Source organism: Metarhizium brunneum, chromosome 5, assembly GCF_013426205.1.
Source record: "Metarhizium brunneum chromosome 5, complete sequence".
NCBI classification, from domain to species: domain Eukaryota; kingdom Fungi; phylum Ascomycota; class Sordariomycetes; order Hypocreales; family Clavicipitaceae; genus Metarhizium; species Metarhizium brunneum.
Genome location: NC_089426.1, coordinates 1 through 959929, shown reverse-complemented (window position 1 = coordinate 959929; position 959929 = coordinate 1). Strand labels below are relative to the sequence as shown.

Below are 959929 nucleotides of genomic sequence, written 5' to 3'. Positions count from 1 at the left end.
AAATGTCTGCGTCTTGGGGGGATCGGCCTTGGCGATGGAAAAGTCCTTGGCCCAGACAAGCTGACAGCCAATAAACACCTCGGCCTTGACGACTTCGGTACACTTTGGCTCTCCATAGCTGTTACACGGAGATGGCCCAATGTCAAAAGGTTACATAAGGGCTACGGTCACGGGATTAGGGCAGAAGGCCCTCACCGACTTCTTGTATAAATAGACGTCCTCGGGCCCTCAAGGCCTTGAGGAAAACCAAGGACCTTTGATACCAAAGACTGTTATTAGTTGAATTGAGCTATTGCTCCAAGCCCTCTTTGAGTCCTTGTCACAGATGTAAACTCTAGTAGAAGATGGTCTTAAATGCAACACTTGTGGTCGTGTGGAAAGTAAGCATTGCGTCGTCGGCGAGCTATTGCTCACTTACACTCGCTGAATTTCCACCGGCTCTCGTTTTTGCCTGCACACGCCAGCCCTAGCCATAAACGTGGATCCTCCTATGACATGTTTATAGTAGGACGTTTCGCGTGAGCCTGTTATGAAACTAGGTAACAAATCACAAGCCTCTCGGGCTCGTACGATTATTTGCACACGTCACGAATTGTAGTCCGACCCCAATCGGACACTCAGTTGTCTCTTGAAGGTACGAAACGAGAAAGTGCTGCCGCCATCAGCCATATGTGATTCGTTGAAAAAATCATAGGTCTGATTATTGGAATATAAGTCACGTATTTGCACTTGGCTTTGCATTAAATTATAGCCAATGTTATTATTAGCCGCAAGCCCAGGCTCATAACTTGTTGATGTGCGTAGTATCTATTTACCAAGTTATATTAGGACTGGGTGTCTGTTTTAAGGATTGGACTGTACGTAATTTGAGCTTTTCCGCAAAGACAAGTTCCCTCGGTTCTCGGCCCCGGACACAATCGATCCAGTATCTCAAGCTTGCACTCGCCTGGCATTTTTCCGGCTGGCTATCAGGTACGTCTTCTGCAGTAGAGTTATAGCACGTTTGTAAGTAGCCCTTGTTGAGGAAACGGATGTATCAAGCACTTCGGAAGCTGCTTCCATATTACAACCGGAAGCCATGAATGCAGAGCACTAGACATTGTGCCAAGTGATGGATTGTCCAAGAGCTTCCGGAAAACACCAAGTCGTCGTGCATGCCACGTCATCCCTGCCGACGTTCCGTGCGGGGGATCGCCGGCCGGTTGCACAAACAGGCCTTTTCCTCTTCAACTTTTTCCGCTTAACGATCCCATGGAGGGATTTTCCTTGGGCCTTTTGTTCTGTTTCCGGCTCTGCAGAGTAGTACGTAATGGTCAGTGTTGGCATATGCAATGTAACTATCAATGTCGGCTGGTAGTCCATTGCAGCCATCACATGATAGATAAAGTCTCAAGTGTAATCGGGAGGTCGCTGACAGGTCCGGCCCGGCAGAGGACAAAATACATTTAGTACACCGGAAGATCGGTAATGCGTCGGCTCGGGAAGGGATCAGCAGCGCTTTGTTATTAAGCCTACATGAGCTGAATGTCGCGATAGTTCCACCGCACCACGTCATGAGGAAAAGATGTCGTATAATTGGTTCTTTTGGTAAACTATGTGGGCCACAACCTCTGTCGAGATGCATGAGCGATGACACCATGACAACCGAACGTGGGAAACTCCAAGGTCAAAACGCCGTGTCCAAACGAGTCGTGGGCATTAGGTATTTTCCTTCATGTCCGGTCGAATACTACCTCAACAATTGCCGGTCGACCTTATTACCGTACCATGACCCAAGCTGCCTAGTGTGAGGCTAGGGGAACGGGCAAAGATTTATAAAGACATTTGATACCCGGCCGGCAGCATTGCGCCATGATGCCTCAATTCCTCACAAACCAGAGGGCTGAGAAACCCTCTGTTGCCACGGCTGGTCCTCAACCGACAACCCGACCGTCGCCTTCATCGCCAGTACTTCCAGTCACCCAAGGCATCTGGAACAAGATGGCAATACCATTGTTCTTGCTTGCGGCTCTGGCCCTCGCTTTCCGCATGGCCAACGGTACAAATCACCATCAAAATGGCACTGCAAAGCCGAACTTCATCTTCATTATGACGGATGATCAAGATCTGCACCTAAACTCTCTCGAATATCAGAACATAGTCCAAAGGCAGCTGATTGACAAAGGCACCACGTTTAAGAAACATTTCTGCACTGTCGCATTGTGTTGTCCGTCAAGGGTGTCTCTTCTTACGGGGAAGGCTGCTCACAACACCAATGTTACCGATGTGTCATGGGTACGTCTAAATCTTTCAGACCTTTCTGGTCGGCGTTGATCCTTGCACCGCAGATTGATTAACAACGTAAATAACAGCCATATGGTATGTTCTATAAGTTGCTGAGCTCCTCACATTTAATTTCGATCCATGTGTACGGATCATTCGGCGAACCGTATGTCAGACTGACTGAACTTTGATGTTTTGCAGGCGGATACACGAAATTTGCTACACAGGGGCTCAATGAGGCGTATTTGCCCGTGTGGCTACAGAGCTACGGGTACAACACATACTACACAGGAAAACTCATGAATCAGCACAGTACTCGCACGTACAACCAGCCCTTTGCCAAAGGATGGACTCGTTCTGACTGTGCGTCATGTCTACAGGCACAAATCCCTGCTTGCTCAAATCCCCAACTGACCGTGTTTTGCATCGTTAGTCTTGCTTGACCCTGGAACGTATAGCTATCTTGATGCCATCATGGCCCTAGACAAAAATGAGTACAGGAGTATAAAGGGCCAGTATTCCACCGACGTCATTGCGAATAGATCTCTGGAGTTCCTTGATAATGCCCTTGCTGCGGGCAAGCCTTTTTTCTTGGGTGTTACGCCCATAGGTCCTCACGCCAACACGGGGTTTACGACGCCGATTCCTGCCGACCGACATAAGCATCTATTTCCAAATGTCTCGATTCCCCGCTCCCCAAGCTTCAATCCAAGTACAGTACGTTGAAACCCGCAGATGAGATTGCGCAATGCTGAGAACCTGTCATAGCCCGGCCATGTCAACTATCTAAAGAATCTTCCGCAATTGACCTCTACACAAATCCAATACAGCGATAATTTTTATCGCGCCCGGTTGCAGACACTACAGGCTGTCGATGAGCTGGTTGGCGGCATCGTTGATGTGTTGGAGAAAGTCCCAGAAGTCCTTGCCAATACATACATCATCTACACCAGCGACAACGGCTACCACATCGGACAGCATAGATTGCCCCCCGGAAAGACGTGCAACATTGAAGAGGACATCAACGTGCCCTTCATCATTCGCGGGCCCGGCATTGCCGCAGGCAAAGAGGTCTCTTTCCCGACCTCCCACACCGACATTGTCCCTACTTTGTTCAAACTCGCAGGGATCCCTCTGCACGAAGACTTTGATGGCGTCCCCATCGCAGTTACGCCCGAAGACCAAAGGCGCCCGGTGCGCAAGAACGAGCACGTCAACATTGAATACTGGGGTCAGGGCTACCTCGAGGGCGAAGTATTTGGCAACTTACGGGGGGCTTTTTCAAAAAACACGTACAAGACTCTCCGTCTCGTCGGTGACAAGCACGACTTCATGTACGGCGTCTGGTGTACCAACGAGCACCAGCTATACGACATGAAGGCTGATCCACACCAAATGACGAATTTGTATGGAAGCGAGGAAGAGACTTCGGGGTACGACATACCTGCCCTGTCTGCTCGTCTGGACGCCCTGCTGCTCACCCTCAAGAGCTGCAAGGGCAAAGTCTGTAGAGAGCCTTGGAAAACGCTGTTTCCTGATCCCAAAGACAACGTCCGCTCGCTTGACAATGCCATGGATACAAAATATGATGATTTTTTTTTCAATCAGCAGAAGAAGGTGACTTTTTCAGAATGTGTAAATGGGTACATTACGGAATATGAGGGAGCGTTGGAGCCTGTGGGCTACGTGGACTGGGATAGATATCTGTCTGAGAATACGTGGGCTGATGAGACTTGAACTGGGCACTTGTTGCCTCGTGTAGCTACCTGCGGTTTGAGATATTTATTATCAAATTAAACGAGGTAACTTGGCTCAGTATATATATAGTAAATAAAATCATATATAGGAGACCTTTAAATCCGGGTATATACTATATGTTTTGGGTTTGAATCATATGGCTGGCTCTAAAAGATCAGCCTCCCGGACTATAAGAGCAAGATGGGCCCGACTTAAACCCAACCAATCTGCGGCTGAGAACAGCAACGTCAGCCATTCGTCAGTTTAACAGCAATAAACGATGTACATGATCAATAAGCTCACACACCTAGTTATAAAGCAACATACTCTACATGGCATGTTGTTCTCATTATATATATCCCCCTCTCCCCGCTGCCCGCTCCTCACGCCAAAATATCCTACCTAGTAACCCTTCCACAAGCAGAGCGCCAGATGTCGATCAACAACTCAAATAAAGTGAGTGAAAGCCACGTTCTGAATCCTACCGTAAACCCAGCGACCAGGCCTAATCGCACAAACGTATTGGGGATAGGACCCGAGGCAGAACGTTCCGCCAACACTGAAGCTGCGCGCACTTCCCACTCCTTTTGCCGTCCAAAGCGTGCCCTCATCCTTGACCAAAACAATCCAAGTAGACGGGGAGAATGCCTTTCCATGCCGCCGCTGTCTACAGGACGGAAAGATGGGAGATTTCATGCTCCTTGCGCCTTACGATCCGTGGCTAGGCGACAGCCCGTACAGACAGACGGGACCTATTTTCGTGCATTCAACACCGCAATGCGCGCCGTACAAGCCGGATGGTCTGCTTCCCCAACAACTCCGCCGGCGGCTCATTTCTGTCCGATGCTTTGACTCGGCTCACTGCTTAGTGAGTGCGGATGTGGTACAGGGGGATGAACTGATGCGCGTCTCTGCCAAAATGATGGAAAATGAAAAGGCCGAGTATATCCACGTTCATTACGCGCGGCCAGGATGCTTTGCCGTTCGTATCGACCGTGCCTAGTTGGGAAGTAGATGGAAGAAATAGAGCAAGGTGTTTACTTGCTATGATTATGTAGCTACTATTGAGACAATCTTGAGCAACTACACGGACAGCTCTATCTAGCAAGGCTTTGTATCAGCGTTCCTACGCCTTTTCCGCCCATAGCTACTGTCTGATATACTAAGCAAGAGCTACATCCCAGAAACCCGCACGAATTAGGTTATTGTGAGGTCAATTTGCAATTCCTGTCCGCAAAATTTGCCAAGGTGATTATGGGAGACAAGAGATTGGTTCACAAGCATCAATGAATCGTCTGGCAGAGTCTAGGCTAGGACTGGATAAATCTCCGTGTTTATAGACAAGTAAAGCGTTCTATGAATGTAAATACATGTACAAGCTGACCCCTTTTTATTTACAAGCCGCCAGCGGCGCAAATTGACGCAGCAGCAGCAACTTGCTTCTCATAGCGATCGGGGAAACTAGACTGCTGGATCTTTTGGCACAGAGCGCCAACGCTCAGAGTCTGCCAGCCACCGATGCGCTTCATCTGAGAAAAGAACTGGCCCGCAGAACAGCCGGCGTCCATGCTGCAGGCAATGTTCTTGTAGACGGAGGCGCGCTGTTGGAAAATACCAACGGAGTCGTTGTCAGAGCTAATGGCGCCGTGACGATACGTCAACGATGCCGGGACCGCGTTGTTGGCGTACATAAGAAGCTTAGACTATTGCATTTATAGATTTATCAGCGAATTGTCATGGCTTAAAGGTTAGGAGACGGCGGATTGGTAACAAACCTCGACGAGACCAGTGGCAATGGCGGCCTGGCAGCCGTGTCGTTGGACACCAGCGGCCTTGGCCTTGGCAATGATTGATTTGGCGTAACCGCTTTGCGCGGCATTGAGGCTGGGAAGGTTGGATAGGGCGGCCTCGGGTTGGGGAACGGGGGAAGCGACTGCGGCGGTGACGCCGACGACGAGATAGGCCAGGAGGTTGGTGAACTTCATGCTGCTGTGTTCTTGGAAACCCGAAACCTTGTGGAAATGTATGTTTGGGGAAATGGTGTTTTTGGTGAAAGAAGTAGAAGCTTGGATGTCTTTAATGACCGGGTATGACGGTCCTATTTATGGAATTGATAGAAACTCTCGAGCACTTGTCATGGGCTCGTAGCACGTTCTACTTACACCACCGAGAACCGGCAGGGTCCGGATACCGAATAGAGTCGAGTCGAGTGGGACTGGAGTGACCGCATCTGCAAACTCCGAGCGCAAATGTCCAACATGGTCATTCGAAGCTTCTTGTCAAACATGATCCTACGCCTGCTCCGCAAGGTTATTTCTCACTAGTGTACAATTATTTTGCTCATAGAAACGGTTGGTATCCAATCAAGACGGCCCATGATGCCACGCCGTCTACTCCGTACAACTTGTGCTAGTACTAGCTATCGCACATACTGGACGCGACACCGAGTCGACAACAGCATCGGTCAACACCGGGTTGAGACGCAGCTAGACTACGAAGCAGAATTACCATCTCTGAGCATCCATATTCACGTTGTAGGAGAGCATGAAGGCTGTTATAGGACCAGTCCTCGTATTGTCATGTGATTGGTCTTGGGTTGACTACTACCATGTCTTCCACGAGAGCCCCGTTCCCATATCACCCCTTCCCAACATTGAAGAGGCTCGGATCTGCCGTTTAGGGACCTGCAGTAAGGCTGGATGGTTAGTCTCTGCCATCAACCCACTATAGAATGAACTGCCGGCACTAGAAGCCATTGAAAAGATGGGTCAATGCCAACTAGTTACTGCCCGTCATGGTTCAAATGTCAAGTCTCGTTAACCTATTGCGGCACGACCGCTGACAAACTTGCGGCTAGGGGTGGATTGTCGCAACCCGGCGGTGTTTCCGACACCTAGCTCCTGATAACTAGGCAGAAAAAGTAGGTTTCATCGGCCACCCCAATAGTCACGGACCCAAAAGCTTCAAAGATTGGACTGTGCGGGGTGGTTTTGGACAATGCCCTGTGTGATATTGTTTCCGCGTTCCAGGGGTGCATGGAGGATCAAGATAATATCTAGATAAACTACAGGAAGCGTTTAAACGTCGAGCGAGTAGTGGAAACGTAGCATGTTGTGGATTGAAAGATGGGAAGAGCGGCGGCGACACCGATACAACTTAAAAAAAAGGGTGTCAACATCACAAGGTGTAATGAGCTCTGGAGAATGCTTCATAATTCTGTGATTCCTCTTCTCTGGCCGCCCTCTCAGGGGCAAAAAGTCGCCTCTGCCTACAGAACCACGGTGGAGGGAAATCCGCCATTCCCATCACAGCTTGTAAGCGCATTACATCGTCTTACAAGTAAAGTTCACATCCTTTTGATTATGTACAGTCGTCACAAGGGATTATCAAATACCCAAGTCTGAGCCGCAAGTCATATCTTTGAGGTAAAGCATGGATTAGGGTTAAAGGTTATGCAACAGAAAAAAACTTTGTTTTTTGAGTTATTATGATATAGTACAATGAGTATTATTGCATATTGCTCTACTCTGTTGGCTTTATTGGTTTATATACTTGAAGTATGTGAAGAGTCCCGAGCGTCTTGGACCCCCAACTTGATTACATGCCACTGCATTACTCCTTCCGCGAAGACGCCGCCTTCCAACAGCCTATTCAGCAAAATAACCGCAGACAACCATTCGTCGAAGAAGAAATTGAAAATAAACTCACCTATTGAGACTGTCTTCTTTATAAATTCATATGAGCAAATGGCTAATATGCCAATTTTCAGTAAAATGTACCGTCCTTGCCATTGTCTCCTACCCCGAAATAAACCATCTACTCTTCAGAGTCTTCGATGCTTGCTTTCTTACACGGATATTGCAAATTGACGGACCAGGGCATTCCCCGTCGCTATTTTTCAATTCTCCACGGTGTTCATCAATAGGTATAAGCCAACTTTCAGAAGTTTGGCATCTTAACGCGGCATATGGGTAATGAAAGCCTCAGCAACAATACAGACGGTTGGATTTCTTTTTATTTCTGTATAAAAGTGAAGCGTCTCTAGCTAACGATAATGAATCGACTCTATACTTAGTATAGCAGTGGCAAAATTACCGAATTTTGAGATGATTTGGCCAAGGGAGGTATCCCGACATTCTGTTATACTCGTGTATCACATCTCATGTATGACTCTGCGCATGAGGATTTGGAATTGAGGGCGAGAAGGCACCAGATGCTCTGGCAATACTACCGATAGAAGAGAGGGATGCGTACACATAGGCCGCTTAGTATTCCTTCCACTGGACAATGCGAGAAACCAACCAAATCCGGCCATTAGCCCCATGTGATTGGTTGTCCTTAGGGGAGCCTATATCGAGAATTTGCTGGAGAAATCGCATAGCATCATGGTGTAGAAATTTCTGGTTTCATCTTGGTCATGTTCAGCTTTGCGTACTGCCGTGTAGGAAAGAGAGCGGACGAGTCTAGAGCGTACAACGTAAACTACCCAAAACTCAGAAGACTCAACAAGGGCTCGCTCCTACTGAACGGCGCAAGTACTAGTTTGTCCCCTTGTTGGATTGCATCGGTTAAGCGTGACGCAGGCGAAAGAAACCCCAACTCGGCTGCCTTCATGTTAGGTGAGGACCTGGAGCTGTGGCCTCCAGACTGGACAGCTGGACTCTCTTGCCGCCGTGGACGACGATATTCGTCCAGGCCGCAGTCATTCCGCTGCAGAACAAGCGTATCAATAAGAGGGTGATGGCTAAGAACGAGTACTGAGACTAGACCACACAGCCACACTTGACTCTAGTTGCTGGAGAGGTCATTCACTTCACCGCCAGGGTAAACATGGCGCTGCGGAACAAGAGCACCGACGAATAGCTCCATTCGATCACGCCTCTAGCGATTGGGTCAGCATTGGCAACGCTTTTACTCCAATCATGTCAGTGGAACTAAAGTAATCCTATAGAATGTTCAATTCAAATTAGCCAGATGCTTTATTTTAATGTTTGGGCATTTTATTGCACAGCTATAAAAGCTGGTCATTTCCATGCCTGCCTAGTAAACAAGACGAGGTCGCAAACTGCAGCCAAAGCCATGCTGTGCCTGAGAGGATTGGATGAAACCCGTCAGCTATGTTGAGTATTCGTTTTTGTCGACAAGTCAAGCGTCTACCTGATCTACGAGACGCCGAGAGGGTTTCTGGTCAACAAAACGCCACGGAAAATGACTGCTGATATTGGCCCTTGGAACAAATTAACTCCCGGCCCTGTTTGCGGCCTCGTCTCATTGGCTGGTGGACGCAAAGTTGAGCTGGGCTTCAGGTATGCATCGCAGTCGGCAACTGGCGTCTTCCAAAGCGCCTCCAGGCGTTCTTCGGGACAGTATGTATTTCCCGTGTAGCCTCTTCTAAAATCTTGCAAGTCCCGTGTGAAGCCCCATGCGTTCCTGTGGACGTTGAAAGCAGACAAATCCTACTGAGGATGGCATTGATTCTGTAGGGTAGTATGCATAGTATCTACCGTATGGCCGGAAAGCGACAAGAGTTTGTTTCCATGCATGTCGGAACTGAATGGAGCTCTCTCTACTGAGAAACTTGCTGCGGCACAGAATCTACCAATGCGATGTGGTCCAAAAGTAGAGCCCGTCAACGTCTCGTTTGATAGTGTAACAGCAGTTCGACCACCTGCCCACAAGGCATTCTTCTTGATTGACTGTTGGCCACAAAAAAATGTGACGTTGTCATCAAGAGCTGCCTCTTGAAGTGGCCCAAAATTCTCCGGAGCCATGGCCGTTCAAGAAGCTTTAGAACAGCTTCCATACGAAAGGGCCAGATATTAGCCTCTCGAATTGTCACAGCATTTGTGGAGCGGTACGATGTTGGTGAGGAACCTGACTGCGTCTCTGTATGACAATGGGAACAAATGAACAAGTCGGATTTCTTTGATAGCGTGATTGAGTGGTTGGCAGGTCCGCTCCGTCGGGGCAGTCCAATGGAGGCGGTGAGAAGAAGCCATGGACCTTGCTCAGGATATCAGTTGACGTCTTGTTCCATTTCCACCTGCGGACACGCAACTGGCGGAGAGTTCAATGTTGGTGTAGGGATGCAAAAGTGCAGAGATGGGGCGCTGCGGTATATGCCGGCTGGTGGTTTGGGCGAGCGGCCAGGCACGATGCCTACGTTATTATGCGACACCAACGTTGAAACCACACGCCACGTCGCCGAGTCGTTGGTTCAAGCTCTCGGCGTATTTGGGCAGCGATGCTGACGGTCGATCGGCGCCTGGTACCAGCTTCATGCCGTCGCACGAATCATCCCAGAGACATGGCGGGATTCACACATCGGGCTTGGGTTGCGTCGCGGAAGGAGCGACCCATTGCAGGAGGTTGGGCCATGCAGATCATTGCCTAATCGGACAATAGAATGACGTGACTGGCCTTCCATTATGCAGCCGCTGCCACAAGCGAAAAGCCCGAATCCAGAATGTGCCCAACAAGACCGACGACGACAAAGTTGCATCTTCACAAAACAAGCTCCTCTTGATGACCGGTGGCAAAGTCAACAATGGACCAAGGCTTTCAGGCTGGCGCCGAGGCCTTGCGTCGGTCAATACTCTCGACTCCGATTATTGACAACCACGCACATCCGCTGCTTAAAAGCAGTCATATCGCCAAGTATCCCCTGCTTACCATTGTGACGGAAGCTCATGGCGACGCACTCGACTCATCGCGAACCAGCCTGGCCCATATTCGAGCCGTCAAGCAGCTTTCGGAACAACTTGGATGTGCCGCGACTTGGGACGCTGTGGAGGCCGCCATCGCAAAAGAACGACGACATGACTACGCCGAATGGACTCGGAAATGCCTTTCTGGTATCGAGTGCATCCTTGTCGATGATGGCTTGGATCATGAGCAAGCTGTCGAACCCTACAGCTACTTTGACCAGTTCGCCCCCAGCCCCAGCAAACGTATCCTCCGCATTGAGCAAGTTGCCGCCAAATTTATAGAATTTGCGTGCATCTCACAGACATCGGCTGCGAGAGCATTTGACTACGCCATTGCGGATTTCGAGGCCGAGCTTAGGGGTGCAATTTCCAACCCGGACATTGTCGGCTTCAAGTCGGTCATTTGCTATCGAACGGGACTTGACATTGCATCCGGGGCCAGCGAGTCTGAGGCGCGGGTGGCGTTTGCGAGTATTTTCTCACAAAGGCAGTCAGCAAACGCTACGAGGTTCACGAGGTTGAATCATCGCGCGCTCAATGAATTCATCGTCCACCGCCTCGCTCAGTTAATCCAGGACTCCAAGTCGGTTCACAAAAAGCCCATTCAATTCCACACCGGCCTCGGTGATAATGATCTCACCTTGACACGATCTTCTCCGGCGCATCTGCAAGAATTCGCACGGCAATATCCAACAGTCCCAATTGTTCTTCTGCATTCTGGCTATCCCTTCGATCGGGAAGCAGGATACATGGCAGCAATGTATGAAAATGTATATGCTGATATCGGCGAGGTTTTCCCATTCGTCAACAGAGATGGGCAAGAAAGCATAGTACGCCACATTCTGGAGCTCTGTCCGTGGGAAAAGATCATATGGAGTACCGATGGTCATTGGTTCCCCGAGACTTTTTATCTCGCCATAGTCCAAATGAGAGAGGTGTTTCACACAGTCTTGTGCAAATTGGTGCAAAAGGGGGACATCACATGGAAACAGGCCACCCACATGGTCCAGGATATGTTGTTCAATACCTCTAATAAGATTTATAATCTCGGTCTAACGTTGAGGAGCCAACTACCTGAAAGTGTGCCATCCTCCGGAGCAACGTCAGCTACTGTTGAGTCGCAACACTTGTTGACATACCTGAGCAACGCCGAAAAGCCACATTATATACGCTTATGTTGGGTGGATTATACGGGTATTCCAAGAATGAGAGTCATACCTTCGCGACAGGTTTTGTCCACGCTAAAAAACAACCAGCCGCTCTCAGCCACTGTTACCAAGGGGTGTCTTGGCGTGCTTCAGAATGATGTCTTGATTCCTGGTGTCGGCGCAATTGGAGAATTTAGGCTGCAACCAGACTTTTCATCCCTCCATCATGGGCCACGGGATGGTCATATTACAATAATGTGCGACTTCAAGGAAAAGGATGGCTCGCTCGTCAACCTCTGCCCTCGAACCATGTTGAAAAGGGCCTTGGGCCTTGCTCGCCTTCAGGATATCGAGCTTTGGTTTGGCTTTGAGATTGAGCTTGTGCTCCTTCGCCGCTCAGGCAACGGGGGATACAGCGATCATAGCAATGACGGACACGCTTGGTCAACGGTCGGAGCCATGGACCACGAGGTAGTCGAGAAGGTGTTGGAGCCCGCAATACAGCAACTCGATCACGCCGGGGTATACGTCGAGATGTTGCACGCAGAAAGTGCCAAAGGCCAATTCGAAATAATCTTACCCAAGGCCAGGGCAATGGAAGCCGTGGACACTCTGATCTTTGCGCGGCAAGTCATAGCAAGCTGCGCAAGTGCCTGTGGATACAAGATGACATTGCATCCCAAACCGATAGCTAATGCGTGCGGCACCGCGGCCCATGCTCACATTTCAATCGCGTCAGATGACCTCAACGCAGGCCTATATGAATCATTCTATGCGGGTGTTTTGTCTCACCTGAGAGCTATATGCGCCTTCACGTGTAGCAATATGGTGAGCTACGAACGGCTTCGAAACGGCGTCTGGGCGGGAGGTACGTGGGTTGCATGGGGCACACAAAATCGCGAAGCGCCTCTTCGCAAGATCGAAAACAGCCATTGGGAGTTGAAGTGTGTGGATGGTCTTTCCAATCCGTATATAGCCACAGCGGTGGTTGTTCTAGCAGGACTCGATGGTGTTCAGAAGGGAAAGGGGCTTACCTGGCGTGACTGCACAACGGACCCTGCGTTACTTTCGTCTGACGAGCGGCTTCAGTTGGGTATTGAGAAGAAGTTGCCCGGGAGCATCGAGGATGCTTTGAACGCCCTCAGTGAAGATGAGGATTTGACAAATCTGTTGGGCGCTGATGTTGTCGAAAGATACGTGGCCGTGAAAGAAGCGGAAGTGGATTTGATGAGATCCATGAGCACAGAGGACAGGAGAAAGTGGATCATAGACAGATATTAACCGGCATATTGAGGCCAAGTAAAGTCTCAATTCCACATCAAGCATCAATGTTAGTACGTCGTTGGGGCATGGAGACATTCCATACACCGGTGCACTAAATATGAAGCGCATGCCCTCGTCGGACTGGGGACTGAATACTCCTGCTTTGCATTTATCTATGAACCACGACGCTCCTCGATAGCCGCAGATGTAGATGAGCCGGGCACTGTGAAAAGGCAACGAGCCTGCTGAGCGAGTGCTGAGCTAGGCGTGGCGATAAAATAGTGCCTGGGCAGCTTAAAACTAATTCCGTTTGATGTATGATAGTATGTAATGTCAAATGATCTATTGGCCTTGTAGATGACAACAGTCATATTTGCCATTACCAGCGCCAGGTGGCTTTCGATCTGTTAAAAAAGGCAACCCCATTGCGAGCGTCCTTAGTCATACCAGACGTAATATAATGACAATATTTTTCTGCATATTTTATAGCTCGGGCAAGTACGGCCATTATTAGATCACGCAATCGACCATGATTTATTTATATGTGTTTCACAGAAAAGACCCAACAAATCGTGAAGCCCAACAAAGGGGCTTCACCGACAAAGGACCTGTTAGTTACACAGATTAAACACGTGCCCGGGCAAGAGCCCTAGGCACATGTCACACGGAAATAGCCAGTTACACGAGAGCTACAGTCACGAGGCGGAATGGTAATAGTGGACAAAGTGACCAATCTGGTTCGGGATTCATAAGAAAAAGTAAACGTCATCATACATACAGTCCATTCTCTTCAGGCCCAGTCACCAAGAGCACACGATAGTGGTTCGTTAATACACCGGCCAGACACCTCTGGTCATGACCTCGATTACATGTCCCTCCCAATCCTTGACGTAGACCGACTTTCCGCCCAACTCCCAACTCATTTTTGCGATAATGTCGACATTTTTGTTTTTGAAATGCCGCTCCCACTGGGAGAGCTCGTCATGGGAGGCGCACGCAAAAGCCATGTGCTGGCCAAGGCCAGTCTCGGTCCCGTGCTTGGGAATGACGCCCGTGGGAAATACCTTGTCTTCCTTCGTCTTGTTGCGGTCGAACAGCAGCAGTATCGTGTCATTGGGCAGGCTGAACCCGGCACTTCGGGGGTTCTCGTGGAAGGGCACGATGCCCATGATGTCCCTGTACCATTTGGCCAGGCGGGCCACGTCCGAGGTGTAGAGGACCGTTTCCACAATCTGACCTAGCTTTGGAGGCATTGCTGAGGCGACCTTGTATTCTGATCTTGTTCCATGTGCGCGATGCGTCGAGCCGGACCCTGAGGGGTGTTTGCTTGTTTGTATAGTTGAATGCGACGGGTGGGGTTGAGCAGCCACCTTTTATATAAGCTTCCGTCACGAGTTGGCCGTTTAGCCTATTCGGATGTCGAGGCTGCACCGAGCTGTACCGCGTCACTGTGACATGTGTGAGTGCGCCTGCATCGTGAGCAGGCCAAGACGTGCGCCGCTTCATGGTTTGTATTTTGATGCGAGGTCGAATGTGGGGCGTTGACGAAATTCGTATTCTGCCATGAGATATACTTTGATACCAGACATAGAAGCCCCTGCGTGGCCTCTGATGACCACTCTTGGTCTTTCATGGCGCATGTTGAGTCAGGGAATTCATGCTGGCCGTGTTCCTTGGGGATCTTGGCGCAAATCCGGACCCATCAAGCGGCCTCTGCCGGTGAACCAGGTTGCGAGGCGCAAACAAGCTTAATGCTGCAGGCCACTCTCAGGCCCCGCATAAAATCGGAAATAATAGCAACAGGCGCGAACATTGCTCTGGCTGGGGCAATAAGGGTATCGTTGCGACGACTTTGCCCTTCGCACACCAAGTCACAGTACGGGGTCGTCCAAAAAGCCTACACTCTGTTTTCCAGAATCGAGGCTTTGAAACCTGGACAAGAGTGACGGAATCCATATTTTTCATGTGGTTATAGTCATATATATCTATTTCAAGGAGACGACTATGAGTATACGTGTTTCACAATCTCCATGCTCGTTATAATGATGACCGACAACATCACCACCACGAACACACAAACAAATATAACATCTATGCTATTCTCATCCAACAATCTCCCCAGGCCATCACAAAGAATGCCCCGTCATCCTCAAAACAGTAGCCAAATGCCCAAACCCCAACCTCTCCCCCCTATGAAACGCCAACAAACTCCCCGCCTTGACCATATTCTTAATCACCCTCCCATTCACATCCAACGCGCTCAACCGCTTCACCTCCCCCTCCGCAACATCATGCCCCTCCTCGCCCCTGGACCTCTCCAAAAACGCCCTCCAAACCTGCGCCCTCGCCTCCTCATCCAGCGGCGGATACTCCATCGTGATATGAATCCTCGAGTGAAACGCCGGATCCATCCGCTTGACCCGGTTCGTGGTCAGGAACAAAATCCCCTCATAGTACTCTAGCATTCTGAGGAAGATGGCCACGATCCTATTCCTCTCCATGTTATCTGCCGTTCTCTCCTCGAGAAACACATCACACTCGTCGAGCAGCAGCACCGCATTCCAGTTGGACACCATTTTGAGAATCTTGCCCAGGCTGTCCTCTACCTCGTAGGCGTCGTTGCCGAGATCCCCTGCGCTCATCGAGTACATGGGCACGCGCATCTCTTCGGCGACAGATTCCGCTGTGAGAGTCTTGCCGGTTCCGGGCCCGCCGCAGAGAAGCATGATTATGCCTTTGCCCTTGCCGGATATGACGTCGTCGAAGGCGTTTTTGAAGCGGGCTTGGGATTCGGCAAAGGCGAGGATGACTTCTTTTTTTTCGGGGTCCATGACGAGCGAGTTGAATGCATTGGCGTCGAATTGTACGTCGGTTATGTTGTCGACGAAGAAGTCCATCCAGCGCTTGGAGCTGAGGGAGTAGCCTCGCACGACGGGGGATGTGTAAATGAGTTGGTCCTGTGTCAGGGGTGCTTGTGGCTGCGAGTCGGCCTTTGAGGACGCGCAGTTATTGCCGTTGGGACTGCCGTCGTCTGAGTCTGCGTCGTCGTTGTTGTTGTTGTCGTCGCTGGGAGATAGGTTATCCAGCCAGAGGGCATGGTCGGGATTGTTCTTCTGCCAATTTGCGCAGTCGACAACGATGCGGCCCTGGACCGTCTCACGAGATGTCTTGTCGGCATCTTGCTCGGGATGGTAGAATGCCACTCCCTCATGCTGTCTGTAGCAAAACCCGGCGAGGCTTTCGAAGCGCCGTCCCCTCTCACGAAGCGTTTCCTTGATCGCCTCCGGGTTGGAACAGTACTCGATTGGGTAGCAGGGCAGTGAGGAAAAGTTGGCAAAGCCAAGAAACGCAGGGATTTGCAGTTTCAACGAGCTCCAGCCCATCTTTACACCATCCCAGTCGATGATCTTGCATTCCAGGTTATATTCTTGACCGCATGGAGTCTGAGGGTAGGATCCACGCTTGAAGAGCGCGGCCACCGGCTTGCCCTCTTTGATACCCAACACAGTACAATCAGGCGGGAAAATGGTCCACAAGTCGTCAAACGTGACGCTCTTGTTCTTGAAGTAGTCCTTTCGAAGGTTGATGATATCACCTAGCTCCTCCTTCATAATGTCATACAGCAGGTCCAAGTGCTCCTTGGCAGTTGGATCCTGGCCTTCTGCATCCCGAGCAGCTTCGAATTGCTCCCAACGGTGTAGGAAGCACTCGAATGGAGCTTTGAGCTTCAACCGAGACAAGCGGGTCATAATTCCGGGATACCCGCGGAATACATCCCCAAGCACCTTCTTCAGATGCGGCGACTGGATGATGATGCTGTCGATTTCGAGATTCTTGGTCGAATCCGCATCCTTGGGCTTTTCTGGGGAATATTAGTCGCGGTGTGGTTTGTGTAGATGGTCATCCAACTTACGTTTGCGTACGATGATGGCAAACTTTTCCGTCTCCTCTCCTTCGGCGGCCTCTTCGAAGTCGTCGGGCTTCCTGTCCGACCAAGATCGGTTTCCCTGTTCGTCGTACTTGGCGAACAGGGTCTTGCTGTCTGACATCATGCCCTTGAGGTGGACCTCCTTCTCTTCATCTCCTTCTGTCTTGTTGCTTGTGGAGGTGGAATCGTCCATTGGATCGTCATCAACAGACTCTGTCTGGGGTAGGATGATGACGGTGGATGACTCGTCGTCACTTTTGAATAGTTGCGCCATGGTGATTTAAATGACTGTGCTTTGCAGTTCCGACAAGAGACAAAATGAATTTGTGGTGAAGAAGGAATGAAGAAGGAAAGTGTGACAAGGGTTCAGTTATGAAGGCTTGGAGCGATAAAGGGCTTAATTTAATAATAATCTTGTAGGATGTTAAAGGTCCTGAGTTGCTACAGGAAAGGAAGAGAAGGATAACCGCCTTATATACATGAAAGGAACGCCCGGGCCTATGGTCCTTGCCCTGGCACGTGTTCTAGCTGTGCAACTAACAAGTCCTGTATCGGCGAGGCCCCTTTGTTGGGCCTCACGATCTGTTGGGCCTTTTCCGTGTAACAGAAAGAGATGTCTTTCTTTCTTCACCACTTTATACCCATTCGATATCGAAACAGTCATCTCCTCCTAGAAATGTCAATCCTACGTACTCACGCCGAATCCTCCCGAATCCTCCACACTCTCAACCAATCAATTTTCCTGGAAGCCTAAAATCTGCGGCATCAGCCCAAAACAGATTGATTATTGAGGCTGCCCAACTATGCACAAGTAAGCATCTCGGATCAAATGCCGTTGTTTGGCAGTTGTTTATCCACATGCACAGCCTTGAGGCATCCAGCCCCGTTAATAGGCAGCAACATTGAAGAACCTTGTCAATATTAATGTTGCCGTCTGCTGCCTATCCTCGTGTCAATCATCACTTACTGAGTCAAAGTTGTGTCAATACAATATAACCCCTGAAGTATTGTCACGCAGATACCTGACATGGGTAGGTTAAACCAATTAAACGTCAAGTAGCCCCAGCATATTAAATTACATATAGGTACATAAATACAGCGGTATTTTCACATTCAATAAAGTCCCTTTTAGGAGAGCATAATCCCCTGCTAATCCACCTGTGCCTACCTATCAGGCCTAGTAGGCCCAGAATATAATACCCTAGTTGTGCTGACGTATTCCGGGGGGAAGCGGGGCTAAGTATCTTTTTGACAATGATTCAGGGATTGTATTGTACAAATTCTGGCCAACATGTAGACGTAAATTCTTGGTAGGCTGATGCATGAAACTGCACGAAAGACGGCGACAACGCGTCTGCTGCAGCCACAAATAGACCTGCTTATTCCGGTGTTGCAAGCTATGAAGAATGGTGACTTGCCCATACGGTCCTAAAGTGCAACAGAGAGAACGACCCGGCCCCAAAGGAACATCAACCACCTGGCGTGTCAAAGGACCAGACATGTCTGTGCCGCTCTGGAGTCCATCGGGAGCTGTACATATGCATGAACGCTGTAGCCCATATCGGCCCGTGCCCACCTTTGATACACACACATCCAGGCTGCCACACCCTTATGTAAGTTTCGTGTAATTGAGTGGAACTCGTGATATTTACTTATAAATTGAAGGTTAAAATGGAAGGCCTAAACTGCAGGTTGAAATTGAAGGTCAAAATGGAAGACCCAAATTGAAGGCTGAAATGAAAGGCCCAAAATGAAGGTTGAATTTGAAGGTCAAAATGGAAGACCCAAATTGAAGGTCGAAATTGAAAGCCTAAATTAAAGGTTAAAATTGAAGGTTACCGGGCGCGTGGTGGAAAACAACATATTCCCATTTCGAGTCCCCGACCCCATCAGGTTAGTAATATCAACTGATGGGTTACAGCGTTCATGCATACAGCTCCCAATAGATGAACTCCCGCAGAGGTCCCGTGGGAACCATGACTCGGATAGGGAGAACCGTCCATAGTCCTAGCTCTTTGAAGAAAAGCCTGGCCAATGCATCCGTGTGTTCGAATCACGTGTCTGGGGTCCGACGGAGTGCACGCCGCTTCGGTGCACAGAGGAGATGCTAAAGTTACCATGCAGTTTTCTGCCGCGTTCAAGGCTATGACCTCTCCACTAACAAGGCTACATATGTATGCTATATTTAAAGCTGAGTTACGACATGGGGCGGCAAAGTCTCGATTCTGGGCATAAAAAGACTTGGACACCAAGATTTGCTCAAAGTAGCGCCGCCAATACGGCCGATGGTAAGCGAATCGTACCATTCTCCCTTTTATCCACCGCCTATCCCGCGGGACGCGTACAATATCTCCCCTGAATGTTTAGCCATGTGTGACATCAGTGTATGGGGCCAGCTGTCAGGTTATTTGCTAACAGCTGTCAGAGTGGGCCATCGGAAAAACTGTATTTCACTTGCTAGGTGACGCCCCCGATTCAGTTCGTGACCAGATGATGCGGCATGACCCTGAACTACACGCCGTGATGCGGCATGTCCAATGGCAGCAACAATGGACGAAGGAAGTAAGCGCTGGCTCCCGACCCATGGCATATGTCACTTGCCAACTCCCTGCTTTTCAGCAGACGGGATGAAGCCAAAACAGTTGATCGGCGGAACACGGGAACTTATACTCGAGACTGGTAGTTAACACTACCAGAAACTTGTGGACTTTATTGGCTAACTCCAGCAGCCGAGCGTGGGGTGGGGGTTTGCGTTGCGATGTTTTATTTTAAAGTTGGACAGCAACGTCTGCAACAATACATCGGAAGTATGCAGTCGAACCAAAGGCTAATATGTCTCAGCGGTGGATTTGTTCTCGTTGATGTTCAACGGCAGAGGCGTCGGCACTGTGGGGGTGGGTCCTAACCGGTTAAGTGCCCATGTCTTACCAGAAGGCCAACGGACTATTCTTCCACCAAAGGCTTCCTGGTGGGTCGCCTGCCTCGTTACAGCACTTGATTGGCTGTTGTCACCGACAGTGTCGGCCAAAACTGAGTTGCAAGGGCTGGAACGCTAGTTCTCTCTTCGTTGTACTCTTTGGGTGTGTGGTCTGTTTTTATTATATAGTATTATTAATTAAGCCAAGTATAACTCTTAATTATATTATTAATAAGTCCTGGTGATTAGCTAGCTTTTTCTTATTATAATAATATAATAAATATATATATTAAATTTCTTCTATTTTACTCTTATATAACTAACTCGCCTATTCTAATACTATAAACTTAAAATTTCTTCCTAGCAAAAAGATGACTTGGCAGAAGTAATAGGCACGATGATGTCAACTCGCAGCACAGAGGGACATCTGCTTTCAAGATCAACGTTGGCCGACGTGGCGCCGTGGCCGGATAGGGGGTCCCGTGACAGGGACATGGCAGGGACTCGCCCTGCCATTTGCGCCCCGCTGCTGGGGAAAGCCGTGGCTATGTGATTGGCCGGGAAGCTGACGAGGCCCGGCTTGTGTTTCCCTGCAGGGCTTGGCCTCACCTGATGGACCACGACTTGACAAGTTGATGCGTCTGGCCATGCTCATCACTTGGGCACAGTGAAAGGCCTCCAAGGCGCAAGCACACAGAACAATCGGCACAGTGCCATTGAGGGCCGTAGATTGCGGCCGTCGTGATTTAAGGCCCGAGCTTGGCCCTTCTCGGTGGTGCTCTCCTTTCGGATTCGAATTCGTGCCGTCCCAGGTGCCATTCTTCACCTCGCCACCGTTCCTCAACCACATCAGCATGAAGATTCGGCCTGCTACAGTAGACGACGTGCCCGCCGTCGCCCGCATCGTCTTGTCGGCTCTGGCTAACGAGGCGCCCTGGAAGGCATTCCTCCCGCGCATGGCCCAAGCTGACGCTGTCCACATCGAATACTGCGAGGCAATCCTTCGAAGCTACCTGGAGCCGGCCAATAAAAATTCCTGGCTCGTCTTGGTCGTCGAAATCTCTGCCACCGAGGCCAAGGTGCACTCTGGGCCGATTGTCGTTTCCGTTGCCGTGTGGGACACCTCAGCCGGTCTTGGCCAAGGCCTGGGTGCCGGTCAGCGCAATGGTGCGTCTTGTCAATCTGATCAAGACTCGGATCAAAATACCCTGCTAACCGGTTCCTGTGAAGCCGTTGCAGCCGTGAACGCGCAGCCAACCCGCCAGCTCGATGACAAGGCTCCAGCCAAGCTCGCTGCCCTCTGCCAAGCCACCGTTGACGGGAGAAGGAGACACTTCTCCAACCATATTCCTTACGTTTTCCTCCATCTCTTGGCCACAAGACCGGATTACCAAAGAAAGGGCTATGGAAAAGCCCTTTGCACCTCTGGTATCAATTTGGCCAGGCAAAAGCATGCTTCAGTTTGTGTTCAAACAGCGTCTAGGGGCTACATTCTCTTTTCGGGGCTCGGCTTCGTCGACGAAGGACCCGTAGCGCTTCCCGCAGAGTCAGAGGCTGAGGATATTCTCATCAAAGCCATGGTTCTAGATTCACAGTTGATACAGCGACGTGGATCATTGTTTGACTCCCTCATGCGATACTTTACAGGTTGAAAGAGTCGTTGACCAGATACCTATTACGTTTGGGGCACAGGGTTACCCAGGTCATCACTGTTGGATATCATATTGCCGACACTCGTCGTCTATACCGCGTAAGAAATACACATAGCTATCAAAGTCTTTATAATGTCTGGAAAGATTAGATACTTGACGAGTCGCTAGTAGCAACGCCTCGCACGAATACACCCTCATTCATACTATTTCAAGCTCTCGTGGCAGTTCTGTACGCACGCAGTGCATCCAAGGCTTGTTGCTTGTCGCAACCCTGTCGCAGAGACTCCCAAATAACGTCCTGCTCTGATTTCGGGGCCATGCTCTCATTCTGCGGCGGATTGTGATCCAGATTGGTAGGAAATGCGTACCCTTCCCCGACCGCCGCAACAAAGGCTTCGACGGCGTCTGTAGCGCCTCTGCTCTTGAACAAACTCTGCAATTCGTCCCAAACAGCCTCCACCAGAGGCATCGCATCAACTGACTCCATTGGCTTTCCAAACGCACTGCTAATCTGCAATAAGTTGGCCAACCTATGAATGTCCCGGGACTGGTTAGTGCCCGCGGCATGAAACAGAGCCGGATTGAAGAACAAGCCATCGCCCTCGTCCAACGGCAGAGCAACGTGGTTCTGCAAAAAATAGTCGTTGAATTCGGGCAATCGATACGCCATGTATCCCTCCGCAAAGGTCTGGCTGTAGGGCAGCAGACGAGTCGGTCCGCTTTCCACGGGGACGTCAACATGGGCAACAGCACCCTGCAGCGTGAGACACTGGCTGGCGACCTGCATGGCTCGCGGGATCCGGGAACACGGCTCTGAAGACATGAAGCCCAGGTGGTAGTCTCTGTGGGAGACCTGCGCTGCCGCCCCCGGCTTGACATTGTTCACTTGAGCCGTGATTCTGTATCCCGGTCCCAGCCACGAGGACGCAATGAGACCCAGGTACGGATTGGAGTAGTACTTCAAGAATGAAGGCGGGTCCGCAAGCCCATGCTTACTGAACGAGTTCCAAATCCTGTCGTTCTTGCCAGCCCCGGCGAAATGGTCTCCGCGACCGACCGTGGTCTGCTTCTCGTTGGCGATGATGCTGTGAAAGACGGCATTCACGTCCTTGAGGAGAGTATGATCGCGGTAGAGGCCTTTGGTGACGAAAACACCGGGGCCGTGGAGGAGGATGCTGTACCATTCATTCTGGAGGCTTGTCTTGCCTTCCAATGTGAGGGCACTGTATGGCGGGAGGGTGTAAACGGGGATGTTGTGCAGGATGGAATCCGCAAGAGGGTATTGTGCTTTCGTAGCTCGCTGCGAGCAAATGGTTTTGAAGACGTCCAGAGACGGGGACTCGGACGTGGAATAGAGCCGCGGTTGGCTTGGGTCCGTAAATGGCCCGAGGAAGGGTGGTGCGCTGCCCATCTCGACGGTGGCTCGTATACCTTTGGCCAAGTCGATCAACGGCTGATTCTGCCAGCAACGGTGGGCTCAACCTGGTCTGGAGACACGGTTGTGCAAGCAATCAAGACTGAGAATAATCATGGTCCGTGAAACCAAGAATACGTCTGCTCCAGAGCGGCCAAGCATTAAGTAGGGCTCTGGAAGTCCCCTGCGCCCCTCGCCGCGAGAATCGAGAAGCAGTGGAAATGACCAAACACGGCAACTCTCGCCGCGTCGTCGCCGGGCGGGGGCGGAGCCCCTCCGCATCCAACGTTGACCACACCAATTGATGGCATTTCCAACCAGATTGCCCCTCGGAGCTGCTATACTAGGAAAGAGCAGCAAGGACGTATTTCGATGCTTTTCGGCAAAATTACACGGCGCGGCTAAAAGTGCCCTTGGCTCTGGATAAATTGCCCTACCCGGGAACCAAGATCAGTGATCGAACCGGAAGTCAAGCCTCTTGTTCCTGATCCTTTGTCGTGGCAAATCGCGACTCGTGAGTCCGGACTTGCGGGCCAAGAAACAAAAACGTACCGGCGCGGTTCTTTTGACGGGGAAAAACGAGCGTCTAGAGACTTACCATGGAGTGTTGCGGAGGGAGTGAAATGCGTCAAAACCCAATCTCCTGAGGGTCAGTGTGAGGTATTGGGCCGGCGGGTTCTGGGAATCAACAAGACCAATCCAAGGATATACAAGGACCTGTTGCAAACTACATTAGAGGCACAACTCCCCCGTGTGCAAAGGAAGCTGTCCGGGGGAGACAAGTTCCAGAGACCATTGATAGCCTTGCAAGCTCTGCCACAGCAGCTTTGGTGTAATCGGCTCTCGATTATGCATCGAGCTCTTGTCCGAATCATCTCTCAGCACACGATTCACCACCATCTTTTCCTCCCTGTAGGCGCAGTCAGCGCATCAGAAGCCACGACGAGGGAAGATTGGTCTACTTCATTAAACCAGCCGCTCCTCCCTCGAAACCAATTCGCCGTCTGGCACGGCCCGGTCCAGCTCCAGCGCCATGAACATGATGCATGCCCAGACCATAACATACACGTCCAATTTTCTGACGATCCAGAATTCTTCACGCCACGTCTACCGGAACAGGGGGTCGAATCGGCGATGATTCTCCCTGGGATATTGTGTCAGCATCGTCCTCCTCGTTGGAAAGTGCTCCCTACCAATCTGGTCGTGGGGCACTTGTCCGCCGTGTCTGGGTCGTCAAAGACGCTCGGCTATTTTGATTAGTTTGAAATTCTGATGCCCTGCAGGACGTCGCGGCTGCTCACTTGTGTTGCAAGGGCATCTTTGGCAGAAAAACTGCCCCGTTTGAATAAGGATGTCTTCTCCGTCCACGGCGCATCCAGATGCGGGACATTGCTTAGAGACGTCGTCCAAGTGCTTGGTATGGCCTTGTCGGCTCTCACTCTACTGGCCACGGTTGGCATCTTGAATACTGGAGGCGTGAGCACGGCAAGGGACGAGGTCTGTCTGGAAAATCGATGGCGCGGCTTTCCAACTTGGCGTCTACCTACTTCCGGTGTCGTGACGTCTAAAGTATCGTTGCCAAATAAGCATAATCTACTGGCGACGGTTTCATATCATGCTTGCGCTCCATGTTGCCGTTTTGCTAGCCCTGCCCGGACAAGGGACGAAGCCAACCCCGGCGGACTTTGGCATCTGCAAGACTCATCATGTTGATATCGGCTCTGCATCTCGCGATGACAGCGTGTATATCATATGCAATGCATCTGATTGGGTGTGCGTGAAGGTTTCGTCTTGCCCGCGACATTCCGAGACGGCATGACGACATCACGCCCGCACGTTACGTCGGCGCCATGTACAGGGAATGCCGCCACGTGAAGGACGGGTTTCAAGAGTTACCCTCTGTGGCCGAATATATTGACTGGTTCGCAAGTTTGCACTATATGCTACAATATATCAAGATACTGCAGTATATACTAATATATCTGATACACACTGATGTGTTGTCGTATATACTACATATTGTAATATATTATACTATAGAGAGCGAAAGCCCTGATATGGGTGCATACCTTTTGCGTCACATTGTAGCGGCCTATCAGAGAAAGCGACTTCCATGCCCGCAGTGAAACATTCATCCTTGGGAATGGCGTCATGCCGACCTGCCGAAACGGCGCCGTTGGCATCCCGTGGTATTGGAACGGCCATGATGCAAAGTGCGCTTTCTCTGATAAACGCCATATGTGGATGATAAGATCTAACTCCACTAGCGCTCGTTTCAACTCGCGGGGGGGCCTACATACAGTATTATCGTATGGGCATGCCAGAGCAGCAAATGCACTCAAACAGGGTATTCTGGTAAAAGCGGGCTTTGGGGAACCAAACAGGGGGTATTTCATTGGTAATTCATAATCTTCTTTCATATTGGACAACTTGCTGCTGTCTATCGTTGAGTCATAACGGCCGTCGCATACGCCTGGTGAGGTGGTGTTGAGGAGATGGCGTGATTGCTAGCGAATGTCGCATAATGGGGGCTTCATCACGAACTGCTCATGGAGCGCGGCCAAGATGCGAAACAACTGGAGAAGATTGAGGGGAATTTCATGCATGACACCTCCTAGTTTGTGCTTGTTGATAGCGGATTGGCGGAGTGTGTATTTGCTTAAACTCGTCGAGTAAGATATAAAAGGACGCCGCAGGTCAGCCAAGTACTCGACGGCCCGAACAACCTTTAGCACTCCCCAATCCGTTTAAGAAGTCATCCTCGAGAATCAACCTGCAAGATGGCCCCGGCAACCATTGAGCCAGCGGTCCAGCTGCCCATCCAAACCAAATCAATCCCCTCGGCAAAGCCCATTCGCGCCAAGGGCAACCTGGACAGCTTCGAGTCCTTTGACGTCACACCCATCATTGGGCGCGAGTTTCCAAAGGCGAACCTGGTTGAGTTGCTTAATGCCCCTAATTCTGATGAACTCCTTCGGGACCTCGCCGTCACCAGTACGTCCCAAGACGCCCACATGGCACCCTGATATCTTGTTCCTAACACCGGCCCCGGCTCAAAGTCTCGGAGCGGGGAGTCGTCTTCTTCCGAGCACAAGATGACCTCACCAATGATCTGCAGAAGGAATTGATCCTCAGACTCGGCAAGCTGACTGGACGACCGGAGACGTCCGGTCTGCACATTCATCCCCTTCTCAATTCTGAGCGCGAGCTCGGCGGCAGCGACCCCGAGATTAGCACCATCAGCTCCGTCCAGCATCAACAGTACTACAAGAACACTGAGGCTGAGGCGTTGAGCCCAAAGAAGCAATCGACGGCCCAGTGGCACAGCGACATTGCATTTGAGCCTGTGCCCGCGGATTATACCTCGTTGCGTCTCGTGCAGCTCCCCAAGACTGGCGGTGGTAAGATTACGACTAACCCCCGTCGTCCAAATACAAAGTTGATGTACTGACTAGGACTGGGGACGGGTAGACACGCTCTGGGCATCTGGATACGAAATCTACGACAAGATCAGTGAGCCCTACCAAAAGTTCCTCGAGACCCTCACTGTAACCTTTGAGCAGCCTGGTTTCGGTGCCGTAGCCGAGCGTCAAGGCTTCCAGCTATACGACAAGCCTCGCGGCGCTCCGGAAAACGTTGGCCGCGAGCTCAAGGCCATTCACCCCGTTGTGCGAACCAACCCGGTGACCGGGTGGAAGAGCATTTTCCCCGTCGGCGGACACGTGTCGCACATTAATGGCGTGACCAAGGAAGAGAGCCAGAACCTGCTGCAGTGGTTCCTGGACCTGGTGTACCACAATCACGATTTGCAGGTTCGATTCAAGTGGCAGAACCCTAATGATATCGGTACGTGTGCTGCCTACACCCACTCATCAAGATGTAGTACATGACCGAGGGCTCACTGACAATATTGCTTCCAGCCATCTGGGATAACCGCAGTGTGTTCCACACCGCCACGTTCGACTACGACGGTCAGGGGGAGCGATTTGGCAACCGGGCTGTTGGACTCGGTGAGAAGCCATACTTGGATCCGCAGAGCACGTCCAGACGAGCTGGTTTGCAAAAGTAGGGCCTGTATGCACAGGAGAGGTCTGCTTATCTACCTAGGTACCTAGATAGCCATCAATTCATGTTCAATGCCCAACACAAGAATAAATTGAGTCTGGTGTTGGTAAAAAGTATGGAACCAGATCAGATACCTGGCCATCATGCCCTATACTGTAATACATCACAGCATAGTAGTCTACCGGACTCTTTTAGGCGAATATATTCTGCCGCAGACCATCCCTCCATGCTGCTCTTTCCCAGTGTACAAACTCCAAGTCGCAGCTCCGGCTGGAAACGCCAACATTTGAACGTTGTCGCGGAGACGGCAGATTCTGCTCCTTCTCCATTCTGCACAGGCGAAACCTCTGAGCCGCGCAAATAAATCCATATCCCCATCCCGGAGCCATACTCGACGCATCCTCACCAGCATAGCTACACAGCCGCGCGGTACATCTCCAAAAGCGGGTGTTACATGCCATCACCCCTTGCTGCACTTCACGACCAGCACCTCCCGATCACGACCCTCCAGCCGCGCCCGCAGACACTTCACCATGACAACGATTCAAATCATTTCCGATCTTCACCTGGAAGAAGACGACGATTACGAGCATTTCATAATCGAGCCGAGGACGAAATACCTCGCTCTGCTCGGCGACATTGGCAACGTCGACACACAACAGGACAAGTGCCTCGGCTTCCTGCGCGCGCAGCTCCGCAAGTTCCGCATCGTCTTCTTCGTCCCCGGGGCCCAGGAGGTACACGGCTCAACCTGGGACAAGGTCACCCAGATCCTCTCGGACTTTGAGGACGACACAAGACAAGACGGCAGCCTCCTCGGCGAGTTCGTCCTCCTGGACAAGAGGGCGTTCCAGATTCCAAAAACAAACACCTTCATCCTGGGGTGCAGCCTGTTCTCCAGCCTCCGGTGCACGAGTGACGACCGGCCGATGGAGCGCCCGAGTCAGTCTTTGCGAACCAAGCAGGGGAACATGAGCGATCATCATAGGGCGCACGTGCGCGACCTGGAGTGGCTGAACGACACGGTGGTCTCGCTGGAGGAGGAGTCGGGCCACGAAGCCGCCTTCAGGATGGCCATCTTTACGCACTGGAGTCCGTCGAGGGACGAGAGGGCGGTTGATCCGCGGTTTGTGGACGAGTCGTATAAGTGCGGGTTCTCGACCGACTTGTCCCGGGAGGAGTGTTTTGTCAACAGGGGCGTCGTCTTGTGGGCGTTTGGGCACACGCACTACAACTGCGACTTTCTCGCGGACCGGGGGCCGGATGCGTTCGGGGCCGTGCCGCCGATTCGCCTCTTGGCAAATCAGCGAGGGTATAGGCTGGAACCGGCCGTGGGGTTTGACGGCGACAAGACGGTTGATATTTGAGTCGGTTGGGCAGGAGCCCAGCGTGAGGCTATTGGTATACTCTGCCTAGAGGTGTTTAAAGCCAACGTGGCTGGACAAGGGCTGGACATGGACGAGACTGAATATTCTCAAACATGGTGTACACGGCACAGCTAGCGTATCGGAGCGTCGAAAGACGGGGCCGTCCAGCGTACTGATGAATAGATGTTCTTGAATTTTTGTCTAAACCGAGCTTTTTATCCCACCATCCGCACAGAATGCATCGTACCTTGATATGCCCAGATATACTTGATCGCCCTACATCCATCCCACGCGGTGCCATACAAATGTCGCACCGCTCAAAACCGCCGTTACGCCCGTAAATGCAATCAAAGGGCCGTAGCCGGTTCCGTAACCGCCCAGGGCCTCTCCCTTCCACGGCATGCCCTTGACCAAGACCTGGCTTAAGGGGCCCGAAACGATGTTCCCGATTCCTCTCCCCGTGGAGAGGACACCAATAACCATGGTTGGGTCAAACGAGCTTCCCCCGCTGGTGCCGCGGTAGGTGCCCATCTCGGTAGCAACGTCCTTCATTATGCCCGTCCAAGCCGACGTGTACGGGCCCGCAAACAGACCGTAGATAATGCAGAATACAAACAGGACCGGGATGGAGGTGGCGAACCCCCACAACAAAAACGTACCCAGTCCCGCGCCGGCGGCCGATATCATCAGACACGTAGTCACATGTAAATGATCAGTCAGGGAGCCCATGACGGCACAGCCAACTGTCGAGGCAACATTGACGAGCAGCAGCGTCAAGGCAGAGGTAAAGCTGCTCGCGCCGATGGATCTCGCATACGTGGGCAGATAGATGCCCGGCAGGAAGAAGCCCAGCCCCTGGACGGTGTTGGCAACCTGATGCAGCATAAACGTCTTTGTCAGCGCAAACCCCAGCTTGAAGGGCTTGATGTGCGTCGTGGCGGCGCGCGGCAGCCGGGGCTTGATGAAGAAGGCGAGCGGCATGGTCAGGACGAGCAGCGCGACGGCCCAGATGCGCAGCGTCGTGCGGAAGCCGTACCGGCGCAGGAAGACCTCGAGGATCAGGGGCAGCGAGAAGCCGGCCAGCCCCGTGCCCGACCACATGATGCCGTAGGCGAGGCCCTTGCGCCGGGCGAACCACTCGTCCATGTACAGCAGGCACGGGCAGTAGGAGATGGAGCCGCCGATGGCGTAGAAGACGCCCTGCGTGACGATGAGGTGGCCGACGTTTTGAGAGAAGGAGCTGGCCGCCAGCGAGACGCACATCAGCACGAGGCCTATCATGGGCGACCACCTGCTGAACCAGGGGTACATTCTCTGGATGCCCATGACGAGGGGGATGTCGAGGTACATGATGCCCTGCGCGCGCGTGAGTACTTGTACTTGAGGCTGGGGGATGGGGGAGGGCGGCGCACCATGGCACAGGTGCCGATGATGGGGATTTGCTCTGATCCCGCAAACGGCTCGTGCGTGCTGTAGTAGTCCTGGAAGACGCCAAACGAGAACGGGAAGCCTGCGGCGTGTTTTAGCATCGGCAGTTTATGACAACTCCAGCAACTTGGGGGTTAGCAGAGACACGTACCCCACGTCAGGGCCTCGACGAAGAAGCAGGCGGCCAGGAAGAACCATGCGTCCTTGCCCCCGTCCACGGGCGGCAGCGAAAACTCCTGTCTCCCATCTACGTCCAGCCCGTCCTCCTCGGGCGGCGGCGTGGCCTGTCGGTCATTGCACTGGAGCGAGGTCGGGGTAGAATCGCCCTGGTGGCGCAATTCAATCGTCGAGGATGTGGCCGTTGCAACTGCCATTTCGAACTAATGGACAAGAGAGTGGCTCATGTCGGACTGCCGTCCGGAAAGGAATCATAGAGGCGCATCACCATGACTTTATACAAGGACCCGGCATCGGCTACTCACTTTTAGTACAAGCCAGATCGGAGTTGGATTTGCGCGGGCTCGGATCTTGCTTAAATCCTGCGCGCCCTTTGACCCACTTTTGACATATGGGTGGATCGCGGGCTGGTGTAAGGCGTCTGGTCGTGGATGTGGATATCTGGAACGTGAATTGCTCAGGCGGACTCGCTCTTTCTTCTAGGTGCGCTTATCCCCCTACTATTTACTGCATTTAAACTCTCCCCATAATGTAAGTAAGTAAGTATTTAATGGCATGATATATTGGCTCATTATTAAATTTACGCCAATATATTATACTAAAATAAAGCCATTATAATAGCTAGGCACTACCTAGTGGGGCGTGAGCGCAATTTACTGTGGAGTGGGTAGTAGAACTTCTAGAATGGAAGAGCAACATCTCCGAGGCTGTCAGAATTCCGGACCTGGGGAGCCGGTTTCCACCAGTGGCTGGAGCGGCAGTCTAGACCATCAGTTCGCTATGCAGCCTTGCCACATGAATCATTAATTGATATCTTATTCGCCATAAATTCCAACGCAATACTCGCACCATTTCGTGCCCTGTCCGTGTCCGGTTTGTCTTACCCACCAGACCATCAAGGCGTCTCCTGTACGGAGTACAACTGCGACTTATACATATCAAACCGCTACCCTACAGCTCCGATAGCGGACAAGACAATTCTACAAAACTAAACAACAATCCCACAAGCACTTCTACAACAAGAAGCCTTTCAATTCAGCCTCCTTAATACCATCATACCAAATCCTCGCCATCTCCGCGTATCCCTCATCATTGGGATGCGTCCCGTCTGCCAAATGCTCCAAACCCAACGCCTCAACATGCATATCCACCATCACCAACTTCCTCCCCGCCGCAACCAATTCCTCTGAAATCCCCCAAATCTGTTCATTCACACGCGACACCGCCTCCTCCGCCTTCTCGTCCGCACTCCTAACCAAGGTAGACAAAACAATCGTAGTCCGCGGCGACGCCGCCCACAGCCCCTCCAGCAAGTGTCGTACCCGCCGGCCCGCCGTGTCAATTTCGTACTGCTGGCGGCAGTCGTTGCTCCCGGCGTTGAACGTAATCACGTCCGGTGAGAACCCGGATACGGACTGCACAACCTTGGCCTGGAGCTGGTCGATTCGGAACCCGCGCCACCCCTCGTGGCGGTTTTGAGCCATGGTGCCCGCCCGTCGAGAGCCCAGCATCTCGACAGCGTGACCGTCTGCGGCGAGGAGCTTGCACAGCGGCATTCTGTAGCCGTTGCCGTCGGAGGATTTGCTGCCGTAGGTGATGGAGCCGCCGAGGGGCATGAGTCTGATGCGTCGTCGCGATCCAAGCCCGGGGCTTTGTGTCGCAGACGCAGTCCATGTTCTGCTGCCGCGCGGCCGATGTAGACCGCAGTCTGTCAGGGGCCGTCTTGGAAATATCCGCAGCAGCGTACTGCTCGCCGAGTGCATTGACGAACAGGTGCCACTCATCACGGGGCTCGGCGAGTGGTCACCGAGGGGTTTGTACAAAGTTGGGATGAGTGACATCAGATGCATGTCGCCATGGGCTTTGTCGTCCGTAGGGCGGGGATGACTCAGCCTGGGGTCTGGTTCCGATGACTGGAAATAGCAGCGGGCACCGGCATGGAGCCGGTTTCCTATGTAAATAATCAATTGACGATAGTATCGGGACAGATTTGAAATACACGGCGCAAGCTATGCCGTACCAAACACACGGGTACCTGTAGCCAATCGAGACAAGGAAAAACGCAGTGCTGCAAAGTAGGAATTGAGCCGGGAATGACTAGGGAAAGGAATAAAGGCCAAGCCCACCAAAACACCGAATCAATATAGAGATGACAGTCACCGTGGTGAAATTCCAATCTTTTGAACGAAGCAAAGGCAATATGCTTCCATCACCGCCTCTCTTTTCACGCGCGAACCCAAACTTTCATGACGCTACCCCTCCGTTTCTCATCACATCCATCCACGTCCATCACCATGCGTTTCGGTCCCAGTTGGGATCTATTTCGGTTCGGTCAGCTCGTCTTCCAAAAACACCACCGCACAAGGCAAAACGCATACCTTGCACAAACGCAGCCAAAACCTTACTACCAGTCTGCAGCAACGGGTGTCCCACGACAATCTTCAAAAACTTCTCCAGCCCCGCGCGCCGCCCCTCAATCACATCGTCGCTAAATCTATTGGTAAACACTTTTCCAGGCAGAGGGGGGATGGTCACGCGCGCACTCTCCCGCTCCAGTATGTCGCGGAAGTATTCGAAATCCGAGTATCGGCGGCGGACGCTGCTCTGGCGCAGCTTGAAGGCGGGGATGTTGGTGCGGCAGAGGATCTCGTAGTCCGTGTACATGGACCGGCCGATGCCGTGGGTTCTGGGGTTGCGAACCTAGATGCAGCCAAAGGGTTGGGGTTAGTGACCGCCCAGTCTGGCCGTGACGGAGGTGGGAGGGAGCGCCCAGGTGGCCATGGGAAAATTGTACCTCTATCTCCAGGAAGTTCTCGGGCGGGCCGTAAATCTCGTCGAAGCTCTGCTGGCGGGTATCCGGCATGGCCTGCATGATGGGCCGGTGCAGCGAGGAGGGACTCTTGGGCGGCGAGTTGGGAGACGTAGAGGACGTGGGCTTATTATGGTCGGCAGCCCGGCCGGAGTTCTGCTGCCCAGACAGATTGGCGGTTTTTGGAGGACGGCGGAGGGGAGGACTGTGGTGAGGAGCTGACGAAGCTAGCTCGCGCGTGTGCGGTGGCTTCGTCGTTCAGGGTGGAGGGGTTGAGGTCGGGCAGGTTGTGAGGATCGCAGAAATATTTGCGACTCAGTGGTTGGCTAGTCAGGGAGTTTGTTGTGTGATTTGGCGCATGTGCCGCAAATCGTTGGAGCCTTCTTTGTCGATGAGGAGTTGGAGTGCGAGCGCTCAAGTGTTCCCAAGGTGCTCAAGTGGGGTGATGGTGCGTGGAGGGACACTGGAGAAATTCTTGGGCTTGGTGGATGAATCGACATGAATGACATGGCGCTGGGGTCTTACGTCAAATCGACCCGCCTGCACGAGTGAGTGAGTTGACAACCATGAGCCCACCACCGGTCAATACTACCTAAGTACTTAGACCTAGAGGTAGGCATGCGGTCATCTGGTATGGTGTACAATGTAAGTAACGCATTTAAATCAGCGTCCTATAAAGAGGCTATGACCATGGCCAGACCGCAGCCTTCCCGTCTTGATTATATTCCCAAGTAACGCCGCGCCAACAGTGAACACCTCTCCCCATGCCTGGTATAGTTAATGTACAACATCATCCTGCAAACTGAACCGCACTTTCCCGCTGGAATTTTCTCCACACAAATGTAGTCTTGTTTTTGTATGCTTTCCCCCCTCCCGTACCAACAGCGGCCATAGTTATTACACAGTTACTGCAGGCTGCGCACTAGACACCTCGCCTCTACTTCCTGTCGCCTGCAAATTTCTGGTGAATAGCCCGGATTTGCTCTTCGACATTGACAGTTTGTGGATTCATCGCTTGCGGCTTGCTCTCCTGCTGCGCCTCGGCCGGGTTTAATGCTGCCTTCTTCCGCCTCGCCAACTCTTCTTCGGACATGGCCTGACCAGTTGCAGGGTCAAACACATCGTTTCGTTGACTCGCGAGACGCTTGAGGTTTTGGGCAATTTCAGAACCTGTAATAGTCGCCGAGTACCGTGACTCTGCTGCCGCTTTTTGCTCTTTCCATCTGGGATCCAGAAGTTCAACTATACGTATGTTAGTCTCGCGGGAGTATAAAACCAAATAGACTTGCATGAAAAGTACGTACTCCGCATATGAGCTTCGAGCTCATTGATAGGAATCTGCTGTTTGCAATTGGGGCAGAGGGCAGTCTGGCCAGCTTGCTTGCCTCGTTGCGCCGCCCGAGGCACATAGTTCTCTCGGATTTTCATTGGCGGCGCACCGCCTCTCGCTTCCGATTGTGCTTGTTGGATGCGGGCTTGGGCGTCAGCTCGTTCCTGGATGCGACGAGCTTCCTCTTCCTCCTGAGAAGATCTCTGTGGCTGGTAGCCGTTGGGGGGTGCTTGCACGGCAGGCATCTGGCCCGGTTGAGGATAAGTTTGTGCGGGTTGCTGTGCACCATAACTTGGCTGAGGGGGAACGGGTGAAGGTGCATATGGTATAACAGCAGGGCCGCTCCCAACACTGAATTCTTCACCAGGCATGGCTTCTTCAATACGTAGCATGCTTAGTGAGGCCTTGTTTCTGTCTTCGAGAGAGGCATACTGGAGCTCGGACAGGTTGGTCGGAGGTGGTAGGTTTGCCGTCTCGTCCGCTTCGGTAAAGGTGATAGTCTCAACCACGACAAAGTCGCCCCAGTCGATGCGCGAAAATTCTTCCTTTTTCTTTTCCTCTTCCTCCTCCTTCTTCTGACGTTCCAATTCCTGAAATTTGGCGTAATCAGCTCGTTGCCTAGCCCGAGTCAACACACAATACTTGTCTTTGACGTTGCGCTCCAGCTCGGCGGTTTTCTCTTCCTGAAGCTTGCCGCCCTCGCCGTCAAGCCCGGCAGCTCGTATGAGTGTGGTGTACTGATCAATGAGGTGCTGGAAGAAATTGTGAAACGTGTGGTTTGGGATAAGAAACTGGAACTGCGGGTTGCCAGTCTCTCGCTGGGCCAGTTGGGTCATGAATTGCCGTCCATTCTTGGCGACGAATAATGCCGTCAGACGAATGACCTCCAAATCCTTCTGGTTAATACGAGGCATGCGCGCAGAGAATTCAAAGTCGGGAGGCTTTGGGGGCCCTTTTGGCTTCTCTGGTTCCGCAGCGGCTTCGCCTGCGCGGCCGGCGGCGACATCCGTCCCTCTCCCAGATTTTACTTCGGCCAGTCGCCATTGATAAAATGCATGGTACGCGTCGTCGGGGTTCAAAAAGCTGAATTTCGGATTTGCTGACTCCTTATCTCGAATGCGATCCTCGAATATGGCGCCGTTTCTTGCGACGTAACCAGCAGTCTTTTCCAGAATATTGCGTATTTCGCGTGGAGGAAGGACAACGCCGGAAGGAGGCTTCAACTCGTCTAGAGCCGCAGACGACTCGCCATTTGTCGTAGCGGCAGCCATGTTGTGCCGTAAATGGTAGGATGATTTGAAATTGTTAGAACTGTCGCGAAGCTCTCGTCCCTGCCAACCACGAAATTTCCCAGGCGTGAGATTCACCCTCGCGGCGTAGCGGATATACATTGATCCGGTCAGCCAACCTAGTCCAGCGCCACAGTGGCTCAGGCTCTTCTGGATAGTTGACCACTGTCGTGTCTGGCCTCTGCTATTCCATGGGGAGCGGCAGGGACAGCTTCTCTTTGAGATGCTCGATCTTGGGATATGCTAGTTTCTATCTGCTAAGCCAGCCACTTTTCGAACATTGTCACTGCGCATTCACCAGGTATAGTCCGATTGATAGCATCTGCACAGCGTTTCCTCCAAGCGCCAATTCAACACGCTGTTTAGAAAGAGAATAGGTTCGTATTCAGGACAGCTCTGCCCACATGCCAAGAGCCTGCTACAGATCTGAGAGACGAGAACGCTTGAGCTCCGGGACTCCCTGGTGGTGCGGCGAGGGAGCGGACGGGCCAACAGCAAGTGGATAAATTTCCGCATTGGAGCACCAGCGGTTTTAGTATCCCCAGGCTGAGGAAGGCCAAGTCCAGCTCAATTGTTATTCGGCAAACTTTCCTGGCTGAGCGGATGCTAGTCCGCCAGGGACAAAATGGACACGCCCGCAGAAATTGGTGAGAAGAAGATTGCCGCTTTGACACTGGGGCTGTGATTGCAGAATAGAATCGAGCATGCTCCAGCACCAATACAAAAATAGAGTATGCCTCCGGTTCCATGCAGTCGCGAACCCATCATGGCAGATTTTGTCTCACTTGTCGATCCCAGCATCGCAAGATGGACGGACTGGGATGAGCTTGACTGTCCGGGAACGGTATTCTTAAAATGCTACGGAGCACATCGCAGGCATGCAACAAACATACATACATGTATATTCATGCATGCCAGGGACAGACAATCAATCGACGGGGAAACACGAGGAAACATTGAACAAACGCGCTGGGGGCACCAGGGTCTTGGCCCTGGAGCACGCTAGCTACCAGTGCAAGGTACGGAGTACTACTACTAGCTCAAGGACCATGGGGTTTCGGCGACATGATTGAAGAAAAAAGAGACGGCATGCAGGGGGTCAGCTCAACCTGAGGGTGGCTGGATCTGGACATGGACGTGAATTCTAAAGTTGGCGGCGCAAGGCGGCACAGATGCTAATGCATTGCGCAGTACGTACCGAGGACGTGGTCGATGAGGCCACATGTCTGGTGCGTTCGTGCTGAGTTGGAGCTTCACCACTTGCGCACCCTGTTCCGGCAAACCGCGCCAAAACCGTCCCAAGAAATCGTCCCCCTTTATTCCACATCTCTCAACCGAGCTCTGTTCTCGTTCCCCTTCCCGACTCCATCCCATCTTCTTCCTTCATCATTTACGGACCGGGGCTGAGTTATTTTTCTTCCTGGCCATTGTTTTACTTGTAGATGCGGCCATTTTAATTTTCATCTCTTTTATTCGACACTCTCGTTAACCGCCCGTTTTGTTTCCCACTTCTGCACTCATCCCACCTTTTATCGAACTGCGATCCCCACGAGTCGCCGTCTTGCGAATTCGCCATCCACGGTCGGTCTCGTAACCGCGCCGACAGAATCATGGCGAGATCGAGTTCGGCTCGGGGCAAGAGCCCGCAGCCGCCGACCGTAACCGCAACCACAACCAAGAGCAAAGCAAAGAGCACTTCGTACAAGTCTGACGGCGTTGAAGACAACGACATCTTCCTTCTTCCCGCCTCCGACTATGTTGTGTCTCTCCTGCTGACCTTGTTGGCGGCCATTGTTCGCGTCTTTCGAATCTATCAGCCTAGTAGCGTCGTTTTTGACGAAGTGCAGTAAGTATCAGCATGCTGTTCAGCTTCGGTTCTCGCATTCACCGTGTGCACCGAGACTTACCACTCCGATTCTCTAGCTTTGGCGGCTTCGCATCGAAATACATCAAGGGCAAATTCTTCATGGACGTACATCCACCACTGGCCAAGATGCTTATTGCATTGACCGGCTGGCTGGCTGGCTTTGATGGCAACTTTGACTTCAAGGAAATTGGCAAAGATTACCTTGAGCCTGGCGTCCCCTACGTGTCTATGCGCTTGTTCCCCGCCATCTGCGGTATCTTGTTGGTTCCGTGCATGTTCTTTACCCTCAAGGCTGTCGGTTGCCGTACCATGACCGCTGCAATGGGTGCTTCTCTCATCATCTTTGGTATGGATTTCACCGACCCTGGCACTCTTGACCCCCCGTGCAATGCTGTTCAGGCTGGCATGGCTAATTGAAATACCAGAAAATGGCCTCCTCACCCAAGCTCGATTGATTCTGCTCGACTCCCCGTTGGTCGCCGCGACTGCCTTCACCGCCCTCGCCTTCTCCTGCTTCACGAATCAACATGAACTTGGCCCTGCCAAGGCATTCCAGCCTGCATGGTGGTTCTGGCTTGCCATGACCGGACTTGGTTTGGGTATCACCGTCAGCATCAAATGGGTTGGTCTGTTCACCATTGCCTGGGTAGGCGCATTGACTCTGCTACAGCTCTGGGTTCTCCTGGGCGATAACAAGAACGTCACCATGCGCCTTTGGTCCAAGCACTTGATGGCGAGAGCTTTCTGCCTCATCATCATTCCCATCACCTTCTACATGGCCATGTTTGCCATCCACTTCCTTTGCTTGGTCAACCCCGGTGATGGTGACGGTTTCATGAGCTCCGAGTTCCAAGCCACTCTCAACAACAAGGGAATGAATGATGTTGCCGCTGATGTCGCTTTTGGAAGCCGCGTGAGCATCCGTCACGTCAACACTCAAGGCGGCTATCTGCACTCTCACCCGCTCATGTATCCCACTGGTAGCAAGCAACAGCAAATCACCCTGTACCCTCACAAGGATGAAAACAATGTCTGGCTTCTCGAGAACCAGACGCAGCCCCTTGGTGTTGATGGCCAGCCTCTCAACGGCACCCACGTCTGGGACAACCTCCCTGGCGGCCCTGTATTTATTGAAGACGGAGCGGTTCTGAGACTGTACCACACACCCACTTTCCGCCGACTGCACTCTCACGATGTCCGCCCACCTATTACCGAGGCCGACTGGCAGAACGAGGTTTCTGCTTACGGATATGAAGGTTTTGAGGGCGACGCCAATGACTACTTCCGTGTCGAAATCGTCAAGAAGCAGTCCCATGGGGCTGTGGCTAAGGAGCGGCTCAGGACTATTGAAACCAAGTTCCGTCTTGTCCACGTCATGACTGGCTGTGTCCTGTTTTCTCACAAGGTCAAGCTTCCCGACTGGGCCTCTGAGCAACAGGAAGTTACCTGCGCGCGCGGCGGCAGTGTACCCAACAGTCTGTGGTACATTGAACACAACGAGCACCCCCAGCATGACGAAAACACACCCAAAGTCAACTACCGCAACCCAGGCTTCTTTGGCAAGTTTTTGGAGCTCCAGCAGGTAATGTGGACTACTAACGCGGGTCTGACTGAGTCCCATGCCTGGGACTCTCGCCCTGAGTCTTGGCCTATTCTCCAACGAGGTATCAACTTCTGGGGTAAGAACCACACCCAGATTTACCTCATTGGCAATCCTATTATCTGGTGGGCCTCCTCCATCACCATCGTTGTCTGGGTTTTGTTCAAGGGTGTCGCCATTCTGAGATGGCAGCGCAGCTGCAACGACTATGCCAACCCAACCTTTAAGCGATTTGACTACGAGTTGGGTACCTCAATTCTTGGCTGGGCCTTGCATTACTTTCCTTTCTACCTCATGCAGCGTCAGCTCTTCCTCCACCACTACTTCCCTGCATTGTATTTTGCCATCATCGCTCTCAGCCAGCTGTTTGACTTCTTGACTGTTCGATTCCCCGGAGTCAAATCCAAGGACGCGGCTATTGTCAATAAAGCGGCTACCATGCTCTTCCTTGTTCTGTCAATCGCTGTTTTCTCTCTGCTGGCCCCTCTTGCCTACGGCAACAGCTGGACCAAGGACGATTGTAAGCGAGTCAAATTGTTCAACACATGGGATTGGGACTGCAACAACTTTTTTGACCGCGTAAGTTCAGCCCGTCTAACTGCTTCGTGAGGTCTATCTAGCAGTACTGACATATTTTCTCTGTTAGTATGATCAGTACAGTTCTCTTGGTTCAGGAGATCCGAGCTCCTCGGCTTCCGATATTCCCAGTATCCCCAGCTCTCCTGTCCCCGCTAGTGAAGAGGAACAGCACAAATTAGTTGTTGACGACGCTGGAGTCTCGGACAAGCCTGAGCCATCCGCCAAGATTCTCAGCCAAGAAGAGAAAATTGAGTACCGCGACCAAGACGGCAACCTCCTGGATGACGAACAAGTCAAGAAGCTCCAAGGCAAAGTTAAATTCGAGACTAAATACGAGACCCGAACCCGTGTTGTCGACGAGCAGGGCAACGAGCTGCCTGCCCCCGACGGCGGGTGGCCCTCCGACATGGTTGCGGGCGTAGCCCCTCCCCATCCGGATGTCCAGGGCGTCGACCAAGAGACGGTCAAGGGCGAGCACGCCGAAGCTCCCAAGGATGCAGCTGCCAGCCGTGATGGCGAGAAGGAAGCCGAGCGGTCCAAAGCCAAGCCCGCCAGCGAAGGCCAAGAAGCCACTGTCCGTGACGAATTGTAAAATAACAAAAAGAATCTCCCACTCTCTATTTTATTGAACTATTACAAAACAGGCTATGCACCGCCTTGTTTTTAACTTGATGACGCAGTACGAGACACAAATAGCAAACGAATTAGTAGTTTGTTCGCTGAGCGGGAAAATCAGCCGGCTGCTTGAAAAGGGTAAGGGTTTACAAGTAAGCGACATTTAAAAAACAAAAATGGACGGAGGAGGGAAAATAAAGGGGTTTGTCTCGTATGTATCTTGGCTGTAGTCAATGGTTTTTTCTTATTATGAATGCTCTCCCTGATGTGAAGTTGTCACGTGCCGATGCCATTCATCTTGACATATTAATACAATTCAGACCTGACAGTTTAGCCATGTGTGACATAAATGCACGTGTGCTTTTCTTGATGGATATTACGGTGGGTTTAACATCATTTCTGACGTACGCAGAATCCCCTCGGCCTAATTGGCTTCCGCCCCCCACCCAAACTTTAGTCATCAACAACTCTCTGCGATACTTGAGTGTTAGGGCGCGTCTGGCATGACGAGAGTAAAACCAGTAGTATACTCCGTACTTCTAATAGAATAATTTAGCAGGTCTTTGCATACATGGTTTCGACGTGTTCGTATCTTCGGAGCGAAAGTAATTTTACTGCGCAGGCGCCCAGGATGCTGGGTGCGATAATGGCCTGGATATACACGATACAAGGCGCATCGCACACCACGCTGGGCTCAGGCAAGGCCTCGTTTAGGGCGTATACCGCGGCTAGAAATACCAGTCTCTTGACGCACTACGATCCAACAATCAAGCACATTTTTCACAATGCGGCAGTGTTTAGAAACCTCATCAGATCAAGTCAATCGGTAGAATTGACGCTTCACCGGCAAGCCTGTGAATCAAAGCAATAATGCTGTACCCCTGCCCAGACTCCGTCCAATGCATTGTATGCTGCAATTCGTCCACATGTCTGTCCATCCGTGAATAGGTGCACGTCTTTTCATGAAACAAACCCGTCCCCATTCCGTCTAAACGCCTCGTCCGTGTGAAGATCCACCCACGACCCATTAGTAATAATATTATACATGATGTATTAAATAATGACTGCAAAAACTGTGATAGAAATAAAGCGGCTTGTAAATCTGTGCAGAAATCCGCCAAGTGTGTGGTTCATTGTTGTCGTAGTTTATTCTGCGGACTGCCGTTTGGTGCTGGCAGAGTCGCCAGTTTTATGCGAGTCAGCCGACTGGACAGAAATGCGGAATGCACGTCCGCCGTCGGTCTGTTCTGGCGGAGTATGGGGTTCCAGGGTGGCAGTTTTGCCAACTTCCTCATGGCTGCGATTCTCTGGCGTCGAGCACACAACCTGATTTTCGGAGAAGTCCTTTTGGGATGCGCCGTTGGACTCCTCCGACTGACGACTGACCTTGGCGTCCTGGCCCACCTCGTCTTCGGCATGGCTAGGAGCAGCAGGGATAACACCTCCGCCGATGCGTGCCCAAAACATTTGATCTCTTAGTCTCACGCTCTCTTCCCAAGCTGCTTTCTCCTGGTCCTCATCATCTGCTCGCCAATGGCCATCCTTGACCATGCGAAGAAAGCCAAGGTAGTCGCAGGTTGAGCGAACTCGGTTCAAACAATAATTGCACAGTGGATACCTCTGAGCTGTATCCGCCTCGCTAGTCCTGAATCGGTGGTTTCGCAGGTACTGCGAGTCCTTTCTCGACTCTCCACAAAGGGAGCAAGGTTGCATTTGAGGTTGCTTGGCAGTGCCATTACAGGTTGCGCTGGCCGGGATCGGTTCGACAACCAGGGACCCCTCTGCAATGGAGCTTAGCACGTTGCGGCGGGCGAGCCATGATAGACCAGGGGCAATATCGAGTCGCAGAGTCGGCTCAATGTCCTCGGTCAAAGCGCGCTTGTAAAATCGAGTTTCCTTGAGCGGAGGAAGCGGTATGCCGCTGGAGCCAACGCTTGCCGTTGACGCCGGAGTGTTCGGGGACTGCGGAGCGCTCTTATCGGCCGGGGTGGAAGCGCTTAGAGACGTGGTGGAGGCGTTGGAAGGATGGGCACTTGATGTAGAGCCACCAAGGCCTAGCGCAAGAGCATTTAGGCTGCCCAATGATCCCGAGGAGATCCTGCTAGGAGAGTACCTATTGTGGGATAGTCTGGCCAGACTCATGAAATCTTCGAAAGCTGGAAGATCCGTTCGCAAAGCAGGTTGGATAAGATGCGACAGGCTCAAGGGTGAGCAAGGGGCAAAAGATTCAGCCGAAGGAGAGGCGGCATAGGGTCCATATGGAACTGCTCGATCATCGTATTCATGATCAGATCTGCCGCCACCTGGTGATGGCGGTGCTGTGCCGTTAGTCTGTTCCTCGTGCTCCGAAGCCATCGTTTCCATGACGCTTTTTAGCTCAGAGAGTTGTTCCTGCTGGGATTTCAACAGTCCTTCCGAGTCAGCCAGCTGGGCCTTGAGCTGGTCAATCTTGCGTTGCAGGGCATCATGTTGGGCTTGTGCCTCCTCCTTGGCACCAATCACCATCTTGTTCGCCTCCTCGAACAGGGCTGTGGTGAGGTTCTCCAGTTCTTGCTCAATTTTCCTCTTCTCTTTCTCAGTGTCGAGACGCCGGGCGGTTTCTTCTGCTAGCTTGGCTTGCATGCCTTTCTTTTCCAGGGCCAATGCCTTCCTCTCTGCCTCGAGGGTTGATCGACGAACCCAGACATCCCCTCGAATAGTGTCCCGCATAGAAGAATTCTGAGACTCCAATTCTCGTATGCGATCCTTGGCTGTAGATAGCTCGTGACGGGTTGCTGAGAGGGTGTCGTCAAGAACGGTTTGGTAGTTGATGGCGTTGATGAGTTTCGTGCTCAGGGTAGCGACTTCATCGTCGAGGTCGGGATGGTGGTTAGAACTCGGCTCGGATTCATCATTGGCCGGGCTTTTGGAGCGACTCCGCGGATCCGGCAGGGTGCTCATCTCATCGTTAAGGGTCGGTGCGGAATAGGAGGTTGCGAGAGGAATGACGGGCAACTGTGGGGTGGACGGTGATTTGAGAGGTAAACGCGGCTTTTGTGACGTTGGAGAGGGCGGCGTGGATTGAGTTGTGATGGCAACGGACGACAGGGAACGAAAATGGCCAAGGGAGGATCGGCCGGAGGAAGGTCGGGAGGATGCTTGGTGATGTTGCGGCCAGCCAGCAGCGTAGATGAAGCTGAACAAGTGGTTAGCCACGGTCATGGTTTAGGCTCGCGAATAATAGTGTTGACGAATGCAATTGTCCACCAATATGCTATACATTGTCTCATTGCGCAAGACAGAGGAGGGAGCCCAAGTTTGAGGTTGAGACACTGGGCATCAAGAGGGCACCGAGAGCCGAAGCTGGAAGGAACGGTTCAGAGGTCAAGGGTGCCTTGGTCAGGGTACTTACGATTCCATAACCTCCGCAGGGAGGTCAAAAAGACACAGCAGCAGCCGTAAGCGCGAGTGGTGCGGAAATGAAAATGAAGAAAGGAGAGAAGAAATGCCCCAGTATTCGGAGGAGGGTAGTAAGTAGGGGTGGTGTATTTTGGGGTATTTTCTTTTTTCGTCTTTTCCTTGTTGAAAAGAAAAAAGATTACGCCGACAACCACTTAGTCCAAGCAGGCCAAATCTTAAAGAGTAGCTAACGCAGTCGCGCGAAGCAAAACTGCAGCCGCCGAGACGAACGCCGTAATGGGGATGGTGTCGACGAAGCAAGCTTTGGTGGCGGTCGTTTTTCGTCAATCGGTTTGGGCCGACAACGGTGCACTCGGCAGCAAGCGTGCAAGGCAGCGCTGGTAAAGGAGCCAAGGCAGCAACCAGGAGAGGATGGGAAAACGGGGATGCGAGACAGGTGTCGAAAGCCTGGACAGGATTTAGGCGTGCATGATTCTCCGGACGAGATGATGTGCAGAGAGAATCAATCAGCTGCGGTTTCGCATAGGCGGCTTGGGCGGCTGCGATCAGACAGGAGTCAAATAGGTAGCGAAACGTTGCGATGACGATGAAAAACGCAGGGGGCACAGTGCTGCGGTCGTCGTGTCTGTTTTTCCCAGTAGGCGCTCGCGTAGGGGCCACGGCGGCGGTGAAGGATGAAGAGTGAAGAGTGAAGAGGGACGAAGCCGGCAATGGTGACGAGATGCGGGCGAGAGCAGCCAGATGTTGGTAGAAAGGAAGCGGTGCTGGGACCGGGGGACGCCTTCGTCAACGGCGTTGGGACGGGGGGCGCTTGGGCTCGACTAAAAGGCAACGGGGACAAGACGGCCAATTGATAGTACTACTATTGTCTGATAACGTGCGGAGTATTTTCCATGGCTCGCAAACTGGGTACTTTGGCAGCATTGATGGAATCAATACCGGAGCGGAGCGAAGCGTCAAGTTTATTGTTATGCTGGCGTCTCCTTTTGCAGACGATACGACAATATTCCTCCATTCAATGTTCAATATCCCGTATGATGAGATGGGCAGGGGTGTCGACTGCTGGTACTCGTGTTATTGTCATGGGCCTCGCTGTGCATGGGTCCCTGGCTTGGCTGGTCTGGACTGGACTGGTGGCAAAGCACCACCATGTGCGTATGCCGTCATTGGGCTCATCAAACACCAGGTATTTGGATTTGTGTTGTGGTTGTATTGTGTGTGTTTCATTGGCGAATGTACGGAGTGTGAATACGTCTTCCCAGCATTGCAGTTGTCTCGGTCATTTCATGTCCAGGCGCTGGGCCTGCCGTTCCATGTCGGAAAGGTGACGCCACCTGACCAGCTGGCGACCAGCTGTCCAGTCCTACCTAGTCTGCAGCTGTCTGGTCCTGCTCAAGTCGGCCAAGCCTGCAGACTGGATCCCTGGCCGTCCATGTCCGCTGTTGAACATGGACACCCCATGCCAGGGCCATTCCTCAGTCCATGTTTTCGCCAGCCTCGCTGCAAACTGGCCATGGCCATCAATGGCTCTGCAGTCTGCAATGCGACAGCATCGTACCAGACTTGTTATCATCGTCGCTCTGCACACCCAAGACGCTCTCAACAACGGCCACCAACCCGAACACATTGAGAGGGTCGAACCGGGACCCCCGCAACTTCCCCATCAGGCCAATACCACCGAACAAACCAGACCGGATGCCTTACTGGCCAAGAACCCCAGTAGTTCCACCAAACGTTTCCAGCTGGGCAGGTCACTGCTCTGTCTCCAGATGAATTTCCGGACATGATACTAATACCAGCAGCTTCGCGCCGTTATTAGACAAGTCTGGCTTTACAATGTGCCGCCCGTTTCGCACTGATGACGCGGGCGGAAGAACCACCGGGATCCGATCGTACCTGGGCATGGATCAAGGCTCCAAAGTGCCCAGGTACTACATCGGCGCTGTATGTACTCAAGTGGCTGGCCGGCACAGCCACCGACAGCAAGGCAGCCAGCCAGATGGGCAATTTCATCTCAAGGATCCTATCCTCGAGAAGTACAAGGGTTGGCTGTCATTTACTCCGTAGGACGAGGCACATTTGCTAATGACCCAATTGCACAGGCACCCAATTGTGGTGATGCGACCATCTTGAACGCCGTGGGACCGTCCTTTGTCGTGGCTTTCAGTCACGTTTCACAAACGACGACGACTGTCGCCCCAGTCGACAAATTGATCATCATGTCATGTTTCAAATACAATTCATCATCTACCGACGTAATCGTGCCTGGTGTCTACCTCAAGTGCGCTGTTCGTTCCTCTGCTTCCGCAATCCACTGCCTCAGCCTGGCCTCTGAGCGCGGCTTAATGCCAATCTTGAACGGTTTCGGATCCAACGTCAACGACGTGGGCGTGGCGTTGCACTCGATGCAGTCCATGCAGGGCGCGTCCTCGGGATTCTCCGACGGGAACATCTCGAATGCCGTGATGAGGCGAATGTACGCCGTGTACAGCTCGCGATTCGCAAGGTGCGAGCCTGCGCACATGCGAGACCCTGCTCCGTACGCATAATGCGGTGTGCCGACTTCTGTGTCTTCCAAGAACCGCTCGGGGATAAATTTCTCGGGCATCTTGAATCGCTCTTCGTCGTAGTCGGCGGCGTAGGCGTTCTGCCCCCAGGAACATGGTATTAGCTTGCATTATAGACGAGACAGTCTTTAAAAAAAAAAAAATAAAATAAAATAAAAAAAAGAGAGAGACAGAAGAAGAAAAGGAAAACAAAGAGTACGTCGGGATAATACTAACCATGAAAAAAGTTGTTCCTGCAGGAATCACAGTATCCTTATAAGGGATATCTCGAATACTGGTGCGAGGAAGACAAATCGGAATCACGGTCCAGTATCGGAGGACTTCCTTGACGAGCGCAGTGATGTAGGGCACTTTTTCTTCCACCAGGCACTTTTCCCAAGCATCGCCCTCTGGATATACGGCTTCGATTGCCTGGAGAGCCTTGGCCTGTACCGCCTGCCCTTCCTTGGTGGAGAGGAATGCCATGCCCATGATGAGATTGCCCGGCACGGTATCAAGACCAGCAGAGACCATGGTCAAACAAATCGACTTGACTTCGGCTGCAGAGCGCCCAACCTGTTAGCATGCCCGATCTCACCGAGAAACATGAAATCTCGAGACATGTAGTGTATCTGGGGTCGCCTGGGAACATACCAAGGTTCAGTTTTGCCTCGGGGTCCTTCAAAATGTTTCCCGTAATGCAAGGTTTATCCGTGCCCTTTGCAATTTCCGCCTTGAGATGGTCCAGCATATTGGACAGATACTTGTCGCGCCGGAGTCGATATTCCTGCGCCGACGAGTTCTGAGCACCCCACAACCGCAGCAGGGGAACATAATCCTGCCAATTATTGCTCGTTGACCTGAAATTGGAAATCTCGCGCTCCACGTGGGTGACCTCGTGGAGAAGCTCGCTGTCAACAGACCCGTCGATGCGGTATCCGTAGTTGAGCGTCAGCGACGTGTTGAGCGCGAACCTGGCGACGTAGTTGATGGGGTCGACGGGCCGGGTGCCGCCTTTGCAGTCCTCGAGCAGTTCCTTGATGCTCACGGTGGATTCGAGATCGAGAATGGGCATGTACGACTGCGTAGCTGGGCGGTTGAGAGCCGTTGCGGCCGCCTTTCTGCGGCGCTTGCACGACTCGTCCCAGGGCGAGGTGCCGATGGTGAATCCCTGCGAGGACGAGACGACCGAGTGGAAGGTGTGGAACATGGGCCGGGAAATGAGAGACGACTGGTGAGTGATCCAGAAGTACTTGACGGTTTCGTAGGAATTGACAAAGATGATGCGCTGTATTGTGTCCCGCGAGAGGGGGACTCGAGTTAGCCTGGCGATCTACTTGACATGATTTTTTTTTTTCATCTCCCGAGGGGATTAAGATGAAATAGAATAAAAGGAAGAAGACAGCCTATGAATGAGAAAAGAACAGCAGGAGACTGGAGCAGTGGATTTTTGGTCTGGCTTTTCAGTGTCTGGAACTTACACGATTGCCCAGCCGGGTCTGAAAGACGGGCCCGTACTTGCGCGCCCATCGCTGCGCAACCCGCGCGTGGTCGGTGCCCAGCTCGATTAGATTGCCGAAGATGGGGACGCCTGGAATCTCGGGCAGGCCCTTGATTTTCGGAATGTCGGTAGCATTGAGGTATCGGACCAGGAGGTAGATGGCGGCGACGACGCCAAGCGCAATGACGGGGTACGACATGGTTTCCCGGGGTTTGCGATTCTGAGCCCAGCGATTTCGCGAATCAACAGATGGGCATTGGTAATGAGAAGAGAAGAAGAAGGAGAAAAGATCTGGAGAAAATTGGACTAGAGCCCGAAGATGCTCGTCGTCTTCCGTGGCGCCTTTAAGACGCTTCTTGTGGGCAATGTAGACGCTCAGAAAGCCGTGTCACCACACGCCATCAGCACGCGCTGCTGTAGCCGTCGCCGACGAGTGAGCCGGTTACCACGGGAGCTCGGCCGTTATAATGGAAAATCGGAACGGGGATTCCGGTTAGACAAGGCACATCAACAATGGGCTGCCATGATCTTTGCCTGTTTTGGGGGCAAAACGCGGGGAAGGCTGCCGCTGTGCGAGCCGTCAGTGGATGAATTCTCCGCCAGCGAGCGTAATAAGAGGACTGGTATTGGAGCACTTGAGGGCTTGGAGCCATTTGATCCATGTCGGCATGGCGTTGGTGCCGAACGCCTTGCGTGCATGACGCCGGCAACTCCACTTGGTCTGGGCGAACCGTGGCTGTCTTGCTGGTCGAGTCGCCGTTGAACAGTGGACTGGTGCGCTCCAGCTGTCAATGCCAATTGATGTCTTTAAACAGAGGCCAGACATGCAGGCCGCTTACGTCATGTCTAGTGTGGAGCGTTTGCTGCTTTTCTTTTTGTCTCTTTCTTGTTTCCTTTTTCCTTTCTTTTTCTTTTTTTCTTTTTTGGCCACCTCCTTAACGCAGCCCAGGTTCCAACAATGGAAAAGACCAGAATCCAGTCAGCATTGGAGCCTTCACTGCCTCGCGAGGACGACCTGTCAAATATGGGTTTTGCGCCCTGTTATTCTCGGATAGGTATCATGAGAGGAAGGACTACTTTTCATCTACTGCAGTACTCCGTATAAGCCGCTGACGGAGAAGGCAACGCACGTTTTATTGATTTACTATGGAGGCCTCACCCAGCAGACTTGGGTTGCGACTTGCTTGGTCACAGGTTTTACTGCGCCCCAAGTTTCAATGTTGACGCCATCGTCCTGTGTGCCGCCTAGACGGAGCGGCCGAACCGACCAGCCCGCAGTATGAGTTTCGCACCAGCTCCGGTCTTTACTGTTGGAGACTGCCGAGATCTTGTCTCAAAGCTGGGGTATAATCCTCTGCCGGAGCCACGACACGCTTAGTAACGTGACCTATGACAGAAACAGGCTTGTCCATGGCACGAACATGTAGTTATGGGAACAAAGTTTGTGGGTTATTTATACACTTCAAGTCTGCAGAGGCTGAAAGACGTTTCAAGGCGCTCTGCTCACGTTCACCTCGTGTCTAGTGCCAATCCGTCCTCATGACAGATGACAGGGTACATGGGTTCGCGGGCTTTGCGGAGGCCCGCACCAACCCTACATACATATGTATGCTTCACATGTATGCTTCCGCCTTGCCGGCAAATCCGCACGCGGGAGCCTTCAATGTTCACCGTAATGTGCGACTGGAGAATTGGGTCATCGCCGCCGTGTTTGAATACCTTGCCGTTTTTATGCGCCATGCCGGGCATTGGTGGGGTCTGGTGCTTTGACGTCTTTCCGAAATCATTGCCAAATTGAAGCCAAGCCTTGCCATAGACCTGTCACCCAACGTCGTCCTTGTCTTTTTTTCCTCATTCCATTTACTGGAAGCACCTTTTCTCACCGAGTTACTTATGACAGTTATCTGTTGACCTCGATGAAGCTTCGGGCGGCCATCTCGCATTCATGGCCGATGCCGAGGCACCCCAGCCGTTGCATTCGACGACTCTCCCCATCCACCGCAAGAGACGAAATTCATACACGCCCATCGCATATGAGGAATGCAAAAGGCGCAAGATCAAATGCACTGGTCAGCGGCCTTGTAGAGGGTGCCGCAATACCGGCAGGCCCTGTGTCTTTGAAGGGACTACGCGCTATCGAGCTAGCCTACGCGCATCGTACGTCTATCCCTTCCATGACTGTCTGGTCGTGATCAACGGGGCGTACGTTTACATATACACCCTATGGAGAGAAAAACCTGTCGTGCATAGAGTGAATTGGGTTGACGTTGACACGCCTCTAGGTGCTTGAACGAAGAAGAAGAAATCAAACTTGCAACAATGGCTGCACCTACTGTTACAATATCTCAGGCTGTAGAAACAGGATTTCAGCCTCATCAACAATTTGCATCTATCTGGACTCCCTCAGCTCATGATGGGACAGGGCTTGTAACTGGAGGTAGGCCACCGGCCCAACGGGTATGTGATCCAAGAGAGGCTTCGCTCCTGCTTGCGTTGAATACGAACCAGACAGGCAAATTGGTACCCTGGGGGTTGTCGAGAATATCCACGGCGCTGTTGAACTTGTCACGCGGCTGTCGTTCCGCTCGGCGGTTCCGCTGACCCTTGTTAAAAAACTGGCCTGGATCGGGGACGTTGTTTGGAGACTTGGCGCGTCCAGGACCGAATGGGGCCACGTCAAAGATGGGACATTGCAGACTGGACATGCAAACGATCTGTCCTCGAATACTTGGATTCCGGCGGCGATGCTCGGCGACGGAGAAGACGCAGCGGAGCGGGATACGAATGCTCGGCGGCTGCCGTTTTCGAAGCCGCGAGAGGTCGTTGCGACAGCTGTGACTGGCCGGCTGTGGGCTTTGGCAATATATATTTATCCAAGACATTGTATATCACGTTGAAAAGCTAGGGATTAAATTGAACAGTGACGAAGTCCTTGTATTGAGACTTTCTAGCTAGGGATGACAGGCCCTTCTTATAGATATCGCAGGTTATCTAGTAGGTTACCTAGAAAGTCAGCAATTTAAGGGATTTAGCTATTGAAGATCCGGCTTCAGTAGGGTCGGGGCGCGAGGCTTTTAGAGGCTTTTGGTGGCTTCATTTCAGGGCATTTCGGCGATACCGATGAATAGCAGCCTTCTTCCATTGAAAGAGGCCTGTGGCGTTGATAGCAGCCGGATAGTATGGCATCAAACCCGCCAGAGCTTGGGGGACGTCAAGAATACAAGATAGCCAAGATGCCTTATTTCTGGAAGACACTCTACGCCATATGAATCACGTTGTCAAGTCCAGATTATCATGACCCGTCGGGATGACGGGTCAGAGCCATATCGTCGACCAGAACCACATCTCCAAGCCAAATAAAAGTTTGCCCAATAAACAAGACGAAATTACGAAAGCCGTTGCTGAGAAGTGCCTGCTTGATTCGTTGAAAAGCTCGAATTAATCTTTGACGGTGGTTGGTGCTTGCCAATCACAGCCGAGGCTTGCACTTGGCCATCCAGAACGGTATGATTTTGATCACTCGTGAGCCGTGACGGCAGTCGAGAGCCGGAGATGTGTAGTCTTGAGCATGCTGGGTGGTTTTCGATGTGAACTGCGTAATTTTGAACTGTAGACGCTGCTATTCGCCAACGCATGTCGTATGACACTTGTACCTCTGGGGCACGACGTATGGGAAATTAGCACATCATCACACCACGCCTTTATGAAAAGGGAGTGCCGCCTGTGGCACGGCCACATTGGAATTTGATGCTCGTGATGCCGGATCGCGTGGTGCAGCAGACGCTGTGGGATGCCACGAAAAACAAGGAAACAACTCGCCACGCTACACGGCAAGACGGAGCATCGCTGGCAGAGAGGCATAGGGATCAGCTGCTGATGGGCGAACAAATTTGGCGTCAAACTACTCGCTGATGGGCAGTTGGATCCAAAGAGGCAGACAAGACGGATAGCAGGGTTGGAAGCAAATAACATGACAAGAGTGGCCAAAGGACTGGTAAACTTTGACCCAAAGACGCATCAAGACAACATGGAAGTTTACACGAGGATACCAGAGTGCATGTGCTTTTCGATGCAAAACTACAAGGGGGCTTGCCTGGAAGCGGGATGATGCGGTTGCGATTGACACTTTTAAGTCACAGCCCAGCTGGGATCGGTATTCGCCCCAAGTGCTGGTCCCGACTCCCAACTCCCAAGATGCATATGCATCCCATCCACATCTTCCTGATATGGAAACCCAGCTGGTTATCTGATAGACCACATCACTCCTCAGTGTCTCACAACGAGCCATGGCCAAGTTGTCCCGGACCAGAATCTCCGCCACCGACACGTCCCCGACACGTCACACGGGGTTTTGTGGTGGCGCCAGCCATTGACGCATGGCGGGAACCCCCCATTTCATGCCCACAAAACTCACGATACTTGCTTCCTACAACTCCACGTTGGGAAATGATGCTAGCTTTCCCTGCACAATGTTTATTTGACTTGATCAATCGACTTTTACAACCTATTCGCCATGCAGGAAACGCGGCTCTCTGCCGAAGCCGGCTCGGAGCAAGCTGACTGTGCAGCGTTGGGCATCGACTCCTTCTGGGATGCGACTCCCGTCCCGACTCTTGTTGTGTCTCGGTGCTACCGCGTTAAAAGTGCCTCTCGGAGCATCGAAACCAGTTGGAACCGCAGTACCAAGGACCTCATCGGCAGGGACATTTTCGATGTTCTATATGGGGGCTCGGTACTGGAGAGGTTCGACCGCATACCTCTTGCCAGCGCCATCGAGAATGCCATCGCCAGCCGGGCCCTGAGGTTGTGCCCAAACGCATACAAAGAGGGCGAAACATCCTGGTCAGCACGCATCATCCCCCTATTCAAGAATGAGGAGCTGCAGTTGCTGGTCATGGAGTTTGACCAAGAGGAGACCCTGTTCAGCAAAGATGCCAGCCACGACGGATCCGCGACGGACCGGCTGAATGACGAAATGTTCCGGCTCCTCGTGCACGCCGTCAAGGACTACGCCATTTTCCTCCTCGACACGCGCGGCTACGTGGCGACGTGGAACACGGGGGCCGAGCTGCTCAAGGGCTACAAGAGGGAGGACATCATCGGGCGGCACTTTTCCAGCTTCTACGGCGACGAGGACCTGCGCGCCGGCAAGCCCGAGCACGAGCTGATGACGTGCCTGCGCCAGGGACGGGTGGAAGACGAAGGCTGGCGGTACCGCCAGGACGGCAGCAAGTTCTGGGCCAACGTGGTCATCACGGCCGTCTACCGCCACGGCGTGCACATTGGCTTCGGCAAGGTGACGCGGGACCTGACGGAGCGCAGGGAGAACGAGCTGCGGCTGATTGCCGCCTACGAGGAGAGCTCGCGGCTCAAGAACGACTTCCTCGCCAACGTGAGCCACGAGATACGCACGCCCATGCACGGCCTGCTCTCGGCGTGCGCGCTGCTCCTCGACACGACCCTGTCCGAGGACCAGCGCGAGACGGCCAACATGATTGCCGAGTCGGGCCAGGTGCTGCTCGGCGTCATCAACAGCATCCTCGACTACTCGAAGCTGGCGTCGGGCACCTTTTCCATCACGCCCGAGGTGTTTGGCGTCGGGGGCCTGGTCGCGTCGGTGGTGAGGACGGCCCAGACGACGCTGATGCCCGGCGTGGACATGAAGCTGCGACTGGCGCCCGACTTGCCGAGGCTGGCGCGCGGAGATCAGCTGCGGTTCCGGCAAATCGTGCAGAACATCATCGACAACGCGGCCAAGTTCACAGACGCGGGGTGTATATCCGTCTCGTGCTCCGTGAGGGAGGAGACCGAGACGGCGTACTCGATCCTCACCGAGGTCACGGACACGGGGATCGGCGTCAAGAACAGCGCCATCAAGGACCTGTTCCAGCCGTTTATGCAGTCCGAGGGCTCCATCAACAAGCGCTTCCAGGGGACGGGTCTCGGCCTATCCATAGCCAAGTCGCTGGCCGTCCTGATGGGCGGCGACCTGGGATACCGACCGAACCCGTTACGCCAAGGCAGCGTATTCTGGTTCGCGGTGCGGCTCGACAAGACGACAACGACGACGGGGGAGCAGCCCGACGACGCGGACAAGACGCCGTCGTCGCACTTGTCCACGGGGGAGGCGGCGCTGGGCAGCGACGATGCGGCCGCCGCGCTGGCGAGGTGGAAAAAAGCAGGGAGCACGATGCGCATCCTGGTGGTGGAGGACAACATCATCAACCAAAAGGTGCTGGTGGGCACGCTGCACTCCTTTGGGCTCAGCAACATTGCCGTCGCCTCCGACGGCGCCCAGGCGGCGGCCATGGTGAACCAGGCACAGGGCGAGTTTGCCATGGTGCTCATGGACGTTAGCATGCCCGTCATGGACGGGTTCGAGGCCACCGCGAGCATCAGGCGGCTCGGCAGCAGCGTGCCCATTGTGGCCATGACGGCCAACGCCCTCCACGGGTATAGGGAGAAGTGTATCCGGTGCGGGATGGACGACTACGTCCCCAAGCCGGTGGGCAGGAATGTGCTGCTGCAGAAGCTGCTGCTGTGGCTGGACCCGAAGAAGCGGCCGCAGCCTGTCCGGCCGGCCGTGGAGATGGACTTGCTTGAGACGCCGCCCGTGACGCCCTCGGAGACGTCTGAGATTGGCAGCGGCGGGTGATATGAAGCAGACTTTTGGTGTGCGAATGTGGAACGGCGCCTTGGTCTTCGGCCGGTCAAGTGAATTGCTCTACTGGGATCGTCTTGTTCAGCTCAGGCTGGCGAGACCGCTTCCGTTCAGCTGGGGTCCGAGTATCCCGACGTCGAGAAGGGCAGTGTTTCCCCCTCTGGGCAAGCCGCGCGGTGGCGTAGTTGGTTCCAAGGCGACGGATTTCAGTGGCAGCGCCGCGAATGTACGGGCGCCGAAGATTGTCGGCAGTTTGAAATTATACTGCTATCGACGGTATAGAACGTCATCATTTGCTGCCAACAGACATGCGGCGTTGGCTATTTGGTTTGTTGGGTGAGAGGGGGAGACGCATGGTGCCTCTAGAGCCGCGAAGAGTGTATACGAGATGAGCATTAGATGCCATGCACGATTCCTACTTGCGTGTTCTGTGAAGTTTCATATTTGGACGTGCGGGACATTTCTCTGCCATGCTCATTCGGTGTGCTGTTCAGCTTGGATGACAACGTATAAGTGAAGACGGCTGGGCATCGCGGCAATCCATTTCAGCCACCTCTACTCTTGTCAAGGGCGGCGTCTACCGCAGCATTATACAGTTTACTAGCCAGAGTCCTAATTTAATGTCGGCGTCGCTATCAATCATACATGAGCAACAATTGGTCGTCTCAGTGCTCCTTTTCCCACATTCCATCTCAGACCCCGGCATCCAAGCCGTCGCGCGAAACATGTACCAACGTCGAACAGGCTGAATACCCTGATGGTGAATCACAAGTAGCTGTGAGAGTTTTGCGAGTGTACCCTTGCCGGGATGAAGAAACTTTCATTTTGCTTTATTCCCGTTGGATCAGCCTGGCTAGCCTCAGGGGCGGCACGTAAGTTGTTCCTTGTTACAGCGTCAAAGGTATTCGACATGGCGCCAACGGCGTGCGTTGCAAGCAGAATCTTTCATGTCGACCATCGCCATCTGTTACATGCGAGCGTTGCAGGATAGCTCCCGAGCCCCGGAGGCGCCTTGATGGCCACGCTTGCTTGTGCCCGCCGCGATGGCACGCAGACGTTGCGAGGAACTGCCGGAGCGTACCATCCAGTACGACGTCTTTCACAGTCGGATACAAATCATTGGGCCCTGGGCCGGCGACGCAGGCATCAATGCAGTTGCCATCATGTCAGGCCGTGCCACCAGCGAGTGTATGGTAGTCGGTGCAACGGCCCAGGCGACACCATGATGCCCTTGGTGTACAGTCGGGCAGCAATTCTCGTCGTTATTCCCGCAAAGTATGCCGACCTGTGGGAACTTGCAGGTCTGAAGGTCGCCATGTCTGGGGGGGGGGGGGGTATTGCGCGTCCGCGGGCGAGCTTGCCCGACTGTCGTGCGTTGCTCCGCGATGCACGCGTTTCTTCTCTCTGTCGACTGTATGGTGAAACCACGGGGTACATGTCAGTGTACGGCGTCGAATGCAATGTGTCCTGGCGATACTGGCTCCCCAGTCTACTCATCGCCACTCCGTTACATGACTCTGCTACAGCAGCCTTCTTGCACCACCCGCTGGGGAGTGTCGTGTCGAGGACTGGCTCGACGCCGCTGTGAGGATGAGTTTCTGGACCAGGTTACTAGTGAATATACAAATCGAACCCTTGCTCGGGCCCAGATGTGTATCGGAATCGGGCCGCCCCTTTGTGCTGCTGCTACCATTGATCACAACGTGCGTGTCAGGCGCAGCCCCCGAGGTTGGGGAAAATGCGACTCTACGGGAAGTCGCCCGATCCCTTTGCCCTTGGGGTTTCGCTTCTCCGACTATATGCCCAAGTCGATAGTATGGAAGCGTCTGCACCGCAGGGCGGCTCGGCTATCCGATGCCACCCTCCAAGGCAGCTCCTGGGTTGAAGCGCCCCTTTGATAACAAGGGTTCAATATAGACGGTGCTGTCTCATTTGCCTCTCCATCTTTTGCAGCACACACCTAGTCCTACATGATGTCATGGTGCGCCAAGGATGAGCTGATTTAATCTATGTCTGTCCTCGGAGTTTAGTTGCCACCTATGTTCGATTTATCCTTCAGCTTTCATGCAAGAGTGGCCGGAGCTCTGCAGACGCGAATCATTACAAATATGCACCTGGCTGTCTTTCGTCTTTGACAATCTAGTACCCTTATGAACGTGGCTTCTTGTATGTGGACAGGATGCGAGTCAGCGTCTTGTATATCGATTATCGACGGGCCGCGCCAAGGTGCACATGCGAAAGCAAATATCGGCAAGACACATACGGCAACCCGCAAAGGTCTAGCTGCATGGCATTATTCGACGTGCTGCATGCCTCGGTGTTACATGCCACAGAAATACCTGCGCAATCAAGAAACTGCATATGCACCGGCGATCGTGGTTCCGCAGCAGCCTACTACATAGCCTCCTCTCTTACAAACGTCTGGTGCAATCGTCAGCACCCATGGAACCCTCGTAGCAAGGCCATGTGATAGACCAGGCCCTTGTTACTGGACTATAGTCGCACTTATGTCTTTTGACTCCAAAGCTGAGCTTTATTCCCGCCATTTGCTTTTATTCCCCTGGCTTGTCAGTTTTCAAGGGGCAAGCTTTCAGTCGCCAGCACCACGATATTTTGTTCGTCTACTTCTCCCCAAAGCCCTCTTTGACTATCGTATACATGTACATGTTTTACCTGAACCTCGAGGCTGCACTCATGGCTACTGGCTCCGTGACTTCAAGCTGGGCCGCGTCCTTCTGTCTCGGCTGCGACAACCAGGCGTACGGATCCGACTACTGCTCCGAACGATGCCACCTCAAAGACCAAGAGCACAATTTGATCACGAGCAGATCAGACAGCTTCCCAAGACGCCGTGACGAGCGCCGATGCTCACTACCCGCATCGGCGCGGAGCAGCAGACCATCTCTCGCTCTCGCTGATCCCCAGGTCTCCTTGCCGAGACGCGCCGATTCGTCAAAAAGAATAGCACATTGCCGTGGCTTGGAATGTTCCCGGCCCCCCGTCTTGATGCTGGCATCGCACGAAAATTACACTAGAAATATTCGACTGCGGGATGAACAAACCGTGCCGCGGTGCACTTCGTCAAGTGGTGGTTTTACGGAGAGGAGGGTTGTAAATGTGCCTAGGACCGAGAACGTGGCGACTTCGACCGACTGGGATATATGGCGGCCGAGGGAAACGTCCTTGGCGATTGAAACGGAGGAGATTACGATGCGGCTTCAGGCTAAAGATTCGGGGGACGATGCGTGAGAGCATAGAGTCTGTGGGCACAGAGACTCTGTTGTATTCGCACATGGTGTATACTGCTGGTTGAAGATGGAGCTTGTAAGTTTGTCATTGGGCTATTTCTCCCAGAACGAGAGTAGTTTTGTGAAAAAACGCCGTGAGTCGCTTTGACAGAGCGGCATGTTTGGGGCCACGAAAATAGTCGACATCAGCCGTGTTGGCCACGTTTCCCCTACGGCTTGACGACTGATTTTTGGAGTTGAGAATGGTCCTGTTGAGTGGCAACTAGTCACTGAATCACGGTGCATGTTGGGTCTATGGATTGGGCTGGTGCATACGAAAGGCTTTATTGTATACGGGCAGTCAAAGCAAGCGAATGTTTTCTTTCTCTTAGCCTGTAGGAAACTATGATGTGGGGGTCACCTCGATCGTTAGCGTAGGCTCAGGCAGCGTATAAAAGGGCTGTTTGCTGGTCTACGATATTCATTGATGGTTTTGAGATCATTGGAATTGGCTTGGCTCGAAATGTTTAAGAATGCATTGGGACGAATGCAGCCCATCTTTTGGTAGTGGCCAGAGTACTACTATTATTGTATAACAGAGTGGACAGAAGACCCTCAACCTTAATATCCGGGGGTATTATCTATTATTACATTTTTGGTAGCTACCAAAACTGGCACTTTTTTATAGACAAAAAGAACAAGAAGCACTTAAAGAGTGTAATCCGCGTATTCCTGCGGTTTGCCGGAAAGTGGTAAGCGAGCATGTAACATAATATATCATAATATATTAAACCAGTTGTAGATTTTCAGTGTAGAAATGTTGAGTAATGATTCATACTCGGACTGGGCCTGAAAATCCCGTCTAAGCAAGATATACGGTTTAAACGTTGACATTTTGTTGTAGTCGGCTATCTAAAGCTTCGCATGAATAACCGTTTCTTTCTCTGTTAGCAAGCCGCATATCAAGCATCGTTAGTTTAGTAATTACCACGCCTGTTCTCCTCTGAAATGGTTCGTTCAACATCATTCTCCAAAGGTTTCTCCCTCGGCACCCAACCTAACAACCTTCTGGCTCTTGTAGCCTGACCTCGTGCATTGGTGCCAAATAGAACCTTGCCATGAGGGAGGACAGTATCGTACTGGTCTTGCCTCAACTCTTCAACCTTGTCAGAAGCGATCAGTCCTTGATGTTTAGCCGCAGCGGCAACTCTGGCCGAGATCTCGGCAAAATTCTACTCCCATCAGCTTAACATGTACCGATGACTGGGCTTATGCTGGTCTTTTTCCACTTACTACTTCACCGACTCCGGCGAGATAGAGAGCATTCTGACCCCACAAACCTTCGTCATTGCGACCGTTGGCAGCTGCCTCTGCAAGAGTGGAAAAGATTCGTCCCACATCTCTGATATGAACATTGCCCCAACGATTTTCGCCGGAACCAACCCTGATTCCGTGCCCAAGCTTAATGGTTGCAGAGGCAAGTGATGGAATCTGGATGCTGCGCTGATTCAAGGGGCCCTCGCCTAGCCCATAGATTATAGGGGGAAACACCAGTGCCGTCCTGATATTCGTGTCGGTTGACACATTGTCAAGGATGTAGTTGTCTACAGCTCGAGCAGGATGCTTCCGTATGATGGACTGGACGTCAGCCACGTCATGGTAGTCATTGAAGACGGCCTCAGAGGCAGACCCGGGAATGAATGAAGGGGAAGCAAGCTCTCCTGCAGCGAGGGCGCTAGCTCCTGAGACTTGGATCCAATATGCTGCTGATGCGATTAGCTGGTAGAAGGTAGTTTGCCACGGTGTGGTATTCGTACCTGGCGAGTTTGCCCGCTTAGAAAGGCCTTGGTGGATGGCTTTTACACTGTTGAGATGCCCAGTAGCAGCAAGATCTATAGAGTGTCAGGATCAATGTCTTATCCGGCAGATGGCGCCTTACGTAGCACAATGGCTGCATCGGCAGTCTCCCTGATCAGCAGCTCGGTGTTGTCAAGGTCGCCAATTACGGCTCGAACATCCGGGAAGACCTCTTTAATGGCCGACGCCTTTTTTGGATCTCTTACTAGAGCCCGTATGGAGAATTTTGTCTTGCTCCGGGAAAGTTCACGTAAAACTTGTCCGCCAATGTACCCAGAGGCACCCGTGCTATGATGGACCCCATGTTAGTGACAGTGGCTGTCCTAGCTTGACGTTTGTGACGTACAGGAAGACTTTGGCCATTGTGTTAGATAGATATGGTCTGGAGGAAACCAAATGAGACTGATGAAGGTGGCGGAAAAGGACGGCGTTCACGGACCTATTAATATGTCTTCACAGGCAAACACTACGTCCTGTTTCCTACCTAAACGGGAATGCTGGTTAATAATGCCATACATACCTCTGGGCTGCTATTGGTCATTGAGGCAGCAGGGCTCCACACAAGGCGCGGAAACCTTCCTATCTCGCCATTGTGCTGCGGCAACTCCTGTCAGGCCATGTTCACCTTCCAAAACCTTGTTTGTTGCGCAATTCTTTGCACGGCTGACGATGACAAATGCCATCACTCGTAAGCGAACTTTCACAGGGTGCATTACTTGTCGTCAGCGAAGATCGAAATGCGACGAAAAGCACCCGACTTGCGGCTCATGTGAAAGACTAGGGATGAAGTGTGAGGGTTACGGGCCAAAGCTGGTGTGGGTGACGGATGGCAGGGAGTACGCAGAAGGGAGGCAGAGTCATCGGGGAGCCATCTATCGATATCCATTATTTTCTGGTTTGTGATAGATACTTTCTGACGATGCCTCTGCTAATTGTCTATTAGAATCCCGCCGCCAGGCTTTAGTTTCGAAACTGGCCAAGAGCCTTGGAGAGCAAAGCACGACCAAAGCCATCGACGAAGTGGACGAGTGGCAGCAACCCGGCAACTTGGAAAACAAGAGCTCTTCATTCATCAGAGGTCCATTCAGTGTTTTTGCAGTCGACCAACAAAGCTCTTCGAAAGATGAGAGATGGTCAAGGTCAGGTACCAAAGGTAGCCCGTCAGGCTCAGTTCCAACCGACGTCGATGGCCCTGGCCAAGGGCATGCTGCAGTGACTAGACCATTCTCATCTGTCACGGATTGCGAGCTTTCACATGAAACGGCTGTACAGGGTGTTTTGAATGAGGCAATAGACAGTGCTTCTACCGCAGGTTCATTTCTTGCGCTGTCTCCTTCTCAAGAACCGCTTGACTTCTATGACACTGATTTTGCGTCACTGTTTCCGCCTACTAGCCCGCATGCGTTTATGAAAGGCTCTCCCTCAGAACTATGGGACTATTGGTTGCCTACATTGAGCATCCCACCCTCACCATCAGCGCTCTCATCGGTCCAAATTTCCAACCCTGATGGACTTCTGTCCCAAATGGAACCGCTCCTTCGTCACTACAAGGAACGAGTTCTCGAACCCGCCGCGGATCTGCGCAAATGGAGGAAGTCACCTTGGCAACTTCTCTTTTGGCCTTGTGCCCTGGAAACATATGGCGAGATCAAGCTGTGGAATACTGCGTCACATCCTCGATCTGCGGTATTGTACGCCATCTCGGCAAACAGCGCATATCATTTGCACGCAACTGAACGCTGCGGCGAGAAATGGCGCGAATTGGGTCTTAAATATCAAAATAAAGCCAAAAGACTTGTCTTTCAGGCGTTGCAAGACGAGATCCTTGGAGTTGCCCGTGCAAAATACAAGGAACTGCTAATGGCCATCTTGAGTGTGGCTATGGTATCGGTAAGGTTACTCAAAATGGATGGTTTCTGGCAAATATTGACGTTTCTTAGCTCTTTGACAAGCCAGAAGCATTCAAAGGATATCTTTTGGCGGCAGAATACGTAATTCGTCATCGTGGACTGCATAAGCAGAACTCGGTCAAGGCGAGGACCCTCCAACATATGTATACTCACTTACGAATCTTGACTGAAGGGACATGCAGCTTCGCGGATTGCATCAGCGAATTTACGGGTCTTAACCACCACGCCGTAGCTCCGGCAGTGCTGCCAAAATTTGAAATGGTGGGCAATCCGCAAGGCAACGATTTGCGTCTAGACGGAACAGCAAACAACGACAAGGACATTCATCTGGAAACGCCAAAGCAGTCAGAAGATGCTCTGTATTCGACAATATATGGCATACCGGAGTCTCTCATGTGTCTCCTGTCGCGAATCGTGGCATGCGCTAATGAGAAAGACAAGCTTCGGAAATTGGCTTCATTCGATACTTCCCCTTCGGACCTTCTGCAAAAGCACTCACAAACACTAGAGCATGAGATGTGGTCGTGGAATATAACGGCAGAATTTCCACGGCCAGAAGCTCACGAATTCCCCGCACTGTCATCTGAGGGAGGCCTGGACAGCATAGATACGAAGCTGTCGGGGGCCATGCACCAAGCAGTCATAATCTACTTCTATAGAAGAGTATACGACACCGATGCAATGGTACTCCAGGAACAAGTCAGAAGATGTCTGGATGAATTACAGCCCTGCATTGATCATAAGGCAAGAGACCAAGACTTTGCAACGTCAGTCGCTTGGGCGACCTATGTTGCCGCCTGCGGAGCGGTTACTACCGAATTGCGAGACCGTGCTCTGGCATATTTGGAGGCCATTGATAGTCAGGGAGTGATCTTGACGCCAAAGCCCACAGTCCAGATCTCCAAATTTTGGCAAAGGAGATTAGAAAGGGGCCTTGTCGCGGCGGGTGAATGAAGTGTTCCGGTGAGCACCGCCGCATAATCTCTACAGATGAGGCAATAGATAACTTTTCTCTATATAAATGTAAACATTTCTAATATTTTCAAGTTCCGTGTCTCAAACAAAGCCAATGAAATAAATCCAATAGATGCAATGTACGACATGTCATAAACGCCATTTATATGCTGTCCGAATACATCATCCCGGTCTATGCCCTAGGCATCATCATCGTCATCATCATGAACTTCGTCAAATACATCATCCTTGCTAACAAGTTGGCAGTCTACAGCCGGAAAGTTGGAGAACAACAATACTCCCATGCCAATAACGGCGATGGCCTGCAAAACCAGTGTTAGACGGATACTGCAATTTATCGGGGCTGACCACGAATATATGAACGTACCGCATTGCAGAAGAATGTGAGATACGCACGACCCATCTTGGCAAAAGCAGCAAACACAAAGCCGAATAGGCCCTGCGTGGCTAATCTCGCCACGTTTTCCACCAAGGTGACGGCGTTGAGTGCGTCGGCTCTCTGCGCATCGGTACACATCTCCGTGATGACGCCCTTGGCCGCCGGGGCAGATCCAGACCCAAATGGGAGCAGGAAGGCGGCTGCGGTTATTTTAGCACAATAAAGCTCTGGTCAAAAGGCGGCGTAATGACTGACCTAGATATATGTGCCAGCGCTGCGTGGCAAATGCTGCGACGGTGGTGAGCGCCCCGTCCACGACAAGACTCCATCGCAAGAAGACGAGGTCAAACTTGGAAGCCTCGCGGTCATCTTGGGCCATGGGCAACTGCACTGGCTCTTGGTCAGCCTGTTGCCCGACAGTTGCGTCGAACTCGCCAGGGTCGATGGGTATGTGCACCGACGGCGCTTCTGCATTGCCGTCCTCCTCCGTGGCGGCTGGTTGCGAGACACGGGCGCTCCGTCTTGTTATCCGTCGTCGTCCCCAGGAGATGATGGGCGGGAACATGAAGAGCAGGAAGATGCTCCTCATGATGGCAAACTCGGACATGAGCCAGCCATTGTCGGCTTGATTGAAGCTGAATTCGGCCGTGGCGTACATTTGAATGAGCAGCGGTGCGTATCCAGTGGCAAGCTAGAACCATGTCAACAGCGCAATTCTGAAGGAGGGACGTGCAGAGAAACGCACCACGCCCAGGAATATTCCCGCGCTTAGAAAGATAACGCCAAAATGCCTTGTGATTTTGCCATTGGGATGGCGAAGCCGCTGGGGGAGCAGGATTCGGAGCGGCGCAAGGAAACCACCCGTGTCCTTTTCGCCGGGTTTCACCGCGCTCGACATGGATTCTGGTGCAATGTAAGGCAGGCAGAAGTAGGCATATGCGCAGGATACAAGGAACGAAACGAAGGCGACGTCGAAGGGGGCGCGGATGTCAATCGTATCACCAATCATGCCTCCCGCTACAACGGCATTAGGCCACACGGAAGCGATGAAAGTCAGATATATACGGTGACTCACTCAAGTATCCGATTCCTTGACCAAGCATAATGGCCCCTTGGAGCATGCCGAACACTGCCGTTCTTCTCATGGGCTCGACGAGCTCGCCAGCCATTATATTCACGACGAGGCTACGCGGGCGTTAGCATCAGTGGCTATTTAGAACTCGCGCGCACGCCTTACATGTAACCTGCTGGCCCGCCAAGAATGGTAATCAATTGCGTGGCCTGAATAATCATCATGCCGGCGCTCTTGCCCGCGATGACGCCGAGAATCTGCGTCAGGACGCGAATGGCCGGGACAAAAGTCTGCATCATGAGCGCGAGTCTCGGGCCGAACCTCTTGGAAACCCATCCCGTCACGAAGAGGTTGAACGTTCCTGCAAGTGTCCACTTAGCATATGCAAGCAGGTCAAACGGGCGGCATCAGGCGTACCGCAAAAGGTTGTGCTCATGCCCAGGATGCTGAACTGCGTTGCCGTCCCTGCGGCAATCTCATTCCGGCTACATCTGTCTCCGGGTCCCTGGTACGGCGGGTGGGTGTCGTAGAAGACGTCGCATTCCATCAGGTGGAACACGTAGAAGAGCCTGCGTAGGATCAATGGTCAGCCGGGATGCGATTCGGGGTCAACTGGTCCGCCATTGCCGCCTACGGAACTTGGGTATAGCTGAACGACAGCGTGATCAGGAAGCCGGCAAACAGAATCCTATTCTCCACATGCAGCACGCGCCGCAGCCAGGACTTGGTGGCGACGCCGTTGCCGCTCCCGTCACGGCCGAGGAGCGGCGTTTGTTCGTTGGTGGTCATGATGGGCGGCACCGTGGCATCGAGAGCGGATGGCAGCACCGTTGACCACGTCGAGCATGAGGGCCAAGTGAAGGGGCATGGAAGCGGACCGAGGCCGGGTTGGAGTTGAGAATCAAGAGTCGAGAGTCAAGGCTGATTGCGGCCCCATAATAACGCTTTCGTGATTGCCCGCGGGCCCGACGTCGGACGGACATTTACCGGAGCCTGCGGTCGCTTTCTCCGATGCATCGCATGCGGGCTGGCGTCTTGGCTAGCGTGGTCTGGTGTGTCGGCGCATCTCATCAGCGTGTAACATTGAATGGATGAGGATACACAAGGCGGCTACATGTCGTTGACGGAACGCCCCGACGCGCTGACAAAGTTTGGTGCTGGCCAGGTATTTTCTTTACTAGCCTACTGACTGCACTTTTTCCCGACCTTATTGTCTCCGCATTTGTGTAAGCTGCGCTGCATCACCAGGCGAGCTATTGTCAGTAATGCAAGCAGAAGCCTCTCCCCGAGAAGGGTGTGGAAAAAAAAAAAGAAAAAATCCCTCTAGAAAAAAGCACAACAAACTCTCATACCGGAAAACAGTTACGAAGAAAACTACTCAAATTCTTCGCTGAGAGGCACTGACTAAGTCTGCAAGACGGATTTTTTAGCCACGGCCGCCAGAGGGTCGCTTTGCCACTGGACGCTTGAAGGCCACTTTACGCGTGTCGCGTTCCGACCACACTGGGACGAATATCTAGATTGCTGGATCCGTGTCTCGCTTTCTCATTTCCTGAGTGAACAGTTGGGCCGGTCTTGAAACGGGGCACTCGTGCGACGGAGTTGGTTGCCGCAGCCAGACTGTAGCAGTCCTGCAGTCCTGAGTTGTTTGGTGTCTGCCCGGACCCGATCCTGGATCCTCACACTAACACCTCATCACGTATCTGTGACCAATGCAGCGCCAAGGTACTGTACTAGGAGAGTAGGATTAATTACGCCCATTCAGTGCAATTGCGTTTTATTCAGTTTCGACGCCATACATTCCCATGTGTTGCCCCCACACCCGCCCGACCGGCCCCGTCGTGCTAGTGGCCCCCAAAGAACAACAAGTAGGGCGCTTCATGGGTGGACCGAAGTGTTGAAGAAATTATGTGTGCCCAACTAGGTTGTATTAACCTTGCCCTCCAACCTAACGGTTGGGGGCAATGCTCACTATAAATACGTGTACCTGGTTACTCTTATCTTATCCTCACGTGACTACTCGCCTATTCCAACACGAAGCATTGGCAATATTTAGCCTTGGGTGCTCTTTCACAACGGCCATAAGCGCACTATTTACGCACATGTGCAGATTACACAGTCAACTCGGTCGGTAGCCGTAAGCCTTACTCACTCTTACACCGCACACAGATTCCCCTTGTAGCCGCCTAGGCCATAAGCATCCACAAAAGTCAGGTGATAGCGCTGGGCCGTGTTATTATCAACGTGATGAGGGCTTTTGAAGAGGGACAGGTGTACGTCGCCTTGTCCAGGGCAACAGGTCTACGTGGGCTGAAGATCGAGGGAAAGAGAAGGCCGAGGCTCCAAGGCTCGCAATGCTGTTCGACTTGTTGAATGGGATACCAGTATCATCGCATGCGGCCTAATATTGACCCGATGTGGACAGCACGCTGTTATACTGTCTTGTGCGGCATGTTCTTATTCCCTCTTTTCCTTCCCGTCTCTCCAGCCATCAATGATACATGTAGGATAACATTTCACGCCGGTCGCAGAAGAATCCCAACACGGTGCCTTTGTAGGCGAGCCAGCTAATAGCTATAACGTCAAACAAATATTACCGCCATGCCACACGACAAAAACAGGGGCACCGGCTTTACAGGCACCGGCTTTACAGGCACTGGCTTTACCGGCACGGGCTTTTACAACTGCCGAAGACGAGGGGCAAGGGTGGCTGTTTAATTAGAGGGCATGCTGGTCGTGACGATTCACGAAGTACTACCGGCTTTACACGGACACGGGGAGAACTTGAAGCCAGACCACTCCACCACGTGATATTGAGACTTTAATTGGCATTTACGAGGCGCGATGAACCCGAACAGGCACGCCGACTAGAAAATAAGTAGGTGCTAATTTAATGCCGCCTGATGCGGTGGTCTATGCGGTGGAGGCATATACCCTTGCTAGCCCTGGATTAAAAAGCAATATTGAGCCTTTGCAAAAAGGGGACGACCCCTGATCGTGGCCGGCCTACCGATCGCATTATGCGTGATCCTACGAGCCTTCTAGAGATCCATTTAAATAAACCCCTTGAAAGTTAAAATAAGCACTACTTCTAGTAGGCCATCAGGCGGCTTCGTAAAAAAACTACCTGACCAGCTAAATACTTGACTCAACTAAAACCCACAAATATGGAAAGTTGGGTAAGTCTCGACAATCGTCGCTCAGCATTACCAAGTAATTCAAGACATAATGTTATAAGAGTAATTTGACTTTCTAAAATAAGCAGACGAGGCCAATTATATAAGTTTTATTAAGTATAAAGCGGTTCACCCATGCTGCCATAGTACCCACCTGGCGAATTACGGCCGGGCCTAATACGAACTTGACTGTACAAAGTACCAATACTCTCTATTCCTATACGAGATGATACTTGACAGGAGCGACAGGAGTGACAGGAGAGCACATGACTGTACAGCTATAGAAGCTCGATTTCATTTTATTGCTGTTACTATTCAGGTAGGTGTGCACACCATATTATGCACAGCGATCTGGGGTCTAGCGTGTGGTGTTTTGTGATAAAGGCTTGGAACGTAATAACAATTTCATGATAACCTTGGTAGATGTTAAACGTTCTCGGTTCTTTCAGAGAAAATAAAAATAAGTAACCAATATATGTAAAAAGAAAACATGTATACCTAAGACTTTTACCGGATTATATATTTAGTTTATATAACCTTAAAGCCATTTATCGGCGATACCCTTTTATTAGGCCTTAGTTTTAACCGTGCAATATGTTTAGAAAACAATAAGGTAAATAAGCCTAGATCCACACTTAAAGCATCTCACCCTCCTTACTACACGAGGTGCTTAGTTAGTCATGAACCTTGATCAGACGGCAAAAATGCAGACCAAAAGACGCAACAAGAGTCTCGGCTGTCCGCGGGCGGTTCAAGCGCCCACGCTTACCGGCGTACATGGCATGTTGAGCCGGGGTAACCACCGAGGCAGTGCCAGAACACACGCCAACTTGACCATGTCGAGCGCAGATCCAGGCTACCGTGATTACCTTGAAGGGTTGGCCAAGGAATATATTGCTCGAGATTTTGATGGCACGGCATCGCCGAGGTAGTCCGAGGCTTCTCAAGGTTCATGCCGCCCGAGCACTGCCAAGGTGCCCTCTGGGATTCGCTGTACGGGGCGTACTAAAGGAAGTTAGTCAGTAACTACATGTAATACGGGCTATAATTATAATTAATAAATATATGTGTTTAATGCCAGACAATAAAGAATGCTTGTGCAGCATTCCTAAACCGAGACATCCGCATTATTATTCTGGGAGCGAGAACACAGCGGTGCCTGTAGCCAACTCCACTCCCTGTGCTCCTGTTATCTCCCTTTGATCTTTCGCAAGGGATGCTTCCCTCGCGTCTGATTTAGTAACGCCCTTGGTTGCCTGTGGCCCATCTTTCTACTTTGGCGCCGTGCATTTATAATAATAACCTTTAGAAATATAGTAAATATAAAATATTATTGCATTTTTTAAAGTAATTATTTTACAATAGCTTTTACGTTTTATAAATAACTTAATATTATAATTAATATACCGCCAGCGTAAAAATATTGAATCCCAAAGGCTTGTAAAGACCAGGCATAATAACCGGGAAGCATAAATCGTTTTACTAATAAGGCGACAAGGGCTTCTATGCCATTATTCCATAACTAGGGAGAAGGCATATATGCAGGCAGCTATAGCATGAATGGGGAGCCCCGGCCACCTCAATGCAATCCATGCGGCTACCTGGCCGGCCCAGTGCGTGACTCTTGTATTCCGGGCAAATACCGTGCATCTTTCCCGAAAGCATCACATCATGCCCGTATGAGATGACGGAGTCTTTAATATTGCCATCATCAAGCACCTTGGCAGGACTTTGGTTTATGCAGTCGTCCGGCTGTAATCCTACCAGGGGGGTGTCACGATGCATTAAACCACGAGGCAGCTAGTTACGAAATCTATATAAAGATGGCGATATCACTCTTTACTCTTCTTACCTTGCAGTATTCTTTAGCTTCATCCATCATAAACATCTTAGGCATTGACAACTCAAAACTTGGCTCACAATGGCCAATAGACAGTGGCACTTTCTGTCACTATGTACTGCCCTGGTACTTCTCTTGTTCTCTCTGGGAGGCGAGGCTGCTCCCTTGGGTAAAGTAACGGACTACATTTTCCGCGGAGACGACAGAGACCCAACTGCAATCAAGAAAACAGGGGGGTTCAAGCCCACAGAGAACACATACAACGACCAGCTCGCATTCAGCCTTCATGCACACATTGATCATACCCAGGGCGATACCGCTTATGTTTCGACCTCCAAGTCGTTCGGCGTAGCAGTGCAGTTTGCCACGACTGGCGGCTGGGTTTACCGTGTCCATCGCCTTGGAAACATGATCGACACCAATGCGGCACTTCGCGACCCCCCGGCCGAAGAGCAGCAAGAGTTCGCTGCGTTGGGCGGTGTTCCGTACGATGCGATTGAAGGCTGGTGGCAAGTCCCAAATACCTTGGATGTGCCTGAATTTTCCGAAGACCAGGCAAAGGAGCTCGACCGAGACTATGCGGCAAAATACCAGAGCAACTTCATCCAGAACCCGGATTTCAACTTTGACAAGTACAAAAATGAGCAAGTCCAGGGGCCTGGAGAAGACGTGGATGTACTAGCTTCGATGCCCGAAGAGGACCCGAACAAATGGGACGACACATACTGGGATGGGCTTCGGAATACTGAATTTAAGAAGTCAGCTCTGAGCTTTATGAACAAACATGCTTCTAGTCTCGGGTGGAAAGCCAACCAGCAGTTCCCCTTGGCCCTGTGGGAGGAGGGCAGCGGCGAGCCGCCAGCCAAGAAGCCCAAGGTCGAGGAAACCGCAGGACCATCGGGGCAAACTGTGCCTGCATCAACCGCCCCAAAGTACGTCTTCTACGGCGACTACCTGTGGCCGGCCGAGGCCAAGAGACAAGGCGGATTCCTCACGCCGGCCGACTCCCTGGCTACGATCAGGAACCCACCAGTTACGGCATATACTCTGAACACGCATCTGAACAGGGACAAGCTCAAGCTTCACCCTGAGACCTATTTCGTCGCGGTGCACCAAACCTTTGGAGCTGCTGCAAAGGAAGCCGTAAAGAAGGCAGCAAAATTCGGCGGACAGTTTGACCCCGTGGTTTACTTGGTTCACGCTACTCCACACATGTTCAAGGTTGGCAATGAGCTGGCCGTCCCAGGAGGCATGGTTTGGGGGCAGGTCAGGGGCTGGACGCAGGTACCGCGCGACTATGCGCTCCCTGAAAAGACCCCGACGAGTAAGCAAGAGCTGCACAAGCATTTCGAGAAGGCGTACAAAGCCAAGCCCAAGGTCGTCTTCCAGAAGAACCCAGACTACGATTCTAAATTTGACCAGTATACCGCTACAGAAAAGGAGCAGCCTCAACTTCTAGGCTCGAGAAAGGCCTCGCGTGAGCTCACCAACTTTATGAAGGAACATGGATCGGCGGTAGGCTTCCAGGAGAAGTTCCCCCTGTTCACAGCGCCCAAGGTCATCACCGGCGAAGCTTCTGCCGCAGCAAAGAATGTAGAGCCTGCGCCCCATGAAGAAGAAGGTGTGCTTGAGCAGGTGTGGGACTTTGTCAAGGAACATGCCGTGGCGATAGCCCTCCTCCCCGCGGTTGCTGCGCTCAACTTGATTCCCGGCGTGGGGGAGGTGGCGGATGCTTTCGAATTCGCGGCTTTGAGCACCGAGGCGGCCGAGGGCACGGGGCTGGTTCTCGAGGGCACAGCGGCCCTTGAGGAGGGTGCTGTCATAGGTGAAGGAGGCACCGTGGCAGTCGAAGAAGGCGCAACCACTGTTGAAGAAGACGTGGCAACTGTTGAGAAGCCTGACGAGGAACTAGAACTGCCCGACGTGCCGACTGATCCGATAGAGGAGGACCTGAATCTTCCTGACGTGCCGACTGATCCGATAGAGGAGGACCTGAATCTTCCTGACGTGCCTACTGACCCGATAGAAGTGCCGGAGGCGGTGCCGGCTGATAAGGTAGCTTTGAAGGCCGACTGATTCTGTTGAGATGAAGTCTTATTGTGGCACGGAAAAGGCCCAACATAGGGGCTTTGCCGACAAAGGACCTATTGGTTACATAGATTGAACACGTGCCCGGGCAAGAACCTAGGCACGAGCGTTCTCTTCATGCATAGATAGTTGTTATTGTTCCCCTTCTTGCCCTTGGAAAACCAAGGACCTTGACACTCGTTGATAGTATCTTTGAATTTGAACCGTTTGTTCCAAGCCTAAAATCGTACCCTTGTCACACTTTTTCAATGCAATAGTTATTATCCAAGTACTTACTTCCGGTTACTGCATTGTTCGCTCTGAATAATGTGGCAATATATCCACTTAATCAGGGTTGCTGGAATAGGAATATCCAGGAAATAAGTGATAATTGCTGCCAGACATTATAAGCTGAGCCAATCTAGCCGGTTTCTCTCCACGTGGCTGCCCGTATCTATGCAAATAAAGTTAAATATATTTATTAGGCGCCAAGAAAGCTTAATTTACACGAGGCTGCCTTGCTCTTGATCATGAAATCGCTGCAGAGTAAATATTTCACGAGGGGAGCTCGGAAATGAGCTCGACATTTTATGGCTTACTTGCAACAATAAAAGGAGGCCGCACCCCCTCCATCGTTTATACGCTCAATTACATAGGTGCTCCTTGAAAATAACTACCTATTATCACTCTATTCTGAAAATATAACTCCCCTATAAGAGGTTACACACGATAATAAAACAAGTCTTATTCATCTCGACGACTTTGACGACGGTAGGCCTCGTCAGCGCCCAGACTCCAAACGCGGCATGTGCCCCGAGCGGCGCACATATTCAGACATGTTCTGTGGCGTGTCACTGTAACGCCGATCAAAGCGTTACCTGCGATGCCTTTACCATCTGTGGTGTTGGCAACACCAATGCAAACGTGGATCTCGTCAGTACCTTACCGCCACGGTGCATTGCCGCAACCATGGTGGCCAAATTGTCGACGTCAAGTCGCAGCCCATTTCGGATACAGTGCCAGTACATAATCTCCGGACGAAGAACGGTTGCCTGGGTGTTCCGTCCGAGTCGACTAAAGCGCCGACAGCGTCAGATTTCACGAACCAGGCTAGATGTCCGAACGGTAACTGGATGAAGGAACTCGAGGGAGGCACTGTCACGGATAGTTCTACATTCAGCTTGGTTTTTGCAGGCTTTACTTGTCCATAACTCTCTTTTTCTCAAAATTGTCCTTAGGGCGTTATGGCGGGGTGTTGATAGCTATAATGCCTGGCGCTCACTATTATTTCCAAAAATCCGAGACTGTTTATATAACTATTCTTTTGGGGTTTATTAAGCGGTCTAATAGGTATAAGATAATAAATCTAATGGAATCTATTCAAGGAATATAATAAAAGTAATTGTACTACCGAGAATAGACGCACTGCTAGTGACGGGTTCAGAGTCAAGGTGACGAGGGTTGATAAAGGAGGGCTGCTGTAAAGCACGGCCTACTCGTTACCGACGGCTTTGTATGTAATTACATGTATGTACTTGTAATAAGGGAGTAAATGCTCCGTCACCAACACCAGTGCATCTCAGGCAACTAGTTAAACCGGGCGTTTATTGTTTGAAAACTCAGCCATGGCACGTTATCCCTCATCTATCGGCCTAGGCCGCTCCCTGAAACCGCTCTTTCTGCATGTGGACTCAAGGGCTCAACTTTTGAGGTTATAGTGCCCCTCGGCCAGCCAGGTACTTGATCTTGGAATCAGCTCACGCATGTATCCGGGCTAAACATGTATAGTCCCTAAGAAAGTCTGACATACTATTTTTATTGTTGCTATAATTCGAGCAAGTGCCCAGGTACCATGGAGAGATACAGTTCTGCTCAATGTAGGCTTTATATGTATAAGCAAATCCTTCGTAAGAGCACAAGAGAGAGAAAAGTAGAAATTAATAAGGTTAAAAAAATAAAAGGAAAGGCCAAGATAAGAAGTGGAAGAAGGAAGTTAGGTTTAATCATAGTCTTATAAATTTCTCTAAAATAGCGGGAGGTATGTAGAAAGTAAGCAAAGTAGGCTACGGGGGCGGCGCGTTACCCGCGCGGGCAAGCAGTTGAAAACGGCAGCCAATTTGCAACGACCGACTTTACGTTTACTATCACTTCTGGTAACCCTTTCGTGTAGCAGAAAGCAAGGTCAGTCCTTTGCATTGCTGCCCAACTACCCTTCAACTTGGATAGTTACTTTCAATAATAGACCTAGTCTTTTATTTAGCGTTCCTAGCTGACAATTAGAGAAGTAATGTCAACTTACCTTCGGGCATTCGATCTCTACCAATGGCCGCTCCATCGTCCCACCGTCGACTGTTTTGCATTTGGGTATAGCATCAATAAGCCCTTGTTGTACCTTTGCGCTGGAGATTTGATGGATCCCGTCAAGGAGTGGTTGGAATAAAGACGCATTCTTAGTGAGTGTTTTCAGTCTCAAAGTGATGCACTCATCAGGATTGTCGTAAGTCTCGCCTGTGCCCTCATAAACCTTCTTATTGCAATACGCCACTGTGCCGAGACACGGCTCCGTCGTTGCCCGCCATGCGTCCCCTTTGAATGTCGGGTTGCCCTCGCAAAAGTTGGCCTGGTTCTCCTCCGAGGCCGGCTCTTTGAACGGAGGTGGTTGCCGCGAGTCTATGCAAGACTTGGGACTGTCGAAATGCTCCCCCATGGCCTCGTACTTCTTCCAGCCGCAGTAGTCCCGGGTGCCTAGGCAGGCTTCCGAGTCTCTTGGGAACTCGGCGTTGTCGGCCAAGCATTTGGGGCCAAATGCATTGTAGAGGGGATCGATAAAGGGCTTCTTACCCTGTTCAGTCTCAACGGGTCCCGCGAGAGAGACGGCGGCAAGAGGAGAGATGAGAGCCAAAGAGTACTTCATGGTTGACGTAAAACCTTGAAAGAGAAATAGTAAAGGAGAGATGACGGGTGTGGGTAAATGGCAGTTCGAGTAAGTACAAGTTGATGCTTGGAGTTGCACTGTACATGTCGAGGCAAGACTTGCTATTTATCTTGTCAGAAATAGTATGTTTAGATTAACGTTGCCGAAAGATGCATCGGCTAGTAGAAGGGCAACGTGGCACTGCATCTCCAACTGGCTGGTATGTACAATGCGACAAGAATATTATGGTCTGATAGTAGATTTGATTGCAATGCGACAGTAGCTACACTGCTATATTGTAAAATCTATAGGGATCCACAAAGTTCGGAAAATTACCATTGATGCCTTTTTTATCTATAGTGGTAAGTTAATACGGCTAGTACGGTGTCATCTTGTGCGACATTCCGCCTATTATGGGGCATGATGCGAGTAATTCACAATGGTCTCGACGCTACACTTCTGCGCTGGGTTTCAAGTCAGTAGACAAGGTCCATATAAAAACACACATATAAGTCGATATCAAGTACAATTCATTCCATGTCGACACTGCCACATGTGGAAATAGCGGAAATCATGGGTTAATAACATTTCAGGGGTCAGTCTCCTACCAAGGGTTAAATCTACAGCACAAAACCCAAAAATAAACCAATAATATCATGTGTCCATACCACTACACTATATGAGAACGAGTCAGGCTTTGAGGTACAGTCTACATATATAGTGGATCCTGGGAAGTCGATTCAGACGACTGGTGTAATACTGCAATATGGAATACATACGAGTGTATAGATTACTTACGGCAATTTCTGTTTTTCTAGGCGCCGCATTAACGCCGTATCTATGCCGTTGACTGTAATCCGGTCTCATTTCATGGTCATTGCCCAGGTCTTCTATTCGGCCAAATCCGATCCTCAGCATCTGTTTTTTTATATATAGCTCTGTAGGTAGCACCTAGATCCAAGGTCAGCAACTTCGTCTCGAGGAAACCAAACAGAATAAACCTAGACTCTTTCGACCTACATCACCTACAATTCCCATTACATTACTGTCAATTCATTCTCAACTCCTCACGCAACTACCATGCTCGCCCTGTCCTTGTTGCTAAGTGCCGTGGCGGTCAACGCCATCCTCGGCGGTGAGGTTGCAGGTGTCTTGATCTCGGACAAGGAATTCTTTTGTGCCGACGAATGTGCCTACAAAGGCGTCTTCTTTGAGCAAGGGGGAAAGTGGTGCACGAGGAACGACACTACTGCCATAGTGAACTCCGAGGGCCTCGCTCACCCCCGGTATCCTCACGCCTGTGCAGGATCGCGAGTACCAGAGGGCTGGCAAGAGCGCGCGCTCAAGAATGGAGAAGAACCAAAACAGTGCTATGTCTATGAACCAACTGAGCCCTTCGATTACTTCTGCGAGGGCGACAAGAGCGCCGGCGGCAACGCAAAGAACGTAAACGTACAATGGTCAGAATTGGAAAAGAAGCTGGCACCGGCCAGTTCAACAAATTCGGCAAGCCGAGAGGGCGAACAGGGCGCTACTGAGAAGAGCAAGCCAGCTTCTCCGGAAAAGTTGAAGCAGTGTAACGATCTACGCGAGAAGAACTTCTGGGAGTGCTGGAATAAGTTCAAGGACGACTTTCAGAAGTGCGTCGACGACGCCCAACAAGTACGGGAAGACTGCCGACGTGGGGAGTAATGCCGTAGCGGATGGGAACACAACAGGAAAAGCTGGATATGTGGTTGATAATTGTTCACAAGGCTCGAGTATTTGAGATGGGCAGGCTCAACTACCACCAGACTCCTGCCAAGGTCTGTCAACAACAAGAGGCCAGCTGTTGGGACCCACAGTCACGTGCCAGGCACTACAAAGCTTACTGCTACACCTGCACACTTTAGCTACCTTTTCTCTCTGGAACACACACACAAAAGTCTCTCTTTATTAGCCTGTTGGAATACATGTTTGTCATTTGCATCCTCGAGCTCTTGTGACTTCGCTCGTAGACCCCTTCCGTGGTCCCTCACACCAGCTATCAACTAGCTGGGCATAACCAACCAAGCCAGCTTCCAACAAGCTAGGCCAGCTGCCCATATTAAATTCGGCAGCTTGATTGTGTTTAAAATTACAGCTATGTGTTAGAAATACGGTGGCGGTATTATGGGGATGTAAAATTGATATGTTTTTGACTGTCCTGTTCTTTGTCTAGTATAGAAAGTTTAGGTTTTTTTCAGAGTATTGCTATTTGCGCAAATATAAATCTCTGTTTGCACAGACATGTCTTAAAGTCCCTTGCCAGGCCGTACTACTTCGGCCACCGCAGCTACTACCGCCAACAACCCTACATGTAGAGACGATAACTACAATGGGGCTACAATCCCACAACAGATCCCCCTGAAGAGGTCGTTGGAAGCCATGATGTAAAGATTTGCTATGCATTTCGGAAATGGCTGTTTTTCCATGGCTATACTTGCCCGTGCGGCCACTAATGGAATGACCATATGCGCATTATTTATGAGATGGTCCATGAGACGAGGCCGAACAATGAGAAGATCCAGGGCGAAATGAGGAATAACGAACAAGCCAAAATTGCATACATGGACAAGGTGGAAAGCCTAAACATACAAACGTTTTAAACTACGCGGTCGTGTTACAAAGAAACGTAGTCTATCTTTTCGGTTGCACTGCACGGAGAAAAAAGATAACTGGATGTCGATGCGTGCTCGATAGTTAACCTAAGAAGGGGACGCAAAGTACATTCATCAATTTCTGTAGTAATTAGAGTTTGGATTTGGCACAGCACGAAATTCACCGACGCAAAGTATCAGCCACCAAATACACGACAATATATGTCTCCGCCAACCTTGACTCGTAAGATTGTCATCATTAATACCAATATAGAATACTCACGAGTCGCTCAAAATCCTGGATACCCGACAGCGTCTCAGAACCGCAACAATACACCAACTAGTCCAACCTTTTTCCATGGCTGACATTCGAACAGGTTCAAGAAGGGTTCAAGAGTTCTCGTTTAAGATTGAACCCAATGCACAGCAAACAATACAGTGCCTCAGAACCAATCGCCATCTGCCTGCCGTAATGAAATCACTCAATAGCAGTTGAAGGCAATTTCCCCAAAAAGTTCGGTATTCCGCACCTTGATGTTACCCTTAGGAGCCTGGTGGCTCAAATTGACAAGCTATTCAATAGTTCGACTACTTCTTGCGGTGTTGTATCTTCTCTGCACACTGGCTGCATAGTTCCCGCTAGTTCCTCTAGTTTAAACTGAATGTCGATCTCGTGAAGAAGCGCCAAGCGCGTTTCCGGATTATCGTGCTATGTTTGTTACAAGGCATTAGTGTTGCACTTGGCTCACTTTGTCTGAACGCCAACTTACGAATTGGAGTGTGCAATACAGTTCACTAGGCGTTATCCTCCTCGCATAGCTTCTGTCTTCCTGTCGCCGTTCTGCGGCCAGCATGCAATGATATTGCCACGGACTCACTTCAGATTGGTGACCATTGAGCGCCATAAATGCCGCTTTGAAGGAGGCGTCTAGCTTGTTTTCCATGCTATTAACCCTTGCTGTGGCCTTATTTGCAGTATAATTGGGCCTGAGATATGAGCTAGGATGGAACGCTCGAAATAAAATAGCTGTTCGGTTGGCAAGTCGTACGATGTCAGGTCGAGGCGACCAAGCTTGGTCTGACAGACTTTTACAGGGGAGAGAATCCGCATCTTTCGTCACTCGCTGCAGACTCAGTATAACGTCGGGTTTCTTGTGGCGAAGGATGTCTTCGAATACTTCATACGCCCGTACTTCCCATGTCGGCCATCTGTTTCCTATTGCTGTTCCCATTGCTTTGCTGATTAGCGGTCTCACGTCGAGGATTGGCACAGCGGCAATACCGCGGTTTGTGCCGTATTTTCGTATAAGGCGATCTAACTCCTGCAGCGACGGGCTGCGAGCTACCATAGTTTCATAGTCCACGGTGGCGTGGTTGTTACATGGCTCAATCATCACAATCAGGATGTTGAGGGTGCCCTCAGCTAGCTTCAATGAGTTGGCCAGAGCCTGCAAGGTTACTTCTTCTGCGCCACATAATTTAATCTCGGCTGCCCATCGTTCAAGGACGCTGAGACACCCCGACATATTTGCTTAGACGCGGAATCATAAGAAATCGGGAGAGCACTGAGGGTGCGGGTAATAAGAGCAACAACTAGCTGCGTCATGTTAATATTCATCAGCATTGGTTGCGACAAGAAGTTCGGGGAGGAAGAATTAACGTACAGTGGATTGAGACCAGTAGGATGGTGCCTGATGGGATGACAAAGGTGTTACCTCGGGTCCGGCAGCTTGAATCCATCAAGCAGCTACAGATGGAAGATATCCGTAGCCGAATAGCCACAGAGGCCCTGATGGAAGAAGCCCGAGACAAGCTGCAGGAACAGCTTGCTAGTCGGGACCTCGATAGAGACAATGGACAAGACCTCGAGTTGAAGCTGGGGGCAAGAGGGGGCGGGCTTACAGGAAAGCTGAAGAGAACAGCCCGAGAAGGGCCCAGCAGCTCGTCAACAGAGGAAGTTCGTTGCAGCTAGAGACTTGTCATACGAGACTCTAGCTAAGGGGGTGTGTCGGATAATGGTTCCTCAGTGGTCTGACCACGCAACCGCTTTGCTTCCTGGGTGTCAACAGCAGTATTTCGAAAGTATTATCTTGAGCTTCCGCTGTGTAGGGGAAAGGAGAGAGACATGAATACAAGAATTACAACCGCTCAACGCCACACTTACTCTGGCTCCAAAGCCGACCCTGAGTTGCCACTTTACCAGACCCATTATTAACTAAGCTTATTTATAAACTTATTATTCTTCTTGGTTCCCATCCTTTAGAAGGGTTCATACTATTTGTCTCCGGCCTTGGAGGGTTCCCCAGCCACCTGGCGAAATCAGGGTGGCTGCCCAGCCTTTCAAACTAGAGATATCAATGATTTCTGACATGCGGCAATTATGTCAAGTCTGCTTGTTCTACCAACAGAAGCAGCTTTATTCCACAGGAGTCGAAGATGGGAGAGATCACAGCAGATTTGGCCAGAAGTGCACCAGAGACGCGCCATGTAGATACACCAACATCATCAGCCAAGTCAGCTACCGGCACAGATACAACAGATGTCAAGTCAGATAATTTGCAGCAGGAAATTGTACAGGTAGTGCGCTACACTAATGAGTCCTATGCTGAGATTCCGGCAATAAACAGAAGCCCTGTGACGGTACAAGGGCACGAACAAGGTCGAGTGTGACTTGGATAAAGCGATTGTTCGCATTCGGAAGCTCCAACTCGACGTATCTAAGTTCTAAAATGGGGCCGTTCCCTTACAGGCCCAACGATGACCTGTGGTCTGGAGTCGATATTTAGATTGTTAATTCGGATCCTTTGATCCAACTACACACATGTGCTTACTTATTAGGACCTTTTATAGTCCTAGTCCAGAATTGCACCCCTCTAGCCTTCCTTATTTTCTGATGTAAATTGGTACACCTAAAACAGAACATGGCCAGCCTAATGTATTTGAGGTTAGTAGCACTCATCATCCGGGACATAAAGGAAACATACAAGGCAAGCAGGAGACAAGCAAGCACACCAAGCTGCAAACCCTGCAGCGAAGTCTTCTCCCAGTTAAGGGAAGGGCGCCAATCGACCTCACTAGATGTGTGGTTGGCCTGGGTTGAACTCTTGCTACAACAGCTCGGAATCATGTCGCCGGCAGACCCAAGGGCCCCGAAGCTGAGTTTGTAAGCCCAGCACTGCACAGCGCCACAGTCGGCGTCGTAATCCTCCTCCTCACTTGTGGTTAGTACCCCTATCAGAATGTCGTCACTTGGAAGCTTGATAAGGCGCACGTGCACTGTAGGAATGTCTTGAACCACAACGGAGTCAACCTGGAGGATCTTGTAGTCTACATCGATCAATTCGATTCCTTCGATTTCGTCTCTTTCCTTGGTTGCCGTGCTGAGTTCATAGCTGATTGCTTCCTCATGTATTGCCTTTGCATTGCCACCGACATCATGCACATTGGCAGTCATCGGCGTCTCCTCACCATCGCCGTGGGAGGGAAAGAGTTCAAACCCATTGACAAGCAGTTTTCTATTTTCGTCGACCGTGAATTCGAGCCTAATGTGGCCGTCCCCCGTTGGGCAGTGTTTACAGCGGATGTTGAGACATTGACCTTGATCGGTTGGAAGCAGCGAGCTGTCGTCTTGTACTGACATAGTTCTGGAGACCGCGCTCCAGTCTCGTGGTTCCGGGAGGGAAATAGTCCGCACTGAACAGTGTTATAAGAATGCTATGTTATGCTAGACAAGGCACGCGTAAGGGAGCAATAGCTTTGCCATCTAGTAAGTAGGTCTTGAACATAAAGCTCCAACGTGGCATAGCATGTCCAGCCACGTGTCACGACTGCCGAACTGTTTTCACCTGATTCATGCTTGCTTGTCGATACTCTGTGTTATCCACCCGGCGTGGAGATAATTCCTCACCCTGACCCTTGCTGTGAGCTGATTAGAGTGGGGTGTGACAGCCTTTTAACACGCGTTTGCAGCTTTCATTGGCTTATAGATGTGCCTGGATTAGGGATTCTGGGCGTCGAGTTTTATTATCTACAATACAGTCAATCCCACGGCTTAGTTACTCGTGCCACGCCCTCACTTTTTCGGAGCGCGACTTCGCTCACCTCTTGCCGTATCGGACGTACTCGGCTGAAGTTTCATCATAACTCAGGATGGACGGAAGGCGTTTTGGAAGTGAACCCATGATATCTTTGCTGTACGGTGGAGCTCTTTCTTTGTACTGAGCAGTCTCCGTCGCTGTTCGTGCCGGGACCCAAGCGCGAAACGTCACGGCCCCTGGATTAATAGCCACAGGACCAATAAGTTCCTGGGGCAATCCCTGTTTCCAAGTGATGGTAGTTCGGCCATAAATACGGATTGAAAGCCGTGTTACTCTCGGCCGATAGGTTTAGAGACTAATATCAATCCGGCATGCTTGCCCACTGATGCCAGTCTGATTAGTTATCGCAATTCAAATGTCGCATATGTCGGAGTCATCATGAGAGCCCAAAGCCCAACCTGCAGGATCAAACAAGTTTTCCCCTATCCTCAGACACAGAAATAACTGCTTGAGTTGTTGCTCATCGAATTGCCCACCCTTCCACGAGGTCCCAGTAGCGTTCGTGGATGAATTAAACTGAAACCTGGCATTATCTGATCAAGAGAGGATATCATCTACACCAACAAAGGTGCCGACAATCAGCACAACCTTTGCCTTGTCCACAACGTCGGTATAGGCCATTTTAAAGTGGCTAGAATAGGGCTAAAATGAGGAAATGAATTCCGAATTGCCAACGTCTTGGGCAAGGCGACACGTTAAGCGAGGGTGGTGAGCGTGAATTTATAGCTGGTGTGCAAGTGGGAATTGTCTTGGCCAGGACACGTACAGGTTGGCGCTGTCCGAATGTGGGACCAGTCTCTACGCCTCCGTTGATTCGTCGATTTTGCGCCTGTGACCCTGGCTGTCTGGCTCAAATTGATCGTGATCGTAATCTTGTTCTGGTAGCGATGCTGTCGAGTCGCAACGCTTGTTTTGGGTTCGGAGGCGGCGACGTTTCTTCTTCTTCTATTGCCCGAAGGCGTCGTCGTACTCGCTCCCGACGTTGCCGCTGAATATCCTTCTTCCTTGCACAAGCGGCCTCGTGCATTTCGTGTTCTCGAAGGGCAACTTGCTGCTGGAGAACGTCTTTTTCCTTCTCCCAATACTTTTGGCTCTCTATCGAGTGTCGAATGAGCCTTATATCGTCTATAGACAACCCGTTAAGCCGGAGAAGATCTTTGTACATTGAGGCAGCTGTTCGCCATCGTTGAGCTGTGGCCGTGCCGTCTGTGTCGCGAAGGAGGAACTGATTGAGTACGTTCGCGTAGTGCTGGCATTCAATCTTCCAGTAGTCAGGTTGCCAGATGGCATTCCGCATTTTATCAATATCGGACGATCCGAAGTGCTCATGTAGGATAGTACACTGCCACCTATGATCCTCCTCGAGAGATTCGTGGTCCGAGGAAGGCTCTGGAGTGGCCTCTTGTTGTTGCCTTATTGCGGCGTCTAGCCTTTGACAGAGGTCTTCATGCCCCTCAGTAGACGCAAAAAATTTGTCAAAGCCACGCTTTGCATTGGGAGATGGGGTCTTCATTACCGCTCAAAGAGATGAGAAGCTGCCGCGAATGGATGAACTCGGTTGGAGGACAGGGAGCCCGGACACTGGATTTGCGGGCAAGTCAGCCTCCCATCACATGCATTATCACGTGAATGACAACATTCACGATGGCTCATGAGTTTGATCAGGCAACTATGGATTGGTTGAACTTTGGCATCTCCGCATGGGTCATACCAGGTTCGAGGCAATTGTCGCCATGGGCTCTGGGCAAGTAACAGGGATGAATCCGCCTGATAACCTACCCTCGCGATCTAAACTCGGTCCCTAGACTCCCTACCTCGAGCGCCGTCACTGCGCCGCTTGTTTACAGGTTTATGGATCGGCATCAGGACCACATCCAGATCAGCAGTAGAAGACGAGGAGGGGTGGGAAAAATGACGGGGAAGTATGTACTCGTGCCGGGACCGTTTTTAATTGGCGAAGTTTCACTTTCGGCCAAAGGCATGGTTTCTGGCGCCTCGCCACCACTGCTGACAACTTCCCACTGGCTTTTCTTTCGTCGAATACTGGGTTGCAATGTCTGACCGGCAGAGCGCTCCCCGCTTGTCCTTCCGATTCCAAGGACAGCGTGTGATCTGCCTCTCCGCCCCGAGTCAAGGCGTTGTCTTGGCCAGTACTCTGAGTAGTTGTGAACTTGTGACGGGCTAGGCCCGAGAATGGCTCGCCTACGCCCTCGCCTCTATCGGCAAGCTGCCAACAAGCGAGATTAGCAGCGGCGAGCTCTCCTTTTCTTGTCCTTTCTTCTCTTTCTTCTTCAGCTTTGGATACTCGTAGTAGTCGCCTAGCTAATTGTCAATATACTCAGCTGGGACCGTTACAGTGAGTGTGCATAGAGCTGGACGTATACAGTTCTGTCTTTCGTTTAAGCCAAGAAACTTGAATTTATTGCATAAGTGACGTGTGCGTTGATCCGATTGTTCATATGAAGAATCCTTATATTCGGTGAGACAATCCCCAGACCGGTCTGGCACTCCCATGTCTCTAATATCATTACCGAGACCACAACGGCCATAGGGCCTTCCTTGTCTGGAGAAAAGTCAAGACATGCAGACAACGGAAATTAGCACAAAAATTATCTTTACTGGATGGTGCTAGGGCAACTCCTTTCTTTATCATCACACGGCAACGTGTCAAGGACATTCGCGTCGCATCAACCAAATGTATACGGAATACTACCACGGACAGTGGCACGGAGCAATAATGGATTATTGGGAACTTGAAGGCGACATGAAAGATTTCAATTACATGAGTGCCATATATGCAAAGGGGAAAACTCGAGCGACTTTGGCTGGCTGAACAGTGGCGGGAAGCCTTCTGACTGCGACATGTGTCTCTGAATCTCAGCTCGGCATGGGCAACCCGGCTGCATCAGCAGCCTAGAACAGAGCTTGATAGCACGCCACACATATTTCGGTGTTGCGGATTTGATCCACCATCTTGTACGGCAGTTGTAGCCTGATGGCAAACCATTGCCTGGCATCCGCATATATAATGGATCGCTGTCGCCTTCACGACGACAATCGCACTTCCAGCATCCATTAATGATTTTCCCAAGATATATCATGACTATTGTACCAGCATACCCTAAAACGATGAGGCGAGACGCCATTGGCGAGGTCAAGCGAGAGCTTATTTGGAACCCCCCTACCGGCCATGATGGCGGTAACGAATTCAAGGCAATACATCCCGAAAACCACGTCTACATTTCGTCAATGCAAGTATGGACGCATAAAACTGGTCATGGTGATGAAGTAGTCAAAGCCATCGAGCTCATCTGGAGCACTGGTCAAAGCCGACTATATGGTCATCCCAAAGGGGATAGCCACATTACAACATTTCAGAGATCTGAACGCATCACAAAGATGCGTATTTGTTCAGGAGACTGGGTAGACTCCATTTATTACGAATCCACAACGGCTCCTCCCTGGAGGGTTGGAGGATCTGGAGGGATACCTCACGACCAAGACACGGGGAATGGTGTATTTGTCGGATTTTGGGGGAGGTCGGGGGGTGACATTGATAAACTTGGAAGTGTTTTTGAGGAGCCCCATAAACACAACTGAGGAAGTACAACAAGTTCTGATGAGTATGGCTAGTAGTATTCTTACTGGAACTCTCGTGTAATGGGCTCTTGGTGGAAGTGCAGTCAGTCATTGGGGTTTTGTTGAGTCGCAGTCGTGTAATAGACTACTACGGGATGTTTGATTTACTTTGCGTAGCCTATTTTACAGACTGAAATAGGAAAATTATTACATCATTCTACTGATCGAACTTGTTTGAGGTGCGGGTACCATCTATAGAGGTGCCGGGCTGACGCGAACGCGATACTATCTGGTTCGCCTTGTTCTTGAGCCGGCTCCGTAGTGATATGTACCTACCTCTAGGTAGGTATTATACTCAAATAGATGGGTCTAATTTCAATATCCGAGTTGTTCTTGAAGGTCGCATTGACTATGTATGTTCCAACTACGTAGAATAAGCAGGATTTGCCTACCCGATGTCGTACGGAGTAGACAACTAGCTGTACTACCAAAAAGGACCACCGTCAGTGTAGGTCGTTGTTATTTTTCCTTAGACAGGCAAATATTTACTGCCTCCCACTGCAACTTATGAGCAGCGTTGATTCTTCACTTACCGTTCTTCAACTCATCTCCCCTCTCCCACCCCTCAAAAACACTTTCCAATGCTCAAACGGATAGTACTCGATACCAGATCTTGTCCACAATTGATAATACAGTTCTAAATTCTGATGGCCCTAAACGATGCACTTATAGATGGTATCTCTTTTACAGCTGTGTCTGCGACTATATTTGCCAAAGATACCCTAGTAGCCTCTCCGAAGAAGATATCGCTGCCGTCAATAACGGGGTTTGCTTCCCATGGCTCAGCAGCATTGGCGGCAAGGTTGTCGTTTCCCTCAACGCTATTCGGTTAGTACTCATGCATACAGCTTTCTCGGCACATAAAATAGAGCGCCGATTAGGCGTACTCCATTCCAGCCAGCGGAGACTTGCACGGCTTGACCATTACGTTCCGTGATACTACGATGTCATGGTGGTAGGTGTACATGTAATTGTATGTGGGTAGAGGGTGTTCAACAAAGGTGACTTCCTCCCTGCGCATGTCGAGAGTATATACAGTCTGAGATATCGCGGGCCAAGATGCACTTTCCACGGCTCACAAAAAACCAGTCCTTGTACAAATCATGTCGAAACCTAGTTGCGAAAGGCGGCAGGGTCAAGGGATGGAGTTTATATCTACGTCAACGTTGAATTTGAATGCGATGTCAATATATGTAGCGTGCTTCTGTGAAACCTCGGCGGAGCCATCCATCCAAATCCATACAACTGCAGCCAGCCTTTTAACAGGGCTATTGCACCTGTCCCTGCTTAGCCCTTTGAGGAGGGCGCTGCCACTTTAGTATCGTCTTTCCTTGTTTTTGCAAATCGGTCCTTTTCCAATCATACAACTTTTTCATCTCCTTGACAGTTCCGCCTACGTAGTGGACTTGGACTTCTGAAAGCGGTGGATCGGGAAACGGCGGCCAGTCCAAGAAATTGGGGGCCTCTGTGTTTAAAGTAATTTGCTTCCCGGCTCGCCGCCTCTCACACCATTCCTCAAGGACGCAACGAAATTCCGAGACGGGGCGGTCTAGCTGAACATCAGGATGCCTCACCCATTCCTTGTGCTCAATAAGGGACACGTCTTGGTCCTCGTGTCTGATGGCACGGAGATTATCATTGCGAGTGATTATCTCGTACATGGTGAACAAAGTTCCCTTTACATCATTCCGCGCCTCCGAGTATCCCGTCCTTCCGATGCGCGCGGAGAAATCGAAATCGAAAAGCATCAGGGAATCTGTTGGCTCGTGTATGAGGAGGTTCCGCGGCGCGATATCCTGATGAGAAATACCGAGATTTAGGTTTAATCCATCAATCACGTTGATAAGCTGGTGAAGCCATTTGAGCTTAAATGTGCGGGTATTGTTCTCTTCCAAGGTACCTCCGGGGATGTAGACGCTCGTAAAACCAACGAAACGCCCTTCAAGTTCATCCACGACTATGCTATGGAAAGGGACAATATTTGGATGCTTGGGCAGACGCATCCATAACTCATTTCATGCCAGTTAAATAACTGGTGTTGAAGGAGGAAGTAGTATTTGAAGACGAACTAGATCTGAGTTAGATGGTGGAGAGAAATGCGGTTTGGGCGAACTGACTTTTTGAGTAGGTTCAGAAGAGTGTGGACATGTAACAAGGTCAACATTTGGACCCAGTCTATCGATTTCTTGAAGATGTGATCTTGAGATGACTTGAACTCCTTCTGGGCGCTGGACACTATCGAGCGGTGGATAGTAAGCACAGCGTGTCTCGTCATCCTTTGGATCCGCAGATGTGGATATCAAGTTGCCGTCGGGAGAGACGTGAATTTCGTAGACGTCTGGCGGAAGGCTGTCAATATGCTTAATGAGCTGTTCGAATGCAGGATCCTCCGACTCAAGCTCCTCATTCATGGTGACTGAAACGAGCCGCCGTTGGTCCCAGTCGATGATATGCCAGGTGCTTGGGCCGCCAGGGTAAATGGCGCCGCTGGGGGCGTAGAATCTATCGCCTGAATCGATCATGTTTGGACAAGAAGGTGCCCGCGGAGACGGGTTACAGCCTTGAGTTGGTGCGGGGGGGAATGTGGGTTAGGACTCAAGTGCTGGTATTTTGTATGTGAAAGGTGAAATAGGGAAATACTTTGAGGGCAACTTCGAGGCAATAAAGTAGCGATATAAATTTTTTTAGCTAGTGCTTTTATAAAATTTTAATTAAGTATATATTAATTTTAAATATAATAATATTAAGTTATATTAAATTATATTAAATTAAAATAAAAATAATTTATATTTTTATATATTTTTATATATTTTTATATATTTTTATATATTTTTATAAAAAAAATTAAAAAAAAGTTTTAAATTAAATTATTATTAAAAACTAAGCTGTAACTATCTATTATCTTCTAGGTACTAGCGCAAATTCTTGTAAGCTATAATCTTAAGGGACCAATCAAGCTATCCGGGTTGTTGAAAGGGGCAACGCCTCTATAGTAAAATTCCTTTTAGAGCATAGCATAAATATAAAAGAAACCAAGGACAAATCTGGTAATTCTATTCGAAGCTGCACCACCAACCTTGCTACGAGAAAACCTAATAATCCAATTATTAAATCACCCACTAGCAGAGGCGCAAATATATATAATCCAGGAAGGATAGTTAGACGCCTCTTTTCAAAGCCGAATAGGAAAACAGCTTAGATATTACTCTACATCTAATTTTTAAGGGCCCCAAAACGTGAAATGCCGTAGGCCCACTGCCCTACATAGTACCGAGCCATGACATCAAAGCACCAGAAACAAGCATCATGTTCTCCTTTTGCTGGTCTACGGAGGAGCTTCAAAAAAGGAAACGAATACTGTCTCGACTCCATCCTTGACAAGCACAGCACGAAATAGGGAGTAACCATGGCAAAATCTGGCGGAGGAAAATTCTTCAGTTTTATATTGAGTGGGTGAAACTTTCTATGCTATAAATCTTCAAAGTGAAAAATGTTGGCGCTGTTATTTCCATCATTGATCAACAGACCACTAACAAATGCGTCTGAGCAGAGACCCATCGAATAGGGGAACAATGTACTTTGGAGCGCTGAATATGTCATCTTGTAATCTTGATTCGTAACTTGAGCCACACTTCTGGTTTTAACAGTTTCCAGATACTTGCACAGCATCATCTACCTATATGGGACACTTTGGCAGAATAGACTTATTGGCTGGGATTGCCGTTATTTGCAAAGCGATTAGGAGAACCGCGCAGAGGTCCTGTAACGACACCCTTGCCCGAGTTCTTGATGAGATGGTCGGTGACAGCCTGGGCGCCTCGGACGCCGTCCACAGACATGGCGTAGAGAGCCAGGCCGGCAACATGGGGCGAGGCCATTGAGGTGCCAGACCGGAGCCCGGTCTGGGAATCGCTGTTTGGTTCCGCTGATTCGATCCCGTCGCCTGGGGCGAAAATATCCAGGACCGGGCCGTAGTTGGAGCCTTGGCCCAATGGCCAGTTCGTGACGATTCTCCAGTTCCTGTCCACGGCACCGACGGTAACAGCATTAGGTGCAGAAGCAGGCGAGACTTCGGAGGCGTCACGCTGGGCGTTGCCAGCAGCAATAACGCTCAGAACGCCCCGGGTGAAGGCAGCCTCGATGGCGTCGTTCCAAGCCCTGGAGAATGGGCCACCAAGCGACTGGTTGATAACAGACTTGTCCTGACGGCCCTTTGAAACAATGTCATTGACAGCCCAGTCGAACCCACCCATAATAATACTGGTGGATGTTGTTGTGCCATGGAAAACCTTGACGGCAATGATAGTGGCCTTCTTGGCGACACCGAAGGTCACGCCGCCAACTGTACCGGCAACGTGAGTTCCATGGCCAGAGATGTCCCTGTCGTCACCAGGCCAGCCGGTCCAGCCGGTTGACGCCCGGCCCTGAAACTCCCGATGCGTCGCTCGTATGCCGGTGTCCATAACGTAGCCAAAGGTGCCTTGGCCAGCTGCAGTGTCGTAGATATATCCAGTAGCATTTGGCTGGCGGTGAGAGACGGCTGCCAGGCCCCAGGGCGCGGACTCCTGAGTTGTGAGGTCTCTCTTTTCCATACTCTCCTCAAGAGTCCAGATTTGATCCGCCTCAACGTAGGCAACCTATAGGATCCGGAAGTTGGCACTCGCTGCGACTTGCATGGATACATGACTGCTAACATACCTCGGGACTGCTCTCGATTTCGACTATTGTCTGCTGATCAAACTGGCCGGCGTAGCCATGAAACGCTGGGCTGTTATACTCGCGCTCGACGCCAGCAACGTCGTTATTGACGTTGCGCCTGGCGTGAATACCGCTGACCCATGAAAGGTGCTTGTCGGTAGCGACATTGTCCTTGAGCTTGACGATGTAGCTTCCTTCAATAACATTGGAGGCGCGGATATTTGCAGGAGCGGCAGCAGACAGGCTGTCAAAGGCCGACACAGCGGCAATAATGGACTTGAACAACATGATTCCAATGCCAGAAAATAGCTGACTAAATAAGTATGAAGGCGATTTTGCTGATGGAGTAGCAAGACTGACGATATTTCGCAAAGAACGACATCAGTCTTTATAGCCCGTGTGAGCTGGGAGACAGCGACCTTGGCCTCCATGTCGATTTGAATATAAAACCGAATAAGGCAGGTATTCCAACAAACAGACCCTTGGCACGGGTCTTTCGCACGGCAGAGTCCATTTAGGTTCTTATCATTTCTGACGAAATAGACCGTCCAGCTTTCGAAGCGTGCCTCAAGCACCGGCTCCTGCCTCTTCTGGGCCTGCTGAGGGCGGCGCAGTCTCAATATCGGCCAATATCGGCCAATACCGAGACAATTAACACTACACACGGTTGCGCTGGGGCGTCTTACCGCATATATTTGTTGATGCTGCCATCGGACGTACGGAGTAGCGGGGGGTCGACATGACCGGATCATGGCAGTATTCTTGTCGCTGAGACTATTAAGGTTGTAATAACTTTAATTCAACCCGATGAGCTAGGATGTTGCTCAACCCCCAACGACGGCGAATACTGCAGACGAGGGCTCCAATCCCCGATTGGCACATAGAATAAAGGACCGGTGCACTTGTTTAGCGAGTTCAATCCACCGCTGCTAGTCTCGCTGCTCCCTGTTCAGGGTGTACCAAGACTCGTTGGCCTACTCAAAGAGGTAGCTGTTGATCTCTCGGATTTCCCGATGCAGTAGGTGTTGGCTAGCCTGCAAAAGGCAGGTCCCCAAGCAGCAACAAACTGAGAGTTGACTACATGTAAGGTTATCAGACTAATTTCAACGACCGATGGCGAAAGAAATGGCTACGTACACCTGTCGCTGTAAACCAAAACTTTCTACTTGATTAGCTAGTAGCCACTGTCGACAACTGCCTTTTCGAGCTCGTGCGGAATTGGCAGAGAGTGCGCTTTGCCAAATCTGTTGCCAAATGGTGCGCCAATCTGTTCGTGTTGGAACTTGGCGTTTAGACCAAAAGAGGAAAGAGGTCTCTGGTTTATACAACAACAAGCCACATGACATGACCAATTACAAAAGCCACTCCATCCGACTTAAGAAAGAGCGAGGGACGGTATCTTAGTACTATGTATATTTATTACTTTTTTTATAGCAAATAATTCGTCTTTATCATGAGCAAGAAATTTCCTCTTTTCTTAAACCGATCCTTGGTCCTTGTGCAGGCCTCTCTGTTTTTCCCTTGGGTTCAATGTTAGTACTGTGGCGCTAGGTAGTCTTCCGCTTGGCATTGCAGCACTCTCTTCCAACATGTCTACCGGAACGCGCACCCACACCTTCTTCGCCTTGCTAGTGTTTGCATATTTGCATGGTTACTACGGAGCTTCTGGCTTCGGGAGTGTGTCTCCTTTCGTACTCACCCTCCGCACCACCAATCATGACAAGCAATGGGGGTGGATGCCTTGAGAAACATTGACTTTTGGCTCTTTTTGGCTGGTCTTATACTCCAGCTTTTTTGTGGGGTGCCCGGCGCAGGCAATAATCGCTCTTTCGATATCCTACCTTGATGCCTGTTTGACAGAGCAGGTTGCTCAACATCCCTGTCCATCTGACCTGTACGGCCTGCGGTAAAATAAAAGACATCCTTCCCTTCCTGTTCTCAATAACATTCTGAGTTTGTACCAAAATAAACCGCCAAAGTGGTCATCTATACGGAGTCACATCCTAAATACGTAATGTAATAACAAATCTAAATCATATTCTAAATACGTATCTACATCTTGTATACTCGGATTTTTTTTGTGATTTTACAAATAAAAAAAGCAGAAAATAGAAAAATATACCCAGCTACTCGAGCCTGTAATGTCTCGTCCTCTAGTTCTGTAGGATTCAGCGTCCCCCGCTGCCAAATCTCAACCACCCCCTATTCATATACCTTCATGGCCTTCCGCACCGCATCCATAATGATCTGCAAATCACTGTTTAAAACCTCGGACCGGTCGTTTGGAGCGCCAGCAGGCACGCGATCGAGAATGTTCTTCGCAAATTGCTGAAATAGAATCAGGTACGCCTTCAACCACAGATGAATGGGGCCCTTCAACCCAATCTGCTCGTACACCGACTCCTTTGAAACCAAAGCCTGCATAGCGAGGGGACTGTCCACCGCCAGCGTCTTATTCACATGGTCAGCAAGACGCAGCAAATCATCGACCAGGAGAGGACTATCGAGAAAGGCAGCGTGCAGCCCTGCGCTGGCCGTAGCCACAGTTGCTTCCAGAGCGAGCGGGATCTGTTGCGCGGCCGAGAAGAGACCGCCATTAAAGTCTTGAACCTTTTCGGTCAGCTCCTTGATGTTATCGTCGATGTTGGTGATGTCGGTGTAGCAGAGGCCAGTGTAGTTTGTCTGCGGCACTGCTAGTACCGCCGAAGAAAGGGCAATAGAAGACAGGATGACTTTGAACGAAACCATTGTTGCGGTTGTTTGAAATTGTGGTATATGGTGAGAAAGTATATTTCAAAGGGGTTGAGTCTGGATTGATTTTCGAGGACTCATGAGGGCCGACGGCCGTATATATAGATTTTGAGATTGATGAAAATCCGCACATTACTCAGTCACTGCCCGTATTGGAATGTGAGACAAGGTACGCAACACGAGTGGGTTTGTGCTGGTGATATCGAGACACAGATATTCCTTTTGCAACCATCGCCACTGCGTGTGTAACCACACTTGATGGAATATCGCCAAGGTACGGGCTTGAGTGGTAGGATATCGAATGGAACGTCTCAAGCTGATGTAATTCGATGTCATCACCAGATACACAATGTAATTCCCTCAATCCTTCACGCCATGCAAGTTCCACGTCTATTGTTGCACCATGCCATCCTTATCATGTCCATCGCGTCTGATCCTACAGCAAGCACTGCCTCACCAACAGGCCGAGTTGTCAGCATGTGCGAGAACACCCGGCATGGCAAACTTGCCGATCCCGCTTCTTGCCGGCTCGTCTTCACAAGCCAACCCCAGGTACTGCCTAGCACTAAACCAAAGACGCAATTTACTTCAGATCGCTTGAATATAAATCTCCAATTTGGTATAGTCGTCGCTACGCTAAATAAACTATTTGTACCAGAATAGAATATGCAACAAGAGGCAGTACAGTATGAGCAATTTGTCATCTCAAATCACATCGTCGTATTTACACATAGATGTCTCCATCTCCCCCATCCCCATACAGACAAGTAGACCCCCTCCTCCTCGGCACTAGTCCTCGAGAAAGTCAGGCTCACCATACGGATTCCATTCTTGACCCGGGTAGCTCGTTGCGCTCATTTGCGGCAGGTAATTAGGATCGTCCTGGGGGTCGAGCCAAATCTTTTCTTCCTGAGATGCCAGTCGGACTCGACGCTGGTGAGCGCCCGCAGTATCTTCCAACTCGGCCGTGAATCGAGTGGTCGTCTTTGGGACTTCCTTGCTTTTAGACTCCTCTGACAGACTGTCTTCAGATACCTTTCGGCGTATTTCGTGAACTTTGGATTCTTCACCGTTTTCAGCTTTGGCCAGTCTTGGTGTGGCATCGTATATATCATCGTCATGATGCTGCTTGGCCTTGGCTATGTCAACTCCGAGGTCATTGTTATTGGCAGGACAAGTCGTATAATTGTCCTCCGTCTCGGGGGTAGGCTCAACTCGTATTGCTGACTCTGTTGTGGCTTGTGGGGTGGGGGACTTGGACTGCTGTGATACTGAACCGGTATCCGACGGTGAATTGCTGGGCATGTTACTGTTGATAAGTGGCGTACTAAAACGTGTGCTACTACGTTGCGGTTGCGGTTGAGGCAGATCTCCCTCCTGGCTCTGTGGTGCTGTTACTGCTGGTGAATCTCTCAAGTGTACTGGTGGCGTGATGCTAGCAGTGTTACTCCTCAAATTATCCAACCTCACGCTTCTTGGTTGCCCATCAGGAGAGGGCACAGAGGGAGCGGAGGGCGACTGAACTATCCCAGAAGAAGACTCTGAATCTCGGCGAGGAGACGAATATTGAGAGGCAAGAGGTGAAGCCGCCTGTTTCGGTTGTTGACGGGACTGCGGCTGGTGTGGCATGCGAGGACTGTGTTGCCCGTAGTGTTGCTGCATCTGTATCAAATTCATCTGAGGGAACTGTCGCCCCATGTTATAGGCTGCGGGGAGGACCATACCCTCCCCATGAACCGGTGCATAACCCTGTGGAATAGGTACATAATCGTATTGAGGTTCAGACTCAGGTTGCGGCCGAGCTTGTTGAGTCGGATTCTCAGGTGGCGCTTGGTGACCAGGTGTCACAGCCACTGGTGCAGGTGCGTAAAAACTATGCCCCTGGCTAGGAGGCATGGGAATGCTACTTGGGTCCAAGGGTTGGTGCTGGCGTGGCTGTTTGAGATTTTCAATGCCTTGTTGGCCCCAGTACAGTTGATATGGTTGATGCTGTGCATTTTGCCATTGACCCGTTGGGTGATTTGTCGCGCCCCCATGAATTGGTCCGGGCTGCGGAGTATCACTTTGCTTCGAGCTCCTCTTGAAGGCCCCCAGTAGCTTGTTTCCGGTGGATCTCTCGCTTTTCTCTGGTTTCTGCTGGGTAGTGTCGTGGTGTCCGAGCTGCGACATTTGCTCTGACATACGCTTCGTCAGGCCTTTCCATCTCGATCCTGGACTTTCCTTTTGTGGAACTTTCGTCTGCTGAGTCTGCGGAGAATGGAACCTAGGGTCTTGTTGGATGGGGTATTGATGATTCGGCATCCCAAATTGTGTTGCAGGACCTGGAGCACCCGGTGGTCCACCAGCTTGCGGTGGCATTCCCGAGTATGGCTGCTGCATCCGCTGGGGCTGCTGTTGGCCCGGTTGTATCTGCTGTAATTGCTGAGCGTGGACGGGGTACTGGGAATACTGTGGTCCGGCCTGTTGTCCTGGATGCGGCATCTGAAGCCCAAGGCCGTGGAGCTGTTCGGCCCTCGTGTCTTGTCGTGGAGACTGACGATTTTCCTTAGCAGGACCTTGCAAAACATGGAGTTTTTGCGATTCCCCTGGGGAGATCATTGGCTCTCTAGCAGTCTGCGACTGTTGAGGGCTAGATTGCGGCGACGCCAAGGTTTGCTGTACGATGGGCGCCACAGGTACAGTTTTGTCAACAAGATCGGTGCCCTTTGGCGGCTCACGTTGCGACATCTCTTTCAAAGCTGGTTGCTTGCTTTGCCTTACAACAGTGAAATCACGCTCATCGGAAAGATCGATAGAATCATTGCGAGCTTCATTGCGATGCGCATCTTCGTGATGTTCCTTAGCCTTCCAGTCCGACGTCGTGGAAAGGTCAGGGGAGACGGTAGATATTCGAATGATCTCCCCATCAGCAGGGCCGGGACTGTGGGCTTCACGATCAGGTTGAGGGTGCGATTCTCCAGAAACAGCTTGCTGCTGTTCGGTTGATCGGGCAACAGGGCTTGACACCCGCGGTTCTTCCCGTCGCTCAATAGGATTTTCTGCATCAATCCGTTGGCCAGACTGCACAGCAGAAGCAGAATCCGGCTCGGTCTGCTCGCGGAAATTTCGAGGGACCAGGCCTAAAGGAGACGGTTGAGACGGCCTCACAAATCGAATTGATGGATCAATGTTCATAGCAGGAGGCTGCATCCCGTTACTTTGCCCCATGAAACCCATAGATTGTTGAGAACCATGATGCTGGGTTGGCACAGGAGATGGCCCCCCAGCAGCAGCAGGAGAGTAGTGCCGTTGGGGTTGGTCGCTTCCAGAAACTCCTTGTGGCTGGCCGTTGCCCATGCCTGGCGGCCGCGGCTTAGACTGGTCAGCAGCAGGCAATTGCCGCTGTTGAAATGGTGTGGATTGGGGACTCCCCATAGATTGAGGCTGTATATGAGCTTGATTTCCAGCAGGCAAGACTTCTGTCTGGGAGTCGTCGCCCTTAAGGAGGCCCGGTGCGTCCACGTGCCGAGGCGGCATGTTGACCTGATCAGGGCTGTGTGGATATCGTCGTTCATGCTGCTCGGGCTGCGCTATTCTGTGCTCTTGGATGTGTGCACTTTGAGGCTGCATGCTCATTTGATGGTGGGATAAAACTTGCGAATCCAGAGCCTCAACAGGCTCCCCAGTCTTGGACGCTGATCGCTTCCCCAGAATCCCCGATATCAAATCGGACATGGATGGTCGTCGTCCACGGCGATCGGGACTCTCATCAGCCCTGCGCTCTTGGGAACTAGCCTCAGAATTGGCGGTGCTGGGCCGCCCCAAAAGTTTGAATGCCGGTACGGGAGGTTCTAGAGACTCGACCTCTGGCTGCAGCTGAGAAAGACTCGGCTTGCTCTCATGTTTGTTCCGACTAAGCAAGTTTGAAACCTTTGATATTCCGGAAAACCTCCTCTTCTGCGGGGTGGTGTCGCTGAGGCCTTCGGTTGGTTGGGTAGTCGGGCTGGCAACCCGGACTTGCTCCAGGTTGGATGAGGGTGACTTTGACAATCTGCTTGGGCCTAGCTTGCCACCAAGGCCTCCCGCAAGCAATGACCGCCTCTTACCCCCTGGAGGTGGAGTACTAGGAGGCTGCTCCTCCTGGAATGATTGTTCTTGTCCGGTCGAAACATGTTGTCTTGGGTCGGGGTCTGTAGATGCGCGACCAGAACGGCCAAATAGAAAGCTTGGTCGCCGCCTGCCTTGCTCCGGCAGTTCACCGGTGCCAATGCTCGAATCTGATGCTCCGTCTCCACGGAGATCATTAGTTGCTGGTCGCTGGTCCATGGAGCTTCGACGCTCCCTGGATGCGGCTCTGGCGATTCGTTGGCCCAAATCCTTGAACAGGCCAGAGTTTCTGCTCTTCCGACCGCGGTCTTCGTCGGGAGGAACAACTCCAGAGATGGCAAACTCACCGGCTTGGGCTCTGGGCATCGCCAAGTCATCACGAGCAAGGGATTTTTGATAGGGTGGGTGGTATGGCTGTTCACTATTGCGAAAGTTTGGTCCAGGACGCTGATCTGGGGGATAGGCGAACAGCTCAGGCCATCTCTGTGCTGAGGATGGCGGTACATCAGAACGCTGGCGGGGAGGAGGCGGTGCCATTGGGTTTGGAATAGGCTGCTGCGGAGGTTGATGAGTCTGGTCTTGCCCGGGGCGCGGCAGATTGAATTCTGGAAATGATATTCCGGTCTCTTTGTCAAAGCCATACATGATTTGTTGCTGAGAACCAGCAGTTCCAGGCCGATTCTTTGAGACGGGATTTAGAGGCTCAGCCAACCGGCTTTCCTCCAATTTCCATTGACCGGATAACGGAGCCCTGTGCGTATGATGCATCCATGGTCGAGAACTTTGAGGATTTTGAGTTTGTGTTGTTTCTGTTTTGATTTGGGGTTGCTGCTTCGGGCCCATGGCAAATGGTGCTTGAAGCTGGGGAGGATATTGTAGCCGTCTCGCCACATCTGCATGAGGAACATCAAGGGCTGCCTCTGAACGAGGAATGTCCATACCGGCTTTCTCATCTTTGATATGCTGGGAAGGGGCTATGATGGCATCGGCAGGGTGATTATTAGCAACTTGAGGTGCGGGTGGATTAGATGGAGCGTCAGCAATCGACGCATGGCTCGACGGATCATCATCGTCGTCGTCGTCGTCGTCGTCGATAGGGAACCGATCAGTAGCTCTTCGAGCTTTAGATTTTGGAGTGAGACCAAAAGTCGAGCTGCGTCTTATAGGCGGCAGCCCGATGAAAGAAGATGATCGCTTGGGTTCCCCCTCGGGCTCAGGCGGTATCGGTCTATTACTGCTTTGTTCAATACCAGAAGCGGCACGCGATACCTGCGATTGTTGAGAATTGGGTTGTTGGTGAATTTGCTGATGACCATGGCCATGAGACATCATGGCCCACTCATGACCAGCGCGTTCCGTGGCAGCTGTGTGAAGGCCTCGCGCGTCATCCCCAGCCGGATGGCCGCGACTTGCCCTCGGCAATGACAAAGCGGGAGCAGTCGTAGCCCCGTTGGCCGTCAATGACGGCAACTTGGGGATTTCCAATTTGCGCAACCCAATAGTGGCCCGCGACGGATGGCTGGATCGTGCCTGAGCGGGCGGGACGGGTTGGCGCAGGGCCACGGCCGGATGGGTCGTTGCAGAATCAATCGCCACGCTTCTCCACTCCGGAATATATTCCGAGTGCGCCGCCGGATTGAGCGGCGACAACGGCGCCGCATGGGCGACTGGAGGGATCTGAGGTGCCATTGATGATGATGCGACATCTGGAGCAGCGCGTTGTTGCGTGGCATGCAGATGGGAATTGCTCGAGCTAGCGGCGTTGGCATTTGCTTGTGGGGCGGCTTCTTCAGGACGCGGTTTCGACCCGAGCATCAGGCCCCACGACGATCGCCGATCAGCCTTGCCTTTGGCCTTGGACTTGGACTTGGTCCGGGCCTGGTCAGCTTCGGACTCGGAGAGATATTCGTCCTAATCAGCAAGAAGAAACATTAACGACTGGTCTTTGAAATGGCATTATAAATTTGTGAAGTGACTAATATATGCTCTGAGCTTGGGAAATTAAGAGTAACAGAGTAAAAAAATAAAAAAAATAAAAAATAGATAAATAAATAAATAAATAAGAGAGCAAGTCAAGGGGAAACGTGCGGCGTGTCATTCCTATCTCATGCAATCCATCTCTTCATTCAAAACGTCGGCAATAATATCAGACCGACTCATAACAATTTGCCCGCTTCGCAGTACAGATTAGATTACCAGAAAGCCCAGAACCCAATCTACTGCCCCGTCCACATAATAATAAAATTGAGAATCAAGTGCAATGTAACGAATGAAAGTGCCGCCCGTGTAAACACCGTTGGTCGAGAAAAGAAGGGGAAAATGCAATTAGTGAAATACCTTGTCCCCAGTCCCACGCAATTTGCTCCGCCCCTTGCTAAGCAACCCTTTGCCCATCTTTCCTGCCGAATGCATGAATTCTTTGCTTTTGGTTCCGATCTGGTTGCTAGAATGGCCAAACGTGCTGCCAGATACTTGCGACGGTATGGGCAGCCCGCCTAGGCGAGACCTGTTAGGGGGAGAGCCAGAGGCGGTCGGTGAGCTGGCATTGAGATATTGTTGGTAATATGGTTGTTGGGCTGGGTTGGGTTGTGTTCCTGCCACGGGATTCGCCGCACTTGCTCCTTGGGAGACTTGCCGAGGGCCCTGGGCACCAAACAAGGGGCCAGAGGATGAGATGTCCGGATGCTGAGATTTGAGGTAAATGAGCCAAGTTGCGAGCCCAGAATCGGTTGATGAAAATATCTCTCGTGTTTCGTTGTACTTGGCAATGCGTTCGATGGAGCTGTTCAGGCTCATGATTTCTCGGAAACTCATGGTTTGTGGCTGTGCCTGTTGTGACACCGGAGAAACTGGAGGCGGCGTGGCTGAAGGAGATGTCTGGAGGGCAAGAACAGGCTGGTCGTCAGCTGTCGTTACAGCCGACACAAGACTTGAGGCAGGTTTCTCAAATGCCTGCGAAAGCCCGTTATTAGCATGAGCTCCAGCGGCGGCGTTATCGCTGACTGGAGAAAGAGGACAAGATTCATCAACAGCGGCCTGTTGGCCAAGAGGTGAATGGCCGCTACTGCCGCTAGATACTTGAGGTGAAACGTGGGCGGCATCGGACGGTCTGTGCTTAAATTGCTTGTTGTCTACCTCAGGTTTCACATCACCTGCCGACTGCTCAACGACTATCCCGCGTGTTTGAGTCGCAGACAATTGCGAATCGGTGGGGCTTTGTTGCGTGGGTGCTAGGCTTGTGTTCTCTGCTTCCCAAGAGAATCGACGGCGGAGTTCCGGAGACTGAGGTGACACTACTGACTCGCTTGCTTTGTCCGCAGAACTGGCGGTAGATCGGCTAGCGGGCTCATTCTGGGCATCAGGAAGTTCGGGGATTGTGGGGAAAGACGCAGAAGACTCAAGAGATTTGGCCTTGTCTTCGGTGGCCGCCCAATAGCTGCGGTAGTCCCGAAGGGTGTAGCTGCTGTCCCTACCGGCTGGAATGCTCGACGATTGAGAGCTATGGCTAGGAGCTCGGTTGAATTCCTGGGCAGAGCCGCCGACGGGGTTCAAAGACTTTAAAATCTCATCACTCAGCACATCGTTATCCTTGATAGGGGAGGAGGCCGCCGTGCTGAAAGTGGTCTCGCGCTGGATGTGGTTGGGTTCGAAGTTTACCTCGGAGCCATGGTCTGTTGGCTTGATGGCTGCTGCTAAAGGAGCGCCGGCAGCATCCGGGGGAGTCTCCGGGGTTTCTGGGGCTGGCAGCGCTGGACCGCGTGGACTTGGAGTCCGCAGTGGAGCAATTATATCCATATCCGAGCTCGGATGCAATACAGGGATGCTGTCCTTGGAAAGCTTACGGGGAGCAGCATTTGCTGTAGGCGACGCAGGCGTTTTGATTTCAGCCGCTTCTGAATCATCTGTATTTGCGTATACAGGTGAGGCAATGGTTGGGAGCGATTCAACTTGATGTAGTTCGCCGTTGGCCGTCTTCTTGTCCTCATATTCTTGTGTAGGAGTTTCAACAATAGCCGTCTTCTCCTTGGCCCGAACTTCCACCGCTGGTTGAGACGCCTGCTGGACTACTTCTGCCTTGGTAGTTGAGGGATTTGAGAGAGAACCAGACTCAGTGTCATGTGTAGAAGCCGGCTCATCTTTGGATGAATCAACACTGCCGGCGGAGAAGAAATCCGTGCCAAAGGCCGACAATCTGGCCAAATCAGGCAACTTTGGGCTGAGAGCAGCCCGGCGACCGTCATAATCAGCGTTCCGACCAGACATCTCAGTCCTGTTTCCAAGATGAAAAGTCTCGTCTCTGCCAATGGAGTCAGGTCGAGCATCAGCCGAGCTGGGTGACCTTCGCTCCTTTTCATTTGCTTCCCCAAGGCGACCGTAGATGTCTGAAGATGGAACAAAAGACGGCGGATTGACCTGCTCGGAACCTACCAAGTCAGGCGCCTGATCATCATTTGTCTTCTCCGAGTGGTTGACACGGTTTCTAACATCATGTACAGTGCTGACAACACGTGGGGGCACCATTACTTCGGCCTTGGTGTGAGGAAAGCCAGAGTCTGAGGGCCCGGATACGACAGGCGAGGTCAAAGTTGTCGATTTTGGTTGTGATGTGGACGTCCAATTTTCAGAAGATTGCTGCGTCTGCAGCGATGGAAGTGTTGCTTCCCTCGTCCCAGCAGCGCGTGCGGATGTTTTGGGCCAGGGCTGCGGGACATCTTCCTCAGATTCTTCATCGTCATATTCGTCAGCGCCCCAATCGTCGCCATCGTAGCTTTGTACCTTGGCCTCGACCCATTTTTTCGTCTTGGTTCGGTTCACATTTACCTGGTAGGCACTGCTACCAGTTGGCGTTTGAGGGGACCTAAATGACGAGGCGGCAAATGTCAGTTATGATTCAAAGTGGACGAGACGGAAACGAAGAGGGCGCGACGGCGCGAAGGCGCCACGTACATTGAAGCTTGGCCGCGCCCGAGCCGCCTAGTTGAACGACCCGCACACTATGGTTCACTGGGTGCGAACTATGAATAGTCAAGCTTCTCGACCACGCATTCTAAAATATCCGATTGCAGTGAGGCCAAATCGCGGTCGTGACGTCGTAAATCCTAGCCCAGCTCTGTAGCCTGACCAGCGAGCGATGAGTGCGCTTTCCGGCGGTGTACAGGGAATGACGGCTGTCGGAGAATTAGTGCTGATACAAGAAAGCAATGCGAAAAGAGAATAAACGATCCGAACCCCGACAAAAAGCAAGCTACGGTTGGTGATGAAAGAGCATGAAGTACGGAGTAGGCGTGGCCAGTTTCTGGAGATTACGTTGAGATGGGAGCTCGTGGGAAGCAGACCAGGGGCGCAAAAGCCATTACTAACAGTGGGTTCGATGAAGAAAGTATTCCCGGCTGGAATCTTCAGCAAAGAGTACATTTTGCGGAACGAAGGATATTAGATGTGGGGATATTACGTTCAATGGCTGAAGCATATTGGCCCACACATGATGGCAAGGGCGCCTCGCCAGCTGATGTCGCAGTATTTTTGGCTCATTTCTGGGTGGGGCCCGTCGACGGACTCTGGCACCTGAAGCAGCCGGGGCAGTTGGGTTCAGCCATTCAGCAAACCAATGTCCGGCCGAGGCCCATTGATTCTCGTAAGACGGCACGAACATTGAACTGATTGTTTGGTCTGGAATGCAACATGGTAAGGATTGGCGTAGCAACGTGTGGGAGGCACAAATTATTTGACCTGGTCAGGTACCTGGCTATTACGCTTTTTATTATAACATTATAGTATTAGCATACTTCTGGGTGGGTAAATACATTCATTCCGCCACAAGCTGTACAATGTACATGTGATGGCGGACAAGGGACTTGTTCCTGTACTCCATTAATTTTGGATGCAAAGCGACGTTTGGCGATCCCCCCTTTTTTTCACCGTTTATTCACCGAGTGCTAACAGCAGCGATGTTTGCCTAACTACCATCTATTTCTGGTTGCACCTCCATGTGGCGAAGTTCGAGCGTGGCGAAGCTACAGTGCCACAGTCTGTGTGGCGCCGTCTGCTGCTCAAGCCTCAAAGGCTTTAACAAGAATGACAGCACCAGCCCCTTTCCGCCTGCAGCCTGCTTAAGCCAGCCAACCAAACCGGGCCTGGACGGCCAAGCCAAATTCAACCACGTGTGTCGTAATTCGTTCAACCCGACAGGAGATGCCACTTCGCCTGTTGCCGAACCCCAAACTCCGATGCGCATCGACACCGTTTCTCTTCCTCAGATTCTCTGGACACCCCGCAGCTTGGTAGAATTGCATGTTGTCTCCTGCGCACCTAGTCTATTGTTTTAATTCTCTCGACTTGTTTCAACCCCGGTTGCTTACCTCCTACCACGCCGCTCGAACCCACTCCTAAGGAATTTAATCGCGACGGAAACGAACAAAAGACGTTTCCGATCGACCTTGAAGAATCCGGACCAGCTAGTTACGAACGTACTTACAGTTCCTCGACTGCTGTGCTTCATTCCCCTCGGTATCGGGCATCATCTCGGTCGCGAAGCCGCGCTGGTCGCAGTCCTCCCGCGATTTTTGCCCACCATAGAACGTGGCCAAGATGGCTGTCGCGTCCATTCAGGATCGAACCTCCGAGTTCAAGTCGGTTCTGGCACAAGCTCAGAAACGCCAGAATGCGAACAAAGTCGGATCGCAGCGGCGGTCGCTTCTGACTGATGCTCAGAAAGCCGCCGCAGATGGATCCGCACAACCGAAGAGATCAGATTTTGCGAGGAAGGCTGCCGAAATTGGCCGAGGCATCTCTGCGACTATGGGGAAGCTCGAGAAGCTAGCACAACGTGGGCTCACCTGAATCGGCGTCCAACGAGCTGTGACACTGCTGACATTCTACTTAGTGGCCAAGCGACGGACCATGTTCGACGACCGACCCGTTGAAATCAACGAACTTACTTTTGTCATCAAGCAAGATCTTTCTGCCCTCAATCAGCAGATCGGAGGCCTGCAAAGTCTTTCAAAGCAGCAACATCCCAAAGCTGACCAAGAAGGCGAGCACAACAAGAACGTCGTGTACTTGTTGCAAGGCAAGCTCACCGACGTCTCGGCCAATTTCAAGGACGTGTTGGAGGAGCGGACCAAGAACATTCAAGCGTCAAGGTCGCGAACCGAAAACTTCATCTCATCCGTGTCGCAGCATGCACAGCCATCCATTCAGAAGTCGGCCTCACCCCTATACGGCACGCCCAATCGATCCTCACCGGCCCCCGCATCCGACACGCTCTCGCTCAACCCGATCGGCGACCAGCAACTGTTGATGATGGAAGAAGCCCAGCCTACAAACGTTTACATTCAACAAAGAGGAGAGGCCATCGAGGCCATCGAGTCAACGATTAACGAACTGGGCAGTATCTTTGGACAGTTGGCAACCATGGTCTCAGAACAGAGCGAGATGATTGAGCGAATCGACGCCAACACAGACGACGTCGTGGACAATGTCGAGGGCGCTCAGAGGGAGCTTTTGAAGTACTGGTCTCGAGTATCGAGCAACCGGTGGTTAATAGCCAAGATGTTTGGCGTGTTGATGATTTTCTTCCTGTAAGTGGCCCGCTCACATTGACGTTTGATTGACACAGTTTGTATTAACATGAATGCAGTCTCTGGGTGTTGGTTTCCGGCTAGGCGAGCCCAGTGCTTCAGAGAAGGGGGGGGACGGATGATGTGTTGCCGCGCAATACTTTGTATGGATACCACTGTGGACGAAAGACGCCAGCCCAGTCTCTTTTGTATGCCTACATGTCTGAGGAGTTTTTTACTGTTTTCTTGTTTCCAAGGCGTCAAGAGTAGTGGGTTAGATAGGATGCATTAATACCAAACCGCAGCCAGGCTGCGCACTCGACTAGCACATGTATACGGGAAATGGCCGCTGATGACAGAAAATCGTTGTTGTCTCACGCTAACGCTTACTTGCTAGTCTTGGCCGTGGCAGCTCCCTCGGGATCGTGAGCCGAGACCTCAATTTCCACCCTCATGTCGTCCTCGGCCAGTCGGGCCACGCCAATACACGTCCACAGGGGCTGGTGATTGGGCATCCACTTCTTCAGGTTGCGCACCATGGCCTCTTCGGCCTCCCGGTTGAGAGGGAGGTGGTAGGAATTAATTCGAAACACTTGCTCCCAGCCCTTGCCCCCGGCGTCCTTCAGGGCTAGGTCGACGTTGCTAAAGGCCAGATCAATCTGGGCGTTGATTTCCTTTTCGAAAACCCCGGTGTCGGGATCCCAGCCACCTGGGCAGGAAACCGCATTAGAAAGATGGGTTTGCAATTGCCATATTTAAAAAAAAAAAAAGAAAAAAAAGAAAAGAAAAGACACAGAGAGAGAGAGAGAGTCGGTACATACCTTGTCCCGCGACCTCGATCCGATCCCCAACGCGCACAGCCTGGCTGTAGCCCACCACCTCCCGCTGGCGGACTCCAAACTTCTCGTAGGCGTAGTACTGGAGGTGAGACATTCTGTGGGTTAGGCGTGCGCAAGTACGTTTGTGTGTGTGCGTCGACTTGGTTTGAACAAGAGTCTGGTGGGTTGCGGGGGAGTATTATAACCACGACCCACGACCCAGAGGGACCAGACTGACCATTGTATTCAGCTAGACGCTCAATGTGACACGACGGGCCTGGCCCCAGACATACAGGCACAGTGGGATAAGCCGACAAGGCCACACGCAGGCCTGGCTTGGCAATAATGCACAAAGCGGGATGTAACGGCGTGGCTGCATCTCTCCTCCGGAAGACCTAGTCGGGCATGCGGGGGCGGGCGCAAGGCGCCGCATGACGTTCATGCACGGAATTCAGCCCGGAACCTTGCCGGAACCTTACCGGAACCTCTGCCCACCGCTCGCCTGTCGCACCATGCGGCGATGCCTTCTCATCTGCATTTCGTGTTATCGGGGCTGCACGTGGCGATGCGAGCGGGGGAGAGTGTTGGTGACGGGCAAGAATCGTCTTTTGTAGTATTTGAATGCGCATGCTCGGGAGGCTAGAGCGGCCCAAGGATGCCGAGGCCGACGAGGAGTCGCCCGGACGGGCGGTCTATTCCGCAGTGCCAAATCGGCCATCTCTTGGACATGTGAGTGCAACACAAAGTGAATGCCATGGAACTAAAACAAGGACTATATTCAGCTAATACCGACGATGTTATCTGTTGCGTTCGTCTCGGCTTGAGCTAGCTGCTCCGTACTTGTAGTCGCAGGCAATATGTATTTACGCAACCCAACGTCACCTTGCGCCACCAGGTGCGCAAATCCTACCGCCTCTGTATGTAACTGCATATCAAGACGTTTCTCCCCACAGCACACTCTTGTCTTCATGCTGCCTCGTCGGGGTTTTCAGAAAAGCCAGCAGCTCCCCGTTGACTGCACACGACTCTTCCCGTCTGGCCGCTCATATTGCAGGCTCCGCCCGTTTTTCACTGCACAAGCACTTCATCTGGTCAGCCCGTTGCAATTCCCTTTTTCTAGACTTGGATCTTGAAGTGACTCGGATGGTTGGGGGCGTCACACTTGGCCTCCCCGTGGCTCACACGTGGCGACCGTCTTCCCATCACCCCAGCATCGTGTTGGTTAAGTCAGCACCTGTCGGTAGCTTTATCACAAACCTGTGCGCATAGCTATCGGCAACTTGTCCCAGGAACATGCGGATGTGAGTGATGGGAGGCTTTCGGAAGAGTCGGGGGAGGCGTGAGCATGCCGTGGACTGGGAATGGGTCTGCGCGACGGTGTTGGCAAGGCTAGTTGCAAGTAGAGCAGAAGGTCTTTCATTTTTACAAAAACAGATACATGTATCCTGTTAGCAATGACCGGCGGTGTATCTGTACAAGGGTAAAATGTTGACGGGATTTCGTTGGGCGAACGGTCATGGCGAGATACCTGTAGTTGTTGACGCTAGGTGCGGGAATTGTGTGAGGTGGACTCTGTCGGGTTGCGAATACTATTACGAGTATTAGGAGTCAGTCTATTGTGGTTGCTGTAAGACGAGCTTGTACATTAGGATTACTCAAGGCAACCGAGTCATAGCCGCCAGTGCTGTCAAGCTCCTAACCTTGTCCCTTTTTTGGATCAATCGCGCAACAGGCAATTAAAGAGTGATCTGGAAGGAAATGGCTTTACTGACACGTATAGTAGGAGGCAAAAAGGCGTTCAACCACATCTGTTACTTGGCTATCGCGCTCCATATATAGTATATCAGTGTGTACTTGCCGATGGATAAGCATATCCTGCCACCTCCATAGTGTCGTAGCACTTGCGGAAAACGGTTCTTACTGCATGGGCTCGACGGGTATCAACTCAGTCGTCTGTCAGAAACAAATTTCAAAGGGCAACTACTTCTTCTTCCAGCCACGTGGTTTGGTCACGCCCAACAGCTCAGACCTCTCTTGATAACGGCTGGTATTTCGAAGACTTGGCCAGCTGTACTCTGCATACGGGATTGTTTTCATTAAGCTAGACTGTCACAACAGTTATTGGGCTTGACAATTGCACCCCTGGAGCTGAAAAATCCCTGGTACTTCCTAATAAATCTCCGGCCAGCGGACTACATGCCCTTGTCACTGCCGCAAGCAAGGCTGTGGACCAGGGTATGAATCAGAAACATGCAAACGTGCCGACATCGGTTTCTAACCAATTGCAACAAGTTGAGGCCTTCTGAACCAATGATATCCTTGAGATTTTTGATGTCTGGCATCGGGCTTATGGCTGTTATGACAGGGGCTGAGATGGCAAGGCTTGGAACAAAAATCTCATTCATGCTCATAATCTGCTTTGAACTGTCAGAAGCCCTTGGTTTCTCTCAGGGATTTGGTCTTGGGAAGCTTTATTTATGCAAGTCGGTGCGGGTGCAAGGCCCCGGGCTTCCGGGCTGATCGCGTGATGCTCTGTGTAACGTGTTGGCCCTCTGTCGCGGCCTAGCCGTGTGACAAAGCTTCACCACTCTGTCAAGAAACAAAGAAGGCTTCGTCTCGGTATTTGCTGCGTTTCGCACATCTGTGAGAGCACAAAACGCCTTTGTATCCTTTTACAGTCATGGCTCTCAGGTTTGTAGATAAGCCATGGCCTTTTTGTTCGTTGGCATCCGAGTCACATCCGGATTCTGGAGTGTGCCTTTTTGGCCTTGAGGGCTGCAGTAGACTACCCAAAGTAGCAGGGACATCTGGAAGAACCCAGGGCCTTCATTTCCGGCAGTCGCAGGTGTTACCTCTCTTTGCGTGTGGCAGGTTGGCCTTCCTAGTAGCTTCAAATGTCAATTCGAAAATTTGAACTTGAGACTTCCCGGCAGCCCGGCCTTCTGCGGAACATGACAGATGCAGTCCGCAGCAGAATAGATTTGCCCACCAAGTAGTTAGTATTCACCAACATACTATAATATATTCAGGTACCTGATACTTGATGTTTGTTATGCAACGTTTTGCCTCTCACTCGACCACTGTACGCGTCCAACAGACGGAGCACGTCCCTGCTGCCCAAGTCATGATTGCAGCCGCATTGGGCACAAAACCAATCACAGGAAATGCAATTCCGGCGCTTAAAAACAAATCCACGGTAACACAATCACACAGCTCAAGTTGTACCTCCGCCAATAATAGCCTACCTCAGAGGCGGGGTTGCAGAATCATCATGCCTCGTTAAAACCACGTTTCCCACCCGTGTCAGAGGCAGACCCTTCTTCTCCCTTCTCTACATGACGATATGAACCATTTCATTGCCTCCACTGACCGTCTCAAGCAGTGAACATGGCAAGCCAGCATGCCAATATGACGTTGCGCCATCTTCTCTGTCAGGAGAAGCCAACCATACGTCGAGAAACACGGCTCACTAAAAACACGACCGGCGAATGGCCAAGAGTAAAGGGCATCACCGTCTGGCATGAATTCACTTTGGAAAGTCTCAACGAAGCCTACGGTCACGTCCTCGACACCGACGTATCCCAACTCGGCCTAGCCACGCCCCAGCCCAAGGAGCTTGAAGGGCTTGTGACCGAAAGAGACAAAGACATCGGACACCTGATCGGCTGGAATGACGAGATGTTGCAGCAGACTGCCCGTTATGCCAAAAGACAACTTGAATTATGCCAATCCAGCAACCTCACATTCAGTTATTCGACGCCCGATGACTCATTTATTGCGAGGCTACCTACTGTGTCGACGCCCATCCTTGTTGACCACGTCATCGGCATCGACGACCCCTTCCAGCCCGTTCTCGTTGTTGGCTTTGGGAGAACAAGCAAGAAATGGAGCTGTACGAAACTCCTGACGCAGCTCCAGAGGCCCAGCCAGCAGCTCAGCTGGCCAATACGACAGCTGGCAAATATTTGCCAGAATGCCGGGACCCGATATGGATACATTCAGACAGAAGACGAGCTAGTTGCATGCTGCTTCAGCATAGCGGACGGTTGCTCGTTCAAGGCGGAAATCATGCCCGTCCCATGGACGAAGCACGGCATCCATACGCTCACGACGGATCTTGCTCTGTGGTGGCTCTGCATGCTAGCCATGGCCCCCGACCAGAGCCGCAACATTGTACGCGAGCGAGATGTGGTTAGAATCAACCAATGGAGAGAGGTTCAGGGGTGGCAAGGAACTCTATATCGCCATCAATATTCGAACTTTGAGAAGCCAAAGGGCACTCCTGACCCCCCTCTCTCGCCGCGTACCTTTAATGCTTTGCTTGAAGATGTGGCATCTTTCGCAAATCTGGGGCCTGACTTCAATAGCCTAGGCTCGTCTGGTTTCGGTCATCCGGGCCAGCAGTCTGAGCAGCCTGACTGGAGCAACTTGGCCAGTATCAGCGAGCTTACGCATTTAGATTCCTTCAATGACCATGTTGCCAAGTAGCCGCATTGCCTTTCTTGATTTGACTTTGATCTCCGCTCTATTTTTCTGCTTCTTCTTCTCTTTCGTCCCTTTTTTTTTTCTTTTTTTTTTTCCTGCGTTTTTCCTTTCAAGTCTACCGGCTGTCTCAGTAACCTACCATCGTTAGTTATATCTAAATATACTGAGAAATATTGAAATACCTCTCAAAGCATCAAGGATCCATTCAAAGACTCAAATCCCTGGTGAAATTACTCGGCGTCCGCCGCTATATATGTTGGAAAATCTACAGCAATTCACACAGCGAAAAGGAACTTGTGTGGGAAGCTTTTGGCGGCCTCCATTGGCTGATTTGACGACGTTTTCATCATGTACTCAATTCTATCTTCAACTTGCTGAAGGCCCGGGAAATTTGACTCGTTTTATACCCTCCACCGAGGCCTTGATTCAGATCCTAGAATATGTTTTGAAACAACCATCGTGACCAATAGCCTCTGAATACCACTTTGTTAACGCATCCATCTAGACAATTTTTCTCGCATACGTGGATAGATAAGACCATTCTTGGCATGCCATTGGACAGGGTGAATACACTCCGTCTCCTCTTTTAAACCGGCCGCCAGCCGTGGATCACAATCAAGGTACCACCTAGGCGGCCGTTTATCAAGGCGTGGTCGAGTTTTCGACACGCCTCGTGTAGAGGTCGCCTGAGCGCGACTTTTTGTTCTCTGTCTTGTTTGCGGACCATGCCGTGTTCTTGCTGCGTCTGGGGCCGGAGTACCGGTACATGCCTTCCAATCGTACTTCCTTGGGTCGACGAAAGTATAGACGCGGGCCCGAGATGGTGTATTTCGCAGGTTGTAGTCGAACCGGCAGCCATATCCGCTGGGGTAGGCACGAGCTGATATTTCAGTTTTCTGGTCCTCGTGCTCCTCATTCCATAGCCGGACCATGTCGTCAAATGTCCAATAATCATTCATACAAAGGAGAAAGGTCCCGAGTTGCAAGACATGCAATGACTCACTCTCAAGATAAAGATGTGGGTTTAGCTCCGGGGTTGTGACGGGGTGCGGCACGGTGATGGCTGTGCTGAAGTCGCAAATCTTGCCACCAATAAGCTGTCGGTCCCCGACGTCGAGGTTGATGATGCCAAGCTGCTGGAGCTGCGTCATGGTTCGAAAAAGTCTCTTCATATCCCTCGTTTTCAATTCCTCTACACCAAGACCAAATTCTTTGACAATGCCTCGGATTGGTGGCGGCCTACCGCTTCTGCCTGGAAAGCTCCCCCGTACGTCTTCATATCCAGGGCATTCACTATTACCATCAAACTCGAGTCGCACGTGTCGCATGTTGCTAAATTTGGCCCTCATGGCACGCTCGTGTTCTTGGTCGAGGAGTAAGTAGCCAAAGCATTGAACAGCGAGCTCCTCGTAGCCCGCTTCTTGAAGGCGGCCAAAACTTCGGCATTCACGATTAAAGGGCTCCGAATAATTGTAAATCGTAGTCAGTGCAGTGATGTCGCTTCTATCAAAGTCGTTTGGAATGCCGTCCCACCCCCATACGTACTCAAACCTGAACTAGGTAGAAAGTCAACATGCTATTATATCGTGTGCCTGTTCAGACAGAACTCGTTACTCACAAGTTTTAAAGCGTAGATACGGCCTAGGATTTCCACCTTGAATACAAATGAATGCAGACCCTCTCCCAAGAATTCAAGAAAGTCGATACTTTGCGGGCCCTGAAAGTCAAAGGGCCTCAGTTTAGGTCCAAAGCATTGTGGCAGTGGCACCAAATCCGCAGCAGAGCTTGGCCAGTCTGGATACATGGAATTCAATAGCTGACAAGATCGATTTGCCAATCGCTATTTCATCCGCTACCGGATACTGTAGTATAGCGCGATAGCCAGATGCCGTATAGGGTTAGGGTTAGATGGAGATGCGAGGATAGAATTGTGGTTTGGGGTTCAACACGAGCCGCAAGTCGAGGGCGCAGGATATACTAGATATTAAAAGAACCTATTTAAATGCAATGCAGAGATGTGACCCTTCCTGCATGGCAAGTAAAGAAGTATTAAATAGTCTGAAGAGGGTTCAAATCGGGTGCGGGTGGTTAGTCAGCAAGTAACCCTCCTATGCCCATTGTCTAAAGGAGTCCTTAACAAGCAACGTATGGTACTACGTCTGCCACCAGACGTTATTACAATGACCAATGTCATGTTCAAAGCGAGGTCAAAGTCGATTTGGCACATGGTGCGTTGGGAGGCCCCCTCGCTGCCATCATCGACAATTGATCATCCATGACGGTTCCGAAGTCGACAAAGTCGCAAATTTAGAGTAGATGATCATGACCAATTACCGCCAAGGGCCAACACTTCTTTCTTCTGCCCACGGCTTTGTCCTCGTCTTGCACATGCTGTTCCTCGGACCTACCTGGACCTTTGATCCACTAACCTGGTCGGCGCCTTTCCTTGTCTCCTTTGTCTCTACGTCGCAGTCTCTGGTGCTCATGGGCGGTTTCTTTATTTTATTTGACCATGTCAATGAAACTCTTTCAATCCGAGGGGAACAAAAACGACGGCTACTCGGGCCGATAATTCAGTCATTACCCTGCAATCTTCTCCAAGGGGGTTCCGAGAACTTCAGAGGGGTCACACGCATGGCCATGACTGACCTCATTTATCACGGCAAATCTTTATGGCTCCCCTTTTGCCGGTGAGTCTACTAAAAATGGACAAGGAAATTCGCGTCGACCGTCTCGCTTCCGTACAATACCCTCACCTTTGCGCGAACACGGAATAGCTCATCTTGTAACACTTTCCGAGCAACTCTGCGTATAACCCTAACCCCGGGACATAAAATACCCACAGACCGCAGAATTACAGTGCTGCCAGGCGAAGGCCCAACAGCTAGTTTCACGATTCTCCAAAACAAAGGAGGAACTCTGCTCCTTAAGCCCGGCAACACGTCTGGTAGCTTAGAAAGACACTTCACGGCACCTTCACTTTGAGAAACGGAGACTCGCCCGAACCGACCCCGATGCTCGTCTCCAACGCAACAAGACCACGCCAGGAACCAGAAAAAGGAATCCCGCTTGAGCAGCAGAATGACCCCGCAGGCCCACAAAAAACCCTGGCGGTCTTTTTTCTCCGTGGCTACAACCAGACTCCAGTCGATATTTCTCCACGCTCTCCACGCGCCATCCCCGACTTGAGCTTCTCCCGCCGACGGCAACCAATTGCAGTAGTTGCCATCGGTTACTGATATCCCGGGGACAGCAAATGCAACGTCCGCGCCAGAGATGATGTCAAGGCCAAAAAAGAGTGCCGCGAATATAATGGCCCTGATCCCACTCTGCGCAGCTCTCCCTGCCTCCCAAATCTACTCCTCCCGTTTCTGAGCATCTGCAAAATGTCCGACCTCAAGTTCAAGCTCAACACCGGCGCCGAGATTCCCGCCGTGGGCCTGGGTGCGTATACTCTATCCGCGATGCCAACCCGTGAGCCACGCTAACAAGGCTGGTCTTTTTTTTTGTTAAGGAACCTGGCAATCCAAGCCTGGAGAGGTCCAGGCCGCCGTCTCGTACGCCCTCCAGAACGGGTACAAGCTCGTCGACGGCGCGTACTGCTACGGCAATGAAGGCGAAGTCGGGCAGGGGCTCAAGGAGGCCTTTGCCGCGGGCGTGAAGCGCGAGGACGTGTTTGTGGTGACCAAGGTGTGGGCGACGTACAACACCCGTGTGGCCGAGGGCCTGGAGAAGAGCTTGCAGAGCCTGGGGCTGGAATACGTCGACCTGCTCCTGATTGTGAGTGCGCTTGTGCGATGGGAAGGAGAATTGCCTGCGGAGCGTTTTGCTAATCGCCTGGCAGCACTGGCCTGTTTTGCTCAACCCCAAAGGTGGGCAAACAAACCTCGAAGCTGGACTGTCGGGTTGCATCATGCTAAATCGGATCCAGGCAACGACGACAAGTTTCCCACCCTGCCCGACGGCTCGCGCGACATTATCCGCGACTGGAACCACGTCGAGGCCTGGAAGCAGATGGAGCAGGTGTTTGCGAGCGGCAAAGCCAAGGCCATTGGCGTCTGCAACGTGCGTCCAAAAACTACCGCGTGTCGTTCCGTCGCTGACGCCAGTCTAGTACAGCAAAAAGTACCTCGAGGAGCTTCTGCCGCATGCCAAGGTCGTCCCCGCCGTGAACCAGATCGAAAACCACCCCAGCCTGCCGCAGCAGGAGATAGTCGACCTGTGTAACGAAAAGGGCATTCACGTCATGGCTTACAGCCCGCTCGGAAGCACTGGTGGGCCGATGATGAGCGCCGCGCCCGTTGTCAAGCTTGCTGAGAAGAAGGGTGTCAATCCTTCCACTATTCTGCTCAGCTACCACGGTACGTAATCAGCAATCATTGTTGGGATGACGCATTGTATCCCTTGGCTTAACCAAAGAGTGTAGTTGCCCGCGGCAGCACTGTCCTGCCCAAGTCTGTCACGCCTGCTCGGATCAAGGCCAATCTGGAGATTGTCAAGCTGGACGCCGACGACATGAAGGTTTTGACAGACTACTCCGACGACCTGACTAAGAAGGGTGAATTGAAGCGTTATGTGTATCCGCCATTCGGGATCAACTTTGGCTTCCCAGATAAACAGTAAATTACATAGATAGCCACGATCATGGAGAAGAGTTAAAAATGACTAAAGACTGCAACAGTTCTGCTAGACTCCTACTTTGTATGTTTCCCTATTTTTATAGTGATACTAAACTACACGACTGCAATGACTCCCCCTACTCCTGCTTCATGTCCACTACAACCTTGAGAACCAGACGCCCATCATCGTCCTTGACTCTGCCCGCCATCGCGAATGCATCGCCAATGTGCTCCATGCCCTTGAATCGGTGGGTGACAAGCGAAGACAAGTCCGGCATATTACGAGGACGATTTGAAAGGAGCTCGATCGCTCTCTCATAGACATTGGCGTATCGAAAAACGCCCACAAGATCGACTTCGCGCAGTGCGGCTGCCGACATGGGCAGCGTGAGAATCGGGTTTCCCATGCCAATAATCATGACCTTGCCGCCGGGTTTGGTTGCCTATGCCGTGCGGTTAGCTTCATTGGCGCAAAGAGCAAAGATCGCTCGACATACGTAGATGGACGTCTGCGTGCAGGTCTCAACGCCGGTGCACTCATAGACGGCAGAGACTTCGCCAACAGCCTTGCCATGGACTTGGGTCTCTTTGATCTGGCTAGCGACGTCTTGCGCATACGCCAATTTCTCTTCAATCGACTGCGGGCGGGCCATTGGCACAACGAATCCCGCGTCCGCATAGCCATTCGCGACGGCAAAGTCCACGCGGTCCTTTTGGATATCTGCGATGATGACGGCAGCGGCGTCGTCGGCCTTGCTGACTGCCGCAGCGAGGAGACCGACCGCGCCGGCGCCAAAGACGAGCACTGTTGAGCCGGCGGGCAGGTTGGCACGGTTCCGCGCGTGCATAGCAACCGAGAGTGGCTCAATGATTGCGCCTAGATCTAGAGAGAGCCGGGACGGGAGTCTGTGTGAATCAGCACGTGTTTTTGGAGGATGGTGCGGGGGACTCTCACTTGTGACACCAACGAGCAGGGTGGTTGATCTTTTCTTGCAGCGTGCCCTGCGCGTGGGGGTTGGCTTTGGCCGAGCTTCTAAACTTCATTCCGCGGCAGATGTTGTATCGGCCTTGTTTGCAGTATTCGCATGTCTCGCAGGGCAGACCGACTTCGAGAGCGACTCGGTCTCCGGGCGCCAGGCTCTTGACGTCGGAGCCGACTGCCACCACGGTGCCGCTCGACTCGTGGCCGAGCGTCAAGGGCTCGCGGACAATAATGTCTCCATTTCGGTAATGGTTGAAGTAGTGCAGGTCTGAGCCGCAGAGGCCGGTGGACTGGATGGCAATCTGTACTTCGTCGGCTGCAGGAGCTGGCAGATCACGGGTTTCCTGGGCATGTCAATTAGTATGCGCAATGCTGGAGATGAAAGGCTGGGCAGGGTTTTGTACAATGCGCAGGTCCTTGGCTCCGTGTAGAACGGATGCGTTGACGCTCTGTGAAGCCATTGTGATGCTTGTCCAAAATAACCAAATCCAACTTGGTTTCCAATGCTTTGGGGTGAGTATATTGCGTGCAGCAAGCAGGCGGCGAGCGAGCAAGAGATCCAAAATCGCGGTGGAAACGAAAATCCAGGTGGTCAGAGTTCCAGAATCACAGCATCCAGAGCACAGATCGTGGCAATTAAATCCCCGCCAAGAGTCCGGTCAAGGGTCTGGTCCGACTTCGCGGGCTGGAATGCCGCAGTGATTCAGTGTCGGGTTTGCTACATGTCAATCATTCGCCGACGTCGTCTTGACTAGTGCTGCGTTCAATAGCCGGAGCCTGAGCCGAAGTGGGGGCGGGGTAGCGGCATCTGACACTTGATCCCTCTTGCCCTCGCCGGAGAGAGTTGCCTTAAGGAGCAACACGCCCAGCTCGCGGACGGGGCGGTTCAAAAGGCGTGGTAGGCAATAAAATTTAACCAGGCCAAGTACCTGTCCATCGCGCTTTATAGTATAGTACATTAATGTATACTAGTATATACTTCTTTGTGGGTAAATGTATTCTGCCACAGACTGTAGGGTGAGCAGTCCCCATCTCTTTTGCTTGCGAAATTAAACTCCCAAGACACAAAATCTACAACCTTGTCCCTCATAAACCCATCAATCGCTGATGTTGCCTCTGTTGGCCGTTTGGCGCTACCTTTCCTCTTCATCCTCTTCTGTCCACGGACTGATCGTCATTCAGCCAGCCGCAAGCCGGTCAGGCCAATCAAGCCAAAGATATGATATTGCAAATCCCGGTTAGAATGGCGAAACACGATTCACCTTGGTTTCGCGACAAACTTCACTGCCCGCCGTCAATTATCACCATCCAGTGCGACAATGAGCCTCATGTCGCCAGCATGTCGCCCTCCGGGCCGGAGGCTGAAAAACCCACCCCTGCTGACAGGAGGATCACATTCAGGACAATCGAGAACAGTGCTGTTGGTTGGGGACTTCCTGTCTTCCCCACCTCCACACTTTCGAATTTAAGCCTCATCATCACGGGCAACGATAGATCGCGTCCACGAAGCAAAGAAGAGAAAAACTCTACAGTCTGAGAGCCCACGGAGTCCTGCCGCAGGGATTCGTTGCTCTGGGTCACCATATCTGACTTTGATTGTTGGCCGTCCAGAGGCTCCTCAACCGGACCACGTGGCTCGCGCGGCCTGCCTGTTGGTTCACATAACTCTTTTTTTTTGACGCTCTTCCTTCTGTCAAGTCTGTCTTGGTATTCGTGAACAGATGTTCGGCATCAAGAGCGCAGGGCGGTTGGCTCCATTTACTTCATAGCAGAGACTCGTCGTCTTTTCCTTCACTCCCATACGGAGTACCGTCTCTCAACTTAGGAGGGAAGCGCCGTCGCTCTCAAGACCAAAGGCGAATCAGCGCCAAAAACACAGAAATCGCCTCTCGAACACCAGATTGTGCTCGATCATTCAGCAATCTTCATTTCTCTGGCACCCAAGGGTGTCCACTGTCGACCGATATGTCACGGCAGCAACGCGCACATGGGGCCACCTTGGCAAATACTGCCATCTCGCCGGTTCCTGGTACGACTGTAACCACCTACACAGGTTCCACTGTCTCACTGCCCGTCGCACGGCGGAAACAGAACATCGCGGCGGGGTTGGTGCCATGTCCAATACGGCATCAAGGATGGGTCACAGTAAGGGAAGGCAGCTTTATCACAGCCTGGAAGGACAGATACTTGGTCCTCAGCAGAGAGTGGCTCGACTTTTGCAAGACAGAAGGAGGCAAGTCGGTGTACACACTCTTTTTGAACGATGTTGTCGGCGTTGGTCGCGTCGAAACTGGTACCCCGATTCTGGAAATTAAGAGGAAAGCCGATGGAACTTCATCTAGCCCTGGCGAGAAGGAGGGTGGCATGCGCATCTTGCACGTCAAGACCAAAACGGAGGATGAATTATACGGCTGGATTGACTTTATATATACGGCATGTCCGGGATTAGGGGGGGTGAGCAATCCCACCAACTTTTCGCATGCAGTACACGTTGGGTTCAATCCAACTAGTAAAGAATTCGTCGGCCTGCCCCACGAATGGGCTCAGTTGTTAAGTGCGTCGACAATAACGAAAGAGGATTACGCACGAAATCCACAAGCCGTTATCGAAGCTGTCGATTTTTATTCCGATCTGACAAAAAAGTCTAACAATCCCGAACAGTATTTGGCACTGTCACCAACCCGAGCAACCCGATTGCTCGAGGAGCTGAACGAGGCTTCTGGCAAGGATCCAACTATTCCAGCTCAAACTAATGAATCTCCTCGTCCTCTGGAGAATGCATATACTGCATATGGCGGCCACGTGAAACTCACATTCCAACAGCACGAACAGAGGAGAGAACGAAGCCAGGAGAGACGGCCCAACATACCTTTCAAGCATATAGCCGTATCTCCTCCTCGAACCCCCGGGAAAGCTACACGAAAGGCTACACAGGACACCCAGCTGTTACACCCAGCACCATTGGCTCCGAAGTTGCGACGGGTACCTGCTCAGCCGGTTCGGCCTATCGCCCAGCAGCCAGATGCGGATACAGCTACAGCAAACCCGGCGCTCGTCCCGCCTGAGGTCTGTCCTAAACATGATTTGCAGCCAGCCCAAGACCCCGGGTTAACGCCTATTCCTGTTCCGTCAATGCTAAGACAGACTATTCGACATCAAACTACGTCAGAGGCTGAGCTCATTTCCAAGTTACAGACAGTTGTGTCTTCAGGAAATCCAGATGACTCATATGCTAGACAGAAGAAGATTGGGCAGGGTGCTTCCGGCTCCGTATATGTTGCCAAGATCAAGGCCACGGCTGTTGGGACTGCTCGCGACATTATTCTCGATCGAGGCTTGAATACTCGGGTTGCAATTAAAGAAATGGTTCTTGCACGTCAAGCTCGCAAGGAACTTCTTGTGGATGAGATTATGATTATGAGGGAGAACCGACATGAGAACATTATCAACTTCCTCGAGGCATTCCTCGTCAACGAGAACAGACAACTATGGGTTGTGATTGACTATATGGATGGTGGTGCATTGAACGATATTATAGACAATAACTCAACAATTTCCGAAAGACATATGGCAACCATTTGCAGAGAGGTACGTGGGGCTGGACTAGGACGTTCTGTCGAGGCGTACTAACAGCTTCAGACTTGTAAAGGGCTACAGCATCTTCACGCGAGATGTGTCATTCATCGAGATATCAAGAGCGACAATGTTCTCATGGACAGCCGAGGAAACATCAAGATCAGTATGTCGGCGTCCTAAATCGCATACCTAAATAGAGCACCTACTAATTCAGAATAAGCCGACTTTGGATTCTGTGCCAAACTCAACGAACGAAGATCTAAGCGTGCCACCATGGTCGGCACCACATATTGGATGGCCCCCGAAGTGGTTCGACAAAAGAAGTACAGTTACAAGATTGACGTATGGTCCTTGGGGATCATGGCTATTGAGATGGCAGAAATGGAGCCGCCATATATGGACGAGCAGCCTTTACGGGCACTGTATCTCATTGCCACGTCCGGGACACCGCCATTGCGCCATCCGGACAAACACAGCCCGCTGCTCAAGTCATTCTTGGCGAGATGTCTAAGGGTCGATGCTGAGCAGCGTGCCTCGGCGGATGCATTGCTGGAGCATGAATTTTTAAAGTCTAGGGGTAATGTGAGCGAACTGGTAGAGCTGTTGGCGTATAAAAGTGAGACTTAAGGCCGGTGCGCCGGTGTTTTTTTGGCATAATCTTGGGCTGGGAAATACGGGCATCCTGAAAATTGACCTTTCTCATACACATATTGGTTAGATTTATGGTATCATTTCAATAAACACGAACTAAATCTCCGAAATCGACTGTCAATAGATTGTAGAAATATGGCAAGAAGCTAGAGATCAACAACACTCTACGGAGCATTGAAGTTCGGTTGTGGCTCTTCCCCTCCCCACCATCATCTACCCCAACTTTCTCTTCGCAAATGCGGCCATGATCGATCCACTTCTACCTTTGACACAGCTTGTTCAAACGGACGTTGCCAACCGCGTTTGACCGCCGGGGAGGAAAAGACATGAGTACTACTTGGCGAGTAGGACAATTTCAACGACACATACAGAAAGGGGAACTCAAAACGGTTCCATCTCATCTTTGTCGGCCCTCCACAAATTAGCGTCAAAGCCAGAAATGGCTCCGCCCAACGAGGTGCGATTTCAACCTTGACACCACAAACAACCCACCAGTTCTCGTCACCAAAGCAGTCGCTAACCCCCAAACCCACAGCATGATTCCGGCGAGGCCGAAGTCCCCCATGTCCGCACGTACTTCTACGCCGGGGGCGAGTACGCCGAGGACGGAAAAGGCGGCCACCTCCTCCACAACCAAATGTACGTCGAGAAGCTGGTGCCCGCGCCGGGCGTCACGCAGAAGTGGCCGATAGTGCTGATGCACGGGAACTGCATGACCGGGACAGTACGGCCGTCCCCCCCTACGCCGCAGCTCCCTCTGCACTACGCATCCGCGGCTAACCCATCCCCCTAGAACTTCCTCAACAAGCCCGACGGCGGCCGAGGCTGGGCATCCGACTTCCTCCGCCAAGGCTACGAAGTCTACGTCGTGGACCAGCCGCTGCGCGCCCGCTCGGCATGGCACCCCGGCGACGGGGCGCCCTCCCTGTCCGCATATCCCGCCGAGCTCCTGCGGGACCGGTTCACGGCGCCCCGGCCCTCGAGGCAGTGGCCCCAAGCGGCCATGCACACGCAGTGGCCGGGGACAGGAGCCATGGGCGACCCGGTGTTTGACGCCTTCTACGCCTCCACGGTGCCCTTTGTCAACAACGAGGCGTACCAGCAGCTGGCGGCGCAGAAGGCCGGCGCGGCGCTCCTGGACAGGATCGGCAAGCCTGTCGTTCTGCTCGGGCACAGCCAGGCGGGCGCCTATCCGCCGCTGATTACCGACGTCCGGGCCCATCTCGTCCGGGCCATGGTCCTCGTGGAGCCCAAGGGGCCGCCGTTCCAGGAGGCCGTGTTTAGTGGGAGGAAGTCGAAGCCTTGGGGGATTTTCGACGCGCCCATTACGTATGAGCCTCTGGTGACGGATCCGGAGAGGGACCTTGTCAAGGTGACGTACCCGCCTGCTGGGCCGGGTTTGGCGGAGTGTGTGCTGCAGGCAAGTGATCCGCCGCCGAGGAGGCTGAAGAACCTGGTGGGTAAGCCGATGCTGGTCGTGACGGGGGAGGCGTCGTACCATGCTGTGTATGACCATTGCACGGTCGAGTTTCTACGGCAGGCGGGGTGTGACAAGGTTGAGCATTTGGAGCTGGCCAAGGTTGGGATACATGGGAACGGGCACATGATGTTTCTGGAGAAGAATAGCGGCGAGATTCAGGGGGTGGTTGAGCGGTGGATTCGAAAGGCTGTGAGTGATGGGCTTTCGTGCTCGTAGTGCCCGGCGTGGAGGGGGTGAGCCATCGACATGCTCGGGTTGAGGTCGGGGCACAACGGCTACTTGATGGGCCGGCGTTGGATATGCTTGACTGTGTGTGATACAATGAACCAAGACTACCTAGGTATATCAAGCCATGACTTTTTTTCGGCTGTAGTGCCAGAAATCTTGCTTGAATGACTGAGATAGCTAGGCATCGTTTACTTGGTGATATGTATACTTATAAGAAGTATAATATCTTATACTACTACCAGATATTTTCCTAAAATATACGAGAAAATAATATTACAATAACATTTTTCGTTCAATCCGCCGTGGTGGCTCCTTGTTAAAAGCCCAGAGTATTGGCCCGGCGGGTATATCACTTGGATGGAAGCATACAAACCTATTGGACACCTTTCTGGATGCTTTGGAACACGAGGAGAAGATGCGAGGTCCCCTACCTGGCGCACTACTTGGGTGTTCTGGTGGCATTTCTCTGTCGCGGACGAAGGTGGGAGGATCAATCATGGTTGATCAACTACGCATCAAGAAACAGCCGGGTCTTCGCTTCACATTCATTGACACTAGCAGCTACGGGACCAATGACGATGGTGACCATCGCGCCAGGCCCTGCAGTAAGTCGAACATCACAGTCATAGTGGCCGGCGAGCGGCATCTATGTGAAATCAGTCGAAGAGAAGGGAAGACAGTCGTTCCCTCGCTTCCACAGCATCCCACTCAACCAGTACTCGTTGCTGCATCTCCGCCATCTTCACTTGCACGAGCGCCTCCATCCCCGCTTGTTCCTCTTGATCCAGAAGCTTTACCCTCGTCTTCCACAATTGCTCCGTGGAAATATCTTTGTCCCGGTGACCGAAAAACCTCTCATCCAAGTACTTCCAGTATACAGCATCAAAGGCCCAGCTCTTTCTCGCGGCATAATTGAGCCAGAAGCGGCCTGTCCTCCAGCTCTCGCGCATGTATTCCGAGAGCCGTGAAGAACCGGCTTGCACATCTTTCTCAGCCTCTTCCAGGGCTGAAAGCCAGGTCTGCAGCCGGCTTTCGTAGACGGAAGTCCAGTCATCAATGCCATCATCCCACATCTCTGGCACGTCGAGAAGTAACCACCAGGGCGGGTCAAGGACGAATTGCGTTGGCCCGACGTATGCGTATTCCCAGTCAATGGCCGCGAGAACATGGTCATTCTCATCGACGAGCACATTGGCAGGTCTGAAGTCATCGGACCACAGGCGAAAAGAGCCCGAGCCGTCTGGCGCGGACAATGTTGCGGGGGCGTCCTTGCAGCAGGACGACCAGTTATCCTCAGCGAATCCGAAAATTGATAGTCGCCCTTGCTTGGCTAATCTGCGGAACAGCTGCCGAGCGACATATTTGGTCCTGCAATCGTCCTCTGACGAAATCATGTCGTTGCGCTGGAAGACGAGGGTTGCGATTTGCATTTCAGCCAAGACGGTATACCACTCATCAGCGCTGCGGTACGTGGTGCCTTTGGGAGGAAAGATGCATGTTGGAACATTGGAAAGCTGAACCATGTTGCGCATGTTGAGAGTGATGGGGCGTCCCATTACGCGGTACGACTTGTTGCTTGCCTCGACGAGGCTTCCGATACATGGAAAGGTAGCTTGTGCAAGCTGTAGCACACACCGTGCCATTTTAAAATACTGGCACTTGAGCTTGTCCTCGGGAATGTCCGGTTGCAAGACGGGCGTGTCATTAGGATCATCTCGGGGAGCTTCCAGGACCTGGCCCATGCCCCGTCGAGATCCAACGTCTTCGATAATCATGAACGGCCCAATATCGGCATCAATGCCGTGACTGAAAAGTTTCGGGATCGGAACAAGAGTACGTTGGCTAACGCATGCCGCGGTCGCGGCTTCTGCAAGTGTCTTCTCTTCAGGAAACAGCGCTTGGTTGGGGCAGGGCAGACGAACGAGAACGTTGGTGGCAAGACCCTCGATGCGTATGGGATAGAGCACATTGAAGCCGTCAATGATCAAGGGGGTGACCAAAGTCGCGGGTTTTGTAAACATCTTCTCGGCAAAAGATACGACTTTGCGACAGGCTGAGGCAGATCGGACTTGCTTCATGGCCTCCTCCCAGAGCTTGTCGCTTCGGTCCCATGCAACATTGTCAGAGTCCTGTCGTGCTGCCATCCTGGATAGGATATGGTAAGGCTGATTTGAAGGGTCTGGTCGTGTTAATCGTGCTACCAATTGGCTCTATCTATTCGTGCTATTACCGCTTGATTTGACCTAGTGACTACATGTCAATGCTAACTGCAATTCACGTGGGGACCCTGAAGCAATATTACCAAATCGAGCATTTAGCGCCGAGCCCCCACTAGAACCCCCGCGGGGGAGGCAGCAGCCGTCGGCTTTTGCTTTTGTGTCGACTTTGCCGAAAAGATATCACCTCATGTCCTCGCCCTCTCCGCGCTGCTTCGCCCCAGCATCAAAAACACACGGAAACAAGTCGATATGAGCGCGCCGATATTCTCACTCCAGGGCCAGACAGCCGTGGTCACAGGCTGCACCCGTGGCATCGGCCAGGCTGTGGCTATTGGCCTCGCCGAAGCAGGCGCTGATGTCATTCTCGTACAGGTATTTCGAAAACAACCAAGCATGAAGGGTCATTAGCGAAGAGCCATGCTGATTCCTACAAAACAGCGAGATACCAGTGTCACTTCCACCAAGGAAGCGATTGAAAAGTTGGGCCGCAAGGCATGGATCTACACGGCCGACATGGCGGACCAGCAGTCCGTCAAGGCGCTGACTCCCAAGATTCTAGCCGACGGACACGAGCTTCGGATTCTGGTGACGTGTGCCGGCATCCAGAGGCGGCATCCGTGCGAGGAGTTTCCCGACAGCGATTTCAACGAGGTTCCTGCCTACCTACCCCCTGATGTGAAACGCAGCGTCGCGGTGCTAACAGCCCTGCGCAGGTCATGCAGGTCAACCTCAATGCCGTATTCACGCTCTGCCGAGACGTGGGCGCACACATGCTGCATCTCGAGCCGTCGCCCACCACCGGCCGCCGCGGCAGCATCATCAACTTTGCCTCGCTGCTCACCTTCCAGGGCGGCTTCACGGTCCCGGCGTACGCGGCGTCCAAGGGCGCAGTGGGCCAGGTCACCAAGAGCTTCGCAAACGAATGGACGTCCAAGGGCATCACGGTCAACGCCATCGCCCCCGGATACATCGAGACGGACATGAACACGGCGCTGCTGAACAACCCCGAGCGCCTGGCGAGCATCAGCGCCCGCATCCCCGCGGGACGATGGGGCAGCCCAGACGACTTCAAGGGCACGACGGTCTATCTGGCGAGCCGGGCGAGCGGCTACGTCAGCGGCCACACGCTGGTCGTCGACGGCGGTTGGATGGGCCGGTAGATGAGAAGAGGAAAGCGAGACGGGGTTTGCAACGGTGTAGTAGAGAGGTATCATTAGCGCTACTAGAAAATCCGACGCTGTTCAAAAACTCCCCAGACCAACGAATTCCATCCCCCTGAAGCCAATGAATCGACAGCAAATCTCGTTGACTCTGCGTTTCCCCCCTCTATCCCATCCCACTTGACGTCTTGGACAAAGAATCGTTTTCAGGATGTGCTCGAGGTAGAGTTTGAGCGCGCCCTAACAACCCTCTTCTTGCCCAGCTTCCACGCCCCCGAGGGGTCCTTCACAACAGTGACCTTGCTGCGCTGAAAGCGCACAAAGCCATTTGCCTGCGTGTTCCGCGACAGTACTCTAGCACAGCCTCGTCAGCACACATTTCCCGAGACCAAAGGCAGAGCCGCAGGGGGTGCGGGGGTAAGACATACTCTGACTGAAGCGCAGCGATGCGCATGCGCGCAAGGACAGGGTGAAACTCGTCCATTTTCAACTCCCAAATAACCCTTAAGACTCGAGGTGAAAAGAAAATACCCAACGCAAGTTGTAGTTTAAAAAACACCACGGCTGCAAAGATGTCTAGTCTAGGGAAAAGACGAGCGGTCTGCAACAAGGTCCAACCTCAAGCAGAAGGGGAGACTGAGGAGGCCAAGGGGAATCATTGGACCAAGCCAGGGTATTTAAAACTCGAGCAGATCCCCGCCTGGGACGGGAGGAAGAAACGAGCCATGTCAAAACAGACTCTCTAGCCCTCCCGCGCACTTCCTGGGGTGCAGGGCGCCACGACGGGCTCGGAGGAGGAGAGAGGTGGGCTGGCTGCTGCATCTGGAGACTGGTCGTCTGATCGATCACATGCTTGCTGCTAGCTAGTGTGTCGAGTCTGGTGTCTCAGGACGAACTGGCCGAGTTGCGTGGTGGAGCACATGCAAGCGCATTGGGTTTTGGGGGGGCGGGGGAGTGCGCCTGGGGACGAGGCAATACGCTGTGAATAGTGACGGAATAGGTGCCGTGGCTGGCGAGTGACGAAATTGCGGCTGGACCTAGTCGTGAGACCGGGCGTCTGGGGAACGCTGGGAGGGTTGGAGGGTTCAATGTTTGAGGGTTTCCGTCGTGAGGCGCCGGATGTGGTTTGGTGCGGACGGGATGCGGCCGGCGACCAGACGTTTCGAACGTCTTTATTTACCGTCGGGCGGGATACAGTGGGAGGCGAAAAGTATATGTATTCAACTGGGTTGGGTACCGGGCTATCACGCTATAGACTGTAATATGTTGTGGTATCAATATTAGTGTATACTTCTTCATGTGTAAATATATTCTGTCGTATATGCACTGTGAAATATTACTCGCGGTCAGGTTGTGGAGAGTGTGTAGAACCGAGAAGTACAGTGCTGTTGTACGTACCAGACGTAGTCTCGCATGCAGATGGAGAATAGAACGTCGTCCTGCAGATGCATCGCTTAGGGGAGCAGTCATCTGCTTCTATCGTATTGCGGACTGGAGCACGTCTGATGCCGCCTGTCGAGAGAGGCTAGGCCAAAGCCGCTCGCTTGCCGGGCTGAAATCCACTCGCCTTGGGCATTTGGAATGTTTGCACGCCAAGGGCGCCTTCGCACCAACTTGGACCTCTATTGCAATTTGGAGCATGGCAAAATGACAGAGCAGTGAAGACATACTCACCATGTTGCAATGCCCTGGGCGGGGCGCGACATGACTCGACAGCCTTGGTTACGATACTCATTCACAATGGGCGGATAAATACCCATTCGCCCGTGTCACGCATAGCACAATCCAAGCTCGAATCGATCCCTGCATTAATGCGGCACCGAGTACGTCTGACGTCTATACATTCCATGCCGTCTACCCATCAATCAATTGCGGCACTGCCAGTGTGCGCCCAAACCTTGTTCCATGCCAGCTCTAGATTTTGCTACCTGCGCCGCGAGAACAACGCATCAGCCCCATGTACAGAGGAAAAAAAAACAAATATTCAAAACCAAAAATCATATATAGCAAGGACGGGCTGTATTCAAATCGACAAGTGTGGCCATCAGGCTAATGTGCTAGTAAACGCAAAGACAAGTGCAGTCTTGTACATGCTGAGCCATTACGGGCTTGCGAGTATCAAGACTTGCATGATGAAATCGGTCGGGAGTAAGGTGGTCGAGGGCTGTCGGGTAAAAGAGGCATTTCGGGAGAGGTGTCGCGGCGGCCAAAAAAACACGACGGAGACTTATTGAGATTTACTCTTATTTCCCTGGTAGTAGTGTGCCATCTGCAAGCCGGCCCGTCTGAAGCCGCACTTGACGTAGAAACCCTCGTTGGCATCGCTGCAGTCGAGAATGCACTTGTAGCAGCCGACCTTTTCGGCGACGTAGTCGAGGGCTTGAATGAGTCGGAGGCCGAGTTTCTTGCCCTGCTGGTCTTTGGCGACGGCGATGTCTTCAATGTGGCCGACCGCACCGAGGCTGTGGATGCTATGTAAATAGTCAGCAAATCGGTTCTCCTCTCCAGGTGTTGTTGACTTGGGGTTCCATCGCGAGTCTTCCAGCGTGGCTGGAGATTGGGGACGTACAACTTGCGCTCAACTATCAGAGCACCCGTAGCAACGACCGATTTCTCCTTCTCAGTTCTGTTGGTGTCCTCAATGACAACGATGTAGTAGCCCCCCTGCTGATTCATCTGCTTGAACTGCTCCTCAAACGCCTCCCTGGTGATGTCGCCGACCGTCGTCAGCACTCGCAGACATTCCAGGAAGCCGGTGTCAAAGTCGCTCGGTCGCAGGGCCCGCAGCTGGTAGCCTTCAGGCAGCTTTTCAGACACCTCGGAAGAGATGAGCTTCGATGAGAAGAGACCCTCTTCGGATGCCATGGTAATTTCGATGGTTGGATGAGGCATAGGGACTTGAGGAACGTTGGCGTGGGGTGTTGGGTTTGGTGGCGTACAAACGGGGACAAAGGCTAATTCGTATCAATTGGGGTAGCAAGAGACAGCAATGTAGTTCAGCGAGCGAGGGTAGAGCGGTCGGGATGGATTGAAATGAAGAAACGAGAGTCGAAGTCTAGCTGGGGGAGAAAAAAAGGGGAGGGCAGGAGAGAAAAGCACGGCAGATGGGGTTGGGATTGGATGGGATGGTGAGGCGCAAGTCGATAAGCATCACAGCCGATAGCATCCAAGACAACAAGATTGGGACATCCAGGGTCAGGCTGGCCAAGGTCGGTGAGGCTGAGACGGACGCATCTGGCCGACTGGTCTGTGCTGGCGCCTCTGGTCAGCGGCCAAGGAGAGCCCTTGTGGGGGAGAGGAGGCGCCTGATTGGCCCAAGTTATTGTTTTGGCTGTGGAAAGAAGCCCACTGCGCCTGCCCAGCCCTGTAGGCAGGTCCCTGGAGGCAGATCGCAGGGGCGCTCTTCAGGGGCATGGGGTCTCAAGTGCTTTCTTGGCGCATTCAACCGTTCCATTGTCTTGAGCCCGAACCGTTTGCGGCTTCCCGCACTCGACATTGACAGAATGCCGAGGAATTGTTCACCGGCTACGGAAAAGGTGACACAATTCAACCAACGATAATCGACAAACCGGCATGGCCCTTATTCACGATTGCTGGCGTGGCGGTGACTGGCCCTTGAACCTTGGACAGGCGCTGTTGTGGCAACATAAGCCGGAGCCTCGTGTTTATTATTGGAAACACTGAACGGGCCCTCCGTAGATCCAGTAATTTGGTCCAATGGCCGGCAACCAATCGCTCAGTGCTCCGTTAAGCTCCATTGATGTCAAATTTCTGTGCCTGGTGTCCCGGGCCAAAACATTGAACTAGACATTTTGGATGCTGAGCCATGGCGCCAGTTCGAAGTTCCAACTCCAAGCCCGCATCCACGTCATTGTACCACCAGATCTGTATTGGCAGCTCGATTCCTAATTGCAGATATGCAACGGCCATTAATAGCACGCCTGCTTTCTCCAACACCAAGTCGCTCACCTGCATTATTGCCCTTGTGCCCGCAACTCTGTGTTTCACTCAATGCTTCACGAAGAGCCAGTTCTCTGGCCCACAAGCTTGGCTGGGCGACTACAGCGCGTCGTCGGTCAGAGCCACACGCACGCTTCCATCTCAGGGGTTTGACATTATTGATGATACACGGCTCCTGGAAGAGGAAGGGCTACCAGAATATGATTCTCATCACTTCTACCCCGTCCGACTTGGCGAAACTTTCAATGACAGGTTCCAGACAGTAGCAAAGTTGGGCTATGGGTCGTCCTCTACCATATGGCTAGCTCGTGATCTCCAGTGAGTGAGGCGCGTGAGGAGTGCGAAACGTGACGCGCGATTGACCTTGCAGCACAGAGAGCATCAATATGTCGCCCTTAAAATTTATATACACAACTCAGCTCAACACCGGGAATTGCCCTTTTATGAAAAACTCAACAAGGCCTTGCCGAGCCGGCATATTGGTGCAGAAAACATAAGGAAGCTACTTGGCTCATTCAATGTCAACGGTCCTTTTGGCACCCACATCGTCCTAGTGCTTCAAGCCTCTCAAATGAGTTTGCGTGATATGGACACTGTTTTTATGCAAGGCCGTGGATTTAATGAAAACTTCGTCAAGAGCGCTATCAAGGAGCTTCTACAGGCTCTTGATTTCTTACATAGCAAAGTCCAGGTCGTGCACACTGGTACGCAGCCATTTTCCCATCTTCTTGACACATTCTGTCCCTCAGGCGTATCTGCATCGATAGTTCCCATGCTAAGTCTGAAATGAATTCGACAGATATCCATCCCGGTAACCTACTTCTCGGTATCGAGGACGACTCTTTATTTCGGACGCTAGAGGATACTGAAATGACTAATCCAGTTCCGCGAAAGAAGGTTTTCGATCGGACCATCTACTCCTCTCGACTCATGAAGCCGAAAGTTGGTCCACTCCTTCTATCCGACTTTGGAGAAGCCAGACTTGGGCCGGGGCCTCATGCAGGAGACATCATGCCCATTATGTATAGAGCTCCGGAGACGCTATTATGGATTCAATGGAGCTATGCTGTCGATATCTGGAGCGTTGGGCTTACGGTATGTCTTTGCATGCGTCCCTAAGAGTTTTATCAAGCCTTCACGCTCACCAGTTCCAGGCATGGGATCTCTTGGAGGGTAAAACATTATTCAGCGCCAGAAAAGCCGATGGCAGTTTTTCAGATGGCGTGCATTTCTCCGAACTTATAGCCGCCCTCGGCCCACCTCCCAGAGACCTGTTGAACCGGCACCATGAGCGAGCACTTGAATACTGGGACGAGAACGGTACGTCCACTTGTATCTTGTTGATTGTTAGGCTGGTGACTAATTCTGCATCCGCACATGCAGGGAATTGGGGAGGCTTTGTTCCTGTTCCATCTGAAAAGACATTGGATGCAGCAGAGGCGAAGCTTAAAGACAAGACCAAGTTTCTACGATTTATGCGGAGAGTCCTTGCTTGGGACCCCAAGATGCGACCGACAGCTAAAGAACTTATGACAGACCCCTGGTTGTTGGAGGAGGCTTGAAGACATGATGGCGCGAAGTTGACGCAGTGTGATCTGTGGACGAACATGTGCATGAAAATACTTGGGGCAAGTATTTTGCCCGGAGGTGCTTGTTCTTGGCCGTTATATACTGTCATGAGTATCACATGTTTCCGTGCTCGAGTCGATTCTCTCTTGCGTCTGCATCCACGCCAGAGTGCCGGCTTAATGACCCATGTACACATACCGATCGATTCGCCCGTCACATCCAAGCAGAGAACCTACGCCTATCAAACAGATGCATCGGATGCCTGCAGTAGGAAAATGTAATCGAAAAACCCATATGCAGAGGGTTAGAACAAAAGTGGCGCCCATTGTTGATGTTGACTTTGTCAAGAGGCGCGCTCTAGAGTGCCATCTGGAACTTTAGCATGCGACAAGGCAGGGTGGCAATGTGACAATCACATGCAAGTGCTCCACCGAAAACCAAGTACCATTTATGTACCGGGCAGCCTGCTAACACCTGGCAGGAATACGACCAAGATACTTCTCGCCAGGAACCAGAGTGACCTGCCCGACGACTTCAATGCCAGAAGCCAAAACACATCATCGACGTTAAACGCCGGACCCAAACCCAAGCCCACCTTTCACCATTCATTCCCAACGGACATTACGGCTCCTCTAGTTGGCCCTTTGTCCGTCGCGACTCAACACACCTAAAACATTGCCACGTCCCGCCCTATAGAGTGCTGTGGCTGTTCTACGTGTCTGTCTAATGCTGGGCCCCTCCCTGGTCTGGTCTCTATTCTCCTTCTTCAACTTGACCCCGTCCGCACCTCTCCTTTGCAACACTTTAGTATACGCATCTGTGCGTATAATGCGCTCGACTCCTATGCCCAATCTACTTTCATCAAGCTATTCTACGCCGCACTTTCGCTATGCCCAGAGGCAAGCCTCATGATGTCGAGGCCTCTGCCGGTGTGACCTGCCAATACCCCGGTCACACCCTCCTCCCCAGTCCGATAGCTCATGCTGTCAGCTTGGCTACACGGTCAACCTCGCTGGCTATCCGCATTGGATCTCTCGTCGGCTGCTATAGTCTCGATGCCGCCAGATTCACAACCTTGTCAAGCCTCGGACTGGCACGGAGCTTGGTGGAAACCGTGTTGAGCACGGCTGCCCGCGATACTGTATCACTTTCCCAGTCAGATTTAGGTGCCGCCGAAACAGAAACCATCTTAGAGCGTAGCCTGGAAAGTCTTCATTTCGCAGTTACCCAGATTGTTTTTTGGACGTCGGCCGGCTTTCGATTAACAGGCACAACGATATCGACCGCATCCGACGCTTCACAGCTTCTGTTGGGAAGTCTCGATAAGCTCTTCGGTTCTACCGATTCTTCACGGGCTGTGGCGAGCATCATCACCCTTGTTCGAAGAGAATTCAATAACCCGGCGACAGGAGTGGGTGGAGAAAAAGTTGGAGTTTCAGACTTGGTGGTTGCCCTCGGAGCATTGGCATATTTACAGCGAACTTCTCGGCGTCAAGCGTCCGAGGAGGCCCGACGACACGCATACGAAGAGGTGATTTGGGATGTTGTGGTCCTCACCGATGGCGAACGCATCGATGTGCGCGGCGATGAAGAGAATGAACGTCAGCTTACTCCCAGAAACGACCACGATCCTAACGACCTAGGCATTCGGTATGGGGCAGGGGAGGATGACGAAGCTGTCATGCAGAGACTGAAGAGTCATATTACAGCTAATCTTGAGCCCGGAACTACCGCATCGATATCGAATTCCGTTTCATCGGTCCAAACCATCACTGTCGACGTAAAGGGACCCCAGCTGCTGTCCCTTCCCACTCCCCCAGGCGCTGAAATAGTAGAGACTCGAAGTGCATCAGCATCAGCAGGAAACCATCGGCAATGGAGTTTCGGCCCGGACAAGGATACGTCTTACACTGTTGTTTACAGGATTCAGAGGGACAAGTTTCGATCTGCGACGTTTCGAGGGGAGGAGGAGGAATCTGGCCCTGCAGTTGTCGAGGTTACGGACGATGACCCAGTTCCAACCGCCAAACCTTTAAAGAGACTTGCGCCGGCATCCAAATCCCTTTCCGATATAACGAGCTTGAACGGGAAGGAGTCTCAACGGTCAAGCTCGACTCCTTCAAGCACGGCGGGCTCTCCAAGTCACGCAAGCAACACCAATGGTCCATTCGAAGGCCCCAAACCACTCCGTCCATCTCAATCGGGCAGCCCAGAAACAACAGCAAACCAGAAAAAGCAAAGAACGCCACCAATAGAACCACTCTCTCCTAGCTCTTCAGCCAAGAAGCGAACTGCGGACTCGAGCAGACGATCTCAGCCAAAAAAGAAGGCCGAAACACTCAGCACTGGAAAACAAAGCGAGAAGCGCCCTGGTCTGAAGCAGGTCTTGAAGGACAGCGGCCAGTCGCTGTCCAATATGTGGAATAAAGAAGGCCCTGATCATGAACACAGTCGCTCTGTTGTCAAACAACGACCGCAGTGGAAAGGGACTGGGGGCAGCACCTCAGAGTCATCAAATAAACTGAAGCCGCCAGCTGGTCGGACTCAACCACAAAAAGCCCAGCGTAATGTCCCCGCTCGACGAGTCCAGACACCAGATCCATTCCCGCGTCCGTCATCACGAGCTAGCTACGTCTCAATCCATGAAAGGCGACGAGATTCTGTTGTTTCACTCACAGACGCATACTCTCGAAACTCGACGACTGGCTTGCGTCCGGCCTCACCAACCATCTTTCGCACCGACTACTCGACCCAGGAGACAGTTTCGCGAACTCCGGGTGAACCATATCCTGTTGGGCCCGTACCTCCATCCCCCCACGGCAACGGCCATCATCATCGCCGATCGACGTCTTACGCACCCAGCCTCTACAGCCTAGCCACAAATGATTCTCAGACATCGCTGCTCTTGGCATCGTATTACCAGAAGAGCGCGTATAATACTTCTAGTGCCTTAAACACGCTGCGTAATGAAGGATTCGTGGACGGGACGTTTCCAACTGGCCACTTACTACCGAACATTGCCAGGTATATGAGGTACTCGTCCGCTTGTTATGGCTCACATTTCATGAAACTTCTTGGTATCTCAAACGAACTTCCCGCTAGCCAAATGGGCGACAGAACCCACCAAGACGTCCGACACTTTGTACACCACACTGAATCTGAGGATAGCAACATACTCCTTGCTTCGTTTGTAGATCCACAGGGAGGTTCTGATGCCACAGGTTCCACGGGTACCGGTGTGCCGTTGGTACATTACATCTCACTCGACCATGAGGCAAAAGCCGTAGTCCTAGCATGCCGAGGAACGTTGGGGTTCGAGGATGTCCTTGCCGACTTGACATGTGACTACGACAACTTGCTATGGAGAGGACGAGCGTACAGAGTGCACAAGGGCGTGCACGCCTCTGCTAGAAGACTCTTATTCGGAGATGATGGCCGAGTTCTCGTCACACTGAAAGAAGCACTGCTTGAGTTTCCGGATTACGGTCTCGTGCTGTGTGGTCATTCTCTAGGGGGAGGTGTCACCTCCCTTCTCGGCGTCATGCTTTCGGAACCCAACCCCGACGGTCCGGGCTTCGTCATCTCCGCCGAACCGTACTCAAAACTCCTTACACAGGGGCTTGGAACAGGGCACAAGTTCAGCGACGTTCGCCTCCCGCAGTCTCGGCGGATCCACGTATATGCGTATGGACCACCAGGCATACTGTCCCCGTCCCTGCGCAAAATTACGCGTGGGCTTATCACAACCGTCGTGCACGGCAACGACATTGTACCCCATCTATCCCTCGGTGTACTTCACGACTTCCAAGGTCTGGCGCTTGCGTTCAAAAGGGATGAGAATCAGACTAAAGCCGAGATCCGACGTAGAATGTGGCAGGCTTTTCAAGGGCATCTCTCTGACAAGTGGTACCAGACCACACCAGCGGCGCCCAAAGAGGGCGATGAAGAATGGGTGCTGCCCATGCTTCAGGCACTGCGAGGCACGATGAAGGGCAAGAAATTGGTGCCGCCGGGCGAGGTGTTTGCCATTGAGACGACCAGGGTGCTCCGACGCGATGCATTTGTGAAGCAGGAGGAAGGTCCGATTGGGAGACCGGCGAGGAGAGTGGTGCTCAAGTACATACGGGATGTGGAAGGGCGGTTTGACGAAATTAGGTTCGGAGCGGGATTGTTGACAGACCACAGCCCGGCCAAGTATGAGGATGCGCTGAACAAGTTGCGACTCGGCGTGGTCGAATGATTGAACGACGACATGATTTTTTTTTCACAGAGCAATGTAGACGCATGAGCCGTTGTATGGTAGCATTGAAGAGACTATTTTGTGTAACTACGGGCGGGCGGGCGGGTATATTAGACTCTGCTTGATACCTCCATCACAAACAATAGATGATAGATGCAAAAGGATAACTAGTGGGCATGAGAAGACTGACTTTCTGTAAATACTAGTTGGCGAGGGGTTATTTCCGGGTTTCTGCTGCCATTGCCCTTAATAACGCCAAACTCCACCCCTAGACATCATGACCAGCAACGCAGCAACGGCATCACGGCCCTCGTGGAGCAGTGCGTCCATCTGTTTCAGGTGCGCACTCTAACGTTAAAGTTTGGCCTGCAAACATCTGCGCGCCGCGACTCGGCATGGAAGTCTCGTTGCCCATCTGAGCGCGTAGGTTCGTGGCACAGACCTCGTGCGCCAATCTGCCTCGTCCAAACCTCCCGTCGTGCCTGGAAAAGTGGGCAAAGGGTGAGACATGCACGCCCTCGCGCTGGATTTTGATCTACGTATTGACTAGACGCCCGCTTGAGCGTGTCTGCTCGGTGTCTTTTTTAACCAGTGGCCCCCTTTTCCAGCTTGATACCGTCTTTTCTCTTTTTTTTTTTTAATGACCTCTGTTCAGCTATCCTTCTAAAGTGAAGTGAAAATATCTTTACCATATACCATTGACTCCTCTCGGCCAAACCCACCACTTTTATATACGCGGCACACTCACTAGTCACTACACGCACCAGACGGCACCACCACGAAAATGCACCTCCCGGCAACCACCCTCATAACGCTCGCACTGGCCGGGCAGGCGCTCTCCCGGGCAGCGGACATGGTGTGCACGGCGGCGTCGGCGACGACGCTGCTCTGGCGCGTGACGGGCTTCGAGTACCGCGACCAGCGGGTGGCCATGGGCGCGTCGCGGCTCGAGTACGGCCTGGCCAACTTCACGCTGCAGAACTCGGCGCTCGCGCACAAGACGACGTGCACGGCGGTGTCGACGCGCAGCAGCCCGGGCTTCTTCGCGGGCGACGTGGCGTACGACTGCGCCGTGAGGCCCGACGCCAAGGGCGACCTGTCCCGGTTCGCGTTTGACCGGGCCTCGGGGCTGCTGACCATCAACCAGACGTGGGCGTGTGACAGGGACGGCAGCCGCTTCGGCGGGCAGGGGCAGGTGAGGCTCAGCTTGAAGTGTAGCGAGCGCGAGCAGAGCTCGACGTTGCACTCGGGGACGAATTACTCGGATCGCAGTGTGGTTTGTGACAAGGTGAATGTTCCTGTGAATATCACCTATTTGCAGGGCACTATTTAATTTTGGTTTTTAAAATTGGTTTTGGAGAAATGAGGGGGGAATTTGGTTGGGACTCGGGAGGGGGATGGGGTGTTATTTGTGTATATTCTTGTTACAGAGTACTCCGTAGATGGTTGGAATAGTATCGTTTTTTTTTTCTACAGTGCTGGTCGTGACTGAGCTGTGGTTCTTGGCGGATGGGATTTGTTGCCGCCTGCGCCGTGTCCATGGTCGAATGAGCTGGTTACGCCGCAGCCTGAGACTGGTATGCAGAACATGTATCTGGGGTATGTGGTTTGATTCTGTCGGCCTGTCTTGGAGGGCGTGAGACGCTGTGTTTCTCGTCAGTCTGTAGAGGAGGAGCGATAAGTGATCTCTAGACACCGAGATCCGGTACCGAGTAAGACTGATACCATGGGGTTGCTACCGACATCATCGTCGAGGGCCAAGCTGATATTACATGTACTATTGACATCGTTCCTGCCGTCCGGGACTCCGGGAGAAGAAACCTCGTCACTACGGAGCAGAGACAGGGATCATCTCGATGTGCGACAGGGTTCATATCCCTTGACGATCTGTTCTCGACAGGGGTCCATGTGCTGTTCCACCGAACCACCGTGTCTGTCGCGCTTATAGCGTCGTAACGCTGAGCGCGCAGAGAGCTGGGCAAGCACCTCGCCCAAGGAAGAAATTCAGTTCGCAATTGAATAAGTCAAACGTTGCCGTCCAAATATGTGGCGTCGAAGCTGGGTGGGTCGGCCAGTTGTCACGGCTGTCAATGTCCTAATTGGGAAATTATAAAACGTCAATCCGAAGCTGCTAACGAGAAGCCATATGTTTTATTAGATACGCAACGAGTCTCCTATTTCGTTGATATAGTTTATACCCATCTCGCGATAGTCATCAGTCACGATATCTGGCCCACGTTCTCGGAAGCGCATTGTCTTCTTATTCTGACCATCCCACTGCGGCCAGTTAGGTAATCCGTCCATCTTATGCATATTAGGATCGAGATGGTTTACAAAAGAAACCAGGACGCCTAGTAAATGATGCGAGTTCAAGCTGATTGTGTCTGGAAGAGTGTTAAACCAGTAGAGCGCGACATCTGCACCATGGAAAGAGCCTAGTATGGGAATGTCCCCAGCCCCAATAAGAGGACGGAGAATGGTATTTTCTGCTCCCCTGAGAGGAATGGAAGCCTCGATCAAGTAATTCCACTTTGGAGCCGCAACCTTTTGCAGCAGGGCACGCCGCTGTGCCTGAGATGGTGTTAGATTGGCCAAGTGGCAACGAAACGTGTACTGGTGAGCTTACCTCGAAGCTATAATCACCTATGAGAGAAGATAAGCGCTTGTACTGAGGTGGGATCGCATAGAGCAGTCCTGTGCCGTAGGGTGACCCTTTAGTTGGATCTTGTGGGTACAACTCCATGAGACGATTCAGCTGCTGCTCTGTAGCCGCTGGCCACCAATAAGTCTTGAAATATTCCTTAACATCCCTAGTTGTAGTCAAGTTCAGCTGGTTAATCAGCGAAAAGAGAGTCCCTTCGTCGCGCATGTCTCCGTATAAAACTGGCACATTGGCGATTCGCCCTGCCGCAGCGAGCTTATCCGGACTCTGTGGAAAGAACTTGCCATCTGGTCGGAGCGTCCACGCCGATGCTAAGCTGCGGAAGCCTATCAAGGAATCTTTACGCGCTAGAGGTTAATGACGTTTGCATAAGACTATAGTCGGATGGACAAGCATACTAATTGTTTGCATGTGCTGGTAGATTTTCTCATATGGTGCTTTTCGCAGACAATTGATCTTGTCCGCGGCCGAGTTGCACCCCACGAATCGGACCTTCGTAATTGTAAGCTTGGAACATGAATAAGGTCTATGGCAGGTATCATGCACACCATGTCATCGAACATTCCTTGCTGGCGTTCTGGTCCGTCGACCTTGAGAGGACCTCCGGAGAGCCCCATTGCAGCCCGGAAAAGGCCCTCATTGTCGCCATTATTAGCGACTAGATGGCCGCTTACAGACCACGACCCTGCCGACTCGCCCATGATGGTGACCTTGTTTGGATCTCCACCAAACTAGCGACCTGTGAGCTTTGTCCATCTCATAGAGTTGAGTGCTTATAGTTACCCACCGAAGCAATGTGTTTCTGAATCCAGCGCAACGCATTTCGCTGATCTTCAAAGCCTAGATTCAAAAGACCGGCCTCGTCGAATTCTCGCGAGGCAGTGAAGCCAAAGTGTGCGAGCCTATAGTTGAATGACGCGAAAACGACCGGCTGGCCCATGTCAATGCTTCGTTTGACGATATTCGCGCCTTGATAGAATATTCCTGTGACGGGAGTAGTCTCCAGTCCTACTGCGCTTGATGAGCCTAATTCGAAGCCTCCCCCGTGGCTGGTATAAATAGCATGTTAGTATTTTAGTCGACTTGGTTGGTGGACAGACTCACATCCAAGCCAGGACGGGCAGACCCTCGAGGCTCTCGTTCTGGGGCCGCTGGACGTTTATATAGAGACAATCTTCGTCTTGTTTTAGGATTTTTTGAAAAAACGGAAGACTTTCTATAAATCCGCCCACGAGGCCTAGACCGAGGTCGCTTGGTGCAAAGGCTGAGACTATGTTATGCTGTGGGCACGCCGGGCCATAATCACTAGCTTCCTGGACGCCTCCTAGATTCTGATTGAAAATCTGGGAGTGGTCGAACCGCGGAGCCTTTGCGTACGGAATGCCTGGTAAGAGGTTAGTTTTATGCCACTGACTACGGAGCCTCTCTCTACATGCCCAAGTAGTTTGACGTATCTGTTTTGTCATCTTGCACCCCTCGATACTGGGCATAGCTGAGGCTAGCTATTGGGCTGGGCCCTCCAGAAAAGAGCTTTGATGCACTAAAGAGTGTTGAGGAGTTGTCTTGAGCAATGGCAACTCCAGCGAGCGTTGAAATAATCGCCCAATATATAGCAGGCATCTTGAATGTACGTTATTAATTGGTAGTGGGGTTTATACAAGTCTCTTGGTCGTCCTGTAACTCATTATATGCTGTGTATTTTTAAGTTTTTCAGGGGTCTATAAACAAAGCTGGAAAACTTGCCAACTGAAATAATAGACTTTGGCAACTGTGACAAGGGCTTGATACAAGGGCTCGGAGCGTAAACACTCAATTCAAAGATAATATCGAAGGGTGTCGACGGTCCTCGGTTTCTCAGGAACGCGAGGGGCACGGCCTAGATTATATACACGAAAGGAACAGCGACACCCGAAGCTTCCAGCTTAGGTCGTCATCGCGTCGTGTGACGACGTTGGGCCTTTGCTTGGTCCCAACTGTGTAACACTAACCATGCGGGGTAATTAAGTTCGGGCACTAATAAAATAGAAATCTAACAACATTGAACATTGAATCTAATTGGGTAGAGCCGCTAGTAGGCCAAGGCTTTAGTAAATAGTATAGTCATAAGCTCTGAGGAAATACACGTGCATCCGGACTAAAGGAGAAGATCCGTGCCCCAATACAGCTAAAATCAGATGCTAGTATATTCGGGCTAAAGGAGTGTCTGTGTCGTAATACTAGCTCTAGAATTGGGAGGACTTTTAGCCAATAACCTGGAAGATACCTAGAGTTAGGAGGGTCTGCATTTGTAATATTTCACAGGACTAATATATGCTCTCTTCAGAGAGTTCCTACGGCACGAGTAACGCGATGAAAGAGCAAGGAAAGTTGCACCCAAATTTAGCACAAACTTATCAATATGTATTCAGAACGGACGGAGCTTGCTGCATCTGATAATCACAGCAATCCCGGAGACATGAGACCGCGGTAGTTACGGACAGGTCGCTGAATCAAAAAGGCCCTATCGCGAACTTGTGGGTCCCTAGTTTTGCTCTAAGCCCCGAGGACTGATGATCAATGCCTTACTTGGTCCGGCATCGTGTCCGAGATACGATGGCACCACCAGGCTTCTGAGAGAGTTGGTATTCCTTCCAACGGCTCCTGAATACCTTGACTGAGGAGGGTCCGGACTATAAATGAGACCGAGTTCCGTAGTATGCTGCATCCCCGGTGGAATACTTGATCCGACAGGGCGTGCCTGTCTACCGAAGGGCGGAAAGCGGCCCCGCAAAACCCCCACGCTGGGTTAGGCGATTCGGAGCGGCCGGGGTTGCTCCGTTGTCTGAAAGCCATGACGGGATTGATCACGCTGAATTCAATCGCATTCAACGAAGCTGCCTCCGAGGCCCCTTTAGAAAGGACAGCCAATCCCCCGGGCGACACCGAAGCACGTGACCGCTTCTTCCAACACTACAATATACGAACGCGCAACCTGCACAAACTTGACCCGACTTGTCCACATTGAGCGAGGAAACTACACCATGACCGTCAAAGCAGCAACTCACTCCAAGATCCCCTGGATCGAAACCCCGCTCATCAAGTCGGCGACCCTGAGCGCCGCCGCCGGATGGTAAGAGTGCAGTCTGGCACGGTCCATCACGATCCCGCTGATGCCCTTTCTCAGCAACGTCTTCCTCAAACTTGAGAACCTCCAGCCGTCGGGATCCTTCAAGTCCCGCGGCATAGGCAACTATCTCGTCTCGCAACTCGCCGCTGTTCAGGCTGCCGACACGCGCTCCGCCAGAAAGCCGCACTTTTACTGCTCATCCGGCGGCAACGCTGGTCTCGCCTGTGTCCATGGCGCCATCACCCTGGGCTGCGAGGCGACCATTGTCGTCCCCCTCAGCACGACGCCGTACATGGTGGGCAAGCTGCGAGAGGCCGGCGCCACAGAGGTCATCCAACAGGGCGCCTCGTGGCAAGAGGCGGACAAGTACCTGACCGAGACCCTGATGCCGGACGCGACGGCGCGAGGCGAGGCGGCCATCTACGTCCCGCCCTTTGACGCGCAGCAGGTCTGGGACGGAAACGCAGGCATTACCAAGGAGATTGTGAGGCAGTTACCCGCCACGGAGAGGCACTATCCCATCAATGGGGCTGCTGGTGACGGGAATGCAAACCCGGCCACGAGTGTGCCAAAAATCGACGCGATTGTGTGCAGTGTCGGCGGGGGCGGGTTGTTTGCCGGCATCGTGCAGGGGATCGACGAGTTGGGGCTGAAGCAGACGACGGTCGTTGCGGTCGAGACTGAGGGCGCCGACTCGTTGGCGCAAGCAATCGCCAGGGGGGAGCTGGTTACCCTGCCGGCAATCACGAGCCGAGCGACGAGCTTGGGCGCGAGACGAGTCTGCCAGCGGGCATTTGAGTATGGCATGAGAGACGCGGTGACCAGTGTTGTCCTGCCGGACTCAGAGGCCATCGGTGCGTGTAGGAGGTTCCTAGATGAGGAGCGTCTGCTGGTCGAGCTGGCTTGTGGCGTGTGCCCTGCGCTCTGCTACAACGGACAGCTGGAGAAGTTGGTTCCGGGGTTCAATGAGAGTAGTGTAGTTGTGTTGGTTGTGTGTGGGGGGAGCAACATGACGTTGGAGATGATGGATCAATACGCGGGCGAGCAGGCGAAATAAGACTATAGAGGGTACTTGAATGAGCTACAGGTGCATGAAATAGAGAAATGGATTTGCTACGGCGGCGTATAGACGGCTAGCGACGGCAGAACCGCAAGGGGAAAAGAGGTGATACAAAGCAGTATACGTTTCGCGTTCATGAGCCGAAGATTAGTGTCCAATGCTGTCAAGGTATCGCGACGATGCAAAGGGAACTTGGGGTCTCATCTTTTGCACCCTGCACCATTCAATACGGCCACTTTGACAACAAAGGCAGCCTTGATTTCACCCTCTTTGTCTCCGCTTGCATGCTTTCGGCGCACGTAGGCGAAAGAACAAGTCGTCGAATAGCACTAGCAATCGTAAAGGACCGCATATTTCAAAATGACAATACCGCTCGTGTGCAGTCTTTCTACGGCGCTTAAGTCCAATCTGTAGCCGGACTGGGCTGCTCCGCCCGACCCTGCAATCATCTTTATTCCCTCGCCGACAACAGCCGGCATGACTGCCATCTCTACGACGTCTATAAGGCGTGCCTCGAAAAGCGCGGCGGCAAGCTGCCCGCCACCCATGAGCCACATGTCCCGGCCTTGCTGCGCCTTTAATTGACGAATCGTGTGGATGAAATCATGGCGTAGAATCGTGATGCCCGGGTACTCTTCTTGTTTCATTGTGCGACTCACAACAAGGACGTTTTCTTTTGGCTTTGCAGCAAGAGGATTTGCGCCCCCGTAAGACGTGACGACCTCGTAGGTCTTGCGACCCATGATGTGGTAGTCGAACTCGGCGTGGAGGGCGTCAAAATCTATGCTGGCGTCTTCAATGATCCAGTTTGTCGAGCCGTCTGGCGAGGCGATGAAGCCGTCTAGCGAGATGGCTGCATTGTAACGGATACGGCGCATTGTTTTGTTTTTTTTTAATAAAAAAAAACACAATGTAGACGTTGAGTAGATGCACTTGTAAGCGTTTCACGAAGCGTCAGGTGTAGCCCTGCCTTTGACGTGAATAACGACAGCGGGGCAGGGCATCCAATCATGACTGATTGTCATGTCGAGTTGTTTCTTCACGTTCAATGTTCTGTTGCGAGGTTGCAAACGAGTCGTGGTGCCACAAACCTGTCAGAGGCGCACAAACAGCGTCTAAGCCACCCGTCAAGTGTTTCCCGATCTGGTTGTTCATTCGACCCTAAACCCCTTGCAGCGAGATTGACGCGTAACGGGTCTCGATGGCCTTGTGCTAATGGGCAACGGATGGGAGCTTGCGCGCAATTTTCAAGCATGCGTACATAATGAGTTTGATGGGATGCGGACCAAAGAACCTGATTCAACCCTCGCGTGAGTGAGTGCCTGCGTGTTTTATGGAGGCCTCTACGTAAGACAACCAAGTCTGCGCCATCATACCTGTGTTCCCCGGGCGGTGAAATTTGCATTTTACAGGATAAAAACTAGTGCGACATACGGTGCATGTGGCGTCAATTGGAGAGGCTCAGCTATTCTCAGACAACGTCATCTTACCCTTTGTAACCATCAATGAGGCGGTTAAAATTCGCAGCCCTCCCTGGCATCATCTTGGGATGAGCACATCTGCATCATCCACCTAGAGCTACTCGTCGGTTTGACATCATCGACAAAATGGCCCCTAAGCCAGAAGACGCCAAGGTACTGGACCACAAACGGCAAGACGGCAGCTATTCCCAACCACGGCCATCGTCACCAGCAACCGTTCCGTCTACAGCCGCGGCCATCGCCAGCCCAAGCACGGCACCAGATGCCGCAGAGCGCGCGCCGACGTATCAAGAGGCCACCGAAGCAAAGGGGGCTGTTCCCACCGTCGACTCGCCCTTCAACTTCCCCACGTCGACGGACCTCCCTCCCTCGTACGAAGCTCACGCCGAGGCAGAAGCCGGGCCCAGCTCATCAAACGCCGTCAAGGCGAAGCCCATCGCCATCCCACAAGTCGCCCCCGACCCGGCGGCCCCCTTCCTCCCGGCCTACGCCCCGTCCCTCCTCGCACACGGCATCACCGAGCAGACGTGGCGCTCGTTCCTCGACACCGTGTCCGCCTTCCTCACCGCAAAGGTGTCCGACAGGGCCGTCGCTCATGCCGGCGACGTGGCCAAGAGCCTCGGCGAGCCGCCCAGGAACTACGGCAGGTCCCTCGCCAACCACACCAAAAGCGTGGGCAAGCAGCTCGCCAAAGACGCCAGGCGCTTCAACCTATTCGGCGTGGCGGCCGGCGTCATCGGGGGCGCCATCTCCATCCCCATGCACGCGGCCTTGGGGGCTGTCCATACCGTATTCCAGATTCCCGGCGCCGCCGTGTCTGCCGTTTCCAGGACACCCAGGACGCCGCTGCAACGGGCGGCCACGTACGCCGCCGTTGCGAGTAAGGACTGGCTGAATGCGAGGGGGCTTCACGCCGTCCTCTTGGACACGGGACAGCTGGCCGAGATGGTTCACGTCCGGGGGAGCAAGTTTCTCGAAATGGCGGCCGAGGGGGGCAAGAGCGGCACGGCGGTAGCTGCAATGGGCGCCTTGGACGGGCACATTGAGAAGCTGGACATGCTGGCGGATGAGGTTGTCGTGTTGAGTGACAAGACGCTGTGGTTGGTGCTGGTGCCAGTTGTGAAGGAGGAGGAGGAGAAGCAAGGCACAGAGTAGGCAGTGATGGATGGCCGGGCGCTTGAGCTGGGCACAGGTGTATATTGCGCCCCGGATACCCAGAGTCCATTGTTACATGGCAGGTGAACACATCAGCGAGGGTAGAAAAGCATATAGGGGGTCTTGCCGCAATGACTTTCGGCTCTCCCGAGTCTTGCTGATTCAGCACCGTGGTCTCGGGCTATGCGAACATGAGCCCTGGCAAACGAGGGACGATCGATTGCAGGCGTGGGGTACTGTTTATGCCATGTAGCCGAGTATGACACTTGGGACGAGTCTGCGGCTCATATGACCGCTCATGAAATCATCCCGTGATAGATATGTAGCGTTAGTCTGGCGGATTCGGTACTAAGCAATCCTTCAAATTCTCAACCGCGCGACGGCCCGGACGCCGACTCCGAATCCGTCATAACGGTGCTTGCTTCGTCGGAGCGCACTGCAGCACGATGCCCTTTGCTATTAAAGCCTGTCCCAACACAATAGGCTACCTATAGCTTTGTGAATGCCGGAATTCCTTGCACGTAATTCTCTTGCGCAACCCTCAAGTCCCTTTACCCTCCCCGTTGTGGTATAATCAATATGCGTTGCAACAATTTCGGCAACTGGCATTACGCCTGTGGTACGCAGAGAAGCCACATTCCGGAGAACCACGACCCCATTGCCTGATCCTCGTGGCACAGACACCCCAAGTCTTACAAGGCGTACCCTTGAGCAGCTGGAGCAGCCAAGTGTTTCCAAGAGGAGAAGGCTTTCCACTCGATGCGGCATCGTGGGCCGTCAGCAACCCGGACACGATTGATCCGCCGGTACGACGGCCCTGCTCAGAGCAAGCCTTGTTCCAGGAACCATTTCCCAATTCACATAGTTTGTGTACCTTTGTTCTTTCCTCGTACCGCTTAGGATCTGCCCACGTCGCACATGGGCGACTCTCGTCGAAAGCTCTTGGCTGGACTTGGCCTCTTGCATGCCCGACTTGGCTGAAGCATCACCGAATACAAGGGAACTAACTCGGCATTTTACAAGTTACATGGCGCCTGGCAAGACCCCGGCTAGCACGATCCTTTGGTTCCATGATTTCCATGAACTGCTCGGCAACTACATGCGATCCATGTGGGGGGAATCCTTCTTTCAAATCAACTACGTTCCGCGTCGGTCCGTGACCATGACAGGATGTGAAAGTCATGCAAGTGTTTCGAGCACAGGGTTCTTCGTCAGGTCCTAGCCTTGCTCTCTGACAAATAATAGTTTGGGACAGCAACGTACGATGCTAATTCGGCCCGTTGTGGAGATGCCGCAGCGCGTTGCTCGCGTACACCTTGTGAACAAGAAAGAAGAAAGCAATGCTGTGCTTCCCTACATCTTATCCATCTAATTTAGCCCCAAGTCACACTCACAAAAATCCCCACGAACCGTGGATGTTCTAGTCCAGAGCTGGGGAGTATGGATTTCCTCCAATCCCGCTTCCAGCTGCCGGGCATCAAACTCGCTCAATATACAGCAAGCCCTCTCGCATGTTGCCTGAATGGTGTCGGTCCAAGTTGGCGTCGTGGCACAACTCCAAGCAAGGGCCAACCTTGCAGGATTCTGACCAACGTTGCAGCAGTTGTATCCGGCAACAAGCTGCAGCCCATAAACGCACCGGGTTTCCGAGAGCGTCATCCTTCTAATGCCAATGCCCCCGGGCCGTCTGCAACCCGACATGCATGTCAAATCCAACAGCGTCAACTGGTCGGTATACCTTGCGCGTCGCAATGCCCTTCATCGGCATTCAGGAAAGCAGCACCTGGTCGGTGGCCTTGACGGCAAACATGAACACTCGAGCCACCGGACTTCCAAAAACGTCAGCATTTTATTGCCCCCAGCCAGTCTATAACCCAACATGCATATCAGATCCAACAGCATCACTACACCTTCCACATCACAATGCCCATCAGAATTCAAGAGAGCAGCACGTGGTAGGTGGCCTTGACGGCAAACACAAACACTTGAGCCACCAGATTTCCCAAAACGTCATATTTCTAATGCCCTCAGTCGGTCTGGGTGATTCCGGAACCCCGACATGTATTTCAAATCCAACAGCATCGGTATACCTTCCACGTCGCAATCCCCATCAGGATTCACGAGAGCAGCACGTGGCAGGTGGCCTTGACGGCAAACGCAAACACTCGGAACCGAGCCGAGTCGTACTATTACCGGCTCGGCAACACATCTGCCACGAGCAAAAGACGGTCCATCCGTGTATAAAAGGTCGAGTGTCTCCTCAGATACTTGACCCTATCCTCATCCGCTCACACACTAATACCAAGTCTCTCAAGAAGATCAAAACATCAGACCTTGTTTTCAACATGTACTCCATCTGCAAAGCTGTCGCCGCCGCCGTCCTGGCCTTCTCTCTCGCTGCCACGGCCGCTCCCGCCGCTGGAGAAGAGCACATGAACCATCTCGCGGCTCGCAACGCCGGCGACTTCACCTACTACTACACTGGCCTCGGCGCCTGCGGCGAGACCAACAACGACAGCCAGATGGTTGCCGCCGTGGGCCACGACCTGTTCGACCGCTCTCGTCCTTGCGGCCGGATGATCCGCGCCCACTACGGGGGCAATTCTGCCGATGTCAAGGTTGTTGACCGCTGCGGTGGCTGCAACGACGACTCGTTGGACTTGTCCCCTGCCGCTTTTCAGCAGCTTGTCGGCAGCCTCGGACCGGGTCGCGTCCAGGGCACCTGGGAGTTTATCTAAACGGTATACATGTCGACAAGGGAGCCCAGTTTCAAGGGGGGGCACCAAGTGCGGGAAATGTTTGGTTGGTGCGTGGATTCCTCGGGTCGACTGTATGTAGTTGAATTGAATTGAATTTAAATCATGACTTGTCCGTTTGGTGAGCTGCGAGTTGGTGATGTAATCATGTTTGGACGACTCTACAGGTCCAAGTTTTTGTAAAAAATACCCGATGAAGAATAACGGGTGTGTTTTGCTTAACTACACCAACTACCACGGTACTTTTTGGCTTTGTTATCGAATCTTCTTCATCTTGGGCCTGTTGGTGATTGTTACACGGTTGACATGTTGCCATAAAGGCACGGGCCGAACCTTGAACCCGACGCTGATTACACAAGGGCTCTAGTCACGAGACCTCGGGCAAGATCCCTACGCCGCCTCTTGATGTAAATACAGGTCTTTTGCCCCTCGGGACTTCAAGGAAAGCCCAAGGACCTTTGACATCAAAGCAAAGTAGTAGCTGAATGTGAACACTGTTCCAAGCCCTTGAATACAAGCCCTTGTCACAGTGATGTTGTCGATGGAATTTCAAAGTCTTGAAACCTTTGACCCCTCACCTTGACTCCCAAGCACGTTTTGGCAGATTTGGCAGGCTGTTGATTCCATGCATGTATAAGAGTGTGGTACGCCAGGCAAAGCCGACCCGACGTCAACATCTAGACCATGAAATCTAGATGCTGAAACCAATATCCTACGAGGAAGCCGTGCTACAATAGCAAATATGTATGAATAAGAACAGTGTTATAATGAAGCACATGACGACTTGTTATTGCACCAACTTAGTCGCAAGTGTCGTGAGTTATTGGTTGTTAATTACGCGGTTAAACGGCATATCAGCTACACAAACCGTGAGGCTGCAAACGGTGACCCTACAAACGGTGACCCTGTAAATACTGACCTTGTAAACGCTGACCTTGCAAACGCTGACCTTGCAAACGCTGACCTTGCAAACGCTGAGCGTTATATATTACTCGTTGAAATACTACCAAGCAGGCCGGCCTTTATCCTCTCTCAACATCATGCAGAACCTTTCTTGTTCCTACCCCGATTCTTCTCTCTTTAAGCTTACCACTGTGACCAAACCGCTGCTCCTTCTCTTCTAATATGGAGGCAAACACCAAAGATTCTTCACTTTGCACCGTCTGCGACAAGCACGATGCCCGTTTGTGCGGACGGTGCAAGAGTGTACGTTACTGCTCAGCAGAATGCCAAAAGGAGGATTGGCCCACCCACAAACTCCCGTGCAAGGCTTTTTCCAATTTCGACGTATCTACTAGGGAGACCAGCGAGCACTTCCGGGTCCTTTTCTTTCCAGTCAATGAGAAGCCCAAGTTCATATGGCTTGAGGGCAAATGGGTCGATGGCTATCAATATCTGGAAATTGGCTCACTTCCAGGAATAAAGGGTTTCCTAGACGAGGCCACCATTCAGTACAGTTCTCGGCTGGGACGCAAACTCGATGATTCAATCTACATTATCGCCCGCGACGAATTCCGTATCGATGGATCATTGCCCAACAAGGGCGTCGCAGCCATCACTTCCACCAAGCCTGGGCGACACTACGACTGGCGAGGGCCGTTCATTGCCTTTGGAAAGTGCAGGCGCGGCTTGAGGGCACGCAAATGCAGAGACATCGACATGCAAGACTTCCGGCACGTTGTCGACTTTTTCCTCTCATATGGAAGTCCGAGTCCGTCGTGGTTGAGACGTGATGATTAAGCGTGAACAAGGGGTTGGCCTCGGGTGGTCTGAATCAAGGCTGACGCAGTATTTCATTGGTGTGAAGGGGGAACATGTTGATAATTTTCGTGGTTATAGCTCGTCTTCCAGAACAAGAATAGTATCCGCTGGTGTCACATGGCTTGTACTCGACTCTTGACAGCAATTATGGTCCTGATGCTTTCCAATCAACCCTAATCCTGAAATGTGGATATATCGAGAAATTGTAGAATTCATGGTGCAAAAGGAACTCCTCAACGCCGTATGAAACACAGCAGGAAATGGTAATAAAAGCGACGTACATTGGAGCATGTTGGATTCGCTCGGAGGGAGACTACTCGCCATTTAGTGCCAACCAGGTTCAAGCATGATGTGGTGAACTAGGCAACAGCGTGGAGTGACCAATTAGGCAATCCGGGTATTTCCGACAGGAAGAATACAGAGTCAAAAAGAAAAGAGAGAGAGAAACACGGCGTTAAATCGTCTCATTCATAATAGCATGTCCCGCATACCCCATAAACTTGGCCTGAATCTGCATGCTATCCAACACCCTCTGCTTCACGGCCGCATCCTCAACATCCATGGGCAAGAAGGCGCCGTGCGTAGACTTGAATTCGTACCTCTTCAAGATCCCCCACATGCGGGCCAGTTCTTCTACGCTGAGCGGAATATAATTCGGGATGCTCCAGAGGAACGAGAAGGAGTTGAGACCAGGAGGCTTGGCGCGCGCAGCACCAGTCCCGTCGACTTCCCATTTCCCCATGCCCGCAGGCGTGGTCATGAGCGTGTCGGCAATGAAGAGGCGCCCGTCGAACAAGAGGACCAGCGAGCCGGGGAAGTGCCCGCCAAGCTTGATGGCCACGGCGCCGGTGTCTTGAATCTTGGTCTCGACATGGTCGACGAGAACCTGGTGGCCAGAGTCCATGGTTGTCCAGACCTTGTCCTCGGAGGCAATGTACACGGGGCAGTTGAAGGCCTGGCCCCATTGGACGTGGGTGCTGTAGTAATGCGGGTGGCTGATGACAATGGCCTTGAGGCCACCCAGCTGGTTGATGTGGTTGATGGTTTCTGGGTCGAGGAGAGTCAGGCAGTCCCAGAGGATGTTACCTCGGGGCGTGCGGATAAGAATGGCCCGCTGTCCAATGGCAAACTTGGGTATGGTGGTGATGGAAACAAGACGCTCGTCGCCGGCGTAGGTAGTGAATTCGTTGCGGTGCTTCTTGGCCACTTGGTCGTGGGTCGTGAATGACTGTCCTGACGGCGGAACATATTGTCGGGGGTCGTCGCAGATGTGGCACGTCTTGACGACAGACCTATCAGACGATGTGAACTGAGTGCCGCACGCGGTGCAAATGAGCCACGAGGCCGTGGCAGCAGGGTCGTACTTTTCCGCCGTAAAGGTCATGTTTGGCTGGTTATTGATAAAGATGAAGCTCGAAGTGTGGACGACGTTGAGCTTGTGTTGCTGCAGATGCAGGATAGTTGTTCCCTTGTAGGTACGGTACCCGTCAACTGGAGTTTCTATTGGCGCCCACGTGGGGGTTCTAGGATATCTCAGGTCTAGCGTTGGCACGAATCCCCACTACCCCGCTCCATGTTACCCCGCGGCATGTCAATCAGGTACGGAGAACTAGCGGGGATCCCTTGACTGTTCAAGGAACGACTCCATTGACCGTGCCGCCATCTTCAACGACACTTATCAAATGTTGGTGCCGTCGACCGCAAAAAGCTTCGCATCGGCTTTGTTGCTGTTGGAAGTTTTCTGAGGGGATTGACAATGATCAATGCCATCTGCTTGAGCTGTCTACGAGGCCCGTTTATGAGATGCTGCAACTCTCGGTGGATCACGTGGGCACTCCTTTCAACAGGAGTCCATGGTCCATGCTTTTTATACATTCAATTCCGTCAGTGCTCGAGTCTTTAATATTTTGCGGCAGTCTGCACTGGATTCTTCAGCTCAAAATCACCGGTCTGCCCGTTCTGCGATCAAATGTACTTCCTAGGGTCAATGAACACAGTTGGTAACGCACTTCGGCATTTCAACCAAGAGTTGCGTGACTTTCTGGATTTACGACATGCATCTTCGCGCCTTGCAGGCATCTAATGTAGTGGGGCTACATAATGTGATCCCCGTTCACGGCAACGTCGGGCTTGTGATACCACTGACATCAATCCCCTTAGAACAAGCTGAAAGTGTAAAGGTCCCGACGTGAATCTCTTGCGGCTGTGAGGGAGGACAGGAAACTGTCATGTCATACGACTGCATTATCATATGCATGATTAACTTTGGAATATCATTAATATTGCCACACGGACAAGCCACAACAACCGCATCGGGCTTGCAAAGGGTTACACGACAACAAAGAGGGTATCACGAGACTGACATCACAGCCTGAGGCTGAGGCTGGAGTTGCCTCAGGACTCAAAGGGCTCACCGACTTCTTGTATATACTCCGTACAGAAACTGCTTAGCCCCCAAGGCCTTGAGGAAAACCAAGGAGCAAGGGCCTTTGATACCTCAAATCCGCTATTGACATTGAACCCAACGTGCCAAGCCCAGTCAAAGCTGCCCTTGTCACAAATATGCAGGTTTCGGTCTTAGTAAGAATGGTCCGCCTTGCCTAATGGGCGCAGCTCAACCGGCCATGTGACTGCAGAAAGTGTAGTACATGCAGTCATCTTTCTGCATTTATTGGTAGCATGTTGCACGAAATGCAGCTGTCTGTCAGCCATAGTCAAACTCTGAACCACCTCTCAATGCTAGAGAACAACTCAATTTATACTACTCATGACCTTCCAGAACCGGAGCATTTCACGCTTTCCAACTCTTTCCCCTCTCAAGCGACATAGACTCGGACATATCTGCTACAAGCTATTTTTAGATGGTAGCACTCCAGGTGCGGACCGGTAAGATTTGGGGTTTGACATCGGCGGCTAGCCCATCTCTGGTAGCATCTCCAAGTTTAAATACATAGGGAGTAGATGTTTCTGAAATTGAGCGAGTTGGGCCCGACATTTCTCAGGTGTTTAACAATACCAAGCCTGGTTCATAGCCCAGCAAATCTTTATTCGCATGTGCCACAACAGCCCATTCTTCTTGAAAGCCACTGATGAATTACTTTTTTTGCAAATTATACTTTGTTGTAATAGCCATGAGAAGATATAGGTCGACGCCATCTTTTCTGACAATTCGCCGCGGATAATGCCTGCTTCTGAGACAAGGCGCCCAACGTTACGCGAACCTTGTAGTCGGCCAACAGTCGATTGTATGGGATTGTAAGCTTCCTCTTGAAAGGCGCTGTGCGTCCCCTTGGAGCAGCGATGGCGGCAGCCATATTCTTTTTCCCAGAGATTGTGACTACTCGGCAATTCTTCCCGATTAATGTCTCAGTCGCCACTAAAGAGTACACTAGAAACGACACATCAAAAAATTTCAGCACAGGGTTGTGCCGGGGTGTTTCTACGGCTTACTGGGGAGAGGTACGTCGCCGCCACGTTTGCTGCTCCGAAGGGATTCGGGTGATTCGTTTTGCTTGGCGCAAGACAGGATATATCACGAACAGGTGGTGCAACGGCAGAGATGCCATTTCACCTGACTCAAGTGACATCACCATTACGCAAGTTGATTTTATTCTTACCAATGTAGAAAATAAGATTGCGTGCGTGTCAAGGGTTCGTGAGCAAGCCGGGTCTATAGTTTGTCATGTCAGGTTTCATACCCTGAAGATTGCATAGAATCTAGAGAATTCCCTTTCCATAATTGAACTAACCACATGCTCCCGAGCAATCAATTAGTTGATGCCATAACAACGGCCGGGGCGAACTACTAGCATCGTCGGGGACATGTCGTGTCACCAAGTCACGACGCCAGCTGCTGTATAACCGTGGAACCTCGATGTAGTGGGAAAGTGGACATGTCATTTTCTAAAGTGTGGCCATGCAACACGCAATTGAAGCCGTTTCGGGCTCTGTTTCATTGGACCAGACTCTTTGGTAAAGAAAGTATAAATAAGTGCTCCCAACGCCCGACAAAAAGACGAAAAAAAGACAAGCAAGTCACTGAGCCCTGATATAACAAACCAAGCTGCTTCCTTCTTTATACCTTGCACATACATGTTCGTATTTGAAACCTTCAAAATGCGCTTCACTTCTTTGACAGTCCTCCTGGTTTCCCTAGTCGCCAGTATTCATGCTGGGGTCGCGCCAAGAGAAGCGGACGGCGTCCTTGAGTCCAGAGAGGGAGACGGCGTTGCGCACGCCATAATAAAAACATATAAAGACAAATCCTGCAAAGAACTTACCGAAGAATATGTCATGGAAATCCCAAGAATTATGAGGCATGCGGTGAGGTTAGATACCAAGGGGATAATTGCCATCACGCCCTGCGACGGTACGTTAAACCGCACACCATTATTGATGTGTTTGCCCAAATTTGTGAAGTAAACTAACGGCTTGGCAGTGGAAGTTGAGACCACCAAGGGAAAGCTTTCGATCAAGGCACGCGACACAACGTGCCACCCTATCGAAGAGGGCAGCGAGGCCGAATTTGTCGTGGTCGACTGCTCGGGGAAGACTTGAGGCTGGGTGGTTTTGTTATAATATGGCCTTGTATAGGTTTTTGTCCCTAGGTCGCAGGGTTTTCCCTATACCATAAGTGCAAATGCAAAGGCTATTTTACCCTTGACCGTCCTGGTTGCGAAATGAGACGGTGACTACTTGTCCACCAGTCCAGTGTCGAGGTTGAAGCTGGCAACTAGTATATCATTTATCTTTGTCGTGACATTAAAAGATTCAGCGTCGTAATGAGACGTGGCAGCGCGTGTCGTGTTTGCCGTGGAGACAGTATCCTGGTAGTTCATGGAGCCGGGATATATGCCATCGGCGATATTGTCAGCGTCACAAACCAAGGCTTCACGATCCTGTCCGGGGAACCTAGCGTGATCTCGATGGCAGACTTGGAAATACCTGATTCGATCCGGTCCATCAGCGACCACATACGTTGTAGTGAGCTGGCACCTTCTCAGCAGTATGTTTCATCACGGAGCCAAGGCCATGCTCCAATATAATATGCAATTTATATCTCGTACACTGACTAGAACTTCTCGTAGTAGCCTAATTCACCAGTATATAAGCCCAAGTCCCTTGAACTGGTGCGTACCCAATTCACATCCAACCCCTATTGTTCATATTCCATTCAGTCTTTACATGGAATCGCATCCCGTTTCCATCATCTAAGACGTCATTTATTCATAGTGTTGACACCGCCTTCTCAAACATCCAACATAGCCTCGACTCATCCACAGCCGCAGCTTCATTCCTCATTTCCCACATCTCTCCCATCTACAGCTGGTCCATCAACGTATCCACAACCTGCCCGATATTCGTGCCAAAGTTCCCCGGCACAGTCTGCAAATACAACGCGCCGCCCTCCACAACCGTCTCGTTATACCCGCTCTTGACGACGCCGTCGTCCACCACCCGAAACAGCACCTCGCCCCTCTCCGCCGCCTCATTCACGCCCTCCCTAACCATCTCATCATCCTTGGCCTTGTTATACTCCAACCAGCTGGCCAGAGCGTCAAAATACTCCCTGACGTACATGCCCAGATTGACCTCCCAGTGGTCATCTGCGTCCGCGGCCGCCTTGAGCTTCTCAAAGGCCTCCTCAAACCCTGGCTTGAGGGTGACTTCCCTGCCGAGCTGCTCGTTGATTCTAGCCTGGATAGGGGCAATCTGCGCGTCGTACTCGTCGCGGACGGACCTGCGCGCAACGTAGCTCATAGGCAGCCCCGGGGCGGACGCGGCGTTGAGGGCCTTGGTCAGGTTCTCCTCCGAGGCGGCGCTGTCAATGTTGGTGCCCAGGGCGTCGGGGCCGAAAAGGATGACGAGGCCGCCCGACTCGGAGACCTCGCAGCCGCAGTAGGTGAACTTCCCGTCGACGTCGAGGTCCATGGTGAGGACGTGGGCGGGCACCAGCGTGTTGATTTCGGTTTTGCCGGCGTCGCCGTATTTGGAGACAAAGTCTTTGAGTTGCCACTCTACACCCTCCACGTATCTGGTGCCCTCGTTAGTCCTCAGCGTCCTGTCACGACTGAATATAGAGTATGTGAAACAAAAGGTTGGTGTTGGCGTACGCTGCAATCATGGCGCCGGGGGACTCTTTGGCATATCCGTCCTTTGCATAGGCGTAGATCTGGTTCGGGTTGATGTCCACGGTCCATTCGGCACCGAGGACATCCGAGATCTTCTTTGCCAGCTCATCCTTCTTGGACTCGTAGTTGTCGCGGACTGGTCGTGTTGGTGAATCTGGCTCCGGTGTATCAAGGGGGGGTTGGGAGTGGGAGGAGGAACTTACCATCCTTTCGGATTGCAAGGGGGAGCTTGTCAACAGGCGGGAGACGGCTCATACTGACGACTTGTAAAGGTTTTTAGAGCAGAATGGACAAGCTGTTAATGACGTTACGGTCCTGGCTTCTGCGGGGCGTTGAGCTCAGGGGCCGCCGCCTTATATATTGACATCATTCAACGAGACCCCCGTCAGGAAATACTTCAGTTCGCCTTGTTGAAAGCCACCAATTTATCACCATGTCAGCTCATCCATCAGTCCATCAGCCTCACGAGGCGGCCCGGGACTACCGTGCCATCCCAGGTGAGGGAAAAAGCCCATCAAGCCAAATTAATTTCCCCGTTTCTCAATAACTCCGTTCTCTGCGCGCGCATTCCGCGTCCCGCCTCGTCGCACAATTCCGTCCACTGGCAAACTTCAGCAAGTCACATTTGCCATCTGGGGATGAAAGCCTGGTTCTCCATATAGCGGAGCCTCAGTTCCCGAGAGACTATTGCCTGGTCTTTGCCGTTTTTGGCGCAAACCACGCCTCAGCTACCGGGGTGTTGGGAGAGGAAACCTTAAGCACACGAGGAACCATATTCGGCTCGTGGCGCCGCCCAGGCACAAGGCAGAGAGCATCATCCAGGGGTCCTTCTCCAGAAACGCGGCGTCGAGTATGGCCAGGGGCGAAATGTAGGGGAAAAGCAGGGGGGGAAGAGCCACCAACGCCAAAAACGAGCCGAGACTCGGGAGGCTGAAGTGACGGCATAAAAAACGCCTACAGAGACGGGCTTGACCTTGGCGAGACAGTGCGTGACTGCGTGGGTGGTGAAGACGCGGATTGCGGGGCGGCGAGCTGAAGTTGAGGCTGATGAGGTCTATCACGAGAATAATTTCCCATCCCACAATCCACGAGAGATATATCCAGCTCGCGGCCCAACGACCCCTTCACAACTCTTCCCCAGCACCACCAAACGCAGCCCTCATCCCACGCCGCACCAATGCCGCTGTAAGTTAACCAACATCAACAACACCAAGCCCACCACCAACTAACATCGCAGGCCGCTCAAGGTGCGCCTCGCCATCCGCCAAGCCTGGGACGACCCCTCATCCCCGTCCCAAAAGGCCCTCCAGGCCCTCTCCGACACCCTCGGGCGCCCCATCGCCTGCGACCCCGACTGGGACGTCCTCCACGCCGTCCTCTCGCCCCTCTACGCCAGCGACGCCGCGCAGCTCGTCTCCGACACAACCGGCTACATCCAGAGCTGGGCCCGCGCCGCCCACGACGTGCTCCAGGACGACGATGCCCTCGCCGACAACCTGCTCGAGGCCATGGCCCAGCGCGGGGCGCGCACCCTCCCGCTCGCCATCCAAGTCTCCCCGTCCGACCCCCAAACACGGTGGGACTCGCAGCGCGCAGGCTTCGAGCTGCTCGTCCCGCGCGAGCCGCGCCAGCACCCCACGACAGCCGCGGTGCCCGCCTTCCGCGCGCAAATCACCAGCGCCCTGCACGCCAAGACGCCGCCCGACGCCGCAGACGGCGACGAATGGGCCGACCTGGCCGTCCCGGCGGCCGCGGCAACGGTGCCCGTGAGCCCAGGCCTCGACGACACGGAGCCCGCCTACCTGCCCGACGTCAACACCCTCCCGCGCCCGGATGAGCTGCTGCTGCGGCCGCCGTACCACCTGCACATTGCCCAGGCGTCCGCCATCACCGTCCAGTGCAGCCACAGCCCGTCGCTGAGCTTCCTGGAAGCCTACTTCAAGAAGTGGTGTCGGACAAACAATCAACTGACAAACAGGGTGGGTGAGCCCAATTGGCTGTTTTTCTCTTTATTCATCTCCTTCTTCTTTTCTACCTTCTGTCCTCTACGGAATCAACACTGCTAACGTTTTACATTAGCCGCCCATGGTTTACGTCACGCTCAGCCAGAGCCCCTTTGGTCTTGGGCCTTTATACGACACGCTGACTCTGGAAGTCCCACGCGATCATCACAGAGCCAGCGGCTTGCCGCCCCAGCTGTCAATTCCCATTGTGCTGCATCTGGTAGAGAGTGTGTTGGGATACACGCGGGTATTCTCCGATGCATCTGGCTGGCAATATCGCAGGGATACCCCATTGAGGAGCATATAATCATTCAATTTGTCTGGCACCTGGCATCTAGACGCTGTCTTCATCTGTCGTTATTGGAGTCATGATACCACACCAAACATCTGTAAACAGCAAAGCGCATTTTGCCATATGCCCATCCATGTGAACCGTCCATCCTTGTCAGCAGGTTGCCCTTCCGCTTTACATGTATCCCAGCCCGGTCCATTTTATATCTTCTCTACTCGGGTATCAAACAAAACCGCTTCAAGTAGGCAATGACTGTCCCGTGGCCATACCTTTGCAAAAGTATAGCACCATCCTAGAAAATAAATCATGCAACCACCCAAGCCGAATCGACTTGTGTTTCCGGCGAGCCATTCGCGGCCATGTTTGGGTCATGGCTTGCGTCCACAGCGTCCTCCTGCTGGAGCCCTGCATCCTGTTCTTGGCCCCCATCGACGGTGGGACCGTCAACACCAGCCTCATCATCCTTTTCCATCATCGCTGCTAGTCGAGCCGCCCTTCCCTCCTTCTTTCTAGGTACGGGAGCTGGTCAAATATTAGTGGATGGATTGCTCCTGAAACAAACGCAGCAGAAAACATACCTCGTCCATTCTCCTGGACGTAAAATCGTCTCAAGAGCCCGACGGCTTCATCGCGACCCCAACCCCCCTCAATCTCATATCCCTCTTCTACATTGCCACCGTCTCCTCCGCCGGGTGGGTACGACGTCCCTAATGTTCCACTGCCATCCGGAAGCTGCGATGGCCGAGGAGTAGGATGTGCGCTCGCGGTTTGCCCGTCCTCCCTGACAGGGAGAGAGTTGGCATGAATACTAAAGACACCTCCAGTGCCACCAAATTTGTCATTGACGGCCCCAAAATACACCTTTTTGATACCCAGCTGACGAAGGAGAGATGCGCACATCACACAAGGTTCGACAGTGACGTAGAGAATGCATTCACGAATGATCTCGCGGCTAACCCTGTCTCCAGGATGGATTTTCTGTCCGTATGGATATAGATGGCCCTTCTTCCCGTCTTCGTTGCCCTCGTCTGGGCGCCTTGACTCAACCGAGCTTGCATCGGAAGCATCGTCAGGCGTCTTGGGCAACCGCCTGGGGAGGTCCTTTGGTCTCAGTGACGTCTGGCGAGGGCCATTTCGGCGTGGTTCGGATAAGAGTGCTGAGATGGCCATGAATTCCGCGTGCCGGGTGCCGTTGCGCGTAACATTGGTGGCATTCATGCCTTTCGCGATAATGGTGCCGTTGTGTACGAGCACGCAGCCCACAGGAGTTTCGTTTGTCCGCAAGGCAAGACGAGCCTGGAAATCTTAGCACAGTGTCAAATCTGTCAACGGCAAGTTGGTAGCGTAAATGCATCGTTTCTTACCATGTCAAGGGCCTCCTCGATAAACCGCAGGTGGTGAGCCCGTTCGGCCAAAACGGCGGGGTCTTCAATCGCCTCCTCGACGTCTTTGGTATCAGCAGCATCAGCACTCGCGGGAGCGTGTGAATCAATGGCCACCTTCTTGAAGGGGCCAACCAAGTCTGAACCATCATCCTTTCCCGGCGGACGGTTCTCCTTGTCTTCTTGGGAGAGCCACGGGTCAGCCACGACCATGATGTCTGGATTGCTGGTATGCGGGATGGTAACTTGTGGGGGTTGTGGCCGTCTTGACGCGTTTGTGTCGGTGTCTGTAGGCGAGGTCTGCGGTGAATGATGGGCCAAACTCGATTCTGTATCAGAGGATGGCGGGACCCTCAGTCCGTCCTTTTCGTTTTCTTTCTTGGGTCCCAACCAACCAAACAGCTTGCGAACGGCATTTGTGGCAGGTGCCAGCCCGAGAGACTGAAGCAGCGGCATCGGAAGGCAGCTCCAGGGCTTGAGTGAATAGCTCCTTCCTCTTTCCTTTGTCAGATTAGACTGTGCTCAGATTTCTCTCAGATCGTCTGCGACTAAAAATGGCACAGGCAACCAAGATCTCTGCTTTTCCTGCTGCAAATTTGCCAAAAAGATTATTATCTCCTTTCACCAAAGCAGGCCTGCGATTCCATGAGAATACTTCCCATTCCAATCCAATCGCATCAGTACCCGCGGCCTTGAACAGGCAGCCAAGTTTGCTTCCACGATCCGACACCTTTTCCCTATTCAACTGTTGAGGCTCGACCCTTCAGCGTCCCAGCTTTGGCAACTCAATAGAGAGTAGGCACTGCCGCCCTTGACTCTGAACCTGAGAGAGCGTCCTCTCGGACAATGTCCTGGCAGGTGCTGCGGCTCCAGCAAACCAGAGTCGCGTCGTAGTCACGAGCCACACGAGCCGTATAGAGAGGGTATCTGTTACACAGCCGTTGCCTCCCACGCACTTTGCCAATGCACCGCCTGCTCCGACCTGTTTCACAACTTCAGGACTGCCAGCCAGATACACCAGCAGCGGACGCCAAACACCAGTTTCCTGCGCCCGAGAATAAGTTGACGTCTTGCGCTGCATCCAAGGAACAGACAGCTGCGGGTGTATCCTGTGAATGATAGCGAAAACTACAGCCCGAGACACATGCAAGATGTTCTTTGTTAGCACAAAACAGCAGTTTCGACAAATAATAGCGGCCTCTGATTGTCTAGCCTCATAGTCCTCGTTCACTCATTGCACCGTGAAATTCCTGTCCTCTCATGGCGGGAAGTCCACATCACATGATCAACGACCCACACTGTATGTACGCCTCTTCAAGCGTTGACAAAGACAAGTATTTTGCGGCTTTATAACTACGACCCCAATTACTAAAATCAGGACATTATAGTCAGTATTTCCTGCCAGGACTTGTCCTACCCTCATCCGCCACCGACTCGCCGCATGTCAAGCACAATGGGAGCAAGAAGCCCGCTTTCAAGTCACCCAACGCCACGTTGCCAGCAATGTTCATATGTAAGGCAGCCATATTCTGCCCCGAACCTCACTAGTCATTGATCGATTTATTCAGTGATGCTCAACTTGTGTTGCACCCAAAAATGGGCGTGGCCACGCCACATACTTTTGTGTGTTGGTACCCCGTATCTCTGTGACAACTTGCCTTCCCATTCACAAGCACCACCCTACTGGTATCCTTCACGATGCCCTATGAATTGAAAAGTCTTGCAAAAAATTGGAACCAGACGTTACATGTCCGTCTATTGTAGCCACCACGTGGCCGCAAGGTATTGACATCCTATATGAACCTAGGTACATAGCTGGAGGTATACCTAGTAGGTAGGCCATTTGTCTTGTTCCCAAAAGCGTCCGGTCCAACTGCCTTTGTTCGGAGATCCCAAAAGGCGCCACAAAAATCATCGCCTTTGTATGCATCTAATTGCAAAAAGTTCCCACCAAGCCGAAACCGTAGCAGACTCCGAAAATAGCACTCGACATTTTTAAGTGGCTAGTCCACTTAGTTGCCAACGGGTACCAAGAATTGGTCGGTGGGAACACAAGCAAAATTGTACCACGCTTTGGCCAGTTGTGCGAACAGTCCAATCAAGCGGCTTCTGCAACGAGCCTCGGTCAGAAATGAACTCCAGAACTGGGCTGCACAGCATAACTACCCGGCCTACGGACTGATGGGTGTTCACGAAACAAGGCAGATGCAACGAAATACAATCTGTGGCAGAATAAATTTACCTGCCGCGGAGTATACACGTATATGTTATAATATGAAGCTTAATAACCAGGCACTTGATCTAGTCAAATACTTTTTACACCACTTTTAAAAATAATAAAATAACACCGGCGAGCTTAATGCTAACTATATGAAAATACATAGAATAATTTTAACGCTAAAGCTAGAGAATGCCAATGATCTTTTAATCAGTAGGCGTCATGAAATCACTCGCCTTCTAAACAAACACGCTGCGCAATCCCATCCTTGCCCACACAATCAATACAGACGCAGGGCCAATGCTAGGCTACACACAAAGGAGACATGGTATCCAGCATGCGCGACGAGCGTCCCGACATGGTGCGGCACGATGCTGTGGGAGAATGCTTACGGGGCGAAACGCCGCCCTGTATCGCAGTCAGGGCTGCGGCCATGACGTACAGAGCCAGATTGGACATGAACGCAGCAGTTTGTACCACGCTTACTCCAACATCAATGGATGAGGATGCCACAGATGAATCGAGGCTAGTAGTTGGTACCTTCCAAGAAGTTAGCGGTTGCTCATTGGTTAATAGACGGTGCAGTCGTGTACGTACGTTGTCTAGGTTCTGGCCCGGTGAGGTATCTCCCGCGACAACAACTGTCCCCGGGGGAACACAAATAACCACCTGGCTCAGCGGCTCGGAACTGGGAACCCTGTTCGGCCTGGAGCCATACTCATTCACGGATTCGCCCGCGGTGACATGGCTCATGGTAGCAAATTGGCCACTGCTGTTGCTGCTCAATGAGCTGTGGCCCCTACCGCCAACGCCTTCGTTGGCAGAGTGGAACTGGAGTTCGTCTACAGACAGGCCAGGCCCGTCCCACTCGTTTGCCTCGCCGTCAGGTACGGTCTCGTACAGCGGAGGTGGACATTCAGAGAATGACGGTTCATTCAGGCTTGGCAAACTGCTAGTCGAGGCGCCAATCGGCAGCATACGCTCATCCTCGGAAAAGCTGGACTCGGGTGAGTACAGATTGAAATCGATGTAATCGCTTGACGAGCCAGAACGTCCCAGGAATGGGAGGTTTGGTGAAATTTCCTGCAGCTCTGGGTTGACAAACTCGACGCCCGGAGGTGCGCCCAGTTCGGGCTGGGAGAGTAGCGCAAATGACCTGAGCGGCGAAGCAGCGGAAGATGATGAAGTAGTGGTCGTGGGTTGTGAAGACAGATAAGCCTCCGATTCGAGGGGGAAGTCGAGGTCTGGGGTATCCATGGGGGGGAACTGGATAAACTCGTCGAATGGGTCGTAAGTCAGAGTAGCAGGGTCGAGGTTCTCGAGGCCAGAGAAGTCAAAGCCCGAGTCTAGATCGAATGATGATGATGCGAACAGCAGTTCTCTATCCGGTACAGCAGCTGACGGTAGACAAGGAGGGTCTTGGGGTACGGCCCTCGCCTTGTTTGCAGACTTTGAAGCAGGCGGTGGTGCGGCCTGAGCGGCTCCTCGCTTCTTGTGGCTCGGGTCGCAACGAATCTTTTTGCGTCGGCAGCTGTCGCACGCCTTGATGATTCTCATGAGGTGAGCGTGGTCACGCTGCTCCTTTGTCTTGGATCCCCGGGAAGCAGTGTTGGTCACATCTTGGCCATCCTTGGTGAGAATCTTCATACCAGGAAGATGTGAGAAGTCGGTAGTCTGGTGTCTGGAAGGCGAGCTCTTGGCCTTGCTCTTCCGTCGACTTTGTGTTGAGCCGCGAGACGACGAGGCTACTGAGGGTGCCGATGTTGCGCTCCAATCCCAAGAGGGTGTGGTGGGAGAGACGTTGAATGACGAGTTGACCGAGTCGAGAGAGGGGCTGTCTATTGAAGGAGAAGTAGCTACAGATGGTGCAGAATTCACAGGGTAGAACTTGAAGTTTTGCCCAGTCATCTGAGCATACTCGAGGAAGTCCAAGGAGATTGTGGCCCGCTTCTCACTGGCGGGAGCAGGACCAGGAATGAAGGCGTTGATGAAGTCATCGAGCTGTTGCGATCCGAGAGCAGGGAGGAATTGCAAGGGAGCACCGAGAGTATGTTGGTAGACAGAGAAACCCTGTGGGAGAGTAGAGGCGGACTGGGTAGAAGGCATTTCGTGCTTGAAGCCCAAGATGTCGATACTAAAGCAGTCCAGGTTGATGGTGTTAAAGAACCCTAAACTGGTTTCGGAAGTTGCCAAGGTGGTCAAGGTGGGCAAAGATGCTGACCGACAGCCATTGAGTGTGTAAGCCAAAAACCGCTTCAGTGTTATGCGATTCCTGGCAACTTACTACGTTTTCCGGAGAAGTTATCTCGGAGTTTCAATGCGGGATATCGTGTGCAAAAAAAGAAGAGAGCACAACCAGATACCAGATCAAGTGCCGATGACAACAATCTGACACAGGCTGATATTCTGCTTTTCCTGGAACTCAAGGAGTGAATCCCAGTTTTCCGGCGATGGATAGTAGGAGGGGGTAAAGAGTGTGAAGCCGAAGCTTGAAGGAGGAGTGACAAAGTGGTGGCGTTGTTGGAAGCCTCAGGGATCGAGGTTTCAAGAATTGTACTTCTTTTCTTCGTCCTCGTATCCTTACTTTGTTCTCCTTTGGTGACTACAACAAAAGATTCTAGTCAATGAGCTGACAAGAGACGGGGAGAAAAAAAGATATCGAAAAGAACCTCAGGCTCTGTGCGGGAGGGAGTCATGGACGGTATTTCACTTGAAGCATTTGATCAAGGCGCAGCAGGGGAGGAGGCTGACTCTTTCGGCGTGCTCAATCAGGAATAGTGTGGGTTAGCCATTGGGGTGGCATCGCCCAATAAGGGCCCGTCATCTTGCCAGGGGTTGCGATTTTACGAAAGGCCATTGGCCAATATGCCCCACCTGTTGCACCATCCGTAATGGACCTTCGGCGAGGATGCGCCACGACGATTGGTCAATGCAAGTCGACGGCTTGCAAGAGTGACTCAATTGCTGAAATGTCGGACTGGGGGAGTTTTTGGCGAAAGTGACCTCCATTTTTACCCCAGACTCTAGCAATCTGCATGTACATACGTACATTACTCCGTACGGACTGTGGCCATGGCAAATTTTTGGGAACTTTGGAAGCTGGCTCGTGTGAGAATGCATGAAGGAAAAATTAAGATGTGTTCGTTCCCCCGCCAAAGACCTGCGTGTGAGACAGGGCCAGCGGCGGCCATTTTGTGGTCAGCCAAACCTTCGCCAACCGCCGCCAACGCCAAAACTCTAAGCCTCCCCGCATGGCCACAAGGGTAGGCAACCAGCCCTCAGCGCCATGGTCGTCGGTATACTACAGAAATTTGAATGAAACTCAATGCCTCTGGCTAGCCTGAGGCACTGTGGCATGGATACGGCTGGTGCAAGGCGCGGCATGTGGCATGTGGTGCCAGATGAGATTGAAGCTTGTCTCGGTGGGCTGCGTGGCGCCATCAATGGCGCGAAAGGATCGTCGTCCCGCTTTGCTGGACTGTGCTGACAAACGGCTCTACCATCAGCCTTACTCCGTACACATGCAGTATTACTCGAAGGGAGATCGGGCTGGCCGTCGTAAAACTCGTTTTCGCTGCGACCGTGGACTGTGTTTTGGGCCTTGTATCTCCAGCCTTGTCAATAGGACACGATGGTTTGTGCCAGCATACAATGAACAGTTGCATATATGTATAGACTGTGTATGCATAAATTCGTCATCGTATCTATTTCTACCGCTAGTTCATAAGAACAGTCAAAGTGTATAAACAATGGACATCACATCCCAAGTTGATCCCTTGACATGAACATCCATTATCCAAAAGTCGTCATCGACAGCCCCTTCTTCCCTGTCGGCCGAGTCATCCCGAGCAAATCTTCAGCGTGTTTGCTCCATGCGCCTCCATTCGCACTCGAGAAACCCGGCAACGCCTTGTCCGACTTCCTGGGCTCAGGCTGTTTACTCCTAGACAATCGCGCATGCTGTGGTGCCTCGAAAGGAACAATCGTTTGTGGGGTTGGGCCAGCCGCGTCTTCTTTTCGCGCTGCCTTTCTCCCACGAGTTGCTGGGTTAGTAATCATGGGTTTCGGCAAAGTTCCCTGCTCTATTATAGCTGCTTCTTTTGCAATTGGCTCTTTTGAGACTGAATCTTCCACTGTCATTTCGGTTGCGCCTACGGGCTTTATCCCTTGTTCGGGGTGCTTAAGGTCGTCATGGACAGCTTCCTGCACTGGTATTCCAGTTTTTTGTTCTTTTGCGGGTGCATCCCCTGATGAACCCTTGGTCCCTTCAACGTGTTGCCTCTCAGCTAGCTCAGGAGTCGGGGTTGCTGAAACCACGGGTCCAGGCTTGATCGTTAAGGTAATACCCGGCAGGCGAGCTGGAGCCGCTGGTGGCCTGCCCACAGTTCCAATACGCGCAGTGGCCATTGCGAATGGGGCTGGTGCGAGCTCTTCTTGACCAGCTGGCAGTACAAAGCCAAATATCTCCTTGCATTTGACGCTCTTTCGAGCCATTCTCGTGATACGCGGTCCCTTGGGCTTCTCGGACTTCTCTCCAGCATTAGGGACTGAATCGCGTTTACTCCTAGATCGTTTTGGTTGCCTAGCTGGTGGCTGTTCTGAATCTTCCTCACTAGAACATCCAGTTAGGGGAGATTCAGAAGCACTTCTAGTCTTAGTTCTTCGTGTCTTTTTCGGTGATGGGTGATTCGCTTCATCCTCATCAGTAGACGGACCTAGGTTATCTCTGGAAGTGGCTTTTCTCCCAAGTCGTCTAGTCCGTCTCGGTGGCAAGTCCTCAGATTCAGATTCACTCGATTGGCCGTTTGTCGGCCGCTTCGGTGATCTCTGTTGTTTCTTTCGTGGCCTCTGGGCTCTCTGATCAGAATCCGATACCGTATCCGCATTTTTTCTTGACGATTTCTTCGACTTGGACTTGGCGGCTGGCAAATCGGATTCACTATCAGAATCAAAATTAATGGGCATTTCTGTACAATGGTGAGGGCTGGACTCTGGTGTCGCCTTGATAGCTTGTCCTTCATCTAGGTCCTCGAATGCTTGACTTGGCTCTATATCGGGCTCCGAGACCTGGAATTGTGATGATTTCGATGGTCCAACATTGTCCACATTTGTAACCTCGACAGAGTGTACGCTTGAAGTAGGTGTGATAGATGCGGGTTGCTTCTGCTGTATCTGTCTTCGTTCTGATAGCATCAACAGCCCTCGCCTCCGTGTAGGCTTGATTCGTAATTCAGCTCGTTTCTCGGGCCGTCTTGGGGGTGACACAGGCCGGTGTGGTTTGGATATTGCAGTGTTAGTTGCAACTTTTTGCCTCTGTTCGAGTTCCTTGTGGGCGATTTGTTGAGGCTCAGTAACGTCTGGTGATGATTCAATCTCAATGGCTTCGGCGGAAGATTGCGGTGTGCCACTTCGAGTTGCGATATTCACAGCCACCTGTGGTTTGGTAGCACCTGGTATAGCCTGCCTCTTCGTCTGCATACTATCACCATGTCGACCAACAGACTTGGCCAAGTCTGCTTCCTCCACATGCAATTCTGTCATGGCTCGTGGTTCGGGATTATTAACAACGGGACGCAAGTCTGCGTTCCGCTTGAGTTGGGCTGGTCGCTCCTCCACCAGCACATCATCCTCCGCACTTGTTGAAGCCGTCTTCTCCAACTCCTCGTCAAAATGTCTCGTATTCTGATCGATCTTCAATCTCGACCTCCTCTCAACCGTTTGATCCGTTGCCACAGACAACTCAACGTTGGGCTGCCTCGAGCTCTGCATCGTGTCTGATCTCTGCTTCTCATCAACCATTGTAGGGAGACCCTTGGGTCCAATTTTGTCAGCCGCCGGTACAGTACCCCGCAAAGTTGGTTCCTGAAGGTGTCTGGATTTCTTCACCACCACTTTCGACCGCCTCTCATCCACAATGACAATATCCTCATCCCCCTCCAAACTCGGCCTCTTCTCACCCCCACCCTCTTCCCTTTGCAAATTAGTCCTCTCCCTCAGCGCCCGCATCCTCAAAGGCGCCATCCCTCCAGAACCGCCTAAATTCAACCTCGTCCCAAACAGGCTCTGCGCAAATCCGGCCTTGCTAGGCGGCGAAGGACAGACTCTTCTCTTCTTTGCGGACGGTCCATCCATCGCCACCCCCTCCGCTTTACGAGCCTCATACGGAGAACGGTCGGAAATAACAGCACGTCCAATAGGCCCCGGGCTAGGAACTATTGAATGTAAAGGTCGGTGGTTCAGTTGAAAATGAGGCTGCTGCTGCCGCCGCTGTTGCTGCTGCTGTTGCTGGGCTTGAGTTCTGGCTCTGCTCGGCGTCGGAGTCTTGGCAGCCGCCATGGCCCTCCGCTTCTCAACTTCTCGTGCGCGCTTATCCAGTATTTCGGTGAGGTCTTGCTCGCGCGACCCAGTGCTCTCGCCGACCTGGACTATCGCAGCGCCCCGATCGAGCTCCAGTTCCTCGTCTTCTTGCAAATCCCCGCCCCCATGCCAGTGGGCGTCGCCGATGAAATTGCCCCTGTCATCGTAGACCATGATGCGTTTGTTGAAGGTGTGGTATTTGAGCCTGCCATCTTGCCAGCGCTTTTGCTTTCTGCGAAGATCGTGCGTGAAGAGGCAGCTGTAGTCGATGACGGTGGCTGTTGTTGGAGGGTCGCCGGATACGTTTGGCGCCGTAGAGGGGTCGCTAATCCTCACGGCGTAGGACATTGCGCTGGTTTTGGCATGGCTTGCCAGCGGCAGCGCCTCTCTCAGTGATGATGCCGTCTCAAGGCTGCTGTGGTGATGATACCTCCATGGACGTGTACCTGGGCCGTGAGTGAGACGCGTGGGGTGCCACATGGCGGTTTGACGCGACGCCAAATCACGTGCGCCATTAAATTACCCTACGCTTTGGAGTGTTTGGTGTTGGAATTCTGCTTGGAGATGATTGAGACGAAGTAATGGTTTTCTAATCGTTCGATAATTGAGAAGGGTTTTTTTCTTCTCTGTAATTTGGTCTAAATGATGGATTTAACAAGGTGGGCTGGTGTAGAATGTGTTCCAAAGCGCAGATGGTGTTAACGAAACACTGCCGAGGGCTCACCACTGACCTTGTACAGATTTCACCTCCATTTTTTTAGTGCCCAAGCATAAGGACAAAGACTGGAGTGAACTGTTCGAGGCTTGTGCTTAGGCTTGTAGCAAGATTCCCACAACATTGAACCATTCAAATTGGCACCAGACTCTGTAGCAATCATACTCGATAACCAGGGTGTAAAGCTAGCCGCAGCTGGTCAAGTGGCACATATTGCACTCTACACTCACTTAGATAGTTAGTTGTGGTTGGCCAGACCCAGCCCAACCAAACCAGGCTATTTATTCAACCCGAATCTATTTATATACCTGCTATGGTCAGAAATTTAAAGGCCAGAAATACATAATAGTGCATCAGATAAGTACCGAGCAAGTCTAGGCTCCTATAAACATCTTCATCTACCCCGCCCTAATTATGCATAACCTTATATTTATCCCACCAGTTGAACCTTTTTTGTCTATCTATCTGAATACTACTCCGTACTCGTGTGAGAGCATTGAACTGCATTAGGCAAAGCCCAATAAAATGAACACGCTGTTCTTCGTCTACACTAGAGAACCAAGTCCCGCGTCAAACACCATGATACACGCACGCCACGCATCAAAAGCTAGCAGATTAACGATAAGAAGACGACATCACAGTCGAAAATAAACACCATCCGGTAGCTTCCTCATCCCAGAGGGCTTATTTATCCCATCAAGATATACGTCCGTCAAGCGTCCGCCAGAATACCGACATACCAGACCCAATTCCACCAGACACACCAGTCATCCCGCCATGCAACACCACAAAGCACTCAACTCCCCCCCGCAAACCGCGCAACCCTCCTCTCCAGCACGTCCTCCACAATCCCCCCAAACTCATCGACAATCCTCCCGCCCCTAAACATAATAAACTGCGGCAGCCCCGTAATCTTATACCGGGCCACCAAGTCGCGCAGCTTATCCCCGTCCACCACCACAAACGTGAGATTCCCATACCGCCGCGACAGCTGCTCGTACTTGGGTCCAATCCAACCACACGGCTTGCACCAGCCGCTCGTGAATTCCGCCACGAGCTGCTTCGTCCCGACGAGCGCGTCGAACTGCGCCGTGGTTTGTATTTCCGTCACGGGCATTTTTGAAACGGGACACCAGAGATTCCCCTACGACGGATGAGATAAAGATAAGAGAGGGAGAGTGAGAAAAGGGGAAACCAGAAAAAAAAAAGCAGTCACATCAGTAGACTTTATACCCGCATCGCATAGAGTGAGCATGTCTTCACAAGACGGGAAACAGCTCTCGTAATGTGACCCCAAGAATGCCCTCCGCCACTTTCACCGGCAAACTCCAATAGTGGCCACATCCGATCGTGGGGGCCAACATGTCCATTGTCAGCAGTACGAGGTCGTCTGCAATGTAACCGGGCTGAACGCCAAGATTCCACGACGAGACAGCTGGCACTGCCATGGATGCGACTGCGTCGACCTTCTCATTGGAAATTCGGAGTAAATATGCAGTCACACCACCATGCAGTCAAGAATTCAAAAAAAGTACGGAGTACGTACTTATGATATAGAAGGGCCAAGTCTAAATCTAAGGGTATCGACGTATGTTCATTAGACATGCCACTTCATTGTCCAAAACTCCCCGCAAAAGTAAAATTGATAAAATGTACAGGACGCCGAAAATGCTGCCAAAAAGCAATGCTGCCAATTCATGTTTCGAGTGCAAAATCCTCGACGTCCAATAATACTGGACCCAGGATGTACAGTCATAACTTTTGCAATGATAGCCTTCATAGCGAATTTGCCGAGTGCCTTGGACCAGGTGGAGTGAGGCCGTCTTTAGACAGCGGCGAGTGCGATTTTATCCCTCTGTCTACATAACCACTGCTGCTCGCCTCGAGCTCCATGGGTGTGACGGGCCCAGGACTACCCAGAGGGTGAAGCCTTGGTGAAAGAGGCTTCTGTGAAGCTGGCCCTGACAGCCAAATATCCTTTGCTGGCAGTCCGTTGAGGGACACGCCGTTTCCTGTCTTGGTAGACGCACCCAGCACCATGGTGGCCTGCGCAATCATGTCCCGTTGATACTGTTGCATCTTGCGACGCATTTCCAGTTGAGGGTTATCGCCTCGAATTGGGTCGGGCCTACGTTGCGGGAGATCAGAGTTTGACTTGACAGAGGATGAAGCCATATCGGAAATAGGTGCCGGTTGCGGGCCATCTGAATCGGACTGCGGGTGTTGTTGCTCATAGTTTGACGGGTAGTATTTACCCATCGGCACAGGAGCGTCGTGGAATCCCGGGGCAATATAAGATGATACTGGTGTGCTTGTGTTGGCCATGGACGACGACATGGCTGTGTGAGAGGTCCTAGCTCGCTCGGCTTGCATAGTGATTGAGTCAGAGGTTCGCTGAGGTCGAGAAAGCGGAGCGTCATGAAAAAATGGGTGTGGACGATGGATTCTGCTCTTGGGGTCCTCGTGCATGGGAAAGTAACCCCTTTTTTACGATTAGTTTTTCTTTCTTTTTCTTTCCTTTTCCTTTTTCATAAAAATTGATCGTCAAGGATTGGGTAGGTCTCACCCTGGAAGATCACCACGAGCAGACAGGGGCTCCGGAGGTGTGCCAGCTGAGCCAGAAGTATTGTATTTCCTCAGCTTGGGAAGTTCAATAGCGATGGGATTGCTGTTTGATCGAGAAGAGCCAACAGACAAGTCGGGACTGCCTACATACGTGGGAAGCGTCGTTAGTTGCCACTGCTCTTATGTGCGCCTAGTCGAGATATATGGGGATGGAACATGGGGATGGAACCCGGGCATCGGCAGCCGCGAAGATTGATTAATGCTAGACCACCACCGTCATCAACAACGGGCGGCCGGACTGGACGGAATGAGTAGACCATTTTGACAGGTCCACAGAGCGGCGCTCTTTTGCTGGACATGACGAACGACCCCCCTCCGTCCCATCCGTGGCCCTTGATTCGCACCACTTGGAGGGCCTGTCGCACAACGGGTGGAGTTCAGGATGCCTGTGTAGTGATGAAGCGGCACTGTGCTTCGTACGGAGCTGCCTGTACCCCGCGATGGGCTGGATGGCTGGTAAAGGTGGTGATGCGGTGTGGAGATGGTCGCGATTTGCCGCACACGGCCTAGTCGCCAAGCCCATGCCGCATTACAGCATGGGCTTGGCAGGACGAGCATCGAAGCAGAGGAACGTAGACGAGGGAAGATTCGGGGTGGTGGTGGATCTGGGTGTTTGTTTGGTGGCGCATTTGCACCTGTAGCAGTTGAACGGGGATAACAAAGTTGGGGAACATTTTTGGCGAAACATGGGAATGGCTCAATCAAGGAAAATCGAGAAGAAAACGCGGCGTCTACGTACCTTTGGTAGATTGTGCTCCGTCTGCTGCCACGGCCCCAGGAGCAGGAGACATGAATGGCGAACTCGGTGCCGATGCTACCGGCTGGTCGACAAAGTAGTCCGTCTGGTGTGCCGCGGCGGCACTCGGGGTCAAGGACAGGTCGGACGAGTTGGACAAGGTGCGACCGGGCATTCCTGGACGTCGACGGGGCGATAGGAGTGCCGATGGCGGCTTGAAGGACCTGGCGAAGCTGGCCATGACGATATCAGGCACTGTAAACTGGGCCAAGGAACTTTTTTTTTTTCCGTTTTGGCTGGAGGCGTTGTGTGGCTGAGGGGCAGCAAGATGGCGAGAAACGGTGATGGTAAACGACTAGGCGATTTCTGGCAAGATGTTGTATCCGCGACAGTTCAATGACGCCTTCGATAGGCTACGTATGCATGGGAAAGTCGAAAAGTGGTGGCAATTTGGGGGTTGAGTAGTGGTCGGATTGTGAAGGCTCGATTGTGCCTGGGTACGCGTGGTGGAGGGACTCGATCGGGGTCCAGCCGGGTGCTGAGTAGAGATTGTAGGCTCGAGGGTTGGAGTGTCGTCGGTGCCGATGAGGTAGACAATAGTGGCGGAAACTCGCTGGGCTTGGATTCGACGACAAAGTTTCGATTGGAAATGAAATGTAAATGATGAGTTTGGATAGGGAGGCTGGCCGGAGACGGAGCCAACAGACAAGCTGTCAAAGGGTGTTGAAGGGTGTTGGCGAGTGTTGAAGGGTCGATCGACGCAAGGGCCTGGCCAATCAGAGACGCACGAGATGTCTGGTGCAACGAGCAGTCAACTCGGACTGCTTGTTCGGTGTAAAATTTGGAGAATTGAAGCCGCTGGCACGTCCAACATGGACATTGGATGGTTGGTGGTGGCTGCAAGTGGTGAGACGGGCCACTCAGCTCTGGCACTGCTTGACGCTTGCGTGCCTCAAATACCAACTGCAAATCAGTGTACGGAAAATTGACTTTTTTACGAAATCGTGCTTGCCGACTTGGGAAGGGCGAAAAAAGAAGGCGAAATGAGGTCACCTTGACCGTGCACTTGACCTGTCCGACATCTGACGAGGCAAACGCACACGCACACGCACGCCAGAAGTATCGCGAGCACAATATGCAGTATCCAGGCAAGCACACACAACCGAGAGTGAGCGCCCAACAGACTGGCGGGCCCAATAAGACAAAGAAGGGATAATAAAAACAAACAAAAAAAAGGCAGCACACGCCGAGCTGTCGTCTCGCGTGACACTTGTACCGACACCCGATGATGAGCAAGCAACAGCACAAAGGGCCACAAAAGGCCCATGTGGACCACAGGAAAGCCTTGGCCCTTTGGCGGCTCTCATGACATTATTACGTTCGCATTTGCAATCACCACGGCGAAACTTGGGCCACCCACCAGACACTACTAGGGCCGGAGATGCAATGCCCAACACGTTGTCGGCAAGAGGACCGAGCCCGAATCAGGTCCTGGCGGGGTGAAAAACATGGCGTCGAGTCGGTCTGTTAGTATGCCGACGTCATATCTTCTTTCGTCCAGCCTCGATGGTGGATCTTCATCACGACAGTGTGTGTATTCATTCGGATATTCATTCATGTGCGAGCGTCCTCTGCCACAGCGCCTCGGTGCCGCCTCGACTTGTCGTTGTCTCTCAACCTCCCTATCTGTCAGTCTGTGTCCTCAAGTACAGCTAGCCCGCTTGTTCTTTTTGCTTTCGACCACAACCCACGCCACGACGATCGTTGTCCATCACCCATGACCCATGCTCCCGCTGGCCACAACACAACCCATGCCCTCCAACCCGTTTTGTCACCGCATCCATCAACCTAGCCAGAGAGGTGTTCCATCTTGCCGTCCCTGGCGCTAATCGTGGCTTGCTGTTTTCAGGACTCGTGCTTGGCGCCGTGCCGCGCCAAGTTCACGTTCTCTATGGAGTAGATCCGATTAAGTGACCAATTTTCCAACCTCAGCCACGTGTCTACACCACCCAAACGCCATCCTTGCAAGTATCGATGTGCTTCAGCTTCCCTCCGTCTCCGATCCATCTCTGCAATGATGCCACAGCACCTGTAACAGGCGGAGCCAACTTCAACGCCATCCAGCGTAGATCAACGAGATTAGCAGCACTAGCATCTCAAACTCCCACCACAAAACACGCATGACTAGCTGATTTCGACCTCGGAGCGGCACTATCAGTACGAATTCCCATCCGCGTTTGATCGTCGACCACAATTCAAAAATGGCGTCCAGACGCTGCCATCACCCTGTAGATCTGCGAGGGCCTTAGTCTCGCGGAGCACTCTGACCGCTCTGAGCTAGCTACCAAGATGATCAATGAAGCCAAGGCTGAACTTTCAACCTTCCTCAATTCATCATTATGCCGAATAAGTAAGTCAGTGCGGCCACGTATGAATATCTGCTTCAGGATTATGGGTGTGAGGCTGTGTTGGCTGTACGAGACAAGGCTATAGCAAAATACTTGCATCGTGCTGCACGCGCAAGGCTGAACTGTACTACAAGTGTCGCGCGACGAGGTTTCCTAAAAAGGCTGACGGAGGAAACAAAGGACACAGGCATTAGCACAAGCACTACCCCCATCTAGGCTATATGTTTATCATATTAGTATATCACAATATCGCAGTGGCTGAGGCGATCGGGAGATGGCCTGCGCCGGCACGCCGCGATGAATCACCAATCTTGGCAGCTTCTGACGCATCGCGAGCCTCTGGCTAGAATGATCAATCAAGAACTCAACATGTTGAAATGATAGTACATGGTATTAGTGTATACTTCTTCATAGGTAAATATTACGCGTCGACTTCACATGACCTTGCCACGCCCCCCACGCGAAACCCTGATGCTCCTCACCGTCGACCTCGAGGCACCGCATCATTACTTAAGCACGAGCGCGTCCAGTAAACATCGATCGGGTATCACGGTGCCTCCACCAGTAGACGGTAGTGGCAACGGCAGAAACCAGCCACAGAAGCGCGCTGGTGAGATCAACCCACACGGCGTTCTTCATGCGCTGGATGTCGCCGTCGCCCTCGGCATTCTCGTGGATGAACAGCTGCGACCGCGGTGTTAGTCCCGCCCGCCATGGCGACGCAGAAAAGTCGAGTCACCTACCGCGCCAAACACCCCAAACAGCGTAATCCACAGGATGAAGAGTATCGAGTTCCAAACAGCCCCAAACACGCCCGCGTGGCGCAGAAGAGCAGGCACGAACCAGACGACGCATGTCACGGCCGACAGTGCACCTACAACGACGGCATAGACCTGTTGCAGCCTCGGGATTAGCTTCTCGCGCATTGCTCTCGCGCAGTAGGGGGCCAACACGCGTGCGGAGAGTCGATGGCTCACCCATTTAGAGTCGCTGTGTACGTGTTGCCGGTGGGAGTGGTTGAGGTCCTGGCCGTACAGACCACACACCGCCAGCGCCAGCGCGAAGCACACCAGGTGCAGGGCGCAAAAGGCAAAGTAGCCCATGGACGTGGCGAAGAAGCCCATGACGGCTGGCCGAGATGTCAATTGAAGTACGGAGTACGGTGGCGCACAGCCTGCGGGCGGAAGACGAATCGATGGCTTGTTGACGGCGTTGAGAAATGCAAGGGGGAAGAGGGGGAATATCTACGGGGGACGGCAAAGGGGTTTGGGTATTTAAGTAGATGATGTACCTAGTTATCGCGCTTAATAGGGCAATATATTAAAGTTTACTAGTGTATACTTCTCGACGCGACTTGCTCGGCGGGTTTACGCTTTTTACTAGGTGCGCTTATTGCCTTACTCTTTATAAAATATATTCCAATATATGCTGTATATATTAATATATACTAATATAATACCTGATAACCAGGTACTAGATACCGAATGGCGCGTGAGCGCACCTAGCAAAAGAGTGAGCCCGCCGAGCAATTCACCTTCTCGACGCGCAAATTGCCACGGACTGTAAACAGGCACCCGGTCGTCTTCCATGAAACCTGGGCGACCCGCATCCCGGTCCTGTTAGTTAACAGCGCCGCCTCCTGCTCAAGCTCTTGTTACGCCTGCTTCGTGATGCTCTTTTAATCACCTCAACCTGCACCTTCCGACAGGATACATACGAGCCCGTCAATTATACGTAAGGCAACAACCCCTCGTGCTTGCACTGTATCTTGTCGACTTCATGCGACCTTCGCCATGGTTCAGGATCCAGTCGCCAACGTCAGGGGAGAGATTGGCTCGCGAGCCCGCTGCTGGAAAGGGTTGCGTGGCTTGGAGGACTCTGGGTTGTGTGGTAGATGGGAGAATCAAGGGCTTTGCCTGAGTTACCCCTATCACAATGTGATGGAAAAAAGAAGGCCTGCAGTTGCTGCATTGTACGGAGAATCTTCTAATATTGATATAGTACTAGATTAGGAAGCCCTGTGGCCTCATATGACGATGAAGTTCATGATCACTGTGGCTAGCCCAGCCAAGGCCCCATGAGACGCAAGCCGCCTGGCGGTGTCGGTGCAAGTCACCACATGCAGGTACACTCTGGATTGTATGTCAAGATATGTAAGAACTTCCAGGGAAGAAGCAGGGCTCCAGGCCGAAACTCGGTATGTCACAGCAAGTGCAAGCATCCCCAGTCGATTTGGCAAGTCCAAGGGGCATTAAACACAGACCGCCCGTACCTGTAAGCTAAAGCTAGACCTGCTCCGATACGACCAGCGCGCTGTTTCGGCGGCGCATCGCAAGAAGCAATGCGCATTAGCCCCTGGAACTGGTGACGATTTTCATGAAACGACCTGCAAGACGCATCTCTTTTCTTCAACGGAAAGGCCGTTCAAGGTCCAGACATTCAATACCAAGCCTTGCGCAATGGACTCCAGTGCTTGGGGATCAAGACGACTACTCAATGGGAATTCCCTGGTACTCGTCGTATCCGAGGGCGAGGTTCATGTTCTCTGTGCAGTCGTTAGCAAACCGTGAAAGCCTTCGTTACGAACCGACAGTACTTACGCAGGCATTGCGTGGCGGCGCCCTTGTTTAGATTATCAATCGTGGCACAGCTACGGAGGTTAGTTGGAGCTCATGGGGGTTCAATCTCAGATGCGCAACTCACATAACGACACGCTTGCCACTGTCATCAACAGCGAACCCACCGATTTCAACTCCATGCTTGTTCTGGATCGACTTGACGTAGGGAGCTTCGCCAACGACCTTGACAAGCTTCTCGCCGGCGTATCTGTCTTGGTAAATCTGGCGAATGTCTCGAGAAGTCATCTCCTTGGACAGGGGGATGTTGATGGTCAATTGGATACCGCGGAACCAGGAAGCGCTGTCATTGAATCAGTATATGATAGGCAAAGGAAAAAGGGACAGGTCTAACACGTGAGGAATGAATGCCGTCGGGGCCCCAAGGTGGTGGCTGATTTCTCGCTCGTGGATGTGTCCCGTAAGAGAGTCTGCTCAAGGTCAGCTTCCAACATCCCTATAATCATGATTTCTTTTCAACTAACAAGGCAAAAGGTTATCCTTGAGAAGCGTCTCGTCGTTCTTGGGGCTCTTCTTCGTTCCAGCTCCCGAGAACTTGGATCAGTTAGCGTTGAGCGCGGGTGTCGGCATTGGGGAAGGGGGACATACTCCCGAAACACCAAAAACCGTAGGAACGCCCCCCAAATACGGCATAAGAGGAGCAATACCGAGTTGAGAGCCCGTTGAATAGCAGCCCGGGCAGCTGATGCGCGTGGACTGCGCAATCTTACTGCGCGTCACAAGCTCAGGGCATGAGTAGGTCCATTTCCCCGTCGAATCAAACCGGTAGTCGGCCGAAAGATCAATGATGAGACTCGAGCTTTGACTCAATGCTTCGACAAAGGGCTGGCAGGTCTTGTTGGGTAAGGCCATGACTATTTTTGGGTGTTAGTAGAACTGTCAAATATCTAGCGAGGGGGCGAGCCTACCCCAGCAGTCGACCTGGCCATCCTTGTCCAAACGAGCAACATCCTCGGGAGATAGGCTCTCGTAGATAATCTTGCGCTTAGTATAGCCCTTGAGCTCCTGTCCGACAAGCTCTCGAGAAGACACATGGCGAAGGTCCATGTTAGGGTGGTCGTTGAGAAGGTCAATCAAGGCCTGGCCGGTGTAACCGCGGGCGCCAATGAGGGCAATCCGCGACGGTACCTCGTTGGAAGCATTTTTCTTGCCTAGAGGGGGGTTCGGGTTCGTGTTGAGAGCATTAGAAGGACGTCCGGTGGTGGCAATCGCGCGGCCGTGGACGATATTGGGCGTTATTCCGCCGAAGGAGGCCCTGGGCCTACAGGTGACGGCGAGGGCAGCAGCGCGTGGGGCAACTCGGCGAGCGCCGATGCGCACGACCCCGCAAGTAGCAGACAGCATGATTCCAAGATGAAGCAGCCCAATTGACCTGAAATCGGGAGGGCAAGTGGTGTGCTGCGGGTGCCGTTGGAGTGAGGTTAATATCTGAGATGAGATGCGCACCACGAAATCCTTGACTGACGTTTAGTGTGGGCTGCGGTGGGTCCCGTGGACTTCGGGCCAGGGGCTTATAGCCGAAGTCGGGCGGCTTCAAGTCTGCAAGTGGCCGTTGATGGAACGTGGACTTGGACCTCGGGCAAGCAATGTGTTGTGTGATTGTACTCAAAGAAAGATTGAAAAACTCACTGAGCTCTGACGATGCTCCAAGTACACGTACAATTGCTGACTCACACTCTATCCACCTACTACTACAATTTGGCAGGCGTGGCGCTGTTGATACACGTGCCCCATGACGCAGCATCAAGAGTCAAGACCCTCTTGCCCACCCATCGTCCACCGCGAGCATCACCCGCGCTAGTGTTGCCCCAAGGCACTCCTCGCGTTTCTTGGAGCAACATTTCCTCCGCTTTTCTTCAGAAATTATGCATGGCTCGGATGTCCTCTCCTCTTCTCGTTCGCCTCGGCTTTGCATGACAAACCTCGCAGATACCGCTGGACCTGCTGGATGGCTTACTCGGCCAGTTTGCACGTTCGAACGAGCTTGCGGTATAGGCGGCGTCTGCGGCATTTACTAAACTCGATCCTCTTGGCCATCTTTTTCTCGCTGCAGGTCCCGCATAGGATAGCAATTCGAGGGCTCTGGGTGCACCTTGCATCCTTGTACGGGGCTCCTTGAGTTGGTTGTGCCTTGGTGAGAGCTCCTTCGGCCGTTGCTCTACTATGGCCAAGTCAAGGCTTTCGAGGATGCCACCGCCATCACGAGACTTGACCACGTCATGGGCCTCATGTCGGCACAACTTCCAGAATAAGCCCCCTTTCTTCTTGTTTCGTGGACTAGCAGCAACAGTCTTGTCGTAGGTATTGTCATACCGCGTCGCGCTTATCTAGTGCGGCTCGCTCTGCCGCCACATGGCCCTCATGCCGTATGTAGCCGTTCAAGAATTCGTCATTGTAGAGCCCGTCAGCCGACGTGCGGTCTTCTGGAAGCCAGCACAAAACCTTGCGCACAAAGGCCAGGAACAATTGCTTTTCTTTACCCTCTAGTTTCGTCTCACGGCTCTCAAGAGACTGATCTGGGATGGGGGTTGAGGCAATCCCGTTGCCTAGGTAAAGCCATTAGCATGGAGAGGTATGGCCGCACGTCTCCAGTGCACGGAGCGACACTCACCTTCCGAATCCCAATACTTGCGGGACTTTTCATGCATCTCCAAGAACTTCCTAGGTGGCGGACCCAACAGCGACACCATCTCGGCGAGGTGGAGTTGGTCGTCCAGTCGGTCAGCGCTTATAGCGCGGAAGAGACGACCACCTTCGAAGAGATCCCAGACCTACGGAGCTTTAGTCATTTCTCTAAATGTTGACATCAGGACAGAGCATCGACGTACCATGACCCCGAGAGACCACATGTCAATTTTGGAATCCCAGTCAGCTCCCATGATAATCTCTGGTGCTCGGTAAACTCCTGGCATCACGTCCCCAGAGTGCTTCTCACCCGGCTCTCCTAGACGAGCAGCACCGTAATCGGTGATGACTGGAGCACCATGTGTAATCGGCAGCTGGTAGGAGAGGTATATCGAGCGGTCTGGCAATACCTTGCGAGGTGACGGGGTCGCTAGTTCGAGCTCCTCGATCTGACCAAACACACCCGAATCCCGGGGACCGAGGCCGGCAAGAATGTTATTAGGGGAGAGATCTAAATGGTGCAGCGTCAGAAAAGATGATATTTAGCTGTTGACGTTGGGTTGGACGCCGAGATATACCGGTATGAACCACGCCGACTTGGTGAAGAAAGTCCAGACCCATGATAATACAGAGCAAGGTTTGTCGCAGGACATTAGAGTCGAGAGCATTTCCCGGGAAAAGCTTTCGGAACTCAGTCAAGGTCCTGCCCAGTGGAGCAAATAGGAGGCATTGGTGGTTGCCATTAGGCCCCTCGATCTCAAAGTTCTTCAGGGCGATTCGCAGCAGCTCTTTGCCGGGATGATGCGGTGCATCGATGGACTTGATATGGTCAGAAATGGCCACCTCCTGCCTGGCGTCTTTCTCACCAGTCTCGCCGGTGGCGCAGATCTTTATGATCAATGCCGTATCTTGTCTAGAGTCATGGGTGTGTTAGATAGATGGACGGGTTCCGTATAGTTTGCGGACTTGTACGTACTTGAGGTCGCGACAAGCCCAGACAGTCGACCCTCCACCAAAGCCAAGTTTGCCGGTGATCTGGTACCTGTCTTGCAGGACTTGGCCGATGAGGACAGGATAGTACCGTTCGGCCTTGTAATTCGGGAGCTTTTCCTCTTCTATCGGCTCGTCTGCGGGAACGGTCTCAAAACCGACAGTCGGAAAAACCTTTGGCTGGGTTAATATTGTCCGCACGAAATGCCGGTTGAATCGATGAAGTGCTTGAGGAACAAGAATTGGTTGACCGCGGTGTATCGAAGTAAGAGCGTGCTTTTGAGCGACAATAAGTTGCCGACGTAGGCCAGCGGTACAGTTCATAGTAGTGATGAGTACTGGGCAACATTGGTTGTTCCAAGCAAATATCACGGTGGATAATATTTGCGGTGGCCTTGCATACTGAAGGTTCAAAACGGCGTGAGAGGCCAGGCAGCACTTGAGGTTGAATACGCCGGCCCTTGCAAGTTGCCAACAGTGCCCTGGCATGGGTAATACAGCGCACCGAAGCGCGCGGCCAACGCGACACTGGGGGAACCATATGCGATTTTGTCCCCGTCACCAACGTCTGGTAAGAATAGTGAGGTACGTGCTCATGAGCAGACAGTATGTACGTCTCTTGCTTAGACCAGGAATCTTGTAGTATCTCCCTTCATGCGTACTGCAAGTTGTGAGCTTCCGTACTGGCTGGTTGCAACCACCAATGCCACCACAACGTTGTAGGCCAAGGCCTCTAATCCCTGCATGTGTCAAGTCCATGTCCGGTATATTTCCTGCTTCTAAGTAGTCCGGTCAGTTCCATGTTTAGAGCACCATTCCTCCCTACACGAAATGCTACATCAAGTGTAGAAGCAGAGGCTGTCAATACTATTTCCCCAATTTGATTTAATGCAGAGCTTTCATTTACCACGAATCCGCTGTCTGATGATGGTACCTGTCACAAGGAAGCCACTACTCCGGCCTAACCAATGCCTTGGTCTACTTGTTCCTCAACGCAGATCCATCTCAGTCCTCCAATCAGCTCACATGATGAACGAAGCCATCGAGGAGGAATGTCTCACAGGTGACAGACTGGAATATTTTCACCACACCCAGCCGGGTCAAGTGTTGGATGGCAGATTCAAGATAATCTTCAAGCTGGGATACGGCTCCAGCTCAACAGTATGGCTAGCTGAAAACTTAAAGTTGTAAGCTTCATGTCTCCCCTCCTCTTCTTATTCATCCATGTAACGCCGTCCTCTAGCAAGAAATGGTGCAAGTCATCTATACCTCGCTACGTTAGCATCAAGGTCGCGGCCCTTGATACAGATGCATCTAGAGAAGCAGCTCATTCAAAGAGTATTGCCGAAGCCGATCCGTCTCATGAGGGTATATCCTTTATCCGCCTACCTCTCGAGTCCTCCAGCTACACGCACCGCAAGGGAGTTATTTCTGCCTCGTTTTTGAGCCAATGCGAGAGACCCTATTTGACCTTCAACGCCGACTCCCCGGGAATAGGATACCATTACAGCTATTCAAGCTCTACGTCTTTTGTCTCCTTGAAGCTTTAGGTTACTTGCACTCTGCGTGCCGTCTTATCCATACTGGTATGCCTTCACAGGATAACATTTGCTTATTATTCTGACTCTAGCGTCTAAGATATCAAGGACGATAATATCATGATTACATTTGAGCACGATGCGGTATTAAAAAACTTTGCCGCGCGCCAAAAAGACAGCCTTCAACCTAGACGCACTCGTCCTGGGGACGGCCGTGCCATCTACCTCTCTCAAAGCGATTTTGGCCCTTTGCAAGGCCGCAGACTGCTGCCCAAGCTGGCTGACTTCAACCTCTGCTTCCCTGGAGTAGAAAACCAGGGACATCTCTCTGCGATACAAGCTCACCGCTATCGTGCGCCAGAAGTGCTACTTGGGTGTCCTTGGTCCTACAGTGTTGACATCTGGAACCTCGGACTACTTGTGAGGAATAAGCCCCCCAATCTCTTTTTGCTCATGCATACTCATACCACGCAGATGTGGAACCTCCTGGAAGATATCAGCCTGTTCGAGCGACCTGCCGGGGATGACGGGGAATATGACGCACACGTTCACCTGGCCCAGATGGTTTCTCTGCTTGGCGACCCGCCCAAGCTTGTGATCGAGAGAGAACGACTCTTGCGGCAAAACAGGCTCAAGAAGTCGATTCTCAACGCACGAGGCAAGGAATGTATGAACATGAATGAGTTTTGGGGCGGTCCGTTCCTCGACGACGACGGTTCGTTAAACCCCCTTATTTTCGTTGGCAAAAAGAGGCATAACAGACTAATATCTTACATTGCACCAGATTCTATCATGCGCAAGGATCTCATCCGTAGAGGGATAACGCTATCAGATACAGTGAAGCATCTACAAGACGATGATAAAGAGCAGTTTCTCGATTTCGCGTCGGGCATGCCCGAATGGTTGCCGGAGAAGCGAAGGACGGCTATGGAACTGATGCTGCATGAATTCCTCGAGGAAGGACCGCGAGCGATATTTATGAGACGATAAATGTTATCGGGCCAGATCTCAAGTACCAATATCGCCACGATGGTTTTATATCTAACGTATTTGAGTGGTGCCTGCGCGCATGCTGCAACATCTCTCGTAGCCGTAGACCTCGATGGCACTAGCACAATCCTCAATATTAAAAAACGCAACTGCTTCCGACTAAATAGAATGAGATTAATCCTCCGTTCCCTAGGCAGCGTCAGACTGGGTTCGCCCGAGCCTGGGCCTCAATTCTCCTGGATGTCGAGCCATGGAGACGAGAGGCGTGAGCTTTAAATTTCATAATATTGTCCAATACAACCCCCTCAGCCTGATACTCTGGACGAGGGCATGGTATGAACGAGCCATCTGCTCGCTCCAAATGCTGCTCGAGGTGGTTCTAAAGCAGCGCCCTACGAGCGTAACGTTTTCCGCAGAAGATACAAGGGCCCGTTTTGCCAGATGGTACTGGAGGTTGCTGTTGTGGGGTGTGGTCAGGAACGGTGGGAACGAATGGACGTTGGTCGCTGCTAACAATGTGGTTAGGGGGCGGCTTGTGTCTGGTGGTTTCAATGTTCGCTACAGCGTGCAGGCCATTGGAAGATTGCGGCCGCGGCCATGATGAGCGCTCGGGACGGCCGGTTTTCCAAGCAGAAGTGGCTGGGGGCTCAGGTGATTTGGGAAGTAAAGGGTTTAACCCGCTTGACGACCGTGGTGGCAGCGGCAGCTGGGAGCTTTCGTGCGAAAGTGGGGTTGGCATTGGGATTTGTGTGTCTGCTTGTTGCTCTGGACAGGCTCGCATACGTCTGGTATGCATAGGCAACCCACAGCCTCGACTGTAGCCATACTGCGACATCTTCTCTGCGAGGCCCAGCGCAATCCCCAACCGTACGGAGTGGCTGTCAAAGACTGCAGCCGTCGCAGGATCGTTCGACTTCTTGCCTAGCGCATTGACGGTCTCCTGGGACACGGGCCGATGCAGCCACTCCCGTTTCCATCGAACTTTGATGGATGGCTTGTTAAGCTTGGTGGGGAAAATAGGGTCAGCTCTCTCTTAGTAGCCGTTGTTATCAATAGCCCCTTCCGACAGTGCCTTGGCGAGTATGTGAGACACATGACGGAGCATAGGAATATCCTCTTCGATGAAGGTGTGCCATGTCGGGACGATCTGCTTGTCCTCGCCTTCATGCCAGCGAAGGAGTATTTGCGTGGCCAAGCGATCCCAACCGCCATTGCCTTCGGGGTCATGGAGAATCCAGAAATCAATATCTTCCCAGCAGAGAACCTTCAGCTTCGGGTTGTTCGTCCGCTCGTCCGCTCGTCCACAGACCCAGCACTCCTTAACCCGACGTGGTATGCATTCGTTCGACTCATGCTCTTCATCGGTATACGCGTCCGATTCCTCATCCAGCTTTTCAACAAGATCCTTCAGGTTCATAGGTTTAGCATAGACCAGCTCATGCTTTCGGCAACCAGAAAACATGCAACTATGGCGAATAGTGGCATTGTCGAGTTGGTCGAGCCCGATGTGGAAATGTGAAGTATCTCGGACCCAGAAAAAGTAGATGTGGTAGATAAGAAGTCGGCCCATAGGAGACTTGACTTTGTGTTCTCTCCGCAGCCCCCATTCTCGCATGATGAAGCGTCGGCTGTATTCGCGAAGATAATCTCTAATAGATCTGTCCCACGATTTCCAGTGTCCTTTTTGTAGAGACACCAAGCTTCCTTGTGTATACGCGAATCGAGCTTTTGGCATTAATCGTCTGCCTCGTCTTCCGAAGTTCAGAGTCACGCATAAGGTACCGGATGAATGACTAGCCGAGGCTCTTATTGTCGAGCTTGAGGGTCTTGATCAAGACCTTCCACTCCTGTGGTCGGCGAAGCTGGTGACAAAAGGCCTTCCATCGTAATTGGAGACGGTAGAGGTCTACTTTGTGGCTGTCTGAATGGTTGGGTGGCAAAGGACGCCGGCGATTGCCCCGTTCCCAGCTGTTCTGAAGTTCTTGTGGGCACCATGGTTCTGGCTTGGGAGTCTCCTCTTGTCGAAGTCGTTGTTGGTAATGTTCGATTCGATGCCTCGAGATCCATGGCACCAGAGTGGGTGGTGCAGAAACAGTATAGTATCAAATTCACACGGTGGCTTTAATCTCGGTGGAAATGTGCATCGACTGGATCGAGCGACATCATTTGAACAAGAACTGACAGGAATACGGCAAGGCTTAACTGTCCTTGAACCTCCACATGGCTTCCATTTCTCCTTTATCCAGGTTCCTAGTTATCGTCCACCGTGAGATGGATAACTTCGCTGTGCCCTATTAAAATATCCAGGACGTTGGCAACCCTGCATGTGATGTATGGTAGACTGTGCGAGATATACGAAGCCAGAGTGCCAGATGTTCCACGTTCCTAAAAATAGGGCACCTCTGTGTCCTAAAAGGACACTCCAAACACCAAATATGCGGGCAATTAAACACATGCATTGTGTAATTTCCGAATCACTACATTGCAGCAGTTCATTGCCCATGACGTAAGGGCCATGCACTGCGGCAAGCGCGATTCAAAGCAGACTGCCGTGCGCGCACAGCTCCTTCTCCCTTGGCAATCTGGCCCCGTGTCGCGATTAAATCACATGATGCGGGAGTTGGCATTTGCAATTGGCTGTCCTGTCCGCGCCGAAACAGAGGCTGCCTAACCCGACGACATCAGGTTTGCAGAGTAGACACCTTAGTCCTTTCCTGAGAAGTCGGGACCTGTCGACCCTTGGACCCTTGGGACCTTTGGCCAGGCACGGGAAGTGGCCCGTTGAGAGCGTTTGACTGCGCCAGCGATATACTTCCTCCCGACGGCCTCGACTTCCAAGTTCCAACAACGTCCAAAAAAGCTGGTGCGGCCCTGAAACCCAACACGACTGACCGGTCGCCGCCCTGAAAACTTGTGCCTCCAGTCTCGAGGTGGGCCGCGGAAATCCTGAATCCCACTCCACACAAGGCTAATAGGGGCTAACATATAGTAGACTTGAGCAAGAAGGGTAAAGACCACAGACAACGCCCCAAGCTAGCCAGCCCTGTTGTCTAGATGTATGGGAAAATCGAAGAAGAAAAAGAAGGAAGCCACTACGGCCACCGAGAGAGCAGGCTACGCCACAGTCGAGCTGGAACCGGGACCCGCCTCCGGGACGAGACTGGGCTTGCGACCTGCGGCCCGGAGTCCCTGGCCGCCTGCCATTTGGCCCATTTACCAGTTGGTACGGGTTGACAAACAGGCAAAGCAATGGAAAAACACTGGGGCTTTTCGCCATGACGTGAGGCTGGTCGACTGCTCCTGCACCGAAACTTCGAAAACTGTACCCTGCCGCCAATAAGAAGGAACCAAATGCAACCGGTTTCTTACTTACGCTAGGGCGTCTAACCCTGGGGGTACCACGATGCCGCCCCGTGACGGTTGATGACTGATTGACTCAACCCACTGCAGCCTACAACAGCACCGACGCCTGTTGGTCTCAATCCGTGTTGGCAGCTTGAAGGACGTTTTCGGGGACGGGCAAACACATGAGCCCCCGGGTTATTCTCTTGCGGTTCGCAAATTCATGGACAATGTCTGGCTGAGCCTGCTGCCGCGTCCACCGACGCCCTGTGTGCACCAAGTGTTCTTGCTGATAGACTCCGCCATCTAACCCACCCGTGCCTGATGATACTCGCGAAATCAAACTTGGCCCCATCCAAAGAGATGCCTACTTGGGGGCCTACCGAGTCAAAGTCTCTTTACAAGGCTGGTAGTGCATTTTGGCCAGTTGAGTCAGGCACCACGAACCAATGATGACAGGTTATGGCCTTCTCAACGATGGCATGGCCGTCCTGTACATCGGGGCCTGGCAGCCTTGACGAAGCCCTTTCTTGGTCAAATGCTCACCAGACAAACACACTGCCACCAAAGCGACGTGAATTGCGGAAACCGTACAACCGGGCCTGTTCTAGAGCTCGGTACCGCCTTGTTTCCTTGATGCCTTGGGCTATATAAACCGGCATTGACTCTGTCTCGACTTGACTTTTTGACATGTTCACTACAATCTCATTCAGCTTAGGCCTCAGTCCAAGAACTAGGAAACCAGGCACTCTTCTCGGCAACGAACAAGCCTCTGACTCACCCACGCATCTCCAAACACAAGCAAAAATGTGCTGCGACATGAGGAACAACGCCACCGAGCTCGTCAACTACTCCAAGGCCACGGTCTGGCAGTGTGTACGTATAATTATCTCAAACACTGAATCGAGATGACGACAAACTAACTCTGAGAATAGTGCGGCTGCAGCAATGGCTGGTGGTCTGTCGACTTGGACTACTTCTGCCCTCACTGCCTGGTACCCCGATGCACCTACTGCCAGTATGCTGCTCAAGGATAGCGGCATTTGGCCACGGCTGATGGTGGAAAACGACCAACAAAACCGGACGACTATGGACTGACGACGTGTCTCCGGAACAACTACATTTGTCAAGATGAGGGCTCAACTATTGTCATGTTGGGTCCTTGTGTATACTATGGAACGACGCGATGGGATATGGATTATGGACAATGGACTATGGACTACGGACTAGGACTATGGATGATGGGTTAGGGACATGCGCATTTACGGACAGGGAAAACACCACTGTAGAATAGACCAAGCCAATAGATAGATAGCCTGATTTCGATTTGATTTTTTATTATTTTCGTTGACGAAAAAAAAAGGCGCATCCTTGTCTTCCTCGCTCAGTGTTGATCAATTGACCTGAGAATGACATGGGCTGGAGCCTAAACCCGGACTCAGCAATTGAGTCAATCGGTTGGCCAATCCCCACACCCCGCAGAGCCAACCGCCAAGGCACACAGGAAGGCACACATGACCAAGTCAAAACAGGACAGGTGAAAATAAAAATAAATTTAAAAAAAGAGATATATATACATACAAGCTAAAAGATGACAAACGGGGCGTGGTGGAACGCAATTGCTACGTGATTGTAAATGTTCGTTTGGGGAGTGAGTCTGTAGACTGACTGTCAACCCGCACGTGCGTGATTTCAGCGACAGGCAACCACATTCGCTTGGCGACGCAGGGTTTCCCGCCTCGTCTTGGCACCAGCTCGAGGAGCGTTTCGAAAAGCGCAACGCACCGGGGCCTGCTGCGTGGCGGCACAAACATTTGCCCGTGAGGCATGTTTGTGTTTGCCTTCTCGTCTCCGGGCTGGCTCCGGTGTGTGCGGATGCACCGATCGGTAAGGGGGTTCGATCGAGGCTCGCAGCGTCGCAGCCATTGTCGCCCCGAAGGATCTCGTGTTGTACGAGCCCACGTTTTGTGGTTTCTTTATTTTTGTTTCCCTTGGTCTCGTCTCACAAGGCTACCCGCAACCCACGAGGCACGAGGCACCAGGTACCCGCGAGGCACGCGCGCATAGCATCCAGGCTTGCCCTCGGGGGGAGGGGGACCGGAGCTACTTGGCCTCTTGGCAGAAGATGAGGGTGTTTCCAAAAGGGTCGAGGACCGTCATCTCCTGGGACCCCTCGGCCGGGCCGTCCTCGAGCCCCGGCCGCATGTAGCGGTAGCGCTTTGCTGTCAGCGCGGCGTGGTACTCGGCAAGGTTGGACGTGGAGATGCGGAGCCTGACGCCCGGGCTGCCGTCGCCGTGGTGCTCGCTCAGATGGAGCGTGAGAGCGCCGTGGGAGATTTGCCGGTACAGGGGGGCGTTGGCGTCGTGCCGGTGCTCCCAGTCGGTTGTAAAGCCCAGGTATTCGAGGTAGAACTCGTCGGCTTTGGGGACGTCGAAGATGCGGAGGATGGGGGTGACGGCGTGGAATTCTGGGGCCATGGCGTGGCGGTTCGTGTTTGCGGGGGAGGGGTGTTGGGAAGCTGAGGTGATTGACGGATGTTGGTTGATGGTGGTGGTGGTGGTGATGTTTGGTGAGGAAGAAGGTGGTGAGAGTTCGGTGTTGGTGGAGGCGGCGCGAGGAGTGTCAACTTACAAGCTGATGGATGAGGTGAGAGGTTTGGCGCCGAGCTCCGTGGTTGGGCGGTCGTCGCGTAGGCAGCAGCTTGCGAGCGTGCGCAGTAAACGAGCGAAATCTGCCTCGTGGTTTGGCGAGTGCAAAAGTAAACGGCTTGGATGTTGAGCTGTTGCGGATTCTTCTGGTGCCGCTTGTATCTCTTTGAAAGTCGAGCACCTTGTGGGGGGCCAAGCCCAGGGGTATAAACCAATCGGATAAAAGCGGATAAACGTTACTTTTACTTCCATATAATAGAGGTAATACTCAGTGTACTAATAACCCTATTAGGTACAAAGCAGCTACATTATACTGGTCATAATATCATACTATTTACTTAGTACTAGGTTTGTTCTACAACAATCCGTGGGGCAGTGGGGGCCCCATAAGGTGCTCGACTTTCAAAGAGATTTGCGATGCCCCCCAGTTGAGGGTGCTGGCTACGCCAGAGGGGATGCCCGATAAACTCTCCCAAAACTCACCCATCCGTGATTCCTAAATATCCACCCAGGCCTCCCCTGCCGGGGATGCCCAGACAGTCCCTGGCGATGCCACCACGGATAAAGCACTGGTCCTTTGCTCTCTGCGACTCGCCCGTCTGCTTTTCATTCCAAGCAGTCTGGCGGCCAAAGTACAATCTGTAAAAGGTCCTATCCCAGTCAAACCTTTCGCTAACCTTGTGCCAGAAAGCGGGCGAGAGCTCGCCCCCCACGGGGAGTTTCTGCGGAATCCCGTACACCGTCTTGGCCGAGTATGCCTTGGCCCATTTCGGGCCCTTGTCGTACTCCCAGTAGCGATCAACCATATTCGACGAGTACGTGACAATGTCGAGGATTCCAAACGTTTCCGGGTCGACGTAAAACACGTTAAAGGCCGGCGCGCCGATGACGGGGGTGATGGAGGGCGCAATATACGATGTGACGAGGGCGTCCTCGGCCGTGAGCCGCTCGCCGACGCGCCACCAATGCGGCGACTGCGGGTCGGTAAACCCCCGGTAATGAAGCTGGAACTGGTTGAGGAACGTGTGCCCAAAGAACATGGCGGCAACGGTGGACCCGTACTTGTTTATGATCTGGTTGAGCGAGCGCGAGTAGTGCTGGAGGATGTCGGGGTCCCCCATGGACATGTGGCCGATGATGTAGACGTGCTCCTTGGCCAGGGTGGCCGCGTCGAGCTCGCTGACCAGCCATGCCAGCTGCCCGGCCGGATCGTGGTTGATGGGGTCCTGGTAGACCCAGAGGTTCTTGTAGTTGTAGAGGTTGGTGTTGAGCGAGATGATGCGCAGGTTCCGGTGCGGCACCTTTGTGGAATAGAAGCCGCCGTCTTTTACCCTGCGCGCGTCCTTGTCGCCGATCCAGCGAGACCAAAGGGATGAGAGCGTGTCGTAGAGCCACTGCGTGCTCACCTTGCTGGTGACTTGTTCCGCCTGGAACAGGTTGGCGGGTGAGCTCTCGTCATTGCCAACAGCTGGGTAGATGTAATCGAACAGCTCACTCATGTTGCTATAGGCCTTTTCGACTACGTGTACGTTAGCACAACTGGTGTTCCAGCAAGAAGGGGCGGCGCGCGCAAGACTGACTCTGTCCTATGTTGAGCTCTGCCGTCGAGTTCCAGACTTGGCGTGACAAGATGCCGCCGGTGAAGATGGCAAAGTCGGCATCGCCAGCGAACTTCTTCATGGCTCGGTAAAAGCTCTGCTGGAGGCGATGGGGAGTGTCGCAGCCGCCATGGTGACCATATGGCCCTCCGATATCTAACTCGGGATCTATCAAGATATCCAAATGCGCCTTGTGCCTTGGTTGAAATATGATGTCTCTTTCTTTCTCCGTGAAGGCCCTGCCAGTCAAACGGGTTGTCAGGGAATGCCGCTGGGAAAGCAACGACAACGAAGGAGGAATGCAACCATACCTGCAGCAGATCAACGGATAGGGGCACTTGTCTGTCTGCGACTGGGTGCCTGCAAAGTAATGGGGGTCGAGATGGAGGTCGGTGAAGTGGACGAATTTGAAGGGCATTTGACCGCTGGGCTTGGGCCGAGGAGGCGGCCTCTCGTTTCTCGTGTAGTTCATGGGAACATTATACCGAAGCTTGACGGCCGGGCAAGTCCCAAGCCAGGTATTGCAAAACAGCTGCGCACCTTGAGATTCGCCTACCGGGTTCATGTTTCTGAGAATATGGGCCATGGCTTGTCCATAGCGTTCAACCGACTCGATGCACAATTCTTCCACTTTCCACTGTGTACCCCCATGTTCAGCATGTGCAGCAGCGGAAATGGGGGGCGGGCGGCACTTACATCGACCTTTGCCCTTTGGATCATGCTGCACATCTCCTTTCCCCTGGCGATGAAGGCCTCGGTGTTTGTCGCAAAGCCTTGCATATACTTGAGAAATCGCTAAGGGGGGGGGCAGATGTCAGCTTTGGAGCGTTGTAAATCGTCGCGGTGTGGAGATGAAGAAGAAGAGGATGATGATGAAAAGGGGGAAGAAGAAGAATTAATACGTACCAGGCACTCGTGGCACTTCACGCCTACCGCCCAGGACCCCGACTTTGACATTTCTCTGACGGTCCAAGTAAAGGCGTCGAGGTTTTTCTGGAACTCTTCCTGGATCGCGTAGAGGTTGGGGGACTTTTTGGGTCCCGTGCCGGCCGAGCCAACGCCCAACAGGACGGACAAGACAAGTAGTAGCCGCATTGTGTCTCGTGCAGTGATGGACGAATATACGAGTATACTCGAATGTGCCCTCAAGACTTGCCGGACGCATGCAAATTATATACTCTTTTAAACATGTCATCTTTGAAGAAGCCAAGGCTTGTAGACAAAAGTGTAAAGGTTAGTCAAAAGTTTAAGTTGTACTCTGCAGGCATACTACTTAAGTACCTTCACCCAGCTCTTACGGCCACGCTTGCTAGCTGGCGCTAGGCCACAGTCGACATTTTGTTAATGTATCGGGAAGTCACGACCCTTAAACTATATGTGGCAGGGTGTAGTAGCCTGCTACAAAGTACCCCCCTATGTATTTACTGTAAAATATATTATAATATATTAAAATATACTTGGTAGGGAAATATATTCTGCCACAAATAGTCGAGTATTTTGATGTCAATTCGTTTAAACATCATCGACCCAGCCAAGCCAGGCCACCAAGCAGACTACTTAAGTAGAAACTTGCCACAAGCTTCGTGCCTATGCCGACACCTGGACAGCCGTCGGATGCTAAACTGTTCTAAACACAAACTCTACCACTTGGTGGTAAAATGGTCTACTGTACCAATACTCGGCTTTGAAAAAAGTGTCGCTGTACTACACCAAGTTTGTTCTGTTAGTCGCAGAGCTAGAAAAGACTATTTGGTAATCTAGGTACACACACCTCCCATGCACGTATGCGCATCTCATGGACACGTGTTGACGTTCCTGTAATATCTTGGAACCAGCAGCACGTCCTCGCGGATCGTTCCGCCCTAAACCGAACAGGCGGGGTCGCCACAGCCCAATCCGAACCTCGGCCCAAAACACCAAGAGCTTCGACCAACACCAAACCACACCATCCTGCATTGACTCCCAAGAAAAATAAATAAAAATAAAATCCGATCCCTCCTCTGCACCCACCGTCCACACACACGACCCCCCCGAAAAAACCTGTCCCGTTGCACCCGCGGGCGCCTCCCAAACCATGGTAGGCCTCGCAGAACACCAGTCCGTCCTCCCCAACCTCCGCGACATCGGCAACATCCCCATCCCGCCGCCGGGCAGCACATCCTCGCCGTCGCCGTCGCCGTCGCCGCCGAGCCCCCGAACCACGCGGCCAGGCCTGCTCTACCGCTCCGCCGCACCGACCGCCGGCGCCGTCCCGGCCCTGCAGACCCTCCGCGTCACGCACGTCTTCGACCTCCGGTCCGACGTCGAGGTGTCGCGCGCGGGGGGGCCCTCGGCGGCCGACGCCTGCTCGCAGTCGCCCCCGGCCCTGTCGCGCGTCCACGTCCCCGTCTTCCGGCGCGTCGACTACACCCCCGAGGCCATCGCCCTGCGGTACCAGGACTACGCCGCCGCCGACACCACGGCCGGCTTCGTCTCGGCGTACCGCGGCATCCTGAGCGCCGGCGGCGAGCGCGCCTTCGCCCCGATCCTGCGCCACCTCGCGCGCGACGAGCCCACGCCGTGCCTGGTGCACTGCACCGCCGGCAAGGACCGCACCGGCCTGGTCTGCGCCATTGTGCTGTCGCTGTGCGGCGTCGACGACGACACCATTGCCTGGGAGTACGGTCTGACCGAGGAGGGGCTGGCGCCGCTCAAGGAGGGCATCATGCAGCGCCTGATGAGTGCCGAGGGGGTCACGGTCGACGAGGCCGGCGCCTGGAGGATGCTGAGTTCCCGGTGAGTGCTTCTTCTTTTTTCTCCTTGTCCTGGTACAAGGCTGACTTGGTGTACTAGGCCCGAGAGCATGCTTGCTACGCTCCAGGTCATGAGGGAGGAGTACGGCTCGGTGGAGGAATACGTCGTCAACGAGTGCCGCTTGTCGCCCGACGAGATCGAGCGGCTGCGGCGGAATTTCATCGTCGAGCCGCAGAACGGTGGTGTCCTGGACGCCGAGCGTGCGGTATTATGAACGTCATGACAACATTTGCCACGCCATGCATTAGATGATTGAGATGAGAGCCTGTGTTGCTGGAATTTTTGGTATTGGTCCTGGTCTGCTGCAACGCAGCACTGTACATGGTATTATACAAGCAAGCCCGCGGCTTGATTCATGCCACCCCATCGCTGTAATGTAAACCAAAGAAACGAAAATATGTATAATGGTACACGTGACGCCTGCCCATGGCCTCCTCAAGGAACCGACGTGGGAATCTTGACCACGCCGCGTTTGCGGTCGTCAAACGGCGCCCCGTACCTCCATCCTGTGCCCTTGCGTGATCGCCCATCCCTGCTGACGTCATCCACGGCTATCTCCTTGAAGCGGAACTCGTACCGGTCCGTCTTGACGCGCCTAGTCGTCTGCTCCTCTTTGGCCTTTTCCTGTGCCAACTTCTTGGCCACGCCATCCTCCTCCTTTTGCACGGCAGCCTCAAACTTCTTCTTGCTGTCCTCCCTGCTCATGCCCTTGAGAATATCGCGCTCCATCTTGATGAGCTGCGGCTGCGGAGACCGTGTGTCCGCCGAGAGCATCGTCTCGTGGAAAGCCTTGGCGGCATCTTCACGCGTAAATTGCCTCGACTCGGACACGGGCACGAATAATTGCTGCATGGTCAACTTGTGCACGTGGACCTCGTTGACCGGCTCGTGCGGTTCGTTCTTTTCGCCCTCGCGATACGACGTCTTGGGCAGCATGCTCATGACGGCTTTTGCGTACGGCGTAGCTAATTTGTTGCCCTTTTGCTTTCTGTTAGTCGCCACTCGCCAAGAAAATTTGTTTCGCAACACAAAGGGTAAAAAAAAACGCATCATATCAGGCAAAACTAAATGTCTAACCACAGGTGGTGTCTTCAAGACTAATCGAAAATTTTTATAGTTGTCTCATCATGTGAAGTGCATTTCTCTCCCCAAAAAAGAAATCATTGGAGAGCACTGTTGAGGAAGGGGGAGGATATTGTCATTTACTCACATCTTTCACCCATTGCCTCTCCACCTCCTTGAGCCTCACCACAGCCGCAACCCGTCTCACATCCACACCCATCTCGGCCGAAACAGCTTTGAGGGATTCTCCTCGCTGGGTAATTTTCTGCCATATCAGCTCCCTCGTCTGCTCGTCCAGAACCGGCTGGCTGCGGAACAATGGATTCTGTGGGAAAGGCTGGTCTTGGAACGGCCCCAAGTATCGGGGGCCCCTGCCACCCTCTGCCAGCTCTTGGCCGTCTCTTGATTTCAGCCATTGGTACATTTGCTGCCGAGCCCGGCTCATCTTTTCGCGATAATGTGTCGAGGAGAATGTTCGCGCAAATGGGCCTGCTGACCTGGCTTGTTGGGGCAACGCCAGGTCAGCTGCCAGTAAGGCAGAGGTGCCATTTATCCTCGGCGGCATCTTTGTGATGGAATGCTTTCTCAGCTGGGGAGAAGCCCAGTGAATAGCCGCATCCAAGTCAATTGGGCTGGCGGCTTGCGTGTCGTGCGGATGTGGATGTGAATCCAAAGTGCAGCCCAAGGATTAAAGCTCTGCAGGTGTAGATTTTTCGAAGAGATCGGTTCCACTATTTTTCCGGTGCCGGCCATTCTTGATCCGAGCACCTCGGCCAACCTCTTCGTGAGGAGCCCTTGCAAATACTATCAACATGGAGACAAAATCATATTCAGACACGAAGATGTACTGGGTATTATCATTAGACCTGCGGCGCTCAATAGGCGCTCATAAATGCCCGAATAACAAAGATTTGATGCTGGCACATGGAATTCCACACATATACCCTGGTTCCGCAGGTGACGCGCAAATGTGCCTGTTCGCATCATAAATGATCCATCATGAAGATACCGTATCCTAGTTTTCCACCTCGTTCATGACTGCCGTAACTGTGATTATAAACCGGCGTTAAAAAAAATTATGCCATCATTCATGTTGACGCGCAGCGAGCGCCTAAGAAGTCGTGGAGAGAGACGATCGGTTCTTCTTCGATTTGGCCTTGGTTGCCAGAGCGTTCTTTGCCGCCTCCTCCCTCTCTGCATCCTGCACAGACAACTCTTCCTTCCAATTGCGCCAGGCGTCAAAGTCGATGAGTGCTTGCATGCAACCCCATTCCATCACTTTACGCTCGAGCCACACAAAGTTGACCGGCTATTATTGACAGGTTAGTATTTGGAGGGGCACAAAGAAGCGACAAGTGCAGAATGCGGCCTACCTTGGTCAAAAAATCATTGCAACCTGCAGCCAATGCTTCATGTCGGTCACTTTGCAGGGAACTGGCAGTCAATGCCACAATAATCACAGGACTTTTGAAAAGAGAAGGGTTTTGCAGCCGATCCTGTTCCTTGATATCCTCTTCCGAGTTGCCCGTCGCATTGTCAGGCGTTGATGTAAAGACACCGATAGTATTGATCCTTTCGAGTCTTCGAATCTCCCTGGTTGCGTCGAGACCATTCATCACTGGCAGTTGAATGTCCATCAATACAAGATGGAACCCCCCCATCCTCCACTTTTTGACGGCGTCTTGTCCGTTCATGGCCGACTGCCATCGTACTTTTAATCTCTTTACAAATGCCTCCAATAGCTTCAGGTTAATGGGGTTATCTTCGACGATGAGAACATTGATGGGAGGGACATTCCCGTTCAGGACAGTGCCGGCGGCGGCAGGATGTTCTGAGCTTTTTTTGCTTCTTTTCGGACGAAGACTCGGTGCCCTTGGGGAAGAAGATCGCGGAGGAGGAGTAGCAATTCTGGCGGGAGTTACTTCGGGACCAGGTGATTTGGCCATTGGGGTTTTCACCATTGCGAGTCCGGACGGATGGTCTGACGAGCTTGAATGAGTTCGGGAATGGGGTAACCGCGGGACAAAGTTCTGCGTACCGTGGCTACCAGTATTGGAGGCTTGCGGCCCTGGAGCATGACCGGCCATCAACGTTGGCGAAGATGTATGAGTCCTATTTAGTCTAGGCCGGTCTGGGCGGTCTCTATAGAGGCGTGACCTGCTGGTGGCACCTGGAGATGGAATGGGAGGGATATGGCCGGTTCCAAGAACAGCAATCGAGTGTGGTACTGTACCGTTGGGCACTGTTGCTGGAACAACATGTGAAGTGTGCGGTGATGGTATGGCTACGACGGGTGGGAAATAACCCTCGCCGGCTTCTGAGGGTCGGCCGTCCTCTGTGATGTAGTATGTTGTAGCAGTGCCTGGGGGGATGGGCACGCGAGGAGAGGCTTTCGGGGTTCGTCGGGGAATATCGATGATGAGAGCTTCGTCAATAGTCTGACCGCCTGGGTAGTAGGTATCCAGGGTTCGAGCCATAACCTCCTCTGGGCCAAGGGCCCTTTCTTTTTCTTGGTCTCGCGGGTGTACACGGATGACGAGGTCCGGGGAATCAAATGTGCGACCCAATGAATTGGCGTATTTTCGCAAAATCATATCCCGAACATCATCGACCAGGTCATCTTCGTTTATGGTGATGGTCGTAGCAGAGGCGTGTGGCCGCCTGACCCAGATCTTTCTGGTAACCATGATGGTATCTATAGAGTGCCTATGTTCAGTATCTGCGGCGGCCTGCGGCTGGTTGGATCGGAGAAGAGTCTTGATCAGGCTTGTTTGCCGGCTGGCGAAAAGGCTCTGTCGACGTGAAGGTTGCGGATCACTCGTGAAGGATACCGGACTGGCAGCAGACGAGGCAGCAGATGCCGACGCAGCTGCAGGAAAGGACGCGAAGCTCAGGTGGTCGAGCTCACGGCCATGTTGCGGCGGTTGGAGAGGATCAACTTCGAGGTCGTCACCAGCATGTGCGGGAGGCACCCTCACTCCTGACCCCGAGGAGCCAATGTCGAAGAGCCGCAAGTTGTGGCCGTGGTTATGGATCCGTCCAGCACCAGCACGCTGCGGCGAGTTGCGGTCGCCGACGGCTAATGTCGAGGTACGAGAGGTTCGAAGGGGCGAAGATGATGTCGGCGATGGGGTTGACCGCGGCGGGGGCGGCAAATGAACCGCAGTAGCTGGGCTCAATTGTGCTGAAGGATCAGGATGAGGCCCAAATCGAGATGCAGCCCAGGCAGAGCCATGGAGGTGGTCGTGGCGGGGCGGGTCCTTGTCAAATGCGTCCATATCATGATGTGCCTGGCCCTGGTCCATGTCGACGGAGCCCATGGGGATGTTCCGGGGGGCCTGGGAGACCTGGGGGGCCAGTTTTGGGGCATGCGACAGCGGGTGACCCTCTAATTTCTGCCGTGAGAGGGCTTCCTCGGCGAGCGATCCAGGCTGCGCTAGCGGTTCCTTCTCTGAAGCCCCCATGGCGCCACCGCTGTTGCCGGCTCCGAAGCGCTGCAAGAACGGGCCTTCAGCGGGGGGTTCGCTGTCAAGACCACTGGCTCGATTTGTGCCTTGCTCGTCGCCCGCCCCGCCGTCCTGGTCCTTGTCGCGATGCTGTCGTTTGTCTCCTTCCGCGTCGCCGTTTTCGTCTTGGTTCCCGGCTGCAGCTCCATGGCCAATCGCTTCGGGGTGTTCATCGCTGGTCTGGCTCGCAGTGCGCTGGGCGTGCGAGGCACACGATGCCTCACGGCTGGTCTGGCTAGGAACAGACGAAACAGACGCCTCCCCAAGACCGCTTCGAGAAGACGCCAGGGACGACGTAGTCGAATGTCGCCGCCTCGATAGCCGCGCCTTGATGCGGGAAGCAATATCGTGCGCCATCAGCTCGCTCGTGTCTGCCAGCGATGGCTCATCGGTACGGAGCAGATGGCTGGACGGAGAGGTTGCCGAGGGGCAAAAGGGGGAGAAGACCCGGTGTTGCGCTCAACCTTTTGTCTCAATCATCAAGCTCATGGTGCTCCGTGTCGATGAAGGAAGGCAGAGAAGTCCCGCATTGCCAGGCGCGCGAGAGCAGACGTGGAAGAAATAATAAATGCGAAAGCAAAAGCTGGCCGCGTGGAAGAGAGCTGCCCAACTTGAACCCGATGGCTGAATCACAGAACTGATTGGCATAAAAACAATACGCCAACCCGGGGCTGGAGCGGGATTGACTCCAGTGTGTGGTCCGTCGGCACTCAATTCATGCATTCGCCCAATGCTACTGTAATTTACGAGATAGACTTTGACAAACTCTCATTAGCTGCTTTTGACAGCCACCATGACCGGGTCCCTGGCCGCATCTGCCGTTTCCGTCAAACATAGCCATCGGTGGCATCGCGGACCGTTACAGCCTTGTTCAGCTCCTCTTGAAGTCTGGCCAGGTCGGTCATGATGCAGCATGCGGCTGTCGTGGTGGGCACAACCATACGAGGGCTGTGGTCAGCTTCTCCCACGCCCAGGGGACCCCTGGTTCTTGTCGGACAATGGCCTCGGCCCTCGACTGATTCTTTCTGCGTTGGACAAACCGTGGGTGGCACAGTGACACCTTCACCATGTGCGTTCGGCGACACAGCGCGACACAGCCTGTGTTTGTGGCGTAGTTGGATGATGCAGATGATGCCGGCAGCCGTGGCCCGTGAGCCAAGATGCCGCGATGCCTCATGTTGTCGGCACCTTGTTCACGGCTACGATGCTTGATTGCCCCGAGTTGTTCGAGAAACTTTGAAACTTGTCTTGGTTTGTTTGTTCTCCGTAAATCATTTGCTGGACCATCGACATGCAATTGCAGACGACGATGTCGCACAAATATGCCATGGCCACAAATGTTGGCCCGTAATGGCACGACATCGCCATTCTTCCAGTCTGGCTGTTTGTCGACGATGAATTACCCAACGCCACCCGGCCAAAGGGTACCAGCGAACGCGCGTCAGACCAAGATTGGAGGCCTTCAAGTTGCGGCAAACAAGGCTTTCGTGCCCGTTTTCGTCCAGCAGACGTAGCACGGTTTCCATATACCAGCAATTCTTGTCACACCAAACGAAACGAGTGAGGCACTCGCTCGAACCAGCCGTTTTCATAACCAACAAGACTTGCAGGATTGTTCACTTCGCATAGTGTGCCATGGCGCGACATAGGTCACACGACATCATGTAACCACGAGGGCGAATCGAGTACTTAAACTGCCCAACTATCGCAGTCACTGCCATCTACTAGCATCATTCAGGCTGGTAGCTCGAAACAACCATGATAGAAAACTGCACGACGCTGTATCCCAACGATATAGTTGGCCGCAAGGTCAGTGAGTACTCGGACCAGCACTCAGTCCCTCTTCCCGAAGGCCTTGTCAAGTACCATGAATGGGTGTTGCGCAGTCAAGAACACTCCCACTTCACCATTTCCCTGCTCGAGGCGAGAATGTTGTCGTGGATGGCACGAATGGTGAATGCCAAGAGAGGTACGAACCCACCGGCATCTGTTTATATCCTTCTTCTTCTTCTTCTTCTTGTTTGGTCCATCCTTTTACATCGAGTTACTCACTATAACTTTCCCCTCCAGTCCTTGAGATTGGCACATTTGTAGGTTTCTCCGTCGCCACTTGGGCCAACGCCGTTGGCAAGGACGGCAGCGTCACCGGCCTCGAGAAGTCCCCCGAGTTTGCACAGATGGCCCGAGACCAGCTCAGCAGGTTCGGCTGGAACAACGCCGAGGTCGTCACGGGCGATGCCTTGCACACGTAGGTCGGAAACCCGGTTTCTCGCGCCCGCCCCTCGTCGCCCGATGCGGGATTTCACTGACGCAGTATACCGGCAGTCTGGCCAGGCTTGAACCCCCAGAGCCCTATGATATCATCTTCATCGATGCGCAAAAGTCCGGCTACCCCGCGTATCTGAAGATCATCCTCGACCAATCCCAGCCCGGGCAGGCCAACAGGCTACTGCGCCCTGGTGGTTTGATCATTGGCGACAACGCCCTTCGTTGCGGCCTGGTTGCGGACGAGTCGGACGATAACCCGGCTACAAAGACGGTCCCTCGCCACACCATCAACTGGGACTGGAATAATATTGCCTTTTTGGACGAGTTCAACAAGATGATGCATGGTCACCCGCGTATTGAGGCCATGCTGCTGCCGGTTTTTGACGGGCTCGGTCTGGGCAGGTTGCTGGACTGAGCTCTCGTAGCGGTGTTGTGATGCTGGCCTGGACGGGGACACGAACAGATTGTCGACGTGTTTAGAAATGAGCTCTAGAATATTCCCTGGCTATAAACGCATTATTACCATTATTTTTACTGGCTTTGTTGCTGTGCGAGCGAAGGTGTGGTTGAAAAAGAGAGAGTTCAGCTCACCTTCGAGTCCAAAAGGCGCCCCACCAACTAACCTATACAAAATAACCTGGGTCATCTCATTCACCACCATACACGCCTGGAACAAGTTTCTGAGAATATAGAACCGGCCGCCTGATTCATTCCTTGATACTAGATTTATGCTTTATTCACGGCCATCGTCTGGCCCCTGCGACAATGAGCCACCCGACTCGTGTTGACGACCTGTATGATAAACAGGTTCCCCGTCCGGCTAAATCGCCAGCAAAGACGGCTCAGATCCAGGCGCAGAACCGACGGCGCGAGTATCTGAAGCGGCACCCAGGCTATTTCGACAGCCTGGACCACGAGCTCGCAGGCACGTAGCAGAGCCCTAGCCACCGCTATTCACGTCTAGGAAAAAAAACAGATCCATGGCTAATCCCCCCAACCCGTAGACCCGGTTCTGTACGAGCGCCTCATCAAGCGGCACCAGACCTTGTCGGAGCGCCAGCAAGAAGGTCAAGCCAAGGGCTACGGACGCGTGCTCGAAGCAGACCTTGCCCGCGGGGAGACTCGTCTCTCCGCGCTCGCCACCGAGGCCGCGGGCGAGCAGAGGGAGGATTTGTCGCCGGCCAGGCACAGGTGGCACGCTGCGTCGGATATAGACAACCCCTGGGACGGGGAGGCGAGCACCAAGGAGCAGGGTTCCGAGTTGTGGAGAGAGTTTCTACGGGAGCGGTTTATACGCGGCGGGGATGAGGATTTTGACTACGCCAAGGTAGATGGCAATGAGGAGCTTGATGTGGTGTTGCGGCGGGACGAGGAGGATCGGTGGTTTGATGACGAGGAGCCGAGCTGGGTTGGGGATAGGGGCGCGGCGGGCGAGACTGGGGTGCAGGATTTTTGAGACTCTACAAAATGAACGAGTAACAGTGATGATGACCTTCTCGAGTGGACTTGTTGATGAGGCTGAACAGATGGGAACGGAATCGAGTCCCCTGGTTCCAGAGGCAGTGCAGCCGTCCGGGTAAATGCAGCAGGTGAGTAGCGAGCCGCTTCGATTGACAAGGATAAAAAAAGAAAAGCGGCTGGCTGCTGCCCGTTGAAGGAAGGGGAACGAACAGGGGAATCGTAGAAAAAAAGAGATGAAAAAAAAAGAAATTCTCCGGTACTGGGAATCGAACCCAGGGCTGCTCGGTAACAAATACTTTATAATGATATATGAGAGCGAGCGATGTTAGCCACTACACCATACCGGATGGTTTTGTTTTGTTGGGAAATTTAGCGCTATTATTATACTTAAATCCTACCAGGACCTATGCGCTGCTTAACAGGGCTTAATTTCGCCACCGTCGACAACATGCACCGTCCATCACACACATCGACGCAGACTGGTAGAGGACGCCCTGAAACAAGCGCGAGCGGATCTCGCTTTTGAAAATGTCGTTTAGGCGAAGGCTGACCATAAGTGCCTCGTGGCTCATATCAATGGCGGGCGCGACGACGGCGCGGGAGTGCTCATTCATCTGGATGACCAAGACAAAATCGCTCTTGAAAAGAATGGGCTTTATTAGAGGTATTGACATCAATTCTCTTCTTGGAGACGTCGGTGGAAATTCCAAGTCCCCGCGAACTTAGTATTATTCGTCAACCCCCGACTTGCTAAGCTGATATGTGAGTCGTTAATGCAGCCATGAGATTTTCCAGTCCTTTTCTCGTCTCATGATCCCAGTGTAGCTTGGGAATATCCACAAGGGTCGTTTTATCCCCGATTTCGTCACCGTAGAGCTTTTTGAAGTGTTTATCGAAGTAGGGCCGTACGTGGGGAAACCGGCCCCATTGGGCGAGGACCTTGAAGACGTTGTCCATCTTCTCCTTGTTCACAATGACTTTCCACCCCAGCAACCGCTCGCAATGGAGCAACAAGCCGGCAAGCCCAGAGGCACAAGCGGCAGCCAGCGAGCTACCATTCGTATGAATGAGCTTTGCCGTCACCGTTTTTGATGGGGATCCGTTTACCCGGCAAGAGGAACTGGACAGGCTTCTCGTTCACCCGGGCAAGCTCATCTCCCGGTGAGAGGCGCCGCCAATCCGCGTGCACTCGTTTGACCATTGGCAAGGGAACGAGCGGTCGTACTGGCTGCCACCCGAGTCGCTCGTCGAGCAGAACATGGGAATATTTTGTTTGTGGGCTTTTTTTACGGCCTTGCGAAGCGCTTCGATGTCCTCGCTGTTTGTGGTCCCGTTTTCTATCGTCCACCTCATCGATATTATGTCCACCTTGCAATCAACCGCCCATATCACTGTCTGTCGGTTATTTAGCAAGGAGGCTCGGTAGGGAGTGACCTGACCTCACTTACCTTGGCGGCAGACTCTGCCGTGATACATCGCCCGCTGCCATCTGGAGCTAAACGCTCCTCCAGCCTGGTGATGAAGAGACGTGGATCGGGGCAGATTTGGGTTATCAGTTTGGCCATCTGAGTTCCGTACTTGCCCGGTGGAATGAAATAAGAATTCATGAACTCGGTCGAGTTGGGGTAGTGCGAGAAGCTCTTGCCCATTGCGATTGCCCCCTGGAGGGATGGGTCGCTCATGCCATCATCGATGATGGCGATCTTGACAGGCGTGACCTTTGCTTCCCGACAACCACAGAGAAACCTGCGGAAGTTATCCAGGCATCCAATCCAGGGATGCGATCTACATTGAGGTTAAGCTTGTCCCCTGATGGTAGAACAGCGAGCCACTCACTTCTTCCTCATTCCCGGGTATGCTTCGGAAGTCAGAAGCATAAGTGAAATCTTTTGTGTCCAGATATTTCTTTACCTTAATTTCACTCTATTCCTTTGTTGTGATACTTCTCTGGTATAGCCATGTCGTCTTTAGACGCTGAATCAATGACTGGCCTTCCGATGCCAGCTGCCCGGCATCCTCAGCTCGGAAGAATGTCTGGTGCTCTGACTGTAGTCCGTCGATAAACGTCAATACGTATTCCTCAAGGGCTTTTGGTCCCCTACGGATGATATTTAGTTGTATCTTGAAGTTATTGATCGAGGCCAATAGCCTTTCGCCCTCGAGCTCGGTGTCGTCCTCGCCCTTGATGGCTGGTAAGCATTCCATTGAATAGACCAACCCATCAAGGCGGCCCCGTTGCCAGAAGAATAGAGGCATATCTCTCTTACAGAGCTCGCGCAATTAAATGGTACACCGCTGCACAAATCTACCTTTCTCCAATCCCAGACCTGGACGTCGAAACCTCTAACGGCCTCTTCGATGGCGGGATCACTATGGCACTGTCCACCGTAATCCATGACGGTGACTTTGATGATCTTCTTTACCTGGCTCTGCGCAACCATGCAACGACGGCTCTCAAGTCAGTCATGCTCTTCACCTCTTCCTGAAAAAACTTCCTAGATCGAGGCGTGTGTTGGCAAGTCGGGGGCTACGCAGAGCTATCCTCGTGATCCTCGCTTAGACGAATTGCTGAGTCTTTGGTAGCTCAACAGATAACATCGGTAGAGCCATGCATTTTAACATACTCTCGAAGCGGATGCGTGTGCATAGCCTCCTGAGAAATGATCGCGATGTATAAGTCTTTGGAAGACCGGCTAGATCAAAATCTAGGTGACTTTCTCTGAGTCTAGTCAGTATAAAGCTAATCGATTTTTCAGGCAGAGATCTTTCTCTACATGCCGTCATACAATTGGTAAAGACAATGAACAATATCATCACAGTTATCAAACTCGTGAAGACAAAAGGCTAGGATGTGCCGTGCTACAGTGTCTGCGACCACTACTTTGCGCAAAGCTTCTTTCCACCTCTTCTGTGTCACCATTCTTGATAAGTGAAAGCAGTGTTTTAAAGGTTTGGAATTCCTTTAACCTCTCAATTCGCTCTTAATACGGCGTTCTCCCTGCCTTATTCGTAACTTTCAGGGCCATTTTCCAGGCTTTGCGCACATCTTCGATGATAAGCAGTCGACAATCAAGGGCCGGGATTGACTTGTTGAGATTCGTCAATGCAATGTCTTCGGAGGCCCAGCCGGAGTTTCCGTCACCATTTCGTCGTCCTCCGTGTTCGGCTCATCCTCTTCATGAAGCTCAATTTCCGACCCCTCCACTAGCAGTAATGACGCTTCGTCTTCGTCTTTCGGATCATCATCGTGTAGACTAGTTCCCCTCTCAGAAAGAATAGCGCTTAGTGCGCTTTGATCTTCGCCACTTGCTTCGCACTGCTCTCCGTTTGAGCTACCATCCGCCATTTGCTGTTGTGGAAGCATTTCTTTCAGAATATCCTTCAGTATGTCTTCCGTAGCCTCTTCTCTCATGAACTGCACGGCCTCGTGCACAGCAGTAGTGTCCTCGGAGGTCTGTTCGTAAAAGATTTCAGGGTAGCCCGCGCATCTCCGTGTTAAGATCGGCAGTGACGGAGACAAGTGCTCGAGGACAAGCAAGAGGCCGTTGAAGATCTTCCTCCCGGCCCCTTGATTTACAAAAACCTTGAAGGTCGTCCACCTAGAGCACGACGTCGACAAACTCGTGTTGCTTAAAGACAAGCGCATAAGCAAGCGGATCGTATTGTAAGTTTCAATGCTTGGCATCAAGGAGGTGATTATGCTTTTTAAAAAATGCATTGAGGAAATACTTGATGCCAACATGGTCGTTAGACCAGCTAGACCAGCTGTCGTACATGGACTTATTCTCCAGGAGCGCGAACAAGACGTGTTTGCCATGTTACTCAACTGGTTCAAGACTGGGTTCTTTTAAAAGATGTTTGTATTCCGCGAACAGCGCCTCGAACTTGCCCTCTACGCTGGCCGAAAAATCAGCGGAGCTCAGCTCCTGAGCGTTTTCTAGGAACCGTGTGATCTGCTCGGCTCTTGGTGAAGTAGGCGGCGGGCGGGCCTTGGAAGCATTCGAGGGAGGTGGTTTTGGTCCTCTTGAGACGTGGTCTCGGGTCCCTTTCTACGCCTTTCCGAGATTGCTACTCTTTTGCTCTCTTTGAAGTCCTGCGCTTCACACGTTGAGCTTCGTTGGAGTTGCGAGCCATGCTCCCGGACTTCCCAGCACTAGTACTGAAGTTACAGAAAATCCAGAACACGGTTTCTTGCCCGTAGAAAGTATTGAAAGCTGCTCGAATGCTTATAGAGTATCTTGAGATGTCCAAAGCGGAAAGACACTGGCGCCGTGTGCAAAATAGGTTGGGAAGGGGGGATATTACAGCTCATTTAACCAGTCTTGGCCCACGGATTCCAAACGGGGGAGAAATACGACACATTCCCGTATGCCTTACGTGTCCTCCCCTCCTGAACGTCCTTCACAAGGCTCTGTAAATCGCGAATCGAGTACTGTGAATAAATGCGCAGGAGATATGACATTGCAGGGGTAGCTGCAGCTTTTTGGGGGGCTCAATAGTGTGCTGCATGTGCTGGCAGTCACAGAGCCAGATAGTAATGCATAACAGCAGGCTACATACGAAGTATATAGCCTCTTTGCTTCAGGTCAAAAGTGTACATGTGAAGTTTTATCTGCAGCTTGAGGGTCAGCATGAGAGGAAGCTTCCAGGCCCATGGCCCATGAAAGGCGATCAGCTGGCCTCATACTTGGAACACCTTACCTGGAATACCAAAAACATCCACTTGAGATTATACCGACATCTTCTGCATCCCATCCACAATAATGGATATCGAGGTTGAGCTTCTCTCAGCAGGAACCCAAGGCTGGGCAAGAGCTTCTCGCTCGTAGCGGTGCAGACCAGCCGCAGCGATGCCCTACTCATGAAGGCCAGCATCGTCGGCATTACCCATGGCAAACTCGCTCCGGATGGTGAACTCGACTTCATGTCGGGTCTTGGGTCGCCCCGGCCTCTTTTCGGACGGCAGAAGGTGGACGCGGTGCGACTGATAGAGATCGACGCGGGGATTGACCCCAAGAAGATGGACTTGACCAACATGGGCAGGTTGGATCTAATAACCCACGCCAATGTCATTCTTGTCACCCCGATTGAGGCGTTGGGTGTCGGGCTGGGCGGTCAACTGCCGTACCCAGCTGTTGTTGGCGGAACAAGGACATGGAGACATGGGGATTTTTTTCGTTTCTATTTTGGGCGGTTGGGGTCCTCGCGGTGGGCTAAATGAGGCTCTTCTGTCATAATGCCTGAACTTGATAGGCTGTGCTCGAATAAAGGCCATTCAGTCGGCGCTTGAAACAACGGTCCCCTCCCGTGAGGGTGTCGTGGTCTGCATATTGGTCAAGAATCTCCCATGTTCACATGGGCAGGGGAGAAAGTGAGGCGTCAGAGATGACGGCGGCATGGCACGTCAAAAGAAGGGAGTCTGTGGTCACCCACCAGGCCCCTTCAAACTGTTCTAAATAGGCCCAGGCCTGGTTGATTGTTGTTTTTGCTGCGGCAGCGCGGCGTAAGCCGAGTTTGTGCTGAAGGTGGTTGAGGGAAAAATGCTTGTGGATAATCCAGTCTAGCAAGTTCCCTCCTCAATTACATAGTACGTAAAAAGTAATGACGTTATTATTATCAACTGAAGTTATCAATGTAGCACCAATTGCGTTGGTGTGTTTGGCGCGTCATGATGCGCATAAACGGTGTATTTTTTTTAGTCTCTTCCTATTTTTACATAATGTAGCCTGATATTATATCACTACATATTATGCTTATATAATACTTGCACTATGCTTATAGTACGATTATTTAACTTCAGAGGGTTATATAATCTGTTACCTACCTTGAATCTTTAATATATATGTTAATCAAGCAATAAAGCTACGCCTGTTTAGGCCAAGTGCACGGGAGACGCGGCTCGTGCCGTGGTGGATGCATTCATCCGCAGGCATCCTAACGCGCAACTCAACCGCGGGGCATAGGTACTTGAACGGAGTACGTTATGTATGGAGCCTACCAAACTCTACCACAAAGGGCGTCACTGTAAAAATTGAATGGGTGTGGTGTGTAGGCATTGGCACAGATTGTTGTACTGGTGTCGCGCAGTAGGGGATATTGTGTTTTGTCTATTTTCTTGTGTCCACCAGGCAAATCTAACAGGTTACTTCCGTCTTAACTGCCTAGTTTTATCCAACTAGCATATCGTTTTAAGCGTCACCATCTCTCCTTTTTATGCGGTTAAGCATGTCGCAGGCGACACAGCACTTGATGGCGTGAGTGGTTCGCTAGACTTACGATGCCTCACGTAGCTCACGACTCGAAATTGATGATCCTTTGCTTTCCTTTCTTCTTCCATTTCCCGTGAGCGGGGAAGTCCTTTGTCTAGATAGCCATGGCCACAGTATGAATTTGCGCCGATTTAGTTGCATATTCCCGCCAATCCCACAGGGTTATGCAAATCCATGTCGAGCATGGCACTCACGAATCGAATGCCTGGTGCTTGCTGCGGGCGATTCCTCACTCGGATACTGTGGCGTATGTTGGTGTGGCCCATCATCAACAATAGTATCTTTGGTTCAGCAGTGCGCGTGTCATCTTGGACCAGATGATCAACATTGGAAATGACTGCGATGTGAGGTTTTGTGGTCGAGATCGCCGGACCTCTCCAGTTTCGAGACCAGGAGCTTCCAAATCACCGAATAATCTCCTTGGTCGCTTGTGGGCGCAGGAGCTCGGTCGGCATGGATCCAGTTCCGGTGCGCCGCATCCTCAAATGCCGCAACATACGACTTGCGCTAACAGCACGTAGCCTTATTTTGATTCACGGGGTCGCGACGGCGAGAATCGAGGAATCGGCACCGAGCCGTGGATACAGCTTTTTGCGGGCTAGATTCCCGGACGCCATATTACACGAGTACCAGTTTCCATATTGGTCGCATGAGCAGGACTATGGGCCATCTGATTTCAGCCAACAAGCTCGCCGCATCTTGGACGAAGTCGCCGGTACCAGGAATAAAGAAGATGTGAGTCGAGACTTGATCCGGAAACGTTAATCTCACGGTGCAAAACTAACTATTACTGGAGGAATACAAACGAGGACTGCCGCTCTTCTTCATGGGGTATGATCTCGGAGGCTCCCTTGTTAAAGAAGTAAGATAAGCACTAGAACTTCAACTACTCGAGATATAACCTGGTGACAAGTCCAGGAGTAGATCGTTCGCCTTGCTACAGGAGAGCCAAAATACCACCCCATTATGATGGATATTAGGACGATTGTAAGCAATACAGCCCACAAGTTCACCTCTTAGGTCCTTGGGACTAACTGCGCATAGATGTTCTTTGGCACTCCGCACAAAGCCTTGGATGTGGTCCCTTGGGAGCAACACATAATTCGCCTATTGTCTATCACGGATGCTCTCTCAGAAAGCGCAGTGCAGCTATTGCAGCAGCTTCCCCAAGCACTCGAAGACATTAGCACAGATTTCTCTACTCTTTCTCATTACTTCCGGATCGTCAATTTTCTCCAGCGCAACGGTATCGGATCGACTAGACCAGTGCGTGTGAATAATTCTAGCCTTTTCTCTTAGCGCTACCTTTTCGGAACTGATTTTGTCGTGTTGTAGACAATAACCGCGGCTTGCGCGCGCCTGGATGTCGCCAAGGAGAATAACCTAGAGCTCGACTGTGATCACATCCAATTATGGGATTTTGAAGACCGCGACTCCACGACTGAACTCATCTGTGCTCATCTGGTGGATGTGACGGGCATAGGCTTCGACCGTAGGTTCAATGGGGCCTTTTACGTATAAGCGAAAGCTGACCCTCGTCGCCACGCAGCCGTGAGACTTCAGATTGACCACTTTATTTCAGCCTTGGTATCCATTGATCCTAATACACACCGGGTCAGGCCGATCAAGGCTCTCCCAAATTCGCTCGACTGGGTTGTCAAGCACAAATCATACATTGACTGGGTGGAAGACTCTAGAGCCAGCATCTTACATATCACAGGATCGTCTGGTTCTGGAACTACTGTCATTGCGTCTCACATACTACAAATGCTTCTCCAAAAGCCCGAGTCGGAAAGAGCGGTTGTGTTGAGCTTCTCATTTAACAAACAAGACATCCGAGCTCGGACCTTAGACAGCCTGCTGCTGTCACTGTGTCGGCAACTTCTGTTGGCGCGTCCCTCGTTGTTCCATCACGTCATGTGGACTTGCTCGTTCCTTATACTAGGAGGGCTCATCACAACTGAAACGCTATGGAGTGTCCTTCGCTCACTAGCAATGCATTTCTCCCTCTGCATGGTTGGCACACCTCTTGCTTGTGTTATTGATTCCTTACATGAATGCCATGTCTCGTTGAATTCCACCCTCAAGCAGCTGAGTGAGTTTATGTCCTTTACTCAAGGCCCAGTCAAGATGATCCTTACGAGTGATCTTTCCTTTACGCTCAAGTCCCCACCAAAATGCTCATACAGGATCAATTTAAACAATCAGCGTGATAATAAGTCAGCCGTGGAGAACTTCGTCCGGGCTAGCTTGTCGCAGCTCGCAGGAGAAAATCGACTATGGCGAGCAAAGAATCTTCAGGATCAAGTCATCAAAAAGCTCTGCGTCAGGAAACCAAATTGCCTGCTTGCAGTCAGGAGCATGGATCTGTTAAGAACCGCGGCGACGCAGTCAACTCTTTCATCCGTCCAGGCAGAGATCGAACGGGTGCCTCGCACCTTAAACGAGTCGTACAATCGCTCAATTGCAACAGCGTCGATGGACGACTGGGTGGGCTGCGCCTTGCGATGGATTGTGCATGCAGTATGGCCATTGTCGGAGCGAGAACTGGCCGTAGCCGTCGCACTGGATAGATCCAAGGACCAGCCTTTCGAACTCCTCAAGAGTCATATCTCAGTCAGCATCACGGCAGATCTTTTTCACACCATAGGGCCTCTGATAAGAGTCATTGATGGCCAAGTTCTGCCTTTCCATCGGAGCTTGAGAGATTATCTGTCTGAATTCTACACTCCGGTGGAGCTACAGGATCATGATAACAGAGCTAAAGATCCCCATCTCGAGATCCTGACAAGATGTATAGACTATATCGAGAGGTTGATACCACACAGAAGCATTGTTTTAGCCGACAACCAACCAACATTAGAGTTGGCAGACGCAAAACTGGCTCTCATCGACTATGCCTGCCTGTATTGGCCGGAGCATTACAAGCTTGTACAGCCAAAGTCGAAGATCCAAGCAACCCTCAAGGTTTCCCAATTTTTGATAGAGACAAGGCATGTGTCTTTCTGGAGTAGAGAATATCAGCAACGAGCCGGAACGTTGACTGCCAAGGGCCACACCCTTGATACCCGTCTCAAAGTGGTATGCTATTTTGGTTTGGATGATCTCCTTTGTGACTCTCTTGTCCACGCCAAATCCACCGCGGGAAATTCTAGAGAGCTTCAAGACGCTCTGAACCTAGCTGCGAGCCAAAGTCGCTCTACAATCGTCGACATTCTCGTCCGCGAAGGAATAACATCTATTGATGCGTTAGGCTTCGCATCAGCCAGTGGATTCGATAACGTGATGGGCCTGCTCTGAACAAGTATGTCAATTGATCAGATAGACTCGACTGGTTACCCCCCCCTGCATCAAGCGGCCTGTCGAGGACACAGAAAATCTGTTCAGTTCCTGATAAGAAAAGGAGCCGACTTGGAGAAGCCAACACGCCAAGGTTCTACTGCTCTTCATCTCGCGTGTCGAATCGGACAGATATCGATTGTACGAATGCTAATAAAGCAGCGGGTGAATCTTGCAGCAGAGGACTCGGATGGCTACGACGGCCTGAAGCTGGCAGCCCAGGCGGGCTACAGTGAAATCGTTCGTGAATTACTGGACAAAATGGTCGATCCACTGAAGCCATTGAGAAGTGGTGACACGGCTATCCATCTAGCCGCTGAATTCGGTCACCCGCTCACTGTTGGAATTCTTCTCAAGAAGTCGCCAAATGGTGTGTATTATATGAACAACAGGAAATACTCCCCTCTTCATCTCGCGGCAGCCAGGGGCTACGTGAATATTCTTCAGCAGTTGCTGCGAGTCAAAGAGCCTCACGACATTCCCGAAGGAGGCCATGCCACAGATGATGAGAATCACACCACCGAGGGTTCGTTTGCCATCACTGCCCACCATAACCGCACGCCCTTGCAACTGGCAGCCGAGAATGGTCATCTAGCCGCAGTCCAGGAGCTCCTGGAGCCAAAAATAGATGACAGCGTCCGCAATTGCAGCATCGCGTTTTTCTTGGCCGCCGCCAATGGCCATGCCTCTATTGTGGAGCGACTTTTAAAGCACGGCATCAGGAACACCGTTGTTGACGAGGAAGGAAACACACCGCTTCATGTTGCTGCTCGAGAAGGGCACGTCGGTGTGATTTTGATGCTCCCAGACACGCCCCAATTTGCCGTCAACCCAAAGAACGCCAAAGGATGGACACCGCTTCATTTGGCAGCAAATTTTGGAAACTTAAGGACCGTCAAGGAGCTCCTGAAACTCGGCGCTGGCATTAAATTGGTTACCGACAACAATGACACACCCCTCCTACTAGCCGCGACTGGCGGCCACCGCTTGACAGCTCGAGAGCTCATTGAAAAGGCGCCGGACGCTAAATCTAGGAATAGAGAAGGCCGGGAAGCCATTGATGTGGCAGCCAAGAGGGGCCATGTGGCGATTGTGCAAGAACTACTCTTGGCCGGCGTTCAGCTGTAGTCTCCTTTCCATGACGAGACACTGGTAGCCGACGCTGAGATTTTACAGCTTTTGCTCGACAGAAACCAGTGGACTTGTATGGAACTCGACAACCGCGGTAGTATGTACACGCCGTTACACGTTGCGGTATTGGGAAACTCCCTAGCCTCTGTCAAAATTCTACTAGGTGCTTCAGTAGACGTTAATGCCAAAGACTCGTTGAAGAGGACACCACTACACTTGGCGGCAGAGAACGGCTATGGCGATATCGCCGAAGCCCTGATACTTGCGGGTACAGATCTGGATGCAGAGGACCACGAGGGGTGCACCGCGCTATACACAGTCTGCTACTTCGGAAAGCTGGATGTTGTCCAGGCCCTGCTGAAGTCTGAGGACGCCAAGTATCGAGCAGACGTGAGGAAGCGAGCCGCGTTACGTGGCTGGGCGCCTCTGCACGCGGCACATGACAACGCAGATATAACCAATCTTCTCCTCGAGGCGAATGCTGAGGTGGATTGCCAAGCTCGCAACGATGGTTTGACGGCACTCGCAATGGCGGTTTTTGAAGACTATGATGTAGCCAAGATGATTCTGCAGCACAAGGCGAACCCTAACGTGGCCGACGTGGATGGTGAGACGAGCGTACACTGCGCGGCCAACGGCTACGGAGGGCCTGAAATGCTCGAGCTCCTCGCAACGTACGAGGCTGATCTGGACGCCCAAAGTCTCGATAAAACTACTCCTCTTCACCTTGCCGCCAAGGAGCAGGAAGAAGGGGTAGTGAGATTCCTCTTGGAGAAAGGAGCCAAGGTGGACAATGTTAGCGACAGATACGGCACGGCTCTGAGAGCTGCCGCCGAGGGAGGGGATGTGTCGATAGCCAAGCTTATCCTGGCAAAATGCGCCGACGTAAATGCCACGGGCGGGAGATTCCACACGGCTCTGCAGGCGGCAGTGTCCGAAGGCAATAGTGAGATGGTGGATCTGCTCCTGAAGGAGGGAGCGGCCGTGAACATGCGTCACGAATCCGTTGGCACCGCCCTGGAGAGCGCCATCAAACAAGGTCACGTCGGCATAGCCTTCAGGCTGCTCGATGCAAATGCTGAAGTCAATGCAGCAGACAAGAAGAAGGAGTCGCCTTTGCAGATGGCTGTCCGGCGCAGCCTAGGTTCCCTGATTCAACGACTCATCCAGGAAGGGGCCGACCTCGACTGCCAGGAGAGTGAAGTAGATTCGCCTCTGTGCCTCGCTGTGATGGAAGGAGACGGTGATATATTGGAGGCGATGCTCAAACCCGGAGCCAATATACCCATAAGGTTCAAAAAACGGACATTCACTCCTTTCGTATGCTATCTGGTATAAGCTGCATTCTCGATTCCCGGTGCTTCTGGATGCCGGAGCACGGGATGAGCTGGCCCTCGAGGACGCGGTCCGCGCCAGCGACGCGACTATGGTAGATGCGCTCTTGGGCCTCCTCGAAGGGCCCGTAGCAGATGTATCCGGCAGAGAAAGCTTGGTGCATCTAGCCATTGAGAGAGCCCCCGTGGATATCCTCAGAGCCCTTGACAAGCTCAGAGCGGATTTCCACGTGAACGACAGGTATGGCCGTGGAGTCTTGAGCCACGCCATAGACTTGCACAGAAACAGTATCGTCGACTACCTTATCCAACGTCGTGATTCTTATTATTTCGAACAAGCTGATAACCACGGTCGGACACCTCTCACATGGGCGGTGATCAGACATAGCGATTGCCTCCAAGACTTGATCAGTATGACAAGTACTCTTGACGTCACTGACAACGAGGGCAAAACACCGTTGATATACGCTTGTATGCATGATTATGGTGAAGCCGTGCGCGTTTTGCTTGAACGAGGAGCAGATCCGAGCATAGTTGACTGTCGCGGCCGCGGAGCACTTTACTGGGCTGCTCGTCGAGCTCGCCTCGGACTATTTGAAACGATATGCGATAGTCTATTCCCATTGCAATGCCGCTCCAGTCACTTCGCAGGTGCCTTGAGCGCCGCCGTTGCATCACGCAGGAGCAGTTTCATCGACAGGCTTCCCTACAAGTATCCCGGAATTTGGGACCTGCCAGACGCGGAGGGCTGGTCGCCGAGATACACCGCAAAGCAGTATGGTACTGATATTGCGCACTTGCACACCGACGTGGAATTTGAAGAGAAAGGTTTCAGCTACTTGCCGAAGCGCCCGGCGAGGTGGTCAGATACCGATCGGTCGCCGAATCTTAGTGTCAGCAGCGACGGGAAAGTGATTACCGTTTCTGGTCAGTGGCATCTCCAGGAGCAGGCAAGCGTACACAATTCCCGTTGCCTGCATCTCTCTGTTTTGCATAATGAAGTAGCTAATTTCGTCTTGCAGGGCAGCCAGGCGGCGCCGGGTCGGCCTATGCAGCGATTCGTGCCGACTTTCCGATGGTGCCTATCCCAGAGCTTAATAACGTCTATTATTTCGAAGTAAAAATCGACAAGAGTCAAGACCCTAGGTATATATATTGTCTACCCATACGCCATTCCCGGCACCAGAGCTTAACCGAAGTGCCTGTCTAGGAGTTGGGGGATAGGCTTCTGCGAGGAGCATGTCGAGCTTGATGCCACTGTTGGCTGGTACAATGGCTCATGGGGTTACCGAGGACGTGACGGCGAGGCATACGGTGAAGGGTCCAAAGGGTCCAACAGCAATTACGACGCCAAGTACGACCAAGATGCCGTCATAGGGTGTGGCATCAATTTCGACCAACACGTTGCTTTCTACACCAAGGAGGGAGTAGTCCTAGGTAGGTTCTCACCTCGAACAGCAAATTCTTGGGCCAAAGAGAAACTAATGCAGAGCCCTTGTAGGTAAAGCGTTCACTGATGTCAAGGGAAAACTGTACCTTGCTGTTAGCGTCGATGAGTGCATGGTGGGCTCGCAGGTGTCGACCAAATTTTGGGACGGCGAAACGACAAATTTCATGTACAGGGGCAGCTTTACGGCTCCGGAGACGCTGGCCTGGCCAGAAGCAGCACTTGATCTGATAGCGGACGGCTTGGAGTTGGGGAAGGAGGTGACGGAAGCTCCAGACGGCGGCGTCGTGATGTAGATACCATGATCTTGTGGAATTAACGAGGACTTAAAACGTGGTGTTTTGGTGTGCCCACACCCAACCACCCATATCAATGCCTTTTGGTTATTTAGCAAGGAAGCTTGGTAGTGAATGGCCTCACTTCACTTACCTTGCGGCAGACTCTGCCGTGATACGTCGCCTAGCAGCAGCGATGTCATGACATCTAGCGCATATGACAACCTAGATTCGCCGCCGTATTTTGCCTTGGAACGGGGATGCCGGGAAAGTACGAGAAATTTCATGAGGATACGCTGAGGGAGTTTAAGCGGAGAGAGGGGTATCTGAAGGGTTGACCAGATAAGGAACCAATTTTGGGGGGGCAGAGGCTAAGAAATTAATATGTCAATATTGTCGACATGTAATAAGTTGCCAGCTGGAGGCAGCTGGAAAGTAAGGGGCACGGGAGAGTGAATCATCGGTTACATATATCGTTGCCAGCTGGCAGCACGGTGTAATTTTAGGCACTCTAGCCACCTTATTTCCTTTGCCTTTCTTCTGTTATTCTCTCTACCTTCACAACCCAATTACCACCTAAGCTCGTGGTATTCTTTCATCGTGCCTGCATCTAATTTGGCTCCTGGCCTGACGATTCCTCCATTTCTCGAAACTGCAACCACTGCCGAACAGAGAACCTTGCTTTCCTACCCCCCTCGTTTACCAAGGCCTTAGAGACATGGAGCCAGCTCAAGGGAAACGGCGAAAGATTAGCCCCCGTTTTGGCTTCCCAAAATTCAACACACCCTGTTCTCAAAGCTCCAGGCCAGGTCCTCCAGAGCAACCCATGCGTACCGATCATCTTGAGACCAGGCGAGCCCTCGCTGTTGGTAACCTGTTGAATGAAAATCCTGGGGGGGGCCAGATTCATGAGAGTGATGGGCCGGATCGGGGAAATCCTTCGCGTGATGAGACCACCGGCTTTAGCCCGACAAGACTGACCAACTCGGGCCCTTCTTCTGCTGAGAAGAGCGACGGACCGGCTAATGCTGGGAATGGGAGGCCTGGTTCACCTCAAGGGACTGCCGGTGACGCGACTAAATCTAGTTATAAGAGACCCCATGTTGAGGCAGAGAGTGGAACAGGCAGCAACTGTCAAGATGAGTACCGATCGACAGGCTTACTCTCGGAGGGACCCAAAATTGCCGGGAGCGACCTGGCACGACTAAAGGAATCAGAAGCAGCAGAGAAAGATGGTGTGTCAGGACAGGACAAGGTCACAGAACCTCCAGTTGATCAAGAGGCGAATTCCGCAGGGACAGGACGAACCGCCTAACGCCAAAAGGGTACATTAACCTAAGGGGGAGAGAGCGGACTCATCACAATGATGTGGGCAGTTCTTTACCCAGAGCCCTGTCGTTAGCAATCATGACGGTGGTAGTGAACCGCCTTAATGCTATGATGGTTCAGTATAAAGCTGTGGGAATCGTTCCTAAACACCTTCCGCTGTTCCGTTTCGACCAAGTAGGGGGTATTGGGCTGGAAGGGCATCCCACAGATGCTGAGATCGCAGCGGCTTCGGATGAGGAGAGGCGTCGTTATAAAGAGGCAATGAAGGGGTACTATTTTACTGAGCCGGAAGCTAAGAAGTAGGGACGGGTGGCGTCGCGTCTTTATGTTGTTTGTTGGTGCGCTGGTCTTTGATGGGGAGTGCGGGATAATTCACATTGCTAGTCCTAACAAGTCTGGTGCTTTAGAAACATTGTCCCAACTGCGCTCCGTGTAGCCTCGATGGCGGAAATGGCAACAGCCGCCAGCTTGTCAAATGTCCCAGATCCTCTTCATCTTGGGGTTATACTCATCCCAATTTCGCCCAAGGAGCCCGTGTAGCTCTCCTATAGATGTCCTGTCTAGACCGGACTACATGGCCCATACTCGCGTTTTACATGTCTCCTGATGACCTCCATGGTGGTGCCGTAAAAGGGATTTAGCGCTAACCTGCTATAATACGCCCAATACTATTGATACATGACGTCCGGTTAACCTAAGCCAGCATCTGCCCTATAATTAACAAATAGGCTAGAATGGGGAAAAAGTATGGATCCGTCGGCACACGTATTCCAAGTGTCAATACATATTCTTCTCACTATCACAAGACGGACGTTCGAGTAAAAGACAATGGGGACCGGTACAACATGGTCGATTACCATGTCGTCTCATTACTTACACCACACCCTTGCTGGCAGGGTAATTGACGCCGACTCAGAAGTTCCATGGGCGGCACGGCCTCTCTTACTATGCCACTAGTGATTCCCCCTCCGGAATCGTTTATATACGGCGGGAAGATATTGGAGCCTGTGCTGGGATCGACAACGCCCCATTCCATTGTCGAGTGCGAACGGAGGACATATTTGTTCTACCGTGACTGTGAGCTGAGCAAGGGCGTCGGCCACCTGCCGTCGGTAAAGGCCAAGGAGATATTTTATGCCAATGCCGGCAAGACACTAACCACGGCCGGTTTCTTCACGTCACCGCCAGGTCAAAAAATACACTCAGGTCTTCCAGATGGTGCAAGAGACCGAATTCTCCAAAGAGCGCGAGCCCCTGATCGTCAGATTGCACGCCTGGCGTCTGGTCCAACGCCCTCGTCTTGCAAAGCCCCTGAATATCCGCGTCTTGCAGCTTCCGAAACAACACAGAGAGCAAGTTGGCTACCCGCTGTGCCTCTCTGGACCGCGCGCTATGGCGAATCCATATCTCGTGCGACTTCCTCAGCGCCACTTCCACTTGCTGCGAGAGCATCCTCTCCCTGGAGTCTTGCTGGATGTCCGGCCGGCCCACCGCCGCGCGGTACATGTGCGTGATGAGAACGGTAGTCGCCATGAGGAACTCGTGCTTGACGACCGAGTACAGCAGCAGGGTGAGCGGGAAGAGAAGACCGCCCGGCCGGGTCTCGCGGTCAATAGTCTCTTGCACAGTGAGGATCTCCAGCGCGGCCTGTATGCAAATCTGATACCCCTCGGTGTCGCCCTTGAGCCGCCCGCCGCTCCTTCCGACAGGATCATCTGGACTCATGACAGATCCGGTCGGCATGACATGGCGCCAGTTGAGAACAATGAGCCCCTTCTGCAACAACATCGTGATGCTGAGCCGGTTCAACATGTCGCTAGGTCTACTGGACAAGATGGTACAAACGGCGTCGAATTTCGCATTCACCGGAACGGAGTCGTACGCCTCTCTCAGCCGGGCAATCATTCTCCTCTCAGTCTCTAGGGCGGACGCGTCGCACCGGTCCGCCGCCACGCTCATGCTCGTATCGGCAATGGCCCCAAGCACCACCAGCATCCTGTGCTTCGCGAGCAGGTGCAAGACGGGCGTGGCCTCAGACTCCGGCCGCGACGGCGGAAGACGGGCAGCACCCTCGTCGAGTTCCGAGTCGTGCACGTTTCTCGGCGGCATCGTGTCCCACTGGCCGTCTTTGATGACGCGCGGCAGCCCCAGCAGCAGCGAGGTCATGACGTCGAGCGCGTGCATGACGACCCAGATGCGCCGCCGCATCTCGCCCTGGAACGGCGTGATGCCGGGGAAGTGCGACGGGTCGCGGTGGTAGCCCATGCGGAGGCCGAGGCGGACGATGACGCCCGTCAGCAGCCAGGTGCCGACGTCGGCGTCCGGGTACCTCGTCTGCTCGACGATGGTGTAGTGCAGGAGGGCCTCGAGGGCAAAGGGCCCGCCGTTGCTGTAGTTTCCTGCTATGAGGCTCTGTTCCACCTGGTCGAGGTACTGGGGCCGCGAGGGGGGCATGCTCGGGACGGGCGTTTGCGGCGTGAGGCTGCTTTCGAGGACCAGGCTTTGAAAGGTTTCGGCCTGCGTGGCGAGACACATGATGCCGTAGAGGAGGGCTATCCACGTCAGGGGCGTGTTGAACGGATCGGCCCAGAATCTCTCGTACTACAGCCGGATTTGTTAGTGAGGACGGCAGGGATGCAGGTTGCCGGGGACCGGATGTTGCATACTTGTCGGGAGAAGCTGCCTGGGTGCAAAAGGACTGTCTCGATGTCAGTATAGCCATTCTGTCTGCGTGGAAAATACGGTGCGTTACCAACCGTGCGGTATGGGCGGGTTGCTGAAATAGCTGGATACGAGCCGGTCCACGACACTCTTCTCCGGCATGGCTGCCAAAATATCGGCCACGGAAGCTGGTTTGTGCCATCCGTATAAAAGCCTGGGACGTTCCCTTGTGGTTCCAGGGATGAGAATGCTATCCTCTAGCCCGTACTCTGTCTGTTGCTCCGGAGAAGGCCTGTCGCTGTCATCTGGTTCTTCCTCGCTGAGCGTCTTCAACTCGGAGATGCTCTCCAGCACGGCTTTCCAGTGTGAACCGCCGACATACGCTGTTTTTGAATCATCCACGTGCAGTTTTCCGGCTGTTGCATGGTCTGGTGCCATGGGCGGCGTTGCAGTGTCGCTTGTCGTTGGCAGTGTATCAGAGCATTTCGCACAGAGGCGCGGCTCGGCTGCTGACTTGTTCATCAATTGAACCACCAACCCTTCTAGATGATTGAGTCTTCCCTGGAACGTGGATGGAGCCTTTGGGTCTTTTGAGGATGCGCGAACAGTGGTATTGGGGTACTGGCATGAAGCGGACAGACCGCGAGATGCACACGCATCGCACGGTTGTTGCCGGTCGCATCGTTGCCTGTCAGTCAGTACGGTGCATTGAAGATCGGATTCGCGGTGAATCTTCTTACTTTCTACTTCTGCATAGATTGCAGGATAGCTGTGGCTTATCCCGTCGTCTACTTGCGAGCGGCGGGTGTGATGCGACCATGTCGCTGAGCTTTCCGGCTTCAGCCCGAGATGATGAAATATATTCTCTTGTGTTTATTTTGGGGCCTTGCGCGATATAATTCGAGTGAATTAGACGTATGGTTGATGGAGTTGTAGCTTTCCTGAGATGTGGTTGATGAGTGATGACATGTCTGACGATCGGAATCGGTGGCGGAGCATCGGAGCATCGGGCCACGGAGACTTCAGCAGCCCCGACGCCGATACGACTCGGTTCAACTAGAATCTCAACTTTGAAATGATTATCTCTTTGTAGCATAAGTCGCAATAGGTCCAAGGAATTTGCGATTTTTTTTTTATCAAGTGGACTGTGATTCTATTTGTACATTTGGCTTCAGCCAGTGCTTTTGCGGTTCGCCTCACTGCTCACCGATGACTGGGAGCCAAGGGTGGCATCTCGTACGTCTCGCGCCAATATGGATGTGCTTGTGACAACGTAATCGCCTATCAATTAAAGCATACTGGGACTATTACGTCAAGCTGACAATGGTTCAAAAACAGCAACGAGCAACATGCACATTGAACACCGAGTTGGTACTTAATGGACTCGCTTCTTGCATCTTGGGCACGCCTCCGTCGTTACAATACTGACAAGTTACCATGGGGAAACAAAGCCAATGACTATACGTGTCTGTATTTCTGTATTTGAACGAGACAAAAACGTTGTTAAAGAGAGAAAAGAAACCAGCTAGGGTTAGGGTTTTGCCGGCTGATGTAAGTGGCAAGGAGAGAACAACTGGCCATTGCTTCCCAATCAGGCTAAATACAAGCCGCCTCTCATTATCGTACCAGAATTGACGTGATTCGGCAAACGATAGAGCTTGCGGTGAGAGCCTTGCGCATGAACTTCAAGGCACGTGCTGCAAGTACTACAGGAACTAAGCCTCCCCACTCACGGCGTTCTACACTCCTGCACAGTAATGCATCGGTCCCAGAGAGGCGACAAATCTAGTGGAGCATAACTACAAGCGGTTGTGGACACTGGATATGCAGGAAGCTGCTTCGTCTGAAATGGGCTGGGCCGAACGCCGCCGGATGAGCGGGTGGCTACGCTGACATGCAGCCGGATTCTTTGGGCAGACGTTGCCGCCGTCACTTACAAGGCGGCGGCGGGCAACTCGACAGTTTCACGGTTCACAAGGGACCGGCAGGGTCCGTCAATTGCAGAGAAGGAAAAAAAGGCTACACGGTAAGGACTGTTTCAAATTCGCTATCTAGACATATGCGCATTGGCCAAAGACTCATGTCGGAACCGGTTCAAAGTGTCTGGTACTTTTCGCTAAGCTACAGTGCATGCTGAGGGGGATGTGTATTTCCGCACCCCCGAGATGATTTGAGCGGGAATCCTGTCTCGCAAGAGAGCAGAGACTCTCTAAGAGGAAAAGAAGGCAATAGCGTCGGCAAAGTCGGCGTCAATCTTTTTCTGGATGGCCTTCGCCTGCTCCTGTAAACCAGCAGGAGTTCCGGCTATAAGAGCGGCGCCGAGCTTGTCAGTGTCGGTCTTGAGGTCCGTTAGGCTGCTCTTGACAATGGGAGTCAGGCCATCGGCGTCGAAATTGGCCTTCTTAGCCTTCAAGGCGGCGAGGGAAGCCGCGATATTAGGCTGAAGCGTGCCGGTGATGTAGTTGATGATATCATTGGCGTCGGCGTCGTTGACAACGCCGGTGTTCTTGGCAGTCTCGGTGGTCTCCTTGACGTCCTTTGAGAGCTGCTGCTGGGCAGTCACGATGGGCACCGCGTTGGTAAAACCACCACCGTTGTAGTTATTGACGGCGGCGGTGACGGCACTAGTGTCAGAGTTGATGGTCTGGAGACCCTGCTTGACCTCAGCGGCGTCACGCTTGATGACGGAGCCGGTGGCGGCGACAGCAAGGAAGAGGAGGTTCTTGATGGAAAGCATTTTTTCGGGTCTGGGGTCTTGAACAAGGTTGTTTGTTGGGGGTAGACGGAAAGAAGCCGTGATTTGCAGTGTATTGGAAAATGAGAGGGAGATGATGGATGGGCTCAAGTCTAGAAACGGCGGGCCGTTGGCCCTGTTTTATACTTTTCCAAGCCGGCGCCGCGCCCTGATGCAACAGCAGCACATCACAGGCGGCATCGAGCACCGCTCTCACGCCATCAGTATAGTTTCCTTGTGAAGCCTCGGCGAGGAACGTGAACATCGTCGCAGCCTCAAGGAGCTTCTCAGTGCGAGAGCAAGGGACGCGCCAGGCCCGCCCAGAGTGTGGTTACACCACATATAGCACCCCATAGTTCCATATACGCCCTCCATCTTGGCAACTTCCTTTCGCGGCATGGCCATGGTCGTCCTGGCCACGCGCGGACATGTGTGGCCGAGCCAAAAAGCGCACCAGGAACCTTACCCTGAGGGCCTGGCCATATACTGCGCATCCTATTATGGCCTACATGTAGTATTGGTGCGATGGGCGAGGCCCCACGTCCGGTAGTATAGTAGGACGTGCTATGCCTCGACGGGCCAACGAGAATCCTGCCAAAGGAAAGCAGACCGTTGACCAGACATGCCAGGAACCCGTGACAGATTCCGGGGGAGGGGCAGCACTGGCCACGGCGAGCCGAGATTCCAGCCGGCAGTCTGGCAACCGAGCAGCGTGGGCTGGAAACCTGGGATACTATTCCGGAGGACCAGAATCTGCGTGTACAATACGCGGCGGCAGTTGTCGAGCCGGGGCGACGAGGCCGTGATCGAATCACGGTGCGCAGACACAAAGACGCACAACATGGCCGTCGAACCAGGTGATTGTGTTGGAGGAAGAGGCCCTTGGCGTTCCACACAGGGGCCCTTCCCCATCTACCCCGCTGTTTATGCGTGAATGCGAAGATTGAAGATTGATGAGCAAATTGCCTCTTGGCTCGCGCCAGTCCGACACCGGGCCTGAGCTCCGGACGATGTAACCGCTCGGCCGAGGGCTCTTCCCCAAAATCTGGGGGAGCCAGGCCCCGTCAGTCACGGGTGGAGAGAAGCCGCACGCCACGTCAAGCCCCCTTTTCATTGCCAGACTTTTCAGCTCCTCACGGCTCTGTGTAGTCAACATTGAAGTCAATAGCACATGGGTCCTACGGCCGGTGGCGCCTTTGGCGGGAGGACGAGCGTCGAGGCCGGAACGCCTGGCGCACACTGGGCCCAATGGACGTGAAGCGTCCCAACAGGAGGGGGTTCTGGATGAACAAAAGAAGCCATGGCGTGATCTGCCCGCGCATGTGTCACTGCACATGTAGCAGAGTGGTCCATCAGACTCGACATGTCAAAGGTGGCATGATGGCCTGGGCACAAAAGCCGTGTGAATCAGCTACAAGCGCCATTTACCCATGACGCGGCACTGCGAGGGGACACATTGGGAAAAAAGAAGAAAATTCAATCTGCAATTCATGGAAAGGGCGCAAAGTGGCCAGATACACATGTCTAGCAGAAGAGTCGAGACCACAGGGGCCGTTTTTTTGCAAACCACGACAACGGGTCAAATTAGTCATTTTCCTCCACATGGCAGTCCAAATAAATCAATCGCTTAGAGAGCAGCACCCACTGCACCCACAATGGCAGCCATGGCTACATGAACGGCGAGGGGGATTTCACCCCGGGGAGCGCCGGCGACTATGACAGGAGAGCTGGGGGACGGGTGAGCGCCGCTTCCACCGCTGCCTCCGCTTCCTCCATTTCCTCCGCTGCCTCCATGGCCGCCTTCGCCACCTGATGGGATAGGGACAAGGGTACCGGTGGGATTGGGGCCAGATCCGGATCCGGGGCTGGTTTGTCCAGGAGCACAGCCTGGGCAACCGGAGCCGCCAGTGGGTTGGGGGCCAGAACCACCGGTAGGTTGGGAGCCGGAACCACTGGAGGGCTGAGATCCAGGACCACCAGTTGGGTGAGAACCGGAACCCCCAGTGGTGGTGCAAGGGACAGTCTCCGTCACAGGTACTTGCACAGTGGTAGTCTCACCGCAAGACTCGGAGGCGGTAGCCGTAGCGGTACCGGAACCAGTGCGAGTCTTGGGGCCCGTCTCGGTGGTACCTGTCGCGGTGCCAGGCGTCTTGGTGCCGGTAGCAGACCCGGGCTCGGTGGCGGTTCCGGAAGCGCTACCAGTCTGCGCGCCAGACGTGGAAGCCGGAGACGAAACGGACGTGCCGCCGCCAGTCGTGGTGACAGAGCCGGCAGAAGACACGGTTGAAGAGACGGAAATAGTAGAAGACTGCGTGGCGCCGGTCGAGGTGGCAGCACACTCGACGTCCTTGAACGCCGCGGCACCATCAGCCAGGCTCTTCAAGATGGGAGCAGAGATTTGGCCGGCAATGCCCTTTAACGCCTCAGGAACCTTGTTAACGAGGGCGTCAGAAAAGGCCTGGGAGTCGATCTTCTGCTCCACGAGCTGCGGGTAGACCTCGCAGCCGCGGCCAGAGTCAGCAAAGACGTGCTTCTTGGTGACCAAATCACCGACGGTCTTGTTGACAACGCCAATCAGGTTTTGCAGCGGCGGGACGAGACTAAACGCCTCGTCCTGGCTCAACGACGGAGAGGCACGGGCATCCGCAGTACCCTTCTTGATGGCCGCGACCACGCCCTTGGAGGCGGCGATCAAGGCGTCCGCCTGGGCCGCGCCCTGGAACTCGTTGACCCGTGCCTGGAGAGCCGTGACGCTCGTGACAATGGCGGCAACGTCGGCCGAGAGGACGTCGCCCTGGCGCCGGATGAGGGCCAAGGCCGTCGAGGCGAAGAGGAGGAACTTCATGGGTGGAGAGGGCCTGGGGCAAGAACAAGATCAAACGAATGGCGTTTCTGAACGAGAGTGGTTTTTCCGCTAGCCGACTGTTAGCAAAACTCAAATCGCCGCGGTGGGCAGAGGCGTCTTTCTTGCGGGAATGCGACCATGGTCGTGTATATACATACTTTGGCCAAGCCCTCGTGCTGCCCCTACGGGACGACATGGACACAAGTTCACAACCCGTTCCCATCACAAGCCATTTGCCGCTGGCGTGGACGGGCCCGAGGTTGTCATCCCATCATAACCTGGGGTAGCGGCGCTATCGACTGCAAGAACAAGGGGCCCAGGCATCCTGATGGTGTCCCGCGAGCTGTCAAGGAGCGGTTAGGCGAGGCCAGTGCCCGACCTCGACATGGTCGCAAGACCTGATTGGATCGTTGGTCGTGCTCTGCCGTGGTTTGGCTCCCCCGCGCTGCGAGTCTGCGGGTGGAGCTAACCCGATGAAGGACCTGTCCGTGTTTCTGCCATACACTCACTTCCAAGTTGTCTCGCTAGCTGGCCAACCCGGATCGTCTTTTCCTTAAGAGACAGGAAATGCGACTGGACGGCTGTACACTGGCCTGTCGTATTGGAGCCCAGTTGTGTGACGGGCCGAGATTGTTGTAGTTGTTGTCGAGTTCTAGGCCTTGTGTGGTCATGTACGTCTGACTTGTCTCTCGTGATGGGGAGAACTGGTTGCTATTTCCGCTAACCCACCAAGAGAGGGCCAACAAGAGCATTGGTTGATCCTTTTAAGAAAGCCGGCCCTTTTATACCATGGCCGGGTGGCTTGACTGCTGCGTCTTGACTTTGCCACTCCTGGCCGATTCGGCCGAAGCGCCTTGCGGTAATGTCCCAGTGCCTGTTTAGAGCCGAAATGGCACCGCGCTCTTCTTCTCAAGTGGAACCACGCCGACGTGTAGCAAGTTCCAATATCCTTTGCCGATGCTGCATAGAGTCAGAGCGCCGGGGAGAACCAAGCATCAAAAGCAGCCTCCGCCATGCGACAGAGTCGCCCTCATGTAACCTCGACGACTTCAGACCGAGATCCCTGCCTCTATATAAGAAAGCATTCAATGTTAGCAAAGAGTAAAGCTGCGCTCAGACGTTGCCTCCAACGCCTCGCCATGCATCATGCCGTCACAATACGCTTCCCCAACGTACTGCCACAACTCGCCATTCCCTGATTCTGGACGTGCCACCCTCCTCAGCAGATGAGGCGTGGTGCCGCCGTGAAACACCGTCACTGCGTCTCCTGCCCTCATCTCCGGCGGCCCTATGCCCACGTACCCTGTCGCCGTGCGATACAGCCTGCGCCCGACATTCTTGAGAATATTGTCCGAAAAGGCAGCCATGTCTTCTCTCGTGCCCTTGTCAGCGTCGAAGCCATGCTGCCTCATAGCCTCATCGCCAACATGTAATGTGACCTTGGCGTACCGTCGACGAAGTCGAAGATAGTAGGGTACCACGGATATGCGAGCCGACGCGACGCACATTCCGACCATGTCCTCGACAAAGTCGCCCACAGCACTGCACAACACTCTGCACGCCAATGACGGATCTCGCGCGCACATGCGCAGTGTGTCCATCTCCGGCGGCGGGATAAAGTACCACGGCGTGATGCCAACGGTTCGATAGATGCGCGAGATGTGGTAGCTCGCGACGGTCTCATCTGACTCGAGCAGACGCCGCCCTATTTTGTAGTAATAGCCGTGGACGACACCAAGCCTCCTGAGGCCGTCGTCCACGCCCAGCCGATGCCCAAATTGCTCATGACTCAAGCCCGAGTCGCAAACTCGCCGGGACCGCAGGGCCAGCGAGGCCTCGTCGTCGTCGCGCATCGCGCCCGCGTCCCGTGTAAATTGCGCAGCCTCGTCAAAGAACTTCTTTGCCCAGCGGTAGTCGACGTCTCTCTGCATCATGCCATCCACCCGGTCGCGATACGTACGCTCCCCAACAGCCACCACCTCGCCCACCATGCATCCCCGGATCGTCAGCCGCCCAGCCTCGAGGTCGACGCAGAATCGCCCCTGGTCCTCGGGTCCTCCAGCACAGAACAGGGCCTCTTTCAACGACGCATAGCCCACCGGCAGTCTGAGCTCCATCGTCCAGTCCGGAACCCACGACGGCAGCCCCCCCGTCTTCCTGCCCGCCTGGACGTACAGCAGCGCATCCACGCTGTGCCCCAGCAAGAGGGCCGCCACCTCCGTGTAAATCCGCACAACCCCGGCCTCCGGATCGACGGCGTCGTACCGGACACGCACCCGCCGGCGCAGGGGGTCGTCGTCGGCCGCGAGGCCCAGCAGCCCAAAGATCCTGTCCTCCGGGAGCGTGGCGCCAATCTTGGCCCGGCCCCCGTTGACATTGTACTTGAGCACGACGTCGTAGAAGCTCTGCCGCACGCCCGTCGCGTGGATAGCCTTGCGCTCCTGCACGACCCTGCGCAGCCGCGGCGTCTTTTGGAAGATGCCGTCGCGCCGGCGCAGCTCCGACCCGGTCCTGGCCCCCGGCTGCCGCACCCAGTGCGTGTTGCAGACGCTGAAGAACAGGGCGCCCGCGCAGAAGCACTCGAGGCACAGGGCCTGGCGGCCGCACACGACCGTCACCCCCGGCGCCAGGCAGGCCTCCTGGATGGTCCACAGGCGGCCGAACCAAGGGCGGTCCAGGACGTCGGCGAGCCCGGCCACGGGGTACCGGTCGCCGCCGCGGCGCCGGACCAGCGCGAGCAGCGCGTCGCGGTCCTCGCGCGCCTGCCCGGCCACCGGGACCGAGGGGTCCATGACGGCGTCGAAGACGCGCATGAAGCTCGGCGCCCGGGGGCCCATGAGCCCGCTTAGCAGGCCCGAGTGGCATATCTCGCGGGTGTAAGTGAACCACTCGTCTGACGCGCGGGTCGCGGTGCCCAGCCAGACGAGGGCGCGGCGGCAGCGCGAGTAAATGGCCCGCATGAGACGCACCTGGTGCGCCTTTTCGTTGTACCCGCCGCCGTTGGCGTCCTGGTTGATGCATATCTGGTCCACGAAGAGCGGGAGGCGCGTGGCTCTGTCCTGGACGAGGTGCAGGAGGGCGAGCTCCAGCGGGCGATGGATCCAGAGGCGGTACGATGCGCCACGGTGCTCTACGATGATGGCGCGGGTCGGCTTCTCGTGGGCCGCGACGCCCCAGGCGTATGTGAGGGCGTCGTATGCACGCGACGGCTTGGAGGCGGCGTCAATCTCGGCTTCGATTAGCTCGATTCGCAGCGTGCCGTAGCAGCCTGGTATTACTGGTGGTTTTGGCGGGAGGAGCCGGATGAGACGAAATGTTTGCCGCGACAGGTCGAGCGGCGCGTAGGGATATATTTCTGGGCTGGGCATTCTGAACGTGGTGATGGCTGGGCTGGATGCCATCGACTGTCTGGTACAAAAAAGGCTGGAGTTGATACTGAGGCGTGCCTTGGGCTGCGATGGCTATTTCTTCGTCTCGCAACGCCAAGCGGCTGAAGGAGACGCCTCAGCCGCAAGTAATATTGCTTCGTTGCCCAATCGATGGTGGTTGTTTGGTGGGAAACGTGGTCCACCTGCATGAGGGTATTGGCAGCCGCATGTCTATTCAATACGTTTGTGTTTATTTCAAGTCTAATACACCTGCGCTGTTGGCGTTTGCTGGTAAGTGCTGTGGTTTGGATAAAGGTGCTAACAGCGTCAAAAGTGGTAATAGTCGTGCCGGCGCAAGATGTACGCTGCAGCCAAAGTGTTATGCCGGCATAGTCGTTCTCGTGAATGAATTCCTCAAACTAAAGTGGGAATATGAAAATGACTGCTATTCATTTCAGTCTTTGACACTAACGTTGGCCAACATGGCTTTCGTCAGTACTATCGCTCTTTGCCATATAGTTAGGGTTAGGGTTAGGGTTTTCTAAACGCAGAGCAACTTGCTGTCTGGTTCCGCATCGTAGCTCATTAGATGGCCTCCACGGCCAGCAGTGAGACGGCACATGTGCAGGTCGCACATAAAACGCCTGGTATATTCCCCTACCCATCCCAGCGCAGTCAAGACACGGCTCGGCGCGTGACACATATTCTCGGCACGGTGCACAACATCAGGTACACAAAAGAGGCAAGCGTTTCCGAATCGAGACATGCTCGTGCCGTTCCCCAAGTAAAATAACCAAACGCGACGACACTTGCATTCAAACAACGCCCAAATACTTGCCAAGGATGAAAATGATGCTCAGATCAAATCGGAATCACGCCACTTTACAAACTCGCCGATGCCACGAATCCGCTACAAGGCGCGACCTTGATCAAGCTCCGATCGCTGATGAATTGGATGCAAATCGAATCCTACCCTGGGGCCAAGATGACAATTCACGTCCATGATCCATCACAGCCAGCACATAATGCCAACACCACATTTACAGATCTCGACATGAGGCAAATGCATACATTCTGCCAGAGCCCGCAACGCCACGTGCTACAAGGCAAAACAGCTCCTGCACTTGGGCACCGAAACCAGCCGGGACGCCGGTCGGCTCCTTGTCCATCTCCAGTCCAATGTCCACGCGGGAGGCGGCTGAACTACCAGTTTAGTCCTCGGCGATGCAACCCCAGACCGGAACCCTCGCAGATCAAAAGCCGTCCTGGATTGAGACGATGCTACCTCCTCCCGGGCCATCTCGGGCCTATTGTTGACGGGCATGTCATGGACCGATTCGGGACGCCAAGGGACCTGCTTGATGGAGAGGTGATTGCCGGTCATGGGAAACGGTGTGCTGCATGATGGGAGGATTCACTATACACTAGGAAGAAGGCGGCATCATTCCGTGATCAGTGTATATAGCAAGTGCCGTACCCCTTCCGGAAGACTGGTTGGTGGCATTGTGCAAAATCACTTCACAGCCAACTCCCACCGTGACCAAAGTGCCCGCCGCTATGAAGCCATCGTTGCCAACAACGCTCACTTTGCTGGCGCAGCTCGCCCACGCCGCCGACACGAACGCCTGGAAATCGCGAAGCATCTACTTCGCCCTGACGGACCGCATTGCCCGAAGCAGCAGCGACAATGGCGGCGACCCGTGCGGCAACCTGGGCGACTACTGCGGCGGCACGTTCCAGGGACTCGAGGGGAAGCTCGACTACATCAGGGGCATGGGATTCGACGCCATCTGGATCACGCCCGTGGTGGCCAGTACGCAGGGCCAACGCCCAAGACGAAACCCGTGCCATCAAATGGACTACTAACATGTCGACAGATGCCGCCGGCGGCTACCACGGATACTGGGCTCAGGACCTGTACGCCATCAACGCCCACTACGGCAGCGCAAACGACTTGAAGAAGCTCGTCGACGCCGCCCACGAAAAGGTACGAAAACCCCTTCCTCACCCACAAGCAGCCACGTACTCACCCTGCAGCAAATGTACGTCATGATAGACGTGGTAGCAAACCACATGGGCCCGTCCGCCCTCGCCTCCCGCCAGCCCTCCCCCCTCGACCAGGCGTCGTCCTACCACCCCCCCTGCGCGATCGACTACTCCAACCAGACGTCCATCGAGAACTGCCAAATCGCCAACCTCCCCGACCTCGACACGCAGTCGCCCGCCATCCGCCGCCTCTACCGCAACTGGATCCAGTGGCTCGTCAACGAGTACGCCCCCGACGGCGTCCGCATCGACACAGTCAAGCACGTCGAGCACGACTACTGGGCGGGCTTCGCCTCCGCCGCGGCCGTCTACACCCTCGGCGAGGTGTTCCACGGCGATCCGGCCTACGTCGCCCGCTACGCCGGCTCCATGTCCGGCCTGCTCAACTACCCCGTGTACTACCCGCTCACCGACTTCTTCCAGCAGCGCGGCCACCCCCAGGCCCTGGTCGACATGCACGACCGCGTGGGCGCCGCGTTCCCGGACCCCTCGGCCCTGGGCACCTTTCTCGACAACCACGACAACCCGCGCTTCCTCCACCAGGGGGGAGACGCGGCGCTGCTCAAGAACGCGCTCGCCTACGTGCTGCTCGCGCGCGGCGTGCCCGTCGTGTACTACGGCACGGAGCAGGGCTTCGCGGGCGCCGCGGACCCGGAGAACAGGGAGGACCTGTGGAGGAGCGGCTTCGGCACGGGCGGCGACTTGTACGGGTTTATTGGCAAGCTGACGGGCGTGAAGAAGGCGGCCGGCGGGCTGGCGGGCGACGACCACGTCCACCTGTTTGTGGACGAGACGGCGTACGCGTGGAGCAGGGAGGGCGGCAGGGTGATGGTGCTGACGAGTAATATCGGACGGGGGCACACGCGCGAGTACTGCTTCTTCACGCGGAGGCCGGGCGGGCGGTGGGAGGGCGTGCTCGACGGGGAGACGTATGTGGCCGACGGGGAGGGGAGGCTGTGCGCGACTGTGAGGGACGGGGCGCCGGTTGTGTTTAGGGGGCTGATGTAAAGCGTTGAAGAGACGAGGATTCACTACTATTGAGGCTCGAGGGGGGGGAAGGTGAACTGGCTGTTTGGAGTGTAGATGGAAGGGATGTGCAGACACGAGGCTGATGTGTGCGACGGCTGCGTGGTCAAGACACGCGATACTCGGTACTCCGTAGAGCCTTTGAAAATAGTAGTCGATTCGGTGAATCCGAGCCAGGATTCACTACTCACACAGGTGCAAAGCCGAGACCCTCGTATGCTTGGACAGTGCGCCTTTGCATGCTGCGCTCTTGTAACACGACTTGTGGACAGGCCAATCATGGTTCGGTTTAAGCTTTTGGTTGCTATCTTTGACTACTACTACTACTAGGAACTGCGTTGTTTGCGGGCTTTGTCATGGGGGGGGAGGGGGAATCTGTTGTTCACCCCTTTCTACCCTGTCATTGTCGTCATGTCTAACAAATAGTCCGATAGGTTCAGTTTCAAGTTCGACGGACGCGCAGATGGAGCGTATGCAGGCAAGTTGGGAAAGCTGCTGGAACACAGGCATGTCTCCCAGTCGTCTCTGTGAGTAACTACCGCTGGGAGGGATCGGGCATCTACTCCGAGGACATGGAGCACGGATTCACTTACCTACCTATGCTACCTACCTTGATTCGTGTACGGAGTATCCTTGGCGGATTGCGTTTGTAAAGCTCGGTTGGTCCATCACGCCAAAGGGACCATGCGCAATCGTCGAAACCAATGAGCGGCAGCGTAAGGTGACGCAAAAGTCAATTTGGTGTCGCGCAACTGCTTGTGTTGGTTGCTTGAAATTCTGCACTCGTGGCCAATTTGCAGTGGAGGGGTGATTTCTTGGCCCCAAAGTGTTGGTTTTGTCCGAACTTTGCCGATATTCTCGACACCAGGCCCGGCGAATCGTGATCCATTCAAACATCCAGGGAAGGGTTTATTGAACAAGATGAAACTTGGCGACGGAACCTTCCGCACTCCAAGTCATGGGCAGTGGGACCCAACGGATGGAAGCATCTAGCAAAACTAGAATGCGCTGGTGACGCATGCCAACTGGTTTTTTTTTTTGATCCACCACCCCGAAAAGTCTGGTAGGCATCGGGAAAAGGAAAGGGGAAAAAAAAAATCAGGCCATTGGCGTACAAGCTGGTTCAACGGGGACAAGCGTTTCGCGTCTCCAGATAGCTTTACGCTTAAACTGGGGCCTGCAAATTCATGTGGTGTTCGGACAAGTGCGACAACAGATGAGGCGCCACTGCTGTTAGGAGTTTCGGGCCGTGGCGACATCAACGTGGTTGTACCCCATCCTGTGAAGCTGACGACGCTCCAGGCTTCGGGTTGCCCTAGTCCCGTCGATAATCAGTCGGGGATGCGACTCCATCAACCCTTGGTGACGGTGGTGCTTTTGCGAGAACCGATCGGATTGGGATGCAGGGATGACACCGCACTCGCCGCTTTGTCCTCGCCGCCGCATCTCATTTGGCCGAACCTAGTAGTATTTCGATTCTTTTCTCGGTCGCTGTCTTTGTCGGTGCCGTCTCGAATTCCCAGTGCCTGTTTTAATTCAAGCCGCGTGGCGTCGTCCCCCGCTACTTCCTCTGCTATATGTCCCACGTATCCTGCTGCACCTCCTTCATTGCCTTTCTGCTTTGATTCTCTCTTGCCCAAATCGCAATCTACCCCAAAGCGCCTGACTGCATCCAACAGTCGCTTTCATCCCGTCGACTAAGAATTTGCACTTGCGAACCCTTTTTCTTTTCAACCGCAATCATGGGCACCGAGTGCTGCTCTGGCCACGGCAGCCATGATGCCGTTCCCGCAGCGGTATCTGAACACAACCAGAACAGTCTTCACCACGAAGAACACGGCCACCACCACGGCGGCCACAATCATGAACAAGTCCAGGACCACGGACAAATTCACGACCACGACCATGGCCCAGACCCTTTCATGGGTGAGGAGCATTGCACCCAGGAGGGGGAGTGCTGTGACGACGAATTTTGCTGTGACAATCCCAGCCTTTCTGAAACTCTGGCCTGCTGCTCCAGTAATGAGGAGAACTGCGATGGTGAGTATACGCTGTGCGATCCGTGTTCGATGTTGGGGGGCCACCAGTTCCAGTCTGACAGCTGGAAAAAGAGAAATGTATCCTTGCAGCCGCTGCACTCGAGTGCGAAAAGACATGCGAGACGGACAACCTCGACCAAAATAGTATGTCAACTTCATTGTCCTGCCCCTGAAAGGACTCTCACTGCCCCAATTCTCCATCTTGTATAATGCGCTCTGCTCACCTCACAACCACTGAACAGCCGCCGCCAGACATGAACACCAGCACGACGCAAATGGGCACCATCCTTCGGGAGCATGCAGCTCCCACCTGGAAAAAGCATTTAAGCAATACAGCGCCTATCTCGACTCTGCTCGTTGCATCTGTCGAAGCGTTCTCGAGCGAGGTTGGTCGACGACGTGCTGTGCTAACCAGCCCAAGAAAGCCATACCTAGCGCTGTCCCAAACGCTCTTGACGACAAAGCCGAAATATACGCCAGCGGGCGAAAGGTCCATCGACACGACGGTCCTCACCATCACCACGAAATTAGGCGCCGCGGAAAGATGGCTAAGCACCAAGGGGAAGACGACTCCTGCTGCAAGCCGGTAAAGCATGATTGCTGCGACGACCACGACCACGCGCCGGGCCATGACACCATTCAGTCTCTTGATAGCAGCAAGTCCGACAGGCATCGTTCAATCGAGCGCGATGTTGAAAAGGTCGAGGGGCTAGAGCATGTCATGCTTGTCGTTGACGGCATGACTTGCTCAGGATGTGGTAACAAGATGACCAACACTCTAAACAAGATTGCTGGTGTATCGTCTGTCAAAGTCAACTTTGTAATGAGTCATGCAGAATTCGAGGTCGACACGTCAGTTAACACCGCAGCCGAGGTTATTCGCGCTGCGGAGAGAGCAACCAACTTTCGTTGCAATCGCATGGCTAGCGACGACCAGGTTCTTGATGTGCTGGCATCTGGAAAATCGGCCAAGACACTTTTGGATTGCAACATCGAAGGTGTCGCCGGTAGCACTATCCTGAGCAAGACGACTGTTCGCTTAAGCTATGTCCCAACGATGATTGGGGCGAGAGATTTGTTCGACAAGCTCCAAGGCCAAGTCGAGGGGCTTGCTCCTCCTGGCGATGATCCGTCGGTCTCGAGCGGCCGCAAGAGACTCTATGACCAACTTATCAAGACTATTCTCGCGGCTGTTCTTACCATTCCTGTCCTGGTTTTGGCTTGGGGCAGTACCCCTGTTAGCGAAAAAACGCGGGCCATTATTTCCCTCGTATTAGCCACACTTGTCCAGCTTATCGCCATTCCCGACTTCTATCGCCCGGCCATCGGCGCTCTCATTCACAGTTGCACCATTGAGATGGATATGCTTGTGGTCATCAGCATCACTGCGGCATACGTGTATTCCGTTGTGGCCTTTGGCTTTCGCATGGCTGGCAAGCCGCTTGAGACATCGGAATTTTTTGAGACCAGTACGCTTCTGATCACCCTCGTCATCTTGGGTCGACTCGTGGCTGCTTTTGCGCGTATCCGAGCCGTCGAGGCTGTGTCTTTGCGATCTCTCCAAACTACTACGGCTGTCATCGTTGAGAACAATAAGGATAGAACCATTGATGCCCGCTTGTTGCAATATGGCGACAAATTCAAGATTGGGCCTGACTCGGGCGTGCCCACTGACGGTCTCGTTCTTAGCGGCCAAAGCGATGTTGATGAGTCAATGCTCACGGGAGAGAGTGTTCCGGTATCCAAAGGGCCAGGCGACGCGGTAATTGCTGGTACAGTCAACAAAAATGGTACCCTGATTGCTCAACTGACTCGACTTCCGGGCAAGAATACTGTGACGGACATTGCACAGCTTGTTGAAGAGGCACAGAATTCAAAGCCCAAATTGCAGGACTATGCAGACCGCGTTGCAAGCTGGTTCGTGCCGGTTGTCACCGCAGTTGCCATCATTGTCGTGATTGTATGGCTGGTTGTCGGCTTCAAAGTTCGCAAATACAAAGCTGGCCAGTCTATCTCGAATGCCATCACTTATGCTGTCGCCACTTTGGCCGTCTCCTGCCCCTGCGCCCTCGGCCTGGCCGTGCCCATGGTTCTTGTCATTGCGGGTGGCATTGCCGCCCGCAGCGGTGTCATTATCAAGTCTGCGGAATGCACGGAGCGAGGCCGCAAAGTGACGGATGTTGTTTTTGACAAAACTGGCACCATTACTGAAGAAAAACTGGATGTGCAGAAACAAGTCCTTCTCATTAATGAAGCCATGGCAATATCAATTGCGAAGGCCTTGGTCGCCGGTAACAAGCACCCGGTTTCCCTCGCTGTTGCCAACTATTTGAAAGACCAGAGTATTCCTGCCGAGGCCCTCAAAGACGTTCAAGTCATCCCTGGAGCTGGAGTTGAGGCCAAACTCGATGGTACCATACTTCGAGCCGGAAATCCCAAGTGGACCAAAACTGCTTCTCACGACCAAGTTTCGCGTCTTCAAAATGACGGCATGACACTTTTGGTCGTCACCCAGGATGGAGCACCTATCGCCTTGTTTGGTCTTCGGACTCATCTTCGCAAAGAGGCTGCCGGAGTTGTCTCCCAATTAGCAAGACGCAATATTACCACCCATCTGGTTTCGGGTGACCAGAAGCACGCTGTTGAAATGGTTGGCTCTGAAGTCGGAATTCCCAACATTGTGTCACAATGCACACCTGCTGAAAAGCGAGACTACGTCGCTAAACTAATGCAGGAGGGGAAATGCGTCATGTTTGTTGGGGACGGAACCAATGACGCCGTTGCTGTATCGCAAGCAGATGTTGGTGTCCAGCTCGGCAGTGTTCTGTCCGCCAGCGATGTCACCGGAAAAGCTGCCGACGTCGTTCTTCTCAATGGACTCGAGGGAATTCCTTTCTTCTTGGAAATTAGTCGCGTAAGCTTTCGACGCATGGTCTTCAACTTTGCATGGTCCGCCGTGTACAACGTTCTGGCCATTCTCCTTGCGTCTGGTGCATTTGTCAATATTCGCATTCCACCAGCCTACGCCGGTCTGGGTGAGATTGTCAGCGTTGTCCCCGTCATTGTGGCAGCCATGACCATGTTGCTGAAGAAGCCAAAGGTATCGGCCCCGACAGTGTAAAGACGGTAATTCGAGTTCAGTTGCCAAGGACAAAAGGCACTGGCCGTTCAACACTCGCCAGGGGCCGGTAGACAACCGGTGTTTGCGGATCCAAGCACACGATTTTGTATTGCGAGATATTAGAGTACCTTCAACAGATGCGCGGCTATGAAAATGGTATCCAGTATTGCGTTTGATGCGATTTTCTTTTTTCATCAGTGGTCAGTGGTGTCTCAGCAAGGGTGGATTTTCACCTGCTCAGATTCCGCACACAAACAACTGCGAGGCAGGGACAGGAGTAGTGGCATACCAGCACTGTTGGTGTCCGTGATTGCGGTGGCTATGAATAGCAACAATTGGTTTGGATGAAAGAAGCAACATAGTTAGGAATAGTCTTATACAACAGTCGTTTTTGAAACTTTTGAGCATGTGTCACCGTAGCCTGGATGCAGTTTTGAGAGGTGTGGGATGAGATGGGATGGGCCGATTGTTGCATTAATACGGTCAGAAAGTGCCCATCAAGGTTCTCGCGCCACGCAACCCTCCCCACCGTTGCATCAGGACCTCGTACTCCGGTACCTTCGACTCGTCTCAGATCCGTGCCCTTGGCTGCCAGAAGCACGGGGTTCCCAGAGTGAAAGAAACAGCTTCTATCCGGGTGCTGCTACGTTGGTCGAATAAACAACGCCTCGAAGCCGTGGTTTTATGGCCTGGTTCATGCCGCGTTCTCGCCTTTGAGCCCCTTTCCGAACTTGCCTCACGATTCGCCATTCTCGCACGGGAGTATTTCGTGTCAAGCTTTGTCACGCAAGGTGCCTTGTTGTGACGGGCCCCTTGCCCCCCCGGCCCAGGCTTTCCGGCGTGCTAGATCTTAACAGCTTGTTAGGTAGGTAATACGACGGTTTGTGTTGTTCATCACGTTGGACCCAAGACACCATGAAGAGATCTAGCATTAGCCGGTCACTTGCGCAATAACCTCATGTTTTCGGGTTAGACTTTTACAGAGTTAAAAAAAGGGCGGCCTGTTCTGTGGCATGGGCATTGTGGTGTTTGAGATTCTCATTGGCTATGCGATTATATTCTTCAGGTAGCCTTTGCTATTGACTCGTATACATCCCCTGATGCGGACGAAGGGCTCGCGCCCGCCAGTTCCCTGAAATCCACGACGGTGTACATCTTCTCCAGCACCTCGAGTTTCTCTCTCAGGTAGTCCCTTTGGTGTTTCTGCGTTCTCTCAAAGCTGAATATGAACTTGACGAGGTAGAAGAAGTCCTCGAGCCTCGCCCGGGACTCGTCTTCCGTCTGGCCGATTCCGCGCGGAAGCGCCAGCACATCTGCCACGGTGCTGGTAATCTCGAACAGTTTTTGGAGGATGCCGCTCCCGTGAAAGACGACGCTGGATACGCTTTTCAAGCGGGACACGAGGCTGCGGAGCTGTGCGGAGAGGCGCTGCGCCGGGAAATGAAGCGACAGGCCCTCGTGTGTGTTTTGTGTTGGCGCGGAGCGGAGCAGGCCGTGGGAGAGGGCTAGCTGCCAAACCAGGGTTCGGAGCCAGAGCCGGGTGATGAACAGGTCGACGTGTTGTAGTTCGATGAGCGTGCCGCACCCGGCGACAATCATTTCCTTCTCGTCCCCGACGGCATCTGCCTCGTCTTGGTCGAGCTGTGCCTGTTTGCTCTCTATCCACTGTGATGTTATCTCGGGGAGGAGGGGGTTGGGGACTTGCTGAGCGGCCCAGTATGAGAGGAAGGCGTCGTCCATGTTTTGGAAGAGGAGGATCAGGCGGTTCCATCCGACTGCGACGTGGGCGGCAAGAGTTTCGTCGTGAAGGGGCAGTCCAGTGCGCAGAGGCACCATGGTGCATGGGAACCCGGACATGATGAATAGGAAGCGTTCGTGGATGTAGACCTCCCAGTACATTCTCTGACGCCGGGCCAGTTCTGTATGGGTCAGACGACGGTCGCCCTGGCCATACTGATGCATGTTGAGCATTTGGACCATGCTGATGGCTTCTTGGAGTATTGTATAGCTTCGGTCAAATCGTTTAAAGGCCATGAGACAGATTTCGAGCCAAATACACGTCATGATGCGCTTGACGGTGATTGGCATCTCGCCTTGTAAACCACCGTTATATCCATCACCTTCTCTCGCCATTTCAGCTTTCCTATGCGCCCAAAGACAGTATTGCATCAAGGTTGTCATTTGTGAAGCTATGTCGATTCCATTCATTGTCCACGACGTCTTGGTGAGGTTGATGGTCACTGATGCATAGGCATGTACTAGAGCAGCATCTTCAAAGTTGCTATGCATATTATGAATGGCAGTCCGTATCTCGGCTGGTGTCAGGACAGGGTTGACTGGATATACAAGTTCCTCAAACTCGGGGAGTAGTCCGAGGAAGAAGTCTGCCGAGAAGCCACATCCTCCAATCGTAAATGCCGGTTCTGAGGGCGGACTGCTTCCCAGGTTATCGACAATTCCAGCAATTGAGGTCACTGGGATGACGCCTGATCTAGGCGACGACCCAGCCGATGAAGGGCCACCGCTAACAGAGCCACCAGCCAGGGCCGTGGATGGCGGCGACACGGTTTGTGAGCTACCTGGTCCGCTTGTTGGTGTCTTGTTGCGTAGCTGAGCGACGAGACGGCCTCGAATGCCTGGTTTGCGCTTGGGTGGCGCTGGTGCAAATACACAGGGCAGATTGAGATGAGCGCACTGCGCGCATGGCTGGTCACCGTTGCATTTCACCTTCCGCACTCGGCAGGCATCGCAAGCGCGTGAAACCTTTCCTGCGGCGGTGGCGATGGCGGCTGCGTTCTTCTTGCTGCTCATCTAGACTCCGTGGTGCCGTCTACATGGACGGTGCCGTATGATGACACAGTTGAAGATGAAGCTGTGATGAATTTCCTTGGAGTTGTAGAGCGCCGTGATGTATAGGATGCCGCAAGGTAGGTCATTCTCCGGAACATCCCATTGTTCAATTGGCTTTTGGCCAGTCCATGAAGCTGTTGTCGATTATCGCTCATGCCCAGCCTGGGGCTTATGCGGCCTAGCGCGTGATGGTTCCCTGGAGCACAACTGATTTTATTCTGCAAGCACAGCCCCGCCGACTGTTTAGATGGGCAAGCTGCGTACGATGTCGGCTTTTGGCGTTGAAGTAGAAGTAATCACCGGAGAAGAAAGGCTGCAAAATTGTATCGGCACTGAGGTTTAATTGTAAGTGTATGAAGGGAAAGGCACATGGACTAATTAGTGCAAGAAAAGCGGGGGTTGCTGCGGGATCTGACGTCTGGGCAGTTGACAGGACAGCTCCTTCCCTCGACCTATCAAGTTGCCCGACATCGCTCACCGTGAAGGACGCCGCACGCCACCACGACTTCTCACGGCTCGACGAACACAATGAGACGGCGACACGACGATTTGCCTCACACCAGTTGACCTCCTATTGCGCTGAAATGTTTTGAGGCCGCTGACGGGTGACGGCACTGGCCCGCAAAATTGTTTCATCCTTAACCCTTTAGGGAACTCGGCGGACTTCATGCCGCTGAGGAGCCGACAGAGACGCTGGCACTGAGAGATGGACATTGGCGATCAACCATCCATGGCAAACGCCATGTGGTGGCAAATCCATTCAACATTCGACGCTTGCACAAGGGGCTGCCGTCTTTTGCCGCCACGGCATGGGAAGCCATGTTCCAGAAGCTGATCTGCCGACCTCGCTGCTCACTTGCCGCGTTGCCGGGTCGAAACCAGGACACAGATTCAAACATCGACTCTTAACAACAAGGCACAAGACATCACCGATCCCTTGGCTCAGGAGCACACACTTTGAGTATCCACAATTTGAGAGACTTTTGCAATAAATTAGAAGGAGCTTATTTCAACAGACTTGTCGCTCAGCAATACTTGGGAGCACCGCCCCTAACCACCCAACCGCAATCAGTTTTTCCAGTCGAGTTGCTCGCTTCGTCGAAGACGCGATTCAATCCAGAGCTATACTTGGCCGAGTACGACGTGCTGTCGCTGCAACCCCCGCCCTGCCAGCCACCAATGTTTCCCACTATTGTTCCAAGCATCTTCTTGTTACGATACTTGGTCATGAAGACGGAACCGCTTGTCCCTGCCCTGAAGGGACCGCAGTTGAAGCCGAGTTGTCCCTCTCCAGCCCGATAAGTAGAGGTTGTGCAGCGCATAGGCTTTTCCTCGTTGAGATTGTAGCCAAAGACCTTGACCACGTTCTTGTACGAAGGGCTGAAATTGATTTTGTTGCCACCGGTCATCTTCTGGACATTGACAGATCTGCCGTTAATAGTAGCGTTACCAAGGGTCAGGATGGCGTAGTCGTGGTTGATGCTAAAGGTCTTGTTCCACTCGTTATGGATATAGGCCCCCGTGACGGGGTAGGTTCCATATGGCGTAGAGCCATCGTGATATCCGGGGGCAAAGCGCAGGTGCTTCCCGTCGCCGCGCATACAGTGCGCAGCCGTGATGATCATATTTCCCGGCTTGCTGTCGACGACGGCAGCCGTGCACATGTGCTTTTTGGGCGAGTGGGTGTAGAGCACGCCCACCGACGGGATGCCCTCGAACCTGGTGGCCGTCGCAGCCGAGACTTCGGACGTAATGGCCCAAAGGACGGTGGTGACCGCGGCCAGAAGCATTGTGTGTGGATTCTATGGGCTTCAGAGGTGTAGTTGAAGAGGGCGGAATGTGGTAAACAGTTCCAAGTAGGTCTCGGGGGGGTGCTGATACTCCGTCTGTTCTTATATAGCTTCCCCATTCTCGCAAACCCGAGGGCATGGCGTCGATCAACACGTGAAGTAATGACTTTTTAACATTTTGTGTGCTTCCGAACTAGGCTTTGTACCTGTGTCTTTGTAGCCCTAGATAGGAAATAAAAGCATCCCAGGACGGAACTAAGAGGCTAGACCGAGTCTTGGGCGGGGTGGCCTGGGTCGAGATTGCAGCACTCGCAAAGCGCCTGGTGCATGTGGCTGTTTACAGAATGTGATGATGGCTTCAGAGATGCCGATGAGAGACGAAATCCAGCTGTGTATGAAGACACCCGCGTGCTTGGTGGGCAATTCCCAGTGCTCACGGCGCAAAATTGGGCAGGCGATTTATTCGACAGCCGGATCCCTGGTGCTTGCTGATGCAGGTTTGTTGTCGTAAATGTTTACGAGTATACTACGAGATCTAACATGTCAAGCTTCGACTAAGAACTAGCACCGAGCTTTTGAGTTTCTCCTCCCCTCGACTACCCAATGGCTGGCCAACCACGCGGGACTTTAGGCACAGTAGCTCAGGACTGGAGGTTAATCAAATACCCATGAAAGGGTGACCTGAGCTTCCCAATATATCATTTTTTTCAGGGGAAAATTTACTACTTGTGTGGACCATGGATGGCCACGACGTCATCGTCTTGATGGATGACAACACGTTGATTCGCAGTGACGGCTCTATTTCCACAAAGAGAATATGAGGTATAGAAAGACGTCAAGTACCGGGTTCATGGTAGACGCGGTAGTGGTCTTTCTCTTGCTAGCCTCATTAGTATGTTAGTCGCCGTGGGCGTCGTTAACCTGGAAACGACTCAATATTCGAGTCACTGGAAGCCACGTATGAGGTCAATTATTGGCCGCGAAATCGCACTAATCAGTCGAACCCAAGCATTCGGAGTTGATGGCTGCCATTTTATGTAGACTGTGTACTGCAATGTATTCTCTACTCGAGGTGTGACAATATAGTGATGAAATCTATTAGAAAACTGGTTGTCCAAAAACTCAGTGACTCCTTGTCTCGTAATGGCATCCGTATTCAGCTTGGCCAGTCCTGGTTATCAAGATGTATGCTCGGTGGGGGACCTATTACCACGATTATCTGCGGTTGCCGACAAATGATGAGAACTGCCATTTCTCTCCCATAGACTCCGAACAAAATACACCCGGGCGGGTGAATCTTGTACTGCACAACTGTATGCTCTAGGAGTATAGCCGCAAGAAACAACGAGACGCACCAGACACATATCCCAACCCCTTTATCCTACAGAGTCGCGGAAGTAAACCACAGGAGCCACCAGCACATACCATGTGAGCCCAAATTCGAATCGCAAACACCACGTCCAACAACCCCCTGGATCATGCCCATCAACACCTTGCCATCTCGGGCGTCGGGTCGTGGCGTGCATGACCACGTACCCAAAATTCCGACTGCAAAAAGACACCGCAATTTATAGATTTCCAAGGATTCATCGGATCAATCAGCGTGAGATCGAAGCGCCTCAGGACCTGGCAAACCGTGTAAGCATGCAACCCGCCAATCAGACAGTCTGCAAAACAAGGAACGGGCAGAAAGCCTCACCTCCACCAAGACCTTGTTCAGCTCCATCCGGGCAATGTTCTTGCCCAAGCACGCCCATTTCCCCGAGCCAAAGACAAGGCCCCAAGTGGCCTCCATCTCAGGCGTCGCCGCGAGCCACCTCTCCGGGCGGAACTCGTCGGCATCCTCGCCAAACACGTCCCTCTGGCGCAGTATGCCCACCATGCACAGTCCTATCCTGGTCCCCGACGGGAACGAGACGCCGTTCCAGCAGTCCCCGTCGGCCGGAACCTCCTTGGACATGAAGCCAGCCACGGGCGGCAGCATGCGCAGCCCCTCCTTGATGGTGGCCTGCACAAAGGGCATTTTGCGGATCTCGGCGTCGCCAGCCACGGGCCAGCTCAGCTCGGCCGCGCGAATCTCGGCCTGCAGCCGCGCCAGGACGCGCGGGTTGGTCATGACGTGCAGCAACGTGGCCCGGATGCCGGTCGCGGTGGTGTCGGACCCGGCGATGCTGCCGCCGCCGTGTTAGTCCACAGTCAACACACTTGACTCAAGAGCCGAGTCGGCACGGGCGAGTGCAACGTACATTTGCGCGGCAATCTCATTCTCCGCCTGCTCCTGCGTCAGTCCCCGGGCGACAAAGGAGCCGACCATGTCCCTCTGCGTCTTTTTGCTCGGCCCGTAGCGCTCCGCCGCCACCCTCTTTGCGATTCTGCACCAGCGACGGGAAAAAGTCAGCAAACAAGGTCATCATCCTCATCGACGGCAAGGGGAGCGGGGGCGCCATCACGAACCCTACCAGGCGGCCGATGCCGAGCACGTCGTGCTCCGAGGGCATGAGGGGCCGGAAGACGGGCAGCCCGAGGACCGGGATCATCCACGACATGACGGTGGACACAATCAGGTAGGGCAGGTAGGTCTCGATGTCGGTGACGAGGCTGTGCACGTCCGAGTCGGTCGTCAGGTCGCCAAAGGGCTCGCCAAAGGCCAGCTCCGAGATGACGTCGAGGGCGAAGAAGTGTATCTTGCGGGCGAGGTCGAACGGGCGCCCGTTGCGCACGTACGAGTCGAGCAGGCGGACCAGGTTCTGCACGGAGCTGTCCACCTTGGCCTCGAGGTGGTCGACCTCCTTGCCGGAGTACTGGGGCGAAAACACGGTCAGCCATTGATCCTGAGCAGGGTGCCGGGCGCGTGGGATTTCCGCCGTACCCCGCCGGCCATTTTCGACCGTATCACGGCGTGGAGGGCGTCGTCCCTCATGGAGATGATGTTGTTCTTGCTGGGCTCGAACCGCAGCCCGTTGTACCACGACGACCGTGTGTACTGCGAGCGCGCGCCGAGCATGTGCATGGCAAGCCTCGCGTCGCTGGTCACCACGTCGTTGGGCCCGACTCTGGCGATGGGGCCTGGAGGGCATTGTCAGTATTCCTTGGCCGTGGTCCGGGAGAGGGCTGCCGTACCGTACTTCTGGCACACCTCGTACAAGTCGAGGTGCGTCCTGCCGCTGAGGGTAGACCGCAGCAGCCACCAGATGGAGAATCCGGCGCTCGGCGGGCCCGGTATGTGTTTTAATCGACAGTACCGGTAGTATGTGCTTGCTGCCAGCCAGGCTAGTATGGCCGGCAGGGCCAGCCATCCGTACAGCACGGCATCCGACAGCATCTTTACGCCCCGGTGTATATGGGAGAGTGGTTGAAACCGATATAGGAACGGGAGGAAGCTTGGAACAATGCACTGTTTGCCGAGAAGCACGAAACTCGCGGGCTACTCGAGCGAATGAACTGGGGAATAGCAAGAATCGACGCCGGAATACAGGCCTTGACCATTCTAGATATATGTATACATGGACTCGTCGAATCCAGTCACCTTGCTGGAGAGTTGGCAAGGCTGCAGTCTGTGCTCCCAAGCCACACGCTTGGGGGACAAAAATAAAACCAGACTCTTCGAATATGCCCGTGTAAATAAATGACGACAGCCCAGCTTCCTGCAAGCACACTCCTGACGCCGTCTATCCTTTCAGCCTTGGCCAAAATCCGCCCCATGGCGGGCGACGACGGGCTACGTGTCGAGGATCGGCGGGCATAAAGATAGTTCAGCGCCAGGGAGGGCCGGTGGCAGTCGTAGGCCCAAGCATTCTTGATACTTTCAGCTTCTTCCGGGACAGGTCAGATAATTCCGGCCGTGATGCCAGACACCGCAACGGCTGCCAGTTTGCCGGCGACATGTTCGTCCGAGCCAGGCAGTCTTGGTGCATCTCTACTACGTACATACACATGTGTAGTATGTCGTCGTCAGTCAGCGAGATGGGCAAGGCGTGCCATGACCTCGTGGCGCATAGGCTGAAAAGGGCAATGCGTGTGACGCGCGCAGGGCTGCCGTATTGCCAGATTGGGGGCCGCCGGCTTGCATCGAGCAGCACCCCAAGGCGAGACGTGCTGCAGCTAGTGTCGAACAGGACCCTATATAGTAACATTGAGTGTCAGCGAACCCGCCGCGCTGCTTGCTCCTGCATGCCGTCAATCTCTGCATGGGGCCGGTCAAGCGGCCTGGCTGTCTGGTAGGGTTGCCTCGAGATCTTGGCCGCGTGGGCGTGTATTACTTGACTTGCCATGTGGGTGGTGCGGATCGGATGACAGCTCGTCTGTAGCACCACTGACAAAATACAAAGCTTAAAAAAGAATGTCAAAAACGCAGCCCGCGCCGTCCAAACGCCGAGCGGTTTATAAGTTGTACCGTCGACGTGAGGGCGTGGCAAGACCCCTTGCCGAAGGTGCTCGGCAGAGCTGACGGCCACGCTGGGAAGAAGGAGCAGAGCCGACGAGGAAATACAGCGCCGGCATAGAAGATCAAAAGTATAAATACGCTAGGGTGCTTTGAGAAGCTGATTCGAGTCAATGGCATGGACTATACTCGCAGCGTCGATGGGGACGCAAAGGCAGACTCGACATGTCGGATCAATGCCTCGATGGCTTCACCGGCGCCCGCCTTGCAAGCGCCAGGCGGCCTTGCGAAAGCCGAGCCGCCCCCGACTCCCCGATCAGGCAGGCCACAAGGCCTTGATCTCGTCACTCGTGCGTGCTGAAGTGTGTTTGCCACGTGTGCGTGACGGACAGGGGCTGTCGATGGCGCCAGATGAGGGAGGGCGGGCGGGATATCGAATTGCCCATTGACAACATTGCACATGTGAACTTGCAAGAGACGAGTCGCCATGCCAGCAGTCCCCCTTGGCCGCCTGCTCCGAAAGCCGACTGGAAGAAGAGCCATCTGCGCGGCCATGAGACAGCGCGCATCGTGCCCTTCCCAGCGTCGGGCTCCCCATGCAGCAACTTGGCATGTTTGCACCGCATTTTCAGGCACGACGTGCTGATTATTGCTCAAAAGGGGATGCGGTGGAGCACCGATTCGGATATGCGACATGTCATCATGGCAGGCGGACGTGTTGCACGGCATCTGTTGGCAACTCAAAATAGCGGCCCAGGTTTACCAGCCACATGGGCATGAACAAGCATCTTCGGATCCATAGCCGCGGGCTGGGAAAATTTTTCAAGTGACATTGGCAGTACGTACGTGCACTCGAAGAACATGCACGAACCAGACAGTGAGTCTTTTTTTTATACCAGACCCCAGGCTTGCGGGCGCCGGAGCCAGGCGGTTCATGGCCTCCCTTGGGATTCAGCTTTCAGCTTGCGTGTCTTGCGGCGGGCCGCTCGCAAACACGAAGGGTTTGCATCATGTCGGGACGGACCCGCATGGCGCAAGGCTGATTGACGAATATGTCGATGCATGTACGGAGTAGCCTTGTTGGTGATGGAGTTGGCCTTTGTTGCGTGGGTAGGGGGTCCTGACGCCTTACTTACCCATGAATAAAATATCGTGGCGTGGCATGGCCATTTTTGGGACGATAGCTTTGATGGGGTTGTGGGTTTGGCGGATTGCCGAAGCGACATGTGTATTGGCATGATGCAATGAGTCTGGTTGATATAAACCGCACGCGTAAGAATTCCGCAGCAGAACAACTTGGCCTACAGAGCTAGGCCTGCTGGCTTTGGACAAATAACCATGGCTACGTACGACTTCAACAGAGTAACACCACGGCGACGCCGTCATCAAGTATAGGCCTCCCTGCAATACATGACAATGGCAGGAAACCCCGCAATTGTTGGATGCTCGACGGCTGTTGGGGACACCCAGGCCACGCATGGAAGCCGTGGCGTACAAGCCATGTCAGCCAGCCTGTTGTCCATGCCGAACCTCATGGTCACGTATTGTCCCGTTCTGCTCCGTGCATCGCAACCAACCGACCCATCATGACGAGGCGAGTGCTCGAACAGCGCCCGGCGCAGGAGGCTCCTCCGTGCCGGGAACCAGCCGCTCCGGCGCCGTTCCCACGGAGCTTCTACTCATTCAGCCTGGGCACCACGATACGCCCTCGCCCAGGACGACGGGCCGTGTCCCGCCATGCCCCGGCCGATGATGCCACCAAGAAGCTCATCTACACCATTGTAAAGGCCGACCTGCTCATCCCCGGCGCCGACGAGCCCGTCCCCGACGCGGCCCTCGTCGCGGAAGCCAAGCTCATCGTCTGGGTCGGCAAGCAGGACGCCATCCCCGCCGAGTACACGCAAAAGTGCCGCGGGACCTACTCGGTGCCGTACCTGATGCCCGGGCTCTGGGACTGCCACGCGCACCTCCTGGCGGGCGGCGACGACGAGGCCTCGTGGCCGGCGTACATGGGCTTCGTGGCCGGGCAGCCGGCGGCCGAGGGCGCGCGGCTCGCCCGGCTGTGCTGGGAGGTGCTGCAGCGCGGGTACACGTCCGTCCGCGACCTCGCCGGCCACGGGTGCGAGGTGTCGCGGGCCGTCGACGAGGGCGCCGTCGCTGGCCCCAACATCTACGCCGCGGGCGCCTGCATCAGCCAGCTCGCCGGCCACGGGGACGTCTTCGCCCTGCCCGCCGGCGACGTGCTGCTGAACCTGGGCGCCGCCCACGTCCGCCCGGGCCACTACGCCTCGGCGCCGAGCTGCATCGCCGCCGGCGAGGACGAGTGCCGCCAGGCCGTGCGCCTGCAGGTGCGCCGCGGCGCGCGCTGCGTCAAGGTCCTCGCCTCGGGGGGCGTCATGTCGGGCGGCGACGACCCGACGCACGCGCAGTTCAGCCCGCGCGAGCTGGCTGCCGTCGTGGACGAGGCGCGCCGCCTCGGGCGCTCCGTCGCCGCCCACGTCCACGGCAAGCCGGGCATCTTGGCCGCCGTCGAGGCCGGCGTGCGCACCGTCGAGCACGCCTCGCTCGCCGACGACGAGTGCCTCGCCCTCATCAAGCGGAGGGGCGTCGTCTACGTCGCCACCCGCGAGGCCATTGAGCTGCTGCTCGAGCTGGGCGACGACCTGCCCCGCGTGCACCGCGACAAGCTCCGCCTCGTGGCCGGGCACCACATGGCCGCGTACCGGGCTGCCGTCGCCGCCGGCGTCACCATTGCGCTGGGAACAGACGCCCTTGCCGCCCTGACCATGGCCCGGGAGCTGGAATGGGCCGTCGAGGCCGGGCTGTCGAACCTCGAGGCCATCCGCGCCGCTACTGCTAACGGGCCGCTGACCGTCGAGGGCCAGGCGCCCAGGACGGGGCAGCTCAAGGCCGGGTACGAGGCTGATTTTATCGGCGTCACGGCGAATCCCGTCGCCGATGTCCGCGTCTTGCAGAACGAGGAGAATATCAGATGGGTGTGGAAGGGGGGCAGGCTCTTCAAGGGCCCGGGTGTTGGCCCTTGGGGGGAACCCGCGTGGGCTTGAGGAGGTACAATGCTTGTCGGTGTGGCCGGACATGTATGTATTTATGCAGCCGTAAACCCCCCCCCCCCCAAAAAAAAGGGCCCTTGTCTTACCGTGTGAAACCCTTGCTGCGCAAGACACATTCTTTTTGTTGGTAATACGAGCAGTCATCTATCATTGGCTAGCGCCTTTGTATTTTTCTATCATCTGCCAATCGGGATGATTCCTCCAAAACGCTTCGGGTAATACATACATACATCGCTTGAATATCATTCGTCTGAGCAAGTTGCCATCAACACCGCAAATATATCCGTCACATCATCCATGCCAGTCCGCAAGTTCGTCAAGGTAGGGAAAGGGGTGTGGGTCCTGGTGTCCTCAAGACTGATCGCTGTGGACTCTCTCGACCCTGACTTCCGACATCTTTTCCTTTTCTGAGACGCGGTCCCCTTGCGCATCGAATCTGTCAATCGACGTGGAGCTGAATTTGCGGGCGCTGATGCCATTCTCAAACAGGATATCCAGCTCGGCATAGGTGCGGCCCTTGGGCTCCGGAAGACGCCAGTACGTCCAGATGGCGCACGCGAGGCAGGTGCCCGTCCAGAAGAAGCCGGCCTTGGCGCCCCAATTCCACGCCGTGGGATTCAGCATCCGGGGCGTCATGATGTTGGTCACGATGCCAACTATGTTGTAGCAGTTTCGGGCGAGAACCACCGACTTGGTTCGGAGACGGGTGGACGTGAGCTCGGCGACGAGGGAGTAGCAGACGGGGCCGACGGTGGCATCGTACGTAAAGGTGTAGACGAGGAGCATCGAGCCGATGGCCCACTGCGCAGCGGCGTTCTCCTTGCCGGCAAAGGCGGTGCAACCGATGGCGAGGAGGAGGATGCACATGATGATTTGGCCGCTCAGGTACAAGGTTCGGCGGCCCCAGCGGCCCATGAGGAACCACGAGAAGATGGTGCCGACAGCGCCAAGCGCGTACTGGCCAAGAGACATGCTGAACGAGTTTTCAACATCCATCCCAGCCTGTTGGTAAAAGTAGGTCGAGTATCCCATAAAGGTGGCGCCGCAGAGGGTCTGGATCATCCATGTGACGCAGACGATTTCTGTTCGGCGGCGGTTCACCTTGCCTCGGAAGAGATCTGCATACGAGATGCCTGCCGTGAGCTCCTTCTCCATCTCGTTGGTATGGACCATCATGGAGATGGTTTCGTCCGGCCGGAAGGCAACGCTGGTGTTGCGGGCTGTCAGCCGCGCCAAAGACCTCTTGGCGTCGTCGATGCGGTTGCGGCGAACGAGCCACCAGGGGGACTCGGGGGCAAGATAGATGCCGATAATCAGAGGGATGGGCCACATCCACTGCAGAGCAAAGGGAATCTTGTATCCCCATTTGTCGTCTCGGGAGACCATGGCCCGCAGGACGCCAGAGGCGATGAACTGGCCCATGACCCAGCAGAGGTTGACATATGTGGTGAGGTAGGCACGCAGATGCGTAGGGCACACCTCGGAGGCATATGTTGTGGTCAGGGTCTGGAAGACACCCCACGGGACACCAATGAGCATCTGCCCGATGAGGAGTTGCGTGAGGCTTTCCGCAAAGAAGACTATAAAGATGAAGGCAATGCAGCCCACCAAGGCGCCGATGAGTGTCTTGCGGTATCCGAATCTGTCGGCAATGACGCCGTTGACGAACAGACCAAGGACTTGTCCCACAAGCGTGCCGTTGCTCAGGCCGGCTTGCCAAGCCGCCGTGAGTTGGTATGTGCCGTCAGGCTGCTCAACCCCGAATTTCTTCTGGAAGGGGGGATAAGCGAATAATGTGTTGAGCAGCACAACATCGAACCCTTCCATGACAATACAGGTGGACAGGAAGATGGACCACAGACAGGCTTTCCTGTACAGTTGGAGAGATTTTAAAAGCCCCATGCTATGCTCCGTTTCGGCGGCGGCGGCTGCCTCATGGACGAGGTTTTCGTCCATGTTGCCGCGGTCGATGGAGATTCTGCGAGGCTGGTCCCCGCCCTGGTGTTTGGTGAGGGAAGACATGTTGGAGTGTTGTGCTTCGAGTCAATTTTCCAACTAGTGGTATCAATTGACGAGGCAAATGTCCCCTTGGATAACGTGTATAATTGGTATATTGGGTTGGGGGGGATCAAAAAAAAATGAGCCTGGTATCCGAGAGCCAAGAAGAGCTTAGGAGTAAAGGAGTTGGGCGGCCATGATCCGATGCCTCACGAATCCATCTACTGATAAGCCGACGACAGACCGGCCTCCCTTTATAGTCCATGACGCTTGAAGACGAAAGAAGTTGAATTGTAAATGGAATCGAGTGGTTTTTTGCTGGCAGGTCCATTTCACAACAGAGTCGAGACCCCAGACAAAAGCCGGCTCCTTCGCTCCTTGTGACTAGTGTGAAGCCACCTGGACCCATACACACCCCTGGACCGGGCCAAGGGCGAGAGTTGTGGCGGGCTAGCCGATGCTGTCCCCAATGACAAGCCAGGCTCCATATGGCACACGTGCCATTGACTTTGTTGAAACCGCAGGTGGTGGTGGTCGTGGCTGTTGAGATGATGTCGTCGAGCTGCCGTGCTACAATCACCATCCACAAGACGTCAACTGCCGACCCAACCACTTCGAAAGATTTTCTCCTCGGGCTGGCTGCAGAAAATTGTAGCCATTGGCTCAATTGAACAGTTGAGGCTTGTTGGATGTACATAAACAGCCCGCTTCTCCGGACAAGGTGATCAGGCGACCATGTCTGGCCCCCCTGGATGGGGATCCACAACATTTTGGTCGTACAAACAATGTTGGGGCCGGAACATCGGCCATCACGAAATGTTGATTCCAATTCCATGTGAGGTGAGGTCACCTTCTGCATCCCCGGATTTGACCTCCCCATGGGGATGCCATTTCAATTTGGTGGATCTGGAGAATTAAGCTTGCCGTCTTGCCATTAGGCCGGTGATCCTAGTTGTGAGAAATCGTTCCCCTTTGTCGTCGGTCCGACAAGGTCACGGGGGGATTTTTTGTTTTCGGATTGGCTTGGCGTTGGATCGCGCCGAAAGGAGGTGACGATGGGGCATTGCGTCCACGCCGGTAGGATTATATCCTAATACGGTATTTGCGTTTCTCAAGTGGTCCGAGTTGTTTGTCCGCCGACTCCATCCGTCATCCGATTTATTCAAAGCAATCGAGTCGCCATTCCATACCGAAGCAAAGCGCTTGCCCAAAAGTCTTGGCCTGTAAGGACGTTGTCCTATCAATAGTCGAATTAGCTCGAAGGAATTCCATAGATACCAACTGACTCGTCAAAACGGCTTTGGAGCCTCTCCAGGACTGTGAATAGAAACGCAACGCACCTTGGCTGATGTCGTTCACGGCGGTTCTCTCGGCCAAAGAATGCGGCTGGCGCACTCACCAGCACCAGAATCTTTCCTGGTCCCTGAGATCTTGGTGAGATCGCCAAATACATGGTTGGTTCAGGTATCGAATCACAAAACAGACCTCCCGTGCCGGTTGCTTGATGTACGCCATGCCCAACCATGGCAGTTTCACGCCGCTCCTAGCGTGACTCTTTGATGTTGAACGGCTAAAGACTTGGATGGCACGGCACTCGCTAGCACCAGCAGAGTGAGCCACCTGCATGGCTTTATGTTTTCGTGGCTGCATGGCCGGGCCGAGTTGGAAAGGAAGTTTCTTCCGCCCTGAGCTTCGAGAAGACCCGCATGGCGCAGGAAGCGAAAGCCATCGATGCCGGGCCGACAACAGACCAATGGTGCCGTTGGTCGCGTCGGACCGACAACATGTCGGTGACATCTATCCGTTGTAGCCCCGCCGGCTCCCCTTGGCTGCGTGGCATAGCCATCTCGCGCTACTCCGTGATATTGGACAAGTTATGTGACTCTCCAACTACTATATCCCATGTATCCATAAAGCGTCGTCTGGCATTACCAATTCTGGCAATTTCTCAGATCACACAAAGCGACCGTCGCGACGGCAGTGTCACTGTGACACTTACCCCAGATTTCCCCGCATGAATGCTCCAAACCGTCGGACCGACAAAGCAGTATTGTGCCCATGACGAGAATCATACTTCCGCTCTTGGTTTTGCTGTGGTTGGGCCGCGGTGGTCATTCTTGAAGAATTGGCTCCGGCGGTTGGTCATCCGTGAACCCGTATCTCTCGAGTTCGCTCCCTTCTACACCGACGTGTCCTCTTCCCCACGTGGCATATTCACGATGCCTGAGGATTTAAGAGGAAACTGCCTCTGTCCTGTCCCCAGTCCCCAACTTTCTCCCCCCTTCTCATCTTTTTGTGTCATTTACGCCCTGTTTGTTTATTCCAATTTGCAGGAGACTCTTTGTACTAGAATAGAGCGATAACCCAGACTCTTACCTTGCGACTCTTTGCATTTCTGCGTCTTGTCAGTCTCACAGCCATTATGACCGTCATCTCCCGCGAGAAGAAATGGTGGAAAGAGGCCGTCATCTACCAAATCTACCCAGCCTCCTTCTGCGACTCTAACGGCGATGGCATCGGCGACTTGCCCGGCATCACCTCCAAGCTGGACTACATAGCCAGTCTGGGCGTCAACGTGATTTGGATCTGTCCCATGTATGACAGTCCGCAGGTCGACATGGGCTACGACATTTCCAACTACGAAGATGTCTACAGGCCCTATGGCACTGTTCAAGACATGGAAGTCCTCATCCGCGAGACCCATGCCCGTGGCATGCGAATCATGCTCGACCTCGTCATCAACCACACCTCGGACCAACATGCCTGGTTCAGGGAGTCTCGCGCAGGCAGGGACAGCCCCAAGAGAGATTGGTACATCTGGAGACCCGCCAAATATTCACCCACTGGGGAGAGACTCCCTCCAAACAACTGGCGATGCAACTTTGGCGGCGGTAGTGCCTGGCAGTGGGATGAGCAGACGGGCGAGTATTATCTGCACCTGTTTGCCACGGAGCAGCCCGACTTGAACTGGGAGAACCCCGTCGCCCGAGAGGCCATTTACAAATCGGCCATGGAGTTCTGGCTAGACCGCGGCGTCGACGGCTTCCGCGTCGACACCGTCAACATGTACAGCAAGCCGGACGGCCTGCAAGACGCACCCGTCGTGGATCCCAAGGCCCCCTTCCAGCCCGCCGGGCTCTTGTACTGCAACGGGCCCCGGATGCACGAGTTCCTCTCAGAGATGAATGTCATTCTCGCCCGGTACGGCGCCATCACCGTCGGCGAGCTCCCCAACACGCCCGACATGGCAAAGGTGCTCAAGTACGTCAGCGCCAAGGAGAAGCAGCTCGACATGGTGTTCCAGTTCGACGTGGTCGACACCGGCTTCGGAAAGACGCACAAGTACGAAACCACGCCCAAGAACTACACCCTGCCCGACTTCAAGGCCGCAGTGTCGCGGACCCAAGGCCTCATCCACGGCTCCGACGGCTGGACGACCGTCTTCCTCGAGAACCACGACCAAGCGCGGTCCGTGTCCCGCTTCGCCGACGACAGGCCCGAGTACCGCGTGCAAGGGGCCAAGATGCTCGCCCTCATGGAGTCGTGCCTAAGCGGCACGCAATACGTCTACCAGGGCCAAGAAATCGGCTGCGTCAACGTCCCCAGGGACACGTACCCGCTGGAGAACTATCTCGACATTGACAGCCGCCTCTTTGTCAAGATGACCGAGGAGCTCCACGGCGCCGACAACGAGGCGCAACTGGACAGGGCGTTTTCCGCCCTGCAGCACCTGGCGCGCGACCACGCGCGCGTCCCCATGGCGTGGGACGGCAGAGCCAAGTTCGGGGGCTTCTCGGAAGCCGCCGAGAAAGCAGGGCTGCCCGTCGAGGAGCCGTGGATGAAGCCGCACCCGCTGGCTGGCGAGATCAACGTCGCGTCGCAGCTGGATGACCCGGAGAGCGTGCTTGGGTTCTGGCGCAAGGTGCTGCGTTTCAGAAGGGAGCACGCTGACTTGCTTGTTTACGGCGACTTTAGGGATTTGCGACCCCAGGACAAGGACTTGTTTCTGTTTGTGAAGGAGCATTCGCGGGGGGGTGGCAAGGCCGTTGTCGTCTTGAACTTTACTGCCGACGAGAAGAGGGTGGAGATGCCGAGCGCGGAGGAGCTCGGTGTGCGGGATGTGAATTTTGTGCTGGTCATGTCGACGCATGGCGGAAAGAGCAGGGGGGGGATTTTGTCACCTTTTGAGGGACAAGTATTTCTCGTGGGGATCTGATGGGTGGGATTTACTAGAGGTTGAATATAATGCATCAAATGAATAAGCTGATACGAACAGATTATAGTATGGATGATGGGTCTAGCATGATATCGGTTGTTGGTAACGAATTGGGTAAGATGGCGGTGACTTTGTTGCGAATTCCAGCTTTGGATGTATTGCCTGCAGCATATCGAGCTCGGGGGCATGTCTAAATGCGCGAATAGCCGTGAAACTTGCTGTCGTTTTCAAGGCGACGAGTACAGCATTGTGTAGTTGAATCTGGGTCGAGCTTCTGGTAAGAGACGTCTACTGCTCTGTCAGATTGCATTGCTATAGGTTTATTGCGATATATGCAAAGCGATGTATTTAACACGCAAGTCGTAGCAGCACTGGGGCGCAGTACCCCTTCCAGCCATGCGAGACTGCTAACATTGAAGTACCTAGGTACTTTATGTTGACATGTTTGGGAGACGGCGCTTTCTAGGCTTACATCCTTTGCGTTAGATTCCGACCGGATCGCAGCCAGGGCCAGTTGCATTCATCGTCCTGAGAGATACCAAATCTAATGTCTATTGAGGAGATGTACTGATTGATCGGGGATACGCATTGCCCAACAAATCCAAGCAGTCCAACAGCGGTATATCACATCCAAGATGGCATCCGTAGCAAATAGCCCAAGTCAATTCCAACACTAAACAAGTCCAAAATACATTCTTTCGCTAACTACTTCAATTTCATGGCCATTCATAAAGTCATTCCATCAGTCCTTCTTCTTGCCAAAGCCATCCATCAACGCAGCGCCCAGGGCAGCCGTCGCAACTTTGGCACCCTTGGACCCCAGCCACGGATTGGGGTCGTTGCGATTCTGCATCGCGGCCTGCGCTCCAGCAGCAAACGCCGTCCGCGCACCCGCCTGGACGAGGGGATTCTGCCACCAAGCCTGTTTCTTGGCCTTGTCCGCCGTCGGCGCAGGCGCGGACTTGCGTCGCGAGGACGAAGGGGGTTTGCTCGTGGGAGGGAAGGCGCGGTCACGACCACGCGCAGGACTCACGTCCCGTTTATGAGAACGCTCGTGAGATCGCGCCCGATGGGGGCGTTTGCCGTCGTCGCCGCCGCCGTATTTGGGGGCAGGGAACTCTCGAGGTCGGGATATTGGTTCTGGCGAAACGGGTCGGGACTTGTAAGAGCGGCCTTCGCGGGGGCGGGATCTGTACTCTGGTGGCGGCGATGCCCTGTCTCGTCGAGGGCGATATTCGGGCTCCTCGCGATGTGGGCGGCGTGGTTGATCCCGAGGGCTGGCGTAGTCCCGCGCCGGTGGGTAGTTGCGGTCGTAGCTCCGCGGCACATCTCGCTCCGGTCGAGAGGGACGCGGTTCCCGCCGTGAATCTTTGCGAGGCTCACGAGGGGCCGGCTCCGGAGGATAATACGGTGGAGGGCTTCTTGGACGCCGCCCGCTGCTGCCGGGTTGTGTCATGCCTCTTGGCCCGGGGGGTTCCCTGCGAGAATAGCCCCGCCGCGGGGGGTACGCGTCTTCGCCATATGGGATACCGTCGGGACTGCGACGGCGGTGTCGCTCGGATTTGTGTCGTCGGGGCGGAGGGCCAGCAAATCGATCATCTGACGGAGGGGGATAGTATCCGTCATCGTAGCGGTCACGGTGGGGATACGCCATCATGTGTGGTGAGATTGGTTCGCAACAAGATGTGCGTAACTGCTTAGAAAAGGACGCTCAAAGACGAATATCGAAAAAACAAACAAAAAAGCAACTGTGCTGGCCAGGTGGGTAAAACGGCGAGGAAGGTATATAAAGGACGTGGAGGTCCCGTTCCAGAGTCACGGCTCAAACCGCCGATCAACAACGGCGGCGGCGGAGATCATCAATGCGATCCACACCGCAAGTGGCTGAATGGGCGAGACACGGCCAGGCACCACATGCCACACTTTTGTCGGTCGAGAACGCAGAGAGGTCTGGTGTCAGACGCGATCGGGGGTTGCGCAAATGGGAATCGGCCGGGGGCTGAGGAGGGAGGCAAGGAGGGAGCCTGTGTTGCCTGTCAGCCTGTGTCGGCTGTTTGATGTCTGTGGCATGATTGACCGGTTGATGATCAAGTGCTCCCACATGTCGACGGGTGCAGGTTTGGCATCCGCAGGAGCCCCAAGGGGCGAGAGGCCGCCTGACGTCACGGGAGCCAATGAGCGGTGTGGCTTACAGCGTGTCATGCCGCGCAACAGCGGGTCGTGACGCCGGACGGGCCCCAAGATTGCTGGGCCTGGGGGGGCGACGCGGGCGCCCCAATCATCTGACGTCAAGGACCAGACGTCTGGGCATCTGGGCATCTGGGCATCTGCACATTTCAAATGTTGCATTCCAAATTTATTGAACACAATGTCGACGAATGGCACAACGCGCCCCCAACATGCACCGAGGGACAGTCCCTGCTTGCACGGCCACCATGCCCCGACTTTCTGCCCTGCCAGACGAAAGAAGGCCGGCCCGAGCTGCGTCTCCTGCCAACTTGAATGGTCGCGCTGTCCGAAGTGGACATTTGTCGAATCGCCAAGATGTTGCCACCAGGCCGGCCATCGATGGCACCACTCACCGAGGCACACGAGCAAGGTTTTGTACATTTGAAGAGTCCATTCGGCAGCTCCCGTGTCAGGGTCTTTCGGACCAGACTTGTTGATCATTTGCAGTCCCGCTGTGGCTGGAAACGGGATCCCCAGTGGTCAAGATGTCGGCATCGTCCCATCGGTGCCTACGAGTGCCTGCCTTGCCTACCTTAGGGTAGGTATTTTCCCTTCCAGACTGGATCCAGACACCGACAGCTCCGTGCGATGTAATCTGTAGCCTATCACAGTCTGGTCACCTTGGACCACAGATGAACCACCAGCCCTCCTCTGTCTGGTACAGCTTCATCATGACAAGAGCAATGTACTCATCATATCTCAACTTTTGTTTCGCCAAAGCCTAATAATAACCATGACATGGCACTCATTTCTACACAGCCACATCATAGCTTCTCCCAACACAAACAGTGGACGGCTTGTTTTCTGCGTGTCCGGAATTCCTTTCCAGGTGACAGATGCAGTTAGATTTCATTGCCTCGACATTCACAAAGCAACATGCACACCGTTGAAATAAACACCAGATCGACTCTGCAGAGGCACTGCCGCGTTTCAGATGCCCTGCAGGCTTTTTTACCCATCATTTTTCGGCACGAACCATGCCGGACATGAGTTAGGGTTTCCCATTCAAACACAGGACTGAACTGTAGGGACAAAGAGCCATCGGGCCGAGATGGATACACCACTGGGTTCTGTTCGTTGCAGGTCCTGTTTTAGAGTGCTGCCATGGCATTAAGTCCAGGCCTCGCTGCATGGAGAGATGCAGAACACTCAGAAAACACGGGCGTATCCAGATATTTTGTCATTTTGTCATGTTTTCCGATGGCTTCGCCCTGCAGGACACCAAGAAAAACGTGTCTAATAATGGTACACCAACCAAGCCTGCCGGACACATATATCAAATATTGACAGAGAACAGGCGTTGGATCCGGGACATGTCGACGCAAGCTTGTTGCTTGTTCACCTCATAATATGGATAAAAAAGTCTCGCTGACGGCTATATATTTGCCGCCTTGGTCCTGCATTTCATAGAGGAATCTACTTGCTTCCTACATCAACAACACTCTTCTACCGGACTACATCTACTTCCTTTTTTCCTCGAATCCATTCGCGCCTGGCTCATCTCGACGCTGTCACCAGGGGACAATCTCCCGACACCGAAATGCCGGAGCACCAGAATCGGCACACCCCCCCCCATGCCTGCGCAAATGGCCTATTCCGGAGGGACTGCTTCCCTTCCAACCTCGCAGGAGCCGGCGCATTATCCGACAGCACATCATCTTCCGGGCTCACCTCAGGCGTCTTACCCTCACCATCGTCCTTATCCTATCCGCCTTCCAAATGTAGCCAACGCATCCACGCCTACCCGGGTGCCGATTATGGAAAGACGACCTGCGGAAATTACTGTTACGGGACACCTCCTTCCAGGTTCAGAAGGACCTCCAGGGGACCCAAATATCAATGATGAAATTTTCTTCGTCTCCCATGGTCCAAGTTACAGGACAATGGTCCACGTTATTTCCCCTGGCGGTCCAACGATCCGGGAAACACGCCCAAGATCTCGAGACAGTACTTCGAGTATGGCATCTACAAATCCCGCCACCCATGGTCGAAATCCTCACCATGACCATGCACCAAACGAGGATCTTCGCCAAAGAGTCTCTGTGGTTTCGATCAATCCGAATCGCGGGCCTCCGACTCTCGATGCCAGTGATAACGACTGCGATACTACCGTATGCACTGATACCGACGGCGGGGTTAGCTACAATATTGTAAATGCCAATTCTGGTTCATATTAGCCCCAATACGAAGGGTGCCTGCAAATCGAGACCCAAACTTGAACGGAAAGGGGGCAGAAAATGACCTACGGAGCTATACCAGGGCACCATCGATTTCGTTTCTCTGATAACGGCCACGAGGTATCTCCTTTCGCGGGTAATGATATGATGATCCATGTGTAACGAAGCTATTTACAAAGCTTGTTATGCTAGGGGAAGACCAAACTTGGTCGGGTTGGCTAGGATATGATGCATCGCATGACCCAATATCTCAACGATATTGTCATGTCCGACGCTCATGGGGTTGGTTGGAGAGATGTGTCTGAATGTCAAAGGTTTCGACGGGGATGGGTTATCGTTTCTGGTGTGAGAGCATCAAGGTCCCAGGTGTGATGCGGGTGATGTGACGGAGTACACGGGAGGTTAAGAGGAATGTGCTTGCTCGACATCAAGGTTATACTACTGTTTGGAAAGACGATCAGGTTTCCTGGGATTGGCTAAAACTGTGAGCTTTCAAAAAGCTACAGCGTTGTTGCCTAGTGTTATTTTATCGGTTGGCAGTTATCTTGGCTATAACATACATGTGAGTTTACCCTGGTTGTGTCAGAAAATGTGCCTGGTATACTATTCCGTTTCTGGTTTCTCTTGCGTAATATATCCAGCAGATGTTATTTATACTACTGTCGAGCTTCGTCACCCGATTGCGTCCGGGTTGGGTCGATGATCTGGTAGTGTCAGGGTCCAGCTGGGCCTTCTCTTCTGCCAGACTGGCCCTTATAATCACGTTGTCAAGCTCTGTCTAACAATTCAGCAGAAGTGTTTGGAATACATAGGAGCGTAGCCGTCACACTTGCGGTTGTCACGGACTCTGCCGTCCCGCCTCTACCCAAGAGTGACACATGGATGTGGATGTCTCCGTTGACGCCCGTGTCGGAGAAAGCCCGATGCACATCCTTCCCTGTCAATGTGATGAGATCTGAGATCTCAGATACTCCATTGAAATACGAACGCAGGAACGGAGTGACAATGAGAGCGTAGTATGCCGGTATCCGCGGTGGGTTCACTAATAAGTAAGCCAGACGTCTCGCAAAATATTCGGGTTGCACTCTGACCAGGTAATCCACCAATGGTGATAATTTTCACTCCCCATTGCGAGATATCAATGTTCAAAGTTGCATGTGGGCTTGGGCAGCTGCTGGCACCTGCAAGATGCACCACCTAGTGCAAACGGAAGGTGCATGTTGGCACCTACACCCACTGTACCTCAGCTGCACCAGACCCAGCATTCAAATGGCCAGTTCAACTCCAACACAAGCATTTGTCGACAGCCCGGAATATCTCCGTCCAAATACTCTACTCTTTCACATATAGGAGTGCAGCTATCAAGAAAGCCAATCAAGGCCAACGTCTAGCACCAATAGTCTCTCGTTGACAGCACCAATCAGTCCTGCCCGCGACTCAATCAGCAAGGCTATCAGTTCTTATCGATGCAAATGTCCGCCTGCAGATTCGACCAGACATTGCCCAGGTAGCCCTTGCGTCATCCATCGGGAGCCGCCGAAGTCCTACGGACCATCACCCAAAGCAGCGAGAGCAACACCCACCTCCTCGTCTATCTGCGAGCATCACTTGACTTCCCGCCTCCACAAAGCCTGTGCTATTGTTGGTAATTTATAGATCAAGGACATGGCTCAGGAAATCGGGACAGATCCCTGGAAAACGCGGGGTACATGATGTGGCGTGGAAGATATCGACGTTGTTCGTTCGTTCAAACCACCTTGATAGCGAATATTGGCTTTTCACCATATATCGCTTACGGTGGAAGCTGAAATTGATCTCAATTCGCTGCCAATGTCCTCGCCAGGGTTGCGCGTTCACAGCTGATTGCACTCATGTTCTTCGACGCGCCCGCGAGATCATCTTAGCATCATCGGGATGTCGGACTTTATTCTGTGTTCAAGCCATCATGCCCAGGTAGTTGCGGGAGCAGCCTCAAACACTAGCCAATAGACAGCCGCAAGCCGAGGGTTGCGGACTTTGTAAGGAAAGGGTTTTGTTCCAACCGCTTCCCCTACAATTGGAAATCAGCCCTCGCCCTTTCTCGAATCGAAACAAACGTCGACATTCCGGCCCTCGCAACCCCACATCCTTTTTAATTGCTCGCGTGGTGGATAGGTGGAGCTTAAGATAGTGGCACCCAGTCAAAAACCGTCTTGCAACCGTTATCATCATCAGAGTCCACATTCAGTAACGATTCCCGGACCTGGCCGTCGCTTGGCTGAGCGCCACACGCAAAAAAATCTTCATCCCTTTGAGATACGTACATTTCTAGCGTCGTGTTCTGTGCGTGAAGAAGGGGGTCGTCTGCCGAGATTGTGTACAAGAAACGGGGCGGCCCAAACGAGGCATTGTAAAAATTGCATGATATCTTGCAAGCGAACCGGCGACAACACGTCATCAGGTCTATCAGGCATGTCGGAAGGCAGACGATACTGAACGTCAGATACCAGTTCGCAGCGCAGGGTCGTGCTCCGAGTCTCCGGGCGGACGGTGAATCAGCGACTGGCTTGTAATGATTGGCGAGCAACCTTGCCATGAGACAATCTTGTACTGTACCAATCAGTCTCACATTTCTGGCTGAGCTACAACTACCGACGAGACTTATTACCGACGCCATTAGACGTTTCTGCGAGTCAAAGGATACATTCGATACAAATTGAAGATAAAAAGATAGGAGCAAGTCGGAAAACCCTTGAAGCCGGACTGTCAGTGTTAAAGCTAGCCGACCCTCTTGCTTGCCGACCGCGGATCATCCACACACACCCCATTTTCGTGCAAGTCAGTTGGAAATCTTTGGTATCAGTCATGAGCCGGCCGGCCTTTAATTCCCACACACCTCTTGTCTGAACTCTTACTTATTTTCTGCCGCTTCTCTAGTTGCATGGCACACGCTATTCCAAGTCCCTCTCTCAAACCACTAACTCAGGCCCAGTTGTGCTACTCCAAACCTCCATAAAGCTTCCCCGTGGTCCTCTACTACTACATTCCTTCATCTCCACTGTGAAAATCTCGATTGCCACCCACCTTTTCGACTCTGGATGCTGAGATTCCCTCCCGGCTTGACTCTCTTTTCTTTATTCCTTCTATCGGCACAGGGAAACGCATCCGCTCACCTACCGGCTGATCAGGCTGTGCATTTGCTGGCCTGTTTTTGATGCAATTCGCTTTCCGCATGGTGTTATAGTATCCTATTTTCACTCAAGCTTTCCGAGCGTCATGGGCTGGATAGAAGATGTCAACGTCAAGGTGGCGACCAGCGTCGTTGGAAAATGGTTTCGCCTCGACGGCAGCGGCCATGTAGGTCCTCTCCTTTTCATAATCACGTTTCTCGTGCTGTACTACTCTGTTTCGGGCAATGTGTGGTGTCTCATGTTCCCCATGTTGGATGCAGGTTCCCGACTGTGGGGTTCCAAGTCTGAATTGAGACATGATATCACATATTCCCCAGTATGCATCACAGCTAAAGACATGCCTTCACCTTCACGTCGATCTTGGTGCTCACCATGGTTTTCATTTCTAGCCTAGAGAGAGGAAAGGATCCTATTTCCTCACAGAACTGCGAGCCGGCATGACCACCTTCTTCGCCATGGCATACATTATTGCCGTCAACGCGTCAATCGTATCGGATTCCGGCGGTACCTGCGTCTGCCCTCACACTGCTGCAGACCCTACTTGCGATAAAGATGCAGACTACATGCTTTGCACCCAGGATATCAAGCGCGACATCGTGACGGCCACTGCTGCCATATCGGCACTGTCATGCTTCTGCATGGGGCTCTTTGCCAACTTGTACGTGGTTAGGGATAAAGTCGGTGACTGTTGCACTGCTGACCATGACACACAGGCCGGTTGCTTTGGCGCCAGGAATGGGTACGCTGACCAGCACTCGAACACCAGAGGCCATTTACTTCATCGGGTATATACTAATGAGACGTCTGATTAGGCTTGAATGCTTATTTTGCTTACACGGTCGGTACGTGGTGCGAAATCGGGTGCTCTTGTTTTGTGCTCGTGCAACCGCTAACTTGGTTGTACATAGTTGGCTATCATGGTACCGGTCTGGTCCCATACCGAGTAGCCCTCACCGCCATCTTTGTCGAAGGTTTCATCTTTCTCGGTCTTGCCATCCTCGGGTTGCGACAATGGCTTGCCAGAGCGATTCCCCACTCCATCAAGGTCGCCACGGGCGTTGGCATCGGCCTGTATCTGACTCTGATTGGACTCACGTACAGTGAAGGGATTGGTGTTGTGGTCGGAGCCACCGCGACGCCTGTGGAACTCGCGGGATGCTCTCCTGAGAATCGTCTTGCCGATGGCACATGCCCCAGCTGGGACAAGATGCGCCACCCCGCAATGTGGATTGGAATCTTCTGCGGTGGAATCTTCACTGTGATACTGACCATGTTTCGAGTCAAAGGTGCCATTATTATTGGCATCCTTCTCGTCAGCATCATTTCGTGGCCTCGTACAACACCGGTCACCTACTTCCCGTACACCGACGTTGGCAACAGCTCGTTTGACTTCTTCAAGAAGGTCGTGACTTTCCACCCGATTCAGAACACGCTCAATGTCCAGGACTGGAACGTTTCCGAATACGGGGGCCAGTTTGGCCTCGCCCTTATTACCTTTCTTTATGTCGACATCCTCGACGCCACCGGTACACTGTACTCCATGGCCCGGTTCGCCGGCCTTATGGATCCCGTGACGCAAGATTTTGAGGGCTCGGCCGTTGCCTACATGGTTGACGCGCTGTGCATCTCCGTCGGTGCTGTTCTCGGTGTTCCTCCGGTCACGGCTTTTATCGAGTCTGGTGCCGGTATCTCGGAAGGTGGCAAGACGGGCTTGACTTCCATGGCTACCGGCTTCTGCTTCTTCATTGCCGTTTTCTTCGCTCCAATCTTCGCCTCGATTCCCCCCTGGGCCACGGGCTGTGTTCTTATCCTCGTCGGATCAATGATGGCCGGCGCTGTTCCCGAAATCAACTGGAAATATATGGGAGATGCCGTCCCGGCCTTCCTCACTATCTGTCTCATGCCTTTCACGTACTCGATTGCCAATGGATTGATTGGCGGCATCTTCTCGTACATGATCATCAACGTCACGGTGTGGCTGGTGAAAAAGTTGTCTGGCGGACGCATACTACCATCCAACATGGACGAGCAGGAGAACTGGACGTGGCGCATTCCCGGCGGCTTTCTTCCGCCGTGGTTGGTTCGATTAGGAAAGGGCCAGAAGGACTTTTGGCGGGAGGATCTGCCGCCCACTGAGGCTGCTGTTCAGCGCAAGCTCAGCTCCGACGAGCAGGGCTCGGATGCCGGGCCAGAGGCCAAGAATCTTTCGCAACTAGCTCCAGCCAAGGCATAGAGCCGAGGTAGTTTGGGTTTTTTTTTTCGTATTTTGCTGATATGATTGATGACAGAGTGGAGTTTGTGTGTTTAGTTGGATGCTTACCATACGACGGTGAGAGCAAGTGGTGACGATGGACTGGACGGTTAGGTGTGTGGCATTTAATAGCGCGTTTATGCAATGACAGTCACATAGTGAGACAAGATTCCTTCTGCTTATACTGAGTAATGCTATACCGTGGGTGAATTTGCTTACACATGACGGTGAACCACTGCCGTAGTACTTCATGCGTACTTGCACGGGGTGCATAACTAAATTGTGACTTTTATTCGCCAAAAGTAGTAAAAAGCAGTGCTAATAATGATTGGTATTTGCCCGCTATTTGTCGTCTCGTCGTGCGCATGCCATGCGTCTACGCCATCAAAGCAATATGTTTCAGTTCCCTACACCATGTTTGTTAGCAGTCTCCCAGGGGGGGCGAACCTGTATGCCATTGACGCTGCCTTTACTCACCCCTGGACTTGGTGTCCCACCTTGGTAGGCGGGTAGCTGGGCTCGTCGCCCTCGTCCCTCCCCAGCAGCCGCTGCTCCTGCCTCAGCTTGCTCGCCCTGGCGGCCAGCTCGGGGACGGGGGCCAGGTCAAAGTCCGAGTTGAGGTGCCAGAAGAGAGTGCTCGAGATGCGGACCAGCGGCCTGTCGGGGAGCTCGCGCGCGCGGCGGGCGACGGCGTCGAGGGTGCGCTCGTTGACGACGACCTCGTGGTAGCCGGCCTTGATGAGGCCGCCCGTCGCGTGCTCGAGCTGCTTGCCCGCCTGGACGAGGAGGTGGTTCCCGGGGGGGATGGCGACGGCCAGCCGGTCACCCGTGTTGCGGGCCCAGATGTTGAGGCCTGGGTAACGCGAGCGCCCGTGGATGGTGAGGAAGTTGAGGTCCGTGTGGAAGCCGGCCAGTATGGTGTCCTTTTGCGCGTACTTGGTCAGGTCGGACGCCGTGGGCGCGAGGAGGTGCGGGCTGTTGGATTGATGTCTGTTAGGATATATGCTGGCGGAGGTAGAAGGGGGGAGAAACGGACCCGTATGCGCCGGCGTCGCTAAAGTATGTTGCTGGGAGGCCGAGGCCCACGGCGGTCATTTCGGATAGTTTCGACACGCTGCCTTTGGTGAGTGGGATAGTCTGAGAACGGGGGGGATTTGTACGGACGCGTCCTTCATGCAGGTGCCCCATTTGTCCATTGTGGGCGCCCAGCGCTGGCGGATGGCGTCGGCCGAGGGGACGACGTTGGCGGCGTTGAGGCCCGGGAACTGCGTCTCGTAGGGCGGCGGCGAGGCCATGCGCCAGAAGAAGCGGCATTTCGGGTCGGGCTGGTGGGCGGAGATGTCGAGCGGGCGCTGCGAGGGGTGCAGGCGCCGGATGACGTCGAGGCAGGGCTCGTCGACGGCGCACTTGGGCTTCTCGGTGTTTTCGAGCGTCACGCCGATCTGGTAGCTGAGCTCGGGGCGCTCGTCCTTGCGCAGCTCGGCTTCCGGCTGGGCGAAGTAGTCCTCGAGGAGGTCGAGGAAGGACTCGTTGTCCGAGGGGGAGACGCGCGAGTCGTGCAGCACGAGGGCGCCGTAGGTGATGAGGGCGTTGGCGGCTTTGGCGCACTCGGCGACGACGGCGGGCGACGACGCCTCTTGGTTGAGGTAGACGTCGAGGTCGACGACGGGGAGGTTCATCTGGTCTGCCATGGTGACGGGGCTGGTCCGCTGCGGCAGCGCGGAGGAGTAGGAGGAGGAGGAGGACGAGGGGGGAGGGAGGGAGCTGGGGATGATAAATTAATCAATGCGATGGTGGTGATTGGCGTGGAGGGGCGGGAACTCTTGCGGTTCGTCTTGCCCCGGGTTGTCGAGGGTGGAAGCGGGACAGACTGGGGCAAAAAGGCCTCGGAGCCGGCCGATGTGGATATCGGGATGTCGGGTCCGGGAGGGGCGTTGATGCGAATGAATTGTCGAAGGAAGGAAGGAGGGAAGAATCTTGGCTTGAATATTCCCCAGTGTGTGATGGGTCATGCTTATTCTTTGGTTTTTTCTACAAGCGCAGTGGCGTCAACAAGCCCGGGTTCATGGTTGCACGTGCGATCAGAGGCGTTCGCCGTCGATGGCCAAAGACAGGGATGCTATCCGCCAGGTTCTTTATCTGAGCATGCACCGTGGGGGCAGTTACCCCGGATCGACCCAAGTTTCCCAGACTCAAAAGGTTTAGGCAACAAATACGATGAGCACACCATTCACGCCTAGCTATTTGTTTTAACGACTCTGCTAAACGTGGAGCCCTCACACAAGGCGAAGTCTTAATTTGGTAGGTCTTCTGTATTTTTGTTACAACACTACATATGTATTTATACCACGTCGCCTTCAGTCGCCAGATACCCCACAAAGCACTACCTCTGAACCACCATTGACGTTTCTCAGTACAGCCACGAATTCTCGCTACCTAGTGATTACGTAGCAGATGTGCCTGGAAGAAAAAAGGCCAAGTCTTCGCAGTGTTGGTCGGTTGAGCCCTGGGGCTTACATAAGGACCCCCTTGTTTTCTGTTCTTTAAAAATAGGCACGGGGCTGTTGGTGACATTTCAGCCCAACTTCAATCTTGTCTGGGCTCTCAGCGTTCCTTCCACACTTCCCCGTCGTGTATGTCTCAAACGGAACTCTGCACATTCTGATCATCACGTTACTCCGTACGCCATACTGTTGACTACTATTCTAGATATACTGGGGCATACTTGACAGGTCTTGCAGCCGATACCATGTCTGATAAGGATCGGATTGCGGAACTCGAAAGGTTGCTAGCGCGCAAGGACCAAAAAGACAAGGAATTTAAAAGGTCGCTAGAGGAAGAGAGACGCAAGAACGAGGAAGAGAAGCGTAAAAACGAGGAAGAGAAACGTAAAAATGAGAAAAATAAACGCAAGAATGAGGAAGATAAACGCAAGAATGAGGAAGATAAACGTAAGAATGAGGGAGAGAGACGCAAGAACGAAGAGGAGAGACGCAAGAACGAAGAGGAGAGACGCAAGAACCAAGACTCCACGCTGTCAGAGTACTTGTATAACTGTCACTTTCATATCTATTTAAAGCTCCGTCTCCCGCCACCGGGCCATGGCCTGCCGGTGCCCACAACGCCTGTCGACGGTAAATTCTACCCAAAGCGGCTTCTCCCCTGGAGAACCTTTGCCCACCAGCGGGAACTACGATTTAACGACCTCAGGGCGGCTTGCGCCCAGGAGCGGCGTTTTCTATCGGAGCTGGATACTAAGGTCATTGGTAGACTGTTTGAAGAGAATATTGCTGAGTACATATCAGATCTCTGGAATTTCGAACGGTTCGCTATCGAGCAACCAGTCGGGAACATTCTCGCGCACATCTGGGACGACAAGGAACTACGTGGGCGGTATCCGTTTGCGGATATACGTGTGAAGAGCGCAGGGGAAATGCTCGGGTTTGGTGAACACATCATCGCCAGGGAGACCAGGCCTTACGGCTTCGGTATCCAAACGAGCCTGGACGGCAGTGAACACTACGCTTTCGTGTTTGATTACCAGCACGATTACGTGTGGTCCGTGGAGCATCTCCAAGAGGCTCTTCAAATGGAGACACTATTCGAAGACGTCAACACCCGGGTGATGAGCAAATCAGACACAAGACAAGGCAATGCTCAAGAGGCCTGGCAAGAGTACATCGCCAGGATCCTGATACGGGTGTTCAACTTCATGATAATCTATGGGGTTTCGTATGGCTATGTCGCCGCCGGCAAGTTCTACGTTTTCCTTTACTATGATCCAACCGAGCCTCGGACACTGTATCACCACCTGTGCGTGCCAGAAACCGTGGTGAGGGATGCGGCGAGTGAGGACGACTGGTCCACATACATGTCCAATACCGCAGTGGCCCAACTGGCCAGCTTTTGCCTTCAGAGCCTTCAATCCGAGGCGGCCGAGGGCCCGGGCTTGGAGGCGTCGACGCAGGCTGCGAAGGAATCATTGGCCATATGGGGTCGGCAGGGCTACGCATCCGAGGACGGCGAGACAAAGACTGGCGTCCACCGCGCATACAACAAGCCTGCGAAGCAATACTGTACGCAGGCCTGCCTGCTTGGTCTCAAGACGGGTCGTGACCTCGCTAACAACTGTCCCAACGTGCAATTCCACCGTGCTGTCGGTGGAAACGAGCAGCACGCGATCGACATGGCTGAGTTCACCCGTCTCGTCGACGAGCAGCCTCGCAGGGACCCGTACGACTACTGCGAGTTGCTGTCCCCCTGGGGCACGTACGGGAGCACCGGGGTGCTCTTCAAGCTGGAGCTGGCACCCTACGGATACACATTTGTCGCCAAGGGCACCACGGCCACGCTCTTGTGCAGCCTGGAGCACGAGACAAATGTATACGAGAAGCTCCACCGGCTCCAGGGCGACGCGGTACCCGTGCATCTGGGCTTGGTCGAGCTTCCCGGCGGTTACATACTCCCTGGAGGCCTGAGAGCAGTCCATATGATGCTCATGTCTTGGGGGGGACAAACGGTCAAAGAGGAAAAATCGCCAGGTTTGTCACTCGAGGTGCAGCGGTCCTCGGAAGCTGTTCGAAACGAGGGTATTTACCACGATGATGTGCACGACGCCAACCTGCTCTGGAACGAGGAGCTGGGCCGGGTCGTGGTGATAGACTTTGACTATGCTAAGATCTTGGAACCGCCTAAGCATAAGACACTAGTTGATCTCTCCAAGAAGGAGAGGAAAAGGGGTCAGAAGCGCGTGGTTGCAAACTGCTCTGGGAAAGCGAAGGTGCTAGACAGTCATCCAGAGGCTGTATAATAGCCAGCAGGACCAAACAAAATATCTGATTATCACATGCTATACTATAATATGCTATAGTTTATTATAGCATACTATGAAATACTATGGTATATGGTAGTATATTGTGGAATACTTGCGGTGGGAAAGAACAACCTCTTTCTGGTTTCTGGTTATTTTCTTCATATTACTTCTCAGAGATTTCTGCGGTTCGCATCACAAAGAATCTTATTAGATAGCATCAAAGCGCTCAGCCAGCGAGTCAGTCCTTATAAATTAATTTCTCACAACTTCACAACGCAGTCTTTTGCACGGAATAGTACATACTATAGCACTCCTCTCACCAGAGAACAAGGACGCGAACGTCAATACTCTCCCTGGGCTCATCGCCGGCAGCGGCGCCGATTTCAGGACTAGCATGCCACGGGGCACCTGCGTGCTGGGAATCCTCGCCCAGCGATGCGCTGTCAAAGAGCTGCACGAACAGGACCTCGTCCGTCTCCTGCGCCGACACGTAGTACCACTCTGAGCCGGCGCTCGCGTGTCGAGGGCTCTGCCCCGGCGGCGGTTCCTTTGCTTTCACGCCGAGCATGGCAAACTCCTTTAGCCAGTCGCCGCCTAGCTCCGGGGGGCCGGGGACCCTGTTCTCATATCGCCAGTGTACCGTGTCACCGTCGGCGCTGGCGGGCGTCTCCTTTCGCGGCGAGAACGTCAGGGGATCGCGGGCGACCTTCTTCAGGGGCCGCCAGATACTATACGCGGCGTATCGGGGCCCGAGTCGCCCGCTCTCCGTGTGGTTGTACTGCTTGGCGATGAGGGCGTCTGATTCCTTGTCGGACGGTCGAAACGGGTGGTTCAGGCAGATTGTGTCCTCGGCCGCAATCATGCCTCGCTCCAGGGCTGTCTTGTAGATCTCTTGGCTGTGGAAGCGCAGCGTCCGCCGTGCAGAGAGCGGCGTGAAGTCGAGATGGGGGACGCGCGCCGGTGTCGATGTAGACATGCGCGGTCGACATGTCCAGTAGTCTGCCGGCTTGCCTTGCTTTGCCTTGCTCTTTTCTGTAGAAGCCCCCCTGTCTCCATGTTTGCCGTCATCTGCCGGCAATGGCTTCAAGCCCGTTGGCATCTTGAACGGTTCTGGTGCTCTTGCGCCTCGCCGAAAGACACTATGCGTAACGTGGACGTATTTGGCGCCCAGGGTCTTTGCTACTAGTTCCTTGATTTCGGGGTAATACATGCTTGCCACGGCTTCCTCGTCCATCTCTCCTTTGCTTGTGTGGCATGACTCCAGGGACGCCGAGCGGTGCTTGACTACCCCGAATCCATGACTCTTGAGATGCCCGACGGCGGTGTACCCTGGTTCAGAGAGCAAGGGGCGGATATCGATCAGTGGCGAGGTTCGTGGAACGAGATCGCCCACGGGGGGAGGCGCGCCGTAGCTTCGCTGCCAAGGGTCTCCTCGATCGGAGTTTGGGTTGACAACGGGGTGCATGTACTCCCCCAGGACCTGGCTGCTGCCGTTTGTTGAACCCATGATGGTTGGTCGAGCGTCAGTGCCGTATTACGCCGTAGTATGGTCTTCGACTCTCTATGGCAGATTTGATGATGAAAATGGACGCAAATAGACCGCGATGTGAGGTGCGCCTCGAAGAAAAACGACAAGACAGGAATCGCCCGGATACACCGGCACGGCACGGCTTCGTCAATCCCGATATCACTTTTACGTACTCCGTAATTTTACGTGTTGGGCGCTCTTGACGCTTCAGGCAACCAGTCTGACTTGGGGACCAACACAACGTCGCATCGCAGGTGACACGGGTCTCACATGGCTGTGGGGGTTCGGAGAAGGATTCCGGGCGATAGCTGAATGTTTACTGGGGGGACTTCGTATCCTATCAGGCAGGTTGTCAGAGACTAATGCAGGGCTTTGAGACAAGGCCCGAGATGCATCTACAGTGCTGGATCTGCCTTGTCTATTTTGAGCGGCTCCACGAGACAAAGGGCTCCTTTGTCCTGTAATCCGTCATGACAATGAATTGCCTTTTTGGCGTGTAGATGTTGTTGGTTTGCGTCTACTGCGCCCGGACGAGGCGGAGGCAGTGTTTACTTGGAGTAATCCCTCCGTGTCTTGAGTTTTGACCACGGCGTCTCTTGTGACAATGTATCAAGTACTTATTTTGAATACACGTCCCTCTGTAATTGAAGAACAACATGACACCCCATGAGCAATTGCAATCATGCACTCGCGCCAAAAATACAAATTGTTGGGTCAGAGGTCGTCCCGTGCTTCACAAGACGACGTTGAGTCTGATGATGACGCTACATTCTCGGCACAAGAATTGGCCTTGGCGCGGGCAAAGAAGATTATATACGCCCTACTTTTTATGCTTGGCGTGACTACCGTTTCAACGGCTGTGCTCTTGACCAGACAGCGGTGCTCTCTCGCCTCTCCAAGTTTCTGTAAGAAGTATAAATGCTCTGCGATACTTCAGAATACGCGACTAACGCCCCTGCGACCAGTTGATCTAGAAACCAACGTGCCGGTGCCCATTTCCCATGATAACCATACCATCGAAGACCCTATGTGGGATTCTCCCGAGTATGACTGGTACCTAGGATGGGTGGCGCTGCAAAACGACGTTGCCCAGTCCAAGGGCTTGCCTACCGCCATGCACTGGCCCTGGGACAGCTCCAGGAGCATATATATATTGCACGGGTTTCACTCTTTACACTGCGTGGTAAGCCCTTCTCGCTCATCCGCTTGCCAAGCAGCATCTAACATGACAAACCCTTGCAGTTCTTGCTGCGCGACGTCATAATGCAGTACCACGATAACAAGGCGCAAGCATGGCCATACGGACATGTAACGCACTGCCTACATGTCCTTCGCGAGGACGTCATGTGTGCCGCTGACGACACGCCGCGGTATACGGGGCGGTTGCACGCGCAGGAGAACGAGACCGTGGTGGAATCAGGGATAGGCCAGGTTCGCATGTGCCGCGACTGGAACAAGCTGCGCCAGCACGCTATTGACAACTCTGCTTGCTACTATCGTCCTGGCGATCATTATATTCCGCTGCTGGATCGTTATAAGAGGTGTCCGGATGGGAGCAAGCCTTGGGAGAAGGAGGAATAGGAGAATGCTTGGATGAAGGGGTGGCGGAAGGGCGTTTTGGGATTTAGATTGTGGATTTATTTAGACTCTAGAGTATGTTTGTGGATATTTATTAAGCATCTATAAAATAAACTCTTCTGCCGCCGCATCATACAACTAAAGATCCAGAGGGGTGACAACAGGAGAGACCATGTCTGAGATTTGAACACACTTTGTTGTGCTTACAACCCATGTATAGTCTCGTTACGGGGTTTATTCTCGACGTCCTGTATAAGCATCTGCGTGGTCGCGGACTAAGGCCATGTCTATTAAAGAATTCTTTTAAGCTATTCTAATATTCGTGCCAGCACTCTATCATGAGGCCCAAGTGCAAACATCGTGTGCCTGGTTGTACCTAAGCCAGAGAACCATGATATACTCAAGGAAAGACGGCATAAAAACGAATCATAATGTCTATGAAGTGAATAAAGCTCCTGTAACAGCATCAAAATCCAAACAATGCCCCCTGACCCTGGAAAACATTTCTCTATCCTTAAAGTCTCACACACCTAAACTCCACACCCAAACTCCGTTTGCGTAGCATAGGATTGACCCTTGGTAGACCCCCCTCACAGATACATTGACTTTGGTAATTCAAAGGCCGCCCGCGATGGGATGAGGTGCTTGATCGTCTCCAACAAGAAATACATTAATTTAGCGAGCTTTTATACAAAATGCCAAGAAATTACTCACTGTATTTACCTCTGACTTCCCAGGTGCTTTGGAGAGAGAAATCTTCTGGTGCTGGCATAGGAGCAGCCAGAGCGAGAGCAACCATGGCAAGAACTGGGAGGTAGAAGTTCATATCTGCTTCTTCTTTCTTTCTTTTTTTCAACAAAGTATGCAGTGGTATAATTTAGAACAGAGAGAATTGACTTGCCAATTTACAGGTTTGAATTTCCAAGGAAAGCGGCTTCGCGTCTCCCAGAGGTCTATATACGTTTATATCTGTCGGCGACTGGGCTGAACATGGCGTACCCTTACTACGCCTCTACCAATCTCCCAGAAAGCGAAACCACATCGAATACCTCGTGAGTCAGATCCAACTCCTCGTGGCTCCTCCATCGAACCGTGGGGATTGCAACGCCTCACGCACAGCCTGCAGACGGTGTGTCGTGTTGCCCTGCCCGGCCCATCTTTGCCCAATCGACATGGCAATGTGACGCTGCCTCGCGCAAGGGTCGTATCCCAGAGGGCCGCGAAGTAAGACAAGCTCGAGCATCCATTCCAGTCGAGCCAATCACCAATGCCGCCGCGCAAGGCAGCGTCAGCACCGTCCGCACCCAGACATGATGTGATGACGCTCCGTGCAGCCAACAGTCGGGGATTATCCCGACATGGCATGACATCCCCCCGATGGCCTATGTGGCCGGGTATATGGCTGTGCCATTCCTCCCGCTTGGCCCCCAGGAAAGGAAGGCTACCAGACCCTTCTTCCCCCAGCCGTCGGTTCTCACCTCTTCTCCGTGGTCGTCTCGTCAAGCGCCCCGTCAACACATCATGGGGCTCGACGTCGAGGCAAACGGGCTCGCAGCCTTGAGCGGCACGTTTCTGCTCCTCACCGCGGGAAGCGTCGTGTTGCGCTTCGTCGCTCGCTACAAGCAAAAGGGCCGAGTCTGGATGGACGATTACACCATGGCCCTGGCGTGGGTAAGCCGTAGCCCGATTCTCTGACTACACAATGGAGTCTAAACGTTTTGACACGGCGCCAGGTCGGCTTCGTTGGCCTCGCGGCCCTGTCCTTCTTCGGTCAGCATGGGCGGAATTCGTGTTGCTCGGCCCGGAACCCACGACTAACCACGCTGTCTAGGCATATCGAGGGGATTCCTGGGCTACGCGATGCCCAGGGACAGGGCGCTGGTCCAGGCCGTGGCGTTGACGCAGGCGCGCGCTCTCATCTCCTTTGACGTGCTGACCGCAATGACGTTTGGCATGACCAAGCTCAGCGCCGTGTTTTTCTACCGGCGCATCTTTTGCTTTGGGCCTCGCCGCGACGTGTTCGACTACGTCACCGTGGTCTTCATCTTGCTCGTCTCCGCGTGGACCGTGACGTTTATTGTCGTGCCCCTGAATCTCTGTGGCCCCTTGAAGAGCATCGAGTGGGATATCCACCACGCGGCGCAATGTGACCACTATGCCTACTTTAAGGGCATTTCCGTGTCCGACTTTGTTCTAGACGTTGCGGTGCTTGTCTTGCCGCTCCCCAAGGTATGGTTTCCCAACTGTGCGACGACTGTCTAGCCGCGCTGCGAAGGCTGAGGCTGACTCGCTCCAGATTTGGTCTCTCAACATGACCACGGTCCGGAAAATCGCAGTCTCCTGTGTCTTTCTCATTGCGCTCGTGTATGAACCACCCGCTTGGTCGTTGATGGAGGTGCGCATGTGCTAATGCTGCTATTTACGCAGCGGCTTAGGTGCGAGTACAGCACGCTTGGTCATCATGATGCAGCTTATTCGCAAAGGCAGAGCTGGGAATGCTAAAGATACCTACCGTACGTGATGAAATATCAACCAGACTCTTTTTCACCAGTAGCACACGGATCGGACGCTCACACAACGTCCCTGCAGAGGGCAATACCCAGATCGTATATTACGCCATCCTCGAAGCCGCCTTCAACATTGTCGCGATAAACGGCCCGTCGCTTTGGTACCTCGTTGCTGGAGTTCCACCCGAGCGTGTCCTGCACAGCATTCGCAGCATCATATCTCTTGGCTCTGGACACCGTCCCGATTCCTCCAAGAGCTCAGTAGAACGCGCCACGCGCGACACCGCCCCGGGCTACAAACTTGATGATACGGATTCTTCGCCGTCGAGTCCCGTCAAGAATGGCGTCGAGACATACGCCATGGCGGATTTGAGTGCCGTGACTTCTGCAAAGGGGAGCCAAGGTGTCATTGTTGTTGACCGTGAGTTTAGGCGAGAAGTTGAGCAACGGCATCAAGATCTATAGGGGGGCAACAGGGCTCATCTATCAAAACAGACTCCGGTCTAGGATAAGAACTACTATACATATACAACGGTCAACCCTGTATCCTAGTCGCGTCCCTCCTCCAGGCATGCTGTTTCGAACTAGTAGCAAAATCCTATGCTTCCCCCGCAGACAACTTGCTCACGAGTGTTGCCAAAACTCGGCGCTGCCTCCTGTCCGATACTATGCATGTGCAGAAATTCCGCCAGGGCTGGGTGTACATTCCGCAACGCCTCGTCTTGGTTCTCCGCGCCATGCAAGGAGACAGGCCTCCACGTTGAACCAAAAGGCCAGTCAGTCATTGGGGGGGAGAGTCTGACAACTCACACAGCGCGGCGGTGGGCAAGTGGCCAGACGGTCAAAACAAGCCATGATGAGCGCCAAAGTGCTACCGGGCTCATAACTGTCACATAATGGAGGGTCAATCACGAAAAACAGTGGTACGCTGGCGCCGAGGGTGCTAGTTATATTGAGTGAGAATTATCCGACGAAGAAATAAAAGATGACAATAAGCCTGTAGCAGCTTCCTCCGTGTATCACCGGGTTTTCTAGCCACGACATCCAGCCCGTATCGCAACTATCGAGTCTTCAAGTCAAGGTATTCGGGGCACGTAGCACCCAACTGCCGATTATGAATACCTAGTCTTCAAGACCAGCCACAAGGGGGTTTTGCAAAAAAAAGCATCGACTAGGCCCTGTTTTCGGATGAGCAGGCCTGAGATATCGCCCACCCGGCAAGGTCTGGAATTGTCTGCCAAAGCAAAGGCTCGTTATGCAAGGCTCTGCAGAGGCCCTCTGTCTTGCACACTTGTTTCCATTCGTCGAAAGATGCTTCCTTTTTGATCACCTTGACTTCGGTTTCAAGACAGCCGGACTGAACTGGTGCGGGTGATGGTTCTAGAGGTGAACAAGCTTGGGCAAACGCCCATCCACGAAGCTCTGGGATGGTCTGCCAGAGTAAAGGCTCGTTATGTAAGGCTCTGCAGAGGCCCTCTGTTTTGCAGACTTGTTTCCATTCGTCGAAGGATGCTTCTTTTTTGATCGCCTTGACTTCAGTTTCAAGACAGCCCAACTGAGATGGTGCGGGTTCTGCTTCTGCTTCTGATTCTGCAGGCGAAGGCGGACAAGCCCGGGCAAACGCCCATCCGTAAAGCTCTGGGATTGTCCGCCAAAGCAAAGGTTCACTGTGCATGGCGTTACATAGGCCTTCTGCTCCACAGACCTTCTTCCATTCTTCAAAAGTTGCTTCTTTTTTGACCACTTTCGCCTCTGTTTCGAGGCAGATGTCTGAAGTCCGTTTGCCGTAGCTGCTCTCGTCAACTCCCTTTGCAGACGGTAGCTGGGCGCCGACGGCGGGCTTCGGCTGGACCAAGGCGCTCGCCAGGGCGGCGGTGCTGGCTAGAATAATGGCGGATTTCATCCTGGAATGTTGGTAGAGGAAAAAGGGGAAGTGTATATCCAAGCAGTGGTATCGAGAAGTTGTTGACTAGACAGTCGATGAAATGACGTGAAGCCTAGGCACTTATAGAGAAATAGTAATGACTATGCCGTCGTCACGATTCATAGTTCCAGCCCCTGACTCGGACGCTTGTCTGAAGTACTCGGATATTCAGGCGGCAGACATGGCGAATATTGGAATCAAGACCTTATACGAATCGTTATTTATGCATGAATAAATTGGTCAACTTAAAACGGCGTTGTATTGCCTAGGTTCTGGTTGATATTAATGCCTCGTTGACATGGCAAATATTGGAATTAAGACCTTATACGAATCGTTATTTATGCATGGATACAATGGTCAACTTAAAACGGCGTTGTCTTGCCTAGGTCCTGGTCGATATCAATGCCTCGTTAATCATGCGATGACCATCTTTCACTGGGCCAGTCGTTGCCTCCCCTTGCCATTTTTTAGGATCAAGTTGCTTATTCAAGGCTGGAGCTGTCGTTATACTGCTGCCCGACATGCGGCAGTTCGACAGCAAGTGACTCAATTTCATAACGCTCTATTCTTTACGTAGGGTTAATCTAAGGTGCTCTGAACAGTTGTGTTATGTAACTCATTTGTTCATTTTACATGTGGGTGTAGTTTGTGCGCTATCTGATCTCTTTGACGACCAACTGCCAAGGACCATGAAATAGATTAATGTCGACAGGACGGTGCATCAAAAGGGGGGCATGTTACACGGAAATGGCCGGTTACACAAGAGCTACGGTCACGAGACCCAGGGCAAAGTCCCTCACCGACAGACGTTTTTGGTCCCTTAAGGCGTTGAGGAAAACCAAGGACCTTTTATACTAAAGACTGTTATTAGATAAATCAAGTAATTAATCTAAGCTAGGCCCTTATCACAAATAATAGTCTTCTATTAAAGGAAAAACCCTTCTATTTTATAGGGCCTTTTTAGGTTACAAAAAATATTACCTGATAATAAAAGCCTTATCCTAAAAAAAGGCTTATACTATTAAGAGATAAAAGCCTAGGCCTAGAAAGGTCCTAAATATTACTATTATTAATATTATTATTCTTAAACAAGTTATTATTGCTTAATATCCCTAGAATTTAATTTCTATACTAATACAAAGTAGACTTCATAATTGATTCCGCGTGCTATTTAATAATAATAAATTTATAACTATAGAATTATAAGTTCCTTGGGGCTAATAAAAGCTATCTTGACAGGGGGATTCACGTTTTTATCAGCCCACAAGACGCTTCCCATTACAAAATCTATTACAAGACGTCAAATTTACATGAGATCCTGTCGTGGGGCCCTTGCAGACCACACGTTCTTCACGCTTTCCAGAGCAGCACTGATGCTATCGTGCTTGTTCTCCTGGCAGTACTGGAAATGGGCTTCGAATAAGACCTGCGCCTCGAATTCGGCAAACAGGCAGTTGGCGGATCGTCGTGCGCAGGTAATGGCCTCATTGAAGAAGAACTTGTTTCCGAAATCTCCCTTTGAACAGATGCAGTCGCGCTTGGCAGCTCCAGACTGGTTGTTGCAAAAGCCCTCGGTTTCCTCCTTCTTTCTGCAGATTTCAGTTCCATCTTTACGTTCATCAGCGCAAGGGGCGCACTGGGACTGAGTGCCAGGAGAGCCGGTAGGACCAGAGGGAGTATTCTGCTGGGGGGGGCCAGAAACAGAGGGAGTATCCTTCTCGGGAACGACAGGACTGCACTGGGGTCCATTGCAGGAGACAGCAGGACCAGAGGGAGTATCCTGCTGGGGAGTGACAGGACCAGAAGGCTTGGTGTTGCCCTGGGCGGGAGAACCAGGACGTCCCTGAGAAGGAATATTATCAGGGGTGTCGTTGGAATCTTCGGGGCCGCAGCCACCGTCGTCCTGCTGGACAGGAGCGCCATTGTCGGAGACGGGAGTGTCGTGGCCAGAAACACCAGAGTTACCACCAGTAGTGGGCTTCTCAGGAGGCGGGAGCTGCTGAGGCTTGCCGGGGACTACAGTCTCCTTCTTGACGACTTCCTTGACAGCAACCTTCTTAGACTTGGCAATGGCAGTGGCTTGCTCCTTGCAGTTTCCGTCAGGGCAGGCGTCGGCGACCTCCTTGAGCAGATCGAACTGCTTGTTTGACGAGATCTGGAAGCCATAGAACCAGTTGATTTCCTTTCTGTACTGATAAAAGGTAGTCTTGCCGTCGGGGCTCTGCTTGTACACACAATCGACTGCGGCAAAGTAGACGTAGACCAGGCAGAGCTTGCCACCAATCTGGACGACTTGGCCCTGGACATCGGCGGGGATGGACGAAGAGACATCAGTAGGGATGGACGAAGAGACATCAGTAGAGATGGACGAAGAGACATCAGTAGAGATGGACGAAGGGACAGCGGCAGATGGCGTGGCTCGCGTGGTAGAGTTCATGCTGGTGGCGCGGACCAAGGTAGTGGGCTGCAATGGCTTGCCAGCAGTCGTGGTTGCGGCCAAGACGGACGTCTGCGCTGCGGTGCTGTTGTCCAGAGCGACGATGACCATGACGGGGACGTTGACGGGATCGGGGATTTGGTTGACAACGGTCTTGTTGACGGCAGGCAGCTTCTCGACCTCGGGGCTGGGCTTGAAGTTGATCTCGCCCTGCTTCTCGGGCGCGCCAACTCGGCTGTAGTAGTCTCTGGGATGAGCCGAGTGTCCCTGACGTTCGACCTTGTTGGAGGGAACCGTGAAACCTGGCGTTTTTCCGTTGTACGGGGCGGCCTGTCGGACGAGGGCCTCGGCCTCGTTGTAGTAATCCCCAAGGTTCTTGTTCACCACCTCGGCTTTGCAGTACGTCTCCTGGAGCTTGGCGAAGAGCTGTTGGTAGTATCCGTCTTGCTCATCTCCGATCAAGGCATGGCGCACCTTGCAGTCTAAGCAGGCATCGGCATCTTTGAAGAAGGTGCTCGACTCGCAGATGCATCTCTGCTGGTCCTTTCTGGCAGCGTCGGTCTCTCCCTTCAGGACGCAGCGCTGCGGCCCGAAACTGCGCTGCATACCACACGGCCACTGCCAGCCATCCGAGGTGATAGAGTCGATCTTGTGGCAGGCATCAAGGCCATCCTTGGGGTCGATACCTTGGAGCTGTTGCTCGGTTGGAATGCGCTCGATATTTCCAAGCTGTTCGGGCAGCTTGGGTCGTGGGCTCGTCTGGGCCATGCCCATCCCGACGAGGGAGGCAGCCGCAACGGCCGTGACAAAAGATTTCATGGCTGGAGATGTATATATAAAAACAAAAGATGTCAACTTGTAGCGAGCGTGGTGGTTTTGATGTGTAACAAAAGGCAAAGCAATTACAACGAGTATTAGATTATTATGGAATGTTGGTCCATGTAGCAGCAAAAAGAAAACAGGCAGACATGAGATGAGGCTCGTGAAGCATCTTATAAAAAGAAGAGGACGACGCACAGCATCAAGGGCAGGGTGAGGTGTACGCAATACAGGATTCTAGAATATAGCATCCATAATCCACTCGGCTTCGTGGCATGTATGCATAATGGCCGTAATATTAGCCACACTCCATCCGCCTGATCAGCGGAAAATAGCCGAGCAAGTTTTTGTCTCTGGCGCTTGATGACGATGAAATTGGTATTTTGCGCCCATGGCCGCTTGTTGTATGTGCGCATAAACAGCCAAATCACGCCGAGCCATGCCCTTTGGCGGCGTTGCCGTTGTTTCGGCTGGGATTCCTTGTTTTCGAGTGGCCGCTTCATTCTGGCATTCATGCGAGGACAAGGGTCTCGAGTGGATTGGCCTGAATCGGATTCTTCATGCAACTTGGTCATTGCGACGCCGCATGTATCTTGATGGCGTCACTTGGCTTGTCCAAGGAGGAATAGCCTGACTCGCATTCGACCTCCCCTAACCCAGTTGTGCAAGATCCCAAGTCATTGTTTGCGAGACCCTTGAGCTGAATATGGAGTCCATACCTCGGCGTTTTGAGTCAACTCATTAACTGATACCCACAGTTCATGACATGTCATTAGTTCATTTTTAGGCTCTAATCTCTCAGACCCCTACAATAACATGAGGCTTCTCGCGCTGGACTTTCCATTATACCCAGAAACTAGCGGTCATCTGCCCTATTAACACTTTTTAACGGGCCAAAAGGTTCATTACAATAAGTAGGTAACCTTTCTGTCCATAACTTTATCTATATTTATGGATAAAATTACTTACCAAGTACTTCACAACATTACGTGACCATTTTTGTGAGCTAACTCATAAGTCTGGGTTAAACTCATAAGTAAGTTATGACTTGACAGTAACTCATATAAGTGAGTTAAGAGGGCCGAAACTCATGAGTTAACTCAAATGCCCAGGTATGCTCCAATGGAGTCGGGCAGCCGGGAAACTCGAATTGTTGCACCAAAAATAATACATCACCTCAATAAATGAAAAATATGGGCGTGGCCAAGCCACATAATCGTATGGTACGTTGGTACCCTCTATATTCCGTACGACGCGACTTGACACCAATCAACGACACGCCTCAGTCATGTTATGTGCCAAAACCCGTCATCCATGGCCCTGCTTGGGACCGACTATTGGGCCCAGCACTTCTACCCATGTCCATGTTGACACGTCATGCTATGTTTTTTTCTCTTCTATATTCGACTGCGCCCTGTCTTGTATCATTAGAAGAGCCTGGGTACGTCACTTCGTTTGCTCAAAGACACTACCAGCACGGAGCAAGCGCTTGTTTCCCAGTCCTCGGTAGTACCATCAGATAAAACCTCAAGTATCCGTGGGCCAGGCAATCTATCATCCCGTCCAGTTCCTCAGTCTTGGACGCCTCATATGGGCTTCCCTGAGCGTTCAATCCTCCGTAGGGGTCCAGCATTGTCCCATGAGGCTCCCACACTTGATTGACCACGCAGACCGCAGAGGTGACAAGACATCTTGCCAAGGAAGTCCGCTTCTTGGCCAAGTTCTCACCCTTGCCATTATTTCTTGTGTCTAATATAACCTTCTCTGGCTAAATACTAGCTCTACTGCTCCGTAGCGGTGCATACATATGATCCGCTTGCCCTACCAACAGCGGGGGGTTGGGCATGGCTCATTGCATCACGGAATACTCCGTGGGTACAGGCCAAAACGAAATTACCGTGTTATGCGTCTTGTTTCTCGCAGCGACATGTTTTGTCTCCACACGACATGACTTTCTCATACTACTTGGGTAGCTGTTGAGTAGAGGCAACCGCTCTAATGGAAGACAAACAACTACGTACACGTACCGAGTCGTACTTGTCGCGTCTCCGTTACCATCAAAACTTGCAGCGGCCGGCATGGTGAGAATCTGCCCAGCCAACTTCTTTGCCATGAGCTGTAGTGATGAGCATGTCCGTGTGGCGCATCGTCGGTCTATATGTACTCTATACTCATCTTGGCAGCCATGTTGGACTAACACGGACACGAACACGGATTTTTATCTCTCTCCCGAGAGACCACTAACGTCCCTGGAGGGCCTTGGCAGAAAAGCCCAGGTATCGGGGGTTGTTTACCTCATGCCCGACACCCTCTCTCAACACTGAGTGGTTCCTTTGAGTCGTTTTTTAATGCCTTGACCGACCTGCCGCCAGTGTCCGCAGCAGCTGAAGCACGGCCTGCTCATCCCATGAAGTTGGTGTAATATATAAAAAGCTTAAAAGAGGCCTCTTTGAGCGACAGGACAGGGCCGGGTTAGCAGACCAAGCATCGCAGTGATAGGTGCGATGTAGCAATTTATATCTCTTAGGTTATTGGTATACCTACTCCGTCGTATAAGCTGATTTCTATGCAATTTACTGTACTAGAGCCCTTATTGTCTAATTAGTTCCTAGCCCTTGTTATATTGCCTCCACTTGCCTTTGCTCACCTGCCTAGCTGAACAGCCTTTATGATATTTATAAAGGCACTACTCCCGTAGTTTTAATTCATCAAGCGCCAAGTTTGTGGTTAGGCGGCCTTCAAGAGCCGGCCAAGGCGCGACCATCGATAGATAGCCTTTACGCTATCCCTGCGTAAACATCTATAAGGGGCCTGGATATGATATGTCCTCGCACATTTCATATTTCCGCTCACTCTCTCTGCGGCCTTGGCATATAATGCCAAGGCCCGATTGTGAACCTGGGTAATAGGGGAAAACGAGGCTATATTGGACGCTATCAGTCTCGCAGCGTTTGTCGGGCTTCTGGGCCAGAGGGTTTTCATCGTGGTACCACGCATTGTATCCCGAGTGGGAAAGGAGGCTGCATAAAACCGTGCTTACGATTCAAGAGATGCACAAGCCAATACTGTAGATGAGTTTACTGCACGCTTCTTTTACTGCACGTTTCTTTTACGACACGCACTTTTAATGGCGATAAGAGCAAATGCGAAGAAGACCTCACGGCGTCATTATTTCCCAACATAATTAGGCGGGGACTGACTCCTATGCATTACGCCGCCTTAGTTAGGCAAAAGAAGATAGTGAGGTTCTTCTTATAGCATAAAGCGAACCCAAATGCACTCTCTGAATTTAACAAGACGCCTCTCCATTCAATGCTTGCGAAAGCCTTGCAAGGCAAGAAAATAGAGGATCATTAAACAGATTACGATTAGAGAGTTAAAGTAATATTAGATCACTCAGATCTAGAGGACAATTACGAGGTAAGGCAAGAGACCGTTTTAGATAATTGCCTTGCAGTGCCAAAAGCACTACTTGGGAATAGCAGGACTAATATTAACATTAAAAATTCTAACGGAGAATCTGCTTTACATAAAGTTTAATATAGAGAATATAGACCAAGTCAGTTTATTAAAAAGTTACTTAAATAGAAGGCTTTCTTTTTAAGCCGACGCTCTAATAACAAGACGCCTCTGCATCTTGCATGCGAGGCTGGCAATATTGCATCCGTCTCCCTGTTGGCCTTGCGCTATCATCTCACTATCGCTGACGCGGATAGTCAAAATGCCCTTCATGTTACTTACCGTCGTGGGTGTATTCAAACGATAGCAGAAGTTATAGATGCGTGTAAATCCTATGGAGTTGACTTATCATCAAGCAGAAACAATCATGCACAAAATGCGCTACACTGTTATGCAGCTAATATCTGCGCAGAAGAGAAAGACATCTGAATATTATTGGATTATAGAGTAGACGCTGCTAAGAGTGACATCAACAGAAACCTTCCTCTTTCACTCTATCTGTGCAACTCGATTCTAGGCGTTAAAAAAAACATTCGTAAACTATTATTACCACATAGGGGAAATCAGAGGCATATCAATCATGACGGCTTGCCGCCAGCTCCTTCCACTCGGGACTCTCCGGGATATGTGGACTTGGTGGCGTCTTTTCTAAAAATAGACTTTGGAGAGTATTTCGGATACATTGTCTACCTCTGCCACAACTGTGTAGGTGGATAAGTCGGCACTATTCATAATCGTTGGTCCGGGGCGTCTTCTGTTAAACCTAGGCGCAGAGATGTATTCCACAGCGGCCAGACACTATTTGCGCCACGTTAGCTGACCAACATTGGTGAACGTACGCTGCGAGGGCAACTTGCCCAACAGTACTCACACTCAACGTTTAGTTTGTCTCAACGCAGCCACAGCAGTCCAGGACCCGAGATGCCTGATGGAGCCAACAATGACAGAGGAAGGGATTAATGCCTCCCCGCGTCTTGCTGCAGATGCGGAGATACAGCTCGGCCAATGCTTGCGGAAAGTAATTGCCGTCGACGACGCTTGTTAGTACGGAGAATGATAGGGGGATTCTTCCTGTCAATAATACCACAACACAAGATAGATGTTACCGGCCCAACACGTCCCATAATCGCGCTTATAATTGATGTTTGCTGGGCAACCCTGTTAGGTTAGATGCATTTCACCCGGACAGGACCATTCCACCGCCTTATCAAGCAAAGGCGCAGCTGTCATTATCCGCTTTCTTTCTCGATGTCAGTCACAAAGAATGCCAAAGTAAAAGACTTCATGCGATGCTGATCTGCTCCGTAGTTGTTCACCATGACATATAGTGACTATACTCATTCGTTCTCGCCTGCCAACGTTTACTCACGATGCTTGCTCCAAGTAATATATCTGCAAAACCATGGCTTTCCGCTTTCCGCTTTACTGGTTCTGTAATTCGTGGGCTTGATCTCGTGGCAACGAATGCTTGATTGCTATTTTGAACAATTGTAGTCATCGAATTGGAAATGGCCACCACTGTAAGAGACGGATTTTTCTTTTGTTGTATCCCAGTTTGCCCAATATTCCTGCAAGAGCCTCCGAACTATCAGTCATGGGCAAGGCAAAGTCACTGTTAATAACAGTAATCGACAATCTGCAAGCCAGTCATTGTGGTTCACTGCCAGGCCTTCACCATTCCCGAGCAAAATAGAGTGGACCACTGCTTGTTTTCAAAACTTGTATAAGAAAATAGGTTGCCAAGCCGTCGAGGCAAGTCCCCCTTACCAGCTTAATATACACAGACGACTGGATTTCGTTCCGTTTTATATCTCCGCATCGACCGTACCCTTGCTCTTCAATTCGGCGTCTTCCATTGCCTACGAACTCTTGGCAGCTCGCTCCATCTCCAACTCCCGCTCCGCTTGCTGATAGTATTTGGCTGTGTCCACGCCGTGCTGATTGTGGTTGACAAAGTTAAACCACGGTACAGTGCTGAAGAAGAGCGCAGAGTATCTGCTTTGTCGGGCTGCAACACCTTGCAGGTATGGGCTCAATCTGCTTTCACCGTACAGGGACTGGCCCGCCTTGACCTTGGCCACCATTTCTCGCATGTCCATCTCGATCTCGCGGGCGTTTTCGGTAGCGCCGTAGAATCGCACTGGCACCCCGTGACGTTAGCTTTCATTAAAATCTCCCGTGCCTAGCAGGTGCCATCTTGGTCAACGTACGACATGATCGCTGGTAAAAGTAGAGGAAACCGCCAGCAATACCAACAGCGCCAGCTAATCGCATAGCTTTGGCAAAACCGCCCTTACCGACGTATGAGGGGGCAAACTTCTCGAGGGCGTAGAGGGCGCCGGGGGCAAATGCAGCAGCTGCACCGCCAGCAACGTAGTCGGACGTTCGTGCATATCCAACAACTCGCTTGAAGTGACTAGTTCACTCAAATTAGCACATGTCTCCCTCCCCCTTTCCCAAAAATGACGTATCGACGATCCGAGACAGTTCCCTCAATATCTCAAGGCCACTGAACATTCGCAAAGTCGATTTCGGGTAAAAGGAGCACCAAAACATACGGGTCGTTATCGATGAGCTGGATTCCGGTTAGCATCATCCTCCAAATTGAACCATCAATTGCGTCCCAACATACCGGGTAATCCGTCTGGACGACCTTGCTCGTCCCGACATAGGTCGAAGGCGCCTGCTTGGTCGCGGTTTCGGCCATTTTGCGAATAGTTTTCAGGCCCCCAAAACGATCAATTGGCTCAAGAAGGTTCTCGGGAGTATGATGGTACCGAAGCTCTGAAGCCAGAGTCCTGCCTCAGGAAGAAAAGATCACGTGGTGCTGACTACTCAAATCACGTGGATTGTGATTCGCCCATGGGGGGTACGTACCGCTATCAAATTGGGCACCCAAGAAGCGCGTGTCCCACCCGAAGAGGACGCGTAAAGAGGAAGATGGGCTTCACGATTTGTGATAGACTGGAATTACTTCTCACTGCCAACCACCATGTCGACATTACTTTCAGCCGGTCAATTACCGCCCAATCGCCACGATGATTTGGACAACTACGACTTATCAGACGATCCATTTGCATCGCCCAGCCCCTCACCTCGAGCCAAGAAGCGCAAGGAGCCCCCGTCACAGGGCCTAGGTATAGACGAGGAGGTTTCCGTCCAGAAACGCGCAAGACCTCCGCTCGTGAAGCTCGATGAGGACAGGTACTGTATCCTTTTTCTCTCAAAAGATTTGGCCGCATTTCTCCCACAAGACACATGAGGACAAGTAGCTAATACCCACGCCCAGATTATTAGGTCCCGCCGGACTGCCCAAACTTCGCCAACGAGCACGCGAATTGAAAATCAAAGGCAAGGGGCACGAGTTCTCAGACGCAGCTCGCCTCTTATCATTCTACCAGATGTGGCTCGACGACTTGTTCCCTAAAGCCAAGTTTCTCGATGCACTAGCCATGGTGGAAAAGGCAGGACACAAGAAGCGCGTCCTAACAGCCAGGTCCGAGATGATCAACGAGTCAAAACCAAAGGATACAATAGAAGAAATCGACTCTGAACTAGATGCCTTTGGTTCTATTGAACCTATGGAGGCCGGATCGTCAAAAGACGCAAGGCCGCAAACACCATTACAGGACGACGTACCGGATGACGAGGACCTGTATGGAGCAACACCAAGGATCACGCGTACACAGCAGCACGAAGCAGACGATGAGGACGATCTGGATGCACTTATTGCCGAGTCGGAAGGGCAAGACAGTAAGCAGAAATCTCAGGTGGTCGATATTCACGACGAGGACGATCTGGATGCTCTGATTATGGAAGCGGAGACTGCGGATCACGGAAACGTGGTGCAGAAAACGGTAAATGCCAATAATAATGATTTTGCAGATGAGGAGGCTGCTATGCAGGAAATGGATGGTATATGGTAATGGAGCTTCGAATGAGCGGGTGCGGTGTATATTGTATATTTTATCCGTCTGAATGGCGTTTCTGGAGTTATCGCGTCGCCCTACTGCTATGGGTAGTCTGACGTGCCGTATTGGAAATTGATTGCGTTGATGTGATTCAACTCTTACGCTGGAAAAAGAAGAAATAATAATGGTGTGAAAAGTTCAAACACGTTTTATTCGCCTAATATACAGCTATTTCCGGGCTCAACAAGGTCATTCCTGGACCTGGAACCATATTTAACGCCTTTACCTGTTCCGCTACCCCAAAAAAAATTCAATCACGCGATAAAATTCATTTTACGCTAGGCGTGACCGTTTATTGGCCATCCTGCCATCTAATTGAGTACTTCGCTTCATCCCGGATACCTTCAAGATAAATGTTTTGGTGTGTGATGATTGGTGTTCTGGGGTGCCACTCTCGAGTTGGGGGTTTTCGTCATTCCTTCTTTGGATCTTCCGCTCCTCGACCTTCAAGGCCCAGAGGAGAGCCATCAGAACCTCTCGTGACGGTAAAACAATGCCCCTCAAACATTGTGTCAGTTCGCTGACTTGATCGCGCGTCGCACTGGACTCGCTCCCAATATCCCCGACACGAGAGTCGCATCCCTCAGAAACCAACCGCAATGCCTCCATCGTCGCATCCATCAAGGGACGCGCCAGATTGGGGCTGCTGGATAGGATTTTCTTAAGGGACTTGAATCTCAGCGTCATTGACTTTGGGCTCGAAGCTGTGGTCCGCAGCGGCATAGTCGCTCGCTGCCATAATGTCAGAGGCGACATGGTTGGCATCGTCGTTGAGGAAGTCGTCGATGTCGAAGGGGTCGAAGGTTGACTGACCCGAGAAGCCGGTGGCAAAGTCACCAGCCAGATAATCGTCGTCAAGAGTTGAGGAGCTGGGAGAAGCGAGAAGCCCGCTTTCGAGGACATAGCGATCTGTGTCAGAGGCCTTTGACAGGCCGAAAGAATCGCCGAGGCTGAAAGCAGCATCATCCGGAGCTGCAGAGCCCATACCAAGTAGGGCGACATCGGAGTCTGCGAGTCCTGGAACGACTTGGGCACCTTCGCCGACTTGTGACACTGCAGGTCTGACAACATCTCAGCAGGATGTTGTGTCAGGTCGGGAGAGGTGGCCAAGTCCTGTTCGCTGGACTGCGACTCCTTTGAGGCTTCATCAGTTTGGGTCTCATCGGGGACAGGGGACAGCGCGGGAGACAGTGAGGCTGGATTGACAGTAGGATTGACAGTCGAGTTGATGAGTTCGTCTACCAGGTGGGCGGTATCCTTTAATGGGTTGTGGCCATCTTGGGAACTAAACAGCTCTGGTGACAGAGACAGAGGAGCGTCACGGAGCGGGTTCAAGGGCGAAGATGATCGAGTGACAACACCAGTATCGCGTCTGAACTGTTTCAGCTCCTCTAGCAACGCGTAGTTGGCTAATTTTGCAGTGGTGAGCATCGCTTCAAGTTCCTTATTGCGATGCTCCAACGCCTCGACTTCGAGACGCTTTCGCTCTCGTGAAGACTGGGCCGCGCGGCGATTCCGAAGAACACGCTCGACACGTCGCTGCTCCTTCTCGTCCTCAGTCTTGGCTCGCTTTCTGTGGGAGCATGTTAGGTTCTGCGTGCAAACTGACTCTGTGCTCTTCTATCTTACCTCGGGGGAAGGTTTGTCTTGGGCTCTGGGAGAACTTGGCCCCATGATTTCCTCTTCTTTGTCTGCTTCTTCTCTGATGATGTAGGGATGTCCTCGGGCGAGGGGCTGGCCCCGGTCTCTTCCTTGATGGCAGGCAGTTGAGGAGTCTGCATGTCTTCTGAAAAGGACTGAGGGGTCATCATGTCGATGGGGTTGATGGTTGATGAGGGAGTGCTGGGGGCGAAGAGGGGTGAGTAGTTGTCACCAGGCAGAGAGATGAAGGACTCGGTTGGTGAGGCCTCAAACTTGGCCACTGGGGATGCTTGCTGGAGCGCCATGTTGACTGTGTGGAATCGCGTTTCGTCACGTCCAAGACGACATCAGATGTGGGCACGGCTTTGTTTTGGTGCGAGGTTTGTAGCGCAGGTGATGGTGCAAGCAAACAGCCCGTTCCCTCAATGGCAGATATACGCCAAAGGCATGGCAGGCAACAGGCAAAGGCAGTGAGTCAGCCTAGAGTGGATATTACCTGTGAGCCAGGTGATTGGGGGAGTTGACAGATATGATGAGGACAGGTGTTCTCTTGATCGATCAGAGCAATGGATGACGACTAGTGGTGCGGCGGCCGACCTCTTTATCTTGAGGCCACGTCAAGCATGTTGGCCGTTGATGCCTGAGGCCTCAAAGGGGCTTACGAAGGGGGGCAGGGATGGCACAAGCAAGGCGCCAAAGGGGGCCGCCTCCTGGCAATGCAAATGGAGCCTTGATGGACCGAGACATTGGCACCTCGCACCATGCCACGCCAGTTCGCACCACTCTGCATGAGATGGCATCGGGAGCAAACCCAGACAGAAGGGCCTGGAAACACGACGGCGAGTCGCGGCAGTTTGCTTCAGGAGAGTGGGTCGGAGCCTGCGACAGTCCCCTTTGATCCCCATCACGGTCCTGCCGTCCGCTTGGAGGAGTACATCAGACAACACGGAGTGTGGTCTGAGGGTTCTGGTTCCTAATGCCAAACAGGATGGGGCACAAAGCATAGTCATCAAAGTCTATCGCTCTCACCATTTGGTGACGCTTCGTCCCGCTCGGTCCCGTCGGCGCTGACGGACGGGCAGCTGAACGCCCCAAGGATCCAAGCACGCCATGAAAGCTACGGAATACTGAGTAATATCGCACCTGGGAGTACGGAATACGGAATACAAGGTTCAGCAAGGCGCCTCGCGTTCCCACCATCCAGCGCACCATTCCTGAGTAATTCGGCCGCCCGTCTGCGGCGTGTTGTACGGCCATCCTTGGAATCAAGTGCAACAGCGAGCAGTTATACTCGGTACGGAGTACTGTACGGTACTCTACGCAAAGTAGGGCGTCCAAGTGGGGGGAGGCTTACGAGGATCGTGCCATCGCGTGCCATCGCGTGCCATCGCCATCACCATCGCCCGTACATCTTGGTGGACTCGGTCCAAAGCTGCGCCTTTAAGCTTTCAGTGGAAACGTCGCTGTCTGGCCGTCCACTTGTATTCGCCAGTGCCCCTATAAAGCGCCGCCAAAAGAGGCGCATCTGCCACAAGGCGTAGCCGCAGTGGCGGTTTCTATTCCCGTCCGCAAGCAGTCAACGCATTCGCATGCCCTGGGCGCGCAGATGCTATCAACAAGGTTGAATACAGCTTCGGAATCTCGGCAGCATGCCCGGAGGCCGAAGATACGCAGGAGCCAAGAAAGTAGCCAAGACATCATATTGATTGTCATGTCAATGCATTACGCTGGAGTTGAACAAGGAAGACGAGGCAACTCTATTATGATGTGAGTCAGGTTTCTAACCTACCAACAATCGGAATAAGATTGCGGGATACGGAGTACTCCGTACAAATCATCGTCCTAACCATTTAGGTTCAACCACCACAGCAAGGACTCCGTGTTGTACAAAGAAACAAATATTGACCGTACTATTGCATCTCCGCCACAAAATTTTCCTCTTTCGAATGTGGAAAATTCACAACATTGCACTCCAGACAGCAAGTAGCTGACAGATTGCATTGACCTGCCAATCCCTCAACTGTCAGCTTGCAGCTTGGTCAGAGTTGTCTTAGACAGCGGGCACGAGACTAGCTTTCGTGCTGTTTCGAGCTGCCTGGAAGAGGAGGTGGGTAACTCATGCAATACACTAGGGAGAATGGCGAGACCATGATGGGCAACTGCTTTCTCTGGTGGGTGGCAAGGTTCCCCCGTATCAGCAAAGGTCCATCCCTCGACAACGCCTTGTTGGGAACCGGCAATAATAGCCTCAAAGCTTGCAGATAATGCGGGATGATGGGATAGATGGCAAATGCCGCCCGTTTCTCTACAATGGAGCACGGTTATGGAAACGATAAGAGTGGACAGCAGGGGAAGGAACCGATCTCGCCGTCGTAGTGGAGAGCATTGGAACTGGGAACTTGACAGGCTCAAACAGCGATGCGCAGCCAGCAATGCCCAACACCGGGTTCATGCAAGTCTTAATCTGGTACAAGGCATCGTCATTAGTCAGTCATTGAAGGCACAGGGCATGGACGCCGGAGAGAGCGAGCAATGCCACGACTAAAGGCATGTCAGGGTCTGTCAGGGTCATGACTACTCATTTCTCTTATCCAGTCCATACGGAGATCGGCATTGAAAACCAATGCAGGCGCACGATGCTCACATATGGGCATAAGCAAATATATTGTCCCGGCATGCGACGTGGTGCAAAGGGATGCCGACTGTGGCATCATTCAGCGCCGGCATGATGAGCGGCAATAATGCAAGATCATGCAATAACGGATTCGTCGTTCCATAGCAGAGGCGAGACGCAATGGATGCATAATGGGATGCATCTTGAATTATGGGCGGGCTTATGTGACTCGCAAAATGAAGTTGACTCCTTAAAGGCTAAGCAGAGTTCAAAGGGCAGGGCTAGGGTCGTTGCCGATCGCACCAGAAACATGATGCAAACTGTTTCGAAATCTACCGTTGATCAGCGCTCCTCCGAGCTTCTCGCGAATGCAGGGTCTCAAGGCGGCAATTTCACCTGGTGAAGCAGCATTCTTTATTGCCGGGGCCAACTGACGGGAAAAGCAGGCGGCAAGCAACTTCCTCACTATCCGTCCATAAGGCCCGACGCTGTACCAGTTCTGGTCGAAAATGCTTAGTGCCGTCGATGACCTTACCCTCTTCTCATCCTCAGGGCTACTTACCCTACACACTCACTGCCAATGGGGTGTGTATGGTCGCCAGGCTTGTCTGCATCCGACTGGCGCGGCATGTTTTCAGTATTCATGGACGGGACATGTTGATATATAGTGAGACCGGTTAGGCACGGACAGGCACGTGTTGTGATCAAATTCTATTGCTGACAACCCGGTGTTATCGAACGATTCTGGGTCATTCGCAACTCGCTGCACAGCGCCTTTTCAAGTGGAAAAAGAGACAACTGACAGGAGTGCAAGAATGCAATGTAACCTCACAATTGGTATCAAACCTCTCAGGTGGAGAGGAGGCTCCTCATGAACCAGTTTCGCGCCTTCAACACGCACGTAATACGGCGTGCATGACAGTATAAAAGGTCAGAACAGCCACTCATTAATCTCGCAGAGCGACGTTTTCTTGTTGCCCCGTACAGCGCAACATGTCTCAATCGAGGTGAATTAAAAAAAACCGAGACATCGTCTGCCAAAGCAAACCAACCCACGAAGGACGGCCAAACAAGTGTTTGCTTGACAGGTTGACGGGCAACAGATTTTGAACATCGTCACACCCAACCTCGCAGTCCCGTCCACAAAATGGGGAACCCAATCAAATCATCCTCTTCACCCGAGTCGTTCCTCACGCATTCCTACGACTACATTGTCATTGGCGGCGGCACTGCTGGTCTAGCGGTTGCCTCTCGACTGGCAGAGGATGCATCACTTAGGGTAGGCGTCCTGGAAGCGGGCGGCATTGCACATGGCGAAGACAATGTTGATATCCCCGCTTTCTACGGCCGTTCCCTCGGCGGTCCGTTGGACTGGGCCTTTGAGACAGAGCCACAGGACGGTTTGGGTGGGAGACGGTTGCCGTGGCCGAGGGGAAAGGTGTTGGGGGGAACAAGCGCCCTGAATTTTATGACGTGGGTTCGAGGCGGCAGGGAGGATTATGATGACTGGGCGGCGTTGGGAAATCAAGGATGGGCCTGGAATGATTTACTGTGAGTTGGCTCCGTGGCCTGGTACACGAGTTGTCGTGAGAATACTGTGGTGTAGATGGTGCTGATGGCTATCGGGCCTCAACTACCCATTTTATGTCGGTGCTCAACAATTGGACTCATGCTGCTACGACTGCATCGCTACCTAGGCATATAGCCTGCGAGCTGACTTGTCAAATACAGCCCATTCTTCAAGAAATCCGAAACATTCCACCCGCCAACTCAAGCACTCAGGGAGGAATACATCGCCACACACGAACCCGAGGCCTTTGGCACGACTGGTCCCATTCAAATCTCTTACTCTCCCGACTATTCAACTTCTCACAAGCTGTGGCACTCAACACTCAATGCTGTTGGCATCAAGACCAATTCCGCCCACCTGTCGGGATCGAATGTCGGTGTGTGGACGAATGTGAATACCGTCGACCCCGTAACAGCTTCCCGAAGCTATTCCACCAGTTACTACCTCGCACACCAGCCTGATAACTTGCATATCCTGACGGGAGCCACCGTGTACGAGATTGTGCTTTGCAAAGATGGCTCCGGCGATGAGGATGACTATGTAGCGACCGGAGTGCGCTTCTCTCACGGCGGCAAGCAGCATGTGGTGAATGTGACAAGGGAGGTGGTGTTGTCAGCTGGAACCGTCCAGTCTCCTCAAATTCTGGAAATGTCTGGAATTGGAAGCACCGAGGTCTTGAAAAAGGCCGGTGTTCAAGTGAAGGTGGACAGCCCAATGGTCGGAGAGAACTTGCAAGACCACATCAGTGAGTTTCCTGTGTCCCGGATGCCCGTCAGGAAAATATTGACAGATGGCAGTGGTGGCCATGATATTCGAGGTAGACCCCTCGCTATCAAACCCTGATGATCTTTTGACGGATGAGGCCGTTATCGCCGCCGCGCGGGAGCAGTACCTCCGTGAACACAGAGGCCCCTTCACCGTTCTCCCATGCGCACTCGCATACATTCCCTTCTCTCACGCCGTCCCGTCACACTTCCTGGCCGAAATTCACGCCAAATCCGCCAACATTACAGCTTACGATGACGGAAAACGCGCCATCCTTCGAAGACGTCTTGACGGCACATCAACCCTCGGTCAAGTAGAGTACATCTTTGACCTGGGCAACTGGAGCACCACGTTCAAAGGGGACGCTGGCAAGAAATACGGCACCATGCTCCAGATGCTTCAGCACCCGTTTTCCGTAGGGTCAATCCACATCCGCCCGGGTCAGAGCTCCACGGGGGACACAAAGCCCATCATCGACCCGGCATACTACGCCGGCCGACACGGGCAGCTTGACGCCGAAATCATCAAGGAGTGCATCCACTTCGGACAGAAGATTGCCCAAACGCAGCCGTTGGCCGGCATCATTCGTGCCGCCGCAAATCCCACGCCCGAGATTGTGGCCGACGATGCCCGGCTGCGGGACTGGGTGAGGCAACACACTATTACGGATTGGCACCCGGTTGGGACGTGCGGCATGGGCGGAAGAGCAGGCATCAAGGGAGGCGTGGTCGACGAGCGATTGAGGGTATATGGCGTCAAGGGGCTGAGAGTCGTGGACGCGAGCGTGATGCCGTTGCAGATTAGCGCGCATCTGCAGGCGACTGTCTATGCTATTGCCGAGAAGGGCGCGCACATGATTCTTGAGGATGGGGGGCGACGGTGAGCATGGAGGACCGTCTCGAAATGCGAATAGCTGTTGGCAACTACAAGACCGCAGGGGCGCAACACATGCGCAGACTTGCCGGTAGACGTGTACTCCGTACGCAGGACACAATCACCCATTCATCTGGGAAGCCGTACGCTCTTCTAGATACAGGGTGGCGGAAAATCAATAGACTCGATGGATGGACATGACTGGCGGATAAATGTAGCCTTGGACGCTCACTTTGGTCTTGTTGCGTAATTTGCACCGCCACCCGCTGGGGGCGAGCTGAACAAGTCGTGTTTGCTACAGTTGCATGCCGGGCTTGTTCCCAAGTATCTCATCTAGCTTGTTTACATGTCACCTTGATGCACCCGTAGCTGGGATGTTGCTGGTGCTCGTTGATGGCCTGCCTATACACTTGCAGCTTTCGACCTACCCTAGATGAAGTGAGTCTGACATGCCAGAGGTGAGGTCTGGTTGCAGCGGCGAGAACCACGAAGCGGTCACGTTTAAACCCTCTTTCTAGCAATAACCTGATCCGGAAAAAGAATCAACTACAAAGAATACCTGTAAAACGTTGGTCTCTAGATGTTTTCTTCTTCGCGAGTTTGCCGCGTACGCAGAATCCGTTCGTGGGAAGAGTGCCCTGCTTGGTCGGAACAACTTGAGTCTCGGACCGTGGCAAAAACACGCCCAAATACATTGTATTGAATGAAACCACATGCACACCCAGGCGCACCCAGATTATTGCAAAAGTTGTACATACATTGGAACCATGTACGGAGACGGGGTGGTTGTACTACGCTTGAAGCTTCTCAGGCAAGGGCGGATGGCACGACGGCGGGAAGTTGTCATGATAGACTGCGCTTCCCGCGGCAGGCCGTGCAATGAAATTGACGAGCTGTGCAAAAAGGGCGCACGTGCTGAATATTCCCAAAGTCCTTGGAATGGCGGTGAATCATGGTGGGAAGTGAAATGAGGCGGTCATGACATGATAGTTGGGAACTTGGACGAAGCTACGGGCACGACAGTCAACAGTCAGTGGACCCTGATGATGTCGAAATTTCGCTGGATATCGTCCACCGGCCCGGTGGAAAGGAAGATGCCCTGCATGGACGTTGTGAGTAGCAATCAGATTCCTGGCTCTTTGGCCGTGAGAGTCTTGAACGCGAGAGAGATGATACAATTCCGGTGGCAGAAGAGGCCTCGATGCTCCGACAAGTCTTCACTTATAGCCCGGGCAAGTCTTGATTATGACCAACCCGATTTGCTGGTGCTGTTTCGCAGGGTAGCGTTTGGACGCGATGTGATGTCAATGCCTAGCTGGAGAAGACGGTGCCGCGATCTGACGGTAGACAGTATTACGCATCAAAGGCAATGTGGGAGAAAGGCACGAAACCACAAGAGGTGGAACTACCGCGCCTTGGCCCGCTGTTCATTCCATGTCTGGTCCTCCATCTATGGCGTCAAGTCGTCCCATGGCGACCGCGTACATGTTTCCAGCATCTGCCAAGCTTCCTGTACGACTCAGTCGCCAACTACTAGTTCTATGCAAGCAGTTTGATAGCCACATGCACGCTCGAGTCATCGACAGCGCATGACATAATTTCTAGTCCTTTGCGGTATGCCATTTGCGATTAAGCCAAAGGTTGCTGATGGCCGCTGGTCTTCGTCATCTGGTCTATTTGACTGCCAAGGGCCGACGTGAGCACACAACTAGCTATTGTATTGTACATACCGAGTATATACTATTCCAAACAAAGGAAACTGCCGGTCGCAGAACTGAGACATGCCAGATCCATCGTTGCGCTCCTTCACACGACCCCCTGCCTATATTGTACCCTTCTGGCCCAGACGGTGGTAGGATGGCCTCGTTGCACAAATCAGCGGTCCTCTTACGGGCTGTACATGTCCACTTTTGGCCGGAGCTGCAGCCTGATCCTGGCCGAGTTGGCTGACTCTGTGCGGTTGGGGCAAGGTGCAAACTCTATCAATGGATGTGCCCACAGACTGCTATTGGGGTTCATGCACATGCCGGGATGTGCAGCGCTATTGTCCCTGTACTCCGTAGCTGGAGACTTATTCACCTGATTGCCTGGCCATTGCTGCATAACGTCGATGTTTGCTGGATCCGTCCATTGGGGCCTTGGGAATTATATTGGTTTACTCGGCGTCTGTCGGCATAACATCCTCTAGCACATTCATCTGCCCCATGAAGAGAAAGACCGCAATCAGTCAAGAGGGCGCTCGTCAATGAATAATGCAATTCGTCTTCACCTACGGAGTACGGAGTAAGGCTCCAAGTAATAATGCTAGTAGACGCTGCTGAAATTGGAGGCTCTCCATGGCCATCAAGTTGGTCCAGTTTGCCCAGACACCAAGTGGCTCCGGGTTACGAGCCCAGAACGCCTTTGCCAACTCTCCCCGTACAAACTATAGCACCTCGCTTATCGTGAGGGGAAAAGCTCTGTGCTCAATAAAAGTGCGATCCGAGTTGCCGTGTATGTAGTACTATCACGCAGACTGCCGATCTGGAGGAGGAGAGGCTTCGGAACGGGCCATGATGAAGAGGCGCTGGCCTCGCTTTCTAGCGTTTTTCTCGAAAAATCGAAATGCTTGACCCGTTCCAGCCAGCATTGTCGTAGGTTTATTAGTGTCCGCGGCGGAAAAAAAAGTCAAGTTATCCAGCGTAGCAGTAGTTGGCCGATTGGGCAACCATAACCCTGTCCCCCCCCGAGCTGACACCGGGGGACCCTGCACCGCGGAATTGCGCTATTAAGGACAAATGATATGTAGCTGGAGGGGGGGGGGGGAACACACAGACCTTGGCTCCTCGTGCCCCGAAGATTCGAATCTTCCATTACCACTCTGTGGCGCTTGCGGAAAAACATCCCATCGCCGGTTGACGCATAAAATACCCCGAACCCGTCCAACCTCAAACACCTCGTGTCTCAGCTCACTTCGGCTTTTTTTTCTATATACCAGACGAACCAAACAAAAAAAGGCCAAGCTACCCAAGACCTCACTCACAGCAGGCCACGATGCTCCTCCACCACGTGTACACGACGCTGGCGGCCCTCGCGGTCCTGCCCACCGGCCTCCTGGCCTGGGACTGGGAGCCGATCGACGAGCGAGACTACAGCGCGAAGCAGGTCGTCCAGAAGCTCGGGCTCGTGCCCAACCCCGAAAAGGGCTACTTCATCCAGACGTTCGAGGACCCCGTGCGGGTGGACAACCGCACCATCAGCACCCTCATCTACTACCTGCTCGAGGGCGACGCGGGCGAGTCCGTCTGGCACAAGCTCGACGCGTACGAGGTGTGGCACTACTACGCCGGCGCGCCGCTGACGCTCTCGCTGTCGTGGAACAACGGCACCGCGTGCGAGAGGCACGTCCTCGGGCCCAACGTCTTCAACAAGAGGGTCGAGGAGAGGCCGCAGGTTGTCGTGCCCAAGGACATGTGGCAGAGCGCCCGCTCCCACGGCGACTGGACGCTGGTCGGGACCACGAGTACGTATCAGAATCCTTGACCGATGTGTGTGTGTGAGCTGTGCGTGTGAATAGAAGCTGACGAGGGAACATCTGTAGTGGCGCCGGGATTTTCGCCAGACGGAACAATTCTGGAGAAGCCGGACTTTGTGCCAAAGGGTTGCTGTAAGCAAAAGAAGCGCAAGCGCTCTGCTAAGTCAATCCGTGGTGGACGGTAATTGTATGTGGTGTTTTTCATGGTGGCGGCGGACTCGTTGCGCGTGTAAGCCCGCTTATGCTTGGCGCGGGATAATGCTGAATGACGACATAGATGAGAGTAATAGAGATATAGACTCGATTTGTTTGTGCCATTTAAATGGTGTTTTTGCAGGTTGCGGCGGACTCCTTGCGCTTGTGTAAGCCCGCTCAGGATTGGTGCGGGATAATGTCAACGTTGAATGACGACATAGACGAGAGTAATAGAGAGACAGACTCGATTTGTTCGTCCCATTGTCCACTAGTGACCAATTAGCCCGCCTGATGACGCCGCGTCACGTCTTGGGTATTTCATGTAGCAGCACATGTCTCGGATATGTATACGCATGATATGATGATGGTACATGGTGCTCGTCAAAGGGCCCCTATACAGGCGTGTCTATACATCTCTTTTCCCAATCCCCGGTAAAATAACAACAAACAAGGTTTCCCATTGCCCCCCCAACTCCCCGTCAGCCGTCACCTGATGCCCCCGGGATACGCCGCCGGCGCCTGGCTCTCCCGACTGCGCGAGGCAAACGCCGTCGCGGACAGATTATCCACCAGCTGGACGGCGTCGTTGTCCTCGTGCGGCTCGAGGACGGCGGCGGCGGGCTTCTTGTGCCACAGGCTGTTGTGCCTCGACTGGCGGCTGCGGGCGGAGCTGTCGGGCCCGGTGCCGAGATACAGCCCCGTGCTGGCGGGCTTGCGGATGGTCTGGATGAGGCGGTTGAGGATGACGAACTCGAGCTTGAGCTTGATGCCGTAGACGCAGGGCTTGAAGGCGCCCTGCAGGTGGAACATGTTGGCGCACTGGATGCCGAGCAGGACCACGTCGAGGGCGAGGATGACGGCGTTTGCGTAGACGAGCTGCCACAGCACCGCCTTCTGCTCCTTGGTCTGCTGGGGGCGCGCGGCCGGCCCTGCCGACGACGACGACCACGCGTGCTCCGTGAGCGGCGCCCGCCCGCGCAGGTACTTGCGCGTCTGGAACATGTAGAGGATGCTGAGGGCCGCCTCCTGCACGAAGAAGACGACGAGCTGGATCCGGTCCCAGATGAGGTTGAAGGCCGGCAGGTTGGGGTTGATGGACGTGGCTTGCTAGGCGGGGGGAAGGGTCCCGTGTTAGTCGGTGATTTTTGCCTGACGACGGATGTCCTTTCGGTTCGCTACTCACTGCTATGGTGCCAATCACCATGGTCGGGATGGAAAACACAATCGAGTTGAAGATGAGGACGTATTTGATGCCCCGGAGCACGTTGGCCGTGTGCATCAGCAGGTGCAGCCGCGAGTAGAGCACCCAGCTCTGCGGCACCACCATGATGAACCACGAGAGGTAGATGAGCGTGATGGACGGCACCGGGTCCTTCCACACGCCAAAGTCGGCGAGGATGATGAAGAGCGGCTGCAGGATGACGCCCCACGACGTGAGTGCGCAGGACCAAAAGTACAGCCCGCGCCGCCGCTTGAAGATGAGGAACAGCGCCGCGTTGATCTCGATGCCAATGTACCACGAGATGCCGATGAAGGCGGCCATGGTCATGGACAGAGGCAGGTCTTTTCGGATGTCGTCCATGGCGAGGCGCGAAGTGTGTGCAGTCGTCGTTGGCTGGTGTCGCGCGGCCGCATATAGAGAGGGAGCCCTGCGAGGCCGACCTTGTCTTGGTCGTCGAGGGGGGGGGGCCTTTTTTATTTTCTATATCAGCGATTGTTCACCTCGTTGCCGTTTTCATATTGATGTTAATGCGATGGTGTGCGGCCCTCCGTCCTGTGGTGCGTTGGCGGAAGATGCTCGCCGCTCCTCGGTGAGAATATCGACTTGACGGCTTCGGCAAAAAGGTTCAGAGGTCAATGTTACGCCCACGCACACCCCGTGGTGGTGACTGCTCACTTATCTATGCATGTACATATACCAGAGATGGCATCCATTTGTGGCCCGGGCCAGTATTACTTTGCATCGCCCAGTCTCCCAATTATCGGGGAAAAGGGGAGAGGGAAGGGGGCATCCCTACACCAGCATTGAAACTATGCGGCGCCGGTCGAGGTGACGGGTGGATTGACTTGACGCATACGACCACTCCCCTGGCAATAATACATCGGCGAAGTGCTGGGTTCGCAGTGTCCAGGGTTTCAGCGACACTCGTCGTCGTTGCAAGACGTCTCACCCCAGGCGACGACAGCTCGAGCTCGACTGAACCACGGGAAAAAAAGCTGCAGGACAAGATGCGGCTTGGGTCACGACGTCGCAGTCCAGGTGGAGACGAGAGGCCATCTCCAATTATGCCGACGACGTGCCCCCCTCTCTGGTGATCGGCGGGAAAACGTTGGCGTTTCCAGATGTCCCTCCATGTCATCGCCTTCGCCTATCGGCCTCTGTGTAACTGCGCGATGCGCAGCGTACATGAAAACGACCAGGCCGCTGCTACGCCAGCGCTGGGCTGGCATGCCCCCGCATTGTGCTTGGAAAAAAAAAATTGAGAATTGACCGTCGAAAAGGAAAGATTTAAGAGCCAAAGGAATGGCACCAAACGCCTCTTGATCCTGCGGGATTCCTGACCCCATCAACCAACGCCTTTTTTTCTCCCCCTCGCCCTCTCATCTTGAATTCCCCTCGTGGGCTGCTGAATGTACCAAAAGCCCTCACTGTCCAAGACACAATTCACATACCGCCAGTCCGTCAGTCAACATGGCAACGCGCAAGACGGCGCAGGACGTCATCGCGGCGCTCAACCTGGCTCCCCATCCCGAAAAGGGCTACTACATCGAGACGTTCCGGGACCCAGAGACGTCGGCCGAGGGCCGCGCGCCCAGCACCTACATCTACTACCTCCTCGAGGGCGAGTCAGGGCTGTCGCACTGGCACCGCGTGCTCGACGCCGTCGAGGTGTGGCACTACTACGCCGGCGCGCCGCTTCGGCTCTCGCTGTCGTGGGACGACGGCACGCCCGTCCGCGACCTGGTCCTTGGGCCCGACCTCTGGGACGCCCAGCGCCCGCAGGCCGTCATCCAGCGCCGGGAGTGGCAGCACGCGCGGTCCCTGGGGGACTGGACGCTCGTGGGATGCTCCGTCGCGCCCGGCTTTGACTTTGCGGGATTCGAGATGGCCGCGCCGGGCTGGGAGCCCAAGGGGGCTGCTGAGCACGAGTGAGCGGGAGAAGACATTTGTCAAGTATATTGGCTCTGGGGACAGACAAGAGGCGCGCTTGCCACGCCTCGTGCGTGTGTGTGTGTATGTATGTAAGCCGCCTCACTATGTACTTCCGCGCGTATAAGTCACTACCCCGTACACGTGGACGGCAAATTCCGTACAAGCAAGACAGGGCAGATAGTTGAAAAGAAAGAAATCAAGGGCTGGGCTGCATGGACCCGGCTGACGTGTGAATTTGCTGACATCTCGACTGCCAAATGCAACACGCCCTCCGCACCGAGACTTATTTCTTATTGCTCGAGGCGCCTATTTCCCCCCTCTTACCTTGATTGGCACTTGGTGTACTCGGTACTCTGTATCCCTCACCGGCGCCAGAGTCAGTCATGCATGCGTCTGGTGGGAGGTTGTCCCGGCACTTCAACGCCTCTGACGGGCCGTTGGGGGCCAGAAATGAAAGGGCTGTGCGGTCGTACGACGGGGTGAACCTTGAATCGACTAGCTCGACGATGCATTGACTGATGCCACCATGGAGATTCAGTTGACGGTTCCCCTTGTCAAAACCCAGGTCCCTGCCATTGAAAGGGCCCTGCAGATCCTGGGCCACAGGAGCTAGCCCGGAGCAGAGGGGAGAAGGGCCGACACGAAATCACCTCAGTCGAGTATCTGATGCGAATCGACGGTGTTTGCAAAGAGGCATTTCGGGCTTCTGCGTTGTGGTTTATCGTCGAATTGAAACCGTGGTGATGGACCGAGCACAACCACCACCTGCCCTTGAGACAGAGTGCCGCCGAGTCGATTCCATCGCGGGCCATGTGCTCGGCGAGATTGCGCAGCTCTCTTGGGCCGGGCCCCCTCATTTCACGAGATTCAATCTCTGATTCCATGCAGTCGAATTGAATTGAATTGGATACCAGATGCTGCCTTGCCTTGTTCAATGCCGGCGGGGACCGGGACCCTTCCGGCTTGCGAGTCAGAACCGCTGCGCCGCACAGTCCGGTAGGTTTTTCCCTATCACGTCTGTTCTGGTAGCGGCATAGTAGAGCTGCTTTATGGAACATTAATCATGCAGCCCACCGGACAAGTCCCATGATTTCCGAGCGCTGCGTACGTACTACGCGCGCTTGCGTTTGATATAGCCCCAGGTCAAGGTCACCTTTGCACATCATCATCTTGGTCTGTTTGATGGTCAGGTACAGTACCAGCTAGAAACCTTGTTGCTAAATTTTTTTTAATCTTGCTTCATTAATTTTTGTAAAAAGGGTCGCCTGATGTCCTCCCTCCACTCATCTTCCCAAAGCAGACTGCCACCGCTGGAAATGGCGTGCTTCGAGTCGACATATTGACTTCTCATCCAGATACACCCGTAGCTTGCCTTGACGATTTCCGGTTATTGCCGAGTCGATGCCCTCCTCTGCCCAGCGAGCCCATGCGCTCGGTAACGCTTGGCCACGGCGTGTGATTTCCGAATGAATGTATGGAGTACCAGAGTCGAGCCCGAGATGGATGGCCCTGGGTGGGTTTAGGCAAACCAACAAAACACTCGACTTGACCCCATCTGTCCATCTACACTGACCAGGGCATCGTGACTGGAGAATCCACCGGCGAGGCAGAGACGAACCGATGGTCTGATTTCCCCGTGAGACGTTTGAGCTTGGGCAGCCCCCATTGCACCGCCTCTGGCACGTTTCGCGTCTGCGCTTGGATGCCATGTGCCCAGGCGCGCTTTGGGGAAAATGTTTTTCCCACGAGGCAGCGACTTGGGATACCTCAGGAGAGGAGTGATGTGAATAGAGTCGCTGCCGACAAATGCCAGGGTGTGCAGAGTGGTTGCGTCAAGTTGCATGTCCGAGAGCCATGTGGGCTTTGCACATGTTACATTGATTGTGTAATTGAGCCAAATTATGCCACTTGAGCACCTGGGAAAATGTCCCATGTCCCATGGTGACGTCGTATCATGTAGAGTGAAAAGACGTTGCAGTGCAGAAAGACGCGACAGGCGGCACCAAACGATTTGCCGAATGAGCACTTTAATGATGTGCAGTGATGTGCAGTGCCGTTTGACTCTGTCTGGCATCTTTTCTACTTGAACACATGCCGCCGCCGGAATCATTTTGGCTGCCATTGACTGATTGCGTACGTTGTAACATCACACCATGATGCGCAGGGAGAGAGGTGACATGGAATAAGTTAGTCATCATCTCCTTGGAGGATTGTTGAGGCCAGAGACGGAAGACGAGGAGAGGCATAAAGCGAGAAAAGCATGTAGGGCGGATCCAAAAATGGTTCTCATTACGAATACAGAGCACCGGGACTGCCCTCATAAAAGCTGAGGGGGAGTCGATGAGTCTAGAAGAACAAGAGTATAGGGCACACTACCATTTACAACTTCATGGTAGGTTCAATTATGGCGGTGACAACGTGAAATTCAGCAGCATTGTCCAGACGCGTCCCTGTCAAGCGACAAAGACATTCCTTTGCCTACACCGGTGACTACTGCTGAATTATCGCCACACGCAGCCCTACCAATCGATGCTGAAACACTTTTCATGCAACCGCTACGGCTTCGTATGCAGCTACAGCCTACTACACAAATTGGCCCGGGGCCAGATGCTCTAATGGTCGACTTTCGGGGAGGATGAGTCCAGCGATTCATGCTGTTCGCAGACAGAGTCGTAGAAGCCGCACAGAGTTATGCCACGGAAGAGTGTACTTCTGCATGCTGGTTCTTGAGAGAATGTTGCCGGGCAACTTCATTTCGTTTTGAGCATGTCGGGTTCGTGTTGCGTCATATATCACGACGTATACTCCGTATCAGATAATCTCATACTGCGTTAATCTACATACTACCTACTCCGTAGGTACTCATGAGATGTCCCATTTCAACATGAACCATTGCCAATATTGCGTCATTTATCGTACGCAGCCGCCCACCCCCAAAGCCACTTCCAACAAATACAACCCTCTGCCAACGTAATGCCAAAGTCATATCACGGGTCATGGTTTCATAGGCTCATAAAGAATGACAAAACAAAGAGCTGGACGGATCTCGCCACTTGGTGCCGAATTTATCGTCCGAAAACCTTCAGCTCCAAAGCTCGCAGCGGCGGAAACGAAATAATCGTAAAACCACAAGCAATCCATAATCCAACATCGCCGCCTTGGGCCAATTTCGCAATGGGACCAGTATACCACGCCTGAGCCATGCCAAGTACCGCGCCAGCCCACCCGACCAAGAAACTTGCCAGTGCAGCAAGGCCCAGCGGCTGGTATTCTTTGTCCTCCCATCGAGACCAGTCGAATCCCCTGCGGCCGCGGAACATGAGGTGCTCCATGAGCACAACGAAGAACATGATCATTGCCCAGTAGCCCATTAGGGCACAAAAATTCTGGAAAATCGTAAAGAGCTGGTCGCGGCCGGCAACGGCCAGCACGAATTCAATCAGAATGATGACCGTCGACCAAACATATCGGGGCACAACCTTGAAATAGCGACCGAGGACCTGGACACCAAGAGCGGCAGAGTAGGTACTCGGAATGCTGTTGGCAATGACCCCCAGCGACACGACAACAGAACAAAACCTTCCAAAACCCTTGAGAGGTTCGTATCCGGCAACAATGAGAGCGCCTGAGCTGACGCCGTTGGCCTCGGCCCAGGCAGGGCTGTTGGCAACGCCGGTTCCGAGACCAATGGCAATGAGGTAGACAAAGGTAAAGGCAGTCCAGATGCCGGTGAGTGTGAGGAGGAAGATCTTGCGCTTTGAGGTCTTTTCCGGGTAGTAGACGTAAAAGTCAGAGGCCGCGCCGGCCCACGAGTTGGGCACGTACAGGCAGATGTTGAAGAAGGAGAGGCGTTGGGCGGCGAGGAGAGCGCCGCTGTTCTTGGAGGGAGTTGAGGCGTCGAAATAGGGCCCAGCGACACCGATAAGAATGAATAGGGCAATAGTTTGAGGAAGCCACGAGTATCTATACTCGGATCAGTGGTTTCTTCTCGCAAGAGGTTGAGGAGACCTGGCAGATGGAGACCATGGATGTACTTACCGCTCGTACTTGTGAAACAGAGCCATGCCAAAAACTGCAACCACCCAGCAAACCACGCTCACCACGATGATTCCGACAATGATGGTCATCTTGCCGCCACTAACAGCTGACAAGACTTGTCCTCCGATGATGCCATCAATGGTCGCGTAACCAATCATGAGAATGATATTGAGGAAGCACAGAATCTTGGATGGCCAGTAGCCCATAAAGAATCGCAAAACAACCTGACAACGAAGCATGGTGGGGTTAGCAAGTACATGTACCCAAAGTCAAGTCGGGATTGATCCCGATGTGCGGTAGTGCTTTTGCAACTACAAAGGTCGTCTCAGTTGTGTCAACTCACCATTGTCCGGTTTCCACTTTGAGGACCCCAAATACTCATGTACGCTGTAGTTAAACTGCCAACAAAGGCCCCGAATACAGCACACATGGCACAATCCAAAAACCCCAATTCAAAAGCCAAAGGCCCCAGCATGGCGACAGCAAGATTGTTTAGAGAAATATTGGCGCTGTACCACATGATGGCCACTTGGAGATCGCTGGACCATGAGGGAGGTTGACGCTCCTCGGGAAGTACCCGTGTAATACCACGGGCTTCAAAGCCGGCCAAGTTTTCTATTCGGTTGTTGACATCTCTCAGTCTGGAAGGCACAGGCAACTTCGCGGCAAGTTCATGGTCGCTGGCCGGAATGTTGGCTTCCTCGTCCGTGGAGCCGGTAGCACTCAGGTGAGAAATACCCTTCTCGTCGAATCTCTGAGTATTCTGGTGACCCGGTCCCGGGCGCAAGGGTGATACCATTTTGCTGATATGGAGTCTTCACAGACCAATGATGGGTTGTCTCGAGAAATTCGGCGACCAAGACTTTGCTGGTTAATCGTGGAATGGCGGGGAAAATGTGTTATCACTATTCCGGATATGCGAGGTGAGACACTCGCTGCTCGAATGCTCACGAGGCAACTCACGCCTGTCTAGCTGTGCAGAGGCCAATTAAATAGCGGCAGGGCGACAGGACTAAGCCAATATTGGTCGTGTTTCTTGTAAATAGGGACCGGGCGATGTTGCGGAGAACTGACCTGCGTCGGGGCTGGTAGAAGTCGAGGTGAAGGTGTAAGTCAACGGAGTCGAGCCACGAGGTCCCATGCATGAAGGGAAGCACGGTACAGCCAATTGATCCAAGAAACAGACCCCAAGGAAGCCAGCTTCACTGGAGTGAAGATAAGAAGACACTTGCACGGAAAGCTGGTAGCTAGCGGTGGTAGACGCGCAGCTCCAGGTTGATGCAATGCAATGCGTCAACGCCACGCAGACACCAGCGTCCAGGTCGATGTATCGGCAAGAATGCAAGTTGGAAATATAAAAGGCAGAAAGCAAAAACGTTAAATATTATAGACAAAAAAAATAAAACAAATCCAAGGACAAAGAATAAGGTGGAGAGAGAGCCAGCCATAACAGCCCTGTTGGCCAAACTGGTCCATCCGTCGCTCATCATCATCCTTCTTGAGACATGAGATGGCCGCCACTACCAACAGAGACTGGCGCAAAGCTGATGACGGCCCAGATGGGAATATGGCCATGGAACCATGGGACCATGAACCAAAACGTGGGCCCTGTGGTGATGCCATATCGCGCTGGTCAAGAGAAGCAAAAGAACAAGGTTTGATCCACAGCATGCCACCACCATCTGCTTGGACACGACGCTGCTGCGCTGCTCATGGCCAGATTTGGCAGTGCCTCCGTAGAAACCTGATGAATTGGATGAAGGGCTGGTGTTGGTTGCACATTGCCGTTTCCAAGTCGGCTGATGCCATCGATGCCGGTCGACGTGCGTGGGCAACCGCACAGACAAATTAAGCCGTGCGGTCCCGAGCCTGGGGACTACCATCAAAGACAGCCGAGCGGTTCGGCATAGAGCAACGTGCTGTCACTGCTCATGATGTGAGAATTGATACTAGACGAATAGAAGGCCGCCCATCTTGCCAGTCTGCCGTTGAGGTTGGGCGGAGGGGGGCTGGGGAGGATGCGCGAATGTCTTTCTGGTACGAGCCCGCCGATGCTCCTTCCTCTGGTGTAATCGCGCCTTCCCTGTTTGACTTCCCAAGAACTCTCTCAAGCCAGATCAGGGGACCCACTGGCTGCATGTGGCCCGCGGCGCCGAGTATCATTGCAAAGCTTTCTTCTTCTCCCTACTCTTGACTCCGTTTCTACCCATCCTTCAACTTCTGGATGCTTGGATGCGCATCCGGAACTCCGCCGACCGATGTTACGGTATGTGGTAAAGGGGGGCCCCAGCCATGGTTTTTTCCTTCTAGATGGCCTTCTTTCGCGCCATTCAAGGCCATACTTCGGCGAACCACAATGTGCCATCATGTACTCCGTACGGAGTACTTTGATAAGCATGCATATGAGCTCCGGGAGGTCTTCCTTTTTCGTTCGCTCACCACTTATAGCTCTCAACCACCAAAGATACACTGCATTCACGTCTTCTGCAGAACCCAGCCATCAATAACCCCGCTTCCCACACAAGCGACGACCGACAAAAGCCCTTGTACAATGGAAGCCAGACAGGTCAGCGTCAGGTGTGCCATTCGGCAATCCCACCTTGGTTGGACAAGGAGACCGAGAACGTCAAACCCCGCTTACCATTACTTTTGGTTCATGTCGGCTAGAGACGTCAAGAGTTCCTTCATCTTGCAAGAATTGCCATGCTTGCTCTTGGATAATTCCTAGCTTTCTGTGTGCCATCGACTCTCGTAAATGCGAAATAGCTCTCCTCTAATTGGCCGTTTACTATGAAACGTTGCGAGCGCGTAACCCATCATTCTGAACGTTGGAAGAAGTGAGGCTCCAAATTCACCAGTGTCGAGAATGCTATGAGAAGCGAGCCGCCGCCCCCAGAAATACACTCTGCCCAGTGCTCCAGATCGCAGTTGTTGGTTGTCATATCTACTTTTCATCACATCATATGGCTGTAGTTCCGCAGGCGGCTGTTCACTCCTCTCAGCCAGTGTATAGCGCCTCATGGGACAACGAAACTTGTAGCGACTTTAACACCGACTGCCTATTTGATCAGACCCTCTCACTTCGCAGTTGGCTTGTAAGTATCCGCAGGAGTGCTTTGAGGTCATGTGCTGACGCATACTGCAGTAATTGTTTATTGCGATTGCAGACCTCAATACCTCTTGGTGAGCAGACAACAATCCATACTTACCAGCCAACAACTCATTCGTTCTCAATAAGCCGTAGCATCGCCTGGCCCTACGCAAAGAGACGTTTACCTTGTGCCCAGGTCTGCCAATATTTTATCTCCAAGATCCAATCACCCACCCTTTTTAGCCAAGACCTTTAGTGGCCCGTTCACTTGCGGGAGAGCATGGAGCTCATGGAGACTTTTGGGCCGAACCACTAAGGGGCGATGAATACGATTGCTACTCAAGGTGGCGCAATAATGTTTGCGGGAGGGCCAAATGTGGGACATGCCGAACTCTCTCAAAAATTGCCTTGTTGCAGTGGGGATACCAGTCCGATACATGAAGCACAAGGCATCAATGTCCCAGTTCCTCATCTCAACTGCTTGCCGCTTGAGCATGCCCCCCCCCCAGACTGGCTGGAATTGCCATGTCCGTTCCTGGAAACAGGAGGAATTTTCCGATTCTATCCTCCTCGTCCGCAGGAAAGCAAAAGGCGGTACGTTATCGAACATGGCGTTCTTCAGCTGGCGCCACCAACGTTATTTGAAACGAATCGACCCTTCCCGCCCCCGCGTATAATGCTGTGGCCGCCTCTGTCTGTACATCAGGACTGGCCTTCCAAGACTGCTCCAGTTGTCCATGTACCCTTTCAACTCTGAAAATGGACTGCGATGCATCCCTCCTTTTAGAAAGGAACATCCCGAGTGGAGTAGTAAGCCAAGGGTTAGAACTTAGATCCTAGGAAAATTAATGTTAGTACCCTTGCTATGCTGATGACGGAGCACCTTTTGCCTCCGCGTGGGACCTCCTCCTTGTAAACCATGTTGAATATCTGGGTGAACACCAAGGTGATCTGGCTGCACGCGAGAAGTTTGTCTCGGCTATTATGGCGCAAATGGCACCTACATCAAGCGGCTATCGGAGGTTACTAATGAGAAGTATAGTATATTTCGAATCGCAATTCCGAGGGTATATCCTCCTGCTTTTACACTACGCGCCATTCTGGCGGTGAATTTTGTGGGGTTCTAAGCGAAAGAGAGAGGAAAATGATGAGGTATTGCCAGAGACGTAGCTGCGCATGGAGGCGATGCAATTCAATGCCCCGAAAACGAAGGAATTCTTGCGCCAAGTGTGTTCCGCCCCCTTGCAAATTGTAAATAAACGCATGCCACCGTTCCAATTCTGCATCACGAGCCCCAATCGAAACAAAACAAACGCTTGGAAGCCAACACTCCACCTCTTTTATTTGTGAGAATCGGTTGAAGAAACGTCTACCGTAGTGACAACCACAATTTTATCTTCCTTCGCCCCCTGCTGACTGCTTCCTGTGCTGCAGGACGGCAGGGCCGCTGATCGGTGTGTCCCGTCTGTCTGTTCTGGATTCGCGCTGACAGCAGCGTGGTGGTGATGATTTTGCGCGTGTCCTTGTAGAACCAATTCGATTTGGCTTCCCTGATCTGACGGAGGTTGTTGCTCCCGGGAGCCTTGGGTCACGACGCCTGAGCCTTCCTGTTCGTCCAGTTTATCCCACATTGTTGACCCCAGGATAGTCGTGCTGAGAATATTTTTTGGTTTCTTGTTCTTGCGGCCTCCTCCGCTGATGGTGTATCCATGGTATGACGGGGTATCAGTCGTTTCGGTGCCGCCAAACACTGTTCGGAACACCGGCCAGCACAGTGGCATATTTCCAACCAACATGGCGATTCCTACCTCGGCAACGTACCAGTACAAGAATACGTACGAGTTGGGGTTGCTGAAGTTGTAGTATCGGTTTAGGATGGCGGCGAGGATGTTGAATACACCCAAGCCGAGGATACAAACGAGAATAATCTTTCGCTTTGTGGGCAATCGCGTCTTGAAAATAATAGGAATAGGAATTAGTAGTAGCAGGATATCGGATGATATATTGCAAGCTGTTGCAAAGATCATGTGGTTGTAATATGTGGCGCATTGGTCAATTCGGACAGGGACGGCCCAGTATTCGGGCGTCGGACTGCACCAGTAGAAAACGAACATGAAGATGACGACAAGATATGTAACTACACAGTAGCCTGCCGCAATCTTGACCATCAGGTATTGCTTGGCTAGAATATGTCTCCTAGCGAGAGTTAGTACCGTAGCGTGCATGCTTGCCTTTTTGAACACTAGGGTTTCATGAGCAACTAACGTGAGACGAGAATAAAGTATCAGAAGACAAGCCTTGATGGTCCACGTGCCGGTAATGGTAAATATCTCGAGTACAAACGTCATGATGCTGCCGTAAATGGCTCGGTCGACGCCATCTGGTGTCAAGGCTGCCGCGGCCTCCGGTGACATATAATTACTCCCATTCTTGGCTACCTCATTTATAGCGACGACGACTCCGGTGAAATTAACCTACCACGATACTGGTGTTAGTCCAGGCCGAGTGATTTGGGAACAACAAAGTGAGAATGGCAGTGACCCGATCTGGGCCACCATGATGTTTCCGTGTGAAACCCCATTGTATGGCCGTAGTTTTATCTGAATTGCAAGATCTTGTAGACAAGAATATAGAAGGCAGTGAAGACGAACCAGAGCAAAAAGCATGAGATAGTCATCAACCATCAGATTCCGCCACTTCCCAAGTTTAATTCTCCTCGACGTCAGACGGCAGAGCACTATTGCTACGCCTAGTGTGTAGAGAATCCATGATTCAATTAATAGTGAAGTTGTGAATTCCATTCCGAATCCAACAGCTGGAATTGTACCTCATGAGCTTCGCACAGAGGGAGTCAGGCGCTTTTAGCGCCGCCGAGATCAGGTCGTACTAAGTCGGACTCGGTTTCATTCGACTATATTCGGGACATGTATGCTAAATCCTCGAGAGAAGATGGCGCTCTTGGCGATAGGCCGCCTAGAATTCAACGTAGGAAAATAAGGCAATGACAAAGGCGATCAGGGAATGTTGGAAGGGGGAAAATGCTAAAAAGGAAACGGAGACGTGCAGGTCGTGCTACGTTAAAACGTAGGGAGACGAGAGTTTATCTGCGGCCGATGGACACGGCGTTTAAAATTGTAACACACACTGGACTGGGTTTCATTCGTGTTACTGTCACCTGACGGGCGACAGCGGTAGCCATGAAGCGGCGAGCTCATAACTACTGTGTTACTCCATGACAGTTTAAAAAAAAAAGCCAGCGGTCCAACAATTCGAGGCCAACCGCGGGAGCCAGAGCCCAGAAAACCGTCAGATGGCAAATGACTTCATCCACATACACAGTGACGGCCCCCACGAACGAAGCTCTTGGTCTTGAACTGTGGATTGAAGGAGATGGCGGAATCTAGCCGAAGCTGCTCAGTTGCACCAGCTCAATTCCACTGATAGGGCATCAGGCCGGCCATGTCGCCCTTGTCGGCTCGTCTGGGCGGACTATCTACCGGCATGGGCACCCCTGTCTCGCGGCTCAGGATCTACAACTTTGGCGTGAGTGCAGCCACATGTCCAGTGCGTTCTGTTCAAGGCCGACGGTGAATTCCAGTGTCTGTCTGCCTGTGTGCTGCCCCCCTTGAAGCGGTGGTGCAGGGTGTGGTTGCATTGTCATCTATCCCACAGGGGTTGGCTGTGTCGTGTGTGCTCCGATGGTGCCGCTGGTACCGCTTCTGGGCCGTCCGATGAGTAGCGAATGTCGGGTTTCCTGCCATGCCGGGCAGGCACCGCTGCATGCGTGTGATGGAGGAGAAATTACAAACTCGTAGCGAATCGACGTTAAATGTCTGCTGGAGCCGGTCATGAGTGGGTGGAAGCTCGGGAGCCTGTGCGGGAGCGCCTCCACGTCGATACGAGTTGACAGGACAGCCAAGGAGCCTGAGCCAATCTTTGTGGTCAGATCGCCTGCGACCTGCCGAGATATCGACGGGTCGATGTGCGTGTGTCGCATAACGGTTCGAGACATGGAGAGCAGCGTCGCAGAGACATGTCGGACAGCACAGCGAGTCGGGCCATGTCGTGTGCGAGTCCAAGAGCCACTGGCTCACCGAGACAGAAGGAGCAACTCGATGCATCATCCGTGCTTACCTACAACGGTTACCCGAGGTAGGGTAAGTACATACATGTACGTACTCCGTACTCCGTACTGCCTGGTGCATGCCAATCGCTCTTATTCGCAACTCTGGAACGTTGAGGAGTCGCATTTCACACTTTTCTCACTTTGCCGCCGCTTCACACTCCCTTTTGGCTCCGTCAATGCTGGTCCTCCAGAGTACGCCACAGGGTCCGAGTCCCATGCGAAAAGGCGGCTGAGTTGTCCATACTGAGCGAGGCTTCATCGTCAGGTGCTTTGCCGCAATCACGTATCATAGTTTTGTCGGGAAAATCCTAGCCGCTTCATTTAACCAGACTTTGCGGCGCGGCGGACAAGGCCTCCGTTGCACTAGCTGCCACTAGCGACAGCCTGGAAAACGCTCTCGATCGAACTCTTGACAATGAATATACTGCAGAAAAGCAGTATTCGATCTATCATTCTCTTGGAGAAGGGAGGCTTGCGTTCGGACCCCTCATGGCTGGCAGGATGGCAGACCACCGAGCTGTTGCACTCATGCCTCTGTGACCCATTGCCATTTCGACAAGAAGAAATTTTCTTGAAACCAAGAAAGCCGTCTTGCGGCTATTTCTAATAAAATACACAGGCCGCAGATGGCATGTCTTACAGCTGAAATTTGCCATTGGCTGAATCACCGGCGTCATTACTCCGTACGACTTCAAACTATTGGGTCCAGATTACCAGACCGACCCTTAACGATGCCTTCAATCTCGGAAGTCACCCATCCGCCATAAAAGTCTCCAGGCTGCGGCTCGACTTTCTCGCCGTCGACAAAACACTCCCAAGGCTCGGCGTAAAAGGATAGATATCCCTGAATGGGTTCAAATGGCGAGGCGGGTTGGTCATACGACCATATCCGGTTGCAGACGGTTTTACCATCGCTGAGTTGGGCCATGTAGTAGGTTGCAAATCCTTTCCATTCGCAGAATGTCTTCTTCGCAGTCGTAGCCAGGGGAATCCGAACAGATGACGGTGGGAGATAGTAAGCTGTTCCACGTTTGTCAATGGCTGGCAGGAAGTAGACCTCAAAGTAAGGCCTTCAAAACCAAAATCTGGGACATGGAATCGCTCTTCCAAAAATACTCGGCTCAAATACAGGGATCATGGGAGCAAAGCAAACGAAAAGGGGGATGCGATGGCGAGCTCAGAAGTGCGACATACTTGGCGGATGGTGAGTCTCCAAAGCCCAAAACGCCTCTTTGGTCTCAGCAATCGTTTGCCCCTTGTACACGACCAGTAGATGTCGAGATATTTTCTCCAGTCGGGGCGGCCGTGGGAAGCTCTGAACGTTCATCGTGAGTTTGGAAGCCATTGGTAGGGGTGCAAAGCGTGGTCTGGGTGTTGATGTACGGCTGAAGATTAGATGGCGATCATTTCTGAGTGGTTCGCAGCTTGGTGTCCATGGAGTCATGGACCATGCATGGCTGAGGTGAGGTGGCTTTGAATCCGCCCCCAACCCTGAGAAACTGGTCACGCCACGACAACACTCTTGCCCCAGCAGATGCGCTTTGACTTCAATATTGAACCGCGTTGTAATTTCACAAGCTATTTGAAGTTTTCAATTATGAGGCGAGTCTATACAGGGGCCAGGGTGTTTTGCTGACCAGTTCATCAGTGATGACATTAATTATGCACGTGACCCGGAATTATTTGAGATTTCCACTACACCTTGCTCTGTATCATTGCTACTACGGCAGTGGCCGGGTGGCTGCAAGACCAGACTCTTTCAAATGTGCGAGTCCCTTATATCCGTTTCTTGCTTGATCGTTGTTATGCCCGGTTTTGGTTCTCCCTCCAAACTTCATCCACCGATTCTAATCGAGGAAGCTCCCGGGTAGCTTCATTACGGCGGCTTGGTGATTAATTCAACAGTTTAAACTCCGGTTTATATATCATCAAAATGGAATAAGGGGTTCCAGACTATTTTCCTTGAAATCCTGGCAAACATTTTATCCAACACAATCAGTTCATGGTATTTCCCTAGCATTGGCACGAGTGCCCATGAATCCGTCACACAGTCAACAGGGACAAGATGGAGTTGCCACGACGGACATGACAATTCAATTTCACCCAAGATTGAAAATGCATGGCATCGATCCCTACAAATCCTGTCAACTGAGCCGCCCCAACGTTCCATCACAAACCCCGCGATGGTCAGGTAACACAGCAGACGCCCATCAACTGCCAGAACCGAAGTACCACGGCAACCACCAAATGAGGCTTGAATGTGGCTTGACATCCGTGGCGGTGCCAATTGTTGCGTCACCTCGTGGCGCCCCGCACTCTCCAAGTCCTCATGCCACTCACATGACGGCCAATCCGACAGGCAGCCCCGAACACCACCATCACCAAACCACCCGCCTCTCGACTTCAAACCCGAAAATCCGTCTTCATCTCAGACTCGGAAGAAACACACCCGTCTCCAAAGCAACCATGTCGAACCGCCAACTCGCCCGCGACATGCAAGTCGAGTTCCAAGCGCGCTTCCAAGCCAAGCAAGCGCGGCGCGAGGCCCAAAAAGCCGCCAAGCAAGACCCCATCCTCAAGAAGCAGATCCAGGAGCTCCTCAAAAAGGGCGAGACCCAAAAGGCCTACCAAAAGGCCAAGATGCTCCTCAGCAAGCAGGCGCTCGCCTCGCAAATGGACCAGGTCGCCGACATGGCGGAGCTGAGCGCCACCCAGATCCAGGCCAACAATGCCATGAACCGCATGACGCACATGATGGCCCAGTCATCCAAGGTGATGACTGCCGCGCAGAAGAATGCCACCCCTGCAAAGGTAATGAAAGCACCCTCCCCCGGCGATCCCTACGACAAAAAAAAGACGCTAACGAATGTGTACCAGAGCCTCGGCGTCCTCGAAAACTTCAAGGAACAAAACGAAGAATACGCCATGACGAACAACATCTACCAGGACGCTTTTGCGCAGTCCACCTCGGCGCAGGTGCCCGAGGACGCGGTCCACGAACTCCTCGGCAAGCTGGCTGACGATGCGGGCATCGAGCTCAACCAGCAGCTGAATGAGGCGACGCCCGCTGAGGCTGAGCCGGCGACCGAGGTCACGCCCGAGGACGAGGATAAACTGCAGCAGAGGCTGAGGGCCTTGCGGGCCTAATGCCAAAGGTTTTTGTTTCACTTTTTTGTGTTTTTTTCCATGCGAAGGGATCGACTGGGCGGGTGTTCTTGGGTGTTTTCGGATGGAACACGTTATTTTATCCGTGTATTCTTTCTCATCGCATCACATTCTTTCGTGGGATAAAGTCATTGCTAGGCGTTTCAGGGGCCTGTGTTTACATTAGAATGGATGTGAATTTCACCTTTTACAACTCTATTGCTGTGCATAGCGTGCTTTGCCACGTCTATTTCCTTACTTCCATTGCGCAACAAGCTGGGTTGGGATCCCCTGCTAATCCCATAACCATATAGAGACCGCGGCGGGCCGTGCGCCACGTCTTGGATATCCGGTCCCAACTACATGTACAAGCTCGCCACGGCGGTGATATCCCTCTTGATCAGCTCCTGCGCCTCTTGCATCTTTTGATACAACTCGGGGTCACCCACTATCCTCGCCGCATTCTTCACCTCCCTACATGTCTCGTCCAATCTCGTAATGGTGCGCACTATAGTGCCCTCAAGTATATCCGTCAGGCCTGTAATGTTCTTGAAACTCATCCCCCTTGCCCACTCGTACACCACTTCCATGAGGCCGAATCTTGGTCGTGACACAAAGTCATTCGAGTCGTCCGCTGACTGAATCACCTGCAACCTGGTCTGTACGTCGTTGACTTTTTCGGAAATCGCAATAATGGTGTCCCGTCCGCGCTCCAAGTTGCCTGTCAATGTGGGTTCGACTGTAGTCTTCTCCTGGAACACAAAGGAGGATAGGAGGGCGGCGATTTCAGCGGGCTCGAAATCGGCGAGGACGTTGTCGAGGATGAGTTCGGTGAGGACGAGTTCGTCGCCCGAGTGGACTTCGCATGCTACTTTGCCCTTAAGCTGGATTCGCGTGGCATCGTCGATGAAGTCGAGCTCTTTGAGAACTTGGACGCGCTGCTCGTAATCGGGCAGGAGTTGGAGATTTTGGTCCGAGAGGGACTGCTTGAGCTGGGAGATGTGCTCTTTGATGAGCCATTCGTCGTGGCACATGGCGAACTGCAAATCGTTAGTCAGAGGGTCTTTTGCTCTTCAATAAAACGGAATATGCTCACGTGTTTCAGGAACGCCTGGCATTTTATGACCGGGGATATGGAAATCGCCTTAACCAACTGCACTCTCTTCTCGACAATCTCCTGCAACTGCATGCTTTTGATCTTGCCCATATCCACTTCATCCCATCGGGCGTCCCAACCGGAACAAATATCCTGTAGTTTCTCCATGGCTTGTTGACCAGCTTCACCACCCTTGAAGATTTCTGGAATTGTGCCCTTGAGAACCCATTTGGTCAAGCACTCCACATCGCTCAGTGGCACGTGCAGAGTCTTAATCTGCAAGCGCCTCTTGCCCTGAGGCAGTTTGTGCAAGTATCTGCGGAAAGCAGGGATGAAGGGTAATTGGTCTGTTGCATCTCGTCTTTCCCTCAGTGGTTTGATAGCGCAGACATGAAGGATAGGGTCATCCAGGGTACCCTTCGGACTCATGCCTTCTGACAGCAAGATGCCAACTGTCCGAACACCCTCCCAGTTAAATACAATGAGACGCTGTTGACTAAACATTCTACGCCCAAATGTGATTCGGAGGAGACCTTTATACAGTTCAAGAGTAAGCTGCTTAAAGTCTTGGGCAGCCTGGTGACATTCGTCCATAGCGGTGTCACAAATCTTGCAGGACTCTCTCTTGACCTTGGCCAGATCAGCTTGTGCGAGCTTGACATCCTTTTCGTGTTCAGGAAGCAGTGCCTGAGTGGCGTGCTCTGAGAAGCTGCGCTTAATCATCTCCTCAATCTTTAACGCTTCGACCCGGAGCAAGTTGAGGATCATGTTGTAGGTAAGACGGAACTGAGACCGTAGCTTAGACGGCTCTCCCAGTATCATGTTGCGGAGCTCAGCGGCAGGCGGTACGTCGTCAGCACTCCCTGGTGGAACAATGATGACTGATCCAACCGTGTCCAGACCACGGCGACCGGCTCGACCGGCCATTTGAGTATACTCGCCAGGGAGCAGATTGCGGAATGAGTGTCCATCATGTTTTCTGTAGCCCGAGAAGACGACAGTTCTGGTGGGCAGGTTCAGACCCATGGCAAATGTCTCGGTAGCAAAAAGCACCTTCACCAGGGTCTGGGCGAACAGTATCTCCACCAATTCCTTGACGATTGGTAGTAATCCGCCGTGATGCACCGCTATGCCCCTGCTCAGCAGTTCTCTCAACCTAATAATCTGGGGTAACTGTCTGTCTTCGGGTTTTAATCGTGCAATAGACTTTTCGATAACCATGTGAATGTGACTCTTCTCCTGGGCGGTGCAGAAGTCTTGATTGCTCAAAGCATCCGCATTTTGCTCACATCTCTTCTTGGAAAAGACAAAGATACAAGCTGGCAGGAGAGACTTCTTTCGCAAGAACTGAACGAGGTGTACCCAAAGATTTTTGTCTTGCGCAGCAGAAGTCATGCCACCAGCACGACCTCCACGGCCCATGTGGCCAGGGGCATGGCTGGCACGAGGTGGCCCTCCGCGGCCTCTTTGCTGATTTCCGCCTCTTTGTTGGCCACCTCCTCGTCCACCGCGCTGTTGAGGTCCTCCACGCTGTTGGCCACCACGTTGTCCGCCTCGGGAGTTGCCTCCTCTCATGGCCACTGTAGTCTCTGATGGTCTTTGCGTCTCCTTGCCCTGTACGGCTCCGTGTGCATCTTTCCATCCCTTTTCAATAAACTTCTTGTCTGAGTCGACGATTTTGTGGACGTCCTTGCCCGCCCAGAGATAATGCTCGAGAGGAACAGGGCGTTTGGAAGTCGAAATGACATAAATGTCCTTTTGCTTTGTGCGGCCAACCCATGACGCAAATTCATACGTATTTGGAACAGTGGCCGACAACAGAATAAGCGTAACATGCTCTGGCAGCATAATAATGACCTCTTCCCAAACCACCCCTCGCTCAAAATCATTCACATAGTGAACTTCGTCGAAAATTACAAATTCAACGTCACGAATCAGGTCGGCTCCGCGGTAAAGCATACTTCGTAGAATCTCGGTCGTCATAATCAGGCAGCTAGCCTCGGGATTAATCTGAACGTCACCGGTGAGAATGCCGACCTCATCGAACGTCTGTCGAAAATCTCGAAACTTCTGGTTACTCAATGCCTTGATGGGTGATGTGTAGATGGCTTTCGTCATGTGCTTCGCAGCCAAAGCAATGGCATACTCAGCGACAACTGTTTTGCCTGCTGATGTATGGGCAGCGACGAAGACGGAATCGCCGTTCTCGAGATGGTAAACAGCCTCCTTCTGAAAAGTGTCCAGCTCGAATGGCCACTCTCTAGCCATGTCAGGTACCAATTCTCGAAAGTTCGGCATCCCTTGTCGGATATCTACCATGTGTGCCCATTCACGGCCAGCCTTACGGGCACTCGATGCTGCCAGCACACCATGAGGCTCCAGAGCCGGGAATTCGATAGGAAGGATATCATCGATGTCGTCTTCATCTTCCCCTGCATCGGATGCATCTGCCGGCGTCTCATCGGGGGAATCCCCTTCTGTCTCATCCACCGACCCAGCGTTTTCGGGCTCCTCTTCCAAAGCCTCCTGAACGGCGCTGGCCGCCTCTTCATCAGGAGCATTCTTCTTCTTGCTGAAATCGATGCCTCGATCCAGACCTGGGGCTATCTGTAGTAAACCCCCTTCGCCTAGTTGGATAACCCTGTCAAGCTTATTGGCTTTCGCGCCTTCTTCAATCCCTCCTGCGTGAACCTGATCCTCGAGCGCGGCTGTGGCTTCAATACCTTCAAGCCCACCGGGAGCAAAAGGAAAGAACCCGGCGGCTCCACGAACAAAGTCGGCTCGGTTGGCCGGTTTTCGAAGCAAGCTAGTTGAGTTCTTGGCCGTGGCACTATTTGAAGGTAGTGTGACGTTCTTGTAGCCAGTGACTCTACCCTCCAGCCCATGGCGTTGGAACCTCGTCACAGTACGAGTCTGAGTGGGTGCCAGTTTAAATAGGGAGGTGTACTCAGTTTCAAAATCCCATCGTTGCTGCAAAAGATTGAGCCATTCGCTTGAGAACTCGCGTGAAGGTGTCAGAAATTTGTCTTCCAGGTGACGCTTGAGGGCCTCTGAATCCAGGCCTTGTGCGTTTCCGGACAGGGACGTTCCGTCCTCCTGCTCGCGCAGGAGGGCATCGATTCCGGCCATGCTGACTATGATGATGGTGAGGTTGGCTCGTGAAGATGGCTACACTCGATCTTGTCATTGCCAGTTGGGCATGCCCCACATGTGTGGGTGAAGTGGGGCTGATATCGCACCGACTTGTTCTGCTCACTACTCCGTACAGTCAGTGGCAGAATCTATTTGCTCAACGAAAAGTATACCAGACACTAATATGCTTTCTGGTAGTATCATTGATATTATATTATGGAGCGCGGTAGCTACCTACCTAGGCAGGTACACTTAGGGTAGGTACTTTTTGCCTCCCATTGTAGCCCAAGCTCCTTTCTGCAATGGCCGGGGGCGGATCAACAATCAACACAAACGGAACACGAGACAAATTCACAGCAGCAATCAGCTCTGGTAGTTTATCTCCAGGCTCACAGTAGGCAATCAATTTCGAAAATCACCGAGTGGACTAGTCACAATATTTGCAGTTCGATTTCACCAGCGATGAGCAAAGACGAATGCAAGGCAGAGGGTGTATACATGACGAAACAGATTACAAGTACAGGTCCCCTTCCCCAAGTCCGTCTATAAAATAAAGATATTTTTAAAGCGCGCTATAATTCCTGTCCGCGCTCTTCTGCAGCACGTAATTATGATAATGCTGCTGTTCCGCTCCAAAGCTGCAGCTCAGCCTCACGCCACTGCTGCTTCAGAAGCCCCTTCGCCTCTCGCGCGTCAGTTTTCTCAACCTTGATGCATTTCCAAAGTTGTGTAAGCCAGCCTCTTAGACTCGCAACAGCTTGGCGGCGTAATCCTCGATGACCTTCTCAGTAGGGAAGCTCATTTCCTCGAGCTTCTGGGCGTAAGGAGTGGGCACGTCGGCGCCAGTGACTCGCTGAGCAGGAGCATCAAGGTAGTCAAAAGCGTACTCCATAGTCAGGGCAAGAATCTCGGCGCCAACACCGTAGTGGGGGAAGCCGGACTCAACGGAGAGAAGACGGTGGGTCTTCTTGACGGACTTGACAATGGTTTCAATGTCGAGAGGCTTGACGGAACGCAGGTTGATGACCTCAGCCTCGATGCCATAATTCTTCTTCAGGTTCTCGGCGGCGACCAGAGACTGACCAACACACCGGGAGAGAGAGACGATGGTGAGATCCTTTCCGGCACGCTCTACCTTGGCCTTACCGAAGGGCAGCACGAAATCATCTTTCTGGGCGGCCTCGGACATGGGGAAGGACTGGCCGTACATGAGTTCGTTTTCGAGGACGACGACGGGGTTGGGATCGCGGATAGCAGCCTTGAGAAGACCCTTGGCATCCTCGGCGCTCCAGGGGGAGACAACCTTGAGGCCAGGGACGCTGCCATACCAGGCGGAGTAGTCCTGGGAGTGCTGAGCGGCAACACCAGCGGCAAAGCCATTGGGACCACGGAAGGTGATGTTGCACGGCTGGATACCGCCGGACATGTAAAGAGTCTTTCCGGCAGAGTTGACGATCTGATCGATGGCCTGCATGGCGAAGTTGAAGGTCATGAACTCGCACTGTCACGATTCGGAATTAGCTCAAGTATCAACACTAGCAACGCCAACATTTCATAGTGTAAAATCGATCCGCGCTGGAGCTGCGCATAGCAAACTGGGTCAAAGATCAATGAAGAACAACAGCAGGTTACTTACAACAGGGTGCAGGCCGCTTAGAGCAGCTCCAATGGCGAGTCCGCAGAAACCGGACTCGGTGATGGGGGTGTCGATGACACGTTTGTCGCCGAAACGATCCAAAAGACCCTTGGTGACCTTGTAGGCACCATTGTACTGCGCAACTTCCTCACCCAGGATGAAAACCTTGGGGTTGGACTCCAGTTCCTCAGCGAGGGCCTCGTTCAGAGCCTCGCGGACAGTATATTCCTTGACGCCGGCTCCCTCCGCATATTTCCTGCTCTGTTGAGCGCCGAAGAAGACAGGAGTGGTTACGGCTCGGGGGGTCTGGGTGAAGGCGGCAGCGGCGGGAGTCTTGATGGCAGCAGCTCGTGATGAGAGCGCCAGGCGGGCGGCCGGTCGGAGAATACGGGACATGGTGTCTGCGTTGTATGTGGATATTTGTTGAGGGTTGAGGCTGGAGGAGATAAATCCAAATGCAACACACAAGAGCTGCTTTGACTCTGAGCCGCCAATGCTAGTCGTCACAATTGGAATTGGACAAGCAGGAGCGGACAAGAGCAAGAGACAAATAAAATCAGCACGGGGCTGGTTCAACAGAAGGACTAGCGGTGGTGGAGGATGTAGATGACGATGGCTTCAACAGATGGCCTCGAGGGAATTTCCTTTCCGGAGCACGGCGAAACGAGCTTCCTGGTTGGAGCGACTTCGCAGGACGCGGCGGACCAGAGCTTCTGCTTTTTTTCCATTGGGGCCGTCGCCGCCCGCCTGCCAACGTGGAGCTCCCCTGGCACTCTCTTTCCACATTGGCTGCCAGCTGGCTGGGCGAGTGGCTCCACCGGCGCTATTCTCGGAGACCCGTCGAATTGCGGCGAGGAAGGGGCAACGCTCGCTGTTCGACCCTGCCCCGAAGCTCCTGCTTCCGTTCTTGCTGCTGCATTCTGTTGGGGCGACAGCTTACCCCTAACCCATGCCACGCCGCGATAAGCGACGACAATGACTAAGCCGACTAAGTCGTCGCGTGTCGTGATCACTCTTTGGCAAGCATTCGGAGAAGCTGTCTATGCTGCGTATAATCATCCCTGTCTTGTACGCCTTCAGGATAGACCATAAACTACTGTATACCCCTCGTCTAGGCTATGATCCTTTGACTGTGTTAAGGTGCCGCCTTCGTATTTACTCCAGAGTACTACCCTTATCGGGTCTCTTGAGTCTTTACCTATTTAGGGTCAAAACGCTACCATGTCATGTATTAAGAATAATTAATAATACTTTTCTCATTGCAAAAAAATGAGTGTACATGTATATACTTAAATAAATCTTAGTTCTTATGGGGCATTATCCCCGTAAGAGACTTCGCTGACGTCTTAACGCAGTTAAAGGGATAGCATATCGATATCGGAGTCAAAGTTATCGGTCCCGGTCCGTCGTGGTGGTGGCATTCACCCTTCCTCAGGAGCTGAAGATATCTCGTCTGATATATCCGAATACGGTAGCATATCGAAATCAGAGTCAAAGTCATCGGTCTGGATCTGCGGTGAAGGTATTTTGCCTTCCTCAAACTCCAATATCAGCTCTTTTAAACGGGCTACCACCTGGTTCCATTTTTGAAAGCTCTCGCTTAGCTCACTTTGAAGGAATAATAGCATTTTCCCGTCAAGATCTTTGCCGCCAAATCCGAATTGTTGCAGTGTTATTTGGGCCGCTGCAAATCGGTCCAGCGACTCCATCCATCGGCTGCTGAAAGCGCAGAGATAATAGAGAGCTTGAGGTATATACTCGTCTGCCCATGATGCGTCCACTTCTAACAGAGAGTAAATAATTGCCATACTTAGTTGCTGCGCTGCTAAAGTGCATTGATCAATGAATTCTTTGTCCATGCATGTGCGTACGAGTTCTGTCCCTTCTGTGTTTGGGTGGGACACCTGGAACCGCAAACAATCCCATCGACGGCGTGCCGTCGACGAGTCACTAGGCATATCACTTTTGACCCTCTCGTCGGCTATGGCGCCAGAATTTAGAAGAATCTGTACTATCCGTGGGTTCCCACCATGTACAGCAGCGGCAAGGGCTGTGACGTATTTGGCACGAGCCTCTCCAATTATTGAATGATTGACATGCGCACCTTTCTCAAGGAGGTATTTGACAGTCGTTGCCGTAGTCTCGTTTTCACCTAGAACCAATCTAGTATTTGAACATGCTGCAATAAGAGCTGTTCTATAGCGGCCGAATTGTGTCGCCATATTGACATCCACATAAGGCTGTTGTAATAGAAGATGTAGAGCATCCATTCTACCGTTTGCGCATGCTGCATGAAGGCCGTTCCATATTCGCCGAATTCTGTCCTCATAGCGACCTCCACATTAGGCTGTTGTAATAGAAGATGTAAAGCATCAATGTTACCTTTTGCGCATGCTGCAATGAGGGCAGTTCCGTATAAGTCAAACTTGATCTCCATATTAACCCCGATATTGGGCTGCTGTAATAAAAGATTAAGAGCATCCATCCTCCCGAGTGCGCATGCTGCAATTAAAGCAGAGCCGTATTCCCTCCCATTCGTTTGCTGATTGGAATCTGCACCATGCTTTAGGAGGTATTCTACACATGGTGCCTTACTCTCGAGATCGTGAACAACTGCAGCTACCAATGCTGTCCCTGATGGATGCCGCCTAAACTGTTCGTTTACATCCACACCGCTCCGAACCAAGAAATCAAGAGCATCGCACCCAAGATGTATGACATCTAAGAGCACGGGGTCCTGGTCTAGAAAATCCACTGGAATATACTGGTATTCTTGGTATTTATGTACCGGTTTCAATAGTAAGCGCCGGAATAATTCCTCCTCTTCTTTTGTCCACTCTTTAAAGCCAGCTTTAGCTTTCAGGAGAAGAATGACTGTCAGATTCGCAATCTCTTCGAGACACCTTTGCGGCGCGTCATGATTCTCGAAAAGCGGCAACCACTCGGTAAAGTCTCGGGTCTCGACATGCGGGTCTGTCGGTAAAGAGGAAACATCCGGCTTCTCTATTATAGAGAATTTGTGGTGAAGCAACCGACGTCTAGAAAACCCTTGAGAGCATGTATCCCGAGAGAACATATCTCGACTTTGCTCTGGGGGAGATTTTTGTCGCCCTGCCTTCTTAGTAAGCCCATCTTCATCCACGGCTTGAAAAAGAAACTCGAAAATCTTTTTGTTCCAACGTTTCAAGTTCTCGACTGCCTCAGGGGTACAGCTTTTCTTGCAGCCGAGGGCCCCGTCGTCCAAGCATAGAGGAGGGCGGTCCTCAAATGCTGAACTGAAGAGATTGTGCCAATGTTCGGGATGTGGGCAAGGCGCCAACACTAGCCTGGCTCTTTCAAGCGATGCTGTAATCAAAGCATGCAAAACTGCGAATGTCATCTTGTCAGAACTCCACGTAAAACGCTTGCGCCGACAAGATGTTGCAAAGGTCGTATTGCTTAGCCAATTAAGTGGAGAGAAGACCAGGCCTGAGATTCCCCAATAAGAATCTTCTGATGGAAAGTTATCGATATCGTGTATAATGCATTCTTTAAGTCGGAACAGCCAATAGAGAAAACTGGGCGGCAAGGGGTCAGTTGCCAGGAATTCATCAAGGAGGAGTTGAGTCTTTTCTTTCCTCGCCAAACTTGCCCCCGAGGACCTGTCAATGCCAGCGTGACGAGCCCAGCTTGCTGCGGCATATTTATAGAAATCGAACTCGGCCTCGAAAACTTGATCCGCCCTGCAGGAGCCGACTCGGAAGCAGTCATACAACAGATAGGTAAGACAGGTTTCCGCGAGATCAGCTTGCATATCTTGCAGCCAATCTGGCCTTGTCTGCCGAAAAAACTCAAGCGTTGTGTAATGGACTAAACGAAAAAATCCCCTTTGGTTATTGTATGTAACTAAGCCGGCGCAGACCGACAAGAGGTCAGTGGCACATGGCATATAGTCCGGGTTGAACTGTTTGGTGCCTGCCCTTACTGCGAGCACATGCCGAAGCTCCTCGATCGAAAATGACCTTTCGGCGTAAACGGTCCAGGCTAAGATCCGTTTTGCAAGGCTCACGCTGTTCTGGTCCTGATTCTCAATCGTCTCTATCGTCTTTTTGTAAGCAGCGTCGAGGCCGCTCTCTTGAATACTTTCTAGAAAGTTGATTATATCCTGCCTTGTTTTTAATTCAACCAGCCTATTCATGTGAAAGGCCGCTAGCAAGAACCTGTAGACCACTTAGCAAGTTATAATTCAGCCAGGCCGAATCGCGCAAGGTTACGTACATGCTTTCGGAGGCTTGGATCACTTTTGATTCAATCCGAGCCTGGAGTTCGTCGTTCACCAAACCCTGCGTGAATCGTCTCTTCTGTCCTCTCAAATACATTCTTATATCCTCGGCTTTTGCTTTGACCTCTAGCGAGATACATCCACGAAACCTTTTCTGTATCCTGTCAATATGCCGAGACGTTGCAAATATGTTCGCCTTGACCACGTCCTTGAAGGTGAATAATACAGATATGAAGTCCATTTGGCATCCCCCTGTAGTTTGGCATTCGTCGAGAGCGTCAACAATAACAAAAATTCTGGAAAGAGTGGCCGTGGAAGACTGTAGTAACTTCACAATGTCATTGATCGAGGGCCGCGTTGTCCGCCTTTGATGCAACTCGTAGAGCTCCGTAACACAGTTTGGTAAAGTAGTTTGTTGCTTTAGTAGCTGCTTTAAAAGACTTAAAAGGAGGTGCTCTAACGTTTGCTCATCATGTCGATCATATTCACAGAACAACCACGCGATGCCGATGCTTGAATCCTGTCCAAACTTCCCGCATAGATGATCAATCACAATAGCAGAGAGGACAGTCTTGCCTGCCCCCGGAATTCCGGAACAGAATAGTGTCTCTCCTTTGCTTTCCAGCCAATTTTTAAATTCGGTTGAGTCTAGCAGCCATTGCCCTGTACCCTCCAATCTTTTCTTGAGGATGGCGCTATATTGGTGACCGTAGTCAATGTGGGTGATCCATTCGAGAATATCATCCCGGTCCTTTCTCTCCTGCCCTGCAGAAGCTCAGGATAGGTTGTTATATTAGCATTGGATTGTGATGTTGTCAACGGAATATATGAGGGTGTATAATTGCTCAGTAATAGAGCGCTTTTTCTTCTTCTGATAGATGTGAATAGGTCATACCTTGTCGGATTTCTTCTGTTACTTGCTCTTGTGCGCGCGTCACTTGGTCAAGTTTTCTTGCGACTACATTGTGTCATGCATGTTAGAATGTTTCTAAAAGTACCCTTAACTCATCTCGTGTACAATATGAAACTGGGACAACTTTGTGCAGATCTGACGCATACCATCTCTTGCTCTTGTTGCTTTATTCACATCTGCCGGGTCTATGATAAGAAGAAGCTCCTTGGCATATGCGGCCGCCGTAGCTGCTGCATACTTCTGCCACTCATCGTTCTTGTGCGAGTCGCAATAGTCAGAGATTCCACGGATAACGAGACAAGGGAAGTCGTTCATCAACCCAGCAGCTTCTGTTTCGAAACAGAGACAATCCTGTGCTAGATGATCTCGAGTTTGTGGGTCCTTGATGATCTTGTCTCCTGAGGCGATGGTGCCGTAGTGAATAAATGGATCACAGTCTGGACGCTCTTTGCGTGCTATTTCCCCCGTCTTGTCACACGCGTGGCAATTTTCATCTTTTCTTTGATGATGGTAGTCGGAGCGAAATAGCCGGTCGTTGCTGGTGCCTTGATGGACGAAACCTGGCCCTGTTCGCGACTGTTGCATTAATGGGTGCTTCCTGTGCATGTCTCGGAGTATGTCGGGTATCATGCTCCTTTCCATGCCGTGTTTACTTTGGAGCTCGGTTATAGCATTGAGTAGAATTCGAGGTGGCGGTTTGAGCCATCCAGAATGTTGGAAACCATCAACAGTAGATTTTCCAGAGTCGTATTGCTTCACGCCCCCAAAGCTGCCATCCGGATTACTAACCACAACGTCCCCCAGCCGGATGTCATTCTTTTCGCTCCAGATGCCACCACCGATACCAACCATGAGTCCAAATTTGATTGCCGGAAAGGTGGAGAGCATTTGAACCGCGGCTGTCGTGGCCGCAGTGTTCCCACATTGGCCTGATGGGAGGCCGGCAATGACCACATAATGTTGGCCAATTTCGCAACGAACAGACCCCAAGACGTATATATTGTCGTCTTTTTCGTGCCTGTACTGTGGTGAAGCATGCGTCTCATCGAGCATTGCCCTAACAGCAGTCCTTTCATGCGGCAGCGCAGCAATCCATCCCACAGTATATTCGGAGTTGTCCAGTCGAGGACGTGCAAGAGCCATCATATCGTGTACAGAACACCACACGGACCACACGATGTAAGTTGTGTTGAGTGTTTAGTGGTGAAAATGACTGCGGATTAACTGAATATAAGCTTGAGCAAGCAAAGGTTGACGCCAAGTTGGGCTACTGTCACATGAGCCGCGTACCGTTGGGCCTGATTGCGATAGCCATTCATGGAAGCCGCAGGCTAAGCCCCGAACGCTATTCCGTCAATATCATGTTGAGTAATAAGGACTAAAACAAGATTCCGTGTGCCCGACCTCGACCCCCTTTCGTTGTCCATCAACGGTTGGGGGCATGTACTACATGACACGTAGACGACCAGATATCTGACGCGACGCACACACACACACACACACAAGACCATGCGGGGTATTATAGGAACGGCCCGAGACTAAAATAAGTCTCCAATAAAGACTTTTGGTTCGACGCCAAAACGACGATTGCTGCCCAACTCCTACTCGAGGACACCTCCATTGATGTGTGGTTGATAAATACGAGCCTAAACGAGCAGCTCATACATAAGTACTCTACTGGTGCAAGACCATGTTATTTTTAAAAGGCAATATTGCGGTATTTAAAAACTTGGGACGCCGATCCTCATGTGGGATTCTCTGGCAATACAACAGCACGCCTCCTACACTTGTGCTATTTGTGAAAGGCCTCTGGCGAGTTGATTCACCTAACTAGTCCCTAAAAGAAGAAAACAAAGGCTTATAAAATGTCTTGTATATTTCCAATAATCCGCCGAAAAGATTCTATAATGAACTTGACATCCTGATGAATTGATGACAGGAGACGCAACCGCCGTTCAAGCGGCTTGACCCGTTACACCATTCACATAACACTACATAACCTAAGGGCGGGGGCTATCCCTTTACCGCATGTAGAACCTCAGTTATCAAAATGACAAGTCTCATGAATACCAAGGAGAGGGTGTGAAGTACTAATGGTCGTATTGGTGAGCAATTTGTCCTGGGTGGAGGAATGCGCACTTGGGCATCCATCCTCAACAGACATCCGAAATGATTACATCAACATGATTGGCGATTGTTTTTGCGGAAATTACGCCCCAGGCATGCATGTGTAAGTTTGCATGATGACTGCATACGGAGTACACTGATATGGACGTTCCACACCCACCGGAAGTGATAACCAGTGGCTTCTCAATCAAAAAGGCGTCTCTAGGATAGGGTGTTCTGAGGGATACCATTTAGAGCCGTACTTACGATCAGGAATATAGCAATAACGCATATTTCTCTTTTTAGAGACTCAATTCGAACAAAGAAAAGCAGTGATGGAATAGACTCTGCTTGGGGGCATTCTTGGTCTTCCTCCTACCGACTTACGCGTGAGATAGTCATCGGGTTCAAAAGGATGTTATTTATAGTTGACTTTTTTCTAGCTAACTTGCATCGTGGTCCCCTTTTCATGGTGTTGAGCCGGGCTGACTAAGCTGGTCTGGTCACCTCTTTTGGCCCCACCAGGTAACGGTAACCAATCAGTGCGCTTGCGTCGGGCTAATGCTGCAGGTATTACAAGGAGAATTTCCTTTCATTTTAAATTCAGTTATAAATCATTAAAAATTATGCAACTCTAGTTGTGCAAAACTCTCCTAGCACTTTTTAAAGGGCTGAAGAAGTCATCGCCTTGAACTGCACGCAGACATCATTCGTGACCCAGGCAATCGGTTTTCTATATGGAAAGGCTAGATGCAAAGGCAAGGATAGCAAAATCACGTCACTTCTGATAATCTTGTGAGGTCTAACAAAAAGGCCGGAGATGGAAGAAAGTGCGGATACGTTTTCATCCGCACACGAGTCTGTTTGCCTTCGCGTGATCACGTGAGAAACTCAACATTCCACACATTTTGTCTAGTTCCTCTTCCTGCCTCCATCATCACATGGTCCAAGTTTCCGCGACTTCGTTGGCATACTCAAAAATCTCGACATTCTCCAGCTTGCTCCATTTGTCGGGATGCCGCTTCGCATCAACAAAGTGCTTCATGGCCAAGAACATCTGATGCGCCCATCTCTCAGGGCTCACGCGACCCGTTCCCGTCGCCAGCGGCGTCATCAGGATGCTGGAAATCCTATCCTCGGGACGCGCCCGATTGTGCTTGTCGATAGCCACCAAGAGGCTCCAGATGCTCTCGTACACAACCTCCCTGTCCCACTCTACCTCCCGCGGCGTCCTCATGGTCGGGCACAGGGCGATGTACCTCGTGCCCCAGACATTCTTGGACCTGTCTCGAAACTCGTCGGGGATGCGGACCAAGGTACAGCTCCCGGGGGGCGCGAAGCCACACCACTCATCGTATAGCTTTGCCTGAGCGACGTGGGTGAGGGCGAGGTAATCGCCTCGCGGGGAGAATGCGCGGGAAATAGCATCGTCGAACCCGCCGTCTAGGCGTCCGTACGAGTTGGCTGGGGACACGACCAGGTCGAACTTGGCCGTATCTGGGACGAACTGGAGGGCGGCGCGATGAAGCTCGAATCGGACTGATGCAGGCAGTTGATATGACTTGGCCGCCTTTGTGAACGCTTCGCTACATGAGTCCTCCATGCACAAGAGGTGGATGTATGGGATGATTGGCGGAGCGTTGGCTGACATGATAACGCAAGGGAGGAGTTGGTTTGTTCACGTTGAGGATATTTGTGGCAGCGTCTGCTTGGACCCCAATTTATGTTAGCAGGCGAGTACTTGTTCGAGGGGAGTCTGTCGATTCTTACACGAGGGCTGACTGTTGCCTGATGATCCGATCAGCGTTGCAAGCCCCGCCTGCGCACAGCCACGCGCTTCATCTTCGCTCATCGTGGCGTTGTCGTGTTTGTGATACGCGCATTTTGAGACTTATGGAAGACCATGTCAGTGGATTTGGTCAGGTGTCCTTGGAATGCGTGAAGCGACTGCGCGACTGTGATGAGCAGCGAGCGTCATTCAATATGGCGGCTACCGCCACATCCAGCATGTCAAAGGAACCCAAAGAGGGCTTCACAAATTGATGGCTCGATCCCTATCCTCAAAGCGTCGAAAATGCCGTTGGCTCACCTGATGCGTGAGTAACTGAGTGTATTTCAACCTGCCCAGCGTACCGTGTACCATGTTGACCGCGTACAAGAAATATGAATGCTGCAACCATAACTGGACCGGTTCTTGGCTTCCGGAGGTCTCGAAAGACAGCTCTGGCATGGAAATCTGCACATCGGTGGGGATACGGCCGTTTGATGTTGTATTCGCTGTAGTCGCTCTCTCAGGGTTTTTGAATGAGCGACGAGCTGCATATTTCGGACATTGTTCTTTGCTGGAAATCAGCTATACAAGGCTGCCCACATAGCTGCGACATACTTGCAGAATGGGCACACGAGACTCTGTAGAGATGCCACGTCAATGGCGGATTGGAGTTGATCAGCTACGTCCTTCATCGCAAATACCCGATACACCACTTCGAGTTCTCATCGTGGGAGCGGGCATTGCCGGCCCAGCACTTGTATTTTGGCTACATCGTCTCGGCCACGCGTGCACCATCCTCGAACGATGGGACACCCTCCGCGTCGGCGGCCAACAGATTGACATTCGCTGCCAAGGCATCGACCTAATCAAGCACATGGGCATCATTCGACGACATTCGCAAACACCTAGTCCACGACGGCGGAGTCAAAATTGTCAACTGCATGAGCAAGCCCGTCATCTTCTTTCCCCGAAACGAGCCCGGCAGCAAAAGGGTTCAGGAGTGAATATGAAATCATGCGCGGTGACCTGTGTAGAATCCTGTACGAGAATACCAACGCCACCGCTATATCACAATTTGGTCTGTCGGTAGACGAGTTCCACGACACGGGAGATGCGGCGGTCCAGGTCAAGCTGTCGGACGGCGTCAGCTAGATACTAGTAAGGTTATACCGGTATCATGTAATTTAGATACTAAAAAGTGCTAATAGCAGCCACATATACTAGCTCTGGCTGGCTGCCCGGACTAGACTACTAGATTTACATTGAAGTGACAATCACTAACACCTAGCTTGCCTTTTGAGCAGCTCTTTATGCTTGCCTTTCCCTGTTAATGCTCTCTTAGCTTTAGCCCTGGCTTTGTTCGCCTGAGGTTTTAAATTTTAGTTTCGGACAATAACCATTCAGCGAAAGCTTATCCTCAGCCTCCGGCAGGTGTCTGGCAGTTTAAAAGTAACTGGTTCCCCCTCGCTTTGTCTCCTTGCTTACTGCCTGACGTGAAAGTACAGACTACGCGCTGCGATCAAGCCAATCGACGAATATCAGAGAAGATTCGTAAAGGAGCAAAATACTCGAGCACAATTGCAAGATGAGCGCAGATCGGAAAATGGATGAAGACTCGGGTATTGCTGCTGGCCGACAAATAGTCTGTATTGGTCATTGAGCGTCTGGTCCGTTGACACCACATGTACTAACTGGATTGCAGAGTTTTCTACGTTTCCCGACCGAAATTCAGATGCAGATTTTATCCCAGTTGTGCTTTCATTGCACCAAGGAACCGAAATGCCCAGAAACCACGCTGGCCCTGCATAACTGTTCTCTCGTCTGCAAATCTTGGCGGGCTATTACTGTGCCGCTCATGTGGCATCAGCTGTCTCTCAGCGGGAATCGTTGGGTCAAGTTCCTCACCGGCTTATTTTCCGAGAAGCCACAACTGGCAAAACATGTTGAATCGATCCGTTGGGACCTGCTAGATGATCCCTGGGTTGCGAGAGATGTATCACTGATGCAAACGGCGCGAACCCTAGGTATGATTGTGTCTCGCCCAGCGCCGGACTATTTCCTGCTTCCATACGCGTACCACGATGACAGCAATCTCATCCTGGGCATGCAGGTATTGCTAGCAGTGACGGACAAAATAAAGAACTTGTCTCTAAGAGGGATGTGGACAAGTGGGCTTTTCAAACATCTTGCCAATCGACAAGGTCAGCGTGGCATGAGATATATTTTCCCCGAGTTACGCTCAGTACTTATACAAGGCGTCCCGTCCCCTTGTCGCGCATGCTGGCGCGATTACGCGCATGGAGATAGAAGACTTGACTGTCGTTTTCTTCTCGAGACGGCACCGAAACTGCACACCCTGGAGTTGTACGGCATGGGCGTGTTTGACGTGCCCATGGATGAAAGAGCGACGAACTTGCTACGTCAGCCATTGCCCACGCACCTCCGAAACATTCGGTTTTGCAACTCGGTTTTTCTTGGCGACGAGGATCAAGAGCTCTTTTTGAGGCCACTCATTGAACACTGTGCGGCGTTGGAAAGATTCACGATGCAGCTATGGGTATGTTGCTGCCTCTTCTTCTCCGCAGTTCGGACCACACGGCTCGTGTCGCCTGGCGATCTGGTGGATATGCTCGAGACGCAAAAGAATTCCTTGAAATACCTTGAGCTAAACTACTTGGATTCACATGACCTACTCTACTACATTGATCATGGTGCTGGCAACGATTCCGATGAAGCCGCTTCCGTGGTGCAAATCACCACAAACGCTTGGTACGCGTCCCCGAATCTGGCGACCTTTCCTGCTCTAGAGGAGCTGCATATTGATGAGCATTCGTTTTGCCATCACTGGCAAACTCCGTCACAGGTTGAAGATGGCCCCCAAACCTGCCTCACAGACATAGTTTCTCCATCCGTTCAAAGATTGCTGGTTTTGGTGAGACCTCAAAGTCGAGCCTGGGGGGATATTTGTCATTTTTGCAATCAAGTTGCCAGAGGTCGCTACCCAAACTTGCAGCGGCTGAATATTGTTTTTCATGTGTCCGATTGCCGGATTCCGGATTTTCTCCAGGCGCCAGACAAGGTACCTCAGGCAATGATGTTTAGAACCAAGGCAAGGGCGGTTAAGCACCTGTTAGAGGCTACCAATGTGGTATTTGGCGCGGCTGTTTTGGCCCACGATACATTTGAGGGCGTGACGAAAGTATTCCGGTCTCTGAGCGATGATATGGAAGAATGGCTTGGCATAGAGACAATAGAGCTTCCTTTGAAAAGTCAGGAAGATGATGGAGCGCCTGAAGTCTGCGGAAATTAAAGGATACGATATTTTCATATGTAAGGGTTATACTTAATACTATATTACTAGACACTATTGTATTATACTTGTACTATTATTTGTCTTTAGAGGGAAATAACAAACAACCTAATACTATTTCTAGTATTATATACATAAGACCTATAGCAGATAAACTGCATACTTATCCCTTTATTATATTAAATAGAGTTTAGAATAATACTACTGTAACTAGTCGCTTTGCAGGAGCAAGGTTCACGACACGCCATTCGCAGACACGAGCCCGCAAAGCAACATGTTATACGTAGCGGTTAGAAAGGGCCTCAATAGCCATTTGGATCCTACATCAGATGGTTCATTACGATCAAGGTAAACTACACATCCAGACAACCTAATACATGTATCTAAATGTAATCGCCTTGTCTCCCAGCGCCGACAATTCAGCCGCAGTGTAGTTCTTGTCCTGCCCCTCAGCCAACTGTCTCTCCCTCTTGCGATTGAGCCGCCTATAGCCCAGGACGAGAATAAATGCCGCAGCGATCCCCAGCACAATGAAGCCGATTTCCAGGCCGTGACCCAGGAAGTAGCGAGGCTTGTCCTTCTTTCGGTAAAAATTCGATGCCATGGCCTGCATAAATAAAAACTGTTAGCAAAGAGTCATGGCAGCAGGCACCGAGCAGAAACTTACACCTCCGAGATTACCGATACCAATCTGCAAGGCCATTCCCGCACTGCGTTTGTAGCTGCCGGACAAGTTGTTCGACAGCCAGGCGATGATGCCAGGGAACGCAGGGTAAATCGCACATGCGGCGACGAAAACACCGCCGTACACGACCTTGGGGTTGCTCGAGGCAAGGCACCTGCGAGCGGTCAGCCCTCGGCTCTCCTTGCGAGATGCCAATGTTTCGACACCCAGCAGATCGTTGAACTCACATTGTGAATCCTACTAGCATCATGCACATGAATCCAATCACAAACGGGCTCCGTTTGCCGACTCGATCGGAGCAAAAGGCAACAATGACGGCCAATATCGCAGCAGTGATGTAAATCGGGACCGTCATGAGCTGCGCTTCCGTTTTGGAATAGTTCAAGCTCTTGATAATCGTCGGCAGAAACAAGCTGATTCCGTAGAGTGGACAGACAATCTACGACCCCGAGTTAGTTGTCTGCAGCAAAAGCAACGAGAAGAGAGAAGAGCTTACACCCCAGTACACGAGGATATTCACCCAAATCTGCCAGTCCTTGAACGCCTGCCAGACATACTTCCATTCAAACTCCTCGGCCTGCTCCACCTGCGCTCTTCCCTGCCTCTCGGCATCGCCACCGGCCAGTATGGTCTGGCCCTGATACTTGAGGCGATGAATCACAAACGCCCTCTCATCCTCGGTCAAAAACGACGCCGTGTCGGGAAAGTCATGAATCAGGAAGAAGGCGCAAAACGCGACGAGAACGGTGGCAATTCCCTCGAGGATGAAGATCCACCGCCAGCCTTCGAGCCCCGCGGTGCCGTTCATCTTGCTGATTGCAAACGCCAACAGGCCGCTGAAAGCACCAGCCACGGAAGCAGCGCTAAAGAAGAGCGCCTGGCGAAACTGGATTTCGTGTCTGCAGTACCACATTGTCAGATAATACTACGCCCGTTAGTTTCCACAAAAGAGATTCCTGAGGGGAGATGGGAAACGCAACGCACAGCGACGCCGGGAAAGAGGCCGGCTTCAGTGACGCCCAAAAAGATGCGCGCAATCAAGAGACCGTGGTAGTTTTGAACCAGGCCCATGAGCGTCATGACGAGCCCCCATGCTACCATGATGGTGGGCAGCCAGCGACTAGGGCGGAGCTTCTTGAGCAGCAGGTTGGAGGGGACTTCGAACGCCGCGTAGGTGAAGAAGAAGACGGTGAGGCACCAGTTGTACTGGTCTGGTTGTATGCCGAGATCGACACTGAGGCCTTCGACGTCTGCATTGCCAATGTTTCCGCCTGTGCTTCTCAGTTACAGCTCCGCGTGTGGTGTGAGAGGACGCTTACGGTCAAGAAATGAGAGCAGGTAGAGGAGCGCCAGCATGGGGATCAACCGGATATCCATCTACAGTACGTGAGCGTGCCGTTCCTCTGTGGGCAGTGGGCGAAGTGAGGCGCGAGATGGTTACCTTCCAAAGAATCTTCTTTTCATCAACATGGTCAAAATTCGGTGGTGTTGCGACCGTTCCAACGCCCATGTCATCCGTGTCGCTGACAGTTTTGTTGTCACCAGCAGCATATTCATCATGGTTGAACGGCATTACGACCTTTTCAGTCGATTGGCCCGAGCGGGACATCATGGTGGCGGGAGAAGAAACGTCCAGGTCTGTGGGCGGCAATGAAGTAGCGCAGCAGAGTGTGTGAGGAATGGCAGATTGGACAGCGTCTTCCACCTCATCCGCACTTTTGATGGGGAACTAGAAATCAGGGAGGACCTAGGCTCATATATTATACTGTGTTTGTGTTGCATAGGAATGGAGCCCAGACAGACTTTTGAACCAAGGCCCCATCCATCGTCTCAATGCCTGGGTCTTCTTTCGGAACCGAGACACGGCAAGTAGACAAGTGTACGGAGTAGGTAGGCAGCCACCAACGGGTCAGCATCATTATTGCTGGAGGAATTGGCCTATACGGGCAAGGGATGCCACCCAAGTAAGAAACTAACGTTGGAACCTTGTCAGAACTTTAACTTTGTGATGCACGAGGGACGTACCCAGTGCCATTCAACACTTTGCCTGCCACGGAAAGCCACACCATTGCGCTGGCTGCACAGTAAATGTTGAGATTCAACAAACAACTCTCGAGACACGACTCCATTTCCCCCGCTCAATGCGGACCTGGCAAGGTACTACAACAGTTGAGCCTCCGATGGCGACTCCTCCTTGAAGAGGGAAGCCGGGTTTATTCAGCTCGCGGCATCGTCGACAACTCCGCTCACTCTGGCGGCGCACCCATGATGGAGATGACCATCAAATCACCTCAGACAAGACAATGAGTGGACCTGAAGGGCGGACAACCGCCCGTCTCATCCCTTTTCTTCGCCCCTCTCCACATTATTTCTAGACTTCCCCAGCTTTTGTGGCTTCGAAAACGCGGGGTTGACCGCCATCCCAACTGGGCCCATCGTGCGACGGCTAAGTTTTCTTTTCTCCATCCATTCGTTCGATTCCTGGTTTTATCCGGGCGCCAGGGCAGATCATGATATGCATAAGCTCAAGCCGAATTTCAGAGTTGTCTGCACCGGATCCGAAGTGGAGAAGATGCCATCGTTGAAGACGCTGTGAATAGCCCGAGAGTTGCTTGTTCGTTATTAGGCGGTCGCCTCCACTTCGGTGGCGCGGGGAGCAACGGGCGCAGGAACAGGGTCAAAGTTTGTCCAAGTTGTTGGAGTTGGCTAAAACTCGGATTCAGCTATGCCTCTGTCTATTGCCCAAACACGTACTCCGTATACGTGGTGTGCTCTGGCTTGCGTCTATCTCACGCGGCTGTAGTAGATGCAATCTCCCGATGGCCTGCTGGCTGCATCGATGGAGAGCTGTCATATCTGTAGAATCCCCGTCCACTCTTCGCACCGAGATGTCCCTTCTCAAGGTAACTGGCCAAATAGCTTCTTGGCTGTTCCGGGATATCTCTTCTCGCAGCAGCATAGTGCTGCTCAATATCGAACACTACGTCGAGGCCGACAATATCCATAAGCTCAAATGGACCCTTTTCGGTCTTCAATACGCCTCTAAAAATGGCGTCAATTTCCTCTGGTGTACCCGCGCCCTCCGCTGCTGTTAGGAGTGCTTCTCGTTTGATGGCAGCCCATATTCTATGCAGTATTAGAAGACTCCATATCGCGTTGACGCCCACCGCGCACATGAATGACTTGCCTATTGTAAATGTATCCAATCGATGAGCTTCTCACATGAAACGGCGAAAATCCATGTGCAGCGCATCGCTCCATCATGGTCCGAATCAGAGATGGATCAGTCGATTCGTGCCCCATGATCTCAATGACTATTCTCTGTTAAAGACTTTAACCCAATACTTGAGAAATAATGTCCAGTTACCTGTGGTTTCCGGTGGCCAGTCTACACAAAGAACAGTCAGCATATATAAAAACAAACGGATTGACGGCGGACGTACAGGTATGGGCGCTCAAAACTCGTTTCGCATTCTTCAGAGATAGCCCAGAGACAATTTCAGAACAAGGGTAGCTGCTAGAATTAGATGCAATGATTGTGTTTTCTGGCGCCAAGTCATCAAGTTGGGTCATGACCTCCTGCTTCAGGCGCAAGCGTTCGGGAATGCACTGCGACAGTCTTAACAGCTAATCGCATCACTGTATTCATGGCGCAACGTACCTCGACCACCAGCCATGATTCACTCAGGGCAGCTCTCATGAAATCTGGCGAATGTGCACGCACTTTGCCAAAGTTGCCATTTGGATCAAGTTGAGATCGTAGTTGATTGACATTCTCAACGCTCGCCTGGAGTTGACTTGGTTTCCCATCAATCAAGTGGACATCGTTGCCTCTGCTTGACCACTAGAAAAGGCCATTAAAGATGAGCCACCTTTCATCAACGTAGGCCTATCACGTACCATGTAAGCCAGGCGTCTACCTTGTGAACCTGCTCCAAGAACAGTCACTGATGACCTCACCAGTCGTGCTATTGTCGCATGCATTTTAGCCAATCTATCGTTCAATGGAAGGATGGGAAAATTGCAAATTAGAGAAACAAGTAAGATCTCAAGGATAATTTGAAAGAAACTCAACGTTGCTTCTCAATCTAACTCTTGGGAATTGAGTTTCGCCAGCCCAGCAGCACCGTGATCGGATCCGATGTGGGGAGGGAGTTTGACATCGATCTGGCAGGTGGACCGGGGCCGCAGCAATCATTCATCCATTCCTGGGAGTCAAAATGAGAGATTGTAAGCTAGACAGACCTATTACCTTTCAAAACAGGGACCCCGCGTCGGTGCGGTCCAATAGTCCGACTTTACCACATGGCTTTGTGTTGCAATGCGTCGGAGCTTGGGGTCTACTTGGTCAGGTAATTAGTGCCGTTTACTTGTTGCCACTATCGATCCTAGTCGACGCAGCAGCCAAATGGAGGACGTTGCTTTCTAGTACCTTTTGTCAAGAAATGCATCTAATAGATCGGATAAAAGGTGGAGGCCTAGAGGCACCGGGTGGTACGGTCTGACCACGAGCCTCGACTGGCAAAATGCCCATGAAGCTGAAAGGCCAATGGAATCATCTGGTAAATCAACCTTGAGTATGTGCTATTCCGCGAACTGTGCTTGCAAGACTACATACGGATCTTGACGCGACAATATCGCATCCGTCGTTCCCATCTCAGAAGATCGGTTCCGTGCTGCCTGCACGGACTTGGAACTTTGGGGAAGATGGCTTAGCGCCGCTTCCAGTGTAGATCGAAGACTTGCATGCGATTCATCAGTAATCTTGCCTTGTCTCAAGTCCCTGTCAATAGCTTTCCGTATAAGCTGGACACTAGCAACGACGTGATGCGGGTATGGATCGATAGATATGATGGGTACAGTGAAAGATGCCTCGAACGCGTCCTCGGCATCTTGTTGAGTGGAAGGTGATGCAACAGTCATGGTAAAAGAGTTTTGAAGCCCAAAAACCAGGGCATTCATAACAGCGTTTTCTGCGTCGGCGTTGGTCTCAGTCACGCTGGCCAACAAGTCGTATCGTTCAGTGGCTTCAATGATGTCGATGAACATCAGTATGCTAAGATGGTAATGCAACATTAAGGAGTCTAGAATAAAGGTTAGCAAAGAGCTCAACATACGTCACAGCACGCTGCACATCACATACACCAGCGAAGTTTTGTTTGTTGTCCGAGAAAGTGCATTCGCCTTTGACACGCCTCTAAAGGTCGTCGGAAGACGTCGTCAAATTGTTGAATTGCGCCAGTGACAAAGCCGAACGCTCTACTGACTTCTGATTCATTATGTCCGTCGCGCAGAGCCTCTTTGAAGACTGATGTCAACTTCCACGCAAGGAGTTTCCATGCACTTCCGCTGGCAATAATTTGGTTTGCTCGCTCATCTGTCATGTCGATGACTCCATCAGCGCGCCAAGTCTTTGTCATTTCATAAAACATTTTCGCGCCAGTTCGTATCAGCCGCCAAGGAAGCTCAGCCTCGAATCCGAACAGACCAGAAGACAACAAGGGGCGACAGTTGAGAGTTAAAGATGCTGAAGTATCGAATGTTAAAGCTGCCCAGTAAGCAATACTCTCTGCGGCAATAAAGTCTGAGCTGCCGATGGCATCGGGGTTAGCTACGACGGATTTTGACTTGACTGTGGACGGTGACACTTTTGATCCACTGAATTGTAAGTTTCGCTGTCTCGCTCGCAGGGTTTGTATCTGTTGCAAGGCCGCATGCACGCACGCTTGCCCCGAAATGCCATCAATCTCCTCCTCCTCTGATATGCCAGTGGGAATCGGTGTCAAGGCGAACAAAAACAACGAAAGCATAGACCGATACGACGGTCGATTAATGACTCGAAGCATATCTCGCCGGGCAGTTCTCCAAAGGGCAAGCACAATGTTTTGGTGGTGTTGTTCTGACCCAGCGCCCTTGACGGTAACGTAGAGCCATCGGGCTGAAAAAGCAGCAATCGTGCTTCGCATTGACTGATCAATCAATCTGTCTTTTATGCGAGGTTCACGGACTGGAGCGCGGAGAGGGTTATTCCTCTCATCATCAGAGTTCTCAGCTACCCACCGGTCGAGCCGACCACAAACCTCGGCAATGTTGACATGCTTCCCTGCCAGGCTGTGTTCGGCGAAGCTATAGTTGGAGAATTAGCAGAAATTACGAAATGCCGGGAAGGCAGGAAGAAGCATACAGGAATGGACAGCCGTCCCTGCCCATCCAAGACCCGAAAACTGCGTCAAAACCATCGCAGTAAAGAACCTGAAGCCAGGTATTCTCCAGCGGGCTCAGCAAGTCCGAAACCGAACCGGTTGTCGAATCTGTAGCTGCCGGTGAAGAGACAGTGGTCTGCCTAGGCTTGGTGGGGTCCCAAGGATCACGAGGAGACGAGGCCATTCGGTCATCCTGTCTGTCATTAAGGTCCTTCGGGCCACCACAACTAGATATCTCGGATTGCCGGCGAAGCTTGCGTCGGCCCAATGGTGCGCGCTTTGGCTCGGCGCCCTTCTCTTTCATCCACTACGCGCGAGTTAGCTGGCCTTGTGATCACGGAGTCGCTGTACAAAAGAAGAAGAAAGGAAGCATGCATACCTTGAAAGTACATTGCTGGTTGCGATTCAAGCACCGGGTGCAAGAAGCAGCCGAGTCGCCAGTCTCATTGCTACGGCTCAGAGCGTCGCAACCCACTCTGGATCGACGGCACTCGTCACAACTGGAAAACTGGGTGCGCCGAGCAACGACATTGGCTTGCATGGCGGAGCCCAATGCGCAGTATGCCTCCGTTGGATGTTGCAGGACGGGACGGATGCTGAATGCAGGAGAGTTGGGCTGGGAGTATGGACTGTCAGGGTGAGGCAAAGTCGGGGATTTTGCCGCCTCACGCCAGCTGGCGCTTCAATGTTCACTTCATCGTGGTGCCAAGCTGCATGTGCTTCCGCGGTGCAAGGAAGGAGCTGCCCAGAATGAGAATGGGGGGGAATTGCGGGGTCTCCAGGCCAAAGCCGGGTGGATTTCATCGCTGGTGAACCAATCAACTTGCAGCAGCTCAGGCATCACAGCTTGAGCCAAGAGCCAAACGTCACTTACCTCAAACATATCATCAGCACAGATTGTATCACACGATAACAAAGATTTTATTAAAGATTTTATTAAGAAATTTGAATTGAGAATGCAGTTCAGCTAGTTGATGCTGCAGCTAAGTGATGGGAAACTTTTTTGCCGCAAATATTAGCAATCTCTCATCAGTTACCTAGGACCTACACGCTACAGCAAAGCAACAGCAAGAACAAGCAGGAGCATCGTCGCCGGCTCGAGATGACCCGCGGCTGCAGTCACGGTAGCCGTTAAATTTGTGGTCGTAGTTGGCACCATCATGGTAGTGGTTGGCACCAAGATGGTGCCAACATGAGTCTGAGACGAAGAACTGAACGATGTAGACATAGGGAACTCGGTGACGGCAGTTGTTGTCGACACGGCCGTGGTCAAGTTGGTAAAGGGGAAGGGGGCCGTGGTTGTTATATTCGCGGGTATAGGACTGGAGCGCGAAACCGGCAAAGTCGAATTTGTCGAGTTCGAGAATGGAGCGTATCCGAGACAATTTGCAAAGTTGAAAGAGCAAAGAGACTGGTCCGCCCCTGGGCGAGAACGACAGGCCTGCCATTCATCGGTACAGCTTTTGGAGCGGACAGCTTGGGTAGGTTGGGCGGTCGGAGACGGAGCATCTGATCGCTGGCAAGCAGTAGGTTTCTTGTGGTCCTTCTTGAAGGGGTTGTAGCCTAGACATTCAGTCATGGTAGACTTGCAGTGGGCTCGGGCCTTTCTTGTGCTCTTCTTGCAGCTTTTCCACTCGTCGAGGCAATTCTGAGCGCAGAGATCGGCGGTAGGGGTAGAGGTAGGGGCAGAGGTAGCGGTAGAGGTAGCGGTAGAGGTAGGGATAGGGGTAGACGTGGGCGTTCTGCAGGTGGTAGGAAACTTTAAGCCTTCCTTGAAATAGTTGTATCCGACACACTTCATGAAATGAAGACCACAAACTGCTTCGTGGGAGTTGGGCAAGCGCTTGCATGCGTTCAATATGTCAGTACATTCTTTGACACACTTGTCCTGAACGAGGGTCGGTGTGGGAGTTGGAGTGCGAGTAGTGGAAGTAGATGTCGGCTCATTGGCACAGGTAGCAATAGGAAGGTTCAGCTTGCCACTGTAGAACGGGTTGTAGCCAAGGCATTGAAGGAGCATCGTCGGGCAGTGGTTGAAGTCGGGCACCAGCAAGCAGCTGTAGTAGTCCAGCAAGCAGCGTCCAGCGCAGGGAGAAGGGCCCTTTGGGACGGATGGGACGGATGTGACGGAAGGCTCCACGGTCTCAGAGTCCGTTGTCGTCGTTTCCCAGAGATCCTTTGTGGTAGTAGGAGCAGGATTGTGCTCGGAGCATTCCACATCGTCAGTAGCGCAGGCAGAAGACGTCTTGGTAATAGGAGGCTCCGTGGTCTCGGAGTCCGTCGTCATCGTTTTCCCAAGATTTTCCGTGGTACTGGAAGAAATACGGTGCCCCAAGCATTCCAAATCATCAGTAGCGCAGGGAGAAGGGGGCTCTGTGATGGAAGGCTCCGTGGTCTCAGAGTCCACCATCATCCTCTTCTCAATCATTGCTTTGAGACTTTTGTGCTTCAGGCAGGCGTGGTATTTTTCACGACATGTGGACTTGTTGGCATCGGGTTTGTTGGCGCACTTTTTGTACGCCCAGAGACACTCCTGTGTATGAACATCCGTAGCAACCGTCGGAGTCGGAGGCGGAGGAGGCGAAGGGGGAGGCGGAGCATACGGGTCGAAGGGCTTGTTTTTGCCCCTGCAAGCAATTGGCACATCGTAGCCCCTTGTGAAAGGATTAAAACCCAAGCAGACACTATACGCCCCGTCGCAGGGCCAACGTCCCCCGTGTATACCCTTGCACTCGTACCACGCGAGAGTGCATCTGTCGGCACATTCCTCCGGGCTCTCGATGGCAAGTATCGTGCCCACGAGGCCAGCAAAAACCATAGGTCGCATATTGTAGTAATGTTGTCTTGATGTGCCCAGAAGTCGCTGAATATGTTGGCCAACCGATCCGGATTCGTGAAAGGGAATAGCAAGAGCCGAAAGCGCTAGTGAGCATTCTGGAGGTGATGACTCGAGCGTCTTATATAATTTTGTTTTTGTTTGCCTAAGAACTCTTAACCTGACTTTGGACGGTCTACTGCCTGTTAAACTGAAAGCTTAACCAGAAGCTTGAACAGGCATCACGTCTTCAAATGTGGGAAGGGTAGTCTTGTAGCCAAGACGCCTCGGCACACTTTCTAGGCGAATTGGGAGCCTAGTGCCATGCCAATGCATGCCAAAGAGCCCTCCGACTTGAGTCCAGGAACTGTCGAAAAACTAGAAATACATATCCATCTTCGTATCTTGCCCCCTGCAACCACGAATCTACTAACTTGGCCCTACCGACGGACCGAATACTTGGACGAGCTTCGAGAAGACACTTATTTCGGAGACATTTTGCTTCCAAAAGACCTGCTAGAGCTCCAGTCTTTACCAGAATGGGTTCATCTTGTCCGGTTCCCTTTTCCGGCTTACGTGGATGCGACGGTTTGACCCTCTCCCCTTTCGGCTTGCATCTACATGAGATTATGAAGCACTTTTGGATATCATAGAGTCGCCATTTTGAAGTTCTGACTTGATTTTGTTTTCAAGGTTAAGCAATATGCTTGTCATCAAAGGCTACTAGAGCACTGGTAGAGTTTTGGCTGGCGCCACTACGCTGTGTTACTCCTGGCGAACTAGCCTAAATAAAACTTTTGAGTTTAGTAGCTCCTCGGTTTCCAGCTCGCAGCTTCCAAGGTAGTGTGATCTATTTGAGTGAGTAGCCCTCGTGTAGTCATTGATGCCTTACGCCACGCGGGCTAAGCGATGTCCAATCATCATTTTCAAGCGAAGACATACACCTTCCATAGCCTCTCACTAGGAAAATCGACGTACTCGGACATGAGATGATGAAGATCCCCTGTGCTAGTTTCCATGACGGACGTAGAACCAGCGCACTTCCCAGGGCCGTCGTGCTTTGTCGGTATGCATATTGACTTCTTGTGACTTTCCCGCCTGTCATGACTAACTACGCCACCGCAGGATCACACCTTCATGTGAATAATTCGCCCCACGCCTAGGACGGTGCTATCTCCATCTCCGGCACTCTACGTATATTGATCTCCCAGTGAAATTACCTACGCGCGACGTAAACTCATGAATATAGTGGCTCTGATGGAACTGCGCAAAAGAGAAGTAGATCGAGTAATCGGTCATAGCTTGCAGTTCACCTGGCTAAAAGACTGGCATATGTGGCTTGCAAATTTCTGTTTGGCCAGTTATTGCACCAACATTGACGTAGCCAATGCTCGACCGTACTTGCTCCTGTACATAAATACTGACCAGGCCAGAAAGGGAGGGCATTCGGATACGTATATACGGGGAGCCACGCGATAATACAAAGTCAACAGGGGGATATAGACGAAGGTCTCTCCATGCAGCCGGATATTGGCTCACTTGGTCAGCTCAAGTCTCGAAATCGGCTGAGTGAACAAGCCCATTGTCACTGTTCTTCGTCTGCAATCTATCCCCGAGAGACGTCAGCCTCTACGCCTCAATATGTTACGATGCGTCCTCATGCATAGCAGTTTGCCACTTGTCGCATTGGTGTTGAACTTGCCGTCATCTTCTCTGCTTACTTCCCTTGACCTCCAACAAAACCAAGTAATGACCGGTCAAAATGAAATGTGTGCCTGTATCGAATTAAAGATGACAACGAGCGATGGAGCAAACTAGCTGGATGGAATAGATGTGTATTACCGCCCTCGAGGGGCTCCTCGTCTCAGGTTTCCTGTGGAGCTCTTTTCTTCACGTAGTAGCAGGTGTTTATCGTCGATTATTCCACAGAAACGGCGAGATACGCGCGGACTGTAGGAGAGGATTTGCCATGGCCAAGAAAAGTAATTCCTGGTTGGAGCTTAAATTGTGAATCAGGTTGAACCAGCACGCGCTGTACGATCTTTGAATACAATCTTATACCCTACACTGCTGGGATTGATCAGGATCTTATGTCTCTACCCATGCAATTCCTGTCTGGAAGAATCGGCGTATACCACTCACTTTATAGAGTGTATGCATTGATAGGCTGAATGCATTTGCCCGAGTGTCTCATTCTAATCACTCAGGAACATAGCTTCTAGGAGCAGCGATCAGCAACCTTGTCAACTCATTGGTATCCCATGTCTCGCTAGAATGGACACCCTTAACGCATAAACTAATCATTCGTATCACTGGCACATTTCTGGGCTCTCGAAGTGGCAAATAAGTGGTATAAAATAGCTAGATGGTCATCTCATTACTAAAACAGGACAAAGGCTGCGTATGCAGATGCCAAAATGTCTCAGCAATCTTTTCAACAAGTATTAGCAAACAGAATATAAGCATCTTTTTATTGAGAGCAACTCACTGATGTTGCTTTGGTATCCTCTGTCCTTTGGTCTGTACCTAAAGATGTTTCGCGACTCTTGTTAAATTTGACGTGGCTAACATGAATGCCTTTCTTTCCAAATTCTCTTCCTAGGCTCCTGGATAAAGCAACCAGAGCGTTGTCGGCAATTCTATCAGAGTTCGAAGTCCCCGACGATCCGCTGAATATCAAAGTCGGAGGATACCCTGCGCGGTCAGCGTGATTGAAGAGCAACGGAACTGCTTGTTGAGCAAACGCGTAGGCACCGGCAATGGGCGACACGGCCGTCTCGCGAATATGAGATGTAGATTGCTCCAGGAAGGGAAGTGATAGTCTCAGCCTGGTGCGCAATTGAAATATTGCGGCAGCGCATCTTTTCCCAAAGCTCTTGGTTACGGAGGCGATGGATTCTGGGAGGTAGTCGTTTGTAGAGAGATCGGCTTCGAAGAGTAACATCTCTCCGCCTGCATCCTGGACCGCTTTGACAGTCTGTTTTAGATCATCTTTTGTATCGCAAATGAATGCGAGCGGGTATTGGGGAGCGAATTTTAGAGCAATTTTTGTGTCAACGTCCGGGGAGCCTGCATCAATGGGTGGTGAGCCTTCGAACCATGCTGCTCCAGGTACGACTTACCGGTTGCCAAGATGAGTACGAAAGCAGATGCCATGATAATGTGTTGAATGTGAAGGAGTTCCGTCTCCGCCAATTAGTCTGACAGTGAATTGGTTTGCTATGTACTATGATGAGCAATCACTCATCTACCAGAGCGGCATTTGACAGAAGAAAACTTGCGTAAATACAACAGGTATGAATAAAACTACAGCTGCCTTGGGTGCACAAGAATTGCTAACGAAACGTTGAAGCGTTACATTGCCTCGGCAAGAAGGCCATGTGTGGCTTGCTTAGTGGTTTGGCTTTATCCCGATGCAGTCGCAATGCAACACTACGTGTTAATCAGTTTTCCTCTCATTGCTTATCTGATCACCAACGGCGACATTGTAACCGGATGGTCGGGCAGATTACTCATCAGCTCCTCGGCCCTTCTGATGCTGATCCCTCCAGCCAATCTCAATAAGTAAAGTATTGTTCCACGAGGATGGTCTTTGTTCATGTTGCCGTTATCTGATCAACAATTGCAGATGGATCAACAACCGTTCGCTATTATTGCAGGGGTTGGTAAGGATGAACAAATGCCCAGCATTTCCACGGTCTTGGGCTTACAAGTTTGACCTGCAACAGGTGCAGGAACCGGCGCTGCCGTCGCCAAACGATTCGCAAAACAGTATCCCGTTGCACTTTTGGCAAGGTCGCCCAAGTTTGCGAGCGGGCTGGTCTCGCAAATCGAGGCTGATGGAGGGATCGCTGCCAGCTTCCAGGCCAATGTCTCGGATGAAGAGAGCATGAACCTCGCCTTTGACGCGATCAAGGAGAAGTTTGGAACCAAATGTGCGGCCGCAATCTTCAATGCTAGCAGTCGTCCATTTCCCAAGCCGTTCCTATGGCAGTCTCAGGATGACCTGGCTTATGGCCTTGACATCAGTTTGTGAGTAACACAGTGAGACAACCACGCGAAGCCGCTCACCAACAAAAACCACAAAGGACCGGGGCATTCATTTTTGCTCAAGCCGCTCTGCCTCTTCTGCTATCTTCCACAGGGAGTACAGAATTTGTGCCCACACTAATTTTTACGGGCGCAACGGCCTCCGTAAAAGCGAACGCTTGGATGCAGCCATTCACCGTCTCTAAACATGCGCTGAGAGCACTGTCGCAGACTCTGTCTCGCGAATTTGAACCGCAAGGGGTGCACGTTGCCCATGTCATCATCGATGGAGTCATTCGAATGCCGTTGACGAGATTGTTAAAACTATTTTCGGCTTGGGATGCAAAGCTAGATCCTGATGCGGTGAGTGAATGCCCTCGAGAGTCGATAATGGATGCACAGTAACGTTTTGCATTGCAGATCGCCGAGAGCTACTGGCATCTTCACGCGCAGAGCACTTCTTCCATGACGTCGGAGATTGCTATTCGACCGTTTTGCGAGACTTGGTAGATGCCGGAGCGAGAACAGAAGCAAGGGCGTTGGTTTAGATTGCTCACCAATATGGAACGGCATTTAAGATCAAATTAGGCGACAACAAGGTAGTGTACATTAATTAATAATTTAACAAGTATCGTTGCGTCATACTGTTAAATATGTTCCCATTACGCCGAATAAGCCTGAAGCAGGTGATGGGAAATTTCTCCATGGATTCCTTGTGAGCCGCTTCATCGTGCTTCAGTATGTTACGCTGCGCCTGAGTGCCCCCCCCTTTTGAATACATACGATTGAGCAGCAGAAGCGTAGTGTTAGGATGGCCATTCGGGTTAATACCACGGTGCGTTGTATTCCGGCTTCAAGAGTTGCGCCGACTCCGAAGCTGGGATCCGACTTTATGCCAAGGTCCCCTTTGCATCCTTTGGGCTACAGCGTTAAGGGCCTTTCAGAGCTTGCGGGAAATGATCAATGCCTTGCACAGCAATTAATGCTTCCTATACGTTCTTTGGGTAATGCGTTAACCTTTTATCAGAGACAAGGCAATGCTCGACCTTCCCCAATACGTTTCGCAAGTGCCGACATTTCTGAGTTCCTATCTATGGCAGCATGCTCTTGGGCGTTCTCAGGAGGCTCTTATTAACATAGTTTTCACCGAATTGGCGTTGTGGAAGTGTGCATCCTTTTGCTGGAAAGCGACCCCCGGCAGATTTCATTCACCTTTGGGTTCAAGGCGCTGAAGGCGATGGATCAACTGACGACACTGCTCCTGTGCAAGGCGTACTCAACAAGTATGGAGATGGCAGCAGGATCATCTACGTTGATGCTGGAACCTGCGTTCGCAAGGGCACCATTACCGTTCCAAAAGGAGCCAGGATTGTTGATGAAACCTGGTCTCAGTTCGATGTCAACGTGACTGGTTCTTGTACGCGAAGAAGCCCGCTGCAATGCTCAAGGTGGGAAATACGGGAAACGTCGGCACAGCAGAGATGCAAGATCTGATTTTGTCTAGCAAAGGACCGACGCCTGGCGCCATACTGATGGAATGGAACATACAAGCAAAGGACAAGGGCAATGCGGCGTTATGGGATGTCTATATTCGTCTTGGAAGAGCGGTCAAGACGGAGCTCATGCCGGTCGAGTGTCCTCCGAATAAAAAAGAAACCAACCCACCAAACTGTCGGGTTGCCATATCAGGCAAGCGTCCGCGTATTTCGAGAACTTCTGGTCCTGGGTTACCGATCACCAGATGGATGGCCCAGATCCCAGATCTAAACGATATACATAGTAACACGGAGCAGCTCTCCGCCTATAGTGCCCGTGGCATACTGATTGAAAGCCAAAAGGCCACATGGTGGTTCAGAACAGCCTCGGAACATAAAGTATATAACCGGTACATCTTCCACGGCGCTGGAAACATCTTCGCCACCTTTTTGGTAACCGAATCGGCATACTATCAGCCGACGACAGCGCCGCCTTTTCCGTTTGAGAATGCCGTCGGCGTCTTTGATAGTGACCCTGGTTATTCTTGGGAAGCAGGTGACGCCCATGGTTGTGATGCTTCGTGGTCTGTCACCATGACGAACTGCCAGAGTGTTCACGTGAGTCCGCTGGGACCAATTCATGGTTTACCACTTATACGCAAGAATGACTCGATACACGAAACTGCCAAAAGCCTTTGTGGCTTATCGATGACAACTACGATAACAATCGTTTGCGGCAGATCACATCGATTGGTGCCAAGAACATGATTGTCAGCACTGAGCAGCAGTGTAACAACAATCACATCAGAAGAACCTACCTGTTAAAAGTCATTCAGGCTGGGTGTACATCAGTCTATTCGAGATGCCACGAATTGAGCCACCTCCGGAGAAAAACTGCCCAGGAACCCAGCTGACAAATGGTCGCAACTCCAGCGAGTACGTCATTGCATACCTAGATGTCAGAATCGTCAACCTTACTCCCCACAACTTTGTCCATGATGGGGTCACGAGACTTCCCAGTTCAAGAAATGGGAATTTGTAGATATCCCGTCCGACAAGCCATGGAAAAATGAAGCTGATTATGACCAAATGATGGGCGACTTCACCACTACGAACGGCTACGCAAATTATCAGATTGAGGGCACAAACACGACACTTGTATTACACGGGAAGCCTGTACGACCTCATCAAGGACCGCCAACTGCGCCATGTATTTGGCACTTGTCCCGGACTCACACGGCGCGGCCAAGAATGAAATAACCGACGGTGCGTGGTGGGCAAGAGGTAGCGCCGCAAATGCCGAGACTCAAATTCTACAACCGGTCACGAGTTGGCGTGCGGCACCTGACATGCGCATCGCCAGCGTCGAGAACGGGACATTCTATGATGCCCACATAAACGACGACACTGGTTCGCATCCTGCCGGCGCGACTGGGCCCCTCTCGACGATTTGATCACGGGCATGAAACGGCTCAGAAATGACTATCCCGGCGAAGTGGTCATCTGGTATATAACATGCCCGGTCGACCTCGGCTACACACAGATCGATACTGGGATGAGGCCAAGAAGACTAATTCTACGACAAGCCCCAAGCCATCAATACCCGATACCCGGCCAACATGTCAAATGGCATTTCCTTTACTAAGCTGCCCATCAAGACTTTCCTGGAGGCTAACTCAGGCAAAGGCTGCGATCTTCTGTTGACTGGCGGACGACGGGACCCCAGTCACGAAGCCACCGCCACGAATCTAGCATTTACCATGATAACGATTATTTCTACTATATAGACGCTGGCTATCGGATTGAAGCTTGACATCCTTAGCCGGAATTGTTACGTGGGCTCGTCTAAAATCCCGCTTTCCAAGAATCTGTTTGGTGCCTCCAGCTTGGGGAGTATCCTGAAGAGTAAATTTGTCGTCCTCAAAGGTGTGGTCTTTGCGAATGACACGACACTTGACCAGATACCACCCCATTTCTCTATCCAAGGTTGGCATCCTTTGGTTGTAATGTTATATTTCTCGGGGGTATGCTAATGTCATGAGACGTTTCGTATATCACAATAGCACATGAAAATAGCTTCAACCTGCAAGATGTAGCTTAGCATTGTAACTTGGTTCTAAGAAAATTCATCTCAACTATCATTCCAGGCATCATTCTTCCTGCTTCAGAGACATGACATCTTATAGTTTCTCAACAGAAATATCCTGGAACCCGGCTCATTCTCTCTCCATGGTAGCCCCGCGGAGGGTCACAGCCGTTGCCTCCCTCACTCTGGCTAACACGGTTGAGCTGGTAGATCCAGCTTGATATACACGAAAGCTTTCCATTGCCAATAGCATCATGTTCAAGGAACTTGGCGTTGGCACTTTGGAAGTGAGTAGGAACGCAGCAGCGAAGGGAGGTATAGTGATATGTGAGAATAGGTATCGATTGGTATTAGGGTTGCGAACAGAACCAGTAATCGGTCCTCCACTCACCCCTCCCGTGGCTGTACCCCACATTCAGGCTGCATGTGGAGTCAGACCTTGCCAAATCGGTGCATGTGCGGCTCCGTCTGGATCGGCAGCCACAAGTCAAAATTCAGTTTCCATCAATCAAGTCAATTCAATTTTGTCGAATTGGCACCAGCAAGGCCATACAATGTGGCAAAGGCAAGCCTGACCGCTTCCAGTTGCTTATCCTGTCAACGTACTCAAGTGTATTATGTGTCCTTTATCCACAACAGTCTGCAGATTTACTCAAAGTCATTCCAGCGGCTCAGCGGCTGAGGTGCCTGAGGGACGAGAGGTCAGGTTGCGACAATGCCGGCCATGGCCAAAGATGGATAATATCAAACTTTATTACCGCTAAATTTCCTTTAATGATAGCTTTTTTCTTTCTCTGTTTTTGATCGTAAATGTGTAACTCTGATAAGCATGTCAATTAAGAATGAGTATAAATGTGCTACGCATAAACGCAAAAAATGGAGAAGACGCAGCTATATGAAGGGACAAGTCTCTGCGGATAGAACTGCACTGTCCCGTGCCATTTGAGCCGGTTCAGACCACGTCTGACATGTCAAGCAAGAGTGCAAACAGCAACACCCAAGTCACACCCCACTGCTGATGCATATGCAATCCGCCATGGACCTTATCGATGCGCAGATACAAACCTGAATCAACCCTAACCTTAACAACCTGCTTGACAAAAAAATCCACTATACTTGCAGGACCTATGATGGTGATAGAGAGAGGAAAGAAGTGGTGGATTGGGGACGAGGCCTCCTCGGTGTATGATACACGCAGCCATTTTGAGTTTTTGAAGTGAGTCACTACACGAACTATGTCTTGCTTACACGCGGTGGCTGAGGCTGTCGCGAGATGGGCTTTACCGGCGTGCAGCGGTGCCGCGCCATGCCTTTATTATAATTCACCCATCCGCTTAATTCTAGTGTATTACGTGGTCCATTATAGTTCTCTAGTCTGGACACGACCAGCCACACGGTGTCTTTTATTTGACCTACCTCGTGCTGTGCCTACACGAGCAATCAATGGTCGGCACGAGGTCATGGTTTGTTGGCGGCTGGACTGGTCTGGTGCACCTTCCCAGGATGGGGGAGGTGGCGGCAACTGGTTTCAACATTGAATCAATCATGTTATAAGCCCATCCTGTGCAGCTGGCCAGGGAAGCGAAACTTGGACCTTCCATCCACCCCTTCCTACACGCGCCTTCTTTATCATCTTCACTCTCCACATTCACAACCTCCGCCTCCACGCGTGTTGAGTGATTGAATGCCAGCTGTCCTATTTGACCGACCCTGGTAAACTTGATGATGTATGTTGGTTGTCACCCCAAGATCCCCCCCTTCACACTCGAATAGGCATGTCACTGACAACTGTTTTCTCCCCAGCTCCGCTGTTCTCCGAGATTCGACTACCAATCAACGTCTGTACAATCACCTCAAACCCCGAAAACATCCAAAGTCTGGTACTTCTGTCGCCCTGCTCGCGAGAGAGCACATTCTACCCCCATATCCACCCGCAAAGGTGCCGGCTGTGTCTTTCTTCTCTTCATTTGACCCAACGAATAGTGCCAGATCTTATGCTGTGCCCTCATCGCTGAAATCAAGCTGTAACAGAATAGCTTCTTCATCAACGAACCAAGGAACAGCAACGAGCCAGCATCAGATTGAGACCCGTCCATCATGTACGGCACAAGGCTCCCGTACCGTATCACAGAGAAGGATCGCAAAGACTTTTTCCTCTGTGGTCCTGCCTTGACGGAGGAGATGAGGCAACAACTCTTTGAACTAGTCCGCGCCGATGAGCACAACTTTAACATTCCGCCATTTACACTCGTGCAAGCGATAGACCCGGATACCGAGGACTCGCTTCTGCATGTAGCAGTCCGGGCAGGGTCCATGAACGGCGTCGTCAGTCTAATGGCAAGGTTCGACCTTGTCATGCGTACATGTGGTGGTGGTCCTCAAAACCCGTTTTATATCTGGGAACGCCATGCCTTCATCGCCCATCAGAACCGTAATGGCGACACCGTCCTTCACGTAGCCGCGCGTATGGGCAACCTCAAACTCGTGATTATGCTTTATCGCTTCCTATATAACCACTGGTCGGCAACTTGTCCGGATGTGGAGGATCCGGAGGACCTGGACGGCGAGGAGGCCCCAGAAAATGTCGAGTTCCCAGAAACCGCCGGCGAAGCCGAGTCTGCGCCTTATTTGATGCTGCTCATTACCAGGAACCTAGCCGGTCGTGATGCTGCGTCTGAGGCTTGCTGTGTGGGAAATTACGAGATAGCCGAATGGCTGGATGCCGTGGCTAACAGGCTGGATCCCGAGGGCAATAGGCGCAGTAAGAAGGGCATTTCAGACATGGTGCGTATGGTGAAGAAGGGGTTTGGTTACGCCTTGATGGCTGGAAGAAAGAAAAGGGAGACACGGCAAAATTTGTCAAATTCGTTCAGAAAGCTCCGGTTCTAGCTCTATTATCGACTTATATTCCATGTCCTTAAATGCCACTGAGCCGCTTCCTAACCCTGCGTCGCATGACCCGAGAAAACTTCAACCTTGTTACCAGCTTCATCCTGCCCGCTGTTCAGCGAGTAATGATACCCTACGGCTACGACAGTAAAAGTCTCAAGGTGTTTTAGACCCATCCTGAACGCCCAATTGCAGAATATTATATATATCATAAATTTCGCCTAAACTAGAATATATTGCACCGCTCCAAAGCACCAACTGGAACAGGTCATGAAACGAAGTCGCCGAAGTAGGAGTGTACGAGCCAAGGTCGTCACCCGTGTTGCCAAGCTGGGCTCGCTTGACTGACGCGGGAGGTTTGAAGTCAATTTTTGTTATTTTAATATCAGAAAGAGGGTGGTTCTCAATTTCGAAGGACGCAGAACAAAGCGTAATTGTACTATTTGATGTCGTGTGTTGGGTTGCTGCTAGCCTTTGTTTATTACGGCAGAATCCTATTGATAGCTTGCGACTGTACGCACTATTGAGCAAATATTCCCTCGGCTTGTCTGGCCAGTATTGTAATGAAACTTTCAAGACAGCTCAACTCCTTTCTTGTTTATCCTCTCCAGGCCATCGTCAACATCAAGGTCGTATGTTGGGGGGATACCAACCGGAACAGCTATGCCACTGGGCTTGATTGCTGAGCACTTCGCTGACAGCATGCGAAACGGTAGCACGAGCCGCTGGTCATGTTGTCGCCTGCGAAGCCATGGAGATAGGCTAAACGCCAAGTACTGCCCCGGGCGCGGTGTCAGCAAAGCCTGTTCAACGGCATGATGCCGAGAATAGAAGCGAGAGCGGTACAATCGTAGTATCGTCGCCGGCCAGACAAGTACCATCTCGAAGTATTGATGCTGAGCCGGCTCCAGGGAGATGTATTCCCATAAACTTGGACGAAAGCGGGAATATTAGCAGAGCGGTGTCGGTTTTTTCGAGCAGCAGCCCGCTGCCCGCCATGGACTTGTCACCTCCCGGGGATTCAGGCACTACAGTGCCCTTTTCTATCTGTCAAGGGCCTGACACCACGTGTGTAAATATTCTGGTTGAGAAATACCATCACTTTGCATTCGGTGTCCTTTTCATTGTACGAGTGCGAGAGATTGGTCAAATGAGGTGCGATAGTAAAATCCATTGTCAAAATTGCAATATTGGACACATGGAGTGTATAGACGGCAGTGGGGTTGAGTGGATGAATTAAGAAGTGCGGTATTATAGCAAAATAAGGACTTTACATTCGTTGTGCGGCTGATTGAGGTTCAGTCCTCCGGTCGTCGTTGGGGTAAGGCGGACTCTCTGAATCTGTTGTCGCAGTCATAGTCGCGGTCTATGCTAACGGAAGTCTTTGCAACAGGGAGTCTCTTTGACTCTTGCTCCCAACGTTACTTCTTGTCAGATGATTACCGCAAGCCAAACGGACATTCATTCTGAGCAGGAATCGATACGGGACCCGGTCAGTGATGCACCGTTTATTATCGTCATCTGGAGTGAGATGCACATCTACAACGCAATGGCCGCCATGTCTCGACAAAAAGATTGCCTGAAACTTGCGGAGTGCAATATAGGGACACGATTTGAAGTCACTCCGGACAAGGCTGTTGAACTCTGAATATTTCGTTTCTTGGTCAAGCTGCGCATACGTCTTGTTGCCCGTGAGATGGCTCAGGTTGACGATTATGCACCTCTGGCCTGGTGATTAGACAGGGCATATCAAGACATGCCGGCCTCTATTACCAAAAATGGGCCTGATACTTCCCGATACATCAATAGTCTGCGAAGCAATTAATAAAAGTTGTAGATGGGATTTCTGGATAAAGATCGTAAAGATGAGCCACCCCTGTGCCGGGAGTATTGATGATTTTCCGTCTCGAACATTTGAATGCAGGCAAAAGAATCGTCAACTCTTACAAGTTGGGAAGTAAGAAAACTCGGCATTATAACATCATCCAGGGCCTTGTGCTGAATGATGCGTCGAGGTTTCGATGCCAAGTTTTGCAGGTGCATCTTCGCCAACTGCAGTAGCAGAGGGGCGAGCCGAACTTGGTACAAGTATCGATGCTATCCCCCTCTTTGACCAGACACCAGCATCCATGGCGGCTTGTGGTTGAAAATCTGGTTGTCGGGATCCTCTTCCCCTCAGCTCGCCCTTGTTGCCATGCTTGCCACAGTTTGGGCGCATGTTGTCAACTTCTTCCAGAGACATGATTTGTCCGTCGTCTGGGATGCACATTCCAGCAGACTGTCTTGACTCTTGGGAGCAGAAACTTGGATCGGGTTACCGGGTTGCCATTGGCATGAGAGTTGTGGAACCTCGAAATGGTTGACTGGGAGCGCCGTTGCCTTGTGGTATCGCATGCAATTGCAGCTTATACTTAGCTTGTTGGCAGAGAAGAAAAGGGTCTGGTCTGATATGCGATGTTTGTCTTTGATTGGGTGAATACTGGAGCCAAAAGGATATGCATTTACTTGGATTGGTGTGAAGCGGCGCAGCATCTCTTTTGCCACATGCGACATCTGCGTCTGGTTCGGCATGGCTAGAGAAGGCTTCCCCTGGACATTGAACAACGACGAAGTGAAGTAACGTGCTTGTTTCCAACCGGATTTACGGTGAAAACACGGGGCGGGAAACGCAGCAGCGTGGTGAGTCTGTGACTCTTGTCAAGGCGCGTTTCATTCTGCATATCAAGGTTGTCTGTTTCGCAATATATTATTATATGATTGATGGCTTGTCGGCTATTCCGAAGCAAATGTTACAGCATAGAGGCTGTTTAGTAACTATGTGGCAAGAGCAATCTCCACCGGCTGCTGGGGACAGCGACAAGGTCGCATCTACCTGTTGCGTCATATGAAAACGGAAATAGTTTCTCTTCAACTCGTAGCACAACGAGACGCGGATGGTTGTCTGGAGCAGTTTGTTGCACGGCGTGCATGCTAACTCGTTGGTTGAACAGAGAGGGCATAAACGGCACAGACAGAGCGCACAAGGATCCAGTTGCACCATCAACGTTCAAGCATTGAACACAATTTATCGGCAACTTAGCGCCGAAACTCCATGTCAGTTGTTACTGGACATGTATGAACTAAAGCCTTGGCCTGGGCGCCCTGATTAGAAGACACGCCGCGCCGAGTCATGTCAACTGGTCTGGTTTGCACTCCCTTGGCATAACTGACTGCTCATTGGGCCATGGTCATGGACCAATCTCTTGACCTCATTCCGCGTCGGCAGCACGCCAAAGTTCCTCCTTCTTCGTCATGTGGCTGGAGGGCAGCTCCCGTGATGCCTGGACGCTGCCCTCCTGACTGCCACACCGTCATCTCCCGCAGACTCGCCATGAAACGCCATTCAAATGTTACTAGTCACGGCGAGCATGTCCTCTTTCGGCCGATCGCATCCCGTCCACAAGGTCGTATCGAGACACCACGTGTAGAACCTGTGATGCCGGTCGCATTGACGACGTGATTTGTAAACGCAAACTCAAAGCAAGATTAATTTATTAAACAATGCAATTGATGCAGTTGCCCCCTCGGCGCATCCAGGCCCCATGTTGCATCAGGAACGTCTGGTGGCTTGGACACGATGAATGAACATTGCATGCAATGTCTTGGAGTAGCACCCTGGGAAATTGGGATGCCACCACGCGACGCAGCATCTCAGTGCCGTGGTTCACTTAAAAGGGGCCCTTGGAATCCGCGAATCAATGTTTCTCTCAATCGACCAAGCAGGGCTTTCACGGGTCGCGCGTATCAATCATGGTCTTCAAAATGCCGTCGCCGTCGGTGTGTGCCGTTGCCGCACTTCTCGCCAGTCCAGCACTCGGAAATCCAACAAGGTCGCTGCTCAACAGAGGCGCAATGGAAGCCGACACCTCCAAGGCCTCGCAAGTACAAGATGTCTTTCGCACGGCGTGGAACGGCTATTATGACCACGCGTTTCCTCACGACACTCTTTTGCCGCTTACCGGCGGCAACTATGACGACAGGTGAGAATCTGCAAACAGTCAATGCATGCATCTTTGCAACAGTACCTAACAAAATGCAGAAACGCATGGGGTGTGACGCCAATCGACTCGTTGAGCACGGCGATCATCATGGAGGAGACCGATATTGTGAACCAGATTCTCAAGTACGCGGCCACGGTTGACTTTACCACCACCAAGGAAGTCAACTCGTCCATCTCCCTGTTTGAAACCAACATTCGATACCTCGGCGGACTACTAGCCGGTAAGCGCGGCTTCCTCACCGACATAAGCATTCAATATTATTTGCGCTAACCACCCCCAAGGCTACGACTTGTTAAAGGGCCCCATGAAGAACCTCGTCGACGACACCAACAAGGCCCACGTCGACGCCCTGCTCAAACAGGCCACCACCCTCGCTGACAGTCTCAGCATCGCCTTTGACACGCCGAGCGGCGTCCCCGACGACGCCGTCTTCCTCAATCCCACCCGCCGCATCGGCGGCTCAACCTCCAACGGCCCAGCCGGCTTCGGCACCCTGGTCCTCGAATGGACACGCCTGAGCGACCTCACGGGCAACAAGACGTATGCGCAGCTCGCCCAGAAAGCCCAAGAGTACCTCGTCAAGCCAAAGGGCAAGCCCGAGCCGTTCCCCGGCCTCATCGGGTACACCGTCTCCATCGCCGACGGCACGTTCCAAGACCAGAGCGGCGGCTGGGGCGGCGGCACCGACAGCTTCTACGAGTACCTCATCAAGATGTACCTCTACGACCCGAAAGAGTTCTCCTTCTACAAGGACCGCTGGGTCACGGCCGCCGACTCGACCATCAAGCACCTCGCCTCGCACCCCACGACCCGAAGCGACTTGACCTTCCTGGCGGGATACAACGGGCAGACCATCAACCACTGGTCCGGACACTGTAAGTGAAGCCATCCCGTAATCAACGCGTCTGCTAACAGGCCCAGTGGCCTCCTTCGCCGGCGGCAACTTCATCCTCGCGGGCGTCGTGCTCAACGAGCCCAAGTACACCGACTTCGGGCTCGCCCTCGCAGCCTCCTACTACGAGACGTACAAGCAGACGCCGGCGCGCATCGGGCCCGAAGGGTTCCAGTGGGTAGCCGCCGACGGGGGCAGCCCGCCCAACGGCGACCAGGCCGACTTTTACCAAAAGGCCGGCTTCTGGTCCTTCTCGGGCGGGTACATCCTGCGTCCCGAGACCATCGAGAGCCTGTACTACGCGTACCGCGTCACCGGGGACAACAAGTACCGCGACATGGTGTGGGAGGCGTTCACTGCCGTGCGCGACTTGTGCAGGGCCAAGCATGGCTTCGCGGGGATCAGGGACGTGATGAAGAAGGATGGCGGGGGGCAGGATAATTTCCAGCAGAGCTTTTTCCTGGCCGAGACGCTCAAGTATGCGTATCTCACGTTTGCGGGGGACTCTGCGGTGCAGTTTCACGGCAAGGGGGGGAACGAGTTTGTGTTTAATACCGAGGCTCATCCGTTCAGGGTGCGTCACTGATGGACGAGGTGGATGGGTTTTTTTACGGTTATATAATGCATTTGGTAGAGGCATCGGAAGTGGTTCGTTTAGAAGTACATGATAGATCTAATATAAAGTCATAGTATTAGTTTTTGAATCAAAGGCAAGAAGCTTGTGTGATGGTCCGCTGCGCTCTTATTGGTGAATTTGACCGGTGCGACTTACATGTCGCGTCGCAACTCGATGATTGACGGCAATGCGAATGCGTGAATGAACCGTCGACATTGGAAGGCGGCGGGGTGGCGGTTCGAGTGCGCGCATACTTGCCACAAACTGGTGTTTTGAGCGTCAAGGTTGTCTCATGTTTGTCTTTATCGAATCGCATTAGCAGGCCTGAGAACGAGGAGCCCGACATTCTTCATTCGCCAGGGGCTCGATGGTTCCTTGACATCATATACTTGAAACGACTCGCAGATATTAAACTCCTCGAAGCGTTCCAACTATCCATAGCTAACTACGCATTCTTTCACAAGTTTGCAAAGTAAGCCGTAACGAGGGCAATAGTAATCACAAAGAAACACGGCAGCGCGTCATTTGCATCACACCACAGAGCGCACTACCAACTTAAAGCGCAGAGTTGATTGCGAGTAAGTGGCAGACCAAGCAACAACATGCTACCGCCCTGCTACACTGCCAGCGCACCCAACTTGTCCTTCAGCTCTTGTATCCCATCATCGTTTCCGAAGATCAGTGCATAAAACGCCCTGGCATCCATCCTCACAATCTGCGTAAATATGCCTTCTATCCGCTCTACTTCGCTCGCCTCTGCACCCAGCGCGGCCGTCTCCCCCATCAGATCCTTCATCATCACCGCCGTCCCGCACACATGCTGCGTAGTCCAACTGCCGTAATCGTGTCGCAAGACGATGCGCTTCATCGGCGCTCCTTGAACGCGGCATATGAAATCCGCGAGCCGCGCAGTCGGCGGGACAATTGCGATTTTATACGGCAGCGTCTCTGAACTAGATTCCTTGACGATTGCTAAACGCGGCTCGTCGGAAATCGCGGACGCGTAATTCCAGGATCCTTCAAACTCGGGCGAGATGCGGTCGTCCTCGTCGCTCCCGTCGGGGTCGTACTTTGAGTACGGATACAGAGAATGCATGTGGTCTGTCGTGATAAAGTCTATTCGGTGATTTTCAAAACACGTCAACCCGGGCAGCTTTGAGTCCGTGTCGTCCAGGATATGCTGCATCAGCACGTCGTGCTCTTGGTGCGCCGCATCGAGGACATCTTCATACTCGTTGCGATAGACGCGCTGCAGCTCCGCCTCCCACTTGTCCGTGAGGTCAAGCGACGCGCGCAACTCAGAAATCGCAGGCCCCACGGATATGATCCTGCCCAGGCACGTCGTCGCAAGTTCGACAGAAGATGCCGCCCACTCGTCTCTTCCTTCGGCGCGCAGGTGATCATAGAGAGACTGGCTGCCCGGCTTGTGCTGGAACTGAACAACGCCGCCGAGACTCGGCATATTGTCCCCGCCCAGCAAGTTCCTGAGCAGCGTGCAAAAGGCTGCTTTTTCGTCATTCCTCTCTGGCAGGAGATTCTTGCGACCCATGAAGTGGACTGTGTCTGCCCAGACGTCCAGAACGGATTTGCTGTAGTCGATGGGAAAGTCACGGCCGTCGACTGACAGGCCGACGAGGCCGTAAATCTTATCCCTGGGGTCCTTGCACAAGGCGTCGAGGTGGTTTTCCAAAAGTCTCTTCAGAGAGCAGCTGCCGCTGTACTTGTTCCGCCGCATGGCCTGCAAGGCAAGCGGACCAATGTTGCGTTCCTTGCTCTCGGCATGCTTCTTGACATGACGCACAAAGCAATCCCAATCCAGCGGGCCAGCACTGCCGAAACAGACCTGAATCTTGCGAGCCTTTCCAATCTCCTGAAGAATCCACACCCGCTGCCAGTATTCGTCGCCGTTCACGTCTTGTATTGCTTGCTGGAGATGGCTCTCGACGTCAACATCTACAGTGGTGTACTGCGTACCCAGCCAAACGAGCACAGATGCAGCGCGAGAGTAAATATGCGGCATGATTCGCAGCTGGCGACTCTTCTCGGGAACATCTTTCTGGTTGATGGACACAGCATCAATCCAGAGAGGACAGCCGCGCGGGTGGGCGTGAAGATATTGCAGAGCCGCGTGCAGGTTTTCTGTAACGGTCACGCTGATGCCGTCGACGATGATGGTCTTCTGAACAGACTCGTCGCCCCATCGGTAGGACAGGGCTTCGTACTTTTGTGGCGGAGAGAATGCGGCGACCTGAATACTGCACACGAGGTATCCTTGGTTGCTCAGCTCGCGCTCAATTGTGAGGAGCCTGATGGTGTCGGTTGAGGTGCTCAGGGGTCGACTAGCGTAAGGCTCTGAGGGAACAACAGGAAGTTGTCCTGTGGCATTCGCCGAGGCCGTTGATGACATTGTGAGTGAGTGTCGAGATTTTATGTTGCGTGTCTCGTGTGTCCGGCAAGCCGACTAGACTTGCTAGGTTATTGCACCAGGAACATCAATGACTTAATAGTCACGAAGATAATACGCTCTGGCGTCCAAACATAACGCCTCGGATGCCTGTCGTGTGCATGAACATGGGTGCTCTGTGGATCGTCACGCCGCTGAGAATGCTGAACAGCGGCGAGAGCTGAAAGTTTGCGGCATGATGAAGTACTGCATCTGGTCAAGGAGTGAGTAGACCATTCACAGCTACAGTACGAGACGCGTGGTAACTCGACACCTCGATGGCGGTAAATGCATCGCCCACAAAAGACGTCCGGGGCGTGTGGTGACCTCGGAAGTATAAGCTGACATCTGGACTGTTGAAAAGTCAAGACCGGGCGAGAATCAACGGAAAACAAGGCAAGACAGGTTGATCTTTTACAGAAACTGGGAGCTTACTCAACGCTCCATCAAATCCGAGCTCGTCTCATCATTGGCCGTGTTCCAATAAAAAAAGCAGCCACAATATGCAACCTCCACCTCGTCTCCACATTGGATTTGAACGGGCCTAAGCTCATGCCCCGTCGAAAAAGAGCTGCGTCGCTCGTCAATCCAGCGCTGGCTGCGTGAGATGCGTGTAAGTCGGTGCGGGACCCGGGTTGAGTAGCATCCATCATGCCATGAATATAAAATGGGAAATCTCATTCCTTCACATTCCACCACGACATTGAGAGCATAACTATACACTGCCCTAAATAAAAAGAATATTTCTAAACCTGCAATTTACCAATACTGTCTAATTGTCCAGACTCCAGAGGCACATTCGGCCTACACCCTCCACACATCAATATCAGCTCAGGCATCTAGACGCACAAGAGCCATTGTCCATCATGTCGACACCACCCGTATTCGCCTCGGAAATCCGGCAGGTAGGGGATTTCAGTCCCATGATTGATCGTCAGTCTAATCTGAAATAGATGATGTACGTCGCGGGGGAGACTGAGAGCGCATCCACAGAAGCCGTGTCCCTGATCGAGAGCATCATCAGAAATCAAGTCATTCACCTGGTACCATACCCGCCATGGCACCTAGTTCAGCTTGAACAGAAACTGCAGCTAAGCCATTCGCCTAGATAACCACAGCTGACGAGTATGCTTCCCGGCGTGGCAGTCGGGTCTTCTCCAACAACGACCTAATCTTCCAATTTCGACACGACGCTGCGCGAGTCGAAAGAGTACAAAAGTTTCTCGCGTTAAAGGCCCTGCGAAGATCATCAAAGGCCGATGACGAAGACGTGGAAAAAGTGGAGGTTGAAGATGCCGACACGATGCAAAGCGGTTTGGGCGATGCATTGGAGACGAGCAGAGCTGTTGCCGCCTCAGCCAGGCTTCCTTGGGACATCAACACTCTGTACGGTGAGCTCCCACCAGGTCCAGCGGATTCGGCCGCATGCGAGGAGCAAGATGCGACGAATCTAGAAAAGTTGCGGGCTGCCGATGCCAAGACACTCAACATGACTGTCGCCGAGTATACAACATGGTCAGAATACCGCCACGCTTCCTTTACCAGGCGTCGTGTGGTGAAATTCCGGCAATGGTGCGGACTGGGTGTCGTGGCGGACCACAAGGCCAGCGACGACGTGTTGGATATTCTGGGCTTCTTGACAAGCGAGATGGTGCACCGACTGACCGTCATGGCCCTGGGCCTGCAGGAACGTGAGACTCGTCGGAGGCTCCTCCTATACGGGGAGCAGAATACCGAAATGCGAGGCTTCGCATCGCTGATGGGGTTGAATCAGGACCAACAGGCGAGATTGCCAGTAGAGTGCCGTCATATTCGACATGCATATGATATGACGCAAAGCGCGAGTACAGCTCACGGCGCCAGGCGGAAGGGGATACGGTCCACGAAGATGCTGTGCCTTATATGAGCAGTAACTTGTCCCTAAATAGATTGTTCAGTCAATTTTCACCAGGTAAAACCCTAAATCCCACGCAAGCCGACAGGCGCCGAAGATAGCGCTGTTCTACAAAGGCCGCCTACTCCTCTTTTTCTCGATTCCCGTCCATCATGTAGTCATCAACAGTATAGCCAGCCACAACCTCTGACTCAGTCCTCGTCTGAATGTCCTCAATCGCTGGCTGTGCGGACAGCCAGGCTGCAACCAGCATGCTCTTCAACGTCCAGCTGGACTTGAACCTGCTGGGCGTGTACCACTCGACTCCGTTGCGGCTCAACTCGCCGTGGTATGGGAAATTGGCCAGAAGATGAAGCCTCAATAGTGACGGGTACCTATACAGGTCAAACAAGGCAGCTCTTTCGGCGGACATGTACCACCGCAGACTGCCGATGGTGAAGCCGAGGGATGAGCCGAGCACGAACGGAAGGGCAGCTGTGCCCCAGAGAGCGCTGGCGACGAGGGTGGCGCTGATGCCGACGACCACGGCTGTGTATGTACCCGCCAAGAGGCTGCGAAACATTCTGCCGTCAGTCAGTAGAGTTCAAGGTAGTTGGCCTGGCTCTATGCCGCGAGCAATTTTCAACGGCATCGCGACGGGGTGCATACACTAATCCGGGACCGCTGAAAGCTGTTAGAAGGCACTCCGTGCAATTCAACGTCGGAAATAACGGACCTGACATTTCCCCAGCCACCAATGATCTTGAGCAGGCTGAATGGGTGTTGGGAATTCGAGGCGAAGTCGGCGACCTGGGGGGACATTAGCAACGTGTTGACGTCTCGTGAACTGGCCGACAGCTCACACTCATTTCCTGCATTCTGGCTAGGGTGGTCCTGCGCCCAGGAACAGCTCGGGAAAGAGAAAAAAAAGAGTCAACTCTTTGGAACAGGCGATGAGTTGCTGTTTCAGCGCCGTGAGTATTCCACCTGATTCAGGCCCGATGCATTGACGGCAGACGTGATGCAGGAGGCACGTTTGTGATATGGATGTGGCGCACTGAGCGCGTGGGAATACCGGCAGAGCCCAGGCCTACGAGACTGGCACTAGCATCCCGCCAGCTGCCACACAAACTGACACAACTTGATTCCAACTGACCGTGCCCCCAAGGTAGTCTCATTCCCCCTCAATCCTCTCGGATCAACATTTTTCCGTAATAATAAATCTTTGCGTAGCCGTCTTATTTCCTTTGAGCCCACTACGCGTTCGCAACGAGTGGGTAAACTCCTTGGTTCAAAGACAAAAATGGACCAGATTCAAATACCTTCTCGCGATGTTGTGTCAAGTCTTTGTGATAGCAACGGACCCGAAACCCGCGGCTTTGCATACAACGATCAGATTTGGATCAAATACGGCAAGTCAGTGAGGTTGGCGGAAGCTGCGATGCAAAAATATGTACACGAAAATGCTGATCCTAGCATCGTCCATATTCCCAAGGTTTTCGACGCTTTCAGCATCCCATTAGGGCCGGACGAAATATCAATTATCGTCATGGAGAATGTGAAGGGCAGTGATTTCGTTGACTTCAAAAAGGAGCACCCGCAAGAAGCCGAGGAAGCAATGGAGGCCATCGCGACCGCCGTCCGTCACATTTGGGATCTCCCACTACCACCGGGCGTACCACTAGGACCTTTCTACCAAGAGATGCCTGTTGATAGATTCTTTGCGGATTTTGGGGCATACCGCAGTTTTAACGATTTGTCAGAGTTGGAGGATTGGATCAACAATAAGCTGGACAAGGGAGAGTTCCAAGATCGGGTGGCATTGCAGGGGGAGCGGCTTTACATATGCCATTGCGATCTTACTCAGTTCAACATCAGAGTGGGCGAGCGAATCGCCATTCTAGACTGGGGGTTCTCGGGTGTCTATCCACTGATATTTGAAGAATTTGCTCTGTTTCACCAATTCTGCCTTCCTGGCTCTAAATTTGCGAGAGCTCTATGCAAGGAGCTCTTTGGGCCAAAGCTCTCTACGCCTATGCGTGCGATGTCACGCGCAGCAAATTATCACATGTTTGGGATCTGCGCGAGGAAGAAATGATACTGCATTTGAAGCCGTATCATGCCGTGGGACTGGTGATTTGACTTCAAGCTCCAGGGTTATTCGGTGATGTCATTAGTTGGATCGACACATAGGATCTGCAAACGCTGATGCCGCTATTGACAAAAAGACGTTTAGGGCAGCACTGATATTTTCGCACATTTTATTTTATTGAACTCAGCAATGGAGCCTGAGAATAGGACTGGACATGTAATTGCAAGACATAGCGGTTAAGAGCTAAGCGCCGAGTATGGTCAGGAGCTAGACGCAGCTGTTTGTATTCCTAGATTAGACCTCTACAGTATAATGTCAGCGGAAATATATTGTATTTTCACTTCTAATTGAATAGTTATGGCAAGAGGAGATCTCGTATTATTTGGCCATCTGTAAAGCAAGGTGATGGACTCGTCGTGGCGCCATGCATTTCTTTTTTTTTCTTTTTTGGTTTGCAACACCTAGTGTTGGTTGGCTTGTTGGGATGCAAAGCTCGAGGCGGTTAAATTAAAAAGGTGACAAGGCAGTTTTCGTGGCAAATCGAAGCGACCTTCCCTCCGATTCTCAATGAATCGATCATCCTGAGACCTTATCAAGGTCCACAGGAGCATGAGCCGGCTAATGATCTGACCGGCCTGGTACACGAGTAGTGTTGCTCAAGTGCAGGCTTGATAGGCCTTGAATTTGGACCCAAATTAGGAACGAAATACGGTAAAGCTGCAGGATACCATCATGACAGTTCATATTTAGTCCCATTAGCGCCTATTAAAGAGTTCCGTAGCCAATGACTCCCCTTCCACAACAAGGACATGACGCAAACCGGCACGCTGCCTGACAAGTGCTTGGTGTTGATGTGCCAGAGTAAATTGACTTGACTTGTTTGCAACCAGCATGATGGCCTTTGCACTGTTGGCCGAGTTCGGCTCTCAGGCCACCTGGCCACGTATGTACTTGGCGTTGTTGCTGCCTATCTCGTCCGCGGTATCGAATGGTCTCCGATAACAAGCACCTTGACGCCCGGCCACCTTCATCAACCAGGGAGGCATGAGACAACGGAAATATCTAGACTGCTGAATAACGGTGGTTGGTTGTGAACGGCTCTGGTTGGCTGCTTCCAGGAGATGAACCAACCGAGAGAACAGCTCTGAAACAGTCAAGAAGGGGGGGAAGTCTGAGTGATTGGGGCCAACATTGAAGGGTTGACCACCGTGGCATCAATGCGACTAGACACCATGTGCACCCTGCGCACCCCCTATGCCCCCTGAAGGGCGAGAGTGGCTCGCTAATGTTGGACCTCGGGGCCTACCAGGCTGCATTTGACCACAATAACGGCAAGAAGAAGTTCCTATGGCAGAGAAGTTCGAGTCACTAAACACGAGTTATCTGCATACATGACGAGGAAGCGATACTTGGCCTTGCCTGGCCTTGCCTGGCCTTGCCTGGCCTTGGCAGGCCGCTGTTCCCATGAGGAAATACTTACAGCTGTTTGCCTTGGGCGCTTAAACACCACATCAAGAAATCAAGAGGGGAAGTTGGCCATGCTTTCTAGCCAAAGAGTTTCACACATCATGTCTTAACCTAGAGTCGATTGGCTCAAGTATCCTCGAAAATAGAAGTCCGTGAGCCTCATGAATGTATCAGCACTTTCAAGATCAATCCTGTCATTCCCGGTCCAACCGCGCGGTTATATCCCGTAAACAGTGGACATCAAGCCTTGTTTACATTCTCCTACTCTAACCCTCTCAAGTAGCTTCTTGGACCAAGAGTCAAAACCAGGCTCATGATATTCAAGATGTATAAATGGGAGCCAAATCGCTTTCCATGGCCGAATTAATCAGTATTGAACTCGTCTAATCCTGCTCATGACATCTACTTCATAGAGGTTGCTCTCGGATATCACTCCCATCCTTCGTTTGTCTAATATCTTCCTCTCACACAAGCAATGGCCCGGGAAGAATACGAGCTCATTCAAGATACTATTGCTGGGAATAATATCTTGGCGAATACCAAGTTCCTGGGATTTCGTATTCGCAGGGTTCACCCTGATGAATTCACTTTGGGAATATATGCAGATGAAGAGGGTAACTTTGACGAGAGTAAGAATCATTGGGCTCTCGTTTTCGAGACGGCTGATAAATATATCCTCCTGAGTATGGAGAGTCGCAAGAACAGCAGGACCGGCAAGCATGGGGTGCTCGTGTTGCATCCGCAGAGCTACAAAGGCGAGTCGAGAAGCGTTGTTCACCGCCAAACTTATTCGTTCAAGAATCCCGATATTACTATCAAGTAGCTCTTGTAATTCACTCTCACCCGCGGATTGCACCGGTATAAGATGATCACCACCAAGGATGGAGCCAAGAAAGGATGTCGGTACCACTTGTAGGTGAAATATACCCATTGCGCTGCTCCTGAATGCTAATAATTATTAGGAAAACCATGTTGCTAGGCCTCGAGGCTGCTGGGTGGATTGGGAGCAAGTCAGACGCCGGTAAACGAATCAATGACTTTCTCCCTTATGTTTACAAGAGAGATGAGGAAAACTTCGACAAGACGTATATTTCGACTAAGCTGTTACACGGGTGACACGTTGCCACGAAGGCACGGGCCGGACCTTGAACCCGATAATAGTTACACAGGGGCTCTGATCATGAGACCTAGGGCAAGGTCCCTCACCGCCTCTTAATATAAATAAAGGTCTTCCGCTCTCAGGGCTTCAAGGAAAATTAAGGACCTTTAATATCAAAGCAAAGTATTAGCTGAATACGAACTTTGTTCTAATCCCTATAATGATAGCCCTTGTCACACAAGCCTATCGACGTCGGCCATTTCTGTGAGTAATTTATCACTCACAATCCGTATGGTATTTTCCGGCAACTACCATGGAAAGGAGGAATGAGGAGAGAAACCGGGTTTGGTGAAAGCTCAGGAGACTTGTCATTATGTGAGGGACCACGGGAGTGATTAGCGATGAGGGCACAAGGGCTCGTGATGCAAAGGCAAGTCTGCTATTGCGAGCTAGGCAGAGAGAAATGGGAAGCACGACTTGAACATGCATGTGATGTAGAAAGAACAAGGGTAGCTGGAAGGTGCCCGCCGTGTGCTGTTATGTAGAATGGTAAATAGATGATTGACCGTTTTAGCTATTATTGCCCAGCGAGTCTGCTTATAAAGTGTCTTATATTTTATGGCCTAAACTATTCCGGTAATAATATAATTAAAGCCTTTTACGTTCAGAAATATAACTTGGTATATTAATATAAATAAATATATTTATATATCTTCGAATATATATAAATATATTATAATAGAATATCTAATTTCCAGGTATTAATTAAATAAGGCATTAGTTAATATATCTAGTAATAGCAAAAATAGTGTAAGCCCGCCAAGAAATTCACAAAAAAATTGACACTAGACTTCCTAACTAACCTCCCGAAAACGTAGAGGAGATAGACTAAAAAGTTGGGTCTGGCCGGGGATTGAACCCGGGACCTCTCGCAAGCAATGCATTAGGGTTTTCCCTAAGCGAGAATCATACCACTAGACCACCAGACCGAGTTAAGGACCAAGGAACTTGGATGAGAACACGAAGCCGAAAAGAAGTTTATGAAGTCGTCGCATCTTCCGTTTCTCACGCCGCTAGCTTGGCGCGCTAGAACTGCGTTTCGTTTCGAAACGCCAGGCCAGGCGGTAGTGGAACTCGCACATCAATTGGCACCCAGCTCATGGATGCCATTGCTGAGATGCCTAGCGGATAGCTGGTTAATCGTGCACACAGTCTAATGCTCTATTTCTGTTGCATAAGTATAAATGCTGTGTGGACTTCGAGAACGTTTACGAAGCGACCGATGACTACCTACCAGCACTTGAAAGTGGCAGGGCCCAATTATTTATTGTTCTCTTGCTTGGAGAAGAAAACCTCAATCGCACTGCCAACTACCTTGTCATAGTCCTTTATTGTTGCAATTATGCCAGGTCTCACTGCGTCATGACACCGAGAATAATATTCCCTGTGATATACCGCACAAGGTAAAAGCTGGCTTCTCGCTGCTTAGCACGGCATGCTGGTGTGTGACAAGGCTGATGGCAGCGCATATTCTGCGGACTCTACTCATCCACGTTAGTTTGCATACTTTAATTTCCTCAGTAGCGCAAAAGGGTGGATGATAAACTCTTCTGCTTGTCTCCCCATCACCGCCGGATATTATATAAATATAACAAGGCTTGCAGAGCTACACCAGAGCTTGAAGGCCCTCGATTCAGATGCGCTTGAGTGCTCTTTATCTCGACCTCCAAAAGGTCCTGGGGTGAGCTATTTCAGAAAGATGAGCCCCTGGGGCAGGGTCCCAGAAGAGAAATCAGCTCCAATAATTTGTCTCGCTTTAATAACCCTTTACGTTAAGGCGCGTTGGATGTAATGGCCCCACCGTATCTGAGATACCCGTCGGGTACCTTTTTTACAACTAGCACCAAGGTACCTACGTCGGCAGGTAGGTAGGCCAGCCCTCATTACATTAGATATAGGTGTAATAAATGCAATATAGCTCTTTATACCTCAGGAAACTATTAGAACTTTTCTTATTATATCAGTTCTTAGTGGAATAATGTACCTTTTAATACTAGGCTTCTGATTAGCTAAAATCCCAGCTCACCTTAACACCAGCTGTTCAAGGGATTATAGGTCCCCGGAGCAGACCCAGCCGTTGCGGACTTCCGAAGCCGCATGAGCGTGCCGGGGGCCTCCTTAAGTGGGCCCTGTATGAGTCGTCTCGAGAGCGTTGCGAGGATCGGAAAACCCATTCCATTGAGTCATAAACTGTTTGCTTCAGTAAAGTCGTAGGCTTATTCATAAAATGAGCTTTAATAACCCTCCTGAATCTCTAATACTAGGTAGTTGCCTAAGGCACACATCCAAATTGCGTCCGCGCCTGAGTTCTTTATATAAATACCATTAATTCCCAAACACATCGTACCCTCCGCATAAGTATTTTTGGCTTGCAGCACATAAACAAACAGATCACCATCAAATGCTACAGCAGGCACCATGGCAACAGCTGATAACCCAATCTCACACCACACGAGCCATACGATGGGCAATGGCGCCAGCAGCAGCAATAACGGCGCCCATGGGGACGGCGCGACCTCCTCTGCCAATGGTGAGATTTTACTTTTACTTTTTTTTTTTTTGCATAGGCCTTCTGCTAACCGTCGGCTTGTAGGACGAAATCAGGACGATGTCTTGGATGCCCCCCTAACGACCCCCGTTGCCGACTTGTATAAGTGTAATATGGACGAAACCGAAGCTGATCAGCGCCCTCTGACGGGAATCTCGCATTCCTCTCCCATTTCGTGTAATATCCTGGACTCCAAGGCTGGGACAATAATGAGCAATGCCACTCTCGTGGACTCCTCTGTCAACCTGGCCAGCTTCAGCATTATCGACAGTACTCTGCGCGAGGGCGAGCAGTTCAGTACCGCCCACTTCAACACGGCACAGAAGATCAAAATTGCCCAGGGCCTGGATGATTTTGGAGTGGACTATGTAAGACTCTCACTCAGCCAAGCCATGAGCTCTGAAACGTACTGTGTATATCTAACGCCATGTATTAGATCGAGTTGACGTCGCCCGCTGCTTCTGAACAGTCGAGAGCTGACTGCGAGGCCATCTGCAAGCTGGGTCTACGGGCCAAGGTGAGCCAAGCTTAGACCGGAATATCATCTATCCCATGCCTGACAACAAGTCAGATAGTATGCCACATTCGATGCCACATGGACGACGCACGACTCGCCATTCAGACGGGCGTGGATGGAATGTAGGTTCTCTTCCCTCTAGAAACACACACACCGTGACTAATGGTCCCGACACAGAAACATGTTCATCGGAACCTCTTCCCTGCTCATGAAGCATTCGCACGGAAAGGACATGAGCTACATTGCCGCCAAGGCGCAGGAAATTATCGAATATGTCAAGTCGAACAATGTCGAGATTCGCTTCTCTGGGGAGGACTCGTTCCGCTCGGACTTTTCGGACATCTTGAAGCTGTATTCCCTCGTCGACCGGCTGGGCGTGGACCGCGTAGGCATTGCCGACACTGTGGGTGGTGCCACGCCCATGGAAGTGTACGATAAAATCGACGCCCTGAGAAAGGTTGTCGGCTGCGACATCGAGACGCACTTCCACAATGACACGGGGTGTGCCATCGCGAATGCCTTGGTTGCTCTCGAGGCTGGCGCTACCCATATCGACACTACGGTGCTTGGTATCGGCGAACGAAACGGCATCACGCCTCTCGGCGGTCTTATGGCCTGTGTGGTTCCTACTGATCGCAATTTCATCTCGAGCAAGTACAGGCTTGAGAAGCTGGACTACCTGGAAGAATTGGTTGCCCAGATTGTCGGGGTGGAAATCCCCTTCAACAATGTTACGTGGTCTCTGAAGAATAAGGACTGAACGAGACTGGGACGCTGGTAGTAATCGAAAAGCCAGTAACATGGTTTATTCAGATTATTAGCTCACGGAGCAGTCCTTGCGGTGCGATTGTGCATCAGATAGTCATTACTGGAAAAATCATGCCTACATGACCCCCTTTGAGCCTGAATTATTTTGAGTGAATTGCCAACACGTATTGTGTACGTAGGGGGCTCACACGAACCTTGACGGATAAAGACTCATTCGTATAACTTGTCTTTGTAACTTATTGCTTACCACCCTCTGGGTCATCAGTTGCGCATCCTCCTGTGCACTACCTATCCACTGCCCGCTTAGACACGTTCTGCCTCCGTAAATTTCTGCGGCTCAAATGGCAGGATACATGCAACAAGGGCAATAAGCCCGTACATTCCCACTAGAACCCAAATTGGAACCCCGGACGTCAAGTCCCCAAATGTTTCAATAAAAGGAGATGACAACGAGGCAATCCGCCCCAATCCCAGAGCCAAGCCAGCCCCGGTGCCTCGATTCGCAGTTGGCGTCACCTCCAAAGTATATCTATTTTGGTCATCGTTTATCAATCCAGCAGCAGTTACAGGCGAGGAGAAAAGAGAGGCGGTTGACCCACGCATAGAGGATGCCGCAAAAGGCGCTTTGCCAGAAACTAATCATGCTCGAGAAGGCGATATTGGCAGCCTCGGTGCGAACAGCGGTAAAGCCGCCACAAAACGCGGCCGCGCAAAGAGCCGTCAATGCCATGGAGCGGCGGCGACCAAGAAATGGCACATTGACAAGATACGTTGCGAAGATGGGGCCGAAGATGCCGACTGTTGCTGAGATGACGTAGTCGCGATACGTCTGAGCAATGCTGCCGTTTCCAAAATTGGTGCCGTTGTGCTGGAGATAGGCTGGGAGGTACAGCACGAAAACGGGATAACTGCCATCACGATATTAGCTTTCATGAGACCTGCTGCGGCAACCAAACCCAAAGGGAGAGGGCCTAGAGTAAAAGTTGACCTACGCTACGCCAATGCAGATCCACAAGAATATAATGGTTACAGTAGAGTAACTCTGCATCTTGTTTATAAACAATCCCTTCACGTGCAGAGAGCTGAAGAGCGTGCACTTCTTGCCACGGGCTGGAAGATGGACGACTGGTTCGAAATCACCAGCCGTGATGGTTGTGGCACGTTTATTGACATGGGCCATCCGTGACAGTGAAGTCATGGCGTCGTCGAAACGGCCCTGCGAGATGAGCCATTTGGGCGACTCTTCCATCTTGAGGAGGAAGATGCGAACCGAGGCCATGATGAACGAAAGCGCTCCAATGGCAATGTACTGGTACCGCCAACCCATGTTTTGAGAGCTGTGACAAGTTTCCGGGGTGCTATCCTGAGGACAGGAGAAGTTTACAGTAAGTGGCCATACTGCACAGGGCCGCTGTTAGTACAGAAGCCGTCAAGTTGAACAAGATGGTCATGTTGGGCCAAATCTTACTGATTAGACAGCCGACAACACCGCCCAGACTCCACCAAAGTGGGATTGCAGCTAGAATATAGTCCTTGGATTTGGGAAGCGCCTCGATGAAAACAGTGAGATCAATGGCAACTGTAAAAGTCAGCACAATCCTCTCTTGACGAGTCTGGTAATTATGCAGTTGTAGCTGGTTCAAGACGAAACTCACAGTTTCCACCTCCACCTCCTGCCTGCAGCCCTACAAAGACGGCCAGTACAGCGAAATTGGGGGACGCAGCACAGTCAAGGGTCCAAATCGACACAAATATAAGTGAAACTTGCCAAACCAGCCTGCGGCCAATAATGTCCACGGAGAAGCCGCACAGAATGGAACCCAGCAGCGCGCCTACGTAGACGGCGCAAATAATCATGGCGGGATACTTGACGTGCCATTGCTTGACAACTTGAGGCTGCGTCAAGGCCAAGGAGACGATGATTAACTATTTCCCCAAATCAAGTCAGTCGACAGGACGCAGCTAGGAGATTGAAAGGGACGGGAGTTTGTCACCTGATCCATGACGAAACCAAAACCACACGTCATAAAGAGCTGCCATTGGTATCTGCCGAATCCAATTTGCTCAATGGCATGGTTTGTTGTGGCTATATTCCTTGCTTCTACGGCCTGCCGTGCGGCCGAAGGAGACTTGTACGCTTCCCGAGGTGTCTGAACCACAACAACCGCATTGTCCTTTTCTGTCTCCAGTCTGACTCCATTAGAGAACGACTTTGGCGGAGAAGGCTGAACGGATGCACAATCCGTGAGCGAGCTGGATTTGTCAATCGACATCTGGGGTATAGAAATGGTGTGTATGTCAGAGTATGTGGGCATATGTGATATGCCTCCGGGCTTGTCAACAGCATATACAGAATGGAAAGGATGTCAGGAGAGGGGTAATCATGGCGGAACGGGGATTATATCAAGGTGATTCGAGATGAAGATATGCAGCAAAAGCTCAGCCAACACAACGACACATCATGTTGGCATGTCTCAGCCTTCATGCTTCCTGTTGTTGTCTACAACGGCAAACTCCGCATTGGTGACAATTGGCGCGCAGCCCATCACAACTCGGGCGGAAGAGCGGTAGAAAGAGGGTGTAGTGAAGAGGGACGCTTTTGGCAAGGGACGGAGAGCTTAACAGAGACTGAAACCCTACAGCCACCAGTGCCCGAAATGCCGGACGGCGCAAGATGACGAGTCAATCCAGGGTGGGCCGTTCGTTCATGGCTTCAACAAACGCCACTCAACCCGTATAGCTTGGCTCGATTGGAGCGTTCAATGGTTCACAGACATTTATATATGGCAGTGATGAACGGTTGGTTACATCAAGCTCGAGTAAAAAGGGGGCTTTGCTTACGCTGCAGAATACGGGTAAGCAATAAATTCTTTTCAGATGAAGGTAAGTAGTCCCCATGCGCATGTCTTAGGTGCGTCTGACAAGGTCAACCTGTTGGGCACATATAAAGGAGGAATTCAATTACCACCCCCAAAGCCGCTAGAGGAGCTGGAGGCACATCGTTCTGGGGACGAGAAGAGATAATTCCTTGAGTTTATGCGGAAGATGCTCCGGAACAGCGGAGTAGCGCGGACGAGCTGTTGTGTGACGATTGGCTACAAGAGAATAAATAAGTGACATAACGTTGCCGAAGCGTATTCGGAAAGGCTACCTTTATTGATAGAGGACGTCATAGTATATATGCGTCTAGGTTATATAAATACGGATTTTGCCCTCATTAACATGATGGACTCGATTTCGACCAACTGCGCATAGAAGAGGGGCGAAGAATATGGAAAAAAAGAAAAGCAGGCTCGTTTCGACTTACACCATCTTGGCCAGCTTTGGCGAGCAAAGCAGCAGGATACCCCGGCCCAGCTTCTCCGTGAGGAGCACATGCATCCACCGTTTCCCGTAGCGCTTACTGTTGTGGAAGCGCGCCCGGAGAGTCTTGCGCTGCGACTCGTCCAGCGACTTGGTAAAAGGGTCGAGGTGCGAGACTGCCCACCAGACCTTCGTGTTCAAAATCATGGTTATGTCAAGTCTGACGGGTCGCGCAAACTGGCTGGGGGGACACGGCAGTTGAGAGCATGGACGCACTTGGCCAAACTACCGTGGCAAAGTCGACAATGAACAATACCATGACACCAGACTATAAAGAAGACTACCTCATTCTCGTACGGCATAGTTCAGTTGAGTAAAAGCAACTCAATTCATTCACAAATCTCGCACTAGCTACATGGACACTGCGCAATATTTCGCTCACTCCTCCGCCTGCAGCGTGTTCAATACGGCTTCCTGCCCCGGAGTCTCAACATGGTTTTTCACGTAGTCGTCGTGCGTGAACTTGTGCGGGTGCGGCTTCTTCTTTTCCGCCATGATCTGCAGTCCGGAGACCATGGTGCCCGTACGTCCATGGCCGAAGCCGCACCAGACCAACGTGCCATTACGGTGCTTCTCCCATTCCGTGTTGCCCTTTTTGAGCTGTTCCGGCGTGGGCGCGTGATGGTCCTCCACCTTGAGCGGCGTGTACGCAATGCCCGCCGTCCGCAGCGTCTCGGTGATGGTGGCGTCGTCGGCAGGCCAGTTGACACCGATGACATGTTTGATGTTCTGCTTGTGCAAAAAGGCAATGGATTCGGGGTCCAAGCGCTGGTCGGTATCACGCGATTTGTAGTGTGGAGCTGAGGAGCGGAAGAGGCGATCGGTAGGGAGCAGATGTAGCTTGACTTGCTCAAAGCGGTAGAATCCTGCTTCATCAGCCATACTGAGAGAAGTTTCCTTGTGTGTTTAATGTTGTGTGAAATGTGTCAATTTGAGTACGAGTTCTCAGCATGGACAAGTGTCCAGGACTGATCCCCTCAGAGCAGTCAAGGCTCCAACAAGGTCACGGGCTCCACAATAACAAGGACCTCTGGTAACTTTAGTAGCAGCCTAAATCCTGTGAGTAAACATGTAACTTTTTGTAGCTTTAAGATGATGGCTACTTAAATTATAGGGTAAATTCTAGGAAACCTAAACATCTGTAATATGTGGGTCTCTTATTGGCAAGAGCCTGGCCAGTGTCCGACAGGCGCTTCTGGGCGCAAAGATTAAACATTGATCTTTTTCTGTAACTTACCAGCACCAACCATAACAGTTTGTTTACTAAATGCCTGCTTTAGACAGAAAGTTCCGTTTTGCACCACTACCGGAGCGAATGTGCCGGATTCGCTGATATGGGAAGCGTACATCAAGCTCCTAGAAACCAAGGTCTATAAATCATGTGGAATGGTCGTTCACCTAGACTAGGACAACCCAACACCTCCCCCAGGAAACGGCGCACAAGACCAGGAAAAGTACCTTGTGTACGTGAAAAAGACTCTCGTTCGAGCTGGCAAGCCAGATCCTGGCACCTTGGATCAGTTTCTCAAAGACAAACTCGACATGAGACTGAATGTACGTGCTCTCAAGTGGCAACAATGTTGTGACTCCAAAATGCGACTAACATGTGCGCAGAAAAAAGAATTGAATCTTATTCCCGACACTCTCAAGATGCTTTTGAGCTCCTATATTTACCAGTCCATCCCTGGCAGAACCAACCCCCTCTAACAACGTGTGATTGATTCAACCCTTAGGCCAGATGATTCCCGCGCGAATTGAACTGGGCGGGCGTCTTTACTTTAGCCAAGAGTCACACGCATTCTCCGATTCAACGTCATTGGAAAAGGCCCGGTCACTCAAGGTCGCCGCCAGTCTCTCCTTCTCCTCACCCTACGTCCAGGCGTCTGTCAGCGCAACTCATGCCGCGGACCAGGAGCACAGTCAGACGAAGGACATTAGTGGTCTCAATAACCAGATGGCGTGGAAGGCTACCGGAGGTGACACGCGTTTAGCCAATAAGTATTGCTCCCCCGTTTGTTGATGATGCCCCTGGTGTCTTGGTCTAATTTCTCGATTGAATAGTCCCCCTGCCTGGTGCAGCACAGTGGGAAGCCACTTGAATTGGCGAATCATTCATGTAAGTTGTCGTCTCCGGGCGCCTCAAAAGTCGACTATTTGGCTAAATGGGTCATGTACAGCGAAGCGAGTTCCGATCTCTATTTGACATTATCAGGGCCACCGGACTATGCAGGGAACTGATGCAGGCCATTGACAAACTCGCGCCTCATATGGAGAGCCCGGAAGTTGAATAATAGCTTTGAATATAAAGGTTTCCTTATTTTTCTGTTATTCCAGTGTTTAATCATTAAGAATATTGGAACTCTCCGGATAAATCTCTTGTTTCGAGCAAACTGGCAGTTCCTTGATGCGCATGCCTGCGGGCCGCGCAGGAGGATTTGATTGGGCTAGAACTCCTCGGTCATGGCGCTCATTGAAACATACACATCAATGTTGAGCAGAGTAAGTCGTCTATCAAAGCTGTATCGTTGAGTTGTAGCAGGTACAAGCAGGGTAGGCAACAAGTCACCAATAGGGTATCATCTGCAGCAAACAAGATGGGAGACGAAAAAAAAAAGATTGACTCTATAATAAAAAACACAATCGCGGACTCCCTGGTCAGTAGCCATCACGTCTAAACCATGTATGCCGGATAAACTGTGTCAAGCCATACACTCTCCCAAATTGCAGGATACACCCGGAATCAACAGGAAAATAACCACGCGCCGAGTAAGTGCTGCTTTACTGAAAAATGTCATTCTGAGCACCAGGTGCCCAACCCATACCCTGGTTATACCCCGGAGAAGCGCCATTAGGAACCTTGACATTGTTTCCTTCTGCTTCTATAGAACTGGTCAGATGTCTATGGAGTTGGTCACGTTGTGAGGAGGTACTTACGGTTCCAAGCAACCATTTGCTTGGCGCCCTTGACGCACTTGGACCGGTCGTGTTGACAGTAGACGGGCGCCTTGGCGGGAGCCAGTTTGCGATTGGAGTTTGATCCAGTAACGTGGCATCGGTAGTTGGCCATGTACATGTTGGGCTGGCCGCCTACGCGAGACTGTTCAATATGCCGCCGACTGACGCTCGAACCGTGAAACACTTACATCCTGTGGGAACCCAAAGCCATGCGCAGTAGCAGCCCCCAGCCGGACAGGCAGGAAGGTCTTTGGGAACCTTGTACGTAGCAATACGCTTCCAGGGAGTGCTTTGAAACAGTTAATCGACAGTGTTCAACTACTGCGAAAATGGCATTCAATCTTACTGCTCGAGGACAGAAAACACGACCAAGTTCTCCATGGTGACCTTGCTTAGATCCGACTCGTAGGAGATGGCCCAGGCGGTACCGGCAGCCATGGTCTGGTTATTCGTGTGGAGAGCACCGTCATCTTGGATGCAATCGGGTGGACTTCCAGGGCCTCGCCAATCTTCTGGGTGTTCCTTGCCATCGGGCCATGCAGTGGCAAACTTGCCGTCGAAAGATAGGCTCGTCTGCGCCTGGTTGTGGGCGAGTTCGACGGTGAACTGGCCGCCTGCAGGGAGGGCAACCGAGGCACCGTTCTTGGGAGGATTGTTCAAGCAACCGCTCTTTCGTTGCATCCACCAGTCGTTCTTGGACAGCATCCAAAGAGGATTGACGGGGTCATTAGCATTAGGGTTGTAGTTGTTTGGATCAGGGCCGCCCTTGATGAATGTGGTTAGATGCTGTCTGGCCAAGATATGGTCTCGCCCCGATATGACTGACCTCGCAGTACATGCCCTTAACAAAGGCGGCCGTGTGGGCAGAAGCACCTGTCGCCAGGAGAAGGATGGTAGGAAGTGAGCAGAGCATTCTGAATAATGAGTTGCAAGCGAAGAACTTGTGGTATGTGCTCAATGATTGGCTACTCCGAGGTACAGTCGACAAAGGCAGCAGCTAGACTTATATACTTGGCGCTTACGGCTGGCATCCTCAGGGCACTAGTTTCCGGACTTATTTCTCCGTCTTCTTGTCTGGTCATGAGGTTACACCCCATGCATGTAATCCTTAGTGTCGCCACCAGGATGGCGGATTGACCGACTCTATGGCCGCCAACGCCAGCATACTTTGTGCTTGGATGAATAAAGCATAGATAAAGTGTGCCTGGAGCGGAAAAACTACCATTTCTACATGCTCTTGCGTTATTGACTCGCTTGGAGGTGCCCCAAATGAATAATACCGCATTGGATGAACTATGAGAACATTTCTTTGGTCACCGTGTCAACAGCGTCGCCGATCATTCTGCAAAACGTATTTGCGGATCGTTTATCAAATAGCCGTTCAAACTCCAGTCCTAGCCTGTCACCGGATAAAGTCCCAAATATCTCCCCAATTGCTTTCATTCCATTGTCTGCCAGTAGAACAATACGGAGGCCATCATGTCTCGCACGGAACCTCTGAACGCAGCCCTTTGACCGTACACTTCATGGAAGAATATTTGTCCCGTCGGCTAGACCAGCGAATTAAGTCTCGCCACTGAACTACCATGTTACCTGTTGGGTTGCAGAATTTCTATAGTCGGGCCGACCCGCTTACCAATGGAACATCTTATTGGTGGCATTTCTTTTTCACGCCGTTTTAAAGTATAACGATGCTATTTAGTGCTCTCTAACCACTCAAATTTCTCGGCACACATGGCCTAAGAGCTACCGTATTTAGAATGGCAGTTGGATCCGATCCGATCCCTGTGGCTGGTGTGCGAGGTTTAATGTTCTATTGGGGAAGATTTTATGAGGTGGCTACATATGTAGTGATACGACTGGATTGCCTTGGGCCAAGAGACAAAGTTTAACGCGTGGGTATCAATAACCTACAAGGAATAACCCCCTCCAGACGTTGCAGTCAGGAAGAACAAGCAAGGGAAAAAGCTGTTGTAGCGCAGTCATTGCAAGTTTCTTGTAAAGTTCTGTGAGGTTGCGATGTGATAGAAAATGAATAGTATACGCAACATATATTATAAGTTTTGATTTACTTAGGAAGAAAATATAAAATGCCTATTAGAAAAGAGAGTAGGAAAGAGATATTGCGCATTATTGTTCGGATATAAAGCCTGACAAGCATATTGGCCTCGGTGTCTTTTGGCAACAGTTATCTTTAACTAGACTAGTTTCTGATAAAAAGAGAAATGGTTTATTACGTGCAATCAATAATTGCCACTCTAGTTGTCACTCTCTGCATATTCGCATGGCAACTTGAACTCGGCTGGACCTTCAGGCTCCTCCTGTCTCCCAGCAGGTGTCAAGTCAAGCCAAGAAATAGTATCAGTAAGCTCATTGAGACAGAAATAGGAAGAATAGGCATGATACACATGGCCGTGATGAAGCTTAAAAACGCTCAAATCAGGCCGCTATCCACTCGTGCAATACCCCGGCCCAGAAGCTTCAAGCTCCTCCTTTTTTTTAAAACCATACTCGACGGGGGCGCCGTTTTCGTCCAATGTGACGTGGCAGTCGTAGCTCAAATCACTGCCAGCCAATATGCAGAAGAAACATATGAAACATAATTCACATAGGCCACACAGAGACCTGCGGACTACAGGCATTAAGGTGTCATCTCGCATATTACGCCGTTACTTTCAATATACAGTAAGTCTAGTATTAAGTAAATTTGGGTACCTTTGACCATTTTCTATTAACAGAACTATCCAAAGCTGAATTGCATCTTATCTATTACAGGGCCAACTAGACAACCACATCATGGCTTCTTCTAACGGGACAGTCTGGCCATCTTTCCTTGATTCGTTTTCGCAAGAGATATGACCATCTGGGCCATCTGGGCGCAGTTTTCTTACTGAGTATCTTGCGGGCCTGGGAATAATTGATATTAATGCGCAAGGACTGCTGAATCGTCTTCCTCCGTTCACAAACGCTAGAGGTATTTGGGACATCGTCTATTACTATCATCTGCGCTAGCTAATACGTTGACAGCAAGGCATCACTGTTATCGGTCTAAGTAGATGCAGTGCTACTCGGTTACACCTTGGACTAGAATGGCACCGCGCTGCGGTATATGCTTAACAATCAGTTAAATCCAGTGTGCCTAGAAGACACAAAGTTCTACGGAGCTGGTGAGGGATCTGCCCAGCATTCAAGGTTCCCAAATCGTATAACCGATAAGGCATATCGAGCAAGATTTGTAGAAAATGACAGGCCGGAAACACGTTCCCATGCCCGAAACCAACGAACCTTGAAATATCCATGACGAACTTATCCCTCGCACAGGCCGAGGAGTTCGCCGCTCTATATATAAATTTGAAAACAGTCAATACGCCCCTAGTCTTCGAAACCAATGATAGCACCGGCCGACAGATAAAAGGTCGGACCAGTTTGCAGACGTGGTATGTAGAAATAAGCGCAGGCCTTATTCTTTTTAAGTATAACATAATAAATAGACTGGGAGGCAGAGTGTTCTACACGAGTGATTTGCCAGTTACGGTACTTTACCTATACAGTCCTATTAACCAGTCAATCGTCTAATACAGTTTAAAGTACTAGACCCAGAGCCGGAATATTTAAAACAAAAAGGAGCAAATAAATAAACAGCATGAATAATAGTTTCTTTGCGTATTTGGAGAGAGCGGGATTTTATTTATCCTTTATCCTACCCGGTATAGTAGTTGAGATTTGCAGAACAGCCACGAGAGTTTAGAGAGTACTTTCCCTGAACACTTTATCCCGATCCACAGCAGTTATTGGTCGGCTCATTTGCGGCTGTTCCTCAAGGACTGCCAAAATGTATAGTGTGAAAGCTCTTTGACGTCGGAAGGAAGCTGATCAATCAGATTGCCCTGTCTTCCATAGACTTTTGGTCAGGCGGTGCTGATATTCCTCAATTGCATCTGCAGGGCGACTGATCGATGAGGGGAACGGATAATAGCTATGAGTTAGGATGAAACAAACCTAAAAATCAATTAGATATAATTATATTTAATAATATATGGGCAACTCACCAGTTGACCGAGGTACCAACTGTCAGCCTTTAATGGCCGGGATATTGCCTTCTCACCAGTGACAAACTCTGGAGAGCGCGCCTTGCCAGATGGGAAGATATTAGCAACATTGAAGATAGAGCTTGCCATTCACAGGGCGGAATAAATGACTACAATCACGGATTCTTCTACTGCCTGGCCTAAACCCTACGTCCTCAGGTTCATAAACCCGTTGAGGGAGATGTTGTGGAGTTGGCGATCCATCCGTTCGTTTGATTTCATGCTCTACGCACAGCTTAGCCAGGAGCTGGTTGATCTGAGCAGTGTCGGGCTTGGCGAGGGCCACATCACGTTGCATGTGTCAGGGTGAAGATTTATAGCGCTTAGTTATGACCTTGGCGTTTGATCGGTTACTAACCTCCATGTACTACACCAATACGGTGTGATTCTGCCATGCCGCAAATAATCTGTCGAATGCAAGTCTGTCTTTTCTCTAAGCTAAGGCAGATTAGGGGTTTAAACTTTTTTAACTTTTAAGAATGCCGCTCCAGGCACGATCCTATAGTTCGGTATTCGATTACATCAAAGGAGATATCCTAGAACTCAGGCTTATCGCCGAGATAGTAACCAATTTTCACGTAATCTGTCATCAAAACTATCTACGGGCTGAAGTAGTTTGTCTGCAAGCATCGCCACATATCTAGTTCCGCAATATCGCCACGAGGCAGAAGCTTACTCGTTGAAATCTCACTATTGTCCTGTCAGCAACCCATAAGATCCAATAATCAGGCTCCTCTTACTTTGTGTGAGCATCGCGAGTAAGCCAGCTCCAGTTACCAAGCCTCTATAGAATTTTATAGCCATAAAAACATTATTTCCATACATAACCCGATAAATATATTTATCCCACCGCTTAAGTAAATATTTATCTCGCCAAAACGGACCGCTATGCGTGAACTATTTGTACGACGCATAGAGTCCTCGATTCAATGGAGCCTGCATAGTCGCCAAGGTGGTATTATAACAACCTATTCAAAATGAATTGACAGGGGGAAAACTCGTTGAGCGTGTACGCTTCATGCGTCGCGCCGTTGAGCCGGAGTTGGGTTTCGCCGATACTGAGGAGGCCGACTCTACGCGGCGTAGGCTGCATATTTACCACACAGTTACAGGTAACGTAAACAAAATAATTATACCTTATTACACGGAGGTCACGTTATAATGAATGCACGGGCCGGCCCTCGAACCTGGCAATCGCTACACGAGGGCTCGTGACCTGGTTCAGGCCTTGAGAAGACCGAGAACCTTTAATGCTAAAGCGAATTATCAGTTAAATACGATTTGTTCCAAGCCCTCATGACGAAGCCTTTGTCACAGTAGTAGCATACCAGATAGGGTTGGTACAACGACGAGCCGACTGGTGATCTTGACTCACATTACCAGTAACCATGTCCTCTAGACGAATAGGCCAAGTATTAAAGAGTGGACTCTAGTGAGATTCGGTCAGTAGGCTCTAGGTTTCTACCCATAAGATTGCACCCTAACGCCAAACTGATCGGTGCCAGATGAGCAGGATATTTGGGTTTTCCGATCACTGTGCTTCTCATAACAACCATGTCACACAAGATGATTCTGAGCCGTTTTGTTGATCCTTCCATTGCCAATCTCCAAGAAATAATCCCTCCCTTTGTTTCTTGACTTCGACAATCTCGGCAAATGGTGTTCATTGACGCCCAGTGCACATGGTGCACACTACCCCATGCAATTTTGTACATGGGGAAATTGTGGCGTACTCAGATTCTTTGTGAGAGCATATTCGCCGCCCCCATCTCCCTCTATGATCGATTGACTAATCTCGGAAGTGAATACGAACCGCTCAAGACTCGATAGGTTTTGGCATTATGAAGCAGGGTGCAGATATTTGTGACTGAGCGGCGGGCTCTGGCTGTGCAGCATTCTCGTTGCTGGACATTGCAATGGGGGCTCTGCTGAGGGAGGTCTGCCCGGCTCTGCCATGTTACGATGTCCCCTTGTTTCCTGTGCCATGTGCCATTCTCACTTTTTGACACTATCCCTTGGTGTTATTGATTAACCGAACTCAAGAAAACCTCAACCCTCGAAAGAGGCTTTCAATCACCGACATTTGAACGGTTTCTATTTGCAGGGGTTTTTGCGTTTGTCCAAAATCTTTGAGCTCTCCTTCCCGATCAACAGTAACAATTCCTTGTGAAGAATTTTGATTTGGAGGACAAGTGCTAGACTAGATTGTGGCGTTGCGATCCATTCCTGTACGAACAGTCTTTCTCCGCGCACGTCGTTCTATTGGTTCCACAACATGTCACGATTAACGACGGTCAGCAAGATGGCTTTACGTCCGACTGGTCACGATAACGGAGGCGTGAAGCTGAAAAGGCAGGTTGTGCCTCCACCTGGCTGCGACGGTCACTTTTATTCAAAGCACTTGAGGCCATTCTGGATCCATGCGTCTCCATCGGCCCATCGGGTCAATACATATCAATTGATGTATCGGTGCGGTTCCTCGGTGCGGCTGGACGCCAAGACGCCAACATGGGCTTGCATCACACATGCACTGCTGCCTAACAAACGTCACGGATGGTTATGCAAGGTCATGGAGTTATTTATATTGTACTAGTAGTCGTATGCTCATTCCATGACCAGCTTCCTTCATATGTCCTTTCGTCCTGCATTTGCTTGTCCAGTCCAAATCTGCCGGTGGTCAGCTGAAGCTCGACTTCGTGTACGCCTTGCATTGACCGACCAAAGCCGCCCCCCGAAAAAGGCATCAAGTTGTTCAGGCACCTGGACAGGTTGAGGCGTTCCAGTATTGCCCGCAGCACACCTTATTGCACCACCCCCAACAGTTTTTTATGGCACAGGTCGGCGTGTCGCAAATCTTCATGCAGCCTGCCCAGTCGGTGTATCGCTTGTCGAGTTCCTCGATGGGGCTGGCGAGCGCGAGCCCGGTAAAGGCAGCCACGGCAACAAGTGTAAACTTCATGTTTACTGTGAGAGGATGTGAAAAGTGGTGGTAAAAGATGCTGAGTAGACTAGACTTGATGGATGAAGCTGGATTGTTTGTTTGGAGAGGCAGGCAGAGCGGTATTTATGCTTCCTGCGAGATACGTGTAGCCATGCTCTTCTCCCTTATTTGGGCTTTGAGTCTTGTGATCAAGCCACTGCAGAAACGCAACGGAGTGAATTATAGGTCTCTATGGTATACTATTTTGAATGCAACCCAACTCTTTCTTACGTGCAGATATATATTGGATAGCTGAGCCCATTCCAGTTGCACACAGAACTCGCCACCAATCAGCAGCCTCTCGCCTCTGGAAACACGCCACTCTCGCCTTGTCAAGGACGAATCGAGACCGAAAGTTGACCGTTTCCATTATGGCGAGAATGCATACCACCCAACTGTTGCTCGCTTACCTGACCTGACTGGAGAACTGCTCTTGCCCACTCAAGTCATCCCATATCCCATGACTAACCTTGACCCTAACCTTAACTCCCAACGCCGACATAACCTGGCCCCAGCCAGTTGCTTCAAAAATCATGTATCCGCTATAACTCTACTGTAACTCTACTATAATTCCACATGTCCACGACAACTCCGCTGACTAGACCTAATATCTTTGTGGCAATGGTCATCAGGACAGGTCAACTGGTAGGCGAGCAACGGTCGGGTCATCTACACTCCATGTCTCCATGCCAAGTCGTTTTTATTGCCGGCTATTACTCCGAACTCTCCCCACTCTCCCCTGTAGACATTTCCATTCACCCCACCAGATCACTCGGTACGGATACAACCTGGCTGGTGGAGGAAAAGTTGATAGGCCACCACGCGGTTTTCGTTGGATTCTATCGTTGGTACATTCGGAGGCTTGGAAGAACTTTGGACATGTCATATTCCATTGCAATCAGGGTCCCGATGGCAAGTCTACGCATTCCCCCCTGAGAGCACTCCAAGAAAGAGTCAATACCGTTCAAAGGTTGTCTCTGGGTGGCCGGGAGGCGCCCATTGACCCCGGTCACGACTCACGACAAGCGCTCAGCCCCTCTGGACGTTTGGGCCACAATGCATGGCCAAGTGGGCGGGTGACTTTTAGCCTCATTAGAATTATACCGTATTTATGCCACATTTTCCTGGGTGCTGGCGGCAACACGTGAGTGTTAGGCCATGCCAAGACACCCAGAAGAAATACGTACCGCCGGTATGGTATCGTGGGGGGTTAGGGTTGGAGATGACAACATTGAACTCGAACCCCAACTCCTTCGTCCTACTGGACACGCAGAGCTGACAGCGGGTGGCTTGCTCTGCGGCTGCACGGCTCCAAGGTGCTATCCCATGTTCCGAGTGCCGAGTGTCTGGCCCTTGGTCGTGTGATTGATCAAAGATCCAACGCACTGGCCCGACGTGGGCTTGATTCAAAGTCCTCACTTATACAGCCCCCAAACGTTGAGCCCTTGGCACCAACTGCCGTGACTATGGAGGGACTTGATCCGTGCCATTGAGGTGTGTCTGGCCATGGCAGTTTCCCGGCCGAATTCTGCGACTCATGGCTGCGGGTGAGAGAAGGACATTTTCCAACAAGGGATTACGAGGGCCGACTCAAAGACATTATACGGAGATATGGATGGGATGACAAGATTTGTGGCTTTGAAATGTCGCAAATCCTCCACCGAGGCCTCTTCACGCATCAGTCGGATAGCCGTATGTTTCTCTTTTCTTTTGCGCCAGTCCCCATCTGCCCAACAGCCGATCGACACCACAAGTTCCGATTGTGTGCGTTGCCGGCAGCCACGAAAATGCCCTGGCCATCGACGCAATAACAATGGCAAGACGGTGCCACAACTCCCCGCAATGGCTGCGAGCATGAAATGACGGGCCGGCAAAAGACTGCGCGCCCCTTGGCGTCCGACGTGATCAATCAATCTGTATATGTACTCCGTACACAAGTGGCCATGAGCCTGTAGCACCCATCTTCTGACACGGCTCTTCAACAACAAACATCCCGTTTAGGATAAAAATACGCATGGAAGATCAGTTCCAAATGGTCAAGACATGGAGGGGCTACATTCTGGTATCTAGCTGCCTCCTGCCTTCGTCCAGTGCCGAGAGAGCGAGGATATATCCCGACTACTTGGACAACAACCACGCGCACACGGCCCGCGATGCAACACCAGTCGCACAGAATCAAGTCGCACAAGAGGGCAACCCGCAGCTGCCGACGCCGAATCCATATCACCGCTACATTACACAAGTACCTTCTGCCAGAGACTTGCGATACGAAAAGAGCCTTCTCGGCACACCTGGCGAATGTCGTTTCGCTGCGACAAGGTATTTCAAAGGAAAACAATTTACATGTACATCAAGACTGACGCTTCTTGTAGTGAGCGCTTCGTGGAACCTGACAGGATGAGCCAGTCTATACCGACGAGACATGACGAGGCTGTCCACTCGCCAGACTCACTCCAACAGGCGGTGCCGTCATGGAAACGAAGCAGTCGAGATTGGGAGCACGGCAGCCGAACTAGTTCGGGGGAGTCGACGTCGAGCGCCAGCCCTGCGCCCTTTCCCAAGACCACCCAGCCTGCCCCGGCTACTCCTTTGAGCAGGAGAGACTGTTGCACAAGGCAGAACCGGTCGGGGCCGGTCCCGGCGCCTCCTTCGGCATCCATCTCGAGTCTTTCTGGGACCCCGCGCCTTGAAGTCCGACCTAAGCAAAGGCTGTCTAATGGCAGTATAGAGGATGCAGGGTGCTCTTGAGTCGTAGCCAGGTCAGACAGCATGCTTGATGCGCGATGAAGGATTTTATGAGAAAACGAGCTTGGTATTGTGGAAACGGGGTCCGGGGCAGGGGTTTCTTTTAGCTTGCTGTGCCAAGTGTCTACAACAAACAGCCTTGAGACGGATGCAGAATAGGTGATGTAGCCCATGAATACGTGAAGTCAGGCAGGAAAGTGGCCCAATCTACGAAATTAGTCCAACGGCTATGCGCAAGACAGTTAACGATTTATGCAACGAGATATAGTACCTTATGGTCAACATTTCAGTGGAATATATACGGAAATTGGGAATTTATTCCGTTTAATTCCGGACCTGGAATAAGTGTCAATCAGGTCCAACTTGCATCTATTAATCTACGAGTCTGACCGGTGTGGCAGTATTTCACATACATATGAGATTCGACCCATGTTGTAGCAACATGGTAATGCTACCATATTCATGGGCCGAGCATAAATCAGATTACTGTGTTGGTAAAGAGAACCTTCGCAACGTTCTTTCCCCTTTTCTGTTGCTCAGCCCAAGCTCTGACGAATCAAGGACGAACGATGCGAGAGAGTGTCGATAACAGGCCTTGATATGAAGTGTAGGAGGTTGCAGTCACGCTCGTTTCTTATTCCTAATGTCCAAGGTCGAATATCCGTTCCCTCTGCAACTCCCAATTTGCTGACAACATCAAAGTGCTCCATGTAGCCAAAACAAAATATCCGTATACGAGCTCGACTTTAATATCTGTAAGGACGGCATATACATCTTAAATCCATCATTCATCGCCAGTTATTTCGCCCCTCGTCCACTGCCATTCAGCTCCCCTACATCGTGTCTCCATTGCTCCCGTATCTCCTCCAACAAGCCAGGCGTTGCACACACGTCAGTCGCCGTCCCAGCCATAGCCTTGGCAACCCTCATGGCCCTCGCAAACGCCCCCCTAGTCCCAGACGCCTTCTCAAAGTCCGGAGTGTGCGGCGGTCCCGCCCTGGCACCAGGAGGAATAGCAAAGCTGACATTCATGCTCGGCAGAGCATAACTCAAATTTCCCTGGTCCGTACTCGCCTTGACCCACGTAAACTGCCCTCGCGGCGGCAGCGGCGGATCGGGCATATCGGGCATGGCCTCCCAGTACTTTCTGTACGACGCCGCAAGCACGCGGTTGGGAAAGTGGTCCTTGTAGCCTGGCACAACCTCCATCTCGACCCTCGCCCCCGTAGCTTCAGCCCCGGCGCGGAAACAGGCCTCGACTTTCCTCTGCAGCTCCTGCAGCCGGGATGCGCTGGCGGCACGGAGCACAGCAACGCCAGCGGCGTGCTCGTGGATGACGTTGGGCTTGTTCCCGCCGTTTGTGATTTGCAGACCTATCACGTCGTCGGGCCTCGTCTGCTGACGCAGGACCGATATAGCATTATAGGCGACTATGAGGGCGTCAAGCGCGTTGATGCCCAGCCACGGGCTGTTGGCGGCATGGGATGCGCGGCCGTAGTAGGCCACGTTGAGGTGTGTGAAGGCGGTTGTTCGGACCATGGGGCTGTTGTTCAGGATTCCGGGGTGCGAGATGAGTGAGACGTCGACGTCTGCGTAGGCGCCTGCCTCAAGGCATTTGATCTTGCCGCCGGCGCCGCCTTCTTCGGCCGGCGTGCCGATAATGATGACCTTGCCGGGGAGGTGGTGACGGCGCAGCATGCTGGCCGTGGCGAGACCGGCGGCTAGGGACACCATGGCGATGAGATTGTGCCCGCATGCGTGGCCCAGGTTTGGAAGCGCGTCTACGAGGAGGAATCAGTATCTGCGGGTGGCCTGCTTGAGATGGATAAAGTGTCATACCCATCTCTGCGTTGAACGAGACAACTGGGCCGGGCCGGCCGCTATCATAAGCGGCCACCCATGCCGTTTCCAACCCATATGCTGAGCGAGTGACGCGCCAGCCTTCTTGGGACTGCATGAAACTGGCCAATGCATCATGAGCCTTGTACTCCTTGTAGGCGAGCTCAGGGTTGTCGTGTAGGAAGCTGTTTAGGGACCACAGAGAAGGCTCCAAGCCACGGATGAAGTGGTCGATATCGGGTAGGTACTCGCATGTGGTTTCGGACCACCCTACCTCGTCGCCGGGTCTGGGTACAAGGACGAATCCGTCTTCCATGGCTATGATTTACCCGAGGCTTGGATTTGAAGCTGGCTACTTTACCTCATGACAATGCTGCCGTTGGAACTTGAGAGGCCAAAAGGGTGCGGAAACGTGATTGCTCAATCCCGAGCTGAGTCAGCAGGACTCTCCCAGGCCCAGAGTCGTACCTTCCAGATGTCAACTCATCGGCAGGAAAGAGTGATTTTTCTCTCCCCTGTTCACTATCCCGAGGTGCTTTTTGCTTCCAAACAGAAACTCGTGTCGACCTGAGGATTGGTAGCCCGTCTGATGCACAGCGAGAGAGCACGGAACAATGTCCAACAAGCACAATGTGGCGACTACGTTAAACTACTGGGACGACCCTGGTGATGGCTCCAAGCCGACGCCCATCTTCATCGGCAAGGGCAGAATCAGCAACAAACGGCCGCACAAGGCATGGGACTTTGTGGTGACGGACATCAGCGGCGACGAGGACCAGTACACGCTCGACGGCCACGGATTCCAGTATTGCCGGCACCAGAGCCGCGAGGAGGCCTTCACCGACGAGCAGCAGATCCGAAGCAGCTACTACGCAGAGTGCGAGCAGCTCGTCAAAGCCACGACGGGGGCGCGGCTTGTCCACATCTTCAACCACAAGGTGCGGCGCGGCCCAACGCAGTGGCACCACCTGGGCCTGCACAACCTGGCCAACCGCGGGCCCGTCACCAGAACGCACGTCGACCAGTCGTACCATGGCGCCGAGCGGCGGTTGCGCTGGGAGTTCCCCGCCGAGGCCGACGAGATGCTCACGCGGCGCTACCAGATCATCAACGTCTGGAGGCCCATCCAGCCCATCCTCAAGGACCCCATTGCCGTCGCCGACGCCGCCTCCGTGCCCGACGCCGATCTTGTCGGGGCCGAGATGACCGAGGACGACTTTGTCGGCGAGTCGTGGGTCGTCCGCCACAACCCAGGCCACCGCTGGTTTTACAAGCACGGCATGACGCCCGAGGACGTGCTGCTCATCAAGTGCTTCGACTCAGACACGGCCGTGGCCCGCCGGGCGCTGCACTCGGCGTTTGAGGACGCGGCGTACCGGGCCTGCGAGTCTCGGCAGAGCATCGAGGTCAGATGCCTGGTTTGCTACTGACATTGGCGACCTACCTAGGTAGGCAGCCAAGGGTGCCGGTCGATAGTAGTGTGAGGGGGAATGCTACGCTCACATGCGTGCTTCGTATTCACTTTCTGTGTTCATGCGCCGTGCGGGTCTGCGGAAGCGGGGTTGAAATGGCGATATCTTGCGCATTCGGAACGTGGTACGCAATGCACGAGTACGCCGCGGGTATCGACCGAGGAACGGGGTAGTAGTACCATCACTTCCAAGTTCTGGAGAGCCAAGACGATTGGCGACTGCCTCCCCGGGTACCTACCTCTAAGTAGGTATATATAATGCTGACGTCCTCTTGACCGGCCCTCCCGTCCATGTCCCAGTCCATCCACTCCCACCCGCCCGTCGACGTGATTATCCCGTCAAGTGCCTCGGATTATAAAAATCAGCATCATGGCTCCCGCCCTTGACCCCCCGCAGACCATTGACTGGATGGGCAAAAAGGTGCCCGTGTGGTCCATGCAGACCATCAACTACGGGCTCCTGCTCTCCCAGGACCCCAGCGAGATCGACAAGGTGGTCAACGCCTGCTTGGAGGAAGGATACTTTTACCTCGACCTCCAGGGCATCGACGGCCGCCGAATGCTCGCCGACCACCAGGAGACGCTCAAGCTGATGAAGCGCTTCTTCGCCGCGCCCCTCGAGGCCAAGAACGAGTTTGGCCTCATCTCCTCGCATCTGGGGTGTGTTGTTTCCCTCTGCTTCCCTCTGCCCTGCCGCGGGATAGACTGGGACAATCAATGACGCATGATTCTGACCAATCCCCCCCCCAACGCAGCTACGAGCCCGTGGGCAGCCGCACCGGCGTCGGAGCCGGCACCAAGGACGGCTATGAGATGCTCAAGGTGTCGCGGGACGAGATCCAGCGCGACAGCCCCAAGATCCCGGCGCCCGTCAAGAACAGCGGCGACCTGCAGATCCTCGAAAACGCCATTGGCAGCTGCAACACCGTCACCAAGGTGATCCTGTCGGCGCTGTCGACCGGCCTGCACCTCACCGGTGCCGGGCGCTTCGAGAACTCGCACCGCAACGAGCGGCCGTCGACCACAACTGTGCGTATGCTCTCTTCTGCTTGTCATGTGTACATGTATGGCCGTTGAATAAACACCCCCCGCTTACGCCGTCGCCGTGCCTAGCTGTCCATGATGCACTACCTCCCCTCCGACCTCGCCGGCGAGAACCGCATCGGGCACCAGAAGCACACCGACATCAGCACCCTCACCCTCCTCTTCAGCGAGCAGTGGGGTCTGCAGATTCGCCCTCCTGGTGCCTGCGGCGCGCGAGAGATGGGCTTCGTGGCGCCCAAGCCCGGCTGCGCCTTTGTCCACGTCGGCGACTCGCTGCGCTTTGCGAGCGGCATGAAGTTCCAGAGCTGCATCCACCGCGTCGTGCCGTTCGATCCCAGCGAGCACCGATACTCGATTGCCTATTTCCTGCGCGCCGAGGACGATACCATGTTTGTCGACTCGGAGGGCCGCGCCATCACCGCGGGGCAGTGGCACGACGAGAAGTTCAAGGCCTTTACCGACCCGGAGCTGTGGCAGGCCATGGCGCCCAAGTCGATGATTTTGGGGGGCATGAAGGAGGACGGGGAGGATGAGCCCGTTGCTGCGAGGGTGGCCGACGCGAGAGCCCAGGCTGCCGTGTCGGCTAAAGCTTAAGTTGAGCATGGTTCTATGTGTGCGTGACTGATGCTGGACCGCGACTTGTGATGAAAGACGTAGTTAATAAGAGCACAAAGACACTCTTTTATGAGAAAGCAACTCTGCCACATGATAGGACAGAAAACGGGCCAATTATTCCCTACTTCTATTGCCGAATCACTAATCACCCACCTCGAGGTCAGCTCAATCCAACACACCTGACCATTCAGCTCGTAGGGCGCGCATGACGTGGCGCTGACATATCCGGATGTTGGATGAATTAATAAGAATTAAGGGTAACCGCTCATCCCGCAACAAGCCACGTTTTTGACAGCCACCACTCCTTCAGCTATGCGGCAAAACTCAACCACCACTAACCGCTGGTGTGTGAATTGACTCACTCGGCTAGATGAGTGATCTGATCACTCATCGCTCCCGAGTGCTCTAGATTCGAGACAAATTGCCTCTCCGCGGCTGCCGCTTCCAATGCGGAATGTTATTGCCTCACAGCGCCGCCAGCTATATAAACAAAGCAACGTATCCGGCTCCCAGAACTTTCCAACACAATGTGAACCAGACCCAAGTAGTTTCTATCCCAGCCGTCTCCAAAAGAGCCATATCCGCCGACCAAAATGGCACCACTCGTCTTCGTCATTGGCGGCACTGGCGCCCAAGGCATCCCCGTCATCCAAGGGCTCGTCCAGGACGGCGCATACGCAGTCCGCTTCTTGACCCGCGACGCCAACTCCCCACGATCCAAGCATCTCCTCACCCTAGGAAACGTATCAGCCCTCGAGGGCACATTCACCGACGAAGACGCGCTGCGCAGGGGGTTCCGCGGCGCGCGCTACGCCTTCGTCAACATTGACGGCTTCAACGCCGGCGAAAAGACGGAAATGTTCTGGTCCATGCGCGCCTACGAGCTAGCGCTCGAGGAGGGCGTCGAGTTCTTCGTCTACGCCAACCTCGACTACGTCTACAAGAAGAGCGGGTTCGACGCCAGCTTCCGGACGGGCCACTACGACGCCAAGGGCCGCGTGGCCGAATGGATCCTCCTGCAGAACAGGGACCGGGCCGTTTCGGAGAGGATGCGGGCGGCCGTCTTCACCACGGGCCCGTACATGGCTATGGTGCTTGCCGCCGGGACGCCCATGGCGCCGAGGGTCGAGGACGGCGTGGTCACCTGGCGGGTGCCGCTGGGGGAGGGCGCCGTGGCGCACGTCGATCTTGACGATTGCGGGTACTATGTCCGCTGGCTGTTGGATCATCAGGAGAGGGCGGACGGGATGGATCTCCAGGTTGCTATTGACTTGGTGGACTATGGGGATTTGGCGCGGGCGTTTGAGAGGGTCACGGGGCGGAAGGCGAGATATGTAGATACTAGCTTGGATGAGTATTGGACGAGCGGGCCGATGGGCACGGGGGGAAGGCCGGCTGGGTATAATGCCGACCCGGGGGATCCGGCGACAATGAGCCTGCGCGCAAACTTTACTGGGTTCTGGAATATGTGGAAGTACTCTGGTAGGAATAGGGGCGTTGTGCGGCGCGACTTTGGGCTGCTTGATGAGATTCATCCGGGGAGAGTGAGGACGGCGGAGGAGTGGTTCCGGCGGGAGGAGGAGAAGAGTAAGAGGTTGGGGACGCCGTCGCTGTGGGAGCGGGCGAATAATCTCAGGCCGGTGTTGAAGGGTCTGGAGGACGGGCGGAAAGGTCGTCTGTAGATGTGCCGGGGACTGGACTGGGACAAGTTGAGATGATCTGCGGGTTTGCTCAGAGTTTGGGGAGCAGGGCGGAATGGGCTGCAGCATCTGTTATGGAGGAAAGTGATGTCTCTACTTTCTCTGTTTATGAGCTATTTAGATGAGGGTGTAATAATGATGTTCGTGTGTACATTTGAAACGGAGGTATAAAAGCAGAGTACTGGTAACTGTAGTAAACCTTTGCAATTAAAACCCATATTCCCGGTTGCCAAAATTACATGCCTTCGCACTATTGACAATCTAGAAGAGGGCCTCTGCACAAAGCTGGGTAGGCGCAGTATCCTACGACCCGTAGAACTATGTAATACAAGCACTGGGGAGTTATATTTTTAAAAGCTTGGAGGCGTCGGTATTGATAGACTGGAGGCCGTGATATTGGTTCCCTGTATTAATGTCTGTCCATGGCAGTCCTGTCAACACCCTCGTAGCCTCTTGATCCCCTGGCGGCCAAGTGACGCAGGAAGTTTGGATTCGCTTGATAAAGTCAAGTGTTTGTTTGTATCGGGTTCTGTCAAATATAGGCCGACTACCGTGTGTAGCCTTAATATGATTACTATAGTTATGAAATAAATAATATAGCTGGGTCTGGTGTTTTTAGACCTCGGTGTGGTAGGGTGCATCGACATTAATTTTCTCCTAAATAGGGCAAGTTGTTACTTTTTATACTGCCGCGATGTGGTACTGTAAAACTCCTTGCTATAGCTTCTCTGAATCGGCGAAGCTTACTATATATAACACCAAGTCTCTAGCTAGTAATCTCCGATATCAGGTGTAAAAGCCTTATTATAAAATTGCTTCTCCTTCCTCCAGCCCCAAATACCTAAACCGCGGCGGTTATCTGCACTATTATGCACTGGCTTTAATAACAACTTTATCTCGGAACCCCGTAATTATAACAGTTCAAGGACATAATAACTGCTCCTGCACTAAAAAATAGCAGGAATTTTAAGTACTTAGCTTTTCGTATTAATATAATTTTTATAATCTGCGAAAGCCGCTAGAAATTAGCTACTAAATTAGACACTTACTATAAAACTTAACTTTATAAATATTCGTAGACACCTATCTATTACCAACTATACTTACTTATCTTATAAAGTAGATTTATAATTATAAGTTTATTCTAAACAAGCGCTACAGCCAGAATATTAATTTAGATCTTATAGAAGTTAGTAATAACAAGTACTAGATATATATAGCATATAACAGAGATAAGCCTTATAAAAACTATAACAGGCTGTCGGCCCATGCAGACTGCATAGTTATTGCAGTTGATAGTGCTTGTTGAGATATGATATCGTACTTTCAATCGTTGAACGCAATAGCGACGCCAGCCGGTATTGTCTTTTGGGTCTGCTTGTTAAGCAGACACTACTCTCACATTTCTATACCAAAGGACTCAGCCTAATTCTCGAATAATGTGAAGGACATGGCGAGGATATAGTCAATTACGTGGACACCGAATTGAGAATTGGACAGGCCTTTTATGGCTCGCTTAACTACGGATGTCTTTCTTTGAAGGTGTAAACCTATCGGCCCTAACAACCAATCCTGCATAGCCAGCCATTCGCTCCAACTGGCTTCCGCGGACTGCATTTCCTGTTCTGTTATATATTATTGTGGTACTAAAAAAGGGACTGTTTGTTCTTCGCAGAATACCGTAGTGAGATTTGACACATAGGCAAGTCTCACTCTTTGCTGCTAGGAGGAAGTTCTAACGCTCTGCTTATATAATATGACTAACGCCTGATTTCCACTGTTCGCCGAAGAAGCAACTTATAATATATAGATAAGCCAGCCTTGTGACTACCAGACAATAAATATATGGAGTAGGTGAAACAAAAATAGAGGCAATAGATATTTCACATGCTCGGAAGCTAAATATATAGTTAATAGCCTGGGCTTAAACTGATAGTCTTGGGATGGTAGGCGAATATTAGTAAAAGCCGCGATCATTTAAACCTGGTTATTATGTTGGGTATGTTATATAAAGTATTTAACATAAGCTGTATATGCCGAGTAATAATTACGGAAGCAGGATAAGTGCTCTTATGTAGTCTGGACATGTTAACGAATCGAACTAGCCACTTCTATTAAGGGCCGTACCTGTTGCACTATGCTTGACGGCTATATGCCAAGCATGATGAACGAGAATGCATTCCATTCTGCTCTGGACTTTTCTCTTTTTTCTAAGCGTTCTCTCGTTAAATACGTTTTCTTTTGTTCAACTAATTTGCACCTTCCGATTGATTGAGGAATCCTTCTTTTTTTCTAGCCTATAAACTGCGACTGCAAGTGTATTCTGGAACGGGCGGCCGGTATCCGCTCGATATGAACGGCCGTTAGGTGGGGTATATTAAAAAGTCTGACACTTTTTGGCCTGGTATTCACAAGGTCGGGATGTGCGTTTAGCCATGTTTTACATGACAGAGAGCATGCCGTTTATCTGCAGTATGTTGGCGATTATTCGGTACTTCGTTTACACCTCATGACCCTCCATCATACTGGGCCATAAAGAGACCTTCATTTTACACGACTGGTCATCCATATCTACCGCTGGCTCGCAGCCACCATGGTTGTAGAATTCTGCAGTCAAATAGTAAAAGAGGCGCAGTAGAACTCGCCCAGGGTAAAAAGGTAGCCGCTTAAGGATCCTTCTGCTTCTTATTGCAAGTTGTGACTTGAAAATCCCTGGCAGATAAGTCACTAAGTTTAATGTGATATAATAGAGATATGTATAAGCAATTAGAGCCGGCTCAGGTAGATAGATATAGATGTTTAGTTATAAAACTGCAAGATAGAGGCATCCAGGTGCCAGGATAAAGTCGGCGCCCGGACGTCGCGAACCGTTTAAGTAAACCTTAAGTAAGCCCAGCCACATCCGGGGCGACTAATACGTGGGCACCTGGCTTCGGCGTACTACTTTGATTGGTGCCAAGCAAGTGGGACAAGGAAAAGGGTCGGCATTATCAACTCCGACGGAAGCCAAGAGTCACACTTTTATCAAACTTTAATTCCTCCGCCGGAGTTCTGTTTGCACGGCTCAGAACGTTAGTAGTAACCCGGTCAGCGGATCGGAAAGCCCGGCTCCCGGAATAAGCTTTGCGAAGTTTGTACAGAGTTATGTATAGCATTGATCCCTATTACTTGTGTGCCACGCCCCACTTCTTCGGGCATCAGCAATTTTTGCATTTCGAGGGGTGCGGGGTAAGTGCTATAGTTAGCGTGATATTTCTGTCCAGTTATTAAGAGTTATTATTAACTACGCTTTCCCCCGAGATATTTAATACTTTTGGAATACTGATTTCGCTCAACCGTTTAGTTATATTATAATGGCTTCCCGAAGTGGACAGTGCAACTGCGGATCGGTTGCCGTCTCATTGAAGGCAAATCCTTCTGAGACTATTGTTTGTCACTGGCAAGTCCCCCAGACCATTCAAGCTGTCCACTGCAGTTGCTAACAATTACTCTCAGCCTAAACTGCCGTCGTGCTGGTGGTCGTATGTGACATGCACTGTACATAGCATCTGAAATATTACTAATAACTAATATAAAACTCAGCTTATTCAATCAACTACGTCTTGGACGACAGCGAGGTTATAATTGACGACCTTAAACATTCACTCAAGGAGTATAAGGACCTCAATACCAAGTCTGGGAACTTGGTAAGAGTATGTCCCTAGATACCATTGAGCGTTGAATGGACAAGTTTGCTGATAGGTCTCGGTATTGACAGCGGAACTTTTGTCAAGCGTGTGGAAGGTACGAGTCGCGTGTCTCTCATATTCCCCTGAACCAACCTGACAGTTACAGTATTGCTAACGTAAAAATGGCACTCTCAGCCCGGTATACACAAAGAGCATAACTATGCCAGGTAAATTGCTGGTAAAGGCATCGCTATTTGATGAGGTAGTTGTCGCGAGGGCGGATGTATTCACAGAACGGAAAATACACTGGGCTTAAGTGCTGTCCAGTAAGGGTCAGCAAGGGTTCGTAAGGGTTCTTACGGTGAAGCGCCGGATCCGGGCATCTGCCGGATTTCCACATGTAGGACTCTGGGCGTCAGTCTGGAGATACTCAACAATAACCAGTTTAAATCTCTCAAAAAACCCTTATATTTAATGAAAGTACTGATGTTAAATGCATTTCAGTCTATGTTATAATCTTCAAGCTATCGTGGCCACCCCGAGTCCCGATATAACACTACTATCTCTTGAGCCTTTTACAACAAGTAAAGGTCTTTTTGAACCAGTTATACCTACTAGAGTTATATTCAGCAGATTCTCCGACTTTGCCTTGAATTAAATTGGCAATTCTAAAGGTGCTGGTATCTCCGCGTTTGATAGAACAGCGATAATTATTTTGTCCTAAGATTTTATGTTCTTCTGTAGTATTACTCCATCTATAGAATTGCCCGAAGACTTTTATCCGGGTCCGCGGTAATCGAAGAAATCGCAGCGATCAGACATTTCGCTACACCCACTGCTGCATTCTGCGATGCCTTGTCCTGCCAGAACTCTAGGGTCACCGAAATCGTATCCGTGGAATCTTCTACACGGACATAAATGTCCCATTCCACAGGATCGAGCCAATCACACATGAAAATGGAGTGGCCATCGTCCGTTAGAGGCAAGTCGGGTGCCGCTCGTTGAAAGGATATAGCAGTGTTAAAAGGCTTGCTGCTACGCTGCCGTACGTTCGTGCCGGACGGAGTTTGATTCCATAGGCTATGGATAAATTCGGCGTTTAGTTTCCTCAGTATCTGCAGGACACTTTTCTGCTCCTTGTCGAGGTCAACTCGACACGGAACGAGGTCCATGAGTGGTCCGAACATATTGGATGCTTCTGCCACTGGTGCATCCCGTCTTGAGACAAGGTTGCCAAAACAAGGTGATGTCAGCCCTGTATATTTATATAGCACAATTGCCCAAGCTGTCTTGATGAGAGTAGCAGCGGTAATTTCCCATTCCGCGCAAAAGGTGCGTATCTTGAAGGTGTCCATGTCGGGGACATCAACGCGGAATGTGCTACTGTGTTTCCTGTCCTGGCTGTCTCCCAACACTGGAATAAAGCACGGCACAAAGTCGTCGCTGCCTTCATCATGCAATTTCGACTCAGTTGACCAAGGTCGCTGTTTGAATATGTACTTGACGTATTCTCCAAACAATGGACCGTTGGGTTCCAGTGTGCGGTTATATGCGGACCGGAAGTCTCTAAGCAAGAGGTCAATGGAATAGCCGTCACAGATGGCGTGATTAATCTCCAGTTGAAGCTGCGCCACATTCCCATTGCACTGGTAGACGGAAAGGTGATGTTGAGGGACATGCTTCTGGTATCCCACGACTCGGGGTCGGGCTTGCAAGGGCACATTTTCCGCGGCCTCTACATGAGATATTTTCGGCACATAATCCTTCAATACAATATGCATAGGCTCATTGGTCCCAGGGATGTCGTCCACTAGCAGCGTGCGAAGGAGGGAATGTCGCCGTACAACTGCAACCCATGCCTGCTCAATCCTCAACAAGTCAACTGCTTTGTCTTGGCAGCCGCGTATTGTAACGCCAAGCTCAATACGGTACTTTCGGGAGTCTTTCTTTTGTGCCTTCAGCATATCCTTCTGCAATGGTGTGCACGGGTACACATCGTCGATGTCTTCAACGCGTGTGATGCCCCATGAAGAATTGAGGCGACGCTGAAACTCGTTTATATCTTCGTAGGAAGTGAAGGCCATTGGGAAATTTGACAAAGTACACTGGAACGGCCGGTCCTTTAATGTTTTGGCAAGCTGTTTCAACGTCACCTGATATTGCTCTACCCAGGCTTCAATCCTGTCCCGATGACGAATATTATCGGGAAAGTCACAGCTCACGGTGAAGCGCCCTCGGTCCACGTGCGCCTCAATATCGAATAATGCAAGCTGGCGAAGGCCTGTGGAGAAAGTAGTGCTTGGATCATTGGGCATGGAAATATTCCGAAACAGGGCGTCGTCTCGCTCAAACTGCTGATACGAGCCTGCATAGTTGAACAGTACTTCAACAGGGAAATCCGAGATGTTAGCTGCTGCGGCTTTCTTATCCGCAAATTTAGATGTGAAGTAGGACCAGCCGTTCTTTGGAAACGACCTAATAAAATCCTTGGTGCGACAAGTAGCATCTAGAAGATTTTCATGACCCAAAGCAGGCACGTGCACTGGGAATATGGTTGTAAACCAACCAACCGTGTGCGAAAGGTCAACAAGGTCATCCCACGGCTCACGCCCATGTCCTTCGCTGAATATAGAGACTGATGACCGATCTGTGAATACAGTGCTGAAAGAATAGGCAAGAGCGGTTATCATAAGCTCGACTGGCCGTGTGCCGAACGCCTCATTGCAGCTACCCATTATGGCATCGGTTGACAGTTTGTCGAGAACGAATTGGCTTGTTGCCAGTGTGCTGTTGCGAGCCGGGATCACATCGAATCCCCAGTAGGACAATGGAGATGGCTGGATTGTGCTTTTCCCATGCCCTTCTCCGGGGCCAAGCTGGCTTGCTGCGTATTGTGCCTGCAAGGAACACCATGTCCGAAAACTTGTTATTACCTGCGTGTATATTGGACGCTTAGTTATCAGCATCTCGAGTTCTTGTAGCAGAATACGCCAAGAGACAAGATCTACGACCAAGTGGTGGATGGTTATGAAGAGAGACTGAGACTTTGTGTCCTGCAACAACACCGCAGCGACCAGAGGACCGTCTTCTATATTGAGCCTTTGGCGACACCGGCTAATTGGGCCGTCATTTGCTTTGCTAGCTGAAGATTCTGATGTGTGCTCCTGGCAAACGTGGAATGAGCCCAAGATATCGCTGCTGATGTGCTGTTGCCATGCCCCCTGGCTAGTCTGGCTGAAGCGCGCTCTTAACATTGGATGTCTGGATACAATGGCCTCAATGGAGCGTAACACCGACACAAGGGATACAGAAGCCCGCAGCTCAAGGAGAAAGCTTTGATCGAAAGGCTGGCACGTTGGGTTCTCGTGTACTTGCATATACAGCTGCTGAATTGGGCTCAACCGGAAAGGCTGGCCGTCATCTGTTTCGGCCGTGTTGGTAGGATTCACGGCCGGGTCGGGCTTGATTTCGCGAGCTGAGGGAGTTGCTGCTAGCAGGGCGATGGTCTTCTTCTGTAGAATTTCTGCGGTAGAAATGCTGACCCCAGAGAGTCGGACGGCTGCCGAAACTTGCATGGCCGTGATAGAATCACCCCCCAGGCGGAGGAAGCTGTCGTCGATGCCAATGGTTGCAGCATTGATGTTGAGGACGCCCGCCCAGATCCGTTGAAGCTCACGCTCCGCGCTGGTAGATGGCGGGCGTTTCTGGACATGAGAATCGCTACATGTACGCAGCTCGGCCAGCTGCTGGGCACTGAAGCTGGCCCCGAGCTGACGCAGACGCCGTCGGTCGGTTTTGCCCGAGTTGTTGAGAGGCAGGGCTTCAAGAGCGAAGTAGACGGTCGGGAGCATGTAGGCCGGCAAGCTCCGGGCCAGCTCATTTTCCACCTGGGCGGATATTGCAATAACTTGGGGCACCAGTGTTCCATTGCATGTTCCATTTGTTCCACTTGAGGCCGTGCTGGTCGGGGTTCTCCGTGAGTCGCCGTTCCGGCCCCGACTCGGAAACCGTGATGTGGCATCATCCATCGCTACAAACACAGCCAGTGTTGGAACGGCTCCTTGCCCTCCTGGTATGATGACCTCTGCAGCCGCCTGCTTCACACCTGGTATGCATGCTCTTACATGCTGCTCAACCTCTCCTAGTTCCACTCGCTGACCGCGGATCTTGACTTGGGCATCCCGGCGGCCAATACATGTCAGGGTTCCGTCTTCGTTGTATCGGACAAGATCACCCGTCTTATAGAGGCGACCGCGCCGTCCAGGCAGGCTGAAAGTTCCTAGAGTCAGCCATTTGGGATCTTCGATAAACACTGCTGCATTTCTCTCCGGGTCGTTTAGATAGCCGCGCCCGACAAGGGGACCTTCGAGTACTAGTTCACCAATGCAGCCGGCTGGCAACAGATGATCGTAATTATCTGGGTCCACAACCCAGGTCACAAGCCCGACTCCTCTACCCATGCAAGGAGCATCTTGGGGCCTCGCCGAGAGGAAATTCATTGTGCTGACGGGAGTGCATTCCGTCGGTCCATATATATTGACCACGTCAGCCTTCCCCCACCAGGGCGCGACGTCTGTGGCATGCAGCATTTCTCCAACAAACAGTATTGACTTGAGCTCGGGAACTTGTTCTGGAGACAGGGTTCGAGCAACAGATGGTGTAAGTGTGGCAACATTGGCCCTCAACGACGCCATACTGGCAGCCAGGTTATCCTTTCGATCTTCATCCCTTGGCACGCATAAGCAGCCCCCTGCCGCGAGAATCATCAGAGTATTGTGGATAGGAGCATCAAAACTATGTGATGCAAAGTCAAAAATCCTGGACCCTCTGTTAAACAAAAGGCCCGCTTGATGATGTATGGCTGATGAGAAACTTGTGTGTGGAATGACGACTCCTTTCGGATTGCCAGTACTGCCCGAGGTGAAGACGATATAGGCGACAGATTCAGGCTTGATGCTTGGAAGTGGACCAAAAGTCTTGCCTTTCATATTTAATAAAGATTCTGGGCCGACTACAATTACATCTGAACAGAGTCGTGAGGCAATTGACTGAGTGTCCGGAGACGATAAAATTAGGCGGGCGTCAACCTGCCGCACAAGATGCTGGAGATAGTCTTGCGGAACAGAGCAGTCTAGCATGACGAAAGCGCCACCAGCCTTCAGAACGGCAAGCATCGAAACAGTTGTCCACATGGACTTGTGGAAGCACAATGGGATGACCATGCCTGGCTCGACACCCGACGAGACAAGCTGGCCCGCCAATATTGTTGCGAGTCGACCCAGTTCACCATATGTCAGGCTGCCATTCCAAGCACACACGGCAGGGGAATGGGGTTGTAATTGTGCCTTTTGGTCAATTATGTCGTGGACGCATCGCTCCACAGACTCTGGAACGACCTTGTTCCACTCCCATATTTGGTTGAGATCCTGGGCCGTTGCCGTCTTCACTTCTGACAAAGTCATGTTCTGTGCATCATTCAGCTGGCGCATCACAAATTCGAGTCTTCTTAGCAGCCCTTTAAGCACCCATGGCTCAATCACTGTGGCGTCAAAGGCAGCAGACGCCATGATGGTGTCCGAACCCAGATGGACTTGCAGAGTAATGGCATATGTACCCATACCCGTCATTTGTTTGTCGTCCCAGTTCCATCTTCCAAACATGACATCGGTACTGTTTGCATCCTGCGGTTGGATAACAAGCAGAGTCTGGAACATGCAAGCTTTCCGGCACTCGGGTGATATCTTGGCAATTCGGTGCAAGCCCGCCTGCTCAAAGGGTATCATGTCTGTGGACTGCTGCTGGACTGTATCCAAGTAGTCTGAAACTCTCTGATTTCCGGGCAAAGTCACTCTCACAGGAATGGTTGTGAAAGTTGGTGCCACCATTGACTCGACGCCCTCAACCGGTGCGCTTCGTCCCGACACTGTTGAGCCAAACACCACGTCGTGCGAGTTGGTGGTTCGCCCAGCGATCAAGGCCCACGCCGCACGGATCAGTGTTGCGGTGGAAACATTGGCTGAGGTTTGAATCCGTGGAAATTCGAATTCTTCAACGTTGCTAGCCGCTTTCACTGGTTGTGTCGTGGATGGAAGAGGCTCCGGGAAGGGGACACATTCACTGCCGGCCATGGCCCGTCTCCAATAATCCACCAGTGCCTCGTCTTTTTGATCTTGTATATACTTTATAAAGGATTGGAAACTAGGTCCGTTGTCGATTTGTTTACCCAAATATGCGCGGTGTACTGCCTCCGCGACCAGATTCATGGACCAGCCGTCAAAGAGGCAGTGATGGACTGTCCACACAAGCCATTTCGCCTTTCCGGCGTCGTCCCTGACGAGCGCGTATCGAGTGAGTGGGTCACCCAAAGCCATTGAGTGTGCTTTATCTGACATCTGGTAGTTTTCCAAGCCAGTTGCATGAATCCAGCGAATATCTTCATCCAGTACGATCTGAACCAGACCGTAGTGGTCATGCTGGACAATTCTGGTTCGCAACACGGGCGTCGCACGAGTGACTTGCTCCCAAGCCGTACACAGGTCGTTTAATCGAACATCGGGAGCCAGTTCAATGACAACTTGCATAATATAATCTCCTGCTTGTTTCAACGCCAAGGACATGAGGCCCTCCTGGAGTGGAGTACAGGGACAAACATCTTGTACTCTGGCCGGATCAACATCGTGGTAGTGGCTAGAAATGACTCGGAGAAACGAAGCAATGTCAAAACGATGCCCGAGAAGAGAAAACGCTTCAATTTCTTTTGACTCTGTAGCTGACCGCGAGATACTGTGTTTCGCAAACTGACCAATAGTTGGGTACCGCAAGATGTCGGCCACTGTTAGTTTCAAGCCAATCTTGCGGGCTTCACGAGTCATCATCATTGCAGCAATAGAATCGCCTCCAAGATGGAAAAAGTTATCCTCTAAACCAAGGTTACAGGCATCAATATTGAGTACCTGAGACCATAGTTTCTGGACGCATTGCTCGGCCTCGGTGGCGACCTGTCCGCTCATCACTCGTCTGGATGCTCGCATGGCTGCCAGACGCTCGATGGGCAAGGACGCCCCAATGTTACGAAGCTGCTTTCGATTCAACTTGCCGGTATTCGTCGTGGGTAGTTTTCTCATAGTGAGAAATGCCGTCGGCACCATATAACTTGGCAGCTGCTCAGCGATGCGTTTCTCAACAGAATCGGATGTTGGCAGAACCCCAATGCCACCAGCAGGATCAAACTCACTGCCCTTTGACGCGGCATTGCTGCTATTCTTTTGTGGGTGTTGTTCCGGACCCAACTGTATGAATGCCGCTAGGAAAGGCCTTGTCTTGCCGGTTTGCGGTACAATGACTTCAGCAGCGACGTGGATTGCCTCTGGTGTGCATTTCTGCACCCAGTGCTCTACCTCGGCAAGCTCGACGCGCTGTCCACGTACTTTGACCTGTGTGTCTTTACGGCCGATGAAGACCAAGGTTCCGTCCCCATTGAACTTGACTAGGTCTCCTGTTCTGTAGAGCCGGCCATGTCGTCCCGATTGGCTGCTGCTGCCTTGAAGCAGCCAAGCCGGGTCGTTGATGAAGACGGAAGCAGTCTTTTCTGGATTGCCCAGGTACCCACGACCAACAATCGGCCCTTCGAGCAATAACTCGCCGATTGCTCCAATTGGTAACAGTTCGCTATAGTCATCGGGATCTACAACCCACGCAACGGCTCCCACGGCATGTCCTATATGGAGAGTTTCCTCTAGAGCAGGAGGCTGGTAGTTGATGGTGCTGTTGAACAGACACTCTGAGCTTCCATAGGTATGAGCTACATGTACTTTACTCCCCCACCATCGTTCAAAATCCCTCTGGTCAGACCTCTCGCCCGAGAAAATGATTAATTCCAGAGTGGGCGTGTCTTCTGGGCTGAGAAGCCGAGCAAGAGTTGGCGTCACTTCCATGACGTTGGCTCGCAAGGCGGTTATACTCTCTGGAAGCCGTCGTCTTCGATCCTCCTCGCCCGGGACGCACAAGCAGCCGCCCGCGTAGATGGCCAGGAAGAAATTGGCAAGTGTAGTAGCAAAGCTATATGATGCAAAGTCGAAGATCCTCGACTCTGGCGTGAGGCGCAAGTAGCTTGCTTGATGGTGGAGAGCTGACGCTACATTCGCGTGTGTGGCCATTGCGCCTTTGGAGGTTCCTGTGCTTCCCGAGGTGAAGCACAAGAAGAGAAGAGATGATGGGTTACAGTACGGCAGTTGTCGAGTCGCTTGCTTGTTGATATGGTCCTCGTCCCCCTGTTCGTAATCCACGCTCCTGAAGTAGTCGGAGCTTATAACAATGACGTTATTCACGAGTCGTGAGCTCAACGCCTGGTTAGACGCAGAACTTAGCATCAACCGCGCGTTGACTTGTCCCAAGACATCATGGAGGCGATTCTCAGGGAATGATGGGTCTAACAGTACATACGCTCCTCTTGCCATGGTGACTCCCAGCATCGCAACCGCCGTCCACATGGATTTTTCAAAACATAGTGGCACAAGTACTTCAGGTCCAATGCCCTGGCCAACAAGTGTGAAGGCTAACTTTTTGGCAAGCCGATATAGCTCACCGTATGACAGCTCTCCATCCCAGGCACAAATAGCGGGTGCATTGGGTTGGACCTGGACCTTCTTTTCAAACATGCTGTACATGCACTGATTGACTTGTGCTGGTGTGGTAGCATTCAACTTCCATAGTTCGTCGAGCTCATCGGGCGTCACCATGTTTATGTCCTTTAGTTTCTGGTCGGGACTTGCATTGCCAATCTGGATCGACACATATTCCAGCCGCCGCAACAATTTCCGTACTTCCCATTGCTTAATGACGGTCGCATCGAAGCTCGAAATAAATGTCATCTTGTTCTCACTGGGACATGTCTCTATTACCAGCGCGTAGGTGTGCGCGGATTGCTTGCCGCCATTGGTCTGACAATGTCGGATGCCCCGTGTCCGCGTGTGGTGAACCAGCAGAGTATGTAGTTGCTGCTCTTCCGTAGCATTCAGCCTTGACTTGCCATGCTGGCCTTCGTCAGCCATTTGTTTCTCCATTGCGCCGAGGTACTCGGAAATGTTTTGGTGGCCCGACAGCGACACGCGTATTGGAGAAATGTCTGTAGCCCAGACGCTGATGTTATCCTGCTTTCCAGCTGCTTCGCTTGGCAGGATGGTGGTGCCAAATATAACATGAGGTGAATTCTTGAGACGACTGGAGACCAAGGCCCAGGACGCGTTGATCAAGGCTGGTGTGGCCTTTAGAGAACCGACTTCGAATTGATGCTGTATCCTGTCTGGCACAGGTTGCTGCACATACAACGGGAGATCTGGGAATGGCTCATAGTCAACATCTCTCCAGAGGGATGGCCCCGCTCGTTGCAGGCTTTGCCCATCGTTTGCAGTGCCCATCTCCTCTTGCTTCTCGGGATATCGTGGGCGTTGTTTCTGGTCTAGTTTCGATGAATCGCAATACCCGTGAGTTGCAGTACAATGACGCCCGATCCACAGCTAGGAAAAGATAATTCTATAGTTGACGTATTTTAGAAAAATGGGCCACACCTGCGTCGGCACGTTTTACATGGCATGGCGCAACTTACCAATTACACCAGTCAACTCCTTCTCGTCCGTCTCTGCGGTGTTTTGGAGATGATGAACCTATTCTGCATGAGTGTGATGTCATGTCTTGGGACCCGTAATGGACGCTTCCACAATAGTGAATCTTCATCACATAGTTTGCTATCTCTTGTTCAAAGTTCACGGTGTGCTCGCCATGCAGCCACATTTGGATGGTACGACTGGCGGGCATCTTTGGAGTGGTGCAAGATGGATCAATAGATTACGCCAATCACCCTTCTCAGTCACGTCGGCATCCTGTAGCTTGCATTGTGCATGTGCAGAACAGTCAGCCAGCGCCTGTCGAAAGACCGGTGAGGCCTGATAGCCGACGCGGGAAGAGCTTGCATACATTTTCTTGTATGATGCATCAGCACAGCATTGCTTGTTTGGCAAAATGAGACAAGGCCAAGTGTGACAACCCACCCCAGGTTCACTATTCGCACCCCCTTCGCCTCTCTTCTCCAGCTTACAGGCGGTACCTATGTAACTCGGGTTCCTTGTATTGACAGTCAAGTGAGTTTTTAGTCAGAGAAACCATGTCTATGGCGTCTGGAGTATCCTCAGTCTTACCATGGCAAATGGGACGGCATGAGCAGCAAATGCCACGACTTTTGGCCAGTCGTGAACACAGCAGATAGCTTGCCATCTTAGGGAGGCGGCAGTACAAAAAGTCAAAATGTTGATGGTGCAAGCTGCAACAAAATTCTCTATACTCCGTCCGTCTGGTACTATCATTCACTACTTCCCCAGCCTAAATCAACATTGAATGCACGGTTCATTGGAGCGTTATAGGCATGGCGATACTTTGACAAGTAGCAACTGGCTTAACAGCTCTGGTACACAGCAGGACGTCTGCGACTTGGTTTAACAAGCTTCAAGTTTCATTTGTCCGGGGAATCTCTGCGGATAGATGAGCCGATACCCCCCGCGTCAATTTCCATTGTGAACAGCACCACCATCGATCTGCATATCATCTTCCGTCACAAGACAGCGCCAGCCAAACTCATCCTTTACTTTTCCCAGCTGAATTTCTCTGAGTGCCGCCAGAAGCTTCAAGCAGATAGGACCAGCTTCATTCCGTGAGTCGGGAATATATGTCACCGTCTCCCCCTCAGCATCGACACGCACATTTGGCTTCGCTGGCAACGTAACGGACCTGTTCTGCCGTGTGATGGACCGCACTGGTACCAAAGATGCCGCGGTGCCCGCTGCAATAACCTCCGTGAAATCCGGAAGCTCTGTGTATTTAATCGGCCTCTTTATCGTCTTCCAACCGTAGCTCCGCGCAATCTGCAGGATGCTATCGGACGTGATGCTCTCGATAATGCAGCGAGACTCTGGCACCGTAATTGCCACGCCATCGCCACCGTCATGAGCTGTTATCCCGATAAAGGCACAGGTACTAAACTCGTCCACTTCCTCGTGTCTCGCGCTGTCAAGGTGCAGCGTTATGCCGTAACCTTTACATTTTGCCTCATCGCTCCACCGGAGAACCGGCGCATAATTCCCGCCCAGTTTTGCGTGGCCTGCGCCGTTGGGCGCCGTGCGGTCAAACTCGTCAATGATCAAGGCCTTGACGGGATCTGCCCCGTGGGCTATACCCGTAGGAACGGCAAAAACGCAAAATGTATACTCGTTTGGTGCAGAGAGGCTCAAGTGTGGGCTTGAGCCGTAAAGTTGCGGTCGAAGATAGAGCGCGGCACCAGACTCGTGAGGCGGTACAAATGCTGCATTCAGAGCAACTACAGAGCGGCAGGCTTGTAAAAACATGTCCACGGGCACTCTTGGCATCGAGGCCACGTCGGCAGAATGTTGCATGCGAAGAGCATTGCGGTCGGGACGAAAGATGCTCACGACTGAGTCACCAGGGCCGCGAAAGGCTTTCAAACCCTCGGCAGCTTGTTGACCATAGTTGAGTGCTGGAGCCATGCCGTGGATGCTCATGTATGGGCTCGCAACGAAACGTAGGGGCGTCCATTGGCCTGTTTCTTTGGAATATTTTGACTCGACATGGCCGTTGACTAGATCGTTTGGCTTTCGTTATTACACGTCTCTCAGAAGCAGACGAGGCGCACTGATTTACCTTCGCTGAAATCAAAACCACTGGGCCAGCCATTGGCGTTGGCAAGAGGTGATGGTGGAAACGGAATCATGATGAATTGGTATAGGCACCCTTTTCCAAGGGCGTCTACAATACTCTGTATGTTGTCGTCCTTTGTGTTTGCGTGCCAACGCTTCACGTCGCACAGAACCATGCAAACCGGGTCATTGATATTACACGGAATGGTTACCAGAGGTTCTAGGAGGTCAATTGAGAAATACTGCACTCGACTACCGCCCGATTGGATACGCCACCCAGTGTTTCATCTCGTAACCGGAACTAGGAAACGTCGAAAGCAGTAATAGCGTACTCCGTAGTGAATTACGAAAGCATGCAAATGAAAGGCACTGATGGCGATCCAAGGCGGGGAACTTGCAAAGAGGCTGGTTGCAATATACGCATTCTCTGTCGGTGCAGGCGGCCTAAAACTGACATAAGAGCATCTACATGTGTATACAAACGTCCTAGCCTAACGCCACAGCTACCGGAGCCCATACGAGCCGACATCGATGCATTATCAGTCAGTCACCGACATGGTGGGACGGCTTGCCACGGCTTCTTTCTGTCCGGTTGCCTTTTCAATGGTGGTTGATAAGATACCAATATAAACGCAACTCGCAGGACGCAGCACAAATCTGTGTTACAGATGTGGGCCTCACCTGCAGCCGGTGTGACGCAGAGGACAGTGAGCCCAATGGAATCAGCAAAAGCAAGTTCCCTTGATGGTCCACGACGCTTTTGCCACGTCCTGGTCCAAATCAGATGTCACAGCATCGCAGATCCTGGATACATGCAGGCGTTCGCGGATACCCTGACGCTCTATTTTCTATGCGTCCTCCTTTTACAACATTTCTGCTGTACTTTTCATGCGAGTCCAAGCCAGGGTATATTGTGGCTGGCTGGACACCGCCGATGTTATCATATCTGACCAATCGACAATTAGCAACTCCTGTTTCACGACGCTCCCGACGTCGCCACTGTGTCATTCGGAAGGGGATGTTTTTATCCAAACGCCCAATCTTCTGATGGATCTTGAAGAATTCCGTGTTTTCAGGGTGGTAAAGCCGAATGAGCCGAGTATGGCCAAGCGACGAATCTGGTGTTCAATCCCCCTCTCCTTGTGCTACATAATACCAGTCTTTGAGAAGCAACAGGAAAAGGCGCTGAGTTACATTGTTTTATAGCAGATCAGCGACCTGAAGATGATGAATATGGACAAACCATGAACCAAGCAGTAGATGTAGGCATTTTAGCCGGACACTTGGATAAATAAATTAAAATGTGACCTCGATGAGATAAATGTCATCAAACATTGTCCACTCGAGAGCTATGCTCATACCACCCTCTGCCATATGTCATTCCAACCAATCATGCATGTTCTAGCTCGAATACAACTGATAATGTCAGCGATTCTATGCGATGCTTCCTCACACACGACCAATTAGCCTCATCAAAAACCCCGTCCCATTCGTCGATAGTAGGAAGGTAAACTCCCATCATCTCATGGCCGAGTTCAAAACCCAAAGTAAAAATCGGCAAAGTATCCTCGGTAACAGCCCCATCCGACCCCTTGGTGTTTAGCAATATTCTCGTGGCATCCCCCAGGAGGAACCTCCTCACTTTCGGAAACACCTCGCGTAAGCGCTTCAGCGTCTTTATGCAATTTTCTCGGGGCCAGAAATCATGCCCCATCATGAAGCACGTCAACAGGTCTACTTGTTTAAACTCGTCTTGATGCTCCATTTCCCGAGCATCACCCTCCATGAAGGTCAGACGATTGCTGTAGCCACGTTGCGCTGCCTCGGCCGCGGCCACCTTGAGAGCCGGACTAGCCAGATCAACACCAACGGCAGTGGTGTTGGGAAAGCGATCAAGGATTTGCATCAGCCGCTCGCCGCTGCCGCAACCGAGGTCAACCACGGACGTGAACTTGTAGTCTAGCCCATCCATGGCCGCCCAAAATGCGGGATCAAAGTGCTGGCGATTAATATCCCGGCAGGCATACGCTATGGCGGCAGTATCGCGCGTGTAATAGTTGTCCCCTTTGCGGTTCTCATTGCGTACAACGCACTGCATCTGCGAGAAGAGCGCCCCGGAGCCCAGGCTGAGCCAGTGGAAGAGCGATTTTGTACGATATGCCTCGTCGAACAGCGGGCCGGCGGCGACGACGTCGCCGTCTCGCTCTAGTACATGAACGACAACCAGTGAGGCTACCAGGCCTTTTGTAGATCCGATGTGTAGATTTTGCTGCGACGCAAACGTCTCCTCGTGCAGCTGCTTGTTGTTCTTGATTTGGTCCAGAATTCCGAGTTCCCACGCAGCGCCTATGGCCCAGCCTGCGACGGTGGAGTTGAAGATGTTGGCCACTGAACGCTCTGCATCGATGACAACGGAACCCATTGTGGTAATTTTGGGTTTAGTAGAAGGAAAATGCGGGAGAAGAAATTGCGACAAGGTTTGAGAAGTTTTGGACATTCAACAGTTTGGAGGGAGGAATTTTTGACAAGGCCCTTGTGATGAAATAGTTTTGGAACAATGGTCTTGGTCGGGGTTCATGGGCAAAAGAAGAAGACGGTTTCCGCTTGTGCTGTGAACTTTGGGGACGGCACGCCGACGAGTCAAGCTGATGGCCCTGTGGCAAGAGTTGTGCTATCGTGCCTAGGTGCAAAGTGTGATGCAAGTGTGTCCGGCTGATTATGCAGAGACAATGTCGCCAGTGACATCCCTGACTTGGGCCGTTTGTCTTCAATCTTTCTCATGTTCATCATTCTTCTCAAAGTCGGCGAAACGTCATTTGTGTGGCTGTTGACGACTTCGAATGGCAAAGGCGGGCACGGCAAGAGAATCTAAGCACGTTGCCTACAATACAAAGTATAGCAGTAGGTGGAATCACAACCATGCATTGCAGATGATGCTCCTGCAAGCTGTAGAAAGTGGGTAATTTCGGCGAGGAAATGGCTGACGGCAGCATGCTGTCACTACATATGTCAATATATTTGCTACTTTGATAAGTTGATGTCATTATATGGACTGGGGCATCGATGCGGTGCACATATGCACAAGCTGCGCACGTCTCGATGATCAACCGTCACCGAATTGCCCATGCTCATCTGCAAAATGGCAAGCAGAGATGAGCACTCTGGACTTGTTGGACTATGGTAAGACATGGCGCTATTAGCATGTGCTGAAACGATTCTGTCACCTGCATGTCTTTCTGGCCTATAAGCCAGCGATCCATTTCTGTCTCGAGAATATGCAACGGGTCAGTGAGTGAGCTATTCCGACAAATCACAAACAGAGACAGTACGTGTATATCGGGACTGTGTAAGGTGGCTTAGAATTGCCATGTTGTACCAGACTAAACACGGACGGCACAACTAATCCCGTCCCATAACCTGACACAACATCATAACGAGTTGGATGCTTCAGGGCTACGGCAAGCCTCGTTGACTAGCTCTGCATGTGAATAACATGCATTTATAAAATATGTTCAATACAGAGTGCAGGGCTCGAAGAGGGGATTTGGACTTCGGTTATGCTGCAGCCATTTCTAGATACGTCAAGGCGGTTTGTGTCTTTTACAACTGGTCATTGGATATTTACATGTGCATACTTCCAAGCTGTCAAACTCCAGATTAGCATGGGACCCACTCGTCTTTGTAGGAGACGAGCAACAAGATGGATTGATGGTTCGACAGCGGAACGCTAATGATGTCATTATATTGGCAATATTGCATGTTGTCTACTCGTTCCACGCCCCCTGCGCTTTGCATTTCGGGAGCAGACCTCGTAGCACCAGTAAGGAATGTTTTACACTTCCTTCTCGTTATTTGATACCTTGGAGCTGTGCACACAGGCTACTCCCAGCATCGAATCCCTTCTTTCTCAACATCACAGCGGTGTATGGTTCACTTTACGTGCACACGCGTCGTGGATTCTTTTAGTCCACTCATCTGGGAAACTTTCTGATCATTAAGAAGATACTACATATTTTCAAGCGAAATTCCGAAACCAACTCTGCTGTCATCCCCTAGCAAATACCAAAATACACACTCTAACCCTGATCCTCTGACAAACGCTAAACGCTTCCCAAACATGGCCTCCATGGACAAGATACTTGCGGCGTACAAAGAGCGTGTCGCATTGCATGAAGCTGGTACAAGTCCCTTCGCAAAGGGCATTGCTTGGATAGAGAACAAGCTCGTCCCTCTTCATGAAGCACGCATTCCGATTCTCGACCAAGGTTTCTGGCACAGTGATCTTGCTTACGACGCACCAGCCGTCTGGAATGGCCGGTTCTTTCGCCTCGACGATCACATTGACCGCCTTGATGCCAGCTGTGACAAGATATTACTCAAGTCGCCTCTCCCAAGAGACGAGATGAAGCGTATCCTATGCGACATGGTCTCCAAGACTGGACTCCGCGACGCCCAGGCCGTCATCATTGTCACACGGGGCTTGACAGACGTGCGTGGCTGGGACCCAAGGAAACTCGTCAACAACTTATACATGTTTGTCAAGCCATATGGTTGGTTGATGCAGCCAGAGAACCATTACGCTGGTGGCAGCGCCATGGTCGCCAGGACAGTCCATCGTATCCCTCCCGGAGCCATTGATCCAACGGTCAAAAACCTTCAATGGGGTGACTTGATACGAAGTGTTCTCGAGGTGCAAGATTGTGGTGCCACATATCCATTCCTGACAGATCAAGAGGGCAACTTGACTGAGGGCCCCGGGTTCAACATTCACCTTGTCCAGGATGGCGTAATATACACTCCTGACCGAGGGGTGCTCCAGGGCATCACGCGGAGAAGCGTCCTTGATCTGTGCAAGGCCAACGGAGTGGAAATCCGCGTCGACGTAGTGCCCGTTGACATGGTCTACCAGTGTGAAGAAATATTCCTGTCCTCAACTGCGGGAGGCATTCTGCCCATTACGAAGCTTGATGGTGTTCCGGTAGGGGATGGGAAGCCCGGCCCTATTACCATGAAGGTTTGGGATGCGTACTGGGGGATGCATGATGATGCAGCATATAATTTCCAGATTGAGTATACTAGTCCTTGAATGAAATTGGCTGGCTGCAAAATATCGTTCCTCTTGGGCGAAGACTCTGCAACATTCGCGTGACAAGTCTTAGTGACTTGATTTCTACGCGATAGCCATGCCCACGCTGTACCGACTCAACTATCGCGTTCATCACTATTTGGTCCACGTCTTGACTCCGGGCAGCATCTAGGAAGGCGGTGAAGACTCGCCGACATGTCAACTGGTACCAAATAAATTCTGGCTCGTTTGTAGACCATCTCCCGGTGAACATGCAGTGTGCAAATATGCCGCTACACCAGCACCTACGGCACACCTAATGTTGCGGCTGCAAAGATGCCCAACCCTACTATGGGGCTTGTAGATGAAAGAAGAAAAGGAGAGCAAGAAAAGGAAAAAAAGAGAAACATGAAGAAAAGAGCGGTCTACAATGCTAACAGCATGTATGCGGACGCTTTCAGCAACTTGCCATGCCGGAAATCCGCTTCATGCCCGCTCATGTTGCATGAAGCTTGCAATTGCACATACGCGCTGGGACGGCTTGCCATTATGACTGCATGTGGGATAATTGTGATGCTGCTTGCACATGTGAGCACGAAAATTATTGACCTGGACCAGACATGACGTTTTTCGGCCCCCGGCCCCCCCAACGCCCGGGGAGCCGACGCGGGCCAATCAGATGGGCGAGATCCCCTTTCAGCGACCCACTGGTATGGAACATGGCGAACCAGACCCTGCACCCAAAAAAAAGTAATGATTTCGTGCTCAAGGAGATAAGGGGTTTCCATGCGATTGGAATTCGCAACAAAGGGCCCTAGTGTGGCTGGCTGAACAAAAGTTGTGACACTATGCAACATGCGACCAATCACTAGGAGTATATCGAGCGGACTCGGTATTTTGATATCACCTGCATGCGCATGGCGACCTACCTTCGCCCATGCAAACATATTACGGAATACTCGACAGGTTCGATTTGTGCAACGTTGGTGCAGCATGATGGCACAATTCATCACACCGATCTGCTACCGAGGAATTGCAGCACTCGGCTCAATTCGTGGCATGAATGTAGCCGTATATATCCGCTACAACGAGAACGGGCCAAAGTGATGAGACAGCAAGTGTGCAGTGGTGCCTTGTCAATCTGGCGCAACTTTTGAGGCTTATTCCCGTCTACCATGCCCGGGAAATAAACCGTATTGGCCAAGTCGACCAGTCATCACAGTTGTGTGCTGTGTGGCCAGAACATCCAGTGGCCCAATGCCACCGGAATACACTTCACCACATGCAGTATAAATGCCGGCACCAAACACTTGCATAAGCACCAAAATATCATACAACGTCTACTGGTTGTCGACCCAGCGTCGGCGTTTTGTCCTTGGTCCATTTCCCACCCATTCTCACAACATCACGAGAACCCCGAGTTGCCATCCACCATGTATTACGAAAGCATGGTCGAGACGTGGTTGAAAGACCACAAACTGAAAACCCCAGAGATGCAGAACGAGCCAGCATTTTACCGCAATTTAGAGCAACGGCTGGATACCCTACGCGCTGAGCACAAGCTCCTGACTGCCAAGCCACGTTGGGATACGCCCATGGTGGACTTTGCGTCCAACGATATTCTGTCTCTCAGCCGAACGGGGCGAATCCGGGAAGCCTTCTTGCAAGAAATATCCAGACACGAGAACTGGAACCTAAGTGCCGGCGGATCTCGGCTCCAGAACGGAAACTACAACTACATCCTCGAGGTGGAGAGGGAAATGGCCGAATTCTTCGGCTCTGAAACGGCCTTTTTTGGAAATTCCGGGTTTTTATGCAACGCCGGCATCACTGGCTGTGTGGCCCTACCTGGTGACTGCTACGTCTTTGACGAGCTCGTTCATGCCAGTGCACACGAAGGGATGAAGCTCGGTCGGGCGTCGCACAAAGTCTCCTTCCGGCACAACGACGTCAACTCTCTCCGCGAGACGCTGACCAACCTGAGAGAAACACATGCCGAGTTCAAGCTAGGAACGCAGTCCATCCTCATTCTGATTGAATCCATCTACAGCATGAACGGGGACGTGTGCCCTCTAGAAGAGTTTGTCCATGTGGCCAAGCAAGTCTTCCCACTGGGCAATGCCCAATTCATCATTGACGAGGCGCACTCCGTCGGCGTACTGGGCCCCCATGGCAGAGGCCTAGTCTCCATGCTGGGACTGGAGAAGGAGATTGCGATTCGGGTCCACGTTTGCAGCAAGGCCATGGCATCTACCGGCGGTGAGTTTCTTATTCCTAGTGTTTTTTGAGAAAGACCAAAAAAAACGTACATTCCTAAACGACGACGCAGGCGTAATCTTGTGCAATAAAACTGTGCGTTCGTTGATGATGAACCAAATGCGTTTCGCAGTCTACAGCGGCGCACCGTCGTTTCCCATGGTCGCATCGGCTCGAGCTGGCTTGCAGTTGTTTCGAAGTGGCGGGACACACGAGGTTTGTGGACTCTTCTCAAACTTGCGCTGTTGTAGGTGAACGGCTGCATTAACACGCATCACGTGCATGTAGGAGCAGGAGCGGATTCAAAAGACAATCTCGTACTTCTTCAAACGGCTTACGAGCAAACCGGATTGGCAGCAGGCCGTGGCGGCGGGCTTGCTGTCTTGCCCTGTTGCTGAAGGGTGGGAGCAGCGCCAGTTCCATGCGCATATTATACCGATTAGAACTCGGCCGCGCCACGAGCAGTACTTGTTCTTCCATAATATGCTTGCCAATATCATGGCTTACAACTTTGCCTATCCTGTCGTGCCAAAGGGGGAGAGCCGTATTCGCATTGTGGTCCATGCGCACAACACCGAGGACGACGTCGATAAACTGGTCGCCTCCATCTGTCAATGGGCGCACGAGATGTTGGATCTGGAGAAATGCGGTTCGAATAATACTCTTCCGAGTGCGGCGAGCAAGGTGTTTGCATCACAAGCCGCAGTCAAGGCGTAGCGAGCGTTTCTACCTGCTGTTGTTGATGACACGGTATTTCGGAAGAAGAGTCTTGGTGGTTGTTATAAGATCAGGGACAGGTGCATTTCCTCTTAAAAAAAAGTCATGTCGCCTTTTTGGGAAGTCTATTTCGCACTTGTCTAATGTCCTTATTGTAGATACTGGCGGCCCTTGAGAGTCCTGGTGGATGTCCACTGAGCTCAAAAGACTTGGGCATTATATCTACGTCCAGATATGACTGATACTGAAATGAAGCTCCATGCATCTTTGCGTAGAGTGATTTAGCCATGTCTGCTCAACAAATACACTAATACATGGTCTGCCATACAAGCGATTCAGGTTGTCAGTGTATTTGTGTACAGTCTTGTTTTCAAAGAACGACAACATGACATGAAAATGATGGAGATTCTATTACTGTAAAAATGGAAAAGTTCTCTACACAACCCTCTGCACCGCACAAGATCAGTATGTCGACGGTATGACACAGCCGCGCCCACCGTCTGTCAGCAGTACATTCCCGTCAATGTAGCTCCCGGCTCGGCTTGCGAGAAACAAGACAGCACCAGCAATATCCTCCTCATTTCCCATTCTCCCCAACGGTATGTTTGCCGCATGTGACGAGCTACCACCGTTCATAAAGGGCAAATTCTGCGTCATCTCACTAGGAAAGAAACCAGGCGCAATCGTATTAATTCGAATCTTATACGGCGCCAATAAAGTGGCAAGTTGCTTGGCCAAATGACCAGCCGCTGCTTTACTAGGCCCATATGCAAAGCTAAGTGTTGGTTTTCTGGCGAAGCCTCCTAGTGATGTCGTTATGATGATTTGCGCCGTTTGTGGCACGACGCGGCGCTTATTCCCCTCATCCAGAAGATCAAGAAAAGCAACGGCAGTGTAAAAGACACCGGTAACATTGACATGAAATGACTCTGTGAATTCTTCCATGCTATGCTGCCAAAGACCCTCTTGAATGGCCTTTATACTAATGGAACCGATGGATGGGATGAGTGCCGAGGCGTCGGCGGTGGCAACTCCGCTGTTAGCAAAGACAACATCACAATATCCGGCGTCTTTGCGCACAAAAGACGCGGCGGCCTGTAGGGAGTCTTTTAACGTCACATCGCAGATAATCGGCGTGATAACGCTTGGGTTGACTGAAGTCTTTTTCGTCGTTTCTAAAGCCTCGGCTCGTCGTCCGAGGACGTACACTGCCTTGGCACCATTGGCCGCCAGAGTGTGAGCAATGACTCTGCCGATTCCTGAGCCGGCACCTGTAATAACGGCGATGAGGTTCTTGACGTCGAATAGGGCGTTGGCTTGGTACTGGGGAGACATGTTGAATCAAGAAACACGAAGTCAGGACAGAATATAGTCCATCTAGGCGCAAGCGTGGATGTAGAAGTAGCGGGTTGCGGGTTTCAACTCGTCAGGCAGCGACGCATTATGTGTATATTTGACCTTGTAGACGGGCTCCTCTGGCCGCCAAGGGATACAGAGCAGGTTAGCATTTTGCTGCCAGCCATTAACCTGAGTCATACGGCAATCTGGCTGTCTCTTGGCGTCGGCTGGAAGAAGATGATGCAGTGGAGGTGTGGCCATAGCATGATGCCAGATACGTCGAACTGTATGCATGCAGGCACTACTGTCACATTTGGCGCCGTCTTTCCAATCCGTCTGCAAGGCGTGCATAGCACAAAGCGCTATGCGCCCCATGGTGGCATGCTTGTCTCTTCAACACCGGCCCGTTCCAGTTGGGATCCTGTTCAAGTTGGTGACGTGGCCTGTTGGGCCGTTGGGGCGCTGTGTTGTGTAATGTCCGATGTCTCAGAAAAGAGCTCTTTTGGCTAAGAATTGAAGCATTTTTGGGGGACTATAATAAAGGCAATTGATATGGGTGCTACGTCTTACGGGTGCTACACTTTATTATTATTATTTTTTTTTGCAGCTTCCTATCAGTCCACAAGCTGTTGCCTGTGACCCCAGCCACAACTTACTAGGCGGCGAGGCCAGTAGTCGGGTAGTAGTGTTGACATGTCAATAGTGACATTGAAGTCTGGTTCATTACGCCCGGAGGGTTCTCCCTATATGACCGCTCGACAACCAGACTCTTTGGCTCATCCGCTACTGTTAGTGGAGTGTTAGGTTGGTGAGAGCTTGCGTGGTGTATAAAACTACGTAGTCATCATGTCACAGCTTGAGGTACTGCATGAGTATGGGCGAGTAGTAAGTGTCCAGGCGAGAATCTATTTTCTTCCCATTTACGCCAGGGTACTGATCTGCCCTCCTCTTCCTCTCGATATGGGCACATCGGTCCATGTAGCATCAAATATTAGAGATTTACAACGCGTATCGTTCATAGCAGAGTCGTTCTGGTATTTACCTTGCTTAGTTGCGTGCTGGAAAATCTGCGGACGAATTCCAGGGGAAATCAGACTCACGGACCATCTCGGCTCCAAGTGACTGGCCGCAACAGCTATGGAAAAGCCACGCCAAGAGAATGGGGTTGAACAAGTATGGAAGAGCCTTGGTTTATTTCTTGCATGTCAGAAAGCAGTTCTCTTCTGTATCAGAATAACACGCAACTGGTCCTATCCCAGACTACAAGCGTGCTTAAATTAGTCATGTCTCTCACAGTGAGTCGGCAACAAGTTCATCCGACATCGGATGCTGTTCCTGCTAACCAACACCATAAGGTAGCTGGTTGTTTGTTGGCTTTTGTCACGGTGACTTGCTTCAGTTTCAACAAAGCATCATTCAACTTTCTTTTCCTTCTTCCATCACTTTTCATCGACACCGTAGCCACGGAGCCGCCATTCACGGATCGTTTCACTGCTTCACGCCATGGAGAGAAAGCCGTCGTCACCATTAGCGCCGACGTTCATGGTGTCTGCGCCTGGCAAGGTCATAGTATTTGGCGAACACGCCGCCGTGTTTGGCAAGCCCGCCATCGCAGCAGCCATCTCCCTTCGATCCTATCTTCTCGTCACGACCCTTTCCAAGTCCCAGCGCATCGTCAGGTTAAACTTCAGAGACATTGGCTTAGATCATACTTGGAAAATAGACACCCTGCCATGGGATATGTTCCATCGACCGGACAAGAAAAAGTTTTATTTCTCCCTTATCGACTCCCTCGACCCCGAGCTGCTCGACGCTATGATACCACATGCAGAAGAGGTCTCCAAGCATCTCCCGGAAAAGCAGCGAAAGATTCACGTTCGATCTGCGACTGCCTTCCTCTACCTCTTTCTTTCGTTGGGGTCATTGCATAGCCCCGGGTCTATCTACACTCTGCGATCCACCATTCCTATCGGTGCCGGTCTACGGAGTAGTGCCAGCATTTGCGTCTGTTTAAGCACGGCGCTGCTTCTTCAGATACGGACGCTTGCTGGACCTCATCCCGACCAGCCGGCTGAGGAAGCCCAAATACAGATTGAGCGCATCAGTCGTTGGGCTTTTGTGGGCGAGCTGTGTATACACGGAGATCCTAGTGGAGTGGACAATGCAGTGTCTGCTGGTGGCAAGGCCGTTATTTACCAAAGAAAACGCTCCGGACCGCCATCTGTCCTTCCTCTCAACAAGTTCCCCGAGCTGCCGCTTCTTCTTGTTAACACTCAGCAACCCCGTTCCACAGCGACACAGGTGGAAAAAGTAAGAGAACTAAAAGCAAACCACCGTCACGTGACGGGACTGATTTTGGATGCAATTGGCCAACTGACAAGCTCTGCTCTGGCCGATTTGGAAACCAATGGCATGTCGGATACGGACCGTTTGGGAACAATGATTCGTATGAATCACGGATTGCTGGTTTCGCTGGGAGTTTCTCACCCACGCCTGGAGCGTATCCGCGAGCTTGTGGATCATGCAGACGTAGGCTGGACGAAACTGACTGGCGCCGGAGGTGGCGGATGTGCTATTACGCTTTTTCGACCAGATGCCAAGTTGGAAACAAAGAGGGGGTTGGAGAGGAAATTTCATGCCGAAGGCTTTCAGACATACGAGACCATTCTTGGTGCTGATGGAGTCGCCTTACTTTGGCCTGCTCTTTTCCGAAGAGGCAGCGAAGGGGAGGGAGATGAAGAGATCAACCAGGAACTATTTGAGAAGGCTGTGGGGGTAGAGGGAATTGAGGATCTGGTTGGAGTAGGAAAGTCTGAAGACGGGGAAGGATGGAAATTCTGGACCCGAACCGTTGAAGATCAATGCGACCAGTCTCTTGACCACGGCCCCAGTCAAGGGAATGATGATGAAGCGACTTAATGGCCTTTTATCGAACATGTTCAGCAAAGCATCCTGCCGTTGCAATCTTTTTCAATATTTGATACACAGCTTGCAAATCTCTGCTGGCCTGGAAATAAATGGCACGATGCACATGGAATTGGGACTCGCAGGTTCACCTTTGCATTTGTATGAAGTCTGGGGAAAACCTATAGTAAATAGGGAAAAACCCATGACAAGCTTCGACCAAATCCGTGAAATCACCTCTGAAATGAGATTTTAGCTTTCCTTTGTATTACAATTAGATGACTGTTCAAATTCTCGGAAGTCTTGACTGCTACTTACACATCCACACCCTCCGACCTGTTTTTTCGTCCGTCTCTGTTAACCTTGTGTCCTCAAAATGCGAAGAGTTATTCGAACTCACTCCCCCACAGCTAGCACAGCATGTACACGGCTACATATTTTGTCGATATTAGTTGCACGAATAGCAACCCTGGGGAAGAGGGACTCGGCAAGGCCAAACATGGTGCAGTGCACCAATCTTTGTTTGTGAGGGAGATCGAGAATAGCTTACAGATTGTCCACATCTCTAATTTGTTGTTTCTATTAGCTCTACATGAAATCCTATCTCATGAATATAATTATTACTTACATCGCAGACATTTTTTCCAAGTTCTTCTTTTGGTGCAGATGCCATTGTCACGTAGTTGAGAAATGTATTGTTGAGAGATCTGCAAGTTGGGATTGTGCAAATTGCGAAGAACAAGTGTCGGGACGATCCATGGCGAGCTGGAACACAAGTCAAGCTGGTGGTTTACTTCCATTTATCTCATCTATCTGTCTGCTTCCCCAGGACTGACTGGCATTGGTTCTCATGAGGCTCCGGAGGTGTGTTTGTTGGTTGTCGTACGCAAAACTTGTTGGTTGTTTCTCTACCGTCGTGTCTGGTAAAATGATCATGCCATGGTCGCACATGAGTTCTCTTCATTGGATCAACTCATCATGATTTCATCTAATCAGGAAGATGTATTTTAACGGTTGCCTAGGGAGTGATGAACGTTGTGATATCATTGGCTGTCATTCGACGTCCTCAGGGTGATAGCTGCAAAAGACAACGGAGATTGAACAATCTGTTGTGAGGACTGGTAACTTGACAGTGATGAGGTTTATTGTGTGCATGTTTCCATCACTTCGCCACCGCACGTCCCAGCACCGTAGGCAGCGAAGCGGCAGCATGTTTTGGTGGTCGCACGAGTAAGAACAACATATCCAAGAGGCCTTGTTACTAACTTGGGCCAGAGGCTATGATGGCTGTTTCTTGGTAAGTGCAGAATGGGGGGCATGGCGCGCCGGTAGGATCAGACGGAAGTTTCCTATCGCCCCGGCCAACTCAAACTCATCAAACACTCCGTGCATCCTTGACGATGATAGGCTGGTAGAATTTCAAATTATATCCTGCTTTTGTGACCCTGGACCCACTGACGATCCGTGCCATAGTGGTCAGTCATGCGGGAAAAGCAACGTTCATACGGAGACAGTGTTGCTGTGTCGACACGACCAACGGGCCAAGACCGCATGAAACCGCCCAGTGGCGAACAGGGGAATGTAAGAAGCTGTTGTTTGGAAGCCTCTGTGTTCCCTATTTTAGTCACTGCAATGTGCCGCTAAATAATCGTGACTAATGTCGTGCTTAGCTCTCTCAGGACTGACTGTATTCGCCGTGAATGAACTGGATTTCATGATGTCGTCTTTAGTGTCGCGAACACAGAGAGTAAGGGCGAGGCTGAGGCTCAGATCTGGTTTCAACATTATTGCGCCATCGGTAGACTTGAGAGTGGCGTAGAGGTCATTCAAAAATACCGCAGCATTTGAATCTCCCTCCGAAGTGTTCTGGCATGCAAGGGCGAGACTGATGTTGTCCACCGTCATGCTTGTCAGGTCTCTTTCTGTGCCACAAAATTTCCAGCCGTTGACGCAAAAGATCCCGTATGGGCTGAGCTTCACCGTTGTAGTGCCTAGATGGATTGGCAGATAACTTTTGTATGTAGGAGCGGAGTCTCCTCCGGGTAGAAGTTGTAACAATCTGAGAGTCCCATTGCTAATCTTCTCCTTCACGCCGACCCGGATAGTGAGAAGATTGTCCTCGACACGGTATAGAAGAGGATTTGCGTCGTTGTCTGAGGTCACGAGGCCGCACGACGAAGCAAGCATCATCATGTCATTGGGGAAGAGGGTCGCGGCAACCTCGCTGCCCGATACATTGAAGGTCTGCACGCGACCCGGCCGACCGCAGATAGGCAGAGACAAACCACTGGTGATGCGCTCACAGCCCAGGCGATGAGGCCGACAGCGGCAATATCCAATGATGCCGCGGCCATGATCTTGTCAATCGCGGCTGAGCCGGACATCACAAGACGTCGACTGCAGGCGACCGCCCTGCTGAGTATAAACCAGAAAGATATCAGAGAGAATGCTACCAACCATGACGGATTGCGCGAACCTAGCTCGTCACGTACGATAGATAGGAGGCCAACCTGGATACAATCTCAGTACTCTCACGAGGCTGTTGATGAGGCTGAATGCTGATTGCCATCAAAGCCCCGGAAACTCTGAGAATGCAACAGCTTGAATGGCTTAGTACATCTTCCACCCTTCACGTAATTTTCATTCAAAGCGGCAAGGTATTAGTAGGAGAGCTTATAAGGACAAGTTATAATAAAAATGGTGGCTCAGGCGTAGTAAGCACTCATGACATTACTTCTACAGCCCGTCAGATAGTCCGAGGTCTTTGGGGGCCTCAATCGATATGAAAGGACATTTAGAGGCTATTGCCACGACCTAGGCAGACGACACTTGACATGGTTTGTATTGATTTGATAATGTACACTATGTGAGTTTTGTCGTGGTAAGTGAATACCGTCTTTAAATAGTACCATCAGCCTAGTTGTGCCTTATTTACGGCTGAGAGTGCCGGGCGTTTTCGCCTCGGCTACGCCGAAAAGGGTTGATCCGTCATGACCTCTGGAGGCCTCAAGGCCAGAGACGGCGGTAAGCCCTGCCCAGACGGGTCTGGTGTAGTGGACCTTTCCGCCTTTCCGGCTAAGCGGGAACATGAACTCCACATATGTTTCCCTTTTGGGATTGTAAAGGCGGGGGAGCCCCACTTGGGTCAAGGCTTCCAAGGCGCGCCATTCTATACAGCTCGGGTCCTTGCCGACTGCAAACAGCATGGTTACAGAGAAACTGTGCACTGGTTACTATTCCTCGATATGTAATTCGTCATGTCGGTCTTGAGGCGATAGACGGTAGTCTCCTAATTGCAGTCCTTGTATCTGTTCATGACTTCCCTGACCGTGTTGTACAGCGCTTAGCCATTGAACCCAATCAAGCCATTTTATTACCGTACGCGAAAGGGTAATAAGAACCCCATGTCCCAAAAGATGGCGATACTATTCACCGTCCATGGTAACCATGGGAAGCCCATAGGGAAATTGACTTGCATCAGTATTACATGTTCTACTAGGTCTAAAACGAAACAAATAGGGGATAGACAAATTTGTACATCGCTACCACGAACTTGGTCCTAGGGAACCGGGTATCGTAGTTCGCGGGCCATGAATTTCCTGGAGGGGTGCAAATGCATCAACGGGCTTCTGCAAAAGCAGGGAATTGACGTTCGGGGCAATGGTTGTTACACGGAAAAGGCCCAACAGATCGTGAAGCCCAACAAAGGGGCTTCACGCCGATATAGGACTTGTTGGTTACACGGCTAGAACACGTGCCCGGGCAAGGACCCTAGGCCTAGGCGTTCCTTTTATGTATATAAGGCGGTCACCCTTCTCTCCCTTTCTCGTAGCAACTCAGGACCTTTGACATCCTACGAGATTATTATTGAATTGAGCCCTTTATCGCTCCAAGTCTTCATAACTGAACCCTTGGCACAACGGTAAACACAAGGCGTGTGGATTAACGAGCGGAGTGGCGTAAAGAGGAGAATTGTATAAAAGCAAGCATTTGGGGCTTAGATAAACATGTACGAGATTAATTCTATATATAGTATATATATATATCTGTACATCTTATCGGTGACGCATATCTGGTATTTATTTTGTATATAAGCGTCGATTAAGATAGACCCGTAATATCTGTAGAGATAAGCATAACTACAAAGAAACGCCACCATTATCGTCATGTTTATCAAGGAATAAGCCTAGGGTGCGGCGGAGCCTAAGGCTGGGGACCTAACTGTAGCGCCACTAGATTCATCTGGATTAGACTAGCCGAAGACATCAGGAGGATTTCTAAATATGGCCAGGTTCTGCCAGAAACCCAAGCGCCACGGCCTGTGGCGGACTTGGTGGCAAACAAGGTCCCAGGGGTTAGGCGGCGTTAGGCTCAGGAATGGATGACATCAGTAGGGCTTAGAGTCTTGAGTTGATCAATTAAGTTCATGTGGCTTGCCTATACACTAGCCACACCAAGGTAAGTTGGTGCATATTCATTTACGAATAGCATTGTTATTATTGTGAAAATTATATAGGGCTGAAAAAGTATACGCTGCGCCACGTTATGGATACAAAAGGTCTAGAACTGGTAGTAAGCGTCTTCTACGCAAGAGCATAGAAACAGCAATTATAGTGGCAGTGTTGTGCTAGTTCTGCAACATATATAAAGGCAGGGTGCTTCCACCCTTCTAGAGACAACCTCATCTATTGATAGACATCAACACTTGCGATAATCTCGATACGAAACTACCAAAAACTCGGATATCTAGATATCTAAAACTCAAAGCAAAAATGAAGTTCCTCTCCGTTGGCATCATTTCTCTGGTCTCTATGGCCGCTGCATACCCCTACCATACCACCTCGGCAGTGTCCCCGACCAGCACTTGCCAGGAGAGTACCTCGACTAGCATTTACCAGGAGGATACCTCGACTAGCATTTACCAGGAGAGCACCTCGACTAGCATTTACCAGGGGAGCACCTCGACTAGCACCTACGGATGCACCGAGACTGCAAAGCCCTGTGGGAATAATTATTGCGTGAGTGACCCGCTTGACATTTCCTATCAATTCCCGAATTTGATAGGATAGGAGATGATGTTCCTAACAGTGTCGGTGTAATAGTGCGGAAGCGACTGCCGACCTAATTACCCACCGGAACATGAGGACGACAACTGCTGCCCTGACAAGGACTGCTGCCCTGACAAGGACTGCTGCCCTGACAAGGACTGCGATCATGAAAAGGACTGCTGCCATGAAAAGCACTGCTGCCATGAAAAGCACTGCTGCCATGAAAAGCACTGCTGCCATGAAAAGCACTGCCGCCACTAGAAGGACTGCCCGTAGGACAAGATATCGGAAGATCGTTGACGATACTACTTAGAGCAGCGAGTTGGTTGAAGTTGATCTGAAATCGCTTGTTTAAGACAATAGAAATCGTTGTTTTGCTACTTGCAGGCAGCAATAGTTTACCAAGTATTTAGACTTTTCGTATTATTTTACTCTTTTATATAGCAAATTTGAAGCCTCTCCTTTTTACCAGCTCTTCAACCATCATGTTTCGAGACAGTTAAAAGTCCAGGTGCCCTTTTTGCACGACCTAATTCATTTAGTATCACACTGTTACACGGGGGCTACTATCACGGGACTAAGGCACAAGGCACACCGACCTCTTGTATTTATAGAGCTTTGTATTCAACTAAGCCTTAAGGGAAACCAAGGACCTTTGATACCAAAGACCATGATAAGACGAATTGAGCTACCAACTCCCAGCCTTTTTCGAGCCCTTGTCGCTTTTAGGCACAAAGCTTCCAATGCACTGAACATGGTCGATTATAATAACCTCTAAAGACCTCGAGTTCTGTTCCCGGGAAATCCATATTTTGCGTTGCTCGCTTTTCAATTCTTGTCTCTTTGTGACCGTTTGCTTCTTCCTTTGGTATCTTATCCCTGCTCGTCCATTGAAGGATGACCTCTTTGTCGAGACCGCAAAGAGACGTAAATCACAATGTAAGCCTAGTGCTCACTGTTGAGACTAATTCATAATGGCCTGGATGTAAGAGTTTATTCTTATTGGCAAAGCTACAGGAAACGACTCGCAGGTCTGTCTCGAGTTAATGTCATCGACGTTTCACACCAAACAGGTAGTCCACCATCCCAAGAAAGCCCTACGTCTTGTAACTCTAGAGATTGCACTCTTTGATCCAAATCATTCGAATCTCATAGCAATGTGGTCGACTTCGGGGTCAGAGAATATAGCCACCCCACTGTACTCGGTGACGGTATACCTAGTTTTACAAACGCAGTTTCCACCATCGTCATCACTTATCGTCGACTGGTGAATTTTCGGCGGGTTCGTAGACTGGTAGAAGAGAATAACCTGCGCGTCCGTCGAGTTCGTCGACGACTTCCTGACGACCGCGGCGAGATTGCCTTTTGGCGTGGTTGTCAGAAGCTCAGTAGAGACAACCTCCTGTCCATCCGACCCTACAGCGAGACGCTTAATTTCATTTGCGCTAGAGGTGAAGAAAAGGAAGACGTCTTTTAAATTGGTGGATACGGCGTCGGTAGCAGCCAGCGGCGTGTGTGGAGAGGCTTTAGTTACGACACCGCCGACCTTTCGCGTTGCTATCATCAAGATCAATATATACAAACTTCATTTCAATTAGGCTCGTGTGGGTTTGTGGAACTACCTGCATCCTGTAGCCATGTCAGACCCAAGTTCGTCTGCTGGAAGAATACCACGGGCGGCTTGTTCGAATCCGACGTCCCGGTCGTGATGTCGATGCCCAACTCGGCGTGGACGGCGGCCAGGCCAGTACCGGTAAGGACTTTGCTGCCAAGATCTCGCCGATCCAGCACCCATCGATTCTCGTATCCGGTCACCTGACGGATGGCTCCGTTGCGATCCGTAGTCTGGTAGAAAACATGTATCTCATCGTCACAAACGCAGGACTTGACCGCGGCGATCTTGGAATAGTGGGCCGGAATGATGGATTGACCACGCAGAAATCCTCTGCACCAGGTGTCATTTTTGTAAACGGCATTGTTGAGAATGCCGTCTGTGTCGATATAGAAGATGTACTGTCGCGGAAGATGATGTTAGTCTGTCCAGATCCTATGTATGTTTTGACCTGCAGTTTTGCTTACTCTCTCTTCCGTATTCTTTCCAAACGTAGCTGAAATTGGAGTATAGAGCTTTATATCAGCGGCGCGCAAGTTGGTGATGGTGTAGGCTACCTGTGGCTGTCCGGGGGTCAAGGTAGCCTCGCATAGGTAGCCGCTTGAGGCCTGGAAATAGAGATAGATGACATCGCCATCTGCCAGTGCGGCTAGTGCAGTATCGTGGAGAATAGTAGTGGAAGCCATTATCGAGCGTGGTTTTGGTAATCAAGGGGCTGCAAAAAGAACGAAGTAGTAGACAAGCAGGTCGAAGACGAAGCAAGAGATAGACCTAATCCCAAGCTTGAGTAAAAGTCAAGTTTGTTGGTTTTCAAGTCTTATCCCTTTCTGATACGTATGGCGATGTGAATATCGTGCGAGATGGTGGGAAGATTTTATCTTATTTATACTGGTCGGGGCGTATCCATCACATACAGCCGGTCAGTGAGGAGTACCGTCCACTTCCTTTCTGCTGCAAAACGAAACCGTTTACTGCTGAAACAACAATATCCCTCTTTTGGTAAACTAAAAGTCCCCAACATACATCAACCGTTCACTTCGTTCATGCAGTATGCTTCTTGGAAATTCGTGTGTGATGGATGTGACAAACACAAGGGGCGAACCGGGCTCCACTTTGACCGCGACAATTGGTGAGAACGGCTTCACAAAAGATGATGGGCGTTATGTATGAGCTCTGATTTGGAGATGTACTGGTGCTATTCAGCCAATAAAAAGAAGCGACGTCGTAGGAAAGTGACCGGAAGAACATGCCGGTTAGTACTGGATGCACAGCATGCCCAAGCGTCCAAACCAGTCTTTCACTCAGAAATGAGGCGAGGTGGTGGATGGATTCGAGAGGGGGCTACCAACATTCTCCTTATGGATAGCCTAATTGATGAGTTATTTTACCAGTAAGCCCAGAGTTGCATTTTATTACCCACTTGACGACGTCTGGATGACGGTCGCATCCAAGGGACTCAGCTAAGATGGGCAAATCAAAATGTACTCTACCAAATTTATACAACTCTAATTCCAGGCAGAAGCTATCTGCTAATTGCAGGGCACAATAAATTATATAACTGTAATAACGTGTCAAATTATCTACGTACATACCCTAGCGGTCAAAGTATTCCATGTTTTTTCGTAAGCTTCGATGTAAGCCTGAAGTCATATATCCCCTGGTTGTGCGCAAAATTAGCCGAATTCGGATCAGTTGTGGATGGTTTGTGGCTGCCACAAGGACTTTCCACCGTTTCTGACCCCCAATGAGCAAATAGGTGAAGCTGAACCGAACCTTGTTGATTATGGTGTGAAGTCGTAAGATTTAGGGCAAGTTGGCCTACGACATGCTTTCCGCGTCGCCTAGAGTACATGCATATTTCGGTTACTTAAAACAATTGTGCTAGAGATATTAAATATATTAGTTTCTCTACACAATACTTCTTGCATAACGGTTTGTATACCCTGTCCGTCTCAACCAGCTCTGAATATTCCTCCACATAATGTGAAAGGAAAGCTCCCAGGGCTTCATTTCTTGCACCTTATTTCTTTGTCCGAAGATCTTACCTTTCCTGTCTGGCATGTATGATGAATGGCACAGCGCTCATGTTCTAGACCCAGCCCAATGATCAGCTGTAAGCCATGTTCCAAGTTTTGTGGTTGGCGAATTTCCCAATAGGACATGCTTGCGTGAATAGAGGGATGCCTAACTGCCGGACAGGGTGGAAGCCTTGTTGCCTTCCACGGCAGCGGTTCCCGACGGACATCGAAGGTGGACAGCCCGACAAGCTGAAAATGCACCCACAAACCTGAAAGATGAGGCGAACCGCATATACACGCAATACGTCTCGATTCCACTGTTTTGACCTCTCTCTAACTGCTCACTAAGCGTTGGTCATTGTTGAGTCCGCCTCGGGAGATACGCTAGTGCAAGTTAGAGGGGAAAATATGGACGAAAGATACATGTAGCTTTTTTCGCCAAAGTCAGCAGGTTTAGAAAGACTCTAGACACTCTAAACAGAATAAAGAAAGAGGATCTAAATTTTAGACTACGCCAGGGAATTTGCGACGGCATCGTTTGAGGCCCCTCAAATGGTAAGGTAGCTGAATGGCTAAGCCAACTCGCCATGTTCCTCGGACATTACACGTGCATAGACACTTGCGCAACGCAGAAAACTTGGCACAAGTCTCAATCCTTTCTGATCCGCAAATTCTATACAGAGGGTCTACTCGCATACTACGCTTTATTGGCTGCTGTTGGAGAAGAGCTTGTGGAAGTAATTGCTGAGGTAGTTAGACTGAATTACCCAAACCGAGGTAGCAGATAAGGTCTCGTCCAATACTTTGGGCGTGGATTAACCAGCTGTTGCATGCATGGAAACACACTCTTGCAGCAAATGTATTGAGCCCAATGTACCAATCCTAGGATGAAAAAGCCGTGCAAGAGAACAAGCATCGCATCTACGAAAAAACTACCAGGAAATAACAACATTAATTCGGCAGTAACAGGCTCCTCAGGCATCCAGCACAAATGTAATTCCATCAATAACGTCGCCCAAGAAGCTTCCATTCTCTGGTTCACATGCAAAAGCCCAGAACACGTGAGGAAGGTTCTCGTAGTGTTGCAACTTGGTTCGAACTCTGTGTAAATGCATTAGACATGATGCCTTTGGGGATGGAATAATGGCGTCAGAGGTGCTTGACTCACCCAGATTCACGGAGTACCTTTTCCATGATGAGGCCATCATCGCGTATTGGGTCGGCTCCGCATACCGCAATATATGTCGCAGGAAATTTTGTGAGCCGCTCGCTGTGTAGCACGTAGACGGACGAGTCGGCCGGGTCAGCTCCGAAAGCATCTGCGCAGGAGTTTTGTTAGCAACCCAGCTCTTGAAAATATGTTGCAGAGGAAGCTTGCCGTAAAAAGTATTCATCGCGGCGGCAGTGTTCATTGGAGCATTTGCATTCGTCTCAAACGACTTATATGCTGCTCTGTGAGCCGGGGGAACATTAGACGGGTGCACGACAAACGGCGACAGCGATATAATCCCCTTGACTTCGTGTCCGCGATTGAGGGCTATAAGCTCGTTGGGTACGGCAAACGCGAGGGTGCCTCCCGCGCTTTGCCCGATGGTGAAGTACTTGCTTGGGTCGCCGCCGAGTCGAGCAGCGTTTTCGAAAGCCTGTTCACGTCAGCCGCCGCATCCGTTTTTTTGGCAGCAATTTGAAGACGTACCCAGGTCCAAGCATCCACTGCGTCGCGGACCTGAGCCGGCGCCTTGTGCTCTGGCGCAAGCCTATACGAGACAGAGATCACAATCAAAGGAAGCGCCTTGGCGAGCATGCGACAAAAGTTGTCTTCGCTGTCAAGGTCGCCGCAGCACCAGCCTCCGCCGTGAAAGTAGATGCCCACCGGGAGCAGGCGATGCTTGTCCTTGGCGGTTACATCTGGGGTGTACGTGCGTACAGCCAAGTGCTTGGTGATGGCGACATCTTCTACAAGCTTTGGTTTGAGCATCTTGAATAAGTTCAGATGGGTCCAGTTGGCAGCCACGTACCGACAGCTTCCAATGCAGGCTTGGGATAAAGGGCACCAAGCTCCTCGGAGAATTGCTTGTACTGCTGCCTCATGTCGAGCGCGCTACCAGACATGTTTGGCCTTTGTCCAAGCTCCCTTTCAATCTATAAAATTGTTAGAATAAATCGAATCAGATGTAGCAACAATACGCTTACTCGATGCCAAGCTGGCGCCAGCCGCTTGTCCATATCGAGTTCGTCCATCATGGCCGGCAATTATTGCTTTGAGATGTTGAATTATAGTGACTGAAAGAATGGGAATCGAAGAGTCTCAATCAAACTATTGCAGGCGCATAATTTTCCACATGTGAATTTAAACACAGACCAAGTTGGATGCAGATTTTTATTTTTATTTTTTAGTCAAAGTATGGCTTTCAAGATTTCGGATTTCATGACGCCACCACCGAAATGCTGTCACATCCAGGGGCTGATTACAAAGAGGTCGGGTGTTTCCGGCCTTAAGAAGGCTCTAACGCGCATAATATTATAAATGTCGAGTCAATGGTGTCTCTCCTCGGTTCATGGAAAATTGATGATTCAACAAGTGTGTGCCGAGGCAAGTGATTATTGAACATATTAATGGCGTTCCTCATGGAGTCATGATCCACTATAACCGATTTGCCGAAAATTTCATGGTCTAGGACTTGCACTTTTGTGAGATTTTCTGAATTATAGGCTATTCTGATGGACTTTGCAGCACACAGGCATCAGTGTACACATACACGGTACATATTCTTGGTGTAGAGGATCGCATACGTTCTTATATTTGACTATTGCTACAACTTGGTGCTTTGACCTCTTCATCGATAAAAAGCATAATATATCCTGTCACCTAATCGACCGCTTCTTTGCTACGTACACACTCATCTACGTGGTAAGATGGCGCCGTAGAAAATCAAGCTGTGCGTCGATGTTTCTATCGAAAGCATCGCCCGTGTAGATGTCAAAATGGCCCACGCCTTCCAAATATACCAGCTGCTTCGGCTCCCGCGCCTTTCCAAACGCCGCCAGCTGCGACGAAGTCGAGACCAGAACGTCGTTGCCGGGGACAACCATGAGTAGGGGAGTGGGCGATATGCGATGAATCATGGCTTGCGCCTCAAATTCTAGCATATGGAGCTGCGTTTGCGACGTGACGTAGTTTTCCCATTGACCACCACACGCCAATTGCTCCTCGATCTGGTCGTAAACATGTGTCCCGGGAAACATTACGTTTTCTGATCCTTCTTCAGCGGCCTCGCGACTAGATGCGATGACGGGCACGCGACGCGGCTGTTTTCCAGCTGCAATTCGAGCTCGGTCTTGAAAGACGAACGGGATTTGGTCGGCAAAGGCCACCGACCTCGTCTCTCCAGACACAGCCGGCGCCTGAACAATAGCGGCTTTGATACGCTTGTCAACGGCTGCGGCGTATATGACGTTGCCCCCGGAAAAGCTGGTGCCCCAGTATACAATCTGCTTTGGGTCGACGCAGGCCTTTGTCAATGCATAGTTGAAGGCGTCATAATAATCGGTCTGCTGCAGCGCGGGGTTGGACTCTTGTCTGGGAGTGCCGTCGCTATCTCCCCAGTTGCGGTTGTCATACAGAAGAACCGTGTATCCGGCCTCGTGAAATCGGGTCGCGAACCGGGGGAGACGGAAATGGCGTATACCGGCCAACTTGTTCCCGTCAGCACGCTTCTCCAGGGGCCAACAGATGGGTCATTGGTGATTTACTCACTCCATGGGTCATGATGATGCATGGGGCCGGCTTTTCTTGGGGGTAGAACCACCCTCGCAGCACGGTGCCATCGCACGCCTTGAATTCGACAGTCTCTCGAGAGGGTGGCATTTTGGACGCGTAAACTACAAGGTGGCCAAATAGGAAAGACTACGGAATTTTGCGAGCAAGGCCCTTCAAGCACGGTATTTGAATCCCAGGGTGCAGGGGTTGTACAAGGCGGTTCGTACTCACCCAGGCCGAGGTCATTAGGGTCATGATAGAACGTGTTATCATGAAATTTCTTGAGGTGCCGTGAACTCCGTTGTCGTGCTCGCCATGACGCTGTCCGGCATGTCCGAATCCCGATGCTATGAAGCAACATTTCTAACATTCTACCTGGTGGTCAAGCCCCACCTAAAAATCGATTTGTCGAGTTGCTCAACAGTGAAAAGAGCTGTCATCACTTGCTCGCATCACGCTGATGCCACCTTGCCGGCTTTCCGCTTGCTCTTGCCCAGCGCGTTGTATGATGAGGCGATGACCCGCTGCCGAGGAGGGTCCACTTATCTGCCGGGGGCTGCTTTCGGAAGTGGGGCCTCGGCCGACAGGGGTTAACAGCCGCTGCCGCTGCAGACATGCAACATTGATTGGAAATCAAAGGGAGATTATTCAAGTAGATTGGGCTGGAGTCGGTGGTGTGCGCATTCAGCCGCCACTAAAGCGGTGCCAGAATTCTTTGGGACAATCAACTTAGCGATCTGCAGCAAGTGAGATCTGCAGCAAGTGGGATTTACAACCTATCTCGATGGCGTATTTCACCTGCTATTCGAACAAACCCCAGACCAGAGTTATACAGTATTTCGTTAGGTACTTGTTGTCACGACCCATATTTCAGGCTATGGCGACGGTAGAGTACGGTAAGTGTTTTCAAAGGCAATTTGTTTTCATTTAGTTATTGGTAAAGCCACGTAGTTAGGCTTCTACATATAGTCTTATTATATACTTGGTAGACTTATTTGTCCTTGACCAGGACAGCCCCTGCCCACACAGAACCGGGGTTCAGCCTCGCAGGATACAGTTCAACCATGCGGTGGTAAAGCTCCTCAGCCGTGCTCGTGTCCTGGCTAAGCCGCTCAAAGTTGTCCAAATAATTCTTCGTTTCCTGGATGGCCGTGGGGTCATAGCCCTTGTCTGGGTCGCTGTGGCCTCCCACTACCCATCGGGGGTTCAGAGCTGCAATCTTGTCTAGGGCGGCAATCCACCCTAGCCTTGCCTCCTTACTGCCCGATTCTCCAAGGAACGGGTGGGTGTTGGCGTACACGGCGTCCCCGACCACGGCGAGGCCAAGAGAAGGCACCCAGAGCGCTGTCGAATCATCCGTGTCTGTGTGGCCGGTTCTCACCACAATCAGCTTCTGCCCCTCAAGCTCGAGAAGGCCCTCTTGCAGTGGCTCTGCAACCCGGGGAGGCTCTGTGGGTATTTGACCGGGGAAGAGCTTGTCCCAACCACCACGGAGTCTCTCTGGGGTCACCTCGTTACTCATTCGAGCCACTACCTCCGGTATGGCAACCACTTTTGCGTTGGGAAATTCTTTGAGAAGCGGAGCGCTGCCGAAGAAGTGGTCTCCGTGACCGTGTGTAACGTAAATGTGCGTTAGATTCTTCCCCTTGGCGACTACCCAGTCCGAGAGGTCTTTTCCAGCCTCGATCGTCAACTGCGCGTCGACTAGAATGGCATCGCGAGCTCCATAAATAAGTGTCGAGCTGGTTGGCACCCATTTTAAATGGTCGTGGCCAGCAGGACCGGTCCTGGTTGCGCTGGGCCGTCGACTGAAAAAGACGTCAAAGGTGAGAGTCATTATGCTGTGGTGTTGCGAAAGGATCAATATGTTCGAAGTTGTGGACTTGGCAATTCTATTTCCTTTGAAATCTTTCTTCCTAGGAGCACAAGCTTTTATTCTTTCAAAGCGGCCCGGATACCCGGCACCATGGGGACATTTTGTGACGACTCCACAATTTCGCCATCCTGAAGGATTCAAATCCCGCCACTAAAAATGGGCACCTATTGCGCAACAAGTATGTATGTATGCATGTCGGCAGCCAACTAACCAGACTCTCCATCCGGGATCTGAGTTGTGGCCGTGCCGCGGGATGCGAGGCTGGTGAGGATCCGTAATCGACCTCAATGGATTAGTTGATCGATTTGAATAGATTCCATTTTCACTGGAACTTGTTGACGCGATACAACTTCTCCTGGGCCTCGAATATCTCGGTGCTGCCGCGTCGAACGTAGCACCCAGGACATCCGAATGTAACGGTAGGCTACTCCGCCGAGATTCGCGGTGGCGTTGCGGGCCTGGCGCCGATTACTCATCCCTCCACGCCGGGCGGGGCCGCGTCCACTTGCATTTGTGTCAGCCTCGGCGCGGCGCGGCGGAATAAATACAACTCTGATGCAGCCCGCAAAAAGGTTCATGTTTATAACTTTTTTTTTTTCTACAACAATATTCTATGCCACTATCATAAACCCATCGCCTTTCCTCAATGCACGAAATGACCTTGCCAAAATATCAAGTCCTCGTGACTGCGGGCGGTGAAAGTGAAGAGCAAGCAAGAAAGAGAAGGTCACTCTACATTCGGCCTTTTGTGCTGTTCTGGGCCAGCTCAATGTTGGCTGAAATTCTCTTCCTGGTCGTGGCCGTACTCTTCTTCTCGGGTTGGAGGGACATTGTGTACAAGATGATATGGACGCTGATTCTGTGCCCACTTGGGATGGGCGGTGCCATGGCGGGCATCACCACTTACTTCCTAGTAGACCACTATTATGGCCAAAAGGCCGTTTGGTTCACCGCTCTTCTATCTCTGTTGGTTTTCGGAAGCTGCAACTACCTTTGTTTCGTCCTTGATCATTATTTCGATTATTTTGGCGCCTCATCTCATCCGCTTTGGTTTCATTTGAGGTATCCGGTCATCTTCATGTCTGGCTGGTCCTCGGGAAAACTACTCTTCACCGACGAGGGTCAGAAGACATTGGTAAACCTTGGGCTCTAGAAGTGAGATTCTGGATTCTTCCAGGTGTCAGGCTACCAATATGTCACAGCCAAGGCGACCATTGGTGCACGAGACATCTACGACACTGCGGGCGGCAGTAGTGATGTCATGAACATAAGGAACAGATGGGTCAATACGATTTGAAGGATGAATATTCACGAAGGGTTACGATTACTATGGCGTGTATATTCGGGGTCCTAGGACTTTACCCCTGGCCTTGACGCCAAGAAGAGAGCTTATGTTGGGTGTTGGCCAAGGGGGGAATACAGAGCAACAGAATTGCCGAGGACATGAGACAACGAAACTGTAAGCGATGAGCCCGATGTGGCTCGATATACATTAACTCCATCTCGAGGAGAAATGCCAAAGAAAATAAGAGGGGACAATGCAGACGAAAACTACCGATAGCTTTCCCCGTTAGGCTAAGAGGCCTGGAAAGACACTACATATGTAGGCACTCAGCTTATAAGATGGTAAACAAATATACTTCAAATTAATTTTATATTCGAGTTAAGAGGTGACAGCTATATTATGTAAGACCTATTCAATATTAAAAAGGCGAAGTACCTAATGTATTCTCCATATTCATCAAGGATAGATAACAGGCATTTCATGTACCTGGACTCTTGCCTAACGCAGAAAACTTGGCACAAATCTCGATCTTTTCTAGTCCATTTATTTTCCATAAGGAGATTTCAGAAACAGGTCAGATCAAAATATAGCACAAGAGGCTGAATCGCTAGCCCTCGTGAGGCGTCTATTACAAATGTTACTGAGTCTACAAAACCTAATGGAAACCTGCATTTTCTAAGATTACTCCATCTCTTACAAAAAATAAACGCAGTGCAGGAAACGAGATAGGGGCTTCTCTGCCAATATTTTCACGTTTGCGCGACGCTTAGATATTGGACAATCTTCTTTGACTCATGGATCTACAGTCGTTTACTCTCCCGTAATAGTCAGTTTTAGCCCGCCTTAGGAGATAAATTGGGTTGCTAATAGGAGACTCGCAGTCTCCAAATCGAGAGTAAATCCGACGGATACTATACGTTTCTTACGTGATGAAATGAAGTAAGTGAGATGGAAACAAGATATAGGTTTAGCCGTGTACTTGTCAATTGCGATGTGTCATCGCCTTGGCCCCCGTACTAATATGATGAGGTTATTTAACTTGCAATGCATTTCCTATACTTCAATACATACGCTCCGTAAGATTTAAACTTATAATGGGCGTCCCAGGTATTTTGAAAAGCTATTTAATAGTACATGGTAGTTCCGGCATTCCAGAGAGGACGTAGTTGGATTGGCAGATTTAGCAAAGTGACGAGATTGTTTTGTTTTCTTACAAGACAGGAAACGAAATTTCAACTAAGATCCCAGAATATCATTGCCATTTGAGTCAAAACCTATACGCAAACTTGTGGTCAAATACTCTCCCAGAATTCCTTCATTATTGGAACATGTTAGGGCAAGAATTGCGTGACGGTGGCACACAGCACGATTATCTGGGACAGTTGGGACAAAATGAAACACTCTTGGTTCTATAATTAAAAGCGCGGAACTGTGAATAAGTACTTGGCTGCAATACCGCTGTCTCGATACCGATATTACGATTTCCCATGGGTACTTTAACAATGGCGCTGCGTGCGACATGGTTAAATTGATGTCGACTGAGAAGAAAAATTGTCACGCAGCCAAGGGGTCCCAAGAGACTGAGCAGCCACACCTATCTAAACTTGTCGTGCATGAAAAGAGATGAACAATTGCCTAAAGCCTGTCCATTAAGCAGTCACCGCACGCCCCTTATCATGGACGAAGAATACATCCAGCTGGTCATTTCTCACCCGAAATGTCTCGGCAAGTCTTATGTAGAGATAACAGACAGGACCATCCGACATTCAAAGGAGAAGCGCTAAAGGTTACGAAGGAAGCACACCCCTGGTCGTTCTTGCAGGCCTCGTGGCATGCTTTCGGGGTGGTGTCTCTGATGACACGATAATAGTCGTTGGGGCTGTTATTCTCATTCACCTCTGGAAAGCCGCAAATTTGTAGCGACGCGGCACAATTTTTATCATAAATCAAGAATAGCCTTTCAATATTCTTTTCCGTCCTAAAAGCGGTGGGAGAGTTAGAGAACCGGTAGCAGATGTGGCCGTCTAACTGCTGGTCGGAAAAGGCCCATGTCATAGAGGTAGCGCACTTCTGGTCGTCCTGGCAGCCCTGGTGACACGCCTGTGGACTGGTGTTATTCTAGTAGTCGTCTGCCATTTCCCACGGACTTATTTGATCGCCACAGACCATGTTGACGCTGGGAGGGTTAGCTCTTGACTTGATGAAGTCGCGCTGTGTGTATGTTGTTAGCTCCCGCTTATGCTGTGGTAATCGGGTACGATGAGGTTCATACACATACCCACCTGCGTGGGAAGCTGCTTAGGTGAAAGGCAAGAGCATGCCCCAGGCAGTTATGACAGGTAGAGTTAACCACTTCATAATGGTTCTTAAATTTGAAGTTTACGAAGAATTGGTATATAGATGGGGAGATATAGATGACGAGAGTGGTTGGTGGGTGTAATAATCTCTCCTAGTGGTGTAGGGAGTTTGACGCTTTTATCTTTGTTTTTGATCTCGGCATCGCGAAGCCAAGCGATCCTCAAGCCAAGCATTTAAAACGGTTACGTCTGGTACGCTCTCTCGCGCGACGCTAAGGCACCAGTCCCAACTGTACGGCAACGCGCATATAATGCAGCCGAGTTACTAGACTCGGTGCATTATAGAGACGCAATGGAGCTTATGTGAAAGTTCCTTGTAGTTTCATGTATCATGCTGGGGTGGCTATCAACGACGATAATCTGCGCCAGAAGAAACAACCACGATGACTGACTAATCGAATAGTTTCATCATACGAAATTTATATGAGTTTCTTCAATAAACACGCTGCCAAGTTGCGCTGATGAACCAATCGTCGTGCAGAAAAAAGAAGAACAATGATTACGGTAATCTTGCACCGCGTCTTTGGGGCAGTGCAGCTCAGACTGGCCGAGATGAGATGGGCGTTGTCTGTCATTTCAAGTGCGCCATACAGTCGGCTACTTTCTCAATTCCTACTTTAAATGTGCCAAGTTGCGTATCAATTGATTTGCAAAAATGAACCAATCATGTTGCAATTTCTCGACACAGGTGTGTTTGATGTACATAGACTCGGAGCATATCAACCATGTCGCTGCTCCACACCCAGCATTTTTGCGCTTTGCATGAGCAACCTCATTTGGAATCATGATCTTTTCTTCGTAAATTATGTCTCCCCATTGAACGGTGCCATAAAACAAAGAAAATAAGCCACCGCTTGACATCGCATGATGTAGAACTTGATCCGCGAATCAGGATGTCGGGCTGCATGTTCGCCGAGCAGTGTTGGGATGATGTTGAATCCACAGTTCCACAGTTGACTCTTTTTTTTTTCAGAAGTATTAGAAAACTAATGCAAGCAGCGAGGCCCTCCTCTCTGGCCCAGGGCGTTGTTCGGCGCAGGTTGAGTTTCACCGGCCTGGTATCACGCAGTGTACGAGTCAAAGAATCGTATTTGCGGTTTACACAAGAACGATCCATGTCAGATTTATAGAACCGAGATAGCTTTTCATTAACAACGACATCAAATTATAACAATGGTTTTTGTCTGGGTCTCATATTTGACGCGCGCGGGTGACCGAGCTCTTCCTCCAACTTCACGACTGAACCCGAAGCCCTTCGATATTCCCGTTTGCCACACGCTGAGCTGCTTGATCCAAAAGCTTCAGCTCCTTCACAAGTGGGCAGTCTTGACCAGCCATGCACTTCCCCATGTACGTGCTGTCCACGTTACGAAGTCTCCCGGCGATGTCGGTGACTGACCCCTCATTAAATGCGGTTTTAGTAGGCCAGAGATACAAACGGCGAAGGATGTCGAAGTATTCCATTTTTCGGCTTTGATTCGTACACGATAGGGGCCTGAAAGCAGTGTTGCGGCACGGGTGACATTTCCTTGCTCCAGAAGGCATAACCCTGTCGCATACCATACACACCTCTCTGTGACATATCATGGGATGAGCACATACCGGAGCTCCTAGATGTTCAAATACCAGCTCTATGCTGTCCCTGATATCCTCAGTCATGCCTCTAATTCTTCGGGCGAGTTCATCTGAATGAAATTAGCACAGGCCCTGAACTTGATACCATTTGTTGAACTGACTCTGAAGGTTTTCGGGGAGAAACAGTTCATCATTAGCAACATTGAAATTTGGTGGCAGATTTCGAATTGCGGCTACAGAGGTTGTATTGAGATATTCTTCAGCTCCAAATATATGAGCAGCAGTAAGAAGATAATCGAAGTGCCTGACAGAGCCGGGCTTTTGTGCCTTTTGCATCCACTGCATAATCCACGGCGTGAGAGGTTTGTTGCATTGGTATTTGTCGCTGTGTTGAGCCACCTTGAGTATCATCTGCGGTTCAAGATGGTGAAGATTGGGCTGGAAGCTGTAATGCAAGATTGATAGAATAATTTCCATCACCTCTGGGTCATCTTCATGTAGAACGATTTCGGTATTGCCTCCGTTCTGGATCGCTTTGCCTTCCGAGAAATCCCAAATGAATAAAACGCTGAAATAGTCGGAAGAAATTTTCAGAATCTCACTAGAGACCACGAAGCGCTTATGCTCAACGACGAGAGTGACATCTCCATTCGTGCACAACTCAACGGTTGTTGTCTCCGGTTCCGACTGTGGAGAGGTCACACGCATCAGAGCCATCTCGTCCGTGAGGGATTCCATGTTGTGTCGGAAACGCAATGCTGCGAACGAAAAGAAACGGAATACGCAGTGAGCGAAAACAGGAAAGGAGAAGTGTTGACGAGAAAACAGGCATCGGTGGAGAGCTTGGTTGCCCTTAATAAACAAGAAAAATGCAAACTTTATCTGGCCCTGTGAATGAGTTTTGACCACGCGTGCCTTTACTGGATGCATTGTAGAATGAAAAGTGAGCGGCAAGTGAATGGCAAGTGAGCGTAGCTTTGCGACCTCAAGTGTCAATAGCATGTGGACAAACAAACGGCGTTACAATCACTACTAGTGTGATGAATTGGCACCGTTGGCATTACAAACAGACGACCCAGTTGTCAGCCAGTGAGCCATGGAGGAAAAACATCAATTGATGCGTTGTTAGACAGAGGAATTGACCTTTCGAAGTTGATCAAAAACAGCTGCCAGATATATGTAGCCTAACATGGAAAGCTTATCCCCAGTGCCAGGTCTATGAAATACAAACACCAGTTGACCCTACCAGTTGGCATCCAAACAGGAAGGAACGAGACACCTTTTGACCTTCCATACCTAATGCGTTGGAGAGCGCATGGCATGCGGGGGCTATTCGACTGCAGAATCACGATGGTTTGCTCCTTCGGTTTTGGTGGAAGAGTCTGGTTTACGCAGGAAAATTTCCCTCAAGTGCTCAATGCTCCCAGCCAAAATAGCACTGAGCCAGCTTGGCCGCCGTCAATTGGTCAAGTCAATTTGCAATAAAGACTCCGAGTGCATTTATTACCCAGCACACAACTCTGCTTACACTCTCCGCCGTCAGTTTGTGGCTGGTGAGAGCGCAGCGACTGGCCCAATGCTGCGACACGCGTTTGCAGGCGGTGAAGATGACAATTGACGTCAGCAAACAGTTGACCCCAGTCCCGGGTGTCTCGGCTAAAGCCTGTCCCGGCGCCAGACGACTTTAACTTCTCGCACACATGTCAGGGGTTACCTTTCCAACCACGGAACTCGCCACGACACCACGAGCCTCGAGGGTTCTGCAAATGATGAAGGAGCCCCGTGTTATGCTTTGCCTGAGCGTCAATTGGCAGCGTAACGTTGCCCCCGTTCCAATGCCGATTTCTGTCCAAGCACAGCTGCACAGGTCTGCTCCTCCTGCTCGATAAGGTTAGCGGCTGCATGTCCCAGCATGAACGATGTGCCGATCGAGGACGCCCTCGAGTGCGGGAGGAACAAAAAGCCTTCAAAGCAGCGTGACGCTAGTCCGGATCCGTCGATTCATCCACAAGCTTCAAAAACGCCGATTCGCCGCTTTTACTATACCAGAGGTGGGGTGTGGAGCCTGACGGAGCGTTGGAAGTCAAGTCTGGTAGCATCGGCATTGACCTCGACACTTCAAATCTCATCACAACAGCTGACCACGATGAGCGCTTTGTGCCCAAGTAGACAAGGCACCATGCGGCCGGAAATCATTCCGACCCCGTCTCTGCTCTCCGAATCACTTTGTTTTTTAAGCCATGGGGCCGTCGTCTACCCGTGCCGTCTAGTATACTTGTAAGTTGTCATCGTTCAACCTGGGGAGCACCAATGCTCAACAACGCCATCATTGCTGTAGCCGCCCTTGCGGCGCTCCGTCCCGTCGACGCCATCTGGCCCGTTCCCCAGCAAATCTCCACCGGACAAGATGTTCTTTTTGTTGACAAGTCCATTCAAGTCACTTACAATGGCGAGCCTGTACGTTGGAACCAAGTCCCCTCCCTCTCGTCATATGCAAAGGTCAACGGTGCCTAACGACGGATAGGTCTCGCACGATGGCGCCGGCGAGACCAAAGAGTCACCCAGCTCCAGCAGTCAGGTCGTTCATGGTGCTGTTGCACGCAGCTTAACTGCCATTTTTGAACATGGTCTTGTGCCGTGGATGCTGAACCCGCCGGGATCCGACTTTGAGCCCGCCCTGGATGGCGGCGCGGGCAAAGTCACGTCCTTGACCATTACCCAGACCGGAGAGGACAACGCCACCGTCTTCAAGCCCCTCGCCGGCCAAGTCGACGAGTCGTACTCGCTCCATCTCGAGGCAAATGGCGAAGCGTCCATCGAGGCCGTCACCTCGACCGGTCTTGTCCGCGGCCTCGAGTCCTTCACCCAGCTCTTCTTCAAGCACAGCTCCGGCGACGCCTTTTACACCAAGCAAGCGCCCGTATCTATCCAGGATGCGCCGCGATTTCCTCACCGCGGCCTGGTCCTCGACCTCAGCCGGCACTGGTTCGCCGTCGACGACATCAAGAGGACCATTGACGGCCTGGCCATGAACAAGATGAACGTGATACACCTGCACATCACCAACACCCAGTCCTGGCCCCTCGAGGTCCCAGCCCTCCCCAAGCTTGCCGAAAAGGGCCGCTACGCCCCCGGCCTCACCTACTCGCCGCAGGCCATCCAAGAAATCCAAGAGTACGGCGTCGCCCGTGGCGTCCAGGTGCTTCTGGAGATCGACATGCCCGGCCACGTCGGCATCGACAAGGCCTACCCGGGCCTGAGCGTCGCATACAACGAGAAGCCGTACGACAAGTACTGCGCGCAGCCGCCCTGCGGCGCCCTCAAGCTCAACAACACCGACGTCGAGAACTTCGTCTCCACCCTCTTCGACGACCTGCTCCCCCGCCTGAGCCCATACTCGGCCTACTTCCACACCGGCGGCGACGAGTACAAGGCCACCAACTCGCTGCTAGACCCGGACCTGCAGACGGACAACATGACGCTGCTCCAGCCCCTGCTGCAGCGGTTCCTCGACCACGCCCACAACAACATCCGCGGGCACGGCCTCGTCCCCATCGTCTGGGAGGAAATGGTGGAAGAATGGTCCGCCGACGTGGGCAACGACACCGTCGTCCAGGCCTGGCTCGGCTCGGCGTCGGTCGCGAAGCTCGCCGCCGCCGGCCACAAGGTCATCGACTCCACCTTCGATGTCTACGTGCGTCCCTCCCTCCAAACACGTGGCCAGAAAGAAGACTAACTTGTGATAGTACCTCGACTGCGGCCGCGGCCAGTGGCTCGACTTCAAAGACGGGCCGAGCCTCGACGCCGCGTACCCCTTTGCCGACTACTGCTCGCCCACCAAGAACTGGCGGCTCATCTACAGCCACGACCCGGTGGAAAACATGACGGCCGAGGCGGCCGCCAACGTCATTGGCGGCGAGGTGGCCGTGTGGACGGAGATGATTGACCCCGTGAGCCTCGACACCCTCGCGTGGCCGCGCGCCGCCGCCGCCGGGGAGGCCTGGTGGTCGGGGCGCAAGGACGGCGAGGGCAATCTTCGGTCAGTGTTCACGGCCCGGCCGCGACTGGAGGAGATGAGGGAGCGCATGCTGGCGCGGGGCGTGAGAGGCGCCGTCATTTCGCAGCTGTTTTGCGGGCAGTCGCCGCTGGAGGATTGCGCGGCGTAGAATCGCGATGGCGTAGAATTTTGGTCGTAAATAAATTTTTGGTACAGAAATTGCCGTGGTTCGTCTTTCATCGTGTGACGCGATATCTGAGGCTGTACATGTCTATTCTCGAACTAAGCACAGGGTTAGTTATCACGACATGTTTAACAGGTAGATGCGCTTCCTACTCTTCATGAAGCTCAGTCTTGCTTCAGTCCGAGACACAGCCGCCAGCTTCACCCCGCTGATGATTCCTGCCACACTTGGACCGAGGTAGTCTACTCCAACTCGTACCGCGCATTTTCCGGCGCCTCGTGAATCGCCGTGCTGTCCGCGCACATTTCCGCTCTCTCCGCCTCTTGCTCGCCGCGCTCCGCCTTTGCACATTCTTCTTTGTAGTCCTTTAGTAGCGGCGGCGGGCCGTCATTGGCCTCGAGTTCGACGGGTGGTTCGCGCTCCTGTTTCAGCCTCCGCTGCCTCCTGCGTCTCAGAAACAGGAAGATAGAGAGTCCGATCACCGCCATGATACCCACACCTCCCAGGACCCCGCCGACTATGGCGCCGACTGGCGTTTGCTTCGAGTCGGCGCTGGAACTTGCCGTCGGCGACGGGGTAGGGCTCGCCGTCGGCGACGCGTCCTTGCAGTTGTCCTCGGAGAAGTCGTACTGCGCCTGGTTCAGGACCCTAGAGGCCCCGGCGGCGACCTGTCGAACAATAGGCTGTGCAGCCTGGGGGACCTTGGCGATGATTGCCTCCGTGAGGCCCAATGACCCCGTGTTGATGCTAGCGATTCTGGAGTGAACGTCGCTGCACGCATTCGCCTTTTCAATGTCGGGGCGCTTGGTTTTCAAGTCGGCGGCCAGGGTTTCAAAGTCCTTGTTCTGGAGCAGAACAGGGCCGTTCAAACCCAGAGAATCGACGAGTGTGACGACCTGCGAGGCATTGACTGCATCCTTGCCTGTTGCTATGGTGGAGATGAGGGTATCGGCGTTGGTCTTGATCGCGTCGATATTAAAGTCTGTAGTAGCCTTGTCGAGGGCTTCGACGCTGGAAGACACATTAGACAGAGCACCGGTAAGGACATCGATCTGGGCATAGACAGTAGCAGCCGCAAAAGCGATTGCTGTTGTGATGGGAGGCTTCATGCTGTTGGAAACAAATTCGCAAAACTAAACAGACTGCAAGGCTGGCGGGTCTGCATCCGGGCGCTGGTCAATATAAAGCGAAGTCGAGCAGCGGGGGCGGAGGAAACAGAAACAGGATTCGGGAGTAAACAGGAGACACGGCAAAACCCATCCCCCCTCTTGCCCCGGCAGCCTTTAATGTGGTTTCTCCATAAAGGCTCCACGAGCTGAGAAGCAAGTGTAGAAACGGGCAGCAAGAAACAAGGTGTGGCATCCACGCCCATGCCGAAAATAGCATTATTCCCCAGGGCTGCAGTCCACTATTAGCCGAATGAGTGGAGAAATGGGAAATTGTGTAGTTGCGACGCGAACATGGCGTTCATGAATCTCGATTTGGGGCTGAGCGCGCAAATTACCCACCAAACTTGGAGGAAGCCCGAGTTTTAAAGTGTTATGGTTATGCGTTATGCTAGCGTTGAAAGAATGCAGAACCATGCCATGCTCTATCGCCAAGAAAAATTGGTCGAGTCGTCTTTCCTATTCATCTGATAACAGGGCCTGGTGGGTTATGACAATTAGGGTTAGGGTTATTGGAGTTGGCAAGAGCTGTAGATTTCTGATGCGAGTAACCTGGTACCAGGGTGTGGGTAATTACTTGTGACCGCACGCTACGATCTCGATATTTAATTTATTTGATAGCATTATAAGAAAGTGATATGAGAGTTGTTAGGCCCCTTGCGAAGCTGGCCTGGACTTAAATGATGTATATCTCAGATAAGGGGACGATTTAACTGAGAAAAAAGGGGTAGCCTTTTTCCCTTTTTTTCCTAAGTTTATTTCTACTTTTAGTAATATATATATATATAATAGCAGGTATAGCTAATTATTTCAATAATCGTATCTTTACTACGCAATACAACTTATAATATCGCGATGCTCGTAGCTGGCCACAGTGTCCACAACAATTACAGCTAGACATAGAAGTCATAGCCGGTCGCCGAACGGCCTGCTGAGGGTGTGAGATTCACTTGATTATTCTCGCCCGCTTTGCCTGTCACTAGGACGACTCGTTCGTTGGCATCATGGTCTTGTTAATAGGGTCCTGGGCTTCAACTTAGGAATGTTAAGGCTAGGCGTCATGCATGACAGGTAGGATACAGACTGGGAGAGTAGTTGCGCCGAGCACATTGCTGTCACGCATGCACTCTTGTCAGACCTCGAAATCCTCGACGGCTGAGAATTCTTGTGCAAATGTCTGGTACTTTATCCCCGAAGTAGTACCGTCTCACCAGACTCTTATTGTACCTATGGATGTCCCTTGCACGATTCGTCTAGGGTGTTGAGTCGTTGAGAATACCTCAAGGAGTTTTGAGGCAGCACAACCCGTGACGTGGAATCGGAAAGAACAGCGTACATGCTGAACAGAAGCAACACCAGGCACCAAGTAGCAGGCCAATGATTGTGCTGCAATACGCGCCCTTGGGAGGCCAAGCTTGGACCAACACGAATAATTGCAAAAGATCATCGCAACAGCCTTTCTCCGTCCATTCGGTTCAACACGGCATGTTTAATACGTCGTTTTCTCAGAAAGGTTAGCCTGTTTCAAAGGCCACAATGGTGTCGACGTTGTTTTGAAAGGACTTTCACTTGCCATTTGGGTACTCGAGATTCGTCAAAACATGTCGTGTTGGCGCTCTGACCAGGGTTTCTCATTACTCTCAAGACGGCTCGCATGCAAGGTGACTAAAATAGACGGACGTGTCGGCATGAAATAGCCTTGTGCCATAATTGATTGGCCACCATTACGTACGCCATTACTCGACTTTGAGCGTCTCTCGTCAAATATAGATTCTGAGACGCCTGTTGGATTAATCAGAGGCACGGGCCGTACCTTGAACCTGACGATAGTTACACAAGAACTCGAGACCTAGTTGAGGCCTTAGGCCTCTAAGCTCACTTGTTCACTGCTTCTTCAGATAAATCAAGGTTATACGCCCTTCAGGAAACCAAGGACCTTTGATATTCAAGCAAATTATTAGCTGAACACGAATTCATTCCAAGCCCTTGGCACACAGGTCGTGAATCAACAACATCTCTCCATCCTCAGTCGTCTCATTTCACCTGAACAAAATTAGATTCGTAACCATCATGTGTTTTTACGTTATCCCACGGAAGATGTTTCAACAATGTCGACACACGCGGCCGGACGGCGCCCCAGGCTACGACTTGTGCAAAGGTGTCAAGGAAGGGACGAAGAAGCAATGTGCGCCTCTTATTACGGATACAAGCAAATGTAAAATTGTTCCTGGAAAGTGCCCGTCTTGTCATTAATGTGTAAGTCTAGCCTGGAGCAGGACAGCTGCCCAGACTAACACTGGAATAGCCGAAGAACACCAACAATTTTGGATACTGTCTACGGGGGCAAGATTGATGGATTGTTTCACGATCGGATATATGGAGCAATTCGGCTCGTTGGGGTCCTCAATAGGCTAAGGCAACCAACAGGCGGAAGTAAGGCCATGTCTATTATAGCCGTGTATAGTTTGAGTGTTACATGAAGTTAATCCCCGATGTGATGGCAAATTGTGTGATCCTCATGATGCCCGAAGCTCTGTCTCGGCGACTCTGCGAAAAGTGGATGCCTCCTACAAGAGGAGGTTTTATTTCTTTATTGAGGTCCGGTCTTCTTCATTTCCTTTACAACAAGTCCCAAGCTTTCAAAGCACAAGCCGCGGGTGGGGCATCTCGGGTCGATTGATCCTCTGTGGAGGTGACCTTGTCACTGCCGCCAAGTGATAGCACGTGCTGGCTGGGTCTCGACCAGACCAACTGGTCCCCTGGTCCCACTTATTGTGTCAACTGGTCAGGCAGATCAAAGCCTCCAAGCCTCCATCGTCCCTAATCCCTCCGTCCGTCCAGTCCGTTCAAACGACAGTCCGGTTCAAATCGACGACTACGCCACACAGCATTTCGAATATGCCATAGCCATGGCAACGCTGACAGCCCAGGTCGGTGCCACCGACTCTTCGAGAAACAATAAGAGCGCAGTTGAAGATGCTAGGAGGACCCAATCCTATATTGCGGCAGAGTGTGCAAATGACGGTACAGAGCCACCACCCTACGAGTTACTGGTTCTCATCGGCAAGGGAAGCTTCGGCCGGGTGTACAAAGCCCGTGGCTTAAACTCAGGGCGACTGGTTGCCGTGAAAATCATTAGCATTGAGGAGGGCGACAGCATTCGCCCCGGCGGCACGGATACATTCGCTGATATTTTAAAGGAAGTCAACACCTTGAAACTTCTCAACGACAGGGGGGCGAAAAACATCAATCGTATTCTTGATGCCCATCTCGTTGGTCAATCTGTTTGGATGATCACTGAGTATTGTGCTGGCGGTAGTGTCGCTACTCTAATGAGGCCAACTAGGGGGTTGCCAGAGAAGTGGATTATCCCCATCTTGCGAGAGGTTGCCGAGGCCGTGTATTGGGTTCACAGCCATGGCGTCATTCATCGGGATATTAAATGTGCTAATGTCCTCATTACAGACATTGGAGGCGTTCAACTTTGCGATTTTGGCGTCGCCGGGATTATCGAGACCAAGTTCGACAAGAGAAGCACTGTCACAGGCACACTCCAGTGGATGGCCCCCGAACTATTCGACTCCTCGATATCGTACGGTATTGAGGTTGATATTTGGGCCTTTGGATCCATGGCGTACGAGGTAGCCACCGGGCTCCCGCCGAATGCGACCGGCCTGGTTGACATGACGAACTTTGGCTCGTTTCTGAAACACAACTGTCCACGGCTTAAGGGAGACCAATATTCGCCTCAACTTCGAGACTTTGTTGCCTGCTGCATGGTCCAAGACCCGGCTCGACGACCCAGTATCGAGCAAGTCCAGGCACATCCTTATATTTTCAACACCACGAGCAAATTTCCCACTGCGTCACTCTCCCAGCTTGTCAACGCCTACAGACTTTGGGAGATGCAAGGTGGAAGTAGACTGTCCCTCTTATCCGCAGGCGGTGCGCAGGGCCCTGCAAATATTTCGTTCCCTTCCCACTTGAACGAAGAGTGGACATTTGACGCATTGGATGAGGCTGGTCTCGAATATAATTCCTCAGACGCTCACACTGTTCGGAATGCATATGAACCGGCCGTCGACTTCCCTTGGCAGCCACAAAAACAAACTGGGCGACGTCGGCAACCAAATATGAAGCCACTCATAGTACCTCTCGAGCAGGTTTTCGATCTTGACTTTACCATCAACTATGACGACAATGCTCGTGCTTTCTATGGACAGCACATCGAGCTGCTGACAAATGATTTACGGCTACGGGACGACCTAGATAGCTCAACGGTCAGAGAGTCGCTAATTGATCTTGACGCCTCATTCGACGGCAACGACTTGTCGCAGGTCGTTGATATGGGAACAATCAGAGGAGTTTATCCGTCAATTACTGATGAAGTATACCATTCTACTCGTCGCCTGACTCAGGACTGGAAATTTCCTCTGATGGCTGCTACCTCTGCAAGTCTAGACTATGCTGAAGACCCCGAGGAAAACGTTGTCTGCGATATCAACGCAAGAGATGTATTCATGAGCCAATGTATTTCGAGTACGCAGTCTAATCGTGCTTCAGCGATGAGCCTTATTGACCTTGATGCCAGCCTACCGGATGAGTCGGGAATCCTTACCCGCCCGTCCACCGCCGGTTCCGACAATACATCAACAGGTTCAGATATAGAAAAGACTCCATTCGAGCTTGAACAACATGTCCTGCATGCAATTTTACCCTCGCCAACCGTCAGAGAACCATCTATATACGTGTCGGATGATAGTGGCTTTGAGGTGCCCCACGTACCTGATGATGGCTACCCAAAGGATCAACATGGCGGTTTATCGGATCAGGTTTCCGTGCAAACACAGCCCAGCCTGGATCAAGGTCCCCGTTGCCCTCAGCACTCCGGCCCGGTGATTCCAGCTCCGCCTTCAGCTGGCGCGATGCTAGGCACAAGCACGCCTGACGAGTTGAAAGGAGAACTGCAAAGGTTGGTATGGAGCTTGGGTGAGCATCTGCAATTTACGTCCGACACACTGGCGCGTCTGCCTACCAAACGCGCCCTATAGTTGCGCACGCATCCTTCAACTAGCCGCAACGGTTTGGCAGTGGTCTATTTCGGCATTTGAGCAGGGCCATCTTTTCGACTGCGGACCCTGCTTACTTCTGAAATGAGCCGAGGCTTGTGCTGTGCATGGACGCAGTATGGAGGACGGCGGTTCTTGCACTCTCAAGCACTTGGATCCGTGTCTGGAATGCGGCGTGAAGACCTTGTCCCTCTACATGTTCAGTATTAAAAACTATAAACTTCCTGATGAAGAAGTGTGGTTTGTAATGCAATGTCTTATGAAAGGAATCACAGTGCTATAGAAATCACGCACAAAAACGAGGCTAGTATTCGACCGTCCGGAGAGTGAGGTTTGATCCGGCTGGATTCTGCACAGACGACGCAGTAGAGGTAGAGCAAACAAAAGACCCCAAAGGTCATCTCCTGCCTCGAACCAAACAGAATACAAACTTGCTAGTCTTTGCCCGCTCAAGTAAACTGATTTACACTCTATTGCCCTTGAATCCGAGGTGCTAGTATCGGTTAATTAGGTCGCCACCTTGTGTGACAAGGGCTTAACTAAGAGCTTAGAGCAAAAGAGGCTCAATTTAATAATAATCTTGTAGGGTCTTAAAGGTCTTTAGTTGCTAAAAGGAAAAAAAAGAGAAGTAACCTCTATATATATATATAAAGAACGCTTATACCTAGGGCTCTTATCCAGGTATATATCTAAGCTGTGTAGCTAATAAGTCCCGTATCAGCAAAGCCCTTTTCTTGGGCTTCACGATCTGTTGGGCCTTTTCCGGGTAACATCTTGGCCGAGTGTAGCTGCGGCGTCGCAGTTGCCCGTTCACCCGACGTGAATGGCCGAAAGACGGCATATCTTGTCGCCAACTTTATGTTCCTGGCATCCTTTTTCGTGGTGCGGATTCTCTCGGAATCTGACGCAGTTGGTTGTTTTCCGCGCGCTCCAGGGTGTCAGCAGAGCTGATGTGGAAATATCCGCGTCCTGTCTCCACAAACACAAAGAAGAAGGCTGCTAAACAACTGTGTTCTGTATCTCTTGTCATGTTTCAAGGAGTATTTTCGTCCAAGTCATTTCTTAGCTCGAACATGAAGGGCAAGGGCAAGATATACCTGGAAATTCAAGATGAGGGCATCATACTAAAGAGAGAAGAACATCAAAACCCTAGAACAACCTTTTCCGTGATTCTCGATTCGCTTGCGTTAGAATCCTTACTGCGGGCGCTCACTCGTACGTCTCCTCATAATCCTTAGCCCAGTTCTTCGGCTTGGGCTTGGCTCTTGATGGCTTCACCCAAGGCCCCTCAATGCAAATTTGTGTGTTTGCGTTTCCGCCCTCATTCATCTCTTCGCGATACTCGGTGAAATCAAAGCCAAAGGTTCTCTCCATGTGGCTCCGGGCATTTTTGCACATATGCCAATTTGCCCGGCTAGTTCTACAGGCATTGTGTTCCACTACCCGCCACATGTCCGGTTCCGGGTCAATGTTGCCCTGGAACAGTTGCCCAACTGCAAAGACGCGCATACCTTCCCGCAGGTGCTTGTAGATCTGCGACCTTTCGTCAATCATATGGAAGGGGTGATCTCCCTGGTCTTTAAACTTGTCGCAATTCTCGGTACACAGGAGATCTCTTGCGCCCCACTTGATCATGTTCATGTGTAGAAATAGCGGCTTGTGCTCGGCCTTGTTGGTGGGATCTGGCTGGAGCATTCCTATACCATCGATCGTGCCTTGAACAAATATGGTGACTATTTCATGAGAAACTTGGTAATAATCTTGTTGAGCAGCCTTAAGAGCCGCGGGAAACGTGTCCTTGTCGCCCCATCCTAGCCAGCCATTGTTGAAAACAGTATACCAAAAGTCGGGGCCGAAGTAGTTATAGTAGGCAGCAAGAACGAGGCTCTGGACTAGGTCAGTAACGATACAAGTGCTTTGTCACGGTCTAGTCGCTATAGATGGTACATACCTTCCAGTGAGTCTTCTTGTTCCAAACCAGCTGCCCCGATTCAACACTGGTTTCGGATGCTAGTATATCTGATTCCCTGGTACTGTTAATACCGATGAGATACGGCAGTAATGGAGAACCCGTGTGTTTCCAATAGTCTGGCCATAGTATCACGCCGTAGTTTTTGTAGACAGCCGAGTCAAACAAAAAGTCGGGGTTCTTTACTGGTATCGAGTCGGCATCTATAAAAAGAATATCTTCGAATGTTGAATAAAGCATTGCAAAAACTTTCCACTGATAAGGATGAGGCAAATCGTCCAAGTTCATGTAGTCCGTGAGCCTTCTGCACACCATCCCCTCCAGTGGGAGTTCGTTACACCACGCCTCGTCCCCGTCTTCGTTGAGCCATACCTCGACTGGCAACTTGCTTCCTGATTCCCGGAGCATGCCAATCGACGTAGCCGCAAAATCGGAGTATCTGCCCCCTGCAAGGACGACGACGCCACGGCCGCCAAAGTGTCCCTTGGGATATGGTGGTAGTTTCTTTACCAGTTCCATGTGGTTTGCCCTAGTATTTTCTGCCTCTCCATTTGTAAGATTGAAGAAGCTTCCCAAGATGTCCTTGTCCGGCAATTTATCTACCAAAGGTTTAGTAATATGTGCGGGATCTGGTTTGTGTTGGTCGAATAATGGCTGCAGAGTGTCCCACAGATTAGCGAGAAACCTGCCATCTTGGGCGGGAGGCGGTTTGATGGCATATTCGTTGATTCGGCTCGGCGGGCATGGCATAGTATTGCCAGCGTACTGAGCAAATGGGTCGACGGTGTTATGGTAGAACCTGATAAATAGAAACGTGAAGCCGAGAGCAACGCCTATGGCTACCCGAGAAGCTAATTAAAGCATTTGATATTAGAATAGGGACTGTGGGACGCCAGCAGGACTTCTCACCTCTCAGCCGCCGGTGAAGGATTTTTTCGAATTTTGTCATACTGTAGAGGTTTCGAAACCATTAGACAAAGTATTCGCAGCGTGACTTTGACGAAGCTCGTCTCTATGGGCCACGAGCTTTTAAAGCATGTGGCACCATGTAAAGCTTGTAATGTTAATATTTAGCAGCGACGTCATAGTCGTGTCACTACATGAATAGGTAGAACGGAAGTCTGAAGATTACTACCGTTACTTATGAGAATTCATCTGGAATCTGGCTACTGCAAAGTCTCTGCTCATTTGCCACGTGGCAAGGGTTTCAGTCGCCTAGTCATGGTTCAGGTAAAGCCCAGGCTATCTTAGGATGCATGAATAATACATGTATCTGGCGTCATCGAGTCAAGTTAGTTGGTCCACAACTAGAGTGTAAAAAATGGGACCTGGGGTCAATACATACTGCCGGGTACCTACATGTATTTTTATTGACTTAACAGCTCTCGCGCTTGGATTGTGTCTGCCCTATCCGAGATTGTCCGACCAAAGCTTTCACTCAAGTGCTTCCCAGAAGAAGCGTCAATGGGGAGAAAGGCGCAAAAAAAAAGGCAAAAAACACTGCCGTACGTGCCTGGTCGTACCCAAACCAGAGGAGCACCATGCATGTACTGAGTGAGTCATGCATAATAAATACTATCATGCATACATAATATATACTATCATGCATAATAAATACCGTCATGCGCAATCAATACCGTCATGCGCAATCAATACTATTATGCGCAATCAATACTATTATGCGTAATAAATACTATTATGCACTATAAGTACCAAAAAATCAGAGCATTGCGTAATCTGGGAATCGAACCCAGGGCTCCCCGACGCTGCCCGGATGGCAACGGAGAATTTTACCACTAAACCAATTACGCTTTTTTGGTGCGATGCCAGCATCAAGCATAATATTCATTTTGATCCCACGAAAGTATAGCACGTAGATAAATTAGATAGCCAATGACATCAAAATCACATTCCTGGGTGTTTTCTTGCGAAACTGAAGGAATTTACCGAAATTTTCTAGCAAAAATCGAGGTGGTAGCCTATTCAGAGAGCTTTTTTGGCGGAATTAACGGATAACTTGTTCCTACTCGAATGCTTCCTGAGAGCCGTGGAAAGATGGACCAGATGTTAATAGAGACATCCTGATGCAAAGAGAGAAGAGTGCGGCTAGGTATGTGCACTTGCACATTCGGCCTGGCCGAACCCCGAGTCATGCAAAAGGTTTCGAGACGCTGTCCTGCTCAAATCCAAGCCCAAAACATCAATCTATCTGAGACAATTTGTCAATGATATAATATAGCCGCCGACTGGTTGCGATAAGCGCGAAACTCTCCCGAGACACTGCGTGTCTGGTGGGGTCAATACTCACACCGGCCATGCCATGTTACACTCTCTTTTTTAACTCTATTGACATTTTCAGTCAGAGAATTTCCATCCTCAGTCACACCTGGCTGCAGATGCTACAGAATCGAGGAATACGTGCGATGCGCGACGCCACAAACGCCGGCCATCACATGTCAGCAAATGGCACCACGATTCAACTCAACCTTACCAAACCATTTCCATTCCACTCAATACGAGCGATCAATCAACGAACCCGAAGCCCTCCGACGCGGTTGGCAAAAGCCAATCATGGTTGAGGCGCTGAACTATTGCGGTTAAAACCCCGGGTTCAACTTCCCGCCACCTCCGCCATTTCCGGCCGGTCGCATGATGGAGAGCACCAACTTGGAATAAACATACGATAAAACGCCATCGACTGGAGGCAATATTGGTGGGTTCAGCATCTCAGCCGCAAACGGCAGGTCACCATTCGAGATATAAAAACGAAATGGCATCACGTCGAAAAATGCACGTCGTTACACCCAAATCAAACGGATACCTTCCTCAACAATGTACCACAGCAGTGGCAATTACGAGGCCTTTGCTAGGCCGCTCAAACCCGAGGGTATTGACAACAAGCATGCCTGGATTGTTGGCTCTGGCCTGGCCGGACTTTCAGCCGCTGCCTTTCTGGTCCGGGATGCCCAAATGCCCGGCAAAAACATCACCATTCTCGAAGAGCTACACATTCCCGGCGGCGCCTTGGATGGCCTCAAAGTCCCCGAGAAGGGCTTCGTCATTCGCGGCGGCCGCGAAATGGAGGCGCACTTTGAGTGTCTCTGGGATCTGTTTCGCTCCGTACCATCCATCGAGGAAAAAGGAGCCAGTGTCTTGGACGAGTTCTACTGGTTAAACAAACGCGACCCCAACTACTCGTTGCAGCGCGCGACGATTCAACGCGGCCAGGACGCCCAAACCGGCAAGCTGTTCACGCTGAGTGAGGCTGCGCAGAAAGAAATGGTCGGGCTTTTCCTGGCATCTAGACAGCAAGTGGAAAACAAGAGAATCGATGAGGTATTTGGGCACGACTTTTTCCAGAGCAACTTTTGGCTGTACTGGCAAACCATGTTTGCATTCCAGACCTGGCACTCTGCGCTGGAGATGAAGCTCTATCTGCACCGATTTGTGAACCACATCCACGGCATGCCCGACTTCTCCACGCTCAAATTTACAAAGTACAACCAGTACGAGTCGCTGGTGCTGCCGCTGCACAAGTGGCTGGAGGATCAGGGCGTCCGGTTTCAATTCAACACCACGGTTCACGATGTGGATTTCGACATGACCGACCATGAGAAGAAGGCCACGTTCATCCACTGGGTGCAAGATGGCCAAAAGGGCGGCAGGGACCTTGGCGTCGACGACCTGGTCTTTATCACCATCGGCTCCCTCACGGAGAATTCCCACCTCGGAGACCACCAGACGCCCGCCACGGTGCAAGACGGCCCTGCGCCCGCATGGGATCTCTGGCGACGCATCTCGGCCAAGAGCGCCGACTTTGGTCGTCCAGAAGTGTTCTGCGGCAACGTCGCCGCGACAAAGTGGCAGTCGGCGACGGTGACGACGCTGGACCCTCGCATCCCGTCCTACATCCAAACGATTTGCAAGCGAGACCCGTTCAGCGGCAAAGTCGTGACGGGCGGCATCGTCACCGTACGAGACTCCAACTGGCTCATGAGCTGGACGGTAAACCGGCAGCCTCACTTCAAGAGCCAGCCCGAGGACCAGATCGTGGTCTGGGTCTACAGCCTGCTCACCGAAACGCCGGGCAACTACGTGAAAAAGTCGATGCAGGACTGCACCGGGGAGGAAATCACGCAGGAGTGGCTGTACCACCTGGGCGTTCCCGAGGCCGACATTGCCGCTCTTTCTGCCACGGGCGCAAAGTGCGTGCCCGTCATGATGCCCTATGTCACGTCGTTCTTCATGCCGCGGCAGGCTGGAGACCGTCCCGACGTCGTGCCCCCCGGGTCGAAGAATTTTGCTTTCATCGGCCAGTTTGCCGAGACGACGCGCGATACGATTTTCACCACCGAGTATTCCGTTCGGACGGGCATGGAGTCGGTGTACCAGCTTGCCGGCGTGGATCGCGGCGTGCCCGAGGTTTTTGCGTCAACCTACGACATTAGACACTTGTTGAATGCGTCGTGTCAGCTGAGGGATGGCAAGGAACTAGCGTCGTGGATGCCGGAAAGGATACGGAAGCTGTTGTTTGAGAAGCTGGAGAAGAACCAAATCGGCCAGCTATTGCATGATTATCACCTGATCTAGTAGCTAGGCTAGGTTGAATAGCTATTGGGTTTATGTAAATGCCATATGTGGACGATTTAGGTCTTTGTATCAATGTAACTACAACCTGTTTACTCATCACATATCCCAACATCACCATCAGAGTTGTGTGTTCTATTAGCTATCACTGCACAACTTTGCACACTCAAGATATAGTGACGGCGTCCACAACCGTGGGATCATTGCCATCGTCGTGCTCCCAGTAGAAAGACGGGAATATGAATGGTCTCGAGGTCAAGAATATCTACTGTTTATGTTTCTCCAGCTTCCTTGGCTGCAGAGGGCTGTGGGAACCGTGATAATGACCTTGAACTTGGGGACAACCTGTCGTCGGCCACGATGGATTTCAGGCAGCGCACAACCAATATTACATCTTTCTAATAGTCTCTGACAATGAAGAATGTAACGCCATCAATAATACAATACCCAGTGATTTCCGACGATAATTGGCGAACAAGGTGTTACACGGAAATCGCCTTTTGCACAGGGGCTACGGTCACGAGGCCTAGGGTAAAGTCCCTCACCAACTTCTTATAAAGAACCCTTTGGTCAACGAGGCCTTGAGGGAAAACCGAGGACCTTTGATACAAAAGACTGCTATTAGCGGAATTGAGCCAAATTGCTCCAAGCCCTCATAACGAGCCCTTGTCACACAAGGCTGTTCAACACAGTCATCTTGACCGGTATCGCCAATTGGCCTGAATGGCACGATTACATCCGTAGCAGGCTCGAATTAGCCACCTGGACCGCGATAAAGTCGTACAACGTAGCGTTTATCGTCAATGAACCTTGATGGCCTCCAGGTCTTCTGACTGAATTGTCCCAGCTAAGCTGTAGCTACATAATTGGTGGGCGGTTAAACAGGCCACTGATGAAGCTATCGAATTGAAATCTGATGTTTGCAGCCGGTCGGGTTCAATGATAACAAAGGCTCTGGCGCTGGCCTTGATAGTGGTCCAAGTAGCTAATTTAAGATTTCTGCTGATGGAATCTTGCCATTCAAGCCAATTGGCGACACCGGCAAAGACGACCGAGGGCGTTGAGGGTTCTGAAATGAAAGAAGCGGTGTTGAGTTTACAACAGCAATTTAGCGTGGTGGAAAATGACGAGATTTTAAGTGGTATATCGCTATCATGATATAGAAGCCTGTCTATGTCGCCATGACGGCGGGAAAATGAGTGGTAGGAAATACAATGCGGAAATAGTTGAATAAGTATTGTCATATATAAGATATATAAGGAGTAGTAAGGTTTATTTGGGAGATGAATAAAATGATATAGCGTTGAAGTAGCGAGGTAAGGAATACCTCACTTATTGGTAGAATATATGCTAGCACAGATGTATTAAACCTACAATACTCCTAAGAATAGCTACGGATATCTTTAAACTATAACCTGGTAGAGTGTCTGGAAGTACTGCAACGCTTTTTGTCCGTTTTGATTCAGGCATGGTGCTTCCATGATTGTTTATCAATCCCTGGTCCTCGACATTGCCCCAGCTTTGTCAGTTTTCGAGAACTCGATGCCATCGGCTGCCAGCGTCCTCTTCCGAGTCTCTGTCTACTCTTACTCCTACCTCTTTCCTCCCCCTCACCAGCTCCAACGTTGGACCTAGACCAAATGTTGCGTATCAATGGTCAACGTAACTGATCATGTCCCCTCCCAAATGTCGTTTTGATAGAAGTGCGGTAGCAACTTGTGACAAGGGCTCGGAAAGAGGGCTTGGAGCAATAGCTCAATTCAACTAATAACAGTCTTTGGTATCAAAGGTCCTTGGTTTTCCTCAAGGCCTTGAGGGACCAAAGCCGTCTATTTATACAAGAAGTCGGTGAGGACCTTCTGCCCTAGGTCCCGTGACCGTAGCCCTTGTGTAACCTGCGATTTCCGTGTAACACAACTTCAACCTCGGAAAACGGGCGATCATGGATACAAAGTCGAGAAAATTTTCAATATACAAACCCGCTTTCCATCGGGAGTCATTGATGCCTAAAATTCAAAGGTGATTTGTGCCCGGTTACTTCACAGGTCGCACTCTGTCACTTTTGAGGGTATCACAGCCTGCCCGCGATGGCCAGTATGATGAGGATGCAACTCGTCCTAGGCCGTAAGCGTCTCGTAACGCATATTGTAGTATTACTATTAGCCAATGAAGATTTCACGACAGCAGTCAGAGGGTGGAAAGTGAATGAGTGCAATGACTCACCAAAGCAAGACCCCGCGCCGGGGCTGGTAGCCTCGCATCATGGAAATGACATAACGTACAGCGTAGAGACCCAAGACGAAATGACATGTCATATGCGTAGACTACTCCAGAACTCAGACTCCGTGTTGAAATTTTTCATGATAGACTGAGGCATAACTACACCCAATAAGCCCCCGTGTCTCACCGGAAACAGCTTCACGCATTGCCTGAGCAAGGGCTCCAACGCAACATTGATGCTTTTTCCATCAAAATTTTACGACACAGAAACACCGTCTTCCAATCATTTACTTCTCCCAAAGACCCAATAGGTTTTACGACGTAGAGAGGGGTCCTAAAACAGCGTTGTTTTTTGCATGTGCTTCACTTCTTCCAAGTCCCTGCCATACAAGGATACGTTACGCAATGCCTCGCCCATGGTATATCACTCCCCCTCTCTCGTAATGGCTTCAAGAAAAGTATATATAGACCTCAAGTCAGCCATATTGTCTCTTTTGATTCTTCAGACACTCATCAAACTCAACTCTACAAGCAAAGCAAGGCGACATCATATCACCCCCCACTTACACACCCTCCAACCAAGGAACTCACACAAAATGTCCTACACCATCAAAGTACACATCTACCAGGAAAATACAAACGCGTTTTTCCACATTGTGGAAAAAACCGTGTTTAGAAATGGCACCTGGGGCGAGACCAATGGCGCGCAGATCCTGACCATGGGCGGCAGCGGTACCGCCGGCTCCCTCCGCTTCCTCGCCAACACTGGCGAGAGCTGCATCGTCACCCTTGGCGTACACAATTATAAGCCATGGGGCGACATCGTGACCAAGCTGGACCCTGGCTCTCAGACTGGTGTCGTCATCACCCCGGAGTACTACGAGACAGAATGGGGCGGCACGCAAAAGAAGGAGCGCGTCGATATGCGATGGAAGACGCTTTCTCACTATGATGTCACTCGCGATGGGCGAAAGTACAGTTTCAAGTACACCGAAATTAAGGACAAGCACCTCGAGGTCAATTTTATCATTCATTAGGGTTAGTTTAACACCACGGGCATTGCAACTGGCGCCAAGTTGCGTAAATATAATGCCTCGACTACCAAGTTAATACAACCTGCTCATTTGGATCATCTTGACTCCATGACACGCCATCAAGAGTGTTTAAGCAGTGCCATATTATGTATGTATCAGTATGTGTAAAAGCTCGCAACACGTTGATCTTGAAGTGACGTAGCTCCCATGCCGTGACGTTTGCCGCCACTAATTCTACTGCCCAAGTTGTCCCCTTCATAAGTACAGAAGCAAAGTGCGTACTAGGGAGAAAACAGGTGGAGGGTCATCTACACATAGCCCGTTGTCCAGGTAAAATGTAGAGGTTCAGGCGTTCCGCGAACAACCGCCCAACCTATGCCGGCTGCCGATGTAGGTCCCAGTCGCCAAGTATAATGCAGTGTGACACAGCGCGTGGAAGTGAGACACGTTTTGGATGGCATGGCCAGCCAACCAAACCAGCTTCGATGAAGGGCCTGGATGCCCAAGTGCCGTCGGTTATCGAGGCGATGCTACCGTGGCCCGGAGCCGACGAGACTCAATCCCATTCAGGTTTACCCAATCAAGACGATTTACTGGCGCCACCGTGAACGAAGCAAAAGAGGGAGGGCCAATCGCCTCGGATATGCAGCTCATCCACCACACCGATTCCATTATGCCTAATGCACAGGAGTCAGGACAACTCGAGAAACATGTGCTTATGCACATAAGCAATGCTCTTCCCGTGGCTTGCCTCCAGGAGTCGGTCACCCGCAAGTGGCATTCTCCCAGGCCATCATGCTGCAGAATGAAGTGCGCCTAGTTTATTGTGGCTGGCTTAGTAGCGAGCTGAAAACTACTAAGTAAGCTCAGGGTTGTACATGTACACATATAAGAAAAAGCAAGCATGAATTTACTGGTTATTTAGAATAGTGTCAAGCCGCAGCCCAATGCTGACTCTGCTCTAACAGAACCATTTACATCTACATCTGGAATTTTCGTAGTAGTCGCCAAGGCACTTTGATACCGAAAAACGTTATTAGATGAGTTGAGCTATTAAATCCAAGCCTTTTGTATTGAACCCTTGTCACGAGTACCACTCTTTCACAAAAGGCTGTAGGCCCTGCACCAGTCAAGTTGAGTCAGATGATTACCTTTGTTACGTCTTCAGAACTTCCCCTTCATGCATCTTGGTCCCTGATGTCTGTGAACTTGTGGCTAGAATATTTGAAAGCCCCTGAGCTGCTGCGCGTAGTTCCCTTGTCCACGGGATCCTCTACTTGAAAACCCAAGGCACTATTCACTGCAGTTTGCATTGTCTTTAGTCAACACCACACCGCTTTGTTTTCTAAGTAGCGATATATATACAAATTTCACTCGGAATAAATCAAGATGCCACAACTCCCATTCCTTGCGTCGTTGAACCGAGTGTGCGGTCGTGTTCTGCCTGATTCAATAGGAACGTCGTATACAGCTTATGAAAGTCTTGAACACTGTGGAAGATGTTTACAGTCGCTGGGTACTATATTTATGTGTGAATTAGCTTGCGTTGCGTCTTTTTGAGTGTATATTACTGATATGGGATTGATGTTGCTGTGCTACAGATGTGAGCATGTTAGACCTTTTTCTTCTCCTTGATAAGCGTATGTTACTGCAGGGAAACACCAACAATCTTCATAGAGCAACGGCTATGAACGTGTCTTTATAAGCCCTCTTTCTAAAACTTCCTCACTTCCCACGTCTTAAACGTTACTGGCAATTTTCTTAGTCAATGCAAACAAACAAAGGCAACAAACCTAGCTACCACCAATCACTACCTCTGAAGGCAATGACGGCCCATCCAATGCAACTCCATCACTTATTAGCTCGTTGCCACACTGTTCTTGATGGACTTGACGTCGATTGACACGAGCTTGTGAATGGCTGCGAGTGTTTATAGGCTACTTGTGCCAGAGATTCAGATCCTCTCTCTCTCTTCCTCTCTGTTTTTCACCGACTGCTATGCATTAAAGAGGTATAAAGAATCATCTTCTCGCCCGCCACTTAAATTTTAAACCATAACAACTTAGCACACCAAGGATTCATTACATTCAGGGAAGGGCTCAAGAGCAAACGCAACCAACTCTCGAAACAATGAGGTTCACTATAATCATTCTGGTGATTTAGCTTAATTCTGCGTTTCGCCTCAGCGGAAACCAACCAGCAAAGTCTAAGATAAGCACTGAGACTGTGACGCCGTCCGAGCTAATGCAGAAACTGTTTGCCCAGCGGGGACCAGAAGTGCTCCAACCATGCTTGTGAAGAAATCCAAGAAGCACTTTCTAGCCAGCACCTGCCTAGTGCTTTAGTAGCGAATATGTGAAGTCTTGCAGTCGGTGCATGTCCAGGTCCTATTTGTTTCGACCTTTTCAATCGTCGCCAAACAAAAGAGACCCTGGGGGCCGTCGATTCAGATTCACCAATCTGCCACCCTTTCCCATCCATTATTTTCTTTTGTAAACGTAATGTAAACTCTCGGTGCGCTGAGTGCAAAAAAAACCAGAGCATGTGTTCGAGATTCATAACCCTTGTAAGGCCAGACTAGTCTCACGCGATGTGGTGATAATTTACACAGAAAGAGCAATGGGTGTATGATGCAGAATACAGAGGTAACTGACTGAACACTTGGCAAAGACAAAACAACTCTATCACGATAATTAGCAGAGTTGAATCCCATGCTTTAAGTAACAATCATTTCCTTTGTGTGTGAATATCATACAAGAGGAACCCCGGTAAATACCCCGGCAAGTAAATCCGCCAGGCCTTTGTTCACACGTTCGCCACTCGTATCTATTGCTACTTCTTAGACATGTCGTTTTGCTGTGAATTAGTCTTGCGTAGACATCATATCAAAAAATTAACTATAAAAGGAGAAGAATTCCCCAACTAAATCCTAACCTGATAACCACACCACCACAACATTCTACACATTCAATCCAGACATCTATCAAATTTCTCAATTCTGCAACAGCAAACAACACATTACAACAATCTATTACATTCCAGTAAGTTCCATATTAAGCAGTGTGCTGCAGCTCTGTTTCCACTACAAACAAGGCGAGACGCAGCACGAGAGTGGTGCCAGAGCATATTTTCTTTCTGGATACTTTAGCAAGAATTTCCATTTCAGTGCTAATAGGTCGAGTATAGATTGAGCAAACAGCGACAATGAGTTGGTACGACATCACCGTGGGAGTCGGGCGGTCTGATAGTATCGACCATATCGATGAAGCCATCGAAGAATTGGTAACGGCTATGGGCTTCCTGTATGTCAGGGAATACAAGTATTCACAGTCTGCAAAGTGGTCTTATCAGGGACATCACAGCTACGGAATTTCTCCATGGGACTTTGAGAGGATTAAATCCCTTTTGGAATCCAAGGGGTTTCACCAAACGGGAATGTGGAATACTGGTAGTCATTTCCAAAACTTCTAAGGAAGAGACTATCCCCGCCTCGAAGGGTCGAATTTAGTGTAAAGATAGATGAGGTAGCTGCACAGGAGCGAGAGGTTTTTTTCCCCTTGCGGGTTTTCCTACTCGGTTGGGTGGTGGCGTGCAGGATGGAATGGGATTGATAGCAATTCGGGGTGTCAATATAAATCAGTTGCAAACAACACTGGAGCGCCTTTTACTTACCCACGGATCAATGTCCGCCACCTCCGCGAACAAAGGTTTCGTAGTAGCCATGTCATCATTTGAATTCTTTGTCCATACTTCACTTTATGACATGTTTCTGTATGACATGACAGGTCGTCTGCATCATGTGACTGTCTTTCAGATGGCCATGTTTCAAGACCATCATGGATCGTTTAGCATGCTACACGCTTCTTAATTTTAGAATCCTCCATGTTTTTGTTGTGCTGCTTTCGGACAGCTCATAATGAGTCTTGGTGTACTGACATCTGCCAGGCTGTTGCCCATGCACCCGTCTTATCTGGCTTCTTTATTGGCAAAGGTCTCACAGGAGTCGTGTCATGTTTTGAATCTTTGTTGGTTCCTCTCTCTGCTACGTTCTTCTGCATCATGGAGGAGGCCGTCTTTGTTGCGTGTTTGTCTCTGAGATGGCCTGCAAAAGGAGCCTTTGTACACTGAAAGCTCCACGCCCTTGTTCCCGCATTGATAGATTGTGCGTCTGTTTGTCCTGCAATGAATAGAATATTACATATACTTGACCTATTTCCTGAGAGATTCCAGGACGACCAGCCAGCCGCACAACTACATCGTTCCAGTTTCGTGTACATTTTCTTCCAACCCTCACTCTGTGGAATACTCCCCCTCTCGCGACACCCGACGCAAAAAATGGCAGAAGCCGCAGAGGCAAGTCTGGCGAAATCATGCTCTGTTTTGGAGGTCTTGTGTGCTAAGAAAAACTCTAGAATATGCAGGGAGTAGAGCGCCGATGTCGCGATGCTACAAAGACGGAGATGGAAGATCTTAAACTCGTCTTGGCAAATGACACCCCCCTGGACAAACGTGTGAGTGCAATACAAATCATAAGGCCCCCTCCCATTTCCATGGCAGCCGGCGAGGGAGGCACCGCTCCAAGGGGAGATGTTGCCCTTGTCTGGTGGTAGTCAGAGCAGCCTTCTCTGGGGAGCTGTGCCATACTTCAGATGGCAGAGCTAATATTTCTGGTGTAGATCCAAGCCGCAACAAGGTCGCTCCTGGATCCTAACAGTGTCACTTTCGTTGACAAGGAGCTAAATATTACGCAAACTCAAGAAGTGGAAGAAATAATCGAGAAGAAGCTTAGGCTTAGGTACTATTCTAAAGAGAAAATTTACGAGAGCTTTGCAGTTAAGTGGGGGTACTGGGGCCCCGAGGTCGCTTTCGCAATCCCATCCGAAAAGGAGCGACTCGTATGGGAACTGCAAAGTGGCACAGGTTGGACGAAGTTTCAAGGGGGGTGGAACGATGCGGACGGTTACATTTTTATTAAAGATTACTCACAAAAACCCGTCAATGAGTAGCATGTACTTAGCACAGAAGAGCAAATGGTTGACACGCTGGATGGGTCAGAGCGCAGAGAATCAGGTCAGGTTGCAGTGTAGGAGAACGACCAACAGAAGCAGAAGGTTGCGAGTGTTTTCCCACTCGTTTCTGTGGCAGGGCTATCTGAATATTTGTGTCATTCGAATAAACCAGTTGCAAAAGAATATGCTACAAGACTGTTATAAAGTGTTTGGTAGTCTGGGACGCGCTGTTCCCCCAGTCCTGCTAATTATGCTTGAACATGTGCACAAAATTCTTCGTCTTGTCCGTGTTGTTAGTTTATATGATATTATTAAATGCAGATTCAACTGTACTATTTGACTCGTTCTTTCACCTACTTGGATGACTCAAAGCACAAGCTACCTAGACTTCCTAACGCGTAATAGAAATCAGCGTTGGGCGATGCCAAGCTCAAAAAGGCCTGGCATAATTAGTCCATCTGTTCAGGTAATCGGTGCCACGCCGTTCACGGCGTCCCGGCTCCTCAGAGCTTACATCCAGTGTACGCCGATTGACACACCATTCGCGTTTGGTTTCCGCAATGATTACAGTATTCATATTTCCAAAAAAAAACACGCAAAGCTAAGGCGGCGTTATCGGACACAGTGGAGGGATATACATCTGAATGAGCCTGGTCGTGTTCAGCAGTTCATGGCATAAAAGTTCAAGGATCGGCATCACTTGGGATGTTGCGTCCGGCCCAATCTATGGCCTCATTAAAGTAACTTGGTTCTGAACACATGCAACAGCGGAACTATTGACAACTATGCCAGGATAAGGCGGGAAACGGGTCGGTCGAACAGATGCCGAAGCCGATAGCAGCTACCGGGGCCATGGAATCGAATTGTTGATGGTTGACATATAGCGGGCTTTTGTGGCGATGCTTGCGCCCATCATGTCCTGCGTCACCTGGCACCGTCTAGGTATGGGGAACAGGATAGTGTACATTGCATTCGTGTGGGGTGAAGAAAATTCTAACATGAATGCCGAGGCACCTTCCATCAGCTACGCACGTACGTATTGTTAGCGGAGAGCTTCCTGCCCATATGCCGATAAGGTCCTGGTCAGGTTACTGGTGGCCGGGTGACAGGGGTTAGATTTCACATGAGCTTCTTCAGTGGTGATCTGAACCATGCGAGGCATCCCGGAGAATTTTCTCACGTAAAGCAGGGCTGACTTCGCTTCAGACACGCCATGCCGCCCGACGAACCATGCGAGATGCAAAAGTGCCGAGCTCATAGCTGGCAACCCTGGCAGCCCATCTTCCCTGCTCAAGACGAACGTGGCCCAAAAGCTTGTGCTGGTGTCATTCTTTTTTATTTAGCTCAGTGTATTTTTAAACTTGAATACATGAGTCTGGTCAACGAAAACCAGGAACAGAACGCGGGGATGTTTTAGCGTTTGGAAGAAAGAGCAAGTACCTACCATTTCTATGTCGATATTTTCTGTCGTCTTCATCTTCCAAGCCCACTTCTCTCAGCCAATTAATGTCTCGAGCCGTCTTACATATTTTCATCTTGACATGACAATTGCCTTTCCAACTTGGGTATAGTAATAGATCTAATATAGATCTTCAAGGTGAGACGTAGCAGAGAATAGTTGGAGACGGCCCGAGTCAATTTTTACCCAAGTGTCAAGTTAGGTCTAGTCTGGTGAATTGAACCAGACTAGATGGTGCTAGCCACAATCTTTTGAGAGTTGGCTGGCTCCCATTGTGTGATCAAATGCCAACTAAGCCACAGGGCAAAAATTGAAGACGCCTACGAACATGTCGCCGTAGCAGCTGTAGTCATCAGCATGAGTTTACACAAAAACAAAGCATGTCAGACTACATTGTGGATAATTGGACCAAAGTCGTCACTGTAGAACTAAGTGGGAATGTGCGCGATGGCCCGATATATATTGCTTGTCATGCTTTTTTTACCAGGTTAACTGCCAAGCTCTACACTCAGTGAGTCATGACGGCATCTTGACTCGTTGATCTCGCCTAATTCTGTAAGAGTCCGAGGTTGGCATGTGCGCACTTCCCTCTTTGAAGCTTTATTAGAGCAATCATGGCGAAAGTCTTGGCCCCCAGTGCCTTCTTGAGCCAATGTCATCAGTGCTCTCTAAGCAACTTTAATTCCGGCCTAAGCGTCCGGTGCTCTTGCCCTTGCCCTACTCCCAACACGAACTTTCTTTCGTCTCTACGTGCTGGATTTGCTTTAGCTAAAACTTTAACCTGTTCTACTAGCAAAAATCCAACCAAAATGTGCAAAGGTCTCTAGAGGCTAAGAACTTCCAGCTGCAATTGATATAGAATAAACTTTGAATAAAAGGTGCGAGGCCACAAATTCTCAATCTACACCCCTTTCTCCCTCGCATTAAGTATATATTCTTGGGAGTCGCCCGACGTCACGGCCCACACAGCCTCTTCTTTTGCAGCATCTTCATTCTTGGCCACACATTTGTCCGTTGCCTCTGGGCTCTCGTGTCTCTTTACTTCGCCCTTTGATCCATCGCACATGTCGCCTCGGGCCACTCTGAACCATGAAGATTTCAATTGCCCTGTTGTCTTGTCTAATCCAGCTAGTGGCGTCGGCGGCGGTCCCATACACTAAATGGGATCCATGGGATAAAGATGACAATAATGGTTGTCTTGTGCCAGGAGACCTCTGCCATTCAAACATAGGTGTCATACGCCGATGCTGCTTGCGGCACTGTGTCCTACATACCCCTAACTGGGGCACCTGTGTAAGTTTCTGCCACCCGAAAAAATCTTGCTGACCGAATGCTAATGATGTGCAAAGAAAAACTAGGAGAGGGGCAGGTCTGCAGCTGTGGGTTTAAGGATTCAAGACTTCTTGCGTTATTGTTTGGATTTATCTGTGAGAATTTAAGCTCGGCCGATGGCCTGCGTCGATTGAATTATGATTCCCAGACGTTGTGATGTCCGTGATTGCTTTCGCGACGCTCAGTACAGCCAGGAACGGCGATATCAGCAGCGGTTTCTGGCTCACGGAGCAGCTTGATGCCGGAAGGCAAGGCTTTGGTCGCGGGCGTGGCCGGGTTCCGGGGTGCCGGAGTGCCGGGGTGCCGGTGCGGATGGCCGGTGCACGGAGCTTGTCCAATCATCTTGTCTGTACATATAGCTACGCCATGTTGCTGGGGTCAATTTGTACTTGCATTCAATGTTGGCCTGACGCAACATCTTCACTGCTTTTGTGTCGCCCCAAAGCGGCCAGCCCAGCCACGTACACGTTCCCTCCAATCTCGTCAAGTTGATCCTTTGACTTTGTCTCGTTCTTGCTCAGTTTACTCGAAAGCAACACACAAACCACAAAACAGGCCGTGCATGATGGCCACCATGCAAGTCTTCGCACCCACACCACAACTCAAGTCGATCAAATCAAGCACGGCGAAACGATTTGCCAGAGGTCTAGGCGAAAAGAGGCATGTCATACACATCAATCAATCATCATTGAAGATGCCCCAGATTACTGAAAAGGGAGAAACTTGATCCATTAATAGGGACACATATAACCCTCCTCCGCAATCAAAGCCATGGCCAAATGTTTCCTCCGTACGTCCCCGTTGATGTGTCCCGCCACGGGGCAATTCAACCCCAAGCTATATTTCATTCACCATGATTCCCCCATTCTGTGTGCAAAAATACTGCCATATACTAGCCTAGCACGTCTTGTGCCGAGCTACGTCAGCACAATCTGACCATGGATAAAGAAATGGTACTCGTAATTAATGCGTAGTCTTGAAACTCTGCTCAACAGAGTATTTATAAACATATATGGTGGTACATCTAGCTAATCGATCAACGGGGGGGGCGGTACCTCCGAGACACCAGCCCGGGAAATTGCCCTGGGAATTCAGGAGCTGGACCTCCAGTTTGTGTAAATAGTATTTATATTAATATAGGCTGCCGATATAATAGGCCTCGAGCGAAGCGGCACTATTTCACTCTTAACAACTAGACCTCTAAATCGGCAAATTGTCGCTAAACTTCTCCGGGGCCATCGACAGTCCAATCAATCCAAGATCTGCCAGGTTACTAGGCAACGCTCCAGCGTGTTCGTGCATGTGAAGACCAGAATTTGCCAACTTTTGAGCAACTCGCATGTCTGGCTTGGCAACCGGGCCGTGGCCCAGGAGTTCTTAGAGGTGCGGCGTTGCGAATCGCAGCAGCCGAGGTGAAACGGCTTCTGAGTTTGACATCCAGTTCATGACCATCGCGGATCGTGAGACAAACCTGACGATAGAGCTGTCCAACGTGGGGCACATATGGACGAGTATTACGATTTACACGGATAAAAATCTCTATTTGCACGGGAATGTCTTACTAGTTCAAGGCCGACCCAATTCTAGCCCAATGAGGAAAAGGTGAGCTACAAAATCACGGGTCGTCCATCTCTCGCCGTGCATAAATTGAAGCTATTAACCCTATCGTAGAATCGTGACGTCCACGGCAGTATACTTCTATTACTACGCCTGTCAAGACGGACATATGCCGTTTGGTCCTCTCAACACGCAAAGTCCCTCGCCAAGGTCCCTTGCACACATCAACCATCACGCCAGTGGTTTGGAGATCATCCTTATCTAGGTTTGTCGCACCAGGTTGTACGGCGAGAGCGTGCCGAAGCTTAAGAGTCGTGAGTGATCTCTCTGCACATACGAGCCACTGGAGAACACGCTTTGCAACACAACGAGATTCAGGATCCTGAGATCCAACTAGCCTGATCGTCTTTGTATAGGCTTTATTGTAGGCCTGTGGCCCTGCAGGGAGCATTCTCAGAGTCTCAAGAATCTTCTTACGCGTTGTCTTGAGAACCAGGGAGTCGAGGTGAAATTTGGCGAGAAGAAACTTACGGGGTACTTAGCTGCTTGTGGAACGGCCTTCTAATAAGCCCAAGTACCGCTTACAATCCTTCGGCTGCTATAGTGATTCTGTCTTGAATCTTAGCTATATATTATCTATTCAAAGAACTTGCAAAGTATTTGCCCATATAGTAGGTACGAGTTATATGTATATGCTAGTTAATACAAAATATTGTATCTATCGCACCTGAGAGGTTAAAAGTCAGCTACTGGAGGTATCCGAGGGGCAGCTTCCCTCAAGTGCTGTATTATTACTTTCTTGGCGGATATATGGACCACCAAAACAATGTGACCATCTGCGAAGGATCTGGGCGCCTTAGCCCAGCTAAAGTGTTTGATGCCGAAGTAATTGGCGCGCTCGAAGGCCTGCGCGCTGCCGTCAAGATCCCCGACGCATCGGACAGCCCGATTGTGCTCTGCTTAGATAATCTAGCTGCATTATTTTTAATCTATCCGCATTATCTTTAACCTAGCTGCATTATTTTTAATCTAGCTGCATTGTTTTTAACCTAGCTGCATTATCTTTAACCTAGCTGCATTATCTTTAATCTAGCTGCATTATTTTTAACCCAGCTGCATTATCTTTAACTAAGCTGCATTATCTTTTTTGGCACGACGAGGTCACCTGAAACAACAGTACTCTTGAATAATACGTTAGAAAAGGCTCGACACTCCAGCATAGCAAACGGACCCCACGTTTTGGAGGGATATTAAATCTTTTTTTTATGAGACCTGCGTCGAGCCGCGTTTTATTTGACGCCCAGGAGAGCTAGGCAATATGCCCGTTTCTCGCGGGTACATCTGGGGAGGTTGAGTCGATCGGAACGATTGGCTGTCAAGTGGAAATGTTACACGGAAATGGCTGGTTACACAAGGGCTACGGTCACGAGACCCAGGGCAAAGTCCCTTACCGACTTCTTGTATAAATAGACGGCTTCGGTCCCTCAAGGCCTTGAGGAAAACTAAGGACCTTTGATACCAAAGACTGTTATTAGTTGAATTGAGCTAAATTGCTCCAAGCCCTCTTTCCGAGCCCTTGTCACAGGAAACAACCCCCGTTTCGACAGACAATACCTGAGCAGGTTTTACAACAGTGACCCCTATAGGCTGCCGTAATTGATAGCAGAACGTGGTGGATTAATAACTTGCTACTACCTAAAGTAAAGGAACCCGGCAGTAATGTGGTAGCTTAGCCGCGTGGGTGTGCCGATAATATTCATTTGCCACTAAGTCAGGGGTCGGCATGATTTAGCTGGGCGATATACCACCTCTAACAATAAGAAGTTACAAGCGTCTGGTGTCTGAGCACTAGAGTCTATAAGAGAAAATTGAGTAAGGGGCTGCCGAGAAAACGGTCCAAAGGCTATTGTCGGTGGACTGGGGCAACACCAATAGGGAGGGAAAAGAAGGGATCCCTGGCCTATATAGCATAAACGCATAAAGACTTCCTGAGTAAGGCTACCCATTTATGCGTCAGTAGAGTACCTTACTCAGGAGGTCTCTAGAAGTCCCTAAGACCTTTTAGCTGATTTTAATAAAATAGACCCATGATATTCCACATAATTGCCAATTCTATTTGTCAGGGGAAATTCGTTTCGTAACGTAATCTAACACGCTGTAAGTTCGCGAGTTTCCTATATAAATACTACCCCTTTCCTACTATCTAAAATTAAAGTCTTTTTATTTATATTCTTTTTATCTACTTACTTATCCTTCTTTGAGGCAATCTACCTAGATTAAGAGCCAAGAGCTTTATTACTCTTACTCACTTCTTATTTAAACGTTCCTACCACGTCTTCGCGATCCTATAAGCTCAACATGTACTTCCAATTGTGTCTAGCTCTCGGGGTACTACTCGTACAAGTATCGGGTCGAGGCTCTAGTAAACCAGTTAACTGCTCCGCGGAATGGGTTTTCTTTGACGCTGCAGGCGGCTGCTGTGCATCCTGGACTGTTAGGAAGCATATTCCCGATGAGGGCTTGGCAAACGAGAAATATGAACTTCTTTGCGTCACGATACCGAGCTTCCCACAGGCTACTTCTGAAGAAATTAATAGCCTGGGGAATTGCACGGGCTTCAACTTCGATGAGCTCAGTTCGGCATGCGAGATCTTCGGTAAGCCTCCACCAGTCCAGCTTACCAAGCAGGAGGAAGGTTTTCTTAAAGGCGAAATCGGCCAGGACTTATTAAGCAAAGGCTTTAAGAAAGAAGATGTTAAGAAACTTCCAAAGGATCGGTTAGGGCGGCCAACTATCAATGGAGTCAACATTAAAAAAGAGTTCTGCATCAACCCTTCAAAGTCGACTTTAGAAAAGAGTTCGGCATCGATTTTAGTGGTAAAGCGCAGAGTTACAGGGTCGGGCAGGGCGTGGAGGTCGGCAGGGACGGGATCGGGAAGAACAGAGGACAAGCAGTAGGGTCAGATTTACATAAGCAATAGAGAAGAAGTATTCAGTAAGGCTATACTATAGTTATATCCTCCTTTTTTAAAAAAAAACTATTATAAGGCGTGAAATGTCTTAATCTTGTACCTTGGTATAGCGGTGTCTAGCCTGACCGAAATCGGCGTGGCCAGGATCTTTGCACGAAATTAAAAAGACGAGTTTATAATTACTAATTATTATAGTATTAAATTCAAGGTTATAAAAGGTGTAAAGAGGGTACCCTAAAACTTATCGCCCGTATTAAGCTATAAGTTATTAGGTTATTACGCGCGCGGCTTATTGATCTTGGTCTTGATACGTGTGTAGCCTTTAAAGCAGCTCTTAGCTGGGTCTTTGCAGTTAAGGCCTGCCTCGTTGTACTGATCCAAGTGGGCATAGACAGTGTAGACGTGGAAGAAAGCTAGGAACAGAGAGTTAGTTGGTTTTTGACGCAAATAGCCAGGTCATAAATACTTGAACCGAGCGAGAAAAGGGTGGTAAAATAGAGGCTATAAAAAGATTGTAATTACTGTCTGGAAGTAAGCCACGTTTCATGAGGCGGCTGCTGTGAAGAACATCCTCAGCGAGGGCCACAGAGCCAATTACCCCGACAGCCAAACGGGTTTGAGCGATCATTCTGAGCATGAGCCTGCTGTGCAGTTCTTTAGAAGGACTGGGCACAGAGAGAGGAGGAAATGAATAATATTTCTTTGCTTATTAATGCCTTTGGCCTGTCGAGGCAGAGCACGAGCCCCGGTAACAATTGCAAAGAGAGCGTGAACCTGGTCACACACCTTGGATGGCCCTCTTTAATTTGTCTTTAACATGCAGGTGCTAGTTGCAAAGTATTATACTCTATTATACTTCACAGGCGAACTTGCCAATGCGTTCAGCGGCAGCCCCGGTCTGAAGTCTGTTATTCTACGCAGTTTTCTTCTGCTAGAAGTCTGGTAGGACACAAGAACCATGAGAATCCTGGGGAACGGGACATGACAAAGGGGCATTATCTCTTGAAATTGCTCTTCTTTTCCATGACGCGTCGGTCTTGGCGGGCCTTCCGTGTAATATAAGCAAGACTGATGCCTCAAAAGCCGACAGGTTGATAGTGCGCAAATATTCATTTATAAGCATAGTCTTGGCAATTTGATCCCTGTCTCGTGGCTGGTAATGTCTCTCGAACAGGGGCCTGGCATTGGCTCTTCCGCTACTTCAAGGTTAGTGGACATGCAGTGGAAAGAGAATTACGGAGTACCAGACCTGCTGTCACGGAATCTACTGACTAAGATATTGAGATTATAGTGGAGCAATTTGTGGCCGAGCAGCCTTCACGTGTTACCTCGAGTCAGACTATTATAGAGAATTGACTTGGTAGTTAGAATATATAGTTTCCTATTAATACGAAGTTTCATGCTATTAACCTGGGTAAAATAATAAAGAATAAACGTGATATGTTGTCTATTTAATACAAGGTATTCTCTTCTGTTTATAACTTCAATAATTTATTCTTGTCCGTCTCGCAATTATATACTTTGTCACGTAGCCGATCAAATAAAAACATAATATATATTAGAAAAGCTAAACTACTATAACTATTTAATAAATATTATGTAATATCACGCTATATATAGGAAAATATAAACAAAACAGTGTAAAAAGATCTTTTATATTACTTAACAAGCTAGTATCCTAGTTGCAGGGGTAGTAGTACCTTATAAATCCGTTATTAGCAGTTAATACTACTTAAATATACTATAAAAATTAGTTACGTAATTAATACCACTTCAATATACTGTGGAGATTAGTTACGTAAGTAATATTACTTAAATATATTATAAAGATTAGTAATAAAATTAATAGTGCTTAAATATACTAGTTATTAAGGTATATACTTCGTATACTAGCAGTATTTAAATAAACTTATATTTAGCTTATTCCTGTTTATATATTGTTAGATTTAGTAGTACTGCTATTAAGATCTACTATAGTTCAAGACGCTTATTTTCCTCTTGTCTTCCTCCAACAAATTTAACTATACATCTATTGCTATGGCACGACACGGCCGGCTTTTCACTTTACTTGCCCTTGCAGTAGGCTTGTACCCTCAAGTTTATGCTCAACCTATTGGATCCTTGCCGCCAGACGTTAGGGGTGAACTCCGAGGCCCATCTGAGCTGTTAGGTGCTCTTAATATAAACGATCTTGGACGTCTAGACGAGCGCGCACTTGGCGCAAGACGGGAAAACCGTCCGCCTAAGATACTACCGCCACCCCAGATTGTGTATCGTGGTGACAAGAGATCACCCGAGGAGATCAAAGCTAATGGCGGTTTCTTGCCAAGCTCTGAAATTAAGCCAACCAATGAGAATAACGGATTTGGTCTTTATAGGCACCACTTAGGAGGCCACGGCCTCGTAAATGGTAAAAGAGTTACCGCGTATGTATCTACAACTAGACTCTTCGGGACGGCACTTGGATATGCAAATATGGCTAGCGAAGAGGGTGGTTGGATATACGAAATCCAAGCCTTACCTCACATGATTGACTCTGATGGGACTCTGTTGCAGGGACGCAAATGGACTAAGGAATATGAATTTTCGGCCTTGGGGGGTATATCCTGGGCTCAAGTCAAGTCAGCAGCCCAGGTGCCTGGCTTTAAGACCCCCCAAGACTACGGTGTTCTATCTTGGTCCGGCGTCGATCCGGAAGGCTTCAAGAAGTCAATGCCCGAAAAGCAATGGTTTAATAACACAGACTACAACTCGACCTTCGATCAGTTCAAAGCAAGCCCGGGGCAGCCACAGCTCGCAGGGTGGTTCGACGACCGCGAGAAGTACAAGTCCCAAGAACCCTGGAGCCTCAACCAGACCAAGCCCATCGAGGATTATTTCATGGATTTCATGAACCAGGTTGGAGGGCATGTGGGTTGGAGGGGTACCTATCCTTTGGTGCTCAAAACTGATGACGAATACGCCGACAATTTTATCAAATGGATCCTTGATGGGTACTAAGCTTTAAGCTACCCGCCGAGCTTCTGGGTCTAGGGTTATAGTCACCTATCTTATACCTTACTGCCGACAGATTAGAGACAGCCGACGAGGTATAGGGAGCGAGATATACCGCTTTTTCGGGGTTTCGGCTTCGAAAGATGTTAGCATAGAGGATATTTACCCGCAAATAGACTGCTAGCTTTATAAAAATCGGTTCCTAAAGTTCTGGCTTTAGCTGTAACGGGCTGGGCCGTTGTAGTTTCGCAGAAGTAGCCATACGTCAGGTGTCATCTCTTTTGCAACTCACGCATCCAGGGTAGCAAAAGGCACAGGACCCATGTTACCTGGCGCACCAGCCGAGATGCTCGATGTGGCGTCAATGTTTTGTGGGAATCAACTTTACAATGCACCACTACATTTTACGTATTCCCTTGCAGCCAAGACCTAGAAGAATCAACATAAAAAGTAAACAACCAAGAAAACGTCTTAATTAAGTAGATGATGTCGATGCGAGTGTATCGCATGATATATTACATATTGATATTGGAAAACCTTCATGACGCCCCTCTGCTTTTTGGCAGATGATGGCAATACCTTATCTCGTCTCGCCCATGATGATTCTTTCGTCTTGTATGCTCCGTCACACCCATAGTGTGCAGCGTTTTTGACTCGCTCCCCTCTTGCCCACTCAAAACGTTTGAAACTCTTGCATTATTCCGTCCGCATTTACTCGGCAGGCTTGCGTCCAACCATGAGGTACATGGGTGTGAACAGCTTCTCACGGCCACCAGCGACCAGGCAGTCAGCAGCAAGAGCCAGACTGTCAGCAGTCTTCTTTGTGCCCGCGGGAGCCAGACGCATAGTTTCTAAGAGACCAGCCAAGTTGTGGGCAATGGTGCGGCCCCACGTCGTCATGCGGACAATAGTAAAGATGTCTCCAATCGTCTGTATGTAACGCAGCTCACCAGACAGGGGCCAGTACCAGGGGAGAGGGTCAGGGCGGTCGGCCAGATCCTCAGCACGTAGGAGCTCGAAACCGGCCGCCTTCATGGCCTCCAAGGCGTCAGACACCTTGCACATGTTGGAGATGCCGTCACCCTGCTCGATTCCGAGGCGGATTTCGCGGTGGTGGATGTTGTCGTTGTCGTACTCATCCGTCATGAGCCATTCGTAAACACCAAAGACACCGCCGGGTTTGAGGACGCGGAAAATCTGGCTGTAGATACCCTCAAGGGTGGGAGCGTGGACCGTAGCCTCAATGGCATAGACAGCGTCAAAGGTATTGTCCTCAAAGGACATTTGCTGCCAGCCAGTTAGCTCCTCATCTTCAATGACCCCCCCCCCGGGAAAACAACAAATGGGGCATTCGCCATCGTTCCACTCACCATAAAGTCACCCTTGACGAAATCCAGCTGATTGGACAGACCCTCCTTTTGAGCGTAGTGGGTAGCACGGTCAATCTGGTAGTCGTTGTTGTTCAGACCAGTGATATGAGCGCCGGTGAACTTGGCAATCTCGCGGGCCGGGCCTCCAACACCACAACCAACGTCAAGGACTTTCATTCCCTCCTTTATACCAATGCTGTGGGCGAGGTAGTGCTCGTGACGGGCAATGGCCTGGTAGAAGGGCTCGCCGAGGGAGAAGCGACAGAAATGAAAAGACTGGCCCCAGCCGTATTCGTACAGATCAGTAGCGAGGTTGTAGTAGCTAGCAGTTAATGAGCATCATATGATTGTCGAGGGTGTGCTAATAAAACATACTGTCTCGTCAAGGTTGCGTACTCGGCAGTTCTAGCCTTTGCAGGAGTTAGCCATAGAGTCTCACTATTTCTGTCGGCAACTCTTGACAACACGTACAGCGCGTTCCTCGGCAGTCTCGTTCTCGGCAGGCTTGTTGTCCCAGTGTTTAAAGTACTCGTCAACAGCCGCCTTCTTGGCCTCGCCACCCTTGGAAAACATTGCTGCAATCCCGCCGCGAGCCTGGGCAGATTTGCCGTGCATTGCCTTGTTGAAGGCTGCATCGCGAGAGTGGTCTTCGCGCTCGAGACTTGAAGAATTGGCAACCATGTTGAAGGTACGTGATGAGTTTTGTGTGACAATACAGACGACGTCTAGAAGACGTTATAGAGGAGAGTAGGAGAACGACGGGCACGGAAGGAGACGAGGGATCGTGGGAGTGCTTGGAGAAGGTTTTATGGTCGTCTTTTGCTTTCCCTCACATGCCTGTGTTCATCTAATTTCAAGGTCCTCTTTTTCCCTGCCCTTTCTGCCGCCCCTTTGGCGGCCCCTGGCAAGATTGGATTAAATGGGGCGCCCTCATTGGACCATCTTGGTCCACTGCGCATTCTCCTGGAATCGATTCTGCACCGGGGATCTGGCGCTTGCTTTCATTGGCCATTTTCTGCCAGAAACAGAAGGCGGTCTCGATCAACAATTACGAATACGAAAGCGAACCGTTTCAGGGAGTGCGGAGGAGTAGTACTCCGTGGCGACTCCACAGTAGTGGCTGAGTCGCGAAGCCACAGACCATTTTGCTTAGTCAGATAAAATCTTCGAATCGATAAGATAATTACGCCACAGCGTTAGGTCAGCAGGAATTTGGCTGTCGCGGTTTGAGTGGCGGGTAGCAGATCAACAGGTAGATTTCTGATCTTAAATGCAGAGCTTGTCATCGTCAAGTCTGCCTTGCGCATCATCTGGTGCACCTTAAGATAATACATCACCATGCCGCCCCAAATCAAGCAGGACTTGAATAGATCAGGATGGGAGAGCACAGACTTCCCCTCGGTGTGCGAAAACTGCTTACCTGAAAATCCCTATGTCAAGATGCTGAAGGAAGACTATGGTGCTGAATGCAAATTGGTACGTATCAAACACCCCCACATGCTCTTATTGCGACAGCCGTCATACTAATCGGTTACAGTGCACAAGACCGTTTACTGTATTCAGTTGGAACGGGGCCGACCGAGCTCAAAACCGACGAAAAAAGACCAACATCTGCCTGACTTGCGCCCGGCTCAAGAACTGCTGCCAGAGCTGTATGCTCGATCTTTCCTTCGGCCTTCCCATCGCTGTTCGAGATGCTGCGCTCAAAATGGTTGCACCCGGTCCACAATCCGACATTAACAGGGAATACTTTGCCCAGAACAATGAAAAGCTCATCGAAGACGGCAAAGCAGGTATTGAAGAGTACGAGAAAACGGATGAAAAGGCACGAGAGCTGCTTCGTCGATTGGCGAACAGCAAGCCCTATTTCAGAAAAGGTCGAGCTGTCGATGAATCAGAACTTGTAGGGAACAGTTCCGGTGGCAGCGTTGCTACTGGTGCTGGACAAGGCGGGCCAGGTCCTGTCCGAACTCGAGATAGTAGGGCTGCAGCTGCGGCAGGTGCCAGACCACGAGGCGGGAAAGGACGACAAGCGTTCCCTAGCGCTGCGCAACTACCTCCAAGCGAGAAGGACTGGCTTCCACCCGATGATACGAATATCATGTCCCTATTTATTACCGGTGTGGAGGACGACTTGCCCGAGTTCAAGCTACGAGAGTACTTCAAGGTACATGGAAAGATCAAGAGCTTGGTATGCTCGCATATGTCCCATTGCGCTTTTATCAACTACGAAACTAGAGCAGCGGCCGAAAAGGCCGCCGCCGCTTGCCAGGGCCGGGCTGTTATTGCAGGTTGCCCATTGCGAGTTCGATGGGGTCAACCAAAGGCAATCGGCACAATGAACAAGGAGGAGAGAGGACAAATGCTCCGTGACGCCCGGGTTGGGATCCCCAGAAAGCCCCAACATCGCGGCGGTATCGAGGCCGGCTCCCACGGGGCTAGTCAAGCACTGCTTTCTCCCAGTTCTTCTGTCGCTGCTCCCCCGGGTGCTGATGATACCCCCAACTACGCAAGTCTTTCTGGGGACTAAGTTGCTCCTGCACAGTAATTCAGCATATGTGGTGTTTGGCGTTTGGAATTTGGACAATCTGGAGCAGTATAGAGGGGATGCCGTAGGGATCAAACAGTTGAGATTGGCTGGTTGTCATAATTATATGCATTGTGGATGGGAGGGTATCATGACAGGCGTCCCGTCGTAACCAGGTAGTAAATATACATTATTGTACATGCAAGTGTTTCCTTCTGTTCTTTTCACGTATGTTTATCTCCCGTTGCCACCGCAGCACCCGCCACCAACTGCGCCGCTTCCTGCAGTCTTTACGCTTTCATTGTCGCCTCTCTCGGTGTGTTCATGGATTCGAAGCTCTAAGCACGCGGTCAGCTCATGCAGATTCTCTTGATCTCCTCACATATTACGCAACCTACGGTACATATTCTCCCCACCCTCCATCCGCTTTCCCTGGACCACATTGGCCTTCAGAAAGTTGGCCACTTCTTGCGCATGCTGAATAGCCTCTTGAGTAGACGCATCGGACGAGTTGAGAGAGGACTTTTGTCGGAATTCGTGGCGAATTTGTTGTTGAGCGGCAGCCAGGATTGGGGCGTCGCCTTTAAGCCTCTCTGTTAGCATGAATTGGAAATAGAACATGTAGTTAGCATACCTTGAAAAGCAATGCGTGCTGCGCGCATCAAATTTTTGTATGCCGCCAGAGCCATGGTTCGACGTTGCGAAGGTATGGCGCCCTATCATGTAACTTTACAATGCCTTCTTCCAAGACGAAGCACATGAAGGCAAATAGGCGATGCAACAATAAGCTGTAGAGGCTAGCGGAGCCAGGTTCGGCCGTCTTCCGGTGCTTACAGCGCCCGGCAGATTTGGAGCGCGATTGACCCCACCAACAACTGTGGACAAATCTGGTCCAGAGAAAAAAAAAGTGCGAGCCCTCCGGCCTTTATCTTTTTATCCATTGCCAACCACCCAGGTGCAGCATCACAATGGCTACCGTTATGCAGGTCAATGACCTGCCTCTACCCATTCTTCCCGAAGGATGGAATGCTGAGAAGGACTTCAAGGCCATTGGGCAACTGTCCGGCGCTGTGCAGCGCAGCATTGAACCTGTTGGCCCTCATTTCCTGGCCCACGCCCGCCGAGCTCGCCACAAGCGCACTTTCTCCGAAGACGATCGCATCCAGGCTCAGGAGAGCGCCAAGAAGGTCGAGGATGGGGATGAGAGCGATGAGAGCGAGGCTGAGGATCCCATGATGCTGCAGCGCGAGGCCAAGGACTGGAAGGTATGGATATTCCCTATGGACCAAGTCAAGTACGAATTGCGAGGCTAACCTGTCGATCCAACAGACCCAGGATCACTACAAGATTTTGGGCCTCTCCAAGTACCGCTGGAAGGCTACGGAGGACCAGATCAAGAAGGCCCACCGCAAGAAGGTTCTGAAGCACCACCCCGACAAGAAGGCCGCCCAGGGCCGTACTGAAGACGACCAATTCTTCAAGTGCATCCAAAAAGCCACCGAGGTTCTCCTTGACCCCGTCAAGCGCCGCCAGTATGACTCCGTTGACGAGGAAGCCGATGTTGAACCACCAACCAAGAAGCAGCTCCAAAAGGGTGATTTCTACAAGCTCTGGAGCAAGGTCTTCAAGTCTGAGGGCCGATTCTCCAAGACTCACCCCGTACCTACGTTTGGCAACGCCGAGTCTACCAAGGAGCATGTTGAAGACTTTTACAACTTCTGGTACAACTTTGACTCGTGGCGCAGCTTCGAGTACCTTGATGAGGATGTCCCCGATGACAACGAGAACCGTGACCAGAAGCGCCACGTTGAGCGAAAGAACGCCAACGCCCGTAAGAAGAAGAAGGCCGAAGACAACGCCCGCCTCCGCAAGCTACTGGATGAAGCGTCTGCTGGTGACGAGCGTATCAAGCGCTTTAGACAGGAGGCCAATGCTGCCAAGAACAAGAAGCGTTTCGAAAAAGAGGCTGCCGAGAAAAAGGCCACCGAGGACGCCAAGGCCAAGAAAGAGGCGGAGGAGAAGGCCCAAGCTGAGGCCGAGGCTGCTGCCAAAGCCGACCGCGAGTCTGCAAAGAAGGCCAAGGAAGCTGCCAAGAATGCCGTCAAGAAGAACAAGCGTGTGCTCAAGGGTTCCATCAAAGATGCCAACTACTTTGCCACTGGCGACGTGTCGGCTGCCCAGATCGATGCTGTCTTGGGAGATGTTGAGCTCGTCCAGGGAAAGATTGATCCAGACGAGATTGCTGCTTTGGCCGGCAAGCTTAATGGTCTGACGGTGGCTGATAAGATCAAGGCTGTTTGGAACGACGAGGTCAAGAGGCTTGTTGATGCTGGCAAGCTCAAGGATGGTGAAGCCAAGACCCTGGCTTAAAAATATCGGACTAGGTGCACTGTCTGCAGGATGACTGAGAGATATATGAAGGTAGCGTATGATTGGGTTAGACATGTCACTTTTATGCATAGACAAAAGGGGGGTGATTTAAAGTTGACATATATTCTATTCGATTCCTGCTTCTCACCAGACATTAAGTGGATTTCCCTTCATGACACTTTTCTTCTTTTGTTTCCTTTCTCCTCCTAACCTTCACTAATGCCCCAGCCGCAACCCTGCTTTTCCTCGAAAAGGTTATGTGTTGGTTAAGGGAGATTATAACCTAGTGTTCAATGCCTATTTGAGACAACTACACATTTACCGAGCAGCGAGCGACGACGACGACAGAGGCAAGCAAGCAAGCAAGCTGGTCGCCTGATATGTGCCGACATTGAAACACTGACGGTGGCAGATTGAATGGGACTTCCGAGTCCAGCGACACCTGCATCAACATGAGGCTGCCTGCCGCCCATCTCCACCTGCCAATCAGTACATTAAGCCTGGCACCCAGGGACATAAAAAAGCTTCGAAATTGGCGGTACCCACTGCAGGTGCTTCCTCAGCATCCAAGTGGACCATTGACCGGACTTGAAGTGACATCGGACATTTGGACCTTTGCTCTCCACCTCCACAAACTATGGGCCTTTCTCTCTTTTCCCATTCACATCCATTATCAGAATTCCACATTTGCCATCAAAGCTCTGCCCATCTGCTTATTTCCCGTGCTGAGCATCTTTTCTTTTTCCTCTGGGATCTTGCCATTCTATAACACATCGCTTCTACCCCTTTCTCCGTGGCGACTCCCAAAACTGCCAGCTCCTCCGCCCTGCCCGAGTCCTCCCTCGCTGAACAACTCCCCATGCCGTCTCGTTACCAGTATCAATTCGAGGTGGCTTGCCTTGCAATACTCGACCGATAAATTGACTTCATATCTCCTTTTTATCTCCCTCGAGGCGCCCAACCGTACATGTCTGTTGTCGCCTCTAACACGGCCGGCGAGCAGGCATTGTGTCATCATGGAAGTCCCCAGCGAGACTGCGATGCCCCGCTCAACGGGTCTTCCAAGCCGGCTGGTGTCAAGTTTTCTTTGAACGACCTCAGACTAGGCGAAAGCTTTGATACAGTAAGTGCTCGCTATTTTTTTTCTTCCTGTCCTCTTAAGCCCATCATAATGACCTCGTCAACCAGATCAAGCTCGACGTCGGACTCCTAGCGTGGCACATTGGCCACTTCCCCAAGGAACACGGGGCGGCTGGTGAAAGGGTCAGCGAAGATGACCTTTACGCGATTCTGGAACTGTCTCAAAACATAGGAAACAACGTTGACAAAATTTTTGCCCTTCGAAATCAGAATGCGATCCCAACAGAAAGCGAAAGCATACAAGAAGAGCCCATTAGCCCCGGAGAAAGCCAATATCATCAGCCGCAACAATTGAAGAATACATGCCCCAGGAGAAGGAGGAGCGAAGATTCAAGCCCAGGCCCACGAATTCCCGCAAAGCGACAGCGAAGCATTGCCTGCTGCCGGACATGCTTGACCGACCAAACACCGAAATGGCGAAATGGCCCAGCTGGCCCTGGGACTCTGTGCAATGTGTGTGGCTTAATATATGCGAAACGACGGGGAAGAATTCGCGCCGCGAAAGACGCACCGAAACAGCCCTCCTCTTGCTAGTTAACTGGTATCTAGCCGATAATGACATGGAGGCTGGAGATCGAAGACTGGAGATACAAGGATACAAAATTGGTTTCGGCGTGTTACATTGGCTGATTTGTTTCATTTTCTTGGGTAAACCCTTGCATTGAGGCTCGATGCCAAATGTATTCTATTTCTTCATCTCTTTTGGATATACCCATCTTCGTAACTATACAGTGATTAATTATTGTGGTTCAAGAGAACAGGCCAGGCTATGAAATTAGAATGTAGGATTTGGATTAAAACTCGCGAAGCGCAACACCAGTAATGGGTCGGAGGTAAATATCGCACGAGCGGACTCGGCTGTTATGGAGAGACCTCTTTCAAAAGTGTGAGAATGAGCTGATGGGCTTCCTCGCATGCCCCATGCATCAACCGCAATCTAGATCTGCCGGTGGCGTTATCCTGAAAGGTTCAGGCCTCGAGGTCCTTGCTGCCATCGTCCGCCACATTAGAGGCCTAGTCCTAGGTCAGCTCTGATGGAGGGACCCTGACTCCACTTAGTCCACCAGCCCGTCTCGCCTCTTGTCGTCAAATGTCCTCTCTTGACCAGCTGGTGTCGCACTGTCAAAATTTGGTGGGGCAGACGACACCAGGCTGAGAAAAGAATATTGGAATTTCATCTCTTTCGACCGTTCGTAGCTTTTCCACCCATATGCCTCCGCAAGCTCCGTACGCCTAAGTGCAAAACTTCTCACCACGGTCGCTGCAAAGGCCAAACCTCAGTGCGCCGCAGGCAATTCTGTCATGATATTTCGCCTCTCCTCGCCTTGACGACTGAGGTGTCGCGTCATTGGAGGCAGCCATGGCCGCCAACGTCGTAGCCGAGGAAGCCCGTGAGCGCGAGACGTTTCGGTACATTTTCCATGCGGCAGTTTCAACGTAGCTACTGATAATTCGCGTGCTAACAGCCTCTTGAGTATAGATACGACTCGTCTTTGATCAACCAACTGTTTCCCAACCCGGACGAGGCGCCAATCTTCCCCTCACAACTTACTCCCGACCCATCCTTGACTGCCTTTGCAGAATTGGGCGTGCACCGTCTCAACGCTTGCCGTGCCTTTGTTTCGCTCTTCGATAGGCAGCATCAGTATATTGTCGCCGAGGCTACGCCTACGACTCCGCTCTCACCGGGTAGCAGCGCTGCTCAGCAGCCTAGCGGGCGGGATGGACTCGAGGCGCAACTCTTGCTTTGGGGCACCTCCCTGCCTCGCTCAAGTAGTATTTGCGACCATGTTCTTACGTCTTTGGCCCCGGGGGCTACTCATGAGCGGATAAAGTGTGGTCAGGAGCCTTATCCGGAACTTCCTGTGACTGTTATAGGTGACCTGGAAAACCACCCGTTCATGGAGGGGGTAACCGCTTTGCCATGTTGGCCACCTTACAAGTTTTATGCTGGTGTTCCGCTCAGGACTCCAAAGGGAATATATATCGGTGTTTTTAGCGTGTTGGATATGGACGGCCGGGAGGGAGAGGACCCCAATATTTCTCCGATCATGCAGGACATTTCGCGAACGATTATGGGATATTTAGAGACGCGAAGGTTTAGAGATGGTCAAAGGAGGGCTGATAGGATGGTGAAGGGTGTTGGGAGCTTCGTACAGGGCAAGTCAACGACCTCGGGGTGGCAGGTTGCGCCTTGTGCCGATGAAGCGGAAGATCGGGCTGATACTAATGCTGGTGACGCAGAAGAAGGTGAGTGCTCATTTGGAAACTCTGATGTATCCTGTGCTGCTGATGGCATGCACTAATGGGATGTAGATCCAACAACTCAAGCATCAGCTAGTAAGGACAAGAAGAGCCATGTCAACGATGCTTCTACCAAATCTGCAAAGCACATCTTCTCCAAGGCGGCAAAGATTATACGTGAATCGATCGAAGCCGACGGCGTGCTATTCTTGGATGCTGGAATTTCATCCTTTGGCGGACGAGCTACTGTCGGTGGAATCGCGGGAAGTCGTGATGGTGAGCGTCGTGCATCCGCCACCAGTATGCATTATGCAGCTGGAGCTCTGAATAACTGCTCGTGCTGCAAGGTTCTCGGGTTCTCCACGTCATACTCTTCCAGCATTGATGGGCACGATCAGGAGCAATGCTACAAGCAGCTCCCCGAACACGCATTGGGCGAATATTTGAAGAAGTACCCCAGAGGCACCATCGTCACATTGAACGAACTCAACACACCAAATGACACAACAGCTATTTCTGATGAAGGAACGCAGCCTGTCTTGGACATTCCCCGGCAACCGTTAGGATTGCATCTGGACCTTCAAAAGGCGAAGTCGTCAGAATCAATGAAATCCGAATACGACATGGAGGATTTTGTGAGAGACTTGCTACCTGGGGCCCGGAACGTTGCCTTTTTCCCTCTTTGGGACCCCCAAAAACGCCGGTGGTATGCTGGTGGTTTCGCATACACCAAGAAAGCGTCACGCGTCTTGTCCGTGGAGGGAGAACTAAGCTATCTTTTGGCTTTTGGCACTGTCATCATGGCAGAGGTGTTCCGGATAGACTCCAAGGTGGTGGAACAATCCAAAATGGATGTGTTGAGCTCCATATCTCACGAACTGCGTTCACCTCTCCACGGCATCATTCTCGGTGCCGAACTACTCCATGATACTGCTTTGGATGCATTCCAAGGAGACCTGCTGCACTCTATGGAGACTTGCAGCCGTACTCTGCTTGACACTGTCGACCATCTGTTGGACTGGAGCGGAGTCAATAACTTTCTCTCGCCGACATCCGTACCGCAAGACAATGGCGACGTAGAAGAACGAGGATTACGGTCGGGGAAAATGGCAACTATTGAATCAGGCATGATGAGCATAGTGTCACGCGTCAGTGTAGACTTGATCGTGGAGGAAGTTGTGGAAAGTGTCTACGCAGGACGTATTTTTCAGCTCCGGACGCTGGGGTCAAACGTGGCACAAACCGGAAATCCAGCCGGCTCAGAAGCAATGCAGCCAAATGAGTTAGTTGACTGCTTGGCGGCACAAAAGGAATCTGACATCTCTACGATATGCGTCGACATTGAACCCAACGCTTCGTGGGAATTTTACTCACAACCAGGTGCATTGCGTCGGGTCGTTATGAATTTGGTTGGCAATTCGCTCAAGTTCACGACCAAAGGATTTGTCAAGATTTCTCTGGACCAGCCGCAGATATCACCAGCTGTTGGGGAGCAAGAGGGCACCTATGTGCGACTAACAGTAACAGATTCTGGCTGTGGAATTGGCAAATCGTATCTCGAGAACGACATCTTCACTCCGTTTATCCAAGAGGACGGCCTCAAGCCAGGAATGGGCCTCGGCCTCAGTTTTGTGGAAAGAATTGTGACGGCACTCAAGGGGTCCATCTCAATACAGAGCGTGGTTGACAAAGGAACCAGTGTATCCGTCACAATACCACTTTCTCCCGTGGTGCCAGAAACCGCAACTCCAAGGCTGCGGAATCCCGGTCACGAATTTGAGTCTCAAAAGAACGATTTGAAGGGCTTACGAGTGCTTCTTTTGGGCTTCCGTGATACGCCATCCGTTGATAGTGACGACGGTGTGTTTGGAACGAATGTTGTTGAACGCGAGGGAATTGCGAATATATGCCGAGATTGGCTGCAAATGCAGGTGGTAGATCCATCTCAAAGCAATACTTTTATACCGGATTTGTTGCTATGCGACGAGACGTATTTGCACCTGAATTCTCATATCCACACCCAGCGAAACGCCTCTTCACCTCCCGCAGTGGTCATTTGCAAGAACGCGGTGTCCGCTCGCGACCTGGCAGAGAACAAAATATTCAAGCGCAGACCCAACGACCAATTGTGGGAGTTTAGCGCCCAGCCGTAAGCCTCAGCCTACTCCAAAAAAAGACGATTACAAAGTGCTGACATGATGTTTAGTGTTGGTCCTCGAAAACTGGCCAAAGTCCTATCACTGACATTCAAGCGATGGACAACTTACCAAGCAACTCTCAACCCCTTGTCGGCGGCTCAAACCCCCGAAGACGAAGACGGCCCTCGCCCAACCAACGCAACGGTCACCGTGCCGGAAACAAACTCGTACCACGCTGACGGAATACCCGAGTCGGTTATCCCAAACTCGTTTCATGACATCTCGCTGCCTGAACGAGTACGTCGATCCACCCCCCTCGCAGCCATATACCCCGACTCAACCACATCCGACATCGACTCCAACCAACCAGGCACAAGTTTCCTACTCGTCGACGACAACCCCATCAACCTCAAAATCCTCATCACCTACATGAAGAAACTTCGACTACCCTACCGCACCGCCACAAACGGCCAACAAGCCGTCGACTTATTCCGCGAAGGAAACGGTCTCTATAAGTGTGTTTTCATGGACATTTCCATGCCGGTGATGGATGGCTTCGAAGCAACGCGGCATATACGAAGCACGGAGATGGAAAAGGGCTTGCATCGGTGTACAATCTTTGCGCTGACGGGGTTGGCGAGTGCGGATGCGCAGCAGGAGGCATTTACAAGCGGGATCGATTTGTTTTTGACCAAGCCAGTCAAATTAGCTGAATTGAGTCAGATTTTGTCGGCGAGATTCGGGTCAATACAGAATTGAGCATGAGATGGGGCTTGCGGTATTTGGGCGAGCATTGCATATGCGTTGCGTTGCGTTGGTTTTTGGTAGGGCAAGGGCGGAGTTCAACTGCTACGAGGATGGGTTTAAATGATGTTGCATTAGATTTGCTTTCGAGGTTCTGCTCGCTTCCTGATGCTCCGGCCATATAACCTTGTTCTGAAGTCGTGCTTGCTGGCGGAATGCTTCGTGCGTCGTGGTCTTGATTGCACTTGTATGCCCTTGTTGGCTAACAGGACGGCTTGCATTGGCTTGGCGATGCATTGATTTCAATATAGCGTGTCAGCGAGGCAGGCATAGAGAATACTGTTTATTTCTAGTTAAATTGCTAGTGTCAACTAAAACACTTGGTCCTCTGGCTACCTTGTTAGCCAAGGCAGGTATGCGATATCAAGGGTCTGCCGTTGTAAACAACTATACCTGGTCGCCGGGGGTTTTCTCCGCAGAGGTGAGCTACTTGCAGTAGTCGGACAAGCAATTATCCAACCAGTTTGGTTGTAGTCTCGCAAAGCACGACATCGACGCCGAGACGACCAAGTTGCCGGTGCTCATCTGGATCCATGGCCGAGGCCTCGCGCATGGCGCTGCCACGAATCCACCATGGGGTATGTTGGCCCAGTACTATGATGCGTTTTACATTACCGTATTCAGCATGAGACAAGATATGTGCTGTGAGGTTTCCATCCACCCTGGCGATGACAAGAGAGACAATCAAGTCGAGGCGACAGACGACAAAAAACGAATCCCGCTCGGCACGACCGCCGACGTGATTATTAGCTCTATTCGTTTGGCCAGCTGCATGTGGTTTATGCCAAATTTCACGATCCTTTTCACATCGAGCCATACCTCGAAGTCTGCAGCTAAAAACGCTCTTCAAGCATATAATATCCTGCCCACATCATCTGATGAAGCGTTTTTCGAGGCGCTCACCCGGGTTAATTTTAATACTACTATGATATATGAAGTATGTCATGCAGGTAAATTCTTCAAAACTCATCGCAGGAAGCAAGCTCTACTCTCTAGCCAGGACCGGAACTGCCTGGGTGTTCCATGTCACTGTGTCTAGTTTCACAATCCCTTTCCGGGCCCCGAGCAGGGCATTACACATCACGGCGTGGCACTCGTCTACGCCTTTGGTAATTTCCACCAGGCATTGGACAAGGTAAACAGGGGCGTTTCGGTGCTATTGGCCACAAGGAGGCTGGTGGGAAGCGTCTTGAATATGCCTCTAGAATACGTTCTATTCAACACTGAGATCCTAGTCTTTGTCTCCCTTGACAAGGGCTTGGAACTATATCCGTATTTAGCGACTAGCCATTGGCCTTCTCATGTCTCCGAGGGCATATGGCCGTTATTTATACACAGCAGTGATGAGCAGGCGAGTCTTGAAGCCAAAAGCCTCAACTAGGTCTCGGTCCCCTGCGAGCTCTCGTCAGGTCGAAGTGACGGTACGTGCCTGCCAAATCATGCCGCGGACAAAAGGCACCACATGTCGAGTGCAGTCAAGTTATTTGATACGCGTCTGGTGTTGTCTTTAGCCTCGAGGTTCCCAATTTCCACTTACAGGACCACAGGGGCGCAGAAGACGAGATACCGATACGAGTCATGACGGGCCTCCTTTCCCTTTCTTAAGGGGTTCCTGAGTTATGCTATATTTAGCTGGTACCCGCGAAAATGGGACGGATGGGCTCCTCCTCATAAGTCATATGTTTCCAGAGGCAATCGTAATAATGCTGCGCCTCCTTTAGACTCGGTGTGGTCCGTTTGCACAGCCCGTTGAGACCCGCTGCATTGGAGACGATGAGACCAGAAAGGCACCAATAATTACGGCAGAACTTGAAGTTTACATGGGGTGGATGGGGTTGTTTCTACCGCTGTAAGGGGTTCTTTGAGATCCCACGCGAGGCCGAGTTTCCCTCTGCGGAAGTCCGGAGTACGGCATGGGAAAGAGTTGTGCAAAGACGGCGGTTGAGCCAAGACATCACTTGTATTGAGAGGCAGCGGCCTCTGACTCGCCTAAAGTAAATATGTACTGTAGAAAGAAACCTTTCCAGCCGTCTTAGATGAGTGACACTGTCGTCATGACGGAAGCTATGGATGGGACATATAGTCCCCGGTGCTAGTTGGACCTGATTTGCACGTTACCACCAGGGAAAATCAGTATCGCGAATGGCGTTTGAGCCGCAGTGTATCTCGCCAACACCTTCGTGGTGCGAAAACCAGTCGTCGATATAGTCCACCGTCATGTTGGCCTTGGCATACGCCGCATTGACAGCCTCTTTGAGAATGTCCTTGCCGTCAATGACGGGCCCCCATACGTTGGCGGACAAGTACTTGCCCTTTCCAAGGACTATGCCATTGACGGCGCCGGGGTAGAATGCATATACCTGGAACGCGTGGTCGCGGTCCTTGATGTGTTCCTCCTCCTGGCCCGGCTCCGGCAGGTACTTTTTGGGCTGGTACGGTCTTGGGCCGGCCATGGCTTCGTTGTAGTACAGCGCCGGCACGCGAAAGATTTCGCCATCGTCGAGTCCAACCTCTTGTTTTACAATGTTGATGTTTCGCTCAATGTTCCACGCGGCGTACTCCTGGGCCCGGGAAAAGTTGGCCCGGCTGAGCACGGCGTCGATCGTCATAGCTGGAAGACTGACATCATCTGGTTTCCGGCTATCGGCGCTGTCGGTAGGGAAGCTCGGCCTCGACAAGGCCCGGACATTGCCATGGCCTGCCTTTTGGGCCTTTACGAGGAGATCAAGGCCGGCGAGGGGGTCGTCCACCATCATGGCCCAGCCGCGCTTGTTGTCGGCGGGGACGAACTGCATAAACTCGTCTGTGTGGCCGATGTACAGCCAAGTTGTGTCAATGTCAACGGGCTTCTGCATCTCTTGGGCCTCGAGGAACTTGATGATGTTGGCCTTTTGCCCGCCTCGCGACCCCATGATTACACGTCCAGCTGGATACGACTTGCCGTTGTGCGAATGGGGAGGAATAGTCTCCAGATTGCCCGTGTGATCTACGTCGCTGTCATGGTTGTCGATTTGGAGGAACTGGACTGCTCCAACGGAGTCGGATCGCATATCGGAGAAGGCGATTCTTCCCTCGGTGTTATTGATGGCGGACCGGATCATAACTCCCAGCGTGACAGGTCCATCTGGCCCGGGAATACTGGTATATCCAGCTTCGAAATGGTCCTGGGGAAACTGGTCCGCCCCAACCAGCCGTAGTGGTTTCTGGATACCGGCCTTTGTTATGTGGTCCTGCAGCTCCTTGGCAAACCTGGCTCCTAGGCCCTTCTCCGTGGGCCTCATGGTAATGATCTCCCTGGCCTGTTGCAGATGGTGGTGCGTCAAGACGGGAGCAACCCGGAGAGCCACCGCGTCCTTGACCGTCTCGGCACCGTCACTGACGCTGAACTGTACAGTAGCTCTGCCGTCCCAGACACCCGGGCGGCGAACGTCGCGGGCGTCAATGCCAAGTTCCAGGCCCTTCTTGATTTCGTCGGCGGCGAAGGTGTAGTTGGCGGCCACGTATAACCAGTCACTGCCCGACTTGTGGAAAACGCGGACCTTTTCGGCGGCTGCTTCTCCCAGCACGGCAATAGACCCGGTAGCCGAGCTGCTCACATCTGCCATGGGTGCAGTTTTCAGGGCAGCCAGATATTTGGAGTTTCGCAGCACATTATCGGCAGCGTCATGGCATTTGTCTAGTTCTTGGTTGGGCGTAGAAGGATCAGGACCGTCTCCGAAATCGAAACTGGTAATGATCTTGTCAGAGCAACGCCGGTTCGTATCTACGATGTTGGCCAGAAACAGGGCGCCGGTCTGCTCAGTCCAAGTTTCTTTTCCGGCAAGATCGGTGCTGCCTTCCACATCAACTTTGCCGTCGCGGTTTGTGTCGGCGAGGATGACGGGGTTCAAGGCCCGGCTGACGCTTGCAAGTCCTGATCTCGTATTAGCGTAGACAAACAACATAGATAATTTCAGATGCATCATTTCTACCCAGAGACAAGATCGCCGTGGCTGTACTGATGCGAGGCATTGCGTTTTTTTCGGCGGTGCAAGCACGTTGCCCGCTGATGAACAAGGGGATCAAGATGACTTGAGGCTTTCTGTGTGTTGTCTATGTTGTCCTTGATCCAGACAAGATAATGTTATAATGGGATGTCTGGTAAAGCTATCATAGAACCGGGCAACATGTACGCTTTATATATTTGAAATTCAGTCTCACCACCAACACAAAGGATATCGGGTTCATCCGCCGAGCCAGGCAAAATGATGTAGCAATAGATGCCCGTGCCCAATATCCCGCCGTTTGCGTCGTTTGGTCTCTTGGGTCGTGGCAATCCCACCTTGCATTTCATATTACAAAAACTTTTCATTACTACGGTGATATGGCGTGATACACATAGCCCTGCAATCTTATGATAATATAAGTCCTGCGCATATGCGAAGAGGGAGGAGCTGGCTCCCTTGCCATGCCGTGCCAATTGATTGTACATGCCATATAGATGGCCCAAATCTCTGATCCACTCTATCTTACAAGTCATTGACAAGTCTTGCACATGAAAGTTAATAAATTTGACACAATTCAGGTTATTTGTCCCTCTGATACGTCCTGAGCTAAAAATTGAATGTTTGGTTGAGAATACGAAGCAGTGTATCTTTACGTTGACACTTGAGACTGAAAACCGTATTTTTGCAACTGGACACACAGCCACATCAGCGTCACTGTAGTCGATCTTCTAGATACAGGTATACCCGTTGGCAACTAAGTGGACTAGCCACTTTACCTGTCTTGCCCATTTTTCGTCTTAATATAGTAAACAGCAGGGGCCAAGTATACCTGAAACGTCGTCCGCCAGTACCACCGACTGACAGCCACAATATCGTCTAACCCTCTTTGGAAGCTATTTAATAGCTCATACCATATTATGATCAGATTCCCGTAGGACCAAGAGCCATGATCCGAGCCTCTAGCATCCGATTCGTTGCAACATGTAGTCCCTGGGTTCCATCCTCGGGCGGGACGTACCGCCAAAGATTTTTGGCCCGGAGATCGGTCTCGATAGAACCATTCATCCCAAGGTGCGCTCAGTTATGCTATGAAGAGCGTTTATCCACTGCTAACTAGACCAAAAAACAGGTTACACCGCGCCTAGGCATCATCCTAGTTCTACACAGCCACCCCGTTCCACTACCCACTAGGCACTAGACAGACATGTCTTAGTCGTCCGTATGGTTGGAATTAGATTATTCAGAGTGTGGAATGTAAATGCTGCGGGACGCAGGACGCAGGACGAAGACGCGATGCGACCCAACCGGTGAGATGGATGTATGCGTTCATGACATGTCAGAGCTGGGGAATGGGCAGATATCCAAATCTACACGAACTAGCCTGTTATATTTGTAAGCCTGAATAAGATATTCTTGGGTAAGACCTTGGCAAAGTGCCTGTTTCCTTTTCCCGGCGGGCATTGAGACCTTATCGAGTCAATGAGAGCAGCACTTGTGAACATGCGTCCCTTCTTTTTTGCCTGCCTTGCAAGGTGTTGTGATGCTTTCTGTTAGCATTTTCACATAACCTGAAGAAAAAGAGCCGCCATGGCAAGCTCAGCCTTAGCACTAATCGAGTAAAGTAAAGCTGTGTAATTCGAATGCATGGAAAGCTGAGCAGCATCAAACATTTAGCCGAGACACGCCCTTATCAGGTCTCGCTATAGCAATACATACACGAACCGCATCGCCAACATGCCATTTATTCAGTGGGTCTCACTACTATTTTCATGGAAATATTTTCCCTTGCGTGTCGGAGAATTTGAACGCGAGGGGGGCTCCCCCCTTTACCTCGAGAGCCACTCGTCCTCGAAGCGCTGATTCAAGGTCCTTTCGCTTAACTTCATTTTCATCAAGAAACACCGAGATCACCAGACCAAACCCACCCTGCCCTGCCCTGCCATCGTGTCAAAAATGGCCTGGAAGGACTCGAGGGAGAACAGCAGAATTTGATGCAGTGTGGAAGCAGAGACGTCTAGTGATGTCAACTCACCAATGGATTCGACAGCATCGAAAGCGTCTTTTAAAGGCGCCAAAGCTCCAGTCAGCCCCTCGACTGCCCCATCGATGGATGTAGAGAAGACAGAGCTCAAAATAAATGAGGAGAGACCGAGGCCGACGTACCGAGGGCTTTTTACGTAATGAAGCCGAGAAAGTGAGCTACGTAAGAGGCCGCGCAATACGTTACCGAGGCGTTGTAAAATAGCCCAGAGAGGTTGTTCTAGTCTTTATACCCTATTACATCTACCTCCAGTCCATATAAATAAGGGCAGGAGAATCTACTCGTAGATAGTAATAAATAGTTACGATGGAAAACTTGCTCGTTAACGGTTAACGCCTGCGCTTAGAAATTTCGCAAGGCCATAGCAACATAGCACGTGGCAAACTAGGCTCACAGCTCGATTACAACTGCATAATAAGCGTATGCATTTTTCTCTACCTGTGAAACAGGTTGAAAAGCGCCATATTTTATGCGCATTGCGCATTTAACCAACTAGCAGTTGGCCATGCTACTAATATATTCCTGAAAGTCTAATTGAATCAAGCGTTATTCAATGATATGAATACTGAATTTGCTGCACACGACTACCAACAGACAGACTCGGTGGGAGAGCAAGTCCGATCAACAGTAGCTACAAGACCCTGATGTCAACGAACGAGTTATCCAAGGGGTAGGCAAAGCGAGCGAGAATTTTGAAGCGCCGGAGCGTTGCACATTCCAGTCTCCTGATCCCTCCTTCCTATTCCAGCTTAACTTGTTTGTATGCGAATCGACTCAGGCCAACAGGCGTCCCAAACATAATAGAAGAGGCTTTTTTTTATACTTGAGAAATAACAACGTATAATAATTCTAGTACAGGCTATATAAACAGGCCAGTAAAGCGTATACTAGGTTCGCCCAGAAAAACTGCAGGGCCAAGCCTTTCAGTTCACCAGTAATAGCCCAAAGATGGGAACAAGTTTTCCATCTTGGCATGAGCTGGTCTAGCTTGCTGGAAGAGTAATATTACTGCATTATCTCAACTAGTAACGTCGCCTCAGGAGCTGGTCATGTGCCTCGTCACGGTCCATACAATTATACAACTAGCTTTTTAAAGCTTTCAGAACCTCAACCTCTTTGGTCTTGTGGCTGCTGTGTTTATATTGTTATTTATTGTTTACCGTTCCTTATTACGTGTGGCTTTTCCTCGCACAAAGTGTAAATTATGTTCAACTCAACTTGACTATTTTGCTTTTACACGGTGCGGCTTTCCCTGGTTTCCGTTGCCACTTCGGCGGTGGCAACGTTTTCCGACCTTTGTTCCTGTTCCGGTTCCGAGCCGTTGTTTCTCGTCGAGTGGGTCATAGTCAAGGCGGCAACTTGTCCGATTGACCGCATTAACTGACCGCAATGAGTGTGATAGAGTGTATAGGGTAGATATATATCGAGTGGAAGCTTGGTGGTGAATGAGTTGGCGATTCGTTTTCCCCTCGACTTGTAGTGTACGCTTTTAACAGGTATCTTGGCCAGAGCTTCCAAAGCTTCCAAACAAATCTCTTACTCTCCGTGTAAATAATCGCTGTATTCAAGTCGCACTTGACCTTGTTCGTGCCCCTGATACCTTCACATATATTACGTTCGGATAACCTGAGTCGATTCCGAATAGGTTTTCGGCAGGGACTTAAAACGGATTGCCTAGTAATTGCTACGCCGCTGTCGGCACCGAAGATGACGGCGCATTTTCGGCAGCGTGTATTCTCCAGGGTTCAAAAGGTTCCTAGGCAACTAATCCCGGGATTTACGGTTTCAGTTCCACGCCACACGCTGGTAACGCTCCCAATGCCAAGAACTATTGCATTATTGAAACACATCGATCCACTTTCTCGCAGTGTTCGTGCGGTTGGGACTGCGAACCGTACTGGTAATATTCGAAGTCAACTGGTCTCGTAACGAGTCAGCTTAGTGTACTATATACGTCAGGAATAGTATCTACTGCCGCACTAATGTCTCGACAAATGCTGTTGGCATGAGGAGCTTCCCGCTCACTTACTATGCAACGCGGCCGAATATATCGGGAGTTTATCACCACAGCAACAAGGTATTCCCAGGGGTTGCGCATAAAATTCGGGAGCTCCGCCTACATAGCAGTTTCTTATTAATTAATAAATGTTTCGAGATTGAGTAATGGCTCTGCCTTGATACGTAATCCTCAAGTTTCTGCAAAATTCTAGAATCGAAGTCTCTTTGAAAAAAAGGTAGTTATATAAAGCCAAGGACAGCCTTAGATAGAAATACATATTTGCATCCCACTACTATCAACTTCTTCTACTACTCTCTACTTACCAAGATCTTATTATCAAGCCTCCACTTTAAAATGAAGCTCACAGTTACCCTAGCCATTTTATTCGTTCGTCTGGTTGCGGCTGCGCCGCTCGAGGTTCGCAATCATCAGTTCGACGGTCCTGCTCCCATTGTGTCGAATGGTCCTGATACGAACAATCTCTTGCTTCCCAACTTTTCTGGCGATGATACTCTTAGTCCAAGCAATCTCTTGCGTCCCAACTTTCCTGGCGGTGATACTCTTAGTCCAAGCGCTCTCCTTCCTTTTGATGACGATTATTTTTTTTAATCCGTTTGAACCAAGCGGCAATAATAAAATCATCTTGGAACTGGGATAAGAATCGATTCCAGTGACTTTGACTTGCTTTCTAGACTAGGGGTAAGTGTTATCACCTTATCAAGCGTGGTACAGCAGCTAACATCCCCAGCGTTAAGTACCCATTTCACGCGGGCGCAAGCTAGACTTGAATGAGGCTATATTCAGATGACACTCAAAATACAAGGCCTTCTTCATTCAGTCCTAAGTGCGTTTACAACTATAGAGTGGCTTACCTGACGGGCCGGCTTGTGCGAAGTCTCTTACTATTTATAAAAATGATCTTATTAGCTGGCTAGGTAGACTCAATCAAACTGTTCTACTGTTTTCATATAATATTATTCCGTTATGAGAATTATTATTTAGCCGAAAGCTGTGAATACATCAGTTCTTAAGTTTTCCCGAATAATAAGGGTTTAGTGCGGATAAGTTTTAGAGGTTCTGATTGGTCCAACAGGAGACCAAACCGTGGGCGGCCTGCCCAGAGGAGCCTTGAGGAACGAAAGCTTGACATGATATAGTGGTTTGTGAGGAGTTTAAATGTCTTAACGTGAGAGCAGATTCAGAAGCTGGAGTAGCAGCTTCTTAGTAGCTGATTTTAGTGCGGAAGTTTAGGAATTGCTGAACTAGGGGTAAACTAGACAGAGCATAAGAAAAAGTTATATACTTAAGCGTAAGGAGGGAAAGTAGTTGGGTTATTATAACCTATTAGTTTCATGGGTCCCTGTGCTGCTATCTTCTATTAATATCACTGTTGCCCACTTCTTGACGGCTGTATCTAGTTCACCTATATTAAATGCTTCTTCCAAGTCAGTCATCGCTCCACTCAGCTGCGGGAGCGACAAAACTTGTCCCATTATGTCCATCTCTTTTAATTCTAAATAACGTTAAAATAAGCCTAAATCTTAAAGTTTAGCAGTAAGATACTTAGTAGTATAAAGAGGACTTGCTTCTAGAAGTGCTCAGGATCAAGGTCAAGCACACCGCGGTAGTCTAGGATAGGGTTGCTTATTGTCGGGCAGGCTTATTTAATATCGGGATTAAGGGCGCAAGACATAAAGTAAATCGGGCCTAAGGACACATAATATAGTAATTTATCTTCTCATAGCATCTCATAGTGAAATTTCGTCGCGAAATTTGCTATAAATAACCGGCGGCAAATAATTTCTAATCTCTCTGCGGTCTAGCGGCAACAATGTATCGGCGAAATGGGCCACCTTTCTGTTGAGAATGGAGATACAAGCCAAGCCTTGGCCTTGGCGAAGGCGAGGTGAATCAAAGGGTCAATGGCAGTTTCTACCCGATGCAATGCTCAGACGAGGCTGTACAAAAAGATCAATCATCTATTGTAATTCAAAGAATATAGTACGGCAGCGTAGTGGCCTTGAAGAAACAATTTGCTGGTCACTCTTGAAATTGCACAGACAAAACAAGCAGCCAAACATACGACATTCCGGCAACGCCAAAGCCATCTCTAATAAACCTTTCACCAAACTCCTTGTCAACCCGGGTATGTGGGCGTCGCCGCCCATTTGTAGTGGCAAGGGCTCCAGATCTACTCTATTCCCTCACCCTTCTGTCCTCCTCGTCCATGTCGTCAGCCAGCCGGTGGCCGAGCCCCATCCACAGGGGCGGCCTGTTCAGACAGCGTCGGGTCGTCATTGTCGCAATCGCCCTGCTTGCCCCTCTCTAAATCGGGCTGTTCGAGCCCCATCCGGATGCCCTGAAGGACGGCCTCGTGGTGTCCAATTCCACAAGCGACCGACGCAACCAGGCACCGGAGGTTGAGGAGATCCATCCAATGGATGGGGAAGTCGGACATGAAGGGTCCGGTCAGAATAAAGAGAGAAATAACTCCCGAGATCAACTTGCCTCTTTCCCAGCTGTTGCGAGTAAAAAAGAGGAAGAAGAAGCATAAATAAGATAGCAGACAGAGCGAGCAACATATGCGGAGGCTATTTGAAAAGAAAAAAAAGTTAGCCATTGCTGCTGCATGGCGGGCGGGGCAAGTTAAAGTAGTCACCTCATCACACACGATGCTGACACGGTCGGCGGATCGTCGAGTTGAAAGTTGACCAGACACAGCTCCGACCCCGCAGATATAACGGCGCACGCGGCTGTGATGAGCTTCTTGGGGTCCAAAGCTTTTGCGGCTGCAGGGCCAAAACAGATGTCTGCAGCACCGAGACACAACAGCCACATTGCCGCCCAGCGTCGATACCTGGACCCAATCGGTAAACGAGAGACCATGGCTGCATCGAGGTGCATGGAACAGCTTTGGTCCCAAGGCTCCTAAAGTAGATATACCCCTGTCAGCATCGCGAAACTATGATGTGCCCCACCGTGATTCCCCTTTTTTTGTCTGTGCTTATTTCTTTTTATTCTTCAATGTTGTTTTAGCTTAATCCCACAGATTCTATCAACTGTACTGTCATGTTCCAGTCTTCAACACTTTTGGACTTACCGTCAGGCCAGACGTGCGCTCGTGACGCCAGAGGAAATCGTACGTGACCTCGTCGCCGTGCGAGCCATGAGCGCCACGAGCGTACAGGTCAGTCTGGAAGATGAACCAACTACTCGGTAGGCGGACGTCAGGTTTGACAGTGGGATTGGCCGTTTCCAAGTCGACAGAGTCGTCGATCGAGTAGGCTAGGAAGCCGGTCCGAGAGTTGGAATTGCCCGACCCGCGCAGGGCAGCGGTCCATTCCTCAGACATCCGCTCGACAAGGCTTTGAATCGCGAGGACGATCGAGGGACAGTAGGCGCCCATGTCTGGAGCCATTGCGGGCAGTGTGAATGTCAAGTTGCCTGCGGGTATGTACAGAATGAGTTGGTCTGCTCTGTTTGACAGAATTGGCTATACTTGCCAGGGACAAGAACGCAGGGCGTTTTGATCGGTCGAGTATAAAAGCGATTCCGAATATGCTATCTTGGACAGCACTGCTTGCAGGCCGTGAATACCCTACCCCAGCCGGTACTTCGCTTTCTGTGGGGTTGCCCCACAAGCTTGCCTAGCCGCATGTCAACCAGTTAGCCCCGCGTGACTCCTTTACACCAATCTCATTCGTCGACAATGCGTTTCGTTACGTCAAGTTTTCCCAAGTTGTTGGAGTTACCACGGAGGAATCTCGCCATCTTCCCCAGGTACATTGTCCCTAGAGGAGACTGCGCTAGTAGAACGGCCACTAGGAGAAAACCTCGCCTCTTCTCACGAGCGTCCAAGAAATCCCCAAAGACCGCAACTCAACCATGGACGGACCAGAAGTCCCAGCTCATGCCGACCGTCATGTCTGGATAGACAAGGAGCGCAATCAGCCGGCAGCCGGCTCGCTGTTAAACAGACAAGGCCTTGCCTCTGTTGGTGTTATCTGCGCTGGGTTCGCGACCGCAATCATGATTTTCCTCCGTAATCCAGGTAAGCTCGCAGGCTAAGAAACAAGGGTGAAGTGAATATTCACAATACTTGACGCTGACTTGTGCCATCTACAGCTATAAAGCAGCCAGGAGAGGTAAATCGTGGGGGTGCAGATATCAGCGTACGTGCGTCCAGCGCGCAAACAACTATTATATACGCCCTCTGCGTTATTGTTTACTGCGCAGTAGGACTGGTCAATATCATGCAGGGACAGAGATACTGGGCCAACTGTGGCCTGATAGCAATTGCCGTAGCCGTCTTCATCGGCCGCATTGCTGGAATAGACAGGATGCTCGACGCTTTAATCGTGGGAGGGTATGCGAGCCTCATCACGGCTAAGATTTTCACTTCCTTATTTCCCTAGAAGTCAGAGGCCTTTGGTTGACAATTAAGTCTTATACCGTGACACTAGGAATCTAGCCCAGCGGCTGGTGGAAAATTACACGTGGGAGGCACTTATAGTAATGAATCGGCGAACGCGGCGAGTGCCTTGTGCGACTGAGGGGCAACAAGACTTTCTATCTAAAGTAATCCAAGAGATATTTCTGCCTGTTTTCTTAGTGCAGTCCCAGAGCCTAGCTGTCTTATCGTTAGATGCAGATGCTACCAGCTTGCTGTCTGGCGAGAATATAGCCCTCTAAACCGCATCCGAGTAGCCCAAAGGAACACAGTGCAATGTTCCCGTACCAACATCCCAAAGCCTAATCTCTCCTGGGATCCTCCGAGTTACGGACGCGACTAGCTTGCTATCTGGCGAAAATGCAACAGCCCAGACGCCCCCAGATTTATCGTGAATACTAGATAAAGTAAGCAATGTAATAGGTTAATTATAGTAAGGTAAGGTCGGAGTAATAAGAGTTAGGCTATTAATATATATATAAAGTTCCTTAGTGTAGCAGAAACCCTAAAAGCTCTAAGAAGTTATATATAAAAACTATAATAATTTAGTTAATAATAAAATAAACTAAATAGCTTATTTAGACTTTTACTATTAATAGTTATAAGGACCGCTAAAACTTTTATATAAGTTTACTATAAAACTTATAATACACCAAAGACTGTTATTAGCTGAATTGAGCTATTGCTCCAAGCCCTCTTCGAGCCCTTGTCGCAGGAGATCAGCCCAACGAAATCATTGCACGACAGCTGAATACACAACCATCATCTGGTACATGCAGGTTATTATCAGATCATCTATCTAAGGCTGAGGGTGAAGAAGGAGGAAGCAAGCTGGAGACATGCATAGAGCACGCGACTGTATCATTCTTGCTCTCCCAGCTAGGGAAACAAACAAATTGCACATATAATGTATAATAGGTGTCGTTATTGCCGCTCGACTAGCGTTAATAATCAGGCCCTGTAGTTTACATGATCAAAAGTAATCAGACCCCAACAATTTGTTTTTCCAGCGAGGGCGCTCAGTATTAGGGCTCCGTATTCTCCTCAACTCCTTTGCGAGTGCAAGATTGTTACGGCTGCGATAATCCAATGACCCGATACAGTGCCAGGTCCTACTTGGGGATGTTCACCTCATTGGCCTAGGTCAATATCACGAGCCGGTCTCGCCAACGTCGCCCGCCAGTGATGCTTATTCACCGGGTCCTTCTGATAAATGTTGACCTCGTAGAATTTGTCGTGAACCTCGCACTTGTAGTTCTTGTACCTTGATCCCATTATTTAGAATTCAGACAAAGAATTGCGCTTGTGGGCATGCCTACGTGTTGAGTTTCTGGAAATTGGCTTGAATCAAGTCATCCTCGACCACCTCGACAAAGTCGCCAGTAGTGCCCTGGACTGGGATGAAATACTTTTTGGATTCAAGCGGACCATAGTTTTTCTGCCTGACGAGCTGAACGGCAAACGGGGGCGCGAGGTGGACGAGGTCGGTCTTTGTTTCACCCGTCGAGTCCCGTGCGGATTGCCTCGGGAAGGCAGCCCACGACATGAAAGAAGTAAACATGCCCTGGTGAGAAAGATATTGGGGGCGGTAAGGACTGATTGAATTGCAGCAAAATATTACCAACGACATTCTTGGTAGCTGTTGGATGTGAGTGCAACGATTTTATATCAGGGGACTTGGAATTATACGTGTAAGAGTTGGCATTTACACAGGACGCTGATTGGAGACTGAGGATACCGATCTCGAGAAATTCAAGTCTCCCAATGTTGTCTCTTTATACCCATCTGCCATAATAACCTGATAAAAGCCCCAATGAAGCCAGTTAGAGATGATTGGCTCGATGAGTCGGTTTGCAGCCATGGACGCCTCGCAGATTTTGTGGCATACCGCTGAGGGGTGGGAGCCAATGCGAAGCTCGCCCCGGAAAAGTATAAATATAAAGCAGTCAAGAATCCGCGCCCATCATCTGGTCCTTTCTTCCTTCTCTCACGGGCGGCCCTGTCGGTCTCACCGCACACAGTTCTTACAGGTTTCCGCTTACCGTACATTCGTTGCCCCCCGACGACTTTGCATTTCGCGCAGCCATCGTACTTGTCTTCTCTGCTCCGTTGACACTCTCCTGCAGGCTTCTTTTATCCCATTGTCCTTTTTAACCGGGTCGGCCTCTAATTTCCGTTCAAACTCCAGCGGAGCCATCTGGATCTGATCAACTACATCATCATCACGAAAACCGATCTATCCAATATGTGGATCCTAGCTGGGTGGTCCGGGGAAACGGCGGTCCGCTCGAAGAGTATAATGAGGCAGTGTCAAGCCCTGTCGAGCCTGCTGGACAGGACGAAGTAGGCGAAGAAACATCTAGGCTCGCGAATGCCCTCCAAAACCTGCAACGGCGATCTGACCACCATTTACAACAAAACTCGGCTGTTTCAAGTCTCTTCCAGTGCCCAGAGTGCTGGGAAGTCTTTTCCAGACGGTCACTGACGTAAGTTGCTCTGCGTTGCGCGCTCTCCAGCCCGTCGTTGACACGGTCAAAATAGTCGGCACCTCAAGCAGCATACCCGCCCATTCAAGTGTTGCGTGGCCAGCTGCACAAGGGCCTTTAGCCAGAACGCAGGACTTTAACGTCACGTCAATTCCGTCCATAGACGGCCGTTGGCTCAGACGAGGTGGTACTGCTCGGTGGCTGGGTGCAAGTACAAGTTGGCCAGTGACGGCACGTCACGCAAGGACAGCCTCGATCGGCACATGAGAATACGGCACGGGGAGAGAAGCATCCAACTACATGATGTCAAATAGGCAGTTGATACAATGTGACCAATACACTCCTTTTCGCCAGGCAAACATGATGCGCCATGCCGTGCCGCGTCCGACATGGCGAGAAATCAACAACAGCCTCCAACTCGCATCCACCGCCGGCATCTGTGGAAAGCAAAGCCAGTGCCTATCTCATTCCCATTCCACTCCACTCCCGCAGCTTGTGTCCGTAGAACCAGAGCAGCCCGGGGCTGACTACGCCAATGCCAATGGTGGTGAAGGCAAGAAGGGAGTTCCCCCATCCAAGGCCGAGAGCCTGGTACATTTTCGGCGCAAACAAGGGAAAGCTAAAGCCAAACATTGTACGGACAAAGGCACCGGCGGCGGCGGCGCTCGCTGCGTAGTGCTCGTTGTACGCATCCACCACGTATGCCTGGGCGCTCTGGAAAGCAATGATGAGCCCCGTGGCAAGTATCACGCAGCCGATATTGGGCAATATCCAGTGTGCCCCTGCCTGTGCCGTCCATCCATACACGAACAGGCCGACGGGACAGAGCACGGCGCCGATAATCATGGGCGGGACGCGCCACTCGGGCAGGCCATCCTCGTGGCCGTACTTGGTTTGAAACTTGACGTAGAGCTGGTCACGCAGAGTCAGCATCATGGCCACAGGACGCCTTGATTTGGGAATGATTTGCAAACCTTGTCAATCAACGGGTGCGAGATTTGAAGCCCAATGATGAATCCTATACCAAGAGACAGGTAGTTCAAGCTCGCGGGGCCCTTGGCCATGCCATACGTGCCTACCCATACAAGAGGAAATGTGTGCAGTCTATCGCCTCCATTGTTAGCTGTGGGTGATGAGAAATGTCTGCGAGTCTGTTGCGCTCTACTTACACCAGATACATGACGCCATATAGATACGCCCGATACAAAGACGGTACTTGCACGGCAGGATGGGCAAACAACATGATGAACGGTACCAAGATGCGACGCCGGAGCACTTGGGACAAGGGCCGGTTCTCCTCCGTGACATGCCTCCGGCCAGTCTCCCTGGTCAGGCGCCTCGCCTTTTGCAAGAGGATCCTAGGGCCGTACGTCTCCCTCAGGAAGAACAGGGCAGCGACTTGGACGACGAGGTCGAAAGCAGACGTCGACCAAAATATCCAGCGCCAGGTCGTGTATATGGACACGTACGCCCCCAGAATAGGCGCGAGCACCGGTCCCAGAAACGTGAGCAGCCCGTAGATGGCCTGGCCCTTGCCGCGCTCTTCCTTGCGCCAGCAGTCGGCCAGGATGCCGTTGCATATCTGCCCGTCGAGTCAGCACATCGTCTTTAGTTTGTTCAAGTCACGTCCAACGTACAGCCTGGGGCGCGCTCCCGCCCACGCCGCTCAGGAAGCGAAACGCAAGCATCTGCTCCTTTGTCTGGGCAAACCCGCACGCCAGGTTAAACACCAAGTACATGACATTGGAAAGCTGGAGCACAATGGCGCGGCCAAAGATCTCGGACAGCGGCGCCAGGACGAACGGTCCTTGGGCGAAGCCGAGCAGGAAGATGGTCATGACGAGCTGCTGCATGAAGCCCGCGGGGACCTGGAGGTCGCGGGCGATGACGTCCATGGCCGGCGTCACCATGGTCGACGAGAAGGGCGAGATGAAGGTGAAGCACGAGACCAGAATGGTGATGCCCCATTTGCGGCCTGCCTTCCAGTTCTTGGGGTTTTCCGGATCGTGCGGCCCGTCCCACGACACCACGATGGGATCGTCAGTGTCGAGCTTGAAGTCGGGCCCGGCGGCGTGGTAGGCCTCGACGTCATGCGATGCCGAGTCCGACGCGGCCATGTCGCACGCGTAGGCGCTCAGCAGGGGAACAGGAGGCGACGGGGGGCACGAGCCGCGCTTCATGTCGATCAAGGCACTCTATTTTGGAGGTTAGGGAAGCAAAGGGAGCGGTGTGACTTGCCAACATGGCTGGCTCGGACGAAACGTCGACGCCGCGTCGCAGGATTATAACAGCCGCCATGGCCGGAAGTTCACCGTCCGCCGGCGCTGGTATTTTTGGAATTCCAAAACGCAAAGGATGCTGGTTTGCAAAGTTTCAACACATGTCGAAGCGGGCTGCGGGAGAGTTCAGCCCTGCAAGGCACACTTGGCCTGGGGCTGGGGGAGATATTTTTGGCCCGTCCTGTCCGAGGCAGCGCAAAATGGCCTCAAACCGGCTCGGCGCACCATTCCATGGCATCGTTGGACGGGGCCAGCCAACCAGCTCACGGGGCTTTATCTTTAGGACTATCTTTATGCTTGTTGACTGGGTCCCTGGCTCCGCGACGACGTGGAGTCGCCGTGGAGAAGGAGAGAAGCTGCATGAGTGACGCGGCGATCGGCCCTTGCGCCACAACGCAAACATGATATTCCCGGCTGCATCAGGCAAGTGGTCGCGTGGTCATCGAGGCCGGGCCCAACTTTAACCAGACCACACGTCCACACGCTCGACGCTCGACGCTCGACGCTCGCGGTTCCCCAGACGGGATAGGATGGGATGGATGGCCATGACGGTGCGGTGCGTCCAGCAGCAGCACAGGATGCAACGTCCCGGCCAACCTCCGATCATGATCCGATCCGACGTCCTGCTGCGGTTTCTATCTTTAGTCCAGTACGGGGACTCGGTACGGCGCAGCTGGGCCAAGCCGCTTTCCTCATGCGGCCAAAATTAAACCTCAGTCGATGCGAAACTGGGCCATGCCAGAGATGCTCTAGAGTATACCCAGCGTCGTCATGTCATACATGTAGTTATATGATGAGAATCATTAATGGATGCCGTCTATACCCATCAACAGGCAGTTCATTCGTGGGCTCGAAATTTTCCTGGCCGTCACCACTCCATGTTTTTTCGACCCGGGGCCAGGATCAGGGCTCGAGAGCGTCACGGCCCAAAACAACAAGTTCTTTTGTCCGGGCCAAACTTTGCAGATAACACCATCAGACCTCACTACTATACCCTTACCCCTATAATGCCGCATTGGGTCGGGAAATTGGCGTCTTGTGGACTTGCTAGCGCTCCAACGTGTTCTAAATCAGTCCATTTTCAACGCCGAGATGCTGCACTGCCAGAGGACTTGATTAAGGCCCGTCCACGGAAACACGTTCATGTATGTATTGCAACACACCAACGGCCCACGGGTGTGGATATCCATCACCAAGTTGAATCTAATCTGGCAAGTATTCATGCGTGCTTTGCAAGCCATCAGAGACACCTTGTCACAGCCTCGACAATCTGCCTTGTAGACAGCAAGCGCTGCGCCTGAAGTCGGGGCCGTATCCCGTCGTGGCGATACAGTCTCTAGTTTCCCTGTTCCGCACATCCGGTTGAAGCTGGAAATAAACGTGCACAAGCAGGCCAGGAACACCGTGTAGATGCCAGATTTCGTCATCAATGCACATGGCGGTGGCAGAGTCGGTACGGCGCCGTCTCTCTTCCCATCCGGGTCCATGGCATCACGCTGAGACGTGGCCTAATTTCCATGTATATATCTGTGTTATGCGGCCCCTGAATGTAGATCATGTCCCGGTCAGTTTCCCACGCATCGGAGTTCAGCACAATCAAATGGCCACCATGAAGCCTCTTCGCATCCTCATTGCACCCTCGGGCTTTAAAGAAAGCCTCGAGCCAGACGAAGCCGCCGCCTGCATCGAAAAGGGCATCAGGCGAGTACTGGACAACGCAACGTCCATTGTCCGCCGGATGCCCGTCCACGATGGCGGCGAAGGCTTCTGCAACGCCCTCGTCGCCGCCAAGGGGGGCGAAATTCGTCCCATGACGGTGCTGGGACCGCACAAGACGCCCATTCCCTCGCACTACGGCGTCATCGGCGAGGACAAGCGCACCGCCGTCCTGGACATGGCGAGCGCAGCCGGCTTGCGGCTCGTCCGCCGAGACTGCCGGGACCCGACGGCCACGACGTCATACGGCGTCGGCCAGCTCATAGCCGCCGCTCTCGACGAGGGCTGCACCAAAATCATCATCGGGTGCGGAGACTCCGGCACCTCGGACGGCGGCGCCGGCATGCTCCAGGCGCTCGGGGCCCGGCTGCTCGACGACAACGATCAAGAGTTGCCCACGGCCGCGGGCGGCGGCTCTCTGATACACCTGCGCAGCATCTGCCTAGACGGCCTTCATCCGCGCCTCCTCGATTCCCGCTCAGGTAAGCACCTTCCCTACCGAGAACCGGAAACGGACCTCCCGATGCTCACACACGCCGTGTAAAGGCGGGCAGGCCATCGAGATGGAAGCCGTGTGCAACATCAAGAACATCCTCTGCGGCAGCAACGGCGTCGCCCGCGTCTACGGGCCGCAAAAGGGCGCAACACCCGCCCAGGTGAACGTCTTGTCGCGAGCCATGGACAATCTTGCCCGTGTGGCAGCCCCCCTCCTCGGATACGACATGTCGAGCGCCCCCGGTGGTGGCGCGTCCGGCGGCCTCGGCGCCGGCCTCCTTCTGCTCGGCGCCCGTCTCCGGCCGCGAGTGGCTGCCATCGATGAATATTTCCAGCTGCAGCAGACGCTCGACTCTCGCTGGGACATTGTCTTTACGGCCGAGGGCGCGCTCGACTCCCAGTCCACAAAGGGGAAGATGACGGGCGAAGTTGCGCGGAAAGCGAGGGCGCAGGGGGCATGTGTGATTGCCTTGGTGGGCACAATTAGCACGGGCGCAAATAGCGTCTATGAGGATGGGTTCTCGGCCTTTTCGAGTATCCTAGACTCTCCGCTGAGCTTGGACGATGCTATACAGCAGACGGCGAGCCTGCTCACCTCTGCGGCGGAGCGGACCATGAGGGTCGTCCAGGTTGGTCTGTCTCTTCAATCGCGGGATGGCCTGTAGCATGGTCGAAAGAAAACTGCATCAGTACATATGTAGTCGATGAGGATTTTAGTCACATACCGGTTGTCGCTGTTGTGGGGGATGGAAAGCGTTTCTTATAGCACATATTCCAGGAATAGTCATTTATATCAAGCCAAGTATTTTACTTTAGCTACGTACCTTTTTTGTTTATAATCTGCCTGATGCCGTGTTTGTGCCGTTTGATTCTTTTTTTTTCCAGCACCTGATTCTGATTGGCGCACCCTGGTTGAGTTTGCCTCTTGCTCATGAGTCATGAAACGTCTGGGGGACAGTTATGAAGTAACAGCTTAGTACGCAGTTGGCAATTATCTTTTGATACATCATCACTCTGCCAATAACGGTTGCAATGGGAGGTAAAATTTCCTGTACAAAGACATGTCATTGACACAGTTGAATTCACAGATTCACAGAGGCATCTTTCTTAGGACTTGGGCACTTGAATCATGCGATAAGCATTTCAACTCCCAAAGTTATTCAAACCCCCAGCCAAGCACCCAGTTAGCCACCGCGAGGTATAGCGCTTTGGGTTTTCCGGGTAACCGGGCCTATGCTGGCGATGCATCATCGAATCTAAATGGAATCATGGTGATTTCCAGTAATAGTGTGCGCAAAGTGAAGACAACGTTACAAATAAATGGTGTTCCGAAAACAAGGACGGGACGGACCACGTCTTGTATAGACTGCACCACGGGCGTCACGGGCGTCACGGGCGCGCGGTCTCTGAGAAGAGACTCTGCCAGATGTACAGTTCGTCTTTCATCGTGTCGCCTGGTTTCTCCATCTGCCCTTGAATCACGTCGTATTCAACTTGTGTTACCACGCGACATTCCTTCCCGGACATTCCGGCAGGGAAAGCCGTGAAGCTGTTGAGTTTTCAACAGCAATTTACAAAGTGGATTGAGGCGCATTCATGAGCAAAAAGATAACATTAGTGGTGTCTGAACGACCCGAATACAGGCACTGAAAACCCGGGAAATTGACTGACCCTTTAATACCCTGTTGGAGCCCCTGAAAACCCCTGTGATGACCCCGGGTCTCATCCTAGTCCTCATCTTGAACAAGACCCTAGAAAAAGCAAATATCGTGATTCGTGCCTTCGGGCCTTCAATTATCGCCTCGTTGACTCAACAGAAGCTTATCTACTATTTTCAACTCAAAGCTAATCAACTGCTACGATCTAGCCGGGTAATATCGTCACCAAGCCGACATGCTCCTACCCGACAAGAGACATGGTACATCCCCGTCGCAAAGCATCCAAGAATTTACTTTCGATGCAGAGTGAGGGCTTCTAAGTGTTCGATCCCTTCGGCAGCACTCAACAATCAAATACTTGTGACTGCAAACTGCAAGGCCAAGGGACATATCTCAGACTCTATACCATTCAATTGCAACGCCGCAGTGAACGCTTCAAGCCACTTGTCTCGTTGGCTTCCCCTCTAAGCGTGTATGCACATCTTGACTCACTCTCTCTATCTGTGCGTAGCCTTTGACACCCACTGACACCGATGCTGATAACGCTACTACATGAAACTTCACCTTGCCTCGGGCTTGGCAAGCCTCGCGCTCAACCGCCAGGGCCAGACGCATTCGAATACAGCGGAGTGGTCGGGCGGTGTACCTTTAGAGAGTTGCAAATGTGTTGGTGGACTACACCAACCGACGTGTTTCCAAATCGGCTGCCTTCGCTCGATTCTGAATCAGTAAAGGAACACATAACAAGCCAATATCCTCTCTGGCACGGCCTCATCCTACTCGGAATCAGCTGCTAGCAACGCAACGTTTGTGAGGAGTAGTGTTGGTATTTTCGTTTCCAATGTACACGGAGTAGTGACCTCGTCGCGAAGAAGCAACGATACAGACCAAGCGCCATACATGGCGTAGTATCCGCCGGGGATACACTCGACGCCTCCTTCCAAACACAAGTTGGCCGCTTACAACCCGTCTATAATAGTATACATTGTGCCACAAGCCTATCAAGACTCCCGATCCAACGACTGCCCCAGCACCATCTCATAGTACATGCCCTTCTTATCCACCAGTTCGTCGTGAGTCCCCAATTCCACTATATTCCCCTTGGCAAACACGGCAATCACATCGGCATCGCGAATCGTGCTTAGTCGATGGGCAACTGCAATAGTCGTTCTGCCCTCGGCCGCACGATCCAACGCCTCCTTCACAACCTTTTCCGATTCAGTGTCCAGGGCACTTGTGGCCTCGTCGAGCAACAGTAATCGGGGCCTGCGAATCAAGGCTCGTGCAATGGCAATCCGCTGGCGTTGGCCACCCGACAGCGACAGACCCTGGTTGCCGCATGCCGTATCAAGGCCTTCTGGCAAGGACGAGACAAAGTCCCATACATTGGCGCTCTTGCAAGCCTCAATGATTTGTGCTTCTGACGGATTGCCCTTTTCAATGCCCAGCGAGATATTTTCTCGTATGGACCCCTGGTAGAGCACGGGTTCTTGCTGAACAAGTGCCATGTCGCGACGGTACCTGCACCGATTGAGGCTCTTCACATCTCGACCGTTGGCACGGAGCTCGCCGCTTGTCGGATCGTAAAAGCGTTGCAGGAGCGCTATCATGGTGGACTTTCCACAGCCAGAGGCCCCTACAAAGGCCACCATTTTGCCCGGCCTGATGGCCACGTCAACGCCGCGGAGGACCTTTTGCTTCGGCCGTAAGGGATACGAGAACTGGACTTTGTCAAAGATCATTTCCGTGCCCTTTCCACCGAGTTCCTTTTCGGCAATGGTGCCATTACCCTCGGGTTGCCAGTCGCCATCGCCATCATCAAAGAGAATTCGGTCCCGACGGAGCCGGAAAATATAATTGATGGCGGTCCCGGCCTTGGTAATGCTTGTCGTATACTGGAATAGCATAGCGGCAGCCTCGCCTGAGAAGACAATCGCGATAAAAATAACATAAAACTGACCAGACGTGTATTCGCCCGTCGACACAAGCTTGCCGCCATACCAGAACCCCAGGCCCATGGCAAGCATGGACACAGACTGGCTGAGTGCATAGAAGAACATTTTATAGCCAAGGCTGCCAATAGCATGGCGCGCAATACCTTGTAATTTCTCTCGGTATCTCTCAATCACGGCTCGTTCGAGCGCAAGGGATGAGACTGTCCTGATCCCCATGACTGCTTCAGCTGCCACAGCGCTGCTCTTGGCGAAGCGCTCAACGGTGTCTTCTTCAAACTTGAACTCTAGTCGGATCCGCATATATCCCGAACCCACGATGAATGGAAGAGCTCCAAAGGTCAGAACCAATCCCAACTTCCAGCCTGATATAATGGCGAGGATGCAACTAGCCACGAGGTTTACGATGCAGATGACCAAGAGAGAGATGTTCATTGACAATAGCTCCTGGAGGCTGGTGGGCTCTGATGTCAACCGTGACACGAGAGCCCCTGTTCCGTTTTCGGGTTTGTCAAAGAATGGCATGTCTTGACGGAGCGTGTTGTTGAAGATTTCGCCGCGGTAAAACTTCATGGTAGTCTGCGCAACAATGTTGGACAACCACCCAGCAACAGCATATAGCACGAGGTTTCCCAAGGCCACAACGAAGAACATGAGAGCAAAAAAGTTGCACTTGTCAACGTCAATCGTTTCAAAAGCTTCCATCGTCTTGGAGAACAAGACGGCAAGTGCCGGATAGGTACCGCCTATAGAAGAACATTAGCATGAGAAGGCCGAAGCACTGAATGGGGATAGTTTACCTCCAGCAACACAGGTCAGAAAAATAACAAACGTCGGCCACCACAGAGTCCTTTGCTCTTTAAGAACTAATATTAGTCCGTGTAGTAGGCCGTAATGCTTCCCTCTGGCCCTCGTCTCCTCATGCATCGTACCCGTCGTCGAGGCCCGTGTGAGCTCTTTTTCCATGCCGACTACCCGCGCATCCTTGTCATGCTCAGGCTCATCTCCCATAGAGTCAGACGTCTTTCCCAGGTCTTGGGCTCGAACAAGCCGAGCATACGCTCCTGCCCTTTCAATCAATTCTGAGTGTGTTCCGTTTTCGACAGTTTCGCCTTTGGACATGACGATAATGTTATCCGCATCACGAATCGTCGATAATCGATGGGCAATAATAACCATGGTCCGGCCCTTGGCAACATTGTTCAGTGCAGCCTGGACAATTTTCTCGGCATTTGGGTCGAGAGCACTAGTAGCCTCGTCTAATAAGAGCACCTTGGGGTTGGAGATGATACTGCGGGCAATGACAATACGCTGCTTCTGGCCGCCCGACAACGACGCGCCCCTCTCGCCAATCCACGTGTCATACCCCCTTGGCAGATCCTCAATAAAGTCGTGAGCAAAGGCCGCTTTACAGGCCTCAATCACAAGAGGTTTTCGCACTTCGTCAGGCAAACCCTCCTTGTCCGTGCCCGTAAGACCATCTACAACATTCTGGTAAATGGTGCCACTGAAAAGAGTAGGCTCCTGTTGAACGAGTCGAATATTGGTCCTTAACCAGCGCAGGTTGAGATCTTCTAGCTTGGAATTGTCAAGTGTAATGGTTCCCGCAGAGTAGGTATACCAACGCTCTAGCAACCCAAATATTGTACTCTTTCCGGAACCACTGGCACCCACCAGCGCGGTAGTCTTATCCGATGGAATATCCAAGTCTAATCCATGCAATACCGGAACACCGGGACGGGAGGGATACGCAAAGCGCACTTTGCGAAGTTTAATATCACCCTTGAAATTCTCGATGGTCTCTCCGCCCTCTGAAAGAGAGTCGATCGCGGATTGTCGGTCAATAATGGCGAAGAGGTCTTGAGCCGCAGCCATTGCTTTCGAAATGGCAATTGTCTGTGGTGCAATTTGCGTGAGAGCTTGGGCTGCCACCAGGACGGCAAAAATCACGCTTCAATAGGTTAGCAATAGATTATGACCAGAATGGATATTTCAAGACTCACGTAACGACTGTGCCCGGATTTTGAATCTCGCCATCAGAATACATCCTCATTCCTTGCCAAAAGGCTAACGCATATCCTGCAATGACACTAAAGAACTCAATGGGAAACATGATAGCATAGACCAGAGACTTCTTCTTGCCAATCTGTCGAGCCCTCTCTAATATCCGGTCAAATCTCATGGTAAGCTTGGGGAAGGCCCAGAACGCGTGGGCGGTGCGGATGGTGGCAAAAGCTTCTTCAGCAAGCGACCCCGATTCGGCGTATATATCGAACATCCTATACTCGTACAATGCATCTACATAGATGGAGCCCAGTGTGACTATGGCATTGAATGGCACAATGGCTAGTGTGATGAGTGTCAATTTCCATTGTACTATAAACGCAACGACAAAGGCAGCCACAAACATAGAGAGAGCCTGGATGATGAGTCCAAGCTTCTCTGATATGCCGTTGTTGACGAGATTTCCGTTGGTGGTGATTTGGCCAGATACCGATGAGGAAGGGCTGTCGAAAAAGGAGATCTCCTGGCGCAGAGTCTGTCGCACAAAGTCGACTCGAAGTTCCTTGGTTGTGCGGATGGCAGTAATATTGACGAGGCCCTGTATCAGTCAGTGCCGGGGCCCCAAGGCAGCGATACGTCTCGAAACTAACCGTCCAAAGGAAGGTCAAGCAAAATTTGGCAATAAAGAGATATACAAAGTACAACCTGTGCGAAAGACCCTATTAGTACAGGTGGCATAAAAAGGGCACGAATCAACCTACGTAAAGTGGCCAACTTCGTCCATGTACCCATCGGGCGACAACTTGCCGGTAACGAAGTTGTTAAACGTATTGACAAACTTTCCAAACACAACGTCCATCAGAGGAAGAACTACGCCTGCACCTATCATGCCCAGGCAGGCGATGACGTTCAAGAGCCATCCTAGCTTATCGTTGTATGTGAAGACACGCTAGGTTTTCCCGTCAACTTCCACGCTAGACTTGGAGTAGGACATGCTTGGCAGTGACGTACGAGAAAAGATGTGAAGCTTGAGCTTCCACTGGCTTGTTTATTGGGTTTGACGTCGGGTTGGTCAGCTTCTTCGGGAGTTGTGGTGGTAGACTCGCGGGAATTGCCGGGGAGCGGCGAGGCAACTTTGGCCGCCTCTTTCTGTTCGACGCCCATGCGTAGATATATGGTCAAGGACAGGTGTAACACAGTTTATCTCAAACTAGTATGAAGAGGGCGAGTTCGGTGGCTTCGAGGCAAACACGTCATGGAGATTTCCTCCTTTGTTCCGTGACCGAGACGGCTCCGACAGTCGATATACCAGCTGCGGGGTGGGCTGTGTCTTTCCAGAAATGTTGTGTAATGGCCAGGCTTGCGTAGCTTGAGGAGAAAGACGGCCACCGTCAAGCTGATTGGAGGCCCGTGGTGCAGAACGACTCGCCGATCTCTAGGCCATGTCAAGGAGGGAGATTTGTTTATTATACAAGGAAGCGGGATCAGACAAGATTTGCGTCGTCGGCATGGTGGAGCAGGAAAGGCAATTGCTGGCGTAGTAGGAAATAGTTGGCCTAGTCAGAATCCGCCACATGAATTGGCCCGGCCCGCATGTCCTCTGTGCCGAATATTCTAAAGTTCTCTGATTGTCGTCAATGAGTCGGCCACATCCTGGTCAAGTCAGTCGCCAGTCCGCCGAGCTCAGGCAGGGGGTCTGGCCGTGCGATACCCGTCATGCTCGGGTCTGGGTCAAGGGCAGGAGTAGCGGGCCGGAAGACTCAGAAGCGCAACATGTCATACAAAGCAACAAGCTTCGCATGGGAGATGGCAAGTCGATTGACGAGATTCGCGTGGTCCTTGCGTTGCATCAAGTCACGCCGAAGCGGTTGGCGTTCCGCCAAACCCTCAAGTGCTCCGAGCTTGTCTCTATTTGGCATGGTTCGGTCTGCGGCCGCAGTCGACAACGGCAGGATAAGGCAGGAGCCACGCAGCTTGGCAGGACGAAGCCTCTGCGGCTGCCGCGGCGTCCGCGGGGCCCGAGCAACCAGAATTGGTCATATGGCGAAGGGATTTGCCTTTAATCCAATCACGTCCAAGAAGCCGTCGACTTTGTACACCACAATTTACTTTCCATCGCCAGCCAAAGGGCTTGCATTTGCCATCTGCCATTAGCCATTCCATTTGCCATTTTCTGCTCGGGCCCGCTGCTGAAGACGGAAGGCAAACTCGGCCGTTATTTACCTGCACCGACGCACCAAGACCCAGACAGAGGAAGTCGACGTGTGGCCATCGCAATAAACTCCGGTCTGTTGGCCGTGGCCGGTCTGGTGGCACCCCCCGCCAATCCTTCGCCTAGGTGGAATCAATGGAATCTGACACCGACATCCGTTGAACCCGTCCAAAAGCTCTGATTTGATAGTGCCAACCAGTAATCGTTTCCAGCAGGCCTTCGGTGTAGGGCTGGACCGCGAAACTGGAACTGCACTTTATTCACCTCCAGCTGCCGCCCCTCCGTCGCTTTCCACCCCAAGACAAACCTGCAAAAGAAGGGCCATGCAGAATTCGGCCCAGGGCCTGGCTCTGTCTCACGGAGGAGTTGCCTCCGCGGCCGCCGACGATCCCAGCGGCCGCCGAGCTGTAAGTTGTATTCAAGCCGCATCCCGGAGTCCTGTTTGCACTCAAGGTACGGCAGAGGACGCAAGATGCCCTGGACCCTTCATCCATCTGCTGCCGTCTTCGGACCCGTGCTGCTGTGTGTCGCCGTGTCGCGGATCCGTCGCCGCCGTCCTCGCCTATTCTTGCCTGCATAATTGTGTCTTGGGTTGATATTCATCGCTGCCAATTCGTCCACGGAGCATCTGTGCTAACCACTAGGTCTTTGCGCGTCGCAGTGTGATCAATGTCGATTAAGAAAGGTACGTCATAGTACCACCTTGCATCCCCAGGGTGGCCGACAATGGGGGAATGAGCGCCGTCATTCCATTGTATCACCATTCAATCATGCCCTTCACTACATACATTTGTACCAGTTGACCCTTGAGCCTTCACCATCCTCTTTGCGCATCTCACCCTGCGGCTGGCCTGCTCTCCGGCCCCGGCCACGTCTGGCCTTTGCGCGGCTTGCGCCCATTCCACCCTTCATGATCCATGACGCTGACTGTAGCTTCATCTTGGCCGTATATAGATTCGCTGTGATAAGGACTGGCCATGCTCAAATTGCCGCACGGCCAAACGATCTTGCACCTCCACAGGCGCCGGCCAGCGGCCGAAAGAACCTCGACAGCGTGTTCTCATTTCATCACAATAGTTAGTCTGCCTGCCTTGATATCCCACAAACCTTCTCAATACACCTCGTTCGCGAGCAACCCCTCACAAGCCCCCTTTATTTATTTATTGCTGTCGGCGTCATGACCGTCTCAACTTGACTTGGTCTCGCAAACGCCGTCATGCAACTACAATTTGCCAGACTCGCAATAGCACCTCATCTTGCTCCTACGTTGCAAGAACAAACTGCTGACTTGGAGACTCATCCGTCGTACCTCACCCACAGTGAGAAGAAGATTGATCAAATTGAAAGCCGCTTGGGCAATATCGAGGTACTCCTCAAGAATATCGCCAATCCAGCTGCACCTATCCAGTTTCACGGTGACCCGACGGCCGCAGGCAACACACCACAAACCGGTAGCAGTAGTATCCCAACTGCTGCCTCAACTGGCGACTTTGACAGCAGCGACGATGAATCCGCCTACGGTGGTGATACGGGCTTGATTGCCCATACCACCTTTGCCAGCGAGTTCCTCGAGAGTGCCGTCAAGAGAACATCCCTCCGCGAAGTAAATCCCAAGATGGCTGCCGGCTTGAATAACCTTAGCCAATTGGTTGAGATGCAAAAACGTCGATCAATAAGTCACGGTCCCCGGTTTCCTCTCCAGAAGCCTGTGCCACCAGGTGGCATCTCAAAGCTCCCTATGCCGCCCATGCAGGCAGTTGTGAGTCTTTTAAAGCACGCCAAAGGTACCATCCCTTTTTTTTTGGTTCTTTTCTCACCCCGTATACTTCAAGCGAGGCAAACTAACACTCCACAAGCTGCTCCGCCAACCCTGTTCACCATCATGTGTTCGCTCGTCGGGCTGCCAGACTTTACCGGGCTGTGTCGCAGAGTGTATTTTGCAACGGAGGAGTTTTCTGACGCCACATTCATAATTGTAAATGCCATGCTCTATAACCTTTTCATGGAGCAAAACTCACTTGCTACCGACCCCATGGCACGGGACGAGTACCACGCATATATGAGTCAGAGTCAAGCCAACCTTGAGACTGCTCTCGCGAATACACACCTATTCCTGGCAACAAGAGTCGAAAATGTTCAAGCATTACTACTAGGCGTATGTAACCCCCCAAACAATCATGGACCATGGAGGTGTCTTGCTAACATATTCAACCCAGGCTCTCTATGCTGTGGATGTATCCCGCCCTTCAGTCGCGTGGCATTTATCCTGCATGGCGGCTCAGCTCTGCCAGACTGGTGGATTTCATCGCTCGGAATCGCTCAAATTCGACCCGCCAGCAACAGCCAAGTTAAAGCGGATACTCTTTTGGCATGTGTACACTCTTGACAAAGGTCTAGGCCTCAGGCTTGGTCGAGCCCCAGTCATACATGAGTGCGACATTGATATCCCGCGTGTATTCGAGTTTGATGGTCTGGGGCAGGAAGACTCGTCAACGATTCCGACGCTCTGGATCAAGATGAGCTATCTGCAAAGTCGAATCTACGAGCAGTTATATAGCCCGAGCGCCCTGAAAAGCCCACCGGCAGATCTCGTTGAACGAGCAAGAGCCCTGGCCAGCGAGTGCCGAAAATTCGAAGTCGAGGCCGACAAGGCCCGTAACGAGACGTACGCCTACCTCAAGGCAGTCAATTCATCTGATCTGGTGGACGTGTTCTTGCGAGGCGACGAGGTTCAGTTCCAGGTCACCTTGACACTGGTATACCGCGTCATCCCCGCGCCTGAAGGCTCAGTCAGTCGCTTTTGCGACGAGTGCCTGGCCACGGCTCGAAAAGCCATGAAGGTGCACCAAGAGTGCACCAAGAGGTCTACGATAGGCGGCTATTTCAGATCAATTTACATCCACTGGTACGTGTTTTTTGGCCATTCCCTTCATGACTAATGATACACAATGTTGATACAGATCCTAGGAACCTTCTCCTTACCCCATTCGCGCCATTCTTTGTCCTCTTTTGTTACGTCATCGAAACCGGCTCCCTGGATGACCTCCGATTACTCCAGGAATTCGTCGACTCTCTGGACGAAGCAAGAGACGCCTCGGAGACGATTGAGAAGCTCTATCGTCTATGCCAAGTCATGTGCGACGTGGCCGGCCTCTACGTGGAAGCCAAGTCCCAACAGCAGCAGGACCAGACCATGGTCCCCATCGGCGACGAGTTCGAAATGTACCTCAGCCAGCTGGGCTTTATGCCCACCGAGGACCAGACCATGGGAAATACCAACGCGGCCGGCGGTCCACCGCCACTCAGTGGTCAGGCCGCGCAGATAGCGGACTGGTTCTCCGGGAACCGCAATATGATGGGCCTCTTGGAGGAAGATCTATCGCATATCGATTCATATCGGTGGATGCAGCAGCAGCAACAGCAGCAAGCGGCACAGCCGCAGCAGATAGTATCTCCGCAGGTACCTCTGGCACAACAAACCTCTCCCATGTAATGACTTTTACCTGGCGTTGATTATTTAATTTTTTTTCCTGTTTTGGGGTTGAGATCGGGATCATCACGTAGTTATGAGTTATGGCATGTGAACCTATACCAAGTCGAGTTTGGCTCGGCACAAGTTATGACGGTGGTGTACTGAGGCGGGTTGGCGAAAGTTGGCCCACGGGCCGATTGCTCCTTGCATATAATCCATCTCCTAGTCAAAAATAACATGAGCGTTGCACGCTAGGAAACCGAATTGTACCGTTGTCATTGTGTCATACTCGTGGCGTAAAGAAGAGAGAGAGAGAAGGAGAAGATATGAATCAGTCGGTCGGATACCGTGGGTCATAGACCTCGTACCCTTCGTCCTCCGTGTCGCTCTCCACCAGGGAGTCTTTCAAGACGGGCTTGACGGGCGGGCTCGGCGCGCTCTGCACCGTCTTCTGGACACCGTCGGCCGGCGCAAAGGCACTCTTGAACCCAGTCTTTTTGAATCCGCCCTTTTTAAAGCCCCCCGTGGCAGCACTGCCCGAGCCGCCCTCCTGGCCGGGCAGCTTGATGCTCACCAGGCCCTCGGCCTTGGCCTCGGCCTTCCTCGCGCGGGCGCCGGCGTTGGGGTCCCGCACCATGGCCTTCATGTCCTTGAGGCGCTGCTTGTGGGAGTGGTCGTAGCTCGAGAGATGGGCCTCGTAGTCGTTCATGCGGGAGTAGCCCTTGGAGCAGAGGTTGCAGTAGAAGGATTTCTGGGCCTCGCGCGCCGACGAGGTCTGCGCCGGGGGCAGGGTCTGGTGGCGCTGCGGGCAAGGTCAGCTTGGCAGGAAATCGCGACAGCGACGGGCTCTTGACGTACGGGAGGCATGGCGGGCGACGAAGGCTGCTTGGACACGGCCTTTGTCGGGAGAGAGAGAGAGAGAGAGCTTGGGGTGCGAAGATGGGAGACGGACGTCGGGAGGTGAAGTGGGCGTTGGAGCACTGAGCACCACATGCAGGCATCGACTTGAGGTGGGCTCCGCTCCAGGGGCCGCAGCCACTGACAGGTGCCGGAATTAGCGTGACCACGCGACTGGCGCCGCACATGCAACCAGACGCCAGATTCCCCAGGCAGCTACAAGTATGTAACTTATTCTGTCTGGTATCAGAGTCGGCGCCCGATTCCACGTTGCCAAAAACAACATCGAGTCGCATCTCGTCAACCCGCAGGACGACGTGTTTCCGCGCGGGCTCCCACACCGTCGCGCGAGAGCCATGGACACCCCAGGCGGGCAGAGCCTGCACCACAAAGACTCCCAAGCGACGCTCATCTCCCTCCTCCAGCTCGACCCGTCGCCCATGGACTCGCCGTCGCCCTCTGCCGCCGACAAGCAGAGCAGCCTCCCCGCCGGCCAAGACACCACATCACAAAACGAAGGCGGAGATAGCTCAATACGCAGCGGCTCGGCCGGCACAACCAGCCATCTGGGCCTGAGCAGCGGCCGCAGCGCCATATACTACTGTCCGTCCTCGCAGCGCGCCGTCCTCCCATCCGCACGACTGACATGAACAGCAGTGACGCGGGTGCAGAGATACTCGTCCTACGCAACGGGCGTCTTCACGGCCCTCCACCTCGCCAACGTGTCCCTGATACCCGCGGTGACGCGGTCCGTCGCCGGCTCCGAGACATACCTCCTCATGACGCGCGAGATCTACCAGACGTCCGTTGCCGAGCCCGTGCTCGTCGCGCTCCCTGTCGTGCTGCACGTCGGCGCCGGCCTGGCCCTGCGCCTGTTGCGGCGGTGGCAGAACATGGAGCGCTACGGGGGCGGCACGCCGGGCATGTACGCGCTGCACAGGATGCGGGAGGCGCTGTCGGGCAAGGGCGCCGGCGGCGCGGTGCGCCTGTGGCCGCCGTTGACGTACATTTCCTTGTCTGGGTATGCGCTGGCGCTATTCTACGGGGCACACGTCTTCATGAACAGGGTGGTGCCGCTCGCCGTCGAGGGGGACAGCTCCAACATTGGGCTGGCGTATGTCGCGCACGGCTTTGCCAGGCACCCCGTCACGTCGAGGCTCGCGTACCTCGGGCTGTTGGCCACGGCGAGCGGGCACATGGTCTGGGGGCTGGCACGGTGGTTCGGCATGGCGCCGTCGACAGAGGGCTGGAGAGGCAGGGGGAGCGTGGCCGTGGACAAGAAGACGAGGACACAGCGGAGGAGGAAGTGGTTGAGTGTTCACGGAGTCGCTGCTGGGCTTGCGGCCTTGTGGGCGATAGGGGGGCTAGGAGTTGTGGCAAGGGGGGGATTGGCGGACGGCTGGGTGGGAAAGGTGTATGATGGGCTGTTTGCGAGCGTGGGCATGTGATATGATGACGAGACCTGGATGTAGAATGATTCCCGAGAGCATACCGAGTACTACTACTACCGTACTCTAACGATATAAGAATAATCACGGCTGCTTGGGTACGTGGGGAAAGGGGGGGTTCGAAAAGAGTGCAAAGATGCGAAGGATGCTTGCGTGAGGCGCCGAGGTTTGTTCATGGCCTACATGTAGCTGATGGTGCAAGACGAGTCAAAGCATCTGAGTCGGCAATAACCGTTGGCGGCTGAAGACGCAGGGTGAAAGCTTATTCCTTTTTGCGCCCGGTGAGCGGGACTAGAACGGCGGCCAGTGCAGCATCTGATCTCGCTCCAATTGCGCCGTTGACATGAAAATCCGCGGCCTTTTTTGTTCTTCCGAGTCGTCTGGTGGTTTTTCCATGTTCAGGGGTACATCTCTTTGGGCCGGGAATGCGGCGTGGTTAGATGGCGCTCTTCATCTACATCGACCACGACCCGTATGAGTATGTACGTATGGTGTTGAGCTGATGGGAAGGGTAGCACGGTCTCTATCACTGTCATTACATGCGAAATTCATCACGACGGCAGCCAAGTGTGCTGGACAGGCATCATCAAGTTATCTGCTGCATTTACCCAGTTACAGTGGGAGGCAAAAGGCATTTGACCCCAATAGGTACCTGGCTATCACGCCCATTGCTCTAATACACGACAGCATATTAGTGTATACTTCTCGACAGCCAAATATATTCTGCCAGACAGCACAAGCCATCACAGCGTCAATTGATAAGTCAACATGTTCAGGGGCTTGTGCGGCAACTCGGAGCATCTCGTTATCGACGAATTGCTCACCGTTTTTTCAATACTAGTATATTCATCCCAGCAAAGCTTCGAGACCGAAGGGGATTCGGTAATTCGTCGTCAATTAACACCGACCGTCAGGAGCAGTCGCGGAAACAAGGGTCCAGGCCTCGAGGAGACAAACCAATCCTGGTCCTGCACCTACAATTGGTCAACAGTCAGCCTGCCACAAAAAAGCAAAACAATCAGCTCGTTGCCCCTTGCTTTTTGGACCTCACTAGTAGCGTAGTCACTCCGCACTAAGTATGTACTCGGTACAGAGTACTCCGTACTTTGATAGCAATGGATGTGATTAGATGACGCGCTTGATGCTCGACCGCACAATTGTTTCTTTTGGTAGTCCGCATCTGTGCTTGGGGAGGTCGAACTGAGAGGAGTAAAGCCCGCATCTATCATATTCCATGAATCGATGCCTAGTTTGGCATAGTCCTTTGCGAGCCTCCCATGGCCGAGCGTCCATCTGCTAGAACTGATTTGACGGGCGAATGGTTTGAGTTTGGAGACGGGTCGAAAAAGACTTGCGTGGACTGTGGGGTGGCCGAGACATGTCGCTGCCTTGGATCTTGAGCATCAATGGGGCAGAGAGCGTGATGCGGAGACATGGGCTGCATCTGTTCTACCCAGGGGCAGAGCTGGAAACGCTTGAAAAGCTGGAAAGGCCATGATAATGGATGAGAGGCAGAGAGCTGGCCAGGAACAACTCGGCACTTGGCGGTGGCAGCATTTTACAAACATTTCAAGGACGTGCGCTGCAGCTCACTGGCTCCTGCCCTATTTCGGTAGTCACCACGAGGTAGCTCCTTCCTTCCTTTAACTGTTCCGTCCCTCACTAGCCAATGGCGCGTCACTCCCTGGTGAACCCCAACCCAACCCCCCACCATGGACTTGTTGTCGACATCCTCCATAAAATCCCCAGTCCTGCCGCGTCCCGGATGTATCGATATGAGCGCTTTCAGACCAGCCCTCTAGGCCTCTTGTCTCGTCGTGTCTTGTCTTGCCTTGTCTTGTCTTGTCTTATTCCGACCGGCTGCCTCTTCGACTTGTCTCTCTTCCTGGCGGGCAACTCTCTTTCCCGGTGACTAATAGCTGCTGCTGTTTTGCCGCCGCACCTAGCTACGCCGTCCCCCTCGTCTGAATGGCACATCCTTTTTTCCTCTGCCACGAATGAGCCTTCACTGTTTAACTACGAGATAGAGAGCTGGCGGCGTCTGTTGAGTTGCTTTGCCTACGACAATGACTATGCCGAACAAGCGCAAACTCGTCCAATATAGAGAGGCGGAAGACCGTGACGATAGCTGCACCCAGACCAATTCTGACGCGAAACCGAACCAACCGTCGTCGCAGCCCCTAACCAAGCGCCTTCGAACTATAGGCTCGCTGCATACCCGTGATATTATATCAACGCTATCCGACGAGCTACTCATCCGGATTCTCTCTTTTCTAGATGAAAAGACGCTCCTTGGCGTATCTCCCGTGTCCAGGCGCTTCAACCGCATCACGTCTGATTCACAACTATGGCGACCGCACTACTACCGCCGATTCATCTTGCCCCGAGCTCATATGATCCCTGGTTTCCGCACAGGATCCACCCGGAGCTCCAGTAAGCTACGATACTCGACCAGCAAGACCATTTGGGCTGACGGGGGATGGGGGCGAAGAGGCGGCTTTGTCGGTGGACCCAACGAAACTGCGGCAACTGGTCCTGGGGAGCTCGTAGACTGGAAGAAGCAGTACAAGTTGCGACACAACTGGGCTCGGGGGGCCTGCGCCGTCGACGAAGTTCAGGTCCGTTGTGTCGAACGAGACACCCCTGCGGCAGAATGGCAGACCATGGTCAAGGTGGTCGATGGTCTGGCAGTCACCGTGGATGGGACCTCGGGCTTGAGGGCGTGGGACCTCAAAACTAGGCGACTTATTGCACAAGCAGACCTTGGGAACAATAAGGAGACAAATCAGCCCAGCTGCTTGGCAGTTGATGACTTGCTACTTAATACCGGGAGACTAGATGTGGCCGTGGGCTTCGAAGACGGCACCTTTGCCATCTGGAAGTTGGACGTCAAAACTGGAAAGATTGGTATACTGTACCAGCATGCAAAGAATTATTTTGGCGAATTAGTCGCCATTGCGTATGCACACCCGTACATATTTACGGCTTCGAGGCTTGGATTTATTTCTCTGTTTTCGTTTGAGCACCCGGACGACGGGACAGCTTCAACTCGAGAGTCAGATATCGGACCCGAGGGCGGTGTGCGCAGGTCATCAGTGGCTGAGTCTGGAGAGACGGTTCCTCCCCCGGGCTCCCGATTCACCCAGCCGCGTCTTCTCACCTCGCTCAAGTCTCACACCACACGGCCACCGCTTGCCCTATCAGTACGTCGCATGGCAACTTCAGTCATTGCCTCGATCGCATACACCTTTGACGCCGTCGGGGGATGGTCTATTGGCATACAGGACCTGGACATTAGGCCGTCTGGATCGGCGACGCCAGATATTGTTACCTCGAGAGTTGCCTACACACTGCCAACCCAAACTCGCAGGTCAGCAACGTCATCCCCGTCCTCTTCACCTTCCCACTCACGGGCCCGCTCTCCAATACCGCTGGAGCCTGAGGAAGACGGCCCTATCCGGCTATGCTACAGTCACCCTTACCTACTTGCCACTTTGCCAGACAACACATTAGTTCTTCACCTCTGCACCTCGACTGCTTCATCGCTCTCAATTTCGCCAGGCATCCGTCTTTGGGGCCACACCTCGGGCATCTCCGACGCAGAAATCACGCCGCGGGGAAAAGCAGTTAGTATCAGCACGCGTGGCGACGAGATTCGGGTTTGGGAGCTAGAAGGGCGCGTGAGCGGAAGCAGCGTCGAGGTACGGCCAAGGCGGCCAAGTGATGATGGGGAGCGGCGCACCGAGATGAAAGGTTCTGCGACGCCAAGGATTGTGGCCGACTTGAATGATACGAAGAACTGGGTCGGTTTTGACGAAGAAATGGTGGTGGTGCTGAAGGAGGCTCGGGACGGACGAGAGAGCTTAATGGTTTACGACTTTACATGAAGCTGCCAAAGCAACATTGTTTGACGATGGATCCTTTTTTTTTTTTTGGCATGCATGCCTGGTGTTCATCGGGGACGCGCACACCACGCCAACGCATGCTGTCGGGCTTGGCGTGGCAAATCGGAACACTGGAACATTGGACTTTCATTCAAGCTCGCGGGCAAGGGTTTATGCAAGCGCAATGCCGCGTCATTGTAAACTGCTGCCTAGAAGACATGTCCGACGCGTTAGCCCTCCGCGTGTTGCGGAACACGATGAATGCGGCAAGTGAGGGCAATTTATGGGGGCAATCAAACCGCCGGCCGTGGATCAAGTGTCTTTACAATTCGAAATAGGTTACCTGATACACGGTACAAACATAAGTCTCATGAAATTTCCTACGTGAATCTTACTGGAACACCTCCTCTGGATTCCGACAATGGGTACATGGACTGACTAGATTAGAAGGTCCGGCTGTTGGATGGATGGATATGAATTGGATACATGGGCTGTTAGTCGCAGGATTACAATGTAGGGAATTTGCCGGTGGCAGCTTGAAGCTGGACGCATAGAGGTAGATATGTAGAAGGCAAATACAGCCGAGGGCAGTTATGCCAGGAACATGCCTCCGCCATTGCGGACCATGTCGTAGATGTTGCCAATGCGGTGTGTTGTTGTAGTGGACAGCCTGCCAGGCATGAATAGTGCAAGGTCAGCATGAAGAAATGCGAATAGACTGACGAATGGCATCATCTGCAGGTTAAGCATACAGAGCACCAGTGACGGATCGTCTGCCGCGCCGCTGGCCCTAGTCTCGACGGGTCGACATTTGATACATGCGCCACGCTCTGGAAGTAGGCCATCGTGGCTTGCGCAGCTACCACCTGCTGGTTTGCAATGTGGAAGAATCAAATATCACGTTGCACTACTCGGGGCGGTAGGCCGTGAAGGACTATGGCAGTAGGTGAGATGCGATGCTGTAGTCTAAGGCTGGGCTCTGTGTTTTCAACCTCGTTTACTGGCCACTGGCTTGTTGTCTCCTTGCAGAGTGTCACGTTTGTGGGTGCAGAGTATAAGGATAACGGAGGCGGTATTCGACCAGGGAGTTGCGCGTCCGTGTTCCCGGATTGTAGTATGAAAGCGTACATTGGCAGTGTGAAGATATTGCTAGCCTGTGGATCAATCGACTACTCAGCTCAACGTGGCAGTCTTGTTTGTACTGTTTAGTCTGCCGGTACAGTAGTGGTATAAAGGGAGGGAGTGTCACGGAATATGCGACATTGGTCCAGCGCCCAAGCATGAGAATGGACATGTTAACACTCGCATATCCCGAGATGGGTTCTGGTGAACTTGATACAGGTCTTGTACCAACACGCGGCGATATCGTTGGATATGTCGACTTCCCAGCGTTATAACCATACGTGGCCAGGCCGTCGTGATATAGCCCAGCTACCCACTCTGATTCGTGCAAAGTCTGATTTTTCCCGGTTTAACAAACATATCCATTCTCGTCAACTCGAGGAAAAAGACATGCCGCCGGGTCTCAAGTGAAGATGGGGCGTTTCCGGCGGGTTGGAAACAGACGACTTCATTGTCAAATGACTATCTCGTGCGCCAGCCATCACCCGGTCTACATCACGACGTCGTATCCTCCATCGTGGTGGATGGCTGGACTGATCTGTTTAAGCATGTGGTGGGTGGCGGATGGCGGTGGAGAGCCAAGATGACCAGTTCAAGCGGGCCGTCTTCACGAGGCCGTCCCATTCAAATGATCGACGTCGTATCAGGCAATTCTCCTGGTTTCTTGCTTCTCTTCGACAGTCCTCCTTACTTTTCGCAGAGGACACTGTGTGGCAGGCGCATGAACTCTCAACTCCCGCAGGATACAACCCAACTCTAAGTTCCACGGCATGTCCATGATGCTCGGCGTTAAGCTTCAGCAAACCCATATTAATCATCCTGTAGCACAACGGTCACTGCCTTCGCATTCGCCTTTGGCTGGCAGGTTCCGAAGAAGCCGTACCGAGAAGTCGTCTAGTCCATCAACTCCAGGCGTCAGCGTTGCGTGTTTCCATTGTGCGGGGTTTTCGGGAGGATTTGATTTGTAAACCCCGGAGGGCAGCTTAACAATTGGCATGGCGAAGCTGCAATCCCGTGGTGCGGGACATCTGTGATGGCCCAGCACCGCGGTGCGCAACTCTGCCAGAGGCCGAGGGACATTATCCCTCATGGCGGCTCTACTAAGCGTACCCCCCAGTGCGTCCCGTAGAGACTTGCACGGATAGGCCCCCCGTCCCCGTTGGCCTCGTCTGGTGCATGTTTAAGTAGTCTTGGGCACTGCACATGCCCCGCGCCGCCGCACGCTGCCGCCACTCCATGTCCATGTCCCAATCCCATGTCCCATCTAGGCGCTAAAAGAGGCATCGTGCCTCGAGATGACGTTTGCTCTTGTCGTCACCGCGACTGCTGTTTTGGCTACAATGCCCGTCATGTCAGGTCGAATTGTTCTTCGTGCCGTGTTAATAAGTGCGCAGGGCCAAGACGCAACCATTGTCAAATTTGCGCATCTCAATTCGGCTCGAAACGGTGCCATCGAGGTTTGCGACTGATAAGCCCAGAGGGCAAACAAACGCTGGGCGGCCGGCATCCCACCACAGGCCACGGTCCACCAGTCCACGCTGCTGCACGGCATTTGGCTTATCAATTTATCGATAGGCGGCGGGCGGCTGTCAACTAATCCAGCACAGGTCCGGACCCGTTCATGGCTTTGCTGCTTTGGCTTTGCCACGGCTTTCGGTTTTGCTTTGGCTTGTCGTCTGGACACCGACACGCACCCCTCCCTCTGTATGTACAACCCTGTCGTTTGTACGGAGTAGTCGCCTGCCTAACCTGCTCCTGCCTCCGTCCTGTATAGGGTCCTGACTAGTAACTACACCCACTGTAGTTATGTCCTGCATCGTCTCATCCTGTAAGCCGCTCTTTTGGTCGCTCACCTGCGCCACCCCGGCCAGCAAAGCTAAACCTGAAGCGGCATCGTCACACTCATTGTTTCGGTTTCTGAGTGGTTCTCATGCTCTGTGACTCCATATCTTGTGACTCACCTCCTAGACTCTGGACAGAGGCTCTTGTGCTTCTCCCACTTACACTGTACGGAGTTTTCCCTTCGGCCCATCGTTCACGACCGGCCTCGACGAGACACCTTTGCGCCTTTGCCCGCTCCTCCCCTCAATCCAGTTAAAAACTTGCGCCTCTGAGTAGGGGCAGGTGGTTCGTATCAGCTAGGAACTCGTGCCACCCAATGGTGAGCGTGAGGCGGCCGCTTCGGCGTCATTTTGCCTGGTGCAGACTCATCATAGGCTCTGGTGCGCACAGTGATGTGCGATCAGAGAAGCTGTTGTCACGCGGCCCGCTCTCGTTGGATGCGCAAGAAACAACATTGGCCAATGGATTCCTCATCGAGGCGCCGAGTCGTCAATTGACTCTCCGTGAGGCTTCGGCCCATTGGCAATCTCATGCCCACCTGGTGCAGGTCCCTGTACACCATATGGCATGGAGGGGGAGGGTTTGACAGCGGCCTTGTCCAAAGCAGTCAACCCGTTGTCAGCCTCAGATGTGGTGCGTAGCCGTCCTACTCGCGCCATGTACCGAGAGTGCTAGGGCTGTCCTCTGTAGTCGCCCACGGCCATGTTCCAGTAATCTCAAAGCCAAGCGAGGATGGGTTTCTTCACACACAACGCACAACGCCATAGAAATGCCCATGTTTTTCTTGTTTTTTTCTCGTGTGTGTGTATGTGTTTTTTTTCCTCGTGTATAGCCCATATTTCACTTGTGGGCGGAAGCAAAGCCACTATATGCAGTATTGGGTGAATGATGGCGTTCCAGGCCAAGGGATGATGGAGTGTGGTCCACTATTGGGACGCGATTTAGGCAGCCAGGGGCCCATTCGGCTCCGCAGTTCTATTTCCAATCCTGAGGACTATACGGCGGTGTATGGCATGTAAGTGGTATGTGCCCCGGTATCAAAGTCCCTGTGTTTTGCGCAGTGAAGTCAGGCATCTCTCGGGGCCATTATCTGGTTAGATCCTGTTCTGTGCGGCATAGCAACCCGCATCATGGTGTATGTATTGAAACCAACAGCCAAGGAGTTTGCCTCGATTTTGATAAATGGCGATAAGGGAGGAGTCGGCGGGCCGCGTCGAGCGGTAGCACGTAAAAGAACGATTGGATCGCCGCCATGGCCATGTCAACATGACACACCCTTTTGCAACATGGCTCCCCCTCCCCTTTGACTTGCTGTGAATGTTACGCAGCCGTGACCCCGGATGGCGGCCACTTGCGGATGTTGGACGCGGGCCATGGGTGGAAAGGGTGTCGAGGCAAGAGCTGGCCGGACTGCCAGTGGGCAAAAGAACGGCTCATGCCAGGTACCCTTTTGTCAACCTTGCGTGCTGCTACCTTGGCCTGTCGAGGTTGAGAGCGGATGGGCATGTTATGGTAGACTTTGAGGAGAGATCACATGAGCGTTAGCAGTCAAAGGGTGTCCAGCAAGGCGAGTTGATGATGGGTGCCTATGTACCTACAGTGGGTAGGCAGATATCGTAGGGCGGTCTTGGGCGACGTGCAGGGAGAGTATCTGCTAAGTAGGCATCTGCGTGGCCGTGGCCATGTCCTCCGGCATCCAGAGCCAATATTGCAGGAAAGGGCCCAAGAATTGGTCCAAGAATTGGAGTTGGTTACACATGTCCGTCTTGCAGCCTCGATGGCTCGAGGTTCTTCCCGGTGCGAACTACATTTAGAACTGGCAGGAGGAACCGGCGGCGGCTTCCCGCGTTCGATATCCCCAATACGGTCCCAATGCAGGAGGAGCAGGCAGAACTGCCAAGAGGACTCGAGAGGCACACTTCCAACACAGCCGAGTCCTCTGTCCAATTAGAAGGAGCATGGCCAAAGACGCAAGGTCCATGTTCAACTCCAGAACTTCCATGTTGCGTGTCCGGCGAGGGCGCAGGCCTGCCCAAGTCAATTCAATTGTGAACAGTCTGGGGCTATAGAACGAAACCTTTGTTCTGTAGGACGGCCGGTTTCACCCTTAGCCATGACGTCTAAACTGATGTCCATGAGCCGAAAATACCACGGCATGCACCGGCACTCCAAGTGAGTCCGTCGACCTCGATTGGCCGTATCGATAACAAGCCATCCATCCCCCCGTGGTCGCAGCGAATCACACCCCCGCTTCGCTGGTGTGCCTGATGACCTTGGGCTGGCGACAGCACCTGACTGGCTGATGGAGGGTTAGCGAAGTAGGGTGGGGAGTGCGGATAGCGGGCCAAAGTTGGAGGGACCTCAAGGCGAGGAGGAGGAGGAGGGAGCATGGACATGTCAGTCGCGGATCAATGCGAATGAATGCGCGCATCCCAGAATGTCGACCTTTGGCATCAATGCTTCGCTGGTGCCGGTGCTTGCCCATGGTAAAAAGAGGGCCATTGGCAAAGAACAAAGGGCTGGACGGGGCAAAGTGTTGGGACAGTGGATTGTGCCCTGTGCTATGCGTCGGCGTGTATTATCCGGTGCAAGACTTTGTGCATGGCGTGCATGGCACTTGGGCGAGGCCCGTCTCCGCCGCATTGTCCAGCACTGTGCATTCCGATACTGTAGGGATGGTCCTTCCATTTTAGATTCCATCCGCCCCTTTGCTCTGCTTCGCTCAATGTCGTGGCATTGGACGTTGCATATTCTACATTACGCCTTGCATCATCAAACATGTGCCAAAGCACCGGTGAATGTGCTCCGTACTTTAGCTGGCTAGAGTTCTTTGCTTCTCAGCCAGCCAGCTTTGTCACGTCCTCGACGGTTCCATGGCCGCTGTCACAAGCTTTCCACTCGGGAAAGCCGTCAAGTTGACGCCGCGACCACTGTTGTCACAATTCACAATTCGCTCATTTGTAGCGAGTGCGCCGTACTGAAATACTCATCAGCGTGTTCCATCCTCGGTGCTCAGTCTTTGTTGCAACGCAAAAGCCTTGTCCTCGACTTGTTCAACCCGTTGGGCTTGGGCTCCTGGATAGTATTCTAAAATTATGCCCCGCCCCCTCCATCGCTAGTCGCACACCCTGCGGGGTCCGCGTTCCTTGTCCAGTGCTCGTCGCTCCCATGTACAATGTGCTGCCCTCCTTCTCGCACCGTCACTCGCGCCGCACCAACTTTACATTTTTGTTGGACTTGCAATGCCATCAACTGTCTTTTACTCTGATCTTTGTAAAAACACAATCCTCTTCTTCTGGCAAACACATGCCACGGCCATCCTGTCTTTCTCGCGTCTACTTGAAGCGTCTTGATCGTGGCATTGCTCCGTCATATGTCGTGACTGCTCACTTCTAATACATCAAGCCTCCTCGGCCAAGTCTTCCTTCTTTGGTCTTCTGCCCACTCCGTCTTCTTCTTCTTCTTCTTCTTCTTCTTTCCCACCACCATCATCTGCAGCTTTTCCGGGGAAATTTCGCATCCATTCATCAAAACTCGCCTTGTTTGCCTCGACTGACGACGAACTAATGGTAGCCCTGGTCCATTGACATCACCGACTGGATCTCAACAAGGACCCCAGTCGTCACCAGCGGCTACAAGCCCATTGACAGCAAGGGACATCATCTCACCCCCACCAACGTTCGAACTCAATCAGGGCCTTTGCGATTTCCCACGTCTGCTGCTGCCTTCAGCTTCTCAATTCTATCCGCGTCTGGCTTTCAGCATTGGGAATTCCCATCAGCTCTTCGGTCAGCCAGTCGAGCTGCAAGCCAATCACAGCGCCGCCTTTGTCTCCCGGGGGGTGTGCGTTTCATCGTGTGCCTGCGTCCGCTTTCCTTTGCTGGCCTGGCCGCCACATCGCAATCACCTTGTACTGCCAGGCGCCCCAGAAGTCGTCCACTTTGGGTACCAACGAACGCCTGCTCTGCGTCAGAGTCATCGCATTGGCATCCGTCATCCTCTGTCATTTGCCAGGCATTGCGCAGAGCTGCCTGTTGCATTTCCATTCGCAGGACACGGGGCGAAGCCTTAAAGCCCCTTGCAAGCCCCGTCGCCGCCTGTCTGTGAGCCTGGCTCCCTCAGTCGTGCGTTTCTCTATCAGAATCAGCTGTCCCCATTGCCTCCAGCAGTTGAAATAACACGATAGCCCCATGAATCGGGTGGTCAATTGCGTCTTTACTCATTATCTTGGCAACCGACGGCTGGCGACATTGAGCAATTGAGCCGGGTGATTGGATCGTCTACTCGGGCTCACACGCGCATCGTCTACCAGTTGCGCATAACACGCAGGCAATCAATCAATCAATCAATCAATCAATCAACCCACACCCCCTCCGCCGTCGTCGCCTCGCAAACGCGATCTCCCTGGAACCTTACGCTACCACTGCCCACCGCCAAAATCGGAGCAAACCACAAAACGATAAAGACGGCGTTCCCCCTCTCTTTGTTGGATTTGGCTTTTACTGTACAAGCTTAGTTTATTGCACCGTCTCCCAAGTTTCCAAACTCCGGCGGGCAGTAACCTTCGGACTCGGGCACTGTATCTCCGACTGTGGCTGCTGCCTACTCGCGCAGCTCCAGAGCGGTCTTCGCCACCCGTCCACGTCACTGTGTCTCCTCGTCAGAAGTGACAGCCCAACTCACACGCAATGGCTGACAAACCGACATCCAGTCAGGCGCACACTTCCACCACCTTCGATAAGGACAAGCAGCCTACCATAACTGCAACTCCATCATCTTTGTCTTCTTTAACCCATCTTGCTTCCTCCTCATCATCCTCTCCCTCAATTTTTTTCCCCTTCGCACGTCGATTCTCCAATCCTCCAATGGCATCACATTCACCGTCCGCCGACCAGGCGCACTCGTCAATGGCTCCACCGCCACCGCCAATTGAGTCCAAGAAATTCGACATTACCAGCCTGATGTCACCGCCCGACGCCGTGCTCGACAGCTTTCATCATGGCAATTCCGTATTGAACAAGTCGGGCGGTGCCAATGGCAAACAATCGTCGGCGCAGCAGCCGCTGCCCATGTCACCGCCCATCTCGCCTTACAGCAAACCCATCTCGACGACGAGCAGCACCCTGCCTGCAACGCCACACAGCCAGCCCATCAAGGACCCCGTCTTGTACCCTGCCGACGAGCACTCACCGGCCAGTCCTCCGCAGCCTCCATTGTTTGCTCCCGCTGAGCTTGAACACCAACGCATTGTTGACGAACACGTTCGCGCCCGCTCGCAGAGCATTTTCAGTGGCGTCACGCCACCCAAGAGAGAAGATTACGAGCTGGTCCTCACCTTTCGATCTCAGGTCATGACGCACTTCACCACGAACCGTAAAGGATGGCTGCGCAAAGAACGGGCCCTTCTCGAGGCTGATAGACGGGCCGGCGCCCAGAGATACCATGCAATCATGCCAGCCAAGCCCATTGCCGCCAAACCTCCCCGATCCCAGCGGACTGATCGAATCTCCAAGCCTCATGCAACTCCGAGACCGATTCGCACCAACGCCACAACGGTTGGAACCACGCCGGTAAGACCTGTGGGCCGCACTAGCGCAACTCCTGAACCGTCTCGTCGGGTCGTGGCTCCCAATCGTGAGGACAAGGACTTCAACTCACTGCCCGACTATTGCCCCCCTTTGAACTCGCTTCCCAATCGCTCCAACAGCCTCAAGGTGGATTGGAAGGGCCAGCCAATTGATCTCAGCAGTGATCCGCACGCCAGTCTGCTCCACCCCGACGAGCTTCTTTTGGCAGGAAACTTGCGCCTGGACTGTGCCACGTATCTCACAAGCAAGCGTCGCATCTTTGAGCGTCGCCTCCAGTGCCTTCGCACGGGCAAGGAATTCCGCAAGACAGATGCGCAGCAGGCTTGCAAAATTGACGTCAACAAGGCATCAAAGCTGTGGACGGCTTTCGAGAAGGTGGGCTGGCTGGAACAAGGCTGGGTTCGTCGATTCCTCTAGACTGATTGGCACCCACAAATAATCAACTTGACAACGACAAGTTGTGCATACGACCACGCATGACTGGTCGCGTTACGAGGATTTACAATAGCGCTTTACGGACTTGTTTAACGATATGTTGATTTAATCAGCCGGTTGGCATTGGACAATATGGATTCGGCTGCGCCGGACGAGCTACGGCCCTCCAAGCCACAGCATTTGATTCGTTCTATCCCCGAAACTTTTTTATTTTTATTTTTATTTCCTCTTCCTTTATTCTAGTTTTGATATGCATGCGGTATATGGCATGACGCGGCACGGCACGGCACGGCACACATGAGCAACTCGATACACAGAGCACTAGGGAACATCACGATACCCCGGAGTGGAATCCAAGTTGACCCCCATTGCGATTTCGTCACTCCACTCCACGTTTTTGATTGATTTGGATCAATTTTCTTATGTCAGTTTTTTCGGCTTCCTTGTTCGAGGGTGCCGTCTCATTTTTTTTATCAAATCTGAGATTGGTTCTCCGACGACTGGGCTGGACATTCTTTACACGGGCCAGGTTGTATGTTTCAGGATATTGCATGTATGGCGTTATTCTCTCACAAGGACCACTTGAGAATGGGAGGTGGCAAGACTGGAGCATTGCCTTCTCTTGAAGAGAGGCACGCTGCATTTTACAATGCGATGGTGACGGAATATATGTTTGGTATGGGAAATCCCTGAGGGGAGCCGGTGGCACAACCCACTCGGCATACATACTCTCGTTGTATGAACTGGAATAGGTAGATAGTGAGGCTGAGAGTGGTCCTGCAAGGGCTGCAGCCATAACAGAGCCAATTTCTTGTTCACAGTGGGCGCAAGCGTTAGCCTAGTAATAATGGAGAGTCAAATGTGAGTCGCGACGTGGCAGTGGGACGGGATCTCATGTCGCAACGACGTCGGGGTGACGAGGACCCTGCGTCTGGGGATGCACGTCGTTGTCGGTACTCCGTGCTCGGTACCGAGGATCTTGTTTCCCAGATCTCGCTTCGGACGGAGGGCCATTTTAGCTCAAGGCTTTTTTATTTTTTTTTTCAGCCCTACGAAAGGGGGGGGAGGGGGGTGTGCGTGCTGTCACGAGGGGACATGACCGGGGGCGTCTTATCGATATCGATATTGATATCGAGATACGGGCCGTTGCGGCTTGACGGGACCTGGATGATTCGGGGAACGGAAGACAGCCGGCGCTGGGCAGCACCGAGTGGTGGGGGTGTAGCGTGAGTGCGACCAACGCAGCCGAGAGCATGAAGTTGTCTCGACTGGGAAAGGCTGTTTTTGACCAGTTTATACGTTCGAGATGGAGGCGAATGTCGTGTCTGTTTTGAAATTTTGAAGTGCACCGCTGGAGGGGATATGTTTATGTAGGGTAGGCTGGTGCTGAGGTGCTTGGGAAGACTCTTTTTGTGTCCTGTTTACCAGGTCTTCGTTGGCAGACGCAAAGACGCTATAATGCTCGTCTTGTGGCTAGTCTAGAAGTACGGTGTGACCAGCAAGCTTTGGTTGTGTCCCTGGCTTGTATGTATTATCAATATGCTATGCTTTGTTTGGTGTGGAATTGCGGAAGCAAAGAATCTATTGGATCAAGTGCATCTCTTTCTTCTTGGTATCTTTATGAAAAACAGTAGATATTGGTCATGTCGAGTGTTACACTCCCCTACGCACCATGGAAAGAAATAAAGGCGTTGATATGTTATACTTGTCTTTGTACGGAGTAGTCTGGAGGAATGGCAGACATGTAAGCTGCTACACTCCCTGGGCATTATGTAAAGAGCAAACAATGTTATGAATCTGCCGTACTACTGCCTACTCGCATGAAACAAAAAAGACAAATGAGACTTGGACCCGTTCTTGCTCCTCACATGTAAAGAGACAGGACACTTTTCCTCCGTTGCCCCCCCCTTCCGCACTATCAAGCAATAGGTCCTGCCAGCAACGACCAAGGCCACTCATCACATTCCCCGTGTATCTCCAGTGTTTAGTCTCGCGCCGTATCCCACGTCGTATCCAGGGGCCAAGAGGCACGCCCTTTCCCCTCTTGGTCCGATGAGTTGTGACCAAGCATAACCGTCGTCGAGTGTCTCGTACGTGAGCCATCGTTCCAGGGCCGACGAGGATAGATTATGCCAGCACACGGGCAAGATGGCGCGCAACGACCATTGATCATCACGCCTGCGCGCCCGTCCCACCACTGCCCATGGGACAAACCCCCTCGCAGACACAAGCCGTCGGACACACCTCCTCCCGGCACGGCTTGCAGCGCTCCTCGCACGCATCGGGCAGCGGCGCGCCACACGTCCACGGGCACGCGAGTCCGGGCACGGCCACCTGCGAGCACAGCTTCCCCGGCGCGCACCGCGGCGTGTAGTCGACGGGGTAGCAGTCTTCGCCGGAGCCGTCTCCGTTGGCCGGATCCAGGGGCAGGCCGACGGCGGCGCCGACCAGGGCAACAATGTGCAGCTTCATCGTGACAGCATGTACCGAGGGCTCCGGACGGACCTGGGTTGTATTACAAGGATATTGCGTAAGTCGGTCGGATAGGAAAATGGGAGCGTTGCTGGCCCCCTTTTTTTTTCGGGGGGATGATAGGTGCCCGCGTGGGTTTTTATACGCGCGCCGCCGCGCTTACTCGACTGAGACGTGCGGTCGGTCGAGGAATGGGACTCGGCACGAGGCTGGGGGTGCGTGTCTCATTTCGAGGGCTCGTTGCTGTGGACGGGGCGCAAGGGATGGATGTATAAGTAGATGTTTGCTGATGCGTGGCCGGGAAGACGTGACACGGTGGTTGCGAGGGCCTTGGTCCAACACCGAACACGCGTAAAGGGCACGGTTAAAGTAGCTGAAAACGAAGCATGTTGGCAACATTCAGTAACGCGGCTCGCGTCCTGGTTGTGGAAATTTGTAGGCATTATATGCAGGGTTTCGGTCCCCCGGCACAAAACACCATGTTGAAGCGGTCCATGGCATCATGTACAGCCGAGATGTTCGCGTCATTTTTTGGTACCTAAGCGGCTCCAGCTTTCCACTGTCTGGTTGGAACGCTGTCACTGGTCTGTTGTATTCCCCGGGATACATTGGCAGATGGATATATCATATATACACACTGTCTAGCCAGCCCGTCCATCCGTCCTTCGTGACAAGTTATACTCATAAACAGGACCCACGTCATGAGCTCATGGTATTAATACACCCAACTCCCCAAGTCGCCCGTTTCACTTGACTTCTATGTGCTGCACCGCCTTCAACCACTTCTGCTCATCGCTCCTGGACAAACGTTAGCGCTCCCACGTCAGACTCGCATCTCAGAAAAGACCAAGGCTACTTACTTGTCAAACTTCAACAACTTGCCCAGCACAGGCACCAACTGCGCCCTTAGTCTCCCGTCCTTCTGCTCGAGAAACTGCAGCAATATCGTCTTCAAGTACATGGTATCGCCGTTGCCCCCATTGCCGCTTCGCGTCGAGTCCATGGAGCTGCGGCTCGAGCCCGCCACCAGCTTCGACTGCGCCGTCTTCAAGTCCCTGGCGAGCTTCTCATAGCGCTGCCGCGAGTCGTCCAGCATCTTGCGCAGGTCGCCGCGCTGCTTCTCGCCATCGCGTAGCTGCGTCTCCGACGTGTCCAGCGCAGACCGCAATTGCGACACCGTCGTGCGCATCTCCTCCGTCTCCGCCGACGCCTTGGACTCGATGGCTTCGAGCTCGTCCCGGCGCCGCTTCCACTCCCTCTGCCGCTCCTCGAGCTCGTCGCGCTCGCTGGCTAGCGACTTGACTTCGCGCTCGAGTTCGCGAATCTTGGTCTTCAGTTCCTCTGACTCGCGCGCCTTGCGCCTCGCCAGCGTGCTCGACTCGTCTTCGATGCGCTCGCGTTCTTCAATCGCCGCCTCCATGCGCCCGCGCATCTCGCGCACCTTGGTGTCTGCGCGCTCGTCCACGTCTGCCAGCAGGCGCCGCATCGTCTCTCCCTCACGCGTTCGCTCCTGCAACAGCCGCTGCACCTCGACCAGTTCCTCTTCCAGCGACTCTGCCTGCGACTTGGATTCCTTTAGCTGCACAGACAGCTCCGTCGTTTGGTCGCGCATGCTAGTCAACAGGCCCTGTGCGTTGGTGTACTGCTGCGACTTGAATTCCGCTTCCTCCTGCGACGCGGCCTTTTCTCTGCGTAGCTTGTGCATCTGCTCCTCCAGCTCCTTGACACGCGGCCGCAGCTTGTTGAGCTCGTCCTGTGCCCTTTGTAGCTCGCGTTCCGTCTTTTCGGCCTTGGCACTGAGCTCAATCTTGTCGGCCTCGGCCCGTCGTAGATCCTTCTCAGCCGTGCGCTTGCCATCTTCCGCCTTTTGTTTGTTGCTTTCCTCGGACTTGAGCTTCTCTTGTAGGCTCTTGATCTCCTTTTCGCCATCAGCCACCAGTTGCTGGGCTTTGCTGACGTCACGCTTAAGCTCCGACTCCCTCTTCTCTGCAGTCTTGAGCTCCTTGATCTTGGCGGCAAGCTCCTCCTTGGTTGTCTTCAATTCGGCCGACTCTTGTCTTAAGCTCTTTAGCTCCGGCTGTGCCTTTTGCAGTACTTCCCTCAGGTCCGTCAGGTCTTTGAACCGGGTCTGAGCTAGCTGTTGAGCAGCGCCCAAATCAGATTGTAACGTGGTCGACTTGTCCCTGAGATCATCATACTCCTTTCGTAGAGCGTCCAGGTCGCCTTGAACCTTTGCGTTGGAAGTTGCATTGGATTTTGACGATCCAACCTGGGCCTCGAGCTCAGCAATATGTTCCTTGAGCTTGGTCTTCTCTTGCTCGAGCTCTTTGATCTTCTCCTTTGCTTCAACATGGTCTTGTCCAATGTTGACCAGGTTCTCTTGCAAATTCTCAATCTCCTCCCGTAGATCTTCCTCGGTCTTGCGCCTCTTGGAAAGCTTCTCAATTTGCTGGTCCTTTTCTTCAACCTCAGTCTTGAGCTTGGCAATCTCAGCCTCAAGGGAAGAAAGGGCAGCACTGTCCGGTTTTTCAGTAGCTTCCTTGGTGTCCTCCTCTTCAGCTGGAGGCGGAGCTGCCGTAGTGGCACCACCGGCAGCACCCTTGCCCTTCTTCTTCTTGTTATTCTTCTTTTTGGAGCCTCCAGCGGCAGGAGGTGTCGCAGGAGTTGGCTGGGTGGTAGTCGGTTGGGATGTAGCAGGTGAATCCAGTTTCTTAGTGAGCTCCTCAATCTTTGCCAAACTCTCCGACTTGTCCTTTTTGAGACTCTCGATCTGGGTGCTAAGGTCGTCAATCAGCTTCTTAGATATGGACTTTGCATTATTAGCCTTGGTGAGCTCAGCATCAAGCTCACTGGCCTTCTTGTCCGACTCGGCAAGAGAGGCCTCGACATCCTCGACCCTTGACGCATGCTCCTTCTTATCCCTCTCCGCCCGTCCTTCCAGGTTCTTCAGCTCTGACTGTGCCGCGTCCAACTTTTCAGTTAGTGCCCTGATTTCCTGGTTACGTTCGTCGAGCTGTTTTCGTAGCGATGCCTGCGGTCCGGAAGCCTCCCGAGATTCGCTCAATGCTTTGCTTGTCTTTTCCAAGTTTTCTGCCAAGCCAGCGCTGTTCTCCTTGGCAATGGACAGCTCTTTTTCAAGATCCTCGACTTTGCCCTTGAGCTGCTCAATTTCTTCCGTCTTGGACGCCACCTCGGCCTGCAACTGGGGAATTTCTTCGTCGTAGGAGAAAAAGTCCTCGCTTTCTGATTTGCCGTGATGGGCATCTTGCGCCTTCTGCTTGGGTGAGAACATGCTAATGACGGACGCAACAGGGGACTTGACCTTCTCGGCAGCAACATCAACGCTAGTGCGGGCAGGTGGTTCTAAAGACTTTCGTCCGCTCGACTCGGCAGCAGCCTCGATAGATTTACCACTCTTGAGAGTTTCCAATTCGCTCTGCGCCTTCTTGAGCTTCTCTTCGGTCTCGGCGTGCTTCTTCTTGAGTTCTTCCTTGTCGGCAGACACCTTCTTGAGCTCATCCATGACCATGTCACCTCTCAAGTTCAATTGGTTGAGGTATTCGACCAGAGAGTCCGGGTCGTTGATAGAGGTAAGCGGCGTATTCTCGCGCAGCGCCTTTTCGAAGGGCTCAATAGCTGTTGCGCGCTTATGCGCAACCCTATATGATCGCAGGAGCTCTGTAACAAATCATCAGCACACCGCTCAATTAATTACCACCTGTGAGTCCCGCATACCCGGGTACGTCGACTCCAGCTTTTCTAGCTTCCTCAGCCGCTGCTTAATCTCTGGGCTCAACTCCGCAGGCGCGGGAGCATCCCCGTCCTCCTTCGACTTGTCATCTGCGTGCTCTTTATCCGCATTCGCACCGTTGGCCAGAGACTTATCTCCCTCCTCACCCTTTGGAGCAGACGTCCTGCCTCCATCAATGTTATCCTTCTCAGGGGGCGGGGGCGGCGCAGGTGTCCCCGAGCGGCTGGGCTCGTCACTATCGTCAATGACAAAGGCGGCCTCGAAAACGGCCGGGTCGGGGTTCGGGGCCGCCGAGTCAGTTATATCGGCAGACGGTTTCTTTTGCCGGGGTCGGCGTCCGGCAGGATTGGCATCACTCCTGCGAGACGACGTCGATCCGGACCTCGAAAGGGTTTCGCTGTCGACAGCCTTCTGGCGGGCTTGCTCCTCGGCAATGGTGCGGTCGATGGCGCCTCTGATTCTCTGCGCGGAGGAGGACGGCAGTTAGTATGGTGGTTCAATCGAGCTGGCTCTTTGTGGGCCGTATAGATGGTGAACAGGGATAGAGAGACCAACTTGGAACATTGTGCTCGTTGGCGCTGGCCAGGCCGCGGCTGACCAGTGGACAAGTGGTGTCTAGGAATCGGAATGCGCAGGCATAAGGAACGCAAAGCAGGAATACAGAGAAGGCGGTGATGCAATGGACAGAAGAAAGAAAAATAGAACGAATTGCACACGTGACTGGGCTATACACTCATTGCGTCTGCTCTCAGAAACCCGACGTTGCACAGAGTGACGATATTGAAAGTTGGCACTTTCTGGAGTTGGTCGATCCCCTAGTCATCCCAGCAGCTGCAGGGTGTGGCTGATGCTGAGCCACAGAATGCCTGCGGCTGGCTCGCATGCCATCAAGCATTGAACAGGGAAAGCAGCTCGGGCTGCCATCCGCCGGAAAACCCCTCCTCCTCTGTATTTTTAACAATTCTTCTTCTTCTTAGTCTTACAGGCATCTCTCGCATTGATCCTCCCTATCAAAGTTAGGCACCACTCCAAAACAGTCCTCAGCGATATGCGCCGTTGGATAAAGTGTGGCTGATGCTCTCCGCCACACCTCCGTCAATCTCCAAGCTGCCAGCTCAGCTCGAGCTTCACATCACCACCCACCTCACTCCTCGCCCACACTCCAGAGCCCGAGCACCAAAATGGTCTCCCTCTGGCCCTGGAAGGCAAGAAAACGCCCTCCCCCCCCCTTAACACCCCTTTCGTCTAACTCAGAAATCCCAGGGCACCGACTCCTCCCCCGCGTCCTTCGAAAAGACGCTCTCCTCACTGTCCTCCAAGATCACCACCTCCCAAGCCCGCCTCGACCGACTACACACTAGCGCACGCCGTACCAAAGTCCTATGGACACTCTACCTCAGCTTCGCGTACCTCGTCTACGCCATCGTCCTGCTCCTCGTAGTAGGCTACAAGAACCTAGGCGCCTACGAATGGACCGGCATGGCAGGCGGTCCCATCCTGTAATTTATTCGGTCCTCGCTTCGCTCGCAAAACACAGCTAACCATTTGAAAAAAGGATATACGTAGCACGAGCCCTAATCAGCGCCTACTTCAACTTCAGGATCGACTCGCTGGCCACCCGGCTAAAGGGCTACCAGGACGAACGCGCCAACACGATCCAGAAGCTCAAGGATGCGACCAAGTACGACTCCACCATGGAGCTCATCGAAAAGTACGGCGGGGAGAAGAAGAAGCGCGACAAAAAGGACACGCAGGAAGACAAGCAAGACCAGGACAAGAAGGCGAAACGAAGCCCTCCCCCAAGCGGCACCGGACGAACGAACCTGCCCCCTCCGCCAACGGCAAACATTGTCCGCCCTGATGCCCAGCAGCAGCCGCAGCCGCCTCCGCCGCCGGCCCAGCAGCACGAGGGCGATGCGGAATTCGCCCCCAACGCATACGCCTCGCCCCCTCCCCCCCGCACGCAATACATGGACGCCGAAACGCACTGGTACGACCGCATCTTCGACGTCCTCCTCGGCGAGGACGAGACGGCCGCCAAGAACCGCCTCGCGCTCATCTGCGAGAGCTGCAGGCTGGTCAACGGGCAGGCGCCGCCGGGCACCAAGAGCCTGGCAGAGGTAGGCATGTGGCGGTGCATGGGGTGCGGCAAGACAAACGGGCAGGTGGACGAGGGGAAGCGCATCGTCGAGGAGGTCCTGCAGGCCCGGGGGCAAGACGGAGCCGAGGCAGAGCCCGAAGCCGCAAACGATGCGGAGGAGAGTGAGAGTGAGAATGAGAATGAGGCCGGATCAAAGGTCAAGGTGACGGGCAGCCAAGGACCAGCAGGGTCAGTCAAGGCTCGGGGGCGAAACAGGTAAAACCAGGTCTCGGACGGAGTATGGAGTAAGGCATGTCACACTGCATCGTGGACGTTTGTTCATTCGTCGTTGCCCTGAGCATTTGGCGTGATTAAAATTCAGAAAGGGGGTTCCAAGTATCTTGTTCACTTGCCGATGCCTCGAGCATCTAGCGTCGTAAATATAAAACACAGGAAGGCGTTACAAGCATAGACGCGGTTACAGTAGGAGCCAGCTCAGCACGAAGCCAAGCGCTCACTCGAGTCTAGAGATTGCCCAAGACACGCTGAATGTTGTGACTCCTTTATCCGGGGGCACATACATGGCAGCCATCCACGCCCATGCACGCATTCACACCTCGTCACAGGCCAGCATCAGAGCGAACCGCACCATCAAACACGCAAAACTTCTAGAAACGTCATGCATGGTCTATCTATTCCAGCTCAGTCACGCAAAACCCATGTATTCATGCCCCCCTTCCCCCCCTCTTGCTCCCGCCCCATCCCACAGCATCCATCATCATGTCCCACATCGATATCGTTCGACATTGCTTCCTGCTACAGTTCATTTGCTCATGTATTTCTGCCCACTGGCCCCTTTGCCCACGCCGCCATTTGACAATGGCCTGCACCCCGGCCACCCTGGCCATAAACCTAACACGCAGCTGATCCAATATTGCGCACGCCATCCTCTATACCAACCAACCGGGACGGCATGCCGTTACTAGATGGAGAGAACAGTACGGTCAGTGCAGGAAAAACGACGGTCATCATTCCTTGTTGGCTGGTAACGTCGCCCCAGTTTGTGAGTCTATTAGCCCCTTATCGCTTTCTCACTTCCGTGGCCCATCCCTCGATGCCTTCTCCCCGCCCGCCCACCTCCAGCCCGTCAATCTTCAGGCCCTTCATGCCGGGGGTGTCTTCGAGCCAATTGTGGCCTGCCATGCCTCCCGCGTTGGCTCTCTTCTCTGGAATCAACTCTAGCATGGGGACCAGGAACGCCGAGATCCTCTTGGCTTCCTCCTCTTTGAAGTGGTACTTCTCCCGCAGCACGTCTGGTAACGCCCAGTGCCGCAGCCGATGAATATTTCGAAGTTCGCCTTTCCGGTTGAAGATTTCTTGACTCCACTTGCCGCTGAGGCAGAGTGACCGAGGAAATGGTCCCAATAGTTCAATGATTTGCGCAATGTGGTCGTCGTCCTTGCCGTACTTGGTGCCAGACTGTGGGTCGAACAAGTAATCGCCTGTGATTAGCTCAAACACCTGAAACCGGCTTATTAGCGTCCTTCTTTGCAGCAATATATCGACAGGTAGTCCCAACGCCTTGGAAAGCCAATACGTACCATGGCTGCCATGCTCCAGACGTCGGTGCTGGCCCCCCATTTCGCGCCAAGGATAACCTCTGGTGATCGATATTGTCTGGTCTGGATGTCGTTGGTAAAGTGGTGGTTGACCCAACAAGCATTGCCCAAATCGGCAATTTTAACGCTGATGACATCAAAAGCGTGAGCGTCCTCGGCCTTGCGCTTCTCACCCGTTGAGGCTGAAGGCCCGCTCGCCTTATCGAGGGAGATTCCGGACACCTCTCGGGTAAGAATATCTCTGCAGAAAAGTCAGCAATGCCATACCTAGGCGGGTGGGGCTCGTGATGCAACAACGTACGCTGTCTTTTCTCTTTGTTTTTGTGTTTCTTCTGTTGACTTGGGCGATGGCTCGTTATTCCTGTTCGCAGCTACACAACCCGTTCTTGTCAGCTCATTGTCTCGCTCAACATTTGACCTCGGCCTCGCAACATGTCAAATTACCTTGGTCCAAAACGCTGCCAAAGCTCGGTGCTGCTGAACCCCCAGGGAACAAATTCGACTGGTTAAAGGTAGAATTCAACGGTGACGGCAGCGGCTGGCTGCCTGTGATGAGGGTCCTACGTCTCCTCCTTCCGTTGCGGTTGTTGTTTTCCTTTTCTGCCGGCTCGTTCTTGACCACCTTTTTGACAATCTGCTCGACATCGCCGATTTCAATGAGGACATTTTCGGGCTTCAGATCCGTGTGGATAATACCGCATTCCCGGTGAAGGTAGTCAAGACCCATCAAGACCTGCTTGGTGATTTGCTTGACTAGAGGCATGGGGATGCCCCTGTGGTTCCACTTCTTGATCAAGCCCAGCAGGTTCTCGCCAAGGACCTCGAAAACCATACAAACATGAGTCCCGTGAGGGCCCTTGTGTTCGAAAGAGTCGAGCAGACTGACGACGTGCTTTCGGCCGGGATGGTCGGGCTTGGCTTGGACGATTCGGTTGAGAAGCTTGATTTCATCGATGGCGGTTTCGGTATAGTGGGCGGCGGAGCGGACAACCTTTAGGGCGACATGCTTGCCATTGGTGTTGTCGCGCGACAGCCAGACGGTTGAGAAATGGCCCCAGCCGAGTTTGCGCACGACGGTATACTTTCCATCCTTGAACTTCTCGCCAACCTGGACGGGATGGTAGCCGCCCTTGCAGTAGTCCTCAGAATCCTCCTCGTCGGCGGTGTTTTCGGCAGGGTCGTCGACAGAAGATGATGATGGCGAGGCAGGCGCGCCGGCGGACAATTGGTGTGATCTATACGATGAACGGGCGCAGCATTAGTAACAAGGTCGAAGCGGGCAGGGTGCCGTGGTGGCCAAGACACGATGGACTAGCGGTGGGCAGGAAAACCATGAGGGAGGCGGTGCCGTGATGGATGGACGATGGGATGGCGGGGGATGGGGCCGGGCTGTAGAGGGGTAAAAGTTGCATGTGCAAGCACTTGAGGACAATCAATCGTGCACAAAGTCAAATGATTGATGAAGCATAGATGCCGTGTGCGCAGAAAGGGAAGACGGCCAGGGCAAAGGCAAAGGGAGGCGGGGAGCAGGCGGCAACAGGAGGCAGAACCTTGACTTGAGGAAGCTCATCTCGAGACCATTGCGCGCAGTCGCGCAGGGACGTCGACTGCAGCAGAGTTGGTACGGTGCGGTGGGGAGAGTTTGAAGGCAGGCCGTGGTGCAGGACAGAAACGGCTACACAGCAGGGCCCAAGGGGCGGTCTGTGTTCGGCGAGGCAGCAATGTGAGATGTCGAGCAAGAGAGGGAGGATGCGAGACGGCGATGCAGTCCGCGTCCGAAGGGAAGCGAGTGTGTGAAGTGCAATGTGTGATGCGTGATTGACGGTTGAGGCGACTTGCGGTCGACTCGCGGCCTGCGACGGCGACTGGCGACGGGCGGCTAGCGGCTGGCAACTAGGCGCTGGAGTGGCCCGGGGCGTGGGGGTCCAGTCTGGTCCTGGTTGAACATTGAATGCTGGCAGGCTTTCCAGTGGACCGTGGCCAAGGGGCTGGGGCGGGCCGGGGCATCCAGATCAAATGTCATCAAACCGACATGGACGCATCGACAAAGGTTGAATCCTCTCTGCACGCTCGAGGTCCACTGATCTGCCTGCCTGCCTGCCTGCTGGCTCTCTTCAACCCAGGCGCTTGCCGAGTCTGTCCAAGGCCAGATGCTCACGGACAAGTGTCAGATGCTCAACATCAAGGCCAAGACGCAGCCACTCACTGTCCACGAGCTCCCCGCGGGTGGTGTCTGTGCTGGCATGGCGAGGCTTGCCCACCATCCAGCATCAGGGTTCCCCGATAGCAGAGGGCAAGGAAGGACGCGGCAAAGCGCTGAGCTCTGCGTACTAGACGCGATGCGACTTTTTGTAACTCTCCAAAATTACAAACATGTTGCCCGTATATGCCCTCACTTGAGCCGTCAATTGGGCATGACGTCCATCGCGCATAGCCGTGTGCAACAACATGTTCCCAGTGCAAGCAAAAATGTAACCCACGCAACGCCAAGAGAAAGAACAACAAAAAATTTTGCGCCCGGATAGCTTTGGTAACAATGGCTCACAAATGGTCCAAAAACAAAACAAGAGACACGCGAAGAAAAGGCGATGGCATCAATACGCACCCACTACTGTCTTGTTGCTGTTGTTGACTCTGCTTGGACGGCGGCGGTTTGCTCTCGGTGGTGGTGATGATGGGCTTGAGACTCTCCTTCTTGCGCTTCTTGGCCAATGTGTCGGCTCCGTTGGATCCTGGGCTGGCGGCGGCCTCAGGAGGAGGAGGCTTCTCGGGGTCGGCCGGCTGACCGTTCATCTTTGTCGCCTCTTGGCCGCGGCTGTGAAGGTCGTCGTCGGTGCTACGTCGCAGTCGGATGATGTGTCGCCAGATCGGGGCCGGGAAAGCTGACGGCTCGGCGGCCAGGATTTGCTCACACAGGGCGACTGGCGCAAAGGCTGCGAGTGAGAGCGTATTGACGCGTGCCAGTGCAGGCGGGAGGAGCGTGTCTGCTGCCACTCGAACTGTGCGTGTCTCAAGTGGCAAGTCGTCTCGGGTTGCTGCGATGCCGTGGTGCGCTTCGACCACGTATGGGAATCAATCGTGTGCTGGCGATGTTCTGCGGCGTGCGTGGCGACGGCGACGGCGACGACGGGTGGCTGGGATGTGTTGAAGATGGCAAGAGCGGATTCAAAATGACCTTGACGCTTTAGCACACACGAGAACTCGGTCGGTCTGGTATTAGCGGATGGTATTGCTGCTTCTTGTGGTTCGCTTTGCGCCAAAAAATGCCTGCCCAAAACAGGAATCTGGACTCGGCGCACTCAACTGGCCCTGGCTGGCTGGGGGGGTCTGGTGGGGTCTGCAACTAGAAAAGTCCGGTCAAGTACTACTGTAAGTGCATAGCTAGATTAATCAAAGCCGGTTGGGCTGGAAGTGACGAAATCACGGTCCAGCAACAGTCGGCCGTTTCAAGTCGCCAGCTCGTGTCTCGGAAGCGCGCCAGAGGTGGCAGAAACGGTCAAGCACAGCACAACCATGGTGGAGGAGAAAAAAGTCAAGTTGGCTTTGCAAGTATTGACTTGACGCGATCAAGTCCGTGCTTGTGGTGCTTGTGTTATGCCCATTGACGTCTGGTCAACTCAACGACGTTGTTGACATGTACATTCGTACCCGCGCACTCTTGACATTGACCGTCCATGTCGACGACACAAGGTAGTTGAGGCAAGGAGCACAAAAACAATCAATCTGGCCACATTGGAAGCCCTGCATCACTCTCAAGCTCATTGCTTGAACTCCCTGCTTAGACTCACGTCCAAGCTTGGCTATCCTGTCAGCAAATAGCCCTTCTCTCGCGAATCCCTTCAACGTTTGACCTGTCCAACATTGACCCATCCATCACCAGCACCCCATCAACTCGTTTCTGGCTGGCTCAAGTGCTGATGCAGCCGGACCCGATATCGTACAGCAGCAGCAGCATCGGCATCGGCGTAGATAGCCAGTCCATATCGCGCATGTGCAGGCGCTTCTCCCATCAATGTCGGTCAAGATATCTAGCATGCATGTGAAGAAGCCATGAAAATCATGCCAGCCCTTTGTTCTTTGCCTGTCCCACCCGCTCGCCAAGTTTATGACTTCGGCACTCCCAGTGTTTGTCCAGCAGCGGCTCCACAATTGACCATGTGCTTGACGTCACTCCCATGCACTGCACCGCAGTGCCAGTCACCTGCCAGTCAACCCAACACAATGGATGGATATTCCCGCATGCACATTGCTTTGCTCCGCCAATATCGAAATGCCGCCACTTCCTCTCGCATTAATAAAGAGAAAAAAATCCCCTCCATACAATGCTCCCCACCTGTGCCAGCCTCACGGTTTTATAGCATTTTCGTCCCCTGGCTACATGTTTCTTTGGTGGCTAAAGGGCATGACGAAGTCTCTTTGCACTTTCTTCTCCAATCGACTATTTCCTTGCCTTATTCAGGTACCTAAACGCCCTAATGATTCCAGTTTCAACCCACAATAATCTGCAAATCAAAGAAATGGGGAAAGAGCTGGGGCAAAAATGAACAACCTCTCCACTCATGCTTCTCCCTCCCAGCATACTGTTACAGCTGCAATTCGCTTCAACCCCTCTTCTTAGTCTTTTGCGTCATCTTTCGGAATGCCTCCATGCCACCCGCGCCAAGCGGTCTGTGTTCTGATCCCCTAGCACCATCAAACGTGCTCTTTGGCGCAATGGTGTAACTCTCTGGAAGACTTGTCATGCGTGCGCGGTTGCTGGAGCCAACCGGTGCCAGAATACGCTCGCGCTCGGCATCACGCGCAGACATGGCCGGCCGTTGTGAGAGACTGAATTGTGACCCAATCTTTTGCCGTTGTGCCAGCTTAGCCGCCCTAGAATCATCATGTCAGCCAGCCCGCCTTCCGTCCACCAACCACAACAGAGCAAGCAAGGAACCACAGCCTTCACATACTGGTAATCGTAATCGCGACTCTCAATCTGTCGCTTCTTGTAATCATCAGTTCGCTTCAGAATAGGTCGGCTCCATTCTCCCAGTAGCCTCTCGGCCATTCGCTTGATGCTTGGCTCCGGCTTCTTGCTGCGCGTGTAAAACAGTACAACCTTTCCGATTCCGCTGCTGAGAAGAGCTTCCTTTTCCACATTGAGTTTGGTCATGGCAGTGAACAGGTCCCGTTGGATGTTGTATGCCGGCAAGGATCCATCATTCAAGGGCTCCAGAAAGAACTTGACATGTTGTAAAAAGTTGGTGTCCGGGTCCAGGACCGCATGCTGCACGTTGTTTCGGTTCAGGATAGCGTTGACTTCAGGAAGAAGTTTCAGCTTATGGAGGGCTGGTTGGTTAGACTCCCGCGCCTCGTTGTCAGCCCGGCATGCTCTCTCCATCTTGACCTTGAGCTCGGCAAGTTGCTCATCAATCTCATCTTCCAAGTCCTATGGTACTTCGTCAGCTTAAACGCGTGCACAGCTTCCATGTAGACTTGTCTCTCACGATTTCATCCTTGCGCCGCCTTTTACTTGTTCCGCCCTTCTTGATAGCCGCATCCAAAGCTCGGTCGATGGCTCTCTTCCTGCGCTCTTCCGGGCTCAGCTCTTCTTCGTTTTCAGGCTGAGGAGTATCGGGCTTTGTCCGCCGTCTCTCGCCTTCGCCGGTTCGTCTTGTTCGTCGCGGTGCCTTTCCATCAACCTCCGATCCATCCTCCATCGCAACATCATCGTCACGATCCCGTCTCTTCTTCTCGCGACGGCCCTCTCGCGGCTTCTTGGGAGCATCTCCAGCAACGCGCTTTCTTTTGGTAGCCTTGAGCGTACGTGCAATATCTTCATCGATGTCTACTGGCCGGTCCTCGATGTTGGCCGTCTCTGGATCGTAGTCTTCAAACTCGTTTTCGTCGATTTCTGAGAGCGCGTCCGAGTCTCTGTCTGAACCGGCGGCCGCAACCTCGTCCTGGAACTCCTGCTCCTGTCCATCATCAACTGCATCGTTTGCAGGCAAATCGGCGGGCGATTCACGGTCAGACATGCTGAGGTGTAGATTGTGCGAAAAAGGAAGAATGCAATAGGCCGAAATCAACAGCGCAGGCACAGAGCGTGCGGCAGGCGAGCAGAATCAAACCACCGAGTTGGGATGCGAGTATTGCCAGCTATTTACCCACAAGTGTGTTAGATTAATAGATACAGAGAGTAGGGTTGGTCGATGTTGCAGAACTCGCATAGTCCTTCTGGCTCCCAACATATTCTGAATGAAGGAAGCCTGCAGCTCAGAATAGGCCCCGGTCTGCTGACATAATAATAGACCCACTCTTAGCACTCGCGCCACAGCAAGACCCACCCTGATTGTTTACTTTCGTCTAGTGGCTTGTAATATGGTTGCCGTTGACGATCCAGAACATCTCAAAAAGAGGCCAACATCCACGGCTTCTCCATTGCTCGCAAGTTGGTCCAAGATCGCGCCCTGATAGCTCAAACCCGTCTGCTTGCTTCAATTCCTCAAAAATGGAAGCCAGATCCTATGAGGGTCCTATGGACTGGGAGTACCAGGACAAGGGCCCTCTAGACCCAACTAGCCCTTTTGCACAAGCTGCAAAAAATATACAACGGAATAGTAAGTCCTCGTGCCTCTATTCCTCTGTTCGCCTGGCTTATCAATATCCCGGTGATGGCCACAATTACCAACGCTATATATCTAACACAGCGGCTCAGATCTTGGATCACCATTCAAAACGGCCCGACCCCCGAATCCCTTTGCGCATCTTCAGTCGCCATCAAAATCTCAGTCCAACACCCCTCAAACTTCTCGATTTACGCCCCAACTGTCCTCAAGAAACACCGCTCCGCCATTCCGAAATCCCGCCTTTACGACTCCTAGAAAACCCGTCGATGAGGTTGTCTTTTCTGAAGCATCTGGTGCGGAGGACAGCCCAGCTGGCGCAGAGGTTTCAGACTATCCAAACGACACTCCAGAAGTAGACCGCAAAGCCGACATCTCCATGGGTGCAACTATTACGCCTCTCAAGATTGACAAGTCTTCCCGTTATGGGAAATCGAGTTCTAAGAAGCACATTTCGGGCAAGGGAGAGATTCGGGCGCATCGTGACCTCAACGTGACGATGCGGAAGCGAAAACGGCATAATTTGGACAAGGATGTCGGCAGCATTTCTCGGCACGGCGGATATGAAGGCGACTCCTGGAGCTCCGACTCGGATTCGGACGCTATTGGCGCTGCTCAGATGGCTAGGAGTCGCTCAAAGGGCAAGGGAAATCACGGGAAACAAAAGGGATACTTTGAGTCACTTTTCTATGCGCTCAACAAGTATCCCAATACTCCAGATCACATGCAACGATGGATGCAGCTCGGTGCCAACGTGTTTCTGGTTTCCGTCTTGACGTACGTGAGCTGGTCAGTTGTAAGCACCATTCGTACGGATATTTCCAACGCCAACATGGCCGCACACCAAAAGATAGTCAGCACTATGGACGCTTGTCGCCACGACTACACAATCAACGACTGTGCCAACAACAATAAACCAGCATTGAACAAACCGTGCAGCGAGTGGTATGAATGCATGATGCAAGATCCAGACGCCATTATGAGAGTCAAGGTCACCGCAAAGCAAGTGGCGGAGATTATTAACGAGTTTACTGAAACAATGCACCTAAAGGCATGGGTATGTGTGCTATTTGGACTGTGGTTGGGGATCAAAACTAACAAGTGAAAATTAGGGCGTCATTGTGGCTATCATAGTGATATGTTCTACGGTCAACTTGAGTGCATTCAGCCGGTCACACGGTCACAGAGAGATTCCTCCTACGCCATCTCAACCAGCAGGGGATGTGCAGGACCATGTCAGGTCTCCCGGCATCACACCCGGCTACATGCTTGTTCCGGTACAGACGCCCAGGATGAAGCGACAGGCATTGTTGGACGAGGGAACAGATACGGATAATTCCCCCATTAACATGAAACCTTACTACACACCGTCAGGACGAAGAAGCCCAAGCAAAGGAGATAGGCAATTAAGTCCAATAAAGTACGGGCGCAGTCCAAGCAAGGGATACTAGCGACGGGAAAGTCTTGTGTTGAAGGATGTGATAGAAGCCCATTGAGGATTGTAAGATACATTTAGGCATCAGTATTGGGTTTTTAGCGGATGGTGGTTGCGCTGGGCAAGGAAACGGAAAGACGGCAGGGCATAGCATTGGATTAGGGTCGAATCGCACATGACACTAAGAAACGCAGTTTGATTATGATTGTATTCACACAGGGTTGGGTTCTTTGAGCTTAGTTATATGACTGGAACATCGTCGGCTGGCCGAGAACCAGGAAGAGACTTTAATATTGGCAAGATGATGCTAAGTAGCCCAACTGCAGAACCGTCGAAGCGAGATCATGACTTTGTGAGTAGCTGCAGTGCTGGATGAGCCTTGGTCCATGAGGAAAGAGAGGTACATTTCGTCAATCTAAAAATCTGCTACGGAGTAGTAATACATGGCACACGGAGGTGGTTGGTTGACGGCATTACGTGTGTGCGGCGCCAACGCCTGCTTGCTCGATGGTGAAGTTCAAATGTCGTGATGGGCAGGACAGATGTGTGGGCCGTCAGCCACATCCACTTGCTCCGTAATTTTACGGACTGGCGGACTGGCGAACTGGCGACTGGTGACTGGCCGGGCTGTGGGCGCCGTCTGCTAGTACGGTCGCACTTTCCGATAGTGATTGTGTCCAGACTCCTGGGAAGACGCAACCGCTGGCTGGGCACTTGTTTGCGGGGCGGAGACCAAGCTTGAGAGCTTTTGGCATTTTACTGGTCCTCGTTTTTGCCGGCAAAACTAATCAGTCGTCTAGACTTGCAACGTCGTGTTTATTCGAGGCTGCGAATTTTTACTCCTTATCCTTGCCTTGATCATTTCCTTCTTCTTGTTTTGTCATGCCCTACGGCCTACGGGGTAACGGGATGGGGTACTCCCGTACTTGGTACACGAGCCTCAACCAGACGCCTTAGCCTCCCGGTCCGCGGTCGATGGTTGATGGTTGATGGCCGATGGGTCAATCGACGGGGCAAAGCCACAGAGAGCCGGGAGCCAAGAGCCTCAAAGTCGACTAGGGTAATGGTGTCCGGTCCCATACATAAATGGTCGGAGCAGGCCTGCTCCATAACCAACTACTACCTCTTTAGTCGGCCCTACCGAGTATTTTGGAGACCTTGTCGGAAATGTCGACAAGCTTCGATTCCCCATCATTCCCATCGAGCGCACCGTTGCGTTAATAGCCACTCGTTGCCACAGCATTGCATGCCCATTCCCGTTGAGCCGGCCCCACGTCGACACTCTTGGTTGCAGGACGCCCGCATCGTAACCCACCCACGTCACGCGCCCAGACCACTCGGCATCAAATTGACATTGAAAACGCGGCGCTGCATGCTCGCTCAAATCGCCGCTCAACTCACTACTGCCGTCGGCTGGTTTCCAATCCAAATAGCCACACCCTTGGAACATATGAATTCGAATCCCATGCCGTCTCTCAAGCCGAGTCGCTGACCATTGTCTTCATTCACGGCCGGCCAACGTCCTTCTTCCCCCGCACCATGTCCTTGTATGAATCTTATGTTCGAGGCGCTTCAACACCAAACTTCATATCTGGTTCTTTGAGGTGGTTTACAGGGCATAAAGCTGTGCTGTGCGGTTGACCCCAGGACGACTTTATCTACTACTTTTTCCTGCTAAAAACTGTTTATTGCCCTGTATCTCTCACCCGGCGACATCTTGGGTTTCTCGCAGCTTTGCAAACCGGCGAGCTTGCATCCAGCCCGGCATCGCTGCTCGGCTCAGACCTTGTTCGGTGCTGAACACAGGGACATAGCATCTGACAGTCGACCTCCTACGTTTATATTCTCGGCCAAAATATGGATAGAGACAGCAGCAGCCATACCCCATCGGTTCCGAGCCAACCCAGTTCTGGAAGCACGCCTCAGGGAACCACCGGTACACAGTCTTCCCATTCACAGAACCACCATACGCCCGTTGCGTCGTCCTCATCTTCCGCAAAGCCACAATCTGGCAACGCGCAGAATTCGAAACGTAGGAGGGGCCTTGGCGTGGTCACTCCCAATGCCTGTACAGAATGTCGCAAAAAGAGAGCAAAGGTGTGTGTATTTCGTGCGCCTCTCGCGTTCAAGCTTCCGCCTTTTTATTTGTGCAAATTGCTTCGTATGCTGTGCTGATATTTCTGTTCTCGCCTTACAGTGCGACGGCCAGAGGCCCTGTGGGCGCTGCAAGGCTCAAAAGGATGTCGACTGTGTATACGAAATTCCTGTTCGCCAATCCAAAGAAAATCTTCGAACGGAGATTGAGAGCCTCCGCGTTCGCCAGCGGTCCAGCGATCAAGTGTTTGCCGCTCTGGTCCGACCAGACCTATGGGAGGAAGTACTGCGGCGGCTCCGCGGGGGCCAGTCCGTAGAAAATATATCCGACTGGCTAGGCACTGCATTGTCTTCCGATATAAGTGATGATCATGTCTTGGGCCCAGCTTCAGGCTCCGGGTTTGGGGCCGGCCCTTCCCGCAGCATAGGCCAGCTGTCTCTGGGAGTCGATACCGGCGCAACTCAGCAACCGGGTATACGAGGCGACGTGCAGCAGAACAGTCCGTGGACAATAAGCCAAGCAGGCTCGACGAGAAGCAACTCATACACGGATGCGATGAATTGGACCTCAGATAATGCGCCCGGGCCCCCGCAGACGAGAGTAGGCTCATGGGCGGAGCCGATGCCGCCAGACCACATGTCCGACTCTGCTATGCCTAGATACAGGGGCCTTGAACAAATTCTGTCATTCATGGATGAGTCGGAAGTCAAAACACCTCCTCAATCTTGGACAAGCATCACTGGCGACATAAATCTAGTCCAGCACCTCCTCGCCTTGTACTTTTGCTGGGAATATCCCACGTTCGCCTCACTAAGCAAAGAACACTTTCTACAAGACTTTCAGGATGGACGCCAGAGATACTGCTCCCCGATTCTCATCAACGCTCTCCTGGCTCTGGGGTGTCGATTCTCAACACATCCCATGACGCGGGCGAACCCCAATGATCCCTATTCGTCAGGTGACCACTTCTTTAAAGAATCCCAAAGACTATTCAACCAGGAGACAGATCACCATTCCTTGACTACCATTCAGGCCCTAGGCATCATGTCCATTCGAGAGGCGAGCTGCGGTCGGGATTCAGAAAGTTGGTATTATGCTGGGCAAAGTATCCGACTGGCTGTGGAGATGGGACTGCACCGAATTCAGGACGGTTTGGATGAGGATGAGCTAGCCGTCCAAGCGGCAACATTTTGGGGGGCCTTTGCACTTGACCAGTAAGTAGTGCCTCGTGTTTTGAGCCTAGGTCTTTCGCCAGTGTTAATGGCTTAATAGTGCCTGGTCCCTAGCAACGGGGTCATTACCGCAATGTTCCTGCTTCCCACATCTGCCGCCCAAACCTGGCATTATAGGTAATATTGAGGCTTCGTTGTGGGTTCCATACACGGATGATGGTGCGTTTACCCCTGTTCACATGTAGTGATAACCCAAACATACATGGGAGGCAGCAAAGGTTTTGCTAACCCAATCGCACAGGAGCGCCGCTACAACGATCCTGCGAACAGCCATCTAATGTGCGGTCCGTGTACAAGTGCTTTTGTGAGCTCAGCGAGTTGGTACATCAGTCACTATACATTCTGCACTCGCCGGGGAAGCCATTAACAGCCAGGGAACTGTTGAAGATTTACACACAATATCTCAATTGGTATGACAGAATACCAGAAGTGTTGCGGCTAGGGCACAACTTTACCCCGGCCGTGTTGTTTGCCCAGTAAGTAGGCCTGTTTGTGACTGGTGGCTTTGGGATCTTGGATGCTGACTATGAGCCCAGCATGTACTATCACTTTGCGATACTTCTCCTATTCCGTCCCCTAATCAAGCTGCGCATCATTGGGTCAAAGATTCTCCCCAAGGATGTATGTTCCCAGGCAGCCGACGCCATTCAGGGCCTTCTCACGTCATACTCACAATTATACACGCTCCGTCGTACACCTTCCTTTGTGCCATATTTCGTTCTTACGGCCTCGATAATGCACCTCGCCATTGCTGCGTCAGCTGCAGTCGACGTCAACCCGGGCAAAGTCACACCTGCGGACATTAGGAAGGCAGTCAAGGTCGATTCCCGCGTGTCAGAAGTGCTCAAGAAAGGCATCGCCGATTTGACAGAAATGGCGCCATGTCACCATTTTGCAGAACAGGCACTCAACATTCTCCGGTATCTTGCCAAGAAGTGGAACATTGAGGTTGATTTCGACAACAGCAACCTGACGCCGGAGGATTACGACCGGCTGGTGCGGCCATATTCCAGCAGTTTAAACTTTTTCGCTCCCAACGTTGGCGTGGAGGACTTTATCTGTGATTGGGGCTCAGGCAATCGGCTGGTGGGAAGTGAGCAGGGCAGGCAAGTGGAAAAGGCGGCGGAGACTTTGCAGAACCCGTTGTTTTGGCCGTTCCCAATGCAAGGCCGGCCAATATTGCCAACCGGGAAGGAGCTGGAGCAGGCTGGGTTCGCCTTGTTGAATCCGGGCAAGGACTAAATAGGTTGGAGTTTATGGGCAGGTGCATTGTAAAGGGGTTTTGGGGTTTTTGGATTGTGCAGGTAAAGTCGATGGGTAAATTTGATACCAGGTTGAATGGGTCTAGAATCAATATTGAACAGACATGTACATGTTATTATGCCATGATCAGGCCTCAGCACCACGAAGCAATCTACGATGCTGTTTTAAGTGTGTGTGCGTTCCGCAAATGATTATATTATTATTTCTACTTGTACCTATTTTTTTTTTCTAAATTCCTTTTTTTTTTTGTTTTTCAATTCTCGAAACCGTCAGCGCGGTTCCGTCATGTGGCGTAGGGTAGGTAAACCAGACCAATCTCTTTGGCTGCCCAACAGCTCGTGGGGCTTCCTCTGCCATACAATTCTCTTAGGTCAGCGTCTCCACGAGCTATCGGGCAGCTAAAGAGATGATGGTGGGAGCTGGGCGCCACAGCCGGCCACCCACTACGTACTCCGTACCAGACTACTTACCTCGGCTCAGGTCCCATCGGCGTCGAGGCCAATTGCAATGCCGAGCTCCAGCTATGCCAACTTCCCCTGCCGTCATCACCACCACCACTCTTTGGGCACACACCAAAAACCCGTCGCGTGCCGTCAACCCTTCCTTGCCTCGCACCCCTCGCCCGCGAGCGAAACTGACGCCGACGGCATTCCGCAACCCCAAGCAAAAGCAGCATGCCTGCTCCCGCCGCGCCCGCGGCCCAGAGACCGCGGCCCAGCGTCGGCCAGATCCTCTCGATGCCGCCGCAGTGGCTGGCCATGTACGACGACTTCATCACAAAGAATGCCGGACAAGTGTCGCAGATTGAGAGCGCCCTGCGGAGCCTGACGTACATTATCCCCGGTACGTTGATTCCGAGTGTCTCCTTTTTTTCCCGCCAAAAAAAAAAGATACAAGAGGCGTGCTAACCGCGGCCAGGCCGCTTCCGCGATGCCGAAATCGCCTCCGAATCCATACACTCGTTCGTGCAGCTGCTCTCGCTGTACCACGACAGCCTGCTCTCGCGGGCGGTCTCGCGGCTGCCCGCGGCGCCGGTGCGGACGGCGCACGCCCGCTACACGCGCTTCTGGTCGCAGAGGAGCAGGGCGTACCGCCGCATCGCCATGGTGCTCCAGATGGTGATTTACACGGAGCTCCTGTGCGAGATGGCGGCCAAGAGGAGGGGCGGCGAGCGCGCCCGGTGGAGGGTCGTGGTGCTGATTGAGGGCGTCAAGGCCGCGTGCAGGCTGCTGCTGCTGCGGGTGACGCGGTCGCGGCCGCTGGTGACGCCCGTCCTGCCGGAGAGGGAGGCCATTCCCGACAACAACGACAACGAGGAAGAGGAGGAGGAGGAGGAGGAGGGCGGACTGCTGCTGGAGGGCACGTCGCCGCACAGCCTGTCGGCCATGGACGCGAAGCCCCCCCACGAGCGGGAGTGGACGATGCCCCGGACGGGGATGAGCCTGCCGTCGCTCCCGGACCCGGGCGACATCAGCTCGTACCTGCTGGGCCGGGTGCTCACGGCCGACGACATCAAGCCGGCCAACAAGCTGCTCAACCGGCTGCAGGGCGCGTCGCGGGCCGCCGAGGTGCTGCACATCCTGGCGCCGCTCGTCTACGCCGTCGCCCTCGCGCGCAGCAGGGACCGCAAGTCGTGGACGCCGTGGGTGGTTGGGCTGGCGGTCGACTGCGCCGCGCGCCAGCTCCGCGACGCGGGCCTGCGCACGACGGCGCTCGAGAGGGACGAGTGGCAGCGCCGCGGCTGGGCCATGGCCTGGTGGACGATGAGGGGCGCCTTTTACGACAATGTCACCGGCGGCGTCGTCGGCGCCGTCACCAGGCGCATGCCCGGCTTTGTCGCCGGCATCTTGGAGGACTACGAGTACCTGTGGGAGAACTACTACTTTAGCACCAGTGCGTAGGGCTTGCCCGACCTGCCGTGGTGTACTCTTCCGTCTCCCGTTTTTTTAAATCTTCTTTCAAGTATCGGCGCGGGGTGGAAGTAGAGGGCGGCCGGGCGATGGAAGTGCTCCCGTGTAGGTTTACGGCAGGGAGCGGAGACGGGAATTGCTTGGCCACATGTCACGATGATAGTACGAGGTTTTTGCCATCTGACTCGGGGAGGCCACATGTCACGATGACAGTACGAGGTTTTTGCTATCTGACTCGGGGAGAGGAACCAAACACACAATGTTGCTGTGCCCTTTGCTACTGGCGCCCCATCCCACCGGGGAAACATGGACCGATGTTGTGGTTGGCCCGCCAGACGACGATACTCACAGGTTGTGGTGGAAAATTCCCACGCGGCAGCTGATTCCTGTCGAGCTGGATGGATTTTTCTCGTCCGCCCGACTATCACTTATACAATTCCCATCTCGGCTCTAGGACAAGGCCGTCTCGCGCGCCGTGGGCGATACACCCGCTTTACATACAATGGGGGAGTCGGACACGATCGATCGATGGAGCAGCTTGCGTGGCGCGTATGTCGGGTGCTGAGGCGAGCTGGCTGTGCCTGGCTGTGCCTGGCTGCGGACAAGACACGGACAAGACGTGGACAAGACGCGGACAAGACGTGGACAAGACGTGTACTATTTCCATTTGTCTATGTACATAGCAACACATGAGCGATTTGGGCAAGAACCCGTCAACGAGAAAACCACCATCGGGTGTCGATTCAGGATGCGACGTGTCGCCCACTGCGTGTTCTAGAACATGGAGCGCATTGCAGGGAAGAAGACGGGAGCGGGCGTGTAATTACTCGCGCCGTTCCGGCTTTCGAGGCTGGCTTTGCGGATTATTCATGGCTCGTGCCAAGTCTGCGTGTGAAGAGGAAGAACAGTTCACGGCGGGGGGATGGCATGAACCTGGCGAGCGAACCATGGATTAGAACGGGTTTTTATAGACATGGGATTCTACGTATTTGTGTATGTAGATGGGGTTTGACCGGGTTTGTTTGGCCGATTTCCTTTTTTTTTTTTTTTTTTTTTTCAAAGGATGTTACGTGACACTCGTGGGTTGCTGGGCTCTGCCGAGTCGATGCCAAGGGAAGCTTGTTCAATTTGTAGATGTTGGCTTGAGAGTTGGTTGCGTCTATCACGAGCCGACATGGGGTATGCTGCGAGTTGTGTGTTGTGCTCAATGATGAATTAGAAACACAGTTTGCGAGGATAGGCGGGAGATATTGAAAGAAACGAGTCTAATTGGCACACAATGGCCAAACGAAGTAGGCGTATCTTCATGAAGTGGCCGCACAACTCGGATTACATGGGATGATGCCTTGTCGAGTCGAAGACGAGGGCTTCCGTGAAGGTGTCGAGGTAACTGAAGAGCTGGCGGCAATATGCGATTGAGCCTATGGCTGGCGCGCAACTTGATCCCACTTTCAGACCCAAAATGCCGCGTCTCTTTTCTCTCCCTTGAGGAAGAAGAGAGGGACAAAGGAAAGGGAGTTCAACGTCATTGGTTCCCCTGAGTCAGCTCAGCCTTAATTCTTTTTTTCTGTTTCCCATGCCGTCTTCACGCAGCGGGAGATGCACAAACCTGACATGGATGCCAATATCTTACTCTTCGTGCCACCGCATGCCCGCATGGGGCAAAAGTGCCTCTCTCTGATCCACAAACGTACGAGTCGTTGACTCCCAGGTACTCTGCCGCGGGCAGTTACTCCGTATAATTGTGCATGTTAAGGACATGGCCAACTTGGCGTGCCCTGCAGAATGACATCAGTTCAGAATCAATTGCATCAAACCCCAAGCCGAAACACACACAGCCACCATAATTGGTGCTGCAAGGTTCAGCGTCGGAGAAATCAAAGTAAAAATAACAACGAGATAGTCTGTGAAATACATACTAGCGTCAGATTTGACGGGGAACAGGAGAGGGGAAGTAAAAAAAAAAGATCAGCAGGGGATCTGGATATCGAGGGTGGCGGTGCTGTGCCGAAACAAGCTATTATCTAGGGTTGCATGTCGGAAACAGTGGCTGCAGGCGTGTAGAAATGATTTGCAGCCGGGGGCTTGTGATCTTCTCCGGCCAAGGCAATGCTTGCAGGCCTATCCAAGCAGCTGAATGGGATGCGATGTAAGGTTGCCTGTCGTTGATTTCCATCCTCGGCAAGCATCTATGCTCCGACACCCCAGTTCTCGTGGATCAATATGACGACGAATGATAACTCGGCGCACGCTCATGGTCAAGAGTCAGTGTGTGCATCGCAGGCCAGCCTTTGCTAGCGGGCTGGACCTTGACCATGACCTGGTCCCGTGTTTCACCCTCTGATTTAGTCCAAAGATGGACGAACTAGGGTCATGTCGCGTTGCGCCAGGTGGATAATCATCCAAAGGAGAGGGAGAGAGAGAGAGAGAGAGAGAGTGAGAGGCCAAGGCTTCGGCAGCCCGGCTGTTCCATGGATTCAAAAGAAGGAAAGAGAAAGCAAGGAAACGGAAGAATCTTCTGAGGGATATTCCCTGCATATCAGCGCTCGACACACGAGGAATATCCGCGAACCCGCAGCGTGAGCACAGACAACCAAGGCCCCAAGCATAACAAGTGAACCAAGTTTTTATCTTGTCTGCACACTCTCGGCCAACGGGCCGAGGCGTGCCGTAAGGAAGCCGGAGCAACATGGTAGAACTCGTCCGAGAGCCAAGAAAGAAAAGAAAAGCGAGCAAAGAGGTGGTGTGCTTGTGTCGCGTCTAAAAAAAGGCAAGACATGATGAGCATGCAAAACGTGAACCACCCAAGCTGAAAGGCGGACGAGGCGGCCGAGGCGGCCGAGGCGACGCGACCGTTACGCTGCGACGCGCACTCACTGACTTCTTGTTAGCCCCTCGACAAGGTGGCCGACGTCCCAGCCTTGACACGTCATTTTCAACCTGTGCAGCATGGCAAGATCCGGCAATGGTAATATAATCCAACCATGGACTTTGCACGCAGTGGCCGCGAGCGAGCAACGTCCCGGCACAAGGTCGGACGACTCGCCCATCAAACAATGAGGCCCAAAATGATATCGACTGTCACAATCGGCAAAAGACAAGGCACCCAGGCCAATAGGATAGGAATCCATACAACAAGGAGCCACTCGTGCAAGGGAGCGGGAACCCTCCTCTTGATGGCAAACCACAGCGAGCCGAGGGGCAGGACTCGGAAAAGAGCACAGTTGAGCCAAAGATCAATAGTTGCTCACAGCTCCTGCTAACCAATAGCATGTGCGGAAACCGGCCCGAGCGGGAAGTGGACCTGAGTTCCTTGTTGGATTGTCGGTTGTACAAGACGGGGTCGATGCGAACAGCCCAACAAGGGGGGTTCTGGGAAGGATTGTCTATTATCCGGCTGCTTGTTGGCCCTTCATCGGCCTTGATATCAACTGCTAGATTGCATCATGCTCTTGCTTGTCGCTTGATAGCCGGCGGGTTGGAAAGAAACTCTCTCTTGAGTGGAGGGATCAAAAGCCAAGGTGGCGCGCAGACAACTAACTGCCTTGCAGCAGAACGGACTGGGCGGTCCAGCCGCTGGGCCGACACAGACCACGATCAGGGTCGCAATCAAGTTGAAGGCTATTGTTGGTACTACTGACGTGAAGAGAACCCCCCTGATGACCGAAGCGGCTAACTGTCAAACCAAGCCTAGCCTTGAAGCGCTGCCGCTGATATCATTGCCATCAGTCGTGACGTTTGATGACGGCTGTTGTAGCCACGTCAAAAATCACACTCTCGGCAAATGACACCAGATGATGTCTGAGAGCTGATGGACTTGCACCTCATTTCTTCGGTGACGCCTGCCGTGAGCACATTTACTCATCTTGTGCAATGCATCTTTCAGCACATGTAAGCTATGTGTAAGGTGCCTTTTGAGTCAAGAATGGGGCTTGAGCCTATCTGGCAGCAGTGGGTGGGTGGCTACAAGGGACACGTAGAATTCTAGTCCTATACCTAAAAAAACAAGAGAAAACAAGGCTTAGAAAAAGTTAGCCATGAGATCAGACCTCGATAGTTGTTTCGTGATACGAGAAGAACAGGAAGTCGCAACTCACAACAAGGGACACCCATGTGGTCTTGATATTACGGACCAGAGGCTGATGTCAGGTCCTATGCAGACGGAGAACTGGCCGAAGTTTCGTTCACGCAGGGTGGTGTGGTGGGCGTGTCTTGTGCATCTGATAGCTATGGCCATTTGCTTCGGCCTCGTCTAGGCGAGCGTATGTACAGTTCCCATAACGGGTAGTAGTCCAGCGACATCGTACACAGTACTTGGAAACCCTACAAGGCCAACACCACGGGAAGCAAAGTAGCCTCGTGGCTTCAAGTGGATCGTGGTGCCTGCCGAACTCTGTGAACTAGTACACCCCCCAGCCACCAACGAAGGGATCCAAGTAGGGACCCGGCTATGGCGCGTATCACTGGGAGATTGATACGCGACTTACAAAGCGATTTAGTACGTTTACTGACATGGAGGTTAATTTGAAGATTGGCCAAGGCAAGCTGGGGCGAGAAAGTCACCTTGATAGGTAGAGCCTCGGCAGCTTGCCGGCACTGGTAACCTCCGAATGATTTACAGATTCGTTACACCTCGTATCGCGCAAATTGTTAGTTTTTAAACTTCGACCTAGTGGCTCCAGACTTACGTCCTACTTACGGTACTAGTGCAAGTAGATGGAACTTTGCAAGTCTCTAACTGTATTTGTTCATGTGTGTACATAGCCGCAGTCTGGTCGGGGAATAAAAAAAACAAAGTACAATAGCTTGTTACTTTGTGTTATCTGGGACAAGATTTTGTTTGGATGCCGCAGAATGAATATTTCATAGAACCGGCCATCTGTTGAGGGCAGCCGAATTGCTTCAGACCACGACGGAAAGTCGAAGGATACCTATTCGAAACAAAGTCTCAACATGGAGTTGAGTAAGAAGAGCCCGGCCAGGTCGTCCGAGTTGTCATCAAAAAGAGCCGACATAGTGTCAACCAGGAAACCTTCTTGTTCCAATTTTGGCAGAGATGCGATCTTGTTTCTCAACAAGGAAATTTACGGGCCAACCATTGGTTCGTTGCCACATTAAATTTAAAAACAATGCATGCTTTGTTGTTAGAACCCAGTGGCTACCATCCCGTCCGCGAGGCTGGTACGAGCGGTTCAGTCTTTTGTACTGGTCGGAATTATGGATGACGATTTCGGGTGACGCAGAACGGCTTGCGCATGGTGCATACAAAGGGGCTTTGCCATTGATGGTATGGTTAGATTCTACCATCGGAAACCTAACGGGACATTTACCACTCCCATCGAGATTGTTTTAGGTACATGCGCAGTTTGCTATGGATGCCATCTTACTCCCTGGCAAACCCGTGGAAACTGGATTACCGAACGATGGGGCGGCATGAGGCCAAAGCTGCTTAAGTAAGACAGCGATTCAAGAACTTCGGGAGCATGGTACATACTTCGAGATGCGTTCGTGCTGGCTATTGGCAGGGGCCGCAGACTAGCTATTGGCCCTAGATAGTGACTTGGGCTGATGCGATTGCGCCTTGACCTACTCATGGAGGCGCATGGAAGGGAGTAAGGGGGGGGGTCTCGGGAAAAATACTACGTAACTAGCATCTTTTGCTGAGAACTGTCGGCAAAAGTTTGATCTTTCGACTTGTCAAGGGCCAAAAGCCTTTAGTCCCACGATGTGGAATCTGGTGTCATGGTATGGCCAGCCGGAAAATATTCAGATATGTATGTATTCAGGCGGGAAGACATTGGTTTTGTTTTCGAGAAGGCCAGGTCGCGTAGGGGAGACATGTGGCATGTATTGTCTGGAGTCTGTCTGCATTAACGTACGAATATGTATCGCTGCTCCGGATTCTGCTCCCCGAGACTCAAAACAGACAACTCTGCAGATACATCTTTGGTGTTTGTGGCCGTGATTGGCGCTGTTGAGGGTGCCTTCGGCCAGTCGGGATGTGGTGATTGTGGGGTGATCAAGATGCTGCCGCTCGGGGCCACGCGCCTTCTTTCAATTCCACTTGGAAGCCGGAGAAAAACATGGAGCTAGCTTCCTGGGCCTTTTCGTGATGGTGGATCGGGTTCGCTGCAACATGCTCCGCGAGGTGTACGGAGTAGGGGACAGGACAGAAGCGAAAAATGCGACTGCAGTGCCCCAGTCATCGTGGAGAAGAAGCGTGCGGTTCTAAAACCTCGACGTCGAACATGGTTCAGCCCTCCAGTGTAACAACTGATGCTGGTCGACTGGCGAACCAGGGCATCCATTCAAGAAAGCTCCAGGCGGCCGCCAGAGGCAAACGATATGTTGTGGGGAGATGGAGATGGCTGAATACCACATGCGGCTGGCCACACGTCTGGACTTGAACCATGCAAAGCATAATTATCTGCATCTGTATGGAGTACGGAGTACCGATACGTCAGCCAGTGTTGCCCAGTGCATTAGTGTCATCGTCTTTCAGCCCGCTGCTATCTGAGGGAGCTTGTGCGTGAGAAAAGAATTCAAAAAGTTCTACTCTGTAGGGCGTCGGAAATGTCTCAAGCTTAATACCTTCCGAGTCATGACTGTGGCTGCGCAGCAACAAGCCTGCCAGCGCCACGAGGCTTCTGGCCTGATTCCAAACGATTCCCTCATGCTGCAAAGGAACGCTGTGCTCTCGTCTTGTGGAAAGTGTCAACGGTGGCAAAGCACGGACGAAAGTTTGCTGCGCTGCCGTCGCAAATCGAATGGGCCGTTCCGTCCAGCATGCTTCGTCATGAAGTTGGAGAGAAAACGGACGGATTGTCAGTCAATCCATGATGGCTTTCAGCCAGTGTCAAAAGCCGTGGACCCCCAAAGGAAATGTTGCCGCTATCCCTCTAGTCGGATTTTGCTGTCAACATGTGTTTGCTGGCGGCCGCAGAGAACAGCCTTTCTCTGTCAATGCGAGGCTGGGCGACGGTTCACTGTCAGCCATGCCCATCAAGCCGCGAAGCTGAAGCCTGTCAATGTAAACGTCACAAGATCAGTCTTCCGTAGTCGTCAGCATCTCCATTGCGAAGATGCTGCGGAGGTTTGTCGGGTTGTCAGTCAAGGCAGGCGCGGCTGCCTCTGCAATTGCCGAGACTCCATCCAAGTGTCCCAAGGAGGAAAGAGCCCCTCTATTGATGATGCCTAGGCGAGAAGGCAAGCGACCACGGGGCAACTGTTGGCATCATCATCTTTCATTTTGCACTGGTCACTCTTTTCATTTGTCATTTTTCAGTCTCCAGCCATCCACGATATCGCTTTTCTCCTGTCCGAATGTCAGATGCTAGCACTGTCGGTGCCACGTTCTGTCCCGCCATCGTCCCATTCTACCGGGGTAGCAATTGAACCAACGCGCGACGTCATCGTTGGGAAATGACCTCGTGCTGAGCTAACTCTAGCAACTTGGTGCAACATTGCATGGCCAACTTCCGCAACCCGTCGGGTTTTCCATGTCCTGCAGAAGCTTAGAAGCCTATTTACTTTGCCCTCGGCCCGTGCTATCAGCCCGTGACCATGGTCCATGGACTGTTCTCCTCGGACCACCAAAGCTCAGCGTTGGCCCGAAACCCTTTGATGTACGGGCAAGCCGGGCTTGGCGTGGCGCACAACAGCGTGGTGGCACAATACTTCAAGCTAACGGTCGATAGGAGTTAGATGCAATTGGCGATGTAAACACCATTTTGGCTTACATGGCACGAACCGTTATATGTACTCGGCTGCGTACAGCAATCGCCAGACGCTTGTGCGAAATAAACAAGAGACTGGTGGGACATCACCTCTCGGCTCTAATCAGAAGCCTCTGAGACTCATGATGCCAATCAAACACCGCAAGGCTGGCCTAACCGAGACGCCAACTCGCTCTCGTATCATGGGAACATCTCTCGCCATACGCTACGTGAGAGTTTTCCTGTGCGGCCGCAGGGAAATATGTGTATTATTTTCGACGAAATACAGTGCTAAATCTCACAGTCAGACCACGTCCTCGACGCTATTGATTGCATCTCCATCATAGTCCATGGCAGGTGGATGATGGGCGCGAATTGCGAATGACCGTGCCCGCGCCGCCCACGCCCCGGCCTCTCCGCTTCGTCAACACTCAAGCCTCGGGAGCTCAGACAATCTCTCACGCCGCTCATATTTTTCAAAATTGCAAAACTCACTTTGAGCTTGGCCCCTTCGGCTTCACATAGGATTGAATTGGTTTGCTTGGCTCTCGCCCCAACACACGTGCTGCGAGGCGTCTCCTGTCATGACCTGGACGGCAGCCAGCATAGCTCAGCCCCGATAGCCAGCCCTAGAGTCGCATTCATCTACCGTATACTCAGCTTCTATTACAATACAAGTTCCATTTTCTGCCAGTTGCAACCCTCTTCTCGGTGCTGACCCGTGGCGCTGGTCACACTGGCGGGACATTTCTAGGCGTTTGGATGCGCAACTAACTGTCCTTGGCCAGCCTACAGGATGGGACTAGCATGCAAGGCGAGTTGGGGGATCTCATGTGCCAGACGCGGCCAGGTTGGCAGGGTTGGCCCCAAGCGCCCTTCCGGCAGCACCCACTGGTTCTCGCGGTCGCTGCCCCTGGTGGCTGGGTTTTCGTGGCGATGCTTCCCGAGCACCCATCTCTGAGAAGATGCAAGCCGACTGGGGTGGCGGTTCGCGCTGTTCCCGTCCGGGACTACTGCGGGCTGCTGGCGCTCATGCTGCTCATTCTTGTGGTAAAGTTGCTGTTGCTGGTAAGCTGGGTATCCAACCAGTCGATCCCCACTCATGCTCGTCAGGCACCAGAAGGAAAGTTGGAGGCCAAGGCATGGGCTATGGGTTGTGTGTTCCAGGGGCATGGGCCATCCCAGACTGGGGGATCCATGACGCTTTTGAACTTGCCAACCAAGGTTTCGCATGGACCCGACTCAGAGAAAGTCCCATGCCGCTCCAGATGCCAAAATTGCCCGCCTTTTTGCCCTTTTGCGAGGACGAAGTAGGTACCGAGTATCACGGCGTCTGTAGGCACAAAACGGGGTACTCGGTACTCGGCATCCGGTACTCGGCGCTACCACGTCCGTCGACATGATTTGTACAATATTTGTACAGACGACATTGCGGGAGGACCGGGGATCCATGATCCATGCTCACCATCGCGGATGGGCCGCAACCAAACCGTGATAACCGCTCCACTTGTCCAGGCACAGTTCGGACTCAGCACGGCCAAAGACTCCTCAATTGAGAGGTCTGCTCAGTGCCTTTTGTCCCTATTTGGAGCTTCTCATCAGCCCATCTCGTCTGGCTAGCAAGTGCCATTGTGCGCCAGCACTTCCAGACTTCCCTCATCAATCTCTTTGTCGGCTTGCTGGCCCCCACACACCCCTGCGGCCTGTTGTTTCCATGGCCTGTCTGTTGTCCCACACCAACCCCCGTTTGTTGCTGATGGTTGTGACCTGGCCTGGTGTGCTGGTGTTGGGGGGTGCCTGGCTCCATGGTCCTCTTGGTCCTGCAGCAAAGCAGCGCACACCAAACGCTGGGGCCCTTTCCTCCATCCTTGGGCAATTTCCCCCATTGCACGTCTGTTAGTCCTCGTGGCCCTTCTAAAAAATCCTAGTCCCAGGTCTGCGTCATGTCTGTTGCTCTCGCTGGAAGCGATGAGAAGTGTTGCTGCTGCTGCTGCTTGTCCCTGCCGGTGACCATTGGATGGAATACGCAGTCCATGTACGGAGGACGGAGTATTCCGTGCGTATGTACTCCGTATGTGCAAGAAAACGTCTCGTTTTGCAGGGCGACGCTTTCGCTGGAAACAACCAGACCTATGTATTGTAAGAAAGCTACTTAAGTACTTTAAACAAGGCTGGGAAGGAGGCCGTGGACTACGGAGTACTCTTCATATTCACCCAGGGCCGACGTCAACTCGATCCGTATTCTGTTGCGCCCTCCCGCCCTAGTTGTAATTGCACAGATAGCATACAAGACTTCAGCAAACTCATTATCTGCATCTGTGTTTCTTTTGCTAGTTCATCTGGCTCTGGTCATCCTCGCTGGCGACCTGGTCCAGGGATTGTTCAGTCAGATTTATCAATGCGCAGCAGCCGCAGGACAAGTCAACTAGTGCTACCCCCTTTTGCACCCCCCCTACTAATAATAATACATGCTAATTCGCGCGGGGACTCCCCTTCAGGAACTTGTCAGAGTACTTGATAACAGGGTATCTGGCACGGAGGTGTTGCTCGACAAGAATCCCGGGTCTTTTTTTATACTACTGTACCTCCGTACCCATACAGCTTGGACAGGATCGTCCGTTTGTACTGAGCAAGCCTCCGGCTTGGGTTTGTTTTAATCTATCCCCTCCTCCTCGCCGTTGAGCTCTGCTCTTCTACTCTGACCAGACACACCACTGCGACCAACGACAAATTGCGCCGTCTGATTCCATTCGAGACTATCCTTCAACGCTCGTCGTTGTCGTAGAGGTGCTCCGTCACCTTCACCCATCATCGTCCATTACCCTCGATGTGAGACTACACCATGGACCAGAGTCAGAATCACCAGCTCCAGCAGCCGCTGTCGCTACAGTCCACGGCCTCGTCGCCGTCGGCCGATGCTTCACCGCAGGACGTGCTTGCTGAGGCTCGCAAGAACCTCCAGGTCTTGATCGATTCTGGTTTCTCCAAGGACATGCTCCATCAATGGGTTGACGATAGCCTGTCGCTACAGCACTCTGGTTTACAAACTGCAACACTCGCTTCAACTCTATCGTTACCAACGACTACGACAACATCACCAACGTCACTCGCTCCTCAGCGTGATCCCCCCCCGCCTCCTCCTCCTCAATGTCCTCCGCCACCACCTCCGTCTACCGTTCCCTCCAGCCGAGCACCAGCGCCCCCTATGATACCGTCCTCGACGCCGTCGAGCATTGCCTCTGGCGACATCAAAACGGAATCCTTGGCCGACGACATGTCGCGAAACTGGTCTTCAGCTCCTACTCTCGGTTCGAATTCCAACACCATGATGACCAACATGGACCGGTCGGCCGGTTCTCAATTGGCCAACATTGAACCTCACCTCTTCTTCGCCGCCCCTTCTCCAGCATTTTCTCACAGGCCCAGGATCTCCATTTCTTCCGTCAGCTCCGGCTCCTCAGGGCATGCATCCATTTGGTCAACAAACTCGGCTCACTCAGCATTGTCATGGCAATCCGGTGCATCTGCGCGATCTGGTTTTCCGCATGTCGGCGTGGGAATGATGCATGGCAGCTCTGTTTCGTCTCTCAACGGCGGAGGTGCAAGCAGCAGCAGCAGCAGCAACAATGCCGCCAACAAGCAAAACATTTACTGGTGTACATCTTGTGAGACCAGTTTTAAGCGAAAGTATGACTGGAAGAGACACGAAGACGAATTCCACGAACGCTGGAGAAAATACCCCTGCCCGGAACCAGGCTGCAACAGAAGCTTCTGGGGATCCAACTCGTTCAACCAACATCATAAGCAGTGCCATGGATGCAAGACTTGCCCTCACGCTGAAAAAGTAGTCAAGTTTCTTCGCAAACGAAAGTACTGGGCATGTGGCTTTTGTTCTGCCTTGCATCCTGCACGGGAACGACACGTCGAACACGTTGCCCGCCACTTCGAATCCGGACTCTCCAAGGGTGACTGGATGCACTCACGGGTCATCTATGGCCTTTTGCATCAGCCGCTAATCCGGGAAGCATGGGATACCATTGTTGAGGGGAAACGATCCGACTATGGTGGTAGGCGGCCACAATTCAGCTGGCACCCAAGCAAGACGGGTCGAGCCCAGGGCTTTTTGGAGAAGGAGAGTCCCGGACAGCTTCAGGATCTCCTAGAGTTCTTTTCCGGCGACGAAAGCGAGGCCAACTGGGTCGTTGGCATCGCCTATGAATTGGCGGATATTGTCATGGGCACGCCTCCTACACCCACTCCTCCGCCACCGCAGTTTGCCAGCGGCGCTGCCTCAATGGGACCTCCTCAGCATCCTCCTCCCTTCGTTCCTCTTCCCTCACAGGCCCATCAACAGGCAGCCTTGCTCACACCGACGAGCCCCAATAACCAGAGTCCCTTTGCTGCACCATTCCAGCAAGGTCCTGTTTTCCTGCCCTCGCAGCCGTTTGGGGCGGCGGCCAGCCGCCCTTCTCCCGACTCCTCCAACCAATCTTCGATGACTGCATCGCAGTCTCCTCTAGGGCCTGGCGGCTCACCAATGGAGGGACATGTTCGTGATATGCGGCAGTCGACTTCAAACTCGGGCCACTCCATTGGGGATTCCATGATGGATTACGAATACTCCACAGGGGGAAGTTCATATGATAGCTGGCCACCCAGTTTCGCGAGCCCCGTAGCGGGCAGCCCGGCATCGCAACAGCATGCCGGCCCTGCCCCCCCTGATTGGAATGTAATGCAATACTTCAGTAATGACACGCAAACGGCGTCTGCGGGAAGCAACAGCAACTGCTGAGAGGCAAAAATAACGCGAGGCGGATCAACCTCAGCAATTGACGGTCTTACGCCGCGCCGACTCTCCTTCATGTCTTGACCACATGGTTCATAACAAGCATTCTTTTTGTTCATATTTTGATTTGACTGCTGCCTCAAATTACAGCTACGGCACGCCGATACGGCTCTACCAGCAACGTCTATGCTTTACGTATGTCGAGCCAACCAAGTGCCTATTTCATATACTACAGCTGTGCTTGCGTTCCGTTCCGATTTGGGGGGACTTAATGATAATACCCTTGCGATTTTGCAGTGTGGCGCGAAGTGGTGACTAGTCGCATCTCCGTCAAGCCAGCTGCCGCAACCAGGCTTCCTTTACTGTTTATATGTGGAAACCCGGTTGAACCCACAAGAGAAAGGGGGACTTTTCTTTTTTTTTTTTTCGATTTCTTTCTTCTTCTTTTTTTCATTTTTCATTTGGCAGAGCAGTTTGCAATAATTGCGTCCCTCCTTTCGCTCTTCTGCTCAACTTGTCATGGACGTTTGTTCTCGTCCGTCTTTTTCTTTGTTCTGATTGTTTTCGGATCCGTGGTCTACGGCGTTGGGGTATAACTTTGAGGGCCCCTAGGAAGCGTTGGGAAGGGCTGGAAGGGCTGGCTCGGATGAGACGAAAGTGTGATTTGGGATGGAGAGGTGTGTTTTGGCAGTTTGTTCACAAGTGAGCATGCAAGACACCTGACTGTACCAAAAACTTGTACATGGGCGGCAGTATGGGCGGTAATAAAAACTCCGTGTAGGATATGAGTAGGGAATATGAATGTTTCAGAAGACGTGCGCTGTTGTATGTATGATGGTGATTCTTGGCACGAATGATGGATGGAAGGGATTCCTTTGTTTCAAGTCAAAAAAGCAACAGGCCAGGGCTGCAGGGCCTGATAGCGCGGCACGTGGAGTTGACGTGCAGACTGCACCTTGTTGTTGAGAGTTGAGACACGGAACCAGAACCGGAACCCCACACACAGTTGAGTCGAGGTTTCGGATCGACTTGAGACAATGGCGAACTGATCCACAACCAACGCAACGAACACTTGGACCATGCTGACGAGTATGACTATTCCAGACTTGCACAGAGCTCACGGGCATAGTATGCTGTTAGTAACTGATAAGTATTGATACCATGTCCATCTGAAGACATGTGGTCTCACATACAAGTCCGTCTGGGCGGAACCTACAAGGCAACTACTGACTTGTATAATACTACGGGCCGTCAAGACAAGTAATAACTACGGGCTTATTTGAGGAGCAGGGCGTGACGATGAGCTTTTCTTCTTGTTTAGTGAGCAGAGATCCGTCTAAGCTATCCATACAAATCTTTCCCCGAATACGACGGATAGGCGCTCTACACAGCATCCCATAACCGAAGACGACATTTAGCCTCGGCCGCTGTGCTTCTTCTTCTTCTTCTTTCCTCTCTTCTTCTTCTTGTCAGATTTGCCCGCCTGCTCCGGGTCCTGGCTCTCTTCTTCCAGCAAGCCCTGCGCCCACTCCGACCACTTGACGTCGGTCAACTGCTCATTCTCGGCGACCGCAGCCCACCGCGAGTGGTGAATGTACTCGTACACTTCGCCCGGCGCAAAGGGACCCTGGGCCAACGCCTGCTCCTGCGCCAGCTCGTCCTGGCGCTGGCCATACTGGTGCGCGAGCTGATCCCCCCGTCTGCGCAGCTCGTTGTTGTACCGCTGCCGAAACCCCCGCGGCATCATCTGGAACACGACGCCGTGCCTAACACTGTCCATCCGCCTGAGACTCCGATGTTGGGCCGCCAGGCTCTCCAAAATAACATCATGGCCCGCGGGCCCTCCGCTCACCCCCGCGTGCTGCGGCCGACCATGAGGCGAAGAGCCGTGCCGGGACGAGCTCGTCGCGTGTGTATGTGCATCCGGCATCGTCAAAGTATGGCCTGAAGCGTCGGGTGACTATATATCTCCCTCCGGTACCGGGTTCCTTGGGCCGTTTGAATCCACCCAAGCTCGTGTGCTCGGAATATCTTTGAGAAAAGAGCCAAAAAAAAAAAAAAAGAAGAGTCCACGCGGGACTCTTTATACCCCCTTTTTGTCGTATGGGGGTATTATTCGTGAAGAAGCGATTTACACGATCCTCGACATCTTTCCCAAAAGGAAAGAAACATCGTGACTAACATGCATGTAGCCGGCGAGCGTGAACAGCGACTAACACGGACCATCGTGGCCAAGGTGATACAACGAAGCGGTGACACTACCTTGGCACAATGACGTCTTGAGAGTCAAGCGCCGCTCTGCAGCAGACTGTGCGGCGTGAAGACACACACGCACACGCGCACAAATTTAATAAAAAGGCCCAAATTCCCGGCTGGGCATTCGCGCAGTGAGCCCGAAGAGCTGTTGCCTCGGCGTGACGACGATTCACCACCCCGTGCGTGCGAAAAAGGGGGGACGGGCTGGATATCACCCCCTATTCACGTACCGTGTCTTACTCATCTGGCTTCATGTGCTCCCCCGCGTGCGAATTGCACCCGTTGCTGTGCAGCTGCGTTGCATGCCGGCACTGGTGCTATCTGGTCGTTTCCTCCCCCTCTTTCTGCTGGTGGTGTGCTTGTCTCTGCTGCCTGTAGGCAGGAGCGTGCCCGTGTCTGCGTCTTGCGTTCCGGCGGTGCGCTTTTCTGATTGCTCTTTACGGGGAGGGACTGCCGCTCCGGCTATTCAGATGGTGTGGCAGGCGGGCTTTGCGGGATTGGAGACGCTCGTGGTTGGTGGTTGGGAGTTGGTGGTTGGGAGTTGGGCCGTCACGTCGATTTGCTACTTGCCCTTTTGGGGATTTTGCATACCGTTCCTTTTTTTTTTTTGCCGTTGGTGGTGTGGGAGTCCGGGCGTCGAGGGTGCCGTTTTTATTTACATTTGGCTCTTTTGCATGTGGGAGAGGATGTGTGGCGGGTTTGGAGTGTATTGGTTTCTGGATAAATGACACATGCATCCCCCGTTATCAACGGCGTCTCTTTGGGGTGTATTCCAAATTCAAGATGTGCATATCCTCCTTTCAACCACAATTTTTGCCGTGGATTCTACATGAAACGCACGTGTATCTTCTTATACACTGCTGCGTAGCCCGAATACAGGGCACACATGTCCTCTTGTAGATTGCGTCTCTTTGCCGTAGATTCCGAATCAAACACACAAATAGCCCTCCTATAAACGGCAAGTCTCTGCCCAAACCACAACTCGCGATGGAGCATATTGCGAAAGGGTCGCACAATGCCCTGACATGCCCATCTCCATTGTCCGTATCGGCTCCTCCCTTATCGTTGTCCTTCTCGCGCCATGCGCCTCGCTATACGAGTCCTCGTCATCGGGTTCCCCGTCATGCTTAGACTTGGGCCGCTCATTGTGTGGCTCTAGTTCTCAAGCACCCCCTGCTTCTTCAGCGGCTTGCTCAGGGGCTTGTTCTGCGGCTTGTTCTGCGGCTTGTCCAGCGGCTTGCTCAGGGCCCCGTTGAGCGGCTTGTTGAGCGGTGCGTGCTTGCCGGAAAGCTTCGAGTTCGGCCCGGTCCCGTGATTCCTGTTCGTTTTGTTCCTCGAAGCAGCGGTACAGGTTGTTGTACGCTCTGGCGCGTTTGTTGCAGGTGTCCACAACTCTCTTTTGGAATGCTTGAGGATATAGGAAGAAACTCGGCTTTAACCTTTGTTTATCCAGTTTTTTATACTTTTCCCACATGTCGTTCAAGACATATTTTTGCTCAGGATTAAACTTCTTACGAGGCCCCCTAGAGGACGTTGGGCTCCCGGAGGAATTTGGCCTCCCAGCACTACCTGCGCATTCGGACGCGGGGGGTCTGTTGACAATTTCAGGCATTTTTCGCGTATTGAAGGTTCGATACGTCGATATTGGGGGGTTTGCTGTGCTTGGCAATGGGTCATGATATGCGCTATCAGGGGCGGCGTGACCGTCTTCATATATACTGAAATTGACATCGTGTTAACAGCAATATCTGTGACGTCTTTCCAGTTGACTCTTGAGTTTTCAGCCTGGGGTAGCTGTGTCGTCTTCGTGAAAAAAGGGCGAGACTGCGCCTTCTTTGTATCTGGTAGTTGTGCACTCGGCTGAAGTAGACGAACTGGCGCCCATGTTGACCAAATGCGTCCTTTATTCATGAAGACTGCGGTGCAGTACATTGTGCTTGAATACTGTGAGCAGTTGGAAAGCATATAAAGGCAGCCATGAAGCTGCCAGCCACGGCAGGCTTCGCTTTTCTCTCATCCAAGAACTCTCCATGGTCATGAATCTGACCCCTAACATACGCTTGATTGTTCGAGCTGAATGACGGTGGTAGGCCGAGTGCTTTCCGGAAGAACCGTCCACAGACGCAAACAAATGCTATCAAGTCACTCAATCACTGCCCACCTCTCTTCTGCCATCCACGCGGTGAGGGATTCCATTGTCCAACACGTCAACAGTTTCGATGGAAGAATAGAACTTCAACACATGGTCCTTCAGGTCGGATGTAGCCATGTTGATTAATTAGCCGTCGATCCTGGATTCATTCAAGCAGCCACAGCTCTGAATAGGCGTCACAAGAAATGTAATTGATGGGAAAGAAAGGCCCCGTGAACCCGAAGCAAGCATTGATTGTTCTGATGATTCAATGTTGAGCAATGAAGCATCCAAGGTTCCGAACCGTGAACAGTGGGGTATTTTACCAGTTTTTTGCCCATTGATTGGCTCCTGCTCTACTGGCCACGAGCCTTTGGCCAGATGAGGTACCACACTATCATGCACCATGCTATAATAGATGTTGGTGTATTAAGCGTATACTTGAATACTTTGTTTGCTCAATGTACCTTCCTTACACTGGTTGCCATGCAATGGAGGAAATTGACAGACTAATCACTACAGGCTGCCATTCATTTCCAAGTTCAACTCAGCCCAATTGAGGAGAGCTTCAACGAGTAGAGTATAACTTCATGGGTTAGATATGCGATGCAAGCAAGTATTCAGAGAGAGCTTGGGTGAATTTGCGCGGATGCTGGATGAAAGGCGGCAATAGCCACCGAGCTCTTTCCGTGTTTCGACTCTACGAACCTAGAACAACACTCTCCGCTTCAAAGGCTTCCCAAGCCACCGACGCTGCATAGCAGCACCCCCAGCAGCATCCCGGAAGCATCCACGCAGCAGCCATGGATGAGGAGGACAGGTTCTCGGCCAGCTCTCCCGAGTCGGAGCGTCCCAACGAGCCGGACGAAGTCATGGAGGATGCCGAGGACGGGGACGACGCCGCAGAACAGGACGACGACAATAATGATGACGACGATGAGAATAACGACGACGACAACGAGAACCACGATGGCGGCGACGATGAAGGGGACGACGCCGCCGCTACCCAAAACGCGACTGCGACTACGAATGCGACTGCTGGTGGCGGCGCCAATGCCAACAGCAATGCCAATGCCAATGCCAATGCCCATGGCGATCCCGACGGCCATGGAGATGGGCAATCGGCTGTCAAATCCAGCAAATCTGCTACACCGACGCCTTCCGCCGCCCGCTTACGCCTGCGTCCATCTCTGCGACCCGAAGCAATCACGGCGCGACTCTACGACATCGTCCCGACAATGGCCGCGCCCCAGTCGACGAGCATCAATGCCATGGCCATCACCCCGGACCTGCGCTACTGGATAACAGGAGGCTCGGACGGCTACATTCGAAAATATGACGGACCCGGCACCATCAACGGCAAGCTGGCCTTGACCGTCGCCCAGAAGCACCCCTTCGTTGACAGCGTCACCAAGGCCGGCATCCTAATGTCGTACTGGGAAAACGAGGAGCCAGCCGCCCCAGGGAGAGGAGACCAAGACCACAATCTGTCGCCCGTCTACTCATTGGCTGTTCATTCGCGAGCCCTCTGGCTCCTCTCCGGCCTCGAATCGGGCGGCATCAACCTACAGAGTGTCCGTCACGACGAGGGCAAAAAGATTGCGTGCTTGCAAAAACACACCAACGCTGTCAGCTCGCTGATGCTGGCGCCCGACGAAAAGAGCGTGCTGAGCGGCGGTTGGGACAAGAACATCTTTGACTGGGACTTGAACACTGGCCAGACCATCCGCAGCTTCGGTGGATCAGGCGGCCAGATCTCCTCCATCGAGCTGCGCCCTGCGAGCGGTGACCCCGTCCCCGTGGAAGCAGACGAGCCCATTCCATCAACTACCATATCGACGAATAATGGCGCTCCGCTTGTCAACGGTGTCCTCAAGGACGAATCTGGTGCGCGTGATACCGGAGCCGCCGACAAATTTGGCGCCGCCGGTCGAGACGCCGCCGTCTCGCCTGGTAACGAGAGTCTATTTGGCGGAAGTGACGCGGGGAGTTTATTCGGAGAGACTGCGGGCGAGCAGCCCTTTGGCAACGACGATGATTCCTTTGGTGCCAGCATGGACATGATGCCCGGCCACGAGGGGGGTATGGACCACTCTGCCGACTTTGCCATGACTGACTTGAGCACCACCACCAAGGAACCAGAAACCAAGACGGAGGAGAGCGCGCCGACTACACAATCACAGACACAGACACAGACACTGAATCCTCAACCTCTGTCGCAAGACGCCATGATGCAGGTAGATAGTGACAAGCCGTCGGCCGTGGTCCCTGTCAAGCCGGAAGAAGCGGCAGCCGCGCAACAGTCCAGTGAATCACAGCCTCCCAAAACGGAAGACGAGTCAAGAGAAATGGCACAACTAGCTCATGACAAAGAGTTTCTGAAAAGGTCACAATCACCCATCCCAGCAGCTGCCCAGCCAGTCTCCCAGCAGCAGCAGTTTGACCAGTCACAAGTGTCGCCAACCACCTTTCTCTCGTCCACGATTGACGGCACAATTTGCATTTGGGACCGCCGAGCGCCCAACGCCGTGGCCAGAATCGGTATGAGGCAGGGTGTTCCGCCTTGGTGCATGAGCGCGTGCTGGAGCCCCGACGGCAACATGATTTACGCAGGGAGGAGAAACGGCACAGTAGAAGAGTTTGACGTGAGAAAGGCAAAGAGAGGCTGGGAGCCTGAGAGGGCACTCAAGTTCCCGACTGGAAGCGGTGCAGTCAGCGCTGTGCGATCCATGCCTAACGGGCGCCATCTTGTTTGGTAAGTGTGTTTTCCGGAGCCATCATTATCACGCTCGTTTTTTTTTTCCTTCATGGAAACTCCAGAGTCACTGGCTAACCCCCCCGGTCTCGCCAGCGCATCGCATGACATCCTCCGGCTGTATGACCTCCAGGACACCCGGGCCTTGAAACACTCGACTGTCCCGTTCCTCATCATCCCCGGGCCCCCGCGTGCCGGCGTCATTTCAAGCTTGTACATTGACCCGACAAGCAGGTTCATGCTGAGTGCGGCAGGGACACGAGGCTGGGACGGCACAAGCACAGAAGTTCTAATCGGGTATGAGATTAATGTGGTTAATGATTAGTCTTGGTACAGTGCCGCGTTTGGCACCACCTGCCGCGCCACGCCACGCCAATATGCCTATAGTAATGTTAAAAATCGAACCATAGTCCCCTTGTAATTAGGGAGACGGCTAATTCAATTTTATTTTTATATTCCTTTATGCAGGATCCGTGCTCGGCATCCATCAGCAACTCATGATCCAACCGTCCGTGACCCCGTAGCGAAACCAGCCAATGCAACCATCCATCTCAGCCAGTAGTCTGGAGTTTGCTCGTCAGCCATCCTTAATACAGGTGCTTTTGTGTAGACTCAAAAAAAGGGAAAGTGTAGCGCGCCCAAGTTTTCGGGCGCTGCAACAAAGGAAATTCTCCTCCCTCCTGCAGTCTAATGAATTAAAAATAGCTACATAAACGCATTCACGCCGCTAATCTGACGGCTTTTTCTCGTTTTCATTAGCCAGCGGTACACGTGGGCAGATCAAGGCCGATATTACCCAAAACGGTAATTTTCCGGCCGACTCACCGCCGGACCGAACGGCCGAACGGCCGGGACTAGCGTTTCTTCCGCCCTCATAAATACTCCTCATACACAATTGTTAGAGAGAAAATGTAACAATGTACAATTCATCGTGGTTATTTTTTTTAGTCATGATGTATGTTTTACTATGATGCTGGTCCGATGACGATTTACGTTCCGACCTACGACTGGATTTACGAAAACACGTGGACCTGAAATGCTAGGAAAGGTGACCACTTGAAGCGTACTTGAATCAACTTTTTCAAAACATCAAAAACATCCAGTCTAACCGTCCTAGTGCAGTTGTTCTGCATCATTTGTCCTCTCTCGCTTCGTCATCTGAAAACTCCATGAGCCATTCCTCCTCCGCTTCTTCTGTAGCTGGTTGCAGCGGCGTGACATCCCACGCCAGCTGCTGCGAGATGGGGACTGTTTCCGAATCCTCGAATGACAGCAGCTCAATATCGGAAGCCAAGGACTCTGTTGTGTCTACTGGCCTTTCTGGCGGCAGGCTTGGAAGATTGGGGGTCCAAAATGTTAGTCTTACTTGGGGGCTTGGTGCGTCTTGGCTCTGGCTGCTTTCGGCAGCTCTGCTCTCTGGGGCCTGGATCTTTGGAGGGCTTTCGACATTGCGAGCCCCAGAGCTTTCAGGTCGGCCCCCCTTCTCCGAGCCACTGGAATAACTTCCTTTTTGGCGTTCCTTTCTTGGCATTTTATGCCGTGCATTTCGTAGTATTGGTTTAAATTGATCTGGATGGTCAACTTGAACCACGTTGTCTGTGTCTGGGTCGGGACATAGGGGCAATGACCGCCCTTGGTTCTCCCCAATCTGTCGTATAACCTTGGACCAAGTCCGACGAGGATGCCTCAGAAGAACTTCTTGATGCCCAAAGATGTACATTCCGACTCTTGCACGGCTTAATCCGACAATGGCACGGTTCTCTTGTGACAAGAAACCAGCCTTTCCGTTGGGTCCGCGGACTAGAGAGAGCAAGATGATGTCATTCTCCTCTCCTTGAAAACCATCTACAGTTCGTACCGACCACTCTATTTCCAATGATGCGAGTTTTTGACTGGCAGCCAGTTGCTTGTTGAGCAAGTCAACCTGGCCTCTGTAGTACGTGAGCATGGTGATGCGCTCTGGTGGGATATTTCCCAGAGTAACCAGATATTGAACAAATAGTACAATCATCTGAGCCTCTCTAAAGTTCTGCAACGAGGTGCCATTACAAATCCCTGGTTCTTCTGGCCAGTCATGTTGGAACCACCATAGTGGCTTACTGACACCAGAGACTTGGAGTGGCAGTTTCGATATGGTTGGCGTGTGGTCGACTAATTTTGGATAAAATAGTTGCACAATTTCTCGCAGGCATGGTATCATGCGGCGTTGTTGAAGAAGGGTCTTGTGTGGGATTCCAAGTTTAATGAGTCGTTCAAACATGGAGATATTAAGGCGGTAGGGGTCACTAGCTAGCTCTACCATGTCGACGTGTGGCTGTAGCTGCTGGTGATCGCCGAGGAGAATAAGATGCTCTATAGAGGGCAAGAGACCTGCAATTGTGTCGCCTTCGCGGACTTCTGCTGCTTCTTCCATGAGTAAGATTTGAGGTCTAAGGCTAGAAATGAGCTGTCGGTATTTCATCAACCCTGTGACCGTACATCCAACCACATCGATTTCGTCCGCCTGTATATAGGCGAGATCGTTGGCAACCTTGGTGCTCTGAATTGACGCTCGCGCCCCATTATAGGACTGAATAAGATCTGCCATTGAGGGGTGTTTTTTAGCATGAAGCCTTTCTCTTAAGTAATTGTAGACGACTTGTCGATCCTCGGGTCTGATGTTGTATAGATTGCGTGTCGTGTCCAGTAGATGAATGGCGCGATCTTGGGAGACAGAGCTGGCCGACCGATCTGATGATGTTGGTAAAGGTACGAAAAACACTCTCGATCCTTGCCAACGAGCCTGCTGTTTGGCCTTGTCATCCCGGCTTGTGCCGCTGTCTTCAAGTTTAGGTTGAGGCTTGCCAAGCCAATCCGCCAAGTCGCCTTTACCATCTTCATTCGACTCCCAATCGTCATTAGTGATTGAATAGTATTGATCCTCCGAGATCAGATTATAGTCAAAAAGTTCTTTGGCGTTTTCTATGTCATCGCTTGGTATAACAGCCTTGCGGAATGCAGCCATAGCCCGCCCAGCAAACGACCATAGCTTTCCTGCTGGCTGTGCTCGGTAGCTGACAGGTACGTGTGTCCTCCGCAACTTGGGTATCGTGAGCTTTGCAATAGCCTCATTAATACTGCGCCCACCGAGACGAACAACTTTCCCAGCCCCCGGGGTCTCCACGTATATCTGGAGTAGCTGATCCAAGGCGTGGTTCGTTTGAGCAGACACAATAACCGGTATTTTAGGTCCAGGGTTAATACGCGCCTCGCGGCACTGCCGCTGCGTTTCGACTAAGCTCTGCAGGATGACATTGGATGTAAAAGTTTTGCCGGTTCCTGGAGGTCCTTGGATAATAGAAACCTCCCGTGTTGTGGCCTCCGTGAAGGCATCATGCTGCGACTTGTCAAGACTTCTCGCTGTTTTTGGAACGGCTGGGTTTCCGTTTGGGGTTTCTTTGAGGTAGGGAGCATTCGGAACAGAATGAGGACGTGGTGAGAATAGGTACTGGTCCAAGAGACAACTGGGATGGTGTCAAACAACGCGACAATGCGCAGAAATTCTGATGAGAGATTACCTGGTCCTAGACATGTCTTGCAATCGCACCATTGTGTGCCTAAGAGACTCAAAATATGCATTCGTTGGCTCGAGCATTGCTAGATTAAGCATCGGATCTAACACGACGTAATCTTGTTTCCCCCAACAGATATCAATGCTTGGTGGGACATCACGCAATCCCTCGTTTTCTAGAACAGTGGCAACATAGCATGTAGTCTCGAAGCAGTCGCTAGACAGCACAAGCAAGGTCCCCGGGCAGAATAGTTCAAGTTCGTCAGGAGAGACGTCGTCGTCGTCATCCTCATCTCGGACTGGAGCATTCGGTATGATGAGTCGTTGGCCAGCTGTACTTGCTCCAAGGGCAAAGCCGGCAACACGAACCTAATCGAAATTTTATTAGTGACTTTCATGGTTCATGGGGGATCGCGACTTACTTCAGGGTAAACGTTGACTCTCTCCAACTTATTGGCTGCACTGCCCTCTTGCTCGTTCGGGCTTGATTGATGCCTGCGAGCCCTCCGCAGTGTTTGTATGGCCCGTCTTAAGGTCTCGGTGGCTTCATATCTGTATAACCGATACTGAGTCTCAAGAAACTGGTCTCGCAACTGGGGTCGGGCTTCAAAGTCGTTCAATGGGAGCCTAGGAGGCTCATTGCTCATAAATTCTTCTGCATCGGGGACCTCGGGCATCTGCCGCCAGTCGCGTGGAGGCTGAATAGCTGCATTTGTGCGGGAAAAGAAGTCGGAAACAGAGGATTCCATGGTAGAATATGATGGGAAGGAAATGACTGCAAGAAAAGGAAGAAGGGGACAAGAGAAAATGGACGTGGGCGCGTCCGTGTTAAAAACCCATAATGCTTGCCTTGCCAGCTGCCAGCTCAGCGTTTGCCTTGCCGGCCGGCGGCAGCTGATAGCAAACAGGTCCATGAAGACAAATGTAGCCCAAGATCGAACTATTAAACGAGAGGCCCTGCGTCTAGTTGTAGAGAGCTTGTATAGTCTTTAATTAATTTCTCATACATTATCTTATAGCGTGGTGTGCCATCATCAGTCTTGATTCAACAGAGCATCAAGCCATATCGACGGGCAGCATCACATCTTCATCCCTTGCGAGACAAGAAAGGTGGAAGGAGTACATAAAGACATATATCAGAGATCAAAACCCATTCTCTCTTGTCATGGTTCCAGTAAGTGACCCTCTCATATACGATGTCGGCGACAAGTCCACATGAAGCTCTCAGTTCGTCTCCGAATATCTCAAGATAGAACGCGAAAGAACGCAGTGACACAGGTTAGCGATTCCGTTTAAAATAGAATTTATAGTCTATGCCACTTACAGCCAGGGGATCACCGCGATGATTGAAGAAGGCTCTAGCAACTCGGGGCTGTATATCACCCTGATAAATTGGCTGCTGAACAGTGCCTTCTCATTCTTCAAACTTCTAATAAATAGTCGTTTCCACTACTTTATGAAAAGGTTCTCCACTTTCAAAATAAATACACAGAAACCTAGCGGCACATCACTTGGTTAAAAATAAAAATAATGTAAAAATTAAGAGAGAAAAAAAGTCCAGCACATTGCGCCAACCGAACCAATCGGCAGGTAAAACGTGGGCCAAAAATAGAAACGCTGCGTAATCTGGGAATCGAACCCAGGGCTCCCCGACGTTGCTCGGATGGCAACGGAGAATTTTACCACTAAACCAATTACGCTTCATACTAGATGGTACTGTAATAATAGCTATAAAGCCTTGGCAACTCGTCCTCCCCATTCCTTTGCGCTCTACTGTCGCCGACGGGTCATACGGAAAATACATCGAAGATCTTCACAACACGTTGCACCCTTGAGGGACGTCATAATCATATACACAGATAACAATAAATCCTACAACCGGCTTTTACAATCGGCTGTTTTCGTGTTTGCGCGTATATCTAGCACCCCATTGTTCTGGTCACGCTCTCAGGACAACAAAGTACCAGCTCAAATGACGAGTTCTTTCCCGTATACTCGGAAGTTATTTTGAAAGAGTTGACAAATCGATGGTTCGTAGCGAGAAAAGAGAACCCCCAGTACGTGATTGGATGTGATCATGTCGAACCAAACTCCTGCCGCGGCTCACAGGCGTTATAAACCACCATCATGCATCAACTTTAACATTCATATTCGTATACACGCGAGACACGTAGCCGCATTGCAAGCCATGCAATCATGCCAAATCCCTCCCGGTTCCCTTGCAAATAGAGCTTCCAGATCCATCCGCCTTGTTCAATGCATGCGCCCAATCCAGACCACATATCCGAGGCTAAAATCTACTCTATTCATGATGCGTTAACCTGGAAAAAGAAACAAAATAAAATACCAATCGCTCGCTTCCGGCCGTTGCGTTGCATCTAGTAAAACCATGGTATCATCCATCTGGCACGCTCAAAAGATAGTTCATGAGGGCCACTCTGCTAACACACGCCCGACAGGATGGACGCCGAGCCCGACACCGGTTGCCGATGCCAGTCCAGCTTCCCGTCGGGCAAGACGGTAAACTCGGCAATCTCCTCTACAAGCTCCCACGCCCCAGTCTCGGCGTTCTTCTGCGCAGATCGATATATGATGTTAGTGCCGAAATCTTCAAACACCAGCTCTCGTCGCCGCAGCCGCAGCCACTGCTCGTGTTCCGTCCCTTCCATGGCGGTTTGCTCTTCGACTTCTTCGTTGCGTATCGCTATTGCCCGGAATACTCGACTGTCACGGAGGGCATTCCGGATCGGGTACTGGCCCAGGATACGGATGGCGTCTTCGCGGACCGCACGGTCTCGACAGCTGAATGACGAAATAAAGAGCGGCCATGTCCACCCCGAGTCCATTGCAAATCCGCAATTCGGTCGGGCCATGAGCAGGGTTTCTGCGAGACGGTTGATTTCGCGGTACTGGGGCGTGAGGCCCTTGGCCGTGACGAGGCCGGAGAATCGGGGCACGGTGGTGTATATGTACAGGATGAGATATTCAATTCGCAGGTTGATTGCTTGAAGGTACGTCTGGTGGTCGTTGGTGGCGTTGCGGCCGATGGCCCGGTATACTGGCTCGTGAGCTTCAGCCCACCGGGAGATCCAGTATCTTACTTCTGCGATGAATTTGGTGATCTGAGGGTTCTTCTTGACGCTGGAAAGCTTCATGTCTAGCTCCACCTCGCTGGCTGCTCTCGTTAGACCGAGTTGTGAGGTCACCATGGTCAACATGGGGAGATGTGCAACCATGGCCTTCTGGACCAAACTCCAATATCCCTGGGCCTCGTCCAGATCCTTGAACACTTGTGGCAAATTATCCAGCGTAGTGATGTTCGATTGTCTCGGTCGAAAGTATGGAGAGTGTTTCGTAAAGGGCGCAATGCTGGCAAACCGTCGAGCGCCCTGGAGAGGCGAGTGACCGGGTGGTGTCCCTGGGTTGCTGCTTTGGCTCTGCGGGCTCGGTAGCCCCGTCTGAGATGCCAGTGTACTTGATGACGGTGGACTTTGCCATGGGGTTCCTGGATGACTTGGTGGACTGGGAATCGAGTGCATAGTATCAGAACTCGCAGCCGGACTGCCTTGGTTCGTCGTGGCAATCCCCCAAACTCCTGGTGCTAATGCGCCAGGCACAGCTTTGGTTGGGGTCGGCGGGAAGAAGAATTTCTTGTATGAACCCATGAAAGATCTCGACTGGAGTTCGAGTGGTTTGTAACAATCTAGAATTTCCTGCACCAGTGCTGGCGGTGCCGGCGCAATGCTAACCAGGCTTGGAGCGAGGTCCGTACAAGCAGCCAGCTCGTTCAACATGCTGAATCCGTGCGTGACATGCTTTAGAGCGGCAGGCATGTTTCCTCGCTGCGCCTCGAAACAAATAAACAAAAGGGATGATAGAAGGGCTGTTCGCAAGCCCTCCCTAGTAGGTTTAGCTTTCGCTTGTAGTCGCAGTGCCTCGCAGTAGTAGATGACAGCGTTGAGATAATGCTTGTTCCCGTTTGTCAGTGCCGTAGATGGACTCCCAAGCTCGTATGCCTTCCGCAATGCGCCCACAGCCATCGCTCCGTATCGCAATGCCGTCTCTTCCAAGGATACCTGCGGCATAGTCGTTGTCCACAAGCGCGTTTGATTTAGTCCGCCACTCAGAAAGCCCACGGACAGTTTGGACCATTCGTCAAAATACGCCCTCTGCTCGCTATTGGCAAAGCGGATGGTGTTGACGGCGGGTTCCGTGAGCAACAGCGGCGCTTTCTTTGTGTGGATGAGCTTAACACCTTGATTCGCAGCAGGAGTAGCTTTTGGAGGCTGAGACTCGGCACCATCGCTGTAAGCGTCACAGTAGCCACGCCACTTGAGGCAGTTCAGACATGCAGGTCTGGTTTCGTCGCATTTTACGTGTCGTTTTCTAGAAGAAAGTAAGTCTGGGTGTTGGTCTTCTCCCTTTGCATCGCAGATATTCCAGTGGGCAACTAGACGTAATGATGGAAAAATGTTTGGTATTGCCTTTGACTCACTTGCCTACACATTGACAATAATTAGCAAGGAGGCCTTGTTTCCAGTTTGATGGCGACTAAATGTGATGGAAGGAAGAGAGCTATGTACTTACAAGTGGCACAGCCGGTCCGGGCTCGCGTTGAACTTCGTCTTGTATGCCGTGTTCTAGTTTCGAGCGCAAACCTATGGGTGCTGCCCCGACCTGATGGCGGCGAGGGTTTCGAAGGTGATGACAATCCAGAGGACCTGTGGTTCCCAGTGTGTCAGTCCATGCAAGTCTTGGTCGCCAATACTATTGAGCCGATCGCGACTCGGCAGACATATCAAACGGAGAAAACTTACTCAGGAGACTTGCTCTGCTTGGCCGTATTGATGGGGAGAGAGAACTGGATCTCCATGACGCCTTGCGGGCCCTGAAGTCAGCTCTCTGGGCAATGTCTGGGTCGGTGATAGTGGTCTGTCGTTTCTGAGAGCAAGGCCTGGGGTCGTGCGGTCTGAGACGCCACAGCGTTGTATTGGAGAAGCACCTTGACAACCGAGTTTTCTCACTCTCTTCAGTGTATTTGGTTAGAAACCCCCAAGCCTCTCTCTCCGGATCGTTTATAGTGTGGCTGCAGGCTATAGTCTGTAGTGAGGCATCGGACCCCTTCAATGGCGGTCGAATTTAACAAGGAAGAAGGTTAAAAAGAAAAACAACCAACAGCCACAGAGGACGGCAAGCGGTGGCTCGATTCAAGGCACCACCACAAAACTCTATGCATGACGGGACGGGCATATTATCTGTCATACTGACATGTCGACGCGGCAGGCAAAGTCGAGAGCCTTGGGTTCATGGCCAATCATGGGGAAGGGGGCGGGGAGCGCGCATCCGGGGACGGGCCAAGGATTGTGGACATGATGGCATTGTTGAAAGCGACGGAGTCTTCGGAAGCTGCAGGACTCCCTGAAGGTTCCTTGGATTGAGGCCAATGGCTCAATTCACTTCCCCAGCATCAGACGCGGCTGCTTAAGAGAAGAGTTGTGCCGGATTGAGAATGAGTGTCCATTGAACCCTTCGGAGAAAAGAACGAGGGATCAGCGGAGAAATAACAGGTAGCATTGGGTGTCAAGGGATCTTTGGGCAATGTAGCATCGTCTCTTCTCGCCTATCTTGCTAAAAGAACTGTTGCCACGACAAGATATAACGACCGTGAGATCCACCAACCGCACGTTTGGGGCAACTCTAGCGGCGAAATTATCAAAACAGTTGAAAGGCTTCTTCTCTTGGACAAGGAGTCCTGCGGCTCTGCGGCTGCGTCTCGGCCACGAACTCCGGTATGCCTTCTCCGCAAGAAGCTGGAGATGTGAAATCTGCGCGTGAACCATGGGAGGATCCAACTCAGCCCATGCCTCCTCGTGTGCATTCAAGGTACTACCCGTTGGCAACTAGGTGGACTAGCCACTTAGTGGCCATAAAGCCCTATTCTTGTTGTGTCGGATCATGACCTCATACCCTTCCTTGCCAGATGATAGTACTCTCATCTATTCATAGATGCAGGCCATCAGCGACATGAGCTGAAAACAACAGCCGCTGACCACATGGCCCCGTAGCCATGCCAAGGGAAGTAGTGCCGCGGACCGCAGAAAGAATTTTGGGGGCTTAACACTATTTCCAATCACATGATGGCGTGTTGTAATATTGATTCTGACCAACACGTCTGATTGAGCTTAATGGCTCGCACGACGTAGTCCCGCGTGGCTGCCCCTTTTTCAGCGATCGAGAACGGCTCTTCCCATGCCACTTGTCAAGATGCAGCCAATAATTTGTGATTTTCTAGGGGTAGCCGTGGCAGACACAACCAGAGTTTGCGGCCATCTTGGAAGAACCGCGCCGTATGACTGTCCAACATTATCCAAGCAACCCAAGCCAAGTTGTTACGCAGACACGATTAACAACGGTCAAGGAGAAACTATGGCTTCGCTTCTTGATGAACGATGTCATTCGAGCTCTTCATATGTAAGACAAAAGTTCTTTAAACTGTTGATCCTGAAACCCATGGGCTGAATTGAATCATTCGGAGTCGTCGCGACGGTAGAGCTGCCACGGATTTCCGTACCAATGGGTGGTACATGTCTGATGCCAATTTAACTCGCGCTGGGGCTATCTCCAGTGTGGTTACACATCGCCTTGCTGCTCACAGTCCTATCCCAACAAGTAGACCAGTTATGTCCTGGCGAGTTCGAAAAAGACGTATTCTTTAGCACATGCACCGAGAAGCGGCAGGCTCAAATGTCTTGTGGCAAATTGATCGCCCATGGAGAGTGCCTGCACTATCGATTCATGGCAGTCGGCGGTAAACGGGCGATGCCATGGCCTGGGTTTTGACCGGCGCAGAAGAGCGAGGACCAAAGCCTTGGACTAAACTTGAATATTAGTGACATCCAACGGAATTGAGCTTCACGGCCAGGACTTCTCAGCTCTTCCCGCTGTTCAACCAGCGACCAGATCGGACGACGCAAGAAATACTGCGCCACTCAACACTGTCCTAGACGGGACGGCGAGAGCCCTTTGAATAGCTGCCGAGGGTTTCCGTGGGGTCAGTTAAGCACCCATACCGGCCCGTAAAAATGTATGGATTGCACAAGGGCGTCGAGATACGCGGGCCCATTAGAATGGGAGGGGGGCCAGGAAACTGTAGGAATGGGGAGAGCAAGAATATGCGCCACTTGTGGACCTCCTGGCGATCATCTTGATCCAGTTTTCCGGTCGTTACGGTCGGCCTGACATCAATTGCAGGTACGGAGAACCCTGCCACAGGAGTAGTAGTAGTAGTAGTAGTAGTACTCCGTACACATGAGTATCATGCCCGTATTGCAATCCTGATTACACACCTTGATGCGTTCTACAACATGCTCCTTCATAGCATGGCAGGTCGTTAACAGCTTGCTGGAATCACCTGCTGTCGATCATTAACCCTGGAAGTGTATATCGGATGAAGCCATCGCTACGGCCTGGGAGATGTCGCGTCAAAAGTCGCAAAAGCGCTGAAGCCAACCTGTGTGGCTTTAATCAAGGATGATAGTGCGGAGTACGGAGCGAGTCAAGCTGGAAATATGTTGCAGGGTCCAAAATTCACACATGGGATAAGTGTTTCAATATGCTCTGTACGGAGTACGTATTGGGCCGCCTTTCTCCATGACCCCTATTTCATGGCACAAAGTACTCCGTAATATTGCCGGATGGTGACTCTGTCATGTCCAATATTGGACCTGCCCCATCAGGGAAGAATTATACGAGATCCTATGGTGTGGCGCTTCGGAGTTTGGAGATCCCCTTAACAAGAATCGATAGTTAGACTGATGCAAATCCAAGGAAAAACAACATCTGGGTTTGCAAATCTGCACTACTCCGTAGGTGGCTTCATCTGTTAGGCGATAACATGACCAGCGTGGTGCGAAAGATGAAATTGTTTGGAAAGATTCGATTTTGGCCATCAGCGTGAAGTGCAAAGACGGTCGGTTCCTGGGATGCTGGGAAACCTAAGGAAATTAATTGCCACTCCAATTCAAATCCAGGAACTACCACTGCCTAGTACGGAGTAGTAAGTACTTGTACAGGCGCCCAAGCCCCTGGTTACTGGTGGGCTCAAGTACTGGCCGACATTGGCCCAAAGCGGCCGAAGTGGCTTGTGGAGCTCGTGTTTGCGGATGTCGTCACCCTCCATCTCGATGTTGGATGGACTGGGTGCAAAGGCGAGGCATGGTACGGAGTATTGCTGGGGGTCGAACTGAATCTTATATTGGCCGCCCGCACTCGATAAGGCTCATAGCCATTGGGGAAGCGGTCAAGTATCAGCCAGGCGTTTAATAAAGTTTGCATTGCTCTCAGGTTCCAATGCGTGTTTCTTACCTGGGACCCCGTAGATCTCCTGGTAGATCTGATTCATGGCCTGACCACCTCAGACACCCGCAGGCCACTCTCAAACACGCGAGCACCCACTCTGGATGCCAGACGTTGCCGGGGGGAGAGGAGGGACCAACTGCAGGCCTCGACATGCCACATCGTGGTACATATTTGAGGCGCAGCGACGACAAGTTGGAATTCGTGGGCAGGACCGTCAAAGGTAAGAGCGGCAGGCCAAGGCCAACACTTGGAGTTGGCAGAATCGAGAAAGGGGAGTTGAATGGCAGTTTTGGGAGGCGACGGTTGAAAAGTCCAAGGCCAGCTGTCTCCCATGGCCGTTGGTTGCATCGTATTTGCACAGCAGGTTGAACGGCGTGCATGAGGCGAGCGACTCCATGCACGGGGCATTGTGCATTCCAAGGCAACCCCCAGTCTCTGGTCGTGTCCGTCTCATTGTCTGTCTCCATCCAGATGTCCGGCTTGTGGTAAGGAAGAGTCGAGGGCTTGTCTCAGCCTCAATCACCGCACTCACCAGGGTCACGCCTCCGCCGCAGTGCTCACCCGCCTTCCCATTTGATTTGCGCTGTCCCTCGCTCCTTCCGTGTTCCTTTCCCCTCACACAACCAGACGTCGAATGCACAGGTGTCGTCGACGCTCGACTGAATTGTTCTCAACTCTCAAACCATCTTCAGCCCATCGCCGAGCCCGCTCTGTATTGACTCTACTTGTCATCGCAGACATCATTGCACAGCAAGGGGCCGTAATCGCTGCCCTGGGACTAGCGCGTGTAAGCTAGTCCGCCATCGCAACACGCCGGCCTTCCATTAGGGCAACACGCCGGCCTCATCACCGCAGCGACCGCCACCCCGTCACTCGCCCAACACCAGCGAGTGGCTGTCCCATCATCCAACTTGGCTGACGACACCCAACCCGCGGGCGCTTGATTTGTATTGAGTTCGACAAAGACTACGTTTCCGGCGACCATCAAACCTTTTTACTGCAGAAGTTGGCAAAATCGACTAGAGAGCAGACCATCGAGACGTTTCGAAACTGCTTCTCTTTCAACTCCCGGATCCAAAGGCAAGTGCTGCGGAGCATCCATCACATGTCCTCTCTGCGGCACTTCTGAGGCACTCCCGGCTTGCAGTAGTACATGGTCGCGGAGTCTGCCAATGAAATAGTTCGTGCTTCTCAATTTCTGGTCAATTCGTTGCTCCGTTCTCCTTCGCTGCCACTCTCACTTCACCCTGCGCCCTCTTCTCCGGCAGCCATCTCATTCGTAGGCGCGCGCCTTTCGACACCATAATACATTATAGACACCCTTCTGCCCGACATGCAGCGATACGGAAGGGACGACCATCAAGAGAGAGAGCCCTTAGGCGGCCCACCCGACTACAACACGCCCCCTAGACAAGCCGGCGGAAATGTCTACAATTATGATTATGCTGCTGCAGATTCACCATATTACGACGACGCCTCTCCGCCGCGACCGCAAGACGCATTCAGAATGCAGCAGCAACATCAACCTTACCAGCCATATCAGTCTTATGTAGGACACGATGCTCCGTCTGCCAGTCGTGGTTATGGCCACGAAGCGGTTGCACCGGCGCCTCCTCAGCACAATGATTTCACCGCGTACAATAGAGATCCTGCCCAGCATGGCCAGGATCACCCGTATGCGCAACACGTGGCCCAAAACAACATTACCCCAGGGGCCGACAACTTTGGCGAGCATGCATCTGGGGGCATGGCTGGTATTGCTTATAGCGTTGCTGATCACAGGGCTCATGAAGGCGGAATGGAGGCTGCGGGAGGCATCGGTCAACTACCTCCTCCACCATCGCGAAGTCAGTATCCCAATACGCACGATGCGGGATACAACAACTCACAGCCTGGTGGGTATGCTCCAGAAACGGTTTACAACCGTGGCCCAGGGCAACCTCAACTTCCCGCGCAGGGTTCTGGGTCAAGTCTCAATCCTTTCAGTACTCCCTCTGCCACACACTCCCCGACAAGAAGTCTTCGAAGTTTTGGTGGCGAGTCCTTTGGAGACGAGCCCTACCAAGCAATGCCAACAAACGGACACAGATACCACGACGCCAGCCTGGGAGTCGTTAATCCGAATGACATTGTTGATGACGGTGATGACGGCCTGAATTACGCACGGCACAGCCAGAGAAATTCGATGCTCAGTTTACCACACTCTGACCGAGCAAGAGCAGGGCTTGGTGCTGCGGCTGGTGCGGGCGCCGCTGGGATTGGGGCCGCGGCTGCTGCTGGAGGTATGTTGAATCGAAGCGGTAAGTTTCTATCCATGAAACGGCGGTTGAGTGAGTTAAGTCTTAGCAACTGACTCTTGGATGTAGGTCGCAGTGAGTCCGAACTTGCGCGCGAAAAGCCGGACAATTGGGTAGCGCCCGACAAAGGTCGCAGCAAGAAGTGCAAATGGCTCGTGATTATTCTGGTCTTCCTCGTAGTTGCCGGCGCCATCGTGGGTGGTGTTGTCGGAAGTATGATTGCTGGCAACAAGAAGTCTGGTGGTAGCAGCAGCGGCAGTGGTGACTCGGCGGCGGATGACACGAACAAGAATGGTGACCTCGACATCAACAGCAAAGAGATCAAGGCGCTTCTCAACAACAAGGACCTCCACAAGGTGTTTCCTGGAATGGACTACACACCTCTGAACACACAATATCCCGACTGCATACACAATCCGCCGTCGCAAAACAATATTACCCGTGACGTTGCAGTTCTCAGCCAGTTGACCAACAAAATTCGCTTATACGGCACCGACTGTAATCAGACTCAGATGGTGATTCATGCTGTCAATCAGCTTAAGATGCAGAACGATATCAAGATCTGGTTAGGCGTATGGCAAGACGGCAATACGACAACCAACACGCGACAACTAGCACAGATGTGGGACATCCTTGATCAATATGGCGAGAAACCATTCGAAGGCGTTATTGTTGCCAATGAAATCCTCTTCCGTAAAGAGATGTCTATAACCCAGCTCGGTACCGTTCTTGATGGTGTTCGAACCAACCTGACAACCAAGAAGATCAGCTTGCCCGTGGCGTCGTCAGACCTTGGTGACAATTGGCAGCAGGGTTTGGCCGATAAGAGCGACTACATCATGGCCAATATTCATCCATTCTTCGCCGGAGTGTCGGCAGAGCAGGCGGCGTCTTGGACATACAGTTTTTGGACTAATAGGGATAAGCAATACTGGAAATCTGAGACGTCGAAAAATGTCATTTCAGAGACGGGCTGGCCCAGCGATGGCGGCAAGGACTGTGGTGCCGCTACAACATGCGGCCCCTCAACGCCGGGTGCAGTCGCGAGTGTCGACGGCATGAATCGGTTCATGAACGACTGGGTGTGTCAGGCGCTTGCCAATGGCACCAATTACTTTTGGTTCGAGGCATTTGACGAGCCTTGGAAAATTCGGTTCAATGAGAAGGACAAGGAATGGGAAGACAAGTGGGGTCTGATGGACGTCAACCGCAAGCTCAAGAGTGGTGTCAAGATTCCTGATTGCGGCGGCAAGACGGTATAGCTGGGTCAGAAACAAAGAACGACCGACGCTGGGAAGCCTTTCAAAGCGACCACCAGCACTGGGCAGTAACTTGGCTGCTACATCACTTCGCCTCCACACGCGACACCATGACCAATGTTATTACTTTGACCCCGACGCCGAAAACATTGTTTACCAGTTGGTCCTTTTAGTTTGGTTACTTGGTTGCTTCTGGCGTTATGGAGCTTGTAGAAAATATGGATTTGACATCTTGTTCCCTGTGCATATACATGCGACTTGATTTGTTTTCTTTTCCAGGGAAGACGAGGGAACAGAGGTATTATACGTTTATTGTGTGGTATATCTTGTGGTTTGAAGCGAGCGGCATTGGCAGCTTTGCTATTATATGAGCGGACACGGCATTAGGCATTAGTATTAGATACGGATAAATACAAGACTCGGCTTTACTTTACCTTGCAGCACCGGGCCTTTCTCACCCTTTTTGGCATTTGCGAATCAAACTCGTAGCCAATGTACTATAACGCAAATGTTTGCATTGCCAGTCCTGTCGCTGAACGCCACGCTATTATTCATTGCAAATCATCAGGGCCTCCTTTGACCAAACCCAGCAACACCATTCATCTTCACGCATTTTTGTCCACCTTGTCCAACCTATCCACCAACTCATTCTCTGCTCTGCCATGCTCTTCTCCTCCGCCCTTGCTGCTGGCCAAAGCCCCTCTGGGCCGCCAGTAAACAGACGTGCTCGAAAACGTAATGCCATCCTCGGGAAACGCAAACCTCTCGTACCTCTCATGCATCCTCCTCACGCCCTGCACCGCCTCACGCTCCAGTAGCACCCTATTGCAATTTTCTGTCATTAGCGGTTAAAAAAAAAAGAAACATTAGAAAGGAAAGGGGGGGAAGAAACTTCAAAGCCAAAACAAAAACAAAATACCACCTACCCGTCCCACGTGTCCCAGTCGGTGCCGACAAACACGGCCGGCAGCGCCGCACGCAGCGCCTCCTCGTACAGCTCGCGATACAAGTGAACCCCGTACAGCAGCGAGTCGGCCGTCACGGCGCGGCACGCAACGGGGTGGTCGACGACGCGGTAGCCCATGCCGGTCAGAAACGTCCTCTCCGCATCCGTGAAGAGCGGCTCCTGGAAGATGCACTCGATCTTTGTGCCGGCAAGTTTCTCTACGCCTCCGTCAGTGCGTGCTTCGCCGTCTGGCTACGCGGGGGGATTACGTACCCAGCTCTTCGACCATGGTGAGGAAGGCGATGAACTGGCGATGGGTGCGGCGTTTGGACTCGCACGAGCCGTCGTGCGGGTCGAAGGTGCCGAGGCCGAGGCAGACGGCGCTGGTGACGGGGGACAGGGCCGGGCCGTGTGAGGCGACGAGCTCGCGGAGGGAGGTGCAGCAGGTTGATGACGCCCAGTCCCTTTTCGCGCTGAGGTGCTCTGCCCTGATGGCGGATGCGGACATTGCGGGTGCGGTGCGCTGGGGTGCTGGTGGCGGGGGAGGGCGTCTGCGCGTCTTTTTGGGCTTGGGGAACGTCCATTCTTGGGCGTCGGCGGCTGGCATTGTTTCTTTGGGGGGTTGTGAATCTCGTGATGGTTTGGTGGTGGTGGAGGTGGTGGTTGAGGATGAGTTTTTCTACAGGGTAGCTAGTTGGGGATGGAGATTGGGGATGGCGCGGGTGTTGGATGGCTTTCGAGTGAAATGCTGTTATCGACGCAGTTTACTCCGTAGACGCTTGGCTTCAATTGAATGTGATTTCTTCTCTGGGATTTTTTTGGCTCTGTTTCTCGTGCTGGTTCACAATTCGCCGTGGTTGAAGCTACCACCAGTTCTGTGGGCCTCACCGAGTGCCTGCGCAAAAGACTTGGCCCATCACCAACAGTGGACCCGCCGAAGCTACCTATCTACTTAAGTAAGGTTTATTAAATGCAGCTCGGCTGTCCATCCGACGGCGCCTTGGGGCTTAAGTTCCGGCTGCGATTCTCGACATCAACCGTAGGATTCTCTCCGCCCTTTGACCAGTTCGTTCCATGTCAGATGTTGCAATACAGGGGCCCAAGGCACCACGATAACCCGATATTCAAGGTCCAAAACGCAAGTGTATGCTGATTGGCTGTGTGGTGCCGCGCCCCACTCCTCCACGCCATGACGGGCGCTTAAATCGTCGCCGCTCCTCCTGCAGCCTCCAATCAGGCGTCACAATCCGGCCTTTGCACAACATTCAAGTCGCATCGTCACAATGCCTGCCATCCCGCCATCCTGGCATCTCTTGCAACCGCCGACGCTGGCTGCCCTCGACGGCCAATGATGCTGCTTCTCTCCGCCAGGGGGGACCGGTTTGACCCCCAGCCCTGCTTGTTTCCGTGTGCCGAGCTGCCAAATCAGATCCATCATCACCCAAGCTGCACGCTTCCCCCCTCATCAGTCTTCGCCGGCCGCCTTTGGAAGCCATTTTCTCGTGCCATGCGTAGATATTCCCCCGTCGTCTGGCCTGCGGGCTTCGAGACCCCCTCTCCCGATTCGTCGCTTGCATGCTGTTGTGCGTTTGGATAAACCGGCACCCTGTGCTTTGCCTTGTCAACTGCGTCCCTTTGCCGCCCATCGACAGAGTGTGGTCTTGCAGACGGGCCGCCTTTTCATATAGCTCCAACCTCTTCCCTCCTCGGCGCCTCTCTCTGAGCTTCATCTCCATGTCACTTGCCTGCCAAACCCTTACACCCGTCTTCGTCATCTTTCCCTCACCCGGCGCCTTGTTGCTGTAAAACGTCTCAGCTGGGCTGGCTCCGGCTACTACTAAAACGTTTTCTCGAGATCACCCTGAAATCGTAACCGCCAGCGTTGGGAAAAGAACCAAAAAGATAGACAAGTAAAACCACCTGAACCCTTGCGTTGGGGTGAGCATATACGACCTTTGGCCGACGGCGACGGCATCGTGCCAAAACTGTTACAACTGCTCCGCGACGTCTTCATAGTCTCCATCCGCCATGCTTCTGGTACTCATCACACTGGCCCTTGCGGCCACCGCGTCCGCACATAGCGTCATATCGTATCCCGGCTGGAGAGGCAATTCCCTCATTACAAACGACACCTTCCCCTACGGAATGCAGTGGATGTATCCATGTGAGTCTCCCCGCCCTCAAGCCCTCTCCCGCGACACCATCCACGCCTCCATCACTACGGCAAACAAGAATTCATGAAAATGGAAGAAGAAAGGACTAAAACACCGGCAGGCGGCGGCATAGGAACCACCAAAAACCGCACATACTGGCCCACGACGGGCGGCGCGCTCGCCTTCCAGCCCGGCTGGTTCAGAGGCCACTCCCTCGCCGTCATCTACGTCAACCTGGGCTTCGGCACCAACGGCCCCGATCACGGCCCCGAGAACATGTCCAACCCCATGGTTCACCCCTTCACCATCCAGGGTCCCACCAACAACCCGTACCCGGGCACCATCTGCCTCCCGCAGATTCCCCTGCCCATCAACGCCTCCGTCAAGGCCGGCGACCTGGCCACCATCCAGCTCGTGGAGCTTGCCCAGCACGGGGCCGCTTTGTTCTCGGTATGTTTCCCCCCCCCTCCATGCCGGGCGGCGCATCGACCGGAGGGGTTCACCTTGGTCAAGGACGAGGAGCTGGCATCTAACTCGGAGATTGTAGTGCGTCGACATCATCTTTGCCGACCCCGGCGACCCCAAGATCGGCGAGGTCAACGAGACAAACTGCTTCAACTCGACCGACATTGGCTTTGCCGAAATGTACACCATTGCTACCAAGATGTCTGGCACCGACGCCTACATCACTTCTGCTGCGGCGTCATTGCGAGCCCTCAGCTGGATGGGCTACGTGCCGCTGGTCGTTGCTGGCTTGCTGACTCTGCTGTAAACCAAAAAAAAGGCAGATTTATTTTGAGGAATATGATGCAAGTAATGGCATGAAAGAAGGGAATACCTCCTCCAACTAGGATATGGTATGCTATCGATTGATGGTTGCATTTTTTTATTCCCCTTTGATTTTATTTAAAATATCTTGACACGCGATATAGCATTCGCAAAGGAGTTTGGGCGCCGGCAGGACGAGTAATAGCATATACCATGCACATCTTCATAGCCCCCCTTTGCCTCATTGTAGGTACGAAATAAACTTCCCTACATCTTTTCATTTCTCAAGTGTCCATGTTCAAGTGTGCCCCCATGTCGCCAATCTGTGTGAGACACACGAGTGAGATGTCCTTGGCGGCAGTCCAACTTTATCCGTTGTGCCAGTCTATTTGATTCTCATTTGTCTACGATAAAAGCTAAAGCCCGTCATGACACCAAAGCTAGGCACTCATTCGCAACCGACTTCACCCTGTCCTCCGAACCTCGATCCTTTGCTCCACGAATCCATCCGCCAACGTCAAGACCACCGGCTTCTTGCGTAGATGTTGCCAATATGGTGCCCAGTGCCACCAACGCTCGGTATAATACTTCAGAATCGGACTGGCCACTGAGCACTACCCCAAGTACCACGAGGAGACGACGTCTCTGCTCCGGACTCAGCAGCTTTTCCTTGTTTATGAGCACCGACAGATTGACGGCTGCCGTGGTAACCGCAATCAATACGTTGCGATTGAACTTTCCAATAGCCTCTCCCCCCTTGACTCCAGTAATTCGTTCGAGATAAGCAATTGGCTTGTCAGCATGCGAGCTTATTAGACTACGTCCATCTGCGGTGCCAAATAGGTTTGCAACCGTACGGGCGCCCATCATGACCGCATTTTCATTCGGCTGGACATCAGCCGGCATAGAGCACGTTATGGCCAGGTCCAAGGCAGATCCGTATTGGGCATCTGACCACTGCGCGACCGAGGGGAATTTGGCGATACAACGAAACAAATCGAGCGCCGCGAGGCGATCTGAGTATGGCCATTGGGTCACACTTCTTACAACGAGTTCTATCGACTTGATAGGAATTGGTCGACCTGCCTCCAGGGCCTCGCGAAGCGACAACAGCACTGCTTCTTCGCCGGGATTCAAGGCGGCATCCTTTCGGCCGGACGAGACTAAGTTATTGTTCACACTTAATATTTTGGCGAACATGCCTATTGATGCGATTAGTGTCAGTGACGTAACCAAGGGTGGTTGGTAGAATGATATATATGTTTTCGACCTACCCTCATATTTGGCGGCTGAAATACTCAGATAGTCCTTTTGAGGGATAACCTTAGGCTGTGATTCCGCCTCCCCTGGTCGATAGCGTTTCTCTGTTCCATATGGATCTGGCCCAGAGCTTTGCGTTTGTCCTAGAGTTGCGCCCTTGGTATTTTGGGTGATGAAGTTGGCCACGTTGTCGAGGTAGCTGAGGGGTAATTCATTGTCGTTGAGGAACTTGGTCGCTCGCTCATAGGGGTTCTCAGACAGGTTATAGGGAAGTTTTAACGGTGGTTTACCGTCCTCAATATCAACATCAAAAACATAGTCATACGACTTTCCCTGATAGGCAACCTTGCGACCAGTGCTACCTACAGCATCAACCACAGTGCCAACACTGATCCATTGCTGTTGACTGACGGACCACTGGTGAGCTGTAACATTGCCGTTTTCTTCCTTGATCATCTGCACCTGGCCCTCCTTGGTGCCGGACTTGGTCGTCAAGAACTCAGGTCCGGGTAGCTTTTCCTTGTTGATGCTGCCTAGTTGCTGCTGAGGAATAGCCGAAGACTTGACGGACGCCTCGAATTCAGATAAAGTCTCCTTGTCGGCCACTTGGTCAGGTCTTCGAGTAAAAACGCGAGCGATGCTGTCACTGGCACCTGTGACAATATCACCAGTATCCTGGCTAGTAGACACTGTCCACACTGAAATGGCTGGGTGCGTAATGGTCTGAATACACTCGGTGCCTTTCCACACACGCACGGTACGATCTTCTCCAGAGCTAACCAACTCACCCGTCGGCAAGCTGGCCAGGCTATAAACAAAACTTTCGTGGCCGTGCAATTCCCCGACTTGCTGTCCATTCAACTTCCATAGTCTGATGGTCCCGTCGTTGCTGGCGCTGGCGATGTCTCCCCCGCTGGGGTGGTTATCGGGAATCTTGCAGAGGGCTCGTACAACATCTGGTGTATATATTGTAGATTTTGGTTGTACCTCGCCCCCAGTGGATTGAGTGAGATCAAATATGCGAATCTTTTTGTCGGCGCAGCCCGTGACGGCCGTTTTGTCGTCGAGGGCGACAACGCTCCAAACAGCCATACCATCATGCCCACCGAGAGTCAATACCGTCTCCCACTTTTGCAGATTCCAAATACGGGCCTGACCATCCCAACCACCAGAAAGCAGGTATGAGCCGCTGGGGGCTACGGAGAGAGTACAGACATTGTTCGCGTGACCAATCAGTAAACGCTCGGCGTGATCGGTTGAGGCGGCGGCTGGTGATTTGACTTCAATGACAGTATCCTTCCCTCCAGATATAATCAAGCCATTGGGGTGATCGGCAGACGGTGGGAAGAATGTTACCGAGTTGACATATTCGGAACCACGACTGACGAGTGTTCCTTCAAAGGAAGGTGGAGTTTGGGATCCTCGAGACCATTTGCGGACGGTACAATCTCTGGAAACGGATAGAATGACTTCGGGTGATGCGAAAGCGACAGATCTTACCTGCATAGAAGATGTTAGCTGGGGCCAGGACCTCAAAAAGCCCCGAAAGAGCTTGTTTGAGCCTGTCGGCCATTGGTAAAACCTACATCTGCTTCATGGCCGATGAGCTGCGCGGACAGCTTGAAGTCTTGGGCCATCTTGGCAGCTGCGGCTTGAAATTGGTGAAGGTGGTTCTCCTAGCCTGTTTGCACAACTGTTTCGATATTGCAGAGCGCGAAAGAACAGGTATGTAGTTGCTGATTATTCAGTGACGTCGACGTGGTTGGTCACTGGCGGAGTCGGAGCTTTGGTGGAGCTCTCTTATTGGAGCAAGAAGGAGACTGTTTTAATACCCCGCGCCTGGTAGCACGGAGCAAATGGGCCCAATGTGCACAAATAATGACTGGAAGAATCAAAACACAGCAGAGCATCAACGCTTGACGGAGGCAGAACGAGACATGAGTCAAAGCCACAACTGGGAGGCAAAAGTTGAACGGGGCCGAGGTGAGAGGTGGACGTTGATGGAAGCTTGGAGATCTCAAGAGATGGTGATGTCTGATAGGCCAAGGTGCTTGCGTCTAAGTAGGTACCTGTACCTGGTTCCTTAGTCAGTGCCACTGGCTAACTGCCCGGATGGCCATTCACGCCTTCGGTACGGAGTACTGGGTACCTGGGGTGCGAGGCACTTGGCTTCAGGAGAGAACTGAGGGGAGGAAACTACCCCGCCAACCGCCTCATGTGGCTCAACAAGTCTTTGGCTGGTCCCCCAGCCCCGTTGCTTCCCTTGCCCTCTTGCCCTCTTGCCCTCTTGCCCTCTTGCCCTCCGACAATCAACCTCCTGCTCCGGTGAAGTGGTGCCGGTACATGTAAGGACATGAGGTCTGGTAAGGAGTACTTTGTAAGAATCTACGTATCTTCATATGTACCAAGTTAAATAAATTGAATGGCCAAATGAGTGCAGACAGCGCCCATGTTATTCTTGGACGTCGCGACAGTAAACGCCTTCCATGTTGCCATGTCATGCGTGTCAGAGGGTTCAGGCTCTTGAGTCTTGTCCGCTTGCACCTGCACTTTTCACCTGGCGCCCCATGTCATGTCCCTCGCTCCTTCTTGACTCAAGTCCGACAGCCCCACGCTTGCTTCTGTTTCGCCCACTGCCGAAACGGCTAGATGCTGTCACGCCAAAAGTCTCGGCTCAACTTTTGGAAGCCTCTCCCAGAACTGTGTTCATCGCCGCTTCGTCTTTCCACTCTCCTTTCACGTCCCGTCCGCTCCCACAACATCCGGCCCGTGCTGGCTTTCGACGGACTCGTCAGTCGCTGTCACGTTCATTTCTTGCGGACGGTGGACGAAATCGCGCCGCTTACCGAGTCCTCGTTCTGTCTCTTCTCGCCCAACCGTGTGGTTTAACCTCCACGCCTTTCCTTGTCTCAAGACTCTTTGCTACGCATCTGACGATCACGATCTAAACGACACTGCATTTTGCCATACACTCTTGCAAGAATTATACCACTAGACAATCCTTGCGGTTGCCGCGCTTTTTCTGCACCGTCAAGCTCGCAGCGGGACTCGACTTGCCTTTAGAATTTGAACCCACGTTCGAAATCAGCAAAATCCCCTGTACACTAGACCATATCTCGCACCATGACTTCCGAAGCTCCTCGGCAGTATGTGCCGCTGACCTGCCATGGCCATTCTCGCCCGGTCCCCCACATGAGCTTCTCTCACCTGGAGAAGGAGGAAACATACTACATGATCTCGGCCTGTAAAGGTTGGTCTAGGCTGCTTTGTCGTGGCTGCATACGACCCGAGAACATGGACTGACGACTAACTGTTGCTATAGATGGAAACCCGATGCTTCGAGATGGTGTTACTGGCGATTGGTATGATCTTGCTAAAGGATTTGAGCCCTTCGAAAGCCGTGTTAACAAGAAAGACAGGATTGGCACGTTTATCGGTCACAAGGGTGCGGTCTGGCAAGCCAGGTTGAGCCCCGACGCTTCCAACGCAGCCACTGCATCGGCTGATTTCACAGCGTACGTTTTATACTGTTCATATTTCACAATACCTGGGCTAACACTGGCTCGTCATTCAGCAAAATCTGGGACACCCACACCGGAGAGGTGCTATACAGCCTCCAGCACGATCATATTGTCCGAGCTGTTGCCTACCCCCCCGATAACTCGGATCTTGTTGCGACTGGTGGCATGGAAAAGAAGCTTCGCGTTTTCGACCTTGCTGAACTTGCCAAGACGTATCCGGGAAAAGCTGCCACCATTCCCGCCTCGGCCGGCTTCGAAATCGGGGAGGGTGTTCATACTAGCTCCATCAAGTTCATTTGCTGGACAAAAGACCCAAACATTGTTGTTACGGCTTCCGATAAGACCATCCGTTGGCTCGACCTGCCCAGCAGATCGTGCATCAAGCATGAAGTTCTTGATGGGGAAATCAAGTCATGTGAAGTGGTGTCGGTCGCACAGGAGTTAGCATCACCGACTGACATTGGTGGCGGAAAGCCTGTTTTGGCTGTCTCTGCCGGCAAGACGGTGTATTTCTGGGGAGGCGATCAAGCCATGGATGAGCTCAAGCGCATTGTGTTGCCATATTCCATTGCTAGTGTCGGGCTGGATGTCAAGGGCCGCAAGTTGGTGGTTGGCGAAGAGCCTGGAACATGGGCCAAGGTGATTCGATACGACGATGGGGTTGAACTCGATACACATAAAGGACACCACGGGCCGATCTGGTCCATTGCCTTTTCACCCGACAGCAAACTGTATGCCACTGCGTCCGAGGATGGAACGATCAAGATGTGGAAAAATTGTGATGGGTTTTACGGCTTGTGGCGCGGTGGTGCTACTACTGAACGGTCCGCGGAGTAGAGCGAATCAGACCGAGGTACCAATGCCAGCGCAACAGCCAGCCGAGATGGCTATCGCGGAAGCCATAACCTGAGGCTCTCCGGCGGCAGCAGCAGGGAATCAGAGGAAAGCACTGATTTCACCAGCGGCTCGGGCGACAGTACTTTGCACACGATGACAACCTCGAGTAGGGCCACTAGCGCCAGAACTAGCGAGGAATACGGTGCAAAAGAAGCATGCGAGGTTCAGCGAGTTTGATGTGGACCTCGGCTCTTGTGCTTGTTTATGTGAGAGAATGCAAAAAGGCGAAAATGAGGCCATGTTAGCTTGACCGGAGTCGTGTATCTTGTTTCATGGGAGGGGAGCCTAGTGTGGCCAAGGTTTTAAAAGTAGCCGGCTAAAATCTCATAGAGAGCATAGTAGTTAAGGAAGTCTGTATGCATAATACACAGCGTATTGACCACAAGGGGTATTGACGGTAACGAAGTGAAGAAATCCAGTTTTTTTTTGACAAAATGCCTGTAGTCGCGGCAATCCTTTGCGAATACAGAGTTACGTCGAAGGCTCTCTGCCTCGGTGAAGACGGGCATTACGCTGTAGTCAGTCAAGGATTAAGATTGGCACATGTGCGACTAGCTCGACGGCGCTTTTTGGCGACAAGGCCAGTGTAGCCGTCCAAGGCTCGGTACATGTAGCTGTAGGCAGCCATGGCTCGTTAGAAGACGCGATACTAACACGATGGTAATTAAAGACCTGGCGTTCAGTGGGACCTGGGGCCTAGAGATATGTCCGGTTGAAACGCCGTTAAATAACGGAGAAGCTTACCACGGAGAAGTAAGATCTACGATACGGGATAGTGTGATAGCATAAAAGGTGTCAAGGTTTATGCAAAGATATTCTGCCAGGATGACAGCAGACACCCCACGAAGGCATCGCGATATCAGACGTCGTGGAGGGGGGCTTTTCTGGCTACTGTTTATTTTTTACCAGAGACCTTGTTTGGTATCAAAGACCCTTTGCGTTTGGGAAATATCAACCAAGTAGTCGGTTATTCGCGCGGACACCCTAGGTTGCGGGAGCTTGCCCATCTCCAAGTGTAATCCGAGTGTCTGACGCAGGGCCCTTTGCACATGGTACAACTATACTGTAATCACTTCTGCTCCCCAAAACGGTCATAGGACACTGCCTGGCCTTGTTTTACGCGCCATGATGATGGACACACGGTGTAAATACCTGACTGTTGGATCACATAGGGCGAGTGAAATATCCGCCACTGACAACACAGGACAGCAGGAGTAGCTCATCGTCAAATCACCGCCATGCACACCTTTGGCGCCTTTGTCGTCTGTCTCGTAGCAGCTAGCCTTGCTACGGCTCTACCTGCCGACAACCATGGCAGGGCGTCGGTACTGATCACTCATAACCGCCGCTTCAACGCCTACGTCCGGACCACTTGTCCTTGTTGCCAAGGCCCATTGCAAGTTCGACAAGCCCGTCACCTGGATGTTGCCGCCTCCTGCTGGAGGATAATATCGTGAGACTAGTATGCCCAGGTCGGCGGTGCTCAGTATGATAACGTCCAGTCGGCTACACGTTTAGCTGTGGCACCAGGTCTCCTGACTTGACGTTTGGCATCGAGAGCTCGTGTATTACCATCCTCGGGGGGTATATGAACTATGCCTCCGTGGATGTGTCAGAGAAGCGGGGAAATCGGACCTGACATTGTTGGCGACGTTGCGCTCAAGCTGGCCTGGCGGTGTTTGATGCTGGGAACATGCGCTTGGATGGGCTCCTACGTGAGGTGTATACGGACGAGTTAGGGAGGGAGGGGTGAGGGAGGAATATTCTGCTTGGGCATACAAGTTTCGGCTTATAGACAAGGTATAATTGCAGCTGTGTAAGAGATGGGACGAGTTGGACCGGAGACGATGGGGCCTCGGCGTCCGACGACATACCGTCAGGCGTACTGTGTTTGACCGGAGGATTGAATAGTATTACGGAATTGTACAGACTTGCATTTTTGGATCATAGCTGCCTCAAGTATGAGCCAGTCCTGGAGCATCTGACCTCGGCCTCGAGGATGGGTATATATGAAGGTGTAATGTCCACAACAACTGGGACATGTCTGCATTCGTTGCCTCTTGTTTAGGCAAACCATCAATATATAGATGTGTGATTTGTATTGGGTCGTCTCCCTTTGAGTACGTTGTCTGACTCTATACCCACGCAGCCTTCTGTGAGACGCCAGCCACGCTATTCTTCACTTCGTGTTGATTCATGGTTCTCACCATCCCGTATATCTGCCTTCTTTGTAGCCGTCATTACTCTAGGCAACAGCAGGCAACAGGCTGATAAAAAGTGCACACATGTGGCGACTTGTCGTTGGACGGCTCATTGTTGACCAATCGTCTTTCACGCTTCTCCATCGAGTGCGCCTCGAACAATGCTACAACTATTAGCTGAGAATGGACCTGTTCGGCAACCAACAGCCAGTGGCTCGCCAGCCCTCACTTGGTGGCTGCTATACTTTTTCTTCCTTCTTAGTTTTCTACTTAATTTAACCTTTTACTCCATGTAAATAATTCTGCAGGCATCGTACAACCACTACATAAGGCGACAATATAAACGCTTCACGATACGCCCGATACTAACAGGATTAGTGATTCATCACTGCACGCCGTCTAGGGATATCTCGTGATATTATCAACCACTGATTACGTGAAAGAAAGATATAGCTCATGTAAGTGACTCACTGTATAAACTTAAAATAACCGCACAACATATATTAACGCGGTCTACCCTCTACGAGTCCCTTCATCTCTTCATCTCTCCATCTCTTCATCTCTTCCAACATCAAGAGCCCTGTTACAACTACCAACTACTCGCAAGTCCTCACTGCAAAGCTCCCCGAAGCACCGCCATCTTGCTGACATCGGTGCAAATAGTCAAATCATAAAGTTGACCGCGTGGATCACGTCAGACTCGTCTGCTATACATATATAAGAGCTGTTGGTCGCTCTCGTTGTCGTGTGAGTTCCTGGACTCGTCGTCCTGCAGATTTGTTGCCGAGGCGCCCACGCTTTGCTAAAATACATCTACACCCGCCCATAGGTCTTAATACCCACGCCGCTTTATCAACCTGATCATGTCAGACCAAGGCATGCTGTGTGGGTGCGTCGTCGTTGCCGACAAGACGCAGCGCTACCTCGCTCTCTCGGCTACATCTGCCCACACCACCATTCTTTCCACCACGTCTCGCACACGTCTCACCCAGACCTATGTCAACAACACAGGCTCTCTAGTCAAAGAAGCACGGTACATGTTTCCAATTTACGACGGCGTGTCTGTTGTCGAGTTCACGTGCACCATCGGGCCAAGAGTCATCAGGGGCGTCGTCCGTGAACGCCAAGAAGCAAAACGCATCTTTGACAGGGCCACGGCACGAGGCGAAGCCGCAGGCTTGCTGGAACAGAGTCTCTCGGCGTCGGATGTCTTCATCGCAAAGTTGGGAAATGTGCCTGCCGGTGAAGAGGTCAAGGTGGACGTGACGTATCTCGGGGAACTGGAGCATGACGCTGAGATTGACGGGCTGCGATTTACCATCCCAACGGCTATTGCGCCGCGGTACGGGTATCACGCATATCGAGACCTTGTTTCGGCGCCCGAGGTCAGAGTCCAGGGGAAAATCGCCGTCACGGTCGACATTAATCTGGGACCGGGGTGTATTGTCAAGTCGGTCCAGTCGCCTTCACACCCCATCTCTGTCAGCATCGGCACAATGAGCGCGAGTGCTTCGCAAGATCCGTCGCCTCAGATGGCGTCTGCATCGCTGTCTCTCGGTTCCGCAGAGCTCGAAAAGGACTTTACCCTCCAGGTCGTGGCGACGGGACTCGGCGCGCCGGCCGCTCTGCTCGAAATCCATCCTACCAAGGCTCACCACCGTACCATCATGGCCTCCCTCGTCCCCAGATTCAACCTGCCTGTGGAAAAGCCAGAAATAGTCTTCATATGTGACCGCAGTGAAAGCATGGGAGGAGGTAAAACGATGCCTAATCTCATCTCGGCACTCAACATCTTTCTCAAGTCCCTGCCAGTCGGGGTTCGGTTCAATATTTGCAGCTTCGGGTGGGAGTGCACCTTTCTCTGGCCGAAATCCGTCGACTACACCCAGGAAACGCTGGACGAGGCTGTCCGCCATGTTGAGACCTTCAAAGCCGATTACGGCGGCACGGAGATGCTTGCGCCTGTGCGGAAAACATTTGAGAAGAGAATTCAAGCATCCAACCTTGAGGTATTCCTCTTAACGGACGGAGAGATATGGGACCAGGACAGACTGTTTCACCTCATCAACCACGAAGTGGCTGCAAGCAAGGGAGCCATTCGTGTGTTTACCCTTGGCATCGGCTGGGGCGTGAGCCATTCGCTGATCAATGGCGCCGCGAGGGCTGGCAATGGCTTCGCCCAAGTTGCCGGAGAAGACGAGAAGATTGACAAGAAGATTGTTCGAATGCTCAAGGGAGCACTCACGCCGCATGTTTCGGACTACACCCTGGAAATCAAGTACGAAAAATTCGAGCAAGACACTGCCCCCGACAGTGACACCGCAGCAGATGAGTTTGAACTGGTTGAAAAGGTTGTGGATTCGTTGACAATTGATGATGCCGAGGAAGAAGCCGAAGAGCCCGGGTCCAAGGAAGCCAAGCCTCCAACCTCGCTCTTTGACCCTAGTGTCAAGAATGAACATCTCGAGACCAAGGACGCCTCTGAAGAACTCGACTCACTCGAGACGAACCTGCCACCGGTCGACGCTCCAAAGTACCTGCAGACGCCGTGGCCCACCCCGGCGCTCTTCCCATTCAACCGCACGACAGTGTACATCATGCTGTCTGACGAAACGCCTGCGCGAGAGCCAAAATCCGTCGTGGTAAGGGGTACGTCTTGCCAAGGACCGCTCCAGCTCGAAATCCCAATCACGAAACTCGGCCAAAAAGCCACGACGCTGCATCAGCTGGCGGCCAGAAAGGCAGTCCAAGAGCTTGAACAAGGCCAAGGTTGGCTCCGTCACGCCAGGGATGCCCAAGGCAAGCCGCTCCGGGAGAAATGGCCCGGCAAGTTCCCCCAGGTCGTCAAGAGAGAGGCTGTTAGGCTGGGCGTAGAGCACCAGATTGCGGGAAAGTGGTGCTCATTCGTGGCCACATCGTCGGATGCCAACGAGGAACAGGAGGCTGGTGACGATTCTTCCGCGGCACTCGACGAGGCGGACGAGGCTGGGGATGATTCTTGTGCGTCACTCGACGAGGCGGACGAGCTCAGCGATGACGATGGCGTTTCGTATAAGCGCCCGGTTGGGCGTGGCCGTCCAATGGCGACAAAGGCATGCAGAAGAGCGACAGAGCCTGTAGAGTATGACGACGACGAAGAAGAAGAAGAAGAAGAAGAGGAAGAGGAAGAAGCAGAAGAGGAGGAGGAGGAGGAGGAGGAGGAGGAGGATAATGTTGGAGTTGCCAAGGCCGAGCCTGACGCCTTGTCCCTCTTGGCAAATCTCCAAACATATGTCGGCAGCTGGACATGGAGCCTGCAGCTCGAGACTGTCCTTGGCATCACCAAGGCCGAGGCTGTAAGCGCCATCCAATTCCCCATACCGGCGGACGTGGAGGATGTTCTGGCCACGCTATGCGCCATCGCCCACCTCCAGAAGAAGATGGCTGCTGACAAGGACTCGTGGGAGTTGATGGTGGACAAGGCACGCAGTTGGCTGCAGGACCAAGTCGGTCGGATCGAAGAGGAGCTAGATCTGTTGGGCTACAATGGGCCAGTTGCTTGGATGAGAATCTTGATGGCACTTTCTGTTCCCCCGTATTGAGAAACGCTCGGCGAGGGTTAGGGTACGACGGGCAATTTGGCCGGGTTCGCCTTGGCTTCCCGGTCCTGACAGGGATTTGTTTGCTGAGTTTTACCAGCCAATGCCGGCTTTTCTCTTAAATTGTGCGTGTCATGATGGGGTCCATATCTGCGTCCGGGGGAGACAAAAGGGGCCATGGGGCGTTTCCATGGAGGCGTGTTTCGCAGGTCTCAAGGATGACATCGCTCCCTCGGTAGATTGTTTAACATGTAATTCATGGTAATATACTTGAGTTTCCACAAGTGTTGGTCGTTTGTCTCGGAGAGGTTTGCAGTCCACACATGATATATCACTGTAATAGCCGGCCAACCATGAATGATTATTATATAACCCTGTACGACGGCTCTAGATCAATAGATGGGGCAAATCGTGTTCTGGAGTCCGGGCTGGACGCACTTGAGCTGAATTCAATGCGGCGTCACACGTAAATGTACAACCGCAAAGCTTGTCGGGATTCGAGATACCACAACCCTGCCGCCACGGCATGCTGGTCACGACTCAAATATCGTGCTGAGAAGCATGACTACCATCATAAACGATGTCTGCGCGATTTCACAGCTAAAACAGTCCCAGCCCCATCTGGGATCAAGAAGCGGCGTCGCTCCTTCAACGACCTTTGGCCGGCGTAGGCCACAGCGCTTGAGAATGACGAGGAACAGCTGGACCACGGCGCCATGCTTATTAGTACAGTTCCTTTGACCATGTTTACTATTTTGCGCGAGGGAGATGAACGCACCGTTTCTGCCACGTCTTCCACGGCAGCGGCGACGTAAAACAGCAAGGCGAAACTGCCGGCGGGCCCCTGGTTGTTAGGCAAATAGTAACCGACGATGGAAAGGCAGGTAGCCTTTGCACCATATGACCTGATTAAGAAGAGGTCCAAAATAGATATAACAAACATCAATGTTAGCATATAAGACAGCCAGACCGAGTAAAACTCGACGATACCGCGCCGACGTGATCCCAAATTGCGGCGTACAGCTTCCATGAAGATTCCCACGCTGCAAGGCTCGATGTCTTGCCTCTGAGATACGTGTAGGTTAGAACGACTCTGTGCCATGTATATTGTCGGGGACCCTGCTTCACTTACATCCTGTCTGACTGATTCCAAGGTGCCCGCGACCTCGAATGCCACGCAGCAGTGGACAAAATTATTGGGCTGAATCACCCCCACGGACGGAATGTAGAAATATCTGGAAACGGATCCCAAGGAAACCAGTAGGGCACCGGAGGCGATGTAATATAGGCGTGGCCATGGTTCGGGAGACGGCCCTTGCACGACGAGCGTGACGAAAAAGACCAGAAGAGGGACGAGGAGCGCTTGGAAAAGAACCTCGGGAACCCCTAGTGTCAGGGTTGAAGCCCGATACATGATGTTTGCTGCGTAGGCAACGGCCCAGTAGGCGACGTGGTATTTGAACGAGCGCATTCTGCAGTCTCTTGTCGTCGTCAAGTCGTGCTATCACCGTTCAAACGGGACGGGGAACGAGGAGACTGGCGTGCTTGACACACGACAAGTTTTCAAGTTTGCTAGTGTGAGACTCGGAGTCGTTTATATACAAAGTTAGGTGATTTAACATTTGAAGTTGTGTTTGGTAGACACCACTATTTACGTAGTTTGAGGCTATGGTGTGCCGTAACTCTATTCAACTAGATTTAGCTTTAGAATAAAGCTACTATTATGCCGGGTTGACGGGATCCGTCCAGGTACCGCATCTCTAGTTGGTAAGCGCCTGAATAGTGTTAGGGTCGATGACGAAAGGACTCGGTGCACAGCTCGACGCATTACCTACGTCCTTTTTGAGAGGAGCAAGTTTCCTCACTCTTACAGGATGTCAAATGGTCTCGCAGGGACTCAAAACGCAAGTACGTAAGTGACTTGTGCAGACATCTGAGGGGTATGGGAGGGCTCACAGCAGGAGCCAAAACGTATTTGACGTCAACAAGTGCCTGGGTATCGCGCTTTATAATATAGCATACCGTAATATACTCGTGTATACCGGTTGATAGGCAAATATATTCTGCCATCGGTTGCACATGTACACCACACGTCCGGCTTAAGCGCTAACAGGTTGAAGCAACGCCATCGGGAACCCGAAAATCGTCCATGACGGGATTCGGACAGTCCATTATTCAGTCGTAGATTGCCGTCTGACTTGAGCCGTCGGTGACCGGTTGTTGTACCAAGGCGTGAGCGATGCAACGTAACCATGCAGTTCATCTCCAACCTCCGGCTGGCGTCCCGACCGTCTAGCGGCATCTGGCTCTTGAGTCCCCCCGTAATCCGTCAGCTAATCTCGGAGCGCTTGGAGAAGCCCATTGCCCAAAGATAGCCATAGCCCGGGGCTAGATGACCTCGTGTGCCGGTTGTTTTGCCCAATGTGGGGGGCTGCGATATTGAGAGTACAAGACGGCGGAAACACGGGTCTATTCATGGACGGGAAAATGATGGAGACTTTGGAAGCTAAACTCCTGCATGCCATCTGCAGTGCGCCTCAACCCCGGAATCATGACAACTAGAAGTAACGTGGCAAGGCCATCACCCTCGGCCCCCAACAGCCCATCCATACTTGAACCGTGTAGAGGCGGTCCGAAAGAGTATATATGTCGATGCATCGCGCACCTCCAACTTCTTCCCCGCTCCCAGCTTGGCCCTGCTTTGTCGAGGCGTCATAAGCGGCCAGGTTGAACCGGCTGCTGATGCCCAAGTCGGAGCAGAGCACCGAGCAGAAAACACGCCCCATGGCCGACGTCGATAAGAATCCGGATGAGGGCCTCGCGCACCACGACTCAGCGGCATTGCCGCGCAAGTCAGCCCCTGCCGACCCCGAGCTCCTCGAGGCTATCCGCGCCGAGCATCAGATGGGCTTCCTCGAGGCGTTGAAGCTGTACCCAAAGGCCGTTGGATGGTCCGCCTATGTATCCCTGGGTGTCATCATGCTGGCCTTTGATCCGCAGCTCATCGGCAACTTGTACGCCATGCCACAGTTCCAAAAGGATTTCGGATATCCCAGCGGCGAGGGGGTAAGTCGAGCGTCTTGGAACCTGAACAACGACAAGTCAACCCCCTACACCCACCAAGTCTCGAGACTCTACTCGGCACTCAGCGAGCTTCAGCTAACCCCCCATCGCGTAGTACATCATCAGCGCCGCGTGGCAAACCGCCCTCTCCATGGGCAACCCCATAGGACAGGTCGTCGGAGCATTATGCGCAGCCTACCCCATGGACGTGTTTGGCCGCAAGCGCACCTTTGGCGTCTGCGTCATTCTCGTCGCCGGCCTCGTCTTCATCCAGTTCTTTGCCCGCTCGCTGCCCGTCCTCCTCGCGGGCGAACTGCTCGCCGGCCTCGTCCTGGGCATGTTTGTCGTCATCGCGCCGGCCTACGCCTCCGAGGTCTGCCCTACCGCCATCCGCGGCCATCTCACCTCCTTTGTGAACCTGTGCTTCGTCATCGGGCAGCTCCTCAGCAACGGCGTCACCGCCGGCACGCAACGTATGCACAGCCACGGGGCGTACTCTCTCCCCTTTGCCCTGCAGTGGTTCTGGGTCGTGGCCATCCTCCCCGGCATGCTGTTTATCCCAGAGAGCCCGTGGTGGCTGGTGCGCAAGAATCGCACCGAGGATGCGGACAAGTCGCTCCGGAGGCTTGCGTCGCCCGGGGTCAACGTTGCGGCTACGTTGGCCTTTATCGTGGAGACGGATCGGCTGGAGCAGGAGATTGAGGCCGGCAGCACGTACGTGGACTGCTTTACAAAGGTGAATTGGCGAAGGACCGAGATTTCCATGGGCGTCTACTGCACGCAGGCTTTGAGCGGCATCTACCTTGTCAACTATGGCACTTACTTCTTCCAGCAGGCAGGTCTCCCGACCGACCAGGCCTTCAACATGTCTGTTGGATTCATGGGTACGTGAAGACGTCGTCAAACGCAAGGTTCCGCACTGACTGTTGGCAGCTCTTGGCCTCGCTGGCACTATTGTCTCTTGGTTCCTCATGGTCAGATTCGGCAGACGAGTCTTGTACAACTACGGTCTCGCTGTGCTCGTCGTCCTCCAGTTCGTCATTGGTATCCTCGACTGCGTTCCCGGTCGGCCGTCGGGTGCCATCTGGACGGAATCGGCCCTTATGCTGGTTTGGAACTTCTTCTACGACGTTTCCATCGGCCCCATCTGCTTCGTTCTCCTCGCCGAGTGCTCTGCCACTCGCGTTCGCTCCAAGACCATTGCCACTGCCACCGCTGCTCAAGGGCTTTTGGGTATCGTCATGACCGCTGCGATTCCTTACATGATCAATCCCGGCGAGGCCAACTGGCAGGGAAAACTGGGCTTTTTCTTTGGGGGGCTGGCCGGGCTGTGTCTCATATGGGCCTACTACCGTGTTCCGGAGACCATGGGTCGCAGCTACCAAGAGTTGGATCTGCTCTTTGACAAGGGCGTTCCTGCGAGAAAGTTCAAAGGTTACCATTTGGAAGGAGCACTGTCCGCTGGATTCGAGTAATTTCAAATGTTGCTACTACCGTTGATGTACAGTTGCTGCTCGTACTGTTCATGCAGACTGGAACTGTTGAACTGCCTCCATGTGACTGTTCTCGAGTCTGTGGAGTGCATATAATTTTTCTACGTATTGTCATCTCCTTGGCTGGCAAATATTGACAATGTGTTATGAAGTAAACCCTCCGTTTCTCAAAAGGTCGTACCCCATTGGTCACACTGCTATGCGCAGACTTAACGGATACCTACGGCCTGAACGTCTACAACTTTTGATTCATTATATTTCAGCTCGCGTCTTAAATCCAAGTTCAGATATGCCCAACCCTAACTCGGAATCATGACCCGAGCTGAAATAAAGAAGCGGGCCGACGACGCCACCGGGTGTGAGATGATATATCATATAACTTGGCCACAATTCTCCATAAATTTGGACAGGCAACGAATCCGAAGCTTCTCGGAACCCCCGGATTGCCGATGTAAGCGAGGAATACGCACTCGCCATGACATGCTGACTGGGCAGATCGACACACAGCCCCCTTCTCACTCAACGTTCATTTGACAGCATCTGCTGGAGAAGTGACGGCACTGATTGCTGCCTTCGCTTGGATTGGATTCTTACGGTTGCACCCAATCTCCGTGACGTACGTGCGCCTTGTTCCTGGTGTCCGCGCCGCCATGTGACGCACGACAGGTGTAACGATGTAAGCATACCGGGCTTACATGGTTGAGGTGCGCTTCGTTCATATATTTGTGGCTCTAGGAGTCACTTTACTCATGTAGCTGCGATAGTCATACAGCCATCAACAAGAGCGCACACTGGATTGATCATTATGCGCGTTCCGGGCCAACTTCTCCTATCACTTCCCGGCCTACTTGGCCTAACATCAGCAACAGGGCCAGAATCCAACAAATGTAAAGCATATCCAGGGACTCGAAACTGGCCGTCTGCCCAAGTCTGGGCAATCTTGAACAAAAGCCTGGACGGGCGGCTTATAACCCCAAGTCCGCCCGGGGCAGTTTGCCATCCGGGACAGGCAACGTACAACGAAACGCAATGCGCCGAAGTGGTCAAAGGATGGAGTACATACGATTGGCACACCAAGAGCCCCGTTTCCATCATGTGGGATCAATATGCCAATGATACATGTCTTCCGGATCCAAGGGCTCCTTGCAGTGGGCAAGGCTACCCGGCCTATGTAGTCAACGCGAGCACCCCCGAGCATGTCAAGACTGGGGTGGACTTTGGTATGTGCATATTTTGGCTCCCCTCGTCTTTCAGATATAATGCCGTGCGAGGGAAGCTGACGGTACTGTAGCGCGCAGGCACAACATCAGACTTGTCGTCAAGAGCACCGGCCACGACTATCTAGGACGATCGATTGCTCCCGGAGCCTTGTCAATCTGGACCCATTACTTGAATAACATCGAGTATCACGCGGGACAGTTCAAGCTCAATGGCTCAGGAAAAGCGATTACTGGCGACGCCGTCACTGTTGGGGGCGGCACCGAAATGTACGACATTTACTCGGCAACCGACAAACATAACCACACCATCGTCGGAGGCGGTGGCAAAACCGTCGGTATCAGTGGCTACATCTCGGGCGGCGGTCACTCCATCCTTGCTCCTCGATTTGGACTTGCAGCAGACCAAGTACTCGAGATGCAGGTGGTGACACCAAGAGGAGAAATCTTGACTGTCAATGAAGATCGACACGCTGACCTCTTCTGGGCTCTGCGCGGTGTAAGTACTATACTTGTAACCATTGCTCCCTTGATGCTAATGATTGAACTCAGGGTGGAGGTTCGACATTTGGTGTCATTACCTCTATTACTCTCAAGACACATCCTACCCCAAAGATCTTTGCGATTAATTGGATGGCGCTCATCCAGCCCAACTCGACCAACTTCAGCGACATCATCACTTACTTGGTATCTCAAGTGCCTAGCTTGATGGACGCCGGTCTATCAGGATACAGCTTTGTGGGATACCAAGTGCCCAAGCCTGTGCCGATCCCCGGCCTACCAGATACCATCAACGGCATGTTCGGCCATGCCGTTCTCCAAGATGCCGACAGCGAGGACGACGTCGACCAGATTCTCAAGCCACTGAATGAGACGCTGAAAAATAAGTGGCCCGGCGAGGTTGGGCTTTACAACTCGGTAGTCCCATACAAGTCATTTTTGGCCTGGTTTGACGACTACTATGACCAGCAGACCGCCGGAAATAGTAGCTATCTTGTCTCGCGGCTGTTGGACAAGAAGACACTGACCACCACTTCTCCCGAGCTGACCAAGGCGCTCATGGCACCGATTCCGTACACAAATTCATACGCGGTATTTATGGTGGGAGGAAGGGGTGTCAATGATGCTAAACCAAGAGGAGGAGGCAATGCCGTCCACCCCGCGTGGCGAAACGCCTATGTCCATGCCAGTAAGTTGCGATGATGTAGCCATAGGAAGAACATGCCCGCCAACAACATATTGTAGTAACCGCCGCTGGATTCCCGCATTTCAATACTACCGCACGTCTTGAAGCGATTGAGATTCTGCAAAGGGCGTTCCAACCGCTCCGAGACCTGACGCCCGAGTCTGGCTCCTACATCAACGAGGTACCGTCAACATGGCTGTCTTACGAGCATCCCTCCCCACGCTAACTGTGTATCATAGGCGCTTCCATTTGAGAAGAACTTTCAGCAGACATTTTGGGGAAGTAACTATGAGCGTTTACTTGAGCTCAAGCGCAACGTTGACCCGACTGATGTGTTTTGGTGTCTGCCGTGTGTTGGTAACGAGCGGTGGCAGGAGGGTGAGGATGGCAAGCTATGCAAGATAAAGTAGAGCCCGGTGAAAATCACACGAGGAGATGGTGTATGCAGGCGAAGAGGCCGCGGCCTGCTTATTCTTGCATCAGATTGATATGTTTTGGCTGGTGGTGTGACACTGGTGTCACACGGAAAAGGGGCCTGAACAAAGGCATCCGTCATAACGGTTTTATTACCCGGATATGTCAAAGTAAATGAAACTAGAGTGATAATTTCGTATACGAGTTTATTGTGCCCCTTTACGAGGGGGATGGGCAGATAGTTGTAAGTTCAACTTTGTCGGTATATGATATAATCATGTCCAATACATTTGTGCGCATAAACTTTACTCGATACTTGATGGACATGAAAACCGGTTCAGGTGTACGAGGACATTCGTTGGTTGCCTGTTATTAGTCTTAGGCATTGCCTCGTCTCTACTCGATGCGGCATCACTGTCCTATGGGTTCCAGCACCCGAGTCAGGCGACTCCAGTTCGTGCCGGGACCTAATTCTCCGAGCGATCAAAGGCTGTGTTGTAGATTGAATCAATCTAATGACATGGACTGCTCGACGGATAATTGCAGTACACTTGTTATGCTGCCTTGACAGGTTATGCCGTCTGGTGAAGTGACGTACATATAGAGTTGTCGTGACACGGCCACAGGAACCAACCAGTGTGCATATCTAGAGTAGTAGTATCAATAAATCTAATCAAGATAGATTACTACGAGTTCGTCATTTAATTACATGGGGCCGCAAGGCCTCCACATGTCACCCGATGAGTCTGTCTTGAGAACAGCAACTTGCGATCATCCCCGGCCTAGGCCAATGCAATCCGGCCCTCAGGGTCGCATAAGTGCCAAGCCATCATCTCGGAGCATTTGCCAACAACTATTATCCCGGCACAGGTCAGCTACTGTCCAATAACAGCTTGGTAGTAAATATATCACCGGCTATTGTATTTCGAAACTTTGGTCGCCTAGCCGCGAAATTAATATAAAGCCAGAAAGGCCCTTCTCTGCTTCACCTTTTAGATTACAACTCAATTATAAGCCTTTACCCCGTCTTCAGTCGCAACGTCTCTTCAACGCCTATCCTACACCATGAAGTACATCGCTATCATCGCCGCTCTCGACAGTCTTGATTCTGCTGGGAGAATGGAGGCCAGGGTACCTCAAAATCCTACAGAAGCGTCCGCCGTGCCGGCTGCACCAGCGCCCGAAGTCAACCTGCCTACTATGATGGAGATTATGAACATTAATAAGGAATTCGCGCTAAGAATGTGTTTTTAATTGGAACTCTTGACAAATAAAAAGCACGCCAACGATTCGTCGAGGTGCTTACACAGCAATTATAGGTCCAGATCATAAACAACACCGCCTTTCGCTTTCCGGAGGATTACACATCAGCAAATGCAAAGTCGAATTTCTGTCGTGAGAAGAGCGACATGATTTATTGGCAACTCAAGGACGAACAAAAGGCCAGGAATGGCGACGTTTACTAAACGCGCTGGCCCGGCATGCGAGATGAGCTGCGTCCAGAGCTCGAGAGCTCGTTGAACTTTGCCTTCTTGTCTATACTTTTCCGATATGAATAGTGTAGCTACTTGTCAATATAGTTTGGGTTACACAGAACGGCTCCGCCGCTAGAAGCGTTTTAGATTGCCACATTGCTAGAAAACCATGTCGCGTCGACGCCGTCTCCCGACAAAGTTCAAGTTGACTTGTCAAATGAGGAATCTAGGCTTTATGCGCACTCAAACAGTACCCTGGCTATAGGAAACTTTTTTTTGCCTCACTCCACAGTAATAGCTTCTCCAGGGCAAGCCTCGTATCTCGTATCTGCGCGAAATTCATGCGACGCCCAATTTCATCCATGTGCCTTTGCCAAACACGAACGGCGACAAGGATTCTATGTATATCTTGCAAAAAGACAGAGGCTTGATTCTAAGGCTTCCTTGAGCTGTACTAATGGTATTTTCTATCACGCCAAGGGTTTCATCTAGTGTTGTCATGTCCCGGAGTTGATCAACAGGGGCATACGTAGAAGCTGCTCGGACTCTCGGAGTTGGCTAATAGGCCGGATTTAGCCCCTTAATGTAGAGCTTTATGGCCATAATAGCTATTATAAATCACATGTATTACACGGCTACTTGAATTCTGCTTTTTTGTAGTTGATTCTGGTCAAGGGCGCTTTGGGGTATTGCTTCTTTGCAGGCCTGGCTGGCAAAACTAGCTGTAGAAAAACCCTAACCCTAAACTTACTTGCAAGCAACTAATAGGAAACACCAAAAATAACAACCTAATAACTACCTACCTACTAGGTCTCTGAATCCAATAATCCTATCATCGCATCCGCATAATACCTCCTGCTAGTATATCCAAGGTTATAGTCCTTGCTTTCTCGACAAATACACCTACTGAATAAACAACAAACTGCGCAAGTTGAATTACAATATGCGATAGTCTCAAGTCTGTGGCTTTATGACAAGGGCTAAAGGCTTGGAGCAACATGACTCAATTCATCCAACAAGTTATAACAGTCTTGCATTTCCGACTACAAAGTAGCCGCGAATATCAATAGGAGCTGTGCACATTAAACTTGATGTTTCCAAGACTGAAGCAACATTTACACATCTGTCCAAGACCTCTATTTACAAGTAGTTCCCATGGGCCCAACGACACTCCTCGCTGCTGCCATATTCATCCGTCGGCTGCGGCGACCCAAAATGGAGGTTGCACCAAAGGTCAGTGCCACAGATACTTTTATCATCCTGGTTGGCCATGCACTCTTGGATCCTCGAATAGTCCAAAGGCTTAAACGGAAACGTCTTGTGGCTCTTGATACAGCTGCTAAGCGACGTGAATGGGGACTTGACGTCAGACAAGAGCTCGATGTCCTTGTGCTTCCGGCACAACTCGTACGTGCCGCAAAGCTCGTCCGTGAGCTCGCCGTTGGCGCATCTGTCCCTCAAGGCCTTGTCCTGCGGCGCAGGAACCCAAGGCGCGTCCACCACCTTGTCACCGTGAACCTGGAGGCACTCCTCGAGACTGGTAAACAAGGCATCCGCGGGAACAGCGCCCTTGCTGGACTCATACCTTTCGCAGGCTTTCCTGCCGGCGGGCCTGATAATTTCAAAACTAACATCTTCTGACAGGTCCCAGTCGGATGCAACCGCGGCATCGCCAAAGAGCCTGAGGGCGCGTACGGCGAGCCTGTACTCGCCCGCGGGGATATAGTCGCCCGATTCTAGCCGCCCGCTCCAAGTCTTGCGAGTTGCATAGGCGTGAGCCAGCGCCTCGAGGGAAAAGGCGTCGAGCTTGAGGTTCTTGTCCGCCAGGCGGGCGGCCAACCACTTGCGTGGCGACAGTGGCACGACCTCGGCGCGCACAAGACGAGTTCCAAGGACGGGCGTGATGCGTACGGGCAAGTCGATGCTCACGGAGCCGTCGTTTTTCGATTCATAGTCGACCCGATGCCCACCCGTGTGCACCTGGTCCCGCCCATTGTCCAACAGAGTTGAAAGCACGACTCCGTGTGGTTGGAGAACTTGGTGCTCCTTCATGGAGCCCGAGACACCCAGGTACGGAACCGTCAAGACACTGCTGCTGTTGGAGCATTTCGAGGAGCCGCCGTGGGAGCTTTGGATGGAAATACAACCAGACCACACCGGCAGGCGCTCGGGGTCAAGACCCTTGGGATCTGTGGCCGAGACGTCGACCGAGGCCGATTCGCCGGGACCCAGGACGAGGAGGCGCCTGCTGAGCTTGACATCGGCGGATTCGTCAACAGGACGATCAAGGTGTTGCACCCTGCCACCGCCATTTTCGAGGGTGTAGATAGTTTTGGCCGCCAGAGTATCGAGATGGTAGGTGACTTTGACTCTGGCCGTGTTGGTAATCCGGAGGCTGCGGGAATCGGCGCGATGTAGAGTGTCGTTGAAGGAGAGACTGCCGGGCTCAATGAGTGTCGTGGCGTGAGCGGCATCCCATGCTCTGGCCAGGCCGCCACCTTGCTGCGCAACCGAGTAATACTTTCCCTGAGGCACGGCCGTGGTCGTGAGGAGGCTGTTGAGCAAGACGGGGTCAAAGGTGCCTCGAACCTGGGCGACGAGGGCCAGGATGCCGGCGACAAGAGGGCCGGCAAAGGACGTTCCCGTAATATCCTCGTACCCGCCCCCCATCTTGATTCCCGGGACATCGTCGCCCGGTGCTCCGACAGTGGGCTTGATTTCAAGGTCCCAGTTGGGGCCGAATGTTGAGAATTGGGCCACGGGGGCGTCGGTGACATGGCCATCTATGGCTCCCGGGGCGCGGGCAAACGCGTTGACAGACGTCACGCCCCGGCCGCTGGAGGGATTCAGGGTATTAAAGAGGCCGGAATTGTTGTCGTTGCCGAGGCCTACAATACACGGGACGCCGCTGTCGACAATACGCGAGACGACGGCCGCCGCAGGACGCGTAGCCCAGGCCGCGCCCGGCCAGCCAGCAGACGACACAATGATTTGCGCGCCGTCCTGATATGCCTTGACCCAGCCGGCTATGAGGCCATCTTCTTCCATCGTAGCGGAGCAGTCAAGCACCCGATAGCCCGCCAGCGTGGCGTTGGGGGCCACGCCGAGGTAATTCGCATCGCTACCGGCAACGATGCCCGCCACTGCAGTACCGTGGCCACTGCAGTCCATCGGGTCGTTATCCTTGCCGTCTTTGGCGAAGTTGTCACCGAGAGCCACGCGGCAGCCTTTGCCGAAGCAGCCTCCCAGAGCCGGGTGGGTATAATCAACCTGACGACCATGTTAGTTGAACTGTAACTGCTCCCTTGTCTTGTCCATGTAAACAAATACGTACGCCAGTGTCAACAACGGCAATCTGGATGCCGCTCCCTGTAAACCCGGCTGCGTGTAGTTTGTCTATCTGTGTCATGACGTGGTTCCATGGCGACTTGACTTGACGGCGCTGGTGAGCCGACTCGGGCGTGGCCTGCGACTCTGCGGGTGGCGATTCCTGATGCTTCGACACCTGTACTTGCCACACCTTTTTAACGCCTGGCATATGTCGCAGCTCATCCCCGGCCACGCTTGCGTTGGACAGCTGCGCGGAGAAGCCGTAGAAGACCTCGGAGTTGAACTCGCGACGAATCTCTCCACCCTGCTCCTGAACCGTCTTGATGAGAGGCTTGAGGCTCTGGCTGTCGCACTCGAGGAGGAAGGCTCCGGCAACTGCATTCTGGGCAATTTCTTGGGCGTGTACGACTGCAGATGTTGAAAAGGAGACAGTGGCCGCGGCAAGGCAGGCGAGGGCCGAAGCCGACAGGCGAACCATTGTGTCAAAAACAAAGGTTTTGTTGCTCCAGGATGTCAAAGTGAATGAAGCTGGAGGGAAGATTTGGTCTTTGGTACCAGACGGAGTATACGGGTTAGTCGAGCCCTTTTATATGACGAGATGGCCAGCGTATTGTAAGCCCAACTTCATCGTTGTATGATACAACCATGTCCAATATATTTGATTAACATGAAGCAGGCGTATAGCGTATTAGAGCCAGGTCAGTCGGCGTCGAATTATCACCTCTCCATCTCAAAATCAGTTCAGGTATACGTATACTACGGTCCGCAATGGGCTTGGGTAACTGGGATGGCGAACATTCATCCCCCACCTGTTTTTAGTCCCATGCGTTCCAAGCGCTGCCTCCTTTCTACTCAATCCGCCATCAGTATTGTCCAATTCTTCCTCTGCACTGAAGTAACTCGCTCCGACTTTAAAAAGGGGTACATGTGTCACCATGCAAACGCCATTGTGCTTTGTGCAAGTAAATAGATGAGGCCAAGCAAGCGCCTCAGGGTTGGCGATGTCACTGATAGTCACTGGTTCCATACTTTCCACTCAGGTTATTACGAACCAGACCCCGATATAGCACCAACATGGTCATGTCATCAGCCAACACTCTGGGGTGCCCGAGTCAGTACAATTACAACATCGATTCAGGCAGCTTAAAGGTACATAAGGGGCCGTATATGCAGTCAATAGTTTATTAATAAATGGATCTCAGGGCATGTGCATGCCCAGGTTCTCTGTCCACCAAAGTAGTTCGTGCCGAGACCTATTGTTCCGAGTGGCACAAGGGTAAAAGGCTGTGTACGAAACGGCACTGTTGGACGGTTTCCTTTATAACATACTCGTTATACTGTCTGGTCAAGTGACTGGTGGAGTTGTCATGTGACAACGGCTAAAGGCTTGGAGCAACATGACTTAATTCATCTAATAACAGTCTTTGGTATCAAAGGTCCTCAGTTTTCCTCAAGGCCTCGTTGACCAAAGGGGTCTTTAAATACAAGAAGTCGGTGAGGGACTTTGCCCTAGGTCTCATAACCGTATCCCTTGTGTAACCGTATGACACGGAAAGTGGCAGAATGAAGGTCTAAAAGCTCCAGTCCACGGGTACCTGGCGTGGGTAGCGTGGGTTCTGGATGGGGCAGGTAATATAGATATATATATATAGATATAACATTGAAATTTAACCCAACTAGATTTTATGGGTATCCACACGGTCTTGTGGCTATTTTTATACTAGGGTACCTCATTGTTCAAGGCTTCGTTATTGCGCCCGCATGTGTGCTGCAAAATGTCCGTTGCCATTGCTATCCATTCCTGATCGCCGCAGGGAGGGTTTTCCCTCTAAGAACGTGCTGCTAATAATGCTGAGAGAGGCTTACACAGTTAGGATGCCGTATGCCTGGATTCCAATATTCCATATTGGAAGTATAACGGCTGCATTTGAGCTTATGGCGATATGTCAAGATTGACGGCTACGGACGCCGTTTTTTATTGCTGAAAATAGGTGAGCAAGAACTGGTTTGTTGTCAGATAGCTTCTTCGTAGCCAGTGCTGAGTTTTTAAGATTCGATGACTCAGTCTTTGACATGGTAGGAAAGTGCTCAGGCCACTGCTCGGTTTCAATACATCCAATGGCCTGCTGCTAGGTATTTACAACCTGATGTCGGTTCAATCCGCGCCGGGACCGACTCAGCCCCCCCGGTTGTTCACAGCTGTGACATTCTGACTGATGTCCGGTGGTTCTGCGGAGCGGACCGGGATGGCTGGCGACTGGTTCCCTTGTCCAAATCAGTTCAGTCAACCTTTCAAAAAATATCATTCTTTGGGCAAGTGACGTGATTCTTTAAGCAAATAACGCGCCTCCCTCGACCCGGGCCCAGTGGCCCTATAGTTTTAAAAGCGTCAACGGTAGAAGAGTGGATAGCTGGCGGCATGTTGATTCAAGCATGCAAGGAACACACACTGGACACGTACAGCTGATAAAGCCTGCCTTTTTATAGTAAATTCTAGCGAAGGGCGCTTTAGGCTATTGCTTCTCTGTAGTCCCGGCTAATGCGAGCTGCAAGAAAACCCTAACCCTAAACCCACTTACAAGCAACTAATAGGAAACACCGAAAACAATCAGACGCAACCTGATAACTACCTGTACCACGCGGATATACATGGACCACGGCAAGTCCATGTACATACAAGTCACTTCAAGTGCCCAGTATTCCAACATTTATCACACATTAGTATACTGCATTCTAAAAACGCAATAATTCTGCACGACTCATGCATGTGCACTCCAAGGAGCCACATGCACCAACCACCCTTTTATCCATATATTTTAACTATGAACATCTCGTTTACACATTGATTGTTTCTGAGAGTGGCCGCTCGGCTAACTTGGTCACTGCGGCACCACCAAGCCATTGAAGCTACATGACACAATGACATAGTTCCATGGCGACTTGACTTGACGGCGCTGGTGTGCCGACTCGTGCGTGACCTGCGACCTGGACGGTCTTGATGAGGGACTTGAGCCCCAACCAACTCTACATGGCCATCTCGGAGGGTTGACATGCCAATGGTTTGACGGTTGAGAATGTGCCAAAAACACCAGGAATTTCCTGCCCCTACATTCTCGAGCGTCATGATGATGACTTTGAGCTTGGCGACACTTGCCATACACTCGTCATCCAATCCCCATGTGCCCGATCATGGACGGCCTTGACCTGATGTTAGCTCTTTACCACTAAGGGGAATTTCCACTTCGTCGCAGTGACTCATGAGCTACTCACGGCATCGTTGCACATTGTTGTCCTCCCCTTTAACAGCCACACTTAGACCAGGGCGTTTCCAGAACGGCCTCTCAAACCACGCAGACCAGAAACTGCCGAATTCCTAATCAATAATGGCTTGGATCTTGATGTTGATGCCAAATGTTGCCGCGTCACAGACAGTGCCGATAAAGGCTGAGATGGAAGCGGCGCTGTTGCAGCGGCTGCCTGATGTCTGGTGTTTGCATGACGCCCTCGGTATACTTCCAAATCGACGAGGCACATATAGTTGCACCCGATTTGCTTGTCCAGTTCATCAAGTTCATCTTGTCAAATTGATGGGAAATAATGCCTCTACATTCGCATTACAGTACAGGGAAAACCCTATAATTACCCCTGGGGGGATAAAAACCTGCACCAAGGCATCTCGGAAATCCGCCATTCCGATGTCGCCTCTTCCCACATCCGCAAGACTTAGCCACTCCTTTAGCTTCCTCCGGGCGTTCACATCGAATCAATCGTTTAATGGGGACTGCCCGGGCGGCATCTGATTGTGTGAGATTGAGTGGCCTCACCGGTCACAGGCTGACGGGGATTGCCGTGATGCCAGCGGTACGTGCCACGGAGATATGTGGGATTGCAGTTATTATCGCTACGCAATATGAATCAGATTATCACCAATCGCAAAGTTGCAGGTGTGAAGGGGTGTACCTACAGAAACAGCTGGCAATAACCATGTTTAAGAACCTTGACTGAGTGGACTTGGCCCCCTCTATTCATCTTTGTTAGTAAAGAAAAAAAAAGGCATGCTTGACTTTTGAGAGCTTACACGCCGGCTTTAAGCACTTTACATTGGTTAGGTGCAAGAATCTCTTCTTCTTGTCCAGGTGCTCCATATGCAACGGCCTGCGTTGTGTGAGACCAAGGCCATTCTTTGCAAGGATGGGATAACCTACCACTTCTTCGGCGTTTGTGTAGTCGAAAGCACCCCCGTAGGCAGCCTCATTGTAGAGACGGTCGTCGTACTGAGCAATAGCGCCCAGGGTGACGGATGCAAGAACGAACAAGTTTGTGAGCTGCATGATATTTGTATTTATGAGCTTGAAATTTGCGGGATAGAGTAATAAATTAGGATTAGAGTAAATAATATGAATTGCGAGAGAATTTAGAAGACAGCCGTGTGAGATGAAGCAGATATTTATACTTGATTAGGGTCCTGTTTGGAAAACGACTGCTGCCTTTGTCGTTGTTCAAAGCGGCATGAGATGGTCCATGTATTTCCATTGTCACTCGTTTGGCTATTAAGTCATAGACTTGAAAGATGCAGCCACAGCGACGCTTGCCTCGTATCCAGATTTTACTAGTGTTCCCTTTTTGCCTCGTAGCCCATGACAGCCAGGATACCAGGTCGTGACTCTCAGTCACCTATTGGAATGGTCTTGTCTGGTCTAGATGTCGTGGCATAAGTTTAATATATTAGCATTTAACATGAACCAATAAACTACCGAGAATTGTGGGATAAAGTTAATACGTCAACTCGAGAGTTTTGAGGGGTTGTTGGTTTTATACTTTTATCCAACTTAAATGATATTCCTATTGCGTATTTCCTGCTAAAAAGGAAAAAAAAAAAAAAAAGGAAATAAGAAAAAGTAAACTTTATTTTTTCGGGGTTACTACCTGCTAGTAAATAATTCCCAACAAACTCATGCATGTGCACTCCCCAGCACCGCCAAGCCATCAAACCTACGCAAGTCAAAGCAACGACGCAAAAGAAGTCTAATTATAGCGATCTATAAACTTGATAACCTTTCTTCCCGTAGAACTCCGCTCGAAGCCATCCAGACCATCCACAAAAACAAGCCGAAAGCGATGCTCATTCGCAGAATACGCATGCACAAAGGTCCTAATTCGCTCAGCAAGCTCCTGCTCCGGCAAGAGCTTAACATTTGGCGGGGACCGCAGCAGCCGAATCTCAAGGGACGACTCCAAAGACGGCTCCAGCTTGTCCAGGATGACCTGCCACTGCAGGACGCCGCACGCCTCGGCATTCAGCAAGGCCGTCAGGTCAACAAAGTCGAGGTACTCGCCGTCCCAGTCGAAGCTGAAGCGCCGGTCGCGGCCCTGGAAGCGCAGAACGCGCAAAAACGGCCAATACTCCTCGGGAACCAGGCCCCGAGCCTGCGCAGGAAGCGGGTGAAGAGATCCAATGTCGCCCGTGTCGTAGCGCACGAGGGGATTGCGCAGCCGCGACAGGGACGTTTGCACGACGATGCCCTCGTGGCCCTCTGGCACGGGCGCGGGATCAGAGCCGCCTTCGCCTTGCTGGGATGACGGGGAAAGGACCTCGAGCAGCATGGCGCGAGTGTCAAAGATGAAGTCTGCTTGGCTTGTGTGCGCTTCTTGTCCTGTGAGGTCTGGGTTGCTGAGCGCCCAGGGCCCTGCCTCGGCGCTGCCCATGATGGAGCAGATTTTGACATGGTTGCCGAGAACAGTCTTGATGTGTGCCCGCTGAGCGGCGGTGAGTACTTCCGAGGTGTAGATTATCTTGTCTAGCCTCAGCAGGGCCCGAGATTCCGGCGCAAGGCCCGATATCCTGTGGATAAGCTGGGCTACCTGGCTGCTGTCTCCGGCCAGGACGTTGATGTGATACTTGATCAGGAGATGAATCACTTCTTCTGGGGGCATGTGGTTTCCGGCGCTGAGGACGGAGGCGCCGGCGTTCTCCAGAATCTCCAACATGAGGTCTAGGGATCTAGTTTGCTGGTCAGCAAATCGCGCACTCGGCTCGACTGGTGGTCGCGAGTACCTGTAAAGCTCACCGGCGCAGTGAGTCGTGAGGATCCAGTCTCCATGCTTGACCACTCCGGTAGCTCGGAGAAGCTCACCAAACTGGGCCCTATGTCTACGGTTCTCATGGACGTCTGTGGCAAAGAACAAGGGTTTGGATCCGAACCCGCCCCCCGTGATGCTCGCATAGATGCTGTGGCGGTACGTGTTTTGGGGACTCGGGTCATTCACGAGACGCTCAATCGTTGTGTAGCTGCCAGGTTAGACTCGGAATACTTGTGCATTTCTGTCAGACTTCTCACAGGTCTTTTTTTCGAAGCAATGGTTGCAATTTCAGGCCATCACTCTCTGGCTGCTCCCTCGACTGTTCCCGAAGTTTCTCGATCGTCTCCGAGTCGGGCGGATACTGAATATCTTGGTCATAAAAAGGGTGAGACTTGGCAACGGCCAGCACATCGCTCAGTGTATAGTTTTCAGGTGCCATGATGCAATGATGAAACGCGCAAAAGACAATGTGAGGGGCATGTGCTGCTGGACGTCATGGTGCAAGGTAGGTCAGGCACGGCGGGCAGAGAAGATTTGTTATGAGGATCCATTACCGTTACACAGGTTTCTTGTTTTTCTTTTTCCAAGGACCTTTTGTTCAAAACTTGGCTGACTAACCAGAAGCGGCATTACATGCATGTTGAGACCAGTTGACGACAGCTGGACATCTGGGGACATGGAGGTCGCCGAACACAAAGATGCACGTGCATGCACCATAAATATTCTGCAGCCGCCTGAGACCCATGCCAAGCAACCTTCTGCCGTGTCTTTCTTTTTGAGGCTTCAATGTTTCCACCGCTCTTTACCCCTCGTGATGCTTCAGCTCCTCCCGCATGACCCAACTGCCGAAAATGACGTCCCCCAAGACAAGATGATATGCAGCCGCATTGAGACATCTGGAAGCAAAGCTATAAGCAGGGGCATGGCCAGCGTCAAAACTCTAAGAGACACAGAATCAAGGCGGAGAACAAGACGAGACGAGCACACATCGAATCTTCATGTCTTTCAACCAGACACCAGGTCTCATGCAAAATTTTTGGGATACTGACATTTGCCAGATGACGTCAACCGTACTGTGACGCATTCTGTTACTAGGCGAGCGTGGCAGGACTAGAACGAGACCGAAATTTGCCATCACCTCGATTCGATGACATGCGAATCCATCAGTCTCCGCGCAAGACAGAACAGAGCCAAGAGCCGCCGGTGCTAATGGCACAGATGCGATCACCGCTCGTCCGCCATATCCCCAGCCCAACCAGCGTTCCATGTACGGCATGATATGTCCCAACAAGGGGGTACTGTACTCGATCACCGGAGCTATCCAACACCATGTCGTACAACCGGGGCGTAATGCGTCGCTGCACAACGTAGGACGCCTCGGAACCCAGGCCAGCAGTCTGCATGCGCTCCAACGTACGAATCCACGCGTCTATGGAAATACTATCCCCAAACAGAATCCCGGCCCCCTTTCCACCACGGATAGGCTTCAGGATATACTGATGCCGCAGCTTAGGACAGCTGCGCGACTTGGCAAGGAGCTGTCGCAGCTCTGCCGAACCAGCAAGAATCGTCTTGGCAATCCCCTTGTCAAGGACCTCTGCTTGCGCCTGTGTGAGTACTCCTCTCGCCACCAGCTGCCCAAGCTCCTGTCGCACAATACCAAGCATGCGCTTGTCATGGACGAGCAGGAGCGTCCTCATGTCGTTGAAACCAAGTAGACAGACTTGGCGAAGCATCTCGGGCTCCAACGCCAGCAGCTCACGCTGGTGCAGCTCCAGCCCTAGCTGGACGATCTCTTCGACCACTTCTCCGTGATGAGTTTTGAGCGCGCAAGAGCCATTATGGCCATTGGTCCTGACGACGCAGTACAGCTTCTGCCGACTGCTGTTTTCTGGATCGGGGAGCAGCCTGAGATCCGCGGGGGTTATCAGCCGCGGCCTAAAGCCAAGCCGTCGCTGCAAGTCATGCATCATCATGTGAATGTCCATGCCCTTCTCTTCGGCTTTCAACAGATGAAGGGGAGCGTCGACGCGGAAGAGGCCCAATAAGCCGTCCAGCGCCTGGGACGCGTCAGAACCTTGAACAAGACCATGGCAGATTGACGGTGAGGGACTTACTCTGGCGGCGTTGGTGGCAGCCACGAATCCGTGAGCCTTGACGCCCATGTCGTCGAGGGCTCGCTGCCCGTACGCCTGGTGCATAAACCCATTGAAGCTGAAGCGCGCGTTGATTTCGGTGATGCGAAAGTTCTCAATGCCGAGGCCGTCGTCGCAAGGATCCTCAATCATAAAGTCTGGTCGCCATCCTCCGCGACACTGGGCGTACTTTGGCAGGGTGCCGCGCGATACTTGCTCTTCGAGCCACTACTCGATGAGGCATTCGACGCCTTAGCTTCTCACACTGACTGTGTTTGTTACGATCCGCGCTCACCTGTAAAAGGTCTTCTTCCTTGCTCGTCAGAGGCATTCGCTCCGGAAACCGACTCTCCTTGTCCGGCCACCACCGCTCGACAATGTCGGCGATGGCAGCGGTGAGTGCCTCGTGCAGCTCGGCCAGCTGTGTCTGGTGCTGTTTGGTCATGAGGATCGGGCGCGGACAGGCGGCCCTGTGAGAGTTTTTCGGCCACAAATGGGCCGGACAGCTATTCACAAGACTGGCCTGCATTGCCTCGTGCTCCTGCGTGTAGGTGGCCTTGTCGGCGTGGTGGTGGGCGACGGGCACGTAGCCCTCGCGGCCGAGCCCGATATGGATTTGCTGCATCAAAGTGGCCATTGATTCTTTGCTGGACGTGTTGCTTGTCTGAGAAGAGAGGACCGTCGCAGATGGTGGTCAACTAAATGCGCCGACATGTGAGCGACATGTGCATCTAACGATGCGGAGCGAGGCGAAGGTGTTGGCGTTTTCGGCTTTGGCCGCGCAGAATATCGAGTACTCCGTACTCTGTGCCTCGATTCCTAATTTCAGGCCGGGGAGAGCGCCTTCACCGCCATTCCTATTGCCGGAAAACTTTATGTAGTGCTGTGAGACATGCTAGGTGGCAGTTCAGCCTCTCGTGAGCTACGGAGCGGGATTGTGACTGGCATGTCTGAGCATCTCCAAACTAGCCATTTTTCTACTCCGTGCTTCATATGCACGTCGAGCTTTAGAGAGGAAGAAAAAAACCTTTTAGTCCTTGTGCATTATTAGTCCTGGTGTGTCGTGAGGTATCGCCAATCAGATGTATTCGCAAGGCCCAGAGTCACATCCCTTCTGGGATACTTGCCGGACAGGGGTGGTGTCTTTTTTTTTTTTTTTTTTTTTTTTAAGTTTGAGCATTGCTTTTTCTGGAATTTGCGTCTAGAGATGCCACTAGTAATATCAGAATTCGATATAACCGGCAGAAGATGCCTAGTTGCTAATTATCATGCGCCACCACGCAAGGGCTCTCAAATCGGCCGTTGAAGCTGGGGCACAAGATGATGGGGTGTGATACACCAGACTGCAGAAAACCTTCTTAATATTTTGCGAGACACATGCCCCTGCCTTGTGACACGTGCGGGAAGCAAGACACCGAACCCGTACCACGCAATCTCAGGGACGCAATATCCGGTGCCTCCCTCCCACCGCGCGGGTGGTAGTGTCAGTTGCGATCATGCAGGCAGCCTACTTTTGCCCACCTATCGGATATGCCTCGTCCCTGGCCCGACAGAGCATGCCCTCGAATCGGATTGGTCCAAAAGCATGCTTGTGGCGTCAAGTGAGGGAGCTGTGTTTGGACAGGGGAATAGGGTTCCGAGGCAGACAAGTTACACTAGGAATTCGTGGAGAGCTGAGGTCCTCGGCTATGTACTGTGGTGCAAGTACGGGGTATTTACGGAGTACTATAGCTTATCAGGGTTCGGGCTGTGATTTCTAGATGCCATGATGCCATGCCGGCTGACTCCCCCGGAATATCACACCCCTGCTTCGGCAGCGACAACAATAGCCATCATGTCTTGGTACTAGTGCCTGTTCACAGCGGCAAAAGCTTCCTATTTCGTCATGCGATTCGCGTGATTTGGCGACAGCCCATTTGAATCGAAATATGGATCAACGTTGCAACCATCGCCGGACGAATCCAAGCTGCCTCACAAAAGTACACTGCAAAGGTCCATTAAGCGTTACATGATGGTGATTTTGCACTTTCATACTACCATGGTGTTCATCTCTCCTTTTATTCTAAAAATATAATATGGGGGAAGTGACATACATCGTAAAATAGTGTTTTCCTATCTATAATTAGTGTAACCGTAAAGCTTGTTTTACTTGTAAACGATTCTGCACATCCCCCTATTCGTACGAGCTATGTACTCTCTTGAAAGAGAATGCAGCATTACTAATACCTGATCTATGCAGTGGAATGGGTGTAGTGCCAGGTAGTTCTGAAAACATCGCGAGCAAAAGTTACACGGTCTACAGATAAAGTCGTAATGCCTAGTTCTTTAACTCGCCTTTAGAGTTTGAGTGAATTACGTCACACTGCAGTTTACTAAATGCCTCATGTTTTTGGACTTTCAGCATGTTGTCTCGGTTGTCCTTCCTTTGCCCTTTATCGACGTTGTACCACATGAATGAGACACAGCGGAACAAGCCAATAGAGCACCCAAGTTCCCGCATACTGGGCCTATTGAGATGTGAATATGCAAGTCTTGAGCCGTGGCTGGCTGAGCTAGTAGTTATCCCAAAATTGTCCTGTCCTCCGTACTCGGCCACGTTTATATATTCACCCCCCTCCATTTATCCCTGTCTGCAACGGGTTCAGTCCTGCATGAGACAACATTGAGGCTAACCTAGATCTGCACGGCCGAGATATCGCATGGTTAGACTAAAACAAGTCGCAGTTGAAGCCCGAGCACCGAAATGCCTTCAGACTTATTTCGAACAGCTTTTTTGAGTGGCGGTCCCTCTTTTGTACTCTGTATAATTGCCAGCGTCAAGAGGCCAAACGCGCTGTGAAGCACATTGCCAATGGCCAGTAGAAGCAGTAGTAATATAATCAGCCAGGTCAATCTAGCATGCCCCGTGGACCAGCGGAATGCATTCTACTGTTTCTGGGACCTCGTGAGACGAGACAGCTCGTGGCGGTTAGCCAAAGAATAATCAGCCACTGTATGGACTACTTTGGACACAGATCCATCTCTATTCATAACGCCTCCGAGATTTGCTCACAACACCTCTAGATACCAATGTGAAGTAGATGCCACGGAGCCCGTCTTCTCCATCACAAGCACTTCTGTAAAGAACGCATACCAAGCCGGAATCCCCTCTCTAGGTGTTTGTACTGTTCCACATCCGTGTTTCGCAGCTCCCGCGCACACTCGTCTAGACTCGTCTTCTCCCTTGCCACAATGGCCTCGAGCGCAAGACGACTCTCCCGGCCCAGCAGCCCGGGCGCTCTCCCAATGGCCTTCTTGAACTCGAGAAAGGCCAGGGCCAGGCCCAGCAGCAGGCCGAGATTCGCAACGGGCCGCACACTCCACCGCAGCACGTCGTTTGCCAATCTGGCGCTCTCCTCGCCCTGACCCTTGCTAGCTGCCAGGACAAAGACGTCTTGTAAGGATGCCGGTGTGGCATGGGTGGACTGGCCGACCTGCCGGGCCAACTCTAGCCCGACGTCTATCAGGCTGGTGTGCGAGTGCCGATTTAACTCGTCCATGCCGGCGACGACGTCGGTTTCCGCCTCGAAGCCGGCCTGCGCTCGGAGGAGGCGCAGGATACTAGCGTGGAGCTGGCATGCGGTCCGGGACGGCACGTTGATGGTGTTTTCCAACAGGCTAATGTGCGCGAACCAAAGGGCCATGATGTCTGGTAGTCGGTCTATCGAGGGCGAGTTCAAAGGCTGCTGGGTTTTCCAGGGCTCGCCGTCAGAGTCAACCTCTTGAGATGCCGTGTCTGTCGTGGCCGCCGCGTGGCTGCTGGCGGGAAACACAAACGGATGATGGCAAACCGGGTCTTGGAGCTCTGCTACGGCGTCTTTTGAGGCCAGCGGTTTTCTGTGGGTGAATCTCCAATATGGCGAAGCTGTGTTTTCCGGGCCCAGGGCGTCGATCCAGGAACAAAGAGCAGCCACCTCGTTGTGGGTGAACGCACCAAACATGCGCCCTCCCCACGAGAGCTCCCGTATCAATAGACTCTTGCTGCTTGCTCCGGGAATAATCCACGGCCTGGCTCGGCTGAGGGCATTCAGGAGTTCCAGTTGGTATTGGGGATTCGAATGTTTCCACTTGTTCGGGTCCAACCACTCGGAGAGAGTATGTGTCCCGATGCGAACTCTGCTTTGACAGTGGAACTGCTGCGATACCAATGCCTTGGCTCTAAAGATGTCAATTACCTGAGTGCTTAGAGGGTCAAGCAGCACGTTGGGAATGTTGGGCCTTGCAAGTCCCGATCCCGCCATCGTCATCGTAGAAGCAGCGGCGCTTTCGCGTTTACAAGAATGATCTCCCTGTGTCTGAGACAAAATGAATCCGACCTGAACACGCTTCCATGCCTGCTCCGAGGCCGTCTCGCCCTCGGTCGCGCGAACCATGTCCAGGTACCGTGTAACAGCGTGCGTGGCCATGGCCGTGTGTCCGGAATCAGCATTGTCTATGGCAATATGGATGAGGAAGTAGTAAGGGTCGATGCCGAGGTCCTTGAGCTCGTGAGCGGCTTGCATAGTGTTGAGCGTGACCATCTCAAAGTGCATGTTGTACCCAAGAATCTCGGGGAGGAACTCGTTGGGGAACAGCGAGATGAGAAGCTGGGCCACTGCAGCCTCCCAGGCGCCGTCATTGCCCATGACATCCCAGTCGCAGAAATTGATAAAGTCGGCGCTGTGGCCCTCCGGCAGAGGACATCCAACATCCTCCAAAAGTTTGCGGTACAGATGTACGTGGTGCTTGGACAGGTCGCCGTCACCGAGCTCTTCCGACAGGACCTGCCAGACATCTTTGGTGACGCCACGAAGAGCAAAGGGAGTCGTGATCTTGTGTATATGACCAAGCCATGCACCGTCAACAAACTTGACGGGCGCTTGCTGGACCAGCCATGCTTTGGCGGCCTCGGCTGTCCCGAAAAGCTCTGGACCGCATCCCTGCCTTCGTCGCTCCAGATAACTAGCCCACTCAGCGAGAATGCGTATACGCTCGTCCTCGAGGAAGCTCCAGACGCTTTCGACATTGTACTGTTCGATGCGGAGGATATTGTTTTGTGGCTTCTTCAGGGCGAGCGCAAGGCCCTGCGAGAACATGGCCAAGAGCTCATCCCGCGCCGGCCCGAGGATTTCAGGGTGGTCTTCAAGATGCTGAAGCTTGAAAAACATGTTTCGGTACCATTGTGTCGGTTTGGGATCCCGGACGGCAGACTCTGATATCCTCGCATCCTTGGACTGGGCGACTTGGGCATTCCTAGAAGATGCAGAAAAGTCCTGTCTCTTGGTCAAGCCCAGGCAGTAAATTATTGCAGGCAACAGGACAGCTAAGGGAAGGACAAAAGGATAGTGCAAGACGACAAAGGCGTCTGACAAGTCCATACTGGCGACAATGCTGACAGAGAGGAAAGCCTTAGCAAGAGGCAAAATTGGAATTCCTATCTGGACTGCGCTACTATGACGAGTGTTGCACCTGAAGAAACAAAGGTTGCGGCCGAGTGGCTTATTGCTACATCGAGAATTCGAGCGTCGTGTATGTCACAGCACATCAAATCACACGATCGACAGTCTCTGCGGAAAGGATAGCAAGGAAGATCAAACATGTGGCTGGCTGTGTTCCGTACTTTCTTACTGTCTCGTCTCAGCCTGTCTCTTGATGGGGGTTCGTTCTTTGTTGGCACAGCAAGGGGCCGTCCCAACCATTGTGCAACTCTCCAAGACTGCAGTCGTGTTTTGGGCTAGATGCATGATGGCGTTTGTGCCGTCCCATTGTGAATGCGGTAGTAACTTGGTACGTATGCATGTTTCTCGCCGGTCTCTTCCACAATTGCTTTTGGCGTCAATGCTTGGGATCCCTTGTTCCAACGAGTACAGAGTAGGCCGCCCCGAGAAGCACGAGCATGCAAGTATGTTGTGGCAAAGAATCGCGGGCCGTCATGCGTGACAGCATTGCAATCATACATGGTTGCAGATCAACCAAGTCTTTTGGGGATCAACGTGGGTCGTAGCTATGAGAAACTGGATGGAAGATAGTCCGTGATCTGTTCTGCAACGGGCTGTAAACCAGGCAATCCCCCTACCCCTCTCTTCCTTTCCTTTCCTTTCTTTGCTTTCTTTTTCTGTTGCTCCTTTTCCATCTAGTCTCTAGTCTCACAGACCATTCCCGACTTCTGCCTTTCGTCGTACTTTGAACATTCACACCCAATACCACCATCATGTCTTCTCCCGAGAAGATGGCCTCTCTCGCCGTAGTCAACTACGAAGCCCTCGCAAACAAAGATGCCGCCGAGGTTCAGAAGCTAGTAACAGCCTGCCAAACGGTGGGCATGTTTTACCTAAACCTCCAGGGTCCCAGCACGAACGCCATCTTTGAGGACATACCAACCATCTTCAAAACCGGGCATGCCTTCTTCAATCTGCCCCATGATAGCAACGAAAAGACACAGAGCGCTCGCGAGGGAATGGAGCGAGGGTGAGAGAAAATGTCAAGACACGTTAAGCTCCTGCCTATTACTGACGGCTTCTCCTTCCAACTGGTAGTTATCATGCCGGCAAGGGGTTCGAATATTACGAAGTGAGTGTGCCCTTGTAGGCAAAGCTGTCTCGTCGTGTCAGTCTCCTCATCTACTAACCCCTTGATCAGATTGCGCGCGATGAGTATCAACTTGGCAAATGGGTCTTACCCGCCACTTTCGAGCCGGAAAAGGAGCGCATCACGCGCACCATCAACTCCTTTCACGGTGCCATTCAGACGGTCGTTGCCGAGCTCTGCGCCGCCCTGGATATCCGCATCCCCGAGCTGAGCGATGATGCCGCCGTCCCCAGCGATACCGCTCTCAAGCTGTTGTACAAGCCTCCCATGCACGAGCCTGGCCACGTTATTCACCCGTGGCACACGGATTTCGGCCTCGCCACACTGCTATGGTATGACGAGGTGACGACTCAGATACCCATCTACGACAAGGAGGGGAAGCAGACGGACGACTGGGAGACGGTCCCCGTCATCGATGGTACCGTGCTCATCAACGTTGCGGATGAGCTTGCGGCTCAATCTGGCGGGCGCCTGCACTCGACTGTGCATCGCGTCGTCGCTCCGCCAGGTCCCAAGAGGGTGAGGAACGGAATTATCTATCTTTTGCGGCCGTACAAGGTTTAGCTAGTTTACCTAGGCGTGTTATTAGCCTGGATACTGCCGAGTAGATGTGAAGATGTTGTCGTTGCTACTCCGTACTCCGTACATGTACCTACAATACATACTTGCTTCAGGCTGGGCTTTACGTAGTTGCGGTCGACACTGGGAAAGCCTCATCTGCGGAATTAAACACGGCTGGCCGGCCGCATGTGCATAAGCGCCGGAATTCGAGGGCCGGAAGAGACCCAGCATCTCCATGTCAGCAAGTCGGATCCCTCCCTCATGCATGTGGCTTTTGTCAAGGGCGGGAGGAGCCTTGTACCCCGTAGACCGATCTTGACTCTCGGCTCGTGGAGGGGGGTGCGCCTTTCATGCATTGATGTCTCTGGTCTACCGGCCGTTCAGCCGCGAACAAGACGTGTGGGCTATCCAAGGATCCTTGATTCCCCGTGCATAATGACATATATCATCTCACTCTACAGAGGCGAGGGACAGACCAACTACAGCCGGGCGCTTATAGCACGCATCTTACGTATGTCCGTGGTTATACTACACATGACGATGGCTTTTGCTTGGCCATGAGTGTCTAAGCCCCGAAGGTATCTGGGCGTATCCGGCGCACCAAATCCATGGCCAAGCGAAACGCATGGAGAGGTCCAATCGACGAGGCACAAGGGACAGCGTGTCTCATTTCTCGGACTTTTACGGAGTACGGAGTACGCCGTAATGAATTCGGGGACTCTCATTACGTACATACCTACCAGCCACCCGAACGGCCACATTCGCAACGGGCAGCATTTGCAGAGTGCAAATCAACCCCTAGATCGATTAGATTAGAGATCTTCTGTACGGAGTACCATTGACTCTTGTATTTCGGCCGGTCCCCCCAAGCCCCTAGGGTTTCAACCTATTCACATCCCTGGGGAATAGTGTGACTTCACGAACATCTTCCAACCCCAGGAACCCCTGCAACAGCCTGTTCACGCCCAATCCGCAACCGCCATGCCGCGGCATGCCGCTCTTGAATGCAGTCAGGTAAGGCTGCCACTCGTCGGCCTCGGGGTCCAGCGGCGGACCACAGACTCCCGCGCGCATGGCCTCGCGCAGCTCGTCATACGAGTTGATGCGCTGACTGCCGGAGCAAATCTCCCGCCCGCCAACAATGGTATCCCACGTGTTGGAGAAGCCCGGCGCATCCGCGTTTGCTTGCGAGTTGAACTGGCGCATAGACGCGGGATACTGATCAATGGTGAAGACGTCTGTACTCCCCAGACGAGGAGACTCGCGAAAGTGCCGGCCAAGGGCAGCTTCTTCTTGGTCTCTATACGCTCGAGGCATCCCGTCAGTGCTTGGAGCTGGGGGAAAAGGCACACAACATGCATCATGGCATCAGTGGACTGACTTACGTAAAGTTCTTTCCGTCGTCTGATTCGAGGCCAAGCTCCTCTCTCAGAATGCGCTTGGCCTCGAGAAATGTGATGCGCGGGACTTTGCCGTGCTCATCCAGGCCAATTCGGAACGGCCTGGCACAGGGATACAGATGTTGAACGATCTCAACGAGCGGCTTGTACTGTTTGCGTTCTTGAAGACCCCGAAAGACAAACACCAGCATGGATTCAATCAGCTCGGCCACCTCGTGGTAGTCGTCCTGAAAAGCCATGGCTATATCCAGGACGGTGAACTGGATTCCCATGGTTGGTCAACCGTCATTTCCCAATGACAACGTGGGAGCAGGGGCGTTTGAGGCAGAGGGGAGGGTTGGGGTGTGAGCCTACCTCGGTCATATGTCTCGTAGACTTGCTCGACTTGACTTCAGCACGGAACACGGGCCCAATCTCAAACACGCGCTGCATGTCCATAGAAAGAGCCATCTGTTTGTGATGCTGCGAGCTCTGGGCCAGCCATGCATCCTGGCCAAAGTATGGCAAATGGAAGTACTCGTTGTCGCCGGGGATGGTGGCCGTGATGATGCGTGGCGTGTGAATCCAATGGAAGCCGTTTAAACAAAGGAACTCGACAATCAGCTGGCACATGCCCGAATGGAGCTTGAAGATGGCTCCGGAGGCGGCGCGGCGCACATCAAGAATGCGATGATCGAGCCGCTCCTCGAGCCCAACTCCGGAGAGTTCCTTGCCGCGCAACTTTGGCAGGTCCGGAGACGCCAGAGCAATGATGTCCAAGTTTTTCACATGGATTGTTGTGAAGGCCTTGTGTCCACCGGAATTCCCATTGACCAGTTGGACATGGCCTGTTACTCTGACAATGGATTCCGGTGTCAACTTCTGAGCCCTGTGCCACACCGCCTCTGCAATAGCCTTGGCGTCAATAGTAGCTTCAACAAACGTCTCGCAAATTCTAAGCTCCAACCGCAGCTGCTCTGGGAGCTCGGGTTTCAAGACAGCATTGACTCTGGCATCAAAGACCATCTTCTCCTCCTTGAAGCCGTGAAACGCCAAATTGGCCTAGTCAAATGTGTTAAGACTACCATCCATGATAGAACCAACGACTTACCGTGCTCTTCGCCTTGATGGCAGCGCCGTTTTCAGATGAGGGCATGGTGCTTGTGCGTAAGGGCTCGGCGCCGGTTATTCAGGGGATTATTGGGACAGCAGCGTCGATAGCAACACCGGGATAGGGAAGAGAAGTTTCTGGCGCGAGGACAGTTGACGAAATAGCCTGTTTTTTCCCCTCTTGGATGGCGGCATCCTCAAGTGCGCAGAGGATCGTCTTGTTGTGGTGGGAGCCCACCGTAGCAGTTTTTGGCGGCTCCTATTTCTGCAAAGCAACATGCAATGCATGTAGAAACAGGCTAGGCAGATTTGAGGTCCCGGGGTCGGGGGTATGAATGAGCCATTGCTTGTTTTCTTCAGCTTTTCTGTCGACGTACGTAATGGTCAGATGTGAGTTGTGAATCAAGCCAAAGCCGACATGAAACCATTTGTGCACCGTTGGGTATTCTCGCAGCAAAAGCCCAATAAGACGCGTATTACGGCATAACTTGCTCCGTGGTAAGATCCGAGACGGCATGTTCCATAAATGGAAGACGCAGCTAGCCACATGCATTCAATTCATGCAGCCGCCACCGAAGACGGGTTCTAGCATGTCCAGTCTCCTCACCGCTGATTATCTGCATCTTTGCTTGTTCGCTTGTGGACGGAATACCAACAGAGGCTTTTAACTGAGTGTTGTTGAGGCAGAACTAGCCGATTTCCATGGGAAGCGGTAGACCAGAGGTATTTGACGCAATGGTGTCATGTTGGTAGGTAACTCATGACAGCGTATGGCGGATGGAATCTATAGCCTAGTCTGTAGCTGCAATTGAACAGAGTAGTGAATTGATTCAAGACAGTAGTTGCACCAGAGGGAGTACAAGGCCTAAAGAGAGACGTACTTGCAATCTTGCAGACACGATTAATTGTGTGACGTAATGTATACAAGGAATCCAACAGCGATGGGAATAGCTGAAGATGTGTGGCGATGGATGAGGGCTTGGATGACCAAAACCCAAACTCAGCATGTATATAAAAGTAGGTGTCTTTCAAAGAATACAACGTACTCGAAAGGCTCTGAAGCCCAACGGCATCCGTGACCTGGCCCAACATCCCCCCCTAATGGATATGTATGTACCTAGCTTTGCAGGAACCATAGTGGTAGCAACAAGTGTTTGGCCGCGGGAATGAAACTATATGACCGGTTTGTCTGGTGCCTCAGGGCGAAGCAGGTTTCAAGCTGGTAGTGACATTTGCTTATAATATTTCGACTGGCATCCGTTTCATGATCATACCCAAGGTTGCAACCCTGCCATTCTTGTGCTGCTCGAGTTTGATGTCACAAGAAAGACTCGATGTGTTTCCAATCGGGGTAGTTTGCATAGTATCATCCGGCTCGTTCGGTCGGGCATCGTCATGGGATGTTGTAGACACCTTGACGAGGCTGTTGTATTGTTCAAAGTACAGCGCTGTTCCCGACTTTATTGGCCCTTCTAAGTCGTAGGTGCCCGCGCGTCTACAGAGTAATGTTGAACCGACGGTTACAGCTCTCGTAATAGAGATCCTGCCTTTGTCCATCTATTTCTACATATGGTAGCAACTTGCCTACTATTGAGGAAATTGACTCTGTAGAAAGCTCGGTTTTTGTACCGTTCTTTGTACACGTCAGGCACCAGGTGACCGAAAGCGAATATGGTTGCTACTCCTTGCTAAGAAGAGTTTCGATTGTCAAAATTGTTGGTGTTACTTCGTTGCACATATTGTGATCAGTTACACAAGCGCTCTCCATGCCTTTGAGCTTTGAGGGCTTTGTCTTCAGAAGTCTCTTGAGCGAGTTTGTGTATATCTCCCCTCGTTATTGTCATATGACCAGATTTTAACACGCTTCTTTGATAGGTCTCCTCTGTAAGTCGTGTTCCAAGCTTTTGACAAGCTATAGCTAAGCCGACGAAAGACTTTGTCGCCAATAGTTCCGTCATCAACACTAATTGACCTGAGCAGAGAAGCAATGCTCATAGCCACATACTGCATACTTGGTCATCAATGCATGATGATCTTGTAAAAGAGTCTGAAACACTCGGTTGTAGCCATTGGCCAGATACTAGCATGTATGACCAAAGTGATTTGTTTCTTTAATGAGACGACGCAGGCCATAGCCAATATTGCCAGATACTGTGCCGTCTGCTCTCTGAATTGGTCAACATAAGTCTCCCTGTACCTTCACCTGGATTGCTTTGAGTACGAGCTAAGTGTGTTGGGCTCATGCCCGATAAACCAATACACCCTGCGTGCCACTGTTGTCGGTTATTTTCCAAGCCGAAATCTTTCCCCAGTCATCATGCCCCGGATTTTGACTCTTCAGTTGTTCTGTAGCCCGCCCGTTGACTCTCGGCTAGTTAATCTCATCCACGCAGATGCACTGCCCCAGACTTTTGTAGCGACGTTCCTCAACGACACGGAACACTCTGCTGTCGCATATATTTTTGGGGCTTTGTAGCCTACCATCGTTGGCTGTCTTTAGGCCTGAATTACTCGTTGAAAGCCGACGCCAATCTCATGTGCTCGCAAGTCCGTCGAATCTACCACCGTCAACTGGCTTCCGGCTCTTCACTCTGCGACAGCTTACACATGCGTTTCTGTGCTTCACAAATCCTGTCTTTCGAGATTGTCGCCTTGACTGCCTGCCCAATTTGACCATAACTCAAGTAGTCTTTGATAGCTTGTGCATTTCTGGGGCTGTGGTAAGCGCAGACATGATTGTGATATTCCATCCTAAATGTCACAATCATCACGGCTTCTGCGTGTGGCAGTTTTTACCAGCTCGTTAGCACTCGTGTGCTCGTCGGCCCAGCTATGTGTAGTTGGGTATTGCTTGGATAGATGTATGATTTGTTGCGGCAACCAACTGTGATGAGGGTGACACGGCGACGTTTTGACAGATGAATCATCAGGCGTGGCAATGGTCTGGCCTAATTGAGAATCTATTGACCCTCATGGAAGGGAAGTCTTTAGTACATCGAAAGTCCTCGATAAAATACCTACCGAACTTCATCACTAACCTGGTGAAGCAGAAAGTTGGCGCATCTCAAGAGGAAACCCCAGTCGCGTACAGGGCATCGCGACCTACTGCCAATACACAGAGACACAGTGTTTCCGCCAATGTAACTCCGTATTCTGCATAGCAGAGTTACGTCGCCCATCTATTTCTTGGCAGAAACTGTACCAGACAAGGGCATGATGGAGGCTCATCATTTGGTTGCACAAACGCCAAGGCCACAATAATGTGGTGCGCCGAATCCGGAACCTCGGTTACGATATTGGAAGTCAGGGGCCTCGAAGGCAGGGCAGCATTCATTATGTATTCCGTACATTGAGGCAACCGTTGTGCGACTTGGGCTGAATATTGTCGCGACTCGCTCGAGTTGAATAAATGCACGATCTGGTTGCATGTCCCAGAAAGAATCCGTCCGCGTTGGCACAAAAGAGCCGTTATCGTGCCTGGGCCTACTGGCTTGATCAGGGTGAAATGCCCAATTTCCCATGCATGATGCTTGTCCGAGCGAGGCGTATGCACAACGTGACGGGTCGGCCGTGTTTGTTGGCAAATAACAAAGGGTTCCGCTTTGGAATTGCTCTTAGCTCTGTGCGAAATGAGAAGCCAGCTTGAGCAGATGGAGTTGGTTGTTGGCGCGACACAAGATGCACTTGGAGGTTGGTTTAATGTCGGTCGCGGAAGGACGTCGCGATTTCACAAAGAGGGAAGCCGCGATGAGGCAGGATCCACTTGCTCTTGCACTTTGTATGGGCTGGTCTGTCCCTGACTCGTCCATGACTAAACTCGTCACCAACTCGACGAGGGCTACGACTCGAATGTAGCCGAAACTGCGGTCCCCGTGCTTCCCAAGAACAAAATCACTACGGAGTACGGAGTATTTTGCGGCTAATATCTGAGACTCAAAGTCCGCTTGCTCTACGTCTCACTAGGCCCGTCGCAATCCCGGCATGATCCATCCATGTTGGCTCAGGCACCGTCCGAGGAACCATCAATTGATCTAAACCACCCTGGCCTTGTCCACGAGCGTCGTTCAGTTGGACCTCAGCTTCGTCAACCGAGTGGTCTGGAAGGGCTGGAAAGATTTCGCTAGTCCTACTCACGAGCCGCCATCGTCACGATGGGCCTGGGATCCGGAGGCCTTGAGCCTCCCCCTAGAGACAGATAAAAACACTCGCGGGCAATTTCTCAACATTTCATACTTTTACCAGCGTTACTCTTCCATCCCATCGCCCAAAACACTGGCAAAGGACCCGAACCGTCATCACCATGGCTTCCACCAAGGTTCTTTGGCTGGCAATTTTGGTTACGAGCACAGCGAACGCCGCCAAGTGGACTATTACAAGAGTCTATATCCAGACCGTCACGCGATCCACATAGAGGAATAGGTATGCTGACAGAACTGTGGCCATTACCACATCGCACACTCACTGTACTCCCGTCACCCTGAAACCCTCCATTACTGTTACCGCCACACCAATCAAGGCCTACACGACGACAAGCAGCAGTTCCTACTATGACGGCCATGCCTACCTCATTGGCGATGGCTCAGATGATGTGGTGTATGTCCAGCGGTTTTACTCGCCGGGAGCAATCCCCGCTTCGAATCTAACAAGTTCTACGCGTGACTATAACCAGACGGATTTTACGAGCACCGATTTCTTCCAGACCATGGAGCTTACGGCACCCTCGAGTTGCCCGACACCCTTTACAGTCACAGCTAGCAGCCAGGTTTTGGTACCTGAGGAAGTGATTGACCAGGTCTCCATCAAGTCGGCAACTACGATCAGGACTACAATTGACTACGATGACACCGCATATACCTACACCTTGGTCTCTGCATTCTTGGCAAGCACTTCTCGTCCCACCGGTGCCGCTGCGACTCGCAATTACATATACATGCCCTACATTACGGACTGCAGAAATCCAACCTCAACTCCCAGACCGACAAGCGACGGCAGGGGCGGACCCAGCAATGGTGACGATAGTGGTAACAGCATCAACCAGGTTCGTCATATACCGGGGAGCTGTGCTTGGAGCAATTGTGGCAATACCCCGTACTGGGGGATAATCATCCTCACTGTCCTGCCTGCTGTTTTTCTCCTTGGGTTCTTGGAATCTTACCATTGATTTATCTGCCTCATGTCTGGCGAGGGCGCGCTCCGAGGAGGCACAATATCGTGGATCTTGCTTTTTCTCCCGTCCATCTTTCTGACCAGATATATCCCAGCCCGGAATGAGGAAGACCAGGAGCGACTGCGTGCGCAGTGGCAAGAGAAAACGTTTAGCCAGAAGTTCTCACTTTGGAGACAATAGGGCTTGCGCTATCGATATCCCATGGAGCTGCTGGGCGTCCATGCAAAGTATACATATGGAAATCCCGCACAAGGCGAAAAACTGGTCCAAGATTGGTATGGCGAGAGTGGTGACAGACCTCAGATTCCCGCAACATACATGAACCAGCATGCAGCGGGACAGATGCCAATGGCACCACCGCAAAGCCAGTCCCAGACTCCTCCGCTACCGCCACGAGCACGACTCGCGGGCCGCAATCGTAGATCTGTCAGCTCAGACTCGGTACTTCCGCCTGTGCCAGAAGAGGCAGGGCCATCATCCGCCAAAGCCAGGGGAAAAGAGGTGGAAACAGACATCAGACGTTCAAGCCGGCCCAGCGCCCAAGATTGAGGATGACATGAATGGACGCTCGACAGAGTCGGGAACACACCAAAATGACCCCAAGGACAAGGACAACGCCTGATAACGTTGAAGACTTGAAGGAAGCGGCAATTCGCCACATTCATTAAAGCGAGTTTCAGCATGAGCATTCTCCGGAAAGCAGGGACGTGTACTTGTTCCGATTAGCATAATATAATTATTAATCTTACGCTTTAAGATGAAAATATGATATTGACAAGTGCCACTTGAAACGCGGGAGACCGAAATTGGGCGCACCCAAATGCAGGAAGCTCTATCCCGGCACGGAAGACGGTAATGGCTGAGCTGCGAGCTTTACTTTTCACGGCTAGGAGATGCAGGCCCAGCTCACCGTGATCGGGACGCGGCGCGGGTACAAAATATCGCCATTCCCAACTGCAGATACAACACCGGGTCGTGTCGAGTTTATTTTGTCGACCCCGCGATAAACTCACGGTAAAACGCCACCAATGCAGACCCGTTCTGCCACGACCGTGACGATTTGCCAGGAGCGCTGGACTTCACGCTCCGCCTCCCATATTAAGCTTTACACCATGAATCGGACATTTCAAGACACCGAGCACCGTTGTGTCACCCTTTCAACGCGGTACATATATTCTCCATCGTTTGCCAGATGATCCCCCGTCCCAACTCTCAGCACTCGAAACCCATTCCTCCCATAGCATCTGTCCCCAATATGGCCATCGACCACACCAGCCTCCATGTCCCCGAGGATAAATTCCAAGCATGCCTCGAGGTGTACCTCGCGGCCCTGAAACCCCTCGGCTACGAAATTGTCTACCAGTTCGGCCCGCACGTTGTCGGGCTGGGGTCGAAAAAGGACGCGGTCAAGGACTACAAGCCGACTGACTTTTGGGTCATGGGCACAAAGGAAGCCACGGCCTCGGGGTCGCATATTGCTTTCAGGGCAGAGGGTAGGTTTCTTGGCCCACTTGACCGAAGCAGGTAGATGGTGCTGACGCGTGAGTGTAGACCGCGCGACGGTTGATGCTTTTCACGCCGCGGCCGTTGGGGCTGGCGCAAAGGATAACGGCGCGCCGGGCCCGAGACCGGATTATCATCCCAATTACTACGGGGCGTTTGTGCTGGATCCCGTTGGGAACAACATTGAGGCTGTTTGCCATTTCCCGGCCTAGGAGCATGTGTTGGTGGTGATTCGGTTGCTGGTGATTCGGTTGCTGGAGTCGGGGGCGCTGTGAGAAGGGGTGTGTGTGTTTGTTTGATCGGCTTGTTGACAAGGCTAGCTTGGACGGTAGTAAATTGAAAAGTGAGAATAATTCATGTCAGGTTCGCTCTCTGTCGAATGTTGTCGCTGCACTTGGGGTTTGAAGGGCGAATGCCATCCTGGGAATAATATAAGTTGCAAGTATAGTATAAGATTGTGTAGTCAGACAAATAGATGGAACAACTGTGTAGCTAGAGTGGAAGGAATGTTTTAATTTTCGCATTTGTTTATGTTTTTTAATATAAATGCGCTCATTTCACGAAAAACAAAGTTTTATCCATGACGAACAAGTCGGCAATCACAACCACAAGTCGCTCAGGTATGTATTCAACCCGTTTCATCAAGCCAAGATCGAAAAGCAATTACATCCTACGCAATACGGAATATGGCCACAGCAGACAATGCCTAGGATGGAGTTGTAATGGACGCCAGGCCGACGCTACCCTATAGGCAGTCAGGATAAACTTGGTGCACCACTACTACTCAGAGTATCCAAGAACCTCTCCATGGCGGCATTCGTCTCCGCGGCCCTTTCCAGATGGACCCAGTGTCCCGCATCGACATAGTGAACAGTCAGTTGCGGCGCCCACGCAGCCAGCATTTGCTCTTGTTGTTCTGCCCCGGACGGCGCGACAAGCAGCGTCGGGCGCGTCAGAAGCAGCTCTTCAAAACCCTTCTCATCGGGCGCAAACAAGTTGTCTCGCCACATGCGGTACCATCGCGTAGAGCCGGTATACCCGCCCTCTCTATGGAATGCCTCCAGGTGCAGCCGCTGCAAGTCGTGCGTGTACCATTCCCCGATGGGCACGCGTCTGTCTTCAGTCACAAACTGCCGCATCTTGTGCAGCGGGTGGAACCACTCGTTCCACGCTTGGCGGTCACGGGCAAACAGCAGGCTCATGGCCGACGCGGCGTTCTTTTCGAGCATTGCCTGCGTTTTGCCGTCGTCACGGTCGCTCAGCCAGTTGATGTAGCCCAGTAGCTCGAACCCCATGGCCCGCCTGGTCATGTCGTTGATCAAGTCGAGGTCGAAGCGGGTGCCTAGCTTTGGTGGCCCGACTGCGAGAAAGACGAGGGCGGTGAATCTGTCTGGGTGGTAGGCTGCGAGGCGGGAGAGAATCGTGCAGCCGATGTCGTGTCCGATGCCAATGGCGACTTTGATGCCGGCTGCGTCTAGTAGCTGGCAGAGTTCGTCGGCCATTGGCTTTAGGCGGTAGCTGGACGGATCTGTGGGCTTGCTGCTCTGCCCGAAGCCGAGGAGGTCGCAGGCGAGGATGCCGTAGCCAAGGGAGGCGAAGTGGTCGACTTGCCGCGTCCAGTCGGGTATATGTGATGGGAAGCCATGGAGGAAGAGAAGGGTCGGTTTGGCTGGCGTCTGGGGGCGAAGGTGAATGTACGAGTATGTGTGGCCCTTGGATGCCTCGAATGAGTTGCGGGCAGGGAGTTGGAGCGTCATTGTGCTGACATGGAGCTTATGCTACGTTGTGATGTTTTGTGACCATGGTGGGAGAGCCAAGATGCCGTTTTGAGGATGAGCAGCTAGGCTAGTGGCGGGGAGTTTTCGGACCATTTTGTGTGAAGGTGTCAGCATATCTGACGTCACGTTGTAGTTTGCACGTGTGAGAGGCTGTCATGTAAGATTGTCTGGTAGGAGGTTGCCATATACCGCTCAGCATGATGTTGTCTCCTTGGAAGACGTCTTGGAACATGCTCCATGTCGACCCTTGAGATGAGAAGGGTCATGCAGGGTTGAGGGTTAGGGTTACGAGCGGGACTATCGATACGCACTAGGCTTGCAAACAAACTGCCATGTTCAAGAAGACGGCGGCAATCAGCATACGGAGTATTGATATCGAAAGACGCTGATGACAACATTGAAGTGGTCTGGTCGTTGTGCATCATGGTGCATGCTGTGGCCACGTCTTCTTCCCCCACATCGCTCCCCTGCTCCCCTACTCGCGCCCCTGGATCAGGTTCCGGCGATAGTTTATCCGGCCCCGGCACCACATGTGCACGAAATTGAGGACAGCTTGACACTGGGCGCACATCCGTCTGCCCAATCGTCGAGTTCCTCATCCAGCTGTCGCCGTCAACATTTCATATTTCTGTTCCTATTCCTTTCTTGCTCCCCCCAATTGTCCCACGCACCGCATAATCCGCCAACATGTCCGATCAGATTCAGGAGCTTGTCGAGACCCCCAGCCAGTTTTTGAAGGATGGCGTCCAATTCATGAACAAGTGCCAGAAGCGTATGCCCCGACCCTCGCGCCGATGCCTCTCCTTTCTCGCACGCGACCACGTCTACGAATGCTAACATTGTTTCTTGACACAGCCGACAAGAAGGAGTTTGCCAAGATCTGCCAGGCCGTTGGCACCGGTTTCGTGATTATGGGTGTTGTAGGATATGTTGTCAAGCTGAGTATGCGATCCTGCCCCAACATGTCGCTGTTTCTCCCTTTCCCCCATGGCCGTACACTAACCTCCATGCGCTTGCAGTCCACATCCCCATCAACCAGATCCTCGTGGGTGGCGCATAAACAGCGCAAGGTCTTGCGATGTACGACATTTTAATTCATCATGAGCGATCTATTTCGGCGAATTGGCGGTGGGAAATAACCGACGGAGTGGAAGGAGCAAGGAAGCAATAAAAAAAAGAGCGCCCTGAACCTGTGTGGACATTGATAATAGCATCTGCGGTAATGGGAGGGCATATGAATGCTGTTCCTCTGGAGCGTCGCAATGCGGGTTCTCTTTATGGCTACTGCCCATGTACTGATAGTTCCCCATGTTGGGATTGAAGAAAATGATACACATTGTCCAAGCCAGAACTTTGGTCCACGTCGGTTTCTGTTCCACTGCCTGATTAGCGCGCCTTGAATGCCGGTGACTGAGAACCCATTCGTATTATATGTCTGGACTGCTTGTGTGTTGGCAGCAATTGGATTTCGTGCACGGTCTGTCCTGGATGAGCAAACCTCGCTGGCATTCTTTTGTTGCCATCTTGTTATGATTTTTAATACCTCCGCTGAGCACGATCCGGCTGCGTTGGGTATTCTCAGAAAAGCGAAGCAGACACCAAGGTAATCTTGGGGTCCTATGAGAAAAGGCATCATTCGGCTGTGGTCTGCTGTCATGGCCAAATGACTCTTTTATGGGGGGCTTGTCGCGGTGGCACAAGTCTAATTGGCTCCTTTGTCGAGGAATATTGATGATGCATCTCAAGCATGTGGGCGACCTGATTTGTCGCTTTGAATACCTGCTCACCTGTGGCTCTTCTGTCGGCCAAGATGTCTGTACAATTGCGGCCTAAATACCGTTGTCGTATGAGCGTGTGTTCAGAGGGCGAATCTTCATGTTGTAGATAGAGGGCGTGTTTTCTGAAAAGTCGAGGCTACAACATGTGCGGGGCATCAGCCATACAGTTTGCTTAAACATCTTCGCGTCCGCGACATCGCCAGCGTCAAATTCCTCGAATACATTTCGTCATTCCCTTTATTTGCATGTAAATCACCTTCTCTGGCAATGATGATGAATACTTCATGGCGTCTTGGCTATGCTTCTCACTCGGCGCTCCTGACGAGGCCGATGCGCTTCTTCTCCACCTCACGACCTCAGAGTCTGAAGATCAATGCCGATAGACTCAACGAAACTCTTCACTACACGTGTCAATGGGGAGCGGCTAACAGATATGGAGAGTAAGTCGACTTTCGCTCCCGAGATACAAATACCATTTCGTCACGCTCATGACATTTTTCCAACACTCACAGTGGCCCCAACGATACCGGCATGTCGCGGCTTGCCCTGTCTGATGATGATGCCCGCGTCAGGCAATGGTTTGCCCAAGAGACTGCCAAGCTGGATTGCCAATTGACCGTCGATAAGATGGGAAACCAATTCGCCAAGAGGGCGGGATCATCCAAAACTGGCGCCCCGATGATTGCAATGGGAAGCCATCTGGACACCCAGCCGCGTGGCGGTCGGTACGACGGGATTTTGGGCGTCCTCGCTGCCGTCGAGGTGCTCAGGACTTTGAAAGACGTCGGCTACACGACAAATTACGACGTTGGCGCGATTAATTGGACAAAGTATCTTTCCACTGCCGTCGATCGAAACTGACGAGCTGTTCGCTAACCATGGACAGCGAGGAGGGTGCCAGATTTCCCAATTCCATGGTGTCATCCGGAGTCTGGGCGGGCAAGATCCCCATCGAGAAGGCGTGGAGCTTGGCCGACATCTTTGATCCATCTGCCACCATGCACTCGGAACTTGTGCGGCATGGCTACGTCGGGAGCGTCGAGTGCTCAAGTGACCCGGAAACGGGATATCCGCTCACAGCCCACTTTGAGCTACACATTGAGCAGGGACCTATCCTAGAACGAACTGGTAAAAGAATCGGGGTTGTGCAGGGAGCGCAGGCGTACAAGTGGTTGACCGTGTCTGTGACCGGCCGAGATGCCCATACGGGAACGACGCCGTTGGATATGCGGAGCGACCCGTTGTTGGCCACGGCGAAAATGATTGCTTCTTCCAATGCTATTGCAAAGAAGCACGGTGCGCTGGCGTCCACGGGCGTGGTGAAGATTCCGCCAAACTCATCCACCAACACGATTGCTTCGACCGCCACCTTCTCCCTGGACATCCGCCACCCAGAGGATCATGTAGTCGCCCAGGTGCTCGAGGAGTGTCTTGCATCGTTTGATTCCATCAGCAAGGAGGATGGCAAGGGTGTCAAGTTCAAGTGGTCGCTTGATACGGACTCGGAAGCCACAAAATTCGACAGGGACTGCATCAAGGCTGTTGAAATGGCGGCTAATGACATCGTCGGGCCCGACGGATGGAGTCCGTTGACAAGCGGAGCCGGACACGACAGCGTGTATACGAGCAAAAAGGTTCCCACGACCATGATATTTGTTCCTTGCAAAGATGGCGTGAGCCATCATCCTGAGGAATATTGCAGTCCTGAAGATTGGTACGTTTTTTTTTCTTGTTATGCAGGGACATGCGATCGGTTGCTGACTGGCGTGCAGTGCCATCGGAGCTCAAGCGTTGTTGCAGGCAGTGATCAATTATGACAAGATGCTGGTGTCTGGGAATCATTGATCTTGCATGAGGAGTCAACACTCTCGTGTTCTAGAGAGTAATTTTTTGCGATTTGCATCATGTGTAGATGTTCCAACACCAAGGCCAGTGCCTGTTTTGCGTCAATGCAGACTCTTGCATGATAATTCTAGCTGCTGGGCCACAAAACTTGACTCTAGATGGGGGTGAAGTCTCAGGCAGCTAGCTGGCAGTGACTTCTTTACCTAAAAGCTAGTTGAACGATTCAGGAACATGATATATTAGCGACCTGCATTAACGAGTATTGGAAACATCTGCCGACCCCCCTTTCTCTGCCCACGAAACGTCGTTATGGATCGGTTGTAGTGGGGAATCATGTTCATGCATTAGCTAACTGCATGAACTTGTCCTTGGTCTTCTTTATATATTTACTAGGTATGCTGTATTAATGCGTTGATATGTAGGGAATAATCGCATGACAACTCGACCCCCTTTCCTATGTACTGCGGATTTATACCTTACAGCATATAGTTTCAGATAGATGTCGTTTACCTAGTTGGAATATAAATAGTGCTATTTCCTCTGTATTAGTTTTGGGCTGGAGAAATAACTTCACACGCGTATTGCCAATACTCTACCACACTGAGCTCTCACAACCACCTTCTTATTACTTGCTCCGGTTTCGCACCCCACCTATCAACAATGAAGTACTCTTTTATTGTTGCTGCTACTGGCTTTGCGCTGAGCCTGGCCGCTGAACTACAGCCCTGGAAATCGGGGCCCGGCGGCACCGAACAAGAATGCAAAAAACTGAGCCTTCAAAAGGCGAGGGAATGCTTTGACAGTCACGAGGCTCGACCAGATACCGAGCCGAAGCTTCCGTGGCAAGACGGAGAATGGAAAGCCAACCCCAGACAGTTCAAGCTCTGCAACGACACGCACCCTAATCCCAATTTTAAGTTTCGACCTATCTTGGAACAATTTTGCGGCACTGAGATTTACTGCAATCTCTTTGATCAGGATAAAACACGGGTTGATGGACTATTCAAGAGTACAGAGCACTGCCGTCAGTCTCATGAGGCCGCGCCATAGGCTTTGTGAGACATATGTGTCTTGAGCCGTACAGACTGAGGTGTTCAATGCACCAGAGGCCGCACCGCGGCAGGGAACGTGGACGGAATCCTTGTGCGCTGGACCTTGCAGCATAGTTCAAACCAGTTCAAACCTTGTCGATGAAGAAGGCCCGGTTAGATGACTCGTATTTTAATCTAGGACACGCACTCGTTGACAGAGAAGAGAAATAGAAAACTACATACAGACTGCTCTAATAGTCTCCAAAGTATACACGGCTGAAATAACTTTAAATAACTAGGGGAAGATAGCAAAGATTTAGGTTAATACCTTTGTTGTAAGAAAGTGCTTTCTTTGCACTATGGACCACGTATCGGCTGGCCACGATTCTTGCGCTGTCCCTTTTTAATATACGCTACATACCTAATTATACTTGTGAAGCCTAAATTCTATGCCTCAGACGTGCTTCTCGATGCTGGATGTGATTTCGGACGAAATCCTCCGGGGAAGCCGGTGGTGATGTGAATCCTTCGCAACTGACTGAACTGGATGTGTCGCAGCGTATGTAAACTTGCTTTCCTTCTTCTTGATAGTAAATAGCATGGGGGGTAGTCAGTCTAATCAACCCGCTAGAGGCCTTTCTCAAATCAGAACAATTGGACTTTATACCTATCATGTAGGGGTCCTCGCACTAGACTGAGATGGATTTCTCAATAGCTCATACAGGATTATGTAGTTTGAAAGAAACCAAGTACATCGGCGTCAGTGAAGAAGTGCCTGACAATATGCAAACTCGCCCGTCAGCAATGGAGCAGAACAGCTCGGCAGGCGGTTTATTGGCGGGGTTGCTGCCCAAGATGCTCTCGCGACGGCACATCACGGTCCTTGAAAGCAATGAGTACTTGCAACAGTGTAATCAAGTCAGAGGCGTGAGATTGGCAGAGCCCTGTTATCTGTCTTGATAACCGGGGACTGGAAGAAAACCCCCTTTGTACAGGGTTGGTTGCATCAGCACTTTCTGAGCTGCCTCGCCTAGGAACAGAGAAGCAGAAAGGGCAGAATAAAGGGATGAGGTAAAGTCAGATTACATGAGCTACATTTGCTGGTATGGAGGGGAGATCTTGTCGCAGAATCCGCAAAATCTCGGCCGTCGTTGCGAACGTGTCAAATTCTCTCCCCAGTGCGTGGTCGACTGCCTGCCGCTGGTGAGGGTGCAAAGAGCCTGCTATGGCCACCTTTATTCGGGGGGTTGAAAAGAGCGCTTTTGCGGTAACGGAGCGTTGTACCCGTAACTGTGCTAGCTTTGTACGATAACACCGTATTGAGGGTTCCAAGACCGAGGTCTCGCAGGCCTGGGTTCGAAGCCTCAAACTGCGGCATCCAGAGTTGCAGTGCAAGAAATCCAAGATCAAAAAAGCCATTCGCGCTGGTGTAGAACTCAATGCCTATAGCTTAGATACTTGATATCAGGAAGTTGAAATGCTCGTCAAGGAATTGGGCATTCATCCGGCTCATCTTTGGAATTTTGATGAAACGCCTCTCTAACATGGTTAGGCTAATAACAGATTGAGGATGTTTTCGACGCAGATGAAGAAAAACACTCGGCCTGTCACCTTCCAACCGGAGAAGATAATGGTAAGGGTTCATGAGGAAGGCAATAAAGAGGCACTAAAGAAAATAAGGTGAGCAGAAAGACGTCTTCCGTCGCCTTTGAAAAGAAGCAGCAGATGAGAAAAAAAAGTTGCGAGGCCCCGGATTCCTCATCTTGATGGGCAGGCGGCAGCGGTGGAGCTGAGTGTCTTAAGGCAATAGAAGATGACGTTCTTTTTAAGGAAACTTGCAACAGGGCAACTCCAGAGGAGGAAAAAGAGGCTATCAGGAACTTGCAGGAGATATGGAATAAAGCTACTGATGAAAAACGCTCCCTGATGTCAGCAGCAGCGCCAGAAACGGCCCTCCAAGCCATATCGGAAGTTGAGGAGTGTTCGGCAGCGAAGGAAGCAGCAAAGGCAGCAAAAAGATCCGATGCCAGGCAGATGCCGAGGCCGAAAGCACAGACAATATGGATACCGGGCCTGCAGACTATATCTCAAATACCACATCTATTTTTACCGTGAGCCGGCCTGAGCCGGCCTGAGCCAACCTAAGTAAGCCTGAGTAAGCATGAGTAAGCCTGGGCATCCCCTGAGCTTGTGAAACAGGAGTCTGGTGGGAGGAGGGCCATACATGGCTGTTTCACTGACTCAATTCGTTCATGGGGACGGAGCCGTTTGTTGCTGTAGGCTAAGCGGGAGCTTGCTCTCACATGATGTCCCGAAATAGCTTTGTACCCGACTGTTACTAAAGCGGCCAGTTTAAAATGCATGAGTGCGGTGCAAAGGGAACCGTCGTGGGTACATGTAAGTACATATTCCCCATTCACACAGACGTTGATCCATTCAGTGTGCCATGAAGGCTGCATCGTGCCAAGTCTCTTTTGCCCACCCGATAGCGCTTGGCCTTTTGTTGCAACTTTTATTATTCACCGCAATAAATGCAAATTGGTCCGGCAGGGGAGAAGAATGTCAGGTGGTCCTGGTTAAATGTTTTCCTGGGAATTGCTACACGGGCCTGAGCCTGAAACTTTGGTTACACGGTCATGACTCTTACACGGGTTCTCTTACACAGACCTGATTTTTACCACATCTGATTGAACCTCCGTTGTGTAGCCCATCCCGTATACTGCTGTGTCTAACCCAACATTGACGTACCTGATCTTCCCCCCTGGCAATTTGCATGTAGACCTTGAAGCGTCTGGTTCTTAGCACCGCGAAGACAATATGCCGATGTGTGTTGCTGCGGTTGGGACCAAATATCGCAGGGCCAGGAGTCCGTGGGAACTTGACGAGAATTAAGGGAGGATACAGGTTGTATTGTGTATTGTTAGGCAATAATATTACTTACTAGAGCCTCAATTATTCGCATCATATTACACCCATCTCGTTCTCCTTGGTAAATTTTATCATGGTTATGACGTACAAGATGATATAGATCGCAAACGGGCTTCCCGAAAAGTAGTGACAGGATCAATTGCGCCCGCAATGGTGAGCCATGAGCCTGTAGTAGACGAGGTTATGCGGCTAGGGGCTCAAGTTAGGGTAGCCAGTTACACTACCTTTGATGCCAAGCACCAGACCCGTTGGTAAATAAAGGTTAAAATCAGGCCCGTAGCAATTCCCGATTAGAATGCTATCGAGTGTCCGAGGCTGTCTGGTGACATTGTAATTCGCCCAGCCATAGCCTACATCGATTCCGAATACTGCTCAGCAGGGACGCAACCTGTTCGGCTCGGACAGTAATATCGGCAGTTGGAATAGAAGAGGAACACGGCAGACCATCAATTGTGACCCCTGTCGGAAACGCCAAGGTGTTTTGGGCTTCATTTGTCCCATCGAGCGTAGGGGTCTGGTAGGCTATGGTCGATGGGAGCCGCAGAGCTGACGTCACCGACATGAAGCCAAGATTGAATGGTAGGCCTCGTCTGGCGCACCTGCTTTCACTACTAGGCCACGTGTCGACTCTTGCCATGGGGTGTATGCATACATGGAACGATATGAGGTATCGGATAAGGATATCGACAGGGATTAAAGCCTGGGAGGATGTGCATGAAACGGGCTGGATAAGAGAGCAGGAAAACACATAATACACATACACACTCAACATTAGTATAAATTTATGATTTCCAGAAATGTGACAGAGTTTATCTCGGGAAATTCTTGGCTTCCAAGGTGATGCTTGTGCGTGCATTACGGTCCAAGAATGGGTCACTTTTATCTTCACTCCCCAACCACCCGCATACATTCAGGAGGTTCGGCTAGCATTTTGTATCCTACAACTGCTGAGAATCTGATGCACAAACAGGTCCACACCAGTGCGTGGTCGCAAGGCCATGTCACTGCCATGTCCGTTGTCGTCGATGGGTCGAGACCATAATGCATCTCGTCTGTAGCCCTCGCCAGTGCCTTGCAACTGAGCGGAATACATGTCTCCTTTTTCTCGCAGCTTTTGTATAACCTCGTAGGTCAGCCGTGTATATTCCTAGCTTGACTGCTGAAGTGGGTTCGCGATGCTAGGTCTGGCTGCTTTGTTACTTGTCATGACGGTCACGTTACTGTCTCCAGCCTTTAGTAGGGATTGTAGCCGAATTGCCTATCCCGATATCATCCCTGCTATCCTGCTATATCCCATATAGTATATATCGGATATCGGATAAAGCCATCGCCCTAATCTGATTTGCCGCCCGCAACAGACTGGCTAGGTCTAGTAGATTGAATGAAACCTTTCCACAAGCCCTCATCTAAAGCCCTTGCCACATAACGTAATATAGACCCGCAAAGCTGTAATGAAGAGGCATGTCTACTACAATCTTAAAACTACGAGTCATTGGTGATACCCGCAGCATTGTAAAAAGCAAAGACTTGCCCCATTCTGAGGTACTGCACATATTATCTGATATTATGCCCTGACTACGGAGTACCTCGGTACCTATGCGTGGCTAAAAGTGGGGGCAATTATACCAGGGGACCAGACTCCACATCGTCTTGCATGCACGACGCTCGGGAGGTGGGGGTGGGTGTCCTAAGAAGGTGCGGTTAAAACCGGACAGTCGTGGACCTTGGGTCTATGTATCAATATCTAGATTTATTAACCCCTTGTGACTAGCTTCCTTATAAGCCACTACCGGTAGGGATGCAGGTTCACTTTAATTGTGCGCTAATGCAAAAATTTAATTGGATAAGCTGCACGGAAACTGTCCGATCTGATCAGATTCTAAGCTGTGCCGAATATGAAGGCTGGTCAACCACTCAACCACCCGCATTAATTTAGATGGTCGGGGAGTAAAGATGAAAGAACTCAAGACTTTAAATCAGATAATAGGACGGAATATACAAGAATACATAATGTCAGTTTTCTGCATAATAGTACCACCGTATTTCTAACACCTTGTTACACGGAAATCGCAGGTTACACAAGGGCTACGGTCACAAGACCTAGGGCAAAGTCCCTCACCGACTTCTTGTATAAATAGACGGCTTTGGTCCCTCAAGGCCTTGAGGAAAACCAAGGACCTTTGATACCAAAGACTGTTATTAGTTGAATTGAGCTAAATTGCTCCAAGCCCTCTTTCCGAGCCCTTGTCACACACCTACATAAGACTATAATCATGTAAATACAGGGATTAGTAACCGATTAAAAGCTTGATGCTAAAAGTCGCCTGTGTTTCTCAGTGTTTTATACTATAAAAAAAGTTCCAATAAAAATCCAAGTTACAAAGAGCTATATTTATTACTAATGTTACTCGAGCTCATGAGCTCCTGGCCGTGGCATTGTGCATCCTGTCAACTTGGCTCTGTATATGTCAGCCTACAGGTTCGCATCTCACCATTCCCGATGGTTTCGGGTCAGGTCGAAAACAGAAGACGAGCCAAATAAGTCCTTGGTAGAACTCGCGAGACCACTATCCCTGGACGACCTGTTGCGCACCATGTTGGTTTTGATGTCGCTTCCGCGTATCTTCAGGGGAGATGCTTTATACATTCCACAAAATCCCCATGTCGACTAATATATCGTCATGCATTTAATGTGAGAGAAACATTACGCATGCATGGTTCTTAACGCTGCGCCGGATACCTTGAACCCTGCTCTCCGGGATCTGTTAAAAATGTCTGGTTGGCCTTTCTCGGTGCGATCAAACTCTCCTCCTACATCTACAGGGGTACCTACCTTGTAGGCAGTTAGTGGCGTAAGAAATAGATACATGCATTTTTACATTGATTAAACCAACCCTCTATAAAAATCCCGAGCCCTGCTGCGCCGTCGTGGCATGGCAACCTCCCAAGCAGCCATATCCGAGCGTGGCGCAACATATGTAGGGCTTAGCATGCAAGAAGTGACCAGCAATTCCCGCATAGCTTCAACTTCAGAGCTCGCCAAGAGCTCCTGGAGACAGCCCCCCCAGTAACCTTGCAACTATTCCTCCCCAGAAGTGGCCCAACTCGTAATCTCACAGCATCCGACAGGGGCAGAGGGCATCGTTGCAACAGACACCCGGACAAAGGCACCCAAGACAGCACAACCAACAGTTTCTCAGCCCCCACAGAAGAAGAGGATGACACAGAAATACCCACCCTGACTTTTCATCTAGGAGCTGAGATTTATGAAGACGAAAAAGGAGAGACTCGACATACGCGCAAAAGCTCCCAGAAGCTACGCAGAAGCAACAACAGCCGATACTCGGAAGTTCACCTCGGAACACAGACTATATATCGTCAATAAGTTCCAGAATACCCTTATGTAATAATGGAATCAATTTATCCACGCAAGGGAACCCTTAACACCACAAGCCAGGCTCACCCCAGCTCCAAGCGCACTCACGGAGAAAAACAAACCTACGCCGCCGGTAACGCCAGGACTAGAAAGTCGGTGAGCTTCGCTAACATCACGAAAAATACCTCAAGTCAGGCACCAGAGCATGTCCACCTACACCCTCTCCGCCGCCAAAGCACAACTATCGCGGATCGCACCGATCGCGGGCTCCTCTCCGCTTAATAAAGAGTGGTTCCTCCTTCCTGAAGAAAGGTCTACAGATCCGCCTCGCACTAAAGGATGAGCTTGCTATTGCATCCTAGGACGTTCAAGATATTAAGATAACAAATATAGGATAGGTATTTATTACCTAAAGTGAGAAGATCCAGGAGCTTAGCCTTGAGAAGCAGAATAAATAGGGCTTATATATTAACCTGGATATTGCAGAGAAGTAAATCTCATGACACACTTACCTGATGAAGAACTTCCTAGGACGGCACTATTCTGGATTTTAAGACCATTATATTCAAAGGAAACTTCAGCCCAAACGCGGCAAAAGCCAGAACAATAGCACGTCTCATAAAAGCCTAACGGGGCACGAAGACACGACCAAACCTACACTGGTAGTTCCCTCCCTGACACCACTAAAGTGCAACTTCTGCCTTCTAAGGCAAGGAAGCTACCTATTTGGAACTTACTGAACCAAGGCAACTCTCTTGATACACTCACTGCCAGAACTTTCACCACTAAAACTCTATGTCGCTATAAAACTCTGCCTGCGCTATGGTGTCAAGGATGACTTGCATAGCACTGACAGCTATGATAATAAGCTCAAGTGCGTTAACTGCTACGGCGCACACGAAGCCAACTACCAGAGCTGCTTCTCCTGCTCACAGAAACTCCGCGTTAGCTTCCAGAAACTTTCAGAGACCAGCCACTCTACGCTAGGTAACTAGGATAAGAGAACTCTAAAAAGAAGAATAATACACAGCTGATTGATAGTAACTGACTGCCCCTAGCCAAAGAAGAGGGCGATAAACACGACCGCCTCTAACAGGAGGATAAAATGCGCGGTCCTAAGATGATTCACATAATAGAAATAGACCCAGTAAATAACGTAAATCACGAGGAGAAAGGAGGAGATGTATTCAGAGATAGAGGAAGAGGGGGACGATAAAGAAGAAGCAGAGAAGAAGAGATAAAAGAAGACCTACCTCCACCAATACAGTCTCGCTCACCAGGCACTAACGCAACACAGCGCCAACACACCACGACTAAACACCACACCTATAACACTAGAATAAATGGACTGGGAATAATCACCAAGCACGGGCCTGTGACTAGTACCAGCATGACCAGGAACTCGTCAATACCTTGCCATTAAGAAGCAGTATTAACCTTGACCCTGAATCAACGACATTGAACCACCTAGCGAAGCTATCGCCCAGGAAGAAATTAAAGTATACATCACCAGACAAACCTCAACCTCACACTCACCCCGCAGCAGCCCTTCACTAGCAACCAGAAGGCAAGACCAGTATCCAGCAAAATACGACAAATCTCCACACGCGGGCGTCAACGAAAGCCCTTCCAGTCCGAAAACCGGCCAGGACTACGCTGAAAATCTCAACCATATCGTGCCTCGGCATCGTTTTGCTATGTGTAAAGTGGAAAGACCCACGCGTCAACCAAGCATGGGCTACGCGGTCCCGACTCATGACGCGGTACCTAAGCTACTGATTAGCGAGCTCCCTTCTCTGCATAATGCATTGTCCCATATTTGTCTCAAGTATTGCCTGATAAATGACCTGTTTAGTTTAATCCACTAGATTACCTTGCGTCTTGGGCGCTTAGATCAAAAAATTTGGCAAAAACGTTTGGTATATAAGACCGTAGGTCCAAAGCTCATCATGGACAAACTACCAATCCAACCATCCTTCACTACTTGATCATTCTCACAATTCAATTTATTCATCAACAGTCTACCGAGTCAATATGAAGTATACTCAGCTTATCTTTGCCACTTTTGCCACTCTGGCCCTGGCAGCGCCTCAGAGCGACTTCATGCCGGGAGACGTTATGGTACGCGAATCCTGACTACTGACAAACATGCATGCTTCTTGCTGTTTGTTTTATCTCGATGTCGATGTTAGGAAAGGAGCTAATTTTGCCCCCAACTCTAGACGGTCAAGCAGGTTGTGAAAGACGCCGATGGCGGCGTCAGTTGCACCGAAGCAAATGTAACAGAACCTCCAACGCCCTCTACTAAAATTTACAGTGGCTGATACGATAGTCGAACCAGAATGAACTATCCTGCTCTTCCACTCGAGATGTAAGCCATTGCACACTGATTTGCTAAGCGTTCTGGATAAAGCCAGGTCACTAACTTGACCACAATATAGACTAACGATGGCCTTACTCCTCTCTGCGAGGTCAAGGGGGTGAGCACAAGTCCTCCCTGTACCTGACGAGCTTGTGAAGGAAATATAGCTGGTTGCTAATCGTGTCTGGTCTGAATAGTGCACCTGCACCAAGGGCTTCCGGGATTTCGCGGCAAGTTCCTTCCATCCGGAATCTCGTACTATATCTCTAACAAGTCGATCGATTATAGCAACATTATACGTGCAAATACCTGTCCTAAAAAGCGACCGGACTACTCTCCGGTGGGATATTTGCGCCCAACGCCTGATGCTTTATCCCGGACGTGACGGATGGACTGGAGGCAAATTATCTTTCTCGTGGAATGGCAAATAGGATTAACATCTGGTATTTTGTCCTTTCTCATATGCCAGACTCTAAATTGTCCAACACAATGAACGAGTCGGTTAGTTATATCAGTAGCTACCAACATACAAAAAAGATTTTTTTTTCTTCTAGCGTTTTATGCCATGAACCCTTTTTAACATTTTGAGACTGTTCACATGTTTTGGTTGGTATATCGTGCAACACCCACGTATTGTTGTACCGTGATACAGAGCCGTTGACAATAACGTAACAGACGGGTGTTATTGAATCTAATTTTGACATAGCTCAGGTAGTGAAAGTATACCAGTGTGGAATGGCGGCTGCGACGCTTCAATGTTGCGCCTTGACCAACCGCGACAAGGCCACTCGCCGTGAGTGCTGAACCTCGCTTATTAATGACTAGATGGAATTATGTAGTAATGCTAAAAGTGCTTGTTTTAGATAAATTCAAGCTATATAGTTGTCTCGCGTGTAAAAAAGCTATAGGGTTACTACTTGATGCCCAGCTTGACCGCCGGGCTCGCCAGCGATGCATCAAGAGACGAGTTCACACGGACTGTCGATTTAGCTTTCATTTTCCAAGCAGCGAGTCACCACTTCGTCCGCCGAGCCCCGGAGCACCGGAATCAACGGTTGTCCTTTGACGCCCCAAGACATATGTCAGGGCAATGAGAACATGGAGTCGCTGCAGGACCAAGAACATCTCCCCTGCTTTATATCACACCGTGTCAGCAGTTATGGAAATGACGGCGAGCGCTGTGTTGGTAACTGGGCGAGTTACGAATTTTGGGTTTCTGAAAGATATCCACGATGCGGTGGGCATGTACTTTGGAAAGCATGTGCTACACGGAAATGACCTATTGTCTCACGGTTACACAAGGGCTACGATCAAGGGACCTAGGGTAAAGTCCCTTACCGACTTCTTGTATGTAAAGACACCGGTCTTTGGCCACCGAGGCCCTGAGGAAAACCAGGGACCTTTGATACCAAAGACTGTTATTAGATGAATTGAGCTATTGACTCCAAGCCCTCTATAGAGCCCTTGTCACAGCATGCATTCGATAATGATGATCTCAAAATCATAACGATTGTCATGCTTCTAGGTGGAAGCTACAGACCCCTAGGCGATACCGCAAACCTGACTCTTGCTAAGCCAGATATGAGAAAAACAGATATGTACACTGTGAATTATTTACTCCTAATTACAGTATAGCTTCTCGTCAGTTCCTGTGGTGAAGCTGCGACGATGTATTTCGGGGCAGCTCGTCAAATAGCACATGCCCTGCAAGAAGCTTCTGTCAAATGTAACTCGGCTGATTTCTTCACTCGCAAAAGACTGTGGACCAGTATCCGCACATGGGATCTAGATGATGTACAACTTGCTCTTTTTAATTTGAGCGCGGCCCTCTATTGACTGCTGATTTTCGCAACCCCCCGGTATACCTGGTCTAGTTGTCTTCCTTTTAGGGTAGGGCCCAACGGGACCCGAAATATCCGTGGCCAAGACATTGCTACAATTCAATGAGAAATGTTTCTCCAGTTGGTACAATAACTGTTTAATGATGTGTGTAAAGAATAAAAAAACTTAGCAAACGATATGACGGGCGGAGCGTCTTTCATCTCGAGGTGTCATTGCCTCACCACCAATCACAACCCTTGCACGGTATTTCAGGCTCTGCCGCCACGATAGAGATGGAATTAAAAAAAGAACAAGGAGTAAAGCCATGTCCAATTACGTTACAGCTAGTTATTTTCTTGCATGCCTGATGGTTCAGCATCAGAGACCTTGATGGCTTCCAAACCATCAAGGTAGGCCGGGAACGGTAAAGTGTCGTGCAAGTCTAAAAATGAGAACAACAGGATGAACATGGCCGGCTCATAAGGGTTCTCTTCAATGTAAAGACATGACAAAGAGCCATTTAATAAGAGGCCCCTACCTCAATCAATGAGCGGGTGAGCGTGTCCTTGAATTCTTGTCTGCTTGACCTCCTACGCTAGTTCAAAAGCCCAAAGAATTTACAAATAATTCACAACAGCCCCCTAATCGGTCCTGTATTGAATTTGGACTCACCAATGGCGGATACAGAGGTCTTTGATGTCATCATCGTGGGCGCCGGGCCATGCGGACTCGCGACCGCCGCCCGCCTCCGCGAGCATACGCCAGCGGCCCTCTTCACTGATGAGGAGCATCGCAGATTTCACTGGATCGGCAAGTATGGCAACAAGGTCAGCTTGAAGCATGTCCGGAGTGGAAAGACGTCTTCGCCACGGGGCAAGACACGGCCAGAATACAAGATGATGGTTCTTGACGGCACCGACGACAAGTGGCTAGGCCGTTGGAATGAGCTCTTTGGGCTGTACGATATTTCCCATTTGAGGAGCCCAATGTTGTGGCATGTTGATCCTCTTGATCGCGATTCCTTGCTAGCTCACGCGTACTCGGAGAACCGGGAAAACGAGCTGGTTGAGATTCGCAACTGCGTAGGCAAGGAGATTAGCAAGCATGCCAAGAAGAAGGCGGGAAGTCGGCACTGCGGCACAAAGTAAGTGACTTTTTTTTTAAACAAAAAAACCTGGGAGGAAAACGGCTGTTTTGTATAGGAAACTGACAAGCTGAAAAGACAGGAAGCTCGAATTGCCATTAATCTGCGCGAGAGAAACGACTATTATACCCCTTCGCGGTCGTTGTTTTGCGATCATTGTGAGCATGTTGCCACGAGATATTGTCTGGACAGCAGTATAATCAGAAAGGACATGTTGGTAGATGTTGACTATGGTATTGTACGAGGAGTGTCGATTGAAGACCGGAGTCTGTTTACAGTTACGACCTCTTCCGGCCGCTTTTACTCCAAGACGGTGGTTCTTGGCGTGGGCGCTGCCAACAAGCCTGACATTCCCAGAATGCCATCTATGCCCAAGGACATGCAGAATCTCCGCCAAGCTTGCCACAGCATGCAAATCAAGACGTTTCCCGACCCCATTGTTCAGCAAAGAATCGCGGCTGGCCAACGAACCAACGTTCTTGTGGTAGGGGGCGGGCTGACATCTGCTCAGCTCTCCGACCTTGCTATTCGCAGGGGCGTAACCAAAGTATGGCATATGATGCGCGGACCATGCCGCGTGAAGCATTTCGATGTCGACCTCGAGTGGATGGGCAAGTACAAGAATACGGAGCAAGCGCGGTTTTGGCTTGCCGACTCGGACGAAGAGAGATTGGAGATTATCAAGGAGGCAAGGGGTGGTGGCAGCATCACACCTCTTTTCCACAAGCGCCTACGGAAGCATGTCGCGTCGGGACGACTCGAACTCTTTGAGCGAACATGTCTGCTCGATACAACGTTTGTGCAAGGTGAAAATGGTGCCGGCGGGATGTGGACGGTCGCAACGGATCCGCCCGTGGCCGATATGCCATCTTTCGACTATATCTATTTTGCTACCGGGATCCAGACCGACGTCTCCAAATTGCCTTATTTGAAGACGATGCGGGACAAGTACCCAATCGACAGCTACGGGGGCTTCCCTTGCATCAATGACGATTTAATGTGGAACAACGACGTCCCCTTGTTCCTCCTGGGAAGACTGTCGGCGCTGAAACTGGGACCGGCTGCTCCCAATATCGGTGGCGCGAAGCTGGGGGCCGAACGAGTGGCCTGGGCCATTGAAGCCACAATCAGACCTTCGGGGTGGGAAGAAGGGGAAGAGGAGCAAGAAGAGAAGAATGGCGGCATGGCAGGCTATCTTTCAGGCCATGGGAATATGTATAGCGCTCTTGCGACGGAAGCCAGCGAACAGTCGTGAGGAGCCATGAGGATGATGACGAAAAGCAGACATGTCATGTTACTATAAAGGGAAATAATATAGTTTCTGGCCGATCAACCGAGACAAAATCGCAGTCGTGTTTGGTTGTCCTAGTTCTAGCGACAGAACGAGCCGTTGCATGGCAGATCACAGATCGACTGTAACACCACAACCAGCTAACCACCCTTTTGTTCTAGAATGTCCCCATGGTGCATGGGAAAAATGGGGAATTATTTGCTAAACTGCCTGATGTGGCAATCGGCGTCAGCCAAGTTGCATCGCCACACAATCCGTCGTGCCTTGAATCCCGCGCCCTATGACGTTATTCAGTTGCCGTTTATCCGGCGGCGACGAAACTCACAGTTATAAGCACCATGGCACTCATTTGATGTCAAAGCATACGCATTATGGGAAATATGCCCAAGTTTAACAGCCATAAATATTGAGTTGTCCTTTGATCACTTGTCGACATGGTCTCGGAGCACGTTCTCAAACTTGTTGGGCAAACCGACACGGTAACCTCAATCTGGGCAAAGGACCCTTCCAGGCCTCCGAGCGACATCATCAAGCAGCTTTATGGGCACCTTGAAAGAGACCGTAACTGCGATGGAAGCAAGCATCGACAACCTGCTTCGCCAGAAGCACAAGACGCAGCCCTGAAGTGCGGCAACTGGGGACCAACCAAGCCAAGCCCTCTCTTCTTGCAAGCATTCGCAGATGCTCTGAACTGCTTGGGCCCCGATCCGCTCTCCGGAGTTGTGTCGCCGCCATTGATGGGGTCGCATGGCACCGTACCGCTTACCGTCATAGCTCCTGTAGCAGACATTATTAGGCACTGCTCGAACCTCATCGCCCGGGCTGAGAGAGAAGTCTTCTTCATCACATGTGCTTGGTCGCCCTCCATCGCCCAGCGACTGATCCGAAGCGCCTTCATGGAGCTGTCGAGACGATCAGTCGCTCGAGGGCAGCGGGTGACTGTCAACCTCATGTACGACAGCGCAGGGCCGTCAAACATACCCGACTCACACCACAGAGTGAAACCGGAGAGCTACACATCCAAATCCGTACAGCTTCCCGGCCCAAACGAGATTCCCAATGTCGACCTCGAGGTTACGAGTCTACACACCCTGCCGTTGGGGACACAACATGCCAAATTTTGCGTCGTGGATCGCAAGATTGCCGCAGTCATGAGCAACAACATGCAGGACAATGATAACCTCGAAATGATGGTGCACGTAGAGGGTCCGATTGTTGATAGCATCCTCGACACAGCCATCATTACGTGGTACAAGAGTCTCAACTCGCCGCTGCCGCCGCATCATCAAGCCTCGGCATCCGCGGGCGGGCTGCCGACCAAGGACCACCAAGATCTGTATCTCGAGCGCTCACCGGGCAAGACGGCAAGCGACGTCGCGCTTGCCGGAGAGGCGCAGACGCAGCTCGCAAAACACACGCCAGAGGAACCGCACTACGACCAGGATATCGCGGGTGAAGTTGTGCGAATCCAGAGCAGCTACTCGGTCCAGGCTGACGAGACTCGCCTACAAGCCGTCAACAGACAGCTAAACATCCCTGTCAAGGCGCCAATTGCCCCGACGGGCCCGGAGATAGCTGACGGCGACGAGATGACACCATACATGGCATCTACCGGCGCGCCGGGCCCCGTGCCCATGGCCATGGTGTCGCGCCCTCCGTATGGATGCTTCGACTCCAGCAACGGCTACGTCCCACAAAACGAGGCATGGCTGTCTCTTATCCGCAACGCGCGGGAGACGGTATTTATCCAGACGCCGGATCTCAATGCGGAGCCGCTGCTTCACGAACTGAGGGCGGCTCTCGGGCGCGGGGTCCAAGTCACGTACTACGTGTGCTTTGGGTACAACGACTTTGGGGAGATGATTCCGGGCCAGGGAGGCACCAATGATCAAGTGTCCAAGTCGCTGGTCGACTCGTTGCCGCCAGAGGGTCCGGAGCGAGCCCTGCTGAGGGTGTACAATTACGTGGGAAAGGACCAGGACCACCCCATCCACCACAGCTTCAAGGCACGCTCATGCCATGTCAAGCTGCTGATTGCCGACGGCAGGGTCGGCATTCAGGGCAGCGGCAATCAGGACACGCAGTCGTGGTTCCATAGCCAAGAGGTCAACATCATGGTGGACAGCCGGGATGTGTGTGGTGAGTGGATGAGGGGAATCGACAGGAACCAGAACACAAACGTGTTTGGCAGGGTCGCAGACGATGGCATCTGGAGAGACAAGGACGGGCTCCCGGGCAAGGGGTACATGGGCAACCCTGGAAAGGTCCAAGGGCTCGTCAAAGGTGTTGTTGGCATGGTGGCCAAGATGGAAGGGCTGGGTGGGTTTTAGCAGGGGAGAGTTGGTCTTGTTTACTCTGCTGCGTTGCCAGCGCCTTTTGTATATACAATGTACGGAGTCAGGCCGTCTCTAATCGACACCAGAGGTTACTGAGTAAAAGGCAATGATGGCTGCTGCCCCACGAAAAATTGGCTACATGGCGTTGAGGAATCTCGCAACCGTACGTGGCGTCACAGACAAAAACAGTGTCCTGATGCGAGGCGCTGGGGTAAATGGAGATGTCAAAGCAGGTACCATGATTCCAAGGTATAGTTCCGGGCAGTATAGTAGGGCTGGCACCTTTTGCGCCCGCACAACATGGCCGCGCCCGAGTAATCCACCGAACGATCAGGGGCTGGGTGCGTCCGGCGCTGGTATTGGTGTTGTTGGTGCGCGATTCATGCCCCAGTCGCACAAAAAACGCCACATGTAGTCTGGTGTGTTGGCATAATCCTGTGCAAGTTGACAGCCTCCAGTCTACGGCCCACCAGACTTCCGGTTCCCCGGTTCTGAGGATTGTTGGGGATGATTCGAGACGGCGGGAGATCCTTCCCAGGTTTGTTCCAGTTTCCAGCTTAGCATGAACAATCTGCGGGATATATGCTTTGGCGTCTTCTCCACCATATACAAGTAAGCCATTATACCTTGGGTTATACGAATGCAGTTTGGTGTACGGAGTATATAACCTGCTTTGTCTTACCCAACAGTCAGCCGAGACTCCCCTCTGGCCAGACGATAGTAAGCTCGATAGTAAGACTGCGCCCGGCGGGTTCTGCCAGGGCCAGTATGGATGACAAGAGAAGGCCCAATTGCAACACATACAGTGTCGCGTCAGATTAACTCTCTTTATGCGAGTGGAGTTGGAGCGTGCATACACATCGTACCACCCCCCTGGCTGGAGTTGCTTACCATCTGTCGACGACTTGGCCTTGCAACCAACGAGTTGCATCTTGAACGCTCTTTGGCTCACTTATTAAAATACCTGACCGCTTGATGTTACGCGGCCAGGCTCATATTATGCTCCGATGCTACTCCCTTTCTCTCTTTTTGCTGCCCGTCACTCCGCCCCATGTAACGCGGTGGCCCGAAGCAATCCCAAGTTGCCGACGACGATACCAGACAACGCAGCATAGTGCAGAATGGATGCCGCAAAGCGTCGATCCGAGAGGCTGGCCTGTGACCGGTGCCACGGGCAGAAGCTCCGCTGTACCAGAGCCTCGGGCCATAGCAAGGCATGCCAACGATGCGTCAAGGCGGGCGAGAAATGCACCTACAGCCCTCCGCTGCGTCTTGGTCGTCCTATTAATAAGACATCGCAGACGCACACGCAGCCGCATAATGAGAATAGCCCGGGGAGCCAGTCGTCGTTGACGTCGGCATCCGAGCCGACCCATGGTTCTGTTGATCACTTCGATGTCTCCTTGGCTTCCCACACGTCACCATCCATGTCCGGCATGGAGGGCCTTGACAGGCGCATCACCGACTTACTTTACCCAGATCTGCAAAGCAGTATGTAACCGTAGCATATCCCCCTCCTCATCGCCTCGTACATGGTTACAGCGAGGAGCTAACATGTTCAAAAAGCAGCCCCCAACAGCTCTCCCGTCTCATCAACCGTCGTAGTTTCGTCAGGATGCGACTCGGCGACGCTGGCGACGCCCTGCCACGAAGCAGACATGTTTGACGATGCCTTTCTTGACAGCGGTTTCTTCTCCAGCGATTTTGGGCAATTAAAGGAGACTACAGTTGGCGACAGCAGCGTGGTCGACCAGAGTCAACAACCACAACCATTCACTCACTGCAACCTCGATGACTTGGTCGTATATCCCGCCAGCAATCCCAGGTCTTCGCCCAATCCGGCCCAGCTAAGCAGCGGCAGTAGCTCTACACAAATACACCTGTTACGCCTCCTTAGCAGGCTGCAAGACACTCCGTTGTTGTGCCTGATAGAAGAACCCGGCGGCTTCGCCCAGGCCATCGAAGAGACGGCCAAGGTTTCGAATATCCTCCTCGACATTATAGAAAGCCTCATCGGCCCCATGCTAGCGTCGCCGTCTACCGACGCACAATGCGGGTGCAAAAAGACAATGTACACGTGCTCACACGCGGCCGCCCAGGTCAAAGATGCCGCCAATACAAACATCACCGTGTTTCTCACCATTGTCACATGCTACGTGCAGATCCTGCAAAACATCCAGGCCCTGTCCACGAGGCTCTGCGAGATAGTCAGGTCCAACGACCCGGAGAGGACGCTGCGCAATCTGGCATGCATACAGATCGGCTCGTGTGGCACTTCGCTCGCGACCCCGGCCATCCAGGCCTCCATGATTGCCCAGCTGCTGTCCCAGCTGCTGCGAGAAATCCAGAGGAAGGTTGCGCAGCTGAGCTGCGTGACCATGGGGTATCCCCTGCATATGCAAATTCGCCGAGGGCCCGGCAGCTCCTCCTTTACAGACATCATCAGCCATGTGAATAGCGACATTGTGAATATAGACGCCCAAGTAAACAGCGAGCTAAGTGATATATTACAAAATTGCTAAACTGTATTAATAGTTGTTAGCTAATATGCAACACGTTGCTAGCTTTATACTTGAGAATATAATGTTAATCTCTAGACATGCTATAGTTTGGGAGATGCGCTGGCTATCGTATACCGGCAATGTGTATGTCAATACTTGAGCCAAGACCGGCTCGCGGATAATCGGCTGGCGAAGCGAGGCAATGCTAGCTGGATGGGACTACCGAGGTTCAGACTCAGGCGACAGCGGGGCGTTTATATTGAATTGACCTCTTGAATACAGGGAGGCTGAGTGGTTACTCTGGAATCTCCATCGTATGTAACCTTGCATCGTCGTATTACAGCACTTGAGTTATACCAAGGTTCATAAAACACCTTACTATTCCCGGCTTCAGAGGCGTTATTCACAATTTTGCCAAGACGGATGACTACGAGCAAAATTTGGCGAGATAGTCACAGTCGTGTGCATTGTACCAATGCCGGAAAAGCTACGTACTATATGCAGAGAAGGTAGGACGCCACCCCATATTCTATAGGTGTATCTATATTTAGAATAAGCCTCCATGCCCGATGCTGCATAGTAAATACCATTTTAAATACCATTCTATGGAATACAATATACGTGACAACTTGCTCTCTGTACACTATATTGATCAATGCTCATAGTCTCGAGCCACCTGCACAATACATTCAACTTCATGTCTTTAACCTGCTAGAGAGATTAATGTCTCCCCATGTCCGGCTGGCGAGATTGCAACCGTTTCCACAACAGCCCACTACGAGCCGGACTCATCGCGGCTGACCAGCCTCCACCATCTTACCCGTGGCATGAGAATGGTCCTATAAATGTGGAGTGTGTCCTTCAGATGCGCTCCAAAAGCACGTAAATAAAGGAACAAAACACTTCCTCGTCCCTGTGGTCTCGCAAGAATGACTCCCTCGTGCCATGTACCCATTTAGATAGCAGCACGGCGGCCTGTTCGGCGGACACGTCGGGCGCGGCGACGCTGACTGCCTTGAGGAAATACCCAGAGCACACGGCCATGAGCCAATCCACAACCGTCTTGGCATATTGCTCACTCGCACGCCCGTGAGGGTCCGACTGTTTTGCACGCTCGAGGCCTTCGACGGCGGGGTGCAGGACGCCCTCTTCGAAAACATCGTGAAGCCTCCACGCATCTGCCAGTTCCTGCACCACGCCCTTGACATCGTCCAGCGTTCTGTCATGGGTGGGAATCTGGAATGCCCGAGCGACGCCGAGCGGCAACTCTCCGACGCGGACCATGTCCGCCATGGCCCTGCGGCAGGAATCCACCAAGCCGGCGTAATTCTCTTTGCCCAGCGATGACTGGCTCACAAAGGACATTGCCAGCGTCCCACCGCTCCGCAGCTCGCCGGCGCGAAGCCGAAGAAAGCGACAAAGGTCCCTGCGGGACTGTCTCTGCAGGAGGCGTTTCCTCTCCGAGTCTGGCGCGCCATCAAGGTCCGGCGGCATGTGCTCCAAGTGGTGAAGGCAGGCTAGCGAGAAGGCCAGGTCGACCGATTCCGCAGGCACCACGTCTTGGTAGAAGCTTCGTGGAATCATGGAGAGGAAAATTGCCTTGGGCGCAGACGTCTTGTCCAGAGCGTCGATCCATCCCGACATGGTGCGAGACAGGGTGGTGAAGTCATTCTCTGGACGATCACAGAGCAGGAGCTGAACTGTCGAGCCAGTCATTGACTGCAACACTTGTTCCAACGGCCGGATGCTTTTGTTCTGTTAGTGCGCGATACGGGACGTGGTGCGGCTGTGATGCGTACGAATTGTTCCCGTGGGCGGACCCATACTCGATGACGGTTAATGGCTCGTCATCAGGCGTCTTTTTGTTGAGGGTAGCCTGATGTGCCGCTTTCTCAAGAAGAGGCAACGCCTTGAGCATCGCCTCGTGCTGCAGGGCCGCGTTGGAACTGTATTGGCCCATTCCCTGCATGGGAACATTGTTCATGTCACGCGCGAGGGACGCCATGGCGACACAATAAAGGCGCGGTGCGGATGTAGTACTTGTCGTCTGGTGGTTTCTAAACTACGAGTTCTGATACAATGGTGCTTCAATGTTTTCATATATGTAGTCCACAACGCCGATGCTTGTAGAGTTCGGCGACTTTGGGTGCCGAGTGAGACAATCTGTTGCACAATTGAAGACTGTGACAACCACGAATACAAGACTCCAATGAAAATTGAAGAGACTCGTCGCAGAAAGAATACCGTGCTCAACTTCCTTTATAAGGCCTACTGAAAATCCGGCATGTTGTCGTGGCATCACGGATGAACTGGCTCTAACCCTAACCCTGTATTTATACGACGAACAGAAAATAGATGTAAATGTAGGACAAAAACGCCGGAACACAAGAGTCACTGCGCCCTTCAAGATACCGCCCGTCTCTGCACCTCGACACTGTACGAGTTTGATCGCAACTGCTGGGCGATGCGAAACATTGTGCTCTCATCTTGGCCCCGGACATACTGAAATGTGAAATGCCTGAGAAGCGTCACCAGAGTGAGATGCATCTCTTGCATGGCAAAGTGCTTTCCAATACACACTCGACTTCCTGCCGAAAAGGGCCAATATGGAATACTGCCGTCATTGCCTTGACTATAAATGTCGAGCCATCTTTCCGGAACGTACTCGTCAGGCCGGTCCGCAAAGACGTCCTGTAAATGCGCTGCCTGGGTATTAGGAAACACGGTAGTCCCCCGGGGAATCCGGTATCCGAGAACTTGTTCATCCTTGGGAGCTTCCCTCGGACTTCCATTCGGCTGCCCTGGCACCAGGCGCATGGCTTCATCAATGCAGGCCTGTAGGTACGTCATTCCCGCTTGTGAGTAGCCACAGTCTGTAGGTCTACTTCTGTCTCCAGGCGAATACCACTCGTCCACTTCCTCGAGAACTCGATGCATAGCCTCGGGATGCTTGAGCAGCATGATGAGGGTAAACAATTCGGCATTTGCCGTTGTTTCACTGCCGGCCGTCAACATGACCACGCTCTCATCTTGCACGTCCGTAGTGTTGAAGTCGGATCCGGGCGAATCGTCCGACACCTCGACAAGCTTTTGCAGTAGATCCTGTGTCGTCGTCTCGCGGAATGTCCGCCGGCGATTGTCGACAATGTCATAGGTGAAGCTGCTAACGTAGGGGTCTCTGGTGGGGAGCAAGGGAATCTTGCGAATCCAGGGAATTAGTTGCATGAGACCGGCGATCTTCAAGCCCTTTTTGAGACTTGATGGCAGCGGATGACTCCCATTCTCGACAACGTGGAAACTTTGGCCAAAGGTGGTGACGCCGATGATGTCAATGGCCAGAGCATGAATAAACTGTTGCACGTCGACGACGGCAAAATCACCGGTCGCGCCATCACACGTCTTGCCCATTACATCTACGGCGACCTCGACGCAGCCCAACATCAGAGGCTCCATGCTGCGGATGTACTTGATGCCAAACATGGAAGACACCATGCGCTTCCGCTTCGAGTAGGGCTTCTTGTCGGTAAAAGCGAGCAGCGTAGGACGCTCCGGGTCTTGGCGGAAATTTCCATAAATAGCCCGAGATTTCATCCAGTCCTCCGTATGTATGATTCGCTTAATCTCCGTCGTGTCGGAGACGGAAACCATCCCGGGTGCAAGAACTACAATGGGGCCATGTTTCTCGTGGAGTCTTTGCGCAAAATCGTGACTTGGGCGAGATTAGATCCAGGCGAGTAACTATTCATGGTGGCTAAAAACATACCTGCTTCCATTAATTGTTGCAATGGCCAGTGGCCATGAGCTTATCTTGTTGATGAGTGGTCCGGGGATCGAGAACACCGGTGTCAGGATGTTTTGGATCAACTGTTGGCGAACCCAGGGTTCAGCACCGCAATCAATGTACACACTAGGCCTTGGCTTACCTTGGCGAGTTTGGGTGCAAAAATGAGAACAGCCAATGTCACAAGAACTAGGCTCTTGACACTGAGGTCATTGGCTAGCCATGGCGAGGCAAGGAGGTGAGTGGGAGCGCTGAGGATGGGCTGAGAGGTATTCGGGGTCATTGTTGCACCACTTCCAACAATTGCAACTTTGTCTTGGATTCAAGTATTAGAAAGTATTGCAGTACGATATTTTCTTCTTTATTTAATCCGGCGCCCTCGGGAATATGTCTTTGCCGAGTGGCGTTCCTGATGGGCGTTGTGAGTACCGGCGACTTATCATGATCATGTTAGGATACAGTCGCCGATAACCACCGAATGACGCCTTCAAGATTGGCCAACCGGCAAGTGTGAATTGTAAGCTGTATAGTTCCACTTTCGAGTTACCGTAGGGCCATGTCATACGATCTACACCACCCAATCCTGTTTCACTCTACTTGTACATGTAAATGGATTTGGTCTGGCAGAATGACAGCAAGCCCTCCATCCCATATTCCACCCCAAGTCCGCTCTTCTTGTGGCCGCCAAAAGGCACACAAGGATCCGGTTGAGGAGGACCGTTGATGAAGACATTGCCCACATCAAGTTGCTTAGCAATGCGTGCAGTTAAGCCCAAGTCTTTGCCCCAGACAGTAGCGGACAGGCCCGTCTCCACGGCATTAGCAGCTTTCACGGCTTCTTCCATGGTAGAATACCCGTGGCAAGTGACGACAGGCCCTAAATCGTCCGTATTAGTAGACCTCATAGCTGGCGTGGAGACGATAAATAATAGGTTGCACGCACCGAATGTCTCCTCTTGGACGAGTCGAGAGCTAGGCGAAGGATTCACAATGATGGCAGGGTGGACGTACATGGCACCCTCATCGCATGCGACCGAGCCACCGATTGCAAACTTCTCGCCGCTCGCCTCCGCATCGGCAAGACATGTCCTTATCTTCTCAAAGTGAGGCTTGTTCTGCAGTGGCCCGATTTTGGAGCGCCATTCCATTGCCGCTTCGGCGCTCACCGTCGCAAGCTCCTGTACGAACTCTTCAAATATGTCTTGATGGATGTAGAGTCGTCGAGGGGCGATACAGACCTGGCCTGCGTTGAACCACAGACTTCCAGCCAGTTGGTCACAGGTGCTCTTGATGTCCACGTCTGGAAGGATAATGGCAGCATTATTGCCGGCTCTATACCGCCATTCATTCGTGTTAGCGATTGCGCACATTCCTCAGCCGGGAGAACTCGATTTGCCTACGTCTCAAGCGTTACACGCTTCATCTCGGGTGCGGCATCTCTTAAAATCTGTCTGCCGGTATTTGTAGACCCGGTAAAAGAGATTTTGACGATGCCAGGATGTTTGACTAGTAGAGACCCAAGATTGTTGTCTCCATTCAGAACCTGCATTACGGATGGTGGGAAGATTTGTTGGGCTAGTTCTACCAGTTTGAGGCATGTATACGGGGCGAATGGCCTATGGACGAATTAGCAAAGAGTCCAATTCGCTCGGCAGTTTCTGTGCTCATACGATGGTTTTAAAATAACACAGTTTCCCGTTGCTACAGCTGGTGCAAGCTTTCCGATGGCTGCGAATGTGTCAATACAATGTTACCATCTGCGTAAGATTTTCGCTACCAGCCTCATACCAATCATCAGTGGAACTAAAATAAACCAGGACCAGTTAGTGTTACAAAGTTGTATCAGATTTCGTGAATAAGAGTGGCTAGATCGTACAATTCCACGGGCATATAGCAGCTACCAAGCCGAGAGGCTCATGGGTGACAATGGTCACTTTTTTATCGTCCTCAATCCTCTCCTCTGGAATCTTGTACTTGGCTGTTGCAATTAGCAGGGAATTTTAAAGAATACGATGAACGGGAAGTGACCAACAAGGATATCGGAGCCACTGCGCAGCCCAATAGACCTCTACAGCCGCATTTTCAGCCTGTTTTGTGAAGCTAGTGTTAAGAAGGCATCAATTTGTAATACGGTGGTTTGTTCTTACCGTTCGCCCAGTCTCTGCAGCCAGAAGAGTACAGAACTCTTGTCCATGAGAAAGATACAGATCTGCAAACTTTTCTAGCAACTTGGTCCTTGTTTCGTAGGATTCCCCGGCCCATGCTGGGAAAGCTTTCTGCGCTGCAGCAACGCTATCCTCGACGTCGCTTGCAATAGCCGCTGGGCATGCTGGGAGAGAGGCTGCGGTACGGGGCGTTGTGGTATTCTCGGAGCCTCGCAGCTCGCCGGCCACAATGTTGTAGAAAGCAGAAAGGTCCATTGATGATACCGGGTAATGATGGCAACCTCTGATGGCAAATGGTGAAATCCGGTGAGCCAACTTGTAGGATTTTAATTAATGTTCGGCGACTTTTGGGCAGTGAGCCCGGCGAATCTGTAGTTTGTGTTGGTGGGACCAGAAACAGATACAGCTTTTTATCCAAGAGTCAAAGTTGAACATGGACGTAAAATAACAGATGAGATGAATCGAAAGGTTTGATTCGGCAACTTGGAGTCGAACATGGATTCCTGAAGTTGTGGAAATAATTACAACGGCGACCCTTTCATTAACAAAGACCTCGCTCATATTTGCTCTGCCACTAGTACCATCTGTGTTTACTGACCCTATCACATACACTCAGGAATCTGAGACGTTGTTTCAACTTGTCGGGATACATACTCGCCATTACCATGGTATAACAATATACCGGATTTCACGCAGGGGACATGTTGTGTTTCATTACAATGCAAGCTATTCTGAATGGAAGAACCAAAACCCCGTTTATGGTGGAGGAATGCTGCCATAGCAGATGCATCTTCTTCTGCCACGCCATGTCACACTAGCGTGCTCAAGCCTTGTCGCCCAGGTCGGTAGTAGGTTTCGTCTCTGCTTCTTTCATTCCATACTCAGTGTTCAACTCGTCTCTGAGCTCTATAGATGGAACGAAGAAAGCAAAAGCCAGGCCAAGGAGCGCAAAAGCAATAGACACTTCCCAAACGACTTTGAGCCCCCGGACATAGAGGCTCAATATTTCGGATTTTAGGGCAGGGTCTCCGTTAAACATGGTAATGAATTCACGCGTGGCATGGCCGTAAGCTCCCCCGTTCACAAGAAGGGCCCGCACACTCGGATCAGAGACTTCAGAGGCTAATTTGTTAGCATGTGTGTTGAAGACGGCGGCAGGTATAGCAATCCCCCATATAGAGCCAAAGTTCCGAAGAAATGTCCAGGCACCTGTAGCTGTTGCAACGTCTGAATCAGGTAGACTGGCCAGAATGGGAGGCAGGCAGCTGGTGAAGACAAAACCGCAACCAAAGCCAAAGAGAAGCTGGAAGCCAACCCACTGGCCAGTTGGAGTGGCCTCGTCAAAGAGGGTGAATAAACCGCAACCCAACGCCATGAGGCCGAATCCGAGGAAGTGCCAGATACGATACGTTCCAGTTTTTGTGATGGAAATACCGGCAATTACACCACCTGGAGCGCTGGTTGTTGCAATAGGGAATAGCATGACGGCGGATCGAGATGGACTAGCTTCCTTGACACCCTGAAAGTAAACAGGCAGGAAGTAGCAGACCCAGAACAGTAGCATGCTATGGATGAAACTCATTATGAAGACTGTGACGGCTGTACGGTTGCCGAACAGTCGCAACGGCATCGTGGGATCCGTCAACCAAGGGGCTGCCTGGTACACAAAAAAGAATACAAGGCCAATGAAGCCCAGAACAAGAGGGACGATGGTCCTCCAAGAAGACCACGGGTTGGTCGAACCTCCCCAGCTAAGAGCCAGAATGATGGCCGTAATGGACGTTATGAGCAGAAAACTACCGCCCCAGTCTATTCGCGCAATTTGGCTCTTGATGGTGCCAGCAGGAGGCCGGCGTAGCTGGAGGAACAGCGCCAGAGCAATGATGGAGACGCCAGAAATGGGTAGATTGATGTAGAAGATCCAGCGCCAGGTGATGTTTTGTGCAAACGCGCCGCCTATTATTGGAGCAATGACGGAAGCAATAGCCCAGATGCCTCCGATAATACCGGCATAAAGGCCCCTCTCGCGAATGGAGACGAGATCACAGACGATGATCTCCGACATGGTCAGAATGCCGCCGCCGCCCACGCCCTGGACTGATCGTCCACCAATCATCATGGCATTGTTGGACGCGCCGCCACAGAGGCCGCTTCCAAGCGCAAAGAGCAGCACGGAAATGAGTATGAGGCTGCGTCGCCCGTAGATGTTGGCAGCCTGGGCAAATATGGGAATCGTAGCGGTCGAGGCCAGCAGATACGAATCTATGATCCACACATACAAGCTCTCGGACCCAAGGTCGGCCGCAATGGTAGGCAGCGCAGTTGAGATGATGGATGTGTCGAGAGCCGCGAGAAAGGTTGTGAGAGAAATGGCTGCAAAAACTAGCCAGAACTTGAGTCCTTTCTTGTTCGTTTGCGACCCAGCGTCGACGGTTGCGCCGCCCGCGAGGACATCGATATCAGTCGCCATGGTGTCGTGATGCATCTGGGCCCTCTTGGCAAAGTATGGAGAAACATGATGTCCTGGGTGGAAGAGCATGTAGTCCAGTCGCCAGACTGCTGACAATATACTGTCAAGTCTGACTCCGAAAGTCGCCGAACACAATGCGCCGAAACCATGGGATTGCACAATCTGTCCAATCGACAACAAATTGCCGCACTCTCTGCCGCCCCTTTTCTTCTGCACCATTTCGACCAACGCAAGAAAATCTAGTCATAGACGGACAAGAATGGCTTCGGGAGCCTTTTTCGACCCCTTGGTGGCGTTGCGGGCGCTGCCTCTCGTCTCATCGACGTGCACCCTGCTCTTTGGCTGGGACCAAACATTCTTCCTGGGCATCATGAACCGACCCGAGAACCGGGCCAAAAGCAAACCCCTGCTGCAGTCGTACTTTAACACCTTTTTTTACCGCGGTCTGCCCTTTGTGGTTGGCGCCATTGGCGTATCGACCTGGAGCGGCGTCGGCAACCTTTTCGCACAGCGTTCCGTGCTGCAATCTCGCCAGTCGTTTTGGTGGTACGCTGCTGGGACAATCGCCGCCGCAAGTCATTTGCTATTCGTGCCGCTGATTGCGCCCAGTGTCAGAGACATGATGGACGGGAAGGAGCAGACGGATGCCAACGACTGCCTGGATGAGTGGCTCCGTGTGAATAATGTTCGGACTTTGACTGTCGACTTGCTGGCGTGGGGGGCATTCATGGTGGCGGCGGGAAAGACTCTATGTCATTAGCTGAGAGGCACATGCGAATCATGTTATTTGGATTTCGGGTCTTGTACCATCTCCTATGAATTCAAGTTGTCTAATTTCTTTGGTCTATGGATTATGCTCCTCGCCAAACCTCATCTGCCGATGATCCAACGAGTCTGGTTGGACTGACATGGGACTATAGGGTAGGGCTCCATCTCCCTATTTGTTTCAAATGTGCACTCTACATTTCCCTAGACATGTCTTGTAGGGATCTTTCATTTCATATTTTATATTCATATTCTGTTCTACGCTTCGAGTGGCCGAGGCCGTCAAATGGCTGTCGCCGGCGCGTGCGGTCATGAATCACCACCTGAGCTGGTGCGTTTAACGCATCTCGATCCATTCAGTCTGGTGTTTTTCTAATGCGACTTCCTGTCATCAGAGCCTGACACGGCTTATTGATTGTGTTGCCAGTGGCTCCGTGAGACTACTTAGACGTTTTCTTTTATTTTTTTATAATTTAATATTTTATATTCAATTGATTCAAATGAAACTACATCTCATAATTTTATCCAACCAACTCAAGGTCCTTGTGCGAGAAACATCAACTCCGAATTCCCCATACCATCTTTTCTAAAACACCCCAGGACGCCAAAAAACAACAAAAACTAGTCAGGACATCTTCCCAACGTCGATTTAGTCACCACTTCTTAGCCAAGGAACAGTCTTGATGCTGCTTTGAGCAAAGGTGCTACTGACGAGAGCAGCTGCCGTGTCGTCCAGCCCGACACTTTGAGCTCGGCTCAACCACTCCTCAATTCCGACACTGTCGATTCGAGCTCCCACCTTTGTTTCCAAGTGCTCTCTGATGCCAGCGACTGGAATCTTGTCACGGCCGCAGTGGTGGCGGTAAATTGGACTCATACCCTGCTGCAGCCCGGTTTCGTGGATTGCGCAAACGATTCCCCGGGCTACCGTTTCAACAGGCACAAAGTCAAAGCACCCTTTCCAGCCGTCAATTTCCGGCAAGGCCTTGATTTTTTCCGAGTATTTGAAGATTATCTGCATCAAGTCTCCAGAGGGAGAGCGGACGCCGGTAATGTTTGATGGGCGATGGATCCAAACCGGAATTCCTAAGCGTGTCACGACGTTTTCCAAGTAGACTTCGGATGCCCACTTGGTGGCAATGTAGCCCTGCGAGCCATCTACCGGAGGCGTGAACGACGAGACGGAAACTTGGGGCAGGCCATCCAGGTTTGTCAAGTTGGCCAGGCCTCCGGTAGAGATGAAATGGATCGGAATGCGGTGCAGAGCTGCCATGCGGACAATCTCCTTGGTCGAACCCACATTGATGGCTCGTAGGGATCGGTACGATTTCAAGAATGAAACATCGGCTCCGTTGTGGATGATCTTGTCAGCATTGGCGGACAGTTGGGTGAAGTCAGAAGTAGATAGTCCGAGACGCGGCAGAGATAGGTCACCGGCATAGCAGCTCACGCGAGGAGATTTGAAGATTGGCTGTTCCGCCGTGAGACTCTTTAGGGGTTGTCGGATAGCCACGCAGTGCACCTTGGATATCCTGGCATCTTGGACAAGGGATGCGAGAATGGCAGACCCCAGGAATCCGGTAGCTCCAGTAAGAATGATCTCAAGCCCATCAGATGTAGCCCTATGTTGTTTATAACTATCGTCCTCGCACGTTTCGATGACGGGGACATCAAAGAGAGTCTCCGTGTTCCAGTCAATAGTTTCGGGGCTTGTAGTAGTATCGGTAGACTCGCCAATCCGAGCAGCCATTCTTCCCAGGGTGCTGTTTGCGAAGAGATCGAAGACAGACACCGAGACACAAAACTCCCTTCTGATGGATTCTCTCAGCAGAATGATTCGCAGCGAGTTTCCACCAACCTGGAAGAAATCAACATCTTGGTCGATAGCGGCAGTTGCTCCAATCGGCGGAAGGGCTTCCACCCAGAGCTTCTTGAGCCTCTCCTGCGTATCTGTCAAGGGGCACCGGTTGCTCTCTTCTTCTTTGGGCACGGGAAGACTGTCGAGCACATGTTGATCTAGTTTGCCGGAAGAGCTCATTGGCAGTCGGTCCACCGGTACAATCTTGGCAGGAATCATGTACCTTGGTAGTTGCAGATCATTCAGCAGTTTCTTGAAGAATGCCGACGGTTCCGGGTGGTCAAAGGAGTGTGATACCACAGCAAATGCGACCAAGAACGACTCATCATCGGATCCGTTTCCGTTCCGGCGCAGAGAAATCCCGGCCTCTGTGATATTTCCATGAGAACTCTTGATGATGGTGTTGGAAATGTCCTCGAGTTCGATTCGGAATCCCCGCAGCTTGATCTGAGAATCGCCTTGGATGCGACCGAGGAAAACGATTCGCCCGTCAGGCAGAAACTTGGCCTTGTCTCCCGTCCGATACATGCGGCACCAGCCTCGAGCTCGGTTATCCGCGCTGGCAAACGGATCGGGCAGGAACTTTTCCTTGTTGAGTTTATCTCTTCTCAAGTAACCCAGGGCGATGCCGGCTCCGCCCACAAACAGCTCACCAGCCTTGCCAATGCGCACTGGTTGCATATTCCTATCCAGTATGTAGTTGGTGTAGTTGGGCAATGTGACTCCGATGGATGGGTTCTGTGTGTCTCGGGGGGCCGCTTCGTCAAGCTCATCCATACCACTGCTGCTGTTGATCGTAATCTCCGTCGGCCCGTACCCGTTGTAGAGCTTCAAACCAGCAAGTCCGAGGCGTCTGAACTCGTGAACGATGTGGGCTCGGAATGCCTCGCCGGAAAGCAATGAAAACTCCCAGTCGGAACATCGCGCCAAGGCATCGTAACCGTGGCGGATGAGAGCTAGGGCTAGCGTGGGTGTCATAAATGTATGCGTTACCTTGTTTGCGTACATCAAACTGGCAATCTGGCTGGGATCTCTTCTTGTCGCACTAGACGCAACAACCAGGGTGCCCCCCGTCATCATGGTCAGAGCCATTTGCGTAAGCGACATGTCAAATCCAAGGGGGGCTTGCTGAAGGACGACACCCCTCTTGATGCTGTAAAAGTTGATGATGGAGTTGATGTGATGTACGACATTCGAGTGCGTCAAGGCGATTCCCTTGGGCACGCCCGTAGTGCCGCTGGTGTAGAATACGAATGCCGCAGAATCACCCTTGGCCTTGTTCCAGTCAGGGATACATGTAGTAGTAGCACTTGTATCAATGTCGGTAACGTTGATCGACTTTCCTGCCGACTTCAGAAGCGATGCCAGAGTGCTCGTAACATCGTCGCAAAGTATTGCGTCCGGTTCGCAGTCGTTGACAATGAGCTGCAGGCGCTCAGTAGGATTCTGCGGGTCGAGAGGAATGTAAATTCCCCCAATCTTGGAAATTGCCAACAGAGCAGCGAGGATATGAGTACCCGGCTCGCAATAGACGCACACCTTTGAGCCTGGGCCAAGACCAGCACCATGTAGCGTTTCAGCAAAGGCGTTCACAATAGACTGAATCTGCCTGTAAGTGAACTCGGCTCCGGAATCTTCTCGAAGCGCAATCTTGAGTGGCTGAGTTAAAGCCCAGTCCTCAAAGAAGTGGGCGACCGTTTCGAGCTTCGGGTCTGGGAGTTGCCTGCCTCTCCCGAGTTGCAGAGATTTCTCCTTTTCGTCTTCTGACAGTGCAGTTACCTCATGAAGCTTCTGCAGAGGATTTGACACGAACGAACTCAAGATGCGAATGTAGCTGTCAAGAATGAACCGCAGCTCCAAGTCAGTGTACATGTATGCCTGAGTTTTGAGAGAAATGGAGGCGGAGCCGTCGGGGAAGTTTTCAATGTCAAAAGCCAAATCAAACGCGTTGCTCGCATCCTGGAATCTTAAGATTTCCGCTTGGCAGTCTTCAAAACGAACCGTTTGTGTTGATCCCATCTTGTAGTTCAGGATGACTTGGAATAGTGGGCTGTGAGTTGTGGAACGAGGAACCTGCAGATTGTCCAACAGAACGTCAAAAGGCATCGAGTTTGACAAGGCATTGGTGGCTGTTTTCTTCGATTTAGCTACAAGCTCCGAGACTGCCTCAGATTCATCAATATGGAACCGAATAGGCACAAGATTGACAAAGAAACCGATGGTATCTAGATAGGCAGGATCGGTTTTATTCGCGTCCGTGATACCGATACAAATATCTTTGTTGGAGTTTAAATCGTACAACAGTGCCTGCAGAGCAGCCAAGTAGATGTGGAATGGCGTGGCACCAAGTTGCCGTGCCAGGATTTTCACTTTGGAAGACACCGTCATGGGAACTGTCCTTTCGACCGCTTTGGTCTTGTAGTCAAGAAGAGGTGTGCGAGTTTTACATTCGGCAAAGTCGAAAAGGGGAAGAACCGGAGGCAGAGTGTTGAACTCGGACATCCAAAACTTGCTGACCTCAACGGGGACACCAGCATCTCGCTGATGGATAGCGTAGTCCAGGTATTCATTGCAACCTGAGGATATCGTGAGTCCTCCATAGGCGCGAATTAAATCCTTGACGAGAATTTGGGCGCTAAATCCATCCATGGCAACGTGGTGGAAGCCGAGAATAAAAACGTGCTCTTGGTCAGTGTACCTTATAATCGTGGCACTTATAACGTCACCGCTCTCCAAATCATACCGCATCTTCTGCATATTGTGATACTCCTCCTCATAATCAGCGCCTTCTTTGTGTGTGAAACGGAAATGGGGGTATTTGTAAACGCGCTGCATTGGGAGACTAGTATCAGCATCGACGTAAAAACCGGTACGCAAAGATGCATGACGCTGGATGACCTTTTCGAAGGCATCCTCAAAGTCTCTCCGTCGTAGCGGGCCAGAAATCTTGTAAGCCATAGTGACATTGTAGGTCGTAGGATCTTGGAGGTATTTCTGTAGAAACCACAGTCGCTCTTGGGCGAACGACAGTCGACCGCACCGTTCAAATTCGAAGTCGCGTCTCGAGGGTAAGCTAATATCGGAACTACCCATATCCTCACTTGGAGTCTCACTACCCCCTCGAGACGACTCTTCAAAAAGAGAATGCGGAACAGATGTGTTTGCCGCAGTGGATTGGTTGCTGGCTGGTATATTTGCCGACAACAGAGTGGGAGACTACATCACAGAGAGATTAGTTAGTACTCTTCAACATATCCCGAGAGTAACATACCTTATCGTCCGTTTTGCCACACTCTTCAGCATCAGACAACTGAGCGGCCGCAACGCTTTGCGCAGCCCGTTCGCAAAGCTCCGAAATAGTACCAGTATTGAGGACGTCCAATACTGGGATGTCCACGTCAGCTTCTTTGAAGAACCAAGATCGGATTTCAACTGCTACCAAGGAGTCCACCCCAAGGTTCGCGAGAGACTGGGAAGCTTTGATGGTGCCAGCTTCAGCTTGGAGCATGCGCTCCAGCTTTGTGCAGAATTCTTCTTCAATCACAGCTAGAATTTCTTCGCCCCCCCGAGCATCCTCCAGGCGCTCAGATACAGAGGTTCTGGTGGCCGTTGAGACTTTTCGCTGTTCTTCTTCGATGTAATGATGACTGAACCGCATGTTCTCATGCCAAAAGTACTGCTGGGCATCGGAATTGAGGCTGTATCGATTAAGGCCAGTGATTAGTTCGCACGGGTGATTGGACTTCGGGTGTCCGATTAAGATGGCTTGAGAGAACATGTTGAGGAAGTCGGACTCGGAGATGGGCATGTAGTTATACTGTCGCAAAGTGTTCTCATACGTGCCCGTGGAAGAAACATAACCAACACCGAGGACCATGCCAATGTGAATAACGGAAGCGGCCAGATTGCTTGCTCTGCGCTGCTCGGCAATCGTGGTCATAAACAGGTTGGCAGCGGCGTAGTTGGACTGGCCTCGATTACCAACAACACTGGCAAGGGAAGAAAACATGATAAAGAAGTCCAAAGCCTGACCCTTGAAGATATCATGAAGGTTCTGAGTTCCACGGACCTTGGGTCCAAACACAATGTCAAAGTTGTCCGTCTTCAGCTCACCGAAGGACTTATCGGAGAGTACCATGGCAGCATTGGCGACACCGACAACCGGCGGCATGTTGCGTCCAATATCTTCATATACGGCTTGCAAGGCATTAATATCACTCACATCAACCTGGTAGAGCTTGAGACACGCGCCGGCGCGCTCAATTTCTCTAACCCACACCTCGTCCACAGCGCTGATATTTCGTGTCGTCAGCGCCAGATGCCGCACGCCAGAAGCTACCATCCATCTGCACAGCGCCTTGCCAAGACCACCGGTGCATCCGGCGAGAAGATACGTCTTATCGCAACGGAACAGCCTGGTCGACTGCAACGGAGGTACTCTGGCGATCGTCGACTCAACGACGAAGTCAACCACAGTTCCGTAGGGGAATCTGGCAGCAGCCTGGCCATGAAGCTCAGAGATGCTGACTTGATTCACAGTATTTAAGAGACAAGAATCCAAGGGAGAGGTTAAAGCCTTGATGGCTTGTGGGACGGAAATGCCAGAAACGTTGCTGCCCGTCGCAACCATGTGGTTCAGTGCGTAGAATCGGCATGTTGGAGGGAGGCAATCTCGGAAGCGAGATTGGTCTACCCCATCAGTTGAAAAGTCAATGAAACTCTTTGTGTTTTGAGGAATCAAGGCCTTCAATACTCGATGTGAGGAATGAGGGTGAATGAATATTGATTGACTGGTAGAAGATGCTGGTTCCTGAGACGTCGTAGCAATGCACCTCAACCCCAGCTTGGCTGCAGCCAGACGGACAACTAAAGAGAAGCGCTGATCTTCATTATGCAGAAAGATTGTTCCAGGTGTATCAACGTCCTCAAGCACCTGCTCAGCGAGCACCGAAAATGCTGCTCGTTGCAAAACCGCAGCGCCGTCGGCCACGACCGCTGGCAAGTCGAATACAAAGTGCTCCGGAACAGAAACAGAGGAAGCATTAGCAGTGGTCAAGGCCAAGACAGGAATATCCAGACAGCTACCCCTGTATCCGTAGCACAGGAAATAGTCTTTATGGCATTCTGTGGCGACAGGATGGAGAAGTGCCTTGGTCACATTGATGGTTGACAGTGGCGTCTGTTGTTCGGCTTCGATGCAAGGCACAGACTGGGTGACTAGGTATTTTGATGCTTCAGAAAAAATCTCAACTGTACTTTCTTTGAGAGACGTGTCGACCTGGACAGCCATCTTGGTGGAAGTAAGTCGCTGGTTCAGCTTTTCATCTGGCACGAGTCGAGGAATATACCACTTTGTATCCTCCAGGATCAACTCGGGCTCAAACGACCAGAGAGTGTCGGCAGACAATTTTTCCCAGTGCAAAAGCCTAAGCGCTGCTTCGGAAATGCAGTGCACGGTACCCTGATCAAGGCGAGTCTCGACATCGATATGCTGAATCCTGATATGGGGGTATTCCGAGGACAAGCTGCGACACAGGCCAACAGACATATTTGCAAACGGGTTATCCTTGCGACAGCCGCTCGACACCCACAGAACTTGCCGGCACTGATTAATTGCTTTCTGAAGACCGACTAGCGTAGATGAAGCCAGGTTTTGAAGAACAGGCTCATGCAGATCCTGCAGAACCAAAAGCGATTTCATGGCCGTGCTGTTGAGGGGGGACGCGAAGTCCTCGAAACCTGCCACACATTGAACAACCAGCCGAGGATGGCAATCAGCAAGATGTCTAGCAATGATATTTGACACGTTGCCCTGGGTGCCACCGACAATGGTCAGAGAATCGGCCATGGTCGAATCTCCTCGGCTGGAGAGTGGCTGGCGGAGGAACTGGACCCTCTCATCCACAGCCTGCGAAAGCATCACAGACGTCATGTATTTGGAGCTGTGGTTAAAGTCGTTGAAAGTATTGTCCACTCCCGAGAATCCCGTTGAGCGAAGCAGCGTATCCCACTCCGGAACGGTGATGGTTGGACCGTGTCGTCGGCCGTCATCACCACCTAGCCACCAGCCAGACAAGCCCGACATCATCATCTTCACTCGAACAATGTCACTGGTGACTTCTAGAAGCAACAAAAATCCACCCGGCTTCAGTAGCCGACGGACGTTGCTCATAGTTTCTGAGAGCGTCTTGGTTGCGTGAAGAACGTTGGAGGCAATGATTAGATCGTATGACGCTTCGCTATATCCTTGCTCTGTCGGGCTATTCTCGATGTTGAGGGCCTTGAAGATCATCTTGTCAGCCCACGGACTGAATTGCTCTGCAGCGGCCTCAAAAAATCCAGTAGAAACGTCTGTAAAGGTATAAGTGCCAAAGGTGCTGCCGAGCGACTGGAGAATTCCCTTGGTCGCTCCTCCGGTTCCGGCGCCAATCTCAAGAATGTTCATCCGAGGATACCGATGCGCAATCTGTCGTGAAATGCGCGACATGTAGCCGTTTGCTCTTTGGAACCCGAGGCCTTCTTTATAAAACCTGTTCAAGACGTCGTCCTTGACCATGTGCTCGAGCATCGTGGTTTGCTTGCGAACCACAGCCGGAAGGTTCTCGCCGACTGCCTGGATCAACATGAGGTCAATTTGGTCGGGATACTGGGATTTCTGCTCCAACAGCCATGGAAGTTGATCTTTGGACCATTCGGGCTTGATTGTGGGATGTTTGCCCATTTCTATCATCGGAAACAAATAGTCGATCCACTCGAAGACGCGCTGATAATGCCACTCCATTGTTTCAACCTCCTTCCGTTGAACAACTTTATCCAGATTTCTCAAGTAGTAGTAAGCAAAGCGCTCGCAGAGGTCAACCAGCTCCAGGTTCTGCTGCTCATCTGATTGAGCAACCTCCAAAGTACGAATCTCACTGTGGACGTCAACTTCCCACTCAGTCCGGGTGTATAGCTCCTTGGAGTTTTTGGGGTCGTGACGGAGGAGTGAAGTGCAAGTGAGACCCTCGAGCTGCACAAATGGTTTGTTCTTGTCCGTGAGTGCAATGTCAATGTCGCAGGTGATGTCTGAAACGTTGACACTGGTCAAATAGGAGTCAATAACGAGTGGCTCGCCCTCGGGCACCCCGATGTTGAGGATTCGAAGTCTTTTGAGGTACGTGGGTACGAATGGGCAGTTGAGAGTTTCATCTCCTGGCCAGCAATATGCCGCGAACAGAGACTGAAAGGAAGAGTCTAGTAAAGCAGGGTGGATGATGGCGCCAAAGTCAGTGGCGATGTGCGACACGCTCGCCGTCGCATATCCAAGGCGCCTCTGAACACTAGATAAGCTTCTGAATTCGAGAGAATACTGGAGGCCAATATCGGCCAAGCACTCGTAGAACCGATCCATGTCTAGTGTACTTAACGACACGTCGGGAGGGTTTCTGGGCGGCAGATGCCCGTCCACAGGCATTGCAAATTCAACGCGAACATGTCCTTTGGCGTGGCACTTCCAGTTGGCGTTATTCGTAGAACTGGAGGTATAGCAAGCCCATTCAGCAACGCTGCTGTTGTCGTCCTTTTCGGTGATCTTGAGAGAGAACGAAATCTCGACTCCTTGAGAACTCTGAGCTAGTTGAATAGCACTGAGAATTCGCACATCATACAGTTCTACCAGTTGAACCAACTTGGTCTCATCAATAGCCTTGGCAGCTTCCATCGCCATGACGAGGTACGCAGCAGCCGGATAGATGACCTGGCCCTGGACCTTGTGCCCCTCGAGCCAAGGAATCTCGTTCAAGCGTAAGATGTTGAGCCATCTCATTTCGGGGCCCATATCTTCAGAAGAGCGGACACCAAGAAGCGGGTGAGGAGGATGGGTACGAAGTCGAAAGTTGGCCGACTTCCTTGACTCCTTCCAGAACGATTGTCCGTGATCCCAGGGATATGTAGGCATGTTGTCCGCCATTCGTCCAGGCAACACATCGAAGCAGGCTGCATATGCCGAAAAGTCAACCGCAGATTTGCCTAATCTGGACCAGAGAAATCCCATAGTTTTGCTCAGGGCATCAATATCATGGATATTTCGCATCAAGGTTGCCTGATATGGTGGTGTAGAGTCGGATACTTGTTTGGCAGTTTGCTCAAAAGGCCCCTTGAGCGCAGGATGAGGTCCGACTTCCAATACCACATCAAAGTGTTCACCGCTTTGCATCGCCAACTCAGCCGCAGAAGAAAACTTGACCGCATTGACCATATTGTCTCTCCAATACTCGGCTCCTAGAATCCCGTCATGCCTAGCGCCGTCGATACGTTCGCAAACAACGCTCGAATACCATTCGCAAGCAGGGTTACCCGACAAGGTCCGGACGCCGCACTCTTTCAGTAGACTTGAGTAGGGACCAGCACAAGGAAGCATGTGGTGAGAATGGTAGGCTGTGTCGACCTTTAACACACGGGCGAATACGTTCCTCTGGTCCAAGAGAGCCTTGGCTTCCTGGATGGCATCCTCGTCTCCCGAGATGGTCGTGCTGGCTGGCGCATTGCTAGCCGCGACATCAAGTCTGGAACTAAACTCATTGTTGCAAAACTGCAGAGCTTCTTCATAAGACAGTCCAATTGCCATCATGGCGCCGGATTTGCCATTGCTGCCCTCTGCAAGCTTTGCACAAACACCGCGGTAGTACGCCACACGAATGGCATCCTCGGCGGAAAGGAATCCAGCACAGTACGCGGCCGCAATCTCGCCTGATGAGTGTCCAATAACGCAGCTGAATTGAATCCCGGCGGATCGAAGCATCTCTACCAGCATCAACTGCACGGCAGTGCATAGGGGTTGTGATACTTCTGCCTCGCTAAGGCGAGATGCAGCAGCATCAGCAAATATTTGCTCCGAGAGCGTCCATGTAGGAGGCTCTGGGAGACTTGCCAGCGATTGCTCCAGTGTCTTGACAACTTTCTGAGCAAACTTGGACTCTTTCAGGATTTCACGGCCCATTGTTGGCCACTGCGCACCCTGTCCGGTGAAGACTCCAAGTATTCTGCTGGGCTGATGGGAGGGCTTCTCATCCTTGTGTACTGTAAACGTACCATCCTCCGCTAGGGCATCGTTGGCGCTCTTCTTGACTTCTTCAGCCGAGTTTCCTACAAAGAATGTCCTTAATGGTAGCTGTGATCGTCTGTTGGATAACGTGTACATGATGTCGCGCAGGCGACTCTCATCCGCCAGTTGCATGGCGGCATTGAGCTGAATAGCCTGTTCTCGGAGGGATTTTTCCGAGTTGGCCGACAGAACAACAGGGGTGACGATAATATCACGAGGAGATTGAACATGTTGAGCTGTCTCAAAGTTTTCGATGATGGCGTGTGCGTTTGTTCCTCCAAAGCCAAAAGAGTTGACGCTGGCTCGACGCGGTGTCCCCTCTGGCAACTCGGGCCATGGGAGAGCTTCGGTGGGAACAATCAAATTTTTCGAGAAACGTTCAATTTTGGGATTCAGTCTCTGGAAACCCATGTTGGGTGGAATAGTCCCCCTTCGCACAGCCTCCATGGCCTTGATGAGCCCAGCCAGACCGGCACAACCCTCCAAATGTCCGATTGTACTCTTGACAGATCCGACATATATATTGCCTGCAGTATCGCAGGTGGACCCCTCACCGTTGAAAAAGGCTTCGTATATAGCGCGAGCTTCGATCGGATCGCCAGCTGGCGTTCCGGTTCCATGAGCCTCGAAAAACTGGCACCGCTCCAATGCGAGATCAATACCGGCCGCCTTGTACGTCTGTCTTATCAAAGCCGTTTGTGATTCTGAGCTAGGCAACGTGATGCCATTCGTGTGACCGTCTGAATTGACTCCGGTTTCTCTGATGATTCCATGGATGTAATCCCCATCCTTCAACGCCTGCGACAGCGTCTTCATTATGACTGCGGCAGTTCCTTCACCTCGGCCGTAGCCGTTTGCTGAAGCATCCCACATTCTGCTACGTCCTGTTGGAGACAGCATATGCAGATTAGACTCGGATATCATCATCTCAGGGCCAAGTATCAAGTTGGCTCCAGCGGCACAAGCTATTGTCGATACACCCAGTCGCAAGGCTGTGACTGCTTCATGAACAGCAACCAGACTTGATGAGCACGCTGTGTCAATCGTCATAGAGGGACCTTTCCAGTCGAAGAAGTAGGACAACCGATTTGATAGTATGCTTCGAGCCGTTCCCGTTGCCATGTATTTGGGCATGTCCTGCGGGTCACGCAGAAGCATCTCGTGATAGTCGCCCGTCATGCTGCCGACATACACGGCCGTATCCGACCCCTTGAGATCTTCCAACGGAAGTCCGGCCGACTCAATGGCTTCATACACCGTCTCAAGCAACAACCTCTGTTGTGGATCCATAGCCTCTGCCTCCAGTGCATTGGTTCTGAAGAAAGAGGCGTCGAATAGCCGTATATCCTCGGAGAGCAGATAAGCCCTTTTCACGTCCGTGCAGCCACTAGCTTCTCCATTACTGTTGTAGAATGCATCAGAATTGAATCTATCTGATGATATGGGCTTCTGGACGTCTCTCTTCTCGCAAACCAGGTCCCAGAGTTTTGATGGGCTGGTTGCTTCCCCTGGGAAGCGGCAGGCAACACCAACCACCGCTATTGGTTCCCGGACAAGGCTATTTTGTGACATTTTGACAAAGGTTGTATTGAAAAGAAGTATTCATATGCAAGAGGGGTGGTAAGGTGTAAACGAGTGATGTGTAATAGGTGGAAAGTGGTTGAGCTACCTGCTTGTCGTGGACGAATGACCTATTGAGTAATACATCATGATCGCGACAAGGGAAGCACGGGAGTAACTATAAATTGGCGTTTCTAGAATCTAACGTCAAGTAACCATGATCTATCGGTGTTGTCGTATCACGCCGAAAGTCGGAAAGTCGCCGAAAGACTCAAAGTGCCCCCGGTGCACACAACTCCTGGATAGTTCATGTAAACTCCGTAAAGAGAAAGAAGAGTTATAGGATACACATTCAGCAAGACCTTGACGCCTCGTTCTCCTACTTTTCTTCTAATCCATTAGATTGCGCACGTGTGGTCCAAATGCGTCAAGTCTTCCCTTCCACCTTCTTCAACTTTGAGTTCCTTCGCCTTCTCGGAACCGTCCCATACTACGGGGCCGAAGTTGGCGAATGTCTCGAAACAGCGTCTAGGATCAAGGACGGCGACCCGGAAACCTGGTATCAAGCCTGGTGGGATATAGGACAGGAAGTACTTTCCCAGGCTGAGGACGCAGCAAAGACGGGCGACAAGACAGCAGCGAGTTGGGCATACATCCGATCTGCCAATTACTTCCGCGCCAGTGAATTCTTGCTTCATTGCACGCCAAACGACCCTCGAATTCTCGTTGCGTCTCGGGCGAGTGTCGAGGCTTTCAATAAAGGCTGGGTGCTGCTTGACGCGGAGGTTCGAGAGGTAGAGATTCCGTACGACAATGACAAGACTCTCCCGGGGAGGCTGTATCTTCCTTCAACAAAACACAGAGTCACCCAAAAGTTGCCATTGGTTGTCCAAACAGGTGGCTTCGACTCTACCCAGGAAGAGTTGTACTTTTACGGCGCCGCTGGTGCATTGCCGCGCGGGTATGCTGTTCTGACCTTTGACGGCCCAGGCCAAGGTCGAGCTCTCCGCGAAAAGAAGCTGTACCTCCGACCAGACTGGGAGCATGTCACAGGACAGGTCTTGGACTTTGTGGTTGACAAGTTGTCGTCAGAGTATGACTTGGACCTGGATCGGCTCTCTGTCTTTGGAGCTTCTCTAGGCGGATATCTGTCTCTACGGGCTGCAACAGATGCCCGGATTAAGGCCTGCATTACGGTGGACGGCCCCTTCGACTTGTTTGACATTACGAAGAGCCGTATGCCGGCTTGGTTTATCAATGGCTGGCTGAGCGGCTGGCTGAGTGACAAATTCGTCAATTGGGTCATTGGGTGTCTTGAAAGGGTGAATTTCCAACTGGCCTGGGAATTTGGGCACAGCAAGTGGGTGTACGGCGTCGACACTCCGGCCGATGTCTTGAGATTCATGCAAAAGTTTACTCTAAACAGTACAAAAAACGCAGTCTTATCCAACATAAAGTGCCCGACGCTTGTTACTGGTGCGGCGGACTCTTTCTACTTCACTCCAGATCAAAATGCACACAAGATTATGGAGGGATTGACTTGTCTCAGCGACACTCAAAAGCGACTTTGGATTGGAAATGGGGTCAAGGGAGGTGGTTTACAAGCGAAAATAGGAGCTCTTGCACTCGTTCACTACGAAATGTTTGCCTGGTTGGACAAGACGTTTGGGATTGAGCGGGAGAACTTGATCAACAAGGTGTAGGTCCTGTATATTGATGTTGTCTACTATATTACAAGTTAAAGACTCTGGAGAGAAATATTTTTGCGCTCTTTCGCTCTTTCAATGAATAGGTTTTAATGCATTTTCAAGACCGATCAAAATAAAACCGCTAGTCTCGCATCGAAATTTACATGGATTTACAATAGTGCTGAACTGGAGATGATGGACGCATGGCTGTAATGCCGAATACTACACACTCTGTAAGCTTACACGGGTCTTATTTTTGTGACTCCACAACCGGCCTAGCAAAGACATATATTGGATTTGTGGGCAGAGGCGTCAGATTGTCTTTCGATAGTCCATTGGGAACACGAACGTCTCTCGGCCCAGGCCCGAATGTAAGTCGCCGAACAAGACCATCTTGGCGAGCATATATGCATCCCCGGCACACGGAACTTGCACTTGTCTTGGCCAATGAACAGTCTGTTTTGGACAATCTTCAGCACTTTGTTATAATGGCGCCATTTGGAAAAATCTCCTCGTTCATGCCAAATGGCCGAGTTTTCAAGGTCAGCTCTTTGAGTCACATCAAAGCCATGTCAGCCAAATTTGACACAGCGATGAATTAACCACGGGATCTAGATCATGGCAGCTGCCAAGTTGAACAATCTTGACATTGAGGTCGCAGACTACCAGCACATGGTAACGAACAAATCCGCCGAGTTTTTGGAGAAATTCCCTTTGGGTAAAGTCCCTGCCTTCGAGGGCGTGGACGGTCTATGCCTTTTTGAATCGGACGCTATCGCGCGATACGTTGCTGCTTCCGGACCGTTTTCTTCCCAGCTACCTGGCTCCGATGCAGCGACATCCGCACAGATTCAACAGTGGGTGAGCTTTACAGAAGGAGAGATCTACCAAGCCGTACTCGAGCTTGTGATGTGGAGAGTTGGCATGTGCCCATTTGAAGAAAGTACGGAGTGCAAGGCTCTCGATAAACTCGAGCGTAGTCTGAGTATTCTGGAAGGTCATTTGAAGAATAAGGAGTGGTTGGTTGGTCCGCAACTGACCCTGGCTGACTTGACGGCTGCGTCGGCTCTTGTGTGGGCGTTTATGCACATCATCGATGAGCCAATGCGCAAAGAGTTCCCCAAGACGACGACCTGGTATTTGCGGGTTATCGGTACGACTGACATGGAATCCGTCTTTGGACCACCAAACTTGATTACGGCCAGGCGTACTGGGCTAACCTGTTGAGCGGCGATATACGCATTTGAGACTCTAAAGGTCTGAATGTGGATTGCAAAGGGTAGACGGATGATGTCATATATAGTTTCTATCACTTAGTCGTTGAGCTTGAGTCGTCAAACGAGACTTCAATGAGCCTCCTGGCCGTGAGGGGAATCAATAGCCCTATTTACCTAAGAGAGTACATATGTACGTAGAGATAGTGATGAACCAAGAACGGATGCACCGACGAGTAGTAAACGGAGCTGGAGTTTAAGGTTTGTTCTCTGGGCCCAGTTGACAGTTGTCAAATTAGCTAAGTTGATTACTCCTACTACATATGGACTCATTTTCTTTTCTTCAGTACTCGTCTGAGATTCTCCGGAACATATATAGCATTTCATCATCAACGGTATAAACAGCAGATTGAACAGAGCCTTTCCAATAGCATCGCGTGGCCGACTTATAGAAATGTTTAAGGTTTCGAGATATAATCTTTTGTGCACTACTTCAAACACTACAAATACAAAAGAAAAACTGGAAAAATCGAATAAACGATCCTACTTTTGCCAGTTGATCACCCGCGGGCTTGATATCCTGAAACCTAATGCTTCTTGAGGGGAGCAAGCCCAAATGCGAGATTCTCGAAGTCTAGCTGGACATAGAGTCGTTTGAGAAACGCACCTCCCAGCAGGAGGACTTTTGAGTCCCCCGAACTAGTTCGTCCATACTTCCAAACATTTACATTGAGGTAGCACACCGGAGTCGCCGCGGACTCGAGTCTGATGATGTAGTCAGATTCCGGGATTGTGTAATTCTGCCGTCCATCTAGCTCATAGAACAATGTCGGGCGACTGCCTGTACTGTTACATGGAACCGTATACCAGTCTTGGCTTGCTCCGTTGTAGCCCGAGGACCCTTGTGCCATGATAGCTTTGACTGTGGCATTGCTGGCCAGCGTGCCGTTGACTTGTTTTACCAACCACTTATACGCATTCAGCGACAATGGTGCACCCAGGCCTTCTGAGCCCTCATCTAACAGTGCCAGAGTTTGCATGGAAACATTGTTTGAGCCTGAGAAATTGTAAACAAAGTTGGTAGACTCTTTTTCGCCTGAGATCCAAACTCCCGTAAGGGCGGTGCTCCAGTAGTTGCTTTTCGGTGGATTATACGGGTAGAACGCCTCCGAGAGCCATGAAGGGTTCTGAATGTTATAAACCTGCATTCTGGACGCGTCATACATGGCTTGATCTGTGCCTCCAAGCACGAATTTGGCTTCCCCGCCAAGGCACGATTTTCTAGACGACAGAGAGGCGCAAGAATGCCAGCCAACTTTGGGCCCGAATACACCTGCCTTCCAAGCTTGGTAGTTTTGTGTGTAAAACGATTCAGCAACGTCTGGCGTCACCGGAGCCATGCCATAGATGCCTCCAAACGGGACCTTGGGAATGACAGCACCCCCGTACGGGAGGTCGGATACTTGAAGAGTAGTGTTGGTCGTGCAAATGTTGCTCACACAAACCGTGTCGGATGCGTAATCCACGGTAAAGTCTGGGGCGAATGCCGTAATGTCCCATTTGAGTTGCGGTAAGGACCTGTTATAAAAGGTACTAGACTTCCTTTCGTTGAAGAAGGCCTGACCATTGTTTCCAATGCACATTGGGATGTTCCACTGGTTCATGCATCGTCCAGACCGCACAAACAGAGAGATCCATGTCCAATCGCTAAGGACGGTCAACGGCTGCGGGGGAGTTCCAACGGAGATATTGAAAAGGTACCCAAAGCCATTCCAAACGGCAGGGACGGCGACGACGTCTTTACGTGATGTTGCCGTATTGTTGGTCCGAGATGGGCACGCTGCGGCAAAGCATACGCAAACGTAAGCCTGCAGGATGGCTAAATGGCTAAGAAGGTGCATTGCAAACAATTCCTGACAAATAATAATGGAGGAAATAAGAAAACTCTGCCGTAGGCTAAGTTTCCCCGTCTCCTTCTGTTATCAAGTGCAGTAATTCCCATTTAAAGTCTGAACTCTCCACATCCACATGCTCAGTTGGCCTTTGGGCAACCCAGCCGCAATGTACCGGATTGATTGGGCCCCCGGCCGTTGTGTAAGACGTAGTGTCTTGGTTCAATGAGTTGCTAAGATTTTTCTACCAGTTATTGCAAGCCAGGCGAGAGCATGGAACGGCTGACTTGGGTGCCGTGTTGCCGCCATCTCCACACATAAGTCGCCGACAACTTCTGGCACCGGTGCAATGTTTTGTTCTGGCCCCTGCATAGAACTGGATATGTTCGTCTACGTGGAGCTCCCAGTTAAGCTTATCCTGGATTTCGTGGCCTGTCCGTTGGAGCCAAGCCATGGGGTAACCACGAGTACAGGTGGTATTGATGCAACTCTGCACCAACCTGCCCGTTGAACTGGCATCCTTATTTGGACTTGGGACTTTTCGTTTCAAACCGACATGGCTTTGCTTTGAAGACTTGACACACGCCGTGGCTGGTCTTGTACTCGCAATGATATGCGCTATGTCTTTGACAATTCATAGACTGCGCTCGGTAGCCTCCACCGTAATAAATTCGGTGCTTTATTCCGTCTACTATAGGCTCAAGATAAGCGGCTTATACATGGTCTGATATCGGTGAACCCAATCGGCCGGGTCATGCAGCATAGCCACATTCAGTGTCTGCCAATTTCCATTCATGGTCCTACACTCTGAGCCCATCGGACGCATTCGCCGAGGGACGTGGCATTTCCGGCTCCAATTGTCCATCGCCTCGTGAAACCATTGTTCAGTTATGGTGTGCTCGCCCAATCGGCCCCTTCCAGTAATTGATGCCTGCCCATTCCCGCAGCTGAGACGAATACACGAGCATCTAGGCCTGCCATGGTACAAGTTTTCTGCTGTTCCTCCAAAGCAACAAAGTCGCCCAACAACTCGCTCAGTTACCACCTACTATTAACGAGTCTAGGCAAGTACTCGTACGAAGTTTTGGTGTTATCATTCGATCCGAGGGTTAGGAAATAAGTTTTAATGCCTAGTCGTAGATCCGTATTATCATAGTATTCATATAAAGCCAACATTCCCATACCACCGCATCCATTAAACCAAGTTAACTAGCTGCGTCCACTGCAATGCTAGATTCGCCCCTGGACTCGTTCGCCTGTTGACGCCGTTCTTCTCCTAAACACGCGCATTTCCTCAAGTGCTACTTTCTTCAGAGTAGATTCCAGTTTGGCACTCGGCAGTCCACAGCAACTCGACAACCTCTTCATAACGTTCAGCAATCGCGCATGTCAGCGGCGTCCGACCCTCCTCGTCCTTGAGATTAATTTTCAACCCATCTCTGGCGAGGAGGAGCTTTACCACTTCCGAGTGCCCATTTAGCGCTGCGACATGTAAAGCAGTTTCACCTTGACTGTTCTGAGCGTCGAGATCAACGCCGTCTTTGGCGAGGAGAAGCTCCACGACGGCCGTGTGTCCTCCACTCGCCGACTCCCATAGTAAGTCTGCCATGTTGGTCTGCTTATCGCCAGGTCTCTCTGCCTCCTTGTCCAGAAGAAGCCTGACGACTTGTGCGTGTCCGTTGCTTGCTGCACCGATGAGCGGCTTCGAGTAATCCTCCGAGTCACTTGCCACCCCATTTTTTGCCAGGAGAAGCTTGACAATCTCATGATGCCCTTTACGTGCTGCCTCGGATAACAGAGTGGCGCCGTATAAGCTCATAACATTGAGATGTGCGCTACTCTCGTTAAGCAAAAGCCGTACACTCCCCTCGTGTCCCTCGGCTGCTGCAACAACAAGTGGAACTTCGCCTCTATTTTGCATCCAGGCAGGTTTTAGGCCTCTCTGAGCAAGAAGTAGTTTGACCACCGTGACATGTCCGTGTTTAGCTGCACGCGATAGCGGTGTTTGACCACCCGAGTCCCAAGAATTCACATCCACCTTGTCGTTTGCAAGCAGCAGTTTTACAACTCCCTCATGCCCCCTTTCCGAGGCACGGTGTAGCGGTGTCCGCCCCCTCCAGTCCGAGGCATGTGCATCAACATTGCCTTGGGCGACCAAAAGCTGTACCACGTCCTGGAATCCTTCTTGCGCCGCCCACCACAACAGTGTGCGGCCATCATCGTCTGAAAAGTTGGGATCAATGGCACCCCTCTCGAGATAGAGTGCCGTCATTGTCCGGCGCCAATCCTGTTCCACGGTAGCATGCTGCGTCTGATCTCTTTCCTGGCTGCAGAAGGCGCCATCCTCGGTGAGGAGTAGCCTCACCACCAACTCATGCCAATTTTCTGCGCGGCAAGTGTCGTTAGATGGCATCTCGCTGCTCGTGGCCCAAAGATTGGATTCGATGCCATGCGTTGCGAGTAGTATTTCTGCTATTTCTTTGCCTTGTTTTGTCAAGGTATTCACACGAACATACTCCCCACTCAGCCGTGTGTTGGTAACGTTCCTGTATTGCCCTTTGGCAACCCACGAAAAAGCGCTACGGCCACTCATATCCAGAGAGCAAGCGTCAACAGATTTATTGGCGAGTAAAAGCTTGAATGACTGGGCGTGACCGGACCCGGCTGCCCAAGACAGCGGCGTTCGACCATCAGAATCTGGAATATCGGCGTGGACGCGGCTCGTGGATAGGAGCAGTTGAACCACGGCATCCATGCCATTTCCCGCCGCCCATGACAGTGGCGTTCGACCTGTATCGTCCCTTGAGTTCGGGTCAACTCCATCGTTTGCCAGTAATTGGATTACTATTTCTTCTCGTCCACGTTGTGCTGCGTACGATAGCGGCGTCCAGCCATGTCTATCTCTTGAGTCCGGATCAACGCCACTTCTTGACAGCAACATCGTTACTATTCTTTCGTTTCCAAATCTCGCCGCGATTGATAGTGGTGTTTGGCCATTGTCATGTTCTGAATTTAGCCTAACGTCATTTCTTGCCAGTAACATGGCTACTACTTTGTCTTGTCCAGCTTCAACCGCGTGCGACAGCGGTGTTTGGCCGTAATAATCGCTCGAGTCGGCATCAACGTCATCTTTTGCTAGTAATATGTTTATTATTTTTTCGTGCCCCCATTTTGCTGCGTGCGACAACGGCGTCCGGCCATCCTTATCTCTGCTCTCTGGATCGACGTTAGCCTTTGCCAGTAATATGTTTACTATTTGTTCTTGTCCCCCTTGGGCTGCGTACGACAGCGGTGTCCGGTCATCCTTATCTCTCGAATCTGGATTAACACTAGGTTCTTCCAGTAGTAATTTTGCGATTGTATACTGGCCATTCTTCACTGCGTATGTTAGTGGCGTCCGGCCATTGACATCCATCCCGTCAAAATTGCCCTTCGATAGCAGTGCCCTCACTGCTGAGACGTTTCCACGTTCCGCGGCGTGCGACAGCGGCGTCCGGCCTTCACGGTCGGTGGCATATGGCTTGATGCCGTCCTGTGTTAGCAGCAACTCCAACACGTCCTTTGCCGAGCTGTCTGCCGCTGCCCATGAGAGTGGTGACCTTTTAGTATACCCATCCCCCGAGTTGATGTCTAGCTTTCCTGTGGCGAGTAGCAACTCGACAACTTTGGTGTGTCCCCGCTCCGCAGCACACGACAATGGTCTTCTTTCCGATACAGGATCCGCCTTATCTGGCTCGATACCCTTCATGTCAGCATCAAGCAGGAGCTCAACTACTCCCACGTGCCCTTTTCCTGCCGCATAAAGTAGCGGATTGGGGGAGTACTCGGAGTTTAAATCGATGTTTTCCGCCTTGATTAGGACATCAACCACTTCCTTGTGTCCGTATTCGGCAGCCAATGACAGTATGTTTTGTTGGAGGAAACTATTCCTTACCTCTGGGTAACGAGCGGACACGACAAAAAGCGTCTCGGCCGATTCCTTTTCCCCAGACTCTCTAGTCCCTGATAGTACCATTCGCTGGTCTGTAATGTTGAGATTTGGGCAGCTACCCTTTGTGGCAAGTAGGAGACTAACTACTCCTTTATGCCCGCTCCTTACGGCATAACATAATGGAGACATGTCGAATATATCCCAAAGATGCGGGTTTTGTTTTTCTTCGAGCAGGAGCCTTGTCATCTTTTCAAGCCCAAAATCAGCGGCTAGGTGCAGTCCCGTCACTTTTCTCGAATCGTCTTGGTTTTCTTCCGAATAGGCATCATATATCCAATAATCCGAAGGATACATCGCCTGGTGCGCACCGCGCACTTTGGCTTCATTTCTTAAAAATTTCAAGACTTGTCTGTCGTCCACCTTTGGAGCTACGCGAACATGATGACCCCAGTTTCGTGCTGCGTAGTCGTAAAATGGATTTAGGTCTAATTTAGACCTCAGTGACCTTTCGGATGGGCAGAAATCCTCATCAAAGACATCGGATGAAAGATATCTAAGGCAAGTTGTTGCAATGTCCTCTTGTGCAGCAGGAACCCAATCGCCGAGATATTGCTCCAAGTACTCCTGTGTGGTATGGTGAACTAGGCGGATTATGTTGCTCTTTTCATCCACCGTCACCAGTCCACCGCATACATAGACCATGAACTCGATCGGCGTGTAGTTTTCTTGGTTAATCGGAGTGTCGTCGGCGTTCACGGCAAGGGCAACTTGGAGCTCCTTGGTCTTGAGTGGCCTCTTTGCGCAGCTGATCCATGATATAGTCCTCTTTGCAAGCTTTTTGCAATAAGGCTCCTGCTTGTTGATTCGAATCATGGCGTCATTGTACGCCTTATACAATATGTCGTCTTTCTCCTCCTCACCTGTTCTTTTGTGGCGGTCTCGAAACTCGTTTAATGTCCTTTTCATTTGGGCTGGATTAATGGTATCCGCAAGGGATTGAAGATAGAGCTGCGCTAGTAGAAACCTACTCGCATTTCAGTCAATGATTTCCTTTGTGTTCCTCGAAGTCACGTACCTGCCATCGACTGCTTCTACAATGACAGTCTTGATAGTCTCGCTGAGGCCGGTGTCAACCGGGAACTCCATGTCCGAAATGTGGTCCTCTACGTATTTCCGTACATCCCCATCATTAGCTCGGATCTCTAACGATAGGGCTCCCATGAACTTCTCTGTAATTTCTGGGACATGCCGTGATGTTGCAAAGATATTGGCCCCAGTCGCGGCCTGAAGGGCCAGTATTTCCGAAATAAACGTGTCTCGGCAACAATCGGACGTCGGGCATTCATCAAGGGCGTCTACCACAAGAAAGAGTTTTGAATACATGGTTGCCACCGACTGAAGGGTTTCTAATATTTCTGGGTAATCCGGACCCGGTACTTTATCTTTGTGTCGTTTGTATAGGCCCTTCACGGCGTCTGGCAATGCTGAAAACGGTTGACTCAACTGTTTCAGCAGATTTTTGACCAAGTCTCCAGCTTTATAGTCGGACCGAAAGTTGAAATAGATGTAAGCCAATCCAATTGTAGTATCACCCTGTAAAGACTTTTCAAGATGGTCGATAACCATGGCTGAAAGCGTCGTCTTACCCGCCCCGGGAATGCCTGGACAGAACAAGGTCTGGTTGCTTCCATTGATCCACCGCCGAAACTTGTCCGAGTCAAGAAGCCATTTCCCGGTTCCCGCCCGGCGCTTCTGAAGGTTGTCGTTTTGTTGAGGACCAAAACTCAATGCCGTTATCGATTCGAGGACTTGGAAGTGCTCCTGTCTATCCAGGTTCGTCACTTTATCCTCAGTTGTCCTTGACGTTTCTAGGGCTAAAGAAGCATTAGAATGCTAGTATCGAGATCAACGTTATCCATCCAAGTTGACAGATTACTAACCTTGGCCCACAATCTCCCATACCGGTGGCTCTCTGTCAACCTCGTACGGTTGGACATATCCTAGAAGTTCCTTTGCAAATGCCGCGGCCACAGTGGCGGCATGCCTCTGCCACACTTTATTTCTAGGCCAGTCAGCGTAGTCGCAAATTCCCCGAATCACCAGACATGGGAAGTTATTCATCAGTCCAGCTGCTTCCATTTCCACACATAGAAGATTGCCACCAAGACTCCTATTCAATTTATCTCTGGACAGAGCGTCCTCGATGATCTCGTTACCCGATACAATCAGACCATAATGAATACGCATATCCCTGCGCTCTCTGGATAGTGATTCCTCCAGATTACAAAATGAGCAGGATTTTTCTTCTTCCATGTTTTGATCATTATACTTAAAATGGTTGCAGTCTGCATCGTTGTAGTAAGGTTTCAGGTATCCTTTTGTCATGTCGGGCCATTTCGTCTTCAGTTCTTCAAGAAACGCGGGTATCCTGGAGCCCTCCAGGTCGTGGTCCCTCCTTAATTTCGATATAGCTCTGAGTAGTAAAGTAGGCGGATTGTTGAGCGATCCGGTTCTCTCGAAGCCGTCTTGTTGGGCCGTACCCATGTCCCATTGAACCACTCCGGGAAACTGGTCTATGGGCAAACTGACCACCACATCTCCCAGACGAACTTTGGGAGGAATCCCTACCCCCATACCAACCATCAAGCCAAACCTGATGGATGGAAAGGTGGTTACCATCCAGGCTGAGCTAGCTGCTGCTGCTGCATCGTGGGTAGCTTCTCCGCAAGGCAAGCAGGCTATGACAACGTTGTACTTCGCAATAGTTCCCAAGGTATACGTGTTCTTGTCGCTCTGAGGCTGTGGCAGATCCTTGTGAATGCAGTCCAACATGGCTTTGGCGGCAGTTTGCTCCTGCCACAGACCGCAGATCCAGCCCACAGTGTAATCATTGTGCTGCAGAAGTTGGGGAGCCATTTCTTTGACACGTACACTGAGAAAGACGTTTCCCAAGCTTCAGACAAGATCAAGGGTTGAGACGGTGCGACAAGTGTGGTCGGCAGGGCTTGGATGTGTGTTCAAATATTAATTCAATAATCAACTCTGGGTATTAGAAGCTGATCCTCGGTTTTTCAAGACGCCTTGAGGGGTCAGAGGCCTCTAGAAATACAAGAAGGTAGTGAGCCCTCGAGGCCTGAGGCAGCCCTCGACAAGGTCCGGCTCCTGGTCCTCATGATAGCTTTCTTTGTTGCCATGTAACCTTTGTGGTCGCTGCCTTTGTTCTGGTCTTGGCCGTGTGACAGACGGAAGCACGAGGACGACAATTGTCGAAGTGGTAATGGTCGCGGTCACAGAGAGTAAAACGGCAAGGGGCACAACATCATCGCACTGAGGGCGGAAATGATAGAGAAGAGGCGGGCGGACAAGTGGGATCGAACCTCGCGGCGGCAATGATATTGAGCTGACTCCTTCTGCTGTGTGATAGCCTTTTTGATTCGAACATCGAAGCCGCCGCAAAGCCTCATGTACTATTTGTGCTGTTTCTCAGAAACATGCAATCCAATATTCCTAAATAGACGGCACAGTCGATTCAACATGATTTATTGTCATGACTTGATGGAATATTGTTTCACGGAGGTCACGTCAAGGCACGGGCCGACGCTCGAACCTGACGATAGTCACACAAGGGCTCGAGACCTAATTGACACCTTGGACTTCCAGGCTCGCTTGCTCACGGCTTTGTGATATAAACAAGGGTCATCCACCCTTGAAGCTTCGATAAAACCAAGGACCTTTATATTCAAGCGAATTATTACATGAACATGAACTTAATCCAAGCCCCTATACATCTTATACACCATCCCTTGTCACAGATACTTCCAAGACGGTGTGGCTGTCACCATCCATGATACCTTGCGCACGGGACAAAGCAGTGCTACAAGATGCCTCAAAATGTGACAGCTCATTGCTGACGGATGTGGTGTTGCTTTGTCCACTCAAAGCACATACCTGACCATGCTTTGCGTATCCCAGCAAACTCGGCATCGGATACAAAAACACGCGTCAATTCATGCTTTTGCTATTTTAAATGCACCTTCACAAATATGACGCCTAGTGGGAGTGGGAGAAATCATGGTAGATCAGTCGACTTGTCCACGATATCTAGGTGTAGCTAAAGAAGGCTGGAACCGTAGCGACACCGTTAGGCGCAATTTCGCCGCAGAGGTCGTTTGAGCATCATTTGTAAGGTCAACTGACTGGTCCACGCGGGTTTCAGGACGTTGTCTGCCTTTGTTGGGCATCCAAGGAGAGCGATTGGGTAACATTACTCCGTACATGCCTGCCTTGATCGACCTCTATGTGTTGGACCTGCGGGTGGCTTACTCTAAAAGTGTAGTCAGTCCAATAGTTGACCTGTCAACCTTGAACAGCCATGGCGCACAACCCGGAACGCGGCTGAAGTTGTGTTGAGCTCTCCTCGCAGATGATGCAGCTCTTGTGCAGCTTCACCTAACTGAGTCTCGACCAGACACGATATGCATCATAGACGAGCGCCTAGGGCGTAGCTGCGTGCGCTCGGCTTCCTATTCTCCGATATCATACCTTTATCCTCGCTTGGCAGGTTGCCGAAACCCCAATCAATGTTGAATCAAATGTCCGGCCCGTGTTCCCCCGAAGTCTGAGATACCGGACCTGGCGTCCCGGGAGCGGACAATGGCACATTGCCCGAAGAAACGGGACCATAGCCACCCTGCGGCTTGACTCGATGCTGCGGCTTGACTCCAGTCGGTGCTTCCGATTGACTCGGTGCTGCCCGCTTCTCCGGAAACACGCAAGAGCCACTGGATGAGTCCGAGACATGCTGCACAGCCGCATCAATGTGATGGCCTCCGGGGAGGCGCCAAACAACAGCCGGTGGGTTGAGCCTACAACGTCCTCGGTTCATCGTACCGTTGACATCTCGTCGCACATCGTCAGCCAGCATCGAATTTGACAGGTCAAACTCCTGGCACCATGCTGCTCGCCTTCAAGCAGTCATGGCCTGACGCTACGCAGAGAAACTGCAAGCTTCACCAATGATATAGCCATCATCCTGTGAAGTTATTATGCAGAACCGCCAATGGGCATATAATCCCGGCGCTTACTTCAGAGCTGGCACGATGGTCAGCATACGTGCCGACCACTCCTTGACCGGCTGTCAACGGCTTGGGCCAATGGAAATTGTATCGCCTGGTGACAGATCTAAACTTCTGCCCAGTTTTCAGCCGTCATGTCCTTAAGCGAGCTGATCTTCTTACCCACGAGTATCACAAACCTCGAGTCAGATCGGTAATGGATACCCAATAACTGGCTCACTTTTGCTGTTCGGCGGAAGGTGGTGTTTACGACGGCAACACAAGCGGCACTGTCAAAGCATGGATAGGTAGGGCTGCTGTCATCAGCGAGGCATGGTGAAGCCGAAGCAGCAGAATCTAAAACGCTCAGTCTCGCACGTATATAAAGGCAGCTTTGCCTCATACCAAAGACTTTTTTTTTCCCAATACACCATCAAGTTCAGAAAATAATCGAGATCCCATCAATTGTTCCAAGCAAGCCCAATACCCCATCTATCACCTCGGACAATCGTCAAAATGAGTGTCCATAATCGCCTTAAGCATCTCACCAGAAAAGACGTCGAGGCCCTCCAGCCCTTGCCATCTAAAGGCTCGGCTATTCCCAACAACCGTTACGTGATCAAGCATGAGGCCGAGGATAGAGTTATAGCAAAAAACGCGAATATACATACCAAGACCTGGTTCAAGTCGCAGGTTCGTTTCTTACTCTACCAATCTACTACTTACGATACATGAAAATGACCGCCCCTCGTAGCCACTCAGCACCCAGACAATTCGTAGGATCCGCGGGGTCAAACTTTTCGCCGAGTCGCGCGATCAAGGCTTCGTCAGCAATATTGCAAAAGGCAATTGGTCCTGGTTTGAGCTGGCCATCCTTGAGAACGAATCGTCGACAAATCCCAGAAAGACTCACACCGGCATCGAGCTTGTCTCCGTGAGCCACAAAAATAAACTCGCTTCCAAAGAGTACACCTGGCTACATGGCGAGACGTTTGACAAGACGCGTGATATCCTCAAGTGGCTCGAGGTGAATTCGTATTGACGTCTAATGGTTCGTTTCGGACACTGACTGACCATGGACATAGGAGGGCAATGTGATTGCGGTTCGGCTCTGCGCCCGGTTCTTGGAGTGGGCAACGTATGCAAGACATGGGCACCTCGTCATTGACGTCGGGAATGATGAAGGTACGCGCGTGACGACTTGATGAGAAGAAGGGTTCTGACTCCAGATGCAGACGCTGTGCCCATCACGCCTATTGACTGGCACCCGGCCAAAGAGATTCCTCTCCGGCGCAACGTCCACGAGTGGTTCGCGGAGGCGCAGGAGCCCCAGGCCAGCAAAGACGCAAAACTCGAACTGTCGCTCTTCATTCCAGCAATGGCCAAGTTCCAGCGCCTTGGTCTAGAGGATCAACTCTCCTACTTCCGCATCGCTGGCATCCACGGCTCGCCGCCCAATGTGTCATGGAACATGGGCAGAGAGCCAATCCCATACGACAGTCCGGATATGGAAGAGCAGAAGGACAAGGGCCAAGGCGGCAACTACTGCCCGCACAACAAGTTTGTGTTTCCCACCTGGCACCGCGCGTACTTGATGTTATTCGAGGTTGGTAGTACCGGTTGACCTCTTGCGCACTCCATGCCGGCCAAGCTAATGGCCTGTATAGTGGAGAGTCAGCGACCTCATGATGGAAGAGGCCAAGACTCGCAGTGACGATCTTGACGGATGGGTTTCGGCTGCGAAGCGCTGGCGCTTGCCATACTGGGATTGGGCTCGCCAGCCGAGTCTGCCTGGCCTAGTGAGCAACGAGAAGATCAGCATCTTGGATACCGACGGCACGATGAAGGAGGTTGCGAACCCCATGTACCGATTCCAGATGCCCGGAGGGCGGCGTATGGGTGACCCTCACTATGGCGACTACCGCATCGACGGCAACGGAGCAGGCCCGGTAAGCATCAATGACCACCCGAGGAGACGCGGGATCCAAGACAATCGATTTCTGCTGACACAGATGCCAGTGGGATTTATGCATTGGCACCAGCCGCCACGCCGTCAGCTACTACGACAATAATTGGCGCCAGGGGCACTCGGATGCCAACAAGGTGGCGTCGGCGCTCCAGGGACCCCGACTGCTCCAAAATACCGTCACGATCAAGGACGGCATCTTTCGCCTACTGACACATCGCTACTCGACTCAATATGAGCATTTTGCTTCCACCAAGCATGAGCCCGAAGATGAAGTCGAGGCCAAGGGATACCTCTCTCTGGAGTCTATCCATAACAGTGTCCACGTGAGGCTTTCCATCTCGTCCAAGCTCCTCCGTGTGCTGACCAAAGTCTCGAACCTTTTGAACAGGACTACATTGGCGGTAGTGACCTCGTCAGGGGCTGTGGGCACATGAGCTCCGTCCCTGTGGCGGCATTCGACCCCGTCTTCTGGCTGCACCACTGCAACGTCGATCGGCTTCTTTACCTGTGGCAAACCATCAACCCCGGCAGCTGGTTTGACGCTTCGAGCCAGTTGAATCGGACAGGTACCTCGATGCGGGTACGGCATGACGACGACGCGCTGACGGACCTCGTGCCCTTTCGCCGTTCCACCCACGACTTCTTCGACTCGAATGGCGTGCGCGTTGCGGGCCGCCTCGGTTATACGTACGACGATGTAAAACATATTACCGATGGCGAGGGACAAGTTGTGCCGGAGAGGCGCAACAAATACATCAACAGCCTGTACGGTCCGGCACAACCCAACTTTCGATTCCCCAACCAAAAGGACGTGGATCCCATCATCAACGTCGTCTACAACCGGTACGTGCCGTCAAATAAAGCGTTGGCCTCCTTCTCTTCTCTTGTCCACTGACACTTGGGTCCCCAGGTATGCCTTTGGCGGCCTGTCGTACGCGCTGCACTTCTTCCTCGGCCCGCTCGAGCGCAACGTCCCGTACCATCAACAGCGCCATCTCGTGGGCAGCGTCCACACATTCTCTGCGCCCCTGACCAACTATCAGGGCTCGACGGGCTGCTCCAACTGCCGGGAGCAGGCGAGCGACGGCATCCTCTCGCGTGCGCAGATCCCGCTCACGCGTTCCGTGCCCGTCGAGCACCGCGGCACGCACGAAGAGGCCATGGACCACTTTAGAGAGAAGCTGCAGTGGGTTGTGGTGCTCAACACGGGGGCCAAGGTCCCCAGTGATGCGGTCAAGGACTTGTGCGTTACGCTGCTGCTTGGGGCCAACCAGCTGGAGGGTGGCCTGGAGGGAGTGCCGAGATTTGGCGAGTACGAGGCCAAGGAGTTTGACTGGGACAGTGCTGAGCTGTAGAGTTAAAAATAGGTTGCTGAGTCGTGAATACTTTGTCGCGTCCTGCATCTACCCGCGACGGAGGGTGGTTGGGTTGAGGGTCTCACGTGATCACGTTGGCCAAACGGCCTCACGTGCGGACGCAAAGCCCTCCGCACCTTCTTCCTCTGGCCTTTTCCTTAAGACCTTGCAAGAGTATCAGAATAGAGCACGATTTTGCCATCCCTGCTTTGCATCTAGTTGAGCCTTCTATAATTGGACGGTGCTGCGTTCGGCAACATGTGGATCTGGAGGCTTAAATTGGTCGAGGTAAAACGTCGATGCGTTGACGGAATAGGGGCACGACTACTATGGCGCGCGGCACCCAAATGATTCAGCCTGAAGCGGCAGGAGCCACCGGTGCTGGTGCTTTCTAATAACCGCGCGGCATGACCCATAGTTTAATGTTTTCCATTGGCCGAGCGATCAATTCGTTGTGGACTTCAATGTTGCCCCCAATTCCTAGCACGCGTCCCCCTTTACTTGGCTCAGCCACGACACAATCTGGGTTGATAATGAGCAAAGCGTTCCAACAGCCGCGCGCTCGGATGACATGGCTTTTGGCAGGACATCATGTATGATCAGCACGATGGTGCGGTATTTTATAGCCCACAAAATGCGGGGCATCTCTTGATCCACGGGTTCGAAGCTGTCAACCGATGGTGCCAACGGATCTGATCATCCAAGTCTCCACTGCCATTAGTTCAATGTCTGCATATGGTTTCAAATAGCTTGGTAAGCTGCATGTGGTACAGGTGCTGGTCGTGTGCTGCTGCTGACGTTGGGAAGCCTCAGCCCGGGTTCCGGCTCCTCTGCCAGCCCAGTCAAGATACGGACGCCTCCAGATAGCTCTTGGTCAACTCGTCCATTACCAAGAGGGTTTCCAAAACAAAGTGCATGTGGCCATCGATGGCGACATGGGCCCCTGACTCGAGCAGCCATCCGATACCACTTGGACCCCGATTGGTTTGCGCATCGACGTTGCCGGTTGCTTCCCCTTGAGCCACACAGATTCGGGAAACTCTAAATTAATAATACGCTAATCGCGCCGTCTCGCGGCATGACCAATGCTGACAAGATGGCTCGCGTTGCAGTGTCGGTCGGGAAACGGGGCAGGCCATTGGCGGCGTGAGGGGAACAGCTATATAATACCTCAAGAAGCTCCTACACCTTTGTTCTGCTCCGACCATCACATTATCCAATTCCACAAGCTACCATTCCCACCATCCAAACGTCATCCATCCCCCGAACAAAATGGGTTCAGTTGCCAACGTCAGCGCCGATCAGTGGCTCGCCGCCGCCAGCCACCGCCGTTCCGTATATCCCCTCAAGGGAACCAGCAGCGTGTCCGACGCCCGCGTTCAAGAAATCATCCAAAAGGTCCTCTCTTTCGCGCCGTCTTCCTACAACACCCAGCCCGTCCGCATTACCCTGATTACCGGACCCAAACACAAGCAATTCTGGGACACCATCATTGCCGCAGCCGAGCCGGTGTTGAAGGGCATCAGTGAAGATGTCTGGAACGCCATGAGCCCCAAGTTTCAGCTCTTCAAGAGCGCTTATGGATCTGTACGTTTTCTTTTTTTTTCGTCTGGCGCGAATATTTCGATAAAGCATGCTGACAGGTGACAAGATCTTGTTCTGGGAGTCTGGAAACACAATCAAGGAATCCGGAGAGACGCACAAGTCGGCCGCGCACATGTTTGCCGAGTTCGGCGACCATGCCAACGGCATGCACCAGATTCTGGTCTGGACCGCTCTCTCCTTGGAGGGACTCGGTGCCAACTTGCAGCATCTCAATGCTATTCCCCCTGTCGAGGCTGCGATTAAGAAGTTTGCCGGCGTTCCCGAGGACTACAAGCTGAAGGCGCACTTGAACTATGGCGATGAGGCTACCGAGCACCCTGCCACGCCTGGGAAGCTTCCGTTTTCCGAGACGTTGAAGGTCATCTCATAAGGTGCGATGCGACATGACATGCTAGACAGCGTAGAGTATAGATGAACATGCTACTTTTTGGCCTACTTGGCGACAGTTGACTGGACTGGTTGATGTTGTGCATGCCACTGCGTCCTACCCTGTAGTGACCTGTTTCGTTTGGGATACCGTTGACATTATTGCTTGCAGGTTTCCAAGAGGGCAGGCCCATCCCTTTGTGTGTCGCGTCGGATCTTCAATTTGTGCGCCATGTTGCGAAAGGATTTCGACCAGCCGAACCGGGTGTCTGCCCATTTGTAGCTGTTGCTGACGGTGCTATGCTGGCCTTTGGGAAGCTAGGTGATTCCATGATCTTGGGCGCTGCAAGTTACAAACAATTGAAAGAAGCATTGACTGAGGTGGGCGAAGGCCCCCTGGAGTCATCAGTTTAATGCCGCCAGGACACGGCGCCCATGCTTTTTTTAGCCTCGGAAAGGCGGCTTCGGTCAGCGTTGTCATGAGATATGTTCGCCGAATCGATTCAACCAGAATCCATGTACGCCACAAGGCCACGGGATTGGTGGTCTCCAACAGCTGCGCGATTGACATGTTGCTTTCGGATAAGGGCCCGTTGAGCTTGGTCTGGAACGTTTGCTTGAAGACCTGCCGCAGTGTCCGAACTAATGTGATAGCATGCCAGCCTGACGCTCTGCCAAATCACCACCACGGATGAATTCGTCAAAGAGTCCAATGACCTCATATATCAACATCACTTGGGCCATTCTCAGCTGCCCAAAAATAGTCTGCTTCTTCGACACTGTCATCCAGGGCGTCTTGTTCCTCGACCAGGTTGCAATGCAAGGGTTCCTTGTGAACCAAGTTAATACTCTTCATCGTGCCCCAGAGCTGATGCTCATGAGACAGTGGGAGCGCTGAAAAGACCACACCGCACCTTCCAGCAAGCTGAAGTCTTTCCGGATGCAATTTGAAAGGGCGGATGACGCAACTGAGTCATTCCACTCAATTGTCAGCTATTTTGGGAGAGTATAATGGGCCATAGGCTTACTTATAACGGGTCATGACAGGTGAGCCAAGCTAGTCAGGGAGCGTCTGAGATTGTTTTTTCGAGCATCAATGAACCACAAGAGCTTTATTACAGTACTGGACGCACCTCTCCGTGGCAGTAAAAAGTCAAGGGTCGATTCCGTTACGCCCTCGAAGTTTGCCCGGGAATTGACAGCTCCATTTAACTACCGCCCCAGTTTCATTAACCATACACAAAGTGCTTGCAAGATCTCATGGCGCCTTTGATCTGTACATTACCATGTTGGAAATCGTCTGCCGCTTTATATTGGATGCCCTCACGCTCAACAACACCGACGCTTCCACCGAGACCAGAGCCAAAAAGGACGGAAATTCTTCTCACATTTCGAAACACAAGGCTATTAAATTATGCAAAAACGTCTTGACAAACACGTTGATCGGTAGCACTCAACATCGTCTCGAGAATAAACAGGCTCTAGATACGCTGGGCCAAGAGTTAAAGGAATTTCTGGCCATAAGTCTCTGGGCTCAGTGGCTGGATATGTGGTAGATTCTTTGGCGCCCACATTCCTGCTTCTGTATGTCAATTTTCTGTGCAACGAATGGGTGTGTATGCGCATGTGCAGTATTTCATCCCACGTCGCCGTGACAGTGCAATTGCCTACTACCGAGTCGCAACAAACATGGTCAGCGAGTTCCTAGACGCCCACTATTCGCTTATAATCGGCGGAAAGTTAGAGTCACAGCGGTGGTTTCTTAACAGAGCTATTTGGCGCGACTTGGGGTTTGGCGTCGCGGTCTTATGTCCTGCTATGCGTTGAGCGGATGGATGAGAAGTGGCCAACTTTTCATACAAAAATCGTTGGTATTGAATCCACTTGGCAGGATTACATGATGAACCAGCAAGTGGCCACCAGAAATTTAGGGACCGTATAAACTCTAAAACTTCAAATGTTGAGTATTTTACGCCAAGACAGCTCCACAGAGCAAATGAAAGTCCCGCCGAATGAGCTGCTAGCACGGAGGTCAATGGCAAGGCCAAGGATGTCCATACGATACCGCATGACAAGACATAGGATAGCTGATAAAGATGGATTGCGAGGTTCCAGGTGCAATCATCAATAAACTGGACATGGAGTACTAGGCCTCAAGCCATCTAGTCAGATTGTGAGCTTGCAAGTATGAAAGTAAATGACGTCAACAGATTCCAGTTATCATAGGATATCAGTCATGGTGGAGGGCTCGATGTCCACTTTTGGCAGTTCCAGTCAACACTAGCAAATCAAAGGTAGCTCCCATGGATATAATGGGCAGCCAAGTAACCATAACCCCGTAATAACGGACTTTGCCGCGGAGAAAGGAACTTGACACAAGTACGCGGCGCCGTAGTCCCAGCTTTTCACCGGGGCGTATATATACCAAGGGGAACACGATGATCCTCAAGATTGATGCGTTGGTTAAGACCCCAAAGCATCTTCCCGAGGACATAATGGCGACCAAGATTATTCTTGTTACCGGAGCCAACACAGGCCTTGGGCTCGAGATTGTCAAAGCCCTGTGTGGTTCCATCGCACAATACGAGATACTGCTTGGTGGAAGATCTCTCGACAAGGCAAAGGCAGCGGTGTCCGAGATTGTGACCAGCTTTCCAAGCGCCTCGGGCCGTGTCACTGCAATCCAAGTGGATGTGGAAGATGATGACTCGATAGCTGCCGCCTTCGACACGGTCAAGAACAAGTACGGGCGCCTCGATGTCCTCGTCAACAATGCAGGTGAGAGCACATCATACCAACTGCTTCGTGGCAGAATATGCGCCACTCTAACTGCTTCAGGTGCCCTGTTTGACATAGAATTTCTGATGGGCAGCATGACGATGCGTCAAGTTTGGAACCAGTCCTGGAATGTCAACATAACGGGGTCCCAAATCATGACGTCTGTTTTTATACCTCTACTTCTTGAATCTGACGATCCTCGACTTCTTTTTATCACGAGCGGTACATCCACTCTAGCGGGATCAGAAAACCTCGATCTGCCCATCAATCGTGTTCCGCCAAAAGGCTGGCCAAAGGGTGGCCCGCCACCGATCAGCATACCGGCCTATCGCAGTTCTAAAGCAGGAATGAATATGATGATGAGGTATGACACAACGCTGGATATGATGGGCCCTTGTTTCCAGTTTGCCAGCTGACAAATATACGCAGAGAGTGGCATCGCACCCTCAAGGAGGACGGGGTCAAAATATGGGCCATCTCGCCAGGCTATCTGGCCACTGGTCTGGGGGGGAGCGTCGAGGTGAACAAGAAGCAAGGCGCTGCCGATCCTGCCATAGGTGGACAGTTTGCCAAAGACGTCATTGAAGGGCACAGGGATGACGACGTGGGTAAGGTCATTCTACGAGACCGGGTGCAGCCTTGGTGATGGCACGAAACCAGCAAAAGGCGTCTTCATTTGCGATTACCCTGTAGCTTTCAATGCTGTAGCTTCAATGTTGTGTCGCTGACATGTTCCCTGTCTGTGAAATGAGCGTCAGACTCACATGACCTATGAATAAATGTGTCTGGAGATGTTGACGAGGCAGCAACCATTTGCTTGCCCGGTTTGCGTCCGTGGGCCGGATCCATCTCGGCCCACGGTCAACGGGAGTAATATATACATGCACTTGAGTGGTTACAGTGTGGAAATCAATGCACAAGCAGCTGCGGAGTAATACCAGACACCTTATGTTTTGTCTAGAAAGGAAAATGGGGCTAGTATTATGCAATTGGTAGTACCAGTCCCCATTAGTGTTTTTTGTATAGCCTCTCTTTATTATGCTCTAGTTTTTTTTTTTTTACTCGAGCATCTCTTTAGCTGCCCAATGACTCATGGGCCCTCTTCTGCCATCGCATTTCACTCGCACTGAGGTAAGCGAGTCTTCACGAGTCCTCACGAGTCATTGGGCAGCCAAAGAGATAATTCATGCCATGATTTAGCTTGTTTTATATCAAGTCAAGTGTTGTATACACAATGCAAGCCTTTGCCAAGGTTCTTGGTAGACATGACTACACTATGTACTTGAAACAAAAGGTCAGCAGACCTGACATGCGTTATGCCTTGAGTCCAAGCTAAATTTTATATATAGACCTATGCAGACTCTTGTTGATAAATCGTCTTTGGGCTCCATTGACTTGTCTTTTTTTCGGCCATGATGCTCAAGTTATTTCTCGCGGCTTTACTAACAACAGCGACTGCGCCGGCCATTTCCGTGTAACAGACTGGTCCGGCGTCCAGCAAGCCGCCTAGGTGGTTCAGTTGGCTCAAGATTGAATCAAGATTGAATTTGTATACGTCGATCCATTCCAGTGCGTCAAGGTGCCGCTCAGGTGGCGAGAGAGGATATAAACCGATTAAAAATCTCAAATTAAAAGGTACATAAATCAACTAGTATTTATATAATAATACAAGTACCCGTAGTTTCCAAGTGTATAAAACTTGACTATTGCAGCTATCGGCTTATGTAATTTGATTACTAAAATGGCAGGAGCAGCACCAGCTTTACGATTGACAGAGTCAACTGCGCGTAGATGCATCTTCGGATTTCGCCGCTGTATTTTTACTTTGTGCATGGCGAGACGATGCCATTCACCCGCATACTCTGTCAGAGTCTGTCCGCCATGGCCATCAGGTCAAGACGGCACTTTGCCATGCCCGAGGACGACATGGCTGCCCGCAAGGTCTGGTCAATCAATGCGAGTCGTTTCTTCCTGGCGACGTGCATCTTGCCGGTCGACACAAATTTCCCCCTCAGTATTCAATCTTTTCTTTTTCAACTATGCCGGCCCCCCGCCGCTTTTTGAGACAGCCGAGATCGACATGTCGCTCACGAGGCGGGCGCAAAGATGCAGGTAGTTGGTGTTTTGGCTACACCAGACATGTCAGTTGCCGCCTACAGATATCGACACTGTGCGGCCCAAGGTCGGGAAAGTCTCAACTCCGATTGAACCATTGGTCGAATGCCAGTGTGCCTACGTGGTGCCGTTACTTGTCCGTCTGTGGCTCAGTGGCGGCGTCACTGATTCGCAAAACTTGGTGTGTCCTGTCGAGATATCTGGTGATGCACGCACGACTTGCCAGACCCCGCATTTGGATCCCGCAGAGATGCCCAAAGGAGGCGCATGCATTCAATGTCGGACGGTCCAGAGCAGTCTTTGCATACATATTGATGCCCTCTCCTCATCCACGACAAATTCTTCAAAACCTTCTGAGCCCCGAAAACCATTTGTGCGACACCAAGAGGAACATTGAATAATTTCAAAAATGGCTACAGCAGTAGTTGTCGGAAGGGCGCCCACGGTGCATACTCTGCCTGGCACTTCGAATATTCCCCCGACTCAGTTTCCAGCGCCGGAAGCCGTTGGGGACGTGGATCCTTTGGCCGAAGCTGAGAACATCATTTGTCTCCTCAATGATAGCTTTGGCGATGCAACTTTTCATGCTACGCAAAATCTCTTTGCGAAACAGGGATACTGGCGCGACCATTTAATCTTGTCGTGGAACTTTAGAACCGTCCAAGGCCCTGCTCAAATCGGAGAGTTTCTTAGAGAATGTGCACAGTCGAAAGACGGATTCCGAATCAAGCACATCACAATTGACAAGCAGGGTCCGGTTCGTCAACCCTCGGTGTCCCCGCTCGATGGTGAAGGCAAAGTCTCTGGCATCACCGCATTCCTGTCCATTGAAACAGTGTTGGGCGCCGGAGAGGGGTTTATTCGCTTGGCCCAAGAAGGCGGCAAATGGAAGATATTCACCATTTACACCAGTCTTCGGTCATTGAAAGGTCACTCTGAAAACACCTTTTCGCGCCGCCCGCGAGGTGTCAATCACGGCGAACAGCCCGGTAGGCGAAACTGGGCAGACGACCGGGCCTCGGCTGTCGCCTACGACGACGGGAGTGAGCCGGCCGTGTTAATTATTGGTAAGTGGCTCAAAAGCAGCACATGACTCTGTGCCAGGCACCAACTGCGGCGTTTGCTGACCAGACATTAGGCGCCGGCCAAGCTGGCTTGACGGCAGCAGCCAGGCTCAAAGCGCAGGGCGTCAATGCTCTGATTGTCGACCGCAATGACCGGGTAGGGGACAATTGGAGACGGCGCTATCATCATTTAGTCCTACATGACCCAGTGTGGTATGATCATATGCCTTACTTGAACTTTCCTCCGCAGTGGCCCATCTTCGCGCCAAAGGACAAGATAGCTCAGTGGTTCGAAGCCTACGCCAACATCATGGAACTCAACGTATGGATGAAGACGAGAGTCATGGAAACATCGTGGGATGAGACCAAGAAATGCTGGACTGTCTGCGTCGAGCGCACAACGGCCGATGGCTCGGTTGAGCGACGCACCTTTCATCCGCGTCACATTATCCAAGCCACCGGTCACTCTGGCGAAAAGAACCAACCAGATATCAAAGGGGCAGACGCGTTCAAGGGGGATTTGATTTGCCATTCTTCCGAATTCTCGGGGGCTCGACAAGGTAGACGTGGCAAGACTGCCGTGGTGGTGGGCAGCTGCAACTCCGCCCTCGACATTGCCCAGGATTTTGCCGAAAAGGGCTACGACGTCACGGTTGTGCAGAGATCGAGCACACATGTTGTCTCGTCGTATGCCGTCACTGACATCGCCCTAAAGGGGCTTTATTCAGAGGGTGGTCCCCCTGTCGAGGATGCCGACTTGATTATTCAAAGCATGCCCAACAGCGTGCTAAAGGCAATCCAGGTCAAGATTGCAGAAATTCAACGTAACCATGACAAGGACATGCTTCAGGGGCTGGCCAAGGCTGGCTTCAAGGTCGACAACGGACCTGACGAGGCGGGTCTGTTCTTCAAGTATTTCCAAAGAGGCGGAGGATATTACATTGATGTCGGGGCGTCGAAACTGATTATCGATGGCAAGATTAAAGTCAAGCAGGGTCTGGAGGTTGCCGAGATACTTCCAGATGGCCTTCGCTTTAGCGACCAGTCGGAGCTCAAGGCTGACGAGATTGTTCTCGCGACGGGCTATCAGAGCATGAAGTCTCACACGAGACAAATCTTTGGTGATGGCGTTGCCGACAAGGTGGAAGAGGTCTGGGGGTTCAATGAGGAAGGCGAATGGCGCACCATCTGGCAGCGCAGTGGCCATCCCGGACTCTGGTTTCATGGCGGCAATCTAGGTCTCTGCCGGTATTACTCTCGGCTCCTGGCTCTCCAGATCAAGGGGATGGAGGAAGACCTTTACAGCTATGACGAGAACTAGCATGTAGGAAATGAAAAGGCATGCTGTGGGTTGTTCCCTATGTAGCCCTGGTGCATATTCTTCGTAGTGCTGGTTTTAATATATGCTTTGATAATCTCTACAACCATACAAGCTGTTAAACGCCTTTTAGTCGATGATTGGCTGTCCTGGTAGCTATATAAGACTTCATCTGCTTTTTATTTTTCTGACACTTTGACCAAATTACCAAGGTTGCGCTGCCTGACAAGCACATTGTGTAATTTATTCTGCAGACATTCATTGACTCGGAGCTTACTCTTATATTCCCCTTCACTGATTCTGTTCTTATTAGAGACAGCCCGCTCGGCACATTCGCCAAGTGGTCGCGGCATGGCCAATGAATACACCAGTGCCAAGGCATGCATCTTCGCCTCTCTCTTCATGGCGGATTCTCGGTTTCCGGATATTGATTATTCGAGGTTGATAGTGGTGCCTACGCAGGGAACCATCCGTTTTCAAGAATACATTCCGCAATCCCACATTCCCTGAATACCAAGTCAACAAAAGTGCCGCCGACTCCATGGTGTCCTAGGCATCTGCGGCTCAATCTACTCAAGTCCTAGATGATGAGTCGTCATTACTTTGTCTTTATGTCTCTTTTCCTGTGCGTTACGACTCCTTGCTTGCTACTGATGGATCTACTATTGAGCGTAGTACAATGGACACTTGCGAACATGACAGATTAAAAGACAAAAATATGAATGGAAGAAGAATGTATTTGTGAATAACCCTTCCATAACTAGTCTTCTCTTGTCAAGGCTGGGAGATAGCTTTGCCTAGTTGGACAAAAGCCAAAGGTGCATTCTATTCCTCGCCTGGTTCCCCATCTATCCATACCAAGGTCTTCATAACCCCTAGCCACATTTCTGATACTTTCTTGTCGTAAAGCACACATATTGATCTTTACTCCCGGTAGGCTTTGAAGGGCAGTTCTGTGCACCCACTCCGGACAAGCATTTCGTCAACGCAGTCTGTCAACGTTGCTTCTCCCGCTCTGAATTTTTCCTCACCCAGATACCCTTGCCGGTAAAGAATGTTCCAAACGAGGACGACGGCGTCGAAGGGGAAGGGGCTGATGACGGGGCTGCTTTGGAGAATCGCGTCTCTCAAACAGTCCATGTCCCTCTGGTCTGCATCAATGGTGCCCAAGTGGTGGCGTTTGCCGTCTGGTGGATTCGGCCAGTTCTCGACGATCTCTACAGAATGGTTTTCCGAACATACAGCCTTGGCTCCGCCAAGGTCGGCCGTGTAGGTGGCATATGACTTCGTCCCCTCTTTCCCGATGGTTGTTATCCAAATGTTGTGGTTGTTCGTCACCAAGTCGACGTTAATTTTTCGACGGGTATTGCGCCGACTGTTGAGGAATCGAGCAAATAGAGGCAGCGATAGCAGGTGAATGCCGAGTATCGACAAGAGCGAGCCGAGAAGTGCGCCCTTTTGACACGGAAAGTCTGTGCCGGAGCTCATTTTGGAAAGAGTGCGAGATGGAGAGAGCGTTGCTAGGTATCTGTCCGTTGTGCTTTTTGTTGTTCCCCTTCGTTTCGCTTCGTTTGTTTCGTCTTCAAGCGGGTAGGGAGACGAGGGAAAGAGCCGTTTATTGTCGTAGGAGAACGTCGGTGCTTGGTGATTCTGAGCATTCACGTGCTGGCAAGATGTCTCTGGTGGCCGTACAGAAAATGGGTGGAAATAACCTGGGCCATTTTATATTCCTTGGCTGTGGCGGTCGGTCTGATCTGGCCGTCGCCCTGCTCTCGAAGTCGCTGAGCTGCGTTGGCGATGAAGATGCGCGCACATCAGCTTCCCAACTGTTCAGTCAACGAGCGGCGAGTCCAACCGTACATCTGCTTCTCGGATTCATTGCCCTTTGTGATGCTCGATGCTCCCACGCACGGTTCACACCCGCTGAAACAATCACAGTCTCGAGTGCTGCAGCTGCTTGCTTAGTGAGCCTTGGCCTTTGTCCCAAACATCTGACCTCGTGCTCGACATGTACAGAACAACGAATGGTGAGGACCAACACAAACAAAGGCCATGAGCATTTGATAAAATGTGACACATGCGGCCGGATGACTTGGGTCACACGTAACACTGCATGGAAAAAGACAAAGCCCCAACAAAGAAAGACGTCACCGCGCTGCGAACAAATGGGATACATAAATAATGCCGATAACGTACAGCGCGTGTTTTCCTCAGCCTCACTAAGCAAGCGCGGCCGTATTCACTGCAGTCTTCTTAACAGTCAGCGAGGCGTGTCAATCCTACACTTTTGCCTAGACGCATGGGAGCCGAAGCAGGTCGAAGCAGGCAGGCTTCCATACCCTACATGTACTACGCACGGATAATTCAAGACTCGAGCAGTGCATCATTCCAAATGGAGAAAATCCAGTGTAAAGAAAGTGTATTTGGCAGCAATCTTGTGTATCCTCCTAGAACATGATTAAAAGGGGACAACGTTCCAAAGCCAACAAGCCAGCCAGCTAGCCAGCTCGCGACGTAGTTGCTCAGGTGCACGAAAATCCTTTTGAACCATGCTTTATTCCTTGCCCAGTTTCCCACGAAGCTCGTCTCAAGTCCGCGTAATTCCCGCTGACAGGTCCCAGTCATGTCCTCCGCGTAAGTTGTGTGAACCTGGGGACCAAAACACCTGGCGCAAAACGTGTCCAAGAGGAATTTCCATCCCCGAGCCTAGGACTTGAGGTATCCTGTGGGAAATCCCGCTTTCTCAAGCCCTTTCAGCCCTTGCTGACGTTGCTGGGCAGATAAAAAATTTTCGTCCACGAGTTTGTTCCAAACGTCCGAGATGATACCGATGTTGGTGTGGTGGTAGCCCGATTTCCGTAAAGTGTTCTTGATATCGACAATCTTTTTGAAGAAGTCTTCCTGCTTGGAGGCCTCGAGACTGAACATTTTGCCGCGTGCTTCTAGGTGCGTCGCGTGATTGTCGCGAGGCTCAAAGTATCCAACGACATCGAGCTTGTCATTGTATTTCGGCCCCCAAATGGCGGTCCCAATTTCCAAAGCGAAGTAGTTTGCAGGGTACCTCACACAGGAAACGTCGATTTCCTTTTCGGCCTGGCGTGAGGACTGTTCTGCGGCCGAGGCTGCGTTGGAGGTCATTGTGGGTGTGGAGATGAAGCAAAGGAGTGGGTGTTGTTGTAGAAAAGCTTGGTTGTTTGGTAGTGTGGAAATGTGAAGGAGAAAATTTCAAATCAGAATGAGAGGCGAATGGTAGACTTTTATGTTTGTTGAATGCCCGTGACTGCATCTTTGCGTGGCCGATACATGAGTGTGTTGCGAGTTGAACAGGTATCTGAACAGGTGTCCGATCATAGAACCTTGTTTCAGAGTAATGCGTCATGCATATTCTGTTTGACTATTGACGCGGCATGTGCCATAAAATCTGAACTCGTGGTGTAAGTAGTTTAAACAGGACATGAAGACGATGGATGGCAACAAAGGCGATTTAGCAGGTCAACAAAAGGGGGACCACGGCGCATACAAAGGGACAATGAAATGGAACAAGGCAGTCATGACGCGGTGAAAGAAACAAGCGTTACACGTGTATCCAGTCCATGTTTAGCGAGTGTTTTCCGTGACGCTGGTACTCGTCATGCTTGACAATGTGTCGCAGTCAAGGCCTTGATGCCAACAAAGTGTCGACCCATAGGTAGGCAAAGCGGACAGGGCTTGTCAACACACATAAACACTATTGCGTTCGAGTGCTAACTTTTTACGGATTCTGGACTGCTTTTAATAACTGACCTTAATATCCAACATACCACGTGTTCAACGTAATACTGCACAGTATGTCAATGCCGTTCCGCATCATTGGGAGCATGACAGATCTCCGGTGTATTGACATTTCAATGTACTTTACACTTTTCTATAATCTGGCTGTTTTGTCCCAGACACATAGGTCATCTATCGCACTTGAAGTTGCAAAAATAATGATTTTATATGCTAATATCTCCTCAGAGTCATATCCAGATGGCATGAGGTTTTAGTGACCCTGTTATTTGCGCACTATGCCTGTAAACAGATGTTTGTATTTTACGAATCGCATTAGTACATGCCATGGTAACTTATCCTCTTGTAAGCCCTCAGGCTATGCGCCTCTATCTGCCCATGCATGCGGGTTCATGGTAAGACGCTGAACGGCCAGCCCTATTGCCCGTGTGTCCACACTGCCGTTACTAACACGCTTAGAGATGGCATAATTGGTCCTCTGAAGCCCAATGATACAGACTTGGCATTCAACTTGAAGCCATGGTGATATTGCACCGGAAACTGGTATTTACGGCATATGTCCTCTAAGCAGCGGCCTATCGCGGTGCTCTTGGAGCCACCATCTACGACCAAGGTGTCGACATCACGAGCTAGTCGAAGGTATCATGAATCTGTGCTTCAAAAATATGATCAAGATTAGGGCTTGGAGAATCAAAGCGCATGTCGGAAGTTTCCCATCGTGTTACACGGAAATGGCCTGTTATACAAGGGCGACGATCACGGGACATAGGGCAAAGTCCCTCACTGACTTCTTGTATTTAAGGCCTCGAGGGAAAATAAGGATCTTTAATACCAAAGACTGTTTTTAGATGAATTGAGCTATTAGCTCCAAACCCTCTATCGAGTCCTTGTCACCGCATTAAAGATCCGAACATGCTATCACCTAATCCAACCGTTGTCCATCCCGCATTAGCCAGCCCTTGGAACTCAAAATTAAAGAGCAGATCCAGGGCAGAAGTGGTAGCGCTCAATGTCTTCATAACTAAAATGAAACAATGGCAATAATGTATTGGTTTATGCCAGTAATACAAAGAAGCTTGAACTAGTTTGCGGTAGAAGAGCAGGGATAATCCAGTCCTCGCGGCCCGGTGTAATCTTGGACCTGACATGTTGTTTTTGGGAAATGGGACAAGTAAAAGTAACGGAGGACATGGCAGGGCCGGGTTTGGGACAAAGCTCAGTTCAAATAACTCGGGGACATTTGCTTTATTACGGTTTTCAGAGTGCGCTACGCCTTGCTAGACTCACCGGTTTCGTCAAGATGATCGAATCTTGTAATCTCCTGCCTGCTGCTCTTTTCGCAGTGGCACATCGTAGCTAACGCTGCTACATTGTATGCCTAGTATCCAACAACACTTTTCAAGTTGGCATGAGGGGACAAGCTTGTCATTGAAGCTAGGAGAAGCTGTGCAAAGCTTGTGGTTTGATTGAGCCTAAGAATTCTCTGGATAAGAAGCAAAACTCTGCCACCTCTCAACCCGACGTCTGGCTGGTCAACACGATCTGTTTCTGTAAATACCGTTGATATTTCGATGATTCGATTTTAACAGAGCAACTTGCATTTAATAACCCTTCCCTTTCACGACCACCAAGGTTTCTACAGTGATCATCTTAAGACGTCAAGTCGCAAACATATTCATCTCGTTAGAGTCACGAATACTTGATCACTTGTGATGAAATGAATCAATGCTGTTTGGTAGCTAGTGTGAATTGGTGCGCAAGTAGAACAATAAGCGTTGCCCAATAATGTAAAGCGACCGACGATGTTTGCAAACATATTCAAGTACCAGAGACAAGCTTCAGCCGGTATTATCGACTGTCCCGTAAGCAAAGTATAGTTGAATGCCATAATGTTGAGCCATGAGACAATATTTTCAACATGATTCAGATATTTCCAGTCGCATCTCTCTTGCGGCCGGGAGGCGGGGTCCAGCCACTGTTGCCATTGAGAACATCGAGGGTATCCTGAATAAGAGTTAATATTCAGACACGAAATGTCTGTCTGGTGTATTCAACGCACTCGCTCCACTATAGGCCCAGAGCTAACAATTCCAGAGATGGAGAGTAGGAGAGCAACAAGAAAGTGATTTTTCATCTTGGTTGTCAACTGATGTGCTGGTTGGAATGGGAATGCTTTTAAATGTCTTGAATTGTTTCTGGGAAGAATAAAAACAGGGTGAAGGGCTAATAGTTCAGCGACTCCCAAGGAGTGATTTGACCAGACCATTTTATAAGCAGTCTGGTCAATATAGCATGATGAATGCGGGGTTAAGTTTTCCAACCAGTTGATTGACATCAATTACATGGGATTCATCGTACTAAGGGATTGACATGAACCAACACGACAGATATCAGTACACTCCGCACTTGGCCCTGTTCCGTTGTGCACTTGACGATGCGTATTGCATCATCAGCATCTCTACACCACGGAAGTTGACCGATTCTCGAGATTGTGCCACTTTTCGGGCTCTTTGACGAGCAGAGCACATCATAAAACATGCACCTCGCTGAAATTGTCACCAACCGGACATCCAAGCCCCATCAATGGATGTTGGCTCTCACAGAACTTGTCATCACCGTACCACACGTTGATGCATGCATCGGATTGAACTCATCACCAACATCCAAACCCCACGGATATTGACTGCTACTTCATGTCCTCTTTACGGACATTTGATTACCACACCATGAAATGCATGCATATCAGTGAATTATCGCCAACGTCCAAACTCCATGGATGCACACTGTTTCCAAATATTCATCCCGCGGGACTTTTGATCACCATATCATGCACTCATATATGCACCCCATCCAAATCATGACCAATCTCCACTCACATCCTGATACTCTCAATTACTTGAACATGTACCTTGCGAAATGAAAGACTGTTATATATACACGCCCACACATCCCGTAGGTCATTATGCTCTGCCATGCATGGCAACCTTGTTTGACTGGGGAGTATCTGACTTGGACAACGTCTGGGGATGTGCATGTGCTAATACGATTTGTCATGAATTCGGTGCTGTCGGAGCTTCTTCCGACGACGAAAGAATCACCAAGGGAGCGACCAACCGTTCTATATGCGCATGTTTGAGGCTACACTTTAACCTGATCATGAAAAAGGCGTTTGAATTGAACGAATATGGTCCCCAGCTGACAGCTTGATGCACATCGCCTTCTGTATTCTGTTTTCACACATGTAATTGCCCCCTCGCAACGAAAGCCTGGAGTTGCCAATGTCAATCTCAGGGCCAACCGGACGTTTTGACGCAGGGTTCTCCAACCTCTACAACTCGACTTTTGTGTCCATTTTGCGACCCTGCAAGAATATGAACTATCTACCAGCCCGGGTCGTACTGCTCTCGGCTATTGCAATCAACATCTTGGCTGTACTCAATTGGACTTCCGTTTGCAATTACATCTTGGGGTTCTATCAATATAAGAGTCCCGAGGCATTTATCGATCGGGATTGCCGTCGTCATGCCTATCGTGTTCACGTCTTCTCTACTGGCCCGCTCGTTATCTACATTTCCTCCTTTATAACCGATTTCGAAGCGACAGAGCTAACAAAGCTGAAGTAAAACATCCCGTGGATTGATTGCACTTCCACTTGAAGCCATCTAATTCGATCATAGCGAAACTGAATTCGAGGATTCCAAAATTATTCTTTCCAATGGCAGCACTACCATTGACCAAAACCATAGGCATGCAAAAACTGCCTATCCCAAGCGAACGAAGCTGATCCAATGCATAGAGGATCGAGCCCAGGCTTTCCAAGGATTTGGTGCTTTGACTGGAGAAATGGAGGCAATTCAGATCGTTAAATATGGAACGGCTGGACATTACGTGAAACATTATGATTGGAGCAAGTCCAATCCTCGAAGAACCACGTTTTTTGTCTATCTTTATGCAAATGTCACTGGCGGTGGAACACATTTCCCATTGTTGAAAAAGCCAGTAGAAAAAAACTGGTGCGACTATATAGAATGCGACGAGACGCCTCGTGAAGGGGTCGTATTCAAAGCTATCGCCGGGAACGCGATATTTTGGGAGAATGTGCGGGAATCCGGACAAGTCCACCCAGAAACACTCCATGCCGGAATGCCTGTTTTATTTGGGCAGAAAATTGGAATGAACATCTGGTCTGAAGACAAAGGAAAAGAAAATGACGCCAAGTAGGGGGCGTCGCTATACGTAGTGGTTCAAAAAATTGCAATAAACGGAGCAAGTTTACCATGGCTGCCAAACATGACGGCGTATTGATTTGAAATCCAGGCACCTTTACTCTGAGTTTCCCAGACAAGTATTAGTCAACGCCATCCACAACGGGGTCGCCTTTGACGAAGACGTCGGCGTTGAAGTCCACCAGCGCTTGATTCTCAGCTGCCCATTCTTTAATTTTTTCGAAGCTTCGACAGGTGTGAAGAACATCGCCATGGCCTAAAGCCTTTTCTGCTTGATCATTCCATTGCCAAGTAATGACACTGATATCAGAAGCGCACATGATTGCCTCCCGAACGGCATCTAGGCAGTGGCTAATGTGGTCACGCCCATACGAGCCTTGAGCATCGTCGAACTCTTCTAGACTGAAGACCGTTTGATAGTAGTCTTTGGATAACGCTATTCTAATTGCGTTCTGGTCGCTATGTTAGGAACCAATCATTTGTGGATAAGAGATCCTTACATACAACACAATGGAGCTGATGGAAGACAGCCAACTCCGCTATGTAGTACCCCTCATCTCCTATGAATGGGTACGTGCGATTTGGAAGGAGCTGTGCTTGTTCCCGAGATAATCTGCTTATACCAATTTCTGGGTGACAGTGTCAAAAATAATGCATCCGCGGTGAGGTTGAATAGAAGAGACGAAACCTACCATTGTACAGACTCTTCCATACCTTGTCGACTTCTGGAGAAGGGTCTCCTTGGTATGCAGTTTTTTTATCCCCAAAACCTCGATGAAACTTTTTTACTTCATAATGAATAGCATCTTGGGCGGGAGCTGTTGACGGAGTAAGTTTGGGAGCCATGTTGCCGGTAATACACAGCACTCGTTCGTCACTCACAGTATAGTAATTGAGGCGTGCGGTTTAGACGCTCAGTATAATCATGGAGAAAAGTAATACAGAGAAGAACGACATTTAGGGCTAATGATCCGAGACTGAGAATAAATAGCCATCTCGAACACTTTACACGCTCTGAAATGAACCGGCCGTCGTTGTCAAGTAGCTGTTGGTGCTCAACACGGCGCTCACTGCAAATTGAGCCTCGTCTGCCATGGAACATTTCTTTCTACGTTGGGACTTGAATGATGTTTTCAGCATGTGCCCAGGTAATCTTTTCAGTTTATAGTTGATCAAAGGTACAAATTGCGACACGCTTGCGGCAGAGTCTTTGGTTGGCAGGCACGAGAAACAGGCAAGAACCAGGAAAAGTTGTCCTAGACACCTGATAATGTCTAATGTGGGAAAGGTTATCTAGCGTTTTCTTGTCTACCCGAGTGAACTGGGGTCCAGACGGCCTAGATGCTCGTAAACGGAATGTTGCAGCGTTGATGACGGTGTGGGCGGCTCTCGGGCACGCCCAAAAAGACTCCGTGCAGGTAAACTATAGGTAGGGTACAGAAAGCTACAGGACATATTGAGGCGCTCAAGGCCGGAAGATCCCTCGTTAAGCGCTATTATGTGACATATCACAGTTGACCTGACAGTAGCGGCAATTATATTGGGCTCAGTCTAGTACTATTAAACCTTTCGACACGGTGTCCTAGAGAGTCGCTGTATTATTAGGACTACCCCCCGTCCGGTATCCTGGCAGATGGGGTACATATATCCTCAAGGGTTTCTTAGTTTTTTCTCCTGCAGCCTCAATCGTGAAGTCAAGCTCGGTTAAATGCCCCCCCAGCTGGGCTGTTCCTGACAAACACTCAACATAACGTAGTCACGAACCAGCAATTTCTTCTCGCCCCTTTCCTTCTCTGCAATACGTACTTCAAAGAGCGATTCCATGGAATTCAAATTCTTCAAGACCAGGAACCTTTATCCGCTGGCGATAGGGATCTTAATGTTTAGCTTGGTAGTTTTGACACTTCAGCTTCACACGAAAATCCCGTTTCGTATCTGCTATCGTCATGATGAAAAACTTTCAGAATCATGGAAGATGAATAATTTCACGCGGTCCACTGCTTTGGAAGACTTTTCCTATCATAACGACGAACATTGGTTTTCTACTGTAATGCCTAAAAATGAGGGCTTCATCTCAATAAGGCACAATCAAACGTTCAACATAGACTGGGGAATTTCCATGTTTCACCAAATGCACTGCCTATCGCTTTTGAGAGCAATGCTCCAGAAGGAGGTGCTAAGTACACCAGAGCACCCGCAGGATAGCCATTCCGCCCGACGGGACGAGCATGCCGACCAACATTTCCTACATGAGAGTCATTTACCTCATTGCATAGGTTATCTCGCACAGGTATTTATAGCCTTCTATCGCCCATGTTTATCTCCCCAGAGAGAGCTAACCTACCTTGTGTCCTCAAAGGCAATCATGTGTGCTGGTGATGGCACAATTGAGCGACCATGGGTCAGAAAGGATGATGCTGGGAACATCGTTGCTCATGGTGTGGACGGCCTTGGAACAATGCATCGGTGCAGGAATACAGATCTACTTTGGTCGGTTTCGGAGGGGTCGGCTGTGAGTCCTATTCAACCTTGGGACTTGGCTGTTGGCGACACTGTAGAGAGAGTATTTGGACCAAAGTAAATGTAGATTTTTTTTTCCCAGAGTCACTGGGCATGCATCGAGGGGCACATAATACCTAAACTAGGCGACGCGGTAGTAATCTTGTTTACTTCTGGGCGGACTATGTGCGCCAGGATCGAGAGAGTACATATATTGTTGCAAGAAAGGCTTAGAGGCTCAGGACAAGATGCTTCAACTTCTGAAAATCCGGGGTGCCCAACCCAGTTACAGGGTCCCAGCCTGTTGTCGCATTCCATCTGGCCCCTGGGATTATTCCAGCCCCGTCTGGCTCAGTAGCATTTGTGCCTGGATTTATACCATGGCAACCTTCACTGAAACCCTCAGTAATGTCGTTCAACGACAGGAATCCCCGGGCATAAAGAAGCGGATTCAGCCATCCGAGAACTGGCTTGCCAGCTCGCAGCCTTGCATCATTGAGCAGGGCTACAATGCCTGCCCAGACTGGTGCTGATGCACTCGTCCCGCCGCTCATCGCAACCAGTCCTCGATACACAACTTGAAAGTCTGGAGATAGGCTATGAGCGGCAACATCTGGAAATGCACGTCCGTTCCAGTTTGTGTACTTTCCATAGTATGCATATGTTTCGGAAGCCACCATGTCCATGTACCTGCAGACTGTGGCGTCTTGATAAGAAGGTCGGGAAAAGTAGCGGCTGAATCCACCAGAGCTCCCTTTCCAAGCAGATTCCGGTGAAAATCCAACTGTACCGCCAACGCTTGTTATCCATGGGCAAGTGGCAGGGAAAATGGGATAGAATTCGGCAGTCCCGAGGTCGGGTGCCAAACAACCGCTTCCCACTCCAGTGTCTCCGGAAGACTGCACAACTGTTACTCCTCGGAGGCCCAAAAAGCCAATTAGATTGCAGGTAAGCAAGGCATATCTGATTGGCACCGAGTCCTCCTGTTCACCATATGAGTTGGAGATGACATATGGGAGGTCACTCTTTGACCGTGACAAAAGGTGCCTGTAATAAGGGACATACGGCTCATTGAAGTTTCGATTCTCCGTCTTGTGATCGATATTTGGAATAAATGGTCTAAAATGAAAGTAAGTGATTGAGAAATTTGTTTTAGTGAAATACACGTACGGATTCCCACTGATTATGAACTGCGTAACTGGCAGCGGATGAGCAATACCAACAATAGTTTGAGCGTCCAGGTCGGCCTCTGCAAACTGTGCTGTAGACTCATTCTGGTTATCTATACCACCCGCAACCAGTTCAACAGAAATATTCTGACCCGGGATAGCAAAATGTCTTTCGAACTCGAAGAGGTCATTGTAAAGAGCTGATTGATTGAGGAAGCTCGAGAACCCGATAGTGCTACCCGACCCTTCATGGGGAGTATAGTTTGCTACTTTGTACATGTGTTTGAGACATGACGGACTTATTGCTTGAAGACATGGGTTGTCATCCTTTGATACAACAGAGCGTTGAAGCGGCTCACGAGCTCCGTATGGACGAAGCGATAGTGGCACCGAATTTGGCACTCCTAAATAAGTTCCAGGAGATATGAGCAGAGCGCTGTTTTGGATTCTTTCGGGGACAGAATAGCTCGCCGTTCGAAGCTCTGTCGTCACATTATTCGTGTAGTAGTGGTATGACGCGTTCAAAAGACTGTCTGCTGTAGCAATAGTTGTAGTGAAGTCAATGAATATCCAATCGACTGTGTAATTTTGAACACCTCCGCCAACCAGCCAATCCAGGGTGGTTGAGACGGTTGCATTAGAAGGAGCAAATCTTGAATATACATCTGCTTGATCCCAATGTTTCCCATAATTGGGGCTTTCCGTATCGGAGATATCCAAAAGTTCCGAAGCCAAAAAGTCAATATTTTCCATGTTCAATGCCAGAGTGAATGTAGCAATAGTATCTGGCGTCGGTTTGCTGGCTACATTCCAGCCTCCAGGTATCCTTTCCCATTGCTCAGTGGCTTCACAAGCCATAAGGAACAGCTTCGTCACGGCGAGAAAAGTGGCAAGATTCATTCTGAAGATCATGGTGATAGCTTTTAAAAACTATCAAACAGATAATGGTCGAGTTGGAGCTCATAAAATCAGCCCGCTGCAAAGACGGGTTGGCATCCAGCCGAGTTCTGTTACGCCACTACAACCCGCGTGCGAAAACAGGACTTGACCAGACCTTAGTCGTTGACGGTATGCAGCTTATTCACCCTTGCACAATGCCTTGCCAAGCTATCAAGTCGCCATGGCGATTGACGCAACAAGGATCTTTTCCACACCACCCCGGGTAGTAACAGGTGAACCGAAAGAGGGTGCTCCGCTTCTTCACCCGACGCTCATCAATCTTATTCCGACAAGCACGCACTGCCTTTGCTCTTTTCTGACCTTTTCTACGCCGGCCGAGGATACTGGAAGGCATTCGAAATAAGAAGCATGGAGGATGTGAGTGAATCAACACGAAAATTTACTTTATAAGAGTGTGCCCCTGATTGTTGATAAAAGGAACACGAACGACGCTATGGCCGACTGGACTATGACAGGCGCAAAAGCATCAATACCTGGCTCACGCGATATTTTCTATCCCCTTGGTGCATCCTGAAGGATCTTATCCTGGTCGGTTTCGCTATACCGGGACTGGTGACGATGCTGCGCCCGGCCACGATATGTAATAGCAGAGAAATTATCAATGATTCAAACAGCCAAAGGAGACAAGCTGCTTTGGGGAGCTGCAATTGCGGAATCACTCTTGCCGAGGCACGCGCAATGGGTTGCAAGTACGACTCTCTCGCCGCAGCCTGGTTGCCAGCGCAATGTCGAGACGAGCAGCTCACTATTGAGTTCGAAAACTTGGGTGATGGCCCTCACGGCAGCTGGCGATATTGGACCGACTCAAACCACACATTGGAGATATCTCCAGGAGAAATAGGGAACCACGTGGACGATTACACCTTCAGGTTCTACTCAACCGCGGAATGGCATATAGCACACTGCTTTTTCTACTGGAGAAAGCAATTTCGGTCTCAATTCAACGGAGTCCTAGTTGAGCCTCGATATGACAGTGAGAAGCACATTAATCACTGCGGCAGTCTGTTTCTTTCCCGAAGTTCAAGAGGAGTCATGTCTGGTATTAGATTAGAATCCGATTACCTTTGAATGACTTTGATTGATGCTTTTGCGCAGCGGCAATTCCATGGACAACTACTGGACGACGACACGTCAATGTGCTACTTGGTCTATTGTGGTATCTTGTTGTCGATTTCTAGCAGTCATGAGCAAGAATATGTCTCTCATACTTTCCTACTTTCCAGATACCTACCCCATACCTCATATCTGTTGGTTGAAAAAGGTGATGTTCGGAGGCTGATGGTCACGATAGTTGCCCATTGGGGCTCGTCGATCTAGCGTTGGGATTCACGGTCACGTAGGGTATTAAAAAGGGTCAATTGTCGGAGTTTTATGGTGTTGAACAGAGAATTGAATCCATCGTCAATATCGTCAAGTTAGTTCAATTGAGGACCCAAAGGCCTCTACAATAACCACTGAGCTTTTCCGCTGTGTAAATCGCTGATGTATTTCCAATCCAACAATATCAGCTGCGATAGGGTCAATGGGACAGGTACCCATCTGTTCCCGTCAATTCCGAACACTCCCAGCCAGTCTCTACCCGAACGGGGCCAGTACATACATGTAAAGATTGGTTGGGGATGCGGGTATGTTTCACTGACCAGACTTGTCTTGTCCGACGGCAGCCATCTCAGCCGTGCGATGTGACCTCGCTTCGTCTGCGTGAAACGTGATACATAAGGAGTACTTGTGTGCTTGTCTACGACAGGACTTTTGTGTGATGGCCTGATGAGCGAGCCAACATGCAGATCCAAAATGTCGTCCATGACAGATCTGTAACGTCAGCCAATGTAAGCCCACAACCCCGCCTCACTCTGTCCAGTACCAGACATATGCAGGACTTGCAAGCGAGCAGAACTTGTTGGGTCTGATGGTGGAAATATTTGACGGGTTTGAGACCGGCCGAACCCAGAGGATTTTGGACCGCTACCTCCGACATGCAGATGAGGTATTCGGGCAGGGTCCTTCATCCAGTCAGATGACTGTATTTGTCGCACACCCCTAGATGTCACACAGTGCTCGGAATCAAGAGACGTATCGTATCTGGTACCCGAGAGTTGTGCGGTGTGGTTCACCCAAGTAGGAGCCCCAGCCTCGCACATCCCTTCACCCCCGTCAGGAGAAGCGTCAGCACAAGGCTGCATGTGTAGTTTTTAACATGGCTGGGTGCAAATTTCAGCATCAGCCATCATCTTCCGCGGTCGTAAAGCTCTCAAATTACATGCTCCTTTGCCCCTACAACTAGTGGCGACACAGAGAGAGACCATCGCTACTATCCGCAAACCTTTTGCCATCAAATTCGTCAGCGCCAGACCGGCAAGCATGGTAGTCTCTGCCATGGAGAAATGTTACCACCTTGTACCCAAAGATTGGCCAAGCATCGTTTGCTCAGCAGTCCATGCTATCCTAGCCTGTCATGCCTTCGTCGCCAGCGCAGCTGCTTTCAACCCATACATCTCTGGTCAACGCAGCCATGTATCGACTGTCTCAAAAACCAGATATCAAAGGTCGACCAGGCTATCTCTTGTGCTTTCATCTGTCGGGGCCGCCATTGCTGCCGCAAGACCAGGGTTCACTGTCGACCATGTATCAACTTGTATCGAAAAGGAGAACCAAGAATCATGGTGTGCCTGGCCACAAGTAAGCGACTCCAACCAAGATTGCTTTGGCCTGGAGTTCTGACGTTCTTTTCAAGGTGTTCAACTGGAGCCTTCAATTGTGCTACCTTGTATCCAGCATGATAAGTGCCGACAGGTACGCGACCTCCTTTCGCGTAGCTGTATCCGGGGCTGCCTCCAGCATCATGTTGCTTGCCCAACAAGCGACTTTTTTTCTGACGCAAAGTCAACAGCTGAATCAAGGAGAATATTGGAGGCCGTGGCAAGTAGCAGGACTTTTTTTACAAACTGTAGGCTTTCTTTTGCATCCTCAGCACCCGGATATGTCTACTTCAGGGAAACCAACCGCCCGAATCTCCACTGCCCACTTGCTTGACCTGTTGACATTCTCATGGGAAAGGAAAATATTCCACAAGTTGCGAGGGTCTTCTACAAGCAAGGATAAACTACCACTACTCGGCAGTTCTCTTCACACAGGTCATTTAATGCATAAGTTGCCTGATTACCGATCTGATCAAAAGCTTTGGACTTGGCTGCTTCATGCCTACTCTCCGCAGCTCCTGAAGCAATGGGTTCTTGTCGCCATGAAAGCTGTGACGCAACTTGTGCCACAATATGCGCTCTTTTACTTGCTGCAAGCCTTGGAGCAAAACCAATTGGATCGAAGCCTTACTCTTTATAGCGTCTTGTACGGTCTTAGTCTCATTGCAGAAGTTTGGATACGAGAGCTGGTGCAGTGGTTTACCATGTCCCAATTCCAAATTCCTATGCAAGCCGTGTTGAGCTCCCTCGTATACCGCAAAACCTTAAAGTTACCAAACTTCAGCGAGGGTCAGCCCGAAGACAGGAGTTCTCAACAGCAGTCTCGCCAAGATCCACCGAGCTTTACAAAGTCTATTGACAATCATTTACAACTTGATACGTGAGTCTTATCTTGGTAAGCACCAATTTGGACGCGTGGCTAAAGCTGCGCAACTAGTGGCAAAGTTTCGGCCGTCTGCAGCCAGAACATACTGATCCCCCTATCATTTATCAAGTTATTTTTCACGGTGATGGCCTTGGCACAACTGATTGGATGGCAAGCTATAACATTAACCATCATCTGTACAATTGTTACAACAGCGCTCAACTTCAAAATCTCGGCAACCTACTCAAAGTCCTACCATGGTTTGATGAAGTATCGAGACCAGAGGTCCAACTTGCTCTCGGAAGCACTGCAAGGTATCCGTGATATACGTCTTGGAGTATTTGAATCCCAATGGGAGAATAGACTCCTGGATATTCGGCAAGGGGAGATGGACCAGATGCGGCGGAGCTCAGTTACCATGTGCATCGTCGTCGTCTTGGCCAATATCTGCCCCCTAATACTAGGCATTCTACCCATTGCCCTTTATTCATACCGAACCGGGAGATTGACAGCCTCAATTGCGTTTACATCCCTTGGATTACTACAAAAGCTTCAAGCTGACCTTGCTGTACTGCCGTTGACATGGTCATATCTCTTGGAGTGTTGGGCCAGTTGTGAGAGACTAGAAGCTTTCCTGAAGCTACCAGAGAAACAAGACGCCATTGTGCCATCGGAATCCGTCGTTTTTAAAGATGTGACGGTTTCATGGCCATCCAAATCCTTTGGAGGCGCGCGGTCGTCAACCTTTTCCCTCAACAACTTGTCTTTACAGTTTCCGCGTGGTAAGCTGTCAATTATAGCCGGCGGAACCGGGTCGGGCAAGAACCTCGTGTTGAATGCAATTTTAGGCGAAGCAGACGTAGTGTCTGGCTCTATTCATGCACCTTGTAGCAATGGTCAGGCCACTACCTTGCCCACATCATCTCCGGTTGCGGTTGTGTCTCAGCCGACATGGCTAGAGCGTACGTCCCTCATGGAGAACATCTTATTTGGCTGTTCGTATGATCCAGCGAGGTATCTTGACGTTGTCAAAGCTTGTGCGTTGGACAAAGATGTCCGAAATTTGCCCAATGGCGATGCAACTGATGTCGGCCCCAAGGGAACATCATTAAGCGGAGGGCAACGCTGGCGGGTGTGTTTGGCTAGAGCACTATATTCGAAAGCTAGCACTATATTAATTGGAGATATTCTATCAGCCATCGACTCATCGGTTCGAAAACATGTCTTGGAACAGGCATTGCTCGGCCAACTTGCACAGGGAAGGACGTTGATCATGGTCACCCATCACGTTGCCATGTGCCAGCCATTTGCAAGTTTTGTTATGCATCTTTCAAATCGACAGGCACTAGGCACCGAAACCGAGAAACTCGAAACCAGCATGAAGCCAGTACAACCTGTCACAGCCCTTGAAGGCGGCGGGACTCAAAGTGGCTCTGACAAAAATTCAGTCGGGAATCAACCGACCGCGAGTGGCACCACCGCGCACCAACAGAAATCGACTCTTGGTGGCCTTGCCGAATATTTGCGACAGGGCAGCCTATCCAGTTGGTCATGTGCAATAATCGTCATTCTCCTATCAGAGGCCGTGACACACAGCGGAGCGTGGTGGTTGAAACACTGGACCGATGGCCTTGCCATTGACTACGGGGACGGCACAGCTGCGCTTGTCGATGACAGAAGCAGAAAACCCCACGGTTCAGGCATGTATTATATCGGGATATATATTCTGGTATCGATTGCTAGTGCCTTGATGCTCGGCTTCAAGTCTTTTGCTCTGTATAATGTCAGTCACAAGGCTTCTCAAAAGATGTTTCGCGGCATGGTTCGTTCCATCTTGCAGGCGCCTCTGCATTGGATTGAAACGTATCCTCGCGGCGAGATTCTCAAACGTTTCAGTTCAGACTTTATCGTCGTCGATATGAGAATAGCGAGCAATATTGGTGCCGAAATTGAGCTCACCGCCAGACTCGTGTTTGTCATGACGACTGGGTAAGCAATCCGATGTAGAAGACGTGCTGACAGTGAATACCCTCGATGGAACTAATGTTGAATAGAATGCTTATATCCCCATACACCTGTGTTTGTGCTGTTGGGCTACTTGCGGCATATTGGCGAGTCTCACAATATTGCATGCCCATCGCACAACAACTACAACAGCTCAATTCCACTCAACTGTCCCCGCTGTATAGCCAGCTTCATTCGACCTTGGCTTCAAACGGTCTGCTTGTAATTAGAGCTTTTGGAAGATCGGCCGATTATATTCTTCACATGGATGCTCTTATTGACGATTCGTCCAGAGCAGCTTGGTACGACTGCCTCTGCTCGAGATGGATGGAACTGCGCGTCGGCATCCTAGGCGTTGTTTTCGAAGCAATGATTGCACTTGGAGCTGCTTCAGGTCGCATCAATTCTGGATCAGCTGGCTTTGCGTTGATAGTGGCCAGGCAATTCTCTGCATCAATGAGCTTGCTTATAAAAAAAGCAGTCGTGATTCAAAACGACGTCAATGCTGCCCATCGAATCGCAGAATATAACGAGCTGCCATCCGAATTTAGAGCCGGCTGCGAGGCTCCTGACAATTGGCCACAGACGGGTACAATCATCGTCGAGAATTTTTCCACTGGATATCCAAATCTTCCTCTGGTGCTGAAGAACATTGACTTTGTTGTACATTCAGGCCAGCGTGTCGGGATTGTCGGCCGAACAGGCGCCGGAAAATCCTCACTCTCACTCGCCCTATTTCGAATCCTTGAAAGTAGACAAGGAAGAATTATGGTTGATGGCATCGATATTTCTACCCTGAGATTGGTAGATGTTCGCCAACGCATCTTTATTGTTCCCCAGGATCCATTTCTCTTTAGCGGAACCGTACGAAGCAACCTCAACATGTCGGGTGACCACTCTGACAAAACACTAATCGAGACGTTGCGAGAACTTGGACTAGATTTTCCGCTCAGCATGTCTCTGGCTTCCGGCGGGTCCAACATCTCACAAGGTCAGAGACAGCTCATTTGCTTGGCAAGAGCAATATTGTCCAAACCCCGAATTCTTGTGCTAGACGAAGCCACAAGCGCGGTGGATATAGCGACCGACACCATCCTGCAGCAGATTCTGAGGAAAGCCTTCTCAAAGTGCACAGTTATAGTCATTGCTCATCGTCTGTCCACCGTTATCGACTTTGACGAGCTTTTGGTGCTCGATGGAGGTAGAATCGTGGAAAGAGGACGGCCAATCGACTTGTCTCGACAAAGTGGCCCCCTTAGAGAGTTGCTAGAGTATAGTGTGGACAGGCTTGAGCTATTTATGCGCTTAGAGCGGAAAGATCAAAGGCTTTTATAAAAGTAAAATCCAAGTGTAATATTGAAAAAGCTATTATATTAATTATAAAAAAGCGAATAAAATCCAAATTTAAAATATAATTTACTAAATTTTACATTAACTTTTATAATAAACTTTACTTTTATAATTTTCTAAAGCTATATAACTTTTTATATATTCTAATATAATCTATTAGTATATTAATATTAAGCTATATATTGCTAGATACTTACCAATTCCTAGCCCTTTTTCTAGACCTAAACCTTTATATATCGCTTTTTTTGCACTGCTTACGTTTATTTCCGAGGCTCAAGGCACCTTTCGATTCTCCGGGTATAGTCTCAACTAAGTGTATAAATAACTAGCTGAGCAACTACACTAAGTATCCTAGAAATGCGGTAAAGACTGAAAAGAAAAGAATAGTCCGAGCTCCGATACATCTCGGTCGAGAGCAGACATAAGTAACTGCTCGTGAGAATATATCTAGTTAGCGCGTTGCCTCCCCCTAGCACTGCTACTGCGGCGTGCGGATAATACGGCCAGTAGCGTCAACCTAGTTAGGCTTCCCAGTCGTAAAATATGGTCCGATGAACTCATCAGCCTTTTTGGGCACTTTGTCTGCCTCCTGCGCCGGGTGGATAATACGGCCAGTAGGGTCAACCAAGTTACCCTGAGCATCCCATTCCAGCGGGGTGCCCTGCCAATCCGTTAGCTAACGCCTGTCTAGGCCTTCAACCCCTAAGCACATGTCACCGCGGCAAAGCTATAGCCCGCCCTAGTAACTAAATAACAATTTGATTATAGGAAAGCCGTCTTACCTCGTCTTCTCCAGGAGCTTCAGTTCCCATCCGAGGTTTTTGTGCTTGGCAAGTCCAATTCTCCTAAATTTGCTTGTTAGAAGTATACCTAATATATAATTAGCTTTTATAAGTATAGTAATACTTACTACTTCCCCACATGGGGTCTTGCTCTTGCCCTTATTAACACAAAATTCACACTAGAAATAGATGCTTATTAGTATACCTTATCTTAGCGTGCTTGTTTAAAGTAGGAAATATTACTCACGCCACCTTCCTGATCTTCGCATGATGCATCCAGATCTACAGGCTATAAATAATTGTTATATTAGCAAGCCTGCGAGCTAAGAAATTTCTTATAAAGAGCGCTTACTCCATCGCCCTACAAATAGTTCAATTAGCGCTGCCTTATATTATAAGACTATCAGACTTATTAAGGTATAAGTTTCTCCTTACCTTGGCGTTATAAATACGGCATGCAATGCTAGAAGATTTTTCCTCATTTCCCTCATACTAAAGTAGTTAATATATTAGTATATTATTAATATAAATTATACTTGTTAACTTTAAGAGTTTACTTACGGATTGTTCTTTTATTTCCCCATTCTAAAGTAGTCGATATATTAGTATACTAATACCACGAGTTATACTGATTAACTTTTAGAGTGTACTTACAGAATTTTCATAACCTGACACACCCTAAAGTAGTTAATATATCAGTATACTAATATCACAAACTATACTTATTAACTTTTAGAGTTTACTTACAGAAATTTGCTGCGATATAAATTGCTAAAATAGTTAATATATTAGTATACTAATACCACGAACTGTACTTGTTAACTTTTAAAGTTTGCTTACTGTACGACAGTCAACAAAACGGTCCTTGAACTTCTGCACGAAATCTGCCTTGCTCTAGGGTTTCCAGGTGTGTTAGCGCTACACTAGAATATATATACGTTTGTTGAAGTCTAGTAATTGTATTGTAACCGGCTACTTACTAGTACTTTGTTATTTTCCGGCGCTTGTAGCGCTTGTGGTCTAGCCGTAGCCAGTCCAAAAAGGAAAGCGAAAAAGGTAGTTGTAGCCTTCATCTTGATAGCGTAAAAGAATATCTGGCCAGATAAATAGTAAGTAAGTTTAGGCTAACGTTTATATTGGCTTCTTTTTTGGCGAGTAAGCTGCTTGGACTTCCAAAAAACAAAAAACAGCAACTGGGCCGTGTGTCCCTTTATATAGACAAGCGAAGCCCTTGAATCGAGGGCAGACTATCCGGACTACTCCTTTCTTACCTACTTTAGCTGTGAAATCATGTATACGGCTCTGAGTCACGGAAAAAGGACAGGTGTTAGGATATACAACGTGCTTGTAAGTGTATAGAACAGTGTGCTAATATGTACATGTATCCTACGAGTCAGGGATCAAATATTGACGTGCCTTGATAGTAGTAGCATAAGAGAGAAGCTGTGTATACTAGCTATAATAAGATAGACGCGTACTGTACTATAACTAGTGCATAGCATAAGCCGATCCGCTAAATCTAAAGTGCCCCATAAATTAGAGCTTTACGTGCTTGGCGCCTGAAGATAATTACTTACATTAAGCAGCTTTATAACTAGCACAGCTCGGTTGAATTCTACTATGTAGGCAGGGCAAGCTTCGCTAGAGCATTCGTATTTATTGTACTCCGTATTTGCTAGAAGTACGAAGGGACACATGTGGGATATTTTAGAAAGCTGGTCCAGTTATACTCTTCTTGTCGGGCTGCCCTGGATAAAAGATTTTAGGTACATGGGCCAGGGTCTATTACATCCAAACTTTCAGGGTCTGAATTGTACACACGCGCGCCAGTTCGACATAGTCCTTCCCTACAGCAGATTTGGTCGTTTCAACAGAAATCGGTACTACAAAAAACTGGTTATTTGTCGTCCTTATCCATGTTTCACAGGCCTTCCCCTCGTAGTCGTTATTCAGATGGCCGCTGTTGTCGCTTCCCCTGTTGGATGTGTCGTGTCAACATACTCAACTCTTGATCTAGGCTACGATGAGGGAAATGTTTGTAACGAGAGCATTCTCTATTCCGCACGTCCACAGGCAGTTGTCCTTGCTTTACGGAGTACTTGCACGCATCAGCTGAAAAGCAGTGCGAGAAGAAGCATGGACACTTTCGGATTTGGACTTGGCCATTATCTGCGGGGACGCATGGCAGTCATCCCTGAACAAGCATAAGCATACGTACCTTGCCTATGTCTAGCCGGGGTTGTTCCAAGGCCCATGGCGAGTCGCCGACAAGCGAGACTGCGACCTTGGCCATGGCGAGCGGCCGTGTTGGGTCAGGGTATCACGTTGGACGGTACGACTCAGGGAAAGCGGACAAAACACGGCAACACGGCGCATGGTCGGCTACTGGAGAGGGCCAAGCCACCTGGGTGATGGAACAGTGACTGGGCTGAACCCGGCACTATGTACTCTGTATGCCGACAGCACTCAACACTGTGTACCAGATTGACATGTCTGGACGGAATACGTCGATCAATGTAATTGAAACAAAGGATCAATCAATGATCCACAAGGCTTAGCAGGGCGGCTCGACGAGACCAAAGTGGCACCTGGGTATTGTCGCGTGCGGGACGGATGCTGGTGGTGGGCAAGTTCCGGGTTCGTTGCTGCTACGCAAGTGTCCCGTCAACGGTCGCTCTTGCCATAAACTGCCTGGCCCATTCCCATAACAGCCAAGCCTGGGATGATTGAGGCGCCATGGGCCAGTGCCCGTGGGCCAATCCCGTCCTTGGATAGGGCATAGGGGCTGGTGGAGCACGGCCATCAATTGATTGACGACAGAGAGAGTCAAGTCAGAAATTGAGCCATTTTCATTCGATGGCGTCCAAGGCAGCAGTCTCAATGGCTGTTACCCGTCAGCGACTAAGCGGACAAGCCCGTTCCACTTAATAACCTGTCTGCTCAGCCCAGCCCGGTGGCTGCCGAAAAAGTCGACTTGTTCCCGTCGTCTCTCGCCTCCAAAGCCCCAGTCAGTTGCCTTGTCCTGGTTTTTCCACTTGACATCTTCACGCCCATCATCTCCCATGTCTGCACTGTTGCGGTTTTGATACTCGATGGCGCCCGCGTTGGGGAAGCGCCTGGCCCTTGCGGGCATCATTGCCTTCTCGACCCTCATCCTCTATGTCTGGCAGAGCCACCTGCTCCCCAATGTCGAGAAATTCCTTCCCAAGGTCCACGCCGATCATGCCGCCGTGCCCATTGTCGCCCACAAGGAGATCCGCTGCCCCGGCGGCTTTGGCGAGGGCCAGTCCAAGTCATTCGGAAACAAGACGTCTACGGCCCGGCAAAAGGAGCACCAACTCGTCACGGCACCCAAAATCATTGGGCTCGTCTTCTTTGGTAGACGCGCGACCGTGTCGATTCTGGACTGCTACTTGAAGGTAGGAAGCGGCAGAGTCAAGCCAAGCCCCCAGCCGTCATCTCCCCATGTCACTCGTTGGCCATGTGTGTCTGACGCTTTTGCCTGTTAGCGCAATTTAGTGTCGAATGGCGGTCTGCTCGACGAGGTCGTCTGGCTACAGCGAACGAACAACGACGAGGATCTTGCCCTTTTGGACAGATTGCTGGAGAGCGAGCCGCAGTACTCGAGACAAGTAATCGACGATGCCAACGCCTACGACTTTGCTAGCTCCTACAACATCATTGATGATGGCAACATGTACATTAAGATTGACGATGACATTGTGGGTTCTTGCCGCCTTTCCGCCGAGCGCTTCCATGTCGCCGTCTGACCCTGCCGCAGGTTTTCATCGAGGACAACGCGATTCGCTCCATTGTTTGCACCAAGCTTGCGCGACCCGACTTCTACGTCGTCTCGGCAAACGTCGTCAACCAGCCCATGATTAGCTGGATTCACTGGAATCTCGGCGCCGTGCGGCCCTACCTTCCCGAAACCAAGGGCGAATATCCCGCCCCCGAGCCCGGGCACCAAGTCGACTGGAGGGCGTCTGCGCTGCCCTCTTGGCGCGGGCCGAGCGATGTCAACGCCAGCTTTTGGAGCTCGCCCGACAACAAGAAACACCGCTGGCTGCCGGTTCGCGGCAAGTCGGACCATGTCCTGGACAAGACGCCCATCATGGAGACGCAGTATGATGCCTTTGGCACAGGCCTTCAGAGGTGGCAGGTGGCGGCACAGGAGCACTACAGCTTCTTTGAGAATTTGGAGGCCCGAGAGGTGTGGCGGTACAAGTTTAACGTTTGGGACTTTCAGCGGCTGCGCATGGGCATCCAGTTCATTGCCATGATGGGCCACGACATTAACGCTGCTAAACCCATCCATAGGGACGATGAGGAGCACTTTTCTGTCACTATGCCGAAGAAGCTAGGTAGAGGTAAGCCAATAGAGCCAAGGGTTGCGCCGACCTGCTCAATCCAGTTGCTAACATTGCGCTCCAGGTGCCGTGGCGGATGGGCGCGGCGTAGTCGCTCATTACAGCTTTGGGCCGCAATCAAGAGAGGGAGGGCTAGACACGACCGATATATTGGATCGCTATCGTTCCTACGCCAAGGAGAATGTCTGCGCGGGTCCTATGCTGTGGTCTCCATAGTTGCAGTACCTTTTCTATTTCATCATGCCACATTTTTATTTTTTTGAGCGGCGGCGTGGAGTTTGGCGGAGTTGATCTTCGGGTGTTATATAGTAGATGGATTGGCATTGTATAATAATGAAAAAGACAGCGTGCTCTATCCTGAGCGTTCATGTTGGAATATATATGATGACGGTGGCTATCGTACGGCCCTTGTGAAGTCGGCGGCGGCTGGTCAAACCATGATGATGGGAGTCAAACACAAACCAGTCCAGGCTTTAGAATTTTTGTCAGAAGCACCACTATGGGTTCTGGGCCCGGAATTTGTGCTGGGCCCAATAAGTTGGTCCTGCGAGGCGGCCTAGGCGGTGGATGTTGACAATCATGATACGGCACAGTGACTTGATCTTGGTGGCGATTATACCCAAGGTCCATGCACTCGCATCCGGTTGGAGACGTCAAGTCAATTGGTTCGTCCACTTCCAACAGAAGCCGAGACTCCAACCAACTACCAGACCAAAGAGAGTCAAGTTTCACTTGTGGGGGAGCCTAGCATTTCGGCGCCCTTCACGGCAATCCGTCGTGGTGGGCCGGTTGGCGTTTTGACATGGCTGCGCCCTTGAGCCGAAAGAAACCAGTTGTCAAGCCCTTGCACCCGCGAAGTTGAGATATTTAGCCACTTGTCGGCGAATCAGTCTACGAGCTGCACCTGAGACGGCGCAGTCATCTCGGCCATCTGCAGACGACTCTACTCCTCGTCCACGATTCATAAACAGCTTCTGGGGCTTGCAAGCAAACGACACGAACAGCAGGACCATGAGAATCGGGTTTCTTGGCTTGGGCCGGATGGGCACGCCCATGGCCCTCAATCTCTGCAAGACGTATCCCACAACGGTTTGGAACCGGACCGCGTCCAAGTATCCTGCATTGACCGCGGCCGGGGCCAAGATTGGCCACACGCCAGCCCAGGTCGCCCAACACTCGGATGTCATCTTCACCATGCTCTTCGATGCGCCGGCCACCCAGTCCGTATTCGACGACGGCCTCAAGCGAGCCATCAGAAACAAGACAATCATCAATACCAGCTCGGTGCCCGTGGAATTCAGCCAGGAGCTCGAGAGGCAGATCCTGCGCGCGGGCGGGAGCTACGTCGAAATGCCCGTGAGCGGGAGCAAGGTGCCCGCCGAGCAGGGCAGGCTGGTGGGAATGATGGCCGGCGACGAGGCCGTGTGCGAGCGGGTGCGACCGCACGTGCAGCCGCTCACCTGTGCCTCCGTCTACTGCGGCCCGACGGGCTCGGGGCTCAAGATGAAGTACGCCATCAACGCCTACCTGATCACCATGACGGCGGGGCTCGCCGAGTCCATGAGCCTCGCGCAGGCGCAGGGCTTGGACCTCGACGCCTTCGCCGAGGTGCTGGCGGCCGGTCCCCTGGCCTCTGCGTACTCCGGGCTCAAGGTGGGCAAGGTCCTGGCCGGGGACTGGTCGGCGCAGGCCGCCATCAAGGACTGCTACAACAGCACGCAGCTCATCCGGGCGGCGGCGGCGGCGGCGCACACGCAATCGCCGCTCGTGCGGCTGTGCGGCGAGCTGTACAGTCAAGCAAAGGCATCCGGCATGGCAGAGGATGACATGATTGCCGTGTTCAAGGTGCTGGCTGGGTCGACCGCTACTCCCTCTACGTAGACATGGCGCCGCCTCGGTCCATCCAAAATGAATTGATGCTACCAGTTGACATGTACATTGATTGACCAGACACTACACTGTGGACGAGAGCCTCTGGGCCACGCCACGAGCTCCCCCTTCCTCTCCAAACATGGACTGCAGGTCCGCGGCAAACAGCTCGGGCTCCTCAAAGGCCGCAAAGTGTCCGCCGTGGGAGTGCGTCGCCTCGTAAACGACGGGCCCTAGACACTGGCCCCACGGCTTGGGCACGACAAACAAGTCCTTGGGGTAGTACGATATCCCCAGCGGAACCGAGGGCACGTACCGGGTGCATTTGACCGACGACTTGCGCGCGTGGTACGCCTCGTAGTAGATGCAGAGGCTCGCGGCCGGGCCCGCCGTGGAGAACTGGTAAACGGACACCCACGTCAGGATTTCGTCGTCGGTCCAGGGGTACTCGTGCGTCCAGTCGTGCAGCTTTTCGTAGATCCATCCCAGCAGGGCCACGGGCGAGTCGGCGAGCGAGAAGCCCAGCGTGGACGGCTTCGTGCTCTGCTGCAGCATGTAGCCCGCGCCCTCGGCAAAGTACCACAGCGTCCTCGCGAGCCCCTGCCTGTCCGTGTGGGAGTACTGCCCCAGGAGGTACTGGAGGCCGAACCACAGCGACTTGGCCGGGGGCGGCCGGACCACGGGGAAGTTGATGTGCGACGCGAGGCAGTGCTCCGGATAATGCAGGCCGATGAGGCGGGTGATGAAGAAGCCCCAATCGCCGCCTTGCGTCACTGTATACGAAGCATTACTTGGTGCGCAATGGCTTCATGGTTTGCGTATCCTACCTACCGTAGGTGTCGTAGCCGAGTTGAAGCATGACCTTGTGCATGCACTCGGCGTACTGGGGAAGGGCGAATCCTCGCTGCCGGACCTGCTGGGAGAAGCCGAAGTTGGGCAGCGACGGCGCGATGAGGTGAAAGGCCTGCTGTCCCGGGCGAGGCTCCGTGAGCAGAGGCAAGATCTTGGTGGCTTCCAGGAAGCTGCCCGGCCCTGATTCATGGGACTCATGTTGGTTAGATGATGCAATTCAACTCGACCGCGGGGTACGGACGTCGACACTCACATCCGTGGACGAACAAGAGCGGAATGGCGTTTGGCTGGGAGCTCCGCTGGTGCAGGAAGTGAATGTCGAGCGGTTCAAAGCCGTCGACGGAAATCTTGGTCATGTAGTGAGGCAGCTTGTTGAGCTTCTGCTCCTGCGCTCTCCAGTCAAACGTGTCCTCCCAGTGTTTGGCGAGCCGTCTGACGTCGTTGCGCGCCGCGCCATACGCCCAGTCGTCGGAGAAGTCGACTTGGTCCGGGTATGCAGCCTTGGCCAGTTTCGCCTTTAACGCGGCAATGGCCGAGTCGGGGACGGCAATCTTGAAGGGTTTGATGTCGGGAAGCATGGTCGGTGCAGCAAGCGATTCCGAGATGCCTGGGTCGATGGCTCTCGCGATGACGCCTGACGCAGATTTGGCCGGCGCCTCTGTCCTCGAGAAGACGTCGAGTCAAATGTAGCGTAGCGCCGAGTTGCGGAGTAAGCATTCATGATGCGAGGAGGGGAGCCGCGGCTCGACTCCAGATGTCACTTTGACTGAAAAGACCGGATGCAGGCGTCAACGGTGGCATGGCCTCGACGGGCGGGATGACCACCGGGATGACGGCGCATCTTGGAAGCCCGCCGACTTGGAATGGTGAGATGAAAAACCCAACGGGAATTTCCTGCATGGCGTGGCGATGCTCCGATGCTCAGCCTCCCGCTTTGCTTTGATTGTGGCGCGAGACCTCGCCTGCAAGCGGCCTACGTCAAAGTCTAGTATCAGTGATCAATTGATGGTTCAAATGTTTGCATGTGCGTTCAATGCTGGTTCATTGAATGCCAATTGATGTCTGGTCCATGTCCCAAAAGAGCGCGGGGGGTGCCCCACATGAGTCTGCAGTGGCACGGGGGCTCCTATCAATGTACTCCGTGCTGTCCGGTATACCGGGATAACGGCGTGCTGGTCCATAGTTGCCGCTGATGAGGTCAACTTGCACCAACGCTCACGACGGACAGCCACAACACACACAACGTCCTCAATAATGTGGTTGTATTTCATCGGCATGTATATGTACACATCAAGACCAAGCAGCGCACAATCTGCCACACGTACATGTAGAGCTAAGAGCATCACTCGTGCTCGGCAAGGTCCGTTTCCCATGATCCTCCACCCAAGGTTGCCTATCAATACCTCCAGCAGGCCAACAACGTCGATTCTACGGCCTTGCCAACGGAGCCATTAAGAAAATCAACGACAAAAAATGTTTCCATCTCCGTGCATGTCCAGACATTGCGGCCGTCGCTCCCCACACTAGACTGGCGCCCGTCGAGGCAGAAACAATGAAACCCGCAGACAAGCATGGGAATTAGATGATGCGCGTCTTCTCCCCTGGCTTCAGCCAGCGAATCTTATTTTTAATATTTGCCGCCTCGAAAACCTTGGCCGCCTGGGAGCCATTTTCCGCAAAGTGGCCCCAGCCGTCGCAGTGCATGGGTATCACCACATCGGGGTCAATGTCGCCAATCAAGCGAACAGCCTGGCTGCCGTCCATGGTGATTTGCAGCGGCGGGTCGGACACGGGGACAGATGCGGCCCCGAGGTTGAGCAGCGCGGCCCGGACGTGGAATCTGTCCTTGATGCCCGCGAGCTCCTCCACGTAGACGGTGTCGCCCGAGAAGTAGATGGCGTTGGGCTTGCCGTTGGTCTGGCCAAACTCGGGCCCGGACAGGACGAAGCCCACGCACTCCCCGCCGGGCAGGTGCTGGCAGGGAGTGGCCGTCACTTCGAAGCGCACGCCGCCGATGCTGGCGGTTGTCGTCTCCCACGGCGACATGCCGCGGACGCCGGGACGGGGCGCGAGTTTGCCGGCGCCGTCGCGGGTGGTGAAGACGCGGCGGCCGTCGAGAAGCCGGCGCCCGAGCTCGTCCAGGTTGTCCGGGTGGTCCTCGTGGCTCAGGAGCACGGCGTCGATGACCGGGAGGTCCGCCAGGCCGAGGGCAGGCCCGGATGCGATTTTCAGCACGATGATGCCCTGGTCCCACTCCGTCCCGGCGGGCGAGAAGAAGGGGTCGGTGATGAAGTTGACTCCGTTGATTTCGAGAACCGCGGTGGCGGTGCCGATAAAGGTGATGTTTAGGGAAGTCATGGTGAGATGGTGAGCAAACAAGTCGTGGGAAGCAGATTCTCCATGGTCAATGGCATGCTGTTGCCCAGCCCTTTTAAACATTTTATACTTTTTGCCATTTTATACTTTTGCATCAACGTATGTAAGCGCCACGACGGCAAAGGTGGCTATTAATAATAATGCAAGTCCGTGGACATGGCCGCATCGGGAGTCGGGACGCAGACCCCGGGTGGTGGCGCATCCTGATGAACCAGACAACTTGGTAGGCCGAAGCCGTGCAGCTAAAGTTTGCTCTCAAGCCTCTTTTCGAGTTCAGCTGCCGTCAAATCAAGGGCTTGGTGGCTGGGTGCTTGGAGCCTTGGACTGGACCCCATCATTGCCAATTTACCATGACATACATGATTCACACGTTCAAGTCTCGGGTGCGAATGCGAATGCTAGTTACTCATTGTTGTTGGGTTATCCCTATTGGCCAAGAAGCTTCTTCCCAATCAGCCCAAAGCGTCTCGCCATGACGAAAAGCCTCAACCGCCGTGGAACAAAGTAATACATGAACCAGGCAATGGACACGGAACCTCCGCTCCAGAACCAAATGGGCCTGCTCTTCTTCTGGATCATGCCTACCATTTTGCGAGCGTACTCGTCGGTATCCATTGCTCCCTTTTGAGACATGGTCACTCGGTGCAGCCAGAACTTCTGCACGGGGAGGTACCGCGAGCCCTCGGGGAGAGATGGGCTGTCCTCGCGAACTAAATGGCGACTGGGGTTAGTTGCTGCCTCGAGAAACAATGTCGACGGAATGACTCGCCTAGGTTGCTCTTCACGCCGCCCGTCACAACGGTCACGACGTCGACTCTATATTCACAGCCAGTCAGCGAGGATGTCTGCGGAAAGAAGAGAAAGAGAAAAATTGCAGCGGAGCACAGTACCCCAGAGGCTTGAGCTCCATGCGAAGCGCGTCGCCATAGGCATGAAGCGCGGCCTTGGTCGCATTGTAGGCGGAGGAATACACCAGCGGCACAATGGGCGCGATGCTGCCAATGTTGACAACGCACCCCTTTGCGTTGATCAAGAGGTCCGAAAAGGCCTTGACCATTCGCATGACACCCAGGACGTTAACGTCAAACATGGAGGCCACGACACCGTCGACATCGAGGTCCAGGGCCGGCCGGTGCGTCGCGGAGCCGGCATTGTTGACGAGGACATGCAGCTTGTCGTTTGTCACGGAGGAGACCTTCTTGGCGGCGGCTGATACGGACTCGGTGGACGAGACGTCCAGCTCAATGGCTATGATGCCCGGCCGCAGGAGCTCGCTGGCGCTCGAGGGCCGCCGCACGGCGCAAATGACAAAGTAGCCGGCCGAGTGCAGCTCGAGGGCGAGTGCGCCTCCGATGCCGCCGACTCCGGCTCCGGTGACGAGGGCTACTTTTTGGCCGGCTTGGGGGCCCTCGGTGTTTTCCGCCATTTTCTCACTCGTCTATTTGTGTTTGAGGCACAGCGGCGTATACTTTGACGCGAGTGCGATGCTACCAGACTGGAGAGTGTTGCCTTTTGTCCTCGAACCAGTCGAGGATCGCCGGCAGGGTATTGTCAACGGTCCGACTGGGCAGCTCTGGCTGACAAGCTCAACAATGCGCATCAATGCTTCATAAAATAATAGTGTTGTGACAGCATCGACTACTCTGTTGCGGTCATAGGCAAGCCTTGGGGTTGTTGTGCTGTGTATTAGAAGGCATGTGCAGGTTTGTTGGCAAGACTGGAATTGAGAAGCAGGCTGGGGGAGGCATCTGCCGAGGTAAGCCTGGATCTGCGGCCTGCCCAGCGCCACTCACCTTGAGAGCAGACCAGACTCTCCACTTGACTGCATGGCGTCGTATTACAGGCCTGGCTGGTCTGATTCGCATCCTTGAGTGCTCAAATGTTACTCAACATTCAATGTTCAATGTTGAAACGTTTTGTCTCACCGTCGACCGCAAGGTGGTTGGATGGCCGTCACCGCCGGCACACACATTGCCGCCCAGCACAACGTGGCACAAGCAATCAGTACTACCAGACTCCGTAGCAAAGATCCATTGATAGGAACAGCGCATGCAGCACGCTGGAAACGGCACTGGCTTTATCCTTCAATGTTCCCATAGCGTCTGGTGTGCTGAATTTCCAAAATTGACACCATTGCCTTTTGCTGCCTCGCCATGCTCAGTTGCCACATCATCACCGCAAAGCCAATGCCCTCACCTCGTAGCCCTCACAGTAGCGTGTCCGGCCTCAGCCAGTCAAACGTGTCAAACAGCTCAAAATTAAAGTCCAGCTGCATGGCATCCAGGCTCACCGGCGGCCAGCGCTCATCCTCTGGCGCGTTCAACGTGTGATCCAGCACGAGCTGGATCACGGAGCTGCAGTTTGCGCAGAGCTCGCCGTTGGGGCCGCCGGGGCCGATCCAGTCCAAAAACCCAACCAGCAGGCTCAGCTGCTGAATGATGCCGGACCGCGTCATCTTGGGATTCCTCCCATGCCGCCCGCCAAAGGTCGGCTTCAGGAGCTCCATGCACAGGATCCCGCCGCCGGGCGTGGCATACGCCATCACCAGCCAGGCAAAGTCTGCGCGAGCCATGCCGAAGCGGTCCTTGTTGGTCCAGAAGAGCAGCGTGCGCGACACGAGCTCGAAGCTCGTCGCCAGGAGCTCGCCCTCGTCGTGGTGGCCGCGCCGCGACAGCAGCCGCTCCACGACAAACAGGTTCTGCAGGTGCTCCAGCTTGATGATGAGCCGGGCGTACACGCGCTCCATGTCGGCCAGGGGGTCGTCAAACTCGCCGTCGCGATACGCGACCGAGTCGGGGAAGCCGGCCACCGTGTCCGTCTCTCGACGCTTCAACTGCCTATGTGACGCCACCGCCGGTTAGACTGCGCGCCGGAAAAAAAGACGAGGACTAGAAAGCCAAAGGGGGCAGAGGAGGCATACAACAGGGCCTCGACCGAAGTCTCTTTCCAGTTGCCGACGGCGATTTCGACAAGCTCGTCGCGCAGCAGGGCAATCTGCAAGCGGCACCGGAGGGACGTGGCCGCGTACAGCCCGCCCTTGGTGTTCCAGCCGTTTTCGTCGAGCGCGCGCACCGACGAGGCAATGGCCGCCTCGCCGCCCAGCAGCTCCTCGTCGTCGAGGTCCAGCGGCAGGGGGGTCGAAATGTACCGCCGGCTGATTTGCGGCGGGCGTCCCGTGAACAAGACGATGACCTTGTCCAGGATGAAGACGTGCGCGGCCACCCTGCGGCGCGTCTCCGAGCTCAGGCACGGCTCGTACGTCGGCGACGGCGACTCGGCGTGGTGGCCGAGAAACGTCAGCAGAGAAGTAGACTCGGACATGGCTCGCCAGCAAGAAAGACCTAGAAACGACGCCGTCAGCCCATGTTGATACGACCAAGAGGGTTAGGGTTCAATCTGTAGGCCGTCGTCGTACTGGCATCTCCCATAATGACGGATTCCGCAATGGCGCGCCGCGTGCACAGCAGCAGCAGGATGCTGTTGCCGTCTGAGAACCTGCGCGCCAGGTCGATGGACAGTCCGAGGCAGACCCGGGATACCTCGGGCCAGTGTTTGCTGAGGCTCTCGCCCGACACGCCTCGCTGCGTCGCCCAGCTGCGGTCCTCGCCGAGCTCTTTAAAGGTGAACAGGAGCCCGAGCGACTCCCAGCGCAGGTTCGGCCCCGAGAGCTGGGAAATCCACTCCTCCGGGTCCCGGACGTTGTCGGAGAAGGGCCGCAGCGTGTTGTTGCTGAGCGTCGTGGCAATCTCCTCGAGCTGGGAGTCGACGCGGTTTGCGCCGAGATATTTGCCAAAGCGGCCGTAGAGAGACTCGAGAATGCGCTGCGCAGCCACCGGAGCCCACCCGTCGTACAGATGAGGTGACATTCTCAATGCAATGGGCCCTGGCGGAGGGCTCGGGATGCTGCGCAGCACAACCAGGCACATTTCTCGCGTGGGAGAGAGTAATACGTCCGACGACACATCCGCGGGTCGCTGCCTCTGTCGTGCCTCCCCCGGTACGGGCAGGCAAGCTTGGAAACCCTGGAGCATGGACAGCGTTTGGGTCGTCTCATCGTACACTGCCGAGTGGCTGGTTGCGCCGAGGAAGCCTGATCCAGAGGCAGAAGCAGACGACATGTCCCGAGAAGATGACGCAGCGTGCAAGTGTCTTGACTTGCGGGCGGGTGGCTGCGTGTCCTCCGAGACTGTGCGTGAAGGCGCCGTGTTGAAGTCAAACGAGCTGCTGGTTTTATTCGACGGCGTCGGCTTCGAGTCGCCGACCAGGTAGACACAGTTTCCAGCCTGGTTTCTTGCTCGGCATCGGTTGCATACCGGCTGTGTGTGATCACAGGCAACCTTGCGTCTCCGGCACGGATCGCATGCTTGGAGGCGGCCATTCGGTCGACGAGGAGCCGTCCTGTCCGGGGAGCTCATTGCTTGTAAGCAGGCCTATTGTTGCGCGGGCGTTGTTCGGTTGGGGGATGTTGTCGCAGGCGGCCAGTTGGAGATGAAATCTTCATTTCAGCTGTTCGGTCTGAGCATGGCGTCGAGTGGGCAGGTCAAGATTAAGTAAGACGATGATGGTGGTGAACAGACCGGGCCGCGATGCGACAAACGTCAGCTCATGCGATGCAAAGATGATAAATTAGAAATGTGCATGGAGACTAAATGCTTCACAATACTGTGCATGTGGCATTACCACAAATTTCATTTATTCTTTACCATGAGCCGCAGCGTCGGCACACCAGCACGCGTAGCCTCATCATGCCAATACACGTCGCAGCTATAGCCGATACTACGCAACATGGACACTTGTGAAATCAGTCTTTTCATTCAAAATGAGCTCCATAATTTGACCTGGCCACAACTTCCGGGGCTTTTGCCATGAGTGCAACAGAAAAGAAATGTCAACTTTGATTGATTGATTGATGACTAGTATAGGGTAGGTTGACTAATACCATGGACTTCTGCCATTTTGAGGTTTATTCGTCCCATGTCTTGACATGCCACTACACGGCACATGCCCACGCCGCCGAGTTCCAAGTGGACAGTCCGTTTTCCTGGAATTCCATCTCGCGCGAGGCATCGATTGATCGCTTCTGATCTGTACTCGCCCGGACCAAACGAGTCTGGTATGTCGTCTGGTCTTTTAGCGACGAGCAGCCTCGCCGCCAACACAAAGAGCGCCGACGTGCGGTGGAACCACGTTCGGCCAAGAGAAGAAGTTTGCAGAAAGCTCGCGTGCGCCAACATTCAAGGGGAATTGCCATGTGACCTTGGACTTCGATGGCCCTGGATTGGCAAGGATCCGCCAAGACCCGCCAGAAAATATTGATTGCTTTGCCCATGGCAAGAGTCAGTTCCATGTCCTCCCTGGTTGCGCGGCGGGATTGTCTGTACTGAGTGACAGGCTCAAGAGGGAATGGCCGGCGCATATTGCATCTGGCTGTTGCTGTCCACGATGCCGACTTGTTTCCTTTCGACTCTCCGAGTAATCTATCCGGTAACTACTCCGTGCCTGACAAGGATGCTCTTGAACCGACAGGACGCAACGGCCAGCTCCGAATGGCGTGTGGAGCGTCAAATTTTCAAACCACGCCCGTCTTTTGTCTGGGGGGCAGGGGTCCATGGTTGGCTGAGGAGATCATGTCTGCATGTACATATACATGGATAGTTGAACATGCGTCTGGTTGTACTATCATTGACTAGTATGTATGTATGTATACTCTGCCTGCCGAGTTGTGGTGCCCACGTGTATGTACTCCTGAATCTTGTCGAGCAAACACCCACCGACAACCCAGGCGGCAAACCGTCGTGTCATTGAATCAAGCCGTATAGCAATACCGACAATACCCAACCATGCCAATTGGCTATTTTGCCACTGGGCCGCTTCGCGGGCAGGTTTCAAGCCTGCCGCCTACCGCTCGGGGCCTCCTTGCGGTATGAAAGGTCAATCAATACAACTCATCAGAATAGTCTCTACTCCGTGCACTTTGACACGACTCTCCGTTTATAACCAATTCATACTACACCCCTCCGTACCAGCGATTCAGATTTAAGCTTACTGCCTCATCTACCCGAGCGTCTTGTGGAAAGTTTGCGGCAACCCGCCCCGACATGGATATATTCGCTCGCGAGCTATGGCAAGGATGCCAGAAACATTTCGTCACTTGGTGCCATTCCGCTCCACCCACGACCTATTTTCCGGCACCATGACCGACATGTTCTTGCATGGCCCTTGTCGCACTCTCTGATTTATTCGTCCACTGCACGGAGGAAGCCAAGCTTGGCAAGTTCCAGCGGGTCAATGGGGTGAAATTATTGCCAAGGGCACCTTGGACGTCCTCGGGAATATATACGTACTCATTTCCCCCGTCTTTTTTCTCTCAAATTTTTCAGTCTTTGACCGCGAAATCCTGGGGTAGCAAAGAACAAGTCGGGCCAGCACGGTGCGACTCTCATCTCACGATTCACAAGGCGGAACAAGCACAACAACCACACTCTGGTCCTGTCCCCAGTCCCTGCCAGTCGAAAGATGAGTGCCGACATAGCCAGGGAGGCCGAGGCCCGTCATGACAAGGCGCAAGAGTCGAATGAGCCCGCGGAAGCGCAGCACAAGACGTTCTGGCAAGCCGCCCTGCCGGTTTTTGCTTGTGGCGCCGGCCTGTTTTCAGACGGATACATCAATAATGTCAGCGCAGGGAAATTCGCGTCGGGGAAAAATCACATGCTAACTGCCCTCACCAGGTCATTGGGTCGGTAAACACCGTGTTGGGAATCCAGTATGGCTCGTTGTACAAGGACTCACAGGCCTCCAAGTATGTTGCTGACATTGCGTTTGCTGGTACCGTCGTTGGCCAGCTGCTGTTTGGCTTCCTTTCCGACCGCTGGTCTCGATCCAACTCGCTCGTCGTATCTACTATTATTCTCATCGTCTTTACAGCCCTCGCTGCGGGGTCCTACTTCCGCGGCGACACGATTGGCATGTTTAATATACTGGCTGCCTGGCGTTTCTTTGTAGGCATTGGTATCGGAGGTATGTGAAAGAAAGAAAATAAAGCTCTTGATAAAAGGACTGAGCTGACAACCATTTCAGGTGAATATCCTGCTGGTAGTGTCGGATGTGCCGAGTCGACGGGGGATCTGAAAAAGGGCACACGACACAGGTGGTTCATCCTCTTCACCAACACCATGATCAACTGTGGTTTCGTCTTTGGCGCCTTCTTACCCTGTTCGTCCTGGCCAACCCGTGTGTCCCTGCTATAGATGGACAGTTGAGAAATGACTAACTTGGCAACAGACGTGATAGCGGCGGCCGCTCACAACACAAACTACAGCACCATCTGGAGAACAAGTCTGGGAATCGGTGTCGTCTTCCCCTTGGTCTTGCTCCTGCTCCGTATGCGATTAAAAGAGCCCGAAGAGTTCACAAAAGAAGCCATGCGTAGGCAGACACCGTATATTCTGGTGCTCAAGTTTTACTGGTTCCGCTTGCTGTGTGTCAGCATCATCTGGTTCCTGTACAACGTTCGTGTTCCTGGCATGCGTACTTGCACCGTCTCGTCGGCTAAATCTTGTCGCAGTTCTCCGTCTACGCCTTTGGCATCTACTCGTCGTCGATTCTGAGCGGCATCTACGACGACCAGGCGCCGCTGACTACCATCTTTGGGTGGAACACCGTCATCAACATGTTTTACCTTCCTGGCTCCATCATCGGCTCCTTTGTGAGCGATAAATTGGGACCCAAATACACTCTGATTCTTGGCGTCAGCGCCCAGGCCGTTGTTGGGTACATCATGGCTGGTGTCTACGGACAAATCTCCAACAAGATCGCTCCCTTTGCCATTGTCTATGGCATCTTCCTGTCGCTTGGTGAGTTGGGCCCCGGCAATAACATTGGCTTGTTGGCCGCCAAAACCTGCGCAACCGGTGTGCGTGGCAGGTACTACGGTATTGCGGCCGCCATGGGGAAAATCGGTGCTTTCATCGGAACTTGGGTCTTTCCTTACATCCAGGCCGCTGGTGGCAACAAGGTTCAGTCTGCCCAGTACCCCTTCTGGGTCGCGTCAAGTCTCTCCGTGCTGTCTGCGGTCATTGCCTTCTTCTTCATGCCCAACATTGGCCAGGATACAATTGCGGATGAAGACATTCGATTCCGGGACTATCTAGAGAGCCAGGGCTGGGATACACGGCAGCTTGGTTTCGATTCCAAAGACCCTGAGCTGTCCGCAGGCGAGAAGCCACAAGCCGTTCAAAAGTCGGACTAAACGTATCCTGTGCGCGCTGGCCGGTAACGACCACATCTAGAAAAGGGCATATACGTCAGATTTTCGATAGGACCTTTGGGTTATGAATTCAAGTGTATCCTTTCATGCATCATTTTCCATTGCTCACTAGACAACGCCATCCTTTCCAAGTCGTACAATGTCATCTTGCGTGAATCCAATCTCCGTGAGCACCGCCTCTGTGTGTTCACCCAATCGGGGGGCTCTTGAGCGAATAGACGGCTTGTCTTTACTAAACTTGACAGGAATTCCTGTATGATGGCCTGATTAGTATAGAAGCTCTCGGAAGCGGCTTGTCCGATGATATGGGTCCATGTATGCATGTACGCACCCAACACGTGCAGCTTTCCAGACTTGGCCGACTCGTCCACCACTGTGTGTATCATGTCTCTCGCAATGGTTTGCGGATGAGAAAACACCTTCTCCATTGTGTTGATGGGACCATACGGCATGCCGCTGCCTTCAAATCGGGCCATCCAGTCGGCGGTATTCCGCTCAGAGAACGTCGCGTCGAGAATGTCGCCAAGAATCTGCCTATTCTTCACCCTTGACCCATTGTCCAGGAATCTCTTGTCTTTGACCAGGTCCTCAAGATGCAGAAGACGACACAGCGATGCAAACTGGCGATCATTGACAGCCCCAACCACAAAGTAGGCGTCTGCTGTTTTGAAGCAATCATAAGGGACAATGCTTGGGTGCGCAGTTCCCCATCTCTGCGCCTCTTGTCCGACGTTCAGCCAGGACATTGCTACGTTGGCCAGAAGAGAGACTTGAGTTTCAAAAAGCGACGTATCAACTTGCTGGCCTTGTCCCGTCACATCGCGCGCTCTGAGTGCCGCCAGGATGGCCCCATGGAGATACAATCCCGTACACATGTCCGTGAGACCGACACCTGGCTTCATGGGTCTACCCTTGGGCTCGCCCGTAATGTGAAGCAAGCCGGCCTCTGCGGCCGCAATAACATCATAGCCAGCCCGTTTGGAGTAGGGGCCTGTCGCACCATACCCTGTGTCTTTGTTAGCAAATTCGGCATGCGGAGTATGAGTAGGAGCGCACCCGAGATGCTGGCGTGAATGATGTCGGGTTTGACGCTCTTCATATCTTCAAAGCCAATTCGAAGCTCGTCGAGCTTTCCTGGAACAAAATTGTCGACGCTGTGGACAATCGTCAGTAGCCGTGTGCTTTCACAGCGGACGGTACCACACCTTGACGCACACGACATCAGCACGCCTGATAAGACCGAGCAAGATATCCCGAGCTTCTGGGCGTTTAAGATTCAGAGTGAGGGATCTTTTATTGCGATTTATTGTCGCAAAATAGGCCGAGGATTGCGCATCTCCCGTCTGCCACATGTCGTCCTCTCCGCGTGTGCGCCATTGGCGTGTGTCGTCCTGAAATAAATGGTGAATACTTTACTACCGGCGACTGGATGAAGGGAAGAAGGAAAATTACGCCTATTAAAGGTTGCTCGATTTTGATCACGTCTGCGCCATAGTCTGCCAAGATTTGGGTGCAGAAGGGGCCCTTGAGCACGACGTCAGACGTGGCTGCTGTCATCTGAATGCAGTCAGAAAACTCACTGCCAGAACCCTGCTTAGATCAACAACCTTGATTCCAGAGAGCGGTCCACTGGTGATCGAGTATGCAAAGTGTTGCTGATGGTGCCGTCTGGGTCTAAACTGATGCGCAACTGTCCTTGCATGGCCTAGTCTCATCAGTCGTTCTATGGCCATGGCTTCAAACAAACATGCATATGTGCAATGCGCCAAAACAAGAGCATCAAGAGCGGTGCCAGAAAGTGCAGTGCCAGGAAATGAAGCTGCCGTTTCTCCAAAATACCTCTGCCATCTGTTTGATGACTGGCCGGAATCCGGATATTTCGGCTCAGGAACCCCAGGTTTCCCCGCGTTGCCGTCCGGCCTTTCGGGTCTTGGATGATCCCCTCAGCCTAAATCTAAAAGAGTGCACGACGACCATATTCGAGAGATAAAAAGAGCCGGTTCGAGTTTCGTACATGCGATAGACGCCGCTGTTGCTATTCGGAGAATGTGCCCCTTCTGACCATGGCATCAACCAAGTGTTCACGTCTCCTCCTGAGGCGCGCAAGACCTCAACTTCAACGATTGGCCTCCAGACCATACAGCGTTGCGGCGAGAGCCACGGAATTCCTACAAACACACAGTCCAGATCTTACGGAATCCCAAAAGGCCGTAAGAGAGGCCATTGGCAAGATCTGCCAAAAGTACCCCGACGAATACTGGCTAGCACGGGAGCAAAGCAAAGAGTTCCCCGCCGACTTTTACCACGACCTCGCCAAAGGAGGATGGCTAGGGATTTGCCTCCCTGAAAAATATGGCGGATCGGGCCTCGGCCTCGCCGAAGCCAGCACCATGATGCAGACGATTGCCGAGTCCGGAGGCGGAATGCAGGCGGCGTCCGCTGTGCACATCAACATTTTTGGCCTCGAGCCCGTCGCCAAATTCGGCACGGAGCAGCAGAAGAAGAGGTTCCTCGAGCCGCTCATCGCCGGGCGAGAGCGAGCCTGCTTTGCCGTCACGGAGCCAAACACGGGACTGGACACGCTGAAATTACAGTCAAAGGCAGTGCGCGACGGGGACCACTACGTGCTCTCGGGGCAGAAGATTTGGATAACTACGGCGCAAACTGCGCAAAAGATTCTTATTCTGGCGCGAACCACTCCCATCAGCCAGGTGAAAAAGTCTTCGGAAGGGCTGTCGCTCTTCTACACTGACCTCAACGACACTTTGCCCATCCAAATCACCGAGATTGACAAGATGGGTCGCGGCGCCATCGACAGCAATTCCGTCTTTTTTGACGGCTGGAAGGTTCCTTGCAAAGATAGAATTGGGGACGAGGGCCATGGTTTTAAACTGATTATGCATGGCATGAATGCCGAACGCATCCTCATCGGCTGCGAAGCGCTGGGCTTGGGGTATGCCGCGCTGCGAAGAGCGGCGCTCTACTCGAATGAGCGGGTTGTGTTTGGCAGGCCGATAGGACAAAACCAGGCAATACAGCATCCTCTGGCTGACAGCTGGATGAACCTGGAAGCCGCTCGACTCGTGCTTGCCCAGGCAGCCAGGATGTACGACGACGGCTATCAAGGCGGCGAATATGCCAATGCGGGAAAATATCTTGCTGCCGAAGCCGCCTTCAAGGCGTGCGAGAGAGCCGTCATGTGTCATGGCGGAATGGGATATGCCAAAGAGTATCACGTAGAGCGGTATCTGAGGGAGGTTTTGATTCCCAGGATTGCCCCCGTGACCAAGGAAATGATATGTAACTATATTGGACAACGAGTCTTGGGCCTACCGAAATCGTATTGACAATACACTTTGGGAGGTTGTATGTCTCCAACTGAGGTGACTTGCCGGGGTTCAGGGGTTGTCTATTGCTGAAAGCTTAGCATCCCAAAGGAATAGTTTACTGTTAAAGGAAATATGAGGAGGCTCATTCACGGGCTGAACTGACCGCACGATGGCCAGTTTCCGATCATCTGGTTTGGAGCCCGGGCGGTTGTATACAGCCACAGACGGGTGGATAATATTGCTGACTATTCAGCCAACCAAACAAGCCAATTGCTAGGTTCTGAACTACTTGAGAACTTTTGTCACAGTGTCATGGCGCGTAGAGTGTGCCTTGCCTTTGCAAGCATGCCGCCCAGGGAGTGCCCGAAGCTAGGCCACGATCTGGATTGTTCCCATTTTACGAAGCTATAAGGCGTCTTCGGCAAGTCTCCGAGCACGTGGGCATCAATTAGCATACCGCGCTACTTGTATAGAGAGATACTCTACAGCTGGTGCAACGGAAGTGTGTCTTAGGACCCCTGTGTAGCGCGGATTATTATTCACGTCTTGACCGTTTCCCAAGGCTTTGGCATAGTATGGAGTTGAAAGAAAACGTTGAAGAAAAAAAAAGTCACGACTTGCAGAATCACAGGATGCATCGGTAGGACACTCAGTTACCAACCGCTAGCTGCGCAGATCCTTATCAAAATGGTGGTGGCTGATTGATATGGCACCGCCTTGGTCGGGCGTCTTCCATGTGGTCCTTGAATCGTATAGCTCGAGTCAAGGATGGCGAGGTTGTGCTGCGGACAAATGCATCGCAAACTAGCTCGGAACAGAAGAAATTACGGGGACCACATCAGCTTTGTTCCAAAATTCAACATACAATCCATATACGGTGAGTCGAATTGTACAAAATGCAATGTGATTATAAATTCGGCCTGATCTCCCAGAAACTGCCATCGTCGTTCACACACTCTCAAAAACACACGCCTACAACCCTCGACTTTCCAAAGCTTCATTCGCCTGGGATTACTTCCATACTATCCTTTCAATCTTCCCTTGTTGTCAAAATGAAGTTCGCTGCTGTTCTTGTGGCTGCGTCCGCCGTCGGTGTTTACTGCACCACGTCTAGCACTGCCAGCACCAGCCGAAGCTCGACCCCGGCACACACTTCTTCTTCTTCTACTGCGCGAGTTACCGGAAGAGCTACGTGAGTGAACGCGTCCATGCTGCATCAATGTAGTTACTAAAGCCAAGTCTACACAGGACCCCGAGTGGTAGCACACGACCAACTTCTTCTGCAGCCGCGTCAACCACTGCCAAGAAGGCCGGTGCTGGACCGAATGCCGTCGCCCCCGGGGCCGGCTTGGCCGCTCTCTTGGCCCTTGGCGCCTATGTTGCCTGAGTTGCCTAGGTGCAAACTGCGCTTGGTTGCGTTTGCCGCATGGACAGCGCAAGCTACGTGTAGCAAGCGTGGGTTGATTAATGTCATTTGAATCTGTTGCGGCTCGAGTATGAACAGATAGTTGTGCATGGAACAAACCATCATGTGAATCATACTACCAAGTATACAAATGTGGAAATAAGATTATTAGTCTCGTTGCAACAACACTGTTTCTTTCTCTTTTACTTTTTTATATGGCAGCACGCCACTTTGAACGAATTGATTTGAATTTTCTACTTTGATCATTTGTTGTTGTCTTTGAAAAAAACTACATCTGTGGACGCCGGTTATTATAAAACTGCATCGATGATTAGCATATCACCTTGAGTGTAGCTGCTGAACTATTCAGCCTACGAAAGGCGTGTAAACACACTGCCCGGCAAAATATTCTGTGTGCATTTTTTACTTGAGGGATCACGTAGATGTCCGCATGATCCTAACTGTGATTCGTTTTTTAAGTGCTACGTACGCCCATATGGGAGAGAAAGGGCAAACTGGTAAGCTGGATATTGGAGATACTCACGCAACGACTCCTATTGATGAGTACTGTTTCCCCGGGGAACATGAATCAGTTTCAGGTTGTGGAATCCTACCCGAGGAGCATGCCGTATAGTGTTGGAAAATTTTTAACCTCGGCCGTACAGGCATTAGCACGAGGTATTAACACAACACTGAACACACACACACACACACACACACACACAAGCGTATAATTCTTCTTAATTCTATGGTGTTGAGCGAAACATTAGCCTTAATTGTTTTATATGTGTATACTGAAGCCGATGCAACCCCGCTGCCAGGCCAGGAAGCCAGCATGAGACGCCAGGCCAAAAGTCTTGGGTCTGATGCAGAAGACGGTATCGCAAAAATAACTCGCATGTCCATTAATTATCAGTCGATTGGGAGGAAAAAGAAGCATGAGTTTCACGTAATCGACTTCAACGAGGAAAACAATGATGTGACCAGCTCCGTAAATTTAGAGGAGCATTCCATTCAGTTTTTCAATCCACTTGCAGCAGTACAGCCAACCACAACGATTCTGCTTCATAGGTTTTCTCCTTTATAAATGATAAACGCGTCCTTATAATTCTACTTTGCAAGTTCGCAAAGAAATGGTTCGTGCATTTTTGTGCTTCAGCTTGAATATCAACTGTATCTGGCTACACTGTCTTGATGCACAATGCGGATCAAGTTGTTACGTTCCGAATTGTTGGCGTAGATGGATCCTGCAGGTGAACTGCTGGAATAGACGTTTAATACGTGAGATTTATACAGAATGCACGTGAGATTTATATTATTTTGTAAGATATTGCATGTGACGTAATTGATTACGTCGGTGTTTTTTGTCACGTGGTTTACTTGTTTCAGCTAGTCGGTAGTTGAAACCTTGCCCCGATGGTCTTTATTAACTTAGATTGATTGTAGGCGGGGGACAGGTACATATGTAGGCTACTGTTTAAAGTATTGACTCCTGCATGTGGCTTAATGGAGTCAAGTCGAGTCTGGTGCCACCAGACATGTTGGACGGCACCTGGGCTGTTTCGGCTCGCCATATCATATCCCGCTCTCACTGCTTCTTGCCACATGCAGTTGGCCCGACGTTACATAATGCAGCTCCCTGTGCCATCTGGTCAATGCTTTCAATGTTCTACCTGCCGGGAGCATCGTTCGGATCGGGACTGGCCGTTGAGCCATTCAAGTCGGCTCCCACATTGCATGCCGTCCCCGACTCTCTCCTAGACTGATTCGTCATGAGACTTTAGATTTTCCATCCCCTCTCGGCCATTTACTCTGCCTCTGTTGATGCTATCCAGCTCTATACAATGAGTACCGTGACTTCGGAAGCCCGCGAGGGTGATTTCTCTGGCTGGTCTGCCGACGATACGATTTTGGCGCTTCGCCATCACAAAGTGACTGTTCGCGAGCACATCTCGGAGGTCCTCGGCCGTGCCGAGAGGGCAAAGTCGTTGAATGCCTTCATTAACCTGTTGCCCGACCAGGCATTGGCCGCTGCAGATAAAATAGACGCTGTCATTGCGAAGGGGGAGCCTCTGCCTCCATTGGCGGGCTTGGCTATTGTCGTAAAAGACAACATCAACATGGCTGGCTTCCCAAATACTGGCGGTACGAATGCTCTTCTCACCGCGTGTCCGTCCAACACGGCACCGAGCCTGGAGAGGCTGACGGCGGCCGGTGCCATTGTCATTGGCAAAACAAACTTGCACGAGCTCGCATTTGGCGTCACGAGCACCAATCTGTCGACATTTGCCGGGCCAGTACGCAACCCTTATGCCATGGACATGATCCCAGGTGGCTCATCGGGAGGGACGGCGGCCGCCATCGCTTCTCGCGTTGTAACCTGTGGTTTGGGTACAGATACCGGAGGCTCTTCGCGCATCCCCGCGGCTTTGACTGGAATTGCGGGTTACCGGCCGTCCGTTGGTGATGGTGGTGAGCAGCGTCGCTATCACGACGACCATGGCGTCCTCCCAATCAGCCACACTCGAGACACGGTTGGACCCATGGGCCGCAGCGTGGCCGACGTCGCCCTGTTGGATTCCATTATATCTGGACGGCCGCGAGCAAAGCCCGCGCAGCTCCGTGGCGTCCGGCTAGGCATCCCGCCTGTGCTTTGGGCGGGACTGAACAAGGAGTTGGAGAAGATGGTGCTGCGCGCACAGCATGTGCTCCAAGACGCGGGGATTGAACTAGTTCGGGACGACATACCCGACTTGCTCGAGCTGGATAGCACTGTCGGGCCTCCCATCTCGTTGCATGAGGCGCGTACTGATATCCCGGCGTATCTGTCAGGCTCGGGCATCGACGGCGTACGCCTAGAGGATATTTTCGACGGCATCTCAAGCCCAGACGTGAAACCTATTTTCGGCTCCATAATAAACGGTGACTTTGGACATGAGTACCGTCAAGTCATGGCGGTTCGACGCCCGGCTCTCCAGAAGCTGTACGCAGACTACTTCCGGCAACACCGGGTTGATGCCATCCTGTTCCCGACTACCATTCTCCCCGCCACGCCCATAGACATCATACATGGCTCCGGGAACGTGTCTATCAACGGTGGACCCCAAATGGAAGCCTTTGCTGCTTACACTAGAAACACGGCGCCGGCAAGTAATGCGGGAATACCGGGCTTGAGCATACCCGTGGGAAAGACAGCCGACGGCTTGCCGGTTGGCATCGAGATTGACGGCCCTCTGGGCAGCGACGATAGACTTCTTAGCTTGGGCCTTGCGATGGAAAAAGTGCTTGGCTGCTTACCCGGTCCGGAGCCCTGGGCCTGAGAATGATTTCCCCTGACGCTTCGTTATCCGAGCCCCCCCTTTGTCCCAAATGTAATGCTAGTTCAGTCAAGAGCGTGCTGCGTCGTGGGAACTACTAGATGTGGCACATGGTTTTAGCTGTCAGGGTAACAACTAAGGGCGATTCGTCAGACGTGTCAACGCAAGGTCAGTGTGGTTGGGCGCGTGAATTTGAGAAGCATCTTGATCACAAACATTGCTGTCTAGTTGAAACTAGCCGTTGCACAACAAAAGTGGTATCATCCATTGCCGCCAAACGCCCCCGAGATTTGCGGTTCAAAACACCGCCAAGATGAGCCAAACCATGACCAAACTCCGAGTCGAACCATTTCAGACTTGTTGAAATGCAGCCAAAGACGTAGCATGAGAAGACGGTGCTCCGTTGCTGTTGTACTGTTGTACCGGATTATCCATAATGTACTCCTCACTGTCGTTGATTGTCGTCCAGCCCGGAGGTTCGTGTTTCTGGCCACCCCAATTCCGTCGCTCAAGCCGGTGGTTTTGGCGACCAATGGTGACTATGGAAACCCCCCGGTTCCCGACGTCGCTCTTGGACTGGTCCTTGGAAGATATGCTGTGGACCATGTTTGTGCATTTCCTGATAATCCACGGTCCTAATATCGGCGCGTTGACAGATATGATGCCCACAAACTGCAAAACAGTAAATATTAGCCATTTGCCGTGGTTCAAAAGCGTAGCACAGGCCCTGGCATCTTACTGTTTCGCGAATTGCCCATATGGTTGAAACGTCTACCTTGGTTGCATCCTTTATAGACAAGACGCATCGCAAGAGACTTGCAATAATGACAAACATACCGGTCGTGAGCCAAAGCCCATAGACCAGTTTCCTAATTGTATAAGTGAGTGGTTTTTGATTAACGGGAACAGTGTCTTACTTGGACCATGGAAGTCGCACAATCCACAGGAGTGGTAGCGGGATGTACAGGATGAGTAAATCCGTGCTAGGTATGTATCAGCCATAGCTTGAAGATGCACGCATATGTTTGGTGACGATGACTCACGACACATTCGTCGCGACCAAGGTGAAAAATATTTGATTCGGACTGCCACAATGGTCTGGGCCGGCTGTTAGAAATGAACGTGACACCCACCTCATACCGGGGAATTCGTCTTACCACCGGGATATGGGTAGATTTGCCAGTTTTTGTGAAACGGCAGGCACCGTAGCAGAACGACTCCAATCGTAGCCATATAGGAGAAGACGCAAGCAACGGCAGCTATAATGACGAGGCGTCTCTGCCGAGTTTCCAGTCTACATGGCCAGTGCCAGCCCGTGGTCAGCCCATACAAAGACTCGACAACAAAAGGGGCTGCATCACCCACGTAAGCCTGCGGTAGAAGAAGAGCATGCACGCTTTCAGGCACCATATGAGCGTGATGTAGAGACACCATCCGGCCATGTCGGCTTTGGAGCCCTTGACGATGCGTTCCTTCTCTGCGTGTGTTAGGGACAGGGCCTTGTCGTCGGTCATGCCCACAATAGATCCCCATTTTCCTAATTAGAACCGAGACTTAGACTAGGGATCAGAAGAGTTGATGACAATGTTGGACAGCCCACCTATCATCTCAAGCATGGCCGTTTCCCCCTGGGCAGCCGAGGCGTCAGCAATAGAACCATGAAATGCTAGACATTCAAGCGCGGTGTCGTACTGTGAAGAAAATGGCGGCCGCAAGGGCGAAGTAGTCATCCCCATGCCAGTTCCATCCCACGAGATGTATCCTGTAGGCAATCCGACTGAGCAGAACAGTCATGCCGATGGCGTACTCCGTCCAGGCTTCGACCTGGAATGGCGTCGCGGCCATTGTGCCAATTGATTATCGCCTTCCCACGGCATCAACCCCAATGGGCTGTGAATGCCGGCGACATGGACAAATGCGGACGGGCGGGTGAATGGGAGGTTTGGGGTAGAGAAGGGACTCCAACACGTCCTGCTTTCTTAAATGAGATGAATCATGGTTGATTGACAAGGTTTCATCATGTCTTGGTCTAACATGCTTTTGATCATGGCTCACGGCATCTGACTTTGCTAAGAGATCCATGCCAAATACCGTGCGCACGGTAGTGCTGACCCCGTACCAACCACAATCCGGTGATGGCGCCACGTCTGGCCCGGGTCTCGGACTAGGGACGTTTAGACGCGAAGCTAACGACAGCGTCTAGCAGAGTACAGACGGCCTGTTGACATGTGCCAAATGCACGAATAGTCCAGATGTCCCCAGAGTTTTTGCCGGCAAAGCCCTTGAGGGGCTCATATTGGCGCGAGTTGATGCCATGTCTGCCCCGCGTTGATGGAGTGGATGAGTTGACGAACTTGCGTCTTCAGTTCACACGGCGTTGCTCAGACACTTGGCCTTGCACAGAATGCCAACTGGAACCCGAAGAATCAATTCATTCGTCCAGTCATCCATCCGCGGCTGGGAGTTTGCTATCAAGTGTTTCTTTGCTGGAATGCAGTTTCGTAGTTGCATTGCTCGATGTTCATTGTTACAGATTGCACTCCGTATGCTGAAAAGATGGGCAGGTGGACATGTCGTTGACCGGCGGAATGAGTCCCCACAACGCCGAATAAATGTATTGACTTTTGCACCGCGGGAGCCATGGCGGCAAACAGCACGAGCTGTCATGGTTCACATGTTTGTTCTCATCCAAATCGACCATGTGCCTTGGCTTCGAGTTACCACACAAGATAGATGAGGGGTCTGGATACCCACAACGAAAGACCACCCAAATCAAGGAATATTGGCATTTTGCCTTCCGCCCATGGGAACTGCAACGTGCTTAGGATACTATAAAGACCCATGGAGATGACAGACGGTTATTTTTAGTACTGCAGTGGCGTGAAGCCGTTTGTTCAGTTGGCAACATCACCTTGCATCTCTCAAAGGGAAGATAGTAAACCTTGCGTCAAAGCCCTGCTAATAGACCTATGTTCCAACCGTGGTGTCTGGGCTCTTTGAACACCAAGTCTCTCTTTGACATGATGCTCCGATGATACCTCGGAATATAGAATCTTCCGGATAAAGAATCTCACTTTGGGTGCTTAGAACGTCCCGGTCGGCGATCACGTTCCTCTTAAGAAACGGAGACGAAGCGTGGCAGGCGGGATGCGTTCAAATTTTGGAAGTCGCATTGGTGCTCCAGTCTGACATACATGCACTGAGCTCTCCAAACCTCCTTCTGAGACGCCGCAGGCAAGGCGCAGCTATCCTTCAAATTTTTCTTGCCCAACACACCAGTGCTGATCCTGTACGCTGCGAGGCCATAGCATCACCAGTCGATGGGTGGAGAGATAAACTTCATGGCAAAAACTGGGTTCTGTCATGAGCGCACCTACTTGACCCCTGTTTCATGTAGATTATGAATTACATCAAGTCACCAACGCTTGTGAAAGCTCTCCATGCGTTTTCAGCTAGAGAAAGAGTCCCTGATACAACTTATATCAACTAGTGTATTCGGGGGACTAGAGCTGACATTCAACCGAAGCAACATGTTATCTCCTCTCCCTCCTTTTACGAGTCGTCAGACGACTATATAGACGTCTGGACCCTAACTAGCCAAGCTCATATAATGCCCTCCACGTCCAACACGATCTATTTGGCATTGTTCTTGCCAGCAGACTCGTAACTCTGCATTAAGCACCAGTAAGCGGGGATGTGATCGCGCCAAATAGCTCCAAAACCCTCAATGTCCCGGCGCCAGTCTCTATGAAGTTCTGCAGCAACAGCTGCCCAGTTAAGCAACTGGCAGCCAGCCTGAGCCATTCGTTTATGGGCGGCTTCCCTCGTGTGCTCGGCAAAGGTGCCGGATGCATCTGTAACGACAAAGACGTCGTATCCTTGCTCAATCAAGCTAAGGGCAGGGAAGGCGACGCAAACTTCCGTCAGAACACCACTGCGAGACGTTAGATGCTTTGCAATCATGTTCCGCGGGCGTTGTTGACTGTATACCTGATAACAATCTGCTTCTTGCCCGTTGCCTTGACCGCATTGGCAAAGTCCTCATTGTCCATGGCATTGATTTGACCGGGGCGCCGAATCACCGGGGCGTCGGGAAGCATGTCGGGGAGCTCCTTGGCAATAGGCCCGTTGGGTCCGGTCTCAAACGACGTTGTGATAATAGACGGGGCCTTGAAGTAGCTGGCGACCCTAGCCAGTGCAATAACATTGGTGTGGAATTCGTGAGGGTCAAAATCGCGGACCAACTGGATGAGGCCGGACTATGCAGATTGCCAAAAAAAGTAAGCGCCGTACTCAAGACGAGAGAAGTCTCCCTACCTGGTGGTCCACAAACAGAAAGACACAGTCTTCCGCGTTGAGTCGTTTGTATTCGGCAGGCATTGTGAATTGTGAAGAGTCGGCTTAGTTGGGGACAATGAGCTGGTTGATGTTGAGATTTGATGTTGTCAAGCGGAAACGAAGTCGTTTTTATATACAATAGCTCTAGCAGTCTTTGTCGATTGTACTTGTAGCTTTTCAAGGCAGAAGCGCATACCATTTGTCAGACTTTGTCATAGCAAGATAAGCTTTTGTAAACTTGAAAACAAGCTTATGCAAAAGGAAATCATGGAAAACATGACACATAAGCCCACTTGCTCACGCGACACCCCACTTCTTTACTTGGGTCGAGACCGGGGTATGAGTCTAGTAGGGTCAAGGTAATTTGTTACTCTTTTCTGACCCGGTTTATCATGGTCAATTCATTCTTGTTGCCCGTACCGTCTTTCTCTCATATTCTGCGAAAAATCAAATCGCTTGCGGCCCAGCGTGTATATAGCTACAGGCTTTATTAGCATAAACTTGCCCTACTTCGGCCGCGAGTGTAACGTCAGCCGACCGCATTCGTCGAACCCCTCAAACCTATGCATAATAAAGTTTACTCAAGAGCGTGGTCTCACAAACTTTGCATGAAAAATACGCACCAAGCTAGGTTAGCGCGAAGGATTGCGAGTGGAGCGTGGCATGAGTTCACATGTAGCGAAAAAGAAGGTGAACTCGCGATACACTTCTTTCGTAAGGCGATTCTCTCAAACTAAACTTGGCTGGGAATAGCCGTCCACGGATCCGTTTCACGATGGAAGATGCTTAACCCATGCGGGGGAGCTCCACATTGACCTGGGAATATAACGGAACTACGATATACAACTATATGTACCAGTTGACACTTGGCCATGGTTAGTCACGTCTGCAGTTGACCTGTCAGCTGCAGAGACTAGAATGACGTCAACTGGTCGTAGCAAAGGCATTCCACAAGGCCCAGCCTCTCCAACCAGACATGCTACGCCGACTTGATTCTACCAGACTTGCTAAAGTTGAATGCCAGTTAGACTAGCCTAGCCTGGCCTAGCGTCGTTTATCCCTTCATGTTGCTGTCTGGTTCGTTGGAGTCAAGTTGACCTTGCCGTTGTTGAGACCTGCCCGCGGCTTCTTGGCTGTAATAGGAAACAGTAATTTAAAGTTGAGAATGAGACCATCTAAAGTTTAGACTTCGGAATTAAAAACTAGGCTGGAACTGGAGTATCCGATGCTGCCCGCCTTTATCTCCGTGCGGTACAGGAACAGGTGGGCGATCTCGTAAAGCATGGGGGTGAACAACTATGCAAGAACAAGGACCTTGTACAAAACTTGATATTCAATAATATCTTAGTCTTTCATAATAATAATTGCACCTTGTGATACGAGCTGTCTAGTGGTTGCCGATATATTTTAGTGTCGGCTTGAATTTGTACCGCATTTGTCACCATGAGCGGGCCCGCCATAGATTCGCCTTCCTCCGAAGTCAAGGATAAGAAGAGCTTGGAGATGTTCTGCCAAGGCAGCGACGTATGAATTGGTTGGTCTCTGTGCAGGTCACAATGCTGAATCTTTCCTTTATACGGCGGATGTGACACGGAAATGGCCCAATGTCACACAGCTACACAAGGGCTACGATTACTGGACGAGGCCAAAAGGCACACTTATTTCTTGTATTTATAAAGCCTTTTAGTCCGGCCAGGCTCTAAGAAAGCAAAGGAAGTTTGACACTAAAGACTATTACTAGATAAATGAGGCTATTGACTCCAAGCTCTCCTTGAGCCCTGGTCACAAGAAACCCGCACCTAGTCTCAGGCAAACGTCTTGGTCTGTAACAAGCGCTCAGTGAGGGCTTGGAGTAATAACTTAATTCACCCAATAAGAGTCTTGAGTATTACAGTTCCTTAGTTTTCCTCAAGGCCTGGTCGACCAAAGATCTTTCTAAATACTAGAAATCGGTGGGCGTTTCCTACCCTAGATCCCATGATTGTAGCCCTCGTGTAACTGTGTGACAGCGGTGAACCAGGCACGGCGAAACCCGTAGGCGAGTACGACATCTTCATGTAAATTTCTTTTATTGTCTGGCTACTTTTTCGAAGCATCGTTGCTGTACATGACTTTGCTGCTTATGCGAACTAGACATGGGCTCATGAGAATGGTTGTATGTGGCCAAGAGACTTCCTTCCACAAGCTCCCTCGCATTATGCGCTACAGTCGCGTCACCGGAGTGATTTTGCCCGGCAGCATGGCCTTGGTGCAGAAAGCCTTCTCCATGGCTATGAGCAATGTAAGAGAGAGAGTAATGGTTGATAACCTGGGTGGTGAACGTGTTTCGCACCCCAAAACCCTTCGCATAGAATGCTATGCCCGCCAAGAGATTTCCAACGTTGAGAAACAAGTGGTTGAGGAGGTAGCCCACGGTAGCTGAATCCAATGGCTCATCGCTATCCAGTTGGAAATCGCCGTCTTCATCTTTCGGTCGAGACACGCCCACCCTGGATTGTGGTGTCGGGTCTCGAGGATGGGTTGATGCAATTGACACAACGCCAGAGAAGGGTTAGGGTTGAGGTTTCAAAGGGGCACCTGGGTCAATTAATCGTATCATATGACCCCCCACTCAAATAGTGGCAATTTCCGGGAATGATACGGGATACATGATAACCGGTTGGCGTAACGCAAAACATGACGCACGGTTGAGTTTGATATCTTGCTGGGAGGATTGTAATCTACCATGCATCTAGTAATAGAAACAGAGATTCCAACATAGATACGAACGGACCTCTGTCGACGTCGATCATGGCCACCCTCCCAACCTCGGGCGCAAGTGGGTCGTCTGTTCATAGTCTAAACCTGAAACTCGGCAGTTTGTGAGGGGCAAAGTCTCACCCCCCGGACTAAGAGTGGCAATAGAATCGTTGCATATGTCTGGTAGATATTTAATGCTATGACAATAAAGAAAAAGAACTAATCGGGTGAATACGCCGTGCGGAATATGTGTAGCTAGGCCCTTGTCACAGTAGTTGTAATTCAACGAGTGAATTGTACTTTTGGGACAAAGTAACAAGTATTTTAAAGGTTGTTATTAAAGTGCGGCTAAAAGCCAGCTTCAATGATAACGGAAAGAATTACATTTGATGAGCATTACTAAAAAGACTGGGAAAGCTTTATAACGCCTCGCGCCACAGGTCCAATTGAACCTGTTAAGTTCAACACAAATAAACTCCCCATTGAATGGCTCAATTGATAATCTACGATGCCTACAAAATGAACATAAACTCTCTAGCTAGAAAGCTTCAATCTAGGACTAGTCCAATATTTAATACGATTTATAGCTGAGAAATCGTGACATTTATTTACCCGAAACCTTTAAAGGGGGACTAGAATCAGTGAAAAGAAATTATTCTTAAATTTAAAACCTACTGGAAGCCTGAGTAATTTCGCAAGTTTTATCTAACCAAATTGTAAAAAGACCTAAGCTGTAATAAAACTTTACATAGCAAAGTATTAGCTAATAAACAGGTAAAATCGGACAGTCCACAATTGCTTTACTAGATAGCCTTAGCTTTTAGGTAAGACAGCGATAAACGGGCGCATATAAGTCGATGGTCGAGTGTCATGCTGCGATGCCCGTCTAAAGGCAATTCTTGCTATTTATCAGATGGAAATTTGACAGAAATATCAAGATGTGCCAAAAAGACCTGGGAACTTGTGCTGTGGGGATCAATGTACAATTCAACTACGTGTCAGGAGCCGACTTGCTATTATTAATAACCTTGAGTATCTGAGATTTCATATCGAGTTTCAAGACGCACGGCGGCTGCTCATCTACGAGCAATAAATCAAATAACTACGCCTAACAGGTCTGTCTAGTTCAATATTAGGTGCTTTCCTTGGCCGAGTTCGGAACAACTCTATCATCTTTACACTATTGCACAACTCCTTATCCTATATGCCATTACTAAATAGAGCCAAAACTTTCGATAAAACACTTTAAACAAAACAACCATGTCGAGTACTTCTCACTTCACCGTCCACGCTGACCCGGCAGTCTCGGCCAGCTTCAAAGGCCAAGCACACTCGCACCTCTTTCAAGCTCCAGTTCACCACTAACGGGCAAGATGACCATCTTCGCCATCGTCATCTCTGACTAGACACTAAGCTACCCTACCGCCGCAATCACTGCCGTCGTAGTGGCATTGTCGAGGAAAAAGGTCCCCGGCAACTCGACACCTGTTTCCTGCTGCATGACCGAAATTATGGTAATGGCCATGAGGGAGTCTATGCCCAAATTCGCCAGGTTGACGTCGCCCTCCAAGTCGCTTGGTTCCACGCCCACCTCGCGCGCAATAATGGAGAAGAGTGTATTGACCAAGTCGAACTTCTCCCCCTCGCCGTCATCAACACTTGCTGTAGCCGGTGGTGTGGGAACCGGCGAGCCGACCACTCTGGCTTGAGCCGGCAACAGCTCCGTTTGTGCCTTGGTTGGCATACATGTACTCGGCTTGGCAGCCATGCTACCGACTGTCGGGGGGCTCAGTAGATGGGTGAGTGCCGTCCTCTTCATCTTTTGGAACTGCAGCCCCGTCAGCACCGAGACCAGCTCCTCTCCGTCGTAGACGTATACATCGCCCGTTACCAGATTGCTCGTCGACCGAGAGTCCTCCATGAAGGTGTAGCTGGTGTACACAGTGGTGGGATCAAGCGGCTTGAGCAGGTGCCACTCGTCAAAGCCGGTGGAAAGGCAAGCCCACTCGCTGGAATAGCGAAGCCCATTGTTCACCAAGAACCCCGACAAATGAACAATCGAGTCGAGCAAGAACGGGTGGTGGAGGTAATGGCCGCCCGCGGCTGGGACGTGTGCCATGTTGATTTCCGCCACGGCATCCTGCATGTCCTCTGACAGGTGGACACTGTCTAGCCCCTGGTACTGTTCGGAATAGCGCACAACGTTGTCGAATAATCGATAGACTGCGCGTCTGCCTAGCCGGTGACTTGCGGACGCCTTGAGAGCAGCCATGCGGGACCGAACCAGGAAGCCGGCTTGGTCCGGTTTGCTCGCTGGCTTCAAGACGACCTGGCAGGCCCCAACCTCGTAATACTCGTCAGGCGTGCGGCAGTGGTACCGGATATCCGCAGTCTTGGCCGAGGATGTAAGAGTAACGGTGACTTCCACGGTCTGGGCCTTGTCCGTCAAGACAACACCCCGGTGGAAATAGCAGTTGCGGACCGTCAATGGCACTGGCATTTTCTGACCAGGAGAATGCTTCATGTAAGCATATTGGGCCGCGGAGAGTGCCATGTCCAAGAGCAGACTGCTGGAGCAAATTTCCACATCGGCCACGGCGTGCCCTCGCACTGCTGCACGTAGGTGCTGGTCGGCTAGGTCTGATGAAAAAGTCACCGACAGTCCATCGGGCTCGATTGTTTCCCTCGTGATCCGCTGCAGAGTCGTCGTGCAATACCCTTGTACCGAGGGAACAATGGCAGGCGGCTGGCTGTGCTTGGTCTGGACCTCTCCAATGGTCTGAAGGTCTCGGTCGGGGAACGAGGCCCAGAATTCCTTCTCGTCAAACGAGTACTTTGGGAGGTCCAGCAGGGATACCGATGATTTGAAATCCCGGTGATGTGCGGGCCAGTCAATGGCGGCACCCGCCGTATAGAGATCCCTCAAGCTGCACGATATCGACGCCCAGTTGGCCTTTCCGCGATGCATCGAGGCAACGCAGCGCGACGCAGCCTCATCGGCACCTAGCGTAGCATTCACAAGACCCGAGCACACGGGATCGGGCCCAATCTCGAGGAAGGTCAGGGAGGGAAGCTTGTGCTCCTGCACCGCGCCCAATGCCCCGACAAAGTCGACGGGTTCGCGCGCCTGTCGTGCCAGATACTCCGGAGAGAATGTTCCTTCTTCCCGGACTGTCGTAGCCAAGAGCGTGGAAACGACCGGGACATTCGGCGCGGAAAAGGTCACCCCCTGGCAGGCCTCTTCGAACTGGCCCAAGATGGGATCAAGCTGGCTGGAGTGGAAGCCGTAGGGAACAGATAGGGGAGTGCACCGGGTGCCGTCCGACTTGAGTTGGTCCTGGAGATCGTCCAGCTTGGAGCGCAAGCCGCTCACCACTGTCATCTTGGGCGCGTTGATGCAAGCCACGGCGCAGGACGTATGCTCGCCAGACGAGAGCACTTCCCGCGTGTCAGCAACGCTTAGATTCACAGCCAGCATTCCGTATTCGTGCGGCGTCAGGGCTCCGGCCATGATTTGTGCTCGCTTGGCGACGAGGTACAGAGTGTCGCTCACGGACAAGACTCCGGCCACGCACAAGGCCGCGTATTCGCCCAGGCTGTGGCCCAAGACCATGGCTGGCTGGATGCCCCAGGAGCGCCAGAGCTTGGCCAGGGCCAGTTCTAAGCTTACCATGGCCAGCTGTACCTGCACAGTATCCGGGCCTGACTGTGGCGCGGGTGTGCTGCTGTCTGTGATGAGATGCAGGAACTGGGGGAGGCCTTGAGCACTGGCCATTGTCTGGTAGTCGTGAAGCGTATTGCGGAATGTGGCAGACGTCTCCCACAAGTTTGCCCCCATGCCGACATAGTGTGCGCCTTGGCCGGTAAATGTAAAGACTACCGTCGGTGTTGCCGGAGGCTGACGTGGTGTTTTCCCCTGGGCGAGATCCGTCTCCAGGCATTGCACGACCTCGTCAATGGAAGATGCGGCAATGGCGTACCGCAATAACCCATGAATGCGTCGAGCGCTTGTGCTATAGGCCAAGTCGGCCAGTTTGGTGCCCGGATGTTGGCGCAGATGAGCCAGATACCTCTCTTTGATGCCAATGAGTGACTTCTGGGAACGGGCTGAAAGCGTCACGACGTGGTGACCTCGAGGGTCTGCATCCTTGACGGCCCGTGGCGGAGCTTCTTCAAGAAGCAAGCACGAATTTCCTCCCTAAAACGCATCGTGTAAGCCTGGGCATCACGCGTGACTGACCTTGAGGGTTCGTTCTTACCGAGGCGTCGAAGCTGTTGAGAAACACGCGTAGCGTGCCCTTGGCCACCGGACTGGCCTCCAGTCTCATGTTGCGGGCCGCGATGTATACATTACGGGCTGCTAGATCAGGAAAGCGGTGGTTAATAGGTCCAGGAAGATCGGGCTGGGGGGGGATCTGTCGAGACTGGAGCATCATGAGGGTTTTGATAAGAGCGCAAACGCCGGCCGCCTATAGAGCATGAGCACAGGAATCTTTCCAAAGACACTCTTGTCAGAAACTTACAGCTTCCCCGTGGCCAATATTTGCCTTCAGGGCCCCAACAATGAGCGGATTATCCGAGCCTCGCTTTTCTGCAAATGTTGACAAGACCGAGGACATTTCCATAAAGTCTCCGGCCTGTGTCCCGGTTCCATGCATCTCCACGTACGAGATGCTGTTGGCGTCTACACCGCTTTGCTCCAGCACATCGCAGTACAGCTTTTTCTGGGCATTTGCCGAGGGATGCATCATGGAAGAAGCATCACTGCTGTAGTTGCGTCCGGATCCCCGGACGACGCCGAGGATGTTGTCTTGGTCGTCCAGCGCGTCCTCCAACCGTTTGAGAACGACCACGCCAACTCCCTCTCCACGGACGTAACCGTCGGCATTGTCGTGGAACGTCTGGCACCCTCCATGAGCGGACAGGAAACCGCCACGGCTTAGCCCCGAGAAGGGTGATGGGGAGAGGAGGAGGGATCCTCCACCAGCCACAGCCATGTCGCATTCGCGGCCGAGGAGCGCCGAGCACGCTAAACCGACGGCTGCGATGCTGGAAGAGCAGGCCGAGTCGACGCTATAAGACGGACCTCCCCATTTGAAGTGGTGATGCAGTCTGCCTGGTCCGAAAGCGCGGCAGCTTCCCGTGGCGAAGTAGATGTCTACCCCTTGGTGGACCACCACCTCTCTCCAGTCATCAGACGTCTGGCCAAAGAAGGAGGCGACGCGGTCCTTGTTTGTCGAAAGCGTGCCGTCGGGATAGTAGCCCGACATCTCCAGTGCCTCGTAGCTGGTTGTCATGAGCAGCCGGTGCTGGACGTCTGTCTGCATGGCCTCCCTGGGCGACATGTCGAATAGGCGGTTGTCGAACATGCCCGGCTTGTCGAGGAAGGCTCCTGTCCGCGCCAGGGTAGAGTTCTTTTGTTTTCCCGTGGCATCGTACCATTGCTCCAGGTCAAACCGTGTATTTGGAATCTGTCATGAGTGAGTGACCCTGCGATATACTAAAATAGGGGTAAGAGGGGCTGCATGGACTGAATCTGACCTCTTGGATATATCTTTTGCCCTCCAAAAGACCCTCCCAAAATGCGTTGATGTCGCCGCTCCCTGGGAACCTCCCAGACATGCCGACGACAGCCACAAGGCCTGAACCCTGTCGGCTGGGACCTGACGACAAATGGTCCCCGTGTGACATGACGGAATACTCTATGCCACGTTTTTGCAGCAATTTTTGAAAGTAGACGTCGTGGCTCGTGTAGCCGGGCATGACAAGGCGGATCTTGTCTGCCTGTGCGAGCTCAAGGGCCGCGTTCATTGACGTGGCCAAATTCAACGTCCTCTGCCCGACATCTGCAATGATTTCCTCCAGAAGCCCCCTCAACGTCTTCTGCTGCCGCGGTTTGCACGTGTAGGGAGAGATTATGGTGGCCGTGTGCACGGGGGCCCGGTCCAGCCATGGCGATGAGCCAAGAATCCGATCCGGGTCAACTTCTGGCAGCGTCTCCATGTGCACGCCTCCGCGGGCGTCCGTGTCGATTTGCGGAGCGTCTTCCAACTCTGCCGACCATTCTAAAAGCCGTTGCAGAGTTGTGGGCGGGCCAAAGAGTGTCAACCAGCCATCTGAGACGAAGCCAATGCAGACTTGTCGCGCGCGAGGAATAGACTGTGAGAACCAATACTATAAGCAAACGCTGAATCACGCGGCGGGTGGGAATTTGGGACTTGCATGACTGACCTGGTTCTCGTGGAAGTCTTGTAGGATTTCCCGGACGCGATCGACTGAAATGCCCAGTATTGTCCTGGCCCAGGGGCCGTTGGTACGGTCAACCATGAGAGACCGGCGATTGAGTTCGCGGGCCATGCGAAAGATGATGTGTGTCACCTCAACTCCCAGCTCAACGAGTTCGTTGGTGTCCTGCGCGACGGCGGCCACAGCAGCGGCCACCTCGCCGGTGCAGAATCCCAGAATACAGTTGCGGTTGCCTTTGGAGGCGAGAACAGTAGGGTCTTGCTCTGCATATCTAGTTTGGACGTGGTCAGCCGACACGGAATGATAGCAAATGGCATGGGATTGTTTCGCCAGCGTACAGAATGAGCTCTCCCAGACGTGCGATATTCATCAAGACGGTGGCAATAATCTCGTTGGGCTCCTCCAGCCGGGCATTATTCTCGGCTAGTCGAAGGATACTGTCGAAATTCCCAATGTTGCTGCGCTGCTCCGAGTGCTGAGGCAGCTTGCTGACCTGAAGCTGTACAGCATCGCACACTTCGCGCAGGAATCTCTGGACGAGTGGTGAGGATGAGCCATGGCTCACCAGGTGCCGAATGGCTGGGAGCTTCTCTACGGTCTGGTCCCCAAAGAGGAGGAAATTTGCGACACGCAGTTTCATGGTTGAGTATATGGGGTTTGAGGGTTTAAATGCTGCATAAGGAGTTTGTGTCGTACTAAATTCCTCAAAGCTGGTCTTGATGTGCTGCTCAAGATATCTAGGGGAGAGTGCAATTGGTGGATGATGAGAGAAGGGCGAGTCTGAGAATCAAATCGTCAAGTTGTAGGGAAATAGTCTCTACCCACGATATATTATCTAACTAACAAGCACTGCCTTGTATGGGGCCAATTCGGCTCGGGTGCCGCCAATTCCCCCTTATCCCTTCAACGGGATCATAGAGTGTCCGGGCACCGGACGTTCGAGCACGGGGTACGGAGCACGAGTCGAGGGTCATTTGATATGGTCTGGCATTGACGAAAAGCAGCCAAGTCCGAGCCAGTCACCGGTCCATGTCTCGGCGAGATTTTTACGTTTGGTTGTGCAAGTGTCGATAACCACCAAGGGACCATGTGTGCAATTGCAGTCCCTGTTTTTTTCTGTTTTAGCTCGGTGAGTTTTCCAGGTTCCATAAAACAGAGTGTTAGGGACCACGTAGGTCTGAGCATCTCGGACCGTGCTTCAGATGATTGGGGTGTACAGAGAAGCCGGTGTTTTATCATACACCAACGGGGCACATGCAGTTTTAGGACGAAATTCCGGGGCGCACGTTGCAAAAAACGGAGGCGAGTAGTCATTCTATTATTAGTTTCTACTCTACCCATCGAGACTGAGAGGCACACCTTGGGTACGACTACAGAGGCATCGCGCATGCCAAAGAAAGGGATAGACACTCGGCCCAAACCAGGTAATAACTTGTATTGCTAGATGTAGTCAATGTCACGCCAGGGCTCGGTGCCCCTTTTTCAGAATAGGAGAGAATTTCTGGTGGCTCGTGCAAAGGCGCGTTGGGCCGCCGGTGCAAGGATCGTCGTGGCTTCACATGTGGTGACGTGATCTTCGCGTGGCGCATCGTGCTTTGACGGTTCAGTTGGAACTAGGCACTAGTACAAACCCAGTATAGGCGTCGAATCAACCGCATTTGTGGGCATGGAACGTATCATGCCGAAGACGCATAAGCCCTTGAATTTGCCACTTTGAGCACGCATGGTCCACGAGGTTTTGACGCTTGTCGTCGTCCGGTCGTTGCGATATCTTGGCGACCTTGGCTCTAAAAGTTCTTCATATACAAAATTGCTCTCCATATATAAAACCGCTCTATGTGTATAGGAATACTGTATTTATATAAACCGAATTAAACTATATACAACTAGATACATGTGTGCACTTTTTAATATAAAACTACCAAGTATCATACAATATCCAAGACAAAGCATATTGCCGCGGCAAAAGGGCTATTAACACGGCGCACCGTGCTTCTAGAAAGCAATCGACCAGTTCACATGTCAAGGATCCGCGGCTAGAAGTGGGTTCACGCTAAAACACATGGGGACATGTGGGGTCAATGCAGAGTGCCCCCTTACCCAGAGAGCCAGGACAGTTAGTTCCAGGGCACCGGGGTCATCAACTGTTGAGGCAATAACGGTTAAATGGTACCTTGATTTATTCAAGAATTAGCAGATAACAATTGTACCAATAACCCTATCAGCTATAAATAATTACATGACATTCATGTTTATTTTTATTCAAAAACATGTACTCGTTTTATTTCTCACGATGTGTGGGGCAGGGGGGCTCCTGCTAGGCTTGTCGTGTCCCATCAGATCGTTGATACCATCGTGAACCGCAGACTTGGTAGTATAGGCGTCAAGACTAAAAGGAAAATTAAATTGTGATACCATGTAAACGGATATCAAATTACCAACACTCCCTGTTATTCCATCATCAGGCACAGAAACAGCCCGCGCTTTGATTTAGGGTAGGACAAGACAAGGCTTGAGTACTACCGTTGCCTTTGTCATTCTAGTCAATTCTATTCCAAGCAGAACCAAACTGTTACCCTATAGTTTGTGTTGAGTGATGGTAAGTGTAGATTTGGGTAAGCTTGGTTGGGTCTGGACGTGTGAAAGCTATATTTCTGCGAAAATAGTAAAACAAATAGAAGTAGCTAGAAAATCTACTCTAGATACCACGTTATAGAAGAAGCTGTATGCCATGAACAAAGTTTTACAAGCTATCCATTTATCAATGCAGTGTTTCTGCATTGTTCAATTCCCGAAGCCCTTCCTCACAGTGCGCCAATGCGTCAAATCTCCAAGTAAAAGAGCATTAGTGGCAATCCGTAACAGGCAACATGGATATGGATGACTTACCGAGCATCGTGAACCAGCCGGCCAAGGAATGAGTTGGGTACTAAGCGTCATAATCATATCAGCATCTGCTTCAAATCTAGGCAGTCAGGGGCTGCACGTACGCGGCACTCCAGGCTCCATGTATTGAGCGATCTGGTCCTGGACAAGATGTTCGTTGTTGGCCCGGACGCTGGACAGAACCTGGATCCGCGAGGCCCGAAGCACCCGAAGCTTGTCAAAGAGCTCCAGACGTTGAGGAAGCCCTGCGGCATCTTGGACGCCGGTGAGGACACGACCCAAGACGCCGCCGTCCTCGATGGCTTGGTTGGAGCCCTGCCCGCCGAATGGAAGCATCTGGAAACAAGTTCCAAGTCAGAGACGTAGACTATGGCTATTCATGAAACCTGACACTCTTACCGGATGAGCAGCGTCGCCAATCAATACGGCTTTGCCAAATGTCCAGGATGAAAGCGGCTTCATCGAGAAGAGCGGCCAGCACTTGGTGTCCTTGGCGTCCCTAGCAATAGTAGATTGGTCGGTCAATATTGCGGGACAATGGCTGCATATAGGTATAAGAGCAGGTTACCTGAGAATCTGTACAACATCTGCGTCGAAATGCCCAAACTGTCGCAACATCTGAGCCTGCACATCTGGGGCCGCATCCGCTTCCGACGTGTCCAGAGACGGATGTATCCCTACAAAGTTCTGAACAGCGCCACTGGATTCATCACAATCAGCCTCTGTACCACAATATTCACCGTCACATACGACCTACTCTCGACAGGGATACCACATGATGTGCCGCTCCTTGTCCACAAGCTTGGTGTCGGCCAGCAAGCAGGCACCAGGGGTCTTCCACGCCAGCAGCTTGCGCCCAGACGCAGTGGCCTGCAGGTCCTCGGTCGGGACGAGAAAGCGAAAAGCGCTCTGGCCCGTCGCCACGAGGCCAACGGGCTCACCAACGCCGGCGCCGCGAGCCACTGCATCGCGCACGACAGAACGCAGGCCGTCGGCGCCCACGACGAGGTCGGCATGCCTGACGGTCCCGTCTGCAAACTCAATCCGCCCCTCCTCGGCGTCCACCCTTGTCACGGGCGAGGCAAGCTGAAGCAGGATGCCGTCTGCTTGCTGGCCCGTTGCTGGCCCTCGCGCCTCGGAGACGTTGGCCAGCCTCATGAGCTCCCCGTGCAAGTCCACCCGGTGAACGGCGAAGAAGGGAGCGCCAAACTTGTCGGCGGCGGCGTGCAAATCTTGGCAGGCGATTCTGCCAAGGTCTATGCCACTGACGGTGTCCCAGTTGACCATCTGGACGGCCTTGGCCCGTTCAAAGTCAAACCCGAGATGTTGGAGTACCTGGACGCCATTTGGCGTCAGGTTCAAGGCTGCGCCAATCTCGCCAGAAAAGGCTGATGCTTCGTAAATCTGCCGCAGTGAGAATCGTCAGCTGTCATTGTCTTTAAAAATGAAAGCCCATGCCCACCTACCTGAACACGATGGCCACTGCGGCGGAGGGACACGGCGGCGGTCAACCCGGCGATGCCCGCGCCGATAATGGCAATGTCCAGGGGCATGGTTTGTGGCGAAATCTAGGGAGCCGGTTCAGAGCTGCTGTTTCTCCTCATGGCCTGTAATCCCAAGAGGAAAAAAAAATTAATAAATAAAATAAACGCCTACACCATTTGAACCCCTATTTGTTCGTGGCGGCCCATGTCGTTTCTTCGCGAAATGCTTGGTGTCCGTGGGTGTTCGGAGCCAAGTCCCACCCCCCGTCCCCGGGACACATCGGCGTTCAATTGTTGTTTTCGGAGGCTTTTGGTTCGGATGGGATCGACTGGATTGATAAAGGCACGCCCCCTGTGAACAAGCTTTCGCCCATGCGAAAAGCCAATCTGGTCTGGTTTGATTCAGGTCAGCCAGCAACCGCTTGTCCCACAAACATTCCAAGCCACCGTTATTTAAATGGGTTGGTTTGCCCAACAGAGCATCTCAAGCCTGCTTTCGAGCTTCTTCAGCACCACTAGCGTGTCGTTCCCGTCATACACAACCTGAATTCATGCCCCCTGGTTCGTCGTCGCGCGCACTGGCCTGGCACCTGAAATGTTGTTTGTTCGACGGCACATCCAAGGTCCATGGTGTTCCTTGGTGCCGGCGACGTCCGGGTCTTGCTGTTCAATGTTGTGCTTGGGGATGCGCCAAAATGTAAACAAGACTGCGGTTGGGGTTCTGTGGCTTGTGTCACACATTGAGCTGAGCCCGGATGCGCAATATCCGAGAAATCATGACCCTGGATACACTGAGGTGACTGTGTGGCATTAGAGGCATCGTCGTAGCGTATATTCTTTTTACGCTCATGCCAATACATCAGAAGAGCACGCGGCGTATGACTAGAATTGTGATTTAAAATGAAGTGATGCCATGTGTAATTGTTTTCACATCCAAACAATGCTAATTAGTGATTAATACAACTTTGGGCTACATTTAAAAAAATCCCCCAACTCTTCAACTAGAAATTATATACCGCTTCTATTTTTTACTGCAAAGTATACGTCTAATCGTAAAATTTCTGGTATGGTGAAGATGTTATTGTTGGAGTCAACTCCACGTCCTTGGTCATAAACATGGTCGTCCTTTTCGACCGCGGAGGTCGCTCGGGGGAATAGCTACCAGTAAGAATGTCCATGCGGCTCACCCTTCGAGGCCTCGGAGGGAGAAAGCCATCCACGTACTCTGGAGGCACTTGTGGTAAGTCCTTGTTGTCGTGGGCAAAAGGCTGCTCACTGCAGGCCGGGTACAGCAACGCAAATACAGGCCCCTTCTTGTTCATGCCTCTAGAGGTGAGAATATCGTAGCGGACACCAAGCTTGCCAATTTCTCTTTCAATGTCCTCTGGCGTCCATAACCCACGCTTGGGGCACCCATTCCAAGAGTAGTCTCCCGGTCCACTTGACCCATTGGGAATGTGATAGATTTGATCAATGCGGAAGAAGGCGTATGCGGCGACCACCAAGTACTCGAGAATAAACTGCGTAGTGTACAGCGAGGCTTTGCTGAACAGCTGCTCGGGGCCGTTGTGGTTGAAGGCTATGGTTAACCTCACGGCGGCTCCAACCGTCATGACGGAGGCACTAAAGACGAGCAAACTTGCTTTGGCGCGGAAGTCACCAGTGCCAAAGTTCTCGGGCGTCGGGCCCGGCTTGGCGCTCGCGATGAACAGCCACAAGAGAGGCGTGACAACCAGCATCATGTTCCAGCAGGCGCCTACTTGCAGCACCGTCTCAGCCCCTTGCGCCCGGGCGGGTACCAGGAAGTTGACGCAAACAGCAATAATGTTCATGATGGTCACGGCCGGGCAGGTCCAGATCAGGAACAGGGAGTAGCGGCTGAAGACGGGGTGCCAGCCGATGGAAGGATGCATGGCTCGAATGAGGCGCTGCGCAAAAAAGAGGTTGACGGCGAAGACGACGACGGCGCTGAGACGCATGGCGATCAGTCTGGTGCTATAGGAGATGGCGGGAGATGGATTGATAAAGACTTACCCGCCGTTTTGGAAGACATTGGCGACCAGGACGATGCCGGGCGCCTGGAGGCCGATAAAGGCCCAGAGAATGCGAAAGAGGCAGGTGGTGACTCGGACCATGCAGAAGTCGAACATGAGACTCGAAAGGAGGAACTTGTGGCCGCGCTTGGCGTTGGCCTTGTAGACGCTGATGTGCAAGTAGGCGCCCAGGGAAAACAGGACGAGAAAGACGATTGTGACGGGAACGTCGAGCGTGGGCGTTGGAATGCCTCCCAGGAACTTCTTCACCTCAGGCGGCGGCATCTCCATCTGCCCCCCAGCGAGGGCCGGCTCGCTGGGAAGGACCTGTGCCGACATGTTGACAAGTGATGCTGTCGACGATGGCCTTTTGTTGTTACGGCTCGCCAGGCCGTTGGCTGTTGTTGAGGAGTGGCAGTCTTGCGGCTGAACAGGGCGGCACTACACGATAACGTGCTGTGGTAAGTACGGTGAATCGACGGTATACATATCAGTTGATATAAAGCCGGGGCTTCATCTCGCCCAAATTAGCGCCATCCGAGCACAAAGAGTCTTCATGTCGGGAGCCCTATCTATGAAACACTGGGCCGTGGTATCTTGTGGGGGCCAAGGTCCATGTTTCTGCGTGTTTTGCATGTCGGCAACGATCTGTGCCTGGCCAGGCATCCTGGTCTCGGGTAGGGCCGCCCCACCCCACGCCCCAGTCACACGCCCCACGTCACGCCCCACGTCACGCCCCACGTCACGCCGGAGTCCCAGTCTTGCGCATCGTGGACGCATCACTCAGTTCAAATGTCGAGTGCACGGCCAAACAACACGCACCCGACATGTGGTGGCTTCCACAATCCCTGTCTGCGACCCATGCCGACGATCTTCCATCTCGCAGCTGCAGCAAGATGCATGGCATGTTGTGGGCCGTCGCAGATGCCTCCACGTCTGTCACTCTTGGCGTCTGGTCGATTGCTTCCATGTCAACCCGTCTCCTAAAATACCTTGGACCCGCCTTTTGATTCATCACCATGGGCATCATCGCGTCAAGGCTCCAAATTCCAACCGCACTACCACCAACCCCGAATCAACACAGATGACCGACATCAAGCAGGACATGCAGCAGTCCCGGAGCCCGTCCTCGTGCAGGATGCGATCAGCCTGCGACTCGTGCCACCAGAGCAAAGTCAAGTGCAGTGGTGGGAATCCGTGCAGCGGATGCCACAAGTTGGGCGCGCGCTGCCACTACAGCTCGTCAAACCGCACCGGACGGCCCCGAGGCATCAAGAACAAGGTGACACGCCAACGCCTGCGAGCACACATGCGGGAAGCCGCCGGCGCTGATGGCGAGCCGCCCGCTTCCAGCTTGAGCTCGACGCCTGCAGCATCCACGTCGGCCGATTCCACGGCGTCTTCCTCTCCGTGCCATCTCCCAACAGACATGGAAATCAACGCCCCCGAATGGAGGGGCTTCCATGCGCATCAGATGGATGCCCTGCTGGTATGTGTGTTTGGATGCTTTATATATGCTCGGCCTCTGACTTCAAACAGATGGGTTGTTTAGATCCAAGGTCTGCCGACGTAGATGATACCTCCAGCGCCACGGGGCTCATCTACACCGCGAATTCATCGCAATACTCTCTGCCTCCATCTGTGGCACTGCCCGTTCCGCAGAGGCAACCGCTTCGAGCATTCGACTTTGAAGATGTCCACCACCTACGCAGCCCCTTGTCCTCTTCCCGCTGTCGACAGCCATGTGCGTCTTGCGACTGCCTGCAACAACTGGCGGCTCTGTTTGTGCAGCTTAAAGTCCACGCCCGACGTGGTGGTCCCCTACAGGCAGCCGTGGCCATCTCGCAGGTCCGCGAGGGCGTGTCGGCATGGAAGCGCCATTTACAGTGCACCACCTGCATGGAATCGGCTGACAGCGACACGCTCCTCCTGTGCATCGTCGAGATCCGCATGGTACTGCCCATAATGGAATGGATAAGCAACAATCTGGATCTGAGCGGCCAGGTTGCCTTTTCTCTCCAGGCGACCCCCGTGAATGGCTCGTGTCAAATGCCCGTGGCTTACGAGCTGGCCCGGGGCGAATCCCAAGCCATTATGCGCACTCTGCTCTTGCGCAGCATGGACTCTGTCGTTGATATCCTGGCTGAAATTCAAGAGCGCACCTCTCCAATGAACCGGCCCGGCGGGCTGCCCCCTGCGTTCGAGTTGCACACCCCTGAACCATCACCGTCGTCTCTATCAAGTCCGGGTTGTAGCCGGCTATTTTCAGTTTTAGAGCCCCCAGGAGGAGGGCAGGGCCTTTTTGGACAGCCGTTGCAAAGTTTGATAGAGTCGGCAGAGAATCTGCAAAAGAGAATTGCCATAGAGTAGTAGCGAAGCACTGAATAGCAAAATTCCTGTCTACAACAATATTCAAACAGCTGAGACGACATGGCGCGGTTTTACTGCGTTATGCATAGTTGGCATCAAGTAATTGTTGAGTCAAAAAGGGCCAAAATTGAGGTTACATGTATCGTCAGGGGTCCCAAGGGGCTTGCAGGGCCCCCCGACCGGTTAGAAAAGGGGTCAAATTTGCAGGATTTCATCAATCAACTCAATTCCATCATTATCATCATCAATAAAAAGCTATCAATTAAGGTCCTAAGGGGCCTCCCCACGCATATTGCTCTAAACTCAACAGTAATGTCTGGTTCGATATTCTGATAAACTCTCTGCGTTTTCAGTGCTCTCATCCAACACGCGTCTACTCAGTGCTGCTCTATAAAACTGCAATCCTACATATGTAGGCTCCTGCCGGCCCGCCGGACTTGAATCTATGTCTACATTAACCATGCTTATTAAAAACCCTCAAGATCTAACACACACACTTATATCATGACTCGCTCACTCGCTGCCAGTGCGACTGTCGGTCAGAGCCGATGCCAATCACGGCATCACGCAAGAGATCGCTCATCTGCGCCACCTGCAACTTCACTTAGCAGAAATACATTTTTGGGCCACGTGTCAAAATACTTACATGAGGCTTGTTAATCATGGTGAAGTGCGTCCCCGATTGCGTCGCAATAGCCATGTCCTTGCTGGGCAGCAGGTCGTCCCATCCATTCGGCCCCAGGTCATCCTTGCCCTGCAGCAGAAATCGGGACACCTTGACGCTCGTGTCGAGTCCAGACCTGGCCAGCGCGTCGTGATCCAGCACGCCGTCTCGGCTCCAGATGATGTACGTCTGCATCTTGCCAGCCGAGCCGATGGGCCGCGGGCGGTACTTGCCCACGGCGGCCAGCGTCGAGCGGAAATGCTGCACCAGCCACTCGGGCATCTCCGGAGAGCCCCAGTTGCCCATGAGGTTTCGAGAGGAGAGGTAGTTGACGACGTCCATGGACAGGGACTCAAAGACGGTGCGGCACGGCGAGTCGATCAGGATCAGCTTGGCGACGGCGTGTCCGTCCTGCAGGAGGCGCTTGGCCACCTCGTACGAGTAGTAGCCTCCGGCCGACCACCCGCCGACAATGTACGGCCCCCGTGGTTGGCGGCGGTAGACTTCACGGACCCATTGCGATGCCAGGTCTTCCACGGAGCAGCGGTACGAGCCGGCGTCGCGCAGGTACGGGCTGTTCATGCCGACGATGCAGACGGCCGGGTGGACGGGCGGGAGGTTGGCGTAGGCCATGGCCGAGCCGCTGCCGTCCGGGAGGAGGAACACCGTGTGCCGGCTCGACGCCGGGTTGTTTTGCAAGACGATGGACAGCGGGACAGAGGACGACGGCACGCGCTTCAGCTTGGGCGGCGCGGGTGCCGCGACGGGAGCAATGTCCAGGTGAATAGGGGTCTCGTAGAAGCGGCGGAACGCACCAACCGTGGGCTTCTGGTCAAAGATGTCTCGTGGGAGAGGCTCTCCACGAGGCCCTCTCAGGTGCGCCAGGATGGCCGTGGCGAGGATCTGATTGATGCCGAGCGTGAGAAACGCCGTGTCCTCCGTCTCGATGATTTCTGCGGGCTCCAGCCCGCTCTCCTGCGCAATGATGTTGAGCGCATCTTGCCACACGGTGACGGCCATGGCGAAAGGATGTATGTGAATGAATGATGTTGAGGCAAATGGGCAAGGAGGGAAGGTATTGATGATTCTTGCAAGTTGTCAGGGCCGGGGGCTGGCACATGGCCTCGACATTATACATGTTGACAACTCGCAAGAATGCATGTCGACTGGAACTGGTATTTCTTCCCAAGAGTGCCAAAATTAGACATTCGACGCGACGTTTGAACAATGCACCCCGGGCGTGACAAGGCGGCGGGCGACTCGCCGCACACCATGATCGACCTGAAACGAGCATTACCTGAGTGTTTGGGCCCCATGAAATGCCGACGGCGAGTTTTTGGAGGCTCCAGCTTTTTCAGCCGGGCCTCGGGAACATGGAATGCCCCGTGCCTGTTTTCATCTCGTCGGAGCCTCTTGCTTACACGCCACCGGCTCACGGACGCAGCGTCGAGGCGGGGCCGTGGCCGTGCGACATCTGTCCGGGCCACCGACGGACATCAATTGATGGAACCATGAGGACCATGTGCACGCTATGGACCCTGTGGATTGGCGATGTGCACGATAGGCACGACCTGCGAGACATGGCTGGCTCAAATAAAAGTCGCGGGTGCTGCTGGGAGCGCCTTGATTGTTGATGGGTATATCTTCAAGTTCAGCAGTCTCCGACTTGCATCACTCTCCTCTTCATCACCCTCGTCTTCCCTTGTATTGCCTAGTATTTGCAAACATTATTCATTGTGACCTTGCACACAGTCCGTTCGGTACGGACGTGCACCATGCAAGCGCCAGCACCATCAAGAGACGACATTGCCGTCGTCGGCTTGTCGTGCCGCTTCCCGGGCGAAGCAGATACCGCCGAGCACTTTTGGGATTTCATCTGCAATGGACGTAGTATGTACCGTGCCGCCATGCCTCATGCTGGACCCTGCCACTGACCACAAGACAGATGCATACTCTGAGAATCCGGATCGGTGGACGCCGGATGCTTTTCACTACGGTGAGAAAAAGATCAACACCAGTCTGCCCCGGGGAGGGCATTTTATGAAGCAAGATGTGGCCGCCTTCGACGCCAACTTCTTCAACCTCTCCAAGGTCGAGGCCGAGTCCATGGACCCCCAGCAGCGCATCATCATGGAGGTGACGTACGAGTCCATGGAGAGCGCCGGCCTCCGCGTCGACGAGCTCGCGGGCTCGCGGACGGGCGTCTTCATGGCCAGCTTCACAAGCGACTACCGGGAGATGCTGTACCGCGATGCCGAGACGGCGCCTCTGTACACCGCAACGGGCACCAGCAACACGTCGACCTCGAACCGCGTCTCGTGGTTCTTCGACCTGCGCGGGCCCAGCTTCACCGTCAACACGGCCTGCTCGTCCAGTCTGGTCGCCTGCCATCTCGCCTGCCAGAGCCTATGGAGCGGCGAGACGGAGAGCGCCATTGTCGGCGGCACCAGCCTGCTGCTGAACCCCGACATGTTCCTGTACCTCTCCAACCAGCAGTTTCTGGCCCCCGACGGCCAGTGCAAGAGCTTTGACGAGTCGGGCGACGGCTACGCCAGGGGCGACGGCATCGGCGTCGTCATCCTGAAGCGAGTTGCCGACGCCCTCCGCGACGGCGACCCGATCCGCGCCGTCATCCGTGGCAGCGGATGCAACCAGGACGGCCATACAAAGGGCTTCACCATCCCCAGCGTCGAGGCGCAAGCCTCCCTCATTGCAGAAACGTACCGCAACGCCGGCCTCTCGCTTGCGGAGACGCGCTACGTCGAGGCTCACGGAACGGGCACCCAGGCCGGCGACACGCGTGAGATGGAAGGCATTGCCCGCACATTCAGCCAGCACCGCACGGCGTCGGACGAGCTGCTGGTGGGATCAGTCAAGGCAAATATCGGGCATCTCGAAGCCTGCGCGGGACTGGCCTCGCTCATAAAGTGCGTCTACATCCTGGAAACGGGCGTGATACCCCCGACGCCGAGCGTCCGCGTCCTGAATCCCAAGATCCGCTGGGAGGAATGGCATCTCAAGGTGCCTGCGACACAAACAATTTGGCCGACCGAAGGCCTGCGGCGGCTCAGCACCCAGGGTTTTGGATATGGCGGTACAAACGCGCATCTGATCCTCGACGACGCGGCCCATTATCTCGAGGCACGCAAACTCAGGGGCCACCACTACACCCGCACACATCCCCAGACACGGAGACTTTTGACTTCGGCAATGCATGAAGCCGTGCCAAATGACCAGCCGCCACGGCTATTTCTGTTCCGCGCAAACGATCGCGAGGGCCTGGGGCGCGTCCGCTCGTCGCTGGCCCAGCATCTCGAGCAGCTCCTCAAGTCGTGGCCGCAGGACTCGAGAGACGGCGGCGCATACCTACACAATCTGGCCTTCACCCTGGCCAGTCGACGGTCCCATCTCCAATGGCAGACGTACGCCACAGCCTCCACGCCCTCGGAGCTGCTCCAGGCGCTCCAGCAAGAGGGCGGCGCGTGGGCGGCTCCCGAGACTCGCGTCGCCGCCTCGGCCCCCCGGCTCGGCTTCATCTTCACCGGCCAGGGCGCGCAGTGGGCTCGCATGGGCGTCGAGCTGATGGCGTACCCCGTGTTCCGCCAGAGCGTCGAGGCGTCGGACGAGTTCCTGCGCAGCGCCCTCGGGTGCCCCTGGTCTGCCGTCGACGAGCTGGCCAAGCCGCAGGCCACGTCGCGGCTCTCCGAGGCGGCCTACAGCCAGACGCTCTGCACGGTTCTCCAAATCGCCACCGTCGACCTGCTCGAGGACTGGAACGTCTGTCCCGCGCGCGTGGCCGGGCACTCGAGCGGCGAGATCGCCGCCGCGTACTGCCTGGGCGCCCTGACCAAGCACGACAGTCTGCGGGTGGCCTACTACCGCGGGATCCTGTCCTCGGAGATGCAGCAGACGCACGGGGATCGCAGGGGGGCCATGATGGCCGTCGGGGCTTCCCCCGAAGAGGTCGAGGCGTGGCTGGCCAAGCTGACCCGGGGACGAGTCGTCGTCGCCTGCATCAACTCGCCGACCAGCGTCACGGCATCCGGGGACGCCGCGGGCATCGACGAGCTTCTCGCCATGGTCCAAGAGGCCGGCGTGTTTGGGCGCAAGCTGCAGGTGGACGTGGCCTATCACTCTCACCACATGCAGTCGGTTTCTTCCGCGTACGCTGAGCTCCTCAAGGATCTTGCGCCGCTGCCGGCGCGTCCGGGGCGCACCATGCACTCGAGCGTCTTGGGCCGTGTCATCGACGCCGCGGAGCTCGGCGCTTCCAACTGGGTGCAAAACCTCGTCTCCCCGGTGCGCTTCTCCGAAGCCGTGTCGAGCCTCCTCTCCGACGGGGACAAGCCGGCCGTCGATGTGCTCGTCGAGATTGGGCCGCACGCCGCGCTCAAGGGGCCCGTCCAGCAGATCCTCCAGGCCCAGGGCGTGTCCGCGCTCAAGTACACGAGTGTCCTCTCCCGGGGACAGAGCGCCGTAAAGACGGCTCTGGCGTGCGCCGGCGAGCTCGTCCTGTCGAGTGTGCCCGTCGCCATGTCTCGCGTAAACTTGGAGTCCGGGCCGCAGCCGAGTCCGTTGGTCGACCTGCCCCCCTATCCCTGGAACCGCTCGACTCGATTCTGGGCCGAGTCGCGTCTTTCCCGAGAGTATCGGCTGCGCAAGCACGCCCGCCTGCCGCTGTTGGGAAGCCCGTGTCCCACGATGGGCGCCCGCGAGAGATACTGGCGCGGCATGGTGAGGCTGGAGGAGGAGCCCTGGATCCGGGACCACGAGATTCAGGGGTCCATCCTGTATCCCGGGGCCGGCTTCTTGATCATGGCCATCGAAGCGGCTTCACAGCATGCAGGCGAGCAGCGCAAAGTAAGCGCATTCCGACTGCGCGACGTGCACCTCGACGCCGCCTTGGTGGTGACCGAGGACAGCACCGCCGAGGCCATTCTGCAACTCCGACCGCATCTTCTCGCGCCGGGCAGCAGCCAGTCGTCCTGGATGGAGTTTACCGTCAATTCATCTATTGACGGCGGCGATTTGCGTCAGAACTGCTCCGGCCTCATCATGATCGAGTATGCCGCCGACGCAGACTCGGCCATGGACCGCGAGCGTGCCCTGGAGTCGGACATGGTTTGTGACTGGTACAAGAAAACGTACGTCTCTTGCCAGCAGTCTGTCGACGTGGGCAAGTTCTACTCGCGCCTTGCTTCTCTTGGCCTTGTTTACGGGCCAACCTTTGCAAACGTGACGGAGATTCGGAGAACGGGCCAGGGCCAGTGTATCGGCGCCGTCCGTATTCCGGCCGTGGACAGCCTCGTGCCGCCCGCATACCGCAGCCATCCTCACGTCATCCATCCGGGGACGTTGGATGCCGTCTTCCACCTTGCCTTTGCGGCGCTCGAGGACTCGTTGCTTCCGGGCCCCATGGTCCCAACGACAATCGACGAGCTGGTCGTGGCAGCAGACACACCAAACACCCCTGGCACTCTGCTTCGCGGAGTCTCGCGCTCCTCTCCTCACGGCTTCAGAGAGCTCATCTCCGACATTGACATGCTGGATGACCAAAACAGCAGAGCACTTGTGCAAATCAAGGGGTTCCGTTGCGCCGACGTATCCGGGGGGCGCATGACCGAGTCGGAGGCGGCGTCAGCAGAGAGTCGGCCGATTGGCTTCCGTCTCGAGTGGAAGCCGGCAATCGACTTGCTGACCGGTGAGCAGCTACGGACATATCTTGACCATTGTGTCAAGCAGGAGGGTGCGTCCAACGTCGCCCGCGCCACAGAGCTGAACAATCATGTCCATCACCTTGAAGAAACTTTACCTCGTGTTGCCGTGGATCCTGCCATGGCAAACTTGTCTGACTGGCTGTCGGCCAAGTCTGCAAAACTCACGAATGGGGCTGCTTCATCATCCAAACGTCCATCCCCCGGCGGTGACATGCTCGCAATGAGAGACGCCTTGACCGCAGTGCGAGAAGGAAGCATTCCATCACCAGAACAACAAGACAAGATGTTGAGAGAGGTGGAGCAAAACGGCGCTCTGTCCATTCTATTAAAGTCACTCGACGCAGTAAGTACAAGTTTCATGTTTCTATGCCGCATGCAAGACGCCAAGTGCAGGGTGCTAATACACGACGTAGTATATCGACCTTCGCCATCATGCCAAGCCCGACCTGTCGATTCTTGAGCTGAGCCTGGACTCGGTGCCATACTCTGTCTTCGCAGCTCTGCCCAGTCGACATAAGATTCTCCAGACAGCGCAGTACGCTATTAGAGTATCGCAAGAGGGCGTCGCCGACCGCGTCAGGGCCCAGTTTGGGTCTCAGGCTTCCGACATTGAAGTCTCCGCTGCAGACTTTACAAAGAAACTCGACGAGGCCTTGGGAAAGCACGATGTCATTCTCATATTTGACCCTGGCTTCATACACGCAAAGCTAGAGGTCGTTTTGCGCAACGCGCGCAAGCTGTTGAACCCAGGGGGCAGGATCATCGTCGCAGAAGTCGGCGAGCCTGGGCTCTACTTGGGCACAGCACTGGGCTGTCTTCAGTGGACAAGGTACGTACTTGTAATGACATCTGGACGCTTTTGTTCTTGTTGGCTTCGGCTGGCTGCGGTCGGAGCCATATTCAAAAGGAGGTTGCTAACATTGCTCTTCTGCAGAAACCTAGACGTTGCCCAGAGCAGCAGCAGCTGGACATCGTGTCTCGCGCGCTCGGGACTGACGCCTGCTCTCAAACTCATTGACATGGACACAGAGTCCGCCGTTCACGGACACTTCCGCCTGAGTCTCACAGGCAATGCCGCCGAGTCGGCCAACAGTGACAATCGCCAGCCGCAGCAAGTCACCCTCATAGAATCCGCCAATGCATCTGCCACGGCCCAAGCTATCGCGGCAGCCGTGGCCCAGAATCTTGAGAAGGCGTCGATTCCCACAAAGCGCGTCCGTTGGGGCTCCGACGTGTCGCAGCTCAAGGGCCAGCCTTGCATCGTCCTGACGGACTTGGAGTCTGCGCTTCTCAAGGACCCGGCACCAGAGGATCTCGCGGCCCTGCAGTCGCTGTTTTCGAATGCCGAGAGCACCCTCTGGGTGAGTGGTCCCCTGGGGCCCGATGCTGCTCTGATCACGGGCCTGTCTCGCAGCGTTTGCAACGAGGCGGCTGACGTCCATATACGCACGCTTGAGGTGACTGATCTGCCTGGCCCCGGGGCAGACAGCTACGCCGACCTGGTCACTCGTGTCTTCCGGTATAGTGGTCCCGATACAGAGTTTCGGTGGCATTCAGACGCGCTGCTTGTCAGCCGCCTGGTCGAGGATGAGGCCCGAAACAAGGAGATTGCGCAGCTGCTGGGCCAGGGAGAAAAGGCCGCGGTTGCGACTACGCTACAGGAGAAGCCAGAAGGACTGAAGCTGTGCATGCGCCAGATTGGCATGCTGGACTCTGTTTGCTTTGAGCCCGATTTGTTGGCTTTGGAGCCCCTGGAAGCAGGCGAAGTGGAAGTCGACGTCAAGGCCTCCGGAGTCAAGTGAGTCTCCCCAGAAGTTCAAAGTGTCACTGATTATCCCACCATGGTTCCCATTACTAACATTGTGCAGCTTCCGAGATGTCATGGTCGCCTTGGGACAGATCCCGGACCGGGCATTCGGGTTCGAGGGCGCTGGTGTCGTTCGCCGTGTACATGCTTCAGAGACGCGCCTCCGCCCGGGAGACCGAGTCGTCTTCCTCGCTCACGGAGCACACCGGACAGTCCATCGCGTACGTGCCGACTACGCTATGCCTATGCCTGATACCATGAGCTTTGAAGAGGGCGCGGCCATTCTCCTCGTCCACACGACAGCTTGGTACGCACTCGTCAAGTCGGCGCGCGCAACAGCCGGCCAGTCAGTCCTCGTTCACGCTGCCGCAGGTGGTGTTGGCCAGGCCGTCCTCATGCTTGCTCGACATCTAGGACTACAGGTTTTCGCGACGGTTGGTTCCGAGGAGAAGAGGAAGCTTGTGCACGAAACGTACGGGGTTCCCCACGACCACATCTTCAACTCGCGAGACGCCAGCTTTGCCATGGGCGTGAAGCGCATGACCAAAGGCCGCGGAGTCGATATTGTTGTCAATTCGCTTGCCGGGGAAGCTCTCCGGCAGACGTGGCACTGCCTGGCCCCCTTTGGCACCTTTGTCGAGCTCGGCATGAAGGACATCTTGGACAACGCACGCCTGGACATGAAGCCCTTCCTCCAGGATGCCACGTTTGTCTTCTTCAACCTGAACCGTGTCCAAAAGGAGCGGCCAGACCTCATGGGAGAGGCTCTCCGAGAGACAATGGCCCTTGTACGTTCCGGCGCTCTCAAGCCCGCGACGCCGCTCACCTCGTATCCCGCGTCTCAGGTGGAAGCGGCATTCCGCAAGATTCAAACGGGCCAGCACCTGGGGAAGCTCGTGCTGACATTCCAGGCGGGAGATGTTGTCCCCGTCGTCAGACCGGACCTCAGCCTAAGTGACTCTGGCACCTACCTCCTCGTCGGAGGACTCGGCGGCCTGGGCCGGAGTCTTGCACGGCTCTTGGTGCAGCTTGGGGCGCGCCGGCTGTGCTTCTTCTCTCGCTCCGGCGCAGCAAGCAGCGAGGCGCGCGCCCTCGTCAAGGAACTCGAGATGCAGCATCGAGTGCGCGTCCTCGTCTGCAAAGGGGACGTGTCCGACGCCGACACCGTATCCCGCGTCGTCCAGCAATGCCGGGCGGCTCTTGGGCCTATCCGGGGTGTCATTCAGTGTGCCATGGTCCTCCGTGACGGTCTCTTTGAGAGGATGGCTCACGATCAGTGGACCGAAAGCACGCGGCCCAAGGTGCAGGGCACGTGGAACCTGCACGAGCAGATCCCAGTGTCCGACTTTTTCATCACGCTGAGTTCCTTTGCGGGCGTCTTTGGAAGCCGTGGGCAGAGCAACTACGCCGCTGCGGGCGCGTACGAGGATGCCATGGCACACCATCGGCAGTCTCTGGGCCAGAGGGCCATCACCATCGACTTGGGCATCATGCGAGACGTGGGTGTTCTCGCCGAGAACGGCATCACCGACTATCTCCGCGAGTGGGAGGAGCCGTTTGGAATCCGCGAGCCCGAGTTCCATGCGCTCATCAAGTCAGCCATCATGTCGACGACACAGCCCCTGACTGAACGCTCCGTGGTGCAGATCCCAACCGGCCTGGCCACGGCCCGGTCTGCGCAGGCAGCCGGTATAAGCACGCCGTTCTACTTTGATGATGCCCGTTTCTCCATCCTGGCCCAGACACGTACCTCGGCCGGTGCCTCGTCTGCAGCTGGGTCTGGTGACGCCGATGCCGGCAAGGTTTCTGTGCGAACGCAGCTTTCTCAGGCTCATTCCGTGGCTGAAGCCGCCGCCGCCGTCCAGACGGTGCTTCTTGAGCGCGTGGCAAGGACCCTTCAGAGCTCCGTGGCGGAAATTGATCCCTCCCGGCCACTGCACTCGTACGGTGTAGATTCCTTGGTGGCCGTGGAAACGGTCAAGTGGATGTTCAAGACGCTGGACGCTAAGCTGACGGTGTTTGATGTTCTTTCCAACGTGTCTATCACGGCGTTGTGCGAGAAGATTGCATCCATGTCTACTTTGGTGAAGTTGAACTAGTCTGTTGGGGTGAAATTACTTGCGTGGTCTTGTTCGATTTTGGTAGCAGTATAATATCGCAGGCTGCTCTTTTGCTATTTTGTGTACACGCATCTCGGCGCTACCTGGGCATTGCATATTACTTTATCGTTTATAGAAGGAGGGTTGCTTATTAGAAGAATCTAAACTTATACATTAATTGTTATATAGAATATATCTTCAGTCTTATTTAATTTACTAGGCCTCAACTCCAGCAGCGTCCATTGCTAAATCTTCAATCTTTGCCTTTTTATTCAACAACTGAAGCATTGTCAGTTGCAGACCAAATGTCTTGATCAACCAGTTCCTCAACTCTCCTGCTACTAAACTATCCACACCGTATCGTGAAACTGGCTTAGCAGAGTCAACGTCGTCAGTTGCCACACCTAGAAACTCAGCTATGCGTGTTGTAATCGCTAGACGTGCTAGATAAGGTCACCAAGAAGCTGATTTCTCACTGAATAAACGCCCCTTAAGTGGAATAAGAATCCTATTTGTTCTTCAAGGCCCCTTGTTTTTGTGAGAATATTTACACTAATAGTCTCTTATGAAGACAAAAACATGGTTAGGCTTCAAGGCCAAGGCAACAGACGACTGACATCTCTATCTTGGTCTCTTGATTATCCTGTGTAACCGGTGTTGGCCCTACCATGTGACACCCTTACACCATTTGTTAAGAATGTAAAAGATAGACTGTAGAGAATAGACTAAGCGGAGCCTGCGCTACCTGTACCTTCATACGCCACAACAAACTCTGTCGTCTCAGCGACCTGCCAGTCAGATGGAATATTCCTATCTCCTTGGATAGATAAAGCTCGAGCCATAAGCTTGTATCTACCAGGAGGAGCAAATTGGCCTGATGAAAGAGAGCCATCCCAAAGTTCCTTCATAGAACGGCCGCCAATATAGCGGAAAGGAGAGTTGGCAATCTGACCAATAGTCTGAAATTCGCCTACCTGTATAATGCTAGTCTTGGGAACGCAACTTCTCTTAAGGTCTAGCTCTAGAGCTATTGGCTTTATTTCGGCATCGGGACAAATATCAAGAAGGACAACATAGATCTGAGCCTCAGGTGAGCCAAGAGCCAGGACGAAATGGGTCAGTATCACCCGGGCCCTAGAGCGACGTGACAAGCCAGTATGCTGGACTGTGGTATCTGGAGGGCCCCTTAAAAGCACGGTAGAGCCCTCGCCAACATTACCCTCATAAAATCTTCCACGAGCCAATACCGACTTGATCCCTGGTGTGAAAACAGGAGCGCCGCGGAGTGACCCCGCAAGACCGAGATACGGTACCGTTAACCGAGTGCTATCCGATCCATTAATAGCAATCCAGCCAGACCATAGGGGTAAACGCTCAAGGTCTACCCCTTGAGGATCCGAGGCAGAGATAATAATAGTATCAGACTCTCCAGAACTAAGCGTGATAGTATCTTCACTCAAGGAGATTTGGACTGGAGCATCAATCTCTTCAGTGCCTCTGGTAGTATAATTCTGATCCAGAGTATAGAGAGTTTTGGCTGAGATATGTGTAAGTTGGTATTGGACCGTAGTATCAGCCGTATTCTTAATAGAAAGGGTAATGGAAGAAACACGATTAGTCGTATCATTGAAGGCGAAACTAGCTGGAGCGACAAGCGTTGTGGCGTGAGCAGCTTCCCAGGACTTGACAAGGTCTGCGCCCTGCTGCGCGACACTCAAGAAGTCATGGGCGCCCTCAGAGTAATGACTGTGACTCGAGAATTGCGGCTCGGCCGTTCCCATAATAACGCTGTCAAGAATAGCTGGGTCAAACGTGCCTCGCGCCTCGCCAACAAGAGCGTAGATGCCGGCGACGAGCGGCGCGGCAAAGGACGTGCCCGCCACTCCTCCATAACCACCGCCGTATAACGTGGAACGCACATCATCCCCCGGTGCAAGCACGCTGGGTTTAATGTCAAGGGTATAAGTTGGCCCGTATGATGATAACTTGGCAATGCTGCCTGTTGTGATGCGATGAGGACCAACCTGGCGCACCCTGACAGTCATGCCAGCGGAGAGAGCTCTGACCAAGGCTTCGCCAACAGTGGCGTCTGTCATGCTTATTGCGACGATTCCCTTGGCATCTTTAGGTGCAGAGAGTGGAAGGGCGTTTCTTCCCGACTATGCCAGGACGTGGATCGCGCCGCGGGCCGTTGCGTTCAGCACCCTTTGCTCGAAGATGCAGTGCTGTTCGTCTCTAACGGGGTAGCGAATAAGTGCTACGCGCCCAGTCAAGTCTTTTTTACCATCATCGCCCGGCCTCGGCTGGCAATCAGGCAAAGGGCCTTCCATGTCGTCTATATTGCCTCCGTAGTCGGCGTCGATATCATGTACCGCGAGCTCCTCGGTATCCCAGGCGTGCGGCTCTCCCATCCTGACTCCGAAGGCAATATCAGCGTCGCTATTAATGCGATAGACATACTCGCCTGTTATTCGGCCATGGCTGCGGGACACCGAGTTCACCGCCACCGCGCCGCGGCCGGTGCCTGGCGACACGGCGTCGAATGGACCCAAGTGGCCATTGCCAAGAGCAACAATGCAGGGAATGCCTCTTGCTGTAATACGCGAGACAACAAGAGCAGATGGCCTTTCTGCCCAACTGCTTGAAAGGTCAATACTAGAGACTATGACTTGTGCCCCATCCTTGTAGGCTTCAAGCCAAGCTGCTATCATGGTGTCTTCTGTAGAAGTTGTCAAGTCGGATTCAGCGGCGTAGGCATGAATAGTGGCGTTGGGGAGTACCCCAATAAAGCCATTTTCGGCATCATATCCTGCTATAATACCAGCTACTTGAGTGCCGTGGCCGAGAGTATCCATAGGGTCGCTCCTATTACGAGCATTAGGTATCAGGTTTGCTCCCTTGGCCACCCGGCAGCCCTGGCCAAAACAGCCTCCTACGAAACCATATTGTTTGCACCGGACGTCTCGTCCTCGGCATCATCTGGGCAACTATTACACCCCCACATCCCTGTTATCGTAATTTACTCGCAGCCCGATGCGTAGGATAATAATGACGCACCTGCATACGCCATTCCGTGCACGTCCCAACCTCGTAACAAGGCTGCGTACGGCGATCCCAACACGTGACAACATGAAAGGGGGATGAGCATGGCGATTTTGCCATACATTTTATTCCAAGCGTCTTCTCTAATACCCCTCTGTGCATCTTTGATCATGGCAGCTCGACGGCGCGCCAAAATAATCCTCGGCATAGGACTTCTCTCCTTCATCTGGTGGCTTTTCTTCAGACCCACGCTACACCATAGTAGCTTTCACCAAGTCACAAACACACCGCTAGATTTGTTAAAGGCGGCTTTACATGATAGCCAGAAGCCTACAGAGTACTACGCCTCCAATGCGGCGCGTGACTTCTGCGCCGCCCATGGATATCCGGTGTTTGCGCCGCCCAGCGTCTCCAGTGAGCGCAAAGTATACGACCTCGTCATGGTCAACTCGGAGCTGGACTTTCTCGAGATCCGACTCAACACACTATACGACCAAGTCGACTACTTCATCATTGTGGAATCGCCCAAGACGTTTCAGGGTGACAGGAAGCCCCTCGTTATCAAGCATAACTGGGCCTACTTCCGCCGCTACCATGACAAGATGATTTATCACGAGTTGGCGTTCCCAGCCTCATTTCACCCCCACCGTGCGTGGGATTACGAAGACTTGCAGCGAGACGCCATGTACGAGCAGGTTATGCTCACATTGGAAGGGCCAAGAAGTCCGATGCAAGGCGACGTTATTATCGTGGCCGACGTTGATGAGATCCCCCGTCCACAAACCGTGCTTGTGCTTCGCACCTGCAACTACCCCCGGCGTCTCACGCTCGCTTCCAAATTATACTACTACTCTTTCCAGTTTCTGCACGCTGGACCCGAGTGGCAGCACCCTCAGGCCACCTACTACCAAGGATCGCGCACCCTCAAGCCTACCAATCTGCGCAACGGGGATGGTGGCTTTGCCCTGTTGCGCGGCCGGGAAAAGGGAGTGCTGAACAATGCAGGCTGGCATTGTAGCAGTTGCTTCGCTACCATGGAGCAGTTCCTCAACAAAATGTCCAGCTTCTCTCATGGGTGGATGAATGCGGAGCGGTACAGGGACAAGGACAAGATTGCTGCCGCCGTGAGTGACGGAAGAGATCTCTGGGAGAGGCAACAGGATACGTTTATCAAGATTGAAAAGAATAAAGACATTCCTCCGCTTGTGCTTGAGGAGCCGGAGCGCTTTGGCTACATGACAAATCGGGATGGGCCGTCAGCAGGGTTCACGGATTATCCATAGCGGGCAAGATTTGGCGTCGTGGTTGGGAGGGCATATCCGGCCGTTTTTAGAGTTACCCTATACTTATGAGCGAATCTTAAGAGCTCAATTCTATGACCATGGTTTCATGTGCTGGTTGTTTCTTTTCTATAAAACAACTCTGATGAAGAGAAGAGAAAAATCCGTCAGTAGTGAATTTTCAAAATACCGTCCATAGCTCAAACAGATGAGACAAGAGTTTTGTAAAGAGAGAGGCGTTAAGGTTTGGTACACATATCAGAGATAATTGACATAAGTTTTCGGGCAGGCGCGCTGATGGCTGCGAGCGCTGGCTGCGACCACTGGCTGTTCGACGTTATTTATTGAATTGGTATTGTCTGGTATGGTATTCGCCAACGCATTGTGCTGGTATTTTGTTCCGTGTACGGAGTATACATGTGTGTACATGGCTTCTGCACGTGCCGCGCCACCCCAACCTTGCCCGCCCTTCAATGTTCGGAAACACAGCGTGCTCTGAACCAAGTGCGAGCAACCCACGTGATCTTGGGTGTGCATTTGGGCGTCGAGAGAGCAGCTGGCAATCGAATAGAATCAAACCAGTCACTTGTGGCAAAATCGCAGACTGAAGAGTCAACCAAAGTGCCAAGATGAGTGCGTTGACTTTGCTCTTTGCCTTCCTTGTGGTAAGACGCGAAGATGCAAGCATCGTGTACCTGGAACTAACTTGAAGCAGGTAGTTCTGGCGCTCTTTGGAGTGGCACTGTTTGTCCAATTCGACTCGACGTCAATAACCATCTTCGCTAACGAACCACCGTAGATACGAGCACATTCATTCCACGAGCTTATCGCTGCCAATCTCTCCGACCCTTACCATCATCGCAGTTCTACTTCCTCTAGCAGCTGCTGCAAACGCACTCTCATATCCGCGTCTCGCCCGTTCTAATAGCCGCCTGAATCGTCTCGTGGCCCAGGCCTTGCAGGTTGGCCAAGCAATCCTGACTACGGTCCTGGCAACCCTTCTCTTCTCCAACATTCTGCCATCAGCCGCCCGCGACTGCTTGCTATCGACCCTTTGGCAGCGCTTCTTCAGCAGCCACGACGCCGGGTCGATCCGGCGGATTCAGGATGCCCTGAATTGCTGTGGCTTTAATACGGTAAGGGACAGAGCTTGGCCTTTCCCCAATCAGCATACCGCCCAACAATGCGCCGAAACGTACGGGCGAGACACGGCGTGCATCCAACCTTGGAGGGCAGCATTGCAGAATAACTCTGGCGTTAGTTTTGGAATCGTGCTGTTTATCGGACTTTTTCAGGTATGTGAGCTGCGTCCCGGCTAGCACCACCCAATGCTGTTTCCTGACAGGTCCTTTACTTGTACAGATGGCAAGTTTCTTCCCGTGGCCGTCTTTCACTCTAGCTAGGAGAATGCCAACAAGGGGAGTGAGTTTCCATGTAACCAATACCGAAGAAGCAGAGCGGAGCACCGAGAGGACTCGGCTTCTGCCAGCTGCAGTTGGAGGCGGAGGGGATGACAACACAGGAGATGAGCCTGAGCCTAGGCCTCACCAAACAACGAGTACTGGTGATGATGGGCGTGAGGATCGACAGCCGCATGTTGGTAACCCTTGGGCCGTTGAATAGAACGCGAGGGTGCAGTTATGACAATATTGCAACCATCCAAGTATGTGTGAATTTGCACCTACAACTAGGGTTGCCGTGGCTTCACTGGCAGCATTTTCTTGCTGTAAGTAAGAGCAAGGGCACCCTATTATAACAACGCCATCATCCGGTCCCTAATTGAGAGCTTTGGCCAAGTAAAGAGAGATTGCTCATGAGTCAAGATAATACAGCAAGTTGTGCCTATTCGCCTACATGTCAGCGGTCTGATTGGGAGTTGTGCTGTCGAGATTAATATTTAGAAACCGAAGATGATTAGCTGGGAGAACGGGAGTGGGCTAGATAAGTGCACCCAAAGTGACGAGACTTTTAGAGGAAATTGATACAGCTCAAGGCTCTACAATGCCCGAGAACAAACACCAGACTGAAGCTATTTTGGGTGATTCCCAATGTCAGGTTGGTTGAGCGGCGTCAGATGCTTTAGTCTATAATCTATTTAGTCTAGTCTAGTCGAATTCCCGAGCAGACCCTACCAGGGGATCACTGCGCCGTCGTACTGGTTGGGGCCTTCTGCATTCTCCCAGCCTGGGACGTGGATATTGTAGAATTTACCGTTGGCGTCGACGGTTGCCGACAAGATCAAATCCTTCAAGGCCCTAACACCAGTTGCAACATCCAAGTCTGCGTCTTGAGAGCCCATGTCGGTTCGAAGCCACTGTATTTTGGTATTAATATCGCTTAGTTCTTTGCATCTTTGATTTAAATTAGAACTTACTCCTGGAGAAACAGCCACAACGGTGAATCCTTCCTTTTCGTAGTCGATGGCGTACTGGACGGACAACATATTCATCGCAGCTTTTGTAATTTTGTATGATGGCACTGGGAGCCACGTGTACCTGTTGGCATAGTCGATAGAACCAAGAGGAGTTGAGCTAGGCAAGGTTAGATGGTTTCTGGAAAGAAACTCGTTTGGCAGACTTACATCATGGCTATTTTCTTTCCGGTACCCTTCTGCAGCAGCGGAATCAATGCTGCGGTGATGCGGTGCGTGCTTAAGACGTTGACGTTGAAAGCAGTCAGCAACTGTTGTCCATCCAAGGCACCAACTCTACCCTCCGTGTATGACATTATCTTGCCTATTTGTTAGCACGGAAAGAAGACTGGTCAGGGGCCAACTACGTACTCCGACATTGTTGATCAGGATGTCGAGCCCTTTGCCGGCAAGTTTAGTCTCAATGACAGCTGCTGCTTGCTTCACTGAGTTGTCGTCGGTAATCTCACACTGGACTTGCGCAATGCGGCCGGCCGAGCTAGAGATGAGCTCGTCCAAGGGCTGGGAGGGACCTCGAGTTGTGACGAGGACGAGGGAAATTCGTGACTCTGGTAGCTGCACTAGCTGCCGTACGAGTTCAAGCCCGATGCCGCGGCCGCCGCCGGTAACCAGAACGGTCGACATTTTGTTTCTTGAAAGAGATGTAGTATAACAGGAAGGGAGTATACGGTAGGAGAGTCGCGGCTAATTTGAAGACGAAAATTATGCAATAAGTCTGTGACTGTCTCTGTACAAATAAAGATAAAAATGGTTGATAAGCTCAAGTTGTTTTAAGCAGAGGCAAGTGCGAAATGGCAAGATACAGGAGCCGAGTTCCATACCCTTGCTATTTATTCCAAGTTCTTGCCTATTCTACACTACTTGATATTAGGCTGGGCGAAGCTGCTAATCGGATGTCTTGTGCCGGACTTAAGCCATCTCCGGTCCACGGCTCCATGCACATTAGTCAAGTCAGGTTTCTAGAATCACAAAGGTGCGATGCGCTAATAGTATCCCCATGATTGCATGTGATTGGCCCACTGCTCCACCTAGAAGCCCCTGCCAGTTAACCTTGCGTGGTCAACAGCAGACATCAATTCAGTTTCAATGTTCTGCTAAATAGCCATGAATGGTTTCATAATATGATGGTTGGTATTTGTTGAAAGTGAACTTACCATGAATTGCTTTATATTAGAGCAGAACTAAGAGTTCTATAGTGAATCCCATATTGCTGCTTACGCGCTCGTAGGGCATGATTGCAACACACATCTACTATGCACTACCACGCCCAGAAAGTACTACTTGGTCATTCTATAACTACTAGGATTGTCCAACTTGACATGACTAGCTAGTGACTTGGCGGGTTTAGTCAGGGCGCCGCATCTGTCTGTGTACAAGTGGAGGCATTTGCCTAAGAGTCTGGTGCACTGCTCAATGGCATGGTTGCTAGACAAAGCTGTCTCTACACCAGACTTGAAGCTGGTGACGATCATCATAAAATGGTAGACCCGGGATGTTTCAAGAGGTGGTTAACCACCTTTGGAAACTCAGGTAAATGATACAAACCCTCCTTCCTCTAAAGGGAATTAAGCAAAAAAATGGGAGTTTCAGTTGCTGCTGGTACTGAGTTAATTAACAATGTAACACTAAACCGTACAATGCATGGTACTTGTCCAGGCATATGGGGCTTGATGACGAATAATGGACTTTGCTCAAGCATATTCCCAGGGGGGTCTTGGTACATGCTTTTCTTCTGAGCTTGAGATCAATATTCCCAATTAATTGATCACGAGCTGCGTCAGAAATCCACAGTGGGGAACGGCTTGTTCCGAAGTCAAGTCTGCTGCCGCTGTCTGTTGTTCCTGGAGTATTAATTCCGAACTGGATCCTGTGCTCATAAATGTCATGCATAAACCATGTTGTCATGAGGTCACATCGTTGCCGCAGTGCTTTGTTCTTGGCGGTCGAAAAGCTGATATGCGTGCTTGCTCGGAGATAATGTTCGGGACTGTTTACAAAAGTCGTTTGCTCCGAGTGCCAGACTTCTTTCCGCACTGCAACATAAGACCAGTTGAGTGGGCATTTAATTCATTTGCTTTGCAAGGCGGCACGCAGTGCTACATTACATGCACCAGTATATCCCGCTGTATGGTGGTGCAAAGGAGCATTACCGGGCACACCAAATGCTACTGTGCATGAACTCCAAGATGCTGGGATAAGTTTTGAATTGTTTCAAAGGTGAGAGTAGCATTCGGACTTAGGACGTTTCTGTTCATACATGTAGAGACCGGACGAGCTAGGCTGGCAGCCATAGAGTCGCCGCTAGAGCCCTCTCAGATCCTTATAAAAAGGTCGCTTCGGTCTCACTGTGACCTCAACCATCACACAGGGCTTTATGACACCTATCAAGCTACTTGCTCATTTTCACACCATGATGAAGCTAGCTACTCTTGGTGCCTTCTTGGCCGCCCTAGGCGCAGGAGCGCCAGTTCAAACTGAAGAGTACGAATATGTTGTGGTTGGCTCAGGCCCCGGAGGTGGCACAGTAGCGTAGGAGGAACCCCTTTCCCCCAACTCAAGGAATTTCCAGCTTACAAAGAAACAGGGCCAATCTTGCCCGCGCAGGTCACTCCGTGTTCCTAATTGAGGCTGGGCAGGATCAAGGCGAGAACCTGATCGCACAAGTCCCAGCTTGGTAAGCACAGTTTAACCAGCATAAAACACTCCATATCACTAACAGTCTGCAGGTTTAACATGGCTGGTGAAACACCTGGAATCTCCTGGCAGTTCTTTGTCAACCACTTTCAAAATGAAACTCAGGCAAGGCGGGACAATAAGTACACATACAGGCTTGACAATGGATCGTATTATGTTGGACTGGATCCTCCTGCTGGTGCAGAGCCGTAAGACACCCCGCAGTCCAAAATCTTGGCATCTCAATTAACAATACGACAGGCTGGGTATATACTACCCTCGTGGGGCAACAGTTGGAGGTTCATCCCAAGTCAACGCCATGTACTTTGTTGTACCTCCTGACAGCGACTGGACACACATAGCCAACCTTACCAATGACGACTCTTGGTTACCGGAAAAAATGAGAGAATACTTTGTTGAAGTTGAAAGAAACGGTTATCTCCCCCCTGACCAGTTGGGCCACGGTTACGACGGTTTCGTTTCGGTATGTCAGGACCCGTCGACCAAAAGAGACTTGGCTAACTATACCAGTCGGCACAAATAAATGATACCTTTACCACCTCTCGTCCGGGGGTAACGAAGCTTGTCAAGGAGGCGATTCGAGAGCTCGAGGGCGTCGATGTCCAGAGTGAGCAACAACTAGTTGACCTCCTAAGGCGGGATATAAATCGCATCGAGCCCGACCGCTACGAGAAATCTCAAGTCTTTGACATTGCTCTGCATATCGACTCTCGAAGACGCCGAAACGGGGCCCGAAACTATATCGCGGATACACTAAGCGCCTTGAATGAGGACGGCTCCGCGAAATACCCTCTAACACTAAGCCCACACAGCCTGGCGACCCGCGTTTTATTTGAAGATGCCAAGTGTGGCCGCAAACCCCGGGCTAGTGGTGTCGAGTATCTAGTCGGCGAGGCCCTTTACTCGGCCGACGACCGATACAACGCGAGCAACTCTGGCGAGCTCAAGAGGGTCGCAGCTTCTAGAGAGGTGATTGTTGCTGGAGGAGCATTCAACACGCCGCAGATACTCAAATTAAGCGGTGTCGGACCCCGAGCTGAATTGGAAAAGTTGGGAATACCAGTTGTCGTGGATTTGCCTGCCGTGGTGAGCCGGTATTCGATGTTGTGCCCCTTGGCGTCCGAGGCCGCTAACAAGTTTGTCAGGGAAATTACATGCAGGATAATTACGAAACCGGCGTCAGTGTCCGTGCCAACACGCCGTGGGAGAATAACCCTTCTGAAAATTGCAAAATGAACCCAAGTCTTCCGCCGTCCGACGATCCATGCCTCGAACTTTGGCAATCGCAAGGCCTGGGACCTTATGGCGAGGGCGGCGCGCCACTGTCGGCCTTGTTTAAATCGAGCGTGAGCGAGACCCCAGACTGCGATATCGCTCTTTTTGGCGGCCCCAATGCCGACTTTCATGGATTCTTCCCCGGATTCAGCCGGGTGCGGTCACCGGACAACGCCTTCTTCTGGTCTCTGGTCAAGTTGCAGACTGGCAACGAGGCCGGCACTGTGACTCTGCGCTCGACGGACCCTAGAGACACGCCGCTGATCAACTTTAACTGGTTTGAGCAAAAGGCGGAACGCGACCTGCAGGCTCTCGAGGAGGCGGCCGACATGGTCAAGCGTGTTTTCAATGCCACCGGCGCGCCGTATGCCCCCTTTGAGATTATTGAACCCAGTCCAGAGATTGAGACGAAGCAATCGATTAAAGACAATGCGTATAGCCACCACGTCACATCGACTTGCCGCATGGGCCCCAAAGACGACCCGGATTATTGCGTCGACCCTGATTTCAATGTCAATGGTGTCGAGGGTCTTCGTGTGGTGGATGCCTCCGTCTTTCCACGTACACCGGGTGCGTTCCCTGTTGTCCCTGTGTTTATGATTAGTCAAAAGGCTTCCCATGTTATCCTGGATGGCCTTTCGGAGAAACATTGAGCGGTATCAAGAGGGAGGAGCCCTATTGCAGGCAAAAACAATGTGCGATTGGCTGGGAATTAGCAATGTTGCAAAGTATTTAGTTTCTTCATGCAGAATTTACAGGGAATATTGTATCATGCCATCATCTACTCAGCTAAATAATCCCGCTGCGGTACAAGAAGAGTGCACGCAGGTGTCGTGTTAAATATGGCAACTGTAGCTGTCATGGTAATAACCCGTAGGCAGGTCTACAATGTTTGCCTGTGGCCTCATGGGTCAATTAACTGGACAGCAGCATCAATTGATGGCTACGACCCTTTGACAAGGCGATTGGATACACTATATGCAGCTGATGATGGAGGCTTCAGCATTCAACTGTTACCGAGTCTCAAATGGCTGCAAGCCAACCTCCTGTGTTTGAACGTCGCAGCCGGCATCATCTGGAAGTTAAGTTGTTCCCAGAGCTAAAGGTCGAAAGGGTCAACGCAAGAAAATGTCGCTGCAACAAATATTAAGGAGCTACTGGGTTGTGTCCAAGTACAAGTCGTGCGTTCAAGTCCAAGAAGGCGTATTCCAGCCGGTGCAGGGTCAGCCCTCTTTCAATTTAGCATATGACCAATTGATACTTGCCGCTCTTGGTCAATTTCCTCATCTGAGCAAGTCTGAGCCCGAGGGAAAGACGCGAGAGAAGCTAGCCTTGTCACTGGACTTGAATTGCGTCTCGCTTTTTCACGGCTCGGCATCAACAACCCTTCCCGCTCGGAAGTCCCTACATTTAGCAGACCAGACATGGCAGATCGAGTGGTTATGCATCGCCATGTCAGTATGGCCGATGCGACCAAGCACCATAACGTGTGTACTACCAAGAGGCGCGAGCGATCGTTTCAGGAATGAGTGGCAAGGTTTTGACGATAGTGACGATGATATTGAGTCTATCAGCATGTAGCCCATATCCGCGGATGATCAGGTTTCGAAACATTTGTTCAAAGGTCATATCACCTGATATAAGCATCCACGAGCCTGGTAAAACTTATCATTGGCTTCCTTTATCATCCTGACCGGGTCCCCATGCAGTTAGGCCGAATCACCTTTGGTCATGCGCGCATAAGTGGTGTCCATTTTGTCCATATGTGTGGGAGCCCACTGCAGTGCAAGCCTTCCTCGCATCAAGCTATCCGTTGTAAAAATAAGATGTCGGGCTGTCTCGCCCTACTGCAAGAAGCAGAAATTTCTCCATCACATAGAATGGGACCTGATCTGTGCCACGATTCTTTCGACAGTTTACCCGCAGCTCGCCAGATTTGTATTTCTTCTAAGCTCAGTCGTAAACTTGAATGCACAATAATGACCAAATCAATGAATTTCGGGCCACTATCACCTCAGTAGCTGACACCTTCGACCCTGTAGAGTTTCCCAGCCGGATTCGGGTTAGGCGACTGAAAATACCAGGCGAAAAATCCTGCGTCTAACCATCGTGTGATTATTTGACTGCATTGAATACTCTGCCATAGCTCCTTTGTCTCCTTGTCGTTCGATGGATCAATCTCCCTGCACCGTGCATACTTATCTCACATTACAGTACTTTGACGTACTGTGTGCTTCAGGGGATATACTACTGTTCTGCTCAGCCACCAGGATTTTAGGCATTTTCCTTTTGCGGTGCCATTGCTATCGTCCCGAAGGAATGGTTTTGGTTGAGGGCTTGGATATGGTGCTGACGTTATTGAAGTCTGTCGGTCTCTGGCGGTTTCCCTGCTATTCTCCTGCTACTCCGTGTGACAAACTTATTTTCGCCATGGCCGTGTATGGGGCCTTTTGGCGGTTTAGCTGCACGACAATTCTTGGTGGTGGTACGCTCGCTCCGAGAGCGTTGACTTGTAGCTGCAGTCTGGGGCTTCGAAATACTAACGAGAACGAACCAGCCTGCAATTATCAAGTTTTACGGATCAGATGCTAGATTTTACTCTATATATATGGAACATTTGCCATATCCTGATCTTGCAGCTTCAACATGGGCAAATAAAGCTGGAGACTTCTATTTTACGGGCACTTCGGACGACGCAATCCGTGTCTTCGGCACCATGGCCTCAGCGATAGAATACCTCCATGGTAAAAAAATAATCCATAATGATATCAAACCTGCAAATATCGTCTATGATCCTTCACGGGGGCCTGTTCTCATTGACTTTGGTCTTGCTACTGCCTTCGGCGACCCCCGTTTACGAGGAGGAACACCATGGTACATCCCAGCCGAATTGCTAACAGGCGACTGCAGAGGACCCGAGAGCGATGTTTTCGCATTAGGAGTAATAATGCTATACATGCTGAAAAAAGTTCCGTTACCCGAATCTACTGGTCCCCAATGGCAAATAGGATCTATTAGGGATGATCCCGCACCGATAAGGAGGTGGCTTGATGGAGTCGCTGTCCTTCAACGAGGATTAGAACCAAACGGTCTAGAGGGCCTAGTCAAAGACACTCTGATTGCGCGCCCAGACGAAAGGATATCAGCCAAGGAGATTGTTAACAAACAGCAACAGACAGTAGGTTGTGTGTCCATCTCGCAATCACGCGGCTGCCCTATGGCTCATATACTTGATGCAGGAATAAATCAAGACACCGCCAAGTTAGCCGCTTTGTTAGAAGATTCAGCAAATACTGAATATTGGTATGCTGAACCCTCCTTTTATTTTCTTCTCACTACTTATGTGTCGAGATAAGATGTGATTTACTTTATCCGCCATCGGCAAGCATCCCGTCATGGAAGCCATGGGACCCTGTCGAGGAGAAGCCGTTGCAATGGAAAAGTCCCGCGGGTTGGGTCTGGTTCATTGCGACACTTTACAACCTGTTAGTCCCATTGCGCAAGCTCCTCTTGCTACCTCCGCTGAGAGCCCTTATTCAGTTTATGCCGCACTAGGGATAAAATAAAAGTAATTTAATATATATATTTGTTATAGTTATTACCCCTAATTATAAAGTTAGTAAGTAAGTGAAATATAATATAATTTTAGGCATATATAATTTTAACACTCCATGACCCGACCGCAAGTCTGCCAAAGCAGGGATAGCGGTAGCCATTTGCCTAAATTTGGCATACCAGACACGTTAAAACAATAGATCCTTTGGACCAAAGGAACATTGAACCTTGAAACAAAGTGGGAGAACCCTGTCACGGCGCAAACACGGCCGCAGATGCTCGCGTGCGGGCTAAAACCTCAAGCCACAATCCACCAAATGCCGCCCAGCACATGATGGATGATGCAAAGCAAGTACCACGGTACAATTCTGCCGTAGCAACTTATTTTGTGGGTTAAGGGTGGAGTTGATATATTTGCACCAGACATGATATATGCCGGGAACGGTTCATAATTGCCGCGGTCTTTTATGCCCAATTTAGCCCCCGGGTAATAAACTTCCACCTTGGTCAACCACCTGACTCGATGCTGTCGCAATTGATCGCATCTCTGATGGGACATCGGGTCGGCATACCAAATTGTCCATAGCGCAACCCTCAACCGGTGTGTTATCCAAATAAGGCCTGGCATCAATGATGTCAACGGTCTGGTAGCTTCGTATTTGCAACCAGCCACCTGCAATAAACCGTCTTGTAGTAGCACGATTAGGCCGACCCTTAACACGGCCCCTTGTAATTAACTCTAAAAGGCTCAGTCAAAATTTACTATTTTAGGCGCATGCAGCTTCCCACATAACCCTAACCCCGCCATCGCCTGGTTCGGCTGCTGACCGAGACCTTAACCTATTGTGGACATGGACAACGGGCGTAGGCCTCGTCAGCCCAGCGTAGACTTAGCCTACCTCCCTTGCAAAGAGAGAAAAGTCGATGGGAAAAGAATAGCCATGCTCTCAATCCGAGCTCGGTACGGGCCCGCGTGAAGCTCGTAGTCGGCGAGAGCACATGGCGAGCTACTTCTCAACGCGACAGCCGTGCACCGTAGCAGTATATAAGTCTCTGTTGCCACATTCTGGCAGTGGAAGGGGCGCAAACCAGACATAAGATACACCTTTCCTCTACCTTTGACAAACTATTTCTGAAAAATGCCGTCTCTGTCTTATCTCGCCGCTGCTTTGTTAGCCCTCGGGCCGATTGCCAGCGCAACTTTGTTGACGAGAGAGCAAGGGGAGTTTTGCGATTCCCAGCCAGATGCCGATATATTGGCTCTGCACGAGGAGTTATCCAAGGACGAGTCACGCCTGACTCGTCGGGATACCGGTGAGCGTATCTCGTTGGAGACGTGGGTTCACGTTATTGCTACCAATCAAACCAGGCAAGGCGGCTGGCTGACTGTAAGCTTGTGCTTCCACGTCCCCTTTTGCCTTTACAGGCCCTATTTTTGTGGTACTCGTTTGCGTTGTTCTAATCCAAGTTTCCTTGAGCAGAAGGCGGAAATCGACAGCCAGATGAAAGTCCTCAACAACGCATTTGCACCAAGTAACCTCACCTTCAACCTCAATGGCACAACCTGGAACCAAAACGCCTCATGGGCCATGCATCCAAAGGATTTCGAAATGGACTACAAGACCAAGTTGCACAAAGGCACCTCGCGCACCTTGAATCTCTATTACTTGCCTGGCATATACGACGGCCTGGGGGGTTTCTGCAGATTCCCCGGCATATACACCAACCGTGGCGAGGAACTGGATAGGGATGGCTGCGTGATCGGTTCCTTTACCCTGCCTGGCAACCCGGGCGTCCTGGGTATGGTTACTGTCCACGAGGTTGGCCATTGGTTTGGTCTATTGCATACCTTCCACGGCGGTTGCAACGAGGAGGGTGGCGACTTTGTTGCCGACACTCCTGCCGAAGCCTCTGCCAACAACCTGGATGAGTGTCCCGTCGGCCGCGATACCTGTCCCGACTTGCTCGGTCTGGATCCAGTCGACAACTACATGGACTACTCTGGAGAGTAAGCGCCCAGAAACTGTCTACATCAAGATGAATCAAATCATTCTCATCCTCGTATGTACGGCTAACCTCTTTTGAAAATAGCTCTTGCCTAGAACGCTTTACCCCAGGCCAAACAGTTCGCATGAGAGGGATCCTCTCCTTGGTTCGCCTCGGCGGCTGGAAAAAGTAAGAGACGAACGAGGGAGCAGTACCGGAAATGGTCACATGTAAGTCTCTCGCGTTATTATGCCATGAGTGCTTGAAGCAAAAACTAAAAGTCCAATTATAGTCACGTTGATACTGACAAGAGGAGCACAAAATACCATGCATTTGTGAGAATACAGTGAGATGTTGGTATTATTGTAGCAGGAGTAGCAGGAGTAGCAGGACCTATTGGTTACACAGATTAAACACGCGCCCGGGTAAGAGCCCTAGGCACAGCCGTTCCCTTCATATATATATATAGCGGTTGTTGTTCCCTTCCTTTCTCTTAAAAAACTAAGAACCTTTAACACTATTTGATATTATGTTTGAATTTGAACCTTGTCGTTCCAAGCACTCTAACGAGCCCTTGTCACACAGGAGTAGCAGTAGCAGTAGCAGTAGCAGTGGCAGTGGCAGTAGTAAAGCCTAGCTTAGGCATCAAATTGATTGAATACCACAGACAGATTTAAATTCTACTCCCACTAGAACTTAGTTCCAAATATATTGTGCTGTCACGCTTGGCAAGCCACAAGGTACCAGATGCGCCCGCAAGTGCATTGTGAGTTGTAGTAATTCAAGAGCTATCATTAGGGCAAGATTAAGTGTTTTTGGGGGAAACAACCTATGGTTCAAGAGCTAATGTCATCGATCAGTTAATAACGATCACAACGTGGAATCCACGGTCCATGTTGCGTTTAGAGGCACCAGGTACAGCTTGAAAACCCAGTTTGGGGCGTAACAAGAAGGTCTGAGTGAGATGACCGTGAGAGGTTCATTCAATGATGATATAAATTTTAAAGTTTAATTTCAATGCTGTTAGCTTCACGACGCTCGTAGCGCAATGCATGGTCGGGCGGCCTGTAAATTCCCCCGCGCCCATGAAAGCGAGGATGATGGGTTCCAACCCTAACCCTAACCAGCCTCTCTTTTTTTAGCGACATGCAGGGACCATCCCTTGCACATGTGGCCGGCGGAATATCAACCCGTCCACTGACAGATTGAAATAGTGGGGGCCAAAAGTCAACTTTAACCAACCTTGACATTGGAAAGTTATATTTGCACCGCAGCCGCACATCGTGAAGCCCATGCCTCCTGGCAGGCATGTCGACGACACCGGCCAGGCGCAAGCGCGCGAGAAAGGCATGCATCCCTTGCCACCAGCGCAAGCGGAAATGCGACGCCGAGTACCCTTGTGGCATGTGCACCACCTATGAATACAACTGCAGGTACGCCGCCCGTGACGATGACTCCACGGGCACCTCGGCCGGCGGCGGACATGATCCTCCGCCAGCCAAGCGTGTCGGCGTCGACGGCGGAAGCGGCATGCCAAGCCGGGCCGCCGCTACATCGCCGGGTCCCGGCAGCCGGTCTCAGGTCGGCCAAAGCCCGAGCGAGGCCCATGGCTCGTCGACCAAGAGCCCGACGCCCAGGGCCGGCGCGTCCACGACCGCGCCCGCCGGCATCTTTGACGAGCACAAGTCTAGATACGCCGGGGCGTCGGCGTCGATGGCGTTCCCGCACATATTGAGCGGCGTCCTTGGCTCTGATAGCCATTCCAAGATGCACTCGCTCGCGTATAACTTTGGCATCCGCCCCGACGAGGCCTCCAACGCGCATGCCCTGCTGGGGACGCTCATCTCGGAGCACGATCTGGGCATCTTCTCGGATGTGCACTTCTCGACACTAGCACCCATTGGCGACTACCTGGACCCGAGAATCTACACGCAGCGGTGTCGGGACTATTACCATGGCGGCGGCAGCACCATGACCGCCTTTGGCGCCGTGGCCGCTGGCGTGGCCGCGCTCGGGTCGTTTCTATCCCCAAACAGACACCCGCGCGAGTCTGACCTGGTGCAGTACGCCAAGGCCATTCTCGACGATCCAGCCTCGATGCGCATGCTGGGCATCGACCACATTGTTGCGTGGGCCATGCGAGTATTTTACCTGCGAGCCACGAGCCGCCCCAACAATGCCTGGATCGCCTCATGCACCATGATGCACCTGTGCGAAGCCGTGGGGCTGCACGAGGAAGAGAATATCAACAAGATGGCGTCCGTCGCCGGCGCCGGCGCTGTTGGACACGACGCGGACCGGCTGCGGCGCATATTCTGGATCTCGTGGGCCGGGCACAACTTGCTGTCCTACGAGTACGACCGCTCGTCTGTACGGTTTCGGGCCGTGACTTGCCAGGCCATCATCCCGACATCAGGGTCCGTCGCCGACCAGTTCGTGCGAATTGCCCACATCATCCCGGCGCCCAACTCCCCGTTCCACCTCGAATGCCAGCCTTCAACTCCTCGGGAGGAGCTGTTTGAGCGTCTGAAGGCATTGGAACAGCTCCAATTCACTCATCCATTTCTGGTGGTAACCAAGGCGGACCTCGCGTTTTGTTTCTATCGCCGCATCTATCAGCTAAAGATGGGTATATCCGACGACATGATCAAGCTCGTCATTGATTGTGGCAACGCTGCAGTGGAATCGGCTCAGCAGCTGGCTAACCAGGGTCGTCTGTTCTGGAACGTCATCGGCAGCGTCTTCCAGTATGCCTGCGTCCTGCTGGCCATTGACACGCCGGCCGCCTCCCTGCACATTCCCGCTGCCTTCAGGGGCTTGGAGGATCTCGTCAGGGCTGCCGACACAGGGCCGACACGTGAGGCCTTGTCCATGGCGCGGCATCTACTCATTCTAAATACGGAAAAGAAGCGAAAGGAGCTCGCCCAGCTGGAAGCTGTCGGGGCCGGCCATCCATCCCCCGTGGCGCAACGGGATTCCGAGGCCAACACCGCCGTGCAAGACATGGCCTGGGGGTTGGACTGGGAGCAGTTCCTCGTCGAGCCATATCTATCGATGCTCGGTCCTGACGTCCAGTGGTAGTGGCACGGGGGCCTGTTGGACACGGCTTGAGTTCACTCGGCGGCGATGCAACTCATCAAGGCGCGCTGTGGCATTCCGCAATAGTCTATTAAAGCGCTGCATCGTATGTATGGAAACCGGTCATAATACACATTTTAAGTGAGCTCCACTTCCATTTGGCTCGACCCCCCTGCTATCTCCTCAGACACATTCGACCGACGACGCTCCAAAAAGCAGAAGATCAGAGCCACAACTACGCCCAAGCTGGATAGACCGATGCCCATGTAAAAAGCGCCACGGTAACCTCGCAGAACATTCTTCCCTCCGTCGCTTACCTGCGAATCGACCGTGCCGGCGAACCCGAGCCCAATGGAGATGGAGTAGTTGACAAAGGTGTTGACCAGCGACGCAGCGAGGCCCTGGTGCTGCCGCGGCATAGCCCGACTCAGGACAATGGTGGCGGCGGGGAAGGACATGTCCATACCCCAGGGAAAGACGATAACGGACACAAAGGTCTGCGCCCAGTAGGTCTGGTGGACGGGCACCGTCGCAAAAATGATGCCTCCGACGAGGAAGGCGGTCATGGAGATGAGCATCACGGTCGAGGGGCGGAGGTGACTCAAGGCCAGACCCGTGGTGACGGCGGCCAATAGCCCGCTGATGGCGATGGGAGCGAACTGAGCAGACGTATACAGAGGAGTCTGACCCCTCAGGACCACGAGAAAATTCCAGATGTAGTAGATAAAGATGCCGAAGCTGGCCCAGCCAGCGCTGACGCAGGCCAGGGTGAAGAGGGAGTCGATTTTCAGGACGCCGAAGGGGATCAGGGGGTGTCGCGCCCTCTTCTCGACCAAGACGAAGACGACGAAGATGAGGATGCCGATAATCATGGTGAAGTACGTATAAGGTGTCGGCCAGCCCACGACAGGACCCTGGTTCCAGGCAAAGTTGAAGAGAGCCAGGGCGGCCACGCCGGTGACGGAGCCGAAGACGTCAACACGCTGCCAGGCGCTGGACCCCTCATGCTCCGGGTTGGTCGGTGGCGGCGTCGCGGGAATGGCAAAGACGCCCAAGAGGGCCAGCAGGAGGCACGCGAAGCACATGACCCAGTAGGCCCAGGGCCACCAGGCCATCTGGGAGAGCAGGCTGGCGAAAACGGCGCCGAGGAGGAAGCCGCTGGGGGCGGTGGCACCGAACAGACTGAAGATCATGTTTTGGCGGAGGCCCGGGTCGTAGCAGCGGCCGATGATGGCGATGGAGTTGGGCAGCAAGAAGGCCGGGCCGATGCCCTGCATGGCACGGCAGAAGGCGAAGAAGACGGGGCCGCTGTATACGGCAACCCCGGCGAGGGCGGACCACAGACCGTACCAGGCGAAGCCGCCGACGAAGAAGCGCTTGTGGCCAAAGACGTCGCCGAGACGGCCCGCGATGAGGATAAAGGTGCCGACGGTGAGGGAGTATGCCGCCGAGAACCAGCTCACCTCGCCGGGCTGGTTCTCGATGCCAAAGGAGCGAGCAATGATGTGCTGGGGCACGATGCTCAGGGCGAGACCTGCTTGCGCGAGGAGCTGGGAGGAGCAGATGACGGCGATGAAGAGGACCTCGCCGGCAAGGGACTGGGGGCGCTGGACGCGGGCTTCAGTATGGTCATCGAGGTCGTCGTCGTGGGTGTGGCCATGACGGCTGCCGTGATGGCTCTCTTCTGAGACTTTGCAGGGTGTTTGCGCGGGTGTTTGCCTGGGCGTTGCATCGCCAGGTGGCCATTCGCCAGGAGGCGTGTTGCCCTTTTCTTGTAAAGACATTGCCGTGGTTGATGAAGGCGGAGTGAGGTGTAAGTGACGAATGGGCGCAATCACTAGGACTCCTGTGAGCTTTGATCAGCCAGTATAAGGATGGCAACGTCGCAGAAATGGACAAATGCGCATTTGTATGGCTGTGTCGGTCCTGCCAGGCGCAATGGAGTGTAAATAAGTTGGTACTTCCATGTCGAGATTTTCATCTCCCCCGTTCTGGGCGTTGCGGGAGACGTGCGGAGCTGCTACCTCAGTCCATGGTTGAATAATCACTGCCATGTTGTATCCTGTGGCTTACTGCGGTGCGGCTGCTGCGGCTGCTGCGGCTGCTGCGGACTTGTCCACCCCCGTTTCAGGGACGCCCATCAGAGGGCGTTCAGCTTTGGTGATTGTGCTATTGTGTCGACGTCATTGTATTGGACTCTTGCGCGTGGCTGCTTCGGCTGCTGCGGCTGTTGCGGCTGCTGCGGCCGAGAAGCGCAGGGTGGAGCCGAGTGGGACCGGGACAGATGGAACTCGGGTGGGCCAGGTGGAGAAGGATTGTTGAGGTATTTCCTCCTCCGGTAGGATGTGAAACAGGCTGACAGGCTGACAGGCGGCGAAATCGAGGCTAAGCCCGACATGCATAAAGGCTGGGCGGACATTTTCTTCTCAAGAGGGATAATAGTATAATACATGACCACCACGTTGAATACGCTCTACACTTCAACTCCACGACTTGCTCAAGAATAAAAAAATGTCCAAGTACGCCAAAAACCAGCCCGTCGGCTTTAAAAACGCCATCGAGAGGGTCGCCATTGTCGGGGTAAGCACATCAACACTATACACAAGCCATAGTGACACTAACACATCCACCTTAGGCCGGGGGCACCATCGGATCGAACATCACAGCTGCCCTGCTTCAAACCGGAAAACACTCAGTCACGGCCCTCACCCGAAAAGACAGCAGCAACAAGCTCCCCGAGGGCGTCCTAGTCGCCCCAATCGACTACAACGATGAGGCCACCATTGTAGCCGCCCTCCAGGACCAGCAATTTTTCATCATCACCATGGCTCCCAACGCGCCGCGGGACGCCCACAGCAAGCTCGTCCAGGCGGCTGCCAAGGCTGGCGTTCCCTACATCATGCCCAACGGGTACGGCGGCGACATTGCCAACACGAAACTCGGCGAGGAGACCATGCTGGGGCCCATTGCCAAGGCCCAAAGGGACGAAATTGAGAGGCTTGGCATGCAGTGGATCACTGTGTGCTGCGGATTTTGGTACGATTACAGCCTGGCGGGTGGTGAGTCGCGCTTTGGGTTCGACTTTGACAAGCGTTCCCTCACAATTTATGACGATGGCAACACCAAGAACTCGACCTCGACCTTGTCGCAGGTCGGGCGAGCCGTGGCCAAGGTGCTGAGCCTCAAGGAGCTCCCCGACGACGAGAGCGACACGAGTCTTAGTCTGTCGGGGTTCCTCAACAAGGCCGTGTACATTAAGAGCTTCGTAGTCAGCCAAAACGACATGTTTGAGAGCGTCAAAAGCGTCACGGGCACCACTGATGCCGACTGGACCATCACCCACGAGGCCACCAAGACGCGGTACGAGGATGGCCTGGCTCAAGTCAAAACTGGTAACATGGCTGGTTTTGGCAAGTTGCTGTACGCGAGGGCATTTAGCCCGGATGACCCGAGTGATGTCTCGGCCAAGGCGCAGAATCAGCTGCTCGGCCTGCCGGATGAGAGCCTGGATGAGGCTACCAAGGTGGGCATTGATCTGGTCAAGGTCCTGCAGAGTCGCGCGGAGCGCATGGCGCACTAGACAACAGCATTTACCGAGATTTGAATCAATAAATAGATAGACATTGACACGGCAATTGCTTTAGGAAGAAAGGCTGTAGGATCCACAGATGCGCCGCGGCGGACAAGTACTTGGCGAGTATTTCATGTACACGAGTAAAAAGATATTGTATTGAAACATAGTAGTGAGTCTCATGACATCGCAATTACGGGTGAAAATGTGAGCTGTGGCAAGTCTGCATACTTTTCTAGCCATCTCATAAGGTCAAGCCAGAGGTTGGCTGGAGGTGATTGTCTTTATGTACATGTACATTACTGTGTAGTGGTCTTGAACAGGTCAAAAGCAGAGAATTGCCATCTGTTAAGCATGGTACATGCCTCGAATGACAATGCCACCCGTGGAAGTGCACAAGACAGATTAAACATGTTCCGTTTCATAATATTGTAGTAGGTTCCTTGAGCATATATCCCGCCAACATTGGACAATGTATCACGCCACTCTTATTCGTTTAGTCAGATACGAAAGTCAAGTAACTACCTTTATTAATCAAGTGTCTAGGAGCCTAATAGTACATCTCTGCAGGTAAGAAACATGTAAAGTAGTGTGTGATTATGTTTAGCAAAAGGAGCGCGAGAAACTACTAGATAACATAGGTGATAGAAGTGCTTACATATCTTCAACATAAGCGAAATAGTATAGACTCTATTTTTTTTCAGGGGAGTTAGAGTGTTAATAAGTACAAGAGCGACTAACAAGACGGTGAACAAACAGTAATATAGTAAAACAAATCAGGAAATTTATGTATGCCAAGACCTTTATTTATGTAAAAATGTTTCTTTTTTTTTCAAATCGTCTCAAGGTCCTCCAGAACCGCAATCATTGTGGTTTTGGGATCCGGGTGCAATATGGAACCCAATTTGCGGTTTCTGGCGCAGTCTAAGACTGAGCGGCGTTGATAATATCCGAAAGAATGTTCTGGGTGTTGTTCCAGACCTGGGTTGAGCTAACGACGAATAAGGCACTGATATACCAAGTGTTCCTATAGCCCTGGAGACCCTTCATCTTGCTATACCAACCATCGGCAATGTCTCTGGTTGGAGGGCTTAGATGGAACGGTGAGTGATCCTGAAAGTCAACAAACTTTGGCTCCAAAGTCTTCACATTGTTCTGAGTCTGTAGCCACTTGATGGTGCTTCGAGCAGCGCCCTCGATTTCAGCCCGTGTCTGTGCCTGGAGCGTGTTGTACCAGTAGAAGTGGTACCCAGGCGAAGCTGAAGGGGCGATCTCGACGACACCGGGCAGACTGGCGACGTGGTACGGTCTGTCGGCGCCGGCGTTGTTATAAGCAACGTCGTCCTCAAGCCCGGTGTTGTTCACGACGCCCGCGTAGTAGTACTTGCCCGAAAGCTTGCCCAGAATGGCCTGCTCCTGGCGGTCGAGGCCGAAATACTTGGTGTTGTCCAAGACGGGCGGCATGGCAATGATGAGCTGTCTGGCCTTGATGAGCTTTTTGCCGGATGGGGTGTTGGCCACGAGCTGCACGCCGCACTTGCGGGTCGATCCACGCCGCGCTGCAATAATGGACGACTTCAGAAACACATGCGGCTTCAATTCGGCCAGGGCGTTGACGTAAATCTGTGAGTTGTCGTGATTGGCACCGCGAACAGCAGCGCCGGTAAACGCGGCCAGCTCCCAGTGATTGCCATCGTTCAAGATGGCGAGAGCGGTGGTATCCAATGGATCGCCGGGGGTCGCTGGCCATGAGAGACCGGCCAGGGCCGAGCTGTAGGAGAGATTATTCTTCTTGACGTATTCTGGCCAGGGGAGGAGCAGATCGGCAGGGACCGGGTTGGGCAGGTCGATGAGATTTTCAACAAAGGGATACTTGTCGAGCTCGGCTACATAGTCCGGCTGGACAGCGCCCCTGGTGTAGTTGGCAAGGGCAACTCGCCTGGCAAAGTCGTAATATCTGGGCTTGCCGAAATCCTTAAGATCGGCATGTGCTAGAGGGGCGCGCAAACGGGCAAAAAAGTCGCGAACAATGGGGGTATCGACGTGAATCTGCACTCCAGAATCGACCTTGGCCCCGGTGACGGGGTCGTGGAAGGTTCTGGTGTGTCCCCCAAGCCTGTCCGAAACTTCGATCAGGGTGAAGGTTTTGTTTCGATCGGCCAGGCTGACGGCCGCATACGTCCCCGCTGCTCCTCCGCCGATAATGGCAAAATCTCGCTCGACGACGTCTTTGGCAGCATATGCCGACGAATCAAACTCATCACGGGCATCTACAGACGCAGCCAAGGCGCCCACCGCGCTGGCAATGCAGAAAAGGGTGGTCAACATGTTGCAAACGAGCGCCAAGATGGCAGTTGGACTTGTTTGACGTGAGATATCGACTGCTTCGCTTTAATATACGCACAAGGGCCATGATGAGTGTATTCCCTCTGACTTGGTTTCCCCTGGAAGGCTGAAGGCAGCTTCAAAGAAACTCCGGCGTCGATGCGAGCTGAGCGAAAGAATCCGAGGCGGCAGCAGCCAATATTGCCAAACGCCACATGAGCTATGAAATGAGAAATGGAGAGCAAACAAGGCAGCAACCACGGATTGGCCCCCCGTCAAGGCTGAGCTACTCCCGTGGCTTACTGCAGCCACTGCCCCAGCTCGACTGTTCTATACAATCCCATCACACTCAGCTTCTCGGGAGGCGAAGTGGATTGCGTTGTACGAGCCTGTCATCCAATCGCGTCATGCTAGTGACTCAGAGGTCCGCCATACTGCTTAGGAGCTATGTAAGCTTGGTTAATCTCGTCCTGCTCTCGCCTTTTGTCTAGATCAATCTGGTCCTGATTTTGCCCTCGCACCGTCTTTTCCACCAGACCCGTCAAGAGCCTTGAACACCAGCTTGGCGTTGTCGGCGATTGGTTCATGTAGTTTGCTATTCCTTGGTCCTTTGCGACCTTGGGCATCTATCTAGCCCCGTAGGTGGTGTGCACTGCTCCAAGCACACGTACATTTGATAATGTTACTCCATACGCCAGTATAATGTGAACATGCCTCCTCAGAATATAAGGGATATGACGCAAGACTTGGTTTGCAACGAAGACATAGATACCAAATAGTGATACAACTACTCGTAGATAAGAGTAAGAAAATCAATATCGAGCAATTGCCGAGTCTAGGCACAAAACTGAGAGTGGGCAAGAATTTGAATGGGCTGGTACTATTAGCTGCAACAAGTTCAATTGATTTGTCAAAGGTAATCGTAATATCTCTATTCGCGATTCACAAACAGCGGCAGGGGTGCATCTAACGTAAGATGCGCAAGTGCTAGATTGATGATGAGAACAACATGCCCCAATCTGTGCAACAGACAGGCTTGGCGTCGCATGTGAATGGAGAAACAAAGAATTTTAGAAACTCACTGCATGCAGGGAGCTACGGCATTGTTTCAGTTGCCGCATTTGAACCCACATTTCAGTCGACTTGCATTTCAGCCAACCTGCATTTCATCCAACTGGTACTCCGTCCATGGTACGGAAGTTCTCTGTTGGCAGGAATGGGGTACTTTTGGTCGCCTCTCTGAGCTTGAGCAGCACATGTGCAACGGAAAAAGAGCTGAGAGACTTCATTTTTGTCTGCGATGCTGGTACTCGGCCACACACAATTCATGTTGGAGTTGTCGCTGCCTCGGTAGGCATGAGGTCAACGACATACGGCAAGCTTGATCTGGTAGCCTCCCCCCAGCCACTCCTCGCTCGAGTAGTGAAGGAGGAATTACTCCGAATGGCTTGGCCGTTGGAAACAAGGTGAGAGAATCTTCAGACGGTTGGAAACCAAGGGTTGACCGACTACAGTGGCAGGATGCCATAACGCATTACACCAATGTGGCGCCTAGCCAAGGCCTTTGCATCACAAAAGCGAATGGATGACGTGGTTCTTGCGGCCGTACCCGCAGCCATCGCTGCATGTGCTTACATGCGAGGCAGGATGCTAATTGTGGTGGAATTTTTGGCCTCTATGCGGTGCCCGGCCACTTAGGTTGAGGAATTCTTACGGACAAGTCCTAATCAAGCCTTGCTGACGTTTGACAGCCAGGAAGCTGGATTCAGTCGTATCTGGCGTGGCGCCTTGTCCTTTTATAGGAGCTTCCGGTGCTTACATATAGTGTCATCTTCGTCATCATCGTCACAGAAAGAAGGCTTGGGACGGTGGGCCACTTAGACAAGCCGAATGGCATCGTTTTTCTCGGTTAATTCGTCTTCTGGCCGGAGCGTGTTCCGCCATTGGCTCAACGCTGCGTCCGAGACACGTGTATCCGACGCCACTGCCCAGATGTCGGGGATTCGGTGTCATGTTCGGGGAGTAAGCTCGCCCCCAGGCACCCAGCCTTATCGATCGCGACGTCGGCCGCTGGCGTCTGTTGGCGAAAGCGTCGTATTGCCTAGCCGGCCAAGTCGGGCGTATCCGACGCTGTCTTTGTTCTTGTGCGCTTCACAAAAGGATGAGACAATCTGATCCACCCCGACTCTGCTTCTGTCGACATAACGGCAAGGATAGCCATACTTTGAGGGCTTGCAAAGCATACACTGAGACTTTAGACACTCCTTGCTTAAACTCCCTCAAAACTGTCACGTAGCGTATCAACTTGCTGCAGCCAAAAGAGCGACTGCCATCCTCTGCTAGGTCAAGTACAGAGTATAGCCTGCCCTCAAGCAGCTTTCATGGGGCAACCATCGCGACAACAGCCGGGAGGCGCAGTAGGTGGTCACCTTGGCCTTGGTCCGTCTAGAGACTCTCTGTACTAACACGTAGATGACAAGTGCGAAGAATGTCGACGAAAAAGGATCCGATGCGATAGGGGAACGCCGCAATGCATGGCTTGTGCTAATTCCGGGGTCAAGTGCGTTGTTCGAGACAGCTTCCCGCCTAGAGGGCCAAAGAAGGGATATCTCAAGACGCTGCAGAAAAGAATTGGTGAGAGCTGCTCGCAATCTTTCTCCTCCTTTCTGCACCTCTGACTCGTAGGCTGATGAAGCTGCGTTCTGCCAGAGGACCTCCAGACTCAGCTAGAAAAACAACAAGCCGCATCTCCTACTACTGCTGAGACACCCGCCTTTTCTCCCTCTCAAGAAGCGGGCAACGCGGACAACGAAATTGCAAGTAGTGGGAGTGTCGAGAGCAGTACCGACCATACGGAAATCCTGCATACCGCTTGCACAACTCCCGGAACAGCTGCTGCTATCCCGCAATGGCCGGCATCGATGGAATTCCAATTCCCCATGGTCCACATGGAGACGTGGGAATGTTTCGACAATTCGTCCGCATGTTCGCCCTTTTCCTCACTTCCCAGCCTGGAAAATATCCAGGATCTGGTCCACATTCCAATGGAGCCCGATCTCCTCATCACTCCCATGATGCACAACGACCTGTACGTCTTGTCTCTGGAGGACAATTTCCAGACATGCCATGTTAATACTGCTTATAGAGACCAACTTTATTTCGATCGGGCTTATGCATTTGCGCCAATATTGCAAAAGCACCGCTACCGCTCTTGGTCTAAACAACCAAACAAGAACAAGAAGAAAACTTGCCTACAGCACGCCATGTGGACGTTGGCCTCGTCACTCTCCAGTCAGTTTCAGGTTGACGGTCGCAAGCTATATGAAAAGACCAGACAAGCTCTGCATTCACTAGAGTCAGACGAACCCTGTCACCAAATATCCCTCGAGCAGGCCCAAGCGTGGACCTTGCTTGCCATCTATGAGCTAACGTGCCAAGATTTCCACCGAGGTATGATGTCCGCCGGCAGGGCCTTTCGCTTGATTCAGATGATGAGGCTGTACGAACTTGATGGGCCACCTCACACCATGCGACTGGAGCAGTATCAAGGGCAGCTCTCTCTTCAGGGGCCAGTCCAGGATGACTGGATCGATGTTGAAACAAAAAGGCGGACCTTTTGGCTTGCATATACAATCGACCGCTTCACGAGCATGGTTGATGGGCTGCACATGTTCTTCGATGAACAACTGGTTAGCTTGCCCAAAGTAATCTTTTCGTGCCAAGGATCATCTATTGACTTTGTGCCAGATCCGTACCCGCCTGCCGGCTCCCGAGGCAAACTTTGCAAGTGGCCGTCCAATAGACATGGGCTTTCTCGCGGATACGATTCCGGTCGTCGATCTAGAGTGGCCACACAATACGCTGTCGCCCTTTACAGAGAGTGTCATTGGAGCTACCATCTGCGGACGGGTCTTGGAACATAAACAGAAACCTCCGACCGGACCGTGTCAAGATTTCTGCCGTCGACATCGTTACCTTAATGCATTATTAGCCCAACGCATCAGGATGCTACGAATACACGCGTCATTGGAGTACCCGGATCCCATTATCGCCTTTGTTACTCTGGCGGCGCATACGGCCGTGCTTATGCTCTATGACATTATCGAATCCAGGCCCCTAGGTGCCGACGCACAAGGAACGCAGCTCACCCAAGCTCTTTACGCCGAACACAAGCAGCAGTCACTGGATGCCGTCGCCTATATAGATCTCCTGATCGCGGAGCTTGGGCAGCACTTTCAGGTAAAGTAGACCCCCTCTCCTTTTCCCCTTTTCTCTTCCCCCAACATCATCGGGGCACATGATAAGGCAAAAGTCCGGATTGTTAACAATCTAGCAGATGCATCCCTTAACGCCCATCCTGCTTCTCCTAAGCGCCCGGTTCTCTCAATCCCACCCTGGGCTAAACGACGCCTACATCAGGCTCATGCCACGCATCGTAACGATGCTGCGAGCCTCGACCGGCCTCAGCAAGCTTGCACAAAACTTTATCCAAATATTAGAACCCCAGTATGCAACCGGTCTTCCCTCACCAAGAATTTGAGGTTTGATATAGAAATGTATATATGTATGTATGGATCAATGATGGCGTAGAAAAGGGACGTAACTCTTAGGTGGTGCTAGAATATGCCCATGCGGACAATCCGTTGAGTTTTGGTGACGAAAGCCGTACTTTATTTTCAACATGGTCGTTTCTAGATGAAATTCCTACGCCGTGCCAGATACTCATTGTATAGGTTCCTGTCGGCGTTGGCATTCTGTGTCCGCCCTGGTTGTTGGTTTGCCAGTAGTTTGAAACAAAACTGTCGCTTACGTTGATTCTATTATCATCGTGTACACTACACATCCCACCATCACAAGGTTTGGTAAGGAAATGCCTTGTAGGCGCAGCCCAAAATGACAAACACAAGACAAGGAATCTGTGACAGGGGCTCGATAGAGGGCTTGGGGTCAATAGCTCAATCCATCTAATAACAGTCTTTGGTATGAAAGGTCCTTGGTTTTCCTCAAGGCCTCGTTGATAAAAGACGTCTTTAAATACAAGACGTCGGCGAGGGACTTTGCCCCAGGTCTCGTAGTCGTAGCCCTTGCGTAGCAGGCCATTTCCGTGACAGAATCCATGAAACAAGTAGCTCGACGTCAAGGGGTGGCCTAGAACCAAGACTGTTTACAGCCCTCTCACAAAACCCCGGTGCGGGCACTGCAACGCCTCCCTGTCACCTCCCTCGCTCCTCTGCTCCTTCCGGAGCCCTTGTAGAACCTGTCTTGCCTCGGCCTCCTCTTTGATCGTCCGCCCGCTTCTGGTTCAGGGTTGAGCTCATTTTCCTTTGTCTGCGAGGAACCCAGCACCCACGATTGGCCTCTTTTCCTTTACGTCTGCACATCGAGGTACCCGGCAAGTTACTGACATGGACAAAGGAGAGATCGGTGAGGACAATACAACCTCGTGACAACTCTCCATGTCAGCCTTGGGACAAACCAACACTTGTAGATTGCCGCACCCCAGAAGTTGAAAACGTAGTGCAAGTATCAAAAAAAGAGGCTTATATTGCTGCATGAATTGTTTAAACGGTTTACATCTATGGTAAAGTCTAGTCCGCGAACTTAAACATAACGAAACGACAAAGACTACGAAGCACATCTATTTAACCCGATAACCCACATGCGCCAACGAAACCATTTATCCCAGTGTTAAACTGCTGCAAGAAAAAATCACATCTCAATCCAGCAAGAGATCAAGTGTACATGTAGCCCCGTAACCCATATCCCGGCACTCACTCCCCTTTAAGCGCTCTGCAAATGGCGGCTCTTCTCCGCCACCAAGGCCGCCAGGGCAGCAAGGCTCGCCGTCTGCAGTATATTAAAGATGGAAATATCCGCCGCGGCCTGCAAGACAAGCATGTTCCTCAGCTCGACAGCAATCAGCGAATCGACGCCAAAGTGCGCCGGGGGCTTGGCGAGATCAATCTCGGCAACGGGCGTCATGAAGATGTCGGCCAGCTTGGCCGCAATGGCCGCGCCGACGAGCCGCGCCCCTTCCTGCTGGTCCGTCGCCTCGGCGAGCTGCGCGGCGAGCGAGGTGCCGGCGCTCTCGCCATCGGCCGGCGGCGCCGAGGCCCTGGCGCGCGGTCGCAGAGCGGCAAAGCGGGCGTCGCGGCCCAGCTGCGATCGGCCGTTGGCATCCCACTGCGGGCCCGGGGCCGTGTTGAGGCCGACGATGATCTGGGAGCGGCCGCCGAGCGGGTGCAGGACGGCGGCGTGGAGGGCGCGCAGCACCGTGTCCTCGTCGAGCATGGCGAAGTCGCCGTCCTTGCGCAGGCGCTCGGCGACCTTGGCCGTGGTCGAGACGTAGCCAATGTCGGAGATGGGCCCGAGGTCGATGGCCACGCCGGGCAGGCCCCGGGACTGGCGCCAGCGAGCCATGGCGTCCTCGTAGGAGCCGCCGGCGGCGTAGTTGGCCTGCGATGCGATTCCCACCACGCCCGAGACGGACGACAGCATGACGAAGAAGTCGAGCGAGGCCGGCTGCGAGAACTCGGTGTGCAGGTTCCAGGTGCCGTGCAGCTTGGGCCGCAGGCCGCCGCGCCAGTCGTCGAGCGTCATCTGCTCCAAGACGGCGTCGCGCAGCAACATGGCGCCCTGGACGACGCCGCGCACCGGCGGGAAGCCGTCGTCCTCGCAGGCCCTGAGAGCCGTGGTCAGCGAGCTGGCGAGGGCAATGTCGCAGCTGACGGGCTTGACTCGACAGCCCGCCTCGCGCAGTTCGCGGACGAAGAGTGCGCCGTGGGTGTTGTTGTTGACGTCGAGGTCGAGATCGCCGGCGGCACGGGAAAGCAGGATCAGGTTCCTCGCGCCGTGGGCTACCAGCCAGTGTGCGACTGAACGTCCGATGCCGCCTACACCACCCACGACGAGGTATGACGCATCGGCTTGTAGCCGGACTCGAGCCGTGACCCCCTTCGGCCGAGGGACAACGTGGACCAGTTCGTCTGGGCCAGCCGAGAGCACGACCTTGCCCATCTGTGCCCCCGTCTGCACGAAGCGGAAAGCCGCCTGGGCATCTTGCATGGGGTAGACGGCGACGGGGTGAACCGGCTTCAAGACCTGCAGTTCAATCAAGCGGACCATCTCACCCAGCGCGCGGCGGACATCGGGTCCGCGGCGCAAGAGCGTCGGGGCGTCCAATGATACAAGCGAGATGCCGCGGGAGAAGGACTCCAGTGCCACCAGGCTGTTGCTCTCAATGTCTTTCTTGCCTATTTCGATCAGGTAGCCCAGGGGCGCGATTGCGTCGAGGCTTGCCTGCAGTAGCGGACCTGGCAGCGAGTTGAGCACGACGTCGACGCCGCGTCCCTTGGTGGCGGCCAGAACAGCCGTGGCGAAGGATGCGTCGCGGCTAGTGAAGATGCGCTCGGCAGGGATGCCGTACTCGCGCTGGACAAGGTCTCGCTTCTCCTGCGACCCGGCCGTGGCGTAAATGTCCGTCACGCCGAGGCACTTGGCCAACATGATGGCGGCCTGCCCAATGGCCCCGGTCGCGGCGTGTATGAGCACCGACTGCCCGGCAGACAGACGCGCGGTGTCGACGAGGCCGGCGTACGCAAGAGTAAAAGCCAGGGGAAGTGACGCGGCCTTGACAAAGTCCATGCCGTACGGTATCTGGATGACGCCGTGCCACGGGACGCGGGCATGGCTGGCAAAGGATGCGCCGGCCAAGAGCGCCATGACACGATCACCGACATTATAGCCCTTTTCCTGTGCCTCGGCACCAACGCGCGTAATGATGCCTGCACATTCAAAGCCCATGGAGCGATTCTTGAGTTGGCCCATGGCGGCCATGGCGTCGCGCGAGCAAACCCCGTAGGCCCGGGGGGTAATCTCAACGAGCTCGGGTGTCAGCGCCTCGTCGTCTGCCTCGTAGTGAAGGAAGGCCAATGTGTCCAAGTGTCCCGGGATGCCCACTTCCAGTCGCAGTGTCCCGTCCTCCTGGAATAGGGGCTCTAGGGGAATGCTGGCAACAGCATCGATGCTTCCCTTGTCATCCTTGACCACTGGGAGCACCTCACCCCAGCTCGGCACAAGCGGGCCGGCAACCATGTCATTGCATTTCTCGTCTTTGTAGTACCGGGGGACCTGCAGGACGCCGTCACGCTCGGCGTACTCAAACTCGGCCGGACCAGCCTCCGTGTTGGGACGGCCGAATCCCTCTTCGAGTACCTGCACAATGGCCGAGACGGCGACCTCGCCGCCCGAGGACCATCTGTCGGCGGCATGTGCAGGATCGAGGTCCAGGGAGAGAAGGCGACGGCCGATGTACTCGTTGCGCAGCACACGCAGGAAACCCTGGTGAACAGCCCGCTCCGGCGCCTCGCTCGCCACGGTACCGCCGGTCGTGACCCATAGCAGGCCGCTGCATTGCGTGACCATGGCGCGGAGGCCCTCCATGCGCACTGCATCGAGGTCCGCCAGAATGGGCTCATCAATCTCGCCCAAAAAAACACAAGTCTTGGCCTTGTATGTGTCCGAGCTGCTCTGCTCGAGCACCAGGTGCTCAGGGGCGAGACTGCCAGCACCGGTCAAGGCCTGGATACGCCTGGATAGCAGATCGACGAAGCCCGGCGGCGGAGGTGCCTTGCTACTTGTGACCACGACGAAGCTCTCTCGGTGATGAGCCCTGCCCAGGTCGGGGCTCTGGTCTTTGGCGAGCGGCACCGTGGACATGATGACGCTGTTGGTGTGGATGATGTCGCTCTCCGAGTCACGAATCTCAAGATCGACACCACTAAACCCGGCGTCCCGAAGCAGACGATCCCAAGAGGACGCGCTGAGGGTCGGGTGGTCGCACCCTTCCTCGCCTTGCCACCAGCTCGGCAGCAAGCCAAAGGTGAAATCTACATCTACTTGGTCCTTGGTCACCTCGGCAAACAGAAACGTGCCGCCTGGCTTCAGCAGGCTGCGCACATTGGCTACGGCACTGGTCGCGTCCTTGGTGGCGCGTAGAGCATGGAAGGCCACAACCACATCGTAGCTCCCTGGGGTAAACTTTTGCTTGGCTGGGCTCTGCTCGATGTCGAGCTGGTCAAACTCGAGCAAATGGGTCCAGTCGGCAAGTTGAGCGCGGGCATCCTCCAGCGAATCCCATGATGGTTCGGTAATGTGCCAGCTCACCACCAGGGGCGTTTTGGACGCGCCAAGCGTCTCCAGCATACGGCGTGTCGCGAGGGCGCCGGTACCAGCACCGATCTGGAGGACGCGGGCACTCGGGTTTTTGTGTGCAATCTTACATAGCAGTGTAGAGAGCTGTCCCAGTGCTACTGACCGACGCATCGCGTTGGCATGGTACTCATTCAGCAGCGGCCCACTCACTTGGTCCACGTGGAGCTCTCCACGGAGAATGGATGGAAGGAGCGGCCCGAGCCGGGAGACCCACTTCTCATCAATGCCTTGCGGGGCATCGGAGGCTATGTATTCTTGGCGCTTCTCGGGCTCGTCCAGCGCGCAATTCTTGGCTGCCTTGGTCAATTCACGCAGCCACGCGTGGTACTTGGCCAAGTGTGAGTGCTCCTGAAGTCGTGCTACATCCTCCGAAGTGAGCGATTGTAGCGCATCATGGGCAAAATAACTACATAAGCGCTGCAGGCTCCTGGCCTTGTCTGTTTCAGTAGCGGACTCGGCGTGAACCAGCTCCTTTTTGATTTGTGCGAGAGCCAGCGGGTTTCGAAGCGACAGGTCGGGGCCCCACACGAGCTTGCTGCACAGCTCTTGCTCCCACTTGCTGGGAACGGCCGCGTGCTGACGCGCCGTACGTCCGCTGCCACGTCCCAGAGACGCCAACTCAACACCGTGTATCTTGAGCACCGTCGCGTCCGTCTGGCCGTCAACAACCGTCATGTCAGCGATGCCGCTTTGCGCGTCGCCGTGCAGCAGCCGCGTGTCGCAGCGCAACGTGCGGCCCGTCTCGCGGCTGATGTTGCTCGATACCCACATGGATGCGACAGACCGTGGCAGCTTGGGGTCTTCCTGCAGAGCTCCGACGCTCGGCAGCGCGGAATAGAAGGCCACTACAATAGCATCAAGGGTGATTGGGTGCAACAACGTGTTCTGTGCCGCCTCCACCGGGTCTGTATCAGACGACGCTTCGTGGCGAATCGTAATGTCGCATACAGATCGCGGCTCCCGGCCATCCTGGATGATCTTGGTCGTGTTCTGGAACAGGGGGCCGTGGTAGACGCTGCGTGCCCTGAGATTAGCGAACAAGTCCTGAGGGTCTGGATGACGGGTATAAATAGACAACGGACGGCGCTCTGCCGTCTCCGGGGCGGCCGCCTCCCGCTCGACCATGACCATGCCCTTGGCGTGCAGCGTCCACCGATTATCCGGCGTGACGGACGATACCTCAAAGCGCCGCCAGCCGCGGGCTCCAATTTCCCGCTCGGGGACAGGCTGAAGCGTGGTTCGGATCTCAACGCCGTCGGCGCTGTCTGGGATAACGAGGGCGAAAAGGAAGTGAACGTCGCGCAGACGGAATCCCGAGATGGTCCCGCCGGACTTGTCTCGGTCGGCGGCACCGGCAACCTTCTCCATCTGCCTAGCGGCCTCAATCGCGAGGCAAATGTAGCCCGAGCCTGGGTACACAATAGCGCCCTGCACCATATGATCGCGGACCCAGGGGGTTTCGGTGACGCGCAACGTGCGGCGCCAGACGGCCGTGCTAGGATCATGGCCGGCGACGGGCATGCCGAGGAGCTCGTGAGGTGGCTGACTGCGTTCGCGGATGGCCCGGTTGACTCTTGACTCTAGCCAGTGACGCATCGTGTGGTTCCAAGGATACGTCGGTAAATTCGTCAAGACCAGGGGGCTCTCCCCGTCGTACGCAGGCAGGGGGAAGTTGATCTGGTCCATGATCAGGGGCTGCCCCTGGCGAAACAGATTGATGGCGGCCGATCGCATGCTGTCGCCCGCGTGCTCGTCGCGTACCAGACAGCCCCAGTACGGCAGCTCGATGCCCTCAAACTCGGGCAGGGATAAGATCTCGCGGATAGGGCCCCCAAGCGCCGTATGAGGGCCGACCTCGAGCAATACGTCGACGCTTCTGCCCGTCGGGTCGTCGGGATCGCCCAGCACCATCTCGGTAAAGGCGTCGACAAACTCGACCGGCTGCACCAGACTACCGACCCAGTGGTTGGGGCTGGCGATTTCCTTGACGTCGGTGATGCGTCCGCCAGTGACGGCCGACGAAAAGACGACGCCAAGTTGTTGCTTGGCTGCCTGCACATGTTGCTTGCCACCCTGCACCACATCTCGCGCCATTTCGACCCGAAGGCGCTCCCGGTACGCCTCAGCAAAGGGATCCATATGGTGTGAGTGGTATGCTTGTTGGACCCTGAGACGACGGGCGAACACGTCGTTCTGCTTGCACAGGTCCTCCATCTCTTGCACGGCGTCAGCATCACCGGAGATGGTAACGCTCTGGGGGCTGTTGACACATGCAACAACAGCCTTGCCGTTCCCCGTCGTCAGCATGTCGAGATAGGACTGCACCGCCTCAACACCCAAGCCTACCGCCGCCATGGCACCCTTGGCAGCGCCCGGCGCGTGCTGTGTCTCGTCTGCCACGAGTACGGCGCGGTAGTAGGCCGCCGCCATGGCCTGACGATGCGTGAGGGCACCCACGGCGAAGGCGGCCGCAATCTCCCCCGACGAGTGGCTTGCGACGGCCGAAGGCGTGATGCCCCATGCCTCGAGCAGGCGTACCAGTGCGACCTGCAGCGCCACGCACACGGGAATGCTAATCTTGGTGGCGTGGACTCTTGTCGTCTTGGCGTCGCGCTGCAGCTCCTCGAGGAGCGACCAGTCAGCCCCGAGGGCGCGCAGATACGCCTCGGCTTCCTCGATGGACTGGCGGAAGACGGGGTACGACGCCAGCAGCTCGCGGCCCATGGCATGCCACTGCGCGCCCTGGCCGGTGAAAATCATGCCGATGCGCGGACGATCCGGCGCTCTGCGGCCGGGCTTGAAGCGAGGCGAGTCAAGGGCTTGGACGGCGGCCTCGACGCCGCCGTCTTTGTCGAGACGCACCTGGTGCGCCGCAACCCACGGGAAGAGCGTCCGGCGCTCGCCCAGCGTGTAGCTGAGATTGCGCAGCAGCTGCTCAGAGTCCTCGTGTCCAAGCGACCTGTGCTTTTCCAGATAGGCCTTGAGCTCTGAAACCATTTGCTGACATGCCCTCTCGTCACGCGCACTGAGGACGAGCACTTTGGCGTCGTCGGTGGCGTCGTTTGTGTCATGGCTGCCATTGGTATAGCCGTTGCCGTGGACATGCCCCTTGTTTCCATTCTTGCTGTGCCTGCCACTGACGGGCTCGAGATCCAGACCTGATGTTGACGTCCACGGGTCGGCGCTCTCCAAAATGACGTGGGCATTCGCTCCGCCGTAGCCAAAGTTGTTGATGGACATGCGGCGCGGACCATCAACCAGACTGTCAGGCCACTGCTCCATCATTCTCACCACCTTGAGACGCCACTCGTCCAGCTTCAGCTTCGGGTTGGGCCGCTCATAGTTTACAGTGGGCGGGATCAGCCCCTTTTCAAGGCACAAGACACCCTTGACGACGGCGGCGAGACCCGAAGCTGCTTCAGTATGGCCGACGTTGGTCTTGAGGGAGCCGATGCGCAGGTAGTGTTCCCTGTCGTCGCGGCCTTGGCCTCCGGCAAAGACGGCGGCCACGGCTCCCGCCTCGATCGGGTCACCGGCCGGGGTCCCGGTGCCGTGGGCCTCAAAGTACTGCGTGCCGCGCGGGTCGAGGCCGGCCCGGCGGTAGCATTCCCGCATGAGCTCTACCTGGGCGGCGCCGGATGGCGTCGTGATTGTGTCCGTCTTGCCGTCCTGGTTCAGGGCCGTCTCGCGGATCACGGCGCGAACGGGGTCGTTGGCGGCCAGCGCGTCCGACAGGCGCTTGATGACGATGGTGGCTACGCCCTCTCCGCGACCGTACCCGTTGGCGCGCGAATCAAAGGCGTATGACCTGCCGTCGGGCGACAGCATCCCCAGCGACCCGATGGCCTTGAACGTATCCGGATTCAGCATCACGTTGGCCCCTGTCACCACGGACATGTCGGCCTCGCGGTTGCGCAAGGTGTGGACGGCTTGGTGCAGGGCCACCAGCGTCGTTGAACATCCCGTTTCCAGAGTCATGCTGGCGCCGCGAAAGTCAAAAAAGTGCGAGATGCGGTTGGACGACATGGGGCTCCAGGTGCCCACGACGTTGAACCGTGGCAGCCCATCTTCGTCCCGTATTATCCCCTCTTGGTAGTCATGTGTGAAGACGCCCGCGAAGACGGACGTCTGTGATCCCATGACCTGCGAGAGAGGTAGGCCGGCTGCCATCCGAGTTAGCTGCATGTCGCCGTAGCCGGGAGGGACATACCATTTTCGAGCGCCTCATAAGTAGACTCGAGCTGCAGCCGGAATTGCGGGTCGACCGCCTGGGCCATTTCGGCCGAGTAGTTGAAGAATGCGGCATCAAAGGCGGCTACATCGTCGTCGAGAAAGTGTCCGCCCTTGACGTGTGTCTGGGGCCGGTTGTTAGTGCCGTCCTTGTATGCCAGTTGTGCCAAGGATGAGTACACACCGTGCTGTTTCTTTCGTGGTTGGCGTGGTAGACTCCCTCGAGATTATACCGTTCTTTTGGGATCTCGCTCCAGCCGGTCTTGCCTGAAGCCATAAGGTCCCAGAGCTTGTCTGGGTTGCTGGCACCGCCCGAGAATTTGCAGCTCATGCCAATGACGGCAATGGGCTCGCTCGCCCACTCGCTGTTGTCGGTGTCCATTCTCTCGAAATGATTTGTATCTTGTCAAGGTTCTGTGGCGTCCTGGAATAATGAAAGGAATGAGAATCGAATGAGTAGAAGGTGGTCAGGACTCTTGACAGGGGAGTTTGGTGGGTGTTTGTAGGGGGGCTAGATTATGCAACAAGACGTGACCATACACGGTGAAAAATGAAAACACGTCCAGTCAATATATGGTGGTCAGGTTCGCAAGACGTCAATGTATATAGCGCCACGTGGCGACGGCTGTTTCAGCCTTGACGACAATGTCAGCAGCCCGTTGCTAATAAAGAAACAATGACTCAATTTACTCGGGCATGCCCAATCACTACTAGCTGTGAGCATACCGGTTTACAATGCGAGATATTGTGTCGGGCAATACTAAGTCCGCCTGAGAAACGTTGCCCCGGCCGATGATGTTAGGTCTGGTCCGCTCGAGGAACCTTCTGGGGAAAGACTCATGGCGAATTTAGGTCCGGACATGGCATGAGCCGTGGAGTCATTGTTGTACCAGACACGATAAAATAATTGAGCAGGTGATTTTGACAGGTAACTACTGCGCCGTCTCATGATAATATATCGGGTAAAGCCCGTGCAGACACGTGCAGGGTAGCTAGTTGCCACATGTGCAGCGACAAGTTACACAGCTGGCCGTCTATCCCGTCCAGCATTCCCCCAACTGCTATTTATACCGCGTTCTGCTTCAAAATTACAAGTACTCACATGCAGCTTCAAATTTATTACAACCTACTATCTACCATTACCTCATCTGACTCTCTACCTATTAAGTGACATCTTTTACCGTCCAAGTCGTCAAACGTAAAGTGGGACCTTGATGTGGAGGTGCGGTCTCCATGTGTCAAGCCAAGTCAACGGTTGAAACAACCTCGCCGGAACGGGCCTTTGTAGCTCTTCCTCAACATTGAAGCGCGGCATGGTTTCGCAACTGCCAGGCCTGCGCATTGGTGGGTGCCCGTGGTTCGCATTTTTCAAGCTCCGCGAGGCTGGAATTCGCTGTTGATGCTGACGCTGACGCTGACGCTGACCGGAGGGACATTGATTGTCCGAGAGACGGACGCAGAACCCTGTCATGGGGTCACATAAAGCCATCCTTGGCTTGGCCTTGCGGGATATCGATACGCTGACGCGGACACCACGGAGATACTGTGTCTTTCTGGTGCTTTATATGCCACGTCTGACCTAAAGGGCTGTAATAAATATAGTAGGCGCATGTGTCCAGCTGTAGCAAGCACCGTCGACAGCTCCTCCAACCAGACACGATTCATTGACACGGAAACCACGGAAACCATGGTGCGAAACGGCACGCCTCTTCCCATCAAGCTCGCCGGCCCGCCTCTGAGCGACCGCGAGGCCATCGCCGACGCCTGCTACCGCGCGTTCCTGTCCATCGACCAGTCCAGCGAGGAGCTCCTCAAGTCGAGCGTCACGCCCGACATCTACACCGACATCGCCTTCAAGGTCTGCGACGGCTACGACGAGCTCAAGTCCAAGGTGTGGACCAACGTCAGCGACCGGCTCGACACGATCCACTACCTCAGCAACATGCGCGTGAGCATTGACACGGAAACCACGGCGCGCGTTACCTTCAACGCCATGGCCGTGCACTGCGTCCTCGGCAAGGGCTACGAGCCGGACTCGCAAAAGTTTACCAGCGGCTTACTCTACCACTGCGACGCCGTCAAGGTGGACGACCTTTGGAAGTTGAAGAGGATGAAGTCTAGCCCGGTTTGGTGCACTGGCGACCGTTCCATCATGAAACCAGCCGAGTGAAGGACGGCAAGGAGTGGATTGTGCATGGCTTCGAAAGTGCGTAAATACATGTACATAGTCTGATATACATGGTCCACATATGGAGCGCCGTGTCCGATAAAGTGCCTTGTCCCGTGCATGTATCATGGCCGTCTTGGCTTATAGACGTGTTGCTATGCTGCCCAGCGTGTACCCATCCATGGTGGTTGAAAACTCGTTGCACTTGGTTAAACCATCAGCGAGCAGTCTGTTCAGGGTTTGGCGAATGCAACTCCCACTTCTGATGACGAAGATGAAGTTGATGTGTTATAACTTATGACCCAGCGAGGCCCTAGGGTCTTATACGTGTCTGGTTGCACCAAAAGCGGAGGCCTCGTACGCATGGAGATTATACATTCGCAATGCGGTACAGAGCATCTCAGTATACATGGCCATTTATATTACAGCAAGCAACTGTTCTACCTGTCACTGGGCAACACGATCCGGTATGCTTCACTAGGCCATGCCGGTTCGCACGGCGTCAGGCTGCAACGACGCCAAAACATCGTAGGTGACGACGGCGGCCCAGTTCTCCTCGAGCTTCCGCTTCATCCGCTCCGGGTCGCGCCCCGTCGGGCCGTACCTCCAATGATACAGCTGGCCCATGTCGCGCGAGTGGTGATGTATCCAGCGGCCGCGGTCCAGCCTGGCGCGGTTGTACGTCTGCAGCGCGTCCGTCAGCGCCTCTCGCAGCGCCTCGCCGCCGAGGGCCCTCTGCTGCACGGCCTGCAGGAGCGTGCAGATGACCAGGGCGTCCTCGACGCCGGTGCAGGCGCCGACGCCCAGGTACGGCGTGCTGGCGTGCGCCGCGTCGCCGACAAGACAGGCCCGGCCGCGCGCGTACGTCGGCGGCGGGTTTTGCTCCAGGTCAAAGATGCCCCATTTGACCGTCTTCTCCGGAAACAGCTTCCAAATGTCGGCGAGCGGCGGGCTCCAGCCCCTGAACAGCTGCTCGATCTCGCTTCGCGCGGCCGGCACCGCCATCTTGTCGGGGTCGGGAAACTCGGAGGCGTCGTGGGCGAAGACGGCCATGTTCAGAAGCGTCCCGGACATGACCTTGGTTGGGTTCAACATTATGTTAGCAATGCCTGCGCCGGCGGGAGCGGGATACCTTCAATGTTCAATGTTGTCTACGAACCGGATACACCAGCAGGTCTGCGCCTGGCCCCAGGTGATTGCAGGCGTTCCTGGCCACCTTGTTGCCCAGGGCGGCGATGCCCACGTCCATGGGAACCATGGTGCGGTAGGCAACGGTGTGACTGAAGCCCGCCCGGCAGGCCGGATGGTCGGCGCCCAGCAGCACTCTCCGCGTCGTCGAATGGACGCCGTCACACCCAAGCAGGACATGGGCCTCGGCCGTACTACCGTCGTCAAAGTGCGCAAGGACCTTGCCGTTCTGCTCGTCATCGTCGTAGCTCACGAGCCGCTTCCCAAACCTCACCGCCCCCTCGGGCAGGAGGGCCGCCATGCCGTTCAGGAACTGCGAGCGCACGCAGCCCCAGAAATCGAGGTTGTCGATCCGCGTCCGGAAAAGCAGCGACTTGGACGCATCCTCGGCCTCCTCTCGGGTGCGCGGGTGGTAGCCATTCCAGTAGGCGTTGCTGCTGCTGGCGTCCGTCTTCTGGCTGATGCTGCCCAGCAGCTCGAGGAGGGCCGGGTCTATCTGCTCCATCCACACCCGCGCCGCGCCCGTGAAGGAAAACCCGGCGCTGACCTCGTGCCAGGTCGGCGCCCTCTCGTAGATGACTGCGTTTATGCCCCGGCGACGCAGGCCGATGGCCGTCATGACACCGATGATTCCACCGCCCACGACGGCCACATCAAGAGAGGGTGCAACGCCATCGTTGCCGTTGATGCTGCCGGTCGTCATGGCGAGCGAGATGGTGACCAAGTCCGGTCGGTGCCTTGGTCAAGGTTGATTTGAGGTCAGGTGGCACGAGCAAGTGGACACAAGTCGGAAATGGGGTCAGACAAGCGACACAGTAAACATGCTACCAGAAAAATTGTAACATCAAAATAATCAGTACGTATAACACAGGTATACACATTTTTATACTCCATATGGCCAACCCCGACAGTTTTGGTGGCGCCATGGAAAATTCGTGAAGCGGAAGCGCGCTTACAACCCCTGCGGCTGAGTCCCGACCCCGGACTTTCAATTCCCCTTGGCTTGCTCACCACCAATATCTTGCCGTTGCTGTGGCCATTGGCTCAGTCCGGCGGCAGCTGCGTCAGACAGCCTCGAAACAGCTACTGCGGCATGTACCTGGAGTTGCATTGCATTCTATGCCAAACACCCATACGCTGGTGGATGACACCTGATATGTCGTCTATCCTGCAGCATCTCCTCTATACACATGCTTGCCATTGTTGGGATACCGGAGCCATTGTGTTTGAATATCAGACGGTGCAAGAGCCTTTCATCTTGGGTAGATTGCGTGCTTCTGCCTTGTAAAATTCGTTTATCCGTGGTGCTGACAAGTCGCTGTTATTTTGTTCCGCCAGTCCGAAAGCAGGCCCTCCGCGGTAAGCCCCCAACGTGAACTGCTCCTTGTGCACAAAAGTTACTGCGGTAAGACAACGGGGGCCCAATGGGTAGTTGTTCTACACGCGTGCGAGGATGGGCAAGAGGGTCAAGCAAACCGTAGGCCCTTATTTAAAACAAGAGAAGAGAGACATTGTCTTGGATGCTCTGCACATCATTTCCGTGCTACTACCAGATGAATATACCCTTCGCGACTGAACACTCGATCAAGCGTTTACTATTCTTTCCCTACTCTTCCCGGTGTTGCCTGCACAACAAGTAGTCGCCTTTCACACGCCACGCGGCGTCAAGCAACGATGATGGCCCCCGCTCTACCTACATCTTTATCCAACGTCCGTGAAGCGACAAGCCTTGTTTTCGGAGGACACATTGGGCCACAAAGCAAAAACTCGCTGGAAAAACAGGTGCGGCAGATTGTGGACGGGCCCAACGGAGAATGGATACTAGAGACCCTGGCCGGGCTGCCACGGTACTGGGAAGCCTTGACAAACAAGATGCCCGAAGTGGCCAGCACAATGCAGGGTCATGGTCTGCTGGCCGATCTGGAGTCGTGGTTTCGAGATGGCCCTGCCTCGGCTGCGTCGCTGGCCCCAGACGCCGAGATGCCACATGTCTGGATCGGGGTTCTCATGGTGGCTATCCAGCTGGACCAGTACTGGCGCTATCTGGAGTTTCGATTCAGCGGCGCGGCGGGAAACGGAGTGGACGACCTGCAGGCAGAGCTGGTGAGGCAGCAGCAGCAGCAGCAGCAGCCCGCCAGGAATAACAGGGTCGAGACGGTGGGCTTCTGCGCGGGCATGATGGCGGCCGTGGCCGTGGCCAGCTCGCACAACCGGCAGGAATTTGAAAAGTACGGCGCGGCGGCGGTGCGCGTGGCGGCGCTCATGGCGGCGGTGGTGGGGGCCACCGAGGAGTGGACCAAGGGGCGCGGCAAGGGCGGGTCCGTGTCCCTGGCGACGGCGTGGAGGAGACCCGAGCAGGGCCATGACCTGGCGCGCATCGTCTCCAGGCTGGGCCCGGATGCCTACGTCTCGGTGCTTTTTGACGAGTGCCGGGCCACCGTGACGGCGTCGGAGCGCCTCGCCCCCAAGCTGGTGCGGCAGCTGCGGGCAGCCGGCGTCACGGCCGTGCCGCTCGCCTTCAAGGGCCAGCTCCACGCGCCGACGGCCGAGCGGCTGCGCCACACCGAGGCCCTAGTCGACCTGTGCCACTCCATGGCCGGGCTGCAGTTCCCGGATGCCGCCCACCTGGCATTGCCCACCTACCTCGACCACCCCGACGGCGAGCAAGTCGCGCACGACCACGTCGACCTGGTCGGCACGGTGCTGCGCTCCATCCTGGCGAACCAGTTGCGCTGGACCAGCACCGTTTCGAAGCTTGCGGCCAACAAGGAGCACCTGTCCCTCATTGCCTTTGGCCTCGACCGCCCTCTGCCGCCCACCATCCTGCGCGCCTTTGGTGCCAAGCAGGCCCACTTTGAGGATGTCGAGGATGACATAAGCAAGTCCATGGCGCGGATGCAGCACCAACCCCAACCACAACCACAACCACAAACACAAAGCAACGGCGCGCTTGCCGTCTCACGGGCTCAGGTCGCAGAACCGAGCACACCCCGTGTCCAGCCAGAAGACGACTGCGAGCATGTCGTTGCCGTCGTGGGCATGTCCCTCAAGGTGGCGGGCGGCCAAGACCTGCACGAGTTTGAGCAGATGCTCAAGACGGGGCAGTCGCAGCACGAGGCCATCACGCGCGAGCGAATGACGCCCGACATGCTGTTCCGCGACAATGCCGACCCCGACAGGAAGTGGTACGGCAATCTCATGCGCGACGCCGACGCCTTCGACCACAAGTTCTTCAAAAAGAGCCCGCGCGAATCCATGGCCATGGACCCGCAGGGCCGCCTCTCGCTCGAGGCCGCCTACCAAGCTCTCCAACAGTCGGGCTATTTCAACGAGCTGGCCGCGACCAGCGCCGCCGGGCTGCAACGACGGAAGCACGTGGGCGTCTACGTCGGCCTCTGCTCCTACGAGTACGATGTCAACGTCCATTGCCACCCGACCAGCGCCTTCACGGGGACGGGGGAGCTGAGAAGCTTCATCCCCGGCCGAGTGTCGCACCACTTTGGATGGACGGGCCCGTCCCTGACCTTTGATACAGCATGCTCGTCGTCGACGACGGCCCTTCATATGGCCTGCCGGGATCTGCTGTCGGGCGAGGTCCCGGCGGCGCTCTGCGGCGGCGTCAATGTCTTGACCAACCTGCAGTGGACACAAAACCTCGCCGCCGGCAGCTTCATCAGCCCGACCGGCCAGTGCAAACCCTTCGACTCGGATGCCGATGGGTACTGCCGCGGCGACGGCATCGCCTACGTCTTCCTCAAGAAGCTATCCACCGCCGTGGCCGACGGGAACACGGTCCTGGGCACCATACGCTCTACGGGCATCAATCAAAACCTCAACACCACGCCGCTCTTTGTTCCCAACGTACCTTCTCTGTCGGCCCTCTTCCACCACGTCATCCGCAAAGCGCGCGTAAACCCGCGCGACATTTCGCTGGTCGAGTGTCATGGCACTGGCACGCCCGTCGGAGACCCTGCAGAGTGGGAGAGCATACGCAACGCCGTGGCCGGTCCTCTGCGCGATACTGTCCTGCCCATCGGCTCGGTCAAGGGTCACGTCGGCCACACTGAAGGCGCGTCCGGCATCGTCTCCCTCATCAAGGTGCTCATGATGATGCGAGGCGACTTCATCCCTCCCCAAGCCAGCTTCAAGAGCATGAACCCCCACATCCAGGCGCAGCCGTCAGACAAGATGGAGGTTGTCACGTCGTTGCGGTCCTGGCCAGGGGACCGGAAGCTGGCTCTGATCAACAACTACGGCGCCTGCGGATCCAATTCGAGCGTCGTGGTTGCTTACTCGGCTCATAAGCCTGCCAAAGCCACCTCCCTGACCGCGTCGTCGCCTCGGCTGCCCTTCTGGATCGCCGGCCTCGACGCCCGCAGCATTGCCGCGTACAGCACCGCGCTGGCTCCCTACCTGCGCGCCCACACTGGGCCCCGAGATGGCCAGGCCAAGCTCGCCGATGTATCGTTCAACATGAATTGGCAATCGGATCCCGGCTTGCCCCAAGGGCTGATCTTCAGCTGCGGTTCGCTGGACGAGCTGCAGGACAAGCTCGCCGAGGCAACCGCGGCTACCAAGGACACATCTGCTAGCATCGGCATCGCGCCCGTGAAGCCTGAGCGACCCGTGGTTCTGTGCTTTGGAGGCCAGGTTTCGACATTCGTCGGGCTGGACCGCGCGGTGTACCAGGGTGCCGCAGTGTTGCGGCACCACCTGGATAACTGCGATGCCGCCATTACAGCTCACGGCCTTGACAGCATCTACCCCGACATTTTCTCTGGCGAGCCTTATCAGGACGTGGTCAAGCTCCAGACGGCGCTCTTTGCTATGCAGTACGCCTCGGCCAAGAGCTGGATGGACTGCGGGCTCGCCGACAAGGTAGTATCCGTCGTGGGCCACAGCTTTGGTGAGATAACTGCGCTCTGCGTAGCGGGCGTGCTGAGTCTGCAAGACACGGTCAAGCTGATTGCTGGTCGGGCCAAGCTGGTGCAGAGCGCTTGGGGACCCGATCCGGGCGCCATGATGGCCATCGAGGCCGACGAAGCACTCGTGCATCATCTCCTCAACGAGTCAAACCTCGGATCCGATGGATCAGCTGGCATCGCCTGCTACAACGGTTCTCGCAGCTTCACTGTCGCCGGATCGACAAAAGCCATCGACGCATTTGCCACTACGCTGGCCGGAGGGGGCAGCGCGGTCGAGGGCGTCAAGAGCAAGCGTCTCAACGTCACCAATGCGTTCCACTCGGCGTTGGTAGACAGCATCGTCGACCGCCTCGGGGACGAGGTCGGCAAGGGGGTGACCTTTCATGACGCCGTCATTCCGATAGAACGTGCCACCGAGCATGGCGACGCGGCCGCCCGACTGGACTGGACCTTTGTCGGCTCTCACATGCGCCAGCCCGTCTTCTTCAACCACGCCGTGCAACGGCTCGCACAGAAGCATCCGCAGGCCATCTTCCTTGAGGCGGGTTCCAACTCGACCATCACCGTCATGGCATCGCGTGCACTTGCCCAGACGGTGCCAACCTATTCTGACGGGCTTCACTTCCAATCCGTGTCCATCACCAACACCAACAAGGGCATCGACAGGCTCACGGACGCAACGGTACACCTCTGGAAACAGGGACTACGTGTGTCTTTCTGGGCTCACCACCGGCGACAGGCGGGCGAGTATACGCAGCTCCTCCTGCCGCCGTACCAGTTCGAGAAGTCGCGCCATTGGCTCGAGCTCAAGTCGCCAATCGAGCAGGCTATCAAGGTCGTCCAAACCATGTCCGGGAGCAATGGACGGCTGCCGGCGGCGGGACTGGCACAGCAAGAACAAGTCGATCCCAAGACGCTTGATATATGGACCTTTGTCGGCTTCCAGGACCACCAGGGTGGCAGCGCCAACAAGAAGACAAAGCTGGCTCGGTTCCGTATCAACACGGCCTCGGACAAGTACCAGCGCCTGTTTGCGACACACGTCATCGCCAAGACGGCGCCCATTGCTGCAGCCACGCTTGAGATAGACATGGCCATCGAGACCCTTTTCAGCCTGACTCCGGAATGGAGAGCGAATGGCTTTTCGCCGGTGGTGCGCGATATGCTCAGCCATTCGCCCATCTGTGCCGACTCGACGCGCGACTACTACATTGACCTCGAGCCACTCAACAAGGCCAAAACAGAGTGGCACTGGACCATCCACAGCGTCGGCACCTCCCCTGCCGACAACAAGCACGCCGAGGGCCGCATCAACATGTGCTCGCCATCCGACCCGGCCGTTGTGCAGGAATTCGGACGCTGGGAGCGCGTCGTCGGCCACGCGCAGTGCCAGGCCGTTCTGGCCTTGGGCCCCGACGATGAGGGCGTGGAGGCGCTCCAAGGCCGCAACGTGTACCGAGCCTTTGAGGAAGTTGTCGACTTTGGCTCCGTGTACCACGGCGTGCGGTACGTTGTCGGCCGCGACAACGGCGAGAGCGCGGGTGTCGTGCACAAGCGCCACGCCGGCGACACCTGGCTTGATGTCCCCAAGGCAGACTCGTACGGCCAAGTTGCGGGCATGTACGTCAACCTGCTGACGGACATTCCCGCGAGCGACATGTTTGTTGCCACGGGCCTCGAGCTGGTGATGCGCTCGCCCGAGGCGCAGCCGGTCACTGATGGCCATGAGCATGGTCCTGGTGTGTGGCATGTTCTTGCTCGCCACGCGCGCCAAAACGAAAAGGCCTACGTCTCAGACGTCTTTATCTTTGATGCCTCGACGGGTGCCCTGGCCGAGGTCATACTGGGCCTGAAATATGTCCGCGTTCCCAAGGCGACGATGAGCAAGATCCTGGCGCGGGCGACGACGGACAAGTCGTTTGTGAGAAGCACCGCAGCGTCTCTGCCGTCGTCTGCCCAGCCTCTTGCCGCCCTTGCCGGGCCTATCAATGCCACCGGTCCAAACTCGACGCCGGCGCCGCTCCCGTCCCGCCCCAAGGCAAAGAGGACCGGGATGAAAAGGGCGAAGCCTACCAGTGGGCCGCGCGACATCACAAACGAGGTGTGCGACGTGGTCGCCGACGTTTCCGGCATCGAGGCCAGCGAGATGAGCCTCGACAGTGAGATGGCTGACCTGGGCATTGATTCGTTGATGAGCATGGAGCTGGCGCGCGAGGTCGAGGATACCTTTCACTGCACGCTCGATCGCGCAGAGACAATGGTAGCCACGAGTCTTGGCGCCTTCGTTGCCTGTGTGGCGAATGCTTTGGCGAGGGCCGGAGGGCAAAAGGACGTGGAGGAAGAGCATGGCGACCAAGATAGCGACCAAGACATGGCGGCCGGAGAGGGTGACGTTGTCTTCTCAGACTCGGCGGACGAAGACACGACCTCGGACATGTCCACTCCCGATGACGCCTCGGACGTCAGCTGCCAAAGTCAGGATTCGGTGAGCGAACCACCTGTCCCAGCGGCGAAAGTAATTGGTACGGGTGATGTAGCAGCCCGTGAGGCAGAGGCAATGCGCCTAGTGGCAGCCTACACGACTGGTTGGGAGTCGGCCGCGCTTGAAGCTGCGAGGAAGGGTACTATCGGCAACCATCCCCGTGCCGGAGCCGTCGTGGTCGTGACGGGCGCTTCGGGCAGCCTCGGGTCGCACATTGTTCAAGCACTCGCCGAGCGGCCGCACGTCGCCGCTGTGGTTTGCATCAACCGCACCCTCAGCGGCGTGCCCGCCGACGAGCGGCAGGCAGAGGCACTCTCTTCGAGAGGCATCGAGCTGTCCCCCACCGCGCGCGAGAAGCTGCGGGTATACGGTACCGACGCCTCCAAGCCGCAACTTGGTCTACCGGACGACGAGTACACCTGGCTGGCGCGGCACGGCACGCACATCATCCACAACGCCTGGCCCATGAGCGCCACGCGGCCACTCAAGGCTTTTGAGCCCCAGGCCAGGGTGATGCGGAACCTGCTGGACCTGGCGCACGACATGGCGGTGGGAACCGAGCCGCGCAGGATCGGTTTCCAGTTCATCTCGTCGATCGGCGTGACGGGCTTCTCGGCCGAGTCCCCCGTCCTCGAGGAGGCCATGCCCATGGCCGCGGTGATGCCCAGCGGCTACAACGAGGGCAAGTGGGTGTGCGAGCGCATGCTCGCCGACACGCTGCGCCGTCATCCGCGGCTCTTCCGGGCCATGGTGGCGCGTCCCGGCCAGATCTCTGGGTCGACGGCCAGCGGCTTCTGGAACCCGGTCGAGCACTTTGCCTTCGTGGTGAAGAGCTCCCAGGCGCTCAAGGCGTTGCCCGACCTGCGCGGTGACCTGCATTGGCTGCCCGTGGATAAATCCGCCGGCGTCGTGGTCGACCTGCTCAACATTGACGGCCGCCCCGAAGCAACGGAGGCGTATCCGGTCTATCACGTCGACAACCCCGTCGGCCAGCCGTGGAAGGACATGTCTACGGTTCTGGCAGCTGCTCTGGATATTCCTCCCCATGGCATCGTTTCCTTTAAAGAGTGGATTAGACGGGTTCGCCAATCGCCTCTTTCCCCGGCTGAGAACCCTGCCGCCCTCGCCCTGGACTTTCTCGAGGGCCACTTTGAGCGCATGGCTTGTGGCGGTATCGTGTTGGACACGCAAAGATCAAGTGAGCATTCCAAAACCCTGGCTGCCGAGGGGCCGGTGAGTGCCGAGGTGGTGCGGTCCTATGTGTCGTCTTGGAAGGCGATGGGTTTTCTTAATTAGTAGCTTACATGAGTCTTTTAACCTTGTTGTTTTGGTTTGGGTATCTTGACATTTATTATAGAACAGAGTGATAGGAAATGAAAACACTTTGCAAAGTACCACTAAGCTTCAGTCGGCGAGGTTGTGAGAGGGCAGAATATCAGCACGTACTACTGCGCATATATGAGATTTTACGCGGTGAACATGGTGTACCGGCTTTATTTGCGTGGTTTCAATGTTGCGTGTTGACTTTGGACCAACCTACCCTATGCCTGTCTCGGTACGAGAAGCTTCCAAGTCATCAAGTCCTTGACATGAGTTTCACTTGTCCACGCCTGGAAATTTTGAAGCAGGAACGATACTGAAACCCGTTTCAAGGAATCGCCTACATTACCAACACCAAAACATTTTTTCTAACACATTGATTTGGTTGATATGAATTGAAAATTGAGCTGATGTTGAGCGGTCTTCGGCATCACTATAAGACGCCGTACCATCGCCATGGTAAATTAGAATCCATTCACTTTCATACATGAATAGACATCACAGGACTACCGAATAAAATTTCGCCAATGCAGAGACGTCAGATACGCCTCAAAGTCGAGACAGCCTTAGACACCACATGCAAAGTCAATAATGTATCGACCGGACTTGTGCCGCACGGTCGGCCCGGCATCCACAGGCAACTGCTGGCCACGGCCTGCATCAGAACAGCCAGAAAGACGCAACGGACCAGACCCATTGACAGTAGACAGCAGACTAGGACATTAAAAAAAATAAACTAAAAGCAAGAAGAACAAGCACTTGAGGCTTATGCTTCCAGCATGCACATTTCATAAACACTGCCCTCACTCGTCTCCCCTCTCTGACAGACAGCCCTCTCTGCGCATCTATGCGGTCGAGACTGGACAGCCACGCTGCCTTCTATAGCTGATGCTGGCCTTCGGACATTGATGAACATGGTGCTTTCGACCTTGGCAGTTTATTTGAGAGAGTTTGTCAGCATTCGAAATAATGGAAACACGTCGAAGCAGACGATCCTTATTTTTATTGGCTCGTTTGTCCAAATAAACGACGACGCAGCCTTGATTACTTTTCTCCTGGGCGTTATATGGTCGCCTTTTGGTCTGTTCTCCGGGGAAATGTTTCTGAGGCGGACTTTGTATCCCCCGTAAATGAAAATCACTCAAGCCAGGGGCCAATAACAGCCAATGACTGTGCAGTCATCAAGGCCACAGGAAGCACGTAAGCCGCCTCATCGCCAGCATGTGGCCAAAGCACACCGCCGTGTAGCATTGGATACCGTTCCGGCCTCTGACGGGCGTGCGACGTAGTGTACATATATACCTAGGTACGTATATATATGTCTATGTATTTCTCGTGAGGCGCATCCCAAGTCTGATGAAAACATCCATCACCTACACATTCTGTCAAGATGCCTTCCATCACGGCTGACGAGTGGCTCGCAGCTGCGGCTCACCGTCGCAGTGTCCATGGTTTGGCAGGAACCTCCAAGGTCTCGGACGAACGTGTCCAAGAGCTGGTCTCCAAAGTCCTTTCCTTTGCCCCCTCGTCTTACAACACGCAGCCTGTCCGCATTTCGCTCGCTTTCGGGGAGAAGCACAAAGAGCTCTGGAGCATTATCCTCGAGGAGGTTGAGCCGGTCCTCAAGTCGATCAATCCCGCCCTCTGGGAAAAGCTGGGCCCCTTTCTCCAAACCCACAAGGCTGCATATGGATCCGTACGTCCGCAACTTTTGTGACTCGCAAGCAGACTGTCTAACGAGGTCTAGATACTCTTCTGGGAGCGTGGCCAGACGACCAAGGAGGCTGCCGAGACACACAAGGCAACCAGCCACATGTTCAGCGAGTGGGGTGATCACGCCCAAGGCATTCACCAGATCCTTATCTGGACTGCCTTGGAGCTGGAGGGAGTAGGAGCTAACCTGCAGCACATGAATGCTATTCCGCCTGTCGAGGCAGCCATCAAGAAATTCGCTGGTGTCCCAGAGGATTATAAGCTCAAGGCCCATCTCAACTACGGAGATGAGCAAGCTGCTCATCCCGAGAAGCCCAAGAAATTGCCCATTGCCGAGACACTGACGATTCTCTGATTAACCGAAGCTCCGACAGTGTCGTCCATCTTGGACCGCCCAGACTGTTTTCTGGTCGGGGCACTTTCGCACCTCTAACAGAAGCATTTGGCCTCGATGGGGGCTTTGGAGCTCGCAAGTGTTGGAAAAGTAGAAGCGCGTACGGGACGGTTGATAATGAAGCAAGTTGGCATTCAAGATGTTGATTAAGAATTTCCACTAGAGTAGAAGAAAGCCACTAAATCCGGGATAGACCGCGACATACAATACATGATACTCAAGCAACACTTGTCTAAAAGAGTCGAACCTGTGAATAGTTTATTTGACGCCTTCAGGATTTTGCCAGTCCACCAGCGTGGTATAGTCCAGACGAGTCTATGGCCCAACTGACTTAAAGCGCGGTTTTTGATTATATAAGACTAGAGAAATACTCTGATTAACTGACTTGGATTGCATACGGGGTCAGAAACTATTCTAGTGGCCTATTTCCTATCAAGGTGCGCGGCAAGCGCGACAAGAAATTGATACTCGTTAAAGCGCATTATACTATATATTAGTATTATTTCAAAATCCAAGGTACAACCCTGCTCCGTACAATATTCTGTCATGTGAGACATTACTGGGTGGATCAAGTTATTATTAGTGCCAAGAGAGCATGACCTGTGTCATACTGTATTGATTCATTATATCAAATAGTTACAAGTTTTGGCCAGGTACTTAAAGGCCAGCGAAGTCAGTTAAACAGTCTTGAATCTGGTCCTCGTCAACGCCTACTATTCCCACAATGCTTTCACTCTTTGATTTCTTATTATAATTCAGCCGGCCTTTTATTAAAACTATCAAATCCCTCACCATATTGCCCACACTCCTCGTTGCCTCGACCGCCGGTTCGAATTCGCGACCGAGGAAGGGATCAACCGAGTAGCGCCAACCCACAACCTTAATGATGCATGCGATCCGTCCTGGACGTTTGACACTTGCAATACCGATAGGCTCCAGCCGCCCGGCCCCGCCGAGTTTGGCCTCTCAGAAAGATGCGAGTAAAGTCTGGTACAAAGGGCTCACGGGATACCGCTACCGAGGAGCAGCGCAAGGCCTACAGAGACTGTCTGTTTAGGGAGGGGAGCGCGTACCCGGCCGTTCAGCGTGTCTGTTTTGAATGCAAAGTAGCCAACGGCTGGTTTACCACTCAGGCGGGCCAGTACTTGAATGGAATTTTTGAGAAGTGGAATGAGGAGTTCAAGAATAATGCCTCGGTTACTGGAACACCTTGGTTGCTCTTTAGGAATCGTATCAATTGGCACAACTTCAACGACAGAACCCGTGATGAGAACGCTAGGCTGGTCGCGATGGAAAAGTATTGGACCAACCCCGTTCGCGACCTGAAGATTGGCCGCTACACTCTTAACGGCACAACCTACGGCGGCGATTCGGATTGCGACAAGGGCGAGACGGAAGCATGCCCCAGCGATATTGCGGATGAATAGGTCACGGAGCCGGCTGCCGTGCCTGAGTCCCCCGTCGAGGCTCAGGATCCTATCGGCTACTTCAAACAGGAGATTGCATCCATCCCAGGTGAAAATAAGACGGCAACCGTGTATAAGACGAGCAAGGGTGTCATCAAGTTCGAGCGCAGTTTCACCTTTTGGCAGTACGTCAGCATCAAAGAGAGGGGCGTCGTTAATGCCGACCGCAATCAAGACATCATGTCCCTGGTTGGCGATGGCAAATGCGATGCCTGCCCAGTAGTAGCTTCGGTCGAGGACATTATCGCGGCCGGCCCATCCACGCCTACATCTGACGACAAGGCTTCCAAATTGCTTATGCAAAATAAAGTTTAATGAAAACCTGCTGGCTGGCCTTATATAGCCCGTGCGTTATGATCTCGCGGCTGGCCTCTGACACAAACAATGCGACAGGTGCAGGGCCCATCGATGATGCCGCCAAAAACAAGGCAATTGAAATTGTCTTGGAACAGTACCCCGAGTTCCAGGGTCCTGCTATTCCCGAGACTGGTCAGATGGACAAGTCCAAGACCCTCAGGCCGGTGCGCAAAGCGTCGTGCGGCTTTCACCCAGCGACCCCGCGCTTAGACGACGACTATCGCAGAGTATCCGTGCTCCCTAGAGTTGGAAGCTCGAGGGAACAAAGGTCTGGATGGATTGGTTCTATCCAGTGCCAAATCGGAGCAGTACATATAACTTCATGTCACTTCAATTTTCTCTAAAACTTTTTAGGTACATTCACTGGTACTTTTGGCACCTTTGGCACCCCCCCCGGCACCTCTGTTACGGTGCCCACACGGTGCCCGCGTCGCTATGTACAGGTCCCTATAGGGCCCCACTACTGCCTTTATATTTTTAGCTTTATAACTTGACTATAAATAGCTTATATAAAACTCGTTTGACATTGTATGCTTTTCGAGCAACATATCTTCTGGGGCTTGTCTGTAGCCTCGGACCTGGCATAGACGACTTGTGCTTACAAATTTGATGTCAATTAGTATTGGCATTAAGCGGCAGGCGCCGTCGGCGTGTGTACATGCATGAACAACTAAATCACGCCGAGCACTGCCTTGTGATGGCGCTGCGGCGGGAATGACTCGGTGCGTGTTGCTTGTATTGGTGCGACGAGACCGAGTCAGATAGATTGCAGTGGTAAATTATAGGGGGGGTGTCGGACCGTACAGGCTGTGTTGAACCGTACAGGAATTTCGGGCCGCCCAACGGACGGTCCAAAAAGTGCTAGACAGTCCAGAAAAGTAGGTCTTTATATGATTTTAACTAATTAAAAAAAGGTAAAAAAAAAAAGAAAAAAAAAAGGAAAGAAGAAAGGAAAGAAGAAAAGAAAAAAGGTTAACAGCCTCATAAGCTACAGTTAATTAAAAGGGTAATTATAAGAAATTATAAAATTACCACTATAGTATATTACACACATTTATATTAATTAATAAGTAATTTTCATATATAAGTCCTTTATATTAATTAGACCGTGCCTATACCGTCCAGTAGCTTCCTATACCATCAGCAGCTTTCTGTACCATCAGCAGCTTTTTACACCGTTTAACAGCTTTCTGCACCGTTCAATAGCTGCCCGCACCGTTCAACAGCCCCCTGTACCGTTCAACAGCCCCCTGTACCGTTCAACAGCCCCCTGTACCGTACCCGTACGGTCCGACACCCCCCCTATAATTTACTACTGTGGTTCTTTATGCAACTTGGTCATTGTCACGCCAGACGTTGCTTGGCAGCTGTGGCCCTGTATTGACTTTGTGGCGTCAACGTGCATGTGCATTTATTGGCTGGTCTAGGGTGGGCGCCTGTCGTTGTCTCGCTGGCCCTTTGGCACGACGGTCTGCTCAACAGCTTACCACAATTATCTTCCCGTGATCAGGTGAATCAAGTATTAGCTGCGACTGCTCTTAGTGATGTCGAATAAAATAAATAAAAGTTCACTACGCCGCGAAAGCTTGCGCACCCGACAAAGACATTGTATGTTTCCACTCTGCTGCTTTAATTTCACGAAACAAGTCATGGCTACCAAGTCCATCAAATCCCTAGCGGTTGGCGGGTCTGTCGATTGCATCTACCAGACGCATCTTCTCTTGGAGAGATCCGACCATCGGCAACTGATTAGCGACTCAAGGATTGACAGGTCCTGAAAGCTATTAACTGGTCACACTATCTCTTTAAAAGCCAAGCACCTGATGGGGGGCCCGCTGCCCCACAGACCGTGACAGAACAAAGCCAATACTACTAAGTAGGAGTACAATAGTGTAATTAATATAATATAACTACTTATACCTAATAAGGTTATTAATATAATTAATTTTACTTAATTTATAGGTAAATAAAAGCACCATTTACCTGTTATCGTCCGATTGGTTACTGACCCTTGGGCTTGGCACCCCATAAAGTGCTCGACCTTCAAGTCTGGTATGGCCCGGTGGGACCAGGTTAAATCTTGACAACCAAGGTGGAAAGGCCGGGGTTCGCGTGAAATTTTGCAATGCGACATAGAGTCTGGCTGCAAATATGATCAATGTCGTAATTCTGTCCGTCAACGCAATTCCCTCATATAGTTTCCACCAAATTGAACAATAGCATATATGCTGCTGCCGGCAAACCTGCCGGAAATGCCAATAATGACCTCAGCGCTGCAAAGCTCAGTTGCTCATTCCACCATTGACCCCTGACTGCAAGTACCGTTGGCCACCAATTGACACAAGACGGGTAAAGTGGCGGTGGAGAAACAAATGCAAGAAAGCATCTCAATATATGACAATAATAGAATCTTGAATAAGTTCGAGAAAGCGTGGCAAGACTACCATGAAATGCCCGAGCCTACCACTGTCCTGCACATTTCTGGAACCAATGCATTACAAGCATTATATTAACCGGTGTCCCGGGATAATCAGACTTTCACTCCTGCCCTCCTGGTTTAGTCTCCTTGGCCGCCGAGCAGAGAGTTCTCCATGGCCTTCCGCGCACTGTTTTGCAAATTCTCGCTACCAGAGGGAAGTTCTCCTTTCCGCTCAGCGAGATTATCAATATCGCTATCTGAAACCCTCCCAGTCTTCCATGGTGTCACCAATGGTGGTATTACAGTAAGAGCGTCCAGGTATCCTTTTTGCACCTTGTCTATCATGGCCAGATCGATAGGTGCTCCCATACTTTCCCTGTTTCCTATCGTATACAGCAGCTTCTGGGCTCCTCGGTTGGTTAATGCATAGCCAATAGTGCACACGGAATACCAGGACGGCGCCAAAACTCGAACTCGGGTGTTATTCGCGAGGTCAACTCCCCAGTCTTCTAGTTCCTTACGGAAGGAATCGGTCATTCTACAAATTTTAGTCTCCCAAATGTTGACGATATCGATAATGCGATTTCCATGCCGAGTCTCAACGAGCGCTCGACATGTACAGAGTAAGAGATATACATACTCGGTTGAACTTGGAGAAAACCGATCGTTATACACTTGATGCTTCGGGCGATTTTCTCCATTGGGAATGTCCCAGCAGGTGCCGATGTATAAAAGGTCCCAGTCTAGGCCTGGAAACCACTACTGTCAGTATCAAAGTCTACTCAGAGATAGGCCAGAGCTGAGCGGGAGTGGGAACTGTTATTTACCATAAGGGGCGTGATTAGCCTCGTACTTTGTAGCTTTCCATTTTCTCAGTTCGCCTTTCCTCATTTGCACACTTAATGTCTGAAATATGTCGTGGACCTCGACATCCCAATCCGCATCGTCTTCCAAGACAATAGCTGTTTGTATATTTTCATTAATGATTCTCTGCCAAATGTCTGCATGGCTACGCCAGCATCCCAATTGTTCAGGTCTTAGACTCTCACTCCCTTTCGGTTTCGCCTTGTCGTTGACGTTGGATCCATTTACCTATCGCCCACAAGTTAGAAATCCCAGCAATAATTGGAATATGGGAATTTGCTAATGATTTCTGGGCGGGGTCAAATACTCCTGGTTGAAGGGCTAGCTTGATGTTTGTAGATGCGGCGAGCAGAGTCATCATATCCTGACGATCAGTCCGACTACGTAGACATGCCAAGTTAGCTATTGTTGAAACTGTTAGTCCCAAGATAATTTCGGTGTCATACTGAGGCAGGCTGATGTAATAAATTTTCTCAAAACCGAGAGTCTCGTTCTGCGCCGCCTCAGACACGTCCAGGAGGGCGCTCGACGCGACACCACCATACTCCCAATTCTGATTCTCGAGCCAGGCTCTGATCAAGTACAGATGGAAGGCGACTAACGCAATGACCAAAACGGGCATACGACCACATCGCATGGTAAAGGTTGGCCGGGAGAGCATCTGAAGGACCATTAGAGGCATTTCCCATGACGGAGAAATAAGGTATACATAACCTACTAACAGGTTTCGCGGAGTACCCATTGCGAGATGTGTAATTCGGGGTTTATCTTCTTGGCAACACGAGTTATACAATGCGGCGGTTTATGCCCTTCGGACGGATATAGCGATTGCTGCTGGGATCAAGGCATAATTCTCAAAGAAACAGAGCAGGGAACATGGAATCAACTGGGAATATGAACTATATAAACTCACAGAAAGTGGAAATTTTAAAGTAGCTTGCTGCTTCGAAGCCGGACAGGCTATATCTAACAATGTACTAGCACTACATGTACCAATACCGTTTCAGCCTGCATGTGTGAAATTGCGCCATCATGCATTCAAAAACCTTCCCCCAATACAAGATTGTTTCAGCGGTGTGAGTATGTCACGAAGCTAGGGTACCCCTTGTCATGTTGTTTTATGCGCTACATGTATGGTCCGTGCTTGTTGCGCCTGCCGGCATGTATTGACTCGCTACATGTAACTGTCCGTGACCTCAGGGGGTAGGCAGCTAATAAGAAGTGAAAAGGTGGGGGAAATAAATACTTAAATTTCAAGGGATAAAATACGATAATTAATATACTTTTATTAATCCCTACTATATTACTTAATAGCTACTTATTATTAGCAAATAAATTATTAATATAGCTAGCGGACCCTACTTTATTAACCTTATTAGGTTACAGGTAGTTAATTATACAAGGGTTAGACTATACAGGTTAACCCTTAAATTATTTTATATACAAGACCTAATAAAAAATCATAATTAATTAAAAAAAGCTTTATATAAAATTTTCTTAATATTTAATTTCTTAAAATATATAAGCTATAATTAGCATATTACCCCCTGCTATAAACTACCCTATCAGGTCACGCACGACAAATAATTCAGTGTTACGACCCAGCACGTAGGCTGCAGGTTGGGCCGGCTGCATGGAGCCGCCGGGCGGCACAGGCATGACGGGCCACGGAACATTGGTCGGCACGACAGGACCAATGGGAAGGACGCTCAGTTATTATAAGTGAGCATGCACAACGCTCACCAGTGTTTGGAAGTGAGCATCGAGGATGCTCACCTCCGCGATAACTAGCAACCGTAGTATATAGGGACCCCCAAATTCGCTTCATAGATAGCCTCTAGCTCCTTAGCTTTCAACACAGATCATTACATTGAATAAGCCTCGCTTACAACTCTTTGACTCTGATCACTTGGTTACGGTCTACGACCTATTACCAACGTAACACCCAACTGCTCAGATTGACTGCCCTAGTGGCTCTGCCAACATAAACTACGACTAGTTTATCCCTTGGGAACCTTAGCCGTTACACGTTGAAAGCTCTTGTTCAGACTACTACCGCGTCACTCTGAGCAATACCTGATAACTGTCAACATGGCACCACGCGAGACTACCACCGCATCTGGATCCAATGAAACCCGAGAGGGACCAACCACCATCTCTGCTCACGACATGCTTGCTGAGATCATACGCCTTCGGGAACGGGTCCAACAGATGGAAGAAGAACGGCAGGAACAAGCCACGACTGCGGCCACAATTAAAAAGGACTTGGGAGAAATCCTTAGACCCAGGGCACCAGGACCGTACGACGGATCCCCGGGTGCGCTTCAAGGATTCCTCACTCAACTCAGGGCTTACCACCGACAATTCCCGACCAAAATGGAAGAATCCTCTGCCAAGGTACTGCACGCAGGAGGGTGTATGACGGGAGTGGCACTCGCATGGTTTGAACCCATTATGAGGGACTACCTTAACAAAGAAAAAGACGACCGCGAAGAAGAAACCAACACCATTTTCGAAAGTTACGATGAATTCGAAAAAGCTATCAAAAAGGCCTTTGGAACAGTTGACGAAGCTAGGGCTGCTGAGTACTACATCGACGGGCTCAAGCAGAAGGGATCGGCATCCGATTATGCCGCTCGCTTCAGACAACTTGCATCTCAGCTTGACTGGGAGGACGAACCTCTTATGTCAGCTTTCTATAAAGGACTTAAGGAAGAAGTCAAAGATGAACTCTACAGGGAGAACAGACCAGACAACTTATCGGACTACATCGCTATGGCGGTACGAATCGACGACAGACAGTATCAGCGACGCATACAGAAGAAACAGGGTAAAGGAACCTGGAGCCCTGCCAAAGGGAAGAGTTACCAAGCCAATCAACGCAGAAAGCGTGACGAACCTATTGCCTATGGTCACACTCTTAACCCTGGACGAATGGAGCTTGACGCTACCAAGAAAGACGACAAAAAGGAAAAGAAATGCTACAACTGCGGAAAACCAGGACATTTCGCCAATAAATGCAAGAAACCCAGGAAAGAATGGAAGCCAGTACCAGAAGGAGGTAAGAAACAACTCAATTCTACTAACCAACAGAAAATCGAAGTTACCGAATCAGAGGTGGAACATAAGAACCTCAACTGGACCTTCTGCTATGACGACAACTGCTACGTTCACATGAGCAGCAAACAAGAAAGAGGATGGTTTCCAAAAGAACCAAGAAAACCAAAGAAGAAAATTATGAACTTCATAGGAAACGGACTGCAAGTAGCCAAACAACTGGTACAAGAAGACCTGGACGAACAATCAATGGAAAAGAGAACGCTTGCAATGACGGGACGAAAGGAACTCCATGAACCAAAATCGCCAGAATATTTGGACGAAGACTCGCACCAAGAAATTCTCGATTGGGTGCGACAACAAGCAGAAGCAAGGAAGAATCGAAGGGAACAACAATATAGGGAGGAGCAAGACGCACAAATCCTCACCACCTTCGACGAACCGGAAGATAGAGTAAGGGAAATGAGCGTCGATGACGACAACGCAATCCTAGATACTCCAGAAGCGTCCGAAGACGAACGAAGCGAGGAAGAAACGCCTGCAAGGCTGACAGCCACACAAGAACAAGCTGTACAGCGATATTTCCCCGCACCAACAGGAAAACATTTCGCAATTCCTATTCTAGCAGTGGACACCACCACGGCAATGGAAAACCAGACACTATGGTTTCCGGAAGGAGAGAAGGAAGACGATCCTAGACTCTCACCAAGACACGCGGAACATACACGTTTAGCATGGGCATCATGCGCGTTTGCAATGTGCCAGGCACACTTTCAAACCAAGGCACGATTGGATGCGTTTCCGATCAGGATGAAAGGATATCCGATCAAAGCACCATACTTCAGATGGGAACTCCTAGAATGGAGAGTGAAGATAATCAATAACGATCAAACGATGATCTTGGAACCCGATTCAAACACACCCATCAAATGCCGAGCTCATACAGATCCTACGGACGTATGTGAATCAGACACATGCCAGTTACATGTACATACGAAGAACAGGCAGTGGCATCAGTATGTGTATGAGGGAAAAATCCCAACACACAGAAGGGAGTTACTACTCAAGTCACCTCGATGTGAAACAAAAGACCACATGGTATGCCCACTACCTAATTGTTCAGAACATATGGTAGATAAGGCCAGGGAATGGCACAAGTGGCAATGTGGAACACCAGCAGCATACAAACGGACACAGCGAGCATTAGACATACTCGAACAGAAAGACCCCAGGGGAACCACAGAATCAACATACCACAGTGAACAACAGTTGGATAAGTGGTACAACGAACAGAAGTTCAACCCCAGATGCAACAGGAAGTATGCGGTAAACTGCGACAACCCAAGATGCGAAAAACACGGAGAAATGAAAAACCAAATTTACAATCGCCTATGTCAAATGTTTGACGATGGGTTTTGCTTCAAGCACCCGCAAAACGGAACTGGACCTACAGAATGGTACCAAGAAATGAAACGACAAATCGCAGAAGAATCTATTCCGGAAAACTCAAAAAACGAGGCACGCCATCTGTAAAAGGGCTACAGGCTGGCATGAAAAGAAAGACGCTAATGACCCTCAACGCAACCCAGAACGGACGAAGCGACAAAATGGTATTAGACGCCGAAGTCATGGGACATCGCGTTCGCATACTTGTGGACAGTGGCGCGATGGGCAACTATATCTCACCCAGAGTTGTGAATCGTTACCAACTACCGTGGAAACACAAAGAGGCACCATACGAGTTAACTGATATCGAAGGAAAACTTTTTGCCTATAATGACGGAATCATTAACCAAGAGACTGATCATCTCGAAGTACAGATTCAAAGTCATTCAGAAGTGATTCAACTCGATGTTATGGACGTATCGGAACACGACCTAGTGTTAGGGTACCCATGGTTATGGGAGAGTAACCCACTGATCAACTGGAGGACAGGCCAACTGAAGTGGAACGAGACTTCAGGCCAACAGAATCAGCAGAATTCGGAAGAAAGAACGAAATTTCGTCATAACTTAGCTCATGAACAGAGTTCTGAAGAAAAAGAACCTTCAAGCAAGTTATCCAAGGACCAACGACAACAAACAAGCGGCAGAAAAGCAGTCAAAACAATTGGATCCACCGTAACGACCTCGACGGCGCTACAAACCGGGATACGAACAACAATAAGCAACAAGAAGACAAAAGCCAAGATCCGAAAGGTTATTGCCACCTTAAGGAAAGACCTCGCGAACACAAACAAGAAACTCGAAGGAGAAAAGAGGAACGAGAACGATAAAGACGACAAAAGCCCAATAACGAAAGAAGAAAGACTCAAGAATATCCCTAAGGAATACCGGAAATACGAAAAATTATTCGCAGAAGAATTAGAAACCGGATTACCAGAACACAGCCAATGGGATCATCAGATTGAATTGATAGACGGAAAGTCGACAACATTCCATAAGATTTACAACTTAAACGCAAGAGAACTCGAAACACTACGGGAGTACATCGACGAGATGTTAGCGAAAGGCTACATCAGAGCATCCACATCAGAAGCTGGATACCCAGTTATGTTTGTTCCAAAGAAAAACGGGAAACTGCGGTTAGTAGTGGACTATCGGCGATTGAACGCGATTACCATGAAGGATCGAACACCGTTGCCACTAATATCGGAACTACGGGACCGATTGCACGGAATGAATTGGTTCACCGCTTTGGACCTGAAGGGAGCATACAATTTGATTCGAATAAAGAAAGGCCATGAATGGAAGACAGCCTTTAGAACGAAGTTCGGACTATTCGAATACCTGGTAATGCCATTCGGGCTTACCAACGCACCAGCGACATTCCAACGAATGATCAACAGCGTACTACGAAAATATTTGGACAATTTTGTGGTAGTGTATCTGGACGATATACTGATCTTCTCAAAAACCCTGGAAGACCACAAAAGACATGTACACAAGGTACTACAAGCGCTACAAGACGCGAAGTTACTAGTGGAACCAGCAAAAAGCAAATTCCATACCCAGGAAGTAGACTTCCTAGGACACACGATACGACCAAACGAGATACGAATGGAAAAGACAAAGATTGAGGCAGTAAGGAACTGGCCAACACCGAAGAATGTCAAGGACATACAAAGCTTTAGAGGCTTTGCGAACTATTACAGGAGATTCATCAAGAGCTACGGCGAAATCGCAGCACCCTTGGATGAACTCACCAAGAAGGATAAGCAGTGGAATTGGAACGATGAGGCGCAATGTGCCTTTGACAAGATCAAAGAACTCATCACATCCGAACCTGTTTTGAGAACCTTCGACCCAGAAAAAGAAACGGAACTAGAAACCGACTCATCAGACTTTGCTCTAGGAGCACAAGTTGGACAAAGAGACGATGACGGAAAACTACACCCTATTGCGTTCTACTCGAAGAAACTTCATGGAGCAGAACTCAACTACCCCATCTACGACAAAGAATTCCTAGCAATCATCAATGCTTTCAAGGAATTTAGACACTATCTCATGGGAAGCAAACACAAAGTTAAGGTGTATACCGATCATAAGAACATCTCTCATTTTGCGACGACGCAACAATTGAATGGACGACAAATTCGATGGGCCGAATATCTTTCAGAATTCGACTACGAAATCATCCATCGAAAAGGATCCGAGAACGGACGAGCAGACGCTCTAAGTCGAAGAAGCGACTACGATACAGGAGTACCTACAGCAACAGGACCACTCCTTGAGATCAATAAAAATGGCAATTTCCAGCAGAAACAACTGAATGCCATATTGAAAGTACAGAAAGAAGACCCAGTATACGGCAAAATACACCAATGGGCAACAGACAATATACAACACATTGGGGACGTACCGACGGGATGCACATGCCACCCAGGAGGAGTACCAATGTATGGAGAGAAAATCTGGATACCACCAGAATTACAAGAAGAATGCATCAAAGAAATGCATGAACATCCAGTCTACGGACATCAAGGAATCCGCAAGACACTGGATAAGATACGACGACAATACGATTTCTCAGGAATCAAGAAAATGGTCGAAAAGGTTGTCAACGAATGCATACAATGCGGAAAAAGTAAGGCTTCACGACATAAGCCATACGGAGAACTGCAACCATTACCAGTACCAACACGACCATGGGAATCGATAGCTTTCGATCATATTACGAAGCTACCAATGTCAAAAGAACCAATGACCAACGTGGAATATGACAGCATATTCGTGGTCACGGATAGACTCACAAAATACGGATACTTTTTACCGTACAGAGAAGCAAGCAATGCAGAAGAACTTGCATATGTGTTCTTACGAACAATAGCAAGTAACCATGGACTGCCAGAAGAAATCATATCGGACAGAGGAAGTACATTTACTTCTAAGTTTTGGCAAGCACTTATGGCACAACTTGGAACGAATCACAAGTTAAGCACCGCATACCATCCACAGACAGATGGACAGACGGAAAGATTGAACCAGACGCTTGAACAGTATCTACGATGTTACATCAATCATCAACAGGACGATTGGGTTAAATGGTTACCTACAGCGCAATTGGCTTACAATAGCTCGATATCAGAATCGACAAAGCAAACACCAGCCTACGCCAATTACGGATTTAATCCCGAAGTATTTCGAACACAGCGCGAAGGACCGCAAGCAGAACGAGCGATGCTGCAAGCAGATGAACTGAAGAGATTGCACGAAGAAATGCGACACGAATTGGAATTCGTACGAAACAGAATGGCACAATACCATAATCGTAAAAGATCGAAGGGACCAATCTTTGGGGAGGGAGACATGGTCTACCTACTCCGACGAAACATCAAAACAACGCGACCAAGCGACAAATTGGACTACAAAAAATTAGGACCATTCGCTATCAAGAAAAGAATATCGACAAACAACTACGAACTTTCATTACCAAAGACTATGAGGAATCATCCTATAGTACACATTTCACTTCTTGAGAAAGCACCAAACAATGCACCAGCAGAAGAAGACATCGAAGTCATGAACGAAACGGAATATGAAGTAGAACGGATCTTAGACATGAGGACAAGAAACAAAACACGCCAATATCTCATTAAATGGAAAAGCTATGGAGACGAGGAAAACACATGGGAACCTACGGAGCACCTGAAGAATTGCCAGCACCTATTACGGCAGTATCACCAGCAGCATTCAACAAGGCATCCCCAAACACAGCGTTCCAATCCAACACGTCAATAGCGCCTAGAGATTGCGCATCGATAACAGCCTCGGATTCGCGACGCTCCTCCTCCTCCAACTCATCCAGCGATTGCAGACCCAAGCGAGTCATTTGTTGACCCTTGGTAACCAACTGCCGCTTTTGGCGGCGCAGTCGCGCTAGACGGGCCAGCGCTTCATTCAACTCAGCCTGAGCCTTGAGCATTTGCTCTTCCGCTCTCTCTTCCTCCTGATCCAAACGTTTCGATTCGGAAATAATGCGACCAACTACAAGGACACTCATTAGCAAAAAACAGTGACACACAAAAAGGACACCTACGCGAGCTAATCGCGACACCAGAAGCATCACAGGAACGCCCCCGCCGCACGCATTCCCCGCACTTGGAGGAACGCTCAATCATCTTGCAACGAAGACCACGGGCGGAACAAAAGGAACACGGCATGACGTCGTAACCAAACGATTCAATGGAATCAGCCAAGCGATCGTTCCGTAAGGTAGAAGGAGCCTTCAACGAGGGATCTTTTCGCTTTCGGGTACGAGGAACGACGGTACGACTGGACATGGCGTCAGAAGGACATCACAAAGGATGAAAAGAAAGAGGAACTTACCAACGAAAAGAAAAGGGCAGAGGAACTACTTATGAAACAAGGCCTAGGTCTTGAGGACAAGACCATGGGAGAGGGGACATCGTGTTACGACCCAGCACGTAGGCTGCAGGTTGGGCCGGCTGCATGGAGCCGCCGGGCGGCACAGGCATGACGGGCCACGGAACATTGGTCGGCACGACAGGACCAATGGGAAGGACGCTCAGTTATTATAAGTGAGCATGCACAACGCTCACCAGTGTTTGGAAGTGAGCATCGAGGATGCTCACCTCCGCGATAACTAGCAACCGTAGTATATAGGGACCCCCAAATTCGCTTCATAGATAGCCTCTAGCTCCTTAGCTTTCAACACAGATCATTACATTGAATAAGCCTCGCTTACAACTCTTTGACTCTGATCACTTGGTTACGGTCTACGACCTATTACCAACGTAACACCCAACTGCTCAGATTGACTGCCCTAGTGGCTCTGCCAACATAAACTACGACTAGTTTATCCCTTGGGAACCTTAGCCGTTACATTCAGGGGGTGGAGTGTGTCTCTTTTTAGTTACATAATAGCTCGTGAGGTGTTACAACCCAGTTATATACAGGAAGCAAGCTATAAGTTAGGCCAGCTATATAAGCTATAAAGTGGTATAAATAAGGCAAATAATAAATTAATAATTAAAGTAATTATTATATTTAAATTATAAAAGAAATTATAATTTATATAAATAAAATTATAATTATAATAATAATTTAAAAGAAAATATTATAATAAGAAAAATAATTTATTATAATATATAAAAACTTTTAATTTTACTTTATAAATAAACTTTAACTTTTTAGCTTTTAATAATAATTATTATATTAATTTAAGCTTTACTTATAACTTTTTAATTTTAATTATTTAATTATAATTTATAACTTATTATTAATATAATATTTAATTACTTAAATTAATTACCTTAATAATTTTATTAATATAAATTATAATTAATTTATCCCTTAAAAATTTTAATTATTATATATTAAAAGCTTTTATTTAAATTATTATTATATTACTTTAAGTAATACTTAATAATTATTAATATAATATTATATAAAATTATTATTATATTTAAATTAAATAAAACCTAAAAAAAACTAATAATTATTTTTACTTATAAAATACTTATTAAAATTATATATTTTTAAAAATAAATCTAATAAATAAAAGAAAAATAATAAAAATAAGTTATAATTATTATTATAATTAAAAAAAACTTAAAAAAAATTCTTAGACTTAAAATATTAAAATTATATAATAAATTTTTAGGTATATTTTAAGAATTTTTTATTTAACTTAAAGCTTATTATTAATAATTTTTAATTAAAATAAAAGAATTTTTTATTAAAATATTATATATAAAAAAATATATAATAAAAGTAATACTTATATAATTTAAACTTATTATAAAAAATTATTTTAATAAAAAAAATAATTATAAAAAAGAAATTAATATTATTTTTAAAAGTTATAATAAATTTAAAAAAGTTATTAAAAAAGCTTTTAAAATAATTAATAAAATTAAAACTATTAAGTATTATATTAATAAGCTTAAATAAAAGAAATTAATATTTAATTATATTATTTATTTTTAATAATTTATATTTTAGCTTAATTAAAAAAATAAACTTTTTATATTAGCTTTTTATAAAAAATTTAAAAAAAAAGTTAAAAATAAACTTTATAAAAAAAATAAACTAAATAACTTATTAAATTATATTATTATAATAATATAAATTAATAATAAATAATATTAATAATATATATAAAAAAAATAAAATAAAAAAACCTAAAATTTTATTAAAAAAAAAAGTTATTAAGCTAATTAATATAAAAAGTATAATAAACTTATTACTTATAATTATACTTTTAATTTTAAATAAATAAAACTTAATATTATTAAGAAAAATAATAAAAAAAAAAAAATATTATAATTATAAAAAACTAAGATATTTTATTAATAAATATAAAAAACCTAAGAAAAAATAAAAGCTAATATTAAAAAAAGGTAAAAAATAACTTAATTTTATTAACTAATAAAAAATTAAAGTTATTAAATTAAAAATAAAATATAAAAATCTTAATTAAACTTTTTATTATAATAATAATTATTATATTTATATAAATAATAAATAAAAAAAAAAATAATTTCTAAAAAAACTAAGAAAATTAAAAAAAAAAATTATAAACTTTATAAAAAATAAGCTATAAATAGCTAAATAATTAATATAAAAAAACCTAAATAAATAATTATTAAAAAAAAGAATATTTATAATAATAAAATAAAAAAAACTTTATAAACTAAAATTATTAAAATATTTAAATAAAAACTTATATTAAAAAATTCTTAATTAAGTATAATAATAAGTAAAAATAAAAAAAATTTAAAAAAAATAATAATATAAAAAAAAATAAAATATATAAATTTTTATTACTTTTAATAAATTAAAAAATAAAATAAAAAAAATAAGTATTAATAATAATAATATAATTTTAAATATTTTAAAAGTATTTAAAAATAAATAAAATAAAAAAAAAATACTTATAAAACTAATAATTATATAAAAATAAGCTATATAATAATATTTTTTTATATTAATAAAAAAATATTTTATAATTTTTATTTTAATAATAAATATTATTATAATAATAAAAAATTAAATATTATAATTTTTTAAAAAAAAAAAAATAATTTTAAACTTTTATTAAAATATATAAAATATATATATTTAATATAAGTATTATATATATTTATAATATATTAAATATATTTTTAAATTATAATATAATTAAATATATTTTTATTTAAAATAAAAAAATATTTAATTAAAGTATTATATTTTAAATAAAAACTCTTAAAATAAAAAATAAAAATAATTAATAATAATTAAATAATAATTTTAAAACCTAATTTAAATATACTTATTAAATATTAAGCTTATATAAATTTTATAAATATATATAAATTAAATATATATTAATTATATATATATATAAAAAATAAGTAATAATATTAATATATATATAAAAAAAAAATTCTAATATATAAAAAAAAATTATTATTTAAGTTATTTTAATATAAAATAAAAAACTATATAATATACTTATTATTAAATTATTTAAAATATATAATAAATAAAGCTAAAAAATAATATAAATAATAATATAAAATATTAATAATATATAAATAAATATAATAAATATTAAATATATTTAAATAAAAAAACCCTAAAAAAACTATAAAATTAATATATTATAATAAATAATAATTAAATAAATAATATAATAAATAAAAATTTAATCTTAAATATAATAAAAAATATATAATAAATTATAATAACTTAAAATATAAAAAATATAAAAAAATAAAAAACTAAATTTATAATTATTTATATTAAATATTTAATAATAAGTTTTACTTTAAGTATTTATAAAATAAAATAAAACTTATAAAATAATATTAAAAAATAAAATAATAAATTATAAAAAAATCTATTTTAAAAAACTTAAAAAATAAAATATATTATTTATAAAAAAGCTATAAATTAATATAAAAAAAAATATTAATAACTTTTAATATAATTAAAAATAAATAAAGTAATAAAATAATATTAAATATTAAAATTATAAAATATTATATTTATATACTTATAAATAATAATATAATAAATAATTATATTTTATTTAAAGTTATTAATTATTATTAATTATTATAAAAATATAAAAAAATATTATATAAATTAATTAATATTAAAAAAAAACTTTTTATTTATAATAATAAAATTATTAATTAAAAAACTAATTATTTTAAAGTATAAATTTAAAGTTATTTAAAAGTAATTTAACTTAATATTATAAATATATTAAAATATAATCTAGTATTAAAATACTTATAATTATAAAAAAATAACCTATTAATTAATTAAAAAATAAGCTAATTAAAGTAAAATAAAACTTTAAATTAATAAAATTAATAAAATTTAAAAAAAAAAATAATTTTTATTATAATTTAGCTTATAAATAAAATTTTAAAAAAAAAAAAACTTTTAAATAAATTATTTAAAAACTAATAATAATAAATAAATAATATAAAAATAATAAATATAAGAAAAAAAATAATTAAATTTATTATAATAATTTTAATAATATTATAAATTAAAATATAAATAATAATAAATAATAAGAAAATAAAAGCTAAAATCTAAAAAATTATTATTATCTTAAAAAAAAATCTTATAAATATAAATAAAAAACTTAAAAAAAAAAAAATAAAAATAATAAAAATAATAAAAGCTTAATAATAAAAAAAAAAAACTTAAAAATATCCCTAAAAAATACTAAAAATATAAAAAGTTATTTATAAAAAAATTAAAAATTAAATTATTAAAATATAATTAATAAAATTATTAAATTAAATTAATAAATAAAAAGTTAATAATATTTTATAAAATTTATAACTTAAATATAAAAAAACTTAAAATATTATAAAAGTATATTAATAAAATATTAATAAAAAGTTATATTAAAGTATTTATATTAAAAGCTAAATACTTAATTATATTTATTTTAAAAAAAAATAAAAAATTATAATTAATAATAAATTATTAATAATTAAATATAATTATTATAAAAAATTAAATATTATTATTACTTATTTTTAAATTATAAAATTAATTATATAAAATAAATTAATTTATTATTTTAAACCTAAAAAAAATATATAATTTAATTTAAATAAAAAAAAACTATAAATAAAAAATAACCTTTAAAATAAAGTTTAAATTATTTAAATACCTAATAATATTATTTAAGCTTATTAATATATTAATAATATTTTAATAAATAATTAATAATATATTATAAAAATATTTAAATAATTTTATAATAATATATTTAAATAATATATTAATTTTTTTAAAAACCTTAAAAAATTATAAAAAATATATATATAAAATATTATAAATATTATAAAATATAAAATTATTAATAAAATTAATAAAAAGTAAATTTTATACTTAAAAAGTAAACTTTTTAAAATATATAATATAATTAAATAAAATATAAATAAAAAAAATTAAAATTAAAATAATAAAAAACTAATTAATATTAAAAAATATTAAGAATATATAAAGCTTTAAAAGCTTTATAAATTATTATAAAAAATTTATTAAAAGTTATAATAAAATTATAATACTTTTAAATAAATTTATTAAAAAAAATAAATAATAAAATTAAAATAATAAAATATAATATACTTTTAATAAAATTAAAAAACTTATTATATTTAAACTTATTTTAAAAATTTTTAATTTAAAAAAAAAAATAAAATTAAAAATTAATTTATTAAATTTTATTTTAAAAATATAAGTTAAATAAAAAAATAATAATAAAAAATTATATTTTATTATATTTTACTTAAAAAAACTTTATAAAATAAAACTTAATTATTTTATTTATAATAAAAAATTCTTAATAATTATTAATATTTTTAAAGAATTTAAATATTATTTTATAAAAAATAAATATAAAATTAAAATATATATTAATTATAAAAATATTTTTTATTTTATAATAATATAATAATTAAATAAATAATAAATTTAATAAGTTAAATATTTTTTAGAATTTAATTATAAAATTATTTATTAAAAAAAATCTAAAAATAAATAAATAAATATTTTAAGTTAAAAAAATAATTATAATATAAAAGTATTTATAATAATAAAATAACTTTTTAAAATTAATAAAAATAATAACTTTTAATAAATATAATTAAATATTATATTAAAAGTATAAAAATAAAATCTAATATATAATAAAATATATTAATAAATAATAAATAATATATAATATATTAAGAATATATTAATAAAATATATATATTACTTAAAAAAAATACTAATATATAAAGAAAAAATTTAAATATTATTAAACTTATAAGAAAAATATATTAAAAAAATATATAAATACTTAGTTTATAAATATTAAGAAATTTATAAAATATTAAATAAAATATAATAATAATATAATTTCTTAGAAATTAAGAAAATAATTAAAAAAGTTATTAATAAATATATATAATATAAAAAAAATAAAGCTTTATAATATAAGTTATATAAAAAATTATAATTATTATTAATATTAATATAATTATAAAAATTAATAGCTTTTAATTATATTATAAAGCTATTAATATTAAAAAAACTAATAATTAATATAAAATATAATAATATATTTATAATTATAAATAAACTTATAAAATATAAATATTTTTTATTATATAAAAAAATAAGTAATATAAAAAAACTTATATATATATTTTTATAAATAATAATAAGTAATTATAAATTATTAAAAAAAATTATATTAAATAAAAAAAATATATTTACTTTTAAGTTTTAATAAGTATTTATAATATAACTTAAAATAAATTATAAGTTAAATATTATATATTATTTATAAATAAATAAATAAATAAAAAAATTAAATTAAATACTTAAATAATATTTATAATATTATATTAATTATTAATAAAATAATTAAGTAAAATAATTACTTATAATATAATTAGCTTATAATAATTTAATATTAGAATTAATAAAATAAATATTAGCTTATATTAATTATAAATTTAATTTTAAAGTATTTTAAATATAATATAAAAAATTATAAGTAAAATAAATAATATTATAAATAAATAAACTAAAAAAATTATATAAAAAAATATAATATAAATTAAAATTTATATAAAAAAAAATAATATAATATTATAATTAAAAAAAATTAAAAAAATTAATTTTTAAGAAAAAAAATATAATTTATTTATTTTAATAAAATATTAAAATAATATAATTAAATAATAAATTAAATTATAAAAAATTAAAATTATTTATTATTAAAAAATAAATATTAATAAATAATTATAAATTTTTATTATTAAAAACTATAAAAAATTATTTTATAATATATATTTTATTTTTTAAAAAAATATTAAATAATATATTAATAAAAAAAAATATTAAAGTTTTAAATAATAAAAAATATAAAATAAAATAAATTTTAAATATAAAAATAAAAAATAAAATATATTAATATTTTATTAAATAAAAAAGTTATAAATATAAAAAAAATATATAAAAACCTATAAAATACCTAAGAAAATACTAGTACTTATTAAGGTAATTTTATTAAAAAGTATAAAAAATATAAAAAAACCTAGATTTAAAAACTTTTTACTTAACTTAAAAGTAAATTAATTACTTTTTTTAAAAATACTTATTATATTTAAATTATTTATTACTTAATACTTATAAGTATTTAAAGTAAATAAAATTTTATTCTTAATATTTAATTTTATTATATTATAATAAAATAATTTTAAATTCTTATTTTTAATATAATTTTAGATTTTTTATATTTAAGTTAATAAATTTATTATTTTTAAAATAATAAATATAAGGTATATTTATAAGGTAATTAAATAAATTTATAATATTAATAAAATTAATATATTTATAATTATTATTATTTTTTATATTTAATTTTAGCTTAAAAATATAATTAAATATAATATTAATAAAATATTCTAAAAAATAAAAAAAAAAAAAACTTATTAATAAAAAAAAAAATTATAAAATTATTTATAAAATAAAACTTAGGTTTTAAAAATAAAACTATAAAAAAAAGAATATTATATTATAACCTAGTTATATATAAAAAGTAAGCTATAAATTAAGCTAATTATATAAGCTATAAAGTAATATAAATAAAGTAAATAATAAATTAATAATTAAAATAATTATTATATTTAAATTATAAAAGAAATTATAATTTATATAAGTAAAATTATAATTATAATAATAATTTAAAAGAAAATATTATAATAAAAAAAGTAATTTATTATAATATATAAGGATTTTTAATTTTATTTTATAAATAAATTTTAGTTTTTTAGCTTTTAATAATAATTATTATATTAATTTAAGCTTTACTTATAACTTTTTAACTTTAATTACTTAATTATAATTTATAACCTATTATTAATATAATACCTAATTACTTAAATTAACTGCCTTAGTAGCTTTACTAATATAAACTATAACTAGTTTATCCCTTAGAAACCTTAGCCGTTACATGAGGCCCCCACCCCCTATAGGGTATCCAATAAGTTATCGAGAACATTTGAAGGTTCAAATTAGCGATAGCATATATATCTAGTACATCTGTTGGCTACGACCGCCTTTTTAACACATGTTGAATGTTCAACTACACAGAACTCTCAGAATCAGTGGTAAACGGCCTAGTGCTGCTAAGCGAATCGACTCGGCCGAGAAGAAACTCGAGATGTCGGTACGCGGCGCTTGGCGCGTACTGGGGAATCATGTGGCCGGCCAGCGAAACGCCAACATACGTTAAGCCACGTTCCGTGTGCGCCGTGCCGAAAACACCAGCGCCTGCTAATGTGGCATCAGCGCCATCAGTGTGGTATGGGACGTAAAATGGTTCAACAGGGCGCTTGTGGAAGCCCTGCTTTCCACCAAATGTCATGTTTTGAATTATCATAAGTGTGCCATTGGCAATGAGACCAAAGTCCAATGCACCGTGGCCAATAATGACGTTTTGCGTGCCGTCTATGACACGACCCAGAACACGGTTGGAAGACGGCTCGGAGTGGTCCGCGCCGTCACCAGCAAAGACAGAATCGTCGGAGCACGACATCCAATTGACATTGAGAGGAGCATGAATGGCTTTCTTGACATCTGTGCGGTTGAAGTAGAGCGAGGCACCCTGAGGTAGATACTCAAAGGCACCGGGGAAGCCGAGCACGTCCCATAACAAGGGGCAGGTTGTTGCTATCTGGTATATGTTGAAGCATGGATTGAGCGCAGTGACGGCATCTTGAACGCGCTGCGAGAGACTGCAGGCTGGAAGTACCTCACCCGTCCTTGGGTCGAGACCCGGCAGGACGGAGGGCAATCGACCCTTTGGTGGGTAGCTGAGGTGCTTTGCACGCAAGGCGGCAAAGCCGCAATTGTTGTCAGCACGGTGGATTTCTTTGACAAATGAATCGTTGAGTGGAAATAAGTTCCGGTTGGAATCGATAAAAGGAACCGCGACCATATCGTTTTGAAGCCTGGTATCGCCGATAACAGGATCGTAGATCATCATACCCTTCATGTTAAAGTGGCTTGTGTCGTTTGCATCTAGCATAGCGTTCGCAATATACGGGCAGTACATGCCGCTATTGCCGATTTCATTAGTCGAATCGATTCATCAGGTTTCAGACTTGGCACCAAGACTTACGCATAAGACTCCCCCGTAATGTACACCTTGTATCCTTGCATGGAAAATGTCTGAACAAAGTTCCTAAAGAAGCCTAAAAACTGCTTCGCTACATCATCCTCATTCCTAGCCGTCACATTTCCCTGGGAGAAGCCCGTTCTAATTGGCTGTTCTACCCAGAGCACGTTACTGAGCTGGTGCCAGCCCCACGGATTTGGGACGGGTTTAAAGGTGCCATACTGCCATAAGAAAGGCCCATTTTCCTGCAGAAAACCCTCGAGGGATGAGCATCCGGGCTAGGAAAGCGTCAAGAAAGTTAGTCTCGAGACCAAAAGTAATACAATCGGCGTCATGGGTACAGTGCCCAGCTCCTTTATCCCCCTACATTAGGAATGACTTACACCACCATTAAGCCAGATAACAATCTCCTTCCTCGCAGCCGGATTAGGTGAGGGTTGGAACCAGAAGTAAAATCTATCAGTTCCATTTATATCCTTGGTAGTGGAAAGCGTCCCCGCATATGCTTCACCAATGTCGAAATCAACATCAGGAATCCCGGTGCCATTAACAGCGAATCCTGTGTTCGTGGATTAATTAGTTTGCTAACCATGAGCATCATTTCATTTAGTTTACACAAGAAAACGGCTTGAATACCCTTCTACTCACTTCTTGTACTGACGCTGTCGAATTTCCTGGGAACAGCGCCGTTCCGAGTCCACTTGTCAAAGCGAACGCCGCGTTGAGTCAACTTTGGGCGTAGTTGGGCCGCTGGATTTTCTCTGCCATCGCAGAGGGAGAAGGACCCTATCCAGGCAATTAAAGAGGTGATGACTACTAGACGCATGTTGAAACACAGCTTGTGAGTAACAATTACGTACTCGTCCTCATACTAAACCGAATCCACTCTTGTATCCGTCAGCAGACCATGGGAGTATTTAACGTATTTATAATCGCTGCGAGGCATTGCTATGCATGTCGGACTTAAACGACCCGCCTCTGGAATCACAAAGAAAGTAGTGCCGCTGTTCTGTGCCACCAGGCGTGATTAAAATCGGGTTCAAGTATCCTCGAACCTGTTGGAAGGACGCAGTAAGCATGCTACCTGTGCTTACTCTGAGTAGCAGCTCGGCTACTGCACGCTGACTGCAGAAATATATGGCGGGTCGATCCACCTGGATGGGACGTTGGTTCTCACCAGATGGCATGTAAGACGTCAACTGGTAGTATAGTGAAGGCATCTGCCTAATCACAGTCTCGGTAAGTGCATTGGAAAAAGAAGGAAAACGCAAATTTTGCGGCCTGGCTTTGTTTCATGGGGCTACTACTCCGATGGACTCAGAGCTAATGAGACTACAATAAGTCATGGTATGCAACTTTGCGGCCAAGCAGTGAGCTGAAAGCAGTGATGAGTGGTCGGATACATACATCAATGTCAATAGTAACCTGACCCGTGGCAGCACCGCGGAGTAGAATGAACGGCCAAGTAACTACCGGGCACTGTTGGGTACATGGCAGGGCGAAAATGTTCACAGTATTAATAAAAATAGTCCACCAGACCCTTACTGCTGAGTCCATACCAACTTGGTACTCCCATCTTTTGAATACATTATGTTTGCTTTTTTTTAAGTTTCTGGGATCGTGCCTCGCACTTAGTTGGAGAACATTTACAGAGATTGATCCGACCCGTTCTATACTCTACAAGGTTCTGATCTCTTTGTGGTCTACTCTATAAGATTTTTTTCCCTTTTTTGTGCTGCCATGATATTTGTAAACTTCAATTTCCCAGACCATCCTTCAACTTCTTTTATTGGCCTTGTTTCTTCTCAGATACAGTAGATAAGCTCATGTACAGAGAATGAAAAGCAGACTCAGAGTTCGCGAGAAGCTCCCGCGGATTACCATTCTCAAGAATGTGGCCTTTGTCCATGAGCACAACACGGTCAAAGTCCAACACTGTGTGTAACTTGTGGGCGACGGCGATGATGGTTCGGCCACGAAAGTCATCTTGTAGAAATCGCTCCATTATTTCTTCTTCATCCGAGTTGACACTATGCACCCATTAGTAATGTGGTTGCGTGAGGCGAGCTGATACACGCCTGTATTTTGTGGCGAACCATGCAAGGTAGTGAATCAAAAACAAAGTCTCTCCAAAGTTGGACTTGTAACATACCTGCTGGTTGCCTCATCTATAATGACTATACTGCTGGGCTTCACAATGGCGCGTGCGAGGCAGAATAGCTGCCGCTGCCCGTGGGAGAGAAGTTCTTCGCTGATCATCTCATCCAGCCCACCGCGTTCCTCCAGCATCTGCCACAGATTTACGGACCGAAGCGCGGCAATAATAGAATCATCATCGGATAAGTGCAATAGATCAACATTATCGCGTATACTGGCTTGTAAGAAAAACGGCTCTTGAGGTAGCGTGTTCAGCCGTAAGCGCACCTCCTGCCGGGGAATCGTACTAATGTCCACACCATCAATAGTAACACTTCCCGTATCCAGCTCAAGAAGGCGTAGCAACGTGGAGATTAAAGACGTTTTGCCACTGCGCAAAGGAGAAACGTGGAAAGTCAACACCGAACCTTTAAAGTTGTGTCGCAAAAACGGAGCAAAACTTACCTGCCTGTACGGCCACAAATGGCCACCTTCTCGCCAGCATTGATGGATAGATTGACATCTTTCAAGACTGGCTCTTGAGAAGACTGATACGAAGCCGAGACATTACTAAACTCGATTGTGCCACTTAAGGGCCAGCCCTCCGGAGGATGACGTGTATTGGCCCCTTGGTTTTCGGATGGAGTGTTTGAGACGTATGATCTTATACGACTTATGGCGCCAAGGGCCGTCTCCAATTGTGTCCACTGTGCGATAAGAGTCTGAAGCGTGCCACTAAAATTAATGATGCCGAATAGAGCAACGCCAAGATAGCCAGTCTTTCCACCGGCAGTGGCGGTTGCAAAAGCAACGAGGATAACAGCGATGCCGCCGACCATTAAATCTAGAACTAGATTGAGCCATCTTTGTATGCACCAGAGTAGATAATAGGGCCTCTGAGATGTATTGAGCACATGATAGTTGCGTTGGAGGTAGTTGTCTGTCCACCCGTAGGCACGGATACAGGACACACCCGCCAGAGTTTCCAGGAACTGAGAGAATAAAGGGGCCTTGGCTTCAATGTCTATGATTCGAAGCTGACGTGATGTACGTAGATAGTAAAACTGTATCATGTAGACAAAGAAGATGCACACGGGGACCGTTGCGGCCAAGTAGCCTGAGCCGGTGAAGACTAAAACAGCAGAAATGACAACAGTAAATAGCTGAACAACTGTCTGGTCTAGGGCATGTGCCAGATCGTTGTCAACTAATTGCAAATCTTGACTAAACCTGTCGATGACAGAGCACTCTGCGTCAGTCTCATAGCCAATGAAACAAGTAGGTCATGAAACACACCTGTTGGCAATTTGGCCAGCATCAGTTGATGTTAAAAAGGATGTCGGCGCGCTTAAGAGAGAAGTTAGAAAGTTGAACAAGAGTAAACATGTGAAAGGCAAGACTTGCTTCATGGTTGTCGCGAGCAAAAGCTCATGAAACTTTCTCGATATTTTAGGCAGCAGAATGATATTGAATATCCTGAGAAATGATTAGATGACAGCGTAGCAATTGAGGCAGGTAAATTACCAATCTGAGGCAAAACAACCCAAAACCGCCAAGGCTCCCAGCAGGCCGTAGATGCCTAGCCAGTAGCCAATCTTGTCGTTGGGCGTCTTTGCGTTCGCATTGGTCCACCACTGCAACCAGATTGCTGGGAAGGTGTTAGCGACTTTCGAATAGGTGGTGAAGAAATTTCCAGTCCTGGACTTACAAGGAAAGTTGAGCCCGAAAATGAAGCATGCGCATCCAAAGAGATACAAGAGGAAGGTCCATTTCCCCGCGATGTGAATGAAGTAAGCGTAGATCCTCCAATCACTTGTTCCGCGACTCGTGACATCTTGTTCTTCATCCTCGTCAGGCAGGCCGAGCTCCTGAAGCGTCTCCTCGGCGAGTTCGAACTCTGGTCGAACCGTGGTCCCCTGCACTATGCCAGATAGTCGTTCTATGTAGCCTACAGAGGTCGACAAAGAGTCCCTTGTGCCTTGCTCGGCAACGGTCCCATCCTTGTTCAGAATAACAATATAGTCTGCATATTGCACATGGTTGACTTTTCATTGTTGTCGTTTGTTAGCCAATAATCTCTACCACTGCCTATTTGACTACAGCTACTCACTCGAATTCGTAGTTAGCACCACGGTAGTCTGTGACGATCTCAAGAGCCCACTAGGGCCGAAAACTGCATCAAGAATGCTTGCTTCGGTGGCTCGGTCAAGACCGGTGAGCACGTCATCAAGTACCATGACTTGATTTCTAGAGTAAAGGGCTCTTGCTAACGACTGGGGACGGCAAGCTGTTAGCGACGCACACGTACACATGTTCGCCAGTGGACACATGATTGCTCACAAGACGCATTTGCTGCCCTCCACTAAGTCTGGAGCCCCTAGTTCCCACGTTGGTTTGATCCCCGTCTCGTAATTGCTCGAAATCCGCTGAGAGCGCGCAGGCTTTCACCACAGTATTATACCAGGGCTTGTCCCACCTAGACATTCCAATGATGTTGTTTTGGATGGTGCCCCAGGTGATCCATGGAGACTGTGGACAGAATGCTGCCCTTGAGAATGATGTCGAGACTGTTCCGCTAGTTACAGGCATTTCTCCAAGGATAAGTCTCAGCAGAGTTGATTTGCCGCATCCTACTGGTCCCACCACCACGGTCGTTTTGCCGCGGCTAATTTCGAGATTTATGCCATTGAGAATGGATGACTCGGCAGAATATCCAGTTGTGGCGTCTTTGATAACAATGGCAGCATTTGTGTCGCCAAGTGCGGACACAGATCCTAGAGGTACTGCTTTTGGTTCTCCGAAACCAAGCGACGTCTCGGAGGAGGAGTCCCTTTCGAGATTCTTCCTAGTTTCCGGAGTGTCTCTGGGATCTTCTCTTTCTTCAGATGCTAGATGTTCTTGTATGCGGTTAAAAGAGTTAATAATTGTTTGAATATCTTCAAAACCATTCAGAATAAATGTTAAAGGCTGGACCTGGAGCGAAAAAAGAGACAATGCCGAGAATGCGATTCCTTCTGTCAATGTCGTAGTATTGTTCGATCGCGCAAGAAGAATGAAGACTCCAAACCCCCATACGGAGGAGAAAGCATCGGACGTGTATGCTGTAGAGTCGATTTCGTCAACTGGGTTTCCATCACCGCATGAAAACGGGAGTACTCACATGTAACGGCCTCCAAGACAGTAAAGATACGATGGCGGCGTGACGCACCAATTTCTAACGATCTGAGGCTCGAAATGACGTTGGACATGACGTTTGTTAGGCCAGTCATCTTAATTGCCTTCATCGAACCCAGCATTTTCGTCGTCACAGCCAAACGTCTCTCGATAGCTTCCAACCATGGGACGTTTGCATTGCCTGCGGCGGCGGCTATAGGTATCCCTAACACTAGGCATACTTTTGAGAAGTCATGTTAGCCCACTTCGCTTACAATGAGAGTAGAAATGTATTCTTTGACGGGCATTCGCACCAACTACATGGGCGGTTGCAGCCGCCATGGCGACACCGAGCAGTCTGTACAGTAGCCACATGGACAATGCGATTTCGATGAAACTGGAGTAAAACTCGTGCACAAGCTCCAGACTCAGGGCAATGCGATCAATATCAGCGCTCATCAATGTGATGGCTTCGGCATCGGAAATCTTGGTAGCACTCATACGAAGAGTCTTGGAAAAGATGAGGGAAATGAGGCTGCCGCGGAACATTGTGAGGAGGCGATACGTCTTGTGCTGATATGCAGTAAAGGTTGCCTTGCGGTGGTTTGCTGTCAGTACTCTGCCGTTTGCCAGAAAAAGAGAAAAACGAGGACAGTTCTCGTACAGCTTTCCCAATATACACAATAGCGTATGCGCCTATCAGTCCATAGGCGAACTCTTTCCTGGACGACTCAACCGGTTCTGCCGTGAAGTCAAGGACTCTTTCCAGTAGAAATGGCTGCGCAAATGTGAAGCCGATGCAAGCCAAGCGCGGTACCACACCGGCTAATAAGTCCCATTTGTAATGAAGGAGAAATGTCCAAAGCAGAGCATTTTTCTTGGACGCATCCACTGCAAGTGATGGTGAGTATTGCGGTTTACTATGTCAATCACTCAGCTGGAGTACCGAGACGCACCTCTGTTCCATTTCTCCACGAGCTCTGTTGGATTTGCCGTCTTGAGAAGCTCCGTATCGAGGACCGGTAATGAGTTTATGCTGATCAAGTTGCGGAACCCTTTCATGAAAAGGCTATTCAGCCACCAAAAGAGTACTCTATTATAGACACTGCCCACTGCCTCTGGAGAAGCATCTTGCCACGCGGGCAGGAGTAGCCGCCGCTTCTCCGTCAGCTCCAACAAAAAAATGATCAGCTTGACGCAGAAGCTGGCCAGATTGACTTTGGCAACCGACTGGCTGCCGGGAATAAAGAACAGGGTGCGCACACGTGCGAGATCCAGCAAGATGGAGATGCCCAGATAGATGGTAATGGGCGTCGATGGACGTAGTGAGCGCGTGTGCTCCAAGTACGACAAATTGGCAAATAGTATGAAGCCCGCAATTGTTAATGAAACCGTCGCCAGAGTGGTCTTGGTTGAAGGGGCGGCCGAACTGGCCCATAACGCCAGAAGCACAATTTGAAGCGCGATATAAACCGAGAAGGTCATCTTGACAAGCCGCGATTAGCCGCGATTCTTGCCGCTCTGCAACCATGGAGCAAAAAAAGGCAGAAGGTGAATTACCAGTTTGAGAAGGAAAAGCCATGATCTCTGTGCCTTTTGAGGGCAATTCCAGAGGGCTGATACACGTAGTAAAGCCAGAAGAACTTGGAGATATTAGTTGTCAGGGCGCCTCTGCCGAGTACGGCGAGATCCAGAACGAAGCACAAGGGGGAAAGGGCCAGCATACTTGCGATGCCAAGGGGCAGGACTGTTAGAATGGTCTCCTCAAAAAGGAGCGTAAAATCGAAGCCTCGCAAGCAGGATTCGGCGACGGCAGCGCCAAAGACATCCTGAACCTGGATGGAGCAGGGAGCCGCGGCATCAGACATGATCAACGCAAGGTCTGCTTGTACGACATGAAGCAATCATACAAAGACAAGGACAGTGGTGAATCAACCTAGGATATTAAGGCACGCCAAACTGGGCCAAAGATCGATGCCAAATCGCGGCCACCCAGACAGCAGTGCTCACGGGGAGAGAAGGGCGAAATCAGTCAGAAACATGGACGCCACTGGGCTCGACCCACAGCGACAAGCACCAGACAAAGAATATAGAAACAAATGCATACATACATATGCGTCCATTGCCTAGTACCAAGACACTAATGCAGCCAGGGCCAAGGGGTGAGCAACGACGAGTGCTGGATCGGCATTGCGGTCTCGGTAGGGCATTATCGTACCATGTAAGACAATCCCGTCATTCCCCGGCCTCCCTTTTCTGCTTCTGATTTGATAAAAAAATTTCCTGCATGTGGAGCCGAAGAATCAAGCTTCGGATTGTGGCGGCGACGGAATAAGCATGAGCATGCTCTCTGCTTACTAGCTTACGTACGTCTTTCTGCCCGGCAGCCAGATCACGACCATTCGAGTCCGAGAATGCTGACGCTTTTCAGACTTGTTTCTTTTTTCACCTGTCCGGCACCGTTTAGTACCCTTTGATCTTGATTGACTCTGCGTGACGCGGACGAGGCAAAGATGACGAGCGATACTTTTTGAAACATGGTCTTGACCACGGCTCGATTCGTGGCAAGATTCATGACACTGGCGCGACTTTGATGCCCGAATTTTATTCTTCAGTTGTACATTTATTCTTTGCATTGCGTCAAGGCATCTAATTCACATCTAGGCTTCTAATTTTAATGTCACACCGCAGTCCCCGCGGCAGCGCGTTTTGAGTTCCAAGCTGTGTCATTGTTTGTGCGTTTGTCAAGGATTGCGCATCCTCAGATAACTGGAATCTCAGCAGTAAACATGCCATCATGATTTTAATCTCTGCAAGTGCAAATGCTTTCCCCAGGCACAGGCGTGCGCCGTATCCAAATGGCATGTAACAGGACTCCATGGCTCTCAGCTGGGCCGTATCGGCTTGTAGCCAGCGATCAGGTCTATACTCGTGCGGTTCGGCAAATGCATCGGGAGAACGATGTATTGCTGCTGTCGAAGTCGAGATGATAGTCTATGCCACGGCCTTTTAGTCTATGAAGGCCAAGACGCAGTGGGTATCAAGATCAAATACACAACGCGACATACGCGGGCAAGAGGGGAAAGAGGGGGAAGAAAGCAACGTACACCGGCTGGAATCACAACATTATCGTAGATTTTCGTCTCAGGCACTACTCTTTCTGCACGTCCGCTTGAAAGCGGGTTCAGTCGACTGGACTCCCGGATACAAGCGTCGAGTACCTCTGCAGAGTTGATATCGGCAAAAGATGGAAAACCATCGTCACACAGCGGCTTTGTAAGAAGCTCTTGGCGAATTTGGTGCTGCCACTGAGGATGACACGCCAAATCCCAAAGAGCATAAGTGAGAGCTAGGGCAACTGTAGTCTGTGCTGCTTGGATATTATCCAATAATTCAGCACCCATCCAGGAAAAGGGAAGCGGCTCGCCGTGCTCGGTGCGCGCCTCATATAACTGGCCCATGAGAGTACCGGCCACAATGGTATCGGGCTTCTCCAACGAGGAGGTGAGCTTGGCCATGTTCCATTCACTAAGCCGTTCCTCGGCCGTGAGAAAGTTGGGGTTCCGAGAAGCTTGGCATATGGCTAATTTGACAAGCCTATAGATGTGGGGGAAGTTATACTGGAAGTTGTTCCACACTTCGCATTCTTTCCACCCATCCAGGATAATTCGCTCCTGCTGTGTAGGTTCGACTGTGCGGGCACAGTGATGAGGCCCGTAGATCAAGCGTGTAATGTTATCAAAGGAGTACATATTACACCTCGGCAAAATATCCAGAGTCTCTTGGGCCTGCGCGTCTGTCTCCAGTTGCCGCAAGAATAACAGCATCTGATGTCGAATAGGCTCCAGGACAGCAGGCTTATAGATTGACGTAGGCTGATAGAAGCTAAATGTTCGTTTACGGAGTCTCCGATGTTCTCTGCAGTCTAGGGTGCTAAATATGGGTCGCTCACCATACATGATGAAGTTGTTAAAATAAGCGCTCTTGGGGTGATATCCAGATGAAGTGTAGATTTGTCTCGTTACATTTGCAGTCGAGACTGAGACCTGTCCGGGAGCAATGAGGACGATGGAACCGTACTTTTCATGCCACTGGTATATCTTTTGATTGCGCTGTAGCATCATGTCGTGGTATATGATCCAAAACCCCGTGATTTTGCAGAGCCTTGGACCAGGGACATGGCTGTACGGTGAGAGCCATAGTGCGTATATGATGCGGCCGGCAGCAATGCTAAAGACTAGGAATGGTATAGAGAGCCTGAGCAGAGGAAAAGCAACAAGATGCAACAACTCCATGGTTTTTCTTACGCAGGCCTTGCCTTTTCCCCTTTGTTTTTTTTCTCGGTCTCATTATATTGATTCGTTATCGGAGGGGATATTTGTGAAGTCTAAATCAACAGACACTAGTATGGGTAAAGAGATGGTTGGTCGTGTCATACTACCACCAGAGTTTTTCGAATTCATGCTCCGAGTTGATGCCGGGAAGGATGGGGTGGTCCCCCCTGAATCGTGGGCAAATGATCCTAGTCTGTCATACGATTCCATATTGCAAATAATCTAGAAGAATCTCACAATTGGTGTAAGATGAGGCATGTCAATGTCGTCAGCCGGACCGTGGTGGTGACGCGTTCGTTAGCCCACCTCGAAACTCGGTTCACGTCGTTGAAAGTACGGGCCGGTGTTGCATTGGCAAAATGAACAGCAATAAGGTGAGCCTATTGCATCATAACTGTTACGTACAGTTCAACTCGTCAGGTTCCAGAATCGCGGAGCTCACTGTCCTGGGCGCAACTCTTGGTCTGTCGTGATGGCGATCTGACCCCCCACCCTTGGCATCGACATGCAATCTCGACCGCAACGGGACAAATCTTGCGGCGCCAATGATAGCGTCAACTGCCTCTCTTTGGCCAAGTTGGAGCCTCTGCCAAGCCGGACGGGTGGCGGCTCGGGATCCATCGACGACGACTGGATATGAACCCTGGCCTGTACCGTGTACGTCAGCCAACTGCTTACATGCAATACTATTGACATCCGATTTAAAGCACGCCACGGCGGGGGACGCGGGAGTGGCCTAACATTAACTTGACGGCACCACATGCCGCGCCCTAGACACCAGACCGGACTGTTTCTTCCATGCGTGGGGGCGACGAGTTGCTTCGGAGAGTCGAGCATTTCGTTGACATGTGCGGACAGTTTAGCGCTTATATGGAGAAGTATTGAGTGAATTACGACCGTCATCAGATTTATTGCATGAGCAACATGGGCAAAGCTGCTGCCCTTGCCTACATGACCCCTGCCGCTTCCCCGGTGCCTAGCAAGGCATACATGTAGCCTTTGCCGCAAATCTATTCCGGCAACTTTACATCAGCAGTGACCAGTCTCATCTCAATACAGCGCAGAGACAAGCGGGGCCAGCTCGAGACTGGACGATTACGTGCATCTGTGAGATTTTAGATGTTACGGGCAGCGGTTTCATACCATCAGACTTTTCACTGGCTGCCGCTGCTCTGTCTGTTATCATCGCTGCGGCTCTGCAAAAGGCGAACGCTTCAAGTCTTTTGCCCTTGTGCCGAGCACCCCCGAGGTCCGTCATGCCTAGTTGAATGCCCACGGAGTGAGCACTTGACGTCATGCTCAAGGCAGTGGTGGAAATAGTCAATATCGGTGCCGGTGGCCCGCGGTTCGGGGGCGGTCCTGCAGAAGCTGATGTGAGAGCCTCATGCAACATGCCTATTCATCTCCACACACGATTTGCCATCCTTCTCTCCGGCGTCGGATGCCTGCCGGGAGTCAGATGGTGAGGAAGTTTTGTAGATGCCGCTCGGCTCCGACAATGTAAAGGACTTGACTCCATTTTGAATTTGCTGCAGCAAGCTACATTGTCCGTGTCCTTGAACTTGTTGAGTTACTCGGGACACGAATCAATTCCATGTTTTGAACATCATTTGCAACAGTTACATCGCTCTTTTCCACGACAAACAACTCTGTGTGCGTTCGAGTAGTGTGCCGCTTGCTCACCAACATGGCTCCTCTTCTTGGCTACCAAAACCAAACTGTACCAAATGGCGCCTATGAAGAAGACGGAATTGCGCTTCATCGCCACCACAACATGGCTAGCCAGCAAGACCTCCAGACCATATGGCGCTGGAACAGTATTTTGCCCAAGGCTGAGGAGGCCCTTGTATACGATCTCATCGCCGAGACGGCCAGAAATCGACCCGATGCCTTGGCTGTATGTGCTTGGGATGGTGACTGGACATACCACGAGCTTGATACTTTGTCTTCGCTCTTGGCACATCAGCTTATTTGCCTCGGCATAGGACCTGGGTTGGTTGTACCCATCTACTTTGAGAAATCTCGGTTCACGTCCATCGCTATGCTAGCCGTGATGAAGGCAGGCGGAGCATCTGTTTTGCTCGACGTGAACCTGCCAGAGGAACGCCTGCAAGCTGTCATTGCCCAGGTAAACCCAGTATTGGCGCTATCATCGGCACTCATGCATGACTCGGCAAGGCGGCTCATCAGAAAACCGACCATGGTCATTGACGACGTCTATGTCGAACATTTGATAGATTTCCAGGCACCCGCCAAACTCCCGAGGGCCCGACCTTCGGATACATTGTATGTGGTTTTCACATCCGGCAGCACCGGCACCCCAAAAGGCGTCATTGTCACGCATTCCAATTTCAGTAGCGCAGTTAGATATCAGCAGAGTCTTCATGGCTTTCGCGAGAATTCCCGGGTCCTAGATTTTGCGTCGTATGCTTTTGATGTTTCCTGGTCGAATGCTCTGCATTCCTTCACTTGTGGCTCATGCCTCTGCGTGCCATCCGAGGCAGAGCGGAGAGATGATTTGGCTGGATGTATCCAGAGGTTCGGAATTACCTATGCTGATTTAACTCCAACAACGGCGGCAATTCTCCCGGAACAGAGCATTAGGTCCCTGAAAACCTTGGTGCTGGGCGGCGAAAGCCTGCCGCTGCAAATGGCCAAGCGATGGGCCGCCATGACTGAGGTCTTGAACCCCTATGGCCCATGTGAATGCACGCCAACATCCACCATAGCAACAGTCAACTCCGACAGTGTCGGTGCCAGTATTGGAAAAGGCGTGGGTGTTGTTACTTGGGTAGTCGACGCAGAAGACCTGGACGCGCTTGTCCCGATTGGTGGTGTCGGCGAGTTGCTTCTTGAAGGGCCTCTTGTTGGCGGTGGCTATCTTGGTGATGTTGAGAAAACCGCGGCGGCTTTCGTTGAAGACCCTGCCTGGCTACTGCGTGGTGCGCCCGGACAGCCGGGTCGCTGCGGAAGGCTATATAAAACAGGCGACTTGGTACGACAAAACACAGATGGTACCCTTGCCTTTGTTGCTCGAAAAGACAATCAGGTGAAAATCAATGGCCAGCGTGTTGAGCTGGGCGATGTCGAGCACCATGTACGGACAAACATTAGAGACGGCACCAATATTCAGATTGTGGCTGACATCATCACCACTCGGGATAGCAACAAAACACTGCTGGTAGTGTTCTTGCAGATCCCAACCTTGGCTGTCGTGGACGCACAAGGAGTACGTCAAACGGAGACGAAGAACATCACCGACGGCTTAGACGAGAAGCTCGCGCAGCAAATACCAACTTATATGATACCCTCTGCATATATACCTCTAGAGAGCCTTCCAGTCACAGTGACAGGCAAGGTCGACCGGCGAAGGTTGCGGGAAATGGGACGGGACCTGTCTTTGGGGGAGGTAATGCGGTTGAATGGGAATGGGGAACGCCAGCACCCCCTTCCTGATTCGCCATTAGAAAAACTACTCCAAGGATTCTGGTCGTCCATCCTTGGAATTGATGCTGAACTGATCAGGGCCGACGACAGCTTCTTGAAACTTGGCGGCAATTCCATTGGTGCCATGAGGCTGGTAGGGGCTTTGCGTGAGCAAGGACATTCTCTCGCTGCCGCTCACGTGTTGAAGTATCCCCGACTGAGTGATCAAGCAATGGTGATTGGCAAATTACCTGGAGCAGACAGGCAGCAGGGCATCAAACCGTATTCACTGCTGCGAGCTTCTGTGGATATTCAGGCAGCTCGAATCGAGGCTGCGAGGTTGTGTAAAGTGAGCACAGCCGCGATTACTGATATTTTCCCATGTACGCCTCTTCAGGAAGGCTTGCTAGCCTTGACAGCAAAAGGCGGGAACCATTATGTTGCGCGCCATCTGCTCGAGTTACAGCCATGGGTCGACATTTCGCGCTTTCGGGAAGCGCTGGCCAAGCTAGTGAGGGTGACTCCGATTTTGCGCACACGCATTGCAGACATCGCCGGCCAAGGACTGGTGCAAGTAGTCATCGACGAATCCATGTCTTGGTCACCAACGGAAAAGCTCGCCAACGTCGAGGAAGACACGGGTACGAGCAAGAAGCCCATGGTTGGCCTGGGCACGCCTTTGGTGCAGTTCGCCATGGTGAAGCGCCAGGACGACGAAGACGAAAGATTCTTCTCGCTGACCATCCATCATGCTCTATATGATGGATGGTCTCTGTCGCTCATGTTCGAGGCTCTGGACAAAGCGTACAGGGGAGAGACACTGTCACAACAGCCACCATTTCAAGGCTTTGTTAAGCATCTCAGCGGAGCCCATGACACCGCAGACGCAAACAAGTACTGGGAAACGCTGTTTGAGGACTCGGAAGCGACCATGTTCCCCGTGCTTCCATCGCCAAAATACCAACCTCGGTCGGACTCAACCACTACACATGTCGTCGAAAGCTTAGAGTGGCCCAAGATTGATGTGACGCCTTCGATAGTTGTGAGAGTTGCCCTAGCTGTATTGGCCTCCCAGTTCACCAACTCACACGATGTCGTGTTCGGAGTCACGGTAGCGGGACGGCAGGCGGCGGTGGCTGGCATCGAGAGAATGGTGGGACCTACGATTGCCACTGTCCCAGTTCGAGTGGTTTTGGACAAGACTCAGAGCATTGAGCGGCTTCTCCACCAGTATCAGGCACAATCCGTGGAGATGACGGCGTATGAGCAGACGGGCCTGCAGAGCATCCGTGGAGCAAGCACAAAAGCTGCGGCGGCTTGCGGGTTCCAAACCCTCTTGGTGGTTCAGCCCGACGATAAAGATGTTGAAGATGAAAGTGAGCTCTTTGTGAAACGAAGCCATGACGACCAAAACCGAGACCAGGGACTTGCCGATGTCGATCCTTATGCTCTTACTATTGAATGTGATCTCCGGGAACGAGGTCTAAGGTTCCGGATTGTATTTGATTCGAGCATATTGCCATCCGACCAGGTTGGCGGGTTGGCGATACAAATGGACCACATTATTCGGCAAATGTGTAATCCGACCAATCTTGACAAGAGTCTTGGGGAGATTGAGATGCTCGGCGAACACGACCTGCGGCGCATCTGGACTTGGAATGCTACGGTACCAGACACCGTGGAGACGCCTGTCCATGACATGATTGCAGAGACGACGCGACGGCAGCCCGATGCCGCGGCTGTTTGTGCATGGGACGGTGATTGGACGTACAGCGAGCTGGACAGCCTTTCAACTAGGCTTGCGCATGACTTAGCCAGGAGAGGTGTCTGTCCAGACGTCATTGTCCCGCTCTGGTTCGAGAAGTCGCGGTGGACGCCAGTCGCGATGCTCGCAGTTATGAAGGCGGGCGGAGCGTCGGTGCTGCTAGACTCGAGCCAGCCTGAGCAGCGTAGGCGAAATATTGTACGACAAATCAAGGCACCGCTGATTGTATCGTCAAAGACCAACCGAAAAGCTGCCAGCCAGCTCATAGACTCGGATCGGCCGACGGTGGTGGTTGATGATGAACATCTGGCCATGATGGGTGTGCCTGATAATGCTGCCCATCTGCCAGTCGTGAAATCTAGCAACAATGCCTACTTGATCTTCACATCTGGAAGTACTGGAACTCCAAAGGGCGCTGTTATGACACACGCAAACATTAGTAGTGCCGCCTGGCATCAACGACATGCCCAAGGTTATCAGCCGGACTCCAGGGTATACGATTTCACATCATACGCCTTTGACACGACTTGGTCAAACTTTATAAATATTTTCACGTGCGGTGGATGTTTGTGCATCCCGTCAGAAAACGAGCGAAAAAACGACCTGGTGGGCTCCATTCAGCGGCTACGGCCCAGCATTGTAGATTTGACCCCGTCGGCCGCGGCTGTTCTTCAGGATGACGTTATTAGATCGCTAAAAACGCTAATTTTAGGCGGTGAAAGAATGTCCACGGAGTACGCTAGACGATGGTCAGACATGGTAGACTTGAAGTCGCCGTACGGCCCGTGTGAATGCACCCCTACGGCAAGCGTGGCTACTATCACTCCCGACAGTGTTGATAGATTGACAATTGGAAAGGGTGTTGGCTTGGTCACTTGGGTCACCGACCCAGAAAGGGTTGATGTGCTCGTGCCTGTCGGCGCCGTTGGTGAGCTTGTGCTGGAAGGCCCCCTGGTTGGTGCAGGATATCTCGACGACCCGGACAAGACAGCGGCCGCATTTATAGAGAACCCCTCGTGGCTGCTTCGAGGTGCTGCAGGTCATCATGCTGGCCGCCGCGGGCGTTTGTACAAAACGGGAGATTTGGTACGGTATAATCCAGATGGAAGCCTCGTCTTTATCGGCCGTAAAGATTCCCAGGTCAAGATCAATGGCCAGCGGCTCGAGTTGGCCGAGGTAGAACACCACATACTGGAGCAAATCACCAAAGACGACGTACATGTCCGGGTTGTGGCTGAGGTCATTGTGCCTCGAGACGGGGTCAAGTCAACACTCGTAGCCTTCGTCACTGACTTGACTGCTGCTAGCGTCAAAGCCCTCCGGTTGAAGACGAAGGCGATCGTCGCCGGACTGCACGACAGTCTTGCCGCGCATATCCCGTCATATATGATACCATCCGCGTACGTGCCGATAGAAAAATTCCCCATGACGGCAACAGGGAAATTGGATCGGCAACGACTCCGGGCTTTAGGTGAAGCAATGACCCTAGAGGAGCTGATGGTGCTGAATGCGTCGAGTGATGAGCGGCGATTGCCCACTACGGAGACGGAGCAAAGTCTTCAAGCTCTCTGGTCACATGTGCTTGCTATAAATCCAGACAAAATCGCAGCAAATGACAGCTTCCTGCACCTTGGCGGCGATTCGATCGCGGCTATGAGGTTGGTGGCTTTGGCGCGCGATCAGGGGTTCTTCTTCACCGTCGCGGACATATTCAACCAACCGCAATTAAGTGAACTTGCTGTCGTTATGAAAACATGCCCTGAAACGAATTCCAATCAGGCTATTCAACCATTTTCTCTGCTGAAACGTGGCATCGATATCGGAACAGCTTGCAGGGAGATGGCGGTTGGCTGCAAGGTTGATGCCACCCAGATTGAAGATGCATTCCCTTGCACACCTCTGCAGGAGGGTCTCCTGGCTCTCACATCGAAACGAGCAGGTGATTACCTCGCCAGAAATGTTTTTGAGCTTCGTCCCTCTGTCGATGTCTCTCATTTCCAGGCTGCGTGGGAGAAAGTCGTGAAAACCACACCGATATTGCGAACACGCATTATTGATTTGGCTGGACAGGGACTGCTGCAGGTCATCATCAACCAGCCGACTCAATGGTCGTCTACGGTCGGAATGCCCAATCTTGACGCATATCGGCGTGCAGATGAGCAGCTGCCTATTGGCCTGGGTACGCCGCTCGTACGGTTCGCGGTTGTCGAAGACGATGATGAACACCGACGCTTTTTTGTGTGGACAATTCACCATGCGTTATATGATGGCTGGTCGATGCCACTTATTCTTGAAAAGCTGGAGAAAGCTTACGAAGAATTCGAACAGCCAATATTGACCCCATCTCCTCCGTTTCAGCGGTTCGTGAAGCACATTATGGACGTGAATGACACGCGGGCAGCCCAATTCTGGCGTTCCCAATTCGAGGAATTGGAGGCACCCATATTCCCTGCACTCCCGTCCCCAAATTACCAACCAAGGACCGATGCGGTATCCGTGCATCATGTTGAGGGGATTGAATGGCCCAAGGTCAACGCAACGGCTTCAACGGTGCTACGGGCGGCCTGGGGCATCGTCGCTGCTTCTTATACTAACACAGATGACGCGTTATTCGGAATGACTACAACGGGGAGGACAATGAACATACCGGGTATTGACCAAATAATCGGGCCAACAATCGCGACGGTGCCTGTACGAATGGCAATTGACAGAAAAAGCACCCTGGAGCATTTTTTGCTCCAGGCACAATCGCAGACTGTAGAACTGACTGAATATGAGCAGAGTGGACTGCAGCGAATCCGCCAGTCAAGCCAGAAAACTAACGCCGCATGCCAGTTTCAGACGCTGCTTGTAATACAAGGTAAGGAACAAGGTTGCGTCCCGCATAGTAGACTATTCATCGCGACCGGAGGCGACAGTGATGAAGACGACGACGCGTTGGCCGAGTTTGACACGCACGCCCTGACTCTTGACTGCGACCTGGAAGCACATGGAGTACGCTTGCGATTTGGCTACGACTCAAATGTCATTTCCGCCACACAGCTGGAGAGACTCGCAAATCATCTTGATCAGGTCCTCCGTCAGCTATGTGATTCAGCCAACATCAAAAAAAGTGTAGCCGAAATCGAAACCATCAGTCACCGGGACCTCGAGGATATTTGGGGCTGGAACAGTAAATTTCCCGCGACTATCGAGACACCTATACACGAACTCGTAACAGAAACCGTGCGAAGACAACCAGAGTCTCTCGCAGTTACTGCCTGGGATGGTGACTGGACTTATGCTGAACTTGATCGATTGGCAACTCGGCTTGCCTGTCACCTGGTTAGCATAGGCGTTACACCGGACTCGATTGTGCCACTTTGTTTTGAGAAATCTAAATGGACGCCCGTGACAGCATTAGCCGTCATGAAGGCGGGCGGCGCATCTGTCTTGCTGGATTCTACTTTACCTGAGGATCGCCTTCGTACAATGACGCAGCAGGTCGAGCCAAGTCTGATATTATCGTCGTCGTCCAACCAGCAACTGGCCGGTCGGCTGACTGACCAGCCGACGCTCGTGATAAACAGCGAATTCTTGTCACAATTACGGAGTGGCCCGTCATCCGCGAAACAGCTCCCCGAAGTGAAGCCTTGGAATAGGCTTTACGTCGTCTTCACATCGGGCAGCACAGGAATACCAAAGGGTGTTGTCGTTACGCACTCTAACCTCAGCAGCGCTTTGCGAAATCAACACGGTGCCCACGGCTTCCAAGCCGGCTCACGCGTCTACGATTTCGCGTCATACGCGTTCGACGTAGCCTGGGCCAATATGCTCGGTGCGTTTGAGTGCGGCGCGTGCCTCTGTATCCCATCGGACGAGGAGCGCCAAAGCGACCTGGCAGGCTCCCTTGGTCGGTTCCAGATAACGCACGTGGAGATGACGCCTTCGGCGGCCAGACTGCTTCCGAGAGAGGTTCTGGAGTCGTTGGACACGCTCATCCTCGGAGGCGAGCGACTTTCGACAGAGGACGCCAGGTGCTGGGCGTCACAGGTGAAGCGCTTGAGGAATTCGTACGGACCATGCGAGTGCACGCCAACATCGACGGTTGCAAACGTGGATGCCAACGTCGAGAGTGGCGCAACCATCGGAAGGGGCGTTGGGGTCGTGACATGGGTGGCTGATGCGGCCACGGGGGGGTCTCTGGTGCCGGTGGGCGCCATTGGCGAGCTGCTTCTCGAGGGACCCTCGGTTGGCCCTGGCTATCTCGACGATGCAGAGAAGACGGCGACAGCCTTCATCAACGACCCTGCATGGCTGCTTCGAGGCCTACCGGGCCTGCCTGGCCATGGCGGCCGCCGCGGCCGTCTATACAAGACAGGCGACTTGGTACGATACGACCAGCACGGAAACCTAATCTTCATCGGTCGCAAGGACTCCCAAGTCAAGATCAACGGCCAACGCGTAGAGCTGGGCGAGGTCGAGAACCACATCGCCGGCTCTCCATCTGTTCGCCAAGCTGTATCGCTGCTCCCCAAGGCGGGCTTGTGCCAAGGTCGGCTCGTCGGAATATTCAGCTTGAACGAGTATGAGCATGGCGATTCTGCGTCCCCAGGTGTTGAGCTCGTGCCGCGCAACTCCAAGTTACCAGTCCAAGACTTCATCACAAACCTGCGAGCTCATTTGGACGCCGCAGTTCCCGCTTACATGGTCCCTTCTGTCTGGGTCGCAGTCAAGAATATCCCACTGAATGCATCTGGAAAGCTGAATCGCAAGCTTGTCGAGGAATGGCTTGCTGCTTTGAGCCCCCAAACATACGCAGATATCAACCAGACTTCTCGTGGCCCTGCGGCTCGAGATGCGGCCAACGACGCAGAAGACGTGATCCGCGATGCCTGCAGCGTCGTTTTAAATGTACCGAAAAAGGACGTCAACCTCGAGCGATCCTTCATTGCCAACGGTGGTGATTCCATCTCTGCCATGAGACTAAGCCCTCAGTGCCGTGCTTCTAATGTGAACTTCTCGGTGGCAACATTACTCAGGGCCAAGACGCTGGCCGAGGTTGCGCGACTGTCGACAGGTACAGTCGCCTCGATACCATCCCAGATGGAACAAGTCAACACAGTCTTTGGTCTTACGCCCATCCAACAGTGGTTCTTCTCCCAAGTTTCCGACAATATCGACAATCGTGACTTTTACTGTAACCAGAGCTTCTACGTCAAAATCACGCGTCCAGTGTCGCCCGACAAACTCTCGGCGGCAATCCTCAAGATTGTTCAATGCCACTCTATGCTCAGAGCGCGATTTGAAAAGACAGGAAACGGCTGCTGGATGCAGCGGGTGCTGGAGCCCGCCGATGGTGTCTACCACGTTGGATTCTCGCAGCTCCAGTCAATATCGGACATGGAGACTATGGCCATGCGCAGGCAGCGAGAACTGAATGTCCAACATGGTCCTGTCTTCTCCGCAGATCTATGTGACCTGCCTTCTGGTGGCCAATATCTCATCATGGTGATGCACCATTTGGTCGTTGATCTGGTTTCCTGGCGCATCATTTTAGATGACCTGGAGATGCTGCTCAATGGCAGCGGCACCCCTCAAGCCGGCTTGCCGTTCCAAGTCTGGGGCCATCTCCAGTCTGAGAGGGCTCAAACATCTGCGCTGGATCCGGAGCATGTGCTTTCCACAGAAGGAGTCCATAATAACCTGTCTTTTTGGAACTTCAGCGACACCACGCCAAATGCAACCCGAGATCACATTGAGGCAAATATCAAGGTGGATCACGATACAACGGCCCTTTTACTTAAAGATGCCAATAATGCTTTCAATACAGAGCCAGTTGAGCTCCTTCTCTCAGCTATTTGGGACGCCTTTTTCCAAGTCTTTCAGGAGCGCAATGGACTGACCATATTCAACGAGTGCCATGGCCGTGAGCCTTGGAGTGCGGACATTGACCTGTCTCGAACCGTTGGATGGTTTACTACCATGGGCCCGATTCATGTTTGCAGGAACAAGCTGTCTGCGAATATTGTTAGACTTGTCAAAGACTCGAGAAGGCGTCTTCCGGCAAACGGCTGGGCTTATTTTGCTTCGCGATACTTGAACCCCAAGGGAATGGATGCTTTCAAATCCCACGATTCTACTATGGAAGTCGTCTTCAACTATCACGGTCAATTTCAGCAGTTGGAGCAAGAAAATGCTCTTTTTGAGGTTGCCAGCTTGAATGATGTGTCTGATGTAGGGCCAGCACTTCCCGTGTCGTCCCTCTTTGAGATTAACGCAACTGTTGAAGGAGGGTGCACTCACTTCACTTTCTCTTGGAACCGCCACATTTCATACCAGCATCTTATCCGCAAGTGGATCACGCAGGTTGGTGTATCTCTACAAACTATATGTAGTCATCTTGCTGCCGCCAGAAAATCGTCAAGAACTCTCTGCGACTATGAGTTACTTGGCGTAGATTATGACGCACTTGAAGAGCTTGAAACCCGCACCCTTCCAAACATTGAGACCATCAACAACGCTGTAACAGGTGGCGTTTACCCATGCTCACCAATGGTGGATGGCATTCTTCTCAGCCAGCTTCGCGATTCGGCGGCATACCAAACCTCTAGTATGTTCGAGATCAAGTCTCACAGCGACTTCCCGATAGAGCTTGAGCATCTAGCCGAATCCTGGCAAGCCGTCATCGCACGCCACCCCGCTCTGCGTAGTGTCTTCATTGAAGGGGTGGGCTCAAATGCAGCATACGATCAGGTCATCTTGGAGTCATTTCGCGGAGATGTCATGCTGGTCCACAGCGCAGATAAATCGTCAGCGATGAGGTTGCTTAAAGAGGCGGCACCAGCGGTGTATCATCACCAGCCAAAACCTCCCCATCGCCTCACGCTTTGCAAGATTGCAGATGAATCCCACGTTATCGGTCTACTAGAAATGAGTCACGCCATCACGGATGGCGCCTCAACGGCAATAATAGTCAAAGATTGGACGAGTGCATATCTAGGTACGCTGGGTGCAGGATGTCTTTCGGACACCAGCCTCGACTTTGCTCGTGCACTGAACGAAACTCCGATCAAAGAAAAGATGCAGTACTGGAAGAACAAGTTGCTGGGCCTTGAGCCATGCTTCTTCCCTCAGCTTTTAGCCGTCGCGCAGCCCGGTAATGCAACGGCCATGGTCCATGTCGACATAACTGGAGAATCTTTTGCCAAACTCCAGGACTTCTGCGAAGCACAGTCTGTCACCCCCGCAAGTTTGTTTCAGACTGCCTGGGCTCTTACCTTGGCAGCTTACACAGGCAAAGATTCTGTATGCTTCGGGTATCTTGCTTCTGGCCGAGACCTATTCCCGGGCATAGAAAATTCCATAGGTGCATTCGCTAATCTACTTGTGTGTCGCGCCGACATTTCGCGGGAGGGGACGCAAGAGTGTTTTCTGAAAAGCATCCATCAGCAGGTTTTGCAGGACCTCGGCTTCCAACATTGCTCTTTAGCCGACATCCAGCATCAGCTTGATCTCCCCGCTGGACAAGCATTATTCAACACCGTCATGTCTTTCCAAAGAGATGACGAAGAGGCCGGAGAAGATGAGGAAAAACAGCATATCGAAATAGCCGAAATCGATGGGGAAGACCCGACCGAGGTAGGGAACGCAAGCAAAGACCTCCGGTTATAACCATCATCTCGCTGACATTTTTGAATAGTATGACATTTCTCTTAGTGTGTCTTACGGCATCAAGCAAGCAGGCTTTTATCTTGACTACCATCTATCTTGTTTATCTGAGCAGCAAGCACTTCGAGTGGCTTCACTAGTGAAGAATTTTGTTACTACCTTTGTCACAAGTGACAGCTCCTCGACTGCGGCAGAGTCACAAGTTACGGTGCAAGAATCCAGATTATTGGCCGATATGGACTCTATTGATCGACAGGATTTACTTGATATTTGGAATTGGAACAGCACCATCCCGGAGACAGCAAATGTACTAGTGCACGATATCTTTACTGAAACAGCACACCGCCAACCCGACGCCCCAGCCGTATGTGCCTGGGATGGTGACTGGACCTACGCAGAACTCGACGAAATATCTAACCGATTAGCTAACTATCTTATTGATAAGGGCGTTAAGCCTGATATAATTGTCCCTCTTTGCTTTGAGAAGTCCCGGTGGACTCCGGTGGCACAGATGGCAGTTATGAAGGCTGGAGGCGCGTCGCTTGCAATGGACGCCGCACAGCCCGTTGAACGTCTCCGTACCATTGTACAACAAGTTGATCCTGTAGTGATACTGTCATCTTTTTCCGCTGCCGAGGTAGCTAGCCAGCTAACAGAGCGGCCCGTGGTCGTCGTCGATAATGAACACATGGCAGACCTGAGCCGGCGACCTATGCCGCGTACAAAAGTCCAACCTTGGCATAAACTTTACGTGGTCTTTACGTCTGGCAGTACAGGAACTCCCAAGGGCGCAATAATAACGCATGCGAACTTTAGCAGCGCTATCCGCTACCAGCAAATCGGAATGGGGTTTACAAGCTCCTCTAGGGTATATGATTTCGTCAAGTATGCATTCGATATCTCATGGTCAAACGTCCTGCATACTCTTACGGCAGGTGGCTGTCTTTGCATACCCTCTGACTCAGAGGCCCTCAATGACCTTGCAGGCTCATTCCGACGTTACAATGCCAATTTCCTCGACGTCAATCCGTCAGTTGCAAGTACGTTACAGCCGTCGGAGATGGCAAGTTTAAAGCATTTGCAATTTGGAGGAGAGTTTTTGTCCGGTCACATGGCCTCGGAGTGGGCAAAGCACTGCGAGACTCTTAATACATACGGGCCTGCCGAGTGTAGCATCAGGGCAACATTTGTTCCGATGAGTGAAAACACGGGTGCCACTCCTAGTATTGGAAGTGGCATCGGCTTGAACACATGGCTGGTTAACGTCTCGGATCATGACCAACTGGTTGCTATTGGAAATGTGGGAGAACTTCTATTAGAAGGTCCGTTAGTTGGCGATGGCTATCTCGGTGATGCCGAAAAGACGGCAGCTGCATATATTATTGACCCCAAGTGGCTTGTCCGCGGTGCTCCTGGTTATCCAGGCCGTCACGGACGGTTATATAAGTCAGGAGACTTGGTGCGCTATAATACGGACGGCAGTCTCACCTTCGTCGCTCGCAAGGACTCCCAAGTCAAGATTAATGGTCAACGCGTGGAGCTCGGCGACGTCGAATATCATGTGCAGGCGAATGTCGCCGACGGCGTTGAAGTCGAGGCAGTAGCCGATGTGATTACACCCAGAGAGAGCAGCAAGTCAATACTGGTAGCATTCCTGCACATCAAAGATCGCCTTGCCATAGAATCAAATGGGCTGCAGGCGGAAATGAAGAGAGTGACTGCAGGGCTGGAGGACAGGCTTTCTAAGCGTGTCCCAGCGTACATGATTCCCTATGCTTATATTCCTGTCAAAGATCTTCCCAAGACTGCGACAGGAAAACTGAATCGCCGTCAACTCCGCACAATGGCATCAAGCATGACTCTAGAAGAGCTCATGGCGCTGAACATGCCGGGCGGCGTGCGGCGGGCACTGACTTCGGATACAGAACGACAACTTCAGAGTATTTGGTCATTTCTACTAAGAATTAGTGCCGATAAGATTGGACCCGACGATAGCTTCCTACGTATTGGCGGCGACTCAATCGGCGCAATGAGGCTTGTCGGAGAGGCACGTAAACAGGGACTATATATCACTGTTGCGGATGTCTTCAAGAATCCTCGACTAAGTGACCTAGCTGCAGTAATCCGCAAGCTTCCGTCAGAAGCCACCGAAACTATTCCACCCTATTCACTACTAAAGGCCAGTATTAATGTCCAGGCCGCGCGAGACGAGATTGCATCTCTTTGCGACATAGATGCTACACAAATCGAGGACATTTTCCCATGTACTCCGCTGCAGGAAGGTCTATTAGCGTTGACCGCCAGGAGATCAGGAGATTACATTGCTCGATACGTCTTCGAATTACGCCCGTCAGTTAATATCGATCAATTTGAGGCAGCGTGGCACGAGGTAATCAGGACAACACCGATTCTACGAACTCGAATTGCAGACCTTACAGAACAGGGCCTTGTACAAGTCATCATAAATGGACAGACGAGCAGCTCCTTCAGTAAAAAGTCAAACAGCCTTGCTGCATACCATGATGCAGATGAGACGCTTCCCATTGGACTGGGGACTCCGCTGGTGCGCCTCGGATTCGTACATGAGAATCACAATGAACCCGAAAAGCGGTTCTTCGTATGGACAATACACCATGCACTCTATGATGGATGGTCAATGCCGCAAATACTCGAGAAACTAGAAAGGGCGTATCGAGGAGAAGAGCCCCTTTTACACGAGCCTTCTTTCCAACTCTTTGTTAAGCACATCATGGATATAGACAGTGATTCGTCTTCCAAGTATTGGAAAGCACAGTTTGATGGCTCCGAAGCAGCCAACATCTTTCCATCACTGCCTTCGGCAACGTATCAGCCAAGATCGGACACACTGACATTGCACCCTATTCGAGATCTTGCATGGCCAAATACGGACATCACTCCATCAACGATAGTGAGAGCTGCTTGGTCGATACTGTCGGCCTTGTATGTTGATTCCACCGATGTTGTTTTCGGTGTAACAGTGACTGGAAGGCAAGCTGCTGTACCCGGAGTCGACCAGATGACCGGGCCAACGCTCGCAACGGTGCCAGTTCAAGTAGCGTTGGATTGGCATGAGAGCGTCGAACAACTATTGCAACGACTACAGTCTCAGGCTATTGACATGACAGCTTTCGAGCAAACAGGACTGCAAAGAATCCGACGAGTAAGCGCCAAAGCAAAGCAGGCATGCGAATTCCAAACACTCTTACTCATGCAACCGGCCGAGAGAAATGACAACGAAGAAGCGCATCAGCTATTTGTGGATGAAAATGAGGGTCAAAGTCAAGACTCAAAGGACTCGTTTGCCGAGTTTGACACCCACGCAATTACTATTGAGTGCCGGCTTCAGCGGGATGGCCTACAGCTACAAGTCGGATTTGACTCACACGTCATTGGCGAGCAACAGATAAATAAACTGGTGTTACAGTTGGATCATATCATTCGCCAGATATGCCATTCCTCTGGCGATGGCGAGATCAAGGTTGCCGACCTCAAAGCCCTTGGTCGCCATGACTTGGACGAAATCTGGGGCTGGAATATGACCGTGCCTGAAACTGTCGAGAAAACAGTCCACAGATTAATCGAGGATACGGCATCTACATGGCCTGACTCCCCGGCGGTATGCTCGTGGGACGGCGACTGGACATACGATGAGCTAAATGACGCCTCGAGCCGCCTTGCGTGTCATCTCGTCCGTCTCGGCGTGGGTCGAGGTACTATTGTACCTCTATGCTTTGAAAAGTCGCGATGGGTTCCTGTTGCAATGCTTGCAGTGATGAAAGCGGGCGGAGCATCTGTCGCTTTAGACCCGACCCTTCCTGAAGACCGTTTACTTTCGATCGTACGACAAATAAAACCATTGCTGACAGTCTCGTCTCCGGCGAACCGTAAATTAGCTGGGAAACTTGCTCCGGATCAGTCTATCGTGATACTGGACGACAAACAACTTGCTCAACTCCCGCAAACGGTACAAGAGATACTCCCGCTTGTACAGCCGTGGGACAAGCTCTATATTGTATTTACCTCTGGTACAACTGGCACGCCAAAAGGAGTCGTAATCACCCATTCCAACTTTAGCAGCGCTCTGAAACACCAACACGGTGCACACGGCTTCAACGAACATTCAAGAGTGTTCGACTTCGCATCGTATGCCTTTGACGTGGCCTGGTCTAACGCATTATGTACACTAGAGTGCGGAGCATGTTTATGTATCCCATCAGATACTGAGCGACAAGATGACCTTGCGGGAGCTATGGAAAGACTCAGGGTCACTCATGCCGAGTTGACGCCATCCACGGCTAGTATTCTTCCGCCGGCCACCTTGGAGGCACTGCACACCCTCATTCTTGGCGGCGAGAAGGTTTCTGTAGAACAAGCCAAAGTTTGGGCTCAGTTGGTCCATTTAAAGAATTCTTACGGTCCATGTGAGTGTACGCCGACATCTACGGTGTCGTGTGTTGACCCCGATACAACGATGATTGCATCGAGCATCGGTAGAGGCATTGGTGTAAATACATGGTTGGCCGATACCGTCTCGGCCGAATCGCTTGTCCCGGTGGGAGCCATCGGTGAACTTCTTTTGGAAGGCCCATTAGTTGGTCCCGGTTATCTAGATGACCCTGCGAAAACAGCAGAAGCTTTTGTTGAAGACCCGTCATGGTTACTTGGTGGTGGCGGACCAGATCACCCTGGTCGTCGCGGACGCCTCTACAAAACGGGAGATCTTGCACGATATAACACGGACGGAAGTCTCACATTTGTGGGACGTAAAGATGCTCAAGTCAAAATCAATGGCCAACGTGTAGAGCTAGGCGAGATCGAGAGCCGCATTTCACTCGAATCCTGGATTCGACAATCGGCGTGTATACTTCCTACATCCGGCCCATGCATCAACCGACTCGTTGGCGTAATTGCCATTGTCGGACCGGACCGTGAAAGCCGGGGCATATCGCCTATAAAACTAGATGCCAGGTCCCATGATGAACAGACTCAGCAACGTGTCGAGGTTCTCCGAGCTCTTTTGGAGAATACTTTACCTGCCTACATGGTTCCCACTATCTGGGCTGTCGTCCACGATATACCTCTCAGCGCATCTGGCAAACTCGACCGCAAGCGGCTTGAGGAGTGGCTTGCTAACATTGATGCAGAGACATTTAGTACCATCTCGGGTATTGGGCGCAGTCCAGGGCACCGAAAACCCAAGAATGAAGCAGAAGATGTGCTTTTAAGAGCGTGCAGTACAGTTCTAAACACCCCGATAGAGAATATCGATTTACAACGATCATTCGTAGCGAACGGAGGTGATTCCATCTCAGCTATGCGTCTTAGTCCTCAATGTCGCGCTGCCAACGTTGTCTTCTCTGTTGCAAACTTGCTCAAAGGACGGTCGCTCGCTGAAGTTGTACAATTATCAACAACGGTCACCACTCCTACAGTATCACGAACCGAAAAATTCGACGTATTTTTCGACCTCTCGCCGATCCAACAGTGGTTCTTCGGTCAATCGCCACCTGATTTGGTCAACACGAAAAGCCATTATTGCAATCAAAGCTTTTATGTTAGAGTTGCACGTCCAATCTCCACAGACACGCTTCGCAGTGCAATTGACACAGTCGTGGAGAAGCACTCCATGCTTAGAGCACGCTTTGCAAGGATTGAGGGCAAATGGATGCAGCGTGTCGTTCAACCCGACCAGGGCCTGTATCACTTTGAGTCGTCGCAACGAGATTCGATGACTGACATTGAGTGTCTGGCCGCAAAGAGGCAGCAAGAGCTGGATATCGAGAATGGCCCCGTCTTTTCAGCAGATGTCTGCATAACCCCGGCTCCCAAATCGGATCAATATCTTATCCTCATTGCACATCACTTGGTTGTTGACCTTGTGTCGTGGCGAATTATCCTAGAAGACCTAGAGGTCCTACTGGCTGGTGGCGCCCTGCAAGAAGAGGTTCCCTTCCAAGTATGGAACCATTTGCAAATAGAGAAGGCCGGCACACCGGAGCTGGATCCTGAAAACGTTCTTAATATCGACAAAGTCACTAATAACCTTGCTTTCTGGGAATTTACCCCGGATACCCCAAATACAGTGGGCGACCTCAAGGACAGGTCTCTGGTAATTGGTAGAGATCTCACTTTACGCCTTTTAAAGGACGCCAATAGTGCCTTCAATACTGAACCGGTGGACCTACTTCTGTCAGCAGTGTGGCACTCTTTCTTACAAGCCTTTCCTAGTCGTGGGGGCCTCACTATATTTAATGAGGGCCACGGCCGTGAACCAGGGAGTCTAGAGGTAGATCTCTCCCGCACGGTCGGTTGGTTTACTACAATGAGCCCCCTTAGGATTTCCCGTGACGAAGCTGACAGTGCCGTCAACATTGTGCGGCATGTCAAGGATATGAGGAGGCGACTGCCGTCCAACGGCTGGGCTTACTTTGCCTCCAGGTATCTAAACAGCAAGGGAATCAGAGCATTTGAATCACATGAGGCTACTACCATGGAGCTCGTCTTCAATTATCATGGCCAGTTTCAGCAACTAGAGCACGACGATGCCCTGTTTGACACCATTGTCCTAGACAAAACCTCTGATGTTGGGCCATCCTTACCCGCATCATCGCTCATTGAGATAAATGCTACAATCGAAGATGGAGTTACACAAGTCTTCTTTTCCTGGAATCGTTATATAGCCCACCAGGACTTGATCGACAAGTGGATTTCTCAGGTCAGCCCATCACTGCACGCTATTTGCGATGATCTTGGCTGTAGAGCACCCTCCAAGACCCTTTACGACTATGAGTTTCTCCATCTCAATTACAAGCAGCTCGACGACCTTCATAGCCATGTTATTCCTGAAATCGAGTCGACCAATAACACAACGGTAGAGGACATTTTCCCATGTCTACCTATGGTGGATGGCATGCTACTGAGCCAAATCAAGGAACCTGGGGCTTATGAGACTTCCGCCCTATATGAGATACGGTCCCCCATCGGTCATCTAATTAGGCTTGACCGGCTGGCTGAAGCTTGGCAGACTGTAATCGCTCGTCAGCCTGCTTTGCGAACGGTTTTTATTCCTGCTAGTGATTCAACAGCAGCCTTCAATCAAGTGGTCTTGCAGTCTTATCGTGGAGACGTGATTCTACTGGAGAGTGAGAACAGAACTTCAGCATTGGCAATGCTCAATAACCTACAGCCTGTGAACTACCGAAACATCAGGCCGCCACACCGCTTAGCAATGAGTTTTGTTCGTGAAGAGAATCTGGTTTTCTGTCAGTTAGAGGCCAGCCATACCATTACAGATGGTGCCTCGTCAGCAATCATTGTTGAAGATTGGATCAAGGCTTATACCGGCACCCTGGACCTTGACGGCATCAACGACGTCAATCGTGGTTTTGCACGGTTTTTAAAATCCGTGTCGGCAACGCACAGGATGGCATATTGGAAACGAAAGCTAGCAGATGCAGAACCTTGTTATTTCGAGCCATTAAACCATGTTCCCGACGTTTCCCAGGCCGAGCAGGGAGTGTGCTTCGCTTCGGCTGAAATAACTGGTGACAAGTTCACCCAAATCCTGCGATTTTGCGAGTCACAATCCGTGACACCTGCAAGCCTCTTCCAGAGTGCCTGGGCACTCTGTTTGGCAGCTTACACAGGAAAGGACAGTGTCAAGTTCGGCTACCTCGCATCCGGTAGAGATCTTCCAGTGTCGGGTATCACGGAGGCTGTTGGTGCATATGCTTCTATGTTGATCTGCCGAGCCGACATATCGCGTGAATGGACCAGCCCACAACTCGTACACCATATTCATGATCAAGTCATGGAGGATTTGGGCTATCAACAGAGTTCTCTAGCCGATATCCAACACCAACTCGGTATGCCCTCTGGCCAGTCACTATTCAACACGATTGTATCCTTCCAGAAGGAGGAAGAGGCGGTAGCAGAGGAAGCAGAAGCGCCGATGCTCACTTTTACTAATACAGACGGCGAAGACCCCACTGAGGTGAGTATCTGTATTCATCGCCTTTGTTTTGCCCCGCGATATTAATATTTTGTCAGTTCGACATTGGGGTCAGCTTTTCAATATCTGATACCACGGCATACTTATCTCTTGATGCCCGCTCTTCATGTCTGTCCAGTGAGCAGGCTAGCCGCGTCATTTCCCTCGTAAAGACCATATCAATTACTATCGCAGCCGACGGCATGCTCAATGGCTCGCTTGACGGAGGACATATATCTACTACATTATCAGACATCAGCTCAGTCAGCGAGGAGGATTTAGATGCCATTTGGCGTTGGAACAAGACAGTGCCGGAAGCTGCCAATGTCTTAGTTCATGAACTCATCGCCGAGACCATCGCCAAACAGCCCAACGCCCCTGCTGTGTGTGCTTGGGACGGTGATTTTACTTATTCCGAGTTAGATGATGCTTCATCTCGCCTAGCATTTCATCTCATCGGGTTAGGTGTTGGTCCTGAGGTTATAGTGCCTTTATACCTTGAGAAAAGTCGATGGATGCCAGTCGCGATGCTAGCTGTAATGAAAGCCGGCGGAGCATCTGTGGCGATGGATGTAACCGTCCCTAAAGAGCGCCTTCAAACTATTGTGCGGCAGATTAAACCAGCGCTAATCCTATCATCTTCTGCGACTAAAGACCTCGCAACACAGCTCACCAACCAGCCCATAGTGGTGCTGGATTCGGCACAGTTATCCGAGCTCGACTTACCCAGCCAGCCACTTTCGTCAAGTGTTCAGCCCGAAAATACCTTGTATATCAACTTCACATCTGGAAGTACGGGGCAGCCCAAGGGTGTTATCATTAAGCATGTCAATTTCAGCAGCTCCATCCGACATGTACGAGATCTGCATGGCTTCAAACCTACTTCACGTGTCTACGACTTCTCATCGCATGCTTTCGATAACATATGGTCAAATGCGCTACAGACGCTATCATGTGGTGCATGTTTATGCATTCCTTCCGAAACTGATCGAAGAAACGATTTGGCTGGTTCCATCAAGCGGCTAGGGGCCAATTTCATTGACATCACTCCCTCAACTGCAAGCATTCTCCCGCTGGAGACAATTCAATCTTTGGACCTGTTAATGGTTGGAGGAGAACGCCTCATACCAGATTCTGCAAAGCAGTGGGCTTCCGTCGTAGACCTCCGCAATGGTTATGGTCCTTGCGAATGCACACCTACCACTACGATTGCAGCCATAAGGCCAAATAGCTATGATATGACAACAATTGGCCGTGGTGTTGGAGTCAACACATGGGTTGTCGATGCTCATACAGGTACTTCACTTGTGCCAGTAGGCAGTATTGGCGAACTGCTTCTGGAAGGTCCGCTCGTCGGCGCGGGATACCTGGGAGATCCCCAAAAAACAGCAAACGTGTTTATCGAAGATCCCAAATGGTTACTACAAGGCACGGTCGGCAGAAAAGGCCGCCATGGCCGTCTCTACAAGACTGGCGACCTAGTTCGATATAATCCAGATGGCACCCTATCTTTTGTTGGCCGGAAAGACGCCCAAGTCAAGATCAACGGCCAGCGTCTAGAGCTTGGAGATATTGAGCATCATGTTGCTTCCAGTGTCACGGACTCTGCAGATGCACAAGTAATAGTAGAAATGCTTGTGCCTCGACAACACCACCAAGCCATGCTGATAGCCTTCATATGCCTTTCCGGGGCCGCGGGCAAAGATGTCAATGAGCAAGCATCAGATTTGCAGAGATTGACTGTGGGATTAAACGAAAGGCTTGCGAAGCTAATACCTCCTTATATGATACCTTCATCCTATGTCCTTGTTGACCACGTCCCTATGACGGCCACGGGCAAGACAGACAGGCGACAAATTCGTGCCATAGGAGAACGAATGACTTTGGAAGAGCTTCTAATTCACAGCTCGTCAACAAGTGGTGAACGTCGAAAACCGACTACGGAAATGGAACGACGCCTCCTAAGCTTGTCGTCATCTGTGCTTGGCATCAGTGTCGACAAAATTGGAATCGATGACAGCTTCTTACAGGTCGGGGGTGATTCTATTGGGGTCATGAAACTTGTTGCAGCGGCTCGTGAGCAAGGCATAGCTTTGACCGTTGCGGATATCTTCCAGACGCCCCTCCTGGGCGACTTGGCTGCGAAAGCTCGCCGGGTATTCGAGTCAGATAGAATGGATGTCGAGCCATTCTCACTACTAAAGACTGGTTGTGAACTTCAAGAAATACGCCAAGAGGCTGCCGCCTTTTGTGGAGTAGATGCCTCACACATCGAGGATGTTTTCCCTTGCACTCCGCTTCAAGAAGGTCTTCTGGCTCTAACAACAAAGCGCCCAGGGGACTATATCTTCAGGTCTATCCACCAGCTCCAAAGCACTGTTGATGTGCAGCGTTTCCGAGAATCTTGGAAACACTTGGTATCAATAACCCCGATGTTACGTACACGAATCGTGGATTTATCCAGTCAGGGCCTGGTACAGGTTGTCATTGCTCAGCAGCAGATCCATTGGTTGGGTGAGAACTACACAAGCTTGGGTGCCTATCAGCATGCGGATGAGCAATTAACAATCGGGTTGGGCACGCCTCTCGTGCGAGTCGCTATTATCAATGAACAAGACGAGCATTTCTTTGTTTGGACGATGCATCATGCGCTATACGATGGGTGGACAGTTCCGCTTCTGCTGGAGAATCTAGAGAAGTCATATATAGGCGAGGCAAATCTCCAGCATCCGCCCCCGTTCCAGCTATTTGTTAGACATTTACAACGCGCGGATAGCAAACAGGCTGAGGAGTACTGGAAGAAACAGTTTACAGAGTTTGATGCCGTAACATATCCGGCACTACCCTCGTCAACCTATGAGCCCCAATCCGACCAAACAATAGATCATCACATCCAGGAGCTACAATGGCCAACTACCGATACGACTGCCTCCACGGCAGTCCGGGTGGCATGGTCCATTTTGGCGGCGCGATACACTGATTCTAATGACGTGATTTTCGGTCTGACTGTGAGCGGTCGGCAGGCATCTGTACCAGGCATTGAGCGCATAACTGGACCAACAATTGCAACAGTGCCAATGCGAGTCGTGCTGGATCCAGGGACAACTTTGCAGGAAACCTTAATGCAAATACAAGCTCAGGGAATTGAAATGACGGCGTTGGAGCAGACGGGATTACAACGGATCCGCCGGATGAGCACCGAAGCTGAACGAGCCTGCAACTTCCAAACGCTGCTGGTAATACAGCCATCTGAGAGGAGCGATAACTCAAGTAGCCAGCTATTTGTTGAGCTCCGCGACGAAGACGGTGATGAACCTATTGCGGATCTAAATACACATGCGCTTACAGTCAGCTGTGATCTAGAAGATCACGGGCTCGCGTTGAGGATTGCCTTCGACTCCAAAATAATCAGCAAAAACCAAGTTCAGAAGCATGTAGCGCACTTTGAGCATGTACTCCGTCAGATTTGCGACCCCGAAAATGCCCAAAAGGCACTTTCTGATATAGAGACGCTTGGTCGAGAGGACTTGCACGACATTTGGGGCTGGAACGCTACAGTGCCAGAGTGTTCGAACGCATTGGTCCATCATCTTTTTGAAGAGACAGCCCAGAGACTGCCAGATACTGAAGCTGTGTGTGCCTGGGATGGAACTTGGACCTACTCAGAGCTAGATAGCATTACGAGCCGTCTTGCCCGCCACCTCGTAAGCTTGGGTGTTGGTCCAGAAGTTGTTGTACCACTATGCTTCGAGAAATCCGGCTATACATGTATAGCAATGCTTGCAGTTATGAAGGCTGGCGGTGCATCCGTGGCGATGGACACAACTCTCCCTGAAGACCGACTGAGGATTATCACGCGACAGGTGAACCCGACATTGATCCTGTCTTCATCAAGCAACGAAGATCTAGCGCTTCGGCTTGCAGACACTTCGGTTATGGTCATCAACGAGGCCAGTCTGTCTAGTCTGGCTGATGTAAATGCCCCGTCTTCGACGCGATTCCAACGCGTGCGGCCCTGGAACAAGCTTTATGTGGTATTTACTTCTGGCAGTACGGGAACACCAAAGGGTGTCATCATCATACACTCAAATTATAGTAATGCTATCCAGCATCAGCAGGGGATTAACGGCTTCAAAGAAGGATCAAGGGTATACGACTTTGCTTCTTACGCATTTGATGCCACCTGGGCCAATTTATTGAATTCATTAACAAGCGGCGCCACTCTGTGCGTTCCTTCTGACGCTGAGCGAAGAGACGACCTGGCCGGCTCTCTCCGACACTACAGAGCTAATTTCGTGCAACTGACTCCCTCGACGGCATCAATCCTTCCCCTCGAGTCGATCCAATTGCTGGACACGTTACTCCTCGCCGGAGAGGCTCTTCCGCAAGCATATGCGGAGCGGTGGGCAAAGATTGTGGATTTAAGGAACGCCTACGGACCTTGTGAGGCAACTCCAGCTGCTACTTTCGCCAGCATCAAGTCTGATAACATGCTGGAGGTTGGCATTGGCAAAGGTGTCGGCACCGTCACGTGGGTAGCTGATACAAAAACTGCCCAATTTCTGACACCGGTAGGCAGCGTTGGTGAGCTCCTCCTAGAAGGACCATCCGTGGGACCGGGTTACCTTGATGACCCCGAGAAGACTGCTGCGGCCTTTATTGACAATCCACCGTGGCTGCTTCGTGGCGCTCCGGGTCAACCTGGCCGTCATGGTCGTCTGTATAGAACCGGTGACTTGGTCCGATATAATAGGGATGGAAGCCTGGTATACATTGGCCGTAAGGATGCTCAAGTCAAACTTCACGGGCAACGTGTGGAGCTGGGAGAAATTGACAATCACATGATGCGTCATTCGTCCGTTCGGCAGGCGGCGAGTGTATTTCCTGTCTCGGGACCTTGTGCAAATCGACTTGTCGGCGTTGTTAGCCTTGAAGAATGCCAACCAGGAGCCGTCAACTCGTCCGAAATCAATCTCGCCATCGATGATGAAACCGCGGCGCGACAGTTCCGGGACATCCAAAAGAATCTTCATACTATGCTGGAGGGTGCTCTCCCTGTTTACATGGTTCCATCCATTTGGATTGCCGTCAGGGAAATCCCTCTTAACCCCTCTGGTAAGCTCAACCACAAGGTTCTTCGCGAATGGCTCTGCAATATGGACTTGGAAACCTTCATCAAGATCTCTCACGAAAACGACACAGACGATGAGGTCAATCGAAAGCCAGTGACCTATGCAGAGCAAGCAATTGCAAATGCTTGCAGTATCGTCCTCAACCTACCAGTTGAGCAGATCAATATTCACAAGTCTTTTATTGCTAATGGTGGTGATTCCATCTCTGCAATGCGTCTCAGCCCCCACTGTCGCGCCTCTCAAGTTGTTTTCTCAGTCGCAACTCTGCTCAGGAGCAAATCTCTTGCAGAAGTGGCAAGAAATTCGGCCGTCACAGCAACATTGACAGCGCATCAAGAAGAATACGAGAGGTCCTTTGGTCTTTCGCCTATCCAGCAGTGGTTCTTCGATCAGTGCCCAACCCGACTCGTCAATACTACAGATTATCACTTTAATCAGAGCTTCTACCTCCAACTGAGACAAGTAGTGTCCTCAGACAGAATCGGAAGCGCAATCTCAACAATTGTCCGGCAACACTCTATGCTTAGGGCCCGATTCCAGCAAATAGGCGAGTACTGGACACAGTCTGTGCTGAAGCCTACTGCCGAAAATGTGCATCATTTTAAATCTTGGAATCTCGGATCTCTGTCGGAAGTCAAAGCCGTAGCATCACAAAGACAACATGGATTGGATATCGAGAAAGGCGTCGTTTTTGCTGCAGATTTATGCACGTTACCTTCAGGGGAGCAATACCTTCTCTTTGTGGCCCACCACCTCGTTGTTGACCTTGTATCATGGCGTATCATCCTAGAAGATTTGGAGACTCTCATAAGTGACGGTCAGTTAGAGGAAGGACTTCCGTTTCAAGTTTGGAATCAGTTGCAGAAAGAGGAGATTGCCGATTCGAAATACGACCCTCAGCGCTTGCCATCTGTACAAGAGGCTAATAACGATCTCGAGTTCTGGAACTTCGATTCATCAACCTCAAACACAGCCAGTGATCAGTACGAGGACTTCTTGGAAATTGGACCAGAAGTGACAGCATTGTTATTAAAGGGGAGCAACAGTGCCTTCAATACGGAACCCCTCGATCTTCTTCTCTCTGCAGTCTCGGATGCTTTCCTCACCATATTCCCTCGACAAGGCCTTACAATTTTCAACGAGGGTCATGGTCGTGAGTCTTGGAATGCCGAGGTTGACTTGTCTCGAACAGTTGGTTGGTTCAGCACCTTGGCTCCGATAACTGTATCAAGGGATAGAGACAACTCGCATGAGCACATTGTTCGGCTTGTAAAAGATGCTCGAAGACGCCTTCTCGCCAATGGCTGGGCTTACTTCACGTCCAGATATCTGAGTAGCAAGGGAGCTCATGCATTCAAGTCGCATGGATCTACTATGGAGCTAGTTTTCAATTACCACGGCCAATTTCAGCAGCTTGAAAACGATGACTCTCTCTTCAATAACATTACTCTTGACGGTATCTCCGACGCTGGCCCGGCTCTACCTATGTCAGCTCTCTTTGAGATCAATGTATCGATTGAGGGAGGATCAACTCACTTCTCATTCTCATGGAACCGACATATTTCTCATCAAGGCCTCATTCGGGATTGGTTCGCGCAGATCGGCCTATCATTACAGAAGATCTGTACTACTCTCGCTTTCAGAAAGCCTAAAATGACCCTCTGTGACTACGAGTTCCTGAACCTCGATTACAAAGGTCTCGACGAGTTGCAGGCTCATGTTCTACCAGACATCATGGCAGCCAATAACGCCACAGTCGCAGGCATTTATCCTTGCCCACCAATGATTAACGGTATTCTTCTTAGCCAGCTCAAGGACACGTCTTCATACAAAACCTCGCAGGTATATCGAATTAAGTCGCCAGATAATGACATCAGCATTGCTCGCCTCGCAGAAGCGTGGCAGAAAGTAGTTGCGCGACATCCGTCACTCCGCAGCGTTTTCATCGACGGTTTTAATGACAACACAGCTTTTAACCAGGTTGTGTTGGAAGCATGTCCCGCGAATATTGTCCTGTTAAAGAGCCATAGCGAGAATTCTGCACTGAGCATGCTGACGGGTCTTCCCTCGGTCAACTACCAGCAACTCAAACCTCCTCACCGCCTAACCCTGCTTGAGCTACCTAACATCAATGGGCTAAGCGGCAGTCAAGTAATTTGTCAGCTGGAAATGAGTCATGCTATTACCGATGGCAGCTCATCCATGATAATCCTGGAGGACTGGGCGCGGGCATACGCTGGGGTCCTAAGCCAGGAGGCAGTTGATATAAACTACGACTTTGCGCGGGTGCTCACTTCAAGCTTGCCAGCAAATCGAATGAACTACTGGAAGAAGAAGCTAGGCGGCGTCAATTCCTGCCAATTTCCTCATCTATCCAGCCTCTCCCGACAAGCTAATGATGTTTCGTCTGTAAGCATCGACATAACCGGCGAGACATTTGCCAAGATTCAACAATTCAGCGAGGAGAAATTCGTCACAGCCGCAAGCCTATTCCAGAGTGCCTGGGCCCTCCTTTTAGCAAACTATACGGGAACTAACGACGTCTGCTTCGGGTATCTCGCATCTGGAAGAGACCTTCCAGTACCTGGCATCGCAGAATCAGTTGGTGCGTACGCAAACCTGCTAGTCTGTCGCATCGATCTATCACAGAACCGGACCAAGGATGATCTTGTACGGAGCACGCACGATCAGGTCTTGTCAGACCTTGACTTCCAACATTGCTCTCTGGCCGACATACAGCATGAACTGAGTCTCCTGCCCGGCCAGACGCTTTTCAATACTCTTGTATCCTTCCAGCGTGATGACAGCACCTCAGACCGCAGCAGCCGCCAAGATTTAGAATTTACGGAACTCGACGGAGAGGATCCAACTGAAGTGAGTGTACTTTCCTGAACGCATTAGTGCCACAGATCATTGAGCTAACAACTTGAAGTACGACATTGCTCTCAGCATAACATACGGTGCAGGCCAAATAGGATTGAACTTGGAGTATCGTCTATGTTGCTTGTCTGACCAGCAAGCTAATCGGGTCGCCAGTTTGTTGGAGCGGCTTGTTACCGCTCTTGTTAGCAACGAAGATCAGGACACAGGGAACCAGAACAACAGCCTGGCCGACATTGATGTCATGACCCAGAGCGACTTGCAAGATGTCTGGAAATGGAACGCAGTGGTTCCACGAACCATTGACGCCGTAATTCACAACCTTGTCGCTGATGCTGCTCAGAGGTGGCCTGACAAACAGGCTGTATGCGCATGGGACGGCGACTGGACATACCGCGAATTGGATAAGGCTTCTACCTCCTTCGGTCATCGCTTAAAGAGCTTTGGGATAGGCCCAGATGTCATTGTTCCACTTTATTTCGAAAAATCACAATGGACAGTCGTCGCTATGGTAGCCGTTCTCAAGGCTGGAGCCGCCTTTGTCCTCGTCGATCCATCGCAACCGACATCTCGTCTCAACTCCATCATTCAGCAAACACGAGCGAAGCTTCTGGTTTGCTCTTCCACCGAAGCCTACAGGTGCTCTGATCTTGGTATCAAAGTACTGACTGTAGACAGCCCGCATCCGGATACTATGGGCAACACAGACCGTCCTCTTCAGGTGGAAAGCAACCCATCATCCCCCATGTATGTCGTTTTTACCTCTGGAAGTACGGGAAAGCCAAAGGGTGTTGTTGTGACGCATGCGTCGTTCTCCTCTTCCATTTACTATCAGGCAAATACTCTCGGCTACGATAGCCAGGCCCGCGTTTACGACTTTGCGTCATACGTATTTGACGCCTCCATCGAGACGGCTTTCATGACTCTCGCAATGGGAGGCTGCCTGTGTGTGCCTTCAGATGCCGATCGGAAGAACAACCTCACCGAGTCTCTAATTAACACTAAAGCTACTTTGATCGAATTAACGCCCTCTGTCGCGCGCACCCTTGAGCGTCAGCGGTTGGTTGATCTCCGATTCCTAATTCTGGGCGGGGAAGCAGTCAACCAAGACGACGCAAAGGGCTGGCCAGACAATGTCGTCGTCATCAACACATACGGACCCTCTGAGTGCACGCCAACCAGTACTATACAATGCCAACATGATGGCGTTGGCGTGATGAATATCGGTGCCGGGGCTGGAGCAGTAACCTGGTTATCCGACCCAAGCAACTCGGATCGACTGGTACCGATAGGTGCCGTTGGAGAATTGTTGCTCGAAGGGCCGCTTGTGGGACCAGGATACCTTCATGATGCAGAGAGAACAGCGGAAGCCTTTATTGAGGATCCAGTCTGGCTACGGCGCGGAACAGCGGACCTGCCCGGCCGCCGAGGGCGTTTATACAAGACTGGTGATCTCGTGCGGTACAACGACGATGGGAGCCTTAGCTTCGTGGGCCGTAAGGACACACAAGTCAAGATTCGTGGTCAAAGAGTGGAATTAGGCGAGGTCGAACATCAACTCCAGGTCTGTATGCCCGGCGTGCAACAGGTGGCTGCCGAAGTCATCGTGCCCAGCGGCCAAGAAGCCAAGCCTTTGCTGGCAGTCTTTGTGGTGATGGATCCGAACACGCATTTAGAGACAAGGATGCCTGCAGTACCAACTGCTGTTGGTGATGCTGACAGCAAACTACCTACAATCCATATAGCCGGCATCCCCGCCTCCGTCGAGGACTTGCTCGTCGAGGTTCTTCCGTCCTACATGGTGCCAGCGGCCTTGCTGGAACTCGATCAGTTGCCAATGACAGCTTCTGGAAAAACTGACCGCCGCCGCCTGCGTGATATCGGCGCTGGCTTTTCTGTTCAGCAACTCGCCGAGCTGCGAAGCGGGCTCGTGGCCGACAAACGCGGCCCGTCGACGGAGATGGAACGAGCGCTCCAACAGATCTGGGCACAGATTCTCAATGTGGATGCGGCGACTATTGGCATGGATGATAGCTTTCTACGTCTCGGCGGTGACTCCATCACGGCGATGCAAATATCGGCAGCAGCACGAGCTTCCGTTGCAAAAATATCCATCACCGACATCCTCCAGAAGAAGACGATTGCCAAGATTGCATCCGCAGCAGCACATTTGACAGCACGCGAAGAGTTTGTAGATGATTCGACGCAGGTGCAGTATTCTACTCAAAAAGAGGTCGTCGAATTTCATCAAAAGCACGGCTTACGACTCGGTGCGGTTCTTGCCGAGGATATCGAGGATATTTATCCCTGCACGCCTATGCAAGAACGTATAATGCAAGCGCAAGAACAAGATCCAAGAGCATATGTGACTGGATTTGGGCTGGCCATTGAGGCTTCACAAGTCGGCGAAACTGTAGAATTCTCAAGAATCCAGCGGGCTTGGGCAAACGTGGTCAAACGACACGGACTCTTCCGAGCCGTCCTCGTCCGTGACGAGCCCGGACACGGCCGAACGACTCATGTCATCCTCCGAGATCCTGCACCAAGCATATCCTTCCATACCACTAGTGAAGCAGAGGCGGCTGCTACGGGCCACGGAGATCTTCAACGACCGCCATACTACGCTCAAAATGGCCTCCAGCATCACCTCTCAGTGTATCAGACAACGGCCAAGCGTGCCTATCTCCGGTTTGAGATGAATCATGCCATCATCGACGGCCACTCCACCGCTATCATGCTTCGCGACTTTGAACTTGCTTATACAAGTCATCTATACTCGGACGGTCCTCTTTACAGTAATTTTATCAAGTATGTGCACGAACAGCCGCAAGATGATGGACACGGTTTCTGGGCCAAGCATCTACAAGACGTGGAACCATGTCTTTTCCCGACTTCCCAGAACGTTGCGGAACAGCAGGGCACAGTTCAAATTGAGGTACCCAACCTCGATCCTAAAGGAATCGCCGCGTTCTGTGCAAAGTGGGAAGTAACGCAAGCCAACCTCATCCGCATAGCCTGGGCTCTGGTGCTCCAAAAGTACACCAAGTCTACTACGCCGTGCTTTGGCACCATCACCTCAGGAAGAGACCTACCTGTTCACGACGTAGATGAAATTTTCGGCCCCTTGATGAGTCTCATTCCGTGCAGAGTCCGGCTTGACGAGACACGATCCGTCTTGCAAACACTCAAGGCTTCCCAAGAGGAATATCTGCACATGCTGCCACATCAAACCTCCTATTTGGCAAATATACAAAAACATGCCAAGGGCCTTGAATCTGAGCTTTTTAACACGGCCATTTCCATGCACAGGGACACACTAGAGAGCCCAGAAACACAAAATTCACAGGGACATAGCATCCATCTACAGGACGAGTTTGACCCAGTCCATGTACGTCGGGCAGATTCGCCTTTTCCCCCTTTCTCCTATCGTTGTTTGGAAGTACACAGCTGACTTTGAGAATTACAGTATGATATTTACATTAGAGGAACATATGAAAAGGATGATCTTTCTCTTGTGCTGGAGTTTTGGGAAGAACGCATTTCCCGAAGTCAAGGTGTGGATGTGGCCGAATCATTTAGTGCTGCGATTTCGTCCATCATCTCCCAGCCGGAGCAGGACATTCGTCAGCTCACAATCGTATAAGGTCAAGGAAATGGTTTGTGGGCAACTTCGCGGATATTTTTTATTCATGCGGTGTTGTACACTCGTATGTTTGTTGATGTTGTTGGATTGTGGGTATTACTAGGTTTGCGACATGTATTTTTTTGTATTTCATGCGAAGTTGAGTTATGTATATCGAGTCATTTTTTTAGATGGTATGATTTAGATGGTCTAAGAAATATTTATTCGGCTTTTCAAATTGCGACACAAGAACACATGATTTAAATTCTTCTAATTGTGATATAGGGTAGGGCTAGATTACCTAGCCCGCCATCTCTCAAGATTTAGTATCTGCGAAAGCTAGGTGTGGCTTCTAAACCTATTCTCTGTTTGTCTTCTCAAACCAAATCAAGTCATCCAAGTCCTCATCCAACTGGACGCCCATATGAGTTACGGACCCGTCATCACCAAACCGGAATTCAGCTCGAATGGGGTCATTGAGACCCTCGGTCGGACAGCACAGGTAAGCCACAAACTTTGTCTGCTCACATACGTGTTTGAAAGTCAGTGTGAAGGCAAAGGATCTGTCATTGGCATCGACAAAGAGCTGGCCATCCCGGACTTGTACGTTGATGCCGCGGTAACCCGCGTGCCAGTAGTGGCCAGTGTAGACTTCTAAAGGGTGCTCATGCGACTGGCATTCCTTGATGTCGGGGAAGAAAGCCTGCCAATCTTGCTCGTCCTCGTCGTCTTCAGCACCATCATCATCATCATGAAACATGCTCATTTCAACCTTTTCCCAATCCAATCTCTGGTCACCGGGCAGCTTCAACGCATCGTCAATCAATTCGTGCGTTAGGGCCGTGAAAATAGTGCAGGCGCCTTCGGCGTTTCCAAACACGACACAGCCAAATTTGAGCTCGGGCATAAACATGTGTGTGGTGCTACAACCAGGTATGCCCCCGTCGTGCGCGACAATGTTGTAACCTCGATAGTGGTGCAGATGCCACCCTGAGGCATAGATTCTCGGTGATGAATATGGATAGGGTTTCTCCAAGTCCAGGCCCACTATTGTCCTTGGTTTCATGATACCCTTGTAGACGTCTTCCGTGAAGGGCTCGTCTTTATTTAACATGGCTTGGACATACTTGATGTAGTCGTTTACGCTCGTGACGACGGAACCAGCGCCCTGGCCCTCTGGGCAGTCTGGATAGTCAAACGTCAGGTATTGTTCCTTGTCTTTGTCCCAGTAATGCCCTGGGGTTAGTCTATCCCCAAAACCCTTCTCACGGGCTTCTTTAGGCTGAAGGAAGGACGACTTCATATCCAGAGGCTCGAAGAACCTTTGGCGCAGGAAGTCGGCGAATGGTGTTCCAGTTTTTTTCTCCACAAGATGGGTGACGGCGGTATACATGGCATTACAGTAGATATATTTTGTACGGATTGGTGCTGCAACGAGCAGGTTGCGGATGTTTCTCGTTACGGAACAAGCGTCATCGGGTTGGTTGGCGTCGATGCCGAAATACGAGTAGTCATTGCTATTTGGAGCATTTTAGTCAGGTTGTAAGAGCCACGGCATCTCTTGTTCACTTGCCGGGAAAACTACTTACGATGAAAGTCCAGTTCTGTGCCCCAACGCATCGTCGAGAGTCACTTGATCGTACTCTTTGCTGGGCATGGCAAAGTCGTCGGGAAGGAGATCCGACATGCGCGCATCGTACTTGACCTCTGGATGGTTTTCATCATCGTCCACAATCAAAGCCACCGAGGCAGCTGTTAACGACTTGGAGGCTGACGCAACATCGAAGAGTGTATCAGTCGTCATGGGCTTTGGCGGATCCAACGAGGCATTTCCGTAGGCTGCAGACGCAACCTGGCCATTGTGCACAATTGCGATGGCGAGCCCCGGGGTGTGATGCTTCTTGATGAGCTGCTCTACGCGCGAGGCGAACTCTGGAGAACGGAAGAGATCCATGATGGCTGTCCGGGAACAAGCGAGCGATGGAATTTGCGGCCTCGGGTGATGTTTTTGTGTGCAAGGTTGTGTTGGGAAAACTTGGGAGGTCCGGCCGGCGTGACTAATTGTGCTGTTGGCTCGGGAAGAATCGAGCCCCGTCTCACCTCACCAAGCTTTTGCCCGACTTCGCCTCACCTCCTCCTCACCCGGCACAAAGGGGAAGTCGCCGCTGACTGCGTGAAGCAGCATTTCCTTTGATCCAATTGACGAGACAGTTGCGCAACGAATACTACTCTGACGGGTGGAGACATCTGGACCAGACTCTTAAGGGCTAAATACCTTGGTACTTGTGCCCACTCGCCATCCATCTCGATTCCATGTTGATCTGTGGCGCCGGGTAGTCCCACTCAGGTCGACGCGGAGCTTAGCTAATGTGCCACCATACGACGCCGCTAATGACAAATACTCGACCATTGACACCGGACTGCATGTGTCGCCCGAGAGCTACGAAAAAAAGACTGAAAGGCTAAGTTGAGGCAACACGACACAGGCATACCAAGGTGCCAGCATGCCGCATTCTAATATATTGCTCACATAGAGCCGTTGGGTCCTGGCTTGGCGGTGAAATCTTTTGGTGAAATACCGCGTTTCGCTGCGAGGGAAGTGAATTTTTCCAAGACATTTTGCGCGACGCCCTGCGAGAGGACCTCGAATCCGGCGTATAGACGGAAAATGGTTCTGACTGGGGTTGAACCGGATGGTGTTGTTGGCACAAGTGTATTTTCTCGGCTTAACGTATTGTGAAATTTGACTGCCCGCAATAACGGCTGCCTTGGAACCATCGGAAAGACCAGACGGGCCTGTTAGCCTTAGCAAATCTCTTCTACCCAAGTTGGTAGCAAGGCATCCGATTGTGCTACCATGTCAATGTTCACAAATATGGTTGTATCTGAGTTAGTAATTAATTGGCACTGTACGGTACCGACTCGACTCAAATCACGGTTATCCGTAGGAATCTCTTCTTATGTGGTACTTTGCTCTGCTTGGGACGCCATCTGTATTCTTGCCTGGCAGCCTCTTGTCCGTCCACAGGGGATTTGAATTGAGATGGGATGGATGAACACTAATATGCTGCCGGTATAGTCGTCACATGCTTTTCACTTGATGATGTTCTTGACGATGAACGTTTGAGAGCACAGTCTCTGGGCCAAAGACAAATTGCCCAGGGGTTCACGGAAATATGGGCTATGACGGAGGAATAAGCGTTCGGGCATGAATGAGGTAAATAGCGAATAGAGTTGGGCGAGAGTCAAGTCAGGGGGCTGTGCCAGACGTCTCGAGCGATGCGGGGATCGCACCAGACATCAAGTAGACCATGCACCGGCTGACAGTAGCTACTTGGCCTTCTCGTACGCGCCATTGCTTTCAAGCGCACTGACCCTTTGGCTTACGATCCTTGCAGAACCGGGAACCGGCAACGCACCAATTATCGCAGCCTTCCTTTGCGCATCGTGTGCTGCCAGCAGCTTGATCAACAGTAGTGTCGCTCATGGTTATACAAGTTTTGGCTGACATGGTTGGGCGGGGGCAAAGGCTTGAACGAAGGATGTTTTGATCAAAGTGTCAAGTGGTCTGGAAATTTATTGCAAGTGTCGAAGAAGAGGTTTGCAGTCGCTGTGCGGGCTAGTATATATACATGTACCTTTTCATCGGGACTGTCAGGCATGGCTGCCTTAACATTCATGGTACCGCTGCGGTTGGTGTTAGACGGAAGTTACGTTGCCATGATGGCACGGGCCGGACCTTGAACCCGACGATAGTTACATATGGGCTCGAGACCGAGTTAAGGCCTTCGGCTATCAGGTTCGCTTGCTTGCCGCTATTATATTTACATAAGGGTTATTTACCCTTGAAGGCTTTAAGAGATGCAAGAGTCTTCAATATGAAAGCGAACATTGAATGATGAGCAGAATGCGAGGTTGTTCCAAGCCCTTATCACAGTCAGGCCGCAATGTGGAAGAATTTGAATTTTGATCAATTCATGTTGGGCCGGGTCTCACGCGGGGGTGGCTCGTGCACCTTGGCCCCGTCAAGTACGAGGAGTCGATGCTGACCTCACTACGTGAAAACTTCCACCAGATATGTCCTACGACAACCGTCAATACTGTCTCGTGATTTCCCAATAGGACTCACGTTAAAATTGTACACGCAATGGCGCCCAGATTCTTCAGCTGCTCCGTGCCAGATTGTACAAGGCCAAGCGTCAGAGCAACCGGGGGATGCGATATCTGTAATCGCCACCTATGCCTCACCCACCTGTCTCCTCCTCTCCATACGTGCGACGAGGTACGAAACCAGTCCCTTTTCTCTTCACCGCAGCCCGTTTTAGAACCTCTCAAAATGGAATACTAAATGTGGTCCGATAACCAGGCCGTGGATGATGCAACTTATACATTACAGATTGTCGCCGAGATTGATCGTCTTCGCTCTCAAATCAATGACGAGGCTGCATGCCAATATGCGTCCAGGCTGAATGGTGGTAGGAGTTGCAGTATCGAGCACTCTTCCAAAGTTGGACCGGGCGCCCTCATGGGAAACGCCAACTATCATGCCCGTATTCGCTTCCACGACGGCTCTCCCTCATGGCTCCTGCGAGTTCCTCGAGTTGCGAGCTTCGCCGTTGGTCTTCCCGTCTCGTTGGCAGACTATTTAATACTCAGCGAGTACGCAACATTAAAATTCCTCGAAACCACTACGGTACCGGCACCTCAAGCCTTCGGTTACGGCGTATGCGGTAATGGAACCGACCATGGAGTCGGCGTGAGTTTCCTTCTCATGCAAGAACTACCAGGAAGACCCTGGACAGGCGAGGGTGCGTCAGGCAAAGCGGCCACTGAAGACGAGAAGGCAAGGATCTGGGGTGACCTCGCCGAAATCATGGTTGAGTTGGAACACCACCCCTTCCCCAAAGCTGGGTCTCTGTGCTTCCAGTTATCCAACATTGAAGTGTCGGCGGTAGCAAGCGACAGGTTCGTCGTCCTCACTCCCCATGGTCCATTTCATAATTCGACCGCCTATTATACTGCCTTCGCCGAGCAGTACTTGCAGCTGATTGCGGATGGCCAACTGTATACCGAGTATCCTGTCGATGCGTACCTGGTGTACCGCTTTCTCAAGGACAAGGCATCTCACCTAGCCCAACAAGGACAAGCACAATCTCGAGAGGAATTCTTTTTAAAGCATGTCGACGACAAAGGCGACCACTTGCTCGTCGACGACGACCTTCACATTACCGGTATCATTGACTGGCAGATGGCACGTGTCGTACCTCGACGTGAAGCCTTTGGACCGTCACTTGTTACTGCCGACATGAGTGCCTTGTGCCGTGGTAAGGTCTCGCTAAGTTCCGATGATGTTGCCTTGACGGATGCACTGCGGCAAAGGGGCATCTCTACCTGTGTCACAGATGAGAAAGTGAGAAGATTCTTCTGGGGTCTGGCCTTGGAACCCAAATGGTCACGCGCGTTGCCGTTGGCAAGTGCTATACTTGAAGTCTTTGGAGCCGGTCAAGACTGGACACGGTGGAGGGAGACGGCACTAAAGCAATACGAGACTGACGGGCGCCTAAAAGGCCTCGTTGAGCGTTATTGCCACTGAAGCTGGCATAGAATGCGCGTCACCCATACAAACTAGATGCCTAAATAAATGACACGTCATTTCACAGTCGTTCCAGTCTTGGTATAAACGCCTTGCGCCTGCCGTTGTGCGATCCCTCAAACTCTGGCTCTGGACGCTCGATTCAAGATGCCACTGCGTCACAGCAGTGGCATGCTGAGCCGGCAGTTTTATATTCTCCATGTGCTTTCCCCGTACTTGTATGTAGTTGGCAGCTCCAACGTGCAAGGGGTGGCGTAGTATTTTAAATCCATCCCAACCTTGAACTAGATACTATTATAATTGTGATTACCTGGTATACAAACTCCCGCTCTTGCAACGTAACAAGGTGTCTCATATATGGCGCTTAACTTCTACTCGCCAATCTGGCAGCGCTTGCAAAACTCTACATGGGGTTCACAGTGACAAGGAAAAATGTGTCGACAGGGAGCCTCTGGCCTCGACGCTGCCGGTCCAGCTAACCGAGCCACCTCTTGGGTCCTACACCTCGGCATGCTCCATCTGAAATAAAACTCCCGACTTACCATTGCTTTCGAGGCTGGCAGAAACGCCATTCTTCAGTGTTGAGTGCTCACCATCAAAGATGGTAGTCATTTCTTCCAATGACAGACCCTTTGTTTCAGGGTACCCAACCCAAATAACAAGAGTCCAAAACGCTAGAAGACAGAGAAATACAACATAATATTTCCATCCAAGATTCTCTAATGCAATAGGATTCGTGAAGCCGTTAAAAATACTCGCCAGGGTGCTACCGAGCTGGAATATGGTCATTCCCTTTGCCCGAAGCTCAAAGGTGAGAATTTCAACGCAATAAGCAGGAATCACGGGTGCTGCCATATGGTAAAAGCAAAAGAATGCAAAGATGAGAACGATGATGCCATGACCCATGTATTTGTTTTCAAAATAAGGTCGAGTGATGATGGCGGCAAGGATTGTCCAAACTAGATACGTTAAGAACATGGCAATATAAGAAGAAAGAAGAAGCTTTCGTCTGCCAACGCGATCAATGGTCAGTCCGAAGAAGACTGCCCAGAGGAACGACCAGACCTGGGTGCAGGCATTAATGACAAGCTGTGTATACGAGTCCGTAACACCAGAATTTGTCAAGACAAGCGGCAGGAAGTATGAGACTATGCTATTTCCGGCCCATTGTAGGCAAAATCCTGCCGTGGCCACGATGTAGAATCGGCGACGGTTCCCGCTCGTGCTGAAGAATGCCAGCCACGAAACTGCCTTGTTTGCCTTGTCAGCTTCGAGGCTAACATTGATCTCAACAATCTCGAGCATGACGAGGGCTGAACTGCGGTCGCCGCCGCCGTGGTACTTGGTCAGCATCTCAAAGGCTTCGACATGACGGCCTTTGCTGATGAGCCATCTGGGGGATTCGGGTGCGAAGAAAACAAGGCAAGCCTGAATGAGGGAGGTGACGCCCTGCAGGAGACTTGGAAGTCGCCACGCCCAGTTCCCGTGCATCTTGGAACTACCAAAGGTGATCCATGCAGCGATCAAGGCTCCGAGTGGCCACGCGGGCTCATAAATGGCAGTAATCTTGCCGCGATGAGCGGGATGAGACACCTCGGACAAGAAAAGTGTTGAGCAAACTTGCAGCACACCCAAGCCTAAACCAATGATCCAGCGGGATGCAATAAACGAGACGAAGTTCTGGGACGAGGCCTGGAGAATAGTCCCAACGAGGATGGTGCAGGAGCCACCAAAGATTGGCCATCGTCGTCCCAGTTTGTCGCAAATCCAAGCAGAGACAAACATGGCAACGAGGGTGCCAAAGACGGTACCATTGACCATGGCACCGAGGCGAATACCAGTAGGCTTGTCAAAGTAATCAGCCCATGAGGGCAGCGCCTGGAGGCCATTGAGCATGGAGCCATCATAGCCCGTCGTGGCTTGAGTCAAGAGGCCAGCAAGGAGCAGCAGATTGAGGCTCCGCAGATGGCCATGTTGAAACCACCACTTGTCGAGCTTTGGCAAAACATGCCGAAGCATAAGACCCTCGGGTGGGTTGGAGGAGCTTGGCTTGTGCGGTTCGCTGTCTGCCATGGTGTGTTGACAAGATTGAAAGAGACATTGATAGATTCAATGTTTAGAATTGCCCCGGATTGACCCCCGGATTGCATCGCCATTCAGGCAAGATTGCGGGGATTGACCCCTGCGATCTCCGCGGGGACGGTCTGGTGGGGCACTTGTTCATGGTTGATGTCTGGTCAGGTCTGGTCTGGTTGGACAAGGCATTATCAAGAGGGACATCTGGAAGACCATTTCCCATGCATGCTACACAAGCACGTTCCTTACACGCATTGACCTTCATCATTTTCGTCCATAATATACTTGGCATGAACGAGAGCGACCCCTTGGCACTGGAGCGTCGTGACCATGTTCTATTCCAATTCATATTAAAGTTGCGAAAAGAAATAAAAGATGTGAATACACCAGCGTATAAAGTGCTGGCAAACTCCGCGTCAAAAATACGCAGATGGTTCAGACACATTTGTACCATTCTGATCCACCATTCAAGTGCAGGCGGTATTACAATATAAGGATAAGGAAACTAGAGCAAGGCTAGTAATTGGATATATAGAATTAGCTAACAAGTAGGTATCCAAAGCCTGTATTACTCATATTCCCTATTCATAAATACTCATGTATCGAGGCTAAATGGAATGCCCACCTTTCGGGTGGCTCTGAGTGCCTGCATTCAAACAGAGGTTAGAACACATAATCAGCGGTAGCTGGGTTAAGGTACCTTTGTGCTTATTGGGCTTTTCACTGCGTGTGGTTCTAATATCGCAGACAATCGTGCAAGCCATAGTGATGGGGCTGCCACGCCCAAAGTTCCAAGCTGTTTGCACCTGCTGAGCAGATTCATCTTCTTCCGTCATAACTCGAGTGAGATTCTTGCGGCCTTCGGTCCATTCTATGATGGCGGGAGCATCTTGGCTTCCCTGAATATGGTAGAAGCCAAGAATGTTCTGTAGACCAAAACCCTGTGTGATGCGGTAAAACTCCTTGACGAGATCTTGCGGTGGGTCATCAGTCTTGAGAGTCGAGAACTCATACGGCGTACCATTAGCTAACCAGCGTTCTGGGTAGTGTTGTTCGATGAGTGCTATTTGCACTGGCTCGGAGATGTCTCCCTTGGCAAGCGTGATCTCCCCATCGGCAAGCTTGCAGTGAGAATGGACAAGACAGATGCCATACGCATTGTCGTACTTTGCAAGTAACTCTGCGAGCTGCGCAAAGACTGGGTTGCGGTTAACAAACTGGTCGTCGGCGTGACCAAGGGTAGGTAGAGCATTGTAAAGATGAGCAACTACAGCAGCGGCCATGGTGTGACAAGGGCTTAGTTAAAAGGGCGTGGAATAGTATTCGTATTTAGCTATTCGCTTTGATCTCAAAGGTCCTTGGTTTTCTCAAGGCCTTGAGAGGCCAACAACCTCTATTTATACAAAGCAGCGGGGAGCAAGCGATCCTGCAGCCTGAGGCCTCTACTGGGGCTCGAGCTCCTGTGTAACTATCGTCAGGTTTGAGGATCGGCCCGTGCCTTGATAACGTGATCTTCGTTTAACACATGGGCACACTGTGATGAACTCGAGGATAAAAAGGTGTAGTTGTATTAAATAGAGAAGTAGTAGGAGAAATAATCTCTACTCCGCTTCGTGATCTCGAGACAAAGTCGAGCTGAGAAGAGCGGGCGGTATATATCTTGTTAGCCCTTCTTTAGATCTCCAGTTATCCCACACGCGCCTTGCTTAACATTAAGATGCGATAGCCTCACATTGAGCCAATAAAAAGGCAGCTATGGTACACGTGTTGAACGAACAGGACATCCTCAAATGATAAACCAAGAATTATTACGAAAATATGGCTCCTACCTAATAGCTCGTGTCGTGTGGTCCCATAGAAGGACAGGATAAAGACTAATGACAAATTCGATTGTAGATAACTACCGACTCAAGGTTTCAAGGACCTCTAAAGACTAGTCTGATATCAGGTATCATGTACAGGCAGTGCCTCGACCATTTGCCGCAGCGCAAGCAGTGTCGGCCTTTTATTTGGCTCTTCGTGCATGCATGCTTCGACAACGGCTCGGAGTGGTTCTGGAACTGGCCACTCGACCTGGCTTGCAATTGGCGCATTAGCATACACCATACACTTGATGTAATTTCCGATGTCATAGATGTCAGAACGAGTGGTCCATCCGGAGTCTAGTCCACCACTAAATGCAATTTCGGGAGCGGCCCTCAGACCCCAACGACTCTCGAGGTCGCAGATTACTAAGCGGCTGCCGTCTTGCGCAAAGAGACAATTACCGATGTGAAGATCTCGGTGAACGATGCCGAAATCGTGAAGACAGGCTAGCCCGTCGATGATATGGAGTATCCAGCGCTTGTAAATCGCCAGGGAGGAAAATCGCGCCAAGATGGCCCTCGTGGCCAACTTTTCGAAGACCAGCTGCCCGTCAGAAGATCTGCCAAGGAGGCGAACAAGGTGGTTGGAAAGAATAGACCCGGGACACGACCCGCCCTGACATGTTAATAGGTTCTCAATCTCGCTCCTGTATTTCCCCTTTTTGAGGAAATGCTTCGAAGGGTCGACGTGAACAAGTGGCAGCTGCATAACGAGATCTTGGATATCCTCGAAGTCATCTGGGATAGGTTGCGGTAGATTAGGGCATGTTTCGAGACTGCGAAAATGGTCGCCTTCAATTTCGAAATGACCTCCAACTGGAGGTAAGTTTCGCTCCAAGCGGAGAATTTGGCCAGACAATTTTCCTGGCATGTCGAAGAGGTGGACGAATCGTCCAACCTCGGTGCCATCATCATGCCAGAATCTCATAGACGGCCTTTCCCCCGGTACAGTCTCCATGTCTAGTATAGGTAGACCTGTAGGAGGGAATAGGTTGGATCTCTGACGCTTGTCCTGGTAGTTGGTTCGCAGTCGAATGACTTCGTGGCTAAAGTGGTCGCTGCTCGAGGTCATGATTGTTCAGAACCCTGGCTAGATCCGTTAGCGTGTGGTACTATAAGTGCAGCGAAGGAAGATGGAGTTGGTGTGCCGGTGGAAAGAGATTCGGTGAGGAAATAAACTGCTGGTCCCGTACGTACACCGCCTTTCAAGAGCACGATCTGTAGGCTTCGGACTATAAGCTAACCCTGAATCAGGGAGTCGGATGGGTGGACGGTATAGTTTGTTGCTGACTGTATGGAGCCAAGTGAACACTCCAAAGAGGTTTGTACCGTCGACGTCTCAAAGTATCAATGCTGCAAAAACGCTTGATCTGCTAAGATTGAACCGGCTCGATTTTACGTGAAACTCGTGGGTCTGCATTAACGACTGACCCGCTTTTATCCGATGGCCGTTTAGTTACACGCACGTACTACCAGTCCGTAAGTAGGAAAAAAAATACGTTAATCAAACGCGAGTACCCTGTCAGCGACAGCGACGTTTCTTTTTCCTCGCCTGAGAAGTACCAGGTGTAATGGTAAAGTAGGCCACTACGCTGGTCAAGCACGTCAATGGATGCCACTGATGACACTAAAGCCTGTGAGATACTTGGGAGCGTCTCCGGACGGGACCAAGTAAGCCCTGTATACCTGTGCCAGTAGAGACACGGCCTTTGTCTCGTTTGTCATGGTGGAAAATGTGACGAATGCGTTTCAATGTTGGAGAAATCCTGGGGGCGGAACCATTGGGATTTTTGAAATCTGGTGCTGTTTTTCAGCGCGATTGTAGGGTATATTGCCTGACATTGGCAATTAATGGTTGGTTCAAGGCTGTTGATACAATAACCCTAACCCTAAGCCTCGTCGGCCCCGTGCGGTGCAACAAAAGAAGCTTTGCGAAACATGACGCACACGCCTGCCATGGAATGAGCGCAGCATGGCATTCGCTTCAATAGCGTAACCCCCGGATTCGTAAACACTGCCTTGACGTGCTATGTTGAGACATATCCAGACTAGGATACCAAGACGAAGTACTATGGAGGAATGCCGCGTTTGGCTCTGCCTTAGAAGCTTGGTGGCGCTTATGTCTACTTATTTAGCGAGACATCAACATATACTACCGGTATTGACATGCCTATTGTTGTCATTTTCGGAGCGTGGTAGTAGATGATGCGGCGTTTGGGTACAATAGATGGATATCAAACCGTGTCAAAAACGTATCCCAACCACTCCTTTACGAGCCTCCTAGCAAGCTCGACACCGATAACGCTTTGTCCCAGACGTTGGCACCGTTGTTTCAGTCTGGTATTGAGTAACCGCAGGACAGTAATAAAAAAACTAATGCGCACCTTGAATCTGTCCCTTGTCCGCGAGCAATTGTTGCCAACGTGTCCAGGTGAGGCGCCAAGGTCGGGAAGTAGCCCGGGAAGATTGTTTGTTAAAAGTGTCCGCAGCACACGCACGAATCCAGCGCCCTGAACGCCGCGCCGGTCAAACCAGTTAAAACCATTGATTGTGTATATGGGCTGAAGCATCTACTCAAAATGTCTTGTCACAATGGCCTAACTAACGTCTTAAAGCCCATGGTCTTTCACATGTGTCGCCGCGGCGTTCAAAGACAGCACCGTATCAGGTGCACTGTCGATTTCTTGGATATGCGTTGGCGAAGAGACCATGATGTACCTGGAGACTAGGGCGTTGCACAGAGTCGGTAAGTTATATTCCACGCCTTGTGTGCACTACATTTTAACAAAAGACTATACCTCTTGGAAACCATAATGGAATATTCTGCGTCCGTTGAAGGGGTAGGTCCAAGCAGACGCACGCCTCTTGAACATGCGGATAAGAGCTTTGACTGCCAACTAAAATTTTATACTGTAAATACTACGAACGCTGGTCGATTGGGACTGAACTTACCAAGGTTCTCTCCGCTAACGCGGTTGAACTGCAAAGTAATACGACCAAGGAAACGACAGTTTCAATTAAAGAAATTGGCTGTCCTATCAAAGGTGGTAGCTATATTGAAGGCAAGTATTTGGTAAAAATACTGCATTGATGCATGATGTAGATGTTGGGGCGTTTGTTCCCGCGAAAGGGGATAGCTCAGAATAATTAAGAGCGGTCAAAATGGCGTGCCAGGAGATGGATCAGCCAATGCACTAGAGCGTCATTGTATCCAATATCTTCAAATTCCATGCTATAATAGACATTGAGATATATATCTCGTGATATTTAACAAAAAGGCCCTCGCATGTCAGAAACTAAGACCACCTCGAAAGAGGCCCCGCCTACTTCGAAGTGCCCCCAAATTATGCCTGTGGTTTTCTTCGCCATCCGACACATTGCTGCGGTCATGGTTTAAGACCGCTTCACTTTGTCACGCCAAGACTGGAAGGCCTTTTTGCGTTTGTCACATGCCGCCAGCCGCTGTCATAGACATGCGTTGCCACGTAATCTTCATGCAGCACCAATCACACTCCCTGAGAATATTTCCAATCCTGAGACAGTGAGGCTTTTTCCTGTAAAAGTGCTCATCTAGAACGTCCGCCTTCGATTTCCCCATCATTTACTTCTCTGAATCGCAAAAGGCCAGCAATAAACACTAGGATCGCCTCACATTTACATTGTAATTATACCGCAGAAAGCATCTGCGCGTTTATGTGCGTATGTCTGTTGATATTTGCAGCACAGCCGTCGGAAAGGCTCCCGAGAGTACCACTAGCAGCTTTGTCGATTCGCCCTCGCTAGGAATACCACATATAGCTGTTATAAGCTAGCTGGCGTATTTGTTGGAATGGCATCCGTCGTCACTGGTGCTGGACTCTTTGCCAGCTTTCGCAAGCTTGCTACTACTGATTGTACGCCTCAACTTCACATGGCATTTTCCGCAGACCACTGCTAATGAAGGCCGTGGTAGACTTCGTCTTGCTTGCTCTTTGCATGTCCATCGCGACTCTCGGGATAGAGACTATTAAGGATAGCCAGGGCGAGTCTGCCCACTACATGACCCTAAGTGAATGGGCAGCCGCGCAGCGAATTGCAGCCGATCAAATCATGAGCTGGTGGGATGTAACTGGCAGAAAGGAGAATGATATGGCCAAGATAATTGAGTCGGAGACGCCCTTCACGCCAAACCCCCAGCACAACGGAGCCAAGTACAGTGGATAGCAAGCCAGCAGCCCGCAGTGTGACAAGGGCTTAACCAAATCGTAGCCAGCATCGGCTTCCGGTTCCTCGAGAACATAGATGATCAGCATGTCGCTGCCCACACTAACCTCCTCAAGGCTCAGGGCGAATGGGTAGAACCGAGGATTCATCGTTCACTTGCTAATACTACCACCTGATCACTCTAGCTTGCCGAGTGTAAAGGGTCAAGCGGCCGGAACGGCACACGGCCGTACCGACTATCGCCAACTCCTGTGGCTTCATCGATTCAAGAACCTTATGCGGAGGCGTATCGGTAACATATATAAGGTACTGTTAATATAGTAGGGCATATGCAGGCTTTATTTTCTTCTTCATCTTGATAGTCAATGGCATTGTGACGATGGTCTAACAAGGCTCGGAACGTAAAGGTTCAAATTCAAAGACAATATCAAAGAGTGACAAAGGCCCTTGGTTTTCTAAGAGGAAGAAAGGGATAAGTAACTACTATATATACATTAAAGGAGCGCCTGGGCCTAGGTTCCTTACCCGGGCACGTGTTCTGTCCATGTAATAAGCAAGTCCTTTATTGTTAAGGCCCCTTTGTTGGGCTTCACGATTTGTTGGGCCTTTTACGTTTAACAGGCATAGGGACTAGTTAGTTGAACCAACTCGCCGGAGGACTTTCACACCGAGACAGTTGACTACCAAAACCCAACACAGCCAACAGAACCGACCCGAACTCCTCCACAGTTGCAACAGTCTAAGGACATACCCAGAACATGGATCTAACATTTCCTCCGGTATTAATATTGACACAAGAGCCCGGCTGAGGATACGCAATCCCGGTGGATGGGCCGCGGCATCCGCCATCCGAGAAGTATTGGATATTGTATGCATGAGGGCAGTTCCCGTCCACCCAAAAAGAATGTCTGTCATCCATCTTAGCGCATCGACCTTCCTGCGGGCTGGCCTTATCATAGTGGCCTGCATTGCCGTCACAATGTGAGCCACTGTATCCAATAATGCCAGATGCATAGGCATTAGTAGCCATTGCTACGAGGACGACAATGCCGTTGAACATCTTCATCTTGACAGTATATTCTATAGTGATGTTAGTTAGAGAGTTGGTATTATAAAAGAACATGGCCATTACTCACCAGGTTTGTTGCTTGGTTAAGACAAGGAGAGTTAAGAGGTAGTGTTTGGCCTTATGTGACGGGAAAGTGGCAGAATGCAGCATCTTATATACATTTCAGTACCAAGGAATATTGCACCCTGGCTCAATTTCTACCGTGATGCAAACCCGAGACTCGACATTATCTAACAATCTTGGCCGACATGGCCTATATAGCCCGATTTGGCAATAGCCGAAAGATAAACGATGCCGGATGCGCCACTGAACGACATGGTGTAACTCTCATATGCAGTTGAACTGAAATTGGGTAAATCCCGAGGCACGACGAGCAGTTAGCTCGGTTCCACATGGGTCGGACCTGTTGAGTTGCATGGAACATTGGCAATTGTACCACACAACACACCCAGAAACAGCACAACTGGATAACAGTCTAGGCTCAATTGGGTTCGTGGGACTATGCAGGTAAGATTCCGGCAACTTCCAGTTTCGTCCATCAGCTGTTCCATCTCTTCACAGCTAAGCAAGCCTTTAAGCTTTAATATTGAGACACACACATATCGGATAATATCTAAGCCCTACGAGCGAACGCACAAGGTAAGTCAAGTAAATGGGCATGGATTAGTTCTTACTTGGCCAAAATATCTCTGTTGACAACCTGGGCTATACTGCCTAGCCCCCCGACCTGTTAGTGCTCCGTCATACGGAGCATGCCTCTTTTGTGTAATTGCAGCTGCTATCGGGCAGAAAGAGGTCACAAGTTACTTCCACGTAGCATATTATCCCCACTATTGCATTCGGGAGAGTACCACGGCTAGAATATTTCCGACAATGCCAAGACAAGCATCATGTGTCCATGCCTGGTACATTAGCAGACGTCGTTCAACTGGATCAACGGCGGCCACCAGGAAAAACACAGGATAAATAACTCCTGCGCTATTCTGCTTTAGAGCCGACTCTTGAACCCCGCGTACGAAAGACAGTACAGCATTTAGCAAAGGGGTAGACTGATAAGGCGCTCGCCGCGTGGGACATGTAGGCATTAACAACGTAGGCTCGTACAGACTGGTTGCAAATCACGCTCTTCTGGGGCTTTCTTTCTCCCAAAGCGGCCGGTCTCCAGCCTGTATGGCTTCCTCCTTACCAATTTCCCCGCTGCCGCCGCTGGCTCCAACACACGGATTCGTTGGCTCCAGAGCAGAGCCGATTCGAAAAGCAGAATGGGGAGACGCTGCAGCCTCTTCGGCACTGGTTAGTCTACAAAGAAGGGTCTCCAAGTCATGGGCCTCTGCAGAGTTCATCATCCTTGGGGATACGAAACGATTTGTCGGTATTGTCTCTGGGTACGCTGTTCGAGGGCAGCCAATATGTCCGGCATCGATGTACATGGGGTGTGTTGGCATGGCAGGAAATGTAGTCCAGCCCAAAGCCTCGATGAAGAATTGCAGTCTCAGCATCTCTCGTTCCAAGGGCCGCTGGGAATCAACCTCATCCGCGAAATGCCCTTGATCATGGAAGGAGCAGGAGAATATCTTTGCTGGAATTCCTCCTTTCGCAGTGCCCCGAAGAATAATGTCAATGTACGTCTCATTACCCTAGTAATGGGATAATTTACTATTGCGCGACGGCCGGATTTCCAGCTGTACGAGCGAATTATCACGGACCGAATACAAACTCTTGTCACTGATCCCGATGCCGAGAAACTGCTGGCCGGGCAAGCATACTCTCTCTTCTCGCGTGTTGTCGATTACACCGACGCATCCAAATCCTGAACAATCAAGCTGTGGCCAAGATCCGGTGCCTGAAGACGCCAGTCAGCTCCTCGGAGACTACAGTCGCTCACATTTGTGGAACAGCGAGCCTGGATACGTTGATTCAGGTGGTCGGACTTGTCATCAACACGTGCGGTAGCTGTCGAACGGGGGAGGTCTACATTGCCACTACATGGAGAGCATCATTATCCAAGACTGTGACTTTTCCAACATGGATTCTTGGACAGTGTATGCCATGTCATCCCGTCGCAGTGACACCCACATTGCGGGCGACATGCTTGTCTTCACCAAAGACAACAAACTCATAATTACCGCCTCTGTTGTGCAGTTCACACGATATGACATAACCAAGCTCGAAAAAGTGCTCCAAGGAAGTAAAATTGATAGCCCTAGGCCCGCAGAACCGTTGTCATTGGCACCAAAGGTGACTCGCGGGGAAGTAGGAGGCAGCGGTGCCAATGTGAAAATACATATCATGACCATAATTACAAGGACGAGACCATAGTCATTACGGAGGCCGCGTCCATAATGCCCACCAAGAAATTGCAAGACGATACCCTCGGAAAACCTGGCTGGATATGTTCATTGCTGTTGGTTTGGCGAACCAAGTTCGCTCGCAACTGGAGGAAAACGCTCTGCAGCGAAACGCCCTGCCACTCAGCGCCTTGGCTGAGCAGTTTCTCCTACATGACTACAGCCTCGGACCGGAACCCTCAGAGCAGTTCTGTAAAAGCAAACAGCGAATGCCCTGCCGGGGCAGGACAGAAAATGCGGCTCGACAGCGCCTCCTGGATTGAATTTTCGAAAACTCTGGTGGTTCGCATGGCAATGTTACCGATATCGCATTGCTTCAAGACTTGGGTATCGGCTCTCTTTCCATCATTGAACTTCAGAGCGAAATAGAAATCTCGTTTGGGATAAAGTTTAAAGACGATTATCTGCACTTGCAGTCCGGTGTCGAAGAGATCATGTCTTGTGTCTCTTGAATATATTGACTAACCTTTTTGAGCTCAAGCGTCTGTAATTGATGGGCGTTTTGGTTGAATTTGGCATCTAAAGTACAAGACAAAGAGATAATAATCGTCTTCTTGGTAAAAAAAGCTCCAGCATGTCCAAGGCCATCTTCCTCACAAAGCACACAAGCAGCATCACTATATAATCGTCAAGGCTTTCTTCCGTATACGATGTATATTCTCTGGATGCCACCAACACGCTTCATTTCCTCGGCGGTGTGCTCGGGCAGACTCTCCAGTTGATCCCGCGGCATGGAAAGCGGCAAAGCTACATACCCTATGGTTAGTTTCACAAGAGAAAAGAAGAAAGCGGGCTAGGAACTGACCGCGAGCCATGGGTAAGAAACCCGCAAGTGCAGAACTAATCTGCCAAGTGCTTTTCTGAGCCATCTCTGGGTTGGGATTTAGCGCTCCTACCGGGACGTCAATTACTTCCTGGCGCACGTCTTGCATTCCGGCATCTTCAAGCCATTTCTTTATCCGAAGCGGGTAATCGTACCCAAAGCCATTGACGGTGAAAATCTCACGAATCATTGACTCGGCTCTCTCAAAGGCCCCCGGAGTAGGGGGGTTGTGGTCCTGTTCTAGGATCTCAACCCAGCCCCCTGGCTTGACAAGGTCGCACAGGTTTTTGACAGCCGTCGCGGCTGGGCAGTATTCACAGCCAGGTAGGACTAGTCGTTGGTGTACATAGTCGAAACTACCCAGCCAGCTCTGTGGCCAAGGCTTGTCTACCCGCTGAACCTGGAGCGAAATACCTCCAGGCGGAGTAGGCGGGAACATCCTCTCTACCGAGTCCGTTCCTATCAAGACGTTGTCTTTACATCGTAGGTATGCGCGAAGATCCACGAGCCATCGTCCTAATATGAATTCAGTACTGGTTGAGGTATAATGGCCTCCATAGTTGGTGTGGGCATACCATCTGCTGTCCCGCTATCCAAAATTCGCAAGCCATTTCGCCCAAGGTCGACTGGGGCAAACACAAGCTTGCCCATGGCGTCCAAGAAAACTTCATGTTGCGCAGCTAAACGAGCCACTTCCTCGTCATGATATTCTAGATGATATTCTCCTTCGGCTCTCGCCCTCACTAACGGGTCCGCGTCTCTCACGCCTGCCGAGTTGTCCATTTGTAATGTATTTGGGATGCTTGTCTGGAGTGACATGAGGTACTCTGAGGCTTAATGAGTTTAAAGCAGCTGTTGAAATATCGTATGCACGTAGCTAAGCCTGCTGAGCCTCTGACCAAGATGTCCAGCATAGACTGGTTGCCTCACCAAAGGGGCAAGTTTAATCAAGTTTTTGAGACTATGCAATTATCCGTCCAATGCGGCATTTTAGGAATTTTACTCTTATCACAGAATCATTCGATAATAAAACTTTATGTACGAACGACGTGTCATTGCAGCATACCCCAGAGCACTCGTATAGACTTAACAACGCAGGAATAACAAGCACCAGATATAGCTATTATGTAACGAACGACGAGTTTCTCCACGCCATATCCTCGGATTAACCCCTCTTCGTCGCAGGTGGGTGGAGGCGGCCAAGATAAGGGCTGTGTGTGGATTTTCATGACAAGACGCGTATGCGGAAGCAACGAATTCGGCGTTTCCTATTTGGAAGTTTCGAATGGACCCATATAGTAGATTTAGATTAATGTGTCAACGTATAGGAGCTCACGCAATCGCAATCAGGCAAGAGACATGCCCGTTGGACCTTCATCATCTGGCACTTCGAACAGTTTTCACGGCCTTTGACATTTACAATTGAGCCTCATCACACAGATTGGAAGCTGTAATGAGCAAAATGACAATGGACTTTTCATTTTCGAGCCATACTCCAATAGACGGCATTTTTGGCGAAACTAGGATTTCAGCTATTATTTATTCCTTTGTCATTGTACTGGCGATTGTTCCGGTGTGCATTTGGTACACAATCGCAGAGGGAACCGCGGGAAATCGTGCAATTTCGTATCTAATCAGCGTAAGAACTTCAAGGCACAGACTGGAATCCATGTATATTAATGTTTCATCGTAGCTTTATCTTTGTTGGCGGTATCCGATCAAATCAACTGATGGAAAGACTCCTCTCCCGACAGCCTCGTACACGTTCCCCAACGGACAAGGCAACGTCGCCAAGTTTTTGGAAGGTGAAGAAGGGTCGCGTAAATGGCAACAGGAATTAGGGTCAATGTATCGAATTTGGACGGGGTTCGACTCAGAAGTGTAAGTTGACAAGGATTCAACATATCAAAAAGCCCGTGGTGTTCTGACACATTTGCAGTGTCTTGATGCGGCCAGAACAAGTGCAAACTGTCTTTAAAGACTCTCATTTGCACGTCAAAGGTGAATCTATGGATTCTGGCTGGCTCTGTGGGCAGGTTCTCGGAAATTGTCTAGGTCTGTTGAATCAGGGAGAGTGGGATACAGTTCGTGCACCTTTCGTCAACACTTTTCATCGCAATCAGTCGTCATCCTACATTCCACTGATTCAGCGGAGAGTGGAGAGACACTTTAACAAATTGGAGGAAGCGAAAGAACAGAGCGACAAGGTCTTGCTAGTCAAGCCTTCTAAACATCTCAAGTTGCTGCCTCTTTGGATACTATGTGATATCATCTATGGTGATCTCACGGCAGCGATGGAGCTCCAGTTTGAGGAGATTATTCCCCTTCGAGAGACACTCTGGTGCCAGATCATGAACGGTGGTGTTTCTCGATTCTCTCTCAGTCGATTCCTGCCAATTTCGACCAACGAAAAACTGAAGATGTTTAAGGAGAAGTGGACTCGCTTCAACGATCAAGCTTACGACAGGGCTAAGCAAGCTTATCCCAGCCATCCGATTGTCGGGTTGTACGATGCTGTTGAGCAGGGGGTCATGTCCAAAACCCAGCTACTTCACACTCTTGACGAGGCACTATTCGCCAATCTAGACGTCACAATTGGGAATTTCTCCTGGATCCCACTTTTCCTCGCTGCACATCCGGATGTTCAAGACGATCTGCGGCTGGAGATAACTGCAGCAAGAAAGGAAGACACAGAGGACTTGTGGTCTCAGTATATTACGGGAAGCTCGACGTTGCTGATGGCTTGCGTGCTTGAATCCGCACGTCTCAAACCCATGGCACCCTTTTCCATCCCACAGGCTGCGCCAACTGACCGTGTCGTGGATAATTTTGTCATACCCGCCGGCACAAACTTCATTGTGGACACGTATGCCCTCAACGTTCTCGATCCATACTGGGGTAAAGACAATACCCAATACCGACCGAGGCGGTTTTTAGAAACCAAAAGCGCCGGCGAGATGCGCTACAGGTTCTGGCGCTACGGCTTTGGACCAAGACAATGTCTCGGCAAAAATGTTGCAGACGTGGTGCTTAAAGTGCTGCTTACGCACATGGTGGAGAATTATCGCCTCAGGCTTTCGGCTGGAGATGGTACGAATATTGGGGATTGGGAACGTGTGGTTGGCTCATGGATAAGCTCAAGCAACTCCACCATTATTTGCGAAAGAGTAAATTGAACCCGTCTGTGAATCTGGAACACGGTGAATTTTCCGATGTGAGAGTGAGGGGAGAGGAGAGAAGAGAATCATTGAGCTATCAGTCATATTCTAGCTTTTAAGTAAGAAAATGAAAAATAGTTGGGGGAAAAGGCACGGCACAGCCTGCGATGGCAACTAATCATCAATGTGAATAATATGCCCGTGACTTGACATTTTACGAATGGTGGGAAAATTAGGAGAAGAAAGGCAGGCTGAAGACACTGGCGATAGCGACAGCTAGTATATCAATTGCTATTTATCTGGGGGGCAAGGGTCGTCGATGACCAGATATTGGATGCGAGACTTGTCCTCGAGTTAACACTCTGCAAGCTAAACCGGTACCAATTCCATGGCACAGGGCCAAGCGTTTCTCAAATCATACTTGTGGGCAATTTTCCAACCGCTCTGCGCAGCAAGAGAATCCCACTCCCATTCTTCTCTCTCCAGACCATTTGCAGCCATCATCACCGACAGGTCTGCCATGCGAGACAAATGGCCGGATCGGCCCTTTTTCAGCAAAATCTCGAGCAGCACAAGCCTTGATTTTGGGCCAGGGATAATTGCTTTGCGAATGTTCTTCAAAATAGTGACGACATCATTGTCCTTCCAGTCATGGAGACACCATTTCATGCAATACACTTCATAGCTGGGGATCTCCTTGAAGAAATCCCCAGCGTGCAGGTTTTCTGTGCTGACCCTGTCTCCCACGTCTCGGTACAGGCCGTCGGGGTCACAGAAATTGGCAACTGCTTGGTTGATAACCTCGGGGCGATCAACGATGCCACCGCGCAGATTTGGGAACTTCCGGAGCAACATGGCAATCAGCCCGCCGCCGCCACCGCCAATGTCGACAATGAGTCCACCGGCGACCTGCTCCCAGGGATAGTCTGCGAGGATACCCGGAGCTTGTGCAATGGCGCCGCCGCCCAGCGTCCTGTGCACACGATCCAGCGATCCCTGTGCCGCAAACCAGGAGAACATATCCAAGTCGGTGTCAAAGTTGATCTGAGACGGCATTCGCTTCTCGCCCTGGCGGCAGGAGGCTGGGATCCCACGCGCCATGTCGTAGAACTCGTTGCCGTAAAGGTCAACCCAGTTCCTCCAGCCGGTCCAGTGATCCTTGAGCAGCAGGGTCGAGCACTCGTTATTGGAGTAGACGGCAGTATCCTGCTCATAGGAAAAAATTCCTGCGCTCTGCAGAACCCGCATGACCTGTTTCAGCCTGTCCTCGCGGGCGCCACATGCTTGGGCGAGTTGGGCGACGGTGAGCGCGCCCTGCTGCTGAAGGATGTCGGGGACGTCCAGCTCGACCGCAGCATTCAAGCACTTGCAGTTGGCCGAGCCTGCAGGATGGCTAAGTACGTCTTGGAAAACAGCTGGGGGAGGGAGGTAAGGAGATGGAGGCGGACAAACCTAGAAAGTGGTCGGCAAGGATGACTGTTCGCGGTTCGAGCAGCAGCTTAGTTTCCTGCAGCAAATCAACGGCCTCAGTTGACAAGTCGTAGAGGTGTTTTTCCGGGAGTTCATCTGGGCTGTGCAGGCTCTGCGTCAACTCTTGCCTACAATCACTGCCCAGAGTCTTGAGGGCAGTGCGCAGGGCGCCATTCAGCTCAGTGAGCGCTGTCTCGATGTCTCCGATGGCCATGATGATAGTAGGGACAGTGCTAGTGCCTGGTTGTATTGGCAGCTGTGAGGGTGTTCAACAAGAACCAAAGTCTTGGAGGAAGTATTCCGTGAGCTGGTGGAGAGTTATCACGCTCTGCCCCGAAGCCATGCTCCATGTCTATACCGCCATGTTTCTTACGTCCTGCCTGAACGAGGCATCTCCGACTTGGCGTCTTCGGCGTCGCTATTCTTTATTTGGCATGGCGTCAGGCGGCCCTACATATGCAGGTCCGAGACTCAGCCACCGGCCGGCTTGAAGACCGCACGTCGGCGTCGGGCGGTACGAGGCATCCGGGCGGAGAACGGGACATGGATCACCAGAGGTCACTCCGAGCACTGATCTGCAGATCCACCGCGGCTAACGATATTGCATCTACATTATGGCAAGGGAATTTGGTACCTTTGTGTCGTCGGCGGCTAGGGATGTTGTGGTGTTATCTTGCCAAGCTCGGCTCTTTTGATTCGAATATTTCTTTATCGAGGTATTGCTGTAGAAGATGAAATATCCACCGCATGCCACAGTATAGCCGAGCAAGATAGATTATCAGGGCCCGCAGTGGGAGGCCAGGAGATCCTGTGTTGTGACCCCATTGCTTCCGGGAGTTATAGGACTCCGTGCTGTGCATATATCTATCTGCTATCACATCATATACCGTAGGTGCTCAAAGTTATATAGTTGCATGATAGCCAGTCATCTTATTCTGGCCACATCACCTGGGCTCCTGCAGAAGGCAACTGGTCGTGATATGGATCACTGTCGTGCCACCATGGATAACATCATCTTATCCGAGCTTTCCAAAGGCCTTAAGATATCCAAGCACGAGATCACCCCTAACTCAACCTTCCATCGAGCTGGTGGTGATTCCATTACAGCCTTGCGTGTCTCCGCTGCCTGCAAAAGGCAGGGTGTATCTATCAACGTGTCGTCCATCCTCAATAGTCAAACCATCTCTGAGCTACTGAAAGGCGCAACATGGCTTCCCGGCCACGAGGAAACTTTCACACCAGAGGGGACGACCGAAAATAGACACATCATTGGGGACAGAGATGCATCCGCATCACCGAGTCTTGACGCTGCTACCCCTGACAACTTGTCTTCGGCTACGACCAGCACAAATGGCACGAATGGCATCAACGGAATCAACGGCATAGATGGTGCGCATGGCAACCCCGGTATAATCAAGACGCATGACTCTCAAGGCATGCAAATGCATCAGAGAAGCAGCAGACGTACCGACGCCGGTGTTTGCAAGATGATGTCTCTCCAATCTTCTCTCGTGCTGGACACTAGGGCAAGGCCGGGTAACAATGTTATTAGCTATTTTCAAGAGTATTTGTACTCGCCGGCCCTAGTTGCCACTTTGAAACGGGCATGGCAACAAGTCATTCGGTCGGAGCCTATTTTTCGCACCGTCTTCGACGACGAAATGTTTTGGGACGACGGAATGGCCCTTTTCTCATGGTCAGAGAGCATCCACCATGACGAAGGACAGTTTGAGCAAGAGCTCCAGTCCACCAGCACACCGGGGATGCTGGATCCGGCGACGGAATTCAAGGTAGTGACCCTGGTGGGGAAGAAGAGCGTCCTTGTCTGGCACGTCCATCACGCTCTCGTTGATGGATACTCTGCGCACTTGCTCCTGCAAAAGGTTGACACGGTGATGAATGGCGGCCAGATTAGCCAAGGCTATTCTTTCGCCGACTTGGCCCGCGGTTGGCAAATGTACCAGGCTGTATTTCAGCAACAAGCGACAGGATTCTGGAGAGAGTACTTGACGGGCATGACGGCCGTCAACAACGATCTACTACTGCCACCGCCTCAGGACCAGCATCATGGCGACACGCCGTCGTCAGGTGTTGCCACCTTTTCCGTACCTCTGCAAGGTAGCCTGCGATTCGCCCAAGCAAATGATTTGCCACTCTGCTCTATATATTACGCCGCCTGGGCACTGACTCTCTCCATTTACACCGGGTCAGACTCTGTTATGTTTGGCGTCTTGTTCGCCAATAGGTCGCTCCCGGTTCCCGCCATTCGAGATACCGTCGGCCCCATGATGAATACCCTGCCGCTGTTGTTGTGTCTAGATCGGAGAAAAACACTGAGAGACCTTCTTCACTACACGGCTGAGCGCCTATCCAAGCTTCGGGAATATGAGTGGAGTGTTCCCGACGAGCGCTGCCCGATGACATCGGTCTTGGCCATGCAGTATGACTACGAGGCCAATACGGATCCAAAGTTTCAAACTGAATCCTGTTATACTAGACTGCAGTCGAGCATCCCCGTAAATTTGTTTCTTGGTCCAAAGGACAGAATCCAGATCAACTACGACAAGAAACTTTATGACCATTCAGACATTGACAAGCTGGGTCAAATGTACACTCACGCTATCGGTGCTCTTATAGGGTCCGAAACAATTCTATTAAATGAGTATTTCAGGCGCCCTCTCCCACCCGGCATGTGGAAGGAAATCATGTTGAACGGCAACTGTTCATCAACCCAAAGTCGGTGTCAAGGGGAAGAAACACTGACGAGCCTCTTTGATGATCGTCTTGAAAGCATTCCGAGCGCTCCCGCCGTCATCAGAGGGGACAGCTCAATTACCTATGCTCAACTTGACGAGGCAGCCACAAAGGTGGCGTCCAGCTTGTGCAAGACGGTATCTCCAGGTGACGTCGTATGCGTCCACGCTGATCGCTCCATCAACTGGATCATTGCCATCTATGCAGTCCTCAGGGCTCGGGCAGTGTATTGTCCTTTGGATCCGGCCATACCTGCAGAGCTGAGGGATACCTATTTTCAAACCTCCGGAAGCGGACTGTTTCTGTCCACCTGGGACGTATGCAAAGACAAGAAACCACAGTCAACGCGTCTCTGCTATTCTGTGGAGGAGCTTCTACATCGCGCGGCAAACCCCTCCGATGTGTCCACTCTCTCACAAAGACCCACCGCATCTAAGAAGGATACAGCATACCTTTGCTTTACCTCTGGCTCTTCTGGCCTGCCCAAAGGAGTTGCATGCACTCATGAGGGGATTGTGGCCTTTCAGAAAGACTACGACGCTCGTCTTCGCATGCGGCCACATCTCAAAGTAGCCCAAATCATGTCTCCGGCTTTCGATGGAAGCATACACGAGATATTTTCCAGCTTGTCTTATGGTGGAACCATTTTACTCAGCGAGACAGCCGACGTATTGAGTAATTTGCAGAAAGCTGATGTTGCCATGATAACCCCGTCAGTCGCGAAACTATTGAACCCTCGCGACTACGAAAATCTCGAGGCCGTATGTCAACACAAGCCTGTTAACTTTAGTCTATCCCCAGTGCTGATATTGAAAACAGATTTACCTGGTCGGGGAGCATCTTCCACAAGCTGTTTGCGATGCGTGGTCTGCCGTGATGCCCGCCTTCAATCTCTACGGCCCAACAGAGTCCAGTTGTGGTTCGACTTGTAAAAGGCTAGTGTGCGGAGAGAAGGTGACCATTGGATGCCCTGTGCAATCAACGCGAATCTACATCTTGGACCAGCACCAATGCCCGCTTCCTCCTGGAGTTATTGGTGAACTCTATACAGCGGGGGTGCAGGTCTCGCGGGGATACATTAAACGGCCAAAAGAGACAGCAAGAAACTTTTTAAAAGACACAATTTGCCCCGAGACGAATCAAACAATGTACCGAACTCAAGATCGTGGTTACTGGAATCAGTCAGGAGAGATTTGTCTTCTGGGACGGTCCGATAGACAGATTAAGCTGCGAGGCTTCCGTCTTGACCTGGACGATCTCGAAATCAGAATGGTTAAAGCCTCTAATGCCACCTCGGTAGCCCTTGCTCGCAAGGAGGATATACTCGTGGCAATGATACAGCCTGAAATCACAGATATCGCCTTGTTTGAGGAGGCGATCAAAAAGGTGCTTCCGCCACAGGCGCTGCCTAGACTCATCAAAGCCGTTGAAAAGTTCCCGCTGGGCAATGCGGGTAAACTGGACTACAAGGCGATTTCAACAGCATTCTCTTGGGAAGAGGCAGAGGCACCGTCCCCTGATCCCTCTGTGTCGCCATCAATCGCCATAGACCACGTGAGAACTAAAATTGCTTCTGTTTGGCGAAGCGTCCTGAATCTGGACGATGGTCAGACGTTAAATGAAGATTCAAGCTTTCTGGAGCTCGGCGGTCACTCTCTTGAACAAATCGCCCTGTCCAGTCGCCTATCCTCCGCTCTCAACACGCGAGTCACTCTAGCCGACGTGATGAAAAATATAACTTTCGGCGACCAGGTTAAAAGGTTTAGGTCCCCTGCTTCACATTCCGCCAACGGTCAACTAGTCGCTGGGTCAAGGCCTACTGGGCAACTCACTGGCGTCGGCGGCCAAATCGAAGCTGCATGGCGGTCTTTGCTATGTCTGGATAGCAACTACTCTCTCAATTATGATTCAAATTTCGTAGAGTTGGGTGGTGATTCAATCCTTCAGCAGAAATTGACTTCTTTCCTGTCTACCATTGGACAAGAGAGGATACCGTTGCTCGATGTCATCAAACGCCCCCGTCTAGGCGATCAGGTCGCTCTGCTCTCCGCTTCCCATATTGACCGTCAGGTGGGCGAGTCTGGGCCAAACACTGGCTCAGTTTTAGGCCACAGCACTTTATCTCCGATCGAACAAGAATGGCTTCAAAAGTGTAAACTGGACAAAGGTTCTTCCTCATTTAACGTGAATTTTGTCTGTGCCTTGAGCCAGGATTTAGACATCAAGCGGTTGGAGCGGGCGTGGAACAAGGTGCTAGCACGCCATGCCATCTTGAGCTCTATTTTTCCAAATGATCACAATCGGGTGCATTCCAAAACGCCACCCCGAGTGATTCTCACAAATAACATTAGTATTCGGCAGGAGGTCAACCGAGAATTCAAGTTGCATGAGGAGCTTCCCATACGCGTATTTATTTCACCGACCGCCCTTGTCCTAGTGGCGTCGCACATTGTTTTGGACCTTACAGCTTTGAACGTCATTCTCTCGGATGTTCAGATCTATTGGAATGGCAAGAGTCCTGACACCGTGCCGAGGGACTATGGCCAGACAAGTCAGTGGAGCCGCGATATTTCTCAAGACAACATTGATTTCTGGGGCCATCTTTCAGATTTACTCCCTTACTGTGCACCAACCCGCCTTAACTACGGTGGAAAGTCTCGGGTTTGCAAAATACTGCCAGAGACTTTCCGGGCCATGGTTCATCTTTCTACGAAACACGGTATTACACTACACCAACTTTCTTTGGCAGCAGTTGCGCTTGCAATCCGACATGGCGGCCCTGATGGCAGGTCTGCCGTCCTTGGTTCGCCGTATCTTAATCGTGGCGTGGAAGACTTTGACACTGTTGGCCTTTTCCTAGAGCCGTTGGTAATACGTGTTGACGACCCTTGGTCAAGTAAAGCAGATTTAATCTATCGAAGCAATAGTCAAGAGGACCCCTGGACTCTGGCGTTTTGCAAGAGAGTGGCTACGGCAAGCCAACAGGCCCTTTCTCACTCTATGCCCTGGAACGAACTCCTCAAACAGCATGCTGTCGTGTCGGATCACCCAAACGTTCCTTTCATCGAAGCAATGGTGACGTTTCATGATAACCGTGGACGGGAACCGCTTTCCATCGACGGGACTCAGCCATTGTACACATGGTGCGAAGGCGCCAAATTCAAAATCATGTTTGAGTTCCTAGCTCTCAACAGCGACACCGCGATGCTAAGAATGGAATATGACACCCTGTTGTACAGTGAGACTGAGGCTAGTTATATTCAATCCAGGGTGATAGCGGCCATTGATGGGCTCACACAACAGTTGGACAGAGCAGGAATTGAAGACAAAATGCGGCAGGCCACGCTGAGCCAACAACACCCGAGCGACGACGGAAGTAAATATTTTGGCGCCAAGTTGGCCGAGTTGTAAACTTGTATTTACCCTTGTTGTAGCTTAATACTGGCAAGTTGCTGTGTTCGGTAGCTGTTACGTCCGTGGTTTCTGACAATTTTTCCTCCTTTTCATTTTTCTGTTGACCGATTTGCCAAAGTTGTACAAATCTCACCATGCAGCTCAAGAGTTTATTTCTCGGTCCTTTCTTATAGAGTGTGCTTACTGTGTCCGGCATTCGCAAACGGTCACTGGCTGGTAAAAGTTGACAAACCTCGGCATGTTTCCTGAGGGTGCATGTGTGCTCCATCATTTGAAGGCTGCACAGCGAGGGTGGCGGAGCATCGGAGCGCCCGAATAGTGTCTGGTGGCATCAAGCAGATAACCAGACGGATCATGATCGGAGCGCTACGGCGACATGGGGTCTGGTACTTGGAGAATCTCTAATGGAGGCCTTGAATATCCGATACCCTCAAGATATATTACGACGCTTAAGTACTAATTGAAGTGGTCCGGGTGTGGTTGTAAAGAAATCAGTTGCTCCCGTAAACATTCTGGAGCCATCCTCACCAGCGGCGAAAGCAAAGTCAAATTCCGTGACCATCATCGCCGCTAAAACCTGAATTTCCATTAAACTCAAATTCTTGCCAAGGCAAGACTTTTTTGCCTATATAATTTTAGTGCCCGCAGTCATGTTATATTTGTTTTAGACAGGGTGGTGCTGACCAATTGCCCATGGAACAAACGCGTTTTTATTCAATATTAAATTCGGTTGCGTGGTGAATCGCTCAGGAATCCATTTCTCCGGTTGAATAAAGTACCGTGGATCTAGATTATGATTAGAACTTATTCCTCTTTCTATTTAGCCTTTTCTTTCCATTTTTTTCTTCGTCCCCATATATATCTCACCTCTCTCTGATGTCGATATTCGCCAAGAATTCTCGAATAAGAGCAAGGTACTCGGGATTTTGAATCAAGTAGTACATCATGTTTATCAGAACTTGGCGGACAGGATCACTAAATAAAATCAAACTATATTACTAAAAGGGGAATTGGCCGACAAAAGCAACGTACCTGCCCGCGATAATAACAAGTACAAAATCTCCCAAGACATATCGCCAGTTTTGCTCGACTCCCCCGGCTTCCTGGGCTGCGCTAAGACCATGGCCAATAATATTTTGACGCTTATTCTGGTTATTCTATTTCCATAAGTGTTAGCATTATATGGCATCTCTACTAGATCCCGGATTGTAAACCTTGATATTCCTCTCCAACTCGGCGTGTGCCCAGGAAAAAAACTGCTTGTAGTACTTTGTTCTTTCGATGAATGGGACACCCATTAATAGATGCTTGAGCCACGGCACTGCTGCCAACGGACCCAGAAGGTAGTGTGCCGAATAATATAATCGCAAAACAGGATGTTCTCCTTCAGTGAGGTTTCTAAAGTCTATACTTAGACCAAATAAACCCATTACGTCGAATGTATAATACTCGAGCCAAGAGGAAATATTGATGCTTTCATGTTGACGATTCCGAAATTGATTTACAATCTCTATGGCTTTCGAATAGATTAACGGCTCTGCTTTTTCTAATGCTGGTAAAAACGTCGGTTATTTTCTCTATAGCTCTATAGGGAAGCAGGGTGAACAGCTTACATTTAACGCTAAAAGCTTGACCCCATATTTTCCGCCGGTAGGCGTGAATCTTTTCGTCTCTTGTGGAATCTAGAGATACCATTGGTTGAACGATGTCGTAATAGGCTGCTTTTCCACACTTGGATTCCGGCCTGTGGACTTGTGTATACGCCTCTAACCCAAACACGGTGGCCTCACTCGGACCTGTGAATTTGCAAGTTGGTACCAGTCATACATTGCGTGCTGCTCTCGGGATAAAAAAAACGAGTGCGAAATATTATTTTTAAGTATGACATACCTGTCCTCACCATATTTCCATACTGTACTCGAAGGAGAGCCTACTCAGCCACAACTTTCGTTCTCAATCGGCGCGGCGCCATGACTTGCTTGGTGTGAGGAGCATAGACTGGAACCCGCAGGTGGCCCAGTGGCGGCATATCTTGAGACTCGGCGAGATGCCGTGGTTGAGAGACCATAAAATAGCTGGTGAGACTGTTTTCCCGGGCGCCGGGTATGTCGTCATGGCCGTGGAATCCCTCAAGCAATTAGTTGAGAGATCCGTGGCTGTAAAGGGTATTTGGCTTCAAGAAGTGGCATGCTTGCATCCGATCCGGTTCATCCAGGGAGCAGAACAAGTTGAAACACAACTCACTATTTCTTCCCCAAATCTCGTTAGTGGAAATAGTGTATTATTACAGTTTCGTATTTTCGTTTACGAAAATGGAAGTTATTTGGAGTGCGCGAGTGGGCTGATTGGCGCCGTCGTTGATGCCAAGGGGCGTGACCAAATTATCTGCATTGGCCCATGGAATTCGAATGATTGGTTCCAAAGAATCTCATCATCTTGCTAGGGAGTTGAGATGGATCCTTACAACGTAACTGGTGCATCATCAGTCACTTATGGCCCGGCATTTCAAGGCCTCAGACAACTGCAGCTCGGCAAAACAGGCCAAGTCATCGCCCAGCTTAATACGGAAATCTGGGAGTCTGTGAACCCTGAATCGTTGGGTCCGCCTTACACCATACATCCTTCCACACTGGATGGGCTTGTGCAAATAGTCGTGCCAGCCTCTTCCAAGTTGCGCTCGATCTTCCGACCATGGTTCCCGTGCGTGTCGACAGCATATGGATAGATTGTCGCAATGAGAGTTTACGAAGCGGCGAGATGTGTGTCCGAGGCGAGTGCAGACTTCGAGGACATCGTGGTGCATCGGCAGATGTTGTTGGCACCGCGAATGGTTCAAACACTCCGCTCGTGTATTTGGAGGGATTACAAACAACATTCGTTGATGACAACAATGTAGTCTCCGGCAATAAGCCCACTAAGCCTCGCCACTTGTGTACTCGGATAATTTGGAAACCCGACCTGGAATTGATGGATCAGGAACAAATATTGAGGCATTGTATTCACGATAGGCCGCCTCAAGGCCACGACGCTGTAGAGGGTCATCGAGATATGACACTGGCTATTATGGCATTTGTCGAGGAGGCCACCGAGTATGTCGATGACGAGTTACCGCCAGCCAGACTTGAACCACATCTGCAGTCGTTTCTGGGCTGGATAAGGTATTAGAGGCAAAAGCTTGTAGAGGAGAATTACCGGTGAGTTTAAACGACGTTCAAACCATCATTGCAAGCCCAAGCACGCGCAATACTATCCTGGAGTGTTAAGGAACAAAGTTTAGAAGGCGCATTCTTCATTCATATTGGTCACAACCTCTTGAAGGTCCTAAACGGCGAAATTGATCCTGTAGAGGTCATTTTCCAACATGGTCTCGCGGAGCAGTACTACGGAGATGTCCTAGCAAGCAAGCACCATTCTCACGCTGCTTCCACATATTTTTACTTGCTATGCTTCAAGAATCCTTCAATAAAGATACTAGAGGTTGGAGCTGGCACAGGCCGGCAGACCTTGCCGTTGCTTGAGACAATGAGCGGCGACGGCGTGAAGAAATGGGAGCGGTACGACTATACCGATATCTCGCCGGCATTTCTCAGCCAAGCGAGTATAAAGTTCCAAGGCTACTCCAGCAAGATGGCATTTACCATCCGCAACATCTCCAAAGATCTAATATCGCAGTCCTTTGTTGCAGCAAGTTATGATCTTGTCGTAGCGTCGCATGTGCTGCACGCCACCGACATTCTCCACGAATCTTTGACCAACGTCCGAAAGCTTCTCATGCCTAGCGGAAAGCTGTTGCTCTTTGAGACGACAAAGCCAGATGCCCTCATTGCATTCGCTTTTGGCCTGTTGAAGGGTTGGTGGAGTCCATTGGATCACGAAGAGCGATCTTTGCACAGTCCCTGCCTCTCGGTAGAACAATAGGACTTGTTCCTTAGAAGAATACAGTTTTCTGAAGTTAATATTGAGATTACGAGACAGGAAGAAACTCAGACTCGGTTTAGTAGCATCATGGTTGCAACTGCTATCGCCCCTGTGGCCAATATTCACATAACACTCTGTACTTCACCAGAGGTTGGAATAATCATGGACGGGGGCTCGAAAACGCAAAATATGATTGCGGACGCCATGCTGGCGGCATTCAGCTCGGTCATACAAGAACACAAGATTCCGGGTCTAATGCAAAGCAATGGCAAAACATTTGACCTAGTCGTGTCGCTGCTAGAAGTCGATTCCGTTTTCCTGGATGGCATATCTGAGCCAGACTACATGAACCTGAGGTCGACGCTAGTGCAGAACAAGCATGTTCTTTGGGTAATGAGGAATCCCACTTGGAGCAGAGCAGAGCCTAGCCATGCCCTCGCAGACGGACTCGGCCGAGTGTTAATGTCTGAAGACCTGGACAATAAATTTGCGACACTATATATCTCGATGGTTGGGACCGCAATGCGCAGAAAACCTCAGAGCTAGTGACGCTACTGGGGAAAAGGTTAAGGATTCTTGAAAAACCAGTAGACACAGAAATGAAGTATATATCCGCTGACAATATGCTCCAAATCAGCCGTGTCTGCGAGAATTGCACTATGAATCATACAATCGCAGACAACATTGTTCCACGCTACAGGCGTAATGTCCAAGTCAGCGCCACACCAGGACTAAAAATCAGGATGTACCGGCATGGCCAGGTTGCCATAATGGGCTGGGTAGAGAGTGAGGAAGAGTGGAGCAAACTACCCCTACAAGATGATGAGGTCTTGGTCCAAGTCAAGGCCATTGGTCTCATGGATAGAGATTTTATAATGGCAGAGGGGAAACTATTCGGCCACGACTTGGGAACAGAGTGTGCTGGTCTGATCCAACAAGCTGGATCTGCATCTGACTTCCAACCCGGGGACCGCGTGTGTCTTATTTCGGCACCAAAACCAGCAGCAACTGCAATCCGTGTCAAGTCTGCCGCTGTTGTAACTATTCCCCAGCATTTAACAATTCCGGCGGCATGCTCCATAGCAAGTGCAGTTTGGCTGGCTTACCATGATACAAGAAGGCGAATCGATTTTAATTTATAAGGGTATGAAGCCTATGGGGCAAATGGCGATACGCTTGGCCAGGCAGCTTCAGGCTATTCTATATGTTACCGTGGACTCGGATACAGAGCGGACATACCTTTCCACTCATCTTTAAGTTCCCGATGAAAATATCTTCCGCATTGAAGAAGTCGCCCAGCTCACCAGGACATCCATGATGGATGTGATTGTTGGACCCCTCGATATTTATTCTTAGCTTTTAAGTCCCGCTAATAATCGCCGCGTCGAGTAAACATCAGGTTATGAAGGTTTTTTACTAGGCCTTGGCTGTTACAGTGCTTGCACCAGCATTTAACTAGGGCAACCAATTAAAACCCCGACATATTTGATTGATATTTATCTTTAAACTGCATCTGGACACTTGCCCTACTATTAGATACTTGACGATTTGACTTGGCGTTTCATCTCAGTTACAAATCCCATTTGCCGACCAGTTCCAAATAAACGTTCTGGTGCAATACCTACGCAGTGAGCTGTTTGATGTACTCTTTTCTAGCCGAAGTTGATCTGTATCACATCTGGTAGGTCTGCCAAGGAATAGCGCCGCCCCGCAACCTGAAAACACGAACACCAGACATCTAGACATGTGCAGCTTCGACTGGACCAGCTAGCTCTCCCACCACACGCTTTACAAGGACCAGACTTTGCCTGTGTCGCCTAAGTTTAATGTAGCTCGGCCAAGAACGCTGAAACAAGACTTGGCGCCTTAACCCCCACTTCACGCCGCAAAAAAATGCCAACTATATCCCGGCGCAGTTTATGTTGAACGTTTTATCGGTCTAATTTCATTGATAATTATCCATAAAACTCGCTCCTTCCTGTAACCTTACCAAACCTTATAATTACTTGTAGCACTCAAGTCCTTTCTTTCTTCCTCGCTCTGTAAAACAAGCTAGCCACGGAATCTGGAAAACCAAGGTATTTTACTTTATACACGAGGGACGCATCTTGAGTTTTACTTTATTGTCTGTGACTTTGCAATATATAAACCACACCCGCCACCTCTTTCTTGACTATTAAAATTGCATGTGCCAGCAACCTTTCTCCAAATCCAACATTAAGCAACATATACTTCCTCGGCTACCTCTACGGTTGCTCATATAAGACGACAAAATGTCAACTACGACCTTGACAGATTTGGCCTCCGAGACCCAGTTTGCCGGTCCCCTCTGGCTACGTGAGGGAGTTGGAGCCTTGTACGCTAAAGGCGAAGTCCACACCGGACCATTCTCCATGCCGCTTCTTCGTATGGCCGGTCTGGATAAACTTCCCACAACAGGACAAATTTCTATCTTGGACTTGTGTTGTGGAACCGGCATTACAACTTACAACCTACATCTACTCTTCAAGGAGCAAGGAATACAAGACAATGTAGATTTGACATGCGGAGACTTATCCGCTGGACAGCTCCAGTTCCTGGACCGGCGGATCAAAGAGATGCAGTGGAAGAAGACAAAAACTATACAGATAAATGCCCAGGTTCCTCTTCGTGTTTCTTTGAAGCTCTTGGATTAGATAGGCTAATATTACTAGAAAACCAACCTACCAAGTCATGTATTTGACTACATTACCTGCGTTTTTGGGCTCATGGTTATTCCAGATTCTCAGGCCGCCTTGGAGGGTATGTTTTCACCAGTTGACCCTTATTAGCCATGCACAACACTAGCTAACTCGTCTTAGAATGCTATCGTATGCTGAAACCAGGCGGTACCCTCGGTTGTGTAGTCTGGTACAAAGAACTCTGGAGCGACTACGTCCGCGATGCTCTCTGCCAGCTACCCGGGCATCCCAACTGGCCCGAATCTTCGGACGAGTTAACCGACGCCTGGGCACAAGGACCCTGGTCTAACCCTCATTACGTCCGCTCAATGCTGCACCGCCGCGGCTTTGTTAATATCGAGATGCAGACCAAGAGTATAATGATAGATTTCAAAAACGCAGAGGACTTTTATGAAGTCTACGACGCGTTTATCGAGTGGGTTACGGATAGATACTGGACGGAGCAAGAGAAGAAGCTTTGTCGGCCGTTAATTAAGCCTGCTGTTGTTCGATTCATGGAAGACAAGTACGGAAAGAACAAACCGTTTGCGATTGAAAAGATTGCTATTATGGCTGCAGCTAAAACCCCTGCGTTGTAAGGAAAGACTAATGCCAGCTTGACCTTGGATCTGTCTACATAGTCACCACCCTCTTTAGCTAATTTGTAGTCTGTTGAGCTCGGACATGACTCGCTTCGATCGTGGGTAAAGCTTTTGTCGTGTACTTGCGCATGTAGTTGACTAATTGGTTCGTTGGCCTCAATTACAGGTCCAGCAATAAACCCCCGTCGTTGCACAGGTTAATTTATTTCAGTCCTTTTATCTAGAAATATCGGTCCCTTCTCCCTTTTGAAGGTATTGGGCAATGCTATCCAAGCTGCTGTCCTTACCGGGCTTAATTACAAAAGGAAGTGATATTTGAAGACTGCCGGTGGAGTGTTGGTTGGCGCGGAAAGTCGCTGGAAGCCAGGGCCGTGGATCAATAGTAGCAAACTAGGTGTATGTCGTGCCCGCTTCACGTTTTTCGTTTTAAATCTTCTCAAGTAATATAGTTAGTATTAATACTTTTTTACACCGTTCTCAAGTTAAATTAAAGGGCACATACCTGGACCCCTATTACCCTGCCTTTGCGTCTATTATCGCAGTTTTTGGTTAGGCCGCTACTATAATACCCTATAAAAGGTACAAATAGGGTAGACCTGATATACGATATATAGCCTATCACAGCAAACTGAACACGACTTGTGTAAATAGAGTAGTGCTTTATTTCCTACGCAAGAATCGGCGGAATATGAGTTTTTTCTTCAAGTGCATGTTTTTTCCGGCTAAGTCAAAACCAGCTACCACGGAAATGGCAGGACAGACGGGTGAGGTTCTTTCAAGCGTCTTCCTGTGTGTGCCATACAACTAATTAAACATGACGTAGCGGAAACGTGGTTTACCTGCCTCAAAGTCCAGTATAGTGCGGTTAGCATCCTTCATCGGCCGCTGTTCAACCCACGGCTTGATATTCTTGGTGGCGGCCAGGTCCAACATCTCCCTTATCTCACTCGGGGACCCGATGTTCGTTCCGGCTACCCTCGCACCAGCGCCGCCCAAACGGGAGGGCGTGAAGGGAATCGGCCCCTCGGGCAGGCCTACCTGGACGAGTGTACCGCCGAGCCGAAGAAGACCAAGATAGTCAGAAAATGGCATCTGTGTTTGTATGAGTATGGGGGAAAAAATTTGCTGGTTGATTGTGGGAAACTGCATCCATACCTTGACTGACGCGACGGTATTTAGAATAATGTCAAAACGACGCGCATTATTGGTTGCCCACTCGTTTTCGGCGGCGGTCGCAATGTAGCCGTCACACCCCAGGTCCATTGCGTCTTTTTGTTTGTCTTGGTTCCTGGAAATGCCAATAACCTCCTTGGCCCCGAGCGCCTTGGCAAACAAGACGGCGAAATGGCCCAGACCGCCGAGGCCAATAACGCCCACGCTCTTTCCAGGCCCGCAGCGATAACGTTTGAGCGGAGAGTAGACTGTGACGCCGGCACAGAGCATGGGCGCGGCCAGCTGGGGTGGCAGGCCGGCAGGTATTTTGACGACAAAGTGTGACGGCCCGCGATAGTAGAGCGCGTACCCGCCTTGCGTCTTGCTGCCGTTTCGGTGTTTCGAGGCGTATGTGACGACACGACGGGCGCAGTAATTCTCGCTCTGCTCCGAACACTCGATGCACGAGTAATCCGAGTCTCGGTTGAGGCAGGCATCAGCCTGGGCACCCACGCCGACTACGTCGCCGACGCGAATGTCCCCCTCAGCTTGAGAGCCGACGCGTATGGCGACGCCAACAATTTCATGTCCGACGACGATCGGGTACGGTGCCTCGCGCTGCTACCGTCAGTTATTGCCGTCGCGCACGAGCATCCTGCTCCTTGCCATGGCAAGGGCTTCAAGACTTACCCAGCCCGACCGTAATGTGTGAAGGTCTGAGCCGCAGACGCCAGAGTGTGTAATCTTGATCTCAACGTCCGTCTCCTCCCACAGCTTTGGCGTGTACTGTTTCCAGACCATTTTGCCCTTGGCAGAGGAAGCGTCCTCGCCTACCCACCCCTCAAACGCCGTGTCAGTGGCCATGGTGTCTTGGTGTTTGAACTGGTACTCTAAGATGCTGTCTGTGTGTAGCTGAGAGAAACAGGTGTCGATTGTCGATTGCTTTGAAAGGCTTGCAGCAGAATCTTACAACATCGCCTGAAGTTTGCAAGGATAGACGGCTTTATGTGCCATGCCGATCGACGCGCACGGTATAGTACCCTACCATAGACTGACCTCCCATGACTAGGTACCTGACTTTGTGACATGGGCGATACGCCCCGAGGCCACTTGCCTAACTGTCTGTACAGTTTCTTTGACGTTGTGCATAAGCGCGCAAAAGCGTATTTCATGGGAATCCCGGCGATGGTTACATGGGCGCAAAAGACCCATTTTTGAGAGTTTGGGAGGGGGCCAAATGTCCACTGGTAAAGTAGATTATGTCAGAAGGTGGACTTTCCGATTGAACATTGATGGGATTCCGGCGGAGAAATTCAAGCCTGTGAGTGTGGCTTCCGTCGGAGTCGGTACTGTAATGCAAAACTCACAAGTACTTGGATGGAACCGAGTACATACGCCCACTGCCATTCCGCGGCAAACTTGGTCAGTCTTGCATTGTCGGTTCTGCGCTTGGACCAGCCAGCCGAGTGAAGAACCCAAGTACGGAACACGTATCCGTGCAGTAGCTCGATGCATCCTGTGACCCCGTTGACAGATTGGCGGGCGGTTGTTTAATAGAATACACCGGTGCCAATTGTTTAAGACACCGGAATTAAAGTACTCGGCTTCAAGTATGATTACGAAGTCGAAGTCGTATCGTATATGACACGGTGATAGAGATACGTAACCTCACTTGATATACTGCATGCTCGCAGCCCTGGCAGATTATACGCTTTACGTCAACTGCTTCCTTTGTTGGCATGCAGCAGATATCGAGAGAGGTGACCGAAAAGGACTGCGATCTCGGCCAGCAAACTTCTTTCGTGTAACAGAACTCCCCGTAAGTCGTATGAGCAAGTATTTTGAAAAGATCTCATGCTTCTCAGCACCTGAACTCGGATGATGCATGAATTGGCGGCGAATTTTCACGTTATGAGACTTATTGTTAACTGAGATTCCTTATTTCTCGCTGTTGTGCTGCAGCCCTCTGCTTAATGCTAAATAAGTTAATACCTTCCTTTCGTCCGAATTCAACTTTCGGCCTTAGCACAGACACAAGCATACAAGGGGGGCCTCCCGTCTCGGCTATGGCATCTAGACAATAATTTTACGGTCGTGCCTGAGCAAAGGCTGAGACGAATACGATAGAAGCGCATAATAGCGGTACTTGAAGGGAATAGTCATGATAGCCGACGCTATGATATCCAGCAATGACACCAAGCTCTGCGAATTGAGTTATTTAGAGATGCCAAGGGGCCAATTTGGACCACTTTCTAGTCACCTCGCGTCGAATCAAAGCCAAGCCCGATAACGAGCAAGTTTCCATTGGCTTGCTTCCCTTCCTGGCCCTTTCTTCAGGACCATATGTGATGCCCAGGGAATTTGAATTGTTGTTTTGCTATCTTGAGACGTTCGTTGCACTCTTCCAAGAAGCATCATGTCATACTCAAATTCTCCCTCTGTACCCGAATTCTCGCTGAAGGCGCCAGTGAATACTTTCAACACTTGGTGTTTACGAGCTAGAACATTTATCCACATGCGCCGTCGCAGCTCTTTGATTTCTATGACTTCAATCAGTCGGGGGCATTTTCCCATTATGCTTTGAGCATAGGAAGTTGCCGTAGGCTGGCTTACCACAATGACCGCGCCCGCTATCCTCTCCCATGATAACCTGTGCATCCCCGGTAAAGAATTCAACCCACTGCTCGTCTTCGACCTGCATGTCCGAGATGCGATAAAAGTTTGCGACAAATGCCCGTGCTTCATCTGTGATCGAGCTTGGCGTCGGTTCCGAGAAAGATGGCATATAATCAGGATCCGTAATAACAGACATGTTGGTCACCAGTGAGATACGGCCTCACGTATTGTTTGTCTAGTGCTTTGCCGCTGGCGCAGGAAATTCTATGACTCCAGCTTTATGTGTGGTATAGAATGCCGGTTATTATTTCCAGGCAGGCTAACACCTGGAAAGGATTTGAATTTGTCGCAGGCATGAGGTGAAATGCCTTGACGTATTACATGTCCGTTGGAGTTGTAGCGGGGGTAGCGCATTTGGCCTTGACGTATTACTACAACTCCGACGGACATGTCACATTCGTATGACGTCTGGTTGGATTGGCCAAACTAGTATGCTTGCACTAGATAGAGTTTAGCGTGGGACAACATCCGATGATGCCGCGTCCGGGCTTGCGGAGCTAAATACTGTTTCTACGCACATATACTTACTGCACTACTGTACTCCCCAGATCAAATAGTTCAAATAGTTCAAATTAAGAGGGGCTTCAGCTACGCCACATCAATGCCTGTTTGGGGCCGTGTTTCACTGCCTTGGTTTTCAGTTAGCGACTAGGGAAACCTATAAATCGAGGTGTTGCACGCAGAGTCAGCCCTTGGAAAACACGTCATGCTGAGAAACAATGTCACGCAGAATCTTGTTCGTCTTCACAAGCAATGACCGGCTGGTCAATACCACCGTGAAAACAGGGTGGTATCTTCCCGAGGCTGCTCATCCATACTATGGCTTGAAAACGGCAGGGTTCGAAATAAATTTTGTAAGCGAACTCGGGGGTCGTCCACCGCTAGACGAGTCGTCCATCTCGGCGACAAAGAATGACGCTGTTTGCCAGAGAGTGAGTCAATATTCTCACAGCGTCGTTATTTAGCGACAAGATACTGATTATTTGTTAGTTCTTAAACGACGCCCAAGTGCAAAAGATGCTCGACGAGGCACCGCCTCTGTCAAGTATCAAGCTTCCTGCTCCTGAATATGACGCAGTCTTCTATCCCGGCGGCCAAGGACCACTTATTGGGCTGCCTCAGAACACGCAATCCCAAAACCTGATAAGGACAATGTTTGAAGATGGTAGAGTAGTCAGCGCAATTTGCCACGCCCCAGCAGTTTTCACGGAGGTCAAGCTGCGAGATGGAAAGTATCTTGTGGACGGCCGTAAAGTGACAAGCATGTCAAACAAGGAAGAGGAGTTATGGGGTCGAGTGCCTTATGTACCGTACTTGGTGCAGTCTCGGCTGAAAGAACGCGGTGGCATTTTCATCGAAGGTAGTACGGCGTGGGGTGACCATGTAGTTGTGGATAAGGATTCTCACGGGCGGAAACTTGTGACTGGTGCCAACCCTGCGTCTGGAGGGAGTCTTGCGAGGGAAATTATCAAGCTGTTACGAGAATAATATACTTAAGTATAGCAGCGGAAGAAAATAAATTTAACGTGGGTTGCCCTTTAAAAGAATTATTATTAAGACTTATAATATACTAAGGTAATAAGCAGCCTTAATAAAGTAAACTAAAATATCTTACTGGTGTGAAATTAATGGCATAGAATACAAGCTCACCGTCCAGAAACACCACAGCTTCCAGTTGTTTCTATCCTCACCAACTCCTTTCTTAGTCAACACCCTCCCAACAAGTGTGAGGGCGATGGTTCTTGTAGCAATAGCGTCTAACCAACCCAACTTCCAAAACTTGACTGCCAGCTCCGTCCACACACATGTGAAGGCGGCGATAGTGACCCTCGAGAAAGTCTCTCCAAAGACAAGAGGAATGGTTTTTCTGAGCCTTGTTCGATCGCCTTCTTGGTCTTTCAAGTCTTGGATTTGCATAGTCGTAAGAATCACACCACTCACGGTCAGAATCCACAAATAAACCGGAGTGGAAATGTGGCAGTTGGGCCCCTGAGCAATTTTCAAGCTAGCCAGGTTGAAGAAGCCGTACGCAACAGCGATGACGGCGTCGCGGATGAGCTCGTTGCCGGCCCTAAGGTCGTTGTACATCCAAGTTAGCACTTGGATCATCAAGCCCTCTTGCCACAGGCCAATGGAATAGTTGAGAGCCTTGGAAAGCGGGATCAGAACCAGCATCGCTTTGCGAACCAGTTCAGGTTGCACTCGATTCGATGGAACAGGTCGCCATGGCTTGTTGATAGCATCCTCTTGGATTGACTCGGGGCGTCGTTGATTTGCTAGTGTGAAAAGAAGCACGCTGTACCAGTTAAAGGCAACTACCACTGGCGACCTGAAGAGTACTTGTTCCCAATTTGGTTGCGGGCAATCAATAGAGAAGCCAGCGGCGGCAAGGGCGCTTAGGATACCGAAGGCCGAATTGGGCAAGACAAATGTGAGGACATCGCTCTGAGTGAATTCCCAAATCAGTTGAAAGAGCAGCCAAGGGCTATAAAGTACATGGGTGTTTGGACTGTGCGGCTGAGTCATTTTCTCCTTCATGGTTGAGGGTAGATAGCGGCGGTGATGTAGCAGTAGTTTTAGGCTGCAATGATTCGCCGAGACTCTGCAACAGGGGAATCTGGTTGCGCATAAAGCTTAAAGCATCGATTTAGGGAGCTTGGAAGTGAGACTAGTTGGGATCTGTTATAGTTACGATGAGAGATCACAGGCGGCTCTTTAACAGCGGGAGTAGAGGGACACGAAACTGCATAACACAGATCAAGTCACAGCATTTACGCTTTGGTGCAATAAGGCTGGGAGACCAGCCAGCAGTTGGTGTTGGATGCAAAATGGAAGATAATTTGTGATTCAATACCGTCTGGTTGATCTTACCTCACTGTGGGCGTTGACATAGCCGCACCTCTGTCTTTATTTGGCTAAAGGGACTCTTATGTAGGAAAACTTTGGCAGGAAAGAGGGTCAGGCCATGCATATGCATCATACGCCCAGCTTATAGAGTGCGTCTCCAATTACCATTTTAGTCACTGGCGGACTCTGACCCTCCCTCACCTTCCTTTCTTCTCCGTTCCATTCCTACCAGACCCTTAGCAAGGCTTTCTTGCACTGAGCCAAAATCTTCTATTCCCGACGTTCCTTGACAGCACGTCTCCATCACACACCCCCCGCACTACCCCTCGCCACATTATGATGTGTGCCGCACTTTCATGCTTGTACTCGCATTGGAGTGGTGTACTTCAATTAAGAGGTCAAAGTCATTTAACGGAGACGTGTCCAAGTTCCCTTGATTTCTTTTTCCGCTATGGTTTCCCCTACTACATTTCCACGTAGCGTCTTACTGCCTATATATATAAATAACACTATTGGAAATTGACGGGAAATGGAAGACGCCACTAATTCTCTAGGGCTGCTGTTGACCCTGGGATCTGGTTTGGGAATCCTTATTCATGTCTACGTATTCAGGCACGGAGAATAGCATCTTCAGGCTTTTGGCCTTTTTCTTTTTCATCTTTTCGTTTATATGCTAACTCCCTTGTTTACTTTTGTTTTAAGATCACAGCCCGCCTTTCAGCTAGTAAAAGGCATTCAGTAGTACAGTTATAGCTATTTTCCTGGAGTCCTAACAAGCATAGCTATTTATCAAATATTTTCCTACCCGCTAAGTTGTCTACGGTTTAAAGGCCTATTCTCTGCTTAAATATCCAAATTCTAATATATATAAGCTTATAAAAATTCTAAGAACTATTTCTATTAAATATATTATTAGGGGAGAATTAGCTTATATTATAAAAAACTTAATAAAATTTTTAAGGTAAATACTAATAAAAAAATAATAAATTTATAATTATAAAAATAATAAATTTATAATATAATTTTAAAAAATTTAATAATATATTTTATAAATAATTATTAAAATACTTAAAAACTTTTTAATTATTTTAAACTTATTTTAAAAAAGCTTTTATAATTTAATTATTATTTATATATTAATTAATTTATAGTTAATTTGCTTTATAATCAAATAAAATTATATATATAATATAAGTATTATATAAGCGTAAAATCTAAAATAATATTAGATTATATTAGGCTAAAAATAATAAAAAACTAGAAAAGTAAACTATTTATATATATATTATAATATATTAAATATACTAGCGTAATTAGTATTATACCGCGGCGACTTAGGGTTAGGGTTAGGGTTAGGGTTAGGGTTAGGGTTAGGGTTAGGGTTAGGGTTAGGGTTAGGGTTAGGGTTAGGGTTAGGGTTAGGGTTAGGGTTAGGGTTAGGGTTAGGGTTA

The 959929-nt window shown here is 51.5% G+C and overlaps 313 protein-coding genes and 4 non-coding genes across 317 annotated transcripts; 146 read left to right on the top strand and 171 right to left on the bottom strand.

The window, feature by feature from the left end:
• Positions 1-1854: 1854 nt before the first annotated feature.
• On the top strand, positions 1855-3999 carry ARS (Arylsulfatase; the record flags this gene model as incomplete). The annotated part of the gene is made up of 5 exons (XM_014688124.2): positions 1855-2274; positions 2352-2358; positions 2464-2625; positions 2696-2979; positions 3031-3999. 5 exons carry the CDS (start codon positions 1855-1857, stop codon positions 3997-3999), a joined length of 1842 nt encoding a protein of 613 aa, XP_014543610.2.
• Positions 4000-4431: 432 nt separating this feature from the next.
• Positions 4432-5002, top strand: G6M90_00g083930 (uncharacterized protein; the record flags this gene model as incomplete). The annotated part of the gene is made up of 2 exons (XM_066131237.1): positions 4432-4455; positions 4532-5002. 2 exons carry the CDS (start codon positions 4432-4434, stop codon positions 5000-5002), a joined length of 495 nt encoding a protein of 164 aa, XP_065987526.1.
• Positions 5003-5393: 391 nt separating this feature from the next.
• Positions 5394-5984, bottom strand: G6M90_00g083920 (uncharacterized protein; the record flags this gene model as incomplete). The annotated part of the gene is made up of 2 exons (XM_014688123.1): positions 5394-5702; positions 5775-5984. 2 exons carry the CDS (start codon positions 5982-5984, stop codon positions 5394-5396), a joined length of 519 nt encoding a protein of 172 aa, XP_014543609.1.
• Positions 5985-10546: 4562 nt separating this feature from the next.
• Positions 10547-13135, top strand: fluG_0 (Protein fluG; the record flags this gene model as incomplete). Its single annotated transcript, XM_014688122.1, has 1 exon — positions 10547-13135. The coding sequence occupies one exon, from the start codon at positions 10547-10549 to the stop codon at positions 13133-13135; it is 2589 nt and encodes an 862-aa protein (XP_014543608.1).
• Positions 13136-13944: 809 nt separating this feature from the next.
• Positions 13945-14370, bottom strand: G6M90_00g083900 (uncharacterized protein; the record flags this gene model as incomplete). The annotated part of the gene is made up of 1 exon (XM_014688121.1): positions 13945-14370. One exon carries the CDS (start codon positions 14368-14370, stop codon positions 13945-13947), a length of 426 nt encoding a protein of 141 aa, XP_014543607.1.
• Positions 14371-15243: 873 nt separating this feature from the next.
• G6M90_00g083890 (uncharacterized protein) lies at positions 15244-17319 on the bottom strand (the record flags this gene model as incomplete). Its single annotated transcript, XM_014688120.1, has 2 exons — positions 15244-16979; positions 17031-17319. The coding sequence occupies 2 exons, from the start codon at positions 17317-17319 to the stop codon at positions 15244-15246; spliced, it is 2025 nt and encodes a 674-aa protein (XP_014543606.1).
• Positions 17320-20816: 3497 nt separating this feature from the next.
• G6M90_00g083880 (uncharacterized protein) lies at positions 20817-21614 on the top strand (the record flags this gene model as incomplete). Its single annotated transcript, XM_066131236.1, has 2 exons — positions 20817-21129; positions 21193-21614. 2 exons carry the CDS (start codon positions 20817-20819, stop codon positions 21612-21614), a joined length of 735 nt encoding a protein of 244 aa, XP_065987410.1.
• Positions 21615-21822: 208 nt separating this feature from the next.
• Positions 21823-23025, bottom strand: G6M90_00g083870 (uncharacterized protein; the record flags this gene model as incomplete). Its single annotated transcript, XM_014688118.1, has 1 exon — positions 21823-23025. One exon carries the CDS (start codon positions 23023-23025, stop codon positions 21823-21825), a length of 1203 nt encoding a protein of 400 aa, XP_014543604.1.
• A 2783-nt stretch (positions 23026-25808) lies between these two features.
• JLP1_0 (Alpha-ketoglutarate-dependent sulfonate dioxygenase) lies at positions 25809-27097 on the top strand (the record flags this gene model as incomplete). The annotated part of the gene is made up of 4 exons (XM_014688117.1): positions 25809-26022; positions 26088-26429; positions 26500-26874; positions 26949-27097. 4 exons carry the CDS (start codon positions 25809-25811, stop codon positions 27095-27097), a joined length of 1080 nt encoding a protein of 359 aa, XP_014543603.1.
• Positions 27098-27626: 529 nt separating this feature from the next.
• G6M90_00g083850 (uncharacterized protein) lies at positions 27627-28460 on the top strand (the record flags this gene model as incomplete). Its single annotated transcript, XM_014688116.1, has 1 exon — positions 27627-28460. One exon carries the CDS (start codon positions 27627-27629, stop codon positions 28458-28460), a length of 834 nt encoding a protein of 277 aa, XP_014543602.1.
• A 276-nt stretch (positions 28461-28736) lies between these two features.
• On the bottom strand, positions 28737-30262 carry asaE_8 (MFS transporter asaE; the record flags this gene model as incomplete). Its single annotated transcript, XM_014688115.1, has 3 exons — positions 28737-29816; positions 29873-29970; positions 30040-30262. The coding sequence occupies 3 exons, from the start codon at positions 30260-30262 to the stop codon at positions 28737-28739; spliced, it is 1401 nt and encodes a 466-aa protein (XP_014543601.1).
• Positions 30263-31078: 816 nt separating this feature from the next.
• On the bottom strand, positions 31079-31681 carry cesA_0 (Multidomain esterase; the record flags this gene model as incomplete). The annotated part of the gene is made up of 1 exon (XM_014688114.1): positions 31079-31681. One exon carries the CDS (start codon positions 31679-31681, stop codon positions 31079-31081), a length of 603 nt encoding a protein of 200 aa, XP_014543600.1.
• Positions 31682-32354: 673 nt separating this feature from the next.
• SNX3 (Sorting nexin-3) lies at positions 32355-32937 on the bottom strand (the record flags this gene model as incomplete). Its single annotated transcript, XM_014688113.1, has 3 exons — positions 32355-32383; positions 32444-32765; positions 32860-32937. The coding sequence occupies 3 exons, from the start codon at positions 32935-32937 to the stop codon at positions 32355-32357; spliced, it is 429 nt and encodes a 142-aa protein (XP_014543599.1).
• Positions 32938-33811: 874 nt separating this feature from the next.
• On the bottom strand, positions 33812-35475 carry sap114 (Pre-mRNA-splicing factor sap114; the record flags this gene model as incomplete). The annotated part of the gene is made up of 2 exons (XM_014688112.1): positions 33812-34116; positions 34179-35475. The coding sequence occupies 2 exons, from the start codon at positions 35473-35475 to the stop codon at positions 33812-33814; spliced, it is 1602 nt and encodes a 533-aa protein (XP_014543598.1).
• A 1628-nt stretch (positions 35476-37103) lies between these two features.
• Positions 37104-40131, top strand: PMT1 (Dolichyl-phosphate-mannose--protein mannosyltransferase 1; the record flags this gene model as incomplete). Its single annotated transcript, XM_014688111.1, has 4 exons — positions 37104-37339; positions 37417-37706; positions 37786-39539; positions 39607-40131. 4 exons carry the CDS (start codon positions 37104-37106, stop codon positions 40129-40131), a joined length of 2805 nt encoding a protein of 934 aa, XP_014543597.1.
• A 1169-nt stretch (positions 40132-41300) lies between these two features.
• sec2 (Rab guanine nucleotide exchange factor sec2) lies at positions 41301-43355 on the bottom strand (the record flags this gene model as incomplete). The annotated part of the gene is made up of 1 exon (XM_014688110.1): positions 41301-43355. One exon carries the CDS (start codon positions 43353-43355, stop codon positions 41301-41303), a length of 2055 nt encoding a protein of 684 aa, XP_014543596.1.
• Positions 43356-45825: 2470 nt separating this feature from the next.
• phacA_1 (Phenylacetate 2-hydroxylase) lies at positions 45826-47799 on the bottom strand (the record flags this gene model as incomplete). Its single annotated transcript, XM_014688109.1, has 4 exons — positions 45826-46200; positions 46337-46659; positions 46754-47387; positions 47581-47799. The coding sequence occupies 4 exons, from the start codon at positions 47797-47799 to the stop codon at positions 45826-45828; spliced, it is 1551 nt and encodes a 516-aa protein (XP_014543595.1).
• A 4314-nt stretch (positions 47800-52113) lies between these two features.
• On the top strand, positions 52114-54255 carry tcsA_1 (Two-component system protein A; the record flags this gene model as incomplete). The annotated part of the gene is made up of 1 exon (XM_014688108.1): positions 52114-54255. One exon carries the CDS (start codon positions 52114-52116, stop codon positions 54253-54255), a length of 2142 nt encoding a protein of 713 aa, XP_014543594.1.
• A 4210-nt stretch (positions 54256-58465) lies between these two features.
• On the bottom strand, positions 58466-59708 carry G6M90_00g083760 (uncharacterized protein; the record flags this gene model as incomplete). Its single annotated transcript, XM_066131235.1, has 5 exons — positions 58466-58720; positions 58782-59251; positions 59306-59380; positions 59428-59633; positions 59692-59708. 5 exons carry the CDS (start codon positions 59706-59708, stop codon positions 58466-58468), a joined length of 1023 nt encoding a protein of 340 aa, XP_065987447.1.
• A 420-nt stretch (positions 59709-60128) lies between these two features.
• On the top strand, positions 60129-62209 carry G6M90_00g083750 (uncharacterized protein; the record flags this gene model as incomplete). The annotated part of the gene is made up of 3 exons (XM_014688106.1): positions 60129-60240; positions 60289-61235; positions 61286-62209. The coding sequence occupies 3 exons, from the start codon at positions 60129-60131 to the stop codon at positions 62207-62209; spliced, it is 1983 nt and encodes a 660-aa protein (XP_014543592.1).
• Positions 62210-62409: 200 nt separating this feature from the next.
• Positions 62410-64470, bottom strand: G6M90_00g083740 (uncharacterized protein; the record flags this gene model as incomplete). Its single annotated transcript, XM_014688105.1, has 8 exons — positions 62410-62532; positions 62598-62809; positions 62865-63300; positions 63355-63626; positions 63685-63794; positions 63847-64042; positions 64099-64250; positions 64316-64470. The coding sequence occupies 8 exons, from the start codon at positions 64468-64470 to the stop codon at positions 62410-62412; spliced, it is 1656 nt and encodes a 551-aa protein (XP_014543591.1).
• Positions 64471-68778: 4308 nt separating this feature from the next.
• eltA (Heat-labile enterotoxin A chain) lies at positions 68779-70773 on the top strand (the record flags this gene model as incomplete). The annotated part of the gene is made up of 1 exon (XM_014688104.1): positions 68779-70773. The coding sequence occupies one exon, from the start codon at positions 68779-68781 to the stop codon at positions 70771-70773; it is 1995 nt and encodes a 664-aa protein (XP_014543590.1).
• Positions 70774-72996: 2223 nt separating this feature from the next.
• Positions 72997-73678, bottom strand: G6M90_00g083720 (uncharacterized protein; the record flags this gene model as incomplete). Its single annotated transcript, XM_014688103.1, has 2 exons — positions 72997-73008; positions 73064-73678. 2 exons carry the CDS (start codon positions 73676-73678, stop codon positions 72997-72999), a joined length of 627 nt encoding a protein of 208 aa, XP_014543589.1.
• A 1080-nt stretch (positions 73679-74758) lies between these two features.
• On the top strand, positions 74759-75370 carry G6M90_00g083710 (uncharacterized protein; the record flags this gene model as incomplete). The annotated part of the gene is made up of 1 exon (XM_014688102.1): positions 74759-75370. One exon carries the CDS (start codon positions 74759-74761, stop codon positions 75368-75370), a length of 612 nt encoding a protein of 203 aa, XP_014543588.1.
• Positions 75371-76855: 1485 nt separating this feature from the next.
• Positions 76856-77822, bottom strand: G6M90_00g083700 (uncharacterized protein; the record flags this gene model as incomplete). Its single annotated transcript, XM_066131234.1, has 2 exons — positions 76856-77005; positions 77067-77822. 2 exons carry the CDS (start codon positions 77820-77822, stop codon positions 76856-76858), a joined length of 906 nt encoding a protein of 301 aa, XP_065987509.1.
• A 1383-nt stretch (positions 77823-79205) lies between these two features.
• G6M90_00g083690 (uncharacterized protein) lies at positions 79206-79936 on the bottom strand (the record flags this gene model as incomplete). Its single annotated transcript, XM_066131233.1, has 2 exons — positions 79206-79226; positions 79307-79936. 2 exons carry the CDS (start codon positions 79934-79936, stop codon positions 79206-79208), a joined length of 651 nt encoding a protein of 216 aa, XP_065987394.1.
• Positions 79937-81243: 1307 nt separating this feature from the next.
• On the bottom strand, positions 81244-81906 carry G6M90_00g083680 (uncharacterized protein; the record flags this gene model as incomplete). The annotated part of the gene is made up of 1 exon (XM_014688100.1): positions 81244-81906. The coding sequence occupies one exon, from the start codon at positions 81904-81906 to the stop codon at positions 81244-81246; it is 663 nt and encodes a 220-aa protein (XP_014543586.1).
• A 1586-nt stretch (positions 81907-83492) lies between these two features.
• Positions 83493-83993, top strand: G6M90_00g083670 (uncharacterized protein; the record flags this gene model as incomplete). The annotated part of the gene is made up of 1 exon (XM_066131232.1): positions 83493-83993. One exon carries the CDS (start codon positions 83493-83495, stop codon positions 83991-83993), a length of 501 nt encoding a protein of 166 aa, XP_065987408.1.
• A 676-nt stretch (positions 83994-84669) lies between these two features.
• G6M90_00g083660 (uncharacterized protein) lies at positions 84670-85053 on the bottom strand (the record flags this gene model as incomplete). The annotated part of the gene is made up of 2 exons (XM_066131231.1): positions 84670-84853; positions 84920-85053. The coding sequence occupies 2 exons, from the start codon at positions 85051-85053 to the stop codon at positions 84670-84672; spliced, it is 318 nt and encodes a 105-aa protein (XP_065987388.1).
• A 247-nt stretch (positions 85054-85300) lies between these two features.
• G6M90_00g083650 (uncharacterized protein) lies at positions 85301-86554 on the bottom strand (the record flags this gene model as incomplete). The annotated part of the gene is made up of 2 exons (XM_066131230.1): positions 85301-86041; positions 86102-86554. 2 exons carry the CDS (start codon positions 86552-86554, stop codon positions 85301-85303), a joined length of 1194 nt encoding a protein of 397 aa, XP_065987527.1.
• Positions 86555-87736: 1182 nt separating this feature from the next.
• Positions 87737-89018, bottom strand: prb1 (Alkaline proteinase; the record flags this gene model as incomplete). Its single annotated transcript, XM_014688098.1, has 2 exons — positions 87737-88669; positions 88731-89018. 2 exons carry the CDS (start codon positions 89016-89018, stop codon positions 87737-87739), a joined length of 1221 nt encoding a protein of 406 aa, XP_014543584.1.
• Positions 89019-90932: 1914 nt separating this feature from the next.
• G6M90_00g083630 (uncharacterized protein) lies at positions 90933-91478 on the bottom strand (the record flags this gene model as incomplete). Its single annotated transcript, XM_014688097.1, has 1 exon — positions 90933-91478. One exon carries the CDS (start codon positions 91476-91478, stop codon positions 90933-90935), a length of 546 nt encoding a protein of 181 aa, XP_014543583.1.
• Positions 91479-92270: 792 nt separating this feature from the next.
• On the bottom strand, positions 92271-100921 carry G6M90_00g083620 (uncharacterized protein; the record flags this gene model as incomplete). Its single annotated transcript, XM_066131229.1, has 3 exons — positions 92271-97478; positions 97905-100425; positions 100875-100921. 3 exons carry the CDS (start codon positions 100919-100921, stop codon positions 92271-92273), a joined length of 7776 nt encoding a protein of 2591 aa, XP_065987367.1.
• A 1234-nt stretch (positions 100922-102155) lies between these two features.
• sed5 (Integral membrane protein sed5) lies at positions 102156-103231 on the top strand (the record flags this gene model as incomplete). The annotated part of the gene is made up of 3 exons (XM_014688095.1): positions 102156-102393; positions 102451-103147; positions 103207-103231. 3 exons carry the CDS (start codon positions 102156-102158, stop codon positions 103229-103231), a joined length of 960 nt encoding a protein of 319 aa, XP_014543581.1.
• Positions 103232-103512: 281 nt separating this feature from the next.
• On the bottom strand, positions 103513-104059 carry yjgH (RutC family protein YjgH; the record flags this gene model as incomplete). The annotated part of the gene is made up of 2 exons (XM_014688094.1): positions 103513-103835; positions 103948-104059. The coding sequence occupies 2 exons, from the start codon at positions 104057-104059 to the stop codon at positions 103513-103515; spliced, it is 435 nt and encodes a 144-aa protein (XP_014543580.1).
• A 3293-nt stretch (positions 104060-107352) lies between these two features.
• Positions 107353-108432, top strand: G6M90_00g083590 (uncharacterized protein; the record flags this gene model as incomplete). The annotated part of the gene is made up of 1 exon (XM_014688093.1): positions 107353-108432. One exon carries the CDS (start codon positions 107353-107355, stop codon positions 108430-108432), a length of 1080 nt encoding a protein of 359 aa, XP_014543579.1.
• Positions 108433-109015: 583 nt separating this feature from the next.
• G6M90_00g083580 (uncharacterized protein) lies at positions 109016-110233 on the bottom strand (the record flags this gene model as incomplete). The annotated part of the gene is made up of 3 exons (XM_066131228.1): positions 109016-109136; positions 109213-109985; positions 110048-110233. 3 exons carry the CDS (start codon positions 110231-110233, stop codon positions 109016-109018), a joined length of 1080 nt encoding a protein of 359 aa, XP_065987384.1.
• A 1582-nt stretch (positions 110234-111815) lies between these two features.
• gar1_1 (D-galacturonate reductase) lies at positions 111816-113052 on the top strand (the record flags this gene model as incomplete). The annotated part of the gene is made up of 6 exons (XM_014688091.1): positions 111816-111873; positions 111944-112209; positions 112274-112301; positions 112361-112494; positions 112544-112790; positions 112856-113052. 6 exons carry the CDS (start codon positions 111816-111818, stop codon positions 113050-113052), a joined length of 930 nt encoding a protein of 309 aa, XP_014543577.1.
• A 133-nt stretch (positions 113053-113185) lies between these two features.
• ladA (L-arabinitol 4-dehydrogenase) lies at positions 113186-114491 on the bottom strand (the record flags this gene model as incomplete). The annotated part of the gene is made up of 4 exons (XM_014688090.1): positions 113186-113491; positions 113546-113954; positions 114004-114374; positions 114435-114491. The coding sequence occupies 4 exons, from the start codon at positions 114489-114491 to the stop codon at positions 113186-113188; spliced, it is 1143 nt and encodes a 380-aa protein (XP_014543576.1).
• Positions 114492-115995: 1504 nt separating this feature from the next.
• STE20 (Serine/threonine-protein kinase STE20) lies at positions 115996-118233 on the top strand (the record flags this gene model as incomplete). The annotated part of the gene is made up of 3 exons (XM_014688089.1): positions 115996-117618; positions 117670-117769; positions 117827-118233. The coding sequence occupies 3 exons, from the start codon at positions 115996-115998 to the stop codon at positions 118231-118233; spliced, it is 2130 nt and encodes a 709-aa protein (XP_014543575.1).
• Positions 118234-118696: 463 nt separating this feature from the next.
• On the top strand, positions 118697-119953 carry G6M90_00g083540 (uncharacterized protein; the record flags this gene model as incomplete). The annotated part of the gene is made up of 3 exons (XM_014688088.1): positions 118697-118714; positions 118793-118981; positions 119051-119953. The coding sequence occupies 3 exons, from the start codon at positions 118697-118699 to the stop codon at positions 119951-119953; spliced, it is 1110 nt and encodes a 369-aa protein (XP_014543574.1).
• A 668-nt stretch (positions 119954-120621) lies between these two features.
• Positions 120622-122109, bottom strand: G6M90_00g083530 (uncharacterized protein; the record flags this gene model as incomplete). The annotated part of the gene is made up of 1 exon (XM_014688087.1): positions 120622-122109. The coding sequence occupies one exon, from the start codon at positions 122107-122109 to the stop codon at positions 120622-120624; it is 1488 nt and encodes a 495-aa protein (XP_014543573.1).
• Positions 122110-122433: 324 nt separating this feature from the next.
• On the top strand, positions 122434-123344 carry kduD_1 (2-dehydro-3-deoxy-D-gluconate 5-dehydrogenase; the record flags this gene model as incomplete). Its single annotated transcript, XM_014688086.1, has 3 exons — positions 122434-122556; positions 122623-122835; positions 122898-123344. The coding sequence occupies 3 exons, from the start codon at positions 122434-122436 to the stop codon at positions 123342-123344; spliced, it is 783 nt and encodes a 260-aa protein (XP_014543572.1).
• Positions 123345-123550: 206 nt separating this feature from the next.
• On the bottom strand, positions 123551-123828 carry G6M90_00g083510 (uncharacterized protein; the record flags this gene model as incomplete). Its single annotated transcript, XM_066131227.1, has 2 exons — positions 123551-123698; positions 123773-123828. 2 exons carry the CDS (start codon positions 123826-123828, stop codon positions 123551-123553), a joined length of 204 nt encoding a protein of 67 aa, XP_065987435.1.
• Positions 123829-125571: 1743 nt separating this feature from the next.
• Positions 125572-126209, bottom strand: GNA1_1 (Glucosamine 6-phosphate N-acetyltransferase; the record flags this gene model as incomplete). Its single annotated transcript, XM_014688085.1, has 2 exons — positions 125572-125815; positions 125914-126209. The coding sequence occupies 2 exons, from the start codon at positions 126207-126209 to the stop codon at positions 125572-125574; spliced, it is 540 nt and encodes a 179-aa protein (XP_014543571.1).
• Positions 126210-127170: 961 nt separating this feature from the next.
• On the top strand, positions 127171-128866 carry SRPK_3 (Serine/threonine-protein kinase SRPK; the record flags this gene model as incomplete). The annotated part of the gene is made up of 5 exons (XM_066131226.1): positions 127171-127622; positions 127680-128008; positions 128104-128399; positions 128459-128624; positions 128688-128866. The coding sequence occupies 5 exons, from the start codon at positions 127171-127173 to the stop codon at positions 128864-128866; spliced, it is 1422 nt and encodes a 473-aa protein (XP_065987448.1).
• Positions 128867-129762: 896 nt separating this feature from the next.
• G6M90_00g083480 (uncharacterized protein) lies at positions 129763-133113 on the top strand (the record flags this gene model as incomplete). Its single annotated transcript, XM_014688083.1, has 1 exon — positions 129763-133113. The coding sequence occupies one exon, from the start codon at positions 129763-129765 to the stop codon at positions 133111-133113; it is 3351 nt and encodes a 1116-aa protein (XP_014543569.1).
• Positions 133114-133897: 784 nt separating this feature from the next.
• G6M90_00g083470 (uncharacterized protein) lies at positions 133898-134446 on the top strand (the record flags this gene model as incomplete). The annotated part of the gene is made up of 1 exon (XM_014688082.1): positions 133898-134446. The coding sequence occupies one exon, from the start codon at positions 133898-133900 to the stop codon at positions 134444-134446; it is 549 nt and encodes a 182-aa protein (XP_014543568.1).
• An 821-nt stretch (positions 134447-135267) lies between these two features.
• Positions 135268-137395, bottom strand: G6M90_00g083460 (uncharacterized protein; the record flags this gene model as incomplete). The annotated part of the gene is made up of 7 exons (XM_066131225.1): positions 135268-135684; positions 135740-136113; positions 136174-136267; positions 136324-136506; positions 136563-136824; positions 136880-137159; positions 137212-137395. The coding sequence occupies 7 exons, from the start codon at positions 137393-137395 to the stop codon at positions 135268-135270; spliced, it is 1794 nt and encodes a 597-aa protein (XP_065987340.1).
• Positions 137396-138795: 1400 nt separating this feature from the next.
• SDL1 (L-serine dehydratase) lies at positions 138796-139938 on the top strand (the record flags this gene model as incomplete). Its single annotated transcript, XM_014688080.1, has 2 exons — positions 138796-138884; positions 138939-139938. 2 exons carry the CDS (start codon positions 138796-138798, stop codon positions 139936-139938), a joined length of 1089 nt encoding a protein of 362 aa, XP_014543566.1.
• Positions 139939-140270: 332 nt separating this feature from the next.
• G6M90_00g083440 (uncharacterized protein) lies at positions 140271-140819 on the bottom strand (the record flags this gene model as incomplete). The annotated part of the gene is made up of 1 exon (XM_014688079.1): positions 140271-140819. One exon carries the CDS (start codon positions 140817-140819, stop codon positions 140271-140273), a length of 549 nt encoding a protein of 182 aa, XP_014543565.1.
• Positions 140820-141548: 729 nt separating this feature from the next.
• G6M90_00g083430 (uncharacterized protein) lies at positions 141549-142577 on the top strand (the record flags this gene model as incomplete). The annotated part of the gene is made up of 1 exon (XM_014688078.1): positions 141549-142577. One exon carries the CDS (start codon positions 141549-141551, stop codon positions 142575-142577), a length of 1029 nt encoding a protein of 342 aa, XP_014543564.1.
• A 1751-nt stretch (positions 142578-144328) lies between these two features.
• On the top strand, positions 144329-145315 carry G6M90_00g083420 (uncharacterized protein; the record flags this gene model as incomplete). The annotated part of the gene is made up of 3 exons (XM_066131224.1): positions 144329-144532; positions 144609-144815; positions 144884-145315. 3 exons carry the CDS (start codon positions 144329-144331, stop codon positions 145313-145315), a joined length of 843 nt encoding a protein of 280 aa, XP_065987363.1.
• Positions 145316-146458: 1143 nt separating this feature from the next.
• UBP19 (Ubiquitin carboxyl-terminal hydrolase 19) lies at positions 146459-147073 on the top strand (the record flags this gene model as incomplete). Its single annotated transcript, XM_014688076.1, has 1 exon — positions 146459-147073. The coding sequence occupies one exon, from the start codon at positions 146459-146461 to the stop codon at positions 147071-147073; it is 615 nt and encodes a 204-aa protein (XP_014543562.1).
• A 475-nt stretch (positions 147074-147548) lies between these two features.
• On the bottom strand, positions 147549-148478 carry G6M90_00g083400 (uncharacterized protein; the record flags this gene model as incomplete). The annotated part of the gene is made up of 1 exon (XM_014688075.1): positions 147549-148478. One exon carries the CDS (start codon positions 148476-148478, stop codon positions 147549-147551), a length of 930 nt encoding a protein of 309 aa, XP_014543561.1.
• Positions 148479-151210: 2732 nt separating this feature from the next.
• On the top strand, positions 151211-151651 carry G6M90_00g083390 (uncharacterized protein; the record flags this gene model as incomplete). The annotated part of the gene is made up of 2 exons (XM_014688074.1): positions 151211-151463; positions 151533-151651. The coding sequence occupies 2 exons, from the start codon at positions 151211-151213 to the stop codon at positions 151649-151651; spliced, it is 372 nt and encodes a 123-aa protein (XP_014543560.1).
• Positions 151652-152413: 762 nt separating this feature from the next.
• G6M90_00g083380 (uncharacterized protein) lies at positions 152414-153480 on the bottom strand (the record flags this gene model as incomplete). Its single annotated transcript, XM_066131223.1, has 3 exons — positions 152414-153128; positions 153208-153361; positions 153429-153480. 3 exons carry the CDS (start codon positions 153478-153480, stop codon positions 152414-152416), a joined length of 921 nt encoding a protein of 306 aa, XP_065987505.1.
• Positions 153481-154402: 922 nt separating this feature from the next.
• On the top strand, positions 154403-155535 carry G6M90_00g083370 (uncharacterized protein; the record flags this gene model as incomplete). The annotated part of the gene is made up of 3 exons (XM_014688072.2): positions 154403-154410; positions 154463-155204; positions 155305-155535. 3 exons carry the CDS (start codon positions 154403-154405, stop codon positions 155533-155535), a joined length of 981 nt encoding a protein of 326 aa, XP_014543558.2.
• Positions 155536-155824: 289 nt separating this feature from the next.
• TAD2 (tRNA-specific adenosine deaminase TAD2) lies at positions 155825-157358 on the bottom strand (the record flags this gene model as incomplete). The annotated part of the gene is made up of 3 exons (XM_014688071.1): positions 155825-156042; positions 156099-156816; positions 156885-157358. 3 exons carry the CDS (start codon positions 157356-157358, stop codon positions 155825-155827), a joined length of 1410 nt encoding a protein of 469 aa, XP_014543557.1.
• Positions 157359-159423: 2065 nt separating this feature from the next.
• On the bottom strand, positions 159424-161226 carry G6M90_00g083350 (uncharacterized protein; the record flags this gene model as incomplete). Its single annotated transcript, XM_014688070.1, has 2 exons — positions 159424-159660; positions 159718-161226. The coding sequence occupies 2 exons, from the start codon at positions 161224-161226 to the stop codon at positions 159424-159426; spliced, it is 1746 nt and encodes a 581-aa protein (XP_014543556.1).
• Positions 161227-162912: 1686 nt separating this feature from the next.
• On the bottom strand, positions 162913-165825 carry G6M90_00g083340 (uncharacterized protein; the record flags this gene model as incomplete). Its single annotated transcript, XM_014688069.1, has 1 exon — positions 162913-165825. The coding sequence occupies one exon, from the start codon at positions 165823-165825 to the stop codon at positions 162913-162915; it is 2913 nt and encodes a 970-aa protein (XP_014543555.1).
• Positions 165826-166988: 1163 nt separating this feature from the next.
• On the bottom strand, positions 166989-167309 carry SB09 (Thioredoxin H-type; the record flags this gene model as incomplete). The annotated part of the gene is made up of 1 exon (XM_014688068.1): positions 166989-167309. The coding sequence occupies one exon, from the start codon at positions 167307-167309 to the stop codon at positions 166989-166991; it is 321 nt and encodes a 106-aa protein (XP_014543554.1).
• Positions 167310-167968: 659 nt separating this feature from the next.
• On the bottom strand, positions 167969-169794 carry G6M90_00g083320 (uncharacterized protein; the record flags this gene model as incomplete). The annotated part of the gene is made up of 3 exons (XM_014688067.1): positions 167969-168674; positions 168759-168900; positions 169557-169794. 3 exons carry the CDS (start codon positions 169792-169794, stop codon positions 167969-167971), a joined length of 1086 nt encoding a protein of 361 aa, XP_014543553.1.
• A 2677-nt stretch (positions 169795-172471) lies between these two features.
• On the bottom strand, positions 172472-173085 carry G6M90_00g083310 (uncharacterized protein; the record flags this gene model as incomplete). The annotated part of the gene is made up of 2 exons (XM_014688066.1): positions 172472-172645; positions 172705-173085. The coding sequence occupies 2 exons, from the start codon at positions 173083-173085 to the stop codon at positions 172472-172474; spliced, it is 555 nt and encodes a 184-aa protein (XP_014543552.1).
• Positions 173086-174450: 1365 nt separating this feature from the next.
• Positions 174451-175941, bottom strand: arg-6_3 (Protein arg-6; the record flags this gene model as incomplete). The annotated part of the gene is made up of 7 exons (XM_014688065.1): positions 174451-174506; positions 174562-174611; positions 174665-174880; positions 174932-175007; positions 175062-175131; positions 175186-175451; positions 175506-175941. 7 exons carry the CDS (start codon positions 175939-175941, stop codon positions 174451-174453), a joined length of 1170 nt encoding a protein of 389 aa, XP_014543551.1.
• A 963-nt stretch (positions 175942-176904) lies between these two features.
• On the bottom strand, positions 176905-178536 carry AFC1 (Serine/threonine-protein kinase AFC1; the record flags this gene model as incomplete). Its single annotated transcript, XM_014688064.1, has 5 exons — positions 176905-177143; positions 177209-177368; positions 177426-177733; positions 177801-178135; positions 178199-178536. 5 exons carry the CDS (start codon positions 178534-178536, stop codon positions 176905-176907), a joined length of 1380 nt encoding a protein of 459 aa, XP_014543550.1.
• A 705-nt stretch (positions 178537-179241) lies between these two features.
• Positions 179242-179762, top strand: G6M90_00g083280 (uncharacterized protein; the record flags this gene model as incomplete). The annotated part of the gene is made up of 2 exons (XM_066131222.1): positions 179242-179399; positions 179456-179762. The coding sequence occupies 2 exons, from the start codon at positions 179242-179244 to the stop codon at positions 179760-179762; spliced, it is 465 nt and encodes a 154-aa protein (XP_065987329.1).
• A 108-nt stretch (positions 179763-179870) lies between these two features.
• Positions 179871-180740, top strand: Dyrk3 (Dual specificity tyrosine-phosphorylation-regulated kinase 3; the record flags this gene model as incomplete). The annotated part of the gene is made up of 2 exons (XM_066131221.1): positions 179871-180465; positions 180535-180740. 2 exons carry the CDS (start codon positions 179871-179873, stop codon positions 180738-180740), a joined length of 801 nt encoding a protein of 266 aa, XP_065987269.1.
• Positions 180741-181773: 1033 nt separating this feature from the next.
• Positions 181774-182355, bottom strand: G6M90_00g083260 (uncharacterized protein; the record flags this gene model as incomplete). Its single annotated transcript, XM_014688062.1, has 1 exon — positions 181774-182355. One exon carries the CDS (start codon positions 182353-182355, stop codon positions 181774-181776), a length of 582 nt encoding a protein of 193 aa, XP_014543548.1.
• Positions 182356-184889: 2534 nt separating this feature from the next.
• On the top strand, positions 184890-185180 carry G6M90_00g083250 (uncharacterized protein; the record flags this gene model as incomplete). Its single annotated transcript, XM_014688061.2, has 2 exons — positions 184890-184954; positions 185018-185180. 2 exons carry the CDS (start codon positions 184890-184892, stop codon positions 185178-185180), a joined length of 228 nt encoding a protein of 75 aa, XP_014543547.2.
• Positions 185181-186185: 1005 nt separating this feature from the next.
• Positions 186186-186560, bottom strand: G6M90_00g083240 (uncharacterized protein; the record flags this gene model as incomplete). Its single annotated transcript, XM_014688060.1, has 1 exon — positions 186186-186560. One exon carries the CDS (start codon positions 186558-186560, stop codon positions 186186-186188), a length of 375 nt encoding a protein of 124 aa, XP_014543546.1.
• A 650-nt stretch (positions 186561-187210) lies between these two features.
• Positions 187211-189424, bottom strand: SMPD1 (Sphingomyelin phosphodiesterase; the record flags this gene model as incomplete). The annotated part of the gene is made up of 5 exons (XM_066131220.1): positions 187211-188250; positions 188312-188568; positions 188641-188966; positions 189026-189124; positions 189236-189424. The coding sequence occupies 5 exons, from the start codon at positions 189422-189424 to the stop codon at positions 187211-187213; spliced, it is 1911 nt and encodes a 636-aa protein (XP_065987532.1).
• Positions 189425-190403: 979 nt separating this feature from the next.
• G6M90_00g083220 (uncharacterized protein) lies at positions 190404-191336 on the top strand (the record flags this gene model as incomplete). Its single annotated transcript, XM_066131219.1, has 2 exons — positions 190404-191104; positions 191162-191336. The coding sequence occupies 2 exons, from the start codon at positions 190404-190406 to the stop codon at positions 191334-191336; spliced, it is 876 nt and encodes a 291-aa protein (XP_065987391.1).
• A 221-nt stretch (positions 191337-191557) lies between these two features.
• Positions 191558-192749, bottom strand: G6M90_00g083210 (mitochondrial 37S ribosomal protein mS45; the record flags this gene model as incomplete). The annotated part of the gene is made up of 2 exons (XM_014688057.1): positions 191558-192100; positions 192333-192749. 2 exons carry the CDS (start codon positions 192747-192749, stop codon positions 191558-191560), a joined length of 960 nt encoding a protein of 319 aa, XP_014543543.1.
• A 546-nt stretch (positions 192750-193295) lies between these two features.
• mcs4 (Response regulator mcs4) lies at positions 193296-196047 on the bottom strand (the record flags this gene model as incomplete). The annotated part of the gene is made up of 2 exons (XM_014688056.1): positions 193296-193493; positions 193558-196047. 2 exons carry the CDS (start codon positions 196045-196047, stop codon positions 193296-193298), a joined length of 2688 nt encoding a protein of 895 aa, XP_014543542.1.
• A 1401-nt stretch (positions 196048-197448) lies between these two features.
• On the top strand, positions 197449-198373 carry mdmC (O-methyltransferase MdmC; the record flags this gene model as incomplete). Its single annotated transcript, XM_014688055.2, has 3 exons — positions 197449-197659; positions 197761-197938; positions 198016-198373. 3 exons carry the CDS (start codon positions 197449-197451, stop codon positions 198371-198373), a joined length of 747 nt encoding a protein of 248 aa, XP_014543541.2.
• A 350-nt stretch (positions 198374-198723) lies between these two features.
• On the top strand, positions 198724-199414 carry G6M90_00g083180 (uncharacterized protein; the record flags this gene model as incomplete). The annotated part of the gene is made up of 2 exons (XM_066131218.1): positions 198724-198883; positions 198963-199414. The coding sequence occupies 2 exons, from the start codon at positions 198724-198726 to the stop codon at positions 199412-199414; spliced, it is 612 nt and encodes a 203-aa protein (XP_065987429.1).
• A 256-nt stretch (positions 199415-199670) lies between these two features.
• G6M90_tRNA00000093 lies at positions 199671-199766 on the bottom strand. The gene has a single exon. It is a non-coding gene; the product is annotated as a tRNA-Glu (tRNA).
• Positions 199767-200169: 403 nt separating this feature from the next.
• G6M90_00g083170 (uncharacterized protein) lies at positions 200170-201815 on the bottom strand (the record flags this gene model as incomplete). The annotated part of the gene is made up of 6 exons (XM_014688054.2): positions 200170-200470; positions 200561-200814; positions 200868-201204; positions 201256-201277; positions 201363-201600; positions 201687-201815. The coding sequence occupies 6 exons, from the start codon at positions 201813-201815 to the stop codon at positions 200170-200172; spliced, it is 1281 nt and encodes a 426-aa protein (XP_014543540.2).
• A 704-nt stretch (positions 201816-202519) lies between these two features.
• Positions 202520-203065, bottom strand: G6M90_00g083160 (uncharacterized protein; the record flags this gene model as incomplete). The annotated part of the gene is made up of 1 exon (XM_014688052.1): positions 202520-203065. The coding sequence occupies one exon, from the start codon at positions 203063-203065 to the stop codon at positions 202520-202522; it is 546 nt and encodes a 181-aa protein (XP_014543538.1).
• A 1215-nt stretch (positions 203066-204280) lies between these two features.
• Positions 204281-213235, top strand: Ank3_3 (Ankyrin-3; the record flags this gene model as incomplete). The annotated part of the gene is made up of 13 exons (XM_014688050.2): positions 204281-204543; positions 206210-206423; positions 206485-206550; positions 206613-206675; positions 206733-206954; positions 207024-207180; positions 207238-208970; positions 209190-210143; positions 210204-211401; positions 211451-212419; positions 212515-212638; positions 212703-212929; positions 212994-213235. The coding sequence occupies 13 exons, from the start codon at positions 204281-204283 to the stop codon at positions 213233-213235; spliced, it is 6432 nt and encodes a 2143-aa protein (XP_014543536.2).
• Positions 213236-214040: 805 nt separating this feature from the next.
• Positions 214041-214529, top strand: G6M90_00g083140 (uncharacterized protein; the record flags this gene model as incomplete). Its single annotated transcript, XM_014688049.2, has 1 exon — positions 214041-214529. One exon carries the CDS (start codon positions 214041-214043, stop codon positions 214527-214529), a length of 489 nt encoding a protein of 162 aa, XP_014543535.2.
• A 92-nt stretch (positions 214530-214621) lies between these two features.
• On the top strand, positions 214622-214846 carry G6M90_00g083130 (uncharacterized protein; the record flags this gene model as incomplete). The annotated part of the gene is made up of 1 exon (XM_066131217.1): positions 214622-214846. The coding sequence occupies one exon, from the start codon at positions 214622-214624 to the stop codon at positions 214844-214846; it is 225 nt and encodes a 74-aa protein (XP_065987371.1).
• Positions 214847-215716: 870 nt separating this feature from the next.
• On the bottom strand, positions 215717-217642 carry TF23 (Trichosetin biosynthesis cluster transcription factor TF23; the record flags this gene model as incomplete). Its single annotated transcript, XM_014688048.1, has 3 exons — positions 215717-217144; positions 217210-217241; positions 217300-217642. 3 exons carry the CDS (start codon positions 217640-217642, stop codon positions 215717-215719), a joined length of 1803 nt encoding a protein of 600 aa, XP_014543534.1.
• Positions 217643-219413: 1771 nt separating this feature from the next.
• Positions 219414-219941, bottom strand: G6M90_00g083110 (uncharacterized protein; the record flags this gene model as incomplete). Its single annotated transcript, XM_014688047.1, has 1 exon — positions 219414-219941. One exon carries the CDS (start codon positions 219939-219941, stop codon positions 219414-219416), a length of 528 nt encoding a protein of 175 aa, XP_014543533.1.
• A 1624-nt stretch (positions 219942-221565) lies between these two features.
• On the bottom strand, positions 221566-222783 carry mp1 (Cell wall mannoprotein 1; the record flags this gene model as incomplete). Its single annotated transcript, XM_014688046.1, has 1 exon — positions 221566-222783. One exon carries the CDS (start codon positions 222781-222783, stop codon positions 221566-221568), a length of 1218 nt encoding a protein of 405 aa, XP_014543532.1.
• Positions 222784-223874: 1091 nt separating this feature from the next.
• het-6_10 (Heterokaryon incompatibility protein 6, OR allele) lies at positions 223875-226151 on the bottom strand (the record flags this gene model as incomplete). Its single annotated transcript, XM_014688045.1, has 1 exon — positions 223875-226151. The coding sequence occupies one exon, from the start codon at positions 226149-226151 to the stop codon at positions 223875-223877; it is 2277 nt and encodes a 758-aa protein (XP_014543531.1).
• A 1557-nt stretch (positions 226152-227708) lies between these two features.
• Positions 227709-229205, top strand: amy3 (Alpha-amylase A type-3; the record flags this gene model as incomplete). Its single annotated transcript, XM_014688044.1, has 3 exons — positions 227709-227964; positions 228029-228138; positions 228189-229205. 3 exons carry the CDS (start codon positions 227709-227711, stop codon positions 229203-229205), a joined length of 1383 nt encoding a protein of 460 aa, XP_014543530.1.
• Positions 229206-230965: 1760 nt separating this feature from the next.
• Positions 230966-234383, top strand: PCA1_1 (P-type cation-transporting ATPase; the record flags this gene model as incomplete). The annotated part of the gene is made up of 3 exons (XM_066131216.1): positions 230966-231263; positions 231335-231406; positions 231505-234383. 3 exons carry the CDS (start codon positions 230966-230968, stop codon positions 234381-234383), a joined length of 3249 nt encoding a protein of 1082 aa, XP_065987267.1.
• Positions 234384-235445: 1062 nt separating this feature from the next.
• On the bottom strand, positions 235446-237194 carry G6M90_00g083060 (uncharacterized protein; the record flags this gene model as incomplete). Its single annotated transcript, XM_014688042.1, has 1 exon — positions 235446-237194. One exon carries the CDS (start codon positions 237192-237194, stop codon positions 235446-235448), a length of 1749 nt encoding a protein of 582 aa, XP_014543528.1.
• A 1064-nt stretch (positions 237195-238258) lies between these two features.
• On the bottom strand, positions 238259-239023 carry G6M90_00g083050 (uncharacterized protein; the record flags this gene model as incomplete). Its single annotated transcript, XM_014688041.1, has 1 exon — positions 238259-239023. The coding sequence occupies one exon, from the start codon at positions 239021-239023 to the stop codon at positions 238259-238261; it is 765 nt and encodes a 254-aa protein (XP_014543527.1).
• Positions 239024-240404: 1381 nt separating this feature from the next.
• On the bottom strand, positions 240405-242345 carry lolP1_2 (Cytochrome P450 monooxygenase lolP1; the record flags this gene model as incomplete). Its single annotated transcript, XM_066131215.1, has 7 exons — positions 240405-240494; positions 240560-240649; positions 240723-241194; positions 241270-241395; positions 241478-241824; positions 241893-242089; positions 242144-242345. The coding sequence occupies 7 exons, from the start codon at positions 242343-242345 to the stop codon at positions 240405-240407; spliced, it is 1524 nt and encodes a 507-aa protein (XP_065987360.1).
• A 2645-nt stretch (positions 242346-244990) lies between these two features.
• G6M90_00g083030 (uncharacterized protein) lies at positions 244991-246469 on the top strand (the record flags this gene model as incomplete). Its single annotated transcript, XM_066131214.1, has 1 exon — positions 244991-246469. One exon carries the CDS (start codon positions 244991-244993, stop codon positions 246467-246469), a length of 1479 nt encoding a protein of 492 aa, XP_065987521.1.
• A 357-nt stretch (positions 246470-246826) lies between these two features.
• Positions 246827-248497, bottom strand: MAL61_0 (Maltose permease MAL61; the record flags this gene model as incomplete). Its single annotated transcript, XM_014688038.1, has 1 exon — positions 246827-248497. The coding sequence occupies one exon, from the start codon at positions 248495-248497 to the stop codon at positions 246827-246829; it is 1671 nt and encodes a 556-aa protein (XP_014543524.1).
• A 2398-nt stretch (positions 248498-250895) lies between these two features.
• MAL2_1 (Alpha-glucosidase) lies at positions 250896-252689 on the top strand (the record flags this gene model as incomplete). The annotated part of the gene is made up of 1 exon (XM_014688037.1): positions 250896-252689. One exon carries the CDS (start codon positions 250896-250898, stop codon positions 252687-252689), a length of 1794 nt encoding a protein of 597 aa, XP_014543523.1.
• A 742-nt stretch (positions 252690-253431) lies between these two features.
• On the bottom strand, positions 253432-254343 carry G6M90_00g083000 (uncharacterized protein; the record flags this gene model as incomplete). Its single annotated transcript, XM_014688036.1, has 1 exon — positions 253432-254343. One exon carries the CDS (start codon positions 254341-254343, stop codon positions 253432-253434), a length of 912 nt encoding a protein of 303 aa, XP_014543522.1.
• A 6007-nt stretch (positions 254344-260350) lies between these two features.
• On the top strand, positions 260351-262498 carry G6M90_00g082990 (uncharacterized protein; the record flags this gene model as incomplete). Its single annotated transcript, XM_066131213.1, has 5 exons — positions 260351-260581; positions 260655-260923; positions 260979-261004; positions 261078-261107; positions 261174-262498. 5 exons carry the CDS (start codon positions 260351-260353, stop codon positions 262496-262498), a joined length of 1881 nt encoding a protein of 626 aa, XP_065987381.1.
• Positions 262499-262892: 394 nt separating this feature from the next.
• On the bottom strand, positions 262893-264207 carry G6M90_00g082980 (uncharacterized protein; the record flags this gene model as incomplete). Its single annotated transcript, XM_014688034.2, has 4 exons — positions 262893-262923; positions 262994-263491; positions 263553-263630; positions 263681-264207. The coding sequence occupies 4 exons, from the start codon at positions 264205-264207 to the stop codon at positions 262893-262895; spliced, it is 1134 nt and encodes a 377-aa protein (XP_014543520.2).
• A 1058-nt stretch (positions 264208-265265) lies between these two features.
• G6M90_00g082970 (uncharacterized protein) lies at positions 265266-267326 on the top strand (the record flags this gene model as incomplete). Its single annotated transcript, XM_014688033.1, has 1 exon — positions 265266-267326. The coding sequence occupies one exon, from the start codon at positions 265266-265268 to the stop codon at positions 267324-267326; it is 2061 nt and encodes a 686-aa protein (XP_014543519.1).
• Positions 267327-267645: 319 nt separating this feature from the next.
• Positions 267646-268836, bottom strand: DES (Gibberellin cluster GA4 desaturase; the record flags this gene model as incomplete). Its single annotated transcript, XM_014688032.1, has 1 exon — positions 267646-268836. The coding sequence occupies one exon, from the start codon at positions 268834-268836 to the stop codon at positions 267646-267648; it is 1191 nt and encodes a 396-aa protein (XP_014543518.1).
• A 703-nt stretch (positions 268837-269539) lies between these two features.
• Positions 269540-270438, top strand: cctP_2 (Phenylalanine aminomutase L-beta-phenylalanine forming; the record flags this gene model as incomplete). Its single annotated transcript, XM_066131212.1, has 3 exons — positions 269540-269762; positions 269823-270040; positions 270100-270438. The coding sequence occupies 3 exons, from the start codon at positions 269540-269542 to the stop codon at positions 270436-270438; spliced, it is 780 nt and encodes a 259-aa protein (XP_065987366.1).
• A 1518-nt stretch (positions 270439-271956) lies between these two features.
• On the top strand, positions 271957-273407 carry G6M90_00g082940 (uncharacterized protein; the record flags this gene model as incomplete). The annotated part of the gene is made up of 6 exons (XM_014688030.1): positions 271957-272106; positions 272169-272205; positions 272267-272664; positions 272732-272799; positions 272863-272948; positions 273025-273407. 6 exons carry the CDS (start codon positions 271957-271959, stop codon positions 273405-273407), a joined length of 1122 nt encoding a protein of 373 aa, XP_014543516.1.
• Positions 273408-274113: 706 nt separating this feature from the next.
• Positions 274114-274845, bottom strand: G6M90_00g082930 (uncharacterized protein; the record flags this gene model as incomplete). The annotated part of the gene is made up of 1 exon (XM_014688029.1): positions 274114-274845. One exon carries the CDS (start codon positions 274843-274845, stop codon positions 274114-274116), a length of 732 nt encoding a protein of 243 aa, XP_014543515.1.
• A 1327-nt stretch (positions 274846-276172) lies between these two features.
• G6M90_00g082920 (uncharacterized protein) lies at positions 276173-278122 on the bottom strand (the record flags this gene model as incomplete). Its single annotated transcript, XM_014688028.1, has 1 exon — positions 276173-278122. The coding sequence occupies one exon, from the start codon at positions 278120-278122 to the stop codon at positions 276173-276175; it is 1950 nt and encodes a 649-aa protein (XP_014543514.1).
• Positions 278123-283440: 5318 nt separating this feature from the next.
• On the bottom strand, positions 283441-284288 carry nuo20.9 (NADH-ubiquinone oxidoreductase 20 subunit; the record flags this gene model as incomplete). The annotated part of the gene is made up of 4 exons (XM_014688027.1): positions 283441-283721; positions 283792-283997; positions 284140-284156; positions 284214-284288. 4 exons carry the CDS (start codon positions 284286-284288, stop codon positions 283441-283443), a joined length of 579 nt encoding a protein of 192 aa, XP_014543513.1.
• A 285-nt stretch (positions 284289-284573) lies between these two features.
• CSM3 (Chromosome segregation in meiosis protein 3) lies at positions 284574-285507 on the top strand (the record flags this gene model as incomplete). The annotated part of the gene is made up of 2 exons (XM_014688026.1): positions 284574-284785; positions 284871-285507. 2 exons carry the CDS (start codon positions 284574-284576, stop codon positions 285505-285507), a joined length of 849 nt encoding a protein of 282 aa, XP_014543512.1.
• A 706-nt stretch (positions 285508-286213) lies between these two features.
• On the bottom strand, positions 286214-287498 carry hac1 (Transcriptional activator hac1; the record flags this gene model as incomplete). The annotated part of the gene is made up of 3 exons (XM_066131211.1): positions 286214-286613; positions 286679-287125; positions 287182-287498. 3 exons carry the CDS (start codon positions 287496-287498, stop codon positions 286214-286216), a joined length of 1164 nt encoding a protein of 387 aa, XP_065987325.1.
• Positions 287499-290954: 3456 nt separating this feature from the next.
• citC (Dehydrogenase citC) lies at positions 290955-293025 on the top strand (the record flags this gene model as incomplete). The annotated part of the gene is made up of 3 exons (XM_014688024.1): positions 290955-291358; positions 291539-292122; positions 292175-293025. 3 exons carry the CDS (start codon positions 290955-290957, stop codon positions 293023-293025), a joined length of 1839 nt encoding a protein of 612 aa, XP_014543510.1.
• Positions 293026-296048: 3023 nt separating this feature from the next.
• Positions 296049-296714, top strand: G6M90_00g082870 (uncharacterized protein; the record flags this gene model as incomplete). The annotated part of the gene is made up of 2 exons (XM_014688023.1): positions 296049-296517; positions 296596-296714. The coding sequence occupies 2 exons, from the start codon at positions 296049-296051 to the stop codon at positions 296712-296714; spliced, it is 588 nt and encodes a 195-aa protein (XP_014543509.1).
• Positions 296715-297210: 496 nt separating this feature from the next.
• G6M90_00g082860 (uncharacterized protein) lies at positions 297211-298306 on the bottom strand (the record flags this gene model as incomplete). The annotated part of the gene is made up of 2 exons (XM_014688022.1): positions 297211-297831; positions 297908-298306. The coding sequence occupies 2 exons, from the start codon at positions 298304-298306 to the stop codon at positions 297211-297213; spliced, it is 1020 nt and encodes a 339-aa protein (XP_014543508.1).
• A 1110-nt stretch (positions 298307-299416) lies between these two features.
• Positions 299417-299878, top strand: G6M90_00g082850 (uncharacterized protein; the record flags this gene model as incomplete). Its single annotated transcript, XM_014688021.1, has 1 exon — positions 299417-299878. One exon carries the CDS (start codon positions 299417-299419, stop codon positions 299876-299878), a length of 462 nt encoding a protein of 153 aa, XP_014543507.1.
• A 3065-nt stretch (positions 299879-302943) lies between these two features.
• On the bottom strand, positions 302944-304715 carry fcyB_2 (Purine-cytosine permease fcyB; the record flags this gene model as incomplete). Its single annotated transcript, XM_014688020.1, has 3 exons — positions 302944-303841; positions 303917-304140; positions 304260-304715. 3 exons carry the CDS (start codon positions 304713-304715, stop codon positions 302944-302946), a joined length of 1578 nt encoding a protein of 525 aa, XP_014543506.1.
• Positions 304716-308347: 3632 nt separating this feature from the next.
• Positions 308348-309421, bottom strand: G6M90_00g082830 (uncharacterized protein; the record flags this gene model as incomplete). Its single annotated transcript, XM_014688019.1, has 2 exons — positions 308348-309203; positions 309273-309421. The coding sequence occupies 2 exons, from the start codon at positions 309419-309421 to the stop codon at positions 308348-308350; spliced, it is 1005 nt and encodes a 334-aa protein (XP_014543505.1).
• A 2403-nt stretch (positions 309422-311824) lies between these two features.
• G6M90_00g082820 (uncharacterized protein) lies at positions 311825-312460 on the bottom strand (the record flags this gene model as incomplete). The annotated part of the gene is made up of 2 exons (XM_014688018.1): positions 311825-312153; positions 312328-312460. 2 exons carry the CDS (start codon positions 312458-312460, stop codon positions 311825-311827), a joined length of 462 nt encoding a protein of 153 aa, XP_014543504.1.
• A 1139-nt stretch (positions 312461-313599) lies between these two features.
• G6M90_00g082810 (uncharacterized protein) lies at positions 313600-314280 on the top strand (the record flags this gene model as incomplete). The annotated part of the gene is made up of 2 exons (XM_014688017.1): positions 313600-313944; positions 314011-314280. 2 exons carry the CDS (start codon positions 313600-313602, stop codon positions 314278-314280), a joined length of 615 nt encoding a protein of 204 aa, XP_014543503.1.
• A 356-nt stretch (positions 314281-314636) lies between these two features.
• G6M90_00g082800 (uncharacterized protein) lies at positions 314637-318502 on the bottom strand (the record flags this gene model as incomplete). Its single annotated transcript, XM_014688016.1, has 2 exons — positions 314637-315317; positions 315374-318502. 2 exons carry the CDS (start codon positions 318500-318502, stop codon positions 314637-314639), a joined length of 3810 nt encoding a protein of 1269 aa, XP_014543502.1.
• A 745-nt stretch (positions 318503-319247) lies between these two features.
• pdb1 (Pyruvate dehydrogenase E1 component subunit beta) lies at positions 319248-320537 on the bottom strand (the record flags this gene model as incomplete). The annotated part of the gene is made up of 2 exons (XM_014688015.1): positions 319248-320006; positions 320142-320537. The coding sequence occupies 2 exons, from the start codon at positions 320535-320537 to the stop codon at positions 319248-319250; spliced, it is 1155 nt and encodes a 384-aa protein (XP_014543501.1).
• Positions 320538-321562: 1025 nt separating this feature from the next.
• Positions 321563-321949, bottom strand: G6M90_00g082780 (uncharacterized protein; the record flags this gene model as incomplete). Its single annotated transcript, XM_014688014.1, has 1 exon — positions 321563-321949. The coding sequence occupies one exon, from the start codon at positions 321947-321949 to the stop codon at positions 321563-321565; it is 387 nt and encodes a 128-aa protein (XP_014543500.1).
• Positions 321950-322293: 344 nt separating this feature from the next.
• Positions 322294-326458, bottom strand: G6M90_00g082770 (uncharacterized protein; the record flags this gene model as incomplete). Its single annotated transcript, XM_014688013.1, has 4 exons — positions 322294-324340; positions 324399-325167; positions 325298-325360; positions 325462-326458. 4 exons carry the CDS (start codon positions 326456-326458, stop codon positions 322294-322296), a joined length of 3876 nt encoding a protein of 1291 aa, XP_014543499.1.
• Positions 326459-328358: 1900 nt separating this feature from the next.
• G6M90_00g082760 (uncharacterized protein) lies at positions 328359-329072 on the bottom strand (the record flags this gene model as incomplete). The annotated part of the gene is made up of 1 exon (XM_014688012.1): positions 328359-329072. The coding sequence occupies one exon, from the start codon at positions 329070-329072 to the stop codon at positions 328359-328361; it is 714 nt and encodes a 237-aa protein (XP_014543498.1).
• Positions 329073-330206: 1134 nt separating this feature from the next.
• G6M90_00g082750 (uncharacterized protein) lies at positions 330207-330344 on the top strand (the record flags this gene model as incomplete). The annotated part of the gene is made up of 1 exon (XM_066131210.1): positions 330207-330344. One exon carries the CDS (start codon positions 330207-330209, stop codon positions 330342-330344), a length of 138 nt encoding a protein of 45 aa, XP_065987499.1.
• Positions 330345-330777: 433 nt separating this feature from the next.
• On the top strand, positions 330778-332502 carry G6M90_00g082740 (uncharacterized protein; the record flags this gene model as incomplete). The annotated part of the gene is made up of 2 exons (XM_066131209.1): positions 330778-330834; positions 330895-332502. The coding sequence occupies 2 exons, from the start codon at positions 330778-330780 to the stop codon at positions 332500-332502; spliced, it is 1665 nt and encodes a 554-aa protein (XP_065987349.1).
• Positions 332503-332872: 370 nt separating this feature from the next.
• On the bottom strand, positions 332873-334799 carry G6M90_00g082730 (uncharacterized protein; the record flags this gene model as incomplete). The annotated part of the gene is made up of 7 exons (XM_014688011.2): positions 332873-333109; positions 333170-333341; positions 333415-333626; positions 333684-334112; positions 334172-334458; positions 334507-334564; positions 334629-334799. The coding sequence occupies 7 exons, from the start codon at positions 334797-334799 to the stop codon at positions 332873-332875; spliced, it is 1566 nt and encodes a 521-aa protein (XP_014543497.2).
• Positions 334800-335976: 1177 nt separating this feature from the next.
• On the bottom strand, positions 335977-337171 carry hbd (3-hydroxybutyryl-CoA dehydrogenase; the record flags this gene model as incomplete). The annotated part of the gene is made up of 6 exons (XM_066131208.1): positions 335977-336313; positions 336375-336501; positions 336555-336575; positions 336631-336796; positions 336849-337031; positions 337088-337171. 6 exons carry the CDS (start codon positions 337169-337171, stop codon positions 335977-335979), a joined length of 918 nt encoding a protein of 305 aa, XP_065987314.1.
• A 600-nt stretch (positions 337172-337771) lies between these two features.
• Positions 337772-339931, bottom strand: G6M90_00g082710 (uncharacterized protein; the record flags this gene model as incomplete). Its single annotated transcript, XM_014688009.1, has 4 exons — positions 337772-338271; positions 338331-339313; positions 339372-339697; positions 339770-339931. The coding sequence occupies 4 exons, from the start codon at positions 339929-339931 to the stop codon at positions 337772-337774; spliced, it is 1971 nt and encodes a 656-aa protein (XP_014543495.1).
• A 510-nt stretch (positions 339932-340441) lies between these two features.
• G6M90_00g082700 (uncharacterized protein) lies at positions 340442-342217 on the bottom strand (the record flags this gene model as incomplete). The annotated part of the gene is made up of 1 exon (XM_014688008.1): positions 340442-342217. The coding sequence occupies one exon, from the start codon at positions 342215-342217 to the stop codon at positions 340442-340444; it is 1776 nt and encodes a 591-aa protein (XP_014543494.1).
• Positions 342218-344675: 2458 nt separating this feature from the next.
• Positions 344676-345361, bottom strand: G6M90_00g082690 (uncharacterized protein; the record flags this gene model as incomplete). Its single annotated transcript, XM_014688007.1, has 2 exons — positions 344676-345274; positions 345328-345361. The coding sequence occupies 2 exons, from the start codon at positions 345359-345361 to the stop codon at positions 344676-344678; spliced, it is 633 nt and encodes a 210-aa protein (XP_014543493.1).
• Positions 345362-345833: 472 nt separating this feature from the next.
• Positions 345834-346744, top strand: G6M90_00g082680 (uncharacterized protein; the record flags this gene model as incomplete). The annotated part of the gene is made up of 4 exons (XM_066131207.1): positions 345834-345870; positions 345934-346237; positions 346294-346597; positions 346655-346744. The coding sequence occupies 4 exons, from the start codon at positions 345834-345836 to the stop codon at positions 346742-346744; spliced, it is 735 nt and encodes a 244-aa protein (XP_065987357.1).
• A 929-nt stretch (positions 346745-347673) lies between these two features.
• G6M90_00g082670 (uncharacterized protein) lies at positions 347674-349163 on the top strand (the record flags this gene model as incomplete). Its single annotated transcript, XM_066131206.1, has 5 exons — positions 347674-348327; positions 348402-348498; positions 348546-348667; positions 348730-348885; positions 348960-349163. The coding sequence occupies 5 exons, from the start codon at positions 347674-347676 to the stop codon at positions 349161-349163; spliced, it is 1233 nt and encodes a 410-aa protein (XP_065987464.1).
• A 2729-nt stretch (positions 349164-351892) lies between these two features.
• On the top strand, positions 351893-352684 carry G6M90_00g082660 (uncharacterized protein; the record flags this gene model as incomplete). Its single annotated transcript, XM_014688006.1, has 1 exon — positions 351893-352684. The coding sequence occupies one exon, from the start codon at positions 351893-351895 to the stop codon at positions 352682-352684; it is 792 nt and encodes a 263-aa protein (XP_014543492.1).
• A 3801-nt stretch (positions 352685-356485) lies between these two features.
• G6M90_00g082650 (uncharacterized protein) lies at positions 356486-358202 on the top strand (the record flags this gene model as incomplete). The annotated part of the gene is made up of 4 exons (XM_014688005.1): positions 356486-356703; positions 356763-356944; positions 357006-357599; positions 357646-358202. The coding sequence occupies 4 exons, from the start codon at positions 356486-356488 to the stop codon at positions 358200-358202; spliced, it is 1551 nt and encodes a 516-aa protein (XP_014543491.1).
• Positions 358203-358848: 646 nt separating this feature from the next.
• On the bottom strand, positions 358849-360639 carry het-6_9 (Heterokaryon incompatibility protein 6, OR allele; the record flags this gene model as incomplete). The annotated part of the gene is made up of 1 exon (XM_014688004.1): positions 358849-360639. One exon carries the CDS (start codon positions 360637-360639, stop codon positions 358849-358851), a length of 1791 nt encoding a protein of 596 aa, XP_014543490.1.
• A 902-nt stretch (positions 360640-361541) lies between these two features.
• spt3_1 (SAGA complex subunit spt3) lies at positions 361542-362581 on the top strand (the record flags this gene model as incomplete). The annotated part of the gene is made up of 3 exons (XM_014688003.1): positions 361542-361580; positions 361629-361718; positions 361784-362581. 3 exons carry the CDS (start codon positions 361542-361544, stop codon positions 362579-362581), a joined length of 927 nt encoding a protein of 308 aa, XP_014543489.1.
• A 109-nt stretch (positions 362582-362690) lies between these two features.
• On the bottom strand, positions 362691-363426 carry G6M90_00g082620 (uncharacterized protein; the record flags this gene model as incomplete). Its single annotated transcript, XM_014688002.1, has 4 exons — positions 362691-363132; positions 363218-363232; positions 363285-363358; positions 363412-363426. 4 exons carry the CDS (start codon positions 363424-363426, stop codon positions 362691-362693), a joined length of 546 nt encoding a protein of 181 aa, XP_014543488.1.
• Positions 363427-363851: 425 nt separating this feature from the next.
• G6M90_00g082610 (uncharacterized protein) lies at positions 363852-364646 on the top strand (the record flags this gene model as incomplete). Its single annotated transcript, XM_014688001.1, has 1 exon — positions 363852-364646. The coding sequence occupies one exon, from the start codon at positions 363852-363854 to the stop codon at positions 364644-364646; it is 795 nt and encodes a 264-aa protein (XP_014543487.1).
• Positions 364647-366582: 1936 nt separating this feature from the next.
• On the top strand, positions 366583-366930 carry G6M90_00g082600 (uncharacterized protein; the record flags this gene model as incomplete). The annotated part of the gene is made up of 1 exon (XM_066131205.1): positions 366583-366930. One exon carries the CDS (start codon positions 366583-366585, stop codon positions 366928-366930), a length of 348 nt encoding a protein of 115 aa, XP_065987451.1.
• Positions 366931-368104: 1174 nt separating this feature from the next.
• Positions 368105-368195, bottom strand: G6M90_tRNA00000092. Its single transcript has one exon. It is a non-coding gene; the product is annotated as a tRNA-Pro (tRNA).
• A 1489-nt stretch (positions 368196-369684) lies between these two features.
• Positions 369685-371091, top strand: lys1_3 (Homocitrate synthase; the record flags this gene model as incomplete). Its single annotated transcript, XM_014688000.1, has 5 exons — positions 369685-369796; positions 369860-370182; positions 370251-370331; positions 370386-370453; positions 370509-371091. 5 exons carry the CDS (start codon positions 369685-369687, stop codon positions 371089-371091), a joined length of 1167 nt encoding a protein of 388 aa, XP_014543486.1.
• A 546-nt stretch (positions 371092-371637) lies between these two features.
• Positions 371638-373372, bottom strand: hxnZ (Major facilitator-type transporter hxnZ; the record flags this gene model as incomplete). Its single annotated transcript, XM_066131204.1, has 5 exons — positions 371638-372007; positions 372092-372497; positions 372568-372678; positions 372755-373025; positions 373094-373372. 5 exons carry the CDS (start codon positions 373370-373372, stop codon positions 371638-371640), a joined length of 1437 nt encoding a protein of 478 aa, XP_065987427.1.
• Positions 373373-374402: 1030 nt separating this feature from the next.
• On the bottom strand, positions 374403-374609 carry aurF_5 (Aurovertin biosynthesis cluster transcription factor aurF; the record flags this gene model as incomplete). Its single annotated transcript, XM_066131203.1, has 1 exon — positions 374403-374609. One exon carries the CDS (start codon positions 374607-374609, stop codon positions 374403-374405), a length of 207 nt encoding a protein of 68 aa, XP_065987262.1.
• Positions 374610-374840: 231 nt separating this feature from the next.
• G6M90_00g082560 (uncharacterized protein) lies at positions 374841-375344 on the bottom strand (the record flags this gene model as incomplete). The annotated part of the gene is made up of 1 exon (XM_014687998.1): positions 374841-375344. One exon carries the CDS (start codon positions 375342-375344, stop codon positions 374841-374843), a length of 504 nt encoding a protein of 167 aa, XP_014543484.1.
• A 452-nt stretch (positions 375345-375796) lies between these two features.
• G6M90_00g082550 (uncharacterized protein) lies at positions 375797-376753 on the top strand (the record flags this gene model as incomplete). The annotated part of the gene is made up of 5 exons (XM_066131202.1): positions 375797-375805; positions 375870-376016; positions 376201-376460; positions 376524-376578; positions 376640-376753. The coding sequence occupies 5 exons, from the start codon at positions 375797-375799 to the stop codon at positions 376751-376753; spliced, it is 585 nt and encodes a 194-aa protein (XP_065987287.1).
• A 487-nt stretch (positions 376754-377240) lies between these two features.
• On the bottom strand, positions 377241-378330 carry G6M90_00g082540 (uncharacterized protein; the record flags this gene model as incomplete). The annotated part of the gene is made up of 5 exons (XM_014687997.1): positions 377241-377341; positions 377397-377549; positions 377606-377706; positions 377764-378182; positions 378244-378330. 5 exons carry the CDS (start codon positions 378328-378330, stop codon positions 377241-377243), a joined length of 861 nt encoding a protein of 286 aa, XP_014543483.1.
• Positions 378331-386499: 8169 nt separating this feature from the next.
• G6M90_00g082530 (uncharacterized protein) lies at positions 386500-387233 on the top strand (the record flags this gene model as incomplete). The annotated part of the gene is made up of 2 exons (XM_014687996.1): positions 386500-386804; positions 386858-387233. 2 exons carry the CDS (start codon positions 386500-386502, stop codon positions 387231-387233), a joined length of 681 nt encoding a protein of 226 aa, XP_014543482.1.
• A 795-nt stretch (positions 387234-388028) lies between these two features.
• On the bottom strand, positions 388029-389385 carry Pm20d2_1 (Peptidase M20 domain-containing protein 2; the record flags this gene model as incomplete). Its single annotated transcript, XM_014687995.1, has 2 exons — positions 388029-389011; positions 389070-389385. 2 exons carry the CDS (start codon positions 389383-389385, stop codon positions 388029-388031), a joined length of 1299 nt encoding a protein of 432 aa, XP_014543481.1.
• A 298-nt stretch (positions 389386-389683) lies between these two features.
• asaB_1 (Hydroxylase/desaturase asaB) lies at positions 389684-390499 on the top strand (the record flags this gene model as incomplete). The annotated part of the gene is made up of 1 exon (XM_014687994.1): positions 389684-390499. The coding sequence occupies one exon, from the start codon at positions 389684-389686 to the stop codon at positions 390497-390499; it is 816 nt and encodes a 271-aa protein (XP_014543480.1).
• Positions 390500-390910: 411 nt separating this feature from the next.
• vrtI_2 (Oxidoreductase vrtI) lies at positions 390911-392178 on the top strand (the record flags this gene model as incomplete). The annotated part of the gene is made up of 3 exons (XM_014687993.1): positions 390911-391200; positions 391296-391569; positions 391654-392178. The coding sequence occupies 3 exons, from the start codon at positions 390911-390913 to the stop codon at positions 392176-392178; spliced, it is 1089 nt and encodes a 362-aa protein (XP_014543479.1).
• Positions 392179-392792: 614 nt separating this feature from the next.
• On the top strand, positions 392793-393881 carry himF_2 (NmrA-like family domain-containing oxidoreductase himF; the record flags this gene model as incomplete). The annotated part of the gene is made up of 1 exon (XM_014687992.1): positions 392793-393881. One exon carries the CDS (start codon positions 392793-392795, stop codon positions 393879-393881), a length of 1089 nt encoding a protein of 362 aa, XP_014543478.1.
• A 4441-nt stretch (positions 393882-398322) lies between these two features.
• atnA_1 (Nonribosomal peptide synthase atnA) lies at positions 398323-407380 on the bottom strand (the record flags this gene model as incomplete). Its single annotated transcript, XM_014687991.2, has 3 exons — positions 398323-407024; positions 407172-407229; positions 407303-407380. The coding sequence occupies 3 exons, from the start codon at positions 407378-407380 to the stop codon at positions 398323-398325; spliced, it is 8838 nt and encodes a 2945-aa protein (XP_014543477.2).
• A 740-nt stretch (positions 407381-408120) lies between these two features.
• On the bottom strand, positions 408121-409343 carry atnJ_1 (Aminotransferase atnJ; the record flags this gene model as incomplete). Its single annotated transcript, XM_014687990.1, has 2 exons — positions 408121-409211; positions 409274-409343. 2 exons carry the CDS (start codon positions 409341-409343, stop codon positions 408121-408123), a joined length of 1161 nt encoding a protein of 386 aa, XP_014543476.1.
• A 1316-nt stretch (positions 409344-410659) lies between these two features.
• On the bottom strand, positions 410660-411691 carry mppJ (Phenylpyruvate C(3)-methyltransferase; the record flags this gene model as incomplete). The annotated part of the gene is made up of 1 exon (XM_014687989.1): positions 410660-411691. One exon carries the CDS (start codon positions 411689-411691, stop codon positions 410660-410662), a length of 1032 nt encoding a protein of 343 aa, XP_014543475.1.
• A 1695-nt stretch (positions 411692-413386) lies between these two features.
• Positions 413387-414355, top strand: G6M90_00g082450 (uncharacterized protein; the record flags this gene model as incomplete). Its single annotated transcript, XM_014687988.1, has 1 exon — positions 413387-414355. One exon carries the CDS (start codon positions 413387-413389, stop codon positions 414353-414355), a length of 969 nt encoding a protein of 322 aa, XP_014543474.1.
• Positions 414356-415767: 1412 nt separating this feature from the next.
• On the top strand, positions 415768-417307 carry bioF_1 (8-amino-7-oxononanoate synthase; the record flags this gene model as incomplete). Its single annotated transcript, XM_014687987.1, has 3 exons — positions 415768-416593; positions 416664-416806; positions 416879-417307. The coding sequence occupies 3 exons, from the start codon at positions 415768-415770 to the stop codon at positions 417305-417307; spliced, it is 1398 nt and encodes a 465-aa protein (XP_014543473.1).
• A 462-nt stretch (positions 417308-417769) lies between these two features.
• SAT3_3 (Short-chain dehydrogenase/reductase SAT3) lies at positions 417770-418642 on the bottom strand (the record flags this gene model as incomplete). Its single annotated transcript, XM_014687986.1, has 1 exon — positions 417770-418642. One exon carries the CDS (start codon positions 418640-418642, stop codon positions 417770-417772), a length of 873 nt encoding a protein of 290 aa, XP_014543472.1.
• Positions 418643-418684: 42 nt separating this feature from the next.
• Positions 418685-419020, bottom strand: G6M90_00g082420 (uncharacterized protein; the record flags this gene model as incomplete). Its single annotated transcript, XM_066131201.1, has 1 exon — positions 418685-419020. The coding sequence occupies one exon, from the start codon at positions 419018-419020 to the stop codon at positions 418685-418687; it is 336 nt and encodes a 111-aa protein (XP_065987333.1).
• Positions 419021-420148: 1128 nt separating this feature from the next.
• On the top strand, positions 420149-421564 carry ERG12_2 (Mevalonate kinase; the record flags this gene model as incomplete). The annotated part of the gene is made up of 1 exon (XM_014687985.1): positions 420149-421564. The coding sequence occupies one exon, from the start codon at positions 420149-420151 to the stop codon at positions 421562-421564; it is 1416 nt and encodes a 471-aa protein (XP_014543471.1).
• Positions 421565-423169: 1605 nt separating this feature from the next.
• G6M90_00g082400 (uncharacterized protein) lies at positions 423170-423903 on the bottom strand (the record flags this gene model as incomplete). Its single annotated transcript, XM_014687984.1, has 2 exons — positions 423170-423793; positions 423853-423903. 2 exons carry the CDS (start codon positions 423901-423903, stop codon positions 423170-423172), a joined length of 675 nt encoding a protein of 224 aa, XP_014543470.1.
• Positions 423904-427735: 3832 nt separating this feature from the next.
• G6M90_00g082390 (uncharacterized protein) lies at positions 427736-428895 on the bottom strand (the record flags this gene model as incomplete). Its single annotated transcript, XM_014687982.1, has 3 exons — positions 427736-428154; positions 428220-428610; positions 428677-428895. 3 exons carry the CDS (start codon positions 428893-428895, stop codon positions 427736-427738), a joined length of 1029 nt encoding a protein of 342 aa, XP_014543468.1.
• A 2306-nt stretch (positions 428896-431201) lies between these two features.
• On the bottom strand, positions 431202-432468 carry Est1 (Versiconal hemiacetal acetate esterase; the record flags this gene model as incomplete). Its single annotated transcript, XM_066131200.1, has 6 exons — positions 431202-431328; positions 431396-431546; positions 431606-431870; positions 431924-432183; positions 432246-432369; positions 432421-432468. The coding sequence occupies 6 exons, from the start codon at positions 432466-432468 to the stop codon at positions 431202-431204; spliced, it is 975 nt and encodes a 324-aa protein (XP_065987511.1).
• Positions 432469-433131: 663 nt separating this feature from the next.
• Positions 433132-434095, bottom strand: af380 (Polyketide transferase af380; the record flags this gene model as incomplete). The annotated part of the gene is made up of 2 exons (XM_014687980.1): positions 433132-433923; positions 433985-434095. 2 exons carry the CDS (start codon positions 434093-434095, stop codon positions 433132-433134), a joined length of 903 nt encoding a protein of 300 aa, XP_014543466.1.
• Positions 434096-434978: 883 nt separating this feature from the next.
• Positions 434979-435824, bottom strand: G6M90_00g082360 (uncharacterized protein; the record flags this gene model as incomplete). Its single annotated transcript, XM_014687979.1, has 1 exon — positions 434979-435824. The coding sequence occupies one exon, from the start codon at positions 435822-435824 to the stop codon at positions 434979-434981; it is 846 nt and encodes a 281-aa protein (XP_014543465.1).
• Positions 435825-440922: 5098 nt separating this feature from the next.
• On the bottom strand, positions 440923-441818 carry G6M90_00g082350 (uncharacterized protein; the record flags this gene model as incomplete). The annotated part of the gene is made up of 3 exons (XM_014687978.1): positions 440923-441054; positions 441108-441190; positions 441242-441818. 3 exons carry the CDS (start codon positions 441816-441818, stop codon positions 440923-440925), a joined length of 792 nt encoding a protein of 263 aa, XP_014543464.1.
• Positions 441819-443390: 1572 nt separating this feature from the next.
• HEXB (Beta-hexosaminidase) lies at positions 443391-445246 on the top strand (the record flags this gene model as incomplete). Its single annotated transcript, XM_014687977.1, has 3 exons — positions 443391-443537; positions 443605-444774; positions 444827-445246. The coding sequence occupies 3 exons, from the start codon at positions 443391-443393 to the stop codon at positions 445244-445246; spliced, it is 1737 nt and encodes a 578-aa protein (XP_014543463.1).
• A 257-nt stretch (positions 445247-445503) lies between these two features.
• MP1_2 (Cell wall mannoprotein 1) lies at positions 445504-446370 on the bottom strand (the record flags this gene model as incomplete). Its single annotated transcript, XM_014687976.1, has 1 exon — positions 445504-446370. One exon carries the CDS (start codon positions 446368-446370, stop codon positions 445504-445506), a length of 867 nt encoding a protein of 288 aa, XP_014543462.1.
• Positions 446371-449336: 2966 nt separating this feature from the next.
• On the top strand, positions 449337-451478 carry KIC1 (Serine/threonine-protein kinase KIC1; the record flags this gene model as incomplete). Its single annotated transcript, XM_014687975.1, has 1 exon — positions 449337-451478. The coding sequence occupies one exon, from the start codon at positions 449337-449339 to the stop codon at positions 451476-451478; it is 2142 nt and encodes a 713-aa protein (XP_014543461.1).
• A 1227-nt stretch (positions 451479-452705) lies between these two features.
• On the bottom strand, positions 452706-454414 carry MNN22 (Alpha-1,2-mannosyltransferase MNN22; the record flags this gene model as incomplete). The annotated part of the gene is made up of 3 exons (XM_014687974.2): positions 452706-453383; positions 453448-454316; positions 454375-454414. 3 exons carry the CDS (start codon positions 454412-454414, stop codon positions 452706-452708), a joined length of 1587 nt encoding a protein of 528 aa, XP_014543460.2.
• Positions 454415-455194: 780 nt separating this feature from the next.
• Positions 455195-455276, bottom strand: G6M90_tRNA00000091. The gene has a single exon. It is a non-coding gene; the product is annotated as a tRNA-Gly (tRNA).
• A 1021-nt stretch (positions 455277-456297) lies between these two features.
• Positions 456298-458055, top strand: OLHYD (Oleate hydratase; the record flags this gene model as incomplete). The annotated part of the gene is made up of 1 exon (XM_014687973.1): positions 456298-458055. The coding sequence occupies one exon, from the start codon at positions 456298-456300 to the stop codon at positions 458053-458055; it is 1758 nt and encodes a 585-aa protein (XP_014543459.1).
• A 2813-nt stretch (positions 458056-460868) lies between these two features.
• Positions 460869-461309, top strand: BEL (Boletus edulis lectin; the record flags this gene model as incomplete). The annotated part of the gene is made up of 1 exon (XM_014687972.1): positions 460869-461309. The coding sequence occupies one exon, from the start codon at positions 460869-460871 to the stop codon at positions 461307-461309; it is 441 nt and encodes a 146-aa protein (XP_014543458.1).
• Positions 461310-464510: 3201 nt separating this feature from the next.
• Positions 464511-464777, top strand: G6M90_00g082280 (uncharacterized protein; the record flags this gene model as incomplete). The annotated part of the gene is made up of 1 exon (XM_066131199.1): positions 464511-464777. The coding sequence occupies one exon, from the start codon at positions 464511-464513 to the stop codon at positions 464775-464777; it is 267 nt and encodes an 88-aa protein (XP_065987309.1).
• An 864-nt stretch (positions 464778-465641) lies between these two features.
• Positions 465642-466312, top strand: G6M90_00g082270 (uncharacterized protein; the record flags this gene model as incomplete). Its single annotated transcript, XM_066131198.1, has 3 exons — positions 465642-465659; positions 465719-465817; positions 465983-466312. The coding sequence occupies 3 exons, from the start codon at positions 465642-465644 to the stop codon at positions 466310-466312; spliced, it is 447 nt and encodes a 148-aa protein (XP_065987396.1).
• A 9360-nt stretch (positions 466313-475672) lies between these two features.
• G6M90_00g082260 (uncharacterized protein) lies at positions 475673-476635 on the top strand (the record flags this gene model as incomplete). The annotated part of the gene is made up of 1 exon (XM_014687971.1): positions 475673-476635. One exon carries the CDS (start codon positions 475673-475675, stop codon positions 476633-476635), a length of 963 nt encoding a protein of 320 aa, XP_014543457.1.
• Positions 476636-477340: 705 nt separating this feature from the next.
• erg6_1 (Sterol 24-C-methyltransferase) lies at positions 477341-478680 on the bottom strand (the record flags this gene model as incomplete). Its single annotated transcript, XM_066131197.1, has 4 exons — positions 477341-477916; positions 478000-478321; positions 478375-478409; positions 478471-478680. 4 exons carry the CDS (start codon positions 478678-478680, stop codon positions 477341-477343), a joined length of 1143 nt encoding a protein of 380 aa, XP_065987463.1.
• Positions 478681-479337: 657 nt separating this feature from the next.
• Positions 479338-480529, top strand: slt-11 (Pre-mRNA-splicing factor slt-11; the record flags this gene model as incomplete). The annotated part of the gene is made up of 2 exons (XM_014687969.1): positions 479338-479475; positions 479537-480529. 2 exons carry the CDS (start codon positions 479338-479340, stop codon positions 480527-480529), a joined length of 1131 nt encoding a protein of 376 aa, XP_014543455.1.
• Positions 480530-480760: 231 nt separating this feature from the next.
• MZM1 (Mitochondrial zinc maintenance protein 1) lies at positions 480761-481215 on the bottom strand (the record flags this gene model as incomplete). The annotated part of the gene is made up of 3 exons (XM_066131196.1): positions 480761-480864; positions 480925-481107; positions 481161-481215. The coding sequence occupies 3 exons, from the start codon at positions 481213-481215 to the stop codon at positions 480761-480763; spliced, it is 342 nt and encodes a 113-aa protein (XP_065987389.1).
• Positions 481216-481494: 279 nt separating this feature from the next.
• On the top strand, positions 481495-482896 carry zuo1 (Zuotin; the record flags this gene model as incomplete). The annotated part of the gene is made up of 2 exons (XM_014687967.1): positions 481495-481791; positions 481856-482896. 2 exons carry the CDS (start codon positions 481495-481497, stop codon positions 482894-482896), a joined length of 1338 nt encoding a protein of 445 aa, XP_014543453.1.
• Positions 482897-485396: 2500 nt separating this feature from the next.
• On the top strand, positions 485397-489177 carry mak2 (Peroxide stress-activated histidine kinase mak2; the record flags this gene model as incomplete). The annotated part of the gene is made up of 4 exons (XM_014687965.1): positions 485397-485446; positions 485517-486286; positions 486353-488429; positions 488487-489177. The coding sequence occupies 4 exons, from the start codon at positions 485397-485399 to the stop codon at positions 489175-489177; spliced, it is 3588 nt and encodes a 1195-aa protein (XP_014543451.1).
• Positions 489178-491336: 2159 nt separating this feature from the next.
• Padi2 (Protein-arginine deiminase type-2) lies at positions 491337-493233 on the bottom strand (the record flags this gene model as incomplete). Its single annotated transcript, XM_014687964.2, has 2 exons — positions 491337-493135; positions 493194-493233. The coding sequence occupies 2 exons, from the start codon at positions 493231-493233 to the stop codon at positions 491337-491339; spliced, it is 1839 nt and encodes a 612-aa protein (XP_014543450.2).
• A 6248-nt stretch (positions 493234-499481) lies between these two features.
• On the bottom strand, positions 499482-500666 carry G6M90_00g082190 (uncharacterized protein; the record flags this gene model as incomplete). Its single annotated transcript, XM_066131195.1, has 3 exons — positions 499482-499839; positions 499920-500176; positions 500349-500666. The coding sequence occupies 3 exons, from the start codon at positions 500664-500666 to the stop codon at positions 499482-499484; spliced, it is 933 nt and encodes a 310-aa protein (XP_065987457.1).
• A 467-nt stretch (positions 500667-501133) lies between these two features.
• G6M90_00g082180 (uncharacterized protein) lies at positions 501134-501663 on the top strand (the record flags this gene model as incomplete). The annotated part of the gene is made up of 2 exons (XM_066131194.1): positions 501134-501299; positions 501374-501663. The coding sequence occupies 2 exons, from the start codon at positions 501134-501136 to the stop codon at positions 501661-501663; spliced, it is 456 nt and encodes a 151-aa protein (XP_065987487.1).
• Positions 501664-502829: 1166 nt separating this feature from the next.
• G6M90_00g082170 (uncharacterized protein) lies at positions 502830-503244 on the bottom strand (the record flags this gene model as incomplete). Its single annotated transcript, XM_014687962.2, has 2 exons — positions 502830-502962; positions 503018-503244. The coding sequence occupies 2 exons, from the start codon at positions 503242-503244 to the stop codon at positions 502830-502832; spliced, it is 360 nt and encodes a 119-aa protein (XP_014543448.2).
• A 1399-nt stretch (positions 503245-504643) lies between these two features.
• Positions 504644-506364, bottom strand: vrtL_2 (Efflux pump vrtL; the record flags this gene model as incomplete). Its single annotated transcript, XM_014687961.1, has 4 exons — positions 504644-505096; positions 505159-505288; positions 505354-505766; positions 505822-506364. 4 exons carry the CDS (start codon positions 506362-506364, stop codon positions 504644-504646), a joined length of 1539 nt encoding a protein of 512 aa, XP_014543447.1.
• Positions 506365-508072: 1708 nt separating this feature from the next.
• Positions 508073-509339, top strand: glxK (Glycerate kinase; the record flags this gene model as incomplete). Its single annotated transcript, XM_014687960.1, has 2 exons — positions 508073-508661; positions 508726-509339. The coding sequence occupies 2 exons, from the start codon at positions 508073-508075 to the stop codon at positions 509337-509339; spliced, it is 1203 nt and encodes a 400-aa protein (XP_014543446.1).
• A 1994-nt stretch (positions 509340-511333) lies between these two features.
• Positions 511334-515452, bottom strand: abcE (ABC multidrug transporter E; the record flags this gene model as incomplete). The annotated part of the gene is made up of 7 exons (XM_066131193.1): positions 511334-513030; positions 513085-513141; positions 513217-514235; positions 514288-514886; positions 514939-514993; positions 515050-515237; positions 515300-515452. 7 exons carry the CDS (start codon positions 515450-515452, stop codon positions 511334-511336), a joined length of 3768 nt encoding a protein of 1255 aa, XP_065987286.1.
• Positions 515453-517716: 2264 nt separating this feature from the next.
• G6M90_00g082130 (uncharacterized protein) lies at positions 517717-519993 on the top strand (the record flags this gene model as incomplete). Its single annotated transcript, XM_066131192.1, has 4 exons — positions 517717-518284; positions 518357-518655; positions 518717-519405; positions 519468-519993. The coding sequence occupies 4 exons, from the start codon at positions 517717-517719 to the stop codon at positions 519991-519993; spliced, it is 2082 nt and encodes a 693-aa protein (XP_065987411.1).
• Positions 519994-520303: 310 nt separating this feature from the next.
• On the bottom strand, positions 520304-520839 carry G6M90_00g082120 (uncharacterized protein; the record flags this gene model as incomplete). Its single annotated transcript, XM_014687957.1, has 2 exons — positions 520304-520774; positions 520831-520839. 2 exons carry the CDS (start codon positions 520837-520839, stop codon positions 520304-520306), a joined length of 480 nt encoding a protein of 159 aa, XP_014543443.1.
• Positions 520840-521225: 386 nt separating this feature from the next.
• On the top strand, positions 521226-522317 carry G6M90_00g082110 (uncharacterized protein; the record flags this gene model as incomplete). The annotated part of the gene is made up of 2 exons (XM_014687956.1): positions 521226-521472; positions 521527-522317. 2 exons carry the CDS (start codon positions 521226-521228, stop codon positions 522315-522317), a joined length of 1038 nt encoding a protein of 345 aa, XP_014543442.1.
• A 2066-nt stretch (positions 522318-524383) lies between these two features.
• On the top strand, positions 524384-526204 carry G6M90_00g082100 (uncharacterized protein; the record flags this gene model as incomplete). The annotated part of the gene is made up of 1 exon (XM_014687955.1): positions 524384-526204. One exon carries the CDS (start codon positions 524384-524386, stop codon positions 526202-526204), a length of 1821 nt encoding a protein of 606 aa, XP_014543441.1.
• A 7826-nt stretch (positions 526205-534030) lies between these two features.
• On the top strand, positions 534031-535170 carry FUN19 (SWIRM domain-containing protein FUN19; the record flags this gene model as incomplete). The annotated part of the gene is made up of 1 exon (XM_014687954.2): positions 534031-535170. One exon carries the CDS (start codon positions 534031-534033, stop codon positions 535168-535170), a length of 1140 nt encoding a protein of 379 aa, XP_014543440.2.
• Positions 535171-537360: 2190 nt separating this feature from the next.
• G6M90_00g082080 (uncharacterized protein) lies at positions 537361-537660 on the bottom strand (the record flags this gene model as incomplete). The annotated part of the gene is made up of 1 exon (XM_066131191.1): positions 537361-537660. One exon carries the CDS (start codon positions 537658-537660, stop codon positions 537361-537363), a length of 300 nt encoding a protein of 99 aa, XP_065987292.1.
• A 746-nt stretch (positions 537661-538406) lies between these two features.
• Positions 538407-541975, bottom strand: ATG23 (Autophagy-related protein 23; the record flags this gene model as incomplete). Its single annotated transcript, XM_014687953.1, has 4 exons — positions 538407-538458; positions 538521-541338; positions 541396-541873; positions 541967-541975. The coding sequence occupies 4 exons, from the start codon at positions 541973-541975 to the stop codon at positions 538407-538409; spliced, it is 3357 nt and encodes a 1118-aa protein (XP_014543439.1).
• Positions 541976-542592: 617 nt separating this feature from the next.
• On the top strand, positions 542593-543771 carry G6M90_00g082060 (uncharacterized protein; the record flags this gene model as incomplete). Its single annotated transcript, XM_066131190.1, has 3 exons — positions 542593-542616; positions 542675-542910; positions 542967-543771. The coding sequence occupies 3 exons, from the start codon at positions 542593-542595 to the stop codon at positions 543769-543771; spliced, it is 1065 nt and encodes a 354-aa protein (XP_065987518.1).
• Positions 543772-544571: 800 nt separating this feature from the next.
• On the bottom strand, positions 544572-547903 carry dsk1_2 (Protein kinase dsk1; the record flags this gene model as incomplete). Its single annotated transcript, XM_014687951.1, has 5 exons — positions 544572-545012; positions 545093-545351; positions 545412-545481; positions 545555-546345; positions 547716-547903. 5 exons carry the CDS (start codon positions 547901-547903, stop codon positions 544572-544574), a joined length of 1749 nt encoding a protein of 582 aa, XP_014543437.1.
• Positions 547904-549711: 1808 nt separating this feature from the next.
• Positions 549712-551130, bottom strand: IWS1 (Transcription factor IWS1; the record flags this gene model as incomplete). Its single annotated transcript, XM_014687950.1, has 3 exons — positions 549712-549982; positions 550063-550541; positions 550600-551130. The coding sequence occupies 3 exons, from the start codon at positions 551128-551130 to the stop codon at positions 549712-549714; spliced, it is 1281 nt and encodes a 426-aa protein (XP_014543436.1).
• Positions 551131-551603: 473 nt separating this feature from the next.
• G6M90_00g082030 (uncharacterized protein) lies at positions 551604-553169 on the top strand (the record flags this gene model as incomplete). The annotated part of the gene is made up of 3 exons (XM_066131189.1): positions 551604-551712; positions 551811-552775; positions 552831-553169. The coding sequence occupies 3 exons, from the start codon at positions 551604-551606 to the stop codon at positions 553167-553169; spliced, it is 1413 nt and encodes a 470-aa protein (XP_065987428.1).
• A 1841-nt stretch (positions 553170-555010) lies between these two features.
• On the top strand, positions 555011-557722 carry nit-4_3 (Nitrogen assimilation transcription factor nit-4; the record flags this gene model as incomplete). The annotated part of the gene is made up of 5 exons (XM_066131188.1): positions 555011-555250; positions 555351-556462; positions 556521-556639; positions 556722-556956; positions 557017-557722. 5 exons carry the CDS (start codon positions 555011-555013, stop codon positions 557720-557722), a joined length of 2412 nt encoding a protein of 803 aa, XP_065987397.1.
• Positions 557723-558417: 695 nt separating this feature from the next.
• Positions 558418-559644, top strand: PEX16 (Peroxisomal membrane protein PEX16; the record flags this gene model as incomplete). The annotated part of the gene is made up of 2 exons (XM_014687947.1): positions 558418-558586; positions 558662-559644. 2 exons carry the CDS (start codon positions 558418-558420, stop codon positions 559642-559644), a joined length of 1152 nt encoding a protein of 383 aa, XP_014543433.1.
• Positions 559645-568157: 8513 nt separating this feature from the next.
• Positions 568158-568472, bottom strand: G6M90_00g082000 (uncharacterized protein; the record flags this gene model as incomplete). The annotated part of the gene is made up of 1 exon (XM_066131187.1): positions 568158-568472. One exon carries the CDS (start codon positions 568470-568472, stop codon positions 568158-568160), a length of 315 nt encoding a protein of 104 aa, XP_065987280.1.
• Positions 568473-570210: 1738 nt separating this feature from the next.
• G6M90_00g081990 (uncharacterized protein) lies at positions 570211-572160 on the top strand (the record flags this gene model as incomplete). Its single annotated transcript, XM_014687946.1, has 1 exon — positions 570211-572160. The coding sequence occupies one exon, from the start codon at positions 570211-570213 to the stop codon at positions 572158-572160; it is 1950 nt and encodes a 649-aa protein (XP_014543432.1).
• A 1408-nt stretch (positions 572161-573568) lies between these two features.
• On the bottom strand, positions 573569-574084 carry G6M90_00g081980 (uncharacterized protein; the record flags this gene model as incomplete). The annotated part of the gene is made up of 1 exon (XM_014687945.1): positions 573569-574084. One exon carries the CDS (start codon positions 574082-574084, stop codon positions 573569-573571), a length of 516 nt encoding a protein of 171 aa, XP_014543431.1.
• Positions 574085-575572: 1488 nt separating this feature from the next.
• On the bottom strand, positions 575573-576022 carry G6M90_00g081970 (uncharacterized protein; the record flags this gene model as incomplete). Its single annotated transcript, XM_014687944.1, has 1 exon — positions 575573-576022. One exon carries the CDS (start codon positions 576020-576022, stop codon positions 575573-575575), a length of 450 nt encoding a protein of 149 aa, XP_014543430.1.
• Positions 576023-577344: 1322 nt separating this feature from the next.
• Positions 577345-579621, top strand: spt8 (Transcription factor spt8; the record flags this gene model as incomplete). Its single annotated transcript, XM_014687943.1, has 2 exons — positions 577345-579296; positions 579393-579621. The coding sequence occupies 2 exons, from the start codon at positions 577345-577347 to the stop codon at positions 579619-579621; spliced, it is 2181 nt and encodes a 726-aa protein (XP_014543429.1).
• An 807-nt stretch (positions 579622-580428) lies between these two features.
• On the bottom strand, positions 580429-583595 carry hrr1 (Helicase required for RNAi-mediated heterochromatin assembly 1; the record flags this gene model as incomplete). Its single annotated transcript, XM_014687942.1, has 3 exons — positions 580429-582799; positions 582854-583215; positions 583269-583595. 3 exons carry the CDS (start codon positions 583593-583595, stop codon positions 580429-580431), a joined length of 3060 nt encoding a protein of 1019 aa, XP_014543428.1.
• An 869-nt stretch (positions 583596-584464) lies between these two features.
• Positions 584465-584546, bottom strand: G6M90_tRNA00000090. Its single transcript has one exon. It is a non-coding gene; the product is annotated as a tRNA-Gly (tRNA).
• A 741-nt stretch (positions 584547-585287) lies between these two features.
• On the bottom strand, positions 585288-587719 carry G6M90_00g081940 (uncharacterized protein; the record flags this gene model as incomplete). Its single annotated transcript, XM_014687941.1, has 2 exons — positions 585288-587151; positions 587664-587719. 2 exons carry the CDS (start codon positions 587717-587719, stop codon positions 585288-585290), a joined length of 1920 nt encoding a protein of 639 aa, XP_014543427.1.
• A 4818-nt stretch (positions 587720-592537) lies between these two features.
• G6M90_00g081930 (uncharacterized protein) lies at positions 592538-594763 on the top strand (the record flags this gene model as incomplete). The annotated part of the gene is made up of 2 exons (XM_014687940.1): positions 592538-593504; positions 593571-594763. 2 exons carry the CDS (start codon positions 592538-592540, stop codon positions 594761-594763), a joined length of 2160 nt encoding a protein of 719 aa, XP_014543426.1.
• A 602-nt stretch (positions 594764-595365) lies between these two features.
• Positions 595366-596313, bottom strand: G6M90_00g081920 (uncharacterized protein; the record flags this gene model as incomplete). The annotated part of the gene is made up of 3 exons (XM_014687939.1): positions 595366-595582; positions 595687-595924; positions 595980-596313. The coding sequence occupies 3 exons, from the start codon at positions 596311-596313 to the stop codon at positions 595366-595368; spliced, it is 789 nt and encodes a 262-aa protein (XP_014543425.1).
• Positions 596314-597734: 1421 nt separating this feature from the next.
• G6M90_00g081910 (uncharacterized protein) lies at positions 597735-598631 on the top strand (the record flags this gene model as incomplete). Its single annotated transcript, XM_014687938.1, has 3 exons — positions 597735-597870; positions 597981-598309; positions 598407-598631. 3 exons carry the CDS (start codon positions 597735-597737, stop codon positions 598629-598631), a joined length of 690 nt encoding a protein of 229 aa, XP_014543424.1.
• A 422-nt stretch (positions 598632-599053) lies between these two features.
• Positions 599054-601524, bottom strand: lub1 (Ubiquitin homeostasis protein lub1; the record flags this gene model as incomplete). Its single annotated transcript, XM_014687937.1, has 3 exons — positions 599054-599829; positions 599902-601387; positions 601474-601524. 3 exons carry the CDS (start codon positions 601522-601524, stop codon positions 599054-599056), a joined length of 2313 nt encoding a protein of 770 aa, XP_014543423.1.
• Positions 601525-603010: 1486 nt separating this feature from the next.
• STRAP (Serine-threonine kinase receptor-associated protein) lies at positions 603011-604245 on the top strand (the record flags this gene model as incomplete). Its single annotated transcript, XM_014687936.1, has 3 exons — positions 603011-603137; positions 603210-603402; positions 603462-604245. 3 exons carry the CDS (start codon positions 603011-603013, stop codon positions 604243-604245), a joined length of 1104 nt encoding a protein of 367 aa, XP_014543422.1.
• A 3124-nt stretch (positions 604246-607369) lies between these two features.
• On the top strand, positions 607370-610087 carry VWA5A (von Willebrand factor A domain-containing protein 5A; the record flags this gene model as incomplete). Its single annotated transcript, XM_014687935.1, has 1 exon — positions 607370-610087. One exon carries the CDS (start codon positions 607370-607372, stop codon positions 610085-610087), a length of 2718 nt encoding a protein of 905 aa, XP_014543421.1.
• A 530-nt stretch (positions 610088-610617) lies between these two features.
• On the bottom strand, positions 610618-611555 carry G6M90_00g081870 (uncharacterized protein; the record flags this gene model as incomplete). The annotated part of the gene is made up of 3 exons (XM_066131186.1): positions 610618-610785; positions 610863-611150; positions 611217-611555. The coding sequence occupies 3 exons, from the start codon at positions 611553-611555 to the stop codon at positions 610618-610620; spliced, it is 795 nt and encodes a 264-aa protein (XP_065987423.1).
• Positions 611556-612868: 1313 nt separating this feature from the next.
• On the top strand, positions 612869-614622 carry MAL31_2 (Maltose permease MAL31; the record flags this gene model as incomplete). Its single annotated transcript, XM_014687934.1, has 3 exons — positions 612869-613150; positions 613263-614031; positions 614081-614622. 3 exons carry the CDS (start codon positions 612869-612871, stop codon positions 614620-614622), a joined length of 1593 nt encoding a protein of 530 aa, XP_014543420.1.
• A 1111-nt stretch (positions 614623-615733) lies between these two features.
• On the top strand, positions 615734-617453 carry G6M90_00g081850 (uncharacterized protein; the record flags this gene model as incomplete). The annotated part of the gene is made up of 5 exons (XM_014687933.1): positions 615734-615860; positions 615932-616356; positions 616410-617046; positions 617103-617224; positions 617283-617453. The coding sequence occupies 5 exons, from the start codon at positions 615734-615736 to the stop codon at positions 617451-617453; spliced, it is 1482 nt and encodes a 493-aa protein (XP_014543419.1).
• Positions 617454-618522: 1069 nt separating this feature from the next.
• On the top strand, positions 618523-618711 carry G6M90_00g081840 (uncharacterized protein; the record flags this gene model as incomplete). Its single annotated transcript, XM_066131185.1, has 1 exon — positions 618523-618711. One exon carries the CDS (start codon positions 618523-618525, stop codon positions 618709-618711), a length of 189 nt encoding a protein of 62 aa, XP_065987299.1.
• A 1361-nt stretch (positions 618712-620072) lies between these two features.
• On the bottom strand, positions 620073-622740 carry aprN_1 (Subtilisin NAT; the record flags this gene model as incomplete). The annotated part of the gene is made up of 2 exons (XM_014687932.1): positions 620073-622202; positions 622267-622740. The coding sequence occupies 2 exons, from the start codon at positions 622738-622740 to the stop codon at positions 620073-620075; spliced, it is 2604 nt and encodes an 867-aa protein (XP_014543418.1).
• A 3293-nt stretch (positions 622741-626033) lies between these two features.
• Positions 626034-626593, bottom strand: G6M90_00g081820 (uncharacterized protein; the record flags this gene model as incomplete). The annotated part of the gene is made up of 4 exons (XM_014687931.2): positions 626034-626163; positions 626227-626283; positions 626341-626417; positions 626468-626593. 4 exons carry the CDS (start codon positions 626591-626593, stop codon positions 626034-626036), a joined length of 390 nt encoding a protein of 129 aa, XP_014543417.2.
• A 694-nt stretch (positions 626594-627287) lies between these two features.
• G6M90_00g081810 (uncharacterized protein) lies at positions 627288-628782 on the bottom strand (the record flags this gene model as incomplete). Its single annotated transcript, XM_066131184.1, has 3 exons — positions 627288-628255; positions 628331-628551; positions 628601-628782. The coding sequence occupies 3 exons, from the start codon at positions 628780-628782 to the stop codon at positions 627288-627290; spliced, it is 1371 nt and encodes a 456-aa protein (XP_065987412.1).
• A 724-nt stretch (positions 628783-629506) lies between these two features.
• On the bottom strand, positions 629507-631115 carry G6M90_00g081800 (uncharacterized protein; the record flags this gene model as incomplete). The annotated part of the gene is made up of 3 exons (XM_014687929.1): positions 629507-630403; positions 630461-630706; positions 630774-631115. 3 exons carry the CDS (start codon positions 631113-631115, stop codon positions 629507-629509), a joined length of 1485 nt encoding a protein of 494 aa, XP_014543415.1.
• A 2467-nt stretch (positions 631116-633582) lies between these two features.
• On the bottom strand, positions 633583-635874 carry G6M90_00g081790 (uncharacterized protein; the record flags this gene model as incomplete). Its single annotated transcript, XM_014687928.1, has 1 exon — positions 633583-635874. One exon carries the CDS (start codon positions 635872-635874, stop codon positions 633583-633585), a length of 2292 nt encoding a protein of 763 aa, XP_014543414.1.
• Positions 635875-636707: 833 nt separating this feature from the next.
• On the top strand, positions 636708-637648 carry vrtI_1 (Oxidoreductase vrtI; the record flags this gene model as incomplete). The annotated part of the gene is made up of 3 exons (XM_014687927.1): positions 636708-636964; positions 637033-637066; positions 637136-637648. 3 exons carry the CDS (start codon positions 636708-636710, stop codon positions 637646-637648), a joined length of 804 nt encoding a protein of 267 aa, XP_014543413.1.
• Positions 637649-638518: 870 nt separating this feature from the next.
• Positions 638519-640180, bottom strand: Dars1 (Aspartate--tRNA ligase, cytoplasmic; the record flags this gene model as incomplete). Its single annotated transcript, XM_014687926.1, has 4 exons — positions 638519-638945; positions 639031-639305; positions 639400-640086; positions 640136-640180. The coding sequence occupies 4 exons, from the start codon at positions 640178-640180 to the stop codon at positions 638519-638521; spliced, it is 1434 nt and encodes a 477-aa protein (XP_014543412.1).
• Positions 640181-644434: 4254 nt separating this feature from the next.
• G6M90_00g081760 (uncharacterized protein) lies at positions 644435-645295 on the top strand (the record flags this gene model as incomplete). Its single annotated transcript, XM_014687925.2, has 2 exons — positions 644435-644496; positions 644554-645295. 2 exons carry the CDS (start codon positions 644435-644437, stop codon positions 645293-645295), a joined length of 804 nt encoding a protein of 267 aa, XP_014543411.2.
• Positions 645296-645629: 334 nt separating this feature from the next.
• Positions 645630-645923, top strand: G6M90_00g081750 (uncharacterized protein; the record flags this gene model as incomplete). The annotated part of the gene is made up of 1 exon (XM_066131183.1): positions 645630-645923. One exon carries the CDS (start codon positions 645630-645632, stop codon positions 645921-645923), a length of 294 nt encoding a protein of 97 aa, XP_065987433.1.
• Positions 645924-646556: 633 nt separating this feature from the next.
• G6M90_00g081740 (uncharacterized protein) lies at positions 646557-647016 on the top strand (the record flags this gene model as incomplete). Its single annotated transcript, XM_014687924.1, has 2 exons — positions 646557-646794; positions 646853-647016. 2 exons carry the CDS (start codon positions 646557-646559, stop codon positions 647014-647016), a joined length of 402 nt encoding a protein of 133 aa, XP_014543410.1.
• A 543-nt stretch (positions 647017-647559) lies between these two features.
• On the bottom strand, positions 647560-648561 carry EPHX2_1 (Bifunctional epoxide hydrolase 2; the record flags this gene model as incomplete). Its single annotated transcript, XM_014687923.1, has 1 exon — positions 647560-648561. One exon carries the CDS (start codon positions 648559-648561, stop codon positions 647560-647562), a length of 1002 nt encoding a protein of 333 aa, XP_014543409.1.
• Positions 648562-649269: 708 nt separating this feature from the next.
• G6M90_00g081720 (uncharacterized protein) lies at positions 649270-649642 on the top strand (the record flags this gene model as incomplete). Its single annotated transcript, XM_014687922.1, has 3 exons — positions 649270-649354; positions 649438-649524; positions 649602-649642. 3 exons carry the CDS (start codon positions 649270-649272, stop codon positions 649640-649642), a joined length of 213 nt encoding a protein of 70 aa, XP_014543408.1.
• A 985-nt stretch (positions 649643-650627) lies between these two features.
• On the top strand, positions 650628-652205 carry hyuC (N-carbamoyl-L-amino-acid hydrolase; the record flags this gene model as incomplete). The annotated part of the gene is made up of 4 exons (XM_014687921.1): positions 650628-650800; positions 650873-651190; positions 651247-652074; positions 652133-652205. The coding sequence occupies 4 exons, from the start codon at positions 650628-650630 to the stop codon at positions 652203-652205; spliced, it is 1392 nt and encodes a 463-aa protein (XP_014543407.1).
• Positions 652206-652865: 660 nt separating this feature from the next.
• On the top strand, positions 652866-653255 carry G6M90_00g081700 (uncharacterized protein; the record flags this gene model as incomplete). The annotated part of the gene is made up of 1 exon (XM_014687920.1): positions 652866-653255. The coding sequence occupies one exon, from the start codon at positions 652866-652868 to the stop codon at positions 653253-653255; it is 390 nt and encodes a 129-aa protein (XP_014543406.1).
• An 8319-nt stretch (positions 653256-661574) lies between these two features.
• Positions 661575-662333, top strand: G6M90_00g081690 (uncharacterized protein; the record flags this gene model as incomplete). Its single annotated transcript, XM_066131182.1, has 5 exons — positions 661575-661661; positions 661763-661819; positions 661873-661911; positions 661982-662020; positions 662100-662333. The coding sequence occupies 5 exons, from the start codon at positions 661575-661577 to the stop codon at positions 662331-662333; spliced, it is 456 nt and encodes a 151-aa protein (XP_065987321.1).
• Positions 662334-664397: 2064 nt separating this feature from the next.
• G6M90_00g081680 (uncharacterized protein) lies at positions 664398-666122 on the top strand (the record flags this gene model as incomplete). The annotated part of the gene is made up of 2 exons (XM_014687919.1): positions 664398-664867; positions 664946-666122. 2 exons carry the CDS (start codon positions 664398-664400, stop codon positions 666120-666122), a joined length of 1647 nt encoding a protein of 548 aa, XP_014543405.1.
• Positions 666123-666592: 470 nt separating this feature from the next.
• Positions 666593-668488, top strand: G6M90_00g081670 (uncharacterized protein; the record flags this gene model as incomplete). The annotated part of the gene is made up of 1 exon (XM_014687918.1): positions 666593-668488. The coding sequence occupies one exon, from the start codon at positions 666593-666595 to the stop codon at positions 668486-668488; it is 1896 nt and encodes a 631-aa protein (XP_014543404.1).
• Positions 668489-669615: 1127 nt separating this feature from the next.
• On the top strand, positions 669616-671016 carry G6M90_00g081660 (uncharacterized protein; the record flags this gene model as incomplete). Its single annotated transcript, XM_014687917.1, has 2 exons — positions 669616-669985; positions 670064-671016. The coding sequence occupies 2 exons, from the start codon at positions 669616-669618 to the stop codon at positions 671014-671016; spliced, it is 1323 nt and encodes a 440-aa protein (XP_014543403.1).
• An 840-nt stretch (positions 671017-671856) lies between these two features.
• On the bottom strand, positions 671857-673000 carry FUS9 (Methyltransferase FUS9; the record flags this gene model as incomplete). The annotated part of the gene is made up of 2 exons (XM_014687916.1): positions 671857-672742; positions 672795-673000. 2 exons carry the CDS (start codon positions 672998-673000, stop codon positions 671857-671859), a joined length of 1092 nt encoding a protein of 363 aa, XP_014543402.1.
• Positions 673001-673398: 398 nt separating this feature from the next.
• FUS8 (Cytochrome P450 monooxygenase FUS8) lies at positions 673399-675059 on the bottom strand (the record flags this gene model as incomplete). Its single annotated transcript, XM_014687915.1, has 3 exons — positions 673399-674704; positions 674759-674859; positions 674919-675059. 3 exons carry the CDS (start codon positions 675057-675059, stop codon positions 673399-673401), a joined length of 1548 nt encoding a protein of 515 aa, XP_014543401.1.
• Positions 675060-675369: 310 nt separating this feature from the next.
• On the bottom strand, positions 675370-677196 carry G6M90_00g081630 (uncharacterized protein; the record flags this gene model as incomplete). Its single annotated transcript, XM_066131181.1, has 8 exons — positions 675370-675653; positions 675720-676108; positions 676177-676392; positions 676447-676504; positions 676565-676579; positions 676653-676754; positions 676809-676863; positions 676924-677196. The coding sequence occupies 8 exons, from the start codon at positions 677194-677196 to the stop codon at positions 675370-675372; spliced, it is 1392 nt and encodes a 463-aa protein (XP_065987296.1).
• A 568-nt stretch (positions 677197-677764) lies between these two features.
• On the bottom strand, positions 677765-679411 carry FUS6_3 (Efflux pump FUS6; the record flags this gene model as incomplete). Its single annotated transcript, XM_014687913.1, has 1 exon — positions 677765-679411. One exon carries the CDS (start codon positions 679409-679411, stop codon positions 677765-677767), a length of 1647 nt encoding a protein of 548 aa, XP_014543399.1.
• A 259-nt stretch (positions 679412-679670) lies between these two features.
• G6M90_00g081610 (uncharacterized protein) lies at positions 679671-680171 on the top strand (the record flags this gene model as incomplete). Its single annotated transcript, XM_014687912.1, has 1 exon — positions 679671-680171. The coding sequence occupies one exon, from the start codon at positions 679671-679673 to the stop codon at positions 680169-680171; it is 501 nt and encodes a 166-aa protein (XP_014543398.1).
• Positions 680172-680825: 654 nt separating this feature from the next.
• FUS1 (Fusarin C synthetase) lies at positions 680826-692688 on the bottom strand (the record flags this gene model as incomplete). Its single annotated transcript, XM_014687911.1, has 2 exons — positions 680826-685250; positions 685306-692688. 2 exons carry the CDS (start codon positions 692686-692688, stop codon positions 680826-680828), a joined length of 11808 nt encoding a protein of 3935 aa, XP_014543397.1.
• Positions 692689-693098: 410 nt separating this feature from the next.
• FUS2_2 (20-hydroxy-prefusarin hydrolase FUS2) lies at positions 693099-694379 on the top strand (the record flags this gene model as incomplete). Its single annotated transcript, XM_014687910.1, has 1 exon — positions 693099-694379. One exon carries the CDS (start codon positions 693099-693101, stop codon positions 694377-694379), a length of 1281 nt encoding a protein of 426 aa, XP_014543396.1.
• A 603-nt stretch (positions 694380-694982) lies between these two features.
• On the top strand, positions 694983-695591 carry FUS3 (Glutathione S-transferase-like protein FUS3; the record flags this gene model as incomplete). Its single annotated transcript, XM_014687909.2, has 1 exon — positions 694983-695591. One exon carries the CDS (start codon positions 694983-694985, stop codon positions 695589-695591), a length of 609 nt encoding a protein of 202 aa, XP_014543395.2.
• A 574-nt stretch (positions 695592-696165) lies between these two features.
• On the bottom strand, positions 696166-697479 carry FUS4 (Secreted aspartic protease FUS4; the record flags this gene model as incomplete). Its single annotated transcript, XM_014687908.1, has 1 exon — positions 696166-697479. One exon carries the CDS (start codon positions 697477-697479, stop codon positions 696166-696168), a length of 1314 nt encoding a protein of 437 aa, XP_014543394.1.
• Positions 697480-698764: 1285 nt separating this feature from the next.
• Positions 698765-704317, bottom strand: Ankrd28_1 (Serine/threonine-protein phosphatase 6 regulatory ankyrin repeat subunit A; the record flags this gene model as incomplete). The annotated part of the gene is made up of 3 exons (XM_014687907.1): positions 698765-702425; positions 702477-703275; positions 703342-704317. 3 exons carry the CDS (start codon positions 704315-704317, stop codon positions 698765-698767), a joined length of 5436 nt encoding a protein of 1811 aa, XP_014543393.1.
• A 2654-nt stretch (positions 704318-706971) lies between these two features.
• tyr1_2 (Tyrosinase) lies at positions 706972-709779 on the top strand (the record flags this gene model as incomplete). The annotated part of the gene is made up of 8 exons (XM_014687906.1): positions 706972-707148; positions 707210-707482; positions 707541-707640; positions 707691-708061; positions 708123-708404; positions 708475-708747; positions 708813-709267; positions 709335-709779. The coding sequence occupies 8 exons, from the start codon at positions 706972-706974 to the stop codon at positions 709777-709779; spliced, it is 2376 nt and encodes a 791-aa protein (XP_014543392.1).
• A 1272-nt stretch (positions 709780-711051) lies between these two features.
• On the top strand, positions 711052-711754 carry G6M90_00g081540 (uncharacterized protein; the record flags this gene model as incomplete). The annotated part of the gene is made up of 2 exons (XM_014687905.1): positions 711052-711366; positions 711431-711754. 2 exons carry the CDS (start codon positions 711052-711054, stop codon positions 711752-711754), a joined length of 639 nt encoding a protein of 212 aa, XP_014543391.1.
• Positions 711755-713036: 1282 nt separating this feature from the next.
• Positions 713037-713306, top strand: G6M90_00g081530 (uncharacterized protein; the record flags this gene model as incomplete). The annotated part of the gene is made up of 1 exon (XM_066131180.1): positions 713037-713306. One exon carries the CDS (start codon positions 713037-713039, stop codon positions 713304-713306), a length of 270 nt encoding a protein of 89 aa, XP_065987270.1.
• An 882-nt stretch (positions 713307-714188) lies between these two features.
• Positions 714189-715174, top strand: tropE_3 (Short-chain dehydrogenase/reductase tropE; the record flags this gene model as incomplete). The annotated part of the gene is made up of 3 exons (XM_014687904.1): positions 714189-714528; positions 714589-714892; positions 714958-715174. 3 exons carry the CDS (start codon positions 714189-714191, stop codon positions 715172-715174), a joined length of 861 nt encoding a protein of 286 aa, XP_014543390.1.
• A 1878-nt stretch (positions 715175-717052) lies between these two features.
• On the top strand, positions 717053-719028 carry G6M90_00g081510 (uncharacterized protein; the record flags this gene model as incomplete). Its single annotated transcript, XM_014687903.1, has 2 exons — positions 717053-717710; positions 717782-719028. 2 exons carry the CDS (start codon positions 717053-717055, stop codon positions 719026-719028), a joined length of 1905 nt encoding a protein of 634 aa, XP_014543389.1.
• Positions 719029-719949: 921 nt separating this feature from the next.
• Positions 719950-720513, bottom strand: G6M90_00g081500 (uncharacterized protein; the record flags this gene model as incomplete). Its single annotated transcript, XM_014687902.1, has 1 exon — positions 719950-720513. The coding sequence occupies one exon, from the start codon at positions 720511-720513 to the stop codon at positions 719950-719952; it is 564 nt and encodes a 187-aa protein (XP_014543388.1).
• A 1218-nt stretch (positions 720514-721731) lies between these two features.
• Positions 721732-722163, bottom strand: G6M90_00g081490 (uncharacterized protein; the record flags this gene model as incomplete). The annotated part of the gene is made up of 1 exon (XM_014687901.1): positions 721732-722163. One exon carries the CDS (start codon positions 722161-722163, stop codon positions 721732-721734), a length of 432 nt encoding a protein of 143 aa, XP_014543387.1.
• A 4978-nt stretch (positions 722164-727141) lies between these two features.
• On the bottom strand, positions 727142-727865 carry G6M90_00g081480 (uncharacterized protein; the record flags this gene model as incomplete). Its single annotated transcript, XM_014687900.1, has 3 exons — positions 727142-727471; positions 727524-727648; positions 727712-727865. The coding sequence occupies 3 exons, from the start codon at positions 727863-727865 to the stop codon at positions 727142-727144; spliced, it is 609 nt and encodes a 202-aa protein (XP_014543386.1).
• Positions 727866-729748: 1883 nt separating this feature from the next.
• sed4 (Tripeptidyl-peptidase sed4) lies at positions 729749-731599 on the bottom strand (the record flags this gene model as incomplete). Its single annotated transcript, XM_014687899.1, has 2 exons — positions 729749-730637; positions 730689-731599. The coding sequence occupies 2 exons, from the start codon at positions 731597-731599 to the stop codon at positions 729749-729751; spliced, it is 1800 nt and encodes a 599-aa protein (XP_014543385.1).
• A 3289-nt stretch (positions 731600-734888) lies between these two features.
• On the top strand, positions 734889-738550 carry YBT1_2 (Pleiotropic ABC efflux transporter of multiple drugs YBT1; the record flags this gene model as incomplete). The annotated part of the gene is made up of 3 exons (XM_014687898.1): positions 734889-735226; positions 735284-737200; positions 737266-738550. 3 exons carry the CDS (start codon positions 734889-734891, stop codon positions 738548-738550), a joined length of 3540 nt encoding a protein of 1179 aa, XP_014543384.1.
• Positions 738551-739082: 532 nt separating this feature from the next.
• Positions 739083-741640, bottom strand: G6M90_00g081450 (uncharacterized protein; the record flags this gene model as incomplete). Its single annotated transcript, XM_066131179.1, has 11 exons — positions 739083-739226; positions 739348-739410; positions 739476-739526; positions 739595-739636; positions 739700-739708; positions 739783-739839; positions 739909-739932; positions 740002-740025; positions 740095-740118; positions 740188-740241; positions 741566-741640. 11 exons carry the CDS (start codon positions 741638-741640, stop codon positions 739083-739085), a joined length of 567 nt encoding a protein of 188 aa, XP_065987343.1.
• Positions 741641-742439: 799 nt separating this feature from the next.
• G6M90_00g081440 (uncharacterized protein) lies at positions 742440-743933 on the top strand (the record flags this gene model as incomplete). The annotated part of the gene is made up of 4 exons (XM_014687897.1): positions 742440-742766; positions 742857-743069; positions 743129-743717; positions 743782-743933. The coding sequence occupies 4 exons, from the start codon at positions 742440-742442 to the stop codon at positions 743931-743933; spliced, it is 1281 nt and encodes a 426-aa protein (XP_014543383.1).
• Positions 743934-744728: 795 nt separating this feature from the next.
• Positions 744729-745598, top strand: GLYR2 (Glyoxylate/succinic semialdehyde reductase 2; the record flags this gene model as incomplete). Its single annotated transcript, XM_014687896.1, has 1 exon — positions 744729-745598. The coding sequence occupies one exon, from the start codon at positions 744729-744731 to the stop codon at positions 745596-745598; it is 870 nt and encodes a 289-aa protein (XP_014543382.1).
• A 72-nt stretch (positions 745599-745670) lies between these two features.
• On the bottom strand, positions 745671-747016 carry G6M90_00g081420 (uncharacterized protein; the record flags this gene model as incomplete). Its single annotated transcript, XM_014687895.1, has 3 exons — positions 745671-746359; positions 746418-746618; positions 746692-747016. 3 exons carry the CDS (start codon positions 747014-747016, stop codon positions 745671-745673), a joined length of 1215 nt encoding a protein of 404 aa, XP_014543381.1.
• Positions 747017-748016: 1000 nt separating this feature from the next.
• Positions 748017-748796, bottom strand: G6M90_00g081410 (uncharacterized protein; the record flags this gene model as incomplete). The annotated part of the gene is made up of 1 exon (XM_014687894.1): positions 748017-748796. One exon carries the CDS (start codon positions 748794-748796, stop codon positions 748017-748019), a length of 780 nt encoding a protein of 259 aa, XP_014543380.1.
• A 444-nt stretch (positions 748797-749240) lies between these two features.
• Positions 749241-750240, bottom strand: ayr1_2 (NADPH-dependent 1-acyldihydroxyacetone phosphate reductase; the record flags this gene model as incomplete). The annotated part of the gene is made up of 3 exons (XM_066131178.1): positions 749241-749524; positions 749584-749630; positions 749705-750240. 3 exons carry the CDS (start codon positions 750238-750240, stop codon positions 749241-749243), a joined length of 867 nt encoding a protein of 288 aa, XP_065987460.1.
• Positions 750241-751020: 780 nt separating this feature from the next.
• G6M90_00g081390 (uncharacterized protein) lies at positions 751021-753229 on the bottom strand (the record flags this gene model as incomplete). Its single annotated transcript, XM_014687892.1, has 3 exons — positions 751021-751651; positions 751735-752155; positions 752230-753229. The coding sequence occupies 3 exons, from the start codon at positions 753227-753229 to the stop codon at positions 751021-751023; spliced, it is 2052 nt and encodes a 683-aa protein (XP_014543378.1).
• A 2101-nt stretch (positions 753230-755330) lies between these two features.
• On the top strand, positions 755331-757062 carry GIT2_1 (Glycerophosphodiester transporter GIT2; the record flags this gene model as incomplete). The annotated part of the gene is made up of 5 exons (XM_014687891.1): positions 755331-755486; positions 755543-755831; positions 755892-756026; positions 756096-756322; positions 756379-757062. 5 exons carry the CDS (start codon positions 755331-755333, stop codon positions 757060-757062), a joined length of 1491 nt encoding a protein of 496 aa, XP_014543377.1.
• A 126-nt stretch (positions 757063-757188) lies between these two features.
• Sugct_1 (Succinate--hydroxymethylglutarate CoA-transferase) lies at positions 757189-758813 on the bottom strand (the record flags this gene model as incomplete). Its single annotated transcript, XM_066131177.1, has 6 exons — positions 757189-757331; positions 757412-758086; positions 758137-758234; positions 758296-758471; positions 758533-758604; positions 758661-758813. The coding sequence occupies 6 exons, from the start codon at positions 758811-758813 to the stop codon at positions 757189-757191; spliced, it is 1317 nt and encodes a 438-aa protein (XP_065987380.1).
• Positions 758814-759143: 330 nt separating this feature from the next.
• fadE12_1 (Acyl-CoA dehydrogenase fadE12) lies at positions 759144-760427 on the top strand (the record flags this gene model as incomplete). Its single annotated transcript, XM_014687889.1, has 1 exon — positions 759144-760427. The coding sequence occupies one exon, from the start codon at positions 759144-759146 to the stop codon at positions 760425-760427; it is 1284 nt and encodes a 427-aa protein (XP_014543375.1).
• A 1034-nt stretch (positions 760428-761461) lies between these two features.
• On the top strand, positions 761462-761796 carry G6M90_00g081350 (uncharacterized protein; the record flags this gene model as incomplete). Its single annotated transcript, XM_014687888.1, has 2 exons — positions 761462-761601; positions 761658-761796. 2 exons carry the CDS (start codon positions 761462-761464, stop codon positions 761794-761796), a joined length of 279 nt encoding a protein of 92 aa, XP_014543374.1.
• A 1862-nt stretch (positions 761797-763658) lies between these two features.
• On the top strand, positions 763659-765134 carry mdlY (Mandelamide hydrolase; the record flags this gene model as incomplete). The annotated part of the gene is made up of 1 exon (XM_014687887.1): positions 763659-765134. One exon carries the CDS (start codon positions 763659-763661, stop codon positions 765132-765134), a length of 1476 nt encoding a protein of 491 aa, XP_014543373.1.
• A 348-nt stretch (positions 765135-765482) lies between these two features.
• G6M90_00g081330 (uncharacterized protein) lies at positions 765483-766976 on the bottom strand (the record flags this gene model as incomplete). Its single annotated transcript, XM_066131176.1, has 8 exons — positions 765483-765803; positions 765871-766000; positions 766049-766114; positions 766175-766229; positions 766289-766425; positions 766497-766668; positions 766732-766759; positions 766824-766976. The coding sequence occupies 8 exons, from the start codon at positions 766974-766976 to the stop codon at positions 765483-765485; spliced, it is 1062 nt and encodes a 353-aa protein (XP_065987401.1).
• Positions 766977-768764: 1788 nt separating this feature from the next.
• Positions 768765-769511, bottom strand: G6M90_00g081320 (uncharacterized protein; the record flags this gene model as incomplete). Its single annotated transcript, XM_014687885.1, has 3 exons — positions 768765-769065; positions 769122-769390; positions 769449-769511. The coding sequence occupies 3 exons, from the start codon at positions 769509-769511 to the stop codon at positions 768765-768767; spliced, it is 633 nt and encodes a 210-aa protein (XP_014543371.1).
• Positions 769512-773622: 4111 nt separating this feature from the next.
• Positions 773623-779094, bottom strand: PKS16 (Non-reducing polyketide synthase PKS16; the record flags this gene model as incomplete). Its single annotated transcript, XM_014687884.1, has 6 exons — positions 773623-776406; positions 776468-776677; positions 776732-777679; positions 777750-778367; positions 778440-778725; positions 778793-779094. 6 exons carry the CDS (start codon positions 779092-779094, stop codon positions 773623-773625), a joined length of 5148 nt encoding a protein of 1715 aa, XP_014543370.1.
• A 2245-nt stretch (positions 779095-781339) lies between these two features.
• OpS4_3 (FAD-dependent monooxygenase OpS4) lies at positions 781340-782893 on the bottom strand (the record flags this gene model as incomplete). The annotated part of the gene is made up of 6 exons (XM_014687883.2): positions 781340-781383; positions 781445-781676; positions 781740-781839; positions 781909-782040; positions 782098-782744; positions 782807-782893. The coding sequence occupies 6 exons, from the start codon at positions 782891-782893 to the stop codon at positions 781340-781342; spliced, it is 1242 nt and encodes a 413-aa protein (XP_014543369.2).
• Positions 782894-783870: 977 nt separating this feature from the next.
• Positions 783871-785196, bottom strand: G6M90_00g081290 (uncharacterized protein; the record flags this gene model as incomplete). The annotated part of the gene is made up of 2 exons (XM_066131175.1): positions 783871-784792; positions 784859-785196. The coding sequence occupies 2 exons, from the start codon at positions 785194-785196 to the stop codon at positions 783871-783873; spliced, it is 1260 nt and encodes a 419-aa protein (XP_065987425.1).
• A 745-nt stretch (positions 785197-785941) lies between these two features.
• gliZ (C6 finger domain transcription factor gliZ) lies at positions 785942-787227 on the top strand (the record flags this gene model as incomplete). Its single annotated transcript, XM_014687881.1, has 2 exons — positions 785942-786346; positions 786397-787227. 2 exons carry the CDS (start codon positions 785942-785944, stop codon positions 787225-787227), a joined length of 1236 nt encoding a protein of 411 aa, XP_014543367.1.
• Positions 787228-787729: 502 nt separating this feature from the next.
• On the bottom strand, positions 787730-788911 carry alb1 (Conidial pigment polyketide synthase alb1; the record flags this gene model as incomplete). Its single annotated transcript, XM_014687880.1, has 2 exons — positions 787730-787819; positions 787874-788911. 2 exons carry the CDS (start codon positions 788909-788911, stop codon positions 787730-787732), a joined length of 1128 nt encoding a protein of 375 aa, XP_014543366.1.
• A 755-nt stretch (positions 788912-789666) lies between these two features.
• hpm8 (Reducing polyketide synthase hmp8) lies at positions 789667-797514 on the top strand (the record flags this gene model as incomplete). The annotated part of the gene is made up of 5 exons (XM_014687879.1): positions 789667-789781; positions 789837-793951; positions 794022-794437; positions 794543-795406; positions 795477-797514. The coding sequence occupies 5 exons, from the start codon at positions 789667-789669 to the stop codon at positions 797512-797514; spliced, it is 7548 nt and encodes a 2515-aa protein (XP_014543365.1).
• Positions 797515-798239: 725 nt separating this feature from the next.
• prtP_1 (PIII-type proteinase) lies at positions 798240-799610 on the bottom strand (the record flags this gene model as incomplete). The annotated part of the gene is made up of 1 exon (XM_014687878.1): positions 798240-799610. One exon carries the CDS (start codon positions 799608-799610, stop codon positions 798240-798242), a length of 1371 nt encoding a protein of 456 aa, XP_014543364.1.
• A 63-nt stretch (positions 799611-799673) lies between these two features.
• On the bottom strand, positions 799674-800458 carry G6M90_00g081240 (uncharacterized protein; the record flags this gene model as incomplete). Its single annotated transcript, XM_014687877.2, has 2 exons — positions 799674-800379; positions 800451-800458. 2 exons carry the CDS (start codon positions 800456-800458, stop codon positions 799674-799676), a joined length of 714 nt encoding a protein of 237 aa, XP_014543363.2.
• A 268-nt stretch (positions 800459-800726) lies between these two features.
• Positions 800727-801839, top strand: G6M90_00g081230 (uncharacterized protein; the record flags this gene model as incomplete). Its single annotated transcript, XM_014687876.1, has 1 exon — positions 800727-801839. One exon carries the CDS (start codon positions 800727-800729, stop codon positions 801837-801839), a length of 1113 nt encoding a protein of 370 aa, XP_014543362.1.
• A 626-nt stretch (positions 801840-802465) lies between these two features.
• Positions 802466-803459, top strand: G6M90_00g081220 (uncharacterized protein; the record flags this gene model as incomplete). The annotated part of the gene is made up of 4 exons (XM_066131174.1): positions 802466-802501; positions 802552-802580; positions 802636-803131; positions 803199-803459. The coding sequence occupies 4 exons, from the start codon at positions 802466-802468 to the stop codon at positions 803457-803459; spliced, it is 822 nt and encodes a 273-aa protein (XP_065987338.1).
• Positions 803460-803964: 505 nt separating this feature from the next.
• tropE_2 (Short-chain dehydrogenase/reductase tropE) lies at positions 803965-804891 on the bottom strand (the record flags this gene model as incomplete). The annotated part of the gene is made up of 4 exons (XM_014687875.1): positions 803965-804150; positions 804211-804367; positions 804418-804566; positions 804619-804891. 4 exons carry the CDS (start codon positions 804889-804891, stop codon positions 803965-803967), a joined length of 765 nt encoding a protein of 254 aa, XP_014543361.1.
• Positions 804892-806677: 1786 nt separating this feature from the next.
• betA_3 (Oxygen-dependent choline dehydrogenase) lies at positions 806678-808889 on the top strand (the record flags this gene model as incomplete). The annotated part of the gene is made up of 6 exons (XM_014687874.1): positions 806678-806796; positions 806852-806941; positions 806994-807149; positions 807202-807424; positions 807472-808047; positions 808107-808889. 6 exons carry the CDS (start codon positions 806678-806680, stop codon positions 808887-808889), a joined length of 1947 nt encoding a protein of 648 aa, XP_014543360.1.
• Positions 808890-810666: 1777 nt separating this feature from the next.
• Positions 810667-811481, top strand: SNF1_0 (Carbon catabolite-derepressing protein kinase; the record flags this gene model as incomplete). Its single annotated transcript, XM_066131173.1, has 3 exons — positions 810667-810721; positions 810759-811414; positions 811476-811481. The coding sequence occupies 3 exons, from the start codon at positions 810667-810669 to the stop codon at positions 811479-811481; spliced, it is 717 nt and encodes a 238-aa protein (XP_065987313.1).
• A 1449-nt stretch (positions 811482-812930) lies between these two features.
• On the top strand, positions 812931-813970 carry G6M90_00g081180 (uncharacterized protein; the record flags this gene model as incomplete). Its single annotated transcript, XM_066131172.1, has 3 exons — positions 812931-813179; positions 813273-813799; positions 813883-813970. 3 exons carry the CDS (start codon positions 812931-812933, stop codon positions 813968-813970), a joined length of 864 nt encoding a protein of 287 aa, XP_065987330.1.
• Positions 813971-815085: 1115 nt separating this feature from the next.
• RDR1_2 (Protein RDR1) lies at positions 815086-816858 on the top strand (the record flags this gene model as incomplete). Its single annotated transcript, XM_014687872.1, has 1 exon — positions 815086-816858. One exon carries the CDS (start codon positions 815086-815088, stop codon positions 816856-816858), a length of 1773 nt encoding a protein of 590 aa, XP_014543358.1.
• Positions 816859-816992: 134 nt separating this feature from the next.
• On the bottom strand, positions 816993-818639 carry G6M90_00g081160 (uncharacterized protein; the record flags this gene model as incomplete). The annotated part of the gene is made up of 1 exon (XM_014687871.1): positions 816993-818639. One exon carries the CDS (start codon positions 818637-818639, stop codon positions 816993-816995), a length of 1647 nt encoding a protein of 548 aa, XP_014543357.1.
• A 727-nt stretch (positions 818640-819366) lies between these two features.
• G6M90_00g081150 (uncharacterized protein) lies at positions 819367-820435 on the top strand (the record flags this gene model as incomplete). Its single annotated transcript, XM_014687870.1, has 2 exons — positions 819367-819435; positions 819491-820435. 2 exons carry the CDS (start codon positions 819367-819369, stop codon positions 820433-820435), a joined length of 1014 nt encoding a protein of 337 aa, XP_014543356.1.
• Positions 820436-821350: 915 nt separating this feature from the next.
• Positions 821351-822754, bottom strand: cpaO_3 (Beta-cyclopiazonate dehydrogenase; the record flags this gene model as incomplete). Its single annotated transcript, XM_014687869.1, has 1 exon — positions 821351-822754. The coding sequence occupies one exon, from the start codon at positions 822752-822754 to the stop codon at positions 821351-821353; it is 1404 nt and encodes a 467-aa protein (XP_014543355.1).
• A 2531-nt stretch (positions 822755-825285) lies between these two features.
• ctnR_1 (Citrinin biosynthesis transcriptional activator ctnR) lies at positions 825286-827291 on the top strand (the record flags this gene model as incomplete). The annotated part of the gene is made up of 5 exons (XM_014687868.2): positions 825286-825385; positions 825461-825839; positions 825897-826440; positions 826499-826990; positions 827088-827291. 5 exons carry the CDS (start codon positions 825286-825288, stop codon positions 827289-827291), a joined length of 1719 nt encoding a protein of 572 aa, XP_014543354.2.
• A 1241-nt stretch (positions 827292-828532) lies between these two features.
• Positions 828533-836576, bottom strand: sor1 (Highly reducing polyketide synthase sor1; the record flags this gene model as incomplete). Its single annotated transcript, XM_014687867.2, has 3 exons — positions 828533-836127; positions 836175-836319; positions 836379-836576. The coding sequence occupies 3 exons, from the start codon at positions 836574-836576 to the stop codon at positions 828533-828535; spliced, it is 7938 nt and encodes a 2645-aa protein (XP_014543353.2).
• Positions 836577-837881: 1305 nt separating this feature from the next.
• Positions 837882-838364, top strand: G6M90_00g081110 (uncharacterized protein; the record flags this gene model as incomplete). The annotated part of the gene is made up of 1 exon (XM_014687866.1): positions 837882-838364. One exon carries the CDS (start codon positions 837882-837884, stop codon positions 838362-838364), a length of 483 nt encoding a protein of 160 aa, XP_014543352.1.
• A 474-nt stretch (positions 838365-838838) lies between these two features.
• Positions 838839-840252, bottom strand: afoD (FAD-dependent monooxygenase afoD; the record flags this gene model as incomplete). Its single annotated transcript, XM_014687865.1, has 2 exons — positions 838839-839438; positions 839521-840252. 2 exons carry the CDS (start codon positions 840250-840252, stop codon positions 838839-838841), a joined length of 1332 nt encoding a protein of 443 aa, XP_014543351.1.
• Positions 840253-841226: 974 nt separating this feature from the next.
• Positions 841227-848379, top strand: cazM (Iterative polyketide synthase CazM; the record flags this gene model as incomplete). Its single annotated transcript, XM_014687864.2, has 2 exons — positions 841227-848189; positions 848314-848379. The coding sequence occupies 2 exons, from the start codon at positions 841227-841229 to the stop codon at positions 848377-848379; spliced, it is 7029 nt and encodes a 2342-aa protein (XP_014543350.2).
• A 1287-nt stretch (positions 848380-849666) lies between these two features.
• G6M90_00g081080 (uncharacterized protein) lies at positions 849667-850344 on the top strand (the record flags this gene model as incomplete). Its single annotated transcript, XM_014687863.1, has 2 exons — positions 849667-849972; positions 850024-850344. The coding sequence occupies 2 exons, from the start codon at positions 849667-849669 to the stop codon at positions 850342-850344; spliced, it is 627 nt and encodes a 208-aa protein (XP_014543349.1).
• Positions 850345-851357: 1013 nt separating this feature from the next.
• On the top strand, positions 851358-852164 carry G6M90_00g081070 (uncharacterized protein; the record flags this gene model as incomplete). Its single annotated transcript, XM_014687862.2, has 2 exons — positions 851358-851780; positions 851811-852164. The coding sequence occupies 2 exons, from the start codon at positions 851358-851360 to the stop codon at positions 852162-852164; spliced, it is 777 nt and encodes a 258-aa protein (XP_014543348.2).
• Positions 852165-854763: 2599 nt separating this feature from the next.
• On the bottom strand, positions 854764-856231 carry colgalt1 (Procollagen galactosyltransferase 1; the record flags this gene model as incomplete). The annotated part of the gene is made up of 6 exons (XM_066131171.1): positions 854764-855163; positions 855266-855374; positions 855453-855717; positions 855797-855869; positions 855936-856150; positions 856208-856231. 6 exons carry the CDS (start codon positions 856229-856231, stop codon positions 854764-854766), a joined length of 1086 nt encoding a protein of 361 aa, XP_065987491.1.
• Positions 856232-857580: 1349 nt separating this feature from the next.
• Tf2-12_13 (Transposon Tf2-12 polyprotein) lies at positions 857581-863786 on the top strand (the record flags this gene model as incomplete). The annotated part of the gene is made up of 2 exons (XM_066131170.1): positions 857581-859503; positions 860136-863786. 2 exons carry the CDS (start codon positions 857581-857583, stop codon positions 863784-863786), a joined length of 5574 nt encoding a protein of 1857 aa, XP_065987353.1.
• Positions 863787-872667: 8881 nt separating this feature from the next.
• G6M90_00g081040 (uncharacterized protein) lies at positions 872668-874528 on the bottom strand (the record flags this gene model as incomplete). The annotated part of the gene is made up of 4 exons (XM_014683968.1): positions 872668-873643; positions 873706-873980; positions 874086-874261; positions 874351-874528. 4 exons carry the CDS (start codon positions 874526-874528, stop codon positions 872668-872670), a joined length of 1605 nt encoding a protein of 534 aa, XP_014539454.1.
• Positions 874529-875488: 960 nt separating this feature from the next.
• abcB_7 (ABC multidrug transporter B) lies at positions 875489-880476 on the bottom strand (the record flags this gene model as incomplete). The annotated part of the gene is made up of 12 exons (XM_066131169.1): positions 875489-875732; positions 875855-876229; positions 876304-877068; positions 877135-877314; positions 877363-877486; positions 877547-877882; positions 877949-878111; positions 878179-878939; positions 878999-879217; positions 879306-879585; positions 879656-879882; positions 879948-880476. 12 exons carry the CDS (start codon positions 880474-880476, stop codon positions 875489-875491), a joined length of 4203 nt encoding a protein of 1400 aa, XP_065987386.1.
• A 71-nt stretch (positions 880477-880547) lies between these two features.
• G6M90_00g081020 (uncharacterized protein) lies at positions 880548-880859 on the bottom strand (the record flags this gene model as incomplete). Its single annotated transcript, XM_014683966.1, has 1 exon — positions 880548-880859. The coding sequence occupies one exon, from the start codon at positions 880857-880859 to the stop codon at positions 880548-880550; it is 312 nt and encodes a 103-aa protein (XP_014539452.1).
• A 781-nt stretch (positions 880860-881640) lies between these two features.
• On the bottom strand, positions 881641-883286 carry G6M90_00g081010 (uncharacterized protein; the record flags this gene model as incomplete). The annotated part of the gene is made up of 2 exons (XM_014683965.1): positions 881641-881985; positions 882099-883286. 2 exons carry the CDS (start codon positions 883284-883286, stop codon positions 881641-881643), a joined length of 1533 nt encoding a protein of 510 aa, XP_014539451.1.
• Positions 883287-885012: 1726 nt separating this feature from the next.
• Positions 885013-915832, top strand: dtxS1_2 (Nonribosomal peptide synthetase dtxS1; the record flags this gene model as incomplete). The annotated part of the gene is made up of 6 exons (XM_066131168.1): positions 885013-891207; positions 891298-896136; positions 896198-904180; positions 904237-912183; positions 912242-915577; positions 915656-915832. The coding sequence occupies 6 exons, from the start codon at positions 885013-885015 to the stop codon at positions 915830-915832; spliced, it is 30477 nt and encodes a 10158-aa protein (XP_065987481.1).
• Positions 915833-916169: 337 nt separating this feature from the next.
• pbp (Penicillin-binding protein 4) lies at positions 916170-917765 on the bottom strand (the record flags this gene model as incomplete). The annotated part of the gene is made up of 2 exons (XM_014683963.1): positions 916170-917328; positions 917401-917765. The coding sequence occupies 2 exons, from the start codon at positions 917763-917765 to the stop codon at positions 916170-916172; spliced, it is 1524 nt and encodes a 507-aa protein (XP_014539449.1).
• Positions 917766-920159: 2394 nt separating this feature from the next.
• G6M90_00g080980 (uncharacterized protein) lies at positions 920160-921404 on the top strand (the record flags this gene model as incomplete). The annotated part of the gene is made up of 1 exon (XM_014683962.1): positions 920160-921404. One exon carries the CDS (start codon positions 920160-920162, stop codon positions 921402-921404), a length of 1245 nt encoding a protein of 414 aa, XP_014539448.1.
• Positions 921405-921902: 498 nt separating this feature from the next.
• LAC12_4 (Lactose permease) lies at positions 921903-923477 on the bottom strand (the record flags this gene model as incomplete). The annotated part of the gene is made up of 1 exon (XM_014683961.1): positions 921903-923477. The coding sequence occupies one exon, from the start codon at positions 923475-923477 to the stop codon at positions 921903-921905; it is 1575 nt and encodes a 524-aa protein (XP_014539447.1).
• A 611-nt stretch (positions 923478-924088) lies between these two features.
• On the bottom strand, positions 924089-924763 carry G6M90_00g080960 (uncharacterized protein; the record flags this gene model as incomplete). The annotated part of the gene is made up of 2 exons (XM_066131167.1): positions 924089-924126; positions 924181-924763. The coding sequence occupies 2 exons, from the start codon at positions 924761-924763 to the stop codon at positions 924089-924091; spliced, it is 621 nt and encodes a 206-aa protein (XP_065987377.1).
• Positions 924764-925424: 661 nt separating this feature from the next.
• Positions 925425-926417, bottom strand: G6M90_00g080950 (uncharacterized protein; the record flags this gene model as incomplete). Its single annotated transcript, XM_014683959.1, has 1 exon — positions 925425-926417. The coding sequence occupies one exon, from the start codon at positions 926415-926417 to the stop codon at positions 925425-925427; it is 993 nt and encodes a 330-aa protein (XP_014539445.1).
• A 2757-nt stretch (positions 926418-929174) lies between these two features.
• On the top strand, positions 929175-929844 carry G6M90_00g080940 (uncharacterized protein; the record flags this gene model as incomplete). The annotated part of the gene is made up of 4 exons (XM_014683958.1): positions 929175-929238; positions 929298-929540; positions 929594-929679; positions 929734-929844. 4 exons carry the CDS (start codon positions 929175-929177, stop codon positions 929842-929844), a joined length of 504 nt encoding a protein of 167 aa, XP_014539444.1.
• A 3749-nt stretch (positions 929845-933593) lies between these two features.
• Positions 933594-934439, bottom strand: psoC_1 (Methyltransferase psoC; the record flags this gene model as incomplete). Its single annotated transcript, XM_066131166.1, has 3 exons — positions 933594-933712; positions 933771-934304; positions 934364-934439. The coding sequence occupies 3 exons, from the start codon at positions 934437-934439 to the stop codon at positions 933594-933596; spliced, it is 729 nt and encodes a 242-aa protein (XP_065987533.1).
• An 811-nt stretch (positions 934440-935250) lies between these two features.
• On the top strand, positions 935251-936964 carry aclC (Cytochrome P450 monooxygenase aclC; the record flags this gene model as incomplete). Its single annotated transcript, XM_014683956.1, has 3 exons — positions 935251-935427; positions 935482-935669; positions 935728-936964. 3 exons carry the CDS (start codon positions 935251-935253, stop codon positions 936962-936964), a joined length of 1602 nt encoding a protein of 533 aa, XP_014539442.1.
• Positions 936965-937315: 351 nt separating this feature from the next.
• On the bottom strand, positions 937316-938630 carry aclM (O-methyltransferase aclM; the record flags this gene model as incomplete). The annotated part of the gene is made up of 2 exons (XM_014683955.1): positions 937316-938328; positions 938399-938630. The coding sequence occupies 2 exons, from the start codon at positions 938628-938630 to the stop codon at positions 937316-937318; spliced, it is 1245 nt and encodes a 414-aa protein (XP_014539441.1).
• Positions 938631-939417: 787 nt separating this feature from the next.
• Positions 939418-944581, top strand: aclP_1 (Nonribosomal peptide synthetase aclP; the record flags this gene model as incomplete). The annotated part of the gene is made up of 2 exons (XM_014683954.1): positions 939418-941931; positions 941990-944581. 2 exons carry the CDS (start codon positions 939418-939420, stop codon positions 944579-944581), a joined length of 5106 nt encoding a protein of 1701 aa, XP_014539440.1.
• An 866-nt stretch (positions 944582-945447) lies between these two features.
• Positions 945448-946014, bottom strand: G6M90_00g080890 (uncharacterized protein; the record flags this gene model as incomplete). The annotated part of the gene is made up of 3 exons (XM_066131165.1): positions 945448-945559; positions 945617-945741; positions 945799-946014. The coding sequence occupies 3 exons, from the start codon at positions 946012-946014 to the stop codon at positions 945448-945450; spliced, it is 453 nt and encodes a 150-aa protein (XP_065987510.1).
• Positions 946015-947275: 1261 nt separating this feature from the next.
• On the top strand, positions 947276-948502 carry lovF (Lovastatin diketide synthase lovF; the record flags this gene model as incomplete). Its single annotated transcript, XM_066131164.1, has 2 exons — positions 947276-947742; positions 947857-948502. 2 exons carry the CDS (start codon positions 947276-947278, stop codon positions 948500-948502), a joined length of 1113 nt encoding a protein of 370 aa, XP_065987364.1.
• An 87-nt stretch (positions 948503-948589) lies between these two features.
• On the top strand, positions 948590-949048 carry G6M90_00g080870 (uncharacterized protein; the record flags this gene model as incomplete). The annotated part of the gene is made up of 1 exon (XM_066131163.1): positions 948590-949048. One exon carries the CDS (start codon positions 948590-948592, stop codon positions 949046-949048), a length of 459 nt encoding a protein of 152 aa, XP_065987478.1.
• A 1727-nt stretch (positions 949049-950775) lies between these two features.
• On the top strand, positions 950776-951800 carry roqN_1 (Glandicoline B O-methyltransferase roqN; the record flags this gene model as incomplete). The annotated part of the gene is made up of 3 exons (XM_014683952.1): positions 950776-951141; positions 951196-951283; positions 951343-951800. 3 exons carry the CDS (start codon positions 950776-950778, stop codon positions 951798-951800), a joined length of 912 nt encoding a protein of 303 aa, XP_014539438.1.
• Positions 951801-952607: 807 nt separating this feature from the next.
• On the bottom strand, positions 952608-953819 carry ADH6_2 (NADP-dependent alcohol dehydrogenase 6; the record flags this gene model as incomplete). Its single annotated transcript, XM_014683951.1, has 3 exons — positions 952608-952895; positions 952959-953573; positions 953646-953819. The coding sequence occupies 3 exons, from the start codon at positions 953817-953819 to the stop codon at positions 952608-952610; spliced, it is 1077 nt and encodes a 358-aa protein (XP_014539437.1).
• Positions 953820-955226: 1407 nt separating this feature from the next.
• G6M90_00g080840 (uncharacterized protein) lies at positions 955227-955767 on the bottom strand (the record flags this gene model as incomplete). Its single annotated transcript, XM_014683950.1, has 2 exons — positions 955227-955495; positions 955569-955767. 2 exons carry the CDS (start codon positions 955765-955767, stop codon positions 955227-955229), a joined length of 468 nt encoding a protein of 155 aa, XP_014539436.1.
• Positions 955768-956350: 583 nt separating this feature from the next.
• Positions 956351-957119, top strand: HSP31 (Glutathione-independent glyoxalase HSP31; the record flags this gene model as incomplete). Its single annotated transcript, XM_014683949.1, has 2 exons — positions 956351-956563; positions 956622-957119. 2 exons carry the CDS (start codon positions 956351-956353, stop codon positions 957117-957119), a joined length of 711 nt encoding a protein of 236 aa, XP_014539435.1.
• Positions 957120-957242: 123 nt separating this feature from the next.
• Positions 957243-958169, bottom strand: af520_1 (Fumagillin beta-trans-bergamotene synthase af520; the record flags this gene model as incomplete). The annotated part of the gene is made up of 1 exon (XM_014683948.1): positions 957243-958169. One exon carries the CDS (start codon positions 958167-958169, stop codon positions 957243-957245), a length of 927 nt encoding a protein of 308 aa, XP_014539434.1.
• Between the last annotated feature and the right edge of the window lie 1760 nt (positions 958170-959929).